At 42.1% G+C, this 1,153,433-nt stretch overlaps 3 protein-coding genes across 7 annotated transcripts; 2 read left to right on the plus strand and 1 right to left on the minus strand.

Annotated features, from left to right (window-relative positions):
• The first annotated feature begins 122,844 nt into the window (after positions 1-122,844).
• On the plus strand, positions 122,845-277,731 carry col9a1b (collagen, type IX, alpha 1b). Its single transcript, XM_072558078.1, has 32 exons — positions 122,845-123,013; positions 124,200-124,262; positions 124,676-124,711; positions 124,830-124,892; positions 140,728-140,781; positions 145,629-145,664; positions 147,777-147,800; positions 151,401-151,454; positions 159,764-159,817; positions 168,989-169,033; positions 169,120-169,176; positions 169,290-169,343; positions 173,261-173,314; positions 177,630-177,683; positions 181,230-181,283; positions 184,992-185,045; positions 185,720-185,773; positions 186,544-186,597; positions 186,689-186,742; positions 190,844-190,888; positions 192,609-192,662; positions 200,220-200,273; positions 226,017-226,070; positions 227,913-227,984; positions 238,773-238,808; positions 238,915-238,959; positions 242,953-242,985; positions 262,475-262,621; positions 262,739-262,793; positions 273,193-273,381; positions 273,935-274,012; positions 276,530-277,731. The coding sequence occupies exons 1-32, from the start codon at positions 122,936-122,938 to the stop codon at positions 276,712-276,714; spliced, it is 2,043 nt and encodes a 680-aa protein (XP_072414179.1). The 5' UTR covers positions 122,845-122,935; the 3' UTR covers positions 276,715-277,731.
• A 5,681-nt stretch (positions 277,732-283,412) lies between these two features.
• On the minus strand, positions 283,413-721,612 carry LOC140463703 (uncharacterized). Of its 5 annotated transcripts, XM_072558054.1 has the most exons (56): positions 721,333-721,612; positions 711,823-711,956; positions 693,665-693,739; positions 682,192-682,303; positions 662,754-662,877; positions 659,998-660,273; positions 659,724-659,804; positions 657,449-657,547; positions 639,351-639,413; positions 605,733-605,786; positions 588,335-588,388; positions 586,486-586,521; positions 561,861-561,884; positions 552,394-552,438; positions 551,953-552,006; positions 488,382-488,435; positions 466,409-466,462; positions 460,429-460,482; positions 459,097-459,141; positions 455,768-455,812; positions 449,087-449,149; positions 448,935-448,988; positions 439,141-439,182; positions 431,459-431,500; positions 425,487-425,531; positions 412,924-412,968; positions 412,766-412,819; positions 405,391-405,444; positions 403,578-403,631; positions 387,505-387,594; positions 387,348-387,392; positions 385,976-386,053; positions 385,567-385,602; positions 384,787-384,831; positions 384,644-384,697; positions 376,114-376,155; positions 370,802-370,918; positions 368,798-368,851; positions 366,255-366,308; positions 365,893-365,946; positions 363,731-363,784; positions 362,752-362,805; positions 361,422-361,472; positions 359,898-359,933; positions 358,813-358,839; positions 351,922-351,975; positions 350,371-350,424; positions 349,044-349,097; positions 348,889-348,960; positions 346,417-346,452; positions 346,176-346,220; positions 326,329-326,490; positions 317,450-317,516; positions 302,559-302,702; positions 291,221-291,298; positions 283,413-287,464 (listed from the first exon to the last, which is right to left on the minus strand). In XM_072558054.1, exons 2-56 carry the CDS (start codon positions 711,908-711,910, stop codon positions 287,331-287,333), a joined length of 3,681 nt encoding a protein of 1,226 aa, XP_072414155.1. In that variant the 5' UTR covers positions 711,911-711,956; positions 721,333-721,612; the 3' UTR covers positions 283,413-287,330. The 5 variants fall into 5 exon arrangements, with proteins under 5 accessions (XP_072414155.1, XP_072414172.1, XP_072414168.1 ...); XM_072558071.1 differs by lacking the exon at positions 657,449-657,547; XM_072558067.1 differs by lacking the exon at positions 466,409-466,462.
• Positions 721,613-795,308: 73,696 nt separating this feature from the next.
• Positions 795,309-1,092,900, plus strand: lmbrd1 (LMBR1 domain containing 1). The gene is made up of 16 exons (XM_072558080.1): positions 795,309-795,450; positions 834,463-834,639; positions 847,252-847,315; positions 885,239-885,336; positions 895,976-896,043; positions 927,876-927,964; positions 946,157-946,230; positions 989,866-989,991; positions 992,876-993,028; positions 1,005,226-1,005,290; positions 1,010,612-1,010,714; positions 1,013,410-1,013,514; positions 1,014,304-1,014,453; positions 1,048,577-1,048,661; positions 1,084,859-1,084,950; positions 1,092,215-1,092,900. The coding sequence occupies exons 1-16, from the start codon at positions 795,391-795,393 to the stop codon at positions 1,092,335-1,092,337; spliced, it is 1,632 nt and encodes a 543-aa protein (XP_072414181.1). The 5' UTR covers positions 795,309-795,390; the 3' UTR covers positions 1,092,338-1,092,900.
• The last annotated feature ends 60,533 nt before the right edge of the window (positions 1,092,901-1,153,433 follow it).

Genomic DNA, 1,153,433 nt, shown 5'->3' on the forward strand with positions numbered 1-1,153,433 from the left:
AGTTTAAAACCATTACAGGGTCTAGATTAGAGTGATGCTAGAAAAGCACAGCAGGTCAGGCAGCATCCGAGGAGCCGGAAAATCGACGTTTCGGGCAAAAGCCCTTCATCAGGAATCATTACATACAACTCACTCCAGTTAGCACACCCTTTACAATCATTGCACACGTCTCCCTCAGCAAAGATATCTTTCATAATCACTAAGAGTTTCATCTGCAAGTACAAGTCAAAGGTCGTTCTGTTATAATACGCGTTTTGTCAATGTGAATCTGCTGTAACGCAACTGACGAATTGGGAATGCTATTTTTAAAATGCAAATTTCTAAAATATGTGCTGGTTGTAACGCAATTACAGCGCCAATACTAAAGTGCGCTTTTTCGAAAAAGCAGTTGCCCAAGAACGTAACCATCACAATATAGAAAACTGACTGTATACACTTAGTGATCATTTTACACAGGTTTCCCTCGGCATGTGTACAACTTACAATCACAACGGAAAGGTCTCCCTCAGCAATTCCACACTTTAACCCCCTGCACATAGTTCTCCGTCAGCAAACATATACTTTACAATCACTACATTGACCACTTCCTCAATAAGCACACTCTTTATTGTCAGTGCACACAGTTCTCTCTCAGCAAGTATACACTTTACAATCGCTGCACACATCGCTTTCTCAGCAGGAACACACTTTACAATCACTACCTTGTGCTATCCATCAGCAAGCAAAGTTTACAGTCACTACACATAGCTCACCCTCAGTCACCACACCTTTTACAATCATTGCACATAGTTGTCCTTCAGCAAGTATACACTTGACAAAGACAACACTGAGCTTTCTCAGCGATTACACACATTACAATCACTGCACTGAGCTTTCTCAGCATGTACACATTTTGCAATCGCTGCATACAGCTCTGCATCAGCAAGTACACCTTTTACAATTACTACACTGAACGCTTCCTCGGAAAGTATATACTTTTAATTCACTACACACAGCTGTCCATCAGCAAGTGTCCACTTTTCATTCACTCTACTGAGTTCTGTTAGCAAACATCCAATATAATCACTGCATTGAGCTGTCCCTCAGCCAGCACACAGTTCACAATCACTACACACAGCTCTCCCTCAACATGTACACACTTCAAAAACAAAATGCACAGTTCTCCCTCAGCAACTATATAGTTTCCAATTACCACACTGTGTGCTTCCTCAGCAAGTTTACATTTTACAATGACTACACACAGCATGTTTACACTGAGTGCTTCATCAGCAAATACACGATCACTACACACAGTTCTCAGCATCTATGCGCTTTTCTATCACTACTCAAAGCTCTCTTCTACAAGTATACACTTTACACTAAACAAATTGGGCTTTCCTTTAGCAAGTATGTACTTTACAATCACTGCTCAGAGTTGTCCCTTGGCATGTATACACATTACGATCACTACATTGAGCTGTCCCTCAAGCAGCAAACAGTTTACATTCAAGATACATAGCTCACCCTCAGCAAGCACTGTCTACAATCATTGACCATAGCTCTCCCTCAGCCAGCTTAAACTTTATATTCACCATGAGTGTTTCCTCACCAAGTACACACTTTACAAGCACTGCACACAGCTCCCCTCAGCAATTCTTCACTTTCACAACACACAGTTCGCCCTCACTTTGCAATCACTATACTGAGCTCCCCTACAGCAAGCATTCACTACACACATCCATACCGACAATTCACAATCACTATTCTGAACTGTCCTTCTGCAACCATAGTTTACAATCACCACACTGAGCACTACCTGAGTGAGTATACACACAGGTCCCCATCAGCAAGTCTTAATTTTACATTTGCTAAATACAGCTTGTTTACACTTTATAATCAGCTTATTGAGTACTTCCTCAGCATGTACACACTTTACAATCAATACATAGAGCTCTCTATCAGCATTTACAGACTTTACAATAGGTGTACTGAGTGTTTCCTCAGCATTTTATAATTTTATAATCATTACACAGAGCTCTGCATCACTTACAGTCACTACATGGAGTTCTGCATCAGCACCTTTGCACCTTACAGTCATAACAGACAGGTCTCCCTCAGCAAGTATACACCTTACTATCACTGCTCTGAGCATTCCCTCGTCAAGTATGCAATTAATAATCACAGCACATAGCTCTCCCTCAGCAAGTATACTGTTTACAATCACTACATGGTGTGCTACCTACAGTAAGTATACACTTTACAATCACAATACACAGCATCTTTTTACTCTATACAATCCTGACTGCTTCCTCAGCAAGTACACACTTCACAATCATTGTACACAGCTCTTCTTCATCATGCATAAACTTCATAATCACAACAGCTCTTCCTAAGTAGATCCACACTTTAAAATTGCTGCTCACTTCACATCCTCAACAAGTATGTACTTTTCTACCACTACACTAAATTGTCTCTTTGCAAGCATATATTTTACATTTAATGAACTGAACTTTCCCTCAGCAAGTACATACTTTACAATCGCTACACACACTGTTCCATAGCATGTTTCACCTTACAATCTTTACACTGAGCTGTTCCTCAAGAAAGCAACAGTTCACAATCAAAATACACAGCTCACCCTCAGCAAGCACTCTCTACAGTCATTGCCCATAGCTCTCTCTCGGCAAGTTTAAACTTTATAATCACCAAAATGAGTGTTTCCTCACCAAGTACACACTTTACAAGCACTGCACACAGCTCTCTCTCAGCAAATCCAGGTCTAACATCATTGCACACAGCTCCTCTGAGCCATTTTTCACTTTCACTATACACAGCTCTTCCTCACTAAGTATATTCTTTGCAATCACAACACTGAGCTCCCCTTAGCAAGTATTCACTACACACATCCATACCTACAATTCACAATCACTAATCTGAACAGTCCCTCTGCAAGCATAGTTTACAATCACCACACTGAGCGCTACCTCAGTAAGTATGCACTCCTTCGCACTTTACAATCATTGCACACAGGTCACCCTTACCAAGTATACACTTCACTATCATTACACGCAACTATCTCTCAGCGTGTAAACACTTCACAATCATCACACCAACTGCTACCTCCGTAAGTATGCACTTTAAAATCATCACACGCAGTTCTCTATCAGCAAGTCTTCATTTCACAAGAACTAGACACAGCTTGTTTCCACTTCACAATCAGCATACAGAGTGCTTCCTCAGCAAGTACACACTTTACAATCACTACACAGAGCTCTCCATCAGCATGTACACACTTTACAATCACTATTCTATCCTGCACGTCCCATGTAAATGTGACGGTCAAGAAGGCACAACAACGCCTTTTCTTCCTCAGGCAGCTCAGGAAATTTGGCATATCCATTAGCACCCTCACCAATGTTTACAGATGTACCATTGAAAGCATATTGTCCGAGTGCTTAAAGGCCTGGTAGGACAATTGCTCTACCCGGAACCATTAGAAACGGCATGGTGGCACAGTGATTAGCACTGCTGCCTCACAGAGCCAGAGACCTGGGTTCAATTCACACCTTGGGCAACTGTCTGTGTGGAGTTTGCACGTTCTCCCTGTGTCTGTGTGGGTTTCCTCCGAGTGCTCCGGTTTCCTCCCACAGTCCAAAGATGAGCAGGTTAGGTGAATTGGCCATGCTAAAATTGCCTGTACTGTTAGGTGTAGAGGAATGGGTATGGGTGAGTTGCTCTTCAGAGGGTCGGTGTGGACTTGTTGGGCTGAAGGGCCTGTTCCCACACTGTAACTAATCTAATTTACAGAAGGTTGTGTGCACAGCCCAGGCCATAACAGAAGACGTGCATCAATGGACTCCATTTACACAGCTTATTGCTGCAGAAAGGCTGCCAACATCATCAAAGACCTATTGCACTCCGGTAATGCCGTCCTAAAATCACTTCTGTCAGGCAGAAGATACAGAAATTTGAAAAAAAACACAGACAGATCCAGAAACAACCTTTTCCCAGCTGTTATTAGAGTGATGAATGGACTCTGTAGCTTCAAATAATGCTGATCTTGCCTCGCGCATACCCTGTATGACATAACCTGTATGCCTCTGTCTAAGTTTCTTTTTCACCCTATGATCTGTAGGTCCTTGCTTACTATGATCTGCATGTGCTGCTCGTAAACAAAGCTTTTCACTGTATTTAATTACACATGGCAATCATTAAATCAAATCAAATCATTACTCAGAACTCTCCATCAGCATGTAAGACACTTTACATTGACTGCACAGAGCTCTCATCAGCATGGATGAACTTTACAGTCATAACTGACAGGTCTCCCTCAGCAAATATACACTTTACCATCACTGCTCTGAGCATTCCCTCATCAAGTATACAATTAATAATCACGGTACATAGCTCTCCTTCAGCCAGTGTACAGTTTACAATCACTGTACTGTGTGCTGCCTCAGTAAGTATACACTTTACAATCACTATACACAACATATTTACACTGTACAATCAGTGTACTATCTGCTTCCTCAGCAAGTACATACAGTAATTCATAATCACACACACAGCTCTCCTTCAGTCAGGTCCCCCTCAACAAGCCCACATTGCAAACTTGCTGTGAACATTTCTCCCTCAGCAAGTATACACTTTTCTTATCATGACACTGAGCTCTCTCAGCAAGTATACACTTTACAATAATTGCACACAGCTTTCCCTCAGCAAGTATACATTTCACTGTCACTGCATTGAGCTGTCCCTCAGCAAGCATGCAGTTTACAATCAAAACATACAGCTCACCCTCAGCAAGCACACCCTTTACAATCACTGCACAGTGCTCTGCCTCAATAAGTATGTAGAACATAGAACAATATAGCACAGGACAGGCCCTTCAACCCATGATGTTGTGCCGTGCATTTATCTTAATCTAAGATCAACCGAATCTACACAGATTAGGTTGTGCCTTCCACACACCCACCACTCTGTGCTTAAAGAATTTACCTCAGGCATCTCCCCAGTACCTTCATCCAATCACCTTAAAATTATGACCCCTCTTGATAGCCATTTCTGCCCTTAAGAAAAGTCTCTGGTTTTCCACTCTATCTATGCATCTCATAACCTTGAATACCTCGATCACGTCTCTTCCTTCTTTTCTCCAGTGTGAAAAGCCCTAGTTCACTCAACCTTTCTTCATAAGACAAGCCCTCCAATCCAGGCAGCATCCTGGTACATCTCCTCTGCACCCGCTCTGAAGAATCTACATCCTTACTATATTGAAGTGACCAGAACTGGACAGAATATTCTAAGTGTGGTCTAACCAGGGTTTTGTAGAGCTGCCGCAAAACTTTGCGGCTCTTAATGAAAGCCAAAATACGCCTTCCTAAAAACCCTATCAACTTGAGTGGCAACTTTGAGGGATCTATGTACATGAACACCAAGATAGAACATAAAACAGAGAAGTAAAGGCCCTTTGGCCCTCGATGTTACACCAACCTGTAAAACCAATCTGAAGCCTATCTATCCTATACTATTCCATTTTCATCTATACTTTATCCAATGATTATTTAAATGCCCTTAACGCTGGCAAGTCTACTACTGTTGCAGGCAGTGTGTTCCATGCCCCTACTACTGTCTAAGTAAAGAAACTACCTCTGACATCTGTCCTATATCTATCACCCCTCAATTTAAAGCTAGTCATCACCACCCGAGGCAAAAGGCTCTCACAGTCCACCCTATCTAACCTCTGATTATCTTATATGTCTCAATTAAGTCACCTCTCAACCTTCTTTTCTAAAATGAAAACATCCTCAAGTTCCTCAGCCTTTCCTCATAAGACTTCTCTGCATACCAGGCAACATCCAGGAAATCTCCTCTGAACCGTTTCCAAAGCTTCCTCATCCTTCCTATAATGTAGTGACTAGAACTGTATGCAATACTCCAAGTGTGGCTGCACCAGAGTTTTGTATAGCTGCAGCATGGCCTTGTGGCTCCAAAACTCAATCCCGCTACCAAATAAATGCTAACACGTATGGCTTCTTAACAACTCTATCAAACTGGATGGGAAGTTTCAGGGGTCTATGTACATAGACACCAAGATCTCTCTGCTCATCTACAATATCAAGAACCTTACCATTAGCCCAGTACTCTGTTGCAAGCATTCCTGTTGCTCCTTCTAAAGTGAATCACCTCATATTTTTTCACGTTAAACTCAATTTGCACAGCTCTGCAGCTAAATTATGTCCCTCTGTAACCCACAACATCCTTCAGCACTATCCAAAACTCCACCAACCTTGGTGTCATCCAAATGACAAACAGCAGTGGTGCCAAAACAGATCCTTATGGTACACCACTAGTAACTGAATTCAAGGATGAACATTTCACATTAACCACCACCCTCTGACTTTTAGCTAGCTAATTTTTGATCTAAACTGCTAAATCACCCTCAATCCAATGCCCCCATATTTTGAGCAATAGCCTACCATGGAGAACCTTACCAAAATCCATATATACCACATCAACCACGTTACCCTCATCCACCTCTTTGGTCACCATCTCAAAGAACTCAATAAGGTTTGTGAGGCACGACCTACCCTCCACAAAACTGTGTTGACTATCCCGAATCAACTTATTCCTCTCTAGATGATTATAAATGTTATCTCTTATAACTTTTTCCAACACTTTATAAGGCTCACAGGCCTATAATTACCAGGATTGTCTCTACTCCCCTTCTTGAACAAGGGGAGAACACTTGCCATCCTTCAGATCTTCTGGCACTATTCCTGTAGACAGTGATGACATAAAGATCAAAGCCAAAGGCTCTGCCATCTCTTCCGTGGCTTCCCAGAGAATCCTAGGATAAATCCTATCCAGCCCTGGGTATTTTCACACCCTCCAGAATTGCGAACTTCAATCCCGTCCTCTACAATATTGTCTTTTTCCACTGATGAAAACTGTTCATTTAGTGCTTCCCCAGTCTCCTAGGACATTAAACACACAACTTCTCACCACTATCCTTGATTGGCCCAAAACTTTCTCTAGTCATTCTTTTATTCCTGATATATGTGTAGAAAGCGTTTGGGGTTTCCTTGATCCTATCTGCCAATGACTTCACATGTCCTCTCCTGGCTCTTCTTAGCTCTCTCTTTAGGTCTTTCCTGGCTAACTTGTGACTCTCAAGTGCCCTATCTGAACCTTCACTTCTCATCCCAATATAAGCCTTCTTCTTCACCTAGACAAGAGATTCAACTTCTTTTATAGACCACGGCTTCCTCGCTCGACCACTTTCTTCCTGCCTGACAAGTACATCTTTATCAAGGACATGAATAAGCCCCAAATTTCAATTGTGCCCATTCCCTGCAGTTTCTTTCTCCATCATATGCATCCTAAATTTTGCCTCATTGCATCATAATTGCCTTTCCCCAGCAATAATTCTTGCCCTGCGATATATACCTATCCCTTTCTATTGCTAAAGTAAACATAACCGAATTGTGGTCACTATCACCAAAGTGCTCACCTACCTCCAAATCTAACACCTAGCCAGGTTCATTACCCAGTACCAAATCCAATGTAGCTTTCCCCATTGTTGGTTTGTCTACATACTGCATCAGGAAACACTGAATAAAAACTGACCTATCTAAAGTACTCGAAGTAAAGTATTTCCAGTCAATATTTGGAAAGTTAAAGTCCCTATAACAACTACCCTGTTACTCTCGCTTCTATCCAGAATTATTTTTGCTATCTTTCCCTCTACGTCTTTGGAACTATTCAGAAGCCTATAGAAAACTCCCAACAGGGTGTCCTCGCCTTTTCTGTTTCTGACCTCAGTCCACTCTACCTCAGTAGATGAGTCCTCAAACATCCTTTCTGCCACCATCATACTGTCCTTGACGATTAATGTCACTCCTCCCACTCTTTTACCATCTTCTCTATTCTTACTGAAACATCTAAATCCTGGAACATGAAACAACCATTCCTGTCCCTGCTCTATCCATGTCTCCAAAATGGCCACAATGTCAAAGTCGCAGGTACAAACCCATGCTGCAAGTTCACCCACCTTATTCCGGATGCTCCTGGCGTTGAAGTAGATGCCCTGCAAACCCCTTTCCTGCTTGCTAGTGAACTCTTGCAACCGTGAAACCTCATTTCTGACCTCACTACTCTCAATCTCCTGGAAACTGGAACTACAATTTAGGTTCCCATCCCCTGCTGAATGAGTTTAAACTCTCCTGAAGAGCATTAGCAAACTCTCTCCCCCAACTCGATCCCGTTGTACCCACACTGCCAAGAATCCTATCTTTACCCCTGTATTCAGCATTTCCCATCACTACACGCAGCATCCCTCAGCAACCATATGCTTTACAATGAATGCACACAGCTATCCCTCAGCACATATATAATTTTATAATCTGTACAGAGTGCTTCCTAAGAAAGTATACACTTAATAATCATTGCACACAATTCTCTCTCATCAAGTACAACACTGAAAAAGCATCTGGATGGATATATGAATAGGAAGGGTTGAGAGGGATATGGGCCAAGTGCTGGCAAATGGGACTAGATTAGGTTGGGATATCTGGTCGGCATGGACGAGTTGGACAGAAGAGTCTGTTTATGTGCTGTACACCTCTATGATTCTATGCCTGTAAGTATACTCATGGAGTCATAAGTTCATACAGCAAAGAAACAGACCCTTTGGTGCAACCAGTCCATGCCAAACATGGTCCCAAATTAAACTACTCCCACCTGCCCTCTTCTGGCTCATATCGCTCCAAACTTTTCGTAGTTGTGTAACCAACCAAATGTCTTGTATACTTTATAAGTGCACTGCATCCACCACTTCCTCAGGAAGTTCATTCCACATGCGAAATACCCTGTGTGTAAAATATTTGCCCCTTATGTCTCTCCTCCCACCTTAAAATGTGCCCCCAAGTCTTGAAATTCCCCAAAGACAACTACCATCAACTCTATGTACACCTCTCATTATTTTACAAACTTCTGACAGGTCACCTCTCATCCTCCTATGCTCCAATGAAAAAAGTCTCAGTCTATGCAGCCTTTCTTTATAACTCAAAACTTCAATACCTGGCAACATCCTGGTAAATCTATTTTGAGCCCTCTCCAGCTTGATAATATCCTTCCTATTACTGAGCAACCAGAACTAGACACAGTATTCCAGAAAAGGCCTCACAAAAATCCTGTACAACCTTAACATATTGTCCTAACTCATATACTCAAAGGACTGAGCAATGAAGTCAAGTGTTCAAACGCCTTTTTAACGATCCTGTTTATGTGTGATGCAAATTTTAAAGAATTATGTAACTGCACTCCAGGTCCCTCTGTTTGATGTCACTACCAAGGCTATACCATTAATTGTATCAGCCCTACCTTTATTTGTTGTACCAAAATGCAATACCTCGCATTTATCCAGACTGAATTCCATCTGCCATTTTTCAGTGCTTTTACCCATTTAAAGTTATAGAGTCATAGAGATGTACATCATGGAAACAGACCCTTCGGTCCAACCTGTCCATGTCAACCAGATATCCCAACTCAATCCAGTCCCACCTGCCAGCACCCAGCCCATATCCCTCCAAACCCTTCCTTTTCATATATCCATCCAAATGCCTCTTAAATGTTGCAATTGTACCAGCCTCCACCACTTCCTCTGGCAGCTCATTCCATACACATACCACCCTCTGCGTGAAAAAGTTGCCCCTTAGGTCTCTTTTATATCATTCCTTTCTCACCCTAAACCTATGCCCTCTAGTTCTGGACTCCTTGACCCCAGGGAAAAGATTTTGTCTCTTTATCCTATCCATGCCCCTCATAATTTTGTAAACCTCAGGTGACTGATTGTGTGGAGTTTGCACATTCTCCCCGTGTCTGCGTGGGTTTCCTCTGGGTGCTCAGGTTTCCTCCCACAGTCCAAAGATGTGCAAGTCAGGTGAATTGGCCATGCTAAATTGCCCATAGTGTTAGGTGAAGGGGTAAATGTAGGAGTATGGGTGGATTTGCGCTTCGGCAGGTCGGTGTGGACTTGTTGGGCCAAAGGGCCTGTTTTCACACTGTAAGTAGTCTAATCTAAGTAATCTAATCTAATCTAAAGGTTTCATATCTCAGCCTTCGACGCTCCAGGGAAAACAGCCCCAGCCTGTTCAGCATCTCCCTGTAGCTCAAATCCTCCAACCTTGTAAATCTTTTCTGAACCCTTTCAAGTTTCACAACATCTTTCCGATAGGAAGGAGACGAGGATTGCACGCAATATTCCAACCGTGGCCTAACCAATGTCCTGTACAGTCGCAACATGACCTCCCAACTCCTGTACTCAATACTCTGACCAATAAAGGAAAACATACCGAACGCCTTCTTCACTATCCTATCTACCTGTGACTCCACTTTCAAGAAGCTATGAACCTGCACTCCAAGATCTCTTTGTTCAGCAACACTCCTGAGGACCTTACCGTTAAATGTATAAGTCCTGCTAAGATTTGCTTTCCCAAAATGCAGCACCTCATATTTATCTGAATTAAACTCCATCTGCCACTTCTCAGCTCATTGGCCCATCTGGTCCAGATCCTATTGTAATCTGAAGTAACCCTCTTCGCTGTCCACAACACCTCCAATTTTGGTGTCATCTGCAAACTTGCTAACTGTACCTCTTATGCTCGCATCCAAATCATTTATGTAAATGACAAAAAGTAGTGGACCCAGCACCGATCCTTGTGGCACTCCACTGGTCACAGGCCTCCAATCTAAAGCAACCCTCCACCACCACCCTCTGTCTTCTACCTTTGAGCCAGTTCTGCATCCAAATGGCTAGTTCTCCCTGTATTCCGTGAGATCTAACCTTGCTGATCAGTCTCCCATGGGGAACCTTGTCGAACGCCTTACTGAAGTCCATATAGATCACATCCACTGATCTTCCCTCATCAATCTTCTTTGTTACTTCTTCAAAAAACTCAAATCAAGTTTGTGAGACATGATTTCCCATGCACAAAGCCATGTTGACTATCCCTAATTAGTCTTTGCCTTTCCAAATACATGTACATCCTGTCCCTCAGGATTCCCTCCAACAACTTGCCCATCACCGAGGTCAGGCTCACCAGTCTATCATTCCCTGGCTTGTCTTTACCACCCTTCTTAAACAGTGACACCACGTTTGCCAACCTCCAGTCTTCCGGCACCTCACCTTGATCAAGATCCCTTTGTAAATTTAAAAAACCTTCTTAACTCTCTACTATGCTACAAATTTTGGTGTCATCTGCAAACTTACTAACAATGCCTTTGATATTCTCATTCAAATCATTTATATAAGTGACAAATAAAAGAAGGCCCAGAACTGATCTCTGTGGAACACCACTGGTCACAGGCCTCCAGTCCGAAAAGCAACCCTCCACAATTGCTGTCTATCTTTGACATTAAGCCAATTATGTATCCAATCGACAAGCAGTCTCTGAATCCCATGTAACCTAATTTTACTAATTAGTCTACCATGCAGAACCTTGTCAAAGGCTTTATTAAAGTCCAAATAAACAATGTCTACTGCTCTGTCATCATCAACCTTTTTGATAAACTCCTCAGAAAACTCAGTCAAATTTGTGAGACATGACTTTCCTCACACTAAACCATGCTGACTATCCCTAATTAAATGTTGCCTATCTAAATGTCCATAAATGCTATCTTTTATAATCCTCCAACAATTTACCCACAACTGAAGTCAGACTCACAGTTCTGTAGTTCCCCAGTTTCTCCTTACAACCTTTCTTAAACAAAGGTACAACATTAGCCACCTTCCAGTCATCAGGCACCACACTTGTAGTTATAGATGATGCAAATATCTCTGCAAGAGATCTCGTAATTTCCTCCAGAGATTTATCCACCTTTGTATTCTCTAAGATGTCCTGAATGTCCTCTTCTGTAATGTGATCTGTTTTTAAAATATGAAAGTTTATGTCTCTGCATTCTCTAGACTCTACTTTCTCCACAGTAAAAACTTACATGAAATATTCATTTAGAATCTCTCCCATCTCCGGGGATTCAACACAAAGGCGACCTCCTTGATCTTTGAGAAGCCTTGCTCTCTCTCTCTAGTTACCATCTTGCTTTCTTTACAAGCACGACACTGAGCTCACCCTTGGTCATTTGTATAAGTGATTTGGAGGTGAACATAGGGCGTATAGTTACTAAATTTGCAGATGGCACCAAAATTGGAGGTGCAATGGACAGTGAAGAAGGTTACCTCAGAATACAATGGGATTTTATTCAGATGGGCCAATGGGCCAAGGAGTGGCAGATGGAATACAATTTTGATAAATGTGAGGTGCTGCATTTTGGAAAGGCAAATCAGGTCAAGACTTATACACTTAATGGTAAGGTCCTAGGGAATGTTGCTGAACAAGGAGACCTTGGAGTGCAGGTTCATAATTCCTCAAAAGTGGCCTCACAGGTCGATAGGATGGTGAAGAAGGAGTTCAGAATGCTTGGCTTTATTGATCAATGCATTAAGTGTAAGAATTAGGAGGTCATGTTATGGCTGTACAGAACATTGATGAGGCAAAAGTGAGGACTGCAGATGCTGGAAACCAGACTCTAGATTAGACTGGTGCTGGAAAAGAACAGCAGGTCAGGCAGCATCCGAGGAGCAGGAAAATCGAACATTGATTAGGCTAATATTGGAATACTGTATCCAATTCTGGTCTCCCTGCTATACGAAGGATATTGTGAAACTTGAAAGGGTTCAGAAAAAATTTACAAGGATTTTGCCAAGGTTGGAGGGATTGCGCTATAGGGAGACGCTGAATAGACTGGGGCTATTTTCCCTGAAATGTCAGAGGCTGAGAGGTGACCTTATAAAGGTTTATTAAATCATGAAGAGTGTGGAAGGGGTAAATAGACAAGGTCTATTCCTGGGGTGGGGGACTCTAAAACTTGAGGGCATTGGTTTAGGGTGAGAGGGGAAGGATTTAAAATGGACGTAAGAGGGCCCTTTCTCATGCAGAGAGTAGTGCCTGTATGGATTGAGCTGCCAGAGGAAATGCTGGAGGCTGGTACAATTACAACATTTAAAAGGCATCTGGATGGATATATGAATAGGATAGGTTTAAAGAGTATGGGCCAAATGCTGGCAAATTGGACTAGATTTATTTAGGATATCTGGTCAGCATGGACAATTTGGACCAAAGGATCTGTTTCCGTGCTGTATATCTTTATGACTCTAAATACACACCTATAATCACTGCACCTGAGCTCTCTCTCGATTAGGAATGATATATTTTACAATCACTTCATTCTGCTGTCTTTTTCCTTTTCCCTGTGCTCTGATTGCTATTATAATGTCAAATTATTTGATTCTGCTCTTTGTTCAGCTGCTGCAAAAAAAACACTGCCTTTGCAATTCTTTCATTCTATTGATCAAATTGTTGCAAATGTACCCTTTGCTTTGCACTTCTTTCATTCTGTACATCGAGCTGCGGTGAATATAGGCGAAAGTGAGGACTGCAGATGCTGAAAATTAGAGTCAAGATTAGAATGGTGCTGGAAAAGCACAGAAGGTCAGGCAGCATCCAAGGAGCAGGAAAATCAACATTTTGGACAGAAGCCCTTCATCAGGAATCATTTACCTGTGGCAAATATAGCCTGCCCACAGCCATTAATTTATACTGTACTCAGCACATCTGCAAATATACCCTCCCAGTTGCCATTTATTTGGAGTACTGTGTCCAGTTTTGATCCCCATACCTCAGGAAGGACATACTGGCAATGGAACGTGTCCAGCGGAGATTCACACGGATGATCCCTGGAATGGTAGGTTTAACATATGAGGAACGGCTGAGGATCCTGGGATTGTATTCATTGGAGTTTAGAAGATTAAGGAGAGGCTTAATAGAGACGTACAAGATAATACATGGCTTGGAAAGGGTGGACGCTAGGAAATTGTTTCCTTTAGGTGAGGAGACTAGGACCCGTGGACACAGCCTTAGAATTAGAGGGGGTAAATTCAGAACAGAAATGCGGACACATTTCTTCAGCCAGAGAGTGGTGGGCCTGTGGAATTCATTGTCGCAGAGTGCAGTGGAGGCCGGGACGCTAAATGTCTTCAAGGCAGAGATTGATAGATTCTTGTGGTCTCGGGGAATTAAGGGCAACAGGGAGAATGGAGGTAAGTGGAGTTGAAGTGCCCATCAGCCATGATTGAATGGTGGAGTGGACTCGATAGGCCGAATGGCCTTACTTCCGAATGGTCTTATGGTCTTATGTCATTCTATACATTAAGTTGCTGCAAACATACCTTCCCTATTGCAATTATCTCTTTCTGCAAAAAAAAACTGCATTCAGTAATGTACTTTGCAATTAATTCCATTTTGCATGGGCTGTTACAAATCTGAAATTCTGGTTGTAAGCTTTTGTTTCAGCTGGAAGGAAGGGTAGTACATATCTTTTTAAAATGTTGTTCCAGCTTTCTGAAGAAGCTGGGCCTGTTTTTCTTGACATTGAAGGGAGATTTCATAGGTGTATAAAGAGTCAGAAATGAATTCCAAAGCAGAAACTGTTCTCAGTGGCAGACAAGTTGATCATTATGGGACACAGACAAAAGAATCCAAAGGGAAAAGGACAATTTTGTTTTAACACAAATGAGTGATAATGATCTAGAATGCACTGTCTGAAAGTGTAGTGAAAGCTGGTTTATTGTTGATTTTGCAAATTCTGGCATCTACGCATGCACACTTAAAGATGGATGGCCAAGATATTGCTTCAAAGGCACCTGGACAAATGTACATTTGCAGCTCTTGTTAATAGACTGGACACTGATATCATGAGTCCAGATATTGAAGAAGGCAGAAAATGAGTGGACTGGTGCATTCAGGGATTATTATATTTTTTGATTTTTTTGATGTGAAAATTACTGCAAAACATTGTCTCTGGCCCTGGAAATTTAATCTTTATATGTGTAAAGTCGCATACTCTTGAAAGATAATCAGTGTTGGATTTTTTGTAGCTTTTCTATTAGTTGTTTTGTTAATTTCTTTGCTGTTTCAGTTCTTACTGAGAACTGGATTTTTATTTCCTGCTTTATACCTACTTGCATGAATGACACAAAGTCTTTTTCCATCTGATTGGTTGAAGAACCTGTTCACAGTTCAGACGCTAGTGTAATAATTTCTGATCAACTTGTTAGGTCAGTACAAGAGTTTGCTTGCACCCTAAAGTGGTTGAATGACAAGTATTGTGCTTTCACAGCTGATTGTAAAATCCAGACCAATAACATTCAACTGAGAATTGAAAGGAGCAATTTATGAGACAGATAAGAGCTTCTACATGGAACAAACTAGGCAGCTCTTTCAAAGAGCCAGCACAGCACAATGGACTGAATGGCTTCCTTTTAAAGGTTCAATATAGAAATACGTATTTTGATGACCAAATGAATTAAGTATTATATCTCTACAAATGATAATTCACAAGCCCAAAGTGTGCATTGCAGCAAGAGTTCTCAAGTCTCATGGGTTGTCAGGGAGGGTGTCTCCTCGAATGGAAGTTAAGTTTCTCAGGGATTGCAATCCAAAGTACCTTGTGCTGTGTGCTTTCTTCATGGGTTTTCTAAACCTGAATGATTCTCTGAAATGTTTTGTTCAATAGCAACTACAGCAAAGATAGATACTTTACCATAAGAGACCAACCTTCACATGATATATGCAGAATCAATTTGAAAGTGTAGAAAAGTACCACATGATGATTATCACATGGTTAGTTGCTAGATGATCTAATGTTACATTGTTAGATGATAACATGATCACACCTCCAAGAATATCTTCATTGCGAGCTGTGAATTCTAAGTCTCAGCTTTGTAATCTGGGTTTCTACTAATAACAAATCTGTTTCTGAGTACAATTTGTATATAAATTTGTGATATCAGAAATCTGGAGGAATGAAAAACATCTTCACAGTTTACATGTAGAACCTGCAGCGTAAATTTATTTATTTAAGAAACAATTTTTGCAACAAAATGGGAAGCTGAGAATCCTGAGGACACAGGCTACTGCAATGATTTTATAGCTTTGCTTTCCATGCACATCTTATGCATTATACTTGTAGAATGTGGCCTCTCAAACTAATTCTTGTCTAGAGTCAACATTCCAAATAAATAAAAATTATAAGAGAAAGGAGCAGACCATATCAATTCCCGAGCAGCCCTCATCATTTAATATGGTGATGGCTACATTTTTACAATAACTTCATTTTATTGACCACTCTTTGATTCACTGTGTGATACCGAAATTGGTGTTTCTCAGCCTTAAATGTATCCAGTGAGTGAGCTCTACCATCCTCTTGAGCAGAGAATATCAAAGATTCACAACTCCCAGAGTGAAGAAATTATACCTTACCTCAGTCCTAAACGGAGATCTATTGGTCAGTTCTACACTACTCAGGTAGGGGAAATCACTGTTCTTATTTCAAGCACTCTAATATTTTTAACTCTTCAATGACCTTGCATTCTTCGAAACTCTAGAGACCATAGGCCCATCCCACTTAATCTCTCCTCCCAGAAAAGTTGTAAAAAGACTTTGTTGTTTATAACCCCACCATCCTAGCAATAAAGACTAACATTCCACTTGGCTGAATAAGTAATGTGCATGCTGTGGCTAGAAGCTAATTTTCTACAATTCATGTTCAAGGGATCCAGCCTCGGGTGACTATCTGTGTGGAGTTTCCAAGTTCTCCTTGTGTCTGCGTGTGTTTCCTCTGGGTGCTCCGGTTTCCTCCCACAGTCCAAAGATGTGCAGGTCAGGTGAATTGGCCCTGTTGAATTGCCCATAGTGTTAGGTGCATTAGTCAGAGGGAAATGGGTCTGGATAGGTAACTCTTTGGAGGGTCAATGTGGACTGGTTGGGCTGAAGGGCCTGTTTCCACACTGTAGGTAATCTAATCTAATTTAATCATGTCAATCCCTCTGTACAGCAGCAATCTGCAGGGTCTCTAAATAGCATACAGGTCATTCTGCCATAAAGTGCATTTCATCAGTGCAAATTGGATAAAACGTGATTGATGAATTGTGGACGTTGTTTGGATGATGTGAACTTTCTACTGAACAGGTATAGTGATTTTGTATTAACGATCTTCTATAACAGTATCTATAACAGTTTTCCATAGTGCAATTTTCTATAGCACAAGATTGCAGAGGAACACAACTGTTGCGTTATAACACAACGACTCCTCTTCTAATCTTCCTGCCAAAGTGGACAACCTCATATTTTCTCACGTTTTCCTGCCATCTGACAAATTTCTGACTATCCACTGAAATCTATCACTATTCCTTTGCATATTTTTGTGACCCCTTCACAATGTACTCACCTACCTATAATAAGAATCGAAAGTTCTGGAGAAACTCAATATGTCTAGAAGTATCTGTGAAGTGGAAACAATGGTAACACTTTGCATCTAATATCAGTATTTGTCCAAATTTTAAAGTTACAGGTGTGGATATTGCATGTCTAGCTTTACATTCGTTGCAATTTCCTAATTTCCATTGAGAATATGTTGATGTACTGGCATTTTAAATCTCTGCAGACCATGTGATGGAGGTACATCACCCTGCTATTAGGAAGGAAATTCCAGGGTTTTGACTGAGCGACAGTGAAAGAACCACAATATTTTTCAAGTTAGGATGGTAGTTGGCTTCATGGGGAATTTGCAGATGGTAGTGTTCCAAAGTATTGGTTGCCCTTGTTCTTTCAGATATTAAATGTCATGAGTTTGGAAGGAACTATGGTGAGTTTCTGCAGTTAATGGTTTACATGGTATATTGTGTGGATTGGTAGTGAATGGAGTGGAATTTGAAGGTGTTGGATGTGGTGCCAAAGTGGCTGCTGGTCTCAAGCCTCTTGAGTATCATTGGAGATGCATCCATCCAGGGGAATGGAAAGTATTCCATCATTTAGGAGAGGTGAAAGCCTAGTGATATTATCATTGGACTGTTAATCCAGTAATCCAGATAATGATCAGGGGACCCAAGTTCGAATCCTGCCATGGCAGGTAGTGGAATTTGAATTCTGATGACGACCATGAATCCATTATCGATTGTTGGAATGATTCACTTTAATCTGGTAACTACAATCCTTACCTGGTCTGGCCTACATGTGACTCCAGACCCACAACAATGTGGTTGACTTTTAACTGCTCCCTAGGCAATAAATGCTGAATGAGTAAAACAAAATTCTTGACTAGTGTGTTGTGGATGATGACAAATACTGGGGAGATCAGAAGTCCTGGCCTTTCACTTTTTTTTAAGATTAGATTCCCTATAGTGTAGAAACAGGCCATTTCGCCCAACAAGTGCACACTGACCCTCCGAAGTGTATGCCATGGTATTTATATGACTTAAAATGGGTTGCTGGAAAAGCGCAGGTCAGGCAGCATCCAAGGAACAGGAGAATCGACGTTTCGGGCATAAGCCCTTCTTCAGGAATGAGGAAAGTGTGTCCAGCAGGCTAAGATAAAAGGTAGGGAGGAGGGACTTGGGGGAGGGGTGTTGGAAATGCGATAGGTGGAAGGAGATCAAGGTGAGGGTGATAGGCCGGAGTGGGGTGGGGGCAGAGAGGTCAGGAAGAAGATTGCAGGTTAGGAAGGCAGTGCTGAGTTTGAGGGATTTGACTGAGACAAGGGGGGGGGGGTGGGGAATGAGGAAACTGGAGAAATCTGAGTTCATCCCTTGTGGTTGGAGGGTTCCTAGGCGGAAGATGAGGCGCTCTTCCTCCAACCGTCGTGTTGCTATGGTCTGGCGATGGAGGAGTCCAAGGACCTGCATGTCCTTGGTGGAGTGGGAGGGGGAGTTGAAGTGTTGAGCTACGGGGTGGTTGGGTTGGTTGGTCCGGGTGTCCAGTTCAGTTCAGTTCTGTTCAGTTTCTAATCAATGGTAATTTCAAGGGGTTAATTGTGGGCAATTCAATAATGGTTATATAATTGAATGTCAAAGGGGAAAAGATTCTCTTTTGTTTGTGCTGGTCAATGGCTAGCACTTATGAAGTGTGAATGTTAATTGCCACTTAATAGACCAAACCTGAATATTGTCCAGACTTTGCTGTACATTGACACAGACTGCTGCAGTATCTGAGGAGACAAGAATGGTGCTGACATTGTGCAATCATCAGCAAACATCCCACTCTGACCTTATAATGAAAGGTAGGGGATTGATAAAGGAATTCAAGATGGTCAGTCCTAGTACACTCCCTTAAGACAACAAATGCAGGTCAGCTAGCGACACCCACATCCCACAAATTAATACATTTTTAATAATTACAATGCAGTCTTAATGTTGCCAGCAGTCACTCTCACCTCACCCCTGGAATTCAGCTGTTTTGTCCATGTTTGAACTAAGGCTGTGATGAGGTCAGGAGCGGAGTCTTCTTGGCAGAATGCAAAATTACCAGAATATTGCCAGGTAAGTGCCTATGGTAATACTGTAGACGATCTCTTCCATCACATTATTGATAATCAAGGATAGACTGAGAAGGCTGAAGATGAACATTGGACTCAAAACATTAACTCTGTACTGTCTGCACAGATATTATCAGATTGCTGAGTTTCTTCAACATTTTATGTTTTTACTTTCATTTTCTAGCATTCATGTAGGGTGGCTCAGTGGTTAACAGTGCTGCCTCTCAGTGTCAGGGACCTGGGTTTGATTCCAGTCTTGAGCGACGGTCTGTGTGGAGTTTGCACATTCTCCATGTGTCTGCTTGTGTTTCCTCTGAGTGCTCTGGCTTCCTCCCACAGTCCTAAGATGCGCAGGTTAGTGAATTGGCTATGCTAAACTGCCCATAGAGTTAAAGGATGTGTAGGTTATGTGCACATTAGTCATGAGAAATGTAGAGCAATAGGATAGGGGAATGAGGTTGGCTGGGATATTCTTTGGAGGGTCAGTATGGACTTGTTGGGCCAAGTAGCCTGTTTCCACACTGTAGGGATTCTATGATTTACTTTTATTATAATAATTTGTTGGGTTGCATTTGTCCTGCTTCTGGTGGAATAACACTCATGAGCAATTTTCAAGCTGGGTAGATGCCAGTTATAGATAGACTGGAACAGCTTGGCTAAGGGTGCTACAACTTCTGGAGCACAGTTAGTACTGTTTCCAGAATTTTGTCAGGGCCCATCACATTTGCTGTGTCTAATGCCTTCTGTCATTATTTGATATAATGTGCAGTGAATTGAATTGGCCAAAAGCTAGCATCTGTGATGCTGCAGATCTCTGGAGGCTGCCATGATGGATTCACCTACTTGATACTTCTGGCTGAAGGTGGAGGCAAATGCTGTACTGCACCATCGTTGAGGATGAGGATATTAGTGGATGCTGCTCTTCCTGTTAGTTGTTTAATTGTTTACCATCATTCATGACTGGATGCAGCAAAACTGATGTGTTTAAATCTCATCCATTTGTTATTGGATGGCTCAGTCCTGTCTATCATTTGCTGATCCATTTATTGTCATGCAAGCAGTTGTATTCACCAAGCTGAGACCTCAGTTTTAGGTATTCCCCATTCTTCTCATGCACCCTTCATTGAACCAGGGTTGACCTCCCAGCCTGATGGTAATTGTAGAGTGGGGCGATTCTTATCCCATTTAGCACAGTAGTCATGCCACACACAACAATGGAAGATATCTTCAATGTGAAGATAGGACCTCTGGTTCACAAGAACAAATGTAGTGGTGACAGGTAAATTTATGAGTATGCCTTTTCCTCTTGCTGCTGCCATGACACTATATGGGCTTAAGATTCTCAGGCAATTTGCTCCCAACCATATACTACTGTGGCCCATATGTCAGTCCCATGATTACAATATTACAAGACTTAGTGACTTCACCTCCAGTGTTTAGATCAATGCCAGGAGATCCATTCATTTCTTTAATTACATTTTGTAGTAGATTATTACAACTGAATGGCTATTAAAGTTATTTTTGAACATTTTAGAATCAGCTAGGTCTGGAGCCTCATCTAGGCTAAACCAGATAAGGAAAATGATTTCCTTCCCATATAGGTTTTTACAATGATTGTCAATGGCTTCAAGGTCACCACTCAACCAGCTTTTAATTCCAGATCCATAAATTGAATTCAAATTTCACCATTACCATGTTCTAGATATGAGATTAGATTTCTGTATTGCCAATAAAATGACATTACCACCAGGTTACCATTTCTCTTTTTGGGTATATATTATATCAAGAGAGAAATTACAGTACAGACTGAATGGGAAGTCAAGATAAAGAATACTCTACTTTGGACAGCTATAATGGTCATACTCTGTGCAAGTTTTGAATAATATGAGATGGAGTTGGCTTGAGTTAATTTTTATTGCAAATCGAAGTCTTGATGAAAAGCCAGAAATGAATTATGAATTCAATATTGAGTCCACATCATTAAACTCTAATTGTTTAAACATTAAATTGAGTTAAGTTATATGTAACTGTGAGCACAAATTAAGAAATTGACAAGTGAAGCTGGAATTGGTTAAATAGTAAAGTCAAGAATGAGATATCCTTGAAATAGCAGCAAGGAATTGAATTATTTCAGGGCCCAGTTAGTAATACTTAAACTATATTCTGGAAAAGGATTGTTATACAAGGAATAGTTTAAGGATAAATAAAAGACATGTCAGGATGAGGGGACTGTATTTATGAAATGCAATGATTCCAGTGATAAAAGTATGTTCTTAACACTATGTTCTTAACTCAGGTTTTCTCGGTCTCACTCAACAGAATCTTCTTCTAATGGTGCAGCTATGGTTTGAAATGTGACTGGATTATTTGCAATGAAACAGAAATATGATTTATACAATTGGACTTTGAATCAGCAGTGAATATATTTGTCATTTTCATGATAATTTGTTCAAACAGTTTTAAAAAGAGGTTAAGATAACCATGTTTGTTATAACTGGAGACTTGTGGCTAAATTTTATGCTATTGATATTATGCTTAGCAGGTGATATGCTGCATTCTATAATAAATAACTAGTGAATTCTTATGTTGTGTATGCTGCCTACTTATTAGACAGAATAATATATTTTTTGTTCTATAACGTGTGTGTTTAACTTCTTAATCTTCAATTGTCCCTTTGTCACTCTCAAGCTCTTTAAGTCATTTAAATATTTTATCTCATCCTTACTTGGATTTTGACACTATTGAGCCTGCTATAACAGTGGAAATCCAAGTAGGTGACTTTTCTATCTAGAAAGCATCCTTTTATCTAATTAATTCATAACAATGCAGAATTCATCTTCCTTACTTAGATTTTGACATAATAATGATGTCCACTGTTCATTTTATTTTAGTTACCGCTGTTGGAAAATAAAAGAGGTTCATTAATAAAGTTTCAGTTCATCATTGCTGGTCTTCAGCATTTTAATTTTAATTTAACATTTTATGTTGTTTCAGATTGTCTAACATCAGCAATGAAGTTAAAAAAGGATGAACTCATTATTCATCAAACAGTAATGTGTTCAATTACTGGTCACCCTTTTAAGTGTACTTGCAGCTTCAGTAGTCTGCCGACTGCCATTAATTGAACAGAAACCATGTCTCCATGCCTTTTATGGGGGCTGATTTGATCTCACCCCAAGATCCCTTATGATGATATTGCTCTTTTAACAAGGTTATGTTATCGTTGCTCTTTTTTTCAGAGCAATCATAAAAACACAGGTTCTAGGGCGTCTAGTTTTGATGGGTTTTAGGGCCAGTTTGATTACATCTAACAGATACTACCTCAGGCAAAAAGCTTTCATGTTAAAACAACTTGTGCAATGAAAGGGGAGTGGCCAGTTCTCCCAGCTCAGCTTTACTCTGGTTTGGTTTGGTTAAGTTTTAGCGGTCTGGTTGTTCAGAGCAAGCACACAGTCAGTTTTACGTGTCCAAGAAACAGCTACATGGAAAAAGGTGTTCAGTACTGAATCTCTCTGACATGCATAGTCTCAAATTTAACTCGATCTGTCAGTTGTAGGCCTTTAATACCACAAATTAACCTAAAGATAGATAGTTCACAACATCTTAATGTCACACATTTAATTTTATAATCAAGGAATTTGTGACCTTTCTACAAATGGTACCAGTTTTCATCATTAATGTTGATATAATATGACTATCTAAACATACATGTTTCAAGGTGGTGATGGCATAGTAGTAATGTCCATGGACATTGTGTGTAGTGTAGGGTCCCATATCTTAGGAAGGATATACTGGCCTTGGTGTGTGTTCAGAGAAGGTTCACGAGAATGGTTCCAGAAATGAAAGGCTTAACATATGAGGCATGTTTGAGGCCTCTGGGTCTATAATTGATAATGTTTAGAAGGATGAAGGGGGATCTAATTGAATACCGAATGATCTGAACAGAGTGGATGTTAGGAAGATGTTTCTATTAGTAGGAGAGACTCGGACCTGAGGGCATAGTCTTAGAGCAAAGGAAAGACCTTTTAGAATGCAGATAAGGAGAAACTTCTTCAGCCAGAGTGTGGTGAATCCATGGAAAACATTGCCACAGAAAGCTGTGGTGGCATATTTAAGACTTCTTGAGAATCAAGGGGATCAAGGGTTTTGGGGAGAAAGCGGGAAATTGGGGTTAAAAATCTTATCAGCCATAATTGAATGGCGGAGCAGACTGGATGGTCTGAATGGTCTAATCTCTGCTCCTATGTCTTGTGGCCTTATGGACTAGTAATCTAGAGAACAGGTTAATATTCTGAGGATGTGTGATCAAATCTCACAATAGCAAGTAGTGAAATTTGAATTACGATCCTTACCTGGTCTAGTCTCCATGAAATTCCAAACCCACAGAAATATTGTAGACTCTTAATTGTCCTTGGATGAATTGATGCAATAAATTTTGGCCTGGACAGTAATGTCCGCATCCCATGAACAAACAAAGTAAGTATTCAAAGCAAACATTGGACTGATTCAATACATTACTGCAAATTTTTTTATTTTTAAAAAATCTGTTATTAATACTCAAGTATTTACACACTAATTTCTTTCAGGGTATCACATTCACAGCTCCAAGTGCCCCGATGAATTTCAATGTATGGGTCAAATACTTTATCATACATTACCATCTATTGCTGTAGGAAGTTAGGGTGTCAATGTTAACTACATCAGATTACATAATGTCAAATGTTTGCTTCAGTTTTAACGAAGTTCAGAAAAACCTGTTTTGTGCCTCTGGTTTATGGCATGTTGACACAATGTTGTCTGATGCCTTTCAGCCTAGGATGATTTCTCTAATAGCTTCACCATGAGAAACATTGGATCTCGAAATTGGATCGTGCCTGCATGGGCTGCAGATCGATTATACTGTTTGCTGATTATAGCTATTTATGCATGCAGGCAGTAATATCCTCACTATTCATTGTACACATACTGGGGGAGGTACAATGTGTGGAGGGCAATGTAATAACTGAACAGGAGTTGCATCCTGGCTACAAAGACGTTGGAACAATTAGAGCAAAAAATGACCTGAAGCAAGCAGTGAAAAGTCATTAAAATCCTCTGGTTACTTCAGGTTATGATGTGGCAATACCGGTGTTGGACTGGCCTAAACAAAGTCAGAAATCACATGACGTCTGAGTTTACCTCAGGTTAGCATTGGGAAGAGATTGCTAAATGTCAGTATCAGGACAACACATCTCAAGGATGTGGCTGCAATACAGAATTCTAGAAATGAACAGACGAGTCCCATTCATAATATTAACATGTTGGTCATCCTTGTAGAGTCTGTGCTATGGCACAGTAAATAGTCTAGGTCCTTGTGTCTTTATTTCCCACTTATTCATTAAAAATCCACACAAAATCTATCTTTTTGTCATCTTCTTTGCCACCTGCCCTAAGTTTATATCCAATTCCTTTGTATACTTTAGAACAATGTGAGTTGGATTATCTTCCTGTTGACAGGTTAATGTAAGGAATGGGATCATGATGAATTGACAGAAAATCCATCCCAGAACTTGCCAGTCCAAAATGTGCTGGTCATCCAGTGCAGAGAGTTAACCTTGACTGAGTGTTGCTGACTGACACATTCTAGAGTCCAAGTCGACATGCTGAAGGATGCACTAAAGTTTGGGGCAGCTGTCACCAAGGTGCAGTAGGGAAAGGCAACCATCTAAGGCTCTGTGAGAAAGGCAGGGTCTGGGAAGTGTACAGAACTCTTTGTGCTGTGTGTCCCTGACATAGAATATATATTGTGAATATCAAAAATATTAGATTTTACTGAGGCACCTCAGAGTGGAATATGCTGTGTTATGAGTGCATTAGAAATCAAGCCCCACTATTTCTCGAGTCATCACAGGAGTTTAAGATTTTAAAATAAGTACACAAGTTTACCCAATTTAGGCCAGGCTCCTGTACCTAACATTTATAACAAATAATTAGGTTCTAACTACAGGTGAACAATTATAAACCATCCACATATAACACTACAAATTAAAACTCTAATCCCTTTATAAACTTCACTCTTCTACACAGGCAAACAAACAGACAGGGTTAAAAAAAAGCAGAGGAAAACTTGGAGGTAGTTCAGTTGTTCATATTCACAGATTCCTGAGATCCTTATGATTCTTGAGCTAGTCAGAACATGACCTTTCACTCACCTTTCTCTGGATGCTCCTATTAGATTGCAAGAGACACAAAGTGGATGGTTCACTTATGGAAGGTCACTAAGTTAAAGTCACAGCTTACAGCAACTGCTGAAAGAAAGATGAACAGCTAGAATTGATAGAGTCAACATGGATTTCTTAGAAGAAAATCTAATTTCCTGGAATTTTTTGAAGAGGGTGATAAAGAGGCTCGATGAGGGCATGGTATACATGTACATAATTCATTAAAAGAAGCTGGATTGTCAGAACTGCTAGTAAAGCATACTTGGCTTCATTAATAGGAGCATAAATAACAAGAGCATAGAGATTATGCTGAACCTATATAGGACATTGGTTAGACCTCAGCTGTGTATTGTGTCCTGTTCAGATGCCACTATTTAGAACACATTGATTAGAGAGCAAAGAGGTTTACAAAAATGGTTCCAGGGATGAAAAACCTGAGTTATGAGGAAAGATTTGAGACACTGGGGCTGTACTCTTTGGAGAGGCAAAGGCTGAAGGGACATTTGACAGAAGTTTTCACAATCACACAGGATCTGGACTATGTAGATAGGGAGAAGCTGTTCAGATAGATCATGACCCTCAGGGCACAGCTTTAAGGTATTTTGCAAAAGAAGCAAACACGAGATGAGAAAATCTGTTTTCCCTCTGCGAAGGGGTCTGTGGTTGTTATACACTGCCTGGAAGTGTGATGGGGACAAGCTTAGTTGATGCATTGAGGATATCGGAAGATTATTGAAATTGAAGCAGCGAGCAACGTTATGCTCAGAGCCAGTGCAAGCAGACATGATGGGTTGAATGGTCTCCTGCATCATTACAGTTCTTTAATATTGTAATTCTTTATTATGATGTACATGGAATACCTGTTCTGTACATTGACACACAACAGTCTTGTGAGGAAAATTATAGATCATGGAATGAAAGGGACAGTATCAGCATGAATACAAAACTTGCTAAGGAATAGGAAACAGAGTGATAAGTCATTGGGTATTTTTGAGGCTGGAAAATTACTGATAGTTTCCAATGATTCTTTAAACAGGAAGAAAATGCAGGGCTATGGGAAAGGCAGGAGATTGGCACAATGTTAAAATGCTTATAAAATGAGTGCAGATGTAAATGGGGTTGAACCACCTTCTTCAGCACCGTAACAATTTTGTGATTCTGTGGTATAGGGCTAATCTTAGGGTTATTATATAGCTAAGTGTCAGTTTTGTCAAGGTTCATAGAAGGTTTCTCTTAGTAAGTCACAAAACGTTTTGTTGCTCTATCTTACCAGACTTGCCTTGTTAAGTACCAAGTACCTCTGACACGATTCTTGCCATCCTGCCACCTGCCTTTCTTGGAATAGTTTACCACTCCTCAGATATCCCCTGAAAGATCAATATCTCTGGTGCATGTGCCAACTTTCAAAGACCACTGTACAATAAGGCAAGCATTGGCAAATTGTCATTATCCCTCACCAGCAAAATAATGGCACAGTGGCTACAAAGTCACACTGCACATGGTACACAGCTGGGCATGGTTGACATTCCCTCACACACTCAATTCATTGCTGCATTTCACCTCACTATGCACAGCAAATGCTTGCATGATGACCACAACTACTTCACATTCTATGATGGTCTGTTGCACCAACCTCTCACCTACAGGAACTCAGTGTCAGTCCAATCCTGTCTGATGTGTGGTGCCTAATGCAGCAGTCCTGCATAAAGAGCTTACTCCTTTCCAATGTTCATATCATCCCCCTTTGAAGTCTGCTTCAATTCTCTCGACCTCTGACCATCTGTCACATCCCTCAAACTCCAGTTGTGCAAAGCACAGGTGCAGCACATTCTCTCCAGACTGGTTCAAGCTGCTAGAACCAAATTTTCAGCAGCCCTGAAGCGACTGGGCTTGTATACCCTTGAGTTTAGAAGACTGAGAGGGGATCTGATTGAAACGTATAGGCTTATGAAAGGACTGGACACTCTGGCAGGAGGGAACATATTTCCGTTGATGGGGGAGTGCCGAACCAGAGGACACAACTTAAAAATACGGGGTAGACCATTTAGGACAGAGATGAGGAGAAACTACTTCACCCAGAGAGTGGTGGCTGTGTGGAATGCTCTGCCCCAGAGGGCAGTGGAGGCCCAGTCTCTGGATTCTTTTAAGAAAGAATTGGATAGAGCTCTTAAAGATAGTGGAGTCAAGGGGTATGGAGATAAGGCTGGAACAGGATACTGATTAGGAATGATCAGCCATGATCATATTGAATGGCGGTGCAGGCTCGAAGGGCAGAATGGCCTACTCCTGCATCTATTGTCTATTGTCTATTGGATAGCATTTTATCTGTGCGCTGCCTGAGTTAGGGGCTTGTGCAATTAAGTCATGAGTCATGGACAAAGTGGGTAACCCTTGTCTCCAGTAACAAGCTCTGTAAAATGCCTCACTAGGTTTCTCAACCACACTAGGTGCTCTAAGACGTAGGAATCGTGGTAATTGCCAGGTCAGGGGCCTAGACCTCCAGAAAGTGGTAATAGAGATTACAGATTATCTGATCATTGATTGAGGGGAACTGTTGATGAACTGTGCAGTATTGTAATATTGGCCTTTCTGGAAGGAACCAGTCACATTGAAGGTCCAAGCAGCTGTTTGCTTCACAGCCATTTGGAGAGGATGGCCTCCCTCTCCTGCAGCCCTCAGGCCCCAATCCAGCATTCATCGCAGGGCACCATGAGCCTGAATCGACACAGACTCACTCATTCCCAGAAAATGAAGTTGAGAATTAGAAATTCTGGTCCCGCTCCAGTCCCAAACCACCTTGAGGGTCCCTGAGGATGTTAAGTCTCTCTGAAAGTCTCAGTCTTTGCTACAGCTTGTTGCTGCTTCTGGGATTGTTGTTGGTCCTTCACCTCCTGTGTCCATCTTCATAAAGCAGACACAACGGCTAACATTCCATCAATGGCTAGGGAGATCACTCCAGTTTGCAGTGTTTTATGTTGGGAAAATAAGGATCTGATTTGGTTCTTAGCTCTGAGAACAGGGAGTGGTGGCATGCCCTACTGATGGGAGCTGAGCACAATCCTGCCTACAGTAAGATATGCTGAAACCTAATAACAAAGGCCATGACTCCATCTTTCATTCAGCTTCAGCCTCAGCATTGGCATCAACTAAGTAATTGTACCACGATGGCTGAGTGACAAACATATTAAATCATAAAATGACTGCCTGCAGCACTCTGACTCCCTTCCCATCTCAGACACTCAGGAACCATGAAACATTTCATCACATTCAGTAGAGTCCAAGGTAATATCTACATCACAAAGGATAAAGCAATTGTTTTTACCTCCTGCAGCATCCTTGCAAACTTCATAAGTGAAAGGATTGCTTATCACCAGATTCCCCTCTGCTTAATTCATTGCCGTTGATGTATGCATTCTTGAGATAGGGGTTCTCAGTTTGCAAGGACCAATGGCATGGTACTCATCACATTTGACCAGCATTTCAAACCTAAAGATGTTCATTCTGCATGCATTGCAAACGGAAGAGGAAATTATTGCAAATCAAATGCTTTATTTATTTGTCCTTTCAATGTCCAAATGGCTAACATGCTAACAGGCCAACATGGCAAAGCATAGATGGTCAGTGAGTGCTGAGACAGCAAGTGAGCAGCCTTGAAATGCAGCCTGTCCAACCCTGATCTGGATGTCTGTCCATGAGCTAAGTAACCCTGCTGCAATGTTATTGGTGTTAGTTATCAGTGTACCCCTTAATGCAAGGTTCAGCTTCCTGAGTACTTGAAATGGTATCAGAGAGGTACCACAAGCATACTGAGGGGTTGGCAGTTATCAGATGCTAATAAACAAAGGGTACATGGAGCTGATACCCATGGAGCATTCCCTGAGATTTCACTGCATGCTGACTAACATGGAGGCTGCTTAAATCCAGTGGTGAGCTGAAATCATTATACACATACTTTGGCTGTCACACCAAGAATTCTCTCTGTCTAGTTTGCACAGTGGGATTGGTAAGATATGAACCTGCATATTAATGAGGTGAAATTTGCAGTTAAGGTAATTAACAAACAATATCCACCTTAATTGGCAAATCACCTCAATGCTTCAGATACATAAAAGATGCAGTGAGTTGCTCCTGATGTCAAGATAGGCTTCTTTGGATGTCTTGCTCAATTCTGTGCCAATCTTATCAGTGCCCACTATGTTCAGACCCAATTCATAAATGATGTGCATAAAAGAATAGGCCAAAAACTAGGAATCCTGCAGCGAGCAACTCAACTCCTGACTCAATGAAGCCTGTCCATCATCTCTAAGGCACAAGTCAAGAACGTGACAGAATACTCCCCACTTATCTGGATAAGTGTGGATCCAAAGGCAATTAACAAGCTCAAATTGGGATCTACATAAGGTAAGGAAAACTATGTTTGTTCTTCTTGGGACCAAGGTGCTTGAGAGGACATTTGATAGAATTGTGCATGATGATTGTGAAGGGTTTGGATCAAGTAGAAAAAGCAACACTGTTACTATTAACTGATGGTGAAGGAGCTTTGGCAGGTGGTTGTGGGTGGGTGGGGTTTGTTTTTTGTGGCATAATGGTAGTGTCCCTAGGAACCAGGGGGCCTGAGTTCAAGGCCCACCTGCTCTATAGATTTGTAATAACACATCTGAACAGGTTAGTTAAAAATATCTAAAAGAATTTGGGGGCAAGAATTCAGAGATTTGGGTAAGAAGTACTGATCCATGTTTTACACAGCAGTGGGAATGATCTTGAATTCACTCCCTATAATTATGGTAAAGAAGATGAAATAGTTCAAAAGGCACTTGGATAGGCGTATTAAACTTCTTGGCTTACAGGGTTCTGGGGAATGAGAATGACTTGATTACATGGACTCAATGGACTGAATAGTGTCCTTCTGTTCCATAATGACTCTATACTGTACAGATGATCACTATACCTAGGAGCCTCTCTACAATAAAGCCAGAAGATGCTGGGGAAACTCAGTAGGTCTAGCAGCATCTGTGGCGAGAGAAAAACAGAGTTAATGTTTTGAGTCCAATATGACTTCATCAGAACTCAATTACTATATTCTATGTCTGTATTTTCTGATTGGACAGCTCAGGTTCATGACCAATAAGTCTATGTCACCATTTGTGTTCCATTTGACCTTTTCTTTTAACTCCATTCATGGGATGTCAGTTTCCTAGTTAAGCCAGGGTTTATTATCCTGAGGGCAGTTAAGAGTTAGCCTAATTGTAGTGGACCAGATAAGCATGGCAGATTTTCTTCCCTAAAGTATATTTGTATATCAAGTGAATTTTTACAACAACTGACTGTAGTTATATGGTCACCAATTTCATTCCAGGTTTAATTGAATTCAAATGTCACCATCTGTTGTAGTGAGATTTGAACCAATGTCCCCAGAACTTTAGCTTGAGGTTCTGGATAACTAGTCCAGTGACATTACTAGTGCACCCTTCCTCTCATCTCCCTTCATCCTACTCTATCACACAACTAGCCTCTTCTTATTTGCAGCTGTTTGAGACTTGACCAGCAGGTAGCCCTTGGCCACAATGTGACCCATCAAGAAATCTGATCCGGCCTGTCACCATGATTCCAAGACAGGAGTGTAACAGAAGACTCTGTAAGGAGGAGATGTCCTCCTCTGACTTTTGAGCCTGGTCACCTTGATCACAAGAGTAACAAGCTGTACAAATGTGAGTAATTTCACTTGGCCTAAGGCCTGTATATTCGGAATGGCAAGGTTGGCAGATCCAAGTCTGTAAAGTGTGGTGATAATGTGCTGTGAATGTGCTGGAGCCACTGAGTGACAGAGAGCCAGTGAGGAAAAGGGTGGGCAGCTCTGAGGAAAGATTACTAAAGCAAGGTGGAAAGCATTTCAGATTCAGGGGAAAGATGAGGCTCTCTCCTTCCCGCTCAGGTATCAGCCCCCTAAAGGCCTGCTGTTAAGATATCAGAATAGATTTCTAACTCCACAGAATCTCAAATGAGAGAGAGAGAGAAAAAGAGGGAGGGTAAGTGTGTGATGGCGGGAGAGAGAGAGAGAGAATGTGTGTGAGTAAGAAAATTAACAGTGGTTAGCACTGCTGCCTCACAGCGCCAGAGACCCGGGTTCAATTCCCGCCTCAGGTGACTGACTGTGTGGAGTTTGCACGTTCTCCCCGTGTCTGCGTGGGTTTCCTCCGGGTGCTCCGGTTTCCTCCCACAGTCCAAAGACGTGCAGGTCAGGTGAATTGGCCATGCTAAATTGCCCGTAGTGTTAGGTAAGGGGTAGATGTAGATGTAGATGTAGGGGTATGGGTGGGTTACGCTTCGGCGGGGCGGTGTGGACTTGTTGGGCCGAAGGGCCTGTTTCCACACTAAGTAATCTAATCTAATCTAACACTTCAAGACAGGTTGTAGCGAATCCCACATTTCCCTCACACTCTGGGTATTGTGGGTATTCCCCCACACTCCTGGAGATGAGAAATCAGGTTGTGTGCACGTTGTATCTCTGACCTCTGCAATACTGACCCTTTGTGAATCGCTGGGTTCAACTGAACTATCACTAATTATTGTAACACTCAGTGCAATGAGCCAATATCTTACCTCATTCCTAGTAATGTAAGATGTCCAGTTTATATCAGTTAGTAAGGAAAATCATAGAAATTAGTAGAAATGAAAGGAGATGTGTGGAGCTGGAAGTTTTAAATGAGTTCTTTGTGACTGTGTAGACAATAGAAAAAAATGTAAGAATGGAAACAATGATGAGGGAATATGATTATCTCGAATAATTACCATTGACATTGACAGATGTTAGTGGTCCTGGAAGCTTGAATGTGGATAAGTACCCAGGCCCAGGTAAGATGTATCGTAGGCTGCAATGGAGGCAATGGATATGATAGCAGGAGCTCTGACATTAATTTTCAATGCCTTGACAGGAGTGGTAGCAGAGAGCTGGAGGACAGCTAATGTAGTACATTATTTAAGAAGGGATAAGCAAGGAAACTATAGGGTAATGTGTCTGACATCTGTTGTAGGGAAACTATTAGAAAAAGTTCTGAAGGACAAAATTAACCTCAGATAGTCAGTGGAGAGATCATGTTTAACAAATCAGATTGAATTTTCTGAGGACTTATCTGGGTGTATAGATGATGGTAGTGATGTAGTCTATTTGGACTTTGATATGGCAGACTGTTTAAGAAGCTAAGAGCCCATTGAATCCAGGGCAATTTGGCAATTTGAATCCAAAATTGACAGGAAACAGAGGATGATGGTTGAAGATGGTTTTTATGACTGGAAGCTTCTGCTCAGAGGTGTACCACTGGGTTCAGAGCTGCATCCTTTACTGTTTGTTCTGTACATAAATGATTTAGACATAAATACAGGAGGTACGATCAATAAATTAGCTGATAACATGAAAATTGATGGTGTGGTAAATAGTGAGGAGGAAAGGTTTAGAATACAGAAAAATTCAAACAGGAGGGTCAGCTAGGATAAACTGCGGCAAGTAGAGTCACATAGTCATTCAGCAGGGAAACAGACCCTTCACTCTCAATGAAATTTAATCCTGAAAATTGTGAGATGATGTATTTTGGTAAGTGTAACAAAGCAAATATACATTGCATGGTAGGACTTCAGGAGGTACAGAGGAACCTTTGTGTACATGTCCATAGATCCTTGAAGATAGCAGGACAGATTGACAATGTAGTTAAGATGATTCATGGGGTACTTGTCTTTATTAGTCTATGCTAATATGCTATGGCATTTTGAGATCAAGAAAGTAGTGGTTGGATCTCATGAAGAGCAATTAAGGGGAATAAGAATCCCAATGGTACCTACCCCAGGTTATTGAAAGGGGCAAGAGAGGAGATTGCTGTGGCCTTGATCAAAATCTTTGTATCCTCATTAGCCACTGGAGGGGTCCCGGAGGACTGAGTAGCTAATGTTGTTCCTCTATTCAAGGAGGGAAATTGGGATAATCCTGGAAACTATCAACCATTAAGTCTCACATCAGTGGTTGGGAAGCTAATGGAGAGAATTCTTAGGAATAGGATTTACGTGCATTTGAAAATGCATAGCCTAATTAGCGACAGTCAGCATGGCTTTGTGCATGGCAGGTCATGTCTTACCAATTTGATTGATTTTTTTCGAGGAGGTGACAAAGGTAATCAAAAGGTAGAACAATGGATATTGTCTACATGATTTTAGGACGCTTTTCAACATGGTAGGCTCGTACGGAGGTCCACAGTGACTTGGCTGTATGGATTCAACATTGGCTTTCTCAGAGTATCAGAGTCAGGATGTCATGTTGCAGCTTTATAAGACTTTGGGTAGCCCATATTTACGAGTATTGTGTTCAATTCTGGTCTCCACATTAAGGAAAGATATGGATGCTGTGGAGAGGGTGCAGAAGAGGTTTACCAGGATACTGCCTGGATTAGAGGGTTTGAGCTATAAGGAGAGGCTAGAAAAACTAGGGCTGTTTTCTCTGGAGTGGTGGAGGCTAAAGGGAGACTTGATGGAAGTCTATAAAATTATAAATAGAGAGATAGGGTAAATGGTCAGAATCTTATTTCCTGAATTGAAACTTCTAATACTTGGGGTGGCACGGTGGTTAGCACTGCTGCCTCACAGTGCCAGAGACCCGGGTTGAATTCCCACCTCAGGCGACTGATTGTGCGGAGTTTGCACATTTTCCCTGTGTCTGCGTGGGTTTCCTCCAGGTGCTCCGGTTTCCTCCCACACTCCAAAAACGTGCAGGTCAGGTGAATTGGCCATGTTAAATTGCCCATAGTGTTAGGTGAAGGGGTAAATGTAGGGGAATGGGTCTGGGTGGGTTGCGCTTCTGCGGGTCAGTATGGACTTGTTGGGCTGAAGGGCTTGTTTCCACACTGTAATTAATCTAATCTAATCATACTTGGGGGCATGCATTTAAGGTGAGACGAGGAAAGTTCAAAGGGGATGCGAGGGGCAGGTTTTTTTTTTTACACAGAGAGTGGTAGGAGTCTGGAATACGCTACCAGAGGGCAGATATGATAAGGGCATTTAAGGAACATTTAGTTAAGCACATGAATATGCAAGAAATGGAGGGTATGACCAAGGGCAGGCAGAAGGAATTAGTTTAACTTGGTGTCATGTTTGGCAGGATAACTGTGCTGTGCAGTTCTATGTTCTATGTCCTAAATGATCAATAAATAAATAAGTCCCATGCTGTTTCCAAAATGTCTGGACAATGTCTGCTTAGGACAGAGAGAAAACAAACACCAGACCCCACTCTCATTGTCAATTGTTACGTCAATGCCTTCTTTGGAATCAGGAATTATACAATGGCAAATATGAACAGGAACACTGTATTAATGATGCTAGCACTTCTGCAGCTGATTCTTGCCTGGTCCCAAACTCCACATCCCCCCATCCCCCAGAGTCATCTGACTAGCTCTCTTACAGGGACAGCACCTCCAAATATATACTTAACAGGATCAAGCGTTACAGGGAGAAGGCAAGAGAAACATATCAGCCATGATCGAACGATGGAGCAGACTTGATGTGCCAAATGGTCTAATTATACTCTTATATCTTGTATGGGACACTTGCATTGGTCAATTGTTAACACTCATGGAAGAGTGGGGATGTCATTGTTTTGCTATACAGAACTTTAATTCAGCCACACCTGGAGTACTGTAGGAAGGATGTGATTCCACTAGAGAGGGTGTACAGGAGACTCATTAGGATGTTGCCAATGATGGATCATTTCAGCTATGAAGAAAGGCTGACTTAGCTTGGGTGTTTTCTTTGGGGTCAAGGTTAGAGTGGTGCTGATGAAGGGCTCCTGCCCAAAATGTTGATTTTCCCGCTCCTCGGATGCTGCCTGACATGCTGTACTTTTCCAGCACCACTCTAATCTTGACTCTAATCTCCAGGATCTGCAGTCCTCACTTTTGCCTTTTTCTTTGGGGGCAGAGAATGTTGAGGAGGCCTTGATAGAAGTGTATAATTATGCAGGGTAGTGGCAAGGTGAATAGAAAACAGCTGTTTCCCTTAGCCAAAAGATCAAGAACAAGGTAGCATAATTTTAAAGTGAAAGGCAGGAGTTTTAGAGGGGACTTGAGGAAAACATTTTCATCCAGAGTGTGGTGGATGCCTGTAATACACTGTCTGGGAGAGTATTTGAGGTGGGAAACCTCACAACCTTTAAAAAGTACCTGGATGAACACAAAGTGTCACAACATTCAAGGCTGTTGTCTAGTGTAGGAAAGTGGAACTAGTGTAGGATGTGGTGTATAGTACATACTTGATAGACCAAAGACCACCTTCTGTACTATATGCTTCTTTTAATGATTCCATGAATCTGTATAGTCAACGTGAGAGACAGATGGGGACTCAGTTTAACATTTCATCCACAGTTCAGTGCTGGTAGTACTGAATAAGTTGTTAGCTTACTTTTGTGTTCAGGACTACAGGATGGGAAGCATACACTAGGGTGTCAATTGAATTGGACTTTATAAATCATCCCACATCATATACATTTAAGCACAATTGTTGGATTTCCCAGGTCCCAGGTAAACCAGCAGGTAAAAGGAAATAGAAACCTCAAATTCTTTAGTTAAGTGACTTTATATCACTGCTTACAGACCAGGAGGAACAGAGATGTTACCTCCAAATCCAATAAACTCTGAAAACCTACTGTCTCAATGTCAACATCTCTCTCTAGCACATCCTGCATTACTGTACCCATTTATCATGTTCATCAACCACCAACTCCATATTCAGTTACCTCTCAATCTCTGTCTGCACCCCTTCATTCGATCACCACCAGCCTCCCAGCATCATTCCCCTCCCCTCCCCATCTACCTACATCTTACTCTTCCCCAACAATGCAATCTCAAATCTCCTGAAGCTTCCCACTGAACCCCTACCCTCCAAACCTCACTTTATCCATTGGCACCACTGACCACCAACTCACCAATTTTTAACTCTAATATCACTGAACAACAGAATTGTTATGCTGCAGGAGGAGGCCATTCAATCCAACGCGTCAGTATTTTAACTTAGTGTCAATCTCCTATCTTTTCTCTTAACGTTGCACATGGCCTCTATCAAAATAATCATCGATGCCCTCTTGAATGCCTCCGTTGAACCTATCTCCATCACACTTCCAGGCAGTGCATTCCATACTACAATTACTCTTTGAGTGAAAAAGTTTATTCTCACCTCGTATTGCTTCTTTTGAAAAACACTTTAAAACTGGGCTCTTGGTTCTTGATTCATTTGCAAGTGGGAACCGTTTCTCCATTATCACTGTTTAGACTCTTCGTGGTCTTGAAAAGTTCTATCTAATCTCCTCTTGTCTTTCATTTCTTCATGGTAAACAGTTCCAACCTTTCCAATCTTTCCTCATAACTGAAGTATCTCATTCTTGGAACTTGTCTCATAACCCTCTACATCACTATCTCCAATGCATTCACCTCTTTCTTAAAATACAGCAATCAGAACAATATTTTAGCAAAGGCCTAAACAGATTGTACTCTATGCTCCTATGAATAAAGCCAAGAGTACTATATACTTTATTACTGCCTCTTTCCAATTATCCTGCCACCTTTAATGACTTATGCACATATACCTCAGGTCTCTTTGGTCTTCCATCCCATTTAGAATAATACCCCTTATTTATACTGTCTCTCTCTACGTTCATTGTTCCAAAGTGCATGACATCATCATTATCTGCTTTGAACCTCATCTGGCACCTATTTGTCTATTACACCAACTTATCAATGTTCTTTTGGAATTGTACACTGTCCTCCTCACAGTTTACTATTCTCCCAAATTTAGTATATCATCCACAAACTTTGAAATTATCCCCTGCATACCAAGATCTAATCATTTAAATGTATCAGGAAAAGCAAGAGGCATAATACCAATCCCTGGGGAACTCAACTACAACATTCCCCTCCCCCGAAGTCAACACCTCAAGCCCTGGCACCGGAGGCTAAGCCAGAGGCATCCAATGCTCCAGCCTCCGGCAGGGAGGGGGGGTGAGCGTCCGGCAGGCCAGAAGGCGCTGAAGAAGACACGTCGCGTCAAGCCCGCCCACGGGGAGACCACCCTATCCCCTTCCCCGACACCAAGCCCATGACCTGCCCCACCCCAGCACAACAATGCCCCTGCAGCTGTGCCAGCATCAGGCTGGCACAGGAACCCTGACCCCCAAACCCGTACCTGACCCTGACCCCACATCTTACCCCCACCCCAATAGAAAACCCCCTGGGACTTCAACGCCCACCCCTGGCGCTGAAACACCTGGCCCGGGGGTGCCCAAACCCCACCCTAGCACTAACCTGGAGGGAACCACTGCTGCCCAACCTCCTGCAGCAACCTTGTCTCCAGGACCTGGAGAGGGAATTAAGCCCCTACCCGCCGTCACTTGATAAACCAGGGGCAGGGCAGGAAGTGACACAGCTGACCCTCCCCACCCTGGCCACGCCCCATGCCTTCCCCCAGCCAATCTAATTCCAGGAAAGGTTGGGGGGAGGGGCCTCAGGCCCCATGACCACCAAGGCGGGCGGGGAGGGAATGGCCCATAAATTCCCCCATCTCTCTGGGGAAGAGGTGCCAGCCTTTGGAGGAGAGGGACATGCCTGCAGTGTGCTGGTGGCGCTGCCCCTCTCCAGGGGACAAGCCAACGGTGACCCCAACTGTCCCACACCGTGACCAGACCTACTAGAACCCCCAGGGGCTACGGCAGGGCTTCCTGCTGCCTCGACTCCTCTGGCCCCTGGGGAGGACCTTAACAATGACGAGGGCCGCGGTGCAGGTGACAACAAAGGACCCTTTACTGGGTCGCCGAGCAGCAGAGGGGAGGAAGGTGTTATCCTCGCTCCTCCCTCCCAGACTGTTTTTCCGGGGGCCTCCTTGGCCCTGGAGGATGACCTTTTCCTGGGGGACGACCTTTTCCCCGAGGAGCCAGGCGTCCCGGTGTCGGGAGAGGAGCGGGGCCCTGAGCCTCCGCCGCCTGACGACCTGAACTCAGGGCGTTCCGGGACGGGGTGCGCCGAGGAAGGTACCGCCGGTGACCCTGGGGGTGGAGTCGCTGGGGGTCAGAGACCGGTTAGCGGCGCCGGACCAGCCCCCATCCTCTTGGTGGGGGAGGGGTCGGCGACAGAGGGCGACCTCCTGGAGGAGGGTTCGGGATCGGTGGCTGACACTGGGGACGACGCGGACTCTGTCTGCAGCGACATTTTTGAGTCCCAGGTGCCCCCCACCGATCTCCCCCTCATCCCCCTCGAGGAACTCCGGGAATTTCCAGAGGAAACTCTGGGTCGCCGGGATAGAGCCCAACTGGCACTCGACCGCTGGAGCTCTTTTGGAAGGATCTACTGGTTGGCCCACACTGCTTGCCAGGCGCCTGGGCTCAATGCGAATGAGCGAAAGTGAGTCAGGAACTTCCTGGGGGCACTCCTGGTGAGGGCGAGGGACTTCTGTGCCCCTCCCTCGTCCTCCCAGTAAATGTATATATTGGTTTTTAACTGTACTGGTGGTGGTTGCACAACGCTTCCGACATGGAGACGACTATAGCCAGCCTCAACATCAACGGCAGCAGGGAGTCACAGCGCAGATTCCAGAACGTCTCAGCCCTTCGGGACGGGAGGTATGCGGTGTGCTTCCTGCAAGAAACCCACACTACCCCAGGAGATGAAGCCACCTGGCTCCTGGAGTGGCGGGGGGGGTCTACATGAGTCACCTCACCCGCAGATCTGGCGGGGTGGCTATCCTGTTGGCCCTGCATTTTCAGCCAGAGATCTTGGGGGTCAGGGAGCCAGTGCCAGGCCGTTTGCTTCACCTGACTGTTCGGCTGGGGGGCGCGGTGCTTCACTTGGTGAATGTCTACGCTCCCCTGGTCGGGCCAAAGCAAGCGAGCTTGATTGAATAAGTGTCCGCTCATCTCGCTTCCATCGACGAGAACCAGTGCGTCGTCCTCGGGGGAGATTTTAACTGCGTCCTCGAGGGCAGGGACCACGGCGGTACCCGCACTGGCTGGGCGGCGGGGAAGAGGTTGGGGGACTTGGTCAAGTCCTTCGACCTGGTGGACGTCTGGCGGAATCTCCATCCCGACTCCATCGCCTTCATCTTCGTGAGGCCTGGTGTCGGAGCGTCCAGAATCGACCGCCTGTACGTTTCGCGGGCGTACGCCTCCTGTTTCCCGAAGGCCTCCACGCGGCAGGTGTCGTGCACGGACCATCACCTGGTGTGGGCGGAACTCCTTCCGTTCGGCGCCAGGCTCGGCTCCGCGTACTGGCACTTTAACAACCTGCTGCTGGAGGACGAGCGGTTCCGGGACTCGTTTCGTCATTTCTGGGCTGGCTGGAGAAGGAAGCGGGAAAGCTTCCCCTCCCTGTGGCTATGGTGGGACGTGGGCAAGGATCACGTCCACGTCTTCTGTCAGGCGTACGCGAGGGGGTCGACCAAGAGGTGGAAATCCAGGATCAGGGAGTTGGAGAGGGAGATGCTCGACCTGGAGTCACGCCTCGGTCAGCCCGACGTGGACCCGGCCCTGCGCGGGGTGTACGAAGAGAAGAAGGCCGTGCTCTGGGACCTGCAGCTCGTCGGGGCTCGGGGTGAGTCCGTGAGGTCGCGGATCCAGCTCCTCCAGGACCTGGACCGCGGCTCCCCCTTCTTCTACTCACTGGAAAAAAGGCATGGCACCCGTCAGCAGCTCCTTGTGCTCCTGGCCAACGGCTGGTCCCTTGTCTCGCTCCGGAGGGCATCAGGGTCCACATCCGGAACTATTACACGGCTCTGTTCTCTCCGGATCCGTCCAGCGAGGATGCTCGCAGAGTTCTGTGGGAGGACCAGCTGCAGCTCAGCCCGGAGGACGCCGGAAGGCTCGACGCTCCCGTCACTGTAGAGAAGCTGACCGGCGCCCTCGACCGGCTCTCGAGGGGCAACACCCCGGGGCTGGACGGGCTGACTGTGGAGTTCTTCAGGGCGTTCTAGGACGTCCTGGGGAGAGACTACGCACAGGTCCTGGGGGAGTGTCTAAATGCTGGACAGCTGCCCCTTTCTTGCCACAGGGCGGTCATCGTCCTGCTGCCAAAGAAGGGGGACCTTCGTTCTTTGAAGAACTGGCGTCCGGTCTCCCTCCTCCGCACGGACTACAAAATCTTCGCCAGGGTGTTGTCTTCTCGCCTGGCTTCCGTGCTGGCCCACATGATTTACCCGGACCAGTCCTACACGGTCCCAGGCTGGAGGATACACGACAACATCCACCTGATCTGGGACCTGATCCATTTCTGTCGACGGGCTGGTCTGCCGAGCGCCTTCCTGTCTCTCTACCAGGAGAAGGCGTTCGACAGGGTCGATCACGAGTACCTGCTCGGGACTCTGCGGGCATTCGGGTTCGGGACGCATTTCGTCGCCCGGATCCGACTTTTGTACGCCGCTGCAGAGTGTCTGGTTAAAGTTAACGGGTCCCTGACGGCACCCCTTCGCTTCGGGAGAGGAGTGCGTCAAGGCTGCCCCCTGTCCGGCCAGCTGTATTCCCTGTGTGTGGAGCCTTTCCTGCGCCTCTTGCAGAGGTGGTTGTCGGGACTGGTTCTGCGCAGCTCAGGCATGGGGTGGTCCTCTCGGCCTACGCCGATGACGTGCTCCTCACTTTCACCCTCCCGGCTGACCTGGGGAGGATGCGCGAGTGCCAGGCCGTTTACTCGGCGGCGTCTTCCGCCAGGATCAACTGGGCCAAATGTTCCGGACTACTGGTTGGTCCATGGCAGGTGGACTCTCTGCCGGAGGAGTTACGGGGGTTCAGCTGGAGTACAACCCATCTTGTCTACCTGGGGGTCTACCTCCGACCCGCTGAGGAATCCTGGCCGGCCAACTGGCAGGAGCTGGAGGCCAAAGTCTCGGCTCGCCTAGGCCGCTAGACAGGCCTGCTCCGAGTGCTATCTTACAGGAGTCGAGTGCTGGTCATAAACCAGCTGGTGGCCGCCATGCTGTGGTACCGGCTGGTCACTTTGGTCCCTCCTCCTGGCTTTGTCGCTGACATCCAGAGAACGCTGGTCGACTTCTTCTGGGACAAAAAGATGCACTGGGTCGCCGCGCAGGTTCTGAGTCTCCCTATTGAGGAGGGCGGTCAGTCGCTGGTGTGCGTCCGCACCCAGGTCGCGACGTTCTGCCTTCAGACCTTGCAGCGATACCTTTATGTTGAGCCTCCTCCTAGGTGGTGCGCCCTGGCAACGTATTTTTTCCGCCAGGTGCGTAACCAACTACGACACGCAGCTCTTGTTTGTTGACCATGACGGTTTGGAGGTCGCCCTCAAGACGCTGCCTGTCTTTAACCAGGACCTGATCACTGTTTGGAACATGGTTGAATCGCGTGGCGCCTACCCTCCGGCTGGAGTAGTGGCTGTCGTCAGGGAGCTGTTGCTCAGGAATCCGCACCTCCGTACTCGTGGGTTCGAGTGGCTTTCGGAGGGGAGGGCCGTGGCGGCGAGGGTGACCAGGGTCGGGGACGTGCTGGGTGCCGTGGGCCTGAGCTGGATGCTGCCGCAGGACATAGCGAGCAGGGCAGCGGTAGACGTCCGGTACGTGGCCACCGCCATCCGACGCCTTAAAATTGTGGTGCTCGGACCCAACGTAGTGCACCATTTGGAGGACGCTCACGTGTGTGGTGGGATCCCGTCCACGCTCACCCCAGCCCGGACAGAATTTCACATGGGCCCCAAGGCCCCGTACTTCTGCGGGAGCCTATGCCCCACAACTTGAGCCGCCTCCGGAATTTTAATTTTGTCCCCTTAAGGGATATACAAAGGAAGGCCCTGTATCGACTGCTGCTGCATACCGTCCACCTCTTCTCCCTCATCCACCGTCCGGACATGCCTTGGCGTACCCATTTGCCACCGGGCGGTGGGGTTCCCCAGTGGAGGGCTCTCTACGCGGGAGTCCTCCCCCTCTCTCTCGGGGATCTGGGGTGGAGGGTGCTGCACGCAGCAGTCCCCTGCAACCACAGCTGGCGGTGGTTCACGGACTCCCAGCCCAACTGCTTGTTCTGTGGTGCTGTGGAGTCCGTGGACCATGTATATATTGGGTGTGGGTGTTTGCACTCCCTTTTTTGATTTTCTTAAAAACCTCCTCCTCCTGCTTTTGGTTGCACTTCAGTCCCGCGCTCCTGATCTTCGGGCACTCGGTACAGAAGAGGGAGGGCAGGTCCGAAGACCTCCTCGTGGGTCTGCTCATGGGCCTGGCCAAACTAGCCATCAACAGGTCCAGGCAGCAGGCCGTGGAGGGGGTTGTTAGGGCCGACTGCCTGCCCCTCTTCCGGGGTTACGTTAGAGCCTGGGTGTCTTTGGAGAAGGAGCACGCGGTGTCCGCCAACACCCTGGAGTCTTTCAGGGAGAGGTGGGTGCTGCAGGGAGTGGAGTGTATTATTTCCCCATCCAACTCTATTTTGATTTAATCCCTACCCTCCTCTTCACTGTTTTGATCACACAGCATTGCCCTTTGGTTTGAAGGGTAGTGCTTGTCACTGGCCACTCGGGTGTTTACTATCTTCCTGGTGGTGGAAATTTAATAAAGATTCGTGCATTTTGTGTCTTTCACTATGTCTCACAGCTGTATACACACACACACACACAATGGGTGCTGGGGGAAAAATAAGCACTACCGCAGTTAGGCGGTAGTGTAGGGGTTAAAATAGAAGAAAAAAAATAAACAGGAGATTGAGAGACACACACACACACAAAAAAAAGAAGAAAAAAAATATTGATCTTCCTGGTGGTGGAAATTGAATAAAGATTCGTGCACTGTGTGTCTTTCACTGTGTCTCACACCTGCACACACGTACCATGGGTGCTGGGAAAAAAAATAAGCACTACCGCAGTTAGGCAGTAGTGTGGGTTAAATTAAAACAAAGAAGAAAAGAAAGAAAAAAAAAATATTGTTCTTCCTGGTCGTGGAAATTGAATAAAGATTCGTACACCTTGTGTCTCTCACCTGCACACACAGACACGGTGCGGGGAAAAATAAGCACAACTGCAGTTAGGCAGTCGTGTGGGGGTTAAATAAAAAAGGGGGAAAAAAAATAAAGGAGTGTCCCAACTCTATTTTGATTTCGTCCCTACCCTCCCCTTCACTGTTTTGATCACACAGCATTGCCCTTTGAGGTGAAGGGCCACTGCTTGTCACTGGCCACTCGAGTGTTTTCCCCCCTTTTGGAGATTGGATCAGTGTGTGACTGTGACTCTGTGTGATTACATGTGCAAGGACTCTCCCTGTTGCTGCTTGGGACCTGCCTCACTGCTGCTGCCTGGGACTTGCCTTGGGGCCCCTCCCCAGGACCTTCACCACTGCTGCTGCTGTTGCTTGAGGCCCACCTCCACTTCTGCTGCCTGGGACTTGCCTTGGGGACCCTCCACAACAGGCCTGCCCCCACCACTGCTGCGACCAAGGGCCTGCCAAGGACTTGCCAGAGGCCTGCCTCCACTGCTGCTGCTGCCTGAGGCCTGCCTCGGGGACCCTCCCCAACAGGTCAGCCCCCACTGCTGCTGCCTAGGACATGCCAGAGGCCTGCCTCCACCACCGCTGCCTGGGACTCGCCTTGTCCCCTCCCCAGGACCTCCACCACTGCCACTGCTGGAGGCCCACCTCCAATTCAGCTGTCTGGGACTCAATTTTGGGGCTGCCTGGTACTTGCCTTGGGGGCCTTCCCCAACAGGTCTGGCCCCCACCACTGCGACCAAGGGCCCACCTGGGACTCGCCTGAGGCTGGTCTCCATCGTCACTGCCTGGGACTCTCCCCACAACCTCCACCACTGCTGCTGCCAGAGGCTTGACTCCACGCACAGCAGCAGAGTATGGCGAGCCCGAAGGTCGCGGGGCCCAGCCGCACATATGCCGGGGTAGCTGCTGCCTTAGGCTCGGCTGTCCCAACCTCGGCCGCAACCCAAACCCCCTTCAGGCACCTGACCAAACGCCTGGGGGTAAAGGCCTATCCCCAACCTAACATGACCATCGAGGCCTGCAGCAAGGCCATGGCTAGTGTGGTCGGCCCACTGGCCATCGTCGCTGTGGCCCGAATGTACGGGAAGGCCGTATTTTTTCTGAAGACCGAGTAGGTGGTCCACCTGGCCGTGGAAAGGGGGCTCACTGTGGGCGGGACACATTTGCCCGTCGATCCTCTGGAGGTTACAGCCCAGAGGGTTGTGATCTCCAACATCCCGCCCTTCATTGCCAGCGAGCTCCTTCTCCCCCACCTCACCACCTTGGGGGAGATCCGGTCAGGGATCCAACCGCTCTTGCTCGGTCTGAAGGACCCCGCCCTCCGACACCAGGTGTTTATTTGCCTGGCCCGGGAGGAGGTCACGGAGGGCTCCTTCACCCTCCTCCACGAGGGCGCGGCCTACCGTGCCTTCTGGACGACGGACGGCGTGCGGTGCCACCTGTGCCGTGAGGTGGGGCACATTAGAAAAAACTGCCCCACCCAGAAGGCTGCCCAGCTCTCGCCAACAGCTGATGGTGGCGCCGCCGCACCCACTCCCCCTCCCCCGAAGTCAACACCTCAAGCCCCGGCACTGGAGGCTAAGCCGGAGGCTTCCAATGCTCCAGCCTCTGGCAGGGAGGGGGGGTGAGCGTCCAGCTGGCCAGAAGGCGCTGAAGGAGACGCGACGTGTCAAGCCTGCCCACGGGGAGACCACCCTATCCCTATCCCCTTCCCCGTCACCTAGCCCACGACCTGCCCCGCTCCGGCGCGGGAACCCTGACCCCCAGACCCCCAAACCCATACCTGACCCTGACCCCACATCTACCCCCGACCACGATAAAGAAACCCCTGGGGCTTCGACGCACGCCCCTGGCACTACAACACCTGGCCCAGGGTCCCCCGAGCCCAAGCCCCGCCCCAATCAGCCACACCCTAGCACAAACCTGGGGGGATCCACCGCTGCCCAACCTCCTGCAGTGACCTTGTCTCCAGGCCCCGGAGAGGAAATTGGGCCCCTGCCCTGCCTGCCGTCACCTGATAAACCAGGGGTGGGGCAGGAAGTGACACCGCTGACCCTCTCCACCTTGGCCACACCCCCTGCCTTCCCCCAGCCAATCATATTCCGGGAAAGGCAGGGGGGAGGGGCCTCAGGCCCCATGACCACCAAGGCGGACGGGGAGGGAAAGGCCCATAAATTCCCCCCCCTGTCTCTCTGGGAAGAGGTGCTGGCCCTTGGAGGGGAGGGACACTCCTGTAGTGTGCCGGAGGCGCTGCCCCTCTCCAGGGGACGAGCCAACGGTGCCTCCCAACTGTCCCGCACCGTGACCGGACCTACCAGAACCCCCAGGGGCTATGACAGGGCTTCCTGCTGCCTCGACTCCTCTGGCCCCTGGGGAGGACCTTAACAATGACGAAGGCCATGGTGCGGGCGATGAAAGAGGGCCCTTTACTGGGTCGCTGAGCGGTGGAGGGGAGGAAGGTGTTATCCTCACTCCTCCCTCCCAGACTGTTTTGCTGGTGGCCTTGGCCCTGGGGGAATACCTTTTCCCTGAGGAGCCAGGTGTCCTGGTGTCGGGAGAGGAGCGAGGCCCTGAGCCTCCGCCGCCCGACGGCCCGAACCCGGGGCGTTCCGGGACGGGTTGCGCCGAGGAAGGTACCGTCGGTGACCCTGGGGGTGGGGTCGCCGGGAGTTTGAGGCCTGTTGGCGGTGCCGGACCAGCCCCCATCCTCTCAGTGGGGGAGGGGTCGGCAACAGAGGGCGACCTCCCGGCGGAAGGTTCGGGATCGGTGGCTGACACCGGGGATGACACGGACTCTGTCTGCAGCGACATTTTTGAGTCCCAGGTGCCCCCCACCGATCTCTCCCTCATCCCCCTCGAGGAACTCCGGGAATTTCCAGAGGAAACTCTGGGTCGCCGGGATAGAACCCAACTGGCACTCGACCGCTGGAGCTCTTTTGGAAGGATCTACTGGTTGGCCCACGCTGCTCGCCAGGCGCCTGGGCTCAATGCGAATGAGCGAAAGTGAGTCAGGAACTTCCTGGGGGCACTCCTGGTGAGGGCGAGGGACTTCTGTGCCCCTCCCTCGTCCTCCCAGTAAATGTACATATTGGTTTTTAACTGTACTGGTGGTGGTTGCGCAATGATTCTGACATGGAGACGACTATAGCCAGCCTCAACATCAACGGCAGCAGGGAGTCACAGCGCAGATTCCAGAACGTCTCAGCCCTTCGGGACGGGAGGTATGCGGTGTGCTTCCTGCAAGAAACCCACACTACCCCGGGAGACGAAGCCACCTGGCTCCTGGAGTGGCGAGGGTGGCGAGGGGGGGGGGGGGTTCTACATGAGTCACCTCACCTGCAGATCTGGCGGGGTGGCTATCCTGTTGGCCCCGCATTTTCAGCCAGAGACCTTGGGGGTCAGGGAGCCAGTGCCAGGCCGTTTGCTTCACCTGACTGTTCGGCTGGGGGGTGCGGTGCTTCACTTGGTGAACGTCTATGCTCCCCTGGCCGGGCCGAGGCAAGCGAGCTTCTTTGGAGAAGTGTCTGCTCATCTCGCTTCCATTGATGAGAACCAGTGCGTCGTCCTCGGGGGAGATTTTAACTGCGTACTCGAGGGTAGGGACCACAGCGGTGCCCGCACTGGCTGGGCGTCGGGGAGGAGGTTGGGGGACTTGGTCAAGTCCTTCGACCTGTTGGACGTCTGGTGGAATCTCCATCCCGACTCCATCGCCTTCACCTTCGTGAGGCCTGGGGTCGGAGCGTCCAGAATCGACCGCCTGTACGTTTCGCGGGCGTACGCCTCCTGTTTTCCGAAGGCCTCCACGCGGCAGGTGTCGTGCACGGACCATCACCTGGTGTGGGCGGAACTCCTTCCGTTCGGCGCCAGGCTCGGCTCCGCGTACTGGCACTTTAACAACCTGCTGCTGGAGGACGAGCGGTTCCGGGACTCGTTTCGTCGTTTCTGGGCCGGCTGGAGAAGGAAGCGGGGAAGCTTCCCCTCCCTGTGGCTATGGTGGGACGTGGGCAAGGCTCACGTCCGCGTCTTCTGTTAGGCGTACGCGAGGGGGTCGACCAAGAGGCGGAAATCCAGGATCGGGGAGTTGGAGAGGGAGATGCTCGACCTGGAGTCACGCCTCGGTCAGATCGACGCGGAGCCGTCCTGCACGGGGCATATGAAGAGAAGAAGGCCGTGCTCTGGGACCTGCAGCTCGTCGGGGCTCGGGGCGCGTACGTGAGGTCGTGGATCCAGCTCCTCCAGGACCTGGACCGCGGCTCCCCCTTCTTCTACTCGCTGGAAAAAAGGCGTGGCACCCGCCAGCAGCTCCTTGTGCTCCTGGCTGACGACTGGTCCCTTGTCTCGCTCCGGAGGGCATCAGGGCCCACGTCCGGAACTATTACACGGCTCTGTTCTCTCCGGATCCGTCCAGCGAGGATGCTCGCAGAGTTCTGTGGGAGGACCTGCTGCAGCTCAGCCTGGAGGACGCCGGAAGGCTCGACGCTCCCGTCACTGTAGAGAAGCTGACCGGCGCCCTCGACCGGCTCTCGAGGGGCAAAACGCTGGGGCTGGACGGGCTGACTGTGGAGTTTTTTATGGCCTTCTGGGACGTCCTGAGGAGCGACTACGCAGAGGTCCTGGGGGAGTGTCTAAATGCCGGACAGCTGCCCCTTGGCACAGGGCGGTCATCGTCCTGCTGCCAAAGAAGGGGGACCTTCGTTCTTTGAAGAACTGGCGTCCGGTCTCCCTCCTCCGCACGGACTACAAAATCTTCACCAGGGTGTTGTCTTCTCGCCTGGCTTCCGTGCTGGCCCACATGATTCACCCGGACCAGTCCTACACCGTCCCGGGCCAGAGGATACATGACAACGTCCACCTGGTCCGGGACCTGATCCATTTCTGTCAACAGGCTGGTCGGCCGTGTGTCTTCCTGTCTCTCGACCAGTAGAAGGCGTTCGACAGGGTTGATCACAAGTACCTGCTTGGGACTCTACGGGCATTCGGGTTCGAGACGCGGTTCTTCGCCCGGATCCGACTTTTGTACGCCGCTGCAGAGTGTCTGGTTAAAGTTAACGGGTCCCTGACGGCGCCACTTCGCTTCGGGTGAGCAGTGCGTCAAGGCTGCCCCCTGTCCGGCCAGCTGTATTCCCTGTGTGTGGAGCCTTTCCTGCGCCTCTTGCGGAGGAGGTTGTCGGGACTGGTTCTGCGTGGCGCGGGCACGGGGGTGGTCCTCTCTGCCTACGCCAATGACGTGCTCCTCACTTTCACCGACCCGGCTGACCTGGGGAGGATGCGCGAGTGCCAGGCCGTGTACTCGGCAGCGTCTTCCGTCAGAATCAACTGGGTCAAATGTTCCGGTCTACTGGTTAGTGCGTGGCGGGTGGACTCTCTGCCGGAGGAGGTACGGGGATTCAGCTGGAGTACCACCCATCTCCTCTACCTGGGGGTCTACCTTAGCCCGGCTGAGGAATCCTGGCCGGCCAACTGGCAGGAGATGGAGGCCAAAGTCTCGGCTCGCCTAGGCCGCTGGACAGGACTGCTCCGAGTGCTATCTTACAGGAGTCGAGTGCTAGTCATAAACCAGCTGGTGGCCGCCATGCTGTGGTACCGGCTGGTCACTTTGGTCCCTCCTCCTGGCTTTGTCGCTGACATCCAGAGAACGCTGGTCGACTTCTTCTGGGACAAAAGGATGCACTGGGTCGCCGCGCAGGTTCTGAGTCTCCCTATTGAGGAGGGCGGTCAGTCGCTGGTGTGCGTCCGCACCCAGGTCGTGACGTTCCGCCTTCAGACCTTGCGGCGATACCTTTTACATCGATCCTCCTCCTCGCTGGCGCGCCCTGGCGACGTATTTTTCCGCCAGGTGCGTAACCTCAACTACGACACGCAGCTCTTGTTCGTCGACAGTGATTGTTTTGATTTCACCCTCAAGACGCTGCCTGTCTTTTACCAGGACCTGATCACTGTCTGGAACATGGTGGAATTGCGCCGCCCCTACCCTCTGGCTGGAGTAGCGGCTGTCGTCAGGGAGCCGTTGCTCAGGAATCTGCACCTCCGTACTCGCGGGTTCGAGTGGCTGTCGGAGGGGAGGGCCGTGGTGGTGAGGGTGATCAGGGTTGGGGACATGCCCGGGGCCTGGGCTGGACGCTGCCGCAGGACATAGCTAGCAGAGCAGCGGTAGCCATCCGGTACGTGGCCACCGCCATCCGATGTAGTGCACCATTTGGAGGACGCTCAGGTGTGCGGTGGGATCCCATCCGCGCTCACCCCAGCCCGGATGGAATTTCACATTGGCCCCACGGTCCCGTACTTCCTGTGGGAGCCTGAGCCACCTCTGGAATTTTAATTTTGTTCCTTTTTTCTAGGGGGGTAAAAAGGTGGGCCCTATATAGACTGCTGCTGCACACCATCCCCCTCTTCTCCCTCATCCACCGTCTGGACTCACCTTGGCGTGCCCATTTGCCACCAGGTGGTGGAGATCCCCAGTGGAGGGCTCTCTACGCAGGAGTCTTCCCCCTTTCTCTTGGGGATCTGGGGTGGGGGGTGCTGCACCTAGCAGTCCCCTGCAACCGCAGATTGCGGTGGTTCACGGACTCCCAGCCCAACTGCTTGTTCTGTGGAGTCCATGGACCATGTGTATATTGGGTGTGGGCGTTTGCACTCCCTTTTTTTGATTTTCTTAAAAACCTCCTCCTCCTGCTTTTGGTTGCACTTCAGTCCCACGCTCCTGATCTTCGGGCACCCAGTACGGAGGAGGGAGGGCAGGTCCGCAGACCTCCTCGTGGGTCTGCTCCTGGGTCTGGCCAAACTGGCCATCAACAGGTCCAGGCAGCGGGCCATGGAGCGGGTCGTTAGGGCTGACTGCCTGCCCCTCTTCCGCAGTTACATTAGAGCCTGGGTGTCCCTGGAGAAGGAGCACGCGGTGTCCACCAACACCCTGGAGTTGTTCAGGGAGAGGTGGGTGCCTCAGGGAGTGGAGTGTATTATTTTCCCCCTCCAACTCTATTTTGATTTAGTCCCTACCCTCCTCTTCACTGTTTCACTGGCCACCCACCTGTTTTCCTATCTTCCTGCTGGTGGAAATCGAATAAAGATTCGTGCACCTTGTGTCTTTCACTGTGTCTCACACCTATACACACACACCATGGGTGCTGGGGAAAAAAATAAGCACTACCGCAGTTAGGCTGTAGTGTCGGGGTTAAGTTTTAAAAAAAAATATAAACAGGTGATTGTTTGATCACAAAAAAGAGGAGGAGGAAAAAAAAAGAGAAAACATTGTTCCGATTTCAAGTCTGTTTCTTGCTTCCCAGTTGTGATGATAGCCAGACAAAAAAGCTTTGGCTTTTGTCTCTTTCTAACAACACATGATATCTGCTCAGGTGTTCAATATGTAGCGATTTTGATCTTCAAGCAAATTCTACAATCTCCTACTCCACAGTAATTCAAATGCTATTCCTTTGTTGTAGGGAAAATAAGAATGAAGATAGAGTATGTCACAGGAAACCTTACTTAATTGCAGGGACGTTGTTGGGTGATGATACACTGATCATGGGTGCAAAGTCCGCAGCAAAGCTGGCTCCTTGCACTAAAACTGATGAACAAGGGTATAAAATTGATCATCAGGACAGTCTAATTATTGTCACAAACAGCACATAAAGCAAATTAGTTTTGTGGAATCTACAGGATTTCGGTCCCTACTAATAAACAAGATTGACAGGAAAAACTGTAATCAAATATTGGGTTGCCTTTAGAGATGGCTTGGCAAGGTTACCAAAGCTTCCTGAATGATGAAAGAGTTGAAAGTGACATAAACCAAGAAAGTGCTGTACATAGCAAATATCTGGATGATAATTCAGTTGTAAACCAGCTTGAATAAAAAACTTTCTGAGCAGAAATTAAAAATAAGAAGGGAAAGGAGAAAATGATAGGAGACTGGAAACTAACATAAAAGGAATCTAAAGGTTTTCCACAAACATATAAGAGGTAAAACATTACTGAGAGAGCAAATGATGCTGAATATTAGATGAAGAGTTTGCAACTGTTTTGACCAAGAAAGAAACTGATGCCAAAGTCAGAGTGAAAGAGGAGGTAATTGAGAAACTGGATGGGCTAAAATAATCATAAAGAAGTAAATGAAAGGTTTACTGGAATTAAAGCTGATAAAATGAAGGTAAAAGGTAAAGCTGCCATGGGCAGTTTTCTCATTAGGGAGAAATGACATGTGATTTAACCTGAAAATCACTCTATCTCACGGAAGGCGAAGAGTTAATATGGAGTGTCCGTTGTGGTAACTTCAGTCGGTGCAGGAATTTAACCAACACTTGGTATGGCTATGCGACACAAGCCAGCCAAATGAGCTAACTGAGTGCCTACCATGTAGAATCAGATGCATCCAAGGATACTGAATGAAGTTAGGTGAGAAATTGCAGGAGCACTGGCCATAATATTCTAATTCTCTCAGATAAGGGGATGGTACTAGAGAATTGGAGAATTGTTCATGTTCAAATAAAGGTTAGGGTAATTTGCATTTGTGCTGCACAGATGCCAGGTAACAACCTTCTCCAACAATTGAACCTCAACCCTTGAACATTCAATGACATCATCACAATTGAATCCCTCAGTATAAACATCCTGGGGATTACATTGGCCAGAAACTGAACTGGACATTGAAGTAGCCGCAAGAGCAGATCAAATGCTTGAAAACCATCAGCAGATAACTCCCGTCTTGACTTCCCAACACCTATTAACCATCTACAAGGCACAAATCAGGAGGCTGATGGAGTATGTCCAACTTGCTTGGATGAGGTTGGCTCCAAGAGCACTCAAGAAGCTTGATACCATCCAGGACAAAGCAACCCACTTGATTGACATCACAACCACCAGTGAAGCTCAGTAGCAGCACTATTTACCATTGCATTGCAGAAATACACCTTGGGTGCTGAAACAGCACCTTCCAAATGCAAAATCACTTTCATCTAGAAGGACAAGGGGAGTAGGTATATGGGAATATCTCCTGCAAATTCCACTCCAAGGCACTCCAAACATTGATCTAGAAATATATTGCCATACTACCTTCTCTGGGGCAACTACAGATGGGCACTAAATACTGGCTCAGCCAGCAGGGTCTAGATCATAGAATCATAGATATATATAGCACGTAAGCAGACCCTTCAGTCCAAAGTGAAAATACCGACCAGGTGTCGTAAATAAATCTAGTCCCATTTGCCAGCATTTGGCTCATAATCCACCAAACCCTTCCTTTTCATATACCCATCCAGATGTATTTTAAATGTTGTAATCATATCAGCCTCCACCACTTACCTCTGGTAGCTCATCCCACACACTCACCACCCTCTGCATGAAAAGGTTGCCTCTTTGATTCCTTTTATATCTTTCCCCACTCACCTTAAACCTATACCGTCTGGTTTTGGACTCCCCCAACCCTGGGAAAGGACCTTGTCTACTTACCTTATCTATACTCATCACGATGTCATAATTTGGAGATCCTGGTGTTGGACTGGGGTGTACAAAGGTAAAAATCACACAACACCAGGTTATAGTCCAACAGGTTTAATTGGAAGCACTAGCTTTCAGAGCGCCGCTGCTTTATCAGGTGGTTGTGGAGGACACAATTGCAGACACAGAATTTATAGCAAAAGTTTGTAGTGTGATGTAACTGAAATTATATACTGAAAAATACCTTGATTGTCTGTTGAGTCTTTCATCTGTTCAAATACCATGATAGTTTCACTTCTTTCATATGTAAATCACAAAACTTTTTTTAAGTTACATTCTCAGGTTAACTGTAACAATTGGTGTTAGCCAGATAATATGTTGAAGGTGTTAGCCCCCTGTCTTCTGTTGTCTGTGCCATAATGTTTAGACTGATTCTACTCTAAAAAGTGAGTTAACAGAGTCTTACATGAATTCATGCAGTTTTTTGAGCAAAATACAATGTAACTCTGCAAGTACAAATTCACCCCACAACGTATATGTATATGTGTGCATGTTGATTTTGTGTGTGTGTCTGTCCGTCTGTCTGTCTGGGGTGGCGGGTTGTAAGTGTGAGAGAGAGCATATATGTGTGTGAGTGTAGTGTGTCTAAGTCTGTGAGGGGGTGCATGTATGATTGTGGGAGCATATGTGTCTGGGGTGGGGGGTTGTGAGTGTCTGTGAGAGAGAGTGTTTATGTGTGTGTGTGAGTGTAGAGTGGTCTAAGTCTGTGAGAAGATGCATGTGTGAGTGTGGGAGTGTGTGTCTCTGTAGGGGTGCGTGTGAGTGTCTGTGTGTGCGTCTGTGTATACGTGTATCCGTGTATATGTGTGTATATAGGAATGCATGTGTGTGTGTAGAAGTGTCTATGTGTGTGTATAGTGCAATGGTGGTCACCTGTAGTGTGACATGAACCCAAGGTCTTGGTTGAGGCCCTCCCTAACGATACCCACAGGGAGGGCCTCAACCGGGATTTGGGTTCATGTCACACTACAGGTGACTACTATTGCACTATACACACACACAGACAATCCTATACACACACACACGGACACACGTATACACAGACACACACACAGACACTCTCACACACCCTTACAGACACTCCAACACTCTCACGTGCATCCTCTCACAGACTTTGACCACTCTACACTCACACACAGACACACACACACATATATGCTCTCTCTCACACTCACAATCCCCCCACCCCAGACAGACAGACAGACAGACACACACAGACACACACACACACAAAAACCCACATGCACACATATACATATATGTTTGTGAGGTGAAATTGTACTTGCAGAGTTACATTGTACTTTGCTCAAAAGCTGCATGAATTCATGTAAGACTCTGTTAACTCACTTTTTAGATTAGAATCAGTCTAAACATTATGGCACAGACAACAGAACACAGGGGGCTAACACCTTCAACATATTATCTGCTAACACCAATTGATACAGTTAAGCTGAGAATGTAACTTTTTAAAAAAAGTTTTGTGATTTACATATGAAAGAAGTGAAACTATCATGGTATTCAAACAGATGAAAGACTCAACAAGCAACCAAGGTATTTTTCAATGTATAATTTCAGTTACATCACACTACAAACTTTTGCTATAAATTCTGTGCCATAATTGTGTCCTTACAATTGTGTCCTCCACAACCACCTGATGAAGGAGCAGTGCTCCGAAAGCTAGTGCTTCCAATTAAACCTGTTGGACTATAACCTGGTGTTGTGTGATTTTTAACATGATGTTATAAACCTCTAGAAATTCACCCCTCAGCCTCTGACGCTCCAGGGGAAATGGCCCCAGTCCTTTGAGTCTCTCCCTATAGCTAAAACCCTCCAACTCTGTGTTGCAATACAAAGAATAATTTTCTGATTTCAAATACATGTGCAATTGCCAGCTCAAGCATTGTGGTTCACAAAGAACATAGAGAGTTATTCAGAAAATAAGAGTTATTCAGAAGCATTTTAATACTGGTGTTTAAATTGAGTGAACAATAAAAAACTAAACATTGGTGAGAAAGCTTTTAGAAACAATTATTCTGGACAAAATAAACTCATTTGGACAAGCGTAATATAATTAAGGGGAGCGAGTTTGGATTTGTTAAAGGCGAAACTAACTTCCTTGAGTTTTTTGATGAGGTAACTGAATTAACGAGGGTGTACATGGGCTTCCAAATGAGCTGTTAAAGTGTCATTTTACAAGCTGTCAGCAATGTTGAAGTCAATAGAATAAAGGGGCAGCAGTGAGACACATTAGGCTAAGTGACAAGAAACAGAGAGTAGTGGTGAAACATTGTTTCTCAGGCAATGAGGAACCTTTATAATGTTTCCTCAGGGGTCAATGATTGTACCATTGCTTGCCTTCATCTATATTGAACACATTTGATATAGAATGGCTGTGAAATTAATGGATACAAGTTAATGTTGTCAAATGCGAAATTATACTTTTTTTGTAGGAAGAACAAGAAAAGACAATACAAAACAAGCAAACAATTTTCAATGGGTACAGAAGCAGAGGGAGTTGGGGTTTTATGATCATAAATTGTTGATGGTATTGGGACAGGATGAATAAATGGTTGAGGTTTTACAGGATTCTTGGCTTTATAAACAGAGGCGCCGAGTATAAACTCACAGAAATTAATAAATCTGGATTAAACTGGCTCAGTTTCACCAGCAGCATTGTGTAAATTCAAGGCAGCACCTTTTAAGAATGACATGAAGATGCAGAAAAGATTGACAAGGTTAGTTTTAGAAGAACCTCAGTTATGTGGATGGATTAGAGAGGCCGAGGCTGTTTATCTTAGAGCTCTGCAGGTTGAGAGGAGATCTGATAGAGACATTTATCACATGAAGAGTCTGGATGGAGTAGTTAGGGAGAAACCATTCCCACTGGGAGAAGGCATGCAGTTGTGATAATTGTCAAAAGAACCAAATGTGACAAAGAAAAATAGTGTTACATAGCAAAAGATTAGGGTCTGGAGTGCACTGGCAGAGAGTATGTAGAGCCAAATTCAATTGTGGCCTTCCAAATGTTAAGTGGCTGAACAGAAAGATTGTTGGGGAAAATGTGAGGGAGTGAGAATGACTGAGCTGCTATTACAACAGGCAGAATGACCTTCTGTAACAATTCTACAATTTACATCCGACACAGCAATTCATATCCATACCAAATCTGCCATTCACTTCTCATTTCAAAACTGCTATCTACCAAGAATTTATTAATCTGTACAAACCTCTTTCAATTCTGTTCATTGATTTTGTAGAAATGATCAGCTTTTAATTCAAATGTCATTCCATTGGCAATCCAATTGCCTCTTTCTTGATGTTATTTTTTGTTTGGACACTGTATTGATATTTCAATTTCGTTAAGTTATCTAACATGAAACTTTTTAACTTACCAGGAAATAACAGATAACATTAATCACTGTAGTTGTAAATTTTCAAAGCAATAATGATTGTCATATTATGCAAGACTTTATTAAAATATAGTACCCTAAAATAAATATTTCAGGCCGGATATAGAGGGAGGTAAAATGGGTGGAGGAGTTGCATTACTGGTCAGAGAGGATATCACAGCTGTGCTGAAAGAGGGCACTATGGAGGACTTGAGCAGTGAGGCAATGTGGGCAGAACTCAGAAATAGGAAGGGTGCAGTAATAATGTTGGGGCTGTACGACAGGCCTCCCAACAGTGGACATAAGATAGAGGTACAAATATGTTCACAGATAATGGAAAGATGTAGGAGCAACAGGGTTGTGGTGATAGATTTTAATTTTCCCAACATTGACTGGGATTCACTTAGTGTTGGAGGTCTAGATGGAGTAGAATTTGTAAGGAGCACCCAGGAGGTTATTATAGAGCAGTATGCAAATAATCTAACTCAGGAAGGGCCCATACTAGACCTGGTGTTGGGGAATGAGACTGGCCAGGTGGGTGAAGTTTCAGTAGGGGATGACTTTGGGAATAGTGATCATAATTCTGTAAGTTTTAGAATACTCATGAATAAAGTCGAGTCCTAAAGGAAGAGTGCTAATTGGGGGAAGGCCAACTATACCAAACTTCAGCAGGAGTTGGGGAATGTGGATTGAGTTCATCTGTTTGTAGGTTAAATCCACATTTGATATGTGGGAGGTTTTTAAAGAGAGGTTGATTAGAGTGAAGGACAGACATGTCCCTATAAAAATGAGGGATAGAAATGGCAAGATTAGGGAACCATGACTGACAGGTGAAATTGTGTGATTAGCTAAGAGGAAAAAGGAAGCATACATAAGATCTAAGTGACTGAAAACAGACGATGCTTTGGAAGAATATTGGGAATGTAGGACCAATCTGAAATAAGGAATTAAGAGGGCAAAAAAGGGTCATGAAATATCTTTAACAAACAAGGTTAAGGAAAATCCCAAAGCCTTTTATTTGTATATAATGAGCAAGAAGATAGCTAGAGAAAGGGTCAGCCCACTCAAGGACAAAGGAGGAAAGTTATGCGTGGAGTCAGACAAAATGGATAAGATTCTTAATGAGTACTTTGCATCGGTATTCACCGAGGAGAGAGACATGACAGATGTTAAGGTTAATGTTGGTGTTTGATTACTTTAGATCAAATCAGCATAAGGAGAGAGGAAGTGTTGGGTATTCTAAAAGGCATTAAGGTGAACACATCCCCAGGTCTGGATGGGATCTATTTCAGATTACTGAGGGAAGCAAGAGAGGAAATAGCTGGAGCCTTGACAGATATCTTTGCAGCATCCTCGAACATGGGTGAGGTCTCAGAGGACTGAGAATTTCTAATGTTGTCACCTTGTTTACAAAAGTTAGCAGAGATAATCCAGGTAATTATATACCGGTGAGCCTGACGTCAGTGGGAGGGAAGCTGCTGGAGAAGATACTGAGAAATAGGATCTATTTACATTTGGAAGAAAATGGGCTTATCAGTGATAGGCAACATGGTTTTGTACAGGGAAGGTCATATCTTACCAACTTAATGGAATTCATTGTGGAAATGACAAAGTTGATTGATGAGGGAAGGGCTGTAGATGTCATATACATGGACTTCAGTAAGGCATTTGATAAGGTTCCTGATGGTAGGCTGATGGAGAAAGTGAAGTCGCATGGGGTCCAGGGTGTACTAGTTAGATGGATAGAGAACTGGCTGGGCAGTAGGAGACAGAGAGTAGCATTGGAAGAGAGTCTCTTAAAATGGAGGACTGTGATCTGTGTTGGGACTATTGTGTTTGTGATATATATATAATCTGGAGGAAGGTATAGGTGATTAGCAAGTTTGCAGATGACAATAAGATTGGTGGAGTAGCTGGAAGTGAAGGGGATAGTCAGAGATTGCAGCAGAATATAGATAGATTGGAGAGTTAGGCAGAGAAATGGCAGATGGAGTTCCACCCAGGCAAATGCTAGGTGATGCCATTTTAGCAGATTCAATTCAAGAGTGAACTATATGGTAAATGGAAAAGCCCTAGGGAAAATTGATGTACAGAGAGATCTGGGTATTCAGGTCCATTGTACCCTGAAGTTGGCAATGCAGTTTTCCTTCATCGGGGTATTGAGTACATGAGTTGGTAGGTCATGTTACGGTTATATAGTACTTTGATTCAGCCATATTTAGAATGCTGCGTACAGTTCTGGTTACTACATTACCATAAGGATGTGAATGCTTTGGAGAGGGCGCAAAGGGAGTTCACAAGGATGTTCCCTGGTATGGAGGGTGCTAGCTATGAAGCAAGGTTGAGTAGATTAGGATTACTTTCATTAGAAAGATGGAGGTTGGGGGAGGACCTTTTCAACTTAATATCATGTTCCTGCTTTCTCTTAAAACCCATTGATATGTTTCCCCTAAGAAGTATATCTAATTTTTTCTTGGAAATATTCAATCTTTTGATTCCAACCATTTTCAGGGAATGAAGGAAATTCCATAGGCTCATATTCTATTAGCAGAGACATTTTTCCTCATCTCAGTCATAAATATACACCCCCTTAATCCATTGACTGTGACCCCTGGTTCAGGACTCCCCAGTCATTGGGAACATCCTTCCTGCATTTACATTGTTTAGTCTGTTAGAATTTCACAGGTTTCTGTGAGAAAGCCCCACATTCTTCTAAACTCCACTGAGTATAGTCCTGCCAATCCAATCTTTCTTCATAGGTCAGTACTGCCATCTCATAAATTGTTCTGGTAAATCTTTGTTTCACACTATCCATAACCAGAACATCCTTCCTCAGATAAAGAGACCATAACTGCCCACAAAAAGGTGTGGCTTCACTAAGGCCCTGTACAATGTACAAGACAGACATACCCCTGTACTCAAATGCTCTCCCATGAAGGCCAGCTTACCATTTGCTTTCGTTAATGCCTGTTGCATCTGCACACTCAGAGTAAAAATGAACAAGGACATCAAGTCTCCCTTTATTCTAAGGCTGTACCCTCAGGTCCTTAAGATCAGAAGACATAGGAGCAGAAATTAGGCCATTCAGCCCATCGGGTCTGCTCTGCCATTCAATCATGGCTGATAGGTTTCTCAACCCATTCTCCCACTTTCTCCTCGTAACCCTTGATCCCCTTGATATCTATCTGAGTCTTAAATATACTCAATGATTTGGCCTGTACATGGCAATGAATTTCATAGATTCACCACTCACTGGCTGAAGAAGTTTCTCCTGATCTCCATTCTAAAATGTCTTCCCTTTACTCTAAGGTGACGCCCTGAGGTCCTCGTCCCTCCTGTCAATAGGATCATCTTACCAACGTCCACCATGTCCAAGCCATTCAGTATTCTGTAAGTTTCAATTGGATCCCCCATTATCATTCTAAATTCCATCGAGTATAGTTCCAGAGTCCTTAAATATTCCTCACATGTTTAGCCTTTCATTCCTTGTAATATTTTCTCATGAACCTCCTCTGGACCCATTCCAGAGTCAGTACATCCTTCCTGAGGTATTGGGCCCAAAATTGCTCACAATACTCTAAATATGGTCTGACAAGAGCTTTATAAAGCCTCAGTAGTATACCCCTGCTTTTATATTGTAGTCCTTTTAAGATGGATCACAACATTGTATTTGCCTTCCTAACTCAATTTGCAAGTTTAACTTAAGAAAAGTTTAGTCTAGGACTCCCAAGTCCCTTTGCCCTTCAGATTTCTGAGTTTTCTCCTCATTTAGAAAATAGTTCATGCCTCTATTCTTCTTACCAAACTGCATGAACTCATTGTATTTCATTGTATTTCCCGCATTGTATTTCATCTGTCACTTCTTAGCCCACTCTTCTAACCTATCTAAAACTTTCTACAGCCTCCCTGCTTCCTCGAAATCACTGCTTCTTCATGTATCTTTGTATCATCTGCAGATTTAGCCAGAATACCCTCAGTTCCTTCATGCAGATCATTAATGTGTAAAGTGAAAAGTTGTGGCCCTAACACTGACCCTTGTGGAACATCATTAGTCACCGGTTGCGATCCTGAGGAAGGACCCTTCTAGCCTCACTTTTTGCTTTCTGCCAGACAGCCAATTTCCTATCCACATTAATACCTTGCCTCTAACACCATGAGCTCTTACCTTACTTAGCAGCCTTCTGTGCACCACCTTATCAAAAGGCTTCTGGTCGTCCATCGGCTCTCCTTGGTCTAATCTGTTCATTACCTCTTCAATGAACTCTAACAAAGTTGTCAGACATGACCTCCTTTTGATGAAACCATGCTGACTATGCCTTATTTTACCGTGTACTTCCAAGTGTTCTGAGATCTCTTCCTTCACAATGGACTCCAAAATCTTACCAATGACTGAGGTCACACTAATCAGCTTAGAATTTCCTATCTTTTTTGTTACTCCCTTCCTAAACAGAAGGGTTACATTAGCAATTTTCCAGTCCTCTGGGACCCTCCCTGACTCCAGTAATTCCTGAAAGATCACTAATAACGCCTCCTCTATTTCTTAAGCTATCTCCTTCAAAACTCTGGGGTGTGGCCCATCTGGTCCAGGTGACTTATCTACTTTCAAACCTTTTAGCTTTTCTAGCACTTTCTCCTTGGTGATGGCCACCATACTCATCTCTGCCCCCCTTCCACCCTCAATCTCTTAAAGTTTTGGGATATTACTCATGTTTTCCACCATGAAGACTGACACAAACTACTTATTCAGTTCCTCAGGCATTTCTTTGTTCCCCATTACTACTTCTCCAGTGGCCCATTGTCCTCTTTGCCCTTTATATATCTAAAGAAACTCTTGCAACCTTTTCTAATATTACTGGTTAGCTTACCCTCATATTTAATCTTCTCCCTCCTTATTTCTTTCTTCGTTGTCCTCTGTTAGTCTTTGTAGGTTTCCCAATCCTCTGGCTTCCCACTGCCCTTCACCACATTGTATACTTTCTCTTGGAGGCTGAGGGGTGACCTTACAGAGGTTTATAAAATCATGAGGAGCATGGATAGGGTAAATAGACAAGGTCTTTTTCTTGGGGTAGGGGAGTCCAGAACTAGAGGGCTTAGGTTTAGGCTGAGAGGGGAAAAATTTAAAAGGGACCTAAGAGGCAACTTTTTCATGCAGAGGGTGGTGCATGTATGAAATGAGCTGCCAGAAGATGTAGGGGAGGCTGGTATAGTTACAACATTTAAAACATATCTGGATTGGTTTTTGAATACAAAAGGTTTAGAGGAATATGGGCCAAGTGCTGGCAAATGGGACTAGATTAGTTTAGAATATCTGGTCAGCATGGGTGAGTTGAACTAAACGATCTGTTTCTGTGCTGTATATCTCTATGACTCTATGCTGTCCCTGTCTTCCCTGGTCTACCATGGTTGCCTTATCCTCCCTTTAGTATGCTTCATTTTCCTCACAACAAATCTTTGCTATGTCTCCCAAATTACTCCCAGGAACGCCTGCCATTGCTGTTCCACTGCCTTTCCTGCTAGGCTCCTCTCCTAGTCAGTTCAGGTCAGCTCCTCCCTCATGCCTCTGTAGTTGCCATTACAGTAATACCATTACATCTGATTCCATCTTATCCCTTTCAAATTCCAGAGCTGCTGTGTACTATTAAATGCAAGAAGTATTATGCAGTATTATAAACTGCAGCAATAAAATTAGTTTAAAAATTCAGGCTTAAGTACTAAGTTAGCATGTGATATTAAATCATTGTTTCCAGGACAACAAATGTCCAGATAGCAATGAAGTGGTTAGTTCATGTAATTCTTGCAAACCATATAGCTCTATTAAATTACAGTTTGTTCAGCCTAGCATCAGTTGGGTGTGATATGTTTCCCAGATGATGCTATTAGCAAGATTCCAAATCATGCTGGCCAGAAACCAATTTGCTAAATCTCTTGGTTAGTCTGTACAGCAGATAATTTAATAGATTCCCTAGTTAGCTGCCCAACCTTAGCAAACCTTGTAGGGTCTCAATATTCATAGAATTTAACACACCTATTTCTGCTTTTAGTAAGGCAGCAAACATTTTGTTTCAAGTTGTCTCCCTTTTCCACTTCCCGTTTTTTTTCCCGGCATTCCCTTAGTCTACTCTCCTGCACCACCCAAGTTTTATTTGCCATACAACTGTTGAAGATGGGGCATCTACATGACATCTGAAGGGCCCTTCCACTCAGCCCACCATAACACCCCTCAGAATCCATGTCTATTAATCTCTAACATTTTGACAGAATAGCCAATCACCCTTTTATTTTTACCTCCTTTTCACTAATACCACTTTCATTGTTTTCAAGTCAGTTTCTCTATGGATCATTATCATTTAAACTGTTTATTTGTACTTGTCCAGGCCACTTAACAATTCTGTCAAGTCTGTGTATATACCTGAGAACCATTCTTCAATACATTTTTGCCATATATTCTCTCCTGTTTATTACTTCAGATGTAACAAACACTTTTGGACACTTACCAGGCATTCTTGATTTTCAGCCAATCTTTTGAATGATCAATAACTGGTGGAGGGAGCCTGCATATTCTCCTCACCTGGCTGTTCTGGGTGGTGGCTAATCAGCCAATTCAATTCCCTATAAAAACTCTCAGGCAACGACACACATATCTCCAAGAGAGAACTATTAATTATCTAATTCTATCGACACTTTAATTTCATTAGATATATTTCATTTAACTACTCCCAATGTGGGTCATTCCCATTTCCATTTGATGCTGTGCTACTTACTCTCTGTCACTTTTTAAAATTCTAAACATAGCACCCATTAATTACCATTATAACTGATTCGGGAATTCTGGAGAAAGCCTTACTGTTTAGAGTAAACAACAAAAAAAGCACGTTTTGCAATAGCTTTAAAAGAGACAGTTAAACATTATTACTGTGAGGTTTAAAGCATTATCAAATTTCACTTGTTTGGTCTTTCTAACAAAAAGTACATTCAATTTTCTCAACTGTAACTTGCTACATTACACTAAACATTCATTCTTTCAAAATGATTCTAAATTCAAAGCTGACAACAACAGACTCAGAACCTTTTTTTTATGTACAGCATCAGCATTGTAGTTGGATTGATAGGTTTCATTCGTGATCAATTAGTCATTTTCTATACGATTTATCCCATTTCATTCTGATACAAATTAAAACTACCTAGACGGTTCCATTGGCTCTTGTTTTCAATTAAAATTTAAAAGATTTTAAATTTATTTGCCCTTTAAACTTTAATTGAATTTTCCCATTGCATGTTTGAACTAGCAAATTGTAGCAAGCAATTTTATAAACAACTGTTTCAGAAACAATTATGTCAGGCTTGATGGTTTTAAACAGTGCTCTGATATTAAAGATTCAAATGATTGTTGTCAGTTCAGAATTCTCCTGTTTTCAAAGACTTTGTCTTCACAAGACTTCCAGTTCCATCACTTGAAACATGATCAAACTAAAAAATATAAAATGCACTGGGGCTGTTGAAGAAAGTCAGTTCAGAGATATATTATATACTTCTGGAGCAGGTGGGAGTTGGACCTGGGTGTGCTGACCCAGAGATAGGGACACTACCACAGCACCACAAGACCCTACAGTGCCATTTTCCTATAGCTATTTTGTGGGCTGTAATAGTGGCTCAGGTCGCAACCCCACACACATGTCTGCTAACTCAGGGTGACAATTATAAAAGGTTCTATAGCATCATATTTCATCTTTCCTGCTATTTCCCCAGTTTGTGCCCATTTTTGTAGCCTCCAAAAAAAATGTCATTTCGTTGAGTCACAAGCACTTTTATAAGGTTAATAAGAGTTCAGGAAATGTGTGAGGAGTAAGTTGTGGTCATCTTTTTCTTCTACTTGCAAAACATGTACATGTCTACCAGTGAAGAGAATCTCTGCCATGGTGGGCTTCCATGATAGAGGCATCTGCTGGAGCTGCACCCTGTCAGTAACCAGACTTCACTGCTGCCTTGAAACCTGCGTCAGTCAGCTGCTCCATTTGAAATAGTCTCCTCCTTCGCAGGCTCAGCACCATCAAGGCAGCAGCAATCTGAGCATTGTCCACATTCAGGATGAGTCTTGATACCAGGTGGCCAGAAGAATGAGGCATCCAAGAGTGAGGTAGTAATCCCCAGAAAGGGTTTTTGGGAACAGGGCAAAAGGGCCCTGGTTGTGTTTGAGATTTGAACCTTTCTTCAAGAAGACTTATTGACAAGGAGGTGGTAGAGACATATAGTACCAGAGACATTAAAGCTCACCATGTGCTCAACTGTTTTTCAACCAGTTTGTTCCAAGGCTCTATGGTCAGCCTTTTATTCATAGAATTCATAGAATCCCTACAGTGTGGAAACAGGCCTTTTGGCCCAACAAATCCACACCGACCCTCTGAAGAGTATCCCACCCAAACCCATTCCCCTATACTATTGGTCTACATTCCCCTGACTAAGGCACCTAGCCTACACATTCCTGAACATGAAGGGCAATTCATCTAACCTGCACATCTTTGGACTGTGGGAGGAAACCAGAGCTCCCAGTGAAAACCCACACAGACACAGGGAGAATGTGCAAACTCCACACAGACAGTCACCCCAGACCGGAATTGAACCCCATCCCTGATGCTGTGAGGCAACAGTGCTAACTACTGAGCTACCGTGCTGCTTGTATGGCATTTCTTAGTCAGCTGCATACAGCATGTAGCCAGTGATCGATGGCTGTGTTTACCCATCATGGTACCAGTGCAGCACCTGAAGCACAGGGTTTCCATCTACAGCTGGCTTTCCACAAGTGCAAGGCATGGTTGATTGCATGCATGGTGCAATAAGAACTTCAATACTATATAAGGAGAGCTACTATTCAAATACGAACCACATTGTAACCGTCACAGAATTTAATTGGGCAGGTTCCTTCAAGTCTCTATATGCTCTCCTGGAAATGTTTAAAAAATTAGTAATGGGTTTGGGTACTGTTGGCTAGGTCTTTATTATGGCCCTTTCTTAATTGCCCCAAGCCGGCAGTGGTGAGTGGTCTTCTTTAACCAATGCATTCCATTTTGTGTAGGTACATGGTCCTATTAGGAAGGGGATTCCAGAATTTTGACCTAGCAACCTTGAAGGAACAGGGTGATAAATTTCCAAGCCAGATGTTAAGTGGGGTGGAGGGAGACTTGCAGGTGGTTGGTGTTCCCATGTATGTACTGCTGCCTTGTTCTTCTAGATGGAAGTGATCATGGGTTTGGAAGCTATTTAAGGATTTCTGTAGTGCATCTTGTAGATGGTACAGACTGCTGTTACTGAGCGCCAGTGGTGGAGGGAGTTGATTATTGTGGATGTAGTATCGATCAAGCAGGCTGCTTTGTCCTGGATGATGAAAGGTATCTTGAGTGTTCTTGAAGCTGCAGTCACCCAGGCAATTGGGGGAGTATTTTAATACATTTTTGACTTGAATACAACGGCTTTGGGGAATCAGAAAGTAAGTTGCTCACTGCAGTCACTGTGTTTATGTAGCAAGTCCAGTTGAGTTTCTGCTCAATGATAACACTCAGGATGTTGATACTCAAAGATTCAATGATAGTAATGCTTTTGAATGTTAAGGGTCAGTGGAAAGACTTTCTCTTGATGGAGATTGTCATTGCATGGCACTTGTTTGTGCAAATATTGCTTGCTACTTTTCAGCCAAGTCTGAATATTATCCACTCTGGATACATTTGGACGCTGACTGTTTCACTATCTGAGGAGTTGCGAATGGTGCTGAATAGTGTGAAAACATCAGAGAGTATCCCCAGTTCTGACCTTGGAGGAAATGTTGGAGGAAAGGTTATTGGTGTAACAATTGAAGATGATTCAGCCTAAGACACTACCCTAAGGAACTCCTATAGAGATGACATGAAGCTAATTGACCTTCAGTATTCACAATCATCTTCCTTTGTGCCAGGTATGATTGGCACAATCAGTTTTCCCCCTGATTCCCATTGACTTCAGTTTTGTTAGGTACCAATGATGCCACACTTGATCAAATGCAGCCCTGATGTCAAGGGCAGTCATGTTCAACTCACCTCTGTATTCAACTCTTTTATCCATGTTTGAACCAAGGTTGTAATGTGGTCAGGTTCTGAGTGGTCCTGGCAGAACCCAGACAAGGCATTAGTGAGCACATAACTGCTAAGCAAGTGTTGTTTGACAGCACTGTTGATGTCGGGGGCAAGAGTCTGGTGCTGGAAAAGCACAGCAGGTTAGGCAGCATCTGAGGAACAGGAGAATTGACATTTTGGGCATAAGCCCTTCCTGATGAAAGGCGTATGCCTGAAACATTGATTCTCCTGTTCCTCAGATGCTGCCTGACCTGCTGTACTTTTCCAGCATTACACTCTCGACTCTGATCTCCAGATGTGCAGTCCTCACTTTCTCCTAGCACTGTTGATGACACCTTCCATTATTTTACTGATGATCGAGAGTAGACTGATTGGGTGGTAATTGACTGGGTTGGATTTATCCCAGCTTTTGTGTACAGGACATACCTAGGCAATTTTCTACATTGCTGGGAAGAGACCTGCGTTATGCCTGTATCAGAACAACTTGAATAGGGTCATCCAGAAACAAGATACACAATGTGGATGTTGAGGGGATGAGGAGTCTATACAGGGTACCATCATGGTACTGCATCTGCTTATTGAACATCATTTCATATGATGGAAATCCTGCAAGAATGCAAATTATGAGCAAGGAGGCAGAGGAGGGTGACAGAGACATCAGAGGCCACATATTGTACACATCAGGAGCAGAAAGCTTGTCACAGTAATGGTTACCATGAAGCTACTATCAATTGTTGTAAAACTTCATCTGGTTCACAACTGTCCTTTAGAGGAGGAAATCTGCTGTCCTCACTTGATCTAGTATATATATGACTCCAGACCTAAAGTGATGTGGTTGACTCTTAACTGTCCTCTATTATTGGCTGAGCAATCCACTCAATTCAAGGCCTATGAAAGGCAAAAAATATTGACCTTGCCAGCAATACTCAAATCCCAAGACAGAATAAACATTAATGCCACTGTGAACCAGTCGGTGCTCTAACTGACACCATGCCCTCTACTCTCAGAAGTTTCTATGTAGTGTTTACCATGTTGCCTCAGACAAATAGTCGCAGCCTGTTCACCTCTCTGGCTAATATGATAATGCAGATGGTGATGGTCAACCCCATGGAGTACGCCTGCCCTACTTGATCCTGGCTGGTGGATGGTACCTGTTGCTTTGTGGCCAAGGAATCAGAGGAGGATACAAACTCCTCAGCTTCCTGTTCCAGTTGCTCAGTTCCTGCTGAATCAGGTATTGTGCTCGGACACAGCTGCCTTCTTCTCATGTTGCTGGTCTACCATCCACGTGATAGCCCTGTTCAGTGTCTACAGCTTCTTCCTAAGTCCCTCGGCAGACCTAGTGTTGCCACACCGGAGATCTCATCCCTCTTGCATGTACCGCAGGTTCTCCCACATGGAGCTCGCCACTGGTTACTGATGACACTGCTGCCAACAGCAAGCTGCACAATATCAGAGATGTTCAAGAGGTACCAGTTGGACTAGGGAAGATCTTTTAGAGGGTTGTGGTGATAAAGAAAGGTGAAGTCAGAAGGGATTTGAAAACCACGATGAGAATTTTAAAAGTGACGTGTTGTGAGACTATGAGCCAGTTTAAGTTTAATAATGTCAAATCAAGAGGAAATTTGGATAACCTGCTGAAGTCTGACCCAATGCTGATGGTGAGAGTTTTTCATATAACCAGGAGCAGGTCACTATTTCACTTGAATCAACAAGTGTTGGGTTATATTTTTATAGTGAAATGAACAGAAACTAATTCAACATTGAGCTCAAATCAAATCATATCACTCAAGAAAACGTTGATTTTAAAAATCCTTTCATAGGTTGTGGGTATCACAAGCACGACCAGCACTGATTGCCCAACACTAATTGTCCGGGGGCAGTTAGGAGTCAACCGCATTGCTTTTGGTCTGGTGTCACGTGGAAGCCAGACCAAGTAAGGACAACAGCTTTCTTTCTCTAAATGACATTAGTGAAGGAGTTGGGTTTTTACACCAGTGGATGGTAGTATTGTGGCACCATTACTAGCTTTTACATTACAGATTTAAATTCCATCATGTTGCAATGGGATTTAAAAATATGTCCCCAGAGTATTATTCTTGGCCTCTCAGTGACATTAATACTCCACACTTGTCTCCTCTTAAAGCTATTCAGTTTGATAACTGCAGAAGTTTGAAATAAACATGAAAACTGAACCCATTAATTATTTCTGTTTGTTCATAACTACATAAGAGGTAGTGGAATGTTAAATTTTAAAAATCCAATTTAGGATTTATATCATACAAATAAGTAATCTGCTGTTATTAGATGGGGGCTATAATTCCAGCTTCTCGAAAACTTGTCAACAATTATTTAAAACAACCCAACTTGAAGTGTAAATGAAAGATAGCTACAGCCTGAATGAATAACCAATGTCATACATCCACAACTTGCAACAGAGTGTTTTATTTGTTTCAGTTATTAACTTCAAATAACAACAGCTTACAAAGAACACAGTGATCTTCAAAAGGACAGAAAAGTCTGGGCTTTTCAGTATAGCCTTGTAAAAGTCACATTGTGTTCTTGTGTTTGATTTACTAATTAGGTTGACCCAGTCTGTAATGATTAAGAGTCAATGATGACCAAAGTCTGCATGCTTGACAGAAAGTCAGTCACATAATTGAGTTCAAGATTGAGTTTAAGAGCCGAAAGGTTATGCTGCAGCTCTGCAGAGCCCTGGTTCGACCACACTTGGAATATTGTGATGTGGAGGAGCCGGTGTTAGACTGGGGTGGACAAAGTTAAAAATCACACAACACCAGGTTGAGGTCCAACAGGTTATTTGGAAGCACTAGCTTTCGGAGTGTCACTCCTTCATAAGGTGATTTTGAGCTATATGATTATAAGACACAGAATATATAGCAAATTCCTGCTTTCTTGCATTTCTGCAGAAACTTGATGTCTGTGTTGATATGTGCGATTTTCTTGGCGATCCTCCCCACTGTGAGCCAACAGTTAGTGGTGTTGATGGTAGCCATGATGTGGACGAGCCGGTGTTGGATTGGGTGGACAAAGGTAAAAATCACACAAAACCAGGTTATAGTCCAACAGGTTTATTTGGAAGCACTGGCTTTCAGAGCGCTGCTCCTTCATCAGGTGGTTTGTGGAGTATAAGATCATAAGACCCAGAATTTATAGCAAAATTCTGCTTTCTTGCATTACTGCAGAAATTTGATGTCTGTGTCTATATGCATGATATACAGGCATTATGTTTCTGCAGAAATGCAAGAAAGTCGGAGTTTGCTATAAATTCTGTGCCTTATGTTCTTATACTCCACAACCACCTGATGAAGGAGCAGCACTCTGAAAGCTAGTGCTTCCAAATAAACCTGTTGGACTATAATCTGGTGTTGTGTGATTTTTAACTTTGGAATATAGTGTTCAGTTCTGGTTGTCTCATTAAAGGAAGGAAGAAGAAGCTTTAGAGAGGATGCAAAAGAGATTTACCAGGATGCTGCCTGGACTGGAAGGCATATCTTATGAAGAAAGTTTGAGGGAGCTAAGGCTTTTCTCATTGGAGCGAAGAAGGGTGAGAGGCGACTTGATAGAGGTGTACAAGATGTTGAAAGGCCTAGATAGAGTGAATAGTCAGAGACTTTTTCTCAGGACAGAAATGGATTCAGTCATTTTAAAATGACTGGAGGAAGATTTAAAGGAGATGTCAGAGGTTGGTCTCTTTACATAGCGTGGCGAGTGTGTGGAATGCACTGCCAGCAGTCGTAGTAGAGTTAGATACAATAGGGGCATTTAAGTGACTCTTGGATAGGCACGTGACCAAAAGTAAACTGAAGGCTCTGTGGGTTAGTTTGATCTTAGAGTAGGATAAAAGGTCAGCACATCGAGGACTCAAGGGCCAGTACTGCGCTGTACTATTCAATGTTATATGTTAGGTTTATAACCAACGTTAACAATCCAATGCAGTACTGAGGGGGTGCTGTAGTATCAGTGATATCACCTTGTGCATAGAATTTTAATTGAAGACTTGTTGTCATAAAGACATTAAAAAATGAGTAGGACTGGACCAGTGTGGGCCATCGAGGCCACTCCTACTCCTACTCCTTCAGTATCATCACAGCTGATCTTTACCTTCAATTCCACTTCTGCCCACTCATAATACTTTTGATTCCCTGAGAGACTGTGCTACAGAGAGTATCCAGAAAGAACTGTAACCTCATATCATTTCCCTTACTGTCTGGAGAGTATAGAGATGAAGGTGTATATGTGTTTCTTAGTCTGTGCAATATAAGGTCAATTTTTACAACAGTATGGATTTAAATGAAAATGATTATTTATTCTGACATTTGTCTCAAAGGTTTAAACACTGTCAGTCATTCAGCACTCTCTCTCTCATACATGCTTGAGAAAAGAAAGTGCACAATTAAAGATAATAACATAATTTCACAAGTTGTAATAAAAAAAATTATAGTTCACATATTTGCTCAGTGTAGGAGAATAATCATTATACCCAATGAGGGTACCCTTGAATTGTAGTTCAACTCATTTCAGAGACATGAGAATAATTCAAGTTCCCTCAAGTAGCTGAACGTTCAGTAGGTCATGAAGTTAGGCACTTGTGGTTTTCGTATCTGGACATCAAACCATTTTACAGGTGGACTTGGATTCAGGAATTAGGCTGGGAGTTATTCAGATATATAGCAGTCTCTGCATTTATAATGGTTTCAGTGTTACTGCCATAGTCTGCAACTGATATTCTTCAATGGTGTTCTTTGAAGAATTTCCACATTTAGGTGTTTATAAACAAAGACTTTTGGTATGAAAATCCAGTTTTAGTCAAATGATCAAGTCTGTTGTCCACCCAGAATGACTTAAAGCTAAAGAAGTTATTATTTATTCATTCTCAAGATGAGGGCATCATTGGCTAGGCCAGCATTTATTGCCCATCCTTAATTTGTCCAGGGGGCAGTTAAGAGTCCCTAAAGGACATTAATAAACTAGATGGGCTTTTCCAACCATGGATTCATGGTTATCATTAGATTCTCAATTCCAGTTTACACTGAACTCAAATTCCACCAGTTGCCATGATGGGATTTTAACCCAGGTCCCCGGATTAACAGTCCAGTGATAATATCACTAGGCCATCACCTCCCCTTCTCAGTTCCTAAACGATTGGCCTGTAAGTCTGAGGCTGTATCTCTGTATTCTATATTCACAGTGAAGGGGAAACAACCTCTCAGTGTCTACTCTATGAAGTCCCTTCAGAACCTTGTATGGTTCAGCGACACTACATCTCAATTCCAGAGAATATTGACCCAATTTACTCAGTCTCTCATCAAAGGGACCAAGCTAGTTAACCTAGCCTCCAAGGCAAGGCTATCCTTCCTTAAATATGGAGACCAAAACTCTAAAAATGTCCATTGGTCTCATCAATGCTCTATCCAATTACTGCAAGAATTCTCTATTCTTGTACTCCGATCTCTGTACAATAAAGGCTAATTTATCCTTTGCCTTTTTAATTGCTTGCTGTATGTCTGTGTCAATTTTGTTTTCTTTATATGTGTATATAATCTGTCCTCTGAATGTCAAGCTCTTAAATTGTCCAACTATTATAGTATTTCCTGCTTTTCCATTCTTATGACCAACGTGAATCACTTCACAATTTCTCACATGGAACACAGAACATAGAACAATACAGCACAGAACAGGACCTTCAGCCCTCAATGTTTCGCCGGGCTGTGAACTATTCTCAGCTTGCCCCCCCCGCAGACTACCTCATCGTCATCCATGTGCTTATCCAAGGATTATTTAAATCTCCCTAATATGGCTGAATTAACTACATTGGCAGGTAGGGCATTCCATGCCCTTACCATTCTCTGAATAAAGAACTTGCCTCTGACATCTGTCTTAAATCTATCATCCCTCAATTTGTAGTTATGCCCCTCGTACAAGCTTACATCATCATCCTAGGAAAAAGATTTCCACTGTCCACCCTATCTAATCCTCTGATCATCTTGTATGTCTCCATCAAATCCCCTCTTAGCCTTCTTCTTTCCAATGAGAACAGACCCAATTCTCTCAGCCGTTCCTCATAAGACTTTTCCTCCAGACCAGGCAACATCCTGGTAAATCTCCTCTGCACCTTTTCCAATGCTTCTAGATCCTTCCCGAAATATGGCAACCAGATCTGTACACAATATTTCAAGTGCGGCCGCAACAGTGTTTTTGTATAGTTGCAGCATGATATTGCAGCTCTGTAACTCAATCCCTCTACCAATGAAACCTAACACACCATATGCCTTCTTAACAGCACTATCAACCTGGGTGGCAACTTTCAGGGATCGATGTACATGGACTCCAAGATCGCTCTGCACATCCACACTACCAAGAATCTTTCCATTGACCCAGTACTCTGCCTTCCTGTTATTCTTCCCAAAGTGAATCACCTCATATTTAGCTGTATTGAACTCCATTTGCCATTTCTCAGCTCAATTCTGCAGTTTATCCAAGTGCCCCACAACCTGTAAGATTCTTCGAATCTGTCTATTACTCCACCAACTTTAGTGTAATCTGCAAATTTACTAATCCACCCACCCATGTCTGCGTCTAAGTCATTTATAAAAATGACAAGCAGCAGTTGTCCCAAAACAGATCCTTGTGGCACACCAATAGTAACCGGACTCCAGGCTGAATATTTTCCATCAACCAACACTCACTGCCTTCTTTCATAAAGCCACTTTCTAATCTAAACTGCTAAGTCGCCCTCAATTCCATGCCTCTGCATTTTCTCCAACAGCCTACCATGTGGAACCTTATCAAAGGCTTTACTGAAGTCCATGTATACCACATTAACTGCCCTACCCTCATCTACATGCTTGGTCACCTTCTCAAAAAACTCAATGAGGTTTGTGAGACACAACCTGCCCTTGACAAAACCATGTTGACTATCTGAAATCAAATTGTTGCTTGTTAGATGATTATAAATCGTATCTCTTATAATCCTTTTCAAAACCTTTCCTCCAACAGAAATAAGGCTCACTGGTCTATAATTACCTGGGTCATCTCTACTGCCCTTCTTGAACAAGGGCACAATATTTGCAATCCTCCAGTCCTCTGATACTAAATGTGTAGACATTGATGACTCAAATATCAAAGCCAAAAGCTCTGCAATCTCCTCCCTAGCTTCCCAGAGAATCCTTGGATAAATCCCATCCAGCCAAGGGGACTTGTCTACTTTCACTCCTTCTAGAATTGATAACACCTGTTCGCAACTAATCTCGATCATTTCTAGTCTAATATCTTGAATCTCATTCTTCTCCTCTACAATATTCTCCTTTTCCTGAGTGAAAACCAATGAGAAGTGTTCATTTAGCACCTCTCCAATCTCCATAGGGTTCACACTCAACTTCCCACTTCTGTCTTTGACTGGTCCTATTCCTACCCTAGTCATCCTCTTATTCCTCACATACCTATAGAAAGCTTTAGGGTTCTTCTTTATTGTATTTGCTAAAGACTGCTCGTGTCCTTTCTTTGCTCCTCTTAACTCTCTCTTTAAATCCTTCCTAGCTGGTCTGTAACTCTCCATTGCCTCATCTGAACCATCTTGTCTCATCAACACATCAGCCTTCTTCTTCCGCTTAATAAGAGTTGCAATTTCTGTGGTATACCACGGTTCCCTTACCTTATCACTTCCTCCCTGCCTAACAGTGACATACCTATCAAGGACATGCACATCATATTCTATTTGACAACTTGCTGTGTACTCACTTAATGTGCCCATTTAACTTTGCAGTGCTACTGCCTGTTTAGATCAGTTGGCTGAAACATTGGTTTGCATTGCAGATTTTTGAAGGGTTATCTGGCCCAGTGGTAGTATCCCTATCTCTGAACCAGGTTGCCTGAATTCAAGTGCCATCTGCCCTGGAGGTTTGTCATAACATGTCCAAATCTATGGGTGTGTTTACAATATTGACAGCATTACCCTGTGCTGTAAGGGCTTACGATATCGCTAATAAACACTACTGTATACTCTAAGGGGTATAGTTTACATTTATCAATAATAAACACTACTATGCATTGTGAGGCATCCAGTTTACAATATGAATAATAACACTATATTAGTTCTCTAAGAGGGTGTACTTTAACATATCAGAAATGTCACAGCCCTGAGAGTAAAAAGTTTACAATATTGATAATGACAGTACTGTACTCTGCAGTATATAAGGTGTATAATAACACTATTTTGAACTGTAACTAAACTTGAACTTAAGCTATTATTTACAATATCAATAATAACGCTACTCTGCACTGTATGAGGTATTGTACTTTGCACCATCAGTAATCAGAGATGTATTTTTCAATATTGATAATAGCACATTATGTTTCCGGTTGTACTTTACAGTATTAATAATAAGACTACTTATTACTATAAGCTGGCATGTTAGTGTAGTACTGAGGAACTGCTGCACTGTTGGAAATGTCATGGACAATATTTATCCCCAATCAAAATTAGTTAAATATTATCCAGTAAATTACATGATTGTTATTTGTGGGAAAGTGATTTCTGTAAACTAGCATTAATGCTTCACACGTTGATTGGCATCCTTCTGTGACAGATCTTATAGAGGTTAAAAAATCATGAGGGGCATGAATAGGATAAATAGAGAAGGGGCGGAGGTGGGACCCAGGGAGATAGTGACAAAAGAAATCAATCTGAGACTGATACACTTGACAACAGATGCGAGTCAAACAATCAGGGCAGGCAGGGACAAAGTAGGACTAATAAATTAAGCTGCATTTATTTCAATGCAAAGGGCTTAACAGGGAAGGAAGATGAACTCAGGGCATGGTTAGGAACATGGGACTGGGATATCACAGCAATTACAGAAATGTGGCTCAGGGATGGGCAGGACTGGCAGTTTGGGGCGGCACTGTGGCACAGTGGTTAGCACTGCTGCCTCACAGCGCCAGAGACCCGGGTTCAATTCCCACCTTTGGCGACTCTCTGTGTGGAGTTTGTACATTCTCCCCGTGTTTGCGTAGGTTTCCTCCGCGTGCTCCGGTTTCCTCCCACAATCCAAAAAAATGTGCAGGTTAGATGAATTGGCCATGCCAAATTGCCCGTAGCGTTAGGTGAAGAGGTAAATGTAGGGGAATGGGTCTGGCTGGGTTGCGCTTTGGCGGGTCGGTGTGGACTTGTTGGGCCGAAGGGCCTGTTTCCACATTGTAAGTAATCTAATCTAATTTTCCTGGATACAAATGCTACAGGAAGGATAGAAAGGGAGGCAAGAGAGGAAGGGAAGCAGCGTTTTTGATAAGGGATAGCTGTGCTGAGGGAGGATATTCCTGGAAATATATCCAGGGAAGTTATTTGGGTGGAACTGAGAAATAAGAAAGGGATGATTACCTTGTTGGGCTTGTATTATAGACTCCCTAACAGTCAGAGGGAAATTGAGAAACAAATTTTTAAGGAGATCTTAGCTATCTGTAAGAATAATAGGGTGGTTAAGGTAGGGGATTTTAACTTTCCAAACATAGACTGGGACTGCCATAGTGTTAAGGGTTTAGATGGAGCAGAATTTCATAAATGTGTACAAGAAAACTTTCAGTATGTGGATGTACCTACCAGAGAAGGTGCAAAACTTGACCTACTCTTGGGAAATAAGGCAGGGCAGGTGACTGAGGTGTCAGTGGGGGAGCACTTTGGGGCCAGTGACCATAATTCTATTAGATTTAAAATAGCAATGGAAAAGGATCGACCAGATCTAAAAGTTGAAGTTCTAAATTGGAGAAAGGCCAATTTTGACGGTATTAGTCAAGAACTTTCAAAAGCTGATTGGGGGCTGATGTTCGCAGGTAAAGGGACGTCTGGAAAATGGGAAGCCTTCAGAAATGCGATAAGTATGTTCCTGTCAGGGTGAAAGGAAAGGCTGGTAGATATAGGGAATGCTGGATGACTAAAGAAATTGAGGGTTTGACTAAATGAAAGAAGGAAGCATATGTCAGGTATAGACAGGACAGATCGAGTGAATCCTTAGAAGAGTATAAAGGCAGTAGGAGTATACTTAAGAGGGAAATCAGGATGGCAAAAAGGGGTCATGATATAGTTTCGGCAAATAGAGTTAAGGAGAATCCAAAGAATTTTTACAAATACATTAAAGGCAAAAGGGTAACTAGGAAGAGAATAGGGCCCCTCAAAGATCAGCAAGGTGGCCTTTGTGTGGAGCTGCAGAAAATGGGAGAGATACTAAATGAGTATTTTGCATCAGCATTTACTGAGGAAAAGGATATGGAAGATATAGAATGTAGGGAAATAGATGGTGACATCTTGCAAAATGTCAAGATTACAGAGGAGGAACTGCTCGATGTCTTGAAATGGGTGAAGGTGGATAAATCCCCAGGACCTGATCAGCTGTTCATCTAGGAAAGTGTCCCTATTATAGAGGAGGAGGTGCTGGACGTCTTAAAACAGATAAGGGTGGATAAATCTCAGGGACCTGATTTGGTATATACTACAACTCTGTGGGAAGCTAGGGACGTGATTGCTGGGCCTCTTGCTGAGATATTTGTATCATTGATAGCCACAGGTGAGGTGCCGGAAGATTGGAGGTTGGCAAACGTAGTGCCACTGTTTAAGAAGGGTGGTAAGGAAAAGCCAGGGAATTATAGACCAGTGAGCCTGACGTCAGTGGTGGGCAAGTTGTTGGAGGGAATCCTGAGGAACAGGATGTACATATATTTGGAAAGGCAAGGACTGACTAGGGATAGTCAACATGGCTTTGTGCGTGGGACGTCACGCCTCACAAACTTGATTGAGTTTTTTGAAGAAGTAACAAAGAGGATTGATGAGTGCAGAGCGGTTGATGTGATCTATATGGACTTCAGTAAGGCGTTTGACAAGGTTCCCCATGGGAGACTGGTCAGCAGGGTTAGATCTCACGGAATACAGGGAGAACTAGCCATTTGGATACAGAACTGGTAGAAGGTAGAAGACAGAGGGTGTTGTTGGAGAGTTGTTTTTCAGACTGGAGACCGGTGACCAGTGGAGTGCCACAGGATCAGTCTGAGTCCTCTACTTTTCATCATTTACATAAATGATTTGGATGTGAGCATAAGAGACATAGTTAGTAAGTTTGCAGATGAGACCAAAATTTAGTCATTATTTGCGTTCGAGTCATAGAGTCATAGAGATGTACAGCACGGAAACAAACCCTTCGGTCCAACCCGTCCATGCCAATCAGATATCCCAACCCAATCTAGTCCCACCTGCCAGCACCTGGCCCAGATCCCTCCAAACCTTCCCTATTCATACCCATCCAAATACCTTTTAAATGTTGCAATTGTACCAGCCTCCACCACTTCCTCTGGCAGCTCATTCCATACACGTACTACTCTCTGTGTGAAAAAGTTGCCCTTTAGGTCTCTTTTATATCTTTCCCCTCTCACCCTAAACCTATGCCCTCTAGTTCTGGACTCCCCGACCCCAGGGAAAAGACTTTGTCTATTTATCCTATCCATGCCCCTCATAATTTTGTAAACCTCTATAAGGCCACCCCACAGCCTCTGATGTCCCAGGGAAAACAGCCCCAGCCTGTTCAGCCTCTCCCTGTAGCTCAGATCCTCCAACCCTGGCAACATCCTTGTAAATCTTTTCTGAATCCTTTCAAGTTTCACAACATGTTTTCAATAGGAAGGAGACCAGAATTGCATGTAATATTCCAATAGTGGCCTAACCAGTGTCCTGTACAGTCGCAACATGACCTCCCAACTCCTGTACTCAATACTCTGACCAATAAAGGAAAGCATACTAAATGCCTTCTTCACTATCCTATCTACCTGTGATTCCACTTTCAAGGAGCTATAAACCTGCACTCCAAGGTCTCTTTGTTCAGCAACAGTCCATAGGACCTTACAATTAAGTGTATAAGTCCTGCTAAGATTTGCTTTCCCAAAATGCAGCACCTCGCATTTATCTGAATTAAACTCCATCTGCCACTTCTCAGCCCATTGGCCCATCTGGTCAAGATCTGTTGTAATCTGAGGTATTCCTCTTCTCTGTCCACTCCACCTCCAATTTTGGTGTCATCTGCAAACTTACTAATTGTACCTCTTATGCTCGCATCCAAATCATTTACATAAATGACAAAAAGTAGAGGGCCCAACACTGTTCTTGTGGCACTCCACTGGTCACAGGCCTCCAGTCTGAAAAACAACCCTCCACCACCACCCTCTGTCTTCTACCTTTGAGCCAGTTCTGTATCCAAATGGCTAGTTCTCCCTGTATTCCATGAGATCTAACCTTGCTGATTAGTCTCCCATGTGGAACCTTGTCGAACGCCTTACTGAAGTCCATATAGATCACATCTACTGCTCTGCCTTCATCAGTCTTCTTTGTCACTTCTTCAAAAAACTCAATCAAGTTTGTGAGACATGATTTCCCACGCACAAAGCCATGTTGACTATCCCGAATCAGTCCTTGCCTTTCCAAGTACATGCACATCCTGTTCCTCAGGATTCCTTCCAACAACTTGCCCACCACCGAGGTCAAGCTCACTGGTCTATAGTTCCCTGGCTTGTCTTTACTGCCCTTCTTAAACAGTGGCACCACATTAGCCAACCTCCAGTCTTCCGGCACCTCACCTGTGACTATCGATGATACAAGTATCTCAGCAAGAGGCCCAGCAATCACTTCTTTAGCTTCCCACAGAGTTCTCGGGTACACCTGATCAGGTCATGACGATTTATCTACCTTCAACCATTTCAAGACATCCAGCACTTCCTCCTCTGTAATCTTAACATTTTGCAAGTTGTCATCATCTATTTCCCTACAGTTTATATCTTCCATATCCTTTTGCACAGTAAATACTGATGCAAAATATTCATTTAGTATCTCCCCCATTTTCTGTGGCTCCACACAACGGCTGCCTTGTTGATCTTTGAGGGGTCCTATTCTCTCCCTAGTTACCCTTTTGTCCTTAATATATTTGTAAAAACCCTGTGGATTCTCCTTAATTCTATTTGCCAAAGCTATCTCATGTCCCCGTTTTGCCCTCCTGATTTCCCTCTTAAGTATACACCTACTTTCTTTATATTCTTCTAAGGATTCACTCAATCTATCCTGTCTATACCTGACATATGCTTCCTTCTTTTTCTTAACCAAACCCTCAATTTCTTTAGTCATCCAGCATTCCATAAACTTACCAGCCTTCCCTTTCACCCTGAGAGGGATATACTTTCTCTGGATTCTCGTTATCTCATTTCTGAAGGCTTCCCTTTTTCCAGCTGTCCCTTTACCTGCGAATATCAGCCCCCAATCAGCTTTGAAAGTTCTTGCCTAATACCATCAAAATTCGCCTTTCTCCAATTTAGAACTTCAACTTTTAGATCTGGTCTATCCTTTTCCAACACTGTTTTAAAAGGAATAGAATTATGGTCGCTGGCCCCAAAGTGCTCCCCCAATGACACCTCAGTCACCTGCCCTGCCTTATTTCCCAAGAGTAGGTCAAGTTTTGCACCTTCTCTAGTTGGTACATTCACATACTGAATCAGAAAATTGTCTTGTACACACTTAAGAAAATCCTCTCCATTTAAACCTTTAACACTAAACTTTAGAATAATTTTGAACTTTAATGCCTACGTTAGGCGGCACAGTGGCTCAGTGGTTAGCACTGCTATCTCACAACACCAGTGTCCTAAGTTCAATTCCAGCTTTGGGTGTCTGTCTGTGTGGAGTTTGCACATTCTCCCCGTGTCTGCGTGGGTTTCCTCTGGGTGCTCCGGTTTCCTCCCGCAGTCCAAAGATGTGCAGGTCAGGTGAATTGGCCATGCTAAATTGCCCATAGTGTTAGGTGCATCAGTCAGAGGGAATTGCATCTGCGTGGGTTACTCTTCAGAGGATTGATGTGGACTGGTTGGGCCGAACGGCCTGTTTTCACACTGTAGGGAATCTAACTTAATTGTAGTGATTAGCAGAGAAACACAGAAGACAGTTTGGAAAGCTGGGAATGTATTAATCATAAAGGTTTGGTTTTAATTTTGGTTTTATTAATTTTAAAAAGCCACTAATATTATTTTGTAAAGTAACATCTTTTGTGAGGACATATTAGGGCAGATCACAAAGGCAGGTTAAATAAGGAGTGGCATTGGACTCGAAACATTAACCCTATTTCTTTCTCCTCAGACACTGCCACACCCGCTGAGTTTCTCAACCATTCTCTATTTCTGTTCATCCTCAGTATTTTGCTTTTATTAGGGCTGATTAAAAGGAATGTTTTAAAGGAGGGAAGTCAGGTGGAGAAGCTTAGGTAAGAAATCCATTCTGAAAATGTGTTGCTGGAAAAGCGCAGCAGGTCAGGCAGCATCCAAGGAACAGGAGAATCGGCGTTTCTGGCATTCCTGAAGAAGGGCTAATGTCCAAAACGTCGATTCTCCTGTTCCTTGATGCTGCCTGACCTGCTGCGCTTTTCCAGCAACACATTTTCAGCTCTGAACTCCAGCATCTGCAGTCCTCACTTTCTCCTCGTAAGAAATCCATTGCAGGCAACAGCAACCAGTGAGTGTTATCAATTCCAGTTGAACATCACCCTGGAGTTTATATGATATGGCTTCCTGTCTCCAGTTTAGCCTTCACCCCATACTCCCATCTATTGGTCCAGAAAGACTCTTAACTGTCAAACAGAGTTCTACCTTTTGTTTAAATCCACAAATATTTGGTATCTGATCAAATAAAGTGTTTAAAGAGAAAATACTCATTCTTTAGTTAATAAGTAAACTGCTTGTGACCGTCCTGTGGCTTTAGAGTTGTGTTCTTGAAGACTACATGACACTTGGAGATACATGTCAGCCCTTCTACCAATGGAATAATTTAAAGCTGGGGTATTCAAGAGGCCAGAATTACTAAACGCTGAGAGGTTGGAAGTTAGCAGCTAGAGGAGAGTTACTGTTTCAAAGGCACTGTAATTTGGGAGTAGCTGGTGTATTTTGGTTTTGTGCTGAAGTTTGGATTAATATTTCTAAAAAAAATTATTTGGATTTCAGAGGTCCACGTTTATTGCTGTTGTCTCAGTGCACTGCTACATTCACAGAGGTTAATCTGGAAGTAACTGGGCAATTTTCTGCAACAAAAACTGTCCTTAAAAGTGGAAACAAGGTATTAATGATCCTTGGATGTGGGTGTCCATATCAGAGGCAGTAAAGACTTTGCATTGTGGTGGTTGAGGAATAGGTGGAGGGGGTCAGCAACTGAAATCCTCACAAAAGTAGACAAAAGAGCAGTGACGGACACAATCTGGTGCTGTATCCCTCAGGTTCTGAATCTTTTCATCCCATTGAAACAAATTATAATTTCTATCCACTTTGAATTCATTGAAACCTCCGTAATCATGGCCTCCTTACCCGTAATCTATGAAAAAAAACTCTTAGAGGATCTTAGCAGATCCTGGTTGGAGGAGAGAGGGCTCCCATGCACACTTTGAAAATCGTAGTACATCCTAGAGATGTTGTCATTTAGAGACATCTCCTTAAGCCTTCCAGGCAAGTGATTTTCAACCTGCAACCCCATTTATCTTTGCTCCCAAAGTGCTTTTAGATTCCAATGCAAGTGACCTTTTATAAGAATATCTTGTTCAGAATTGCTTCAATTTTAGACCCTTTTCATCTATTTCTTGGTTTTCAAATGTATCTTCTCCATTGTGAAAACTGCCTCCAACAAACTCTTCTATGCCAACCACTTCTTTTTGCTCCCTTCTTCATCTTCCAAGACTGGAATCTGTTCTCCCCATTGAAGGCCTCTCCAGAATTCTTGGAGGGATACCAGAAAAGGCTAGTTGTCCAATCGATGATTTCAGCAGAATCTTTCCAGCATTTTCTGATTATAAGTTTAGCTTTCCAATATCTGCAGTATTTTTCTGTCACCCATCTTCTTGTTCACCTACATTCTTTGCCAGCTAAGCAATTCTTAGATTTTCAACTTCTCATCCTTGATTTTAATCACCTCCCTGGCCTCACTACTCATTCCAATCTCTGTAATTCTTCCAGCCGCACAGTCCCGAGGAGCTATCTGTGCCATTCTCTCTCTGGCCTCTTAAATATCCAACTATTTTCAATACTTTGCCTTGAGTTTCCCAGCCCCTAAGCTCTGGAACTCCCTCACTACATTTCTCCTTTTTAGGATGCTCCTTAAGACCTACCTCAAGATCAAGCTTTTCATTATTTGCCCCAGTACCTCTGTATTTGACTTGGTTTCTTATGTTGTTATGGTCTATTGACCCTTTCTGGAATGTGGGTAATGTTGGCTAACTTTACCCTTTACAATAGTTTAAATTATGGAGAATGTTTCTGATTCATCTGAGCATTACAAAATTGTATTAATATGAATCAGTACAAAGAATATGATGGACTTAATGGTTTTCTCTCTTTTCCATTTGCTTGCTTGGTTTATCTGAAATGGATTTCCATGACTTCTGTTTGTGGAGAAGGTAATGTGGGTTCCACTTCTGATATTGCCAAATACCAATCCTCTGATTGGTATTGAGCAAAATGACTTACCAAGTCAGAAGAAACTCTATATTCTATTACTTGGAGAACATGTCTGCAACCTGCTTCATGTCATGCATATAGATACCGCATGTCACAATAACACAGCCACCTCTTATTTCTGTGGAAACAGGCTTTGCTTGCAATGAAATCAATAACTTGCACTTATGTGGAAGGACGTAACTGCATTGGAAGAAATTTGGAAAAGTTCAATGCATTGAAAAAAGGTTTATATAATAGAATATAGAACATAGACCAATACAGCATAGTACAGGTCCTTCAGCCATGATGTTGTTCTGAGCATTTATCTTAATCTAAGATCAACCCAACTACACATCCCTCAATTTACTGCCATCCATGTGATTGTCCAACAGTCGCTTAAATGTCCCTAATGTCTCTGACTCTACTACCACCGCTGGCAGAGCATTTCACACACTCACCACTCTCTGTGTAAAGAACCTACCTCTGACATCTCCCCTATACCTTCCTCCAATCACCATAAAATTATGACACTTCATGACAGCCATTTCTGCCCTGGGGAAAAGTCTCTGGCTATCCACTCTCTCAAAACCTTGTACACTTCTCTTCCTTCTCCTCTCCAGTGTGAAAAACCCTAGTTCACTCATAAGACATGCCCTCCATCAAATCTCCTCTGCACCCTCTCTAAAGCTTCTATATTCTTCCTATAATGAGGTGACCAGAACTGGACACAATATTACAAGTGTGGTCTAACCAGGGTTTTATCATGGCTCTTAAACTCAATCCCCCTGTAAATAAAAGCCAAAACACCATAGGTCTTCTTAACAACCCTATCAATGTGGGTAGCAATTTTGTGGGGTCTATGTACGTGGACCTCAAGATTCCACTGTTCTTTACACTGCCAAGAAACCTGTCTTTAACCCTGTATTCAGCATTCAAATTCAACTTTCCAAAATCAATCACTTCGTATTTCTCCAGGTTGAACTCCATCTGCCACTTCTCAGCCCAATTCTCCATCCTGTCAATGTATTGTTGTAGCCTGCAACAGTCCTTGACACTATCTACAACACCACCAACCTTTGTGTCATTGGCAAACTTATTAACTCACCCTTCCATCTCTTCATCCAAGTCATTTATAATAAACAATAAAGAGCAGAGACCCAAGAACAGATCCCTGCAGGACACTACTTTTCAATGACCTCCAGGCTGAATATTTTTACATCCACTATCACTCACTGGCTTCTTTTGGCCCGCCAATTTTGTATCCAGAATGAGTAGAGGTTGAGCAGCTTAGGCCTATAGTCTCTACAATTTAGAAGGGATAAAAGGAGATCTAATTGAGGTACATAAGATGATCTCTGATTTAAAATAGATAAGGAGGAATTGTTTCTCTCAATGGGATATTAATTTGTGGAATTCACTAACCTCGAGTGTGGTATATACTATGACAATGAATAAATTAAAAGAATAGACAGATTTTTAATTAGTAAATGAATTAAAGGGTTTTGGGGAGCAGGGAAGTGGAGTTGAGGCTGATATGAAATCATCCATGATTGCATCAAATGGTGGAGCCGAAGTTCCTGCTCCAAGTTTTACATTTCCTTGCTGGTCTTTAAATTAATAAATTATTTCACGCTCTCAGAGCCATTATCTAAAAACATAAAATCATACCAAGTTACATTCGGAAATATTTGGTTAGATGACCAAAAGCTTGGTCAAAATAGTTGGCTTTAAGAAAGAAAGAAAGTGTGGGGGAGTTTAGGAGAAGGTCCAGGCCACGGAGAGATCTGAAAATAAAAAATGGAAAGAAATGTCTGTCTGAACAAACATTGACTCTCCTGCTCCTTGGATGGTGTCTGACCTGCTGTGCTTTACTGGCACCTCATTGACTCTGACTTCTCCAGCATCTGAAGTCCCCAATTCTTCCTAAGGAAAATTGTGTCCAGTTCTGGTCACCCAGTTATGGAAAGTATATTATTAAGCTGGAGAGGACTTGGTAGAGGTTTATCAGGAAGTTGCCAGGTATGGAAGGTTTGCATTATAAAGAAAGGCTGTTTAGGCGAGAACTTCTTTACTAGAGTGCAATTTCATAGAAGTTTATAAAATAATGAGGGATATAGAGTTAATAGTAGTTGCTTTTTCCCTAAGATTGGGGATTTCAAGAATAGGGGCCACATTTTTAAGGTGAGAGCAGAGAGATTTAAAAAACACACGAGGGACAATTCTTTTTACACAGAGGGTGGTTTGAATGTGGAATGAACTTCCAGAGGAAGTGGTGGATGTGGGTACAATTACAATGTTTGAAAGACATGAGTACAAGAAAGGATGGATACCTGAAAAGGAAGGGTTAAGAGGGATTTGGACCAAATGCTGTTAAATGGGACTAAATTAATTTAAGACATCTGGTTGGCGTGGACGAGTTGGACCAGGGGAGGTCTGTTTCCATGATGTACAACTCGATAACTTTATGACTCAATGAATACCATCCCTGTTATTCCTGATCTTGTGCTATTCTTGTAATCACTTTGTAAACATTCATTTGTTATGTTAGATACTTGAGACCCTTGATGTTTACAAGATGGTGGGATTTACTCCTTCACAGTGGCTTACAAACCCAACTAGGAAGTAGACTTCACAGTTCCAACCAGACACCTCATAACAAAGTTAATAAATAGACCAGCACGTGTTTTGTAAATCATTGTTTTATTTCACAGTTTTGTAATAAAAATGTAATTTATTATTTTGTTATCAGTGTTCTAATAGGATTCATAAATTTCTGCTCCAATTGAAAAGCCCTTGACATGCATTCTTTGTGCAAAGTTTCCTACTGCTATGTTTACAAGTAACATTGAGAAATGCAGGAGCAGGAGTAGGCCTTTCAGACAACTTAGATCATGGCTGATCATTTAGTTCAATGTCTTATTCTTGTGATAATCCCCCAGCTCTTGATTTCATTAGTATATAGGAATCTATCAATCTATGTCTTGAACATGCTCAATTCACAAATTCACCACTTTCTGAGTGAAGAACTTCCTCCTCATAAATGCCTGTCCCTTATTCTGAGATTGTGTGCCCTGGTTCTAGACCCCATAGCTAGGGAAGACATCGTTCCTGTGTAAACTCTGTCTTCACAAATGTTGTAAAGACTCTAATACAGTCAATAGTTTACTTTTCAATACCCATGATGTGATAAATGAGCATGAATCAATGTCTTGTGTGAATCTAACTGTTCTCAATTAGTTGCTCTCAGCCTAAAACAATTGATACCCTTTCACCATCCAACAAAATGTCTGGAACAGTACTTTGAGGGAAATGAAGGAGAAGTACAGTTCAATCAGGATCTAATTGAATGGCAGTACATACTGGGGAGTCTGAATAACTTCCTGTTTGTATGTTTGCGAATCTTTGCTCTTTAAAGAGGTTAATGTTATTTTGAGCACTTTCTCTTCTCTTGATTTCCAGTATTTGCAAGTTCTTTTGTTACAAGCAAATTTAGATTAAATACTAAGAGTGGAGATGATGCGGTGTAGTGAATGGGCCAGGCAAAGATAAATCTGAAATGTCTAAAAGATATTTGAGCTGGTTGGGAAAGTTTAAATTCAGAGACAGTAACTACATTATTTAATGAGCTAAACATTGCCACCTTGAGTTACATCACACAGTCAAACAACCATGCAATCTCTTCACTGCCAACCATTGGTTTAACAAGAAGTAGTCAATAAAACAGATGGTTGAATGATTTCTGAATGGGAAGCAAAGAGTTTGCATTTCTATAATGCCTTTCATGGCCTTGGGACATTCCAAAGTGCTTCGCATTCCATTCATTTTTTTTTTGAATAGTGGTTATTGCTTTGAAGCAAATTCCTAAGTTAGTTTGTGCACAGCAGGCTCCCCCAATTCATGAAAAAATAAACAACCTGGTTGATTTGGAGGGCACTGACATTAGTACTGAGGAAAGTGGGTCAATGGGAAAGTGTGCACCTGAACAATGCTGGAACCAGCATTCTAGTGAATTGTACAACCATGATGGTCAAGAGAATTTAAAATTAAATAATTGGGGAAGGGATCACATGACAAGAAACGTGGCAAATTGAAGGGAAGCAACAAGGTTGCAACAAACCTGGAAGTATAGCAGGTTGGTGATTTGGCTGTTGATGACCAAAATATGACAAGAAGGTACAGAGAGTCAAACTTAAAAATGCACCAACAGATAAGGCCTGAGGTTGCAGGAAGGATAAAAAAAGTTAAAATCTGTGTGTCCGAAATTGTACAACAATCATAACAAAATGGATGAATTGTTAGAATAGATAGAAATAAATATCTATGATTTGATAACTGTCACATTGACATAGTTGTAGAGTGATCAAGATTGGGATCAGAAGAGTGAATAATACTTGACATTGTAAAAAGATAGGAAGCTAGGGAAAGAGCGCTATTAGTTATGTTAGCGACATCATTAGTAGAGTAGTGAGATGATCTAAGGTTAAATGGACAAGAAGTAGAATCAGTTTGGGTACAAATCATTGGTTAAATAAGAGGTGACCTGTGGGAATAGCTTATAAATAGTTACACTGCAAGACATGGAGATAAATAGAGCGTGAAAACAATGCACCTTATTAATCATTGAAGACTTCAATCTATATGTAGATTGGGTGAATCAGATTGGCAAATTTGGTCTAGAAAATGAATTCATGGGAGCATATTCAGAATAATTTGTTAGCTGTACATTCTATAGACAACTAAGGAGCGTGCTATCCTAGAAGTGACATTGAGAATGAGATAGGATTAATCAATATCGTCATAGGATAGGAACCTCTTGATTACAGCAATCATAACATTCTAGAATTTTAACTTCAGTTTGAAGAGAGAAGTACGGGTCTGAAGCTAGTATTTTCAACATATATAATTCAAAGGATATCAACGTGCAGCTGGCTAATGTGCACTGGAAAATAGGGCTAAAAGGTAGGGCAATATGGCTGCAGTGGGAGACTTTTAAAGGAGAATTTATGCTAGTGAGAAAGAAGGGCTGTTTGAGAAGGATGCACCAAAAGAGAAAGAAATGTATAAATATGCAAAGATTAATGTTAGGTCTGAAGTTTGGTCAGGTTTTGAAAAAAACCCAGCAGGAATTGAAAGGGAGAAAGATGAGAAAGCTGGCTAGCCATTACCTGAACAGAAAATAAGAGTTTCGACAGTATTTGAATACTAACTTGATTAGATTAGATTACATTACAGTGTGGAAACAGGCCCTTCGGCCCAACAAGTCCACACCAACCCACTGAAGCACAACCCACCCATACCCCTACCCCTACCTTTACATTTACCCCTTACCTAACACTACAGGCAATTTAGTATAGCCAATTCACCTGACCTGCGCATCTTTGGACTGTGGGAGGAAACCCACGTAGACACGGGGAGAGCGTGTAAACTCCACACAGTCAGTCACCTGAGGCAGGAATTGAACCTGGGTCTCTGGCGCTGTGAGGCAGCAGTGCTAACCACTGTGCAACCGTGCCGCCCATGAACTTGGGTTTGCACTGGTCCTCTGCACTGCACTGAGAGTGAGTTTGGATACCTCATCATAGAAAACAAGGAAATAGTGGAAGTGCTGAATAGATGGTTTGCATCTGGCTTTACAGTAGAAAACTTCCCAAAGGTATTTGAGAATCATGAGTGGGAGGAACTTAAAAACAAGTCACTTTCAGCAGGGAAAAGCACTGGATCTAAAGGCTGATCTCCAAGATCAGAAGAGCTGCATCCTAGGAAGTTAAATGAAGTAGGTACAGAGATAGACACATTTTATATTTGTATATATATTTCTCATAATCCTGTATGGATACATTAGGCCATGTCTTAACAACAAGTGGGACTTTTACTCTGACCCTCTGGCCGAGAGATAGTGACACTACCTTAAGGGCTCCTTTCATTATTTATCATCTTCCAAAATTCCTTAGATTCAGGAAGAGTTAGAACATAGAACATAGAACATAGAACAATACAGCACAGAACAGGCCCTTCGGCCCACGATGTTGTGCTGAACTTCTATCCTAGATTAAGCACCCATCCATGGACCTATCCAAATGCTGCTTAAAGGTCGCCAATGATTCTGACTCTACCACTCCCACGGGCAGCGCATTCCATGCCCCCAGCACTCTCTGGGTAAAGAACCCACCCCTGACATCTCCCCTATACCTTCCACCCTTCACCTTAAATTTATGTCCCCTTGTAACACTCTGTTGTACCCGGGGAAAAAGTTTCTGACTGTCTACTCTATCTATTCCTCTGATCATCTTATAAACCTCTATCAAGTCACCCCTCATCCTTCGCTGTTCCAACGAGAAAAGGCCGAGAACTCTCAACCTATCCTCGTACGAGTTCTAGTGAAGTCAAAAAAAAAGCAAATATGCACCTTTATTCAAGAAAAGCAGGATATGGAAAATTACAGGCAAGTTGCCGGAATCTATTATAAAGGAAGTTTTGCCTGGATACTTTGAAAATCATAATCTCTTAAGCACAGTCAACATGACTTTCTGAAACAGAAAGAGTTTTGAACTCATTTATTGTAGCTTTATGAGGAAGTTTAAAGTAAGGTGGATAAAGGATCACTTGTAGATTTCCAAAAGGCTTTTGGTAAGATACCACACAAAAGTTTGATGCACAAGATAAGAACGTATTGCTACAGCTTTCCATGCTAGCATGGCTAGAGGATTAATTGGCTGATGAGGTGCAGAGCATCAGGATAGATGAGTATTTTTGGCTGTTAAGCTGCAACTAGCGGAATGCCACAGGGATCAGAGTTGAGTCCCAATAATTTACAATTTATATAACTGGAGGATGGGTCAAATAAGTGGCAGCAAAATTGGCTGATAGCTGCAAGACAGGTCAGAAAGTGAGCAGTCAAGAAGAAATACTCATGAATTGGTGTAAATACCCAATGAGAGAATCTAATCAGTGGGGTATCCATTTGTCTTACAGAGACAGAATAAAGAATCATCCTTGAGTAAGGAAGCTCTCCTCCTGTCTCATCTTTTGCCTTGAAGGGACTGCCTGATGTTGGGACACATTTCCGCAGCGCATGCTTTGGGTGATCAGTAGCTAAATATACAAAGATAGTTGTGTGACTGTGCCAAAGTGAACAAGATTACAACTGTGTTTTGTCCTCCACCAGTAGCCCACAATGGAAATCAATAGATAGCAATGCATGGTCTTGATTGTTACCCCATTTCCTGAACCACAGTCAATTCCAATGCACATTGGTACATCTGCAGCTAAACATTAATTAACACCAAATGAACCACTAATCAATTCCAGAGCCTCTTTTGTCTTTAAAGCTCATTGTCACATGTTTTCTTCACAGAAACAACCAGTCAGAGTTACTCATACTTACCTCAAAAATAGGGGCTGGAGCAGGCTGTACGGCCCAATGAACCTGCTCCACCATTCAATGTGATCATGGCTGATCATCCAAGTCAGTACTGTGTTCCTACTTTCTCCCCATACCCTTTATAAGGTGGGGAAAAGTCCCCATCATTTACCCTGGACTGAAACCCTCTAAATATGGGACTTGAGTTTGTGGAATTCACGTTTGAACTAAGGTTCACTGAGCTTGCTGGCTGAGACAGACGAGGCAATATGCAAGCCTATACAGTGTGTATATGAGAGAGGGTGTGTGTGAATGTGCTTATGTGTTGTGTGAGGGTGTACAGTGTAGTTAGGTTACTTGTAGCATGACATGAACCCAAGGTCCTGGTTGAGGCTGTCCTCATGGATACCAAACTTGGCTATCAGCCTCTGCTATATCAAAATTAGGCAGGAGCTGGGAAATGTGGATTGGACACAGCTATTTGAAGGGAAGTCCACATTTGATATGGGGGAGGCTTTCAAAGATAGGTGAAAGATATTGCAGGATCGGCATGTCCCATTAAAGGCAAATGATAAAAAAGGCAAAATTTGTGGACTGTGGATGACAGAAGAAATTGTACGACTAGCCAAAAGGAAAAGGGAAGCATACATAAGGTCTAGGCAGCTAAGATCAGAATGGGCCCTGGAGGAATATCGGAAGAGTAGGACAAGTCTTAAACGAGGAATCAAGCGGGCTAAAAGGGGTCATGAAATAGCTTTAGCGAGCAGAATTAAGGCGAATCCCAAAGCATCTTATTCTTATTTCAGAAGCAAGCGGGTAACTAGAGAAAGGATTGGTCCACTAAAGGATAATGAAGGAAGGCTGTGTGTCAAACCTGAGAGAATGGGTGAGATTCTGAATGATTACTTTGCATCAGTGTTCACTGAGGAGAGGAACATGATGAATCTTGAGATTAGAGATAGAAGTTTGATTCGTCTGGATCACGTTGACATAAGTAGGGAAGATGTGTTGGGTAGGCTAGAGGCTATAAAGGTGGACAAAACCCCAAGACCGAATGGGATCTATCCCAGGTTGCGGAGGGAGGTGAGAGAGGAAGTAACTGGGGCCCTGACAGATATCTTTGTGGCATCCTTAAATACAGGTGAGGTGCTGGAGGATTGGAAGGTTGTTCATGTTGTCCCCCTGTTAAAGAAGGGTAGTAGGGATATTCCGAATAACTACAGAACAGTGAGCTTGATGTCAATGGTGGGAAAGTTGCTGGAGAAGGTACTGAGGGATAGGATCAATTTATATTTGGAAAAGAATGAGCTTATCAGTGATAGGCAACTTGGTTTTGTTTGGGGGAGATCATGCCTTACCAACTTAATAGAGCTCTTTGAGGAAGTGACCAAGTTGATAGATGAAGGAAGGGCTGTTTATGTCATATACATGGACTTCAGTAAGGCATTTGGATAAGGTTTCCCATGGTAAATTAATAGAGCAAGTGAAGTCACATGATGTGCAGGGTGTTCTAGCTAGGTGGATAAAGAACTGGTTGAGCAACAGGAGACAGAGAGTAGTAGTTGAAGGGAGTTTCTTGAAATGGAGAAAGATAACCAGTGGTGTTCCATAGGGGTCAGTGTTGTGGTCACTGTTGGTTGTAATATTCATAAATGATCTGGAAGAGGGCACCATTGGTATGATCAGTAAGTTTGCAGGATGACACGAAGATTGGTGGAGTAGCAGAAAGCGTAAGGGACTGTCAAAGAATACAGGAGGATATAGATAAACTGGAGAGTTGGGTAGAAAAGTGGCAGATGGAGTTCAATCCAGACAAATAGAGCATGTCTAATTTTAGAGCGAATTATACGATGAATGGAAGAGCCTTAGGAAAAGTTGGGCAGAGAAATCTGGGAGTGGAGGTCCATTGTACCCTGAAGGTTGCTGCACAGGTGGATAGAGTGGTCAATAAGGCATATAGTGTGCTTGCCTTCATTGGACGGGGTATTGAGTATAAGAGCTGGCAGGTCATGTTAAAATTGTACAAGACATTGGTTTGGCCGCATTTAGAATACTGTGTACAGTTCTGGTCGCCGCATTACCAAAAGGATATGGATGCTTTGGAGACGGTGCAGAGAAGGTTTACGAGGATGTTGCCTGGTATGGAAGGTGCTAGCCATGAAGAGAGATTGAGTAGGTTAGGTTTGTTATCTTTAGAAAAAAGGAGATTGAGGGGGGACCTGATTGAGGTTTACAAAATCATGAAGGGTATAGACAGGGTGGATACAGACAAGCTTTTTGCCAGGTTGAAGGGTTCAATAATGAGAGGTCACGCATTCAAGGTGAGAAGTAAAAAGTTTAAGGGGGATACATGCGGCAAGTACTTCACACAGAGGGTGGTGGGTGTCTGGAATGCGTTGCCAGCAGAGGTGGTAGAGGCAGGCATGGTAGATTCATTTAAGATGCATCTGGACAGATGCACGAGTAGATGGGGAGCAGAGGGCTAAAGATGTTTAGGAATTGGGAGACAGGTTTAGACAGTAGATTTGGATTGGCTTAGACTTGGAGGGCCGAAGGGCCTGTTCCTGGGCTGTAAACTTTCTTTCTTTGTTCTTAGGCCACTCTGTGTTGTTGTGTATCCCAACAATGAAAAACAATGAACACCAGCTTGCAGAACAAACAACTGATACATTCTGGACCCTGAAAATGTCCAAAGTCATTCAGCAGGGGGAGTCAAGAGAGTGCGAGCCAAGTGGCAGCTGGTAAGGTAAACTGAATAAAAAGTACTTACCTCATGGATCGGCGGAACGAAGGCTGAACAGGAGCGGAAGTGGAGACAGCAACTGCTGGGTCAATGAATTAATATATTTTGCAGTGGCTGAACCCGAAACACTACATGTGTAGTGTCTCCCACCTGTCCTCTTCTTCTATCCAAAAAATCACTGTGTGGAGGATTGGTAAGATAAGGCTTTTTTCTCTCTTTTGGCAATTTAGAGCACAGGGGATGAAAGTTAGGGCAGTTGCATGCTCCTTTTGCAGACTGTGGGAAGTAAGGGTCACTATTAGTTTCCCTGCTGACTTCACCTGCGGCAAGTGTATCCATCACAGACTGTGTTAGTGAAGTGGAAGTGGAAGTGGAACTGGAGCTGGATGAACTTCAGATCATTCAGGAGGCTGAGGGGGTGATAGAGAGAGGTTATAGAGAAGTAGGCACACCTAAGTTACATGATAAAGGTAGCTGGGTGACTGTCAGGAGAGAGAAAGGGAGTAGGCAGATAGTGCAGGGACCCTGTGCAGCCATTCCCCTCAATAATAAGTTTACTGCTTTGGATACTGTTGTGGTGGGAGGGGGCTGGCGTGTGGGGACCTACCAGGGGAAAGTCACAGCATCCAGGTCTCTGGCACCGAGCCTGGCTCTGTGGCTCAGAAGGGAAGCGGGGAGAATAGGAGAGCAATAGTGATAGGAGATTCAATGGTTAGAGGAATAGACAAGAGAATAGACAAGTGAGACTCCTGGATGATATGTTGCCTCTCAGATGCTAGGGTCAGCGATGTCTTAGATCGAGTCTACAGGATTGTTATGGGGGGAGGTAAGTAGCCAGAAGTCATGGTACACATCAGTACCAATGACATAAGTAGGGAAAGGAGTGAGGACCTGAAAAGTGAATATAGGAAGTTAGGTTGGAAACTAAAAGGCAGGTTGAGCATAGTAGTAATCTCAGGATTACCTCAATAGCCACGAGCTATTGAGGCTAGGAACAGAGAGCGAGTGCAGCTGAGCACGTGGCTGCAGAACTGGTGTAGGAGGGAGGGCTTCAGATATATGGATCAATGGGATACCTTCTGAGGATGGTGGGACCTGTACAAGGAGGACGGGTTACACCTTAACTGGAGAGGTACCAATATTCTGGGCAGGAGGTTTTGCAAGAGCTCTTTGGGAGGGTTTAAGCTAGTTTGGCAGGGAGATGGGAACCAGCACCACGGATCTGAGAATGGAGTAGGTAGTGAACAGCCAGATGCAGTATACAGAGAGTCTGTGAGGCGGGGTAGATAGTTGATAGGGCAAAGTTGCAGTCAGCGTGATGGGTTGAAGTGTGTCTATTTTAACACAAATAGTGTTAGGAATAAGGGTGACGACCTTAGAGCATAGATCAGTACTTGGAACTATGAGTTTGCGACCATTAGAGACTTGGAAATCACAGGGGCAGGAATGGTTGTTGGATGTTCCAGGGTTTAGATGTTTCGAAAAGAATAGGGGGGAGGTCAAAAAGATGAGGGAGTGGCATTGCTAATCAGGGATAGTATGACAGCTGTGGAAAGGGAGGTCATTGAGGAGGGTTTGTCTGCAGAGTCAGTTTGGGCGCAAGTCAGCAACAGGAAAACAGCAGTCACTTTATTGGAAGTTTTCTCAGACCCCATCCCATTCGCAACAGAGGCAAGGAGGAGCAGATTGGGAGGCAGATGTTGGAAAGGTGCAGAAGTAAGGTGCAGCTGTTTCAGCAGCCTGAACAGTGGAAGCATCGACCAGGGGGCTGATGGGAAGGTGAAGATGGTTTTTAGGGCAGTTGAATGTTCCTTCTGCAGAATGTGGGAGGTAAGAGTCACCACTAGTGTCCCTGCTGACTTCATCTGCGGGAGATGAACCCAACTCCAGGTCCTTGAAAGCCACGTTAGGGAACTGGAGCTAGAGCTGCATGAACTTCTGATTATTCGGGAGTTGGGGGGGTTATTGAGAGGAGTTACAGGGAGGTAGTCACTGCAAGAAAGAGGCAGATGGGTTACAATCAGCGTACAGAAAGGCAGTGCAGGGAACCCCTGTGGCCGTACTCCTCTAAGAAGTATACTGTTTTGGATGCTGTTGTGGGGGGGACTTACCAAGGGTAAGCCATGGGATACAGGTCTCTGGCACAGAATCTGTCCCTGTTGCTCAGAAGGGAAGCGGGGAGATGAGCAGATCATTAGTCATTGGGGACTCCATATTTAGGGGACAGATAGGAGGCTCTGTGGGAATGCAAGATACACTCAGTTGGCGTGTTGCCTCCCAGGTGCCAGAGTTTGTGATGTCTCGGATCGTACTTTTAGGATCCTTGAGGAGGAGGGGGAAGGGGAGCAGCCCCAAGTTGTGGTCCACATAAGTACTAACGACATAGGGAGGAAATGGGATGGTATTTTCAGGAAGATATTCAGGGAGTTAGGGTGGAAGCTTAGTGCTAGAACAAACAGAGTTGTTATTTCTAGTTTGTTGCCCGTGCCACGCGGTAGCGAGGCAAGGAATGGGGAGAGAGAGGAGTTGGACTCGTGGCTACAGAATGTTGCAGGTGGGAGGGTTTTGTATACCTGGATAATTGGAACTCAGTCTGGGGGTAAGTGGGACCTCTACAAACAGGACGGTATACACCTGAACTAGAGGGGTACCATATCCTGGAGGGGAATTTGCTAATGCTCTTTGGGAGGGTTTAAACAAATTCAGTAGGGGAATGGGAACCTAAATTGTAGTTCCAGTGTCAAGGAGGTTGAGAGTAGATTACATTACATTACGGAAACAGGCCCTTCGGCCCAACAAGTCCACACCGACGCGCAACCCACCCATACCCCTTACCTAACACTACGGGCAATTTAGCATGGCCAATTCACCTGAGCTGCACATCTTTGGACTGTGGGAGGAAACTGGAGCACCCGGAGGAAACCCACGCAGACACGGGGAGAACGTGCAAACTCCACACAGTCAGTCGCCTGAGGTGGGAATTGAACCCAGGTCTCTGGCGCTGTGAGGCAGCAGTGCTAACTACTGTGCCACTGTGCCGCCCAGTAGTGAGGTCAGAAATGAGGTTTTAAGATCGCAAGAGTTCACAGGCAAGCAAGAAGGTGGTTTGAAGTGTGTCTACTTGAAGTGCCAGGAGCATCTGGAATAAGGTGGGTGAACTTACAGCATAGGTTGGTACCTTGGGACTTTGATGTTGTGGCTATTTTAGAGACATGGGTAGAGCAGGGACAAAGATGTAGGGGAAAGGATAGCAAAGGTAATTCTGGATAGGAACGAGAGTAACAGAGTAGTTGTTCTGGGGTTTTTAACTTTCTAAATATTGACTGAACATGCTATAGCTGAAAATGTGTTGCTGGAAAAGCGCAGCAGCTCAAGCGGCATCCAAGGAGCAGGAGAATCAACGTTTTGGGCATGAGCCCTTCTACTTCTTCCTGAAGAAGGGCTCATGCCCGGACCGTCGATTCTCCTGCTCCTTGGATGCTGCCTGACCTGCTGCGCTTTTCCAGCAACACATTTTCAGCTCTGATCTCCAGCATCTGCAGTCCTCACTTTCTCCTGGAAATACTATAGTTTGAGTACTTTAGATGATGGGTCAGTTTTTGTCCTATGTGTGCAGGACAGTTTCCTGACACAGTGTGTACACAAGCCAACAAGGGGTGAGGCCACATTGGATTTGGGTACTGGGTAATGAACTTGGCCAGGTTTAGATTTGGAGGTGAGAACTTTGGTGATAGTGACCGCAGTTTGGTTATGTTTACTTTAGTGATGGGAAGGGATAGGTATATAATGTGGGCAAGAGTTATTCCTGGGGAAAAGGCAATTAGATGCAATTAGGCAACATTTAGGATGCATAGGATAGGGAAGGAAACTGCAGCAAATGGGCACAATTGAAATGTGAAGTTTATTCAAGGAACAACTACTGCATGTCCTTGATAAGTGTGTATCTGTCAGGCAGGGAGGAAGTAATCGAGCAAGGGAGCTGTGGTTTACTGAAGAAATTGAATCTCTTGTCAAGAGGAAGAAGAAGACTTCTGTTAGGATGAGGCATTAAGGCTCAGTTAGGGCACTTGAGAGCTACAACTTAGCCAGGAAAGACCTAAAGATAGAGCTAAGAAGAGCCAGCAGGGGACATGAGAAGTCACTGGCAGGTAGGATCATGGAAAACCCGAAAGTTTTCTATAAATATATCAGGAATAAAAGAGAAAGATTAGGGCCATCAAGGATAGTAGTGGGAAATTGTGCGTGAAGTCCGAGGAGATGGGGAAACGTTAAATGAATATTTTTCATCAGTATTCACACTGGAAAATGTCAATGTTTTCGAGGAGAACACTGAGATACAGGCTACTAGACTAGATGGGATTAAGGTTCACAAGGAGGAGGTGCTAGCAATTCCAGAAAGTGTGAAAATAGATACGTCACCTGGGTCAGATGGTATATATCCTAGGATTCGCTGGGAAGCCAAGGAGGAGATTGCAGAGCCTTGGCTTTGATTATGTCATCATTGTCTACAGGAATAGTGGCAGAAGATCTGGAGGATAGCAAATGTCATCCCCTTGTTCCAGAAGGGGAGCAGAGACAACCCTGGTAAATATAGACCCGTGAGCCTAACTTTGGTTGTAGATAAAGTTGTGGTTGTTGGAAAACGTTATAAGAGATAGGATTTATAATCATCTAGAGAGGAATAAGTTGATTAGGGATAGTCAACATGGTTTTGTGAAGGGTAGGTCATGCCTCACAAATCTTAAGTTCTTTGAGATGGTGACCAAACAGGTGGATGGGGGTAAAGCAGTTGATATGGTGTACATGGATTTCAGTGAGGCATTTGATAATGTTCCCCATGGTAGGCTATTGCTCAAAACACGGAGGCATGGCATTAAGAGTGATTTAGATGAGCAGAGAGAACTTGGTGTCCATGTACATAGATCCCTGAAGTTGCCACTCAGGTTGATAGGGTTGTTAGGAAGGCATACGGTGTGTTAGCTTTTATAAGTGCAGCCACACTTTGAGTATCGCATACAGTTCTGGTCACTGCATTTTAGGAAGGATGTGGAAGATTTGGAAAGGGTTCAGAGGAAATTTACTAGGATGTTGCCTGGTATGGAGGGAAGGTCTTATGAAGAAAGGGTGAGGGACCTGAGGCTGTTTTCATTAGACAGAGAAGGTTGAGAGGCAACTTAATTGAGACATAAGATAAACAGAGGGTTAGATCGGGTGGACAGTGAAAGCCTTTTTCTTTGGATGGTGATAGCTAGCACTGGGGACATAGCTTTAAATTGAGGGGTGATAGATATAGGACAGAGGTCAGAGGTAGTTGCTTTATTCAGAGAGTAGGAGGGATGTGGAATGCACTGCCTGCAACAGTGGTAGACTCACCAACTTAAAGGAAATTTAAATGGTCATTGGCCTTAAAGCGCCAGACACCCGGGTTCAATTCCCACCTCAGGCAACTGTCTATGAGGAGTTTGCACATTCTCCCCGTGTCTGCATGGGTTTCCTCTGGTCTGGGTGGGTTGCGCTTTGGTGGATCGGTGTGGACTTATTGGGCCAAAGGGCCTGTTTCCACACTGTAAGTAATCTAATCTAAACATTGAGGGCTGACAGGCCTGTACCGCGCTGTAATGTTCTATGTAAAAGGGTTTTGACATGGATGACTTTAACTTTCTGAATATTGATTATAACCTTCTTCATTCAAATAGTTTCGATGGAGAAGTTTTGTCAGGTGTGTCCAGGAAGGATTCCTAACTCAATATTTAGATAGGCTGACTAGAGGGGAGGCCATATTTTATTTGGTTCTTGACAATGAACCAGGCCAGGTGTCAGATCTCTTGGTAGGAGAGCATTTCATTGATACTGATCATAACTCCCTGACCTTTACTACCATCTTGGAGAGGGATCGGAGCAGACAGTATGGGAAAGTATTTAACTGGGGGAGAGGGAATTAGAATGCTTTTAGGTAGGAACTCGGGTGCCAAAATTGGGAGCAGATGTTCTCAGGGAAATGCACGACACAAATGTGGAGGTTGTTTAGGAAGCACTTGCTGCTTGTGCTGGATAAGTTTGTCTCACTGAGACAAGGAATGGATGGTAGGGTGAGGGAACTTTGGGTGATAAGAAATGTAGAACATCTAGTCAAGAGGAAGAAGGAAGCTTGCTTAAAGTTGAAGAAGCAAGGATAAGACAGAGCTCTGGAGGGTTACAAGGTAGCCAGGAAGGAACTGAGGAATGGACTTGGGAGATCTAGAAGGGGGCATGAAAAAGCTTTAATGGGTAGGATTAAGGAAAACCCTAAGGCGTCTACACTTATGTAGGGAACAAGAGGATGGCCAGAGTGAGGTTAGGGCCAATCAGGGATAGTGGAGAGAACTTGTGCCTGGAATCGGAGGAGATAGGGGAGGTCCTTAATGAATACCTTGCTTCAGAATTCACTAGTGAGCGGGATCTTGTTGTTTGTGAGGACAGCATGAATCAGTCTGATGTGCTGGAACAGGTTGATGTTAAGAAGGAGGATGTACTGAAAACTTTGGAAAGCATAAGAGTAGATAAGTCCCCTGGGCCAGACAGGATATACTGAAGGTCCCGACCCATTGTCCTAGCATGCTCCTGCCCCACTGAACTCATCTCTACCTACCTTGACACTGTCCTATCCCCCCTAGTCCAGGAACTCTCCACATACATTCGAGACACCACCCACGCCCTCCACCTCCTCCAAGACTTCCGTTTCCCTGGCCCCAACGCCTTATCTTCACCATGGATATCCAATCCCTCTACACCTCCATTCGCCATGACCAGGGCCTCCAAGCCCTCCATTTTTTCCTCTCCAGACGTCCCCAACAGTACCCTTCCACTGACACTCTCATTCGTTTGGCCGAACTGGTCCTCACCCTTAACAATTTCTCCTTTGAATCCTCCCACTTCCTCCAGACCAAAGGCGTAGCCATGGGCACACGTATGGGCCTCAGCTATGTCTGTCTCTTTGTTGGCTATGTAGAACAGTTGATCTTCCGTAATTACACCGGCACCACTCCCCACCTCTTCCTCCGCTACATTGATGACTGCATTGGCGCCACCTCATGCTCCCGCGAGGAGGTTGAGCAATTCATCAACTTCACCAACACATTCCACCCTGACCTTAAATTTACCTGGACTATCTCTGACACTTCGCTCCCCTTCCTGGACCTCTCCATCTCCATTAGTGCTCACCTTCCACCCTACAAACCTTCGCATCAACCAAATCATCCACCGACATTTCCGCCACCTCCAAAAAGACCCCACCACCAGGGATATATTTCCCTCCCCACCCCTTTCTGCCTTCCGCAAAGACCGTTCCCTCCGTGACTACCTGGTCAGGTCCACATCCCCCTACGACCCACCCTCCCATTCTGGCACTTTCCCCTGCCACCGCAGGAACTGTAAAACCTGTGCCCACACCTTCTCCCTCACCTCTATCCAAGGCCCTAAAGGAGCCTTCCACATCCATCAAAGTTTCACCTGCACATCCACCAATATCATTTATTGTATCCGTTGCTCCCGATGTGGTCTCCTCTACATTGGGGAGACTCCTAGCAGAGCGCTTTAGGGAACATCTCCGAGACACCTGCACCAATCAACCAAACTGCCCCGTGGCCCAACATTTCAACTCCCCCTCCCACTCTGCCGAGGACATGGAGGTCCTGGGCCTCCTTCACCGCCGCTCCCTCACCACCAGACGCCTGGAGGAAGAACGCCTCATCTTCCGCCTCGGAACACTTCAACCCCAGGGCATCAATGTGGACTTCAACAGCTTCCTCATTTCCCCTTCCCCCACCTCATCCTAGTTTCAAACTTCCAGCTCAGTAACTGTCTCCTTGACTTGTCCAGACTTGTCCTACCTGCCTATCTTCTTTTCCACCTATCCACTCCACCCTCTCCTCCTTGACCTATCACCTTCATCTCCTCCCCCACTCACCCATTGTACTCTATGCTACTCTCTCCCCACCCCCACCCTCCTCTAGCTTATCTCTCCATGCTTCAGGCTCACTGCCTTTATTCCTGATGAAGGGCTTTTTCCCGAAACGTTGATTTCACTGCTCGTTGGATGCTGCCTGAACTGCTGTGCTCTTCCAGCACCACTAATCCAGGATATACTGAAGGTTACTACAGGAAGTGAGGGAAGAGATTGATGTGCATTTTGCGATGATCTTTATGTCCTTACTGTCCATTTGAATAGTGTCAGACAATTGGAGGGTGGCAAATGTTATTCCTTTGTTCAAGAAAGCGAATAAGGATAATTCTTTTAGATTAGATTCCCTACAGTGTGGAAACAGGCCCTTCGGCCCAACAAGTCCACCATCGAAGAGTAACCCAGCCAGACCCATTTCCCTCTGACTAATGCACCTAACACTATGGGCAAATTTGTATAGCCAATTCACCTAACCTGGTAAAAACAATGACTGCAGATGCTGGAAACCAGATTCTGGATTAGTGGTGCTGGAAGAGCACAGCAGTTCAGGCAGCATCCAAGGAGCTTCGAAATCGACGTTTCGGGCAAAAGCCCTTCATCAGGAATAAAGGCTTTAGCCCAAAATGTCAATTTCAAAGCTCCTTGAATGCCACTGTGCTCTTCCAGCACCACTAATCCAGAATTCACCTAACCTGCATATCTTTAGACTGTGGGAGGAAACCCACACAGACAGAGGGAGAATATGTAAACTCCACACAGACGGTCACCCAAGGCTAGAATTGAACCTGGGACCCTGGTGCTGTGAGACAGCAGTGCTAACCACTGAGCCACCATGCTGCCCCTATTCTTTTCTTCTTATTTTTGGATCATGCAGAGAATCCTGGGAATTACAGACCAGTCAGTCTTACTTCTATGGTGGGCAAAATATTGGAGAGGATTTTAAGAGACGGAGTTTATGATTACTTGTAATTGATTGCAAATAGTCAGCATGGCTTTGTGTGGGCCAGGTCATGCTTCACAAATCTTTTTGAATTCTTTCAGGATGTGACGTTAGAGCAGTGGATCTGGTGTACATGGATTTTAGCAAGATGTTTGATAAGGTTCCCCATGTTAGGCTAATTCAGAAAGTAAAGCGGCATGGAATAGAGGGAAATTTGACTGTTTGGATATGGAATTAATTAGCCCATAGAAGACAGATGGTAGTGATAGATGGAAAGTATTCAGCCTGGAGTATGGTGACAAATGGCTATCCACAGGGATCTGTTCTGGGACCTCTGCTCTTTGTAATTTTTATAAATGACTTGGATGAGGAAGTGGAAAGGTGAGTTGGTAAGTTTGCCAATGACATGAAGGTTGATGGAGGGGTGAATAGTGTGGAGGGCTGTTATAGGTTGCAATGGGACATTGACAGGATGCAGAACTGGGCTGATAAGTGGCAGATGGTGTTCAATCTGGAAAAGTGTGAAGTGATTCATTTTGGAAGGACAAGTATGAATGCAGATAACAGGATTAAAGACAGGATTCTTGGCAGTGTGGAGGAACAGAGGGATCTTGGGGTCCATGTCCATTGATCTCTCCAAGTTGCCACCCAAGATGATAGGGTTGTTAAGAAGTCGTATGGTATGTTGTCTTTCATCAGCAAGAGGATTGAGTTTATGAGCCATGAGGTTATGCTGCAGCTCTATAGAGCCCTGGTTAGACCACACTTGGAATATTGTGTTCAGTTCTGGTCGCCTCATTATAGGAAGGATGTGGAAGCTTTGGAGAGTGTGCAGACGAAATTTACCAGGATGCTGCCTGGACTGGTGGGCATGTCTTATGAAGAAAGGTTAAGGGAGTTTAGAGGTCATTGGCGTGAAGAAGATTGAGAGGTGACTTGATAGAGGTGTACAAGATGATGAGAGGCATAGAAAGAGTGAATACTCAGAGACTTTTTCCCAGGGTGGAAATGGCTATGACAAGAGGCCATAATTTTAAGGTGATTGGAAGAAAGTTTAGGGGAGATGTCAGTCATTAGTTATTTACAACAGAGTGGTGGGTGCATGGAATGTACTACCAGTGGTGGTAGTTGAGTTGGATACATTATGGACATTTAAGCAACTCTTTGATAGGCACATGGATGATAGTAAAATGAAGGGTATGTAGGTTAGTTTTATCTTTGATTAGGATAAAAAGTCGGCACAACATCAAAGGCCAAAGGGTCTGTACTATGCTGTGCTATTCTATGTTGTATAAGGAGATGCTAAATAGACCAGGGCTACTTTCCCTGGAGCATTGGTGACTGAGGGGGTGACTTCTTAGGAGTTTATAAAATTATGAATTGCATGGATCAGGTGAACAGTCAAGGTTTTTCCCCAGGGTACGGGAATCGAAAAATAGAGAGCATAGGTTTAAGATGAGAGGGGATAGATTTAAAAGGAACGTAATGGTCAACGTTTTCATGCAGAAGGTAATGCATGTATGGAATGAACTGCTGGAGGAAGTGGTGGAGGCAAATCAGGGGGAGAGCAAATGCCATCAAAAGAGAGCTAACAGCTCTGAACAGCTCTTAGAAAGCACCCTCTATTAAAGGTACCAAGGAATTTTGTACAATGATACTCCAAGTAAAAAAAAACATAGCCCAGGGAGAAGAGAACAGAATCAGAAAGATGGAAGGAAGTGGCAGATTTGGAAGGATAGAAGAAGCAGCAGATTCGGAACAATGGAAGGAAGTGGCAATTCAGAAGGATGGAAGGAAGTGGCAGATTCAGAAGGATGGAAGGAAACAGAAGATTTGGAAAACCTGAAGGAAGACAGCATAAGAGACTGTATGGACTTTGAGAGAAGAAGTTAATTTAATGTTTAGAAATTGTGTTATTGGAGCAGCATTTTAATAGAGTTGCCGTCAGATAGTGATTAATTAAGAAAGAGGGTGCTCTGTTTTGTTAATAGTTTTTGTTTAATGTTCACTGTTAAAGTTCAGAAAATAACTTGTTACTTTCTTCTTTAAACAGTGGAAATCAAGGTTTTCTTTTACTCAGGCTCATTTTTAACAGATTATGAGGCAGGCAAACTTCTCTGGGTGTTTTTGTTTTAATTGGTAGAGGAGTTCAACCTGTGCGTCATAACAGATTGGGGCTTGTCTGGGATTTGCACAGGTTTGAACAGATTTAGATCGATCTGAATGGATCAGGTCCAGGATCTGGATGGATTTGGACAGATTTGAACAAATTTGGGGTATGAAAGGTCTCAGCATATTTAAACACACTTGGGGATTAGTGTCCTAGATCTTTAAATAAAACTTAGGTGAGAAAAATCTGTTGAATTTTGGCGACTTGTAATTGATTAAATTAAAGGTGAGACAAGTAGCATTTTCATTTACTAACTGTTTTCTGGCAGTGGAAGAAGTGACATTGGGAGTTTTACATAAGGTGAGCAAGGAAAAAATGCTGCAATTGGCAGACAATCTGGAGCTGGAATTGCCTGTGTCTCTGAAAAAAGATGAGGGTATTACTGAAATAGCTGAAATGACATTTAAATATGCTGTAAAGATCATTAGAATCTTTGGAAATGGCTAAAATTCAATTGCAGATTAAGCAGCTTGAGTTGAAGGAGAAAGAAAGGAAGACAAGATTCTATGTGAAGTCAAAAGAAAAAGAGAGAGAAGAAAGAGAAAGGGAGAGAGAAAGAAAGAGTGAAGAAAGAGAAAAAGAGAGAGTTTGAACTTCAGAAGTTGCAAATTAGTCAGGAAAGTCAAGTTAACAGGATGGCGATGAATGAAGAGGGTAGCGATGTAAACAAATTTGTTATAACTCTGCCACATTTCAATGAGAAAGATGTCAAAGTCGCCTTTTTTATTTCATTTGAAAAATTGGCTAGGCAGATGGAGTGGCCAGAGAACTTATGGGCAATGCTAGTTCAGACTAAACTGGTAGGCAGGGCTAGTTAGGTGTTTGCAGCGCTGTCAGATGAGGGGTCAAGAGATTATGCAGATGTCAAACAGGCTATTTCGAGTGCCTACAAATTGGTACCAGAAGCATACAGACAGTGGTTCAGAAACATAAAGGAACCAAGTCAGATGTACGTTGAGTTCAAAAGAATTGACAGATAGGTGCGGGCCTTAGAAATAGACAAAACATCTGAGGTTCAAAGAGAGATTTTTCTGCTGGAGGAGTTTAAAGACTCAATTCCAGAGATGATAAGAACTTACGTCAATTAACAGAAATTTCAAGAAATGAGAAGTACTGCAGAGATGCTTTGTTGCATAAGTTAAAATTTAGTTTCCAACAGGAATTTCATTCGATGAGGTATAGAAATTGGGAAAAGGGGAGATCCTTTACTACAAAGAAAATGTAGATCATCCTGGAAAAAAGCTTACCATAGGCGAATAAAGAAGCCCAAGGTGGTGAAAAGGAGGTGAAAGGCCTCAGATGTTTCCACTGTAGTAAGGTGGGACATGTAAAGTCCTAGCGCCAGTTGTCGAAGAATGGCACTGTGGGAAAAGGTGTGTTAAAAGAGGCTAAGCTATTGGGATCAGTGAAATTAATAAAGGAAACCCCAAGAAAAGTTGAGGAGCTGCAGGAGAGTGCACAGCCTAGGCAGGGGCTGGGTATTGAGTTCGTGCCCGATCTTGATAAAAATTTCACCTCTGGGGTAAAGTTTATTCAGGAAGAACAGGGGGGAAGGGAAAGAAGTAACAATTTTAAGAGATATGGGATCTGGTCAGTCTCTAATAGTAAGAGTTGAAAGTATTTGCCCTCCTTCTGAGCTGTTACCTGAGAGGGTGATAATTTGTGGAATAGTTGAACAGAAATTTAGCGTTCCCCTGTGTAATTCAGGTTGGAAAGCCAAATCAAGACTGGGGAATTGACAGAGTGTCAGTTCCAGGATTACAGTTTGTTCTTGGGAACAACTTAGCAGGATCCAAGGAGTGATTCCCCTTGTGGTGAGAAAGCCAAAAGAAAACCAGGGAACTGAGGAGTTAAAAGAAAAATACCCTGGAATTTTTCCCAGACTGTGTACTAACAAGATCCCACTATCATGAGTTATAGCAAGATGGAAAAACTAAAGAAAAAGATGAAGGAGTTGACATTCAGTTAGCTGACACCCTGTTTGATGAAATGGTAGAGGGAAAACCTGAATAGGTAGAGGGTCACGCAGAGGTGGTTAGTCCTGAAAAGCTAATGGACTTACAACAGAAAGATGAGACAATAAAAGATTATTAAGGAAAGAATCCTAAGGCGATAATGGAGACCACGGCAGGTTAGTGCAGGGGAGAAAAGGTCAGAAGCGCACCAGATTGTGGTGATAGCATACAGACAGGAAGTATTGCAGTTAATGCATGATTTACTTGTAGAAGGTCATCTAGGTCTGAGGAAGAGTCAGATAAGATAAAAAGCACTTCTATTGACCTGGACTGCATAAGGATGTTCTTGAGTTTTGCCACACATGTCATTCATGCCAAATAGTAGGAAAGTCAAAGGCAGTAATAAAAGCAAAACTTTTGTTGCCAATTCAGGCATTCGAAGAACCTTTCAGGCAGGTTACGATTGATTGTGGAGGACCCCTCCCTAAAACCGAAAGTGGGAAAGCTAACCATAATGGATGTGTCTACCAGATTTCTGGAGGCAATTCTGTTACAGAGTGTTAAGGCAAAAAGGGTGGCTTTCCTTACCTGGGATGGGCCACCCATGGAGAATAAGTCAGACCAATAATTTTACTGCTAAACTATTGAAGGAGGTCATGGATAGTTGAGGCATATAACACTTTAGTCAAGTGCATCCCATCCTGAATCCCAGGGAGCCTTTAAAGATGTCATCAGACCCTGAAGACCATGTTAAGTGTGTACTGTCAGGATTATCTGAATAATTGGGATAAAAGTATCCCATTTATTTTGTTTACCATGAGAGATTTCCCAAACAAATTGACTTAGTTTACTCCTTTTGAATTAATATTCGGACATGAAGTGAAATTGTCATTGAAATTAATTAAGGAAATATTGATAGGACCAAAGTCAGAGATTTTACACTTGGATTATATATCTGAGGTGAGTGAGAGATTAAACTGGATAGGTGAATTAGCACCTGAAGAGGGCACAGCATAGAATAAAGCAGGAGACAGATAAAAACTCTAAAATATGGACATTTTCCCGTGGTGATGACGTATTAGTGTTTAAAGCCTGGTTTAGTAGTCCCCATCAAATTGAGGAGATGTTGAGTCAGGTAAGTCATCTGGTAAAGATACTGGATTGGAAAATAGTTGTTTCGATTATATCGTGTGAATATGTTGAAACCTTACTACAATAGATATGGAACTGGAGAAACAGGTGTTACGATACTGCCCCACAGATTGACGAATCAAATCCAGATGACATGCATCTTCATGGGCCTCAAAGTAAGTTAAATAATGAGGAGTGGAATAGGATAGTGAGCTATCTGTCTCAGGAGCAAAGAACTGAGTTGAAAGGTTTGTTGCAGCAGTATGAGGACATATGTAGGAATAGAATGGGGAGGACTAACCAAATCATCCGCTGACATTTCCGCCACCTCTAAAAAGGCCCCACCACCAGGGATATATTTCCCTCCCCACCCCTTTCCGCCTTCCGCAAAGACCGTTCCCTCCGTGACTACCTGGTCAGGTCCACACCCCCCTATGACCCACCCTCCCATTCTGGCACTTTCCCCTGCCACCGCAGGAACTGTAAAACCTGTGCCCACACCTCCTCCCTCACCTCTATCCAAGGCACTAAAGGAGCCTTCCACATCCATCAAAGTTTTACCTGCACATCCACTAATATCATTTATTGTATCCATTGCTCCCGTTGTGGTCTCCTCTACATTGGGGAGACTGGGCACCTCATAGCAGAGCGCTTTAGGGAACATCTCTGAGACACCCGCACCAATCAACCACACTGCCCCGTGGCCCAACATTTCAACTCCCCCTCCCACTCTGCCGAGGACATGGAGGTCCTGGGCCTCCTTCACCGCCGCTCCCTCACCACCAGACGCCTGGAGGAAGAACGCCTCATCTTCCATCTCGGAACACTTCAACCCCAGGGCATCAATGTGGACTTTAACAGCTTCCTCATTTCCCCTTCCCCCACCTCATCCTAGTTTCAAACTTCCAGTTCAGCCCTCTCCCCTTGACTGTCCGGACTTGTCCTACCTGCCTATCTTCTTTTCCACCTATCCACTCCACCCTCCCCTCCCTGACCTATCACCTTCATCTCCTCCCCCACTCACCCATTGTACTCTATGCTACTCTCTCCCCACCCCCACCCTCCTCTAGCTTATCTCTCTACGCTTCAGGCTCACTGCCTTTATTCCTGATGAAGGGCTCTTGCCCGAAACGTCGATTTTGCTGCTCGTTGGATGCTGCTTGAACTGCTGTGCTCTTCCAGCACCACTAATCCAGGACTAATACTACTGTCCAGGAGGTGGAAGTAGGGAATGCTGTTCAGATAAAGCAACACGCTACAGGCTTAACCCTTTCAAAGCCTCACAGGTACAGAAGAAAGTGAATGAGGTGCTCAAAAAGAACATTATTGAGTAGAGTCAGAGTGAGTGGAGTTCACCAGCCGTGATAGTTCCCAAACTTGACAGGACTCAATGATTTGTGTGGACTATCGGAAGGTCAACACCATAACTAAATTGGACTCATACCCACACCAAGGTTGGAGGACTGTATGAAGAAAGTTGGACTTATTGCGTGGTTATGATAGGTATCTTTATCAAAATAAGCGAAAGAAGTTTGTGCATTTGTGATCCCAAATGGGCTATACCAATCCACAGTGATGCCCTTTGGAATGAACAACGCACCAGTCACATTCCAAAGACTCATGAACAGAGTTGTGGAGAAATGAGTAATTGTGTTGGCTTTATCGATGATTTGGTGATATTCAGCCATTCATGGAAAGATCACATGGTGCACTTAGCAGAGCTCTTTGAAAGATTATGGAAGGCAAAACTGATTATAAATCTTGCAAAGACTGAATTCACAAAGGCAGAAGTGAATGCTCATGGGATATGGGAAGAATGACCCTAAGGAACGAGAAGACGAAGGCTATTGAGGAATTTTCAAGACCATCCTTGAAGAAAGAGGTGCTTCGAATTTTGGGACTGAATGGATTCTACTGGACGTTTGTACCACACTTTAGCAGTGTGATGGCACCACTAATGAATTTGCTAAAGATGAACACAAAATTTCAGTGGACAGAACACTTCCATTTTGAGGCATTTGAGAATCGTAAAGCCATACTGACCACTGCTCCAGTCTTAGCCAAACCAAACTTCATGGCGGCATGGTGGCACAGTGGTAAGCACTGTTGCCTCAGAGCACCAGAGACCCGGGCTCAATTCCCGCCTGCATTCCCCCCTACATTCTCCCCGTGTCGGCGTGGGTTTTCTCCGGGTGCTCCGGTTTCCTCCCACAATCCAAAGATGTGCAGGTCAGGTGAATTGGCCATGCTAAATTGCCCTTAGTGTTAGGTAAGGGGTAGATGTAGGGGTATGGGTGGGTTACGCTTCTGCGGGTTGGTGTGGACTTGTTGGGCTGAAGGGCCTGTTTCCACACTGTAGGGAATCTAATCTAATCTAATCAAAACCCTTTAAAGTCCCTTTTGATGCCAGTGATATAAGATCTGTATTGATATAGGAAGATGATGATAGAATTGAATGGCCAATTCATTATTTTTTGAAGAAACTCAATATTCACGAGAGAAAATTCCACTGTTAAAAGGAGTTATTGTGTTTAGTAATAGCCTTATAACATTTTAAGATTTATGTTACAAACAATCTTTCAGAGATGTATACACCAACCACAACCCTTTTATTTAGATAAGAAAAAGAAAGCACATGTTTTTAAAATAGTTTTTGTTTATTGTTCACTGTTAGACTTAGGAAAATAAATTGTTTTTTCTTCTTTAAAGAGTGGAAATCAGAGGTTTTCTTTCACTCACATTTTTAATGGATTACAAGGCAATGTGTGAGATATTGTGTTATATGTTATCTTTATTAACTCACTCACCAGCTCACTGTATTAATTAACAATGGGTTCCTGCTCATTCATTCATAACCCTTTACTAACCCATTATTTACTATAACACGGTTTCATTAATTCATTCATAAAACGATGGTTCTGTAGTATAGTTTATTATCCAAATTTAAAACAACCCTTTCAAACACATTACTGCATTTTCACACCTTATCAGCCGTTGCTACAAGCAGTGTTTACCTCTGAATAAATATAGCATAAAGAACAATATCATCCCCATCAAGTTTCCATGAAACATTATAATATTAATCAGCCCTTACCAACTATCTCCTCAACCTCAATAGATTCCCCAATTAGTAAGTACCTGTTGAATACGTTTTAACTGGGCCATTATCCCTTTGAGAAACTGACTGACCAGTGCTTCCATGAAATTGCATGAATGAATGAAATTCAGACCAGCAACTAGTAAATAAATCTCACAGCCCAGCTGCAGTTATCAGTTTAATATCATTTATTCTTTTATTAAGTACAGGCACAATTTCTAACTTATATAGAACAAATTGGCTTAGTATTTTTACTAACATTTACGAACCTTAAAAGACAAAAGAACTAACACCTCTTGATTATGCAAGCTGAACGGGATAGACATTCTTAATCCCATCAGAAGTAACAGCCAGCTATTAGCATGTGTTTTAACCCACCTCTTCTCTCCTCGGACAGAAGCCTCTCACACCTTTGTGTCCTGAAGATAAAATAATGCAACACTGTAGTAATGGAATTTTAACATATGTAAGAACAGTATTTCAGGATTAGATTTATTACACTGTGGAAACTGGCCCTTCAGCCCAACAAGTCCACACTGACACATTGCCTTCTGACTAATGCACCTAACATTACAGGCAATTTAAGATGGCCAATTCACCCGACCAGCATATCTTTGGACTATGGGAGGAAACCCACATAGACATGGAAAGAACATGCAACCTCCACACAGACAGTCACAGAGGCTGGAATTGAACGTGGGACCCTAGTGCTACGAGGCAGCAGTGCTAACCACTGAGCCACCGTGCCACCCTATTGCTGCCTCAGACTTGTGCTGTGATGGTTGAATAAAAGAGGCTATTTTTGCCACTCACCCACTCTGGTTGTTATTTGAACAAACTTTGTTCAACTTGACCTAGTATTCTGGATGCAAGTTTGCTCGGTGAGCTGGAAGGTTCATTTTCAGATGTTTCTTCACCATACTATGTACCATCATCAGTGAGCCTCTGGTGAAGCACTGGTGTTATGATCTGCTTTCTATTTGTGTTTAGATTTCCTTGGGTTGGTGGTGTCATTTCCAGTGGTGATATCATCTCTTGTTCTTTTTCAAAAAGAACAGGAAATGACATCACCACAGGAAATGGCATCACCAGCCCAAGGAAACCTAAACACATAAATAGAAAGTAGGTCTTAACACGAGTGCTTCTTCAGAGGCTTACTTATGATGTTACCTTGTATGGTGGTGAACCATCTGAAAACAAACCTTTACATCCAGACCCTCAACCTGAGCTACAAATCCTATCAAAACACGCTGTCCTAGTATTATTGTATTGTCCCAATTAAACTCATGGTTCTTGTTGTCCATGTGTACAGAGACTAGGGAGAGTTGGTCATGTCATGTCATTGCTAATTGGTGTTCATGGATGAGTTTGAGCTGCTTCAACACTACAGATGCAGTCAGGGCCCGAAAATGTGTTTCTAAAACTCTGGATGGCTTTGGATAGAAGTTGGATACTTACTGATATCCTAACTAAGGATCATGGGGGTGGCACGGTGGCGCAGTGGTTAGCACTGCTGCCTTACAGCACCAGGGTCCCAGATTTGATTCCAGCCTCAGATGACATTCTCCACATGTCTGTGTGGGTTTCCTCCGGGTGCTCTGGTTTCCTCCCACATTCCAAAGATGTGCAGGTCAGGTGAATTGGCCATGCTAAGTTGCCTAGAATGTTAGGGGCATTAGTCAGAGGGAAATGGGTCTGGGTGGGTTACTCTATGGAGGTCAGTGTGGACTTGTTGGGCCGAAGGGCCTGTTTCCACACTGTAGGGAATCTAATCTAACCAAAAATATTAGTTGAACTGGCCATGCGAAATTGTCCGGGGATGTGCATTAATCAGGGGAAATGTACAGTAATAGGATATGGGGAATGAGTCTGGTTGTTGACATTTTGGGCTGAATAGCATCCAAGGAGCAGGAGAACCGACGTTTTGAGCAAGAACCCTTCATTAGGATGAAGGGCTCTTGCCCGAAACATCGATTCTCCTGCTCCTCGGATACTTCCTGACCTTCTGTGCTTTTCCAGCAACACACTCTTGACTCTAATCTCCAGTTTCTGCAGTCCTCACTTTCTCCTTGTTGGGCGAATAACCTGATTCCACACTCTAGGCATTCTATGATTTGATGATCTATGACTCCAAGGTAACCTTGAATCAATTATGTACTTATGAATGTTTTATATTGTCACTCAAGACATATAGCCAGAGGTGACCAAGTTGCAAATTTATGGTCACCTGGATACAGGAGAGAGAAAAAGACAGAGAGGAAATTTCACAACTGATGAAGTGTCAAAGAAGCTTCAAAGGGATAAAATGCACATCAGATTGAATTTGCATTCTCTTAGGACTATGATGTGAACATGATGTTTTCAAAAAAAGACAGCATTCTGGGCAAGAAATGTATTTTCATGTCCCCCTTTTATAGAATGCACCTTCAATAGACAATAGGTGGCATTCTACCCTTTGAGCCTGCACCACCATTCATTATGATCATGGCTGAATCCTCAATCATTCACTGCAGGTTATGCGAAGGGAAAAGTCTCTTTCTTGCTCCAAATACTGCCAGTCAGGCACTACCAAAGGGACTGATTCAATTAAGATTATATTTGATGGAATTGAGAAGAATGAGGTGGCATCTCCAAGAAACCTATAAAATTCTAACAGAACTAGACATGGTAGATCCAGGAAGGTGTTCCTGATGGTGGTTGTGGTGGGGGGGTGGTAGGGTCATTCCAGAATGACCTTAATAATCTAAGGTCAATGGATAAACCATTTAGGAATATGATAAAGAGAGATTTCTTACTGTAGAATCTCTACAATATGGAGACAGAAAATTTGGTCCATTAACTCCACAATGACCCTTAGAACATCCCATCCAGATTTCCCCTTCCCCCACCCCCTGTAACCCTACATTTTTCATGGCTAATTCACCTAGCCTACACATCCTTGGATACTATGAGCAATTCAACATGGGTAATCCACTTAAACTGTACAAGTGTTGGAAGAAGGGCTGAAGAAGAGCTTATGCCCGAAACGTCGATTCTCCTGCTCCTTGGATGCTGCTGTGCTTTTCCAGCAACACATTTTCAGCAACTGTCGGAAGAAACTGGAACACTCGGAGCAAATCCATACAGACACAGGGGAATGTGCAAACTCTACACAGTCACCTTGGTGTGAAATCAAACCCAGATCCCTGGCACAATGAGACAGCTATGTTAAACACTGAGCCACCATTCTGCTCTACCTCAATCCAGTGAATGGTGTGTCTGTAGAACTCTCTTCCACATAAAGCAATCAGGGCTAAAACATTGTATCATTTCAAGAAGAATTTGGAAATAGCACTTGGGGCTAAAGGAATCAAAGGATATGGGAGAAAACTGGGAAAAGCCTATTGAGTTTGATGATTAACTTTGATCATAATGAATGGTGGATCAGGCTTGAAGGATTGAAAGGCCTACTGCTGGTCCTATTTTCTATATTCCTATATAATCAAGACAAAAGAGTTTCAATCAATCTATGAAAGGCAAGGAACTATCAAAATCCAATAGCATCCACTCCAAACTTTGCAATGTTCAACTATCATAAACAATTCAGAGCTGATCTATATGACTTTTTAAAAATTTTTGTCTTTTTGAACTCACCTGTAACCAGAAGAGACATAATCAGTGGGCTGGATAATAATGATGGCTTCCACATAGGGTTAGAGTTGGCATTGTCTGTGCAACAGGATAGGGTTAGAATGATTATTGATGATTTGATTGTTGACTTGACGATTCTGTTCTTATCCTTGATAAGCTTGCAATCGTGGCTATGCCATGGTGGTCATATCAGACTGAAACATTTCAAATTGTGTCATAGTTCTTCCATTTTGGTATGAGTGTTTGATATGCACTTTCATAAAAGCACTTTAAGGTTGTTTTCTTTTCATATTTCCCAAATATAATCCCATTAATTCTGTAAAGTGTAATCATCTGGATTTCTTTGCCAGAATGGGTGGGGGAGAGCAGATTCAATAATAACTTTCAGAAGGGAATTGGATAAATATTTGAAGGTCAAAAATGTTCAATTCTATAGAAGAAGCAGGGAAGTGTTAGTAAACTTCACCTCATTGGCACATTTGTACAATTAATAAGGTTTAAATTTTATACATTGGAAATTTTGATTGGAACAGGGTCTTTGGATTTGATATTCTAGGACCATTAGCCTAAAACGCAGCAGTTAGAAGGGATACTAAGGCTGCAAAGCTGATTAACAAGAACAATGGCCTTTGACCTAGAATGATATTGCTAGAAATACAAATTAAAGTTAACCTGTCATGGAGCCGCTAGAAATGCTTTCCGTATTGATCAAGAGTTGCAAATATTGAATTAGAAGTGATTAGTTGCGCCAAATCAGGTGTACATACTGGGGCCAAGTGTTTCAAAGCTACTAGAAAAATAATATAAAAATAATGGTGCATCACTGAGGTCTTTGCACTTGCCAAGATTCAACATTTGTCATTCAACACCTTTGAGTCATTTATTTGAAAAGAGAATTACAAATAGGGCATTTGCCCATTCCTTTGGCACAAGAAGAAAGGAGAGGGAGCTCTCTTAATAAAGTATGGTGTCAATATGATCTTGGCTCAGAAGATCAAGATTTAGAAATGGCTTTCATAGAAATTAGAAAAAGAAAAGAAGTCACTGATGGGAGGGGTTTATAGCTCCACTAACAACACATGTCATGAAATAACAGGGTCTTGTAAAATGGGACTGCAGTCATCATGAGTGACTTTAATTTTCATTGTATACTGGAGAAATCAAATTGGCAAAAGATAGATGTTTAGATGAGTTTCTAGTGTATTTGTGATAGCTTCTTAGGATAGATTGTGGAAATAACCAGAGAACAATATTTTTTTCAGAAATGGTACTGAGTAATTTGATTGGATTAATTAATTAATCAGACTAAATAACCTCTTGGCAAGAATGATCACAGCAATACAGAATTTCACATTCGCCTTGTGGATCTGAAACTAGCGTCTTTAGTCTTTAGACAATTACAGTGGTATGAAGACCAGAATGGCTGAAATGTACAGGAAAATAGATGTAAAGTTAAGATAGTAGATAAACAGATATTTAAGAAGAAATTTCATATTTTCCAAAAAGAATCTATTCAGAAACAAAGATTCTATGACAAAGATGAGTCATTGCTAACTAATTAAGGAGGTTAAGGATTGTATTAAGTTGAAAGGAAAGATGTACAAAGTGGCAAAGATTAGTGGTCAGCCATAAAATTGGGAAAAATATAAAAACAGCGAATAATGAATTAAAAAAAGGGAGAAACAATTCTAAGAGTAAGTAAGCAAGAAACACAAAAACAGAGAGAAGGTATTTTCCAAGTATATAAAATAGAAGGAAAGATGTTTTGAAAAGATTTACAAGGATGTTGCCAGGGTTGGTTGATTTGAGCTATAGGGAGAGGCTGAACAGGCTGGGGCTGTTTTCCCTAGAGCATTGGAGGCTGAGGAGTGACCTTTTAGATGTTTATAACATCATGAAGGGCATGGATAGGATAAAAAGAAAAAGGTCCTTTTCCTGGGTGTGGGAGTCCGGAACTAGAGGGCATAGGTTCAGAGTGAGAGGAGAAAGATATAAAAAGGGACCTAAGGGGCAACTTTTTCATGCAGAAAGTGGTGCATGGTATGGAATGAGCTGCCAGAGGAAGTGGTGGAGGCTGGTACAATTACAGCATTTAAAAGGCATCTGGATGGGTATATGAATAGGAAAGGTTTAGAGGGATGTGAGCCGGGTGCTGGCAAATGGGACTTTAGGATAGTTTAGGATATCTGGTTTAATGGATGAGTTGGACTAGAGGGTCTGTTTCCATGCAGTATATCTCTATAACTCCATCACCTTAAGAGAGTAGATAAAAGCATTTCAATAATAGCAGAAAATCAAGGGATCAAAAGGAAAAAGGGTCTTAAGACAATCATTACCACACAAATGGGGATGACAAGTCATCTGAGCCTGCTAAAATAGTCTTAAAGGGAATAGCCCCAAAAATAATGGATGCATTATGGATTTTTTAAAAATGAAATACTTCTGTTCAAGAAGGAAGGAAAGCAGAAAGCAGGAAACTACCAGCCACGAAGCCGAACATCTGTCATTGGGAAAGTGCTGGAATTCATTTTTTTTATTCATTCACAGGATGAGGGCATTGCTGGCCAGGCAGCATTTTTTTCATCCATCCCTAATTGGCCAAAGGGCAGTTAAGAGTCAACCACATCGTTGTCATTTGTCTTCACATGTAGGCCAGACCAGGTAAGGATAGCAGTTTCCTTCTCTAAAGGTGTTAGTGAATCAGATGGGATTTTCCAACAATCAATTCATGGTCATCACTCAACTCTTAATACCAGATACTTATTGAATTCAAACTCCGCCATCTGCCATGGTGGGATTTGAACCTGGATCCCAAAAACATTATCTGGGTCAACAGTCGAGTAATAATACCACTAAGCTATTGCCTCCTCTTAAAGACAGCAATGACAGAGCAGTTAGAAAATCAAAATCAAATCAAACAAAGGCAACACAGTTGAAGTCAGAGTGGATAAAGCTGTGGTGTTTTTGTGTTTTGGCAAAGCACTTGATAAAGTGATTTGTAAAAACTTACTGCACAAGGTAAGCGCTTGTGGATTTGGATGTAATTATCAGGGAGAGTGGATTGGCTAACTAGTAGGAAATGGAATAAATGGGTCATTTTCAGAGTGGCAAACTACAACCAATGGACAATCACAAGGATCAGTTCTGAGGTCTATTAATGATCTGTTTTAACAAACTGGATGAAGAAATTGGTATACTGAAGCCAGATGTGCTGGTGATACAAATATATAAAAAAAGATGAGCATAGGTTTATAGACTTATAAATTCTTAGAGGCTTACAGCACAGAAATAGGTCATTCGTTCCAACAAGTCCATGCCAATCAGGTTTCCTAAACTGAACAAGTCCCAGTTTCCTGCATTCTGCCCATTTCCCTCTAAATCTTTCCTATCTGTGTACCGTGCATGTTGTGACAAGGATGTTACAGTCCAGCAAACAGATACAGATAGATTCAGGCAGTTGACAAAAGTTTGGAAGATAAAATATAATTTAGGAAAATGTGTGCTTGTTCACTTTTACAGGAAGGTCAGAGAATTTGAATGTTATTTAGTGGTTAGCACTGCTGCCTCACAGCGCCAGAGACCCAGGTTCAATTCCCGCCTCAGGCGACTGACTGTGTGGAGTTTGCACATTCTCCCTGTGTCTGTGTGGGTTTCCTCCGGGTGCTCCGGTTCCCTCCCACAGTCCAAAGATGTGCAGGTCAGGTGAATTGGCGATACTAAATTGCCCGTAGTGTTAGGTGAAGGGTAAATGTAGGGGTATGGGTGGGTTGCGCATCAGCAGGTCGGTGTGGACCTGTTGGGCCGAAGGGCCTGTTTCCACACTGTAATATAATCTAATCTAAATCTTATTTCGGTGGTGATGGATTAAAAATGCTGCAGTACAGAGTGAATCACAAAAACTAGCATGCAGGTGTAGCAAGTAATTGTGAAGGCAAAAAGAATGGGCGGCATGGTGGCACAGTGGTTAGCACTGCTGCCTCACAGCGCCAGAGACCCGGGTCCAATTCCTGGGCGACTCTCTGTGTGGAGTTTGCACATTCTCCCCGTGTCTGCGTGGGTTTCCTCCAGTTTCCTCCCACAGTCCAAAGATGTGCCTGTCAGGTGAATTGGCCATGCTAAATTGCCCGTAGTGTTAGGTAAGGGGTAGATGTAGGGGTGTGGGTGGGTTGCACTTCGGTGGGGCGATGTGGACTTGTTGGGCCGAAGGGCCTGTTTCCACACTGTAAGTAATCTAATCTAATTATGTCTATCAAGAGTTGAGATCACAAGAGTGGAATAAGGTGACATTTTTTTGTGGGCGGCACGGTGGCACAGTGGTTAGCACTGCTGCCTTACAGCGCTGGAGACCTGGGTTCAATTCCCGCCTCAGGCGACTGGCTGTGTGGAGTTTGCACGTTCTCCCTGTGTCTGCGTGGGTTTCCTCCGGGTGCTCCGGTTTCCTCCCACAGTCCAAAGATATGCAGGTCAGGTGAATTGGCCGGGGTAAATTGCCCGTAGTGTTAGGTAAGGGGTAGATGTAGATCTAGATGTAGATGTAGGGGTATGGGTGGGTTACGCTTCGGCGGGGCAGTGTGGACTTGTTGGCCCGAAGGGCCTGTTTCCACACTGTAGGTAATCTAATGTTGGCCTTTATTGCTAAAGGTAAAAGTGAGGACTGCAGAGGCTGGAGTTTAGAGTCGAGAGTGTGGTGCTGGAAAAACACAGTAGGTCCTGTAGCATCCGAGGAGCAGCAGAATCAATGTTTTGGGTGTAAGCCCTTCATTCTGGTGCTTTTCCAGCACCACACTCTTGACTTTATTGCAAAAAAGATGCAGAATAACAAAAGGGGTGTCTTGTTTTAACTACACAAGCCGATGGTGAGACTACATCTTGAGTACTGTGCATGGTTTTAGTCTTCTTATGTAAGTATATAGACAGATTGAAGTAAGGATGTAATTGTATTGACAGCTTTTCAGAGAAAGTTCACTGGTTCACTCCTGAGATAAAGAGATTGATTTATGAAGGAAGGTTGAAAAGGCTGTGCCTATACTCATTGAAAAATGAGAGGTGACCTTATTGGAAAATAACATTTGAGGGGATGTGATTGGATAGATGCTGAGAAAATTATATCTGCCATCAATGAATCTTAAATGCAAGGTGACAATTTCATAAGGTTGGATCTTCCATTTAAGATGGAGATGAGGATTCATTTCTTCTGTTGAATGGTCATTCATCTTTGGAATTCTCTTCCACAGCTGTGGATACTGTGTCATTGAGTGTGATCACGGCTCAGTTAGACTCTTGAAATACGTGGGGATTTCACAGTTACAGGAAAAAGAATGGGTAAGTGAAGTTGAGGTCAAGGTCAGGTCAGCCATGATTACATTTAAGGTGGAACAATCTGTGGCCTATTCATGCTTCTATTTATTTATTTTTAATCTTCAGTTCTTCTTGTAACATCTGTGTCCTCTGCCTTTGGACACTATGACAACTGGAACCAGTTTCTTCCTACTTACACTTATCAAAACCCTTCAGGCTTTTGATGCTACTCTTGAGACTTCACTGTTTGAAACAGAAGTGCCCCAAGTGTTTCTGTGGAGGCAGAACCAAATCTTACATTCCTGGTACCATTCCTGTAAATCTATACCTGCTCCCTTAATGGTTGGCATACTTCCTTAAGTCCGTTGCTCCAAATTGATGACAATACTCCAGTTGTCGTCTAAGACATTTTCTAAAGATTGAGAGCTTTGCTTTTGTGCTCTATCTCTAGCTATAAAGCCAAGGACCTCATATTATTGTTAAATCTTCAAGATCTATGGACATAATATTTTCTATTTTGCAGCCCATTTAATATTGTACAATTTCCTTTATCACAAGAACAGCATATGCTGGAAACAGTCAGCATGTCTTGCAGTCTCTGTGGAGAGAGAAACAGAGTTAAACTTTCAGGTCAACTGTACTTAGTCATAAGTATTTGCATTATATTGCTTCTTGCAAATTTCCTCTGAAAACATGGATCACTTCACAGTTCTCTCAATTTGTTTCATTTACTATGTTCTGAGTCTGTATGTAAGGACACAACTTCGACTGGGACAACATATCCATCCTAGAACAGACTGAAATAGGGAATTCCTAGAGGCCTGGCATTCAAACTGGGACTTCATCAATAAATGCATTGATTTGGACCCCATCAACTACCCTCTGAGAAAAAGAACCGGAAATGATATCACCCACCTTAAGAGACCAAGACACATAAATAAAAAGTGGGACATAACACCAGCGCTTCACCAAAGGCTCATTGATGATGTCAAGATTAGAGTGGGGCTGAAAAAGCACAGCAGGTCAGGCAGCATCTGAGGAGCAGGAAAATTGATGTTTCGGGCAAAGGCCCTTCATCAGAAATGAGGCAGAGAGCCTCTGGGTGGAGAGATAAATGAGAGGGGGGTAGGGCTGAGGAGAAGGTAGCTAAGAGTACAATGGGTGGATGGAGGTGGGGATAAAGGTGATAGGTCAGAGAGGAGGGTGGAGCGAATAGGTGGGAAGGAAGATTGGCAGGTAAGACAGGTCATGAGTATGGTGCTGAGCTGTCAGGTACGGTGGGGGGAGGGGAAAAGAGGAAACTGGTGAAGTCCACATTGATGCCCTAGGGTTGAAGTATTCTGAGACGGAAGATGAGGCATATTTCCTCCAGGCGTTGGGGAGTGAGAGAGTGGTGGTGAAGGAGGCCCTGGACCTGCATGTCCTCGGCAGAGTGGGAGGGGGAGTTGGTGTGTTTGGTCAGAGGGTGGTGGGGTTGATTGGTGTGGCTGTCATGGAGATGTTCCCTAAAGTGCTCTGCAAGAAGGCGTCCAGTCTCCCCAATGGAAGGCTCCTTTGGGGCCTTGGATGGTGGTGAGGGAGGAGGTGTGGATACAGGTTTTGCAATTCCTGCGGTGGCAGGGGAAGGTGCCAGGACAGGAGAGTGGGATGTTGGGGGGTGTGGATCTGACCAGGTAGTCACGGAGGGAATCGTCTTTGCGGAAAGCGGATAGGGGCGGGGAGGGAAATATATCTCTGGTGGTGGGGTCCATTTGTAGGTGGCGGAAATGTTGGCAGATGATGCGGTTTATGCGGAGATTGGTGGCGTGGAAGGTGAGCACCATGGTGGGGGGGAGGTTCTGTCCTTGTTGTGGTTGGAGGGGTCGGGTTTGAGGGTGGAGGTGTGGGACATGGATGAGATGCATTGGAGGGCATCTTCAACCACGTGAGAAGGGAAATTACAGTCTTTAAAGGAGGAGGCTATCTGGAGTGTTCTGGGGTGAAACTGGTCCTCCTGGGAGCAGGTACAGTGGAGGTGGAGGATTTGGAAATACGGGATAGAAATTCCTCCCATCCACCAATGTCAGTTATTGTATACGTTGCTCCCGATGTGGTCTCCTTTACATTGAGGAGACTGGACGCCTCCTCGCAGAGTGCTTTAGGGAACATCTACGGGACACCCGCACAAATCAACTCCACCGCCCTGTGGCCGAACATTTCAACTCCCCCTCCCACTCTGCCGAGGACATGCAACTCCTGGGCCTCCTCCACTGCCACTTCAATCCACACTTTGCTGTGCTTTTCCAGCCCCACTCTAATCTTGACTCTGATCTCCAGCATCTGCAGTCCTCACTTTCACCTCACTGATGACGTTACCTAGTATGGTAATGAAACGTCTGAAAACAAACCTTACAGCTCAGTGAGCAAACTTACAACCAGAAGCTGACAGCTTAAAATTATTTTCCTTTAGGATGGTGTGAAATATCTCATAGATATGAAAGGGTCCTGATAGAGGTTACTCGTGTCTGCAGGACCCATAGCACATACGTCAACTGTGTTAAAGAGAAAGACCCTTCATTGATAATATCAAATTGGTGTTGATATTTTTTAATTGCAACCTACGCTTTTGGAAAATGTTATTGAGCATACCTATTTGAGCACACCTCCAGGAAAAGGGACTTGAACCTTGAATTTTGACCCAGAGGCAGGGACATTACCATGAGCCACAAGGTCCCTTCTGTACTGTGAATAAATAAAGCATTGGACACACCTTGAAGAAAAGAAATTGCCTTAGACTTTGGAGCAAGGGAGTGGGATTAGTTGGACAGAACGCTGACATGGATACAAGCAGCCGTGCTGCCTCAATGGAATGATATAAGACTGTATTAATTTTGCGATATTGTACGCAAGTATTTTAATTGTACAGTGGAAAGCTGCTGGAGAAATTCAAGAAAGTAGCCTTATACTGCAAGCCCTTCACACAATTCCCATGACTCGGTAAAAGTGATGCCCCTATTTAGTCGGTAATTCTTTTCATTTTACGTTAAAAGTAAAATGTTTTATCTCTAGCGGAAAAAAAATACAGGCGTACAATGAGTTTTGGCGGTGAACTAAGACCTTGCACAGTGCAGGAATCACGTGCTGTGTAGAGTTAGTAAGCTGGAGAAGACCGTGCCTGACCATCGGTATCATGCTCTTCTCTCGGCTTCAGGTTGGAGTTTCAGTGTCTGGTGATTCCTTACGATCCACTACGAAACTTGCTCTGAATTTCCAGCGCGTAAGAGAACAGCCTCGGCAGCATTCAAGCACTCCCCGGGTTGGCTCAAGCTGCTGACTTATTTTAACTGCAGCATCGCAAACGGGTTGGGAAATTGTAGAAAGGCAGTTTGTAGATATGACTCCTCCCTCCCGGGACTCCTCCCAGTGTTTACCAAAGTTTCCAATCAGAATCCGAAAGTTGGATCTGAATAAACATGAGATCTAATTGCTATGCGATACTGAGTCTGGGGGAGGGGGGTGAAGCGGAGCGGTGGGGGAATTTTCTTGGAGAGGGTGGTCAGTTTGTTCACTGAGGAGAGAACGGGCAAGAGAGCATTTCCCTGGGCCATTGGATAACCATGGAGAGCTCGGACAGCAAATGGGGACTCTTGTATCTAATGCTTTTTCTACAGTTAATGCGGCTCAGTTTCACTCAAGTAAGTGATCCTTCGATAGGTTTAATCAATAAAATACTGCAAAGACTTGCGCACATCTTCCGGGGGGGTGGGGAGGTGTGGATCTGTGCGGTTGGTGAAATCGTTATGGAGGTTGCTGGGGCCCCCGTCCATTGTAGCTCCCATGGTTCAGAAAGCGGTTAGCTGTCCACATCAGTTTTCTCAGTGAGATTGTTCAGGAATTCCAAGCAGTTGAAGAAGTTTCATCAACGTACCAATATTCAGTGCAGTGTGTGCATTTTGATTGAAACCCAGTGATAATGAAAACGGGGACAGACACAGTTCATTTCCTGGATGGTTTAGATGTTGGGTTGTAATACTTTGAATGGGCTGGACGTGCTCCAGGGACAGTGGTGGACATCTAACTTTATTTCGAATACATCGGCGGTTATACAAACTAGGTAGTTTTTAGCCATTTTCCTAATCAACCTGTTAGAAATGTTATTTCACACCTCTGGATTAGGTAGGACCTGAACCCCAGACCTTCTCGCCAGACTTAGGGGCAGTATCAATGGGCTACACAAGTCCTCCAACATGCAGTTGGCTGATCACCCGGCTTGGTGGGTAAAAACAATGACTGCAGATGCTGGAAACCAGATACTGGATTAGTGGTGCTGGAAGAGCACAGCAGTTCAGGCAGCATCTGAGGAGCAGTATTCCTGATGAAGGGCTTTTGCCCGAAACGTCGATTTTCCTGCTCCTCGGATGCTGCCTGAACTGCTGTGCTCTTCCAGCACCACTAATCCAGTATTTGAGACTTGGTGGACGGGCAGGTAGCCGGAGAGAGGTCTAACAGGATGCTTCCCGAGTTTGCCTTCAGGTTTGTAACTTACCCTGTCCATTCTCTGTCAGCGCATAGTTTCAGTTTGCAACATGAAAACACTCGGGAAAATTATCCCTTTCCTTCGCTTGCCTGCGCTGTCGGAAGAGTTCAGGCAAAGACTGAGTTTGGCTTTGTGAGTGTGTGGGAACGTGTTGACAGGGAGGATTTATTGAGGCAGAGCAGGAATATTGAGGATTAATTCTCCGAAAGAAACCTCAATGGCTCTATCATACTTTCTACATAATTGCTCCGTACACTGTCATGAAATATCTCTGAATCGGTGCTGCACGCACATTGTTTTTTAAACTAATGTCCTGTTTCTTTGAAAACTGTTTGGAAACGCAGGTCTCGCCAGGTGATTCCTCTCTCCCAGGTCCGGCCGGAGTCCCGGGAGTGGATGGCATTGACGTAAGTCATTGGACAGAGTTGGCAGCAGCGGCTCGTCCCCACTCCCCCACCCCTCAACGTGCTCTCCTCACTTTCCCTCCCACTCCCCTCAATTTCCACTCTCTCTCCCCTCTCACCAATCCCCCCCCCCACTCCCCTCTCCTCAATTCCCCCTCCCCACTCCCCTCTCCTCAATTCCCCCTCCCCACTCCCCATTCTCCCAAAGATTTGTCTCTCCCCTACCCCCTGCCGTCTCTCCCGCACCCCCCCCCCCCCCCCCCCCGGTTTCCCTTCCTCTCTCAATCATCATTGCCTCCCTCACTCTCGCCTTCCCCTATCCGGCTGTCACCCTCCCCAAACCAACCCCTTCTTCCCCCTATGGAGGGAATTACCGTTGTTCCCAGTATTTCAATCTGCCCTGTTGTTTTGTTTAGGGAGACCGAGGTCCAGATGGATCCCCGGGTCCACCGGTAAGTGCCGTCTCTGTTTCTCAGCAGCCTGTGGCGGGGAAAGGGGCGCATACAGCGCGGCATCGGCAGGAGGATATTGTTCTCTCATTCATTCATTCTCTCGCTGAAATTCACGCAGGGTCCCAAAGGTGACGCCGGTACTAGAGGCTCGGCCGGGTTGGTGGGACCCCCGGGACAAGATGTAAGTACCAGTTTGTTGGTGGTGGGGAGAGAGTGGTACTGGCTCTTTGTTGATCTCACATTGCGCTCACAGCTTGAGAGTTGCCAGTTCCAGCTTCTTCCACGCCACCCTCCCACCATCAGGAGCTTCATCGCGTCGATAGTCTGTTTAAAAGAAAAACGAGCCGACTTTCCGCCGCACACAGCCCAAAAGGGTGTCCTCGGAAAATGGTAGCTGTCAGCCTGGCTGCATTACCACTGGAGCTAGACCTCTATTCAGGGAGTGAATCATACCGCTGGCCCTCACAGGGGTTGGGGTGTTCTCTGGCCAGCAGACAAGGGGGTTGTTTTTCTGGTCTTCTAGAAGAGGGGACTGTTCTTTGGTGCCCAGGTGAATAGAGTTTTCCCATCCCCTTTCTCTCCACCCCCTCCTCCCCATGAGGGAACTGTTCCTTGGCCCTCATATGAGTGGGGTGTTCCCTTTTGCACTTAGATGGCTGTGAGAGGGCTGTGTTTTCCCTGGCACCGGTATGGGTGCCTTCTGTGGCCCTCAGAGCAACAGGCAGGATGTTTCCTGATGGGAACCTTTCTGGCTCACTGAGCAGGAGGGTAAGTCTCCTGGCCCTGTCAGAGATTATTAATAATACTGCAAGAAATACTAAATAATAAAAGGCACCAAGGCTTGTGAGGGTGGGGGCATTCAGGAATGGGCAGGGAGTGAGGTAAGAGACAATAAACACAATGGATTTCATGAAAGAAAATTTGGGGTGCCAATGGTTATAAGGGCCGATAAGACCTTAGATTTTCAAACAAGTAGCAACAGTGATAGTGGATGCACTGGCAGTAATCTTCCAGGAATCCTTTGATTCTGGAAAAGTCCCAGAGTCACAACGAGGTCCGTTAAGTAGAGTCACAAACTTTCACAAAAGGGAAACCATGTCTGAAAAATTACTTCCAGTTCTTTGAGGAGGTAATGAGCAGGTTAGATAAAGGGAAGCAGTGGATATAATATATTTAGATTGCCAAAACTCAATCAATTAGATACTGCGCGTAAAGCAACTTAAGAACCCATGGTATTGGAGGTAGTAAATTAGCATGCATAGAGGATTGGCTAATGATGGAAACCTGTAACTAATGGAGTGCCATTAGGATCAGTTTTGGGTCCACAATTATTTACAATATACATTAATGACGTGGGTGGGGAGAGCAAATGTACTGTAGCTAAGTTTTCAGATGACACAAAAATAAATGGGAAGGCAAGAGGTAAGGATGACAAAAAGAGTTTGCAGAGGGATATAGACAGATTAAGAGATTGTTAAGTATGATCAATTACAATGGAGAATAGAGGAATATTACACCAGCTGAGATCTGATTGAAGAGCAGAGCCAACTTAATTGGCCGAACCTCCTTTCTGCATCACATTTTAGTCCAATAGGATTTATTGGAAGCACTAGCTTTCGGAGCGGCATTCCTTCATCAGGTGATTGTGACAACCACCTGATGAAGGAGCAGTGCTCCGAAAGCTTGTGCTTCCAATTAAACCTGTTGGACTATAACTTGGTGTTGTGTAATTTGTTACTTTGTACACCCCAGTCCAACACCGGCATCTCTAAATCATGACTATTTTTTCTTCTACATCTTACATCCCCTGGTGTTTTGCCTCTCTCATACTATTATAGTGTCCCCTGGTGATGGCCTAACTCAAATTGATAAAGTGGCCCCTGCTATTGCACTGTCTTTAAGTTGTTACAGTGTCCTCTGGTGTTGGCCTGTGGTGTGTTGTTATACTCTTCTCTGGTGTTGTTATACTGTTGCCAGGTGTTGGCCTGTCTCATATTGTTTTAGTATCCCCGGTGTTGACCTTCTCACATTGATTTGGTGTCCACTGGTGTTGTTCTGTCTCACATCGTTTTAGTGTCTCCTGGTGATGGCCTGTCTTACGTTGTTAGGGTGTCTCCTGGTGATGGCCTGCCTCCTGTTGTAATAGTAATCCCTGATGATGGATTGTGTCAGGTTTATAGTTTTCCAGTTTCATATTGTTACCACTCAGGCAGGTAGTACACTGTAAATTTCTGGAGTCATACCAAATGTGACTTTACCTGACGAAGGGGCACCGGTCCAAAAGCTTGTGTTTTCTAATAAACTTGTAGGACTATAACCTGATGTTGTCTGACTTCTGACCTTGTGCACCCAGCCCAACACTGGCACCTCCACATCATAATGTCCACTGGTCTAGGCCTGTTTCATATTGTTATTTTGTCCCTGGTGTTGGCCTGTGTAATTTTGTGATAAGATGTTAACGAATGAGTGTTGGTGTGAATGTTTTGTTTAAGGCTGCTTTTGGCTGTGACGTCACACCATCGATTATAGTGACAATGTGTGACCCACAACATTCTTTTAAAAATCAAGCCAAGGACCCTCCACATGTTAAAGCTATGGTGCAGTCAATCTGCACACTGCAATAGATTTGCAGTGGCCGAGCTTCCCACAATGAAAACCCTGGCTACCTGGACTCAGGCATTCAAAAGTATCCATTGTTTTTAAATTTGAGTAATCCGAAAAATCTACTGGTCTCTGCAGGAATTGGCTTTGGTAATTTCTATCATATAGAATCATATAATCCCTCAATGCTAAAAGAGGCCATTCAGCCCATTGAGTCTGCACTGACCTCCCAAAGAGCATTCCACCCAAACCCAGCTTATTACTGTAACCCCGCATTTATCATGGCTAATCAAGCTAGCTTGTACATCCTTGCACACAGGGCAATTTACCATAGTCGTCGCCTTCAGTTGTCGAGCCGTACATCTCTGAATACCTTCCCTCTGCCTTTTTACCTCACTTTCCATGATTTGAGACATTTGCCACCTTGACCAAGATTTTGGTTATCTGACCGAATATCTTCTCATAGCTCAGGGTCATCTTTTGTTATAACATTCCTATGGAGCACCTTGGGATGTTTCAAAACGTTAAAATTGCTATTTAAATATGAGGTGTTGTTGGGAATACCAGCCAGGCTCTCTGTACTGACTGCTAATATGAAGAAAATCAATCACCAATTTCTGATATTTACAAAAAAGGAAATACAAAAATGATTAGAGATATTAGATATGTGAGATTTCCCATTTCTTCACAGGATATACATTTGCAACTCATGTTGATAAATATGGCATTGAAATCCCTGGTATGGACCTACCCAATATTCCCTCTTAAAACAGGGACGTATGGAATGGTTGCATTCAGGAGTTTCTAATGGACTGATAATAGGTAATTTCTTTTGAACAGCTGCCTTGTCCCTGAAAATTTCATTTTGTTGCTGTGCTATATAATTTATTTGAATAATAGTTGCCACTGGAGATTTTAGAAAATATTAAGTTAATATTAAAATGCACCCACTTTTACATCCTGCTGCTCCTGTGTCTGCTCTAAAGTAGCTGCTAGTTAAGTCCTGGATGTTGCCTACATTTCCCAAATTGATTAATGGAATCTGAGCCAATGAAGGGAGAAATGGAAACTGTTATGAGATGTTCAGAATATATGTTATTATCATAAACTGGAGTTATAACTCTTGGCACTATGCTGAAGTGATATGGGAATGGACATTTGGAAGATTTTTTGGCTTTAATGCATTCTAGAGCGGGCGTAAAGCTATCACAGCTGAGTTCAGTGCTCCTGGACAGGACTTTGATGGCTCAGTGGAGGTGGGAATGTGGGATTGCAGGCATTAACATTTGCACTGCTGGTCTTTGTGCTAATTCCCTGACTCCATCCATTAATTGGTTAGAATTCCTAGTATCTGATCACTAATTAAAATCAAATGACAAATGAAGGATGACAGATGCTACATAGTAAGAGGTGCTGACCCATTGAGTCTGATGGCTTAGAAGAGTGCTGGGAAATCTGTATGCCTTCATTCTGGGAAAGGTATCCAAAGTTGATATTTCCACTAGATTAGTTGTTGAATGAAACTGTTACAAACATTTGCTGTGAATTTCTCCCTTCAACACTTTTAATAAAAATGTTAATACTGACGAGAAATGAATTGATCAGATAAGATCACTAGGGAGTGCCAACACATGAAGAACTGTATCCCAATTTTCAGGAATGGAAGGGAGACATGAATTTCAATTATTTGTATTGAATTTTAGATTGTTAAATTTCTGTTAATGAAAGGTATGAAGGGATGGGGCATGCAAATGCATGGAGTCTCTTGTGGTGCAATGGAGTAAAGTCACCAAAAGTTTTTGTGACAATGCAAAATAGACATGGGCAGTGAAATGGCTGAGTCCTGCCAAGGTTCCTAAAGGATGTAGGAATTGGGGTTCTCATTAAACATGTCACCAGTTTGGTTAAATTTTATTTATTCAGAGCATAATGGCACAAAGATGCCACAAAAGACCTACTTACTAATGTTGCTTTGCGAAGGGTGGCAATTTGTGCCAGTAGGTGTGTAAGTATTCTGCTGGTATCTTTCGGTTACTGGGGTGGGTGGATAGCTCCAGCTGTTGCATGTGATCTGGAACATGGCTACACTAATGTAAAGCTTCACATGAAGTGGCTTGATTGAAGGTGAAACAGTCTAGAACACATGTAGCTCACCATCACTATACCAGGATCTTTTAGAAAGGGATCCAGGTTGGGCAAATCTTGACACAAGATCGGTGGAGGAAAAGATTTATGGACTGAATGACCTTTTCTTATTCAGTACTATGTTTATATAAATGGAAAGATATAGTTGGCTTTAGGTGTATGACTTGAAGCAGCGGGAATACTTCCTTGTGATAAGTCTGGGCTACCTCATCCTCATTATTGGTGGTGCCTCGCAGACAAGGATGACTCTCTTCCACTCTTAGGGTTAGCCCATAGGTGGCTATACAATCTGATAGATTCTACCACACTTGGGACTAAAGGTGATTGTAGGAAGGGGTAGGTGGGGCATTGGTATGGTAGCGGGCTCCTTATGATGTTTTTGCCTGGCTTTGGCTTTCTCCCAACGGCAAGTCTCAAGGTGCTCGATGCCATCGAGGATGCTGCTCTTCTACTTTGGACAGTCTTGGGCCAGTTATTTCCGGCTGCCAGTGGTAATGCTGCACTTCACCAGGGAGGCCTTGAGCCCTTGGCTTTCTTTGGCTATCTAATTATCACCAGCAACTGTGATATTATGAAATAGAAACATTTTAGTGTGGTTTAGTTTCAGTAGACTGCTTAGAATGCGCGGAATGAATCATTGCAGAAATGTCAGAGTCAATGGGTGTCCAATAACTTGAAATATGTGACTGGATTAGATTAGATTACTTACAGTGTGGAAACAGGCCCTTCGGCCCAACAAGTCCACACCGCCCCGCCGAAGCGTAACCCACCCATACCCCTACATCTACATCTACCCCTTACCTAACACTACGGGCAATTTAGCATGACCAATTCACCTGACCTGCACATCTTTGGACTGTGGGAGGAAACCGGAGCACCCGGAGGAAACCCACGCATTAATATGAACACCTGGAAAGTGGGAATGACATAAATTGAAGGTGTTGACTCCAATGGGCACACAGTTAAGGGAATTGGCAAAAGAAACAACGGTGGCTTGAGAAAAATCTTTTCTATACAGTGAGTGGTCAGCATTTGGAGTATGGTTCCCAACAAGGTTGTGGAACTAGAGTCATTCATGGTTTTCCAAAAGGACTTGGATTATTATCACAAAAGGAAGAATGCATGGGGATATGGGCAGAAGATGGGAGAATGGTACTTGATGAATTACTGTTTCAAAGGCCCAGCATGTACACAGTGGGCTGAATGACCTATTTGTTGCTGTAACAATTGTAAGCTTCTATGAAGGGACTGCAAAGTGAATTAGACCTGCAAAGTGATTGGTCATGAATATAGCAAACAGAATATAGCATGGGATAATATGATATTAATCACTTTGGAATTCAGAATGGAGAAACAGTATATTCTTTAAAAAGTGAGCGACTGGCAAATGTTGGGATTCAGAGAGACATTTTGGTGTCCTTATTGATGACCCTCAGAAGGCCAGTATGAAGTTGTTAATGTCACAAGTATTTATCTAAAACTTCCATGTAACATTAAAAAAGTCAAAGAAGGAAGCAGGAACTTGTCTCTCTTCTACATATGTTTATTCACATTCCTCGGTACAACATACAGATCCTGCAATTTTTATTAGCAACTTGCCCAGTGGAAATTCTCTTTTCATTAAGAAACCCACCACTATATCATGCACGTGACCAATTAAAAACCATCAAACACTATAAGCACAGTCCTCCCACATAATACAAATGAAATACGGAAAGCAAAAGTGCTGGAAATCACAGCAGGTCAGGTAGAATCTGTAGAGAAAGAACAATATAACATTTAAATCTAGATGACTCTTCATCAGAGTTGATATGAAGTGTGCAGGGGATAGCATTTATGCACTAGTAGGGAATTGGAGTGCTGAAAGAGAAAGGCTGCTGATATTGCAGATTACGTGAATGGAATGTGAGAAGGCAGAACAATGGTGTATCTAACTACCATACTGGAAAGAACAGATCTATTCCTTCCAGTATGGCAGTGAGACACATCATTGGAGTAGGGTGAGGGGAGAGAGATCATGGTGACAGAGAATGCACGAGGTAAAGCTAAAAGAAAGGGAAGAAATGGGAGTGAGTTCACAATATGAAGGTTTTGAACTCACTATTAAGTCCAGAAGGTTGTAAATTGCCTAAAGATGAGATATTATTTCTCCAATTTGTGCTGGAGCAAAGCGGCATCACAAGAGGTCATGTGAGCAGGATGCTGTGTTAAAAAGACTGGCAACAGGAAGGTCAGGGGTCATGCCTGCACATTGACCGGAGGTGTTCTGCAAAGTGGTCGCCCAGTCTGTGTTTGGTTTCTCCAGTGTAGAGTAGGCCACATTGGATGCAGTGAATAGAGTAGACTAAATTGGAGCAGGTACAGATGAAATGCTGCTTCACCTGGAAAGACTGTTTAGGCAGTTGGAGTGTGAGCAAGGAGGAGGTGAAGAACAAAGAACAAAGAAAGTTTACAGCCCAGGAACAGGTCCTTCTGCCCTCCAAGTCTAAGCCGATCCAAATCTACTGTCTAAACCTGCTGCCCAATTCCTAAGCATCTGTATCCCTCTATTCCTCACCTACTCATATATCTGTCCAGATGCATCTTAAATGAATCTACCATGCCTGCCTCTACTACCTCTGCTGGCAATGCATTCCAGGCACCTACCATTCTCTGTGTAAAGTATCCCCCTTAAACTTTTCACCTCTCGCCTTGAAAGTATGACCTCTCGTTATTGAATCCTTTACCCTGGGAAAAAGCTTACCTCTATCTACCCTGTCTATACCCTTCATGATTTTGATTAGATTAGATTAGATTACTTACGATGTGGAAACAGGCCCTTCGGCCCAACAAGCCCACACTGACCCGCCGAAGCGCAACCCACCCATATCCCTACATATACCCCTTCACCTAGCACTACGGGCAGTTTAGCATGGCCAATTCACCTGACCTGCACATCTTTGGACTGTGGGAGGAAACCGGAGCACCCAGAGGAAACCCACGCAGGCAGGGGGAGAATGTACAAACTCCACACAGTCAGTCACCTGAGGCGGGAATTGTACACTTCAATCAGATCCCCTAAATCTCCTTTTTTCTAATGAAAACAAACGTAACCTATCAATCTCTCTTCAGAGCTAGCACCTTCCATACCAGGCAACATCCTCGTAAACCTTCTCTGCATTCTCTTCAATCCTTTTGGGAATGTTGCGACCAGAACTGTAAACATTATTCTAAACGTGGCCGAACCAAAGTTGTGTACAATTTTAACATGACCTGCCAGCTCTTATACTCAATACCCCATCCAATGAAGGCAAGCATACCATATGCCTTCTTGACCACTCTATCTACCTGTGCAGCAACCTTCAGGGTACAATGGACCTGAACTCCCAGATCTCTCTGCTCATCAACCTTTCCCAAGGCTCCTCCGTTTACTGTATAATTCACTCTAGAATTAGACTTCCTAAAAGGGGCTGGTGTTGCACCTTCTGCTGTTATATGGGAAGGTGCCGTGGGAATGAAGGGTGGTGTTGGTGGTCGAGGAATGGATGAGGCTGTCCCTGAAGGAATGGTTCCAGTGAAATGCAGACAGGGGAAGTGTGGGGAAGATGTGTTTGTTGGTGGCTACTACTGACATCTGAAATGAGGAGGATGAGCCTTTGAATGCTGAGACTGGTGGAATGAAAAGTGAGGTTAAGAGGGACCTGATCATGCTGTTGTGAGTAATGGGAAAGTGCAAGGGTAGAAGAAACGGATGATAGGTTGGATGCAGTTGAGGGCCATGTCAATCACAGTGGGCAGGAAACCATGTTTATGGAAGAAGGAAGCCATGTCAGCAACGCTGTTTTGGAAGCTGGCATCATCCAAATAGATACGATGAGGACGAAGAAACTGGGAGAATGGGATGGAATCCTTATAGGATGTGGGGTATGAAAAGCTGTAGTGAAAACAGCTATGGGAATCAGTGGCTTTATAGTGGATGGCAGTGGACAGTTTCTTCCACAAGATGGAGATTGAGAGGTCAAGGAAAGGAGGGTAAGTTTCAGAGATGGACCATGTGAAAGTTACAGAGGGGTGGAAATTAGAGGCAAAATGAAAAAATATTTTAAAGTTCAGTCAGTATCATGAAGTGGTATTGAAATATTCATTGATGCACTGAGAAAAGAGTTTTGGGAGGGGCCAGTGTCGGATTGGAACAAGAATTGTTCCACATACACAGCATGGTTTTGTGTGGGGAGGCCTTGCCTCACTAACTTGATCGAGTTTGTTGAGGTGACGAAAATGGTTGAGGGGAACGCAATTGATGTCTACATGTACTTCAGTAAAGCCTTTGACACAATCCCTCATAGCAGTCTGGTACAAAATGTGAAGTTACATGGCATCAGGGATGAGCTGACAAGATGGATACAGAACTGACTTAGTCACAGGAGACAGAGGGTAATGATGAAAGGATGCTTTTCAGAATGGAGGGCTGTGACTACTGGTGTTCCACAGGGATCAGTGCTGGAACATCTGCTGTTTGTGATCTACATAAATGATTTGGAGCAAAATGTAGCTGGTCTTATCAGTAAATTTGCAGACGAAACAAAGATTGGTGGAGTTGCAGATAATGAGGAAGATCGTCAGAAGATACATCAGAATATAGATCAGTTCAAGGCCTGGGCAAAGAAATGGCAGATGGCGTTTAATCCAGACAAATTTGAGGCGATGCATTTTGGAAGGTCAAGTACAGGTGGAAATTATACAGTGAATGGGAGAACCCGTATGAGTGTTGAAATACAAAGGGATCGAGGTATGCAGGTCCACAGTTCACTGAAGGTGGCAGCGCAGGTAGATAAGGTAATGAAAAAGGCCTATGGCATGCTTGCCTTCATTGGCCTGGGCATTGAATATAAGAGTAGGCAAGTTATGCTGCAACTTCATAGAACTTCATTTAGGCCACACAAGGAATATTGTGTATATTTCTGGTCATCACACTACCAGTAGGATGTGGATGCTTTGGAGTGGGTAGGCAAAAGGCTTACCAGGTTGATGCCTGATATGGTGATTTTAGCTCTAAAGAAAGGTTGTAGAGACTGGTGCTTTTTTTTCACTGGAATGCAGGAGGTTGATGGGTGGCTTAATAGAAGTTTATAAGATTGTGAATGGCATGGATAGAGTGGAAAGTATGAGGCTTTTTCCCAGGGTGGAGGGGTCAATTACTAGGGGACACAGGTTCGAAGTGGAGGAGGAAGTTTAAAAGAGATTAGTGAGGCAAGTTTTTCACACAAAGGGTGGAGAGTGCCAGGAACGTACTGCCAGAGGTGGTAGTGGAAGCAGACACAATAGTAGCAATCAAGAAGCACTGGAGGAATACATGAATAGGAAGGAAGTAGAGGCATACAGATCCTTTAAGTGAAGATACTTTTAGTACGGAAGGGCAAAATGTGCTGGCTTGGAGGGCCGAAGGGCCTGTTCCTGTGCTGTATCGTTCTTTGTTCTTTGTACCTACTCCATAAAGAGACAGGCGTAACTGGGACCCCTGTGGGTGCTCATAACCATTCTTTTGACTTGACAGAAGTGAGATGAATTAAAGGAGAAATTGTTCAGTGAGAGAACAAGTTCAGCCAGGTGAGGTAAGTGGGACTGGATTGGAAGTCTACAGGCCTCTGGTCGATGAAGAAGCTGAGATCTCAGAGACTGTTCTGTTGGGAAGTGGAGGTATAGAGGGATTAGACAATCATGATGAAGAGGAGGCAGTTAGGGTCAGTGAACTGAAAATTGTCAATATGGCAGAGAGCATCAGAGGAATCACAGATGTAGGTGGGCAGCGTCTGGACAAATGCAGAGAGAAGATAGAGTCAATGTAGGGAGAAATTAGCTTGGTGAGGCAGGAACAGGCTGATATGGTGGGCCTACCAGGACAGTCAGGTTTGTGGATTTTGGATAAGAGGTAGAAGTGGGCTGTTTGGGGTTAGGAGACTATAATGTTGGAGGAACTGGGGCTAAAATCTCCAGAGGTAATCAGGTTGGTGACAGTCCTGGCAACAGTGGCTTGATGTTTGAATGTTGGGTCATGGTCCAGTGGGAAGTCGGAAGAAGAAAGCAAAGTAGGAAGCAGCAATTTAAGAAGGGGACAGGTCAGAGTGGGTGAGAGGAGCAGAGAAATTGAGATGGCTGATGCCACGCTGACACAGTTTTCGGTGAAGGGATCAAGGGTAGGTAAGAGGCCAGGGGAAGGAGTCATAGTAGAGGGTTAGCACTGCTGCCTCACAGTGCCAGGGACCCAGGTTCGATTCCAGCCTCAGGTGACTGTCTGTGTGGATTTTGCATATTCTCCCTGTGTCTGTGTATGTTTCCTCCGGTTGCTATGGTTTCCTCCCATAGTCCAAAGTTGTGCAGGTTAGGTGAATTGCCCACGCTAAATTGCCCATGGTGTTCAGGGATGTGTAGGTTAGGGGTAAATGTAGAGTAATCAGGTAGGGGAATAGGCCTAGGTGGGTTACTCTTCAGAGGGTCAGTGTGGACTAGTTGGGCCAAATGGCCTGCTTCCACACTGTAGGGATTCTATGATTCGATGATGAATATTGGAGATGTGTGAAAGGATTACTGGAATGGAGGTGGGCGTCATTCCTGCCTGAAGAAGTGAGTGCGGAGGCGGAGGTGGTGGAAAAAACAGTTCAACATCGTGGCAAGCTCAAAATTCATTGAAGTGGAAGCATAAGGGTATGAAGCTGAGTCCTTTGCTGAGGACAGTCTGTTCAGCTGCAGAGAGAGGAAGGTCAGGAAATAGTGAAAAAACAGCAAGGACTGGGTTTGGGGATGAGTGACCTCTGGGGAGACAGAAAGGGATTCTTACACTCCCTGTCACCATGTCCTCTCTCTTCTCCCCCAAATCCAGAGAGACTATCTGTTCTTTCCAGTCTGACAATTAGACACACCATTGTTCTGCCACCCTCACATTCCAATCACTTAAACTGCAGTCTCAGCAGCCTTTCTCCCCGAGAACTCTAATCCCTACTATTGCAGAAATGCTGCCCACTCCACACTTCACTTCAGCTGTGAAAAGACTCAAGACATTCACCGAAGGCTCACTAATGATGTTACCTAGTATGCTGACGAAACATCTGAAAACGAACCTTCCAGCTCAGCGAGCAAACTTACATCCAGGACCTCAACCTGAGCTACAAATCTCAAAACTCACTAACTCGACATTGGCTTGCAGTCTGTCCATAGGTGCTGCCTGACCAGCTGTGATTTTCAGCATTTTTTGTTCTCAGTGTGGATTCCAGCATGTGCAGTAATTTGCTCTTATAATACAAAAGGAGGAAAGGTAGAAAAACAAGGAAGGGAACTAATCAAAATAGAATTAGAGGGGGAAATAATACACTCCAGCCCCTTTGGTACCATCTCTTTTTCTCGAAAGGCTTCAAAGGTGTGGTGTCACAGCAATCTTTCTTTCCAAGAACACCTGCCCATGAAGTAGCTGTGGAAGAGGGACAGGCAGTCAGGAACTCTGATGTTTCTTGCTGGATCTGTTGCTGGCTACTTTAGCTAGGCCCAGAAACAGGTCCATGAGGCAGTCCACTGACTTTCCTGAGTTGCTGTCTGGTTGCCTAAAGATCAGGAGCATGAGGCTGAAATACAACCAAAAGAACAATAAGTTTAAAAAAGTTCTTAACCTAAAAAGAGTGGAAACATTTGAGTATGTATAAGTGTGTTCCATCTAACATCAACTAGTCTTAATCAAAACTCATAGCATGCACCATTCATATTCAGCAATGCAACATTAGCATTAAATATGAAGATGGGTCCTGCGCTGAAACGTCGACTTTCTTGCTCCTTGGATGCTGCTTGACCTGCAGTGCATTGTCTAGCACCACACTTTATCTACATTAGATATACAAAGCAATCTGGAAATCAAGTGGCATATCAGAGAATCCCTTCAGTGTGGACGAGGCCATTAGGCCCAACAAATCCACTCTGACCCTCCAAAGAGTAACCCACTCAGACCAATTCCACTACCTGATTACTCTACGTTTACCCCTGACTAATGCACCCAACCTACACATCCCTGAACACTATGGGCAATTTAGCTTGGCCAATTCACCTAACCTGCACATCTTTGGATTGTGGGAGGAAGCCGGAGCACCCGGAGGAAACCCACACAGACACACGAGAATGTGCAAACTCAACACAGTCACCCAAGGCTGGAATTGAACCCAGGTCCCTGGCATTGTGAGGCAGCAGTGCTAACCATAGACCAACCATACCGCATATGTTAGACTTCATAATAAGGGCATTGGAGAATGAAAGGAAGGAAGTCTTGCTACTTGTGGTGAGGGAACCAACAATAAGGAAAAACATACTTGACTTCATTCTTACCAATCTGCCAGCTGCAGATGCATCTGTCCATGACAATATTGGTAAGAGCAACCACTGCAGACTCTTTTTGGAGATGAAGTCCCACCTTCACATTGAGAATAACCTCTATCATGTTGTGTTGCACTGTCACATGCTAAATGGGACAGACTTTGAACAGATCTAGCAACTCAACAATGGCCATGCATGAGGCACTGTGGGTCATCAACCACAGCAGAACTGTAATGCAGCGTAACCTGTAACCTCATGGCCTGGCATACCCCACTCAACCATTACCATCAAGCTAGGGGATCAACCCTGGTTCAAAGGAGAGTGCAAGAGGGCATGCTAGGAGCAGCACCAGGGAGCAGCACTTGGATGCCAAACAGCATAAGCAGCAAAAACAGCATACAGAGCTAAGCAATCCTACAATCAATGGATCAGAGCTAATCTCTGCCATATCCAGTCGTGAATGGTGATGTATGATTAAACAAGTCTCTGGAGGAGGCAGCTCCATAAATATCCCCATCAAAAATGATGGAAGAGCCCAGAACATCAATTCAAAATAAAAGGCTGAAGCTTTCACAGCAATTTTCAGTCAGAAGCGCCAAGTGGATGATCCATCTCAGCCTCCTCCAGTAGACCCCAGCATTACAGATACCAGTCTTCAGCCAATTCAATTGATATCAGGAAATGGTTGGAGACACTGGATACTACAAAAGCTACGGGCCCTGACAACATTACAGCAATATTACAGATGACTTGTGCTCCAGAACTTGCTGCCCCCGAGCCAAGCTGTTCCAATACAGTTACAACACTGGCATCTACTCAACAATGTGGAAAATTGCCCAAGTATGTCCAGCACATAAAAAGCAGGATACATCCAACCCAGCCAATTACCATCCCATCAGTCTATTCTTGATCATCAGTAAAGTGATGGAAGGTGTCATTAACAATGCTGTCAAGCAGTACTTGCTTAGTGACCCCCAGTTTGGGTTCTGCCAGGGCCACTCAGCTCCTGATCTCATTGCAGCTTTGGTCCAAACATGGACAGCTGAATTCCAGAGATGAGATGAGAGTTACAGCCCTTGACATCAAGGCTGCATTTGATTGGGCGTGGCATCGAGCAAAACCGGAATCAATGAATATCGGCGGCAAACTCTCCGATGGTTAGAGTCATACCTGGCACATAGGAAGATGGTCATAGTTGTTGGAAGTCAGTCACCTCAGATCCAGGACATCTCTGCAGGAGTTCCTCAGGGTAGTGTCTTAGGCCCAGGAATCTTCAGCTGCTTCATTAATGGCCTTCCCTCGATTATAAGGTCAGAAGTAGGGATGTTTGCCAATGACTGCAGTGTTCAGCACCATTTGCGACTCCTTAGATACTGAAATAGTCCATGTTCAAATGCAACAAGATCTGCACAATATCCAGTTGGGCTGACAAGTGGCAAGTAACATTCACACCACATAAATGCCAGGCTTTGACTATCATGAATAAGAGATGATCTAATCATGGCCCTTGGCATTCAATGGTGTTACCATCACTGAATCCCCCACTTTCAGCATCCTGTGGGTTATTATTGACTAGAAACTCAACTGGATTCACCACATAAACATTGTGGCTACAAGAACAGATCAGAAGCAAAGAATACTACAGTAAGCAACTCACCACCTGACTTCCTAAAGCTTATCCACCATCTACAAGGTACAAGTCAGGAGTGTGCTGGAATACTCCCATTTGCCTGGATGATTGCAGCCCCAAGAAGCTTGACACCATCCAGCTGAAGGAAGCCCACATGATTGGCACGATATCCACTCTCTCCACCACCGGTGCTCAGTAGCAGCAGTGCTACTATCGACAAGATGCACTTCAGAAATTCATGAAACATCCTCAGACAGTACCTTCCAAACCCACAACCACTTTCATCTAGAAGGACAAAGTCAGCAGATATATCGGAACATCACCTTCAATTTCCCCTCCGAGCGTCTCACCATCCTGACTTGCAAATATATTGCTGTTCCTTCGTTGTTGCTGGATCAGAATCTTGGAATTCCCTCCCTAATGGGGGAGGGAGACAACACAATGCAGTGGTTCAAGAGGGCAGCTCAATGCCACCTTCTCAAGGACAACTAGGGATAAGCAATAACTGCTGACCAGCCAGCAATGCCCACATCCCACAAATGAATTAAAAAAAACACAACTACAGATGACTAGATTGATTTCTGGGGTACAAAGAGAGCTTGTCTTTAGAATATGTTGATACTTAGAAGTGAAGAACAAGGAAAAGTGATCTTATCAAAATGTACAGCATTCTTAGAGGTTTTCACAGGGAGAATGCTGAGAGGATGCTTTTCCTGGCTGAAGATACTGGAATAAAGCTTGATAAGCACCTAAAATACATTTAGGTTGTAGTTGGGTGGCACGGTGGCATAGTGGTTAGCACTGCTGCCTCACAGTACCAGAGACCTGGGTTTGGATCCTGCCTTAGGTGACTGACTGTGTGGAGGTTGCACGTTCTCCCTGTGTCTATGTGGGTTTCCTCCCACAGTCCAAAAATGTGTAGGTTAGGTGAACTGGCCATGCTAAATTGCCTGTTAGGTGAAGGGGTAAATGTTGTGCATTGGAGGGTCGGTATGAACTTGTTGGGCCGAAGGGCCTGTTTCCACACTGTAAAGTAATTTAATTTAGGCATCACTCCATGCTAAGCTCTATCTTTGACACTGTCTTTTTCAGACCAGGTGATCCTTTACTCACCTCTGTCTTCACGGTAAATGCCAGGTTACAGTTATAGGGTGAGTTGTCTAGATATGGGTGGGATGCTCTTTGGAGGAATGGGCTGAATGGCCTCTTTCTGCACTGTAAGGAATTCTGTGATTCAATGATAATTTAAGACTGAATATTGGTGAAAGGTGTTTAACCTATTTGTCCCTTTGGAACTTCTACATTTGTACAGGGATTACCAGGCAAAGAGGGATCACCAGGAACCCCTGGACAACCTGGGCCAAAGGTAAGTCCAGAGTGGTGGACCAGTGGGAGGATTTTTCTATATGTTTCAGTCATGTTCAGAGCTTACCACTAAATTATAAGGAAAACATCTTTTTCTGTGCAACTGGGAGTGTTGCAAAGTATGGTACAGATGGACAAATATTCTAAGTAAATTTGTTTTAAGGACAAATAGAGATTTAGCAATAAATTTACCATTCCCAGCGAGAAGCAGACTTTGAGGTGAAATGCAGAGGGGGCCAAGGTTAGCACATTGCAATATCGATTCACAGATACAGGAACAGAGATTGTGTTAATTGAAGAGATTACCATAAGACCATAGGATATAGGAGCAGAATTAGGCCATTTGACCTAATCATCCGATATGTTTAGCAACCCCATTCTCCTGTCTTCTCCCTGTAACCATTGATCCCTTCACTAATCAAGAACTTGACTATCTCTGTCTTAAAGGTAAAAACAATGACTGCAGATGCTGAAAATCAAATACTGGATTAGTGGTGCTGGAAGAGCACAGCAGTTCAGGCAGCATCCAACGAGCAACGAAATCAACGTTTCGGGCAAAAGCCCTTCATCAGGAATAAAAGCCTGATGAAAGGCTTTTGCCCGAAACGTTGATTCCGCTGCTCGTTGGATGCTGCCTGAACTGCTGTGCTCTTCCAGCACCACTAATCCAGTATCTCTGTCTTAATTACGGTCATTGATTAGGTCACCACAGCCTTCTGCAGCAATGAGTTCCATAGATTTACCACTTTCTGGCTGAAGATATTCATCCTTATCTCAGCTGTAAAAGGTCATCCCTTCATTCTGAGACTGTGCCCCTGGGTCCTAGTCTCTCTTACTAATGGAAACAGCTTCTCCAAGTCAATTCTATCCAGGTTTCACAGCATTCTGTAAGTTTCAATGAGACTCCCACCCCCTCATCTTTCTGAACTCCGCATGCAACATGCCCTTCCTCCCCGGGATCATTTTTGTTAGCTGCCTTTGGACCCCTCCAATGCCAGCACAATTTCCTAAGATGCAGGGCCCAAAACTGCTCAAAATATTCCAAATGTAGTCTGAGCAGAGCCTTATACAGCCTTGGCAGTACATCTCAGCTCTTGTATTCTAACCCTCTTGAAATGAATGTTAATACTGGATTTGTGTTCCTAACAGCCAACTGCACCTGAGTGTTTACCTTAACCAGGACTCCTCAATCCCTTGTGCTTCATGTTTCCAAATCCTTTCCCCATTTAGAGAATAGTCTATGCCTAATTTTTTTCCCACCAAAGTGCATATTCTCACATTTTCCCACATTGTATTCCATCTGCCACAGTCTTAATCTGTCCAAGTCCTTCTGTAGCCTCAGTAGTACCGATCTCTTACATTGTGTCATCTGTAAACTTAACAACAATGCCTCAAATTCCTTCAGTTTGTTAATGTAAAACCTGAATAGTTCAGGTTCCGATACTGACCCCTGCAGAAGTTCACTAGCCATAGCTGCCATCTTGAAAAAAACCCTTTACCTCATTCTGACTGTCATCCAATCCATGCCAGTATCTTTCCCTTGACACTATGTGTCCTTATCCTATTTATCAATTTGTGAAAGGCCTTCTGAAAATCCAAATAGATCACATCCACTAGCTCTCCGTTGTCTAACTATCTTGTTGCCTCCTCAAAGAATTCTAACAGAATTTGCTGGCATAACCTTTGCTTGATGCTAAATCCTACCATGCATTTCCAAGTACTCTACAATCTCATCCTTAATTATGAACTCCAAAATCTTACCAACAAACGAGGTCAGGCTAACTGTGCTATAATTTTCTGTCTTTTGCCTCCCTCCTTTCTTAAATAGGGGCGTTATATTAACCATTTTCCAGGCCAATGGGACCCTCCCTGACTCTAGTGATTCTGGAATGATCAATGTTAATCTCTCCACAATCCCCTCAGCTATTCCCTTTAGCACTCTGGGGTGTAGTCCAACCCGTCCGGGTAATTTATCCACCTTTAGACCTTTCAGCTTCACCAGCACCTTCTCCTTCGTGATGGCCAGTACATCTGCCCCCTGTGAAGTTGTGAAGTTCTGCTACAGTCTTCAACCATGAAGACTGATCCAAATTGGCTATTAAGTTCCTCTGCCAAATCTTTATTCCCTATTACTATTTCTTCAGCCTCATTTTCCAATGGTTGACTGTCAGTCTTCGTTTTTGTATATTAAAAAAAAAGTCTTGCAATCTTATTTTATATTATTAGCGAGCTTACTCCCTTTATTGCTTTTTAAAGGTGTCTTCTGTTGGTTTTTAAAGGCTTCCCAAACCTTTGGCTTCACACTATTCTTCACCATATTTTAAGATTTTCTTGTGCTTTTATGCAGTCTCTGACTTCCCTGGTCAACCATGGTTGCCTGGTCCTTATTTAAACAGATGAAGGAAAGATTGAGGCCCAAAGAAACTTGTCAGTCCATGTACACAGACTATTAAAATGTTATGAACAGCTACAAGAAGTAATTCAAAAGTCTAATGAAACATTGGTCCTCATATCTAGAGGACTCGAATATAAGGGACTGGAAATCAAACTTTAGTAATACAAAGCCCTGATTAGACCACACGTGGACTTGCTGGAAGCACCTTATACAGTTATATTGACATTGGAACAAGTTTAGTATAATTTTACTAGAAGGATACCTGAATTCCGAGAGGGATAATTTTTTTCACACAGAGGGTGTTTTATGTATAGAATGAACTGCCAGAGGAAGTGGTAGATGCAGGTATAGTTACAACAGGATATTTGGACAGGTAAATGAATAGGAAATTTAGAATGCCTTAATATATTTTTAAAAATCCTTTGGATTCTCCTTAACTCTATTTGCTAAAGCTATCTCATGTCCCCTTTTTGACCTCTTGACTTCCCTCTTATGTATACTCCTACTGTCTTACTCTTCTAAGGAGTCATTCAATCTATCTTGTCAATACCTGACATATGCTTCCTTCTTTTTATTAACCAAACCCTCAATTTCTTTCATCATCCAGCATTCCCTACACCTACCAGCCATTTCTTTCACCCTAACAAGAATATACTGTCTCTGGACCCCTGTTATCTCATTTCTGAAGACTTTCCATTTTCCAGTCATCCCTTTACCTGCAAACATCTGTCCCCAATTAGCTTTTGAAAGTTCTTGGCTTATACTGTCAAAATTAGCCTTTGTCCAATTTAGAACTTCAACTTTTAGGTGTGATCTATACTTTTCCATCACTATTTTAAAACTAATAGTGTTTAATTAGTAATGGCCCAAAAGTGCTCCCCCACTGTACGTCAAGTTTTGCACCTTCTGTAGTAGGTACATCCACATACTGAATCAGAAACTTTCCTTGTACACACTTACCAAATTCATCTTCATCTAAATCTTTAACACTTTGACAGTCCCAGTCTATGTTTGGAAAGTTAAAATCCCCTATACACCCTATTATTCTTACAGATAACTGCAATCACCTTACAAAGTTGTTTCTGAATTTCCCTCTGACTGTTAGGGGGTCTACAAAAAGATGATCATCCCTTTATTTCTCAGTTCAACCCAACTAACTTTTCTGGACGTATTCCCGGGAATATCTTCCCTCGGTACAGCTATCCCTTATCAAAAATGCTACTCCTTCTCCTCTCTTGCCTCCCTTTCTGTCCTTCATGTAGCATTTGTATCCTGGAACATTAAGCTGCCAGTCCAGTCCATCCCTGAGCCACATTTCTGTAATTGCTATTATATCCCAGTCCCATGTTCCTGACCATGCCCTGAGTTCATCTGCCTTCCCCATTAGGCCTCTTGCATTGAAATAAATGCAATTTAATTTATCAGTCCTACCTTGTTCTCTGATTTGTTCCTGCCTGCACTGACTGTTTGACTCGGTTCTTTTCTTAATTGTACCAGTCTCAGATTTGTCTCTTTCCTCACTATCGCATTGGATCCCACCCCCACCTTAATAGTTTAAATCCTCCTGAGCAGCTCCAGCAAGTCTCTCTTCCAATTCAGGTGCAAACCGTCCTTGTTGTACGGGTTACTTCTACTCAAGAAGAGATTCCAATGCTCCAAAGATGTGAATCCTTCTCCCATACACCAGCTCCTCAGCTGTGCATTAATTCTGCTCTATCCTGCTATTCCTACCCTCACTTGCTCACAGCACCAGGAGTAATCCAGATATTACTGCTCTCGAGGATCTCCTTTTAAAATTCCTGCCAAACTCTCTATATTCTCCCTTTAGAATCTCATCCTTTTCCCTTCCTATGTCATTGGTTCCAAGTGTACAATGACATCCTGCTGGTCCCTCTCCCCCTTGAGAACATTCTGCACCCGCCCTGAGACATCCATGATCCTGGCACCAGGGAGGCAACATACCATTCTGAGGCAGTTGGGTGGTTCACTTCCTTACTTGAGTTTTGTCTTTATCAGTCCTTGACCCAGTCCCAAGGTCTGTCCATCACTGGTCCTCTGATTGTTGAGCTGTTGGGGGCAAGAGTTTAAGCTCCATCATCTGGAAGCTGCAGCATCAGCAAAGTCGGCCATTGAACTGCTAGTTTAGTACATTCCTGCATATTCTGCCACAACTGCAAATATTTGGCCTGAACCTTGGGGAAATCTCTGGAAACTTCCATAACTTTAAAGGAGATTGAGACCATCTACATGAGTATTTTTTCTGTTTGCAACTCGTTTGCTATAGGCATTGCCTCTCCTCAATACCATCATTATCCAGACTAGCCTCGCTAGTAACATTGTAGTGCATCACTTTGATATGACAAATCTTGATCAGAAACAAAAAGTAAAATTGCAGCTCTTTACTTTTTAATCTGCCTGTTAAATAAGATAATTCTGATTGTTTGATTTCCTAGGGTGAACCAGGAACAGTGGGACCTCCTGGACCTTCCGTAAGTTCAACTGTTTATATTTGATTGCAAAATGTTAAAATGTTCTGCAACACGTTATCAGAAATGTAATCTGTATTTAACTACAGATTAATCATTTTGGTAAGACCTCAAATTGTCTTGAATAATGAAGCAATTTCAATTTATATTGAAACTTCATTTTGGTAAAATGGCCTCATTGCTGTTGTAAGGCACTTGGGGCACACAAAGGACAGCAAATGATGATGTAATCGGTATCCTTGAGCATGGACTTCAGAGGGAAACTGAATAAGATTATGCTGAAGAGTTATAAATTACAGAGACTTGGAAAATGGGGGAGAGGTACAAGTAAATAGGTTGGTTTAGGAAGAAAATTTCAGAACATTGAATCAACATGATAATTATATCAATGGATGAGGGAAGGAAGTTGTACATGGGTCAGAGTTCAACTGGCATATCTGGTTCGAAGAGGATATGGAGGTATGGTGAAGAAGGACCATAGAATGAATGATGGATAAGAACAAGGAATTTGAAGACATCATAATTGAAATAGGTACCCAGTGAAGACAGAGGTGATTGAGACACCATGGATTGTGAGGTTTAGTTGGAGCTTGTGTAGATGGAGTGGAACTTAAATTGGTGAAGAAGCATTCAGAGAAAGTAAAATCAGGCATGATGAAAGTGTGAATAGGAACTTCGGCAGTGACACAGGGCCGAAGATCAGTGATTATAATGACAGAGTGAACGTCTACTTCACAGTTCAGATCATGGTGAATGATGAGTATTTGATATCTCACTACTTGGTGTCTCACTATTCGGTTTGACTTGTGTAAGGAACCAGAGGGGGGATGAAGCTTCTTTCTCTTTTCATCTATCAGTAGATTCAGGCTTGTTGTTGTTTTGGTGGAAGACGTGATAATGCACAGGCAATTTGATAGAACAAGTAGAGGGCATAGGTGAGGATGCAGCGTGGGGCTAAGGCTAACTGCAGTAACAGAAAAGTTTGTGTTACTGGTATGCATATGAAAGCAGGAGACCTCTTGCTTATCAATAACATTGTCAAGAGAAACATTCTATTATGATACTGTAGGGACCAAGGATAATGCGGATGGAAGAGGGAAGCTGCTTCAGCCAGTGTGATACCTGTATATAATGAGCTGAACTGGAGCCACAAGGAGCTGTCACTCATAGCTGGACCACAAAGCTAGAGCGACTGTGTGAGTGTCATTAGATTAGATTAGATTACTTACAGTGTGGAAACAGGCCCTTCAGCCCAACAAGTCCACACCGCCCCGCCGAAGCGCAACCCACCCATACCCCTACATCTACCCCTTACCTAACACTACGGGCAATTTAGTATGGCCAATTCACCTGACCTGCACATCTTTGGAGTGTGGGAGGAAACCAGAGCACCCGGAGGAAACCCACGCAGACACGGGGAGAATGTGCAAACTCCACACAGAGAGTCGCCTGAGGCGGGAATTGAACCTGGGTCTCTGGCGCTGTGAGGCAGCAGTGCTAACCACTGTGCCACCGTGCCACCCACAAGTCTGAAATGAGTCATGAGTCTGGAATGGTGGAGCCAGGGTAACTGAATGTTTGTAAGGGTGAGTTAGGTTCACGACTACCAAGGGAATCAAAGGTTATCAAGGCAGGCAGGAGGTATACCACAGTCAAATCAACCATTTTCTGATTGGATGGTGGAGCAGACTTGAGGCGCTGAATTATGTGTATTCGGGCCGTTAGATTCCCAAGATCACAAACAGGCTAAAGTGAAACCATGTGCTTTATGCATGCACAAAGACAATGTTATTGGTGATATCAAACAGTAGGTCTGTTTTGAGCTAGGAGATGCTGAAAGCCATGACTGAAAGGTTTCATACACAAAATGATCATTTAGTTTGAGTCGAGTGTTGATGATTGATTCCTTATTTGAAGTTCTTGGAGAGGAAGGTTAGGAGTGGGTTTGTAGTTGGAGAGAATGGACATATATTATAAACCACAAACTTGTTTGCCAGTTCCACTTTGCTTCTGCTTTATTGCCTGAAATGACAAAATCAGTTCCTTCACTTAAAAAAAACGTCAATTTCAAGTGAAAATTATTCCATTGAAGTGTTTGCTGTTCTTTGTTTGTAGGGTGAAGGTGAACCAGGGCTACCTGTAAGTAGAACAACTGTGCAATGGATGTGGCAAGTTATTGGTTAATTATTGAAATATGAGCAGATTTCCACTGTGTCGTAACAAAATTGTCATTGTTGTCTTTCACTGGGGCTTTTTTCTTTATCATATTGATATGGATGGTTACTTTCATCTTGTTTGTCTTTTAAGTCTCCCTGTACTGTGCAGCATCTCTCTGCTAATCCCTGATAATATTGTTAGGATGTTGTCAGGACATCCACCCTGTGCCTTTCCATAATGGTGTGACTGGAACAATATTAGGAACTCATTCCAATTATCACAGCATTTTTTTTTATCTTGAGAGGACAGAATTTAAGGGCTGCGATATAAAAAAAACTATAAGAAACTTGAGGATGTTTTAAGTGCTGCACTCAGTATAGGAAGAAGATGGTTGCTTTTCAAATGCTTATTCACTGGAATGCTGCTGGTATGAGGAATAAGAAAAATGAAACGTTTGGAAAAATTATGCCTCTTTAATCACAGTGATATGTAGTTGTAGGACAATGTGACTGTCATGTCTCAACATCTTGGTGGGTGGAAAGGATCAAGACTATGACAATTTTCACTAGCTGTGAGGCCTAACATGAGGACTAGCATGAGGGCTGATAGATACAGAATTACATCGAAGGTACTTGGCATATAAGGAGGGAAGTACATCCTGACACAGAGCTATGAGACCATGGAATTTATTTACAGGGTTAGTGGGTGAGGCGGTAGCTAGGGGCTGTATTTGACCTTAAAATCATGGATGGTTATAGGCTGGATTAGATTAGATTAGAGTTACAGTGTGGAAACAGGCCCTTCGGCCCAACAAGTCCACACCGACCCGCCGAAGTGCAGCCCACCCATTCCCCCTACATTTACCCCTTACCTAACACTACGGGCAATTTAGCATGGCCAATTCACCTGACCCTGCACATCTTTGTCACTGTGGGAGGAAACCAGAGCACCTGGAGGAAACCCACGCAGACACAGGGAGAACGTGCAAACTCCACACAGTCAGTCGCCCGAGGTGGGAATTGAACCCGGGTCTCTGTCGCTGTGAGGCAGCAGTGCTAACCACTGTGCCACCATGCCGCCCAAGGGATTAGTTGGGAGGGATGCGGTGGGGGGGGGTGTTGGGTGTTAAAATCGTATGCCAAGCCTGCCTTCCATCAGCCCTTTTGTTAATTGTAAATAAAGATGAAAGGTGGGCAGGATGGAAATATAAATATGAGAATGAGTCAGTGAACTTTACCGGCACAGTAGTAACGCAACCATAAAGACTGTTGGCTATGCTTCCCTGAGAATGCCAGCAGCTTTAGCAAGGTGAGGAATCGTGGAGTCAGGAGGTAAAAGTCTTTCTATCTACCTCCTGGCTCCAGGTGCTCACCTGAGGGAACTTCATGACGAGGGCTCTCTGACACCTATAGGATTTCACCATCAGGCTTCTGACACCCTCCACCAGGCCTCAGAAAGGACCATACCTCACCTTGTCTGCAGGACTTCACCATCCTTCACCCAGTCCCCCTGGGTTCAACAGCACACTTAACAGACCCCACCTTCCGCTGCCTAACCTCAGTGTGCTGGACTGATAGGAGAGCTGGCTGATGGAAAGAGATGTATCTCTTTAGGCTTTTTTTAAATCAAGTCTGGATGGTAAATGTTGGGATGTGCTGCTCTGGCTGGATGATCGAGCTCCAGTGAGCAAGATCATAAAATCTGCTTTCTCACTTGATAATTCTTGTTGATCAAGTCCTGTCTTGGTTGGACTCTCGATTTCCTGATCACAGAGACTGGCATCAGACTGCAGTCCCACAGGGACTCCATAACATACCCACAAGGCATCTCTTCCGGTTTGAGCCTTGGTGTGAAATGTCTGCGGATGATTTAAGCTGAACCCGACCCTGGTCTGTAATCACCCTACTTTCCATCAAGAATAGCAGGATAATTGGAATCCTGACTGATGTGCCAGCTTCACTCTCCAACCTTCAAAATCCATTTTTGGTCAGAGATCCAGCAATCCCAAGAATACCAGGACTTGAAGCTGGGCCGCTCAAGGTCTATCTACACTTAGTCCTGTGAGTGCATTTACTTCACTGGGGCATTTCCACAGTGACAAGGTTAGAACTGATCCAGTTGCACGTCATGGGCCCCTAATCTTAGGAAAGATATACTGGCATTGAAGGCAGTCCAGAGAAGATTATCTAGGCCAATACCAAATATGGAGGGACTGTCTTGTGAGGAAAAGACGAGTAGACTGGGTCTCTACTTGTTGGAAAATAGACCAATGAGTGGTGATCTTATTGAAATATACCAGATTCTTAGAGGACTTGAAATAATAATAAGTGTAGTAAGGTTGTTTCCCCTTGTGGGAGAGTCTACTATTAGAGGCTGTAATTTTTAGATTGGTAAACAGTAAGGAGGATATAGGTGAGCTTGGCTGATGAGCCGTTTAGTGCCAAATGGAATTAAGTCTGGGTAAATGAGAGGTGATGTTCTTGGGCAGGACAAACAAGGCAGGGGAATATATAAAGAATGTTGGTACCCTGACTGAGGATCAGAGGGACCTTGGAATGTATTTTCACTGGTCCCTTGAGATATCAGGACAGGTGGATAAAGTGGTTAAAAAGCTTGTGCTATATTTTCCTTTATTAGTCGAGGCATAGAATTAAAGAGTAGGGAGATTATGTTGGAACTGCACAAAATGTTGGTTAGGACATAGGTAGGGTATTGTGTCCAGTTCAAGAATCCACATTATAGGAGGAATGTGATAGAGGAGAGTGCACAGATTTACCAGGATGTTGTCTGGGCTGGAGAGCTTCTGTTATGAGGAAAGATTGGATAGACTAAAGTTGTTTTCTGTACATCAGAAGAGATTGAGAGGGGACATGATTGAGAGTTATAAAATTATGAGGGAAAAGATTGGGTAGCCAGGAAGAAACGTTTCCTCTTGAAGGAGGGATCAATGACCGGTGGGTATAGAGCGAAAGGTATAGAAGCAGAAGGTTTAGAGGTGATATGAGGGAAAATCTTGTCACACAGAGGGTGATGGGAATCTGGAACTCACTGCCTGTAAAGGTGGTACAGGCAGAATTCCTCAGAGCATTTAAGAAATTTTTAGATGTGCATTTGTGATGCCAAGACACATAAGGCTATTGGTCAAGTTTTGGGAAATGGGCCTAGAAAAGTGAGGTGATTGTTTTCAACTACTACTGATGTCTTTTCCAATGCTGTAGTTCTCCATAACTCGATGACTGTATTAAGGGGTCACTCATTTAAATCAGTGATGAGAAGGAATTTGTTCTCTCAGATGGTAGTGAATAATGGAATTCCTTGAGGTTGAGTCATTGGGATATTCAAAGATTGTGGGGTGGACCATATTTGGCCATTGGCTTCAGTGAACAGAATTTAGGAATCAACAAGCCCGTGATCTGTTGGTTGCAAGGCCCTACAGAAGAAGAGGAGCAAGGGTAGCTTTGCTGTTAATGCAATGTGACCCCACTGCATGAGCTTTGTGAATTTTGACTGGTTTATTCTACCTTTAATACTTTGCCCAATGGGCAGAAAGCATTTTGCTGAATCTGTGTTGCTTTGTCACAGGGACCTCCTGGTCCATCTGGACTTCCAGGTGAACTTGGCCGTGTTGGACCTCCCGTAAGTATTCACCCTTTTATCATCTTGCCACTTTGTATTTGCAGTTTTACAAACCCTTCTTCTGACCATTATATTTCAAACAATATAGCAAATCCGGTAAGAACAGAGGGAACATGATTACTTGTGCACATGTGAATGTACAGGGTGACTGTTACAGTGGATGAAGGAACTAAGGGCATTATTGCTAAGTTTCCACATGACACAGATAGGTGGAGGGCTAAGTAATGCTGAGGCAGTAGAAGGACTTGGACAAACTAGGAGAGAGGGCAAAGAAGTGGCAGATGGAACACAATGCAGGAAAGTGTGTGGTTATGCTTTTTGGTAGGGACAGTAAAGGCATAGATTATTTTTTAAAGAGGGAATGGCTTTGGAAATCTGAAGCACAAAGGGATTTAGGAGAGGTGAAGAGCTTCTGTTATGAAGAAAGATTGGACAGACAGGAGTTGTTTTCCTTATAACAGAAGAGAATGAGAGGGAACATGTTTGAGAGTAAGAAAATTATGAGGGAAAAGATTTAGCATTCTCTTGAAGTTTACATGAAGATTCATTTGGCAGTTAGGAAGACAAATGCAAAATGTGCATTCATTTCAAGAGGCTGAGAATATAAGAGCAGAGATATACTTCTAAGTCTGTAAAAAGCTCTGGTCAAACCACATTTGGAATAATGTGTGTAGTTTTGGGTTTTGAATTTCAACAAGAATGTTCTGATATTGGAGAGGGTCTAGAGGGGTTTACAGCATTGATCCTGGGGATGAAGGGCTTGTCACATGAGGAGCAATTGAGGATGCTGGGTCTGTTTGCGATGGAATTTAGAAAGACGAGGAGGCATCTGATTGAAACTTACCAAATGCTGAGAGGCCCACATAGAGTTGATTTGGAGAAGGTATTTCCATTGTAAGAGTGACTAAGATCTGAGACCACAACCTTAGAGTAAAGATCAACCCTTTTGAACTGAGATGAGGAGGAATTTCTTCTGCCAGAGGGTGGTGAACCTATGGAACACATTGCTGAACAAAGCTATGGAGTCTGAGTCATTGAATGGATTTGACGCAAAGGTAGATATGTTCATGATTAGTAAAGGGATCAAGGATTATGGGGAGAAGGCACAGAATGGGTTGAAAAACATACCAGCCATAATCAATTGATGGAGCAGACTCTGGATCAAATGACCTAATTCTGCTCCTGTATCTTATGGTCTTATGTTAATAAGTTGTTTAGTCATAGAACATAGAACGTAGAACAATACAGCGCAGTACAGGCCCTTTGGCCCTCGATGTTGCGCTGATCCAAGCCCACCTAACCTACACTAACCCACTATCCTCCATATGCCTATCCAATGCCCGTTTAAATGCCCATAAAGAGGGAAAGTCCACCACTGCTACTGGTAGGGCATTCCATGAACTCACGACTCGCTGAGTAAAGAATCTACCCCGAACATCTGTCCTATACCTACCATCCCTTAATTTAAAGCTATGCCCCCTCGTAATAGCTGACTTCATACGTGGAAAAAGGTTCTCATGGTCAACCCTATCTAAACCCCTAATCATCTTGTACACCTCTATCAAGTCACCCCTAAACCTTCTTTTCCCCAATGAAAACAACCCCAAGTGCCTCAGCCTTTCCTCATACGATCTTCCTACCATACCAGGCAACATCCTGGTAAACCTCCTCTGCACCCATTCCAGTGCCTCCACATCCTTCCTATAGTATGGCGACCAAAACTGCACACAATACTCCAGATGCGGCCACACCAGAGTCTTATACAACTGTAACATGACCTCAGGACTCCGGAACTCAATTCCTCTACCAATAAAAGCCAGTACACCATATGCCTTCTTCACCGCACTATTTACCTGGGTGGCAACTTTCAGAGATCTGTGTACATGGACACCAAGATCTGTCTGCTCATCCACACTACCAAGTATCCGACCATTAGCCCAGTACCCCATCTTTTTGTTACTCTTACCAAAGTGAATCACTTCACACTTACCTACATTGAACTCCATTTGCCACCTTTCTGCCCAGCTCTGCAGCTTATCTATATCCCGCTGTAACCTGACACATCCTTCGTCACTGTCAACAACTCCTCTGACTTTTGTATCATCCGCAAACTTGCTCACCCAACCTTCTAGCCCCTCCTCCAGGTCATTTATAAAAATGACAAACAGCAATGGTCCCAAAACAGATCCTTGTGGAACACCGCTAGTAACTGCACTCCAACTACTACCCTCTGTCTTCTTCCAGCCAGCCAATTCCTAATCCAAACCTCCAACTCACCCTCAATGCCATACCTCCGTATTTTTTGCAGTAGCCTACCATGGGGAACCTTATCAAACGCCTTACTAAAATCCATATACACCACATCTACTGCTTTCCCCTCGTCCACCTCTTTAGTCACCTTCTCGAAGAATTCAATAAGGTTTGTGAGACACGACCTGCCCTTCACAAAACCATGCTGACTATCCCTGATCACATTATTCCTATCCAGATGTTCATAAATCCTATCCCTTACAATTCTCTCTAAGACTTTGCCCACAACAGAAGTGAGACTCTCCGGCCTATAGTTACTAGGGTTATCCCTACTCCCCTTCTTGAACAAGGGAACCACATTTGCTATCCTCCAGTCTTCTGGCACTATTCCTGTAGACAACGAGGACATAAAAATCAAGGCCAATGGCTCTGCAATCTCCTCCCTTGCTTCCCAGAGAATCCTGGGATAAATGCCATCAGGCCCAGGGGACTTATCTATTTTCACCCTTTCCAGAATTTCCAACACCTCTTCCCTACATATCTCAAAGCCGTCCATTCTAATTAATTGTGACTCAGTATTCACATCGGCAACAATGTCCTGTTCCTGAGTGAATACTGACGAAAAGTATTCATTCAGTATCTCCCCAATCTCTTCAGCCTCCACACACAACTTCCCACTACTATCCTTGACTGGACCTACTCCTATAAAATGTGTAAAATGACCTGTCTAAGTTCTAGACAAGCTATCGTAGCCCTTTTGTGAAAGTTACTGGGGTCTCGAGGCCCCATCTGCTCTCCTTTGTTGCCAAGTGCATTGTCCTGTTAATTTTCCCAACACAGAAACAGGGGAGATTGTGGTTTCTCATTTGCTGTTACACAGTTATTACATGATGACAATATTCACTTTACCCATTGTCTCCAAATTTCCATCTGTTCATGGCCATTTACCATTGTACAACCTTCATTTTGTTTCTTGATCAGCCCAGGCAATGTAGATGGTGTTGAGGAGACCACCTTTGTTACCCGTCCTTAGCTACCATTGGTAGTGGAGTGAAGTCTGGAACCGCTGCTGTCTTTGTCCTGATTGTATTGCACTGTGAGATTATCCATAGTATTGCAGCAACGAGGAAGGATGTAGTATGAATTACAGGTGAAATTGCACACAAAAGTGCCTCATTCTCTTCACTATTGCTGTTTCATTGGCTTGTACCTCTTCCTCCTTATTGCAGCCAGCTGCAATTCCACTGTGTGTGTGTGTGTGTGTGTGTGTGTGTGTGTTTTTAGCTGCCCATGGTCGTCAAATAGAGCTGCGGCCAAATGTGGGCAACATTATAGAGGCCAAGCTCCTGGACATAGACCTGGATGATTTTCTGCCTATGGTCAGACACCAGCTGGATGATCCAGGAAAGGAATCACATTGACTCACTGCGTAAGGCCTAGTTGGTATTTGATGCCTGCAATACAATGTGTGTGTGTGTAACCAAGGTCGTTCTGAATTATGAGGAAGTCTATTAATCTTGCCAAACCCTCAAGTATGGACCACCTGCTTGTCCTTGGCAGGTGGGAATGGACTTAAGTGAAATCTGTCTGAAAGGGGATCCTATGTTACCCTCCTTTTACCATGATGTATGGCAGATTTCGAGATGTTGGCCTATATCTTTGGCTTCAGCCTGATAAGACCCCGATTCATAAAGGTTTAGAGTCATACTCACCCTCACAACGACCTTCTTCCCACAGCACCTTCCCATGTAACCACAAAAGGTATAACATCTGCCCCTTCACCTCTTCTCTGCTCACGATCCAAGGGCCTAAACAGTCTTTCCAGGTGAAGCAGCATTTCACCTGTACTTCCTAGTTGATAGCATTCCCCAATGTGGCCTACTCTACATTGGAGAAGCAAATGCAGAATGGGTGACCACTTTGCAGAACACCTTCAATCCGTGTGCAGGCCTGATTCCGACTTGCATTTTAACACAGCATCCTGCTCTCATGACCACTTGTCCGTTCTTGGCAAGCTGCAATGCTCCAGTGAACCACAGAGCAAACTGGAGGAACAACATCTCATCTCCAAACTGGGCAGTTTACAACCTCCTGGACTTACTATTGAGTTCAACACCTTCAGATTGTGAACTCAGTCCCATTTCTTCCTTTCCTTTTAGCTTTACTTAGTACATTCTCTGTCACCATGTCCTCTCTCCCTTTCCCCCAGTTCAGTGGGACCATCCATTCTTTACAGTTTGGATGCTTGGCACACCATTGTTCTACCATTGTCACATTTTGGTCACTTATTCTGCATTACCAACACCCTTTCTCTCCCAGCAATCCACCCCCCTCTCCAGTTGCATATGCTGCCCCCTCGACACATCAGCTCTGATGGAGAGTCATCTAGACTCGAAATGCTACCTTGCCATCTCTCCACGGATGCTGCCTGACCCATTGTGATTTCCAGTATTTAGCTTTCTGTGGAAATACTGTCCTTGTCCTACTCTGAGTGTGCAATTCTGGTTGTAGCTGATGGCTGATTTCAGTGAGGATGCATATCTTAGTCAGGAAGGTGGGATTTCTGATGATGAAGAGATAGGAGAGGTCTTGAATGAGTACTTTTCTTCAGTATTTACAAATGAGAGGGACCGCATTGTTGAAGAGGAGAGTGTGAAACGGACTGGTAAGCTAGAAGAGATACTTGTTAGGAAGGAAGATGTGTTGGGCATTTTGAAAAACTTGAGGATAGATAAATCCCCCAGGCCTGACGGGATATATCCTAGGATTATGTGGGAAGCAAGAGAGGAAATTGCAGAGCCGTTGGCAATGATCTTTTCGTCTTCACTGTCAGCGGGAGTGATACCAGGGGACTGGAGAGTGGCGAATGTTGTGCCCCTGTTCAAAAAAGGGAATAGAGATAACCCCAGGAATTACAGGCCAGTTAGTCTTACTTCAGTGGCAGGCAAAGTAATTGAAAGGGTATTGAGTGATAGGATTTATGAGTATCTGGAAAGACACTGCTTGATTAGGGACAGCCAGCATGGATTTGTGAGGGGTAGGTCTTGCCTTAGAAGTTTTATTGAATTCTTTGAGGAGGTGACCAAGCATGTGGATGAGGGTAGAGCAGTAGATGTAGTATACATGGATTTTAGTAAGGCATTTAATAAGGTTCCCCATGGTAGGCTTATGCGGAAAGTCAGGAGGCATGAGATAGAGGGAAATTTGGCCAATGGGATAGAAAACTGGTTAACTGGTCGAAGTCAGAGAGTGGCGGTAGATGGTAAATATTCAGCCTGGAGCCCAGTTACAAGTGGAGTTCCGCAGGGATCAGTTCTGGGTCCTCTGCTGTTTGTAATTTTTATTAATGACTTGGAAGAGGGAGTCGAAGGGTGGGTCAGTAAATTTGCGGACGATACGAAGATTGGTGAAGTTGTGGATAATGAGGATTGCTGTTGTCGGCTGCAAAGGGACTAAGATATGATGCAGAGCTGGGTTGAGGAGTGGCAGATGGAGTTCAACCCTGTCAAGTGTGAGGTTGTCCATTTTGGAAGGACAAATAAGAATGTGGAATACAGGGTTAACGGTAGGGTTCTTAGTAATGTGGAGGAGCAGAGGGATCTTGGGGTCTATGTTCAAAGATCTTTGAAAGTTGCCACTCAGGTGGATAGGGCTTGTAAGAAGGCCTGTGGTGTATTAGCGTTCATTAGCAGATGGATTGAATTCAAGAGTCGTGAGGTGATGTTGCAGCTGTACAGGAGCTTGGTTAGGCCACATTTGGAGTACTGTGTGCAGTTCTGGTCGCCTCACTTTAGGAAAGATGTGGAAGCTTTGGAGAGGATGCAGAGAAGATTTACCAGGATGTTGCCTGGAATGGAGAGTAGGTTGTACGAGGATAGGTTGAGAGTGCTAGGCCTTTTCTCATTGGAATGGCGAAGGATGAAGGGTGATTTGATAGAGGTTTATAAGATGATCAGGGGAATAGATAGAGTGGACAGTCAGAGACTTTTTCCCCGGGTACAACAGAGTGTTACAAGGGGACATAAATTTAAGGTGAAGGGTGGAAGGTATGGGGGGGGATGTCAGGGGTAGGTTCTTTACCCAGAGAGTGGTGGGGCATGGAATGCGCTGCCTTTGGGATTACCTTTAAGCGGCAATTGGATAGGTACATGGATGGGTGCTTAAGCTAGGACAAATGTTTGGCACAACATCGTGGGCCGAAAGGCCTGTTCTGTGCTGTATTGTTCTATGTTCTATGTTCTATGCCTCTGTCATTCCTTAATTACACACTGGAATACCCCAAACAAACCAACGTTATAAACAGTCTCCCGAAATTTGCCATCCTTTTAAGAAGCACCTTGGTATTTTGAGTTGACTCAAGAATCAAGAGTATTTCACTGGCCAATGGATGGGATTTTTCCCTAGGTTCTGATTGATATGTGACAGATGTTTCTATAATGACCTGCAGTTTATTTTCAATCGGGCAGGCAATAAACAAGGAAATAACTAGTGCCTGCCAAAATGGTACAGCTATTATCATGGGGGATTTTAACCTGCATGTAGATTGGTCGAACCAGCTAGGTCAGGGTATCCTTGAGGAGGAGTTCCTTGAATGTATCTGTGATAGTTTGCTTGAGCAGCACGTAATGGAACTGATGAGGGAGCAAGTTATCCCAGATCTGGTCCTATGTAATGAGACAGGAATAATTAATGACCTCATAGTCAGGGATCCTCTTGGAAGGAGTGGTCACAATATGGTTGAAGGACCTTCAAAGAAAATTTTCAAAGGGCTCAGCAAAAATATATTCCGGTGAGAAGGAAGGGGTACGAGGAGGGGTAATCTGCCATGGGTGTCTAAGGAAATAAGGCAGGCTATCAAATTGAAAGAGAAGGTATATAAAGTGGCTAAAAACAGCAGGAATCTAGCAGATTAGGAAAACTTTAAAGGTCAACAGAAAGCCATGAAAAGAGCTATAAAGAAAAGTAAAATAGTGTATGAGAAAAAACTAGCACAGGATATAAAGACAGATAGTAAAAGTTTCTATAAATATATAAAATGAAGAAGAGTGGCTAAAGTAAATGTTGGTCCTTTAGAGAATGAGAAGGGGTAGTTGGTTATGGGATATGATGAAATAGCTGAGGCATTGAACAGGTACTTTGTATCAGTCTTCACAGTGGAGGATACTAATAACATGCCAGTAAGTGACGAAGAGACGGAGGTAGGTGAGGGCCTGGAAACAATCATTAATAGAGCTAGTGTTGGGTGTTCTAACGGAGCTAAGGATAGATAAGGCTCCTGGCCTTGATGGAATGCATCCCAGGGTACTAAAAGAGATGGCGGTAATTTTCCAAAATTTGATGGACTCTGGGGCAGTCCCAGCAGATTGGAAAATAGCAGATGTGACGCCACTGTTTAAAAAGGTAAGTAGACAAAAGATGAAGAATTATAGAGCAGTGAGCTTAACCTCTTTAGTGAGGAAGATGCTTGAGCCTATTATCAAGGAAGAAATAGCAGCCCATCTCGGAAGAAATTATCTCATTGTACAAATGCAGCATGGGTTCATGAAGGGCAGGTCATGCTTCTCATATCCTTTGGAATTCTATGAAGACATTTCAAGCAAGGACAATGGGGACCCCATAGATGTGGTGTACCTAGATTTCCAAAAGGACTTTGACAAGGTGCCACACATGAGATTGCTGTGCAAGATTAGGATGCATGGTGTTAGGGATAGAGTATTAGCATGGTAGAGGTTTGGTTGACTGACATAAAGCAAAGGGTGGGGTTAAATATGTGCTATTCTGGCTGGCAACCAGTGACTAGTGGTGTGCTTCAGGGTTGTAAATCTATGGAGTTCCTTGCCCAGGGAAGTAGTTGACGCTACTTCAGTAATTGCGTTCAAAGCTAAAGTAGATACTCTTTTGAAAAATAAAGGAATTAAGGGATATGGTGAAAATGCGGGTAAGTGAAGCTGAATACACGAAAAGGTTAGCTATGATCTTATTGAGTGGCAGAGCAGGCTTTAAGGGCCAGATGGCCTACTCCTGCTCCTAGTCCTTATGTTCTTATGTTCTAATCCCAGGGTGATCGAGGACCTCCAGGACTGTCTGGACCACCAGGCCCACCTGGACCCAAGGTGAGTGATTCATCATGTTCACCAGGTGTCGTTTCCATGTATTAATTGGTGACTGTGCTCCAGTTTGTTAACAAGTTAGTGCCGACTTTTATCTGTAAATCTAAATAATAGATAATCCACTGAACCACAGTAATTCGATTGTGCATCATCTAGCATATTTGGGATTTGTTTCATCTGGAATGAGCAGTCATGGAGACCGTATGGACTTATCGATGGCCAAAATATAGATATTGATGAGTTTATTGATGGCCCAGATTTTGAAATCAATGAGGGCACTTGCTGCTGATCTCAGACCAAACTATGAAGTTACCTAAGTCTAGATTAGAGTGATGCTGGAAAAGCACAGCAGGTCAGGCAGCATCAGAAGAGCAGGAAAACCGACCTTTCAGGCAAAAGCCCTTCATCAGGAATAGGAATTTTAACCAATGAAGTTACTTAAGATGATTGATGTGTGGGTGAGAATTTCAGCTCTGAGGAAGGAACGTCCTTCCCATCACAACCCTGCAGCCCACCCTAGTGCTGGTGGAAAGAAGTGGCCACTTGGGGCAGTGACTAGAATCCATTGCTATGCAATCTGCCAAAACAAAACATCATCTACAAAACAAAACAAATCTGTCACCTTAAAAAGCCAATAAACCAACATATTAGATAGGTTTGACATAAATCATGAAGTTATATCTTTTCTTTGAACGATGAGATATTTTTGATCATAATCATTTTAATAGATGCCAAATTAATCCAGTTTAGGACCACAGGTAAGTCATTTTAAAACGTGATATGTATTGTTATATCCAAAATGGTTGATCAATCATATTAAAATAATTTACATAGTAATATTTTAAGCCAGATAAATATTTTTAAAAACCAATTTGGATCAACTCTTTAAAAAAAGCTAGAGAATCCTCAACCGTTAACGTTTTTTTTAAAAAAAGATCAATTGAATATGAGATTTGAACATCTTCTTCAGTCTCCAGACACTTTGAAAGTTCTTTCTGGTGTAAGTCCTCATAAGGTATTTATGAAAAATAACAGGTTCATATATTTTGAAATGCCCACCCTTTTTAGTCAGAATAATGAGTTATTAGTTGGCAGTCAGACCAAATTCTTGCTACTGCCAAATTCCTATTTTATGCACTGATAACTGCAGAGCTTCTGGAGCATTGTGAATATATGCACTGCAATGCTTAGGCACTGGGGAAGTCTGCAGGTTCCTCTCCCCTGCATTAATGGTGACTGCTGAGCACTTGTTGTCATTGTTCATATAAAATCTGGGCCAATAAAAATGAAATTGGGTATTGTGACAAAAAAAGACATGTGGTTGAAGCTTTTTGTCTTGTATTTGTTAGGACTATTCACAAAAGCATCAATTAAATGAGTAAACCAATATTTGTACTATGCTGTTTCACTTAATAGGGTGATGCCTTGATCAATCACAATCAACCTGCCTGGTGTAAAAGTTAAACAAAGCCTGGCAGCTAACTGTGTAGGGGAAAGCAGTGACACCATTGGTGGGACTGCAATAGAAGAGGTGAAGTAAAAGAGCAGCAGGGGATTTAACTGTGAGAGGAACAGACAGGCGTTTCTACAGCCACAAAACACACTCTGGGACGATATGTTGCCACCATGGTGTCACTATCAGAAATGTCACTGAATGGCCGTGAAGGGGGAGGCTAAACAGACAGAAACTTTGTTACATATTGGTACCAATGACATAGGTAGAAAGATTGATGAGGTCCTGAGAGCAGAATTTAGGGAGCTAGAAGTTGATTAATTGACAAGAACTAAAAGATAATAATCTCTGGATTACTTCAGTGCCATGTGTGAGTGAATATAGATATAGGAGGTTAGTTCATATGAATGATAGGCTGGAAAGATTGTGCAGGAGGGAATGACATAGATGTCTGGTATATTGGGACCATTTTCATAGGCTATGGGACCTATACAAGGTGGACAGGTTGCATGTGAACCAAACTGGGACCAGTATGCTTATGGGGAGATCTACTGGTGTTGGGGAGGGTTGAAATTAACTTGGCAGAGTGTTGGCATCCAGACAGAATATTCAGCAGAGGAAGACAAATGGCCAAAATTACAAATGATAATATGGGAGTCATGAAGGCACAGACATTATCAACCAGTTAGAGCACAAGAAAGTTTGACAAGATTGGATGGTATTTATTTTAATGCTAGGAGTCTGACAAACAAGTGTGGGTATGATGTTACTGCTATTACTGAGACATGGTTGTGGGGGGGGATGGGCTTTGCAACTCAATATTCAAGGATGCTGGGTTTTCGGGTGAGACAGGGAAGAGATAAAGCAGGAGGAGATGTCACAATTCTATTTAGGGAATCAATTACAGCAGTAAGATGGGATAACTTTTTTAGAAAGCTCCTGAAATGAGCTTCTATCCATATAGTTAGAACATAAAAAGAGCAATCACTTTCCGGAAGTGTACTACAGAATTCCTGACAGTCTCAGAGAAGTATAAGAGCAGATATGTAAGCAAATTTCAGGGAAGTGTGAAAGTAATCAGGTAGTGATATTGGAGAAATTCAACTTGCCCAACATTAGCTGGGGTGGTCATAATGTGAATGGTTTGGAGGGAACAGAATTTTAAAATGCATTCAGGACAGCTTTTTAAACAATATATAAAAGTCCTGGAGTTTAGATAACAAAGCTGGGCAAGTCATTGCAGTATCAGTAGGGAGCATTTTATAGATAGCGATCATAACTCCTTTATATTCAAGATTGTTATAGAAAAGGTCAAGGATAGGCCTGGAATTAAAGTTCTCAACTAGGGGAAGTGTGATGTGAATAGGATTAGAAATGATTTGGGCAGAGTGGACTGGGAGCAGAAACTTACACATAAATCTGTCCCAGATTGTAGATACCTTCAAGAAGGAAATATGGAGATTACAGGTCAACATATTCCAACAAAGAGGAAGGGTGTGATCATTAAATCGTGTGAATCCTGGTTATTAAGGGATATGGCAGACACTGAAAGTATCCTAAAATGAAGCTCTAGAGGAATACAGAATGTGCAAGAGGGAAATGAAAAGGCAGATTAGAAGAGGTAAAAGGGAACATGAAAGGATTCTAGTGTGTTTAAAAAAAAAGGAAAACCTTAAGTTATTCTACAAGTACATTAAGAGTAAAATGTTAACAAGGGAAAGAGGGCTTATTAAGGACAACACTGGTAATTGTACACTGAGCCAGATGACATAGGTAGGGTTTTAAGTTGGGCCAGTGTTCACTAGTGAGAAGGTTGCTGTGGGTATGAAAATCAGGGAGAAGTCTATGATACAATTAAATAAATGAGCAAAGATAGAAGAGGTTCTGACTGATCTGGTAGGCTTAAATTTCATCTCGGACCAGATGAAATATATCCCAAGTTGTTGAGTGAGGCAAGGGAGGAAATAACAAGGGTCCTTGCAGAATTTTCAATTCCTTTCTGGCCACAGGTGAGATGCTGAAAGACTGGAGGAAAGCCAATGTCTACCAATATTCAAGAAGAGAGCAAAACTAGTCTAACTTGGGTGGTGGGATACTATGAGAAGCAATTCGGAGAGACAGAATTAATGTACATTTGGAGAGGCAGGGATTAGTCAACAAACAGTCAGTGTGGCTTTGTTAAAGAGAGGCCATATCTGGCCGACTTGACTGAATTTTTCAAAGGGGTGACCAAGTGTGTAGATGAATGAGGGCATGCTTTTGGTGTAGTCTACTTGGACTTCAGCAAGGCTCTGGATGAGCTCCTGCATGAGCCCATGGGATTCAAGAAAATTTGGGAAATTTGATCCACATTTGGCTGAGTGGCATTAAGCAGAAGGTGATGATTGAGGGATGTTTTTCTGACTGGCCATCTGTGTCGTTGGTGTCCCACAGGGGTCACTATGGGGCCCTTAAATCTTTCTGGCTTGTATAAATTAGATTTGAATGTACAGGGTCGATCAATGAGTTCATAGACATGACAAAAATTGGTGGAGTGGTAAATAGTGAAGAGGATAGCTTAGATTGCAAGAGGATATAGATGAGCTCATCTGAAGGGCTGATCAGTGGCAAATGGAATTCAATCAAGGTAAATGTGAGGTGATGCACTTGGACTGGACACATAAAACAAGGGAGTACTGGATGAACAATAGTGCTCTTAGAATCTCTGAGGATCAAAAGGACCTTGGTGTGCATGTATACCAGTCCATAAGCTATCAGACAGGTACATAAAGTGTTTAAGAAGGCATTAGGAATACTTGCCTTTATTACTTGAGACAAAGATGTGAAAAGAAAGGAGTTTATGCTGGAACTGTACAAAATATTGATTAGGTCACAGCTAGATTATTGTGTGCAGTTCTGGAATCCACATTATAGGAGAGATATGGTGACACTGGATAGGGTGCAGATGACATTTACCAGGATATTGCCTGAGCTGGAAAGTTTCAGTTGTGAAGATTGGATGGACGGACTGGAATTGTTTTCTTTAGAGCAGAGAAGAGGCGACCTAATTCAAATGTATAAAATTGTGAAGGGCATAGCTAGGGTAGACAGAAAGGAACATTTCCCTTTGGAGCTCTCAATGTCCAGTGAGTATAGATTTAAGGTAAAGGGCAGAAAATTTAGAGGAGATGTGAGGAAAAATCTTGTCACCAAGAGAGTGGTGGGAATCTGGAACTCATTGCCTGTAAGGACTGTAGAGGCAGAAGCCGTCATAACATTTAAAAAGTACTTAAATGTACACTCATGATGCCAAGTCATACAAGGGTATTGGGTAAGTACTGGAAAATGGGATGAGAATAGTTAGATGGTTGCTTTTTACTGGCCTGGACAGGATAGGCCGAAGCACTTTTTCTGTACTTCTCTATGATTCTCTATGTCATTAACTGGTATATTATCAATTGCAATGCCTCTACCAATCAGTATTCACTTGCCCACCAATTAGCACTCTTCTCCTAAACAGTTTATTCATCAATTTCCCCTTAAATTGTTATTCTTGTGAAATGTTCTGATGAGTGTACATTGAAAAGCTTTGTGTAAATGTGTCTTTTTCTCGGCAGTACTCAAGTTGTGTACTACCAAATGACTAAAAATAATTTTTTTTAAATCGACATTAATTTGAATTGTGATAGAAAACCTGTCATTGTTTATCCCTTTATAAAACACTGTAAATGCTGATGAAACTGCATATTAGTTCGAGAGGGAAGAAGACAATTGCTATTAGAAGACTGGCCTTTATTTTTGACAGAGTAATTTTGAAAACCTTATGAAAGGAATATCAAACCCTTGATGAAAAATAAGAAATATTCACATTCTTTAGGTGCCTTGATACATCCAAAAACATCTCCAAAACATTTGCTATGGAATGATTGTAAGGTGCAGTCACTATTGTAATTCACACATGGTAGTCAATGTGTACAGGATCATAGAATCCTTACAATGTGGAAGCAGGCCATTCCACCCATCAAGTCCACACCAACCCTCTGAAGAGCATCCCACCCTGATCCACCTAGCCTGCACATCCTGGACATTACAGTAATTTAGCATGGTCAATCCACCTAACCTGCACATTGTTGGACTGTGGGAGGAAACCGGAGCACTAGCAGGAAACCCACGTAGACATGGGGAGAATGTGCAAAGTTCACACAGACAGTCGCCCGAGATTGGAATCAGTCCTAGATCCCTGGCTTTGTGAGGCAGCAGTGCTAAGCACTGAGCTAATTGATTTTATTCACATTAGGTTTTTGTTGTGCTCTGTGGGGTGTTCAATCACAGCCTATTACCCATGTTCATTATTTGGAACGAAGTTTAACATGTGCTGATGTTTGTATTACTGTTCTAACAGTGTAAAGTTTGCCATTGCTTATTCAAAACATGGAATCTTGTGGCTTTCTTTCCTTAGTAAGTCCCCTGAATCTCACCTGTGTCTACTATAAAAGTAAAGATTAAAAGGTAAAGTCACCATCGTCTTACCAGATCATTGGAATGCTCTCTCATTGGAGAGAGATGATAGATGGTGATTTAACCTGAGGGTGACCATGTCTCAGGTGAGGAGAGAGCTGAGAAGAGGAGTCCTTCATGGTAACCTCAGCCAGTGTGGGAATTAAACCCATGATGTTGGCATCACTTTGCATTGCAAACCAGCCATCCAGGCAACTGAACTAATTGGACCCCTGCAGCCAGCTAGATATACATTTAGTGGTCAGATTTGGGATTATAATTCTCTGTACTAAACAAAATGATGCTTTTATCTGCTGAAGGTAGCATAACAATAGAATCATTAGGTGGTGCAGTATGCAATGAGGCCATTAAGCTCAACAGCTGTTTGAAATTAGTTCCAATCCTCTGCTCTTTCATGACTGAATCGGTTTCCTTCACTCCTTTTGACAACTGTGAGCAGGGTACCTACTTTCAGGAAATATATATTCGTTCTGGAGCTAATTAATATAATGTAGATTGATCAGGATAATGCCTGACCTTCAAGGGTTAAATTACAAGGAGAGATTGCACAGTCTGAGGTTATCTTTTGGAAGGTTGAGTGATTTGTTGAATTTTTTTGAGACATTAAGGGGATCTGAGAGGGAGAGCTTATTCCTGCTGCTTGAAGAGCCTATGACTGTGGTGGGGTATGATGCATAAATGAGAAATAAATAAATCAGAAGTTAATTTTGGAAATGTTTCTGCACACAAAGGGTAGTAGACATCGAAAACCTTTCTGCAAAAGTAATTCATCGATTGTTAATTTGAAATCTGACATTGGTAGATTGTTGTGAACCAAAAGTATTCAGATAGATATAGAGCAAAGGTGGCTACATAAGAGTTCGGCGACAAATTAGCCAAGCTGTCCCTAAAGGCCCGAACAGACTCAAGAGGCTGAATGATCTCTCCCCGATTCTATGTTGTTATGTTTGAGATCGTGTCTTTTAGATTAGATTAGATTATATTCCCTAGAGTGTGGAAACAGGCCCTTCAGCCCAACAAGTCAGGTATAGACAGGATAGAGCGAGTGAATACTTAGATGAGTATAAAGAAGGTAGGAGTATACTTAAGAGGGAAATCAGGAGGGCAAAATGGGGACATGATATAGCATTGGCAAATACAATTAAGGAGAATTCAAAGGGTTTTTACAAATACATTAAGGAGAAAAGGGTAACTAGAGAGAGAATAGGGCCCCTCAAAGATCAACAAGATGGCCTTTGTGTGGAGCCACAGAAAATGGGGGAGATACTAAATGAATATTTTGCATCAGTATTTACTGTGCAAAAGGATATGGAAGATAAAGACTGTAGGGAAATAGATGGTGACATCTTGCAAAATGTCCAGATTACAGAGGAGGAAGTGCTGGATGCCTTGAAACGGTTAAAGGTGGATAAATCCCTAGGATCTGATCAGGTGTACCCGAGAACTCTGTGGGAAACTAGAGAAGTGATTGCTGGGCCTCTTGCTGAGATATTTGTATCATCGATAGTCACAGGTGAGGTGCTGGAAGACTGGAAGTTGGCAAACGTGGTGCCACTGTTTAAGAAGGGTAGTAAAGATAAGCCAGGGAACTATAGACTGGTGAGCCTGACCTCAGTGGTGGGCAAGTTGTTGGAGGGAATCCTGAGGAACAGGATGTACATGTATTTTGAAAAGCAAGGACTGATTCGGGATAGTCAACATAGCTTTGTGTGTGGGAAATCATGTCTCACAAACTTGATTGAGTTTTTTGAAGAAGTAACAAAGAAGATTGATGAGGGCAGAGCAGTAGATGTGATCTATATGGACTTCAGTAAGGCGTTCGACAAACTTCCCCATGGGAGACTGATTAGCAAGGTTAGATCTCATGGAATACAGGGAGAACTAGCCACTTGGATACAGAACTGGCTCAAAGGAAGAAGACAGAGGTGGTGGTGCAGGGTTGTTTTTCAGACTGGAGGCCAGTGGAGTGCCACAAGGATCGGTGCTGGATCCTCTACTTTTTGACATTTACATAAATGATTTGGATGTGAGCATAAGAGGTACAGTTAGTAAGTTTGCAGATGACACCAGAATTGGAGGTGTAGTGGACAGCGAAGAAGGTTACCTCAGATTACAACAGGATCTGGACCAGATGGGCCAATGGGCTGAGAAGTGGCAGACGGAGTTTAATTCAGATAAATGCGAGGTGCTGCATTTTGGGAAAGCAAATCTTAGCAGGACTTATACACTTAATGGTAAGGTCCTAGGGAGTGTTGCTGAACAAAGAGACCTTGGAGTGCAGGTTCATAGCTCCTTGAAAGTGGAGTCGCAGGTAGATAGGATAGCGAAGACGGTGTTTGGTATGCTTTCCTTTATTGGTCAGAGTATTGAGTACAGGAGTTGGGAGGTCATGTTGCAGCTGTACATGACATTGGTTAGGCCACTGTTGGAATATTGTAAGCAATTCTGGTCTCCTTCCTATCGGAAAGATGTTGTGAAACTTGAAAGGTTTCAGAAAAGATTTACAAGGATGCTGCCAGGGATGGAGGATCTGAGCTACAGGGAGAGGCTGAACAGGCTGGGGCTATTTTCCCTGCAGCGTCGGAGGCTGAGGGGTGACCTTATAGAGGTTTACAAAATTATAGGATGGATAGGATAAATAGACAAAGTCTTTTCCCTGCATTCGGGGAGTCCAGAACTAGAGGGCATAGGTTTAGGGTGAGAGGGGAAAGATTTCAAAGAGACCTAAGGGGCAACTTTTTCACGCAGAGGGTGGTACGTATATGGAATGAGCTGCCAGTGGATGTGATGGAGGCTGGTACAATTGCAACATTTAAGAGGCATTTGGATGGGTAAATGAATAGGAAGGGTTTGGAGGGATATGGGCCGAGTGCTGGCAGGTGGGACTAGATTGGGTTGGGATATCTGGTTGGCATGGACAGGTTGGACCGAAGGGTCTGTTTCCATGCTGTACATCTCTGTGACTCTATGACTCTATAAGTCAACACCGTTCCTCCAAAGAGTAACTCACCCAGACCCATTTCCCTCTTACTAATGCACCTAATACTATTTAGCATGGCAATTTAGCATGGCCAATTCACCTGACCTTCTCATCTTTTGACTGTGGGAGGAAACCGGAGCACCTGTAACGACTCTGTGCTGACATGCATTTTTTTATTATGTTGCTTCTGGTTTTTTTGCCCATCAACTTGGTTCATAAAATGTCTGTCTTCCTCATTCTGCAGGGACTTCCAGCACTGGTACATGCTGAAAGCAGTGACGAGTCACTGGTAAGATTTCAGAACTTTTAATGCATGTTACTCAATCTGATATTTTCCAGGAAATTAATTTAAATGAAGTATCTGTTCCTTTTTAGTGTCCCAATGCATGCCCCCCAGGGCTACAGGGCTATGCTGGACTTCCAGGAATGAAGGTAAGGGTCCAGTTAGTTTATCATAACAGAAATCTGTAGGTCGGGTATCACAAATCATTGGATTTGACTTTAATGAATATTTTTCTCTAATTCATTTGCCTCTTGATATTTAGGGGCATAAAGGTGTGAAAGGAGAGGCTGGTGAACCAGGCAAACAAGGACACAAGGTAGGAGAAAGTGTTGCTTGCTGGTTTTGCCATAAGCCTGTACAAATTAACTGTAGTTCCTTCTGTTTGTTTCAATCACAGTGGTAAATCTATTACAATAACTTAAAGTCCAACTTTCATATTAACATTACATAACAACAATAGAAATTACTGGAAAAACTCAGTCTGAAGAAGGGTTATAGACCTGAAACATTAACCATACTTTGTTTTCACAGATGCTGCTAGACTTGCAGAGTTTTTTCAAAATTTCTGTTTTTGTTCCTGATTTCTAGCATCTGCAGTTCTTTGATTTTAAAAATGACATTACACTGGCATGAGTCAAGCATCAAATCTTCTCTTGATTAATTGTAAGATTTGTCAGTCCTGGATGAGATGAAGATGGTTTGTTTAGTATTGCTATGTCATGCCTTAATAAATTTGTATTTGATTTCTGAAATGCTTGCATAGCATTTATGTTGTGAGTTTCTATCCTTTAATCTTTTTATGTACTCCATTTTCCATGGTGTTAGATTGGGATGGTTTACAGACAGGAAGCTCAAACCAAGGAGTTGCTGAATGGTTATAGATGAAATCACTTTAGTGATAAGTAAAGCTATCTTCTCTTTTTCGTCAATCCCTCTAGATTGAGGATAATTTATTCCACTCTGATGTTGTGAATCTTGAGATGACTAAACAATCTAAAGCTGGATCTCCATAGGTTGGGGAAGGCAGTGTTTGAGGAGTTGGGTGGGAGGGATGCTCATATTCCACATGGTCTTTCTGCTGTTTGCACTGGGTGTACACCTGGGGGCTGTCAGAGACACTCAAGTTTATCAATTCCTTCATGGATGCTTCTTTTCCAGTTTGGTGGCCTCGGGAAAGAGGTTCCCATGAGTTAGTGGGATATTGTATTTTGTTTGAGATTGTTTGAGGATATCCTTGAAGTATTTCTTTTTCCCTCAAAATGAGGATAATGAATGTACTATAGCTAGCCTTGTGGATAATACAAAAATAGGTGGGTAGGCACTTGGTGAGGATGATTTAAAAAATCTGCATAGAATTATAAGAAACTTAAAGTGAGTGGACAGAAACTTGGCAGATGGAATATAATGTTGGAAAATGTGAAGTTATGTTCTTTAGAGAGAGCTGGGTGTTATTTCAATGGAGGAGATTGTTGAAAGCTACAGAACAGAAGGATTTGGAGTTCACATCCATGATCACACAAATAAAGCATTGAAGTTCAGTAGGTAATAGGGAAAGCAAATAGAATGTTGACCTTTATCTCCAGGGAATGGCAAATACAAGAAGAGTGATTTTGCTTTACAAAGCACTGGTCAGACCACAGATGAAAAACTTTGAGCAGTTTTGGACTATGTATTTAAGGAAAGATTTACTGGCATTGGAAGAAGTCCAAAGATAGTTCATTTGGCTAATTCCAGGTATGGAGAGATTATTTATGAGGTTGATTAGGTTTGGGCCAAGTGCTGGAAAATGAGATTAGAATAATTAGGTAGTTGTTTTTGACTGATGCAGACTTGATGGCTGCAGGCTTTTTGCTGTGCTGATCTCTATGACTCTATAATGCATTATTGAAGGAAATTAGCATTGGAAAGAAGATTTACAGGACAGCTGAAAGTTAATAAGTCCCTGGGACAAGATAGCTTACACCCAAGAGTTTTGAATGTGCTGTCTGAGGAGATTTTCCAAAATTCCATTGATTCTGGAGTGACTCCTACAGATTGGAAGCTTGCTCATGTTACCACACTAGTTAAAAAAGAAGCAAGAGAGAAAACAGGGAATTACAGACCCATCAGCCTTGCATCAGTCAGAGAGAAGAATCTATCACAAAGTATGTAACAAATGGACACTTGGGTAACAGTGATCTAATAGGGTATATTGAACATTGGATTCCCAAATAGAAAACCATTTTAATAAACTAGTAGCTTTTTTTTGGGAAGTTACTAACAAAATTGATGAAGAGTAGACAATGAATGTAGCATATTTGAATTTTCAGAAATCTTGATAAATTTTCCCACAGGAGGATGGTGAGCAAAAGTAAAGCGCATCGGAAGGGAGGTGATGGATAAAGTAATTCTAATAAACAGGAAACAGAAAAGGAATCATAGAATCCCTACAGTGGGGAAGCAGGCCACTTGGCCCATTGAGTTCACACTGATCTTCCAAAGAGCATCCCACCTAGACCCACCTCCCAACCCTATTCCTATCACCCTGCATTTCCATGGCTTATCCACCAAGCCTGCATATCCCTAAACACTGTGGGGCAATTCAGCAATAAATGGGCAATAAATGTATTATTGTCACATTGGCAGGATATGACTAATGGGGTATGACCAGGATCAGTACTTGGACCCCTGCTTTTCACAATATAGATCAATGATTTGGATGTGGGTACCAAATGTAATATACAAATTTATGGATTGACAAAGCTATGTAAGAAAGTGTGTTGTGAGAAAGATATAAAAGATTTTTAGGGGTATTTGGACAAGCTTGGTCATTCAGCAAGTACATGACAGATGGAATATAATGTGAAAAATATGAGGTTGTCCACTTTGGTTGGAGGAAAAGATGTGTAGAGTATTTCTTAAATTGTCAGAGGTTAGGAAGTGACGATGAAAGAGTCCTAGGTGGCCTTGTTAACAAGTCATTAAGATGCAGCAAACTATTGAGAAGACTAATTGATTATTAGCCATTATTGAAAGAGAATTTGAGTGTAGGAGTAGTGAAGTCTTGCTTCAATTGTATAGGAACTTGGTTAAATCACAACTGGTGTACTGTGTGTGGATTGGGTCTGCTTACCTCGGGAAAGATATTACTAGATTGAGGGAGATAGAGGAAAGATAGAGGGAGTACAATAAAAGTTCACCAGACTTGTTCCTGGGATGGCAGGACCATCCTTTGAAGAGAGATGGTGCAATTTGAGCCTGTGTTGTCTAAGGTTTTGAAGAATGAGAAGTGATCTAATTGAAACCTACAAAACATTTTGAGATAGGCAGGATAGATGTAGGTAAGTTGTTCTGGCTGGATGGTGAAGGGGCACTATTTAAAAATAAGGGGCATGCCATTTAGGATAAAGATGAGGAGGAGTTCTTTTATTCTTTGAAATTCTCTAGCCTGCAGGGTTGTGGAAGCTTAGTTCTTGAGTACCTTTTAAGTAAATATTGATAAAATTTTGACGATCAATAGTGTAAAAAGTTAAGGGGGTAATGGGTGTGAAAGTGTTGATATTCCATGATCCTATGAAATGATGGAGAAGACCTGGGGGCTAAACCTGCTGTTCCTATGTTCCTATTTTACAACGACACCTGCAGACTTCTGAATGAAACAGTAGTGAAGTATGTCTCAGTACCAGAGCTGATGTTCAGTCCTTCAATCAATGGTTGAGAGATCAGAACAGGCTTCAGTAAGAACGTGTTTTCCAGCCCTCCTGTCTTCATTCAATGCCAAATACAACCATGTGAATGGCAAAGTATTGTATGGAATAACTCTAGCTGTAAATATATTAGGGTATGATTGACACATTTGGTTGATCATTTAGATGCAAACAACATAACAGGCTTTCCAAATAAAAAGCTAAACATATTGGAACTCCTAGGCAATTGTCTCTTCAATTTATTTTCACTTACAGTTCTATACAGTCACTTTAAGCTGAGACCAAGTTGGGTTGAGGCTAGTGAGTTAAAATGAATGAATATGACTAGTTTCTCCTGAATTGTCACTAAATTTGTAGCTTTCTCAGTTCCCATATAGTTTGTACTCCTGTTGTCATTAATTCAGTGGCAATGGACCTCCTTCTGTTTGATATGATTTTGTCCTTGTTGCTTTGAACTGTGTCACGGTTCCTTGGCCATTCTGTTTGTAAATGGGGCAGAAACCTGCTCGTATTGCTTATTTCACTCTGCTTTGTTTTTGTCTTTTAGGGTGAAGAAGGAGAACAGGGAGTTCCTGGAGATGTAGGCGCTCAAGGCCCACCAGTAAAGTATTTCGCTCTTCAAATATATCTTGCAATACTGTCATTGGAAACGTTGGGCTGATTTCCAATTTTTACCAGCAGATGTCGAAGGGCAATCTCAGATTAACTGCTCATTTTACACAGCCCCCACCTCTGCTGTGGAAATAAATGAGTTCTGTATAAGAGGAGGTTGATCTACTATCCCTTGTTCCATTTGCACTTGCAGATCACAATAGAAATCAGGCAACTAGAGCCTGTTTTTAAGGATTGTAAAATGACCTTGGGTTTCTGCTGCTGTGCATTACTGAATTTGCTGAAAGTGCTTCAAGATTTAAGATTCTTAAGGCAATGGAAAGGGCTGTTATGGTGCAGTGGTATATCCCTACCTCTGAGCCAAGAGATGTGGGTTCAAGTCCCACCTGCAACAATGGTATGTAATAACTCTGAAGAGGTTGTTTAGAAAGATATCTTAAGGCAATGGACACTGAATTATGCCTGAGAATGCCACAAACTGTTGTACCAGGAGGGAAGATGCACAGGAAGATTTTGGATAATCCAAGATGGAGGATGAGAAAAAATTGTGGCTGGAATAGCTGCTCCTTGTTTTTGAGGTATGTTCAAGATTGGAGCTGATTTACTTGAATTCTAAGAGCAGTGATTATTGTTTGATAAGCTGTTGAATTGTTTTGGAATTTCGGGGGAGAAAGATCAAACAATGGCACTTTTAGAAAGGAGGAGGAGAGACACAGCAGTGACCATGTGGCAACTGAAACAAATGAAACAAACAGAAATATACCTGAACAGCTGACTGCCTCTGCTGTTTGGTTTCAAACATCTCCAGACATTGGAGTTAGTCTAATATGTGCTTTTCCTGTCTGATGTGGGAGATTAGGGAGAGTTTCCATGTTACTGATGGTTATGTCTGCAATAATTGTGTTTGGTTGTGAATCCTATTGGATCATATGGACCAGTTGAAGTTGCAGTTCGATGCAATGAGGAATTACAGGAGCTAGAGGGTGTGATGGATGGCAGTTGCAGGAAGGGAGAAAAACCACAAATATAGTCAGATAGATGGGTTACCTGCAGGAAAAGTAGGAGAGGGAGTTAGGTAGTGCAGCAGTCTCCCATGGCTATCCCCATTTCAAATAAGTTTGCTGTTTTAGCAAATGTAGAAGGTAATGGACGCTCAGGGGAATGTAGCACCCAGCTTTCCGATACTGAGACTGGCTCTAATGTAACAGGGGGTATGTCAGGTTCTAACAGATCAATTGTGATCAGGGACACTCTAATCAGAGGCCCAGACAGATGTTTCTGCAGCTGACAGTGAGACATCAGAATGGTATGTTGCCTCCCTGGTGCTAGGATCATAGATATCTGAGTGCAGAATATTTTCAGAGTGGAGAGGGACCAGCAGGAAGTCCTTTTATATGTTGGAACTAACGACATAAGAAGACAAAAGAACAAGATTCTGAGGAGAGAATATAAGAGGTTTGGCAGGAAATTAAAAAGAAGATCCTCAAGAGTTGTAATATCTGGAATACTCCCAGTGCCATGGGCTAGTGATTGGAAGAATAAAGGGATACAGCAGATGAATGTATGGTTGAGGAGCTGGTGCAAGGGAGAAGGATTCTCATTTTGCATCATTAAACTCTCTTCTGGGGTAGAAGTGACCTGTATAAGAAGGACGGATTGCAAGGGAGTCCCCTTAGTTGGAAGGGGACTAATATACTGGCAGGGAGATTTGCTAGAGCTGCTCAGGAGGACTTAAACTAGTAAGAGTTGAGATTGTGTTGCTGGAAAAGCACAGCAGTCAGGCAGCATCTGAGGAGCAGGAAAATCGACTCTTCGAGCTGGAGCCCTTCATCAGGATGAAGGACTTGTGCCTGAAATGTCGATTCTCCTTCTCGGATGCTGCCTGACATGCTGTGCTTTTCCAGCAACACGCTCTCAACTCTGATCTGCAGACCTCACTATCACCTAGTTGATTTAAACTAATAAGAGGCTGGGTGGGACCCAGGGAGATAGTGAGGAAAGAGATCAGTCTCAGACTGGTACAGTTGGGAAAATGGTGCAGTCAAACTATCAGGACAGGCAGAAACAAAGGAGAAAATGAGGCAAGACTGATAAATTAACTACATTTATTTTAATACAAGAGTTCTAACAGGTAAGGCAAAATGAATTCAGGGCATGGTTGGGAACATAGCGATTACAGAGACATTGCTTAGGGATGGACACAACTGCCAGCTTAATATTCCATGATATAGATGCTATAGGAAGCATAGACAGGGGGACAAGAGAGGAGGGAGAGCAGCGTTTTTGATTTGGGATAACATTACAGCTGTACATCAGGAAGATATTCCTGGGAATACATCCAGGGAAGTTATTTGGGTTGAACTGAGAAAAAGAAAGGGATCATAACCTTATTGAGTTTGTACTGCAGACCCCCGAGTAGTCAATGGGAAATGGAGAAGCAAATTTATAAGTAGATCTCAGTTATCTGGAAGAATAATAAGATGGTTATGGTAGGGGATTTTAACTTTCCAAGCACAGACTGGGACTACCATAGTGTTAAGGGCTTGGATGGCGAGAAATTTATTAAGTGCGTACAAGGAAATATTCTGATTCAAATGTAAATCTACCTACTAGAGAAGGTGCAAAACTTGACCTACTGTTGGAAAATAAAGCAGGGCAGGAGACTGAGGTGTCAGTGCGGGAACATTTTGGGACCATTATTCTATTAGATTCAAAATAGTGATTGTAAAGGATAGTTAGGATCTAAAAGTTAAACTTCTAAATTGGAGGAAGGCAAATTTTGATGGTAATAGGCAAGAATTTTAAAACGTTGATTGGGGACAGATGTTTGCAGGTAAAAGGATGGCTGGAAAATGGGATGCCTTCAAAAATGAGATAATGAGAATCCAGAGACATTATGTTCCTGTTAGAATGAAAGGAAAGGCTGGTAGGTGTAGGGAATGCTGGATGACTAGAGAAATTGAGGTTTTGGTTAAGATGAAGAAAGAAGCGTATGTCAGGTATAGAGAGCAGAGATCAAGTGAATGCTTAGAAGAGTATAAAGACAGTAGGAGTATACTTGAGAGGGAAATCAGGAGGCCAAAAAGGGGAGATTGTTTTTCAACAAATAGGGTTAAGGAGAATCCAAACAGTTTTTATAAATACATTAAGGACAAAAGGGTAACTTGGGAGAGAATGGGGCCCCTTAAAATTCAGCAATGCCACCAATGCGTGGAGCCGCTGAAGATGAGGGAAATACTAAACGAGTATTTTGCATCAGTGTTTACTGTGGAGAAATGTAGAAGATAGAAAAATGGACAGTGACATCTAGGAAAGTGTCCATATTACAGAGGAGGCGGTGCTGGACGTCTTAAAACAGATAAGGGTGGATAAATTCCAGGGTCCTGATCTGATATATGCTACAACTCTGTGGGAAGCTAGGGAAGTGATCATTGGGTCCCTTGTATCATCCATAGCCACAGGTGAGGTGCCGGAAGACTGGAGGTTGGCTAACATGGTGCCACTATTTACGGATAAGTCAGGGAACTATAGACTGGTGAACCTGACATCGGTGGTGGGCAAGTTGTTGGAAGGAATCCTGAGGGACAGGGTTTACATATATTTAGAAAAGCAAGGATTGATTTATGCATGAGAAATCGTGTCTCGCTAACTTGATTGAGTTTTTTTGAATAAGTAATGAAGATCGTACACATTTCAGTAAGGTGTTCAACAAAGTTCCTCATGGTAGACTGGTTATCAAAACCTGGCTCAAAGATAGAAGATCGGTGGTGGTGGAGAGTGGAGAGTTCAGACTGGAGGTTCATGACCAGTGGTGTGCCACAAGGGTCAGTGCTGGCTGCAATGCTTTTCATCACTTATATAAATGTTATAAATAAGTGAACATATGAGGTATGGTTAGTCAGTCTGTAGATGACACCAAAATTGGAGGTGTAGTGGTCAGCGAAGAAGGTTACCTCAGGGTACAATGGGATCTTGATCAGATGGGCCACATAGCTGTGGACTGGCAGATGGAGTTTAATTTATTTAAATGAATTGTTGAATAAAAATGCACCTTCCTCAGTGTTGGCACTGGGACAGTAACCTAACTAGTTGTATACAAGTGCTAGAGAGGCACGATTTGAATCCACAAACTTCAGACCTGGATACAAGTGCATTACCAACTGTACAACAGTTGGCATTGATCCTGCAAACAGCTTTGCTCAGTTGGACAATTGGAACGAAGATGTTAAAATTGTCTGCAATAGTTCCAACAGTTTCTAATATTTATTTGCTCTTTTAACAAGAAGTTTTCTTGTGAACTTTAGGGTATTCAAGGTCCTAGAGGTTATGCTGGTATGGATGGACGAAAGGGTGATATGGTAAGTTAAACTGATGAAAATAGTTAAGCTCAAACAATTCTCAGTCCCCATCTCATTAACTTGCAATTTATATCTTTCTGTGCCAAACCTCTTCTGACTTAATGCCACATTTAAAGAAAGCTACATAAGTGACACAGCAGGTTTTTAAATTGAATCTGTAATTTCCTCCCAGAGAAATTAAAGATGGTTAAGGAGAGTTAAATCTCAACTTAAAGAGGAATACTGCACAATTGTTTTCTCGTCACACATACCATAGATTATATGATGTGAGACTATTTTATAGCTATCTCAAATAATGATTAAACTTAAAAATAATATTGAGTAACTATCTGATAGAGGAAAATGTTGCCGTGTTATGGGAAATGAGCTTGAGTTTTTGACTAGAAATAAAGGATTATAGAAACAGAATTAGGCTGTTAAGCCCCTTGAGCCTTTTCCTCCATGCAGCTAATCTGGGACTCATTTTCCCTCTTGGTCCTGTATTCCTTAATGCATTTGATGACCAAAGACCAAACAATCTCAGCTTTAACACTAATATTATTATCATAAGAAAATATGCCTTTCGACCTCTTGAGCTTGCATCACTATTCAGTATGATCATGGCTATCCTGATTGGGACATTAACTTCACTCTCCTGCATACAATGTCTCCTCAACTCCTCTGTCAATTAAAAATATGTCTAACTCAGCCTCGAATGTATTCAGTGACCTTGCTCTCTGGTGAAGACTACTCTATCGACTAACAACCCTCTGAGGAATCCTCGTCTCCTCTGTCTTAAATGGGGCACTTGTTCTGGAGCTGTATGCTCTAACTCTAGATTCCCCAAGAAGGCTCCCCTTCTAGCAACACAAATTCCTAACCTCAAACTGTAAGTCCTTTCAGAATCTTATACATTTCAATAAGATCACTTCCACTTCTTCAACCAAGGAATCAGTCAGGTAAATCTTTTCTGAACTGCTTTTTACGTAGGTCAGGACACTAAAACTTTACAAGTACTCCAAATGAAGTCTTGCACAAGGCCCTGTATAGTTGTAACAAAATTTCCCTTTATTTATGCAATCGTCTCCCTTGTAATAAAAGCTGGCATTCTAATTGTCATCTTAATTACTTGCTTTACATGCATGGTAATGTTTTGTGATTCATGTAGCAAGACATCCAAATCCTTCAGTATGTCCAAGTTCTGCAATCTCTCTCCACTTAAGTAACATTTTGCTTTTCTATTCTTGTCAAAGCGAACGACCTCACATTTTCCAATGTTATACTCCGTGTGCCACATTTTTGCTCACTCACTCACTCAACCTATCCATAACTTCTTTGCATATTCCTATGTATTATTTATTTATTTGTTTTGATGTGATGTGGGGGTCACTGGGTATTACCCATCCCTAGCTGTCCTTGAGAAGGTGATGATGAAGTGCCTTCTCGAGCCCATGCAGTCCATGTGCTGTTTTTGAGAGTTCCAGGGTGTTGACCTAATGACACAGCTTACTCTCCTACCCATGTTTGTGTCATCAGCAAATTTAATTATCACATTCTCAGTCTCTCCACTTAAGTCATTAAAGTCTTTCATAAATAGTTGAGATCCTAGCACTCTGCTAGATACGCTTTCCCAACCTAAAGATGAGTCATTAATTCTGAAATGTTGCTTCTGTTTACCTAAGCAATTCTCTGTCTGTGAAGATACTTGTGCATTTATCGTGTGCAATAATTTTTGATATATATCTTATAAATGCATTTAAAAAGTCCAAATAAATCACCTCAGTTGGTTCCCCATTAACTACCCTATTTGTTGTTACTTCAAAGAGCTCAAATAAAGATGCTATATTTGTCATATACCAATTACCTGGGGCCTTTCCAGAATCTCATGAATCTTGGAAGATTATAACTTTTTTCAAGCCAATAGGTATTAGTTGGTCAGGTCCATGGGGACCGTCAGTGTTAATCCGGTATTACCAACACTTTTTCCCAGTGATTGATTGATTGCTTTAAGTTCCTTATTTTTTTCTCTTGCTTTATAAACAGCCCTGGGGTATTCTTGTGACTTCTGCAATGAAGACTGATTCAAAATATGTGTTAAGTGCTTCCTCTATTTTCCTGTTTCCCATCATTAATTCCCCAATGTCACTCACTAAGGGCTAATGCTCACTTTAGCTTCCTTCTTCATTTTTAAATAGTTACAGAAACTCTTAGTATTTTTATTGCTAGGTAGCTTTGTCCAATCTTCTAACCTACCACTAGTTTTTGCAGTATTATATACATTTTCCTTCAACATAACTTCCTTAAATAGCCATGAAGTGATCTAGAATTAATTATGATTTGCAGAAGAGAGTTTAAACTTCCACCACTATGTGCATAAATATATAATTAGTAATTGCATCGCAGAAAGGTCTGGCTTCAATACTAAGATAATACCTCCTCACCTTGCCCTGTCTACTTTAAATAATGGGCAATACAACCATAGGTTTGTTTAATCTTACCTTATTATACGCTTAGTGTTCAGGTATTACTCTGGCAAATCTACAGTGCACTTCCTCCAGGTCAATATCTGCTGCTTAAAGTGTGATGCACAGAATGTTCCCAGTGAGTCCTGATGTGGTTTAACCAAGGCTTTGTAAAATGGAATCTAAACTCTCAGAGCAGCACACAGGGCTTTCCTCTCTGCCGTAAAATTCAATTCTATATTTTAAAAAAGTATACTTTTGTGCTTTTGTTTCTTTTTGTGGGGCAATGGAACCACTCCTGGTGCGCTACACTAGCTTATGCATGTGCGGAAGAAGCCAGGCTACAAATTATTTGTTTCTTTAAGTGAATAAATACTTTTGTATTGAGGTCAATGCTATTACCAATTGGTTTACATGTCATTTTCCGACAACGATGAAGTTGGGGCCAGTTCCATAACAGGTATCAACGTTCCACAGTGAGTTAGCTCCCCTCTTGCAAAATTTCCATTGCCAATAATTTCCGTGAAATGTCCTACTCAGCACTGCACCTGGTGTGAAAGCCAAGCAGAATGAAAGAATTTTCTTAATTTTCAGTCAACCTGCCTGCTGGTGTCAATAGGTGTAGAGATTCAAGAGCAGAAGTAACAGAATTGATTGGGAGCTCCTTCTTGCTCATTCTGTGAATGTTGACCTTGAGGTATTATGCTTACCTTTACACTTATAATTGGTTGAGTAGAATGTTGAGCAGAGATTTCAGTGATGTTGGCAGCCATGTGATAAAGGAGTGACTATATTTAACGGAATGCCTCTGCTGCAAATTTAACATGTTTCTTCACTGCCACAGAGAACCAAACATTAGCCATCATATTATTTTGATACATGACAGCTGATTTAATGAATGGTGCTACCATGTTGGAAGTTCTTTCAAATGGTTATCACTGTTGGAAGATAGCAGACTGTACAGATCCCATTATAATTATTGTCAGTGCCCTGTGCAGGCATTGCTACATATAGCAATGTAACTATTGAAGTTCATAACACTGTCAAAAGAATCGCTGTTGGATATTTTTCCTTCTAAAACCATCTTCTTGGCTTATTTTTCCAGGGTCTTCGTGGATTGGATGGCGAACCTGGTGGAATTGGTCCTATTGGTTCACCTGTAAGTAATGCATATGTAATTGTCCTTTTTTATTTAGCCACCAAGTGGTATGAATGTGAAACTCACTACCTCAGGGAACTATGCAGGCAAATAGCATAGATGCAGTTCCGGGAAGCTCAACAAGTGCATGAGACAGCAAGAAATAGAAAATCATTCTGAGAGGAAAGATGAAATAGGATTGGAAGGAAGCTCAGATTGAGAATAAACTGCACCACAGACCATTTGGCTTCGGTGGCGTCTTTAGTGTTGTACAGTGTATATGGTTACAACATAATTCTGATTATGTTGGTTAGCTTTTTCATTGTTACTGTGTCCAATTGCCAATATCCTCACTTCTGACAATGGGGCATTCTGGGAGCTCACTACTGTATTAAAGAAAGAAAGATTGCATTTAAATAGCACCTTTCACGTCCCAAAATACTTCCTGGCTGATTAAATTTTTGTACTCGTTATAACCTATGGAAATAGAGCAGGCAATCTGCACATAGCAACATCCCACAAGTGGCAGTATGATATCATCAAGCAATACTACAGGACTCTGGGGAATACAACAGTAGACCCAGTAGGTTGGTGGTGAGGGAACAAAGGGGGATAAGTCAGTGTTCTGATGATGGAAATATATGATCTTAATAATGAAAATTTTTATAATGGTGTAGCATTGTAGAGTTAACCTCCTATTCCACTGTCTCCTCATGCGTTCTATTTATACCATAACTCATGAAAGGTTTCACTGTTAATGTTTATGTTAAATGTGACTGAAAGCGATATGCTGTGACTGTGGACAGAGTGCTGCTTCTTGGTAATCCATGAATATCCAGAATTGATTATGTGGAAGTTATGATATCACATTGTGTCAGTTGAGTTCCAAAGTGACCACCCGTTAATTTATAGCTCCAAAGGTAATGAATTGAAGTTGTTGATTTATTGCTGAGGTGATAAATATATCCTTGAACAAAAACTGCAGATGTGCTGCCAATATACATAAACGATAAATCCTCAGGACCTGATCATATGTATTCCAGGACATTGTGGGCAGCTAGGCAAGAAAAGGAAACAGCAGAGCAATGGGCCTAACGTCAATGGTGGGTACTTTGTTGGAGGGGATTCTGAGACAGAGGAAAGACAAGGATTGATTAGGGATAGTTAGGCTTTGTGTGTGCATAACTGTGTTTCACAAATTTGATTGAGTTTTTTGAAGAGTTGACCAAGAAAATAGATGAAGCCAGGGCAATGTAGATGTTGTCCTCCCGACATGGACTTTCACAAGGCCTTCGACAAGGTTCTGCATTGTAGACTGCTTAGTAAAGTTAGATCACATGGGATCCAGGGAGAGCTAGCTGCTTGGATACAAACTTGGCTTGCTGGTAGGAGATAGAGGATTGTTGTTGAGACTGGACGCCTGTGACCAGTGGTGTGCCACAAGGATCAATATTAGTTTCACTGTTGTTCATCATTTATATAAACGTTTGGATGAGAATGTAGGATGTGTGGTTAGTAAGTTTGTGGATGACACCGAAACTAGTGGTATAGTAGACAGTGAAGAGCGTCATCTAAGAGTACAGTGCGATCTTGAACGACTGGGCCATTGGGATGAGGAATGGGATGGAAATTAATGCAGAGAAATGTGAAGTATTGTATTTTGGTAAGATAAACCAGAACAGAACTTATATAGTTGATGGTAGGGCCCTGGGGACTGTTGTCAAACAAAGAGACCTGATGAAGGACTTATGCCTGAAGCGTCAATTCTCCTGCTCCTTGGATGCTGCCTGACCTGCTGTTTTTCTAGTGCATATTTTTAGATCTGCTCTCCAACATCTGCAGTCCTCACTTTCTCCGAGACAGGGTGGTGAAGAAGGCATTTGGCATGCTTGCCTTCAGTGGTCAGAGCGTTGAGTACGGGAGTTAGGACTTTATGTTATAGCTTTACAAGACATTGGTAACACCACATTTGAAGTACTGTGTACAATTCTGGTCATCCTGCTATAAGAAGGATGTTACTTAACTGGAAAGGGTTCAAAAAAGATTTACAAAGATTTTACAGAGACTGGAATGTCTGAGTTATAAAGAGAGACTGGGGCTATATTCCCTGAAGGATAGGAGGCTGAGTATTAGTTCTGTCCTAATTTATCTCTGCACTAACTTTGAAACAGTCAAGGTAAGAATAATCTGATATTTATTAACAAATAAAGTGTTATTTAGTAAGTGCAAAACCAATGGATATTTATTAATTTCACTTATACTAATTACTCTTCCACAAAATAAATTCCACTGCTTTCCCAATCATTTAGGTCCACTTTATTGTGGGGTTTTGAAGTTTCCCTAATTTCTTCAATTTTAGCGTGAAATTTGGCACTAATCCAACTCCATTGAAAAATAAAGGCTCAGTATTAGGAGTTCTAAATTTAACATGCCATAATTCTACTTTCAAATCACCCTATTTAGAGATGTTATGACACATCTCTGGAGAAGATGGGGGTTGATCTTATGTCTCCGGGGTTAGAGGTAGGGACACTACTCTTACACAATAGAGCCCCTTTGCTGCAATTATTGAACTAGTGCCCGGGCTTAAAACCTGGTCAACTGCTTAACCTAGAAATGGATGTAATTTTTATTTTCACTGAATCAACAGTTTTTGTAAGGTATTTTCTAATCAACGTGCACCTCTGAGTTTCGGGGGTAGGCACACTACCATTACACTACAAGAGCCTGATGCTGTAATTCTCAGTTTAAGTTTTTGAGTGTCAGCATATGTGACTTGAATGGTAATTACAGCATTAATTAGAGTCGATGAGATGACATTACTAGCTTGTGGTCATTTCATTATGCTGAGTCAGAATAATTTTCTGCAGCTGTCTGGCACTGTTTTGACTGGCAAGACAATTAATTTAGGGTTAGACATGAGTATTAGAGGGCAAAGAGAGAACCCCCAACTCCCTTCTCAGCTCACCCTTTCCATTCCTCCTGACTGACCCCGCCTTCCAGCTACCAACCAAATTCATTCCTCCCATCAACCAACTAGGTCACTCCTTCTACTGTGTTCACCTCTCTCTACCTGACTACCCGCCCATCTTCCCAACCAAAACCCTCCCTGAACCCCCCCCCCCCCCTTTATCTGCAGCTCTCCTTACACTCACCCCCAGTCCCGAAGAATGCTTATACTTGAAACGTTGACTTCTGCACCTCCTGATGCTGCCTGACTTGCTGTGTTCTTGCCTCCTGCTTGTCTACCTTGGATTCCAACATCTGCAGTTTTTTTTGTCTCTTACTAGGTTTTGGGGAATCAGCAAGTGAGTTCTTCACAACATGATTCTTAGCTGCTGACCTACTCTTGGAGCCATTATATTGAGATATGGTTGAAGTATCAAATATATTAAAGTGTTAAGTGTTTGAAGTGAAAAGTTTGGGTTTGCTGAGTCATTTCATGTTAATAATTTAGCATACCTCAAGGATGCTGTACTCCTGATCCAGAGTGTTACTTGGTGATACTAGAGCATTTGTTCATTAAGATTGTACATCAGTGGTGGTCACTGAATGGCTTTGTTTTATTTGGGATTTTAAAAAGTATTGCAGTTTTCAGTTAGGTGCATAACAGTATTGTGTCATAGCATGACATTTTGTTAGGGTAATGTGTGCAGCAAAGTTGCAGTCCACATAATGACTATTTAATAGTTTGTGAAAGGTGTGTGACAATTGTCTATTCCTTTTCAGGGAGATGTCGGCCCTCAAGGCCCTCTGGGTGAGCCTGGCCCTAAAGGTGATCGCGTAAGTCACATTATGTTATTCATTATTTTTCTCATGTGTGCGTACTTTTCACCTCAAATAAAAGATTCTCATTCATTTTAGATCATCACATATTCATTTAGTAACTGTGATGGACTTAAGTAAAAGCTTTGTTTTGTAACTGGGAAAAACCAGTGACCACAAGAGGAAAACAATACACAGAGTTATGATGAACTGCAGAAACTTACTGAAAGAAGCAGAATCAATAATTTTCTAATGGGTCTTGGATAAATATTTAATGAAAGAAATTTTTAGAGTCTGGGGAAAAATGCATGTGATGGAACTAACTGAAGAGCTTCTTTAAAGCTCCAGTACAGGCATTATGGGTTGAACAGCTTCTTTAGAGCCCGACCTCTCTGTGATGTGTAGACACAAAATAAGAATGCATTCCTGAGCCTTATTCATTTTTTTCTTAAGCTAACTCATCAGCCTACATATTGGAATCCAATTTGTCTTGTGGTTTGGCTTTTACAATGGGCTTTGTATCATTGGAGCATCTACTGGAAGATCCAGTACAGAGGTCAACATAACCTGCTGTCAGTGGGAAATGTTCTACAGCCTCCTGATGCCCTCTCCTCTGATTTACACTTCCAATGTGTGAAGCTGTGTGCAACTCATAAAACTGACCTGATCTGTCTTTCTTATTTAAACTGCAGGGTCGCCCTGGTCCCAGGGGAATTACAGGGTCTCCAGGATCAAAAGGAGAACCAGTGAGTGTTTCTTCATCAGTTTTCTTATTTATTTACCAGAAGATATCAGTTTAGCTCTTACTTTATTTAACTGCTATCAGCTTATGTCTGAAAAGTCAATCTTGGATATCCATTATATTAAAATGCAACTGTGAGTTTGGAAAAACAGGACAAACCTTGAAATCTGAAATAAAGAAAAACATCTAGAAAGGGTATGGTAACCAAGGGAGAACAAATCTCTAAAGGGAAGAAATGTACTAATGTTTTGAAATCAAAACAGAAAGTGCTAGAGAAACTTAGTAGGTATGGCAGCATCTGTGGAGAGAGAAATAAAACCAAGGTTTCAACTCTATCGTGACTCCTCTTCAGAACTCTGTAGAAAAATCCATTTGACTTGGAACGTTAACTCTACTTTTTGCTCTCCACAGATGGCCCAGATGTGCTGAGTTTCTCCTGCATTTATTGTTTTATTTCAGATTTCAAGCATTAACACTATTTTATTTTTAAGTTAATGATTTGACCGTGATTAGGGATGGGCAATAAATGCTGGCCAGCCAGCGATGCCCACATCCCACAAAATGAATAAATAGAAAAAGTATTTTACTAAAATAGTCCCAACCCCGAGGTATGAACATTGTCTCAGTCTTCCCAGATAATGACTGAATGTTGCATTTATTTTCTTGTCAATTTGGTACTTCCTTGTCACCTGTACACAATGTAGAGCTCATTTGCATAATCAGTTGAATTCACTGCGCTGCTGCTCCTGAAGAACCTTGTGTTTTCTGTACAAGGGATTACCAGGTGTTGATGCACGGGATGGTATACCTGGGATGCCTGGATCAAAGGTAAGATTGAAACCTTCCAAATTCTTTCAGAAATGTTTTGCCTCATTCATCAACTTGAGTTTTACAAACTCCTTCTTTACTTTCTTCGTAGGGTGAAGCTGGCAAACCAGGAGCTCCAGGTGAAGCCGGACCTCGAGGTTTGCCTGTAAGTGTAACTTCTGCACGTGACTTAACATAAACTGCTAGAACCGCTGAATGTCTTGAAATGCATAAAGGTGGATAAATCCCCAGGACCTGATCAGGTGTACCCTAGACTCTGTGGGAAGCTAGGGAAGTGATTGCTGGGCCTCTTGCTGAGATATTTGTGTCATCGATAGTCACAGGTGAGGGTCCCAGAAAACTGGAGGTTGACTAACGTGGTACTATTATTTAAGAAAGGTGGTAAGGACAAGCCAGGAAACTATAAACCGGTGAGCCTAATGTCAGTGGTGGGCAAGTTATTAGAGGGAATCCTGAGGGACAAGATTTACATGTATTTAGAAAGACAAGGACTTATTAGGGATAGTCAACATGGCTTTGTGCGTGGGAAATCATGTCTTACAAACTTGATTGAGTTTTTTGAGGAAGTAACAAAGAGGATTGATGAGGGCAGAGTGGCAGATGTGATCTATATGGACTTCAGTAAAGACATTTGACAAGGTTCCCCATGGGAGACTGGTTAGCAAGGTTAGATTTCATGGAATACAGGGAGAACTAGGCATTTGGATACAGAACTGGCTGAAAGGTAGATGACAGATGGTAGTGATTGAAGGTTGTTTTTCCCTGATCTGGAGGCCTGTGACCAGTGCCACAGGATCAGTGCTGGGTCCACTATTTCTCATCATTTATATAAATGGTTTGGATATAAATGTAGGAGGTATAGTTAGTAAGTTTGCAGATGACACCAAAATTGGAGGTGTAGTGGACAGCAAAAAAGGTTACTTCAGATTACAACAGATCTCAATCAGGTGGGCCAGTGGGCTGAGGAGTGGCAGATGGAGTTTAGTTTAGATAAATGTGAGGTGCTGCATTTTGGGAAAGCAAATCTTAGCAGGACTTGTACACTTAATGGGAAAGTCCGAGGGAATGCTGAACCAAGAAACCTTGGAGTGCAGGTTCATAGCTCCTTGAAAGTATAGTTGCAGGAAGATAGGATAGTGAAGAAGGCGTTTGGTATGCTTTCATTTATTGGTCAGAGTATTAAGTATAGGAGTTTGGAGGTCATATTGCGGTTGTACAGGACGTTGGTTTGGCCACTTTTGGAATATTGTGTGCAATTCTGGTCTCTTTCCTATTGGAAGGATTGTGAAACTTGTAAATCTTTTCTGAACCCTTTCAAGGAAGTTGCCATGGTTGGAGAATTTGAGCTATAGGGAGAGGCTGAATAGACTGGTGCTGTTTTCCCTGAAGTGTTGAAGGCTGAGGGGTGACCTCATGAAGGTTTATAAAATCATGATGGGCATGGATAGGATGTATAAACAAAGTCTTTTCCGTGGGGTGGGGGAGTCCAAAACTTGAGGGCATAAGTTTAGGGTGAGAGGGGAAAGATATAAAAGGGACCTAAGGCGCAACCTTTTCACGCAGAGGGTGGTGCGTGTATGGAATGAGCTGCCAGAGGAAGTGGTGGAGACTGGTACAATTGCATCATTTAAAATACATCTCAATGAGTATATGAACAGAAAGGGTTTAGAGGGATATGGGCCAAGTGCTTGATTCAGTTGGGAAATCTGGTCAGCATGAACAAAGGGTCTGTTTCTGTGCTTCTACATCTCTATGACTCTGTAACTCTAGGTTTCAGAGTGGATCTGTAGGGAATCATTATTCTGCCCGAACAATTGGAGTTGTGACAGTTTCTTTCCTTGTTTGGAGCACTTTGGTTAGACTGCAGCTCACATATGTACTAAAAACCAAGATGCCTTCACAATAGGTAGCAATCAAACTCAAGCAGGCATCAAGTGGAAAATGAGTGGAGATGGCTGATGAAGAGGGACATGAAGGAAGTGCGATGGAGTAAAGGAGTTGGAGTGTATGAAGAACAGATAGGTGAGATTCTCTCATCAGTGGTAGAGTGCAAGGAGGGGAGAATGGGCATTAGCTTCATGGGTGTAGGGCTGGAGGGGGAAACTGAAATTTGTTAGTGCAAGGAGAGATATAGAAGAGAATGAGGATTATTTGCTCAGACATAACAAGTTAAGGATGGGAATCTATGGTGAATTGATTTTGTGTGGAACAGGTGGTATCTTCTTAGGGCAAAAGCAAGAAAGAATTAAGGAAATTCAATTGTCTAATGGCAAAGATACCTCAGGCTTTCATTCGTAACAGGGTAAAGGCATAAAGGTTGGGATGGAAATCTGGGATATTTCACAGGATGATATGAGGTTGGACCAGATGTTGGACTGGGAAGATAACATGTGTCATTGAGCTCTATTCTTTAAAATTTATTCTTATGCGATATGGGCATCACTGGTGATACTAGCATTTTGTGTCCACTCCTTAATATTTTGAACTGAGTGGTTTGTTCAGTCTTTTTAAGAATCAATCACGTTATTGTGGATCTAGAGTCGCATGTTGGTCAGACCAATTAAGAGTGGCAGATTTCCTTGCCTAAAGGACTTTTGTGAATCAGATGGGGTTTTATGACCATGATCCACCATTCCGAACCCATTTGAATCATATCACCAGGGCATTAATTGGTACTCCTAGATTTCAACTCTATCAGCGTTCTACTGCACCATTTCCCCCAAAAATCATTTTGGACAGTCAACACTGAAACATAGAAAATAGAAGCAGAGGTAGGCCATTTGGTCTTTCAAATATTCAGCAGAATCAGTGGATAAATGCTGAGTTTCTGGTCAAGCTGAACCTGTTAGCTTTCATCCTGACATTTTGACATTGCAATACCTCTGGCTTATCCACATCTTGACAACAAGTGGAGAGTCAAATGTCACAGCATAACATTAAAGATGATGGCAACGTAAAAAAGAATATTGTGGGCACATTATTTAGGTTCTGTTGACAAAGGGCATCATACAGATGTGCTAAGAAGTGGTGAGTGAGGAACTCAAATAATGTGCATGTGAACATTGGGAGGGGAGGTACTTAGCTGTGGTGGGAATGGAATTAGAACATGAAGCAGCAGTGATGGAGGATGTTCAAGTGATTGACAGATAGCATTGAAAACAGGCAGAGATTGAGGAAAGATAAAGAGGCTCAGTGACAGACACACAATCTGCCAGTAATGTCTCTGATTAGGGTAGTCTTAGTGTTACTGATTGAATGTATTGCAAGCTGTAGGGATTCAAAAAGTGAATACTGGGTATCCTTTTGCTATCAAGAGTGTGATAGCGAAGAGGAAGTGGACAAGTAGTGAAAAAGAACTGAGGGTCAAGGATTGTGTAATTATGGTGGTTTCGTGTGTAAGAGGGTCTGGTAGATAAGTTCTGGTTATGTTTTTATGCATTCCAGCTGAGGAGAGGGATTTCAATGGTTGGAAACTGGTCAAGGGAAGAAGCCTTGGAAAAGTGATGTGCTTGGTAACATGAAAGGAGTTCTGGACTGTTGTCAGACTGGAGCTAGGGTCAAGGAGGGACTGGAGATATTAGGGAGAACAGAATCACAGGAATCACAGGACTGTGCCATTCCTCTCATGGATTTTGAGTATTTTTACAGTGACAACAGATTTAGAGACAATGCAATCCCCAAATGTCTAGCAGAGATGAAGATGAAAGAGTGGAAGGGAGTGAGTTGAAAGAGTCTGATAAGAAAGAAGAGGGGTTTAGAATTTCATTGCCCTTTGAGATGATCATTGAGGTGTAAATGAAGATAGATTTGCTGACTGGTTTTTAAATAAGTCAAGCTCTATGTGTGCATGAGCTTATCACCTGGAGTTGAGGACGCAGTTCTAGGATTGGAGTGAGGGATCATGAATTGGGATTATGCCATTGAAACCACAGGTAGACCAGGTAGAAATGGTGACTTATTTTCATATTGTTCTTTTTGGCATGACTGTTGACCAGTAATTGCTCTGAATCCTCTTGCTTGGGTAAGTGCAGCTCCGACAACTTAACTTCACTCTGGACAAAGCAGCCTGATGGGTACCATTCCACCACTGTAAATATTCATTCCCTGAAATAGTATTACAAAGTGGCACTAGTGTGTACTATTTACAAGATGCATTGCGGTAAACAAAGTAGGTTGAATTGACACATCTTTTGATGTTTAGGGAAGAAAACCTTTTTTAATTGTTGACTCTGTCTTTAAATTTCAGGGTTTGCCTGGTTCTCCAGGACTTCAGGGTGCAATGGGAGCGAAGGTATGAAGTGATTGTATTTTGAACTATTCTTGTGAGCCCAAACAATTTTAATTGTCAATAAACAATCTGCCCCATTTTATTAAATAAAGTTCAGACAGTGGTCCCCAGAATGAGGTCTCTGGACAAAACTCCTTCAAATGATCCTTCTCAGAAACCTAAGCCACTGAATCTGGTAATCAGTGAGAACGTTCAAGGGACATTTTGGTTCCATATAATACTCAGGTTTGGCAGACTTTACTCTGAGTCACCGGCTCTTGCTCCCAACAACACAGATTGAATTTTCAGCATTTCTTGGGCTGGCCACAAAGAAGATGGACTGACTGAACTTGGAGAATTTGAACTGATATTGTCCAGCTTGGGACCAAATGGCATCTCACTGATGTCTCATTGCAGACTGTGCCATTCCTCTCATGGATTTTGAGTATTTTTACAGTGACAAGCAAAACTGGATGCATTGGACTCCTATGTGGCATGTGTATTTTTGTTCCACCGAAGTGGTACAAAGATGAAAGCATTTGAAATCTATTGATTCTGGATAATTAATTTGAGCTGAATTAGTGGGCTGAGAGAATAGTTGAAGACAATTTCGAAACAGCAAATTAAATCTTGGCCAGGAAATTAAGGTTAAATTCTCTAATTCTCCATTCTCACCATTTAGCCATTTTCAAAGATTTATTTTGAACATTTCCTATTGTAAAGGTGGACCCCTGTGTGATTTAAGGTTGGGTATTTTGCCCCTCCTGAAGTTATTGGCTGTTATTCTACATTCATGCCTTCATTACAGTATGAAATTCCAGACTACATGCAAATCATTTCAAAACAACCTAAACTATTGAAAGTAGACTGAATTACTGAATTGAAAATTCAGCAAAGATTTGATATGGATTAAATTTGTAGCTTAAAGAATAAATGCTGGAAGAAATGATTGTTCGACAGCAATGAGTTCTACAGATTACCACCCACTGGCTGAAGAAATTCCTCCTCATCTCAGTTCAAAAGGTCGTTCCTTCACTCTGAGTCTATGTACTTGGGTCCTAGTCTCTGTTACAAATGGAAACATCTTCTCTACGTGTACTCATCCAGGTCTGTCAGTGTTCAGTAAGTTTCAAAGAGATCCCCCTCAACCTTCTAAATGCTGTTGAGTACAGACCCGGAGTCCTCAACTGCTGCTTATAATACTAGCCCTTCATCCTTTGGATCATTCTTGTAAACCTTCTCTGGACCCCCTCCGATGCCAGTACAGGTTTCCTTAGAAATGCCGCCCATAACTAATCATAATCTTCCAATTGAATCTGATCAGAACCTTATACAGCGTCAGCAGAACATCTCTTATATTCTAGTTCTCTTGAAATGAAAGTTAATAGTTGCCTTCCTAATTGCCAACTGAACCTGTATGTTAACCTTAACAAAGTTTTGAACTAGACTTCCCAAGTCCCTTCAGTTTATTCTGTGGAAGGATCCACTTGTGTCCAGGTGGTCTTTTTAGATTTCCTTGTTAAGTTTCTGTCAAACAAATAATAAAAACAGAAGAAGGTCAGTGGACCAAATGTACATTTGACTTCAAATTAATTAGAAAAATGCCAAACTAGTAAGCTAATGGTTTCAGCTTTCCAGATTGTTGGTATCCTTGAAAATGAAGTATTTTAGATCTTTATTATAGAGGTTGCAATCAATGCTTTTTCCTTCCCATTTAATCTTTGCTTTATTTATTTGCAAACAGGGTGATCGAGGTCCAGCTGGATTGAATGGCACTATGGGATCTCCTGGTAAACCTGTAAGTTTATTTTGAACTTGTATGAATGAATGGGACCGTTACATGATCTGTGAAGTTTATTCTGTTGTTTATAAAAACTGAACCCTGGACCACAGACCCACAAAAATACACAGAAAATGATCAGAGAAAAATATGCTATCAGCATGATATAAGAACATCCTGTCACCAACAGAGAGGTGTGATGTTCATAAGGTTGACTGTAACTTAATTATAAACTTTTCTGAACTTTCCATTGATTCATTGCTGATCAAGTTTATCATGATTTATCCTTTATCAGACGATGTCAAATAAGTTCAATTCCCACTATGACAGTTTGAAAATCTGAAATCAGTTTGCTGTATATGGAAATGAAAGATTTGCTACCCATAAAGGTGACAATAAAGCAGTCGGATTGTCCTTAGAAGCCAGCTAGTTCCGAAATTGGCTTATCTCGCCTCATTTAAATGTAATTCCAGGCTTGCACCAATGTAATTGACTGATCACAGCCCCATGTACAGTAGTAGCAAATTGCTCAGTTGTAACAAAATGCTCAGGAAGGTGACCCATCTTCATCTCTCCAGTCAACTAGAACTGGTCAAAAAATTGCTGTATACTGTAAGTGGGACAGGATGATGGCTCAGTACTGCTTCCTCATAGCACCAGGATCCTGGCTTCGATTCCAGCCTCAGGCCGCTGTGGAGTTAGTACATTCTCCCCATATCTGCTGGGTGCTCCAGTTTCCTCCCGCAGTTGTGCAGGTTACGTAGATTTATCATTCTAAATAGCTGTGGTGTTTAGGCATGTGTAGGCGAGGTGGATTAGTTATGGTAAGTGTGGAGTTACAGGGATAGGATGGAGGCCAGGTTCTGGATGGGTCACTCTTCAGAGTGTCAGTGCAGACTGGATAGGATAAATGGTCTCTTGCTGCATTGCAGGGATTTAATAATTCTGTATAACTTCAATATCTTGGTATATTCTCCATGATAACACCTCTACCAATCAGACTCCACTTGCCAATTAATCAGCCCACCTTTTGCCATGTAAAATAAACTCTTGTTCCCTTCTATAATGAAGATCCTTTGAACTGTAGAGAGATAGTCTGCACTTCACTCTACCCGCAAGGATGGCGAGTTCCAGACCATTCATTCTTTGTATAAAATAGTTCTTTCTCCCATACTCCCTGTAGCTCTTGCCCAGAACTTTGAATCAGTACTGCCTTGCTCTTGTACCATCAATTAATAGAAACAGCTTCTCCTGGTCTAGTTTACCTAGATTAGATTAGATTTCCTACAGTGTGGAAACAGGCCCTTCGGCCTAACCAGTCCACACCGACCCTCCGAAGAGTAACCCACCCTGGCCCATTTCCCTCTGACTAATGCACCTAGCACTCTGGGCAATTTAGCAAGGCCAATTTACCTGACCCGCACATCTTTGGACTGTGGGAGGAAACCGGAGCACCTGGAGGAAACCACGCAGACACGGGGAGAATGTGCAAACTCCACACAGACTATCGCCTGAGGCTGGAATTGAACCTGGGACCTGGGTGCTGTGAGGCAGCAGTGCTGACCACTGAGCCACTGTGCCTAAATCCATTATTATCTGGATCACCTCAATGAAAACAATCCTCAATTTCTTTTTTGGTCCAAAGAGAACAAACACAGCTTCTTTGTACCAACTTTGTAGCTGAAATCCCTCATTCCTGGAACCATTCTGGTAAAGCTCTTCTGAACCTTTTCAAGGACCCTCAAATCCTTCTAGGAAACTGTTGACCAGAATTGTATGCAATACATATATTTTTGTCTAAACAGAGCTTTATGACGGTTTGACATAAAGTACTTCACTTAGTGACCAACTTAATAGAGGATTGGCTGAATGCAACCCCACTCCCATTAGACCACAATATCCTTCTGGAAGTCAGTCTAGCGTTCAGCGATTTGAGCTGTCATTTGATTGAGGGGGAAGTCTTGCTTGGTTCCTTTGCCTGTGCATAGACAATGAGTTAAACTGTGATTCTCCACAAAGTTAAATTACTTTGGAGACCCACACATGATGGGGGTAATTTGGATGAGAAACTAGGCTGCACCTGCTAGCTTGAACACCATTCTCCAAGAGGAGCTCGGAACATCGCATAAAGAGCAAAAAGAGAAACAAAAGAGGGGAACAAAGGAACTGCTTTTTTCAAGTCACAAACTGCAGTCATAGAATTGTACAGCATGGAAACAGACTATTCTGTCCAACTCATCCATGCTGTCCAGATATCCTAAATTAATCATTTGCCAGCATAAGGCCAGCATTTTTACTCGATGGGCCAAATGGCCTTACTTCCACTTCTATTTCTTATAGTCTTATGGTCTTATGGCCCATATCCCCTCAATGCTTCCTATTCATGTACCCATCCAGATGCCTTTTAAATGGCTACAAATGTGATGTGGGAAAGAGGGATTCCATTTCATGGAACACTGGCATCAATATTGAAACGGGAGGGATCAGTATTGAAACAGGAGGGACCTATACTGTTGGAATGGTCTACACCTGAACCAAGCTGGGACCAATGGGTGGTCAACAGGATTTTGACGTGTAAAGGAAGGTGGGGGAGGGTAGAACTCCAACAAGTATAATGTCTAAGGGAAACAAAGCAGCAGGTTAACATCTGTGGGAGTGGATTCAATTGCATGGAAAAGAATGAAAAGAAAGGAGAACTCGGGAGGTTATTAAGGTCTCCAGAACAAAAATAGGACAGTGTTTGGAAGGGGTTAGGAATCAAACTTAGAACATAGAACATAGAACATAGAACATAGAAAAATACATCGCAGTACAGGCCCTTCGGCCCTCGATGTTGCGCCGACCGAAGCCTACCTAACCTACACTAGCCCAATAACCTCCATATGCTTGTCCAATGCCCGCTTAAATGACCCTAAAGAGGGAGAGTCTACCACTGCTACTGGCAGGGCATTCCATGAACTCACAACCCGCTGAGTAAAAAATCTACCTCTAACATCTGTCCTATACCTACCACCCCTTAATTTAAAGCTGTGTCCCCTAGTAACAGCTGATTCCATACGCGGAAAAAGGTTCTCACTGTCAACCCTATCTAAACCCCTAATCATCTCGTACACCTCTATCAAATCTCCCCTAAACCTTCTTTTCTCCAATGAGAAAAGTTCCAAGTGCCTCAGCCTTTCCTCATACGATCTTCCTACCATGCCAGGCAACATCCTGGTAAACCTCTTCTGCACCCGTTCCAATGCCTCCACATCCTTCCTGTAGTATGGCGACCAAAACTGCACACAATACTCCAGATGAGGCCGCACCAGAGTCTTATACAACTGCAACATGACCTCAGGACTCCGGAACTCAATTCCTCTACTAATAAAGCCCAGTACACCATATGCCTTCTTCACAGCACTATTTACCTGGGTGGCAACTTTCAAAGATCTGTGTACATGGACACCAAGATCCCTCTGCTCATCCACACTACCAAGTAGTCTACCATTAGCCCAGTAATCCATCTTCTTGTTACTCCTACCAAAGTGAATGACTTCACACTTAGCTACATTGAACTCCATTTGCCACCTTTCTGCCCAGCTCTGCAACTTATCTATATCGCGCTGTAACCTGCCACATCCTTCTTCGTTGTCCACAATTCCACCGACTTTCGTGTCATCCGCAAACTTGCTCACCCAACCTTCAAGCCCCTCCTCCAGGTGATTTATAAAAATGACAAACATCAATGGTCCCAAAACAGATCCTTGTGGAACACCGCTAGTAACTGCGCTCCAAGATGAACCTATACCATCAACTACTACCCTCTGTCTCCTTCCAGCCAGCCAATTCCTAATCCAAACCTCTAATGCACCCTCAATGCCATACCTCCATAGTTTTTGCATTAGCCTACCATGGGGTACCTTATCGAACGCCTTGCTAAAATCCATATACACCACATCTACTGCTTTACCCTCGTCCACTTCCTTGGTCACCTTCTCAAAGAATTCAATAAGGTTTGTGAGGCACGACCTGCCCTTCACAAAACCATGCTGACTATCCTTGATCACATTATTCCTATCCAGATGTTCATAAATCCTATCCCTTACAATTCTCTCTAAGACTTTGCCCACAACAGAAGTGAGACTGACTGGCCTATAGTTACTCGGGCTATCCCTGCTCCCCTTCTTGAACAAGGGGACCACATTCGCTATCCTCCAGTCTTCTGGCACTGTCCCCGAAGACAACGACAACCTAAAAATCAAGGCCAATGGCTCCGCTATCTCCTCCCTAGCTTCCCAGAGGATCCTAGGATAAGTGCCATCAGGCCCAGGGGACTTATCTATTTTCATCCTTTCCAGTATTTCCCAGACCTCTTCCCTACGTACCTCAAGGCCATCCATTCTAATCACTTGTGACTCAATATTCACATCAGCAACAGTGTCCTGTTCCTGAGTGAATACTGATGAAAAGTATTGATTTAGTGTCTCACCAATCTCCTCCACCTCCACACACAACTTCCCACTACTATCCTTGACTGGACCGATACCTACCCTAGTCATCCTTTTATTCCTGACATACCTATAGAAGGCCTTTGGGTTTTCCCTAATCCTACCAACCAAGGACTTTTCATGTCCCCTTCTCGCTGCTCTTAGCTCTCTCTTTAGATCCTTCCTGGCTACCTTATAACTCTCAATCGCCCCAACTGAACCTTCATGTCTCATCTTTACATAGGCCGCCCTCTTCCCTTTAACAAGGGATTCCAATTCCTTATTAAACCACGGCTCCCTCACAAGACCCTTTACTCCCTGCCTGACTGATACATACTTATCAAGGACACCCATTAGCTGTTCCTTGAACAATCTCCACATATCATTTGTGTTCTTCCCTTGAAGCCTATTTTTCCAATCCACGCATCCGAAGTCATGCCTCACCGCATCATAATTTCCCTGCCCCCAGCTATAACTGTTGCCCTACAGTGCACACTTATCCCTCTCCATCACTAGAGTAAAAGTCACCGAGTTGTGGTCACTGCCCCCGAAGTGCTCACCTACCTCCAAGTCTAACACCTGGCCTGGTTCATTACCTAGAACCAAATCCAGTATAGCCTCACCTCTTGTTGGCCTGTCTACATATTGTGTCAGGAAACCCTCCTGCACACATTGGACAAACAAATGCACATTGGATTCAAACAAACTTCAAGCACATTGGATAAGGGGATGACTATGAGAAGAGGGATGGTAAATACAGGACTGAAGATGTTGTATCTAAATGCATGTAGTATACAAAATAACGTTAATGAGCTTGTGGCACAGATTGAAATTGGCAGGTGGGCATCACGAAAATGTGGCTGCAAGAGGATTAGGTTTAGGGGCTAAATATCCAAAGAGATACTTCCTATAGAAAAGACAAGCAGGTGGGCAGAATGGGTGGGGTTGCCTTGTTCATAAGAAATGAAATTAAATCAATAGCAAGAAACAATGTTGGGTCAGATGATATAGAATTTGTATGGGTAAAATTGAGAAACTGCAAAGGTTAAAAAAACCATAATGGGAGTTATGTGCAGGCCTCCAATCAGTCGTCAGGATGTTGGACACAAGATATACCAGGAGATAGATAAGGCAGGTAAGAAAGGCAAGATTACAGTGATCATGGGAATTTCAAACTGCAGGTAGACTAAGAAAATCAGGTTAGTAGTGGACTGCAAGAAAAGGAATTTGTGGAATGTCTACAAGGTGGCTCTTTGGAGCAGGTTGTGGTGGAGCACACAAGGGAAGAGGCATAGTCTATTTTTGAAATGGGAAGAAAATTCAGAAATCTGAAGTGCAAAGGGATTTAGGAGTCCGAGTTCAGGTTTCTCTTAAGATAAACTTGCAGGTTGAGTCAGTTAGTTCAGAAGGCAAATACAATATCTGCATTCATTTCAAAGGGCCAAGGATACAAAAGCGGAGATGTATTTCTGACGCTTTCTAAGGCTCTGGTCAGACCACATTTAGAATATTGTGAGCAATTTTGGGCCTCCTACCTGTGAAAGTACTGGCCCTGGTGCGGGTCCAACAGGCGGTTCACGAGAATTGTCCCAGGAATGAAAGGCTTAACATACGAGGAACATTTGAGGACTCTGGGACTGTATTCGATTGTGTTTAGAAGGATGAAGGGTGATCTAATTGAAACTTACAGAATACTGACAGAGTGGACATTGCAAAGATGTTTCTATTAACAAGAGAGACTAGGACTCGAGGGCACAGCCTTAGAGTAAAGAGAGTATATTGGAGATGAAGAGGAACTTCTTCAGGCAGAGAGTGGTGAATTTATGGAATTCAATGCCACTGAAGGCTGTGGAAGCCAGGTTGCTAGTATGTTTAAAACTGAGATCAATAGGTTCATGATTGTCAAGGGGATCAGAAGGTTTGGGGAGAAAGTAGGAGAATGGAGTTGAGAAATTTATCAGCCATGAGACTCAAAGGGCTGAATGGCCTCATTTCTGCTCTGATGTCTTGTGGTCTGATGGTAATTGTATCAGTCTCCACCACATCCTCTGGCAGCATATTCCATACATGCACCACCCTCTGCATGAAAACATTGCCCCTTCAGTCCCTTTTAATCTTTCGCCTCACACCTTGAACCTATGTCCTCTAGTTTTTGACTCCACACACCAGGTAAAAGACCCATAATCCATACCCCTCATAATTTTATAAACCTCTATAAGGTCACCTCTCTGCCTCTGATGCTCCAGGGAAAATAACCCCAACCCATTCATCCTCTCTCTATGACTCAAACTCTCCAACCCTGGCAACATCCTTGTAAAGCTTTTCTGAACGTTTTCAAGTTTCACAACATCCTTCTTATAGCAGGGAGATTAGAAACGCATGCAGTATTCCAGAAATGGCCTAACCAGTCAATTGTTTCTTGGTTCTGTAATTGACTTCAATCATAGCTAAATGTGAAACCCACAGCCAGTTACTTGTTTTTTTTTTCGCAATTAGAACAACAAGAATTCTGAGGACTATCCCTGGTTATCAATGAAAAGTGCTGTTTTTGTTTTGAAGAGACAAGGAAGCAAAGCATGCAAAACAGAAACCACAGGGAACCAACTATGTCCTATTTACTCTAGCTCCTGTGGTGCCTCAGTTACAGGAAGACTTCTGTGTACCAGTGGACACTGTGTATATTCTCAGGGCCACCAGGGAATGGGCAGGACTTTGAGGGACAAGTGGCCACAGTAACTACCTGCACAAGTTTTGATGAATTGACATGTGTCTTAGGATTAATGTTGTCCCAATTGCATTTTGAAGTCCATAACTCTGATCACTTTACCAATTTTGGGTAGAACATAGTCATAATTACCAAAAGCAAAACTGGGCAGGTCAATTAAGAAATTAAAAATGCTTTTTAAAATAATGACCAAAATAGGAGAAGTTGTGGATAATAACATGATACTCAGCATCAGGAGCATGAACTCCTTGATGATCTGTGCAGTACCAGTGTATGGTTCTAAAAGTGATTTGTAAGTAAACTTACAACTAGGGTATACCTGAAGTAAAAACTTGAATTTATGGCATCACAGAATTTAAAATGCTTTCCTCTTAACAACAGGGTGAACAGGGACCAGTCGGTGATCTTGGAGAACCAGGTCTTGTTGGGCCTCCGGTAAGTAGTTCACTACTTTTTGTCCTGCCATCAGTCTGCTGGAGCTGTATCTTTCTGTTTTATCGCAACCACATAAACTAAGTTTAAGAGTGCTTTTCTTGCATGTGATTGTTGAATTTGTATTTAAAACATGAGCAGTTCATGGCACTTCTGGCAATAGTATTATTCACAATTAAAAGACTAGATTACTAATCTAGCAAAGGGAGTGATCCTATGACATGTGTGCCTGTGGTAAGAAGCGATAACAATGACAAGTATGGACCAGTTTAAGAGAAGAAGGAATGCTTGACATTCCGACACCTTAAGATGCGAAGAAGCATTTCCTAACTACAAGACCTCATTCTCTTGCACAACAGTCACATTGAATTTAGGAACTGGCACAATGATTGAACTGAAACTCAGACAGAATAGTTAATGTGGAATTGAATTTTCCTCAATTTCATATTAATGATGCAAGCTTCCATGGCATCCACACAAACGTTCTGGGAAATCCAGCATTTTGTTCATATATCGTAACATAATGTCTCTCTGTGCAGTTTTCACTTTCCAAAGAGTGATTATATTATTGGCCACCTATTAAAATCAGGAACACCTTCGAGCCCAGAATTAGAAGAGCATAGAGACCTTGGAGGTTTGTAAGACTATAAGATATTCTCAGATTTAAACCTTAAAATGGTTTACATTCTAACATTGTTTCTTTGATCGTGCAGTCAATATTGTTCTTGTATACACATTGATTTATTGTCATGTGTACTGAAATACAGTGCAAAGCTTTGTTTAAAAGCTGTTCAGGCAGATCATAGTAAGCAAGGATGTACAGATCAGAGGTTGTAAAAAGACCTAAGCAGTGGCATACCTGTTACATTGTACAGGGCGTGTGCTAGGAAAAATCAACATGAGCAAGATTCAGCATTATTTGAGGCTAGAGAGTGCATTCATCAGTTGAATAACGGCTAGGAAGAAATTGTTCCTCAGCCTGCTGGTGAGTTTGTTCAGGCTTCTGTATCTTCTACTGATGCAAGATGTTGTAGGAGATCATTACCGGGGTTGACAGCCTTTCCGTGGCAATGAGACATGTAAATAGAATCCATGGTGGAACATTGGCTTCTATGATGGCCTGGGCTGTGCCAGCTCCTTTTATAGTTTCTTACAGTTCTGGGCAGACCCATTGCCATACCAGGCTGTTATGCTCCCAGACAGTATGCTTTCAATGGTGCATCTGTAGAAGCTGGTGAGGATCATTGGGAACATGCCAAATTTCCTAGCCACCTGAGGATGAAGATGCATTGTTGCGCCTTCTTGACCTTAGCATCAATGTGTAAAGTTGCCGGTTATTATCACCCTGAGGAACGTGACACCCTCACTGTCTCAGCCTCAGTTCTGTTGATGTAGATGGGGGCATGTTCTGCTCTTTTCTTTCTGAAGTCAGTAATCAGTTCTTTAGTTTTTACTGAGGTTGAGAGAGAGGTTGTTCTCTTGCAACACATCACCAAGCCCTCTATCATCCTTCTGTGTTTTTACTCGTCATTGTTAGGTATCTGTTCTACTACGGTGGTGTCAGCAGCAAACCTGCAGATGATGTTTGTTTAAATTTGGCAACACAGGTGTACAGGAAGTACATTAGGGGGCTGACGACACATCTTTGCAGGGCTCCAGTGTTGAGTATCATTGTGGAGAAGGTGCAGTTACCTATCTTAATTGATTGTGGTCTATGGGTCAGAAAGCTGAGCATCCAGTTGCAGAGAGCAGAATCAAAACCAAGATCACGGGGTTTTGAGATCTGTCTGGAGGGGATAATGTGTTGACTACAGCTCTGCCTTCAATGAGCAGGAGTATGATGTGGATGTCTTTGTTGTCCAGATGTTCCAGAGATGAGTGCAGGACTGGGAATAAGACTTATTGACCTGTTACATTAATAGGAAAATTGTAGTGAATTGAGACAGGCTGGAGTTGATGTGGGCCATGACCAGCCTTTTGAAGCATTTCATGATCATTGAGATCAGACCCATAATGGCAGTAGTCATTTTGGCACATTGGATGTGCTTTCTTAGGTATGGGGATGATGGTGGTCTTCTTGAAGTAGGCAGGGACTTTGACCTATTGGAGGGAGAGGTTGAAAATGTCAATGGTAGTAGGTCCACACAGGATCTGAGTGCTGGGCTGGGGTTACCATCTGGCCCCTCTCTTGGGTTGACTCCCAGGAAAACTGATCTGACGTCTGCAGTGTGACCGAGGGAACAGGTGTGTCTGCGGCTGTTGGGCAGGCATCACTGTGCCACTGGTATTCTGGTCAAACTGAGTATAGAAAGCATTGAGCCTGCCAGGCAGGGATGTGTCTTTTTCATCTATCATGCCATGCTTCATTTTGTATCCTGTATTGCTGTCATACTCAATAGTCCAAGGGTAGATTTAAAAATTTCAGATTTCTTTGAGAAAGCTGTACACAACTGGAGTACTTGTGGGAGATCTGAGTTTATATGTTAGTGATTGATAAATAAAGAGAACAGTCAGCCTGATCGCTGGGTTCATAATTTTGAAGTGTGCAGTCATTCCAAAGCCATCTTCTAAATTAAGAAACAAACTCTTAGAAATCAGGATTTGCTAATAAAATCATGAATTATTATAATATATAATATAATGATGTAAGTTTATAGTTGGTTTGTAAGTGTAGTAGATTTAATCTCCAACTGTTTCTGCCATTTTTGGGTTTTGTTGAGCCTAATTTCAGGAACTATTGTTATGCATACTTGAAGAAAGACTAAATTGGTCCCTTGAATAGACAATGCATGAACAGCCTAATGGAGTCATAGAGATGTACAGTATGGAAACAGACCCTTCGGTCCAACCTGTCCATGCCGACCAGATATCCCAACCCAATCTAGTCCCATCTGCCAGCACCCAGCCTATATCCCTCCAAACCCTTCCTATTCATATACCCATCCAAATGCCTCTTAAATGTTGCAATCGTACCAGCCTCCACCACATCCTCTGGCAGCTCATTCTATACACATACCACCCTCTGCATGAAAAAGTTGCCTCTTTGGTCTCTTTTATATCTTTCCCCTCTCACCCTAAACCTATGCCCTCTAGTTCTGGACTCCCCGACCCCAGGGATAAGACTTTGTCTATTTATCCTATCCATGCCCCTCATAATTTTGTAAACCTCTATAAGGTCACCCCTCAGCCTCTGACACTTCAGGGAAAACAGTCCCAGCCTGTTCAGCCTGTCCTTGTAGCTCAGATCCTCCAACCCTGGCGACATCCTTGTAAATCTTTTCTGAACCCTTCCAAGTTTAACAACATCTTTCCAATAGGAAGGAGACCAGAATTGCATGCAATATTCCAACAGTGGCCTAACCAATGTCATGTACAGCTGCAACATGACCTCCCAACTCCTGTACTCAATACTCTGACCAATAAAGGAAAGCATACCAAACACCACCTTCACTGTCCTATCTACCTGCGACTCCACTTTCAAGGAGCTATGAACCTGCACTCCAAGGTCTCTTTGTTCAGCAACACTCCCTAGGACCTTACCATTAAGTGTATAAGTCCTGCTAAGATTTGCTTTCCCAAAATGCAGCACCTCGCATTTATCTGAATTAAACTTCATCTGCCACTTCCCAGCCCATTGGCCCATCTGGTCCAGATCCTGTTGTAATCTGAGGTAACCCTCTTCGCTGTCCACTACACCTCCAATTTTGGTGTCATCTGCAAACTTATTAACTGTACCTCATATGCTCGCATCCAAAGGAAACTGGGATGTTGAGACATCATGTTTGATCCTTCTGATGGACTGTTTCACCAACCTATCCTACCTTTGCCCATCTATCACAATCACCTTTCCCCAAGCTCCACCTCCTCCCCATTTATTTCTCAGCCCCCTTCCTCCTCCCCAACCCTGATGAAGGGTCAAGCCCAAAATGTCAACCCTCTTGCTCCTCAGATGCTGCCTGACTTGCTGTGCGTTTTCCAGCACCACATTTTATTGAGTTTGACTACTCCAGCATCTGCAGTTCCACTATCTCCGAAATTCCTTCAACAATTGTAAAATTCCAGTCCACAATAAGTCAGAATAGTGCATTGTAACCTGTACACAGTGATTACGGAATAGTCCTAGTACATTATACCCTGTACACAGTGATTGCAGAATAGTCCTGGTAAATTATAACCTGTACACAGTAAGTGCGGAATCGAATCCTGCTATAATTTACATTATAATTTGGACAAAGTGAGTGTGGAACCTACTCCTGGTACATTGTGCGTTTTAAGAAGGTTAAACAATAAAAGGGAATGCACAATAAATGCGAATATACTAAGATGGATAGATAAAGTGAGAGATCTTGGCATGCAAGTGTGGAGGTTCCTAAGGGTAGCAGTACAGGTAGATAGGTTGTAAAGAGGGAAAATGGAATGCTCTGCTTCACTGGCAGAGGTATAGAATACAAAATAGGGATATAATGATGAAATTGTATCTGACATTGGTGAAGCAGCAACTGGAATATTGTGTGTGGTTCTGGTCATCATACTACAGGAAAGGTGTAATTGCTGTGGAGAGAATGTCAAGGAAAATTATTAGAATGGTTCCAGGACTATGAGGATAAATTGGAGAGGTTGGGATTGTTTATTCTTGGAACAGAGAAGGTTGAGTGGTGACTTGTTGAGGCATACAAAATTGTGAGGGGCAGAGATGCACAAGGCAGGAAAAACAATAACCCTTTGGAGAGAGTTCAGAAACTGGGGCTATAGACTCAAGCTAAGTGGCAGAAGGACAAGAGAGAACATGACAATTTTTTTTATGCAGAGGTTAGTAGGTGTGTGGAATTCACTGCCTGAGGCAGTGGAGGCAGAGACACTAAACTCTTTCAAAAAGTTTATGTATCTGCACCTTAGTGCTGTAAGTTGCAGGACTATGGGCTATGTGCAGTTTGATGGGATTAGAAATGGTATCTGGGTGTCTTTGGGTCAGCATCAACAAGAAGGACCAAATGGCCCCTTTCTATGCTGTGTCATTTCTATGGTTCTCTGTCTATGTCCCAGTCCCAGGCTCACCTCCAGTTCCAATCTCTGTAGCACCCCTACAATTCTGATCCTCCAGTGCTAATTTGTGGGCAGCATGGTGGCACAGTGGTTAGTACTGCCGCCTCACAGCGCCAGAGACCCAGGTTCAATTCCCGCCTCGGGTGACTGACTGTGTGGAGTTTGCACATTCTCCCCGTGTCTGTGTGGGTTTCCTCCAGGTGCTCCGGTTTCCTCCCACAATCCAAAGATGTGCAGGTCAGGTGAATTGGCCATGCTAAATTGCCCGTAATGTTAGGTGTAGGGGTTTGGGTGGGTTGCAGGTCGGTGTGGACTTGTTGGGCCAAAGGGCCTGTTTCCACACTAAGTAATCTAATCTTAAAAAAAATGTAATCACCCGGTTTCAATCTCCTTTCCCCTAGTCACCATCTTCCCCTAGTCCCAATCATATGGAAATGGGTAACCAGACACTTCATATAAATTTGAGGTTATAGCTGCATAGAAACCAACATTAACCCCACCTGTAGCTTCATAAGTCCAGATCTATCCTGTGTTCATCAGCCTTATAGCTTCACAATTGCACATCAAACAACAGTGGGCCTTATCCAAAAGAGAGATATTTGGATGTAGGTTTGTTCATTGAGCTGCAAGTTTCATTTTCAGATGGTTCATCACCATACTAGGTAACATCATGAGTGAGCCTCCAGATGAAGCACTGGTGGTATGGCCCGCTTTTTGTTTGTGTTTAGGCTTCCTTGAGTTGGTGATGTCATTTCTGGTGGTGATGCCATTTCCTGTTCTCATCACCACAGGAAATGACATCACCAACCAAAGGAAATCTAAACACATAAACAAGAAGCTGGCCATACCACCAGTGCTTCATCCGGAGGCTCACTGATGCTACCTTACATGGTGATGAAACATCTGAAAATGAACCTTCTAGCTCAACGAGCAAACTTACATCCAGAACCTCAACCTGAGCTACAAATCTTTTCAAATTTTTCTGAGAGAAATGTTTGTATAATCGACATGCAGGTGGTGATCGAGAGTAGACTGATGGGGCAATAATTAGTTGGGTTGGATTTTTCTTGCCTTTTGTGAACAGGATACACTTGGGAATTTTCCACATTATCCGTAGATACTGTGTTTTAACTACTCGCACAGCTTGGTTACATGTGTGGCAAGTTCTGGAACACAAGTCATTAGTACTATTGCCAGGATGTTGTCAGAGCCCAATGTATTTGTAGTTTTCAGTGTCTCCAATCATTTCTTGATACCACATGGAGTAAATCAATTTGGGTGAAGAATGGCACCTGTGATAGAGGGGACCATAGAAGGATGCCAAGATGGATCATCCACTCAGGACCACTGACTGAAGATTGCTGCAAATGCTTCCGTCTTATCATTTGCATTGATGCATTGGGCTCTTCCAACACTGAGGCATAATTGTGAAGCCTCATCCACAATGAGTTATATAACATGTCCACAACCATTCACAACTGGATGTGGCTGGACTGCAGAGCTTCAATCTAATCCATTCACTGTCGCATTGCTTAGCTGTGTCTATCACTTGCTTATGCTGTTTTGAGATTTAAATAGCTTCACCAGGTTGGCACTTCATTTTCTGATATGTCTGGTGTTGCTCCAGTCATGCCCACCTGCAGTCATTGTTGATTCATCATTGACTCATAAATGTTTACAGCAAAGGAGGAGGCCACTCAGCCCAATATGTTCACACCGATCAACAATGACCAGACTATATTAATCCCATTTTCAAGCTTTTACTCCATAGTCCATGGCAATTCAAATGATTATCTAAATACAGCTTAAATGGATATGAGTTTTTGACCAAACTACACTCTTATGCAATGAGTTCCAGACTCTTACCAACCTCTGAATGAAAATATTTCTCCTTAATTCAGATGTTACCCTGCTAGCTCTGACCTTAAATCTATGCCCTTTGGTTTTCTAGTCTTATGATTATTACAGAGTGGGTTATGTGCCGTATCATATGATTGCAGATTGTGTTGGAATACAATTCTGATAGCTACTGATGGTGTTTCATGGCTGCCCAGTACTGAGTTGCTAGATTTTTTTGAAATCTGTCCCATTTAGACAGTCATAGTGGCACACAACACAATAGAGGCTTTCCTCAGTGTGAAACTGGGACTTAGTCTCTGTTTGGTCGTGACTCTTTTTGATAATCCTTTAGACTAAAAAAATCTATCTAACTCCACTTAATAGGAGTGGTGTTGTCTGGAACATTGTACAGTTCAGACTTAACCAGTTTATGGGACAGCTGTCCTAATTTGGAGTTTGAGTATAGGGGAGACTCGATAGGCTGGGCCATCTTTTCCCTTCGAGTGTGGGAGGTTGAGGGGTGACCTCCTAGAGGTAATACAATTTTGAGAGGCATAGAAAAGGTAAATAGCAAAGATCTTTTTCCTACGGTAGAGGAGTTCAAAACTAGAAATCATAGGTTTAAAGTGAAAAAGGATTGATTTAAAAGGGACCTGAAGGACAAATTTTTAACACAGAGCGGAGCATATATATAGAACATAGAACATAGAAAAATACAGCACAGTACAGGCCCTTCGGCCTTCGATGTTGCGCTGACCGAAGCCTACCTAACCTACACTAGCCCAATAACCTCCATATGCTTATCCAATGCCCGCTTGAATGACCATAAAGAGGGAGAGTCCACCACTGATACTGGCAGGGCATTCCATGAACTCACAACCCGCTGAGTAAAGAATCTACCCCTAACATCTGTCCTATACCAACCTCTCCTTAATTTAAATCTGTGTCCCCTAGTAACAGCTGACTCCATATGCGGAAAAAGGTTCTCACTGTCAACCCTATCTAAACCCCTAATCATCTTGTACATCTCTATCAAATCTCCCCTAAACCTTCTTTTCTCCAATGAGAACAGCCTCAAGTGCCTCAGTCTTTCCTCATACGATCTTCCTACCATGCCAGGCAACATCCTGGTAAACCTCCTCTGCACCCGTTCCAGTGCCTCCACATCCTTCCTATAGTATGGCGACCAGAACTGTACACAATACTCCAGATAAGGCCGCACCAGATTCTTATACAACTGCAACATGACCTCAGGACTCCGGAACTCAATCCCTCTACCAATAAAGCCCAGTATGCCATATGCCGCCTTCACCACACTATTTACCTGGGTGGCAACTTTCAGAGATCTGTGTACATGGACACCAAGATCCCTCTGCTCATCCACACTACCAAGTAGCTTACCATTAGCCCAGTAATCCATCTTCTTGTTACTCCTACCAAAGTGAATGACTTCACACTTAGCTACATTGAACTCCATTTGCCACCTTTCTGCCCAGCTCTGCAACTTATCTATATCACGCTGTAACCTGCCACATCCTTCTTCGCTGTCCACCACTCCACTGACTTTTGTATCATCCGCAAACTTGCTCACCCAGCCTTCAAGCCCCTCCTCCAGGTCATTTATAAAAATGACAAACAGCAATGGTCCCAAAACAGATCCTTGTGGAACACCGCTAGTAACTGCACTCCAAGATGAACCTTTACCATCAACTACTACCCTCTGTCTCCTTCCAGCCAGCTAATTCCTAATCCAAACCTCTAATGCACCCTCAATGCCATACCTCCGTAATTTTTGCAGTAGCCTACCATGGGGTACCTTATCGAATGCCTTGCTAAAATCCATATACACCACATCTACTGCTTTACCCTCGTCCACTTCCTTGGTCACCTTCTCAAAGCAAAATGGAATGAACTGCCAGAGAAAGTGATAGAGGTAGGTACAATTACAATATTTAAAAATGTTTAGAGAAATATAGGCTAAACACAGCCAAATAGGGCTAGTTTAGTTTAGGAAACCTGATCAACACACATGAGTTGGACTGAAGGGTTTTTTCCGTGATATAAAACTCTGACACCCAGATGTTATTTGGGAGGAGTCTGCAGGGTCAGTTGTGTTAGTATTGTTGTTTCTGGTTCTTAAGCTGATAAAGGTCTCTATAGACTAGCTTCTAATTCCACATGTAGTAATTGAATTTAAATTCCAACAACTTTTATAGTGGAATTTGAACCGATGTCCTCAGAGCTTTAGCTAGATTATAAATCCAGTAATACTACCGTTCTGCCACAATCAGCCCTATCAGATGTTCTTTTCTGTTTCTTGTGTGATAAGATTGTGGATTAATTTTTTCTCACACTATTCCCTTCCCTCTGATCAGCAAGAGGACCTGGAACCCCATTGTGGTAGCAGCCGTTCAGAGAAAACGGCAGAGATTTAAACAGGCATGCATTTTTGAATCCTACAATAGAGGCCTGTCATTAAATGGAAAGTGTTCAGTATCATTAAAAGCCAACAAGGCACTTTTGAGTTAGTACCGGGATTGTGGAAATAGAACAGTGGAAACATTTAATAACCTGAAACTAACGCCTGATCATTGTAAATTGTTCGAATTGTGTTTATCATTCTAATTAATGAATGTGGAAAGGTGGGGCCTAAAAGGCTCCACTCACATTCCAATTAATTCTGTAATTGTTCAATTTTACATATATCATGGAAATTTTGTAAGCTTCGCACTTATTGTTTTAGTGATGGATAATGGCAGAATGCCAAGAGTTCCTATACTATGCTGCTAACTAGTGTTGGGGTACCAGTAATGCCCATTGTCAGGCCTATGACAGTTCCAGTCAAAGGTAATGCCTTGATGCTGACCATGATTACATGACTCTGGAACTGAGGGATGATGGGGGTGAGAGAATGAGGATGTCTTTTGTAGTAATGCTCAGTTATCTGGAGCATGGGCCAAGCGCAATAGACCAACTGTTTTGTATTGCCATGTCAAAGCAAGTACTGAAAGCAATCTCTGCTGTATTTTAGTGCACAAAATGCTTAATTCTATTTCTGAGCCAGGAGGACTGGGTTCAATTCCTACCTGCTTCAGAGTTTTGTCATTACATCTCTGAACGAGATTGAATAAAAGATTGAAAAAAATCTGGGTCCAGGCAGTAGGAGGCTTAAGTGAGAATTAAAAGAATCCTCACCAGGACCAATGAAATGGGTGCAATGGTTATGGTCTAAGTTTGTTGAACCTGTGGTTGAGTCCAGAAGGCTGTGAAGTGCCTCATTGGGAGATAAAGATGTTCTTTAAGCTGTCATTGCAATTCATTACACTGTAATTCTGAGGACAGACTGGGATAGAGAATTATAACTGACAAGTGATAGGCTTAATCTTGAGCAACTCATTGGCTGGTCTGGTGCAATAAAACTTTCGAATCTTCTCACTGTCTTATTTGCTAAGTTACTTGAGTCACATAGAGCAGTGGGTCAAATGTTTAAACTTGCTGCAGCACCAAGACAATATTTCCTAATCACCGCATTCAGGGATGTTGTTACACACCTCTGGAGCAGATAAGACTTGAACCAAGCCTCACAGTTCAGATATAAGGACACTGCCACTGTACAACAAGAGCCCTCCTAGGACCAAGACAGAAAGGAATTGCTGAGATGGGCATCAATTGCGTTTAGAGCTGAAAATGTGTTGCTGGAAAAGCGCAGCAGGTCAGGCAGCATCCAAGGAACAGGAGAATCGACGTTTTGGGCATGAGCCTGAAGAAGGGCTCATGCCCAAAACATCGATTCTCCTGCTCCTTGGATGCTGCCTGACCTGCTGCGCTTTTCCAGCAACACATTTTCAGCTCTGATCTCCAGCATCTGCAGTCCTCACTTTCTCATCAATTGCGTTTACACCACACCACACATTTGGCAAACACGTAGCGACGTAATGTGAGAAGCTCCAAGAAAATCTCAATCCTGTCTCCTTGTAGATAACTCAGGATAACATTAAAATACAAAACCCTGAACCCGCCAACTCCTAAAGTAGATGTTAATGTTCCAGTATGGTGAATTCACAAGGATATGGACCATAGGAAAGCAGGATAGAAATTGATAAGAATATGAAATTGATTCCATTGTTAATGGAATTTGTCAATTATCAGTAAATTCTGGGTGTCATAGATAGAGAAAATGATTAATACTTTAGAATCTTCTACATAATAAAATCTCTCCGGTTTGAAGAGAGACATGTTGAGTGACTGTTTTCATAGATTACAGGAGGATATATTACGGTATTCTTAAGGGATGTAAATATCAGTGACTTGGACCTGAGTGCAGGGCACACTTGCAAGATCTGGGGATGAGATGAAATTCTGAACTGTAGATAATAAATCGTCAGTGTTAAATGCTTGGCAGGTACAGTTTAAATCAGGGAAGTTTGTATTTGGATGGAAGTATGGAAGGCAAATATGAATAGAATGGCAGTTTTGAAGAAATGATTTGAAGGTGCTTGATACATAGCCTTAATACATAGACAAATCTGTGAACGTGATAGGACTAGTTGAGAAAATTAATTAAAGACACTCTTTCATCTGAATCAGATTCAAATCCCATTCTGGGACTTGAGAACCTAAAATCCAAGACTGATATTCCAGTGCAGTTTTGAGGGTCCACTGCAAAGCCAGAGAACCCATCTTTCAGAAGTGACATTTCACATGTGACAGGTGGATATAAAGGTTGTCCTGGCACTATCTCAAGAAGGGGGTTGCTTCGACTCATATCGTACAGAAGAGGCTTTTCAGTCTATTGCGTCTATGCTGCTCTAGCTACACTTTTGTCAATTACTTTTCAATAAAGTACTTTTCAACACTTGACCCATAGCTTTGAATGTTATGAAATTTCAAATGCTCATCTACGTAATTTTTAAAGTTGTGAGATTTCTTGCCTCTACTGCCTTCCCAGGCAGTGCATTCCAGATTCTCTTTGACTGAAAAAAAATTTTTTCTTCAAATGCCATCTAAACCTCTTGACCTTCACATTAAAATTTGCTCTGTTGTTATTGGCCCTTCAACTAAAGGAAGCAGCTGTTTTTTTATCCACCATGCTCCACTACTAGTCTTATATACCTCAATCATCTCCTCCCTTAGCCTTCTCTGTTCTAAAGGAAACAACCAGAGCTAATCCAGCCTCTTTTCACTGCTCAACTGTTTCATCCCAGGCAACATCCTGGTGAATCTCCTCTGCACCCCATCCTTCCTATAGTGTGGTGACCAAAACGACACACAATTCTCCAGCTGTGGCCTAACCAATGTTTGTACAGTGTATCACTGCCCCACAACTATTTTGCTTCTTTGTGTCCTGGCTAAAGTGTATCCCCAAACAACTTGACAAAACGTGGATTATCTGGTCATTGTTACTTTGTTAATCACATTCACAAGAAATGTTAATAGAATATGGATGATCATCTCTGCTGACAGAACAGAAACCAAATCTGTGGCACCAGAGGCAGCATGGTGGCTCATAGGTTAGCACTGCTGCTTCATAGCACCAAAGACCTGGGTTCAATCCCAGCCTCTGTCTGTGACTGTCTGTGTGGAGTTTGCACATTCTGTCTGTGTCTGTGTGGTCCAAAGGTGTGCAGGTCAGGTGAATTGGCTATGTTAAATTGTCCATACTGATAGGTGCATGAGTCAGGAGGAAATGGGTCTGGGTGGGTTACTCTTCAGATGCTTGGTGTGGACTTGTTGGGCCAAATGGCTTGTTTTTACACTACAGGGAATCTAATCTAAAACCTCAGCTCTGTGGACAACCAGTGAAGTTGTTGTTATTTTCATTTGAGTAGAAGGTAAGCAGGGATTGGATTGAAGTTTGATAGCTTTGATAGAATTAACAATGAGAAACTGTTTTGAGTAGTAGAGGTGACCACAGGACACCTGATTCAAGGTAGTTGGCAAAGAACTAAAGGTGAGTTTAGAATTTTTTTGAACCTAGTGAGTTGTTGTGGTTTAGAATGCATGACTTAATAGAGTAGTGACAATAGATTAAATTGGAACATTTTTGAGGGATTCAGATTATTATTTGGAAAGTAAATCTTGATGGAACTATGTGGAAAGAGCAGGCGAGTGGGGCTAAGAGGCAGCTCACCACCACTATCTCAAGGGCATCTAGGGATTGGGTAATAAATACTGGCCCAGTGAGGGATGCCCACACCTCACAAGGGAATATGAAAAAAAAATTGGAAAGCTGTTTGAAAGAGTTGACAAAGGCATGATGGACTGAATGGTCTCCTTGTGTGCAGTTCTATGTTCCAACGAAACTGTCTGGAATTTAAAACTTTAGGTTCACACTAGTGCGCCTGTGGAGAGGTTCATTCGTCCACTGAAATGTGCTTTTCATCTTCTCAGGCATGTAAGGTCAAAGATTTGCTGAAATTAATTGGTCTGTGATCATTAGCTGATTCATTATTGTAATTTCCAATGAACAGAATGACTAGACATTTCCTTAACAAATTCAACAGCGATTTGTTAGTGAGACTTCTATATTGACTGAGTCGATTAGGATCTTAAAATCAATCGTTCAGAATTTCTGACTTAGTGAGTAATTGCGAAATTTGTCCTGGTGCCTTTGATCTCACAGACAAAAGGAAATGAATCCTGATTTATATGGCTCCTTGTTCCAAAGAAGGAATAAAGGGAATGCCTCGCTGTCTTTGTGTAATTAGTATCATGCTGGTTCTATTTTATAACTGAATGTCAGTTAAAAATTTTAATTATACCTATGAAGTGTTGAACATATTTAATCCTCAATGGAGTGTTGCATTTACTTCAGACATTTTAAGGACTGCTAAGCATGGTAGATTTATGAGGTATTCTGTGTGATTTATCCAAAAGCAAGGAAGTTGTACAAGCCTCTTAATAAAAGTCTGGGTTAATCCCAGCCAGAATGTTGTGTTCGATTCTGAGGCATCACAATTTTAGAAGGACGTTGTAGAGGTGACTTACTGGAAAAGTTCGGATATAAGATCCCAGTTATTGACAAAGATGCTTCAGTTATTTTCCTTTTGTGAGGACGAGGTTGTTTTTGAAAAGTTAAACACTTCTGAGCTAACAAAATTGAGAAGCAACACTGCAATACTGCAACACCTGCAATCTCAGCTCATTGTTTTACTCCAATCCCAGAGCAGGCATTAAAATTTGTTTATAATCCCAGATAAGGCTCCTACATTTGGATTCACTCTGAGGTGAGCTCCCAAGTATGGATACTGTATTTAAAATAGATCACATTTGAAATTCCAGTTATCTGCCACAAGATTCCACGATTTTAAAGAAACAAAATAAAGTCAACACTCAAATAGCTCACCAGCTGTTCTGAGCAGAACATCCTGATCTCATGTGAGCCCTTTGCCTGAAGAAGGGCTTATGCCCGAAATGTTGATTCTCCTGCTCCTTGGATGCTGCCTGACCTGCTGCGCTTTTCCAGCAACACATTTTTCAGCTCTGATCTCCAGCATCTGCAGTCCTCACTTTCTCCTAGTTTAGCCTGAAGAAGGGCTTATGCCCGAAACGTCGATTCTCCTGCTCCTTGGATGCTGCCTGACCTGCTGCGCTTTTCCAGCAACACATTTTTCAGCTTTGTCTCAATTGCCAGCTTCAGTTGCAGACCAAGACTGCTTGCAAACTTTTAATTCCTGAATGTTTATTGTCTGGCAGACAGCTTCCTTTGAATTGCACAATGATCCAGGGCTTTCCTGAGCTTCAACTGCTTACCAGCATGGATTCACTGACCTTCAGCTGTCTTCTCTGCTCTCTCATTCCATTCCTAGACCTTATGATCTTTTGGTCTTAGATTATTTATTCTCATATTTTTGACTTGAAAATAATGTAACATGACCAACTCAACATCATGCACACACGTGTTCACAGTCAGACAGACATAAAGATTGGCCACAGGTAAAGTTACTTTACTAGTTCAGTCTTTGGTTAGACAAAGGGGAGCCAGTGGACATGCTCTATTTAGATTTTCAGTGGGTCTTTTACAAGGTGCAGCACAGGAGACCATTAAATAAGAGCCCATTGCATTAGGGGCAAGGTACTGACATGGCTAGAGGATTGGCTGACTGACAGAAGGCAGGCAGTGGGGATAAAGAGATCTTTTCAGGATGGCAGCTGGTATCTTGTAGCATTCTAGTGGGAACCTTAACTCTTCACATTATACATTAATGATCTGGGTGATGGAACTGAGGGTATTGTTGCTAAGTTTGCAGATGACACAAGGATTGGTAGAGGGACAGGTAGTGTTGAGGAAATGGGAAGGCTTCAGATGTACTTGGATAGACCTGAAGAGTAGGCAAAAAAATGGCAGATACAACGTAATGTGGGAAAGTATGAAATTATACATTTTAGGAGAAGAATAGAGGTGTAGATTATTTTATAAATGGGAGAAGGCTTTGGAAATCTGAAACACAAGGGACTTAGGAGTCATATTTCAAGTTTCTCTTAAACTTGCAGGTTCAGTTGACAGTTAGGAAGGGAAATGCAATGTTAGCATTCATTTCAAAAAGGCTAGAATACAAGAGCAGAGAGGTACTGCTAAGGATGTAGAAGGCTTTGGTCAGACCACATTTGGAATATTGTGAGCAGTTTTGGGCTTTGTTTCCAAGGAAGAATATGCTGGCAGCGACAGGGTCCTGAGGAGTTTGAGGACTCTGGATCTGCACTCAGTGGAGTTTAGAAAGAGATACTGAGAGGCCTGGATAGAATTGACTTTGAGAAGATGATTCCTCTAGTAGGAGAGACTCGGACCTGAGGGCATGGTATCAGAATGAAGGGATGACCATTCGAACTGAGATGAGGAGGAATTTCTTCAGCCAGAGGGTGGTTAATCTGTGCAACTTATTGCCACAGAGGGCTGTGGAGGCCATGTCATTGAGTGTATTTAAGTCAGATTTCTTGATTAGTAAGGGGAACAAGGGTGACAGGGAGAAGGTAGTTTGAGAAATATGTCAGTCATGATTGAATCACGAAGCAGACTCAATGGGCTGAAAGGAGCAGAATTAGGCCAATGTCTCATGGCCTTATGGCTCAGACTCTGTTGTTTCCCACATAAAAGGCTTATAGTCTTTCAATGGATTCGATGAGTTAAAGTTGAAAAGAAGATCTTGTAAAGCATAGGATTTCTTACAGATGAAATTTAGGAGTGTGATGTTTAAATGCATGTAAATATAACATCATAACTTCTTCACCATGTAACCGCTTATATATTCCCATTCTCTTCTAAATTAGGCATGATGTTCATGCTGATTCCACAACTCGTGTTTGTAGGTTAACACCAGTGTGGATTTGAGACAGTGTCTTTGTTTTGCAATAACCCATTCAATCTGATAATACTCTTTTGATTGGTTTCAAATAAAGGCATGGAATCACATCAGTCTCAAAGTTATTTTGTGTTAATGCATACTTAAACAGAAAGCTATGTGAACTTCCAGATGGCTGTGAATATCCTTATTTGATTTGGTATTCACTTTTGACTTGGTACTGCCTGTAGCTTAAATGTCATCTGCCACATAATTTATAGCATAATTTTATTTTAACCAGTCTGTGTCCAGTTTTGAAAACTATTCACTAAATGTTCATAACACACTGGACTTGACAGTTAACTATTGCAAATAGACCCTTTCATAAGTTTGACAATCAATAAACTTTAGTAAATTCATGAAACATATATGTTTCACAAGCCACATTACTTCATTATGTTGAAATTTTAAGTAACCCAGGAGAATTCCTTAAACAGTGAATTTCATCAGTTTAACTATCTTTCTTGAATAGAGGAGTTCAAATCATTATTTTCTGATTTGCTGGAATCTTTCCAGAATCTAGGGAATTTTGAAAATAATGAAACCAGTTAAAACAGCATATCCACTACCTCAGTCTGCTTTTAGTTCTAATAACATTCCCAGTGAGTGTAATTGTTTTACGTTCCTCCTTCTACTTCATTTTGTGATTGGTGCCGAAAGGCTGAGGTTGTCTAAGGTGGTGCCAATGTTTAAGAAAGGTGGTAAGGACAAACCAGGGAACTGTAGACCAGTGAGCCTGACATCAGTGGTAAGCAAGTTGTTAGATGGAATCCTGAGGGACAGGATGTACAAGCATTTGGAAAGACCAGGACTAATTAGGGATAGTCAACATAGATTTGTGACTGGGAAATCATGTCTCAAACTTGATTGAGTTTTTTGAGAAAGGAACAAAGAGGATTGATGAGGGCAGAGTAGTAGATGGGATCTGTGTGGATTTCAGTGAGGCGTTCGACAAGTTTCCCCATGGGACACTGGTTAGCAAGGTTATATCTCATGGAATACAAGGAGAACTAGCCATTTGGATACAGAACTGGCTCAAAGGGACAGAGGGTGGGTTTCAGACTGGAGGTCTGTGACTAGTGGAGTGCCACGAGGATCGGTGCTGGGTCCACTACTTTTCATCATTTATATAAATGATTGGGATGTGAGCATAAGAGGTACAGTTCATAAGGTTGTAGATGACACCAAAATTGGAGGTGTGGTGGACAGTGAAGAATGTTACTTCAGATTACAACAGGATCTTGATCAGATGGGCCAAAGGGCTGAGAAGTGGCAGACGGAGCTTAATTTAAATAAATGTGAGGTGCTGCATTTTGGGACAGCAAATCTTAGCAGGACTTATACACTTAATGGTAAGGTTCTCAGGAATGTTGCTGAACAAAGAGGCCTTGGAGTGCAGATTCATAGCTCCTTGAAAGTGGAGTTGCAGGTAGCTAGGACAATGAAGAAAGCGTTTGCTATGGTTTCCTTTATTGGTCAGAGTATTGAGTACAGGAGTTAGGAAGTCATGTTGAGACTGTACAGGATGTTGGTTAGGCCACTTTTGGAATATTGTGTGCAGTTCTGGTCTCCTTCCCATCAGAAGGGTGTTGTGAAACTTGAAAGGGTTCAAAAAAGATTTATAAGGATGTTGCCAGGGTTGGAGGATTTGAGCTAATGGGAGAGGTTGACTAGACTAGAGCTGTTTTCCCAGGAGCACCGGAGGCTGATGGGTGACCTTATAGAGGTTATAAAATCATGAGGAGCATGGATAGGATAAATCGACAAAGTCTTTTCCCTGGGGTGGGGGAGGGCATAGATTTGGGGTGAGAGGAGAAAGATATAAAAGAGACCTAAGGGGCAATGTTTTCACTCAGAGGGTGATACTTGTATGGAATTAGCTGCCAGAGGAAGCAGTGGAGGCTAGTACAATTGCAATATTTGAAAGTCATTTGGATGGGTGTATGAATAGGAAGGGTTTGGAGGGATATGGGCCAGGTGCTGGCAGGTGGGACTGGATTGGGTTGGAATATCTGGTCAGCATGGACAAGTTGGACTGAAGGGTCGGTTTCTGTGCTGTACATCTCTATGACTCTATGACTCTACCCTCTACAGTGAAGATGGAGCAAAACAGCCATTCAATTCATTGACATTTTTAAAAATTTTGTATTAAGTTCCTGAGCTTCCTCTCTAGAGGACAACTGCTCTCTTTACTTACTCTTTTAATTTTTAAATATCTGTAAAAACTCTTACTATATGTTTTTATACTTTTAGCTAACTATCTCTTATATTCTAAATTCTTTAGTCTGTTCTTTAGTCAATCTTGCTGATTTTACATTCTGTCCAATCTTCAGACTTTCTGTCAATCTTCATGAACTTGTACATTCTTTTTCTTTCAATTTTATACTCCCTTTAACTTTCTTAGTTATCTATGGATGGTGCATCCTTCCCCTACGTCTTTCTTTTTGACTTGAATGTATCTTTACTGAATTTTATTCAATATCTCCTTATTTGTCTGCCACTGTACCTCTTGACTCAGCCCTTAAATTAATTTTCCAGTTTGCTTTAACCAACTTAGCCTTGACGCCCTCATTAATTGTCTTTATTTATGTTTTAAATATAATTCTTAGACCTAGTGAACTTGTAGCGTGGGTTGGTACCTGGGACTTCGACGTTGTGGCCATTACAGAGACGTGGGTAGAACAGGGACAGGAATGGCTAGTGCAGGTTCCAGGGTTTAAATGTTTTAGTAGGGTCAGAGGTGGGGGTAAAAGAGGGGGAGGTGTGGCATTGCTTGTCAAGGATAGTATTACAGTGGTGGAAAGGACGATGGAGGAAGACTTGCCATCTGAGGTAGTTTGGGCTGAGGTTAGAAATAGGAAAGGTGAGGTCACCCTGTTAGGAGTTTTCTACAGGCCTCCTAATAGTCCGAGAGACGTAGAGGAAAGTATTGCAAGGATGATTCAGGAGAAGAGTGAAAGTAGTAGGGTGGTTTGTTATGGGGGACTTTAACTTCCCAGATATTGACTGGGAAAGCTATAGCTCAAGTTCGTTAGATGGGTTGGTGTTTGTCCAATGTGTGCAGGAGGGTTTCCTGATACAATATGTAGACAGGCCAACAAGAGGTGAGGCCATACTGGATTTGGTTCTGGGTAATGAACCAGGCCAGGTGTTAGACTTGGAGGTAGGTGGGTGGCACGGTGGCACAGTGGTTAGCACTTCTGCCTCACAGCGCCAGAGACTCGGGTTCAATTCCCACCTCAGGCGACTGACTGTGTGGAGTTTGCACGTCCTCCCCGTGTCTGCGTGGGTTTCCTCCGGGTGCTCTGGTTTCCTTCCACAGTCCAAAGGTGTGTAGGTCAGGTGAATTGGCCATGCTAAATTGCCTGTAGTTTTAGGTAAGGGGTAAATGTAGGGGTATGGGTGGGTTGCGCTTCGGCGGGGCGGTGTGGACTTGTTGGGCCGAAGGGCCTGTTTCCACACTGTATGTAATCTAATCTAAAGGTGAGCACTTCGGGGACAGTGACCACAACTCGGTGACTTTTACTCTAGTGATGGAGAGGGATAAGTGTGCACTGCAGGGCAGGAGTTATAGCTGGGGGCAGGGAAATTATGATGCGGTGAGGCACGACTTAGGATGTGTGGATTGGAAAAATAGGCTTCAAGGGAAGGACACAAATGATATGTGGGGCTTGTTCAAGGAGCAGCTATTGGGTGTCCTTGATAAGTATGTACCAGTCAGGCAGGGAGGAAAGGGTCTTGTGAGGGAGCCGTGGTTTAATAAGGAATTGGAATCCCTTGTGAAAGGGAAGAGGGCGGCCTATGTAAAGATGAGGCGTGAAGGTTCAGTTAGGGTGATTGAGAGTTATAAGGTAGCCAGGAAGGATCTAAAGAGAGAGCTAAGAGCAGTGAGAAGGGGACATGAAAAGTCCTTGGTTGGTAGGATTAGGGAAAACCCTAAGGCTTTCTATAGGTATGTCAGGAATAAAAGGATGACTAGGGTAGGTATCGGTCCAGTCAAGGATAGTAGTGGGAAGCTGTGCGTGGAGGCAGAGGAGATTGGAGAGACACTAAATCAATACTTTTCGTCAGTATTCACTCAGGAACAGGACATTGTTGCTGATGTGAATATTGAGTCACAAGTGATTAGAATGGATGGCTTTGAGGTACGTAGGGAAGAGGTCTGGGGAATACTGGAAAGGATGAAAATAGATAAGCCCCCTGGGCCTGATGGCATTTATCCTAGGATCCTCTGGGAAGCTAGGGAGGAGATAGCGGAGCCATTGGCCTTGATTTTTATGTCGTCGTTGTCTACAGGAATAGTGCCAGAAGACCGGAGGATAGCGAATGTGGTCCCCTTGTTCAAGAAGGGGAGTAGGGACAGCCCTAGTAACTATAGGCCAGTGAGTCTCACTTCTGTTGTGGGCAAAGTCTTAGAGAGAATTGTAAGGGATAAGATTTATGAACATCTGGATAGGAATAATGTGATCAAGGATAGTCAGCATGGTTTTGTGAAGGGCAGGTTGTGCCTCACAAACCTTATTGAGTTCTTCGAGAAGGTGACCAAGGAAGTGGACGAGGGTAAAGCAGTAGATGTGGTGTATATGGATTTTAGCAAGGCATTCGATAAGGTACCCCATGGTAGGCTACTGCAAAAATTACGGAGGTATGGCATTGAGGGTGCATTAGAGGTTTGGATTAGGAATTGGCTGGCTGGAAGGAGACAGTGGGTAGTAGTTGATGGTAAGGGTTCATCTTGGAGTGCAGTTACTAGCGGTGTTCCACAAGGATCTGTTTTGGGATCATTGCTGTTTGTCATTTTTATAAATGACCTGGAGGAGGGGTTTGACGGCTGGGTGAGCAAGTTTGCGGATGACACGAAAGTCGGTGGAGTTGTGGACAGCGAAGAAGGATGTGGCAGGCTACAGCGGGATATAGATAAGTTGCAGAGCTGGGCAGTAAGGTGGCAAATGGAGTTCAATGTAGCTAAGTGTGAAGTCATTCACTTTGGTAGGAGTAATAAGAAGATGGATTACTGGGCTAATTGTAGGCTACTTGGTAGTGTGGATGAGCAGAGGGATCTTGGTGTCCATGTACACAGATCTCTGAAAGTTGCCACCCAGGTAAATAGTGTGGTGAAGAAGGCATATGGCGTACTGGGATTTATTAGTAGAGGAAGTGAGTTCCGGAGTCCTGAGGTCATGTTGCAGTTGTATAAGACTCTGGTGCGGCCTTATCTGGAGTATTGTGTACAGTTCTGGTCACCATACTATAGGAAGGATGTGGAGGCACTGGAACAGGTGCAGAGGAGGTTTACCAGGATGTTGCCTGGCATGGTAGGAAGATCGTATGAGGAAAGGCTGAGGCACTTGGGGCTGTTCTCATTGGAGAAAAGAAGGTTTAGGGGAGATTTGATAGAGGTGTACAAGATGATTAGGGGTTTATATAGGGTTGACAGTCAGAACCTTTTTCCGCGTATGGAGTCAGCTGTTACTAGGGGACACAGCTTTAAATTAAGGGGAGGTTTGTATAGGACAGATGTTAGGGGTAGATTCTTTACTCAGCGGGTTGTGAGTTCATGGAATGCCCTGCCAGTATCAGTGGTGGACTCTCCCTCTTTATGGTCATTTATGCGGGCATTGGATAAGCATATGGAGGTTATTGGGCTAGTGTAGGTTAGGTAGGCTTCAGTCGGCGCAACATCGAGGGCCGAAGGGCCTGTACTGTGCTGTATTTTTCTTTGTTTTCTATGTAGTGTTCCCTCCTTAAATAGAATGTCAGATTCAGTCATGTTCTGATAACTTCTACCAAATAGCCCCTTTATTATGAAATAATTAATTCTGTCCTGTACATTATCAAATCTGGAGTCAGGTGCTGTCTGGTTGGTTCTAGAATATTTAGCATTAAGAACATTTCCTGAAAATACTCTATGAACTCATCTTCCAGGCTACCTTTGCCAATCTGATTCGATAGCCATGATTATCACTGTACGTTTCTCATGTTTCTTCCTGCATTTTACATCCTACAGTTTGGTTTGGGGTCTATAAATAGTGTGTCTATTTGACCAACTGCCTTTACCATTTCTTATCACTCTCCAAACTGATTCCACAATTTAATCTTCAGAACTTTAGTTCCTTCTCTGGAATACTATTCTCATTCTTAGTTAGCAGAGCGATCCCTCCATCCTTTCCTGGTTTCCTGCCTTTCTGAAGTGACATGTATCTTGGACATTTAACTCTCAACCTTTATCATCTTGTAACCTTGCCTCAGCAGTAGCTGTTGACTGTGCAAATTTATTTCGGTTTGAAGTGTCACTTTATCTTTTTCATTATGAACACTGTGTGAATTCAGATACTGAGACTTTAATTCTTTTTTAAACCATTTTCATAACCTCTCGTCATTATCTGCTGGCCATTATGCTTTGTCATACTCTGCCATACTCTGGTTATCATTTCCATTATTGCTACCTTGTTGACTTGCCTTGTCCTCTCTCTTTAATTTATTAGATGTTTCTACTCTTGATCTGTTGTTATATTATGTAGTTTAAACCTCTTATTGCCCTAATTATACAACTCGCCAGGATACTGCCCCCAGTATGGTTCAGGTAAAGACCATCCCTCTGGTCTAGCTCCCTTTCCCCCTGTACTGATGGCTGTGCCACATGAATTGAAACTCTTTTCTACCATACCAACATTTGAACCACACATTTAACTCTGATCTTATTCATCTGATTCCAATGTACTCATGACTCAGGTGATCATGAGAGAGTATTGCCTGTAAGGTTCCTCTGTCTAATTTATCCCCAGTTGCTCAAACACACTCAGCAAAACCTCTTTCCTTTTTCTACCTGTCATTCATTCCTACATCAGAGATGACTAAGTCCCTGCAGTGCAGGTCGAGGCCATTTGGCCCTCTGAAAAGCTTCCCACCTACACCGACTCGCCCATCTTATCCCTGCAAACCCTCATTAACCAAGGCTAAACTCCCCTAGCCTATACATCCCTGGACATTAGAGGGCAATTTAGAATAGCCAATTCACCTAATCTGCACATCTTTGGACTGTGGGAGAAAACCTATGAGAAAAATGGAGTATGTGCAAACTCCACACAGTTATCCAAGGCTGGAAATGAATCTGGGTCCCTGGCTAACCACTGTCCCACTGTATTGCCTAGCATGAATCACAATGACTGGAACCTCACTCTTCTACTGCAAGTTTCTGAATAGCCAGAGCAGATATCTTGGGGAAGCAACATAGCCCTCTGGACTACTGCTTTGGCATCCTGTACCACAGTGCTACCTCTAGTTTGTTGCAACTCTTGCTCTCATCCATTTAACGTAGAACATAGAACAGTACAGGGCAGGAATAGGCTCTTTGGCCCACAATCTTATGCCGAACATGACGCCAAGTTAAACTAATTCTTTCTGCCTGTCCATGGTCCATATCCCTCCATTCCTTGTTTATTCATAGTTAAAAATCACACAACACCAGGTTATAGTCCAACAGGTTTAATTGGAAGCACACTAGCTTTCGGAGCGCTTCTCCTTCATCCTCCACAATCACCTGATGAAGGAGCAGTGCTCCGAAAGCTAGTGTGCTTCCAATTAAACCTGTTGGACTATAACCTGGTGTTGTGTGATTTTTAACTTTGTATACCCCAGTCCAACACCAGCATCTCCAAATTTTGTTTATTCATGTGCTTATCTAAAAGTCCCTTAAACCCCTATGGTATCTGCCTCCACCATTACCCCTGGCAGCGTGTTCCAGGCACCTATCACTTCCTGAGTAAAAAACATATCCCTTATATCTTCTTTGAACTTTCCCCGTCTTACTTTTAATGCATGCTGTCTAGTATTAAGCATTTCAACTCTGGGAAAAAGAGTTTCATGGTCTGAAGTTGAAAGGAGCAGAGATATCTTGCTGCAATTGTACAGGGCTTTGGTGAAACCACATCTTGAGTATTGTGAGAGGTTTTCGTCTCCTCATCTGAGGAAGGATGTTTTGGCTGTGGAGGGAGTGCAATAAATGTTTACCAAATTGATCCCTGTGATGGCAGGACTGATGTATGAAGAGACACTGGTTTGGTTAGAACTGTATTCACTGATGTTTAGAAGAATGAGGGAAGATCTCAGAAGGCTATGAAATTCAAACAGGTTGGCATGGACCAGTTTGGGCTGAAGGACTGTAAGAGTCTTTGACTAGATATATGCAGGTAAAGAGGTTCCGAAAATTTTGTCTTAAATGTCAATTTTCCTGCTCCTTGGATGCTGCCTGACCTGCTGTGCTTTTCCAGCACCACTCTAATCTGAACTCTGGTTTCCAGCATCTGCAGTCCTCACTTTTGCTTAAATGCAGGTAAATGCAGGAAGGCTTCCTGATGACCATGGAGTCCAGAACCAGGGGTCACAGTCTCAGGATACAGGATAGGCAAATTAGTACTGAGATCAGGAGAATTTTCTTCCCCCCAGAAAATGGTGAGTCTGTGGAACTTTCTGACACAGAAAGTGATTGAGGCCAAACCAGTTAATGTTTTCCAGAAGGACTTAAACTTAGTTCTTAGGACTTAAATTGATCAAAGAGTATATGGTGAAAACAGGAATAAGGTACTGAGTTGGATGATCATATTGAATTGCAGAACAGGCTTGGAGGGTTGAATGGTCTGCATCTGCTCTTTCTATGTTTCTTTGAAAGAACCTCAAAGTCGTTGCAAAGACTGAGGCTCCTCTAGTTCTGCATCCTTGATCTCCTTACCTGCCCAAGACCCAGTCACACCCTCTATCTCTGCTCCCGAATCAAATCAGAAGACCTAATCCTATGCTATGTGACTGCTACCTGGTACAAAATAAACAGATAACTTTCCCTGTCCTTCTGCATTCTGTTGGCTGCAAATAGCTTCAAGGCCATGACTTTGACTCAAGCCACAGATATTTATGCAGATGTATTTGCCATAGATCAGACTGGCACCTACAAGCTCCCACATTCTGTTTCTTCCTGAACCTCTCCACTTTATTTTCCTCCGATAAAACCTTGACCAAGTCTTTGGTTGCCTATCCTGATATCAACGCATGTGATTCAATGTTGAATTTCACTTTGTTAATCTTCATGGAACACCTTGAGATGTTTTATTACTTTCAAAGAACTTTTTCAATATTTATTAGTGTTATTATGTAAAGAATCAGATGCAATAATATCATCCAAATGTTATCTGAGAACTATAACATCACAATTGGTTCAGTATCCTGATCTAGAAGAAATCAGGAACATTTCCTGAGCGTGCACAATTGGTGTTGAAGGTAATGACTGAAAATTGAAGTATCATCAATAGAGAAATACTCCAGATGCTGGAAATCTAAGACACTGCTTCTTTCCACTGAAGCTTCATAATCTTCACTGATCTTTGATTACCTGGCATATTTATAGTGCCATGTCAAAATACAAATGTCATAATGTATATTTTAATTGTACTACATTAGTGTTAGTAGACAGACTCTAACTGAATGTTGTAAATCATTCAGAAATTCACCATCCATGTTTCTTTATTTTGAAAAGGGTGACCGAGGGCTGCCTGGTGATGTTGGTCCTGCAGGTCCACCTGGCCCAGCTGTGAGTATTTTCTTCACTGTTTTAGGTATATCTTGTTGGACATGGGTCTTTTTTGCTAATGTTTATGTAATTCCTGTTCTTGCTCAGTAAACCCTTTCTAGCTGGATTAATTACTGCTCCGTTCATTGAAAGTAAGAAACAGAGAATGTAGGCTTGCTTTTCCACGATAATATCAAACGCACCAATCTATTTAAAAATATAGCAGAGAAAATTGCTTTTAAATGAATATACTAATGTTCCATTTCAAACACTGCACTGCACGATTTCAATCCAATTTGTTGAAAATAAAATGAGAGCATTCAAGACCCAGTATGGGTCCTTTACTCATAATTATTCATATTGTATTAGGGATATTTAATGTTAAGGCAGTGAAGGTCATTAAAGTAAGTATTTTAATCTTAAGAGCATCATCATTGTTTAAGGTTTTGATTTCACTATGGGACAGTGGACGAGATGTAGACTGCAGGCTTCCAGTGACAACACTGCTTTGCTGAGTAGCAAGTTGGTTGAGTTGAAACTTCTAGAGAGTACTGTTGGTTTCCTGCTGATATTTGAAGCAAACTTTGAATGAGTTTCAAGAGCCACTAGTTTATTGTATTGGTTGTCTTTTTAAAATCACTCATGGGGCTGGCTGGGCCAGCATTTATTGTCCATCCCTAACTCCAGTTAAGAGTTATTTCAATGACTTTGAAATCAAACGTAGACTCAAAGATTTCCATCCCTAAAGTGTAGAACCAGACATGTTTTTGCAGCAGTCTCGATTTTCATCTCCCACAGTGAATTCAAACCCATATCTTAGAATGTTAGTCTGGGGTTTTATCACTAGGCCACTACCCCCAGCAGAACTATTGTGAAACACCAGGACTGGCACTATCACAAGGCATTTGCTTAGGAAGGCACACTTTGGGATTAGCAAACTGCTAGCTTTTTATAAAAATTGGAATCAAAACCCTGACATTTTGAGCAAGTTGGTCTCGTAACTGGTCATCAGCTGCCAAAGGGAAAGATATTGTAACTTGTTTTATCATGAGGCATTATCACAATGTGACAGTAGTGTCATTCTGATTCCACAAGCCACGGCCATTGTGTGACTCATATAGCAGGGTACAGGAGAACCCAATGTAGATGCAGTGAATCTCCAATTTAGCTGCACCCTTAATCTGTCCCTGGATTACTGGGACTTGCTTCATCTTTAAAAACCTTGCTGCCTGTTTTCAGTGACACCATTTCTGCCTGTGTCTCCTGGAATATGGAGGTGTGGGAATTGGGGGTGGTGAGGGAGGGGAGGAGGTTGGGGGAATGATAAAGGTTGTAGGGAATAGAGGTTAAGAATCTCACCTATACATGTTACTGTTTTTGGTGAGTTTTGTTGCATTGATGCATTATGTGCATTGTACCTGGAACAGTGTAGTTCTGTACTGCTCTTGCAAGTAAGGGGTAAGTCACCATCAATGGTTGTATTTACTTCTTGCTAGACAGTATTTATACAGTAACAGCAGAACTGCACCACAGGAGAATGAACTGAAAGAGCTCACTGTTCCTGAGGAATTTAAACCACAGGCAAAAAAAATCATGTAAAAGTGAGCTGAAACAGACAGGGTCAGAAAGACTGCTGAAGAATGTTAAAGTACTTGCTAAATTAATTCAGTGCTGAAGGTTTGAGAATAATCTTCAAATCAGCACCAGTGAAAGCAATACATTTCTGTTCTTTTGAAATATGAATCACACATAAATAACACTAAGTTTTGTAATAATGATAACTCTCATTCTAAGTGCTGGATGATACTTCCAACACAAATATTTTACTCCATGACTTCCTTTTCCTCCTCCTGAACATTGTAGGGTCCCATTGGTGATATTGGCTATCCTGGTCTTCCGGGTCCAGCTGGTTTGCCAGGTGCAAAAGGAGATCGGGTAAGAAGCTTCTTTTTGTACTCAGAGCTCAGGAATAAATCAGAATCTTAAGTTACCCTCCGACACTCAGGAAGTTCCGTATTGCAGTTGTTATTCAAATCTGTGCATTTGTCTGGATCAAAGGAGAATCCAAGCGATGGAGGTAGATGGAGGTAGATCTCATCTAGGGATGATGTGAGAGTGAAAGGGATGGAGAGTTTGAGTGAGAAAGAGAGAGAGAGAGAGAGAGAGAGAGAGATCCTTATGATTTGCTTAATGCTGAGACCAGTTTTAATTTTTTGACATGTGTAATTTTGTAATTTCATGAAAAAATACTTTGATGAAATGAGGACTTTTGTTGAATTTTCTCTTTAAGAAATTCACAAACATTAACTCTGAATGAAAGTGGATACAATGAATTATACTGGGACGAAAATTCTTATCCTTAGTTAAATGCAGAATTTCCCAATTTTTCTTTCTGTTGTTGAGATTAAATGAACTGCTAACAACAAAGATGTAACATTCATTGGCTTAAAAGAAAAGGTCAGTGCTTAAGCAGTAAATATTCTTTAACAGTTCTCAGTGAGTGTATCTATGAAAAGATTCCGCAGTAGTTGAAACAGTAGATGACCGAAACAAAGTGAGGAAGTCCTAAAGCCTGTTGTGTCTATGCTGGCTCTTTGCCAGAATTATATAAAATTAAACCCATGGCCTTGTTTTCTCTCAGAGACTTGTGTGTTCTTCTATCATTTGTTTATTCTTTCTTTAAAAGGTGTGATGGTCTGTGCTCCAGCTGCTCACTGTATTTAATCAGCCCCCAGTCCTACAACACTTGCGTGCAGAGGTTTCTTCTTGCTTTTCCTATTCATGACTGATGACCTTTTCTGTCACTAAAACTTGAGTCAGGAGGAATTGGACTTTCCTCTGTCAGCCAAATAAAAATGCCTCATAATTTTAAGAATCTCAAATAAGTTTCCAATAATCTTCTCTAATTGAAATAACTGCAAATCTCTTCCCATGAGCTATGTCATCACTGTGAAATAATGCTGTATACTCTTAATGCCTTTGCAGTCCACTGCAACTATGGGCTGTCTAACTATGAGCTGTCCAATACAGTATTTGATATTCTGTGTCCAAATATCATCTAGTGCAGATCTGTTATAATCATTTTGTTCTTTTATTCAAAATGTCTTTGGTCTTTTTCAGTCAGTTTACTTGCCCACTTTCACTGTTTTAGAAATTTAATTCTATTAGCTTTAGGTTCCTATTCATATGAATTCTTCAACTACATATTTCTATTAAGTAGATTCTCCTGTTTTGTGTTTTCCTCTAAATTATATTATCTAATGTCCTCACATTATGTTCAAATCTTTGTCTTATTCTTGTACCATCAGCAAATTCAGAAATTGTGCCCACATCCAAATCTTCTGTTAATGTTCAAAGATAAGTGGACCCTTTGAGAAGAAGGATGAGAGAATTTCTTTCTCTCAGAGAGTCCTGCAACTTTGGAACTCATTGCCTCAGAAGGTGGTGGAGGTGTTGTCATTGAATATTTTTAAGACAGAAGTGGATAGATTCTTGATTGACAGGACAATCAAATGAGAACGTAAGAACTAGGAGCAGGAATGGGCAATTCAGCCCCTTAGGGCTGCTTCACCATTCAATACAACATTCAATACCTTATTTTATCTTCAATTGTACTTTCTTACCCACTATCCATCACTCTTTTAAACCTGGATGTAGGTTTGCTCGCTAAGTTGGAAGGTTCATTTCCAGACTTTTTATCACCATACTAGATAACTTCTTCAGTGACCCTCCGAATGAAGCACTGGTGATGTAGCCTGCTATCTTATGTAAATGTTTGAGTTTCCTTGGGTTGGTGATGTCATTTTCTGTGGTGACATCAATTCCTGTGGTGATGTCATTTCCCGTTCTTTTTCTCAAAGGGTGGTAGATAGATCCAAGTCAAATGTGTTTGTTGATAGAACAAACAGCCAAATGTTCTATCAACAAACACATTGACTTGGATCCTATCTACCACACCCTAAGAAAAAAAACAGGAAATGACATCACCATTGGAAATGATATCATCACAGGAAATGACATCACCAACCCAAGGAAACTCAAACGTATAAATAGAAAGTGGGATACACCACCAGTGCTCATTTGGAGGCTCACAGAAGATGTTACCTAGTATGGTGATGAAACATCTCAAACCAAACCTTGCAGCTCAGCGAGCATAGAGTCATAGAGATGTACAGCATGGAAACAGACCCTTCAGTCCAAACCGTCCATGCCGACCAGATATCCCAACCCAATCTCGTCTCAGCTGCTAGCACCCGGCCCATATCCCTCCAAACCCTTCCTATTCATATATCCATCCAAATGCCTCTCAAATGTTGCAATTGTCCTCTGGCAGTTCATTCCATACATGTACCACCCTCTGCGTGAAAAAGCTGCCCCTTAGGTCTCTTTTATATCTTCCCCCTCTCACCCTAAACCTCTAGTTCTGGACTCTCCGACCCCAGGGAAAAGACTTTGCCTATTTGACCCTATCAAGCCCCTCATAATTTTGTAAACTTCTATAAGGTCATCCCTCAGCCTCTAACGCTCCAGGGAAAACAGCCCCAGCCTATTCAGCCTCTCCCTGTAGCTGAAATCCTCCAACCCGGGCAACATCCTTGTAAATCTTTTCTGAACCCTTTCAAGTTTCACAACATATTTCTGATAGGAAGGAGACCAGAATTGCAAGCAATATTCCAACAGTGGCCTAACCAATGTCATGTACAGCCGCAACATGACCTCCCAACTCCTGTACTCAATACCCTGACCAATAAAGGAAAGCATACCAAATACCTTCTTCACTATCCTATCTACCTGTGACTCCACTTTCAAGGAGCTATGAACTTGCACTCCAAGGTCTCTTTGTTCAGCAACACTCTCTAGGACCTTAGCATTCAGTGTATAAGTCCTGCTAAGATTTGCTTTCCCAAAATGCAGCACCTCACATTTATCTGAATTAAACTCCATCTGCTACTTCTCAGGCCATTGGCCTATCTGATCAAGATTCTGTTGTAATCTGAGGTAACCCTCTTCGCTGTCCACTACACCTCCAATTTTGGTGTCATCTGCAAACTTATTAACTGTACCTGTTATGCTCGCATTTATGTAAATAACAAAAAGTAGAGGACCCAGCACCGATCCTTGTGGCACTCCACTGTTCACAGGCCTTCAGTCTGAAAAACAACCCTCCACCACCACCCTCTGTCTTCTATCTTTAAGCCAGTTCTGTATCCAAATGGCTAGTTCTCCCTGTATTCCATGAGATCTAACCTTGCTAATCAGTCTCCCATCTACTGCTCTGCCCTCATCACATCTCTTTGTTACTTCTTCAAAAAACTCAATCAAGTTTGTGAGACAAGATTTCCCTCGCACAAAGCCATGTTGACTATCCATAATCAGTCCTTGCCTTTCCAAATACATGTACATCCTGTCCTTTAGGATTCCATCCAACAACTTGCCCATCACCGAGGTCAGGCTCACTCGAGCAAATCTACATCCAGAACCTCAAACTGAGCTACAAATCTTCTCAAAACTCGCTAACTCTTTTAAACCGACTACTAAATGTCTGTCTATCTCTTCCTTAAATTTAGATTAGATTACTTACAGTGTGGAAGCAGGCCCTTTGGCCCAACAAGTCCACACTGACCCTCCGAAGAGCAACCCACCTAGACCCATTCCCCTAGATTTACCCCTCCACCTAACACCATGGGCAATTTAGCATGGCCAATTCACCTAATCTGCACATTTTTGGAACGTGGGAGGAAACCGGAGCACCCAGAGGAAATCCACGCAGACACAGGGAGAACATGCAAACTCCACACAGACAGTTGCCTGAGGCAGGAATTGAACCTGGGTGTCTGGCGCTGTGAGGCAGCAGTGCTATCCACTGTGCCACCGTGCTGCCCACAAGTTCACAGCTTGCGATGGCTGGGAATTTACTCTGTGTTCTGGTGTCCACTGCACTCTGGGGTAGTGAATTCTACAGATTCATGACCCTTTGAGAGAAATAATTCCTCCTCATTTCTGTTTTAGATCTCTCACTCCTTTGCCTCTCATTCATTCTGGGGAAACATCCAATCGATTCTGGCTTTGTCAATCCTTTTTAGTATCTTATATATCTTAACTAAATCTCCTTTCATTCTTCTAAACCCTAATGAAATAGTGGGAATGTGAAATTTAAAACAGATCAGTCACAATTTTATTGATTGGCAGAGCAGGCTCAAGGAACCGAATGGTCTACATCTGTTCCAAATATATATTTTTGCAATCACCACTGGAGTACGTCAATTCCAATTCTTTCATCAATTCAAATAGACACATCTACTGGAATGTTTCGGTCCATGCTCTAACTTTTCTGTTGTGCCATAATTCCAATTGCTTGCAGCAAGCCTTCTGTGAGATGCCTTATCAGTTCCATTCAATCAGTCTGCTTGTTCTGTGTCTGCCATATCAAATGAGTACTTGGTCAATTAACAGGGCCTCTGTTGTTTCCTTTTCATGAAGGGCAAAACGGCTGACCACCCAAACTGTGCCGAATGCATCTATACAGTATAAGTGTTGAAAGCGCTGGTGACTCTCACTCCCCATCAATGTAAAGTTTTTCCATCAACTTTTTCAGAGGTTTATGACTCACCTCTGGAGAAGGTGGAACTTGAACCAGGTTTCCTTGCCCAGAGGTAGGCATTCTCCCACTGCACTACAAAGATATTATGTATTATCTACTGTATGCACTCTGAATCTTCATACTGATACATTATATGGGGCAGTAGACCAGCTAGCTGCACGTTATTAGTTTACAATGACTTATGTGTCCCTTGAAAAATATATGTTTCTCCCACTTTTCCTGGTGATTACTACCAAAGGATCTTGCCCATTATGAGGGCTCAGTGAAACAGAGGACCCAGGATTAAGGTCATTCACAAAAGTACCAAGTTCTAAATTGATATTAACTTCAAAAAAATTAATTGGATAAATACTGGTAAGGCCAACATTTGCAGGGCTGTGTGGAAAGAGAGGCGCAGTGGGATTCACTTGGTAGATGATTCAAAGAACCAGCAATTTAATGATGGGATGAATGGTACCTTTTGTCTGGTATCATTCTATGATAGGCAGGCTCATAGAATGGTTACAGTGCAGGAAGAAGCCATTCAGTCCAACATGTCTGTATTAGTTCTTTGAGCAAATCACTTTGTTATATTCTCCCTGCAAATTCTTCCTTTTCAAATAACAGTCTAATCTTTTTGAATGCAGCCTTTCATAAGTCCATAAGATATAAGAGCAGATTTAAGCCATTTGACCCATCAAATCTGCTCTGCCATTCGATCATGGCTAATATGTTCCTCATCCCCATTTTTCTGTCTTCTCCCCATAACCCTTCAACCCATTGTCAATTAAAGATCTGTCTAACTTCTCCTTAAATTTAGCATAGTCCCAGTGTCTACCGCACTTTGTGGTAGCGAATTCCACAGATTCACAGCCCTTTGGGAGAATTAGTTTCACCTCAACTCTGTTTTAAATTTGCTACTCCTTATCCTAAGGTGATGGCCTCTCCTCCTGAATGCCCCACAAGAGGAAACATCTGTTCCATGTCTATTTTATCCACAACCTTTTATAATCTTGAATACCTTAATTTGATCTCCCCTCGTTCTTCTAAGTTCCAGAGCATAGGCCTGAACTATTCAATCTTTCTTCATACGACAAACCTTTCATCTCTGGGATCAATCTAGTGAAACTCCTCTGAACTGCCTCCAATGTCATTACATTTTTCCTCAAATAAGAGGACCAAAACTGTGCACAATATTCCAGGTGTGGTCTCACCAATGCGGTTATAGTTACAGTTGAATCTGCCTCCACTACACTCTAAGGCTGTGAACCACTCACTATGTGAGATAGTGTTTCTCATATAATTTTTGCTTCTTTTACCAATTATTTGAAATCTGTGTCTTTTGTTCTTGATCCCTTCATGAGTGGGTACAGTTTCTTCCTCTGTATTTTATCCAAACCCCTCAAATTTTTGAACACTTTGATCAAATCTATTCTTCTTATTCTTTTCTCCAAGGAAACCAGGCTGATGTTCTTCACACCTGGAACAAATCTTTTCTACACTTTCTGTAGTGCCTTCACAACCTTCTTACAGTGTGGCACCCAGAAGTGGATCAACTCCAGTTGATTTGAACTAGTGTGTTAAATCAGTACAACATGACCTCCTTTCTCTTGCACTACATGGCTTGATTAAAACAGCCTCGGATACTGTTGTTGTATTGCTAGCTTCATCCATGTACTGACACAGAAAGCTAGTCAGTCCATCTTCCACAACTGTTTATTTTCATCTCATAGTTCAATAAAACCCCAGTCTGCTCACGTCCTTTACATCAAGTCCTCTTACTAGGCGAAGCCAGTAATTTAACAAAGATCTCAATTAATCAAATTTCAGGCAGTACCCACCAGGGACAGACAATCAGCCATATTTTCAATAAAAAAAACAGAAGTTGCTGAAAAAGCTCAGCAGGTCTGACAGCATCTGTGAAGAGATGTCAGCGTTAATGTTTTGGGTCCGGTGACCCTTCCTCAGAAAGGGCCAGACCTCATGAGCTTTTCCAGAAAATTCTATTTTTGTTTCTGATTTACAGCATCTGCAGTTCATTTGGTTTTTAATTTAACAAAAATGACTTGTTTTAACTATTACTATAAGAAGCCATCCCTTTTAGTTTTACACGTTCTCAACTTGTTCAGAGATGTTATTACATAGCAATGAAGTAAGTAGGACTTGAACCTGGATCTCCTGACTCAGAACTAAGGACACAAACATTGCTCCTCCAGGATCTACTCTTTTAATTTGATAAACTCACTACTAAATCTCCTAATTATCGCAAGTAAAACAAACAACAAATAACAACACGGGGGAGACAATACATTCTAGCCTGTGCAGTGCACACCTCTCACAAATCAATCCTTATTTTAATAGACTCCCCCATCAGATCAACAAATTAAAACAAATCAGTATGTAACAAGCACTGCTAAGTAACCAGCCCTTGATATTTTATAAACAACATCAAAGAGGTGGCTCAGAGGTAGGAGTACTACCACTGCACTACAAGGGTCATACAAACCAGCCCCTTTTTTTGTCAAGAATCTCTCAGACTTGCTTCTCAAATTCTGTATTTACCTGTGCAGAGATTTTAAAGTATACTCAGGATTAGGTGGGAATTGAACACAAGGACTGTGGCTATGAGGTAGAGATACTAACACTGCACCAAAAACCATCCCTTTTTTTATATAGATAAAATAGCCCTTAAATATATGCTAAGAGCAGGGAGCATCAGCTTCTGTTTACCATGTTTGGAGTATGCTGTGTTTCATTCTTAAAGGAAATATCATCTATAACATTGTCAGCGTTGTGCTTTATTAACTGACCTCTTAATCTGTCCTGTCATCTTTAATGGCTTACACATACACATAGCTAGGTCTGTCTGCTGTTGCACCCTTTCTAGAGTTGTGGCCTTTATTTTATGTTGTCTCTCCATGTTCTCCCTACCAAATTTAATGACTTTAAATTCAACCTCATCTACCACATATCTGCCACTCCAACTACTTGTTAATGTCTTTCTGACATTCTGAACTGATTTCCTCACTGTTTACAATGCCCAAAAAAATGCCTATTGACTACTACTCAACCAATTTTATGTCCATGTTGCGCCTGTCCCTTTTCTTATGTGAACGATATCTACAAGTGTGACGTATGGTACTGAATCGTATGCCTTTTGGAAGTATATGCCTCATCAACTGCATCATCCTCATCAACTCACTCCAAGTTAGTTCAACATAATTTTTCCTTCGGAAATCTATGCCGGATTTGTTTAATCTCTATTTGTTCATGTGACTGTTAATTTTGCTTCAAATTACTGTTTCTTCAACAGTCAGGTTTGCTGAGCTTACCTTGCTGCACTTTTTATAAACAGGGGGATTACTTTTGCATTCTCTGGGCTTCTGGTATTACCTACAAATCAGGAAGATTGAAAAATTATGACTAATGTTTCTACAATTCCCACTCTCATTTCCCTCAGTATCCTTGGATACTTCTCATCTTCCTTAAGAACAGACAGCTTTTCTGATACCTTCTCCTTACCAATATTACACCTTTTGTAGTGTCTTACTTACCTCTCCTTTCTCATGGCCTGGGTAGCGTCTTCTTTCTTCTTCCTCCCACAGCCCTTGCTCTGTGAAAAAGATTGACATGAGATTCATTTCTTGGCTGGGAGATTTTTTTGGTCCTACTTATCTCTGATACTGCTACAGTGATACTTCACAGTCTTCTGCTTCATCAAACCCATTGAACTGGAATTACAAATTGCGGTAAGAAACTGAAAATTGGAAGAATTTAGTGCCTTGACCCTTTGCGTGAATGACGATGGTTCTAAATGGAAATAGGCTTATTGGATTCAAGGCAATCTCAATGCCCATTTAAAAGAGTTGTGGACCTCCAAAGGCAAGTGGCAGCCATTTTAGGGCCTGCTGCAGCCTTGCAGTGGAGGGTTGGCTGCTCCTTGAAAGGCTATGGTTGTGTAAAGACAGCAAAACATGGCCATGTTGCCACATTACGTTACAGTTGACTCCTCAAGATCAGTTAAACTAAAATATAAATGGAAATTGCATTTCTTTTGCCCCTGATGGCCCCAACATCTGTGTATAAACATGTCTCAGACTGTTTGACTTGATTTGATAAAACAATTAAAAGTCCCATTTAATTCGAGCCAGACCCTTTAACTTCCTGAAGAGCTTTAGGAGGCTGTATGTGCTGGTGAGTGACTTTCCCATTTCTTTTCCCCTGCAGAACCTCCAAAAATTGTAAGCTATTTCAGAGGTGGTGGGCCCCAGGGCTATGATCTGGGAATACAGTTTTCAAATCCTGCCCGCAACCATATCTGCTTCCATTCTCCTCCACTGCCAATTGGGAATTGGTCCATTGACTCAAGATCATATCGGGACAGCATGTCACAAAGTGGGAGCACTAAGAGCACCAGGACAATACACTGGATTAGTGGCTGTGGACTTCATGGAGCAAGCCTCCATGGCAGTAGAGATGTGCATTTTATTGGAATCCTATTGCTATGGCTGGGTTACCACCTCCAAAAGAGCAAACAGATCCTTTGACAGAGTCTTCAGCTCTATCACTGAGTCTGCTGCAATCAAAGAGTTCACTTTCATTATTGTCTGCACTTTAAGTTTCCTTTTGACCCCAAACTGCTATCCTTTTGAGTTAAAAATCACACAACACCAGGTTATAGTCCAACAGGTTTAATTGGAAGCACACTAGCTTTCGGAGTGACGGTCCTTCATCAGGTGATTGTGGAGGCCTCAATCCTAACACAGAATTTATTGCAAAAATTTACAGTGTGATGTAACTGAAATTATTCATTGAAAAATTGATTGTCTGTTAAGCCTTTCATCTGTTAGAATACAGTGGTAGTTTCACTTCTTTCATGTGTAAATCACAAAACCTTTTTTTTAAAAAGTTGCATTCTCAGGTTAGCTGTTAACAATGGTGATAGCTAGACAATATGTTGAAGATGTTGGCCCCTTGTGTTCTCTGTTTATGCCATGATGTTTAGATTGATTCTAATCTAAAAGGTGAGATAATGGAGTTTTACATAAATTCATGCAGTTTTTGAGCTCAGAGTTCTACATGAATGCATGCAGTTTTTGAGCAAAGTACAATGTAACCCTGAAAGTACAAATTCACCCCACAAAATATATGTGTGCATGTGGGTCTTTGTGTGTGTGTGTGTCTGTCTGGGGTGGGGGTTGTGAGTGTGAGAAAGTGTATATGTGTGTGTGTGTAGTGAGTGCAGAGTGTCTTAAGTCTGTGAGGGGGTGCATGTGTGAGTGTGGGAGTGTGTGTGTCTGTAAGGGTGCGCGTGGGTGTCTGTGTGCGCGTCTGTGTGTATGTGTGTCTAGGAGCGCCTGTGTGTGTGTGTGTGTAGGAGTATCTGTGTGTGTGTGTAGTGCAATGGTGATCACCTGTAATGTGACATGAACCCAAGGTCCCGGTTGAGGCCCTCCCTATGGGTACCGAACTTAGCTATCAGCCTCTGCTCGGCCACTTTCCTCTGCTGCCTGTCCCGAAGTCCACCTTGGAGGATGGTCACCCGAAGGTCCGAGGCTGAATGTCCTGGACCACTGAAGTGTTCCCCAACTGGGAGGGAACCCTCCTGTCTGTTGATTGTTGTGTGGTGCCCATTCATCCGTTGTTGTAGCCTTTGCTCGGTTTCCCCAATGTACCATGCCTCCGGGCATCCTTGCCTGCAACATATAAGATAGCCAACGTTGGCTGAGCCACATGAGTACCTGCCATGTACAAGGTGGGAGGTGTTCCCACATGTAATGATGGTATCCAAATCCTTTTGAGAGTTGCTCATTTGCCTCCAGCTGACATGCGACATTCCACAAGACAGTAACAGCTCCCGATGTACCATTTCTTCATATCCACAGTTAATTCACATTGAGAGAAATAAGTTATCACTTCACAAAGTTTGCATTGCGTATAACTCCAGCTCAGTTCTGTCATTCTTGAAAAATTTGGGACAAGATGTTGTCATGTATTTGTTTGTCTTTATTTCCTTCTCAGGAGTTATGGTGTATTCTACCTGTCTTTTTATAGGTCAGACTAGCTGTCTATTTCTCTCAGTAAATGCTTTCAAATCTGAAAAATCCATTTCATTTACTGTTATATTGTTTGTTTGTTTTCAGGGTGCTGTAGGTTTGTCTGGTGGTAAAGGTGAACAAGTAAGTTCTCGGTTTGAAGTGTATTAAAATGATGATGCAGTCCCTTCAATATTTGTGTTAAAGTATTACACACTGATTTCTAATGTGTTAAAACAAATCTCTTCAGGGTCCTGCTGGTGCAGAAGGTATCGATGGTCCCAAGGGTGAAATGGTAAGAGATGGCAATAATTAGAATTAAAAATACTTTTTTGTCTCAATAGATGAGATTGTAAGGACTTTCCTTTGTGGCTGTAAGTGATAGCCAGGCAATTTACCTGCTTATTGTAAAGCCGATTAAGTGCGTGCGTGTGTATCTGTCTGTCTGTCTGCTTGCATTCTAAGAATTACAATGTGTGTGAATGCAATTAGGACAAAGATTAGTCCAGTGTATAATTTAGCCATGTGATGCTGTTGTGGCACACCTTGGTTGAACAGCATCACTAATGGAAATAAAATGGTAGTGCAGCCAGTTGTGGAGTTCTTCCTCAAAATGACAACACTTTACTACCTGTTTAGTCAGTTTACTGTAAGAAATGCCACAAAATTAAAAACAAAACTATAAATAAATAATTGTATCAATTGACAAGCATATTAAATGTAATATCCCTGATCCTTTTCAATGCACAGAGTTCTGTTGTGTTCTGCATAGAAACAGGCCATTCAGCTCCATTGTTCTGTTCCAGTTTGTGTAATCCTGACAATTTCCCTCCCCACCCCTTTCCGCCTTCTGCAAAGACCGTTCCCTCCGTGACGACCTGGTCAGGTCCATGCCCCCCTACAACCCACCCTCCCATCTTGGCACCTTCCCCTGCCACCACAGGAACTGTAAAACCTGCACACACCCCTCCTCCCTCACCTCTATCCAAGGCCCTAAAGGAGCCTTCCACATCCATCAAAGTTTTACCTGCACATCCACTAATATCATTTATTGTATCCGTTGCTCCCGATACAGTCTCCTCTACATTGTGGAGACTGGGCGCCTCCTAGCAGAGCGCTTTAGGGAACATCTCCGGGACACCCGCACCAATCAACCACACCCCTCCGTGGCCCAACATTTCAACTCCCCCTCCCACTCTGCCGAGGACATGGAGGTCCTGGGCCTCCTTCACTGCCACTCCCTCACCACCAGACGCCTAGAGGAAGAACGCCTCATCTTTACAAATGAGAGGGACCGTATTGTTGAAGAGGAGAGTGTGAAACGGACGGGTAAACTAGAAGAGATACTTGTTAGGAAGGAAAATGTGTTGGGAATTTTGAAAAACTTGAGGTTAGACAAGTCCCCCGGGCCTGACGGGATATATCCTAGGATTATGTGGGAAGCAAGAGAGGAAATTGCAGAGCCATTGGCAATGATCTTTTCAGCTTCACTGTCAACGGGGGTGGTACCAGGGGACTGGAGAGTGGTGAATGTTGTGCCTCTGTTCAAAAAAGGGAATAGGGATAACCCTGGGAATTACAGGCCAGTTAGTCTTACTTCGGTGGTAGGCAAAGTAATGGAAAGGGTACTGAGGGATAGGATTTATGAGTATCTGGAAAGACACTGCTTGATTAGGGACAGCCAGCATGGTTTTGTGAGGGGTAGGTCTTGCCTTAGAAGTCTTATTGAATTCTTTGAGGAGGTGACCAAGCATGTGGATGAGGGTAGAGCAGTGGATGTAGTGTACATGGATTTTAGTAAGGCATTTGATAAGGTTCCCCATGGTAGGCTCATGCGGAAAGTCAGGAAGCATGGGATAGAGGGAAATTTGGCCAGTTGGATAGAAAACTGGCTAACCGGTCGAAGTCAGAGAGTGGTGGTAGATGGTAAATATTCAGCCTGGAGCCCAGTTACAAGTGGAGTTCCGCAGGGATCAGTTTTGGGTCCTCTGCTGTTTGTAATTTTTTAATGACTTGGAAGAGGGAGTTGAAGGGTGTGTCAGTAAATTTGCAGATGATACGAAGATTGGTGGAGTTGTGGATAGTGAGGAGGGCTGTTGTCGGCTGCAAAGGGACTAAGATATGATGCAGAGCTGGGCTGAGGAGTGGCAGATGGAGTTCAACCCTGTCAAGTGTGAGGTTGTCCATTTTGGAAGGACAAATAAGAATGCGGAATACAGGGTTAACGGTAGGGTTCTTAGTAAGGTGGAGGAACAGAGGGATCTTGGGGTCTATGTTCATAGATCTTTGAAAGTTGCCACTCAGGTGGATAGAGCTTGTAAGAAGGCCTATGGTGTATTAGCGTTCATTAGCAGATGGATTGAATTCAAGAGTCATGAGGTGATGTTGCAGCTGTACAGGATCTTGGTAAGGCCACATTTGGAATACTGTGTGCAGTTCTGGTTGCCTCACTTTAGGAAAGATGTGGAAGCTTTGGAGAGGGTGCAGAGAAGATTTACCAGGATGTTGCCTGGAATGGAGAATAGATCGTATGAGGATAGGTTGAGAGTTCTCGGCTTTTTCTCATTGGTACGGTGAAGGATGAGGGGTGACTTGATAGAGGTTTATAAGATGATCAGAGGAATAGATAGAATAGACAGTCAGAAACTTTTTCCCTGGATACAACAGAGTGTTGCAAGGGGACATAAATTTAAGGTGAAGGGTGGAAGGTATGGGGGGATGTCAGAGGTAGGTTCTTTACCCAAAGAGTGTTGGGGGCATGGAATGCTCTGCCTGTGGGAGTGGCAGAGTCAGAATCATTGGTGACCTTTAAGCGGCAATTGGATAGGTACATGGATGGGTGATTAAGCTGGAACAAATGTTCAGCACAACATCGTGGGCCGAAGGGCCTGTTCTGTGCTGTATTGTTCTATATTCTATGTTCTATGTTCCGCCTCGGAACACTTCAACCCCAGGGCATCAATGTGGACTTCAACAGTTTCCTCATTTCCCCTTCCCCCACCTCACCCTAGTTCTAAACTTTCAGCTCAGTAACTGTCCCCATGACTTGTCCGGACTTGTCCTACCTGCCTATCTTCTTTTCCACCTATCCACTCCACCCTCTCCTCCCTGACCTATCACCTTCATCCCCTCCCCCACTCACCCATTGTACGCTATGCTACTTTCTTCCCACCCTCACCCTCCTCTAGCTTATCTCTCCACCCTTCAGGCTCTCTGCCTTTATTCCTGATGAAGGGCTTTTGCCTGAAACGTCGATTTCGCTGCTCCTTGGATGCTGCTTGTACTGCTGTGCTCTTCCAGCACCACTAATCCAGAAGCTATCTTCCATCCCATTCTCCCATCAGTATGCCTTCCCATTTCTATCATTTGGGAATTCAGGGGAAATCTCTTTATCTAGAGAATGTCTAAAATGTGGATATAGCTGCTACAGGAAGTGGTTGAGGCAGCAATATGTTTAAGTAGACTTCAGTTGAGTTACATGAGGGAGAAGGGAATAGAAGAATTATACAGGGGTCTTAGTTCCCAACTGTCTGCCCCTCTTTTGTGGCTATGTTCATAGCTGGGTCTCCTCAGAGAGAGGGCTTGTGGTGTCTACCAACACTCTCCCTGCTTTCAGAGAAAGGTGGGCACCATGGAGAAGTGGAGTGCTTTTTCTTCCCTTCTAACCCCATTTTGATTTATCCTTCTTCCTCTCTCCCTACTTCTCCCTCACCTTTAATGGTCTGAATTACCTTTAATGGGCTTTGAAGAAAGGTCACTGGACCTGAAACATTAACTCTGCTTTCTCTCCACAGATGTTATACTGGTGGTAGTTAATAGATGAAAAAAAAAGCATGATTTAGTGATGGAGTAAAAAAGACAAGTGTTCAGTTGTGTGTAAGAGCACTTCTAGATGTAAAGAAAAGTTATGCCAGATGGGTGGAGATGCAGAGGGGTGGCAGATATTATTTGAGTTGTGTGCCTGTTTGCATGTGATGTAGTCCCAATGTAAGTGAATCACAATACACTTATAGTCAAGAGTATACATTTAACTTTATACCACTTTACAAATTGACATGTTTTCAAAATGCATATTCATTACCACTGAATCATATTTATTAAAAATTGATGCTATTGTATTTTATTACTTTCTATGGTTGTTAGAGCACTAATTGTTTCAATTATTGCTGTTATACCTGTGTTTGAAAATGTTGTTACACCTGTATAAAGGCATTACAGTTTGACAGAGGATAGATAACTCATTGTTCTTTCTTTATTTGTTACAACTCTCCATCTTGCTTTAATTTAGGGTGATCAAGGAAACGCTGGTCCCAAGGGTTCTGTAAGTATTGTAAACATTTCTGCTTTATGCCTTTCTTCATTAACACTTTGAGAGCTGGGGCTTTTTAGGTGACAGAATCTAAGAGTTTGAGACAATTTTATTGATAATTTACTTCAGTCCAAGCATGTAGGCTAAACGAGGTTACCCAAGGAGGGGTGATGAAGGTTGTGATATTAAGTTGTACTGTGATCACATGGGGCAATTTGACTTGGTCTGCTTCTGACTGTTACTTTTACATTTTCTCCTAACATTGATTAGCAGGACCTTATGAGTTTTTTGTCATTGTGTGTACTTGCTATGTATGCTTTTGTAGTTTGTATTTGCTTTCTGTCATTTTGGGGGAGGAACATGAGCTTGGCATTTTGCTTCTGTTGTCTGTTAATTCTCTTTTTTTATGTTTATACATACTAAATGTATGCAAATTATAGGTGCTTGTTTAGTTCAGTTGGTTGGAGAACTGGTTTGTGATGTAGATTAGATTCCCTACAGCATGGAAACAGGCCCTTTAGCCCCACAAGTCCACACTGACCCTCCGAAGAGTAACCCATTCCCCTCTGATTAATGCACCTAACTCTATGGGCAATTTAGCATGGCCAATTCACCTGACCTGCACATCTTTGGATTGTGGGAGGAAACCAGAGCACCAGGGGGAAACCCACGCAGACACTGGGAGAATGTGCAAACTCCACACAGCCCAAGGTTGGAATTGAACCTGGGATGCTGGTGCTGTGAGGCAGCAGTGCTAACCACTGAGCCACCGTGCCGCTGATACCAAAAACATCCTTATGTCCTCTTCACAGCTGCTTTCCTTCCGAAAAAGAAACAAAGAACTGTGGATGCTGGAAATCAGTACAATTCCTGCACTGACTGAGGCTACCAGTGGACTCTCCTTTCTAACTTCTCTTCTTGCTTGAGGTGTGGTGACCTTCAAGTTAAATCACCACCAGTCATCTCTGTCTAATGAGAAAGCAGTCCTATGATCCTCTAGGGTTAGGGTGACTTTGGTGATTGTGGCTATGTAACCACATAGTTGCTGTTCTATGTATTATAAATTTATACACTAAGTACCTGCTAAGTGGAAGAAACAAACACCATTTAACAGCTGGTTTTTACACACTTGGCAAGAATCAAATGTTTTTCAATAGATTCAAATTTTATGTCAGGTCACTGCTATGTGCTGAAGTCACAAGGCACTGCAAATGCGGTTGAATGCTTTGTGCTTTTTACATGAACAGTTTGAGGTCGTGGAGTGTTTTTGCAAACATTGGATGGAAGTAATCCTTGTGACCAGGCTGGGAGTAGGAGGTATGAAATTGGGTGCGCTGGCAAAGGCACGTTGGGGAATTGGTGATGGGAATTGTCACATCGTTACTAGTGTTTTACCAGTGATTGAGAAGCTGATGGCTAGCCTGTCCGCTCCTGCCCATCAGTTAAAAGAGAGCCAATGGACTGTTAGTCTAGAGACCCAAAGTGATATTCCGGGGACCTAGGTTTGAATCCTGCCATGACAGATGGTGGATTGTGAATTCAATAATAATCTGAAATTAAGAGTCGAATGATTGTGAATCCATTGTCGATTGCTGGAAAAACCCATCTGGTTCATTAATGTCCTTTAGGGAAGGAAACTGCCATTTTCACCTGGTCTGGTCCAGATGTGACTCCAGACCTACAGCAATGTGGTTGACTCTTAACTGTCACCTGTGTGATTAGGGATGGGCAATAAATGCTGGCCTAGCCAAAGATGCCCTTATCCCGTGAATGAATTTAAAAGGTTAGTCTTTGGAATTAATTCCAAAGACTCATGATCCGCAGTGAAAAAAACTTCCACCTCATTCCTGTTTTAAATGGGTGACTTTATAATTTAAACAGTGATCTCTAGTTCTAGACTTTTCCATAAGAGGAAACATCCTCCCCACAAGACCATTCAGAATCTTATCTGATTTAATCCAGTCATCTCTTGCCCTTCTAACCTTAAGCAAATTCAGGCCTAACCTGTCCAACCTTTCCTCTGAGCCAATCTGCTGATCTGCTTTCAAAGTATGTTCATCCTTCCTTAAATAAGTACACAATGTTCCAAATGAGCTCATCAGTCTCTTCTATTACTGAATTATAGTCATGTTCTTTTGTATGCAGGTTTCCTCACAATAAATAATAAATTTCCTAATTATTAGTTGTACCTGCATAGTAGCTTTCTGCAATTCATGCATGAGGTTATCCAGATCCTTCTGCAACTGAGAGTTCTGTAATCTCTTATCATTTAGATAATATGCTGTTTTATTGTTCCTGCCAAAATGGATAATTTCACAATTTCACATTTTTTCATATTATACTCCATTTGCCAGATTTTTATGCACTCATTTAATCTATCTATGTCCCTGTGTTGTCTTCACAATTTGCTTTCCTACCTAAAAATAATCAAAGAACTGTGGATGCTGGAAATCAGAAAAAAAAACAGAAAATGCTGGAAAAACTCAGCAGATCTGGCAGCATCAGCAGAGAGAAAGTAGATTTAACGTTTCAGTTCCAGTGAGCCCTCTTCACAATGGGTCTGGAAAAGGGTCACTGGATCTGAAACATTAACTCTACTTTCTCTTCACGGATGCTGCCAGACCTGCTGAGCTTTTCAAACAATTTCTGTTTTTTGTTTTTGCCTTCCTGTCAAACTTTAGGTTGTCAGCAAATTTAACAACTATATCTTCTGTTCCTTCATCTAGATCATTTACAAATGACCATAATTACAAATTATAAGCATTTAAAGTCTAGTATGGATCTCTGTTGTACACCATAAATCTTGCCAACCTGATAAAACCTTATAATACCTATTCTTTGCTTCTTATTAATATTCCAGCTTCTATCTATGTCAATATGCTAATAGACCATTCGGTCCTTTGATCCTGCTTCACCAATCAAAAGAATTAAGGTTGACCATCCAACTGAATAGCCTATTCCAGCTTATCCCCGACATCTTTTGATCCCTTTAGCTCCAAGTGCTATTATACAACTCCTTCCTGAAATCATGTGATATTTGGTCTCAACTGCTTTCTGTTGTCACAAATTCCACAGACTCACCACTCTCTGAATGAAGAGGCTTCTCCTCATGGCAGTCCTAAATGTTTTACCCTATATCCTAAGACTGTGACCCCTGGTTCTGGACTCACCTGCCATTAGGACTATCCTTCCTGTGTCTACTTCATCTAGTACTGTCAGCATTTTATAAATTTCTATGAATTTCCCCCTCATTCTCCTGAACTCCAGCGAATATAATCCTAACCTATTCAAACTTTGCTTATACATCAGTGCCATCCCAGGAATCAGTGCGGTAAACTGTCTCGATAGCAATAACATTCTTCCTCAGATAAGGACATCCAAACTTCAAACAGTACTCCAGGTCTGGTCTGTACAGTTTCAGCAAGACATTCTGGCTCCTGTCAAAACCTCTCACTGTGAAGTTAAACATACCATTTGCTTTCTTCACCATGTGCTGTTCCTGCATGATTACTTTCAATAACTGGTGTATAATGACACTCAAGATCTTGTTGCATATTCCCTCTCTCAATTTATTGCTGTTCGGATATAATCTGCCGCCTTGTTTTTGCTCCCAAAGTTGGTAACTTCACAATCATTTACATTATACTTTATCTACCATGCATTTTCCCACTCACTCAGCTTGTCCAAATCACGCCAGGACATCTCTACATTGGCCTCACATTTCACCCTCCCACTCAACATTGTGTGACCATGAGCTTTTACTTTCTAAAATAACCTTTTATCAAACACTTTATCAAATTCCTCCTGGAAATCTAAGTATAGTATATTGACCAGTTCCCTTTTATCTACTGTACATTATCAAAAATCTCTAGCAGAATGGCTTTCACAAAACCATGTTGACTCTGTCTGATTACCATGAACTTTCTAAGTTCCTTACTGAAACTCTGTTAATAGCTTCTAACATTTTATTTATTTGTAACCTTTATTACCCATCACTAGTTGTCCATGAGAATGTGATGATGAGCTGTCTTTTTGAACTGCTGCAGCCCATAGGCACACCTACAGTGCTGTTAGGGAGGGAGTTCCAGGATTTTGACCTAGCAACACTGGAGGAAAGGTGATACATTTCCAAGTCTGGATGGTGAGTGACTTGGAGAGAAACTTGAGGTTGATGGTCTTCCCATGTATATGCTGCCCTTGTCCTTCTAGATGGTAGTGATCATGGGTTTGGAAGGTACTGGAGGGTCTAAGGAACTTTAATGAATTTCTGCAGTGCATCTTCTAGATGGTAGACACTTTGCTACTGAGTCTCAGAGGTGGAGTTAAAAACAAACAAAGAACAAAAAACAGTACAGATCATGAACAGGTCCTATGGCCCACCAAGACTGCATCCACACATGATGCTTTTCTAAGCTAAATGATTCATGCCTTTACATGGTCTGGAACCCTCTATTTCTTGCCTATTCGTGTATCTGTCAAGATGCCTCTTAAATTTTGCTTTTGTGTCTGCTTCTCTCAATTTCTCTGGCAGCACATTACAGCCTCCGTGTAAAAAACATGTCTCAATCTTATTTAAATGACCTCCCCTTTTACCTTAAACCTATGTGGCTTAGTAATTAAAATTTCTGCCCTGGGAAAAAGACTCTGACTATCCATTTTATCCAAGCCTGTCATAAACTTTAAACATTTATGATGTAGTCTTATACCCTCCTACATTCAAGTGAAAACGAATCAAGTTTGTCTAATTACTCCTTGTAGCTAGTCCCGTCCAAACCAGGGAATGTCTGAGTAAAACTTTTCTCCACTCTGGCCAATGCCTCCAGATCATTCTGGTAGTGTGGCAACTAGAACTCTCCTCAAGATTCCAAATGTGGCCTAACTAAAGTTCTATGCTGCAGCATGACTTGCTAAATTGTATACTTTATGCCCTGACTGATGAAAGCAATCACTTATCACATCACTCATCGTCACCTCACATTTTCTGTATTAAATTCCATCTGTCTTCTGTCCAACCAAGTCTCCAGCCTATTCATATTCTGCTGTAGCCTCTGGCAATCCTCCTCTCAATCCACAGCTCCCCCACTCTTTGTATCAATGCAAACTTACAACTCAGACCATCTCTATTCTCCTCAACATCATTTATATATGTTACAAACAACAGTGGTCCCAGCACTGATTCTTATGAAATATCACTGGCCTCTATGGAATATCCTTTTTGAGAAACACCTTTACAAAAATCTCTGTCTTCTATGACCAAACCAATTGAAGAATTATCTAGACTCAAAATGTTAGTTTGCTTTCTTTCCATGGATGCTGTCTGACCCACTGTGATCTTCAGCACTTTTTGTTTTCTGTATCCACCTTATCAGCTCTATGCAGACTTCAGATTTTGTATCAGCCTGCTGTGGGTCCTTCTCAAAGGCCCTGCTAAAATTCATCTGGACTAAATGTACTGTTATCTTTGTCACTTCCTCAGAAAACTCAAATCAGGTTTGTGAGACCTGACCTCCCTTGCACAAAACTGTGCTGCCAGTCACTAAAAAGTCCATATTCTTCCAAATGTGAGTAAATTCTGTCCCTAAATCTCTTCTCTAATAATTACCCTATCAATGATGTAAGAGTCATGGCCTCTAATTTCCAGATTATCTCTATTGCCTTTCTTAAATAAAGGAACATGATTGTCTATTCTCCCGTCCCGGGAAATCTCTCCTATGATGAAAGAAGGTATAAAGATTTCATACAAGGCCCCAACAATTTCCTCCCTCACTTCTGGGAGGGATGCCATCAGTTCCTGAAACTTGTCTACTTTAATGCTTTTCAAAACAACAAACCCCTTTTTTATATCAAATTGTTCTAGAATGTCAACATACCTTTTCTAGACTCACCAAGCACCCTGTCCTCCTTCTTTGCGTATACCAATGCAAGGAATTCATTAATGACCTCAACCATATTTCTTTCTTTGGCCTTGAGTGGACTTACCCTTTCCCTTGCTGGATAAGTCCTTCAAGGTGTCCTCCCTCTTTACAGCTGTGACAATCTCCCCAACCTTTTTTTATACCACTCTCTACCTCATGGCAGTATATAAATCCTGGAATGTTAAGCTGCTAGCCTTGTCTCTTTCTCAACCAAGTCTCTGGAAGAGATAAAACATATGTACCAAACTCTTAAGTTCATCTGCCTTACCTCTCATACTCCACATGTTAAAACAAATACACCAGACTGCCAGACCTGCCATGTTCAGTAACCTCTCCCTGTCTGTTCTTCCTCTTCGCCTTACTGACCTTGGTCTTTAACTCTGCCTTGGTCATTTCGCTTGTTGACCCACTGCTGTGGTTCCTATTTCCATGCTACACTACTTTAAACCTTCCCAAGTGACATAAGCAAAACTTCACTGTAGGTGCAACCTGTCCTTCTTGTACAGGTCCCATCTGCCTGAAAGACATCCCAAAGATCCATATATCTGAAGCGTATCCTCCTACACTATGTATTTGTTAGCCATGTATTTAACTGTACTATCATTCTATTCTTAGCCTCACTGGCATTTGATACAGGGAATAATCCCAAGATTACAATTCTAGAGGTCCTGCTTTACTTTTTTTTATATAGATATTTTTATTAGAAATTTAACATTTTTACAAGTTTACAAAAATAAACAAAACTCTCAAGTACAAACATTGATATACAATTAAATCTTAAATATATAATAACCAAAATTTAACAAAAGAAAAATACCAAAAAAATAAACAAAACTCAACTAACTACTAATCTAACCTACAACTAACCAGAGTGTATATTTAAGTCTCTTACATTATTCAAATAAGAGAAAGAGAAAAAAAACAGCGGATAACATAGAAATTGGGTAGTGAGATACACGCTCGGAATGTGTTAACATCAAATGTAACAAAACCCGTATTCGTGCGGGATTCCTCTCCCAAGGGGCCCCGGACCAGCCAGGTTCGTAATCTCAATTAAATAAAAGCCCTTGTTAGGATAGCCGAAATATCTGTATTCATATAATTCAAGAAGGGCTGCCATATTTTATGAAATATTTCGGTCTTTCGGTGCACCATATTTGTAAGGAAGTCAAGGGGAATACATTCCATAATTAATCTGTGCGAATTTGAAAGTCCAGGGGAGCCCTCAGCCACCCAGTTTACCAAAATATTTTTCCTTGCACAGAAAGAGAGAATAGAAAATAGTCTCTTCCCGTGCATATCCAGGGAGGGTAAGTTCGAAAAGCCCAAAAGGAGAGATATGGGGTCCACTTTAATTTCCGTTCCTAAAATTTCTGTCAGGGCACTTGCTACTTTAGTCCAGTATCTACGGATCTTATGACAGGTCCATAAGCAATGTACAAGAGTGCCCACCTCTATTTTACATTTGGGACACATTGGCGATGCCCCTGCCTTAAATTTTGCCAATCGATCCAGTGCTATATGGGCCCTATGAAGTATCTTCAGCTGGATAGCCTGAGTTCTGTTACAGATGGTGATTCTTCTGGCTTTTCCCCAAATGTCATTCCACGTTTCTGTAGAGATTTCTAGTCCGAAATCCTGATCTCATGTTTTAAGCAGATTGTCCGTATCTCCCGATACTTCACCATGTAGTAAATGATAAATGGTACTGATGGAGGATACCCCCATTGGTCGTAGTACTCTACATTCTCTATCTGATTTATAAAGACTATCTAATAACGTAGTCTTCTTCTGTATATAATCTCGAATTTGGAAGTATCGATAGAGGTCTCCATTAGGTGATCCAAATTTCTGACGCAGCTGTTCAAAAGACATCAGGACCCCATCTTTAAATAGGTCCCCTAGACATGAGATACCCCTGGATCTCCAGAGTTTAAAAGTGGCGTCTGTAAACCCCGGTTGGAATCCCCATGCTCTCACTATCGGCGCATAGGGGGATGTTTTATGTGAGTTGCCCTCATTTTGCCGCATTATATTCCAAGCTTTAATTGTGTTTAGTATTATAGGGTTTTTACAGTAATCTGTAATGATTTTCCTCTTGTCTGAAAATAAAAGGTTAATAAGTGGGCATTTTACTTGAGAAGCCTCGATGTCCAGCCAGATTGATTGTGGATCAAACAAGACCCAATCAGCTATGTAACTTAATAAGGAACTTAACTGATATTTCCTAAAATCTGGGAAGTCCAATCCTCCCCTTGCCTGTGGAAGCTGTAGCTTCTTCAGCTTAATGAGGGTTCTCTATGATTCCAGATAAAGGAACCCAACCAGCCATATAATTTACGTAGTGTCAGCCTTGGCAGCATCACCGGAAGCATTCTCATAGGGTATAGGAGACGGGGCAGGACATTCATTTTAATTAGTGCTATTCTACCCAGCCAGGAAATTGAAAGGTCTCGCCATCGCTGGAGGTCCTGCCTTACCCTTTCCAGTAAATGCACAAAGTTAGCCTTGTATAACTGACCAAATACTGGGGTAATAAAAATGCCTAAATATAAGAAACCCTCCAGGGACCAACGAAAGGGAAAATGGGATCCATCCACTTAGTGGTGTATCATAGCAAGGCCACCCATTGGCATAACCTCCGATTTTGAGAAATTAATTTTATAGCCTGAGAATGCGCTAAATGTATTAATAACTTGGATTAAGTGAGGTACGGACATCAGAGGATTACTGAGAAATAGAAGAACATCATCTGCATAAAGGGTAATTTTATGTTTACCTGTACCAATCCTCGGGGCCATTATATTAGGATCAGCCCGTATAGCTTCTGCTAGTGGCTCAATTATTAGTGTAAATAACAATGACGAGAGAGGACATCCCTGACGGCAGCCCCTACCCACACTGAAGCTATCCAAGCCTAATCCATTGGTAACCACAACTGCTTTGGGTTCACTATACAATGTTGAGATCCATTTGGTAAACACCTGTCCAATGCCAAACCTTTCCAATGTATAAAACAAATATGACCATTCAACCCTATTGAATGCCTTTTCTTTGTCTAATGAAACTACTACTCCTGGTATCTTTCCCTGATGGCAGGCTTGAATAATATTCAAAACCCTTCTAATATTATTGGATGATCTACGGCCCTTAATAAACCCCATCTGATCCTCCTTTATGATATATGGCAATACCCTTTCTAGTCCCAATGCTAACATTTTAGAAAGGATTTTAAAATCTACATTTAGCAAGGATATTGGTCTGTATGACGTACAATCTTCTGGATCCTTTCCTTTTTTAAGGATAAGAGAGATATTTGCCTCTTTCAGCGAAGGCGGGAGACAGCCCTGACTGTATACGTAGTTATACATGTCCATAAGTGGACCAGCCAATATTCCTGTAAATTCTTTATAGAATTCAGCTTGAAAACCATCTGGGCCCGGTGCCTTACCGCTCTGAAGTTGCCTGATTGTGTCAAGTATTTCTTGGACTGTTAGGGGAGCATTTAAGACCGATACCTGTTCCCGAATTAGGCCCGGAAAGGTCAAATTTTTAAAAAATGATTGCATCCTCCTAGTACTGTCTTCACAATCCTGCGATTTATATAAATCAGAATAAAATTTTCTAAAGATTGCATTAATCTTTTTATGATCATGAGTCAAAATACCCGCACTTTCCTTGATAGACGTGATAGTTTGAGGGGCCTTTTTTATCTTTGCAAGAAATGCTAAGTATCTACCTGGTTTGTCGCCAAATTCATACAACCTTTGTTTTGCAAACAATATTTCCTGCTTAGCCATTTGGGTAAGCATGGTGTTTAGAGCTGTCCTAAGGGCCATAATCCTTTGCAATTTGATAATAGAAGGTCTATCAGTGTATGCAGTTTTAGCTGCTTTTAAGCGAGCCTTGAGCAGACGCTGTTGTTCTCCCTTTAATTTTTTCTGGGTCGCGGAGTAGGAGATGATCAAACCTCGCGCGTAAGCTTTGATGGTCTCCCACAGCATTGATGGGTTGCTAGCCGTACCTAAATTAATTTCTAAAAAAGTTTTAAATTCTTGAGAAAAGTACTTTACAAATTTACTGTCTTTCATTAGGAAGGGGTCCATACGCTAAAGCCGAGGGGATGTCCCATTATTCCTAGCCTTGGTTTCTATATATACAGCAGCATGGTCGGAAATTACTATACTACCTATTTTACAGGATGATATGGAATTTTTAAAAATCGAGGGGGCAAAAATCATATCAATTCTGGTCTGGCATTTATGTGGATTGGAGTAAAAAGAAAAATCTCTGCCCTGTGGATGAAGACATCTCCATACATCTACTAATCCTAATTCTTTGTTCAGATCCAACAATTGTCTAGATCTGGGAGATACTCCTGCAGTACTCTTGGGAATCCTATCTATTTCCGGATCCATAATACAATTAAAGTCTCCCCTATAATTGTATGACGGGCACCAAGAGCCATCAATTTTGAGAAGGCTTCCATTATAAATTTAAAGGGGTGTGCCGGGGGGCAGTACAAATTTAAAATCCCATATTCCTCTCCATTTATAAGGGCTTTAATCAGAATATATCGTCCAGATTCGTCTTTTATCTGATTTAGGATTTTGAAAGGGAAATTCTTCCGAATAAGAATAACAACTCCCCTACTTTTTGAGCTAAAAGAAGAAAAAAAGGCCTGATCAAATCCACCCTGTCGTAATTTCAAGTCTTCTTTATCCGACAGGTGTGTCTCCTGTAGGAGAGCTATGTCAATTCTTTCTTTCTTAAGATTTGATAATGTTTTCTTCTTTTTGACTGGCGAATTACTCCCCTTGACATTCCAGGTGCACCACTTAACTGACTGATCAACCATAATCATCCGGGCAAATCCGAGACCCCTCGGGAGGGGAAACCCTATCCAGAACATCCCCAGCATAGAGCATATAAAATTCACAAAAATAAAGGCTCTCTAATACACTCACAACAGTATAATAAAAAACTATTTCTAAATAATAATAAAAAAATAAAACGTATAAAATATATTTAAATGGAGATTTTCCCCCTTGTTCCCAGGGGGTGTCACTTCCTTTCCAAAGGTCCATCGTATCCTCACCCAACCAATGACCCACCCTTGACCCAGGCGCTCCTCAATAGGATGAGGATAATTCTGATATAAATCAAAGCTAGAGTTAACAGTGAGCACCCTACCCCCACGCCCCTCCACCCACACCTGGATATATTTGGTAATGTTAATACCATGTATAAACATATATAACTATAAAATTACAACCTCAGCAAATAATAATTAAATATAATAATACAAAATAGCAAGGGAAAACAACCCCGCTCCTAGAGACAGAGGTAAAATAGAATAAGGTAACCACTTCCCCCCACCAACATTAACTAAACCCCCTGGCATATATATATATATATATTATATATATACATACACATATATATACATAGTTAAATAGAGAACAAATAAATAAATCCCTCTCCCCACCCCCCAAGATAATATTAAACAGTAAGGTAAAAGAAAAGGGGGATATAAACCGGAGTGGGCGAAAGGCAAACCAACATCCATTGTCTCTTACAATTTATCTAAGAGAGTCCAAAAATTCCTTAGCCTTTTCCGGCGATCCAAAGTTATACACGGATCCTTCATGGTTAAAGCGTAGCGTCGCTGGGTAGCATAAGGAGTACTGAATATTTAATTCCCTTAAACACTTCTTCGCCTCATCGAATGCCTTCCTCTTTCGGACCAGAGCTGGGGAAAAGTCCTGGAATAACATGATCTTGGATCCTTTATAGATCATGGCTTGGGAATCTTTTCCAAGATTTCTAGACACTTCTAGGAGTATCTGCCTCTCCCTATAACTCTGCAGCCGGAACAGGACCGGGCGGGGACGCTGGTTCAAGCCGGGCTCGCGTATTGCAACCCGGTAGGCCCATTCCACCCTTACCTGGCCTGATCCAGCCTCCAGATTTAAAAGCTGTGGCAGCCACTGCTTGAGAAATGCTGTAAGCTGGCCTTCCTCTTCCCGTTCGGGAAGGCCCAGCAAACGAATATTTTTTCGACGACCTCGATTATCGAGGTCATCAATATGATTCTCTAAGGTCCGGACTCACTGTTCGAGAGTCCGGACCCGATCCACAGCCGATTGTGCTGTAGTTTCGGAGGTCGTGGCCTTTAGCTCCGCCCCTCTGACTCGGCGCTCAATTTCTTTAATGTCTCGGTCGTGCTTTTGCAGCGCGGCTGAGAGTGAGTCCCATCGACTTCGGGATTCTTCAATGAAAGCGTCGATCTTCGCATTGAGTTTAGAGATCATTTCCACAAGACTCGCCACCGTAGGTAAGTCCCCCGGGACAGCTGTGGACACCTCTGCTGCAGCTGGAGAGGGTGGGGGAGGGGTTCCTGCTTGCTGAGAGCTGTGGGCTCCCGTCCCTTTATTCTTCCTGAAGATTAAATTGTTTAAATTCAACACTGAGCAACTAATTAAATTAAACAGTTATTTTAAATGATTTGTTGAGTGTGGTGCGGGTGGGTGACCCACTTTGCCCAAGTCTTGGGAGGAGCACTATAGACTCAGACTTGCTGGGTCGCCGCCATCTTGGATCCCCCAGTCCTGCTTTTCAACATACTACCCAACTCCCTTAACTCCATTTGCAGGACTTCATCACTCTTCCTGCCTATGTCATTAGTACCAATATGTACCATGACTCTGGCTGCTTTCCTTTCCATTTGAGAATGTTCTGTGCTCATTCAGAGACATTATCGACCCTGGCACCAGGGAAGCAACACATCAGCCTGGAGGAACAAATTACTGCAGATGCTGAAATCTGTACTGAAAACAACAAATTCTGGAGACTATAGAGGGTCCATGGAGAGAGTGCAAGCTAACGTTTCAACTCTAAATGACTCTCCATCCTGGAGTCTCTTTTGCAGTCATAGAAACTCTGTGCTTCTGACCACAGAGTCCCCTGCTTACTACTGCTCCACTACATTTTGATTCTCCCTGTTGTACAATTATGAGCTATGATGCTACTGCTCTGATTGCTCTTGTCACCATCCTCTGATAGGCCATCCCCCCCAACAGCATCCAATGTTAATTGTGTTGAATTGTGCAAACATCGACGAAAATCCCCATTTCTGACCTTATGCTGGAAAGATGGTCATTGATGAAGTGGCTGAAGATGGTTGGGCCAAGGACACAACCCTGAGGAACTCCTGCAGTGGTGTCCTGGAGCTGGGATAACTGACTTCCAACAACCAAGGAAGTCACTCTCACCTGACCTCTGGAATTCAGCTCTTCTGTTTGAAACAAGGCAGTAGTGAGGTCAGGAGCTGAGTGGCCCGAGCAGAGCACAAACTGGGCATCAGTCAGCAGGTTATTGCTAAGCAGGTGCTGCTTGGTAGCATTTCTAATGACACCTTTCATCAAGTTATATTCCCAAAGGATTTTCTGATAACTGGGGAGTCTAGCATCAGGGGTCACAGATTAAGAATACTGACGATTTGCAACTGGGCTGATGAAAAGTTTTTCACCCAATTATATGCCTTTGAAATTCTTTGCCTCAGAAAGCAGTTGAAGCCTAAACATTAAACGTTTTCCAGTAGGAGTTGGAAATAATTCTTAGGGATAAAGAAATCACATATTATAGAGAGAAAGTGTGAACCATGTACTGAGTTAGATGACGTTTTCCTATTTTCAATATTTACATGTTTACTAATGATCGAGAGTAGACTGATGGGTTGATAATCTGTTGGGTTGGATTTGTCCCACTTTTGTGTACAGGACATACCTGGGCAATTTTCCAAATTGTTGGTAGAGGTCAGTGGTGTAACTGGATTGGAACAGCTTGGCGAGGAATGTGGCACATTCTGGAACACATGTCTTCAGTACTGTAGCCAGAACATTATCAGGGTCCATAACCTTTCAGTATCCAGTGCCTCCAGCCATTTCTTGACATAGTGTGGAATGAATTGAGTTGGATGAACACAATGCCTATGATGCTGGGGACCTCTGGAATTTCCTCCCCAGATGTCTGCCACTCCATGTGTTTTGAACCATTCTCTAACATAGTTCACTACAGCCAGCTCTGCTTTCAAGCCCTCAAAACTGCATGGTTTTGGATTTAAGAAGGTATTCTCACATTGATTTCTCTCTCAAGCTTAACATGGTGCTTAGAAGCATCTACACCATGAGAACATTAACTAATCCTGCCTTACTGCAGAATACCAGATGTAGTATAGCCTGCTGTCTGGTCAGTTTCAGAACTTGCTGTTTTAAGGAACCGTCCCAAAAAAACATTCTATGAACTCCTTATTTAGACCACCATTATCCATCTGACTTTTCCAGTCTATATGTAGGTTAACATGTCCCATGATTATTGCCATACCTTTCTGACAAGCTGTCATTATTTCTTCTTTTGTGGTCCACTCTACTATTTTGTTACTTTTAGGTGGCCTCTACACCACTCCCACTATCATTTCTTGTCTCTACGAAAACTGTTCTACATTTTGGTTTCCTTAACTTAGGTCATCTTTCTGTATTGTGCTGATACCATCAACAATGAAAAGATCTACCCCTCTGTCTTTTCCTAGCTTCTTGAACTTTCTAAATGTTCTGTATTCTTCAAGATTCAGGTTCCAATTCATGTCATCCTGAGACCTTGTCTTTGTAATGGCTATCGGATCATACTAATTTATTTATATTTGCATTGTTGGTTTGTCTGTTTCTTGATGAAGGCCACCTGCATTCAGATACAGGGCCATTAGTATCATTGTATTGCATTAGTATCCTCTGATCTTATGTGTTGATTTACTCTTTAAAGAAAGGATCAATATTCTTAAGTCAACTAGTAGCTAATAAAAGAAAAACAGGCAGTTAAAGTTCTGATTTAAAAGAGTCAAATCCTCCACTATTTCTGTGACTGCAAATATCCTGACAAAAATACTTCCAGATTTTAGAAGTTCAACCTAAAGCTTGGGCTGATCTCAGGGATACACAGGCTTGAGTTGGTATCATACTGCCAACAGGTGAAATAATCAACTGGTTTGTAGGTAGGTGTCAATGCAAAGGTAGGGAATGTGATTTTATCAGTGTCAATGCAGCTGATCATTGCCTGTACACCCATTAATTCCTTGAGAAAAGCACTGCTAGCCAAATGCGAAGAAGAAGGGCACAATTTGAAACATTTATAGCAGGCTAGTAGCACATACATGTGCTTGACTCTGGGGCAACTATTGCAGCCATCAACATGTTGACTGGGACATTGAAATCTTGCCTGTGATCCGATTTATCTCACCACACAAAAACAGTGCCCAGCCTTTTGTGACATTTACAGTCTATATTTGACAAGAGGATGTTGGACTAAACTGTGCACGAAATCCAGTTTTCCAGGTAAAATCAAAGTGCAATACTGAGCAGCAAGCGAAGGAGAGTTGACCAATGGTCTGATATTAAAATTATTTCCAAACATCCATCTATAACAAACACACACACATCAAAAGTCGAAGAGGTAACTGTAACAACAAAGTTAGCTAACCCCAATCACACAGGCACATGGTCAATTTGACATATGATGTGAATGCCATCAGGCGAGCTGAAATGTTTAGATCCTTTAAATATTTATCCCTAAATACATGGACAACACATACTAAATGACAAGGTTGACACTAGTGCAATTAGACATATCATGCTTCTTACACAATCTGTAGAGGTCTACAGCACAGTAAAAGGCCCTTTAGCCCATCACATCCGTGCCAGTCTAAACCACCTAATCATTCTCATCCCATGTTTTCAACACTTGGCCCATAGCCTTATATGCCATGACCTCACAAATACAAATATAAATACTTATTACATGTTGTGAGGGTTTCTGCTTCCCCTACCCTTTCAGACAGTATGTTTCAGATTTCCACCACATTCTGGGTGACAAGGGTTTCCTTCACACCCCTCTAAACGTTCTGCCTCCTACTCTAAATCCTATACACTCTGATGATTGATCTCTCCAGCAAGAGGAAAATTTCTTCCTGTCTACCTAATTTATGCTCCTCAAAATTTTATAGATCTCAGTCATGTCCCTTCTCAATTTCCTCTGATCTAAGGAAGTCAACCTAATCTGTCCAAGCTCTCGTTTATTTTTAGAGTGATACAGCATAGAAACCTTCTCTTCATAATGGAAACTCTTCAGCCCAGGCAGCATCCTGGTAAATATTCTCTGCACTCTCTCCAAACCTATCACATCCCTCCTATAATGTGGATTCTAGCACTGGACACAATACTCTAAAGCTGTGGCCTAACAGACATTTTATACAATTGAGTATAACCATCCTGTTCTTAAACTTGATGCCTTGACTAATAAAGGCAAGTATACAATCTGCCTTCTTAACTACTTTATCTACCTGCCCTGTTATCTTAAGGCACTGATGTACATGTACACCAAGGTCCCTCTCATCCTTGGTTATACTCACAATCCTACTGTGCATCTTGTATTCCTTTGCCTTGTTTGTCTTGCCCAAGTGCATCACTTCACATTTATCCAGATTAAATTCCATTATCCATTGATCAGCTCATCTGTCTAGCTTGTATACATCCTTCTGTGATCTAAGGTTATCCTCCTCACGATTTACCACCCCACTGATTAGATTAGATTACTTACAGTGTGGAAACAGGCCCTTTGGCCCAACAAGTCCACACCGACCCACCGAAGCACAACCCACCCAGACCCATTCCCCTACGTTTATCCCTTCACTTAACACTATGGGCAATTCAGCATGGCCAATTCACCTAACCTGCACATTTTTGGTCTGTGGGAGGAAACCGGAGCACCCGGAGGAAACCCATGCAGACACGGGGAGAATGTGCAAACTCCACACAGTCAGTCACCTGAGGCGGGAATTGAACCCGGGTCTCTGGTGCTGTGAGGCAGCAGTGCTAACCACTGTGCCACCATGCCGCCCACATCCCTCTAAACTTTGTATTGTCTGTGAATTTTCTGATCCTAGACTCCAGTCCTACTCATTTATATAGACCACAACAGTATGGGACCTAACAGTGACCCCTGTGGGGCCCCACTGGACACATATGCAGCCAGAAAACACCCCTTTGCTATCATTCTCCCATGTAGGACCTGATCAAAGTCTTGCTGAAGTCAAAAGCATCAAAAGCAATTACTATCATTACAAATCTGGTTGCCTCTTTGAAAAATCTGGTTGCCACTTCAGAGGGTTGGTGTGGAATGGCTGGGCCAAATAGCCTGTTTCCACCCTGTAGGAATTCTAATGCTGTCTCTCAGAATGAGATATATTCAAGAAACTGGCACAATATGGTTCAGTCCATGAAAAGAAAACTAACTGCTGACATGCTCTGTAAAATCCTAATATGCCTCATATGTTGGACTCTTGAAACCGTTACATCAAGGAAGCTTTTATTATTCTCTACCAGCATGCATGGATCTAAATCATATTACAATTCACAGCTTAATAAAACCATAAATTGCAACACCAAGGATCCCATACTGCAGTGTTAAGTCTATCCATCATCTGACTAACCTTTGTTCAGACCATTTGATGCTAATGGTAACTTTAAAGATGATGCAGTGTTCCACTTGAAACATGCTGCTCAACCCAGGATTCACTCTCCTTGCAACTGCACCATTAACATTCAAGATTATTTCAAACTGGAATTGGATTCCTTGCTACAAAAAAACTGCAAAATTGGCCATCTGACTGATTGATACAGCTCCATTAATTGTGTATCGAAGAAAGACAGCCCAAAGATAGTCCTGAACTTTATTAAGCAGTTGGGGGGTCTTACGGAAGGGACAGGGAGGGGAGGGAGTGAAATTAGGTGTCCAAAAACAGAAGGAGCATCAGGACCCTGTATTTCTCCCTTGGGTTCTGGTTGGCAACAGGTTCCTTCAAAATGTTCAAGAGCAAATTGGGGAGAAAGTGACAAAGTGGCACTTGGTGAAGAGCTTTTATGGAGAGCAAGTACAGATACAAAGGCTGAATGTGTGTCTCTGTACTACAATGACTTTATGGAAAAGAGAATAGGTTTTCAAAGTGAAATGAAACATTGACCCCCAGTGTTTAGTTCTTGGACCACTTTTGTTCACAAAATTACTTATAACAGTGATTTGCATATCAGCAACAACAGAGACAGCTGGAAAACTTCAGCAGGTCTAGTAGCATCTGTGGAAAAAAGCAGAGTTAATATTTCAGGTCCAGTAGCCCTAGAGGCTTTGGTAGTGTCACTGGACCATAACATTAACTCTGCTTTTTCTACACATGCTGGCAGACCTGCTGAGTTTTTGCAACAATTTCTGTTTTTTTTCTGATTTCCAGGACGACAGTTCTTTGGTTTATTTGGCTATAAGTGTTTCTTTTAACAGTTGAGGAGACAGAGAGTTAAAATAATAGACAAAAGAGTTAACAGTGATATGACAAGAAACATTCTCATTTGTGAGTGATTAGAGTCTGGAATGCACTGTCTGAGAATGTGATAGTGGCAGGTTCAGTCAAATCGTGAGAATCTAGAAAGTTCTCCCTCAGAGTGTAGTGGAGGCAGGTTCACTCGAGTGGTTGGGATCTGGAATCCACCACCTGACAGTATGTTGGAGACAGGCTCACGTGAGTGGTCAGAGTTTAGAATATACTGCCTGAGAGTTTGGTGAGGCAAGTTTGCCTGAGTGATTGGGATTTGGAATGCACTGTCTGACAGTGTCGGAGGCAGGTTTACTTGAGTGATTGGGATCTGGAATGCACTGTCTGAGTGGTACGAGTTTGAATGCACTGCCTGCTGGAGACAGGTTCAACTGAAACATGAGAAAGAGAATTTAATCATTATCTGAAAAGAAAACATGTGCAGATTTAAGGGGAGAAGGCAAGGTGAATTGTCCCTTCTGACAGCATGCAGAGACATGATAAGCCCAATAGCCTCCTTACATACTGGAACCATTCTGGCAATTCTGTGAGCTAAAAATCAAAAACACCACATAGTGGTTCAGTCTGCAGCCAGCTGATGTAAAGCAGTCAGTATCTCTGTGGGGAGTTCAAGTAGAACAGATATTGTCTTTCATGTTACGTGATATTACAGATCCAAATCTTAAAAGAGTGGAAGAGTACCAACAGATCATGACAATGTGATTTGACAAAAATAGAAATTGCTGGAAATGCTCAGCAGGTCTAGCAGCACCTGTGGAGAGAAATCAGAGTTAACTTTTCAGGTCGAGTGACCCTTCCTCAGAACGGAGGAAAGACAGCTCAACCTGAAATATTAACTTTGATTTCTCTCCACAGATGCTGTCAGGCATGCTGAGCTTTTCCAGCAATTTCCAATTTAATCGCTGATTGACAGCATTTACTGTTTTTTTTATACTGTGATTTGACAGTTGCATACTCTGGTTTAAAAAATGTAAAGATTGCAGAGATCAGGAAAATATTACTGAGTAATCACGCAGTGAAGGTAAGGCGATGCTGATTTCAGTATAGCGAAAGTACACAGACAAAAAGTTAGAGACTGCTGTCAAGAGAGTAGAATTTGTACTTTGAAAGCTTCACTAATACTGATTTTTTTTTCATTTCAATCTGTCAGATTGGCAAACCTGGTGAGGTTGGATTTCGTGGTAAAGATGGGATTCGTGGACTGCCAGGTGTACAGGGTCCCCATGGTGCTATCGGAGCACAGGGCCTACAAGGAGATCGTGGACTTCCGGGCCTACCTGGGAGACAGGGTCCACCTGTAATTATGAATACACTTTTAGGTTTAATCACGCTTCAAGGCATCATCACATTTACTCAAGTTTTGAGTTTTGTTCTGCCTTTTTTCTAATCCTTCTTTTGAACTGATCCTTCCTAGGGCAAGGAGCCAACAGACCAACACATTCGACAAGTGTGCATGAGAGTAATGCAAGGTAAGAACATCACTCTCACATTGAAATGTACTTACATCATCTGCTGTTCTGAAATAAAATGCAAGATCTTTAAACACAATAAGTTGTGGAATTCCAGTGGTTCCTCACTTCAACCCTTTCTTACAACCTACCTCACCCAGACTATAGACAGGTTAATATACCATAAATAACTTGCAATTTGCACAGCATGATGTACCATCACTAACTTGAAATATACACAGAATGTATACCATAACAAATGGAATGTTGGCCTTTGTTTCAAAGGGAATGGAGTATAAAAGTTAGGTAAGTTTTGCTGAAACTGTATAAGGCACTTGTCAGACCACTGCTGGAATTTTGAGAGTGGTTTTTGGTCCCATAAATAAGGAAAGATATATGAGCATTGAAGACATTCCAATAAAGGTTCACTAAGCTGAAACAAGGTCTGGTGGCATTGATGTATGAGGGGAGGTTGAGAAGGTTGGGCCTGTAAGTTTTGAATATAGAAGAAACAGAGGTGACCTTTTGAAACAGAAAAAGTTTTTAGATGACTTGATGCGGTAGATGTGGAAAGATTGCTTCCCCTGTGATTGAATCTAGGACCAGAGAGCATAGTCTCAGAATAGATTTTGGTGAGATTAGTTTTCCATGGAAAATGGAATAAACTTCAAACAGATCTAGCAACTCAAGGCTGGGCATCAATTCTGGGCTGGGCACTGTGGGCCATACGCAGCAACAGAATTGTACTTCAATACAGCCTGATAACTCATGGCCTGGCATAGTCCCCCACTCAAGCATTACCATCTAGCCAGAGGATCAACCTTAGTTCAATGGAGAATGCAAGAAGGCTACCAGGAGCAGTACTAGACATACAAAAAATAAGAAGTCAACCTGGTGAAGCTACCAAAAAGACTTACCTACATGCTGAACAGGGTAAATAGTAGGTCATAGATAGAGCTAAGTGATTCCACACCCAAAAGATCACTTCTAAGCTCTGCAGTTCTGCCACATGGTGCTGGGCAATTAAACAACTCATTGGAGGTAGACCCCATATATTCATATCCACAACAGTACAAAAGATAAGGCTGAAGCACTCACAGCATTTTCAGCCAGAAATGGGTGCCCCCGATCTCAGCTTCTACCAGAGTTCTCCAGCATCACAGATTCCAGTCTGAGTCTGATATGATACTTCTTTAGAATTGAAGAGTCATTTCAGACTCAAAATGTTAACTCAATTTTTCTCTCTCCACACATACTTCCAGACCTGCTGACTTTCTCTTTGTTGTGTTTGTTTCAGATTGGCAGTATTTACACTATTTTCTAATTCAAGACAGTGGGAATCAGGGAGATAGCTCTCTACTGTTTGGATTAATACCTGGCACAAAGGAAAATGGTTGTAGTTCAAAAGCAGAAATCGCAAGCAAACCTCAACAGTTTTGGCGGTATCTATAGGAAGAAAGCAGAGTTAACCTTTCATTTTATGATGAAGAGTCACCACTCTTGAAACGTTAACTTTGCTTTCTTCCCACAGAGGCTTCCAGACTTGTTGAATTTTGCCAGCAATTTCTGCTTTTATTTCAGATCTCCAGCATCCACAATTCTTTGTTTTACTTTAGATGTTTGTGGCTGTTCAAGGTGTGATGATGCTGCCTCTTTAACAAGATTAAATTGTCCTTGGTTTTTTTCAGAGGGGTTGTAAATGTGGCGGTTCCGATGTGTCTGGTTTGGATGGGTTTTAGGGCCAATTTGATTATAGCTAACAGATACTGCTAAGGCAAAAGGCATTCAAGTTTTTTTAAAAAAAGACTTGTACAATGAAAGGGGAGTGGCCAGTTCTCCCAGCTCAGTCCTTCTCTGGTCTGGCACAACAGGTCAGGCAGTATCCGAGGCGCAAGACAGTCGATGTTCCGGGCATAAACTCTTCATTTCAGATGCTGCCTGACCTGCTGTGTTTTTCCAGCCCCACACTTTTTGGCCCTGATCTCCAGCATCTGCAGTACTCACTTTCTCTCTTTTCTCTGGTCTGGTTTAGTATGGTTTGATTTTAGCAAGCAGTTTTTTGTCCATGTTTTGAGGCTACTGGTCAAAGAAACAGCTCCATGGAAGAAGGGTTCCATGTTGAATCTCTCTGCCATATCTCTCTCTTCTGTAAGACCCTGGATTTAATTTTACCTTTTTTTGCCAAGGGGTGTTTATAGGGATTGGTGCAGGAATTTGGTACAGCATCATTAACTTGGGATAATCTGTTGGGTTTTTGGATAGGTTAAGTTATTTTTTCTATATTCTGTTCTCTTTTGTTTGTGTTTCATTTGGTAATCTTGCAAATACATTTTGTTTTGCTTAAAACTAAGTGTTTGGGCCAGCTGTGTCTCTCCTGGAATATCCATTTACACCCAAATAAAATAATTAGTAAAGTTAGGGTCCAGGCTACTTTCTTGAAATGTTTTGAGGGGGTCTGTTCTGGTCCATAGCAGATGTGAGTCATCTCTGTTCCAGGACATCTCTGCAGAATTTCCTCAGGGGGGGATGACTTCGGCCCAACCATCTTCAACTGCTTCATCATTGACCTTTCCTCTCAGAGGTAGGCAATTCACTGATGACTACACTAAGTTCAGCACGTTTTGCAATTCCTCAGATAGTGAAGCAGTCAATGTCCAAACTCAGCAAGACCTAGACAATTTTCCAGATTTGGGTCAACAAGCAACAAATAACATTTGCACCAGACAAATACCAGGCAATTACCATTTTCAATAAGAGATGATTTATCCACTGCCCCTTGATGTTCAATACCATAACTAAACAATATCAACAACCTGAGGGTTGCTATTGACCAGAAATAGAACTGGACCAGCCATACAAATAATGTGGCTACAAGAACTGATGAGAAGCTAAGAATCCTGCAGTGAGTGACACACCTCCAGATTCCTTAAAGAATGTTGGAGGCACAGTTGTTAGCAATGCTGCCTCCCAGTGCCAATGATCTGGGTTTGATTCCACCCTTGGGTAACTGTCTGTGTGGAGTTTGCATGTTCTCCCCGTGGTTTTGTGTGGGTTTCTACTGGTGCTCCCATTTCCTCCAAGTCTAATTATGTGCAGGTTAGGTCGATTGGCTGTGCTGAATTACCCTGTAGAATCCAGGGAAGGGCAGACTAGGTGGATTAGATATAGTTAATGCAGATTGACAGGAATAGAGGCTAGGTTAGATGGAATGTTGTTCAGAGGGTCGGCACAGATTTGCGGGGCCAAATGGCCTCTTTCTGTACTGTAATGATTCAATGTTTCTATGTCCACCATCCCCAAGGTTTAAGTCAGATGTGTAATGGAATACTCTCCACTTGCCTGGAGTGTTTTGGATGTACCTACAGAAAATAGACTTCAGTAGTTCAAGAATGCAGCTCAACACCACTTTCTCAAGGGCAGTTTCGGACAAACAATAAGTGTTAGCCCAGCCAGTGATGCTCACATTTCATGAATGAGTTATTAAAGGAGTAGACAAAAATTTAGCAGATGAAGTAAAATATGCATTAACAAGAAATTGGCATTTTGGCAGGAAGAACAGAAAAGCTCAAATAGAGAGAAATTGCAGAACACTGGAGCATGGTGGAATCACAAACTGTTAGTATATAGGTATAACAAGTGATTAGGTGATATATTATCTCTTTGCAGACTTCTTATGTCCTCTTGACAACTTTCTTACTTACAGCTACCTTCACTACAGATCACCAAATCCCATATCCTGCAATAACTCCATCCCATTCTCCCAGTTCCTTTGCCTGCAGCATGCTTGTTTGGATGATGTTGCCTTTTAGAACAGGGCTGCTGACATGACCTGCTTCTTCCGTAACCTTGGTTTCCCGCCCACTGTGGTTGGCAGGACCATCAACTGCATCCAACCTACCAGCTGTGCTTCCGCCCTTGCTCCTTGCCGTCACACGTAATAGCGATAGGATTGCTCTTGTCCTTTTCATCCCACTAGCCTCCACATTTGAAGGATCACTCACTGCCATTTCAGACAACTCCAACAGAACACCATCACCAAACACATCTTCCCCTCACTCCCCCTGTCTGCATTTCACAGGGATCAGTTCCTCCAGGATACTCTAGTCCATTCCACACCCCAGCATCTTCCCATATAACCGCAGAAAGTGCAATGCCTGCCCCTTCACCTCCTCCCTGCTCACCATCTAAGTGCCTAAACAGTCTTTCCAGGTGAAGCGGCATTTCACCTGTACCTCCCTCAATCCTGTATATTGTATTTGCTGCACCCAATGTGGCCTACTCTACAATGGAGAACCCAAACACAGACTGGGTGACCACTGTACAGAAAATCTCCGGTCCATGTGCATTCATGACCCTGACCTTCCCATAGCTGGTCATTTTAACACAGCATCCTGCTCGCATGCCCTCTTGTCTGTCTTCGGTGTGTTGCAGTGAATCACTTTGCAAACTGGAGGAACAACCATCTCATCCTTGGACTAGGCACTTTATAGCCTTCTGGACTTAATATTGAGTTCCACACCTTCATATTGTGAACAAACTTCCATTTCTTCCCTTTCTTTTAGCTTGTTACATTCTGTTATCATGTCCTGTCTCCCCTCTCCCCAGCCCAGTGGGACTGTCTGTCAAAGGAAGAACAGAGAAAATTACAGCACTGGAAAGGGCCCTTTGGCCCTCCAAGCCTGCGCTGATCCAGTTCCTCTATCTAAATCTGTCACCTATTTCCTAAGGATCTGTATCTGTCTGCTCCCTGCCCATTCATGTATCTGTCTTAAATTACGCTATCTTGCCTGCCTCTACCACCTCCACTGGCAACGCGTTCCAGGCACCCTGCATACCTCCCTTAAACCTTTCCCCTCTCACTTTGAACTCTTGACCCCTGTCCTTTCAAATCTGGCAGGAGACACATTATTGTTCTGCCATTCTCACATTCCAATCACTTAATCCGAACTATCAACATTGTTTCTCCACCAGCATACTACACTACTCTCCCCCATACTCCCTCCCCAAACTATCGCATAACTGCTGTCCCCTCCACACTTCTGGGGTGAGTCATCTGGACTCGAAACATTAACTTGTTTTCTCTCTCCCTGGATGCTGTCTGACCTGCTGTGAATTCCAGCATTTGTTGTTTTCAGTATAGATTCTAGCATCTTCAGTAACTTGCTCCTACTTACCTTGGTGTCATCAGCAAGATTAGCAAACATAGTCCCTTAATTGAAATTGAGATAAATTGTAAGTAGTTCAGGCCCTAGCACTAATTCCTTAATTTATTATATCCTGTCAACCTGAAAATGAACAACTTGTTCTCTGTATCCTATTGGGTCACCAAACCTCTATGAATGCTAATATGTTATACCCTACACTACACTAATCGTCTATTCATCTTTGATGTGGCACATTGACTAATTGCCTTCTGGGAATCAAATTACAGTACATCCATGGATTCCTCTCTATCCACATTATTTGTTACTTCCTCAAAGATTTCCAATAAATTAGTTAAACATGGGCCATCATAGCTATTACAGAAACATGGTTGAAGAGAGGACAGGACTGGAAGTACAATGTTCCAGAATACAGATGCTATAGGAAAGGTAGAAGGGGCAAGGTCAATTTTGATGATATTAGACAGGAAATTTCAAAAGTTGGTCAGGGGAGGCTTTTTGCAAGTAATGTCTGGCATATGTGAGGCTTTCAAAAGTGAGATAATGAGAGTTCAGAGACAACATGTTCCTGTTAGTGTGAAGAGCAAGGCTGGCAGGATCAGGGAACACTGGATGACTCGAGATATTGAGGCTCTGGTCAAGAAAACGAACAAGGCATATCTTGGATGTGGATAGTTGGATCAAGTGAATTCATTCAGGTGTATAGGGAGTGTGAGAGTACACTTAAGAAGAAAGTCAGGAGGGCAAAATGGGGGCATGAGATAGCTTTAGTAGATAAGGTAAAGGAAAGTCCAAAGAGATTCTACAAGTATATTAAGGAGAAAAGAGTAACTGGAGAGAATAAGGTTCCTTAAAGATCAGCGAGGTTATCTATGTATGGAGTCACAGGAGATGGGTGAGATCCTAAATGAATATTTCTCATCAGTATTTATCATGGACAAATACATGGAAGCTCGGGAACTAAATAGAGATGTCTTGAAAAGAGTCCATATTACAACAGAGGAGGTGCTGAAGATCTTAAAACACAAAGGTAGATAAATCTCCAGGACCTACTCAAGTGTAACCCAGGATATTGTGGAAAGCTAGGGAAGAAATTATGGGGCCCCTAGCAGAGGTGGTTATATCTTTGACAGCCATGGATGATGTGTCGGAAGATTGCAAATTGCTTAACATTGTGCTATTATTTAAGAAAGGCGGCAAGGAAAAGCCAGGGAACTACAGACTGTGATCGTAATGCCATTGATGGGTAAGTTGTTGGAGGGGATTCTAGGATCAACATGCAATTGGAAAGGCAAGGACTGATCAGGGATAGTTGGCATGGCTTTGTACATGAGAAATCATATCTCATAAATTTGAGTTTTTTGAAGAAGTGACCAAGAAGGTAGATGAAGGCAGAATGGTAGATGTTGTCTACATGGACTTTAACAAGGCATTTGACATGTTACTGTATGGTAGGCTGGCTGTAAGATAATATCACATGGAATCAAGGGAGAACTAGCCAATTGGATACAGAATTGTCTTGACTGTAGGAGACAGAGGATGGTGGTAGATGGTTAAAGTTCAGACTGGAGGCCTGTGACCAGTGGTGTGCTGCAAGGATCAGTGCTGGGTATGTTCCTTTAGTTTGTGCAGTCCTTCTCTTTTTGATGAAATCTCCCATAATGGTGTAATCCATATATTCTGAAAGTAAACTTGTGATTCTCAAATCCATATTGCCAGCTTGTACAATTTAATGTGAAAATACACTGCAGGCTAACCTAATGCATACTGTACTGAAGAGGCCTATCAGCTGATCATGTCTGTACTGCCAAAAATATACTTTTATCTACATTAGTCCCACTTCTCCACACTAGACCCATAATTTTGAATATTGTGACACTCCAAGTGCTCAACTAAGTACCTTTTAAAGATTTTGAGATTTCTTGCCTCAAATACCAGGCAGTGTTCCAGACTCCTAGCACCCTCTGAGTGAAAAACCTTTTCTTCAAACCCCCTTCAACCTCTTGACTTTCACTTAAAAATTAGGCTTCCTTGGTATTGATCCTTAAACTAAGTGTTCCTATTCATCATATCCATGTTCTTTATAATCTTATGCATCTTTATGAGGTATCCTCTCAAACTAGTCTGTTCCAAAGAAAACAACCTGAAATTATCTACCCTGTCTTCATAGTTGAAATGCTACATACAAAACAATAAATAGGTGAATCTCATTTGTGCTCACTCCACAGTACAATCACATCCTTCCTATTGCACACAGTGCTGGACCTGTGGCCTAACCAAAGTTCTGTACAGCTCTAAATTGATCTCCCTGCTCTTACAATCTGTGCCACGACTGAAAAAGGATACATCTTGACTACCCTGTTATCCTGTCCTGCTGCCTTCAGGGATCTGCGGTTAAGCACCCCAAGATCTCTGTGTTCCTCCGAGCTTCCTTGTGTCTTGCTATTCTTTGAGTATTCTCTTTTCTTATGACTTCTTCCAAAGTGCATTACCTCACATTTATTAGGGTTATTGATCTGCCCATTTCATCAACCCATTCATGTCCTCATGTGGCCTAAAATTTTCCTTCTCACTGTTAACCATCCAGTGTCATCTGCAAGCTTACTTATCATCTCTCCCACATTCTCATGTAAATATTTTATGAATATCACAAACAAGAGACTCGACACCGATCCTTGTGGTATGCCAAAGCAGACTGAACTCCAATCACACGCATAGCCTTCACACACCATTGTCTATCTCCTGTCAGAAAACCAAATTTGGATCCATTTTGCAAACTTATCTTGGATCCCATCCACTTCTTTATCAGTTTCCCATGTGGGACCTTGTCAAAGACCTTATTGAAATCCATACAAACTCCATCAATTGCCTACCACCATTCACCTCCTTGAAAAATTCCATCAGATTTGTTAGACATGACCTCTCTCTGAGAAAGCCATGCTGATTATCTTCCATATAATTAGATGGTTGATATCAGAAATAAGGAATAAATCAAAAGATTACAAAAAAGAAAACATCTCAGCAAGACCTTTACATAATTAACTTATATTGCTGAAAGAGAGACATTTTTTACCAAAGCTTTCCACATTTCACTGATCAGGACAAAGAATGCCAAATTCATATTTTCCACTCACAGGAGTCTGCTATCATTACCAAAATATGTTCTCCCTGCCTGCTGCACAATTAATCAGCATTATGTATGAGTTCATGCCAGTGCTATGCCAGGTATGTCCAAATAATCAAATCATAGTTATAGAGTCATAGAGATCTACAGCATGAAACCAGACCCTTCGGTCCAACTTGTCCATGCCAACCAGATATCTCAACCCAATCTAGTCCCACCTGCCAGCACCCAGCACATATCCCTCCAAACTCTTCCTATTCATATACCTATCCAAATGCCTCTTAAATGTTGCAATTGTACCAAGCAAAATGTTTTTTAATTATTGCTCCATGTTGTTCAAAATAAACTCTCAAATCCCAAAACAAACTCACTCGTGTTAGATGTGATTATGCGGTTGGGCAACATTTGCTGAAGACTTCTGAGTGTTGTTATAAGTAGTTTGGAGTGTAGTTAAAAGATTTGCTTGCTGAACTGGAAAGATCATTTTCATTGCTAGATGTCGCAGTAGAGCGAACAGCCAATGGGGAGCTTAAAACCAGCATCGACAAGAAAACAATACATACGGACCAAATATTGAACTACAGAAGCAATCATCGCAGTTTCCACAAACAAAGCTGCATTAGAATATTACTTCAACGAGCCACCCCACACTATGGCACAGAGGAACTATGCAGAACTGAGGAAAATCACCTATACAGTATATTCAAAAAGAATGAGAATCCAATGAACACAGTCCACCAATTTCTCAGCAACAAATCCAAAAAAGCAGACAAAACGTGTCCAGACTCCCTAACCACTGTCCCTCATATCAAAAGCATCTCAGAAATGAATTCTCAGATCCCTTAGCATCATGACAGTCCACAAATCCACCAACACACTAAATCAGAAGCTAATGAATTTGGAAGACCCTATACAGACAACAAGCAAAACTAATGTCATTTACAAAATACATTGCAAGAACTATAACAAACACTACATTGGATAGACAGGCAGAAACTTCGCCACCAGCTACATGAACATCAACTCGCCACAAAAACACATGATCCACTCTCACTAGTATCCTTACGTAGGGATGAGGAAGGACACCACTTCGACTGGGGCAATACATCCATCCGAGGACAAACCAAACAGAGACATGCACAAGAATTCCTAGAAGCAGAACTCTATCAACAAATACATTAACTTGGATCCCATTTACCACCCCCTGAGAAAAAGAACAGGAAATGACATCACCACAGGAAATGGTGTCACCAACCCAAGGACACTCAAACATATAAATAGAAAGCAGGCTACAAGCTACACCACCAGTGCTTCATCCAGAGGCTCAATGATGATGTTCTCTAGTATGGTGATGAAACATCTGAAAATGAACCATCAAGCTCAGTGAGCGAACCTACATCCAGAACCTCAACCTGAGCTACACATCTTCTCAAAACTCACTAAGTGTAGTTAAAAGCTATAGTGACAACCAATTCTCTATAAACAAAAATGATACGTTCAAACCTTGAATCTTTTTTGGAATTAACAAGGATCTTGATAATCCTCATGTCCTTGTTTCTTTCTCCTTGGTCAACCACAGCCAACTTGACAAAGCTTGTTGTGATTATTTGAAATTTAGCATTCTTGCATTTGCTTTGATGAATATGAAGTGGAAATCTTTGACAGCATGTTTCTCTTTACTGCTAACAAAGTACTGTTATTCTACTCTCATAATGTTTTGTTACCAGAAAAGAATCAAAATATTGAGAAGTATGATCTGAGTGCATTGAGATTTTGAAATTACATGCTGAAGAAAATTAGGTATACTAATTCCAATATAAAGTATAAACCAGCGCTCCATGAGTGGATAAAATGGATAGCATTGTTATGTTGAAGGGATATTAATTAGAAATGAAGGAAAGAGATTAGAAGAATATACTGAATTAATTGGATGAAGAGGGATGAGAGGAAGCTCATTAGAGCATGACTATGGAGCAACTGGGCTGACTGGCCTTTCTAAGCTGTATAATTCTATGTGATACAATTGTGTTATGCTACAAAATTGTGTGCCAAATATTGGATATGCCTTTAATTCTTGTTGTTATTATGTATCTTGTTGAATTTGGGTAACTTACGAATTTGTATTCTCCATTAGAACACTTAGCTCATTTGGCTGCCAGCCTGAGGAGACCTGAAACTGGTATCATGGGTTTGCCAGGACGTCCTGGACTCCCAGGACCCCCAGGACCAGCTGGAGAAAATGGCTTTCCTGGGCAACCAGGACCTCGTGGTCTTACTGGCCTAAAAGGTCCAGCTGGTATAACTGGTTATAAAGGACAAAAAGGTAAGATTGAGGAAAACAGCACATTAACCAGACACGTTTCTGCAAGATTGACATATTACATTGTATTTCTATTTAAATATATCAGCAACAGAAGATTTTTGGACTGAAAAAGAGCTTTTTTAGAATAAGTGCTAAATCTTGCAGTAGATTGTGTAATACTGATATCTCCAAGAACATCCTAATGTATGTTGTCTCGAAATAATTGCCAAGCTTTGTTCTTGCACTTCCTTTGAACTATATCTAACTTTCTTGACTTCCCTTCCTCATTTAGTCTACAAGTTTTGAAAACCTGATCATAGTGTCATTGAGCTGTAGCCACCTCTTTACCTTGTGCTCCATTGTATTTCTTTTTTAACTCCAATTAGTTCTGTCAACTTACAGAAAGCAAATGAAGATTATCAGTGCTACCTGGTGTTAGCACACCATGGTACACTTACTCTAAGATATAAAAACATATTTTAAGCTTGTTCTGTTTTAAAACTTGTACATTTTCTCTGTAATGACAGTTTCCTCACTAGGTCCATTTTCTTAACCAACATGAATTTCTATACAGGTGAACAAGGAGAGAAAGGTGATAGAGGATTTCCTGGAAGAGGACCCAGGGGGTTGCCAGGGCAGCAAGGTCTACCAGGTATGGGAAAACATCTCAAGTGGCTTCACTTTACTAGTTTCTGTTTTGCTGTAAGAATTTGAAGACAAGTTGTTCTCTGTGATTGTCTTTCATGTTCTTTCTCGACGAGTAAGAAAGTTGAGACCATTTTTAAAGATACCTTGGCTAGATCATTCCCTTGTAATGGGATCCATCTTGTGCAGTCATGTCAAAATGTCCAGCATTGTCAGTTTAGTATAAAGGGGGAGGGGATCACAGATTATGAACCCTTTTGAATCTACTTCCTGTTTGTTAAAAGGAGCAGGTAAATGTCAGTGTGATAGTTTGACAAATAGAATAAAGGAATTAATTTGACAGTTTAATTCACTCTGCATGGATTATTCTGTATAATATAAATCACGTGTTTTTATTTACTGACACAGGTTGTGGGCTTCGCTGTGCGGACCAGAATTTATTTCTCATCTGTAATTGCCCTTAAAAATCAAGAGTTCTGAAGGAGTCATACTAGACTCAAAATGTTAATTCTGTGTCTCACTAAACAGATGCTGCCAGACCTACTGAGTTTTTCCAGCATTCTCTTTTTTTGAACAATCTGTCAGTCTTTGTTTAGAAAGCTTCAGCTGTCTCCCGGTATCCACAACAGCTTGTTGGAAAGAAGATCTCCATTACTCTTCATATGATAAAAGTACTCCAGTGGAATGGATGAGCTGTAGGTTCAAGGTCCTTAGCCTTGATTTCCCATCAAAGGAAATAGAGAAGGAACATTGAAGAAGGAAAACAGTTCAGATGGAATGTCAATGGGAGGTGAAGAATGCTGAGATTAGAGATAGAAGTTTGTTTACTCTGAATCATATTGACATAAGGAGGGAAGATGTGTTGGGTAGACTAAAGGATATTAAAGTGGACAGATCACCAGGACCAGATGGGATCAATCCCAGGTTGCTGAGGGAGGTGAGAGAGGAAATAGCTGGGGTCCTGACAGATATCTTTGTAGCATCCTTAAACACAAGTGAGGTGCCAAATGACTGGAGGGTTGCTCATGTTGTCCCCCTGTACTAGAAGGGTAGTAGGGATATTCCAAGTAGCTACAGACCAGCGAGCCTGACTTCAGTTGAAAGAGCCTGAAAGTTGCTGGAGAAGGTACTGAGGCATAAAATCTATTTATATTTGGAAACAAATGGGCTTATCAGTGACAGGCAACATGGTTTTGTGTGGGGTAGATCATGCCTTACCAACTTAATAGAGTTCTTTGAGGAAGTGACTAAGTTGATAGATGAAGGAAGATGTCATATACATGGACTTTAGTAAGGCGTTTGATAAGGTTCCCCATGGTAAACCAATGGAGAAAGTGAAGTCACATGGTATGCAGGGTATTCTAGCTAGGTGAATAAAGAACTAGTTGAGCAACAGGAGACAGAGAATAGTAGTTGAAGGGAGTTTCTTGAAATGGAGAAAGGTGACCAGTGGTGTTCCACAGGGATCAGTGCTGGGACCACTGTTGTTTGTAATATACATAAATGATCTGGAATATAGACAGGGCATTATTAGTCTGATCAGTAAGTTTGCAGATGACATGAAGATTGGTGGAGTAGCATAGGGGACTGTCAAAAAATACAGGAGAATATAATTAGACTGGAGAGTTGGACAGAGAAGTGGCAGACGGAGTTCAATCCAGGCAAATGTGAGGTGATGCATTTTGGGAAGTCTAATTCTAGAGCGATCTATACTGTAAACAGAAGAGCCTTGGGAAAAGTTGATGAGTAGAGAGATTTGGGAGTTCAAGTCCATTGCATCCTGAAGTTGACTGCACAGGTGGATAGAGTGGTCAAGAAGGCATATGGTATGCTTGCCTTCATCGGACAGGGTATTGAGTATGAGAGCTGGCAGGTCATGTTAAAATTGTACAAGATATTGATTCGACTGAACTTAGAATACTGTGTACAGTTTTGGTTGCCACATTACCAAAAGAATGTGAACGCTTTGGAGAGATTGCAGAGAAGGTTTATGAGGATGTTGCCTGGTACGGAAGGTGCAAGCTATGAAGAGAGGTTGAGTAGGTTAGGATTGTTTTCATTAGAAAAACAGAACATTGAGGGGGGACCTGACTGAGATCTACAAAATCATGAAGGGTATAGACAGGGTAGATAGAGATAAGCTTTTTCCCAGGGTGAAGGATTCAATAACGAGAGGTCATGTGTTCAAGGTGAAAGATGAAGGGTTTAAGGGAGATATATGCGGCAAGTCCTTTACACAGAGGGTGTTAGGTGCCTGGAATGCGTTGCCAGCAGAGGTAATAGAGGCAAGCACGGTAGATTCATTTAAGGTGCGTCTGGACAGATGCATGAGTAGGTGGAAAGCAGAAGGATACAGATCTTTAGGCATTGGGCGATAGGTTTTGACAGTGGATTTGGATCGGCTCAGGCTTGGAGGGCCGAAGGGCCTGTTCTTGGGCTGTAAATTTTCTTTATTCTTTGTTCAATAGGCTAGCAACCTGTTGGTATTCTATATGCAATATTGATCATCTTTCATGTCTTACAGGGGAACCCGGGAAAAATAGCTTTGGTAGAGACGGCCGTGATGGTCCTAGAGGCTTACCTGGAAAGAGTGGTCAGCCTGGTATCCCTGGTCCACCTGGTCGTGCAGGGACTCCTGGATACTGTGAGTCCTCTGCCTGCACACAAGCTTTACGGGCGCCACCTCCAGAAAATGTGAAAGGACCATGAAATACTAGGAGAGCCAGCTTTTAGGATGTGGAGCATATTGCAGAGAAGAGGAAGTGACCCAATAAAAAAAACCATGTTGGCTTTAATCTGGAATGTGGAATTCAATATTTTTGTTTTTTAACACTGTTTTGTCATGACAAGGAAATGGTACATGATGACCTTATTCCAGTAGATGGTGCTCAATAATGATAATTTTCAATTGGAATTCCAGGGAGATTAGGAGATACCCAAAAAGAAAATGTGCTTGTGATGAATTGCTGATAACCTTCCTACCATGGTGTGTTACACAATAAGTAATTACCTCAGAAATTATATCCTCCTTTTGATGTTGTGAATTAGATAAACCACAACTTAAGAAATCAATTGATAACTTGTTTCTGCTGGTTTTTCTGGGTGTATGTACTATATTGTATACTAAACCTTTTAACAGGAAACCCCTGAAGATTTTAATTTGTACAGAAGTGATCATCAGTGACCGTTCATGTTGAAACATGCCACATTGAATACCTTGTGCACTGTAAATCTCTGTAAATATCTGATTTTAAAAAAATAATCAAGAAAAAGCATGATCTTTTCTTGGTAAATGAATTAAAAAATATGGACATTTGAATACTTCATCTCAACCGCTTTGGTCTTGTGTATAAGAAAAATAGTGAGTACTAACTTGTGCCCTCAAGGTTATGTCATCTGAGATTATGTGGCCTCTAAGTATTCTCAATGATAAAAACCAGAAACAGATCTACTTTGTTAAAAAAACTTATTTATTTTAATTCTCAAAATTGACATCTTTTCATTGTACCAGAAGAATATAATAAATAGAAATATTATTAATGTGTCCATGCTTTTCCATGAATGGTCAGTTTAAAGCGTTGAATGGCTAGTAGCACAATTTGATCACAAAGCTCCTATTCCTGTGTGTTTCCAAATTATTCTCTAGACAAGAGATTTGCAGTGTACATGACTGTGTGTTCTTTGTAAAAAAAGGATTAAAAGTATCACACCATTTATTTGCAATAAGTGACTAATTTAACAAGTTCTTTCTTGAACACTTAACTATTTTGAAGATTTTTTCATTCTGATTTGTTATAAAAAATTGGGCATCATAAAATTGTGCTTACTTTTGAAAGAAATATTCTTTTTCAGATAATCAGATGTTAGCACACATATGGCACACAAATCATTTGAGCTGGGTGCTGCTATGGACAGGATATGATGATGATTTATAATGAAATAATCAATGCTGGAGATTTTAAATAATAACTCATCAGACTAGGATTACAAGAATACAAAATGTCAGCATTACTAAAATGCGAGTATGTAGGCTGTACCCCTCAATGAGTAGTGAAATATATCAAACAGTTGTGTTTGGTTGTTTGGAACAGGCAGTGTACTGACTTTACTCAACTAACCAATGCCTCTAAAACTCAAAGCATAATGTCCTGAAATTAGTTGTGATTTCACGATTATATAATGCTTGCTAAATAATCCAGACTATTTTATAAATTATGCTTAACAACCAGTTTTAAACTGACCAGATTGCTGTCAGTGTAGCTCACTAATGCATACTAGAGCCCATATTTATCTGCATGCTGAAAATGGAAAGAACATGCTCTCTCAAATAAAAGCTTGGGGAATAGACATTACTTCAAGTCATCCTCATGGCAAGGCATTGACCAATCAGAGTCCCATTGCTAACTAATCTTTACCCTCTTCTCATACAGTATAAATTATTGTTCCCTTTGAGATTTGGCATTCTTACAATTCTCTCCGGATATGTGCATGATGAAAAGGTTTAACAGCATATTTTTTTTAAAAAACAATCTTCAAGTTCAATGCTGCAATCCATGTTCAAATGCAACAAGATCTGAAACATATCCAGGCTAGGGCTGAGACATGGCAAGTAACATTCTTACTACATAAATGCCAGGTTATGACCATCTCCAGTAAGAGACAATCAAGAGCCCTTTACATTGATTGGTGTTACCATCACTGAATCAACCACTATCAATATCCTGAGGGTTACCATTGATCACAAACTCAACTGGATTCACTACATAAACACAGGGGCTAGAAGAGCTGGGAACACTGCAGTGAGTAACTCACCTCCTGATTCCCCAAAGCCTGTTCATCATCTACAAGGCACAAGTCAGGAGTGTGATGGAATACTGCACTCATGGCTGGATGGGTGCAGCTCCAATAACACTAAAGAAGCTTGACAAACCAGTTTACTTGATCGGCACCATATCAACAAGCATCCATCTCCTCCACCACTGACACTCAGTAGCAGCAGTTCATGCTATCTACAAAATGCACTGCAGAAATTTGACAAAGATTCTTAGATTGATCTTCCAAACCCCACACACACCCAAACACACCACACCTAGAAGGTCAAGGGCAGCAGACATATGGGAATGTCATCATCTACAAGGTCCTCATCAAGCCACACATCATACTGACTTGGAAATATATGCTGGGATCAAAAAATTGGAATTCCCTGCCTAAGCACACTGTGGGTCAACCCAAAGGACCCAGACTGTAGCAATTCAAGAAGGCAGCTTCACACCACCACCTCAAGGGAAATTGGGCTTGGGCAATAAATGCAGGCTGGCTAGTGACATCCATGATGCATGAATGGATTTTTTAAAAAATTGTCATGCAATGATTTTCTCTTCCAGAGATTAAAAGACCCATGAGTTTCCAGTACATTGACGTAGTCTCACTGGAGATTAAAACGGCTAACATCTGGTATTGTACAGTAGAGTCTGAATTTCACTACATTGGGGCCATTTTGGTATCGGATGGCATCTCTACTGGTATTTCAGCATTGTTTGTTGCTGCTGCTACCTCACACCATTCCCGAGTTGGTGCATGAAGGCTGAGCTAATTGTGAAAGCACTCACACTGGATAAAGTAGGTCAGTGTGAAGATACACACAAGATTCAGGTTGTGGGTGTTAAAGCATACAGTGGGTCAGTATGAAGACACACACACACACAATCTAGCAGGAGTCAGAGTGAAGTCACACTGAATCCAGTGGGGATCAGTGTGCAGGTGCCCAATGGGTCCAAGGGGTCGTTGTGAAGATGCTCCCATGAGGTCAATTTGTAGGTGCACACAGTTGATCCAAGGTGTCACTGTGTAGATGTTCAGAGTGGATCCAGGGGATCAGTGTGTAAGTGCCAAAGTAGATCCATGGGATCATTGTTTGGTTGCTCATACTGGATCTGAGGGCGTTCAGTATGCAGCTACTTATGCTGGATTCATGGGGGAAGGGGGTCAGTGCTTAGTGCTCACAATTAGAGAAAGAGGAGAAGTGTTGACACTATAGTTACTAATAGGAGCACACCTCAAACAGTAGTTGAGATGAAGACACCGTGGGCAACACGGTGGCACAGTGGTTAGCACTGCTGCCTCACAGCACCTGCCTCAGGCGACTGACTGTGTGGAGTTTGCACGTTCTCCCCGTGTCTGCGTGGGTTTTCTCCGGTTTCCTCCCACAGTCCAAAGATGTGCAGGTCGGGTGAATTGGCCATGCTAAATTGCCCGTAGTGTTAGGTAAGGGGTAAATGTAGGGGTATGGGTGGGTTGCACTTCGGTGGGTTGGTGTGGACTTGTTGGGCCGAAGGGCCTGTTTCCGCACTGTAATGTAATCTAATCTAATCTTCTGTATTTGAAACTGGATAAATACATGGCAGTGGTGGGAACATCAAAGGATATGGAGATGGGGCTGAATGAAGGAAGGCATGAAGCGGCTCATATTGACAGTGGCACATACGTGTTTGACAGAATTGCCTGGGTTCAAATTTGAAAATGATATTACCATATCAGAACGAGAGCCAGTCTCTAAATCAATGGAGTATGTATTCCAATGGGCATGTGAGCGACAAAGCCTAACTGAGTAACATTGGCCTTGATTTTTATGTCCTCGTTGTCTACAGGAATAGTGCCAGTAGACTGGAGGATAGCAAATGTGGTTCCATTGTTCAAGAAGGGGAGTAGGGATAACCCTAGTAACTATAGGCCGGTGAGCCTCACTTCTGTTGTGGGCAAAGTCTTGGAGAGAATTGTAAGGGATAGGATTTATGAACATCTGGATAGGAATAATGTGATCAAGGATAGTCAGCATGGTTTCGTGCCTCACAAACCTTATTGAATTCTTTGAGAAGGTGGCTAAGGAGGTGGACGAGGGGAAAGCGGTAGATCAGGTGTATATGGATTTTAGTAAGGCGTTTCATAAGGTTCCCCATGGTAGGCTACTGCAAAAAATATGGAAGTATGGCATTGAGGGTGAGTTGGAGGTTTGGATTAGGAATTGGCTGGCTGGAAGAAGACAGAGGGTAGTAGTTGATGGTAAAGGTTTATCTTGGAGTGCAGTTACGAGTGGTGTTTTCTGCAAGGATCTGTTTTGGGACCATTGCTGTTTGTCATTTTTATAAATGACCTGGAGGAGGGGCTAGAAGGCTGGGTGAGCAAGTTTGCGGATGATACGAAAGTCGGTGGAGTTGTTGACAGTGAGGAAGGATGTTTCAGGTTACAGCGGGATATAGATAAGCTGCAGAGCTGGGCAGAAAGGTGGAGTTCAATATGGTTAATTGTGAGGTGATTCATTTTGGTATGAGTAACAAAAAGATGGGGTACTGGGCTAATGGTCGGATACTTGATAGTGCGGATGAGCAGAGGGATCTTGGTGTCCATGTACACAGATCTCTGAAAGTTGCCACCCAGGTAAATAGTGCGGTGAAGAAGGCGTATGGTGTACTGGCTTTTTTGGTAGAGGAATTGAGTTCCGGAGTCCTGAGGTCATGTTGCAGTTGTATAAGACTCTGGTGCGGCCTCATCTGGAGTATTGTGTGCAGTTTTGGTTGCCATACTATAGGAAGGATGTGGAGGCACTGTAACGGGTGCAGAGGAGATTTACCAAATGTTGCCTGGTATGGTAGGAAGATCCTATGAGGAAAGGCTGAGGCACTTGGGGCTGTTTTCATTGGAGAAAAGAAGGTTTAGGGGTGACTTGATAGAGGTGTACAAGATGATTAGGGATTTAGATAAGGTTGACCATGAGAACCTTTTTCCATGTATGGAGTTAGCTATTACGAGGGGGCATAGCTTTAAATTAAGGGGTGGTAGGTATAGGACAGATCTTAGGGATAGATTCTTTACTCAGCGAGTTGTGAGTTCATGGAATGCCCTGCCAGTAGCAGTGGTGGACTCTCCCTCTTTATGGGCATTTAAACGGGCATTGGATAGGCATATGGAGGATAGTGGGCTAGTGTAGGTTAGGTGGGCTTGAATCGGCGCAACATCGAGGGCCAAAGGGCCTGTTCTGCATTGTATAGTTCTATGTTCTATGTTCTATGAGTGAATCATGCTCCTCAGAAGATATCACCCACTCCCTATATGGAAACCAACACAAGCTCGCTTTGCATGCCACAAAAGCAATTGGAAACTGGCCTGATTTCCTGGTACAAGCAAAAGGAGGGGCATTTTTCTGCAGATTGACATACAGCTGCACTCCACTGCAGTTTCTACAGCAGCAGGGACCTGTGGAATATTCAATTCCCTCTGAAGATCCTTTCAAACAAAAGTCTGAAGTTCCTTCACTGATACGAAGCAAAGAATGATTCTCTGACAAGGACACATAATGCAGTGCAAAATGTCAAGCTCGACTAATTCAATTAACACCTCGATTGCCTGTGATATGCATCATTTTTATTTGGTTTTATCTCTGAAGCATCTCTTAACTGCAGCCTATGAAATTCTAAAATATAATTTTCGAGCAGTCATAGACAGTCAATTCCAATATGTAATAGAGAAAATGTATTTTGACTCAAAATCACAGAACTACTATAGAGTACACAGCATGAAAGCAGGCCCCTTCAGTACAACCTGGCCATGCCAATCAAGTTACCCAAACTAAACTAGTCCCACTTGCTCGTGTTTGGCCCATATCCCTCTAAACTTTTCCTATTTATATACTTTTTCAAATATCTTTCAAATGTGTAACGGTACCCGCATCTACCACTTCTTTTGATAATTCATTTCAAATTTGAACGAACCTCGTGTGAAAATGTTGCTCGCAGGCCCCTTTTAAATCTTTCTCCTCTCATCTTAAAAACATGCCCTCTAATTTTGAACTCCCCTACCCTAGGGAAAAGACCTTTGCTATTCACTTTATCTATGCTCCTCATGATTTCATAAACCTCTATAAGTTCCAACCCTCAACCTCCTATACTCCAGTCAGGCAGAAGGAAGTCCATTCAGCATATCGTACCTGCACATTCTATTTTCCTGTGCCAATATCTACCATTTCCCCATATCTCTGCACATCATTACTATCCAAATAATCATCAAATACCCTTTTAAATGCTTCATTTGAACCTGCCTCCATCATATTTTCAGGCAGTGCACTCCATTTCTAACTAGTCACTGTGAAAATGTGTTTTCTCACATCACCCTTGATTCATTTGCACATTGCTTTAATTCTAAACTCTCTCAATTTGCTTCCTTTGCAGGAACATTTTTAGTTTATTCAGTCTGCTCATGATTTTGAAAATCTCTATCAAATCTGTTCGCATTTTTTTCCGCGAGACGTCTTAAATCTATCCCTTCGACTCTGTTTCCCCTCCGTGCTCTGATGTTCTTTAACTTGCAAATACAGGCTTATAAAATAAGAATTCATCATGAAGAAATAAACTGAATGTATCTCAAGACATACTTTATTAGGTCACAGTACAGAATTTAACATGATTCAAAAACTCATTGAAAACCAGAAGGTAGGAATAGGAGTTATGAAAGCTTCCAACAATCTATACTTAACAAAGAAAAAAATTGTATTGAATAATATAAAGAAATTGAATCAATAACCTGCTTACACTTTAAGTTAAACATGTACAGTCTGAAGCTCCAGTAGAAGTAAAAACACCGGCTGCCCCAACATCCCGATCCATTTGTAATTCAAACTGAAATATAGTACTTCTCTGTCCTCCTATATGATTACTTGAGCCAGTGAAAAGTGAAGCTGGAGACAGTTTGATCCCTGGTCAATGACTGAGTTGACTGGTCTTACCCAGGGTGGCATGTTGGAGCTGTATCACCGGCTTTCTTTCCCCATCGCTGAAATGGAGCAAAATCAATCTGGATTCCCCAAGCATGTTCTTGATGGAACATGCCCCTTGCTGCATGGGAGGAAGAGAGTGAGGATGGAGTAAAGCTTGACTATCCTTCCTCCTGAGCAGCATCATCACTGAACCATGAGGTACAACTCCTGGACAAGATACAACATCTTAAAACAGTTAAGGTTCTAGACCTCAACTCCTCTGGAGAATGGAGAAAATCAAAAAGGAACCAAACAAATAAAAAGGAACCTTCTCTAAATAATGTGAACTGTCACTGAATAAGCCAATAATATGGAAATTAAGATCATTTCATGTAAGACTGAAGAAAACTACATTCATTATAATAAGAAAATGAATTAATGCCGCAATAAAATAATGTATTTTGCAAATTCATATCAACACTAGCCCTCAAGTGAGGTAGGACACTGTGTACAGGGTACTGAGTGATAAATCCAGCTGGTATCATCACTTTCACCCATCAACTGTAGATTGAAGTCTTAAACATTTTTTTCCTCATTGCGATCATGCAATTAAACAACATATAGATCTGGATTTGTTCTGTGAAAGGAAACATAAATCCATCAATTTAACAAAATTGTTATTTAGGTGTCTGTCTTCACAATACAATATGCTTTCATAAGCAATGACAGAGATGTAGTCACACTAATGACTGCAGAAAAAAAACTTAGCAACAATAACAGCAAATATTCACAAGTGTTTCTGCATTCTTTTACAAAAGCATTCACCAGCCTTAATTCTGAAATAAATGTTTTACAGCAATTACACTGTCATTATGATTCAAGGACAATTCAAAATAACAGCATTTTCTGTTGGTCTCAAGTAATCCCATGAGCAGACATTCATGACAACACCCTTTGATAGCAACTTGGTGCAGGTTTAAAACAATACTGTAGATCCAGGCAGCACCAGTTCCGGAAAAAGGAGGCAAAAAGAAGGGCAAGGATTAAATCAATCTCGTGAATATTAAATTTGGCTGATACCAAATTGCTTAAACTTTTGAACATTATGAACATTACCAAAGCTGAAGAAAATGTCAAAAAGATAATATTAATGTTGGAAGTCAGAGCTAAAAATGACAAGAAATTTTATATTTACATTCAATTACTTTTCCTTCCATTCATGCTGAGAAAACCAGGTTACTTTTTCTGATTGTACTATCATACAGGGCAGAAGGAGGCTACACAGCCCATCATGACTGTGGTAGTTTTTAGAAAGACCTGCCTAATGTCTGATGCTCAGACCATTGTACAGCATTACAATGTCACTCTGTAAAAGTAGTTAACATGTTTATTAGTCTTAAGGTGTATTATGTCGAATAACTAATGCGCAATATGTTGAGGGAAGCTTGCAGATGTTTGTAATTGAATTACTCACAATTAACCCAGACAGGGCTGTAACTGTAAATCTGTAATTGTAATATATGCAGATATCAGGAGATATAATAAATATTTTTCAAATTTTTCAAAACCACATTGCTCATGCGTAATTCTTATGCTATTGGAGCTAACATAAGTATAATGTCATCATGTACAAATATCTTGTTGAAGGTAAAAAGTCTATCACTGCATCTATAAGTGATCATGAAGACAGGTCAGATCAGAAGGAGATTTTCCAATCATGGTACATTCGAACTGAAGAATGAATTCATGTTTCAGCTCCGGTCTGGCCAATTATGCATTGTTTTAAGTGTCCAAATACTGCTGGAGGCAGGGTCAGGAATGGAATGCTCTTAACAGGAGATTCTTCTGCTAACAATTCATATTAAACAAACTCCTCTATTTTTGATCAAAGGAACTGGCACCAGCGCACAGCAGCAGACGAAGTTCTTGTTTTCAGCAACATATAAGAAATGACAGCATATACATCTCATTCAGATAAACTGGTAATATAAAAACATGCCAATATGTAAAGGGAGAAAATTATCTGCTGTAGTTAACAGGTTTGGAGCAACAATCACAATACAATCTATGATTTGCAGCAACTCAATGCAACACTTAGAAAATAATATTTATCACACAAATATGAAAATAAAATAATAGCAATTTTACATTTTATAAAAAATAAGATCTACCAACTTCAATCATATTTGAATTAAATCAACATCTACGTTTAAAAGCCGGCATCGGAGATTCCAAGCAGTAAGCAAATTAAATATTGTTATCGTTAACTAAAAAAATTCAAAATATACACATAGCACTCTTTGGAATAGTCTTTGTTCCACACAGTTCAAATTAAAGATTGCAGCTAAACAGTGGCCCACTCAGTGTTTGTGCATTACAAGTGTGGAAAGTAATCAACAACAATGTTAAGCCAGCGTACCAGTCAAAAACAGGGACTTAAGGTTTTCTTTTCTGTTTAAATAAAGCATTTTGTTGCTTAAAGTACATACTATTAAAGTGTTGAGGGGAAAAGCATACATTATCACACAGTTTCATTATCAAACATTTTTCAGACTCCTCATAACACATCGATCTTGAATCCAAAATCATGAGGGGGAGCTACTGAATTGTGATGCAATTTACCTGACCAGCAGTCAGTTGCATGGATCATTGTGTAACATGCACTGGCAAAAGCAATAACAACAGCAAATTGTTTGCTTCACAGAAATAAATGATTAAAAAATGTAACCCATGGAAAAGTAATTCTTGTAATGATTGAACTGAAGAGACAAAGGCAGCAAAGGAAGTTTAAGATAATAAACAATCATAGCTCTAATGTATAATTACTCCATTTTGTTAATTAAGATTGCAGAACTGTAGCCATCAGGTCCAAGGTTATTTATGTTTTTCAATACTACAGATAAAATAAGATTTTTAAAGGTGCTAGAAGCAGAATCAATAATAAAGTTCAAAATGCAAAATGCAAATACTTGAAAAGAAATACTTGGCAGGTCATGAAGAAAGTGAGATAAATTCGATAGCTCATTCAAACAGCCAGCATAGGCATAATGGGCCATATGGTCTCCTGTGCCGAGGTTTTTTTATTTTCTATGAGATTAAGTGGTAGTAAACGGAATGAGAACAAGGGGGATTGATGTTGTGTACAAACAGCCATTGCCCATTGATATGATATATATTTCATTGAATTGTATGGAAAGTCGCTGAGATATTTTACCAGACAGATCCCCCACAAGACAATATATTAAGGACAAGTAACAGAATCACTGACCAAATCTATCAGTTAGATTTGTAAATGCAAATAACTATTGCAGTGCTGTGTTCCATGCTCGACACAACACTTTCTCAATTAAATTGTGAATATAACATTTGTCGTCAGACTGGAACACAGAAAGACTCCATTCTGAATGAGCCTTGATCAGCATTTGACCTACACACCAGGAATTACCCATACAGTTTTGTAAATTGCAAAGAAAAGAGTTTGGGTTCCTGTACTGGTGAGGCTTTGTCTGGATTGTAACACGTGTTCGAGAAGTTCCAAACTGCCAGACAAGATATATCTGGCTAAAAGCTGGACTTTTTTTTATCCTTTTGGAGGTGGTTGTAGTAAGCTTTCAGGAAAGAGACAGTTTGAAGGATCACATTTTCCGTCTTGCCCTGGAGGACCAGTGATGCCTTGTGGACCAGGAGGACCTACTGTTCCCAATCCTGGCAAGCCTGAAACACATAAGAGAGGCAGTCAGGTGAATGATTCACAGACATCAGTAGCACTTGCCTGTCGAACTATCAGACAGAAAGCCATTCCAATTGAAAAAGCTATTTCAAATTCGACTTGTCATTTTGTTAACATAGAACACAGAACTATAGAGCACAGGAAAAGGTCCTTCAGCCCACGATGTTGAGCCGAACATGATGCCAAATTAAACTAATCTTTTTGGTCTGCCTTATCTCCCTATCCCACCATGCCTTGCATATTCATGTGCTTAACAAAAGTCACTTAAACACTCCTATTGTATCTGCCTCCATCACTACTCCTGGCAGCATGTTTAAGACTCCTACCACTCTCTGTGTAAAAACTTATCCCTCACATCTCCTTCAAACTTTCTCCTTCTCACCTTAAATGCTGGGAAAAAGATTCTGACTGTCAACCCTATCTGTGCATCTCATAACTTCATAGACTTTTATCAAGTCCCCCCGCCACTCCAGAGAAAATAACCCCAGTTTTTTTAGCCTGTCTTTATAGCTCGTAAAACTCAAGATGGCAGCAGCTGAAGTCCATCCTTTCCACTCATTATTCTTTTCTTCTTTATCTCCTCTTTTTCTTCCTCTTAGGGCTATTTTCTCCTCGACTCTTGCCTCTGGTGACATCCCAGTCTCTGGCGATGATTCCCAGTCTCTGGTAAGTGACGACTTGCAGCCTCTGGTGACAACTCCTGGCCTCATGCAGTGGCCTCCCATGGTGACCTCCCAGCCTCTTGTAGGGGCCTCCTGGCATTGTGTGGTGACCTCCTGAACCCCTGCAGCAGTGTGGCATGTGCAGTGCACTGTGGAGACAGGCCCAGGGCGGACTGGAATCTTGGTGCCAATTGTTGTGCTGTACTGGCCTTTTATTTCTGTCATAGTGGACATTTTATTTCTCTATTGTCTAAGATCTTGTAACTAAAGAAGCTGTACCTAGATACTTTTGTATCTAGGTAGATGCTGTAATTAGTGACAAATGAACTTTTCACTATACTCATTGAGTATATGTGACAATAAAGGAAATTCTAATTCTAATTCTAATTCTAATCCAGGCAGGATCCTGGTAAACCTCTTTTGCACCCTCTCCAAAGCCTCTACATTCTTCCTGGTGACCAGAATTATACTAAGCATTCAGATAGTCTGTGGGAGTAGAAAAAGTGAAAGAGCAGGGAAAAATTGTAACAATAATTTTGAACAGTTAAATTTATAACAGTAATTTTAAACCAAATCACATGAATAATCATAATTTGAAAAAGAGAAAAAGCTATGTCAAAATGGTAAAAGAGAAGATAGGAAGTCAAGTTGATAGCAAAGTGAGAAAATAGGAGGACAATGAAGGGGATTTTATTGAAACAGAAATGAACTTAATGTAAATAAGTCACTAATTTACTATCCATCCATTTTACATGAATGCCATCAATTGAACCATCATTGCTCGTTGTGTTCCTCATAACATCACAAAGGCAAGAGGCAAATAACCAGAAATAATCAAAGATCATTATAGCATCAGTAATGAGCAGGGTGTCAGCTTTGCACTGAAAACTGTTCACTAGAATTAATTCATTTTGCTTTCCAGAATAGCTATAGCTGGTTCAAGAGAATGCATTCACCTGCAGAGTAATTAAACAGATTCTATTGTCAACATTACCTGTGGACAGAGGCAAAGTAGGAACATTAATGTTAGGAAAGGCCAGAAAAATGAGCACAATTGGATAATCTGCATAAGTCTGGTGGAGTGTAGGGGTTGGCTGAGTGGAGATTTCTTTATGTTGTATGCATCCCAAAATCAAAATTACATTTGTCACTATTGTAAAATGACGCAGAGAAGATCTTCGCCAAAAGTGACCTTACTGACTGCCCCCAATATTGACCATTCCCAATAATGACCGCCCCCAATAATGATTGCACCTAATATTGACCATCCAAATACTGACCATTCTCAAAACTGGCTTTCTTCAAAAATGTCCTTTGCCAATACTGATCAATCCCAAAACTGACCTTCCCCAAAAATGACCTTCCCCAATACCAAAAATCATAAAAACTGAAAGAACTATGAATGTTGGAAATCAGAAACAAATCAGAAATTTCTGGAAAAGCTCAGCAGGACTGGAAGAACATGTGGACGGAAATCAGAGTTAAGGTTTTGGGTTCAGTGACACTTCCTCAGATCTGAAAATCATAGCATTAACCTTCCCAATTTTGACCGTTCTCAAATTGTCTTTCCGAATGCTGACCTTCCCCAATATAATAGTCACAGTACTGATTTTTCTAATAATATCTTTTTCTAATACTGATTTTTGCAATCCTGAACTTCCTTAATTGGACCAATGCTGACCATCCTCACTACTGACTTTAGCAATCCTGACCTTATCAAGATTGATTTCCCACTATTGACAATTTGGAGAAAATGAGGACTGCAGATGCTAGAGAGTCAGAGTCAAAAAGCGTGGTGCTAGAAAAGCATAGTGGGTCAGGCAGCATCTGAAGAGCAGGAGAATTTTGTGAATTTTGACTCAGTGACAGTGAATGAAGGTGATATAGTTCCAAGTCAGGATGGTGAGTAACTCGGAGGGGAAACCGCAGGTAATGGTGTTCCATGTACGTGGCTCCCTTTTCTTTCAAATGGAAATGGTTATGGGTTTGGAACATACTTTTTAAGGACTTTGGTAAATTTCTGCAGCATATCTTATAGAAAGTATGCACTGCTGCTACTGAGCGCCTGTTGTCAAGGGAGTAGATGCTTGTGGATATGGCAGGCTGTTTGGTGTTGAATTTATTGAGCTGCTGCTGCACTCATCCAGTGGGAGTATTTCAGAACACTCTTGACTTGTGTGTTTTAGATGGTGAACAGGCTTTGAGAAGGGAAGTGGTGAGTTGCTTCAGGATTCCGAGCCTCTGAAACAAAAACAGAAATTGGTGGAGAAATTCAGCTGGTCTGGTAGCAGTTGTGGAGAGAAGTCCAGTGATCCTTCTTCAGCACCAATAGCTGAGGTGGTATGTATGCTGAAGACAAGGGGTCAGATGTGAGAGAAGGAATGAGTGAATAGGTGGTGATGGTGCCCAGATAGAGAGAAAGTAAGTTGCAGAGACAAAAGGATAGATAATAGTGTGCCAGGGAGAAAGAAAAGCTGATAATGCTGGAGCATTATTAGATGAAAATGGGTTGGCTATGCTGAGAAGCAGTCATGTTGCGTAAGAGTCTGAGGCGTTAGGGTGGGTAAGGAACATGAAAGGAGTTGAAGTTCTAAAATAATTAAAATAGATATTGAGTTCTGAAGGTTGCTGGGTCCCCAAGTAGAAAAGGAGATGCTGTTCATCCAACTTGTGCTGTGCCTCACTGGAGGCCGAAGACAGAAATATTGGCCAGTAAAGATGGTTGTGTGTAGTAGTAGCAGGCAACTGGAATTCAGAATAATTGTCTCTGGTGTTCCATAAAGTGGTCACACATTGTGGGTTTTGTCATCCCACTGTAGAGGAGACTACATTGCGAGTAGTGAATTGTGATTGGGGAACCAATTATCTAAAAGAATTCATATTGACTAGTGGGAATCTTGATACTTGGCTTGCCCGATTCATGTTGGTAGAGTATTAGCTACAAGCTATGACCATTATGCAACAAAGACAGAATTACTATGCTGACAGCTCTACTTCATTATGTTCCTGCTTCATCATGAATCACAAACAGCAGAAAGAAGGCAAAGTTAGAAAATGAGACATGAGGTTACTTCATACCTGGAGGACCACGGGGACCAACAACACCAGGAAGTGTGATTCCAGGTTCACCTCTTTCACCTTTCTGACCTCTGTAACCTGTCCAGGCGAAACACAAAATTAAGGATCAATACAAGGTGCAGGCTCCTGTCAGAGGTAACTCAGGAGTGCATACTGCTTTAAAGTTTAGGAACTGATGATGATTTGTCTTAATACCCATTGTAGCTTGGGCAGCATTCTCTGATGGCTGACAATTATCAGATACAACAACACTTTCAAACAATGATCGCTTGAACCATGAACCATAGCCTGGAATGAATCTCCTGCAGGTTCACCAACACATCCAACAATGAAGACTCTGGAGTTTCCAATTTGCCAATATAATAAGTGAAGTTATTGTGAGAAACCTCCCAAAGCAGCGATGGTTGGTTTAACTCAGTTGGATGGTTGGTTTGCAAAGCATGGATGGTTGGTTTGCAAAGCAGTATGATACCAACAATTAGACTAGATTCCCTACAGTGTGGAAACTGTCCAACAAGTCCACACGAATCCTCCAAAGAGCAACCCATCCAGACCCATTCCCCTGACTAATGCATCTAATACTATGGGTAATTTAGCATGGCCAACTCACCTAATCTGCACATCTTTGGACTGTGGGAGGAAACCGGAGTACCCGGAGGAAACCCACGCAGACACAGGGAGAATGTGCAAACTCCACAGACTGGAATTGAACCTGGGACCCTGTTGCTGTGAGACAGCAGTGCTAACCACTCAGCCACTGTGCCACCCCAATGTGGGCTCATTTCCCATCACTGGCTGAGATCAAATCACTATGAGTCATCTCTCTTGCTAATGAGTGAGCAGCCCTATGGTCTGGTAAGACTATGATGACACAACAACCTTTCCATCTGATTATTGCTGTTATTCCACGTGACTCAAGCTGTCTGAATCAGTGCCTCAGAAGATGACTTATTTCCTCGTGAGTGCCAAAGTCTCACCTTTTCCTTGTGACAACATTCAAATTTCTACCAAGCTGCAGTTATCGAGTACTGTCAGATTGTCTGGTTTGGGGGTGGGGATAATGCTTGAAGAATCCTAGCACAGTTCTGCAATTCTCAGACAGGGGATTGGAAATTGTTGTTACTCGATCAGTGATCCTTTCTCAAATTTAGAATGTAGACTCTCCCATGGTCAGAACCAATCTTGCACCCCACTGTTTCATTGGAATTACTGTAATCATTGCCCTTTTGGATTTTTATTCCTTTTCCTCCTAAGCTCTACATTTACCATCCAATATTCTCAGTGTGTTAAAATTTACATAAAAACATACACAAGCAGCAGGGGTATGCTAGTCATCCCCTTAAGCCTGCTCTATTATCCTATAGGATCAAGGACGATATGATTGTAACCTCAAATCCACATTCCCAATAATGATTTCTCCCTCCTCCTTAACTAATCTATCCACCAACATCTTAAGATTCAAGAATTCTGCTTTCAGCACCTTTTTAAGGAGAGTTTTGCAAAGAATGACAAGCCTCAGTGAGAAAAAATTCCCTTCTTCTTTGCTTTAAATTGGCAACGCTTGATTTTTAAAGTGATTCGTAGTTCTAGATTCTCTCCTAACAGGAAACATCTTCTTCACAATTACCCTGTTAAGACCCCTCAAGATCTTGTATGTTTCAATTGAGTTGCCTCTTGCCCTTCTAAACACGAGTGGATGTAAGACTGGCCATAAAACCATAAGATGTGGGAGCAGAAGTAGGCTATTCAGCTCAGAAGTAGGCTATTCAGAGTCTGCTCCACCATTCAATGGGATCATTGCTGATCTGATAATCCTCAACTCCACTTTCTTCACCTATCAATCCAACCTCACATCAAAAGACAAACCTGTCCATTAGTCTATTAAACTTTATCTGAACTGACTCCAATGTATTAACATCCTTCCCTAAATAAGGTGAACCAATATTGCATTGCACTGACAATTTGCAATGTCATCACCTGTAATTTATATTTCTTTAAATACTTAATCTCCCCCTAACAGATTACTGCATTTAAAATCAAAGTCCCCCCATGGACTTGACAACTAGCCTTAATTTTTGATTTATCTTGCATTCATTTGTAATTTTTGAAATTGATGATTTTCTGCAAATTGGGAAATTTGTAAGTGATGAGGATAAGTTTGAACTAGAGATTTAAGTAGTGTGCCAGAGTTTTCACAGACAGCAGTACTGAGCTGTTTATAACGACTTGGTATTTGTTGTGCAATGGGCCACACCAGTGACTTCATCCACTGCCTAATTGGCATGTGATTCAATGGGCTTTGCTGGAAGAGGGAGCCTGGTTTTCTTGCGAGTTAGCCAGCTGACAGATGAGACTGTAACTTCTTAGCAAGATTCTATTGCAGGTGTTTCATCACCACAAAAAGAGATTAGTTGAGAAGGACTGAAGGCTTGATTTGCATTAAATTGGATGCTTCATCAGTATTTATTAAAAGATATTTGAGTAAAATATTAAAACAAACATTGCCTTCATTAAGAAGGTATTACACATGCAGAACACTTTTAGAATATTTAGAAGTGTGCCTCTCAAACTTCCTTCCATCTATGACCCCATTGTGAAGTTTGAAAATTGTCATGAGCTCTGACTGAGACTGGAGAGAGTGGGAACACAGCTGTTACAGCTGTTATGCCTTGGTCAGAGCACCATGGTGGAAATTGTGGCCTCAGGGCTCATAATCTCAAAGTTTCAGCTCTCAACCTGATGAAGAGAAGCTCTAATTTAGAACTAGACCAGTGAGCCTGATGTCGGTGGTGGGCAAGTTGTTGGAAGGAATCCTGAGGGACAGGATGTACATGTATTTGGAAAGGCAAGGACTGATTAGGAATAGTCAACATGGCTTTATGCATGGGAAGTCATGTCTCACAAACTTGATTGATATTTTTGAAGAAGTAACAAAGAGGATTGATGAAGGCAGAGCAGTAGATGTGATCTATATGGACTTTAGTAAGGCATTTGAATAGGTTCCCCATGGGAGACTAGTTAGCAAGGTTAGATCTCATGGAATACAGGGAGAATTAGCCATTGGATACGGAACTGACTCAAAGGTAGAAGACAGAGAGTGGTGGTGGAGAGTTGTTTTTCAGACTGGAGGGCCTGTGACCAGTGGAGTGCCACAAGGATTGGTGCTAGAACCACTACTTTTGTAATTTATATAAATGATTTGGAGGTATAATTGGTAAGTTTGCTGATGACACCAAACTTGGAGGTATAGTGGACAGCGAAGAAGGTTACCCCAAATTACAATGGGATGTTGATCAGATGGGCCAATGGGCTGAGAAGTGACAGATGGAGTTTAGATTTTAGATTGGATTACCTACAGTGTAGAAACAGGCTCTTCGGCCCAACTGTCTACACCTACCCACCAAAGAGTAACCCAGAGAGTGGTGGCTGTGTGGAATGCTCTTCCCCAGAGGGCAGTGGAGGCCCAGTCTCTAGATTCATTTAAGAAAGAGTTGGATAGAGGTCTCAAGGATAGTGGAATCAAGGGTTATGGAGATAAGGCAGGAACAGGATACTGATTAAGAATGATCAGCCATGATCATGTTGAATGGTGGTGCAGGCTCGAAGGGCAGAATGGCCTACTCCTGCACCTATTGTCTATTGTCTATATTGTCTAACCAACCCAGACTCATTCCTCCTAACTCTAAGGACAATTTAGCATGACCAATTCACCTAGCCTAACCTGCATATCTTTGGACTGTGGAAGGAAAACCACGCAGACATGGGGAGAATGTGAAAACTCCACACAGACAGTCACCCGAGGTGGAAGTGAACACGGGTCCTTGGCGCTGTGAGGCAGCAGTGCTAACCACTGAGTCACTGCGCCACCCCAAGTAATTAGTTTAATTTAGTTAAGTGCGAGGTGCTGCATTTTGGGAAAGCAAATCTTAGCAAGACTTATACACTTGCTAAGTGTATAAGTAAGGGCCTAGGGAGTGTTGCTGAACAAAAAGACCTTGGAGTGCAGGTTCATAGCTCCTTGAAAGTGGAGTCGCAGGTTGATAGGATAGTGAAGAAGGCATTTGGAATGCTTTCTTTTATTGGTCAGAGTATTGAGTACAGGAGTTGGGAGATCATGTTGCAGCTGTACAGGACATTGTTGGAATATTGCATGCAATTCTGGTCTTCTCCCTAACGGAAAGATGTTGTGAAACTTGAAAGGGTTCAGAAAAGATTTACAAGGATGTTGCCAGGGTTGGAGAGGGAGCTATAGGGAGAGGTTGAATAGGCTAGGGCTTTTTTCCCTGGAGCGTCAGAGGCTGGGGGTGATCTTATAGAGATTTATAAAATCATGAGGGGCATGGATAGGATAAATAGATAAAGACTTTTCCCTGGGGTGGGGGGAATCCAGAACTAGAGGGCATAGGTTTAGGGTGAGAGGGGAAAGATATAAAAGAGACTTAAGAGGCAACTTTCCACACAGATGGTGGTATGTGTATGGCATGAGCTGCCAGAGGAAGTGGTGGAAGTTAGTACAATTGCAACATTTAAAAGGCATCTGGATGGGCATATGAATAGTAAGGGTTTGGAGGGATATGGGTCAAGTGCTGGCAGGTGGATCTAGATTGGGTTGGGATATCTGGTTGGCATGGACAAGTTGGACCAAAGGGTCTGTGTCCATGCTGTACATCTCCATGACTCTACTGTTGTGGCAAGAAATAACATTCACTCCAAAACAAAACAGTCTGAAGGGATGAGATACTTTAACTCAAGAAATAAGACACTAAAATACTTGGAGAACCTTTAAAAAATAACCAAATAGAAACAAAAATAAACATGATTTTTGCTCAGTAGGTCAAAACTAAGCAACTTGCCAGACAAAAGTGAGTAGAACAAGTACAGTATTCATGAATTAGCACTAGTTACCAAAATCTGGCATTAATGGATTATGATCATTTGCATTGCATTCACACTAAAACAAACATTTTTTTGCAATTGGGTGAAATCCAGAACATATGCTAGAAGGCATTTTTGAAAAGGACTTTAATATCCTTCGTTAGAAAGGTTTTTTTGAGATTTATTTTAATTAACAATTTTGAAGATTCCAGTACATTTTAATCAGAAATAAATCTGAATGTAGGAAATATTGTGGCAACAACAAATGTAAAGGTCCCAGTGATTCCTTCTCTCAGCCACATAAGGATGATTCTTTCAGAGAGATTTAAAAAAAAAATTCCTGCTGGTTCATTCCTTTTGATTACAAGGCCAGCCTGCCATCAGCATCTGCTGGGCATCTATACAGAACGTCTGCTAAACCAGGAACAGTTTCCGCAATGGTTCTCAAGTGCTGGCATATACATTTCAATACCATTTAACCTCAACGCAACCATCTTCCTTCATTCCCAAGCAGTCCCCACCTTCCAGTTTCCATGATCACCAAGTCACAGCTGGTTATCAAGTCGATCCCATTGCAGATCACATGACTCTTTTCATTATTCAATTTTAGCTTAAATTAAAGAGATAGTCTAAAACATAACCATTTTGTAAAGCCTCATGAAATAATTGAAGAATGTCATAAGGCATTTGCAAAATGCAGTCAAGAAAATTTGAAATTGAGCAACAGAGATAAATAGGACAATTGATTAAAATTTACTCAATAAGTTAGGCTACACGCAGATCTTTAAAAAGGACAAGGAGGGAGGTACTTAGAGAAGAAAGTTCAAAGACTTTGGCTAAGGGTTGTGACAGCTGAAGGCCTGGTTGCTGATGAAGAAGCAAAGAAAACCATATAAATCAGTCAGTCATGATTCCTGCAGGCAAAGACATTTCTTAAAACAGCATTTCTTCTGCACAGTTACAGAAAGACCTATGTGCAAATAGTAATTTACACATGCCATCAGAATCTACCTAGAGACAGAAAATCAGAGAATTGTCACTTTTGGATAGTTGAGACTTTGATTGTCAAGACAGATCAGGGACCAATTTAACTGTGTGGAAGTATAAGCTTATAAAAACAAATTAAAAGAGATCACAGTTTAAAGCACTGTTGAAAAGTCTCTTTCCAGATAAGTGAGAATTGATATATCTACAAAATGTAACCAGGTGAAGCCCCCTGTGAGGAAAATACAGTGTGCAGAGAATCTGACATTTCAACAATGCAGGTAAAAAATAATTACCACTTTGGTATTTAAATTTAGATTGTAGAATCATAGAAATCAGAGGTTAGATATTTACTTTTATATGTTTGACATCACTGGCTAAGGCAGCATTTATTGCCCATCCTTTGTTTCCTGGAGGGTAGTTGAGAGTTAAACACATTGCTGTTGGGTCTGGATTCACATTGCCATACCAGGTAAGAATGCCAGATTTCCTTCTTTAAGTACTGAACCTGATGGATTTTCATAACAATTGACAGTGGTTGCATTGTCACCATTGGGCTAGCTTTGAATTTCATGTTTATTTCATTGCATTTCCCCAATACATCATACTGAGGTTTAGTGGAAACAGGTTCAGGGTGGTGAGGGGAGGGGAGGGGTAAGTTTAAAAGAGATGTGCAAGGCACGTTTTCCACACAAAAGGTAGTGAGTGCCTGGAAGTTGCTGCCAGAGGAGGCGGTGGAAGCAAACACAATAGCACCATTCAACAAGCACCTGGATGAGTACGTGATAAGGAGGGATCTTGTAGTTGAAGACAGTTTTAGTATGGAAGGGCAAAATGCTTTGGTGCAGGCTTGGAGGGTTGGATGCGCTGCTCGTTGGATGCTGCCTGAACTGCTGTGCTCTTCCAGCACCACTAATCCAGTATTTGGTTTTCAGCATCTGCAGTCATTGTTTTTACCTTGGCCTGTTCCTATGCTGTATTGTTCTTCGTTATCAGTTCTTAATAAAGAACAATGAGGTGCACGCATTCCAAAGTGACTGAATGGGTTTCCAGTGGGAATGCACAAGAAAAGTTAGCTATGTGAGTTTTCGAAAATAAATCCACAGCCATACGTCAACAGAACAAAGTTTAGCACAGGAATAAAGGTGTAAAGGCAGTCCCTGGCTTAGTAACAGGTTCTGTTCCTCAGTACGTTCATAAGTTGTTTTGTACGCAAGTTGGAACACAATACAGTACAATATAAAATAGCCATTTGTAAGTACAAGTGAATGTCCATATGCTGGATCTTTAAAAATAATAATATGGGATCTTGTTCATAAATATGAGCATTCATAAGTCAGATGTTCGTAAGTTGGGAATTTGTATCTTAATCATTCTGTAATATAGAAGCATCGGTATCTCCTGTAACAACCTTTGTTTAGCAGGAGTGACACAAAAAGAAACTGACAAAGAGGCAATGTTGAAAAGTTCAAAGAATTTACTAAAAAAAATCAAAAACTGTCGAGCAAAGTTTCCAAGAAGACAAAGAAACAGTCCAATAGTTATAATCCAAAGTAGTAATGCCAAGTCCTCTGAAGGTAAAGAAAATCTTATGGAATACCAATGTATAGTGAATGTGTCAGGGAGACCCTTCCACCATAGGGAAAGAATATTAACCCCTGTTAACGTGGAGCTCCCAAACCCAAGGAAGCAAAACTGCAACTGGAACATTGACAAGGTTTTGTTTTTCTGGCAAGCAGCCCAGCATTATCAGAAGTCTTGGATACTTCAACAATCCAAATTGCTCTTTTTCATTGAAGTGTCCATTTGGCCTGAGCACTAATGTATTTCAAACAGCATTGAATAGATCCTCTTTGTCCCACTGGAATCCACAGATAAAGCTTAAAAAATGATCAAGGTCATACTTCATCGCTTGTCCTTTTCATTTTGTATTCCTGAAAGGGAAATAAAATGGATATTTCACGCGCAGAGGTGAAGACAGAAAGTTATTATTAATGAACAATTTTGCATAAGTATGGCTTAATGAACTGGAGTAACATGTATAAATTACTTTATCTATAGCAGTAATAGCTGAAGAAATGGGGTCTGTTTTTGCACTATTACATTGATTACTGTTGAGTTTTAACTGAGACGTGCAAGTAAAGGGCTATGGCCCACCATGTAAATTAACACCCAGCACTGAATGCTTAATGTGGCAGGCAAGATGCAATTTTATCAAGAAGCTATGTTCCTGGTGATGCACACTTGCTTTAAGAGGAGTCAATCAGGGAGAGCAAGACTTCTATAATCTCAAGACTCTAGCAAAGAATGAATCAAAGTAGAAAATTGTCCATTAAATCTAGATTTTCGCACAATTCAGGTGTTAGGAATAATGTCAAGAGACATATTTGGAGCTTTGAAAAAAATGAACATTCCAAATGCAATGGCCAGATTATAATATATAATATCTCAATGGACGGATACTGGAAACTGGAGGAGAGGCAGATGTCTATTACAGACAGCCATATATCAAGTGGGTGAGGTTCAGTATGAGAATTTAGGTGGAAAGGCAGTTCCCAGGTTACAAATGGGTTTGGTTGCCGAGTACACTGGTAAGTCGCTTTTGTATGAATGAATGTTTGCATGCTGGATTCTTAAGATCAATAGCAATATGGGATCTCATTTGTAATTATGAGTGCTTGTAAAAGTCAGATGTTTGTAAATTGGGATCCAGGTATAACTTAATCATCCCATAATGTATAGTCCTCTGCACCACTGTCTACACATCAGATGAGCAGGAAATGATTTGCTTCAGACACTGTTGCTTGAAATAGTGAGATTTTGTAAATATCATGCTTTAAAGAGGGGAATGTTTCATAGTATCTAGGGTTGAACATGGCTAATGGACAGATTTGCTTTCTCCTGCTCGATCAGGTTTTTTGGGAACAAGCTTGTGAAGAAGGTCTGACCAACATTCATGCATTTTAATTTTTCTGTCCTTACAGAATCATAGAATTCCTACAGTATGGAAGTAGGCCATTCAGCCCATCAACTTGACACTGATCCTTTGGAGAGCATTCCACCCAGACCCACCCTATCCCTGTAACACTGGATTTCCCATGGCCAATCTACCTAGCCTGCACATCTTTGAACTCTGGGAGGAAACCCACGCAAACATGGGGATTATGTGCAAACTCCACATGGACAGTCACCTGAGTCTGGGATCGAACATGGGTCCCTAGCACTATGAAGGAGCAGTGATAACCAGTGAACTATGGTGCCAGCCCATAATGTGCCAGAATTGAACTGCGTATTTGAGGAAACAATTCCAGTAACACTCCCACCAGGATTTAAATCCAAGATTCTTCATGAATGTAAGGCAGCCTGTAAGGAGAGTCAAGTTGTATAAGGAATTTGTATGTAGGTTGTAATTCCAGAGGATGCAACATTCAATTAAACATCAGAACTTTCCTCTGGTCTTGGTACTTCAAGATCTTGGATAATGCTATAATCTCTGTGATGTATGTTTTAAGACCAGGTGGGCCTCTTAAATCAGCACCATTGGTCTGAAGACATAATGAGATCAGAAACTGCTGCCTGAAGGAATAGTTCAACATTTTTGATGACCTTGAAATATTGGGAAATCTGCATCTTAAAGCCAGACATTTTCCAGACATTTTCCATACTGTACAGATCTTTTTGTTCAATATCTTTGAAAGAGGAAAATGATTGGTTACTCTTTTCCAACAAGACTTGATGATTTGTATACTCAATGTCCATCACGTAACGTGTAAAATTGAAGCACAGTTCTATTTAAACTCTCATGACTTGGTTTGTTATGGTGGTGAAATGATTAGAACAAAGATTTGGGAGGTAATTTTATTCTATCCTGCCAAACAGGTGGGTGATTTGTTATGCCCAATCCAAGTTAAATACCCGAGGACTGAAATAGTAGAGGGCACAAAATGATACTCACCCACTTTTGTCTCAGCTGGTGCGTAGCCTGTGAACAACTCACAAATCATTATATTGCATTCACTTTGCTGTTTATAATGTATTGTCCTTATTTGAGCGTCAAGTAAGTCCATGAATGGGGCTTTCCCACTTTCATGTCACTCTGTGTTACACCTGCAGCTTGACAGGATGTTTTTCTCACTCCTACATTCTCAGTCTATTAACTCTCACCAATTAATGTGGAAGGCTATTCCAGCCATTTCCCGTTGCCTCACATTAATGGCTTTCCTCCCTCCCGATCTTCTTACTGCAATTCACTGCCTGCTTGCTCCACAAAAGTTTGCTAAATTACAGTCCCAACATTTCATTCCTTTTAAAGCAATGTTATTTCAGCTTAATGACCTCAATGGTTTCCTGCCACTCACATATGGCCATTTCCACCTCTTGCCTCTCTTTATCTGCTTATTTCCACTGAATTAGAATTAGTAACCCTATAAAGTAGGAACAGGCCCTTCAGCCCAACAAGTCCACAGTGACCATCTGAAGAATAACACATCCAAACCAATTTCCCTATCCTATATTTATCCCTTATTAATGCATCTAGCCTACACTATGGACAATTTAGCATGGCCAATTCATCCAACCTGCACATCTTTGTGACTCTGGAAGGAAACTCAAGCATCTGGGAGAATGTGCAAACTCCACACAGATGGTCTGCCCGAGGCTAGGATCGAACCAAGGTCCCTGGCGCTTTGAGGCAGCAGTGCTAACCACTGAGCCACTGTGCCACTCACTGAATATTTGTACTTTGAAAATGATGAATAGCACGAAACTCTACATCTCTAACCTACATGATCCTTTTTATTCCATGTACAACTGTTTTAGGGGACAGTTTCTTTTGTTTTAAGCCTATTGTTCTTCTGATTGGTTTGCTCAGAACAATCAGAAAGGTTATATACCATTGGAGAATAATCCCGCTGAGCAGTGAATTTGCTGTACGGGTATTGTACATTTTTCATGCAATTTCTGCAGTATCTTCTCTACTAGTCCCCATGCCTTCTGGTGAAGGACTCTGTGCTGTCTCAAATGTGCGAGTCATCACACATCTTCTACTACCTTCAGCGTTTAGTACCATGTAACCAGGTGAAGCATGTGCTTACGCCTATTTCTGTAGCTCCATATTACACTTGGCTGTCTAGGAAACTCACCTGCACTTTCTACCTTTAGTTGTTCTACAAGGATCTGTGGATTGGTAATCAACCTATTTGGCCATGCACCACTCTTGCCCATTAAGTACCGGAATTGGACTTGAACCTACATCTGAGTTTAAACCTAGTTCAGAGGCAGGGACAGTAGCCATTGAACCAGAGATCCTGCTGCACACATCTTTCCGTGAAACATGCCTGCAAATTGATGTAACTGTTTTACCTTGACAAAGATAATTTTGTTTCCTGAACCAGTACACCAATATCAATTCAAATCATGACGAGGCCCTCCATGCAATTGTAAAAATGCTACCATGATGATAATTTTGGATAAATCTTACCTCTGGCTCCTTGTGGCCCAGTCGCTCCTCGAGGCCCAGGCAGTCCTGGCAGGCCATCATTTCCAGGTGGCCCTGGTAGGCCTATTTTGGCCTGAGCAGCCAACATTGCTGCAGGAGATTTCAGTTTGTAGTGAGCAAGTCTCTCTGGAAAGGAAATCAAATTAAAAGAGGCAAAGTATATTATTCCATAGCAAGATGACAATACTCACTTACTCTGACAGCTGCAAGAGGCGGCATTCAGACCCTCTAGTCCATTCCACCATTGAGTTAGGCTAATCTGCATTGTCGCTCTAGCTACTCACATTGATTCCTTAACCCTTTACAGCCTTACATGACAAATCTATTAACTCACTTTTGAAATGTTTATTTGACCCCTTGAGCCTCAACAACTTTGTGGGGGATAGAGTTGCAAATTCTCACTCCCCTTTTATCTGAAGCATGCAGAAAATCCCAAAACACTTTGAGACAAGAAGATGAAAAATAAGTATTCAAATGAGCATCAAGCTGCAGTAGAAGATTTATTTTTCTTTATTTTCTCATCGCTGATAAAACTAATGTTTGTTGCCCATCCATAATTTTCCTTCAACTGAATGGCTTGCTCACCCATGACAGAGAGCACTTAAGAGTCAGCCACATTGCAGTGTGCTTGGAGTTACATGTTCACCACTCCAGGTAGGGACAGCAGATTTCCTTTCCTCAAGGACATTAGTGAACTGGATGAGTTTCCACAAATTTGATGATGGTTTCATGGTCACCGTTGCTGAAACTAGATTTCAATATCAGATTTATTCGTCTGGAGGGTGTGATGCAGCAGTAATGTAAGTCTCATAACCCAGAGCCCCAGGCTGATGTTCAGGGGAAATTCTACTATGACAAATGGTGAAATTTGAATTAAATTAAATTTGGAATTGAAAAGCTAGTCACATTGTTGATTGTCTTTGACAGAAAACATCAGATTTATTAATGTCTTTCATGGAATGAAATCTTTACCTGGTCTGGCCTACATGTGACTCCAGATCCACAGCAATGTAACTGACTCTGAAATGGCCTAATACGCCCCATTCATTTCAAATGTAATTAGAGGCTAGCAATAAATCTGGCCTCTGCAGTAACACCCATGCAAATGTGAAACAAAATCTAAAATTCTTGTTATAGTGTGATTTGAACACATTAGCTTGTGCCTCTCGATTACTGGTCAAGTGAAACTATGACTATGCCACTGTCTCCTTCAAGTGACAGGAATGTAATTGAAAACTAGCCCAAAAAACTAGGTAAAATGAATTTTATTGAAATAGTCATCAGAGAGTGTAGCAATCGCATATCTATTACTAATCTCTTATCACAAAGCAGTAATTAAACAATGTTTGCTTCATGAATTTACAAATCTACCTCTGAGTTGGACAAACATTGCTGAATCATTCTGGGAGCTCTGTTACAAGTTACTGAAATCCATTGATGAGGCGACTGACAGGTAAGCACAGTGTGGCAAACTATTCAATTAAATTTTCTGAAACTCTTTATTAGATTATTGCTTTGTAAGCACTGCTGGGTATACATTATACAACATTTGCAGTTATTGATTAGGTTAGTGTTCACACCCAAGAGTAATGAATAATTACTGACAGGAATTGAACTGCATTTAACTGGACACCAATCAGGTTAAACCTAAACATGATCAACAGATATGGTAAGAAATGGAAGAAATCTCAAATGAACTTTATTGCCTCATTACAGTTATGGTGCATTTTATACTCAACAGTTTCAATTTCCCCAACAGTATGTTTGAGCTAAATCATCACAGTGGGCTTTATTCCCACACCAAAAAAGAAAAAAAATATTAACATGTTATCTTTCTAAGAGTTTAACTTTCCTTGCAAGCTAAGGGAAATGCAGAGGGATCTGAGTGGATGTGTGCACGGATCTGAGTGGATGTGTGCACAGATCTTGAGTGGATGGGTGCACAGATCTGAGTGGATGTGTGCACAGATCTGAATTGATGTGTGCATGGATCTGAGTGGATGTGTGCACAGATCTGAATTGATGTGTGCATGGATCTGAGTGGATGTGTGCACAGATCTGAATTGATGTGTGCATGGATCTGAGTGGATGTGTGCACAGATCTGAGTGGATGGGAGCACAGATCTGAGTGGATGTGTGCACAGATCTGAATTGATGTGTGCATGGATCTGAGTGGATGTGTGCACAGATCTGAATTGATGTGTGCATGGATCTGAGTGGATGTGTGCACAGATCTGAATTGATGTGTGCATGGATCTGAGTGGATGTGTGCACAGATCTGAGTGGATGGGAGCACAGATCTGAGTGGATGTGTGCACAGATCTGAATTGATGTGTGCATGGATCTGAGTGGATGGGTGCACAGATCTGAATTGATGTGTGCACAGATCTGAGTGGATGTGTGCACAGATCTGAATTGATGTGTGCATGGATCTGAGTGGATGTGTGCACAGATCTGAATTGATGTGTGCATGGATCTGAGTGGATGTGTGCACAGATCTGAATTGATGTGTGCACAGATCTGAGTGGATGTGTGCACAGATCTGAATTGATGTGTGCATGGATCTGAGTGGATGTGTGCACAGATCTGAATTGATGTGTGCATGGATCTGAGTGGATGTGTGCACAGATCTGAATTGATGTGTGCACAGATCTGAGTGGATGTGTGCACAGATCTGAATTGATGTGTGCATGGATCTGAGTGGATGTGTGCACAGATCTGAATTGATGTGTGCATGGATCTGAGTGGATGTGTGCACAGATCTGAATTGATGTGTGCATGGATCTGAGTGGATGGGTGCACAGATCTGAGTGGATGTGTGCACAGATCTGAATTGATGTGTGCACAGATCTGAGTGGATGTGTGCACAGATCTGAATTGATGTGTGCATGGATCTGAGTGGATGTGTGCACAGATCTGAATTGATGTGTGCATGGATCTGAGTGGATGTGAGCACAGATCTGAGTGGATGGGAGCACAGATCTGAGTGGATATGTGCACAGATCTGAGTGGATGTGTGCACAGATCTGAGTGGATATGTGCACAGATCTGAGTGGATGTGTGCACAGATCTGAGTGGATATGTGCACAGATCTGAGTGAATACGTGCACGGATCTGAGTGGATATGTGCATGGATCAGAGTGGATGTGTGCATAGAACATAGAACATAGAACAATACAGCACAGAACAGGCCCTTCGGCCCACGATGTTGTGCCGAACTTCTAACCTAGATTAAGCACCCATCCATGTACCTATCCAAATGCCGCTTAAAGGTCGCCAATGATTCTGACTCTACCACTCCCACGGGCAGCGCATTCCATGCCCCCACCACTCTCTGGGTAAAGAACCCACCCCTGACATCTCCCCTGTACCTTCCACCCTTCACCTTAAATTTATGTCCCCTTGTAACACTCTGTTGTACCCGGGGAAAAAGTTTCTGACTGTCTACTCTATCTATTCCTCTGATCATCTTATAAACCTCTATCAAGTCACCCCTCATCCTTCGCCGTTCCAACGAGAAAAGGCCGAGAACTCTCAACCTATCCTCGTACGACCTACTCTCCATTCCAGGCAACATCCTGGTAAATCTTCTCTGCACCCTCTCCAAAGCTTCCACATCTTTCCTAAAGTGAGGCAACCAGAACTGCACACAGTACTCCAACTGTGGCCTAACCAAAGTCCTGTACAGCTGCAACATCACTTCACGACTCTTGAATTCAATCCCTCTGCTAATGAACGATAATACTCCATAGGCCTTCTTACAAACTCTATCCACCTGAGTGGCAACCTTCAAAGATCTATGTACATAGACCCCAAGATACCTCTGTTCCTCCACCTGACTAAGAACCCTACCATTGACCCTGTATTCCGCGTTCTTATTTGTTCTTCCAAAATGGACAACCTCACACTTGGCAGGGTTGAACTCCATCTGCCACTCCTCAGCCCAGCTCTGCATCATATCTAAGTCCCTCTGCAGCCGACAACAGCCCTCCTCACTGTCCACAACTCCATCTATCTTCGTATCATCTGCAAATTTACTGACCCACCCTTCGACTCCCTCATCTAAGTCATTAATAAAAATTACAAACAGCAGAGGACCCAGAACTGATCCCTGCGGAACTCCACTTGTAACTGGGCTCCAGGCTGAATATTTACCATCTACCACCACTCTCTGCCTTCGACCGGTTAGCCAGTTTTCTATCCAATTGGCCAAATTTCCCTCTATCCCATGCCTCCTGACTTTCCGCATAAGCCTACCATGGGGAACATTATCAAATGCCTTACTAAAATCCATGTACACTACATCCACTGCTCTACCCTCATCCACATGCTTGGTCACCTCCTCGAAGAATTCAAGAAGACTTGTAAGGCAAGACCTACCCTTCACAAATCCGTGCTGGCTGTCCCTAATCAAGCAGTGTCTTTCCAGATACTCGTAAATCCGATCCCTCAGTACCCTTTCCATTACTTTGCCTACCACAGAAGTAAGACTAACTGGCCTGTAATTCCAGGGGTTATCCCTATTCCCTTTTTTGAACAGGGGCACAACATTCGCTACTCTCCAGTCCTCTGGTACCACCCCCGTTGCCAGTGAAGACGAGAAGATCATTGCCAACGGTACTGCAATTTCCTCTCTTGCTTCCCACATATTCCTAGGATATATCCCGTCAGGCCCGGGGGACTTGTCTATCCTCAAGTTGTTCAAAATGTCCAACACATCTTCCTTCCTAACAGGTATCTCTTCTAGCTTAACAGTCCGTTTCACACTCTCCTCTTCAACAATACGGTCCCTCTCGTTCGTAAATACTGAAGAGAAGTACTTGTTCAAGACCTCTCCTATCTCTTCCGACTCAATACACAGTCTCCCACTACTGTCCTTGATCGGACCTACCCTCGTTCTCGTCATTCTCAGGTTTCTCACATACGCATAGGATGCCTTGGGGTTATCCTTGATCCTATCCGTCAAGGATTTTTCATGCCCTCTCTTAGCTCTTCTAATCCCTTTCTTCAGGTCCCTTCTAGCTATCCTGTATCCCTCCACTGCTCTGTCTGAACCCTGTTTCCTCAACCTTATGTAAGCCTCCTTCTTCCTCTTTACTAGACATTCAACCTCCCTCGTCAACCAAGGCTCCCTCACACGACCATTTCTTTCCTGCCTGATAGGTACATACATATCAAGGACACGTCGTATCTGCTCCTTGAAAAAGTTCCACATATCCACCACATCCTTCCCTGACAGCCTATGCTCCCAACGTATGCTCCTCAAATCCTGTCTTACAGCATCGTAATTTCCCTTCCCCCAATTGTAAAATCTTCCTTGTTGTGCGCACCTATCTCTCTCCATAACCAAGGTGAAAGTCACAGAATTGTGGTCACCATCACCAAAATGTTCACCCACTAACAAGCCCACCACTTGTCCCGGTTCATTACCGAGTACCAAATCCAGTATGGCCTCCCCTCTGGTTGGACACTCTACATACTGCGTTAGAAAAGCTTCCTGGACACACTGCACAAACACCGCCCCATCCAATCTACTTGATCTAAAGAGCTTCCAATCAATATTTGGGAAGTTGAAGTTGCCCATGACTACGACCCTGTGGCTTCTGCACCTTTCCAAAATCTGTTTCCCAATCTGTTTCTCCACATCTCTGCTGCTATTGGGGGGCCTATAATAAACACCCAACAAGGTGACTGCACCTTTCCTATTTCTGACTTCAGCCCATACTACCTCCAGAGGCAGATCCCCCTCAAACTTCCTTTCTGCAGCCGTTATACCATTTCTAATTAGCAATGCCACCCCCCCTCCTTTTTTACCACCCTCCCTAATCTTACTGAAACATCTGTAACCAGGAACCTCCAACAGCCATTCCTGTCCCTCAGCTATCCACGTTTCCGTGATGGCCACAACATCGTAGTCCCAGGTACCGATCCACGCCTTAGGTTCACCCACCTTATTTCTGATACTCCTTGCGTTGAAGTATACGCACTTGAGCCCATCTCTGTGTCCGCAAGTAGTCCCTGTCAGTGCTACCTTCTCCACAGCCTCCCTACAGTCTTGGGCATCCTGACACACAGCTAGCTTACTTGCTGGACTACAAGACCGGATCCCATCCCCCTGCCTAATTAGTTTAAACCCCCCCGAATGGGTCTGAGTGGATGTGTGCACAGAACTGAAGGGATGTGTGCACAGATCTGAGTGAACGGGTGCATGGATCTGAGTGGATATGTGCATGGTTCTGAATGGATCTGTGCACAGATCTCAGTGAATGTATGAACGGATCTGAGTTGATGTGTGCATGGATCTGAGTGGATGTGGGCACAGATATGAGTGAATACGTGCACGGATCTGAGTGGATGTGTGCTCATATCTGAAGGGATGTGTGCACAGATCTGAGTCGATGTGTGCACAGATCTGAGTCGATGTGTGCACAGATGTGAGTGAATGCGTGCACGGATCTGAGTGGATGTGTGCATGGATCTGAGTGGATGTGTGCACAGATCTGAGTCGATGTGTGCACAGATCTGAGTCGATGTGTGCACAGATCTGAGTCGATGTGTGTATGGATCTGAGTGGATGTGTGCACAGATCTGAGTGGATGTGTGCACAGATCTGAGTGGATGTGTGCACAGATCTGAGTCGATGTGTGCACAGATCTGAGTCGATGTGTGCACAGATGTGAGTGAATGCGTGCACGGATCTGAGTGGATATGTGCATGGATCTGAGTGGATGTGTGCACAGATCTGAGTCGATGTGTGCACAGATCTGAGTGGATGTGTGCACAGATGTGAGTGAATGCGTGCACGGATCTGAGTGGATATGTGCATGGATCTGAGTGGATGTGTGCACAGAACTGAGTGAATGTCTGCATGGATCTGAATGGATATGTGCATGGATCTGAGTGGATATGTGCATGGATCTGAGTGGATGTGTGCACAGATCTGAGTGGATATGTGCATGGATCTGAGTGGATATGTGCATGGATCTGAGTGGATCTGTGAACGGATCTGAGTGGATGTGTGCATGGATCTGAGTGGATGTGTGCATGGATCTGAGTGGATGTGTGCACAGATCTGAATGGATATGTGCATGGATCTGAGTGGATATGTGCATGGATCTGAGTGGATCTGTGAACGGATCTGAGTTGCTGTGTGCACAGATCTGAGTGGATATGTGCATGGATCTCAGTGGATGTGTGCACAGATCTGCGTGAATGTGTGCATGGATCTGAGTGGATGTGTGCATGGATCTGAGTGGATATGTGCTCAGATCTGAGTGGATGTGTGCACAGATCTGAGTGGATGTGTGCATGGATCTGAGGTGGATGTGAGCACAGATCTGAGTGGATGTGTGCACAGATCTGAGTGGATGTGTGCATGGATCTGAGGTGGATGTGAGCACAGATCTGAGTGGATGTGTGCACAGATCTGAGTGGATGTGTGCATGGATCTGAGGTGGATGTGAGCACAGATCTGAGTGGATGTGTGCACAGATCTTAGTGGATGCGTGCACAGATCTGAGTGGATGTGTGCAAAAATCTGAGTGGATGTGTGCATGGATCTGAGTGGATGTGTGCACGGATCTGAGTCGATGTGTGCATGGATCTGAAGGGAGGTGTGCAAAAATCTGAGTGGATGTGTGCAAAAATCTGAGTGGATGTGTGCATGGATCTGAAGGGATGTGTGCACAGATGTGAGTGGATGTGTGCACAGATCTGAGTCGATGTGTGCATGGATCTGAAGGGATGTGTGCATGGATCTGAGTGGATGTGTGCAAAAATCTGAGTGGATGTGTGCAAAAATCTGAGTGGATGTGTGCATGGATCTGAAGGGATGTGTGCACAGATGTGAGTGGATGTGTGCATGGATCTGAGTGGATGTGTGCATGGATCTGAATGGATGTGTGCACAGATGTGAGTGGATGTGTGCATGGATCTGAGTGGATGTGCGCATGGATCTGAGTGGATGTGTGCATGGATCTGAGTGGATGTGTGCACAGATCTGAGTGGATGTGTGCATGGATCTGAAGGGATGTGTGCACAGATCTGAGTGGATGTGTGCACAGATCTGAGTGGATGTGTGCATGGAGCTGAGTGGATATGTGCACAGATCTGGGTGGATGTGTGCACAGATCTGAGTGGATGTGTGCATGGATCTGAGTGGATGTGTCCATGGATCTGAGTGGATGTGTGCACAGATCTGGGTGGATGTGTGCACAGATCTGGGTGGATGTGTGCACAGATCTGAGTGGATGGGTGCACAGATCTGAGTGGATGTGTGCATGGATCTGAGTGGATGTGTCCATGGATCTGAGTGGATGTGTGCACAGATCTGGGTGGATGTGTGCAAAAATCTGAGTGGATGTGTGCATGGATCTGAGTGGATGTGTGCACAGATCTGGGTGGATGTGTGCACAGATCTGAGTGGATGTGTGCACGGATCTGAGTGGATGTGTGCACAGATCTGAATGGATGTGTGCACAGATAATTGAAGATGGCTGGACAGGTAGGGAGAGCAGTTGGTAAAAGCATACTGTGTTCTTAACTCTATCAATAAGGGCATAGAGTACAAGAACAAGGTGTTGATGTTAAACTTGTACAAGACTGATGTTAGACGTCAGCTGGAGAACTGTGTACCGTTTTGGATCCCACATTATAGGAAAGATGTAAATGCATTGGACAGATTGCAGGATTGATTTACAAGAATAGTCCCAGGAATGAGAAATTTCAGTCATGAGGATAGATTGAAGATGTTGAGTCTGTTTTCCTTCAAAAGAAGAAAGATGAAAGGAAATCTGTGAGATGTTTCCAAAATCATGAGTGGTCTGGTTAGAGTACTGAAATTCCAGCTCTCAAATCAATTCTTAACAAGAGCTCAGCAGCATTGAAGGGGTTAAATCTGGTGTTAATTCTGCATTCTGAAGCCATGCATTGACGTTTGTTGACTTTCTATGCCAGAACATTGTTGATCTGTCAGTTGATGTGTGGTTAAGGAGATCTTAATGACCTTACAGGAGACAGGGAGCAGTGGTGTCATCGACTATGGCTGTTTTGGGGGTGGGAGGGGAGGAGGGGGTGTGCATGGATCCTGATTGTTGGCAGGTGAAGGATTGACAGATTCCTGCAGGTTTCCACTTGGATTGAGGCTCAGGCATTGGACCCAGCACTTCCTGCCCTGACAGGGGACAACATAACTGCCTCCTCGTGACCTGCTGTGGTGGGATTTGATTCCTGTTCCCAACGTATTAGTCCATGACTCTGGATTATTGTAAGGCAAGCAAAATATTGTGGATGCTGGAGATCCGAAATAAAAATGGAAGTGCTAGAGAAACTCACAAGTCTGGCATTGTCCAAAGAGAGAGAAAAACAGAGTTAATGAATTTTGAGAAGAATCATACCAGACTCGAAACCTCTGTTACCTCTGCTTCTTAGCTCTCCACTTACGTCAATTCTCTGCTTCTTCTTGGAGAAGTGGCCTAAACTGATTCCAACTACCATCACCTTCCACCATCTAATCAATCTTATACTCACTTTCAACAACTACTTTAACTCCTCTCACTTCCTTCAGGTCAAAGGTGTGACCATGGGTACCTGCATGGACCTCAGTTACACCTCTCTTTTTTGGGGGGATGTGAGACCCTCCTTGTTTCAATCTAATTCAGGGCCCTCTCCACCCAGCTCTTTCTCTGGTCCATCAATGAAGCTGCCACACTTTCTTGCTCTGAACTGTGAAAAGTTATCAAGTCCATTTTGCCCTCACCGTCACCGAGTCCATCTTCAACTCCTCCCTTGCCTTCTTTGACATCTCTGTTTCTATTTCTGGGGATTGGCTGGCCACAAATATCCACTACAAACCCAGTGATTCCCACCGCTACCTTGACGATGCATCCTTATGCCCTGCTTCCTATATGGACTCCATCTGATTCTCCCCCATTTCTCCATCTCTGTTGCATCTGGTCTGATGATGCCACCTTCCACAGGGGGGACCTCAGAAATATCCACATTTTTCTTCAACTAAGGATTGCACACTACCATGGTCAACAGGGCCCTTAGTTGTGACTGACTCTCAGGATTAAACAATCCTTAGATAAGTACATGGATGATTTTGGGATAGTGTAGGGGGACAAGCTGAGAATAGTTCACAGGTCAGCACAACATTGAGGGCTGAAGGGCCTGTTCTGCACTGTACTGTTCTATGTTTTATGTTCTATGACACATTTCCTGTGCTTCTGCCCTCACCACTTGTTTTCCCTCCCACAACAATGATAGGGTGCTCCTTGTCCTCACTTACCACTCCACCAGTCTCTATATCCAAAGGTATGTAAGCTGTCATTTCCATCACTTTAAACGGGATGCCACCACCAGACAAATAATCCCCTCTCCTGCTTTGTCAGCATTCCACAGGGACCATTCTCTTTGCAATACTCTGGTACACTTTTCCTCCATTCCTAACATCTCCTCACACACCTGTGATGCTTTCCCATGCAATTGCTGAATGTGTCATGCCTCTACATTTATCTCTTCCTTCCTTACTATCCAAGGCCACCCAAACATACCTTCCAGGTGAAGCAGTGATTCATTCAATCTAGTCTACTGTACTTCATTCAATGTAGTTGACTGTATTTGCTGTTCAAAATACTTGAGATGAAACACAGACTGTGTGACTGCTTTACAGAACACCTATGCTATGTCTGCAAAAATGGAGCTTCCAGATGACTGCCAAATCAACACACCGCCATGTTCCCTGGCCAACATTTCTCTCACAGGCCTGCAGCAGTGTTCCAACAAGTCTCTGCGCAATCTCAAAGAATAGCATCTCATTTTCTATCTGGGGAACTCTAAGACTCTTGGATTCAACAATAAGTTTAATAATTTTAGATCTGGATTCCATCCGTTTTTTTGTCAGTCCCATATGTGGTCCTGTTATGACATGAGACAAAAATAAAAATTACTGGAAAAACTCAACAGGTCTGGCAGCATCTGTGGAGAGAAATCAAAATTAATGTTTCGGGTCGAGTGACCCTTCCTTGGAATTTTTATGACATGTGTGGCTTTGAGCACAGTCACCTATTCTCACATAGTCTTAGGCATTTTAGCAGATTACATGGGTTGCGTTCAGTACAGCTCATCCAGTTTCTCTTACTCTTTGCTCTTATTGTCATTTATTTAGCTTTTCTTCAGTCCAAGCTTGCTACCTATTAGCTTCTCATTTACCTACCCTGTTCATATATTTCTCGCTGGGCTTTATCTCCACTTATTCACTCACTTCTGCACTTGCACTGCTTACCACCCCACCTTTGGTTTCATCACAAATCCGACTTTTTCCTAGCTGCTGACAGTTTTGATAAAGAGTCACTTAACTCAAAATACTAACTCTGCTTTCTACCTCCAGATGCTGCCAGACCTACTGAGTTTCTTCAGAAATTTCTGTCTTTTTTTGTCTTAGATCTCCAGTATCTGCAGTTCTTTGTTTTATTTTTGTGAAGCATGAATTTTCTTTCATAAATCCATGTTGACATTGCCCAACCTTATCATTATTTTCTAAGTGCATAGTTATCACATTCTTCATAACAGATTCTAACAATTCTCCTTTTACTGACATAAACTTAACAGGCCTGTAGTTCTCTCTTCTCCCTCGCAGTTCTTTCTTAACTAGTGGGGATTATCTCTGTTACTTAACAATTTGCCAAAAACATTCTGGAATCTTCAGAACTTTGAAAGCTATCTATCATCTCTACAGCTATATCCTTTAGCAAACTGGGACATAACACATCTATACAGGGATTTATCAACTTGTAATTCAATTAATATTTTGAGCTCAACTTTATTAACACTAATTTATTTTTAGTTCCTCATTGTCACAAGTCCTTTGGTTGCCTAGCATTCCTTGAAGATTTTCTGAATTTTCCTCTGTGAATTTAGATACAAAGTAGTTGATTAGTTCCTTTGCCCATTCCCTGTTCTCATTTATAAAATTTATCGGAGTGGGACCATTGGGCGCAGCCATTTTGGCGCGAGTGATTTGGCACGGCCTGTTTGGCACAGCCTATTTTACCGCAGATCCATTTAGGCGCAGGACTATTTTGGCGCAGATATATGGTAGTCATCAACAAAAATCAACATTATAGTAGAATTATTAAATAGGTAGTTTCCAGTGGTTTGTAGTTATTTGTGTATCAACTGCATTAAGTCTGTTATTAGTCCACTCCTAACCGTGGTTCCTCAAAATTTCTAAAACAAAATATAACCCATTACATTCTCTGAATTTCTTTAATTTCAACGGAATATTGTGCCCTGCTACGAGACGTACAAGTTCGAAGTCACAGTTGATACTGTCAGGGCAGCATTCAGGCTATATTTCCAGAACCATTTCAAATAATTTATCATATGTTGTTCGTAACTTATTTGGGAGTAAAGCATACAACAGTGAGAACACGCCTTTATGTATTTCTCCTAAAATAGCATAAACTTGTGAAAATAGAGATGGGGAAATTTTGAATGTTCCATCAACGTGTAACTTTTTTGATTGTTTCAGAAACTCGGCATTCCTTTTTCTCCCAAATATAAGAATTCTGCAGGTGGTGCTACCACTGTCGGCGAGTAAAAATTGTTCTTCATTATATTCATTAACAGAATGTGTTTTAAAGCTATCTGGAATTACAAGTGCGTCTAAATTTCTTGGATTTACTGGGTAAGCAGCAATTTCTTTCCTTGTCCTACGAACCATTTTCTTCAGCGCTCTGTTATTAGGCATCATTCCTTGGCAAGTTTCCGACAAATTTTCTAGGCACTTGTTAATCACTTGTAAAGTTCCCTCTACAGTTGTTCTTCTTTGATGACTAGTTATTTGAATAATAACTACTAACTATTGGAAACTACCCATTTAATAATTCTACTATTATGTTGATTTTCGTTGATGACTACTGTATATCTGCGGCAAAATAGTTCTGCACCTAAATGGGTCTGTGGCAAAATAGGCTGCGCCAAACAGGCCGCGCCAAATCGCTCGCGCCAAAATGGCTGAGTCGAATGGTCCTAAATCCAAAATTTATTGCCTCCAGCTGTAATGCCACCACAGTTGCCTTTACTAACCTTTCCCTTTTCACATATTGAAAGAAGCTTTTGTAGATCACCTTCAAGTTTCTCATTAATTTGCATTTATGTCTTCTTTTCTCTTTATTAGTTTCTTGGTTGCCCTTTGCTAGATTCTAACTTGCTCCAAATTCTTAGACAACCTTAAGTCACTATCTTTGATCCAATGCTATATTTAATTTATTTTGTTAGTTCATGTTGACTTTCTTTTCCTGCTGCATTTTTTGTGTCTAGGGTTAATGTATATTTGTGGGACAGAATGTAATACTTCCTTAAATGCCAGCTGTTTACCGTCAAATCTTCTAGAGTACCTTCCCAATTCATAATTGCCAATCCTCATACCTTTAGAACTTTCTTCGATCAAATTTAACAGCCTAATTGCAAAATCAAACAATATCACCTTCAAATGTAATGGAAAAGATCTGTCATATTATGGTCACTATTTCCTAAATGCTCCTTCACAGCATGATTGTTGAAAGGTATGATGGACAAACTGACTGGTGAATTGAGAAAACACATAAGAAAGATATGATGGTGCATAGTCTTTTAGAAGTATTACATAGTTTTCATAAACAATACATTCCTGCAAGGCACAAAACTCTCAACTGTGGCTAACAAAGGAGTTTCAGGATTGTATAAGATTAAAATAAATAGCCTGCAAAATTGCCAGAGAAAGTAATAAACCCAAGGACTGGGAGGATTTAGGATATATCAAAGGAGGATCAAGACAGTATTAAAGTGGGAATAGAATATGAATGCAAAATGGCAAAAAACATAAAACTGGGTTGTAAAAGTTTCTTACAGGCATGTAAAAGGAAACATTTGGTTATGAGAAATGTGGATCCATTTCCAGGAGAATTTTTAATGGGAAAATAGAAAAATGGTAGCAAAGTGAAATAAATAGTTTTTTGTCTGTTTTTAATGAAAGAAGACATAATAAAACTCCCAGAATAAAATATCTAAGGGACTATGGAGCATAAAAAAATTGAAGGAAATTAGTATTAATAAGTATTATTAGTAATAAGAAATTAATAATTATTATTATTAATAAGAAATTAGTATTATTGGAGAAATTAGCAAGACTGAAGATTGATAAGTCTCTGGTTCCTGACATTCCACATCCAAATGATGAAAGAGGTAGCTATAGAAATAGTGGATGTTTTGGTGAATATTTAACAAATTCTGGAATAGTTTCTGCACACTGGAAGGTACCAAATGTTACTTCACCATTTAAGGACAGAGTATGAGAGAAAACAGGGTTTTATAGACCTGTTGGACAGGTATTGCACATTGGTTTGGATGCCTTTAATGTTGGAAGATTTATGAGATGCTTTTTAAAATGTTAAGTGGATTCAACAGAGCAACTGTTTTCCTCTGTGTCAAGGGAACAAAGGAGCATGACCTGAAATTTAGAACCAGGGACTGAAGAATGAAATTAGAAAGCATTCTTTTACACGATCATTGGTAGTGAAAATTGGTAGTGGCAATGAAATGAATGACAGAATAAACTGGAGAGACTGAATGGCATAATTCTGTTCCTGTGCATTGGACCAAAGATTAAAATTTATCAGGCTGTTTGTTATGGGTGGTGTCACTGTTGAACCTGTCCTTGCCTAGCCTCATGTTTGTACTCACACACAAACCAAAAGCCTATACCATTGCCTTGACCCATCAATGATGCGGAGGCCAATATTTGTGTACTGTCTGCTGAAATCAGATCCTAACAATATAAAAATATCTCTTTACAGTTGGTAAATTGCCACATAGATATTCCAGCTTCTTACCTTCAAAAACCCTGTGGACCTCCTGTCTTATGAATCTTGCTATTTCTTCAAATGAAATGTTTCCACCCTTGTGAATCAAACAGAAATTTAGATTAGATTACTTACAGTGTGGAAAAAGGCCCTTCGGCCCAACAAGTCCAGACCGACCCCCCCGAAGAGCAATCCACCCAGACCCATTCCCCTTCACCTAACACTACGGGCAGGCAATTTAGCATGGCCAATTCACTTAACCTGCACATTTTTGGACTGTGGGAGGAAACCAGAGCAACCGGAGGAAACCCACACTGACACAAGGAGAATGTGCAAACTCCACACAGATAGTTGCCTGAAGTGGGAATTGAACCCGGATCTCCGGCTGTGAGGCAGCAGTGCTAACCACTGATTCGGCCCAAATTTCTGACTAATAATTGCTTGTGACATTAGGACATCCACTATTAAGTGGAAACAAATGTTTCAAAATATATCAAGGTGGAGGATATCTGGGATGAAAATGTTCCCTTGCTCTGAAAGTAGTTCAAACTGAATATGCCAGTAAACCTATAAAGTCAAGCTGTTTGCTTTGAGATGACAATGACATGTAGTCTGATTTGATGGAATCCAGCTGTATTCTGGTATTGAACATTGGATTAATGTGACTTTGATTTCCTTTTCCTGACTAATGTTTTCAAACAGATTTGTAGAAACATGTAACAAAGGAGCCAGCAGAAACTCTCTTCAACTATTACCCAAGAAGTGAAAACAAACTCAATTCATATACAAGGTTACATTTTTTGCTGAATGTTTTTATTTTTTATTTTTTGCTGAATGATGACTTAAAATAGGATTTTGAACTAACACCATTAGAATCAAGATACGGAGATGCCGGTGTTGGACTGGGGTGTACAAAGTTAAAAATCACACAACACCAGATTATAGTCCAACAGATTTAATTGGAAGCACACTAGCTTTCGGAGCGACACTCCTCCTCTCCTCGAACCTAGTTTTCTGTATCCGGTTCTCCCGATGTGGTCTTCTCTACATCGATGAGACCAAATGTAAACTAAGGGCACATTTCGCTGAGCATCTCAGCTGGGCCATCAGGGGTCAACCTGACCTCCCATTCACTGCCAATTTTAATTCCCCTTCACATTCCCTTACCAACATAACCATGCTCGTTCTCCTCCATTGCCACAATGAACCACACCACAAATTGGAGAAACAACACCTCATCTTCAGCTTGGGCATCCTACAGCCCAGAGGACTCAATACTGAATTCTCCAATTTCAAACAAACCTCCTTCCCATTCCCCTGACTCCTTTTCTAGCCACTCTTCCACTCTTTCATTCGTCTAGTGACCCTTCTTTCCAGCTATCAACCGAATTCAGTCCTCCCATTCAGCCAACCAAGCCGTACCCTCCATTTGTGTTCATTTATCACTACACCACCACTTAGTCCTTCTCCCCACCCAAAACCCTACACCCCCCTTTATCTGAAACTCGCCTCACACCCACTCCCAATCCTGAAGAAGGTTTATACCTGAAACATTGACTTCTCCACCTCCTGATGCTGCCTGGCTTGCTGGGTGTGTCCAGCCTCCTGCCTGTCTACTTGGATTCCAGCATCTGCAAACTTTTTTGTCTCAAACAGGAAAGATATGCGTGGAGTCAGAGAAATTTTAATGAGTACTTTACATTGGTATTCAGTGAGGAGAGGGACGTGGCGGATACTGAGGTTAGGGATGGATCTTTGATTATTCTAGGTCATGTCAACATAAGGAGGGAGAAAGTGTTGTGTATTGTAAAAGGCATTAAGGTGGACAAGTCCCCAGGACTGGATGAGATCTATCGCATGTTATGGAGGGAAGTGAGATAGGAAATAGATGGGGCTTTAACAGATGTCTTTGTAGCATCCTTGAAAACGGGGGAGGTCCCAGAGGACTGGAGAATTGCGAATGTTGTCCCTTTGTTGAAGAAGGGTAGAAGGGCTAATCCAGGTAGTTAAAGACATGTGAGCCTGATGTCAGTGGTAGGGAAGCTACTGGAGAAGATACTGAGGGATAAGATATATACCCATTTGGAAGAAAATGGGCTTATTAGTGATAGGCAGCATGTTTTGTGCAGGGAAGGTCATGTCTTACAACCTAATAGAATTCTTTGAAGAGGTGACTGTAATGGAAAATTATCCATTTACTGTGAAATTTGAAAGAGAATGCTTTTCTTTAAATCAATGCTGTACTGAGCTTTGTAAACGATGCTTTGATGAAAGTTTGCAGTTAGCTTATCTCTGTTTGAATTCTGTAAACATTCAACTCAACCGTGCGATAGTCGAACTCAGCGAAAGCTGAAGAACTGTTATGTCTAGGACCAGGGGATGCGAGGATAACAACTTGAGTTTTCCCAGCCTTTGCCCTTGAGAGTGTGATAAGGAATACTATAAGACAGGTGTTTGTATAATGTTTCAGTACTCTTTGCATTGAGGCATCTGTCTTAGTATAATAAGTCAAAAATCCTGTAGGATTTTTAATAAAGACTCTTTCTTTGCTCTTGCTAATTATTGAGTCAAGTCGATTTAATTTCCATGACAGTGGCAAAGGTTATTGATGAGGGAAGGAATGTAGATGGCATCAACATGGATTTTAGTAAGGCATTTGCTAAGGTTCCCCATGGTAGGCTGATGAAGAAGGTGAAGCTACATGGGGTCTAGGGTGTTCTAGCTAGATGGATAAAGAACTGGTTGGGTAACAGGAGACAGAGAGTAGTGGTGGAAGGGAGCTTCTCAAAATAGACACCTGTGACCAGTGGTGTCCCACATGGATCTGTGCTGGGATGACTGTTGTTTGTGATATACATAAATGATTTGAAGGAAGGTGTAGGTTGCCTCATTAGCAAGTTTGCAGATGACACTAAGAGTGGTGGAGCACCAGATAGTGAAGGGGACTGTCAGAGAATACAGCTGAATATAGATAGATTGGAGAGATGGGCAGAGAAATGGCAGATGGAGTTCAATCCGGAAAAATGCGAGGTGATGCATTTTGGCAGATGCAATTCCAGAGTGAACTATACATAAATGGAAAAGTCCTGGGAAAATTTGATGTGCAGAGAAATCTGGATATTCAGGTCCATCGTTCCCTGAAGGTGGCAACGCAGGTCAGTAGAGTGGCCAAGAAGGCATATGGCATGCTTTCCTTCATCGGACAGGCTATTGAGTACAAGAGTTGGCAGGTCATGTTATAATTGTATTAGACTTTGGTTCAGCCACATTTGGAATGCTGTGTACAGTTCTAGTCACCACATTACCAAAATGATGTGGATGCTTTGGAGAGGGTACAGAGGAGGTTCACCAGGATGTTGCCTGATATGCAGGGTGCTAGCTATGAGGAGAGGTTGAGTAGATTAGGATTATTTTCATTGGAAAGAAGGTGGTTGAGGGTGGACCTGATTGAGGCTTACAAAATCATGAGAGGTGTACACAGGGTGGATAGCAAGAAACTTTTTCCCAGAATGCAGGACTCAATTACTAGGGGTCACAAGTTCAAAGTGAGAGGGGAAAAGTTTAGGAGTGATTATGTGGAAAGTTCTTTATGCAGAGGGTGGTGGGTGCCTGGAACGCGTTGCCAGCGGAAGTAGTTGGGGCAGGAATGATAGCGTCATTTAAGATGTATCTAGACAGATACATGAATGGGCAGGGAGCAAAGGGATACAGATCCTGAGAAAACAGACGGCAGGTTTAGATAGAAGATCTGGACCAGTGCAGGTTTGGAGGGCTGAAGGACTTGTTTCTGCACTATAATGTTCTTTGTTCTTTGATAGCTGCTACAGCAGACACCAGCTGATAGGGTTCTGAATGAGGACTATTAGGATTTCCCAGAATGACAGAAAAGGTGATGAGTGAGAATTATTAACAACCCTATTTCATATCATAGCATTGACTGTCAAATGTTCGAAGAGATCAAGAGACTACTGAAGGGTCAAATGTTAGTTCCAAAGCATATAAAATAGGGACCTGTTATCGAACCATTGTCCTGCTAAACTGCAATTCCTTTTGGATGGAGCAAAATGTTGCTTTTTAAGGGGTAAAGGTTTATCAATGGAAGTGAATTGTGTTTTGAGCACTCCTTGTATGTGGAACCTTGGAATTTTTCCCTTTGATCTATGGATATGGGGTTTGAACCTTGCTTAATATTTCCTACCTTTACATTCACGGGCATAAATAACAAAGCTTGCAAGCTTGGGATGATTATAACTAAGACACTCATTAATTTTTTAAAAAATAACTGAATGCAAACCATTTATGCTTGGAAACCTGTCTGACTCCATTACAATGGGCTTTCGAGTAAAATGTTATTTATTATATAATGCTTTATGTATCTTAATTTGTAATCCTTATGCCTCCCTGTATTTTTCTTCCTTTTAAACTGTGAAGTCTGAAGCAAAATAAAGACAGCAGCCATTCAGTTACTATGCCAGTCAGGCTAATAGAACTATTCCTTATCCAATTTCTAAACCTCACCAATGTGATACAACCTGTTAATTACACTTATTTAAATATATTGCTTTTGCTATCCTGACATTATCCTTCATTGAGCCTCACAGTTTTCCTTTCTAAGTTACAACAACTGACATTTATCTGGGACCTTTTAGCTGTAGTAAAGTGGCTTTTGGGGAGTTATTATGGAGGAAAATTCAACATCTATCACAAAAGCATACTTTTAGGAATGGGCCCAAAAGCTTAGTCAAAGCAAATAGCCTATAAAGGAACAGTGCAGAGCAAGGAGGCAGAGAGGTTTGGAAAGGAATCTCAAGTTGACGAGACAAGAAGCTGAAGGCATTGCAGTTCAATGCCAAATCAAGATGTGCATGTGGCCAGAATTGGAGGAACACAGATCTTGGAGGCCAAACTGCTGGAGAAGGTCACTGAGAAGGGGAGAGGACAGTCATAAAGGGATCTTATAGAATATTTAACTCCTTTCTTGCTCAGCGAGGGAGAATTCATTGTCGTTCAATGTAAATGCCCTCCCAGCTTTATATCTGATTCCTGCTGCTCAACATTATTTTGTAATGTTCCTAGCATTATTGGAGAGAAGCCTTGACCATGAAATTGCTAGTGAGCAACATAAGTTCTTGTCCACCCCTCACTTTACCTGAACAGGTGATGTGAACCTTCTTACTGAAATCCCACAGTGCCCAATTTAATGCTGTCTGTTCAGGTATATTAGGCGAAAAATATATCAACGAGGAGAACGTGAGGACTGTAGATGCTGGAGATCAGAATCAAAAAGTGTGATGCTGGAAAAGCACAGCTGGTCAGGCAGCATCTGAAGAGCAGGAGTAGCAACGTTTCGAGCATAAGCTCTTCATCAGGAATGGGGGGGGCGGGGGCTGGCAGAAGGGGAGGGGGGTTGAGAGATAAATGGGAAGGGGATGGGTCTGGGGGAAAGTAGCTGGGAATGCGATTGATAGATGGTGAGGGGTGATGGTGATAGGTCAGAGAGGAGAGTGGAGTGAATAGGTGGGAAAGGAGATGGACAGATAGGACAGTTCAAGAGGGTGGTGCCAAGTTAGAGGATTCGATCCGGGATAAGATGAGGGTAGGGGAAATGAGGAAACTGGTGATATCAACATTGATGCTATGTGGCCGGAGAGTCCCAAGGTGTAAGATGTGGTGTTCTTCCTCCAGGTGTCGGGTGGCTAGAGTTTGGCTGTGGAGGAGGCCAAAGACTTGCATGTCCTTTGCAGAGTGGGAGGGGAAGTTGAAGTATTCTGCCGCAGGGCAGTTGGGTTGATTGGTGCGTGTGTCCCAGAGATGTTCTCTGAAATGTTCCACATGTTGGTGTCCTGTCTCCCCAATGTAGAGGTGACTGCATCGAGGGCAACAGGCACAGTAAATGACGTGTATGCAAGTACAGGTAAGTCTCTATTGGAACTGGAAGGATCCTTTGGGGCCTTGGATGGAGGTGAGAGGGGGAGGTGTGGGAGCAGGTTTTGCACTTCTTGTGGTGTCAAGGGAAGGTGCCGGGAGTGGAGGGTGGGTTAGGTGGGGTCATGAACCTAACAAGGGAGTTGGGGAGGTTTCTGTGAAATTCAGATAGGGGTGGGGAGGGAAATATATCCCTGGTAGTGGGGTCTGTTTGTAGGTGGCAGAAATGGTGGAGGATGATGCATTGTATGTAGAGGTTGGTGGAGTGGAAGGTGAGGACCATGAGGGTTCTGTCCTTGTTGCAATTAGAGGGGTGGGGTTCAAGGGTGGAGGTGTAAGAAGTGGAGCAGATGCATTGGAGGGCATCGTTGACCACATGGGAGGGGAAATTGCAGTCCCTGAAGGAGGAGGCTATTAGGAATGTGCTATGGTGGAATTGGTCCCCCTGGGAGCAGATGCGGTGGAGGCAAAGGAATTGGGAGTAAGGGACAGCATTTTTGCAAGAAGCAAGGTGGAAGGAGGTGTAGTCCAGGTAGCTGTGGGAGTTGGTCAGTTTGAAGTGTATGTCCATGTTGAATTGTTCACAGGAAATGGAGATGGAGAGGTCCAGGAAGGAGAGGAATGTGTCCGAGATGGTCCAGGTGAACTTGAGGTCAGCGTGGAAGGTGTTTGTGAAGTTGATGAACTGTTCAACCTCCTTGTGGGATCACGAGTTGGTGCCAATACAGTCATCGATGTAGCAGAGAAAAAGGTGGGGAGTGGTGTTGGTGTAGCTGTGGCTGATGGACAGTTCCACACACCTGATGAAGAGGTAGGCGTAGCTGGGGCCCATGTGGGTGCCCATGCCTACCCTTTTGGTCTGGAGAAAGTGGGAGGATTCAAAGGAGAAATTGTTGAGGGTGTGGTCCAGTTCAGCCAATCAAATGAGTGGAAGGGTATTTGTTCAGTCGGCAGGAGAGGAAGGAATTGAGGCTTGGAGGCCTCTGTTGTGGCGGATGGATGTGTAACAGGGACAGGATGTCCATGGGGAAAATGAAGCATTGGGGGCCGGGGAAATAAAAGTCATGGAGGGTGTGGGTGGTCTCCTGAACTTACGTGGGGAGTTCCTGGACGAAGGGGGACAAAACAGTGTCAAGGAATGCAGAGATAAGTTTGGTAGGACAGGAGCAGGCTGAGATGATGGGTCGACCAGGGCAGTCACATCTGTGAAGTTTGGGTAGAAAGTAGAACTGGGTGGTGTGGGGTTCCCGGACTATGAGGTTGGAGGCTGTAGGTAGGAGATTCGCTGAGGTAATGAGGTTGTGGATGAGAGATGACAGTTGGTGATGGGAGGTGAGATCATGTTCAAGGGGGCAGTAGGAGGAGGTGTCCGTGAGTTGGTACCTGGCTTCAGCAGTGTAGAGTTTAGTGTGACAAACTACCACTATGCAACCCCTGCCCCCCTTCCCCCCACCCCCACTTGTCTGCTGGTTTGATAGTGAGGTTGGGGTTAGAGTGAAGGGAATGGAGGGCTGTGCATTGTGAGAGTGAGAGGTTTGAGTGGGTGAGAAGGTTGGACAGGGTTGAGGCAGTCAATGTTACGGCCGCAGTTGGAGATGAAGAGATCGAGGGCAGTATTGTAGGACCCAGGCTAGACACAACAACGTAAAATCTTTCCAAAAGCCTGTATGTTTACATGAAAATCTTGAACTCTGGTGCTTTGTCCTGGTTCGGGTTGGGATAACTGCACGCTCATTGATCTTCCTTTTGCACCATTCTCTTTTTCTTGTTTCCAACAATGAGTCTTGTACATGTGGTTGGATTGTAAATGTGTTGGAGGGATGAACTTCCAAACTTTGAGAGCTGTTGGTGAGACTAAAATATTGCCTTGAAAAGTAGCACATAGGTTTAATATGGCTTTTGGAAAATCTTGGCAAATCATTTTACATTTAATGGTATTGGAATTTACAGCACAAACAGTATGTTCTGTGAGACTGTTTAGCCATTGTAATTGTGTCTGTGCAATGTATTATCTTTGTGTGCCATGAATGTAGCTTTGGAAGCTCCTTTGTTCCTTCTTCCTTGCGTGGCTCTTCTTCACATGCTACTAAGGAGCAGTGTGTTATACTTCGCATTTCCCTCACTATCCTTCATCTAGGCACATGCAGGGTAATGTCCGAGACCCAACATCTTCAGTTGCTTCATTAATGATCATCCCTCCACCATAGAGTTCAGCACCATTTGCAACTCTTCAGAAACTGAGGAAGTCTATGTTCAAGTCTAACACGATCTGGACAATATCTAGACTTGAGCTGACAAGTGGCAAGTAACATGCAGGCCAGACAAATGCTAAAAAATGACCATTTTCAATAAGAGACAATTTGGCAACCATTCCTTGACATTTAATGAGTTACTATCTGTTACAAGACCAAAATCAGAAGTGTGATGGAATACTTCTTGCCTGCATGGGTGCAGCTCCAACAATACTCAACACCATTAAAGTCAAAGCAGACCGATTGGCACCATATCCACAAGCATCCATTCCCTCCACCACCAACACTCATAACAACAGTGTGTACTATTTACAGGATGTGCTGCAGATATTCAGCAAAGTTCATTGGACCAGACCTTCTAAACCATGACCATTTCCACCTCGAAGGATAAGGGCAGCAGATACATGGGAACAATACTACTTGCAAGGTCTCCTTCAAGCCAATCATCATCCTGCCTTGGAAATATATTACTGTTCTATCACTGCTGCTGGATCAAATTCCTGGAATGACCTCCTTGAGGATATTATGGACATACTACAGTGGTTCAAAAAGGAACTCACCACCACCTTTTCAAGGAAAACCAGGGATGGGCATTAAACGTGTGGCCAGCCAGTGACACTCATGCCCCACTTAAAAAAATGATGTCATTCGACTTGTGGATATGCAAAGAGGTTTGATTTGAAGATATTGCGTAATTGACATGGCAACTTATTTATGTGATACTACTCTTACCGGAACACCTGGGGGCCCATGAAGTCCTGGAGGTCCCTCTTTTCCGATTGGCCCAATTGGTCCAGACGGCCCAATTATTCCTTTCTCTCCCCGAGGTCCTGGATAACCTGGTCTTCCTCTTTCACCCTGAGGACCTCTATCTCCCAGTATTCCTGGATCTCCCTGTCCAAACAGAAAAATTAAGACACCTCAATATTCAATGAAGACAAGATGTTACAGAAATAGTTGGTATTGTGGAAAGAAGTTTAAACCAGTCATGAGGAAGTATTCAAAGAAACATTGAATTTTAAAGAGCCTCAGAATTTCTTTGGGGACAGGAAGGAAAGCAAACTTACAAAGGAAACTACACCAGTAAATTCCCAGCATTTATAAGCATGTCTCAAATTTCAAATTTGCAAATCTATAACTCAACTATTAATGAAATTATATTGTTTCCGTCCCTTTTCTAAGAATTGTCCTCGGGTTGGTTTGAGTTGACCTCATGATGCAAAAAGTATGCCTGTGATTTGAATCACTGCTATTTACATGGACAGTTCAATCTTTCTTCTTCATTGTCTCCATGAGGTGTTGAGATTTTCTGAGGTCTGCTGCTCACTCAAGTGTCTTTCATCAGAGTCCCAGAGAACAAGTGCATACTCAACTTGTTGGTGAACTGCAGGCCAACCCCAACCTATCCTCACTCAAAATCTAGGCATGACTGCTTTTAGCAAGGTCCACAAGTACGGGTGGAGACCATTCAGCCCCTCAAGTTCCTTCCATAGTTTCAACTGGTTGTTGAATTGTACCTCAACTCCCTTTACCCACTTTACTCAACAGCATATCACAAAACCCTGACCTCAACTCTTCCTCAGTCTTAGAGATGTCAAGTCACTCAATAAATATAGCCATCTTAGTGAAAGAGCTGCATTTTGTATGAGAAAAACTCTTGTACAAAATCTTTTATTTCATTTGGTGGCATAAACATACAAATTACATCGAACTTACTACACAAAAACAGGTTAAGTGGTTTTTACTGGGTTTTTAAGTGGTTTCCAATAATTAAAACTCTTGTTTATTGCTTCCCCTTGTCACTACATCATTTGCATCACACATACAAAGTGGAAGGGAGTTTCACATTTTTATTACTCTCTGTATATAGATATTTTCCTTGAATTTTCTATTTTCTTCAATATTGGCTATCTTATATTTAGTTTTATATTTACAGTTCTGCCAAGAGTGAAACCAAACAGAAACTGAGGAGCAGTTATGGTCCATTCCTGATAAGGAATATTCGATGTTATACTGGAAATTTTTAAGCCACTGAGGGACAATATCTCAGTGCAAGTGTATATTTGACAAATCAATGAGCAACACTGGATCTCACAGCGAGTGCGGATCTAATAAACCACTGAGGGACTATATCTAACTGTGAGTCTGTAGCTATTAAAGCACTGAAGGACTAAATCTCATAGCCAATGTGCATCTAATAAACCTCTGAGGACACTACACCTTATAGTGACTAAATAAAAAAAACACCTGATGGACTATATCTCATTGTGTGTGTATATCTAATATGGGCTGTACCAATTGTGCTGAGGTCAGCCAAGTGGACCCCATAAAATATGAAGTCCCTGATTGGAACAGTTAATCTGGTCCAATCAGGGAGTCCTGGCTAACATAGTCTTTCACAGTTGTGTAGCAGTGGTCTAGGATGTTCGATCTTATTGTGGGGCAGGAGATGTTTGGTGGTACTTTGACAGCAAACACTTGAGTTGACTTGGTTGAATTGGCCAGCCATGATGAATAAGGCCAGAGTGTTTGTGGCAGTGTAAATTTCATCCAGGACATTCTTCACATCTGCATAGGGTGGTATGTAGACTTCTGTCAGGATGGTGGATGTGAACTAGCATGGCAGGTAGTAGAGATGGCATTTTACTTTGAGGTATTCCAGGTCTGTGAAGCAATGGCTGACCAGGGTCACCATGTCTGAGCACCAAGAGATGTTGATCAGAATACAGGAAGGAGATAGAGGCCTTGGTGATATGGTGCTATGATAATAACCTCTCTGCCAATGTCAGTAAAACTAAAGAACTGATTATTGATGTCAGAAAGAAAGGAGGAGAACATTCTCCCATCTACACCAATAGAGTGGAGGTTGAGAGGATTGAGAGCATCAAGTTCCTTGGAGTGATGATAACTGACAACCTGACCTGGAATTCTCACACTGATGCGAAGGTCAAGAAGGAACAACAACCCCTCTTCTTCCTTAGGTGGTTCAGGACATTTGGCATGTTCATAAGGACCCTCATTAACTTTTACAGATACATTACAGAAAGCAGACTGTCTGGCTGTATAATGGTCTGGTACAGCCACTGCTCTGCCCAGGACCATAAGAATTTGTGTGACAGGCCCAAGCCATCATGGAAACCAATTTATGGACTCTATGTACATGTCCTGTTGCAACAGGAATTCTGCCAACATCATCAAAGACCCATCCCCACGGTAATGCTCTCCTATATTCTCTTCTGTCAGACACAAGATACAGAAGCTTGAACACATGCACCAGCAGGTTCAAGAACAGTTTCTTCTCTGCTTTATTAGACTGATGAATAGACTCTCTAACTTCAAATAATGCTTATCATGTTATTGCTGATATTACTACTACAAGACATCTACTACAAGCACACTGACTCCCACAGCTACCTAGGCTATACCTCCTCCCACCTTACCTCCTGTAAAAACACCATCACCTATTCCAAATTCCTCTGTCTCCGCTGCATCTGTTCCCAGGATGACCAATTCCACCTCAGAAAATCCTGGATGGTTTCTTTCTTCCATGATCGCAACTTCCTTTCCCACATAGTTGATGATGTCCTCCAGCGCATCTCCTCCACTTCATACACCGCTGCCCTTGAACCCCGCACCTCCCAACACAACAAGTACAGAAGCCACCACCCCCACCCCCGTCCTGGTCCTCACCCTCCACCCCACCAACCTCCACATACATCGCATCATCCTCCGCCACTTCCGCCACCTCCAAACAGACCCCACCACCAAAGATATATCCCCTCCCTACCCCTATCAGCCTTCCAGAGAAACCATTCCCTCTGCAACTCCCTCATCAAGTCCACGCCCCCCCCCCCCCCACCCCCATTAGCCCACACCCCACTCCTGGAATCTTACCCTGCCACCGCAGGAAGTGCAAAGCCTGCACCTACACCACACCATTCACCTCCATCCAAGGCCCAAGGGATCCTTCCACATCCATCAGAAATTTACCTGTGCCCTTACCAATGTCATTTACTGCATCCATCGCATCCGGTGTGGTCTCCTCTACATCAGGGAGACAGGAAGCCTTCTTGCCGATGATTATAGAACATAGACAAATACAGCGCAGTACAGGCCCTTCGGCCCTCGATGTTGCACCGACCGACGCCTACCTAACCTACACTAGCCCAATAACCTCCATATGCTTGTCCAATGCCCGCTTAAATGACCCTAAAGAGGGAGAGTCCACCACTGCTACTGACAGGGCATTCCATGAACTCACGACTCGCTGAGTAAAGAATTTACCCTAACATCTGTCCTATACCTACCACCCCTTAATTTAAAGCTGTGTCCCCTAGTAACAGCTGACTCCATACGCGGAAAAAGGTTCTCACTGTCAACCCTATCTAAACCCCTAATCATCTTGTACACCTCTACCAAATCTCCCCTAAACCTCCTTTTCTCCAATGAGAAAAGCCCCAAGTGCCTCAGCCTTTCCTCATACAATCTTCCTCCCATACCAGGCAACATCCTGGGAAACCTCCTCTGCACCCGTTCCAGTGCCTCCACATCCTTCCTATAGTATGGCAACCAAAACTGCACACAATACTCCAGATGAGGCCTCACCAGAGTCTTATACAACTGCAACAAGACCTCAGGACTCCGGAACTCAATTCCTCTACCAATAAAGCCCAGTACACCATACGCCTTCTTCACAGCACTATTTACCTGGGTGGCAACTTTCAAAGATCTGTGTACATGGACACCAAGATCCCTCTGCTCATCCACACTGTCAAGTAGCCTACCATTAGCTCAATAATCCATCTTCTTGTTACTCCTACCAAAGTGAATGACTTCACACTTAGCTACATTGAATTCCATTTGCCACCTTTCTGCCCAGCTCAGCAACTTATCTATATCCCGCTGTAACCTGCCACATCCTTCTTCGCTGTCCACAACTCCACCGACTTTCGTGTCATCTGCAAACTTGCTCACCCAACCTTCAAGCCCCTCCTCCAGGTCATTTATAAAAATGACAAACAGCAATGGTCCCAAAACAGATCCTTGTGGAACACTGCTAGTAATTGCACTCCAAGATGAACCTATACCATCAACTACTACCCTCTGTCTTCTTCCAGCCAGCCAATTCCTAATCCAAACCTCCAACTCACCCTCAATGCCATACCTCCGTAGTTTTTGCATTAGCCTGCCATGGGGTACCTTATCGAACGCCTTGCTAAAATCCATATACACCACATCTACTACTTTACCCTCGTCCACTTCCTTGGTCACCTTCTCAAAGAACTCAATAAGGTTTGTGAGGCACGACCTGCCCTTCACAAAACCGTGTTGACTATCCTTGATCACATTATTCCTATCCAGATGTTCATAAATCCTATCCCTTACAATTCTCTCTAAGACTTTGCCCACAACAGAAGTGAGACTCACTGGCCTATAGTTACTAGGGCTGTCCCTGCTCCCCTTCTTGAACAAGGGGACCACATTCGCTATCCTCCAATCTTCTGGCACTATTCCCGTAGACAACAACGACATAAAAATCAAGGCCAATGGCTCCGCTATCTCCTCCCTAGCTTCCGAGAGGATCCTAGGATAAACGCCATCAGGCCCAGGGGACTTATCTATTTTCACCCTTTCCAGTATTGCCCAGACCTCTTCCCTACGTACCTCAAGGCCATCCATTCTAATCACTTGTGACTCAATATTCACATAAGCAACAGTGCCCTGTTCCTGAGTGAATACTGACGAAAAGTATTGATTTAGTGTCTCACCAATCTCCTCCACCTCCACGTACAACTTCCCACTACTATCCTTGACTGGACCGATACCTACCCTAGTCATCCTTTTATTCCTGACATACCTATAGAAAGCCTTTGGGTTTTCCCTAATCCTACCAACCAAGGACTTTTCATGTCCCCTTCTCAGCTCTTAGCTCTCTCTTTAGATCCTTCCTGGCTACCTTATAACTCTCAATCGCCCCAACTGAACCTTCACGCCTCATCTTTACATAGGCCGCCCTCTTCCCTTTCACAAGGGATTCCAATTCCTTATTAAACCACGGCTCCCTCACTAGACCCTTTACTCCCTGCCTGACTGGTACATACTTATCAAGGACACCCATCAGCTGTTCCTTGAACAATCTCCACATATCATTTGTGTATTTCCCTTCAGAGAATATCTCTGGGACACCCACACCCACCAACCCCACCACCCCGTGGCTAAACACTTCAACTCCCCTTCCCATTCCATCAAGGACATGCAGGTGCTGGGCCTCCTCCACTGCCAAACTGTTACTACCCGATGCCTGGAGGAAGAACGTGTCATATTCCACCTTGGGACCCTGCAACCACACGGGATAAATGTGGATTTCAACAGCTTTCTCATTCCCTCTCCCCCACATTATCCCAGTCCCAAGCCTCCAACATGGCAGTGCCCTCAGGACCTGTCCATCATGCCACACACCCCCTCACTTCTCCCTCACCTTCATCCATCTATCACTTTCTCAGCTACCCTCCCCCCAGCACCACCTTCCGGCCCATGAGCCTCATTCCTGATGAAGAGCTTATGCCTGAAAAGTCGATTCTCCTGCTCCTCGGATGCTGCCTGACCTGCAATGCTTTCCCATCAACACACTCTGGACTCTGATAAAGCTCCAGCGTCTGCAATCCTCACTTTCTCCTCCTTAATGTTGATATTGCCCAGCACACGTCCTGTGCGGTGGAACCTGTATGCCTTACGCTGTCCAAATGTTTTTCTCACCCTCTGATCTGTATATCCTTGCTGACAATGATCTGCCTGTACTGCTCACAAACAAAGCATATCAGTGTACTTGTACACATTCAAATCAAATCCAAACAAATCAAGTCAGCTAAGAACAGGAGTGTCAGACATCCTGTTCACTTTGAGAGCTGGTTTTGAGGGACCAGGATCAGTGTCAAGGACTTTCCTCATGTAAATGAAGGGTGACTTGGCAACGGAATACTGGCCTCTGTGAAGCAATAACAGTAGCGACAAGAGAAAAGCATACCCCTGAAGAAATGCACCCAGTCGTCTTTGAGTTGGGGGTAAGCTTTTCTAGCATCATTCTATTATTTAGGAAGCTTGACATGTTCGATCCTGCCATTGAAGCCTGGGTCCAGTATGTGGTAAGAATGCATTACTTTTTCCGGGTAAATGACATTTATGAAAAACAACAAGTAATTCTTCTGACAGCTTGTTGATTTGCAGCTTTTTTGATTATTAGGAGGCTTAGATTCCCTGAGGCATGTGATACTAAAACCTTTCAAGAGTTGATGGATTTAGTTCAGGAATAATATGACCGCAAACCTCCTCCAATTCTGAGACACTATCAGTTTTACTCAGCAATTTGAGAATCTGGGAAACTGTATCAGGAATTTTGACTAAGTTAAGATGACTGGCAGATGCATGTAACTATGGTTTAACCATTAATGATGTAACCATGCAAAGCACATACTCGCTGAAGTCCAGCTGGACGCCAAACAGGCACTACAACTGGCTTTACCATTTGAAAATGTGGCAAGGGGAGTATATGAATTACAGAGTGTTCTTATGGAGATGGACACACTCACCAGGCTGACTGAGCTTGGGAAACACCACTTGACTGAAGACAATTGCAGAGCCTCACTCAGGCCATATCCTGAATGGAGGACTCTAGGTCAGCCCACAGCAAAACCTGAAAACAAAGCCAAGCCTTGGCCAAATGGTTAAAATTTTCTTCAGGATCTGGGCCAGCAAGGCATTGTACCTACTGCTGGTATGCGGATTTCAGACAGCAAAAGATTTCCACAGACCTAAACTGAGGAAGAGAACTCATAGAATGGTATTCAGGAGAGTGCACATCCTGGAAAGTTCACTTACATCTGGTTTGGAACAGTTAAATTGTTTAGCAACATTCAAATCAGAATGAATAAAATTAAAAGTCTGGTTAAATGGTCACCCAGTTCTAATGGAGTGCTATACTGGTGCAGCCATTTCAGTAATTGCAGAACCAGTCTTTGACAAAATTCGCACCAGACTCTAACCCTAAAGTTTACACAAGACCTTGGCTAGAATGATAACCTTTACTGGGGAACCTTTACAAATTAAATTCAGTTCAATTTTACAAACAAAATTCAGTTCTGGTCTTTATGAGAAGCAGCTGGTTCAGGTAAAAGGCTTGGTGTAGCAAAATTGGTTGAGAAAGATCCACTAAGAGTAGCTCAACATTTTTTGATTAGAAAATGGCTGCCTGAGTGAATTCCTCACTAAACATCTGGATGTTTTTCAGGAATGTCTAGGTATTATCAAAGGAGCCAAGATCACCTTGCATGTTGATCAGGAAACAATTGCATGATTCTGCAAGGCCTGTCAGGAATCCAGGTTCGATTCCATCCTCAAGTGACTGTCTGTGTGCGTTTCCTTTGGGTGCTTTGGTTTCATCCCACAGTCCAAAGATGTGCAGGTTTGGTGGATTGGCCATGGAAATGTGGTATTACAGGGATAAAGCAAGGGACTGGGTGGGTTGCTCTTCAGAGAGTTAGTGTGGATTCGATCGGTCAAATGGCCTGTCTGTGCACACTGTAGGATTCTATGATTTATGGTCATTCATAGAACATAGAACATAGAAGAATACAGCGCAGTACAGGCCCTTCAGCCCTCGATGTTGCACCGATCAAAGCCCACCTAACCTACACTAACCCACTATCCTCCATATACCTATCCAATGCCCGCTTAAATACCCATAAAGAGGGAGAGTCCACTACTGCTACTGGCAGGGCATTCCATGAACTTACGACTCGCTGAGTGAAGAACCTACCCCTAACATCAGTCCTATATCTACCCCCCCTTAATTTAAAGCTATGCCCCCTTGTAATAGCTGACTCCATACGTGGAAAAAGGTTCTCACTGTCAACCCTATCTAACCCCCTAATCATCTTGTACACCTCTATCAAATCACCCCTAAACCTTCTTTTCTCCAATGAAAACAACCCCAAGTGCCTCAGCCTTTCCTCATAGGATTTTCCTACCATACCAGGCAACATCCTGGTAAACTTCCTCTGCACCCGTTCCAGTGCCTCCACATCCTTCCTATAGTATGGCGACCAAAACTGCACACAATATTCCAGATGCGGCCGCACCAGAGTCTTATACAACTGCAGCATGACCTCAGGACTCCGGAACTCAATTCCTCTACCAATAAAAGCCAGTACGCCATATGCCTTCTTCACTGCACTATTTACCTGGGTGGCAAATCAGAAGAGTGGAATGTTTAGGAATCATCAAACCAGTCCCCAGTTTGTGGAATGGGCACCACTAATTGTTTGTACTAATTGTGAAGCCTAATTGGTTGATTTGCCTTTGTGGGGATTTTAAACCACTTTTCACAGCTGGATAAATAACCAATTCCTCACATAGAGGACTTATATGCAAAGCTGGCAGTGGGGTTGCTCTTCGCAAAGCTGGATATTAGCCTTGAAAATGGTTGCATTCCCAAGTTATAGCTTTCAGGAAAGTGAAGAAACAGCTATCATCCTTAGAGGTATTGGCACACTGTGGTCCCAAGTGAGATCTGGCAGTGAAAATGATTCCTCCCCTAATGTTTCAGCATTAACTCATAGGCGGCCCAATAGAGAGGAACGCCCTAGTGTATGCATCCAGGACTTTGGTTAATGCAGAGCATAAATATATCTAGATAAAGAGGATTTGGGAGTCATATTTTGAGTCAGGAAGTTCTTTGCAGATCTAAATTTGTAATAATAATGGACCACAAATCCCTGTGGGATCTACTTAAAGAGGTCAGACCTTCTTTAAGTAGACCTCATAGAGGGCTGTAGTAAGTGATTATAATTACAAGTTGGAATATTATCTGAATGGCCATGTAGTGTTGGCAGATACACCACATATGGAACCGCCACTGGAAGAGTCTGTCCATGGTTTTAAATTTTCTGGACACACCACCGGTCACAGCTGACAATATCAGACTTTGGACGGAGAAAGATCTGGTTCTGGCAACAGCTGGTGGTGATGGAGGGAAACCAAAGGGCCGTTACAACCAAATTGAAGCCTTTTGGAACCTGGAGAGACCAGATCACAATAGTGGACAGCACATTATAATGGTGAGCAACAGTGATTGTCCATAAAAAAGGTCAGCGCTAGATACTGGCTGAACTCCACCAGGATCATCCAGGGGTTTCCAGGATTGGTGGCCAGGACTGCATGCACACATAGCTGTGTTGGTGGGGAAACTTCAAGAGTGCCAAAAAGAACAAAAACTACTGCCAGCAGCTCCCCCACATCCACGGGAATGGCCCAATAAACCCTGGATGACAGTATGTTGAGTATGCAGGTCCTTTCATAGGCTCAAGATTCTTAATTGCTGTCGGTGCACATTCAAAATGGTGGGACGTGCATTGAGGTCATTTGTCAAATATGGGGTTGAAGATAGAAAAACTACACACATCTTTTGCAATACATGGATTCCTGCAAGTGTTGGTCACAGGTAACGGGCCATCACTTACCAGCAATTTGAGAATTTCATAAAGCTGAATGATAATTGATATAAGAACAGCTGCATAGCATCCACCATCCAGTGGTCTGGCAGAAAGTGCAGCCCAAACTTTGAAGGAAGGCTTAAAGAAACGGCCTACAGCTTCACTAGACACAAAACTGTCCCAATTCCTATTTGATTATCGGACCATCACTCATGCAACTACAAGGAGAGCTCCAGCAGAGATGCTAATGCGAAGAGGACTCAACACTGGGTTAAATCTAATCATCCTAAACCTTGAGGGGAGCGATAGGTGGAAGGAGGTCAAGGTGAGGGTGATAGGCTGGAGTGAGGGTGGGGGCGGAGAGGTCAGGAAGAAGATTGCAGGTTAGGAAGGCGGTGCTGAGTTTGAGGGATTTGACTGAGACAAGGTGGGGGGAGGGGAAATGAGGAAACTGGAGACATCTGAGTTCATCTCTTGCGGTTGGAGGGTTCCTAGGCGGAAGATGAGGCGCTCTTCCTCCAGCCATCGTGTTGCTATGGTCTGGCGATGGAGGAGTCCAAGGACCTGCATGTCCTTGGTGGAGTGGTAGGGGGAGTTGAAGTGTTGAGCCACGGGGTGGTTGGGTTGGTTGGTCCGGGTATTCCAGAGGTGTTCTCTGAAACATTCCGCAAGTAGGCGGCCTGTCTCCCCAATATAGAATCGCCGCAGCCACTTCTGCCCCCAGTGACATCACTAACCTGCACAACCACCACGCCACATGCGTCTCCGCCCCCATGCTGATCTCCGTCACCACGCCTAACCCCGCCCCCACGCCAATCTCCGCCCGTACGCCTAACCCCGCCCCCACGCCAATCTCCGTCCACACTCCCACACCCAGCTCCAGCCCCACACCAGGTCCTAACTCCCAGCCCTGCCGTGTTTTCACCATGCCTCCAGAACTACCCCTCTCTGAGGATGAAAGATCAGTCCTCAGCAGAATCCTCACCTTCATTCCCCTACGCTCTCGGATTAACGAGTTCAACACGCGGCGAGACATCGAACAATTCTTCCGCCACTTTCGCCTCCGTGCCTACTTCTTCAACCAGGATTCTCGCCCACCCTCTGACGACCCCTTCTCCCGCCTCCAACATACCCCATCCACCTTGACATCCCGTGCTGGCCTCTTACCTGCCCTCGATCTCTTCATAGCCAACTGCCGCTGCGACATTAACCACCTGAACCTCTCCACCCCTCTCACCCACTCCAACCTTTCACCCTCAGAACGTACAGCCCTCCACTCCCTCCGCTCCAACCACAACCTCACTATCAAACCGGCAGACAAGGGAGGTGCGGTAGTAGTTTGGCGCACCGACCTTTACACTGCAGAGGCTAAACGCCAGCTTGCGGAAACCTCCTCCTACTGCCCCTTTGACCATGACCCCACCTCCCACCACCAAACCATCATCTCCCAGACCATCCATAACCTCATCACCTCAGGTGATCTCCCATCCACCGCCTCCAACCTCATAGTCCCACAACCCCGCACCACCCGTTTCTACCTCCTGCACAAAATCCACAAACCTGACTGCCCCGGCCGACCCATTGTCTCTGCCTGCTCCTGCCCCATCGAACTCATCTCTGCATACCTTGACACGGTCCTGTCCCCCTTAGTCCAAGAACTCCCCACCTACGTTCGGGACACCACCCCCGCCCTCCACCTCCTCCATGATTTTCGCTTCCCCAGTCCCCAACGCCTTATCTTCACCATGGACATCCAGTCCCTGTACACCTCCATCCCCCATCACGAAAGACTCAAAGCCCACCGCTTCTTCCTTTCCCGCCGTACCAACCAGTACCCTTTCACTGACACCCTTCTTCGACTGACTGAACTGATCCTCACCCTGAACAACTCTTTCCAATCCTCCCACTCCCTCCAAACCAAAGGAGTAGCCATGGGCACCCGCATGGGCCCCAGCTATGCCTGCCTCTTCGTAGGATATGTGGAACAGTCCATCTTCTGCAGCTACACTGGCACCACCCCCCCCACCTTTTCCTCCGCTACATTGATGACTGTATTGGCGCTGCCTCGTGCTCCCATAAGGAGGTTGAACAGTTCCTCCACCTTACCAACACCTTCGACCCTGACCTCAAATTTACCTGGACCGTCTCAGACTCCTCCCTCCCCTTCCTAGACCTTTCCATTTCTATCTCGGGCGACCGAATCAACATGGACATTTACTATAAACCAACCGACTCCCACAGCTACCTAGACTACACCACTTCCCACCCTGCCCCCTGTAAAAATGCCATACCATATTCCCAATTCCTTCGTCTCCGCCGCATCTGCTCCCAAGAGGACCAGTTCCAATACCGTACAACCCAGATGGCCTCCTTCTTCAAAGACCGCAATTTCCCCCCAGACGTGATCGACGAGGCCCTCCACCGCATCTCCTCCACTTCCTGCTCCTCCGCCCTTGAGCCCCGTTCCTCCAATTGCCACCAGGACAGAACCCCATTGGTCCTCACCTACCACCCCACCAACCTCCATATACATCGTATCATCCGTCATCATTTCCGCCGCCTCCAAACAGACCCCACCATCAGGGATATATTTCCCTCCCCTCCCCTATTAGTGTTCCGAAAAGACCACTCCCTCTGTGACTCCCTCGTCAGGTCCACACCCCCCACCAACCCAACCTCCACTCTCGGCACCTTCCCTGCAACCGCAAGAAATGCAAAACTTGCGCCCACACCTCCCCCCTTACTTCCCTCTAAGGCCCCAAGGGATACTTCCATATCCGCCACAAATTCACCTGCACCTCCATACACATCATTTACTGCATCCGCTGCACCCAATGTGACCTCCTCTATATTGGGGAGATAGGCCGCCTACATGCGGAACGTTTCAGAGAACACCTCTGGGACACCCCGTGGCTCAACACTTCAACTCTCCCTCCCACTCCACCAAGGACATGCAGGTCCTTGGACTCCTCCATCGCCAGACCATAGCAACACGACAGCTGGAGGAAGAGCGCCTCATCTTCCGCCTAGGAACCCTCCAACCACAAGGGATGAACTCAGATTTCTCCAGTTTCCTCATTTCCCCTCCCCCCACCTTGTCTCAGTCAAATCCCTCAAACTCAGCACCGCCTTCCTAACCTGCAATCTTCTTCCTGACCTCTCCGCCCCCACCCCCACTCCGGCCTATCACCCTCACCTTGACCTCCTTCCACCTAACGCATTTCCAATGCCCCTGCCCCAAGTCCCTCCTCCCTACCTTTTATCTTAGCCTGCTGGACATACTTTCCTCATTCCTGAAGAAGGGCTTATGCCCGAAACGTCGATTCTCCTGCTCGTTGGATGCTGCCTGACCTGCTGCGCTTTTCCAGCAACACATTATCAGCCATAATACTCAGCTAAGCAAGAAGGGCAGTTTATCCAGCGGATGAAGTTTGGTGTAGGAACCATGGGAATGGCCCTGTGTGGGTCAGCATGGTTGACATGAGGTCAGGTCCAGTGACATGTAAATTGAGGTATGTGTGACAGTCCTGAACAAGCATGTGGACCATATGAAAGCTGCAAACACTCAAGTGGTACAGATGCAAAACATGCCTGGCTCATTGACAGCTTTTCAACTATTCCAAAAACTGTAGGTTCTCCATTTCCAATAAGCATTGAAGACATCTCAGAATCTAAGATGGATATGATGGATGTCACTGCCCCAATGCCTTTGCAGCTGAAAGAAGAGAATGAAATTCTTCCAAGTTGCTCTGGGGCAGGAGACGATGTGTTGTGCAATGTATGTCATATCAGAGGCAGAATTGGAGGAACCTGGCCTGGTGCTGAAACGTTGCAGGAGGAGCTACAAAAGAAAAAAAAACAGCCTATGTCTTTAGACTCAGAGGGGAAGGGATGTAATGATTGTAATCAGGTCAGCCAGGTGGACGTCATAGAATATGAGTTCCCTGCTTGGGGCTGTTAATCTGGGCCAATCAGGGAGCCCTGGCTGACAGAGAAGAACAAGTATTTCAGATATCTCAGTGAGAGTGTCCACCGAATAAACATCTGAGAGACTATATCACACTGCAAGTATTTATCTAATAAAGCATTGAGAGGCAATGTATATCACTGCTTGTGAAACTCTAATAAGTCATTTAAGGACTATATCTTGATGTGACTATACATCAAAGAAACTTCTGAGGGACACTACAACTTATTGCAAGAATATATCTAATAAAACATGGAGAGTCAAACAATTTCACGACAATATATGTATCTAATACACCTCTGAGATATTATCTCTCACTGTAAGCGTGCATCTGATAAACTATTAAGAGACACCATTCTTCACTCTGAATGCATATCTAATAAACCATTGTGAAACACTATAGTTCTGGTTAAGATGGCAACAGAGTAAGACGCTCTAGCCGGAGCTCCTCTGCTCACCAGGTCTTTTTCCTCTTTCTTTCCTCTTTTTCCTTTGGCTGCAGTTTTCTGTTCCCCCCACCACCCACCAAGGAGCAGGAGCAGAACAAGCGTGGGCTGAGCTGGGAATTGAGTCACTGCTGGACCCGGAATGAGAGCAGAGTGAGCATGGGCCGAGCTGGGAGCTGAACCATGGCTGGATCTGGAGCTGCAGCAGAGTGAGCACGGGCTGGCTGGAGGAACAAGTTCTGGAGGCAAGGCCAGTGCATGAAGGCAGTGAGGCGTCATGTTCTGAAACCTGGCATGCACATACTCAGTGGAAATGACATATAACTTGCGTACTTTAAAGACACTTCTTATTTTCATTCTGGACAACTTAAACTCTGTATTCCAATGCTAGCCCTATTTTTTTACTATCTCAAAGTAAAGTATAAGTATGTAAGTTAGCTTGCTGAGCTTGAAGGTTTGTTTTCAGACATTTCATCACCATACTAGACAATATGATCAGTGATAGTCTCTGGTGAAATGTTGGTACTATGTCCCACCTTTCTAAATATAGGTCTTGGTTTCTTAAGGTGGGTAATGTCATTTCCGGTTCTTTTTTTCAAGAGAAGGTTGATAGGGTCTAAATCAATGTGTTTATTGATGGAATTCTGGTTAGAACGCCATGCCTCTAAGAATTGTCGTGCGTGTCTTTGTTTCACCTGTTCTAGGATGTGCGTGTGTGTTGTCCCAGTCAAAGTGGTGTCCTTCTTTGTCTGTATGTATAGAAACCAGTGAAAGTGAGTCATGTTTTTTGGTGGCCAGTTGGTGTTCATGTATGCTGGTGACAAGTGTCCTGCCAGTTTGTCTGATGTATTGCTTTTTTACAGTTCTTGCATGGTATCTTGAAAATAACGTTTTTATTTGGTGGTATTTATTGGATCCTTCAGGTTCATTAGTCGCTGTTTAAGTGTGTTGGTAGAGTTGTGCGGTACCTTGGTCTGAGTAGCCTGGAAGTCATTTCTGATATGTCTTTGATGTAAGGTAATGCGGCTACAATTTTTGGTTGTGTTGTGTCTGCTTGATTGGGGTTGTTTCTGAGGAACAGGTGGAATTTGTTTATTGGATACCCATTTTTATTGAAAATGTAAAAATATTTTTCTTCTGCTTTTTGTAGTTCTTGGGTGCTGCAGTGTAATGTAGCTCATTGAAATAATGTCTTGATGCAACTCCGTTTGTGGGTGTTGGGATGGTTGCTTCTGAAGTTAAGCATTTGGTCCATGTGTGTTGTTTTTCTGTAGACACTGGTTTGAAGCTCTCTGTTAACTGTATGTTCAACTGGCATGTCTAGAAATGGGAGTCTTTTGTTGTTCTCCTCTTCTTTTATATTGTTGATGGTTTCCTCTAATTTGTTCTGTTTAGTGATGACAAAAGTGTCATCTATGTAGAAGACCCAAAGTTGGGTTGGAAAGATGGGAGGGCAGAGCTGAAAATATGTTGCTGGAAAAGCGCAGCAAGTCAGGAAGCATCCAAGGAACAGGAGAATCAGCCCTCTTCTCAGATGGGAGGACAGCTTGTTCAAGTCTCTGCATTACTGTTTCCGCTATGAGTCCTGATATTGGTGATCCCATATGTGTTCCGTTGACTTGTTTGTAGGTTTTGTTATTGAATGTGAAGTGGGTGGTGAAGCACGGGTCCATTAGCTTGAGGATGTTATCTTTGCTGATGAAATTTGTGGTCCTGGTTTTCCTAGTAGTGATGCCAGTGTTTTTATGGCCAGGTCAATGTTAATTGATGTGAAAAGGGCTGTAGCATCAAAGGAGACCATTACTTCGTCCTCTTCTATCTTGGTGCCTTTGATGGTGTTCAGGAATTCTTGGGTGGAGTGAATGGAGTAGTGTGAATCTTCATTGGGTCTTTTAGTTTTTGGTGGAGATTTTTAGCTAGTCTGTAGTTAGTGTACAAGGTAGGGAGACAATGGGTCTGAGGGGGCCCCTGGTTTGTATATTTTTGGTAAACCATAGAAGTGTGGTGTGTTGGATCCATCTGGTTTCATGTTTTGAAAATTTGTCCTGTTTAATTCTCCTGATTTTTTAAGTGCTGTTAAAATGGATGAGATTCTGTTTAATAGCGGTGGGGTCAGGTCTATCGCCACCTGCTGCTAAGAAACGTGCCATCAAGATACATGAACCCCAACTGGCAACCAAAAGACATGACCCACTATCACTAATTTCCATAAGTACAGACAAAGAAGGACACCGCTTTGATTGGGACAACACACACATCCTAGGACAGGCAAAACAAAGACATGCATGAGAAATCTTAGAAGCACGGCATTCTAACCAGAACTCCACCAATAAAGACATCAATTTGGACACTATCTACCATCGCTTGAAGAAAAGAACCGGAAATGACATCACCCACCTTCAGAAACCAAGATCTATAAATAGAGAGGCGGGACATACCACCAGCGCTTTACCAGAGACTCTCACTGATGATGTTACCTAGTATGATGATGAAACAACTGAAAACAAACCTTCAAGCTCAACAAGCTAACTTACAAGTTATAGAGTCATAGAGATGTACAGCATGGAAACAGACCCTTCGGTCCAACCCGTCATGCCGACCAGATATCCCAACCCAATCTAGTCCCACCTGCCAGCACCCATCCCATATCCCTCCAAACCCTTCTTATTCATATACCCATCCAAATGCCTCTTAAATGTTGCAATTGTACCAGCCTCCACCACATCCTTTGGCAGCTCATTCCATACACATACCACCCTCTGCGTGAAAAAGTTGCCCCGTAGGTCTCTTTTATATCTTTCCCCTTTCACCCTAAACCTATGCCCTCTAGTTCTGGACTCCCCAACCCCAGGGAAAAGACTTTGTCTATTTATCCTATCCATGTCCCTCATAATTTTGTAAACCTCTATAAGGTCACCCCTCAGCCTCCGACGCTCCAGGGAAAACAGCCCCAGCCTGTTCAGCCACTCCTTTTAGCCCAAATCCTCCAACCCTGGCAACATCCTTGTAAGTCTTTTCTGAACCCTTTCAAGTTTCACAGCATCTTTCCGATAGGAAGGAGACCAGAATTGCATGCAATATTCCAACAGTGGTCTAACCAATGTCCTGTACAGCTGCAACATGACCTCCCAACTCCTGCACTGAATACTCTGACCAATAAAGGAAAGCATACCAAACACCTTCTTCATTATCCTATCTACCTGTGACTCCACTTTCAAGGAGCTATGAACCTGCACTCCAAGGTCTCTTTGTTCAGCAACACTCCCTAGGACCTTACAGTAAAGTGCATAAGTCCTGCTAAGATTTGCTTTCCCAAAATGCAGCACCTCGCATTTATCTTATCATCAACCTGAGCTACAAATCTTCTCAAAAACCACTATTACTTAAAATATCTGTACCCAGGTACCCTGTACCTAAGATAGCACTGAGGGGCGACATTACAAACTTTTCATTGCACTCATTCGAGTGAATACAATAAATGCCATTGTATTCACTGCAAATGTGTAATTACTAAGTCACAGGGGAATTGTACCTCCCTGTGAAGGTAAATTGAACAAATCTCTGAATGACTATATTTCTTTGGAACTGTGTACCTGACAAATCACTGAGGAACATTATATCTAACTGCAGTGTGCATCTAATAGATCAAAGAGGGATCATATCTCGCTGCGACTGTCTACTTAAAAAAAAACTGCAGAGCACCATATCTCATTTTGAGTGCGAATTTAATGAACCACTGAGGGACTATATTTCACTGCAAGTTTTTATTTAATGAACCACTCAAAAATTATATTTCACTGCGAGTATAAACCACTGAGCGATACAATATCTGACTGTAATTGTGGATCTAATAAATCACTGAGTGACTATACTTCACTACGAATATATGTCTTGTACATCGATGTATATCTATGTAACTACTGAGAGTCAATATATCTTACTGTGAATTCACATCAAATAAACTACTGAGGAACTATTACTCATTGCATGTATAAATCTTATAAACCACTAAGGGACAATATCACTGAGAGTGTATATCTAAGATACCAGTCATGATTTGGAGGTTCCAGTGTTGGATTGGGGTGTACAAAGTTAAAAATCATGCAACACCAGGTTATAGTCCAACAGGTTTATTTGGAAGCACGAGCTTTCAGAGTGCTGCTCCATCATTAGATGGTAAAGGAGCAGTACTCTGAAAGCTTGTGCTTCCAAATAAACCTGTTGGACTATAACATGGTGTTGTGTGATAATTAACTAAAATACCAGTGAGGGTTTATATCTCACTAGGAGTGTCTGCCTCATAAATCACTGAGGGCCTGTATCTCACTGTAAGACTGTATCCAATAAACCACTAAGGAATACTGTCTTTTACTGTGAATGCATATCTAATAAACTACTGAAGGACAATCCATCTCACTGAGAGAATATATCAAATAAAGCACTGAGGAAATTGCTGGGAAAACTCAGTAGGCCTGAGTTCATACTTCTGAGAAAGGTTCACTGGAACCAAAATTTTAAGTTTGCTTTCTTTCCACAAATGCTGCCAGACGTACTGAGTTTTCCCAGCAATGTCTGTTTTTGTTTTTGATTTCCTCATCCACAGTTTTTTGGTTTATTTTTGTTTCACTGAGGAACTATATCTCACTGTGAGTGTGTTTCTAATAAACTATTTAGTGACTATATCACGCTGTCAGTGTGTATGTAATAAACCTTGGCAGGGATATATCGCACCATCTCTGACCTGGATTTACATTTAACATTTTGCAACTTTCTATCACCCAGCAACATCTTAACTATGCACCCAGTAAATACTAACTTCATCATTGCATTTTATCTTAGCAGAAAGGTGCAACCAAATCTTATTTATAGAATCAGAGAATCATTATAATAATTTCTCAGTCTGGTTTTGGCTTTGTTGCTGGGTGTGTGGTTTGTTTAATGAATTCTCGTCAATTTTCACCATTTCATGTGATGAATCCCTCACCACTGCCTGCCATATTAGTGAGCTAAGTGGTCTCTTGCTCACCATAAAACAGCCTTGCTGCAACATTCACCTTTCGATTGAATCTATAGGGACTGCTTTGCCAATTAGGTTAGAGGAAAAGCACTGGATAGTCTAAGCAGAAGAAGCTTTTGCCTTAAATAGGATGCAGTTTATTGCATGATCATAATTAGGTACAAGTTATACTGCTACCATCGTTTTTTTTGACTAAGACTATAAGGAGACAGTAGAGCTGTGCATAGTTCACCTCCTTCAAGATTGAGATCAATTCCTCCACCCAAAATGTTATGACAGCATCATACTGGGAGGAACTTTGTGTACTTCTCAGAATTAACCCTTTCGCAAATAAACACATTATCTAACGTATGGAAACTATCTTTTTTGTCATCAATTTTCACCTTATGTTTCTTCCTTAACATCAATAATTTCCTTTGAGCCATAGCGCCAGAGGTGTCCAAATAAACCCTCCACCAAGTGGCTGCTTTGTGCATATAAACTTGAAGAGTATGCGTGAAAAGGTCATTGAACTTTGAGGACGGGACTGTCTAGCTGATCCTGCCTACACCAAGCGTCCTCATATTTGCCCTGTAGAGTATCAGATGGCAATCAGCACGTAAGACATAGCTAACTTGATGTTTGTTTTTTTGAAAAGAATAATGTTTTACTCAACAACTTACCCGTTCACCCTTGGGTCCACGGTCCCCTTTGTTCCCTGGTGAACCCTACAATTAAATAAGACAAATAAAGTATTATCTAATGTCTAATGATGTACAAATAGCCATTAGTGTTAATTGTAAAACTTATACAATTACTTCCAGGAATCTATTCACTTTATATGGCATGAAGAGACAGAAGATGGAGCAGCAAAAAAAAAAGAAAATGATCAGGAACCCTGGAATGTTCTTCTGGTTCGCTTACCTGGGAACCTGGGAAGCCACGTCCTCCAGTTTTCCCCTGTTTGGAGATAAAAAGGAAACAGACCTCGTGAACAGCTATGAATCCGGCTGGTGACATTAGTAAAAGTAGGAATGAATTTTGTGTGCAACACTAGCTCCAGCCCCATCAGCCCAAAGCCACTGCAATGATAAAGCACAGGGTATATATATCCGAATCCCCTCCAAAAGATCGACCACTGGCCCAAGCAGCATAACTGTGAGAAGATACATGACAGAAGCTTCCTAATTATGAGGGTGCATTTCAAAGTCAATATCTCTAACTGAATGCTGTGAATATGTCACAGTTCAGAAAAAAGTACAAATTCAGATGTTCTTTCAGCACACTCACACATACATTTGGGGTTATCAATATGATGTCTATTTAACATTAAACCTTTCTGTTTCATTGTTCTTGCTTTCCCATGCAGTTATGAGTATCTGAAGCTTATCAACTTTTCTTTTACCCTGCTTTATTTGTTAACATTCATGCACTGCAAACTGAATTTATATATAATGTATTCCCACTTGTCTAACACCCTCATGTCTTACGCGAGTCATAGAGTCATAGAGATGTACAGACCCTTCGGTCCAACCTGTCCATGCTGACCAGATATCCCAACCCAATCTAGTCCCACCTGCCAGCACCCGCCCCATATCCCTCGAAACCCTTCCTATATATAAACCTTCCAAATGCCTCTTAAAGGTTGTAATTGTATCAGCCTCCACCACTTCCTCTGGCAGCTCATTCCAAACATGTGCCACCCTCTGTGTGATAAAGTTGCCCCGTAGGTCTCTTTTATATCTTTCCCCTCTCACCCTAACTATGCCCTCTAGTTTTGGACTCCCCGACCCCAGGGAAAAGACTTTGCCTATTTACCCTATCATGCCCCTCATAATTTTGTAAACCTCTATAAGGTCACCCCTCAGCCTCTGATGCTCCAGGGAAAATAGCCCCAGCCTGTTCAGCCTCTCCCTTTAGCTCAAATCCTCCAACCCTGGCAACATCCTTGTAAATCTTTTCTGAACCCTTTCAAGTTTCACAACATCTTTCTGATAGGAAGGAGACCAGAATTGCATGCAATATTCCAACAGTGGCCTAACCAATGTCATGTACAGCTGCAACATGACCTCCCAACTCCTGTATTCAAGTCTTCAATGCAACTCCCAATCCTTTGTGCATTTGATGTTTCTTTCTAATGCTTCACCATGTTCATTGTCCTATTTTAGGTCAGGTTTAAACCCTCCCCAGCAATCAATAAGGTGTTGGATGATCAGCACAGGCAGCTCGAGCCTCATCATGAGTTGAAACAGACTTACGTGCATTCTTGAAATATTGCAATGTCCTTGTGTTCAACTGCTATTCCTTCAAGGGAGAATTTTACTGCATTTACAACTAAAGATGTTTTTTTAAGTTTGTGATCAGACAGAGTGTTGGAGGAACAAGCCAGCCTCTCAGAAGACCATTCTAACCTTGACAGATGTACAGGTAGTGCCACTTCCAGATTAGATTACTTACAGTGTGGAAACAGGCCCTTTGGCCCAACAAGTCCACACCGCCCCGCCGAAGCGGCAACCCACCCATACCCCTACATTTACCCCTTAGCTAACACTATGGGCAATTTAGCATGGCCAATTCACCTGACCTGCACATTTTTGGACTGTGGGAGGAAACCGGAGCACCCGGAGGAAACCCACGCAGACACGGGGAGGATGTGCAAATTCCACACAGTCAGTCGCCTGAGGCGGGAATTGAACCCAGGTCTGTGGCGCTGTGAGGTCTCTACCCACTGTGCCACCGTGCCGCCCTAGATCTGCAAATCCTGTCACTGAGCCTTTTACCAAGGACAGCCAGTTACACAGCAGCATTATTCTAAGAAAGTATGGTACTACACCATTTTAGGAATTATAGGGTCAAACAATCAAAAGCTTAGTCAAAAAGGTAGGTTTGAATGAGTGTTTTAAATATTCGGAGGCAGAGAGGGGTAGGGAGGCCAAAACAATCTTCTCTGTAAGATATCTACTGGAGAGATATTGTTCCTTAGCTTACATAGCTAGTTATATAGCAAGAATCTGGGCTGAACGTTGGGGTAGTGGAGTGCAGGATCACCATATCTTACTGATCCCAGTGAATTATAGCTTACCTGATAAAGACAGCCAAAAGATTTAACACAATATAATACTGATTCAGTTTTTTCCTAAATGATTCTTGAGTTGGCACCCACATTTGCCAAAAGCAGATGGTAAATGAAAGGAAAATTGAGTACTTAGCACTTATATTATAAATATGAGGGAACTGAGAGGAAAAACAAAGGAAAAGCTTCTAATAGCAGAAATAAACATAATATATTGAATTCCCATACCCATCACTGAACAGATAGTTATCTATAGCCTATGAGTATCACTACATGCATTATGACAAGTAAATTCCTAATTAAGAAATCCGTTTGATACATACTGGAGCACCAGGGGGTCCTTCTGGTCCAGGAAAGCCAGTTTCTCCCAACGGTCCTCTATCCCCTTTCAATCCCTACCAATACAGAGGCAAAATGAAATTTTACTTTCTAAATGCTGGATAATATGAAAAGAAATAACAATATGAATTGAACTCACTGGTTCGCCTGTTGCACCAATTGGCCCTGGCTGACCAGGAAGACCAGGTTTCCCCTTTTATAAAGAAAGAATAAAAACAAATGTTGTGAGATATTTCTATTGAGGAGCTACTTATTACTAGAATGAAGTAGCAATTGAAAAAACAATGCCTTCAGTGTGATAAACTAAAATATTTACTGTTTGCTTACAGTTGCTGCATTACTGATGAATGATGTTGCTCTGATGAAATCGTGTTCATAAGATCACGGAATGATGCAGTGCAAAAGGAGTCCATTTGGTTCATTGTACCTGCCATGCTTCTCTGAAGGAGTATCAATTAGTCCTATAGTACTCTTTGCCCAAAGTGCACCATCCTCTTCAAATTGTTCCCCATAAAGTCGGACTTTGATAGTAGACCATTGACTAATAATTCAAATCAGGGGCAAGTGCTAAACTCCAGAGTAACAGCTGGAGTATATGGGAGGGTCGAGGAGGGTGGTACTGCTCACATTGTTCCCCAAACACCCCCTTGAAGAAAAGTAATTTCCAGACTGACTAATGTTTATCAAGCTTGGCCCACAATAATAAAACAAGGTATGTGTATGAGGAGGGGGCATGAATAGACTGATGACTGGACTTGCACTCTCAAGTCTTTAGAAGCTAGGTAATTAGGAGTAAAATCAGGCGATATCATGTAGGTGGGGACACCCCTGAATCACATTGGCTCCACACAAACGATGTGACCATCTGTCCTTCAAAACCTTTCCAGTAAAGTTGTAAACAAAAGGTCTTCTTACTCTCACCCACCTGTCATTGACCAGCATTCAAAGGTAGATTGAGAGCCTGCAACTGCCTCAGCTTACCTGGGTTGGCCCGTATTGAGAGAAATCAGGTCAGGTCGGGCATGAAGGTTGTGGTCAAGACACCCACACATTTTACATATTCCTCTCCCTAACCTGTACCACCAAATGTAAGCTCTGGGTGGGATCCATAACATCCAGCCCATGGACTCAGGGCCAATTATGTGATGTAATTGTATGCACAATCAATGGTTAAACTCCAAAAGAATAACAACAGACCTGATGCTTCTTAGAAACACAGAGGAACAATCTTTATCCTAAATTAATTCCAAGTTGCATTGTTTGAACTATTTTCTGTTGGAACAGTTGTATTGTTTAAATTGTCTTATTTTGAACAGAAAGCTGATGAAACTTAATGGTGAATGAACTCACAGAATTGTGTATATTCTACATGCCAAGGGCAGTTAGGCAGCAGTTTGAAATTTGATTATATCATTTTTCCACATATAAATCCATCACTACTATCCACCTTCCTTTCAAATATTCACCTGTGGGCCAGTCAGTCCTTGGGGACCTGGTGGTCCTGGCATTCCTGGATCTCCCTAGAAATACATCAAAACAAGATTGTACAAATAAGTGGAGAAAGTGAGGACTGCAGATGCTGGAGATCAGAGCTGAAAATGTGTTGCTGGAAAAGCACAGCAGGTCAGGCAGCATCCAAGGAGCAGGAGATTCCTGAAGAAGGGCTCATGCTCAAAACGTCGATTCTCCTGCTCCTTTGATGCTGCCTGACCTGCTGCGCTTTTCCAGCAACACATTTTCAGCTCTGTACAAATAAGTGACAAACCCTCCGAGAAACACTCAGTTTGTGTTTATCAGTCCATTGAACAACAGAAGTACAACCCATTTACTGAGCCTCTATCACAATTGCTCATGAGCATTAGACAAAATTGTAATGTTCAAACTTGTAAGCAAACATGTTGCTACAGCTCTACAGGTCCTTGATGAGACACATTTGTGTACAATAGTCCCCCCGTACCTATGGGGGATATGTTCCACGACCTACCATGGAAGCCCGAAACCCCAGATAGGGGCAAACCCATTCATTTAAATGGGTAATTTACCTTCCTGGCAACGCCTTAGTCTCTGGTTCAGGCATGTTCCCTGCAATATGTTCAGGCCATGGTAAACCGCAGGTAACTGAAACCACAGAAACCGGATCAGTAGATATGGAGGTCACCCTGTATATATTTGGCCCCATCACTTAAAGAGGGATTTAATTACTCTAGAAGCATTTGAAAGAAGTTTCACTGAACTGATTCTTGAGATGTGAGGGTTGTCTTATAAAGAAAAGTTGGACAAGTTAGGCCTATGGTTATTGGAGTCTAGAAGAGTGAGATAATCTATATTTTAGATTATAAGGGAACTTGACAGGATAGAGGCCGGGAGAATGATTCCCCTCATTGGGGAATCTTTTTCTAGGGGACACAGTTTAAGAATAAGATGTCTCCCAGTTAAGATTAAAAGGGGGAATGTTTTTTCTCAGATGATCATTAATTACTACAATCTCTTCCAAACAGAACATGGGGTGGCTGGGTCATTGACTCAAGGATTTCGATCAACAATGGAATCAAAGTTTATCGGGACTGGCAGGGTAGTGGAGTTAATACCAGAATCAGAAAGTTAAGTTAAGCCTCACTTTACAAAAGGACCCATGTTCACTTCTCAATTGATCTCAGTGAATTCAAATCTTGCTAATAATGACCATGGAGTAGATCTACCATGTTCTAGAGAATGGGAGAAAACAGCCTACTCCTAGTCGATCTGGGGGACACCTGTTGAAGAGTGAATGTGTCAATGTTCATTATGGACAAGGACACATTTGGCTACAAAGCTTTCATGAGCAAAGGGTTTCTGGACTCTGAGGTCATAAGCATGGGCAGTTGTATTAACTACTCAAAGGAAATCAACATCATAGCACAACGTTAGACAATCAGAAGAAGGAAAGGTAAAAAGAGAGAAAACTGGAAAAAAATATAATGATAAAAATAGGTTTGAGAGGTAGAGAAAGGAAAGAAGGAAAAGAGGGAGAGAGGTACCTTTTTTCCTGGTGGACCTTCTAATCCTGGCAATCCCATTGGGCCCATTTCTCCCTGGAAGAGTGTAACAGTCAGTCATTACCATACAGGTGAAACATCATTGGCTTACTGCAGTCAGTCATGGGTACTAAAAGAAGAATCAAATGTTTTCGAATGCATTACACCCCAGCTTGACTATATTCATGTCCTTTTATTTGGAACCATTAAATATGTACAGGTACTATTTTTAAATTATACATTACTTCTGGCATCTGTCACACTAATCATCTTGCACAATGGACCAGTATGAAGGTCATTATTAAACCAAGAACATTACTTGCCCTTTCTCTGTCAGCTGAGCTTGAATCTGTTATGTTTCCAAAATGTTTCGGCTTTATTTCTATCTTTTTCTTTTTTATTCTTTTAGACTTTAGTTATAATGCCAAAGTGAAAGCAAGTTAATTTTAAGATGACAAACCATAGGAAGGATTCTAAGCTAAAATTGATGGTCATAGCATGACTGTACAGAATACTGTACGAGTGCATAAAATGAAGATCCAAAGTATTTGTTAAGAGGTGCAGGAAGCTGACCTGCAGAAACACTGAACTAAAGATGGACCTATTTTTGGGTACTCAGTAAATATTACTTAGAAGCTTAAGGTTATATTTTAGGCACAATTGTTCCCCACTGGAGCCCTTGTGACTCTTCTATCTCATCTTCCCAACAGCAGAGTCAGATCAAATCAGTTAATGGAACACTCAAGATTGCAGTGATGACTTGGGTAGAACTAAATTGTGTAGAAATGTTGCCTGAATGCTGCTTTGTATCTAGAAAAGTTGTTTTTACAATGAAAAGACCTGGATTTGTGTCATGAGGAGAGATTTGAAAAATTGAGGTTGTACTTAGGTTGAAAATGTGTTGCTGGAAAGGCACAGCAGGTCAGGCAGCATCCAAGGAGCAGGAGAATCGACGTTTCGGGCATGAGCCCTTCTTCAGGAATCTCCTGCTCCTTGGATGCTGCCTGACCTGCTGCGCTTTTCCAGCAACACATTTTCAGCTCTGATCTCCAGCATCTGCAGTCCTCACTTTCCCCTAGAAGAATTGTACTTAGGTTAACAACAACTTAATGCCTGCGTTTAAAATTATGAAGCCTTTTGATAGATTAAATAGGGAGAATCTGTTTCCACTGACAGGAGGGATGGTGGACAGAAGACATAAATTTAAGATAATTGGCAGAAGAACCAGTGAGGAGATTAGAAGAAATGCTTTTTGCACGTTGAATTGTAATGTGTTGGCTGAAATGGCACTGGAAGCAGATTCAGTCATAACATTCAGAGCAGAACCTACACTTATACAATGGGCTGAATAATGCTTTTTTAATGTTAAATATTCTATGAAATGTCCAGCTGAGGTCATGGTTGTATTGCTTTCTCAAAGACCATTAAACCATCTCAGCAAACAGAAATTAAGTTGTACTCCTGGGCGAGCACATAGAATTATTTAATTTGTTATTGTTTACAAAGATGTTTAAGATACAGATTTGATGATAGGCTAGCAGGATGATTCTGTACATGATACAAGCATATGAATTAGAAGCAGGACCAAGGCATTCAGCCTTTTGACAATGCTCCACCATTCAATAAGACCATGGCTGATATGAGTACTGCTTCAACTCCACGTTCTGAGCTTCTCCTGGTAGAGTCATAGAGACATAGAAATATACAGCAGAAACAGACCCTTCGGTCCAACTCGGCTATGACAAACAGGTATCCTAAATTAATCTAGTCCCATTTACCAGCACTGGGCCCATATCTCTCTAAACCCTTGCTATTCATATATCCATCCAGATGCCTTTTAAATGTTGTAATTGTACCAGCCTCCACTATTTCCTCTGGCATCTCATTCCATACACACACCACATTTTGTGTGAAAAAGTTGTCCCTTAGGTCCCTTTTAAATATCTCCCCCTCACCCTAAACCTATGCCCTCTAGTTCTGGACTCCCCAACCCAGGGAAAAGACCTTGTCTATTTACCCTATCCATGCCCTTCATGATTTTATAAAACTCTATAAGGTCACCTCACAGCCTCTGATGCCCTACAGAAAACAGCCCCAGCCTATTCAATCTCTCCCTATAACTCAAATCCTCCAACCCTGGCAACGAACTTGTACATCTTTTCTGAACCCTTTCAAGTTTCACAACATCCTTCATACAGAATTGCACACAAAATTCCAAAAGTGGCCTAACCAATGTCCTGTACAGCCATAACATGACCTCCCAACTCCTATACTCAGTGCTCTGGCCAATGAAGGAAAGCATACTAAATGCTTTCTTCACTATCCTGTCTACCTGAGACTCCACTTGCAAGGAACTATGAACCTGCACTCCAAGGTCACTTTGTTTAGCAACACTCCCCAGGATGTCACCATTAAGTGTATAAGTCCTGTCCTGACTTGCCTTTCCAAAATGCAGCACCTTACATTTATCTAAGTTAAACTCCATCTGCCATTCCTTGACCCATTGGCCCATCTGATCAAGATCCTGTTGTACTCTTAAAAAATCTTCTTCACTGTAATTTTGGCACCTCCAATTTTGGTTTCATCTGCAAACTTACTAACTATATCTCTTATGTTCATATTCAAATCATTTATACAAATAATGAAAAGTACTGGACCCAGCACCAATCCTTGTAGCACTGGTCACAGGCCTCCAATCTGAAAAGCAACCCTCCACCACCAACCTGTCCTCTACTTTTGAACCAGTGCTATATCCAAATAGCTCATTCTCCCTGAATTCCATATGATCTAACCGTGCTAACCAGTCTACCATGAGGACCTTTGTCAAACGCCTTACTGAAGCCCACGTCCACCGCTCTGCCGTCATCAATCCCCTTCATTACTTCTTCAAAAAACGTAATCAAATTAGTGAGACATGATTTACCATGCACAAAGCCATGTTGACTATCTCTAATAGTCCCTTGCCTATCCAAGTCCATGTAAATCCTGTTCCTCAGGATTCCCTCCAACAACCTGCCCACCAACATCAGGCTCACTGGTCTACAGTTCGCTGGCTTTTCCTTACAACCTTTCTTGAATGGTGGCACATTAGCCAACCTCCCGTCTTCTGGCACCTCACCTGTGGCTACCGATGATCCAAATATCTCAGTAAGAGGCCCAGCAGATACTTCCCTAGCTTCCCACAGAGTTCTAGGGTATACCAGATCAGGTCCTGGGGATTTAACCTCATTTATGCGCTCCAAGACATCAGCACCTCCTCCTCTGTAATATGGATATTTTTCAAGATGTCACCATCTATTTCTTCACATTCTGTATCTTCCATGTCCTTCCCTCCACAGTAAACACTGATGTAAAATACCCATTTAGCATCTCTCTCATCTTCCACGGTTCCAAACGTAGGCTGCCTTGCTGACCTTTGAGGGATCCTATTCTCTCCCTAATTATCCTTTTGTTCTTAATGTATTTATAAAACCCCTTTGGATTTTCCTTAACCTTATTTGCCAAAACTATCTCATGTCCCTTTTTTACCCTCCCGATTTTCCTCTTAAGTATATTTCTACTGCCCTTATACTCTTCTAAGGATTTACTCAATTCCTGTTGTCTATACCTGACATATGCTTCTTTCTTTGTCTTGACCAAAACCTCAATTTCGCCAGTCATCTACCATTCCTTACCAGCCTTGCCTTTTACCCTAACAGGAACATAGTCTCTGGACTCTCTTTATCTAATTTCTGAAGGCTTCCCATTTTCCTGCTGCCCCTTTACCTGCGAACATTTTCCCCCAATAAGCTTTCGAAAGTTTTTGCTTAATTCTGTCAAAATTGGCCTTCCTCCAGTTCAGAACTCCAACTTTTAGATACGGTCTATCCTTCCTCATCATTATTTTAAAACTAATAGAGTCACAATTGCTGGCCCCAAAGTGCTCCCTATTGACACGTCAGTCACCTTGCCCTGCATTATTTTCCAAGAGTAGATCAAGTTTTGCACCTTCTTTAATAGGTACATCCACATACTGATTCAAAAACTTTTCCTGTACACATTTAACAAATTCCACTCCATCTAAACCCTTAACACTATGGCAGTCCCAGACTATGTTTGGAAAGTTAAAATCCCCTACCATTTCCACCTTATTATTCTTACAGATAACTGAAATCTCCTTATAAATTTGTTTGTCAATTTCCCACTGAATGTTGGAAGGTCTATAGTACAATCTCAGTAAGGTAATCATCCCTTTCTTATTGCTCACTTCCATCCAAATAACTTCCCTGGATGTATTCCCAAGAATATCCTCCCTAAGTATAGCCATAATTTTATACCTTATCAAAAATGCCACTCCTTCTCCTCTGTTGCCTCCCATTCTATCCTTCCTATAGCATTTATATCTTGGAACTTCAAGCTGCCAGTCCTGCCCATCCCTGAGCCATATCTCTGTAATTGCTGTGATATCCCAGTCCCATGTTTCTAGCCATGCCCTGATTTCATTTGCCTTCCCTGTTAGGCCTTTTGTATTGAAGTAAATGTAGTTTAATTTACCTCATTCTCTGCTTTGTTCCTGCCTGCCCTGACTATTCAATTTATTCCTTTCCCCACTTGCACCAGTCTCAGATTGATCTTTTTCTCACTATCTCCCTCGATCCCAACCCCTCACCTTACTAGTTTAAATCCTCTCAAGCAGCTCCTGTTAGTATATTAAAACCTGAATCCTTTATAAGACATAATGTATAAACAGTCATACATTTAAGGAGACAATTGCAATGATTTTCATACTAAGAGGTAAGGAAAGGTTAGACATCCTTTTCTGCTGTAGAAGATGAAGAACTATAGCAAATTCTTTACTTTGTATTAATATGCAAACCTTTATATTATTATTTTGAAAGTTTGTTTTTATTACTTGAACTCAATGATTTACCAAGCACTGCTGCCTCACAGCGACAGAGCCCTGGGTTCAATTCCCGCCTCAGGCGACTGACTGTGTGGAATTTGCACGTTCTCCCCTTGTCTGCGTGGGTTTTCTCCGGTTTCCTCCCACAGTCCAAAGATGTGCAGGTCAGGTGAATTGGCCATACTAAATTGCCCGTAGTGTTAGGTAAGGGGTAAATGTAGGGGTATGGGTGGGTTGCACTTCGGCGGGTCGGTGTGGACTTGTTGGGCTGAAGGGCCTGTTTCCACACTGTAAGTAATCTAATCTAATCTAATCTAATATCAGGCCTTATTTCAAAAAGTGATTAAAATAACATCTATTTCAGAGATATTGAACAAACACAACGGTAAAAGATACAGAGGTCCATCCTGGTTACAAAGGGATTTTATTGACATTGTCCTGTGCAGTTCACTTGGACAGACATTGGGTATCTTGCATAAAAATAAGACGCTGACATTGAAAGTTTAACACTGCTTCTCTTGCCATGGTTGCTGCCTGGCTCGCTGAACATTTCCAGCACTTTTAGTTTCTATTCCTGATTTTCAGCATGTTCAGTATTCTGCATTTGTTTTGTGTTCATGGAGTTACTGACCCTGCTGCATTTAAGAAAGGGTTGATTTTTTTTCCTAAGTTGGCATAGAGTTGTTTTGTTGAAATCCCAGTGGTCCTACCGGGAAGACTTTGATAGTGGGGCCTTCCCTGAGCCGTTCTGTGGTATGTGGGCTGAAAGGGAGGACTTTGAGTGGAGCTCAGTGGAACTGCGTTGCTGCATGCTGGGGCACAAACCAGAATGGTCATGGTCCATTTGTGTTGGTGTGGCTGTCCTGAGTTTATTGGTGAAATAGGACCCTTGATTTCCAATAGAAATGGGTCTATTTGCTAACGCACGGGACCGCCTTAGAGGTAGACAATGACCACTCAGTAGTGACAATGACAGCCACAAAGGGGAGATAGTTTACTTTCCCAAATGGTCTCTAGACAGAAGAGCTGAAAATCTAGCCCAGGATGTCTATGGCATGGACAGCTTATGACATAGGACCCCAGTCTAAGTTGAAGCCTCTATCAGTGTATGAAGGGCTACTTTGTTTGATATGTCACTATCTGGAGAAGGGAAAGGTGTTCGCTTTATAGTTTTGGCCAGAACACCTTCAGTTAATGGTGGTACTAGGTTGTGAGGATTTTGCCATGCACCTCGTAATAAAACTTCCACAGCCAGCTATGGTATGTCAGTAGTTTGACATGTTGTTCATCTGCAAACCAAACAGTAAATCCAAGGAATCGAGGGAACTGTAATGAGATTAGAACCTCCAAAACCGCTGCTAGTAATCTTTAATCATTCTTCCATTTGCTGTGCACCATCACTGTCTTGTCATCGGGCTCCACCCTCATGTCTCAGAACCTGCTAAGTGTCCATTAAACAAAAATAGAAATTGCTGGAAAAGCTCAGCAGGTCTGGCACATCTGTGGAGAGAAATCAGAGTTAATGTTTTGGGTTTCAGGAAGGGTCACTCAACCTGTAACATCAACTCTGATTTCTCTCCACAGATGCTGCCAGATCAGCTATTTCTATTTTTGTTACTGAATTACTGCATCTGTAAATCTTTTGATTTTTATTTAGAGTCCATTAAATTTGGTGCTGGATATTGAAGCTCCTACTTATTAGCATGCCCTCCCTTTTTAACAACATGCTAATAGTTAATACTATGTCAAACAACCTCTCCTGCTCAGTGGGTTGGAGGAGAAAATTTAATACTGCTTTCAACCTCAACAAGGTTAGGATTCTCAAGTATTTTAAGTTTGTTCTTGTAATGCAGTAGCAGTTGATTAAGTCACACCAATGTGACGCAGTTCAAGATGTTTAAACAGTACATAAGATTTCAGGCAAATGTTTGACGTGTTATTTTTATTTGCACAGATTCTGAAGTTATTTCTTCATCTGGAACTTTTGGAATGGGAAGCTCTTAAATGCTTACCATTGAACCAGGATCTCCTTTCAGACCCTGCAAAAGAAAAGTAATTGGTTAAGAAATTCTGTATGATCTTACAAATGTACAATATATCATTGATGGACATTAGACATACTTTAAAAAACACATTTGCAGGCAAACAACTAGCCATATTTTCAATATTCACATTTATTCATGGAGATTATAAATAATTTATTTCTTTGTTACAGTGAGGATAACAAGGAAATTAGACAATTACCTTTCAAAACAATTTGCTCAGAATTTCCTTAGAATTTTATTGTAATAATGGAACTGAAGTATATTTTTAAAATTTCATTGAAATTCAAAAGTAATTCATTAAGTATAATTTTTTTCCCAAAATACCACCACGCATTAGTCAACCAACTACCTCCACTTAGATCATTAAACTAGTTCAGATCTCACCTTGTAATGCAACAGTGAACACTAGATTTTTGCATTTTCCATTTACACCACAGAACCTCAATGCACTAATTCCTATATTTTCTCATAAATCCTAAATCTTATTTCTTCTTACACCAAGACTTGGACTACATTTTTTCTATTGATAAATGTCTCTTTAAAATCAGAATCTGTTTCATGCAAAAGAAAAATCCTTCCATAATAGCAACTGGATAAAAAAAAGCTTCAAGGAGAGTGGTATTTTCCATTTTGTTACTGCCGATTTCTGCTTTTTAAAAAAATAACTTTTGTTATTGGTTCATATGATGTTGGCATTGCAAGCTGGACTGGCATTTATTAATTACTTAGCCAGCAGTTAAAGGGCAGCCACATTGCTGCATCATGTGTGAGGCAAATTAGGTAAAGGTGGCAGATTTCCTTCCTTAAAGGACATTAGTGAACTAGACATGTTTTTACAACAATTAACATTATGTGGTAAATCCCTTCTATAGGTTTCTAGTATTTTTGTTACAGTACCCTATCTGTTGCTATTTAACTTAATTTTGCTAATTCAGTGTTTAAAATGTAGAAATTGGTATACATTCCTGAGCAAATTGGATCAAGGAAATACCAACCAAAATATCCTTAAATCACAAAACAGAAGCAACACTCAATATAAGTTGTTAACTCACTGGTGAACCTGTAGGTCCAGGTGGGCCTGGAATGTCCTGTAAGATATTCAAGGATTAGACCATTTGCAAAGCATTTGTTAGTCATTATTGTGATTGAAAAACATTATTCATATGTCTCCCATACTGTTGATTGTAGGCTGAAATAAGGACTTCAATGACTGGATAGGAGAGTATGACTAAGACAATTTATACAGCAAAGGGCAGGTTAATCAGAGCATAGAAGGTAAAAATGTTACATTGCTTCCTCAACGATATTCACTCTGTGAACTATATTGAATTGGAGTGCAGTTAGAGGCAACGTCTAAGGGATTGAGAGATGATAGACCCGTTGATGAATGGAGCACCAAGGATTAACAAGCACACATTAACCAAATATGGATAGGCAATACAAAATGAACTGAAATAAATTTTAAAAAAGAACTCAACAAAGTTGTTCTAGAAAACCATTGTGAGGACAGGAACTTTCAAACATGTGAGACAGAGCCTCAAGGGATAGTAAGCATTTGCTAACAACATGCTCAGCAATACAATTACAAATGCCTGGACTTGAACCTAGGTATCGTGGGTCAGAGGCAGGGACATTACTATTGCATTACATGAGCACTCTAGCTTCTAGTAATGAAGTGCAAGCTAAAAATGAGCATAGGCTCATTAATCAGAAAACCCAGATCAAGAGCCTTCAAGGATGCAAATTAAACTTAATAGAGGTTGAACTAAAATATCTAATCTTATAATTGGTTACTTTCTACAAACATTCACTAGTCTGAGAGGTTCTCTTACCAAATTTAATGACATTAATAAAATATATACTTATACTTAAGTACATATGAATTAAGAGCACATAGTACTTAAGGTTGAGCCATTGACTTTATTCACGGTGAAGTTAGACAGATTGTTTAAAATTTAAGAAGGTCACGGGTTATAAGTCAGACAGAAAATATGAATTAGAAGTTGGACATTCTTCCCTCATGCCTGTTCTGCCATTCAATTAGAATGTGGCTGGTCTGAATACTTCACCTTCCTTCTTACCCCCTTGCTTGTCAAGAACTTACCTATCTTGGCCATAAAAATATTTAAAAGTTCTGCTTTCACTGGATTTTGAGGAAGAAATTTTCAATGACCTTAGTAGATACTAAATTAAGTGTAAGAACACATTGTACATCCACATGTTATCACGTGAAAATGAAAGAAAGAAAAGACTAAATCAAAACAGTTCAGGTGAAGGACCTTTCTTGCGAACTGAATGGAGATGGAAAGGTAACAAATGAACCTGGGGTTAGGAGGAAGAGCTATTGGGAAGGTCTGTGAAAGGTTGGAGGATAGGAGAGATTAAAATACAAAAGGTAAATGGTTAGCTGTAATAAATAAACAAAAGATTTGTCCAGAGTGTGTGTAAAACAGAATACTGTAGTGAACACTTGTGTCCCAAAGCAAAGACATGAAAAACAAATTTTAACATAGCTCAGATCTCTCAATAGACACAAAGTGAACACGTTGCATAAGAAGATATGTATAAAATTGTACCTGTATCTTGTATATGCTGCTCATTCCATTTCTTTCATAGGTAGCAATTCTCTGTAGACAGTTAGATTGTAAGATCAGGTTGAATTCTCACAAATATTAAACCTACTGCTCACATGAATATGACAATTTAGTCCTTTAATGTTTAATTCTGAGGAAATGTATTATTTCAGATTGAGGGAGTTTTCTCACCTCAGTTATCAGTCTGTTAGGTTTCTTGGGGGCCTTGTTTGATGAGTTGAGGAGGGCAAGGAGGTGAGTTTCAATTTGTAAATCACTAAAATCAAACATCTTAATCCTGAGTCCAATACAGGTGGACATTATAGGCTTTGTTTTTATTTGGGAGCACATTTTTGGGATTCTGGGGATTTTGATCTGGATCAGGTGCAATACATTTCATTCAGCAATTTGGTCACTTTTGTATTGAGGCTGCTGACCTTCTGAGGTACTGCTTCCTCTCTTCTGGTAGATAGAAGCAGATCCCATCATGTATACCATCTACATTTTGTCAACTTACCACCTTCAGGCTACTCCCTCCTACTAACAGTTTTCAACACCACTAATTCAGCGCTGACCTCTCTGCAAACCCAGCATGGGCTAATACATTTGAAAATTGCATTCCTTGAACAATGCAGATGTAGTACCAGGTGAGCATCTGGAAATGATCCAGATGTTGGATCGCAGATCCTGAAAATCAAGCCCTAACTATTGGCCTCTTGGGGAATTGTGGGAAATCGGGTGGGCAGGTGGAAAGCAGAGTTGAGTTAGAAGATCAGCCATGACTATGTTGCATGGTGGAGCAGTTCAATGAGTCATATGGTTAACTTCATTTCCTATTTCGTGGGACTTAGGTGCTTAGAGATCTGAGTAATCAAAATAATTGTAGTTTTGAGGAATCTAAAGTCTGAGGCAAGGCCAAGTAACAAACGGACTGCTGAGGATCATTTTCCAGGGAAGCTTAAGGTTTGAGATATATGAATGGATTCAAAAGGGTACTGAAAAAAAAGAAATCATTGGGATTCAAAGGAAACCAAATCAACTTGATCCAATATGATCTTTCTTCAAATTCTGAATTTGTCTTTAAGTTAAGGGCGAAAGTGATGATTCCAGATGCTGGAGATCAGAGTTGAGATTAGAGTGGTACTAGAAAAGCACAGCAGGTCAGGCAGCATCCGAGGAGCAGGAAAATCGATGTTCCTCATTCCTGATGAAGTGCTCCTGCCCAAAACGTCGACTTTCCTGCTCCTCTGATGCTGCCTGACCTGCTGTGCTTTTCCAGTACCACTCTAATCTTGACTTTAAGCTGTTGAGTTTAGAATGTACTGGGACTCACCTGAGGTCCAGGTGGTCCAGGTGGTCCTGGTTTTCCTGCTGTCCCTTCATTGCCCTGTGATTGACAAGAGATGTGTCAGTTTCAAAGTAAATAAAAATAACTTCAGCAATGGAGTAAATTATTGAAGCTTTATTCTTTAATGTGAAAGTGACCCTAAAATTGCCAACCCAAATGGATAATTCCATTTTCAAAATAACTCAGCTTTTTGCAGAATTACACTTTATTTTGCTCAAAAACTGCATTAATCCATGTAAAACTCTGTAAAACTATACAGAGGGTTTGTCAGTCTGACAAAGCATTGAGACACTGATAGACTTTGTACCTATTGTTTAAAAAATTAAGCTATCTTGAGAACGTAATTTAAAAGAAATTCTGGGATTTATGTATCAAAGAACAGAAACCAGCAAATCCCATTATTTTTAATCTAAGTTTTAATCTAAGATTGTCTACTGTATCACATCTCCATGACACTGGACACTTTTGACTATAAATTCTGTGAGCATGATCTTAACCTCCACAAACACCTGATGAAGTAGCAGTGCTCCGAAAGCTAGTGCTTCCAAATAAACCTGTTGGACTATAACCTAGTGTTGTGTGATTTTTAACTTTGTCCACACCAATCTAACACCAGCACCTCCATATCATGTTAAGCAAAATGTAGTTTTGATGTAGCATAATTTTGAAACCTATGTGCCTCATCTTAAAATGAAAAATATTTAACACTAATGAAGCAAAGCCAATTCTTCAGGTTGTAGAAGCAAGCTTTAAAAAGTAATAGTAAGAGCTTTTAGAACATGAAAGAGACTCATGTGGAATTCTGTATAGATTTGACTTTGGTTTTCATTTCACAGTTGACTGTAACAATTCCTGGAGACAACTTCCCACCACACTAAAAATTCTTTGATCAATGTTTAGTTTAACAATCTCTACGGGCTCAATGTTGGATTTTACGAGAAGAACAATCTTCATTTCTTTCTACCTTTTCTCCTTTAAGTCCTATGGGCCCTGTTTGTCCTGGTCTTCCTTTTAAACCCTATATATTAAAAAAAACAAAGCATGTGTTAATTCAGTTCACTTTACATTCCCAGTATTTCAACATTTTCTTATCACCCTATTTTCCTGATACTTCCATCCCCTGAGGAATTTCTGTGCCTGTTTCTCATAAAGTGTTGTGCACATATCTGTGTTTGCATATATCTGTACCTGTCTTTATGTACCAATGAGTATGTGTGTTTTGACATAGCTGTATCTGTGTGGATGTATGTTTCTTGATATTTGCATGTAGCTCTGTCTTTGTGTGAGCATGTATCTGTGTGTTTACATGTATCTGTGTTTTTTTTATTCACTCATGGGATGTGGGCATTGCTAGCTGGGCCAGCATTTATTGCCCCTCCCAAGTTGCCCTTGAAAAGGTCATGGTGAACTGCTTTGTTGAACCACTGCAGTCCATGTGCCATAGGTAGTTCCACACTAGTGAAGGAATCCCAGGATTTTGACCCAGCGACATTGAAGGTACTGTGATGTATTTCCAGATCAGGATGGTGAGAGGCTTGGAATGGAACTTGCAGGGGTGCTGATTCCTGTATTTGCTGTATTTGTTGTCCTTCTATGTGGTAGAGGTTGTGATTATGGAAAGTACTGTCTAAGTAGTCTTGGTGAATTTCTACAGTAAATCTTATAGATAGTCGACACTGCCGCTACTTAATATCAGTGGTAGATAGAGTAGATGTTTGTGGTGCCAATCAAGTGGGATGCTCTATCTTGGATGGTGTCAAGCTTCTTACATTTGTTTGAGACGCCCTCACTCAGACAAGAGGGAAGTTTCCATCCCATTCCTGACTTAGGCCTTGTAGATGCTGGATTGATTTTGGAGAATTAGGAAGTCAATTACTTGTTGCAGGATTCCTAGCCTCTGTTCAGCTCTTTCAGCCACTTATTTACATGGCTAGTACAGTTGCGTTTCTGGGGTCAATGGTAGTCCTCAGGGTGTTGATGGTGGGGGATTTCAGCGATGGTAATGCCATTGAATGTCAAATGGCTGGTGGTTAGATTGTTGCTTATTGGAGATGGTCATTGCCTGGTATTTGTGTAGCATGAATGTTATGTTATAAACCTGGCTATTGTCCAGGCCTTGCTGCATTTGGAAATGGACTGCCTCAGTATCTGAGGAGTCACTTTATTTTTTTTAGATTAGATTACTTACAGTGTGGAAACATGCCCTTCGGCCCAACAAGTCCACACCAACCCTCCAAAGAGCAACCCACCCAGACCCATTCCCCTATATTTACCCCTTCACCTAACACTACAGGCAATTTAGCACGTCAATTTATTGTCTCACAAAAGCTTCTTATATTAACTGAATAAGTGGAGTGTTGAGACTTTTCTGTTCACCTTAATGGCACATTGATGAAAGTTGGACCTTAATCAAAACTGATGGTTTCCTGCTTAACAAGGGGGTCTTGAGGTGCAAAACTGGTGTTTCTACCTCTGAGCCAGGAGGTCCATGTTCAAACCAAACCTGCTCCAGAGGTATGTCATAACATTTTCCACCAAGTTAGTTTCAAACAAAGTATCCATCTTGATAAGGAATCATCTGGGAAGTAGAGATATGTGAGATAGTCAGGTTACAGAAAGGTTTACCAGAAAGTTATTGGAAACTAAACAGTCAGAACAGGGTCTAACAGACGCCAATGAGAGATTACACTTTCTGTAGAGAGGAGTGAAAACTTAGAATTGACTTTCAAATGATGTTGAAAGTGACGACCCTGAAATCATTTAAGGAACATCTAATTCCAGCAGGTAAAGTCAGAATTTTGGACTATTCTGGAATAAAGGTGGATTTGAGGCAGATCACCACTTGAAATGTTGTATCGGCAAATGCAGCTCCTGCTTCTTGTACTCTTGTATTTTAAGGGGAGCTGAATGGTATTGTTTGTGTGTAAGTGCTTGCCAGTTGCCCTGTCAAACAGCTTCATCAAAGTCTGGTGAGCACAGCACCATTGTATTGCAAAGGCTTCCAATCTTTGTAAATTTGCATGGAAGTAGGAGAAAGGCTAAGAAACAAATGTATCCAGAAAGGGAGTGACTGAATGAAACAAAACAAACCCTTTCTATGACTGTATTACCCAGACTGTTACATACCACAGGTCCTGGCGAGCCTGGAGGTCCTGGAGGTCCCGGTACACCAGGCTGTGCCTGAGAATCAGAATAAAAACTTCTGTTTTAAACCTAAAACATAATTTCTAATGATAACAAGCAGTTTTAAAATGTATAGACAATGACATACCTGAAAAAAAGTCACATAGTTATGCAATGGGCCTCGTTATGCAATGGATTATATTCAACACTCATCATTCCACATAGCTGGATATACGGTTTATTCTGAACTTGGCTTTGTTTATTTCAGCACAGAGATGGACCAGGCAACTCATTTCATTTATGCCAGCATCTCACAATGCAGCATCTGAAGCATCTAAACAGACTTAGGATCATTAAGCACTTACTCTGTCTCCTTTTTCTCCTACAAGCCCAGGGAATCCTCGTTCACCTTTGTTTCCCTGTGAAAGCAAATGGTGAATTCATTTAAACACTGATTTCAGAGGTAGATCTGATGTCAACAGCATTTTCTTGAGAACAGATGTTCAGCTACCTGGCCTGTACCTTCCTGCTTTCTGTCCCTCTCCTTTCTTGAATAAAGAAATACATTCATTATTTTCCAGTTCAATGGGACTTTGCTAGAATCTTGGGATTTGGCAAAGTTAAAGCCATTGCATCTATTGCTTCAGAAGTCATGTCATTTAAGACCCTCGGATAAAGCCCATCAGGGCCTGGGAGCCTGTCAGCTTTCAATTCTAATAATGTTCTCAGTCCCTTTACTGTGGTGAATATAATTGTTTTAATTTATCTCCTGGTTTTTACTTGCTCCCTAACCCAATTCACAATTATTTCTGGGATGTTATTTGTACAATGAAAACAGATGTAAAATATCATCCACCATTAGCACTGCTGCCTCACAGCGCCAGAGACCTGGGTTCAATTCCCACCTCAGGCATCTGTCTGTGTGGAGTTTGCACATTCTCCCCGTGTTTGCGTGGGTTTCCTCCGGGTGCTCCGGTTTCCTCCCACAGTCCAAAGATGTGCAGGTCAGGTGAATTGGCCAATCTAAATTGCCCGTAGTGTTAGGTAAGGGGTAAATGTAGGGGTATGGGTGGGTTGCGCTTCGGCGGGGCGGTGTGGACTTGTTGGGCCGAAGGGCCTGTTTCCACACTGTAAGTAATCTAAAAAAAAAATTATCTTATTTTCCACAATTAACTTCCTGACTTGGCCTCTCTAAAGCCTCTGTTCCTTTTTAAACACCTGTAAAATGTCTTACTATCTGATTATATATTTCCAGCTGGTTTTCTATAATATTTTAAATTCTCCTTAATTTTTCTGATTATTCTTTGGTATATTTTACATCCTGACTAATCTTCTGAAGCTAATTTCTGTGGTCACTTTAACAGCAAAGAGGTTAAGAGCATATCATACTACAGCAGACTGCTTAGACCCTCAAACCTTTCCTGGTGATATATAATCTTGTCCTTGCCCTCGTTTGAAATATGCCAGGGACGTCTTGACTGATAGGATCCTCCAAACTGTTTGAGACTCCTTTCCCTTGCTACTTCCTAAAATTTCAACCTGCTCCTTGCCATTAATTATAGACTAATAGGTTTCAGAGATTTCATGTGGAAGGCATTAACTGGTGATTCACTTGAGTCTCTATAAATAGACAAGATCGAAATTGTAGTTGTTGGGTTAGGATGTGTGCTTGTAATATGTACCTCTGCAAATAAATATTTAGGGACCTGTGTGTAAACACTGACTCCAGTTCCATCCTTTGCCATCTGGCATCCCACAATAGAAACTTGGCAAGGTTTTTCAGGGTGCTGTGGCTTCCCTTCCTCTAACTGTTCTTCAATGTAAAAATATGAGGAAAGCTGTACTCACAATAAATGAATTTTTAAGGTGGATAAGTGGGATAAAATATCAGAAAGGAGTGAAATAGGAGCTCAGAAGTGGCTGGGAATAGCACCACACAAAATGCTTCATAGAACTTAATGACTCTGAAAATGCAAATTCCAGTCATTCAAGTCAATTTGTGAAACTGGCACTATACATATTGCCACTGGGTGTGACTTCTAAGACGTTTAGCTAAAACCTGTATCCAGATCCACATTGACCCCTAGTTGAATTTATTAATGAGGAACCCACAATGTTTTTATGATGGGAAGGGTTGTAATATATTTGCTAATTCTGAGCAGGCAGTTTGGTTGACCACTCAGTTAAAATTGGGGCTTGTTAACAGGTATCAAATACATTGGCCTGTTTTGGTTGATGAGCCCCTTGTTGTATCAAAATTGGAGTCCTGCGAATAAATAGTTGCAACTGGTTGGAATCTTCATTGACTACCTCTTTGCGTGCAAGCATTGAAAACCCTTTACCAACTGAAGTGTGGAATTATTTCTGTGGGCATGAGAGCCCCAAGTGGTGGGGCTCACTTGTTACTGGGACAAATTACTGGTTAGTGTTTTTGGCCGATACAAAGATCAAACTGATTGCTATGAGAGATTATCCCTTTGGAAAAAATGGTCATTAACCTCAAATTGTGATTTTCAGGGTCATCTTGCTATAATCTCCAATGTTTCTCTAATTCTGGCTTCTAGTGTATCTATAGGCTAGGTCACTCCACCTATTGCAGTCACATTTTTCACTGCCTATGCAAGGTCTGGAATTTTCTCCCTAAACCTCACAAGCTCTCTTGCCTCTTACAAGGCAAACCAATGTAAACGCAAACCTTTGACCAACTTTCACTCACATGTACTAAACGAGACTCCCAGTAATTTTGCTCAATAACACTCCTGGGAGGTGCGCTGGGATGCCAAAGGCCAGTGGAAATTCAAATGATTACATTGCAAAACTTTATCTACCTGTACTTTGTTTTCCGCCTTGTCTTATTATTAAAAAATGGAAAGTTGAAACATTGTGTTAAGAAGAGTATCATACAGACCTTTTGTCCATCTAATCCAGGAATTCCAGGTGGCCCCCTTGGTCCTGGGTCACCCTATGAGAAAATAATTGCAACATTCATTCAAAAGACAAAGATGTACATTTAAGCTGTATTGGATGAATGTACAGGCTATGTACACAGTGGGAATATCCATCTTGTCATTGATTGATATTCTCTTTTGAGAGGGAACAATCAGAGACTTAACCCTCATATCAGCCCTTGTATCAATCATGCCTTCCAAGTGCCAAGCTCACCTCCTACGATACCCATTCCTGCAAAAATGATCACTCCTACTCATTCATTTAACCCTTCACTTCCAGAATTCCAACTGTGCAGCCTTCAAAATTGACTTGCTCTATCAGCATTACATGTGACGCCCTCAAGTCTAATAAATTGTCACACCCTGATTGTTCCCCCATTGCACTCCATATCTGTGTTTCAATGAATGCATCAATGAATGTGTACCACCAAATCTGACTTGTCTGTGTAAAGCACTGTTGACTCTTTTCTTCATCTGCATAATCTGCTCACTATTCCAGAATTATCCTGGAATGTAAATGTAATCCTAGGGATTGCTTTTTTGCTAACATTGGGATCATGTGATCAACTACCTCTTCCACTTCCCTCCCATTCCACTAACCTACTGGGCCAACCACCCTTAAAAGGTACCTCACTTAACCCTGAGCTTACATCTTTGTCAGATTTCTCTCCAATCTCTCCTCATGACCTCCCTCATTTCATCTTGTCCATGAGCCCTCTTGTTCCCTGACTGTATTCTCAATAACAATTAAGCATGTCAATATACAACTTTGACATTAATCCCTTTACCACCTAGCTTTCCCTCCTATTGCCCATGTTGGTGACATTGGTAATAATTCTTTTTCATTAGTTGTTAGCCCTCTCTCCTTTATATTTAATATAATTTTTTTATTTTACTTTTTAAAAGCTTTAAGGGCATTGGGGCAAAGATGGGAATGTGCATTGAGATGCAAGATCCACCATGATCCTATTGAAAGGCAAAGCTGGCTCAAAGGGCTGAATAGCCTACTCCTGCTCCAATTCTCTATCTTTCTAAGTTTTCTGCTCCTGCACTGCTACCTTGGTATGGCCCTAGGATACATATCCTGGATATTCATGAAATCGTCTATTTCTCATTCATATAAATTGAAATCTCCAATGTAATATCCATTTAAATGAAAAAATAATTAAGGACAAAGCATTCACAATGGCAGGAAGTCAGTAAACAGATGTAATCAGGGCAGTGGAAACAGATTAAATTCCAAACAGGAAGAAAAGGCTTAATGTGAATGAGCAGACTTGGTTGTTTTTTTTAAATTAATCCATAGGATGTGGGTGTTGCTGGCTGGCAAGCCATCCAAAATTGCACTGAAGAACATGGTGATGCATTGACTTATAAACCTCTACCGTCCATTTGGATTAGGTAGATCCACAATGCCATCAGGGATGGAGTTCCAAGGTCTTGATCCAGTGACACTGAAGGAACAGTGATATATTTCAAATTAGGATGGTTAGTGGCTTGGAGGGAAAATTTCAGCTGGTGGGTTCTCTGTAACAGTGGTCCTTGTCCAATCAGTTGAAAGAGGATATGGATTTGGTATGTGCTATTTCTTTTGCATTCAAAGAGCTGGCAAAGCTACAAGAGACCAAGTAGACTCCAATGTTGTATGATTCTATGATGAACCGAGTGAAACCTTGCAAGTATGCTACCTGGAATCATCAAAATTCCCAGCAACCTTTGGCTAAAAGGAAGGCAAGTCAAAACTACTATAATAGTTTGATTTAGTGACAGACTTTCATGAGCTGTGGAGTCCTGGACAAGTATGTACCACATTTGCTTAATTGTCTGGTTGTAGCCAATTTGTTAATTGATCTGCCAGAATGGACTTCCACTCACATACAAGTAAGTATTTGTATCATTTGGAAACTACCCATATCAACAAGAATGAACCATATTTGTTAGCTTAATTCTAAATGTCCCTTTACCTGTCTGCCATCACGCCCATCAGCTCCGGGAATCCCAGATACACCTCGGTCACCTTTCATTCCAGGTAATCCTGAGAAGCCTCCATGGCTGCTGGTCAGGCAACTACTGCAAGCATTCTACTCAGGGAACAAGGAAACAATGTAATGAAAAAATAATGATAGAAGATAGAAGATTTTTCAGTAAGAAGTATGCACTCTAAGAGGATTGTACATTCAGGGTACACCTGATTCACAATCCTTTGAGAGAAGAAATTTCTCATTTCAGTCCTAAATGATCAACCACTATTGTGCCTCATGTTTTAGAATCCTCAACCAATGGAATCGATCTCTCAGGCCCTTCAGAATCTAATATTTTGAATTGAGGTTGCCCCTCGTTTTGAACTCCAGAGAAGACAAACTCAATTTATTCAGCCTCTCATCATAGAATATCCCAGGGATTAATCTAGTAAACCTTTGCTGCACTATCTCCAATATAAAAATGCTCCTTAAATAAATAAACCAAAACTGCACATAGTTTTCTGGGAATTGTCTCACTAATGCCTTGTACATTATAGCAAGATTTCTTTATTCCTGTGCTCCCATCCAATTGCAATAAGGATTAACCTTGTTTTCTTAATTGCTTGCTGTATCTGCATACTGACTTTCTTGATTGTATTCGAGAACAGAGAGCAAGTGTTCGTGGCTGCAGAGTTGGTGTAGGAGGGAGGGCTTCAGATATGTGGATAATTGGGTTAACTTCTGGACATGTACAAGGAGGATGGGTTGCAAATGAACTGGAGGGATACCAATATCCTGGGTAGGAGGTTTGCTAGAACTCTTTGGGAGGGTTTAACCAAGTTGGCCAATGGGATTGAAACCAGAGCTACAGATCAGAAGATGAGTAGCTGGTTTACAAGCAGATACAGTGTGCAGAGGAAGGATAGGCAGTTGATAGGGCAGATTTTCAGTCAGTGTGATGGATTAAAATGTGTCTACTTTTACAGAAAAAGTGTCAAGAATAAGGGTGATGAACTTGGAGCATGGATCAGTACTTGGAGCTACGATATTGTGGCCATTACAGGGACTTGGATATCACAGGGGTAGGAATGGTTGTTGGATGTTTTGGGTTTAAATGTTTCAAAGGTGAGGGAGGTAAAAGAGGTGGGGGAGTGGTTTTGCTAATCAGGGATAGTATCACAGCTGTAGAAAGGGAGGTGGTTGAGGAGAGTTTGTCCCTTGAGTCATAGAGTCATAAAGGTGTACAGCACAGAAACAGAAGTCAGAAACAAAAAAGGAGCAATCACTTTATTGGGAGTTTTCAACACACATCCCTATGACAACAGAGGAGCAGATTGGGAGGCAGATTTTGGAAAGGTGCAGAATTAACAGTGTTGTTGTGATGGGTGACTTCAAATTTCCTAATATTGATGGGAACTTCCTTAGTGCAAATAGTTTGGATGGAGCAGAGTTTGTCAGGTGTGTCCAGAAAGGATTCCTGATTCATTATGTAGATAGGCTGACTAGAGGGAAGGTCATATTGGATTTGGTGCGTGGCAATGACCCAGTTTGGTGTCAGATCTCTCGGTTGGAGAGCATTTCAGTTACTAGTGGTGTACCGCAAAGATCTGTTTTGAGTCCACTGTTGTTTATCATTTTTATACCAACTGGATGAGGGTGTAAAGGATGGGTTAGTAAATTTCTGGATGACTCTAAGGTTGGTAGAGTTGTGGATAGTGCAGAAGGATGTTGTAGGTTACAGAGGGACATAGATAAGCTGCAGAGCTGGTCTGAGAGATGGCAAATGCAGTTTAATGTGGAAAGGTGTGAGGTGATTCATTTTGGAAGGAGCAATAGGAATAAGGAGTATTGGGCCAACGGTAAGATTCTTGATAGTGTAGATGCGCAGAGGGATCATGGTGTCCATGTACATAGACCCTGAAAGTTGCCACCCAGATTGATAGGGCTGTTAAGAATGTATACAATGTGTTAGCTTTTATTAGTAGAGGGATTGAGTTTCAGAACCATGAGACCATGCTACAGCTGTACAAAACTCTGGTGCAGCCACACTTGGAGTATTGCGTACAGTTCTGATTGCCACCTTATAGGAAGGATGTGGAAGCTTTGGAAAGGTTTCAGAGGAGATTTACTAGGATGTTACCTGGTATGGAGGGAAAGTCTTATGAGGAAAGGCTGAGGGACTTGAGGCTGTTTACATTAGAGAGAAGGTTGAGAGGTGACTTAATTGAGACATATAATCAGAGGGTTAGATAGGGTGGACAGTGAGAGCCTTTTTCCTCGATGTTGATAGGTAGCATGAGGGGGCATAGCTTTAAATTGAGGGGTGATAGATATAGGACAGATACCAGAAGTAGTTTCTTTACTCAGAGAGTAGTAGGGCATGGAACGCACCACCTGAAATTCGCCAACGCTAAGGGCATTTAAATGGTCATTGGGCAAAGATATGGACAAAAATGGAATAGTGTAGGTTAGATGGGCTTCAGATTGGTTTCACAGCTCGGCGCAACATTGAGGGCTAAAGGGTCTGTACTGCATTGTAATGTTCTATGCTTTATGTTCTATAACTTCCTGATCTTTACTATACTCATGGAGAGGGATAGGAGCAGATGATATGGAAAAGTATTTATGAGGAGGGGAAAATTAAATTGCTATTAGCCAGGAACAGTGGAGCATAAATTGGGAGCAGATATTCTCAGAGAAGTGAATAACTGAAATGAGATTATTTAGAGAGCACTTGCTGTGAGTGCTGCATTGGTTTGTCCCACTGAGGCAAGAAAGGGATGGTCAGGTGAAGGAACCTTGGATGGCAAGAGATGTGGAACATCCAGTCAAGAGGAAGATGGTAGATTACTTAAAGTTGAGGAAGCAAGGAGCAAGCAGGACTCTAAAGAGTTATAAGGTAGCTAGGAAGGAACCACAGAATGGACTTAGGAGAACTAGAAGGGGGCATGAAAAGGTCTTGGTGGGTAGGATTAAGGAAAAACCTAAGGCATTCTACACTTCTGTGAGGAACAAGAAAATGTCCAGAATGAAGGTAGGGATGATCAGGGATAGTGGAGGGAACTTGTGCCTCAAGTCGGAGGAGGTAGGGGAGGTCCTTAATGAATACTTTGCTTCAGTATTCACTAGCAACAGGGATCTTGTCGTTTGTGAGGACAGAGTGAAACAGGCTGTATGCTTGAGCAGGTTGATGTTAAGAAGGAAGACGTACTGGAAATTTTGATAAGCATGAGGATAGATAAGGTCCCTGGGCCAGATGGATATACCCAAGGTTACTATGGGAAGCGAGGTAAGAGATTGCTGCACCTTTGGCAATGATTTTTGTACCCTCACTGTCCACCAGATGATTGGATGGTGGCAAATGTTATTCCCTTGTTAAAAAAATGGAATATGGATAACCCTGGGAAATACAAACCAGTCAGTCTTATGTTGGTGGTGGACAAATTATTGGAGAGGATTATGAGAGACAGTATTTATGGTTATTTGGAAAAGCATAGCTTGATTAGAGACAGTCAGCATGGCTTTGCGAGGGGTAGCTCAGCCTCACAAACCTTATTCAATTCTTTGAGGATGTGACAAAACACATGGATGAAGGTAGAACAGTGGATGTGGTGTGTATGGATTTTAGCAAGGCATTTGATAAGGTTCCCCATGGGAGGCTCATTCAGAAAGTAAGGAGGCATAGGATACAGGGAAATTTGGCTGTCTGGATACAGAATTGGGGCCCATAGAAGACCAAGGTTGGTAGTAGATGGAAAGTATTCAGGCTGGAGCTTGGTGACCAGTGGTGTTCCGCAGGGATCTGGTCTGGGATCTTTGCTCTTTGTAATTTTTATAAATGACTTGGATGAGGAAGTTGAAAGGGTGGGTTAGTGAGTTTCCCAACATCATGATGGTGGGTGGAGTTGTGGATCGTGTGGAGGACTGTTGAAAGTTGTAACCAGACATTGACAAGATGCAGATCTCGGCTGAGAACTGGAGTTCAATTTGGAAAAGTGTGAAGTCATGCATTTTGAAAGTTGAATTTGAATGCAGATTACAGGGTTAAAGTCAGGATTCTTGCCAGTGTGGAGGAACAGAGGGATTTTGGATCCATGTCTATCTAGCCCTCAAAGCTGTCATCCAAGTTGATAGGGTTTTTAAGAAGATGGATATGTGTTGGAGAATTGAGTTTAAGAGCCATGAGGTAATGTTGGAGCTCTGTAGAGCCCTGGTTTGACCACACTTGGAATATTTTGTTCAGTTCTGGTTGCCTCATTATAGGAAAGATATGGAAGCTTTAGGGAGGGTGCTGAGGAGATTTACCAGGATGCTGCCTGAACTGCAGGCATGTCTTATGAAGAAAGTTTGAGGGCACTAGGGCTTCTCTCATTGGAACAAAGAAGGATAGGAGGTGACTTGATAAAGGTGTACAAGATGATGAGTGGATAGCCAGAGACTTCTTCCCAGGGTTGAAGTGGCTATCATAAGGGGGCATAATTTTAAGGTGATTGGAGGAAGGTTTAGGGGAGATGTTAGAGGCAGGTTCTTTATACAGAGAGTGGTGGGTGTGTGGAATGCACTGCCAGCAGTGGTAGTAGAGTGAGATACAGTAGGGATTTTTAAACGACTTTTGGTTAGGCACATGGATGGCAGTAAAATGTGGGGTATATACGTTAGTTTGATCTTAGAGTAGGATAAAAGATCAACACAATATCATGGGCCAAAGGGCCTGTATTGTGCTGTACTTTTCTATGTTCTATGGTCAAGTATAAGAATACCCATTGAACATCAACATTTACTAGAAACACACATTTTAAGAAACATTCTGCTTTTCTGTTATTATGGTCCAAAATGAATAATGTTTCTGCTTCCCCATGTAATACTCCATATATCATCTAGTTGTCTATTCATTGGATCTATCCATATTTCTTTTCAATCTTTCTGGGTTCCTCATAGTTTACATTCTGCCCTGCTTTTTTTATCATGAGCAAAATTAGGCACATTAATTGATGTCACTTCATCCAAATTGCAATGATGATTGTAAAAAACATTGACTTTTGGGACCCTTTACAAATCATAGCCAGCTAACTTGAAAATGCCCATGTATGCCCACTCTCTGATTCCTGTCCATGAACCAATCCTCTATCCATGCTAAGATATCTTATCCTCAACTCCATGAGCTCTTATCTATTAAGCATTTATGTGGCATCTTTATTGAATATTGTCTGGAAAACCAGGTGAACTACATCTACTTAACAGTAGAAGTTTGAAGACTCGCCTTTCTGTGTTTTTGCCCAGTATTTTAGATCACTGCAGACATATTGCTTACTTACCTTTAGCAAGGCACCTATGTCTCCCATAAGAGGCAGTGCAGACTGAAATAAAACAGAAACACTTGGAAAAGTGAGAAAAACCATCAGGAGGACAGAAGCCCCAGTGATATGCCAATTCTCAAAATACTATTGTGAACATCTCAGCATACACTCAATAAGATAATACTACACTGTATTTCTGTACACTAAGAATGAAACAGATTTACAATATTATGTTCTCCACATGCAACTTAACAGCAAATATTACGAATTGTGGCCTGATGATCACACTTATCCTATGGGCCATTGAGCAGTTGTTGTGAATGTCCAATGTCTTAGAACAAAGAATAATACAGCACAAAAACAGACCCTTTGGCCCTCCAAGCCTGTGCTGACATATTTTGACCATCCATACTAAAACTGTCTTTACTTACAGGATCTGTATCCCTCCAATCCCTTCCTGTTCATTTTTTCATCGAGGTGTTTCTTGAACACTGTTACCGTGTCTGCTTCCATCACCTCTTCTGATAACGTGTTCCAGGCACTCACCATCCTTTGTGTCAAAAACATGCCTTGCACAGTTCTTTTAAATTTCCCTCCCTGCACCTTGAACCTGTATCCTCTTTAAATTGATCCCTCCAACCTGGGAAAAAGCCTTATACTTTCCACTCTCTCCATGCCATCTTATAAACTTGTATCAGATCGCCCTCAATCTCCTGAGTTCCAGTGCAAACAAACCCATTCTATACAACCTTTCTTCATAGCTAAAATCCCCCATACCTGGCAACATCCTGGTAAATCTTATCTGTACCCTCTCCAAAGCATCTTCTGGTAGTGTGGTGATCAGAACTGTATACAATATTACAAGTGTATTTTAACTAAAATCCTATAAAGCTGCAGTATAACTTGCCTATCCTTACACTCAATGCCCCTTCTAATGAAGTCAAGCATACCATAGACCTTTTTTGCTACCTTATCTACCTTTGCTACCACCTTCAGTAAACTGTGGACCTGTACATCCAGATCCCTCTGCATTTGAATACTCCTAAGGGTTCTGCTATTCACTGTTGTGACGATGCTGTTTTTTTTCAAGAGCGGTCCCTAAAGTCAGAGATGCTGAAATGTCTGGGCAAGAGCTTGTTTAACAATGTCGGGTGACTGGTCAGTTCTGCCAGTTCAGGCATTTTCTAGTTTCTTTTAATTGTAACAGTAAGAAGCAGCTTCGTGGAGAACGGTTCCAAGCTTCAGCAGATGGTTCTTGACTGTCTTTCCCTCTGAAATTTCTTTGCAAGTTGTTTTCTCCTACCCATTAGAACCTGAGTTTGAATTTATGTTTTGCCAAGGAGTGTGTTTATGGGATGTTGCGGGAATTGGAACAGCTGCTTGGTTAAGTTGCTATATGAAGTCGGTTAAGTTTTCAAATTGTTAAGTTTATTCTAAATTCTGTTTTCTTTTGTTCTTGTTTTAACTATAGTGTTTAAATAAATTCTATTTGCTTAAAGCCAAATGGTTTGACCAGCTGTGTCACTCCTAGAATATCCACTTCACATCTCCCTTTAAAATAAAAAAAAAATTAGCGTCTGGGCTAAAAAGTTTTTAAAACATTCTTAAAATGTTTTGATGGGGTCTGACCTGGTCCATTATACTGTACTTGACCACCTGTATTTGACTTTCCAAAATGCATCATCTCACATTTTTCTGGATTTAATTCCATTTGTCATTTTTCTGCCCATGCTTCCAACTGATCTATATCCTGCTGTATCTTGTGACAACCTCCTCACTATTCTCAACTCCACCAATCTTTGTATCATCTGCACACTTACTAATTAGACAAGCTATGTTTTCCTCCAATCATTTCTGTAGACCATGAGAAGTAATGGTCCTAGCACTGATCCCTGTGGAACACCACCAGTCACAACCCTCCATTCCGAAAAGCATCCTTCTACTGCTACCCTCTGTCTCCTAAGACTAAGCCTGTTCTGCATCCATTTTGTCAGCTTACCCTGATACCATGTGACTTCATCTTTTGTACCAGTCTACCTTGTCAAAGGCTTTACTAAGGTTCATGTTAACAACATCAACCGCTTTTCCCTCAACAATCATTTTTATCACCTCCTCAAGAAACTCGATCAATATGATCAGGCATGACCTCCCTTGCACAAAACCATGCTGTCTATCACTTAAGTCCATTTACTTCTCAACATATATTTTGTCCTTGAGAATCTTTACCAATAATTTCTCTACCACTGACGTGAGGTCGTAGACCTGAAAGTTCCTGGATTATCTCTGCTACCCTTCTTAGACAATGAGACAACATTGGCTATTCTCCAGTCCTCTGGGTCCTCACCTGTGGCCAAGGAGGATACAAAAATGTTTGTCAATGCTCCAGCAATTTGTTCTCTTGCCTCCCTCAATATTCTGGGATAGATCGTATCAAGACCCAGGGACTTATCTATCTTAATACTTTTTAAGACGGACAACACCTCTTCCTTTTTAATAGCAACTTGGCTTAGACGTTCGACACTCCCTTCCCTGAGACCATCTGACACAAATTCCTTCTCTTTGGTGAATCCTGACACAAAGTGTTCATTTAGGACCTCACCTACCTCTTCTGGTTCCACAAAAAGATTCTCTCTTTTGTCCTTGAGTGGGCCAATCCTTTCCCTGGCGACCTCTTACTTTTTATATATGTATAAGAAGTCTTGGGATTCTCCTTAACTCTGTTTGCTAATGACTTTTCATGATCCCTTTTAGCCCTTCCAATTCCTTGTTTAAGTTTTTTCCTCCTTTCTTTATATACTTCAAGGGCTTCATTGGTTCTCATCCTCCTAGACCTTTTGTATACTTTTTGACCAAGGTCATAACACCCCTCATCATCCAAAGTTCACGTACCTTGTCATACCTATCCTTCATTCTGGCAGGAATGTGCTGCTCTTGAACTCTTATCAACTGCTGTTTGAAATACCACCACATATCTGATGTAGATTACCCTCAAACTGCTTGCTCCAATCAAAATTCTCCAGTTCCTGCCTAATGTTGTAGTTTGCCTTCCCCCAATTTAACATCTTCACTTGAGGATGGCTGTTTTCCTTATCCATCCATCCTTTAAATTTACCATATTATGGTCGCTACACACAAAATGCTCCCTGCACTGAAATTTCACTCACTTGGCCGGGTTCATTTCCCAAAACCAGGTCCAGTACAATCTCTTCCCTGGTTGGATTGTTTACAGACTGTGTCAAGAAATCCTCCTGAATGGTCCTTACAAATTTTGCCCCATCCAAGCCCCTAGCATAAATTGAGACCCAGGAAAATAACCCTGCTGTTTTTATATCTTTCCAAAATCTGCATACATATTCTCTCCACTATCTCTTGCTCGCTGTTGGGAAGCCAATAGTATACCCCCAGCATTGGGATTTCATCTTTCCTATTCCTGAGTTCTACCCATTCTGCCTCGCTGCACGAATCCTCTGATGTATCCTTCCCCAGTACAGCTGTGAGATACTCCTTTACCAGTAACGCAACTCCCCCACCCCATTTACATCCCTTTCTATCATACCTGAAACATCTAAATCCTGGGGCATTTAGCTGCCAGTCCTGTCCCTCTTTAGCCAAGTCACCCTATTCACAATAATATCATAGTTCCAAGTACTAACCAAGCTCTAAGTTCATCTCCCTTGCCTATTATACTTCTTTCAGACCACCTCCCCTGCTCTTTTCAGCAGCATTTTGCTGCCTGTTCTTATTCTTAGTCACGTTTGCCTTGATTCCTATCGCCCCCACAAGCTCTGCATTTACTGCCCTACTCCTCTGGTTCCCAGCCCCTTGCCATACTGGTTTAAACCCACCCAACCACTCTAGCAAGTACCCCCTCAACCATCCTGCCAAAGGACATCAGTCCCAGTCCTGCCCAGGCTTACTCCCTCTAGTTTGTACAGGTCCTACCTCCCCTAGAACCGGTTCTGATGTCCCATGAATCTGAAACCCTCCCCATCACACCATCTTTTAAGCCACATGTTCCTCCTATATATCCTACTGTTTCTACTCTGACTAGCTTGTGGTACTGGTAGTATCTACCTTTGAGTTCCTACATTTCAACTTTCTTCCTAGTTCTCTATGTTCTGCTTTTAGGACCTCATCACTTTTTTTTAAACGTACGTCGTTCATGCCAAATTGTAGCATGACGACTGGCTGTTCGCCCTCTCCCCCCAGAATGTCCTGCAACCACTCCAAGACATCCATCACCCAAGCACTAGGGAGGCAATACACCATCCTGGACTCTTGTTTGCAGCCACAAAAACGCCTATCTATTCCCCTTACAATTGAATCCCCTGTAACTACAGCATTTCTATGGCTATTTCTCTGTCCCTCTGCAGCAGAGCCAACCATGGCGCTATGAATTTAGCTGCTGCTATTATCCTCTGAGAGTCCATTCCCCTCAACAGTATCCAAAACTGTATATCCGCTTTGCAGGGGAATAACCACAGGAAATTCCTGCACTGCCTGCTTAGCCCTTTCTGCTCTACCGGTTGGCCACCCATTCCCTTCCTGCCTGTGGATTCTGAGTCTATGGTATGACTACCTTTCTGTATGTTTTATCCATGATACTCTCCACCTCGCGAATGCTCCACGGTATCCCCAGATGCCGCTCCAACTCCAAAATTCAGGCTTCTATGTGCTGCGGTTTGTAATACTTCTTGCACACATGCAGGACCCGGGTACTGGAAACGTGCCCAGCTTCCCACATCGAGCAAGCATACTGGGTGCCAGTTTTCACTAAAATAGTAATTAAGGTGTAATTTGCCTATCATAAACCAAATCTATACAGCAAAGAAAAACTTACACAAAATGATATTGTTACCTCTGTTTTATAAACAACCTGAAAGCATTAAATTATCCAGTGTCTTTCATGCCATTGTGACAATAGTTGCTATACTTGTCGAGTCTGCAACAATGGCTATGCTATATGCAAGCTAATCATTATATCAATCACTATAAAATGCCAATATTAAAGTGGCCAAAACACATGATGGGAAATTCAAAAACAATCTGATGCACACCAGTCTGACAATGCAAAGTGACCATGAAACCTAACAACTTGTTTAGAAAATCCATATTGTTACTAATATTCTTTGAGGAAAAGACTCTGTGATTGTCTCTCTATGCTGCTTGACAATTGATTGCAATTTTCACTTCATGCTTGACCTGAATGCCTTCAAGGTAGCTAAGGACAGGAAACTGGGAAATGATTTCTTTTCCAATCCTGATGGCAGCTTGATTGAAAGTTCAACAGTTTCTACTGTAAATGTCAACAGCACCTTTTAGACTATAAGTCCATAAGGTATAGGAGCAGAATTAGGCCATTCAGTGCATTGTGCCTGCTTTGCTATTTGATCATGGCTGATATATTTCTCAACTCTATTATCTTGCCTTTTCTCCATAACCTTTGATCCGCTTCCTAATCAAAAGCCTATTGATCTCTTCTTTAAATACACTCAATGACTTTGCTCTATAGCCCTCTGAGGCAATTCAGTTCCACAGATTCACTATCCTCTGGCTGAATTTTTCTTCATCTTAATTCTAAAGAGTTGCCCCTTGACTCTGAGGACTGTGCCCTCGGGTCCTAGCCTTTCCTACTAATAGAAACATCTTCTCCATATTCACTCTATCCAAGTTTCTCAGTACTCTGTAAGTTTCAATGAAACCCTTTCTCATCTTTCTAAACTCCATTAAGTGCAGACCCAGAGTTCTCAACTATTCCTCATATGAAAAGCTCTTCATATCTGGGATTATTCTTGTCAACCTCCTTTGCCCCCCTTCAATGCCAGCATATCCTTCCTTAAATATGGGACCCCAACTGCTCACAATATTCCAAGTATGGTCTGACCAGAGCCTCAGCAGTACGTCTTTACTCTTGTACTTAGCTATCTTGAAATGAGTACTAACATTGTATTTGCTGAAAATGTGTTGCTGGAAAATCACAGCAGGTTAGGCAGCATCCAAGGAGCAGGAGAATCGATGTTTTGGGCATAAGCCCTTCTTCAGCCTCTTCAGCCTCCAGCATCTGCAGTCCTCACTTTCTCCCCTAACATTGTATTTGCCTTTTTAGCTGCTAATTGAGCCTGAATTTTAACCGTAAGAGAATCCTGAACTAGACTCATAAAATGCTTTGTGCTTCAGATTTCTGAAACATTTTTCTCATTTAGAAAAAAGTTCACATTTCCATTCTTCCTACGAAAGTGTATAACCTCACACTTTCTCACCTTGTATTCCATTTGCCAATTCTTTGCCCATTCTTCTAACCTTTTCAAGTCCTTCTGTGGTGACGCTGTTACTTTAAAAAGGTTATTTTCTCCTGGGTTTTTTGAAGAGAGGTTGTAAAGGCAGAGGTGTTGAAGTGGCTATGGGAGCTGGCCAAAACCAATAACTTCAAATTTATTTTTAAAAACAGTTTAAAGTGGAAGGGGAGTGGCCAGTTCTTCCAGATCAGGCTTCCTAGTCTTTTGTTTTAGCTGGAGAAGAGAGAAGCTGTTTGGGTCCCAAAAGAGGTGGAGCTTCAGTAGATGATTCTGAATTTTCTCTAAGATCTCTCTTGATGTTGAACGGCATCTAAGAATCTGTGTTTGAATTTATCTTTTTGCCAAAGGGTGTGTTGATGGAATGTTGCTATAATCGAACTGTTAATTGGTAATAGGTACTGCATTTATCATTCAGCTAAGTTTTCCAAAAGTTAAGGTAAACTAAATTCCTCTTTCTTTCGTTTGTATTTTAACTATACTGTTTAAATGCATTGTGTTTTGCTTAACATTGAGTGGTTTGACCAGTTACATCACATCTGGAACACCCACTTCACCTCTACCTATGAAATAAGAAAAAAAGTAGGACATACGCTACCATCTTAAAATATTTTGAAGGGGTCTGGTCTGGTCCATAAGCCTCCCACTTCCTCAACACTACCTGTCCCTCTACCTATCTTTGCGTCATTTGGAAGCTTAGCAAACATGGTCTCAGTTCCTACACCAGATCATTAATATATAACATGAATAGTCCCAGTACTGATCCCTGCAGATCTTCATTAGTCACCAAATGCCATCTTGAAAAAATCCCTTTATCCCCACTCTCAAACTTCTGCTAGTCAACCAATCCTGTATCCATCCCAGTACATTTTCCCTAATACCATGGACTTATTGTATTTAACAGCTCCATGAGGGGCTTCTTGTTAAAGGCCTTCTGGAAATCCAAATAGATCACGTCCACTTGGTCTCCTTTGTCTAATGTGCTCACTACTTCCTCCAACCATTTAGATCACAAAGTCTGTTTTGAACAGCAACGAGAATTAGTTACGCCAATAATTTGGCTGATAAATTTCCATCATCTATTTGAAAATTTAACACAAAAGAACTATGGATGCTGTAAATCAGAAACAAAAACAGAAATTGCTGGGAAAGCTCAGTAGGTCTGGCAGCATCTGAGGAAAGAAATCAAAGTTAACTTTTGGGTTGAGTGGCTCTTCCTTAGAACTAAGGATCACTCGAGCTGAAATGTTAACTCTAATTTCTCTCTGCAGATACTGCCAAACCTGCTGAGCTTTTCCAGAAATTTCTGTTTTCGTTGTTGAAAATTTAATTCTTTCAGTTTTGTTGTGAATTAGCTTGGATCCCAACCCTCAACAGGTTTTCTGATGGTTCACAAAATATTTAGCTAAGATCTTAATGTTTAGAATATGGATACTTAACTCCAAGGTCTAGGTGAAACTCCCTCAGTGCTGGTTTTTATATTGACTAACCAATATGAGAACACTGAAATCAATTTAGCCAGCCTGCACCATTGCAGAATCATTTTACAGCCTCTCATCTCAATATGATTTCAATACATTACCTATATTCATTATAAGGAACATGTAAGAGGTGCTAAATCAAGTGCGGCCTTCGACATACCGTGAATATTGGTCTGGGATCAAGAAGGATATCAAACTAAAACAGTCCTACCCACTCTGCTACATGTACCTCTATGAGTCACAAATGTGTTGGGTTGCTGATGTAGCCAGAATGGCTGACACTTGCTTACCAAAGTGAAGCCTGGGTGGAGAACTTGGTTCTGTGGTATTCTGGTGCTGGCTGAGGGAAATGCTACAAGTATACACAGAGAGCTTATTTTAGGAGTTTTGATACTGACTGTAAGTTGGGAGATCTGCACTCAAAATCTCTGTGCCTAACATCACCAAATCAAAAAAAAATGGTTCTACCTCCTTTGAAAACAAGCATATATCAAAGGCAGGGAGAAAATACTAGGGGAAGGAATCCTAATTCAGCAATAGTCCAAAACTCAAATGCATGTTGTATCCTGTCCTAATGGTAACAGAACCTAATGGGCACAGGTGAGTCTCAGTGGGCACTTATATGCCCACAAGAAACCCATGAAAAACACAGATGGAGAACATGGTTATTTTCACCTGAAGGACAAATGAAAATAAATGATATGCTCTCCTGTCTTTATGACAAAAGCTGTACAATGGCTTCTCGAGTGTAATAAAAAAAAAGCTTTTACTTACTGGCTCCCCAGGTGGTCCTGGTTGGCCTGGCATTCCATTGCTCCCAGGAATACCCTGCAGTAAAACCAAGGATGAAATCAGAGAACTCAGAACCTTGCCACCATTTACCACAGTGCAGAGACTGATGGGTATATTGTACTTACATTAACACCTGGCCGTCCTAAAGCTCCTGGCAAACCTCGTGGACCCTGAATTGAGAGAATAAAAGAACTGCTCAACATTCTAAAACCTGTTCATTGCTCTCCTTACTAAACAGTCATTTTAGAGAGCAATTAAGAGTCAATCAAGTTGCAGGGCCAAACCAAGATGGCAGATTTCCTCTCCTGAAGGCTACTAGTGATAGGTTTCTTGACAATCCGACTTGTTTCATGCTCACTATTAATGAGACTATTATTTTATTCCAGATTTACTAACTGAATTTAAATGTCCCCAGATGCTGTGACGGGAATTGAACTCAGTACTCCAGTGTATTAGTCCAGGCCTCTGGATTACTCATCCAATAATATTAGCACTATGTTACTTCTCCCCTCACAATCTCAGAGACATCAAAGATTTTGTGAAAACTTTGTGAAAGTTAAAGGGGAATCTCATCGGGCTGATCAAATCTCAAAACATTTGTTCAAACCAGATCAAGAATGTTGGACTGCAGGTCATAAGTTTAGATATGTGTGTTAGGGAAAGGGACTTCCTTCTGAAAAGCTGCCAAGTGTTTTGAATAATCTGTTCAGAAAAGTAACTGAACAAAAACAGAGCAGGCCACAGTTACATAACATGATAAAAAAGGTAGAACACAGATAGGTTTCAGGAGACAAAAAAGACCTTTCCTGATGTCCAACATTCACTGTATCTGAACTGATGAGATTCAAGGCACAACTTTTGTATTGTATTTGTTTAATCTTCATTGTTATTGAAAAAATTCTTACCCTTATACCTGGCTCTCCAGAAGGACCTCGTGGACCCTATGAAAAGATGAAGAAAAATAGCCATTTAAACTTGTCCCAATTTTAATTCATCTCTTTCAATCAATTTATAATATTTCCTAACATGTATTTCTAGATTTGCAGTTCTCACAAGGGTGTTGTTCCCACAATGATAGGAAGGAGATTCCAGATTGTGGTGTTGACAATAGCAATTGAGCAATCATCTTTGTACTTGTTGGAATGGTGACAGACTTTGCAGAAAACCTGGAGACAGTGGTGTTTCCAATGCTATTGGAATTCTTCTAATTCTTTTCTCAATGGTAGAGATATTAGGGGGCTAGAGGTAGTGTCAAGCTAATGGTACTAAAGAAAATAAAGTGTCAGAGGTCCTACTAGAATTTTGTATACTTACTGGGGGCCCGAGGCGGCCAACTCCAGGTGGTCCTTTCTCACCTTTTGGACCTTGAAGACCCGGGAATCCACGCTCCCCCTAATAAAACAAACCCTAGTATTATCAAGATAAACTGTGAAAGCATTATTCTTAGAATCTACACAGCTGTGGAGTAAAATGGAACTGTTATCAAGATTTGGTCATTGGCACCTTTGATTTATTCATGGGCATTCCTTCTCAAATTTCACATGAAAGCAATATACCCACAGAGGATTAAGTGATTGCCGTGTCAAATCTTTCAGTACGCATGAATCTTAATCAAAGTAGTTCAGTCACGTAATGACCAATGATAAAGTACATTTCTAAATGGAGGTAATGATGTTAGGTCCCTTTGAAAACACCAAACTTGCCTTTTATCCACGCTCATAGGTAGTGAACATGATGAGAACTGCCATCATTGGCCTGGGATAGGTTAGAATGCAACATTCCTACTAGGGTGGTTTGTATCACTGCCTTAGTCACCACTCCTCAGTGACTGGATGACCTGATAAACTGACATCCCAAGACCTGGGTACTGGCAGTTTGGGACTCTGTAGTAAGGAGTGTCAGGAAGCATTGGGTAAGAGAGAGAAGAAAGATCCAGAGAAACATTCCCCAACACCTTGTCCAGAGAATTTTAATGAGACCAGCACATTACATAGCCTGTTTGTCCTCTGGGATCATTAAATCATCCTTAATTTTCATTGTCATATACTTTCTTTACCTAATTAAGCAATGTATCATATCTAAACTGCTGCTTCTAAACTCAACAAACTGTCATAAAATTGCGAGAAATCATTGACTGTCTGTATTAGATAACCAGAATCATGAACCACTAAAACCAGCAGGGAAATGATTGAGATCTAGGAGGATTTTTAATTATTCTGTCCATTTAGATTAGATTAGATTACTTACAGTGTGGAAACAGGCCCTTCAGCCCAACAAGTCCACACCGACCCACTGAAGCGCAACCCACCCAGACCCATTCCCCTACATTTACCCTTTCACCTAACACTATGGGCAATTTTGGTCTCATGATTTTAATAACTGTACTTTTTAATCTAAGATAAAATAATGGATACCTTTATCTATTATTTTTTCTCCCATGATAATTTGTTTAACTTCTCACTATTTCCCTGGGTTGCATACTCCTCTCCAGCTCAGAGCACATTTTGTGATCATATGCCTCTGAACTTGGAGAATGGGCCTGTTGATAAATGTCCCTCTCATTTCTGCTTCCTTCCTCAGATGTACAATTGACATAACTGAAGGTTCATTCGCAATTGCTTATCAAAGCTTGGAATTACCATGGTTTGATTGTACAACATTGATTAATAAGTCAGTTTACGATTACCTTAGATCCCCGTGATCCTCGTGTTCCAGGTGGACCAACTGGCCCCTAATTGAAACAAGGAGACAACAGTTAAAGGGTTAAAATAGAAACTATTTGATTTATCAGAATGGATATGTTTTCATTTCTTCATTCCCTCTTTCTCCATAATGACACAGACCTCTTTTCCCTGTATTCCTATTCCTGCAGGTCCAGGGTCACCTTTGTCTCCTTTCTCTCCCGGCGGTCCGAAACCATCCCCAGAATCTCCCTGTAACCATAGCAACAGTTAACATAAATGCAGTTCTTCAGACTTACACTGTCAAAGCTAAAAACTGTACTCAGCAGCAATAGAGCCATGAATCTGGGATTACTCTAAGGAAGAAGTAGGCAAATGAATGAGGAAGTCCAAGAGGAACTCCTTCTTTACAATGGTGATTATTCAAAAGGGAAGACTTTCACCTGGAACTCAGCAGAGCAGAATGCTGAATAATCCCCACAGTTACCTTTGGAAGAAAATAACTTTCATTTGTATAGCTCCTTTCACATATTCATGTAACATTACATTAGAAAGAATGCAGAAAAAATTACTAAGATGCAACCTAAACTGGAAGGTTTGAGTTATTAGGAGAGATTGGATAGGCTTGGACTTCTTTTTCCTGAAGCGTGGGAGATTGAGGGGAGATCTTATTGACATTTATAAAATCATGACAGGCATAGATAAGGTAGATAGCTGACAACCTTTCGCAGGGTAGGGGAGTCTAAAACTAGAGGGCATAGGTTTTAGGTGCGAGGACAGAGGGTCTAGACAAGGAGCTTTTTCACATAGAGGGTGGTGAGTGTCTGGAATGGGCTGCCAGAGGTAATGGAGGAAGTGAGCACAATTTTGTCATTTAAGAAACATTTAGACAGATAATTGGATGAAATAGGTATGAAGGGATATGGACTAAACACAGGGAAATGGGACCAGTTCAATTGTGAAAAAATGGGTTGCATGGGCAAGTTGGATCAAAGGTCTGCTTCCATGCAAAAAACTTTTTTGACATCCTCAATGTCCCACAGTCATTTCTAGACAAATAACTTTGGCAATGGCTTTTGTTCGGCCGGGAAACCCAACTACCAATTTATACATAGCAACATCCCAAAATACAAAAATGTAATCAATAGCCATTTTATTTGTGACGGTGGATTCGGTTTAGGGATTCAGGTTAACTCAAATCTTACTTTACTGAAGAAAAGCAATGTCCCATGGGTACTTTTTTGTCAATAGAGGGAGTAAAATTTAATGGAGAGGGTGTTCTCCTGTGCTGAGGTCTATTAGCTGGCTGGTGGTGGGACATCTGTTTATCACCCGACAGGAAGTGGGTGGGGGTGGGGGTGTTCCTTGTAAGGGGGATGACAGGAGGAGAGTTCGGGAAGGGGGGATTGGAGATGGAGTGATGTCCACTACCCTCCACCATTTGCCTACCCAAGGTCCAAGTAAGGTAACCTATCAGACATCCCAAACCCCCTCCACCCCATCCCTCTTCCCATTGTGGCTAGGGGAGAAAGCAACAATTCATTCAGCACTTAAATGCAAGGATTAGGTCAAACATAATGGGTTGTGGTGGGGGGAGGGTTGTGGGGCATCTGAATGATTGTTACTACAGACTGACTGTGTTTCAGTGTCCGCTTCAAGTATTTACATTCATTGTGTTTTCAACATTGGCAGCTTTTAAATAAATATACCAGGCATCAGAGATACAATATAAAGTACAGTAAACTCCCTGTTATCCAGCATGTATGGGGAATAGGATGTGCCAGTTACATGAGAAATACTCTTATAGTAACCCAGTACAACATGCCCCAGTACTCCTGGAATAAAAAAAACCTTAAATTTAAATCTCACAAAGGTAGTGCAATTTATTCACTGGATTCTGAAAACTTTGATAACACTTCACCAGCTTGTAGTTGCATCTCAAGCAGCAGCTGATGTCCAGAGCTCAGTAGATGTGGATTTAGGTCCTCTTGAATAAATTTCTGTCTGCTTGCATCAATCTCTCATGTGTGACAATGTTACAGTTTTAAGAGGTGTATTTTATCTTTTTTATATTAGATTCCCTACAGTGTGGAAACAGGCCATTTGGCCCAACAAGTCCATACCAACCCTCCGAAGAATAAACCACCCAGACCCATTACCCTTCACTTACCCCTGACTAATGCAGTTATTTTTATGGAGAAAGGTTAAGACGAAGGTACTGGGCAGTCTGCTCCAAAGCCAATAAAGTAAATAGCTTGAGAGGCCTGAGAGTTGTTTTAAAGTGGGAACAATAAAAGCAGCCTGAATGGGTGGGGGGTCAGGCTACCACAGAACCAGGATTTTTAGTTTTAGTTTCTCAGTTGTTGCTGCTAGGGTTTTGAAGCTGGATGTGGAAGCTGCTTTTCCTCTCTCTGTTACAGTTAAAAGCTGAATTCTCTTCTGTTGCTAGAATTACATGTGAGACAATCTATTTTACTGAATTTGCCTATGCCAAAGGTCACGTAGTATGGTGATGAAATGTCTAAAAACAAACCTTCCAGCTCAGCAAGCAAACTTAAAACTAGAATGTCAACATGAGCTACAAATTGTCTCAAAAATCTCAAACACCTGTGGGCCAATACGTAAAACTAGCCCAAAGATGGGTAACCAACGGCATCCGACTGAGCACCACCTGCGAACAACTGTATTTTCTGTGATGCTGTTATATCGGTACAGTTAAGTTAGAGTAGTTTATATATATTATTATGTTAAGCATTTTGAGAGAGTTACAGTTAAGCCACTTTTCTTTTCATGTTAGTTTGTTTGTATTTTAACTGTAGTGTATGAATAAAGTATGTTTTGCATCAAGACTGGTAGATTGACCAATTGAATTGCATCTGGAATGGCAATGCCCGGCACTTGCCTTTGAATAAGAACAGATAGGGTCTAGGCTATCTTCTTCATATATTTTGACAGGGTTTGTCTGGTTCATAACAAATTGGGGGCTCACCTGGGATCAAAATATTGAACACAAAGTTGAGTTTAGGATTATTGGACAAAAAAGCAGTGAGTGGTGTGTGTTGGGTTTTTTTTATTTTGGGCATTGCACTCAATTTATTTAAGAAGTTACTTCAGGAGTTTTACAGAATGTCAATTACAAAATACCATGCAAGGACTGTAACAAATACAACATCAGACAAACAGGCAGAAAACTAGCCACCAGGATACATGAATGCCAAACAGCCACCAAAAGAGGAGAAATTGAGGACTGCAGATGCTGGAGATCAGAGTCGAGAGATGCTGCCTGACTTGTTGTGCTTTCCCAGCAACACAATCTCGACAACAGCCACTAAAAGACATGACCCACTATCACAAGTCCTTACATACAGATGAAAAAAGACACCACTTTGACTGGGACAACACACCCATTGTAGGACAAGCTAAACAGAGATATGCATGTGAATTCCTAGAGGCCTGGCATTCTAACTGGAACTCCATCAATAAACACATCGAGTTGGACCCCATCTACTATCCTCAGAGAAAAGGAACCAGAACTGATATCACCCACCTTAAGAAACCTAGACACATAAACAGAAAGCAGGACATATCACCAGCATTTCACCGGAGGCTCATTGATGATGCCACGGTGATGAAATGTCCAAAAACAAACCTTCCAGCTCAGCAAGCAAACTTAAAACTAGAATGTCAACATGAGCTACAAATTGTCTCAAAAATCTCAAACACCTGTGGGCCAATACGTAAAACTAGCCCAAAGATGGGAAACCAATGGCATCCGACTGAGCACCATCTGCGAACAACTGTATTTTCTGCATGAAAGCCTCAGGAATCAGGTACTACCAAAATGTCTTAAATACAAACCACGAATCGATACCCTACAAGTCAAAAGAATAGCAGAATAGAACGGCCGCAGAATGTTGTGAGAAATTATTAACGATACTCACAACGAAAGCCATGAATACAATTGTGAAATTTGCACCAAAACCTTTAAATCCTAACATGACAGACCATGAATGGACAGAAACATAACAAGCCGTAAGCATCAAACAGCAGAAAATGAAAAAAACTAACCCTGCAGGAAAAACTGGACAAGCTCACAAAAAAGAACAACACAGACCTCACAGAGGTTTGGATAAAAAACCTATCAAACCAATCACTAACAGATACAGGAAGAGCCATCCTAGTAAGGTTGTTAAACTACAACTACAGAGACACAGACAAAAAATGACTTCCTGGCAGCATTAGAATCAACACTGAAAGACAACGGACTCACACAAAAACCAAGCAGACCATCAGACAGTTGCACCAACACTAAGCAGGAAAAAGGAAGGGAACACACTCAACACACAGGAAAGGAAAGCCCTAGAAAGATTCAAAAAAGACAAAAACAATGTAATCCTACATGCCAACAAAGGGCGCATGAACGTCATTCTAAACAGATCAAAGTACATTGAAAAAGAAACTCACTGCTTGCAGATACCAACACTTACCAACAGGTGGTGATAGACCCGACCCCACAGATAGAAAATCATATCACAACCATGTTGAAAAGGCTTCAGAAATTAGGACAATTAAATAAAACAGTCTGCCAAAAAATGAAACTGGATGGATCCAACACACCTGCTTCTACAGACTACCTAAAGTACACAAATCAGCGCACCCCCTCAAACCCATAGTCTCATTAACTGGAACACCTACATGCAGACTAGCCAAGGATTCTCACCAAAAACTGAAATATCTATTAGAAGACTCATACCACTCCATTTACGCCACCCAAGAATTCATGAACAGCATCAAAGACACGAAGATCGAAGAGGACTGACTGCACCACTAGAGGAACCAAGGACACAAACACCAGACAGCACCAACTTCATCAGCAAAGACAAAATGCTCAAGCTAAAGGGTGGCACGGTGGTTAGCACTGCTGCTTCACAGCGCCAGGGACCTGGGTTCAATTCCTGACTCAGGCGACTGACTGTGTGGAGTTGGCATGTTCTCCCTGTGTCTGCGTGGGTTTCCTCCGGGTGCTCCGGTTTCCTCCCACAGTCCAAAGATGTGCAGGTCAGGTGAATTGGCCATGCTAAATTGCCCGTAGTGTTAGGTAAAGGGGTAAATGTAGGGGAATGGGTGGGTTGCGCTTCGGCGGGTCGGTGTGGACTTGTTGGGCCGAAGGGCCTGTTTCCACACTGTAAGTAATCTAATCGAGAAGACCTATGCCTCACCAACCACTTCACATTCAATAACAAGATCTACAAACAAATCAATGAAGCACCTGTAGGATCACCAATATCGGGGTTCCTAGCAGAAGCAGTAATGCAGAGACTTGAACAAACAGCCCTCCCAACTATCCAACCCAAATTTTGGGTCTGCTACGTGGATGACACCTTTGTCATCACAAAACGGAACAAATTATAGGAAACCTACAACACCATCAACAACATCCTCACTGGCATAAAATTCACAAAAGAGGAGGAAAATGACAAATGACTCCCATTCCAAGCTGTCACAGTAGAATGAAATGGAAAACTTCAAACCAGCTTCTACAGAAAAACAACACGCACAGAACAAATATTTAATTACAGAAGCAATTATCCCAACACCCACAAACGAGGAGAATGTTATTTCAATGAGCCACAACACACTGCAGCACCCAGGAACTATGAACACCAGAAGAAAAATACCTATGGAGCATATTCAGAAAGAATGGTTACCCAATAAACACAGTCCACTGATGTCACAACAACAAACCCAGAAACTCTCGCCACATTACCTTACATCAAGGACAGCTCTGAAATGACTTTCAGCCTACTCAGACCCCTTGGCATCATGGTAGCCCACAAACCTATCAACACACTTATACAGTGGCTAATGAACCTAAAGAACCCTATACAAACAACCAGCAAAATGAATATCATTTACAAAATACCATGCAAGAACTGTCAGAAACACTACATTGGACAAACAGGCAAAGTCTAGCCACTAGTATACAGGAACACCAACTAGCCACCAAAAGACATGATCCACTATCACAAGTATCCTTACAGATGAAAAAGGACACCACTTTGACTGGGTCAACATATCCATCGTAGGATAAGCTAAACAGAGACATGCACGGGAATTCCTAGATGTAGGCATTCTAACCGGAACTCCATCAATAAACACATTGATTTAAACTCCATCTACTATCCTTTGAGAAAAAGAACCAGAAATGATATCACCCACCTTAAGAAACCAAAACACATAAATAGAAAGCAGGACATAACACCAGTGCTTCACCGGAGACTCACTGATGATGTTACCTAGTATGGTGACAAAACATCTGAAAACAAGCCTTTCAGCTCAGTGAGAAAACTTACAAATGAGTTTAACAGAAAGTGAACAAGGCAACGTTTTTGCAATTGGTAACAAGCTCGCATTGGGGTTCCCACTCTCTCTGGAAAAAAAAATTAAGCAATAACTCAACATTTATGATTGCTGGAAATGGCATCAGAATGATTGAAAATGGCTAAAATTCAATTTCAAATGAAGCAGCTTGAAAATGAAAAGGAAACAGAATAGTTTGAGCTATGATTAAAAACAGAAGAAAAAGAAAAGGAATGCCCTAGCAAAAGCAAGGGAGAAGGAAAGAGTTTTTTGAACTTCAGAGATTGGAACTGAAAACTCAAAGTTGAATTAGAATGATGGAGGTAGAAGTGAAAGGTACGAGTGGGAATGAAGACAGTGAGGGGGACCAATCCCATCCCAAATGACTGGTGGGGACCTGTTTTAATATATCCAACAGTTTCATAAATTCAATGAGAAGAATATATAAGCCCTTATCATTTCATTTGAGAAGCTGGCTAAATAAATGAAATGGCTGGTGACTATGTAGGTATTGTTGATCCAAACAAAGTTGGTACAAAGAGCTAGTGAGGTATTTGCATCATTCTCAGAGGAGATATTTGGGGAGTATGATGAGGTGAAAAAAAACATTTTAAGTACATATAAGTTAGTACCAGAATGCCACGGACAATGCTACATACGATTTGAAAGGAACAAACAAAGTAATTTTGATAGGTACATAAGGACATTAAAAACAGATCAAACATTTGAAGCTTTTAGAGAGGCGATTATTTTGGAGGAGTTCAAAAATTCACTTCCTGAAGCAGTGATGACTCAAGTGGGAAAGCAGAGAGTTAAATCTGCAATATTAGTAGCGGAAATGGCACATGATTATGAGTTGGCTCGTAAATAAAAGTTTGGCTTCTGATATTAATTTCAATGTGTGATGGATAGAAATTGGAGAAACAGAAATCCTGAAGTGTTAAGGGAAAAGAAGATCTCATAGAAGATAATACATACAGTTTACCTCTGGGTAAAATGCAAACCCATTAGGGGGAAAGAGAAGTTTAAAAATCTCCGGTGTTTTCACTGAAATAAAGATGAACACATGAGGTCACAATGTTGGTAGTTCAGAAAAAGCACTTAAAAGACAAATGTGGGAAAACAAAATAAGACAGGAGTATTGATGAAGTGCTAAAGGAAACCACTGTGGGAGCTAAAAAGCTGCAAAAATGTGCAAATGAATCAGGGGTTATTTGAAAAGTGCCAGATCTCTTTAAAGAACTGACTTGCATAGGTAAGGTTTATATACCAGGAGGAGAAATTAAAATTTTATGAGATACGGGAGGAAGTCAATTTTTGATGGTGAGAGATGAGGAGATATGTAATTTGGAAGGACAACTGCCAGAAAAAAGTTGTAATATGTAGAATTCATGGTGAGAAGAGCAGTGTTCTATTACATAAAGTGAGGTTAGAGTCTGGTGAAATGTGAAGTGGTGGTAGGAATAATCCAGAAATCCTTGGTGCCTAAAATACAGCTTATCCTTGGTAAAGATATAAGTGGATCATGTTGGTGTGTGGTTCAAAGGTCAGTGGAAATTCAGGTAAATATATTCTAGGATGTTTCCTGATTGTGTGGTAACAAGATCACAAAGCCACAGATGAAAACAGAAGGAGTAATCAAAGAGTAGATATAAGAAAGTTGAAGTTCAATTATCAGAAACTGTTTGATCAAATGGTTGAGAAAAACAACAAGAACAGGTGGAAGACAAAGTGGATATTTTTAGTTCAGAGGAATTAGCTTAATTACAACAGAAACATGAAAAACTAAAGCAGTTGTATTAAAAAGTATACACGGAAGAAGAATCTGAGTGTATCTCAGAATGTTACAATCTTAAAGATGTTGTCTTGATGAGGAAATGGAGAGTATCACATATTCAGGTGGATGAGAAATGGGCAGAAGTTCATCAAGTGGCATTACCAGTAGGTTGTAGATATGAGGTGTTTTAGGTAGCACATGAATTAACAGTAGGAGGGAATTTGGGAATAAGGAAAGCTCAAGCCAAAATACAAGAACATTTTTGTTGGTCTAGATGACATAAGGAAATGATCGAATATTGCTTGACGTTATGTGTGTCAGGTAATTGGAAAGCCTCAGGCAATGATAAACCAGTGCCCTTAATACCTATTCTTGCATTTGTGGAAGCTTTTACAAGAGTTTTAATTGAATCCTACCTCAGCTGATAAATCGGTATTCCTCCATGTTGAACAACACGTAGAGGAAGCACTGTGGGCACAAAATATACTGTAGGTGGGAGATTTCAATGTCCACCACCATGTGTGTCTTAGCAGCATTACTACAGATCGAGTTGGTAGGATCTGAAAGGACGTAACTGCTAGACTGGGTCTGCGGCAGGTGGTGAGGAAACCAACAAGAGGGTAAAACACACTTGACCTCATCTTTACCAATATGCCAGCTGCAGATGCATCTGTCCATGACAGTATTGGTAAGAGAAACCACTGCACAGTCCTTGTGGAAACGTGGTCTCACCATCACATTGAGAGTAAGCTCCATAATGCTGTGTGGCACTATCACCGTGTTAAATGGGACAGGCTTTGGTCAGATCCAGCAACTTAAGACTGGGCATCCGTGAGGTACTGTGGGCCATCAACAGAGCAGAATTGTACTCCAGTACAATCTGTAACTCGTGGCCTGACATAATCCCACTCAACCATCAAGGGGTTCAACCCTGGTTCAATGGACAGTGCAAGAGGGAATGCCAGGAGCAGCACCAGACATACCTGAAGATTAGATTAGATTACATTACATTACAGTGTGGAAACAGGCCCTTCGGCCCAACAAATCCACACTGACCTGCCGAAGCGTAACCCACCCATACCCCTACATTTACCCCTTACCTAACACTACAGGCAATTTAGCATGGCCAATTCACCTGTCCTGCACATCTTTGGACTGTGGGAGGAAACCAGAGCACCCAGAGGAAACCCACGCAGACATGGGGAGAACGTGCAAACTCCACACAGTCAGTCGCCTGAGGCGGGAATTGAACCCAGGTCTCTGGCGCTGTGAGGCAGCAGTCCTAACCACTGTGCCACCGTGCCGCTCACAAAAGATGAGATGTCAACCTGATGAAGACACCAAACAGGACACCAAACCTGCATGCCAAACAGCATAAGCAGCACCTGATAAGCAAAGACAGAGCTAAGTGACTCCGTAAACAATGGATCAGATCTCAGCTCTACAGTCCTGCCACATCCAGTGATGAATAGTGTTGGACGATTAAACAACTGTTTGGAGAAGGCTCCAAATATCTCCATCCTAAATCATGGAAGAAGCCAGCACATCAGTGCAAAGGATAAGACTGAGTTTTTGACAGCAACCTTCAGTCAGAAGTGAGAAGTGGATGATCCATCTTGGCCTCCTCCAGTGATCCCAGCATTACAGATACCAGTCTTCAGCCAATTCGATTCATTCCATGTGAGATCAAGAAATGGTTGGAAACACTTGACACTGTGAAGGCTATGTGTCCTGTTAACATTCCGGCAAAAGCGCTGAAGACCTTTGCTCCAGAACTTGCCGCTCCCCTAGCCAAGCTGTTCTAGTACATTTACAACACCAGTATTTACCCAACAAGGTGGAAAATTTCACAGGTATGTCCTATACATAAAAAAGCATGGCAAATCCAACCTGGCCAATTACCACTCCATCAGTCTACTCTCAATCATCAGTAAAGTGATGGAAGGTGTCATCAACAGAGCTATCAAGCAGCATCTGTCAGCCCCAACCTGCTTTGTGATACCCAGTTTGGGTTCCACCAGGGCCACTCAACGCCTAGCCTCATTACACCCTTGGTTCAAACATGGACAAAAGAGTTGAATTCCAGAGGGTAAGGTAAGAGTGACAGCTTTTGACATCAAGGCTGCATTCAACTGAGTGTGACATCAGGGAGCTCTAGCAAAACTGGAATCAATGAGTATTGGGGCAAACTCTCTGGTGGTTAGAGTTATACCCGACACATAGGAAAATGATTGTGGTTGTTGGAGGTCAGCCATCTCAGCTCCAGGACATCTCTGCAGGAGTTCTTTAGGGTACTATCCTAGGCTCAACCATCTTCAGCTGCTGCATCAATGACCTTCCCTCTATCATAAGGTTTTAAGTGGGGATATTCGCTGATGATTGTACAGTGTTCAGTACTGTTCATGACTCCTCAGATACTGAAACAGTCCATATTCAAATGCAACAAGAGCTGGTCAATATCCAGGCTTGGGCTTACAAGTGACAAGTAACATTTGCGCAACACAAATGCCAGGCTATAACCATCATGAAAAGAAATGATCTAACCACCGTCACTTGTCATTCAATTGTGTTTCCATCACAGAATTCCCCACTTTTGACATATCATTGACCAAAAACTCAACTGGACTCACCACATAAACACAGTGGCTACAACAGCAGGTCAGAGGCTAGGAATACCGCAGAAAGTAACTCACCTCCTGACTTCCCAAAGCCCATTCACTACTTACAAGGCAGAAGTCAGGAGTGTGATAGAATGTTCCCCACTTGCCTGGATGACTGCAGCCCCAATGACACTCAAGAAGCTTGACACCATCCAGGAGAGAGGGGCTTGATTGGCACCACATTCACAAGCATCCATTCCCTCCACCACCAACACTCAGTAGCAGCAGTGTCTACAAAATGCACTGCAGAAATTCACCAAAGATCCTCAGACAACACTTTTCAAACCCATGGCAATTTCAATCTAGAAGGGCAAGTGCAGTAGATACATAAGAACATCACCACCTTCAAGTTCCCCTCCAAGTCATTCACCATTCTGAACTGGAAATATTGCATTGTTCTGTCACTGTCACTAGCTCAAAATCCTGGAATTCTCTGCCTAGTGGCATTGTAGATCAAACTACAGCAGGGGAATTGCAGCAAGAAGGCAGCTCATCATCACTTTCTCAAGGACAATGAGGGATGGGCAATAAATGCTGGTCAGCCAGTGATACCTACATCCCACAAGTTAATAAATAAAAAAAGTTATATTGCTGGTAATGTGTCTGAGACAACTGAATTTACTGATCATAATCCCTTACAGTTTCTGGGCAAGTTTAGGATAAAACATCCAGACAGGTTAGATGGAGCTTATTATTGCAGCCTTCAATTTCAAAATGGGACACGTGGCAGGACATGAGAATGCAATTCCTGACACATTGTTGCAACATTGATGAAGGAAGGCGGAGGCATTCAATGGCAGGAAAGAAACTGACTCAAATGGACTGTATGAGCCTGATGAAGGGCTTATGCCCGAAACGTTAATTCTCCTGCTCCTCGGATGCTGCCTGATCTGCTGTGCTTTTCCAGCACCAGATTCTCGATTCAAATGGACTATAGTTATGAATGTTTGCATGCTTATAGTCAACATAATGTATGTTCATCGTTGTGTACTGATAACGTAATGTTAAAGGTTTTTAAAAATGAAGATGCCTTTGCATATTGATGGTCCTTTTTAAGGGGGAGGTGTGAAAATACTATGGCTTTAAGCGGTGTATGTTGTGCTGACTTTTTTATAAAGAAAGATTAAGACCGAGGTCCAGAGCAGTCTGCTTCAAAGCCAATAAGCAGCTTGTGAGGCCTTGAAGTTTTTTTCTTAAAAGTTGGAACAATAGAACCAGCCTGAACAAGTGGGATCAAGCGTCCATAGAAACCGGATTTTTAGTTTTAATATTTCATTTGTTGCTGCTGGTTCTCTTCCTGCTGCATATGAGATAATTTATTTTACTGAATTTGCCTTTGCTAACGGTGTGTTTATGGGATGTTGTTATACTGGAACAATTAATTATTGCAATTAATATATGTATATCTTATTATATTAAGCTTTTCAATAGAGTAAGAGTCAGGCCAATTCTTTTTTTATTTTGCCTGTATTTTAACTATCTTGTATGAATAAAGTGTGGTTTGCTTCAAGATTGGTAGTTTGACCAATTGAAGTACATCTGAAACACCATGCCTGGAACTTGCCGTTAAAATAAGAAAATGTTTCGGTCTAGACTATCTTCTTCATATACTTTGAGGGGGTTTAGTCTGGTCCACAATATATGCAAATATTGGGACTGCAGGAAATTAAATTGCATTAAAGCTTGTGGAGTAAAGTTTCAGGGCATTTTCCACTCTTTCGGCAGAAGTCCATCATGAAATTCTCTTAGCCTGCTTCTCTACCATCATCACTTTTCTTGAACTTTAGGTTACAACCACTGTCTATAATGTCTTCTATATTTAACGTCATTTTAATAGGATCATCTTTATCAACATCCAGCCATCCATCAAACTCATTTCTGGAAATATTTCTCACTGGATTTACAAAATTAACACAGGCAACCAATTTCATGATTCTTCAAGGATAATTTTGCAAGTTGCATGAAAATTCCAGACGGTTGGGTACCAGATAACCAGGTGTTTACTCGATTGATGTTAACATTCTGTAGGGATTGCAAAAGAACAATCTGCAATCAATCTCCCAAATAGCTGAATTATTAACCATTGGTTTAACCAACATTTCTGATTTATTAGCTCCACCCAATTCTGAAATATACTAGATAACGTGGGTTTTACCATCCTGCCTTTCACTGCCTTGTCTAAGGCACTTAACAGATTCTGGGGTGTAGACATTCTCGTAATATGGTAACAGCCACAGATAAATGACTTGATTACTTTATAGGATCACAGAATGGATACAGGACAGGAGAAGGCTAACTGGCCCATGTGCTCGTTCTCTAAAAATGCAAATCATCTTATTCCCAATCCCCTGCTTTTTCAGTATAGCCCGACAGATCCTTGCTCCTCAAACAACTTTTGAATGTCCCAATTGAGTTTCCACCACATGGTCATTCCAGATCCTCACCACTGGTTTTTCCTCATGTCATTGTTGCTTTTTTTGCCATTGAACTTCAGTTGGTATTCTCAAGCTGTATCAAAGAGAACAGCTTATTCCTCTCTGCTCTGTCCACAGCCTCCATGATTCTGAACACCTCAAACAAATCCCCTCTCAAACTTCTCTTACCCAAGGAGGGCAGTCACAGTTGTCTTTACAACTGAAATTCCTCATCCCTAGAAACACTCTTAGGAATCTTTTCTGTAATCTCCCCAATATCTTTATCTAAAATGAAGCTCCCAGACAATGTATTTTATTTGCTATGTTACATGGCACTGCTACCTCACAGTGCCAGGGACCTGATTTCGATTCCACCCTGAGGCGACTGTCTGTGTGGTGTTTGCACACTCTCCCCGTGTCTGCATGGGTTTCCTCCCACATTCCAAAGATGTGCAGGTTAGGTAGATTGGCCATGCTAAATCACCCATAGTGCCAGGGACTTGCAGGTTGGATGGATTAGCTGTGGGAAATGCAAGGTTATGGGGATCAGGTGAGTCTGTGTGGGATGCTCATCAGAGGTCGGTGTGGATTCAATGGGTTGAATGTCTGGCTTCAACACTATAGGGACTCTATGAAAAGATCAACATTGGCAAGGAGGTCAGAGATAATTCCCTTGCTCACCTTGAACAGAATGCCAGGAGATCAATTACACTCCACTGAGACAGGAGACTCACATTTAAGAAACAGCACATCCAACAGTGCAGCAGTTCTTCGTATTGTGCTGGAGTATCAGCCTAGATTCTGTCCACATGTTCTAGAGTTGGACTTGAACCCAACACCTGCTGTCTCAGAGACAAAAGTGCTACTCCCTGAGTCATGGCTGGCACTTCAATTTACAGTTGGTCTTAATCTTCATCAATCTTCATTAAATCATTCAGTCTTACAGCACATTGGGATGCCCGGTGTTCCATTTTATCCTTACAGTGCTTTAAAAAAATCGAATTAAGCCCTCTCCCCTGGATTTTCTGCTTATATTTGCAATAGTTATTTAGATTCAAAGATTCATAGAATCGCACAGTGCAGATAAGGCCCTTTGGTCCATTGAGTCTGTACCTACATAACTACCAATAAAAAAAACATTAATTCCAATTTCCTGCACTTGTCCAACATCTTTGAATTGTTTCATATTTGAAGTGCTCATCCAATTATTCTCTAAAGGTTGTAAAGTTTCCAGCTTTCACTACTTTCCAGTGTATTCTAGGTTCTCATCACCCATTGAGTGAAAATGTTATTTTCCCTAATATCCTCTGAATTACCTTCCTTTTCTCCTTAAACTATGCCCTCTTGTGATTGACCCCTCAGCCAATGAGAATAGTTGCTCTCTATTCATCCTGCCCATACCCCTCATAATCCTATATACCTCAATCATGTCCCTCCTCAATGTTCTCTGCTCTGAAGAAAACAATCTAGTCTTTCCTTATAGGTAACTTTCTCCATCCCTCCCTCAGGCAACATCCTGCTGTACCTCCTCTGTACCCCCCATCACATCATTCCTGTAGTGAGGTGACCAGAACTGCACACAGTACTTCGGATGTGGCCAGACTAACATGCTGTACAACTCCTATGTTATCTCCTGGCTCTTACACACTATGCCACGATTGATGAAAGCAAGTGACGCATATATCTTCTTAACTGCCGACTTTGGGGATCTGTGAATAATTACCCCAGATTCCTCTGTTACTGTGAGCTACCCAGTATCCTGCCATTCATTAAATACTCCCTCATCTTGTTTCTTCTTCCAAAGTGCATCACTTAGCATTTATCAGGGTTAAATACCATCTGCCAATGGTCTGCCCATCTGATGAAGCCATCTATATCTTGCTGAAACCTACAAACATCTTCTTTGCTATAAACCATTCTACCAACCTTGGTGTGATCTGCAAAACTGTTTAACATTTACCTCCATTTTCATTGCTATCATTTACGTGTATAACAAACAATAAAGGTCACAATACTGATCCTTGTGGTACACCATTGGAACCCAACCTCCAGTCACTCGGACAGCCTTCTACCATTACCCTTTGTGTCCTATTACTAAGCCAGTTTCTGATCCAGCTCACCAAGTTTCCCTTAATTCCATGTGCTTTAACCTTCTCAATCAGTCTCCTATGAGGGACCTTGTCAAATGCTTCGCTAAAATTCATATAATCTATATCAACTCAATTTCCCTCATCCACTCACTTGATCACATTTTCAAAAAAAGACTCTAACAAATTTGTTAGGCATGACCTCCCTCTGACAAAGCCATGCTGACTGTTCCTAATGTTTTTCCAAGTGGGTATTGATTCGCTCCTTCAGAATTTTCTCCAACAGTTTCCCTGCCACCAATGTGAGAGTCAACCAATCTGTAATTTCATAGTTCTTCTCTACCATCCTTCTCAAAAAGTAGAACAACATTAGCCAATCTCCAGTCTTCTGGTACTTACCTTCTCTTCTGGCCAGAGATGAATTAAAAATTTGTGTTAAGAGCCCCCACAATTTCCTGCTTTGAGCCCATAACAGCTTGGAATGTAATTCATCTGGCTGGGGGTTTGTCTGTTCACAAGCCTGACAGAGCCTCCATTATCCCCATTCCATGTCAAATGGTGCAATTTCCTCACAGTCTCTTTTCCTGAATTTTGTACTCATGTTCTCCTTTTCCAGAGTAAACACTAAAGAAAAATATTTATTTAACACACTTTCAATATCCTGCAGCTTCACACATAGATTGTCCCCGTGGTCCCTAATGGGCCTAACCATTTCCCTGGTTAACCTCTTCCCTTTAATGTATTTATAGAACATGTTAGGATTATTGTTAACCCTGTTCGCAAGTCCTTTTTCACTTCAACTGTTTCTTTTTTCCATGATTGCTAGGAAAATTGTACAAGACTTAAAATGGGTTGTCAATGGCTTGGCTTAGGACATAAACATGATGATAACACCAGTATTTCTAAAGATAATAACAGAATGAAAAGAAATAAAAACCTTGTCACCCTTTTCACCCTGTATTCCTGATTGGCCTGGTGCTCCTGTTGTTCCCTAAGAAACAATAAAAGAGAAAGAAAAATCATCACCAATCATTATTTGATCATAATCAGAAAGTGACAACCCAGTACAGGTAAACACCCGTTATCCGAAATCCCGAAACCCAAAAAGCTCCAAAGTCCAAAGGTTTTGTGTGAAGTTTTTTTCTCATAAACAAAGTTGTTTGGTATGCAAAAAGTTAACCCAAGTCCACAACCACTCGATGCATGTCACTCAGATGCGACGTGGGCGTGGTGGGGGCGTGTGGCCCAGCACTAACGTGCCTCAATTCTGTCTCAAGGCCCGATATACTCAGTGTGTCTGCTCCTCCAGTCAGATTATAAAAAAATTCACATCAAACTGTCACTTATTCTGAAATTCTGAATTCTGAAACCCAGCTAGTCCTGAGCATTTCGGATAAAGGATTGTGCACCTGTATGTTGCATCTGTTAGAGTCTGCCAAACCTCCTTAGAGCAGTACTGTCACAATAATTACAAAGTAGAAAATCCTTCCCATTTAAGACTGTGAGAGAGGTTCAAGTATAGTGAATGCACATGAAACTCATGGAGGAGGGAAATCCTAAACTGACATATCTTGAAAGAATTACTTCTTGAAGCAAGATTAACCCTTAGAAAACTTCCAATTACAAGCTTACCATTAAAAAAAAATCCTTGAGTGTTGAAAATAAGGCTCACTGTATAAATTAGAAATGTTGCCAGGCACAGGTATTTCAGCTGGATAAACCTGGGTTGTTTTCTTTGAAGCGGAGAAGGTTGATGGGGATTCTGATAGGACTGTATAAGATCATGAGGTGGATGGACTGAGTAAATAGAAAGTAGCTGTGCCCCTTAGTTGTGAAATCAACAACAAAGGGGTGTAATTTTGAAGTGAAAGGCAGGTAGTTTAGAGGGGATCTGAGGAAAATTGTTTTCACCCAGAGGGTGGTGAGGTCTGTAATGCAGTACCTTGGAGGATAATTGAGGCAGGAAACTTCATAGCCTTTAACAGTTACTTAGATGAGCACCTGAAGTGTCATAACCTTCAGGGCTATGGGCGTAGCGCAGCAAACTTGGGCTAGTGCAAGTGAAATATATTTTTGGTGGGACAGACGCTATGTGCCAAAAGGCCTCTTGTGTACTGTGTAACACTATAATCCTATGATTCTCCTGAGGTTGGTTCATCTGAAAATAAAAGTGCGCAGTTAGATTTGGTTATAGATTAGAAGCAACCGGACTGAATGGTCTCTATAACCAACTCTCTGAGAAAATGACTTTTATTTTTATGATTCTGGATTAAAGTGGTGCTGGAAAAGCACAGCAGTTCAGGCAGCATCCGAGGAGCAGGTGCAGCAAACTTGGGCTAGTGCAGGTGAAATATATTTTTGGGGGACAGGTGCTGTGGGCCAAAAGGCCTCTTGTGTACTGTGTAACACTATAATCCTATGATTCTGGCAGCATCCGAGGAGCAGGTGCCTGAACTGCTGTGCTTTTCCAGCACCACTCTAATCCAGAATCTGGTTTTCAGCATCTGCAGTCATTGTTTTTACCTCTTATTTTTGTGAGTTTTGCCATGGCAAAGACTGAATCATTCAAAGCTTTGCCCACTTCTTGAGGTCCAGTTTAAGCAGATTAGTGATTAGCAGATTAGGGGCAATTCTTCCATCTATCCAGAAATGAGGGATGGTGAATATAGTGTGATAATATGGAATCAGCACAGGATCATTAAAACTCATACATTTTCAATATTAATTTAAGAATGTTCAAACATACTTACTATTTCTCCTTTTAATCCTTTGGGACCCACAGGACCTGGTAATCCAGGTCGACCCTGAAAGACAAGGATGTTTGAAAGTATTACACTTTGCTAAAAGGAATGATAATGTTAAGCATCAAAGCTCTGTCAATAGAATGCAGCCATCCAGTTTCAGTCCTCCCTTGTCTGCCTTCAGATATGAGATCTGTCATATGCAGGCTGGACCCTACACTCTGCATTAACATAATATCACTGACATGAGTGGTGAATGTCTACACTCCTGCAATAATAATGCAGTCCTCAATGTTTTTTTGCCAATGTGACAGAGTCATAAATCTTCCATTATCATAGCTTCTCCCACTTACACCTGTCATTTTTTCATTTTACAAACTAACCTATTGATTATCAGTGTCGATGAAAGAATTCATGTTATGTTCCATATCAGCCTGCACCTTGGATATTCTCAGCTATCTTTGAGTCTGAGAGCCTTGGAGACAAATGGCATAACTCATACAAGGCTGATCTCTAGTACTTAAGGATGGAATGATCAAATTCAACCCATTGTTACAATGAAGTGTTCGAGGGGGATTTTCAGATTAGAGCTGAATAGCTAAAGTTGGTATGATAATGGGACAGAAGTTCAAATTGTCACTGAATTCTACCTTGCACAATGCCAGGATGTTGGCCTCGCTGATTCTCAGGCATCCTAAGTTCAATATGATTAATTGACTTGCTAAGTCACTGGAGAAGTCACTCAGCCAGCTACACTTAAGTCAAATATAGACAATACTGGATCAGGACAGGAAGCCCTTTCTTTCATAGATTTCATTAAGTGAATTTTTTTTCTATAATTTAACAACCTTTCAGCTCTAGACTTTTTTTGAACTCAGTATAAATACTTTTGTGAGGAAGTCTTGCAGTGCAGTAGATAGCATCCCTACCTTAACACCAGGAGCTTCATCTATGAGTCTCACACTCAGAATTGTTGGCCATGGAAAGGATGTTCATATTGTGGTCAAGTAGGTTGTTCTGAGGCCTTTAATCCTTTCACTACATCTGATTGAAGAAGATATACCTGGCAGAGTCTCCTTCTCAGCCATTTTGCAGAAGGAAATGGCAAAACCACTGCAGTATCTGGCTTATAAGTATGGACCAACCTAATGGAAGTACATGGCTTAATCCATGGAGACAGGAACAGAGGGGCAGAAGATAAGACAGATGGACTGACATGTACTCGAGTCATAGCCAACCTCATTTAAAAGTCAATTTCTGAATTCAATTTTTTTTCTTCATTTTTCAGATATCGTGGGCTTGTTTTAGGAACAGGGATTATGGATTCAATCTGGTGAGTCTTTTCCACAATCGTTCCTTTTTCGTGTGAACATCAAAACCCTGGCCCATAGATTCAGCACCATGGACAATAATCTGTGTCATTGTTTACTGTTCCATAGACCTAGGACGGTTTACCCCCTTGAAAGTGTCACCCTTGTGAAGTTCGACTGCCTATTTTACAGCTAATATTCAGGTCTTAAAACTTCAAGTTTTACACAATTCAATAAGGTAACTTAGATTTTCGCACTGGCATGCTAGGATCTGAACTCATTCCCTGGAATACTGTTCCATTCATAATCATTAAGTTCCCACACCGGTCCTTTGAATGGTAGTGAGGGGTAAGCCTCTGGGAGAACGAGGTAATAAGCTGCAATTGCACTAAATAGCAGGATGGGCTCAAGGGTCTAAATAGCCATTTGTTTCCAAAGAGGAATTATAGTAACTGCTCCTGAGAAACCTTTAAATGGATAGCTAAATGAGCTTACTTTCTTGCATTTGTCTTAAAATCAATTCTGTGTTGATTTTAGTGACTTCACTTTATTGCAAATTGAATGAGAAATTTTAACTTTTCCTTCTCCATGTGCAGAATTGCTAGTTGCTTCACCCAGGTATAACACATCAATCTTCATTTAAGAGTGACAAGTCAGTGATGGTTTAATCTGATTATAAAGACTGCAGTATGACTTCCAGAGTAATCATGGACCAACGGCAAAACATGTCCATCCACAACGCAGGAAGAGGATGGAAAGGAACCTATTCTCAAATTAAATGATGAAAATGTGGAACTTGCTCCCACAGCAATTATGTGAGATGAATTACATAGGTACATTTAAGAGGTAGCCTGAAAAAAGGCATGATGGAGCAAGGAATAGACAAACAGAATTGAGATCGTGTAAAGTTTCGTGGAAAGAATAAAACTGGTATGACATCCAGTTACAGTCACCACACATGAGAAAGGATCTGAGAGCCCTTGGGAGGGTACAGAGGAGATTTATCAGAATGATTCCAGTGTTGGAGGACTTTAGCTGTAAGATTAGATTGGAGATGTTAGGGATTTTGAGAGGAAATAAAGCAAACATCAGCAAGATTATGATAGGTTTCAATCAGGTAGACAGGGGAAACAGATTCCCATTAGTTCATTGTACAAAGAGAAGGGGACACAGATTTAAGGTTTTGGACCAAGACGGGGGGTGGGGGGGGGGGGGGGGAGGGGGGGAGATGAAGAAGATGTAAGGATGAAGCAGCAAATTACTGCAGATGCTGGAATCAGTACTTAAAACAACAAATGTTGGAGACCACAGCAGGTTAGGTATCACCCACGTAGAGAGAGCAAGCTAATATTTTGAACATAGATGACCGATGATGAGTTATCTGGACTCAAAATGTTAGCTTGCCTTCTCTCTGTTGAAGATGTAAAGATGACTGGAACCCACTTACCATGGAGATAGTGGAAGCACAGACAACAAAAAAATTCCAAACAAATTCAGTGGTCACTTGAGGGAAATAAAGTTTTAGGATTACAGTTAGAGAGTAGGGGATTAAGACTGACTGGAGAGTTCTACAAAGCTGGCATCAACATAATGCATCCAAGGCCCTCCTTTGGTACCATAATAACTTTATAATTCAGCTTCAGTTCAGTGCTGTTCATTTCAAGTGAGGAATTGTTTTCAGGGGTTTAAATATAATTAAATAATAGAAGATTGAGAGCCGACCTTATTGCAACATTCAAATGTCTCAGGGGTTTGGACATGATAAATGTGAACAGGTTGTTTCTCCTTATGTACCAACCAAGGATCAGAGGGCACAATCGCAGAATAAGGGGTCACAGATTTAAGACAGAAATGAGAAAGATTGTATTCTCTCAGAGGATAGTAAATCTGTGGGATTCTTTACTCTAGAGGGTTCTTAAGTTTGAACCATTAAGTATATTCAAGGCTGAAATAGATGGATTTTTAATCAGTAGGAAAATCAAGAATATTGGGAAAAGGCAGAAAGGTGGAGTTGAGGATTATTTGATCAGCCATGATCTCAATGAATGATGGACCAAACTCTTGCTTCTGCTTCTACATCTTATGGTCTTAAATACATCAGGTTTGTGCAACAATAGACAAACAAGATTACTTCATCATTGTCCTTTCAGTTGTACAGTGCTCTTGGGCTGATCTGTGACTCCTTGTCAAGAACCAATTGCCATATTGCAATGTTAGGAATACAATGATAATCTGTTTGGGCTGTAATGTGGTTGATTCTCAACTGCCCTCTGAAATGGCCTAGCAAGGTATTCAACTGTATTAAATGCTACAAAGTCTCAACAAAGAATTGAAACCAGATGGATCACCTGGCTTTGACCTAGGCACCAGAAAAGACAACACCAGAAACAGCACTGTTGACACTTAAAGTCCTCTTTGTTAACATCTGAGGGGCTAATGCCAAAGCTGGGTGAATTGTATTACAGAATAGTCAAGCAAAGACCGAGACATAGTACTCATGGAATCATACGTCACTGTCACCACCATCATCATCCTTCAATATTTTCTGTGCCACAGGCAGGACAGACCCAGCAGAGGTGACACCATAGTGGTGTAGAATCAGGAGTCCTGAACATTTACTCTGGACCCCATGAAGTCTCATGGCTTCAGGTTAAACATGCACAAGGAAACCTCCTGCTGGTTACCATGTACCGTACTCCTTTGGCTGATGAATCAATACTCCTCCATGTTGAACAATGTTTGGAGTAGGCACTGAGGGTGGAAAGGGTGCAAAATGTACACTGGTTGGGGAATTTCAAGCAGCAGCACCACTGAATGAACTGGTCAGGTCCTAAAGGATATAACTGCTGGAGTGGGTCTGAAGCAGGTGATGAGGAAACCAACAAGAGGGAAAAAGATACTTGACCACATCCTTACCAATCTACTACTGCAGATGCATCTGTCCATGAGTGACCACCACACAATCCTTCACATTCATGAAGTCCTATCTGGATATTAAGACTACCCTCCAAATGACACTATCACTGCACTAAACAGGACAGCCTTTGAATAGATTGAACAACTCCAGACTGGGTGTCCATGAGGTGCTATGGTTAAGAACAGCAGTAGAACAGCACAATTTGCAACCTCAAGACCCAATTCATCACTTATCACTCAACTTAACCCTTACATTAAGTCAAGGAATCAACCTTGATTTAATGGACAGTGCAGGATGGCATGTCAGGAGCAATACCAGGCATATCTAAAAATAAGATGTCAACCTGGTGAAACTACCATACAGGACTACTTGCATGCTAAACAGTGCAAGCAACCAGTGATAGACAGGGCTAAGTGATCCCACAACCAATGGAGCATTTATAAACTGAGCAATCCTGTCACATGTAGTTGTCCACAAATATCTCCATCCTCAACAGTGGAAGAGCCCAAGACTTTAGTGCAAAGGTTAAGGCTGAGGCATTCACAATGATCTTCAGCCAGAAGTGCTGAGTGGATGATCCATCTTGGCCTCCTCCAGTGATCCTCAGCATCACAGATACCAGTCCACAGCCAATTCAATTCAATCCACATGATATGAAGAAACACTTGGAGGCAGTGAATAGAGCAACAGCCCTGACAATTTTCTGGGAATAGTACTGTTATGAAGTCGAAAGCGTACATGGTCACTTTAAGAGAGAAATGCCTTTTCTGAGTTGAGAGATCGTGACAGCACATGTATCTGTGATTAGCTGTTAGGTACAGAGAGTGCTGAGAATTGATAATATCTAACAATCAACTTGGGGTTGTGTTTTGATGTTAAGGCAACTGGAGTTGAATTTAACGAACTAATTTAAATTGTGCCCAGGATACCAAAAACCAACTGAATTTGAATTTGATTGTATTGACAACATTGGGCCAATGAGAGGTTATGAGCCTTGAGAATTTAAAAAGGACATTTTGAAAATTAGTCAGAGCCAACTGCCATAGGAAGAAATAAACATCTCAATGTTCTCAAAGAAATCTCTCAGAAGATATTTTATACAAAGACACTCACAGTAAAAAAAGAAAAATCACACATGATCTAAGGAGAAGACAGCAGAATTGGAAGGATGGAATGAAACAGCAGATTCAGATGGACAAAAGAAAGCAGCAGATTTGGAAAATCACAAGGAAGACAGCATAAGACACTATAGGGACTTTGAGAGATTAAGTTCATATTTAATAATTGTTATTGGAGCAGCATGTTTGTAGAGTTGGGATCAGATAGTGATTAGTTAAGAAAAAGGGGGCTTGGGATTGTTAATAGTTTTTGTTTAGCATTCGCTGTTAGAGATAGGTAAATAAATTGTTATTTTTTCTTTAAACAGTGTATATCTGAGGTTTTCTTTCACTCACACTTTTGGCAGATTATGAGGCGAGGCGAGCTTTTTCTGCGGTGTTAGTTTTAGTTAGCAGAGGGATTTGAAGTATTGAAGAGTTGTGCTCCAGAACTTGACACTTCCGTAGCCAAGCTTCCAGTATAGTGACAATGTGGCTTACACCCAACAATGTGGAAAATTGCTCAGGTATGTCCTCTGCACAAAAAAAAAGACAAATCCACACCTTCGAAGTACTGCCCCATAAGTCTACTCATGATCACCAGTAAACTGATAAGAGATGACATCAACACTGCTATCAAGCAGCACTTGATCAGTAATAGCCTACTCTGACACCCAATTTCGTTTCTGCCATGACAGCATAGGTTCACACATGAATGAAAAAGCTGAATTCTAGAGGTGAAGTGACAGTGACAATCCTCGACATCAAGGGCTGCATTCGACCTAGTGTAGCATCAAAGAACCGCAGCAAAACTAGAAACAATGGGTATCGGGAAGCAAGCTCTCCATTGTTTGGGATCTTGCCAGGTGCATAGGAAGATGGGTCTAATCATCTTTACTTCTGACCATATGATTTAGGTCAGTCATTTCAGCTCCAAAACATGTCTTCCAGAGTTCCTCAGGGTAGAGTCCTTGGCCCAACCATCTTCAGCTGTTTCATCAATGACCTTCCCTCCGTCATAAAGTCAGAAGTTTGCCAATGTTTTCACAATGTTCAGTACCACTTGTGACTCCTCAGATACTGAAGCAGTCCATTTTCAAATGCAACAAGATCTGGACAAATATCCTGGCTTGGGCGAACAAGTAGCAAATAATATTTACGCCACATAAATGCCAGGCATTGACAATCATCTCCGATAAGAAACAATCTAACAACCACCCCTTTACATTTAATGGTATTATCGTCACTGAATCATCCACTACCAACAGCCTTGGGGTTATCATTGACCATAAACTCAACTGGACTCATGATATAAGCACAGTGGCTACAAGAGTAGGTCAGAGGCTATGAATACTGTGGAAAGTAATTCACTTCCTGATTCACCAAAACCTGTCTAACATCTGCAGGGCACAAGTCAGCAGTGTGATGGAATACCATTCATTTTTCTGGATCAGTGTAGCTCCAACAACACTGAAGAAGCTTGACACTATCCAGGACAAAACAACCTACTGGACTGGCACCACATTAACAAACATCCACTTCCGCCATCTAGCCTGTGTACATGTGACTCCAGACCAGAGCAATGTGTTTGGAGTAGCAGTATGTTCTAGCTACAAAATATACTGCAGAAATTTACCAAAGATCCTTAGACAACACCTTCCAAACTGACAGCTACTTCCATCCAGAAGCACAGGGGCAGCAAAACATGGGAATACCACCACCTGCATACATGCTACTCACTATCCTGACTTGGAAATATATCACTATTCTTTCAGTGTTGCTAGGTCAAAATGCTGGAATTTTGTCCCGATGGGCATTGTGGGTCAAGCGACAGCATGCAGACAGCAATGGTTCAAGTTGGTAGTTCAACCCTACCTTCTCAAGGATACCTTTCGGATGGGTAATAAATAATGACCAGCCAGCAATGTCCATACTCCCACAAATGAATAAAAAGGGCACCGTGGAATTGTAAACATGTTGCTCCATTCACATGGAATGTGACACAAAACCACACAAAACAATCACACAGAACAATCAGAAAGGAAATTTGACAGAAGTACCTCCAAACCTGGTTTTCCAATAAGTCCAGGAAGTCCTGGTTCTCCCATTTCACCCTTTGGAAAAGTGATTAAATTATCATTAATTAATAATTGCAAAACAGTGAGGTTTAAAGTAAGCAAGATAACTGCAAATAGATAGCTTCCCAGCTTCACTCTACCTTTAAACCAGGATGGCCTTGCAGTCCTTTGTTTCCTTTAGGCCCCTGTAAGAAAACAATCACAAGTTGTTATTCATGAGATTTACCGATCTTAACACCAAGTATGAACTAGACTAGACATGAATTATAAACACAAATTGTTGGAGAAAATCAGCAGGTCTGGCAGCATCTATGGAGAGAGAAACAGAGTACAAAAGACATCTCCTTTAAAACTCTTATTCACAGACAATACACTCACTTCCTGTTACCCCTTTCATCAAAACTAACCAGCTGTATGAATGCACCAGTTCTGAAGAAGAGTCACACTGCATTCAAAATGTTAACTCTGTTTCTCTCTCCACACATGCTGCCAGACCTGCTGGGTTTTTCCAGCAGTCCTGTTATGTTTCAAATCTTCAGCATCCATAGTACATTATTTTTATTGAAAGGACATTGTTCTTCTCCATGTTTTGTACACAGTGACATGAATTCCAAACAATGCCACAAGTCAAAATAAAAACCTAAAGAACTGCAGTTGCTGCAAATCTTTCTGAGGAAGGGCTACTGGTCCCGAAACGTTAACTTTGATTTCTCTTCACGAATGCTATAAGTCAACCTGAATCAGCTCTTCTTCTTCAAAATAAAACAAGCAGAACTATGATATTAAACTACTTTTGATGACAATAGTTTTATTTTGCTGAGTATGAAAATGGTGACAAAATAAGTAGCAATGATGCTGCCTGTCATTCCCTCAGTTAGAAAATAACAAGGTAGTTAGGGCACGTAGTGAAGATTTACACATAAGCACCATTATATGGTCTGAAGGGATAAGGTGAATTCCCCATATTATTAAGAATCCATTCTTAGTCCTGTTGCTGTTCAGTTGTCAATGAGGGCCAACAGTTTCCCTGTGGGATTGGGAGGAGCTGCAGGGGGAAGAAAAGCAGTCGACACACTGATATTGAAGGAGATTGAGAAGGACCTGGCCATCTCCTCAACTGGAAGTCTGTGACATAAGAAGACTATGGGCACCAATGGAACTTGACTGGAATTCACAATAAATCATCACCTAACTTCATCATTATAGAAGTTTATGGGGTAAACGTAGAGATAGTCAAAAAAGTGTCAAGAAGGGATCCTGAGCTATTACATCAATTTAGCCTACTTTTGGTTCAGGATTCTGTCTTTGTAAAGAAGATTGTGAATTCTTCCAAGTCTGAAGTGGTCTACCATGGATTAATTAAAGCTGGCAATGTTCTAATTACTCTTAACTAAACTTCTCCCACACCTCTGCAAATGTTTTCCTGTCTAGGTAGATAATTAATCCAGCCATATGAAACATGTAGTTCATGCATACAGTCTTTTGATGTGAGGAGGACTTATGCTAAAAAGTGCAGCCTACATGGAGTATTTTAGCAAGCAAGGTTATAAAAACACTTGATAAACCACAGCTGGAGTATTTGTGAACAATTATGGACATCACATTACAGGAAGGATGTGAATGCATTGGAGAGTGCAGAAGCAACTTACAAGAATGATTCCAGGAATTATACACTTCAGTTATGAGTATACATTAAAGAAATTGGGACTGTTCTTCTTGCAGAAAAGAAGACTGAGAGGATATTTGATAGAGCTTTTCAAAATCATAAGTGGACTGGATAGAGTAGATAGGGAGATGTTCTAGCTCACAAAAAAAAGAACAAATTTAAAGTAATGTGCAAATGAAGCAAGCATGATGTGAGAAGAGTCTTTTCAAACAGAGAGCAGTTAGGCTATGGAATGCACTGCCTGGTGGAAGCATTTGAGGCATTCAATAGAAATTTAGATAGAAATTATGTGCAGGTATACTGGTTGTTCAACAGATATTTACATGATGTCTGGGATGAGTGTCACGTTACTTGCTTTTCAAAACATGCAGCAATCTTGAAAAACACTAATTTTAAAACATTTCTTTCTCATTTCAAGCCACAGCTTTTAAAATAAAAATACAAAAATAGATCGACACAGTCTCCACAATAGGTTTACACCAAAACTTTTATCGGGCTATAGGTGGGACACTATCTGTAAAATTTGAACATTATAGTAAGGGCAGTAAAGTCAGAAATGTTCCTTGTAAATTTGCAAGGCTATGGGAAGAATGTGAAACAGTAGCTATCAGGAGAAACCTGAGCTACTTAGACTATTTCTATTGGAGTTGAAAAGGGTAAAATGAAATTCATAGAGGTTTTCAGAATTGTGGTGAGTGTTCATGAATTGATTAGGAAGCAATCATTTATTCAGTTTGGTTATTCATTTATGATGGAACGTCAACATAAAATTGATCATGAAGACAGTGAGGAGAGATGGTAGGAGAATTCTGTAGCTGAGACAGAGATCCCATCTTTGAAGCACAGTTTGGACAAGTATTTGGAGCAGAGGTAAATGAAGGCACATAAGGAGATTGAGTAGCATTTAATTTGCTCCAGTAGACATTGAGCTTAAAAAAGTCTGTTGGTGCTACAAATCTGTGGAAAGAATCTGTAGTATATTTAGATGTCAGTCTCAACTTTCTAACGGATTTATATGTGAGAATTCGCATAACTGAAATTCAATGCAATGGAGGGCTGCCTTTGAGCTGTTACACTAACTTCCTGCTTATTTTCTTTTCCAACATTTCCTGTCAGAAGACTTAGCACAGAATGTGCACATTAAAAATGGAAGACACATTTAAGTACTAAATGTGTATTCACAAATAAAGTGCTAGACGGAAGCAACACTGATTAATTTTATTCAGTTCATTATGTAGATGATGGTTCTTTGCAAGTGATATTTGATTGTTCTATCCGTCATAGAGCAAATGTTTCAATTTCAAATATGTTAAGTTAGGTGGACTGTGAAGGCATTACAGAGGGTGAAGAACAGGTACATGATCATGGTCCAGGGATGAGGCATCTCAGTTAGGTTGATTGGAGAAGGTGAGTCTGCTTTCATTGGAGAAGAGAAGGTTTTGATTGGGCTATTCAAAATAATGAGGAGTTTGGATGGTGTAGTTAAGAATGATCTGTCCTGAATGTTTGAAAGATTAACAGAGTAATGAGATTTGAGTTAATTGGCAAAGGAGACATGAGGACTGTGTTTTTCACATATGTAGGGGCATGGGGAAGAGTTGCACGTGTTGGACTGATTGGCCTCCTTTTATGTTGTAATCATTCTTTGATTCTATGAATTATCCAAATTCTCTTTGAAAGTTATTACTACATCAGCATCCACCATCCTTCCAGGCAGTACACTTCAACTTGCTTCAACTTCCTAAGCAAATACTTTGTTTTTCATGCCCCTGCCACAATCTGGACAAAATTGATGAAAGGTGTCATCAATAATGCTATCAAGCAGCACCTGCTTACTGACGTCAAATTTGACTTCTGCCAGGGCCGCTCAACTCCTGACCTCATTGCAGCCTTGGACTAAACTGAACTCAGAGGGAATACACTTGATGCCATGGCTGTATTAAACTGATGTGAAATCATGGACTGCTCCAACCTACCCAGATAACTAGAATCAATGGGAATCAGAGGCAAAATATCCCAGATTGGAAATATAACCAGTTAAAATGCTGTGGTTGCTGAAGATTAGTCATCTCAGCTTTCGGGCATCTTTGCATGAGTTTTTCAGGGTAGCGTCCTTAGCCCAACCATTTTCAGCTGCTTCATCAATTACCTCCTCTCCATCACAAGGTCAGAGTGGCAATGTTTGCAATGATTGCACAATATTCAGCACCATCCATGTCTGCATACTGCAGCAGTCCATACCCTAAGATCTGGACAATATACAGACTTGGTCTGAAAAGTGAAAAAGTAACATTTGTGCCATACCAATGTTAGGCACCAATACTGGGCAAGGGCCATCTTCAACAAGAAAGAATCTAAACATCTCCCTTTGACATTCAATGGTATTAACATTGCGGAATCCCTCACTAGCAATATCCTGGGAGTTACCATGACAAGAAACTGAACTTGATTAACCATATAAATACTATGGTTTTTGGCACTTCTGCCTGAAATTTGTTTCAATTTTTTACCTTTATCTTTTGCATTGGTGTGTCAACCTACCTTATCACTGTTCTGCTGGTTGTTTATTTGTCCACCACCATTGACATGGTAGGTTATAGAGCTTAGATCTAAAGGGTTGGTTGTGAAATCTTGGCCCTCTCTATCATTTGCTGCCTGGAGCTGCTTCTGGCATCCCCTCCTGTGCTCTTCATTGAACCAGAGTTGGTCCCCTGGCTTGAGCAGCAAGTTACAAACTGAGGAATACTATCATGGGAACATTGAGCCCATCAGACAGGAGTTTTGACTGATTTCCAATTGCAAAATGTAATGAAGCTGTAGTGAAGCTTGTTGAGTAGGCGTGACAATTCATCCACATCTCAGTCTTGTTATACCATCTCTCCAAATAGTTCCAAGTTAACAAAGAAAAGCTTTTACAGGAATGTAGTCCTGGTAAAGCAGATTTGCTTACTAGAAGAAAATTGCTGAAGTGTTGGTTTCAGTTCACTGAACCTTTCAGCGAATCAAGGAGACTCCAAAGGGTTTTTACAAATATATTAAGGACAAAAGGGTAACTAGAGAGAGAAAAGGGCCCCTCAAAGATCAGCAAGGTGGCCTTTGTGTGGAGCCACAGAAAATGGGGGAGATACTAAATGAATATTTTGCATCAGTATTTACTGTGGAAAAGAATATGGAAGATATAAACTGTAGGGAAATAGATGGTGACATCTTGCAAAATGTCCAAATTACAGAGGAGGAAGTGCTGGATGTCTTGAAATGGTTAAAGGTGGATAAATCCCCAGGACCTGATCAGGTGTACCCGAGAACTCTGTGGGAAGCTAGAGAAGTGATTGCTGGGCCTCTTGCTGAGATATTTGTATCATCGATAGTCACAGGTGAGGTGCTGGAAGACTGGAAGTTGGCAAACGTGGTGCCACATTTTAAGAAGGGTAGTAAAGACAAGCCAGGGAACTATACACTGGTGAGCCTGACCTCGGTGGTGGGCAAGTTGTTGGAGGGAATCCTGAGGGACAGGATGTACATTTATTTGGAAAGGCAAGGACTGATTCGGGATAGTCAACATGGCTTTGTGTGTGGGAAATCATGTCTCACAAACTTGATTGAGTATTTTGAAGAAGTAACAAAGAAGATTGATGAGTGCAGAATAGTAGATGTGATCTATATGGACTTCAGTAAGGCGTTCGACAAGGTTCCCCGTGGGAGACTGATTAGCAAGGTTAGATCTCATGGAATACAGGGAGACCTAACCATTTGGAGACAGAATTGGCTCAAAGGTAGAAGAAAGAGGGTGGTGGTGGAGGGTTGATTTTCAGACTGGAGGCCTGTGACCAGTGGAGTGTCACAAGGATCAGTGCTGGGCCCTCTACTTTTTGTCATTTACATAAATGATTTGGATGCGAGCTAAGAGGTACAGTTAGTAAGTTTGCTGATGACACCAAAATTGGAGGTGTTGTGGACAGTGAAGAGGGTTACCTCAGATTACAACAGGATCTGGACCAGATGGGCCAATGGGCTGAGAAGTGGCAGATGGAGTTTAATTCAGATAAATGCGATGTGCTGCACTTTGGGAAAGCAAATCTTAGCAGGACTTATACACTTAATGGTAAGGTCCTAGGAAGTGTTGCTGAACAAAGAGACCTTGGAATGCAGGTTCATAGCTCCTTGAAAGTGGAGTTGCAGGTAGATAGAATAGTGAAGAAGACATTTGGTATGCTTTCCTTTATTGGTCAGAGTGTTGAGTACAGGAGTTGGGAGGTCATGTTGCGGCTGTACAGGATATTGGTTAGGCCACTTTTGGAATATTGCGTGCAATTCTGGTCTCCTTCCTATCGGAAAGGTGTTGTGAAACTTGGAAGGGTTCAGAAAAGATTTACAAGGATGTTGCCAGGGTTGGAGGATTTGAGCTACAGGGAGAGGCTGAACAGGCTGGGGCTGTTTTCCCTGGAGCGTCAGAGGCTGAGGGATGACCTTATAGAGGTTTACAAAATTATGAGGGGCATGGATAGGATAAATAGACAAAGACTTTTCCCTGGGGTCGGGGAGTCTAGAAATAGAGGGCATAGGTTTAGGGTGAGAGGGGAAAGATATAAAAGAGACCCAAGGGGCAACATTTTCATGCAGAGGGTGGTATGAGCTGCCAGAGGATGTGGTGGAGGCTGGTACAAATGCAACATTTAAGAAGCATTTGGATGGGTATATGAATAGGAAGGGTTTGGAGGGATATCGGCCGGGTGCTGGCAGGTGGGACGAGATTGGGTTGGGATATCTGGTCAGCATGGACAGGTTGGACTGAAGGGTCTGTTTCCATGCTGTAAATCTCTATGAATCTATGACACTATGACAGAACTCATGATTGACTGATGATGTTGAGGAAGCTACTTTGCCAGATTGTTTTGATTGCTAGGATCTGGCAGTCTGACAATAATCAAACAATGAAATTTGGCCTGATTACAAAGTAGAGACTTGCTAACAGAGACAACTGAATTAATCAGAAGTCTGGAAACTGAAAAAAAATAATTAAACCAGACCAATTTGCAGAATGTGCAGCAGTGGTTGAATCAATATTGTAATCTGATGGGTTGGTTCGCGTTTGTGGGGATTTTAAACCAATGTGTTTAGATGAGGATTCCCAGAAGTATGCTACAATTAATACCTTTAAGGTATTTGGAATATTACCAATCGATGCAAATTTTCAGCAGCTTTTGCAAGCCCGACCTCAGGTCATCATTCACCTAGATGACATGCTGATAACAAGGAAATCTAATAAGGAACATTTAGAAAACATGCCATAAGATGTTTTTCCGAGATGGACATATGTCTTAGAAGGTAAAATTGTGTGTTCCAGGACCCCACGTGACTTATTTAGGCTACAGCACTGGTGAGACTGGGTTACACCCATTGGAAGATAAAGTGAGGGCAATCAAAGGTGCCCTGGCTCCCATATCTCTCCAGGAGATTAGGCCATTTCTTGAGCTGGTACATTATTACTGAAAGTTCAGACATAACTTGGCCTCCATTTTGGCACCTTTGCATCAACTACTAAAAAGGGTCAATCTTGGAAATGGTCACATAGATAAGCCCGAGCTTTCAGTGAAGTAAAGAATCAGCTATCACTGGCACAGTATGATCTCAAGAAAAATCTGGTATTGAAATGCCAGCCTCCCCATTTGGTATTGGGGTGGTATTACCTCATAGGAGGTCCAATGGAGAGGAATGCCCAATAGCGTGTGCATCAAGGACTTTGGCTAATACAGAGTATTAATACATCCAAATCAAGAAAGAAGGATTGGCCATCATATTTGGAGTCAGGAAGTTCCACCAATAGCATTGAGGATAAACATTTGTGATAATCATGAACCACAAATTCCTACTTGGTCTGCATAAAGAGGGTAAGGCAGTGCCACGCATAGCTTTGGACTGCATTTAGAGGTGGGCTGTAATATTAAGTGAGTATAAACACAACTTAGAACACTGTCTGAGAGGCTGAGCAGTGAGTGCAGATGCATTGAGTCGCATCCCATTAGCAGATATACTACCAGTGGTATCCTCCATGGAAAAGTCTATTATAATATTTTCTTATAATAATTATAATAATCTTTGGACACACTCCCAGTCATAGCTGACAATATCAGACTTTGGACAACAGAAAGATCCAGTCCTTTCAAAACTGAAACAAGAGACAGAAACAAGATGGTGGTGGTGAACTAGCAGCATTACCTTCGAGCACTTGGTCTGGGGTTCATCCGCTTCCATATGTTTTCTTTGTTTTTTCTATTTTGTTCTTTTGCTTTTTACTTTGATTTTCTCTCTTTTTAAGGCCTTTTAATGCAGCAGGAGGGGAGAGAGAGAGATCCCAGCAGCAGGAGAAAATGGCACCCAGTAGCATGAAGGGGACAGCGAGCTAGTTATTCAAGATAGCAACACTGGTACAGTAGGCCCATCTGCTCCAGACCAGCAGCATTCTTCTTTGTTTTCTTCTCTCCCCTTCTTGTCTTTTTTTAAAATTTATCTTCTGGAGTTCTAAAAAGAATGCAGCAGCAATGGATCCTGAGTGGTGTCAGCTGGAAGTCTGGTGCCTGGAAATGGCTGTGGGTCTCAACCCAATGTGTTAGAGTGAGCCTGAAGTGTCAGCCCCTAAAATCTGCAATCTCGAGAGCAGCAAGTCTGAGGTTCTAGGAGAGTGGGCCAAAACAGAGGACTTAGGACCGTTGTAGGGAGAGCACTTAAGAAATACTGTTGAACTTTCGTCTTTATTCCTTATCTAATATGGGGAAGGACTGTAATGTTAACTTTCAACTTTATTTCTTTTTTTTATTAAACTTTACTATGAACATTGTTCTTCTATGTTACGACTTGTATGAGCTCATTCCTGATGAAGGGTTCTTGCTGGAAACATTGATTCTCCTGCTCCTTGGATGCTGCTTGACCTGTTGTGCTTTTCCACCACCCCACTCTCGACCCTATTTATATTTTAACAGACTGGTCTCCATTTAGGGAGCTAAAGACCAGCACAAGCACCAGTTTCCATCTTTCTCTGCTAGAACCTTTCTTTATCCAGATGCCATCCCTATTTCCTCCCCTTCCAACTAGGAAGATCTTAGCTCTTTTATTTTATAAACTTATCTCAAATCACCCAGTTAACAAATTGAAACCAAATAAGTGACAAGAACTGGCCTCCAGGGACAGTATAACATCAACAATGACTCAAGGGGAGATAGAGAGGAAGGGAACTAACTTCAGTGGGGTTGGAAACAGAAATAATGCACTCTAGCCCCTCTGGTGCCCATCTGTTTATAAATACCTTGGAAGACTCTAGTTCTTTTTGATATAACCTACCACTAAATCATTTAAATATACACAATAACAAGTGCTGCACACTGGGGAAGTGCAACAATTGCAAAGAAAAATGAGGGAAAAAAAAGGAGGGTAAAGTCAGAATTATGCTGGATTGCCCAGAGCCACTGTTCCCACCTCTCTCAAAATGCCCCAAGACCCTCTTTTTCTAATCAATTTGTTCAGAGATATTATTACATACCTCTGGAGCAGATGGGACTTGGAACCTGGGACCCTTGATCAGGGGTAGGGACATTATGTAGGGACATTAGAGAGAATTGTAAGGGATAGGATTTATGCACATCTGGATAAGAATAATGTGATCAAGGATAGTCAGCATGGTTTTGTGAAGGGCAGGTCGTGCCTCACAAACCTTATTGAATTCTTTGAGAAGGTGACTAAGGAGGTAGATGAGGGGAAAGCGGTAGATGTGGTATATATGGATTTTAGTAAGGCGTTTGATAAGGTCCCCCATGGTAGGCTACTGCAGAAAATACAGAGATATGGCATTGAGGGTGAGCTGGAGGTTTGGATTAGGAATTGGCTGGCTGGAAGAAGACAGAGGGTAGTAGTTGATGGCAAAGGTTCATCTTGGAGTGCCGTCACTAGCGGTGTTCCGCAAGGATCTGTTTTGGGACCATTGCTGTTTGTCATTTTTATAAATGACCTGGAGGAAGGGTTAGAAGGTTGGGTGAGCAAGTTTGCGGATGATACGAAAGTCGGAGGAGTTGTAGACAGTGAGGAAGGATGTGGCAGGTTACAGCGGGATATAGAGAAGCTGCAGAGCAGGGCAGAAAGGTGGCAAATGGAGTTCAATGTAGCTAAGTGTGAGGTGATTCACTTTGGTAAGAGTAACAAAAAGATGGGGTACTGGGCTAATGGTCGGATACTTGGTAGTGTGGAAGAGCAGAGGGATCTTGGTGTCCATGTACACAGATCTCTGAAAGTTGCCACCCAGGTAATGAGTGCAGTGAAGAAGGCATATGGCGTACTGGCTTTTATTGGTAGAGGAATTGAGTTCCGGAGTCCTGAGGTCATGCTGCAGTTGTATAAGACTCTGGTGCGGCCGCATCTGGAATATTGTGTGCAGTTCTGGTCGCCATACTATAATAGCTGGAGTCAGCTATTACAAGGGGGCATAGCTTTAGATTAAGGGGGGGTAGATATAGGACTGATGTTAGGGGTAGGTTCTTCACTCAGCGAGTTGTGAGTTCATGGAATGCCCTGCCAGTAGCAGTAGTGGACTCTCCCTCTTTATGGGTATTTAAGCGGGCATTGGATAGGTATATGGAGGATAGTGGGTTAGTGTAGGTTAGGTGGGCTTTGATCGGCGCAACATCGAGGGCCGAAGGGCCTGTACTGCGCTGTATTCTTCTATGTTCTATGTTCTATTACCACTGCACCACAAGGGGGTCTTCTCAAGCCCCTAAAGTTACAATGAGCATCACTTACTCTCAACTGAATCTGCAGCTCTTCTCGGTTGGTCCTAAAAAAAATCCTCATTTCTAACAGTGACAATTGCCCTAGCTGACGGAGATCCATAACTAGTGGACATTGTTCAAAACGATTAGCATAAAGATTTTGTTTTGACTCAAAGGGCAGTGAGGGTCTGGAACTCACTGCCTGAAAGAACAGTAATGGATAAAACCCTCATTACATTTACAATGTAATTGGATTCAGGTTTGAAATGTTTGAATTTATGGGACTATTTACCAAGAACAAAAGATAAGGGGCTTTTAGAAGACATGTAAGAGTTATGTTCAGGGAGTGGAAGAAGACATTAAAGAGTGGGGGATAAGGGGTGGTAAAAGAGGAATAAGAGTGGGGGATTAGAAAGTATAAGAAGATGTATGAGAGGGAGATAAGGGAATAAAAGAAGATGTGAGTAGGGGATAAGGAGGTGGAAACAAACATCACTGACTCCAAAACATCAGCAGATGACTCTACCTGAGGTCCCAATAGCTTAATTCCAACTTTGGAAAACCCTTTTTCAAGTTATCTATGCTCTGTATAAAAATCATATTTATAACATCATTATTTTAACATTATAATCAGAAGGAAATATGTAACACAAACTAAAACAATACAACTATTGTAATTACAATTCTTAATGCAGATTATTTTTATACAATGTGTCCTGAAGGGAAGACCTCTTATTAAAGAGGATAACCAGAAGCAGAAATGATCCACAAGATTCACAATTACCAGATATTCCCTAGTGACTGTTTAACGTGCTCTGCTTGATGGCACTGTTGATGACACAGGAGTAGACTGATGGGGTAATAATTGACCGGATTTGATTAATCTTGCTTTTTGTGTACAGGATATACCTGGCTAACTTTCCATATCATCAAGTAGATGCTAGTGGAATTCCATAGTAAAGGTATGGCAGGTTATGGAATACAAATTTTCAGTACTATTGCGAGAATGTTGTCTGGATCCATAGCCTTTGTGGTATCCAGTGCTTCCAACCATTCCTTGATATCACATGGAGTGAACTGAATTGGCTGAAAACTGATATCTCTGACACTACAGACTTCTGGATGATTAAGTTGAGGATGGTAGCATGGATGGGGTTGGGGTGAAGGAAGAATGGGGTACAATCATGTTGGGCAGGTTGTGGGAGCTTTGCTATACCTTCCAACACTGTATTTGAACAACAAAACGTCATCACTTGCAGATTTTATCACAGTTGAAGAAATCCAATGGTGGCCCTACTAATCACAGCTACATTTCAGTCAGGGGCATTCAACATAATGTTAGAATGAAAGGTAAGAGATAGCTTTTTATTTTCAGTCCTTTTACCTGAGGTCTTCCTGCACTGTGCACCTTTCTGAGTCAGGAGAGAGGTGAGTTTGGTTACCCACATTTTTGCTACAACCAGCCATTTCTGCTTCTTCTTGTTCCTTTCTCCTGGAATTTGTCACTTTTCCTTTGTGACTTCCTGCTCATGTGTGACTGGGATCAGCAACTCAGCAGGAAATCATGGGAATATGTCCGTGTGAGAGCACAGTGTCCACTCCAACTCAATTATTCTGCTTTACCACCCAAACTGGGTATGCTCTTTCTCTGGTATGTATTCAGCAAAATCTATTTTGAACATTCCAGATCAGGGAAAAAAAACTAGATAAATTTGGAGAAAGAGCTCCCTATTTCAGGGCATCTCCTCATGATGAAATTGTTGACAATCAATGTAGACACTTCAACAATTCTACTCATCCCTCCAGCTTTACTCCAGAAGAGTATCTCCACAGTCTCCAAGAGATAGTTTTGAACTGGAACACCAGCCATCTTGTGGCTTTCCTTCCTGAGTACCAAAGTAGAACGAGGAACTCAACAAAGGCTTCACAATTTATTTCAGACAGAATCCACAACCAGCACAAGGAGACTTTTAGCAAGGATTTATTTGAACCCAAATGTGAAATTAAATATGTATCGCCCAGTCTCCTTAAGGAATGAGGACTGATTCAGTGCAGGTTGCCTTCAGGTCACAGGGATTCAACATGGACACTCTAATCAGATCACAGTATATGCCTATTCAATCAATAAAAAATATTTCTCTTGAGTTGCAAAGCAGTGAGGTCAATTGTTACGATCTGGCAGATACTGGCACAATGAGAGGCTGTAAGATTTGATGACCATTGACATGATTTCCATTGACTGTGAGAAGGTTTAATGTTACATGTATCAATATAAGCTACGCACCGGATCTCCATGCTCTCCCTTGTCTCCTTTTTCTCCAGATTTACCCTTTTGAGAGAGAAAAATGAAAATGGACTTATTTCATGTGTTCAGTAGGCATGGCACGCAGGACAATTTACCCTATGGTTGGGGAGGTGGGGTGTTCTTCTATTGTTTACAAACCGGTTAAACATAGATATCATCATACGACAACCAAAGCTCTTTTATTACTACCTGTTGACTTTAAATTTTTCTATTCCAATCACAGGTCTACTCTTAAACATGTTATTTAAATCGCGTCAGCGTAAATTGACACTGAGTGTAAAAGAAGAGCCCCTGTAATTGTAGGGCTTAAAAATAGGAACATCATGACAAAAATTTTCCAGGCTGTTAATTGTTGACATATAAAGGTCAGCTTAACACCTCATTATTTCAGAATGAATATTGGCAAATGTAGCTTAACTGATGGCAGTCACTGGATCTCCTAACTGCTCAATGCACGAGGCAGAATCAATCATTTAAAAGTGATGATGTCTGGGTGACATGTACTTGTGTTACTATTAAAGAATGTAAGCAGCAGGAAGCAAACTGTAGAGTATATAACATTGCCATGAAGGGTCAGATTTCAGCATCAATGGGCAGTTCAACAGTGTGTCTCCACAAGCAAATGCTGATCAAAGTAGAAAAATACTTACTCACAGGTCAGAAAAATGACCTCTTCTGCTTCATTCTTCCCTCAGCCCATCTGTAACCTTCATCAATTTGTTACCTCTACAGTCAAACATTCTAATCCTCCCTTCCATCTTGTATTGTCAGGAAACTTTCAGTAGAGTACACCTATCTTTCAGCAGGTTCATCCAAAATCCTGTCACACTTCTCCTAACTTAGACCAATTCTTATTAACCAAACATAGAATCCCTATAGAACAGAAAAAGCCCATTTGGCCCATCAAGTGTCACTGACCTATTGAAGAGCATCCTATCCAGACCGCACCCCCACCCCCTCCCCCACTCCCCACCCTACCACTATAACCTGCATGGAGTTTTTACCATGGCTAACCCACCTAACCTGTCCATCTCTGGACACTAGGGGGCAATTTTTTAGCATGGCCAACCCACAAAACCTGCACATGGCTGGTTTGAGGGAGGAAATTGGAACACTTGGAGGAAACACATATAGACACGGGGAACTTGCAAACTCCACACAGACAGTCGCCCAAAGCTGAAATCAAACCCCCAGGTCCCTGGTGCTCTGAGGTAGCCATGTTAACCACTGTGCCATCTCGTGCTCAATGAATTCTGCAGATGTGGGCTGTTAGATTCTTTGGATAGCAGACTAATGTATTGATGTATAGAGAGAGACTGGATCAAGTAGGACGGGATACACTGAAATTTAGAAGACTAAAGGAGGATTTCATAGAAACCTATAAAACTCTAAGAAGACTAGATAGGGTAAATACAGAAAGAATGATCCTGATCACTGCAGAGTGCAGAACCAGGGGTCACAGTCAAAGGATACAGGGTTCGCCTTTTAGGATTGAGATGTGGAGAAATTTCTTTACCTAGGGAATGCTGAGCCTGTGGAATTCTCTGCCACAGAATGTTTTCAAGAAAGAGTTAGGTATAGCTGATTATATTACTTACAGTGTGGAAACAGGCCCTTTGGCCCAACAAGTCCACACTGACCCTCTGAAGATTAACCCACCCAGACCCATTTTCCTCTGACTAATACGGGACAATTTAGCATGGCTAATTTACCAGAGCACCCAGAGGAAATCCACGCAGACACAGAGAGAATGTGCAAACCCCACACAGACAGTCACCCAAGGCTGGAATTGAACTTGGGAACCCTGGTACTATAAGGCAGCAGTGCTAACCACTGAGCCACCCCTTTAGTTCTTAGGACTAAAGGGATCAGATGGTATAGGGAGAAAGCAGGAACAAGATACAGAATTGGATGATTAGCCATGACCATATTGAATGGAAGATCAGGCTCAAAGGGCTGAATGGCTTACTCCTGATCGTATTTTCTTTGTTTCTATGTGCGCAAAAAAAATCGAAGGGGGGGGGGGTGGGTGGAAAATTCCATCTCAAAACCATCAAAATGCCTGTGAAAATTTGGGATGATGAATATGAGAAAAATCATCCCATAGGTTGCTTAGACAAGATCTGTGAGAAAGTGTACCTCTAATTGTAGGCTGTTTCTCTCCTGCTCTCTCACTAGCAAACCTATCTGCAGCAAATACAGGAGCGAACTAGCCTATGATTGGAAAAGCAACAAGAAGTGAAATAGTTGTAGTAAGGTTTTGATGAAAGGTGGTAGTGATGGTAGTGGTGGGGGGAAGAGGTACTGGGTAATGGAAGAGTGAGGAGGCTTCAAAAGTAAAGTGGAAGGGTGAAGGAGGCTGAAGAGGAAAAGGAACTGTTTTAACCTGTCAACAAAAGAATACTTAGCTTATTCCAAAGGAGGAAATTTTAAATCAGAACGGGTAATGAGTTCATTGAAAGTTAATGTGGAATCTCTAGCATGAGGCTGAATATGTTTAGGAGCAGCTATATTTGGGAAACATATGATGGATAGTCTCATAATAATCATTATTTAGGTGGGACTAAGATCAGAGATGCAGTAAAGTGCGCAGTAACTATTTGGTTAAAATGTTCCACCTTTGTGCAGATATAATAGAAATGCATTAGCTGTGACCTCTCCAGTGTGCAGAAGGTAATCAGGGTGATGGTCTCCTTTGTTTTTGGAGAAATATGCTTTAACTATGCTAAAAAGGGGAGCTGTTGTTTTGTGTCAATTTAAATTGTGTGGTTTCCAGGAAACAAATGTTTTCCTTTGGTGGTGTGACTTTATCTTCAATGGAAAGCTGTTAATTGAGAATTTTGATGATTCCTTCTAATTCTGTTTCTATATCTGTGTAAATAAACTACTAGTAAACTCAAAAAAGAAGAACATGTTACTATGTGACTGCATCATCTTGCAATGGAGTTAGTGAGAATGAAAAAGGTCCCTTGTAAACCATAATATAAGCCGCTTGTTAAAATTAATGAGCAGCCCCTGAGAAAATTTCAAGAAAAATTATTTTAACTCCTAGCACATGTGCATATACTTACACTCTTTCCAAATAGGCAACATACTGCAGAGCAAGGCAGAGCTCTCAATGTAATTTAAATGCAGTGCTTTGCATGCACAATTCACAGATGCTACACTGCATGCAGGAAATCCAGTCTTTCAACAGGCTAATCAGAGAAACAGGATTCTTGATTTTTGAATTCCCTAGGTCACTGCCCCAGTTCTCCAAGGTTACTGTCTGACCTCTGGTCCAAAGTCCTGCCATGATGTAGAAGAAACTAAAGCTATGACAATAATTAAGTTAATTAACTGATATTTGTCAGCTTAGTCTGAAGATTATCATTAAAAAAAACTGAAAAATGTCCATAATTCTGTGCTGTGACCCTGAGTAGTTCTATATTTGCCTCCTTTGTCTTTGCCTCCATTGTTTTTAAATCAATTTTTGGTGTGGGTATTTCCTGGCTATGCGATGTGGAATTCTGTTAAGGAGAGAGTTTCAGGATTTTGACACTGAATCAATGCAACATATTTCTAAGTCAGGATGGTGAGTGACTTGGGACTACTTGCAAGTGGTGGTGTTCCCATGTATATACTACCTTTGGCCTTGTAGACAGAAGTAGTCACTGGTTTGGAAAGTGTTCTTGAAGGAACATTGGTGAATTTTTGCAATGCATCTTGTAGATGGTATACACTGTTGCAACTGAATGTCAGTCGTGGAGTGACAGAATGTTTGAGGATGCAATTGAGCTGCTTTGTTCCGGATGGTATCAAGCTTCTTGAGCGTTGTTGAAGTTACACTCATCCAGGCAAGGGGAGAGTATTCCATTACACTCCTGACTTGTGCTGTATAGATGATAGATAGGCTTTGGGGAGTCAGGCGGTCAGTTACTCACTGCAGGAAACCTCGGACCTGCTCTTGTGGCCATGATATTTATATGACAAGTCCAGTTCAGTGTCTGGTTGGGATGTTGATAGTGGGGGAAATCACTATGGCAGTGCTGTCGAATCTCAAGGAATATGATGTACTGGTAGCGCCAAGTCATGGATTACAAAGGTGAGGACTAGACACTTAATATTCACAGATCTTTAGAATAAAACAGGGAAGGAGAAGAATGCGATTCACTGGTTTTAATGATTGGAGAAAAGATTTCTCTTTTCCAAAAGGTAGATGTCATTCAGGGAACGACAGAATTGCTTACAACTGAGAAGAAAAAAACTGGATGATTATTTGACCAAAGGCATTCTAAAGGATTCCAAATAGTGAGAGTTAAGAACAGGTCCAAATCTATTTGGAAACCAGAGACACATTATAACAATTGAGTGATGGCATTGGGACACTTTAATCACACAAATATCATTTTGTTTTATTTACTCATGGACATGGATGTCATTGCCTGGGCCAGATTTGTTGTGAATATTGCTGAACATTGTGAAGTCATTGGCAAACATCCTCACTCCTGATCTTATGGAGGGAAGGTCATTGGCGAAGCAGCTGAAGATGGTTAATGGTTCCCCTGGGGAATTTTTGCAGAGATGTTCTGGGAATGAGGCGATCATCTTCCAACCATCTTCCTATGTCACAGGAATGACTCTAAACTGCCTCCATTGACACCAGTTTTGCTCAGGCTCCTTGGTGTCATAGTCAGTCAAATGCAGCTTTGATGTCAAGTGCAGTTACTCTCACCTCTCTTCTGGTGTTCAGCTCTTTTGTCCATGTTTGAATCAAAGCTTTAAAGAAGTCAGGATTGGAATCGTCCAGAAGAAACTAAAATGACCATCAGTGAGCAGGTTTTTGGTAAAGGTGCACAATCCTTTATCCGAAATGCTCGGGACCAGCTGGTTTTCAGAATTCAGAATTTTTTGAATTTCAGAATAAGTGACAGTTTGATGGTGAAATTTTTAAAAATCTTACTGGAGGAGCATAACTCACTCAATAAAATAGGCCTTAACAGAAAATCGAGGCCTGCTGGTGCTGGGCCACGTCCCCACGTGTTGCACCTGAGTGACAGGCATCAAGTGGGTGTCAACTTGGGTTAACTGTTTGCACGCCAAATAATCTTGTAAATGAGGTATAAACTTCACAAAAAAAACCCTTCTGACTTCGGAGTGTTTTGGATTTTGGAATTTCGGATAAAGAAGTGTCTACTTTTATGTATTTTTTAATTGGACCTGAGCCTGTTCTAATAGAACTGGTTTGTTCAGTGAAGGGGGGCCACATCCCAGGCAGAGAAGGGCATGGCAGAAATACTAAATTTGGGGTCTGATGGCTTAATTCAGACAACAACTTAATATTCAGTAGCCACACAAAGGCAGAGTTACTTCTCATGAGTCTTAGAAGTGATCCTAGCACATTGCGGTTTCTTTTCTCTCCTTCCATGATCACCTAGCCTTTACTAACCCCAAATACACTCACACTATTTTTGGGACCATGCTGTGGTTTCAGATGTTGCTGCCTAGCATACTCCCCTCCAGGGTGAGCAGGTTCAGCTGCAATTCATGCCATGTTGTCATGCTACACGTCAGGCTGCACCTCATAATGTTGAGATAAGAAGTTCTCAAAACTTGCCCCAGTGGTCTCCAAAGGTGTTAAAGTGGATTTTTGGCTAGCAAACTATAACTTGCTGGTAATATTATATAGTGGGAAAATGTGCTGATTGCAAATCTAAGCGATTAATTGAAGAGGTCACTTTCTGCGTAACGTTCTGTTCTCTAAAAATAATACCAATGACTACACCAACCACTGCTATCATTTATTCTTCAGATCTGGGGAAGTCATCACTTCCCTCTGCCACTCCCATATTCCACTGATTCACAATCTTTCCCACCCTCCTCAACTTGGTCATCCAAACCATAGCCCCATCACAGAAGTCTCTCAACAAAACAAGAAAATTTTCTGAGCCTTAAGGGTTAGGATAACTTACAGGCATTCCATATTGCTGCAGAGAGTACTCTGAAGACATCCCCTGCAAGAAAATAAGAGGCAAGGATATTACTACCCCACTCTGATTCCAGTATTCTTCCCCTTCATATAATTGTACTATTGGCAGTTCATTACTCACTGTCAGTTTATACTGCATTTGAGGACAGTCTGATATCTACACACTAGAAGACTGTTGTGTGGAATGTAACTAATTGTGTCACAATTGTGTGCATATACATGGATTGTGTACTCAATTGGGTACAGCTTCTGTATACCACAGATGAATCTCCACAGATATTGCCAGATGTGCTGAGTTTAACAGCTCTTTCTGCTTTTATTTCAGATCTCCAGCATCCATGGTATTTTGCTTTTGTATTAGCGATATTCATTGAGTTCCTTTTGCCAGTAAACAAATTAAAACTTTTACAAATGATCTTTAGGGCAAGAAACACTTCATTCATGCCTTACTTTAGGATGGATGCAGATGATTTCCTTTTCTTGGGGTACTGGCATCAGTATTGGAACAGGAGGGATCGTTCCAGTTGGGACTGACTCCACCTGAACTGAGCTGAGACCAGCGTTGTCACGAAAAGGGTACATAGGGCCATCAATTGGATTTTAAACTAGGAAGTGGTGAGGAAAGGGCAAGTAAAACTCCAACAAGTATAATGGCCAATGTGAAGCAAAGCTGCAAGTTAAAATATGTGGAGTGGATTCAACTGCATGGAAAAAGAACGAAAAAAATGAAAAGCAAGCACAACTCAGGCCAGGCTATTAAAGTCTCCTGCACACAAAATAGAACAGAATGTTTAGAAAGGGTTTCTTATCTCAAGAGGGTTGGAATATAAAAGCAGAGATGTACTACTAAGACTTTATAAAGCTCTGGTTAGGCCCCATTTGGAGTACTGTGTCCAGTTTTGGTCCCCACACCTTAGGAAGGACATACTGGCACTGGAACGTGTCCAGCGGAGATTCACACGGATGATCCCTGGAATGACAGGTCTAGCATATGAGGAACGGCTGAGGATACTGGGATTGTATTCGTTGGAGTTTAGAAGATGAAGGGGAGACTTAATAGAGACGTACAAAATAATATATGGCTTGGAAAAGGTGGATGCTAGGAAATTGTTTCCATTAGGCGAGGAGACTAGGACCCGTGGACACAGCCTTAGAATTAGAGGGGGTCATTTCAGAACAGAAATGCGGAGACATTTCTTCAGCCAGAGAGTGGTGGGCCTGTGGAATTCATTGCCACGGAGTGCAGTGGAAGCCGGGACGCTAAATGTCTTCAAGGCCGAGATTGATAGATTCTTGTTGTCTAGAGGAATTAAGGGCTACGGGGAGAACGCTGGTAAGTGGAGCTGAAATGCGCATCAGCCATGATTGAATGGCGGAGTGGACTCGATGGGCCGAATGGCCTTACTTCCACTCCTATGTCTTATGGTCTTATGGTTAGGAGTCAAACTTCAAACACACTGGATAAATGAATAACAATGAGAAGAGGGATGGTCAATACAGGACTGAAGGTGTTATATCTGAATGCACACAGTATACAAAATAAGGCAAATGAGCTTGTGGTGCAGATTGAAATAAGCAGGTATGATGTAGTGGGCATCATGGAGATGTGGCTGCAAGGGAATCAGGACTGGGAGCTAAATATCCAAGGATGTACATTCTGCCAAAAAGACAGGCAAGTGAGTAGAGGGATTGGGGTTGCCTTGTTAGTAAGAAATGAAATTAAGTTAATATCAATAAACTTAATACTGTCAGATTATGTAGAATCTGCATGGGTAAAATTGAGGAACCTCAAAGGTGAAAAAAATCATAATGGGAGTTACATACGGGCCTCCAAACAGCCGTTAGAATGTGGGGCATAAGATACACCAAGAGATAGAAAAGGCTTGTAAGAATGATAAGGTTATAGTCATCATGGGGGATTTCAATATACAGGTGGACTAGGAAAATCAGGTTGGTAGTGAATTGCAAGGAAAGGAATTTCTGGAATGTCTGCGAAATGGCTTTTTGGAGCAGCTTGTGGTGGAGCCCACTAAGGAAGAGGGAATTCTGGATTTAATGTTGTGCAATGAGGCAGACTTGATAAGAGAACTTAAGGCAGTGACAGTAATATGATAGAATTTACTCTGCAATTTGAGAGGGAGAAGGTGGAATCCGATGTAACAGTAGTACTGTTGAATAAAGGTAACTACAGAGGCATGAGGGAGGAGCTGACTAGAATTGACCGGAAGAGGAACCTAGCAGGGAAAGACAATGGAATAGCTAATTGGAATAACAAGTGTTCCTGGAAGCAATTTGGGAGACACAGCAAAAATTCATCCTGTGGAAAAAGAAGTATACTAAGTGGGGATGGGGCAACCATGGCTGACCAGAGAAGTCAGGGACAGCATAAAAGCAAAAGAGAAAGCAAATCATGTGGTGAAGGGCAATGGGAAGGCAGAGCATTGGGAAACCTACAAAGGCCAACAGAAGAAACAAAGAAAGAAATAAGGAGGGAGAAGATTAAAGTTGAGGTTAAGTCAGTAATATTCAAAAAGATTGCAAGATTTTCTTTAGATATATAAAAGGCAAAAGAGAGGCAAAAGTAGACATTGGGCCACTAGAAAATAATGCTGGAAGAGTAATAATGAGGAACCAAGAAATGGCTGAGGAGCCGAATAAGTTTTGGTGTCAGTACTGTGATGTTACAGCATCTTGTTGGTCACCTGTGCTATGTTCTGAAGTGCAAAGAGACTAGGGAGTCCTAGTCCAGGTTTCTCTTAATGTAAACTTGCAGATTGAGTTGGTAGTTAGGAAGACAAATACAATACTGTCATTCATCTCGAGAGAACTAGAATATAAAGGCAGGTGCATACTTCAGAGACTTTATAGAGCTCTGGTCAGGCCACATTTAGAGTATTGTGATCAATTTTGGGTCCCATGCCTCAGGAAGGATGTATTGGCTCTAGAGTGGGTCAGAGGAGGTTCACAGGAATGGTCCCAGGAATGAAAGACTTAACATATGAGGAACGTTTGAGGACTCTGGGACTATACCCAGAGTTTAGAAGGATGAGGAGGGATCTGATTGAAACTTATAGAATACTGAATAGCATGGACAGAGTGAATGTTAGGAAGATGCTTCCATTGGTAGGAGAGACGAGGACCTGAGGGCACAGCTGTGGAGTAAAGGGAAGACTCTTTAGAAAGAAGATAAGGAGGAACTTCTTCAGTCAGAAAGTGGCAAATCTGTGGAATTCATTGCCACAGAAGGCACCCATCTGCAGGAAATTTAGTACCAAAGCCCAAACCAGAGCTCAGAACATAGCACAGGTGACCAACAAGATGCTGTAACACCACAGCACTGACACCAATGCTTATATCATCACTTGTAACATAAGAAATTAGGCATGGAATTGGAAGACCCAAAGCATTTATTATAGCTTGTTCAAATACATAAATATCACAGTCACAGGCAAAGGCACATCTAAATGCCCGGGCTAGTATTAAGCTGTTTAGTTACAAGTAATTGATTGGATGCTCTTTAGATCAAGTAGATTGGATGGGGCGGTGTTTGTGCAGTGTGTCCAGGAAGCTTTTCTAACGCAGTATGTAGAGTGTCCAACCAGAGGGGAGGCCATATTGGATTTGGTACTCGGTAATGAACCGGGACAAGTGGTGGGCTTGTTAGTGGGTGAACATTTTGGTGATGGTGACCACAATTCTGTGACTTTCACCTTGGTTATGGAGAGAGATAGGTGCGCACAACAAGGTAGATTTTACAATTGGGGGAAGGGAAATTACGATGCTGTAAGACAGGATTTGAGGAGCATACGTTGGGAGCATAGGCTGTCAGGGAAGGATGTGGTGAAAATGTGGAACTTTTTCAAGGAGCAGATACGACGTGTCCTTGATATGTATGTACCTGTCAGGCAGGAAAGAAATGGTCGTGTGAGGGAGCCTTGGCTGACGAGGGAGGTTGAATGTCTAGTAAAGAGGAAGAAGGAGGCTTACATAAGTTTGAGGAAACAGGGTTCAGACAGAGCAGTGGAGGGATACAGGATAGCCAGAAGGGACCTGAAGAAAGGGATTAGGAGAGCTAAGAGAGGGCATGAAAAATCCTTGGCGGATAGGATCAAGGATAACCCCAAGGCATTTTATGCGTATGTGAGAAACCTGAGAATGACGAGAACGAGGGTAGGTCCGATCAAGGACATTAGTGGGAGACTGTGTATTGAGTTGGAAGAGATAGGAGAGGTCTTGAACAAGTACTTCGCTTCAGTATTTACGAACGAGAGGGACCGTATTGTTGAAGAGGAGAGTGTGAAACGGACTGTTAAGCTAGAAGAGATACCTGTTAGGAAGGAAGATGTGTTGGACATTTTGAAGAACTTGAGGATAGACAAGCCCCCCGGGCCTGACGGGATATATCCTAGGATTATGTGGGAAGCAAGAGAGGAAATTGCAGTACCGTTGGCAATGATCTTCTCGTCTTCACTGGCAACGGGGGTGGTACCAGGGGACTGGAGAGTAGCGAATGTTGTGCCCCTTTTCAAAAAAGGGAATAGGGATAACCCCGGGAATTACAGGCCAGTTAGTCTTACTTCTGTGGTAGGCAAAGTAATGGAAAGGGTACTGAGGGATAGGATTTACGAGTATCTGGAAAGACACTGCTTGATTAGGGACAGCCAGCACGGATTTGTGAAGGGTAGGTCTTGCCTTACAAGTCTTATTGAATTCTTCGAGGAGGTGACCAAGCATGTGGATGAGGGTAGAGCAGTGGATGTAGTGTACATGGATTTTAGTAAGGCATTTGATAAGGTTCCCCATGGTAGGCTTATGCGGAAAGTCAGGAGGCATGGGATAGAGGGAAATTTGGCCAATTGGATAGAAAACTGGCTAACCGGTCGAAGGCAGAGAGTGGTGGTAGATGGTAAATATTCAGCCTGGAGCCCAGTTACAAGTGGAGTTCCGCAGGGTTCAGTTCTGGATCCTCTGCTGTTTGTAATTTTTATTAATGACATAGATGAGGGAGTCGAAGGGTGGATCAGTAAATTTGCAGATGATACGAAGATAGGTGGAGTTGTGGACAGTGAGGAGGGCTGTTGTCGGCTGCAGAGGGACTTAGATAGGATGCAGAGCTGGGCTGAGGAGTGGCAGATGGAGTTCAACCCTGCCAAGTGTGAGGTTGTCCATTTTGGAAGAACAAATAAGAATGCGGAATACAGGGTTAATGGAAGGGTTCTTAGTCAGGTGAAGGAACAGAGGGATCTTAGGGTCTATGTACATAGATCTTTGAAGGTTGCCACTCAGGTGGATAGAGTTTGTAAGAAGGCCTATGGAGTATTATCGTTCATTAGCAGAGGGATTGAATTCAAGAGTCGTGAAGTGATGTTGCAGCTGTACAGGACTTTGGTTAGGCCACAGTTGGAGTACTGTGTGCAGTTCTGGTCGCCTCACTTTAGGAAAGATGTGGAAGCTTTGGAGAGGGTGCAGAGAAGATTTACCAGGATGTTGCCTGGAATGGAGAGTAGGTCGTACGAGGATAGGTTGAGAGTTCTCGGCCTTTTCTCGTTGGAGCGGCGAAGGATGAGGGGTGACTTGATAGAGGTTTATAAGATGATCAGAGGAATAGATAGAGTAGACAGTCAGAAACTTTTTCCTCGGGTACAACAGAGTGTTACAAGGGGACATAAATTTAAGGTGAAGGGTGGAAGGTATAGGGGAGATGTCAGGGGTGGGTTCTTTACCCAGAGAGTGGTGGGGGCATGGAATGTGCTGCCCGTGGGAGTGGTAGAGTCAGAATCATTGGCGACCTTTAAGCGGCATTTGGATAGGTACATGGATGGGTGCTTAATCTAGGTTAGAAGATCGGCACAACATCGTGCTGTATTGTTCTATGTTCTATGTTCTATGTTCTAAAGAGCATGCTTCCATCTACATTTCATGTTTCAAATAGGATGGTGACTGAGACTTTTATACCATAAGAGTACATGCTATAGTGTTGATATCATGAGCATGACTGACAGACTGACTATGAGACACAAAACAACAGGTTTTGCATATCTTCAGAACCTTTTTCAGAACCTTTTTCCCAACTCTCTGCCTTCTGTCAGATAGCCAATCCTCAATCCATGCCAGTAGCTCACCTCAAACATGATGTGCCCTCACCTTACTCAGCAGCCTCCCGTGAGGCACCTTTTGGAAGTCTACGTAGATAACATCCACTGGGTTTCCCTGGTCTAACCTACTTGTGGCATCTTCAGGCATGACCTCCCCTTATTAAATCCATGCTGACTCATGATCACTCTTTCAAAGAACAGGATTTGAAACAAAGACTTTGTCGTGGAATTCTGTGGTTTGAATTCAGGGTGGTTTAATTTGTTCTTTGAATGTTTTGCAAAGGTAACAGTCTTGGCTATGAGAAACGATCAATATAATAAAAAACCACGAAACCTTTATATCATGAAGTAAGATGATTTAGCTCTTTATCACTTGGTGATTCATTGAAAAAGTTCATCAATGGAAATAAATTCATTTGAAATTCAATTAAATCTCCAATTGCAAACTGCTTCACTGAAACTAACATTAAATAGGTGATTATGTGTGAAGCAGTATTTATTGCCCATTCCTTAATACCCCAAGGCCACAGTAGTCAATAGTCTTAGGGAGATTAGACTTCATGAAATGAGTGAATCCTATCGGTGAATGATATTTTAGAGCTGGTTGGACATTTAACACATACATGCGTATACACACACACACACACACACACACACACACACACTCTCACTCTCTCTCTCTCTCTCTACTGGCATTGGTATGGCAACTTCCTGACCTAGAGCAGCAGCCACCAGCATGGCATGGAGACTTTTCAGTCTCCTGAAGCGGCCTTCCAGTGTGATGTGTCTCCGGTATAGTGTGGAGACAAGGCCTGATGCCGATTGAAGTTAGGAGCCAGCATGGTCTGTTGTACTGAATTTTATTTCTGTAAAGCTGGACATTTTAATTCTTTATTGTGTAAAATCTTGTAACTAAAGAAGCTGTGCCTAGGTACCTTTGTATCTAAGTCAATACTTTAATTGGCGACGTATAAACCTTTCACTATATTCACATATGTGACAATAAGAACTATTCCATTCTATTTATACCAGGCTTGGTAATTGAGATTGACTCTGTTCCCGAGTAAATACCCCACCCATGAGCATTAGGCAGTGATCAGGAGTGAAGGTTAGCACTGATTTTCTTCTCCTTTTTGGTCTAGAGTTTCAGAGGCCAACTGCAGCACCCTACTTGAGCATGGTGCCAAGTGAACACAAACTAAGCCCTATACATTGCAACTTGCTGTTCTGTAAAGTTCATTTGCAAACAGCCAGACCAACAGAGAGACTGGCACTTTCTGTTTTGAGAAGGGCTCTCTTTCTTTACTCTGTCTTCTCTAGGATAAAGAAAGATCAAGTAAGGCCTTGTAAAACTCCCACAATTTCAGTGTTGCATGCAAGGTGTTTACCATACTGCATTTTGGTATGAATCACACCATCTTTTTACTGGAATATAAGTTAGCCATGAGGATTTGTCCTACGGGCTGTGGTTTCTAGCAGTGCAAAGTTAGTCTAACATGGTAAGTGACAATGGAGCTTTACTAAGAATTCTTTTCATTTACAATATATACAGTTGGAAAAGGTAACTCACCAGTCCTGATGGGCCTGGAGGTCCTGGCAATCCAGTATCACCCTAAAAGAGAAGAGATTTGTGAAACGTGTCTTCCTTCCACATTGTCTAAAAGTCTGATGGGCTAACTAAAGGAAGGCTGTTAGAGAAGCGCTTCAGCTTGTTTATCAAGATAGCTGCTATCTTGTTCTTGAATTGGCTATACAGCTGTTTCAGAAGGCTGACTCAGATTCATACTCAAGGCATACTTATAATGGAAGCAAAGCTGAAATGAGGGACATTTTGACATTGGCTCTTCTAATGCAGTGAAGGGCAGTAAAGAAGGCTTTTGGCACATTGGCCAGGTCATTGAGTTTAGAAGTTGGGAAGTTATATTGCTGTTGTTGAGGTTGTTGGTGAGGCCGCATTTGGAGTATTGTGCTCTGCTTTGGTCACCTTGGTATAGGAAGGATGTTACTAAACTGGAAAGAGTGCGGGAGAAATTTACAAGAATGTTGCCAGGACTCAAGGGTCTGAGTTATAGGGAGAGGTTGGACAAGCTAGAAGTTTTTTCTTCAGAGCATGGGAGACTGAGGGGATTTCTTAAAGACGTGTATAAGATATGAATGAATAGGGTGAATGCACTCAGTCTTTTTCCCAGGATTGGAGAATCGAGGACTAGAGAGCATCAGTTTAAAGTTAAAGGAGGAAGAATAAAAGGAAACCTGAGGGGCAAACGTTTTACACAACAGGGTGGTCAGCATATGGAATGAGGTGCCAGAGGAGGTGGTTGAGGCTGGTACATTAACAACATTTAAAAGACATTTGGACAAATACATGGATAGGAAAGATTAGAAGGATATGGGCCAAATGCAGGGAAATGGGGTTAGAATGGATAGAAACTTTGGTCGGCATGGACCAATTTGGGCCGAAGGGTCTTCTCCATGTTGTGAAACTCTATGATTCTATATGACTCTAAAAAGGCAAGCTATAGCTCACGCCATTATAGTCATCTTCACACCTGAGACAAAGCAACTCCAGAGAGGAAACCAACAATTTTTTTTAATCCATGCTTATTGCCCTTACTTAATTGCCCCCTGGGAAGTGGTGATGAGCTTCAGATTCTTGAGCCAATTTAAAGGAACTTACTGGCTTGCTAAGCCATTTCAGAGGGCCATTAAGACTCACTCCCACTGTTGTGGGTCTGTAGTTGCATTTAGGCCAATCCAAGTAAAGATGGCAGATTAGTGATTTAGTTGGGCTTTCCTGCAATCTTCAGGTTTCTTGGTCATTATTAATAAGACTAACATTTTATTCCAGATTAGATAACTGAATTCAAATTTCTACAGCTATCTCATTGGGATTTGAAATCATGTTTTCAGAGTATTAGTCTGGGTCTTTTGAATTTGAATCTAATATTGGAATTACAATGAGAAAGGTAATGCATAGGGAGTAGAGAGACTACATCAGAGATAAGTATTCACTGAGGGCATATGTTGGAATTTGGTTCTTGTGGTGGAGGGGTAACCTTGTGTGGAAAGTTTAGACTTGTTGGGCCTGAACCAACTAGAGTTTGAAAAAAACAAGAGGTGATTCTGAGAGGATTTGTTTGGGTGAAGATGGAGATGGTTAAAAAGCAGGGAGTCAAGGGTAGTAATCTCTGGATTATTCCTGGGGCCACATGCTAGTGAGAGTAGGAATATGATGATAGGGAAGATGAATGTGTGGCTGAGGAGCTGTTGCAGGGCCATTAGCTATTTGGGTCACTGGGATCTCTTCTGGGACAGAAGGTCACCCCTCAGCCTCAGAGGCTCCAGGGAAAACAGCTACAGCCTATTTAGCCTCTCCTAATAGCCCAAATCATCCAACCTTGGCAACTTCTTTGTAAATGTTTTCTGAACCCTGAGGGGCAGAGATAGGATAAATAGACAAAGTCTTTTCCCTGTGGTGGGGGAGTCCAGAACTAGAGGGCACAGGTTTAAGGTGAGAGCTGAAAAAGTTAAAAGGGTCCTAACAGACAACTTTTTCATGCAGAGGGTGATGCGTGTATGGCATGAGCTGCCAGAGAAAGTGGTGGAGGCTGGTACAATTACAACATTTAAAAGGCTTCTGGATGGGTATATGCATGGGAAGGATTTAGAGGGATAGGGGCCAAGTGCTGGCTAATGGAATTATATTAGTAAATCTGTGGATGACACTAAGGTTGGTGGAGTTGTGGATAATGCTGAAGGATGTTGCAGGTTGCAGAGGGACTTAGATAAGCTGCAGAGCTGGTCTGAGAGGTGGCAAATGGAGTTTAATGTAGAAAAGTGTGAGGTGATTCACTTTGGAAGGAGTAACAGGAATAAAGAGTACTGGGCTAATGGTGAGATTTTTGCTAGTGTAGATGGGCAGGGAGATCTCAGTACCTACGTACATAGATTCCTGAAAGTTGCCATCCAGGTTGCTAGGGTTGTTAAGAAGGTAGATGGTTGTTAGCTTTTATTGGTGGAGGGGTTGAATTTCAGAGACACGAGATCATGCTGCAGCTGTACAAAACTCTGGTGTGGCCACACTTCGAGTATTGCATACAGTTCTGGTCACTGCATTATAGGAAGGACATGGAAGCTTTAGAAAGGGTGCAGAGGAGATTTAGTAGGATGTTGCCTAGTATGGAGGGAAGGTCTTAATGAAGAAAGGCTGAGGGACTTGTGGCTGTTTTCATTAGAGAGAAGAAGGTTGAGAGCTGACTTAATTGAGATATATAAGATAGTCAGAGGGTTAGATAGGGTGGACAGTGAGAGCCTTTTTCCATGTATGGTGATAGCTAGCACAAGGGGACATACCTTTAAATTGAGGAGTGATAGATACAGGACAGATATCAGAAGTAGTTTCTTTACTCAGAGTAATAGGGGTGTGGAACGCACTGACTGCAACAGTAGTAGACTGTTAAAGAGAGCAACTTAAATAAACAAGTCAGGCAAGAGCACAGTAGAGAATGAAGGGAGACAGATTAATTAATTGCATTTCTTTCAATTCCAGAGACCTGGCAGGTAAGGCAGGTGAACTCAAGACATGGATGAGTATGTGGGATATCACAGCTATATATCATAGCTAGTAATATCATAGCTATTACAGAAACATGGCTGTGGGAGAAACAGGACTGGCAGCTTAATGTTCTGGGGTAGAGATATTATAGGAGGGATAGCAAAAGAGACAGCAGAGAAGGAATTGCTGTTTTTGACTTAGGAAAATATCATGGCAGTACTTAGAGATCATTTACCTGAGGGATCATCCAGTGAGGCTACATGGGTGGAACTAAGAAATAAGAAGGGAGTGATTACTTTGATGGGATTGTACTACAGACACCCCAGTAGTCACCAAGATATTGAGGAGCAAATATACAGAGAGATTATAGGTAACTGTAATAGAGTTATAATAGTAGAGGAATTTAACTTTCCAAACATAGACTGAAACTGTCATATTAGGTAAAAACAATGACTGCAGATGCTGGAAACCAGGTTCTGGATTACAGTGGTGCTGGAAAAGCACAGCAGTTCAGGCAGCATCCAAGGAGCAGGAAAATCGATGTTTTGGGCAAAAGCCCTTCATCAGGAGTAGAGGCAGAGTGCCTGAAGGGTGGAGAGATAAATGAGAGGAGGGTGGGGGTGAGGAGAAAGTAGCATAGAGTACAATTGCTGAGTGGCAGTGGGGATGAAGGTGATAGGTCAGGGAGGAGGGTGGAGTGGATAGGTGGAAAGGAAGATAGGCAGGTAAGACAAATCACGGGACAGTGCTGAGCTGGAAGTTTGGGACTGGGGTGAGGTGGGGGAAGGGGAAATGAGGAAATTGGTGAAGTCCACATTGATGCCCTGGAGTTGAAGTGTTCCGAGGCGGAAGATGCGGCGTTCTTCCTCCAGGCGTCAGGTGGTGGGGGAGCAGAGGTGAAGGAGGCCCAGGACCTCCATATCCTCAGCTGAGTGGGAGGGGGAGTCGAAATTTTGGGCCACAGGGTGGTGTGGTTGATTGGTGCGGGTGTCCCAGAGATGTTCCCTAAAGCAGTGTGCTAGGAGGCGTCCAGTCTCCCCAGTGTAGAGGCAACCGCATCGGGAGCAACGGATACAATAAATGATATTGGTGGATGTGCAGGTAAAACTTTGATGGATGTGGAAGGCTCCTTTATGGCATTGGATGGAGGTGAGGGAGGTGGTGTGGGCGCAGGTTTTGCAATTCCTGCGGTGGCAGGGGAAGGTGCCAGGACGGGAGGGTGGGTTGTTGGGGGGGGGCGTAGTCACAGAGGGAATGGTCTTTGCGGAAGGTGGAAAGGGATGGGGAGGGAAATATATCCCTGGTGGTGGGGCCCGTTTGGAGGTGGCGGAAATTTGGTTTGGTTTGGTTGATTTGGTTTATGCGAAGGTTGGTAGGGTGGAAGGTGAGCACCAGGGGGGTTCTGTCCTTGTTACGATTGGAGGGGTGGGGTCTGAGGGCTGAAGTGCGGGATGTGGACGAGATGCATTGGAGGGCATCTTTAACCACATGGGAAGGGAAATTGTGGTCTCTAAAGAAGGAGGCCATCTGGTTTGTTCTGTGGTGGAACTGGTCCTCCTGGGAGCAGATACGGTGGAGGCAGAGGAATTGGGAATACGGGATGGCATTTTTGCAGGAGGTAGGGTGGGAAGAGGTGTAATCCAGGTAGCTGTGGGAATTGGTGGGTTTGTAAAAAATGTCGATGTAAAGTCAGTCAACATTAATGGAGATGGAGAGGTCCAGGAAGGGGAGGGAGGTGTCAGAGATGGTCCAGGTAAATTTAAGGTCAGGATGGAATGTGTTGGTGAAGTTGATTAATTGCTCAACCTCCTTGCAGGAGCATGAGGTGGCGTCAATGCAGTCATCAACTTGGCAGAGGAAGAGGTGGGGAGTGGTGCCGGTGTAACTACGGAAGATGGACTGTTCTACATAGCCAACAAAGAGACAGGCATAGCTGGGCCCCATACAGGAGCCCATGGCTACCCCTTTGGTCTGGAGGAAGTGGGAGGATTCGAAGGAGAAATTGTTAAGGGTGAGGAGCAGTTCGGCCAAACGAATGAGAGTGTCGGTGGAAGGGTACTGTTGGGGACGTCGGGAGAGGAAGGAACGGAGGGCTTGGAGGCCCTGGTCATGGTGGATGGAGGTGTAGAGGGATTGGATCTCCATGGTGAAGATGAGGCGTTGGGGGCCAGGGAAACAGAAGTCTTGGAGGAGGTGGATAGCATGGGTGGTGTCATGAACATATGTGGGGAGTTCCTGGACTGGGGGGATAGGACAGTGTCGAGGTAGGTAGAGATGAGTTCAGAGGGTTAGGAGCATGCTGAGGCAATGGGTCGGCCAGGGTGGTTAGGCTTGTGGATCTTGGGAAGGAGGTAGAACCAGTAGTGCGGGATTCCCGGACTATGAGGTTGGAAGCTGTGGGTGGGAGATCCCCTGAGTTGATGAGGTTCTGTATGGTCTGGGAGATGATGGTTTGGTGATGGGGGGGTGGGGTCATCGTCGAGGGGGCAGTAGGAGGAGGTGTCCTCAAGTTGGCGTCTGGCTTCAGCGGTGTAGAGGTCAGTGGGCCAGACTACCACTGCACCCCATTTATCTGCTGGCTTCATGGTGAGGTCGGGGTTGGAGCAGAGGGAATGGAGGGCAGCGTGTTGTGAGGATGAGAGGTCAGAGTGGGGGAGGGGGGTAGGCAGGTTGAGGCGGTTAATGTCCCGGCAGCAGTTGGAAATGAAGAGGTCGAGGGCAGGTAATAGGCCAGCACGGGGTGTCCAGGTGGATGGAGTGTGTTGGAGGCGGGCGAAGGGGTCCTCAGAAGGTGGGCGGGAGTCCTGAATGTGAAAGTAAGCTCGGAGGCGGAGGCGACGGAAGAAGTGTTTGAAGTCACGGCGTATATTAAATTCGTTGATGCGTGGGCAGAGGGGGATGAAGGTGAGTCCTTTGCTGAGGACTGATCGTTCGTCCTCAGTGAGTGGGAGGTCTGGGGGGGGATGGTGAAAACTTGGCAGGGCTGGGAGCTAGGGCCTAGTGTGGGTGTGGAGCTGGGAGTGGGGGCGGAGCCTGTAACTGGAGTGGGTGTGGTGGTGGGGGGAACGGGGGTGGAGTCATGAGCAGGGGTCGTGTTCCCCTCAGGTTTCTGGGGGGCGGGGATGGTGACAGTGGGATCTGTGGGGGGTGGGGGGGGGGGGTGTGTCAGCAGAATGCAGGTGAGTGGCGTTGGTGAGGGCAGAAGTGGTGGCAAACATGGCAGTGGTGGGGCAGAAATCACTGAGTGTGTGACATCAGCGATGATGTGAGTGGCGGAAGTGATGTCACGTGTGGTGCATGAGGAATTGTGAGGGGCGGACGTGGCTGTGGAAGTGGCCATGATGGGGGGGGGGGTGGCGGAAGTGACGTCATCAATCAGCGTGGGGGTGGTAGTTCCACCAGCCGCATGGCTAATGACATGCAACTGTCATATTGTTAAGGGCTTGGATAGAGAGGAATTTGTAAAGTGTGTTTAGGAAAACTTTCACAATCAATATGCAGATAGCCCTCCAAGACGTTCCTCCACAACATGGAGCTACAGTCCTCTGCAACCACGTGCCATTGAAAATCACGCTGTGGAAACTGTTACAGAAAATCGTGCTGTAGAAAGTAACTATAGAAAATCGCTATACCCGTTCAGTAGAAAGTTTGCTTTATCCAAACAGCATTCACAATTTGTGAATCACGTTATAGCAATTTGTATTGATGAAACGCATGTTATACCAGAATGACTTGTACGAGCGAAGGGGCAAAACTTGCCTTGCTTGGGAAATAAGGCACGGCAAGTGACTGGGGTACAAGTGGGGAGCACTTTGAGACCACAATTCTATTAGTTTTTAATAGTTTTGGGCAAGGATAGATCTGGTGCACAAGTTAAAGTTCTAAATTGGGACAAACCCAATTTTGATAGTGTTAGACAGGAACTTTCAAAAGTTGTTTGGGGGAGGCTGTTAGCAGGTAGAGGGATATCTAGCAAGTGGGACGCTTTCATAAGTGAGGTAATGAGATTTCAGGGCAACATGTTCCTGTCAAGGTGGAAGGCCAGGCTAGCAGGAGGAGGGAACACTGGATATGGATAGCTGGGATCTAGAGAATTACTTCAAGTGTATAGACAGTGTAGGAGTACATTTAAGAAATCAGGAGGGGATAAAGGGGACATGAGATAACTTTGGCAGATAAGGTAAAAGAGAATTCAAAGAGATTCTATAAATACATTAAAGCCAAAAGAGTAATTAGGAGAGAAGAGGGCCCCTTAAAGATCAATGAGGTTGTGTGTGGAACCAGAGACAATTGGTGAAATCCTAAACAAATATTTTTTGTCAGTATTTACCATGGAGAAAGACATGGACGCCAGGGAACTCGGGGGATAAATAGTGATGCTTTGAAAAGAGTCCATATTACAGAAGAGGAGGTGCTGGAGGTCTTAAAATGCATAAAGATAGATAAATCCCCAGAACATGATCAAGTATCTCAGGACATTGTGGGAAGCTAGGGAAGAAATTGTGGCATTCCCAGCAGAGGTATTTGCATCATTAACAGCCAAAGTTGAGGTGCTGGAAGACTGGCAGGTGGCTAATATTTGTCATTATTTAAGAAAGGCGGCAAGGAAAAGTCAGGAAACAACAGACTGCTGAGTCTAACATCAGCGGTGGGTACGTTGTTGGCAGGGATTCTGAAAGACAGGATCTTCATGCATTTAGAAGGGCAAGGACTGATTGGGGATAGTCAATATGGCTTTGTACATTCAGATAAATGCAAGGTGTTGCACTTTGGTAAGATAAACCAGTTAATGGTAGTGTCCTGGAGAGTGTTGTCAAACTGAGAGACCTTGGGTGCAAGTAAAAAGTTCCTTGAAAGTGGTGTCACTGGTAGACAGGGTGGTGAAGAATGCATTTGGATGCTTGCCTTTATTGGTCAGAGCAATGAGTACTGGAGTTGGGATGTCAAGGCATTGTACAAGACATTGGTGAGGCCACATTTGGAGTGCTGTGTATTCAATTCTGGTTGCCCTGCAATATGAAGGATGTTATTAAACTTGGAAAGTGTACAAAAAGGATTTACAAGGATGTTACTGATACTGGAAGTTTTGAGGTATGAGGAGAAGTTGGATGGGCTGAGACTTCTATCCCTGAAATATAAGAGACTGACCATACAGAGGTTTATAAAATAATGAGGGACATAGATAAGGTATTTTCCCCATGGTAGGGGAATCCAAAACTAGAGGCCATAAGTCTAAGTTGAGAGGGAAATGATTTGGAAACGATCTGAGGGGCAACATTTTCACGCAGAGGGTGGTGTATGTATGGAACTAGCTGCCAGAGAAGTGGGTACAATTACAACATTTAAAAAGACAATTGGATTGGTAACATGGATATGAAAGGTTTAGAAGGACATGGGCAAAATGCAGGCAAATGGGACTAGTTCAGTTTAGGAAACATGAACGAGTTGGCTTCAAGGGCCTGTTTCTGTGCTGTATAACTCTATGACTCTGTGAGGAGAATATTTTTCCCTTCAGAATGTAATAAGTCTGTGGAATTCTCTCCCCTAGAGAGTGGTGGAGGCACTGGATGTTTTAAAGGTAGTGGTGGACTTACTATGATTAACACAGGAGTCAATGTTATTGGGGATAGATAGGAAAGTGGAGGTAAAGCCACAGTTAGATCAGCCATGTTCCTATTGAATGATGCACGAAGCTTGAGAGACTGAATGGTCTAATCTTGCTGTGAATTTGCATACTTGCAAAAATATTTGAATCTCCTGTTCCCATGCAGCTAAACTCTGTGAAGTGTGTCTCCTCACATACCACTCTTCCCACTGCCCCAACCATGACACCTGATAAAACTGATTAATGCTCCTCTGATCTGCAATTCAAGAAAAGAACAGTCAGCTTAAGAGTCAAAGAGAAACTTTGCAATGATTTGTCATCTTGATGCCTCTATTTACTTGAATAAATCCTGGGGTTACTGTGCTCACTAGGTTGTGTTTGTGTGTTTTATTGAAAATTGCAAAATGTGCATTATGACTTTGAAACAAACCTTCACCTTCACCAAGACATCAGAAATGGTTTTATTGCCATGACATCAACTTTTAAACTGGGTAACTTTTCAACCAATGGTCATGTCATAGATATTTCAACTTGTAATATGATGTTCTTTGAACAGAGGAGCTGCACCACTTGTAAAGCTAGCAGGGATTATGTGCAAATATCTGAATGAGAGAAACACCATCATCCTTTTTCCCTTCACCCTTCTTGCTTTGCCTGGGTTCCTCCTCTCTTTACTGCCTGTTTAGATGTGGGACCAGTATCATTGTCTCTGGTGTGCTGTGGCACCATCTATTACCCTGTCGCATAGTGCATCTCAACTGTCTGAAATGAGTGTGAACAACATGGTGCTTCATTTAGGGTTATTGATTGCCCTTGTGGCTCCTGCACAAGTGATGTATGCCTTTTACAATAGACCATAAGTTGTAGGAACAAACGTGTGCCATTCAACCATCAAGACTGCTCTGCCATTCAATTAAATCATGGCTGATCTGATAATCCTCAACTCCATATTACTTCCTTTTCCCAATAATCCTTCATTGTTTGATTAAATATCTGTCTGTTATAGCCTTTAATAAATGTAAAGACCCAAGTTTGACAGCTCACTGCAGCAAATAATTCTACAGATTTCCTAATCTGAAAGAGAACCTCATTTCAGACTTCCCTTTACTCTGAGATTATGCTTGTGGTCTTTGACTTTTCCACAAGGGAATCAACATTTCTGGATCTCCAGGCAGTTCCTGGGTTTCAGAGATGACATCTTTACCTTTGTTCCTTTTTCTCCTTTTGCACCACTGGGTCCTTCTTGCCCGGACACACCCTGCAACAGTAAAATTCAGGAAGTTAGTGAATACTTACCCAAATATAGATTCTCTTTGAAAAATAGTTGAAGCCCGTCTGTCAATTCAAAACACTTACAGGTTCTCCCTTTGCTCCTTTCAGCCCACTTTGGCCAGGATGGCCTGCATCTCCTCTGTCACCCTGTAAAATATGGCTATCATCAGTAACTCAAATGGGCCATACGTGTAATCACACTTATGTACTTAGATACAAATTAAGAGTGTGAATAAGCTATTCAGGTCCCACAAATCTGCTCGACCATTCAATCATATCTATTGTAACCTAAGTCCTCCTTCTTGCTTACCCTGACAACCTTTCAGCCTCTTGCTTATCAAGAATCTGTCCACTTCTGCCTTAAAAGTATTCAGGGACTCTTCTTTCACCACCCTTTCAGGAAAAGAGTTGCAAAGACTCATGACCCCTCAGAGAAAAAAATGTTTTGGGTTCAGTATAACTCTCCAACATGACTGTTCTTCAATCTGAAGAAGTCATAGTAGACTCAAACTATTAACTCTATTTCTCTCTCAGAGATGCTGCCAACCTGCTGAGTTTCTCCTCTATTTTCTGCCCTTATTTCAGACCTCCAGCATCTCCAATATTTTTCTTTTAATAGTTTGGTGAAAATTTTCTAGACTAACTCCAATTCTATATCATCCTCCTGTAAGTACAGTAACCCACACAGTGCTCCAGATGTGGTCTTACCATTGCCATGTAGAACTGAAGCATCACCTCTCTACCTTTATGTTTGATTCAGGATAAATGATAACATTCTATTAGTTTTCTAAATTACTCGCTGTACCTGCACAGTAACCTTTCATGACACCCATATCCCCATGCATCTCAGAGCAGGAAACATAATGAAACCAAAGTGTAAGTGCCTCACTTTAGCTACTCTTTTTCTTATACCTATCAAAGCTTTCAGCAACTTCTTAAAATATATTTTATTGATTTCCTCACATCTTCTAATTCCTGCCTCTTTGTTACTTTTATCTATCTTTTGCCAGTTTCTAAAGTTTGGCCAATCTTCTGTCTTATGATTAATCTTCCTAGCAATGTACATTATTAATAGAGGGAGAGAGAGAAAGTAAAAGAGAGAGACTGACAAAGAACAGAGTTATTCAGTGAGCTGGAGTAAAGGAGAGAGGAAAGATGGAGCAAAAATCTGAATGAGTTAAAATGAGGGAAAGTGGGAGACAGGAAGAAAAGGGGAAAGATGGAAGGAGAATGAGGGGAAGATAGGAAGAGGAAGAGAGGCAGAAAATAAAGGAAAAACAAGGTTTGTTTTTCTTGCTGACATCACTCTTAAAAATGCTGAAATGACCAATGAAAAGACAACCCCATACAAAGACACAGTTGGTTGCTTCTGAAAATGGAGCCTGACGGGGCACATAAGAAGTGTTGATGGAACTATTTTACTCCAGTCAGATAGCTGGGAGATCACAGAGGATGTGATACCAGAAATCACATGAAAAACACGGCAGCAAGCCTTCATCCTGTGATACTCCCATTATGTTTTAAACATTAAAACATTCTAAACATCTGTGTGCTCTGGAATGACTGAATTATTATTAAATTCTTGGCGAATATAGCACTTGGAAACTCGATCTGGATTTAAGGAGGGGTTCTATATGATATTGGGAAGCAATATTTCCTACACTTTAGGGTTCCTTTCGATGTTTCCTGTGGGGTTCTTACATATGGGTCATTTAGAGTCATAGAGGTGTACAGCACGGAAACAGACCCTTCGGTCCAACCCATCCATGCTGACCAGATATCCCAACCCAATCTAGTCCCACCTGCCAGCACCCGGCCCATATCCCTCCAAACCCTTCCTACTCATATACCCATCCAGATGCTTTTTAAATGTTGCAATTGTACTGGCTTCCACCACTTCCTCTGGCAGCTCATTCCATACACGTACCACCCTTTGAGTGAAAAGGTTGCCCCTTAGGTCTCTTTTATATTGTTCCCTTCTCACCCTAAAACTATGCCCTCTAGTTCTGGACACCCCCACCCCAGGGAAAAGACTTTATTTATGCTATCCATGTCCCTCATGATTTTATAAACCTCTAAGATGTCACCCTTCAGACTCCGAAGCTCCAGGGAAAACAGCCCTAGCCTATTCAACCTCTCCGTATAGCTCAAATTGACTGACTAATGAAAACCTATAGTGTAGAAACCCGCTTGACAAGTCCAATGCTGATGAGATTTGTAGTGGAGAATGCTTGCTGTTCTGTGTGTTGGGGGTGTGCGTGCATGTGTGTGTGTATGTTGTGGTGATTGTAACGAGGTCGGTCAGGTGAACGTCATAGAATATGAGTTCCCTGATTGAGGCTGTTAACCTGGTCCAATCAGGGAGCCCTGCTGACAAATATAAACAAGAGTGTCAAAGGTGCTGTTCACTCTGGGAGTTGACTTTTAGGAAGCCAGACCAGTGTCAAGTACTATGTACGTGTAATTAATGGGTAACGTGGTGATGGGATACCAGCCTCTGTGAAGTTATTTCACTTGTATGTATGTATTTGTGTAAATTTGGGGTAGGGATTAGGGGTTGCAAGATGGGGGTGGTGGCAAAGTGATGTGCATTACTAGTCAGGGAAGCAGATAGTGATTAGAGTGGGAGGGGTATTAAATGCTGGAGTGGAGGGAGCAGTCAGTGGTGAGAGTGAATGGGTCATTGTATACTGAGTGACTTGTGGATGCTGGAGGACACACCTTATTCTTCTTGGCCCGCAAACAGAGCCACAAAGACATTTACTTGACAGGCTAGGCCCTTATAAGCTCTTTTGAGATATCCAGCTTCCTGAAGACTGGGAAATCCAGCCAATTTCAGCATGCATTCTGGACATACTTACAGCACAAGGACTGCAGTGGTGCAGTGACAGTTCACCTATCTTCTCCATAGCAACTAGGGATAGCCAATAATTGCTGGTTAGCCAGCAACACCCAGGTCTTATAAATGAATTTTCAAAAATTAACTGCAGGTAACTATTACATTTTAAGAAGGGAGGTTCATTATAATATGTATGTGGAAATCCCACCTTCTGCAAGCAAATGTGTTGCAAACCCTTTAACCAACCTCAGTATTAGAGTCATATGCATGGAAACAGATCTTTCTGACCAACTCATCCATGACAACCAAGTTTCCCAAATTGAATTAGTCCCATTTACCTGTGCTTGGCTTATATCCTTCTAAACCTTTCCTATCCAAGTACCTGTTCGAATGTCTTTTAAATGTTGTAATTGTACTCGCCTCTACCACATCCTCTGGCAGCTCATTCCATAGTTGCACGACCATCTGTGTGAAAAAGTTACTCCTCAGGTTCTTTTGAAATCTTTTCCCTCTAGTTTTGGATTCCTCTGCCCTGAGTAAAAGACCTTGGCTATTTGTCTTGTCTATGTCTCTCATAATTTTGTAAACCTCTATAAAGTCACTCCTCAGCCTCCAATGCTTCAGAGAAAAAAGTCCCAGCCTGTCCAGTTTCTCCTTATAACTCAAACCTTTTAATCTTGGTAACATCCTTGTAAATATTTTTGTATCCTTTCCAGTTAATAATAGCTTAAAACTCAAGTGGACTGATTTGAGGCCATCCATTTTTGGGTTTCAAAACTCAATTTAAAATAATTAATACCCACATTTTGCTGTCATGTTGTGAAGCCTCACAAATTCACTGCCTTTTCACCTTTGCAAGAAGTGGGCATTCCTTTGAATGACATGCCTATTAATGCACCCTTCAATGAAGGGAATGTAAAGTCAAAAGTCTAGCATTTGTCCTCTGCCCTCCCAAACCCACCTTTTCAAACTTTGCTGGGACAGGATACAGGCAACATCAGTAGCGCAGAGCTACCAGGAGGTGGCAGCAAATCATTGCTTTAGAGTTGGGGTTTCTCAGTATCCCTGACTTAGGAAATGGCAGGCATCAAAATGTTTATTGAAGCAAATCCTGCAAGTGCAGGCGATTACTGAACAGATTAGATGTGACAAAAATGCACAGAATATGAATTAGCATGGTTGTGCTGGGCAATGCAAAATGCTAGCTGTTTATTTATACAATTTCTAAAGAGGAACCAAGATCTAGCTCCTATCATTAGCACAGCGAACAACAATAACTTGTACTTCTCTCGTTCTTTGACATAAAATCCCAATATGCCTCTTGGGCATAATTAAAAATTAAAACGTGATGTCCCCCCACAGCAATGGGAAATATTAGGTCAGATAACCAAAAGCTTGGGAGGGGTACATTTGACAAAGTGGCCTAAAGGCAGAAATTGGGTTAGAAAGCTGGAGGGTGTAAGAAAGGAGTTTCAGAGTTTAGGTCCAGCCAACTGAAAACATGGTGACTAATTGTGGAGCAATTACAATCAACTTGCTCAAGAGGCCAGAATTAGAGGAACACAAGTATCTCAGTGGACTATAGTGCGAAGGAGATTACAGAGATAGGGTGGGCTGAGGCTGTAGGGTGATTACAAAACATATCTCACATATATGTGGGTTACGTTCTTAAAATGGACGCAAGAAATCTTACAAAACGGCTTCCAGAACGTGCAAGACTTCTCTTAAGAAATCAACTGCAGCCAAAGCAGACCATTAGAATATTTTATCTTTGAACAATTGAAGGATTCCAGGACTTTGTCCAGTGAACTTGCAAATAGTTTGAAGACTCAAAAGTTTCTGTAGAAGTGATCAGAAGAATCACAAAAAGTATCAGCATAAACAACTTTGGAACAATGACTCTGACAAATAGGAGGGGAGTTTATCCCGAGTGGCTAGTACTTCTCAATCTATAACACTTAAACAGATGAACTGGTCACTTTCATATTGCTGTATGTGAAGATTGGTACAAAACTGGCCGTTTGTGAGGACAGTAGTTACACTTCAAAAACAGTTGTAAAGTCCTGCCTGGTGGCTGTGAAACATGCTATTTAAATGCAAGTCTGTCTTTCTTTCAACTGAATAAGTTCCTCACTTTGACTGTGGTATTGGAGTTTTGCAACACTTACTCCCTCTGGCAATGTGACTGTGAACACTTGCAATTAATGAAAGAAAACACTCCTTATGCATCAACTTTCTCAAAAAGGAAAAAAAAAATATTTTCATGGTATGTAGAACTGCTATGTAGGAAAGGCTCTTGTCAATTTGTGCACAAACAGCAGTTTTAATTCATTATTGACTTGTAGGACATTGGTGTCACTGGCTGGAACAGCAATTATTGAACCATCCTTAGTTGCCATTGAATGGTGGTGGTGGTGAGATGCCTTCTTGAACTTTTGCAGTCTATGTGCTGGAAGACGACCCATAATACTCTCAGTGAGAGAATTCTAGAATTAATATTCAGTGACAGTGAAGGAATGGTGATATATTCCCAAGTCAGGATGGTGAGTGTCTTAAAGGGGAGCTTTCAAATGGTGGTGCTCCCATGTATCAGCTGCCCTTCTCCTTCTTGTTGGCAGTGGTCATGGGTTTGGAATGTTCTGTCTAAGCAGCCTTAGTGTATTTTTGAAGTACATCTTGTAGCTAGTACACATTGTTGGTAATGACCATTGGTATTGGAGGGAATAGGTGCTTGTGGGTGTGGTGTTAATCAAATGAGCTGTTTTGACTTGGATGGTATTCTTGAGTGTTTTTGGTTCAACACTCATCTAAGCAAGTAGAAATATTTTATCACACTCCTGATTTGTGCCTTGTAAATAGTGGTTAGACTTTGGGGTGTAAGAAGGTGAGTTACTTGCTGCAGGATTTCTAGCCTCTGACCTGCTCATATGGCGATAGTACTTACAGTAATTTGATGGATATGACCAGATAATAACCCTTTTTAGTGATTGCTGAGGGGTAAATATTGGCCAGGACTCCAGATAGTCATCCCCGTTCTTCTTCAAAATGTTAAGATGAAATCTCTTCCATTCCTGACATTGCTGAAGAGGCCTCAGTTTAACATCTCTGAGTGTCTGCAAAATTCCAGGCTCAGGTCAAGAGAGTGGATTGTGAATGCACATCATTCTGACCATGAGGCATGACTATATACTGAGACATGACTGTGTTTTCTGTAGAGGCAGGTGCAGAACATGCCCTCAGCAGATTCAACAGGCATTTTCCCAACACACAGCAGATTCTACACAAACTATGGACAATCCGCTTTGTGTTTTTTGAGCCATTTGTCCCCAGAACTGACAGGAAACCAGAGGCTAAAACCTGGGGTTTGAGTCTCAAGAGATAGACAATTAGCACCTGGATCAGAATGAATATCTTCACTCAGAGGGTGGTGAATCACTGAAATTCTCTACCCCTGAGGGGTGTGGTGGTTCAAGTCATTGAGTCTGTTCAAGACAGAGATGACATGAAGGGATATGGGGATAGAGCCAGAGAATGAGATGGAGTTGATCTTGTTCATTGGTGTTCAAGAAGCTGAATAGCTTATTCCTATTTCCTATTTCCTATTTCCTATGCTCACAGTTCAGAAAATTTCCAGTCTCCTTTATCTCTTGATCACCAGACCCAATAGCAACATATAGTCATACAGCGTGGAAACAGACCCTTTGGTCCAACCAACCCATGTTGAACATAATCCTAAACTAAACCATTCCCACCTGCCTACCCCTGGCCCATATTCCTCCAAACCTTTCTTTTTCATGTATGCATCTAAATGTATTTTAAACGTTGCAATTGTACCTGCATCCATTACTTCCTCAGGAAGTTCATTCCACATGCGAACCACCCTCTGTAAAACAATATATTTGAACTTTGGGAACAATTGCTCTTACCTTTTCTCCTTGAGCTCCAGTTTCCCCTTTTTCGCCTGGGTTCCCCTAATGAAAGGTAGATAGGATTAACTTCAGCTGTGTAACAACAGATGTGCAAGATTTACATCCAATTTAAACTTCAGTCCTGTTGGAAATCCACAAAGTGTAAAGATCTGACTGGCCGGCATGGTGGAGGGAACCTAATCATATGAAACTATAAAACTATTGTACATTCACCTCCCCTTTAAGGGTCAATTTTACAATATTTTCCAAATGCACATCAATCCTATAAAGGATGAGAGGGTACAGAAGGTGCTTTGGCCTATTTCACCTGTGCTGGCTCTTTGAGGCCACAATTTATCCTAATCTCTTCCTTTTCCATGGCTCACCAAACTCTGTCCTTCAAACTCCTTTGAGGGAAATCAATGCATTCCATCTATCTGGGATTGTTTTACATCTCCATGAGATCTTCCCGAAACCATGTCTTACACCAGAAACACAAGGATTACCATTTCGATAAAGCAATTGTGCAACAGTGAATGGCACGGCGCTCTTGCAGACATTCAAGGGATCTCATTACACAGTGAGTGCACAGCTGAGCATTAGCAGAGATTCCTCTGTGCAGTAGCTATTGAAAAGTGCTGTCCAGTTCACAAGGATCACTGCTAGATAAAGCAACTCTTTCTGCAAGAGTTCTCTCAAATCCCCTGCTCAATATTAATTAAATGGAGAAAAACTGTGAAAACCTCCGGAACTGGGGTCCGTGAATCACAAACTGCTAGCATACAAATTCAATGGGTAATAGGGAACGCAAATGGAAAGTTGGCTTTTATTTCAAAGGGAATGAAGCATAAAAATAGGCATGTTCTGCTAAAATTATACAAGTTCCTAATCTAAGGAAAGATATACTAGCAGTTGAGGCAACCTCTGGAAACGTGGAGAAAATATTGATTAGATTGGGCTTGTACTTGTTGGACCTTAGAAGAATGAGAAGAGATCTTGCTGAAATATACAAAATTCTTAGGGGATTAGACAGTGTAGATATGGTGCTGGAAAAGTCATTCCAGTCTTGAAAGATTAACTGTTTCTCTCTGCACAAATACTCTCAGACCTGCTGAGTTTCTCCAGCACTTCATGTATTTGTTTAAGGTTTCCAGCATCTGTAATAATCTGCTTTTATTTGATACAGAAGGATTGTTTTCCTTTGTGGGAAAGTCTAGGACCAGAGGGCATAATCTCAGTGTAAGGGGACTTCTATTTAAGACAGAGGTCAAATTTCTTCTCTCAGAGGGTACTGAATCTATGGAATTCTTTATCGGAGTGGGCTGCCAACGCTGGATCACTTAATACATTCAAGGCTGATATGGACAATTTTTTAATTGACAAAGGAATCAAGGGTTAAAGTGGAGTTGAGAATTATTAGATTGAATGGTGGGATAGACTTGATGGACTGAATAGCCTACTTCTGCTTCAGTGTCTTATAGATTCTATAACAGCGATATTACTGTAGAATTCCTGATTATATTTGCTCCTTCTTGGATATTATCCAACATTAATAGCTTGGCTTTGTAATCTGTTCCAATTCACTGCCAGTACATCTCTGATCCATCTATCACTTGTGAAATATCTAGGAGAACAGCTCCCTCTGAATCCTATTCTCTGTGCTGGGGATGGGGGGAGATGAGAGAGATCTTTGCTTTACTTTCCCTGTATAGCATCAAAACCCCGCACTACCCTTCAACACACATACTCACTCACTCAACACACTTTAGCAGAAATGGGTTGGATTTTACTCCAGATTCCCCATTACAGACTGGGTTTCCTCTGCATAACCTCTGCAAGATCACTACAGAGGGACAGGCATATTGTTTAAAAGTGTCAATGAATATATCAGAAAACTGGCAAAAATGTATGTTAGTAAGGTGAAAATATTTTCACCTGTGGAATCTTTTTTCAGTCATTCACAGGCTAGGTCAGCATTTATTGCCTATCTTCGTACAAACTTTGAATTTATTGCCTATCCCAAAGGGGAGTTAAGAGTCAATTACATTCCTGTGGGTCTGGAGTTACATGTGGTCCAGAGCAGGTAAGGATGGCAGTTTCCTGCTCTTAAGGATATCAATGAACCAGATGGGTTTTCCCAACAATGTAATATTATCTGGATTTCTGAACTAACAGATCAGCGATAATACCACTCTGCCATTGCCTCTCCATGTTGGCCCATGTTGTCTTGTCAGAAAGCTGATATCACTCTATAGCACTCTCAAACCTGCTTGAGCATACACAACCCGCAGATCACCCACAGCCAGTAACAGTCATCATATGTGAAGAACCTTGACTTGTAATCTTAATGCCACTCTCAACTCTGGCAAGTGAATGCATAGTAACTGATGGTTTTTATCTTCCACTGATATAGCTTCGCTGCTTTTCCTACTCTTCCTACTTATGCCTTGCACCATTCTTCTGACCAAAAGTGATGAAAGATACATCTCAGTCTGAATATTCCTCCATTAACCTGCTTCCAATTCATTGGGTTTGAATGTAAGGAAATGTATTGCAGCCTGGGCTCCTGTAACTCCCTAGCTCTGATTGTGAACTAATTTTCTATGGGCTCAGTGAGGGAGTTAAACGACATCCTGGAACCAGGAAACTGGGTCCAAATTGAATTCCTGTCTCTAATTAAGTAGTTGGCTGAGCTGGATCCTTTTAATTCTGCCTGGAGCTGAAATAACTGAGACCAAGGTAGGATGAGGCCCTTAATTGGTCTTTAATTGGCTACTTAAGGCCCTCAATCGACAGCAGGGTGGCGAGCTTGAGCTTGACCCTTCCTACCTCACACGATGGACTGAATGGACTCTTTGGTCACCGTAATAACTCAGTGATGATGTGATTAATACAGGAAAGGTTTAAAAGTGTCCAGGTTCCAGACCTCTCCAGTGCAGAGTCTCCACTCCCTCCAATGCTAGAAGATTCCGTTCACAGAGTGCCAAACAGGAACACTGAGCAGCCTCTCTCTTTGTAAATGTAATGAATCAATATGGTTAATGGGAGTGCCCTGTGTTTCCAAAAGTAACAAATTAATGAGAAGTTGTGTCAAAATGATCAGCAACAAATATGGGATTTGGAATAACTGGTTCAGTTTCAAACAAATTGTCCCCGCAAAGCTGTGCTGTTTCCATTGAACCAGTAAATCTGGCTTCCAGGTATGAATGTACAATTCCTCTCTTTGTCTGGACTAGCTTCATGAATACTACAAGGGACCAAGATTGTTCATCAGTAGAGCCCTGTGTTATTTGCAAAATTGCATCATAAGACAACAAGGGAATTTGACAGAGTAAAGATAAAATCACCTTCAGTCCAGGTTTACCAGGAATACCTTCTTTCCCAGCTGGACCCTGCAATGGGATAAAATGGGAATGAAATTGGTACAACATTTTTCAAATTAATCCATATCACAGGTTATTGACAACTCAGGAATGATCATTGTCATGAATAGTCAATAGCTCACTCTCACTGCACTGCCAGTACCAAACTGAATGGAGGTTAGGCAGACTTTGCCAGACCAGCTTTCATAATTTGAGCTGAAGGTCAACAGATACAGCAATAGCACATCCCCAAATGAACAAATATATTTAAATATATGGCTTAAATTGTGTGTTATTTACTGCACCAAATACAAAGTACAACTGCTATTAAACTGTCACAGTGGCCAGGTTCCTCAATAGCTCTCACTGTCAAAAGTTATGTCCAGATTTCCTGCAGAGCCCAGAAATAAGTAGATGCTGTCTTCTGATTTCAGGGTCTTGCTCTCAGGTGTCTGATTTTCTCTAGTCCTCTTACATTCCCACTATTCTACTGAGCAAAGCTACACCCTTCAAAAAGATGATCCCAGTGGCTAAAACTTTTTAATCTGTTATTGACACAGTGGAATTTTGCAATAATAAAATGTCATCAGATCCCAACTGAATGCTTTCTTAGACCATCATCTATAATTTAATTGATAAGTTGCAAAAGTGTGTGTTGCACATGGGAAGGAATTTTTGCATTACATAACTGGACAAATTTGCCCTTTCTCACTGTGTCCTTCAAACACAAGATTAAAAATTTAGCTCTTTCATCATCAAAATGATCACAGTTAGCAAGACTCCTGTAAGAATCATTCATGGATTAAATGCAGCTCTGGGAAACAAATGACGAATGCAGACAAGAGATGAAGGAGAACAATAAGCAAGATGGGTACCAATGTCTACCTCTCTCCACTGCACATTTGAGATTTCAGCAAAGCTCAAGGCAGCTGGAGGATTGATTCATTGTCCACGCACAGCCTTTTACACTTAAGGTTCCATACCCTTTATTTTTTGCTCTTTGCTACTGTCCCTTCGCTTTTGTTAAACTTACAGGGTGAACTATTCTTTTTCTTGAGTACACCAGTACAATATAAGATTCAGACTGAAAATACCTCTTGTACTTATGCATACTGAACCATAGTGACCATCATCTAACCTGGCTACTCAAGTGACCTGTATTCTGGATGATCCCATGCATAGGCCATTGCTGTGACTCTGTGCTTGGAAATAATAAGACACTACATTTCCTGAGCCTGCCCTGAATGTCTGATGTACATAATGATAGTTATTTAACAAATTAAAGGAAATTAAATGTGGTAACATTAAAATACCAACCCGAGGACCTGGCACCCCTGTCTTCCCATTGAGACCGGTCTCACCAGGTAAACCCTAGAGATGGAAAAATAACCAGAGACAGTTACGGCCACATTACTTAAACTGATCTGTCAGCACTGAAATTCATCAAACAGGCAATCAAATGAAGAATACCTTAAGCATTGTAGAAATAGATCCTAATCTCCAAGCAGAGAAGGTTAAGATGTATTTAACAGAGGATTTCAAACTCATGATTTAGCTTTGATCAAGTAAATAGGGAGAAACTGTCTCCAGTGATGGAAAGGCCAGTAACCAAAGGGCACAGACTTAAATGATGCAACACAAACACTCACCATTGACTTGGAAATACATTGCCATTCCTTCACTGTGATTGAATCCTAAACTCCTTTCCTAATAACACTCCAAAGCCTACTCTACAGTGATTCACGAAGGTAACTTACCATCATCTTCTCCAAACAATTAGGAATGGACAATGAATAATGGCTTAACCAGCAACATCCACATCTCATGAAAGAACAAAAAAAAATTAAGCTAATTAACAGAAGAACCTGAGCGAATGTGAGGAGAAATTGTGCATTTTCGGAAGCTCTGACTTAAAGCGTAGAACCATATTCAATATTATTTTTGAAAGGGAATTGAATAAGCATCAAAGGGGGAGAATTTGCAGGTCTATTGGGAAAGGGCAATTGAGTGGGACATATTGGTTAGTGCTCTCAAGGAGCTAACACAGGTATAATGGACCAAATGGTCACCCTTTTTCAGATTCTATGAAAACAAGTGACCATCTTCTTCTGAAATTCCATGGGATTCCCTCCACATCACTGGGGGAGTAGTGAGGAGCATAGTTTCTTTTGCATGTGGTTCAGGTAATCTTTCACTAAAAGAGAGCTTAAGATGACCCATGGACAGGGTAAATAGACAAAAGTCTTTTCCCTGGGGTGAGGGAAATTAACTATAGAAATCATAACTATAGGGCATAGGTTTAGCATGAGAGGGGAAAGATATAAAAGGGACCTAAGAGGCAACTTTTTCACACAGAGGGTGGTGCGTGTATGGAATGAGCCACCAGAGGAAGTGGTGGAATCTGATACAATTGCAACACTTAAAAGGCATCTGGATGGTTGTATGAATAAGAAGGGTTTGGAGGGAAATAGACCAGGTGCTGGCAGATGGGAGTAGATTAGGTTGGGATATCTGGTCGGCATGGACAAGTTGGACTGAAGGGTCTGTTTCTGTGCTGTACATTGCTATGACTCTATGACTGTATGAGAAAGTTCAGGGCCCAGAAAGCCATATTCACAAAAAAAGTGAGCACTTCATAGAGGAATGACAATGATTGTAGGAAGTGAGGCTCTAAATTCTTAGAAGAGGCTCAGAAAATAGAAACTGCATTCTGTTGCATTAGGTTTTAGGCTCTGAAAGGGTTAATACTAAGGAGTGGATTAAATTCCACCAAATCTGATAATGCCATAAGGTGGGGAGAGGCAGAACAGGTTAGAATTGTGAGGGAGACAGATTTAGCATGTAGATCTCCTCATAGTCTTTATAACGATATCTATCATATCAGAGTAAACTGTTCCTGATTGCTGTCATGCAACAAACTATGTTCTATTTAAGAACTTCTTCTCAGTAGACTCACTAGGGTTTCTTCCATCAGACAAGGCAGAGCCTTTACATCCCATTCTCAAAAGGAGACTGAAGCAGCAAATCTACTTTTTGGCAAGGTAACTGTCATAAAGATCATTACATCCATACATGCTTTATCAGAGGCACTGGGTTGAGCCGTGATATATTTCAAGTTCATGGTGAAATTTGAATTTACACCTTAGATATTATTATTCTAGTTGCGATAAAATCTAATTCCACTGTTCTGTGCAAACATAACTTTCATTCTGTTCCCAGACCTTTTCAGTGGAAACATTCCATTCTGCCTAGAGAGTAGGGGAGGTCTGCTGTAGTTCTGGGAAGGTAGCTGAACTCTACAGATTCTGTGCAGGGGATTCAATGAGAAGTCAAGAGCAGCTGGATGGGTCTGTATTGGTAGAATGTGTTGAGAAGTTCTGGAGATTATTTGACAGTTAATTGATGAAGTTTGGACACAGAAGAATGTCTGAAAGAGTGAGAAAGGGCAGAGAAAGTGGTAACGTTGCTGTCGTTGTGCTGGGGAAGTTGTGAGGGGCTCAGAAGATTCCTGTGAGCATTAACACTTGAGTGCAGATGTGAGAGTAGAGCTTAAAATGCTCACAGGCAGTATTTGTTCAATGTAACTGAGCAAGATTGGAGCTCAAAGGGAAACATCTAGGCCCAGGACTAGCTCAGTGAAGTTAGTTGTTGAAGAGTTGGAGTTATGCTTAGAGTGCAGTTTTGGAGACCAGATGAATGTGAACCCAATAAAAGGTGAATAAAAGCAGTCGCTGAGGCAGTCCATCACGGAGTGGTACTCGAGGAGGGTTTTAAGGTCTGATTGGCCACAGTGAAGAATTGTTATCCCTTATGAACTGTAATGAGATTTGATGACCCACTGTTGTCATTAGCATTTGGGGGAATTGCCCAGTAATCTATGAGATCTTTCTTGAATGCATTTGTAATTGGATGTGTGTTGTTGTGCATTTGATCACAGTCTATTAGTCATGTTTACCAATTTTGAGAATTAGAGTAAAAGTTTGACATGTATTGGAGCTTGTTCTAATTTGGTGAAATAGATTTATTGTTGCTTGTTCAAAACTGTTGAATCATGTAGCTTTATTCTCTTTGTAAGTCTCCTGGATCTCACACTTTGTTTACTTTAAAATAAATATGATTACCTCCTAGCCAGAATGTAACATACACATGGTATCTGGTCTGGGGTTTAAATACAGGTCTCCAATAGGAACAAAATCTTAGGACAAACTGTAGGACTCCAGGCCCTTCTTCCCTCTATCAACAGTGGTTGCAGTTACATTGATCTGTCACGTAAGATGGGAGCATTATAAGAGAAGCTTCACCATTGAGAAAAAGGAAACTGCCATTACCTTCACTGGAGCATTGTTAGTGATGCCCATAGCTCAAGAACAAAATCAAATCAATTGACTATAAAGGCAGACTTTGTGGAAAGTTTGACTTCATCAAGGTTTCATGAAGTAATGTTGATTCCTGTCCTGGCTTTTGAGTACTGTTCGGTATTAGAGTTTGTATCTGCTTTATCCTCCTTTATAGGATATATAACACAGAAATAGGTCATTTAGCCCAACTAGTCCATGCAGGTGTTAATGCTCCAGTCAGATCTTTTCTTACCTAAATCTATCATTGTAACCTCCTATTTACATCTCTCTTAAATACTTGCACAGTTTATCCTCAAATGCCGTCACTTCAACCAGTTCCTTTGCTCAAGAGTTTTATGTTTTCACCACTCTTTACGATTAAGAAATGACTTCCAAGGTGTCTAATGGATTCATGGTCATTGTTTCTGCTCAGTTTCTTTTCATGTAAGTTTATGAGCTAATGTTGCTGCAGGTACAGCTATTTTGCTAATCCAGTCAGCACTCTGTTCGGAATACTACAATATGATCTAAACATTCGAATTGAGTATAGCAATTGTCTGCTCAAAGAGATACATCCTCGTAGGGAGTTTGGTAGATGGAGTAAGCGTTTTGAAACATTGCAAAGTTGGAATCTCAATCATTGGAAGTTAGTAACCCTGGAAATGTGTTCATTTTAAAGGGGTCAGTTCATGCTCAATGGGGAGCACTGTACTCCTGAGTTATAGAGTAATAGAGTTATACAACATGGAAACAGATCCTTCGGTCCAACCAGTCCATGCTGAATATAGTCCCAAACTAAACTAGTCCCACCTGCCTACTCCTGGCCCATATCCCTCTAAACCCTTCCTACTCAAGTACTTACCTAAGTGCATTTTAAACTTTGTAATGAGTTTCAAATCTCAGTCCAGAGAGGTGAACTGAAGGGGTAAGGGAACATAGGGAATAGGAGCAGGCATAGGTCATTTGGCCCATTTAAAACCTGCTTTACCATTCAACCAAATCAGGGCTAACTTTCTACCACAGAACTATTTTCCGAGTCTATTTCATCTCTTTGATATCTGGAAACCTACTGAACTCTGTTGTGAAAATTGATTGCATTTTCACAGCCCTCTGAAGTAGAGAATTCTAAAGATTCACTGCTCTCTAGGGTAAGAAACTCTTGCTCATCTCAATCCCAAATAAGAGTCAAAAAGTGTGGCGCTGGAAAAGCACAGCAGGTCAAGCAGCATCTGAGGAACAGGAGAGTCGACGTTGAAGGGCTTATTGCTCGAAACACCGATTATCTTGCTCCTCGGATGCTGGTTGACCTGCTGTGCTTTTCCAGTGCCACACTTTTTGACTCTGACCTCCTGCATTCTCAATCCTCACTTCCTCTTAGCACTAAATAACCTGCACCTTATTCTGAGATTGTGTCTCCTGGGCCTAGACCCTCACACCCTTTCAACTAGAGGGAAACAGCCCTCCTGCATTTATCCTGGTAACCCTTGCAAGAATTTTGTGCATTTAAATGAAATAATCTCTCACTCTAAGTGAGTTCAGCCAACCTCTTCCATTGCTCCTCATATGATAGTCTGATCATCTCAGAAATCAGTCTGCCAAGCCTCCATGCAACTCCCTCAATGAAAAGTATATACTTTCTTAGATATGGAGACCAAAACTACACACCATAACTCAGTTACAGTCTCAGTAATGCTCGGTATAATTGAAGCAAGGCATCTTTACTCCTGAATTCAAGTCCATGTGTAAGGAAAGCCATCATACCATTTCCCTTCTCATTTTTCACTGCATCTGCATGTTAGCTTTCAATGACTCATGGAACAAGGATACCCAGACCCTTCTGTAGACCAACACTTCCCAACCTGTCATCATTTAATATGTATTCTGTATTCTGCTTTTCATTGATTAGCCTTGATCATACTGAATAGAAGATCAGATTCCAAGAGCTGAATGGCCTATTCCAACTCCTGTTTCCAAATTTTATTTCTATTAAAGCAATGATGTGGAGATGCCAGCTTTGGACTGGAGTAGACAAAATTAAAAATCTCACAACACCAGGTTACAGTCCCATAGATTTCTTTGGAAGTACAAGTTTTCGGAGCTCGGCTCCTTCATCAACCTGTTGTGTGATTTTTAACTTTAATAAAGCAATGTGAGCGTGAGGTATTCAAAAATCACTTTTTATGTTGGACCGTATTTAGTGCTTAAAAATCAGCAACAACACTTTTCACTTCATCACCGAAGCGTGAGGGATGGAAACTCGCACAATGGCCTACTTTCTGTGTGACTTTAATGATACTCACTATTGATGTGCATTCAGCCCCTTGTATTTCATCTGCTATTGAATAACAAGCTCCAAAGCAATTTTCTAAGATAGTTGAATATAGCATCTCTAAGTGTAGGAAAATATCCCAAGGTAAGTAACCAGACAGAAATCTACATTGAGCCACATAAGGAGACAAAAGGACAGATGGACAAAAGCTTGTGCAAAGTGGTCATTTTAAGAAGCTTTGTAAATTAGAAGAGGCAGAGAGCTGAGAGGTTTAAGGAAGATGTTTCAGAGATCAGGGCTCCAAAAGATTGGGAATATAGCCACAAATGATACAGTGAAGATGGGGATGGCATTTGAGAATAGAGGTCAGATGTAGGGTGGCAATGGAATGTGCGAGAACAAGGGTTGGAGAAACCAGTGTGATAGGGGTCCAGGGACTAAAATAAGTAGGGAAGGGCAAGGCAACAGGGGGAATTTGAACCTGAAGTTTAATTTTTAAAGTACAGACATTATTTTCTGAGCAGCAACAATGCAAGGAAACGATTTCCAAGGAATGTTTAGTCTGCGAGCTTGAGAAGCTAACCTAAAAATGTACAGCTTGACATTCTGCTGCATAAAGGTTAGTTTATGGATCCTTCATTTAATCCTTTAGCTCGATAAATTAAAGGAAGTGTTAGCTCAAAAAGCTTGCCTGAAGTCCAAGTTTTCCAGAAGGTCCCTGCAATCCAGGAGGCCCAACAGCACCCTACAAAATTAACAAAGTAGACGAAGTTTGATAAAAGTGTCAGTGATCCTTATTGTGACTATCATCTTTTTCTCTATTAATAGCGAACTATTCTTTAGGGGGCTATTACAATGGCACACAAAACATGGTGGTGGAGGCAAACTACTGAAACATAGATTTAATGTTAACCAAAGTTCACAAGGAAGTCAAATGAACGTGGGCTCAAGTCCCATCTCAGAGATCTAGATGCCTATGTTCGGCTGACAGTGCAGTATTGAGGAGTACAGCAGTTTCAGAGCAGCTGCTTTTCAGATGAGATACGTTATGATCCTGGATGATGGTACTACTGGACAAGTCAAATCACTGAAAGAACAAGGTCAGAGAATCCCTCTAAAAGAAAGACCTAAATTCTTATTTGTCAGAAAGAAGGTAGATGCCGTCCCCTGTGGTATTAATGAAAAGATGTTTGCCATGTTGGGTTTATGACATGTAGGCTAAATATTTAAAGTAATTAGATCTTTCAGTTTAGTAGAATCTATGATTGATTAAGTTTTTTTTTAAACAGTGAGAGATAGAGAGAGAACCTAGCAATTATCTCTCTCTTGGCAGATTAGCTGTAATCTCCTTGTTTGCCTATCCCCTTTGTTTTTCTCTCTCTGTCTCTGGGCACTATCCCCATGCAGTCTATTCTCGCCCCAACCCCACACAAATCATTAACATAACTACCACCCCTACCCGGCTATTTTCAGTTCTGAAAAAAGGGTCACTGAACATTAAATGTTTTCTCTGCTTTTCTTTCTATAGATCCTGCCAGACCTGCTGACATTCTCCAGCACTTTCTATTTTTGTCCCAGGTTTCCAACATCTGCAGTTCTTCATTTTATTGGGTTTTTTTTAAAATGGAAAATTAATGGTTTAATTGTTAAATTTATATGCTTATGTTGTTAATACGGTGCTTATTCACTGAAGTATATTCAAATACTGCAGATTTTCTTTCATATCAGAACAGGAGTCAACTGAACAAAAAAATCCCCACCCTCCGGGTGCTCCGGTTTCCTCCCACAGTCCAAAGATGTGCAGGTCAGGTGAATTGGCCATGCTAAATTGCCCGTAGTGTTAGGTAAGGGGTAAATGTATGGGTGGGTTGCACTTCGGCGGGTCGGTGTGGACTTGTTGGGCCGAAGGACCTGTTTCCACACTGTAATGTAATGTAATGTAATGTAATGTAATCTAATCTAATCTTAATATAGAAAACAGAATGATATTAAGACATACAGAATTTCTAAGCTTCAGTCTTTTTCTTGATACTATCCATTACAGAGCCTCAAATCCAAAGAAATTGTACTCCCATCTCAAATCTTCAGGGTTCTACTTAACTGACTCCTTACAGCGTTGCTGATGTTGACTTTTGAGACAACCTGTTGATTTCTTTTCAATGCTGCTGACTTGAACACTTTCATCAATATGATAGCCTATACTTTTTCAGTTCTAATAACCTGCAGATTTCAAAACAAACTCTCCTGATTTGGAAGCTTTACAAACTGAATCCTTCTGCTGAGATTATTTATTCCCTGAATTGCCCTGAATCCTTTATATAGGAGAGAAACTAAACTCAGTTCTGGTGCTTTCTGACCAATTTTGTTTAAAATAAAACTAGCTCAGTCCAAGATTCTGCTGAACTGAAAGCAGAGTTAGTGACTTTAAATGTTTACCCTACCTGCCATAAATCTAACAATATAAACATCTTTCCATTAACATCACAGGAGAATGCTTTTACCTACTTTCTGACAAATGCTGGATTTACGTCACTACTCTGGAAGGGCTCCCTGACCTCCAAGTTCCAAAAATAATTTTAATATATATGATGTATAGATGTTTCATTATAGATGTTAAAAAGAAATACCATCTGTTGGATAAAAAAAAGCATTCCATTACATAATGCTGTATAAAAGCAGAAGATTTCTCCTCTCATCTAAAACCACAAACACATTCCTCGATCTAGTTGAGAACAAGTTGTTAGCCCTGTTTCCTACATTATAACAGTGTCCACACTTCAGGTATATTTTGCTGTAAATTGGCTATAAAATGCTTTGGTATGTCCTCTGATCATGAAAGGTGCTATAAATATACACAAGTCACTTTTTCCTTTTTCGATTAAGGTTTAAATGGGACAAAGTTCAGTAACAGCTCTGCATTCTATGTGGCCATGGCACCCTAAAGACAGTATTACCAATCAGAAGCATCTATCGAGATGTCATAGCCACAGTTGCCATACGTTTCTGCTCATTATATCTCTTGTAGAAAATTGTGAGTATCAAAGATACTATTTTCTATTATATGGATGGAGGTCTGTCTTTGAATTGCCTTTATGTAAAACCCAAACTGTGGAATGGTGTTTGTAGCTGGGCTGCTTAGGGGAAAGACAAAGGCTGGAATTTTTGACCCCCTCCAAACAAGACAGATTTGAAGGTGAGCAAGGTATTGACATTTGAAGGAAGTGTGCCAGCTCACCTTCTTGAATTGTTCCTGAATCTTTCCCCTTCCTCTTCCATCTCACCTCATACCTGTGCTCTGTCCCTGTCCCATCCCTGTGCTTCCTCTTCTTCTTTCTCTCTTCCCCTCTTATTGCCTACACCTCTGTTCCCTCTTCCCTTCTTTTCTCCTCCTCTTATAATGTAGCAAATAGTTACATGGGTGATTGGAGTTAATTGATTAACACTCTATATGCCTTTTCAACAACCCTATCAACCTAGGTGGCAACTTTCAGGGATCTATGTACATTGACACCAAGATCTCTCTGCTCATCTACACTACCAAGAATCATACCATTAGCCCAGTAGTCTATTCCTGTTGCTCTTTCCAAAGTGAATCACCTCATGCTTTTCCACATTAAACACCGTTTGCCACCTCTCAGCCCATCTCTGCAGTTTATCTATGTCTCTCTGTAATCTGTAACATCCTTCAACACTATTCACAACTCCACTCATCTTAGTGTCATCCACAAATTTACTAACCCAGCCTTCTACGGCCTCATCCAGGTCATTTATAAAAATGACAAACAGCAGTGGTCCCATAACAAATCCTTGTGGTACACGACTAGTAACTGAACTCCAGGATGAATGTTTCACATCAACTACCACCCTCTATCTTCTTTCAGCTAGCCAATTTCTGATCCAAACTGTTAGATCACCCTCAATCCCATCACTCTTTATTTTGTGCAATAGCCTACCGTGGGGAACCTTATCAAAGCCTTACTGAAATTCACATATACCACATCAACCACTTTCCGTCATCCACCTGTTTGGTCACCATCTCCAGTAACTCAACAGGTTTGCGAGGCATGACCTACCCTTCACAAAACTGTGTTGACTATACCTAACCAACATATTCCTGTCCAGATGATTATAAATCCTATCTCTTATAACCTTTTCCAACACTTTACCCACAATCAAAGTAAGGCTCAAAGGTCTGTAATTACCAGGGTTGTCGCTACTCCCCTTCTTGAACAAGGGAACAGCATTTACTATCCTCCAGTCTTCTGGCACTATTCCTGCAGACAATAACAACATAAAGATCAAAGCCAAAGGCTCTGCAATCTCCTCCCTGGCTTCCCAGATAATCCTAAACTAAATCCCATCCGGCCTAGGGGATTTATATAGTTGCAGATTTTCCAGAATTGCTAACACCTCCTCCTTGTGAACCTCAATCCAGTCTAGTCTAGTAGCCTGTATCTCAGTTTTTTCCTCAACAACATTGTCTTTATCCGGTGTGAACACTGATGAAAACTATTCATTTAATGCTTCCCCTATCTCTTCGGACTCCACACACAATTTTCCCTACTATCCTTAATAGTCCTAATCTTTGTCTACTTATTCTTTTATTCCTAATATATGTAGAGAAAACTTTAGGGTTTTCCTTGTTCCTACCTGCCAAAGCCTTCTCATGTCATCTCCTGGCTCTCTCTTTAGGTTTTTCCTGACTAACTGGTAACTCTCAAGCACCCTAACTGAGCCTTCAGGTCTCATCCTAACATAAGTCTTATTCTTCCTCTTGACAAGAGATTCAACTTCTTTAGTAAATTACGGCTCCCTTGCTCGACCACTTCCTCCCTGCCTGACTGGTACATACTTATCAAAGACATGAAGTAGCCATTCCATGAATAAGCTTCACACTTCAAATGTGCCCATCCCCTTCAGTTTCCTTCCCCATCCTCTGCATCCTAAATCTTGTCTAATCACATCATAGTTGCCTTTCCCCCAGTTATAACACGTGCCCTGCTTTATATACCTACCCCTTGGTGAGTAATCATAACCAAATTGTGGTCACTATCACCAAAGTGCTCACCTCCCTCCAATTCTAACATCTGGCTGGGTTCATTACCCAGTACCAAATCTAATGTGGCCTCGCTCCTTGTTGGCTTGTCTGCATACTGTGTCAGGAAACATCCTGCACACATTGGACAAAAACTGACCCATCTAAAGTACTTGAACTGTAGTTTTTCCAGTCAATACTTAGAAAGTTAAAGACCCAATAACAACTAACCTGATACTGTCCCTCCTGTCCAGAATCATCTTTGTTAACCTTTCCTCTACATCTCTGGACCTATTCAGAGGCCAATAGAAAATTCCCAAAGGGGTGAACTCTCCTTTCCTGTTTCTAACCTCAGCCCATACTACCTCAGTAGATGAGTCCTCAAACGTTCTTTCTGCCACTGTAAAATACTGTCCTTGATTAACAACGCCACACCTACCCCTCTTTTATCATCTTCCCCGTTCTTACTGAAACATCTACATCCTGGAACCTGCAATAACCATTCTTGTCACTGCTCAATCCTTGTCTCTGAAATGGCCACATCATCGAAGTCCCAGGTACCAACCCATGTTGTAAGTTCACCCACCTTATTCCGGATGCTCTTGGTGTTAAAGGAGACACAACTCAAACCACCTTCCTGCTTGCTGGTGAACTCTTCCCACCTTGAGACCATGTTTCTGACCTCACTACTCTCAACCTCCTGGACACTGGAACTACAACTGAGGTTCCCATCCCCCTGCTGAATTAGTTTAAACCCTCCCAAAGAGTATTAGCAAGTTTCCCCACTAGGATATTGGTACTCTTCTGGTTCAGGTATAGATCATCCTGTTTGTAGAGGTCCCACCTACCCGAGAATGAGCCCCAATTATCCAGGTATCTGAAATTCTCCCTTCTGCAACATTCCTGTAGTCACGAGTTTAACTCCTCTCTCTCCTTATTTCTTGCCTCACTAGCGTGTGGCATGGGCAACAAACCAGAGACAACAACTCTGCTTGTTCTAGCACTAAGCTTCCACCCTAGCTCCCTGAATTTCTGCTTTAAATCCCCATCCCTTTTCCTACCTACGTAGTTAATACCTATGTAGACCATGACTTGGGGCTGCTCCCCCTTCCCCTCAAGCATCCCAGAAACATAATCCAAGGCATCACAAACTCCAGCACCTGGGAGGCAACACACCAACCACGAGTGTCTCTCATTCCCACAGAACCCCCTAACTATGGAGTCGGCAATGACTAATGCTCTGCTCATCTTCCCCCTTCCCTTCTGAGCAACAGGGGCACACACTGTGCCAGAGACCTGTACCTAATGGCTTACCCCTGATAAGTCGTTTACCCCCAACTGTATCCAAAATAGCATATGTGTTATTGAGGGATTCCTTGTACTGCCTGCTGGTTCCCTTTCTGTCCCCTGACTGTAACCTGAGGTGTGACTACCACCCTGTAATTCCTCTGAATAACCCTATCTCCTCAATGATCCAAAGCTCATCCAGTTCCAGCTTCAGTTCCCTAGCACGATTTTCGAGGAGTTGGGTGCACTTTCCGCAGATGAAGTCAGCAGGCACACTAGTGGGACCCTTACCTCCCACACTGTGCAGGAGGAACATTCAATTGCCCTAACTGCCATCCCCACTGTTCTAAATTCCCAAGGAGACTGTAGAAAAACTAAGAGTTACCTTATCAAACCGGCATACAGACCCTTTCTTTTTGGTGAGAGGAGGAGGATGGTTGGGAGAAACTACCTCAGTGGTGTACCACCCAAATATATTTGGGTGGATAGGAGGATAGAACAGGTGAATGCATGGCTGAGGAGCCAGTGCAGAGGAGAAAGGTTCATATTTTTGGATCATTGGAATCTCTGCCAGGGTAGAAATGACTTGTGCAAGAAAGACAAATTGCACCGGAATTGGAAGGGGACTAATATACTGGCAGAGATATTTGCTACAGCTGTTCGGGAGGATTTAAACTAGTAAGTTGGGGAGGTGGGACCCAGGGAAATAGTGAGGAAAGAGATCAATCTGAGACTGAGTTGGGAAAAGGAGCGAGTCAACCAGTCTGAGCAGGCAGGAACAAAGCAGAGAACAAGGTCGGACTGAACAGGGAAGGCAGATGAACTCAGGGCATAGTTAGGAACATGGGACTGGGATATAATAGCAATTACAGAGACATGGGATGAGCAGGGCTGCCAGTTTAATGTTCTAAGATACAAATGCTATAGGAAGTGGGGGGAGGGGTGGGGGGTGGGGGAAGGGCCAGAGAGGAGGGGAGTAGCGTTTTTGATAAGAGATAGCATTATGGCTGTATTTAGGCAGGATATTCCTGGGAACACATCCAGGGAAGTGATTTGGGTAAAACTGAGAAATAGGATAGGGTTGATCACCTTATTGGGATTGTATTATAGACATCCCAATAGTCAGCGCGAATTGAGAAACAAATTTGTAAGGAGATTTCAGTTATGTGTAAGAATAATAGGGTAGTTATGGTAAGTGATTTTTAACTTTCCAAACATAGACTGGGACTGCCATAGTGTTAAGGGTTCAGATGGAGAAGAATTTGTTAAGTGTGCACAAGTAAATTTTCTGATTCAGTATGTGGATGTACCTACTAGAGAAGGTGCAAAACTTGGGAAATAAGGCAGGGCAGGTGACTGAGGGGGAGCACTTGAGGGCCAGCGACCGTACTTCTATTAGTTTTAAAATTGTGATGGAAAAGGATGGACAGAATCTAAAAGTTGAAGTTCTAATTTGGAGAAAGGCTAATTTCAATGGTATTAGGCAAGAACTTATAAAAGTTGATTGGGGGCAGGTGTTTCGGGTAAAGGATGGCTGGAAAATGGAAAGTCTTCAAAAATGAGATAACCAGAGTCCAGAGGCAGTATATTTCTGTTAAGGTGAAAGGAAAGGCTGATAGGTATAGAGAATGCTGGATGACTAGAGACATTCAGATTTTGATTAAGAAAATGTAGGAAGCATATGTCAGATATAGACAGCAGAGATCGAGTGAATCCTTATAAAAGTATAGACAATAGGAGCATACTTAAGAGGGCAAAAAGGGAACATGAGATAGCTTTGGCAAATAGGGTTTAGGAGAATCCAAAGGGATTTTATAAATATATTAAAGACAGGAGAGAATACAGCCCCTCAAAGATCAGCAAGGCAGCCTTTCTGTGGAACCACAGAGATGGGGGAGATACTACACAAGTATTTTGCATCAGTATTCATTGTGGAGAAGGACATGGAAGATATGGAGTGTGGGAAAATTGGTGGTGACATCTTGAAAAATGTCAATATTACAGAGGAGGAGGTGCTGGATATCTTAAAATGGATCAAATTGGATAAATCCCTAGGACCTGATCAGGTGTACTGGAGAACTCTGTGGGAAGCCAGGGAAGTGATTGCTGGGCCCCTTGCTGCGATATTTGTATCATTGATAATCACAGATGAGGTGCCTCAAGACAGAAGGTTGGGTAACATAGTACCACTCTTTAAGAAAGGTGGTAAAGACAAGCCAGGGAACTATAGACCGGTAAGCCTAACATTGGTGGTGGACAAATTGTTGGAGGGAATCCTGAGGGACAGGATTGACACGCATTTGTAAAGATGAGGATTGATTAGGGATAGTCAGCATGGCTTTGTGCATGGGAAATCATGTCTCACAAGCTTGATTGAGTTTGTGAAGAAGCAACACAGAAGATTGATGAGGGCAGAGCGGTGGACATGAAGGGTAGGTCTTGCCTTACAAGTCTTATTGAATTCTTCGAGGAGGTGACCAAGCATGTGGATGAGGGTAGAGCAGTGGATGTAGTGTACATGGATTTTAGTAAGGCATTTGATAAGGTTCCCCATGGTAGGCTTATGCGGAAAGTCAGGAGGCATGGGATAGAGGGAAATTTGGCCAATTGGATAGAAAACTGGCTAACCGGTAGAAATCAGAGAGTGGTGGTAGATGGTAAATATTCAGCATGGAGTCCAGTTACAAGTGGAGTTCCGCAGGGATCAGTTCTGGGTCCTCTGCTGTTTGTAATTTTTATTAATGACTTAGAGGAGGGAGTCGAAGGGTGGGTCAGTAAATTTGCAGATGATACAAAGATAGGTGGAGTTGTGGACAGTGAGGAGGGCTGTTGTCGGCTGCAGAGGGACTTAGATAGGATGCAGAGCTGGGCTGAGGAGTGGCAGATGGAGTTCAACCCTGCCAAGTGTGAGGTTGTCCATTTTGGAAGAACAAATAAGAATGCGGAATACAGGGTTAATGGTAGGGTTCTTGGTCAGGTGGAGGAACAGAGGGATCTTGGGGTCTATGTACATAGATCTTTGAAGGTTGCCACTCAGGTGGATAGAGTTTGTAAGAAGGCCTATGGAGTATTATCGTTCATTAGCAGAGGGATTGAATTCAAGAGTCGTGAGGTGATGTTGCAGCTGTACAGGACTTTGGTTAGGCCACATTTGGAGTACTGTGTGCAGTTCTGGTCGCCTCACTTTAGGAAAGATGTGGAAGCTTTGGAGAGGGTGCAGAGAAGATTTACCAGGATGTTGCCTGGAATGGAGAGTAGGTCGTACGAGGATAGGTTGAGAGTTCTCGGCCTTTTCTCGTTGGAACGGCGAAGGATGAGGGGTGACTTGATAGAGGTTTATAAGATGATCAGCGGAATAGATAGAGTAGACAGTCAGAAACTTTTTCCCCGGGTACAACAGAGTGTTACAAGGGGACATAAATTTAAGGTGAAGGGTGGAAGGTATAGGGGAGATGTCAGGGGTGGGTTCTTTACCCAGAGAGTGGTGGGGGCATGGAATGCGCTGCCCGAGGGAGTGGTAGAGTCAGATTCATTGGCGACCTTTAAGCGGCATTTGGATAGGTACATGGATGGGTGCTTAATCTAGGATAGAAGTTCGGCACAACATCGTGGGCCGAAGGGCCTGTTCTGTGCTGTATTGTTCTATGTTCTATGTTCTATGTTCTATATGGATTAGTGGTGCTGGAAGAGCACAGCAGTTCAGGCAGCATCCAAGTAGCAGTGAAATCGACGTTTCAGGCAAAAGCCCTTCATCAGGACTTCAGTAAGGTTTTCAACTAGGTTTCTCATGATAGATTGGTTAGCAAGGCTAGATTTCATGGAATACAGGGAGATCGAACCATTGGATACAGAACTGGCTCTAAGGTAGAAGACAGAGGGTGGTGGTGGAGGGTTGCTTTTCAGACTGGAGGCCAGTGATCAGTGGTGTGTCACAAAGATTGGTGCTGATTCTACTGTTTTTCGTCATTTATATAAATTATTTGGATGTGACCATAGGAGCTATAGATAGTGAGTTTACAGATGACACCAAAATTGGATGTATAGTGGACAATTGAAGAAGCTTATGTCTGAGTACACAGGAACTTGATCAGATGGGACAATGGGCTGAGGAGTGGCAGATTGAGTTTAAATCAGATAAATGCGAGGTGCTGCATTTTGGAAAAGCAAATCAGAGCAGGACTTATACACTTAATGGTAAGGTCTGGGGACTGTTGCTGAACAAAAAGACCTTGAAAGTAGAGTCACAGGTAGATAGAATAGTAAAGAAGTTGTTTGGTATGCTTTCCTTTATTGTACAAACCATTGAGTGCATATGAGTTGGAAGGACATGTTGCAGCTGCACATGACATTGGTTAGGCTATGTTTGAAATATTGTGTGCAATTCTGGTCTCCCTCCTATTGGAAGGATATTGTGAAATTTGAAAGGATTCAGAAAAGATTTACAAGGATGTTGCAAGGGTTGGAGGATTGGAGCTACAGGGTGAGGCTGAATAGGCTGGGGCTATTTTCCCTGGAGCATCAGAGGCTGAGGGGTGACATTATAGAGGTTTATAAAATTATGAGGGGCATGGATAGGGTAAATAGACAAGGTATTTTCCCTGGGGTAGGGGAGTCTATATTTGGAGGGCATAGGTTTAGGGTGAGAGGGGAATTATTTAAAAGGGACCTAAGGGGCAACATTTTCGCGCACAGGGTGGTGCATGTATGGAATGAGCTCCCAGAGGAAGTGGTGGAGGCTGGTACAATTACAACACTTAAAAGGTTTCTGGTTGGGTACATGAATAGGAAGGGTTTGGAGGGATATGCACCAAGTGCTGGGAAATTGACTAGGTTAGGTTATGATATCTGGTTATTACATCTCTATGACTCTGTGATAGTACTTACAACCATGAAATGACCGTCAAAAAAGCCCACCTGGTTCACCTGGGTGCATTATCATACTAGATAACATTATTGAACTTCGCACTTGGGGTGAATTATGTCTTACTGAACTTATACAGGACCTTGGTGAGACCACACATCGAGCATTGTCTGCAGTTTTCGTCTACCTACCTAAGCAGGGATATAATTGCCATAGAGAGAGTGAAGCAAAGGTTCACTAATACCAGGGGCTGGCAGGATTGTCCTGTGAGTAGGAATATGTTCAAATGGACCAGCATTCACCAGAGCTTAGAAGGATAAAGGGATAAAGATTGGAACATAAAATTCCAATGGGGCTGAATAATCTAAATGCAGATAGAATGCTTTCCCTGTTTAAGAAGTCCAGATCCAGAGGACACAGTCTCAGGATATAGGGTAGAGCATTTAGGACTTAAATAAGAAAACAAAGTGTTGTGAATGTATGGAATTTTCTACCATAGAAGGCAATGAAGATCAAATAACTAAATATATTCAAGAAATAGACAGATGCATTTTAGATTTTAAAGGCATCAAAGTGTATGGGGAGAAAGCAGAATATGGCTTTGAGATTGAGGATCAGCCATTATCATATTGAATGGGTGGAGCATACTCATCAATTATAATAGACAGCAGGAACTGGGAACCCTCACAGAAGAGTGGATTCCAGGAATGCCCAGAGAATATCCAACAGGTGCTTTTGAATGTGTTCAAAATATTATGAAATGAATCATCCCAAATGAAAAAGCAATATTTTAAAAATATCATGGCGTAAAAAGGCTTTGAAGAAGTTTGTGATGCTGATCAGACAGATTAATTATACTGGTTACGAGACACTTCAGCCCAGTCATGATTATTTGCAGACTCATTCAATTGTACTATATTGGACAGTGGGGATGCACATACACAATGTGTGGAGTGGATGGGCTAAAATGTGACCTGAATTCTTTAAATGATAAGGGCACGATAATTGGGTGGCACAGTGGCTCAGTGGTTAGGACTGCTGCCTCACTGCACCAGAGACCTGGGCTCAATTCCAGCCTCGGCCGACTGTCTGGGTGGAGTTTGCATATTCTCCCTGTGTTGGTTTCCTCCTGGTCCTCCGGTTTCCTCCTACAGTCCAAAGATGTGCAGTTTAGGTGAAATGGCTGTGCTTATTTGTCCATATTGTTCAGGGGGATGTGCAGATTAAGTGCATTAGTCAGGGGCAAATATTAGGGGAATGGGTCTGGATGGGTTACACTTTGGAGGGTTGGTGTGGGCTCGTTGGGCTGAAGGGTCTGTTTCCACACTGTAAGGATTCTGTGAGAAGCAAGATAAAGGAATTTGAGGCTCTAACTACTTTAGGTTTGGTGATAACAACATGCAGAAGTCACTAAACATTTGGTGATTCTCTGTAATTTGGGCAAACCACTTTATCAGCACAGATGTATTGACAACCGAAATAGTTTATTATTGAGCAGAGCCTCTATGGAGAAAGCAAATGAAACTTGGTGTGGAACACAACAAGGCAATTGTTTATTAGGAAGCTAGCTGATTTACAGTTTATACATCTGGATGTTATTGTATCCCTTTAACAAGACCAGAAATCAAAACATTTAGCAGGGGTTATTGGCACCAGCCTACAGCAGTGTAAGGGGAAAAGAGGTGAATTATCTTAAAAATAAAACTTCTCACATGTTTGTTCAGGACCGCCTCACCTACCCAAACTTTGTATGTCATGAGACCTGACCATGCATTGACCTGATCTTGCACCCATGCAGGGCAATTTCTGTGATTTCAACACCAACCTTCATCCCCTGAATTAAATTGTTTCTTTTGCTTAGAAGAGGCATTGGCATTCCTGCTGCTATTTTACCCTCCCATCCAGGTCCGGGTATATCAAGCTTAATCTGCTGCAAATCTTCTCCCCTTTAACAAATCTGTGGGAGCTGTCCCGATAGTTGCATGAGGAGTAGTCCGATAATAAAATAGGAATGGAACAGCTTGGTATCGAGTAAAGCTGTCGGCTGTTACTTTAAGCATGCCTTCAACATTTGGATTGCTCTTTCTGCCAGATCATTGGATGATGGATAGTATGGAGCTGTCCGAACATGCCTAATACTATTCAATTTTCGCAAATACTCAAATTCCCTGTTGGTAGATTACATCCCATTGTCCATATCCAATACTTCTGGGAGCCTGTGTATTGCAAACGATGCTCGTAGCTTTCCATTTGTCATCCCTCAGCTTACTGAATGAACTCAATACATGCCCAACCACTTTGAATTGGCATCCACAATGACTGAGAATATTGAGCCCGTGAAAGGACCAGCATAGCTGATGTGTAACTGACTCCAGCGTTTACCCAGTATTCCCAAGAATGTAGGGAGCTGCTGATGGTACTTTATGTCCTTGTTGGCACTCTAGGCACTACTTCACCAAATGCCAAACAGCCATATCAGCATTCAATCTTAGCCACCAGACATAACTTCTTGTCAGCATTTTTGTTTTGGAAACCCAAGGATAATCCTGGTGGAGTTCAGCAAGTATATGGTACCTCCCCATAGTAATATGCTGTCCTTGAACGCGCTGGGTCCAGGAAGGTTTTACTTCTGGTCATGATGGCCCTTTTGTGACTCCACCATCACTAGTTGTTTTAGTTGTACCAGGACGGGATCTTTTTTGTCAATAGTTGGATGTTGTCAGCAGTGACCAGAAGGGTATCCAGAAAGTTTAAAACTAAAACGGACCTTTCCAGGAGAGGTACTACTGGGGATGTATCTGCAAGTGGAAAATAGCTCAAGGAATCCTCATTTGACACTTGGTCTCCTGGACAGTGCTCTAATTTGTAACTGTATGCACTAAAAATAAGGGCCCACCACTGAATTCGACCAGAAGCTATGGGTGATACGACCTTGTCTTCTTTAAGTAACCCCAGAACAGTTTGTGGTCCAATACTATGACAAATTGATGTCCATAAAGTTATTGGTGGAACTTTCTCACATCAGGACCATCAAACCTTCCTTCTCTATCTGGACGCATTTGTGTTTGGCATCAGCCAAAGTCCATGAAGCTCACCCTATTGAGCATTCCACTCAGTTGGGCCATCAGTGAGCCAACAGTGCCCCGATTCTATATGGGAAGGCATTGCATGTCAGCACCACCTCTCGAACATCTCTGGGACATATGCATGAAGCAATCCCACCACCCCATGGCTGAACACTTTAACCTCCTCTCCCATTCCGCCAATGACATGCAGGTGCTTGGTCTCCTCCACTGCCAAACCCTAAACACCTGACGACTGGAGGAAGAACGTCTAATCTTCCACCTTGGGACCCTCCAAACATTCAGGATCAATGTGGATTTCACCAAGTTCCTCATTTCCTCTCCCCACACCCTATCCCAGATTTAAACTTCCAACTCGGCACTGCCCTTATGACCTGTCCTACCTGTCCATCTTCCTTCCCACCCATCTGCTACACCCTCCTTTCCAACCTATCACCATTACCCCCATCTTCATCTATCTATCACAGTCTCAGCTACCGTGCCCCCAGCCTCACCCCTCCTCATTTATCTCTCAGCCCCCGGCTCACAAGCCTCATTCTTGATGAAGGACTCATGCCCGAAACATTAATTCTCCTGCTCCTCGGATGCTGCCTGACCCGCTGTGCTTTTCCAGTGCCACACTCTAGAATCTTGTAAAAGATTCTGTAACCACTGATATAGCTGTGCTGGTATTGAACTCCATAAGAACCTGGTATTCATTTAACCAGACATTTATTTTGATTGGTTCTGATTTGGATGCTGCTAAGCAGTTTAGCTGTTCTGAGCCACTTTCCAAGGTGTGCATTTTCCTGGATATTGGCCACATGAGCTCCCTTACTCAGGTCAGGCCTTATAGGACTTCCTTGGTATCTTGAGCCTACATACCCAGCAGCAACTACAATGACTTGCCTACACAGATTCTTTAGAACATTTTAGCCAATGCTCGGCTTTGTTTTGGGGTTTTGCTGTGGTCTGACCTAGATTCTCTGTGCTCAGAATATGCCCCGTGTGAGGCTCTGCATTTCCTTGCACTCAAGTAGTAATCCCCACTCAGTCAGAGAGGTGAGGGTGACACTTCCAATGGGATGCCCTGCATCTCACATGCTCCACTTCCCGCATTTTCTAGAGACAAAGTCAGTCATAGTGCCTGTTGTAAGTCCACTTGGGCTCCAGCTAGTGGATGCTTTTGCCTGGTTACATCATTATGCCCTCATACCAAGTGATCTCTCAGCATCTCATTCAGGGTTAACCTAAAATGACATGCTCGCTGTCTAAACTTAATCAAAAATCACGATAGGGATTCCCCTGGTTCTCGAACTGATGAATAAAACTAATAGTGTTTCAGAAGTAGAGGAGACTTGGGGTTGTAGCATTCCTTAACTAAATCTTTCAACTCTTGAAAGGTTTCAGTATCTGGTGCTTCAGAGAAAATTAGGCTCCTAATAACCAAAAATGCTACAGGTCCGCAATCACTCAGAAGGATTTCTCGTTGCTTTTCATCTATGCTACAGTCATTTGCCCAGAAAAAAAAATAATTTTTCTACATCCTAGGCTCAGTCTTCAATGGCAGGATCGAAAAGTGAAGCTTCCCAAATAAAGGCATGACATCAGGATTGTTTCCACCAACTCAAAGATGACTGGTGCGGGCCAATTTTCTTCAGGCATCTACTGTTTTCTCTTGCCACCACTGAAATAACTGCGCAGAGGCTGATATCCCATCATTAATTCACCCTTTATTTAACCCTTAAGTGCACCATACATGGCCTATGACCAGCCAGCTTAGAGCCAGATCAGAGAATAGGAATCTCCTGTTTACATCTGTACGACACGGCTCCCCGGTTGGTCCAGTTAACAACTTCAACCAAGGATCTCATAGTCAATAAGATCCACCTGGTCCTTATTCTAATCACTACAATAATATTAGATGTTAAATATAATAAGCCTACGATGACCTTGGATCAACTGTCTTCTTTGAAAAGTGTTAATCACATCCTCATAAATTTGGCCAGATCTTTAGAGAAAAATAATTTTGTATCAAGAGAAGGAACTGACAGTTTGAGAAGTTTCAAGATTAGAGTGGTGCTGGAAAAACACAGGTCAGGCAGCGTCTGAGGAGTAGGAAAATCAATATTTCAGGCAGGAACCCTTCATCAGGAATGAGGCTGGGAGCCTCCGGGGTGGAGAGATAACCCCCGAGGCTCCCAGCCTCATTCCTGATGAAGGGCTCCTGCCCGAAAAGTCGATTTGTCTGCTCCTCAGATGCTGTCTGACCTGCTGTGCTTTTCCAGCACCACTCTAATCTTGATTCTGATCTCCAGCACCTGCAGTCCTCACTTTCGCTGAGCCAATTTGAGAAGTTTGTTTGGACAGTTAAACTTGTTGCGCATTCAGACTAGATCCATCGCTGGTTATCACAATTAAGTACAATGATGTGACATGCTGCTGTTGAAGAAATGTTGAGAACAAATAAAACATTAAATAAATTTAATTCAGAAAAGTTCACACTCAAGTTTTTAGCCTTGGGTGACCCAGAGACTTGAAGCCAGTCACTTGTCCGACTGCTGCTCCTGCTAAACTTCTAGATAGTAACTTGAGTGAAGATTAGTGGGTAGTCAGAGGATTAGGAAACCTTTAAAAACCAGAAGAGGCCAACTAAATAAGTAAGAAGAATGGAGAAGATAATATATAAGTAACACAAAAACAACTTCTTTTAGGTATCTATTGGTTGACAGGTAGAGAGTTTTGGTAATGGATTATTTTTCAGGATAGCAGCCAGGAACTAGAGGAGTTCCACATGGGTCAGTTGGGACCACAGCCACTCACTGTATTATATTAATAACCTGGATGAGGAAACTGAGGACATTATTGCTAAGTTTGCAGATGACACAAAGATAGGTAGTGCAACAGGTAATATTGAGGAAGTAGGGATGCTGAAGAAAGACTCGGACAGGCTTAGAAAGTGGCCAAAGAAGTAGCAGATGGAACACTATGTGGGAAAGTGTGATGTTATGCAATTTGGTAGTAGATTGCAATGTTAGCATTCATTTCGAGAGGACTAGAATACAAGAGCAGGGATGTAATGCTGGGTCTGCATAAGACTTTGGACAGACCATATTTGGAATATTATGAGCAGTACCTAAGGAAGAAAACACTGGTCTTGGAGGGAATCCATGGATGAAGGGCTTATTATATGAGAAGTGCTTGAGGACCCTGGGTCTATACTTGACGGAGTTTGGAAGGATTAGGGGAGAGCTGATTGAAACTTACAGAATACTGAGAAGCCTAGTTTCCACTAGCAGGAGAGACTAGGGCCTGGGGCACAACTTCAGAGTGAATCACTTTAGAACTGATATGAGGAGGAATTTCTTCAACTAGAATTGAATCTGTGGAACTTATTGCTGCAGAAGGCTGTGCAGGTCAAGTTATTGAATATCTTTAAGACAGAGATAGGTAGATTCTTGATTAGTAAGGGGATCAAAAGGTTATAGAGAGAAGGCAGGAGAATAGGGTTGAGAAACACATCAACCAGCGAGCAGACTCTGTGTGCTACATGGTCTAATTCTGCTCCTATATCTTATGATCTTATGAGTAGAGCATGGTTTATCATGTTTTGTCTGTGGGCCTGGGAGGCCAAGTAAACAAAAAGGAGTAATTAACAGTACCTTAACTGCTGAAACTTCGGTGCCAGTATAAACAATAGAATAGCTATACTGCAGAAAATGTCATTCAATTCAGCTATGTTGAAAACTACATTGAGGTTGATAGTTACTATTGCACAACACATTCCTGTTGAAAGGTTGTACCAGAATGGCATTTCTGGATGTTGTTCCTACTCCTTGGGGGAAATGGTAGCATAGTGATAATGTCACTGGATGAGTAATACTGTGTCCCAGATAAATGCTGTGGGATGTGGATTCAATATCATCACAGCAATGAATCCTGGAATTGAAAACTGGTATCTTGATGACAATGAAATAATCATCAATTGTTGAAAAAAACTAGTTTATTCATGCCACTTAAAATGAAGGGATAAAGATAAAATTGTGCAACTCTGCTGTTTGCACAGCAAGATTTTATGTGAAGCAATAGCAATTATGAGGAAATTGGTGATCTTCCTCTCTTAGAAGTTAAACATTTCGAGGTTTGCACCCGGGGGCAGGCCGAGGGAGAGTTGGAGGAAGATAGGGAGAGAGAAAGAGAGAGAGAGAGAGAGAGAAAGAGGAAAATGTTGCAATAGAAACAAACAGAAAGACTGTTTCTGCACTACACATATTGAAAATCTATTGGTGGATCTTCACTAAACCTGAGGGCACACTGAATATGTCAGTAACTAAAAAGATGAGATTGCAATGCCTTCTGAAATATCATCCCGCTTAAACTCCATTCATTCACAGTGGGTTGTAATTAAAGGAGCGCCTAGTCACTTCTGAATCGTGAAGAAGAATGTTGGCAGAGTATGAGACAGGTTACTTAATGTCAATTGAAACTAAATAATTAAAATGATTTATAATAGAACAAGGACTACCAGAGGGAATGAAATCCTTGTATCTTGATTGTTTTGTAAAGCTGGAGTTTTTGAGCATGTAGGTTACAGTTAACAAAAGCTAACAGATCCTGAGATTTTTTAAATGCATCGTTCACTTATACAATGAGAGTGTAAAAGATAGATTGTAAATTTCATTCATTTTGTTCTGTGAAACAAATAAGTTTCCAGAGTTCTACTTCCGCAAAAGGCCTTGATTTCTTCTGGTATTCAATTCCACAAATTCTGTCTGTTACCTAAGAAGCCATGTGTGTGGGTAAACATGGATGCTTCAGCAGGCTATTCCTCTACATGGGGAACATCTAATCCTGAAATCAGAGGAGGTCCACACAGTGTGGCTATCACATGTCACTCAACCTCAAACAGCAATCATTATCAGGATATTGGGATAGTGGGCTCCAGCAACCTTGACCACTTGCTCATCCTGATTTTAATCATTTTTCCCTGTTGGCTGGCTGAGCCTTCAGTTGTCTGGGTCCTAAGCTCTGGAAATCCCTCCTTAAACCTTTACACCTCATTCACCACCTTTAAGATAATCCCTTTAACCAAGCTTCTGGGGTCACTCTTATGTGGCTCAGCATTAGATTTTGTCTAGTAAATGACCTGTGTCGTGTATTTGTTTTACTGTGTTCAAGGCACCACATAAATGCATGTTGTTGTGGTCATGTATCGGATAAACCTTTATTTCTCTTCTGTGGCCCCAATGATTGAATTTGGGATGTTCCTGTAATGCCACTGTAACTTCATCAATTCTTCCTCTAAGCTGTGTGACATGGAGCCGCACCAAGGACCTGTGCACGGTGATTGGCATTCAGGTTTCGGACATTGCAGCTACGCTTGGACCTTGGAAGTCTGTGGAGTAGAAAAAGATCATTCAAGGGAATGTTGATCTCCCTATTCAGCTTTGTCCTTACAACTGGTTATTGGGAGGGAAACCTCAGTTGGAGAGATGGTGACGTCACTGGAGTAATCATCTAGGACCTCATGTTAATGCTTTGGGGACATGGATACAAATCCCACAAAAACAGCGAATGGAACTAAAATTTAGTTTAATAAAATCTGGAATTGAAAGCAAGTCTCAGTGATGGTGACCATGATAATGACTGTCATTTGTTCTAAAAACTCATCTTTTCCTTCCTTTATGGAAGGAAACCTGCTGACTTTACCTGATCTGGCCTACATGTGACTCTAGCCTCTCAGCAAATGCTTGACTCCTAACTGCCCTGTGAAACGGGCAAGTAAGCCATTCAGTTCAAGGGCAATTAGAAACGGGCAACAAATGCTGCCCTTGCTCTTGACACTCATATCCCTTGAAAGAGCAAAAGGCAAAGGAAGACACAGAATAGAATTTGTTAATGGAATTTCCGACCGCGCTCAACATGAGATAGGGGTGGGGGTAGTGACTGCTTTGGAAATGTAATCCCTCACCTCACTCACGAAACCAGATATAACTGCATGATGATCAAAATTTTTCATCTTGCTGAACCTGAAACTAACCCACTTTACGTAACATTTCTGCACTCTTTTCTCAACACACTGCTCGCCTGACCACTTGGGAATAGTGAAAGTCAGTTCAAAATTACATGGTGCAGCTGTTTTGAGCTCTAAGAAATCTCAAGATAAGGCAAGTGTCAGTGAGTAACAGGATCTGGTACACAGCTGGCATTCTTCACTGAGTACTATGTTATTTCAAGTGCAAGAGGACAGGTTGAAGGAGAGCTCTCTCTTCATGTTAATGCTGACATAGAGCTGAATGACCATCCTGGTAATCACCAACACAGAAGGGCAGGTCTGGCTGAGGATTCACACCCGAGTCAGCTAGAAATTCACATTTTGCTCTGTTGAGCTCCTGAAAAAGCAATCTGTCCAAATTCGTGGCTTTGACCAACAGTTACAGCCACAGATTAATGCCCATCTATCCCTTTGATAAAATAACACACTGCTACATATGTGGGGTACACAACATTTCATAACATTTAGGGGAGATATAAGTGAAGGCCTTTTAAGATAATTATAAGACTTGAAAGACAGTTAGTGAAAAACTGTTCCTTCTGGTGTGGGTGGGTGTGTTTTGAGCAGTGGGGAGGTGGTGGGAGTTGTGTTAGACAAATCAAGAGGTTACAACAGCAGGGCAGAATCTTAAAAGTCAAGCTGGGCTGATCAGGGCTTGATATCAGGGAAGACGTCTTACATAAGGGTGTAGTGGGAATTTGAACATATCTCTTCTGCTTGAAGCCAATTGTCAGTTGAAAATTTGGAAGCTGAGATTGAGAGATTTTTGTTAGACAATAGTATTAAGAAGTCAAAGTGGATAGATGGCATTCAGATGCGGGTAAGACATTATCTCATTAAATGGCAGAATAGGCCTCAGGGGCTGAATAACGTAACATAGATACTTTTGGTTTATGTCTGTAAAGGACTTAAACTTATAAGTTGTGTGTTTTTTAGCTATTCTCAATGGAACTAATAGTAAACTGTATCTTGTTGCTACATTTAAGAAGCCAGAATTTCCAACAAGATGGCCAATAGCAGGAAGCTCCTTTGAAACATTTCCATTCCAATTAATTTCCAGTACAATTTTTTAAAACTTCAACACTAAAATTAGAAGTTATATTATCTTTAGTCACATTTTGCAAATTTCTTCTTGACAGCCTTTCAACTTCCATCTTTCAGTAACTGCAAAATTGTCCAAAACACTACCCTAAGTATCCTGCTCCATTTCTCATCCACAAACTTGGCCAAAGATCTTAACTGGATCTTTTATACCCAAAGCTGTCTGATTTATTATTTTCATTTACTTACAATTCTCCTGTACCTGTGGTCCATTTGATCTCTGGAGTCTTCTTTTGTCTTCTGCTTACATGTTGTGCATGTTTATCCTCTGACTTCGGACTCTTGTGAGTCTCACCACTTTGCCACTCTTCCATTTGCTCAAAATTTGTGGAAACCTTGTTAGCTGTGCCATCAGAAAACCCTTCAACTTATACATCCACCTCCCATCTCCTTAAACACCTTTAAAAACATTCTTTAAGCAGGCTAGATGCAAGATGGATGTTTCTCTTTACCTGCAAAATCTAGATCCGGGGGAGAGAGTCTCAGGATAAGGGCTTACATTAAATACAGAGATGTGGAGGAATTTCTTCACTTGGAGAATAGTGAATCTTTAGTTTTCTCCAGCTCACAGGGCTGTGGAGGTTCAGTCATTGAGTATGTTCCAGACAGCGATAGCTTGATATTAAAAGTATCAAGGTATGTGGGATAATGCAGGAAATTGCTTTGAGGTGTCAGATCAGCCATGATCTACTTGAATAATGGAGCAGGCTCCTTACTCCTATGTTCCAATGTACACTTCAACCGAGTCTTTGGTCATTTCCCCTCTTGAGGAATCCCTTTGATGTACCTTGATACTCTTGTTACATTAAACTTGCCATAATCCATTTACATAATTGGTGGCATCGTCTGGCCAGGTTGAGTCTTGGTTCTGATTTTCTGAGCTCCTAGCGTTCAGTGTCCCTCCACCGTTTTTGCCCCTTTGACCTGTCACAGGTTCAAACCCAGGCTCCCGAGGTAATTATAATACTTGCACATTATAGAGAACATGAGCATTGCTGAAAAGTATACATTTTGTCAAAGCTCTTACCTTGTACTCACCAAGACAGTTGCAGGAAATACCAACACAGAATGGGAAAATGCATGATTTTTACAATGTGGGAAGAGAGTGCACAGTTCCCCTTTTAATTGTAATCTTGCAAATTGCCCTGATGAGAGCAAGACAAAAAGCTTCAACAAAGTGTCCTTTTTTTAAGTGATGCTCAATATCAGTAAAAGAAAAATATTACAAAGCAACAGGAACAGGAGAAAGGAAGGTGTACTTACAGGGGGTCCAGGAGGTCCCGGTTTTCCAACAGGTCCTTGTCTACCTCGCCTTCCCTAAAGAGGAAGAAATAGCAGCAAAGTGAAATACTACTGCATTCCAGCCTAGCCTCTATTGTAAACATGACGTATTGTTTCTAACCATATAGTGCAGGTCATCACCACTTCTAAGTGCAGCAGAGAAGAAACAATAATTTAGAAAGGTGAAATAATAGTTAGGAAATTCCAAGGGATTTTTCTCCCAAGCCTTTAGTGGGCTAGATATTGCTGAGTCCCAGATTAATGTTCTGGGGACATGGGGTACAAATCCCACCACAACAGATGGTGAAATTTGAATTCAATAAAGAATCTGGAATTAAAAGCTGATCTGGTGGTGACTATTGTCAAATGTCATACAAACCCTAATGTTTCAGTAATATCGTTTTAAAAAGGAAATCTGCCATCCTACCCCTGCCTGGCCTACATGTGACTCCAGATCCACAATGATGGATTTGATTCTTAACTGCCATGTGAAATAGTTGAGCAAGGGCAACTAGGATGCCCATCTCCCATGAAAGAGAAAACCATAAAAAAACCCCTACATGACCTCAGTCCCTCCATAATTCCTTACACTACACAGATCATTGAAGCTGGATCACTGGTCCTGGATGCGTGCACCTTCCCAATTTTCAACACTCCAACAATGGAAATTCTATGCCTTTCACTGTCAAGCTCCTATGCTTTGAATTTCCCTTCCTAATCCACCCTGTCTGTCTCCTTCACTCTCCTCCATTAAGATGTTCTGAAAAGACTGGTCCCCATTCTTGATGTCTCATATTGTCAACCAGTGTCAACTTTGGTTTGGAAGTTGCTCCTGTGAAGAACTTTGGCATGTTTCTGCTGTGTTAAATGGTGCTACATATATGCATGTTTCTGCTGCTGATATTTGCCTCTTCAGTGACCCAGCCCTAACTGAATGTCATCAATAGAGAAAAGACTGACATTGAGCCTGCAGATAAGAAATACCTGCGATTGCTTTCAATTCAGGGTCTACTTTCAAACATCCTTGTGTATGTCAGGAAACTGCAATTTTGGCAGCGCAACACTCTGTTCAAAGCAAGGAATAGAGCAAGTAATTACATGGCAGTCAGCCTTGTGTTAACTTTTGGCATATACCTAGAAATCAATAATTGCTGATAAACTAATAGTTAGCCAAAATGACATCAGTTAATTAAGAAGAGCTAGTTGAGAATTTGGAAGAATTAAGTTCACGCCTGATAAATTTAACAATGTTTTGAGCCAGGCAGTGACTAAAGGAAATTTTGTGAATTACATTACAAAGGTTTTAATAAGGTGCCACATAGAACAACATGTTTGTTCTTGAAGTTAAATAGATTGTGGACACAGGGATAGGTCTGGTGACAGGGAAGAAGCAAATGGATTTTATTTTGGATGAGGAGGGTGCTGTACATTTTATCTTTGGGCTCTTACAGCAATGAAGTGGCCAGACCCAATCTGAGGCACAGGCACACAACTGGCAATTTGTATGTGCAATTCTGGTGCCCAAATGCAGCCACTAAGAGTCCTGATGGTACCATATTGAGAAGGCTGGCAGGGGGCCTGTCCAGCACAGGGTAATACGTTACACTTGGCAGATATTCATCAAGCAGCAGATTCCGATTTATCTTTGCTAACTCCTGTTCTTCCTGGCCTTTTCAATATTAATTTAAATCTGAACGGTTTTGATTAATAATTGTCATGACCCCTGAGTGAGAACTAAGAGTGTGTGTGGTGGGGTTTGGGGAGGTGGGGTACTATTGCTTGGGTAAGTGGCTATCAGAGTGGTAGACTTTTGTTATAATTCAATCAGAACTGTTTCTGAGCTCGGGACACTAACATTTCAGTTTTGATTGTGATTCCACTCACACTTTGGAAAACTCTGGCGTATGGGCTACAAACGTACTCAAGGAGCGTTGCTGGAATTAAATTGTGTTTGACCAACTCCACTTAAAGTCTGCCAAACCTCTTCAAGGGATCCTTGTAATTGGGCAAAAATGGCAGAAAGGGATCACTCATAGACACCTGAAATACAGGTTGGTTGTTCAATCTGGGTTGTCCATAGGACAAAGGAGATCCTGTTCCTTTCAGGTGTTGGTGGGGAGAGAGGGACTGAATGCCCTACTGACAATCTGTCGCCCTTTTAGAAACCCACCCACTACTTCCCAATAAGAAGAGGTCATGGAAAAGGTCTAAGCCAGGAAGTTAGTTTTCAAAGACAAGTGCAGTAAAACATTCAGTGACAATTGCTAAGTTCATCAAGGTAAAAATCTTACCTCCCACATCAGATACTTTCTGCTCATGCCTCCACCCACTCCAGCTGCACCAGTTCCAATGCTTTCTTCTGATCCATCCTTCACTCATACTATCACTGCACGTTCTATACTCCAACTCCTTCTCTTCTGTCTTGCAAGCTCTGCCCCTCCTCCTCCCATCAACATCGCAATCTTTATTTCCTTACACTTTACATCCGACACACACTTCTTTGCTAGCTATACAATCACGGCAGGCAACTTCTAAAATCAACTGACCAAGCTGACATCCTTCTTTCTTATAGGAAAAGGATACACACAAATATTGCGGCGAAGGTGTGACCAGGGGAAAATATGATGGCCATTTTGGGGAGAGAGCATACCAACTACTTGGTTAGTCAGTAGGATCTCCAAGGGGTGAACCTATAGTTGCCAGTGTGCAAGGGTAGAGGGATGGGATGCCACAGGTGACTGTTCTTGTTGGGCGTGAAGTTGCATGACAACTGTGACAACTGTGTTGCAGGGGCTTCATATGTTGAGGAGGGATCAGATTACTGAAGATGCCTGCCAATAGGCTTGAGAGCACACAGGAAAACGATATCATCAGATTTATTGAGGTAACTGGTTCAGGAATGCATCAGCATGGAGACCATTCTGGCAACATGGAATTTGTGGGCAGTCCCAAGAACAGAATAACAGCACCCATTGATGGTCCAAAGCTGGCGTCTTGAAGCTCAGTGGAATTCTAGCTTAATGTGTTTGGTTTGACGGAAGGTCACAGACCTGAAAGGTTAACTATATAATTTAACAGTGTCCTTTCAGTTCAAAGTGGAGTCACTCTGACATCTCACTGTGGAAGAATGGGTTTCAGAAGGTTGGGCATTCTTTATTTATAAATTGCTATGCTGTCTACCATCAACATTATTCCTTTACATGATGTGGTACCACTGGCAAGAACTGCACATTTTGCCTATCCCTGACACTCCTTGCAAGTGGCTTGCAAGACCATTTTTAGAGGGCAGTTAAGAGTCAACCACATTACTGTGGGTCTAGAGTCACGTGGAGTTATATGAGTAAAATGGCAGATTTCCTTCCCTAAAGGATGTTAGTGAACTAGATGACAATTATTATAGCTGGGGACAAGACTAGCTTTCATTGCCAGATTTCTTGATTTACCCTAAAATCCTGCCAGCTGTCCAGGTAGGATTTGAAGCCATATTCCCAGAGCATTGGTCTAACCTCTGAGTTACAAGTGAAATCACAGAATATCACTTAAGTGTTATAGCACAGAAAATGATTATTCGCCACATTGTGCCTCTACCAGCTCTTACCTAATATCATTACCTAGTGCTAATCTCCTGCCTTTTCCCATAACTTTGTACACTATTCTTATCAAAATAATCATCCAATGCTCACCTGAGTGTCTCATTTGAAACTATCACCGTATTCCCTGGCAGTGCATTCCTTACCCTCACCACTTGCTGTGTGAAAAGCTTTTTTCTCACATCAGCCTTTTTTTTGGCAGATCACTGAGTCTATACCCTTTCAGGAACAGAAGTTCTCCCTGCCTACTTTATCCAGCCCACTTATGGTTTTGGAAGCCTCTATTCAATCTGCTCTCAGACTTCTTCTCTCCAGGAAAAACAGTCGCAATTTCTTCAATCTATCCTCTTAACTGAAATTCCTTATTCCTGGAACCATTTTTGTTAATTGCTTCTGCACTCTCTCCAATGCATTCTCATCGCTCCAATATGTGGTACTGACTAAGTATATACAATACCTCCAGCTGAGGTATAATAAGTGTCTTTCGCAATTGTTAGATTAGAAATTACCAATATGCAACCATATCTGGCTTCCGACAACATGAAGTTGCCTCTAAAGCACTGTTTAACAATTAGACACTGATGAAGACTGATCAAGTAATATTTCATTCAGTTAATTCAAAGACAGAGAACCACAGACCTAATTCCCTCTTATCCCAACTCTCTATACTTTTATTAGACTCTAGTTAATCTGGTTAGTGACAATCCTCTATCCATAAGTTCCCTTGCTGAGCTGGAAGGTTCATTTCCAGACGTTTCATTACCCTACTAGGTAACATCTTCAGTGGGCCTCAGGCGAAGCACTGCTGATAATTCCTGCTTTCTATTTATATGACATCACCAACCAAAAGAAACCCAAACAAATAAATAGGAATCAGGAATTATCAGCAGTGCTTCGAAAGAGGCCCACTGAAGATGTTATCTAGTAGGGTGACAAAACAGCTAGAAATGAACCTTTCAGCTCAGCGAGCAAACCTACATACAGAACCGTAACCTGAGCTACAAATCTTCTCAAAACTCACTAATCCATAAGTTCATAAATTGATAAGATACATGAGCAGAATTAGGCCACTCAACCCATTGAGTCTGCTCTGCCATTCAATCACGGTTGATATGCTCCTCCCTCCCATTTTCCTGCCTTTTCTCCATATCCCTTCAACCCATTAACAATTTAAAAATCTGTCTAACTCCTCCTTAAATTTACTCACTGTTCCAGCATCCCCTGCTCTTGGGGTAGTGAATTCCACAGATTCACAACCCTTTGGCAGAAGTAATTTTTCCTCAACTCTTTTAAATTTGCTACCCCTTATCCTAAGACTATGATCTCTCATCCTAGAATGCCCCACAAGACGAAGCATCTGCTCCACGTCTATTTTATAATCTTGATCATCTTTTACCATCTTGAATACCTCAATTTGATCTCCCCTCATTCTTCTAAATTCCAGTATAGGCCTTAACTGTTCAATCTCTCTTCTTACAAAAAATCACTCATCTCGTCAATCAATCTGGTGAAGCTCCTCTGAACTGCCTCCAATGCCACTATATCTTTCCTCAAATAAGGCGATCAAAACTGTGCACAATACCCCGGGTACAGTTTCACCCACATTTTGTATAGTTGCAATGACACACCCTTGCCTTTACATTCTATCTCTTTAGCTATAAAAGCCATATTCATGTTAACATGCTACCCCAACACCATGAGCTCTAGTCTTATTAAATAACCTATGTGTGACCATACTAGTCAAAATATACTACAGCCACTACTTTCCCTTTATTGATTCTGTTTGTACCTCCACAAAGAATTCTGGTGTGTTTGTCAGGCATGACTTTCCCTTCTTGAAGCCATGCTGGGTTTGCTTGATCATACAATGTATTTCTAAGTGTTCTTCAACTATATCCATTATTGTGGTCTTTGACATTTTTCCAGTAACAGCTACTACGTATAGTTACCATGATTTGGTCACCTTCCCTTTTTAAATAAAGGTGTTACATGTGGCAGTTTTCCAATCCTCTTGGATGCATGAAGTCTAGGGATTTCTGGAAGATTGACTTCGGAGCAGCGAGAGGCGGGAGTTGGGAGGAGGTGACGTTGGTGTGAGGTGATTGTCGGGAAGGCCAGTAAGTATATTTAAACTTCTTACCTTCAGGCCAGCGAGGGAGGAGCGAGCAAAGGACTTCTAGGAAGGGTAAGTAGAACAGTTTATATTTGCGTGGTTGCGTTCCTCCTGTTCCTCCTGCAGAATGTGGGAAGTAAGGGTCACCGCTAGTGTTCCTGCTGACTACATCTGTGGGAAGTGCACCCAACACCAGCTCCTCAAAAACCGCGTTAGGGAACTGGAGCTGGAGTTGGATGAACTTCGGATCATTCGAGAGGCAGAGGGGGTTATTGACAGGACTTACAGAGTGGTAGTCACTCCTCAGATAAAAAAAAGACAGATGGGTGACAGTTAGGGGACAGAAAGGGAACCAGCAGGCAGTGCAGGGATCCCCTGTGGCCATTGCCCTCAACAATAAGTATACCGTTTTTGACACTGTTGGGGGGGATGACTTACCAGGGGAAAGCAGTGAGGCAGCTGCTGCTCAGAAGGGAAGGGGGAAGAGGAGCAGAACAGTAGTCATTGGGGACTCAATAGTTAGGGGGACAGATAGGAGGTTCTGTGGGGACGAGAGAGACTCATGGTTGGTGCATTGCCTTCCAGGTGCTAGGGTCCGTGATGTCTCTTATCGTATTTTTGGGATCCTTGGGGGGAGGGGGAGCATCCCCAAGTCGTGGTCCACATTGGCACCAACTACATAGGTCGGAAGAGAGATGGGGGCTTGAGGCAGAAATTCAGGGAGCTAGGATGGAAGCTTAGAGCTAGGACAAACAGAGTTGTTTTCTCTGGTTTGCTGCCCATGCCACGTGCTAGTGAGGTGAGGAAGGGAGAGAAAGGAGTTGAACACATGGTTACAGGGATGGTGCAGGAGGGAGGGTTTTGGGTTTTGGATAATTGGAGCTCTTTCAGGGGTAGGTGGGACCTCTGCAAGCAGGATGATCTTCATCTAAACCAGAGGGGTACCAATATCCTTGGTGGCAAGTTCACTAAAGCTATTAAGGTGGATTTAAGCTAATACAGCAAGGAGATGGGAACCAAAATTGTAGGACAGGTACAGAAGAGGATGAGAGTAGGGAGTTCCAAAATCAAGAATCTGACACTGCAAGCAAGAACCTGGTTTGAAGTGTGTCTACTTCAACGCGAGGAGCATCCGAAATAAAGTGGGTGAACTGGCAGCGTAGGTTGGTACTTGGGACTTCGATGTTGTGGCCATTACAGAGACATGGATAGAGCAGGGACAGGAATGGCTGTTGCAGGTTCCGGGATTCAGATGTTTCAGTAAGAACAGAGAAGATGGTAAAAGAGGGGGAGGTGTGGCATTGTTGATTAGGGACAATATTACAGTTGTAGAAAGGATGTTTGGGGACTCGTTAACTGAGGTAGTATGGGCTGAGGTTAGAAACAGGTAAGGAGAAGTCACCATGCTGGGAGTTTTCTATAGGCCTCCAAATAGTCCCAGAGATGTAGAGGAAAGGATAGCAAAGATGATTCTCGATAGGAGTGAGAGAGACAGGGTAGTTGTCATGGGGGACTTCAACTATCCAAATATTGACTGGGAATACTACAGTACGAGTACTATAGATGGGTCAGTTTTTGTCCAGTGTGTGCAGGAGGGCTTCCTGACACAGTATGTAGACAGGCCAACAAGGGGCGAAGCCACTTTAGATTTAGTACTGAGTAACGAGCCTGGCCAGGTGTTAGATTTGGAAGTAGGTGAGCACTTTGGAGACAGTGATCACAATTCTGACAGGTTTACTTTAGTGATGGAAAGGGATAGGTGTACCCCAACGAGCAAGAGTTACAGCTGGGGGAAGGGAAATTACAATGCAATTAGGAAAGATTTAGGAAGCATAGAATGGGGAAGGAAACTGCAGGGGATGAGCACATTAAAAATGTGGAGCTTATTCAAGGAAAAGCTCCTGTGTGTCCTAGATACGTATGTACCTGTCAGGCAGGGAGGAAGATATAGAACGAGTGAGCCGTGATTTACTAAGGAAGTGGAATCCCTGGTCAAGAGGAAGAAGAAGGCTTATGTTAGGACAAAATGTGAAAACTCAGTTAGAGCGTTTGAGGGTTACAAGGAAGTCAGGAAAGACCTAAAAAGAGAGCTCAGAAGAGCCAGGAAGAGACATGAGAAGTTGTTGGTGCATAGGATCAGGGTTAGCCCTAAGGCTTTCCATAGGTATGTCAGGAATAAAAGAATGATGTGAGTTAATTTAGGGCCAATCAAGGATAATAGTTGTGTGTGGAGTCAGAGGAGATAGGGGAAGCACTAAATAAATATATTTTGACAGTGTTCACTATAGAAAATTAAAATGTTGGCGAGGAAGATACAGAGATACTTGTATCTAGACTAGAAGAGGTTGCGGTTCACAAGGAAGAGGTATTAGAAATACTGCAGAGTGCGAAAATAGACAAGTCCCCCGGGCTGGATGGGATCTATCCTAGGATCCTCTGGGAAGCAAGGGAAGAGATTGCTGAGCCTTTGGCATTGATCTTCAAATCATCATTGTCTACAGGAATAGTGCCTGAGTACTGGAGGACAGCAAATGTGGTTCCCTTGTTCAAAAAGGGTAGTAGAGACAACCCTGGTAATTATAGACCAGTGAGTCTCACTTCAGTTGTTGGTAAAGTGTTAGAAAAGGTTATAAGAGATAGGATTTATAACCATCTAAAAAAGAATAATCTGATCAGAGACAGTCAGCACGGTTTTGTGAAGGGTAGGTCGTGCCTAACGAATCTTATTGAGTTTTTTGACAAAGTGACCAAATAGGTAGATGAGAGTAAACCAGTTGATGTGGTGTATATGGATTTCAGCAAGGTGTTTGATAAGGTTCCCCACAGTAGACTATTATATAAAATGCGGAGGGATGGGATTGTGGGAGACATAGCAGTTTGGATCAGTAATTGGCTTGCTGAAAGAAAACAGAGGGTTGTAGTTGATGAAACATGTTCATCTTGGTGTCCAGTTACTAGCAGCATACCACAAGGGTCGGTGTTGGGTTCACTGCTGTTCATCATTTTTATAAATGACTTGGATGAGGGCTTAGAAGGGTGGGTTAGTAAATTTGCGGACGACACTGAGGTCGGTGGAGTTGTGGATAGTGATGAAGGATGTAATAGGTTGCAGAGAGACATAGATAGGACACAGAGCTGGGCTGAGAGGTAGCAAATGGAGTTTAATGTGGACAAATGTGAGGTGATACACTTTGGACGGAGTAATCGGAATGCAAAGTACTGGGCTAATGGTAAGATTCTTGGGAGTGCAGATGAGCAGAGAGATCTTGGCGTCCAAGTACACAGATCCCTGAAAGTTGCTGCCCAGATTGACAGGGTTGTTAAGAAGGCATACAGTGTTTTGGCCTTTATTAAAGAGGGATTGAGTTCCGGAACCAGGAGGTTATGCTGCAGCTGTACAAAGCTCTGGTACGGCCACACTTGGAGTATTGTGCACAGTTCTGGTCACCGCATTATAAGAAGGATGTGGAAGCTTTGGAAAGGGTGCAGAGGAGATTTACTAGGATGTTGCCTGGTGTGGAAGGAATGTCTTATGAGGAAAAGCTGAGGGCCTTGAGGATGTTCTCATTAGAGAGAAGAAGGTTGAGAGGTGACTTAATAGAGACATACAAGATAATCAGAGGGTTAGATAGGGTGGACAGGGAGAGCCTTTTTCCAAGTATGGGGACGGCAAACATGAGGGGACACAACTTTAAAGTGAGGGGGGATAGGTATAAGACAGATGTCAGAGGTAGTTTCTTTACTCAGAGAGTAGTAAGGGTATGGAATGCTTTGCCTGCAACGTTAGTAGATTTGCCAAGTTTAAGGGGATTTAAGTCGTCATTGGACAGGCATATGGATGTACATGGAATAGTGTAGGTGGGATGGGCTTCAAATTAGTATGACAGGATGGCGCAACATTGAGGGCCGAAGGGCCTGTACTCGGCTGTAATGTTCTATGTTCCATGTTCTATGTTCTATTACTACCATTATCTTGTTAGCCAATATCTTAGGATGCATTCCATCAGGTCCAGAGAATTTAGCCCAAGTAGTTTTATTAGCAATTTTTTCTACAGAGGTAATTATTGCATTTATTTCCTCTCCTTGTTTTGGTCCTTAAATATTTTGTAATTATGAACTATGACTGTTGACTTCTCCTGTGAAGATTGATGTAGATTATGTTTTCAACTCCTCTGCCATTCCCAGGTATCCCAAATGATATCCTGCCATGTCTCATGATAAAGTTGTAGAGTCATACAGTACAGAAACAGACCCTTCAGTCCAATTTGTCCACGCCAACCAAGTTTCCATGCATTGGAGACCTCAAATATACTGACACAGTGCAATCAATTCTCAAAAATACTCACAACATTAATACTTTAAAGACATTTGAATCCAAATTCTAAGCTGTTTTGATGGCAGGCTTCACTTTTTCTGAAGATCAGCTCCCAGGAGAAAAGGAGCATTGTAAGAGGTGTACCATTGTCAGAAGTGCAGCAATGTTAGAGGTACAGTACTGTCAGAGGTACAGTGCTGTCAGGGATGCAGCATTGTCAAAGGCAGTGTTGCTTCAAAGCTGTGCAGCTGTGCACACACAGCTGCTCCAAGGTGCCATGCATGGCAATTGAGTTTGACATGCTGATCATGGTATTGACTTCGGAATCCAGGCCTTGGAGGCTCACACAACTAGTAAGGAAATTAGAGGGACCCTTGTCAGATGTGCTTTGTTGACAGAGGTGCTATTTTGGTAGAAGTGCAGCGTTGGAGAGGTGCAGCACTGGAAGAAGTGTAACCACTGGCAGAGATGCAGCACTGGCAGAGGTACTGAACAGCAGAGGTACAGCACTGGCAGAAGTGCAAGCACTGGCAAAGTTACAATATTGTCAGAGGTGCAGTACCGTCAGAGGTAAGGCCATAAGAAATCAAAACAGGGGTAGGCAGTTTGATCCCTCAAGCTTGCTCCACCATTCAATAAGTTCACAGTTGATCCGATATTCCTCATTTCTACTTTCCTGCTCTTTCCCATAACCGTTGATTCCCTGACTTATTAACTATCTGCCTTAAACATACACAAGGACTCTTCCCCTATAGCTGTCTGTGGCAAAGAGTTCTAAAGACTCACAACCCTCTGATAGAAGAAACTCCTCCTTATCTCAGGTGCCCCTTTATTCTGACACTATACCCTCGGGTCCTAGATTCTTCCATGAAGGGTAATATCCTCTCAGAATTTTCCTGTTAAATCCCTTAAGAATGTAACATGTTTCAATAAGATAATCTCTCATTCTTCTGAATTCCAATGAGTAAAGTCCCAACCTGCTTGTCCAATGTTCCACTCACCTTCCTGATTACCTGTTACACCTTTGTGTTAGCTTTCTGAGTTTCATGTGCAAGTTCCCCCAAGTCCCTTTAGTTCCTTTCCATTTAAATAATACTCCATTCTTTTGTTCTCCTATCCAAAGTGAACAAATATACATTTTCTCACATTATACTCTATTTGCCAACATTTTGCTCACTCACTTAATCTATCAATATCTCTCTGTAAACTGTTTGTAAACTCTCACAACCTACTCCTCTACCTATGTTTGTGTCATCTGCAAATTTGGCTATAGTACACTGACTTCCTTCCTCCAAGTGATTCATATATGTAGTAAGCAGTTGCAGACCTAGTACTGATCCCTCTGGTCATGGGTCACCAACTGAGAAAGAATGCTTTATTCCACTCATTGTTCTCTCCTCATGAGCCAATTCTCTATCCATGCCAATATACCACTTCTAACACCATGGGTTCTTATGATTTAGCCTTTTGTGATGGACTTTGTTGAACTCTTCTGGGAAATCAAATACTGACTCCTGAAACCATCCACTAGTTTCTCTCTAACCACTCTGGTTGAGGTTTGCTGAAGACACTCAAAAGAAACTTGCCAGACATGATTGTCCCTTTCATGAAGCTACGATGACTCTGCTTAATTAGATTATGAATTTCCAAATATTCTGCTATTACTTTCATAATAGCTGATTCCAGTATTTTTCCAATAATAGATGTTAAGATAATCATTTACTTTTTGCCTTTTCCCCTTTTCCCCTTTTTGAATAGGGATGTCACATGAACAGTTTTTCAATCATACAGTCATAGAGGCCGACAGCATGGAGACAGGTCCTTTGGCCCAAATTGCTCCATGTTGAACAAAGTGGCCATCCATTCTAACCCCATTTCCCTGCACTTAGCCCATATCCTTCTAAAACTTTCCTAACCACATAATTGTCCAAATGCCTTTTAAATGTTGTTAATATACACGCATCAACCACTTCCACTGGCAACTCGTTCCATATGTTCACCACCCTCTCTGTGTAAAAAGGTTGCCCCTCAGGTTCCCTTTTATTCTTTCCCCTCTAACCTTAAACAGATGCCCTCTAATCCCCAATTCCCCAACTCCTAGAAAAAGACTGAATGTATTCACCTTGAACATGCCTCTCACAATCTTATCCTTCTATAAGATCCCCCACAGTCTCCACGCTCTAAAGAAACTAGTCCTAGATTGCCCAACTTCTCCCAATAACTCAGACAATGTCTTGGCAACATCCTTGTAAATTTCTTCTGCACTCTTTCCAGTTAATAACATTCTTCCTGTATAAAGTAATCAAAGCTGAACACAATACTAATGTGCGGAGTCACCAACATCCTATATAACAGCAACATAACTTCTCAACTTCTGTACTCAATGCCCTGACTGATGATGGCCAATGTGCCAAAAGCCTTCTTCACAGCCCAGTCCACTTGTGATTCCACTTTCAGAGAACCATGCACCTGAACTCCAAGGTACTTCTGTTTCACTATATTCCTTAAGGCCCTACCATTCACCATGAAACTTCTACCTTGATTTGACTCTCCAAAATGCAAAACCTCATGCTCATCTATATCAAACTCCATTTGCCATTTCTTGGCCCACTTGCCTAGCTGATCAAAGTCCAGCTGCAATTTCTGATAATGTTCCTCAATGTCCATGAGAGCACCTATTTTAGTGTCATCTGCAAACTTATTAATCATATCTTGTATATTTTCAAACAAACCACTGATATAGATAACAAACGGCAATGGGCCCAGCATTGACCCCTGAGGCACACCATTAGTCACAGGTCTCCAGTCTGATAAGCATCCTTCCACTATTACCCTCTGCTTCCCAACATCACGCCAATTGTGTATCCAATTTGCCAGTCCCCCTGTATTCCATGCAATCTAACCTTCCAGAGCAGCTGACTAAGTGGAACCTTATCAAAGGTCTTATTGAAGTCATAGAACATGGAACAGTACAGCACAGTACAGGCCATTTGGCTCTTGATGTTGTGCTGACCTTTGTCCTACCCTAAGATCAAACTAATCTACATACCCTTCATTTTACTATTATCCATGTGCCTATCCAAGAGACGCTTAAATATCCTTAATGTACCTGACTCTACTACCACTGCTGGCAGTTCATTTCTACACACACCACTCTCTGTGTAAAGAACCTACGTCTGACATCTCCACTAAACCCCCCCTCCAATCACCTTAAAATTATGCCCCCTAGTGATAGATTTTTCAAGTCTCTGGTTATCCACTCTATCTATACCTCTCACCATCTTGTACACCTCTACCAAGTCACGTCTCATCCTTCTTCGCTCCAAAGAGAAAAGTCCTAGCTGCCTCAACCTTTCTTCATAAGACATGCCCTCCAATCCAGGTATATCTCCTCTGCATTCTCTGTAAAGCTTCAACACTTTTCCTATAATGAGGTAACCAGAGCTGAACACAATATTCTGAGTGTGATCTAACAAGAGCTTTATAGAGCTGCTGCATAACCTTGTGGCTCTTAAAATCAATCCGCCTGCTAAAGAAAGCCAAGACACCATACGCCTTCTTAATAACCCCATTAAGTTGAGTGGCAACTTTGAGGGATCTATGGATGTGGAGGCCAAGTTCCCTCTGTTCCTCCACACTGCCAAGAATCCTGTTTTTAACCCTGGAATCTGCATTCAAATCCGACCTTCCAAAATGAATTACGTCACACTTTTTCAGTTTGAACTTCATCTGCCAATTCTCAGCCCAGCTCTGCATCCTGTTACTGTCCAATTGCAACCTACAACAGCCCTCCACACTATCCACAACTCCACCAACCTTCGTGACATCGGCAAACTTACTAACCCACGCTTCCACTTCCTCATCCAAGACATTTATAAAAATCAGATCCCTGTGGAACACCACTGGTCACAAGTTCCAGGCTGAATACTTTCCATCTACTACCACCCTCTATCTTCCATGGGCCAGCCAATTCTGTAGCCACACAGCCAAATTTCCCCATCTCCCATGCCTCCTTACTTTCTCAATGAGCCTACAATGGGGAACCTGATCAAATGCTTTGTTATTCACCACATCCACTGCTCTACCTTCATCAATGTGTCTTGACACATCCTCAAAGAATTCAATATGGCTTGTGAGGCATGACCTGCCCCTCACAAAGCCATACCAACTATTTCTAATCAAACTATACTTTTCCAAATAATCATAAATCCTGTCCCTCAGAATCCTCTCTAGTAATTTGTCCACCACCAACCCTGGTCTGCAATTCCCAGGGTCATCCCTATTCTCTTCCCTGAACAAGGGAATATCATTTTCCACCCTCCAATCATCTGGCCCTACACCAGTGGACAGTGAGGATGCAAGGATCATCTCCAAAGGTGCATCAATCTCTTCCCTTGTTTCCTGTTGTAATCTTGGGTTTGCCCTGTCTAGCCTATGGGGGACTTATCTCTACTAATGTTTTTCAAAATTTCCAGCACATCCTCCTTCTTAACATGAATTTGTTCGAGCACATCAGCCTGTTTCATGCTGTCCTCACAAACAACACGGTCCCTCGCACTTGTGAATACTGTAGCAACGTATTCATTAAGAACCTCCCCTACTTCGTCTGACTCCAGGCACAAGTACCGTCCACTGTCCCTGATCGGCCCTACCCTCATGCTGTCCATCCTCTTTTTCCTCACATAACTGTAGAATGCCTTGGGGTTTTCCTTAATCTTACTCACCAAGGCTTTTCCATGCCCCCTCCTAGCTCTCCCAAGTCCATTCGTCAGTTCCTTCCTGGCCACCTGTAACCCTCGAGAGCCCTGTCTGATCCTTGCTTCCTTAACCTTAAGTAAGCTTCCTTCTTCCTCTTGATTAGATGTTTCATATCTCTTGTCATTCAAGGTTCCTTCACCCTACCATCCCTTCATTGCGTGAGTGGGACAAACCTATCCAGCACTCGCAGCAAGTGCTCCCTAAACAATCTCCATATTTCTGTCATGCATTTCCCTGAGAACATCTGTTCCCAATTTATGCTCCACAGTTCCTGCTTAATATTATTGTAATTCCCCCTCCCCCAATTAAATACTTTCCCATACTGTCTGTTCCTATCCCTCGCCATGACTATAGTAAAGGTCAGGGAGATGTGATCACTATCACCGAAATGGTCTCCCACTGAGAGATCTGACACCTGATGTGGTTCATTGCCAAGCACCAAATCCAATATGGCCTTCCGTCTAGTTGGTCTATCTGCATATTGAGTCAGGAATCCTCCTGGACACACCTGACACAATCTGCTCCATCCAAACTATTTGCACTAAGGAGGTTCCAATCAGTATTAGGGAAGTTGAAGTCACCCATGACAACAACCCTGGCACTTATGCATCTTTCCAAAATCTGTCTCCTAATCTGCTCCACCATTTCTCTGTTGCTATTGGAAGGGTCTATAGAAAACTATGAATAAAGTGACTGCTCCTTTCCTGTTTCTGACTTCCGCCCAGACTGACTCTATAGTCAAACCCTCCTTGATGACCTCCCTTTCTGCAGCTGTGATACTATCCCTGATTAGCAATGGCACTCCCCTATCTCTTCTAACCTCCCTCACTACTCTAAACCCTGAAATATCCAACAACCATTCCTGCCCCTGTGATATCCAAGTCTCCATAATGACCACATCATAGCTGATCCATAATTTAAATTCATCACCCTATTCCTGACACTTCTTGTGTTAAAATAGACACACTTCAACCCATCACACTAACTGCAACTTTGCCCTGTCAACTTTCTATTCTTCCTCACAGACTCTCTGCATGCCTTATCTTCCTGTTCACTAGCTACCCCATCCTTTGATCCATAGCTCTGGTTCTCATCCCCCTGCCGAACTAGTTTAAACACTCTCAAAGAGCTCTAGCAAGCCTCTTGCTCAGGTTATTAGTGCCCCTCCAGTTCAGGTGCAATCACCTCTTGTACGGGTCCCACCTTCCCAAGAAGGCATCCCAATGATCTCTCCTACACCAGTCCTGCAGCCACGTGATCAGCTGCACTTGCTCTCTGTTCCTCCCCTCTCTCGCCTGTGGTATCTCTCGCAACCCTGAGATTACTACTCTGCTCATCCTGCCTTTTAGCTTCCAACTTAATTCCCTACATTCACTTTTCAGGTGACCATTCCTTTTCATAGCTATGCTGTTGGCACCGATGTGTACCATGATTTCAGGCTGCTCACCCTCCCCCTTAAGAATCCTGTAGACTTGATCCAAGAGATCCCTGACCCTGGCACCAGGAGACAACAGGTTATCTGCAAGTCTTGGTCATGATCAGAGAATTTCCTGCCTATTCCTTTCACCGTTGCATCTCCTATAATAATCACTTTCCTAATCTCTCCCCCACTTCCCTTCTGAGTCACAGAGCCAGGCTTAATGCCAGAAACTTGGCTGCTGTGGTTTTCCCCTGGTAGGTCATCCGCAACCACCCCCCCCCCCCCCCTCCCCCCCCCCCTCCACCTCCACCTCCCGAAAACAGTAACCAAAGCAGTATACTTACTATTGAGGGGAACAGCCACAGGGGGTTCCTGCACTGTCTGCTTATTCCCTTTCCTTCTCCTGACAGTAACCCAGCTACCTTTATCCTGTAACTTAGGTATGACTAACTCCCCATAATTCCTCTTTATCACTCCCTCAGCCTCTTGAATGATCCAAAGTTCATCCAACTCCAGCTGCAGTTCCCTAACACGGTCTGTGAGGAGCTGGAGTTGGGTGCGCCTCTCTCAGGTGAAGTCAGCAAGAACACTAGTGGTGGCCCTTACCTCCCACATCCTGCAAGAGGAGCATGCAACTGCTGTAGCCTCCATCCTCTTTGCTCTAAATTGCCCAAAGAGATTTTTAAAAATCCTCTGGCACTTTTCCAGAATCAACTGATTTTTGGGAAATTAAAACCTATACATCCACGATCTCTGTAGGTACCTCTTTTAAGAGCATAGGATGCAAGCCGTCAGATTCAGGGGCCTATTTGCATTATGCTCCAAGAATTTGTCAAATACTGCTTTTCTCATGAAGTTTTGGTACTCAATTCCTCCCTCTTTAGTAATATAAGAAGTTTGAAGTATCTTTCACTGTAAACACTGATGTAAAAATATCTGTTCAACTCCTCTGCCATCCACAAGCATCCACTCCCTCCACCACTGACATAAATAGCAGAGTTTACAAGGTTTACCACAGGAATTCACCAAAGTTCCTTGAGAGTATCTTCCAGACCCTCAACCACTGCCATCTAGAAGGACAAGTGCAGCAGACATTTAAGGCATCAATTCTGGGAGTTAGGGTGGAAGCTCAGTGCTCGAACAAAGAGAGTTGTTATCTCTGGTTTGTTGCCCATGCCACGTGCTAGTGAGGTGAGGAATAGAGAAAGAGCGGCTACAGGAATGGTGCGGGAGGGAGGGTTTTGGATTCCTGGATAATTGGGGTTCTTTCTGGGGTAGGTGGCATCTCCATAAACAGGATAGTCTTCACCTGAACCAGAGGGGTACCAATATCCGGGGGGGAGAAGGGTGAAATTTGCTAATGCTTTGCGGGTGGGTTTAAACTAATGCAACAGGGGATGAGAACCTAATTTGTAGTTTGAGTATAGAGGAGGTTGAGAGTAGGGAGGTTCAAAATAAGGTTTCTAGATGTCACAGTAGAGTGAACAGCCATTGGGGAACTTCAAACCAGCATCTACAGGAAAACAACACACATGGACCAAATATTGAACTACAGAAGCAATCATCCCAGCATCCACAAATGAAGCTGCTTTAGAATATTATTTCAATGAGCCACCACACACTGCAGCACAGAGGAACTACGCAGAGCATGGACCACCTATACAGTGTATTCAGAAAGAATGGGTACCCAATGAACACAAACTGCCCATTTCTCAGCAACAATGTAGAGTACTGGGCTAATGGTAAGATTCTTGGTAGTGCAGATGAGCAGAGAGATCACGATGTCCATGTAGATAAATCCCTGAAAGTTACCACCCGAGTTGTTATGAAGGCACAAGGTGTGTTAGCTTTTATTGGTCGAGGGATTGTGTTTCAGCTGCAGCTGTACGAAACTCTGGTGCGGCCACATTGGAAAATTGCGTACAGTTCTGGTCACCACATTACAGGAAGAATGTGGAAGCTTTGGAAAGGGTTCAGAGGAGATTTACTAGGATGTTGCCTGGTATGGAGGGAAGGTCTTATGAGGAAAAGCTAAGGGTCTTGAGGCTGTTTTCATTAGAGAGAAGAAGGTTGAGAGGTGATTTATTTGAGACATATAAGATAATCAGAGGGTTAGATAGGGTGGTCAGTGAGACCCATTTTCCTAGGGTGTTGATGGCTAGCATGAGCTTCAAATTTAGGGATGATAGATATAGGACATGTCAGAGGTAGTTTCTTTACTCAGAGAGTAGTAGGGATGTGGAATGGACTGCCTGCAACAGTAGTAGATTCACCAACTTTAAGGGCATTTAAATAGTCATTGGATAAACATATGGATGAGAATGGGAAAAGTGTATGTTAGATGGGTTTCAGATTGGTTCCACAGGGTGGTGCAACATCGAGGGCTGAAGGGCCTGTACTGCGCTGTCATGTTCTATGTTCTACATATGCGAATGCCATCAACTGCAAGTTCCTCTCCACGCCACTCATCATCCTGACTTGGAAACATATCACCATTCCTTCATTGTTGCTTGGTCAAAATCCTGGAACTCCCTCCCTAATGGCATGGTGGGTCTATCTATAACAATGGACTGCAATGGTTCAAGAAGGCTGCTCACCAGCAGCTTACCAAGTCTGATTGGAGATGGGAAACAAATGCTGCAAGCCAGTGACACCCACCTCTCATGAAAGTCAGCTCTGCCGACAGCAGGCTGACAGCAAATCCAACAAATACAACACAGTGGAGGAGTTAGGTGTAGTTGATGTGTAATCAGAATGCAGGATAGAGTTCATGTTCTGAAATTTTTAACTTAATGTTGAGTCCTAAAGGTTATATAGTGCCCAAACGGAAAATGGGGGCGGCACAGTGGCTCAGTGGTTAGCACTGCTACCTCACAGCACTAGGGTCCTGGGTTCGATTCCAGCCTCAGGCAACTGTCTGTGTGGAGTTTGCACATTCTCCCCGTGTCTGCCTGGGTTTCCTCTGGGTGCTCCGGTTTCTTCCCACAATCCAAAGATGTGCAGGTTAGGTGAATTGGCCATGCTAAATTGCCCATGGTGCATCAGTCAGAGGGAAATGGGTTTGGGTGGGTTACTCTTCAGAGGGTCGGTGTGGACTGGTAAGGCCGAAGGACCTGTCTCTACACTGTTGGGAATCTAATCTAATAGGTGCTGTTCCATTAGTTTGCTTTGGACTTTGCTCCGATACTGCAGCATGCATAAGACGGAAATGTTAACATAAGAGCAAATTCTGATGAAAAGCCATATCAGACTCAAAATATTAACTCTATTTCACTCTCCGCAGATACTAACAGATTTACTGACTCTCTCCAGCTCTTTCCATTTTTGTTTCAGATCACCAACATCCACAGTACTTTCCTTCAATTATTATGCCATTTGTGACACCCAATGGACTTTAACCCAGGATATTGTAACACAGTGTTACATTCAGGGCAGTTGCTAACAAAATCCATATCAACTGGCAGTTGACAGCTATTCAAAACCTCTGATTTGCAAATGTTTAGTCTCTTCATCTGTTCATTTACTGTTTCTAAAATAAAAAAAAGGACGAATGCAAAGGAGGCCAATTGATCAACCCCACCTTACTTTAAACAAAAATGTCTTCAGAAAATAAAAGAAAACTAAGAGCAAGAAATGCACAGATGCTGCCATTTGGAATACTGACACCAATGTACAGGCCACTGTGGGTGAAAGGTGAAAGGTCAGAGGGCATGCCACACAGGGACAATCATTGACGAGCTGGCCCCACAATTTCCCTGGGTTTATAGCCAGCAGAATGATTGGGCAACAGTTGTTAGTTAAAGGCATTTGGAGCTTCGTTCAAGTCAAATTATATACGGCTGTCTGACTAGCCTAGTCATTTGGAAAGAATCTTTGTGTGTGCCTCAGCAAAACATACCAAGTTTCGCTGGCAATAAAATAAGATGTCAACAAGAGCAAGTGGCAATCTCCCATGTCCGGAAGCAGGTTACCACAGATTTGGATAGTCAAGTGACAGTTATAAATATGGGCTTGGAATACTAATACTGAAATACTGAGGTGAAAATATCCTCAAAAATTAAATGACCAAGCTTTACAGAAGATAGCCTGGATGCCTGCTGATTTACTATTGTTCTGGATCCAGAGGCAGAACTGTCTTCCTACATAAGCCATAGGTATTAGTGAGGTCTCTCATTTCTCAGCATCATTTCATCTTTAAAATGTGTTCATAAGCTTGGGAAAATTGTGGGGTGACCTTTGACAGTAGGTGTCGATGGCCAGAAGACCCAGGAGACCTTGTCCAACTAAGAGAGCCTACATTTTCAGTCTAGACTGACAATCTAGTATCATATTAAAGGAACAGGTGATTAGAGTGTTGTAGTTCATTCCGGAAATCTGGGTTACTGTAATGATGATATCTCCAATAATCTTTCCACTAGGTTTATTCTAATTTTTTTTATTCTGTCATGGGATATGAGTGTACCTTGCAAAGCCAATACTTGTTGTTCAAAATCTAACTGATTGCTACAGAAAGTGGTTGAGGCCAAAATATTGAATGTCTTCAAGAAGGAATTAGATAAAGTTCTCAAAGGTACAGTGACCAAAGGGTTTGGGGGCAAAAACAGAAAGAGGGGACTGATTTGGATGATCAGAAATGACTGGTGGAATAGACTCAAAGAGCCAAATGACCTACTTCTGCTCCTGTTTTTATGTTTTAACGCTTGCTTTGCCACTTCAGAGTTAATGCTATTGCTGTACGTCTAGAGTCATGAACAGCTTTCCTTCCTGTAAGGACATTAGTGAACCAAATGGGTTTTTACAACAATCGCTAATAGTTGCAATGTCACTATTATGGCGATCAGCTTTCAGTTCCAGACTTTATTAGCTAATTTTAAATTCCACCAGATGCTGTGGTGGAATTTGAACCCCTGTCCACAAAGCATTAGCAGATTATGTGCGCATTTGCACAGATCTGCTGGGGAGTCACCAGATTCAAAAGACTAACTCTGCTTTCTTCTCACAGATGCTGTCAGATCCACTGAGTTTCACCAGCAATTTTGGTTTTTGTTTCATATCTCCAGCATCCATAATTCTTTGTTTTAGTGGACAAGGAATCTCTACCTCCTCTTATCGCCTGTCATTGGTGCGTGTTGGAATGATTTACAAGTTGACATTCAACTAGATTGGCCACATTCTGAACACGCATTACTTGGCCAACACGTTCTCTCTTGAGACATAAATGTGGAGCATCTGGCTTAGGGGCAAGGATACAAGATATCCATTGACGTAGTACTGCATTCTTATTAAAACATTGTGGCAAGCAGCCCACAGTCAAAGCACTGGTGAGTGGCTGCATACCACAGTAGAAGGCGCAGGATTACTTGAAGCCAGCACCATTTAGAGCCAGAAGTGTAGTCCATCTGTAGTTCAGTGCTGGAAGTAGCTGAGAAGAGTCTCTTTTGGAAAATAAGAGTGACTCTCGTGCTACAAGATCGGGAAAGTGCCCCATGTTTCTCAGATGTTGGACTCAAGACTTTAGTTCAGTAAGTGGAAGGAATGAGGCTGTCATCTACTCAACAGGCTCTCTGGACTGACTCTGGGAGGCAATGGGAACAGATGTCACTGTCAGCAGCTTAGCTCTGAGGATGCAGTGCCACAATCATGATCAAACCTAACATGTATTGATCTGAACTGACCTTGAAATTATGACCAGCAGCAGGCTTGAAACCAACAAAGATGACTGAATGCTCATATCAAATCCTATTTTTTCACATCCCACTGCTCACCTCACTCCATGCTGTTTGAAACTCAACCCAACTGTATTGTAAATTTACAATACAGTTGGGTTGAGTTTCAAATTCCACATTCCCATCTACACCATCTTCGATTCTCTCCCTAACAAGAATCTGTCCCCCTTCTGTCTTACAAATATTTAACTACCTGTCTCCACCTCTTCTGAGGCAGAGAGTTCTGAAGTCACACAAACCTCTGAGAGAACAGAATTGTACCTCATCTCTATTCTGAAAGGACCTCCCCTGGTTTTGGACTGACCCACAAGAGGATACATCTTGTCCATATCTACCTTGTCAAGATCATTCAGGATCTTGTACATTTCATTCAAGCCACTCCTGACTCTTCGAAATTCCAGAGGAAATGAGCCTAATTAGTCCAATCTTTCTACATAAGACAACCCACTCATTCTAGGCATCAATCTCATAAATCTCTTCGATACCACCTCCACTGCATTGCCATCTTTTTTTACATAAGGAAACCAAAACCACACATAGTGTTTGATGTACAGTCTGCAGCATACCATCTTTACTTCGATGCCGATTTCCTCTCAGAAGAGTCAGAGGGAAATTGAGAAACAAACTTGTAAGGAGATCTCAGCTATCTGTAAGAATAATAGAGTGGTTATGGTAGGGGATTTTAACTTTCCAAACATAGACTGGGACTGCCATAGTGTTAAGGGTTTAGATGGAGAGGAATTTGATAAGTGTGTACAAGACAATTTTCTGATTCAGTATGTGGGTGTACCTTCTAGAGAAGGTGCAAGGCTTGATCTACTCTTGGGAAATAAGGCAGGGCAGGTGACTGAGGTGTCAGTGGGGGAGCACTTTGGGGACAGCAGTCATAATTCTATTCGTTTTAAAATAGTGATGGAAAAGGATTGACCAGATCTAAAAGTTGAAGTTCTAAATTGGAGAAAGGCCAATTTTGACGGTATTAGGTAAGAACTTTCAAAAGCTGATTGGAGGCAGATGTTCGCGGGCGAAGGTTGGAAAATGGGAAGCCTTCAAAAATGAGATAACGAGAATCCAGAAAAAATATATTCCTGTTGGGGTGAAAGGAAAGGCTGTTAGGTACAGGGAATGCTGGATGATTAAAGAAATTGAGGGTTTGGTTAAGAAAAAGAAGGAAGCATATATAAGTAATAGACAGGATAGATTGAGTGAGTCCTTAGAAGAGTATAAAGCAAGACGGAGTATACTTATGAGGGAAATTCAGGTGGGCAAAACGGGGACATGAGATAGCTTTGGCAATTAGAATTAAGGAGAATCCAAAGGGTTTTTACAAATACACTAAGGACAAAAGGGGAACTAGGGAGAGAATAGGGCCCCTCAAAGATCAGCAAGGCGGCCTTTGTGTGGAACCGCAGAAAATGCGGGAGATACTAAATGAGTATTTTGCATCAGTATTTACTGTGGAAAAGGATATGGAAGATGTAGACTGTAGTGAAAAAGAAGGTGACAGCTTGCAAAATGTCCAGATTACAGAGGAGGAAGTGCTGGATGTCTTGAAACGGGTAAAGGTGGATAAATCCCCAGGACCTGATCAGGTGTACCCGAGAACTCTGTGGGAAGCTAAAGTGATTGTTGGGCCTCTTGCTGAGATATTTGTATCATCAATAATCACAGGTGAGGTGCCAGAAGACTGGAGGTTGGCAAACGTGGTGCCACTGTTTAAGAAGGGTGGTAAGGACAAACCAGGGAACTAAAGACCGGTGAGCCTGACCTCAGTGGTGGGCAAGTTGTTGGAGGGAATCCTGAGGGACAGGATGTACATGCATTTGGAAAGGCAAGGACTAATTAGGGATAGTCAACATGGCTTTGTGCATGGGAAATCATGTCTCACAAACTTGATTGAGTTTTTTGAAGAAGAAACAAAGAGGATTGATGAGGGCAGAGTGGTAGATGCGATCTTCAGTATGGCGTTCGACAAGGTTCCCCATGGGAGACTGATTAGCAAGGTTAGATCTCATGGAATACAGGGAGGACTAGCCATTTGGATACAGAACTGGCTCAAAGGTAGAAGACAGAGGGTTGTTTTTCAGACTGGAGGCCTGTGACCAGTGGAGTGCCACAAGGATCGGTGCTGAGTCCTCTACTTTTTGTTATTTACATAAATGATTTGGATGCAAGCATAAGAGGTACAGTTAGTAAGTTTGCAGATGACACCAAAATTGGAGGTGTAGTGGACAGCGAAGAGAGTTACTCAGATCACAACAGGATCTGGACCAGATGGGCTAATGGGCTGATAAGTGGTGAATGGAGTTTAATTCAGATAAATGCGAGGTGCTGCATTTTGGGAAAGCAAATCTTAGCAGGACTTATACACTTAATGGTAAAGTTCTAGGGAGTGTTGCTGAACAAAGAGACCTTGGAGTGCAGGTTCATAGCTCCTGAAAGTGGAGTCGCAGGTAGATTGAATAGTGAAGAAGGTGATTGATATGCTCTCTTTTATTGGTCAGTGTATTGAGTACAGGAGTTGGGATGTCATGTTGCAGCTGTAGAGGGCATTGGTTAGGCCACTGTTGGAATATTGCGTGCAATTCTGGTCTCCTTCCTATTGGAAAGATGTTGTGAAACATGAAAGGGTTCAGAAAAAATTTACAAGGAGGTTGCCAGGGTTGGATGATTTGAGCTATAGGGAGAGGCTGAACAGGCTGGGGCTGATTTCCCTGGAGCGTCGGAGGCTGAGGGGTGACCTTATAGAGGTTTACAAAATTATGAGGGGCATGGATAGGGTAAATGGACAAAATCTTTTCCCTGTGTTCGGGAAGCCCAGAAATAGAGGGCATAGGTTTAGGGTGAGAGGGGAAAGATATAAAAGAGACCTAAGGGGCAACTGTTTCACACAGAGGGTGGTACGGGTACGTGTAAGGAATGAGCTGCCAGAGGAAGTGGTGGCGGCTGGTACAATTGCAACATTTAAGAGGCATTTGCTTGGGTATATCAATAGGAAGGGTGTGGAGGGATATGGGCCGGTTGCTGGCAGATGGGACTAGATTGGGTTGGGATATCTGGTCGGCATGGACGTGTTGGACTGAAGAGTCTATTTCCATGCTGTACATCTCTATGGCTCTATGACTCTATAACCCTTTTAATTATGTTTTGTTCTTGTATACTAATTTTGTGACTCCTGTACTCAAACATCTAGATCCTTGGGAATCTTGGAATTCTGCAATTGCCTCCATTTAAATAACATTTTGCTTTCTCATTCTTCCTGCCAAAGTGAACAACTTCACATTTTCCCACATTACATTCTTCTGCCAGAGATTTGCCCACTCACTCAATTTATCCAAATAATTGCAACTTTCTTACATTCTTGTCACAACTTACTTTCCTAACTCTATGTCACAGAATCATGGAATTGTTACCAGAGGGTGGTCATTTGGCCTACTGTGTCTACACCAGCTCTTCATGAGCATCATCTTCATGAGCATCATTAGTGTCAATATCCTGCCTTTTCCCCAACTCTGCACATTGTCACTCTTCAAATAATCATTCAATGCCCTCTTGAATACTTCAATTGAAGCTGTCCATGCCACACTAACAGGCAGTGCATTTCAGATTCGCTATGTATAGAGGTTTTTTCTCATCTCACATTTGCTACATTTTCAAATCACTTTAAATCTATGCTTCTCATTCTTGATTCTTTTTTAAACAGGAACAACTTCTCTTTATCCACTCTATCCAGATCTTATGTTTGAAAACCTCTATCAAATCTCTTCTCAGCCAACTTCTGTCCGAGTCTCAACCTCTTCAATCTGTCCTCATAACTGAATATTTTTATTCCTTGAACATTTTTGTGAATCTATTCCGCACTCTTTCTAATGCATTCACATCTTTCCTACATAGTGGCACCCCCAACTGTACTCCAGCTGAGGTCTAATAATTGTCTTGTTAAATGCCTTGCTCTTGTACTTTATGTCCCTATTAATGAAGTTGCAACCTCTGTATGCTTTATTACTGCTCTCTCCGCGTGTCCTATTTCCTTCAATGATTTTTGCACATTCACACCCAGGTCCCTCTGCTCTTGTACCAACTTGAGAATTGTACCCCCTATTTTATATTGTCTTTCAATGTTGTTTGTAGCAAAATACATCACCTCACACTTCGCTGCACTGAACCTTGTCTGTTCCTATCAGCCCAATCCATCAACATGTTGATGCCCTTTTGGAGTTCCACAATGTCCTCCGCATAGTTTACAATCCTTCCAAGTTTTGTATCATTGCCCGCTTTGAAATTGTCTCATCTAGATCAATAATATAGATCAGGAAAAGCAAGGGTCCCAATTCTGACACTCTGAGGAATTTGACTGCAAACCTTCCTCCAGCTAGAAAAATATCTATTGACAATTACCCTTTGTTTCTTATCTCCTGTCGATTTTGTATCCACTGCCCCTTTTATTCCATGTTAGACAATGACTGTCACCTGGATCAGTCCATTTAGCATAATTTGGGTGCACATCTTTGCATGTCTGTTACTGCCCTCACCAAAACTTACACTTGGTATACTTCATACCAGGAATATGAGTATGCCATGGATGTCAACCAAAACTGTACTCACAATGTCAAAAGCACCACACCTTAGAATTCTGTTGGCTACAAGTTAAAGTAAAATTTGAGGAAAGTAAACACTTAGTTAATGTCATCCCGAAATATGAGGCATTTTATTTATTACATATGTAATACCTCCTCCACAGTAATTTACGATCTGAAGCAATTCAGTTAGCTAATGTGATGTGCTACAGACAGACACAGTGCAGCCATTGCCATTAATCACACTGCTTCAATTTATTTTTAGCTGGACAAGAAATGATAAAGTAGCTGTGATCGAATGTGCAGTTTTCTTAAGGCAGATAACTGCCCAAAAAGAACAGAACAGAAGCTCAAATATTGTATTACTGTTAAATTCATGATATGACCTCATGATTAGATTAGATTCCTTCCAGTGTGGAAACAGGCCCTTCAGTCCAACAAGTCCATACCGACCCTCCGAAGAATAACCCACCCAGACCCATTTCCCTTTGACTAATGCACCTAAAACTATGGGCAATTTAGCATGGCCAATTCACCTGGCCTGCACATTTTTGGATTGTGGGATGAAATCAGAGTACCTGGAGGAAACCCATGCAGAAAATATGCAAATTCCACACAGACAGTCACCCAAGGCAGGAATCAAACCCAGGCCCCTCGTATAGAGGCACTCTGGTCTTAAATAAGTCCCTCCTTAATGATCAAAATCTCTCTACACAGATTCTCGAGCAACAATATTTAGCAGTATGTTATGTTATTATGGTATGAGGCAAAAACGAACAGGTTTCTAAAAATACTTTCTCAATTTATCAGTGTCAGTACATTATCTAACCCTGTGGATGCTGAAGCTGGTTGTTAATCATATACTCATCTTCATGATTTTTAAATAAAGAAGTGGTCTTCACCATCGTGTATGGAGATCAAGGAATCATCTCATCACAACCTCATTTAGTCTCTGCCCACCAGTCACCCAGTGCCACCTTTCTGAATAACTGCATTGCCAATGATATAGTATATTGTATGCAACGTCTCTGTCTTCAATGCTTGTGAGCATTACAAACAATGACACAGAAACAGGCTTTTTCAGCCCAACTAGTCAATGTTTATAGTTCGCGCATGTCTCTTTCCATCTAATTTCAACAACATACCCTTTAATTCTTTTCTATCTCATGTGTTTATCCAGCTGACTCTTAAATACTCCTTTGCTATTTGCCTCATTGACACATTAATGCTCTACATGCCCATTATTTGCTGGGTAAAATTGTTCTTCCTTAATTCTCTGTTAGATTTATCAGCAACCAGTGATGGTCCTAATTCTAGACCCCTGACAATTTGAAAGATATTCATTACATCTGCCAAATCAAACTCTTTCATAATTTTAACATCTCTTTCAGGTCAACCCTCAGTATTCTCTGATCTCAAGAAGACAACTGTAGCTTGTTCAGTCGCTCCTGATTGATATATATGCTCTGTATTTTAACATTATCCATGTAAATATTTTTGCCATTTTCTCCAGTTCCTTTCTGTCTGTTCTTATAATACAAACACCATACAAATGATCAGGTGTAATTAGTGAAACCTCCATATTTAGAGCTGAACTTCCAAGGCTCAAATGATATTTAAATGTCTCCAATGAAGTGTCTCCTCCAGGAAATAAGACTCCAAACAACTATGGTCATATATGAGTAATCAACAATTAAATTCTAACTTCATAATGGATAGACAGCACTTTAAAATGTAGGACTGTCATAATCCCCAAGTTATCCCTGGAGCTAAGGTTTAGATAAAATACTTTATGCAATTTCTATTAAAAGAAAACTTTGCTTTAGTTGACATCCTTGCAAATACAGTGGATGTTACAATTCTCCCCAAAGACATGTGAGTGACAAGTGTCAAGGAGCAAAACAATTCCAATTTTAATGTTATTACATCTGTTACCACCACCTTTTCACAAACAGGAAAGCTCAAATAACAAATATATTATTGACTGCTCTGAAAAGCTAAGGGACAAGACTACGTAGATGCAGAGGCAGAACAGTTGCCATGACATCCATTTCTACTCAGGAACGATGAATTCTGTAAAGTGTACAGTCTTCATATCAATTAACACAATTGACTAAAATAGAATGTTGCATAGATCACCATCCCTTGCACAGACAACATGCTCAATTAAACCAACATCTAGAGGCTCTGATGTTCTATACCACTTCATGGTCAGTCTCTACTTAAGTCCCAACCAAAAGCTGTGGCACAGTCCTCCCAAATTCAGGCTCCCTGAAATTCAGGTGCAGAAATGTGTCCTGATCTTGAAACATTGTGAAACCTGCAGTGAGAAGTGACACGATTTTGTTTACTCAACTTGTTCAGGACAGCTAAGTGTTAATCTGTAGGTTACTAATGCCTGGCAGCTGGGATTCTAAATCAGAGTGCCAACACTAGTTTTCTAATCATCAGTGATGAGCCGCGTTAATTCCCTTGCAATTCTCTTCTCACATTCCCTCAAACTGGACTCAGGGTGTCTACAAACCTCTGTAGGCTCCCCATGTATTTGACATGCATGTCACATATTTTAACTGCAGATGCACTGTGCAAGCCATGAAGTGCATGGAGATTAACAGCTCAATAGATCAAAGGAAGTTAGAAGAGGTGTTTCCAGGAGCAAAGCACTCAGCTTTGGCCAATGTCTATCCATTAGGAAAACTGGGAGGAAATATTTGTCTGGGGCACAAGATAACCTCAGTGTAATTCTGCTGCTTCGGATATATTATCAAGCTGCCTCTTGACACAAGTGACAAGAACTATTTGGTTTTAAAGGTTCTGCCTGCTTTCCTTTCTTGCAACAGTTAATTGCAAAAGACCTGTTTGCCATAATAAAAAAGAAAAATGCCTCAATAAATGCTGTCAATTCCTCTGCTAATCCCAGGAATTTCAATTTTAGTTATGCTTTTCCAAAAAAAAACAATTTCATCTCCTTCAGTCTTTCTGAATATCCAGGATTATCCTTGCTGGCTTTTGGTCCTGCACGATCACAATATAGTGTAGAATGGAATGAAAGAATTTTATAGCACAGTGGAAGCCATTTGGTCTATCACTTCTGTCTGACACATTATCCATTTCATTACCCATTCCTCACCTTTTCTTAATTTATTTTGTGAATTATCCAGTTTCCTTTGATCGAAACAAACTCAATTTGTTTTTTTTTCCAGCAGCAATTTTGATAGCTTGCTCCATGAACCTCTGGAACAAATTAATTTGTGAAAATCTACCTTCATATTCCTTTGGTGACAATCTTCAATTAACTTCTGACCAATTCTGATCACTTTTTCTCCATCAGTAGCTTTCCTCCTTTTAAATGGACCTAATTCATTCTCCAAGCATTTCAAGAGAAAATAACAGAGTCCAAAGATATGCAGGTTAAATGAACTGGCCCTGCTAAATTGCCCTGTAGTGCTTATGGATGTGTAGGCTACAGGCACTAGCCATGGTTAATGTGGGGTTACAGGCATAGGGTGGAATGCTGTTTTGAGGGTCAGTGCAGACTTGATGGACTAAATAGCCTCTGGAGGGATTCTATGATTCTATGAGCTTCTTTGGTCATTCCTTATATGCAAAGAAGTCATCTTGATATCCTGTTAGTGAATCTTGTATTCTCTTCTGCAGAGCCTTGACACTCAAAAGATATCCAGTTGATCACTACATGCTAGATGCAGGTGAATCATATAGATTTAGCATAATTTAACATTGTGTTCCATGATTCTGCGCAAAAAAGATCTCTTTTCTTTTGCTGCTGTTATCATAAACCTGCTCACCCAATACAGAAAATATACACAATTGAACTTGAGAACCATTCAACTTCTCTACTCCATTCACAGCTTTGCTTTCTAATATGTATATTTCATTCCCTGTTCACCGTTAATCCTCAAATAATACAGAATGGGAACTTATCAGTAATTGCCTCAGAAACATACAAACAAACAAAATAGAAGCAGAAATAGACCATTCGGCCCTTTGAGCTTGTTCAGTAAGATCATGACTGATTTGTGTTTTGGTTTTGAATTCCACATTCTTACCTTGCCTGTATTTCATTTACCCCATTCCCCTACTTAACACGATCCACCTTGTTCTTTAAAATATTCAATGAACTCATCTCTTCTACTTTTGAGGCAGAGTTTTCCATAGTCATACAACCCTCAGAGAATAAAAATAATCTTTTGATTTACACTTTGTCCGTCTACTCATGTAACCAAACAACTTAGCACAATTGAGCCATTAAAAATAAAATTGTAATTCGTTTCTAGGATAAGTTTTCCATACATGCACAATGTCTATCTTATCTGTTTAAAGTCCCATCATGAACTTGCACAGTCCTGCAGTGAAGTATGAACCAAGGTTATGTGCTTATGTACAGTCCTGAGCTTTGAAATATTAACATAACAGTGGCAGTCTTCATCCATCTACACTCCACACTCTGGAATTCCCTTCCAATACCCTATTGTGTCTTGGCCTCTCTCTAACCCTTTAAAGCCATTCTTAAAAAATTTCTGATAGTCACCTTTCCTAATATTGCCTTTTTTGAATTGGTGCTGTGTTTCGACTCATTCTGCTTCTGAAGTGATTTCTCGATACTAAAGAATACATTATATAGATTCAAGTAATTGTTGACCCAGAATTAACATGTAACAAAATTCTCCAGCAAATATTTATATCTTAATGCTTTCACCATGAACCATAATCTGTAAGTAATTAACAATAAATTCACCCTTAAATCAGATTAATTTATTTGAGTCATAATCAATCCCCAGGCAAAAATGTAAGCTGTGATAACTTCCAGTTGTTCACCACAACATCTTGGAAGATTTTGCATAATGTTACTGTCACACATAATCCACCATCATTTGGACATAACTGAAAACCATTTACAGTACTCACAAATAACTAATTCCGTGGATCATAGAAAAAAGCATGGGAACCACAGCAGTTTTTTTTATAATGTCTTGTTCCCAGAATCATTTTAAGTAATAACAATCATTACAAACGGGTCCAAGATGAGGGTTATTATCTAAAATAAAACATACCTACCATGTTTGTTTTCAAAATGATCCTCTTTTCTGGTCTGTGGGCATTGACACGTATGAGGGTATGGGTCACATGGGAAATTGTGGGCCTATTAATTCCCCCAAATGAAATGTACAAATGATCAAAGTAGGGCCCCTCAGCTCCTTCACCCTTCACTGCTGTTCATTTCTTCTCAACAAACCAAGGCTCTGTAACCCTTAATATATTTGCCTAACAGAAATCATTAACCATTTGCTTTATTCTTCCATGGGTTGTGGCAAGACTAGTATTTCTTGTCTATCCATGGGTGCCCTTAAGAGAGTAGTAATGACCCTCTTCAGTTCATATGGTTTGGGCAGGTTAGGAGGGAATTCCAGTATCTTGCACCAGTCAAACTGAAGGATTGGTGATGTTTTCCCAAGTCAGGATGGTGATTGGCTTGGAGCCGAACTTGCTGGTGGTGTTCCTGTGTATCTGCTGCCCTTGTCCTTCTGGATAAGAGCAGTCATGTATTTGGAAGGTGCTGTCTAAGGAGTCTTGGGAAATTTCTACAATGCGTTTTTAGATTATATACACTGCTGTTACTGAGCATTGATTATGGAGGGAGTGAAGGTTTGTGGTTGTGATGTCAATAAAGTGTGCTGATATGTCCTGGATGGTGTCAAGCTTCTCGAATGTTGCTGGAGTTGTACTCATAGAGTCATAGAGATGTACAACATGGAAGCAGACCTTTCAAATCCAATTCATCTACGCTGACCAGATATCCTAAATTAGTCTAGTCTGACTTACCAGCATTTGGTGCGTATCCTATTCCTATACCTATCCAGTTGCCTTTGAAATTGTATCAGCCTCCACCACTTCCTCTGGTAGCTCATTCCATACATGCACTACCCTCTGCGTGAAAACGTTGCCTGTTAGGTTCTTGTTAAATCTTTCCCCTGCCACCTTACACCCTCTAGTTTTGGACTCCCCTACTCTGTCCCAATCCATGCCCCTCATAATTTTATAAACTTTGATAAAGTCACTCCTCAACCTCTAAGGCTTCAAAATAACCCCAGCCTGTTCAGAATCTCCCTGTAGCTCAAACCATCTAACCTTGGCAACATCTTTGTAAAGCTTTTTTGAACCCTTTCAGGTTTAACAACATCTTTCCCATTGCAGGTAGACCAGAAGTGAATACACTATTCTAAAAGTGGGATAACCCATCCACGGAAGTGGAAAATATTCCATCACACTCCTGCCTATGCCTTACAGATGGTAGGCAGACATTGGGGAGGCAGGAGGTGATTTATTCCCTGAAGAAATACAAGTCTCTGACTTGGTTTTGAAGCCATAATATTGATATATAATCAAAATACTGCAGATGTTGAAGATTGAGTTAAAATAGGTAGAACTCGAGAAACCCAACAGTTTGGCAGAATCTGTGGAGAGACAAACATTTCAATCCAAAATGGCCTTTTTTTAGAACATTGCCTTGATACGGTTAGTCTGGGTCAGTTTTGTCCCAATATTTTGGGGGAGAAGGTTGCAGATTTCCACTTATACAGAGATGTGTTTGTTAACATCGTAGCTGAATGATCTGGCTCTCAGCCTAAACTCTCCTTTCCTAGTGACTAATCTTCATGCACAAGCTGGGATGATTGTTCTCCTTTTCAAGCAGGGCTACACGTGTTCCAAGTCACTCTTTCTGCTTTGCTTATGCCTCCTTCAATCCGGGTTCCAGACTGTTCTGCGATTCTACACCCTGTTTACTGCAGGAGGATTGGCTGGATGCAATAGGGACTTGACACCGGTTTGTCTAGTCTCATTGGACATCAGTGTCCCATTGATAGTCAATCCAACATTCGTAAACCATTTGATTACCAGGTGCTTCAGGTGATTAGTAATAAGAAACTATTTCACCTTAGAAGACAGACAGTATACAGCTAACTTTGTACCAACTGGGCACATGCCCTTGCAAAATTTTATCAGGAAGTGACAAAACTTTTTTTTCTCTTTCTGATGATCACAAAGGCCAGTTGGGATGCCTTGTGGAGTTAATACAACACAGGCTAGGAATCACACTTGACCACAGCAATATATTCCTGCAACAGGCAGGAATTTAAACAATGGAGTAACTAGGACATATGCACTCAGTCAACATAATCTTCTCCAAATGCTTAAGGATGAGATAAAACCAATTTTTGTGACCCAGCAATTGTACCTGCTGGCATCATCTTCTGGGAAACAGCCTACTCATTGGTTGCATTCCAGTCTAACAAAGTTTCCCAGTCATGTTTTTCCTTCTTACCCCTCATTCCTCATTACTTTGTTTAATGTTAATATCCCACATTCAGACAGAACTAAATCACTTCTAATTCAAAATAAAATTTGGTCAGGTTATGATCACTATTTCTTAAAGGTCACTTTACTCCAAGTTTATTTATTAACAATTTCTCATCTCATTAAGAAGGGAGGGTAGGTTCTCAACACTGCAGCATGGGGACTGCATTTGTGAAGCAGCTCCACTTTTTGGAAATAACCTTCAGCTGCATCTCCCAGGTCATGCAAATAGTGTTGTGAGTGCATGACACAATAGTGCCTCATCTGAAACATGGCAGCTCCAGCAATGCAGTACAACCAGAGCTTTGTTTCTCAATCTCAAACCTAAATTTATGTGTTACCCTCAGTACATGCACTATTTATTTCCTGAGTTATAAACTGCCCTACGCTCCATTTCCTGTTAGGGGGTCTGAAAACCCTATATATCATTTCTGCCCTTTGTTCATCTTAACAATCACGTGATTCCAAAAATGAAAAAGAATAGGGAGATGTTCCCTGGGATCCTGAATGATCCTGATGGATTTTGATGGGATCTTTCTATGCATAAAATCTATACTACATTATTACAGTAGCCACACCTGCAATGTACAACATTGGTGATAAACATTTTTGTGAAGTGCAGAAGAGTTGAGACATCTATCATACGTCAGCTTACTCCTTAGTTGTCTGAACTGATTAGCTCAGTTGGAAGATGAATTCTTCGAGAACAAAATTGATTGCCGGTCTAGGTTCTAGGTTCATAGAACATATAACATAGAACATTACAGTGCAGTACTGGCCCTTCAGCCCTCAATGTTGTGCTGACCTGTGAAACCAATCTGAAGCCCATCTAACCTACACTATTCCATTCTCATCCATATCCCTATCCAATGACCGTTTAAATGCCCTTAAAGTTGGCGGGTCTACTATTGTTGCAGTTAGTGCATTCCATGTCCCTACTACTTTGAGTAAAGAAACTACCTCTGACATCTGACCTATATCTCTCACCCCTCAATGTAAAGCTATGTCCCCTTGTGCTAGCCATCGCCAGCTGAGGAAAAAGGCTCTCACTGTCCACCCTATCTAACCCTCTGATTATCTTATATTTCTCAATTAAGTCGCCTCGCAACCTTCTTCTCTCTTAAGAATACAGCCTCAAGTCCCTCAGCCTTTCCTCACAAGATCTTCCCTCCATACTAGGCAACATCTTAGTAAATCTCCTCTGAACCCTTTCCAATGCTCCCACATCTTTTTTATAATGCGGTGACCAGAACTGTACGCAATACTCCAAATGTGGCCGCACCAGAATTTTGTAAAGCTGCAGCATGATCTCATGGTTTGGGAACTCAATCCCTCTGCCTATAAAAGCTGACATACCGTATGCCTTCTTAACAACCCTATCAACGTGGGTGGCAACTTTCAAGGATCTATGCACCTGGACATTGAGTTCTCTCTACTTATCTATGCTATCAAGAATTTCCCATTAGCCTAGAACTCTGCATTTCCATTGCTTCTTCCAAAGTGAATCACCCCACACTTTTCTGCATTAAACTCCATTTGCCACCTCTCAGCCCAGCTCTGCAGCTTATCTATGTCTCTCTGTAACCTACAACATTCTTTGTCACTATCCACAACTCTACCAACCTTAGTGTCATCTGCAAATTTTACCAACCCATCCTTCTATGCCCTCATCCAAGTCATTTCTATAAATTACAAACAACAGTGAACCCAAAACAGATCCTTGCGGCACACCACTCGTAACTAAACTCCAGAATGAACACTTCCTATCAACCACCACCCTCTGTCTTCTTTCAGCTAGCCAATTTCTGATCCAAATCGCTAAATCATCCTCAATCCCATGCCTCCGTATTTTGTGCAATAGCCTACCATGGGGAACCTTATCAAACACCTTACTGAAATCCAGAACACTACATTAACTGCTTTACCCTCATCCACCTGTTTGATCACCTTCTCAAAGAACTCAATTAGGTTTGTGAGGCACGAACTGCCCTTCACAAAACCGTGTTAACTGTCCCTAATCAACTTATTCCTCTCTAGATGATTATAAGTCCTTTTCTTATAACCCTTTCCAACACTTTACCCACAACCGAAGTAAGGCTCACAGACCTATAATAACCAGGGTTGTCTCTACTCCCCTTCTTGAACAAGGGAACAGCATTTGCGATCAGAACCATTCAATTAAACACTTTTTTCCCCCATCACTGGTTGTCTGTGCACTTACATTTTCAAACTGAGCTGTTAGCTACTAAGAGAAAGTGAGGACTGCAGATGCTGGAGATCAGAGCTGAAAAATGTGTTGCTGGAAAAGCGCAGCAGGTCAGGCAGCATCCAAGGAGCAGGAGAATCGACATTTCGGGCATAAGCCCTTCTTCAGGAATGAGAAAGGTGTGCCAAGCAGGCTAAGATAAAAGGTAGGGAGTAGTAACTTGGGGGAGGGGCGTTGGGAATGCGATAGGTGGAAGGAAGTTAAGGTGAGGCGTGACAGGCCGGAGAGGGGGTGGGGGCGGAGAGGCCGGGAAGAAAATTGCAGGTCAAGAAGGCGGTGCTGAGTCCGAGGGTTGGGACTGAGATAAGGTGGGGGGAGGGGAAATGAGGAAGCTGGAGAAATCTGCATTCATCCCTTGTGGTTGGAGGGTTCCTAGGTGGAAGATGAGGTGCTCTTCCTCCAGGCGTCGTGTTGCCATGGTCTGGCGATGGAGGAGGCCAAGGACCTGCATGTCCTTGGTGGAGTGGGAGGGGGAGTTAAAGTATTCAGCCACGGGGCGGTTGGGTTGGTTGGTGTGGGTGTCCCAGAGGTGTTCTCTGAAATGTTCCGCAAGTAGGTGGCCGGTCTCCCCTTCCACTGACACCCTCCTTCGACTGACTGAACTGGTCCCCACTCTGAACAACTTCTCTTTCCAATCCTCCCACTTCCTCCAAACCAAAGGAGTAGCCATGGGCACCCGCATGGGCCCCAGCTATGCCTGCCTCTTCGTCGGATATGTGGAACAGTCCATCTTCTGCAGCTGCAGTGGCACCACCCCCCACCTTTTCCTCTGCTACATCGATGACTATATCAGCACTACCTCGTGCTCCCATGAGGAGGTTGATCAGTTCATCTACTTTACTAACACCTTCCACCTTGACCTAAAATTTACCTGGACCATTTCAGACTCCTCCCTCCCCTTCCTAGACCTCTCCATTTCGATCTCATGCGTTCGACTCAACATGGACATTTACTACAAACTGACTGACTCCCACAGCTACCTGGACTACACCTCCTCCCATTCTGCCCCCTGTAAGAATGTCATCCCATGTTCCCAATTCCCCCGCCTCCGCCCCCAGGAGGACCAATTCCAATACCGAACAACCCAGACGGCCTCCTTCTTCAAAGACCGCAATTTCCCTTCAGACGTGGTTGACGACGCTCTCTACTGCATCTCCTCCACTTCCCGCTCCTCCGCCCTTAAACCCCGACCTTCCAATCGCCACCAGGACAGAACCCCACTGGTCCTCACCTACAACCCCACCAACCTCCAGATACATTGTATCATCCTTCGTCATTTCCGCCACCTCCAAACAGACCCCAGCACCAAGGATATATTTCCCTCCCCTCCCCATCAGCGTTCCGGAAAGACCACTCCCTCCGCGACTCCCTCATCAGGTCCACACTCCCCACCAACCCAACCTCCACTCCCGGCACCTTCCCCTGCAACCACAGTGGGTGGCACGGTGGCACAGTGGTTAGCACTGCTGCCTCACAGCGCTAGAGACCCGGGTTCAATTCCCGCCTCAGCGACTGACTGTGTGGAGTTTGCACATTCTCCCCGTGTCTGCGTGGGTTTCCTCCGGGTGCTCCGGTTTCCTCCCACAGTCCAAAGATGTGCAGGTCAGGTGAATTGGCCATGCTAAATTGCCCGTAGTGCTAGGTAAGGGGTAGGGGTATGGGTGGGTTGTGCTTCGGCGGGGCGGTGTGGACTTGTTGGGCCGAAGGGCCTGTTTCCACACTGTAAGCTAATCTAATCTAATCACAAGAAATGCAAAACTTGTGCCCACACCTCCCCCCTCACTTCCCTCCAAGGCCCCAAGGGATCCTTTCAAATCCGTCACAAATTCAGTTGCACCTCCACACACACCATTTACTGTATCCGCTGCACCCGATGTGGCCTCCTCTACATTGGGGAGACAGGCCACCTACTTGCAGAACGTTTCAGAGAAAACCTCTGGGACACCCGTACAAACCAACCCAACCGCCCTGTGGCTGAACACTTTAACTCCCCCTCCCACTCCACCAAGGACATGCAGGTCCTTGGCCTCCTCCATAGCCAGACCATGGCAACACGACGCCTGGAGGTAGAGCGCCTCAAATTCCGCCTAGGAACCCTCCAGCCACAGGGGATGAATGCAGATTTCTCCAGTTTCCTCATTTCCCCTTCCCCCACCATTTCTCAGTCAAGTCCCTCGAACTCAGCACCGCCTTCTTGACCTGCAATCTTCTTCCCGACCTCTCCACCCCCACCCCCTCTCCGGCCTATCACCCTCACCTTAACCTCCTTCCACCTATCGCATTCCCAATGCCCCTTCTCCAATTCCCTCCTCCCCATTATCTTAGCCTGCTTGGCACACCTTCCTCCTTCCTGAAGAAGGGCTTATGCCCGAAACGTCGATTCTCCTGCTCCTTGGATGCTACCTGACATGCTGCGCTTTTCCAGCAACACATTTTTCAGCTCTGTTAGCTACTAAGTCTTGATTACAGGTGTGTTTAATCCTTGTTTTCAACAAAGTCATAAATTTAAGATTTATAACCCCTATGACAGGAGAGAAGAACTATTTTTATGTAAACATTGCTCAGGCACGCAAACTATGGTGAAATTAGAATCCATTACACATTTTAAAAGGGATTTGAATAAATATTTGAAAAAGAAAAGAACTTTTATATTTTCTTGAGACAGCAAACAGAACACCTCATCTGAAAGCAACGTCTGAAAGTGTGGCACTTCCTCAGTACTGCAGTAACGGATCTGAAGAAAGTGTGAGGGAGTGGGGCAAAGTAGGTAGCTCTAGCAGAGGTCTACTGCATGTGCAGATGCTTTTGAAGCTATTTATTTTGGAGCATCAATTATTAATTCTGCATCTCTGTAGAATTACTCTCTCCAACAGCTTTAATTTTTGCCACTATGCTAGAATGCACCCCATCTATTCCCTTGGAACCCCTCCCAATTATCTTACCCCTCCTGTCTAAGGGTCTAGTTTGACTTGGTTCGACAGAACTTGCACTGTATTCCCTGCCAATCTCAAACTGCCTAATCTCAATCTCAAACTGCCTAATGGTGCCACCAGCTTGCTGCCTTTACTTAACTGAAGCCTGAGCAACGATGCTCGGACGACATTCAGACGGCATCCTAAAACTAGCAACCTTAGTTCAGTAGACTGCACTCTCACTGCTGATTCTGATGTTTGCAGTTCACATCTGAGTACAAATGTACTGCACTCTGGCGCAGTACTGAGGGAGTATCGCACTGCCAGACACGTTGCTTCCAGATGTTCTGTCTGTTCTCTCAAACTGATGTAAAAGATCCCACAACATAATTTCAAAGAAGAGCAGGGGAGAGTTCTTTTTGGAACCCTGACCAATGTTTATCCATCGGTCAACATCACTGAAATTGATGACCTGGTTTACCAAGTTGCTGTTGTTGGAGCTTGGCTGCTGTGTTTCATAAGTGACAACAGTATCTCTGCGTCAGCCACCTTATTTGAAATCTCTCTGATCAGAAGGGCACTGGACTCAGCCTTTCTGACTCACTTAACACTTCATATTTCTCCAGTTACAATCTTCAGCAACAGTTTTTCAATTTCTGTTCACTTGCCTGTGATGATTGTTTATAAGGTGGCCAATCTCCATGAAATTGGTTCTTTGACTTTCCGTGTGAAATGGGATACAAATGGAAACAATTTGTACAATAGCTGTACCGTGGTTTCCATACTAACTGCATATCTGTAAACGAACAAATCTAGTCTAAAAATGACAGAGAAATAATATTTTAGTCTGATTCAAGCAGCCTATCCAAAAACAGAAGCACTGACCAGAGTGATTGCAAAGCAGGTGTTCGATAGATGACTCTCTAAGAGATACATTAGCTGTTACTTCTCAGAGGGACATAAAACAATTCCACAGTGTAATTCAAAGAAAAACTCAGAGGTCTTCCTATTGCCCAAGCATTGATGCTCTGGTGCAGTACTGAGGGAGTGCTATACTGTCAGAGATGCTATTTTTTGGATGACGTTAAAATGAAGCTCTGTCTATGTTTTCAACAAACATTCATAGTTTATCCAGTATCAGTATATGCTCCTGGGGTTAACTTTACACTATGCTTCACTTGGAGTGAGAACAGTAGAATGTACAAAGCTCTTTCTCGATCTAATACTATCATTAAATTCTCTTATTAGCTACAACTGACACTTTTTTTGTGTTGCAATAGGATGTAGATTGGTTAGAGTTTGGATAGAACAGGTAGAGAGAAACTTCCCATTTGAAAATGATTGAGTATCAGAGGGGACTGTTTTAAAGTGTTTTGCACAAGAAGTGAATGTGAGGTGAGAATAAAACGTCTTCATATAGTCAGTAAGGGAGGATTGGAATGTATTACCTGATAGAAGCAATTGGAAAAATGGCAAAAATATTGGCATGAAGATAAAACACCCAGAGAACTGGTGCAGAAATGATGGGCTGAATGGCCTCCTTCTGCACTGTAACAATTCTATGATTCTGTTGCAAGTTGTGTCTCGATTATTTAAACACTAACCATTGCAGATCTGCCATCATACCTTTTAATGCAATTTCCCAATATACCTTCATCAACTTACCGTCATTCTAATGTAGTTTGCTTTGATTCAATTGAAGCCCTTTGGATTTGGACTAGACCAAACTACTAGCAATGTCAAGACAAAATTCTCGATCATTACTTTAGGTATATTAAAGGAAAAAGAATAACTAGAGAGAGAATAGGGCCCTTCAGGGGCCAAAGTGGACATGTATGGGTAGAGTCGCAGGAGATGGGTGAGGTTATCAATAAATATTCCTCCTCTATGTTTACCATGGAGAAAGACGTGAAGACTTGGGAACTTGGGGACAGTCCATATAACAGTATAGGAGATGTTGGATGTATTAGAATGTATGTTGATGGATAAATCTCCTGGTCCTGACCAAATATATCCAGGAACACAGCAATAGGCTAGAGAAGAAATTGCAGGTGCCCTGGCTGATATTTTTGCATCATCTTTAGCCACGGGTGAGAGCCTGGAAGACTGGAGGGTAGTAAATATTGTGCCATTATTCAAAACAGCTGCAAAGACAAGCCTGGAAATTATAGACAAGTTAATCTGTGGTGGCAAGTTAATTTAGAAAATTCTGAGAAATAAGATATACATGTATTTGGAAAGACAGCATTTGATTAGGAGTAATCACCATGGATTTGTGAGTGGGAGATCATGCCTCACAAATTTGTTAGAGTTCATTGATGAAGTGACCAGGAAAGTTGACAAGGGCAGGGCGATAGATGTAGTCTATATGGATTTCAGTAAGGCTTTTGATAAGGTTCCACATGGTAGGCTGCTTTGGAAGTTTAGATTGCATGGAATCTGGGGCAAGCTGCCAATTTTATACAAAATTGGCTTGATGGTCGGAAGCAGAGAGTAGTAGTGGAGGCCTGTGACTCGTGGAATGCCTCAGGGGTCAGTGCTGGGCTCATTATTGTTTGTCATCTATATCAATGATTTGAATGAGAACATACAAGGCATGATTAAAATGTTTGCTGATGACAGTAAAATAGGTGGAATCATGGACAGTGAGGAAGATTATCAGAAATTGCAGCAGGACCTTGATCAGCTGGGGAAGTGGCTGAGAAATGGCAAATGGAGTGTAAAATACATAAGTGAGAGGTATTGTATTTTGGAAAGTCAAATCAAGGTAGGAGTTTCATGGTGAATGGTAGGGCCTAAAGGAGTGTAGTGGAATAGAGGGATCTTGGAGTTCAGGTACACAGCTCTCTGAAAGTGGAGTCACATGTAGATAGGGAAGTGAAGAAGACTTTTGGAACAACGGCAAATCAGGGAGTTGAGTACAGAAGTTGGGAAATTATGTTGCAGTTATACAGGATGTTGGTGAGGCCGCACTTGGAGTATTGTGTTCAGTTTTGATCACCTTGCTATAGGAAGGATGTATTAAACTGGAAAAAGTGCAGAAGAAATTCGCAAGGATGCTGTCAGGACTCTATGGCCTGAGTTATGAGGAGTGGTTGGATAAGATTAGATTGTTTACAGTGTGGAAACAGGCCCTTCAGCCCAACAAGTCCACACCAACCCTCTGAAGAGCAACCCACCCAGACCCATTCCCCTACACCTAACACTATGGACAATTTAGCATGGCCAATTCACCTAATTTGCACATCTTTAGACTGTGGGAGGAAACCAGAACAAACCCACGCAGACATGGGGAAAATGTGCAAACATCACACAGACAGTTGCCGGAGGTGGGATTTGAACCTGGGTCTCTGGCACTGTGCTAACTACTGTGCCACTCTGCCACCTGCCAAGTTAGAACTTTTTTCTTTAGAGCATAGGACTGAGGGGGAACATAGAGGCATGCAAAACGGGGTGGCACGATGGCTCAGTGGTTAGCACTGCTGCCTCACAGCACCAGGGACCCAGGTTTGATTCCCACCTCGGGCAACTGTCTGTGTGGGGTTTTTCCCCATGTCTGCGTGGGTTTCCTCTGGGTGCTCCAGTTTCCTCCCACATTCCAACGATGCACAGGTCAGGTGAATTGGCAATGCTAAATTGCCCATAGTGTTAGGTGCATTAGTCAGGGGTAAGTATAGGGTAGGGGAATGGGTCTGGGTGGGTTACTCTTCGGAAGGTCGGTGTGGACATATTGGACCAAAGGGTCTGTTTCCATACTGTAGGGAACCTAATCTAATTATGAGAGGCTTGGATAGGGTGAATGCACTCAGTTTTTTTCCCCAGAGTTGGGGAATCAAGGACGAGAGGGCATCAGTTTAAGGTTAGAGGGGAAAGAATAAAAGGGAACCTGAGGGGCAACCTTTTTACACAGAGGGTGGTACACATATGGAATGAGCTGCCAGTGGAAGTGGTTGAAGTGGGTATATTAACAACATTTAAAAATACACGGATAGGAAATGATTAGAAGAATATGAGTCAAGTGCAGAGAAATGGAGTTAGCATGGACAGACATTTTGGTTGGCATGGACCAGTTTAGGCCGAAGGGCCTGTCTCCATGCTGTAGGACTCTATGACTCTATTGCTAATTAGTGCTTGATACCCTCTTACTACAAGCCTATTAATGATGAAATTTAACAAATACGTGTATAAATCAGCATCAGCACAAAAAAAATCAACCAGAAATTATCCCAAAAGTGGTCAACTGTCCATCAGTGGGCAAAGAGAGTTGGTCCTTTCTGCTGCTTATTGAGCAAGCATTAGCTGGAGGAAGAGGTTGAAAATGGCAGTACTGCTGTTAGATAAGTGTCACACACTGAGAAATGTTCCCACCTATTCTGTGCAATGCTAATGAACACTCCCTGAACACACATTAAACATCTCAACAAAACTGTACATATGCACCTCAGACATAGTTTTGGAGTTAAAGTGGTGCTCATAGCTTACCACACCAGGTATTGATGAGTTGAATCTCCTGGCCCTTGTTCCTTGGAAGTCACATTTTTAAAAATTCTTTCATGGGATGTAATTTACCATTTGTACCCTGTCCTTATTTGTCCAGAGAGCAGTTAAACTCAACCACATTGAGGCCAGGCTGTAAGGATGGTGGTTTCCTCCCTGAAGGATATTAATGAATCATGTGGCTTTTTATAACAATTGATTCATGGTCATCATTAGAGTTTTAATTCGAGGTTTTATTTTACTGAATCCAAATTTTACCATCTGCCATGGTGGTATTCAACCCAGGTCCTTAGAACATTATCTGGGTCACTGGATTAATAGTCTAGCATTAATTCCACTAGATTATTGCTTCCCCTGATTCTGTGCTATCATGCAAGTTTGAATTTGCCTGAGCTAACTTTGCCAGAATGGATTTAGGAGTTTTGTTTCAATAGTTTGAACTGAGACTTGTGCTGATTTCAGGAACTGGTTATTGGTCTATGCTTTTTAATTATTCAGTTTGTCCTACTGGCCCCACAGATTAAGAATTTGTTTGAGGTTTGTGTGATTTCAGATCCTTTACAAAAAGCATGACAGGATCTCCATTTAATCTTAGCAACAGAACAATTCTTAGACACCACATCCTGCTACTGACTTTGAGGATTGTGCATTGACTCTGTCAGAAATACACAAATATGTGTCAGCCAACAACATGTCAATGTAAACCATCACTGTTCTGTCTGCAGTTAGTGATAAGTCAGTCCTGCATGATGCTGATACAGAGAAGTTAGGTGTTTAGAGGAGAATGTTCTTACTGATGTTAACTGGGCCAAGGAGGATCCTGTAACATCCAATGTGTAAGACAGGCATTTGAAATTAATCATAAATAGTTATAGCATTGAAAAAGTGTATTCAGCCTCTCATGTCTCTGCTAGCTCTCTGCAAGAATAACTGAAATACATGAGCTTTTTCCCCCATATAATGTATTTGAAAAATCATCACCAAAATTACATTCACTTGTGACTAGATTTCATAAACCTTGACAATGGGACATCTGCGAATGATGGTCTAGGTCAGTATTAACAGGAACTTTGTTAACAAAGCATACACCTCATTGTACAAGATAGATCACACTTCAATGCACCCTGAACTGATATATGGGAGGCACATTCAACATTTCCTGGCCCTCTTTAATCTTTAAAAAGTTAATGAAACTATAATTTTTATTTACTGATTTTCAAAGGGCACTTAAATCTTGAATAATATTAAATATTATGTGGATTTACTATCTAACTTTTTGAGATTAGATCAGACAAGGGCAGCAGATAAATTGGAACACCACCATGATAGAGTTCCTCTCCAAGCCACTCAACATCCTAACTTGGAAATATATTGCTGTACATTCACTGTTGCTGGATCAAAATCCTTGAATTCTTCCCCAGTTGGCACTGTGAGAAAGCAGCTCACCAACACCCTCTCAAGAGCAATGAGGGACAGGCAATAAATGTTGAGGAATCAGCTATACCTATATCTCACAAAGGAATCAAAAACAAATCTCTTCAGCATTCATTTCTGGTACTGGGGATCCAAATATTTCCTTCAGTATAATGTTTTAATGTGAAACCATGTGCCACGTTATTTACGGAAGGTTTTGATATAAACTTATCAAAGGAGAAAACACTTTCTATGGATTTTCTTGGAATCCTATAAAGTTATAAAGGGATGACAGCAACATTTGTAAGAATCTCTCAGTTGCCCATATCTTTCGGGATTAAAGCTTCTACCTACATATCTAGGAAGTGGACAGCTTGTTTGAAACCCCGAGCATTGTTAATAGAATGGAAAGACTAATAGATATCAGCTGCTGCAAGGGTTTTAATTTATTTTGGCAAGAAGTACTTGACATTGTGCTTAGTGCCCTATTTTTATTTACTGATTACTGTTGTTCAGAAGAGGTCAGGCTGCTGAGCTAAAGTGAACAGAACATTTCAACATGTTCAGCTCAGGCAGTCCTGGTAAATGCAATTCTCCTTAGCCACTCTGCTATGTTATAGTTTGTAAAAGCTAAATAAAGTGATGAGGGATGACTAAGATCATTAATATCAAACATCTCAACTCCTAACAACAATTTGGTACAAAGAAGTCCATTAGTCTGCTACAGTTGCCTTTATAATAAGGGAAACAAAGTGAACATATATCTTTTGGCAAAAATCTGATTTTACAGTAGAAAATAGGCTGGGTTTTTTTTCCTGGAGCATGGGAGACTGAGGGGTGACCTTATAAAGGTTTATAAAATCATGAGGGGCATGGCTTGGATGAATAGTGAGGGTCTTTTCCCCAGAGTTGGGGAGTCCAAAGCTAGAGGCATAGGTTTAAGCTAAGAAAAATTTTCACACTGAGGGTTATGCATATATGAAACAAACTGCCAGAGAACTTTTAGAGGGATATGGACCAAATGCAGGCAAATGGTACTGGGAAACCTGGTTGGCGCAGACAGTTGAACTGAAGCTGTTTCTGTGCTGTAAGACTCAATGATATAAATTACTTGCTGACTGTTGTGCTTTATTTTTAATCTTTTTATTTTCTAATGGATTAGATATTTAGCCAGCAATTTCCGCAGGCTTAGATTTATCTGAAGCAATAATACTTTGACTGTGTTCTGACATTATATGATTGTGATTCCTTCAGGAAGTTTAGCATCACCTAAGTTAGCTCAAAACTCAATTAAAATGGAAAAGAGCTCTTCAGTGAGTGCTGAATTTAGGGAAGTACTGATTGCAAGTCTGAATCTTTATCACACCCTGGGAGAAACACTTGGTTCCATTATTTAGTAGGTGGATCAAACAGTATTGAAACATTGACAATAGCTAAAAGCTATTTGGAGCTAATCTGCCAAATTGGAATATTGCCAATTTGGAGCAGGGATGAGAGAATTAGGGTTTTGTAATGATATAAATTAATACCGCACAAAGCAGACCATTCAGCTTAACGTTTATACATTGGCATTTATATTGCACATAACTTGCTTCATCTATTGGCACATCTTCTTTCTTCTAATTCACCTTAGTGTTTTTTTGCATTCTTTCATTTGCATTTACACCATTCACCTCAACTACTACAATGTTAGGAAATCACACATTCTCAGCACTCTCCAGGCAAAACTTTTCCCTGAATTCCCAACTGGATTTATTGGTGACCGTGTTCTATTTACAGCCCCTAATGATGAATTCGTTCTAAGTAAAACAGTATCATTTTGTCTACATTTCTAACATTCTGAAGGTCAGGTTATCCATGAGTCGTCCCTTCTTTAGAGGAAACAGCAGCAACCTGTTCAGTTTTTTGTGATAAGTGTAACCTCTCAGTCCCAGCACTTCTCTCATGAATTTTTCTGCTCCTTCGCTGTCACTTGATTCTTTAGAAAATATTGAGTCCAGAAATCTGAAGAGTGTTATTGCTGATGTGCTTCCCCTATGAGCACAGAGCTGCATTACTTATCTGCATTCTTCAACAATATTGAATAACATTTAACAACAAATTATTAGCACAGTAACACACAAAGGCTCCTTCAATAGCATCTTCCTAAGCCACTACCACTATCATCTGGAAGGATAACTGCAGCAGATATATTGGAACCTGCGAGTCCCCTTCCAAGCCATTCACCATCCTGACTTGGAAAGATATTCTAATATACAAATCAGGAGCAGGAGTAAGCTACTCAGCCCCTCCAGCATCTCTACCATACAATAAAGTCACAGCTGATGTGGCATTAGAACATTCAAGAATACAGCACAAGAACCAGCCCTTCTGCCCACAATGTATGCCAAACATGATGCTAAATTAAACTAATCACTTCTGTCTGCCCTTGGTCCATATCCCTTCATTTCTTGTATTTCGTACATTTATCTAAAAGTCCTTTAAATACCCCTATTGTATCTGTCTCCACCATCACTCCTGTCAATGTATTCCAGACTCCTACCACTCTCTGTGTAAAAAAAAACTTGTCTCTCACATCTTGCTTGAACTTTCTGCTCCATAACCCCTTTAAAGGCATCCCCCCATTAGTCATTTCAACTCTGGGAAAAAATTCAACCTTATCTTGCATCTCATAATTTTATACACTTCTATCAAGTCTCTCCTCAGCCTCTGCCACTCCAGAGAAAATAAACCCAGTTTTGTTTAGCCTCTCCTAAAAGCTCATGCCCTCTAATCCAGACAGCATACTGATAAACCTCTTCTGCAACCTCTCCAAAGCCTCCACATTAATCCCGTAATGTGGTAATCAGAATTGAATGCAATATGCTAAATGAAGCCAAACCAAGGTATTATAAAGCTGCAGCATGACATCCTGACTCGCCTACTCAATAAAGGCAAGCATGCCATATGTCTCCTTTACCACCCTATCTACTTGCATGGCAACTTTCAGAGAGCTATGGACTTGAACCCCAAGAGTACATCAATGCTGCTCACAGTCCTGCCATTAGCTGTATACTTTTCCTTAACATTTGATCTCTCAAAGTGCAGCACCTCACACTTTTAGATTAGATTACTTACAGCGTGGAAACAGGTCCTTCGGCCCAACAAGTCCACACTGACCCGCCGAAGTGTAACCCACCCAGACCCATTCTCCTACATTGACCCCTTCACCTAACACTATGGGCAATTTAGCATGGCCGATTCACCTAACCTGCACATTTTTTTTTGGATTGTGGGAGGAAACTGGAGGACACCCACGCCGACACGGGAAGAATGTGCAAACTCCACATAGAGAGTCGCCTGAGGCGGGAATTGAACCCGGGTCTCTGGCGCTGTGAAGCAGCAGTGCGAACCACTGTGCCACTGTACTGCCCACTTGTCCAGATTAAACTCCATTTGCCGTTTCTCCGGCCATATCTGCAACTGATATATATCCTGTTGTATTCTTTGACAATCTTCTAATTATCAAGATTAGTGTGGATTAAAGAGGAATTGATGAAGCGCTTCTGCCTGAAACATCGATTTTCCTGCTCCTCGGATGCTGCCTGACCTGCTGTGCATTTCGACACCACTCTAATCTTGACTGTAATCTCCAGCAGCTGCAGTCCTCACTTTTGCCTAACCTCCTGACTATCCACAACTCCATCGATCTTTGTAGCATCTGCAAACTTACTAACCCAGCCATCGACATTTTTATCCAAGTCATTTATATACATATCATAAACAGCAGAGGTCCCAGTTTGGACCTCCAGACAGAAAAACACCCTTCCACCGCTACCTTCTGCTTTCTATGGGCAAGCCAATTCTGAATCCAAGCCTTGTTGAAAGCATTACAAAAAGCTGTGTAGACCTTGATGTTCTATCACTCTCTCTGGGTCAAAATCCTGGGATTCCCTTACTACATTTTTATACATTAAAGGCACAAGGAAGAAAGCAAGAATATGACATTGAGATGGTGGGTCAGCCATGTTTATATTGAATGGTGGAGCAGGCTTGAAGCATGCACTCTTGCTCCTAGCTTCTATGTTTAGTCTTTTTGGCAGCATTGTGGGCATAGTAATGGCCTCAGGATTGCAACAGTTCAGGAGGCAGTTTATAACTGTCTTTTTAAGGCAGTCAGGGATGGGTAATAAATGCTACCCAGACTTCAAAGTCCATATTAAAGAGTGTGGTGCTGGAAAAGCACAGACGGTCAGACAGCATCCAAGGAGCAGGAGACTCAACGTTCCTGATGAAGGGCTTATGCCTAAAACATTGACTTTCCTGCTCCTCAGATGTTGCCTGATCAACTGTGCTTTTCCAGGACCACACTCTTAGATTCTGATCTCCAGCATCTGTAGTCCTCACTTCCTCCTTTTTCAAAGTCCATATCCCTTGAAAGAATTAAATAATAAAAGTCAAGCACAATAAATATACAGACAATAGGGAAGCACCTGAACAAAGCAATGAGTTCAATATTTGGGTGGACGACTTGAAAAAATAATCCTGTGTCATCACATTGTAATTTAAGAAAGAATTTTAAACTGCCCCATAATAGACACTTGTCTAGATGTTACATTAGTGAACTGATAAAAAAAACACACTTAATAAGGCAGAGGCTGTGAATTCAAATACCACCTTAAGAACATAAGAACTCGAAGCAGAAGTAGGTAATTTAATTGCTCAAGCCTGCAACAACATTTAATACAATCATAACTGATCTTGCACCCACCCCCCCCCCCCCACACACACACACACTCCCCATAACCCTCTAGCCTGTTACTCATTAAAAATCTGTCCATCTCCCCCTTAAATGTATTCAGTGTCCCGTCATCCACTGCACTCTGTGGTCGTAACTTCCACAGATTTATGACCCTTTAAAATAAATAGTTCCTCCTCATTTTTTTAATATCTGCCATTTATTATTCTAAAACTATGAAGCTCTTTCTGGATTGCCCCACAAGAGGAAATATCTGCTCAATGTATACTTTGTCGATCCTCAATAACACCTTACATACTTCCATAAAATCTTGCCTCATTCTTCTAAACTCGAGCAAGTATACACCTAAACTTTTCATTCTCTCAACCTGTAGCACTTTAAGATTTTAACTTAAGTTAAAAAAATGGAACTCAATGAACAGTAAAACTGATCAGGCAATTGTCAGATTCCCATTAGAAACCTACCTGTCTTATTGATGGTGTTAATATCTGTGGATATGCTGAAACCCTGCAGCACTTTTGAAATAAAAAAAACTGAAAGTGATTTGAAAATACTCAGCCATCTTGGCAGCATCAATGGAATAAGAAACAGAGCAGATGGCCAGGGTTCTACAAAGGCCATTGAGTTGGGTCCTGGTGCTGGTGGACCTTGACAAATGTGGTCTCAAGAGGTCAGTTCAGCTTGCCAACACCTTTAAAACAGTTTTAAATTTTGACAGGACCATGAGGAGGTGGGTTTGATGCAGGAAGTGGGAAATAATATTGACACAATGTATGATGTGGAGGAGCTGGTGTTGGATTGAGGTGGACAAAGTTACAAATCACAATCTTACAAAATATTATTATGAATTGACTGTCTGCATTGACTGTCTACCAGTTGTGTATTTTTTGAGCAAAATAAAATGTATCTATAAATATAATTCTGCAAATACAAATTCACCCCATAGACTTATATATGTGAGTGCACGCAGGAGGGAGAGAGAGAGACAGTGCATATGAGTGTGTGCGTTTGATTGTGAGTATATGAGAGAGAGTATCTGTTTGTGTGTATGCAAGTTTAGTAAAATATATGCGTGAGTGTGATGGGGTATAAACCTGTGAGAGGGTGCGTGTATGGGTGTGAATGTCGAGGCTGTATGTGTGCATGTATGAGAGAGCGTGTGCATGAGAGAGGGTTTGTGTGAGTGTGTGAGTATGTAAGAGACAGATAGAGAGTGTGTGTTTGTGTGTGTATAGTGTAGTAGGGTCACCTATAGTTTGACATGAATCCAAGGTCTCAGTTGAGGCCATCATCATGGGTACTGAACTTGTATAACATTTTGTAAATTCCACTTTGGGAAATAGAACCAGTCTGGATCAAGATTGGGATACAGACAGATTCTGACCTCACACCTTTAATGCATTGTCTGAGCTAAGATGTCACCTTTTTATGTAAAACCTTAACTTCTCTTGAGAATGTGACTTAAAAGAACTTCTGGGATTTACATATTAATGAACCGAAACCTGTAATCCATTCTAAAAGTTGAAAGACTTAATAACAATCGAGGTTTGTTAAACATATCATTTTACTTGCATGACACTAATCCTTTGCTATAAAGGTTTGCGTCTTATGGTCCTGCTGCACAGTCACCTGAAGAAGGAGCGGCGCTCCGAAAGCTATTGCTTCCAAATAAACCTGTTGGACTGTTAAACTTTCAGATTGTTTCAGAGAACATCACTTGCAGACCATTTCAGAGAACATTCCTCGGATGCTGCCTGACCTGCTGTGCTTTTCCAGCACCACACTCTCGACTATAACCTGGTGTTGTGTGATTTGTAACTTTGTCACAATTTATGGTCCCTTAATCTCCTTAAAGAGTTTAATAAGGTATCTGTATATTGCTGAGAGCTATTTTCAAATATTTTCCCTTGAGCTCATACTATCTTGCATTTGTCAGTACACAGCTGTTGCATTTTCCCTTGGGATCAACTAAACCTTTCAGTAGCTATCTGAGAAAGACATCTGAGAGGCCAATTGATGCCCATCAATTGTGCTAATCCTAACCTCCCATGTTATGCCACTGTTGACCTCTATGGCCTTCCCAGGAGCTACTTGTTCAGATCAGGAAGCAGACTTGGAGTAAATTTTCAGAGTGGCGGGCAATGAAGAGTGGGGTACTGCAGGGTTCAGTGCTGGGACCCCAGCTGTTCACAACAACGATTTGGATGAAGAAAGTGAATGCCGTATCTCCAAATATGCAGGTGACACTAAGCTAGGTGGCAGTGTGTACTGTGAGGAGGATACTAAGAGGCTGTAGGGTGACTTGGATAGACTGGCTGAGCAGGCAAATGAAGTATAATTGGATAAATGTGAGGTTATTCACTTTGGTTGCAAAAATAGAAAGGCAGATTATTATCTGAATGGTGGCAGTTTCGGAAAAGGTGAGGTGCAACGAGACGTGGGGTTTATGGGGGAACAGTTGCTGAATGTTGGCATGCAGGTGCAGCAGGCAGTGAGAGAAGTTAATGGCATGCTGGCGAGAGGATTTGTGTTTTTCAGTAAGGATGTCATGCTGCAGCTATACAGGGTCTTGGTGAGGCCACACCTTGAGTATTGTGGGCAGTTTTGGTCTCCTAGCCTGAGGAAGCCATTCTTTCTATTGAGAGGGTCCAGCAAAAGTTCACCAGACTGATCCCCAGGATGGCAGGACTGACATATGATGCATAGTCATAGAGTCATAGAGTTGTACAGCTTGGAAACAGACCCTTTGGTCCAACTAGTCCATGCCGACCAGCTATTATAAATTAATCTAGTCCCATTCACTAGCACTTGGCCCATATCCATCTTAACCCTTCCTATTCATATACCCATCTAGATGCCTTTTAAATGTAATTGTACCAGCCTCCACCACTTCTTCCAGCAGCTCATTCCATACACACACCACCTTATGTGTGAAAATATCACTCCTCAGGTCCCTTTTAAATCTTATCCCTCTCACCCTACATCAATGCCCTCTAGTTCTGGACTCCCCCACCCCAGAGAAAAGGCTTTGTTTATTTATCCTATCCATGCTCCTCATGATATTTTAGACCTCCATAAAGTCACCCCAGTTTCCAATGCTCCAGAGAGAACAGTCCCAGCCTATTCAGCCTCTCCCTATAACTCAAATCCTCTAATCCTGGCAACATCCTTGTAAATCTTCTCTGAATCCTTTCAAGTTTCACAGCATCCTTCCTATAGGAAAAAGACTGGATCGACTGGGCTTGTACTCTTGGAATTTAGAAGAAGAGGGTGGAATCTCATAGACATATATAAAATTCTGATGGGACTGGACAGGCGAGATGCAGGAAGAATGTTACTGATGTTGGGAAAGTCCAGAACTATGGGTGCCAGTCTAAGGATAAAGGGTAAGCCGTTCAGGACTGAGATGAGGAAGAATTTCTTCACTCAGAGTTGCAAACCTGTGGAATTCTCTACCACAGGAATCTGTTTGGGCCAGTTTATTTGATATATTCCTTGTGGTTAAAGGCATGAAGGGGTATGAAGAAAAAGCAGGAATGGGATACTGAAATTGCATGATCAGCCACTGTCATATTGAGTGCTGGCACAGGCTCAAAGGGTCTAATGGCCTACTCCTGCATCTATTTTCTGTTTCTTTGTTTCTAACAATAAAAGAACAGCGATTGCCAAAATGACTACTGCTTATTTGGAGACAATTCCCACCTGCTGGAGGAGGCTGTGCTCCTCTAAGCGAGTGATACGTTTGTCTCCTGCCTATTAGGTCATTTAAAATTTCAAAGTAGTGTTGTGAGAGTTGGCCCAGGTGACCTGGGGCCTGAATGTCATCCAATATCCAGTTCTTGAACTTGCATTGAAAATCCATCCCATTATCCCAGGTCTATGACCTGTCCTGAGAACCTATAAAATGTTAGAGATGTAGTAAGTTTTGACCAAGTGAAGGGAATGCGCGTAAATAAGAAGAAAAGGGAAGTTCCTTGTTAAAGTGGAGGAAAGAAAAGATTAATTGACAAAAGCCCTCATGCTGCAAGGCCACAGAGAGAGACTGCCCTGTGGCCGAACACTTCAACTCACCCTCCTATTCTGCCAAGGACATGCAAGTCCTGGGCATCCATCATCACTAACTCCTAGTCACCTGACGCCTGGAGGAAGAAAGCCTCAGCTTCTGCCTTGAAACCATCCAACCACACAACATCAACGTTGATTTCATCAGTTTCCTCATCTCCCCTCCACCTCACCATAGATCCAACCCTCCAACTCGGCACTGCCCTCCTGAACTGTCCCACCTGTCCATCTTCCTTGCCAACTATGCACTCCACTCTCTGCTCCAACCATCACCCTCCCACCTGCAACTACCCATCATTTTCCCAGCTACCGAGCCCCATCCTCCCCCACCTATTTGTCTCTCAACCTTCTTCCTCCCTGCCCCACCTTCCTGATAAAGGCCTTATACCTGAAAAGTCAATTCTCTTGCTCCTTAGATGCTGCCTGACCTGCTGTGCTTTTCCAGCACCACACCTTTTGACTCTGATCTCCACGACCTGCAGTCCTCACTTTCTCCTATTGTAAGGTTTGGCTAATATGTCTGAGAGGTCCCCTAATCACCAAAGGAGAGGAAAGAAAAATGCCATGGATTAAAGTTTACCTGCACTCATTCATATTTTTTAAAAGATGAAATAAATTAGACAGCATCTGTACTGAGATAAATTATTCTTCACAGGCACAGTTCGGTGGAATGAACACCTTGCCCCATCCCACATTACATCTGATCAGATAATTCAATTTAAATGCACGTGAAGCTTCCATAAATAATAAATTGAATGAGACTAGAATATTAAATGCATCTACACGTTTAAAATATTTGCTGTCAAAATCAGAGTTCTTTTTAAAATTCTATTATTAAATATATTTGTGATTAATTTATTGTTAGTTGTTCTCCATGTTCCACTCCCCAATTACTAATGCACATTGTGTAAGGAAATACAATGCTTAGATTCAGGTGATAAAACAGGATGACAAAATGTGATGTTTAATGCATTTTATTATTCCTGTGTAGAACTAACCATGGCAGGTAATCATCTGGGGTGAGTGCTGATAAATCTATTGGGATGATTAGAGATGACAGAAAGTAAGGTTGAAATGGGTACTTCGGTCTGAGTGGAAACCCATCAGACTATATTGAATATACAGTACAGAGACAGCCATGACGCTCAAATCAAAGATCTCCTCCCATCCCTCTTTGTCTCACTTGAGTAATATGCCCTTATATTTGTCTCCCCAGTGTTCATCTGGCTTCTCCTTAAAATGTATCAGTGCTGTTCACCTCAGCCACCCCTGGTGGATGCGAGAGCCACATTTCAATTGCTCTTTGGGCAAAGAAGTTTCTTCCTTGCTTTCATTTTCAATTCACCTCCTTGTCCATACAGAAAAAGCCACTTGGAATTTCATTTGCAGTACATTGTTTGTTCTTTAAAATAATTTACATATCAGCAAATAATAACAATAAAAGAAGACAATATTGAATGGAAATCTGACTTTGATGAAATGATTCTAGGATAATTACAACAATCAGTAAGGCCATCTGAGTACATATCCTCATCTGTTCATCAGTTCTTGTTCATCATTCCCATGAAGAAGGAAAGCAATAAATTTTGGAGCTGATTTGTCAAGCGTTTGAGAGATTGCAGGCTTTTCCCTGAATGAATCCAACAGTACTACTAACATAAGGGTTCAGCATCACTGTTCATGACACTCTTCCATTTTGAATTCCTCTTTGAACTTTAGAGTAATTTTATTAATTCTATGACAAACTCGCCAATGAGAAATGACAAAGACAGAGAGTACAAAAACGTTTGTTTGTTTCTGAGGCTGACGCAAAGGTTGGAAACATGCCATGTTACTTTCGGCACTGACAGAACTTGTGCTGGAAGCATGGTGGATATTATTTCAAGAGCTGACAGTGATCCATACTGGGAGTGTGTTAGGAATCTGGGATTAAGTGCTGAAACACAGCTACTGTCATGTTTTGGTTGTTAACATCTATCCTGTTGGATTATACAGTAGTTATCATGAGAGTGGTGTTAGGATAAGTACTAAACTATTTTAGTGAAGAGTGGATAAATTTAGAAGTCAATGGTGGTGGGTGGTTGGGGGTATTAAACTTGGATGGTAATGTAGATTGGGCAATTATGAATACATTTTCATGAGACCTAATGGGATAAAAAGTCAAGTATAGCAAGAGGTGGGCTGATGTTTCATAGCTGTTGATTCACCTGATTAATAAGACCAGAAGTTTTAGGGGCCAGAAGTTGGTCACTCAGCCTATCAAGTCTGCTCCCCCACTTAAAGAGACCATTGCTGATTTGAAAACAAAACCCTGCAAACTCCACTTTTTTGCCTTTTCCCCATAATCCTTGATTCCCTTACTGATTAAAAATCTGTCTACCTCAGATTTGAATAAACTTACTGACCCAACCTCAACATTTCACAGATTCACTAACCTCTGAGTGAATAGGTTTGTTATAATCTCCGTCTTAATTATGTGATCCCTTATTCTGAGATCACATCCTCTGGCTTGAGACTCTCCAACAAAGGGAAAACAACCTTTCTGCAGGTAATAAAGAAAGCTTACCCTGTCAAACCTTCTAAGAATCGTGCACGTTTCATGAAGGTCACCTCTCAGCTTTCTAAATTCTGAAGAATGGTAACAAAACCTACTTATCCTCTCCTTGTAAGACAATTCCTTCATACCAAGGATATGCCTAGTGAACATTCTATAAACTGCCTCTATTGAAATAATATGTTTTCTTAAATAAGGAGACCAAAACCACTCACAGTACTCCAGTGTGGTCTCACCAGCACCTTGCATAATTTCAATAAAACTTCACATTCTTATACTCTGACACCCTTGAAATAAGGGCCAGCATTCCATTAGTCTTCTGATAACCTATTGCACCTGTGTGCTAGCTTTGTGTTTTATGCAGAAGGTCCTCTAACTTGCTTTGTGTTCCAGCTTTCTGCAGGTTTTCTTCATTTAAATAAGACATTGTTCTTTTGTTCTCCCTTCTGAGATGAACAACATAATATTTTCACATAAGGGGTCCAAAACTGTTCCCAGTTTTCCAGCTGTCATCTGACTCGTGCCAGGAATGGTTTTAGCAAAACCTCCCTACTTCCCCTTTGAAATAAAGGCCAACATTTTACATACTTTTCGATCACTCAGTGGACTTGGATACTAGCTTATTGTGATTCATTGAAGAGGAAAATCCCTCTGTTCTGTGTCCTTCTGCAGTCTTTCTCTATTTAAATAATATTCACCTCCACTACCTTTCCTGCTAAAGTGTGTAACATCACATTTTCCCACATATTCTATCTTCCAGGTTTTTGGTCACTGGCTTGTCTATGCACCTCTTTTGACACCAACAATGAGACCAACTTCATCCACTACATTCCTCTCCCACATGGGAAGCAAGTCCAAGATTTATTGGTCCCACAGATAACAATGAGATAATAAAAGCATTGTAACTAAGGATAATAAAAGCTTGTTTTAATTGCATTTTCTTACCTAAGTACCTTGAACAAAGGACTTCCATGTTCTCCATAAAACTAATGCAGCGCGATATAGAATTAAGGTCTTTATTTTCTGTAATGTTCACTACTTTCTCTTATCTAGAAGCTGACTCCTTTAACCTCAGAGAACTCCTCAGGAGCTAACACCTGATGAATCATGGTCAATCTTTATGAGACAAGAAGTGAAAATCTTTTCAGCTCGAGGAAAGACATTTATTTTCATCTTTTTATTCTTTCATGTGATATGGAGGTCTCTGGCAAGGACAGCATTAGTTGCCCTTTACAATTTGTTCTTGAACTGAGTCTTGCTCAGCCATTTCAGAGTTAATCACATTGCTGTGGGTCTAGAGTCACATGCTGACCAGACCACATAAGGATAGCAGATTTCCTTCTCTAAAGAGCAGTAGTGACCCAGATGAGTTTACAGCAATCAATGATCATTGTGATCACATCACTGGTTTTACATTCCAGATTTTATTAATTGAATTTAAATTCTACCAGCTGCTATAGTGGGATTTGAACCTAGAGCATTAGCCTCACAAGTCTCACATAGCAAGGTAGTTATGAGAAGGCAAATGGCGTGTGGTGATGTCAGTTGACTAGCAGTGGTTAATGTTCTGGGGACATGAGGACAAGTTTGGATTGGTTAGAATTTTATAGGTTTCTACAGTATTTCCCTCATTCATCTAAACTCCAGTGAATATAGTCCTAGCCAACCCAGTCCCTACTCAGCAATATAACATTACCTCCTTTACAAACATTACCTTCCAGAGAGTAATTGCTGCAGGAATGATACCAGCATCAGTGCTGAGAAAGATCAGGGTTATCTGGGGGAGAGACCTCTGGAGTTGAGGATTGCAGGGGGTATTGGAAGCGATGGGTAGTTTACTAACCCTGTACTAGGGCCAGTCCTTCAGTCAAGCATAAGCTACTGCAGATTGGAGTGTTTTCCCTATCCAAAGACTGACAGCCTGTCTACAGGCTGCCTGCACTAGTTTACTAACTGGATAGGTTGACTCTTTTCCATCCCATCTGGAGCTGCAGCCCAAGTAGGTTGAGCCCCTTAATTGACATTAATTGACTATGGAAGGAGTAATATAATGGAAGCTGGGTCTTCCTTTCCAGAACTCATTTTTGGAAGCTGGTGGAGCTCTTATGCACCTTCGGCCTGTACAATGCAGCTTGCTTTCCACATCTGGGCTGGGAAGATTCAATTTGTTCCAATCGTTGATCTCTCTGTCAATGTTAACATTGTGACCATCTTTCAAACGTTCAAAGATTTTTCTTTTTCATTATGGGATGTGGGTGTCACTGACTCAGCTGACATTCGTCACCCATGCTTAGATGCCCTTGAGAAGGTGGTGGTGAGCTGCCTTCTTGAACTATTGTATTTCATGTTTTGTACGTACCTCTACATTATCATCAGAGGGGAAAATCTTAGGATTTGATCCAGCAACACTGAACGAATAGCAATATATGCGTGATGTGAGGGGAATTTGCAGATTGTGGAATTCCCATGTATCTGCTGTCCTTGGCCTTCTAGGTAGTGGTGGTCAGAGGTGTGGAAGATATTGTCAAAAGGGCCTTAGTGAATTTCTGCAGTACATGTTGTAGATATACACACTGCTGTCACAGTGTGCCAGTGGTGAAGGGAATGCAAAGCAGAATCCAGAATAGTTATAGCACAGTGGGAGGTCATTCGGCCCACTGCGTCTGCATTGGCTTTATTACCTACTACCAATCACCCCCTTTTTTCTATATCTCTGCACACCATTTCTAACCAAATAATTATTCAATTTCTGCATTTATACAGCCATTTTTGTGACAACGCATTAACTTTAAAAAGGTTATTTTGCCCTTGGTTTTTTTGAAGAGCAGCCATAAAGGCAGAAGTACTGAAGTATCTAGTTTAACGAGGAAAGGGGAGTGGGCAGTTCTCCCAGTTAAGTTTTTTTTTCTAGTTTGTTTTTACTACAGTAGTCACGAGAGGTGGGAATCCAGGGGAGTTGTAAGCTTCAGTAAAGAACTCTCAAGTCTCTCTCTCTGGATGCTGCTCCTTTCTGCATGCAAGAATCTATGTTTGAGTTTATCTTTTTGCCAAGGGTTGTGTTTATGGGATGCTACTGTATTGGAATAGTTAATTAGTATTAGTTACTGTATCGGGTTGGTTAAGTTTTCCAATAGTTAGTTCTTCTAAATTCCGCTTTCCTTTGTTCATGTTTCAATTGTACTGTTTAAATAAATACTGTTTTGCTTAAAGCCAAGTGGCTTGACCAGTTGCATCACACCTGAAACACCCATTTCACATCTGCCTTCAAAATAAGAAAAAGTTAGGGTCTTGGCTACATTCTTAGAATGTTTTAAGGGGGTCTGGCCTAGTCTACAATAGTATACCACTGTAAAAACATCCCACCCAAACCGCATGATAGGATCAAATATCAAAGAGAACAGATGATCAAAAGCTTCATCAAAGAGTGTCTTAAAGGAGGAGCACAAGGTAGTGAGGCAGAGAGGTTTATGAAGTGAATGCCAGAGGAAATAGAAAGCGCAGCTGCAAATGGAGCATGGATATGTAGGAAGTCAGAATTCAATGATCACAGGAATGTAGGAGTTCCAGAGATGGAGAGGAAGAGTGACCATGGAGAAATTTTCATACCTGGCTGTATTTTTCAAAATATAGACATTAGCAGGAGTCAGTACAGATTGGTGAACACAGAAGTGTTGGTATGAATTAGTACAGGCATAGCAGGGCTTTGGATAAGTTCAAGGTAGTGCAAAATATAAGGTCAGTTGGGACAGCATTTCTAAAATCAGAAAGGAGAAAGGAAGATTATCCTTTGGGGCTGATTTTGTCTCAGCAGCAGCCTGCAGGTTATGAGCAGCTGTAGTTACCTCTTATTTGATAATCCCTGTTTAATGGTGAGTTAATTGAACAAACAGCAACCAAAATATTGTGGGCAATGTTACTGTCCTTTAGTATTTGTGTAACATTTTAATGATTAAAGGCTTCTATGCCCCATGTCACTTACGAAAATGCAGCTGGTGAAAAAGAAACTTTAAAAATGTTGTATTTTAGATTATTGCTGTTTTAATTTACCTTTTCCCTGTTTCCTATCAAATTTTTACCCCAACAGATGGCTCATCATAGCCCCATGTACTTCAGCCAGTGGTAAAATTTGTGATTTATTGCACGCAAGATATTTTTGTATGATTTGCATTGTAATAAATCATAACTGTATTGATACAAGCGTATTTGAGGGTCCAATGTGCAACTTGGAATTTGGTCATATAGTGATGAAAATTCTAACCCATCCTTTTGATCTACTGTTTATAATAATTCATCTTCAAAATACTTCAGTTGGAGATAATGTTTCTTTGTTTGAAAATAAAAGTTTTTGCATTAAAAGAAACAAATCATACTGACTTCAAAACTTCTGCTGTGATTAAATATTACTGGGCTAATCTAACAATCAAAGATTATTCTCTTTCTTCATTAATAACAAATTACAATTGTTAAACATGTTATGTTACCTACATGAAATGTTTCGCTGACAGTTTTGACTAACCTACATTATGATGCAGAGTTATAATAAAAAGTGAAAGTTCTTGCACTGTATATTCTGACTGCTACCTCTATTTAGAAGAAGCAGTATTCAATTTCTAGCATGTGCACAGTACATACTGAAGTTGTAATTCATGAACCTACTCTGATCAAATTTCCAGCCTCTTTTCTGATCCATTGCTGAACTGCTATAAATACATTGACAGAGCTGTCATCACCACCAAGGATCAGTTTCTGTTTGGCAACTGCTTCACAATTCTCTGACATTCACAGAGGCATGGTTAATATTCAGCAACACCAGAAGTTAGGAATTCCTTGGGTCACTACACAGGTGACTGAAAGATCCCGTGCTTTCAGGCAGCAAGCAACATTCAGAGTGAGTGCAGTTCAAGAGGGGTGAGGCGGTGGCATTGTGGGAATGTCACTAGACTAGTCGTCCAGAGACCCAGACTAATGGTCTGGGGTTCAAATTCCCACAGTGGTAAATGGTGGAATTTGAATTCAATAAAAATCTGGAATGAAAAACCAGTTCAATGGCAACCATTAAGTTCTCTAATGTCCTTCTAGGGACAGAAATCTGCTATCCTTACCTTGTCTACATGTGACTACAGACCCACAGTAATGTAGTAGACTCTTAAGTAGCCTCTAAAATGGTTGAGCAAGCCACTCAATTTACAGGCAATTGGAATGGGTAACAAATTCTAGCCTTGCCAGTAATCCCTTCAAATAATAGTCAGGAAAAAGTGATTACGAATATTGGTCATGATCACCTTGTTAAAGCAAAAATAAGAAATTCTTACTTTAGGAACCCCTTAATCTGTGTTGTAAATATTAAACAGAAGAAACTTCCACAACCATATTTGTAACACAGAGGAAGAAGTGGAGGTTTTGCCTCACATTATCAAATACATGTCCAGTGGGACCAGATGTAGCCATCTCAGACTCAGCAACATGTCTCTCTCAGCTCACTATACCTGAGCAGACCAAACAAATAATGCATAGTTAACTTTGAAGATGGCAGGAGTTAACAACATGGGAGTCTCGACATTGTAAGCAAAGCCAGATTACAAAAGTCATGGACTTCTGCTCAATGCATATTAAACATGAATTCCACCAATTGGAGTATTATATCAACTTCTGGGCACTGCGTTAAGGAGAGACATGGAGACTCAGAAAGGTGGGGTACAGAGAGATTTATTGGAAAAGTTTCAGTGACAAGGGGTTATGAGGATTAACTAGTCATTCTCCTAAGAGTAGAGAAAGCTAAGAGAAGATTTGATAGGGTGTTTATAATCAAGACCCGAGATTACAGAGCAAATGCATCTAATAGCTGTAGGGTTGACATACAAATGAGAGTAATTAAAGGTGATTGGCAAAAGAAGTAAAGATGATGACAGCAAAATCTTTCTCTTCACAACACATGGTTAGGATTTAGAATGTGTGGCTTGACAGACAGAACAGTGGTTCAGTGGTTAGCACTGCTGCCTCACAGTGCCAGTGCTCAAATCCACCCTCAGGTGACAATCTGTGTGGAGTTTGCACATACTCCCCGTGTTTGTGCAAGTTTCCTCCAGGTGCTTTGCTTAACTTCCATGGTCCAAAGATGTGCAGATTAGGTGCATTGGCCATGTTGAATTGCCCATAGTGTCCAGGGGATCTGTAGGTGAGGTGGATCATCCATGGGAGATGCAGAGTTACAGTGTTAGGGTAGGGGGGGTGGTATGCTCTTCAGAGTGTTGGTATGAACTGAATAGCCTGTTTCCACACTGTCGGGATTCTAAGAGTATCTAAGGATTGTGGATGCAAATTCAATTGCAATATTCAGAACTGATTTAGATAAATACTTTCAGAGGAAAACTGCAATGATGTGGGAAAATTCAGGGATATGAGAGTGAAAAATAGTTCATGCGAATTCAATGGGCTGAATGACTTTTTAAAAACTATTTTACAATTTCATAAATCTCCCAACTACATACGTACACTACTCTTATACAAAGTGATAGTTGTTTTGAAAATTAATCTTAAATGATTCTAATTAATTTAGTAATTTTAAGCCTGAATGGGTTCAATGGCTCTAACAAAGGTACAGAGAATGCTGGAGAAACTCAACAGCTCTGGCAGAATCTGTGGAGAAAGAAACAGTTAAAAAAAATCAAAGTGTATGCTCAACACCACTTTCTCAAGGGCAGCTGGAGATGGGCACTAAATTGATCCTGGCATTTCCAGAATTATAATCATGTCCCAGAGAATAATCAACATCCAGGGCATTGAATAAAGTGGCTGGAGGAAGAGAACTGGCAAAAAAATGACACTAACTGGATGAGCGTTTCCAAATTGTACATCATTGCCTCATGATTACCTTCATCTACTGAGGATCTCAACTGCCAAATGACTTAACAATCTTAATATCAAACTATTACACAAAACATAAAAGGAAATCTGCATGCACTTGCTCTACGAAATCTTTCATTTTCATGCACTGACATCACAAATCCATTATTAAGCAAAAAAGCAAGAATCAATTATCCTTTCCCAGTTTCAATCTCTCTGCTGTTAAATGCTATGAAACATTTACACTCTCTCACCTTAACATCCACAGGACCTAAACCCCACATTCTAGGTCCAGTGGCCTTCTCATTCTCAGCTGGCAGCTGACAACTGTTAAGGCTGACCAGTCAGTCCTAAGACTCAAACAAACATACTGAATGCTTGTAAAGTTTACTTACCCTTTGACCATCTTTTCCCACCAAACCCGGAAAACCTTGTGGCCCTGCAGGACCCTGCAAGATAAATATTGGCAAATACCCCATGTCAACCTCATCTTGTTTCCAAGCATTTGGCACTTCATCATCACATCAAGGTAGAGTTGCTAACCCTCCGCAGGAATGCTCTGAGAGTATCAAAGGATAGAAGATTAATCTCTTGACACTATGAATGGGCACCACTTTTAAAACAAATGTCACAAAGATTTTCAAGGTGAGTAAAGGAGGCTCTTTTATTGTCCAAGGCAACAAAAGATGGAAAGTGTCCAAACAAAATAAATCAGGTAGCCAAGCATTTCTATGTGACTCAACGTCAGGGGAATCACAGAGGGAGTGGCAGTACACAGAAGGGCATGCACTGATTCAACAAAATATTATCCTGTGTAATATTGTAAATTTACTCACCCTTTCTCCTTGTGGTCCTGGTAAACCATAGGTGCCAGGCTCCCCCTGCAAAAATATTGGTCAGATTAAAAATTGTCATTGAAATGTAAAAGGTTTAAATTATGAGTGTAGGTTGCATAAACTAGGCTTGCTTTCCCTTTCATTTAGGCAATGAAGTCAGGCAGTCTAATCAATGTGTTTAAGAAACTTAAGATTTTACTTGGCCCCCTAGTCATCCACTAATCCAGCCCCCATTGACCTGAAATGATCTGACTGCGTTCTCCTTGACATCACCTGAACTCTGAAAAAGTGAGGAATGCAGATGCTGGAGATTAGAGTTGAGAGTGTGGTGCTGGAAAAGCAGAGCACGACAGCCAGCATCCAAGGAGCAAAAGCCCTTCATCAGGAATTCCTTGGATGTTGCCTGACCTGCTGTGCTTTTCCAGCACCACACTCATGACCCTAACTCTCCCTACCCCTTCACTCACCTGCCATCCCATTTCCTCACCCCCGTCATCTTACTCCTTCACTCAATTGTCACTCTACACCCTCACCACCCCCCCGCCCCCCCACTGCCATTCTACCTGCTCACACTCCTGCCACTATTCCTTATCACTTGGTTCCCCGTCTCTTACCCACCTGCCATCCCCCTACTCCCACACCCATCTGCCCACTCGCCTACCATCCTACACTCTCACCTACCTGGCACACTACTTTCTCACCTACTAGCCATCCTGCCCCCTCAGCCACAGGTAAGATAAGATAAGATAGGATCACAGTCAGTCAGAGCTATTCTGACAGTAATCAAAAGATATGACATTGATCAGAATCACAGCCATTATAATATGACATTCATAGCCTTGCACCAGGTACACCACACACTCTGGTTTTTAACTCACTTTTACCTAATCCAGTATCAATGATCCCTTGATGGGTCAGTACATAATTGCAACACTCCCTGTGGTCCTGATCGAAACAAGGCCTCAGAGTACTGAAGACATTTGAGACGCTCCAATTGGCAACAGTCATCTTGGAAGGAGACATTCATCCAACATTTCCATTCATGTACCTGACCACTGCTTGGATATCTTTGCAGGAAGAGACACCAAGGTGGATTTCCTACTTATCCATGATGGAAAATTGTCAAAACTGGATTACCAGACTGTATTAACAACACTGGAAAGAACAATCAGGATGCAATATCTAACAAGCAGCCATTTTACCAGCAGCCACCAAAAGCAAAGTTGGCTTGTGGACTTTAGACAAAGACTGAGTTCGGAGAGCAGGGGAATTGGAGGAGGAGTTTACAAATACACCAATCCTCAATGATGGAAGACCCCAACATTTCAGTCCTAAAGATATGGCTGAAGAATTCACAGCAATCTTCAGCCAGAAGTGCCTAGTGTATGATCCATTATGTTCTCCTCCAGTGGTCCCCAGCATTACAGATACTAGTCTTCAGCACATTCGACTCACTACACACGGTATCAAGGAATAGTTGGAGATACTTGATACTGCAAAGGCTATAGGTCCTGACAACAGTACTGAAGACATGTTCTTCAGAACTTGCCACTCACTAGCCAAGCTGTTCTATTACAGTTACAACACTGGCATCTTCCTGACAATGCGGAAAATTACTCAGGTATGTCCTGTAGATAAAATGCAGGAAAAATCTAACCTAGCCAATTACTGCCCCATCAGCCTACTCTCAATCATCAGTTAAGTGATGGAAAGTGGTCATCAACAGTGCTATCAAGCATCATCTCAGCAATAACCTGTAAAGTGACCTCATTACAGCCTTGGTTCAAACATGAGCAAAAGAGTTGAATTCCAGAGGTGAGATGAGGGTGACAGTCCTTGACATCAAAGCTGCATTCAATTGAGCATAGCATAAAGGAAGCCTAGCAAAACTAATGAGTACCAAAGGCAAACTCTCTGGTGGTTGGAGTCATACCTGGCAGTTAGGAAGATGGTTGTTGTTGTTGTTGTTGTAGGTCAGTCTTCTCAGCCTCCAGGACATCTCTGCAGGGGTTCCTTGGGGCACTGTCTCAGGCCTGTCTCAGTTGCTTTATCATTGACCTTTCCTCCATCATTCAGAAGTGGGGAATGGTCACTGATAATTACACAATCGTCAGATACTAAAGCAGTCCATGTTTAAGTGTAACAAGTTCCAGACAATATCCAGAATTGGGCTGATAAGAGGCAAGTAACATTCGTGCCAACAAATGCCAGGCCTTGACTGTCACCAATAAGAAACAATCTAACTTTGGCCCTTTGAAATTCAATGGTATTACAATTACTGAATCTTCGACTATTGACATCCTTGGGGTTACAACTGTCAAAATCTAAACCGGACCCACAATATAAACACAATGACTACAAGAGAAATTCAGAGGTTAGGAATACTATGCTGCATAACTCACCTCCCGACTCTCTAAAGGATATCCACCATCTACAAGGCTTAAGTCAGGAATATGATGGAATGTTCCCCACTTGTCTGGATGAGCGCAGTTGCAACAACACTCAAGAAGCTTGACAGCATCCAGGACAAAGCAGTCTAACTGAGTGGGGCCACATTCACAAACATCCATTCCCTCCACCACCACTGCTCAGTAGCAGCTGTATGAACAATCTAGAGTCATAGATCAGACAGCATGGAAACAGATCCTTCAGCCCAACTAGTTCACGCTAACCACGTTCCAAAACCAAACTAGTCCTACTGCCCGCATTTGGCTGATATCCCTCCAAACCTTTCCTATTCATGTACTTATCCAAATGTCTGTTAAATGTTGCAACTGTACCTGCATCCATCACCTCTTCTGGCAGTTCATTCCACATACGAACCACTCTCTGTGTTAAAAGGTAGCCCCTCATGTTATTTTCAATTATTTCTCCTCTCACCTTAAAAATATGCCCCCTAGTTTTGAACTCCACTACCCTCATTTTTTAATAAACCTCTATAAAGTAACCCCCAACTCATTGTCTCAACTCATTGTCCCACCGAACTCATCCCTTCCTATCTTGACACCATCCTGTCTCCCTTAGTACAGGAACTCCCCACCTACATTTGTGACACCATCCATACCCTTTTCACCTCCTCCAAGATTTTTGTTTCCCTGGCCCCCAATGCTTCATCTTCACCATGGACATCCAGTCCCTGTACACATCGATCCACCACGACAAAGGTCTCCAAGCCCTCAGTTTCTTCCTCTCACGCCATTCCAACCAGTAGCCGGCCATCGACACTCTCATCCGTCTGGCTGAACTGGTCCTCACCCTCACCAACTTCTCTCTCCAATCATCCCACTTCCTCCAAACCAAAGGGGTAGCCATGGGCACCCACATGGGACCTGTTTGTCAGATTATGTGGAACAGTACCTCTTCCCCAGTCACACCAGCACCACTCCCACCTGTTCCTCTGCTACATCGATGGCCATATCGGCACTGCCTCGTGCTCCCACGAGGAAGTTGATCAGTTCATCAACTTTACCAACACCTTCCACCCAGGCCTCAAATTCACCTAGACCAACTCGGCAACTTCCCTCCACTTTCTCTGAACCCAACCCCTCCCAATGCATCAATGACAGAGCCCCCTTGGTCATCACCTTCCACCCCACCAACCTCCGCATACAATGCATCATCCTACGCCACCTCCAAACGGACCCCACCACCAGAGATATATTTCCCTTCCCTCCTCTATCAGCATTCCAAAAAGACCATTCCCTCTGCGACTCCCTCGTCATGTCCACATTCCCCACCAGCCCACACCCCACTCCTGGCACCTTTCCCTGCCACCGCAGGAAGTGCAAAACCTGCATCCACATCACTCCCCTCACCTCCATCCAAGGCCCCAAGAGATCCTTCCACATCCGTCAGAAATTTACCTGTACCTCTACCAATGTCATCTACTGCATCTGGTGTGGTCTCCTCTACATCAGGGAGACAGGATGCCTTCTTGTAGATTCCTGGGACAATTGCACCAACCAACCCCACCACCCTGTGGGTGAACACTTCAACTCCCCCTCCTACTCCGTCAAGGACATGCAGATCCTGAACCTCCTCCACTGCCAAACTGTTACCATCCGACGCCTGGAGGAGGAATGCCTTATATTCCGCTTTGGGACCCCGCAATCACATGTAATAAATGTGAATTTCAACAGGCTCCTCATTTCCCTCCCCTCACATTATCCCAGTCCCAAATTTGGCACCGTCCTCCGGACCCGTCCATCACTGTTCCCTCTTACCTATCACCTTCTCCCTCACCTTCATCCACCTATTGCTTTCCCAGCTACTTCCCTCCAAACCCAACCCCCTCCATTTATCTCTCAGCCCTGATCCACAGGCTTCATTCCTGATGAAGGGCTTATGCCCGAAACATCAATTCTCCTGCTCCTCGGATGTTGCCTGACCGGCTGTGCTTTTCCAGCACCACACTCTCGACTCCAACCCCCCAACCTCCACTGCTTCAGTTAAAAAAGTCCCAGCCTATCCAGCCTACCTTTATAATGCAAACCCTCCTTTCCTTGTAACATCGTTTCTGACTCCTCTCCAATTTAATAATATCCTTCTTATTGCAGGGCTACCAGAATTGTACACAGTGCTCCAGAAGAGGCCTCAGAAATGTCCTGTTCAATCTCAACACGATATTCTAACTTCTATACAGGTAGTTCTCCTATAACACCATAGTTGTGTTCTAGTGAAACCTCGCTTAACAGAAAATTGCTTAATAGAAATGATGGAGCCAATCTGAAAAGTGGGATTAGGAGCAGACCAGCAAGATTTATCACTCATAATTGCTCAAAAATCACCCAAAAGTCTAATGCAAAGTATAGCACAGCTTGAATGAAGATTGAGATCATTTTTATCAATGAAACAAAAGTAAATTTTGACACAGTACATTTAAGAAATGTAAGAAAGCTGCTGTCTGTACGGTAGCTCTCACAGAAAGCTGCACTGTCGAGAGCTGAAATTGCACAAGCGCAGAATGGCATGGACATTAATGTATGCACAGAATGGCATGGACATTAGTGCATGTGCAGCATGGCATAGACATTAGTGCATGTGCAGAATGGCATGGATATTAGCACATGCGAAGAATGGCATAGACATTAGCGCGTGTGCAGAATGGCATGGACATGAGTACGTGCGCAGAATGGCATGGACTTTAACATATGTGCAGAATGGCATGGACATTAATGTATGTGCAGAATGGCATGGACATGAGTACGTGTGCAGAATGGCATGGACTTTAACATATGTGCAGAATGGCATGGACATTAATGTATGTGCAGAATGGCATGGACATGAGTACGTGTGCAGAATGGCATGGACTTTAACATATGTGCAGAATGGCATGGACATTAATGTATGTGCAGAATGGCATGGACATTAGCGCATGTGCAGAATGGCATGGACATGAGTACGTGCGCAGAATGGCATAGACTTTAACATATGTGCAGAATGGCATGGACATTAATGTATGTGCAGAATGGCATGGACATTAGTGCATGCGCAGAATGGCATGGACATTAGTGCATGCGCAGAATGGCATGGACGTTAGTGCATGCGCAGAATGGCATAGACATTAATGTATGTGCAGAATGGCATGGACATTAGTGCATGCGCAGAATGGCATGGACATTAGTGCAAGTGCAGAATGGCATAGACATTAGCGTATGTGCAGAATGGCATAGACATTAGTGCATGTGCAGAATGGCATGGACATGAGAACATGTGCAGAATGGCATGGACATTAGTGCATGCGCAGAATGGCATGGACATGAGAACATGTGCAGAATGGCATAGACATTAGTGCATGCGCAGAATGGCATGGACATTAGTGCAAGTGCAGAATGGCATAGACATTAATGTATGTGCAGAATGGCATGGATATTAGTGTATGTGCAGAATGGCATGGACATTAGTGTATGTGCAGAATGGCATGGACATTAGTGCATGTGCAGAATGGCACGGACATTAGTGCATGTGCAGAATGGCACGGACATTAGTGCATGTGCAGAATGGCATGGACATTAGTGCATGCGCAGAATGGCATGGACATGAGAACATGTGCAGAATGGCATAGACATTAGTGCATGCGCAGAATGGCATGGACATGAGAACATGTGCAGAATGGCATAGACATTAGTGCATGCGCAGAATGGCATGGACATTAGTGCAAGTGCAGAATGGCATAGACATTAATGTATGTGCAGAATGGCATGGATATTAGCGCATGTGCAGAATGGCATGGACATGAGAACGTGTGCAGAATTGCATAGACTTTAACGTATGTGCAGAATGGCATGGACATTAGTGCATGTGCAGAATGGCATGGACATTAGTGTGTGTGCAGAATGGCATAGACATAAGTGTGTGTGCAGAATGGCATAGACATCAATGTATGCGCAGAATGGCAGGGACATTAGTGCACATGCAGAATGGCATGGATGTTAGTGCATGCACAGAATGGCATAGACATTAGTGCATGTGCAGAATGGCATGGACATTAGTGCATGCGCAGAATGGCATGGACATTAGTGGATGCGCAGAATGGTGCAGATATTGGTGCATGCGTAGAACAAAGCGCACCAAACGATCCACGTTGGAATCATGCTGTTGCTAATAGAGGTAAGCATTCTACAAAATACCGTTACCTAATGCTTCAGCAACGTTATAACCAAATTGCCCTGCCAAAGCATGCGTTATCCCAGAACTACCTCTGTTCAAAGATCTGACCAATGAAGGCAAGCATGCTAAATGCCTTCTTAACCATCCTGTCTACATGTGACACAAATTTCAAAGAATTGTGTATCTGAACCTCTAGTCTCTCTGTTCTACAATTCTACGCAAGGCCCTATGAGTAACTACGTAAGTTCTCTCCTCGTTTGTTTTACCAAAATGCAATAACTCACACTTATCCAAATTAAACTGCATCTGTCACTCCTCAGCCCATTGACTGAATTGATAAAGGGTTCTTTGTAATCTTAGATAACTTTCTTCACTGTCCACTATGCCCGCAATTTTAGATGCCCTGCAGGAATTCATTAAAGATCCTCAGACAGCATCTTTGAAACCTATAACAACTTGCATTTAGAAGAACAAGGGCAGCTGAAACATAGGAGCACCATCATCTTCCAGTTCCCCTACAAGCCACTCATCACCCTGACTTGGCAATATATTGCGTGTGGCCTGCAGCAGTTCAAGAAGGATTCTCACCACCACCTTGTAAAGTGTCAGTAGGGACTGGCAGTACATGCTGACCAGCCAGCGATGTCCACATCCCACAAATAAATATAAAAATAGTGGAAAAGAGGAATTAAAACTCAAGATCAGCCATGATGTATTGAATGGTGAAGCAAGCTCAACAGGTTGAATGGTCTCTTCCTGTGATAAGCATGAGATCAAAAGTGGTGGGACAAGACGTGTGGGAGCACAGAGACCATTTGGGTAGAATAGCCCATACATGCTGTAACGTATTCTATAATATTAATGCCCTGGTGTGGATTAGTCAGCAAGGAATAAAAAGAAACTGGGTCAGGTTTTTGTTTAAATGGTCTTATGATTAATTATTAATGTAAATATAATTATTGCATCTTGAGTACACAACCGTATCTGGAGTGCTATGCTTCACAACAGTGGAGCAACTGGTTCTGAAGATGAATGAGGGTGGGAGGGATTAGTTGGCTTTGAGTCAATGGCATTCATCTTGCATTGCACCAAGCTTGCCAAGTGTCTGGCTATGTCTTTAATGTAGTTGTGAGAATATTGCTGGCATGAATGGTTCAATTCTGTCATGTGTCAGATTGCGAATGCATGCGTTATTCAGAGTGTTTTTAGCACCCTCTCAGTAACCAGCTGAAGATATATTTTGCATGCCTTGACTTCAGACTCAATAACTTCTCATGTTCAATCTTCCCTGTTTCCTCTCTGAGTGCTGGCACTCAGTTGCTTCCCTCAGGTTTTGACATATTCAGTGACACTATGTGAATACAGTTTTTCCTCATTCACTCACTGTCTAAGCAGTGGCCTTTCTTCCACTTCCCTCAGCCTTCAAGATTATTCAATTTTTAAACATTCAAGTACTTCTGGAGTAGAACCTTGAACACAGGAAACTAGGAGCAACTAGGAGAAACTAGGCCATTCAACCCCTTGAGCCTCTGCCTCTATTTAACTAGATCATGGCTGGTCATCTTTCTCAACAGCATTTTCTTGCACTATTAAGGTCATAGGGGTCTACAGCATAGAAGAAGGCCCTTCAGCCCATTGTATCCATGTTGATCAGAAACAACCACTTAACTACTCTGGCCCTATTTTCCCAGCACTTGGCCTTGCAAGCTTTGGCATCACAAGTGTACATCTAAACACTTCTATAATTTCTTGAGAGTTTCTGCTTCTACTACATTTAGAGGCAGTGAGTTCTAGATGCCCACGTCTAGGTGAAAAACATTTTCTTCACATCCCCTCTAAACCTTCTCCTTTTTCACTTAAATCTACACCCTCTAGTCATTGACCCCTCTACCAAGGGGAAATGTTTCTTCCCATCTTTGGAATTCTTTATTCCAGAGGATTATGGAATTCAATACCCCAGGGGAGGAGATAGGGATTTTTTAAAAATTAGTAATGGGTTAAAGGATTATGGTGAATGGGCAAAAAAGTGGAGTTATGCCAAGGTGAGATCAGCCATGATCATATTGAATGGCAGAGCAGGTTTGAGGGATTGAATTGCCCACTTCTGCTCTTAGTTTGGTTACCAACATCTGTGTGACTGAAAATGGTTTCCCCCGATTCATTCTTGTTAAAATCTTTCATAATTTTAAACACTTTTATCAAATGTGCCCTTCATCATTTCTATTCTAAGGAACCGAACTCTCATTTCTCAAAAATGAAAGTCAACAATTCCTGCTACAGTTCTGTTACTCATCTCATCGTGTCTCCAAAATAGAAACCCTCTTCTAAAGTATGGTGTCCAGAATTGATCACAATGACTCCAGCTGGCTTCTGATCAGTGGCTCATAAAGGCCTGGCATGAACTTCTTTGCACTTGTACAGTCTGCCTTTATATATTTTTAAAATTTACTTATGGGACTTAGGCGTGAAAAATCAGCCAAGGGCCAGAGGACATTGGCTACCACCTCCCACTGCCATACTGAATCATGGAGCAATCGGACTGGGTAAAACTGGTAACCAGAAATACCCTCCCCTCTCCCCCTAGTATCTACCATGGATGTACACTGTCAGAATATCCTCAGCAACTCAAGGTGAGTGAGGCCTCTCCCTGTTTCAGAAGGTAACAACTGGCATGGACTCAAATCCTACATTCCTCCTTCCACCAATCTATGGGATGCTGAAGCCAATGTTATTGCCCCTCTAAGATCAGCATCATTGGCCCAGAACAGGGATTGACCCTGACCTCATGCTGCTTCTCACTGTTCAGCTGATTACTTGGTGAGTAGTACATAACTTGTGTAACAAAATACAGTACTTACTGGTTCTCCTTTCAGTCCCTTGATCTGTAAAGATAAAAAGGAGCTAATTAAATGTGAGGTACCCATGGTGCTAATCACACTGAGAACATGCCAGAGATTGATTGTTGCCATTTGTGTAGACTGTAAAGAGTACTTGGGTGACTGATACAAGCTAAAAGGAATTCAGCTTTGGACAGAGACATCTTGCATGATTTGCAATTCTTCAACTGTAAAGAAAAGTTCCATATACCACAGGTTAAACTCGTGATACATATTCCCTTTGTCTGAAACTCTGCATAGCAGGCATTAATTCACTATCTTTTTTTCCTCGGATTTTATCTAGTACCTTAGGATCTCTTTGTATCACTTGCAGGCACAGAAACTATGGAAAATGTGGAATTAGAGCATTCACATTCTAGGTATAAGTATATATGCAGCTGTAACTCTGGAGGTTTCACCATCTACCTCTCTCTCATACTCTCAGCATCACCTCAGCCATTCCAACACCAACTGGGATAGCAATGGAATATTTGTTACCCAACTGAATTCTCAAGACTGTGATCGATGTGTCAGTAGGAAAGCATTAATGGCTTAATGACCATAACTCCAAAGGATTTCGAGTAGTCATGGATGAGGACAACAGTGGCCCTCAAGTGAGGGTACTTAATTGGGCAAGGGGCAATTAGATAGTAACTGGAGAATGGGGTTTGAGAGCAGTTATCTGAGGGCAAATCTACATCTAGCATGTGGGAGGGTTTTAAAGACCAGTTGACTAAAGTGCAGGACATGCATGTCTGCGAAACTGAAGGATAAGAATGGCAGGATTCAGGAACCATGGATGATAAGGGAAATTGTAAGTTTAGTCAAAAGGAAAAAGGAAGTATACAACAGGTCAAGGCAGCTACAAACTGATGAAACCCTTGAGGAGTGTAGAGAAATTGGGAAGGAGCTCAAACACAGAATTAGGAAGGTGAAAAGGAGCCATTAAATGTCTTTAGCAGACAGGGTCAAGTAAAATTCCAAAGCTTTTTACACATATATCAGAAGAAAGAGGGTTGCAAAGGTAAGAGTAGTTCCACTCAAGGACAAAGGAGGGAAGTTATGCATTGAGCCACAGGAAGTGGGAGAGATCTTTAATGAATACTTTATATTGGCATTCACCAAACAAAAGTAGAAAAAGGGATGGTGATTTAAGGCAGAAATTCAGGGAGCTAGGATGAAAACTTAGTGCTAGAATAGAGTTGATATCTCTGGTTTGTTGCCTGTACTACGTGCTAGTGAGGCGAGGAAAAGGGACAGAGGAATTAAACATGAGGCTACAGGGATGGTGCAGGCGGGAGATTTTAGATACCTGGATAATTGGGGCTCATTCAGGATACGTGGGACCTCTACAAAGAGGATGGTCTACACCTGAACCAAAGGGGTACCAATATTCTGGGAGGGAAATTTGCCCATTCGGGAGGGTCTAAACTAACTCAGCAGGGAGATGGGAACTTACATTGTAGTTCCAGTGTCTAGGAGGTTGAGAGTAGTGAGATCAGAAATATGGTTTCAAGGTGGCAAGAGTTCACCGGCAAGCAGGAAGATGGTTTGAAATGTGTCTACTTCAATGCCAGGAACATCTGGAATAAGGTAGGTGAACTTGCAGCATGGGTTTGTATCTGGGACTTCAATGTTGTGGCCATTTTGGAGACATGGATACAGCAGGGTCAGGAATGGTTGTTGCAGGTTCCAGGATTTAGATTGTTCAGTAAGTACAGAGAAGATGGTAAATGAGGTGGGGGTGTGGAACTTTTCGTGAAGGACAGTATTATGGTAGCAGAAAGGACGTTTGAGAACTCATCTACTGAGGTAGTATGGGCTGAGGTTAGAAACAGACAAGGAGAGGTCACCTTGTTGGGAGTTTACTCCTCAGAGTTTAGGGTTCTGAATAATTCCAGGAATGTAGAGAAAGGATAGCAAAGATAATTCTGGATAGGAGCGAGCGTAACAGGGTAGTTGTTATGGGGGACTTTAACTTTCCAAATATTGACTGGAAATGCTATAACTCAAGTACTTTTGATGAGTCAGTTTTTAATCCAATGTGTACAGGAGAGTTTTCTGACATGGTATGTAAGAAAGGGGGGGGGGGGGAAGCGAGGCTTCATTGGATTTGGTACTAGGTAATAAACCTGGCCAGATGTTAGATTTGGAGGTAGGTGAGCACTTTGGTGATAGTGACCACAATTCAGTTATGTTTACTTTAGCAATGGAAAGGGATAGGTATATTATGCAGGGCAAGGGTTACTGCTGGGGTAAAGGCAATTACAATGCAATTAGGAAAGATTTAGGATGCATAGGATGGGGAATGGAACTGCAGTGGATGGGCACAATTGAAATGTGGAGCGTATTCAAGGAACAGTTACTGCGTGTCCTTGATAAGTACGTACCTGTCAGGCAGGGAGGAAGTGGTTGAGCGAGGGAGCCATGGTTTACTAAAGAAGTTGAATCTCTTATCAGGAGGAAGAAGAAGGCTTATGTTAGGATGAGACATGAAGACTCAGTTAGGGTGCTTGAGTTAGCCAGTTAGCCAGGAAAGACCTAAAGAGAGAGCTAAGAAGAGTGAAGAGGGAACATGAGAAGTTGTTGGCGGATAGGATCAAGGAAAACTGGAAAGTTTTTTCTAGGTATATAAGGAATAAAAGAATGACTAGAGAAAGGTTAACGCCAATGAAGGATATTAGTTGGAGGTTCTGCGTGGCGTCCGAGGAAATAGGAGAAGTGCTAAGTGAATTTTTTCTGTCAGTATTCACACTGGAAAAAGACAATGTTGTCGAGGAGAATACTGAGATCATCTAGAAAGGAATACATTGATTAGGGATAGTCAACACGGTTTTGTGAAGGGTAGGTCGTGCCTCACAAACCTTATTGAGTTCTTTGAGAAGGTGACCAAACAGGTGGATGAGGGTAAAGTGGTTGATGTGGTGTATACGGATTTCAGTAAGGTGTTTGATAAGGTCCACCATGGTAGGCTATTGCACAAAATATGGAGGCATGGGATTGAGGGTGATTTAGCGGTTTGGATCAGAAATTGGCTAGCTGAAAGAAGACAGAGGGCGGTGGTTGATGGGAAATGCTCATCCTCGAGTTCAGTTACTAGTGGTGTACTGCAAGGATCTGTTTTGGGGTTACTGCTGTTTGTCAATTTTATAAATGACGTAGATGAGGGCGTAGAAGAATGGGTTAGAAAATTTACGGTTGACACTAAGGTTGGTGGAGTTGTGGACAGTGCTAATGGATGTTGTAGGTTACAGACGGACATGGATAAGCTGCAGAGCTGTGCTGAGAGATGGCAAATGGAGTTTAATGCGGAAAGGTGTGAGGTGACTCACTTTGGAAGGTGCAACAGGAATAAAGAGTACTGGGCGAATGGTAAGATTCTTGGTAGTGTAGATGAGCAGAGAGATCTCGGTGGCCGTGTACACAGATCACTGAAAGTTACCACCCAGGTTGATAGGGTTGTTAAAAAGGCATATGGTGTGTTAGCTTTTATTGGTAGAGAAATTGAGTTTTGGAGCCACAAGGTCATGCTGCAGCTTTACAAAACTCTGGTGCGACCGCACTTGGAATATTGCGTACAGTACTGGACACTGCATTATGGAAAGGATGTGAAAGCTTTGGAGGGGGTTCAGTGGAGATTTACTAGGATGTTGCCTGGAATTAAGGGAAGGTCTTATGAGGAAAGGCTGAGGGACTTGAAACTGCTTTTGTTAGAGAGAAGAAGGTTGAGAGGTGACTTAGTTCAGACATACAAGATAATCCGAGGGTTAGATATGGTGGACAGTGAGAGCCTTTTTCCTCAGATGGTGATGGCTAGCACGAGGGGACATAGCTTTAAATTGAGGGGTGATAGATATAGGATAGATGTCAGAAGTAGTTTCTTTATTTAGAGAGTAGTAGGGATGTGGAACGCACTGCTGCAACAATAGTAGACTCGCCAACTTTAAGGGCATTTAAATGGTCATTGGATAGACATATGGATGAAAATGGAATAGTGTAGGATAGATGGGCTTCAGATTGGTTCCACAGATTGGCACAACATCAAGGGCCGAAGGGCCTGTACTGCGTGTTATGTCCTATGCTGTACGTTCTAGAAGAAAATGACTGTGTTGAGGTCAGAGCTGAGTGTGTGTATACTCTGGAGAATGTCAGTACGTTGGAGGAGGAAGTTTTGGATATACTAAATTGTATTAAGGTAGACAAGTCCCAAGGCCAGATGGGATTTATCCTAGGTTACTATGTGAGGCAAGGGGAGAAATAGCTGAGGTATTAGCAGATATCTTCACATCCTTTTTGACCACAGGTGAGCTTCCAGAGGACTGGAGATTAACCATTGATTTTCCCTTGTTTAAGACAGGAAGCAGGGATAACCGATGAAATTATAAGCCAGTGAGCCTGATGTCTGTGGTGGAAGCTCTTGAAGAAGATACTGAGAGACAAGATATACGCACACTTGGAAGAAAATGGACTAGCTAATGACAGGCAGAATGATTTTGTATTGGGAAGTTCATATCTCACCAACCTGACTGAATTTTTTGAAGAAGTGACAAAGATAACTGATGAGGAAAGGGCTGTGGATGTAGTTCATACAGAGTTTAGTAAGGCATTTGATGAAGTCCCGCATAGCACAAATCATATGAGGTTTGGGGTAAGCTGGCTAGATGGATACAAAACTGACGTGGTCATAGAAGACAGAGGGTAGTGATAGAAGGATGCTTTTCAGAGACTGATAAGCAGTGGTGTTCCATAGGGAGCAGTCTTAGGTCCTCTGCTGCTTGTAGGATATATAAATGATCTTGAAGAAAACTGTTGGTGGTCTGATTAGTAAGTTTAAAGATGACGAGAAAATTAGTGGAGTTGCTTACAGTTAAAGGATACAACAGGATATTGATAGATTGTCGATGGGCACAGAATGGCAGATGGAGTTTAATCCAGACAACTGTGAAGTGACGCATTTTGGAGGATCAAATTTAGATTTAAATTATACTGTAAATAGCAGAACCCTTAGGAACATTAACATACAGATGGACCTGGGCGTGCAGGCCCACAGTTCCCTAAAAGTGGCAACGCAGGTGGCCAAGGTGATTAAGAAAGCATAGAGCATAACAGTTCACATAACATGCAACTATGTAAAATCCTTGTTAGGCTGCATTTGGAGAATTGTGTGCTGTTTTGGACACCACACTACCACAACGACGTGGAAGCTTTGGAGAGAGTACAGAGAAGGTTCACCAGGATGTTGCCTGGTCTCAAAGGCATTGGCTATGAGGAAATGTTAAAAAGACTAGGATTGTTTTCACTGGAAAGGCGGCAGCTGAGAGGAGAGCTGATTGTGGTCTACAAAATTATGAGAGGCATAAATAGCATAGATAGTCAGAGGTTTTTTCCTAGGGTTGAAGTTTCAATTACAAGAGGGCAGACATTCAAAGTGAGAGGGGGAACGTTTAAGGGAGATGTACAAGGGAAGGTTTTCACGCAGAGAGTGGTAGGAGCCTGGAATGCATTGTTAGAAAAGGTGATGGAAGCAAGTATGTTGATGACATTTAAGAGGCATCTGGTTGGTTACATGAGTAGAGAGGGAATAGAGGGATACGGACTGAGTAAGATCAGATGGTTTGTTTTTTAGTTTAGTTAGGATGCGATAATCGGCACAGGCTTGGAGGGCTGAAGGGCCTGTTCCTGTGTCATCCTTCTCTTTCGTTCTTTGTTCTTTTGAGAATCCTTCATAGTAATCTCAGTTAATATGGGAATTGAATCCATGACCCTGATCATCCAGCAACTGAACTAAACGACTCCAGTGTGGTATGAAACTCCACTTGGGAGGAACAGAACTCTCGCTACACATCCTGGCAAAGATATGGCAATGACGAAAAACAGCCCTCTTTCACCCTAAGGACCCAGGTCCTCAATGTATGGTACATAAATAGAAATTGCTTAGAAAACTCAGCAAGTCTAGCAGAATCTGTGGAGAGAAAGCAGAGTTAACATTTTGGGTCTAGTAATCCTTCATCCATTACAATTGCCCCAGATACTGCCACACCTATTGAGTTACTCCAGAAATTTCTATTTTTGTTTCGGATTTCCAGCATCTGCAGTTCTTTGTTTTACCTTAATGAGTGGTGTTTTTTAATGCCTTTGTTTTTGCAAACTCACCAATCTCAGATACAGGACTGGTAAACTACCAGTAGATTAAAATTATTTAGAAACTGAAGTTAACATATATGCTGTATATCTTACAGGACAACTGAACAAACACATCTGCTTTAGGGATTCATCAACCGTTGCTACTCATAGCAACTCCAGCGACAAAAGCTTACAGCTAGCCACATATTGCTTTACACCTTGGTTTCTCAATGACATAGGTACAACTTTGTCCATGTTCTCTTAAAATATCACAATAAAAAGGGCAGTTCCAAGAATCATAACAAACAAAATTCACTCCCTAACAGCACAGTTGGTCTTCCTACACGACAAGAATGGCAGCGATTCAAGAAAAAAGCTCACTAACACCTTCTCAAACACAACTTGGGATCTGTCATAAATGCTGGGCCAGCCAGTGATGCCCACATCACATGAAGAAGTTAAAACCAAGATGAGTTAAAGCAAGAAGTTAGGTGAAGTCAGGTTTAGACTTCAAAATTTCGGTTAATAGTTTTGCATGGCCTTCAGTAGCATATGATAAATGCTAGTATTTAGCCAAACATCTGTGGAGCTAGTAGATGATAAAAAAAATATATTAAATGAGTTAAGGCTTGAATTTTTGTAAACATGGATAGCTTCTCTATCATTAGAAAAATGGCTTCAGAGGCCTGGATCTCGAGGTCTCACCCCTAAACTCAGCATTTACCATTATCACAGGAAGGAGTTGGGGAGCAGCTTCCAATTTGCACGTCCATAATTAACAGAGCTACATATGTTAAAGTCTCCATTGAGATTGTTAAAAAATAGATATCAACGTGTACAAGATATCCTTAAACTCACTGGAACTGTTAACAGATCTATCAAAAGCCCCTGTAGAGACATTTAAAATTCCTGCTTCTTAAATATTCAGTGGTTAGCACTGCAGCCTCACAGCACCGGGGTCCCAAGTTTGGTTCCAGCCTTGGGCGACTGTCTGTGAGGAGTTTGCACATTCTCCCTGTGTCTGCGTGGGTTTCCTTCAGGTGCTCTGGTTTACTCCCACAGTCTAAAGATGTGGAGGTCAGGTGAATTGGCCATGCTAAATTGCCCATAGTATTAGCATTAGTCAGAGGGAAATGAGTCTGGAGGATCTTCTACTCTTCGGAGGATCAGTGTGGACTGGTTGGGCTGAAGGGCCTGCTTCTACATTGTAGGGAATCTAATCTAAAGTCTGAAATGGTGAAATGTATTTTATTTTTCATTCTAGATTGACCTTAGTTTAAGGGCTTTCATTACAGGATACATAACTAATTTCACAATCTTTCATTTTCACAGTAAGGTGCCTCTCAGTACATAGTTTGATCGACAGTTCCAAATGTTTACAGTCCCTTTGAAGTCAGACTGTGGATTCCAGTGCATATTTTGATAAGGGCATAAAGAACACTGACTACAATGTGTGGGCATTTTATTAAAAATGGTATACTTTTTTGAAGTACTAAATTCATCAATGAGAGTTATGAACATTTTTAATGTGAACATGGTGACATGGTGGACACTGGATGATTTGGCATTATTAAAATAACGGAAAAGGGTTGTGTGGAGGGGAATGGGTTGGCATGAGTAAGCACTAACTTACCATGGAGTCTATAAAGGATCATGGAAGGTTGGTGAATGGTAAAAAGGCTGGCTAGGCGGACATGTGGAACCAGAAGGGATGATGGGGAGAGAGGGATGGAACAGAGTGCATTGGGCCACTTCTTCTGATGTAGCTGGTTTCTATCCCTCTCACTAATGGATAAAGAAAGAAGGAAACCTCTTGTGTCTGCTTACTGCAGATATCACCCCCACCTCACCCCTGATTGTGAGTTGTTGATCAGCTCTGGGACAAGGACGTGAAATTAAAGGATCTAAATCATAATCATAAAGTTATACTACTCAACATCAACAGCAACCTTGTGGGATTCAGCTAACACTTAGGTCTACTGGTTGTGCTGGTACAACCCACTGGGCATTACTCACTGTCTGGGCAGCCATTGTCAAAAGCTGTAGGATTAGCTGGTAAAGGTTTAAAGAGCTGATGATATCTAAGTTGGAAGAAAATGGGCTTATCAGTAATGGGCAGCATGGTTTTGTGCGGGGAAGGTCATGTCTTACAAACATAACAGAATTATTTGAGGAAGTGACAAAGTTGATTGATGGGGGAAGGGCTGTAGATGTCATATATATGGACTTTAGTAAGGAGTTTGATAAAGTTTCCCAGTGGAGGCTAATGGAAAAGTTGAAGTTGCAGAGGGTCTAGGGTGTTCTAGCTAGATGGATAGAGAACTGGCTGGGAAACAGGGAACAGAGAATAATAGTGGAAAGGAATTTCTCAAAATGGAGACCTGTGACCAGTAATGTTCCACAGGGATCTGTGCTGGGACCACTGTTGCTTGTGATATATATAAATGATTTGGAGGAAAAGGTGTTGGTTGCCTGATTAGCAAGTTTGCAGATGACACCAAGATTGGCGGAGTAGCAGATAGTGAAGACTATCACAGAAGACTGTCACAGAACACAGCAGAATATCGATAAATTAGAGAGATGGGCAGAGAAATGGAAGATTGAGTTCAATCTGGGCAAATGCGAGGTGATGGATTTTGGAAGATCCAATTCAAGAGTGAACTATACAGTAAATAAAAAGGTCCTGGGGAGAATTCAAGTATAGAGAGATCTGGGTGTTCAGGTCCATTGTTCCCTGAAGGTGGCAACGCAGGTCAGCAAAGTGGTCAAGCAGGCATATGGCATCCTTTCCTTCTTTGGAAAGAGTATTGAGTACAAGAGTTGGCAGGGCACGTTACAGTTGTATAGGACTTTGGTTCAGCTGCATTTGGAACACTACGTACAGTTCTGGTCGCCACATTACCAAAAGGATGTGGATGCTTTGGAGAGGGTGCACAGGAAGTTCACCAGGATGTTGCCTGATATGGAGGGCACTAGCTATGAAGAGAGGTTGAATAGATTAGGATTATTTTCATTGGAAAGACAGAGGTTGACGGCGGGGGGGGACCTGATTGAGGCCTACAAAATCATGAGAGGTGTAGACAGGGTGGATAGCAAGAAGCTTTTTCTCCAGAGTGTAGAACTCAATTACTAAGGGTCAGGAGTTCAAAGTGAGAGGGGGGAAAGGTTTAGGGAACATATGCCAGCAGAGATGGTAGGGACAGGAACAATAGAGTCATTTACGATGTAAGACAGATACATGAATGGGCAGGGAGCAGAGGGATACAGATTTTTAGAAAATAGGCAGCGGATTTTGATAGAGGATCTGGATTGGAACAGGCTTGGAGAGCCGAAGGGCCTGTTCCTGTGCTGTAATTTTTTTTGTTCTTTGTTCTTTGAGTGATTGATCACAGGTAAGTATTTCACAAAGAAGATGTCTAGGCTTACTAGCCACATACATTACAACAATGACTTTACTTAAAAATGTGTTGCTGGAAAAGCGCAGCAGGTCAGGCAGCATCAAAGGAACAGGAGAATCGACTTTTCGGGCAAAAGCCCTTCTTCAGGATTGAGGAGGGTGTGCCAAGCAGGGTAAGATAAAAGGGAGGGAGGAGGGACTTGGGGAAGGGGCGTTGGGAATGCGATAGGTGGAAGGAGGTTAAGGTGAGGGTGATAGGCCGGAGAGGGGGTGGGGGCAGAGAGGTTGGGAAGAAGATTGCAGGTCAAGAAGGCGGTGCTGAGTCTGAGGGCTGGGACTGAGAAAAGGTGGGGGGAGGGGAAATGAGGAAGCTGGAGAAATCTGCATTCATCCCTTGTGGCTGGAGGATTCCTAGGCGGAAGATGAGTCGCTCTTCCTCCAGGCGTCGTGTTGCCATGGTCTGGTGATGGAGGAGGCCAAGGACCTGCATTGTCCTTGGCGGAGTGGGAGGGGGAGTTAAAGTGTTCAGCCAAAGGCCGGTTGGGTTGGTTGGTGCGGGTGTCCCAGAGGTGATCTCTGAAACGTTCTGCAAGTAGGCGGCCTGTCTCCCCAATGTATAGGAGGTCACAATGGGTGCAGCGGATGCAGTAAATGATGTGCGTGGAGGTGCAAGGGAATTTCTGATGGATATTGAAGGATCCCTTGGGGCCTTGGAGCGAAGTGAGGGGGGAGGTGTGGGCATAAGTTTTGCATTTTTTGCAGTTGCAGGGGAAGGTGCCGGGAGTGGAGGTTGGGTTGGTGGGGGTGTGTGGATCTGACAAGGGAGTCACGGAGGGAGTGGTCTTTCCAGAACGCTGATAGGGGTGGGGAGAGAAATATATCCTTGGTGGTGGGGTCCATTTGGAGGTGGCGGAAATGACGAAGGATGATCCGATGTATCTGGAGGTTGGTGGGGTGGTAGGTGAGGACGAGTGGGGTTCTGTCTTGGTGGTGATTGGAGGGACGGGGTTCAAGGGCGGAGGAGCGGGAAGTGGAGGAGATGCGGTGGAGAGCATTGTCAACTACGTCTGAGTGGAAATTGCGGTCTTTGAAGAAGGAGGCCATCTGTGTTGTTCGGTATTGGAATTGGTCCTCCTGGGAGCAGATGCGGCGAAGGAACTGGGAATATGGGATGACGTTTTTACAGGGGGCAGGGTGAGAAGAGGTGTAATCCAGGTAGCTGTTGGAGTCAGTCGGTTTATAACATACGTCCGTGTTGAGTCGGTTGTACGAGATAGAGATGGAGAGGTCTAGGAAGGGGAGGGAGGAGTCTGAGGTGGTCCAGGTAAATTTGAGGTCGGGGTGGAAAGTGTTAGTAAAGTGGATGAACTGTTCAACCTCCTCGTGGGAGCACGAGGTAGCGCCGATACAGTCATCAATGTAGCGGAGGAAAAGGTGGGGGGTGGTGCCACTGCAGCTGCAGAAAATGGACTGTTCCACATATCCTACGAAGAGGCAGGCATAGCTGGGGCCCATGCGGATGCCCATGGCTACTCCTTTGGTTTGGAGGAAGTGGGAGGATTGGAAAGAGAAGTTGTTCAGAGTGAGTACCAGTTCAGTCGGACGAAGGAGGGTGTCACTGGAAGGGTACTGGTTGGTTTGGCGGGAAAGGAAGAAGCGGAGGGCTTTGAGGCCTTCGTGATGGGGGATGGAGGTGTACAGGGACTGGATGTCCATGATGAAGATAAGGCGTTGGGGGCCGGGGAAGCGAACATCATGGAGGAGGTGGAGGACATGGGTGGTGTCCTGAACGTAGATGGGCAGTTCTTGTACTAAGGGGGACAAGACTGCATCAAGGTATGCAGAAATGAGTTCGGTGGGGCAGGAGCAGGCTGAGACAATGGGTCGGCCGGGGCAGTCAGGTTTGTGGATTTTGGGCAGGAGGTAGAAATGGGCGGTGCGGGGTTGTGGGACTATGAGGTTGGAGGCAGTGGATGGGAGATCACCTGAGGTGATGAGGTTATAGATGGTCTGGGAGATGATGGGAGGTGGTGGGAGGTGGGGTCATGGTCAAGGGGGCAGTAGGAGGAGGTGTCCGAGAGCTGGCATTTACCCTCAGCAATATAGAGATCGGTGCGCCAAACTACTACCACGCATCCCCTGTCTGCCGGTTTGATGGTGAGGTTGGGGTTGGAACGGAGGGAGTGGAGGACTGCACGTTCCGAAGGTGAGAGGTTGGAGTGGGTGAGAGGGGTGGAGAGGTTGAGGTGGTTAATGTCGCGGCGGCAGTTGGCTATGAAGAGATCGAGGGCAGGTAAGAGGCCAGCATGCGGTGTCCAGGTGGATGGGGTGTGTTGGAGGCGGGAGAAGGGGTTGTCAGAGGGTGGGCGGGAGTCCTAGTTGGAGACGTAGGTGCGGAGGCGAAGGTGGCAGAAGAAATGTTCGATGTCTCGCCGTGTGTTGAATTCGTTAATCCGGGAACGTAGGGAAACGAAGGTGAGGCCTCTGCTGAGGATTGATCTTTCATCCTCGGAGAGGGGGAGGTCTGGAGGGATGGTGAAAATACGGCAGGGCTGGGAGCTAGAACGTGGTGTGGGGCTGGAGCTGGAGTGGGTGCGTGGTTGGGTATGGGGGCAGGGTTGGGCTTGTGGGCAAGGTTAGGTGCGGGGGAGGAGATCGGCGAGGGTGCGGAGAACGGCGTGGGGGCGGGGTTCAGCAAGGGGGCGGAGATCGGCGTGGTGGCGGAGGCACATTCGACCTGGTCGGTGTGTAGGTGAGTAACGTCACTGGGGGCGGAAGTAGATGCTGCGACGGCAACTCCGGGGGCGGAAGTGGCTGCAGCAACCGCCGCCGCGAACCATGACATCACTTCCACCCCCACCGACCATGCAGCATCCACGATCACCGCCCAGACAACCGCCTCCATGATCGCCAGGAAGACCATCGCCGACAGATTCACAGCCTCCGCGGGGTCCACAGCCACCGGGAACAACACCATTTCTGCATTCGCCGCAGCCACTTCCACCCCCGGAGTTGCCGTCGCAGCATCTACTTCTGTCCCCATGTCGATCTCCGCTCCTTGCCGAACCCTGCACACACGCTAATCTCTGCCCCCTCACCGATCTCCGCCCTCGCGCCTAACCCCGCCCCTGAGCCTAATCCCGCCCCCACAGCCAACCCCGCCCCCACTCCCAGCTCCAGCCCCACATCAGGTCCTAGCTCCCAGCCCTGCCGTATTTTCACTATCCCTCCAGACCTCCCCCTCTCTGAGGATGAAAGATCAGTCCTCAGCAGAGGCCTCACCTTCATCCCCCTATGCTCCCGGATTAACGAGTTTAACACGCGGCGAGACATCGAACAATTCTTCCGCCGCCTTCGACTCCGCGCCTACTTCTCCAACCAGGACTCACACCCGCCCTCTGATGACCCCTTCTCCCACCTCCAACACACCCCATCCAACTGGACACCCCATGCTGGCCTCTTACCTGCCCTTGATCTCTTCATAGCCAACTGCCGCCGTGACATTGACCGCCTCAACCTCTCCACCCCTCTCACCCACTCCGACCTCTCACCCTCGGAACATGCAGCCCACCACTCCCTCCACTCTAACCCCAACCTCACCATCAAACCGGCAGGCAAGGGAGGCGTGGTAGTAGTTTGGCGCACCGATCTTTATATTGCTGAGGCTAAATGCCAGCTCTCGGACACCTCCACCTATTGCCCCCTTGACCATGACCCCACCTCCCACCACCTCCCATCATCTCCCAGACCATCTATAACCTCATCACCTCAGGTGATCTCCCATCCACTGCCTCCAACCTCATAGTCCCACAACCCCGCACCGCCCATTTCTACCTCCTGCCCAAAATCCACAAACCTGACTGCCCCGGCCGACCCATTGTCTCAGCCTGCTCCTGCCCCACCGAACTCATTTCTGCATACCTCGACACGGTCCTGTCCCCCTTAGTCCAAGAACTGCCCATGTACGTGCGGGACACCACCCATGATCTCCATCTCCTCCATGATTTTCACTTCCCCGGCCCCCAACGCCTTTTATCTTCACGATGGACATCCAGTCCCTGTACACCTCCATCCCACATCACGAAGACCTCAAAGCCCTCCACTTCTTCCTCTCCTGCCGACCCAACCAGTACCCTTCCACTGACACTCTCCTTCGACTGACTGAACTGGTCCTCACTCTTAACAACTTCTCTTTCCAATCCTCCACTTCCTCCAAACCAAAGGAGTAGCCATGGGCACCCGCATGGGCCCCAGCTATGCCTGCCATATGTGGAACAGCTATATGTGGAACAGTCCATTTTCTGCAGCTGCAGTGGCACCACCCCCCACCTTTTCCTCCGCTACATTGATGACTGTATCGGCGCTACCTCCTGCTCCCACAAGGAGGTTGAACAGTTCATCCACTTTACTAACACTTTCCACCCCGACCTCAAATTTACCTGGACTACCTCAGACACCCCCCTCCCCTTCCTAGACCTCTCCATCTCTCTCTCGGATGACCGACTTAACACGGACGTATACTGTAAACCGACTGACTCCCACAGCTACCTAGATTACACCTCTTCCCACCCTGTGCCCTGTAAAAATGCCATCCTATATTCCCAATTCCTTCGCCTTCACCGCATCTGCTCCCAGGAGGACCAATTCCAATACCGAACAACACAGATGGCCTCCTTCTTCAAAGACCACAATTTCCCTTCAGACGTGGTTGACAATGCTCTCCACCACATCTCCTCCACTTCCCACTCCTCCGTCCTTGAACCCCGTCCCTCCAATCGCCACCACAACAGAACCCCACTAGTCCTCACCAACCAACCAACCAACCTCCAGATACATTGGATCACCCTTCGTCATTTCCGCCACCTCCAAACGGACCCCACCATCGAGGATATATTTCCCTCCCCACCCCTATCAGTGTTCCGGAAAGTCCACTCCCTCCGCGACTCCCTTGTCAGATCCACACCTCCCACCAACCCAACCTCCACTCCCGGCATCTTCCCCTGCGACTGCAAAAATTGCAAAACTTATGCCCACACCTCCCCCCTCACTTCGCTCCAAGGCCCCAAGGGATCCTTCAATATCCATCAGAAATTCACCTGCACCTCCACACACATCATTTACTGCATCCGCTGCACCCGATGTGGCCTCCTATACATTGGGGAGACAGGCCGCCTACTTGCAGAACGTTTCAGAGAACACCTCTGGGACACCCGCACCAACCAACCCAACCCCCCGTGGCTGAACACTTTAACTCCCCCTCCCACTCCGCCAAGGACATGCAGGTCCTTGGCCTCCTCCATAGCCAGACCATGGCAACATGACGCCTGGAGGAAGAGCGACTAATCTTCCGCCTAGGAATCCTCCAGCCACAGGGGATGAATGCGGATTTCTCCAGCTTCCTCATTTCCCCTCCCCCACCTTTTCTCAGTCCCAGTCCCCTCACACTCAGCACCGCCTTCTTGACCTGCAATCTTCTTCCTGACCTCTCCGCCCCCCCCACCCCCTCTCCAGCCTATCACCCTCACCTTAACCTCCTTCCACCTATTGCATTCCCAATGCCCCTCCCCCAAGTCCCTCCTCCCTCCCTTTTATCTTAGCCTGCTTGGCACACCCTCCTCATTCCTGAAGAAGGGCTTATGCCCGAAACGTCGATTCTCCTTCTCCTTTGATGCTGCCTGACCTGCTGCGCTTTTCCAGTAACACGTTTTTAAGCTCTGATCTCCAGCAGCTGCAGTCCTCACTTTCTCCAACAATGACTTTACATCAAACATTCTTCTTAGCACAGTCCTGAGATGTGAATTGACTTATATAAATGTACATTTTCTCAACAGTGCATCAATCAGCCCACCAGAGCCATTTTGGCTGTTGACAGAGCTCTCTCCCAGGCCCAACTCACCTGCAATACAGTGTATCCCTTAACCAAGTCTGTGCTTCACCCAAGAACTGAAGAGTCATACTAGACTCAGAATGTTAACACTATTTCTCTCTCCATCAATGCTGCTAGATCTGCTGAGTATCTCCAGCATTCTCTGTGTTTTTCACCAAAGTTGATTTTGCCTCACACCCTAACCTGAATAGTCAGGGCATTGTGATGGGATTCAGCTCAGCCAGATAAAAAAAGTCCCGATTGCCTCTTGCTTCAATCACAATTTAACTCAATGCTCCTGTAATAAGGCAAACAGCCTTGTTTCTGGCTGTTTGATCCTACTGTTATTGGGTTCAGGGAATCAGTCTGGAAGAGTTAAGCTTTCAACCCAAAGACTAAATTTCCAGTGTAACAACCTGGATGTCCAAACTTCCTCAGAGTCCTAAGGGACATCTAATATTGAATCTGAGTCAGAAACCTTTCACAATGCTGGGAGATTTGGGCCCATCTGTTTCGCTGATGTTGACTGAAGGATGAGATCTATTGGCCAAGATACTTGGATAATTACTCCCTGCTCTTCCTCAAAGTAGCTTCGGTGAGGGGTCAAGGATGGGGAGTAGAATCTTATACACTTGTTTGTGAGAGTCATCTGAAAGACAGCAGAGGAGTCTCAGCTTGGAGTGCTGTGCTCTGAGTCACATAGTACCTCAGTAGTTAGCACTATACTGCCTCACAATGCTGGGGACTTGGGTTCAATTCTAGCCTCTGGCAACTGTCTGTATGGAGTTTGCACATTCTCCCCATCTCCTTGTGAGTTTCCTCCGGGTGCTCCAGTTTCTTCCTGAAGTAGAAAGATGTGTAGGTTAGGTGATTAGTCATGCTAAATTACCCATAGTGTTCAGGGATGTGCAGGCTAGGCAAATTAGTCATGGGAAATGCAGGGTTACAGGGTGAGGGTAGTGGGTGGTTTTCAGTGGGATGATCTTTGGTGTGGACTTGATGGGCCAAATGGTCTTTTTCCACACTTCAGGGATCCTATGATTCTACGATCTAGAATAGGACTAGAACACCAAAGGCTTGCATCTCAAAATAAAGAAAATAGCCAAACTGAGCCACAGACAGGGAGTGTAACAATTATCAATGCAGTGGGCCAAACCATAAATGTAATGAATTGACAATTACAATGTAGTGCTTTAGAACAGTGCGGACAGGATATAATTATATTTATATATTTTGCAGGATACAACTTGTTGACAATGCCCTCAAGGATGCCTCCCAATTATATTTATTAGAAACATGGATGGAAATCTACCGAAGTCAAAAAATACCATGGTGGACATACACCTCAAATCCTGATTGCCCTCCCCAGTAGGTGGAGTGAGGAGAAAGAAATAATGATAGAAGATGGGGCATGGGAGAGACAGGGAGATGTGAGGGTTTAGAGGGGGAGACGAGGAAGGAAATAAACAGGGGAAAATAGAGACAGGAGATGAGGAAAGGAGAGAGCAAGAGAGAGAGAGAGAGGGAGAGAGGGAGGGAGAGAGAGAGAGAGAGAGAGAGAGAAAGAGGGAGAGAGGGAGAGAGGGAGAGGGAGGAATGTATAACAGAGCTGTGAGTGCCCTTTATTTCAAAGGGAACAGAGTATAAAAGTAAGGAAGTTTTACTAAGGGACTGACTTATCACAGAATCCCTACAAGAAGAAGCTGAGTAGGTTGGGCACGTACTCACTGGAAGTTAGAAGATTGTGACGCCACCATTTTGAAACTTAAAATATGTTTAGAGGACTTGACAAAATAATGTAGAAATGTTGTTCCTCCTTGTGGAAGAGTTTAGGACCATGGACATAATCTCAGAATAAGGTGCTGCGCATTTAAACCAGCAATGGGGATGAATTTCTTCTCTCAGAGGGTAGTTAATCTGAATATTTTTACTACAAAGGGCTGTCAAAACTGGACCGTTACGTCTATTCAAAACTGAGATAGGCAGACTTTTAGTCAGGAACAAAGGGAAATAAAAGGTTCTAAGAAAAGGGAGGCAAGTGGAGGTTAGCCATGATCTAATTGAATAGCAGAGCAGACTTGATAGGTTGAAAGGCTTATTTCTGCTCCTACCTCTAACTTGAGAGTGCGAGAGTGATAGAAGGATTGGGTGACAAGGAGAAAGGAAAGAGGAGGAGAAGATTGGGAAAAGGAAGATGGGGGAAGGTTCAGTGTCAGGAACGTGACTTTGCAAAATCATCTCCATAGGACCTTCCTGTCAAATGATACAAAGATCTCACACATATCTTTCCGAGCACTGGATGTCTTTACCAACTCAGTGGGAAATATACCCGGAAGTATTCATTGTAAAACTATCATATAGCAGTGTACAGTTGCTTTGAAAGCAATTACTGGGATTTGGCAGCATTTGTCTTTCCCCTGAGCTTGTTTAAGCATGACTGTGGTATCCCAAAAATGTGCTGAGTCAGTGATTAAAAAATACAACTTCTGGCAACTGACCAAAGACATAGCTCCAGTACAAACACTTGGAGCCAGATTAGTGAATATTTGAAAAGTCCTCACTGAAACAAGTACATGGATGAACAGGGGACAGATTGAATAACAGAGATGACCAGGACTGAGTTATAGAATGTATGCCAGTTGAATCTCTCACCTGTTGTTACACCGAAAGGGGTAAGGCAGGTTCTTTACATGGACACCAGAGAGCTGAAGGCCCATTTGTACCATTCTGTGAATCAATCCATGAGATCTTGTAACTAACACTGTTGTAGAATGCACTGCTTCAGCATAAATGGAGCTGCATGCAGAGCTGTTTTCAAACAGTTATCTATTCCCTGAGAAGGAAGTTGGAAATTCAACCCAATATTGAAGAGAATCCTCTTTCTGTTAAAAGCAGAAAATGATTACTAATGTATAGACCTGGAGCTGCCAATTAACATCTGGATCAGCCAGTCAACATCTGGATCTGACAACTAATAAGTGCTGACTGACAGATCAGATGTTAACAGCCAGATAGAGTTAGACAGCTCCAGGTCATGGCTGACACATACAGGGGTTGACTGATAGGTGCAGGCCCAGCCTCTGTTGCCCTGAAGTGAGCAATTGATGACCACATAAAAAAGACATTTACTACTCAGTTTTCAAGTTGACAGGAGGAATTTACGAATAGGGCGAGGAGGAAGATTTGAAAGTCATTCTGCTCAGGCCTTGGGTGGGAAGGAGGGGATGGGGGAGGGAGGAGGAGGAAGGTCCCCTTCTTAATAGACTTTTTTTCTACATAAGGCCCATTCTTCAAGACCTGCTCTCCGTGGGTGCTCCCTCAAGTCACACTGGTTTCTTAGTCAGGACCCATTACTACTTCTATCTTAGCCCCAGCCCCCAGCCCCCCACCTCCACCCCCCCAACCCCGAACACAATTTAACCTCATCTTTCCACCTGAGATACCCTTATTTGGTGCTGGACTATTTTCACAAAGGGGAAAAGCTTCAGATGCCTGAAGCACAAAGGGACTGAGGAGTTCTAGTTCAGGATTCTGTTAAGGTTAACATACAGGTTTAGTTCACAGTTAGGAAGGTAAATGAAATGTGAGCATTCATTTCAAGAAGGCGAGAATACAAGAGCAGAAGTATGTTGCTGAGGCTGTATAAGGCTTTGGTCAAATGACATTTGGAATATTGTGGCAGTTTTGGGCCCCGTATCTAAGAAAGGATATGCAGGACTGGCTTTTTGAGATTTGTTGATCATTTAATGGTCACCATCACTAAGATTATTTCAGTAACAGATTTTTTTATTATTTGAATTTAACCTCCATCTGCTGCAGTGGTGAGATTTGAAGGCATGTCAACCAAAAAAAAAGATAATTTGGACTTGTATATTACTAACCCAGTGACATTACCACTACACCACCAGCATCCTATACTTATAATCCAAAAAAAGGCACGAGAAAGACAAATTGACCAGAAATAAGAGAGTCTGAACTGAGAACTGGATCAATGGACTAGCTTGTCCTCCCTTAGTGCACTTTTCCCTGAATTGGAATCTTCAGACCAAAGGAAGAATCATTACATGACTGAGGTCCATAATTGTCAATCTCACTCTATACAAGTGTGAAAGAAATCATGGGAAATATGTGCAACAACTAATCATTCATGGAACCCAACATCTCAACTTCTCATGAAATGCATGATGCAAACTTGTTCATAACTATCTTGCAACTAATGTTTCCATTCCAGGCTTTAAAACAGCAAGTTTATCTTTGCATTTTTCTGGAACAGCCTCGTTCTAGTGCCTTCTGACCATTTCTCTTCCCTAGAGATGGCTCCGATCATTGAAATATTTGGATATGCTATTTTAAACTGTGTTGGTAATACATTCCAGATGAATGTTTGTTTGTTCTATTTTAATGATCATTAAGTACCAGGACCAGAATTATAGCATTTGGCCCATCAAGTCTGAGGCGCTACTCCACTTTGGTAGATAGATTTTTCAATCTCATGCTCATGCCTTCTCCACATAACCCTTAATCTCCTTACTAATCAAGAACCTAAATATCGACTGATGTTTTCAATATAGTCAATGACTTGGCCTCCACAGCTTTTTGCGGCAACAAGTTCTGAAGTTTCACCACTCTGCAGCAATAAACAATTCCTCCTCGTCTCAGTTCTAAAGGGTCATCCCTTCACTCTGAAGCTTTACTCTCAGATCCTAGTCTCTCCTACCAGTGGAAGTACCTTCGCCACTCCACTGTATTCAGGCCCGTCAGTATTCTCTAAGTTTCAATGAGATCCCCCTTCATCCTTTTAAACTCCATCGATACAGACAGAGTCCTCAAACATTCCTCATAGGATATGCTCTTCATTCCCAGGATCATTCTTATGAAGCTCTGCTGGACCTTCTCCAAATCCAGCACATCCTTTCTTAGATATGGGGCCCAAAACTGCCACAATATTCCAAATGTCATTTGACCAAAGCCTTATACACCCTTGGTATTATATTGCTGCTCTTGCATTCTAGCCACTCTAAAATGAATGTTAACATTTCATTTACCTTCCTAACTGCTAACTGAACCTGCATGTTAACCAGAAGAGAGTCCTGAACTAGGACTCCTCAGTCCCTTTGTGCTTCAGGTATCTGAAGCTTTTTCCCATTTAGAAAAAAGTCTTCACCTCCATTCTTCTGACCAAAGGGCATAATTTTCATACTTTCCCACATTGTAAGGAGCCATACCAACTTAAAATAAGTGAGCTTCTGGCCTTATTAAGATAGAGGAGAGAAGAATTTGACATAAATACAACATTCTTGGATAAGAAAAGTTATATAATAGGCCATACATTTAGACGTAGCGCTACACAAGTTGGTAAACATGGATCCTTTATTAAGCCTTCCTACCAGAATTGCTGTACTGATACATGTGTGTATGATGTATGATGGACTTAAGTGGACAAAATGAACAATGCTATTTTCAATATAACTTGTTAACTCATGCAACTCATTACAGGGTGACACGGTGGCTCAGTGGCTCAGTGGTTAGCACTATAGCCTCACAACACCAGAGTTCCCAGGTTCAATTCCAGCCTTGGGTGACTGTGTGGAGTTTGCACATCGTCCCTGTGTGGAGTTTACACATCCTCCCTGTGTCTGTGTGTGTTCCCTCCCACAGTCCAAAGATGTGCATGTCAGGTGAATTGGCCATGCTCAATTGCCCATAGTGTTAGGTGCATTAGTCAGAGTGGGGTGGTTTACTCTTCAAAGGGTCAGTGTGGGCTGAAGGGCCTGTTTCCACACTGTAGGGAATCTAATCTTAAAAAAATGTTGTGCAAGGAAGGGCTCTTGACCCTTACCTGTACTAATAATTTTAATGGCATAGCCCTTTACATATCTGTTTTGTTTGCCATAAGATGCATGACCTGCAGTTATCAAAGAGTTTTGCCTTAAGCTCAGCAACAGTCATCAAAATAGCTTTTTTTGGGGAGTGACAGGGATGGTCTGATAAATGGATAATGCATGATGCCTGAAGCAGATAATGTTTTGTGTTAATGAAACTTGATTGACTAATTCAAAGCTGGTTTCACACACAGGACCAAAGGTGGGTAGGAGGAGGGCGAGAATTCACATCCTCAAGGCAGGGTGATCAACCCAACAAGATTGTCCTACATACTGCATGGCAACTCATGAGAATCAGAGTGATATTAAAATGTGTGGCACCCCTTTTTAATTTTATTTGAACAAATATATATTCAAGAATACTGCAAGAGGCTAGAGAAGAAATTGGGGGTGCCCTGGTTGATATTTTTGTATCATTGTTTGGCACAGGTGAGGAATCAGAAGACTGGAGGATAGCGAATGTTGTACCCTTATTCAAGAGGGACTACAAAGAAAATCCTGGAGACATCAGACCAGTAAGCCTAACATCTGTGGTAGGTAAGTTACTTGAGAATATTCAGAGGGATAGGATATATAGGCATTTGGAAAGACAGGGTTTGATTAGGAGTATTCAGCATGGCTTTGTGCATGGGAGATCATGCCTCACAAATTTGTTAGAGTTCTTTGATGAAGTGACCAGGCAAGTTGATGATGGCAGGGTGGTAGATGTAGTCTATCTGAATATCAGTAAGGCCTTTGATAGGGTTCTACATGGTTGGCTGCTCTGGAAGCTTAGATTGCATTGAATCCTGGGGGGGGCTAGCAAATTGGATACACAGATGGCTTCATGGTAGGAAGCAGTGGATAATAGTGGAAGAATATTTGTTGGACTGGAGGCCTGTGACTACTGGAGTCCCTCAGGGGTTGGTGCTGGACCTGTTGCTGTTTGTTATCTGTATCAATGATTTTGTTGAGAATGTACAAAGCATGATTAGTAAGTTTGCAATCAATATTAAAATAGGATGTATTGTGGATAGTGAGGAAGGTTATCAAAATTGCAGCAGGACCTTGATTAGTTGGGGAAGTGGGCTGAGAAATGGCAAATGGAGTTTAATATAGATAAGTGTAAGGTCTTGCATTTTGAAAGTCAAATCGAGGTTGGAATTTCATCACGAATGGTAGGGCCTTAAAGGAATGTGATGGAACAGGGAAACCTTAAAGTTCAGGTGCACGGTTCTCTGAAAGTGGATTCACAGGTAAACAGGGCAGTGAAGAAGGCTTTTGGCACACTAGCCTTCATCAGTCAAGGCATTGAATAGAGAAGTTAGGAAGTTATGTTGCAGTTGTACAGGATGTTGGTGAGGCCGCACTTGGAGTATTGTGATTAGTTTTAGTCACCTTGCTATAGGAAGGATGTTCTTAAACTGGAAAGAATGTGCTGCTCCTTTGACAAGGTTATTGTGTTCATGGTTTTTTTTTCAGAGGGGTCATAAAGTCAGGGTTCCAAGATGTCCAGGTTTATCTACTTGAAGAAGCTTTTAAGTTAAATAAAAAACTTGTACAATGAAAGGGCAGTGGCCAGTTTTCCCAGCTCAGCTTTACTTTGATTTGGTTTGGTTTTGGCAGCCTGCCTATTCAGGAGCTGCTGGTCAGTTTAAGCTAGGAATCCAAAGAAACAGCTACAATGGAAGGAGGTTCCATGTTAAATCTCTCTCCCATCTCTGTCTCCTATAAGAACCTGTGTCTGATTTTACCTTTTTGCCAAGGGGGTTTTATGGAAACTGCTGTAAGCATTTGGAACAGCATCATTAATTTGGGATAGTCTGTTGGGTTTAAAGATAGGTTAAGATACTCTATATTCTGTTCTCTTCTGTTTGTATTTCATTTGGTAATCTTGTAAATAAATTCTGTTTGGCTTAAAACTAAGAGATTGGGCCAGCTGTGTCACTCCTGGAATATCCACTTTACACTTGCTTATACAACTGGAAAAGTTAGGGTCTGGGCTTCTTTCTTAAAATGTTTTGAGGGGGTCTGGCCTGGTCCATAACAAGAGCGTAGAAGAAATTTACAAGGATGTTGCTGGTACTCAATGGTCTCAGTTATGGGGAGAGGTTAGACAAGCTAGGACTTTTGCTTTAGAGCATTGGAGACTGGGGGGGTGGGGGGAGGGGTGATCTTACAGAAGTGTATAACATCATGAGATGCAAGGATAGTGTGATTGCACTCAGTCTTTTTCCCAGGTTTGGGGAAATCAAGGAGTAGAGGGCATCAGTTTAAGGTTAGAGAGAAAAGTATAAAAGGGAACCTAAGGGGCAACTTATTTACACAGAGGGTGGTATGTATATGGGATGAGCTATCTGTGAGAGTGGTTGAGGCATTGACAACATTTAAAAGGCTTTTGACAAATACATGGATAGGAAAGATTTAGAAGTATATGGGCTAAGTGCAGAGAAATAGGGTTAGCGTTGATGGATATTTTGGTCGACATGGACCACTTTGGGCCAAAGGGCCTGTCTCCATGCTGTAAGACTCTATGACTCTAAATTTGTACTGAGATCACATACAAGCCTATTTTAGGGACAGATATAGATTGTGTTTATTCCCTCCACATTACCCTACTCTTAACCTGGGTTGGTTTGCTGGGTGGGCAAAGTTGAATGGCAAAAGACCTTGCCACTTGCTTTGTTGATTCACAGCAGAATTTGTTTGGTGATCAACTTGGGTATTGTTCTGGACAGCCTACTGGTTTCAGCAATGAAAGTCACCAATATAATTTTGAATAGAGCTTAGATTGTTGACCAGTTATCACAATACAATTCCCTGGATCCAGCCTGAGTGGTATTTAACCAGCAAAACGTGAGGTACAGGGATGATTGGATGATTGAACATTGAATGTTCAAGGGGTTTAGGAAGTTCTGTTTCTATTCTTGGCCCCATCACCAGCTCTGGTTTACTGGTTAGTTGGATTGGTCATGCTAAATTGCCCATGGTGTTCAGGGATGTGTAGGTTAGGCGCATTAGTCAGGGTTAAATACAGGGTAGGTGAATGGGGGTCTGTGAGGGTTACTCTTCTGAGGGTTGGTGTGGACTTGTTGGGCTGAAGGGCCTGTTTCCAAACTGTAGGGATTCTAATCCAATCATAAAGATCTTCAGCATGTGATCTGAAGTCCTGCCCTCAGGGAATGCTAGATCTGAACAATAATATCTGTGTTAACTTTTTGTTACAGTATTCAAAATCAAATCCCACATCTCTGCTTCATTTACATAGTCTTCCATCTTCCTTAGCCTCCCTGAAAAATTATGCTTATTGCCTCAACATTTCCATTTAGCCCAGAGAAGCACAAGGTCCCAGAAACTTACAGAAAATCCAGGTGGACCTGGAGGACCCATATCTCCCTGTTGAAAATAAAAATCATTTCATTAGTAATCAGTTGACAAACAGTTAATTCATTGACAATTCAATTAAGTATAGCTAACAAATGAATAAATTTCAGTTTAAAATTTGAAAGAAAGTCTGAAATGAGTTACAGTCAGCCACAGGAGCTGTGCTATTAGTTACAGGATATAAGGAGTCATCTGCTCAGGGAGTAATGATGATGCACTGCAGTGGGCTAAGTTTGCTTGTATCCAGCATTGCTACTCGCACAGGTCTGCAGATTTTTAAAAATATATACAATCTTCTGAACCTTGATGTTTAGAGAAACCTAAGTTTACTTGTAGATGGAATACTGAAAGTTAGCATGCAAGCACAGAAAGCAACTGGGAAGGCAAATGGCACGTGCAGTGTAAGATCAGGAAAGCCTTACTATATGTGCACAGGGCAATTCTTTTCCTAAACATTGAACTTTCTCACAACTATAAAAGTACCTTTCACCTCTACTCAATCACTTTCAGTGAAAGGTGATTGAACAACCAACAAATATTCATCAATTATCAACAGGAGGAATTTAACCCTTTCTGTGCAGAATTACATGATTTTAGAATCCACCTGTACCTTTTTTGTCTCAAACTTTCCAAAATACCAATGCCTGTATGAAGGCACAGTCACCAGACTTGGACACATTCTCCAAGTATGTTCGCACTAGTACGTTACTGGGGCTGGGTCATATTACTCCCACGTACTTATGTTCTATGCATCTGCTCATACATCTCACTACATTTGACTTGGCAAGTGCTTTTCACATTGCAGAGATGTTTTCAATGAAGTGCCTGGCATCATCCACAGGTATTTGTCAGGCTCTACCTTTTGAAAGAGTATACCCTTCATATTTAAGGAGAAAGTGAGGACTGCAGATGCTGAAGATTAGAGCTGAAAATCCCTAGAGCCAAATCCCTCGAACTCAACACCAACTTCCTAACCTGCAATCTTCTTCCTGACCTCTCCGCCCCCACCCCACTCCGGCCTATCACCCTCACCTTGACCTCCCTCCACCTATCGCATTCCCAACGCCCCTCCCCCAAGTCCCTCCTCCCTACCTTTTATCTTAGCCTGCTGGACACACTTTCCTCATTCCTGATGAAGGGCTGATGCCCGAAACATCGATTCTCCTGTTCCTTGGATGCTGCCTGACCTGCTGCGCTTTTCCAGCAACACATTTTCAGCTACCCTTCATAGTTATCCCATTTTAAACTAGAGTATTTCTTAACACTGAATGTTCTTTGCTCCTCAATGTCAGATATTGCCTTCATAAATTTTGGACTGACTTGTTCATAAATTTCACCATCCTGACTCACCAAATTTTGAAGACAGGCAGAGGCTTTTGCTTATAATTCTGCATTAAGAAGTGTTGAAGAATGGATTCCTGATGGTTCCAAAGGTTGTGCAAACTGACAATCAGCTTCCTTGTCCAGAGAATGACGGAGACTGTCGCTTTAGGTGGTTCACCCTTTCTGATTAATTTAGTCTCCTTTTGACTATATTCTGAATGTTAAATGAACACTATCAACAACTCCATTCACCTGTTAATTCAACTGGGGCATCATGTTGACTCTGTGGGACTATGTGAAACAGATAAATTGATTATCGACCTTACATTTCTGTGAGAGTGATGTCAGACAGGTTGCTGATCCACTATTAACACAAATCAGATTACAAACTGTACATTCACAGATTTCTAAAGAATCTCACTTTGAAAATGAAACACTGAGTTCAGAAGTGAGAAATTTGCTCAAGAAAACTGCTTTTTATACTATTCCAAATAGCACTTACTTTTTCTCCTCTTGGACCAGGCAGACCAGGAACACCAGGGTCTCCCTTTAAGCCCTTTTTAAAAAGGAGAATGGAAGAATTAGTCATATATTTTATTGAAATAGAAATCTATTCTTTATGTTAACAATTATGTTTAAGCAATACAATTTCCCATGGTTGAAAAAAAAGCAATGTTTGAACAAATTGTGAATTACCAAAGCCAAAACCAAATTGTTGCAGCTCTGCAAACAAGTCTGTTAATTATTGTAACATGGTCACCCTTCTTCAAATGATGTATCTAAGGCAAGAGGGCATTGTTGTCAAGTGTGGAATGAGTGGGACGAAGGTGGAGGTATTGCCTAGTTGGAGCTTTAAACAAACTTTGGAGAAGGGAGGAAAAGCATCATGAAAAGCATGGGTGGCACGGTGGTTAGCACTGCTGCCTCAGCGCCAGAGACCCGGGTTCAATTCCTGCCTCAGACGACTGACTGTGTGGAGTTTGCACATTCCTCCCACAGTCCAAAACTGTGCAGGTTAGGTGAATTGGCCATGCTAAATAGTGTTAGGTGAAGGGATAAATGTAGGGGTGTGGACTTGTTGGGCCGAAGGGCCTGTTTCCACACTGTAAGTTATCTAACCCCATAGTCCTGAAGCTTTGGGAAAACATTGGATAGGAAATAGGGTCAACAGTCTTGCTCATAGGCCATAAGGATGTTAGTCAAAACTGAATAGATTTAATAGGAATGGGTAGGTTAGCTTCCTGCGATCTGCGTAACATGTTAGGATCCCGTATGAACAGTGACATGAATTCTTGCTCCACTCCTTCATCAGCCCAAGTTACCTATAGACAGTGGTGATTAGTTTCCAGATTATCCTTTATCAAGTTGTAGTAATGAAGACTTTTCAGTCTTTTTTTCCTTTGGAATTCCTCCACATGGTTTCCAATTCATAATCCTTGATAAAATCAATTTTCAAAAAAAAGAGAGAGAAGGCAAAAGCTATTGTTCTTCAGGCATGTAATTTCAAACTTGCTGAGTCCAAATCCAGCATCCTTTCGAGATATCCAGTAAGTGAAAAGGATTTACCCATATCTCCTCTCATGGAAAAAATCATGATCAAGAGGCAGAATAAGAAAAAAAATTTGTCTAATAAAATTAGAAAGCACTTCATCACAAAAAGGGCCATGGAAATCTCAAGGTCTTTGGGAATTTAGAGTTGTAGGTCAGATCAGTCAGGCCCTCAGTGAGTGGCAGAATAGGGTACAAGGGGCTAAATCATGTCCTCCTGTTACTAAGTTTCTATCTAACCTGGGATCATCTTGTGGTCCACCTTCCCCTTACCTGTAAGCTTTGATGGGCTTGTTATCCTTTGCACGACTGGGTCCCTATTCATAACCTGACTGACTGTGCACATTTAGTGAGTGAAGATTATAAAGGGAAAGGGCTATCCTCGCACCCATAGTTGAGATTAAATCACATAAACATAGTAAGCAGGAGTATGCCATGCAGCCAAACAACTTAGCTCTGCCATTCAACATGACCATGGCTGATCCTCTGTCACAAAGCCAAACTCCCATACTCTCCCATACACTTGACACTGAGCTTCTAGAAATCTATTTAATTGCCTTTTAAACACATTTAATGACTTACCCTTGCATAGCTTTCTGTGACAGGTATTCCACAGCTTCACTACCCTCTGATGAAGACATTTCTCCTCATCTCAATCTGAAATGGTCTATCTAGTGCCCTGAGACCATAACACCTTGTTCTGGACCATCTTCCCTCCCCCAGTTTTCCAGCCCTATCAGAATTTTATATATTTCAATGAGATCCCCTCTCAATCTCTAAACTCCACTTAGGACAAGCTTGTTCAACACAATCTAAACTCATACAACAAACGTGCCAACCTCGGATCAGTCTGTTGAAGTTTCACTAACTCTGCAGAAAGATTATCTTTTCTTAGGTGAGCAAAACTGCACACATCATTCTAGGTGTTGTACTAAGATTTTCTTGCTCTTGTACTTGTATGTGTTTTCAAGACAACATACCATTTGCTTTCCTTCCTGCCAGCTGCACCTCAATGCTTGCTGTCAATGACTGGATAAAGGACCTCTGGGTCCCTTTGTATATCAAAATTCCCCAATCTGCTACCAAACAAATCATAGAATCCCTTCAGTATGGAGAGAAGCCATTTGGCCCATTGAATCTGCACAGACCTTCTGAAGAGCATCCTACCCAGACTAGCCCCAGTTCTCTACCCTATCTCTGTAAACCCTCATTTATCATGGCTAATTCACCTTTCCTGCATGTCCCTGAACATAGAACATAGAACATAGAACACGGCTGGGCAATTTAGCATGGCCAATCCACCTAACCTGCACACCTTTCGATTATGGGAGAAATCTGGAGCACCTGGCAGAAAACCATGCAGATAATGGGAGAATGTGCAAACTCCCACAGACAGTCACCTAAGGCTGGAATTGAAATTGGGTCCCTGGTGCTCTGAGGCAGCAGTGCTAACCGCTGAGCTAGCATCTGCCCCTAAACTACATTCCTGTTGCTTGGAAGTCACATGTAGACCAGACCAGGAAGGATAGCAAATTTGCTTCACCACTTTTCCTTCATTACATTAGTGAGGGTTTTAAATGATATTTGATCATCACTTCATGGTCAGCATTACCTGAGACATGATTTGGAGATACCGGTGTTGGACTGGAATGTACAAGATTAAAATCACACAACACTAGATTACAGTTCAACAGGTTTAATTGGAAGCACACTAGCTTTTGGAGTGATGCTCCTTCACCAGGTGAGCATCGCTCCGAAAGCTAGTGTGCTTCCAATTAAAACTGTTGGACTATAACCTGGTGTAGTGTGATTTTTAACTTTTTACCTGAGACAAGTTTCATTTTCCAGTTGAGTTTAAATACTACCAGCTGAGTGATGGGATTTGAAACCATGACCCCAAAGAGTTAGCTTTGGACTAACTGGTCTAATGATAATATCATTACGTCATTGTCTCCACTAAATATTCCTTTGCCATTCTGTTTTTCCCATTGAAGTGGACAACTTCACAATAATCTGTGTTATACTGCATTTGCCATGTATTTATCCTTTCATTCAATTGGTCACAATTGCTCTAAAGCCTCGTTAAGTCCTCCTCACCATTCATATTCCCATCTAGTTTTGTATCAGCAGCAAACTTGGAATTACTACACTCAATACACTCATCCAAATCATTGATATATATATTATATATATATATATATAGTGAATAGTTGAGGCCCAAGCACTGACTCCTGTGATACCCCATTTATTACCAAATTTCACTGCAGAGAATACCCTACTTTCTGTTTTCTGTCTGCTAACTGGTTCTCAATCCATGCTAGTCTATTATCACCAGTACATGTGCTTTGAGGTTGTATAACAACCTCTTGTGTGGAACCACATCCACAGGTTCTCCATCATCTAATTAATTAGTTACATCCTCAAAAAAACTCCAGTGGCTTTGTCAAACATGAATTTCATAAACAATGCTGACTTTGTGCAATATTGTTTGTATTTCTTTTCTGGCTTGATATGACATCCTTTATAAAAGTTGACAGCATTTTCTCTATACTGATATGAGACTAACCAGTCTATAATTCAGTTTTCTCCCTTCTGGCTTTTTGAATTAGTGGGGTCACATTTGCCACTCTGCAATCTGCTAGGGCTGTTCCAGATGACAACCAAATCATCCATTATTTCTATGGCCACCTTCTTCAATGCCCTGGGTGTTTAGATTGTCAGACCCTGGGAATTTATCAGCTTTCAGTCCAATTAATTTTGCCATCACTATTCTTTACTCATACTAATTTCCTTTAAATCTTCCTTCCCAAAAGACATCTGGGAAGTTTTTTTGTGTCTTCTTTTGTGAAGACTGAGCTAAAGTAGATGCTCAGTACGTTTGCCATTTCCTTGCTCTCTATTATCAACTCTCCCATTTCAGACTGTAAAGGGCCAACATTTATCTTCATTCAAAGTTTTGTTTACTTACTGTATCTATCTTTTAATGGAATTAATGTTAATATTATGTTTCAGAAAGCCCAATGATGAGCTGTCTAATAATAAAATGTTTCTTGTGTCACAGAAGAATCAGACAACATTGTGATTGTTTACAGTCAAAGTGATGAACACAACTTTGTCTTCAAAAAGACAAGTGATTTGTTCACGTACAGAGCAAGCAAATTCCTAAGCTGCATTGTCTTCCAGCTTTTCTTCTCCTGACAGCATTACCTAAATGATCAGGCATTCTTGTCTCCCCTTGTTTTTGCTGAGAAGAGTTATTCCATATTTGAGCAGCCAGAATCTGTGAACCTGCTGAAAATTATCACTATCAGTGGCTGGAATCTTACAGGAACCTGAACAACGTTGGCTATGGTGAGAAATAAGGCAGAATCAGGTGACAATTCCAGCGGGGTCTAGGAACAATGAAAAAATAATCGCACCTCAATAATGGTGACCACAAATCTGGATTACTAATGTTCTTACCTATGGCATAGTTGTGACTCCACACCCATAGCAATGCAGCTGATACTAAATGCCCTCTACAAATGGCCCAGCGAATCTTCTAGTTCAAAGGCACTTACCCTAACGTTTAACACTCCAAATTAAAAGGTGGGATATTGCCTCAGAAGCTCAGACTACACTTGCTCTGAATGTCAAGATGAGCTTCTTGCTAGACAGCAGTTCATTGTCTGTTAAGGGGATTGTTGCTTCTTAATAATCTCATTAATGGTACATCTCAATTCATTAATATGCAGCCTTCTATCACCATCCGCTGTGAGCAAACTTGACATTGAGAGTTTTCGATAAGGAAATCAGAGTGGGTAACTTCAGCTTGCCAGCCATTCCAAAGGACCTCCATGTTGGGGACACTGGGCACCAACATCACAGGGTACACTCCATACACCCTACATACTCAGACATTGGCATTGACATGCGTTAATTTTTAAGAACTTTCACAGTGCTTCTCCAATCCACTTACAGGACATTTCCACACTTCAGTGCTGCACCCAACAACTATGTTAATGTTGCAGCAAGGACACAATGTTCTCAGAGACATGCACCCAGCCCATGGAATGGATCAGGCTGCATTTCTGAGCTTTTCACTCACTGTCATTGTGCTCACTCACTCGTAATCTACCTGAATGCTCACACCATCCCTGCTTGGTATTGCATTTCTCTATTTAGCCTCCTCAGTCAGTGATACCAGACTCACAGTACTACTGGATGTAGGTTTGTTCAGTGAGCTGGAAGGTTCATTTCAGACATTTCGTCACCATACTAGGTAACATCAGCAGTGAGCCTCCGGATGAAGTGCTGGTGGCATGGCCCGCTTTCTATTTATGTGTTTAGGTTTCCTTGGGTTGGTGATGTCATTTCCTGTGGTGATGTCATTTTGTATTCTTTTTCTCAGGGCGTGGTAAATGGGATCCAGGTCAATGTGTTTGTTGACAAGAGTTCCGGTTGGAAGGCCATGCTTCTAGGAATTCTCATGCATGTCTCTGTTTGGCTTGTCCTAGGATGGATGCATTGTCCCAGTCAAAGTGATGTCCTTCCTCATCCATATGTAAGGATACTAGTGAGAGTGCGTCATAGCTTTGTGTGGCTAATTGACGTTCATGTATCCTGGTGGCTAGTTTTCTGCCTGTTTGTCCAATGTAGTGTTTATTACAGTTCTTGCATGGTATTTTGTAAATTACATTAGTTATGCTTGTTGTCTGAATAGCGTCTTTCAAATTCGTTAGCTGCTGTTTCAGTGTGTTGGCGGGTTTGTCATTTCTGAGATGTCTTTGATGTAGGGGAGAGTGGCTAGGGTTTCTGGATGCATTTTGTCTGCTTGTTTGGGTTTGTTGCTGAGATATCGGCAGACGCATTCATTGAGTACCTGTTCTTTTTGAATACATGTTACAGAGGGACATAGATAAACTGCAGAGTTGGGCTGAGAGGTGGCAAATGGAGCTTATCGTAGAAAAGTGTAAGGTGCTCACCTTGGAATAAGCAACAGGATCAAAGAATACTGGGCTAATTGTAAGATTCTTGGCAGTGTAGATGAGCAGAGAGATCTCAGTGTCTATGTACATAGACCCCTGAAAGTTGCCATCCGGGTTGTTAAGAAGGCATACAGTGTGTTAGCTTTTATTGGTAGAGAGATTGATTTTCAGAACCATGAGATTATGCTGCAGCTGTATAAGACCACTGGTGAGGCCGCACTTGGAGTATTACGTTCAGTTCTGGGTGACCACATTATAGGAAGGGTGCGAAGCTTTGGAAAGGGTTCAGAGGCAATTTACTAGTATATTGTCTGGTATGGAGGGAAGGTCTTATGAGGAAAGGCTGAGGGATTTGAGGCTGTTTTTATTAGAGAGAAGAAGGTAGCGGGGTGACTTAATTGAGACATGTTAGATAATCAGAGGGTTAGGTAGGATGGACAGTGAGAGCCTTTTTCCTCGGATGGTGATGGCTAGCATAAGAGGACATAGCTTTAAATTGAGGGGTGATAGATATAGGACAGATGTCAGAGGTAGTTTCTTTACTCAGAGTAGTACGGGTGTGAAAGGCACTGCCTGCACAGCAGTAGACTCGCAAACGTTAAGGGCATTTAGATGGTCATTGGATAAACATATGGATGAAAATGCGATAGTGTAGGATAGATGGGCTTCAGATTGATTCCACAGGTCGGCACAACTTCGAGGGCCGAAGGACTTGTACTGTGCTGTAATGTTCTATGTTCTAAAGCGAGGAAGCTTGTCACGGTTGCCAGCAAACCTCAGTCAAATCAAGGGGTATAGCCTTCACTCAGGAGATCCCAACACAGTAAGTTAAAGGTAGCCTCTGCTACCAGCCAATGGGCTTAGATATGGTCAGTCCACCACTCGGGGTGGTCAGAGACAGGATCATCTCTATGTAAGGCATGTGGAGCCAAATGTCAGGCTGCCCACCACCTACCCTGATTCTTTCTGCCCTGTTGTGGGTTGTTTTTCTCCTAGAATGAGAGAGAGTCAGGTATTCAGGAGAAGAAAGTGGGTGGAATGGCTATTATTATTGGTACAGGAGAGGAGGTGTCCCAAATGAGTAAATAGGTGGGAAACAGGGGATGGAGGATTTGTGAGGTCAGGTGCTGGGGTGGGTGACAGCAAATGAAAGATGTTTCAGACAATAGTGTGAATGGTAGACCAGGTACCTTGGTGAGAGGTGGGTATAGTAGCAGAGTGTGAGTGTGAGATAACAGATAGAAGATGTGATATTTATGCTGGTGGAATGGAGCAGGTCATTGGCCTTCTTCCTATGCAGTGCAGGTGGCTGAGACTGCAACCTCAGGCCAGACTTCTGTGGCATAGTGTTGTGTCCTTCTCTGCTGATACTGAGGAAGACGATGGCCTGCCTGTGCGCCACCCCAATGGCAGGACCTCCAGGTCTATGCCCACAAAGGGGGCAATGGGGCAACACATTTTCTTTCTCTGGCTGGGGCAAATGTCAGGAATATGGAGGGCAGCTTTGGGCTGATGGTGCTTGTGTGAGTGTATAACAGGCAACAACAGGGATACTGGTTCATTTCTGGTTATGCAGGCCGTGGGAAGTTGTTCTGCATATGGCAAGTGGAGTCAGGGACTCATTAACAACTTCAGGGTAGATTGTTAATGAGTTTGGTAAGATATGTGGAGAGACATGTCTTGCAAGCCCTTGTGGTGAGAAACCCTCCAGGAAACTTGGCAAAACTGACATTAAGATTCCTACATTACTATCACCTATTCAAAATAGTACAAGGGCAGTGAAAGAAATAACCTGCTCTTTGTCTAACAGTGTCACATAATCATTACTGTCCAGTTAGATCCTCAAACAGACCGACTCAGGCTTGGTTGAATATCTCAATTGAAAGGCCATACCTCCAGTGGTATAGCATTCTCTTAGCAGTGTAATCAGCGTCAATTTGCATTCAGCTTTTGGAACAGGAGTAAATCCTCTGCATTACAGCTAATATCGATACCACCTGATAGAAGCTGACAGTCAGTACTATTGCAGGAATATGATCCAGCACTTTATCTTCCAGTTAGCTAGCAATTTTGAAAGACTGGTTCTCAAATTGGATGGCATTTAGAATTGAGGTCCTCTTTAGTGATTGCAAAACATTTATCTTATCATCAACTTATAGATTTTCTGTCATTTATCATTTGAAAAGGCTGCACAGTAATAAGTTCCCTTGATAGACATGTGCTGTTTAACAGAAAGACATCATGCACAAGAGGTAACAAAAGGACAAGATTTTTTTCTCTGCTAAAATATACTCTGGAGGCTGGTATAGTAAATGTTATTGCTACAATTGTGTGCAGCATGCATTTTAAGTGAGTTAAGTTCTATAAAATGTGTGCACTGTCAAAATTTAAATGATTAAATGAGAGTTTACATTCTGAAACAATAAACAAGTGAATAATGGCACATTAGTCAGATTTTACGAGCACCACTGAAAGCCCAACAATAACTTTTGCCATTTTCTCTGGCAAATGAGAGTGGGGATGAAAGACAGGCCACTGCAAAACTCCTCATCTCAGAGGATTACAGGCTGATCACAGTTCGTCTGCTGCACAGAGACTGGTACAAGTGAGATACATTGAGACACTTTAGAAAGATACAGTAAGTTGGAAAATAAATGCAAAGTCTTCCTACATTTCCTGCAGAAGTGTTCAAAGTGTAGCAAGATCCAAAAGAATTCTGAAGTTATTAGTCAAACAAATGTCAGTTTGTCCAACTGATTTATTTTGATTTGACTTTGGGCACTGGAGGTAAAAATACATTTGTTACGAATGGCTGCATGTTCCAAAAGAGTGGTCATGGTTCTTCTTCATGACCTATTTCAACAATCATGCTGATTTTGCTCCAACAATGGTCATAGAGTCATAGAGATGTACAGCACAGAAACAGACCCTTCGGTCTAAATCAATATGATATCAATATAACGTAGTCCCATGTGCAAGCACTTGGTCCATATCACTCAAAACCCATCCAGATGCCTTTAAATGCTGTAATAATACCAACTTCCACCACGTCCTCTGACTGCTTATTCCAAACAGGCACCACTGTCTATGTGAAAAGGATGCCGTTTAGGTCCCTCTTCAATTTTTCCTCTCTCACCCTAAACCTATGCCCTCTAGTTCTGGACTCCCCCACCACAGGGAAAAGACGTTGTCTATTTATCCCATCCATGCCCCTCATGATTTTATAAACCTCTATAAGGTCACCCCTCAGCTTCCGACACTCCAGGGAAAACAGCCCCAGCCTATTCAGCTTCTCTCAAGAGCTCAAATCCTCCAACCCTGGCAACATCCTTGTAAATCTTTTCTGAACGCTTTCAAGTTCCACAACATCCTTCCTGGAGGAGGGAAACCAGAATTGCATGAAATATTCCAAAAGTGGCCGAACCATTGTCCTGTACAGCCGCAACATGACTTCCCAACTCCTATACTCAATGCTCTGACCAATAAAGGAAAACATACCAAACGTTTTCTTCACTATCCTATCTACCTGCGACTCTACTTTCAAGGAACTATGAACTATGAACATCCACTCCAAGATCTCTTTGTTCAGCAACACTCCCCAGGACCTTCCCATTAAGTATATCAGTCCTGCTCTGATTTGCTTTTCCAAAATGCAGCACCTTGCATTTATCTAAATTTAACTTCATCTGCATCTCCTCAGCCCATTGGCCCATCTGATCAAGATCCCGCTGTACTCTGAGGTATCCTTTTTTGCTGTTCCCTACACCTCAAACTTTGGTGTCATCTGCAAACTTACTAACTATACCTCCTATGTTCACATCCAAATCATTTATATAAATGACGAAAAGTAATGGATCCAGCACCAATCCTTGTGGCGCTCCCCTGGTCACAGGCCTCCAGTCTGAAAAGCAACCCTCCACCACCCACCCTCCACCTTTTACCTTTGAGCCAGTTCTGTATCCAAATGGCTAGTTCTCCCTGTATTCGTGAGAATTAACCTTGCTAACCAGTCTCCCATGAGGAACCTTGTCGAACGCCTTGAAGAAGTCCATATAGATCATGTCTACTGCTGTGCCCTCATCAATCTTCTTTGTTACCTCTTCAAAAAACTGAATCTTCTGGTGATGCTGCCGAGGATGGCTCTACGTAAATTATATGGCTGGCTGGGTTCCTTTATCTGGAATCATAGACGGCCCCTCATTAAGCTGAAGAAGCTACAGCTTCCACAGACAAGGGGAGGATTGGACTTCCCAGATTTTAGGAAATATCAGTTAAGTTCCCTATTAAGTTACATAGCTGATTGGGTCTTGTCTGGTCCACAATCAATCTGGCTGGACATCGAGGCCTCTCAAGTAAAATACCCACTTATTAATCTTTTATTTTCAAACAAGAGGAAAATCATTACAGATCACTGTAAAAATCCTATAATACTAAACACAATTAAGGCTTGGAATATAATGCGGCAAAATGAGGGTAATTCACATAAAACATCCCCCTATGCACCGATAGTGGGAGCATGGGGATTCCAACCGGGGTTTACAGATGCCACTTTTAAACTCTGGAGATCCAGGGGTATCTCATGTCTAGGGGACCTATTTAAAGATGGGGTCCTGATGTCTTTTGAACAGCTGCGTCAGATATTCGGATTACCTAATGGAGACCTCGATCGATACTTCCAAATTCGAGACTATATACAGAAGAAGACTACATTATTAGATAGTCTTTATAAATCAGATAGAGAATGTAGTGTCCTACGACCAGTGGGGGTACCTTCCGTCAGTATTATTTATCATTTACTACATGATGAAGTATCGGGAGATATGGACAATCTGCTTAAAACATGGGATTTGGATTTGGGACTAGAAATCTCTATAGAAACGTGGAATGATATTTGGGAAAATGCTAGAAGAATTACTATCTGTAACAGAACCCAGGCTATCCAGCTGAAGATACTTCATAGGGCCCATATAGCACCGGATCGATTGGCAAAATTTAAGGCAGGAGCATCTCCAATGTGTCCCAAATGCAAAATAGAGGTGGGCACTCTTGTACATTGCCTATGGACCTGTCATAAGATCCGTATATACTGGACTAAAGTAGCAAGCACCCTGACAGAAATTTTAGGAACGGAAATTAAAGTGGACCCTGTATCTCTCCTTTAGGGCTTTTCGAACTTTCCCTCCCTGGACTATTCTCTCTTTCTGTGCAAGGAAAAATATTTTGGTGAACTGGGTGGCTGACGGCCCCTTGGACTTTCAAATTGGCACAGATTAATTATGGAATGTATTCCCCTTGACTTCCTTACAAATATGGTGCATTGAAAGACCGAATTATTTTATAAAATATGGCAGCCCTTCTTGAATTACATAAATACAGATATTTCAGCTATCCTAACAAGGGCTTTTATTTAATTGAGATTACAAACCTGGCTGGTCCGAGGCCCCTTAGGAGAGGAATCCCGCATGAATACGGGTTTTATTACATCTGATGTTAACACATTCCGAGCATGTAAGAGATTTAAATATACACTCTGGTTAGTTATAGGTTAGGTTAGTAGACAGTTGAGTTTTGTTTTCTTTTTCTTTTTCGGTATTTTTTTCTTTTGTTAAATTTTGGCTATTGTATATTTGATTTAATTGTATATCAATGTTTGTATATGAGAGTTTTGTTTATTTTTGTAAACTTGTAAAAATGTTAAATTTCTAATAAAAATATCTGTTAAAAAAAACTGAATCAAGTTTGTGAGGCATGATTTCCCACGCACAAAGCCATGATGACGATCCCAAATCAGTCCTTGCCTTTCCAAATACATGAACACCTTGTCCCTCAGGATTCTCTCGAACAACTTACCCACCACCGACTTCAGGCTCTCCAGTTTATAGTTCCCTGGCCTGTCTTTACCACCTTTCTTAAATAGTGGCACTACATTAGCCAACCTGCAGTCTTCTGGCACCTAAGCTGTGAGTATCAATGATACAAGTATCTCTGGAAAGGGCCCAGCAATCACTTCCCTAGCTTCCCGCAGAGTTTGAGGGTACACCTGATCAGGTCCTGGGGATTTATCCACTTTTATGCATTTCAAGACATCCAGCGATTCCTTCTCAGTAATATGGACATTTTTCAACATGTAACAACAATTTCTCTACGTTCTATATCTTCCATGTCCTTTTCCACTGTATCTCCTGCTGCTCTACACAAAGGCTGCCTTGCTGATCTTTGAGGGAGCCTATTCTCCCCCTAGTTACCCTTTTGTCCTTAATGTATTTGTAAAAACGCTTTGGATTCTCTTTAATTCTATTTGCCAACGCTATCTCATGTCCCTTTTTGTTCTCCTGATTTCCCTCTTCAGTATACTCCGACTTACTTTATACTCTTCTAAGGACTCACTCGATCTATCCTGTCTACACCTGGCATATACTTCCTTCTTTTTCTTAACCAAACCCCCAATTTCTTTGGTCATCCAGCATTCCCTGCACCTACTAGCTTTCCAGAGGAATATATTGGAACTAATGACAAAGGGAGAATATAGAAAGTTAGATAGTACTTAAAAAGGAAGTCCTTGAGGATAGTAATATCTAGATTACTATCGTTAACTCATTTCTGAAGGCTTCCCATTTTTCAGCTGTCCCTTTACCTGCAAATATCTGCCCACAATCAGCTTTTGAAAATTCTTGCCTAATACCCAGAAAATTAGTCTTCCTCCAATTTAGAACTTCCATTTTTGGATCCAATCTATCCTCTTCCACCACTACTTTAATGCAATTATTTTCGCTGGCCTTAAAGTGCTCCCGCATTGACATCTCACTCACCTGCCCTGCCTCATTTCCCAAGAGTAGGTCAGGTTTTGCACCTACTCGAGTAGGCACATCCACATATTGAATCAGGAAATCTTAACACTCTGGCAGTCCCATGTTTGGAAGGTAAAATCCCCTACCATAACCACCCCTATTATTTTTACAGATAACTGAAATCTCATGACAAATTTGTTTCCCAATATTCTGCTGACTATTAGGGGGTCTATAATACAATCCCAATAAGGTGATCATTCATTTCTTATTTCTCAGTTCTACCCAAATAACTTCTCTGAATGTATTCCCAGGAATATCCTCCCTCAGTACAGTAGTAATGCTATCCCTTATCAAAAACGCCTCTCCCCTCCTCTCCTGCCGCCCCTTTCTGTCTTTCCTATAGTATTTGTGTCCTGCAACATTAAGCTGCCAGTCGTGCCCATCCCTGAGCCATGTTTCTGTAATTGCTATGATATCCCAGTCCCATGTTCCTAACCATGCAGAGTTCACCTGCCTTCCCTGGTAGGCCTCTCCCATTAAAGTAAATACAGTTTACTTTGTTCGTACTTTGTTCTCTGCTTTGATTCTGCCTGTCCTGACTGTTTGACTTTCTCCTTTTCCCAACTGTACCAGTCTCAGATTGATCTCTTTCCTCACTATTTACCACCACCCCATCTTACGAGTTTAAATTCTCCTAAAGAGCTATAGCAAATCTCCCTGCCAGTTTATTCATCCCCTTCGAATTCAGGTGCAATCTGTCCTTCTTGTACAGGTCACTTCTACCCCAGAAGAGGTTCCAATGATCCAAAATTGTGAACCTTTCTCCCCTGTACCAACTTCTCAACCACACATTCATCTGCTCTATCCTCTTATTCCTTCCCTCACTAGCTCGTAGCACTGGGAGTAATCTAGATATTACTATCCTTGAGGACTTCCTTTTTAAGTACTATCTAACTTTCTATATTCTCCCTTTGTCATTAGTTCCAATTACCTCCTACTGGTCCTTCTCCCCTTTGAGAACCTTCTGCACCCTCTCTGAGATATTCTTGATCCTGGCTCCAAGGAGGCAACACATCATTCTGATATTTCACTGCTGGCCGCTGAAATATCTGTCTGTGCCTCTGACTAGAGCGTCCTCTGTCACAATCGATCGCTTGGAACTCGACATACCCCTCATTACATTAGAGCCATTCTCAGTACCAGAAACTTGGCTGTTCATGCGACATTCCCCTGAGAGTCCATCACCTCTATACTTTCCAAAACAGCATTCTTGTTTGAAATGGGGAGAGCCACAGAAAACCTTTACACTACCTGCCTACCCTTCTACCTTTCCTGAGTTAACCCATCTACCCGACTGCACCTGTGGCCTTTCATCCTTCTGATAACTGCCATCCATACACCCACTAGTTCCCATAAATTTCTTATTGCATCTAACTGCCACTCTAACCGATCCATGCAATATAATAGGATTCACAACCAGAGATACTTCCTGCAGACATAATCATCAGTAACATGGAAACTCTCCCAAAACTCCCACATCCAATAGGAAGAGCACATCACTCTACTAAAGGCCATATTTCCGCCTTTACAACGTACAGACCCACAAAATAGCACCATCTATTTGCACTAAAAAGCAGTGCTCCAGGTTAACTTAGTACTTATGGTTTATATTTTTAAAATTTAATCAAGAGACAGATCTCAATAAAACATATAATCAAGAAAGAGCCCACTCTACTCATTACTGATGACTTACAGCAAGGTTACATACTAAAAACTATGCACTTATCTGTTTCTGCACTGTGAGCTTTCCCACACAAGTTCCTCCAATGTCAGCTGTGAGTTTTGCTGCTTGTTAATTTTTCACACTCCGATGTCCAGAGATATATGAACTCAAACAGCAAACTGTGCAAATTCACTGCTGCATCAGTTCTCAGTGCAGGCTGTTTTTCTCTCTCTCCCTCACTAACCATGTGGTCACTGATTTTTTGTCTGTCTGTCTTTGCCTTTTTAAAAGTGCCGTTGTTTTGATCATTTTGATCATTTTCCCCCACAGTTCCAAAACAATGCAACAGCATACGAAACAGTAATTGCTGCTCCTGGAATTTCAGGAAATTAACTCCAACACCTAAAGTACCCCAGAAAAGGTGCAACTCTTACGGCCATGATTTTTCCCTTTCTCTATCTTGGATTATCCAGACTCCAATGGTAATGGATACAAGACTTGGATTTGTAATTCCATATTCAGTGGTCATTCTCAATTTCAACATGTGGTGCATCAGGTCTAATTGCCTCATTATTATAGAGCAGACTTGGTCAAAGAGTGGGTGGGGTTGTGAACTGTGAGTTTGGGGTGGAAGCTCTACGGCAGTATTGGATTCCTGCTAAACCCCATTTCACAAGTCTCTTCTCCCTATCACCACTGCAGTCATCACAATTTTTAATCCTCATTTTGAGAAGTTACAAAACCCATGTCCAGATTCATAGAAATAACGTGAGGTGGTACAGTAGAGTTTGGAAATTAATTAAGTTCAACATGTAGAAGCAAAGAAAATAGGAGCAGGAGTCAGTCATTTGGCCCTTTGAGTCTGCTCCACCATTCAATATGATCAAGGCTGATCATCCAAAGTACTTTGTTCCTACCTTCTTCCCATATTCTTTGATCACTGTAGCTTTAAGGACTATATCTAATTCTTTCTTGAAAACACTTAATGTTGAGTCTCAACTGCTTTCTGTGGCAGAGAATTTCACAGGCTCACTGCACCCTGGTGAAGAAATATCTCATTTCAGTCCCAAATGGCCTACCCCATACCCTTAGATTGTGAACCTTAGTTCAGAACTCCCTAGCCACATGAACATCCTCATGCATTTACCCTGTCTAATCCTGTTAGAATTTTATTGATTTCATTGAGATCACCCTCCCCCATCATTCTTCTAGCCTCCAAAAAATATGTTCCTAACCAATAGACCAGATTCTGGATTAGTGGTGCTGGAAGAGCACAACAGTTCAGGCAGCATCCAAGGAGCTTCGAAATCGACGTTTCAGGCAAAAGCCCTTCTTTTGCCCGAAACGTCGATTTCGAAGCTCCTTGGATGCTGCCTGAACTGCTGTGCTCTTCCAGCACCACTAATCCAGAAGCAGGATTATGATCCCATCTCCCCTACTGTACCAATTGCTCGTTAGGCTTGCTATTGGAAATAGAGGAGAGCTGAAATGCACCCTCTTGGTAATTGGTGTTTTCTTGGTCATTGGTGTTTTAGAGCAGAACTCTTTCATTTCTCTTGTGAAAAATTGAGATTTCTAACATGTTGACCAGTTGTGGTGAGTCCTCTGGTAAGAGGAATCAACTTAAAGCCCTTACAATTTCTTATAACCATTCCTATCTTCGCATGGACAGTTAAACTATTGGGAGAATGCCACAAGACCTCATGAGTCTGTTCCACCATTCAATAAGCTCATGGCTGATCTGATTACTCCAGATACTTACCTATCCTTGATAACCTTACACCATCTTGTTTATCATAAATCTATCAACCTTGACCATAAAAATATTCAAAAATCACTTCCGCCACGTTTGTGGAAGAGAGTTCCAGAGACTTTGAGAAAAAAATTCATCTTATCTCTTAAATGGATATTTCCTTATTTTTAAATAGTGAACCTCTAGTTCTAGTTTCCCTAAATCAAAGACTCAATTATCCCACCAGCCATATTTCTTAGGAAGAGGTGTCATTAGCCTAATACTCCAGCATCCAAGGTTAATGTAGCAAGGACATCAATTAATGAAATTTGCACTTAATGATAAATCAAAATCTTGATTTGAAAAGTCACCATCCAACCAGTGTCAGTTCTAAAAACCAATCTGATGCACTAATACCTACTCCTCAGGAAGGAGCTGGGAATAGTCCTTATAGTTAAAGGTAATGAGGAATATGGGGAGAAAATAGGAACAAGGTATTGAATTGCATGGCCATATTGAATGTAGAGCAGACTCAAATGGCCTACTCCATTTCCTTTTTCCTATGGGATGAAGTCCATCAGGATCTGAACACAAGTGAGGCCACAGCTCCAACAATTTTCTCAGTACCACTTCCTGAGAAACCATTGCTCAAAGTCACACTCTGATTGATATTGGTAACATCTAACATTTCTGGATTTATAATTTATGATTGCAGCATTACACATGGACTTCAGTATTAGGTAGGTAATCATCCATGTCATTATCATAATTAGGAGCAAGCTTCACAATCTATTGATCAATAAGATCATAATTGATCTTTCCTCTCAATTCCACTTCCCATCATCTCTCATATTCATTGTCAATCTCTGGATTCCACAAAGTATTTTACAGCCAAGCAAGTACATTTCGAAATGTAGTCATTATTGTAATGTGAGAAAGTTTGCAATCGAGTAAGTTTCCATAAACCATTCTAAAATTATCAATCAATAACATTGTTTGATGATAATAATTGAGTGTTAAGTATTGGTCAGGGGTGATCGTCTGACTCAGACTGGAGAGCTCCTCATGAAGCCATGGCCTACAATCAAAACATGGATTCATGAGCACATTGCAGGGGAAACATTACATGATAAAACACTTACGTCTCTCCCAGGAAACCCTCGTGGTCCAGTTTGTCCAAGATCACCTTTTTCTCCCTGATGAACAAGAAGCAAGAATCATAGTTAATTTAATGATTAAAAGTTTATGAACTGTACGTACGTCAATGCATGTCTGACTCATTAGCCAATCAACTTAACATAAATGAATTGTTCAGATTCATTTGTGATAAATAATGTGATATGCCACCACTGTCAGTGGGAACTATGTAGTTCAAGATCTAAATGTTGCAGACACGCTATCCTCATCCAATGCCCTTATACTTTACAGCATAGTTTCTAACCAATAATGGGAACCTGAGCTGGTTTTATTCCTCTCCCATTTGATCATTTGATTTAAAACTCTTCATTTTATTTAAAGAGAAGGAATTTGTTAATTACATACTAATTGGGTCCAAGTGCTAGACATTACTTGGTAATTCACTTGTGCCTCTGAAAAAGGATTGGACTGACACTGTGGTTCTTGGATGAAGAGATGCATCTTTGTAACAAGTATCGACAAATAAATGCTTATACAATAAGGCAGGTCAGATGACTGAGGTGTCAGTGGGGGAGCACTTTGTGGCCAGCGACCATAATTCTATTAGATTTAACATAGTGATGGAGAAGGATAGAAGTTGAAGTTCTAAATTGGAGAAAGGCCAATTTTGACAGTATTAGGCAAGAACTTTCAAAAGCTGATTGTGGGCAGATGTTCACAGGTAAAGGGACGTCTGGAAAATGGGAAGCCTTCAGGAGTGAGAAATGAGAATCAAGAGAAAGTATATTCATGTCAGGGTGAAAGGGAAGGCTGGTAGGTATAGGGAATGCTGGATGACTAAAGAAATTGAGGGTTTGGTTAAGAAAAAGAAGGAAGCAGATGTAAGGTATAGCAAGGCTAGATCGAGTGAATCCTTAGAAGAGTATAAAGGCAGTAGGAGTATACTTAAGAGGGAAATCAGGAGGGCAAAAAGAGATAGCTTTGGCAAATAGAATTAAGGAGAATCCAAAGGGATTTACAAATACATTAAGGACAAAAGGGTAACTAGGGAGAGAATAGGGCCCCTCAAAGACCAGCAAGGCGGCCTTTGTGTGGAGCCACAGAAAATGGGGGAGATACTAAATGAGAATTTTGCATCAGTATTTACTGTGGAAAAAGATATGGAATATATAGGCTTTAGGGAAATAGATGGTGACACCTTGCAAAATGCCATATTACAGAGGGGGAAGTGCTAGATGTGTGGAAACACATAAAGGCGGATAAATCCCCATGATCTGATCAGGTGTACCCTAGAACTCTGTGGGAAGCTAGGGAAGTGATTGCTGGGCCTCTTACTGAGATATTTGTATCATCGATAGTCACAGGTGAGGTTCCAGAAGACTGGAGGTTGGCTAACGTGGTGCCACTGTTTAATAAGGGTGGTAAGGACTTCTGTCATTCATTCAATGCCATGAGTTTAACGCATTGATTCAATCAAACAGATTGCAACATTCAGCCAATAGACCAGAGAGCCTGACGTCGGTGGTGGGCAAGTTGTTGGAGGGAAACCTGAGGGACAGGATGTACATGTATTTGGAAAGGCAAGGGCTGATTAGGGATGGTTAACATGGCTTTATGTGTGGGAAATCATGTCTCACAAACCTGATCCAATTTTTTAAAAAAGTAACAAAGAGGATTGATGAGGGCAGAGCAGTAGATGTGACCTATGTGGACTTAGGAATACAGGGGGAACTAGCTATTTGGATACAAAACTGGCTCAAAGTTAGAAGACAGAGGGTGGTGGTAGAGGGTTGCTTTTCAGACTGGAGACCTGTGACCAGTGGAGTGCCACAAGGATCGGTGCTGGGTCCTCTAATTGTTGTCATTTACATAAATGATTTGGATGCGAGCACAAGAGGTACAATTAGTAAGTTTGCAGATGACACCAAAATTGGAGATTCAGTGGACAGTGAAGAGGGTTACCTCAGGTTACAACAGGATCTTGACCAGATGGGCCAATGGTCTGAGAAGTGACAGGTGGACTTTCCTAAAATGCAAGGTGCTGCATTTTAGGAAAGCAAATCTTAGCAGGACTTATACACTTAATGGTAAGGTCCTAGGGAGTTTTGCTGAACAAAGAGGTTTACAAAATTATGAGGGGCATGGATAGGGTAAATAGACAAAGTCTTTTCCCTGAGGTTGGGGAGTTCAGAGCTAGAGGGCATAGTTTAAGGTTGAGAGGTGAAAGATATAAAAGAGACCTACAAGGCAACAATTTTCACACAGAGGGTGATACGTGTATGGAATGAGCTGCCAGAGGAATTGGTGGAGGCTGTACAATTGCAACACTTAAGAGGCTTTTGGATGTGTATATGAATAGGAAGGGTTTGGAGGGATATGGGCCAAGTGCTGCCAGTTGGGACTAGATTGGGTTGGGATATCTGGTTGGCATGGGCGGGTTGGACCGAAGGGTCTGTTTCCATGCTGTACATCTCTATGACTCTATGACTCTAAGTGTGTAAAGTGTGCAAAGATTGGCTCTAGTTCCATCCTTCACAACCTTGTTATCTGAATTATAAAAGACATCTCCGAGCTTTTTCAATAAGAAAGAATGTCTAATATATGTCATTGATAATGGAGTAAAAGCTTTACAAAGATTTTAATACTATCAAAATGCATCACATGATGTAATCAAGCAATTATAAAACAATAGATATTTCACACAGTTGTAGATTGATGCTTAATTTGATGTGAATCGTTGTTTTCAAAACTGAGTAAAACGCAGACATATTGCTTTACAGATACATAATGGAAAAGATACCTATTCTTACTACATTTCAATGGAGCCAAAGATAATTAAAGAGTCAGACTAAATGAAAAAAATGCTCATGAAATATAAGTGAATGATTTTTTCTATTAAAATAAAGATTAATTACTTTTTAAAAAAACCCTCGTTTCAAGAAATGTTTTTGAATAATTCAGTTTTTTTTAACAATTCACACAGTACGTTATTAAGGGAGCTGACAATGCTTTTCAATAAACAGACATTATCTAGAAATGAAATGTGCTTGCTTTACCAATGTAACCATACAGTCACTGGAGGACTGGCACTCAACAGAGAAAGTGTTTAATGTTTTGATCTTTAATTAAGTGATTCCGTACATGACCAGGCAACACGTGAACAAAACTAAAATATTGCAGATACTGAAGATCTGATGTAAAGATAGCAGAAACTGGAGAAACTCTGTATGTCTGGCAGCATCTGTTCAGACAGAAGCAATTCACTCACGTTTTGCCAGTGTTTTGTACACAATTCGTTTTATTTTCTAGATAGCAACCAGAGACATGTTTTGAACCTCTGGCAGGTATATACATATTGGTGAGTCCAGAGATAAATAATGCAGGTGGAGTCAATTCCCAGTGTATCACAGGATTGCAACTCCTCCTCCCTCCCTAACGTACAAAAAGCAGCAACCCACTGTGAAACTGTCTGTTTCTAGACCCTCAGTGACAACCAACAAACCACAGAATCCTCTCAGAAAGCACTGCTCGTGCCACTCAGTTTTGTAGTATGACAATCTACAATGCAGCACTTCTCCACATCATTACAAAACAACTCCAAATCATTCCCATAGTTGAGTCAATCTTGGCCTTCACAGGTGTAAACTGTGTGAAAACTTGACTGGCTGCCTATGTATCTTTGCCTGTGTTCATTGCTGAAAGGGAGGTTCAGTGAATGGAGATTTGCAAGTACAACACGTGTGTCAATCACTTATTTCTCTCTTCGGTAAAGCTTGCATTCAAATGATCTTTCATCTTGTACCCTGTTCTGAAGTATGTGTACAGATAGTGTTTAAGGATTGTGCAGGTGAGTTTCTAAGACATATGGTCTGTAATAATAACTTCAGCAGTCATGTGAGAAAGACTCTAGTAGAAGGTTGGAATTAGAGCAACTTGAGACAAAGATTTCCACTGTGAAATCCTTATGTATAACTAAACACTGAACGAACATCTTGGGGAGTTGATTGGAGTTTACCTGTACAAACAAATTGATCTGAAAACAGTAAAGATATAGGTTGCTTTAAAAACTTGAAATTTCAATATAAGTTTCGACATTTCACTTGCCAAATCCTTTCTGTGGTGAAATAATTAATAACTACAGAATGAGAATCCTCTAACATTTTGGGACATGGGATGAAGGTTACTGAGAAATTCTTTAAAAGTACATATTTTGCATTTGTTTACATCCATCACTTTCAAAAGAAAAGTATGGACTTAAAGTGATTCTCTCTCAACACTTGCTTTATTTAAATTAGATTATCTGTCAAACCAAAATAGACAATATAGTAATTACTGCTCCTTCCCCAATTCTAACTAGATTGATGAACAAGGTGTCTATCATTCAGGTACCCTACAGTATGCAAATGTTAAAAATGAGCCATTCATCTTATAACACAGCACAATCACAATTCCTTTTCTCTCAGTCCATGACAAGTAAACCATGTTGAAATTGCGGAACTTTTCCATTTGAACTAGTTTTTAAGATGTGTGCTGGACACCTGTACTTCTGACTCTCCTGATATTGTCAGATTTTTGTCAATGATTAATTATTGAAAGGTTAATATTTCTGTCTGTGGATGCATTCATGTCAAAGGCAGGACTTTATGAATTAAAAAACATAGGAGCAGGAGTACGCCATCCAGCCCTTTGAGCCTGCACCATCATTCTAGATTATGGTTAATCATCTACCTCAATGAAAGTGTTCTGCTCTAACCCCAAATGCTTTGGTGTCATTACTGACAAGATCTCTTATAATCTCTGTCTTAGACTTAGTTAATCTCTGAGCTTTCACAGCCTCCTTTTTGACAGAATTCCAAAGAGTCACCACAGTCTGAATGAAGAAATTCTTCTTCATCTCATTCTTAGATGGTCTGCCCTTATCCTGAGATTATGAACCCTGCTTGTAGATCCCACAGCCAGAGGAAACATCTTTCTTGCATCTAATCTGTCTATCTCTTTTAAGAATTTTGTATATTTCTCTGAGATCACCTTTCATTCTTCAAAATTCTGGAGAAAACAGGTCCAGTTTCCTCATAGAATAGTCCTACCATTCCAGGAATCAGCCTGGCAAACCTCTACTGCATTGTCTCTAATAACAAATGTATCTTTCCTCAGGCAAGGAGACCAGATTGCACTCAATATTACAGGTTCAGTCTCGCTAGTATATTAGACAAATGAAGTCAGATTTCTTTGCCTCTGCTTTTAAACCTTCTTGTGACAATGACTGACAAACTGCTCACCTTCCAAGCTATTTGCTTTAAGTGCATAATAGCTTTCAGTGGTTCCTGAACAAAGAATTCTAAATCTCTTTGGAATTCAACACTTCCTAATCTCTCACAATTGATGATGCCAATAACTCTTAAGTGGTATGTCAAGCAGGTACTGCAAAACATTATCTTGGAAGTTCTGACCCAAAATGGTGAGTATTCCACCTCTGAGCCAGAGCTCCCGATTTGAATCCCACACCAGGTCATTTGTAACATAACTGAATAGATTGTTTATCAATGAATCCAATACACCTTATGGCAGGTGATGAGAGTCAGGCATTCTGCAGAAGAAAAGGTCAATCCTCTGCAGTGCTATGATCACAAGTATGGACAGATCCAATTGAAGTCTATGGATCAATCCTTGTAAACAAGGATAGGAACGAAGGAAAACAGACTATCACATTGATGGAGAAAGGAGGATCCCACAATAATAATGAATCTCTCTGATTGGAAACTGTCTTTCTGTTTTTCCATACAGAGCTGACACTATGGTTTTGTATGTCTGACAGGAAGCTGAGGCCAGGAACTTAAGGTGACAATGCTGTCACTTCATATCTGACCTCTGACTCTTGTGATACTGGATCTGACTTCAAGCATAGGACTATTCAATTCTCTCTTATTTGTGGACACTTCACATCAAACTTCACATCATGGTAGAGTATTCCTATATTGGAGAGACTGCACAGCATCAAATGAAACGGCAGAGGCGAAGGCATTCATGCTGGTATTGTCTGATTCAGATTTGCCACTGTTTCTTTCCACTTATCTGATGAATAATGGAGGACTGAACTGATGTCACCTGAATTTGAATTGGTTTCAGTGAGCGTTATCAAGTTATTTGAACTCTGGAGAACACTGTGTCTTTCATGAGAGTTTGAATGGAACTAAACTAAACTAATACTCATTTGCACATTTGAACTGTCTATTGTCCTCTTCTTAATCTACCAAATGTTGTGGGCACCATAATAATTTTTGGCATTGTTAGGGTAATACAGAATGTGACATTCTGATGAAGAAAGGAAAACATTAACTTTATTTTAACACATTCTACTGTGAGACACATGGTACCACAAGGTTGTACATAGAACCGAGAACATGGAACAGTACAGCACATGAACAGGCTCATCAGCTCACGATGTCTGTATTGACCATGATTCTATTCTAATCTAATCCCATCTGCTTGCACATGATCCGTTTCATCTATCCTCTGCTTGTGCATGTGGTCATCTAATGCCTTTTAAGCTTTGCTATTGGTATATCAGGTCACCCCTCAGCCTCTGATGCTCTAGCAAAAACAATCTAAGTTTGTCTAACCTTTCCTTATAGTTAATACATTCCAATCCAGACAACATCCTAGTAAATCTCTTCTGCACTCTCCAAAACCTCCACATCTTTCTGATAGTGCAGAGACCAGAACTGCACACAGTATTCCAAATGTGGCCTGAACAAAACCTTACACAGTTGCTATATGATTTGCCAACTTTTATACTCACTGTCCCAACAGATGAAAGCAAGCTTGCCATATGTCTTCTTGACAACTTTATCCAATTGTGAGACCATTAGCAGAGAATGATATCGATCCATTGACATCTGGGTTATGGGCCCAGCTTGCTTCTGATGTGTTTGTACAAGAGAAACTGTAAAGATTGCTAAGGGCCAGAGAAGACCAGACACCCTCAAAATATCTAAGTTAGCCTAGACTCTAACTTTTTCTTATTTTAAAGGCAAATGTGGAGTGCCGTGTTCCAGGTTGAATATGATTGGTCAAACTGTTTGACATTAAGCAAAAACATAATTTATTTAAACACTATAGTGAAAATACAAACAAAAGAAAGAAGAACTTAGAATAACTCAACTCTCTTGGAAAACATAACTAAACAATAGATACTGTAGTTATTATTTATTAACTGTTCCAATATAGTAACATCCCATGAACACACATAGAACATAGAACATAGAAGAATACATCTTGGCAATAAAGGCAAATTCAAATGCAATTCACATGCAGTTCTCTAATCCAGGAGGGGAAAAAAAACACGAAGCGAAAATTCAAAGACAGTAGCAGCCGGGAGACATTTACTAAAGTTTCCAACTCTGTTGAGATCCCAATAGCTTTTGAAGCTACTGAGAAGCCAAAACCCAGAAATCTTGATTTGTGAAAGCTGGCCACACCCATTCAGGCAGTTAACAAAAGAAAATGTATCCCAAGCTGTTTATTCTAGTGGTTCTGGCAGACTGCTTTGATCCTCTGCCTAACAGCCTCTCTTCAAAAAAAAAGCCAAAATCATGTCTTAAAGCCACACCATCATCACAAGATTGTGGCTTGTCCTCTCCTGCAGGGCCTAGCCTCAAACAGTTTACTCACTCATATATTAAGGAGAGCTCACTCAGTGTTTTAACATATGTCTATGCTTTCAGTAGATGGTGGTCTCTGGAGAGATTGAGAGATTGACAGAGACAGGGAGTCACATCAGAAGAACAGCTATATCAACTGCTGAAATTCTTTGCTAACAGTTGAATGGAAACAATGTTCAGGTGGAGCTCCAGCTTCTTTCTCTAGCATGGCACAGAAAGGGTGCTCTCTGCAGTATCCATTCTGTCAGCAACACCAATCAAATCCTAATCACAGTGATGTAGCATTGGGTGAAGCTATCAAATTGTAATAGAGTGAAGAGCCTGGATTATCGATTCCTCATGTTATATTAATTGCTATTACATTATTCATTAATCTCTTTTAAATGAATAGGTTCTTCTTGGTCTTTGAAAATATGATCAATGCTCCCAAGGGAATGCAAGGATTACTGTGATTTATATACATTGCAAGTAATTTTAATTAATCTTGTTTCACAAGGACAGAAGTCAAACAGTGTGGCACTGGAAAAGCCCAGCAGGTCAGGCAGCATCTGAGGAGCAGGAGAATCAACATTTCAAGCATAAGCCCTTCATCAGGAATGTGGGAGGAGATCCAAGGGGACTGAGAGATAAATGGGAGGGGGTGGGGCTGGGGGGAAGGTAGCTGGAAGACGATAGGTAGATGAAGGTGGGGGATGATAGTGATAGATCAGAGAGGATGTTGTGCGGTTAGGTGGGAAGAAAGATGGCCGGGTAGGACAGTTCAAGAGGGCAGTGCCAAGTTGGAGGGTCAGAACTGGAATAAGGTGGGGGAAGGGGAGCCGAGGAAACTGGTGAAATTGACGTTGATGCCGTGTGGTTGGAGGGTCCCTGGTTGGAAGATGAGGCGTACCTCCTCCAGGTGCCATGTGGCTAGAATTTGACAGTGGAGAAGACCCAGGACTTGCACATCTTTGGCAGAGTGGGAGGTGGATTTGACGTGCTCAGCCACAGGGTGGTGGGGTTATTGGGTGCGTGTGCCCCAGAGATGTTCCCTGAACTGTTCCTCAAGTTAGCATCAGACCATATCAGGAGCAACAGACACAGCAGATGAGGTGTTTGGACGTACAGGAATTCTCTGCCACATGTGGAAGGATCCTTTGGGGCCTTGGATGTATGTGAAGTGGCGGGGGGGGGGGCAAGGGAAGGTGCCGGGAGTAGAGGGTGGTTTGATGCGGAGGCGTGGACCTAACAAGGGAACATGGAGGGAATGGTCTCTGAGGAATGTTGATAGGGGTAGGGAGGGAAATATATCTCTGGTGATGGGGTCTGACTGTAGGTGGTGGAAATGGAGGAGGATGATGCACTGTATCTGGAGATTGGTGGGGTGGAAGATGAGGACTAGGAGGGTTCTATCTTTTTTGCGATCAGAGGGGTGGAGTTCATGGGCAGAGGTGCGGGAAGTGGAGGAGATGCTCTGGAGGGCTTTGTTGACTATGTGGGAGGGGAAGTAGGAGACCATCTGGGATGTTCTGAAGTGGAATTGCTCCTCCTCGGAGCATATGCATAGAACATAGAACATAGAAAAATACAGCGCAGTACAGGCCCATTGGCCCTCGATGTTGGGCCGATCCAAGCCCACCTAACCTACACTAGCCCAATAACCTCCATATGCCTATCCAATGCCCGTTTAAATGCCCATAAAGAGGGAGAGTCCACCACTGCTGCTGGCAGGGCATTCCATGAACTCACGACTCGCTGAGTAAAGAATCTACCCCTAACATCTGACCTATACCTACCACCCCTTAATTTAAAGCTATGCCCCCTCGTAATAGCTGACTCCATACGTGGAAAAAGGTTCTCATGGTCAACTCTATCTAAACCCCTAATCATCTTGTACACCTCTATCAAGTCACCCCTAAACCTTCTTTTCTCCAATGAAAACAGCCCCAAGTGCCTCAGCCTTTCCTCATACACTCTTCCTACCATACCAGGCAACATCCTCGTAAACCTCCTCTGCACCCGTTCCAGTGCCTCCACATCCTTCCTATAGCATGGCGACCAAAACTGCACACAATACTCCACATGCGGCCGCACCAGAGTCTTATACAACTGTAACATGACCTCAGGACTCCGGAACTCAATTCCTCTACCAATAAAAGCCAGTACGCCATATGCCTTCTTCACCGCACTATTTACCTGGGTGGCGGAGCCAGAGGAATTGGGAGTATGGGATAGTGTTTTTACAGGAGGTGAGATGGGAGGAGGTATAGTCCAGGTAGCTGTGGGAGTCAGTGGGTTTGAAGTAGATGTCTGTGTAGAGTTGGTAGCCAGAAATGGAGGTGGAGAGGTCCAGGAAGGTGAGTGAGGTGTCTGAAATGGTCCAGGTGAACTTGAGGTCAGGGTGGAAGGTCTTTGTGAAATTGATGAACTGTTCAACCTCCTCATGGGAGCACGAAGTATCGCAGATACAGTCATCAATATAGTGGAGATATTTTCCCTCCCCACCTCTATCAGCATTCCACAGAGACCATTTCTTCTGTGACTCCCTCATGGCACATTCCCTTGCCACAGCAAGATGTGTAAAATCTGCACCCATACCCCCCTCTTCAGCTTCATCCAAGGCCCCAAAGGATCTTTCCACATCCAGCAGAGATTTTCCTGCACATATAAACACCTCATCCACGTTGTCTGTTGCTCCCAATGTGGTCTCCTATATACTGGGGAGATGCCAACTTGCAGAACAGTTCAGGGAACATCTTTAGGACACATGGACCTAACAACCCCACTGCCCAATTGCCGACCACGTCAACTCCCACTCCCACTCCGCCAATGACATGCAAGTGCTGGGCCTCCTTCTTACGCTAAATCTAAGCCAACCACTGCCTGGAGGAGGAATGCCTTATCTTCCACCTTGGGATCCTCCAACCACATGGCATCAATGTTGATTTCACCAGTTTCCTCACCTCCTCTCCCCCACCTTATCCCAGATTCAACCCTCCAACTAGGCACTGCCCTCTTGAATTTTCCTACCTGTCCATCTTCCTCCCTACCTATCCTCTCCACCCTCTGCTCTGACCTATCTCCATCACACCTCACCTTCATCTACAAATCACCTTCCAAGCTAACTTTGGGGTGGGATAGTAGGAAGGCATGTTAGGCTTTAATCTACCCCATTGGCTCTGTTATGTCCCTCGTCCATTTCCCTGGGTTCAGGCTCATTACAAAGACATAACTAGTTCACAACATATTCCCAGCACCATTCTACCAGACTTAGTTCCTTTGTTCCCATGTGGGACAAATGGTAAGAAGACTTTGCCACCCATCCTGATCCATCCCAATCTTATTTGCACATCCCAGATGCACTTGAAGGCTGTTCTTAAATGTACTTTGCATGGTGTCCAATCTGGTGGGTCTGGTGGGTCTGCACCCAGGAGGCAAAATGAACATTTCATCCATATCTCTGTCATGGTGCCTCTGACCAGACTGCACAACACCTTATCCTTAGCCAATTCCTTCCAGTGTTGGATTTGCCTTCAATAATACTGTAATCCAAAGCTTCTGTGGCTGAAGTCAGAAAGGCTTAGAAATCGCTCCTTACTTATTCCAAAAAGTGGAAAAGGAAAAGGAAGGTTGGCTGTGGTCTGGTTATAAGTTGGGATGGGTAAAGGACAATTGAAGTTGGTGCAGTAAAGTGGCAGTGGACCTTTTGTCTCAATTTCTGGTGTTAATGTAATTAATTTTAGTGAGGATTGTTGAGAGGAAACCAGGCCCAGATCAGAAATACAGCATGAAATCAATTCTTCAGTGTGCCATGAAGGTGTTTCATGTTCTATCTGAGAGGATGACTCCCATGACAGTTTGTGCATCTTGATATTTTATGTTTTGCTAATTTTTCATGACTGACAGCTTGTGTGAATTGAATACCAAAGCTGAGTCTGAAACCAAAGCTTAACTTGGGCTCCTTGTTATGGGAAAGATTTATGCCCTTTGATAATTCTGGGGTCATGAATTTAGTCTGAAGGTTAGGAGGCACAGAGGACAATTTTTCACACAGAAAGTGGTGGGGTTCTAAGGCTCACAGCTTGAAAGCATGGCAGAGTCAGAAACTCCTGCAACATTTAAAAAATGTTATACACTTGAAGTGCCCAAATCTTCCAGAACAGATCAAGTTCTGGAAAGTGGGATTAGGTTGGATAGGTACCTGTCATTAGCGCAGACATGATGGGCCAAATGGTCTCATTCTGTGTGGAAGATCTCTGAAATTCTGTGAATTATTTGAAATTGCAAGCTGATCTGATTCTCAGGCCATTGCTTACGAATGTCAACTCTTGTTCTCAGTGTTTGGCTGATCATTAAGGCTCCATGACCATAATGTCTGTTGGAGAAACTAATAACTATCAATCATTCTGTGCAGCCTGGTCATTCAGAAATCCTGTGTCCTGCAACTCAAACTTTCCCCCTTCACAGTTACCATTCACAGGGACAAGTAAAAGAACAAGGGGACGGGTTCCACCACAACCTGGTCTTATTTTGGGGCGGTATGGTGGCTCAGTGGTTAGCACTGCTGCCTCACAGCACCAGGGTCCCAGATTCGATTCTAGCCTCGGGTGACTATCTGTGTGGAGTTTGCACATTCTCCCCGTGTCTGCGTGGGCTTCCTCCGGATGCTCCGGTTTCCTCCCACAGTCCAAAGATGTACAGGTCAGATGAATTGACCATGCTAAATTGCCCATAGTGTTAACTGCATTAGTCAGAGGGAAATAGTTCTGGGTGGGTTACTCTTCGGAGGGTCGGTGTGGACTTGTTGGGCCAAAGGGTCTGTTTCCACACTGTAGGGAATCTAATCTAATCAATTCAGCTCAATTTGATTCGAAGAATGTTTATTTGCTGGGAAAAGTTAAACAGAAAATAGAATGAATAGGAGAATACAAAGAGTGAAAAAGTAGGGCCTGTTGAAAGAGGTAATCTTGTATAAATCTGTGTGTGAGAAAGATAAGGGCACAGTCCTCAATGAATGCTTTACATCCGTCATCACAATGGAAAAGGATGGTGCATGTCTAGACATCAGAGAGGAGGACTGTGCAATGTTAGAAACAATGAACATAAAGAGAGAGGAGGTACTAGTAAGTTCAGCAGCCCTAACAATAGATAAATTTACAGACCCAGAGGAGATATATTCCAAGCTGTTGAAGAAGGCAAAGAGGAAATATCTAGGGCCCTGGCAGTAATTTTCAAACTCTCTCAAAGAACTGGAAGTCCTCTAACATTGTTCCATAATAGAAAAGAGAGAAAGGAAAGAACCAGGAAATTACTTCATACTTGTAGTTACAATATTTATATAGCCAGTCCAGTTCAATTTCTGGTCAATGGTATCTCTCAGGCTGTTGACAGCATGTAATTCAGTGATACTAACACCTTCGAATGTCAAGGACCAATGGTTAGATCCTCAGTTGTTATGAGATAGTCATTGCCTGGCATTTGTTAATTGCCACTTGTTAATTGTTAATTGTTAATTGCCACTTGTCAGTTCAAACCTGGATATTGTCCAGATGTCATTGCATCTGGGCATGAACTGTTTCAGTATCTGAGAATTCAGAAATGAGGCTGTGACTTCCCAGATTGTGCAATATTTGTGCAGTATTGTCAGCAAACATCCCCACTTCTGACCTTGGAATGAAGAGATAGTCATTGATGAAGCAGTTGAAGATGGTTTGGAGGAACCCCTGCAGAGATGTCCTCAAGTTGAGATGACTAACCTCCACAACCATCTTCCATTGTGCCACACATAATTCCAGCCAGAGTTGAGTTTTCCCTCCCAATTCCCAATAATTCCAATTTTGCAAGGGCTCCTTGATGCCATACCTAGTCAAATGCAGTTTTGATGTCAAGAGCAGTCACTTTCATTTCACCTCTGAAATTCAGCTCTTTAGTCTATGCTTGAACTATGGCTTGAACTAATAAGGTCAATAAGACCTTGAAAAATAGGACAAGAGTGGTCCATTCAGCCAGTTAAGCCTGCTCTTCTACTCAATTGGATCATGACTGATCTGATACTCCTTTTATTCACTTTCCTTCCCTTTCCCATAATCTGTGATTTCCCTACTGATCAAGAATCTATCATTCTCAATTTTAAATATACATAAGGATCTTGCCTCACAGCTCTTTGAGGCAAGAAATATTCCTCACAACTCTCTAAGCATAATATTCCTCACAACCCTCTTCTCATCTCAGTCTTAAATTGGCAGCCCTTAATTCTGAGACCATGTCCTCTGGTCTTTAACATCCTCTCAGTCAAGCACTTTATAAATTGTATATTATCAATGTGATCACCTCTCATTCTTCTAAAATCCAATGAGTGGAATCCTAAAATGTTTAACCATGGGTCATAAAAAAATCCATCCATACTGGGATCATCCTTTTGAGTCTTCTGTGGAGTGCCTCTAATGAAATAATATATTTTCTTAGATGAGGAGACCAAAACTACTCATAGTATTCCAGATGTGGTCTTCCAGCATCTTGTACAATTGCCTCACCTTACTCTCCAATCTCCTTGAAATAAGCGCCAACATTTCATGAACCTTCCCAATTATCTGTTGCACCAATGTGCTAGCTTTCTGTGTTTTGTGCATTAGCACCCCAAGTTCCTTTGTTGTTGTAACTTTATGCAGTTTTTCTCCAGTTAAATATTGTTCTCCCTTTCAAATTAAACAACTTTGCATTTTTCAACTTTTATTTTTCTATCATCATCCAACACAGTCTGTTGTTCCCACTTTCTCCCCATTCCCTTAGAACCATTTAGTCATAAACTGTATCTAACTTCTTGAAAACATTCAATGTTTTGGCATCAGCTGCTTTCTGTGTCAGAGAATTCACTCTCTTGCCTCATGGCTGATGAATACTGGCCTTGATACCCACATCCTATTAAAGTATATTTTTTAAAAGCACTATCTTCTGGCTTCACACCCTCTGGGATATTGGTGCTCCTCTAATTTGGCTTCAGAGCAAACCTGGGTTTAATCATTCCATCACTTGTGGGCATGTTTCAGACTTTGGATTCTCTTTTTACATCTCTCCACTTCTGTACTTTATTTCCTTCTTTTAAAAAATCCTTAAAAGCTATTTCTTTGACCAAGCTTTTGCTCATCTGTCCATTAACGGCTTAATATCAAATTTAATTTAATAATGCTCATGTGAATCTATATGCAAATTCCATTCTACCAAACAACTTAACTCTGATGGCTGGAACAACATGCAGTGATGCATTAGTGCCCTCAGATGCAGAGAAAACAGGGAACAATACAGCAAGGAACGTACAATGGTCCAACAGTAGAAGGCAGAGGATGACGTTGAAAAGAGAAAACTCCGTCAATGATGACCAATGCAGTAATACAGAGATAAGTTCTGTCACCTTTCTTTGCCCTATAGTTTTTATTTAGTTATTTAGTCGTTGTTGCGATATGGTTTCCATGGTGCATTCTCCACTTGAGTATGAATCACATCAGAGAAATAAGTACCTATACAAGATGGATCTGTTATTCCCATGACATTGAAGAGTATTCAATGCACCGCATCATTTCCCCAAAATCAAAATTTTAAGCGTGAATCAATTGAAATTATTGCACTTAGCAATGATTTATATAAGTCATACAATTGAAGTAGGTGGAATGACATTCAGCCACAGTATAGCATTAACATACATATGGAATTGCAGAGTGAATTCGAAATGCTTTTAAAAGGACGGGAAGAAAATAAGAACCCAAAGATGATGCCCTGTGGGAGAGTCTAGGATCAGCAGGCATCATCTCAGGGATGGAGATCGTACAAAGAGATGAGAAGGTATTTCTTCTCTCAGAGGTTTGTGTATGTGAAAAATTCTTTACCAAAAAGAGCTGTTGAGACTGGGTTGTTAAGTATATTCAAGGTTGGGATAGACAGATTTTTAAACTTAAGGGAATCAATAGTTATGGGAAAATTGACACGAATTATCAGATCAGCCATGGCAGAGAAGACTTGATGGACTGAATAGGCAAAAGTGAGTACAGCAGATACTGGAAACCAGAGTTTAGATCAGAGTGGTGCTGGAAAAGCACAGCAGGTCAGGCAGCATCCGAGGAGCAGGAAAATATAGTTAGATACAGTTAGATATAGTTTTGCCCGAAACGTCGATTTTCCTGCTTGATGGACTGAATAGTCGACTTCTGCGCTGCACCTTATGGTCTTCTGGACGCCTGTAGTCTCTGCCCTTAGCATCTTCTTTCAATGTGAGTAAAGTTATGGTTTCCAAAATGTTCAAGATATGGTTTCATGATTCTGTATGAACTCCAGTGTTTGATAATGTTTTGGAGTTTATTCTACTTAAACAAACAGAAAGAGGAGGGCTAAAAGAAGTCATGAAGTTTCCTTGGCAAACAAAATGAAGGAAAATCCCAAGGTGTTTCAACATATATAAGAACCAAGAGGATACCAGGGATAGAGTAGGCCGACTCTGGTGTAAAGTATTCATTAAAGGGGAAGGAAATGGTAGATGGTAAGAGTAGAGAGGAGTATGTTGATATTCTAGGACATGTCAATATAAAAAAGGAGTTGTGTGTTTTGAAAAGCATTATGGTAGACAAGTCCCCAAGATCTGATGGGATCTATCCCAGAATGCTAAGGGAGGCAGGTGAGGGAATTGCTGAGACATTGTATGAAATCTTTTTATCCTGCTTAGTCACAGGAGAGGTACCATGGAACTGGATAATATTGTTCTTTAGTTTAAGAAGGCTACAGGAATAAACTGGGAAATTTCAGGCCAGTGAACATCAGTGGTAAAGGTGTTATTGGAGAAGATTCTTGGGGAGAGGATGTATATATATTTGGAAAAAATGTGAACTTATTAACAAAAATCAAAATGGCTTTGTGTGGTGGAGGTAGTGGTCTCACAAACTTGATTGAGTTTTTTGAGGAAGTGACAGAGATGATTGATAAGCTATTTGGTACAAAACTGGCTTGGTCATAGGAAGCAGAGAGTAGCAGTGGGATGTTTTTCTGACTGAAGATCTGTGACCAATGGTGTTTTGTGGGTTTTAGTACTGGGACCCCTGCTATTTGTAATGTATGTCAATGATTTGGAGGAGTAGGTGGCTTCATTACAAAGACTGTAGACAACACAAAGATTGAGGGAGCTGTGGACAGTGAGGAAGATTGCCAGAGGACACAGCAGGGTATAGGTAGGCTGGAGACTTGGATGGAGAATTGGCAGATGGAATTTAATATGGACAAATGTGAAGTGACAAGTTTTGGAAGGTGTAATGGAGGAGGGAGGTGGCAGAACCCTTAGAAGCACATACCGACGGATCTAGGCGTACAGGTCCACAACTCCCTGAAAATGGCAACACAAGTGGATAAGGTGGCTGAAAGGTATTTGTACACTTACATTCATCAGCTTAAGTACAGAATATAAAAATTGTCAAGTCATGTTGCAGCTAGAGAACACAAAGGGCAGTAAGTGCCTGGGATGTGGTGGAGAGGTGGTAGAAGCAGTCACAAAAGCAATGTTTAAAGGCATCTTAACAGATAAATGAATAGGCAGGGAATATAGGAAAGTGACAAAATACTTTTAGTTTAGAAAGATATCATATGCCAGTGCAGGAGAGGTGGACCTGTTCCTGTGCTGTACTGTTCTTGGTTCTTCATACTTGCACAGTTGCCTGCGAATCACATGTTTATAAGCCATTTCTGGTGCATTTTATAGAAAGATTGGTAGGGGATTCCAGTTCACTCAGGAAGTCCAAATTGCTAGGGAAAATGTACATATTCCTTATACACTATATAAGATTCCTGAAGAAGGGCTGATGCCCGAAACGTCGATTCTCCTGTTCCTTGGAAGCTGCCTGACCTGCTGCGCTTTTCCAGCAACACATTTTCAGCTCTGATCTCCAGCATCTGCAGTCCTCACTTTCTCCTCCTTATACACTGTAGCCTGGAACAATGCATAGTATTAGTAGAGGCTCCAATTTCTTTCCAGGAAGAGCAGGATGTTCTCCCATACTCACTGACTTCCATTGCAGTGTGTTAGAAGGATTATAAGCTGGTACTCAATGTGTTGGACCACATTATGGACACGTATTTCTCAAGCCATCAAATCCAAGAGTGGAACTTGAGCACAGAATTTCTGACAGAGAGGCAAGAACGTTACCCATACTGTCTCAAGAGCTTCTAATCTACAGAGCGTAGGCTCTCTCTATCAGACAGGAAGCCTGAGGCAGGTATGTTACCAGTGAGTCAGAAGCAATGGGAGCTAATGTGCTTCACGACATCATTCATAAGAACTTAAGAAATAGGAGCAGGAGTAGGCCAGAGCAGCCCCTCAAGCCAGCTCTGTCATTCAACAAGATCATTTGAACCTACATTTGAACATGACCAGGCCACTCAGCCCTTCAAATTTGCTCTGCCATTTAATAAAATCATTACTGGTTCTGATTTTAATCTCGAACCCATATTCCTGCATATCACTGATTACCTTTCATCCCCTTGGTAATCAAGAATCTATTGATTATTGCCATAAAAATATTTCAAGATGCTGCATACGTTGCCTTTTGTGGAAGTGAATTTCACAACTCTGAGAGAAAAGAAAAGTTTCTCTGTTTTGAATGAGCAACTCTTTATTTTTAAACAATGACCTCTAGTTCAAGATTATCCTGCAAGAGGGAACATCTTTTCAACATTCAATTTTGAGTTGCCTCCAGTATCTTATATGTTTCAATTAAGTGCCCTGATTCGTTTAAATTCCAGAGGATACGAAGAACAAAGGAAGTTTACAGCACGGGAACAGGCCCTTTGGCCCGCCAAGCCTGAGCCAATCCAAATCCACTGTCTAAACCTGTTGCCCATTTCCTAAGCATCTATATTCCTCTGCTCCCCACCTACTCATTAGATTAGATTCCCTACAGTGTGGAAACAGGCCCTTCGGCCCAACACGTCCATACTGACCCTCCGAAGAGTAACCCACCCAGACTCATTTCCCTCTGACTAATGCAGTTAACACTATGGGCAATTTAGCATGGCCAGTTCATCTGACCTGCACATCTTTGGATTGTGGGAGGAAACCAGAACACCAGGAGGAAACCCACGCAGACACGGGGAGAACGTGCAAACTCCACAGACACAGTTGCCCAAGGCTGGAATTGAACCTTGGACCCTGGTACTTTGAGGCAGCAGTGCTAACCACTGAGCCACCGTGCCACCCTTGAGCCACTGTGCCACATCTTAAATGAATCTACCATGCCTGCCTCTACTACCTCTGCTAACAATGCGTTCCAGGCACCTACCACTCTCTGTGTAAAGTATTTGCCACATATATCCCTCTTAAACTTTTCATCTCTCAACTTGAAATTGTGGCCTCTCATTTCTGAATCCTTCACCCTGGGAAAAAGCTTACATCTATCCATCCTGTCTATATCCTTCATGATTTTGTAGACCTCAATGAGGACCCCCCTCAATCTCCTTTTTTCTAATGAAAGCAATCCTAACCTACTCAACCTCTCTTCATACCAGGCAACATCCTCATAAACCTTCTCTGCACCCCCTCTAAAGCGTCTTTTCAGTACTGTGGTGACCAGAACTGCACACAGCATTCCAAATGCAGCTGGACCAATGTCGTATACAATTTTAAAATGACTTGCCAGCTCTTATACTCAATACCCCATCCGATGAAGGCAAGCATACCATATGCCTTCTTGACCACTCTATCCACCTATGCAGCAACCTTTGGTGTACAATGGACCTACACTCCCAGATCTCTCTGTTCATCAACTTTTCCCAAGGCTTTTCCGTTTATTGTATAATTCGCTCTAGAACTAGACTTCCCAAACACATCACCTCACATTTGCCTGGATTGAACTCCATCTGCCACTTCTCCACCCAACTCTCTAGTCTATCTATATTCTCCTGTATTCTTTGACAGTCCCCTATGCTTTCTGCTACTCCACTAATCTTCGTGTCATTTGCAAACTTGTTCATCATACCAACAGTGCCCAGATCATTTATGTATATTACAAACAACAGTGGCCCCAGCACTGATCCCTGTGGAACACCACTGGTCACCTTTCTCTATTTCGAGAAACTCCCTTCAACTACGACTCTCTGAATCCTGTTATAGAGTCATAGAGTCATAGAGATCTACAGCATGGAAACAGACCCTTCGGTCCAACCCGTCCATGCCGACCAGATATCCCAACCCAATCTAGTCCCACCTGCCAGCACCCAGTCCATATCCCTCCAAACCCTTCTTATTCATATACCCATCCAAATGCCTCTTAAATGTTGCAATTGTACCAGCCTCCTCCACATCCTCTGGCAGCTCATTCTGCGTGAAAATGTTGCCCCTTAGGTTTCTTTTATATGTTTCCCCTCTCACCCTAAACCTATGCCCTTTATTTCTGGACTCCCCGACATCAGGGAAAAGACTTTGTCTATTTATCCTATCCATGCCCCTCATAATTTTGTAAACCTCTATAAGGTCACCCCTCAGCCTACGACGCTCCAGGGAACACAGTCCCAGCCTGTTCAGTCTCTTCCTTTAGCTCAAATCCTCCAACCCTGGCAACATCCTTGTAAATCTTTGCTGAAACCTTTCAAGTTTCACAACATCTTTCTGATAGGAAGGAGACCAGAATTGCACGCAAAAGTCCAACAGTGGCCTAACCAATATCCTGTACAGCTGCAACATGACCTCCCAACTCCTATACTCAATACTCTGACCAATAAAGGAGAGCATACCAAACGCCTTCTTCACTATTCTATCCACCTGCAACTCCACTTTCAAGGAGCTATGAACCTGTACTCCAAGGTCTCTTTGTTCAGCAACACTCCCTAGGACCTTACCATTAAGTGTATAAGTCCTGCTTTCCCAAAATGCAGCACCTCGCATTTGTCTGAATTAAACTCCATCTGCCAATTCTCAGCCCATTGGCCCATCTCGTCCAGATCCTGTTGTAATCTGAGGTAACCCTCTTCACTGTCCACTACACCTATATCTTTGGTGCCATCTGTTTATGCTCGCATCCAAATCATTTATGTAAATGACAAAAAGTATAGGGCCCAGCACCCACTGGTCACAGACCTCCAGTCTGAAAAACAACCCTCCACCACCATCCTCTGTCTTCTACCTTTGAGCCAGTTCTGTATCCAAATGGCTAGTTCTCCCTGTATTCCATGAGATCTAACCTTGCTAATCAGTCTCCCATGTGGAACCTTGTCGAACGCCTTACTGAAGTCCATATAGATCACATCTACTGCTCTGCCCTCATCAATCCTCTTTGTTACTTCTTCAAAAAACCTCAATCAAGTTTGTGAGACATGATTTCCCACACACAAAGCCATGTTGACTATCCCGAATCAGTCCTTGCCTTTCCAAATACATGTACATCCTGTCCCTCAGGATTCCATCCAACAACTTGCCCACCACGGACGTCAGGCTCACCAGTCTATAGTTCCCTGGCTTGTCTTTACCACCCTTCTTAAAAAGTGGCACCACGTTTGCCAACTTCCAGTCTTCTGGCACCTCACCTGTGACTAATGATGATAGAAATACCTCAGCAAGAAGCCCCGCAATCACTTCTCTAGCTTCCCACAGAGTTCTCGGGTACACCTGATCAGGTCCTGGTGATTTATCCACCTTTAACCGTTTCAAGACATCCAGCACTTCCTCCTCTGTAACCTGGACATTTTGCAAGATGTCACCATCTATTTCCCTACAGTCTATATCTTCCATTATCCTTTTCCACAGTAAATACTGATGCAAAATACTCATTTAGTATCTCCCTCATTTTTTGTGGCTCCACACAAAGGCCGCCTTGCTGATCTTTGAGGGGCCCTATTCTCTCCCTAGTTACCCTTTTGTCCTTAATATATTTGTAAAAACCCTTTGGATTCTCCTTAATTCTATTTGCCAAGGCTATCTCATGTCCCCGTTTTGCCCTCCTGATTTCCCTCTTAAGTATACTCCTACTTTCCTTATACTCTTCTAAGGATACACTCGATCAATCCTGTCTATACCTGACATATGCTTCCTTCTTTTTCTTAACCAACCCCTTAATTTCTTTAGTCATCCAGCATTCCTATACCTACCAGCCTTCCCTTTCACCCTGACAGGAATATATTTTCTCTGGATTCTTGTTATCTCATTTCTGACCAGTTCTTTTTGCACCTAGCTAGAACACCTTGCACACTATGCGACTTCACTTTCTCTATTAGTTTACCATGGGGAATCTTATCAAATACCTTACTAAAATCCATGTATATGATATCTATAGCCCTTCCTTCATCTATCAACTTGGTCACTTCCTCAAAGCACTCTATTAAGTTGGTAAGGCACAATCTTCCCTGTACAAAACCATGTTGCCTATCACTGATAAGTCCATTCTTTCACAAATATAAATAGATTTTATCCCTCAATACCTTCTCCAGTGACCTTCCCAAAACTGACATCAGGCTCACTGGTCTGTAGTTACCCAGAGTATCCCTACTACCCTTCTTGTACAGGGGACAACATGAGCAACCCTCCAGTCCTCCGGCACTTCACCTGTATTTAAGGATGCTACAAAGATATCTGTCAGAGCCCCAGCTACTTCATCTCTCAACTCCCTCAGCAACCTGGGATAGATCCCATCTAGTCCCGGGGATTTGTCCACCTTAATAACTTCTAGCATACATCTTCCCTACTTATGTCAACGTGATCCAGACTAATCAAACTTCTTTCTCTAATCTCAAGATTCATCATGTTCCTCTCCTCAGTGAACACTGATGCAAAGTAATCATTCAGAATCTCACCCATTCTCTCAGGTTTGACATACAGCCTTCCTTCATTATCTTTTAGTGGACCAATCCTTTCTCTAGTTACCCGCTTGCTTCTTATATAAGAATAAAAGGCTTTGGGATTCTCCTTAATTCTGCTCACTAAAGCTATTCCATGACCCCTTTTAGCCCGCTTGATTCCTCGTTTAAGACTGGTCCTACTCTTCCGATATTCCTCCAGGACCCATTCTGTTCTTAGCTGCCTGGACCTTATGTATGCTTCCCTTTTCCTCTTGGCAGTCATACGATTTCTCCTGTCATCCACGGTTCACAAATCTTGCTTTTCCTATCTCTTGTTTTCAAAGGGACATGCCAATCCTGCACTATCTTCAACCTATTTTTGAAAGCCTCCCACATATTAAATATGCACATCCCTTCAAAAACTGCTCCCAATCCACATTTCCCAGCTCCTGCCAAATTTTGATATAATTAGCCTTGGCCCAGTTTAGTGCTCTTCCCTTTGGACAACTCTCACCTTTGTCGACGAGTATTCTAAAACTTACAGAATTGTGGTCACTACTCCCAAATAAATCCCCACTGCAACTTCTACCCCCTGGCCTGACTCATTCCCCAACACCAGGTCCAATATGGCCCCTTCCCTCGTCGGACTATTGACTTTCCTGGACGCTTCTTACAAATTCTGCCACATCCAGACCTCTGACACTAAGTGTATCTCAGTCAATGTTGGGAAAATTAAAATCTCCCATCACAACTACTCTGTTGCCTCTACATCTTTCCATAATGCCTGTACCTACTTGTTCATCTACCTCATGCTCACTGTTGGGAGGCCTGTAATATAGTGTCGAAAAATGTGGTGCTGGACAAACACAGCAGGCCAGGCAGCATCCGAGGAGCAAGAGAATCGACGTCTCGGGCATAAGCCCCTCTTCAGGAATACAGACCCAACAATGTAACTGCACCCTTCTTATTTCTCAGCTCCACCCATAATGCCTCACTATTCAAGCCCTCCATAGTGTCCTCCTTTAGCACAGCCATGATATCATCCCTTACCAGCAATGCAACTCCACCCCACCCTTTTACTTCTCTCCCTGTCCTGTCTAAAGCATCTAGCCTCTCCTTCTAAGGCAATCCACTCATTCCAGGTTTGAGTAAACCTTCTCTGAACTGCTTCCAACATATTAAAATCCTTCGAAAACTATGGTGACCAGCACTGTACACAGTACTCCAGATGCAGTCTCATCAATGCCCTGACCATCTCCGATCTTGACTGATTATCAGCTCCAGGCTTCAACTACCCTTTTGTGTCAGTTCCTCATAACCCCCAACTCTTCCTTGATATTTCAAAAATATATCTATGTACCCTTTAAATACTTTTAGTGAGCTAGCCTCCACAACTGTCTAGAGTAGAGAAAAGATTCCTTCACATCTCGGTTTTAAATAAGTATCCCTTTATTCTGTAGCTATGACCCCTAGTTTGAAATTTGCCCACTAATGAAAACACTTTCTCAACAACTATTTTGCCAAGCCCCCTCAGAATCTTGTGTGTTTCTATAAGACCACCCCTCATTCTTCTAAATTCTAGTGAACAGAGACCTAACCTGTTTGCTGCTGTTATTAAGTCAATCCCTTCCTCCAAGTAACCAGCCCTAATGAATCTCTTTTGAACAGCCTCCAATGCTGATTTATCCTTTCTTAAATATGGTCGCAAAACTGTACACGATACTCCAGATGTGATCTCACCAACTTCTTGTACAATTTAATGGGACTTATCTATTTTTAAAATCTAACCCCCAAGCAATAAAGGTCAAAATTCCATTTTCCTTCTTAATTGCTTGCATGCTAACCATTTGTGTTTCATGCAAAGAACATCCATAATCCCACTGAGCTGAGCTTTTTTTTGAGTCTCTTTTCATTTAAGTAATGTTCTGTCTTTTGATTCTTCCAGCCAAAGTGGATGACCTATCACTTTTCTATATTAAACTTCATGTGCCATGTTTTTGCCCATTCATTCAATTTATCTATATCTCCACAAGGATTCCTCATGTTCTCATCACAACCATGCCTTTCAACCTATTTTAGTAAGGTTGGTAAATATGGATACAAACCCTTCAGTTAATTACATCAAATTTGGTCCATGGTCAGGTACAGGAGGTTGTGACTGCGAGTGAGACAGGTATTGGGATCCAAAATGTATCAACTTATATTTTTAAATATACAAATAAACTGAGCCTCCACTGGCCCCAGGGGCAGAGAATTCCAGAGATACACCACCCTCTATGTAACAGAACATCAACGATCTCAGCCTTAAATTGCATCTGCCTTATTTTTAAATTGTGCTGTCTGGTTTTAGACTCCCAAATAAGAAAAACATCTTATCTGCATCTACCCTGTCTACCCCTTTAAGTATTCAGTAAGTTACAATGAGATCAAACTTCTAGAGAATAAGCCAGTACTGTCATCCCATGAATAAGGCTGGTGAACACTTGCTACATGCCCTCTATGACAGTATTATATTTCTGAGATAAGCCAAAACTGCACACAGTACTACAGTTGGGGTTCAACCAAGTTCCTATACAATGAAGCAACATTTCACTACTCCTGAACTCAATTTTTTTTTGCAATAAGGGCTAACATTCCATGACCTTTTAATAGCTTGCTGAACCTGTATGTTACCTTCAGTGACTTATAAACAAGGCCACATAGTTCCCTTTGTACATCTACACTTTCCAATCTCTTATTATTTCAAAAATATTCTGCACATCTGATCTTCTTACTAAAGTTGGTAACCTAACATTTTTTCACATTATAGTCCATTGGCCATGTAGTTGCTTAATAACAGCTTGTCCAAAGCTTCTGAAAATGTTTATACCTTCCTCACAGCATAGATTTATGTTTAGCTTTGTAAATCTGAAAATTTGTAAATATTACATTTGGCTCCTGATGTCCATATCACTGGCATATATTGTGAAAAACTGGGGCCTAAGTATTGATCCTGGCAGTTCCGCATTCCTGATGAAGGGCTTTTGCTTGAAACATCGATTTTCCTGCGCCTCGGATGCTGCCTGACCTGCTGTGCTTTTCCAGCACCATTCTAATCTTGACTCTGATCTCTGGCATCTGCAGTCCTCACATCCACCTAGTATCCCACTACTCACAGCCTGCCAAAATGAGAATAATACATTTATTCTTACTCTGTTTTCTGTCTGTTAGCCAATCCTTAATTCATACCAGTACACTATATTGTTAATTTTTCTCACCAACATTCTGTGGGGAATCTTATCAAAAGCCCTCTGAAATATACAACATCCACTCACTCCCTTTATCAATTGATAGTAACATCCTCAAAAAACAAGTTTGTCAAACATGATTTTCCAATCACCTATCTATGCTGTTTCTTAGTTCCAACCAAATATAATCCACACATTGTAACAACTCTTTGAAGGCAAGAGTTGCAGAGATAAAAGTAAGTTCTTGGATTTGTGGAACAGTGTATGGCATTAGATTTGGGTGGCGAACAGCAATCTTCAAGTAAGACCGTAAGATCATAAGAAATAGGAACAGGATTCGGCCATCCAGCCCCTCAAGCCTTCTCTGCTATTCAACAGGATCATGGCCTATCTACTTTCCAGCAATTTCCCCATAACACTTGATTCCCCTATGGATCACAAATCCACCTATGTCAGCTTTAATTAAACACAAGAACTCCGCATCCATGGTTCTCTGTGGCAAGGAGTTTCAAAGACTCACAACTCTGAGAAAAGAAATTCCTTCTCATCTCAGTCTTAAATTGGAGCCCTTATATTCTGAGACTCTATCCTCTGGTCCCAGACTCTTCCAAAAGGAAAAATGTCCTCTTAGCATTTAACATGTCAAGCCCCTTAACAATCCTGTATGATTCAACAAGATCACCTCACATTCTTCCAGTGTGTAGAGTCCCAATCTGTTAAACCTTTGCTCATAAAACAGTCCCTCCACAATGAGGATTATTCTAATGGACATTCTCTGAACTGTCTCCCATGAAGTCTTATAATTTTATAAAAAGTCTGAAATTTTAATCTCCTCTTCATTTCACTTAGCTGAGAAGCCGCTGAATCAATTTGGTCTTTTGAGCAGCTCTCCAAACCAATTTTTTTTTCAAAATGGATATTTTTATTTCCAGCTTGATCTCTGAATCCCATTAAGGCACATGTACTGGAGGATCCAGTTCATTCCTAAAATATGGACATCTTTAAAAATACATAAGGCTATGGCTAAAGGTGCTGGTTGATGACATTTCATGAACTATGTATAACTCTATTAATATCCCCTGTTAAAAGAGATTGCACATTAGGTCTCAGTGACAAACTGTTTGTGTGTCAGACACAATTGCTGAATTTTTTTTCCAAATCTATAAAGTCACTTCTTTCCTGTTACAGCTCAAGAGTCTTGCATAGGACAAGGAATAGTAGTTTAGCTTAAAGCAAACCAAGAAAAAGTCATCCTTGCAATGAAACATTTCTGTAGTCTAATATCCAGTCAATATCACATTTTGTTTAAGGCATTTTCTTAGACTAGATCTAGAAGGACTGCTGACAGAAGGAAATGACAGACTCACTGCATATACAACATAAACTACAGTCACACCTTGTGGTCCAGCCCACTTGTGCTGCTGCTGATTCTTAACTATACCTGATCAAATCCCATTTTCAAGAAGCACCCATATTGAGTGGGCCAGAGAATGAGCAATATGATGCCTCATTCCTGATGATTGAAACATCGATTCTCCTGCTCCTCGAATGCTGCCTGACCAGCTGTGCTTTTCTAGCACCACATTCTCGACTCTGATCTCCAGCATCTGCGGTCCTCACTTTCTCCCAATATACTGTTTTAAGACCATCTGAAACCTCTGTGATCGAAGATCAGTTTTGATAAGACAGGCAAAGAAAAATTGCTCCCATTAACCGATGGAGTAAGAACTAGAACAACGATTTAAGGTTTTGAGCAAGAAATGCAGGAGGAATGTTTTTTTAACGCAGTGAGTAGTAATAATCTGGAATTCATTGCATCCATGATGGGTGGAAGAGGAAACAATCAATGATTTTGGAAGGGAGTTGCATGGACACTTGAGAGAAATAAACTACAGGAATAGAGTGGGATAGTGGAACTGGTTGAATTGTCCGAAAAGAACTAGTGTGAACTGAATTGGCATTCTCAAGAGTTTCAATGACTCTAACTCACAAGAATGCAAGGATGAGAAGCAAGATTAGGCCATTTGTCCCCTTAAGTTACTAGTAACTATAGGCCAGTGAGTCTCACTTCTGTTGTGGGCAAAGTCTTAGAGAGAATTGTAAGGGATAGGATTTATGCACATCTGGATAAGAATAATGTGATCAAGGATAGTCAGCATGGTTTTGTGAAGGGCAGGTCGTGCCTCACAAACCTTATTGAATTCTTTGAGAAGGTGACTAAGGAGGTAGATGAGGGGAAAGCGGTAGATGTGGTATATATGGATTTTAGTAAGGTGTTTGATAAGGTCCCCCATGGTAGGCTACTTCAGAAAATACAGAGATATGGCATTGAGGGTGAGTTGGAGGTTTGGATTAGGAATTGGCTGGCTGGAAGAAGACAGAGGGTAGTAGTTGATGGCAAAGGTTCATCTTGGAGTGCCGTCACTAGCGGTGTTCCGCAAGGATCTGTTTTGGGACCATTGCTGTTTGTCATTTTTATAAATAACCTGGAGGAAGGGTTAGAAGGTTGGGTGAGCAAGTTTGCAGATGATACGAAAGTCGGAGGAATTGTAGACAGTGAGGAAGGATGTGGCAGGTTACAGCGGGATATAGAGAAGCTGCAGAGCTGGGCAGAAAGGTGGCAAATGGAGTTCAATGTAGCTAAGTGTGAGGTGATTCACTTTGGTAAGAGTAATAAAAAGATGGGGTACTGGGCTAATGGTCGGATACTTGGTAGTGTGGAAGAGCAGAGGGATCTTGGTGTCCATGTACACAGATCTCTGAAAGTTGCCACCCAGGTAAATAGTGCAGTGAAGAAGGCATATGGTGTACTGGCTTTTATTGGTAGAGGAATTGAGTTCCGGAGTCCTGAGGTCATGCTGCAGTTGTATAAGACTCTGGTGCGGCCACATCTGGAATATTGTGTGCAGTTTTGGTCGCCATACTATAGGAAGGATGTGGAGGCACTGGAACGGGTGCAGAGGAAGTTTACCAGGATGTTGCCTGGTATGGTAGGAAGATCCTATGAGGAAAGGCTGAGGCACTTGGGGTTGTTTTCATTGGAGAAAAGAAGGTTTAGGGGTGACTTGATAGAGGTGTACAAGATGATTAGGGGGTTAGATAGGGTTGACAGTGAGAACCTTTTTCCACGTATGGAGTCAGCTATTACAAGGGGGCATAGCTTTAAATTAAGGGGGGGGGGTAGATATAGGACTGATGTTAGGGGTAGGTTCTTCACTCAGCGAGTCGTAAGTTCATGGAATGCCCTGCCAGTAGCAGTAGTGGACTCTCCCTCTTTATGGGTATTTAAGCGGGCATTGGATAGGTATATGGAGGATAGTGGGTTAGTGTAGGTTAGGTGGGCTTGGATCAGCGCAACATCGAGGGCCAAAGGGCCTGTACTGCGCTGTAATGTTCTATGTTCTATGTTCTATGTTAAGCTGGCTTGTATTCAATAAGATGATGGTTGATTTGGTTGTGGTCTCAACTCCAATTTCCTGCCTGTCTTTCATAATCCTAAATGTCCATGTTAATTAAGAATCAAGTCTAATTCAGCCTTGAATATATTTGATAACACAGCCTCGTTTTTATAGTGAGAATACATCAGCACTGAAGTAGTCAGAAACCCCTGTGAAGTGGGCATTGGTAACATCATGGATGCAGCAGTGAACAGCCGTTTGCATGTCCCACCCTGGTCAGCCAGAGAGCCCAGAGACAAAGGCCAAGATAAACAAGTTAAGGTTTTCAGTGACATCACCGCTACTGCTATAGATGAGTAGTTGCAGTGGAGGAGGACACAGAGTTTAGATCCTGCCTTCCTGGATAGCGAGAGCATCCTCCTGCACAAGTACTCCCACATCTCTTGAAGGATGAGCCTACCTACTATACTCTACACATTTCTCAGGGTGTTCTATGCTCCTGCTCCTTGCTGTTGCTGAGGTTGTGGCTCATGCTATCTGGGGACTTTCCTATTGGTAAACAAGGCTGCAGTAGGGCACTGCACTGCCTGAATGATGTCAGCCAAGCTCCCCCCATGTCCAATGGCAATTTTGTTCTTTTGAGGATAGGATCAGTTGAGCCTGGCTGAATTAACTGATGTCCTGCTGGTGGCAGAGCTTTGCTCAGGTTCTGTGTGCTCACCTCTGCCTGCTCTGCATTCCCTAGTGCAGATTCCGCAACTTCCTTCAGTATATTCCTCACTCCCAAACTTTTCAAACCATTCCTGCAACTCCCAAGGAATCTCCAGGGGTTTTCCCAGTTGCACTGAACTGGGATGATTCCCGTAAGCTTCTAAAAACTATTCAATACTGTCAAAGTTGTAAAATGACTGCTTCAGCAGTCTTTCCTCTGTATTCCTGACCTCCTTCTGTGTGCTTGGATGTTGTAAACTGCCCCTTTCTCCATCTCAGTGCAAATCTCTGGCACAGGAGATGAGAGTGGGAACTCCCCATGTGGCGTCACATTTTCTTTGTACTCTCAATGTGGTGCCATCTCCCTGGAGATGAGAAAATGAAGTCCAACAACTTCACATAGATTGATTTTTCCTGCAGAATTGCAAACCAGGAGAAAGAAATGGAGGAGTAAAGCCATGAACAGATGAATGGGAGAGTGATATTAGAAACTAATGGTAGGAGATTGATTGTGATTTGAATTGTCCAATCAGGGTTTGGATCAGTAAAGGATAAAACTTTGGAAAAGGAACATCCAGGATGCCTGTCTTCATCCTTATATTCTCATGTTGGAATTTGTTATTGAGGAACAAAATACATGAGGTAGATGAGTTCATAGTGAATGAGGGAAGGAATAATCATAATGTGATAATGGTTAAAGCATAAATAAGCTGAAAAAAGATAGGAACATAGAAACTAGGAGCAGGAATAGGTCATTCAGCTCTTCAAGCCTACTCCACCATTCAATATAATCAAGCTGATTGCTACTTTATGCCATATTCTTGCTTTCTCTCCATACCCCTTGGTGTCTTTAATATCTAAAAAAAACTCCTTCTAACACATACTCAGTGACTTGACCTCCACCGGCTTCTGTGGTAGAAAATTCCATAGGTTCAGTTTCCTTTGAGTGAAGAAAATTTTTCATCTCTGTCCTAAATTGTCTACCCCATAGCCTGATATTGTGCTTTCTGAGCCTAGACTCCCCAACCAAGGAAAAAAATCTCCCCTGCATCTAGTCTGTTCAGCCTTGTTAGAAGCTTATAAATTAGTGGAAAAGTTAGAAAATCACGTTTGGACAATGCAAAATTAGAAAGATAAGGAATGAGGTGAAAAATGATATTGGCTCATTATACTGCAGATTAAGAGTTGAATACAAAAAGTACAAAAGTATAGCACAGAAACAGACTCTTCAGCCCACCGTATCTGCACTAAATATAATGCCTTTCTAAACTAATCCCAACGACCTGCACATGGTTCATACCCAAAATAAAGTACATAAAGAATACTGCAAAGGTGCAGAATAAAGATATATCATTGACAAAGGGTGTTATGGATAAACAAAAGAAATTGGAAACAAGTTACAATTGACCAGGCCAGGTGTTAGAATTGGAGGTAGGTGAGCACTTTGGGGACAGTGACCACAATTCGGTGACTTTTACTCTAGTGATGGGTGCATTGCAGGGCAAGAGTTATAGCTGGGGGCAGGGAAATTATGATGTGGTGAGGCACGACTTAGGATGCGTGGCTTGGAAAAGTAGGTTTCAAGGCAAGGGCGCAATTGATATGTGGAGCTTGTTCAAGGAGCAACTATTGAGTGTCCTTGATAAATATGTACCTGTCAGGCAGGGAGGAAAGAGTCGTGTGAGGGAGCCGCGGTTTAATAAGGAATTGGAATCCCTTGTTAAAGGGAAGAGGGCGGCCTATGTAAAGATGAGGCATGAAGGTTCAATTGGGGCGATTGAGAGTTATAAGGTAGCCAGGAAGGATCTGAAGAGAGAGCTAAGAGCAGCAAGGAGGGGACATGAAAAGTCCTTAGTTGGTAGGATTAGGAAAAACCCAAAGGCTTTCTATAGGTATGTCAGGAATAAAAGAATGACTAGGGTAGGAATAGGTCCAGTCAAGGATAGTAGTGGGAAGTTGCGTGTGGAGGCTGAAGAGATTGGGGAGACACTGAACGAATACTTTTCGTCAGTATTCACTCAGGAACAGGACATTGTTGCCGATGTGAATACTGAGTCACAATTAATTAGAATGGACGGCTTTGAGGTATGTAGGGAAGAGGTGTTGGAAATTCTGGAAAGGGTGAAAATAGATAAGTCCCCTGGGCCTGATGGCATTTATCCTAGGATTCTCTGGGAAGCAAGGGAGGAGATTGCAGAGCCATTAGCCTTGATTTTTATGTCCTTGTTGTCTACAGGAATAGTGCCAGAAGACTGGAGGATAGCAAATGTGGTTCCCTTGTTCAAGAAGGGGAGTAGGGATAACCCTAGTAACTATAGGCCGGTTAGCCTCACTTCTGTTGTGGGCAAAGTCTTAGAGAGAATTGTAAGGGATAGGATTTATGAACATCTGGATAGGAATAATGTGATCAAGGATAGTCAGCATGATTTTGTGAAGGGCAGGTCGTGCCTCACAAACCTTATTGAATTCTTTGAGAAGGTGACTAAGGAGGTGGACAAGGGTAAAGCGGTAGATGTGGTGTATATGGATTTTAGTAAGGCATTTGATAAGGTTCCCCCTGGTAGGCTACTGCCAAAAATACGGAGGTATGGCATTGAGGGTGAGTTGGAAGTTTGGATGAGGAATTGGCTGGCTGGAAGAAGACAGAGGTTAGTAGTTGATGGTAAAGGTTCATCTTGGAGTGCAGTTACTAGCAGTGTTCCGCAAGGATCTGTTTTAGGACCATTGCTGTTTGTCATTTTTATAAATGAACTGGAGGAGGGGTTGGAAAGTTGGGTGAGCAAATTTGCGGATGATACGAAAGTCGGTGGAGTTGTTGACAGTGAGGAAGGATATGGCAGGTTACAGCGGGATATAGATAAGCTGCAGAGCTGGGCAGAAAGGTGGCAAATGGAGTTCAATGTGGGTAAGTGTGAGGTGATTCACTTTGGTATGAGTAACAAAAAGATGGAGTACTGGGCTTATGGTCGGATACTTGGTAGTGTGGATGAGCAGAGGGTTCTTGGTGTCCATGTACACAGTTCTCTGAAAGTTGCCACCCAGGTAAATAGTGCATTGAAGAAGGCATATGGCGTACTGGCTTTTATTGGTAGAGGAATTGAGTTCCGGAGTCCTGAGGTCATGTTACAGTTGTATAAGACTCTGGTGTGGCCACATCTGGAGTATCGTTTGCAATTTTGGTCGCCATACTATAGGAAGGATGTGGAGGCACTGGAACGGGTGCAGAGGAGGTTTACCAGGATGTTGCCTGGTATGGTAGGAAGATCCTATGAGGAAAGGCTGAGGCTGTTTTTGGGCTGTTTTCATTGGAGAAAAGAAGGTTTTGGGGTGATTTGATAGAGGTGTACAAGATGATTAGGGGTTTAGATAGGGTTGACCATGAGAACCTTTTTCCACGTATGGAGTCAGCTATTACGAGGGGGCATAGCTTTAAATTAAGGGGTGGTAGGTATAGGACAGATGTTAGGGGTAGGTTCTTTACTCAGCGAGTCATGAGTTCATGGAATGCCCTGCCAGTAGTAGTGGTGGACTCTCCCTCTTTATGGGCATTTAAACTGGCATTGGATAGGCATTTGGCGGATATTGAGCTCGTGTAAGTTAGGTGGGCTTGGATCGGCGCAACATCGAGGGCCAAAGGGCCTGTACTGCACTGTATTTTTCTATGTTCTATGTTCTATGATTGGGATGAGATATGGGCCTACGGGGCACCATATTACACAAACGACGAAATCCAATAACATAACAGAAAAAGTTTTAGACAAGATAAAGGAATCAAGTATCAACCGTGAATGTGAAAAACCACAAAACACCAGTTAAGTTCTGATGTAAGTAAATATTTATAAATTCTATACCTTTTCTCCTGAAGGACTGGAAGTATCTTTTCCACCTTTTCCAGGAGCAGTCCAAGTCGTTCCCTAAGTTAATGAAATACAATAATTATCAAATTTGAAAATGGAAGTTCAACAAGTCAGAATATTTACAAAATTACAACAGTCAAATATCTTTGACTATTCAGTTCCCAGTGTTAAGTGATTATTTCTTGCCATCACAGATGTGAAGGGCCAAAGGGTCATTTTCTGTTCTACTGATCTCTATAGATCTATGAAAGCTTTGGTCATCCACACTTCTATCATGTCATTTTGTGATAAATGTAGTGTGCATTTAGATAATGAACTTTCATCTCTATCGTTTGCTATTTTTCCCTAATCTGACTGATTTGTTAGTGCCTTTTCTGTCAAACTCTAGTTATTATTAACCAAAGCACCATTTTGCATTCTTGCCTTGTCCTTTGCCATTAAGTTTATAAAGCCTTATTGATGTGAGGTCCACATCCCTTTCTAAAATTACTTTAAAACCCTCTCTACAGCCCTAATAATAGACATTTTGAATCAAATTGTTCAGATGCATTGTTATTCATTGTTAGAGCAGGTGGAACTTGAATCTGGACATTCCAGCTCAGAGGTTGGGACCTCGAGGTAATCCCTCAGAAAAACTCTGGTTCTAACACAGTTCAGGTGAAGAATGGCCAAATTCACAGATCACACACCTCCCTCTACCCTGTCTGAACTTTGTTCTTTGCTGCCTAAACGTTCACCAGTGTATTAATTTTCTATACTGCTTTATAGCAAACTATCTCTCAGCAGGAGTTCTGACAATTTAGCGCATCAGATTTGAGAAACACCTACAGGATAAAGGTCAGGATTCATTTCAAAGGCCAATTTAATGAAGGACAATTAGTCACAAGCCACGTTCTGCTTCCTAATTGTCTGAAATCTACTGTTGGGTACAATCAGCAAGCATTAACAAATTTAAATAAGCCAAATGGCACTTCCAAAATAATTTTCACTTTTGAAACAGCTAGAAGATACTACAAAGATAAGTAGGCCCCAAAATCCTGTCAGCATTCTTTAAATTAGTTTCAAAAGGCAGCTAGGTATAGTACTTGGTGTGAATGGGATTAAAGATTTTGGAGAGTAAACAGGATTAGGCTACTGAGTTGGACGACCAGCCATGATCGTGATGAATGGTAAAGCAGACTCAAAGGGCTGAATGCCTGCCTTCTGCTGATATCTTCTTTGTTTCTATGTTTCAAAAATCATCTTGATTAAAAACTGGCCCAGTCTGTAAACATCATTATTTGAAAAATGGAACAATGCATACCAGGCCCAAATAATTCCCTCCATAGTGTTGTTACCTTCATTAATGTGTTCCTTCAGAGGACCACACCTGATTCAAAGGCCTGCGATAATGCTTCTACTTGGATTTGAGCACATATCAAAGGAACACACTTCAGTGTGAACCTGAGGGACTGCTGCTTCATTGAAGGTGCTGTCTCTTTGGTGCCACCATTTTAAACCACAAACTCAATTTTCTGCCCCTCAGATGTAGATAAAATACAACCTGGGGAATTCTCTTCAGTCTTGCAGCCAACTTTCATCACTGAGGTTATCTAGTCATGGTCTGTATTGCTCGTTGTGCAGATCAGCTGCTAAGCTTTCTGCAATAAGATAGTGATTCCATGTCATGAGCATAAATTGGGTCTAAAGTGCTCTGGAATATCCTGGTATTATGAAAGGAACTTATTATTCCCTTTCCTCTCATTACAATGCTTCTCTGACCTTCACTTGCTGGATCTGACTTTATTTTCTACTGGCTTTCCTTCAAATCAATTACAATAGACCTTACTTTTCTTCGAAATTCCATCTGCTTTTCTGCTACATTACTGACAAAAATACCTAATTGTTGTTTTTGCACATTTTGGACAATGGACTGTTCACTCAGTGCTGATTTCCTCTGTTTTTCAAATGAAATATATTGGTGCATTTTGATTATTTTTGCCATTTTGTGAGTTGTTTTTTGATATATCTTTGAGTGTTTTAATTTTGATTCTTCCTAAAATTTGGTCAATTGCACAATTTTGTTGACTTCTTTGAGATCATAGTGCTGAATTTTTGTCCCTTTGTTGTGAGTAACAATAATCATATAATACTCCCAAGACAATAAAACAGTGACTCAATACAGAGAATCAATAATATTGAGCAACTCATAATACCAAAAGTGGAAATAATTAGAGAAAAAATTCTGTTTTCCTCTCCCCCTCTCAATAATCAAACACGATCCAATAATTATGCAGCTGACTACACTTTGGAAAATTGAATACTGGATTAATTGTCTATACTTATCCCATCCTCATTCCAGGTTTTGAGCCACAAACTCCTACAAAATGGACACAAGGTTGCAGTGAATTGCCATTTCCTTCTGCAGGATGACTGACCGCTCCTTCAGACAAATTGGAAGGATTGAATGAATTATGAATGCTGACCTGAGACTCACATCAGAGCTTCTAGTCTAGAGGTAGACACACTAACAATTGCAAGACAAGACCACCTACATGTGAAAAATTATTCAAGATTTTTTTTATGCTCTTGCATGAATTTCAACTGTAGTCTTATTAAAGTGACGACCATCTTGCAACCAAGAATGCTCAAATTACTGTTGTGCACTGCACCTCCAGGTTTGATTCAGGAATTCAAATAAATGCTCTGGACATTGTGAAAACAGTAGAATTTTCAAAAGAACATGAGCATTAATACATTGGAGACAGCACTCTGCATATTGAAGGCAAACCAAAAGATTTTATTTTCTGAGTTGAATACATGTTCATTATGTGAATTTTAATCACTAAAACCAATCCAACATTAAGGGAATATGACCAGCCTTTAGTCTATTTTGCCTTTTGAATTGCAGACTTGGCTGTGGGACCTTAAAAGAAAGGGGAATATCAGTTACTATTCTGTGGTCACAAACATCACATTAGCAAGTCATCAGGTCAGCCTCTAGTTATTATTGTACATGATGTGTCAAATGGCTTGTTGTTGATAGCAGGTCAAAGTCAAAAATACAAGATTTGATCACCAATAATTTTCCCTTTGAATGACTAAAAAACAGTCAACCTGTAGTCCTCTTATTATCAAACCTAGTTTTTCCATTCTCTCTGACCCACAATGGTTCCCTGGCAAGCAACATCAGAGTTTTAAAATTCTAATGCTCATTTTCAAATCTCTCATGGCTACATCCCTGTCCCTCTCTTTGTCATCGGCATCAGCAAGATGTACTCCTCTAATTCTGACCTCTTGCCCCTTTCTAGTTTAAATTTCTTCACCTTTGGCACTTCATCTTTAGGCGTTTAGGCCCTGGAATTCACCTAAGCCTAAACCTCTCTGACTTTCTACCTCACTTCCCTCCTCAAAGACACTAACTAAAATGTACTTCTTTGATAAAGATTTTGGTTATCTAACCAAATATTTCCATTTGTGGATCAGTGTCCTTTTTTATTTTGTAGTGCTCCTTTGCAGTGTCTTATAGAGTCATAGAGTCATATAGCTTGGAAACAGACCCTTCAGTCCAATTAGTCCACGCTGACCATGTTCCCAAACTGAACGGGTCCCACTTGTCTGCATTTTTAGATTAGATTAGATTAGATTCCCTACAGTGTGGAAACAAACACTTCGGCCCAACAGTCCACACCGACCCTCCAAACAGTAACCCATCCAGACATATTTCCTTTTAACTAATGCACCTTCCATTAGGTGACCTGTACATCTTTGGACTGTGGGAGGAAACCGGAGCACCCGGAGGAAACCCACGCAGACACAGGGAGAATGTGCAAACTCCACACAGACAGTCACCCGAGGCTGGAATCGAAACTTGGACCCTAGTACTGTGAGGCAATAATTTAACAGGCCCTTCGGCCCAACAAGTCAACACCGATCCTCCGAGGAGTAACCCATTTCCCTCTGACTAATGGATCTAACACTATAAGTAATTTAGCATGGCCAATTCACCTGACCTAGACATCTTTTGTGATTGTGAGAGGAAACCGGAGCACCCGGAGGAAACCCACTCAGACACGGGGAGAACGTGCAAACTCCACACAGAGAGTCACCTGAGGCTGGAATCCAACCCACGTCTCTGGTACTGCGTGGCAACAGCGCTAACCACTGAGCCACAAACCTTTCCTATTCATACACTTATCCAAATGTCTTTTAAATGTTGTAGTTATATCTGCATCCACTACTTCCTCTGGCAGTTCATTCCAAACACAAACCACTCTCTGTTTTAAATGTTGCTCCTGATGCCTTTCGTAAAACTTCCTCCTTTCACCTTAAAACATGTCCCCTCATTTTGAACCCCACCACCCAACTCTAGGGAAAAGACCCTGCTATTCACCTTATCCAAGCTCCTCATGATATTATAACCCTCATAAAGGCCACCCTTCAATCTCCTAGGCTTCAGTTAAAAAAATCCCAATATTGGATGTTTTGTTACATCAGGCATACTTTTTATAGCTGCTGTCATTCTAAATCCTGACCTAGTCCCCCTGCCTCCCTCCTTCTGTAATGATCTTCAGTCCTAAGATCCTGGGTCTTACAGCACCTCTAATTTTGGTAACCACCCTTAACTTTAATCATTCCACCATTGACAGCCATTCCCTCAGCTGCCTCAGTACAAGGCTCTGGAAATCCCACCTAAGCTTCTCTGACTCCACTCCAAACTTTTATTCCTTTAAGTTGGTCCTTAAAACTGACTACTATTGCCAAGCTTTTGATTATTTGTTTGCTGTTTGCAAGAAGTGGTATTTGTCGATTTATATATTAGAATATTTTCTTGGTTAGACCTGCGAGTAAGGCAGCTTGGAAAAGTATGTTCAACAAAATCAATCTCCTCTGGGTCAGTTCAAATATTCCAAACTAATAAGCAACATTTTTCTCAATTTACTGCATCTCAGAAAATGATCCCTTAGTGGTCAGAGGGTGCATAGGTGATTTTTAATTGAAAGTCCACATCAAGGACTAGCCCAGTATCGAGAATTGTTGATGTTCGAGAAATATGATTCCTCCAATGAGATACCAGGCACATGCAGATTAAAAACAGGAATAGCACATAGAACATAGAACAATACAGCGCAGTACAGGCCCTTCGGCCCTCAATGTTGCGCCGACCTGTGAACTATTCTCGGCTCGTCCCCCTACACTATCCCATCATCATCCCATGTTCTTATCTAAGGATTGTTTAAATCTTCCTAATGTGGTTCTGCATTTTGTTAGCCATAATTGACTAGTCTGCCATTTATTGTCAGGATGATGAGTAGCTTGGAGGGGAGCTTGCAGATGGTGGTGTTTTTATGTATCTGCCACCCTTTACCTTCAAGGAGTCATGGATTTGGAACATGCTGACTTAGAAGCCTTGATGAGTTTCAGCATGAATATTGTAGATAGTACACATTTCTGCTATTGAGCATTCATAGTGGACAAAGTGAATTTTGGAGTGACCTACAGTGTGACAATATTATGAGTTTAAGCGGAGAGAAGTTGAGACAGAGGTACAAAGTGGTCTGCTTCAAGCCAAAAAAGTAAACAGCTTCTGAGGCCTTGGTCTTTATTTAAAATTAGAACAATAGAATGGGTGGGGTCAAGCTCCCACAGAAGCAGGATTTTTCGTTTAGCTTTCAATAGTTGTTAGGGTTATGAAAGCTGTAACATTTCTCTCGCTCTTTGCTACAGCTAAATGCTTGGGTTCTCTTTTTGCTGCCAGAATTGCATTTGAGACAATCCATTATGCTGACTTTGCCTTTGTCAAAAGTGTACTTATGCGATGTTACTGTATTGGAATAGTTAATGACTAGTTTATTGTGTTGTTAAGTATTTCATAGAGTTAGAGTTAAGCCCATTCTTTTCTTTTTATTTTGTCTGTATTTTAACTATAGTGTATGAATATAGAGTATTTTGCTTCAAGCCTGGGAGTTTGTCCAATTGAATTGCATCCAGAACACAACACCTATCACGTGGCTTTAAAATAAGAAAAACTTATAAAATCCCTACAGTGTGGAAACAGGCCATTTGGCCCAACAACCCTCTGTAGAGTATCCCATCCAGACCCATTCCTCTACCCTACTACTGTACATTTCCCCCTGGCTAGTGCACCAAACCTACATATTTCTGAATGTTATGGGCAATTTAACATGGCCAATTCACCTAACCTGCACATCTTTGGAGTGTGGGACAAAACCGGAGCACCCAGAGGAAAACCACGCAGGCACGGGGAGAACATACAAACTCCACACAGACAGTCACCCAAGGCTGGAATCAAACCTGGATTCCTGGCGCTATGAGGCAGCAGTGTAAATCACTGAGCCACCATGTCACCCTTAGGGTCCAGAGTTAGATCAGAGTGGTACTGGAAGAGCACAGCAGGTCAGGCAGCATCTGAGGAGCAGTAAAATCAACTTTTCGGGCAAAAGCCCTTCATTGGGAATGGCTTAGGGGTCCCTAGGGTCAAGGCTGTCTCCTTAACATAATTTGAGGAGGTTTGGTCTGGTCCCAACAATGGGATGCTGATCAAATAGGCTGTTTTAGCTTCTCTAGTGTCTGGTGTGTATGATAATGGTTCTGAAATGATGAATAGTTGATTCTGCATTAAACTCCACCTCATCTCATGATGCTATACATTTTGCGGGAAGACCTTGATGGAGACAGACTTGTTATCAGTATCTCTCAGTAGTTTTCACTATTCTGTCTAATTAGCCAATGTGACTTGTACCCGTTGCTATTATGCAATAAACATTTTAGCATTTCTGATGTGTTGTATAACCTAGGCTGGCTTTTGTCCAGCCAAGAACCTCTTCTCACAAATTCTCACTCATGGTTCATTCTCTACTACCATTAATTAAATAGGCCCTTCATATCAGCATCTCCATGGCTGGAAACAACATTTGACTTTCATTCTAGTAAATTCCTGTTGCAGGTTTATTTTTGCCTGGGACCTTTATTGGTGCAGTGTCCCATCAAGGATGATCTAAATCACTTTTTGTTTATTTATAAAAGTAAAAAGGAGGTTTGGCAAGAACACTTTATCCAACCATTTGCTGGTAAATGTTGGTTCCAGAAAACATGCAATAGTCTCAAGTTTCTTGAGTGTTGTTGGAGCTATACTCATCAAGGCAGGAAGAGCGCACATTCCTGTCTAGTGCTTTGTAGATGGACACGTCTTGAGGGGGTCAGAAGGTGCTCCAGGATTCCTAGCATTGGACTTGCTCATATAGCCATTTTATTTGTATGGCAATTCCAGTTAAGTTTCTGCTACTTTTCAGCTCAAACCTGGATATTGTCCAGTTCTTTCTGCATTTGAACATTGACAGCATTAATATCTACGAAGTTGCAAATACAGGTGAACGTTGTTATCTATGAACATCCCCACATGAGACCCTATGATGGGGGGTGGGGGTGGGGGGTGGTGGGGGGGAGTAGGTCATTGATGAAGCACTGAAGTTGGCTGAGCAGAGGACACCACCATGATGAACTCCTGTGTAGAAGTCCTGAAGCTGATACAATTGACCTCCAACATTGCAACAAGTATGGCTCCAAAAACTTTTCCAATGCTCCTTCATGTCTCCATTGGTCAAATAAGGTCTTGATCCTAAAGACAGTCACTCACACCTCACTTCTGGATTTCACTCTTTTGTCTGTGTTTGAACCAAAGCTATAATGAGGTCAAGAGCTGAGTGGCCCTGGCGGAACATAAAGTGGGCATCACTGAGCAGGTGCTGCCTGTTAGCTCGGTTGATAACACATTCCATCAAGATCAGAGTGGTGCTTTAAAAGCACAGCAGGTCAGACAACATCCAAGGAGCAGGAAAACCGATGATTCGTGCAAAGGCCTTCGTCAGGAATGAAGCTGGGAGCCTCGGGGGTGGAAAAATAAATGGGAGGGGGGTGGAGCTGGGGAGAAGGTAGCTGAGAGTGCAATGGGTAGATGGAGGTGGGGGTAATAGTGATAGGTCGGAGACGAGGATGGAGCAGGTGGGGGTAAGGAAGATTGACAGACGAGACAGGTCATGAGGACAGTGCTGAGCTGGAGGGTTGGAATTGGGGTAAGGTGGGGGGAGGGGAAATGAGGAAACTGGTGAAGTCCACATTGATGCCATGGGGTTGAAGGGTCCCAAGGTAGAAGATGAGACATTCTTCCTCCAGGCATTGGGTTGTGAGGGAGTGGCAATGGAGGAGTCCCTATCCACTTTCTGCAAAGACCGTTCCCTCCACGACTACCTGGTCAGGTCCACGCTCCCCAACAATCCACCCTCCCCTCCTGCCACTGCAGGAATTGCAAAACCTGCGCCCACACTGCTCACCCCCTCCCCTCCATCCAAGGCCCTAAAGGAGCATTCCACATCCATCAACATTTCACCTGCACTTACACACATGTGATTTACCGTATTCGTTGCTCCCAACGTGGTCTCCTCTACATTGGGGAGACCGGGCGCCTTCTCGCAGATCGCTTCAGAGAACGTCTCTGGGATACCCGCACCTGTGGCCAAACACTTCAACTCCCGGTCCCACTTTGTTGAGGACATGCAGGTCCTGGGCCTCCTCCATCGCCACTCCTTCACCACCCGACGCCTGGAGAAAGAGCGCTTCATCTTCTGCCTCACAACCCCATGGCATCAATGTGGATTTCACCAGTTTCCTCATGCCCCCTCCCCTCACCTCACCTCAGTTCCAACCTTCCAGCTCAGCACCTTCCCCATGACCTGTTTAACCTGTCAATCTTCCTTCCCACCTATCTGCTCCACCCTCCCCTCCAACCCATCACCTTTACCCCTACCTCCATCCACCTATTGCACTCTCAGCTATCTTCCCCCAAATCCATGCGCAGTGAGCCAAAGGGTGATGAGATAAATGGGAGCGGGCTGAGGCTGGGCTCTTTTGGGGCCTTGGATGGAGGTGAGGGGGCACAGATTATGCAACTCCTGCAGTGTAATGGGAAGATGCTGGGTTGGTGGGGGTGGGCAGGGGTTGGACTTGATGGGGGAGTTGTGGAGGGAACGGTCTTTATGGAAAGCAGATAGGGGTGAGGAGGGAAATGTATCTTTGGTGGTGGGGTCCCTTTGTGGGTGCACCTGCTTTCTGTGCACAGGACATACCTGTGAAATTTTCCATTTTGTTGAACAGATGCCAGATTTATAATTGCATTCAACCAGCTTGGCTATGCAAGCAGCAATTCTGGAACATAAGTCTTCAGTACTATTGCCGATATGTCAGTGGGCCATTAACTTTGCAGTATCTAGTGCCCTCAACCAATTCTTGATATCAACTGGAGTGAATAAAAATCAGCTGAAGCCTGACATCTGGGATGCTGGGGAATTCTGGAGGAGACTAAGATGGATCATCCACTTGGCACTTCCAGCAGAAGATTGTTGTAAATGCTTTAGCCTTGTATTTTGCACTGATGTGTGAAGCACCACCGTCACTTAGAAGGGGGGTGTTTGTGGAGCATCTAGGTCATTGCTAAATTGTCCACAAAATTCACAACTAGATATGGCAGGACTGCAGAACTCAAATCTGATCCATTGGTTATGAGATTGCCCAGCTCTTTCCAACACAGACCTTTCCTATTGTTTGGCATGCAAGTAGTCCTGGCTTGAAGTTTCAGCAGGTTGGCACCTCATTTTTAGGTGTCCTAGCATGCCCACCTGAATTCTAAATTGAACCAGGGCAGATCCCTTGATGTGTTGGTAATATCAGAATGGGGGATATGCCAAGCCATGAGTTTACAGATTGTGCTGGAGAATAATTCTATTGCTGCTCACAGCCTGTGAATGCCAGTCGTGAGTTGCTAGATAGTTGCCAGTTCAAAGTCTGTTCCATTTGGCATTGTGATGTTACCCCACAACCAGAAGGAAGATATCCTCAATGTAAAAATGGATCATGTGACTGCACTCTTACTTATACTGTGATGGACAGATGCATCTGCAGCAGGCAAGTATGGTTTTCCCTCTTATTAGTTCACTCACCACCTGCCACCAAGCAAGTCCAGCAACAGTGTCCTTGATCAGCTCAGTCAGTAGATGAACCAGTTGGTGAAGAATTACATTGCTAAAAATTTAGGTTTGGACAAAGTCAGGCCAGTTTATACAACATATCAGAAATGCTAAATAGTGTGAACAAAAGCAGGGCTCGGCAGGGGGCATGGTGCTCATGTTGTGAGATTAGAGGTTGATAGGCGCGAGAGAGAGAGAGAGAGAGGTCTTTGATAAGGTAAATAATGTTTTTGGAACAATCACAATATGAAACAAGGAACATTATACAACACCAGTTTACGTGAACATCGGCAGAATCTGAGACATTAACTTTATGTCACTGACTCACTGCTGTGAAATTAACATTACTGTCGTCACCCCCTCCTCCACTTTTCACCTCCACACACTATCAGAAAGGGACAAAGAGCGAGTCACTTGTCATTGCACTTTGCTCTCCATGCAACCGTCAAGGGGAGAATGTTCGTGTGACTGTCAGAATTCTCTGGTATTGAGGTACTTCAAGCAAATCTGCAGTAGAAACCAGTACAACTGCCATAATGTAAAGTCAATTATTTTCCTCTGCCCCCAGCATTGATTTAAATAAGATACTCAGGCTGCAGGCTGGACTCAATTACATGTGGGATCAACTTCCAAGAGTACAACTTTACCGAAGTGGCAGTCATAACTTAAGGGAAGGTTTAGCAGAAATAAAGAACTTTTTTTAGGGCAGTAGTGTAGGCCTGCCAAATGTAGAATCAAGAGCTGAATATGATAGATTTGATGATATAGATACATATAAATTTACAAATTGGGTGCAGGGCTGATTTTCCATCACACATACACACACACAGACTCAATGTGTGAAGCTCAAGCGAGCAAGATAATTGGTGTCATTAAGAACCCTGTCAAATAAAATACAAACACTTTGCAAAGCTTGACAAGAATCTCTCTGCTGAGTCTGAGTCGCACTACAGACAGCTTCTGTGGATCACTTAGAAAACTTTTAACTGGGTTAAGAGTTGCGTAGATAAGCTTTTTTGCTGAATCAATATGTTCTGGGGTGCTGCCCCTTTAAGAGAGTTGGTCAGGGGACCTGAAGGGATGGAGCTTGAGTTCAATCTGAAATAGGCTGTGGAGGTGTGAACATCCTAAATCATGTGTACCTCTTCAGATTTGCCATTTGTCTACCTGGTATATAATTCCTGGTTGCAAAGGAAGCACCAACATAACACATCCAACAATATTTTCTCCTCGACCTCACCTGCCCTAGCCAAAAATAGTGTAAATCATATGTAAAAAATAGTCTTCATTGAGAATCATGAAAATGACAGAAAGGTTTAGAGATCAAAATATGGTATCTCAAATCAAATTAATCTCTTCTCATAATTAACCAAATGTTGTTTAGTCCTTATCATTAAATTCTTAACAAATGCTAATTAATTTGAATTATTATACCATTCCTCAGTCTATTTTTTTCAAGAAGTTTCTGTAATACTTAATTGACCTCTCTGAGTCAAGCATCTCACAAAAGGTTTCCCACATCCTACCCCAGAGACCTCACATCAATAACTGGCCATTAGACTTGTGACTCGCAGGAACATATGTTTTAATTGGTATTGTCATATGTAGTGTTACACCTGTTGCTTCTAAGAGAATCCAGACATTCCTTCCCTGCCATTATACATCCTAACACACTGCTTCCATCCTATTCCCTATTTCTCCATCTCTGTTGCATCAGTCCTGATGATGCTACCTCTCATAGGGTGCCTCAGAAATGTCCACTTTTTGCTTAACTGAGGATTCCTTACTATCATGATTGACAGAGCCTTTAGCCATATTCAACCCATTTCCCAGACTTCTGCTCTCACCCTTTCTCTTCCTTCCCACAACACCAAGAGGATTCCCTGTCCTTACTTTCCATCGCACCTGCATCCAAAAGATCATCAGCCGCCATTTCCACCACCTTCAGGAGAATGTTACCACCAGACAAATACTCTGCTCCCCTCCCCGGTCAGCATTTTTTAGGGACAATTTTCCCCTTGGGATATTCTGATCCACTCCTACTCCACTCCCAACACTTGCCCCACAGCCCCATGGCATCTTCCCATGCAATTATAGATTTTGCAACACCTCCTCTATTCTCACTTTGTAAGGCTTCCGACTCACCTTGCAGGTGAAGTAACATTTTGTCTAGACTTCAATCAATCTAGTCTACTGTATACGCTCAAAATGTAGTTTCCTCTACATTTAGGAGACAAAAAAAACCGACTGGGTAACTGCTTTGCAGAACACTTATATTCTGTCTACAAAAAAGACCCCGACTTTCCAATTGCCTGTCACTACCAAATACCACCATATTTGCTGATCAACATTTCTATCCTGTGCTTTCTCCAACAAGCTTAGTGTAAGCTGGGGAACAACATCTCAGGTTCTGCTGATGAACCTGACAGCATTCAGGACTACATATTGACTTAAATAATCTTATAGCCTGATCAGCTCCTTCTATGCCTTTTACCCACTCCATACCACAGCTCCTGGAATGACATGGATTGCTTTCAGCACAGCCAACCCATTTTAATCCATTTATCATGACCATTATCTATCCAGCTTCTCTTCTTGCTTGGTTAACTATCAACAATCCTTTTGTCGGCCTAACGTTTTTCCTTTCTCTCTCTCTGAATTCCATCTCCACCTCTCTGCTTATTCTTTCCCCAGGCCCAACATCCCCACCACCTCGGTTCCTCTTCTGTCACCAATGTGAACACTACTTTTCCCTAGATGCTACCAGTTTTGAAAAAAATCACTGGACTCAAAACATTAACTCTGTTTCTCCACATATGTTGTCAAACCTGATGAGTTTCTCCAGCAATTTGTTTTTGTTTCAGATTTCAACATCTTCAGTTTGTTTGTTTTATGGTTTGAGGTCTAACAAGTGTCTCGTGTAAGTTCTACATCACCTCCTTGCTCTCGTAATCTATGCCCCTATTAATAAATCTGAGCACAGTGCATGTTTTATTATCTGCTCTGCTGTCCTGCCACCTTCAATGATTTGTGTGCATATACTCCCAGGTCCCTCTGTTCCTGTAATCCCTTTAGAATTGCACCCCTCATTTAAAATTATTTTTTAATATTCTTCCTGTCAAAGTGCATCACCTCAACTTCTCCACATTGAATCTTATTTTCCAGCTAGCCACCCACTCCACCAAATTGTCAATGTCCTTTTGGAGTTCCACACTCTCTTCCTCATAGTTTAAAATTCCTCCAAATTTAGTGTTACCTCCTAGGCCAGATCACCTGTTCTCATAGCAGTCATAGTGGATAGCATCAACCTGCATGTTTGTGGAAGGCGCTGACATCACAGGGTGAATATACTGTGACAGCCATCAGAAAGACAAGCTCGAGGCAAAGGAGAAAAGTTTGTTTAATAACCATGAGTTCAGAAAATAACTGTTACTGAACACTTCAATAGTTTTATTCAGCTCTCAGGGATCTTGTGAGCTTCATTATTCAAGTTAATTTCCATTTTTGGGATTACATTATCCAAATTACTCGACCGTGCAATGTATCTCTCTCCAGTTCGATTTGCTTTGACGTTGCCACTGTCTGACTTATGAGGTTATCGGGTTATGGCATAGAATTCATTTAATTGATCTAACGACATAACATAAAAGTTCTGTAACTGTGATTAATGTAAGTCCTGAAATTAATACCAGTCTCATTACATGGTGTGTTAGCAGGAGCTAACCATCTGCTGGTGTCTGTCATCACAGCTCCAAGATCAACAAAAAAAAATTAAAAAGGAAAGTATGAAGATGGACACACAGAAGGATAAAGAGTCAGCACTTAAGTAATTACTGTTTAAATTTCACTCTCCAACCTAAGGCCAATGAATAATGTATAGCTCGGGTTTAAGTAGATTCTAGGCAGAATGTCAAGATCTTGAAGAGGGCACAAAGCATAGCAGAAGGATTGGGGGATTGGAAATGATGGGATTGTTCCCCTTCGAACAGGGGAAGTTAAAGAAAGATTTAACAGATTTGCTTAAAATTATGAGACATTTTGACTGAGAACCAAAATCTCTTTCTACATTCAGGGTGGCACAGATTAAAGATTATTTCCTCAGGGTCTAGAAGGAGAGGAGGAAATTGCAAATTTCAATTGCAAATTTATTGCAATTTATATTGCAAATGATTCTGATTGGATCTGTACTTTCTGAAAAAGCAATGAGAGTTGATACAGCAACTACTAGTCTTCTCCCTTGTGCTATTCAGCTCCAAACATTGAACAACCTTATCTGCCATTCACCACTTCTCCAGGTGTCTGGAACGATGGACGTGAGCTGCCCGTGAATCACTGGCAGTCTTGAAGGTAGTTTGGAAGTTGCAGTATTTCCCAATTAATAAGTGTAAGCTGTTTGCAAATCAGTGGTAAATAGATTCCTGTCTATCGGTGGTGTGTTTGTCGATCCAGTGTCGGCACACCACTTTATCTCGTAATCTCCACCCAAAACTGGGAAACTGTAATTAAGTCCTCTACTCACCACCGCACCTCTCTTCACTGTCACACTGGCTATGCTTCACTGGACCTATTAAACAAACACCACCCTGAGAGTCTGCATTGACACTGAGGGAGCTCTACCAAAGGTAAATGTGGATTTCCAATCCGTCCGGATAGTGGAGGAGCAGGACAGTGGTGCATGATCCCATGTGGAGTCAGCTTCCTGTGCTCTTTGTGCTGTTGCTAAATTGTGTATTGTTATTCTGGAGTTAACACCCAGTCTGACATGGAAGAGATGAAGAGTTAAATTCTCTCCTCCAAGTATTCCCCACTTCTTAGGCTTATCTACTTAACTGTACCAATGAAAGGAAGTGATCTTCACTTCATAATGACTGTTATGTAACTTACCATCCAACTACAAATAGTAAAAGAACATGTATCTCTGCTTATTTTGGTCAGTATTCAGTATTTGTGACAATAAAGAAGGAGAGTATATCGACAGTTTGTTCCTTGTTAACCTTGAAGTGGTAATGATTAGATTTGCACTTTTCTGAACATATTGACAAAACACAGACACAATAATCATCTCACTTCTCATCAAAGACTATCTTCTTATTGTCCATGATCCACTGCTGCTGAACAGCCATGTCACATGCAATACAAAGCAAAACTTGTTATAGTTTGGCTGTAAGCATGCTCAACAAGATTAGATTCTGTCCAATCCTGTCCGTTTGATTGCCTGTTTGGAGTTCAACTCTATTTAGACTTCCAAAATAAAAAGTGCTGAAGTCCCCAAGACTTTCTGCAAGAAGTCTGTTGCTTTCCAGTCTGTTTTACCTAATTTTGTGACCCCAATATTACATCGGGGGAGATGGTGGCACAATGGGCTAATAATTCAAGAACTTCAAGCTAATATTTTGAATTATGGCAGATAGTGAAATTTGAATTCATTAATTTGACAAGGAATCTTGAATTAAACATTAGTCTATGTCAATTGTTGTAAAGAAAAACACATTTGGTTCACGAATGCCCTTTTGGGAAAGGAAATCTGCAGTATTTACCCAGTCTGGTCAACATGTGATTCCAGGTCCATAGCAATGCAGTTGACTCTTAACTGCTGTTTGGGCAATTAAGGATGGGACATAGAGTCAAAGTCATAAAGATGTACAGCACGAAAACAGACCCTTTGGTCCAACTCATCCGTGCCAACCAGATATCCTAACCCAATCTAGTCCCACCTGCCAACACCCAGCCCATATCCCTCCAAACCCTTCCTGTTCATATACCCATTTAAATGCTGACCCAGTCAGTGGTGCCCACATTCCATGAATGTATAAAAAAAAAACATCATAATACATACCTCTGATGTTAACATCATTATTCTATGTTCTCATTTTGTAATCACCATGGAACTAATCTCAGGATCCAAGAATAGGTACTGGGACTTCTTGTGTCATAAAAGCAACAAAATATTCTCTTCTGGATCGCATTTATATTGAAAACCTCACTTCCAGCAGGAATACAAATGTGAGAATGGGCCTATTTAGCATCTACAGCCATATAAAAACTTACAAAATAGGAGCAGCAGTAAGCCAGTTGGCCCTTTGAGCCTGCTTAGGCATTCAATATGATCATGGCTGGTCATGCAATTCAGTAGCTTGTTTCTGTTATCTCTGCAAACACTTTGATTCCTTTAGACCCAACAACTATATCTAAATCCTTCTTGAAAACATTCAAAGTTTTGACTTCAACTGTTTTCTGTGACCACAAATTCCACTGCCTCACTACTCTCTGGGTGAAGCAATTTCTCTTCATCTCAGCTGTAAATAGCCTACCCATTTTCTTCAGACTGTAACCCCGATTCTTGAATCCCTGGTCACCAAGAACATCCTTCCTGCATTTACCTTGTCAAATAGAATTTTATCGATTTCTACAAGATCCTTTATTCTGCTAAACTCCAGTGATGGGGTCCTAACTGATCCAGTCTGTCTTCATAAACCACTCCTGTCATCCCAGGCATCAATCTGGTAAACTCCCTCCATAGCCAGATTATCCTTCTTCAGATGAGGAGAGAAAAACTGCATATAACACTCCAGGTGTGGTCTTAAAAAGGTCCGATATAATTGAAGCAAAATATCCCTGCTCTTGTATTCAAATCTTCTTGCTACAAAGACCAACATGCCATTTGCCTTCTTCACCACCTGCTGAACCTTCATACTTACTTTCAGCAACTATGTACAAGGACAAGCAGCTCTTGTTGCACCTCCTCCTTTCCTAATGTTTTGCCAATCAGATAATATTTCTTTTTTTTGATACCAAAGTAAATAACTTCACACTTAACTATGTTATGCTGCCTCTGCCATGCATTTGCTCACTCACTCAACTTGCAGGGCAGCACAATAGCTCAGTGGTTAGCACTGCTGCCTCACAGTGCCAGGGACCCAGGTGAGTCTGTATGGAGTTTGCATGTTCTCCCTGTGGGTTTCCTCCCACAATCCAAAGATGTGCAGGTCAGGTAAATTGGCCATGCTAAATTGCCCATAGTGTTAGGTGCATTAGTCAGGGGTAAGCAGATGGGAATGGGTCTGGGTGGGTTATTCTTTAGAGGGTCAGTGTCGACTTGTTGGGCCAAGTGACCTGTTTCCACACTGTAGAGAATCTAATCTCATGAAAAACAACATTGAAACATCTCTGCAACTTCTTCACAGTTCATCCTCCTGTCCAGTTTTGTGTCATCTGAAAACATGAAGATTTTGCATTTAGTTCACTTATCTATATCGCTAATATAAGTTGTGAATAGCTGGAGTCCAAGCACTGGTCTCTGTGGTACCCCACTAGTCACCAGCTGCCACTTGGAAATTACCCATTTCTTCCTACACTTTGTTTCCTGCCCACCCATTTGTTCCCTATCCATCTGATTACACTATAATGCCACATATTAATCTCTTATGTGAAACTTGATTAAAGTGTTATGCAATCCACGGGCTCCCCCTTTATAGGTTACATTCTTGAAGACTTCTAGATTTGACAAGCATGATTCCCCCTTCATAAATGCGTGCTGACTCTGTCTGGTCCTGTCACTGTTTGTCGAGTGCACTGCTATTAAATCTTTTATAACAGACTCTTGGATTTTGATAAATCCTTTCCCATACTTTGGCTCCAAAAACAAATCCTGGATGAATTAGTATTCCTTTTATTACACCACCATAGAATTTCAAAATCCACTGGAGATTTGTTTATGATTTCTTTAACTTGAAACAAATCAAGTGAAAGGTCAACATTTATAGTAGAGGTCAGCTTGTTATTACCCATTATAGAATGTGGACTTCACTGCTAGACTTGCACTCATCTCCACAAACTGCTGTTCTAGCCACTGTTCTGTCAAGCTCAATGCACCAGGTTGGTCATTTTATTCATCAGTTGGTGGGTCTGCTCTGCTCTCAAGCTTTCCAGTAAAGTTCTTGGAATGCTAATATCTGAAAGAAATGCAACTTGCGTTGCAACCATTGCCAAGCAGTCATGGTTAGGGATAGAGATAGGGATGGGGACAGGGTCAGGGTTAGGGTTAGATCCAGAGCCAAAATCCCACAGTCTCACCTTCTGACTGTCAGTTTCCAGTTTTGATTGAGGAGATGTCTGTCTGAGAAGATTGTTTGATGTCACCTTAGCATCAGAGAAGCCATCTTCTGATGAGCACTGCGAGTGTTAAGATTTTATGCTTCATTTATCAACTCAATAAGCAGTTATATCATGAACAATCTCTGCATTTGTTGGCATGTTTTTACTCCCATCAGTTGAGATTAATCCTGCTAATGTGATTTTGTCCTCTAGTACACCTCTCTTTCAACAATATCACACCGAGGCTTTTAAACTATCACAGCCGATAGTCAGAGGCATGTGTTCATCCAATGGTTTCACTACATTATGTTAATTAATAAATATGATTTGAAACATTATCTCAGGCTCCACCTGCACCATTGCTCTCCCTTCTCAGGGAAGGGTTGTTTTTGAGGATAAAAATGATTTTTACCATACATTCAGAACAACTGTTGTTTTGTCCAGTCCCAGAGAGGAACATAGCCAATGGGGTGAATAGATCGGAGAATCTGAACTGCAGTCTTGATACCCACGTTAATCCTGAACTCTTTTCTAATCTGGTTTCCTAATGGAGCTATCATCTTCATTAATGTAACATAAATGTACATTATGAAGTTAGCATCGTTGATGTATGAAAAGAAACCATCTCTAGAATCTCACTACATTATCCATCCCATCTCAGGTTTATGATTTCCCATTGTTTTTCTTATCCATGAACTAGCATTCCTTTTAAATATTCTTATGATAAAGGCCATGTTGAAAGTGGAGTTTAATAGTATAGCATTAATCCCAAAGAAATGTTCAAGTTAGCAGAGGATTGAAAGACTTTTTTTATTCATTCATTTGAGAGAGGTGATGGGGTTAGATGCCTTGTTGAATCATCACAATCTGTGCAGTGTAGAGACACTGGAATTGCTTCAACATCTTTGAAAACAGAATAAAAATAATGGTGGTGGATATGTTATCAATAATCCCAATCAAAAAGACAGCGCATTTCACACCAGGTCTGGTTCACTAGCTCCCTTTACTCTCAAACTTTTCAATGTGATTCCACAGGCCAGATTTTAACACAATCCAAATGTGCTCACTTCCAAGAGTTGGGCCCCATAAAGGGCAGACCACCTGAACAGTAATGTGTCTAATGTTGACACAGCCAGGACCATTCTCCATCAGCTCCACCTCTTTCCCACAAATTTGATTCTTTCATGAACGAGAATAGTATTTCATTATCTACACTATCCAGCACCTTCCCAATTTTAAATCCGTTAATAATTCCCCTCTTAGTCTTCTCATCTCCCAGGAAACAGTCCCAACTTCTGCAATCTATGTAACTCAAGTTTCTCATCCCTGAAATTATCCTGGTGAATCTTTTCTGTACCCTCTGCACTGTCTTCATATCCTTCCTAAAATATGATGCCCAATACTTTCAATTAATTTCTTGTCCTCTCCCTCTTCAGATTTAACATTTGGTTCATTGCATTTTTGTTTCCCACATCGCCAATTCTTTCTTTCGGAGGGAGAATCTCATAAAAACCTATAAAATTATAACAGGGTAAACTCATGAAGTATGTTCCTAATGATGGGGGATTTCAGAACCTGGGTGGTACTCTAAAGATACAGGGTAGGCCATCTAGAGTAGGGGAAAGAAGAAATTTCTTTACTCAGAGAGTAGTGAGCCTGTGGAATTCTCTGCCACAGAAAGCACTTGTGGCCAAAACATGGAATGTTTTCAATAAAGTAATAAATATAGTTCTTAGGGCTTAAGTGTTCATACGGTATGGGGAAAAGGCAGGAAGGGGGTATTGAGTTGAATGATCAGCCATGATCACATTGAATGGCAGAGCTGACTCAAAGGCTTAAATGGTCTGCTCGTGCTCCTATTTTCTAGGTTTCTATGTTTCTTTGTTTTTATGCTTCTACGTTGCCCTCATGTCTTTAAATCTCACTTGCATTTCGATATCCTGGTGCTCCCACCCATCTGCATCTTACACATATCAATATCTGCATCACAGGCTGACAAATAAATGCAAATCATTGTCAGAATCATTGGCGACCTTTAAGCGGCATTTGGATAGGTACATGGATGGGTGCTTAATCTAGGTTAGAAGTTCGGCACAACATCGTGGGCCGAAGGGCCTGTTCTGTGCTGTATTGTTCTATGTTCTATGTTCTATGTTCTAAATCAGCAATCCTTTCATGATACAGTAAGCTGAGCAGGCTTGGTGTAAATTCCTCCTTAAAACATTGGCTTGGAAAATAAAACTGAAAACCTTACCTGGCCTCCTGACATTCCACAGCATGTCTCTAGTTCTATCAGTTGAGGATTGCAGTAAATCATTATTTGCTGAAGATCAAACTATGTAAAGAGGTCAGAAACAGATTATTGTAGATTTTTCTTTCCCATCCTGCCTCAACCAATCAATTTAATTACCATTATGAACTCTTCCTTTAAATGCCATTTGACCCCCATCTAAATAAGAGAAAATGGTACATCACTTAACTTAATTTAAAAAAAATTGAAATCCTCTGGTGGGTTTGGAGTTACTTACATCAACAGGTGTCCCATCACTAACACGTACTCCAATTGTAGTTTTCCCATAGATATCGATGTTTCCTATCTCTTCACTGTGTCGACTGTCAACCAGCTTGCAGTCTTTGTAAAGGGACACTGACCCAGATTGCACATTGATTGAGAGCTTGTGCCAGTGACGGTCAAACAGAGAACCAAGTTCCCGCTTCTTAAATGTCAAATGCAACCTATTTCCAGAACTCCCAATGGCACTGAATTCCACCAGCTTTCTGCTCCCATTGATAGAGATAGAGACCTAAAGGAAGAATAGCAGTATGATTAACCCGAGGACATAGTGATAATCAACTCCTGTCCTGTGTGAGCTCTTATGATAAATTACTCAAGGCAATTGTTGAAATTTACTGGGGAGGAACTTGGGTGGGATGGAGGTTTGGAATGGAGGTTAATTCTATCCGTGTCTATGAAAAAGCTCCCTGACTTCTGTTGTGTTGATATTACTGTGTGAGCTCCAGTTGATTCAATGGTTGAATTTTGTTTTAGATCAGATATCGCTCAGATAGGCAATGAGAATGATATAAATGATTTTCAAGACAGTGAATGAAGGAGGACATACAGTAATGCCTTATACTTCCTTATGACATTGAGGTATATAGAGATAATGTGGCAAAATTACATTAAGGTGCTGATCATCCATGATTTAGAATGGAGGAGGTGGCTGATGGAATTGAATGACCTCTCTTGTTCCAATAACTGTATACTTTCCACATCTTACTATTCACTAAAGGCTTGTCAAGTATGGACAGGATTGGACTTGTGGTGTCCTCCAAGGACGGATGACGATTCCTGTACAGTTTTATACATTAAAGAATGGCCAGCTGTGTGGTGAGAAGACAGCCATGATAATATAATAAGTACGGCTTAATCAGGGGCCCAGAATATAACAACTGTTTCTCATTTTATTTTTAACATTGACAATTTTTTCCAATATAAAAAAGGTTCACATTTTTTTTGATGGTCTTCTTATCCCCAGGACACTGCTTGAGTGTCCATGGGAGTTTTGAGTTATTCATCAATATACACTCACTGTGAGCAAAATCACGCAATTGGATGGCATGCTGATAAGACATAGGAGCAGAAGTAGGCCATACAATGCATCAAGTCTGTTCCAACATTCAGTGAAATGGCTCAGAGGTTAGCACTGCTGCTTCACAGTACCAGGGACACCGGCTTGATTCCAGCCTGGGGTGCCTGTCTGTGTGGAGTTTGCACATTCTTCCTGTGTCTGCGTGGGTTTCCCCTGGGTGCTCTGGTTTCCTCCCACAAACCAAAGATGTGCAGGTTAGGTGAATTGGCCATGCTAAATTGCCCATAGTGTTCAAGGATGTGTAGGTTAGGTGCATTAGTCAGGGGGACACATAGGATAATAGGGAGGGGGAATGGGTCTGGGTGGGTTACTCTTCAAAGGGCCTGTTTCCACACTGTAGGGATTCTATTAAAAAAATCATAGGTAATTTGATAATCCTCAATTTCACTTTCGTGCTTTTTCCCTTGATTTGCTCACTGATTAGAAACCTGTCTAGATCAGCCTTGAATGTAACTAATTACTCAGCCTTGACAGCCCTTTGCAGTAAAAAATTCAACTGACTTACTCCCCACTGAAGGAAGAAATTCCTCCTAATCTCCATATTAAATATGTGATCCCTTATCCTGAGATTATGTCCTCAGGTCCCACAAGGATTGCCATTAGAGATAACAGTATTAGCAGATGAATGCTGAAAACTGCAGTAAAACACTCCCCTGTCAGAAATTCTACTGCAAGTATTCACCGAGTTAAAATAAATTGATTTAAGCAGGGATTAAAATTGCAAAATTTCCTTCCCTCTGAAGCTCATATAACTGTTAGCTATTGGCATCTTAAAACATTGCACCTTGGCGAATGAAAACATAGAGGTGAAACAGTTCAAGAAATTAGAAGAAAATAAGAGAGACACTCATCAGACAGACTCCCCAAAGCCTAGAGAGAGCATGAGATAGCCAGAGAAAGACTCTTCTCACTCCTTGACCTCTGCTTCCTCTTCTTAAACTTTGCTCACTCTTTCTGACTACTATTCATTAGCAATCCATAGGCCTTGCCATTTCCCAACCATTTTTATACTCAGAATCTGCATGACTGAAGAAGCCATTATTGGTCTCTTGGTGTACTATTCAGTTTGAACATTCTTCTACCCCACTCCACCTCCACTGTATCCTGCATCACCCAACAACCTCTCACTAGCACTCAAGTTGAACTGTGCTGAGAAGGAGGGTTTGAAGTAGAAATCTTAACCCTACCTATTCCCTTCATGGAAACCAATGACCGCCTAGGCTATCCATCAATTTGTGGTTCTGGTTCAGATTCCTAAATTTGTGGGTTTTGTTTATTGGAGAAGGGTTGATGGAACAAATTAGGAGTGTAAGTAGGCCATTTGGCCCCTCAAACTTGTTCTGTCATTCAATAAGGTAATGGCTAATTTGTTTGAGTTTTGAATTCCACATTCCCACCAACCCTCCTATAATCTTTGATCCCTTTTCCATCAAGAATCTATCCATTTCAGTCAATAATCCTTCCTTAATCACCTTCAGTGGCAGAAACTTCAAAGTCTCTCTCCTAATCTCTGTGACCCCTCATTTTTAAAGAGTGAGCCTTATTTCTGGACTGACACAAAAGTAAACATCCTTCCAATGTCTACCTTATCAAAACTGTTCAGGATCTTATACACATAAGTCAAGGTTTACCTGTACACCACCAGATTGGTCAGTAATCTGCCAAAGGTGCCAATGTTCCTTCCTTGTGGCTCTCTTCAGGCGAAATATCGTGACAAAAGTAAATTTTGCTGGCAATCCTCTTGGAAAAATCTGCCTGGAACGAACCATAAACAATCAGTTTCCAACTAAGGGATTAAATAGAAAGCTCATAGAAAGAACTTGTGTCTAAAAAGTGCCAGCAGGATACTGCTTCATTGGATGTCCAAACCAATTTGTAACAGACTGCATTCATTGATGAAGTTCTCAAAATTGAATTTAAAGATTTTTTTGTTGGTGAAAATTCTTGATGGGCTGCAGAACCAAGGCAGGTAAATCCAAGGGAAGATAGAAATTGCCCATTACCTAATTTTGTAGTGGAAAAGGCTCAAAGGACTGAAGGGGCTTTTTCTTGTTCCTATGACTCTCTCGCTCTGTTCATCACAAGCCAATGCGAACAATCTTTCAGGAATGACTAGCTTGTGGCTTAAAGAGAGAGAAATGTATAGATGTGCTTTAAGCAGAATTTATGAATGAATGGATAATGACAGATTATCAGCTTTTATTTCAATCCTGGAATCCTGGAAATTTTCTGGCTCAAAGACTGTCATGAAGGCAGGTCTATGTAACAATAGCATATCAGATTAGAATTCTGTTAATTAGGAGTGCAATGTGTAAATATCCCACAAAACAATTTCTGTACGGATTGTATTAAGCTTGCATTTTAATTAATCAAGGACAGGAGCTTTTGGGAGTGTGCCCTCAATGTTGTTTGCATTCAAGGCTTTGAAAATTCTCATCTGCTCTGGAAATTACTTCCTAGCACATGGAGATGAGCACTGGACGAAACATAGCGAGAATGCTTCATCCCAAAGCTCTTTCCTCTGGAAATTGGCAGTCACGGAAGGAGTATCCTTAATGTGGCCAAACAGGTGGATTAGCAATCTGCAAATCCTTCCAACACACATAATGGCAGTCAGTAAGAGAAGGAGAAATTTCTGCTTAGCCATGAGATGGAAGGAAATTGGAACTTCAACTACACTATCCAGAAGCTCCAGGCTTCAAACGTGCAGGTTAAATGTATGTTGCCATAGCAAGTTAGATTCCTTTCAGGGCTGGTTGGTTTGCACAACTGGCGTGGATCAGATTAATGTCAGTATCATGGAGTCTGAAGCCCACTGCAGCTAGGGTTCGATTCAGGATCTGCCGTCTGGCCCAAAATGTGACGCTGTGTACCTCAGATCTGCCTTTGGACAGAAAACTGAATTTAAAAAAAAAGAATTACACAGTCACAGTTAGAACAACATGCACAAAGTGTAGACCAGAGAATTGAGCTGGTGATGTTGCAGTCCCATGCCTAAACTATCCTACTGTGCTCCCCAATGGAATCCATAGAGTTAGTCTTTGGTGTCAGAGAAGGATTGCGACCGTGTGTAAATAGTTGTTCCTGATTAACCATCCATAGGACACACCATACAGTGGTTACTCATGGAAAAATAGTTCCACATTCTTACAAGTTTTTATGACTTTCTGTAAATAACTGGTATCAAAAGCGATAATACAATGACCTTCCAAAGAACATTACATTGACTTACTGGGCTATCAATTTCATTGTCAACTATCCACTTTTTGTTACTGCTGACGACAATTTTACATCCCACTTTTCCTACTTGTAATGTCCTGTAAAACCATGAATAAAATGTATTTTTTAAAATGATGCAAAAAATTAAAAATGAAGCATTTTGTCATGGGAAGAAATATCATAGAGTAAAATCAAATAGCACTTGGGCCACTTGGGCCATTGTGCCTGGGCTGACTCTTCAAATGAGCTATCCAATTAGGTGATTGATCCACAAGATTATCAGCCAACAGCAAGAAGCAACATCTACAAAACTGAAACTGAGAAAATGTAGATCACATTTTCTAGTGAAAATAATCTTTCCAATGACAAGTGCAAGATATGAAGAGCTGCTATCTCTGTGTGTTCCCAATGCATTGCTACATTCTGACATTGCTAGTATCCTCTCTCAAATCTGACATACTCAGGAGTGATGTACCAGCAGGCCTTGCAAAGCCTGCCACTACACCATCCCCCTCATCTCCATCCAGGGCACCAACCAGTCCTTCTAGGTGAGACAGAAGTTCACCTGCCTCTCTTCCAACCTAGTTTACTGCATCAGGCACTCCATATGTCTTCTTCTCTACATCAGGGAGACCAAACCTAAACTTAGGGAATGGTTCACCAAGCATTTCAGCCGGGTCTGCAGGGGCTGACTGGACCTCGCAGTCACTACCCATTTTTATTCCGCTTGCAACTCCCTTTCCAACATGACCATCCTTGGCCTTCTCCATTGCCACAACAAACTAAATTACAAATTGGAGGAACAACACCTCATCCTCCGCCTGGGCAACATTGAGTTCTCCAACTTCAAATAACCTCCCTTCTCAGCCCCTAACTCCCTTCTCAGCCCCTCCCCCTTCCTTCTACTGTTCCCTCTCACCAACCAGATTCAGTCCTTCCACTGACCAACCAGGTTGTACCCTCTACCTGTCTTCACCTACCTCCACTTCACCACCCTACCCCTGCCACCCACTTTATCTGCAGCTCCCAATACACCCACCCCGAGTCTTGAAGAAGGGTTATACCAGAAACTTCTCCACCTCCTGATGCTGCCTGGCTTGCTGTTTTCTTCTAGTCTCTTGCCAGACTCCAGAGTGAGGCATTTAGAATTTTGGTTCAGAAACTTTGAGCAGTGAGAAGTTCAGGCTAATTGTGTGTGGATGGGATCAACATGAAGCGAAGGAACAGCCTGCTTTATGAGCAGTTGGTATGTTCAGGGGTATGCAGCACCTAACCGAGTTTCCCAGTTTAGTTCACTTATTTGAGTAAAATATATTTTTTTAAATACTACATGATGTTTTTGAAAAATATCCAGTTTTTATGTAGTTAGTTTGAGAGAATCCAGCTGTATCAATGCATTTAAACAAATTCTGTGCTCCATCATCAGTATTAATAACCTTACTTCTCTTTCGAGAAGATACCAAACAATGTGCATAAATATTAAAATTAGTGAGAGCCAAGAAAAAGATACATTTCCATTATTCAAGTTATTTTTCTTTCCCATCTTGTGGGAACTGAATGCCATTTTCATTTACAACTACCAAGAGGCATAACTTAAACCATCGGATGATAAATGCCATTAACTGTTCTTCCAAGTGATGGCCATTTGTTTCACAAGACTCTCCTCCATCTTCCTTTAGTTTCTGTTCACTGCAAGAGTTTCAAGATGAAAATGTAACCAAGTTAACTGCCTGTCATACACTTAACTGAACAACATTAGAATGTCCCCTGGATTTTAGAGGCGGAAATCCTGCCTGCCACAGCTGTTGGCATTCTGAGGCAGACTGTGTCAGGGACTATTGCTGGATCCCGTCAACTCTCATGAGTAAAGGCTGGATTGGGTAAAGGGGAAGGGGTTGCAGGAGAGTTGGAGGCAAGAACGGATATGGACATTGCTGGCTGGTCCGGTATTTATGAGTTGGCATCAAGCAGCTTTGGGCAATTGGCATCCAACAGAGGAATCACTACATAGTCACATGCAAACCCATCAACAATTGCTAGGCAGCCATTGAGAAGCAGAGAATGCTGCGCTATTGACATTTAAATCCTGAGCCACTGCTAAATGCCAATAGATTCAAGAATAATTGGGGTCAATTTGTTCAATAATGAGTCTGATTGAGGTCCCACTGGAAGTGGACAAATTTCCCACATTGGCTTATCCCTGCCTCCATCTGAATCACAGGCTCACTGCAGTGTGAAAGGAGGCCATTTGGCCCATACCGATCCTCCAAAAAGCATTGCACTCAGAGCCCCCCTTGCCACTCTATCCCTGTAACCCTGCATTTCCCTTGGCTAATCCATATAGCTTGCACATCTCTTGTCACTATGGAAAATTTAGTTTGGCCAATCAACTTAACATGTACATCTTTGGACTGTTCAAGAAAACAAGAGTACACACAGGAAACCCAACTAGTCATGGGGAGAGTGTACAAACTCCACATGGACTATCGAAGGTGGAATTGAACCAGGGTTTCTGGCATTGTGAGGCAGCAGTGCTAACCACTGAGCCACTATGCCACCCAGGAGGGTTTCTTGCCACATGAAATCTGATGGGTCCCTGCTCCCACATTTAAGAGAGCCCAGTCTCTGCATCCTGCCCAATAATCTGCGATTAAATTCCACCCACAATTTCTATGCGGAATCCCTATCTGCTAGAAAACACAATGTACTGACTGGTGCACTTCATAAAGAAGATTTAAGCACAAGATTACCAATTTGGTTCATCAAATTGTGCCATCATTTGACCACTTGCCCACAGAAATGATCCAGAAGGCAAGTTCCTCTAAATGGTCAAATGTTAATACATAAAATGAATTGATTCATCCTTAGAGAAGGCAAGAACTAGTTAGTTAATGTGAGATTTGTTTTCTCCAAAGGTTACAAACAATAAACAGTTTTTTCTTAGTTAACCTTTCTCACTAAGTGTAGTGTCTCCCTCGTGTTTTATACAGAGTGCTCAGATGAGGTCATTGATGTTTGACACTAGAGGTTAAAGGGTTGCTCAGATAGATTCCAGGTATATACATATCTCAGTCAGAGTTCTGTTCCAAACCACTAATCACAAAAACCCACAACACCAATTAATTGGATTGACATTTTTAAATCAACCTGATCAGGTATGGTGTAACATACCTTTAGAGCAGATGGGATATGAATGCAGAGCTTCTAGTTCAGTGGTAGGGACACAGCCAAAGTACCATAGAGCCCTTTGCCTATATCTGTCCATATAATCACAGAATTGTTACATCACTAGAAGAGGATACTTGAACCTATTCTGTGTTCACTTGCTCTTCAAATGAACATCATTACCTACTACCAATCTCCTGCCTTTTCAGGACCCTTGCACACTATTTCCATCCAAATAATCATCCAATGTCCTCTTGAATGTCTCAATTGAACCTGCCTTTACCACATTTCCAAAGCAGATAGGCAGGAGGCTGGAAGAACACAGCAAGCCAGGCAGCATCAGGTGGTGGAGAAGTCAATGTTTCAGGTGTAACCCTTCTTCAGGACTAGGGCTGGATGTAAAGGGAGCTGCAGATAAAGGGGGTGGAAAGGGCAGGGTGGTGAGGTAGGGATAGGGATAGGTGAAGACAGGTAGAGGGTATGACATGGTTGGTCAATGGGAGGAATGAATCTAGTTGGTGGCCGGGAGCAGAGGAGGAGGGGCTGGGATGGCAGTCAGGGATGGGGAGGGAGGTTATTTGAAATTGGAGAACTCAATGTTGAGTATTCTGGCACATTTTCAGGCAGTGCATTCCAAACCTTAACTACTCATTGTTTGAAAATTTTTTTTTTCCTCACATCACCTTTGCTTCTTTTGCACATCATTTGAAATCTATGCCCTCTCATTCTTGCTCTTTTTATGGGTAAGAACAGCTTCTTCTTACCTACTCTATTTATCTTAATGAAATCTCCTCTCAGGCTTCTCTCCAAGGAGAACACTCCCAATTTCTTCAATCTATTCCCGTAACTGACGTTTCTCACTCCTGGAATCATCCTTGTTAGCTGCTTCTGCATTCTCTCCCATGCATTCACATCTTCCTTCTGATGTGACACCCACAACTGTACACAATACTCCACCTGAGTTCTACCAAGTGTTTCAATTGTTAACCCACTGCTCCCAGTTCTATTAGGTCTCTGGCATCTCTGCCAGACCCTACTAGGTGGTAACAATTGGGAGGCCTTTTTTTTAAATGTGAGGAGCGGGGAATTAAAATCCAAGGTGAACAGGGATGGAAAGGTAATGCACAGCAATTAACGATATGAAGCCAGTGAGGCCTTCCAGTATAAAGCTTCAAACATTGCTTTAGCCAGGCTTGCGGTATTCAGAGAATGGGAACATATTGGTTTTAGTTAAGTAATATAATCTGCTCCAAAGCACAAGTGTAGCATTCTCAAAATTTTCTATTTTACACAAAGATTACTGATTGGAACAAGTAAATGTGATTATTACTGTTGCTCATTTTATTTTTAGTTTAAAGTGGTTTGTGTCTGGTCTTACCCTATAGTTTTTTTGGCCGATTTTGCAGAGATTCAAGAAATATATCTGAAACAGCCAACGAATGTTGAATTCAGATCGTAAATGAATTCAATTGTTCAGCTAATTGCATCTTTATTCACTATCAAATCCGACTTGCGTTTTACTCCTGTTCTTGATGCTATGCCTGTCCGGGCCTTAGATTTAAACTTCTCATTCTCCTGATTAGACCTCATCATTTAAAATCTATTAATTAAATCAAATCTGGAGCAAAAAGCTGTCGTCAGTAATGGTGACCGTGAAATTATTGGATTATTGTAAAAACCTCTCTGATTCACCAAAGTTCTTTCATAATTTATCATCTTGATGCAGTCTGGCCTACATATGGTTCATTCTTAATTACCCTTGGAAGCAGGTTAGTTAGCCAATTCAGTTTTATTCAAGAAGCAGCTTACTACTGCATTCTCATGGACAATTAGAGATGGGTACTAAATGTAAACCTTATCAAGGATATTCATTTCCCATGAATTAATAAAAACATACTTACTTTTGTCTTTAATCTCAGCCAGGCCTTCTCTCATTAGATTCCTCAACAACCCACTCTCATTCAAAATTATCTTTCTTCAAACTCACTCCCACAAGCCAAGCATCAGTCATCTTTCTTAAACTCTAATTCTTTGACTGCACATGCCTTTTCTTTTGATTACAGTACTGTTACAGTGCAGAAGGAGGTCATTTGGTTGATCATGTCTTTGTTGGCTCTCCAAACAAGAAATTCTAATGCCCTCCCTTTTCCCCCATACTGCTGAATATTCTTCCTTTACACATAATAATACAGCTCTCTCTTGAAAGCCTCAATTAAATCTCCCTTGACCATACTCTATGCATTCCAGATGCTCACCATCCACTCTGTGAAAAACATTTTCCTCATGTCATCATTGCTTTTTTTGTTAATTATTTTAAATCTAGGCCCCCTCATTCTTTCGCCTTTCACTAATAGCAGCAGTTTCTCCCCAACTATGCTGTCCAGACTCCTTATGGTCTCAAATCCTCTTTCCAATCTTCTGTTCTGTGGGTAGAACAATCCCACTCTCTAATCCACCCACATAACTGAAGTTTCTCATCACTGTAACCATTTTTATGAATCCTGTCTGCACCCTCTCTAATACCTTTACATTCTTCTTAAGATGCAGTGATCAGACTGTTCCAATTGAAGTCAAACCACTGTTTTGCACAATCTTAACATCACTGCCTTGCTCCTGTATGCTATACAGCAAATACAACAGAGTCACATCAAGTGATGCTTAACACAGAGTTGACCACCATGGCACAAAGCATTCATCTCACAAATTAGAAAACTGTCAGTGATTTAATAATAGAGTTTTGAGTACTTCTATCACTGTAATTTTAATTATGCTAATTTATCCCAGAAGATTGATCTCCATATGAACAGTAAAGAGAAGGCTTCCATTTTGGCACACGGACCTAAATAAACATCAATTTAACAATATGATGTATTCATAAATCTGGCACATAAATAGTTAAAACAACCATACCAATTAAATATTCAGTTAAAGTAGGATTAATAGGAGATGAGCATTTTTAATTGTGAGATTAATTATAATCATACTTTTTAGAATTGTTTGACAGCATGGTCTTAATTTAACATTTCTGGCAAAGAATAGAGCAGTACGTGATTTCTTTAAACAAAATGGACCAAAATCTTTTTCTGATGAGGTCTGTAATTCAAAACAATTTGCATTTCTATGGTGTCTGTCATATCGAAAAAAAACTTGCTACGTTGCTTCAGAATGGTGGAATCAGCCAAATCAAAATTTGTACCTTGATGGAGGTTATTGCAACAAATGGCATATGAATTGTTCGAGATGCTGGAATAACACACAACTACAGAATAGCACGGCCACCAGAACATTCAGTTCAACAGATCCATGCCTTAGCACTGCAGAAAAGTGAGTTGAGGACACAAGCTTAGCAGGCTCACAGGTTGATGTTCCCAGTCAGTTTTCTATTGTCCCACATCCTCTTGCTCAGCTTGAAGAAAGTTGCTGCAGCTGTTATGATGTGTATATTTTGCTTTCAGCAGCAAGTGACAAACATTAGAGCAAAAACTGCGTGAAAGGTTACCAGGTAATTCTGTCATCTTTTTGATAAAGTTTAGGAGTTGCAGAGTAATGTGTTCTGTGTAACTGCCTGGACTGCATCCTACTTGATTTTGAATACTGCTTCTTATTGTCTTATCCTCTGCCCTCAGGCTCTCTCTCCCAATATCCCATTTCTGTCCTTATGCTGCTCAACCTCTCTCAGGTTTCTCCTCCCTCTAACATGTTCTCAATTTCCCTCCAAGTAACTGACACAATCCTAACTAAGTAAACTTCAAACACTCAAAACCTTTACCTCAGAATTAACCACAATTAATTAAGAGTCTATATTAATACAAACGGTGTGGCTATAAATTCATACCCAATTCTTAGGACTATATTTTCTGAGCAAATCCATAAAGTTACACTCAGCAACATTTCAACTTTGTACAAAATGTAGAAGTGCAATCTTCACAATCTGTGGACCCAGCTGGTGTGTATCATTCTAACTGGACTGGACAATGCAGACAGGCAGTGTGGCTGACTCCAGGATAATTTGTTGCTTTCACAGCCCCTTCTCCAGACCAAAGGTCACACTTGTTGCAACAGTAGGTCTGGTCATGATTAATTCAAAGTAATTAGGCAAAACTCCCAGGGCTCTGATACACCTGTTGATGCAGGGAAGATGACTTAATTATCCTGAGCATTGCCACATTTGCTCCAGTCAATATCCCATTCACTCAATGAGATTCCGTTGTTGTTCGTGCTGATCCAATTCTAGGAGGCCCAACTGTGGCGTTGTTCCGGGGTGGAGTCTCAGGCTGGGGCGGGTGGGGGGAGGTGGAATTGTTGGTTGGAGTTAGGGGTGGAGGTGATGGAGAGCAGCAACTGTAGAGGCTTGTGTGAGCATACTCCTCATCTTGCCCACAGCAAAGTCCACTTATCTCTGACTGACACTGAAGTTTAACTGATAGGAAAGACGAAGTATACTCTCCTTTCCTGCGTGCTTCCTCCCAGCCAGGAAGTTGGCAAGTTAAAAGTACATTTTGTGAAACCACTGCCCTGGTTTTCTGACAATTAATGTTCACAAATGACAATGAGTAACACTTATCTTTATCATTCATACAGGAAATTCCAGAGGGAAATTCATGTTGGATACATTGCTCACTTGTTAAAAAGTTACAAGTAACATGTAATAACGATGTTGAAAAAAAAAGTTACTCTGTCTCAGAAATCTAACTTTGAGTAAAGTATGTATTCAAACGATTCTAGTGTAATTAGAATAATCAGTTAGTAGGTCCCATGCTGAGTACATATTATCGAGACAAATTCTCATTGAAAAGGCCACAACTGACTCTAAGAGCAAACGGTTCCACATAGAATCATAGAGTCCTACAGCACTGACAGCACCCTTAGGCCCAACCAGTCCATACTGATCATAATTCCAATCTAAACCAGTTCCACCTCAATGCTCCTGGCCCATATTTATCCAAACTTTTCCTATTCATGTACTTATTTAAGTGTCTTTTAGATGTTGTAACTGTATGCACATCCACCAGTTTCTTAGGAAGTTCATTCCACATACGAACCACCTCTGTGCAAAAAAAATTTGCCCTCGTGTCTTCATAAAACCTCTCTCCTCTCACCTGCTCCCTTGGAAAATATGTCCCTACATCTTGATATCTCCTGTCTTAGGGAAAAAGACACATACCATTAACCCTATATATCCCTCATGATTTTAAAAACATCTTTGAGGTCACCTCTCAACCTCCTACACTCAAGTGGAAAAAGTCCCAACCTATCCAGCCTTTCTTTGTAACTCAAAGCTTCCATATCCAGCAACATCCTGGTAAATCTTTTCTGAACCCTCTCTAACTTAATAATATCCTTTTGAGGGACTGTAACCTTTCACTGAATGTATCTAATAATACTGGCACAATAGGCAGATCACTCTTCAGGATTCTCTTTATTTATGCTAAAAGTCTAAGAATAGTTTTTGTGAAGCTAAAGCAGCTCATCTGTTGTCACTGACCCCTCAGGCAGCATGTTCCAGATCACAACAGCTCACTGCTGAAGAAATGTTTCCTCATTTTGGGTTTAGTTCTTTTGGTGATTGACTCAAATCTATGTCCTCAGCTGAACGACCACTTACCAGGAGAGACAGTTCAGCAACCGCAACAACAATAACAATTTATGGTCTCTGAAGATACAAAACATTATAAGATGTTTTACAGTAACATTGCAAAGCAAAGTATAATGCCAAGCCACAAAAGGAGAATCACAGTCAAGTGATCAAAAACTTTGTCCAAAAGATAGACTTTAAGGAGTATTTAAAGGAAGGAAGTGAGATAGAGAGCAGATGAAGTATAGTGAAGGATTTCCAGGGCTATGGACTGTGCAATTGGCCAAAGGTTGATTGATTAAAATGGGAATTAGAGAAGTGTAAAAATTACAGAGATCTGTGGTTTCCCTGTCTACCTCAGCAATACTTATTAAAAATCTCTACTCTGAGAGAAATGTATCTTTTCAGTAAACTGACCACCAGATGCACATGTTTGGCCTTATACATTGTACAATCCAAAGAACTTATAGGAACAGTAGTTAATTATAATTAGATTTACATTTTTTTTATTTGTCATTCTTTATTCCTTTGATGAACACACTGCATCACACTGGGGCTTACTTTTACAGTACAATCAGCATCATTCCAGCATTTCAACCAAATCAACGTTCTTCATATCATCAAAGGAAATAGCAGAAACCCACAGTATATCGCTCTATTGTCTGTTTTTAGACTAGAACAGAGCCTTTATTGCCACAGATACTCAATGATACAGTGAAAAGTTTATATATTTCAAATTACAGTGCCAACTTAGATACAAAAGTATCTAGGCACAGCTTCTTTAGTTACAGAGTTTAGACAATACAGAAATAAAATGTCCAGCATTACAGGAATAAAGGTTCAGTATAGCAGACCATGCTGGCACCTAGCTTCCAGTCCACACTGGGTCCCGGCTCCACGTCATGCCAGCAATACACTACACTGGGAGGCTGCTGCACCAGGCCGTGAGATTGTCACACCACGTCAGGAAGCACCTATGGGAGGAGGTTGCGGCAGGAGGCTGGAGGGTTGCCATGCCATGCCAGGAGACCCTTACATGAGAAGGCCACCACGGCACATGAGGAGGCCCCTACAGGAGGATGCTACTGCACCAGGTTGGGAGGTCACCACACCAATGGCAGGAGGCTGCTGCACCAGGCCGGGCAGACTGCTACAGGAGGCCATTGTGCCAGAGGAGGCCAAGAATCGTCAGTGGAGGCCAGGAATTGTTGCTCGCCAGAGACCAGGATTTGAAGAGAAAAAAAGGAAGGTGAAGAAGAAAAAGGAGTACTAAGAGGAGGAGAAGAGAAGAAAAAGAAATGTGGACGAAGTGGATGAGCACAGGCTAGAGCATGCTACTCTGCTGCCATCTTGCACAATATTTGCTTGTATTTCCTCCTTCAAGATACTCCTTCAAACCTACCTCTATGGTTCAGCTTTTTGATCATCTGGTCAACGATCTCTTTTCGAGTCCTATAAAACTGCTTGTAAGCATTTTTGGTTATTAAAAGGCATCATATAAATCCAAAATGCTATTGCTATATTTGAGACAAGATATAGGGCAAATTAATCAATACTGCACTCAGATATTACTGAAAAAACTAGCCATTCACTAGTTCATTTCTCAGGGCTATATTTTAATCAATCAGAATCAGCTTGCTAGGTTTCAAATTGAAACAAAATCTGGCAGTTCACTTTCAATCATCGCTTTCAATTGGTGTATTCTTACATGGCAATGCATCTATCAGTAAGAGTCCTCTTGCCAACCAATTAGCCCTTTCCTACCATATAGTAAAATGTTGATTTTCACCTTAAATTAGTATCCTTATAAATTATCTTGATGAGTGCAGATGAAAAAGGTTTCTCAAGTCTTTCACTCCAAGGTTATAATTTGAATACTGAACTCTGGGAAATGCACAGCTGGTCAGGCAGCATCCGAGGAGCAGGAAAATTGATGATTCAGGCAGGAGTCCTTCATCAGGAGAAGGTGAGTTTGGTAAGATACAAAGAGAAAAGTCACCAGGTCCCAGGTAAAAAGTCCTCCAAAATGCTTAACACAACTGACACTTGACTAAAAATAATGTAAGGTTCAGCCCCACATTTTTTCTTTTGGCTATAAGCTGGTAAATGGAAGTTGGATGCGGCTGTGTGGCTAAAGGAGTGTTTTAGCAGCCTGAAAGTCAAGCAGGATTGTGTGGTGTAAACTTTAGCTACATAAGACCTTATTGGTTTTCAGAGTAGCAGAGTATACTTCACATATACACAGGTATCAGAGGCTTCTAGGGTTTGAAACACAGCCCTATAACACTCTTCAGATTGGCCCAGCTGCAGTCTGTAACTGGCCTATGAATTCAGTGCACTCAGAGACAGCATTAACCTTGCAGAAACATCTCTCCCCTCCTTCTCTGAATGGAAAGAGACAAAAAGCTAGTGACTCTAGAGAAAGATTCCAATACAAGAAAAGACCCAGGTCCACCCGATTGACCATTGATTCAAAGGTGGACCATTGCTTTACGGAATAACATCATGTCATCATTGCAAAAAAATAAAGCAAATTATGAGAAACAATTCATCCCACCCTTGTGGCCAGGATTATGATCTACAGTATTTGTTTTTCTTTATCTATAGTTTTCCATCAATAAGATTTATGGCTTACCCATCTTTGTATGTCTTATTCATGAATCAGTGTGTGTCTATGCATGTTTGGAGTTTTAAAAGATGATAGCTTAATTCACATAATAGTAAATTAGCAATCTATTATTGTTATTTGTTAAAGAATAAATTAAGCTATTTTCTGACATGATTTTCTTTGTGATGTTAGTTGAAGCCAATATTTATCCCTCAGTTAATGTCATAAAAATGATTATTTGATCACTTGCCATGCATAAATAGCTTGCTGCATTTCCTGTTCTATAGTATCACTTAATTGGGGAGAGTGTGGGGTAAGTGGCCCCCACTGTTTCACAAATATGTGACTGCTCAATTAAATCACCAAGCTGATGGATTTTTCTGACAGAACGCTATTCAGGATACATGTAATTCACAATAGATTTTGTCATTCACAGGAAATTAGTTGATTGGAAATAAATTTATTCTTTGATAAGTGCCAAAAAAAGATTGCTAATCTACTACACTGTTACAAAATCCTGGAACCCTCCCCTCCCCCTAACAGCACTAAATATTTCCCAATACCACATGTTCTGCATAAGTTCAAGAAGGCAGCTCAGCAGCATCTTCTCAATGTGGAGTCGCAGGTGGATAGAATAGTGAAGAAGGCGTTTGGTATGCTTTCCTTTATTGGTCAGAGTATTGAGTACAGGAGTTGAGAGGTCATGTTGCAGCTGTACAGGACATTGGTGAGGCCACTGTAGGAATATTGCATGCAATTCTGGTCTCCTTCTTATCAGAAAGATGTTGTGAAACTTGAAAGGATTCAGAAAAGATTTACAAGGATGCTGCCAGGGTTGGAGGATCTGAGCTACAGGGAGAGGCTGAACAGGCTGGGGCTGAATTCCCTGGAGCGTCGGAGGCTCAGGGATGACCTTATAGAGGTTTACAAAATTATGAGAAGCATGGATAGGATAAATAGACAAAGTCTTTTCCCTGGGGTCGGGGAGTCCAGAACTAGAGAGCATAGGTTTAGGGTGAGAGGGGAAAGATATAAAAGAGACCTAAGGGGCAGCTTTTTCACGCAGAGGGTGGTACAATTGAATGAGCTGCCAGAGGATGTGGTGGAGGCTGGTACAATTGCAACATTTAAGAGGTATTTGGATGGATATATGAATAGGAAGAGTTTGGAGGGATATGGGCCGGGTGCTGGCAGGTCGGATTAGATTGGGTTGGGATACCTGGTCAGCATGGACGGGTTGGAGCAAAGGGTCTGTTTCCATGCTGTACATCTCTATGACTCTATGACTCTATAACAGGTAATAAATACTGGCCCAGTCAGGTTCACCCACATCTAAAGAATTCATAAAATTACCCAGTTCCATAAGAAGGAATGAAGATGTACAGTGTAGATTCAGAAGATATAGGATCAGAAAAAAACTGTTCAGCCCATAAAGTCTGCTTCACCCTTCAATGAGATCATGGCTGATCTGGTCATCTTAAACTCTACTTTCCTGTCTTTTCCCCATAACCCTTGGTTTTACTGATTTAAAAATCTGTCTACCTCAGTCTTGAATATACTTAATGACCCAGTGTATACACTTTTTTGCAGTAAAGAATTCCACAAATTCACTACCTTCAGAGAGAAAAATGCCTCCTCATCTCTGTCTCATTTGTGCGTCCCCTTAGTATGAGATTAATGCCCTCTGGTCCTGGATTGTCCCACAAAGAGAAGCAACCTTTTTGTATATACCTTGTCAAATTCCCTAGGAGTCTTTTATGTTTCAATAATCTAATTCATTTCAGGCAAAGTTTGGTAAAGACCTGAATAAATGGTTGGTCTGACTAAATCTTATGAAATGTCTAAGTCATGTAATGTGAAGAAAGGGAAAAGTGAGTGGAGTGAGCATTCACAGCCAATATACTTGAGCAGCCAGGGTGCTGATGGCACTTTAGAGTTCAGATTCAATTTCAAAATGAAGTCAACTTCACTTCTAACTTCCTGAACTACAACAGTAACCACCCAAACACACACAAGAGAAGGTGCATTAGAACCTTGTTCAAAAGGGCTACAACACACTGCAGCACTGCTGACCTGTGAAGGGAAGAAGAAGAACACCTCTACAAAGTCTTTGTAAAGAACAGATATCCCTGCAACTTCATCCACAGATGCCTAGCAGACAAACAATGCAACGAGGACATGCCACAGCCTAACTCATGAGCCACACTACATTATAAAAGGTAGCTTATAACCTTTGCCCATCATGTGCAAGACAAACATAGTTTATGAGATCCCATGCAAAGACATTATATAGGACAAACAGGTAGACATCCACAGCCATGAATACCAACTAGCCACTAAATGCCATGACCAGCTGTTCCTAGTAGCTATACACACAGATGACAGCACTACAGTAACAGGACTAGATAAACAGACAGCCAGAGAATGCTAGAGGCACGGCATGGGCTCCATCAATAAGCACATTGACCTAGCCCCAATAAACCGGACACTGCAACAAACAACTTGAACCAGCAACCGGAAGCAGTAGGATCAGAACCAAATAAATTCCAAAAAACACAGCGCAACAGCACTTCACAGGAGGTGCCAAAGCACTGAAGATGTCACCTGGACAGGGGACAAAACATCTGCAAATCAACCTCCCAGTTCAGCAAACATCGCCACATTTACGGCAACTGGCACCCAAGCTACAAATCTTTACGCAAACCTTGAACTTCTAACTTCTCTTATGCTGATCTTTGCTGGAAAGTTGGCTGTCCATCGTTCAGTTGACTGGTGTAATTTCAGCTGAAACCTTAGGTATGCAGTGTTAATGGGACTCTGAGGATCTTTTGACAATCCCCGTTGAGGACATCCTTGCGTCTAGTCAAAATGCAAAATAAAAGAGCTGGCATTTACCTGATGTGAGGTCTTGTGGCTCAGTGTATGGCGTCCCTGCTTTTGAATCAGAAGCTCTAGGTTTGAGTCCCACTTCAGAGTTTGATAGACAAGGGAGGTGCATTCACAAAGTTGTCAAACATGTTAACTAACACAAGCTACTGGCAGGTGGTAAAAATGGGAGAGATTTCTGTCTGACAGTGTAATGGAAAGAATGTTGGAGCTCCAACCATCATTATCCAGAATTCCAGACTGCAGAATGCAGGTGAAAGTGAAAGTTACAAGGACTTCCTGGTGAATATCACACATCAACACAAGTATGTTGGGCTGAATGATCTATAGCTACCTATTATTCAAATCAGTCCTTTTCATTAGCCTCCAAAGAAAGACAAACATATCATCTTGATGCTCCAATTCTCAGCAGTGCCACTGATGAAAAATTGAATGCCCTGGATTTTTGTGGATGCCCCTCCAGTTTGGCGAGCTGGGCTAAAGACCCAAAGAAGAAACAATTTGCCAGGTGCCTCATACATAATAAAACCAAAAAAACTAACACGCGAACAAAATGAATGCTAATTTCTCTCCCAACAAGTGTTACAAGTGCACTTACATGGGACATTTTCAAAATTTAGAATTGAGAACATGATAAAGAGAACTGTGTGCCCATGTGTTTGATAATAATTTGAGTATCCGCTTGAGGGAAAGGGCTGTGTGTTGGTCAAGCCCCCACTTTCAAGCCTTCTTGTTCCAGTTACCCACTCCTTCCTGGAATCGTTCTCCAGACTTCTCAATGGCATGTTTCTACAAATGGGATCAGTTACAGTTTGGCAGTCTTCAGATACAACAGGAAGAAGACTATTTTCATTCAGAGGCAAAGGTGGGAGGTGAAGCTCATATCATGGGATTCTGCTTCTGAATCAAAAAATAGCTATCTCTTGGGCTTCCTGGTTGAAATAGATGAAGAAGCTATCCCAGCACACTTTTGGTATAAGGGCCTAATTTAATGTACACCAGAGTGGCTTCACAGCTTGTTGAATACTGCCCAGACAGGGAAAGATGATCCCCTTTCATTTCCTGAGATTAAGGTGAAGCACATGCAAAGTTCCTAGACACAGCCTCCCTTCCCAGCTGACACACAGTGTCATCTGTCAGGGCTCACAGCTGCTCACAGGGTTGGAAACTATAAACTCACTTTGGAAGAAACAGTCAGAAATGCACTTCCTCGCCAAGTGATCATGTGTTAAGTGTGTAAACCAGGAACACAGAAGAACATATAGCTCTTAATGTTTACACCCTCACATTATCAGCACCAATTAAACAGCCGAGTGACCTTTTCACTTCCATCATAGCACTAAAGGCAAGCTGCTCAACAAAGAATGAGGTCAAAGCAATGGAAAGTATTTCTATTGAAAGCTAGCTCCTGCTTGAACCCCATATTCTCTGTCATTGAAACCAGACAAACACAAACCTCCCTTCGGCCTGTCCAGTTTAAATAAGTTTTTTACTTACCTTAAGTTGATGTGGTTTCCTGCAGCATTCTCAGCTCTTGAGTCAATTGCCAGACCCACACTATATTCCACTCATCTATCATCTTTGTCCTTGCTGACCAACTTTGGTCAGTAAAGTCTCAATTTTAAAATTCCCTGCCCTGTTTCCAACTGCTGCCTCAACCTTCTAATCAGTGTGAACACCTCCAGTTTTGCAATCTATCGAGATAATCACGCTTTACCAATTCTGGCCCCCTTCTGCACCCTCTATTTGATGCTAAGCTACAGAAGGGAATGTTATGACAAAAACAGAAACAGTCACATTGCTAGTTTGAGGAGACTCTCAAGTAGGAAACTGAAACAAAGAGGAAGGGACCCTCAGCAAAGATTTCCAGTGCTAAGGATAGGGAAAATTTTCCATCATGTGTCGCATCACCTGTCCACCTACTTCCACACAATGCTTTTGCTTGACAAAACTTTGTGGTGGTACAGTCTGAGTAACAGCTAGAACTGGTGCAGGCACAAATAGACTGAAAGGCCTCCTTCTGTGCTGTACCAATTCTGAGACTGTAATGGTGGCTATGGAGTGCTGGGCTACACTGTTTGAAGTACAACTCCCTGGTGTGCTGTGTGACGGGATTCTGGTTGGTTATGGCAAGACCTGCTGCAGTCTGCTCCAGCAATAATTACCACACAGCCCTCATGAGTGATGCAGCAAGTAGAAGCCAGGCGGTGATGATTCAGTTACAGGCAACCCTATTTTATACTGCAGCTTGAATTCTAACTATCCATTCTTTTGGGGGTTCTAATAACCTCCTCCATTCCTATCACAGTGCTCTCAGTACATCTTGTACTTCGAACCATCTCCAACTTGCAATTTATCACTACCCATCCCTGTCATCATAACTCTGGGGTCACATGCATTTAAAAGCATTAAAATGGGGGTCACAGAGCAAAGGAAGTTGGAAAATACTTGTTCAGGGTGCAGAGAAGAAGGGTTTATGTTGATTCTCCTGCTCCTCAGACGCTGCCTGGCCTGTTGTGCTTTTCCAGCACCACATTTTTCAACTCTGGTCTCCAGCATCTGCAGTCCTCACTTTTTCCTTGTTTAGGGTACAGACAGCTGAGGACATGGCTTACCAATGACCAAAATCAGATTTACAGGTCATTCAGTATTTACAGGTGTATGTAAACAATGAATGAGTTAAAGAAAGAAATTTAACAAAGCAGAAATCAAAAAATAAATCATGAAGTGCCTGGTCAGTCATCAACAAAAATATATTAAGTCTGCCCTCAGGCATGTCCTTTCACTTCAGTCTATTCCAATAAAAAAATGTCAGTAAAACCACTGAGGGGAAATTAAATTATCTTACTGGCATTACTCCAGAAGCTTTGCTGTAGCAGTATATCACACTGAAACAAGAAAATGTCCATTTATATTGGAGAGCGATGATACCCACAATGAAACATTAGAACTTGCCCATTTGTAGATCTTCAAAGGAGTGGCAAGTTTTGAGTCATAGCAAGTAAACCTTTTGGCACTGACATTTTAATTTTACAATCTTACTCCTTCAGGTTGTCAATATTGCTAGAGTGCTTTTTATAGAGAACATTGTTATGAATTCTCTTTGAACCTCATCTTTCTTGCTATTTTAATCTACTTTGTCAGTTATGGTATGACACATCTCTCGGTCCAGGTAGGGCTTGAAGCCCTGGTCTAGAAGCTTCTGGTCTAGAAGTAGCAAATGTGGAGACTGCACCATCTGAATCTCAAACCTCTTCAGCCTTACCCTATCCTTATTCTTCTTTTTGACACATTGAGATTGAATTCAATATTCCTGTTATACTTCCTGCTTCAGCTCAATACTCATTATTCGATCAGAATGTTTAGCAGTATAACAAAGCTGAACAAAGCTTGTGCAGTTTTACCAGGTTCTTAGTACCCTGTAGAGGGCAAAGTGGCAAAAATCAGAGTTTATTCTGCCAATTCCACTGTAATAACAAAGAGAACATTTGCAGGCAAATGCAAGGGTGTAAAACAGCAGGCAGCATCCATTCATTACTGACTTCAAGGTGAAGGGCATAATTTAAAACATATACAAAGTTGAATGTAAAGTAAAATAATAGTTCATTGTGCTTACTGTGTGGGACTGACTAACAGTTTTCTTCCCATTCTGATAAATGGAGGAGCTTGCGAAGCTTTGCTTCTTGATGTTGAGAGGGTCAATGAAAAGCTCTGTACTAAATCGAACCCTGAAAAGTAAGGGATAAGCATTTGCAGGTCAGTATACAGAATAGATACAGTAATACTGCTGAAACAGTGAGTTCAGAGCAGTATACAGAGTAGATAGGATAACACTGCTGACAAAGTGTGTACTGATCAGTATAAAGCTAGATACAGTAACATTGCTGACATGATGTATACATATCCGTCATACTGCTGACAAAGTACAAACAGATCAGTATACAAAGTGGATAGGCTAATACACATCCAAGTGTGGAACCACAGGAGATGAGTGAGATCCTAAACAAATATTTTGTGTCAGCAATTAGTGTGGAGAATGACATGGAAGCCAGGGAACTCAGGGAAATAAAGAAATGTCTAAGAAGATATATGAAGGCAGAGTGGCAGATGTTGTCTACATGGACTTTAGCAAGGCCATCAACAAGGTTCTGCATGGGACACTGGTTAATAATGTTAGATCAAATGTGATCTAGGAAGAGCTAGCCAATTGGATACAAAATTGGCTTTACAGTAGGAGACTTAGGGTGGTGGTAGAGGGTTGTTCAGCCTGGAAGCCTGTGATCAGCGACAAGCAGTGGTGCTGGAACCATTGTTTTTCATCATTTTATATAAATGATTTGGATGAGAAAATAGGAATCATGGTTAGTAAGATTATGGGTTACACCAAAATTGCTGGTATTGTGGGCAGTGAAGAAGGTAACCTAAGAGTATAATGGGATATTGATCAAGCTGGACAGTTGGTCAAGGAATGGCAGATGGAGTTTAATTCAGATAAATGTTAGGTTTTGTATTTTGGTAAGACAAAACAGGACAAGACTTACAACTAACGGTGGTTAATGGTAAGTTCCTTGAAAATGGTGTCAGAAGTAGACAGTATGGTGAAGGCAGCATTTGGCATGCTTGCCTTCATCGGTCAGAGCATTGAGTATAGGAGTTAGGACCTCACGTTACAGCTGTGCATAATATTAGTAACGCCATACTTAGAATACTCCGTACAATTCTGGTTGCCCTGCTAAAAGTAGGAATATTATTGAACTGGAAAGGGTGCAAAAATATTTATTAGGATGCTACCAAGACTGGAAGGTTTGAGGTAGAGTTAGAGGCTGACAGGTTGGGACTTTCTTCCCTGGAGCATAGGAGGCTGAGGGGGTGACCTTTTGGAGGTTTATAAGGTGAATGGCCAAAGTCCTTTCCCCAGGGTAGGGGAATCCCCAGGGTAGAGGGCATAGGTTTAAAGTGAGAGGGCAAAGATTTAAAAGGGACCTAAGGGGCAACTTTTTCACATAGAGGGTGGTGCACCCTCTGGACTGAGCTACCAGAGGAATTGGTAGAAGTGGGTACAATTAGAACGTTTAAAAAATATTTGGACAGATAGATTTTGGACGGATATGGGCCAAACGCAGGCAAATGGGTCGAGTTCAGTTTAGGAAGCCTGGTGGGCAGGGATGAGTTAAGCTAAGGGTCTGTTTCTATGCTACATGATTTGATGACTCTGCTGACAAAGTGCATGCAGCTTGGTATATAGGGTAGACACAATAACACCACTGACATAGTGTGTGCAGAGCATTGTAAAAAGTAAGGATGGTAATGTCATTAACATAGTGAGTTCAGATCAGTGTAAAGAGTAAATACTATATCATTGCTGACAGTACGTGCAGATCAGCACACAGACTAGAAAGAATAACACTACTGACACAGTGCATACAGATCAATATACAAAGTGGATACAGGATCACTCCCTGACAGTACATACAGATTAGTATATAGAGTACATACAGTAACACTGTTGACACAGTGTGTGCAGATCAGAAGACAGCATATATAAACTAAAAATGTTGACACAGTGTGAGTAGATCATTAAACAGAGTAGGTAAGGTAACGTTCCTGACACAGCGACTTCAGGTGAATATATAAAGTAGATAGGATAACACTGCTGACTAAGTGCATTTAGATTAATATACAAAGTAGATACAGTAACATTGTTGACAGTGAGTACAGATCAATATACAAATGAGACTTAATAGGACTGTTGACACAGAGGCAGACAAATCAGGACACGGTAGAAACAGTAACACTGCAGCACACAGTGTATGCCGATCAGTGCATTGAGTAGATACAGTAACACTACTGACAGTAGATGCAGATTTGGCTGGTGTGCAGCAGTTTTTAACACTACAGCCTCACAGCACTAGGGACCTGGATTCGATTCTAGCCTCAAGCAAGGAGGCTGCTACACTGGGCCACACCAGATTTGGAAGGTTAAGTCACGATGGTTTCTCAGTTGCATTGCAGAGAGATTGACTGACTGGTAACTTAACCTGAGGGTTGCAACATTTCAAGGCAGATGAAGTGAGAGCTTAGTGGTTTTCTCAGCTGGTGAGGGAAATGAATCTGCACTGTTGGCATCACTCTACATTGCAAACTTGCTGTCTAGCCAACTGAACTAACCAACCCTGTAAATCATTTGTGACTTGGCCAATTTCTGGTCAAATGATTGATGGTGACCACTTTGTCTGCTTTTTTCCTCGTTTAAAACCATTTTAGTTACTGAAATTTCAAGGTATTAACCCAAGATGGAGGACGGGAAGAATTTCTGGCTGTAACAGCTGCTCCTTTATTGAGATGTTTTAGGTGTTGGAGGTGATTTCCTCGAATTCCAGGAGCAGCAATTACTGTTTTATATGTTGTTGCATTGTTATGGAACTTTGGAGAAAAAAACATCAAAACAGCAGTTTTAAAAGGGAGAAGAACAGACAAAGGAAGCACATGGTGAGGTCAGTGCAGGAGAGAGAGAGAGAGAGGAACTGACACCACAGTGAACTCGCACATTACTGCCTTTGCTGTTTGAATTCATGTTCTGTTGGACTCGAAGTGCGTCTGGAAAAATTTAAAAAACAGTGAAATTCACACCTGATCTTGGAAGGACCTGTTTGGGAAAGGTCACAGCATAGAAGCAGATAAGTGGATTTTAAGCGCGGCCTTAAAATAAGTCTGCAGTAGTGAGTAGAGTGGGTTCTTTCTTGATTATCTGTTGTATTGATTTATGTCTCTTGATTAAACTTAAAATATAAGCCATAAGTATTAAATTAACCTGGAGCAGTGTTTTGTAGAGGAATAAGACAGTGCTATTTTCTGGGTCTGTAGATTGAAAGAAGCTCTTCTTGTCAGATGTGGAGAGTTTATGGGTTACTGAGGCTTATACCTGCAATAAATGCCATTGATTACGAATCCTATCAGATCAAATGGATCAGTTGGAGAGGCAGTTAGAGGTAATGAGGAATTTACAAGAGCAAGGGGATGTGATGGATGGCAGTTATAGGAAGTGGGGAAGTCTCAGGTACAGTCATATAGATGGGTTAACTCCAGGAAAGGTAAGAGAGGTAGGCAGGTAATGCAGGAATCTTCTGTGGCTATCCCCATTTCAAACAAATGTGCTGTTTTGGAAAATGTAGGGGGTTCTGGACTCTCAGGGGTACGCAGCATGAACAGCCAAGTTTCTGGTATTGAGTAAAAGCAAATTACTGCGGATGCTGGAATCTGAAACCAAAAGAGAAAATACTGGAAAATCTCAGCAGGTCTGGCAGCATCTGTAAGGAGAGAAAAGAGCTGACGTTTCGAGTCTAACTGACCTTTTGTCAAAGCTAAAAAATGGAGAAATAGGGAGGTATTTATCCTGTCGGAGAGAAGAGCAGTACTTCTTCAGGGTAGGCATTCCTGGAAGAGAGGTGGCAATGGGTTAAACACTGGATAAAAGCAAATTACTGTGGATGTTGGAATCTGAAACCAAAAGAGAGGAGGATTAATGATGGAAAAGGACAGACCAGATCTAAAAGTTGAAGTTCTAAATTGGAGGAAGGCTAATTTTGATGGTATTAAGCAAGAACTTTCAAAAGCTGATTGGGCGCAGATGTTTGCAGGTAAAGGGACAGCTGGAAAATGGGATACCTTCAGAAATGAGATAATGGAGTCCAGAGAAAGTATATTCCTGTTAGGGTGGAACGAAAGGTTGGTAGGTATAGGGAATGCTGGATGATTAAAGAAATTGAGGATTTGGTTAAGAAAAAGAAGGAAACATATAACAGGATAGATCAAGTGAATCCTTAGAAAAGTATAAAGACAGTAGGAGTGTATTTAAGAGAGAAATCAGGAGGGTAAAAAGGAGGCATGAAGACATGGAAGATATAGAATGAAGAGAAATAAATGGTGACATCTTGAAAAACGTCCATATTACAGAGGAGGAAGTGTTGGATATCTTGAAACATATAAAAGTGGATAAATTCCCAGGACCTGATCAAGTGTACCCTAGAACTCTATGGGAAGCTAGGGGGGTGATTGCTGGGCCTCTTACTGAGATATTTGGATCATCGATAGTCACAGGTGAGGTGCCGGCAGACTGGAGATTGGCTAACATGGTGCCACTGTTTAAGAAAGGTGGTAAGGACAAGCCAGGGAACTATAGACCTGTGAGCCTGACATTGGTGGTGGGCAAGTTGTTGAAGGGAATCCTGAGGGACAGGATGTACATGTATTTGTAAAGGCCAGGACTGATTAGGGATAGTCAACATGGCTTTGTGCGTGGGAAATCATGTCTCACAAACTTTATTGAGTTTTTTGGAGAAGTAACAAAGAGGATTGATGAGGGCAGTGTGGTAGGTGTGATCTATATGGACTTCAGTAAGGCATTCGACAAGGTTCCCCATGGGAGACTGATTAGCAAGATTAGATCTCATGGAATAAAGGGAGAACTCGCCATTTGGATACAGAACTGGTTCAAAGGTAGAAGACAGAGGGTGGTGGTGGTGGAGGGTTGTTTTTCAGACTGGAAGCCTGTGACCAATGGATTAGATTAGATTCCTTACAGTATGGAAACAGGCCCTTCGGCCCAACAAGTCCACACCGCCCCGCCGAAGCGCAACCCACCCATACCCCTACATCTACCCCTTACCTAACACTACGGGCAATTTAGCATGGCCAATTCACCTGACCTGCACATCTTTGGACTGTGGGAGGAAACCGGAGCACCCGGAGGAAACCCACGCAGACACGGGGAGAATGTGCAAACTCCACACAGTTAGTCGCCTGAGGCGGGAATTGAACCCGGATCTCTGGCGCTGTGAGGCAGCAGTGCTAACCACTGTGCCACCGTGCCGCCCCCTTGGAGTTCAACAAGGATCGGTGCTGGGTCCAATACTTTTCATCATTTATATAAATGATTTGGATATGAGCATAAGAGGTATAATTAGTAAGTTTGTTGATGACACCAAAATTGGAGGTGTAATGGACAGCGAAGAAGGCTACCTCAGAGTACAACAGGATCTTGATCAGATGGACCAATGGGCTGAGAAGTGACAGATGGAGTTTGATCGAGGTAAATGCGAGGTGCTGCATTTTAGGAAAGCAAATCTTAGCAGGACTTATACACTTAATGCTAAGGTCCTAGGTAGTGTTGCTGAACAAAGAGACCTTGGAGTGTAGGTTCATAGCTCCTTGAAAGTGGAGTCACAGGTAGATAGGATAGTGAAGGCGTTTGGTATGCTTTCCTTTATTGGTCAGAGTATTGAGTACAGGAGTTGGGAGGTCATGTTGCGGCTGTACAGGACATTGGTTCGGCCACTTTTGGAATATTGTGTGCAGTACTGGTGTCCTTCCTATCGGAAAGATGTTGTAAAATTTGAAAGGGTTCTGAAAAGATTTACAAGGCTGTTGCCAGAGTTGGAGGATTTGAGCTATAGGGAGAGATTGAATAGGCTGGGGCTGTTTTCCCTTGAACTAAGGGATGACCTTATAGAGGTTTACAAAATTATGAGGGGTATGGATAGGATAAATAGACAAGGTCTTTTCCCTGGGGTCAAGGAGTCCAGAACTAGAGGGCATAGGTTTAGGGTGAGAGGGAAAGATATAAAAGAGACCTAAGGAGCAATTTTTTCACGCAGAGGGTGGTACGTGAATGGAATGAGCTGCCAGAGGAAGTGGTGAAGGCTAGAACAATTGCAACATTTAAAAGGGTATATGAATAGGAAGGGTTTGGAGGGATATGGCCCAGGTGCTGGCAGATGGGACTAGATTGGGTTGGGATATATCTGGTCGGCATGGACGAGTTGGACCGAGGGGTCTGTTTCAGTGCTGTACATCTCTATGACTCTATAACTGTCTGTGTGGAGTTTGCATATTCTCCTTCATATCTGCATGATATTCCAGTTTCTTCCCACAATCCAAAAATGTGCAAGTTAGGTGGCTTGGCCATGGGAAATGCAGGATTACAGGGATTCAGTAGATGGGTAGGTCTGGGTGGGACACCCTTCAGAGGGTAAGTGTGGTGGACAAAACGGTTTGCTTTCACACTGTAAAGATTCTATTATTCTATGATCAGTGTATACAGTAGGTACACTAATGCCATTAACTCATTGCATACCGATTAACATGTAATGTAGATATGGTAAGACCACCGATAACGTGCGTACTATCAGTATACAGAGGAGATACAGTAACACAGCTTGCACAGTGCATGCAGAGCTGTATGAAGAGTAGATACAGTAACATTGCTCATAGTGTATGCAAAGCAGTAGATGGAGTAGGTACAATAACATTGCTGGCACAGTGCGCACAGGTCAGTATACAGAGTAGATACACTAAAACTGCTGACACAGTGTGAGCAGATCAGTATACAGATACAGTAAAGCAGCTCACAAAGCTGCTACTGACATCCTTTGTATGTTTCCTTTCATAACCCTGTTTCATACCTCTTAGAAACTGCTTTTGGCTATTTTCTGGTCCTTGTATCATTCCCGTTTTGCAGGATCTGTGCTGTTTATTGCATTTTTGTCAGCACGTTCTTTAAGTTTTATGCTGTCTCTTGTCTCTAATTATCCATTACTACTTTTTTTTGTCTGTGAAGTGGAGCTTTTCCACTCGGGTTATAAACTGGTATTGTACTTGTTAAATTTTCTTTGAGTATTCTCTACTGTTCTTCACTTCTTTGCCTGTTAACAGATTTTCCCAATTTACTGTGGACAGTCTGCACTTCACCTCATTAAAGTCAAGCTAACCTAGACTAAAACTCTAGTAGCTGATTTGTGCTTTTACATTTTCAAATGTTGCGTTGACCTCAATTATGTTATGATCACGATTTGATAAATGTTCGCACACAATTACTAAATATATCCAGCTCATTACTCATTATTGCTTATTCTACTTTTAAAGTCATCAGCTTTTAAGAAAATAACTCATTCAATCACTAAATGCTTTTGTATTTGGACAGCAACAGCAACCAGCAGAGAGTTAACTGTATTTTATCTGCAACTTAACTTGCTTATTATGCAGCTTTCTTTGGAGTTAAAGCATAAGTAAACTTACACTTAAAAAAGTAAGTAATTGAAATAAATGATATTCAAAATTTGAGCCCATTTAAGCATATGGAACTGTTTTGTGACAAGGAGGGTTTGTCAGAGAGAAAGTACTTTGGAATGAATCCACTGAGTAGGAAAATCCATAGGATTGGATGGAACACTTTTTTAACTTGGCAACAATATTATTCATATCAATTTCAATGGAGGAAGGAAGTTAAGCAGGATGTAAAACTAATGGTGCTCTCCATCTCATCAGTTTCCAGTTCAACGAGTTTTGGTAAAATGGCTCCTATGTGTCTGTGACCTTCTTGTATATTGGGCAGCTGGGTGTTCAATAAACAATTCAATATTTGGAACAAATAGTTCTGGATCATGTTTCCTCTTGCTCAGAACCGACAGTGAGAAAGCAGACCAGAGATGAAATGGAGGGGGAGTGTGGAGATAGAACTGGCAACTATTCACTTTCTCTACTCGTTAAGCTTGATGTTAAAAGTCAGTACCTCTGGTGTCCAGTAGTGATTGATCCTTGGCACATCCTATCTTTCATTGATAGATAGTGACATCATAAGCTCATAAGATATAGAAATAGACATAAGCCATTCAGCTAACGGCTGCTGAACTATTCAATGAGATCATGGCTGATTGGATCGTCATCAGCTCCAGTTTCCTGCCTTTTCCCTAGAAGCAGGAATAGGCAATTCAGCCCCTGAGCCTACTCTGCCACTTTGATACACTCATGGCTGACCTCATCTCAGCCTCAACACTTTCTTACCAACCTTTCATAACCCTTACTAATTAAAAATCTATCTTTCACCTCCTCAAACTTACTCACTATCCCAGCATCTACAATGCTCTGGGGTAGTGAATTCCACAGATTCACAACTCTTTCAGAGAAATAATTTCTCCTCATCTGTTTTAAATCTGCCACACCTTATCCAAAATAATGACCTATGTTCTAGATTGCCCTATGTAAGGAAACAACCTTTCAACATTTACTTTGTCAATCCCTTTTAGCATTTTATGTACCACAATTAAATCTCCCCTCATTCATCTATACTCCAAAGAGTACAGGTTTCAACTGCTCACTCCCTCTTCACGAGACATGTGAAGACATGGCCTCAAGTTCCACATGTACACCGACAACACCCAGCTCTATCTCACTAGCACCCTCTCCGTGCAAATATGCATGTTCCCAAATTTGTCATGGTGCAATTATATTTTTGACAGGACATGACTGCTGTTGTATGGCTTTTCTAGTTCATTACCCTGTTCTACACGTTCATGTGAAGGCTGCGTCCACCATCTTCTGCAAGTGTAGGAAACTACATAGTCTGTTAGCCTGGTGTTTATACAGGAAAAACACTTCCTGATCTAACATTGAAGAGAAGTAGCTTATTGGCTGCTATTGACCAGTTACATTTTACATTGATATAGAGTCATAGAGATACACAGCACGGAAACAGACCCTTTGGTCCAACTCGTCCATGCGACCAGGTAACCTAACCTAATTTAGTCCCATTTGCTAGCACTTGGCTTATATCCCTGTAACCCTTTTGGATTCATATAACCAGCAGGTACCTTTCAAATGTTATAATTGTACCAGCCTCCACCACTACCTCTGGCAGCTTATTCTAGATATGATTGATATTGTTACAAAGACTTTTGGAGGACCAAATTTTGGGTCACATTTCTTCAAGATCCTAAACTGTTCTGCCCACAAGTCGATATGATACAATTCTCAGGAGCAGTAGTATTGACAGTCCTCGGTATTAATCCTGTGAGACTCATACAACAATAATGACTCAGGATCTTACATTCTTCGAAATCTCCTTTGAAACAATCATAAACTGAAGATTTCTCTTCAATACAGCTTCCAACTCATATTTTTAATAATAGATTTCCACTTTGCCATGCGACATTATGAAGTTCACATCACTGAATATTTTTCTTTAAGAGCACTTTGACAGAATCGTGATATAAATTATATACAGAAAAATCATTCTAAGTTTTCATGTGTGTCTGATTTAATTGCTTACTTAATGCTAATTTACCATAAGATGTTCTTTATTATTGTTGAAACAGGAGATATATACATGCAGTTCTATTTCACCATCTTATATACCAAGAAACCATACAGATGTTAAATTACTATATTCTCCCACTGGTTTAAAATCTGCTTTGGAAGTGCAAGTTGGTAAAGACATTTATACTATCCCAATTACAGCTGGCTGAGCTAAGGCTGAGGCTGTTCTGTTCACTCCCAAGATTCCTACTTCTTGTACTGCTGTTGTCTCCAGAGAGTCAGCCCCCGGAGTGGCCCCTTTAAAAACAGTTCTCTGCGTCATCATGGCTTTTTATCATTTACTATGTTAGCATGGTAAACAACATGCTGATTCCTCCTATTTACTAACAGTAGATTGATGCAGCAATGTAATTAACATTATCCCAGGAAATGGTACTACGAACGGCAGTGTTAGATATTTTAATTTTCCTATTAAATGAGCTGGTGCTGAATCAGAAACAGTTCTACCAAAACATTATTGTTTCATCTAAAACCTCACAGCATTCTCTCAGCAACAGCTATTCAATACGTCAATCAAGGTAGATGCGAGATGTTGCATTATGGGAAAGCAACTCTTAGCAGGACTCATACACTTAATGCTAAGGTCCAAGGGAGTGTTGCTGAACAAAGAGACCTTGGAGTACAGGTTCATAGCTCCTTGAAAGTGAAGTCGCAGGTAGATAGGATAGTGAAGAAAGCGTTTGGAATGATTTCCTTTATTGGTCAGAGTATTGAGTACAGGAGTTGGGAGGTCATGTTGCGGCTGTACAGGACATTGGTTAGGCCACTGTTGGAATATTGAGTGCAATTCTGATCTCCTTCCTATTGGAAAGATGTTGTGAAACTTGAAATGGTTCAGAAAAAATTTACAAGGATGTTGCCAGGGTTTAAGGATTTGAGCTATAGGGAGAGGCTGAATTGGCTGGGGCTGTTTTCCCTGGAGCGTCGGAGGCTGAGGGGTGACCTTTTAGAGGTTTACAAAATTATGAGGGGCATGGATAGGATAAATAAACAAAGTCATTTCCCTGGGGTCGGGGAGTCCAGAACTAGAGGGCATAGGTTTAGGGTGAGAGGGGAAAGATATAAAAGAGACCTAAGGGGCAACTTTTTCACGCAGAGGATGGTATGTGTATGGAATGAACTGCCAGAGGATGTGGTGGAGGCTGGTACAATTGCAACAGTTAAGAGGCATTTGGTTGGGTATATGAATAGGAAGGGTTTGGAGGGATATCAGCTAGATGCTGGCAGGCAGGACTAGATTGGGTTGGGATATCTGGTCAACATGGACGGGTTGGAGTGAAGGGTCTGTTTTCATGCTGTACATCTCTATGACTCTATGACTCTATCTGTCCGTCTTGATCCAATTTGACAGTGAATTCTACAAGCATTCTGGCTCATGATCTCAGTTCCCTTCCCGGCATGTCACTCAGTTGGCTAATGTTGCTTTTCGGTCCCAAAAGAGCTTTTTTATTTAAAAGGAACATTCCACTACCTACATTTTCTTCATTTTAAAACAATGACTTCTTTATGAATTTTGTTCAAAATTTAGTTAGCTGGTGGCATGAGGTGGGGTGCCCTCAGATTTAAATACCCCTCATGATTTTATAAATCTCTATAAGGTCACCCCTCAGTCGATGTCCCAAACTGGTGACACAATACTTACCCTCACCCCATAGACAATTCTAGTGATGTTAGTCATCAGGCTCCAAGCTTCGAACATAGGAGTTAAATTAATGAGTATGACCCAGAAAACTGTACAAAAAGAACTGTTGGGTTATTCAGGAAAGAAGAAGACAGCTTTCATAGAATTGCATGCATATATCTTGTGTTTCAATGATAATTACCCACATCTCATAGTAAGATGTTAGTTACCATCAGACATACACGAAAATGACACACTCTCCATTGTTTTAAATTGTAATTGCTACTGGAAGGAATGGTAACAATTCAATAGGGATTACCTGAAGTTTCAACATGCTGATGTTGTGATTGGTTGAATTGCAGACCCTCCAACTGAATGGTTGGACATAAGGCATCTATGAGCATAAGGGACAGGAAAGTCTTTGTTAGATTACACGCTGTCAACAAAATTACACATATCGTAAATAAACCAAAAGCAAGTAAATCTTTAAATAATGACGTTCATTTTTATATAAGTCAAAGAAGTCGAGTGATATGGAGAAATGCGGTGAATGAAGAAGGAAATAAGCCATGATCTAATGGAAGATGATACATCACTAACAGAAATGTCTAGATGTTCCATCGCAATGCACAGCTGGAAATTGAGAGAAAGAAAGAAAAACTACAAATAATTGATTTAGACCCATCAAGTGGAAACGTTTTTTGGTGGAAACGTTTCATCTGCCTCCCTCATTCCCTGTTTCCAACATTGTAATTTGTGCCCCCTAGTGTGAATCTTTCTGAACCACAGACAAACAGTTTGCTTGCTGCTTTCCCATCAATTAAGCACCAACATTTTACAATCTTTCTGTTTGCTTTCAGATACAATTGCGCACACATATTCTGACTTGTAAAGGGTCCCAAAAGAAACATGTTGCTGAAAGCACTTAATTGCAACAGTACTTTAGAAACCAATCTCTGCATTAAATGCATTGCTAAGTATATTGAGCTAATCCCCTGATTAAATATAAATATGGATTCCTAGCAACATGACAGTTGAAGTTTGCTACAGACGAGGAAGGTTTAAAAGGCTCTGAAATAATTACACTGTACTGACGTACTATAGATAAGATAAAACAAGTTGAGATTATTATTCCAGCTCAGTCTACAAATAACCTTTCATACCCACTTACTGTTAAGCAAACAGAACAGCATCTATGAAGTGTTTGAAACACATGGGAAAAATTCAGCCAGGCTCGAAGTCAGGTTAACAAGAAAATCAAATGTCTCCCAAGTAAAAATTAAATTTCAACTGAACACTGTTTGTATCACAGTGAATGCGTTGTCCTGTTGTGCAAAGAGTGAACAGGATACTCTTAGGAGTTGAATTTGGCATAATAGATATTCTGTCAACAATCTATTGGTCTACATCAAAAAAGTGTACATTATTAAAATACTATTATTGTTATTTATTATTATTTAGTATTATTTATCTTACAAAGACAGCTAATCTGTCATTTTTTAAAAACTGGAATAGAATCTTGGAATAAAAACAGAAAGTCCAGAAAAACTCAGCAGGTTTAGCAGTATTTGTAGAGAAAGAAACAGAATTAATGTTTCGAGTTTGATATGACACTTCTTTGGAAAGTCTGAAGTTAGTCATATTGGACTCAAGCACCGACAGGTGTACATCTACAGAGGAACCTTGCTTATTTAAATGTCAATTATCCAAACTTCAGATTATCCGAAGAAGATCTCAAGGTCTCGCAAAAATGTTACATCAAAGAGGCAAGTGAATTCGGATTACCTGTACCAAAGGACATGTGAAAATGCAGGCAAAAACAAAGAAACACAAGCACCTCAAACAACAATGATTGGATTTTTTCACGTTAAGGGTTAGTTACACAGCCCTTTGCAAAAGTAAGTGTTTTATTCCTATCACTTTACTGGGCCGTTCGTGAAAAAATGGCAGACAAAGCAAATGCATGTGCCAGACGGTGCTTCTGTCTTTCTATCGCGACACTGAGTTCCCAGAAACTGACATTGCTCTTGTGACGGTAGAAGCTGTTCAGGACCTTGCTTAATGTTGGGATTTCAGAAATTTATGTGATGGTAAGGGTTTAGTCCTTCTCAGTTTAACCTGCAATTTGCAGAATGTAAAGATTAGTCTGTTTAAATAGCAAACTTATTGATTTAAAAAAACTCTCCAGTAGAGCACAGTGTCAGATCAGTATGGCTTCCCTTGTTTAAGGTCAAATCGATTATCAGAATAATCAATTATCAGAACGAAATAGTGCCCGCCCATCTCGTTCAGATAATCGAGGTTCTTCTGTACAGACTTGATCAGTTTCTCCAGCACTTGCTATTTATTTTGTGATTCCAATCTCCAGTACGTTACTTCAACAGAATCTGAGAAGGTAGTACATAGGAGACAGATAACTGTTACTGTTGATTCACTGTAACCAAAAAAAGCAAACAGACTCTGTGCTACTTCAGTAACAATCACAGAGGCATGAAACAGGTCCTTTAAAAGGTGAGAAAATTCAAAGTTTCTGAGAGAACAGGAAACTGGGAAGACACTATGGGGAATTCCATGTGATTGACTTTGCTTTTTGGAAAAATGATGCATCAAAAGTAATATAGCAGCCATCTTAAATTTTGATATTCATAAGGCATTTTGAAAAGAACAGTCCAAGAAATATTCTGAGATAACCTCAGAGAGAGAGAGAGAGAGAGTTCTTAGCCAAAAGGAGCTCAAGGAGAATCAATTCCTGGTCCGCTGAACAAATCTCAGCAATTTGCAAGTATTGCAACCACAGAAGTATTTCGGACAAGAAACCAAAAGGGATTAAATAAGTTACATGAACTCACAGTTCATAGCCCACCCAGCAAACATGCCTGATGTGGTTGGGAAAGAGAGAAGACCCTGTTTACCAAAGCAAAATAGAACTTGCTATTGTACTTTACAAACAGCTTAATGTAGCAAATGTAGCTTCTTCAAAAGCCTAATGCATTTGTTCCACAATATAGCTAAATTTAAAAAAGGACTTGAATTTATTTAGCAAATTTCACTCCCTCAGAATGGCCCAATGAATTTTACAGCTGATGAAGTATCTTTTCAAGTGTAGCCACATTGAATAGTAGTAAATGCAGCAGCGAATTTGCATGTAGCAATATCCTGAAAACAACAATATCACTATCGCTAGATTTAGAGTCATAGAGATGTACAGCATGGAAACAGACCCCTCGCTCCCACCCGTCCATGCTGACCAGATATACCAACCCAATCTAATCCCACCTGCCAGCACCCGGCCCATATCCCTCCAAACCCTTCCTATTCATATACCCATCCAAATGCCTCTTAAATGTTGCAATTGTACCAGCCTCCACCACATCCTTTGGCAGCTCATTCCATACAAGTATCACCCTCTGCGTGAAAAAGCTGCCCCTTAGGTCTCTTTTATATCTTTCCCCTCTCACCCTAAACCTATGCCCTCTAGTTCTGGTCTCCCCAACCCCAGGGAAAAGACTTTGTCTATTTATCCTATCCATGCCCCTCATAATTTTGTAAACCTCTATAAGGTCACCCCTCAGCCTCCGACGCTCCAGGGAAAACAGCCCCAGCCTGTTCAGCCTCTCCCTGTAGCTCAGATCCTCCAACCCTGGAAACATCCTCGTAAATCTTTTCTGAAACATTTCAAGTTTCACAATATCTTTCCGATAGGAAGGAGACCAGAATTGCATGCAATATTCCAACAGTGGCCTAACCAATGTCCTGTACAGCCGTAACATGACCTCCCAACTAATATACTCAATACTCTGACCAATAAAGGAAAGCATACCAAACGCCTTCTTCACTATCCTATTCACCTGCGACTCCACTTTCAAGGAGTTATGAACCTGCACTCCAAGGTCTCTTTGGTTCAGCAACACTCCCTAGGACCTTACCATTAAGTGTATAAGTCCTGCTAAGATTTGCTTTCCCAAAATGCAGCATCTCCATTTATCTGAATTAAACTCCATCTGCCACTTATCAGCCCATTGGCCCATCTGGTCCAGATCCTGCTGTAATCTGAAGTAACCTTCTTCGCTGTCCACTACACCTCCAATTTTGGTGTCATCTGCAAACTTACTAACTGTACCTCTTATGCTCGCATCCAAATCATTTATGTAAATGACAAAAAGTAGAGGGCCCAGCACCAATCCTTATAGCACTCCACTGGTAACTGGCCTCCAGTCTGAAAAACAACCCTCCACCACCACCCTCTGTCTTCTACTTTTGAGCCAGTTCTGTAGCCAAATGGCTAGTTCTCCCTGTATTGCATGAGATCTAATCTTGCTAATCAGTCTCCCATGGGGAACCTTGTCGAACGCCTTACTGAAGTCCATATAGATCACATCTACTGCTCTGCCCTCATCAATCTTCTTTGTTACTCCTTCAAAAACCTCAATCAAGTTTGTGAGACATGATTTCCCACACACAAAACCATGTTGACTATCCTGAATAGTCCTTGCCTTTCCAAATGCATGTACATCCTGTCCCTCAGGATTCCATCCAACAACTTGCCCACCACCGAGGTCAGGCTCACCGGTCTATAGTTCCCTGGCTTGTCTTTACCGCCCTTTTTAAACAGTGGCATCACATTTGCCAACCTCCAGTCTTCTGGCATCTCACCTGTGACTATCAATGATACAAATATCTCAGCAAGAGGCTCAGCAATCACTTCTCTAGCTTCCCACAGAGTTCGCGGGTACACCTGATCAGGTCCTGGGGATTTATCCATCTTGAACCATTTCAAGACATCTGTAGTCTGGACATTTTGCAAGATGTCACCATCTATTTCCTTACAGTCTATATCTTCCATATCCTTTTCCACAGTAAATACTGATGCAAAATATCTCCCCATTATCTGTGGCTCCTCACAAAGGCCGCCTTGCTGAACTTTGAGGGGCCCTATTCTCTCCCTGGTTACCCTTTTGTCCTTAATATATTTGTAACACCCCTTTGGATTCTCCTTAATTCTATTTGCCAAAGCTACCACATGTCTCCGTTTTGCCCTCCTGATTACCCTCTTAAGTATACTCCTACTTTCTTTATACTCTTCTAAGGATTCACTCAATCTATCCTGTCAATACCTGACATATACTTCCTTCTTTTTCTTAACCAAACCTTCAAATTCTTTAGTCATCCAGCATTCCCTACACCTACCAGCCTTCCCTTTCACCCTGTCAGGAATATACTTTCCCTAGATTCTTGTTATCTCATTTCTGATGGCTTCCCATTTTACAGCCATCCCTTTACCTGCAAACATCTGCCTCCAATCAGCTTTTGAAAGTTCTTGACTAATACCGTCAAAATTGGCCTTTCTCCAATTTAGAACTTCAACTTTTAGATCTGGTCTATCCTTTTCCATCACTATTTTAAAATGAATAGAATTATGGTCACTGGCCCCAAAGTGCTCCCCCACTGACACCTCAGTCACCTGCCCTGCCTTATTTCCCAAGAGGAGGTCAAGTTTTGCACCTTCGCTAGTAGGTGCATCCACAAACTGAATCAGAAAATTGTCTTGTACACACTTAACAAATTCCTCTCCATCTAAACCTTTAACACTATGGCAGTCCCAGTCGATGTTTGGAAACTTAAAATCCCCTACCATAACTACCCTATTATTCTTACAGATAGCTGAAATCTCCTTACAAGTTTGTTTCTCAATTTCCCTCTGACTATTGGGGGATCTATAATACAAACCCAATAAGGTGATCATCCCTTTCTTATTTCTCAGTTCCACCCAAATAACTTCCCCGGATGTATGTCCGGGAATATCCTCCCTCAGTACAGCTGTAATGCTATCCCTTATCAAAAATGCCACTCCCTCTCCTCTCTTGCCTCCCTTTCTATCCTTCCTGTAGCATTTGTATCCTGGAACATTAAGCTGCCAGTCTTGCCCATCCCTGAGCCATGTTTCTGTAATTGCTATGATATCCCAGTCCCATGTTCCTAACCATGTCCTGAGTTCATCTGCCTTCCCTGTTAGACCCCTTGCATTGAAATAAATGCAGTTTAATTTATTAGTTCTACCTTGTCCCTGCCTGCCCTGACTGTTATCTCACTTCTGTTCTCAATTGTACCCATCTCAGATCGATCTCTTTCCTCACTATCTCCCTGGGTCAAGAAAGAATCCACTATACTTACTCCTGCAACCTTTCTCTCGGACAGACTTAAAACAACAATTAACTTACCTGATTCTGCGTTGTGAACTTCACCCAACAGTTCCTCCAAGATTAGTTGTGAATTTCACTGTTTGTTAATTTTCCCAGATACACTCCACTGTCCAGCGATACATGAATTCAAACAGCAAAGGCGGTAACTGTGCAGGTTCTCTCTCTCTTTCTCTCCTACACTGCCCTCACCATGTGCTTCCTTTGTCTGCTCTTCTCCCTTTTAAAACTGCTGTTGTTTTGACTCTTTTTTCCAAAGTTCGAAAACAATGTAACAGCATATAAAACAGTAATTGCTGCTAGTGCTGTCCATTAAGAAATAAATCTTAGCTAGGACATGGGAGAATAGTCCTTTGCTCTACTTCATTATAGTGCCATGGGATCTTTCAACTCCAGCTGACAGGAAAGCAGAGACTTGGAATAATAGCTGATCCAAAAAAAATGTACTTTCAGCAGTACCTTCTAGATGGGTTTAGAAGGTATAATAAACATAGAATAAGAGATCATGTCCCTAATCCAGGTCATTCCTTTGTCCAACCATGCACTGTCTATCCTCTCATGGATTTAAGTATACTAGCAGAAAGGAAATTTTAAACTCAGTCCATTCTCATAGAAACAGGTAAAAGGTTAAAACGGAAAGAGGGTGTTCGCACTGAATTCCTGTTCTCTGATGACCAGTTGAGCTTGCCTGAATCCAGGCATAGGGGAATGCTGCCTGCCCCAGAGAAGTGGCAATCTATTTTCAATGATGTCTGAGTGTCCATGTACCAGTATCTGGGACACCAACAACATTTTAAATGCAGTTCCCATTTAAGGCTCAGATGGTGCCAGCCCTATCAGAAGCTTAGCCACAAGAAGTTCAGGGGTAAGGAGGACCAGGAGCATCCTACCCCTGGCTTTTACCTGAACAATCCCAGACATGAACAAGTCTACATGCAGCCTTTATTTTGAAAGAAGCTTTCCAAATTTGACTGAAACTTTAAGTTGTCTGTGGTTATCTGGGGATGATGACTGGCTTGCTGTGTTTCCAACACTTCCAGATTTTATTCACAATAATTTCACCTCGCCTCCTACACTCCTGCCCTAACTATATTCAGTAAAATAATATGATGAACCTTTCACTTCACAAAATATATCTTGCATGTTTTTCAAACATATCCAACTAGAGAATTTGCAAAATGCATTGACAGTTTTCATTTCACATCAATGCTGAATCCATTTTCACAGAACTGCCCATTCGCTTGGGAATATGAACATTAATTTATAGAGGACCTTAAACAAAGTAAAGTATCCCTCACAGGACCGTCACCAGCAAGGTTTGGCACTAAGCCACATAAGAACATAATAACATAAGAACTAAGAGCAGGAGTAGCCGCTGGAGCTTGCTCTGCCATTCAGTATGACCACAGCTGATCTCATCTTGGCTTCAACTCCAGTTTCCTGCCCACTCTCCATAACATTTCAACCTGTGACTCATTTTTAAAAATCTATCTATCACCTGCTTAAATTTACTCAATGTCCCAGCATCCACTGCAATATGGGGTCGTGAATTCCATAGATTCAAGACCCTTTGGGAGAAGTAACTCCTCCTCATTTCTGTTGATGTCTGCCACATCCTAAAATTATAACCTCAATGGTGCAATACCTTAACAGGGAAGACCGTGGAGGAACAATGGCGGATATTTCTGTGTATAATGCAGAAGTTGCAGGATCAGTTCATTCCTAAAAGGAAGAAAGATCCCAGGAGGAGACATGGGCGGCCGTGGCTGACGAGGGAAGTAAAGAAACATATAAAGTTAAAAGAGAAAAAGTATAACTTAGCGAAGATAAGTGGGAAAACTGAGGACTGGGAAGCTTTTAAAGAACAACAGAGGATTAGTAAGAAGGAAATACGCAGAGAAAAAATGAGGTACGAAGGTAAACTGGCCAAGAATATAAAGGAGGATAGTAAAAGCTTTTTTAGGTATGTCCAAGGCAAAAAAATGGTTAGGACAAAAATTGGGCCCTTGAAGACAGAAACAGGGGAATATATGACTGGGAACAAAGAAATGGCAGAGGAATTAAATGGGTACTTCAGATCTGTGTTCACTGGGGAAGACACAAACAATCTCCCTGAGATAACAGTGGCTGAAGGACCTGAACTTAAGGGAATTTATATTTGCCAGGATTTGGTGTTGGAGAGACTGTTAGGTCTGAAGGTTGATAAGTCTCCGGGACCTGATGGCCTGCATCCCAGGGTACTGAAGGAGGTGGCTCGGGAAATCGTGGATGCACTGGTGATTATTTTCCAGAGTTCAATAGAATCGGGGTCGGTTCCTGAGGATTGGAGGGTGGCTAATGTTGTGCCACTTTTTAAGAAGGGTGGGCGAGAGAAAGCAGGAAATTATAGACCAGTTAGTCTGACCTCAGTGGTGGGAAAGATGCTGGAGTCTATTATAAAGGATGAAATTACGGCACATCTGGATAATAGTAACAGGATAGGACAGAGTCAGCATGGATTTATGAAGGGGAAATCATGCTTGACTAATCTTCTGGAATTTTTTGAGGATGTAACTCGGAAGATGGACGAGGGAGATCCAGTGGATGTAGTGTACTTGGACTTTCAGAAAGCTTTTGATAAAGTCCCACATAAGAGGTTAGTGAGTAAAATTAGGGTGCACGGTATTGGGGGCAAAGTACTAGATTGGATAGAGAATTGGTTGGCTAATAGGAAACAAAGGGTAGTGATTAACGGCTCCATTTCAGAATGGCAGGCAGTGACCAGTGGGGTACTGCAGGGATCCATGCTGGGACCGCAGCTTTTTACAATATATGTAAATGATATAGAAGATGGTATCAGCAATAACATTAGCAAATTTGCTGATGATACAAAGCTGGGTGGTAGGGTGAAATGTGATGAGGATGTTAGGAGATTACAGGGTGACCTGGACAAGTTAGGTGAGTGGGCAAATGCATGGCAGATGCAGTTTAATGTGGATAAATGTCTGGTTATCCACTTTGGTGGCAAGAACAGGAAGGCAGATTACTACCTCAATGGTATCAAATTAGCTAAAGGGGCTGTTCAGAGAGATCTGGGTGTTCTTGTCCACCAGTCAATGAAGGCAAGCATGCAGGTACAGCAGGTCGTGAAGAAGGCTAATAGCATGCTGGCCTTCATAACAAGAGGAATTGAGTATAGAAGCAAAGAGGTGCTTCTGCAGCTGTACATGGCCCTGGTGAGACCACACCTGGAGTACTGTGTACAGTTCTGGTCTCCAAATTTGAGGAAAGACATTCTGGCTATTGAGGGAGTGCAGCGTAGGTTCACGAGGTCAATTCCTGGAATGGCAGGATTGCCTTACACGGAAAGACTGAAGCGACTGGGCTTGTATATCCTGGAGTTTAGAAGACTGAGAGGGGATCTGATTGAAACATAGGATTATGAAAGGATTGGACACTCTGGCAGGAGGAAACATATTTCCGCTGATGGGGGAGTGCCGAACCAGAGGACACAACTTAAAAATACGGGGTAGACCATTTAGGACAGAGATGAGGAGAAACTACTTCACCCAGAGAGTGGTGGCTGTGTGGAATGCTCTGCCCCAGAGGGCAGTGGAGGCCCAGTCTCTGGATTCATTTAAGAAAGAATTGGATAGAGCTCTTAAAGATAGTGGAGTCAAAGGTTATGGAGATAAGGCTGGAACAGGATACTGATTGGGAATGATCAGCCATGATCATATTGAATGGCGGTGCAGGCTCGAAGGGCTGAATGGCCTACTCCTGCATCTATTGTCTATTCTCTATTGTCTACTTGGAAGAAACTATCCATTATGCAGACCTCAATCTTTCTCAAACTAAACCAAATTCTTCCTAATTGTAGAGTAGCCACTCTACACCCTAAAGGTTATATGTAGGTTCAAACTGAGTGAACAAGAAACCAGATCCAACAAAGATGTCATTCAAAGTGCCTTATGTTAGACATTAAAAAACAAAAATACATTTTTTTCAAAAAACATTTTAAAATAAAAATTTTAAATAAAAATGTTAAAAAAAAACTGGGAACAGAGAGACACCAATGAAAGCTACCAGCAATGGGATTGTCAACTTACAAATGGCCAGCTGTGAGCTGACTATGGAAAGCCTCCAGAAAGATCCCAGTGGCAGACCCAAACAGATGCCAAAGCTCCACAAGGGCCTAGAGGGCATTGTGCAGAGCCTCGGCTGGTAACCACAAGGCTTCTTTCCAGCTCTGCCTCCATTGTGATGCAGTGGCAAGTCACCCCTGAGGAGGGGGCACCGCCAATATCAAGATGAGGTGCCCATGCAGTCCCTGTCCTGTGGTGGCAGCAAGCTCACCACTGTTGGTAAGGCTGTCATCCTTGCAATGATTTAGGCCTTCTGATTGGGCCGGCAGGTGGCTGGAACATGCCTGATGTCTGGCAGATGCAGAGACAGCCCATTAGAGAGGCTGTAGCTCAAGCCAGCCAACATGGCATCAGGACTGTGAAATATTTTGGAAAGACGACAATATTTCTCCCCCACCGACATGTGAACAAGTAGCTATCCATCCAGCACACAGCACAAAGCATAGCATACAGCAAGGGCCAGAGATCCCTTATTACATTTTTACAGAGTCTGGATGGAAATGTCTGCAGCTTTCATACATTGAAGTCATTGGGTTTAGAGAACCAACTCATTCACGACACAAGGGAAAGCCCTCCCCACAAAGTCACTGGCAAAAAATAAATCAACCCAGGTTGTGCAGCTGTTGATTCTGAACTGGTGGCATCAACAGACGTGACTGTTTGAATGAGCTGCTTCATATTTACGGACACTGGGTCACAAACCTTAGATCTAATTTCAAAAACAACCCTGAAGGATTGACTGAGCACATTCTGCTGTTCTCCCATCGTTTATCAGTGATGTACTTGTATTCTGTCAAACTGGCTCCGGTGAGACCTACCTCCTCCCACAGCAAATGGTTGAAATTGGAATGAATATCAAAATATGTAAACATTTGAAGAGTAATGAGAGATTTCTATTTTATATGTACACCTGAATGCATTGGGTTCAAGTGTTGCAAATGTTTTGAAGACGTATTTGATGGCTTCACTCCATGCAAATATATTTCAATCGTGATTCTTAAACCAACATTGACAGACAGTTTCTAGCTCTTTTACAGAATCTCAGATTTATTAAGGTGCAGAAGGAGGCCATTTGGCACGTTATGCCTGCACCGGTTCTATTACCTGGTACTATTCACCTGCCTTTTCTCATATCCCTTCACACAAGTTATATCTGAATAAACAACCAATATTCTCTTAAATGCCTCCATTGAATCTGGCTCCAGCACATTTCCAGGCACATTTTCATATCTTCATTGGATGATAGAACATTTTCTTAACACTTTTGCTTTCACGAGCTGGAGTAACCTCTCCCTATCTACTCTACTCATGTTGCTCATGACTTTGAAAACTTGTATCAAATCTCCACTTAACCTTCTTCTCCCCAAGGAGAACAGTCCCAAATTTTTCAATCAATCCTGAACTGAAGTTTCTCATTCCTGGAACCACTCTTGTAAATTTCGTCTACACTCTCTCCAAACTGTTCAAATCGTTTCTATAACGTGGTACCCACAACTGCACACAATATTCCAGCTGAGATCGAACCAGTGTCTTGTACGAAATCAACACCATCTCCTTGATCTTCTACTCAATGCCCCTAACAATAAAACAAAGAACATTGCATGCTTTATTAACTGCTTTTTCCATCTGTCCTGCTACCTTCAATGAACTTGGCACATGTTCACCCAGGTCCACTTGCAACTGCACTACCTTCAGAATTTTACCCTTGTTTCATATTGCCTTTCAATGTCCTTTCTAACAAAGTTCATCGTCTCACACCCATCGGCATTGAATGTCACTTGCCAGCTCCTGCCCTCAACATCATTCTCCCAATGTACTTTTGGACTTCCACACATTCCTCCTCATGATTTACAATGTTTCCTTGTTTAATGTCACATGTTAACTTGTAAATTGTCCACTGCACACCAAGATCTAAATCATTAATATAAATCAGGAAAGAAGAAAAGAAACTCCCTCCATTAAATAATAATCAGCATAAATATCAGTGCACCAGGTAGATATTACAAGCAGTGATCAGTTCAAGAGATGCAATTCTGGATTTGAAAGAGATAATGGCAACTAAAAGATTTTAGTAATTTATTTGAATGAATATCTTTAACAAGCTTCGGCCCATGACTCCAGCAACTTCTTGCTTCACCATCTCCAATAAGCTTCCCCTCTTCCATTGAAGTGAAACAGTCCTTTATCAATTCACAAATGACATCCTCTGTGAATTGTATCCTTTGTAGATATTTTTCTAATCAACCAGTTCACATTGGTCATGCCGTTCTTCTGAAACAGATAGGCATAGAGTCATAGTGATGTATAGCACAGAAAGAGATCTTTTGGTCCAACTCATCTATACTGACCAGACATCCAAAACCAATCTAGTCCTATTTGCCAGCACTTGGCCCCTATCCAGCTAAACCCTTCCTATTCATATATCCATCCACTACCTGACAGCTCATTCCATAAATCCATCACCTCTGCCTGAAAATATTGCCCCTTAAGTCCCTTTTAAATCTTGCCCCTCTCACCCTAAACCTATGCCTTCTAGTTCTGGACTCCCTCATCTCAGGGAAAAGACCTTGTCTATTTACGCTATTCAGGGAAAACAAACCCAACTTGTTCAGCCTCTCCCTCTAGCTCAAACCCTCCAAGTCTGGTAACGTACATGTAAATCTTTTCTGAACCTTTTTGAGTTCCACAACATTCTTCCGATAGGAAGGAGACCAGAATTACATGCAATCTTACAAAAGTGGCCTAACCAATGTCCTGAACAGCTGCAACATGACTTCCCAACTCCTATAATTTAAACCTGGATCTCCTGGCTCAGAGGGAGGAGCACATCCTTCTTGACTTATTGGAAGCTTCTAGCATGGATGTCCTTGTCATCCTCCTCCCACACCTATTGCCCTGGGGGAGAGCTGCAATGGCTTGGTTTCATCCGTATACACAGAAAATGCTGGTTCTGATGAAAAGTCACTTGACCTGAACTGTCAAAGCTGTTTCTTGTTTTTATCCAGGTGGGTATTGATAGACAGCTGACATTTACAGCCAATCCCTAATTGCCCTTGAGAAGGATTGCTAGACCTTGTGTGTTTGCTGCACTCTTAACTTTAATTTCAGATCTCCAACATCCACAGCATTTTCCTTTTTCATTCATCTGCAGTGAGATATTTTCACTGTTAATTCTGGTGTACCCTAAGGATCAATAATTACCCGCCCCCACCCCCACCCTCCTATTTCTCATTCACATGATGTCTCTTAGCAACAGCATCTGAATGTAGAGCACGAGATTCCATGTGAGTTCAAAACACCCAGCCTTATAAGACCACAAGACATTGGAGCAAAAATACGCTATTCTGCCCAGCAAGTCTGCTCTGCTATTCAACAAGATCATGGCTGATCTGATAACTCACAATTCCGCTCCTGATTTGGCTCCTGGTTCCCTTATTGATTAAACCTTTATCTCAATTTTGAATTTACATAATGCCGCAGTCCCTACATCTCTCTGCTGTAAAAGAAATTCCACAGATTTGCTATCCTTAGAGAAGAAATTCGTCCTGTCTTGAGTTTGCGACTACCTATTCTGGTCCTTCAAAACTAATGTCATTGGTCAACTGCCAAACAAAATCTCCTTGTGTGCCTGATTTTGTGTCTATGATGTGCCTTAAGGATGTTTTACTGCATGGGAGGTGCTACATAAGTGCAACTTGGTAGTGGAGTTGACATGTAACTTCCTGCGGATAATCCTGAAGATACACAAAACTGGATTGAAAAGAAAATGGATGCTAAATGAAAGAATGAGATATCATGAATCAAAAGCTTGCTCTAAGAAGTGGACTTTGAACAAAATGGAAGAGAGGTAGGGATTTGATAAGAGAATACTGGAATATGGAGCCGAAGTATTTGGTGGGCTGGCCACCAGTTTTGGGGTAAGAGCAAGTGAGGTTTCTGCTTAATATTGTCAGTGTTCATGATTATTTTTAATTAATTCACACACATGGGCATTACTGGCAGTGCCAGAATTTATAGTCCATCCCTAATTGCCTAAGGACAGTTAAGAGTCAACCGCATTGTTGAATCACACATTGGCCAGCAGCTTCCTTCCCGAAAGGAGATTAGTGACCAGATGGGCTAAAAATGGTTTCATGGTCACAATTAGAGTTTTAATTCCAGATTTTTGTTTATTCAGATTTCACTATTGTGGGGTTCAAACCTGGTCCCCAGAATATTACCCAGGTTTCAGGATCAGTAGTGCAGCAAGAACACCGCCAGGCCATCACCTCCCCTTGGCAGGTCTGTCTTGGCAAAAGTTCATCTTTTTGAATTAGTTTTGATTGGCATTAGTGGGGAGCAATGCTGTGAAAGTATAGTTGATATCCAAATCAATGCTCTGAACAGACAGTAATTCATATATACTACAGGGCATAGTCTGAGAATGAGGGACAGAGTGCTCAGCAGAGATAGTAGGAAGGACTTCCACACACAAAATGTGTCAATTTTTGGAACTCACTTATACAAATGGCAGTTGCTTTTAGATCAGTTGTTAATTTCAAATCTTAGGTACATAAAGTTTTGTGAAGCAAAGGTATTAAGTTATATGGGTCAAAGGCAGGTAGATGGAGTTAGATCACAGATTAATAATGATCTCATTAAATGGTGGAACACGTTTGAGGGGCTCAATGACATACTCCTGTTCCTATGTTCCTATTATCACCTTCTAAAGGACAACTAGAGATGAGCAATACAGGCTGGCCCAGTCAGTGATGCCCACATCCCATCAATTCATAAATTTTAAAAGAATGACTGTCTAGTGACAAAATTAGAAAGCTATTGGCAATTTTGGAGAGAATGGATTGCAGTCAGCATCATGCAAGGTCCATTAAGTTCAACAGGAATAAGCTCAAATAAGGGAGCTTATCTAAGACCCAGAAAATATTATAGTGGCCACTGGTGAACCCTTCAATACCACCATCTACTTCGAACCACTGTCAGTCAGTTCTAAAGAAGGGTCACTGGATCTGTCATTTTTGTTTCAGATTGCCAGCATTTGCAGTATTTTGCTTTCATAACAATTTATATATTCTTCCTGGTTCTCCCTTGTACAGCATTAATCTTCTTTCCATGCAATGAGCACCCCATGGCAGAATATTTCAACTCTTTCTCTACTTTGCTCCCTGTCCACATCTCCTTACCCATGCTTGCCTTCTTCTCTTATTTATGATCTATTAATTCCTTGTGGATAATCAAGGGCACAAAGCTGGCCCTAACAATCAAAGTTTTCCAGAAAATACAGTATTTATTTTCATTTGAAAAGTGAAACTATCTAATGTTAAACCCAAATACAAGTATTTACTTTTTCATGATATATTTTGCATCTGTGGAACAACTTGCAATGTCTTGAAATACAGTCAATCTATATAAATAACTGCTGATGAATATCCATTACCCACTTAATGGTTTTCAAGCCTGTACTGTTACAGAGTGAATTTGTCTTCAGGAGAGTCACATCCTCTGTTAGAGAGTGAGTGCATCCCAAAAGTCCTTTTGAAACACAACACGTGCCCACAGGGACCAGCTGCTAGCAGCATCAACTCAATTAAGTAGATTCAAACCTCAAGCTAAGACCATTCATCAAACGCAAATGAGCAGGACTTAGTCTCACTATGTGGTGAGCTCATTGTGTGCCAAACATGGGCTCATGCATGAAATACATCCAAATATTGTGGGTTAATGTGAATCTTAAATATACTTCCCAAAAACATGTGACTATAAGTTAAGAAAAGATACCAATGAAAATTGTCCACCACTAGTAATGAGTATTAATGGAGATTAATTTAATTCACTTTGTCAAATGGATCAAAATTGTCTCTCCTGTTGTAAACATCCACTTTACTTTTTTATGTTGAACACTTTCTGTAAATTTTTATTTGAGAATTGAATGAATCTCAGTCACTTTTATTTTGAAACATTTTTCCATAAGTCTTCATCTATATTAGAATGGACTGGGCTTTAGGAAGGCAAACAGAGAGTGACTCCCAAGTTTTAGATTAGATTAGTTTACTTACAGTGTGGAAACAGGCCCTTCGGCCCAACAAGTCCACACCGCCCCGCCGAAGCGTAACCCACCCATACCCCTACATCTACATTTACCCCTTACCTAACACTATGGGCAATTTAGCATGGCCAATTCACCTGACCTGCACATCTTTGGACTGTGGGAGGAAACCGGAGCACCCGGAGGAAACCCACGCAGACACGGGGAGAACGTGCAAACTCCACACAGCCAGTCGCCTGAGGCAGGAATTGAACCCAGGTCTCAGGCGCTGTGAGGCAGCAATGCTAACCACTGTGCCACCGTGCCGCCCACGAAGTTTGGAACATAAGTACTTGAGGTCTCAGAAGATGATGGAATGAGAAGACTGGGAATCACCTCAATCTGAGAAATTTATGTTCTATAAACAAGAGTGTACACAGCTGCAATGTTAGCAGAGAATATAGGAAACCTGGGGCCAAACAACAGGATGGAGCACCTATAAAATGGAAGACTCTTGGAGAGTCCTGTGGCCTGGAATGTGTTCAGAAAGGTCTGGGATCTGGAGCTTAAGCTTATTAGTGTTCTATAATTCTGAGCTCTTAGACATAACAAATATCATGTTGAAAGTTCAAGAAAAATTTGGTATTGAGTAAATCTTGAAAATAAAGGAAAAACTGAGGCCGTAGACAATGTGTCGATAATTGATTTTCAATGATAACTGAATAAAAAGTAATTTCTAATGATCCATCTTCAATTACACTGGGAAAAGTGGTGGTGAGCTTCCTTCTTGAACGGCTGCATTGGTTTTCCTTCAGTGTTGCTGAGTCAAAATCCTGAAACTACCTCCATAATAGCATTGTGAGTGTCCCTATATCACTACTATGAATTATCACACAATATCACTATGAACTAAAGTGGTTCAAGAAGGCAGCTCACCAACTTGACAAAGGCAACTAGCAATAAACAATAAATGCTAACCAAGGCAGTAATGCCCATTTTACGGAAAGAATAAAAAAAATTCAAGTGAGTTAACATTAACAAGCTTAATTAAACATAACGCAGTATACTGGAAAGGGTAGGAGAAAGCTGGTCTGCGACTCTACAAATGGGTCTTGGCTCCATCTGATTTTAACATTATCATGACATAACTCCATACAAGTATGCTGAATAGCTGCTATTAGAGTAAGTGTAGAGTTAACTGTTAGGGCTCTTGTAAAGTTGTAGTACTGTCTTGAGCACTGAGCCAGGAGGCCCATGTTCACACCCCACCTACTCCAGAGATATGTGATTACTTGCACTGGTTGATTAGGAAAATACCTACCGTTAATCCTTTACTCCACATATAACATAATGGATCATTAATAATGTGCTATTATCTATATTTATATTTAAAATATAAGGGACTCAGTGCTGGAAAATGGATCATGTCGTGCTAACAGATTGTCCCAGAGGGCTCTCTTGCCGTCCATTTTTGGGACTGGGTACTACAAAGAATGTTGTTGAATCATGAGTTGTAAGTGATACTGTGTGCTTTGTACTGCTGTGTGGATAAAGGAAACTGAATTCTGGAGAGAAATGAAAACAGAATTATTGGGCAATGATGGCATGAGAAGGCAACTGCTTCATTAGCTCTCTGCTTACATTGGCAAGATTGCACATGAATTTTAGAAGATTAGCAGGCTACATAGAGACCTTTTAAGCTTTGTCAAGCACGGATATCAATCTTATGAAAGTTGCAAAAGCTAGCTTCTGTAAACAATCTTCTATCTCTTGTCAAAATGTGGTCACAGTGACTCGGTATCAAGTGATAAACTGTGGTAGTAAGAAGTCAAAAATCACTGGGCAACATACGGAAACGAGTGTAACTGGCTGAGAACATAACATGTAGCTATCAAGACAGCTTCAATTTTAAACCAGTCCAATAATTCTAGTTCATTTTTCATTGCAAACTAATCAAGGATTTTATCTTTATGTAGACTGCCTTTCTTAATAAATGACTATTCAAGACTGTGACTTTTTTTATTTAAACAGCTTAGGTATAGTGACAATACAGGATGATAATTATTATAAACGCACATAGAAAAAGATGGCAGATACATTGTAATTGTGGAGGCAATGGAATTGTGAGTCATACCTGCTTGTTTATTAACAAACTTCCCGCAGATTATGTGAATCAGAATCGTCACCCAAAGGAAGGCAATCCAAAATGCCACGTGCTTCATTTCTCCTTCAATTCATAAGAGCAATAGCCAGAAAATCTGCAGAGACCTGGAGAAATCAGCACAGTTTGGAACAGATGTAGAACAAGGTTTGCACACACGCACATTCATCAATACAAGGATACAAATGCACACAGATAGATGCACAACAAAAGATAGTCGTTACTTGTAAAAATAAAGATCCACACATACTCACACTCACACAAACAAACATACATACTCAGCCAAAAGTTTATGCTCATAGACAGACACATACACATGCATTTCCATATGGACACACATTCACAACACACACATAAAGACACATATACACATACACACAAACTTTGCTGCTGTTGAGAATAGAAAACATCATCTAACAGTCACGGTGTCAGGTTCAACTATAACAACGCAAAAGACTCCAAGAACCTTTTAAACTGGATCTTGTTTATTTTTCTAATGTATACACAACCTCCACCCCCACCTCCCACACCTTATCAACCTCTATCACTGTGTTTGTGTGTTTTATCTGTTTTTATTGGTTATCTTTCCCAGGGTGAACAACTAACAAAATTCTCTTTTCTTGCACGGAAGAAAATTTTGCAGTGGGTGCCTTAATTTAGGCATGTTAATTGTGCTATGAAGGTGTAGAGGTCCTGTACCTTTAAGAGAGTTAAAAAGCTAGCAAGGCCTGCTGTACACAGCACAAAGTGCTCTGAACAGGTAACAATGTAACACTTGGTCAAAACAGCTAGCAGCAGATGGATTGCCATGAGACAAAAACAAATTCAAATTCAGCAAAACTGTTTAAATTATGCCCCAAGACACCAAAATCCAATGAAGTTTGAATTTAGTATCTTGATAATATTAAAACCAATGAAACAATCTGATGTTTTGGGGTATAAAACCAGACATTTTTGAACAGTTGCGGGAGAACTGCCAAAAGACCAACAACTGTAAGCTGCTAGCTCAGAGCTCTCTAAGAGAAACCTGTCTCAGGAAAGACTTTGCACAGCAAAACATCAAAACCAACCTGGAGAAAATTTGCAGAGGAAATTCAGCAAAGCTGACTGGTTTTGAAATGGGATTTTTTTTGTAAATTTTAATGAGGATTTTTTAATCAGACTAGTATTGTAAAGTGGAAGGTAAAAGAGAGGTTTAAGAGAGAGGAGTTGTAAATAGTTGTTGGCTTTAATATTCTCTGTTGGACTTAAATAATAAAGTTGTTAATTTTTACTGTGACTAGTGACGTCTGGGATAATTTTTTGCCTCTTGAATTGTAACAGATTACAGCATAGGGTGAATCTTTTCTGTGTGGGTGGTTTAAATTAGCAGAGGGGTTTATCCCATATCGTAACAATTGTGTGATAGCTACAGCTAAAAAAAAGTTTTAAAATCTTTGTAGTGGCCAACTCCGGAGGTTATAAAGAAGGAGCTGACTCCCCCTCTTCATGTGGTTGTAGCAAGTGATATACATGCATACACAGACAAACCAAAACCACTTTCTGGGATACTAATAGTGGGTTATTCATTCACAGGGTGTTGAATGAAACACTCTACACCACGTGCTGTTAATATGTAAATACACTGTGAAAATAGCATGCCAAATGATAGGCAAATAACTGCAAAAAACCCTGAACACAGATCTGTGAGTAATGTGTCTTGTGGGGTCAATCTATATGACTGGTATACGACAAACAGAATGACTGATTTTCATTACAAGAGCTCATTGACTTCAATCTTCCACTTGTAACCTTTCAGTTGGATCACCCAGGCAAACCACTAAGTGACAAATAGTGCAGTCACTCCAGACAAGGATGTGGAGAAATGCTGACCAAAACATCAGTCACTTGATTATGGTAATAAGGGGTAAACAGACTTTTGCTTCAACTAGCTATTTGTTTGCACCAGACCATCGACAAGATAAAATCTGAGCGCAGTATGTGAGAGCTCTGAGACAAGCTCACAGAACTTTGAGCTTTCTGTTTAAACACAAAAAGAATCAGTGCACTAAGATTTTGAATTAATTCCCTGGGCAATGACGTTGTGTAGTTAAAAACACAATAAAAATAGAAAGGGATTTTGTATTGAGCAACATGCAAATAATTTGTCACTGTTTAACCACAGCCAGATATAGATATTTTAATCACAGGTTCTTGACTCTGAAAGACAAATCAATGAGATATTTCAAACATCAGAGCTCAGCAGAAGCCTTTCCACATTTTGGATGCCAATAAATAATTCTCAGATTTCTGATTCTTGAGAGAAATACCATTTTCATTATTCTCATAGTTAGCTCTACTCAGAGTTGGTGTTCAGAGTACAGATCTGGGATGGGAAACCTGGATTTGTTTTTGTTATATTTGCTGACTTCAGGCAACAATTACATTTGTAGGATTTTTGGGCAAAAACACAACAATGAGACATGAATGGCTTGAAAGCAGATTTACCATCCACGAGAACTGTTTAGCACAGATCAGAGGTTTCGATTCCATCAGAATGAATCAATACCGTCACTGTAATAAAAGCTGGGTGGAATTATTTTAAATTCTCATGCACCATGTTAATATCTAATCAATCATTCAGGAGCAAACCATGGTTAAACATCGGTTGGGGTCGACTACAAATAAAAAGAAACTGGAATGTAGCAGTCAGTGATATCAGATCAATATATACTTAAATAAAAATGATGATTTATTGCAAAGCCATGAGAAATGTGTTCTCTCCCAACCTACTGCTCTCATCTTCACTGCATCCGGCTTCCTGCTCTGTAATTAAAGATAGCTTGCTGTGTTTGCATGGTTTACAGTTACAACGTTTTCAAAGCCATTTTAGGTCTACACATGTAACAACTCTTCAACACAGTCATGAAGCTGAAAGATCAGTTTGACACCAACCAAGTGTGTTCCTTGGGTCCAATATTGCTTAAGGAACAAAGCGGTTTATTGATTTGGATCACTAAGTAATTCAGGAGAAATGATGGAGGATGAGGAGAGGTATCAGTGGTTTACTGGAAGGCTGGGTGGTGACAAGGACATCGCTGTCAATTTTTGTCACTGAGACTGCATTTTAGATTAGATTACTTACAGTGTGGAAACAGGCACTTCGGCCCAACAAGTCCACACCTACTCCACGAAGCACAACCCACCCAGATCTATTTCTCTACATTTCACCCCTACACCTAACACTACGGACAATTTAGCATGGCCAATTCACCTACTCCGCACATTTTTTTTGGACTGTGGGAGGAAACAAGAGCACCCAGAGGAAACCCACGCAGACACAGGGAGAATGTGCAAACTCCACACAGTCAGTCGCCTGAGTTAGGAATTGAACCCGGGTCTCTGGCGCTGTGAGGCAACAGTGCTAATCACTGTGCCACCGTGCTGCCCACCATAGAGGTGAACAAACTGTTCGCAGAGCAGTATTAATGGATCAACTTCCTTCAGAATATCCAGGGTGACCAACTGTCCACCTTTTTAAAGGATTGTCTCTTATTTTGACTGTCTTTCAGATATCTCCTTTTCTTGAATTTCTTGGACAGCCTAAGGGAGATTGACACCAGGAATCCCAATTGAGTGATTTGAACAGGATTGCAAGTCTGAGTTTTACAGCAGAAAGGGAGCTGATAATGTTGTGATTTCACAAGATAGAGCAAGACCACCCATTCACTGCTCTTTTGGTTACCAGTAGAAACAACCTCTTTTTCATAAGCATTGAAGGCCAGCGCTGAAACTGAAACTAGAAACCTTATTTTTCCCAAATGCAATCGAACCCATGCAGCTCAAAGTAAATTTGATAATACTTTCTAATTGGAGCTAAAGCACCCATGTAAACTAGCATTGGAGTACCAGTATGCCAGGTATATCAATATTCCCCAGCATACTAATATACCCTGGCATACCAATATACCAGCTCTATTAGTATACTGTAGACACTTTGTGCAGTTGTATCATACTTGGGTGAGGTCCTAGAGTATTGTGTGTATGCGGTTTTGCTCTCCTTATCTGAGGAAGGGTGTTCTGGCTATGGAACAAGCACAACAAAGGTTTACCAGACTCATTGTTGGAATAACAAGACTGACATTCTTGATAAATTAGGAATTTGTTCAATGGAGTTTACAGTAAAAGGTAAGGTAAAGTCACCACAGTTCCAGAGGGCAATAGGGTTTGTCTCTTGTTAGAGACTTGGGAGACTTTCATAGTGACCTCAACTCATATGGGAATTAAACCCATGATATTGGCTTCACTCTGCATCTCAAACAAGTCCAGTCGACTGAGATGAGGAGAACTTTCTTCATCTGGAGAGTGGTAAGTGGTAAATTCCCTATCACAGAAAGAGGTTGCAACCAAACTATTGAATGTTTTCAAGAAGGAAAAAGGTTAGATAAGTTCTTAGGACTAAGAAATTAAAGGACTTGGGGAGAAAGCAGGAACAGGGGTACTGGGTTGAATGACAGAACAGGCACAAATGGGCGAAATAACCTACTCTCCCTACTATTTTCTGTGATCCCACAGCTCACAGTATGCCATGAAATATCAATTTAACATGAGATGTTAATTTAACAATATTAGGATATTTGGGATCAGTAAGAGTTAATTTAGTCTCTTAGGCCTGTACTGCCATCTACTAAGATTTTGATTTACCTGTGACCTAACTATATATTCACCTTCATATCCCAAATCCTTTCATATCTTAGTTTATGAAAATGTCTCTCTCTCAGAATTAACAAATGACCCAGTATCTATTGCCATTGTTGGAAGATAGTGCTAAATCTCTGCCAGCCTTGCCTTGAAGTATCTCCTAACCATTCTAGAAATACTTGTCTTCAGCATTTAGGCTATTCTCCATAGTCCTGACATGAAAGCTTCTGTCTACCTACTTTGACAGTTCTTTTGATCAAATTGAAGGCCCAGCACCTTCAATAACCCTTGGCTCTCTCCAGAACATACAACCCTCATCTGTATGAGATCTCCTTGTAAATTAATCCCTGAAATTCAGGAGGGATTCTGTTAAATCTATGCTGCACTCCCATTGAGTCTACTATATTCTCCCTAAGGAGTGGTGTCAGAAACATTTTAAACTGTGATCTAGGTGTGGCTGAAACACTATTTGTAATCTGACTCCTAGCGCTTTATATTCTCATCCTTATGACCAATGGATCTCAAACAGTGGAAGTTTTTCAGATGGTCTAGGAGATATGTTGAAATTTCAGTTGGTAGGCATACATACAAATGGATTGACTGTTTCCCACAGGAAGCAGTACTTATGGACAAACACTGGGAGGGTTGGAAAGGTGATACATGTTGCCCTGAAAGCTTATTAAGATACAATTGATATTAATTATAAGCATCACATATCATGATAATTTAAATTTAGAAGTACTTCTCTATTTGAAAAGACGTACTTCAACCATCACTGCCTCAAGTACAAAGGCTTGCATTTCGTTAGTCTTCTGGACATAATTGTATACCTGTTTGTGACATTTTAATAACTATGTACATGACCTTCTAAGTGTCCTTGGACCTCTACGGTATCTGGTATTCCATCAATTGGAAGTGTGCTTTCTATCCTTTGTAGTTTCAAAGTAGATAACCTAACAATGGTTACACTGAAATCCATTTGCCCCCATCTTTTCCCATCCACTGAATCATTTTGTAAATTTACACTTCTATCTTCTTTGCTTCAACTACTGCCTATTTTATGTCATCAGCAAACTTGGGTATGTGGCTTTCTATTCCATTCATTAAGCAACTATTAAATACGGTGAATTGCTGAGGCCCCACCAAAGATCCTCATGGGACACCACTGGCCATATCACGGCTATAACAATGCTCTCTCTCCTTTCAGTCATCCACACTTTTTGTGTTAATAGATTAGATTACCTACAGAGTGGAAACAGGTCCTTCGGCCCAACCAGTCCACACTCACCCTCCAAAGAGTAGCCCACCCATACCCATTTCCCTCTGACTAATGCACCTAACACTATGGGCAATTTAGCATGGCCAATTCACCTGACCTGCACATTTTTGGACTGTGGGAGGAAACCGGAGCACCCAGAGGAAACCCACGCAGACACGGAGAGAATGTGCAAACTCCACATAGACAGTCGCCCGAAGCTGGAATCAAACCTGGGACCCTGGTGCTGTGAGGCAGAAGTGCTAACCACTGAGCCCCGATAATGTCAATAGTTTACCATAATTCCATAAGCTATACTTTATCAAAGTTTATTATGAAAGACTTTATCACTAACTGCTGGAAATGAATAAAATTAAAATTATTAGATATTTCTTTGTCTATTATTTTAATGAGCTCATCTACAACATTCAATCAGATTCATCAGACAATATCTGTACTTTACAAATCTATGCTGGCTCTGCTGATTAGTTGAAGTTTTTCAAAGTGTTCACCCTATGTTTAATTAAAATGTTGAGTAATTTCTCAACAAGTTGTGTTAACTGGTGCAGAATTCCCCACCTCTCCTGCCTCATCTTTCTGAAAAAGCAAAGCAACCTCTACAATTTTCCAAAATGAAAAGACCAGTTCTCCAACAGAGTGAACTTTGGAATAATATAGTTATGACATCTGATACTTCCTACTTCCTTTAAAACTTTGGCATCAATTATCATGGCATACCAGTAGACGCCTGTGTACCAATATAGCCCAGTATACCAGCATATGGTATATCATTATAGCTTAGTGTAGCAGTATGCCTTGGAGAGCCAATTCTTTTTTACATTGGTATTTCCTGGAATGCCATTATATCTTGGAGTAATAGTATAGCTGGGAGAACCAGTATAGTTTGGCATACCCACTGTGAGAACACACCCGAGTGTGCTAATGAGAGCACACCAGTCAGTCAACAGCACTTAGACTGAAAGGCTCAGTGGGAGACAGCGAACTGGACAAAATGACTTGCTTTCCTGCTGTAGCACTCATTCCTCCTCACACATTTTGCCCACAGAACCCTCTCTCCTTTCATTGCATTGATCCCATCTCAACACCAGGTCTCTTCAATGTGCCCTTCCTTGCCCTTTAATTGCCATTTACAGATGATCCATGCCCTCAATTAAAGGGACTAACTTCCCCTCTTGTGTCCTCAGCCATGCTCGCTCACAGTTATACCTTGAATCACCTGCTTTCTCAATGCCCTTTAAACTCCATCTGCCATTCCTCCTTTTTCACTCAGTCTCACATGTATTTCTCTCTAATTTATGGTTTCCATCTGTACCTCGTTCAAATAGTCTCTGTTCCTGTTTAACCCCACTATCTTGCTCCAGATTTTTGTGCTCTAAATCATACGGGAGAGTTGTTAAATATAAAAACATTGAAAATAAGTGCAGGCTCTTGCCATTTGGCCCTTTGAGCCTGTACCACCATTCAATAAAATCGTGGCTGACCATGCAACCTCAGCATCTTCTTCCCACCCTCTCCCCATACACCTTGATCCCTTTAGCCCCATCCAGCTCCCTCTTGAATATATCTAATGAACTGGCCCCAGCAGCTTCCTGTGATAGAGAATTCCACAGATTCTCTGAGTGAAGAAATTCTTCCTCATCTAAGTCCTGAATGGCTTACCCCTTATTCTTAGACTGTAACCCCTTATTCTGGACTTCTGCCAACATCAGGAACATTTTTCCTGCATCTCGCCTGTCCAGTCCCATTAGGATATTATATGTCTCTATGAGACTCTCCTTCATTCTACTAAATTCCAGTGAATACCAGCCCAGTCAACCCAGTCACTCCTCATATATCAGTCCTGCCATCCCAGGAATCAGTCTGATGAACCATTGCTGGATTCCCACAAAAGAAAGAATGTCCTTTCTCAGACTAGAAGACCAAAACTGCACATAAGGCCTTGTATAACTGCAGCAAGGCATCCTTATTCTTAAACTCAAATCATCACACTATGAAGAACAAAATCCATTAGCACTCTTCACTGCCTGCTGCACCTGCATGTCAACCTTCAGCAATTGTTCCACCATGACACCCAGGTCTCGTTGCACCTCACCGTTTCCCAAACTGCCACCATTCAGATAATAATCTGCCTTCCTGTTTTTATGACCAAAGTGAATAATCTCATATTTATCCTCATTATATTGCTGGTGCCAAGTATTTGTCCAAGTTACCCTGCAGCCTCGTAGCATCCTTCTCAAAGCGCACACTGCCACCAACTTAATGTCATCTGCAAATTTGGAGATATGGCATTCAATTCCTTCATCCAAATCATTAATGTATATTGTGAAGAGCTGAGATTCCAGCACTGAACCCTGCGGCACCCTGTCAGACTGAAAATGACCTATTTAGTCCAATTCTCTGCTTCCTGTTTGCCAACCATTTCTCTATTCATGTCAATACATTACCTCTGATACCAGAAGCTTCAATTTTGCTTACTAATCTCTTGTGTGGGACTTTGCCAAAAGTCTTTTGAAACTCCAGATATGGAACATCACCTTAGTCACTCTTATCTACTCTACTGGTCACACCCCCAAATAAAAAAAAACTATTTCTCTCTCCACAGATGCTGCCAGACCTGCTGGATCTCTCCAGCACTTTCTCAAACTTCACATCTCCAATATCTGTAGTACTTTGTTTTCATTTAAATAACCTATTTGCATTCATAAGTCATCTATTTTCAGTCCAGAGTTTTGCTTTCTGTTTCCTGGTTCAGCAGCCAGCTCCCTTACATGCCAATCTGTTGAAAGATTTCTCAATGAAACGTTTTAAAAATATAACCCAGGCAATAAGAGCGCTGGGTGCCACTACTCATTGCATGTAACCGGGGTGGGGAGGTGTTGGGGGTGCGGGTAGGGTGGGTGCTCAGAACATGAGATCCTAGACTGACAACCACATCTGTGCAGCGGAGGTGGGGGGAACGAGTCTGCGACTGCCAAAGTTTGCACGGAAATACTCGCCTGACACCCAATTCATACTTGGTGCCACTTTTAAAATAAAGACATCATCCTCCCTTTTCAGACCCACTCACGCTGGTGCTTGTCCACTCGGTATAAACTGGCTAAAGTGCATCTAGAGGGGAGAGCTGAGATGCCAAAACTGCAAATTATGTTTTATAATCATTCGGCATGCAATAGTGATGACTTTCGTGCGAACCAAAGCTGGTGAATGAGCGAAAAAATAAAATTACAGTATTTCGTAACTACGTGAAAGAATCCCAGCTTGCTAAATAAAATTGGATACTGATAACTTGTCAATGAAATCAAGCTCACAGTTTCTCGTGAGCTTGGATTACAGAACTTGCCTCCTGTTTTGCTAATACCCCATCTGCAGGGCACTGCAAAGCTTCAAACTGTTACTGAGCAGAGCGACAGTCTCGACCTCAAACACAAAACTAGTTCCCGAAAAAGGGAAAGTCCAACTTTAGGACAGGTGCCAGTTCGCTTCAGTGGTCGAATTCGCCTGCAGAGATACACGAAAAGAAGGTTTACCTTGTGGCAGGATTCCTCGGTGAGTAAGAAGGCGCCCCCGAGGACGCTGAATCACTTCGGTGAAAGAACGGTTGTGGGCAGCCTAGAGGCGATAGCACCGCTGGCCATTAAGCAAGAACAGCCCCGACTGTCTCCTTATTTAGTTCATCGATCGGGCGGTCTCTGCAGACCCTCCCACCGAATTGAGAGGCGACCGGACAGGTCGCTGTGAATCATCAACGCCTTCAGTTTAACGTGCACCAAATAAATAGTCACTGGAGGAAGATAGACAGTGCAGCTTCTTCATAGATCACACAACAGAAGAAAGAAGGGCAAGACTCCCTCAACAGTGCCAAGATGCTAACGAATACAGAGACCACCCTCCAGCAGATACCACTCAGTGTAAAATACACTTTCCCAGTACAAGTACGACACGCTGTGTAAAACTCGGTATCTCCAGCACAGATATCACTCCCTTAGCGTAAAACTGACATTCTCTAGTAAAAATATCACTAACTTAGTGTAAAAGAGGGCTTTCCCAGCACAAATATCTCTCATTTAATGTAAAAACTGTGTTTTTCCAGCACAGAAAACACCTTTACACAGATCGTTATCATTCTACAGCTGGCATTGTTTGTTGACACGAAAAAACATTGGGCTAAATCCTGCTGAAATGATAGGTGTTTTCTGATTAAATAATCACTGTTATTAATGTGCAAATCAATAATCAATTTATGGCAAGGAAGAGACAATCTATGTCACGGTTTGTATAATAATGATGTTACATACTATACAAGGTCAGCTAACCTGTCTTTAAAATGGATACTAAGTCCTGAAATTGGCTCCCAAACCAAGACACCTTCCTTGGGAATTAAGCTGGTATTTAGACAAGACTGTTCTTATCCCAGGAGTAAATACCAAGATACCTCTTTGAAAGTCAAGCACCATTTTCAAGAGTAAACCATACTCTCCAACAATGGTAGCCCTGCACATGTGAACTATGCTCCCCAGTTCACTATAACCCAACAACAAGAAGTTATCCAAACAAATGGCTGAGATAGGAGAAAGTGAGAACTGCAGATGCTTGGAGATCAGAGTTGAGAGTGTGGCACTGGAAAAGCATGACAGGTCAGGCAGCAACCAAGGAGCAGGAGAATCGACATTTCAGGCATAAGCCCTTCATCAGGAATTATGTTGAAGGGCTTATGGTGAAATGTCAATTCTCCTGCTCCTTGGATGCTGCCTGACCAGCTGTCCTTTTCCATCACCACACTCCCAATTAATGGCCGAGATAGTCAAAACTTAATTATCTTCACTAAAAGGCGTTTAATATGGAAGAACCACACAACAGTTTTGGGATGACAACCGTCTTCATTTTGATTGGTATAAGATGCTGTAAAACATAATTTTGACAGAATTCAAAGGTATCATCAGAGGTAGAGAGTTCTCAAAAAGGATAGAGTGAAAGGCTTTGGCATTCAAGCTGCACTAGATTGACACCTCATTTTTAGGTATGCCTGGTGCTGATTCTGACATGCCCAGCTGCACTCTCCATCAAGCTGCGGTTGATTCCCCTCGCTTGATGGTGATGGTTGGATAGGGCATATGCTGAACCATGAGGTTGCAGAATGTGCTGGAGTACAAGTTTGCTGCTATTACTGGCCCACAACACCTCATGGGTGCCCAATCCTGCTACATCTGTTCGAATCTGTCTGATTTAGCATGGTGATAGTGTCACAAAATACAATGGAGGATATTCAGAATTGCTGGTTAATCAGCATGAGTTAATCATCCCATGAGTGAATTTAAAAAAATCTTCCTACCTGTGTTGCAGTTAATAATTGCATTGCTTTTTGATTTAGTAACTTCCATCAATTTTAGATTAGGTTCCCTACAGTATGGAAACAGGCTCTTTGACCCAACAAATCCACACCGACCCTCTGAAGAGTAGCCCACCCAGACACATTTCCCACAATTACCCCTAACAAGTACACCTAACATTATGGGCGATTTAGCATGGCCAATTCACCTGACCTGCACATCTTTGGATTGTGGGAGGAAACTCACACAGACACAGGGAAAATGTGCAAACACCACACAGACAGTCATCCAAGGCTGGAATTGAACCCGGCTCCCTGGCACTGTAAGGCAGCAGTGCTAACCACTGAGCCACCATGTCACCCATATTGTGTCATAATCTAATTTTTGATCTTGTTTAAGAATAAAAAATTGCTACTAATATGTTTTAAAGCATTTTTTTCACACTGCAGCAATCCTGCAATACTGCATTTATGCACTAAATTGAATTCTGTGGCCATAAAAGCAGTTCAGAGGTTAGGAATCCTGCAGCATGTAACTCACCTCCTTGTCCGCTTGTCCACCATCTACAAGACGCAAGTCAAGAGACTGATGGAATTATCTTCACTTGCCTGGTACAGCTCCAATAACACTCAAGAAGATTGACACCATACAGGACAAAACAGCCCATTTGATTGGCACCCCAGCCACGAACATTCACTCCCTCAACCAATAATGCTCAGTAGCAGCTGTGTGTACCAGCTACAAGACGCACTGCAAAAATGCACTAAGTCTTCTTCAATAATCTTTCAAACCCATAACCACTGGATGGATAGGAGCAACAGATTAGAGTCCCTACAATGTGGAAACAGGCCCTCTGACTCAACAAGTCCACATCCACCCAGACTCATTTCCCTCTGACTAAATCACCTAATACTATGGGCAATTTAGCATGGCCAATCCACCTGACCTGCACATTGGAACACCACCTCAAGATCTATTCACCATCCTAACGTCAAAATATACATCCATTCCTTCAGTGTCATTGGATCAAAATCTTGGAATTCTCTCCCTAACAGCATTGTGATTCCAGCTACAACACATGGACTATAACAGTTTAAAAAGGCAGCTCAGATCACCTTCTCAAGGGCAACTCATGATAAAAGGATCAATACATGTTGGCACAGTTAGTGACACCCACATTCCATGAATGAACAAAAGATAAATTATACAATGAGAAAAACTGAAGAAAGCCAAAAGAAAATCCAATTTTACAGTTCATGAACCCAACTACAGACAAACTTTGTGTAGTTATGATAGCTGCGTAATGTGATTTGTCACAAGTGTGAGGGCATTTTGCACCATTGCTCCATGAACATCAAAAGTAATACCACAATCTCTACCTCAAGCTTGTTATCATGAACTTATTGCACTTGCTGATTAAGTACCCATCACACTTGCGACAGAAAAAAAACATTTTTAATTAACAGTTCTTCTAATAACTTAATTGTTAGGGATGTCTAATCAACTTCTCTTGCCTGGAAAAAGAATTATCATATGTGGATGCTCATTCCTTCATGAAATAACTCTACAGAGGCCAGTATCTTGTCATTAAGTCATCCAATATTTACATGTGGAGAGTCAAAGAGCAAAGAACAAAGAAAATGTACAACCCAGGAACAGGCCCTTCAGCCCTCCAAGCCTGAGCCAATCCAAATCTACTGTCTAAACCTATCGCCCAATTCCTAAACATCTGGCTCCCTCCGCTCCCCACCTACCCATGCATCTGTCCAGATGCACCATAAATGAATCTACCATGTCTACCTCTGCTGGCAATGCGTTCTAGGCACCTACCACCCTTCTGTGTAAAGTATTTGCCATGTATATACCCCTTAAACTTTTCACCTCTCACCTTGAACGCGTGACATCTTGTTATTGAATCCTTCACCCTGGGAAAAAGCTTATCTCTATCTACCCTGTCTATACCCTTCATGATTTTGTAGACCTCAATGAGGTCCCCCCTCAATCTCCTTTTTTCTAATGAAAACAATCCTAACCTTCGCTGCACGCTCTCCAAAGCGTCCACATACTTTTGGTAATGTGACGACCAGAACTGTACACAGTATTCTAAATACAGCAGAACCAATGTCTTGTACAATTTTAACATGATCCGCCAGTTCTTATATTCAATACCCCATCTGATGAAGGCAAGCATACCATATGCCTTCTTGACCACTCTATCCACCTGTTCAGCCACCTTCAGGGTACTATAGACTTGAACTCCCAGATCTCTCTGCTGATCAAATTTTCCCAAGACTCTTCCATTTATAGTACAGTTCGCTCTAGAATTAGACTTCCCAAAATGCATCACCTCACATTTGCCTGGATTGCACTCCATCTGCCACTTCTCTGCCCAACTCTCCAGTCTATCTATATTCTCCTGTATTCTTTGACAGTCCCCTATGCTTTCTGCTACTCCACCAATCTTCGTGTCATCTACAAACTTACTGATCAGACCAACAATGCCCTCTTCCAGATCATGTATGTATATTACAAACAATAGTGGTCCCAACACTAATCCCTGTGGAACAACACTGGTCACCTTTCTCCATTTTGAGAAACTCCCTTCAACTACCACTCTCTGTCTCCTGTTGCTCAACCAGTTCTATAACCACCTAGCGAGAACACCCTGCACACCATGTGATTTCACTTTCTCCATTAGTTTACCATGGGGAACCTCATCAAATGCCTTACTAAAGTCCATGTATATGACATCTACAGCCCTTCCTTCATCTATCAACTTGGTCACTTCCTCAAAGAACTCTATTAAGTTGGTAAGGTACGATCTTCCCCGTACAAAACCATGTTGCGTATCACCGATAAGCCCTTTGTTTTCAAAATATAAATAGATTTTATCCCTCAGCACCTTCTCCAGCAACTTTCCCACCACTGACATCATGGCTCAGTGGTCTGTAGTTACCTGGAATATCTCTACTACTCTTCTTTTTATACAGGGGGACAACATGAGCAGCCCTCCAGTCTTCCAGCACCTCACTTGGGTTTAAGGATGCCACAAAGATATCTGTCAGGGCTCTAGCTATTTCCTCTCTCGCCTCCCTCAGCAACCTATGATATATCCCATCCGGTCCTGGGGATTTGTCCACCTTAATATCCTTTAGCCTACCTAACACATATTCCCTCTTTATGTTAACATGATCCAGAGTAAACAAACTTCTATCTCTAATCTCAGCATTCATAATCTCCAGTTCCTCAGTGAACACTGATGCAAAGTAGTCATTGAGAATCTCACCCATTTTCTAAGGTTCGACATACAATCTTCCTTCCTGATGCTTTCGTGGACCAACCCTTTCTCTGGTCACCATCTTGCTTCTTATTGACATGGCTGAAAATGTGTTGCTGGAAAAGTGCAGCAGGTCAGGCAGCATCCAAGGAGCAGGAGAATCGACGTTTCGGGCATGAGCCCTTCTTCAGGATGCTGCCTGACCTGCTGCGCTTTTCCAGCAACACATTTTCAGCTCTGATCTCCAGCATCTGCAGTCCTCACTTTCTCCTCTTATTGACATGGATCCAGCTCCCTCCGAGCCAGCCCTCAGAGTGAACAGGATGTCTGACACATGTTCTTATTTGTCAGCCAGGGCTGCCTGAATGGACCAGATTAACAGCCTGAATCAGGGAACTCATATTCTATGAGGTATACCTGGTTGACCTTGTTACAATCATAACACTTTAGGCTATGTATTATCACTTTTCCTTTTCAGAACATTGAGAAGAACCAAATTAAACACAGAATGCTAACTCTCTTTCTCTCTTAATAGACGCTACTGGACCTGCTACATTTCTCCAGTATTCTGTGTTTTTAGAGTTCATATCTCTAATATTTGCAGTATTATTTTAAAATCACTGTTCCTTTCCGCATTCTCTCTGAACACTTTCTCTTTCTGTACATGTTTTAACTTTGACTTCACCAACTCTAATTCACCCACCTCCGGTTTATTCCTACTCACATTCCCCTCATAGGAGGCTGCCTTGCCGGGTCTGTACTGAGTCCGTGGCTGCGAGAGGAAAGAAGAGAGAAAAAGAAAAAACACAAAAGAGAAGGTAAGTAACAAGAGAGAAAAGAAGGGAAGCAGACAGAGTGGACGAGTTCCATCTGAAGCATCTACTCCACCGCCATCTTGAGGATATTGCAAAGGTAGCACCATTAGGAAATTAACCCATCGACCATTGGATGTGACATGCCCAGGAGCTGATAACATCCTGCAATTTCCTTGCTTCCTTTAAGGTATGAGTTAATGAGGAGTTTTCTGCAAATTCTTTGAGCCTACAATACACATCTGTAACTGTTCGTGGACTATAAGATCATAAGATGTAGGAGCAGACATAGGACATTCAGCCCATTGATTCTGCTCTCCCATTCAATGAGATCATAGCTGATCTAATAATCCCCAACTCTACTTTCCTGCTTTTTCCCTATAACCCTCAATTCCATGACAGATTAAAAATCTCACAGAATATCCTTAATGACCCAACCGCAACAGTTCTCTGCAGTAAAGAATTACACAGATACACTACCCTCTGCTAAAAAAATTACCTCCTTTGATATTGCCATCTCCCTCTTTGTTCACACAGCTACAACATTATGTAATGGTAGCATACTAGTCCTTCCTTTGAGAGGAGGATTCAGGGTCACATTTGATAATCTGAGAACTTCCTGCACATTTTTATACATGACCTGACCCAGCAATCTCAGAATTTGGGCAAGTTGTTAATAACCACATGAGCTTCAATTCCCCAACTTTAACTTCAGTCACTTGCCCTCATTTATTGCCCAAATGAAGGTCCAGTTTTGCTCCTTCTCTAGTAGGAGATGCACATATTGATAAAGAAAATTTTCTTGAACACTTTTAAAAATTCTTCACCACCCAGTCGCCTTGGGCAACTGTCTGTGTCGAGTTTTTACATTCTCCCCGTGTCTGTGTAGGTTTCCTCCAGGTACTCCGGTTTCCTCCCACAATCCAAAATGTGCAGGTCAGGTGGATTGGCCATGCTAAATTGCCCATGGTGTTAGGTGCATTAGTCGGGGGTAACTTTAGGGTAGAGGAATGGGTCTAGATGGGTTCGGAGGATCAGTGTGGACCTGTTGGGCCAAAGGGCCTGTTTCCACACTGTAGGTAACCTAATCAAACCTTTGACACTATGAGAGGCCCAGCCAATATTTGGAAAATTAAAATTCCCTCATTATTGCAATCTCATTATGCTTACATATGTCTGCGATCTCTCCACATATTTGTTTCTCAAATTCCCTCTTTCTATTGGGGGGGGGGGGGGGGCTGTAGTATAAGCCCATAAAGGTGATCTTTCTTTATTATTTCTAATTTCTATCCATATATGATGATTGGATGATTTTTTTTAAAAATGTCTCCCACCACACCCATTCCCCCCCTCCTCCCCCCACCCCTTCCTTGCCTCCTTTCCTACCCTTTCTAAAGCATCTAAAACCTGGAACATTCACCTGCCAGTCTCATCCATTTCTCAGCCAAGTTTCTGTAATAGCTATGATGTCTCAATCCTATGTGCTTAAACATGCCCTGAGTTTGTCAGCCTTATTTCAATGCCCATTGCATTGAAATAAATGCAATTTAATTCTTCAGGGTTATTACATACTCTGACTCTCTCTTATTTCTTTTCTAATTGATGTGCTTTCCTCACATTCAGAACATTCCTCATCAATCTTTACATTTACTCTGCTACTTAAAATTTGTCTACTTCCCTTCTCTATCAGTAGAGTATCTCCCTTAATGGAATGGGCAAATTTCCCTGCTAACATTTTTTTCCCTTTCCAGTCTAGATTTCACCCATCCTTTTTGAACAGGTCTTTTCTATCCCAAAAGACATTCCAATTGTCCAAAAGTCTGAATTCCTGAACAGTACAACAACTCTTCCATTGATTTATCTTTTATCCTTTTGCTCCTTCCCTTGTTTGAGTTTGGCATTGAAAGTAAATCAGAGATTCGTACTTTTAAAGATCTTTTTTAAAAATCTTCTACCTAACCTCTTAAATTCACTCTGTACTGCTTCAAACTTTTCCCTAAAAGTATCAATCCTACCAACGTGTACAATAATTTCTGGCTTGTCAATCTCACCTTTAACAATATGCTTGAAACCCCCTGACAGGGGGATCCCCTAAAACAATAATTCTATTAAATTTTGTCAAATGCTGCCTAACACAAGTGTCATTCCTATGGTTCAATGACTGACTGCCCCTTCCATATTCCTTGGAAAGACAATACCATTCAACAGTTCCAATAACTGAATACCTATTTGATAGAGGAATGACCACTGGAGGTTCTAATCAAGAATGAAAGAGAATCTCATTTTAGATATAAACAACTTGGTTCAATTGAATCGCTTAATCAATATAAAGACTGTAGAGGCATTCTTAAGAAAGAAATCAGGAAGGCAAAGAGGGGATATTGAAATAGCGTTCGCAGATAAGGTTAAGGATAACCCAAAGTGATTCTACAAATACATTAAGAGCAAGAAGATAACTAGAGAGAGGGTATAGCCCCTTAAAAATCAAGGAAGTTGCCTTTGTGTTGAACACCAGGAAATGAAGAGATACTGAATGAGTATTTCACAGCGGCTTTTACTGTTGAGAAAGAAATGGAGTCTAGAGAATGCAGAGAAATAAATTTTGATGCTTTAAAAACAGTTAACATTACAGAAGAGGAGATTCGGATGATCTTACAGAATATAGAGGTGGATTAATCTCCAGGATCTGTCCTACTATATCCTAGAATATTGTGGGAAGTAATGGAGGAAATTGCAAAACTCCTTGCAAAAGTATTTGCATCATTTATAACTATGGATAAAGTGCATAATGCTTGGAGGGTGGCTAATATTGCACCTGCATTTAAAAAAGTTTATAAGCAAAATGGGGAAACTATAGACCTGCACGTCTAACTTTGGTTGTGGGTAAATTGTTGGAGGTGATAATAGAAGATAGGATTTATGGGCATTTTGAGCAGCAAAAATTGATTAGGAATAGTCAACATGGTTTTGTGTGAGGAAAATCATGTCTCACAAACTTGACTGAGTTTTTTTGAGGAAGTTACCAAAACTTCCTCAAGACTGATGGGGCAGAGCAGTAAATATTGTTTACTTGGATTTCGGTAAAGCCTTCGACATGGTTTAGCATGGTCGATGAAATAGTAAAGTTAGGTCATATAGGATTAATGGCAGGAGACAGAGAGTGGTGATGGAAGGCTGCTTTTTGGACTGGAGGCCCTGTGGAGTTCCACAGGGATTGGTTCTTTTGTTAATCGTTTATATAAATGATTTGGATGAGAATACAGAAGGCATGGTTAATAAGTTTGTTGATAATACCAAAATTCATGGCATAGTAGATAGTGAAGAAGGTTTCCTAAGATTACAAAGGATCTTGATCAAATGGGTCAATGGACTGAAAAATGGCAGATGGAGTTCAATTTAGATATATGCGAAGTATTACACTGTGGTATGAAAAAAACAAGGGTAGGGTTACAAATTGAGAATTACAAGTTAGCCAGGAAAGACTTAAAGAGAGAGCTAAGAAGAGCCTGGATGGGACATGAGAAGCGGCACGGTGGCACAGTGGTTAGCACTGCTGCCTCACAACGCCTGAGACCCGGGTTCAATTCCTGCCTCAGGTGATTGACTGTGTGGAGTTTGCACGTTCTCCCTGTATCTGCGTGGGTTTCCTCCGGGTGCTCCGGTTTCCTCCCACAGTCCAAAGATGTGCAGGCCAGGTGAATTGGCCATGCTAAATTGCCCGTAGTGTTAGGTAAGGGGTAAATGTAGGGGTATGGGTGGGTTGCGCTTCGGCAGGTTGGAGTGGACTTGTTGGGCCAAAGGGCCTGTTTCCACACTGTAATGTAATCTAAAAAAGTCATTGGCTGATAGGATCAAGGAAAACACTAAAAGCTTTCTATAGGTATAGATATATAGGTATATCTGGAATAAAAGAATGATGATAATGTTTGTTGTCAATCTTCACACTGGAAAAAGATAATGTTGTCAAGGAGAATACTGAGACACAGGCTACTAAACTAGATTGGATTGTGATTCACAATGAAGAGTTGTTAACAATTCTGGACAGTGTGAAAATAGGTAAGTCCCATGGACCGGATAAGATTTATCCTGGGATTCTCTGGGAAGCCAGGGAAGAGATTGCAAAGCCTTTGTCATTGTCTACAGGAATAGTGCCAGAAGACTGAAGGATAAGAAGTTTCGTCCCCTTGTTGAAGAAGGGGAGTAGTGACAACCCTGACAATTATAGATCAGTGACCCTTAATTCGGTTGTGGATAAAGTGTTGGAAAAGAGATAGGATAGGATTTATAATCATCTAGAAAGGAACAAATTGAATAGGGATAGTCAACATGGTTTTTTGAAGGGTAGATCATGCCTCACCAATCTTACTGAGTTCTTTGAGATGATGACCAAACAGGTGTATGAGGGTAAAGCAGTTGATGTGGTGCATATGGATTTTTAGTAAGGCATTTGATAAGGTTCCCCATGGTAGGCTAAAATACGCACAAAATACGGAGGCATGGGATGGAGGGAGATATAGCAGTTTGGCTCAGAAATTGGTTAGTTGAAAGAAGAGTGTGGTGCTTGATAGGAAATATTCATCCTGGAGTTCAGTTAGTAGTGGTGTAACACAAGGATCTGTTTTGGGACCACTGCTGTTTGTCATTTTTATAAATGATCTAGATGAGGGCGTAGGATGATGGGTTAGTAAATCTTTGGATAACACTAAGGTCAGTTGCAGGTTACAGAGTGACAGAGATAAGCTGCAGAGCTGGGCTGAGAGGTGGCAAATTGAGTTTTAGCAGAAAAGTGTGAGGTGATTCACTTTGGTAGGAGCAACAGGAATGCAGAGTGCTAAGCTAATGCTAAGATTCTTGGTAGTGTAGATGAACAGAGAGATCGCGTGTCCACGTGCATTGATCCCTGAAAGTTGCCACCCAGGTTGACAGGGTTGTTAAAAAGGCATATGGTGTGTTAACTTTTATTGGTAGAGAGCTTGAGTTTTGGAGCCATGAGGTCATGCTGCAGCTGTACAAAATTCTGGTGTGACCGCACTTGGAGTATTGCATACAGTTCTGGTCATGACATTATAGGAAGGATGTGGATGCTTTGGAAAGGGTGCAGATGAGATTTACTAGAATGTTGCCTAGTATGGAGAGAAGGTCTTAGGAGGAAAGGCTGAGGAACTTGAGGCTGTTGGCATTATGACAATAGACAATAGATGCAGGAGTAGGCCATTCTGCCCTTCGAGCCTGCACCGCCATTCAATATGATCATGGCTGATCATTCCTAATTAGTATCCTGTTCCAGCCTTATCTCCATACCCCTTGACTCCACTATCTTTAAGAGCTCTATCCAATTCTTTCTTAAAAGAATCCAGAGACTGGGCCTCCACTGCCCTCTGGGGCAGAGCATTCCACACAGCCACCACTCTCTGGGTGAAGTAGTTTCTCCTCATCTCTGTCCTAAATGGTCTACCCCGTATTTTTAAGTTGTGTCCTCTGGTTCGGCACTCCCCCATCAACGGAAATATGTTCCCTCCTGCCAGAGTGTCCAGTCCTTTCATAAGCCTATACGTTTCAATCAGATCCCCTCTCAGTCTTCTAAACTCAAGGGTATACAAGCCCAGTCGCTTCAGTCTTTCCGTGTAAGGCAATCCTGCCATTCCAGGAATTGACCTCGTGAACCTACGCTGCACTCCCTCAATAGCCAGAATGTCTTTCCTCAAATTTGGAGACCAGAACTGCACACAGTACTCCAGGTGTGGTCTCACCAGGGCCCTGTACAGCTGCAGAAGCACCTCTTTGCTTCTATACTCAATCCCTCTTGTTATGAAGGCCAGCATGCTATTAGCCTTCTTCACGACCTGCTGTACCTGCATGCTTGCCTTCATTGACTGGTGGACAAGAACACCCAGATCTCTCTGAACAGCCCCTTTACCTAATTTGATACCATTGAGGTAGTAATCTGCCTTCCTGTTCTTGCCACCAAAGTGGATAACCAGACATTTATCCACATTAAACTGCATCTGCCATGCATCTGCCCACTCACCTAACTTGTCCAGGTCACCCTGTAATCCCCTAACATCCTCATCACATTTCACCCTACCACCTAGCTTTGTGTCATCAGCAAATTTGCTAATGTTATTGCTGATACCATCTTCTATATCATTTACATATATTGTAAAAAGCTGCGGTCCCAGCACGGATCCCTGCGGTACCCCACTGGTCACTGCCTGCCATTTCGAAATGGAGCCGTTAATCACTACCCTTTGTTTCCTATTAGCCAACCAATTCTCTATCCAATCTAGTACTTTGCCCCCAATCCCGTGCGCCCTAATTTTACTCACTAACCTCTTGTGTGGGACTTTATCAAAAGCTTTCTGAAAGTCCAGGTACAGTACATCCACTGGATCTCCCTCGTCCATCTTCCGAGTTGGAGAGAAGAAGGTTGAGAGGTAACTTAAATGAGACATATAAGATAATCATAGGGGTGGATAGGGTGGACAGTGAGAGTCTTTTTCCTCGGATGATCATGGCTATCATGAGGGGACATAACTTTAAATTGAGGAGTGATAGATATAGAACGGATATTAGAGGTAGTTTCTTTACTCAGAGAGTAACAAGGACGTGGAACGCACTGCCAGCAACGGAGTGGACTCGCCAACTTTAAGCGCATTAACATGGTCATTGGATAAACATATGGATGAAAATGGAACAGTGTAGGCTAAACAGGCTTCATCTTACTACACTGACCTGTGGACCCATCGAGGGCCAAAGAGCCTGTACTGCACTGTCATGTGCTATGTTCCATGTTCTATGTTTATACAATCAACAGTAGGGCCTTAGGTAATGTTGTAGAACAGTTGGATCTAAGTGTGCAGGTACATAGTTCTTTGAAGTTTATGTCACATATAGGCAGGATAGTTAACAAGGTGTTTAGTATGCTTGCCTTGGTTGCAAAATACAAGTCATTTTAGTATAGGAGTTGGGAAGTCATGTTGAGGTTGTACAGGATATTGGTGATGCTTCTCCTGGAATACTATGTCCAGTTCTGGTCACCCAGTTATGGGAAGGATATTATTGTTGGTGAAGGCCCAGAAGAGATTTCTCAGGATGTTGCTGGGAATGGAAGGTTTGAATTATAAAGAAAGGCTGGATAGATTGGAGCATAGGATGTTGAGAGGCAATTTTATAGAAGTTTATAAAATAAAGAGGGGCTACATATCAAGTTAATGGTAGTTGTCTTTTCCTTAAAATGGGGGGATTTCAAGACTTGGGGGCACATTTTTAAGTGAGAGGAGAAAGATTTTAAAAAAACATGAGGAGCAAATATTTTACAGAGAGGGTGATTCGCGTGTGGAATGAACTTCCTGAGGAAGTGGTGGATGTGGGTACAATTACAATGTTTAAATGACATTTGGATAAGGACATGAATAGGAAAAGTTTGGAGGGATATGGGCCAAGAGCAGGCAGGTGGGACTAGCTTAGTTTGGGATTATTTCAGCATGGACTATTTGGACTGAAGAGTCTGTTTCTATGCTGTCTGACTCTATGACTCTGTCAAATCTTCCTTAAATCCTTCTGACCTAATAGTTGTCTGTACTGTTGTTGTGTTATGGCAAGCTTTATCTAGAACTCCGATGTTTGGCTGTGACCCCTGGGTGTGGGAACCCATAGGCCTGTGCATTCATCTGTGAATATTGCCACATATTCAGTGTACGTTGGTGAGCTGTAGACCATGAACAGTTACTGACATGACCTTATAAAGCTGACTGCATACAGTCATTAACAGAAGTAGCCAGCTTAACTGAGGCCTGTATAAAGTGCAATGTGGATTGCAGATCATTTCAACTGTAGATGATTCTTGGGTCAGAAGGCAGGAGAAATTGTCAAAACAGATTCATAAAGAGAAGAAGCCAAAGAAAAACAAGGCCAGTTACTTCATTAGTGTCAATCATGTTTCTTCTGCAGTGTGTACTTGACTCTTATGGGAGCAGAATCCAAGTGAAAAAATATATTCCTTGACAACACTTCTCAAAGAGAAGCCGCCTTTAGCCAGCCCCATTCCCCAACACACATTGCCTTCATACCTCTTGTGCTTCTGATATAATACGCTATTGTTGATTCCTCCTTTAGTGCCTATTTTAATGTCCATTCAACATTACTACGGCAATGCCAACTTGACATTAATCGTCAGCAAATAGAGAGAAGAAACTAACACAAAAGGTGATGTGCTTGCGTTAGCAGGAACACTGCATAGTCTCTGTGGCTGCATTCACACTCTCATGAATATTCGTGTGATCAGATTTGTTCTCAATCAATTCTAGTCCTGTTGCTGCCTCACAGAAGAGGCATGCCCACCTCATCACCACAACTAGGAGGGGGTTCTACTTCTTGAAGCATTGACTTTGCTTCAAAGTCAGTGAATGCCTCGGCATTGTATTTACATTCTACAATCTAACCATTAGTGTGAAGCTGAGATTATTTTGCACCGTAACTGCAACATCAATTACAGGATGTATATTTCTATTTGTATAGCATCTTTCACAGCTATTGTAGAAGGTGATTATGACTGGGAGCAATTTTGCGATGATGACAGAGAGTTGCACATCATTGGGCATAAATACTACAGTGTGGAATTAGAAGACACTAGAAGGAACATTCTGGAGTGAAAATGTCTCTAAGAATCACAGATCACATGCAGCTCCCAAACAACAGAGTTTCTCCTGATACAAGCACAGGGTACAGTTCCAGTTAATTCTCAGTTAAAATCTAACGCCTAATTATTGCACATTTAACCCCTTTTAAAATGCTTTACAGGCATTTAAGTATTTTTATGGTGTTGGGATGAAGGAAATTTGCAACACAAAATTATTTAGAAGCAGTGCAAAATTTAGGAGCAGCAGGTTTATTTTTATAAAGTCAGAAATGGATAATTTTAATAGGCACTTACCAATGTTTATACTCCAGATGTTTATGAACTTCTGTCCACTCCTTTTTCATCTAATGCTGTGTTTATATCTCCATATTTCTTTCTCCCCAGCGTGCATATCTTGCTTTATCTAAAGTACATCTATGGCATCTGGAACCTGGCAAAACGGCCCCTTGAATATTGTGCTCTCCCACCCCTGTTAGATAACATGATCCTGTTTATAACTGCTGTCAGCTGCCATCTGTTCAGTTGGGCACAATGATAGACAATTATAGACTCTAACAAATCTCACAGTTTTGTTCTGGATGATATCAAGCTTTTTAACTGCTGTTGGAATTGCACTCACCAAGGCAAATGGGAGCATTCCATCACATTCCTGACTTGTGCCTTACAGATGGTAGACAAGCTTTGAGGAGTCAGGAAGTGAGTTACCTGTTGCAGGATTCCCAGCCTCTAACCAGTTCTTGTAGCCACAGTAATTATGTGGCTATTTCATGACTATATTTCCCCTTCTAACCTCCCTTCCCTCTCCAACTCTTTGAGTGTATTGTCACCTGCCAAACACACCCCATCTGTGCTGGAACTTCATGTTTGAATCTCTTTGACAAGGTGTTTGCTTGCTACAGTACGGAAACAATCTTGATCCAAAGTTACAACTGACATCCCAAGCCGCTGAGACAAAGGTCAGCTTTCCCTCACTATCTTGCTCAGCCTGTCTACTGCCTTTGATTTGGGGTTCATGCTTTTCTCCTCCAAACCCTCTCCAGCCTTATCCAGCTGGAACTTTTCTCACCTGCTTCCATTCTAATCATAGCAGGGGAATCATTTGCAATGGCTTCCCAATAACAAATGTCATTTCTCCTTGACTCTTTGGGGGTCTATAACACACTCCTAGCAAAATGATTACATCTTTTCTGTTGTTAGGTTCTACCCATATTTCTTCATTTGCAGAATCTTTGAAAATATCATCCCTCCTTTGTACAGTAGTTGCCTCCTTATTCAATGTTGGAACATCATTCCTCGTTTGTAACTTCTGCCTCATTTAAAGATGCTATATCACTGGAATATTGAGCTGCCAGTCCTGGCCATCCCTTAACCACATCTCTACAACAGCAGTTTTATCACACTCCCATGCATTATGCACATCCTTGACTCATTTACCCTACTTGCAAGATGCATGAAAATTAATGTCATCAAACCTTAAAATAAAACAAACAACTATGGATGCTAGAAATATGAAACAAATAAAAAGAGATTGATGGAGAAACTCAGCAGGTCTAGCAGCATTCCTGGACAGAAAATAGTATTTCTGCTTCAAGTCTAGTTAACCTTCTTCAGAACTGAAGAAGGATCACTGAATCTGAAATGATAGCACTGTCTTCTCTCCATAGATGTTTCCTGACCTTTTGCCATCAAAATTTTGCTGTGTCCCTTTACATCTTGACTTAACTTTATACACTCTGACTTTTCTTCAATACTTGTCTGTGCATCACCTGCTACTATACCTCCAATCCATATCCCACCCCCCTACCAAAGTTGTTTATACCCCCATGACAGCACTATGAAACATCCTGCATGATGTTGGTCTCATCCTCTGTTCTGTTTCAGGTACAAAACTGTCTGACCTGTACAGGTCTCACCTTCTCTTAAAAGTGATCCAGGAATCTAAAGCCCTCTCTCCTGCTCCAACTCTTCAACCACATATTTATCTATTGTATCTGCCAGTTTCTATACTCTCGAGAATGATGTAGGGATTACCACCTCTGAGGCCTTGCTTTTTAATCATCTAGCTGGCTCTGACAGTTCTAGCTGCAGTCCTCATCCCTGTTTTGACCAATGTCATTGGTTTTAATATGTATCACAATATTTGTCTGCTTTTCCTCCCACTTCAGAAGTCCTGCAACCATTCAATGACATCTTTGACCATGGCCCGAGGGAGGAATTACAGCATCTGGAGTCACATCTGAGGCCACAGAAAAATGTGTCTGTACATCTTATTATTGAATTTCCTACAGTAGTAGTTTGTCTTCTCCTTCTGCTTCCCCCTTGTGCAGCTGGGCTCTGACTATTCTGTAGAGGAATAACCACTATCGCTGTTTTCCCCAAAACAGAAAAGTTGTTCTTGAGTGAAATGCACTCTGGGACCTTCCCGATACCCTGCCTTCCTACTTTCTTCTAACTAACTGTCCCTCATTTTCTCTCTGAACAATCTAAATACATGTTTTCAACATAATTGTCAGTCTTGCGGATGCACTGCTATACTTCCAGCTAATGCTCAAGCTCCAAATCCTTGCAGTCATGCTGTTCAAACTTGTGTCATTTCTTGCTGATGTGATAATCCAGGCTTTAAGAACCATCTAAGGCTTCCAACATACTATGGGTATGTGGGAAACCTTAGATTCAGGGACTGAACTCCCTCGCTGTAACTACTTCAGTTAAAAAAATCTTACTATTCATTTAAGCCAGTAGAAAATCAAAAAAATTTTATTTAAAAAGAAGCTGGAAATCTTACCTTTCCTTCGAGCAGCTTTGAAGCAGACAAAAACACTTAACCACTATCACTGTTTTACATGATGTCTCTTTCATCATGAAATTCTGGCAGAGTTCCTGTTGGGGTTTAGCTCATTAGGAAGCTTTGCTACTGCTATTATCCCTGCTGTTACTGCTCCAAATGGCTCCTTTTCGAATCAGACTAGACTATAGATTATAAAAATCTTATTCTTCCTGTTGTTGCAACTCCCATTCAGGTCCACTCCCCCAGTCAGAGATCATTGATTCGTACAGCACAGGAACATGCCCATTGGGGCCACCATGTCTGCACTGACCATGATCCTATTGTAAACTAATCCCATCTGCTTGCACGTGGTCAATCTCCATCTATTCCCTGCCATTCATGTGTCTGTCTAAATGCCTCTTAAATGTTGCTTTGATATATGCTTCTTCCTCCTTCCCTGGCAGCATGTTCCAGGCACCTAAAACCCTCTGTGTAAAAACTTTGCCTTACACTTTTTTAAATTTTCTCCCTCTCACCTTAAATCTATGTCCATCTCCAACATGGGAAAGAGACTCTGACTATCCACACTATCAATGCCTCTCATAATTTTATCTACTTCTATCAGGTCACCCTCAACCTCCGATGCTCTAATGAAAGCCATCCAAGTTTATTCATAGTATGTTAGTGCTTCCTTGGAACTAAGAATTATACACCATGTAGACAAATGGCAAATCTGAACATGAACACTTCAATAATAATACTAACACCTCAACAGCCAGTTCGAGATTGGACCCAAACTCCATTCCTCTGGATCACTTGACCAGCTCTCTTAAAGGGGCAGCACATTCAACTACATACATAACGCCCCTCCTCTTTTATTTTAAAACTCCCATAAAAAAAAACATGTTTTAGCATGGTTGTCAGATCAGGCAGAAATTTTTAAAGTCATAGTAATTTTTTTAAATCCCAAGAACAATCTCAACTAAGACACATTATTCGGCACCTCATCACCATGCCACAATCAGGTATGTGGAGACATTGGTTCAAATCTTGAAGGAGGTTTTAAAGACTCCACAAGGAGAGGATTCACTAGGATGGTGCATCAACAAGTTCCTCAGCATGTACATTAACACGTCACACATGACAATTCAGTGTATGCCGCCTTAACATTCAACCGCTAGCTGAGAACCATATTTGACTTACTGAGGCCGGAAGAGACCAGACAAGTGGTAGAGCGAAATCAAGAAGGACAGATGGCCCAGGTACGCTATAAAGTCTTTAAAAAAACTTGCATTCTCTCTTTTAGGTTGTATTCCTGCAATCTTTTGGATTCCTTCTAAATTTTTCAAATTATGGATTCTCTTTGAGGGTTTCAGTAATCAGAGTGTTATCCAGATAACATTGAACTCCTGGCAACCCACTTAATATTTGATCCATGGCCTCCTGGAACAGAGCCGACGCAATGATACCAAAAGTAAGTTGCTTGTTGTGGAAAAGTCTCCTATGCATTATTATCATCAGCAGTGGCCAAAGGTCCTTCAAGATCCCCAACTGTAGGTAGGCTCATGGCAGATCAAATATACAAAATCTATTTCGCATGTCAGTCCACCGAATACATTATCTGGTCTTGACCTGGAAAAATTCATAAACTTCGCTTCCAGTTTCCATCCCTCCATCACCTCACCTGGTCCATCTCCGAAACTTGCCTTCCTTTCCTTGACCTCGCTGTCTCCATTTCCTACAATAGTCTATCCATTAATATCCATTACAAGCCCACTGACTCCCAAGCTATCTGGACTACAGCTCTTCTCACCATATATCCTGTAAGGACTCTATCCCTTTCTCTCAGCTCCTTTGCCTCCACCGCATTTGTTCCGATGAGGCCACTTTCCAAAGTGGTGCTCTTAATTTGTGCTCCTTCTTCTCCAACCATGGCTTCCCAACTACAGTTGTTGACAGGCCTCTCGACAGTGTGCGGTCCACCTCCTGTGCCACGACCCTCACCCCCTCCCTCCCCTCCCTCTTGTTCTCATCTTTCACCCCACCAGCCTTCACATGCAAAGAATAATCCTCCGCCATTTTCGCCAACTCCAACACAACGCCACCACTAAGCACATCTTCCCTTCCCTCCCCCGTCTGCATTCCACAGAGATCGTTCCCTCCGGGACAACCTAATCCACTCCTCCATCACACCTAACACGTCTCCCAACACATACGGCACCTTCCCATGCACACACGGCACCTGCCCCTTTACCTCTTCCATGCTCACCATCCAAGGTCCCAGACACTCATTTCAGGTTAAGCAGCATTTCACTTGTACCTCTTTCAATTTGGTCTATTGCATTCGTTGCTCCCAATGTGGTGTCTTCTTTATCAGAGAGACAAAACGCCGACTGGGTGATCGCTTTGCTGAGCACCTTCGGTCTGCACGCAATCAGGTTCCGGACCTTCCCGTGGCTTGCCACTTCAACACACAATCCTGCTCCCATGCCCACATGTCTGTCCTTGGCCTGCTGCAATGTTCCAGTGAAGCTCAACGCAAACTGGAGGAACAGCATCTCATCTTCCAACTAGGCACATTACAGCCTGCCGGTCTCAACACTGAATTCAACAACTTCAGATGAGTATCCCATCTCGACCCCTCTGTTTCCATTCTGCTCCATAATTTTCTTTCATTTATTTTATATATTTTTAAAATTTTTTTTCACTGTTCTGTACCTCTTATTTCTTGATTGTCTCTCTCTCGCTCCCCACTCTCTCATTACCTTTTTCCTCTTTGACACAGGGTCAGTTAGACTCGAAATGTTAGCTCTTTTCTCTCCTCACAGATGCTGCCAGACCTGCTGAGATTTTCCAGCATTTTTTCTTTTGTTTTCAGATTCCAGCATCCACAGCTTTTATTATTATTTTAATGCAGAATACTCGCTTTTTACTCCTCAAAGTGGCAATTCTGTACACTTGTCCCTTAATTGTACTTTCACCAGTGCATAGCTCTTCATAGTCACCATTTGTTCTGTGTATGTCCATAGTATAATTTGGCAGGCTTCAAAACTAGTGCCCTTGACTTCTCCTGACAGACTGATTCAGAAATTGGGGACACCACTGCACCTGAATCCACTCCAATTTTTTTGTCTTCCCAGAAAAATCAGTTTCATCCTGTAATGACAGTATGTTGAACTGAAATTCTGCTGACTCTAGGCCTTCTACTCCTCTGCAGACCCACCTGACTCTAGGTTTTTTGCCTGGCTGGCAATATGACTTGTTCTCATGGTTCTTTCTTTCTGACTCCCCTTCTCTTGTTGGGATTGTAACTGGCAATTTTGGGCAGGATGACCTACTCGCTTACACCTGCCACACTGGACTTCTTGAGACCAACATGTTGACTCCTTGTGGCCACTCTCATTACATCAGTGGCATTCTACAATTAATACTGCATCTCTGCTGAATTTTCACTACTGGTCATCAGCCAACTAGGTTGCTTCACTGGCGACCAGCTCCATCAAGGCAACAAATTTGAAAGCTGCCTTGAAGTTTAGGTCTCTCCTTCTGTTAGATAGCTCCATTTTCGAGATATTTGCATACTTCCCTTTAAAGCCTCCTTATGTCCTCGTCATAATTTATTTTCCTACCTATCTTTGTGTCATCAGAAAATTTGGCAACAATCCTTTCCAACCCTTTATCTAAGTCATTCCTATAAATTCTAATCAGTTAAGGACCCAGCATTGTTCCTTTTGCCACTGTACTCATTACATCTTATGAAGAGGAAACTGGCTCATTTATTGCAACTATTTTCTATTAGCTACCAATCTTCTATCCATGCCAATTTGTTACTCCCTGAACCATTAGTTTTTGTTTTCCAAAATAACTTTTGTTGTGCCACCTTATCAGATACTTTCTGGAAATCTAAATCAACAATACATTGTGAGGGGAGGTGCTGGTGTTTAATTAGGGTGGACAAAGTCAGAAGTCACACAACACCAGGTCAAACAGGTTTATTTAAAATCCCAAGCTTTTGCACCACTGTTCCTTTGTCAAGTGAAGTGAAGGGAAGTGCATAGGCACAGAAATTATAGGCAGAGAGATCAAGAGATAGTACAAATAGTGTGACACCATCACCTTGATAACTTGTTATGATCTCTTTACCTTAATTAATTTGTACAGTTTAGGATTACTCATTACTTTGGTTAGACCTTCGGCATGCAATTCTTACATCTATCATGCTATTCCAGCCATTTGGTTTGTCTCCAGCATTAACTTAATTTTAAGGTTTTGTAATTGTCTCTCTGCCTCAATTAATTGGATCATAGAGTCAGCCTTTCACTTGCTATTCAGCTGTTGACACTTCACTCACATTATTTGACACTGTTGATCACCATCAGACATATTATTCAGCCTGTCGACATTCCACTCACACCATTTGTGCTATCTCTTGATCTCTCTGTGTATAAATTCTATGCCTATTTACTCCCCTTCACTTCACCTGATAAAAGAGCTTGTGATTTCAAACAAACCTGTTGGCCTATTAACTGGTGTCGTGTGACTTCTGACCTTAACAGTATATCAACCAGTCTCCTTTTATCCATAGCGTATTACTTCCTCAAGGATTTCCAATAAATTAATTTTTTCTCTAAGTGCCCTGATATAACTTCTTCAGTAATAGTGTCCAAATACTTCCTTTCAACAGATGTTAAGCTAACTAGCTTGTAGTTCCCTGCTTTCTGTATCCCACCTTTTATGAAAAACTGTTCAATATTCACAATCTAAGGAATCTTCCTTGAATCTAGATAACTTTGGAAAGCTAAAAGCATTTCATCAACTACCTTACTAATCACTTATTTTAAAACGCAGCCACTTGTCAGTCCCAGCCCCAACCATTTACTCAGCATCAATTTTCTGATGATCATACTTTTTTTTGAGGTATTCCCTTCCATTTCATTTCCTGATTTGGTGCTACTTTTAGTTTGTTACTTGTATTGTCTATATTGAAGACTGATATAAAATAGCTGTTTGATTTCTGTTATCAAATTTCCATAATCATTTTCGACATGACCAACATTCATCTTCATAACTTCTTAGAAATGTTTACAATCTGTTTTTATATTTCTAGCTAGCTTTCTTTCAGTTTTTTTCTTTCTCTCCATATTAATCTTTCAATTATTCTTTGCTTTCCTTTATATTCTGTTCTATCTGCTAACCTGCCACCCACCTTTGCATTTTTTTTTGTTAGATTCGATACTGTCTTATACTTCTTTTTGTTGACCGTGGTTGGAAGATCCTCCTTTGGAATTTTTCTTTCTTGCTAAAATGGGACCAACATACTGGCAGGTAGGTTTGTCACTGCAACACAGCTGCATTTAAACTAAATAACGTGGGGGTGGGGGGGGGGGGGGGTTTGGAGGGATTTGGAGGGGACAAACTGGAAGTTTAAGAAGGAAATTTAAGGGAAGTCAAGAAAGACAATGGAATCAATGGAGCAGAAAACTCAAAAAAGGATTATGCCGTAAGGTCAAGTGAAATAGGGATTGATGGGAAGGGTGAGGAAGTAACAAATTTAAAATATTATATATGTATGCACGAAGCATTAGAAATAAGGTGGATGAGCGTGAGGCTCATTTGGAAACTGGCAGTTACGATGTTGTGGGGAGACATGGCTTCAAGTGGACGGGGCATGGGAAATGAATATTCAAGGATATGCATGCTATTGTAAGGACAGACTGACTGGCAGAGGGGGTGGGGTGGCCCTGTTGGTAAGGAATGATATTCAGTCCCTTGCGCCGGGGGACCTAGAATCAGGGGATGTAGAGTCAGTATGGATAGGGCTGAGAAATTCTAAGGGTAGAAAGACCCTAATGGGAGTTATCTACCGGCCCCCAAACAGTAGCCTGGACGTAGTGTGTAAGTTGAATAAGGAGCTAAAATTGGACTGTTGCAAAGTTATTACTACACTTGTTATGGGGGATTTCAACATGTAGGTAGACTGGGAGAATCAGGATGGTACTGGACCCCAAGAAAGGGAGTTTGTGGAGTGCCTCTGAGATGGATTCTTAGAACAGCTTGTGCTGGAGCCTACCAGGGAGAAGGCAATTCTGGATCTGGTATGGTGCAACGAACCAGATTTGATCAGGGACCTCAAAGTAAAGAAGGGAGTGACCACAATAAGCTTTAATCTGCAGTTTGAAAGGGAGAGGGTGAAATCGCAAGTGACAATATTTCAGCTGAATAAGGGGAACTATGTAGCTATGAGGAAGGAGCTGGCCAAAGTTCAATGGTGCAATACCCTAGCAGGGATGGCAGAGGAACAACAATGGTAGGAATTTCTGGGTATAATGCAGAAGATGCAGGATCAGTTCATTCCAAAAAGGAAGAAAGATCCTAAGGGGAGGCATGAGTGGCTGTGGCTGACGAGGGAAGTTAAGGACCATATATAGACAAAAGGGAAAAAGTATAACATAGCAAAGATGAGTGGGAAATTGGGGGATGGGAAGCATTTAAAGAACAACAGAGGATAACTAAAAAGGAAATACACAAAGAAAAAATAAGGTACAAAGGTCCAAAAATATAAAGGAGGATAGTAAAGGCTTTTTTAGGTATGTGTAAAGAAAAAAATGGTTAAGACTAAAATTGGGCCCTTGAAGACAGAAATGGGTGATTATGGGGAACAAAGAAATGGCAGAAGAGTTGAATTGGTACTTTAGATCTGTCTTCACTGGGGAAGACACGAGCAATCTCCCAGATGTAATAGTGGCTGAAGGACCTGAACTGAAGGGAATTTATATTAGGCAGGAAATGGTGTTGGAGAGACTGTTAGGTCTGAAGGCTGATAAGTCCTAGGGTACTGAAGGAGGTGGCTCTTGAAAATGTGCATTCGTGATCATTTTCCAATGTTCCACAGATTCCAGATCAGTTCCTGCGGATTGGAGGGTGGCTAATGTTGTCCCACTTTTTAAGAAAGGAGGAAGAGAGAAAACAAAGAATTATAGACCAGTTAGTCTGACCTCAGTGGTGGGAAAAAATGCTGGAGTCAATTATAAAGAACAAAATTACGAAGCATCTGGATAGTAGTAACAGGATAGGTCAGAGTCAGCATGGATTTATGAAGGGGGAATCATGTTTGACTAATCTTCTGGAATTTTTTGAGGATGTAACTCTAAAGATGGACAAGGGAGATCCAGTGGATGTAGTATACCTGGACTTCCAGAAAACCTTTGATAAAATCCCACATAGGAGGTTAGTGAGCAAAATTAGGGCACATGGTATTAGGGGGAAAATACTGACATGGATTGAAAATTGGTTGGCTGACAGGAAACAAAGAGTAGTGATAAATGGCTCCCTTTCAGAATGGCAGGCGGTGACCAGTGGTGTGCCGCAGGGATCAGTGCTGGGACCACAGCTTTTTACAATGTACATTATTGATATAGATGATGGTATTAAAAGTAATATTAGCAAATTTGCTGATGACACAAAGCTGGGTTGCAGGGTGAAATATGAGGAGGATGTTAGGAGAATACAGGGTGATCTGGACAGGCTAGGTGAGTGGATGGATGCATGGCAGGTGCAGTTTAATGTGGATAAATGTGTGGTTATCCACTTTGGTGGCAAGAACAGGAAGGCAGATTACTACCTAAATGGAGTCAAGTTAGCTAAAGAGGCAGTACAACGAGATCTAGGTGTTTTTATACAACAGTCAATGAAAGCAAGCATACAGGTACAACAGGCAGTGAAGAAAGCTAATAGCATACTAGCCTTCATAACAAGAGGAATTGAGTATAGAAGCAAGGATGTTCTTTTGCAGCTGTACACGCCCTGGTAAGACTGCACCTGGAATATTGTGCGCAGTTTTGGTCTCCAAATTTGAGGAAAGACATTCTGGCTATTGAGGGAGTGCAGCGTAGGTTCACGAGATCAATTCCCGGAATGGCGGGACTATCTTACGCTGAAAGATTGGAGCGACTGGGCTTGTATACACTTGAGTTTAGAAGGTTGAGAGGGGATCTGATTGAGACGTATAAGATTATTAAAGGATTGGATACTCTGGAGGCAGGAAGCATGTTTCCACTGATGGGTGAGTCCCGAACCAGAGGACACAGTTTGAAAATAAGGGGTAGGCCACTTAGAACAGAGTTGAGGAGAAACTTCTTCACCCAGGGAGTGGTGAGTGTGTGGAATGCTCTGCCCCAGAAGGCTGTGAAGGCCAAGTCTCTAGATACTTTCAAGAAAGAGTTGGATAGACCGCTTAAGGATAGTGGAATCAAGGGTTATGGGGATAAGGCAGGAACAGGATACTGATTGAGGATGATCAGCCATTATCATAATGAATGGTGGTGCTGGCTCAAAGGGCAGAATGGCCTACTCCTGCACCATTTATCTATTGTCTATTGTCTAAAAAAAGCTATTTCAATATTTTGAACACTTGTAGGTAAAGTTGTCTGTGTTTATCTTCTGCAGACACAGGATGTAAAGATGTAAACACTGACAGGCTTAGCAACCAAGGGAGGAGTGGCAAAAGAGGGGAACAATTCTATCACTTTTCAACTGACAGGAACTGCGCCAAAAAACTGTTGAGACTGGAGAGACAATGGGAAAGTTCAAAACTGAAGTTGACAGATTGTGAGGCATGGATGAAGAACCAAAGTGAAGAGATAAAGATAATTCAAGATCGAAATGAATCATGGAATAGATCTAATTGAATAATAAAATAAGTTTGAGGAGCTGAATAATTTCCCAATGCTGTCCACTGTAAATATTTCACATCTAACCATAGCCATTCTCGCTTGACCTCTCAACTGCATGAAATAGCCTGCTTATATCTTTTCATCTCACCCTTAAATAGTTTAAATTTTTATAACATGATCAGGAGCAACAGATGTGTTCACTATGTGGTTAGCAAACAGTAGACTAATGTAACACATGTAGCCACCATTTAATTTATGAAAATTCAAGTTAAAGTAGACCAGTGATATAAGGGGAAGATCAACTGAGGATCATCAGGCTAAGAATTGTTTTATGAGGAAAGGTTGAGATAATTGGATTGTGATCTCTACAGTTTTGAAGAATAAGGCATGATTTCATTGAAAACTTACAAAATTCTCAGAAGGCATGAATTTGTTGATTATAGATAAGATGTTTCCACTGGCTGTCTCTAGAACCAGGGGGCATAAACCCGGGATAAGGGGCAGACCATTTGAGATTGGGATAAAGAGGAATTTCTTCACTCAGTGGATGGTGAATCATTAGACTTCACTACCCCAGAGGGCAGTGGAAGCTTAACCATTCATGATAGAAATCAGTAGGTTTCTGGAGAATAACGACATTAAAGGAAATGGGGCTAGCATGGGAAATTGTCATCACAGATGATCAGCCATGATCTAGAATGGCAGGAATGCTTAGTGGGCTGAATGGCCTACTTTTATTCTTAGGTTCCTTGAAAGCATTATCATTTTGGGCAAAGCTAATCTCCCACCAATGCTTCTTAGACTTTGTTCTGGTGCAGGCTCAAATTATAATCACAAAATGAGAGGTATCAATGATCTTTGTGAACTTGTGATGGGAAAGTTAGGTGACACGTACAAGCAATATTTATATTTTGTTTCCCAGTTAAAGTGTGACTAACCTCTTTAACAGTTTTCTCCTAAAAATGACTGGACTATAACTACACAGTGAATAGAATAGAATAGAATAGAAATTTATTTTTACGTGTATCTTTACATGAAAAATACAGTGAAAAGTTTTATAAGTTGTCCCACCATGGCACCTACATCAATGACAGAAGTTGAACAAATCATTTTTAAAAAGTAAATTTAGGGCAAAGTTTATCACAGTTCAGTTAACAACTTCTGGGCTCGAGGGAAAGCCGATTTAGGAATGATAGAATACCGTAAAGATGCAGTTGGGACAAGACCACCATACCACGTTGCTGGAAACTAGGCCAAAAGCCTTCACCAGTGGCATTAACATACATGCAAACATATAAATTAGGAGCAGAAGTAGGCCATTTGACCCCTGGAGCCTGCTCCACCATTCAATAATATGTATTTGTGTAACACATTCTACATTTCTATCTTCACCCTTGAATGTTAGACTCCCCTGCCTAACAAGAATCTATCCACTTGGTGTTGAAAATATTTAATGACTCCACCTCCACTACCTTCTGAGGCAGGGGGGTCTGAAGTCATACAAACCTCTGAAACAAAAATTTCCCTTTATCTCTGTCCTAATGTTACAGTGTCCCCTGGTTCTGGACTCACACACAAGAATAAATATCCTTTCCACATCAATGTCAGGAACCTTCAGAATCTTACAAGCTTGAATTAAATCATCTCCCACTCTTCTAAACTCAAGTGCATACAAGTCCAGTTTGTCCAATCTTTTCTCATAAGAACTTTCTAAATTTGTAATTTTCTAACAAAAAGCTCCAATCTTACACATTTTCTTTCTATTTCCATGTACCTGACTGCATCTTAGTCAATCTTCATTTTCTGAAGCTTGTATATTATACCTTTGGTGTAAAGCAAAGCACTTCAGTTGAGTTCTTATTCAGTTTTTATGAAAGCTCATCCTTAACCTTGGATTATATATTCTATACCTCTTTTGATTAAACCTACAATTCCTTTATCTTGTTTCAAGAGCCGTGTAAAAGTATAGCCTTCTGCTTTACTGTGCTGCTTTTTCCAATGACAGAAAAGTCAGTAGTTCCAAAATTAAGGCTTCCTTTATCTAAAACAGTGAGATAAGTAAATATGATCCAATGGCTGTATAATCAATGTCTGTTCTGAATGGTTTTAAACTCCCAGTATAACCAAAAGAGGTATGGCCTGTCAGCAACACCTTTTCGTTTCTGTTTGTTGCACTCTGTTGTCCAAGAATAATCAAATGAAATTATTTTTATATTAATGGTAATAAAATTCTTACTGCTAAAGTTCTTGCAGTTTGAGGAAAATTCTGCTTCAAATTGTTGCACAGTCCTGGGACAGTCAAGGAAACAGCTGCAGATGTCATATCTCCACTGGTAATGTCAGGTAAAATATTGTTCTTCACTCTGTCCTCCTGACATAATGACAGATGAAAGCAAAATCCTACAGATACTGGAAATCTTAAATAATTACAGCATTTTCTGATTGAATGACACTAAATTTAATACAATGACTATAAATCCAATTCAGAGGCGAGGAATCCTGCACGAAGTAACTCACATCCTGACCCCCTGAAGCTTGTCCACCATTTACATGGTACAAGAAAGGACCATGAGGGAATTGTCCCCACTTACCAGGATGAATGCCAGTGTTCAATGATACTTAAGAAGTTTGATAAAGCCAAATGATCCCATTCAATTGGCCCCACTATACGACAGCCTCAACATCTGTTCCTTCCATCACTGATGCGCTGTGGCAACATTGTGTACAATCTATAAGATGCAACGCAACAGCTTACAAAATCTTCAAAACCCACAACCTCTACAACCCAGATAGACAAGGGCTGCAGGTATGTTGAAATGTCACTAACTGCATGTTCCCGTCCAAGTCTCTCACCATTCTAACTTGGAAATATGTTTTATTCCTTCAGTGCCTGGATCAAAATCATGGAACACCCTTCCTGGCAGTATTGTAGGTCTCCCTATCCTCATGAACAGCAGTGGTTGAAAAGACAACTCATCTTCTCAAGACCAACTACGAATGGGCAATAAATGCAGGCCGAGCTAAAAACACCTACATCTCATCAATGAATACAAATTTAGAAATGATATGTCAGGAAAGACTATCATCTCCAGCTTTGGTCATTTGAGAGATGCTGAGGAATCTGAAGTAAAATCAGTTGAAAAACAATATTATCAGTCATGTGTTAGTGAAATATGTCATTTGTGCAGGTTCTGCTTTATGGCTCATTGTCAACATTAGATGTCAAAGAGTCATAGAGAAGGACAGCACAGAAACAGACCCTTCAGTCCAACATCCCAACCCAATCTAGTCCCACCTGCCAGCACCCGGCCCATATCCCTCCAAACCTTCCTATTCATATACACATCCAAATTGCAACATTAAATGTTGCAATTGTACTGGCTTCCACCACTTCCTCTGGCAGCTCATTCCATACAATTACCAACCTCTGCATGAAAACATTGTCCTTTACGTCTCTTTTATATCTTTCCCCTCTCACGCTAAACCTATGCCCTCTCATCCTAGATTCCCCAACCCAGGGAAAAGACTTTGTCAATTTATCCTATCCATGCCCCTCATCATTTTGTAAACTTCTATAAGGTCACCCCTCAGCCTCCGATGCTCCAGGGAAAACACCCCAAGCCTGTTCAGCCTCTCCCTACAGCTCAGATCCTCCAACCTGGCAACATCCTTGTAAATCTTTTCTGAAACCTTTCAAGTTTCACATCATCTTTCCGATAGGAAGGAGATCAGAATTGCACGCAATATTCCAACAGTGGCCTAACCAATGTCCTGTACAGCCGCAACATGACTTCCCAACTCCTGTACTCAATACTCTGACCAATAAAGGAAAGCATACCAAACACCTTCTTCACTATCCTATCTACCTGCGACTCCACTTTCAAGGAGCGATGAACCTGCACTCCAAGGTCTCTTTGTTCAGCAACACTCCCTAGGACCTTACCATTAAGTGTATTAGTCCTGCTAAGATTTGCTTTCCCAAAATGCAGCACCTCACATTTATCTGAATTAAAATCTATTTGCCACCTCTCAGCCCTTTGGTTCATCTGATCAAGGTCCAGTTGTAATCTGAGGTAACCTTCTTCGCTGGATTGTGAATCAAACCAATAGACATAAGGGGATTTTCAAGAATTCTGCTGCTTGATTTGATTATATCAAATATCATTTATTCTTAGATGTAATCTTTTCCATATATTTATGTTAACATGAAATTAAAATACAACATTAGATTGCTCAAAGTATGACACACAATGTTATTTCTTTGAAACATGTGTTAGGTACCAATTTTAATGTGTTGCTTGCATTGAATCAGTGGTCAAAATAGAAGCAAGGTGCAAAATACTAATGAGAGAATTCCAAAAGTTGTAGCAATGTTTTCTGTGTTGATACAACAGCAACTGGATTTTAACGGAATTGTAGGAACAGATTTGGTATCTGGGAGGCCCAAACCCACGTAGTGTATGCAAGCTCAGAGACAAACAAGGCCTGGCTAATTCTCAATTGTTTTAATATTATCCAAAATCCAGCATATTAAGGCTGGCAAGGAGGAGTACGAATTGGACTTGAGCCAATTGCAGCCAAGTTCCCCAGAAAAATTGTCTCCAATTAAAGTGAGGTGCCAGGATTGGGTATGTGGTGATGGATTAGGTAGTGGAAAGTCCAAGCAAACATTCCAGATTTCAGGGCTCAGATTTGGCCATGTGCACTTCAGGCCCATCTATTGTGTACATGTCAAGTTTCTCTGGCAGAGGTGACAAAGGCTTGTCTAGCTCTTTATAACAACAACACAGCACTGACGAGATCATTTGGCTTGTGAAAATAAACTCTGATCCACCTATTTCCTGCAGTTTCATGACAATGCACATGACAATGAGATGGTAACACAAACCATTCTTCAAAAACCATTTGAAAAGATATGGGGATAGATTGTTTTGAAACTATTTTCCAACTCAAAGCAAACTACAAATCTGTCCAACCCTGAACTTCAATTCCAGTTATTCCAAGAGGCAAAATTGGCTTTCAAACTCTCCCAGTTGTGATAATGCTGCTCCATTAACAAGGTTATGTTGTCTTTGGTTTGTTTCAAAAAGGTCATAGATTCATGGGTTCCATGATGTCTGGGTTTATCTACTTGAAGAAGCTTTTTAGTTTTAAGAACAATACTTGTACAATGAAAGGGGAGTGGGCAGTTTTCCCAGCTCATTTATTCTCTGGTTTGGTTTGGTTTTAGCAGTCATTCTATTCAGAGTTGGAGGGTCAGTTGTTAGCTGGGAGTCCAAAGAATCAGCTGGAGTGGAAGGAGGTAGAAGTGAGTTTGGCAGATGCTGAAGATTAGAGTCAAGATTAGAGTGGTGCTAGAAAAGCACAGCAGGTCAGGCAGCATCTGAGGAGCAGGAGAATTGACCCTTCATCAGGATTGAAGAAGAAAGCCTCAGGGGTGGAGAGATAAATGGGAGGGGGTGGGGCTGGGAGAAGGTAGCTGAGAGTGCAATAGGTAGATGGAAGTGGGGGTGAAGGTGATAGGTCGGAGAGGAGGGTGGAGCGGATAGGTGGGAAGGACGATTGGCAGGTGGGATAGGTCATGAATTCGGTGCTGAGCTGGAAGGTTGGAACTGGGGTAAAGTGGGGTGGGGGGAAATGAGGAAACTGGTGAAGTCCACATTGGTGCGTGTGGTTGAAGGGTCCCGAGGCAGAAGTTGAGGCCTTCTTCCTCCAGGTGTCAGATAATAAGGGAGTGGCGGTTGTGGAGGCCTAGGACCTGCATGTCCTCAGCAGAGTGTGAGGGGGAGTTGAAATGCTTGGCCAAGAGGTTGTGGGGTTGATTGGTGCAGGTGCCCCAGGGATGTTCCCTAAAGCGCTCTGCGAGAAGGCACTCACAATGTAGAGGAGACCACATCGGGATCAACAGATACAATAAATGACGTGTGGAAGTGCAGGTGAAAATTTGATGGATGAGGAAGGCTCCTTTGGAGCCTTGGACGTAGGTGAGTGGGGGGGTGTGGTCACAGGTTTTGCAATTCCTGTGGTGGCAAGGGAAGGTGACAGGAGGGGAGGGTGGGTTGTTGGGGGGGGGGGTGCGTGGACTTGACCAGGTAGTCACAGAGCGAATGGTCTTTGTGGAAAGCAGATAGGGGTGGGGAGGGAAATATGTCCCTGGTGGGTGGGGTCCATTTGGAGGTGGCGGAAAGGTCAGCAGATGATGTGATTTATGCGGAGGTTGGTGGGGTGCAAGATGAGGACCAGGTGGGTTCTGTCCTTGTTGCAGTTGGAGGGGTAGGGTTCGAGGGTGGAGTTGCGGGACGTGGATGACATGTGTGGAGTCCATCTTCAACTACATGGGTGAGGAACTTGCGGTCTTGAAAAAAGGAGGCCATCTGGTGTGTTATGTGGTGGAACTGCTCCTCCAGGGAGCAGATGCTGCACAGGCGGAGCAATTGGGAATACAGGATAGGAGGTTCAGTGCTAAATCTCTCCAGTAGGAACTTTGTCTGATTTTACCTTTTTGCCAAAGGGGTGTCTGTGTGGACTGTTGCAGGCATTGGAACAGCATCATTAAGTTGGGATAGTCAGTTGGATTTTGGATAGGTTGAGTCATTCTGTTTTCTGTTCTCTTTTGTTTGTGTTTCATTTGGTACTCTAAATAAATCCTGTTTTGTTTAAAACTGAGAGGTTTTGATCAGTTGCATCACTCCTGGAATATCCACTTTACACCTACTTAAAACAACTAGAGAAGTTAGGGTCTGGGCTACCTTCTTGAAATGTTTTGAGGGGGTCTGGCCTGGTCCATAATACAATAAACATGATAATGCACACGTGGTCCATCACACCTTTATCTCTCTTTCTTCATCTCTTGCCCGCTATACACTCTTCCTCTGTGTCATAGAAACAGTTGCTCGCTGCAAATTAAGAAGTAAGTTTAATTACTAAACATCTGAGTCACAGGCTTGTTTCGGGAAAGCACAAGGAATAGCAGATAGCACAGCAGAAAGCACAGGCAGATAATCCAATCAATGACATAGCCTGTCACTAGTTTCCTTTACCCAGGGCAGCTCAGCGAATATATTTTGCCAGTGGTGCCAGACATGTGACCAAAAGGATCACAAACCTTTGCAAACTCATTGAACTCTCCAGACTTGAAAATGACATTTTCACCAACAGTTTGTGTGAAACTAGATGAAAATGTTATATATTCATATACAACAAAGATTTGTGCAGGCCATTTCTGACAACAGCTACTGGTTCTAGAATTTGTGATACACCAGGTGTGGCAATTGTGGTTTTCTATTTTGATGACACAGCATTTGCACTTTATTTCAACAGAGGTAGACAGAATCTAGTAAAATCATTACTGGGTGTCATAGGGTGTTTGTGAGTCCTATCGCTTATTTAGATTAGATTAGATTACTTACAGTGTGGAAACAGGCCCTTCGGCCCACCAAGTCCACACCGACCCGCCGAAGCGCAACCCACCCAAACCCATTCCCCTACATTTACCCCATCACCTAACACTACAGGCAATTTAGCATGGCCAATTCACCTAACCTGCACATTTTTTTGGATTGTGGGAGGAAACCGGAGCACCCGGATGAAACCCATGCAGACACGGGGAGAATGTGCAAACTCCACACAGAGAGTCGCCTGAGACGGGAATTGAACCCAGGTCTCTGGCGCTGTGAGGCAGCAGTGCTAACCACTGTGCCACCATGCTGCCCCCAAGACTGTTCTTGCCCGGTCTCGAATTGGGGATCTTTCGCGTATTAAGCGAATGCGATAACCGCTACACTACAGAAACTCGCTCTAAATTATGATTCCACTTTGTAGGATTTCCAGTGTTCGAGGGCCATGATACAATAAATAATAGATGAAGACAAGGGTAAGAATTAGGCAAATCATTAGAATTCTCAAAGGATTGTTCCATAGACCTTAGATTGTCACTGAGATGCTTTGTAGTGCTGTGTGCCCAGTGCTCATGAATTGTGATCACAATATAAAGGGTTCATAATTTTCAATAATGAAAGCATATCCCCTGGAAGATATTGGAAGGATTGGTTACAGCATTGGTTCTGAGGATAAAACCCATTGAAACCAAAAGGCAGATGCAGTGGCAACTTTTACTATACAGCTAAAAGCCAAACTCACTTGGGCTGACTCACGGATGAACCAAGCAAGTATTATTCTTGTCTCAAAGCCACCAAATATCTACCTCCTCTGTCCAAACTCTAGGTTCAAAAATGTTATTCGCACATCCTCATTCTGATGCTTACTGTTAGTACATTCACCCCTTGCCTATTTCCTGCCAAGTGAAGCAAACACCATGTGTATCCCTGTTAGGCAGATTAGCCTATCTCCATGCTGCAAATACTATATATTATCTTGCAAAGCAGTTAAATAACCATTGATTTATTCCAGCAATTTACAAAAATATTTAAACCCATTCAAAACACATAAATGTTCATCATGCATTTTACAGTATCATTTACTAGTGACTTTATGGTTAATGTAGGTTGCTACCACCAATCCTCCTTTCTGTGCCTGGTTTTAAGCCCTACTTAATGAGCACTGTTAGAGGATAAACATGGATCAGTTGCTCAATTTTAATCTTGATCATCCCTTGTGAGAATGTAAGCTGTTTATTGCCCTATTCTAATCATCCATCCAGGCTTTCTTCACCCAAGGGTTTGGGATAAAGGTAGCGACTACAAAAACTACAATTTCCTATCCGGGTTCCTTGGGATGCAGGTGGCATTGATCATAGGGTTCTAGTTTATGGTACGTACTTTTAATTAAATCTGTTATGGCATGAAGTTTGGAAGAGCAAGAGGACACATAATGAAGGAGATGGCAAGAGACTTCAAGGGATCACAGAGATGCTGGTGAAATGACAGATATGTGACAAATGAAATTCAGTATAATAAAGTGTGAGGGAAGAGATCTTGGAAGGAATAACAAAGATAACTAAATAGTGCAAATTTAAAAAGGAGTGCCAGAACATAGAGACTTTGAACTGTCTTTGCACAAATCTTTGAAGGTGGCAGGACAAGTTAACAAGGCAGTCAAAGAACCACACAGGATGTTAGACTTTAAACAGAGGCACAGAATATAAAAGTCAGCAAGTTACAAAAAAGAACATCTTTGGCCTGAGTTGGAATTTGGGCAGAATTTAAAATTACAAAGGGTAAGAGTGGTTTTTGGAATTGGGTGTGATCGGGGTGGAGAGTTAAAGTTCTAGAAAATGGGAGTGCATCAGAGATCCAACAACATTCTACTGACTAAAATCTGAAAGAACTGCGGACGCTGTAAATCAAAGAAGAACAGAAATTGCTGGTAAAGCTCAGCAGATCTGGCAGCATCTGTGAAGTGAAATCAAAGTTAGCACTTCGGGTCCATTGACCCTTCCTCAGAACTGATGGTAGCCAGGAAAATGTTAGTTTATATGCAGAAGACAGGGTGGGGAAAGGGAGTAAGGAGTAAATGATAGGTAGGGATAGAGCCAAAGAGAGAGAAGAACTGTTGGCCAATCAAAGGAGTCAATAACGATTTGGCTGGGAGGTAAACAGCTGCTAATGGAGACTAATAGCTAACATTATTGGCTAGTGGCTAACAATAGGTAGTATGTAATGGCAGATGATGTAATAACAAGGCTGGTGAGTGTGGTAGGGGCTAGGACTAGGGGGAATTCAGGCGGTAAAATTATTGAACTCCATATTAAGTCTGGAGGGCTACAGGGTCCCTAAGTGAAAAATGCTGTGTTCTTCTACCAGCTTGCACTAAACATTCAAAGAACAAAAACAAAGAACATTACAGCACAGGGACAGGCCCTTTGGCCCTCCATGCCTGAACAGATCCAGATCCCTTATCTAAACCTGCCACCTACTTTCTGAGGATTTGTATACCTTTGCACCCTACCCATTCATGTATCTGTCTAGATGCATCTTAAATGACACTATCATTCTCGCCCCTACCACCTCCACTGGCAATGCATTCCAGGCACCCACCACCCTCTGCATAAAGAACTTTCCATGCATATCTCCCCTAAACTTTCCTCTCTCACTTTGAACTTGTGACCCCTAGTAATTGAGTCCTCCTCTCTGGGACAAAAGCTTCTTGTTATCCACCCTATCTACACCTCTTATGATTTTGTAGACCTCAATCAGCCTCAGCCTCCTTCTTTCCAATAAAAATAACCCTAATCTACTCAATCTCTCTAGCTAGCGCCCTCCATACCAGGTGAACCTCCTCTGCACCCTCTCCAAAGCATCCACATCCTTTTGGTAATGTTGCAACTAGAATCGTATGCAGTATTCCAAATGTGGATGAACCAAAGTCTTATACAACTGTAATGTAACCTGCCAACTCTTTTACTCAATGCCCCATTGATGAAGGAAGGCATACTGTATACCTTCTTGATCACTCTACTAACCCGTGTTGCCACCTTCAGGGAATAGTGGACCTGAACACCTGGATCTCTCTGTACATCAATTTTCCGAAGACTTTTCCATTTATTGTGTAATTTACTCTTGAATTTGAATCTTCCAAACTGCAACACCTCACATTTGTCTGGATTGAACTCCATCTGCCATTTTTCTGCCCCACTCTCTAATCTATCTATATTCTGCTGTATTCTCTGACAGTCCCCTCCACTATCTGCTACTCCACCAATCCTAGTGCCAACTGCAAACTTGCTAATGAAGCAACCTACACCTTCCTCCAAATCATTTATGTATATCATAAATAACTGGTCCCAGTACAGATCCCTGTGGAACACCACTGGTCACAGGTCTCCATTTTGAGAAGCACCCTTCCGCTACTACTCCCTGTCTCCTGTTCTCTGTCCATCTAGCGAGAATACCCTGGACCCCATGCAACTTCACCTTCTTTATCAGCCTAGCATGGGGAACCTTATCAAACACCTTACTACAGTCCATGTGTATGACATTACATCCCTTCCCTCATCACTTTGTCACCTCTTCAAAGAATTCTATTAGGTTTGTAAGACATGAACTTCTCTGCACAAAACCATTCTACCTATCATTTATAAGCCCATTTATAAGCCTCTCCCACTGACATCAGGCTTATAGGTCTGTAATTAGCTGTAATTAGCTGCTACCCTTCTTAAAGAAGGGGACATCATGAGCGATTCTCCAGTCCTCCGGGACCTCACCCATGTTCAAGGATGCTGTAAAGAGACCTGTTAAGACCCCAGTTATTTTCTTTCTCGCTTCCCTGGGATAGATCCTATCTGGACCTGGGGATTTGTCCACCTTAATGCCTTTTAGAATACCCAACACTTCCTGCCTCCTTATGTTGACTTGACCTAAAGTCATTAAAGATCTATCCCTAACCTCAACATCTGCCATGTCCCCTTCCTCGGTCAATACCGATGGAAAGTACTGATTAAGAATCTCACCCACTTTTTTCTTGACTCCGCGCATATGTTTCCTCCTTAATCGTGAGTGGGTCAACCTTTTCCCTAGTTACCCTCTTGCTCCTTATGTATGAGTAAAAGGCTTTGGGGTTTTCTTTAACCCTGCTCGCTAAGGATATCTCATGATCCCTTTTCGCCCTTTTAATCCTCATTTCAGATTGGTCCTATTCTTCCAAGGCTTCACCTGTCTTCAGTCGCTGAGACCTTTTGTACACATCTTTTTTCCTCTTAGCTAGTCTCACAACTTCACCTGTCATCATAGTTCCTTAATCTTGCCATTTCTATCCCTCACTTTCAGAGGAACATACCTTTCCTGCACTCTCATCGACCTCTCTTTAAGTGCCTCCCACATCTCGAATGTGGATTTCCCTTCAAACAGTTGTTCCCAATCTACATTCCCCAGCTCCTACTGAAGTTTGGTATAGATGGCCTTCCCCCAATTTAGCAATCTTCCTTTAGGACCACACTCGTCTTTGTCCTCAACTATCCTAAAACTTATAGAATTGTGATCACTGTTCCCAAAGTAATCCCTCACTGAACCTTCAACCACCTGGCCGGGCTCATTTCCTAACACCAGGTCCAGTATGGCCCCTTCATGAGTTGGACTATGTACACACTGCTCAAGAAAACCCTCCTGGATGTTCCTTACAAATTCTGCTCCATCAAAACCTCTGATACTAAATGAATCCCAGTCAAAGTTGGGAAAATTAAAATCTCCTAACACCACCACCCTGTTGCTCCTATATCTTTCTATGATCACAGTACATATTTGTACCTCTATCTCACATTCGCTGTTGGGACGCCTGTCGTACAATCCCAACATTGTTGCTGCACCCTTCCTATTTCTGAGCTCTGCCCATGTTGTGTCACTGCTCAAGTCTTCCACAGTGCCCTCTTTCAGCACAGCTGTGAGATCTTCAGTGATCAGTAATGCAACTCCTCCACCCCTTTTACCTCTCTCTCTATCCCACCTGAAACATCAATATCCTGTGATAATTAGTTGCCAATCATGCCCTTCCCTCAACCAAGTCTCAGTAATAGCAATAACACCATACTCCCAGGTCCTAATCCAAGATCTAAGTTCATTCCTTGGAACATTCCTTGTTCCAGTCTTACTCTGGACTCCACCCACAACTCCTTCTCTGATATATAAATGATATAATCGGTGCTGCTTCCATCTTTCTTCTGGAATTAGAAATGTTAAGTAATTTTGCTTCCAATTTCCACCTTGCCTTCACTTTCACCTGGTCCATCTCTGACTCTTCCCTTCCTTTCCTCAACATCTCTGTTTCCATTTCGGAGGACAGACTGGCCATTTTTAACCCACCACTCCTACCTGGACTATTCATTCTTGCATCCTGTTTCCTGTGAAGACTCCATTCCATTCTCCCAGTTCCTCCTGCTCCTTCGCATATGTTCTATTGAGGCCAACTTTGACAAGGGACGCTCCAAAATGTTCACCTTTTTCCTCAACCAAGAATCCCCCAACACCGTTGTTGACAGGGCCCTCAACTGGGTCCAACTCATCACCTGCAGTTCTCCCCTCACCCCTTCTCTTCCACCCCACAACAATGTTAGCGTTCCCCTTGTCCTTAGCTACAATCACATGAGCATCCACATCCAGAAGATCATCAACCGCCATTTCCGCCAACTCCAGTGAGATGCCACCACCGGACATGTATTCCCCTCCCCTCCCTTGTCTGCCTTCCGCAAGAACACCCTTGTCCAATCTCCTTCACTCTCAACATCCCTCACAGTTCCACAGCACCTTCCCTTGCAACCAGCAAAAGTGTAACACCTGCCCATTTACTTCCTCCCTCCTCAGTATCCATGGACCCAAACATATCTTTCAGGTGAAGAAGCACTTTTACATGCACTTCTCATAAACTAGTCTATTGCATTCGTTGCTCACAAACAAAGCATAGACTTGGTGACTCCTTCAAAAAACATGTAGATTATGACCACAAAAAAAGACCCGGAGCGTCTAATTGCCTGCCACTTCAACACACCCTCCTGTAGCCTGGCCACTACCTTTTTCTCAGGCTTGCTGCAGTGCTCCAGTGAAGCTCAGTGCAAGCTGGAAGAACAACACCTCATTTTCTGCTTGGGGGCCCTGCTGCCCTGTAGACTCAATATTGAGTTTAATAATTTTAGGGCCTGAATTCCCTCAGTCCTAACACCCTACCACACACACCAGGCCTTGCTGTCACATAGTCTGCCATTACAGACTATCTATTGTTAGCCAATGACAGTCTCCATTAAAGGCTATTCACCCTCTCAGCCAGATCATTATCAACTCCTTTGTCTATCCAACAGTTCTTCTGTCTGTTTGGCCTCTATCCCTACCTATTGCTTACTCCTTAACCCCACCCCTACCCTATCTTCTGCATGTAAACTGCCATTTTCCTAGCCACCATCAGTTCTGAGGAAACCACCCCACTAACCACCATCCTGCTGTGAAACAATTAGGTCAATCATTGCACAGAAACAGACTCTTCAGTCCAACTTATCTACGCTGGCCAAATTTCCCAAACTAGATTAGTCCCATTTGCCTGCATTTGGCCCATATCCCTCTAGACCTTTCCTATTCATGTACCTGTCATAGAGATGTACAGCACTGAAACAGACCGTTTTGTCCAAATCGTCCATGCTGATCAGATATCCCAACCAATCTAGTGCCACCAACAAGCATCTGGCACATATTCCTCTAAACCCTTCCTATTCATCAAAACCATCCAGATGCCTTTCAAATGTTGCAATGGTACTAACTTCCACCCCTTCCTCTGGCAGCTCATTCCATCCATGTACCACCCTCTGAGTGAAAATGTTTCCCCTTATGTCTCTTTTATATCTTTCCCTCTCACCCTAAACCTATGCCCCCTGGTCTGTCCAAATGTCTTTTTCATATTGTAGCTGTACCAAGCATCTACCACTTTCCTTGGTGGTTTGTTCTATACATAAATTCCACTGAATTCTTTTTCCACTTCTTCAACAAGTCTGTCAGTGGAACAATCACCTGCTAAAATTTGGTACAAATTTCTGGAAAAAAAGTCTTTGGCCTAGCAATCACAGTATTTCCCGAATGACTGTATGGGAAACACACCATACAGCATGGTTTCACATCTCATGGGGCTGTCCAACCATGTTCAATGGTATGACTTAGGAACATGACATGGGCGTTTGCAAACTCACTCTTAAACAGGTTTATTACCAAGCCCGCCTCCTGAAGTTTATCAATTTCAATAGATGCTACAAATGTTCCTTCAAGGTGTGATTGAAAATTTTGTGTACGTACACAAAATTGGGTAATTCTGAAATGACCTCATCAGTTAATCTTTGGAATGTGGCTGGTATTTTTTTCATATCAAACATCATGAATTCAAAGTGGTAAAGTCATTTTGATGTCACAAAAACTGAAATTTTCTTCGCTCTTTCACATAAAGATACTTGCCAGTATCCTTTGAGTCCATCAAGTTTAGAAATATACGTTGCTTGTCCCAGCTTCTCAATACAGTCTTCCAATCATGGAATAGGGTATGAATTCAATTTCATAACTGCATTGACTTTTTGATAGTCCACACATAATCATTGGGTATCATTTGGTTTTGGTACCATTACTATGGGTGAGCCCCAGTTGTTGCAACTCACTTTGATTATGTCTTCTCTGAACATTCATTCAATCTCTTTTTGAACCTGTGCCAATTTTAGAGGGTTAAGCATTTCCTATATCTATAGTATGCGTAATTAGTTTAGTGCTTCCCAGCTTATTCCCACATATATCTTCATGTTATTGTAATAATTCTTTCAGATCATTTTAATTTTCCTCTGGGAAGGTAACTCAACAATTTATTCCAATTTCTGGGAACTTCCTCATTGTTCGATTTAATTGGAGGAATGCCAAATTCAGAATCATCTGGATTTGGTTCTTCACTCTTGAGTAGTAACAAGTAAAATTATCTCCTTTGCCTCTCCTGTCCAATCAAAATTGCATTTGAGCGTATTCACACAACACATTCTTAAGTGTTTTTCTTCTATCTGACATTCTTATCAAATAATTCATCCTTCTGAGTTTCCTTTCAGTTTGATAAGGCCTACAAAACCATGCCTTTAAAGGTTCACCTACCACTGGTAGTAATATTTTATCTGTACTCACAAAATTATGGATTTTTGATTTCCTGACTGATTCCTGTTACATCACATGTTGTGCTATTTTTAAATGCTGTCTAGCCAACTCACATACTCTATTTAATCTCTCCCTAAAATTTGACACAGTGCAATGATGTAGTCTCTAAATGCTGACTCGCCCATTTTTCCTTAATAAATTTAAGCCATCCTTTCACCTCATGTCCTAAACTTAATTCAAATGGGCTTAATTTAGTTTATTCATTAAGTGCATCTCTAATTTCAAAAAGTACAAATGGAATTCCTTTATCCCACTTCTCTGGATATTCTTGACGATAAGCTTTCAACACGGTCTTTAAAGTTTGATGCCACCATTCTAATGCTCCCTGCTATTCTGGATGGTGTGCAGTTGATTTAAGCTGTTTTACTCCAAAGCTATCCATAATTTTCTTGAACAACTTCGATCTAAAATGTGATCCATGATCTGATTATATCTCATGGGTCATCATATCTAGAAAAAAGATTAAGTAACTCCTCTACAATCATTTTGACTGTGATATTGTGTCATGGAATAACCTCTAGAAATCTCGTAGACACATCTGTTATGGCCAACAAATGACAGTTTTTTTTGGGAAGATATTTCAGCTTGAGTTTTCCCTACTCCCAATGACTTCCTACAATTACCTCATATGCTAGCAGCAATACCTCTTTTATATAACCCACCAATAATACAACTTTATGAACTTCTGCCTAATGTACATATGCCTGAATATGTGACGGTCTCTTTTTCCTCATCAAGAATTCACTTTTAAAATAATCTGGCATTACCCAGGTTCATCTTCTGTGTATGCTTTTTAATTCAACTGCTTTATCTTTCCATCTTTCTGTTGCATTTCAGCTAACTTTCCTGAACTAAAAAAAACCTCCTTGTCCTCCATCTTTCTCAACCATTTGATCAAAAATAATTTTGTGATAATTGATCTTCAACTATCGAACCTTTATTCTTTCATTTCTCTTCCTGATTCAACCTATGGTTTTGTGATCTGGTTATCAATCAATGAGGAAAAATCCCAGAATATATTTTGTGTAACACCTCAGTTGTCTGATTTTCCACTGTCTTTTCAATCACAACAGGCATCACTTCCAGCTGTGATCTAACCATATCATTACTGAGGATAAACCCTAGTTCTGGAACCAAGAACTTCTTTATTACTCTTTCTACCACATTGCCACTTTTCACCAGACTTTCTAACCCCATGTTATATAATGGAATATTATTCTTCTCACCATGAACTCCACACATTACCATCTGTCTGGCAATGCACCTGAATTACATATCTCCTCATCTCTCACAATAAAGATTTACTTCCTCTAGTATCTCTTAAAATCTTAATTTCTTTACGTGCTCCTCCTGACACATATGTAAATTCTTTAGAGAGAACTAGAACTTTCTGATCCCCAATCCCTAACCAGGCTGTACATTCTCTTGCAGCTCTTTAGATTCAATTGTGATTTCCTTTGCCACTTTAACAGACACTACTGGCTTAAACTGTTTTCCCACATTCTTCTACCGAGTGCTTTTTGTAAACCACCAACACTGAGACTTCAGGAGGCTTACTTTAAAGCAGTGAAAACACATGAGCTTTTTTACTTCTCTTTTCCCCTCATGGGTTTCCTTTTTAACCCTGTGATAAACCTTATCTTTACTATCTTCAATGAGACTTCCTTTACCTTTACCATCTGAGGGTTTCTCTTTTCCCTAATGTCTGTTCTTCAATCTAATATCCCTCACAGATTGAAATTGGTGTCAGAAACCAAACTTTGATTTCTGATTTAATTCATAATCATTGCCATTTATACAGTCATGGAGTCAGACAGGACAGAAACAGACACTTAGGTACAACCATAAGACATAATCCCAAAATAAACTAATTCCACCTGAATGCTCCTGGCCCATTTCCATCCAAACTTTTCCTATTCATGTGCTTATCCAAATTTCTTTCAAACTTTGTAATTGTACCCACATACACCACTTCCTCAGGAAGATCATTCAACAGGCAAACCACCCACCGTGTAAAAGATTTGCCCACATGTCTTTTTAAAATCTTTCTCCTCTCACCTTAAAAAAGTGTCCCCTACTCTTGAAATCCCCCATCCTAAGGAAAAGGCAACTCTATCTATACCCCTCATTATTTTATAAACTTCTATAAGGTCACCTCTCAACTTTATATGCTCTAGTGAAAAAAACATTTCAGCCTATCTAGCCTTTCTTTATAACTCAAACTTTCCATACCCGGCAACATCCTGGTAAATCTCTTTTGAACCCGCTCCAGCTTAATAATAGCATTCCTGTAGCTGGACAACCAGAACGGGACAGTATTCCTGAAGAGGTCTCACCAAAGTCCTGTACAATCTCAACATGACTACCTAACTCCTATACTCAAAGGACTGAACAACGAAGGCAAGTGTGCCAAATGATTTTTTAATCACCCTGTCTATATGTGATGCAAATTTCAAAGAATTATGCACTTGTACACCTAGGTCCCTCTGTTCTAAAATGCTACTCAAGGTTCGACCATTGTACAAGCCCAACCTTTGTATTACCACAATGTAATACTTCACATTTATGTAAATTGAACTCCATCTACCATTTTTCAGTTAATTGACCCATTTGATAAAGATCTGTTTGTAATCTTAAAAAAATATTCTTTACTGTCTACTATACCATACATTTTGGTGTAATCTGCAAATTTACTAACCATACCTTCTATAGTCTCATCCAAATCATTTATATAAATTACAAACAAAAGAGGACCCAGAACCGATCCCTTTGGAACACCACTGCTGACAGGCCTCCAGTCCAAAAAGCATTCCTCCACCATTACTATCTACTTCATCCGTTAAAGCTAAATTGTACCCAATTAGCAAACTCACCCGGAATCCCATGTGACCTAACTTTACTAATTTGTCTACTATGCAGAAGCCTGTCGAAGGCTTTATTGAAGTCTAAGTAAACAATATTTACTGTTCTGCCTTCATGAATCTTTTCGGTAACTTCCACAAAAAACTCAATCAAGTTTGTGAGGCATGATTTTCCTCACACAGAATCTTGCTGACTATTCTTAAACAATTTTTTGCCACTCTAAATGTCCATAAATCCTATTTTTTAAAAATCCAATAATTTCCCACAACCAAAGCTACCCACAAGTTGATAGCTCCTTCCAACCTTTCTGAAACAAAGGTACAACATTACCCACCCTCCAGTGATCAGGCGCCTTACCTAGTTAGAGATGATTCAAACTTTATTGCAAAGGGTCTCGCAATTTCCTTCCTTACTTCCAACAATATTCTGGGATACATTAGATCACATATTGGAGATTTATCCACGCTTATATTTTCGGAGACCTCCCAAACCTCCTCTTCTGTAATGTTACGTGTTTTCACATCATCAAAATATATTTCTCAGCATTCTCTAGCCTCCAATTCCTCCACCACAGTAAAAACAAAATATCTATTTAGTATCAACCTCCTTGGTTTTTAAGAGGCCCTACCCTCTCCTTAGTTATCCTCTTGCTTTTAATATATTCGTAGATCTCTTTGGATTATCCTTAATCTTAACTGCCAATGCTATCTCACATCCCCTCTTTGTCTTCTTGATTTCATTCTTTCTTTATATTGATTAAGAGATGCAGTTGAATCAAGTTATTCATATCTAAAATAAGATTTTCTTTTATTCTTGACTGGAACCTCAATATCTTTATTCATCCATTGTTCCTTAATCTTACCAGGCTTACCCTTCACTCGAACAGGGACAGAACGCCTATGAACTCTCATCATGACTTCCTTGAAAGCCTCCCACTTGTCAGTCTAACGCTAATCTTATTATAATTCTCTGCTCTTCCACATCAGTTGACACTACTCCAGGTAGTGAATGTTTCAACTCCTCCAAAGTAACAGTCTGTCTCTAAGAGAGTTATATGTCTAATGCATTTTCAATGCCCTTATCCATCTATCAAAGTTCTTTATTTGATCCTTTCAAATGGTATGAGCATTTGACTAGGTTCCCTCCTTAGATTCCTAAAATGTTGCCTTAGGCTTTTGGCACAAGCTCATGTACACTTAAAATGGCTTTTTTCACCTCGTCCTATGCCCCAGATGCCTCCCCTGATAATGATGCAAATCATTCACTAACTTGAAATACCAACTTTGTTTGAACCAATAAATCCCACATGGTCAGAGGCCATTTCACTTGTTTAGCCACTGTTATGGACAAGACCGAACCTCTTGAAAATATTCAGAAGAAAGTTTTCTTATTTTAATGGTAAATGTTAGGTGTTGCATTTTAGATGCAGTTCGAGTAGTCAAACTACCCGATTTAAAGCAAAATTCACTTTATTCATCCACTACAGTAAAAATACAACAAAAGAAAGAAGGAATTGGAATAACTTAACTCTTATCAGAGAACATAACAGAATACCAGATACAGTAACGATTACTAATTAACTTTCCGATACAGTAACATTTCATAAATGCAGCCTTGGCAAAAGGCAAATTGAGAACATGGATTGTCTCACATGTAACTCTAATAGCCCAAGAGGAAAAATATCAAGAGCGCTCTGAGAGGGTGCAGCTTCCAACTTTGCTGAGGCTCCTGCAACAATTGCTGAAAGCTAAACCTAAAATCCCTGGTTCTGTTGAAGATCGGCTATACCCATACAATCCGCTTTTATTCTTCTAGCTTTTAAAAAAATCACCCAAGCTTTCACAAGTTACTTATCTCTCATAGACTGCTCTATACCTGTCCCCAATCTCTCTCTAAAAGAAACCATGATAAAATGCACCTCTTAAAGCCACACCACTTTCTCAAAAGAATTTACAAAGGCTTCCACATCTTTCTCCCTGAACCTTGGCAACACTTGGACATATTTAAATAGACCTCCATCAAGCCTTTGGCTATAATGGGTTTTCTCTTCATCACTGTGTTTATCATTACTCCCACATTTTATATTTACCTTTGCTATTTTGAGTCAACTTTTACTTTTCAGTGAGGTAAAAACAATAACTGCAGATGCTGAAAATCAAATACTGGATTAGTGGTGCTGGAAGAGCACAGCAGTTCAGGCAGTGTCCAACGAGCAGCGAAATCGACGTTTCGGGCAAAAGCCCTTCATCAGGAATAAAGGCAGTGAGCCTGAAGCATGGAGAGATAAGCTAGAGGAGGGTGGGGGTGGGGAGAGAGTAGCATAGAGTACAATGGGTGAGTGGGGGAGGGGATGAAAGTGATAGGTCAAGGAAGAGAGGGTGGAGTGGATAGGTCGAAAAGGAGATAGGCAGGTCGGACAAGTCCGGACAAGTCAAGGAGACAGTGCTGAGCTGGAAGTTTGAAACTAGGATGAAGTGGGGGAAGGGGAAATGAGGAAGCTGTTGAAGTCCACATTGATGCCCTGGGGTTCAAGTGTTCCGAGGCGGAAGATGAGGCGTTCTTCCTCCAGGCGTCTGGTGGTGAGGAAGCGGCGGTGAAGGAGGCCCAGGACCTCCATGTCCTCGGCAGAGTGGGAGGGGGAGTTGAAATGTTGGGCCACGGGGCGGTTTGGTTGATTGGTGCGGGTGTCTCGGAGATGTTCCCTAAAGCGCTCTGCTAGGAGGCGCCCAGTCTCCCCAATGTAGAGGAGACCACATCGGGAGCAACGGATACAATAAAGGATATTAGTGGATGTGCAGGTGAAACTTTGATGGATGTGGAAGGCTCCTTTAGGGCCTTGGATAGAGGTGAGGGAGGAGGTGTGGGTACAGGTTTTACAGTTCCTGCAGTGGCAGGGGAAAGTGCCAGGATGGGAGGGTGGGTCGTAGGGGGGTGTGGACCTGACCAGGTAGTCACAGAGGGAACAGTCTTTGCGGAAGGCGGAAAGGGGTGGGGAGGGAAATAAAATGCCATCCCGTATTCCCAATTTCTCCGCCTCCGCCGTATCTACTCCCAGGAGGACCAGTTCCACCACAGAACACACCAGCTGGCCTCCTTCTTTAGAGACCACAATTTCTGTTCCCATGTGGTTAAAGATGCCCTCCAACGCATCTCGTCCACATCCCGCACCTCCGCCCTCAGACCCCACCCCTCCAACCGTAACAAGGACAGAACGCCCTTGGTGCTCACCTTCCACCCTACAAACCTTCGCATAAACCAAATCATCCGCCGACATTTCTGCCACCTCCAAAAAGACCCCACCACCAGGGATATATTTCCCTCCCCACCCCTTTCCACCTTCCGCAAAGACCGTTCCCTCCGTGACTACCTGGTCAGGTCCACACCCCCCTACGACCCACCCTCCCATCCTGGCACTTACCCCTGCCACCGCAGGAACTGTAAAACCTGTGCCCACATCTCCTCCCTCACCTCTATCCAAGGTCCTAAAGGAGCCTTCCATATCCATCAAAGTTTTACCTGCACATCCACTAATATCATTTATTGTATCTATTGCTCCTGATGTGGTCTCCTCTACATTGGGGAGACTGGGCGCCTCCTAGCAGAGCGCTTTAGGGAACATTTCCGAGACACCCGCACCAATCAATCAAACCGCCCCGTGGCCCAACAGTTCAACTCCCCCTCCCACTCTGCCGAGGACATGGAGGTCCTGGGCTTCCTTCAATGCCGCTCCCTCATCACCAGAGGCCTGGAGGAAGAACGCCTCATCTTCCGCCTCGGAACACTTCAACTCCAGGGCATCAATATGGACTTCAACAGCTTCCTCATTTCCCCTTCCCCCACCTCATCCTAGTTTCAAACTTCCAGCTCAGCACTGTCTCCTTGACTTGTCCGGACTTGTCCGACCTGCCTATCTCCTTTTCGACCTATCCACTCCACCCTCTCCTCCTTGACCTATCACCTTCATCTCCTCCCCCACTCACCCATTGTACTCAATGCTACTCTCTCCCCACCCCCACCCTCCTCTAGCTTATCTCTCCACACTTCAGGCTCACTGCCTTTATTCCTGATGAAGGGCTTTTGCCCGAAACGTCAATTTCGCTGCTCGTTGGATTCTGCCTGAACTGCTGTGCTCTTCCAGCACCACTAATCCAGTATTTTACTTTTCAGTGTCAACTTCCAAAGTTCAAAACCTTTCTCTTTCTCCCTTTTTCTGTTGGGGCTATTCTTTCTTTTTCAATTCAAGCCTCTAATTCAAGCTACTTCATTTGGAATTCAATTTTCGCCGTTTTCACTTATTCCAATTACATTTTTGGCAATTGTAAATGCTGAGCTATGTCTGTAATTATCTCCCCTTTCCTCATGGAGACAGTTATCACCAACTTCAGGTTGTCAATTCTAAAAGCTTTGCTTTACTCACTTTCTGTAAACCACCCCGAGTGATTTCTGCAACACCCAGGAAACTATTTGCCACTGAAAGAGTCATTATTACACAAGGCACTTCTTACCTAAATCAAATGAATGTAATAACCTAAAAGGAACACCAATATTCACAACTTACTCTTCTTGAGTCCAATATTCCTCGAATTTGAAACTGGAATTAGAGTTTTTGATCCCAAATGAGCCCCCAGTTTGTTACAGACCAGACCAGATATTCCAAAGTATATTATACAGATAAGGTAGACAATAACTTTGATATAAAACATAGAATATGAACAGTACAGTATAGTACAGGCCCTTCGGCCCTCAATGTTGTGCTGACCTTCTATCCTACTCCAAGATCAGACTAGCCTACATACCTGTCATTGTACTAATCTTCCATGTACCTATCCAAGAATCTCTTAAGTGTCCCTAATGTACCTGACTCTACTACCACTGCTGGCAGTGCATTCCACACACCCACCACTCTCTGTGTATAGAACCTACCTCTGGTACCTCTCCTAAACCTACTTCCAATCACCTTAAAATTATGACCCCTTGTGATAGACATTTCTGGCATGGGAAAATGTATCTGGCTATCCACTTTATCTATGCCTCTCAACGTCTGGCACACCTCTATCAAATCACCTCCCATGCTTCTTCGCTCTAATGAGAAAAGCCCTAGCTCCCTCAACCTTTCTTTATAAGAAATGCCCTCCAGTCCAGGCAGCAACCTGGCAAATCTCCTCTGTATGCTCTCTAAAGCATCCAAATCTTTTCTATAATGAGGCAACCAGAACTGAATACAGGTGTGGTCTAACCAAAGCTCTGTGCAGCTGGAGCATAATCTTGCAGCTCTTAAGCTCAATTACTGTGCTAATGAAAGCCAACACACCACACGCTTTCTTAACCCTATCAAGTTAGGTGGCAACTTTGAGTGATCTATGGACATGGACACCAAGATCCCTCTGTTCCTCCACACTGCCTAGAATCCTGCCTTTAACCTTGTATTCTGCATTCAAATTCGACCTTCCAAAGTGAATCACTTCAAGCTTTTCCAGGTTGAACTCCATCTGCCACTTCTCAGATACCAGTTCTGCATCTTGTCAATGTCCCGTTGCAACCTATAACAGCCCTCCACACTATCCATCAATTCACCAACCTTTGTGACATTAACAAGCTGACTAATCCAGCATTCTACTTCCTCATCCTAGTCATTTATGAAAATCACAAAGCGTAGATGTTCCATATAGGCGAAAGTGAAGATTGCAGATGCTGGAGATTAGTGTCAAGATTAGAGTGATGTTAGAAAAGCACAGCAGGTCAGGCAGCATCCGAGGAGCAGGAAAATCGATGTTTCAGGCAGGAACCTTTCATCAGGAATCCCTGATGAAGGGCTTCTACTTGAAACGTTAATTTTCCTGCTCCTTACATGCTGCCTGACCTGCTGTGCTTTTCCAGCACCACTCTAGATATTCCATATACCTTGTAACCCAAGGTTTTTTCAACCTACCATCCCTTCCTTGCCTCAGTGGGACAAACCTGTCCTGCAGTATCAGCAAATGCTTCCTAAACAACCTCCACCTTTCTGTCATGCATTTCCCTGAGAACATCTGTTCCCAATTTAGGTGCCCCAGTTCCTGCCTAATAGCATTGTAATTCAGCATCCTCCAATTAAATACTTTCCCATACCATCTGATCCTGTCCCTCTCCATGAGTATTGTAAAGGTCAGGGAATTGTGATCATTATCACTTAAATGCTCTCCCATCGAGAAGTCTGACATCTGGCATATTTGTTGCCAAGCACAAAATCCAATATAGTCTCTCCTTTAGACAATAGACAATAGGTGCAGGAGTAGGCCATTCTGCCCTTCGAGCCTGCACTACCATTCAATATGATCATGGCTGATCATCCTTAATCAGTATCCTCTTCCTGCCTTATCTCCATAACCCTTGACTCCACTATCTTTAAGAACTCTATCGAATTCTTTCTTAAATGAATCCAGAGACTGGGCCTCCACTGCCCTCTGGGGCAGAGCATTCCACACAACCACCATTCTCTGGGTGAAGAAGTTTCTCCTCATCTCTGTCTTAAATGGTCTACCCCATATTTTTAAGCTGTGTCCTCTGGTTCGGCACTCACCCATCAGCGGAAACATGTTTCCTGCCTCCTGAGTGTCCAATCCTTAAATAATCTTATATGTCTCAATCAGATCCCCTTTCAGACTTCTAAACTCAAGGGTATACAAGCCCAGTCGCTCCAGTCTTTCAGTGTAAGGTAATCCCGCCATTCCAGGAATTGACCTCGTGAACCTACGCTGCACTCCCTCAATAGCCAGAATGTCTTTCCTCAAATTTGGAGACCAGAACTGCACACAGTACTCCAGGTGTGATCTCACCAGGGCTCTGTACAGCTGCAGAAGAACCTCTTTGCTTCTATACTCAATCCCTCTTGTTATGAAGGCCAGCATGCTATTAGCCTTCTTCACTACCTGCTGTACCTGCATGCTTACCTTCATTGACTGGTGTACAAGAACACCAGATCTCTCTGTACTGCCCCTTTACCTAAATTGATTCCATTTAGGTAGTAATCTGCCTTCCTGTTCTTGCCACCCAAGTGGATAACCATACATTTATCCACATTAAACTGCATCTGCTATGCATCTGACCACTCACATAACTTGTCCAGGTCACCCTGTAATCTCCTAACATCCTCATCACATTTCACCCTGCCACCCAGCTTAGTATCATGGCTTAGTATCATGAGCAAACTTGCTAATGTTATTGCTAATACCATCTTCTATATCATTAACATATATTGTAAAAAGCTGCGGACCCAGTACTGATCCCTGCGGTACTCCACTGGTCACTGCCTGCCATTCTGAAATGGAGCCGCTTATCACTACTCTTTGTTTCCTATCAGCCAACCAACTTTCAATCCAAGTTAGTACTTTTCCCCCAACACCATGCGCCCTAACTTTGCTCACTAACTTCCTATGTGGGACTTTATCAAAAGCTTTCTGAAAGTCCAAGTACACTACATCTACTGGATCTCCCTTGTCCATCTTCAGAGTTACATCCTCAAAAAAATTCCAGGAGATTAGTCAAGCATGATTTCCCCTTCATAAATCCATGCTGACTCTGATATATCCTGTTACTACTATCCAGATGTGTTGTAATTTCATCCTTTATAATAGACTCCAGCATCTTTCCCACCACTGAGGTCAGACTAATTGGTCTATAAATTCCTGTTTTCACTCTCCCACTTTTCTTAAAAAGTGGTACAACATTAGCCACCCTCCAATCCACAGGAACTGATCCCGAATCTATCGAACTCTGGAAAATAAACACCAACACATCCATGATTTCTTGAGCCACCTCCTTCAGTACCCTGGGATGTAGACCATCAGGTCCCGGGGACTTATAAACTTTCAGACCTAACAGTCTCTCCAACACCAAGTTCTGGCAAATATAAATTCCCTTAAATTCAGGTCCTTCAGCCACTGTTACCTCAGGGAGATTGCTTGTGTCTTCCCCAGTGAACACAGATCTGAAGTACCAATTCAATTCTTCTGCCATTTCTTTGTTCCCTGTAATATATTCCCCTGATTCAGTCTTCAAGGGCCCAAGTTTAGTCCTAACCATTTTTTTTTGCCTTTCATGTACCTAAAAAAACTTTTACTATCCTCCGTTATATTATTGGCCAGTTTACCTTCGTACCTCATTTTTTCTCTGCGTATTTCCTTCTTAGTAATCCTCTGTTGTTCTTTAAAAGCTTCCCAGTCCTCTGTTTTCCCGCTTATCTTTGCTATGTTATACTTTTTCTCTTTTAACTTTATATGTTTCTTAACTTCCCTCGTCAGCCACGGCCACCCATGCCTCCTCCTAGGATCTTTCTTCCTTTTTGGAATGAACTGATCCTGCAACTTCTGCATTATACCCAGACGTACACTGCCATCCCTGCTAGGGTATTGCACCATTGAACTTTGGCCAGCTCCTCCCTCATAGCTCCATAGTTCCCTTTATTCAACAGAAATATTATCACTTCCGATTGTATCCTCTCCTTCTCAAATTGCAGATTGAAGCTTATTGTATTATAGTCACTACTTCCCAATGGCTCCTTCACTTCGAGGTCCCTGACCAATTCTGGTTCGTTGCACAATACCAGATCCAGAATTGCCTTCTCCCTGGTCGGCTCCAGCATCAGCTGTTCTAAGAATCCATCTCTGAGGTACTCCACAAAGTCTCTTTCTTGAGGTCCAATACCATCCTGATTCTCCCAGTCTACCTGCATGTTGAAATCCCCCATAACAACTGTAGTAACACCTTTGCGACAGGTCAATTTCAGCTCCTGATTTAACTTACATCCGACATCCAGACTACTGTTTGGGGGCCTGTAGATAACTCCCAAGAGGGTCTTTTTGCTCTTAGTATTTCTCAGCTCTATCCACACTGACTCTACATCCTCTGATTCTAGGTCTCCCCGCGCAAGGGACTGAATATCATCCTTTACCAACATGACCACCCCACCCCCTCTGCCCATCAGTCTGTCCTTACGATAGCACGTGTAGCCTTGAATATTCATTTCCTAGGCCATGTCCACTTGAAGCCACGTCTCAGTTATCCCCACAATATCGTATATGCCAATTTCCAAAAGAGCCTCAAGCTCATTCATCTTATTCCTAATGCTTCGTGCATTCATGTATAGTATTTTTAATTTGTTACTGCCCTCACCCTTCCCATCAACTCCTATTTCACTCAACCTGACAGCATGATCCCTTTCTGAGTTTTCTGCCTCATTGATACAGTTGTCTTTCTTGACTTCCCTTGTTCTAACTTTCCCTCCAATTTCCTTCTTAAACATCCAGTTTGTCCCCTCCACCCCCCCCCCCCACTACTTAGTTTAAACGTATCTGTGTTGCATCAGCAAACCTGCCTGCCAGAATGCTGGTCCCTAACCTATTCAGGTGCAAACCATCTCTCTTGTAGAATTTATGCTTACCACAAAACATGCCACAGTGATCCAAGAATTTAAATCCTTGCTTCCTGCACCAGTTCCCCAGCCACACGTTCAAGTCCATTATCTCCCTGTTTCTGGCCTCAAAAGCCCGAGGAACTGAAAGTAAACCAGAGATAACCACCGTGGATGTCCTGCTTTTCAGCCTTCTTCCTAGTTCTCCGAAGTCTCGCTGTAGTATGTCCTCCTCTTCTTCCTGACATCATTTGTGCCGACATGTACCACCACCTCTGGCTCTTCACCTTCATCCTTGAGGATTTCCTGCACTCTGTCTGTGATGTCTTTAACCCTGGCATCAGGAAGGCAACACACCATCCTTAAGTCCCTCCTGCTGCCACAAAAACCCCGGTCAGTTCCTCTCACTATGGAGTCCCCTATTACCACAGCTCTGTGCGATGTCCGACTCTTCCGCCCTGTCTCCACACCAACTTTTGATTGACAGACCTGGCCGCCTCGCAGACTGGCAATGTCATTTGTCTCTACTGTTTCCAAAAGATTCAACTTGTTCCTGACATGTACTTCCCCCAGGGTCTCTTGCACCTGTCTCCTCTCTGCCTTTCTCATCGTCTGCTCTCTTCTGGTACGATTGGTGTAATAACCTCGCTGAAGGTCCTGCCCAGAAAGATCTCGTTCTCTCGGATGAGCCTAAGGTCCTCGAGTTCTTTCATCAGTGCTGCAATATGATCTGTCAGTAGCTGAATGTGCAGACACTTTCCACACTTATACGAGCCAGACACACCAGAGTCGTTGACCTCCCACATCAAGCACGTAGCACACTGAACCAGCTTGGCAGTCATGTCTTCATCCTCTTCAACTGTGGCGTAATCACTTCACTCAACCTCCTTGTCAAAGACTCCTGAGCTAAAGCCTCACTCTTCAATCCACAGGAACTTCCTTGGACCCTCTTTTTGGGGCAAGTCTGCGGACTTCTAATTTAGGCTAGAAGAGGCCCTACTTTGTAGGACCTGGGGTCTAGAACACACCCACTCAAATAACAATCACTTACCTTCCCAACTGGCTTTGCGCTCTGCCCTCACTTCCACCCAGCTCCCGCCGCTCTCTGATGCGAAAAGCCTATCTACATATTACATCAGGAACCCTTCCTGGACACACCTGACAAATACTGCTCCATCCAAACTATTTGAACTAAGGAGTTCCAATCAATACTAGGGAAGTTAAAGTCACCCATGACAACAACCCTGTTACTTCTGCACCTCTCCAAAATCTGCCTCACAATCTGCTCTTCCGTGTCTCTGTTGCTACTGGTGGGCCTGTAGAAAACTCTTAAAAACATGACTACTCCTTTCCTGTTTCTGACTTCCACCCATACTGACTCTGTAGACAAACCTTCCTCGATGACTTTCCTTTCTGCAGCTGTGATACTATCCCTGATTATCAATGCCAATCCTCCACTTCTTTAACCTCCTCCACTATTCCTTTTGAAATGTCCAAATCCTGGAACATACAACAATAATTCTTGCCGTGGTAATAGGGGACTCCATAGTGAGAGGAACTGACCGGGGTTTTTGTGGCAGCAGACGGGACTTAAGGATGGTGTGTTGCGTTCCTGGTGCCAGGGTTAAAGACATCACAGACAGAGTGCAGGAAATCCTCAAGGACGAAATCCTCAAGTGATCTCCAAGTCTCTGTAATGGCCACAATATCATAGTTCCACGTATTGATCCGTGCTCTGAGTTTGTAATCCTTATTCCTGATACTTTTTGCATTAAAATAGACGCACTTCAACCCATCACACTGACTGCACATTTGCCATATAAGTGCCTATCTCTCCTCGCAGACTCTCTGCATGCTGTATGTGGCTGTTCACCACCTACTCCGTCATCTGATCTGTTGCTCAGGTTCCCACTCCCCTGCCAATCTATTTTAAACCCTTCTGAAGAGCTCTAGCAAACTTCCCACCCAAGATATTGGTGCCCCTCCAGTTCAGGTGTAGCCCCTTCTTGATTTTAAAATGCAAATATAAGGCTTTGTGTTTCAGATATGATTTGATTGGTCCACCACTAAATTTTAATCAAAACACACTTTTTTCTTGCAACTGTTAAAATACAACAAAAGAAACTGGCATAACTTATCTATGTTAAAAACAAGATAATGTATTAAAAACCGAAATAACTGTAGATGTTGTAAAACAGAAGCAAAAACAGAAATTGCTAACAAAGCTCAGCAGGTCTGGCAGCATCTGTAAAGAGAAATCCGAGGTAAAATTTCTGATCCGGTCAGTCTTCCTCAGAACTCCATTTCTGAGGGAGGGTCGACAGACCCAAAACACTAACTCTTAATTCTTCTTACAGATGCTGCCAGACCTGCGGAGGTTTCCAGCAAGTTTTGTTTTTATTTGATGATAATGTATTATTTAGCCACCAATCATCAGCTGTTCCAATCTTGGCAGCATCTCATAAGCACACCCTTTCCAAATTCAGCAATACCACTGTGATTCTCATATCCTGTCTCTCTCTGGTGCACTAGAAAGAAACACTGAAAGATTGTGAAGAGGAAGTCTCTCTGTCTAAGGCTTCATTCTAGCAACACAGCACTCAAGGTTTCAGAGCCAGCAGCAAGCAAAAACCCACTCAACTAACTGAAGGCAAAACAAGTGTCATTTGGATCTGTGTGAGCCAGACCACACCCACTCATGATTATTTTGTCTTACTTTAAAAAAGCACCCAGGGAGAATTCAAAGCTGTTTACCAACTGTCTGTCAGAAGGACAAATATTGACACCACTGTAACAACACTCCTCTGCAAGAGAAGCAGAACAGAACACTATGACTCCACAATGGGGTGAATGCAGCAAGGACATTCCTGATGACTGGGGAGCTCAGAGCCAGGATTCATAATCTAAGGATATAGAGTTGGCTATTTAGCTCTGAGATGAGGAGTTGTTTTTTCAAACAAGAACAATAAGTCTCTGCAATTCCCTGCCCCAGAATGTGGTTGAGGCCAAACATTGAATTTTTTCAAGGAGTTAGACATAACTCTTAGAGATAAGGGGATTAAACAGTATTGAGAACAAATGGGAATGGGGTACTGAGTCTGATGATTAGATATGATCATATTAAATGGTGGAATAAGCTCGTAAGGGTAAACGGCCTTTTCTTATTCCTATTTTCTATATTGCTATGTTTCTAAACTTGTCACCAGCAAGAACAAATACTATCAAAATTCAATTTTGCTAGTATGCCTAAGTACTGCCGAAACTACATCAATAACATAGAATGCTAAAATAATTGTGATAAAAATGTTTTTACTGTAAAAAAATAGTTAAGATGCAGATGAGAGTGGGCAATTATTTTAAGGCAGATTTATTTTGATGAGTTGCCTGAATTTTAAATGTAAACATGTTGCTAGTTGATGGGGCTTTTTTTATTAGATGTTGGTGATGTAGGCAACTGCAAAATAAAGAATGTAATGATTACAATACCATGCATTGCTGATCCAGGGCATCAAGTCATTCCTGACCGGTAAAGCACAGACGATATTGCTCTTTCAGTTGAAAAGACATCAATCAAATTCATAGGTGTATTGCAGTTTCAGTTCGAAGAATATGAATCAAATTTATCAGGGTGTCACTGTTATTTCCAGGAGATCATGAATCATTTCCATAGATCATGACACCTTCCACCTCTTTACTCCATAATATCTATTCTATCAGTGATTTAGAGCTTTGCACATAGAAAACATCCTTCAAAAACCTTTGGTAAATTTTCCTATGGTGGCATTTATTGCTATGATCAGTAAAGCTTAACCTTTAATGCTACAAATAGCATGATTTATTACAGTGAAGTGACACTGTTTGTTCCAGTTGCTGACACTAATGCTATCTTTTAATGTATCTAAGCAAAATGCTTCTAGCAGTATACTTTTGCATATATTGCATATTAATAACTTCAAGCATGTAGAAATAAAATCCTGAACCTCATTCCCTGGCTCTAACATTTGTACACACTATGGCACTAAGTTCTCATTTTACTCAGTAATCACAGCAACCAAACAAATGACAAAAATTACTGTCCTGCTGATTTTACTTGCCCTCTTGCAAACTGTCTGGTTTTTCAACTCTGTTACAGATCAGGTTATCAGTCTTTGAGAATTCTGAAGTTAGAATTTGTCTCCTATTGCTTCAGAGCACCAACCAACCATAAATCATTTACATGAACTTTTCTTCTCGTTTAGATATTCATTGGTATTGGCAGCATCAGCTCTCCCTCGTTTCGAGCATGGCATCTACACGGGGCCTAGTTTCTGCCAAGGGTCTTCATGTGACTGAACAGATTGATCTTTGGCACATCAACCTCTGGCCAGATGGGTCCTTGGAGGTAATTTGATTTAGTGTTTAGGATTTTCTTTCTTTCCTTTTCTCTGTTATCCCAACTTTGCCTCATTGTTAAGACGCTGGTACTGCATGCCTCTGACTGGAACATAAGAAGTAGAAGCTGTCTCAGCCCTTTGAACCCGCTCTGCCATTCCACATTGTAATGTAATTGTTTTAGGGCATTTGAACAAACTTGCAAAGATGTAACAAAACTGCACATCACTGACATAAATAGCACAATGTGGGTGGAGAGTTAACCCTGGAAAACACACTTGAATGTAAGATATTGGTGACACATAGAGAGCATAGGGACATAAATACATGAAGAAGATAGATTAATCTTTGCCTAATGTAACTATAAGTCAGAGCCTGGCATATAAGTGATTACTGTGAATAGCAACATGAAAGCAGAATGAATATTGTGAGTTTGATGTTGAAGCCTGAAGACAATTTTTGACTTCGCCTTGTCCTCAATATGACAAAACAGATTAATTCTCAGTGCACCGATCTTTGACCACATGCAGCAGGATGTCCCATGAGTCAATGATTTCTGCAGTGAACTTGCTGCTTTTTCTTTACTGCATTGCCTCATCTTTAACGTATTTGGACTCAAGGTGTCAACTGATTTGTAGCAAGCTCCTTCTAGCTCGAGATGTCAATAGTGCTGTGCATAAAGGAGAGATTCAGAAAGTCTTTAAGACCTTTTTTTTATTCTTCCCTGAACACTGTTCAGTAGAGAGCTGAGAAAAGAGGTTCTGACAGAGAGACTGCTTACAGCCATCCGGATACAGTGTTCAGTCCATTGTATTTAATACTAACCAACTTCACCTTCGAACTGGATGTAGAACATTGCCATGTGACCTTTTCTTGGGTGAGTGCATGAAAATAATTTTGCTGATTGCAGCAGGTGGTTTGTGATCTTGCTTTTGATCATTTCTTGCTGTAAATTGATTATACTTGAGTAAAATGGCATGATTTTTATTTTCAGCTCTGTAATCCATTAAGGTATAATATCAAGCAAAGAGATGCAGTTCTATTATATATTTTTAAGTGCATTACACTTTGACCAAATTAGGGCTGGAAAGAATCTAACTTTCTGACCGCATACTGATTGATTTATTGTAATTTATGCAACAACCTTAAGTTATTTATTGAATTTAGATAGGAGCATTAGCTATTCTTCAATATTTTGTGATTAAACAATCACTTAATTTAAATAGGTAAGTTAACCAGCTAAACTCTTGCCAAAGATAACATTGAAAGTGATTTTGTTGCAGTGATGTGGCTGGATTAGATTATTATTTATTAGTGGAGTCCAATACTATAGGGTATAGGTTTACGGTGAAAGGGGAAAGATTACAAAAGGACCTTATGAAAAACTTCTTCACGCAGAGTGTGGCATGTGAATGGAATGAATTGCTAGAGGAAGTGGTAGAGGCTGGTACAATTACAACATTTAAAAGGCATCTGGAAGGGTATATGAATGGGTAGGGTTTGGAGGGATACGGGCCAAACACAGGCAAAGATTTCTTTAAGATATCTGGTCAGCATAGACATGTTTGACCAAACTGTTTCCATGCTGTACAGTTCTATGACTCAATGACTCTATTCAGGGGATGAATTTATTGTTCATTCCAGTTGTTTGGAAAAGGTTCTGGTAAGCTGTCTTCTTAAAATGGTGCAGTCCATGTGCTGTAGGTAGGCCCATGATGCTGTTGGGAAGACAATTCCAGGATTTTGACACAATTACGTTGAAGGAGTGATGATTTTCACATTACGATGGAATGAGTCTTGGTGCGAGCCTTGGAAGTGGTGTTCCCATGCTTTTATTCTTTTCAATGACAGACGTCATGGCTTTGGAATGTGCTGTTTAAGGAACTGTGGTGCAGTGCATATAACTACTTCTACTAAGTCTCAGTTGTAGAGGGAGTTAGTATTTGAAGGTGTGGTGCTTTGTTCTGGATGATGTCTAGCTTCTTGATGTTGTCAGAGCTGCATGAATTCAGGCAAGTGGGGAGTATTATATTACACTTCTGACTTGTGTCTTGTAGATAGTGAACACTTTTTAGGAAGTTACATACTGCTAGATCCTTATCAGTTAGTTCATTTCCAGTATCTGCTCAATGGTAACTCTCAAGATGTTGATAGTGGGGGATTCAATAATGGTAACACCGTTGAAGTCATTCCTGAAGAAGGGCTTATGCCCGAAACATCGATTCTCCTGCTCCATGGATGCTGCCTGACCTGCTGCGCTTTTCCAGCAACACATTTTTCAGCTCTGATCTCCAGCATCTGCAGTCCCCACTTTCTCCGTTGAAGATTAAAGTGAGGTGTTTAGATTTTGTCGTATTGGAGATAATCATTGTGTGGCATGAACCTTGCCACTTTTCAACCTAAACCTATATGGTCCAGATCCAGATAGATTTAAACCAGAATGTTATCTGAAGAGTCATGAATGGTGTTGAATATTGTGTAAAAATGAGCGTACATCCTCACTTTTGACCTTACCTTGGAGGGCAGGCCATTGATGAATCAGCTGAAGATGGTTGGGTGAATGACACTAAGGCTATCACTGAGACTTTTGTTACATTATTTCCACTCAAGAGTTCTCACCTAGCGCACCTTTCCAAACTTCTAACCTTTCCTGCCCTCTGATCTTCCTGATCACGCACTTACTGGTGACATGCAAACATGATCACAAACTACTTCTGCACCCTTTTTCATCAGACTGAAGCTTTGTCTTTTTCTCATTGTAGGAGAAACCTAGCCCTTAACTGGGCCAAGAAGGCATTGGGAGTTGGTGGATATCAGGCTCCTCACCCACTTTGAGGAAAATAAGTTGGCTGGGGAAGACCAGGTCTGTTCCTGCAGTGAAAGTAAGACACCAACACAGTCAGCAAAAATCACGCTTTACTCTTCATGGTAAACACCAGATGAAATACATTGCTCTGGATGAGGGATAAGTGGGGAGTATGTTAAAGGATGATTGGGGGATAAGTGGGATGTGTTAGTGGGTGAATGGAGGCTAAGTAGAGAGTGTTCGGGGATGAGTGGGGGATGTGGTGTGTATTGAGAATGGGTGAAGGATAAATGGGGGTAATTAGGGATGGGGGAGTGTTAAATAGAGGATGGGTGTGGATAACTCGAACATTGTCAGAGAATGGGTGGGAAAAAAGAGGGATGTTTAAGGGCATGGGTCCAGGAATTAGTGAGTGTGTTGGGGTGGGTTGGCGACAAGTACGGCATGTTGGGGGATGGGTGTAGGGTAAGTGGGGCATTTTAGGGATGGGTGGGGATATGTAGGCATATTAGAGGATGTATGAGGGATGTTGGGAGAGGGTGGGGTTAAATGTTGTGTGCAAGGCTTGAATGGAGAATAAGTGGAATGTGTTGGGGGTGGGTGGGCAGGATAATTGAGGCATGTTAGAGAATTAGATTAGATTAGATTACTTACATTGTGGAAACAAGGGACACAAGAATAGGTGGGGATAAGTAGTGTGTGTCAGGAGGTAAGTAGGAGATAAGTGGGTTTTTTAGGGGATAAATGAGGGATATGTGAGGCACGTTGAGATGTTGCGTGTGAAGTCCAAGGAGACGGGGAAGCACTAAATGAATATTTTTCTGTCAGTATTCACACTGGAAAACGACAATGTTGTCGAGGAAAATACTGAGATACAGACTACTAGACTAGACAGGATTGAGGTTCACAAGGAGGAGGTGTAAGCAATTCTGGAAAGTGTGAAAATAAATAAGTCCCTTGGTCCGGTTGGGATTTATCCTAGGATTCTCTGGGAAGCCAGGGAGGAGATTGCAAAGCCTTTGGCTTTGATCTTTATGTCATCATTGTCTACAGGAATAGTGCCAGATGACTGGAAGACAGCAAATGTTTTCCCCTCGTTCAAGAAGAGGAGTAGCGACAACCCTGATTATTATAGTCCAGTTGGCCTTACTTCGGTTGTGGGTAAAGTTTGGGAAAAGGTTAGAAGAGATGGGATTTATAATCATCCTGAAAGGAATAAGTTGATTAGGGGTAGTCAACATGGTTTTGTGAAAGGTAGGTTGTGCCTCACAAGCCTTATTGAGTTTTTTGATAAGGTGACCAAATAGGTGGATTAGGGTAAAGCGGTTGATGTGGTGTATATGGATTTCAGTAAGGCATATGATAAGGTTTCCCACAGTAGGCTATTGCATAAAATGTAGAGGCAGGGGATTGAAGGTGATTTAGCGATTTAGATCAGAAATTGGCTAGGTGAAAGAAGACAGATGGAGGTGGTTGATGTAAAATGTTCATCCTGGAGTTCAGTTACTAGTGGTGTACCACAAAGATCTGATTTGGGGCCACTGCAGTTTGTCATTTTTTTAAATGACCTGGAGGAGGCCTTCGAAGGATGGGTTCCTAAATTTGAGGATGAGACTGAGCTTGGTGGAGTTGTGGATAGTGCTGCAGGTGACAGAGAGACAGAGATAAGCTGCAGATTTGGTCTAAGAGGTGGCAAATGGAGTTGAATGCAGACAAGTGTGAGGTGATTCACTTTGGAAGGAGAAACAAGAATAAAGAGTTCTGGGCTAATGGTAAGATTCTTGGTAGTGGAGATGAGCAGGGAGATCTTGGTGTCCAGGTACATAGATCCCTGCAAGTTGCCACCCCGGTTGATAGGGTTGTTAAGAAAGCATAGAGTGTGTTAGATTTAATTGGTAGAGGGATTGAGTTTTGGAGCCATGAGGTTATGCTGCAGCTGTACAAAACTTTGGTGCAGCCACACTTGGAGTATTGCATACAATTCTGGTCACCAAATTATAGAAAGGATGTGAAAGCATTGGAAAGGGTTTAGAGCAGATTTACTAGGATGTTGTCTGGTATGGAGGGAATGTCTTATGAGGAAAGGCTAAGCGACTTGAGGCTGTTTTTGTTTGAGGGAAGAAGGATGAGAGGTGATTTAATTGAGACATATAAAATAATCAGAGGGTTAGATAGGGTGGACAGTGAGAGCATTTTTTCCTTGGATGGTGAGCATGAGGGGACATAGTTTTAAATTGAGGGATGATAGATATAGGACAGATGTCAGAGGTAGTTTCTTTACGCAGAGAATAGTTGGGTCATGGAACTCCCTGCCTACAACAGTAGTAGACTCGCCACCTTTGATGGCATATAAATGGTCATTGGATAAACACATGAAAATGGAATAGGGTAGGTTAGGTGGGCTTCAGGTTGGTTTCACAGTTTGGTGCAACATCGAGGGCTGAAGGGCCTATACTGCGCTGTAATGCTCTATGTTAGGGGATAGGTAGGGGAGAACTGGGACATGTCAGGGAGTGGGTGGGATTACATTGGGAGTATTAGGGAATGGGCAGGGAATAAGTGGGGTATGTTGAGGGACGTTGTGAGATAAGTGGAATTTGTTAAGAATGGGTTTGGGATATATGAAGTGTGTTAGGAATAGATGGGGATAACTTGGGCATGTTGGGGATGGGTGAGAGGATAAATGGGGCTGCTTGATGATGGATGGGAAATAAGTGGGGAAATTAGGGGTGGGTTAGTGATAAAGTATGCATGTTGGGAATGGGTATGGGGTAAGTAGGGCATGTCAGGAGGTGGGTAGGATTACACAATATGTGTTATGGAATGGGTGGGGAATAAGTTGAGTATTTCAGAGGGTGGATAAGAGATAAATGGGGTTAGTTGGGAGTGAGTGGGAGATAAATAAGGTATGTTAGGGGGTGCATAGGCGTTACGTAGGATATGTTGAGGATGGGTGGGGTATAGGTCGTGCATAATCATTGATGTTTGGGAGATAAGCGGTATGTGTAAGAGGGTGGGGTGGGGGAACAAGTGGGTAATGTTAGAAGTCAGCTGTGGGATAAATGGGGTGTGTTGAGGGATGGGAAGTATGTGGGGCATTTAGAGGATGATAAAGAACTCCAGCCTGAAACGTTGATTTTCCTGCTTCTCAGATGCTGCCTTTTCCAGCAACACACTCTCAACATTTAGAAATGAGCAGGATATAGGTAGGGCACTTTAGGGGATGGGTTGGGGATAAATGTGGCATATCAAGTGATGGGTAGAGAAATAAGGGAGGCATGGTGGCTCAGTGGTTAGCACTGCAGCCTTAAACTGCCAGGGACCTGGGTACAATTCCACCCTCAGGCAACTGTCTGTGTGGAGTTTGTGCATTCACCCTGTGTCTGCGTTTCCTCCAGGTATTCCAGTTTCCTCTCATCATTCAAAGATGTGCAGTTTAGGTGGATTGGCCATGCTAAATTGCCCATAGTGTCTGGGAGCGTGCAGGCTAGGTAGATTAGCCATGGGAATTGGAGGTTTACAGGGATGGGTTAGGTGGATGAGTCTGGGATGGGAATCTTGGATGTGATGGTGTGGACTTGATGGGCCAAATGGCCAGCTTCCACACTATAGGGAATCTATAATTCTGAATGGGGTGTACAGTACAATCTTGGTTATCCAAACGTCAATTATCCTAATTTTGGGTTATCTGAAAAAGATCTCAAGGTCCGAACAATCAGTTATCTGAGCAATCAGTTATCCGAGCAAGCAGTTATCTGAACAAAATATTCCCTGACCATCTCGTTTGGATAATCGGGTTTGTTCTATATTGGGAATGGGTACGAGATAAGTGGTGTGTTTGGGGCGAATGGTGATAGGATTGGATGTGTTAGGATTGGATGGAGGGTTTTTAGGGTGTGTTAGTGGTGGCTGGGGGATAAGTCTGGAATATTCAGGGATTGGTGGGAGAAATGGGGTGTGTCAGTGTTGGGTGGGGTTAAGTGGGATATGTTAGGGACTGTTTGGAGGATAAGTAGTGCATGTTAGAGAGTTGGTGTGTATATGTTGGTTTCTAAGGGGGTGGGTGGGTGGGGATAAGTGGCATGTGTTAGGATATTGATTGGGGTACGTGAAACGTGTTAGTGAATGGATGGGGATAAGTGGGTGTGTTAGGGTTGGGTGGGGTAGTTGTAGCATGTTGGGGATGGCTGTGGGGTAAGTGGGATGTGTTAAAGGCTGGGTGAGGGACAGATGAAGTGTGTTAGAGGGTGGGTGGGGGAACAAGTGGACAGGTGTAAATGGGATGTCTTAGGAACCATTTTTAGCCAGTGGGTGGAGAATACATGGAGTGCATTTGGGGTTGAGAGAAAAGTAGAATGTCTTAGAAGATGGAAAGGGGACATGTTGAGTGTGTTAGGGGTTGAGTAGGGAGATGTGGGTGTGGTGGAAGTGGGTAGGGTGTGTTAGCGATGGGTTGGGATACATAAGACATACTAGGGGATGGAATGGCAGATTAGTGGTTATGTTGAGGAAGATTACTTAGCGTTCATTAGCAGAGGGATTGAATTCAAGAGTCATGAGGTGATGTTGCAGCTGTACAGGACCTTGGTAAGGCCACATTTGGAGTACTGTGTGCAGTTCTGATCGCCTCATTTTAGGAAAGATGTGGAGGCTTTGGAGAGGGTGCAGAGGAGATTTACCAGGATGTTGCCTGGAATGGAGAATAGGTCGTATGAGGATAGGTTGAGAGTGCTAGGCCTTTTCTCATTGGAACGGCGAAGGATGAGGGGTGACTTGATAGAGGTTTATAAGATGATCAGGGGAATAGATAGAGTGGACAGTCAGAGACTTTTTCCCCGGGTACAACAGAGTGTTACAAGGGGACATAAATTTAAGGTGAAGGGTGGAAGGTATGGGGGGGATGTCAGGGGTAGGTTCTTTACCCAGAGAGTGGTGGGGGCATGGAATGCGCTGCCTGTGGGAGTGGCAGAGTCAGAATCATTGGTGACCTTTAAGCGGCAATTGGATAGGTACATGGATAGGTGCTTAAGCTAGGACAAATGTTTGGCACAATATCATGGGCCGAAGGGCCTATTCTGTGCTATATTGTTCTACGTTCTATGTTCTATCCAAAGTGGGATATACGAGGAGATGGGTGGGGCATAAGTGAGGTGTGTTGGGGGATGGGCGGGGATAGGTGGAGTGTGTTATTGGTTGAGTAATCTTTGCAGAGTCAGGAAGGAAAAAATCACATCCAGAGTGAGACACAGCTCAAGTGAGTATATAGTCCTGGGAACTTGGAAGCAGTTTCAGAATTTGGTGCAGAAGGAAAAAGGTGCGACTTTCACCCGCCTGCCCTCCGAAGACCCTTTCTCCTGTCTCCAATATACTCCATGCTGTTGGACACCCTGTGTTGGCCTCTTACCCTCCTTTGACCACTTTATCTCCAACTGCCGTCATGACATTGACCGCCTCAACATACCCCTCTCACCCACTCAACCTTGCAATGCACAGCCCTCTATTCCCTCCGATCCAACCCCAATCTCACCATCAAACCAGCAGACAATGGGTGGGGTGCAGTGGTAGTATAGCGCACCAACCTCTACCTCGCCAAAGCTAGATGCTAACTCACGGACACCTCCTCCTACTGCCCCCTTGACCATGACCCCACCATTCATCACCATACTATCATCTCCCAAAACATCCACAACAACTTCACCTCTGGAGATCTCCTATCCACAGCCTCTAACTTCTTCTTCCCCAGTCCCGCACTGCCTGGTTCTACCTCTTACATAAAATCCACAAATCTGATTGTCGCAGTGAACTTATTGTTTCCATCTGCTCCAACCCACCTCCTCATATCTCGACTCTGTCTGGTCCCCCTTGGGCCAGGAACTCTTCACATGCATTCAGCACACCATCCACACACTCTACCTCCTCTATGACTATCAATTCCCTGGCCCCCAACACCTCATCTTCACCATGGACATCCAGTCCCTATATACGTCCATCCCCATCATGAAGCCGACAAACCCTACATTTCTTCCTCTCCCACCGACCTAACAGGGTCCCCTCCACTGTCACACTCAACAGCTCCTTCGAATCCTACTGCTGCGATCAGACCAGAAGGGTAGCCATGGGCACCCACATGGGCCCTAGCTATGCTTACCTCTTTGTGGGGTACGTGGAATAGTCCATATTCCGTAGTTACACCCGCACCATCCTTTTCCTCCGCTTGGGAGAAAATGAGGACTGCAGATGCTAGAGATCAGAGTCGAGAGTATGGTGCTGGAAAAGCACAGTGGGTTAGGCAGCATCCAAGCAGCAGGAGAATCAACGTTTTCTGATGAAGGGCATATGCCTGAAATGTCAATTCACCTGCTCCTCGGATGCTGCTTGACCTATTGTGCTTTTCCAGCACCACACTCTTGACATTTCCTCCACTACATTGCTGACTGCAGTGATGCCATTTCAAGCTTCCAAAAGAAGGCTAAATGGTTCATCAACTTCACCAACGCCTTCCACCTTGAACTCAAGTTCACATGGACCATCTTCGACACCTCTCTCCCCTTCCTGAACCTGTCTGTCTCCATCTTCGGCGACTGACTTCAACATGGACATCTATTTCAAACCCATCAACTCCCGCAGCTAACTTGACTATACCTCCTCCCAAATCCTCCTGTAAAAACTTGATCCCTTACTCCCAATTCCTCCAGCCCCGTCATATCTGCTTTCAGGAGCAATTCCACTCCCAGATGTCCTCCTATTTCATGGAACGTAATTACCCTCCCATATGCTTAGCAATGCCCTCCAGTGCATCTCGTCCACTTCCCGCACCTCAACCCTCAAACCCCACCCCTTCAACCGCAACAAGGGTAGAACCCCCTTGGTCCTCACCTTCCATCCCATTAATCCTTGGATACAGGGCATTATCCTCAGCCATTTCTACCACTTACAGTCAGACCCCACCACCAGACATACATTTCCCTCCCCACCTCTATCTGGAGAAACCATTCTCTCCATAACTCCCTTGTTGGGTCCATGCCCCCTACCAACCTAACCTGCACACCTTACACCTTCCCCCCCACCCCACCCCACCTCTGTCCAAGGCCCCAAAGTTTCTTTTTCAAATCCAGCAGAGACTTTCTTGCACATTCACCCACCTCATCTATTGTGTCTGTTGCGCTTGATGTGGTCTCCTCTACATCGGGGAAATAGGACATCAACTTGCAGAGCATTTTAGGGAACATCTCTGGGATACACGCAACAAACAACCTCACCGCCCTGTGGCTGATCACTTGAACTCCCCATCCCACCCTCTCAAGGGCATTCAAGCCCTGTGCCTCCTTCACTGCCAATACAAAGCCACCCACTAACTGGAGGAAGAAAGCCTCATCTTCCGCCTTGGGATCCTTCAACCACACAGCATTAACATCGACTTCACTAATTTCCAAATTTACCCTCCCCCCACCTCATCCCAGATTCAACCCTCCAACTCGGCATCACCCTCTTGACCCATCCCACCTGACCATCTTCCTTTCCATCTATCTGCTCTACCCTTCCCACCTTTCCACTTCATCCGCCTACCAACCTATCACAATTAACCCCCCACCTACATTCACCTGTCGCCTTCCCACTTACCTTCCCCTGAGTCCCACCCTCATCCCCAATTTATCTCTCATTCCCCCTTTCCCCTCCACATTCGTGGTGATGGACACATGTCTGAAACATTGACCCTCCTGCTCCCGGGATGCTGCCTAACCTGTTGTGCTTTTCCTTTTCGACTCCACATCTGTAGTAAGCGTTGTTTGCTTGAGCAACTCCAGCTCAGAGTTGATGAGCTGGAGTCGAGCTTTGAACACTACAATGCATCAGGGAAGTGAGAAGTATCTGGATGCTATGTTGCAGGATGTAGTCACACCATTTAGATTAACCAGCTTGGTAGGTGGTCAGAGACAGAACATTATAACATATTGACATCATCAAGGTGGAGGGTGTATAGAGCTGCTGAGCTCCATCTTGTCTGCTCTGATGCTTTTTTTTTCCTTCCTTTACTTCTTATCCTGAGCTTGGATAACAACAGTGGCAGTGAAGAACCCCAGCACAGACTAGTTTGAGCCCAGCGTGAATTCAAGTGGCCCTAGCGTGGACTCCACGCAGTGGTGAATGATCCCCAACATCCTTTTCCAGAGCGATCATGGTACCTGACATTGGAATTGGATAAATTGGAGGAGGTGACATTGACGAGGATCGGCGACTTCATTGGTTGAGTCCGGCGATGTCCGTGGTGAAGTGCTGGTGGAAGGACATCATAGCGACATCAGTGAGCTGGGCCCAGTGGCGAGAAACGCAACTCTGATGTTGCCGGGTCCTGTGCAGATGGTAGCGAAGCTGTCGCAGAGGAGAATCTGTCCCCAGTGTCAAAAAATAGTGCCTGGAGAGTAGTGACATCAACGTTGGTTGAGTCCAGTGTAGACGGGGACATGGCAGCAGAGGACGGATGGTGGCACAGGCATCATTGATGATGAGCTGGCTCAGGACTGATGGACTCTCTTTTGGCAATATGTTTCTTTATTTTCTTATTTTTAAAACTATTCAAAATGGCAGCAGATCGTGGCACCAGTGGAAAAGCTTTTCATTGTATTTATCGTCTTTTTCACTGTGAATACACGTGAAAATAAAATCATTTAATCATTCATTCATTCAGCAGGGTGTGATGATGAATGAGGCAGTAATGGAATCCATAAGTTAGTGCTGAAGAACTTCAGCTTTGAGCTTGTCTAACAGGTTTGAGATTCTTTCTCCCTGTGTGGATGAGCTTGTGAGCTGTCAGGAAGGTGAACAAACTGACCAAAGCACTGTGGTATGGTATGCCATTCAAGAGGGGGGAGAAGAGAGAAAGCCTAGTTGTAGGCTATGTTGTCTGCCTGGTGCTCTTGTTCAGGACATCTCAACAGGGCTGAAGAGGAATGGGAGAGATAAGGTTAAGTTGTCTTGGTCCATGTAGACACCAATGATATAGGTAGAAAGAGGAAAGAGTTTCTGCTGAGGAAATATGAGCAGCTATGGACTAAATTACAAAGCAGAACCAAAAAGATAATAATATCTGGATTACTGCCTGAGTGACAACTAAATCAGCACAGGACCAACAAAATTAAATAAGTAAATGCATGGCTCAAAGATTGGTGTCAAGGGAAATGGATTTGAATTCATGGGACATTGGCATTAGTACTGGGGAAGGAGGGAGCTATTCCGATGGGACGGGTCCACTTGAATCTTTCTGGGACCAGAATCCTGACAAATTGCATAACTAGGGCAGAGAAAAGGGCTTTAAACTAAATAGTGGGGAACTAAATAATGACAGGTAGATAGCAGAGGTGGTAGGATGGCCTTTCTCATAAAAAATGAAATTCAATCGATAGCAAGAAGCGATGAAGAGCTGGAAAGCATAGAATCTGTGTGGGTAGAGTTGAGAAATCACAAAGGTAAAATGACCGTGATGGTAGTTGTGTACAGGTCTCCTAGTGGTAGTCAGGATGTGGGGAGGAAAATATATCAGAACATAGAAAAGACATGTAAGAAAGTCACTTTTGTAATAATCATGGGGAACCTCAATATACAGCAGGACTGGGAAAATTAGGTTGGTATCGGATCTCAAGGAAAAGAATTTGTGGAATGTTTACAAGATGTTTTTTGGACCAGCTTGTGCTAGACCACACTAATGAATTGGCAGCTCCAGATTTGGTGATGTGTAATGAGGCAGCCTTGATTAAGGAGCTGAAGGGGAAGGAACCCAAGGGAGCAATCACCATAATATGAGGGAGATGCTTAAATCTGATGTAACTGTATTATAGTTGAGTGAAGGTAACGATGTGAGGGAGGAGCTGGCCAGAGTAAATTGGAAGGGGAGCCTAGCAGAGAAGATTGTGGAGCAGCAATTGCAGGAGTTTATGATAATAATTCAGGTGGCACAGCAGAAATTCATTCCAAGGAAGAAGAAACATACTAAGGGAAGGATGAGGTAATCAGAGGTAACAAGTCAAGTCGAGACAGTCCAAAAGCAAAAGAAAACCATATAATGTGATAAAAACCAGTGAGAAGGCGAAGGTTTGGGAAGCTTTAACAAACCAGCAGAGGATAACTAAAAAAAAGCTGTAAGGCTGGAGAAGATGAAATATGAGAGTAACCTAGTAATGTAAAAGAAGATCGTAAGAGTTTTTTTAGACATCTAAAAGGTTAGAGAGAGGCAAGAGTGGACATTGGACCACTGGAAAATGAGACTGGAGGAGTACTAATGGGGACCAAAGAAATGACGAAGGAACTATATCCAGGGGAACCTTGATTATCCGGCATTCGATTATCTGAATATCGGATTATCCAACAAGATTGCAATGTCTCGGTGCTCGGCTAAACTACGTGTTCCAGCATTCAATTATCTGGAATCGATTAACTGAATGAAATACTCCCCGCCCATGTCCTTTGGATAATTGAGGATCCTCTGTAGATTCTTTGCATCAGTTTTCATGTGGAACACATCATTGCATACGTGAATTTCAAGAGAGTTAGTGGACAACGATGAATGATTAAGAATAACGTGCTACGGAATTTGAAGGTGTATAAACCATCTGGATCAGACAGATGACACCCTAGAGTCCTGAAGGAGATAATTGAAGAAATTGTAAAGGAATTGGTGGTGATCTTTCAGGAATCAGTGGAGTCAGGGAGGAGCCCAGAGGACTGGAAAATGGCTAATGTAACACTCATGATTAAGAATGGCGGAAGGCAGAAGACAGGAAACAATAAGTTGGTTAGCCTGGCATCTGTCATTGGTAAGATTTTAGAATCCATTACTAAGGATTATATTGCAGAAGTGCATTGTAAAATAGAATGAATTCAGCTTTGCTTCGTCAAGGGAAGGTCATGATAGACAAATCTCTTAATCATTGAGGAGGTAATGACCATGTTAGACAAAGGAGAGTGAGTGGACATGATCTATATGGATTTCCTGAATGTCTTTGTAAAGGTGTTGCATGGTAGGCTGCTTAATACGAGCCCATGCTGTTAGGGGCAAGGTACCTGGCCGGATAGAGGATTGACTGATGGCAGAAGGCAGTGAGTGGAGATAAAGATGTCTTTTTCAGGATGGCAGCCAGTAACTCGTGGAGTTTCGTCAGGCTCAGTGTTGGAACCATAAGCATTCGTGTTAAATATTAACAATCTGGAAAAAGAATCTGAGGGCATTGTTGCTAAGTTTGCACATGACACAAAAGTAGGTGGAATGACAATCATGTTGAGGAAGCAGGGAGGTGACAGAAGGATGTGGACAGTCAAGGAGAATGGGCAAAAAGTAGGAGATGGAATATAATATGGGAAAGTTTGAGGATATGTAATTTTGTGGAAAGTACAGAGGAATGGACTATTTTCTAAACAGGGAAAGTCTTCAGAAATCTGAAGCGCAAAGGACATAGTTCTGGACTTATTTAAGGTTAACACGTAGGTTCAAGGACAGTTAGGAAGGCAAATTCAATGCTACCATCCATTTCAAGTGGCCTAGCACACAAGAGCAAAAATGTACTGCTGAGGCTGTAAAAAGCTCTGGTTAGATCACATTTTAAATATTATGATCAGTTTTGGGCCCTGTATCTAAAGATGTGCTGGCGATGGAGAGGTCCAGAGGAGGTTTATAAGGATGATTCTGGGAATAAAGGCCTTGTCATATGAGCAGTGGTTGAGGGTTCTGGGTCTGTACTCGATGAATTTAGAAGAGGGGATCTGATTAAAACTTACAGAATACTGATATGTCTGGATATCCAATTTGGAGAAGATGTTTCCAGTAGTATGAGAGACAAGGATCCAAGGGTACAGCCTCAGAGTGACGGGCCAACCCTTTCGAACTGAGGTGAGGAGGAATTTCTTTAGCCAGAGGATGTTTAATTTATGGATCTCATTGCCTCAGAGGTCTGTGGAGGCCAAGTCATTGAGTATATTTAAGACAGATATAGAGAGACTCATCATTAGATTAGATTACTTCCAGTGTGGAAACAGGCCCTTTGGCACAACAAGTCCACACCAACCCGCCGAAGCGCAACCCACCCATACCCCTACATTTACCCCTTACCTAACACTATGGGCAATTTAGCATGGCCAATTCACCTGACCTGCACATTTTTGGACTGTGGGAGGAAACCGGAGCACCCGGAGGAAACCCACACAGACACGGGGAGAATGTGCAAACTCCACACAGTCGCCTGAGGCGGGAATTGAACCCAGGTCTCTGGCGCTGTGAGGCAGCAGTGCTAACCACTGTGCCATCGTGCCACCCACATTAGTGAGTGGATCAACCGTTATGGACAGGAGGCTGGAGAATGAGATTGAGAAACATGTCAGCTATGATAGAATGAGAGACTTGTTGGGCCGAATGGCCTCATTCTGCTCCTATGCCCTACAGGTGGTGATAGTGGGGTATGTTAAGGGGTGAATGGAAGATAAGTGAGGCATGTTAGGGAATGGGTGGCTGAATATCTGAGGTGGGAGAAAGTGAGGCATGCAGATGCTGAGATCAGAGTCGAAAACTGTGGCGCTGGAAACGCACAGGTCAGGCAGCATTCGAGGAGTAGGAGAATCGACATTACAGGCATAAGCCCTTCATCAGGATTGCGGGGGGGGGGGGGGTGTTGGATAAATGGGAGGGTGGGGTTGGCGAGAAGGTAGCAGGGAAGGCAATAGGTAGCTTTTGGGTGGTGATAAGTCGAAGGGGAGAGTGGATTTGTGGGGTGAGTGAAGTTACATGACGTTCAGGTACAAGACAGATAGCTGTCTTGCAGGGGATGACTACAGTTATCTGTGGTCGTTAGGCGAGTGGGTGAATAAACGGGGGACTATAATAGAGTTAGCGGAGGTGTATGAGCCCAACTTGTCACAGTCAGAAACAACTTTCGGCGCTTTGACTTCCAGGCGTTCGGGACGCTGAGCGCGCGCACGCGCAAAGGCGTGCACGGGCTGCGCGTACGCGACGGCGGAAGGCGTCGTTGTCAAGGGGTAGGAACGGCAGGTCCGAGACAGGGCTAGGAGTTTGGAGATGGGTTCGCTTCTAATCGAGTCCGTGTGGGGTTGGTCCATATTCGCCCTGGTTTTACTGGTAGGCCAAACCACCTATAAGCAGTGGCCTACGTTGGATCAGTGAATGATTGATTTAAGTTGTTTTGTGTGTGTGTGTGCAGTGAGAGCGCTTGGGGGTAGGCCCGGGCCTCTGTGAGGGTTTGTCAGCCCTGACCAGATCACCCATCTCCCCTCATTTCCCAAGCTGTGTGACTTTAAAAAAACAATTTCACAAACCTTCAGGGAAAACAGACCCGAGTTTCACTCGCCACAGTCACCGGGAAACTCCTGAAGACTGCGGGCAATCCTGGGAAGTTGGCAACCTTTCCCCTGCAACCGCAAAACATGCAGAACTTGCGCCCACACCTCCCCCCCCCCTTACTTCCCTCCAAGGCCCCGAGGGACACCTCCATATCCACCACAAATTCACCTGCACCTCCACACACATCATCTATTGCATCCGCTGCACCCGATGTGGCCTCCTCTCTATTGGGGAGACAGGCCGCCTACTTGCAGAACGTTTCAGAGAACACCTCTGGGACACCCGCACCAACCAACCCAACCACCCCGTGGCTCAACACGTCAACTCCCCCTCCCACTCCACCAAGGACATGCAGGTCCTTGGACTCCTCCATTGCCAGACCATGGTAACACGACAGTTGGAGGAAGAGCGCCTCATCTTCCGCCTGGGAACCCTCCAACCACAAGGGATGAACTCAGATTTCTCCAGTTTCCTCATTTCCCCTCCCCCCACCTTGTCTCAGTCAAATCCCGTGAACTCAGCACCGCCTTCCTAACCTGCAATCTTCTTCCTGACCTCTCCGCCCCCACCCCACACCAGCCTATCACCCTCACCTTGACCTCCCTCCACCTATCGCATTCCCAACGCCCCTCCTCCCTACCTTTTATCTTAGCCTGCTGGACACACTTTCCTCATTCCTGAAGAAGGGCTCATGCCCGAAATGTCGATTCTCCTGTTCCTTGGATGCTGCCTGACCTGCTGTGCTTTTCCAGCAACACATTTTCAACCTTTATCAACCATAAATCATGAAGTAACCACGCTCATGTGGGGAGCCTGTGTGAATATTCTCAGGGATCCTTGAGCAAGCTGGTGTGTGAGCACATTCTAACCTGAAATGTTTACTGTGTTTTCACTGAATTCCTACAGTGTAGAAGCAGGCCTTTCAGCCCATTGACTCCACACCAACTCTGTGGCCAGCATCTTACTCATCCCCAATGTACCCCCCTCATCCCTGTAACCCTGCGTTTCACATGGCCAATCCATCTAGCCGGCATATATTTGAACTATGGGAGGAAATTTGATCACCTGCAGGAAACCCATGGAGATATAGAGAGAATGTGCAAACTCCCCACAGACAGTCGCTCAAGGGTGGAATCAAACCTCCATCGCTAGTGCTGTGAGGTAGCAGTGCTAATCAATAAGCCACCATGCTGTGCCTTACTTTCTCCGCACCTATTGAGCATTTCCTAGAATTTTATTGTTTATTAGTTTACTTTAAATAGCAAGCAAGCTCTTGACATTTACATTACATTCTTGTGTCATGTTTCTATACAAAATTCAGTTATGTCGCCTGTAAAAACTGATGCCAGTCAATTCTATTTTAAGTGATGTGATTAATCAAACACAGCACATAGGTGGAGTTAAAATGCATAGATCGTCCAATGCTGAAACAAGTGCAAGGGACTGAATGGCCTCTTTGTGTCTCGATTAATAAATGCCCCAGTCATTTGTGCAACAACGTATTAAATTTGTGCCTTTAATACAGAAAATGGATATTTTGAGCAAGTTTAACAAACAGAAGTGTCATAAACCAGATGGAATTAGATAGAAATGAAGAAAGACCTATAATGCACCTTGCACAACCTCATAAATTACTAAAGCACTTTAAAGCCAATGAAATTGATTTGAAGTGTAATTACTGTTGCATAAGAAACTGGCAGCCACAGAATCTTGAAATGATATAATATAGAAGGGGCCATTCACCCCATCTAGTCCATGTTCACCTAAAGACACCCAAACTTCCTGCACATGACCCATTGCCCTACAGTTTAAAGTATACAGCGCAGGTTCAGGTATTTTGTAAAAGAGTTGAGGCTCTCTGCCTCCACCACCAATTCAAGCACTGAATTCCAGACACTTCACCACTCTCTGCATAAAAATGTTTTTCCTCATGGTTCCTGTAATCCTTCTGCCATCTTGTCTGAATCTGTGACCCCTGGTTTTAAACTGTCTGGCATGGAAACATGTTCTTGCTGTCTATCTCTGCCTCTCACAATTTTGGTTCCTCAGTCATGTCACTCCTCATCCAGCTCTGCTCCAAGGAAAAACTACCCCAACCTCTCCAATCTCTCCTTGTCGCTACAATTCTCCAGCCCTGGTAACATTCTTTGGAAATTTCTGCATTCTCTCTGAGAATATATATAGGGTATAAGCAGGCAGGGAAAGAGTTAAGTTCTGAGTTTTGTGAAACAAGAGGTTCAGCTGAGCATGATTTAGATCAGATAAATTGCAACATTTAAAAGGCATTTGGGTGGGTATATGACTAGGAAAGGTTTGGAGGGATGTGGGCCGGGTGTTGGCAGGTGGGACTAGATTGGGTTGGGATATTTGGTCGGCACGGATGGGTCGGACTGAAGAGTCTGTTTCCATGCTGTACATCTCTATGACTCTAAGAACTTACAACGTCTCCAGAGCAATTATGTCACTCCTGTAATATGGTGACTAGAAATGCACACAACACTCCAGTAGTGGCCTCAGAAGTGTCTTATACAATTTCATCATTGTGCAGCCACCTATTCTATACCTTCTGCATATGCTTTCTTTACAACCTTATCCTCCTGTATTGTTTCCTTTAGAGATCTGTATGCATGCTAAGATCTCTCACTTCATCTACCCTTCTCAGTACATTCTCATTTATTGTGTATTCCATTTTATTGTTTGATGTCCCTAAATGCATTACCTCATACTCAGCAGATTTGACCTCCACCTGTCACTTTCCATCTGTCTGCTGCACCAACCTATCTGTATGATTTTGAAGTTTACAGCTATCCTCTACACAGGCAGATCTTCCAATTGTGCTCCCCACATTCAAGTCCAAATCGTTAATGTATAAATCCAACAGCAGGTTTGTTCAGTGGAACACCACTTGAAAAAGATTTACATTCACAAGGGCAACTATTGACGGTTACCCTTTGTTTACTCTTATTAAGCCAATTTTCAATCCATTTGCACACAGTCAGATTCCATAAACCGCAGTGCGACAATTGTCAGATCACCTGCATTCTCAATGATGTTTGAGGGATAAATGGTGTCGATGACATTAAGAAATACTCCCATGTTCTTCCTTGTTATCTAGTGGATCTTTTATATCCACCTGGGTTTGCACATGGGGCACTGGCTTAATGTAGAAAAGGTATTTCCTTATGCGGGGCACTTTAGAACAAGTCATTGTTCTAGGATAAGGTACAGCAGATATGTGGAGAAATTAGTTCTCTCAAATTGTCATGCACCAGTGGAATACACTTCTCCAGAGTGCAGCGGATGCTGAGATATTGAGCAAATTTAAGGAGGAGATGCACAGATTTTTGAATAGTAATGGGTCGAGGGTTATGGAGAGCAGGCAGGAAAGTGGAGCTGAAGCTGAGATGAGATCAACTGTGATTATATTGAATGGCAGAGCAGGCTTGAGAGCTGAATTGCTTCCTCTTTTTCCTAGTACTTACGTTTCATCTGAAAGCTGATACTTGTACCGTATAGCACTCTTTCAGTACTGCACTGGACCGTTGGCCGAGAGTTTTGTGCTCAAGACTTTGAGTGGGGTAGGGGGTACAGTGTGTAGGTGTGGTTGCAGAGGGTGTCATAGTGGAGGCAGGGGTGCCGCATGTGGGCTGATAGTGGGGACAGAATATGGTGTGGAGTGTTGTGGAGGAGTCTGAGGTTGCAGGTAATGATTGTTGGCTTGGCTTTCGTGCTGAAGGACATTTCACAGACAGGGAAGACCTTTATTAGATTGGCCCATGAAGATGGCAATAAATTTGAGATGCTGGTGGATCGGGAGCTGCTATTTTTGTCATTTTTCTATTGTATTGGTCAGAAGTACCACTCACTTCCCCCCACCCCCTGAGAATAGTTTTACTTCGGAAATGCTGTAGGTCAGTATTATAATTGCCTATATAATATGTTTATTGTCATTGACACCAATCTTTGGTAAACTGCAACAGCTGTGATTGGAGTTACACTTCTTCCTTTGAAAAGCATTACCACTTCAGTGAACTTTGAGCATGTTTGTTGTTTACATAACATTATGAATTATAGATTCGTGAAATAAGTGAATAAAATAGAAATTGTGACATGTACTTTTGCATGAAAAATACAGTGAAAAATTTTGTCGGTCACCCTACCATGTTGCCTACATCAGTGACAGAAGTCATACATATTGATTTTAAAAAACTGCAAAATTTAAGACAAAGTTCATCACAGTTCAGTTAATGGCACCTGGGCTTTTAGGGAAAGCCAATTTAGGAGCAATGGAATACCCCGAAGATGCAGTTTGGGATGAGACTGTCACACTGGGCTGCTGGATACTAGATCAGAAGCCTAAGACGGAGATTGCTGGGCTGAGATAACCACTCCTGGATGAGATGTTTGGTGGGCTACTGGAACACTTGGACGCTGAAGATAAAGGAGATCACATGAGGATGAGGATGAGGCCTCTATGTTGAGACAAAACTGCCACACTGGAAAACCACTAAATGAACACCACCATACAGAAAGACTGCTACATTGGGCTGAAGCCACCACCCTCCTCCTTCAGGCACTTGGACATAGCTGTTGACCTGAAGCCTTGGTCTGGCCTGTGTGTCCAGTTTGGGGAATTCCTCAGTCGCCAAGAGACCCTGGGCTAGGATGGAGTTGTGTCTGGCTCATCCTGGCGTAGCTGCCACTGTCACTGGTGACCTCCTCCTTCACTTGTCACTTTCCATGATTAAAAAATGAAACAGAAAAAAAAGAGCAGAAGTAAGAAAAAAGCCTGCGTGAGCAGATGAATCCCGGGCTCAGCCCCCTTCTCCATGCCATTTTGACAAAATTGTGCTCGGAGAATTCTGTGCACCAGAGACCTAGCTTGGGTATAGCCAAGACATTCGAGTCAACTAGCTCTGGGCTGGACAGCTGATTTGTAATACCCAGTGATATCCACTGCAGCGGTTCAGTTCCCATTCTGGCTGAGGGTGACCATCTTCTCAACCTATCCCTTCGTTTGAGGCATGGTTACCTTCAGGTTAAACCAACACCAGTGATTGTCTGTCTCTGTCTGTCTGTCTGTCTGTCTCTCTCTCTCTCTCTCTCTCTCGAGTGTGGTGCTGGAAAAGCACAGCAGAACAGGCAACATTCAAGGAGCAGGAGAATTGACATTTCAGGCATAAGCCCTTCATCAGGAATGCCTGACCTGCTGTGCTTTTCAAGTACCACACTCCTGACTCTGGTCTCCAGCATCTGCAGTCCTCACCTTTCTCCTGGGTCTGCTTACTTTATACAATCAAGACTGAAATCAATAGATTTTTCATCTCGATAAATAAGGAATATGGGGTCGATAGAAAAATACGTTTGAGATCAAAGATCAGCTATGTATGTGTGACTGTAGCATTCACTCTTGCTCTTGTTAACCATCCTATGTTTTAAGGAATGGCCAGATTTCTTTATGACTGTTGCGAATTTATTGTCTTGTCGGATTACCCTTGGTTGTATTTGGTACAGGTCTCCAAAAGGGTTATTTTAATGAATAACCTCAAGTGTGTCTTCATTTTTCACATAACATCTCTTGGCATGAGCACATATGTGCACCTTGAGTTGAGTTTCTTGGACTGTAACAATCTGGGTTGGAAAATTTTCATTTCTTTTGCATCCCTAATCTCAGAGCCGTCCTTGCTGCTACCCCAACTGATTGTTGTAGAGCAAATTAAGGATTGCACCTTTTGTGATCATGTGGCTCAGTGTTTGCTTTGAGAAATTATTAAGCTTGTGCAAAGCTAAAGGTTTTTGCCTGAATGTGACCACTTTCGCCTTGGATCAGGTCAAAAATTGCACAATACCAGGCTATTATCCAACAGGTTTATTTGAAAACACAAGCTTTCAGAGCCTCACTCCTCCTTCAGGTATTGGTGAGAGAGGGAGATCTTAGACACAGAATTGATAAGTGAAAGATCAAAGGGTCATACAACAGATGCGAACAAATTCAACATACCTAAGATGGCTGTTAAATATTTAATCAGTTAGAATGGAGGTGCAGCTTTTGATTGATTAATATGCAAATCTCAGAATTTCTTTCAAGTCACTGCCTTGAGCAGACGAGGCAGTGGAGCTACACACTGTATATGCATACCAAGAACAAGAGACTGGAGAAACTTGGCTTTACCACTAGCAGTAGCCAAGCCTCCCCTGGCACCGCAGGGGAAAACGATACCACCACAGGAAAAATCTATCATCAACGTATCTGACCATACCCTTCAATCAGATGAGATCGAAGTCTTCAGTTGAGGCTCAATTTCTGCCCCACCACCAAAACGGACCCCATTGGTCTTGCGGCAAACACAGAAGAAAACATCAGATCACCGAGGCTCAGGAATTCTTCCAAGATGTCAGCAGCGAGCCCAATGACTCGAGCAATGAACTGGAACAGTTGACAGAGAGATCTGTGGTGGAGTGGCCAAAGGAGGAGTCCATTTGGACTGCTCTGGAGGGCCATTGCCCTGGGCTTGTATGCTTAAACAGTCAGGAAATGGGTGAATGCCAGATTCATCAGCCACAGTTGTGAGGTAACGCAAAACATGACCTGAGCACAACGCAATACTATTCATACTCCCAAGACCGGTAGCAACATTGTCATTAATCCAACAGACAAAGGAGGAGCCATCGTCAAAAAGAATAGAACAGACTACTGCAAAGAAATGTACTGACAATTGAACAACCAGGAACACTACAGGTAACTACCTGCCGATCCGACCAAAGAACACACCTGCGAACTCAACAGACTGATCAAGACTTTTAATCCAATCCTCCAGAGTACCCTACGCACTCTTACCCTGCGTTCTTCTCCCATAGAGGACTTCTACTGCCTTCCGAAGGTACACAAAGCCAACGTACCTGGACGACCCATTATATCAGGCTATGAGACCCTATGTGAGAACCTGGCTTTGTTGAAGGCATCTTGAAACCGATTGTACAGGAAACCCCCAGCTTCTGTCACAACACTACAGATTTCTTACAGAAACTCAGCATCCTCTGACCAGTTGAACAGGAACATTCCTTGTCATATTGGACATTTTGGCACTCTGCAGCAGCATCCCCCGTGACAACAGCGTCACTGCAACAGCCACAGTATTCAGTGCTAACAATTGGCAATTTCCAGGAACCATCCCACAACTCGTCTGTTTCATCCTCCACTACAACATCTTCATCTTCGACAACCAGTTCTTCATCCAGATGTGTGGAACACCCATGGGGATCAAATTTGTACCCCAATATGCCAGCATTTTCTTGCACGCGTTAGAACAAGAATTCTCTGCTGCACAAACTTCCAACCAATGCTACGTACCAGATACATTGACGATATTTTCTTCCTTTTGGCCTCATGGTGAGAAATCGTTGAAACAACTGCATAATGATATCAACAAGTTTCACCACCGATAGACTTAGTATGGACAACTCTTTAGAATCAGTCTCATTCTTGGGTGCACACATGTCCATCTAGGACAGATACCTCACTCTCTGGCAAGCCTACGGATGATGCTGCACTTCTTGAGCTTCCATCATAAACATATTTTAATATGCCATCCTCTACAGACAAGCTATGCACATTCACTGGATCTGCTAATATGAGGAGGAGGAACGCAGTGGACACCTGAAGGTGTTGAAGGATGCCCTCATAAGAGCAGGATACAATGCTCAACTCATTGATTGCCAGTTCCGATGTGCCACAGCGAAAAACTGTAATGACCTGCTCAGAAGACAGACACCGGATATGACCAATAGGGTACCCTTTGTCATCGGAGACTTCCTGGGAGCAGAGAGGCTATGCCATGTACTTCACGCCTGCAACACATTTTCAATGAGGAGGAACACCATGCCAAGGTCTTCCCTCTACCTCCACTTCTTCTCACCTTTAAACAACCGCCAAATCTTAAACAGACCATTGTTTGCAGCAGACCACTGTTTCCAGCCTTCAGGACGACATCAACTAGAACACCCATACAACCCCATCAGGGCAGCCTCTGCAAGAGTGTCAACAGTGGATACTACCATTACACGTGGGGACACCACCCACCATGTGCACAGCAGATACTCGTGACTCGACCAACATTGTCTACCTTTTATGCTGCAGGCAAGGATATCCTGAGGCATCGTATATTGGCGAAATCATGCAGTTGCTATGACAACAGATGAATGGACACCACACAACAATCGTAAGAAAGGGATTTACCCCAACCCTAGTAGGGGAACGCTTCAGTGGTCAAGGACATTTGGCCTTGGATCTTTGGGTAAATCTACTCCAAGGCGGATATCAGGATACACAACAATGCAGAGTCGCTGAGCAGAGGATGATAACCAAATTTGCTACCCATGGGGACGACCTTAACCGGGATCACACTACAGGTGACCCCACCACATTATACACCCTCTCTCACACACTCACTCTCAAACGGATCCTCTGTCACACATACACCTGCACTGTCTGTCTGTCTCTCACACACACTCTCACACACACAGTCCAGAACTAGAGGGCATAGGTTTAGGGTGAGAGGGGAAAGATATACAAGAGACCTAAGGGGCAATCTTTTCATGCAGAGGGTGGTACGTGTATGGAATGAGCTGCCAGAGGATGTGGTGAAGGCTGGTACAATTGTAACATTTAAGAGGCATTTGGATGGGTATATGAATAGGAAGGGTTTGGAGGGATATGGGCCGGGTGCTGGCAGGTGGGACTAGATTGGGTTGGGATATCTGGTCGACGTGGATGGGACCGAAGGGTCTGTTTCCATGCTGTACATCTCTATGACTCTCGCACCTTCGTGCTCTCTCACACACATGCACATATACACCCTCTCATTCTCACACACGTGCGTGCACGCACGCACTCACTTTCAAGCATGCGCGTTCTCTCTCTCTCTCTTACACACAACAATTGGGGGGGGGGATAAATTTATTTGCTGATTCATTCTGTTTTGTTCAAAAAGCACACATTTGTCGACAGTCAGTCCAAGTGGACTTTTATATTTCCTCTTTTGGAAACAAAACCAGTCTGACTCCAGGTTAAGACACAGACAGACTTTAAACAAGACCTCACACCTAAAATACATTGATCTGGGAAGTAGCCTCTTTTATGCTGATAAAACCTTAAGTTATCTCAGGGCAGTGACTTGAAAGAAATTCTGGGATTTGCATATTAATCAATCAAAACCAGCACCTCCATTCTAACTGTTTGCATTGGTTGTATGACCCTTTGATCTTTTACTTATAAATTCTGTGTCTAAGGTCTCCCTCTCTCTCACTAGCACCTGAAGAAGGCGTGAGGCTCCGAAAGCTTGCATTTTCAAATAAATCTGTTGGACTGTAATCTGGTGTCATGTGATTTTTGACCTTGTCCAACCCAGTCCAACATTGGCATCTCTACACCTTGGATCATGTTGAGTCATTCTTTTAGCGATGTGCATGAGGATTTGAAATATGTTTGCACTATTGTCACTTGTGATTGTTGTGAAGTGGCTTTCATATTGGATTAACAACTCCGAGTTCTTACCATGGCAACTTGTGGAACAGAATTCAATAAAGGCGATAAGTTGTGAGATTTGAAAAATTGAGATGGAAGTTGCCACAGATCATTAGGATCCAACTAATTCATTTGTTTGGGAAGGAGGTGAAGGTATTAAGAGACTGGCAGAAATTATTCCAAGGTTGACAAGTCTCAATTATATGGATAAATTGGAGGTGCTGAAGCTGTTATTCTTGTGGAAATAAAAGGTTGGAAGAAGGGATTTAATGGAGTGTTCAAAATTGATCAGGGTCTGGACAAAATCAATATTGAAGAACTTTCCATCGGCAAAAGAATCAAGATCCAGAGAGTACTGATTGGAAAAGAAGCAAGGAGGACATTAGCAACGTCTTTGACGTAATGGATGGTTGGGACCTGGAATGCATTGCCTGAAAGTAGTGGCTGAGGTTAGTTGATCATGGCCTTTAAATGAAAATTAGACTATTATCTGAAGAGAGAAAATTTATAAGTTTTTAAAGGGCTAATGCAGAAGCATGGGAATTTGTGAGTAACTGCGGAAGGCCAGTATGGACATGATGAGTCCAATGACCTGTGGTTCTTTTCAATGAGTTTCAGGGTGAGACATCTGCCACTCTCTTCTATTTTTAATGATTTAGTAAGCCTTACACAGACTTGGATGTTGGACAAGACTTATCCTAATGCTGTTCCACAGGAGCAAGGTAAATGGTGCTATTTGTCTCTCGCTGTGCTCAGTTTATCTACTTGGATTCCTCAGCTGGGTTTCAGTAGACTCTCAGATATAAAAGGAGAATGGTACTTCAGTTGAAGGCTTGAGACCTTCTTACAGTGAAGCCATGACCTACCAAGAGTCTAGGACGTTTGTCCCAAATAATCCTTGCAGACTACTCCTGGGTGCATGCATCCTCATTAAGTTAGTGGGAATCAGTGGTTAAGAATGGTAGACTGTTGGCAGAAAGCAAAAAAGCACCATCCAGCTCTGAGTTGTGTGGAACAAAACCTTCTTCACAAGAGGCAGAGGAAATGCTCCACGTGGATGGAATGTAATTGGCTGCCATTTGATGTTTCTGGATTAGTGGTGCTGGAAGAGCACAGCAGTTCAGGCAGCATCCAAGAAAGCTTCGAAATCAACGTTTCGGGCAAAAGCCCTTCATCAGGAGCCAACTGTATCCAAGAGAGGCAATATCTATTGCTTGTGCTGAAATACTGCACATAAATATTCCTGATGCAAGTAATGGATGGTACGGAACATATTAGTCATCTGGGAATTATGCACCAAGCCTTTGACCAATAGATCTAATGGATTGTGTAATCTAGAATTATATTAACTGGCTATAGAGTAGATCCCTGGAGGGCAACATAGTGTCAGGTTAAATATATATGACCCTAGCAGTGTTCTTGTGCTGGCATATGTTCAAATAGCAATAAACTCACTTCAAACTATGCCCCTCACCAAGAAAAGGTATCTCTTTGGTCGCCAAACCTTTTCCAGGAGTTGTATGTGGTTGTCCCACAGAACACCCCAAAACGTCATGATCAGCCCATTCCCTGTCAGATCTTTAATTTGCTAGAACAGCAGAATTTTGTAGAATCTTAAGCTACTTGGTACTATGTCCTCCGTAGGTCTCTCCAACCATCCTTGCTGGTCAAGAGCAAAAGAGTAAACAAATTCACACATAACACTGACTTTGGTGCTATTATTCTGTGAAGCATAATTAGCTGCTTCCATATCTCCTGCTTCTATTTCATTGACCAGAAGATTGGTTAGCTGAGGTTTGGAATCTTTCAGAATTTGGAATTGCAACTTCCCACATGTGCCTTGGTCTGGTGACTTACAGGTCATTCACATTTCCTATCTGTATCACCCACCGCACAGCTTGATCTTCAGAGGAGACTGAGATAGAGTTTCTAATAGAGCACCTCCTCAAATGGCCTTGTCTTAGACTTGGATCCCTTGGTCAAATCATGGACCTAGTTGACTAAAGAGCCCATCCTTGTCCATCTATTTAGCCCCAAGGAAGAGTAGTCTTCCAGTTATTTCTACAATGATCAATTGGAGCAAAGCGTAGAACTATTTTGTAATGTTTTTGTAATTTAGATTTCAGGTGGTTGTCGGTTGCTTGTGCAGGATTTTCTTGTTTTAAAAAAACAAGGTCATAAAGTCTTTCTGGAACAGTGACTAAATCCAGCACATAACTTCGTGTAAACTAATACACACCTGCCGTGTTAGTAGAAAGATGTTCTGTAGGTTAAATATTGAATTAGAAACAATGCCAATGGTTTTCAGAAGGACCTAGGATTGAGCAAGTTTTTAAAATTCAATTCAGAAGACATCGGTATTGAGTTTAGAAGCAAGTTTAGCTCCTCTTAGGTTTAGTTCAGGGCAGTTTGGGGAACAAGTCACTGCGGCAGAAGGGTTTAGTTTGCAAAACTTCTGAACCAGGAAAGTTTGCTTAGAAATCTGCAGATCATTAGAACTGAGAAAATCTCTGCTCAGATTTGTGAAAAATTATTTTGGATGTGCAAACTTTTATTCTGAATACATGTTTAAAAAACTGAAGTCATGGTCTATAGCAATGTTCACTCAAAGCAGTGTGATCGCAAACTGGTATGCTGACACTGACTTCTGCAGGTGGGAGCTGTTACTGTTCATGAAACTCAGAGATCTGCACAACGGCAAATGAAGTTAGGAGAATGTTGGTCTTCAGTCCATCTCACTGAATCCCTTCTGTCCACAAACCTTGTTCCCTACCCTTGGAGGTCATCTCTTTTCCTAGCTACTATCAAAGGCAGAATCAAACTTTTGTCAATCATATTGTCCTGTTTGACTACGGGTTCAGCATGTGACCACACATTTTGTTGATCATCAAGATAGCTTACTGCCAGCAAACTATTAGTGGTTGCCTCCTCCCCCGCCTCAGCTTATTTGGTGCTGAAACTCTTATCCACGCCTTTATCATTTTCAGAGTCCGGTGGCTTTCAAGTTGGCTTCATCAGAACTCAAACCATTAACTCTGCTTTCTTCCAACAATCAGATAATCTTGCTTGATATTCTGTATTCACAATATTGGGGTTGACTGTCAAAAGCAAGCCTTTATTCTACAAAATCCTTACAGAAAAGACACATTCAAATGAAACTGAACAGCATCCTGCATCAACTCAGGCCCTGGAAATATGCAAATCCTGCTCTGTCAATGCTGCTTACACTTCCTAACTGACAGCCAGTACCTTGTGCCAACATTTGGAGAGTTATCCCTAAAGCTTAAATCAAGCAACAGCCAGACACAGTTATTATTGTAGAACCATATCTTACAGTCAAATTCCTCCATCATCTCCCTGAGTACCAGAGTTGGTGGACACAGTGATACAATCAGCTAATAATTACTTAACATTGACACTGGACCCCATGAATTCCCTTGACATCAGATAAAACATGGCCAAGGAATCCTGCAGCAGATTATTAAGTAATACTCCATATTAAACATGGCTTAGAGGAGGCACCGAACGTAACAAGACTAGAGAATGGACTGTGGATGGGAGTCTTCAATATCCATCACCAAGAATATTAATATCATTACTGATTTGAATTGTCTGAGTCCTGAAGGATATATCTCCTAGAGCGCATCTGCTGCAGGTGGGGGAATGAACCAGTAAAGCGAACATGAAGACTGCTGACGCTGGAGATCAGAGTCGAGAGTGTGATGCTGGAAAAGCATAGCAGGTCAGGCAGCATCTGAGGAGCAGGAGAATCGACAAGAGCCCTTCATCAGGAATGAGACTTATGAGCCAAAGGGGTGGAGAGATACATGGTGGTAAGTCATGGGGGTGTGGGGGGGAAGGTAGCTGAGAGTGAGATCGGTAGATAGAGGTGGCTTAATGGCAATAAGTCAGAGAGGAGGGTGGAGCGGATAGGTGGGAAGAAAAGTGGACAGGTAGGACAGGTCATGAGATCAGTGCCGAGTTGGAGTGTTGGAACTGGGATAAGGGCAGGGGAGGGGAAATGAGGAAACTAGTGAAGTCCACCTTGATGACGTGTGGTTGGAGGGTACCAAGGGGAAGATGAGGTGTTCTTCTTCCAGGAGTTGGGTGGTTAGGGTGTGGTGATGGAGGAGGCCCAGGACCTGCACATCCTTGGTGGAGTGGGAGGGGGAGTTCTCTGAAGCGTGCTGCAAGTCAGCATCCTGTCTCCCCAATGTAGGGGAGACTGCATTGGAAGCAATGGATAGAGTAAATGACATGTGGAAGTGCAGGTAAATCTCTGATGGATGTGGAAGGCTCTTTTGGAGGTGAGGGGTGAGGTGTGGGTGCAGGGTTTGCAATTCCTGTGGTGGCATGGTAAGGTGTTGGGAGGGGAGGGGATGGAGGGGTGCGTGTGGACTTGACAAGAGAGTCACGGAAGGGATGGTCTTCACTGAAAGCAGATGGAGTGGGGAGGGAAATACATCCTCCGTTGTGGAGGCTATTTGGAAGTGGCGGAAATGGCAGAGAATGATGCAGTGTATACAGAAGTTGGTGGGGTGGAAGGTGAAGACTGTTGGGGTTCTGAGCTGAAAATGTGTTGCTGGAAAAGCGCAGCAGGTCAGGCAGCATCCAAGGAGCAGGAGAATCGACATTTCGGGCATGAGCCCTTCTTCAGGAATGAGGAAGGTGTGCCAAGCAGGCTAAGATAAAAGGTCGGGAGGAGGGACTTGGGGGAGAGGCATTGGAAATGCAATAGGTGGAAGGAGGTAAAGGTGAGGGTGATAGGCTGGAGTGGGGGTGGGAGCGGAGAGGTCAGGAAGAAGATTGCAGGTTAGGAAGGTGGTGCTGAGTTTGAGGGTTGGGACTGAGGTTGGGGTTCTGTCCTTGTTGTGGTGCGAGAGGTGAGGCTTGAGGACGGAGGTACGGGAAGTGGATGAGATGTGCTCGAGAGCATCATCGACCACTTGCTAGGGGAAAATGTGGTCTTTGAAGAAGGAGGCCATCTGGTATGTTCTGTGGTAGAACTGGCCCTCCTGGGAGCAGATGCAGCGGAGGCGGAGGAATTAGGAATAAGGGATAACGTTTTTACAGGAGTCAGGGTTGGATGAGGTGTAGTCCAGGCAGCTGTGGGAGTCGGTTTGTAGAAGATTTCTGTGTTGAGTCAGTTACCATTGATGGAGATGGAGAGGTCCAAGAAGGGGAGTGAAGTGTCTGAGATGGTCCAGGTGAAGGTAAGGTTGGGATGGATTGAGTTGGTGAAGTTAATGACCTGTACAACCTCCTCGTGGGAGCACGAGGTGGCGCTGATACAGTCATTGATGTAGTGGAGGAAAAGGTGAGGAATGATGCTGGTGTAACTGTGGAAGATTGTTCCACTTAACTAACAAAGAGGCATAGCTGGGGCCCAAGCGGGTGCCCATGGCTTCCTCTTTTGTCTGGAGGAAATGGGAGGATTCAAAGGAGAAATTATTGAGAGTGAGGAGCAGCTCAGCCAAACAAATGAGAGTGTTAGTGGAGGGGTACTGGTGGAAACGTTGCGAGAAGAAGGAATAGAAGGCTTGGAGGCCCTTGTCATGGCAAATAGAGATGTATAGGGACTGGATGTCCATACTGTACATGAAGCATTGGGGGCCAGTGAAAGAAAGTCTTGGAGGAGGTGGAGGGCGTGAGTCATATCCCGAACGTACGTGGGGAGTTCCTGGACCGAGCTGATAGGACGGTATCAAGGTATGTGGAGATGAGTTCAGTGGAGCAGGAGCAGGCTGAGACACTGGGTTGGCTACGACAGTCAAGTTTGTGCTTCTTGAGCAGGAGGTCTTTAAAGGCCTCGATTTCCCCTCCCAAGTGGTCGATGATGCCCTCAGCGCATCTCATCCACTTTGCGCACTTTCCCCCTCGAACCCACCCCTCCAGTGGCAAGAAGGACAGAACCCCCTGTTCCTTACCTTCCAACCCACCAACCTCTGTATACATCGCATCATCCTCCATGATTTCTACCACCTACAAAGGGACCCCACCACCAGCGCTATGTTTCCCTCCCCATCTCTGTTTGCTTTCCATAAAGACCGTTCCCTCCGTGACTCTCCTGTCAGGTCCAGGCCCCCCACCAACCCGACCCTCCACTCCTGGCACCTTCCCCTGCCACTGCAAGAATTGCAAAACCTGCACCCACACCTTTCCCCCCTCATCTCCGTCCACAGCCCCAAAGGAGGCTTCCACATCCATCAGAGTTTTACCTGCACTTTCACACATGTCATTTACTGTTGCTCCCGATGTGGTCTCCTTTATGTTGGAGAGACAGGATGCGGACTTGCAGAGCGCTTCTGAGAACAACTCCACGACACCAGCACCAACCAACCCCACCACCCCGTGGCTGAATATTTCAACTCCCCCTCCCACTCCACCAAGGAACGCAGGCCCTGGGCCTTCTCAAACACCACACCCTAAACACCTGACACCTGGAGGAAGAACACCTCATCCTCCCCTTGGGACCCTCCAACCACACGGCATCAAGATGGACTTCACCAGTTTCCTCATTTCCCCTCTCCCCACCTTATCCCAGTTCTAGCCTTCCAACCTGACCTCATGACCTGTCCACTTTTCTTCCTACCTATCCGCTCCACGCTCCTCTCTGACCTGTCACCATTAAGCTACCTCCACCTGATGCCTAAAGGAAGAAGGCCTCATCTTCTGCCTTGGGACACTCCATCAACACAGCATCAATGTGGATTTCACCAGTTTCCTCATCCCCACCCCCTCCCGCCCATTTTATCCCAGTTCCAACCTTCCAACTCGGCACCGCTGTCATAACCTATCCTGCCTGACCATCTTCCTTCCCACCTATCCGCTCCACCCTCCTCTCCGATCTATCACCACTATCCCCACCTCCATCTACCTATCGCACTCTCAGTTACCTTCTCCCTCCCCCCACCCAGACCCACCCCCCTCCTATTTATCTCTCCACCGTCTCGGCTCACAAGCTTCATTCCTGATGAAGGGCTCTTGACCAAACTATAGATTCTCCTGTTCCTCGGATGCTGCCTGACATGCTGTGCTTTCCAGCACCACACTCTCGACACTCAACCAATAAGACCTTATCCTTGTTAATCTAACTGTCACAGATGCACTAGTACGTGACAGGATTGATTGAATTACTATTACATAGTTCTTGTAGAGACGAGGTTCTGCCTTGTCACTGAGGACATTATCCACTGGGTTGTCTGGCACAAACATAGTCCTAGTTGGGGTAGATTGAGAATAGACTGAGGGGTTCAAAATAGTGGCCACAGAACATAATTGGATTCTAACTTGGCTGGTATATTCCTCACTCCATCACCATCCTATAGAGGAATTCAATGAAGAGTAAAGGAGAACATGCCAAGGAACAGCATCGGGGATATCTAAAAATGAATTTCCAACCTGATGAAGTTACCAAAAAAATCAGACCTTGTGCATGTCAGTTAATGGAAGCAGCACTCAAAAGTCAGAACAAAACAATTCCACAAACACGAGACCAGACCAGAGCCATGCAGCCCTAAAACATCCAGTCAGGGTAATGAGCACTTGAGTTAGAAGGGGTGGTTTAGCGAATATCCCAATCCTCAATGATGAGGGATCCCAGATTGTCAGTGTAAGAGATAGCACTAAAGCATTTGCAACATTCTGGAGCCATAGTACTGTGTAGACAATTCTTCTCCGCAATCTCCAGCATCATAGATGTCTGTCTTAAGCCGATAAAATTCATTTCATGTGAGAAATAGTTTAAAGCCCTGGATGATATAAAGTCTATGGTTATGACAACATCATTGCTGTAATATTGGAGACTTGTGGTCTGGATGTAGCTCCATCCTTAGCCATGCAATTCTGGGAAGTTATAATGCTGGCATCCATTCAACAAAGAGAATTGTCCAGGTATATCGTGTCCACATAAAGTAGTACAAATCCAAACCAGCCAATTACCACTCCATCAGTCTGCTCTCGACAGCCAACAAGTTGATGGAAGGTGTCGTTAATAGTGTCACTTACAAAACAATAACCTGTTTGCTCATGCTCATTTTAGGCTCCATAGTGTACGCTTAATTCCAGATTTTACTGCATATTTGGTTTAAACATAGACAGAAGGCCAAACTCCAGAATTTAGATAAAGGCAATTGCCTTTGAGGTCCGCATTTGAGCATGCATGGCACCAAGGAACCAAGCAAAATTTTAAGTCAGTGGAAATTGTGGAAATGTCTCCATCAGTTGAGTCATTCCTAATGCAAAGGAACATGGTTCTGGTTGTTGGGGTAGCCAGTTACCAGACTCAGAGCATTGATGTAGAGTTCCTCAGGACACTGTCACATATTTAATTGCCTTCAGCTCCTTCATCAATGAACTTCTGTCTTGCATAACATCAGAAGTGGGGATGTTCACTGATTATTGTATGAAGTTCAGCACCATTCATAACTGCTTGGATGCTGAAGCTGTCAAGTTCAATGTGCAGCAAGACATAGAAGAAGAAGAAGAAGAAGAATACAATGCAGTACAGGCCCTTCAGCCCTCGATGTTGCGCCGATCCAAGCCCACCTAACCTACACCAGCCCACTATCCTCCATATGCCTATCCAATGCCCGTTTAAATGCCCATAAAGAGGGAGAGTCCACCACTGCTACTGGCAGGGCATTCCATGAACTCACGACTCGCTGAGTAAAGAACCTACCCCTAACATCTGTCCTATACCTACCACCCCTTAATTTAAAGCTATGCCCCCTCGTAATAGCTGACTCCATATGCGGAAAAAAGTTCTCATGGTCAACCCTATCTAAACCCCTAATCATCTGGTACACCTCTATCAAGTCAACCCTAAACCTTCTTTTCTCCAATGAAAACAGCCCCAAGTGCCTCAGCCTTTCCTCATACGATCTTCCAGACCATACCAGGCAACATCCTGGTAAACCTCCTCTGCACCCGTTCCAGTGCCTCCACATCCTTCCTATAGTATGGCGACCAAAACTGCAAACGATACTCCAGATGCGGCCGCACCAGAGTCTTATACAACTGCAACATGACCTCAGGACTCCGGAACTCAATTCCTCTACCAATAAAAGCCAGTACGCCATATGCCTTTTCACCGCACTATTTACCTGGGTGGCAACTTTCAAAGATCTGTGTGTACACCAAGATCCCTCTGCTCATCCACACTACCAAGTATCCGACCATTAGCCCAGTACCCCATCTTTTTGTTACTCTTACCAAAGTGAATCACCTCACACTTAGCTACATTGAACTCCATTTGCCACCTTTCTGCCCAGCTCTGCAGCTTATCTATATCCCGCTGTAACCTGCCACATCCTTCCTCACTGTCAACAACTCCTCCGACTTTTGTATCATCCGCAAACTTGCTCACCCAACCTTCTAACCTTTCCTCCAGGTCATTTATAAAAATGACAAACAGCAATGGTCCCAAAACAGATCCTTGCGGAACACCGCTAGTAACTGCACTCCAAGATGAACCTTTACCATCAACTACAGCCCCCTGTCTTCTTCCAGCCAGCCAATTCCTAATCCAAACCTCCAACTCACCCTCAATGCCATACCTCTGTATTTTTTGCAGTAGCCTACCATGGGGAACCTTATCAAACGCCTTACTAAAATCCATATACACCACATCTACCGCTTTCACCTCGTCCATCTCCTTAGTCACTTTCTCAAAGATTTCAATAAGGTTTGTGAGACCTGCCGTTCACAAAGCCATGCTGACTATCCTTGATCACATTATTCCTATCCAGATGTTCATTAATCCTATCCCTTACAATTCTCTCTAAGACTTTGCCCACAACAGAAGTGAGACTCACCGGCCTATAGTTACTAGGGTTATTCCTACTCCCCTTCTTGAACAAGGGAACCACATGGATAGCATCAGGCTTAGACCAACAATTAGCAAGTAACGTTCACATCCCTCAAGTGGCAAGCAATAAGTATCCCCTTCAAAAGAGAATCTAACCATCTCTCTTTGACATTGTGCCAAACTTGCTGTTACCAATGACTAGAAATAGACTGGGCCAACCATACAAATATTGTGGCTACAAATGCAGTTCAAATGTTTAGCATTCTGCAGAAAATAATTCAGTTATTAACCTCTTGAACACCAAGATGGGTTGATTAGGAGGCAGATTCCCCTCCACCCCCAACTTGCCCGAGGATGCTGTGTGATCCATCCAGTGGATTGAGAACTCTCACGTTGTAAGACAGGTGAAGCAGAAGTGAGCCAAGTCACTGTAAAGCAGAGCACACAGTAGTCTCCCAATATTTTTTGGTCAGTGAGCCTAACTTTAAGTTCATCCAGCTGGTTTTCAGTAGCTTGGACATTTGCCAGGAGAATGTGACTTGAAACCGCGGGCCAGTGTGTCTCCCATGTTTCCTGGGTAATTTGGGTCTCGTTCAAGTTGAGGTCTAGAAATGTTGCAGGCTTGTTTTTTTCTTTTTTGATCCAGTGAAGAAATAAGGGTTGGAGATTTATTAGGACAGATTTGCAGTGGCTTAACAGCATTCTTTGGCTTCACTTCAGTGAAACCTCTGTGATGAAAGCCTAGTTTGGTTCTCACATAGGTAGGTAAAGGCCAGTTGTGATGAATTTAATACAGACTACTATTCCTATGCTGGTTCTTGTTCTTTATTTTTGCCTCCTGTTCTCAAACTTTCTTAAATGTCCTTTATCTGAAACCTGCTTTGTGTCAGGTGACCATTACTCTCATACATGGTCTTTGCTTTTGGTTATTAACATACAATGGTGCTCAAGTCTGTCACCCATTCTTTAGAATTCCTCTTTGATGCCAATAAGTCTGCGAAATCATTTGTGAATGCATATCCACGACTATTTGTATAATGTAAAACATCACATGACACCAGGCTATAGTCCAATGGGTTTATTTGAAAACATTAGTTTTAGCAGGTGACGTGTGATTTTTGACCTTGCTCAATCCAGTCTAACACCGGCACCTCCACATTATTTATATAATGGCAGCTGTTAATCCATATAACAGGTTTTGTTTCATTTTAATGTCTTTTCAATGAATATCCTAAAAAGTTGTTTACTTTTTAAATGTCTTGTCCAGACAGACAGGCAATCTCCAGGAGTTGTGTTGTTCCATGTATTTTGATGGGAAAAATGTCACTTAACCTCTTAACTCCAACTTGTTTCAAAAGGTGGACGTCTGCGCTTTGTTGTTTTCAGATAAAAATGTTAACTCCGAATCATCTCCGAATCATAAAATAAATGAGTTTATAACATGTGAAAGTGACAAGGGAGCAATGGCGTGTGGGAGGAAAATGCACCAATAACTACTAATATAGATGTGGCAAAATGAAATTGCTGAGAAAAGAAAAAAGTGTGGAAGATGTATAATTATTGATTGGGTGAGGGAAATAAACTGGGGGAAATGGAAAGAAGTAAGTGATCAAAAGAGAGAAGGAAGAATATGCATTTAGAAATCTGAATGTTTGAAACCTGGGAAGATTGAAAGATACAAAATCTGTATTAAAATTTAAAGCAGGAATAAAGAAGATAAAACAGGAAAGCTAGTGGGAGATACAGGAGTGAGATTTGAATGCACTATTTCAGTCACTGAAATATAAGGCACCCCTACATTTATATATTTTACTTAGCACTGTGATTTGAGCTCATGATCTTTAACCATTGTACCATTGAATAATTTGTACTATAATGCCACTTGCTCTAAAATATAGTTTTATTCCCAGGATAACAGTCTAATTATTAGAGAGTTCAAGTGTGCACAATTTATCAATGCTTTAAATCTATAGCAAATACGAATAGCCTAATTAGTCACATACACGATATAGCTTTCACTACACTTATATAGCTCATCATTAAACTTCCTATGACTGCTGTTATCTTGGTTTATGCCACCTTGGTGCACTAGGCAATAATGCTTTTATTTTTCAGAGTACTTTAAAATATTCACCATGCTTCCTTCAGTTCATTCATGTGCGTTTTTGACTAAGCATTGTCTCTCATCTGTATTTAAAAACAATCCTTTGGTTTGTTGCTATCAGTTCTTCCTTGCACACGTGTCCACCAACCTTCTGTACATGGAAAGAGCTGGTGGGTAAGATATCATTTTTGTAAACTTGCGGGTGTTTTTTGACTGTTACTACAGACTCAGTGTGTTTTGTGTGAACGTATAATAGCAAAGCTTCGTTCACCATTAAAAGCTTTAAAGCTGAAAGTACTAGTATTTCCAATTTTTTTCTGTTCTTTCCTGATTTGCAGCATCTGTGGTATTTTTATTGTAGTCATTTTTGTCTCATAATTTTATAGAAGATTAATAACGATTGATGTTATATATACTTCATTAAAAAAATCACACATCAGGGTATAGTCCAACAGGTTTATTTGGAAGCACTAGCTTTCAGAGCGCTGCTCCTTCATCCGGTAGTTGTGGAGTATAAGCTTATACTATAACCTGGTGTTGTGTGATTTTTAACTTTGTCCACCCCAATCCAACATCGGCTGTTCCACATCATTATACATACTTGGAATTTGTGTAGTTTGTTGACATCTTTGTGGTTTAAGCTAATCCTTTAATAGGGGATGGAGATTGAGGGAAGTTTTGCCACAAATTTGGTTGACATTAGTAATCTGAAATTGGAAGTTGATGGATTTACCCATAATAGCACGCTTTGTCTTTTGCTGATAGCAAAAATAAGCACTTACCGCATTACTTTGGATCTTAGTTGAGTACAACATGGGATTAAACTGCAGAGTTGATGTTTGTATTTTTTAATTGTAAACCAGACTTGGGGAGTTTATTTCCCTTTTTAATTTAATTTAATTTAATTTTTAATTTAAACAACCTCTTGTCCTCGTTTGCATCTGTTGGCCAATTTTACCAGTCAGGTGCTTTCTATAGAGAGTTTTAAGGATATGCACAGCTGAAATGTAAACTTGAGGAGGGTTCATTTTGAAGTTACCACACACACACACAATGGCAAAGCTTGTTTCACCATTAAAAGGTACAAATGTTCTAAGAACTATGATTTAAGGCAGTAATACATTTCCGAAAACATTGGAATAATTTCAAAGGTGAGCAGAGTAGTTTGCTAACAAATGAACTTGATGAAAGCTGATGCTAAACTAAATCTCTGATGTTGCACATTGAATGATTTTTAATCCAGTTTCTGATGAGGATTGAAGCAAGCAGTGGAAACACTCTTTCACTTGAGCGACCTTCCATCCTTCCTAATACAGCTCTAATCTGTTTAACCTTCTGCTCCTTTCTCCTATATATGTTACTGAGCTCTCCTTAAATGCAACTGTGTCATTTGTGTCAACTACTCTATGTGCTAATGAATTTTACATTTTCACCATTTTGGCAAATGTTTCTTCTGAGTTCTCTATAGGATTTCTTGATGACTGTCATAGAGTCATTGAGTCATAGAGATGTACAGCATGGAAACAGACCCTTCGGTCCAACCCGTCCATGCTGACCAGATATCGCAACCCAATCTAGTCCCGCCTGCCAGCACCCGGCCCATATCTCTCCAAACCCTTCCTATTCATATACCCATCCAAATGCCTCTTAAATGTTGCAATTGTACCAGCCTCCACCACATCTTCTGGCAGCTCATTCCATACACGTACCACCTAAGGTTGCCTCTTAGGTCTCTTTTATATCTTTCCCCTCTCACCCTAAACCTATGCCCTCGAGTTCTGGACTCCCCGACCCCAGGGAAAAGACTTTGTCTATTTATCCTATCCATGCCCCTCATGATTTTGTAAACCTCTATAAGGTCACCCCTCAGCCTTTGACGCTCCAGGGAAAACAGCCCCAGCCTGTTCAGCCTCTCCCTGTAGCTCAGATCCTCCAACCCTGGCAACATCCTTGTAAATCTTTTCTGAACCCTTTCAAGTTTCACAACATCTTTCCGATAGGAAGGAGACCAGAATTGCATGCAATATTCCAACAGTGGCCTAACCAATGTCCTGTACAGCCACAACGTGACCTCCCAACTCCTGTACTTGATACTCTGACCAATAAAGAAAAGCATACCAAACGCCTTCTTCATTATCCTATCTACCTGCGACTCCACTTTCAAGGAGCTATGAACCTGCACTCCAAGATCTGTTTGTTCAGCAACACTCCCTGGGACCTTAGCATTAAGTGTATAAGTCCTGCTAAGATTTGCTTTCCCAAAATGCAGCACCTCGCATTTATCTGAATTAAACTCCATCTGCCACTTATCAGCCCATTGGCCCATCTCGTCCAGATCCTGCTGTAATCTGAGGTAACACTGTTCGCTGTCCACTCCACCTCCAATTTTGGTGTCATCTGCAAACTTACTAACTGTACCTCTTATGCTCGCATCCAAACCATTTATGTAAATGACAAAAAGTAGAGGGCCCAGCACCGATCCTTGTGGCACTCCACTGGTCACAGGCTTCCAGTCTGAAAAACAACCCTCCGCCACCACCCTCTGTCTTCTACCTTTGAGTCAGTTCTGTATCCAAATGGCTAGTTCTCCCTGTATTCCATGAGATCTAACCATACTACTCCGTCTCCCATGGGGAACCTTGTCAAACGCCTTACTGAAGTCCATATAGATCACATCTACTGCTCTGCCCTCATCAATTGTCTTTGTTACTTCATCAAAAAAAGTTTGTGAGACATGATTTCCCACACACAAAGCCATGATGACTATTCCGAATCAGTCCTTGCCTTTCCAAATACATGTACTGTCCTTTTATTATGTCCCTTAGTTACAACATTGCCCGCAATTAATTCAATTAAAATCTTTCATAATTTTATAAACCTCAAAGAGCCACAGCCTGTTCATGCTTTCGTAATAAGCATGTTTGTGCAGTTCTAATGTCATTTTTGTAATTCCATTTTTGTATTCTCAGAGAGTGTAAAGAGTGGCAGGTGATGGGAACCTGAGTAGGGAGAAAAAAAGAATAAAACAAGTGTGGAGGGTAGAAGAGGAAGGCAAATAAATGGGACTATAATGTAAAATAAAGCTAAGATTACTAACAAAGTTAAAAAGACCAGTCTAAAGGCTTTGCGTCTTAATGTGTGGCTCATTCACAATAAGGTAGATGAATTAGCAATATTGTTGCATTATGGGGATATGGCTGCAGGATGAGCAAGGATGGCTTTGAACATCCAGGGGTGTTTATTATTTTTATTCATCATTTATTCAGGATAGAAGGGTTAGTGAGGCAGTAAATCTTGTGAGGAAACATATTGGCTTAGGAGACATGAAACACAAAAGGAGCAGAAAAAGGGGCACAAAAGGGGTTTTCTATCAACCCCAAACAGTAGTGCACATGTAAGGGAAGACAAGGAATTGAACAAGAAATCAGTGATGTATGCAATAAGGGTACATCTGTAATCACTGGTGACCTTGATTTACATGTAGATTGGATAAATCAAATCAGTAATAGTGTTGTGGAGGATGACAGCTTTGACAGCTCATTCCATACGTGCACCATTTTCTGCGTGAGAAAGTTGCCCCTTAGGTCCTTTTTGATCTTTCCCCTTGCGCCTTAAACATATGCTATCTAGTTTTGGACTCCCCTACCTTGGCTATTCACCCTATCCATGCCATTCATGATTTTGTAACCTTCTATAAGGTACCCCTCAGACTCTGATGCACCAGGGAAAATAGCCCCAGCATTTTCAGCCTCTTCCTATAGCTCAAACCCTTCAACCCTGGCAACATTCTTGTAAACCTTATCTGAACCCTTTCAAGTTTCACACCATCCTTCCTATAGCAGGGAGACCAGAATTGCACTCAGTATTCCAAAAGTGGGCTAACCAATGTCCTGTTCAGCCTCAACATGACCTCCCAACTCTATGCACTGAAGTGCACTGATTTGCCTCCTCTAGGCAAGTGTATCAAATGCCTTCGTCACTATACTGTTGACCTGGGACTCTATTTTCAAGGAACAATGAACCTGCAGTCCAAAGTCTCTTTGTTCAGCAACACTACCCACACCTTACCATTTAAGTGTGTAAGTCCTGCTCTGATGTGCCTTTCCAAAATGCAGCATCTCACGTTTATTTAAATTCGTCTGCCACTCTGTCCATTGGCTCATCTGAGCAAGGTCCTGTTGTATTCTGAGGTAACCTTATTTGCGATGAGCTACACCTCCAATTTTGGTGCCATCTGCAGACTTGCTAACTATACCTCCCATGTTCACATCCAACTCATTTGTATAAATGATGAAAAGCAGTGAACCCTGCACCATGAGGCACATGCTGATCACAAGCCTCCACTCTGAAAAGCAATCTTCCACCACCACCATTTGTCTTTTACCTTTGAGCCAGTTCTGTATCCAAATGGCTGCTTTTTCCTGAATTCCATGTGAATCTTGTTAACCAGTCTACCATGCGGAACCTTGTCGAACACCTTACTGAAGTCCAAATAGATCATGTTCATTGCTCTGCCCTCATTATTCCTCTTTGTTACTTCAAAAAACTCAATCAAGTTAGTGAGACATGCTTTTCCACACACAAAACCATGTTGACTATCCCTAATCAGGCCTTGCCTTTCCAAGTATATGTAAATCCTGTTCTTTAGGATTCCCTCTAACACTGATGTCAGGCTCACTGGTCCGTTGTACCCTGGCTTGTCCTTACCACCTTTCTTAAATAGTGGCACTACATTAGCCAATCTCCAGTCTTCTGGCACCTCACCTGTGGCTATTGATGATACAAATATCCCCGCAAGAGGCTCAGCAATCACTTCTCTAGCTTCCCACAGAGTTCGAGGGTACACCTGATCAGGTCCTGGGGATTTAGCCACCTTTATGCATTTTAAGACATCCAATGCCATCACCTCTGTCATATGGACATTTCCTCACATTCTACATCTTTCATATCCTTTTTCACAGTAAACACTGATGCAAAATATTCATTTAATATCTTACCCATCTCCAGTGGTTCCACACATAGGCAGCCTTGCTGATCTTTAAGGGGCTTTATTCTCTCCCTAGTTTTTTTTTTCCTTAATGTATTTGTAGAATCCCTTAGGATTCTCTTTTACCCTATATGCCAAAGCTATTTCATTTACCTTTTCTGTCCTCCTGATTTTCCTCTTAAGTATACTGTTACTGCCTTTATACTCTTCTAGGGATTCATTTGATCCCTGCTATTTATATCTGACATATGCTTCCTTTTTCTTGACCAAAACCTCAATTTCTCTCGGCATCCAGCATTCCTGACACCTACTAGCCTTGCACTTCACCATAATAGGAATTTACTGTCTCTGGACTCTCATTTACTTATTTTTGAAGGCTTCAGATCTTTCAGCCATCCCTGCGAACATCCATCCCCAATCAATTTTTGAAAGTTCTTGACTAATACTGTCAAAATTGGCCTTCGTCCAATTTAGAACTTTAACTTTTAGATCTGATTTCTCCTTTTCCATCATCATTTTAAACCTAATAGAATTATGGTCATTGCCCCTGAAGTGCTCCCCCATTGACTGTCACCTGCCCTGCTTTATTTCCAAGGAGGTGAAGTTTTCCACCTTCTCCAGTAGGTACATCCACGTAATGAGTCAAAACATTTTCTGTACACACTTAACAAATTCCTCTCCATCCAAGCCCTTATGACTATGGCAGTCTCATTATATGTTTGGAAAGTTAAAATCTACCATTATCACCCTATTATTCTAACAGATAACAGATCTCCTTACAAATTTGATTCCCAATTTCCTGCTGACTATTGGGGTGGTCTATAGTACAATCCTAATAAGGTAATCATAACTTTCTTATTTCTCGATTCCAACCAAATAGTATCCATGGATGTACTCCCAGGAATATCCTCCGTAAGTACAGTCATAATGTTGTTGCTAATCAAAAACACCACTCCCCCACCAAGTTTGCATCCCTTTCTGTCCTTCCTCTCGCGTCTACACTCTGGAACTGCCAGTCCTGTACATCCCTCAGCTATGTCTCTGTCATTGCTATGAAATCCACATCCCTTGTTGCCAATCATGCCCTGAGTTTTTCTGCTTCACCTGCTAGGCTCCTTGCATAGAATAAACTGCATTTATTTCAATGAGGCCTACCTCATTCTCTGCTTTGTTCCTACCTGCCCAGACTGTATGACTTCTATTATGACACTGGGTAAATCCCTCTGCTAATTTAAACCCGATGCACAGAGAAGTTCACCTCCCGCCGTAATCTGTTAAATTTTGAGAGGTACAGAACCATCCCAGGTCTCACAGTTTAAAGTAAAAATTAACAATTTTATAAGTCCAACAGAGAACATTAAAACAACAAACTATTTACAACTCCTTTCTCTTAAACCTATTTTTTACCTCCCCTACAATACTGGTCCAACTTAAAAAAAACCACAATTAAGATTTACAAAAAAAAATCACATTTCAAAAACCAGCCAGCTGACGATTCTCCTTTGTAGATTTTCCTCTGTATTTTCTGGGGTTGTCTTTTGTTTGGTCTTCTGCTGCACAACTTTCTTGTGGACAGGTACCTTTCAGAGAGCTATTTGGCTAGCAGTCTTTTTGTTGGTGCTCTTTGCAGTTGTCCCCTTAACTGTTCAAAATGTCCAGTTTTATACCTCCAAAACTTTGGATTATTTCATTGGTTTGATGTCATCTCAAACAGTAAAATTCAAATTCGATTGGATTTTGGTATCTGGGGCACAATTTAAACTGGCTGAATTTGAATTTGTTTTTGTGTCATGGCAACACAACGTCAACTATTTGTTTCAACCAAATGTTACAATAAATTGTTCAGCACACTCTGTGCTTTCAGTCTTTGCCAGCTTTCTCTCTCTCTTTAAAGGTACAGTACACACTAACAGCTTCATAACATTTCATCCTTTTCCCAAGTGTATCAGTCTCAGACTGATCTCTGTTTTCTTAATGTCACTTTGGGTCCCCACCCCGCCCCAGTTTCAATCATCCCGAGCAGCTCTAGCAAATCTCCCTGCTAGTATATATTTGTGTGTTGGCTATGAAACCTATTGGATCGCATGGATCCGTGCTGCACGTATATTCAGGTAGATGACTGACTTCCAGGAAAGACACGAGTGGTAGGCAGGTAGTGCAGGTGTCTCCTGTGGCTATCCCCATTTCAAACTAGTATAAGTGGTAGGCTTTTAGACTGACATGTTTAGGAACAAGTTCGAGAACGGGTTGTTCCTGACTGGGTACTGTACAATGAGAAACGATTAATTAGTAGCCGCCTTGTTTGGGCTGTCTTGGAAAAGTTACTATAATATGATAGGACTGATTAAAATGGAGAGTGAATTCTTCAAATTTGAAAGTCAGGCCTAAAATCTATATAGAGGGAACTACGATGGCCTGAGGCATGAATTGGGGAATCTTACCCAGGGTTTGATGGTGAACAGGTTAAAAAAACATGTGAATGAATTAGAATAGTTACTCATTCCTGTCTGGTGCAAAAATGAAAGGGAAAAGGTGGCTCAACAAAATGAATTAGGGATTATGTTAGATCGAAAGAAGACATGTAGAAAGTTGCCAGAAGCAGCAACAAGCCTAACCGTTGGGCGCATTTCAGTATTTAAAAAAGAGATAAAATGTTTGATCAAGTCGGGGAAGGGATAGTTTAGTGATATTCTCGCTAGACTATTAATCCAGAAGTTTAACTAATTTTATTGCCACCACAGCAAATGGTAGAATTTAAATTCGAAAACAATGTCTGGAACTCAAATTGTTGATCATTGGAAAAAAACCCCCATCTGGCTCACTAATGTCCCTTGGGGAAGGAAATCTGCCTTTTTCACCTGGTTTAAAATTTGACTCCATACGCACAGCAATGTGGTTAATTTTCAATTGCCCTCTGAAAGGGATAGTCAACATAGCTTTTGCATGGGAAATCATGTCTCACAAACTTGATTGCATTTTTGAAGAAGTAACAAAGAGGATTGATGAGGGCAGAGAGGTAGATATGATCAGTATGATGATAAGGTTCCTCATAGGAGACTGGTTAGCAAGATTAGATCTCATGGAATACAGGGAGAACTAGCCATTTGGATACAGAGCTGAAAATGTGTTGCTGGAAAAGCGCAGCAGGTCAGGCAGCATCCAAGGAGCAGGAGAATCGACTTTTCAGGCATGAGCCCTTCTTCAGGAATGAGGGAGGTGTGCCAAGCAGGCTAAGATAAAAGGTAGGGAGGAGGGACTGGGGGAGGGGCATTGGAAATAAGATAGATGGAAGGAGGATAAGTTGAGGGTGATCGGCCGGAGTGAGGGTGGGGTGGGGGCGGAGTGGTCAAGAAAAAGATTGCAGGTTAGGAAGGTGGTGCTGAGTTCGAGGGTTGGGACTGAGATAAGGTGGGGGAGGGGAAATGAGGAAACTGGAGAAATCTGAGTTCATCCCTTGTGGTTGGAGGGTTCCTAGGCAGAAGATGAGGTGCTCTTTCTCCAGCCGTCGTGTTGCTATGGTCTGGCGATGGAGGAGTCCAAGGACCTGCATGTCCTTGGTGGAATGGGAGGGGGAGTTGAAGTGTTGAGCCACGGGGTGGTTGGGTTGTTTGGTCCAGGTGTTCGAAGTGTTCTCTGAAACGTTCTGCAAGTAGGCGGCCTGTCTTCCCAATATAGAGGAGGCCAACCTTACTTCCCTCCAAGGCCCCAAGGGATCCTTCCATATCCGTCACAAATTCACCTGCACCTCCACACACACCATTTACTGCATCCGCTGCACCCGATGTGGCCTCCTCTCTACTGGGGAGACAGGCCGCCTACTTGCGGAACGTTTCAGAGAACATCTCTGGGACACATGGACCAAACAACCCAACCACCCCGTGGCTCAACACTTCAACTCCTCCTCCCACTCCACCAAGGACATGCAGGTCCTTGGACTCCTCCATCGCCAGACCATAGCAACACGACGGCTGGAGGAGGAGCGCCTCATCATCCGCCTAGGAACCTTCAAACCACAAAGGATGAACTCAGATTTCTCCAGTTTCCTCATTTCCCCTCCCCCCACCTTGTCTCAGTCCCAACCCTCGAACTCAGCACCATCTTCCTGACCTCTCCACCCCCACCTCCACTCCGGCTTATCACCCTCACCTTAACCTCCTTCCACCTATCGCATTTCCAACGCCCCTCCCTCAAGTCCCTCCTCCCTACCTTTTACCTTAGCCTGTTTGGCACACTTTCCTCATTCCTGAAGATGGGCTCGTGCCCGAAACATCAATTCTCCTGTTCCTTGGATGCTGCCTGACCTGCTGCGCTTTTTCAGCAACACACTTTCAGCTCTGATCTCCAGCATCTGCAGTCCTCACTTTCTCCATTTGGATACAGAACTGGCTGAAAGGTAGAAGACAGAGGGTGGTGGTGGAGGATTGTTTTTCAGACTGGAGGCCTGTAACCAGTGGAGTGCCACAAACTTCGGTGCTGGGTCCACTACTTTTCATCATTTATATAAATGATTTGGATGTGAGGATAAGAGGTATAGTTAGGAAGCTTGCAGATGACACCAAAATTGGCGATGTAGTGGACAGTGAAGAATGTTACCTCAGTTAACAATGGGATCTTGATCAGATGGGCCAATGGGCTGAGAGGTGGCAGATGGAGTTTAATTTAGATAAATGTGCATTTTGGGCAAACAAATCTTAACAGGACTTATACACTTAATGATAAGGTCCTAGGGAGTGTTTGTGAACAAAGAGATCTTGGAGTACAGGTTCATAGCTCCTTGAAAGTGGAGTCCCGGGTAGATGGAATAGTGAAGAACATGTTTTGTATGCTTTCCTTTATTGGTCAGAGTATTGAATACAGGAGTTGAGAGGTCATGTTGCGGCTGTACAGGACATTAGTTAGGCCACTTTTGGAATATTGTGTGCAGTACTGGTCTCCTTCCTATCGGAAAGATGTAGTGAAACCTGAAAGGGTTCAGAAAAGACTTACAAGGATGTTCCCAGGGTTCGAGGTTTTGAGCTATAGGGAGAGGTTCAGTAGGTTGGGGATGTTTTCCCTGGCACGTCCGAGGCTGAGGGGTGACCTTATAGAGGTTTGTAAAATCATGAGGGGCATGGATAGGATAAATAGACAAAGTCTTTTCCCTGGAGTGGGGAAGTCCAGAACTAGAGGGCATAGGTTTAGGGCGAGAGGGGAAAGATATAAGAGAGACCTAAGGGGATACTTTTTCACCCAGAGGGTGGTATTTGTGTGGAATGACCTGCCAGAGGAAGTGGTGGAGGCTAGTACAATTGCAACATTTAAAAAGCATCTGGATGGGTATATGAGTAGGAAGAGTTTGGAGGGATGTGGGCCGGGTGCTGGCAGGTGGGACTAGATTGGGTTGGGATATCTGGTCAGCATGGATGAGTTGGACCATGCTGTACATCTCTATGACTCTGTGACTCTAAATGGCTTAGCAAGCCACTAATTGTATCAGTCGAATTGTATCAGTCTCATGAAGAAATGAAATGAAATGGGATAGACCAGCAAGTATTAGCCTAGGCACCAGAAAAGACATCTACAGAAATAGCCCTGTTGACCTTGCAAAATACTCCTCAGTGACCTCTGTGGGCTAGTGTAAAAATTGGTTAGAGCTGTCTCACAGGTTTGCCAAGTAATAGCCAGACATTTGATTTATTATTGTCCCATGTACCTAAGGTTTTGGTTTACATGCAATACAGGCAGATCATAGTATACCAGTAAAGACCTAAAGAGAGAGTAAAAAGAGCCAGGAGGGGACATGAGATGTCATTGGCAGAGGGGGTTGAAGATGCATCCTTGTGGGGGACTGGTGTTGACAACTATTGTGGAGGAACTGCTGTTGTTTATCTTCACCGATTGAAGTCCATAGGTCAGGAAGCTGAGAATCCAGTTGCAGAGGCTGGAGCTGGAGTTTGGAGATTTGTTTGATTGAGATTATAGTGTTGACATAGTTGTACTTAAGGAATTATACCTGGCAGAAAAAGTAGCAGACACAGCCATTACCATCCCTGGGTATGTCCTGTGCCAGTGGCAGGACAGACCCAGCAGAAGTGGTGGCACAGCAATATACAATCCAGAGGGAGTTGCCCTGGGGTTCCTCAACATTGATTCTGGACTTCATGAAATATTGTGGCTTCAGTTTAAACATGGACAGTAAAACCCCTGCAGGTTACTAGGTACTGTCCTCTCTCAGCTGATAAATCAATGTCCCTCCATGTTGAAGAGCACTTGGAGGAAGCACTGAGGGTGACAAAAGCGCAAAGTGTATTCCAGGTGGGGTATTTCAGTGTCTACCACTCAGAGTGGCTTAACAGGAGCACTTTTGATAGGCTGGTTGGGTTTCAGGGACATATCTGGCAGATTAGGTTTGCAGCAGGTAGTAAGGGAACCAAGTGGGTGGCACAGTGGCTCAGTGGTTAGCACTGCTACCTTATAGCACCAGGGGCCCAGGTTTGATTCCAGCCTTTGGCCTCTAGTTATGTGGCGTTTGCAAATTCTCCCTCTGTCTGTGTGGGTTTCCACCGGGTGCTCCGGTTTCCTCCCATAGTCCAAAGATGTGCAGGTTAGGTGGATGGCCATGCTAAGTTGCTAATCGTGTCTAGGAATATGTAGGCTAGGTGGATTAGTCATGGGAAATGCAGAGCTATAGGGATAGGGGAGGGGCTGAATCTGGGCGGGATGCTCTTTGGAGGGTCATTGTGGACTCGATGGACTGGAAAGGCCTGCTTCCACACTGTCAGGATTCTATGGTTATAATAGAACTGCATTTACAACATTATCACTAGTTGGCAAACTTACCACGAGATATTGATAATAACACAATAAGATTGAATTTGCACACTGATAAGGAGGGAAAATATACTTGACTTCATGTTTAACAATCTACTGGCTGTAGATGCATCTCCCTATGACAGCATTGGGAACTGCACAGTTCTTGTGGAGTCAAAGTCCCACCTTCACATTGAGAAAATACTCCATAGTGTTACATGCACTATCACTGTGCTAAAGGGGACAGACTTCAAACAGGTTTGGCAACTCAGGGCTGGGAATCCATGAGGCACTGTGTCAGTCAGTCATCAATAACAGCAAAACTGTACTCCAGCACAATGTGTAACTTCATAGCCTGACAAACCCCACCCATTGAAGCTTTACCATTAATCAACAGCCCAGAATACTGAAGGAAGTGACCCTGGAAATATTGAATATATTTCGGTCATCCAATTTAAAAGACATGATAAGATTAGATTCCATACAGTGTGGAAACAGGCCCTTCGACTCAACAAGTCTGAAGAGTAACCCACCCAGTCCCATTTCCCTCTAACTAATGTACCTAACACTATGGGCACTTTAGCATGGCCAATTCACCTGACCTGCACATATTTGGACTGTAGGAGGAAACCAGAGCACCCGGAGGAATCCCACGCAGACACGGGGAGAATGTGCAAACTCCACACAGACAGTTGCCCGAGGCTAGAATCGAACCTTGTACCCTGGTGCTGTGAGGCAGCAGTGCTAACCACTGAGCCACCATGCCACCCCTATTTTGATAACAGAGCATTTTGAAACCATTAACAGGATTGGACAAATCCAGCATGGGTTTATGAAAAGCAAATCGGACCTAAAAATCAACACGTCTTCTTTGATATGTCTAGTCAAGAGGATAAGGGAGAACCAATGAATGTGATGCATTTGGCTTTTCAAAAGGCTTTAAAAAGGTCCATCATTTTAGTACATTAAAGCCCATGGCATTGGGATAATATATTGTCATGGATTGTGATTTGGTTTATACATTGGAAACAGATTGTTGGGCAGTGACTAGAAGTGGTGTACCACAAGGATCAGTGTTTGGTGCCCGGCTATTCATGATATATATAAATGACCTGGCAACATTCTCAAGTTTTGATGTGATCTGGTTTGATTTATTACTGTCATGTGTGCTGAGATACAATGAAAAGTGTTGTTTTGAGTACTGTCCTGACAAATCATACTTTACATAAGTACGCCAGGGTAATAGAACAGAATGTCGAACATAGTTTGCTGATGGCACAAAATTGGGTGGATTTGGGATTTATAAGGGTGATGCAAGAAGGTTTCAAGATGGTTTAAACAAGTTGCCTGAGAGGGTAAACAATGAGGCAGATGCAGTTCAACATGGCTAAATGTGAAATTATACACTTTGGTGTGAAAGGCAGAAAGGAAGAGTATTATTTAAATGGTAATATATGGGAATTGTGTATGAATTCGGGATGCCTGTGTACACCAGTAAATGAAAGTAGATAGATGCAGCAAGCAATTTGGAAAGTAAATGGTATTTTGACATTAATTGAGAGATTAGAGTTTAGAAGTTTAGAAGTAGTACAGAAGTCTTACTGCAGTAGTACAGGATCTTGGTGCGACCATACAGTGCAGTTTTGGTTTTCCTAACTAAGAAAGGATATACTTGTCATTAGAGGAAGTCATGTGGAGGTTCACTAGGCTAATACTAGGGATGGCAGGATCTCCTATGAGGAGAGATTACTTTGGGTCTGTATTCACTACAGTTTAGAAGGATGAGAGGGGACGGATTGAAGCTTATAAAATTCTAACAAAATGGGACAGACTAGATGAAGGGAGGATATATTCAATGGTTGAATGGTGTGGAACCATGGTCTCAAGATATGGTGTAGACCATTTGGGACTGAGATGAGAAAAGATTTTCTTCACTGAGTTGTAAACCTGTGGAATTCTTTACTACAGAAGGCTGTAAAGGCTAAGTCACTGAATATATTCAAGAAAGAGAGAGATATGTTTACAGTTTAAAGGGATCAAGGTGAATGGAGGAACAGCGAGAATATGACATTGAGATTTAGAATCAATCATAATGTTGAATGGTCGAAGTGCTATTCCTCTTATTTTCTATGTTTCGAGAACAGAAACTGTCCCTGTCACTCTACCCAACTCCCATGGTTCATTGCATCCTCCAAGCCAACCTATGTCAATCTACTCAACATTTATGGCCCAGATGCAAACTTAGAATCAACTTGTGCAGAACCATGCCACCCACTCCCTATTCTTTTCGTTTACATTTGCAATGCCAACTCATCCAATATTAATGATCGGTAAACCTTGGAACTACTGAAATTGAAAAAAGATATAATTAAGAAAAAATGAAAACTCTCACTGATAATAAAAGGCCATTACTATGTGGAAGGTTGTTTATTCCTGTACAACAACAAATATTTATATTCATAGTCCCACTTCAAAAATGTTATAAGCTTTCAGAGCTGTCAAACTGTTGATTTACATGCATCCCACTGTGTTGATGAAAAGTTGTGAAATCAGGCATGAAAACTGGTGTAAAGCAAATATAATGATGGTGCTTGGGCCTCTATCAAGAGACAGAATGGAATAGTGTTTTTTCTTATAATACTTGAAGTTAGGAGATTATTTTAAATTCATCATGCTCGACCAGCATTTATTGCCCAGCCTTAGTGGAAGTCAAGTACAACCACATTCCTGTGGTCAGGCCAGATAAGAATGGAAGATTTTCTTCAGAAAAGGACATTAGTGAACCAGATGGTTTTTCTGACAATTGACAATGGATTTTATGGGCATCATGAAACTCTTAATTCCATTTCTTTATTTAATTCAAATTCTACCATGTGTGGTGGTGTGAATTGAACCCAGGTCTCCAGAACATTGCCTGGGTTTCTGGATTAACAGTCCTGTGATAATACTACAAGGCCATAGCCTCACCTTGAAGTGCTTTGATAGCTAAACTGCACTGTTGTCAGCTTCCTCATGGGATCCATTCACAGTTCCAATGAGTATCCATTTTTTAATCTAAAAGTGTACCTGACAACTCCCAATAGTATCCTGAGACCATATCCAAAACAATACCTGAGCATGAGAGAGTGAGGACTGCAGATGCTGGAGAAGTCAGAGTTGAAAAAAGTGGTACTGGAAAAGCCCAGCAGGACAGGCAGCATCCGAAAGCAGGAAAGTAGACGTTTCCCAAAATGTTCATGTCCAGAATGTCGACTCTCCTGCTCCTCAGATGCTCCCTGACCTCCTGTGCTTTTCCAGCGTCACCTGTTTTGGCACCTTACTATGCCAAAGAACTTGATTAAGTTTAGACCTTCTGCCAGTTCCAATCTGCTCAAATCATTCTTTTGCTATTGCAAGATCAACATAAATTGAAGGGAACTACAGTTTTTTTGTGTTCACTTGCTTATGTGCATTGTGGATAACTGAAATTGAACCTCCCCCCTTTCCCTTGTCCCTGTGAAAACAGTAGGAGCTGCATTTGTGGATGGAACTTCTGGATTTGGATCTTTGGTATCATTTTTGCTCAGACAGAGAGCATTTCTATCCGCGCAAAAAAATTAGGCATCAGTATTTCAACTGGCAATCTGTCGCTGCTAGTCGCCATCTTGTATTGTTTCATTTATTAACTTTATTCACTTGACTATGGGCTTGTGGCATAACGGTAGTGCGTCTGACTCCACATCAGAAGTTGTGTGTTCAAATTGCGTCAGGCTCAATTTCTTTGGGCGGCACGGTGGCTCAGTGGTTAGCACCGCAGCCCCATAGCGCCAGGGACCTGGGTTTGATTCCAGTCTTGGGCGACTGTTTGTTTGGAATTTGCACATTCTCTCCGTGTCTGCGTGGGTTTCCTCTGGGTGCTCAGGTTTCCTCCTACAATCCAAAGATATGCAGGTTAGGTGAATTGGCCATGCTAAATTGTCCATCGAGTTAAGTGCGTTAGTCAGAGGGAGATAGGTCTGGATGGTTGCTGTTCGGAGGGTCGGTGTGCCTGTCGGGGAGAACGGCCTGTTTCCATGCTGTAGGGAATCTAATCTAATCTATGAAGTGGTATTTTATGAGATGCCTTTTAGACTTTTAGATGTGCTGTACCTACTATGTTATTCTTGTTTTTTTTATTACAGTGACATTGGTCAAGCAAGTTTCTCCCTTTTGAAATCTGTTGACCGTTATTTTTATCTTTAGTTTCTTAATGTTTTTCAATTTATTATTTCCCCCTCACCTGTCTGTATTGATGTCTATAGTTCTCTGAACATAATTTGCTTCTCTTTAGATATAATAATTGCAAGATTAATAAGTAGAGTATTTTTAGGTCTTTGGACATTGAGATGGTAAGAATAAAATGTTTTGACTATAGTAACGTGTATATCAATGGTACAAAACCTAGGCTTTGGAAAATGTGAATCATGTTAAAGCGTTAATTGAAGGAGGGGAAAGATTATTTTTGCTGCAGTTCAGACTCTGTCTTTGAACTTGGTTTCATTCTGCGAAGATTAAGACCTACTTTGCATTGCCAGCAGTTATAATATTGCAACCATAGATTAATCTTAACAGCAGTAAATAACATTTTAATCAACCCCTCTGAAAGGGCTTGTTGACTCTACAAGCCACTTTTGATTTGGAAATAGGTGTTACACTTCGACTGAACTCCTCTCATTTTTGGAGATTCACTTGCACTACTTCTATTCTGGTTTATTGCATCTGTTTCTCCTGATGTGGTCTCTTCTACATTGGAGAAATCAAGTGCAGACTTGGGGTTCGCGGTGCATCTGTGCTTTGTACACTCCAAACAATACCACCTTCCAGTTACCAGCTATTTCAATTCCCCATCCCATTCCCTTGGTGACATGCCCACTCTGGGCCTCTTCTGCTACCACATGTAAACTGGTGGAACAACACCTTATATTCCACCTCAGGAACTTGCAGCCCAATGGCCTCAACGTAGAGTTAACCAGTTTCAAAATCTCCCCACCCCCATTCTCATCCCATGTCCAGCCCTCCTCTTCCTCTCTGCCTCCATGATTTGACCTAACCTGTCCATCTTCCTTCTCACCTATCTGCTTCCACTCTTCCCACTGAACAATCACAATAATCCCATATCTGCATCCACCTATCATCATCCTACCTACCTTCCCCCAGCCCCACCCACCTCCCTTTATTTATTTCTGAGCTCCTTTCCCACTCCTAATACAGGGTCCTGACCCGAAATGCAGACTTTGCTGCTTCACCAATGCTATCTGACCTATTGCGCTCTTCCTGCTCCAAATTTTATCAACTCATTTTTGGTTCTACTAATGCATATTGAAGCTTGCCCCACCACCACCTGTTTCAAATGATTGTAGTTTTGATTCAAAAATTGTTTTAAATTTTGTTAAGATCTTCAACAATATCCCAGTGTGAATCAAGACCTTTTGACAAATTTGTTTGTGCTTGTCCTTTGAAACAAAACAGTTGGTAATCTATTGCTAACAGTGTATGTGTGAGCTGTTGTGCTTTGTCAGAAGTAATCATTTCCACTAATGTTTACTTTTTGTGTTTTCTAGGCAATTCTGGTTTTTTGTTGGACATATATCCGTCGATACCAGAGCCAGCAAGAAAGTGAAGTTGTCTCTACCATAACTGCTATTTGCGCACTTGCTGTAGCATTGATTACTTCATCACTGCTGCCTGTTGACATATTCCTTGTTTCTTACATGAAAGATTCCAGAGGGTCTTACAAGGTATTATACAAATATGAGGCTAAACTGAAGATTGGTATGGACATGTAAACTGTGCAGTGATTCTGGAATATATATCTTTTACAATAAAATGCTTATTTCATAAAGCTATTCTATGACACTCTACAGGATTTATTACCACATGGTAATTCCATTTATGAGTTTCTGGTGTGTGCAGGAGAGAGGTTCAGAGGAGGACAGTTAATATTCCATAACAGTTATATTTGTGGAAAGTTAGTTGTTGGAGAGAGTCATGGAGTCTTACAGCATGGAGACAGGCCCTTTGGCCCAAAATGATCCATGCTGACCAAAATGTCCATCCATGCCAACCCCATTTCCCTGCACTTGGCTCATATCCTCCTGAATCTTTCCGATCCATGCATTTGTCCAAATGCCTTTTCAGTGTTGTTAATGTACCCAACTCAAGCACTTCTGGTACCACTTCTGTGTGTACCACCCTCTGTGTAAAAACATTGCCCCTCAAGTTCCTTTTTGTTCTTTCCCCTCCAACCTTAAGCTGATGCTCTCTAGTCCTCAATTCCACAATCCTGGGCAAAAGACTGAGTGCATTCAACCTATCCATGCCTGTTACAATTTTACACACCTTGATAAGGTACCCTCCCAGTTTCCTACTCTCTAAAGACAAAAGTCCTAGCTTGTCCAAACTCCAAGGTTCCTGTGTTCCACTACACTCTTTAAGGCCCTACCATTCACCATGAAACTCCTACCTTGATTTGACTTGCCAAAATACGAGACCTCACACTTACCTACATTAATCTCCATTTGCCATTTCTCGGCCCAGTTTCACAGCTGATCAAGGTCCAGCTGCAATTTCTGACAACTTGCCTCACTGCCCACGGTACCACCAATTTTAGTGTCATCAGCTGACGTATTAATCATTCCTTGTGCATTCTCATCCACATCATTGATATAGATAACAAATAATAGTGTGCCCAGCACTGACCCCTGAGGCACTCCACTAGTCACAGACCTCCACCATTATCCCCTGCTTCCTACCATCAAGCCAATTTTGCCAGCTTGCTCTGGATTCCATGTGATCTAACCTTCCAGAGTAGTCTACCATGTGGAACCTTATCAAAGGACTTCCTGAAATCAACCTTCCTGATCACTTCATCAAAGAACTCTAACAAATTTGTGAGGCATGACCTCCCACTCACAAAGCCATGCTGACTACTCCTAATCAAACCCTGTCTTTCCAAATGCATATGTACCTTATCCCTCAGAATCTTCTCAAAGATGTTAAGCTTCTTGGTCTTTACTTCCAGGCTTTTCTTTGCAGCCCTTCTTAAATAATGGCACAACATTCGCTACCCTCCAGTTTTCTGGGACCTCACCTGTGGCTAACAACGATGACAAAATATCAGCCTGGGCTCCCGCAATTTCTTTTTTAGTTGCAGTGTTCTTGATTATATCTGGTCAAGACCAGGATATTTATTCCCCTTCATACATTCTAATATGTCCAACACCTCTATTGTGATATGGACTGTCCCCAAGAAATGTCATTTCTGTTCAATTTATTGTTTGGCTTTATTTTGTAAAATTTTCTCAGTTGAGTCTTGCTGCCTTGAGTATTATACAGGAATGTATAGCTTCATGTATTCGGTTTTTACTTGCAAATTGAACATTGTGGAATGTGAACGGGTGTATAGTGGACAGATGAAAGCAATATGCGATGGGTGTTTTTAACACCACCAAACCTCTGCTATTGTAAAGCTTTGTGGGGTAATGCATAGCATTATCACTGTGGATTTCGTGATTTTTCTGAGGAAACCATTGACCATTTTGAAGTGGCCTTGTTTGTTTTGTTGAAAACTGGTAACCTGATCAATGTGTCCATTTCTTGTCTTTAAGTAGTTGGTCAGAGGTTTTGCTCACCAGTGATGTCTATGTCGACACTTAATCAGGTGATTTACAAAGAATGAAGATTGTCAGATCTAACCAGTGTTGTGCTATGAAAGATAGAAAGGGGGCCAAGAGAGGAGAGGGAGTAGCGTTTGTTGTACTTATAGAAGGTATTCCTGGAAATATGTCCAGGGAAATTATTTGGGTGGAACTGTGAAATAGACAGATGATCATCATATTGTGATTGTACTGTATACACCCCAAATAGTCAGCCGGAGATTGAGAAAGAAATCTGTCAGGAGATCTCAGTTATCTATAAGAATAATCGGGTGATAATGGTTGGGGATTTTAACTTTCCAAACATAGACTGGGACTGCCATAGTGTTAAGGGCTTGGATGAAGAGGAATTTATTAAATGTGTACAAGAAAATTTTCTGATTCACTATGTAAATGTACCTACTAGGGAAGGTGGAAAACTTGACCTACTCTTGGGAAATAAGGCAGGGCAAGTGATTGAGGTGTCAACGGGGAAGCACTTTGGGGCCAGCGACCATAAATTTATTAGATTTAAAATAGTGATGGAAAAGGATAGGCCAGATCTAAAAGTTAAAGTTCTAAATTGGAGGAAGGCCAATTTTAACGTATTAGGAAAGGACTTTGAACATTTGATTGGGGGTGGATGTTCGCCAGTAAAGGAATGGGTAGAAAGTGGGAAGCCATCAAAATGAGATGAGAGTCCAATATGCTCTGGTTAGAGTATAGGGAATGTTGGATGACTAAAGAAATTTTGGTCAAGAGTAAAAAGGAAGCATAGGCAGCAGGGATTGAGTGAATCCCTAGAAGAATTTGGTGGGCAAGTTGTTGGAGGGAATGCTGAGGGACAGGATATGCATGTATTTGGAAAGGCAAGGACTGATTAGGGATAGTCAAAATGGCTTTGTGCAAGTCTCACAAACTTGATTGAGTTTTTTGAGGAAGTAACAAAGAGGATTGATGAGGGCAGAGTGGTAGATGTGATCTATATGGACTTCAGTAAGGCTTTTGACAAGGTTCCCCATGGGAGACTGATTACAAGGTTAGATCTCACGGTATACAGGGAGAACTAGCCATTTGGATACAGAACTGGCTCAAAGGTAGAAGACAGAGGGTGGTGGTGGAGGGTTCTTTTTCAGATTGGAGGCCTGTGACCAGTGGAGTGCCACAAGGGTTGGTGCTGGGTCCTCTACTTTTTGTAATTTACATGAATGATTTGGATGTGAGCCTAAGAGGTACAGTTAGTAAGTTTGCAGATGACACCACAATTGGAGGTGTAGTGGACAGCGAAGAAGGTTACCTCAGATTACAAGAGGATCTTGACAGGTGGGCCAATGGTCTAGGAATGGAGGTCCTAGGGAGTGTTGCTGAACAAAGAGACCTTGGAGTGCAGGTCCATAGCTCCTTGAAAGTGGAGTCGCAGGTAGATAGGATAGAGAAGAAGGCATTTGGTATACTTTCCTTTATTGGTCAGAGTATTGAGTACAGGAGTTGGGAGGTCATTTTGCAGCTGTACAGGACATTGGTTAGGCCACTGTTGGAATATTACATGCAATTCTGGTCTCATCCCTATCGGAACGATGTTGTGAAACTTGAAAGATTTCAGAAAAGATTTACAAGGATGTTGCTAGGGTTGGAGTACTTGAGCTATAGGAAGAAGCTGAACAGGCTTGGGGTGTTTTCCCTGGATTGTCGAAGGCTGAGATATGAAACCTTATAGAGGTTTACAAAATTATGAGGAGCATGGATAGAATAAATAGGCAAAGTCTTTTCCCTGGGGTGGGGGAGTCCAGAACTAGAGGGCATAGGTTTAGGGTGAGAGGGGAAAGATATAAAAGAGACCTAAAGGGCAACCTTTTCACGCAGAGGGTGGTACGTGTATGGAATGAGCTGTCAGAGGATGTGGTGGAGGCTGGTACAATTGCAACATTTAAGAGGCATTTGGATGGGTATATGAATAGGAAAGGTTTGGAGGGATATGGGCTGGGTGCTAGCAGGTGGGACTAGATTGGGTTGGGATATCTGGTCAACGTGGATGGGTTGGACCGAAGGGTCTGTTTCCATGCTGTACATCTCTATGACTCTGAGTATACTTGAGGAAAATCAGGAGGACAAAATGGGAACGTGAAACCGCATTGGCATATTGGATAAAGGAGAATCCGAAGAGATCCTACATATTCATTAAGGACAAAAGAGTAACAAGGGAAGGAAAAGAGTCCCGTAAAGATCAGCAAGGCCACCTCTGTGTGGAACTGCAGGAGGTTGGGGAGATACTAAATGAGTATTTTGCATCAGTGTTTACTATGGAGAAGGATATGGAAGATAAGACCGTGGGGAAATAAATACGACATCTTGAAAGAGATCCATATTACAGACGATGTGGTGTGGGAAGGTGGCTAAATCCCTGGGACTTGGTCAGGTGTACCCTAGAACACCTAGGAACCTAAGGAAATGTTGCTTGGCCCCTTGCTGAGATAGCCAGAGATGAAGGGTCAGAAGACTGGAGGGTGACTAATGGGGTGCCACTATTTAAGAGATATGGTAAAGAGAAGCCAGGTTATTATAGACTGGTGAACCTGACATTGGTGATGGGCAAATTGTTGGAGGCAATCCTGAGGGACAGGATTTACATGTGTTTGAAAAGGCAAGGATTGTTTAAGGAGCGTCATCATGGCTTTGTGTGTGGGAAATCATGTCTGACTAACTTAGAGTCCTAGAGATATGCAGCACATAAACAGACCCTTCAATCCAACATCTCCGTGCTCACCAGATAGCCTATATAAATCATCACATAAAATCATGAGGGGCATGGATAGGATAAATAGAGAAAATCTTCTCCCTGGTGTGTGGGAAACTCGAAGGTATAGGTTTAAAATGAGAGGGGAAAGATTTAAGGGGCAGCTTTTTCACACAGAGGGTGGTGAGTGTATGGAATGAGCTGCCAGAGGAAGTGGAGGAGGCTGGTACAATATAACATTTAAAAGCCATCTGGATGGGTCTAGGAATAGGAAAGGTTTAGAAGGATGTGGGCCAAATGCTGGCAAATGGGACTAGATTTATAAAGGATATTTGGTTTGCATGGATGAATTGGATGGAAAGGTCTGTTTCCATGCTGTGCAGCTCTATGATTTTGTGCTTTTAAGACCAGTGACATTTTTGGAAGGCTATTACACTTATTGTAGTTGACAACTGCAGGAAGCTGTTTCAACTAATTTAAAGAAAGTCAATGTAATATAGCAGCCTTGGAGTACCCATTCCCCTCCCAATTTGGCTAATTTGGCAAGTTTGTACCATTGAGAATGATTAATTTTATGTTAATTTGCATTACAGCAAAAAACATTTTAGATATTCAGTGCCAATTAATTATCGAGTCTACACCTTTTTAATGTTAAACTGATATATTTTAAGATGCTAAATCTGGTAATGAGATACTGACAACTTACATAAATAGTGACGAAGGCTTATACAACTATTTTATTTAGCAGTTTCAATGATTCAATTAGGGTTTAAATAAAATAACATAAAAAAATTAAGAAAGTTAAGAAAAAGTCCAAATCTAAAGTTTTGAAATGTGTAAAGCAAAAATGTGTGGATTGCTTAAAAACAAGGTCAGCATTATTCGACAGGTTAGTCTTGCTAGGAAAGTGATGTAAAAAAGGTAACCTTTGTGTAATATTGTGAGGCATCCACATGTGAACAATCCAATTTCTGCACACATGGATGATTCTCTCTGTCATGCGGCATTTGCTTTTCCCCAGTAAAGGGACAACATTTACTCATTTGTACACAATCCACCATCAAATATTTAAAGTCTCAATGATTTTTGGTTATTTACAATTAATTTAAAAGAAACAGTGATAACCGATCTTTTTATTCTTTCATGGGATGTGGTGCCAATGGCAAGGCTGACATTTGATGGCCATCATTTGTTTCCTTTGTACCAAGTGGCTTGCTGGAGCCACTTCAGAACACAGTAAGAATAAACTGTAGGCTTTGAGTCACATGTTGTCCAGATAAGGATGGCAAATTCCTTTCCTAATTCGTGAATCAGGTTTATTTTTAGAGCTGTCACTGATAGTTGTCATGGTCACCATTGCTGAAACTGGCTTTGTGTCTTGCTGAGAAACACATTTGATGAATCACAGTCTGCAATAGCCAGAGATGCCGGTGTTGGACTGGGGTGTACAAATTTAATAAATCTCACAACACCACGTTGCAGTCCAACAGGTTTAATTGGAGCACTCAAGCTTTCGGAGCACCGCTCCTTCATCAGGTGGTTGTGGAGGACACAACTGTAAGGCACAGAATTTATAGCAACAGCTTACAGTGTGATGTAACTGAAATTATACATTGAAAAATACCTTGATTGTCTGTTGAATCTTTCATCTGTTCGAATACCATGATAGTTTCACTTCTTTCATATGTAAATCACAAAACTTCTTTTTAAAAGTTGCATTCTCAGGTTAACTGTAACAATTGGTGTTAGCTAGACAATATGTTGAAGGTGTTAGCCCCCCTGTGTTCTCTATCTGTGCCATGATGTTTAGATTGATTCTAATCTAAAAAGTGAGATAACAGAGTTTTACATGAATTCATACCGTTTTTGAGCAAAGTACAATGTGACTCTGCAAGTACAAATTCACCCCACAAACGTATATGCATATGTGTGCATGTGGTCTTTGTGTCTGTGTACGTGTGTGCCTGGGTTTGGGGGGTTGTGAGTGTGAGAGAGAGTGTACAGTATATGAGTGTAGAGTGTCTTAATTATGTGAGGGGGTGCATGTGAGAGTGTGTGTGTGTCTGTGTGTGTCTGTGTGTGTCTGTCTGTCTGTCTGGGGTGGGGGATTGTGACTGTCTGTGAGAGAGAGTGTATATGTGTGTGCGTGAGTGTAGAGTGGTCTAAGTCTCTGAGAGGATGCATGTGTGAGTGTGTGTGTCTGTGTATATGTGATTCCGTGTGTATGTGTGTGTAAAGGAATGCCTGTCTGTGTATGTGTATTATATATATATAGGGGTGTCTGTGACACTCCGAGACACACACAGACCCACATGCACACATATACACATACTTTTTTAACTCTGCAATAGCCAGCAGCTTATCATCAGTGGTGATTGATTCTATGAAATGTAGTAGTTGCAAGCATTGAACTTTTTAAAAAATTTACCCATTCTATATTGTGTCTCATGGTCCTCCTAAATAAATGAACATAACGAGCTCTGGGTGAAGTGTAAGTCTTCTGCCATTTTTAAAGGTCTGAATCAAATCTTTACAACTTTGATCACGTGAAATACAAATCTGTAGCTCAGTTTTTTTTCTGATAGCTTAAGGCCCTTAAACTAAAAGGCATTATATTTCCGTTATGTTGTCAGGCTAAGAAGTACTTGGTAGATTTGTTTATGAATTTCACTCTGCTAAACTGGTTTAATATTGGTATGCAGGGAACAGGAAGAATCACTCTTTGGCTAAATTAACTTGCTTCAGATGCATAAAGTTACGATATGCAGAGATCATAGTTCCTCAAATTCACACTTCTGTAAAAGGTGTGAGATTTACAGTTTGCAATCCTTTTTGAATTATCTAAAGGCAAATGGTTGAGTTGCTCCTGGCTATAACTTTATCGATTGTCACGCTACCATTGAGATTTGATGCTTGTTGCTTTTAAATATAATCTTCCCTGATTCTACAGAAAAGTCACAGTCTGTTCTCTAACTTTTATTTAAAATGGTTTATTATGCATCATAGCAATAGCAGGCTTTTATTCTCTGATGTTCACCCATTGTAGTTGCTATGGTTCTTTCTTCAGATGTGGGAGCATAAACTGTGTGAAAGATTAGGAAAGACTATGAAAGATGAGTAATCTTATCTTCTTTAGTGTCCTTTTAAAGCAACTCAGACCGTCACCTCTTCTGTTGAGTCAACATAAACAACAAAAAGAAAAATTCCATTCTATGCCCACAATATCATTTAAATTCATTTAACTCCAGTGGTTCTCCCTTTTTGCTTTTTAAAGCATTTCTGAACTGATGAAGTTCCAAGTATTTCCTTTTGGCAACTTTCTACATGATTGTCTCCTTTACTGTTTCTTCCCCGAGTTATACAGAACCAGTTACTTGACTGATTTTTCCAATGAACTTTGAGAAAAGTCATACTGAAACAGACCCTTTGGTCCAACTTGTCCATGCTGACCAAGTATCCCAAGCTAAACTAGACCAATTTGCCTGTGTTTGGCTGATATCTCCTTACACCTTTTCTATTCATAGACCTGTCCAAATGTCATATAACTATTGTGATTGTACCATTTCCTCTTAGGCAGTTCATTCCATATATAAACCACCTTTTGTGTGAAAAAGTTACTCATCAGGTCCCTTTTAAAATTTTACCTTGTCATCTTAAAGTTATGCCCTCTCGTTTTGAATTCCCTAACACAAGGGAGAAACCATTGCTATTCAAGCTACCTGTGCCCCTCATGATTTTATAAACCGCTATAAGATTACCCCTCAATCTCCTATGCTCTGGTGAAAAAAGTCCCAGCTTAACCATCCTCTCCTTGTAACTCAAACCCTCCAGCCCCAGTAGCATCCTTGTAAATGCTTACTGCATCCTCTCCAATTTAATAATATCTGTCCTGGAGCAAGGACTCCAGAACTGTAAGCAGTAGTCCAAAAGTGGCCTACCCAACATCTTGTACAACCGCAACGTGATGTCCCAATGAGTTAAGTCTACTCAAACTGCTAAACCAGTTTAAAGGCTTCTTTCAAACTCCAAAAGACTGGACTACCACCAATCAAACTGCCCTTCTGTTGGTACAAAACTGTTCTCAACTGAAACCGGATTGCGGCCCTCGTCTATATTTCTGTATGTCATTCAACAAGTCGATAGTTGTAACATTATGGGCGGCATGGTGGCTCAGTGGTTAGCACTGCTGCCTCACAGCACCAGGGTCCCAGGTTCGATTCCAGCCTCAGGCGACTGTCTGTGTGGAGTTTGCACATTCTCCCCATGTCTGCGTGGGTTTCCTCCGGGGTGCTCCGGTTTCCTCCTACAGTCCAAAGATGTGCAGGTCAGGTGGATTGTTCATGCTAAATTGTCCATGATGTTAGGTGCATTAGTCTGAGGGAGGTGTGTCTGGGTGGGTTACTCTTCGGAGGGTCGGTATGGACTGGTTGGGCTGAAGGACCTGTTTCCACACTGTAGAGAATGGAAGTTAGAGTATTCCATTGAGGCTGGTTTTAAAAAGCTTTATATCACTGTATATTTTCACATTTTAGAATTCAAAAGTTATTAATGAACTTTGTATAGTGTGATCAGCATTGAGTGTCAGATAAAAAGGCAAAACTTTGAACTATAATTGAAGAAGTCAGAGAAATGTAGAAACTAGGTGCAGGAGTAGGTCTTTAGGCCCTTTTGAGTATGATCATGGCTGATCCTCACTGCTGTAGTATAGAAAAAATGGAAAAAGGCTTTGGTTCAGCTTGTCCACATTGACACTTTGCTGTGTTTACGCCATATCCCTGTAAACCTTTCCTATTCATGTACCTGTCCAAATGTATCTTAAATGTACGTGCATCTACCATTCCTCTAAGAACTCTAAATTAGTCAAGTGTTTTCCTTTTGGGAAAACTATGTTACCTCTATCTGATCACCTTGAACTTACCCAGGTGCCCTGTTATAACATCTTTAATAATGTAATTCTAACAGTTAACTTACATCAGATGTTAAGCTAATTGATGTGTAGTTTCCGGCTTTCTGCCCTTTTTAGAGTAAGGGAGTTACAGAACTGTTTTCCAGTCCAATGGATTCTTCCCTGAATCTAATTGATTTTAATTTTCCAAACCCACACAACTAATTAAATTCTTAATGAATACTTTGCATCGGTATTCACCAAGGAAAGGTGTTGAGGTTATGGATAGATATTTGATTACTCCAGGTCAAGTTGGCATTAGGAGGGATTCTAAAAGTCATTAAATTGGACAAGTCCTTGGGTCCGGATGAGATCTATCCCAGGGTACTGAGGAAAGCAAGAGAGGAAGTAGTTGAAGCCTTAATAGATACCTTTGCAGCATCCTTGCACGGGTAAGGTCCTGGAGGACTGGAGAATTATCAACATTGTCCCCTTGTTTAAGAAGAGTTGCAAGGACAATCCAGGTAATTATAGACAGGTGAGCCTGACGTCAGTGGGAGGAAAGCTGCTGGAGAAGATACTGAGGGATGGGATCTATTTACATTTGGGAGAAAATGAGCTTATCAGTGATAGGCCAGATGGTTTTGTACAGGGAAGGTCATGTCTTACAAACTTAATAGAATTCTTTGAGGAACCAAGTTGTTGGAGAGAATCCTGAGGGACAGAATTGTGTGTATTTGGAAAGGCAAGGACTGATTTAGGAGTAGTCAACATGGCTTTGTCCGTGGGAAATCATGTCTCACAAACCTGATTGAGTTTTTTGAAGAAGTAACAGAGATTGATGAGGGCAACACGGTAGATGTGATCTACATGGACTTCAGTAAGGCGTTCGACAAGGTTCCCTATGGGAGACTGATTAGCAAGGTTTGATCTCATGGAATACAGGGAGAGCTAGCCATTTGGATACAGAACTGACTCAAAGGTAGAAGACAGGGAGTGGTGGAGGATTGTTTTTCAGACTGGAGGCCTCTGACCAGTGGAGTGCCACAAGGATTGATGCTGGGTCCACTACTTTTCACCATTTATTTAAATGATTTGGATTTGAGCAAAAGAGGTAGAGTTAGTAAGTTTGCAGATGATACCAAAATTGGAAGTTTAGTGGACACCGAAGAAGGTTACCTCAGATTACAACAGGATCTTGATCAGATGGTTTAGAGGTGGCAGATGGAGTTTAATTTAGATAAATGGGAAGTGCTGCATTTTGGGAAAGCAAATCTTAGCAGGACTTCTACATTTAATGGTAAGGTCCTAGGGAGTGTTGCTGAACAAAGAGACCTTGGAGTGCAGGTTCATAGCTCCTTGAAAGTGGAGTCACAGGTAGATAGGATAGTGAAGAAGGTGTTTGGTATGCTTTCCTTTATTGGTCAGAGTATCAAGTACAGGAGTTGGGAGATCATGTTGCAGCTGTTCAGGACATTGGTTAGGCCACTGTTGGAATATTTTATGTACAGTTCTGGTCTCCTTCCTATTGGAAAGATTTTGTGAAACTTGAAAGGGTTCAGAAAAGACTTAGAAGAATGGTGCCAGGGTTGGAACATTTGAGCTATAGGGAGAGATTGAATAGGCTGTGGCTGATTTCCCTGGAGCATCAGAGGCTGAGGGGTGACCTTAGAGAGTTTACAAAATCATGAAGGGCATGGATAGGATAAATAGACAAAGTCTTTTCCCTGGGGTGGGGAAGTCCAGAACTAGAGGGCATAGGTTTAGGGTGAGAGGGGAAAGATATAAAAGAGACCTAAGGAGCAATCTTTTCAGGTAGAGAGTGGTACGTGTATGGAATAAGCTGCTAGAGGAAGTGGTGGAGTAGTACAATTGCAACATTTAAAAAGGCATCTGGATGGATATATTAATAAGAAGGGTTTGGAGCGACATGGGTCAGGTGCTGGCAGGTGGGACTAGATTGGGTTGGGATATCTGGTCGGATGAGTTGGACTGAGCGATCTGTTTCCGTGCTGTACATCTCTATGACTCTATTTACACCCCTTGTCGTTAAGCTGATGTTAAACTCACTGCTCAAAAATTTAAGTTTGATCTTTTTTCAAAATAAATGTTGCCTTCACAGAATCAAAACCCAAAAACGAATTATCTCTACTTTTACGATCCAAATCACCAAATACCAATACAATATCACATATTTTCACAATGTACGAACCTAATGGTAGTTCCAGGCAATCAAGCAATGATGCATCTTGTGGATTAGGACATGTTGCTTTATTGTAAAAATTACATTTCTGCAGTACCTTTTGAGATGTTGGGCAATAACTAGATTTTTATAATTAGAATATTTTCACTTCAGCAGCAAGGAGGACTTCAAACTTGAAAAAACTAAGAACAATAATGTTCCCCACTCTAAATAGACACTTCTGAGATAGTTTGAATGGGAATGAGATGTAGAACCTGAATACACGTACATCCAAGTCTAAGCAACACAGTTTTGAAATTTCAAAGCTAAGCATGTAGTTTTTATCCTAAATGCTATTGAAATTTTTAAATGCGAATGAGCACCTTTGCATATGTTCCATGTCAGAGACAGCAAGCACTGAAGATCTGAAATATTAAGAAGAATGCCGTTGCCCACCCAAAACCAAACCCAGTGTCTGCATGGGTTTCTTCCGGGTGCTCCGGTTCCCTTCCACAATCCAAAGATGTGCAAGCTGGATGACTTGGCCGTGCTAAATTGCCCATAGTGTCAGGGATGTGTAGGTTAGGTATGTTAATTAGGGGAAACGTAGAATAATAGAGGAATGGGTCTGGGCAGGTTACACTTCGGAAGGTCGGTGTGGACTTGTTGGGCCAAATGGCCTATATCCACACTGTAGGGATTCTTTTAAAAAAAATTTGCAATTTTATTCCCAAATGCCTGCTAAAGCTAAGCAGTCTGAAAAGATACATTTGCCTTCATTAAGCTTCGCACAGTTTGAAAATCCCTTCTGCAACTATCTTTTTAAAATAAAAGCCCACTCTATCCATAGTGTTTTATCAGACCGCTATCTGTGCAAGTTGTACTTTCCAATAATCTCATGTATGTTTGTTCTAGGAATGGGCAGCAGACAACATCACAAGGCAGAATATTGAAGACACTGTACTGTATGGGTATTACAGTAGGTATTCCGATTCTTGCAATGTTTTAGTAAATCTAATATTACAACATAAATCCTTGCCCAAGTTCATAAAAATTGATAATGATATAAGCATGGTTGTTATTTTAAAAGTATGTTTGTTTTGACCTGTGCTCTTTTCTTTTCTGCTTGTGCTATTCTAAGTGCACAGATAAATTCTCTTGTTTTGGTCTTTCTTATAGCTTATGTAATGCTGTACTTAGTGAAAGATATTTCTGAAACTTTAGCATCAACTTGATTTGAAATTATGTTTTTGGAAGTTGCTTATTCTGGCTTTCTTTGGAAACCTGCTTGCGTATTGTCTGGGTGGACCATGTGAAGCAGGGTATGATGTTTCGTACTGTGATGTGGAGAAGGAACCAATGTTGGGCTTAGTGTTATAAAATGGCTGTGTCAGTCAAAGTGATGAATAGTTAGCTAATGGTTACCGTTACCATGGTAAAATTTAGAAGGAGGTTTGTGATAGAAAAAGAATATTTCCTTACTTCTATATTCTATATACTTCTATATTATTAAAGGATTGGACACTCTGGAGGCAGGAAACATGTTTCCACTGATGGGTGAGTGCCGAACCAGAGGACACAGCTTAAAAATAAGGGGTAGACCATTTAGGACAGAGATGAGGAGAAACTTCTTCACCCAGAGAGTGGTGGCTGTGTGGAATGCACTGCCCCAGAGGGCAGTGGAAGCCCAGTCTCTGGATTCATTTAAGAAAGAATTGGATAGAGCTCTCAAGGATAGTGGAATCAAGGGTTATGGAGATAAGGCAGGAAGAGGATACTGATTAAGGATAATCAGTCATGATCATATTGATTGGTGGTGCAGGCTCAAAGGGCAGAATGGCCTACACCTGCACCTATTGTCTATTGGTCTGAGCAATGAAGGCAAACATGCCAAATGCTGCCTTACCACCTTGTCTACCTGTGATTCAGCTTTCAAGAACTGTTTACCTGTTTGACAACACTCCCCAGGGCCCTGCCATTATTTGTATAAGTCCTTTCCTTGATGGTCTTACCAAAATGCAACGTCTCATTTTTATCCAAAGTAAACTCCTTTTGCCACTACTTGGCCCATTGGCCCAGGTTAACCTTGCAAGTCAGATCCAGCAGCTGCTATATATTTTGTAGTTGATTGGTTGGAGTTTGCTTGCATGGGAGATTTAGTAAGTAGAGGAGACTTGCTCATCACAAGTTCTGCAGTTGTGCTTATGGTATTTACAGATTGCCAGCATTCTTTTAGCAGAACTGTGGTTTATTTCTAAAGCAAACCTTTCCCTTTAGCTGGTAACTGTGTTCCCTGGGAATGTTGCCTCTGAGAAACCTTCCTCAGAAGACTGGTTTTAAAACAGAATTTCATAGTTTAACGCAAATCAATCTTAAGGTGGGTGCTATATTAATTTTTGATGAATCATTGTCTCACAAATCAAAGTCAATTATCCTGGAATTCCATGTGGAATGTCTTCCACTCTGCTGCTTATCTCAGACGTATTGAATTTTCACATCTTCAAAAACAGAAGGAGTAATCAAATTCCAAATGCTTTGCTTTGTGGTTACTATTAAGGTAACAGAGCAGCCTGTTTCCTTTTTGTTTGATTGAAGTGAATTAGCAAAAGTAAGTCATGTATCATTTGACAGCTTTTTATATGCTGTTGGAGATTGAATTACAGTGTGTAAACCAGAGCTACGTGTTCTGTACAGCGAAGATGGAAGTGTGCCTTAGTGTGTCTTGTCCACAAGAATCTGGCCAGGTGTTGGCTATCAGCAAACATCTATTCAAAAGAGAAATAATGCCATAAAATATCATCAGTGAGCTGCATGTGAGCAACAGTGGCCTACTTGGTGATGCCACGGGGTCGATAATTCAGAGCAGGCTGATGCTCTGTTGGCATGGATTGAATCTCATCATTATGGTGATATTACACAGTGTAATTTGAATTCGGTGAAAGAATAACTGGAATTTAAAGAAAAGCTAGCCCAATAGTGACCATATAACCACTGTTACTTGGTGTAAAATGTAACCACTGTTAATTGGTGTAAAAAACTCATGTGGTTCACTAATGACCTTGAGGGAAGGAAATCTATTGCCCTTACTTGGTCTGACTTAATCATGAGTTCAGACCCATAGCAGTGTGGTTGACACTTTGAATCAAACCAGTCAGAGAATTATGCGCTCTGGAGTAAGTGTGATTTGAACACAGGCTTTCTGATCCAGGGATAGAGACACTATTATAGGGCTGGAGAGCAGAGTTAAGCAGTGTGGTTGACCTTTATTGCAATCTAAGCAGAGTCGTAGAGATATACAGCAAGGAAACAGACCTTTCGGTCCAACCCGTCCATGCCGACTAGAAATTCCAACCCAATCTAGTCCTACCTGCCAGCACCCGGCCCATATCCCTCCAAACCCTTCCTATTCATATACCCATCCAAATGCCTCTTAAATGTTGCAATTGTACCAGCCTCCACCACTTCCTCTGGCAGCTCATTCCATACAGGTACCACCCTCTGTGTAAAAAGTTGCCCCCTAGGTCTCTCTCATATCTTTCCCCTCTCACCCTAAACCTATGCCCTCTAGTTCTGGACTCCCTGACCCCAGGAAAATGACTTTGCCTATTTACCCTATCCATGCCCCTCATAATTTTGTAAGGTGTCCCCTCAGACTCCGACGCTCCAGGGAAAACAGCCCCAGCCTGTTCAGCCTCTCCGTATAGCTCAAATCCTCCAACCCTGACAACATCCTTGTAAATCTTTTCTGAACCCTTTCAAGTTTCACAACGTCTTTCCAATAGGAAGGAGACCAGAATTGCATGCAATATTCCAACAGTGGCCTAACCAATGTCCTGTACAGCCGCCACATGACCTCCCAACTCCTGTACACAATACTCTGACCAATAAAGGAAAGCATACCAAACACCACCTTCACTATCCTATCTACCTGCGACTCCACTTTCAAGGAGCTATGAACCTGCACTCCAAGGTCTCTTTGTTCAGCAACACTCCCTAGGACCTTGGCAGGACTTATACGCTTAATGCTAAGATTTGCCTTCCCAAAATGCAGCACCTCACATTTATCTGAATTAAACTCCATCTGCCACCTCTCAGCCCATTGGCCCATCTGGGCAAGATCCTCTTGTAATCTGAGGTAACCCTCTTTGCTGTCCACTCCACCTCCAATTTTGGTGTCATCTGTAAACTTACTACCTGTGCCACTTATGCTCACATCCAAATTATTTATGTAAATGACAAAACGTAGAGGACCCAGCACCAATCCTTGTGGCACTCCACTGGTCACAGGCCTCCAGTCTGAAAAACAACCCTCCACCACCACCCTCTGTCTTCTACCTTTGAGCCAGTTTTGTATCCAAATGGCTAGTTCTCCCTGTATTCCGTAAGATCTAACCTTGCTAATCAGTCTCCCATGGGGAACCTTGTCAGACGCCTTACTGAAGTCCATATCGATCACATCTACTGCTCTGCCCTCATCAATCCTTGGTTACTTCCTCTAAAAACTCAATCAGGTTTGTGAGACATGATTTCCCACGCCAGTAATTAGGGATGTACAATAACTGCTGTCCTGGATGACCACATACATCTGCCATGCCCTTCAAAGACTTGACTTGAGTGTGTAGATATACAAATATTTATGCTGATATTAATGGCAATGGCATGTCTGACAGTCCATGCTCTTGAAAGGATGACTGTGGCCTGTGGGATTAGCCTGATGGATGAAAATGAACTCTTCCATTTTAGATTCTTCACCTATAGATAAATATTAGGTGCCAAATTGGCAACAGGTATCATTTTATTTGTGTTGAGAGTGTGGTGTTGGAAAAGTACAGCCAGTCAGCCAGCATCCTAGGAGCAGGAGAATTGCCGTTTCGAGCATGAGCCTTTCATCGGGAATGAGGCTTTTGGGCAAAGGGAGATAAATGGGTGGGGGTGGGGCTGTGGGGGGACGGTAGCTGTGAATGTGATAGGTAGATGAAGATAGGTGATAGATTGTGAAGGTGATAGATTGGAGAAGAGAGTGGAGCGGCTAGGTAGGATGGAAGACGGACAGATGGGACAGGTCAAGAGGGTGATGTTGAGTTGGAAAATTGGATTTGGGATAAAGTGGGGGGAGGGGAAATGAGGAAACTGGTGAAATCCACATTGATCCCATGTGTTTGGAGGATCCCAAACGGGTTTTTGCCTGCACTTCCGTTGCTCCTGATACAGTCTCCTCTACATTGGGGAGATAGGACGCCTACTTACGGAACACTTCAGAGAACATCTCCGGTACACGCTCACGAAACAACCCCACCGACCCATGGCCGAACACCACAACTCCTCCACCCACTCTGCCAAGGTCATGCAGGTCCTTAGCCTCCTCCATTGCCAAACTCTTACCACCCAACACCTGGAGGAAGAACGTCTCATCTTCTGCCTTGGGATCGTCCAACTACATGGGACCAATGTGGATTTCATCAGTTTTCTCATTTCCCATCCCCCCACCTTATTCTCAGATCCAACCTACCAACTCAGCACTACCCTTTTGACCTGTTCTACCTGTCCATTTTCCTTCCCACCTATCCGCTCAACCCTCCTCTCCGACCTTTCATGTTCTCCCCCATCTCCATCTACCTATTGCATTTTCAACTACCTCCCCCAATTTATCTCTCAGCCCTTTTGCCCACAAGTCTCATTCCTGATGAAGGGCTCATGCTCAAGATGTTTATTCTCCTGCTCCTCGGATGCTGCCTGACCAGCTGGGCTTTTCCAGCGCCACACTCACGACTCTGGTCTCCAGCATCTGCAGTTCTCACTTTCTTCCATCATTTTATTAGTGATTAGAGAGGGTAAGATATTTAGAGTGTGCATCAAGTGTGTTATTTTTATTTCCTATTTTAACAGCATGTTGAGTTTTGTGAAGGCAGCCTCTATACTGCCTGTTTCACTGTCACAAAGACTTAGATTTACAGTACAGAAAAAGGCTCTTTGGCTCATAACCAGTTGAAAACAACCCCCTAACTATTTTAACTGTATGTCTTGGCATTTCAAGTACATATCTAAATACTTAAATGTTATGATATTTTCCAACATCCATGTAGGTCGTGAGTGCCAGATTACCAGAACCCCTGGGTGAAAATGTTTTTCCTCACATCTCCCCTAAACATCTGCCCCTTAACCTAATTATATCTCCCTGAATATTGATCTGTCTATCAAGGGGGAAAGTATCTATGCCCTCGCAATTTTATACATGTCAATCACATCCCCTCTCCACTCAATCTCCTATGTTCTGAGGAAAATAACACCAAACTGTCCAATTTCCATAACTGAAACTCTCCATCCAGGTAGCATCCTGGTAAATCTTCTTTGCACTTTGTCCAGTGTTTTATATTCTCTTCTATAAAGTGGATTACAAAACTGCACACAATGCTGTAGCTGCGGCCTAACCAACGTTTTATGGCTTAATACTGTAACCGTTGGTCTCAAGTACTGCATTGGTCACTGTCACTAAACGCATGACACTGGCCAAATCTTATGAAGTATTTGGATATATCACAAGATGAATGGGTGAAAATTCTTTTATCCTGAATATAATCTTTGAAAGGCAAGACTGAGAGAAAAACTCTCAGCATTTTGTTTTCAAAGGCTCATTTCTTGACTAATTTCTACCTTGTCAAACAGTTCAACCTCCATATCAAAAACATACAAAGATGCCATCTTAAATTAAGGGTTCTGCTGAGCTTATTTCTCACTTCTCTAGGTCTTCCCAAGGCCCTTCCCCTTGTTCTTCCACATTTATTTTCTCTTCAGCTATAATAATGAGCAATGACTGGTGGAATGGGAGCTCCTGGATCAGGTTGGGGAAGGTGTATTTTGGCCCAGAGAGTCATGAGTCATAACAAAAGGTGTTTGAGGGACAAAACAGAAATTGCTTGAAAAACTGAACAGGTCTGGCAGCATCAGTGGTGAGAAAGCAGAGTTAACGTTTTGAGTCCAGTGGCCCATCTTCAAAACTCTGTTATTTTAATGAAATCTGGGTAAGTGTGTCTGCTACCATAATGGTTCAGTGTTCTACCAGTAGATGGAGGCAAAGTACTTGTTAGAAATATTGAGTATTGATGTACAATCAATGTTTGTCTGGGTAATTTTCCTTTCTACTGTGAATGCCTACATCACATACGTAATTAGATTAGATTCCTTACAGTATGGAAACAGGCCATTTGGCCCAACAAATCCACACTGACCCTCCGAAGAGAAACCCACCCAGATCTATTCCTCTACCCTGACTAATGCACCTAAGACAATGGACAATTTAGCATGACCAATTCACCTGATCTACACATCTTTGGACTGTGGAAGGAAACTGGAGCACCCGAAGGAAACCCACACAGACACTGAAAATGTCCAAACTCCTGAGGCAGGAATCGAACCCCGGTCCCTGGCGCTGAGGTAGCAGTGCTAACCACTGAGCCACTGTGTGATGATAGATGACTCAATTTATAAATTCTGTTCTTGATCTTTGTACCAGAGATAACATATGCCTCCATGAATTTCATGAAAAATATTTTTATTCTGGATGTCACCTGGCAAGTCAATACTTCTTAAAACAGATAATTGTTTTTGAGTCTTGCTGAAAACATAACATTTTGTTGATGCTTTTCATTTCGGAACGCCATCCACAAGTTCCCCTTCAAGCCACTCAGCATGCTAACTTAGAAATATATCACAGTACCGTTACTGTCGCTGTGTCAAACTCCTGGCGTTTCCTCCCTAAGAGCATTGCGGGTCAGTCGAGAACATATAGACTACAGTGGTTCAAGAAGACAGCTCACTACCACCTCCTCAAGGGTAACTAGCAACGATCAGTAAATGGCCAGGCAGCGTGGCTTGTGTCCCATGAGTAAATGAGAAACAACAGCATTTACAAAGATACAAATTCAAGGGAAAAAACAATATTTATACTTCATGAAAGGAGAGTGTTGATAGGATTGCAAATTTCATTGATTGATAGAGGTTTTGCTGTGGAGAATACATCTATTCATGCTGATTAATAGTTAACTGCTAGACCTTGTTTAAAGTTTAAACCTGCAGGTATTCAGAGAAGACCAAGGAGTTCTCCTATCCAAAATTTATTCCTGAACTTGAATCTTGGCTTAAAATTGAAACAGTGCCTGGCAGCTAACTGGCAATCAGCATTAATGGGTGCATTCTCCATTGCAGCTCCAATCAGAGTCAACTTGCAATCCAATTTGCACTGTTGTTTCATACTGTTTAAATGTTAGTTTTCCCCTTGAATTGGCATACTTGCAGATGAATTCAAGATGAGAAACTTCAATAAAATGCCATTTTTCAGCATTTATGTTCTATACTACAAAATGACATTTGTTTAAATTAAAGCTTTTGTCAATGCTATAGGGAAATGTTTTTAATTGTCTAAATTTTACATTGGAAATCATCTGTATTCTGCTTCTATATGTTGATCCTTCAAATGTTAGTCACGCTAGAACTTTGAATGATGGAACTAGATGGGCTGGTAGACTAATTTTGTTGACAGTAGTGGTTGTGATTAATAGTGTCCCACAAGGTTTGTACTAATGCTGTCGCTATTATTGCACAGCACTGCAGTACTTTGTATTGCTGTAATAACATGTTAAGGTAGAATCGTATTTAATTCATATTAGGTGGCATGTTGTGAATGTAAATCCTTTCTTAAAAGGACCTGTGTACTATGTACATGCTCCTTCAGGTTTATTGAATAAGTACATCTGCTTTTCAACTACTTTATAAGAAAACTTTCACTCCCTTTCTTTGTTCCTCTTATATACACATTTCTGATCTCTGTTAAAAGTCCATAATCATTTCTTATCAAGCTACTGCCTTTAGTCAGTGATGAAAGAACATCGTTGTCATAGCTATTGTCATAGCAAATTGTCATAGCTACCAGCTGCTATTCTTCATCTTGTTAATTGTCAAAATTGGTTGGCTTTGTCTTTTATGGTTAAAGTCTAAAACTAATTGGAATGACAGTTGTGTCTAAATTCAGCTGTATTTTGTTGATCCTGCACCCAGTCATTCACTTCCAGTCGTTTAAAAAGATCTGTCATTCTTTTAATACATGCTCTCATTTTCTTTGCTATCCTGTGAAATGGAAAGCTTTATCTGATAACTAAGTTTTCTGAGTAACTAAGCAGAGGTGCTTATCCTGGCTGCAACTCTGCTCTGAAAACCATGAAGATCTGCGTCACTATGCACAGAATGAGGAGTGATGATGCAACTGGTCAGACTTGATATCCTTAATTTAGCAAATAATTTCCTTGCAAGATCTACCACCTGTTCAACCGCAAACTTTCACCTCCTTGATACTGTGTACTTAGAAAATGTATTTTCTGTCAAATGCTCAGTTTAATGCCGTGCTGCATGCGTGAGAAATATAGTGTTACTGTTCTCGTGAATCATAGTTGAAATAAAAATAGTCTGAACTTTATTTGTAGAAATTACTGACCAGCTGCAAGTGTCTTCATTGGTGGTCCCTCATGGATGAGGATGATTCTCTGACATTCTCAGGGTGAGTTCACACCTCCATATGACCGATATGGCTAGCGCAGGCTCTATTACACTTGGGGCAGGTAGTGATCAAAGGAAGGGGTGGGTGGAGCATTGGTTTGGCAGCACACTCCTTTCAATGTTTTTGCCTGGCTTCCATTTTTTTCCTGAGGTGCTAGATGACTTCCTGTATGCTGCTCCTCCACCTTGGATGGTCTTGGTCTTGTGATTCCCAGGTCTATGTGAGAATGTTGAAAGCATTGAAGCACTTCCTTTGTTCACCTGGGGCTCATCTGCTGTTTCAAAGCTGGGATACAGCACCTGCTTGGGGAGTCTCATGTCAGTCATAGGGACAAAGTGCCCAGTTATCATAGCCTATCAAGGGTGGTCAGTGCTTTGGTGTTGGGGTTATTGGCCTGGTCAAGGATGCTGATGTTGGTGCATCTTTCTTCCCAGCGGATTCACTGGATTTTGCGCAGGCAGCACTAGTGGTACTATTCCTGTGCCTTGAGATATCTACTGTATTTAGTCCATGTCTCAGAGCTATGTAGGATGAAGGGAACCACTACAGCTCTGTAATCCACGATTTTGGTGTGGGATCTGGTAATGTTTTTTCTTGGGTGGCCTAAGGCTGCCTTACCACGCTGGAGGCAATGCTGGATTTCTTCATTGGTAGCTGTTTTGATCGACAATATACTTTTGAGGCATTGGAAATGGTCAACGTTCTCTAAGGTCTCCCTGTGGACCTTGATGATGGGGGTATGCTTCACAATGCCAGGCCAAGTTGATGTAGGATCTTCATCTTGTGGGTGTTTAAGATGAGATCAACTAGGAGAAAGTGAGGACTGCAGATGCTGGGGACCAGAGTTGAAAAATGTGGGTGGAAGGATCCATTGGGGCCTTGGTGAGGGGGGAGGCGTGGGTGCAAGTTTTGCACTTGTTGCGGTTGCAGGGGAAGGTGTCAGGAGTGAAGGTTGAGTTGGTGGGACGAGGGAGTCATGGAGGGAGTGGTCTCTCCGGAACGCTGATAGGGTTGGGGAGGGAAATATATCTCTGATGGTGGGGTCTCTTTGGAGGTGGCGGAAATGACGGAGAATGACACGATGTATTCGGAGGTTGGTGGGGTGGAAGGTGAGGACCAGTGGGGTTTGTCCTGGTGGCGATTGGCGGGGCGGGGTTCAAGGGCAGAGGTGTGGGAAGTTGAGGAAATGCGGTAGAGAGCATCGTCGACCACGTCGGAGGGGAAATTGCGGTCTTTGAAGAAGGAGGCCATTTGGGTTGTTCGGTATTGGAATTGGTCCTCCTGGGCGCAGATGCAATGGAGGCGAAGGAAATGGGAATACGGAATGGCGTTTTTACAGGGGGCAGGGTGGGAGGAGATGTAATCTAGGTAGCTGTAGGAGTCAGTTGGTTTATAGTAAATGTCTGTGTTGAGTCGGTTGCCTGAGATAAAAATGGAGAGGTCTAGGAAGGGGAGGGAGGAGTCTGAGACGGTCCAGGTAAATTTGAGGTCGGGGTGGAAGGTGTTAGTAAAGTGGATGAACTTTTCAACCTCCTCGTGGGAGCACGAGGTAGCGCCAATACAATCATCTTTGTAGCGGAGGAAAAGGTGGGGGGTGGTGCCAGTGTAGCTGCGGAAGATGGACTGTTTCACATATCTGACGAAGAGGCAGGCATAGCTGGGGCCCATGTGGGTGCCCATGGCTACTCCTTTGGTTTGGAGGAAGTGGGAGGATTGGAAGGAGAAGTTGTTCAGAGTGAGGACCAGTTCAGTCAGTCGAAGGAGGGTGTCAGTGGAAGGATACTGGTTGGGTCGGCGGGAGAGGAAGAAGCGGAGGGCTTGGAGGTCTTCGTGATGGGGGTGGAAGTGTATAGGGACTGGATGTCCATGGTGAAGATACGGCGTTGGGGGCCGAGGAAGCGGAAATCATGGAGGAGGTGGAGGGTGTGGGTGGTGTCCCGAACGTAGGTGGGGAGTTCTTGGACTAAGGGGGACAGGACAGTGTCGAGGTATGCAGAGATGAGTTCGGTGGGGCAGGAACAGGCTGAGACAATGGGTCGACCAGGGCAGTCGGGTTTGTGGATTTTGGGCAGGAGATAGAAACGGGTGTTTAGGATGAGACCCATGCTCTCGTACACCTCTGTAACGACACTGACGATGGTCTGGAGTATATCCTTGGAGACTGCACATACACATACATCATTTCTGCACCGCAGCCCGATGATACAGGTTGAGGTGGTTTGCCTTGAAGGCAGCAGATAATTTCCCATGGGTTCTGTAAGCTAGCTCCATTCAAACAGGGTGCTTGTCGGTGGTGAGGTGAAGTATTACAGTGAGGCAGATTGAGAATAGTGTTGTAGTGATGACACTACCCTGCTTGACATTGATTCGAACAGGGAATGGGTTGAATCCATTTATCATTACCATGACTTCCATGTCATCGTAGAACAGGCAAAGGATGGGCAGCACGGTGGCTCAGTGATTGAAGGTGGTACAGTGGCTCAGGGACCCAGGATCAATTCCACCCTTGGGTAGTTATCTTTGTGGAGTTTGTACGTGCTTCCTGTGTCTGTGTGAGTTTTCTCTGGGTTCTCCAGTTTCCTGTGCAGGCTAGGTGGTTTGGCCTGCTAAATTGCCCATGGTGTCCAGAGATATGCAGGCTAGGTGGATTAGCCATGGGAAAAGCAAGGGTAGTTGAGGACATGAATGGGTTGGATGCTCTTTAGAGGGTTGTTGTGGACTCAGTGGGCCGAATGGCCTGTTTCCACACTGTAGGGATTGTATGATGGTGACAAACTTCACGGTGCAACCAAAGTGGAAAAGGATGCTCCATAATGCTTCCTGATTGATGGTGTCAAAGGCCTTTGTAAGGTTGAAGGAGGCCATGTACAGGGGTAGGTTCCTTTGTCCACATTTCTCTTGCAGCGTCACAAAGTGAAAATCATTCCGTTGTGCCCCACTGTGGCCAAAAGCCACACTGAGACCCTGGGAGGAATTCTTCAGCCACAGAGAGGAGCTGGTTGAGGAGGACCTTGGCGATGACTTTTCCAGTGGTTGACAGCAAGAATATTCCCCTGTAGTTACCACAGTCGGACCTATTCCCTGTTTTGAAAATACTCGTGTCTGTGGCTTCTTGGAGCTCTCCCGGAATGCTCTCCTCTTTTCAGACAAGGCAAGACAAGGATGTGTAGCTGAAGCGAGAGTTCTTTGCCTTTGCATCTCAGTGCCTCAGTGGGAATACTATCTGGTCCAGTAACTTTGTTGTTCTTAAGCTGGTGGAGAGTCTTCTCTATTTTTAGAAAGGCTTGAGTGTGGCTGAGCTCATGGCATGTAGTAATGTTGCGGGATGTGTTTAAGAACATTTGGATCAGCAGCAAACCCCTGGTTGAGGATGTCTCTGAACTGCTCCCCCTTATGTTTTTTCATGGCCTCTTTACCTTTGATTAGAGTCACTCCAATCCTGCCCAGCATTTGTGTGTGGCCTTGGGTGTTTGGTCCTTAGATGGACTTGGCATCACAGAAGAAATCATGGTTGTCGGCCATTTGTTGGGCCTGCAATGCTCTCTCCACTCACCATCTGTTCTTTATGTTGCAGGTTTGTTTTTGAATCTCTGCCTTTAGTTGCCTGTAGTCCTTCCTTTTCTCTTCTGAGTGTGATTGTTATTTTACACTCAGAAATACCATGTGCTTCTGGCTCAATAGTTCCTTGATCTAATGACCATTCTCATCAAACTTGGTATTTCCTGGTTGAATGGCAGACTGAGGTTTTGCAGACATTGATGCTTGTGGTCTTAAATGCAGACCAGAGACTGTAGGAATCCCATGACTCAATGCCGTGAGGATTGCTAGGTTTGTGGAGAGGAGTTGGTTGTGTGAGGCTTTTTTTTCTGGGTTTTTGAGTCCCTCAGTGTTGTACTTTTTGCGTCTCTGCTATGGTGCGGCTATAAGTAAAAATAATGACTGCAGATGCTGGAAACCAGATTCTGGAGTAGAGTGGTGCTGGAAAAGTACAGCAGTTTGGGCAGCATCTGAGGAGCACGAAAATCGACGTTTCAGGCAAAAGCCGATGCTTGCTCTGAACCAATATATCATAGTATTTAGTGCACATGCACCAATGCTCAATGCAGCAGCTGAGAAAAAGGAGAAATTTCACTCCAGCCTTGATGAAGGGCTTTTGCCCGAAACATTGATTTTCCTTCTCCTCGGATGCTGCCTGAACTGCTGTGCTTTTCCAGCACCACTCTACTCCAGAAGCGGCTACATTTATGTTGATTGTGGCTTGGATCAAGCAATGGTCCACATGGCAGTATTCAGCTTCTATCATGGCACATGTGATTTTAATGTCTTTCTTATTCCTAGCTCTGATGCTGACATAGTCAAGGAGTTACTCGTGTTTGGAGCGCAGGTGCTGCCACCTCTTGAATTTGTCCCTTTGGCGGAAATGTCTTGGTGATGAGGAGGTTGTGTTTGTGGCACTTGCTCAGGAGAAAGGTGGTATTGAAATTTTGCTTCCCAACTCCCTCTTTCCGGATTATATCGCCCCAGAGGTCTGCACTTTTGCCACTTTGTTGTTGAAGTTGCTGAGGATGATTAGTTTGTCCACTGCAGGGACCCATGAGAGAGATTGGTCAAGGCTGGAGTAAAATTTCTCCTTTTTCTCAGCTGCTGCATTGAGCATTGGTGCATGTGCAGTGGTTCAGAGCAAGCATTGTTGCAAAATCATTAGGATTATTAAAAAAAATTGGTGTTATTAAAAAACAATCACTAGGGAGGTACTTATAAAAATTATTGAGGGTTATATAAACACAAGGGCCGGGGATGGGGTTATATAGACATTGGACTGGTGGGGGGGTGATGTTACAAAAATCTCACTGTAGTTGCAGCTGCAACAGGAGTTCTGACTGACGAGTGGGTGGTTTGTAGGCTGTGCAGCCACTGCTAGGCTCTGTTCCGAGGGCTAGAAGACCCAGTTCAGAGGCAGTTAGGAGACGGGAGGAGTGGTGCTTGGCTATCAGTCCCTGGAGCTGTTTTTTTTATTTATTCATTTTGTGTGATGTGGGCATCACTGGGTGGCCAGCATTTATTGCCCGTTCCTAATTGCCCATGAAAAGGTGGTGGTGAGCTGCCTTTTTGAACTGTTACAGTCCACCTGCTGTGGGGGGGGATTTCCAGGATTTTGACCCAGTGACAATGAAGGAATGGTGATGTGTTTCCAATACACGATGTTGAGTGGCTTGGAGGGGAACTTGAAGGTGGTGATGTTCCGACATATCTGCTGGCATTGTCGATTTGGAAGGTGCTGTCTGAGAATCTTTGGTAAATTTGTGCAGTGAATCTTGTAGATAATACGCACTGCTGGTTGTGGAGGGAGTGGATATAATGCCAGTCAAACGGGCTGCCTTATCCTGGGTGGTGCCAAGCATCTTGAATGTTATTGGGGCTGCACTCATCCAGGCAAGTAGAGGGTATTCCATCACACTCCTGACTTGTGCATTGTAGATGGTGGGCAGGCTCTGGGGTGTCAGGAGGTGAGTTACTCGCTGCAATATTCCAAGCCTCTGAACTGCTGTTTTAGCCACTGTGTTCATTTGGTGAGTCCGGTTGAGTTTCTGATTCATGACAACCCCTGTGAGCAGGCCAGGTCGAATGAGGTACGAGAAGCTAAGGAGAGGTTGGGGGAGAAATGGAAGGTAAGTAATTGAATGCTCAAACAGTTTTGGAACAGGTTACTGCCACCATCTTGTAGCCACGGCAAGAATGGCTTAATTTTGGTGGATTAAACTTAGCAGAGACTGTCACACAATACAGTACTTAACATGGACAAATAACCAGTAACCAGGAACATACACTGATCGAAAATAAAACACTCATATGTTCTACTTGTTATCTTAGCACTTCACCAGCAAATGCACGAAATCATCATGTGTGCATCCCTTGGTGATAGTGGTTAATATCAAATGCCTATTACTGGTGTTAATTACTCACTGTCAGCCAATAATTGCAAGAATAGATTGATGTTTTTATATTCCAAATATATGTATTGAATGCATTGAGCAATCTTGCTAAAAAGATGTCTAATTTGAAACCTCTACAATTATGTGTCACAATATAATTTTACTTTTACAAATTGCGTATTTACTTGGCTAAGCTGCAGCATGCAGTGTCATTTCAATGTCATGCAGTGGATTCTTGATAAACCTGTTGAAAGAAGATAGTGAGACAATGAAAGGATATATCTGTGACTGTCTGGATTTTGCAAAAATTATCCAAGTTAATTGAGTAAGGCAGATATCGAAGGTCATTGGCGAGTGGGATTCGCAATATGTGATGGCAGAAAGATTGTTTGTTTAACAGATCTGTTATACAATCTTGATTTTGATGGCACTGAATTATGAAACCTTAGAAAACTGCTCATTCAAGAGGCATGGTAAGACATGTAACTGTTAAATGAAATAGTTTAAAGATATAAAAGTTACGAATTTTTCCAAGAAAAGTAGAGAATTGATGTACCTTTTCAGTTAAGTAATTTTTCAATAGAGAAGTTTCCTGTCTATTCATATATCTGTCAAGATTTCTTTTAAGTTTTGCTCTTGTAACGATCACCTCCTCCTCCTCTGGCAGTGTAATCCAGGCACTTACCACCCTCTGTGCAAAAGAACTTGCCTCTCACATCATGTATCTTCTTGACTATCCACTTGTATTGTCACTTGCAGGAAGCTTTGGACCTGGACACCGAAATCTCTATGCATATTGATGAAAATAAGGATTCTGTCATGGACTTCCCACCTGCATTAGATCTTCAAAAATGCATCACTTCGCATTTGTCTGGAGTAAACTCCATCCACCATTTCTCTACTCAAGTCTTTAGCTTATCTACATCCTACAGTCCTCCTCGTCAGCAGCTCTGCTAGCTATGTTGTCCATCTATATTTTCCTCCAAATCATTTGTGTATTTATTACAAACAACAGGAGTCCCACCACTGATCTTTGTGGAACATCACTGGTCACAGATCTTGGGTAAGAAAAAATACCCTTCCATTGCTATTATCTGTCTTCTATGACTAATCCAGTTCTATATTCATCCTACGTACTTGTTGCAGATGCCATTTGACTTCACCTTGCCATGAAGGACCTTGTCAAAGGCCTTCAAAAGTCCATATAGACAACATCTACTGCCCTATCCTCGTCAATCATCTTCCTCAAAAAGCTGAATCAAATTTGAGACGTGACTTCCCTGCTGAAAGCCATGCTGCCTATCACTAATAAGTGTGTATTTTTCAAAATATGTGTAAATCCTATCCCTAAAAATCTTCTCCAGTAATTTCCTTACCACTGATGTAAGGTTCATTGGTCTGTAATTTCACAGATTATCCCTGTTGCCTTTCTTAAAGCCCAACAGCAGTTCTCCTGTGACTGAAGAGGATATAAAGATTTCATACAAGGTCCCAGCAACTTCCTCACCTGTCTCCTTAAGCATTCAGGGATAGATCCCATCATGTTCTAGGGACCTATCTACCTTAGTGCTTTTCAAAAAAACCCAACACTATTTTTATATTAACATGCCCTAGAGTATCAACATACATATCCCAAGACTAACCATCCACAAGTCCTTCTCCTCGGTGAATGCTGATGCAATGTACCCGTTAAGGACTTTACCCACATCCTCCCACTCCATGCGTAAATATTTTCCTTTGTTCCCCTGCTACCCTTGAGTGGACCTACCCATTCCTTAACTCCCCTCTTGCTTATTATATATGTGTAAAATGCCTTGGATTTTCCTTATCCTGTTTGCCAAAGCAATTTTTGGCCCCCTTTTAGCCCATGTTTGAGTTCTTTCCTGCTATCTTTGTGTTCTCAAGGGCCCTGTTTTTCTTCAGTTTCCTAAATTGTACATATGCTTCCTTTTTATTTTTTGACGAAGTTCTTAACTTCTCTTGTCATCCAAGGTTCCTGAATCTTGCCAACCTTATCCTTCATTTTCACAGAACATACTAGTCATGAACTGTAATTAGAGTCATAGAGATGTACAGCATGGAAACAGACCCTTCGATCCAACCTGTCCATGCCGACCAGATATCCCAACCCAATCTAGTCCCACCTGCCCATATCCCTCCAAACCCTTCCTATTCATATACCCATCCAAATGCCTTTTAAACGTTGCAATTGTACCAGCCTCCACCACTTCCTCTGGCAACTCATTCCATACACGTACCGTCCTCTGCGTGAAAAGGTTGCCCCTGAGGTCTGTTTTATATCTTTCCCCTCTCACCCTAAACCTCTAGTTCTGGACTCCCCGACCCCAGGGAAAAGACTTTGCCTATTTATCCTATCCATGCCCCTTATAATTTTGTAAACCTTTATAAGGTCACCCCTCAGCCTCCGACGCTCCAGGGAAAACAGCTCCAGCCTGTTCAGCCTCTCCCTATAGTTCAGATCCTCCAACCCTGGCAACATCCTTGTAAATCTTTTCTGAACTCTTTCCAGTTTCACAACATCTTTCCGATAGGAAGGAGACTAGAATTGCACGCAATATTCCAACAGTGGCCTAACCAATGTCCTGTACAGCCGCGACATGACCTCCCAACTCCTGTACACCATATTCTGACCAATAAAGGAAAGCATACCAAACGCCGCCTACACTATCCTATCTACCTGCGACTCCACTTTCAAGGAGCTATGAACTTGCACTCCAAGGTCTCTTTGTTCAGCAACACTCACTAGGACCTTAGCATTAAGTGTATAAGTCCTGCTAAGATTTGCTTTCCCAAAATGCAGCACCTCGCATTTATCTGAATTAAACTTCATCTGCCACTTCTCAGCCCATTGGCCCATCTGGTCAAGATCCTGTTGTAATCTGAGATAACCCTCTTCGCTGTCCACTACACCTCCAATTTTGGTGTGATCTGTAAACTTAATATTTCCACATGCCAGATGTGGATTTACTCTCAAACAACCGTATCCAATCTACATGCTCCACTTCCTTCTTAATACTGTGGTAGTTAGACTCCGCCCCCCCCACCCCCCCGTTTAGTACTTTCACCTGAGAACTAACCTTTTCTTTATCCATTAATAACTTGAAATTATGGTCACTGTTCCTGAAGAGCTCCCCCACTGAAACTTCAGTCACTGAGCCAGGCTCATTCTTCAATACCAGGTCTATTATGGCCCCTTCCCTAATTGGTCTATTTATATATTGTTTCAAAAAACTGTCCTGGACTTTTCTAACAAACAGCCCCATCGAAGCTCCTGGCATTAAGCTGACGTATTGCTCTGGTTCCCACCTCCCCACCCGCCACACTCATTTAAACCCTCCCAAGTCCCAATAGCAAACTTTTCTGCCAGGATATTGGTGCCCCTCCACTTTGGATGTAACCTGTCCTTATATAGGTCCCACCTTCCTCAGAATTAATTTCTAATTATCCGTAAACCTGAAGCCTTCTCAAGCTCTTTAACTGTACAACCTTCCTATTCTCAACTTCATTGGCACGTGGCATAGGAAATCATTCCAAGATTGCAACCCTAAAGGTCCTGCTTTTCAACTTCGTACCTAACTCCGTGAACTCTGTTTGCAGGGCCTCATCTCTTTATTTCTACCCATTTTGTTGGTACCAATATGGACCATGACCTCTGACTGCTCACCCTCCTCCTTCAGAAAATCCTGTGCCCATTCAGAATGGATTCCTGATGAAGGGCTTTTGCCTGAAATGTCGATTTTCCTGCTCCTCGGATGTTGCCTGACCTGCTGTGCTTTTCTAGCATCACACTAATCTAAACTCTGGTTTCCAGCATCTGCTATCCTCACTTTTGCCAAAGTCCTATGCTCTGAAATCACCTTGTAAGTGTCCACTGCCTTTCTTTTCTCTTTTGTACTTTAAGATGTTCCTTAAACCTTTGTCTTTGATGTGGAGGAGCTCGTGTTGGACTGGGATGGACGAAGTTAAAAATCACGCAACACCAGTGCTCTAAAAACTAGTGCTTCTAAATAAACCTGTTGGACTATAACCTGGACTATAACCGGAAAGATGTTGTGAAACTTGAAAGAGTTCAGAAAAGATTTACAAGGATGTTGCCAGGGTTGCAGGATTTGAGCTATAAGGAGAGGTTGAATAGGCTGGGGCTGTTTTCCCTGGAGCGTCGGAGGCTGAGGGGTGACCTTATAGAGGTTTACAAAATCACGAGGGGCATGGATAGGATAAAGAGACAAAGTCTTTTCCCTGGGGTGGGGGAGTCCAGAACTAGAGGGCATAGGTTTAGGGTGAGAGGGGAAAGATATAAAAGAGACCTGCGGGGCAACCTTTTCACGCAGAGGGTGGCACATGTATGGAATGAGCTGCTAGGGGAAGCGGTTAAAGCTGGTACGATTGCAACACTTAAAAGACATCTGGTTGGGTATATGAGTAGGAAGGGTTTGGAGGGATATGAGCCGGATGCTGGCAGGTGGGACTAGATTGAGTTGGGATATCTGGTCGGCATGGACGAGTTGGACTGAAGGGTCTGTTTCCGTACTGTATATCTCTATGACTCTATGGTGTTGTGTGATTTTTAACTCTTGTCTGTGATGAAGCTTCTGCCCAACTGTTCTTGTACCTCCTCCTCTGTCTTTGTGCCAGATTTTCTTTTGTAATGCTTCTGTGCAGGTGGTTGTGATATTGGTACTTGTGTTGAAGATATTATACAAGTGCAGCTTTCTTTTTAACAGTGGGGCTGTACCAGGGCATGGTTTATCCCTGTCAATGGAAAGACCTAGCATCTTAAGTTATTTGGGATACTGTGTTGAGCGATATGATTAGTACTGCCTGCTACATTTGTGCCTGGATTTATCTGAAATAAATGTTGAAATTGTAATGAGTTTTGGAAATTGAACATGATTAGATTAGATTAGATTCCCTACAGTGTGGAAACAGGTCCTTTGGCCCAACAGGTCCACACCGATCCTCCAAAGGGTAACCCACCCAGACCTATTTCCCTCTGACTAATGCACCTAACACTGTGGGTGATTTAGATTGGCCAATTCACCTACCTGCACATCTTTGGACAGTGGGAGGAAACCAGAGCACCCGGAGGAAACCCACACAGACACAGGGAAAATGTACAAACTCCACACAGGCAATCACCCAAGGCTGGAATCGAACCTGGGTCCCTGGTGCTAAGAGGCAGCAGTGCTAGCCACTGTGCCGCCCAAACATAAATTACTATTTATTACAAATAGTTAGACTTTAGCTGCAGGCAAATGGTTACAAACTATCAGCATATAACACCAGCAATTAAAATAGCTAGTTCAGTCTACTTTTTTTAAAAATAAAAAAGAACAGATTTTATGGAATGTCACATTGAAATTGGTGTAGAATGACTCCAAGAATATTTCACGCCTCTGTTACAATTGGAGTTGTCTGCAGTTGGCATCCATAAATATGCGCCCATTTGAGTCACACCTTTTCTAATCCAATTCCCATACATGCAGCCTGTAGCACTTTTTCTCATTCATCACTGAGACTAATTAGACAGTTCCTACCTGTTGTCCTAGTTAAGCGTTTTAAAGCATCCAGTGAAGTAGAACATATTCCTAGCATATTTGAGCCTGAGATATTTAGGAAAATACATTCATTGTCCCAATATGAATCCCAGGGATAGTAGAATTCCTTGGTTTAAAATAAGTCTGCCTTTTTCACCCAGGGGGAACATTTAAAATGTTTCCATCGACGAAGTCAGTAAGGATCCTGGCTGGAAAAGAATCTGATACCTTTAATTAACTTCATCTTAGCCAAACTTTTCATTCTTTGAATTTCTCAACTAGAAGGGGGTACTCATGAAGTGGAGGGAAGTAGAGTTACAGTCCATGAAGTTGTTAGTTCTCTAGATTTATACATTTCAATTTTTTAAGGAAATGATATCTTGTCATGATTTGAGTCTTTGCCGACAGTAAAAGACCTGAGCAAGAACTACTTTCGTCACCATCACCTCCCTCCTTCATCTACCTATCGTCTTCCAAGCAACCCCCCAACCCCCAACTTATCTCAGCCCCCTTGGCCCACCCCCCCCAACCCCCACATTCCTGATGAAGGGCTTCTGCCCAAAACATTGACTCTCACTCTTCGGATGCTGCCTGACCTGCTGTTCTTTACCGGCGCCACACTTTTTGTTTCTGATCTCCAGCATTTGCAGTTCTCTGTTCCTCCTAAGATTCTGCTAGACTGAATGCTTTAAATAAAAAGCTGTGTGTGTTCCCAATAAATAGCATGGCAGCTAAAGATGACCTGTGCATGCACAAATAACTCCCGTGATGCCAGTCAGCTGCAACTGTATACCAGTTGGTAGTACGCATCTGTGCATGGGAGGGTGATATCACAAGTCAGATGAACATTGTTGGCAATACACTGGCTACTGTTACCAAACGCTTGTATTCCAGCAACTCTGGAAATATTTTATAAAATCTTTCCAAACACAGCAATTATCTTGCATTTAGTTACTTTTCACTGAGAGCACACATTGATCAGGAAGTAAATACTTGCAGAACCTGTTCGACAAAACAGAACTTGCTAGAGAAACTCAGTGGGTCTGGCAGCATCTGTGGCGAGAGAGAATTGTTCATGTTTCAAGTCCAATGATTATTCTTCAATTTGAAATGGTAACTCTGCTTTCTTTCCACAGATGCTTCCAGACCTACTGAATTTCTCCAGCAATTTCTGTTTTTGTTTCAGGTCTTCAGCATCCTCAGTTCTTTATTTTATTTGTTATAGCTGTTTAGGTGATGAATTGACAAGAACAAACAAAATGTCCATTCATACTGTAACTAAAATATTACATTCAGTTACATTGTACCCCAAATAAAGCACGTACTCATTACAGGCAGTTGTCAAAAACCTGCCCGACCAGCCATTCCTAGATCTTCTGTTTTCTGTGAGGTGTCAGTGGTTGAAATGGGTTGCGTTGTTCAGCTGCCAAATGGTTAGAGAGTGCACTTCTGCCGTTTTGGAGTGGACATCACAGCTATGGCAGTGATTGTCTTCCAATTGAGAGTTAGTCTCGACTCAGTTCTGTGAAAAAATGTAGTAGGCATCTGCCGTTCAATCTCTTTGCTGTGTCAGAACACTGCAACGCTGCGTTTCTGCACGTGTAAAGCCTTTGTGCCATATTGATGATAAACAGTCAGAAAACAAACCCTGCTGGTATACAGGTGTTTGTTGATATTATTATACAGATACGGTTATGTAAAGAGAGTAATAGGAGGCTTGAGTGAAGCCTCAAGAGTGGCAAAAAGAAATTAGGCAGAAACATCTGTTTCTGTGGTAGAAGTAATTTTATGACCATGCAAAACATAATTTAGGTTACGGCTAGCTCCTAAATTGAATAATCTCTTAATCCACATTGTTGAATCTCTGATCTAAATATGTGGAATTGAACTCCGGAAAGACAGAATTGCATCAAAGCTGAATATAGATTCCATGGTCAGGCTGCTTTTGTTATGATGTGGAGGTGCCAGCGTCGGACTGGGGTGGACAAAGTTTACTTTTATTATGTAAGAGAATTTGACATTACTGTTCTTTCCTCTTGCAGCACATCCCAAATCCTACCCCCTTCACCATATTCAGTGGAGGCAGTGAGGCAGATGGCGAGTTTTAGGCAATTTAGAAGTGTGAACCACGACCCTGTTTACCTCAGGTCACATTGTTCCAGAATTTGCAATCATAATTGTAAATCAGCCATTTGCCATAATTAAAGCTGTGAAACTAACAGGAACCTTTTCCATCCATACAATGCAGTGTTAAATGTGGAAATCCAAATATTGTTGCTCATGATTTTTTGCTTCTCCATAGGGTGTATTGGTGGGTTCCCACAGATGCAAATTTTCAGAAATCACATGAAATTCTGCTTTTGCATTTACAGTTTTACTTTACAAACGCTAGATAAAAGTTGTCCCTTGTTGAATGGGGTGTAACTAAGTTGATGACAGTGTTCATTGTTCGTAATTTATTATTGAACAAAACATCTATCACTGAAAAGTTAATTATTATGTTTGTGGAATCCAACTTTGATTTATTCACTGTTGGTTTCATAAAGTTCAGCTAACTTGTGTGCTTGGAGATAGGCCTGCAAATGCTAGAGAAGTCAGTCGATAAAGTGTGGCGCTGTAAAAAGCACAGCAGGTCAGGCAGCAACTGAGTAGCAAGAGAGTCGAAGTATCGGGCATAACCCTTCACGATTGCTTGGCTGATTATTGTGGCCAATTTAACCACTTTTCTTCCCCTTTTTTTTTAAAGACCCATTTAGTTCTTGAAGGTTTTTAGTATTAAATTTGGTGATAGAATTCAAAACTCTATCGCTATCATGACATGGTTTTTAAAGAATTTTATGGTTCATCTTCCACATTAAACACTTGCGTGTGACTTTATCTTTATTTTACTTGCTGTAAAATTATTAAAAAGTAAAGGAAATTCGGAGCTTTTTTACTTCCTAGTTTGCTACAATGTGAGAGGCTTCTTGATTGTAATTGACAGTTTAATCTACTGATGACTTTGCCGTTGACCACTGGAGAGCCCTTTGAGTTGCTGCTGGAATTAAATTAACGTCAGGAAAGGCAAAATGCATGCTATTGGCTGCTTTCTGCTAAATGGTGAATGTCACTGACTTCAAAATCTGGTTTAATTGGAAGCATACTAGCTTTTGGAGCGCCGCTCCTGATGAAGGAGAGGCGCTCCGAAAGCTAGTGTGCTTCCAATTAAACCTGTTGGACTATAACCTGGTGTTGTGAGATTTTTTTAACTTTTGTATACCCCAGTCCAACACCGGCACCTCCAAATACAAAATCTGGGCCATTGTTGTTGACTGCATTTTACTACTGATGATTATTACTACCAGTGTTGTAATGTGAGGCAATGGCCCAGTGGTATTCTTGCTGGACTGTCAATCCAGCGATCCAGGTAATTTTCTGGGAACCTGGGCTCGAATCCCACCATGACATATCTTGGAATTTGAATTCAGTTCAAAAATCTGGAATTAAGAGTTCTAATGATCATGAAGCCATAGCCGATTGTCAGGAAACACCCATTTAGTTCGCTAGTGCTGTTTAAGGAAGGAGACTGCCATCCTTACCTGGTCTGGCCTCCCTATGTCTCTGGACCCACAGTAATGTGGTTGCCTCTTAACTGCTCTCTGGGTCAGTTAGGGATGGGCAATTAATGCTGGCCTAGCCAGCAGCACCCTCAGCCCACATATGAAAAAAAAAATAAAAATAAACCGAAAGAACAGAAACAAAAATAGAAATTGGAGGAAAAGCCCAGCAGGTCTGGGAGAGAAGTTGGACTTAACGCTTTGGGTCCAGTCAGGAAGATTTTGAGGAAGGGTTACTGGACCAAAAATGTTAACTCTGATTTCTCAGAACGTGGTGGGTGCAAAGTGTTCCAGGTACCCACAACCCTCTTCTTCTTTACGCAGAGGGTAGTGGGTGCCTGGAACGCATTGCCAGTGGAGGTGGTAGAGGTAGGTATGATAACATCATTTTAAGATGTATCAAGACAGATGCATGAATGGGCAGGGAGCAGATGGATACAGACCCTTAGAAAATAGGTGATGAGTTTACTTAGATTACTTACTTAGATTACTTACAGTGTGGAAACAGGCCCTTCGGCCCAACAAGTCCACACCAACCCGCCGAAGCGCACCCACCCAGACCCATTCCCCTACATTTACCCCTGCACCTAACACTATGGGCAATTTAGCATGGCCAGTTCACCTAACCTGCACATTCTTGGACTGTGGGAGGAAACCGGAGCACCCGGAGCAAACCCACGCAGACACAGGGAGAATGTGCAAACTCCAATACCGGCACCTCCAAATACAAAATCTGGGCCATTGTTGTTGACTGCATTTTACTACTGATGATTATTACTACCAGTGTTGTAATGTGAGGCAATGGCCCAGTGGTATTCTTGCTGAGGCGGGAATTGAACCCGGGTCTCTCGTGCTGTGAGACAAGGTGCTGACCGCTGTGCCACCATGTCGCCCACTTAGACAGAGGATCTGGACTGGCGCAGGCTTGGAGGGCCGAAGGGAATGTTCCTGTGCTGTAATTTTCTTTGCTCTTTGCTCTCTGTTCTCTGTTCTCTTCACAGATACTGCCAGACCTGCTGAGCTTTTCCTGCGATTTCTGTTTTTGTTTGTCGTACTTACTGATGCAATCCCACAACAAATGACGCCATGTCATCCATTTTGGTAATTACAGAATAGATAAACTCAAGTTGATTGTTGAATAAGCTGATCAGCATGAGAAGTAGCAATATTCATTCAATGACTTCTGGGTTCTTAACTTTTATGAACTGTCTGTTCACTAGCAAATGTAGATATAGGCTGACACATCAACACTGTTCTGTGCTAGGCACGAACTGATTATTTAAAGACCGACACATTAATATCCAAGATAGCTGAGAGCATTGATAATATACTCTACACAATTGACTGTGCTAATGTGATAAAAGCTGGTCAGGCATTGCTCCTGGAGTGATATTATATTTTGATCATTTTTACTATCTCCAAATTGAACTGTAAGATGTGGTCCTGTGCCTGTTAATTATATTCTAGGCTTTTAACTGCCTCTCGAGAGCAGCAGAAAAACCATGCAACTGGTTCATTCTCTTGCCGGACAGTAATTGAAGCTTTCATAACTTTAGACTGAATGGTTAAAATGTTTCTGGTTCACCTTTTCTCATCTTGCTCATTATATGTTCATATTCTACACTATCCTTTAAAATTGAAAGTTCCACCTCAGCTTGCTATCATTCTATGTCCTAGCTCATTGTACCATGTTAATCTATTTTAAATTAAGCTTAGTATTTGAAACAATGTGTGAAGCAGAAAAGCCAGATTACTATTTTGCATGATAATCCTGTATCAAAACTGGTGAATTTTCAAATGCTTTTGAAGAATCTGCAGATTGGAAGCTATAGAGACTTGGCATTGCTTAGTTGACACCGACTTGTTAAGTAGAATACTTGCATTCAAGTGTTATGACATATACATAGAGAGAAAATTTGCATCTCCAGGTGAGTTATAGGTACAATTTGATTTTGTACTTTGGAGACTGAGGGTGAAGAAGAAACCCGAGTTCCCAATTCTAATCACTACCCAGTATTCTAGCTGTACAAATAATGCTGAGAATAGGAGTAGACATTACTCCCATGTAAGTCATTGATTACATAATCTGTTAATACTTGTTTATGTTGACAAACATGCAAAGATGAGCCATTTAATTTCTAACCTTCCCATTACGTTATGGGAAAAGGATGAAGGAAATGGCAGCAATATCTGTGTTTTATTGACAAAGGTGACAACTGGGCAGGGACTGGAGCATAACCCAAGCCACATTCTATTTACAAATATTGTATGAAAAGATTTGGTGTTTGGATTGTTAACTTGGGAAATATTACATGAGTATGGCATGTTTTCTAGGTGCAGCTTTGTACTTGTAACCTTATTCTCTTTAAAACCTTTTATTAATTAGCACAAAAGTTCTTAAATATAATGCTGAAGGTCATTCAGCCATGTGACAATGCTGCTCCTTTAATAAGGTTATGGTGTCCTTGGCTTTGTTTTTCCAGAGAGGTCGTAAAAGACACAGACTCTGAAAAGTCTAAATTTGAAGGGTTTTAGGGCCAATTAGATTATAGTTAACAGATACTGCCTCAGGCAAAAGGCTTTTAAATTTAAAAAATCACTTGTACAATGAAAGGAGAATGGCCAGTTCTCCCAGCTCAGCTTTCCCCCTGGTTTGGTTCGGTTAGCATGCAGTATTGTTGTAAAAGCTGCCGGACCCAAAGAAGAAGGTCCATACTGATCCTCCTCTCTCTCTGACATCTCTCTTGTAAGATCCTGTGTTTGATTTTACCTTTTGTACCAAAAGATGTTTATAGGGATTGTTGCAAGTATTTCGAACAGCATCATTAAGTTGAGGTGATCTGTTGAGTTTTCGGACAGGTTAAGTTATTCAGTATTCTGTTCTCTTTTGTTTGTGTTTCATTTGGTAATCTTGTAAAGAAATTCTGTTTTGTTTAAAACTAAGTGAACTGACCAACTAATTCCCCCCAGAATATCTGCTTTACACTTGCTTAAAACAACTTGCAAAGTAAGGGTCTGGGCTACTTTCTTGAAGTGTTTTGAGAGGGTCTGGCCTGTTCCATAACACCCACAACTGTTTGACTGCTGCATCAGTATTTCGGTAAAGCTAACATGCCATAACTCCATGGCTGTGCTGTTTAAAACTTTGAAAACGTGTAACGTTTCAATGAATTTTGTTTGTTTCATAAAAATAATTTTGAAGTTGAAGGCGTTTAAGCTGTTTAATTACATGTGTACGATTTCTTGCCAAAATAAAGTGAATTTCGTTCTTTTGGTGAAATTTCATTGTATTTTTTAAAAATGCTAAGTTTAGTTCATTTAGTTCATTATGAATCTTGCACTCTTTTCGGCTTCTTATTCAAGTTGCTAATGTGGATTGACATAAATTTAACTATTGGAGGATTTTACAATTTTCAAAAATCCATCATATGAACAGCACTATCACTTAATGCTGGATGCGAAAGAATTAAATATGAAAGTGCGAAAAATGTTTGTATGACTATGATTTGAATACTTGCTAATTCTCTGGAGAGCAAGTTATTTCAGGTGTGCAGTTGAGTAATCACCAAGTTGGAGTGAGTTCCAAAAGAGCTGCTGAGGCAGTTTTTGGGTTGTTTGTGTAGTTGGAAAGGTCTGCATGAACATCTGGATCCAGAAACTTAATTTGCATATTCTTCAGACGCTACCCAGAGGGTTAATGGGCAATAGGTCTACAGAGCCCAGGATCTTGGCTTTCAGATCTCATCATGAAGTAGATTGCATTGTGATAGGAACTGACACAGGTTAGGGCTTCAGATTCCAAATATGTTATTGGATTGGATTGTGTGTCTGGGGAAAAAAAGTGTTAAAGTACCTATTCGAGATGGCTCTTACTGACTCGACCTGTAAGCCTCTCTTGGTTTGTCCTGGCGATCGTACTCTGTGGTAGTCTGGATTATAAAACTATTACAGTTTAGTTTAAATTATTACCTTTATTTACCAATGTCATCAATGTTACACTATAACATAGAAACCTACAAGCCAGGCTTGAGCTAAGGTTCTAAAACCATTAGCAGAGTAGTGGTGCCAGCTCTTACCCCTAAGATCTCTCTCAGGCTACTCTCCTTATTGCTACAAACAAACTGTCTTTATACAGAATTTGGTATTAAAATTACAAAAACCCCACATGGCCTTAATCAGATAAGCAGCAATAAAATGGCAAAAGTTTGCAGAGGAAGAGAAACTCATTGACAGGTCTGAGTATGCTTGACTAATTAAGCTACATGCACATCAAAGTGGGAAACCTTGATCCAGCCAAACCCAAATAGCTGATTGCTTTGGATAGGTAACCTTCCCCATAACGAGGGTCTAGTCCATAGCTGGAGAACCTTTTCATGTTGGAAGGCCACATTATGTTAGTTGTAATCTAATAAGGCCGCATCCAAGAAACTTCAATTATATATTCTTCAAAATTCACAGTTTTTTAATTGTGGCGGTTAGTCTGTGAGGATTATTTTGTTGAATTTTCTTTTACTCTCTGGTATTTTAAATACATTCATTTTAAGATTAAAATAAAAATAATAAAGGACGAAAAAACATACTAATAAAAAATAAAAGATTTGTTCTGCAAACTTTGGATTCATTCAAAAGGCCACATAAAGGCCTAGAAGGCAGCAGGTTCCCCACCCCTGGTCTAGTCTAAATGTGGGAAAGGTCATGAGGTAATCTTGCTCAGCTAAGATGTCCAGTATCAATGTTCTACAAGATGGCTTTTTCCTTTAAAATCATCTTAGATCCCCAGAATGCAAATTAAATTCATAAATCTTCTCGGATCTCGAGCTCCAGGGAACAACACACAAACATTCAATCCATGACAAGCCAGTATTCAGTCAAATCAGACCACAAAGAGTTAAATCTTTCCCCAGCTTCTGTCCTGTCTGTTTCTCTCTCTCTCTCTCTCTCTCTCTCTCTGTCCCTTGAACCCTTCAGTCAGTGAATGTAATTTACAGAAGAATGTTTTCTCTCTCTCTCACTCACACATGAACATCTTCCAACTTCCTTACTGTGAGAGTTTCAGCCTTTGTGTTTTCCTCGCCTGTAAGGGTAATGCGACATTCACATTCCAGAACAGTCAAGATGAGGGAGCTGGGTTTCATAAATTCAAATCTGCTCAATGTGGTATACATGAAAATGTATCAGGGTTGTTCTATTACGTGCATATTCCACTCAGCTTGTTAAATTACAAGTCCTTTCCAATTGAGTATGAGTTTTGTTAAGAGTCTTCGATATAGCCAGAATTTTTAGTTATCTAACATTCCACTATGAAATATGCGTGCCTTCAGCCCCGGGGTGAGAAGGAAGTACTGCCACGCATTCCACAAGTGAACAAATGTTATCACCTTATTTACACAGATCCATTGACGCTAAGAACAGATGTCCCCAATTCTTCTGAACAAATACCCCACCCATGATCAAACACTTTCCTGCATTTCTTTAGCAGATGTGTAACATGTAAGGCTACAAACTTTCTCAAAAGGACAGGTGGGTTTCATTCTATGTTGAGACTTTAATGGAGTAGCATGTAACAAAGTCACAGATCTCGGGAATACCTTGTGGCGGTCAAAAGTGATGTTGGCTATTTGATGGTAGGTTATAGACCTTTGGAAGTATTATTAAAATCAGAAGTCTCAGGTTATAGTCTAACTGGTTTATTTGAAATCTTAAACTTTCGGAGTACTGCTCCTTCATCACCTGAAAGCTTGAGATTTCAAATAAACCTGTTGGACAGTAACCTGGTGTTGTGTGACTTCTGACTTTGTCCTCCCCAGTCCAACACCGGCACTTCCAAATCTTAGTTTTGAAGTGGGAGAGATTAAAGTTAGGAGAATTGCCACTTGGGCACTCTGAGTTGGAGGATGGGAAAGATGTGGGCTGGTAACCCTTTGATTTCAAAGCACTGTGATCAGGAAGGAAATTAAGATGTGGAAATTGTGTAGTGTGACAATGCTGCTCCCTTAACAAGGGTATGTTGTCCTTGGTTTCTTCAAGAGGGGTTGTAAAAGGTCGAGGTTCTAATTTGTCTGGGATTAGGGATCTTTACTAAAGGCTAGCAGATATTGCCCAAAGCAACAGTCAGGGAAAAGGGCTTTTAGGTTTTTTTAAAAACAGTTGTACAATGAAAGGGGTGTGGCCAGTTTTCCCAATTCAGGGATTTATTTTAGTTTGGTTTGAGTTTTAACAAGCAGTCTGTTCAAAGCTGCTGGTCAAAGAAAGTTGCTGCAGTGAGAAGAGGTTCCATGCTTCAGCCAGTGATCCCTGCATGATTCCCTCTGCAATCTCTCTCACATCTCTCTTATAATAATGTGTTTGAATTTACAACTGTTTTTACCAAGGGATGTGTTTTGGGGGATATTGCAGGAAATTGGAACAACTTTTTTGTTAAGTTGCAGGGTTATCACGTCAGTTGGGTTTTAAATAGGTGTTAATCTAAATTCTGTTTTCTTTTGCTGGTGTTTCATTTGGTGTTGTGTAAATCAGTTCTGTTTTACTTGAAGCCAAGTGGTTTGACCAGCTGCATCACTCCTGGAATATCCATCTTATATCTGCTTAAAACAACTAGAAACGTTAGGGTCTGGGCTACTTTCTTGAAATGTTTTGAGGGGTCCATAATAGTGGCCAGACACACAGGAGAGTTGCAAAACAGATCTTGAGGTAAAGACCAAGACTATTAACGCACAAACGTAGACAAAAGGAAAAAGCAAATACAGACAGAAAAAGGAGCAAAGCACCTTATGAAAAGGTCAGTTTTCTACATTGGCATAAGAGCAAAATCAAATTCATGGGATCTTGGGAATTTTTGTGAGCGGGACTTAAAATGGACAGAATCTTAAAAGTGGTGCATTTACCTCTGGTTTGGAAAAGTGGTGAGAATTTGTGTCAGAGGACCAGACCATAACAAATATTATTAGTTGCTTGGTTAAAATGGACTGTGCCATGAGCAGAGTAGGAAAGGGTTCATAGACAAGCGCCTCTTTATTTTTGACCCTATCTGAGGACCTTGTTTAGAATAAGGCTGTTGGTGAATGTGACTTGAGGGCCAAATTCATTAAATGGTTTAGTGACAGATCCTACTTTCTCAGGCCAAGTTATACAACCTCAGCTATACACATTTTGCCATGTGTGAGTGGTAAGTGACTTGAGTGCTCCTGCATTAACTATTTAAGCCTATTTCATTGGACCAAACATTTGTTGGATTTATTTTTAATTTATGATGGTTATGATTTGTATTAAAGTAAGTTTCAAACTGTGAAATTTTGTTGATAATTTCTTCATCCGGTGCGGGGGGTGGGGGGGGGGGAGGCGACGGTGTCATTGGGATAATTTAGTTACTGTGTATACATGAGGTAATAGTTGATTTTGTGTAAAGTGGACTCCCTCACCCCCCAAAAAAATTTTAAATTTTCAGATATTTCAATTTTAAATTGATCACTGACTTTTGACTAAAATATTCTGAACTCTATCTATTTATTGTCAGCTTGCCGTGTTTGCCACAACCTGACTCACCCCTTCTCACCAACTCTCTTTTGGTGCTTCCCTGTCGGACCCTCCAGCTCACTGCTTTCCTAGGTGAGGGAAAGTTGGGCGAGGTGGAGAGAAACCAACATCCTTGACTAAATTATTTCTACTCCTTGAGAGTATTACTTGTGTATAAATTGAGCTTTGCCTAATACCAAGTTGTCTTTTACAGTATTTTAGTTTTGATCCTCACTGAGATTATAACTTGTTCCTATTAATTACATTCTTTTAAAATGTTATTCAGGATAATGTCATTGTGAATAAACTTCTAATTGTCTGGTGAGGGGAATATTTCTACTTGTTTTCCCTATTTATAGTCTCCAGGTTTCTCTTAACTTCTGTCCTTCAGATTAAGCATCCACTTATCTGATCCCGATTCTTTCACAGGGATATGGGTGTTGTATGTTCGGTCAGCAATTGACCAAACCTTATTTCCAAAGAGGCATTAAAGGGTTAAGAATGGGATAACATGAAAAGGATGATATTTCTTGGGATGGTTTTTAAATGTGTACCGCAGTAACAAAAAAAACCTAATTTCGCTGCAAATGTTTAACTGATTTGAAAGTACTGAGAGCCCAATAATGAAGTTACCATAGCTGAAAGGATTGTGGGGAGGTGGGTGGTGCGCATCACAGCAGCGTAGATTTTTGAGTTGTGGGGCTTGGAGAGAATAATCTTTTGATGTTAATATGGGAATTATGGATGGGAAAATGGGATGTAGTGCTTGTAAAGGAAGTATTGGGTGGAGTTTTAAAGAAAATTATTGTAATAAAGATCCTAATTGCAATTCACATGTTTTCTAGTCTCTGCTAATTGTTAGATATTTTAATTTTGCTGCTTCCTAGTCTGCATGTTTTTTGGCAATCAATTTGTGCATAGTAAGCTCCCACAAACAGTAATCTACTCTGTCTCACCTATCTTTATTGACATTCTTGGATACAATTTAACATTATTTCAAGTTAAGATAAGAAAGATCAGAGTGTGGTGACTAAACTCTTTTGGAAAGATATTTGAGAGTTTGTACTGATGAACCCATAAAGGATCGGATGAATGCACATAAGTGGGGGAGGGGGGGGGACATGTAATGACAGATCTTCAATTGTATTTTATTAGAACGCTGAATTGATATTTGTGTTAAGAGATTTGCAAATACGGGCTATATGTGATTGAGGTTCTGAACATTTGAAGAGGCCAAATTCTGTCAGGTTTCTGGAGGTCCTTACTTGTATTCTGGCAACCTAATTCTATGTTCATCTGAATTTTTGAAGCTGAGGAGTGATTTGATTTGATTCCATTAACAGAAAACCATAAAACCATGTTCATGAACTAATGGGCCATTATAATGGACTGTTCAGTCACTTCTGCATTTTCTAAAGCTACAGTATTGCCTGTTGTATTAAAGCAACTCACCATTAAACTTGGACAACTGCAAAATTTGATGCTATTTGCTTTATACTCTGAGATTGAGGTGGAATGGTTATGGAATAATAATTATTCTAATTATACTGTTACTATGGACATGATGAAAATGTAATTTCTGTGCTGTTTTATGCACCTTACTGTGTGAATAAGCGCTATGAATGGAATGTCATCCAAAGCCTGTGTAGATTTAACTGGTGTGTGCATAACAATCTTGGCTTTGCTTTTGTTGGCAAAGTTTGTGGTCTTTTTGTAACAGCTGGACAACAGTAGTAAATGATAAATGTATCTGGAGATATTGGTCAACATTTTTGCCTTTATTGATGGAATTAATTAGATATTTTATCAAATACTGTCTCCTAAGCCTTTATTATTGGTGTGTTATATTGAACGAAGTGGGACAACCTGCTGTTTTATACATTCCCATCGAGTGTAAATATTCATGCTTGCATGATGAATATTATTTGTTAAACTCCCTAAGCCATATGCTGGTGGTGTGTTGCATGGGGTTATAGTATCCCATTTGTTCCCAGATGAGCCAGCTGGGATTGGAAGGGTTATTAATAGAGGAGAGCAAGTTTTCTCCAAATAACATTGAATGTCAGTTTATTTAATATCCTGTATGTTGTTTTGAAGGTTTAGTGCTATGACAGATGGAAAGGAATGTGCATTAAAACTGCCTCTATCAGCATAGCCATGTGTCAACAAAACCTGCTGTCTAGGAAGACACAATCTGAATAACATAACTTTGCTTTAATATTTAATTGAATCATCATTTGGGTTGTGTTGAATTTAAAATACTTTATTTAAAGATAACCAAAGTATAATTAATTTAGTAAAGCTGTCTGAGATGCTTTCAAGTATAGATTTTCCTTGTCCTAGGTTGGTGCTGTGTTGTTGCTTCTTGGAGTCAGTTAGATCCCATACAATCCTGTACATGTTTTGGAGTCATTCGATTTTCTGCTTCTTGTGCCTCCCTGCCTTTTAACCCTATCCAACCTTGTTTGTCTCCCGTGCAGCTAATCAGAGTTGTCCAGTCTTCTGTATAGAAATGATTTGGATGCGAATGTAGGAGGTATGGTTTGTAAGTTTGCAGTTGACACCAAAATTGTTAGTGTAGTGGACAGTCAAGAAGGTTATCTCAGAGTACAATGGGACCTGGATCAGATGGGTCACTGGGCTGAGGGGTGACAGACAGAGTTCAATTTAGATAAATGTGAGGTGCTGCATTTTAGAACGGCAAATCAGGGTAGGATTTATACACTTAATGGTAAGATTCTGGGGAGTGTTGCTGAGCAAAGAGACCTTGGAGTGCAGATTCATAGTTCCTTGAAAGTAAAGGCGAAGGTAGACAAGATAGTGAAGACAGCATTTGGTACGGTTGCCTTTATTGGTCAGTGCATTGAATTTAGGAATTGGGAGGTCATGTTGAATATCCATAGGATATTTGTTCAGCCAATTTTGGAATATGTTTGGAGACTAGTTCTGGTCTCCCTGCGATAGGAAGAATGTTGTGGAACTTGAAAGGGTTTAGAAATGATCTACACGGATATTACCTGGGTAGAGGTTTTGAACTATAGGAAAAGGCTGAATAGGCTGGGGCTATTTTCCCTGGAGCGTTGCAGTCTGAGGGGTGACTTTTTACAAAATCATGAAGGGCATGGATAGGGTGAATAGACAAGGTCTTTCCCCAGGGTGGGGAGTCCAAAACTAGAGGGCATAGGTTTAAGATGAGAGGAAAAAGATTTAAGAGACCTAAGGGATGAGGTTTTCACATAGAGGTGGTGTATGCATGGAATGAGCTGCCAGAGGAAGTGATGGATGCTGGTACAATTACAGCATTTAAAAGGCATTTAGATAGGTATATGAATAGGAAGGGTTTAAAGGGATATGGGCCAAATGCTGGCAAATGGGACTAGATGAATTTAGGATATCTGGTTGGTGTAGACACGTTAGATAGAAGTGTCTGTTTCCATGCTGTTCAGCTCTGAGTGTATGACCTGCCTAAGCCTTCTTGTCTGTGTTTAGTGTTGTTTTCCTTGTTCTTTTTGCTCTTCCCCAGCTCTCTTATATCTGTTAACTTTGTCGTTTGGGTTAGTGTCCCAACAGTCCTTGCCTGATGGTAGCTTCTACATTCTCTTTAATCTCTCTTTTGAAGACTTAGCACTGTTGCATTAGTGCTTTAAGTCTGTAGAGATGGCCAGCTGGAACCTGTTCAACATGTCCTTATCCTTCTCTGTCTCCATTGCAAATGACCATTGTGATTTTATGGTTATTGCTTTTATCAGTTGCAATTGGAACTTGCTAAATACAAGGTGGTGATCTGATCCGACATCAGTACTTCATAGGAATGGCTGACATCTGCGATTAATGGCTCTTGTTCATGGTCCTGCCAGCTGGAGACCTCCATGTCATTTTGTGGATGTGCTTGTGTTTGATGAAGGTATTTGCAGTGCTGAGGCTATTTCTATTGCAAAAGGCCAGCTGACACTTGCCATTTCCACTGTGTGCCTGCTGACCATGGGGCATTAAGGAATAAAGGTCAAAGGCAGATATATGAAATTAGACTGCAGATCTCATTGAATGGTGAAACCAGCTCGAGGGGCTGAATGGCCTACTCCTATTCTTATATTCTTGCATTTAGATATAATTTGCCTGACAAAGACTTGGATATAAGTTTGAGAAATAAATATTACAATGTATGCAGTATTTCACAAAGGTGAACAGAATGACAAAGGAGAACAGGTAGCTTTGATAGTAAAGAATAGCATAGGATATTAATGAGAAACGATATGGCCTCGATAATGAAATAGAATCAGTATGGATAGAAATTAGAAATAGCAAGTGTCAGAAGTGTTGATGGGAGTAATTTATAGACCTCTAATGTTATTACAGCATTGAACAGATCGTTAAATGATAAATCATTCATTTTCTTGAGATGTTCTTTTGTTTAAAGGAAGTACCAGCATTTTCCAGAGGTTTGTTCAATGTTTGACTTTCTAGTCGATAGCTAAAGGACTTGTGACAAAGGCAATGCATTAATTGTTTGGGGGGGTATTTAATTTTCCTACAGATCAAGACAATTAAATTGGCAAGGATGGTCTAGAACATGAGTTAGACCATAAGACCATAAGAAATGGGAGCAGAAGTAGGCCTCTGAGCCTGCTGCACCATTCACAAGGAACATGGCTATTCTGACATTCCTCATGTCCAAATTCTTGCCCTTTACCCACAACCCTTCATACCCCAACTGATCTATTACTTATCTGTCTCTGCCTTAAATGTACATAAGGACTCACCCACCCCCCCCCCCCCCCCACCACCCCCACCTCCCCACCCCCCAGCACTCTGTAGCAAGGTGTTCCAAAGACACGCAACCCTCCAAGAGAAGAAGTTCCTCCACATCTCTGTCTTAAATTGGTGCCCCTTATTTCTGAGACTGTGCCCTCTGGCCCTAGACTTTCCCATGAAGGGAAACATCATCTCAAGCATTTATCCTGCCAAGCCTCTTAAGAATCCGCTATGCTTCAATTAGATCACTTCTCATTCTTCTGAGTAGAGTCCCAACTTGTTTAGCCTTTGCTGTTACGACAATCCCTCCATACTGGGGATCATCCTTTTGAACCTTCTCTGAACTGCCTCCAATGAAATGATATCTTCCCTTAAATAAGGGGTCCAAAATTTCTCACAGTATTCCAGGTGTGGTCTTACCAGCACTTTGTACTGTTGCAGTAAGACTTCCTATGCTATACTCTATCCCACATGAAATAAAGGCCAATATTCAATTAGCCTTCTTGATTACCCACTACACTATTAGGTTTCTGTGTCCTGTGCACAAATACCTCCAAGTCTCTTTGTATTGAAACATTTTATGCTTTTGGTGGCTCAGTGGTTAGCACTGCTGCCTCACAGTGCCGGGGACCCAGGTTCGATTCCCACCTCGGGCAACTGTGTGGAGTTTGCACATTCTCTCCGTGTCTGCGTGGGTTTTCTCCGGGTGCTCCAGTTTCCTCCCACAATTCAAAAGATGTCCAGGTCAGGTGAATTGGCCATGCTAAATTGTCCATAGTGTTAGGTGCATTAGTCAGGGCTAAATATAGGATAGGGGAATGGGTCTGTGTGGGTTAGTCTTCAGATGATTGGTGTGGATTTGTTCGGCCAAAGGACATACTTCCATACTGTAGTGAATCTAATCTAAAAAAACACACTTCCAATATGAATGATTTCAGTTTTCCATTATACTCTATTTGCCAACTTTTTGCCCACTCAGCCCATCAGTATCTCTTTGAAAACTGTTTGTATTTTTTCACAGAGTTCACAGAATGTGTTATTATCCCAGCTGATGGTAATACCTGCCATTTCAGATCTCTGAATAAAACTTGGCTATACTCTAACCCTGTCTAGTCTCCTGTCAGTGTCATTCTACAGCACTTTGAATAGTTAGCTGCTTTCAAAATTGATCAAGGCAGTCCATTTGCTACATGTTAGATGCTATCTCTTAATAGAAAAAATACATTCATCCATGGCTTAACATCTGTGCTTATTTCCTAAGCAATATATCATTGGTAGCAACATATCATGTTTTAAATTTTTATCTGTTATTGCATGCTCAATTGTAACATAAAGTATTATGATTCATTTGAAACTTCTTTTTGATCAAGTCATTAAAGTCTTTGTTTACATCTTAGTTGCTGATTTTCAATGGATTAAATCATTATATTTTTATATTTTTATAATTTATATTTTTATATAGTTTATATTTTTAATTAGTGTTCTGAAACTAAAATTTAAATCCAATTAGCTTATACGGCCAGGTTGATACTTTAGTTTCCAGGAAGAACTAGTTGAGGAGAATTGGAGTTATATAGAATCATAGAATCTGAGAATCCCACTGGACTCAAAACATTTTTTTTCTTTGCGGATACTGCCAGTCCTGCTGAGTTTCTGTTTATGTTTCAGATTTCTAGCATCTATGGTTCCTTTGTTTATTTCAGTTGGGGAAGATTTGAATTTTTCTTGACTAACTGGGAGAAATGTTTTGTGGTCTCTCTAAATCGATAGGAGTCAGTTACATGTTAGAAATTCTCCCTGGATGTTTCTGTTAGAACAGCATTTGTAGTGTCAGTTCAAAAAATCTAGATACTGGACTGTCAGAATCCATTTGAAGAGTCTATATGAGAATCACAAAGCCATCTGAAGAAGAGATTGCTCCTGCTCCATGTCAACAGATTTTTATGATTATATTGTGAAATTGAGTTTAGAATCTCAGAGCTTAATTTCTATACTCTTTTACAGCCTTGTATTCAATCATCCTATTTTGCGTCTTCGTCTGGATCCCATTTGTCTACTTCTACTATGAAGACAAGGAGGATGAAGATCCCAATAAGTGTTCTGTAAGTTTCTGGAAAAGATGTAAAAGAATGATTTCGTGGTTTTTAATGTAATGTTACTGTGGAACCAAGGTTAGATCTTAAAGATATGATGACAAGAAAGCACTCATAGATACAAAGTTAAAAAGGGATAGTTTCCAGTTCAAAAGGAAGATGAAAAGACTATTTGTTTCAAAGAGTTTAAGACCTCCTTGAGGTATACAGTTTAAACCTGAAACCATATTTGTTAAGTTGGTATTGTGGTACATGAAGCAGAAATGAATAATTCCAATGCACTTCGTGTTTGCTGTGTTCTGATAAAATATTGATTTAAAACTATCAGGTATTCTTCCTTCCTGAGAAGCAGAGTGCGTACGTGAAATGAGTTGTCAGAGGAAGTGGTGGATGCTGCATAATTACAACATTTAAAAGTTTAGAGGGATATGGGCCAGGTGTTGGCAAATAGGACAAGATTAATTTAGGACCTCTGGTCAGCATGGATGAGTTGGACCAAAGAATCTGTTTCCATGCTGTGCACCTCTGAGTCTAAGTGTGGAACTCTCTTCACAAAACGCAGTAGATACTAGCACGGTTAATTCAATTTACATCTGACATTAATAGATTTTTGTTTAACATGCATATAAAATACTGTGGATCTGTGAAAGGTGGATGGTGTTAAGATCCATATCAGCCTTGATTTCATTCAGTTCTGAGGAAGAGTCATACTGGACTCAACACTAACTAGAATTACATAATATAGAAGAGGCACTTTGGCCATCAAGTCTGCACTAACAAAGAATAACTCTACATCTACTGTAGTCCCATTTTCTAGCACTTGGTCCATAGCCTTGAATATTATGACATTTCAAGTGTTCATCCAGGTACCTCTTTACAGGTTGTGAGGTTTCCCATGTTAACTGCACACCCAGACAGTGCATTTCAGATTCCCACGACCCACTGGGTGAAAATAATTTTCCTCAAATCCCCTCTAAATATCTTGTCTTTCATCTTAAAATTATGTCCCCTTGGTCTCCCCTCTGATAAAGGGGAGCAACTGCTTTCTATCCACCCTGTGCATGCCTCTCATAATTTTATATACCCCAATCAGGACCCCTCGCTGCCTTCTCTGCTCCAACAAAATCAACTCAAGCTTACTTATAGCTAAATTACTCCATCCCAGGCAACATGCTGGTGAATCTCCTCTGCACCCTCTTTAGAGTAAGAACATCCTTTCCATAGTGCAGTGACTAGAACTGCATATGATACTTGAACTGTGACCTCGCCTAAGTTTTGTACAGCTTCCTTTCTCTTGTTGTGGTTAGAGGGGTGGGGTTCAAGGGCAAAGGTGTGGGAAGTGGAGGAGGTGCGCTGGACTGCATATTGACCAAACCGGGGATGAGGTGTGGGGAGAGAGATGGTCCTTGAAGTAGGACTCCTACTTCAAGGACCCCCCCCACCCCAAAGCTTGTGATACTCCAGCAAATCTCCTCCAATTTCCACACCTTCGCCCTTGAATCCCATCCCTCTAACCACAACAAGGATAGAAGCCCCAGTCCTCACCTTCCACCTCATCAATCTTTGGATACAAAGCATTTGTGCCACCTACAGTCAGACCCCACCACCAGAGATATATTTCGCTTCCCACCCCTATCAGTATTCCAGAGAGACCATTCGCTCTGCGACTTCCTTGTCAGATCCATGCCCCCAATCAAGTGACCCTCCACTCCTGGCAAGATACCTTACCACAGCAAGAGGTATAAAACCTGTGCCCACATCTTCCCCCTCACCTCCATCCAAGGCCCCAAAGGATCCTCCCATATCAGGCAGAGATTTTCCTGCACATCCAGATACCTCATCTACTGTGTCCGTTGCTCTCGATGTGGTCTCCTCTACATTGGAGAGACAGGACGCCAACTTGTGGAACGTTTCAGAGAACATCTCTGGGATACGTACACCAAACAAGCCCTCCGCTCTGTGGTCGACCACTTCAACTCCCCCTCCCACTCTGTCAAGGACATGCAAGTCCTGGGCCGCCTCCACCGTCAAATCCTGCCCACCCGACGCCTGGAGGAAGAATGCCTCATCTTCCACAATGGGGCCCTTCGACCACACAGCGTCAAAGTCAAATTCACCAGTTTCCTTATCTCCCCTTCCCCTACCTCATCCCACATCCAACCCTTCAACTCGGCACCTGACCCACCTGTCCATCTTCCTTCCCACCTATTTACTCCACCTTCTGCTCTGACCTATCATCCCTGACCTGCATCTACATATTGCCTTCCAAGCTACCTCCCCCACCCCCCCCCCTCCTATTTGTCTCTCAGCCCCCTTCCCCTGCCCACATTCCTGATGAAGGGCTTATGTCCGAAATGCTGACTCTTCTGCTGCTCGGATGCTGCCTGACCTGCTGTGTTTTTACAGCACCACACTTTTCGAATTTGATCTCCTGCATCTGCAGTCCTCATTTTCTCCCAATGGAGTTAAGTGTCCTGAAAACCTACTTAACTCTTGTGGATTTGTGGGCAAACATCTAAGAATCCTCTGATCTTCTGAGAGTCTTGCCTTTTATTGAGTGCTTTTTTGTCTTGTTACTTTCAAACTGCATCATCTCACACTTTTCATGGTTTTTCCATTTTCCATAGATTGTGGCACAGCTGCTGAGTTTATCCAACCTTTCTGTTTGTTTCATAATTCAAGTGGAGCAGGCTTTAAGGGAGTAAATAAGTCTTCCTTATGATTTGTTTTTGCTTCAGAAATGTCAAATGCTCTTGAATATTCAGGTCTGTTCAGTCAATTTACAACTCTGTCGAGAATTTTACAGTCCTCAACTGTTAGGTTATAGGTGTGGGGTCTTGGGGGAGATTTATAAAATTTCCAGAGTTGTCTTCCCACCATTCTTCTGCATTCTCTTGACTTGGCCACAAAATATTGTGGACCATTTGAGGTCCCAGCCTACTTCCCAGATGGCCTTAAAATTGAGGTTAGTGGGAGGAGTTTAGAGATTGGGGCATGCCTGGCAGGTCTCTCTGCTTGGGCTTCAAGCAGGAAGAGGTGATGAGCTTCACTTTTAGGGCCCACTGTACCGATTTGTCATTCTGTCAAGGTCTGCTCCTGTGTCATGCTCCTTCCCAAGAACTATAAAAAGCAGAAGAAAAATATCTATACAGCTTTTTCAGGAAAAATGGGTACCCAATAAACACAATCCGTCAATTCCTCAGAAACAACCCCAAACAAGCAGACACAACACAACCAAAACTATAGCTACATTCCCTTACATCAAAGACATATCAGAAATGACTTCCAGACCACTCAGACCCCTTGGCATCATGGTAACCCACAAACCTACCAGCACACTTAAACAGCGACTAATGAACCTAAAGGATCCATTAGATACCATCAGCAAAACTAACATCATTTACAAGATACAATGCAAGAACTGTGAAAAACACTACGTCGGACAAACTAGCAGGAAACTTACCACCAGGAACACCAACTGGCCACCAAAATATACGACCCACTATCACTAGTTTCCGTACGTACACCCAAACAAGGACACCACTTTGATTGGGACAACACACATATCCTATGATAGGCAAAACAAAGACACGACGAGAATTCTTAGCAGTATGGCATCCTAACCAGAACTCCATCAATAAATACATCGACTTAGATCCTATCTACCTTCCCTTGAAAAAAATAACTGGAAATGACATCACCCACTTTAAGAAACCAAGACCTATAAGTAGAGAGGAGGGACATAGCACCAATGCTTTACCAGAGACTCTCACTGATGATGTTACCTAGTATGGTGACGAAACGTCTGAAAGCAAACCTTCACACTCAGTGAGCTAACTCACAGACTTACCTTGTTCAAGTTTATAAAATCATAAGGGGCATAGTTAGGATGAATAGACACTGTCTTTTCTCTGGGTTGGGGGGAGTCCAGCACTAGAGGGCATAGGTTTAAAGTGAGAGTGGAAAAATTTAAAAGGCACTTAAGGGGCAATTTTTTTCATGCAGAGGGTGGTGTGTTTGTATGGAATGAGCTGCCAGAGGAAGTAGTGGAGGGTTTCGAGGGATATGGGCCAAATGATGGCAAATGAGACGAGATTAATTTAGGACATCTGTTTGGCATGGACAAATTGGACTGAAGGGCTTATTTCCATACTATGCAGCACTATGTCCTCATAAGTTTTGGTTCTACTACTTGGCCATTGTAAAGCTGCTTGGTGTTGAGTAAAACAATCATGTGTCTCCCTCAATAAAAATATTTTGCCTCTTATTATAGTTGAATGAAATACTGCCAAACTGGAACATAGCTGTGTGCTTTCATATTCCTGTAACTTGGTACATTATGCCAGCAGCAGTATCTGCCTACTTGTGAGACCATTTGCTATTTAATGAGTTCTGTTGGGTATTCAAGGAGGAACATCCTTTGTTTGGGAAAGGAAGAAATGCCTCCTTGAAAGATGACTCCTGTCATTCGATAACTGTTGTGAATTGAAATAGCATTTTTCTAGTTATGGGCATGCCAACTTTTGTCTATTATCCATTAAATGTTTAAGGCTCTACAAATTCGGGTGTGTTTTATTTTAATAGATCACTCTCTAGTGGTAAGTACAGGCAATGTTAGTTTAAAAAAAAATGCCTTGCGCATTCTGTGGTTCAAATTAAATTTAAAATGCATTGCATACAAGGCCACAGGCCAAGTGTTAGACAGTGGAACAAGGATAGATCGGTGCTTGATGTTGGGCAAAGTGCCTCTTTCCATGCTGTAAAACTCTATGATTCTTAACTTTCAAGAACAAAGGATTGTTCTTAACGCTGCGCAACCACAATTTTTTTTGTGGATAAAGAACAGAAGTGGACATAGTATGTTGTGTGTTGGCAACATAGCTCACTTTTAACCAAGAACGTTTCTATACTTTACCTTTCTCAGGATTGCTTTACCTGTTTCCTTAAATATTGATTATTCTTTATCACCGATGTCTACTTATAACCCCAACAGCAATCCAAAAGTATATTTTCTGGGAGGCTCAAGCCACCACTTAAATTTGTTTAGATTTGCATGATCTATAGCAGCTTGTGGGCTGTGTCATGTCTTAGAACATAGAACATAGAACAATACAGCACAGAACAGGCCCTTCGGCCCACGATGTTGTGCCGAACTTCTATCCTAGATTAAGCACCCATCCATGTACCTATCCAAATGCCGCTTAAAGGTCGCCAATGAATCTGACTCTACCACTCCCACGGGCAGCGCATTCCATGCCCCCACCACTCTCTGGGTGAAGAACCCACCCCTGACATCTCCCCTATACCTTCCACCCTTCACCTTAAATTTATGTCCCCTTGTAACACTCTGTTGTACCCGGGGAAAAAGTTTCTGACTGTCTACTCTATCTATTCCTCTGATCATCTTATAAACCTCTATCAAGTCACCCCTCATCCTTCGCCGTTCCAACGAGAAAAGGCCGAGAACTCTCAACCTATCCTCGTATGACCTACTCTCCATTCCAGGCAACATCCTGGTAAATCTTCTCTGCACCCTCTCCAAAGCTTCCACATCTTTCCTAAAGTGAGGCGACCAGAACTGCACACAGTACTCCAAATGTGGCCTAACCAAAGTCCTGTACAGCTGCAACATCACCTCACGACTCTTGAATTCAATCCCTCTGCTAATGAACGATAATACTCCATAGGCCTTCTTACAAACTCTATCCACCTGAGTGGCAACCTTCAAAGATCTATGTACATAGACCCCAAGATCCCTCTGTTCCTCCACCTGACCAAGAACCCTACCATTAACCCTGTATTCCGCATTCTTATTTGTTCTTCCAAAATGGACAACTTCACACTTGGCAGGGTTGAACTCCATCTGCCACTCCTCAGCCCAGCTCTGCATCATATCTAAGTCCCTCTGCAGCCGACAACAGCCCTCCTCACTGTCCACAACTCCACCTATCTTTGTATCATCTGCAAATTTACTGACCCACCCTTCGACTCCCTCATCTAAGTCATTAATAAAAATTACAAACAGCAGAGGACCCAGAACTGATCCCTGCGGAACTCCACTTGTAACTGGACTCCATGCTGAATATTTACCATCTACCACCACTCTCTGACTTCGACCGGTTAGCCAGTTTTCTATCCAATTGGCCAAATTTCCCTCTATCCCATGCCTCCTGACTTTCCGCATAAGCCTACCATGGGGAACCTTATCAAATGCCTTACTAAAATCCATGTACACTACATCCACTGCTCTACCCTCATCCACATGCTTGGTCACCTCCTCGAAGAATTCAATAAGACTTGTAAGGCAAGACCTACCCTTCACAAATCCGTGCTGGCTGTCCCTAATCAAGCAGTGCCGTTCCAGATACTCGTAAATCCTATCCCTCAGTACCCTTTCCATTACTTTGCCTACCACAGAAGTAAGACTAACTGGCCTGTAATTCCCGGGGTTATCCCTATTCCCTTTTTTGAACAGGGGCACAACATTCGCTACTCTCCAGTCCCCTGGTACCACCCCCGTTGCCAGTGAAGACGAGAAGATCATTGCCAACGGTACTGCAATTTCCTCTCTTGCTTCCCACATAATCCTAGGATATATCCCGTCAGGCCCGGGGGACTTGTCTATCCTCAAGTTGTTCAAAATGTCCAACACATCTTCCTTCCTAACAGATATCTCTTCTAGCTTATCAGTCCGTTTCACACTCTCCTCTTCAACAATACAGTCCCTCTCGTTCGTAAATACTGAAGAGAAGTACTTGTTCAAGACCTCTCCTATCTCTTCCGACTCAATACACAGTCTCCCACCACTGTCCTTGATCGGACCTACCCTCGTTCTCGTCATTCTCAGGTTTCTCACATACGCATAGAATGCCTTGGGGTTATCCTTGATCCTATCCGCCAGGGATTTTTCATGCCCTCTCTTAGCTCTCCTAATCCCTTTCTTCAGGTCCCTTCTGGCTATCCTGTATCCCTCCACTGCTCTGTCTGAACCTTGTTTCCTCAACCTTATGTAAGCCTCCTTCTTCCTCTTTACTAGACATTCAACCTCCCTCGTCAACCAAGGCTCCCTCACACGACCATTTCTTTCCTGCCTGATCGGTACATACATATCAAGGACACGTCGTATCTGCTCCTTGAAAAAGTCCCACATTTCCACCACATCCTTCCCTGACAGCCTATGCTCCCAACGTATGCTCCTCAAATCCTGTCTTACAGCATCGTAATTTCCCTTCCCCCAATTGTAAAAACTTCCTTGTTGTGTGCACCTATCCCTCTCCATAACCAAGGTGAAAGTGACAGAATTGTGGTCGCCATCACCAAAATGTTCACCCACTAACAAGCCCACCACTTGTCCCGGTTCGTTACCGAGTACCAAATCCAATATGGCCTCCCCTCTGGTTGGACAATCTACATACTGCGTTAGAAAAGCTTCCTGGACACACTGCACAAACACCGCCCCATCCAATCTACTTGATCTAAAGAGCTTCCAATCAATATTTGGGAAGTTGAAGTCGCCCATGACTACGACCCTGTGGCTTCTGCACCTTTCCAAAATCTGTTTCCCAATCTGTTTCTCCACATCTTTGCTGCTATTGGGGGGCCTATAATAAACACCCAACAAGGTGACTGCACCTTTCCTATTTCTGACTTCAGCCCATACTACCTCCAGAGGCAGATCTCCCTCAAACTTCCTTTCTGCAGCCGTTATACCATTTCTAATTAGCAATGCCACCCCCCCTCCTTTTTTACCACCCTCCCTAATCTTACTGAAACATCTGTAACCAGGAACCTCCAACAGCCATTCCTGTCCCTCATCTATCCATGTTTCCGTGATGGCTACAACATCGTAGTCCCAGGTACCGATCCACGCCTTAAGTTCACCCACCTTATTTCTGATACTCCTTGCATTGAAGTATACGCACTTGAGCCCATCTCTGTGTCCGCAAGTAGTCCCTGTCAGTGCTACCTTCTCCACAGCCTCCCTACAGTCTTGGACATCCTGACACACAGCTAGCTTACTTGCTGGACTACAAGTCCGGATCCCATCCCCCTGCCAAATTAGTTTAAACCCCCCCGAAGAGTGCTAGCAAACCTACCCCCCAGGATATTGGTGCCCTTCTGGTTCAGGTGCAACCCGTCCTGTTTATACAGGTCCCACCTTCCCCAGAATGCAGTCCAATTGTCCAAATATCTGAAGCCCTCCCTCCTACACCATCCTTGCAGCCACGTGTTCAACTGCACTCTCTCCCTATTCTTTGCCTCTCTGTCACGTGGCACCGGCAACAACCCAGAGATGACGACTCTGTCTGTCCTAGCTTTTAGCTTCCAGCCCAACTCCTTGAGCTCTTGAATGACCTCCCCGCCCCTCTTCCTACCTATGTCGTTGGTGCCAATGTGTACCACGACTTCTGGCTGCACACCCTCCCCCTTAAGGATTCTGAAGACACGGTCCGAGACATCTCGGACCCTAGCACCCGGGAGGCAACAAACCATCCGAGAGTCTCGCCCATGTCCACAGAACCGCCTGTCCGTCCCTCTAACTAGAGAGTCCCCTATAACTAGCGCTCTCTTCTTCTCCCCCTTTCCCTTCTGAATCTCAGAGCCACAGACCCCTTCACTGCAGCTTACACCTGCAAGGCTGTCCCCCCCAACAGTTTCCAAAGCTGCATACTTATTTTTTAGGGGAACGACTACAGGGGAACCCTGCACTGCCTGTTTCTTCCCCTTCCCACCTCTAACTGTTACCCAGCTACCTCTGTTCTCTGGCGTAACTATGTCCCTGTAGCTTCTATCGATCACCCTCTCAGCCTCTCTAATAATCCTCAGCTCATCCAGTTCCAGTTCCAGTTCCCTAACTCGTTCGGTGAGGATCAGGATCTGACTGCATTTCCTGCACACGAAGTCGGCAGGAGTATCGGTGGTCACCCCTACCTCAAACATCCTGCAGGAGGAACATTCCACCGCCTGTGCTGCCATGACTGTACACTGTCTCCAAAAACAAGAACACTGAGTCAATAACCTGTGGACTTTAAAGTTAGGTTAGAGGAGGAGGGTGGGAGGGAGGCCCTACGAAAGTAGGACCTGGGGTCTAGAACACACCCACTCAAATACTAATCACTTACCTTCCCGCCCAGCTATGCGCTCCAACCTCACTTCCGCTGCCCGCTACAGGTAAGTAATTTTGAAACAAACTGTCTTACCTTAGCTGTAGTCTCCCGGGTTCGTTTTTCCTCGGCCGCTGCTCCCACTCAAAATGAGAGTACCAACAACTTGGTTCCAATTGATCTTATATTTTATCTTTGCTGATTTTACCCTGTTTACATTCTGTGGATTGAAGATTTGTTGGTAGCATTTCCTTGGAAATTTTCTTTCATTGGTGGCGAATCTGATATAGGAACACCTGAAACAATGAAAGGAATGCAAATTTATCAATTTAAACTTTGTACCTGTGATCTGTGATTCCATGTTTACATTATTTTACATCTCACAAAGAAAATTTAAATATGTCTGATTTAGATTTAAAGATTTTTTCTTTGCGTTTTTACATCTCACTACAATTTTTTCTATGTAAATAAAATAATACTGAAAGAGTGTCAACAGATGTCACATAATTTACTTTTCATGTGTTTTAAGGGGAAAATAAATACGTTCACAATGAAGAAAGAACGAGAAGATGAAAGTAGGTGGGAATTGGTCAGGGGATTGTTGATAGTAGGCCAGGACAGAAAGTAAGTTGAATCAGTAGAAATGAGCGCTCAGAATAGGAGAGCCTATCCGTTCTGTCACTTTCAGCTCTCTTTATAATTCAGTCAGCTTCCCTTCTGTCCTGACCTACTATCAACAAACGCCTCATCTTCCGCCTTGGAACACTTCAACCCCAGGGCATCAATGTGGACTTCAACAGTTTCCTCATTTTCCCTTCCCCCACCTCGCCCTAGTTCTAAACTTCCAGCTCAGTAACTGTCTCCTTGACTTGTCCGGACTTGTCCTACCTGCCTATCTCCTTTTCCACCTATCCACTCCACCCTCCCCTCCCTGACCTATCACCTTCATCCCCTCCTCCACTCACCTATTCTACTCCATGCTACTTTCTCCCCACCCCCACCCTCCTCTAGCTTATCTTTCCACGCTTCAGGCTCACTGCCTTTATTCCTGATGAAGGGCTTTTGCCCGAAACATCGATTTCGAAGCTACCTGGATGCTGCCTGAACTGCTGTGCTCTTCCAGCACCACTAATCCAGAATCCCTTCATCTGCCTACCTCTTTTATCTCTCACTCTCACACTCTGTCTGAGTTCTGTCTCCACCGATCTGCTCACTCTATCCACGTGTGTCCACACGTGTATCTCGTCACAATAAATACCAATATTTCCTACCGGCTGTCAATTCGAATGACGAGTCACTGTACTTGAAACAATAACTCTGCTTTCTCTCCACAGATGCTGCTTGACCTGAGTTTTGCAAGCAATTTATATTTTTGTTTCAAATCTTCAGCATCTGCAGTTCTTTGTTTTATTTTAGTCTGTATTTGAGGTTTCTTTCTTTAAAATGTATCCACTTAAGTGTACGACTGTTTTAAACTTGGGTTTTTGCAATTTTCATTCATGGTTGATGCTGATACTGACAGTAATTGCCTCTGTTCTTTTCAGCAAGTGAAGAATGCACTGAAGTATACCCTGGGTTTTGTGTTTATCTGTTCCATCCTTTTCTTAATTGGGTAAGTTTGTTCGAATGAAATGCAAGGTTTTTGTCTGCTGAATCAACATGTGCATTTGTGTTTAAAATGCTAAATTTTGCTAAGAATTAGATTAGATTTGATTACTTACAGTGTAGAAATAGGCCCTTCGGCCCAACAAGTCCACACCGACCCGCCGAAGCGCAACCCACCCAGACCCATTCCCCTACATTTACCCCTGCCCCAATCACTATGGGCAATTTAACATGGCCAATTCACCTAATCTGCACATTTTTGGACTGTGGGAGGAAACCGGAGCACCCAGAGGAAACCCACGCAGACATGGGGAGAATGTGCAAACTCCACACAGTCAGTCGCCTGAGGTGGGAACTGAACCTGGGTTTCTGGTGCTGTGAGGCAGTAGTGCTAACCACTGTGCCACCCAATTGTTTCATTGTTCCTTATCTTTTTTCTCTTACTTCAACAATCTATGATTTGTTGGTTAGGGATGAACTTTGACAATTACAACATCTGTACAAAGCAAAATTGTAACACTTTCATTTTAGGTTAGTGGTGCTGGAATAGCACAGCAGTTCAGGCAGCATCCAAGTAGCTTTGAAATCGACGTTTCGGGCAAAAGCCCTTCATCAGGAATAAAGGCAGTGAGCCTGAAGCGTGGAGAGATCAGCTAGAGGATGGTGGGGGTGGGGAGAAAGTAGCATAGAGTACAATGGGTGAGTGGGGGAGGGGATGAAGGTGATAGGTCAGGGAGGAGAGGGTGGAGTGGATAGGTGGGAAAGGAGATAGGCAGGTAGGACAAGTCCGGACAAGTCACGGGGACAGTTACTGAGCTGGAAGTTTAGAACTAGGGTGCGGTGGGGGAAGGGGAAATGAGGAAACTGTTGAAGTCCACATTGATGCCATGGGGTTGAAGTATTCCGAGGCGGAAGATGAGGCGTTCTTCCTCCAGGCGTCTGGTGGTGAGGGAGCGGCAGTGAAGGAGGCCCAGGACCTCCGTGTCCTCTGCAGAGTGGGAGGGGGAGTTGAAATGTTGGGCCACGGGGTGGTGTGGTTGATTGGTGCGGGTGTCCCAGAGACGTTCCCTAAAGCACTCTGCTAGGAGGCGCCCCAGTCACTCTAGCTTATCTCTCCACGCTTCAGGCTCACTTCCTTTATTCCTGATGAAGGGCTTTTGCCCGAAACGTCGATTTCAAAGCTACTTGGATGCTGCCTGAACTGCTGTGCTCTTCCAGCACCACTAATCCAGAATCTGGTTTCCAGCATCTGCAGTCATTGTTTTTACCTCACTTTCATTTTATACTAGGCCTTGCTTTACCTGTTTCCTTTAGAAATGCAGACACTAAGTCAATGTGGCAGCCAGCTTACTCACAAAAACGTCATGGACAAACACAGAAATTTTGTTTGTGGCAGTGTTCACAAAGGGATTTTGTAAATCAGGACACTGGGAAAATTCTGCTCTTCTGCTGACTGAATGAACTGACAAAAATCACAACATATTGCCTTATATGGAAGATAACATCTCCAGCATTGTGTTGGAGCATTAGCACAAGGTTATGTATGTAAATTCAATGCTCAAAGGAATCAGGTTGATGCTCAGGATGCTCAACACCTTATGACTGCATAATCTACAAGCCGAAAACAGAGTGACTTCCAAAGATGGAAGAGGTCTTAATCAATTCGTCAGTCTTTTGATATACAATCATGGGGGTATGGAAGATAGTTTTAATCCGATTGCAACATATAACATAGGTGCTCATTCGAGGTAGAACATGTCTGAGAGGGATCTCCATAAATTTTGGTGAAATAAGTGATTGAAAAATGTAGAAATTAATGGACAGTACAGAATTTTTCAGTTTTTGGAACTGTCAGTTGATCCGATCTGGTCTTGAACATCTTTACATTTTTATACCAAGTGATAACTAAACATTGCATCAACACAATGGTTTTATCCAGACAAACTGGCTCTCCTCTCAGACGTAGCTGAAAAAAAATACAAAGCCATATGACTCTGTATTAAGTTCTTTTCGTCCAATAACCTATCCTGGGAAAGTGCCTGATTTGTCCTTAGTTCTCTCGGCAGTGAGAACCGAATTTTGGATGAGAGTCTATCACAAGTATGTGAAATGTAAATACCTTTCCTTTGGCTCAATAATGCTGGACTTGTCTTAGGCGTTCCTTTTTATCTTGTGGTAATAATGATTACTGCCAATCCAAGACCATATCATTTGTACTAATAGCTATTTTGACTATTTGCCCTTCTCGCCCATGAAGATATAATAAAACAGTTTGAGATTATGGTGTGCTGCAATCCTTTTTAAAAATCATGTTTTGATTAGAGTTCATTTATTTATCTGCTGAGAATTATATGACAGTTTTCTTAACTTAACATGAAACTGCTGTAACCTTGCAAAACTTGATCATGACAGCAGTTCAGTAATACTTACAGAAATAGTTGTCACAGTTGAGTATAGACAAACAACATTGCATTAACATGCAAGAGGCCTGAAAGGGAAGGCAGATGAACTCAAAGCATGGTTAGGAACATGGGACTGGGATATCATAGCAATTATAGGGAGACATGGCTCAGGGATGGACGGGATTAGCAGCTGAATGTTCCAGGATACAAATGTTATAAGAAGAAATGTGTTGTTGATAAGGGATAACATTACTGTTATACTTCGGCAGGACATTTTTGGAATACATCCAGGAATGTTTTTGGGTGGAACTGAGAAATAAGGGATTATCACCTTACTGGAATTGTGTTAAACCCCCCCCCCCCCCCCGCAATAGTTGGTGGGAAATTGAGATACACATTTGTGAGGAGGTTTCAGTTATCCATAATAACAATAGGGTGGTGACTGTAGGTGTTTTTAACTTTCCAAACATAGATTGGTGTTAAGGGTTTATATGGAGAAATATTTGTTAAGTGTGTACAAGAAAATTTTCTAATAGAGTATGTGGATCTCTATAATAGAGAAAGTGCAAAAATTGACCTACCTTTGGGAAATAAGGCAGGGTAGGTGACTGAGGTGTCAGTGGGGGAGCACTTTGGGGCCAGCGACCATCATTCTATTGGTTTTAAAATAGTGCTAGAAAAGGATAGACAGGATCTAAAGTTCTAAATTGGAGGAAGTCTAATTTTGATAGTATTAGGCAAGGACTTTTGAAAGCTGAAAATGTGTTGCTGGAAAAGCGCAGCAGGTCAGGCAGCATCCAAGGAACAGGAGAATCGACGTTTCGGGCATAAGCCCTTTTCAGGAATGAGGAAAGTGTGTCCAGCAGGGTAAGATAAAAGGTAGGGAGAAGGGACTTGGGGGAGGGGCGTTGGAAATGCAATAGGTGGAAGGAGGTTAAGGTGAGGGTGATAGGCTGGAGTGGGGTGGGGGTGGAGGTGGAGAGGTCAGGAAGAAGATTGCAGGTTAAGAAGGCGGTGCTGCGTTCGAGGGATTTGACTGAGACAAGATGGGGGGAGGGGAAATGAGGAAACTGGAGAAATCTGAGTTCATCCCTTGTGGTTGGAGGGTTCCTAGGTGGAAGATGAGGCGCTCTTCCTCCAACCGTCATGTTGCTATGGTCTGGCGATGGAGGATTCCAAGGACCTGCATGTCCTTGGTGGAGTGGGAGGGGGAGTTGAAGTGTTGAGCTACGGGGTGGTTGGGTTGTTTGGTCTGGGTGTCCCAGAGGTGTTCTCTGAAACATTCCGCAAGTAGGCGGCCTGTCTCCCCAATATAGAGGAGGCCTGTCTCCCCAATATAGATGATATGTGTGGAGGTGCAGGTGAATTTGTGGTGGATATGGAAGTATCCCTTGGGGCCTTGGAGGGAAGTGAGGGGGGAGGTGTGGGCGCAAGGTTTGCATTTCTTGCGGTTGCAGGGGAAGGTGCCGGGAGTGGAGGTTGGGTTGGTGGGGGTTGTGGACCTGATGAGGGAGTCACGGAAGGAGTGGTCTTTTCGGAACACTGATAGGGGAGGGAAGGGAAATATATCCCTGGTGGTGGGGTCCGTTTGGAGGTGGCGGAAATGACGACGGATGATACGCTGTACATGGAGGTTGGTGGGGTGGTAGGTGAGGACCAGTGGGGTTCTGTCCTGGTGGTGGTTGGAGGAGCGGGAAGTGGAAGAGATGCGGTGGAGGGCATCGTCGACCATGTCTGGGGGAAATTGCGGTCCTTGAAGAAGGAGGCCATCTGGGTTGTACGGTTTTGGAACTGGTCCTCCTGGGAGCAGATGCGGCGGAGACGAAGGAATTGGGAATATGGAAAGGCGTTTTTACAGGGGGCAGGGTGGGAGGAGGTGTAGCCTAGGTAGCTGTGGGAGTCGGTCGGTTTATAGTAAATATCCATGTTGATTCGGTCGCCCGAGATAGAAATGGAAAGGTCTAGGAAGGGGAGGGAGGAGTCTGAGACGGTCCAGGTGAATTTGAGGTCGGGGTGGAAGGTGTTGGTAAAGTGGTTGAACTGTTCAACCTCCTCGTGGGAGCACGAGGCAGCGCCAATACAATCATCGATGTAGAACATAGAATGTAGAACAGTACAGCACAGTACAGGCTCTTTTGCCCTCGATGTTGTGCTGGCCTGTTATCCTACTCCAAGATCAAACAAACCTACATACTCTTCATTGCACTAACTTCCAAGAGTCACTTAAATGTACCTAATGTTTCTGACTGTACTGCCACTGCTGGCAGTGCGTTCCACGCACTCACCACTCTCTGTGTAAAGAAACATCCTTTGACATCGCCCCTAAATCTTCCTCCAATTACCTTAAAATTATGCCTCCTTATGATAGATATTTCTGCCATGGGAAAAAATCTCTGGCTATCCACTGTAACTATGCCTGTCAACATCTTGTACACCTCTATCAAGTCACCGCTCATCCTTCTTCACTCCAATGAGTAAAGCCCTAGCTCCCTCAACCTTTCTTCATAAGACATGCCCTCCAGTCCAGGCAGCTTCCTGGTAAATCTCCTCTGCACCTTCTGTAAAGCATCTTCATCCTTCCTACAATGAGGCGACCAGAACTGAACACACTATTCCAAGTGTGGACTAACCAGGGCTCTGTAGAGTGCAGCATAACCTTGTGGCTCTTAAACTCAGTCTTCCTGTTAATGAAAGCCAATGCACCATACGCTGTCTTAACAACCCTATCAATCTGGATAGCAAGTTTGAGAGATCTGTGGACTTGGACCCCTAGATCCCTCTTATCATCCACAATACCAAGAATCCTGACTTTAACCTGTATCCCTTTATTGAATCATTGTGTCGTCCTCACTACTCGCCTTCCCATCTGTTATGTCTTCTGCAAGTTTGTTGATAGGGCAATCAGCTCTATCATCGAAGTCACTGATGTATATTGTGAATAATTGTGGGCTCAGCACCGATCCCTGTGGCACTCCCCGAGTTTCAGGTTGCCATTCTGAAAATATCCTTTGTCCCATGTCCCTGTCTTCTCTTAGTTAGCCAATCCTCTATCAATGGAAATGTTACTACTCTAACCATCATGGACTCTTATCTGGTAGCCTTACATACACTACGAATTCAAACACCTTTGGAAATTTGAGTTTATTGCATCTACTGGTTCCCTTTTATTTATTCCGCTTCTTTCCACCCCAAAGAACTGTAACAAATTTGTCAGGCATGATATCCCCATCATGAAGCTATATCGGCTCTGCTGATGATATTCTGTATTTCCAAGTGCTCTAAGTGACATTTTTTGTGAAAGTCCCTAACATTTTCTGAACAACAAATGCCTAGAGTTACTGTTTTCTTTTGTCTCCCTCCCTTTTGAAGAAAGGTCACATTGTTAGTTTTCTGATCTTCTCAGACTTTCCTAGCATTGATGGGTTCTTGGAAGATTTGTACTATTGCATCTACGGTCTCTGTAGTTACTTTGTTTAAAATCCTATGATGCAACCCATCAGGTCCAAGGGACTGATTCGCCTTTAGACCTATTAATCTTTAGCCCCATTAGTTTCACTAGTAGATTATAGTTAGTGTTTACTTCCTCCCCAAATTTAGCCCCTTGATTATTCAGCATTTTTGGAGTGCTGTTAGTCTCCTGTACCGTGAAGAAAGATGGAGGTATTTATTCAACTCGCTATTATTTCCTGGTTCCTCATTATTATTTCCTCAGCCTATGCTCAATTTAGCCCCTTTTTTCCTTTTTATGTATTGACAAATTAAACATTTTTTGTATGAGTGGAATGTATTTCTCTGATCAAATTGTGGCATGATTTAGCATCACAAAGCCCACTACCCTAATTCTGCATTTGACCTTGAATAGATGAATATGACTGTAACACATAGGATCAGAAATTAGGCCATTCAGCCCATCGAGTCTAATCCGCCATTCAATCATAGCCAGTAAGTATCTCAACCTCATTCTCCCGCTTTCTCTCCATAACCCTTGATCACCTTTACAATCAAGAGCTTATCTATTTCTGTCTTAAATATACTCAATGACCTGGCCTCCACAGCCTCCTGTGCCAGTGAATTCTACAGATTCACCACTGTCTGGCTGAAAGTCTAATTGTGGTATTTTGTGAGATCACATGGTTTTTCAAACATGTCATGGTGGAGCATATTCCACCCCAAAATGCTGTACAAGTAATAAAACAGCAATGTTTTAAACTGAGCCACATTTTCAAGTTCTCAAGCAGATGCAAAATGTCCAGATCCTTGTTAGAGCTCCTGTACTTAATCACCTTTAATAATGCAACTGCAGTGATGCAAGAACAACATTTTTTCTGCTATCCATCTGTTCTTGCAAACTTTGATTAATAGCTGCTGTCAGGTTAAACCCCTGAATTTAATCTGCATGTTTACCATGCTACATTCATATTGCAATACTTCTCTCCCAGAAGCATCACTGTATGCTCCATATTTCTATGCAGTGTTATTTTCACAGTAGGTGATAATTGTTGGAATTAGAATCTTTTAATTTTGTCTGCAATAACTTTAGACTGCATAGTGAAGCGCAGGCTTTTGATGGCAAGTACTTCATTGTGGTCATGTTGCCAAGGGCATAACATAATAGATAGTTATTAATAAATTCGATAGGGAATACAAAGAACATTACAGCACAGGAACAGACCCTTCGGGCCTTCAAGCCTGCGCCGATCCAGATTCTCTATCTAAACCTGACACCTATTTTCTAAGGATCTACATTCCTTTGCTCCCTACCCATTCATGTATCTGTCTAGATACATCTTAAATGATGCTCTCGTTCCTGCCCCTACCATCTACGCTGGCAATGCATTCCAGGCACCCACCACCCCCTGCATGAAGAACTTTCCACGTGGATCTCCCTTAAACTTTTTCCCTCTCACTTTGAACTCATGATCCCTAGTAATTGAGTCCTCCAGTCTGGGAAAAAGTTTCTTGCTATCATAAGAATCCCGAACATAATTAGATGGTACAACTTACTTCCACATAGATAACTTGAAATGAATAGCAGTCAAGCATTTAACAAGTGAAATAAGCACATGATGGAGAAAGCAGTGAAAACGTATGCCGTTAAGGTTAGATGGAACAGGTTGTGAGATCTTTGTGAGACAAAATGCTACTATTAATTAAATGGGCCTGTAGCCTGTTTTTATTATGCATGTTTCATGCAATGTACATTATGTAATTTGCTGAGGCATGACAAAAATTTTCACATGCAAGATGAAGAGTAGAAGGAAAATTTCACAGTTTTCTTAAACTAATCTTCTTTGTGGTCATGAAGGAGCATGACAGAGGCTTGGAGGTGAACATTTTGGCAAAGATGAAATAAGATTTGTTTAGCTTGCTTTATTTGTTACATTACTGCGTAACAAGCATACTAACCAATCATATGTCACATAAGCTTGCATAGACTATCTCACATTATGAACAGTTGGTTGAAATGAGATGTACACTGTCTGTGTACTCCAGTTTCCTTAATCTCTGCCAGTCCACCAGTACAAAAGTATAACCTAAACACATTATTGGAGGAAAAGAAGTGCTAATATTTTGAGAAGTTACAATCCAGTTAGCATGAGGGATTAGTTGGAGATCCTCATGTATGCTTGATATGTTGTTTTCTTAGCTGTAATGATAACCAAAGTTGAAAGGAATGAGAGAAGGAGTAAATGTAACACGTTTCTTCGTCCTCATTGTTCTCTCATTCTGCCTTTCTACAAATCTGTTACATAACTTTGAGAGGATTGACTACAGAGCCATGTAGAAAAAAATTTGGGTAACTTGCCCAATACTACTATACTTCTAGGGTTCTCCTTCCTCTTTCACCACCTTCAAGGGACTAATTTCCCATAGCTTTACAATTGGGATGGGTAGAATATAAGTTTGTGTCTATGGTACTGAACTAATATACCTTGAGCTTTCTCCAATTTGGTCATACAAAATACATTAGACTACAAAGGAAACATTATAAACAAACTGAGTATTGGAGTTCAGCTTTGGTGGTTTAGAGAAATTTGCAGTCTTCACCTTTGAAAGAAAGTGATGAGACCAGAGGAATTTCACTTGTGGTTACAACAGAAAATTCAAAATGACTCAGTAGTAAAAAAAAAGCTTAATTCCAATTGGGGGGATCTGAATTCCCCAATGCTTAAAAGTATGTATAATATAAATCATATATTACAAGTGAATGTTGAGCATTGGCTTAAGTTACATTAGTCAGGCAGTGCTTATTCTTCTAATATCCTTTTGGGAGCCATGATCACATCTCTTTTGGACTGTACTCTTTGTGTAAATGAAAAATAATGTTAGCTTATGGCTTCTTCCATCATGTAACTGTTATGCAGGCATTGTAAACTGACATGTACAACTTTGTCAACTTACTTTCCTACTTTACTGATTTGAAATTGAGCTATTGACTGACCAATTCTAGATATTTTTAGAATAATTTGCTGAGTATCATGCTTGACTGCCTTGAAAAGGGTTGACACAAAATATAGTCCTTAAATTGTAGTTTTGCTTTCCTGAATTCCTATTTTCTTTATGTCAAAGTTAATTCATGCTCAAAAATACAAAATACTGTATTCAGTCTCCAAAAATAACTTCTGCTAAATTCATTGCAGTTAATCAAGAATTCAAGCTCGTATTAGTACATAGAATATTAGTAAATCACAGTCTTGGGTAGTGTACCAGCAATTGCAGTCAATTAGGTATGACAACTCCAGCATGAAAGTGTGTATTATTGCGTCCATTTAACGCTGTTATTAATCTTTATACGAATGTTTCCAACGGAATACTTTATTAGATGCCTTCACTATCAAAAGTCAGATGTTATAGTATCTTAATAAAAGTATTTTTTTTCTGAAGGTTTACAGTCTGTGGAATTATTTTCACCCAAAAAAACAGTAAATGCAATTTCATTGAATTTATTCAAGGCTGAGTTAGATAGATTTTTGAAAGGTAAGTGAGTTTAAGGGCTATTGAGGCAGACAAAAAAGTTGGGTTTAGAGCTCAGCTAAATCATTAAATGGTCTTAGTTAATAACAGGGCAGGCTCAAAAGGCCAAATTGCCTCATCCTAATCCTATGTTTTTAGGTACCCAAGAGTGAATCCAATCTCTTTCTATAAATGTCTTTTGATTATCTTTGGAGTATACCATGGACCAAATTGCTTTGAGCATGCCGCTGCTTTTTGTACTAAGTTATTTTGCATTTTTTTTAAACCAGCAGAGTAAAATATGGATATGTATGAACAATGGATATTTTTTAAAACCAGCAGAGTAAAATATGGATATGTATGAACAATGGATATTTCTTCCTAAAGAATAGTTGGCTAAGTGGAACTTATAAATATGACAACAAGAACATAAGAGCAAATTACCACAGTTGCTGGAATCTGTACTGAAAACAACAAATGCTGGAGATCACAGCAGGTCAGAAAGCATCCATGGTGAGAGAGCAAGCTAACATTTTGAGTCTAATTATCAGAGCTGAAGTACAGTGTGGAGCGGACAGCTATAGTTTGAGGGGGTGGGGCGGGGTTGTAGCGCGTATTGGGTGTAGGATCCTGGTGGAGAAAAGATGTTGATAGTTCAGATTAAATGATCGGAATGTGAGAATCTCAGAACAAGGATGTGCCTCCTGCTAGACTTGAAAGGACAGACATGGATGGGAGTAAGAAGAGAGAGGATGTGATATCAGGCTAAAAGAAAAGGAAGAAATGGTTCACAATTTGAAGGTGTTAAGCTCAATATTAAGTCCAGAAGGCTGTAAAATGCCTAGTCTGAAGATTCATAGAATCCCTACAACGTGGAAACAGGCCTTTCAACCCTGCAAGTCTACACACCGACCCTCCAAAGAGTATATCTCACCCAAGCCCATTACTCTAAATCTACCCCTAACATACACATCCCTGAACGTTATGGGCGATTTAGCATGGCCAATTCACCTAACTGAATTATGGGAGGAAACCGCGTACCTGGAGGAAACCTACACAGACACAAACCTACGCAAACTCCACACAGACAGTGTGGAATTAAACCTGGGTCCCAGGCACTGTGAGGCAGCAGTGCTAACCACTGAACCACCGTGCCGTCCTAAAAGATGAGATGTTGTTCCTCCAATTTCCACTGTAATTGATTGGTACACTGCAGCCTGCTGAGGTCAGGCATGTGGGCAGGATGCTGTGTTAAAATGACCAACTACGGGAAGGTCAGGGTCAAGCTGGAGGTGCTCTGCAAAGTGGTCATCCAGTCTGCATTTAGTTTCTCCAATGTAGAGTAGGCCACATTAGTGTAGCAAATACCATACACAAGATTGGAGGAGGTACAGGTGAAATGCTGCTTCACCTGGAAAGACTGTTTAGATGGCGAGCTGGAGGGGCGGGTATTGCACCTTCAGAGAGGGAGGGATGTCGTTTTTGTGGAATGGACTAGGGTGTCACGGAGGGAGTATCCCTATGTAATGCAGAAATAGGGAGTGAGGGGAAGGTATGTTTGGTGGTGGCATTTTGTTCGAGTTGTCTGAATGGTGGAAAATGGAGAATTTTGAATGCAGAGACTGGTGGGATGAAACGTAAGGGCAAGAGGAATCTGATCACACTGTTGTGAGTCATAGAAAGGGGCAAGCGTGGAGCACGGGTAATGGGTTAGATGTAATCGAGGGCCCTGTCAACCACAGTGGGTGGGAAACCACGGTCATGGGAAAAGCAAACCATGTCAGCAGTACTGTTTTGGAAGATGGCATCATCCAAACAGATGCGACATAGGCAAAGGAGCCAGGAGACGTGGATGGAGTCCTTGCAGAATATGGGGTGTGATGAACTATAGTAAAGGTAGCTATGAGAGTCAGAGGCTTTTGTAGTGGATGGCACTGGACAGTTTATTCCCGAAATGGAAACAGGTAAAGGAAGGGAAGTGTCAGAAATGGACAGTGTGAAAGTTATAGAGGGATAGAAATTGGAGACAAAATGAATGAAGTTTTCAACGTCCTGGCGGGGCCTAAAATCCTCGATGCACCAAGAAAAGAGTTGTGGGAGGGGGCCAGTCTAAGACTGGAATAAGGATCGTTCCACATACTCCATAAAGAGGCAGGCATAACTGGGACCCATGCACATGCTCTTAGCTGCTCCTTTAATTTGGGAGAAGTGAGAAGAAGTAAAGGAGAAGTTGCTCAGTGAGAGAATAAGTTTCGCCAAGCGGTGGAGAGTCGTGGTTGATACGGATTCTTTAGGCCTGTTTTCAAGGAAGAAGTTGAGAACTCTCAGACCATCCTTGTATGGAATGGAGGTACAGAGGAATTGAACATTCATGGTGAACAGGAGGCATTTTAGGCTAGGGAACTGGAAATTGTCAATATGGTGGAGGACATCAGGGGAATCATGGAGGTAGGTGGGCAGGGTGTGGACAAGTGGAGAGAAGATAGTGTTAAGGTAGGAGAAAATGAGACGATGAGCCAGTTAGCGCAGTCTGGTTTGTGGATTTTGGGATGGAAGTAGAAGTGAGATATCCAGATTTGGGAGACGACTAGGTTGGAGGCAGTGGGGAGATGATCTCCCCAGGTAATGAGGTCGATGACGTTCCTGGCGACATTGGCTTGATATTGCAGGTCATGGTCCGGGGAGGGGGAATAGGAAGAAGTGTCCGAGAGCTGGCAGTGATCTACCACAAGGTAAAGATCAGTGCCCCAGACTACAACAGCACCACCTTTGTCAGCTGGTTTGATAACAAAATTAGGCTTGGAGGTAAGAGAGCAAAGTGAGTCAATTTCAGAAGAGGACAGGTTAGTGAGAGGAGCCAAGAAATTGAGATGGCCAATGTCATGTTGGCAGTTTTCAATGAAGAGACTGAGGGCAGGTAGGAGACCAGGGGAAGGGGTCCAAGTAGAGGGTGGACACTGGAGTCCGGTGAAGGGATCAGTGGAATGAGAGGGAAGAATCCTGCCCGAAGAAGTGAGTGTGGAGAAGAGGCGGCTGAAAAACAGTTCAACATCATGACGCGCCCAAAATTCATTAAGGTGGGGACGTAAGGGTTTGAAACTGAGTCCTTTGCCGAGGACGGTATGTTCAGCCTCAGAGAGGGAAAGTTCAGGAAGTATGGTGAACAATGGCAAGGGCTTGGGTTGAGAGGAGTGGTCTTGGGGACAGAAAGTGATGACATTTGAAGGCTGGAAAAGTGTGGGTGCTAAGGGCGGGTCCACAGGATGTATGTTGGAGTCCATAAGTTGCTGAAGCTTGTGCTCCTTGATGTCTGTAAGAAAGAGCAAAGGTCTTACGTTGAGGCGACGGATGAGGTGAAGGATGAAGTGAAACTGGAGGCTGGAGTAGTTTTGAGTGTGAGTGGGCTGATGTTGCTGCGGAGTGGAGTTGAGTGTGCACATATGCTGGTGTATGGCGTTGATCCAGCAGTTGAGCAATCCGAGGAACGTAATATATCCTGGAGATACTTGTAATCCCAGGTGGATTCGAAACATGAAGGGTGAAACTTGAGTTGAAATCCATGCAGGGGAAACCTGAATTATTGCAGTCACTGAGGAAGGTAACATGGCTGTGGAAACGAGTTTTGGCAAACACTTATGACAAACCAAACACAGACTAAGTAATCACTTTATGGAACACCTCTGGTCTGTGCGCAAGCATGCCCCTGACTTTCCCATAACATGCTGCAGTGTTCCAGTCAATCATAGCGCAAACTGGAGGAACGACATCTCATCTTCAGACGAGACGCTTTATAGCCTTCTGGACTTAATATTGAGTTCAAAACCTTCAAATTGTGAACCATTTCTTCCCTATCCTTTAGCTTGTTATCATTGTTATTTCTCCTCCCCAACCCAGTGTCTGTCTTTTCAAGTCTGGCAGGAGACACACCATTGTTCTGCCATTCTCACATTCTGATCACTTAATCTAAACGAGCAACATCTTTCCTCTACTAGCACCCTATACCCACTACTCCCCCCACCCCACCTCCCAACTAAACTTGAAATGTTAGTGTGCACTCTCTCCATGGATACTGTTTGACCTGCTGTGATCTCCAGCATTTGATGTTTTCCATAAAAACATAAGTTTGTGTATTGTCTTTTACATAACAAATATGAATAAGGGTAGATCATAAGACTCATCAAACCTGCTCCACGATTCAGTATAATGATCTTCTGTCTCAACTCCATTTTACTGCTGGCTGTACAGACAAATAAGATTAGAATTTTCAGAATGGATTAGTAACTGGCTTCAAGACAGAATGTGGAAAGCAGGAGTGCAGGTTAGTTATTCCGAGTGGCAGAAGGTGGGAAGTTGTGATGCAGAAGGATCAGTCCTGGGAACTTGCTGTTGACAGTTTATTATTAATGATTTGGATGTTGTAATCAAATACTCAATTACTAAACTTACAGATGACGCCAAATTGGAGCACAATGGGTGAGAACACCAAATTATGGGACATTAATAAATTTGTAGAATGGATGAATTGCAAATAAAGTTCAGCACCGGTAGATATGAGGCCATATATATAATTGTTAGAAAAATATGAAGGTAATTTATTTCTTGGAAGACACGAGCCTTGGTCGAGTAGAGGAACAAAGCATTCTTGAAATAGAAATAACTAAATTAAGTAAAAGTGGTGTTGCAGTTCCAAAGTAATTTGAAAAAAGCAAACCAAGAATTAGACTTTATCTTGAGAGGGTTTGTTTTGAAAAGTAGGAAAGATATGCTAAACGTATATCGAAACTTGGTTAGATCATATTCAGAGTAGAATCTTTACAGTGCTGGAAAAGACCATATGGCCCATCGCGTCTGTATCAACCCTCTGAAGAACATCACACCCAGACAAAGCCCGTCCCCTATCCCTGCTGTGGTTTTCCAGTACTACACTTTTCGACTCCTGTATTTACCATGGCAAAGCCTATATATCCTTGGACATTATGGGTAATTTGATCTGACCAATCCATCTAAACTGCACACCTTTGGACTGATGGAAGAAACCAGAGCACCTGGAGGAAGTCCATGCACACACTGGGAGAATGTGCAGACTTCACACAGACAGTCGCCAGTGTCAAATTGAACCTGGATCATTGGTGCTGTGAAGCAGCAATGCTAACCATTGTGTCACCCCAATGGTTACAGAGAGAATTTCTGCTCCTATGGACTGGAGCATAAATGCTTACAAGTAGAATCAGGCAATTATTTTAGGAGAAAATATTTACAAAGCAGTGTGGAAAAGTCAGTGGAAGTGGAACAGGAACAGCTGAGTTTATTTTGCTAAGAGCTGCTGCAGATTTAATGGAACAAATGGCTTCCTTCTTCACTGTCGGCAATCTGATCTACATATCCTTTGATTCCTTGAGAGATCAAATATCTGCCTAAACCAGCCAGAAATATATTCAATAATGGAAGATCTACCCTTTAGGGTAGAGAATTTCGATGGTTTACAACCCTGAATGAATAATTTTCTCCTCATCTCAGTTCTGAGATTATATCTTCCTGCTATAGTTTCCTAAACCAGGGAAAATAATCTCTCAGTTCCTATCCTGTTGCATCCTTTCAAAATCTTGTATGTTTCAATGAGAACACCTCACTTCATTTTTGACACTTCATTTATTGGCCATTATATTTGCTTACTTTATTCTTTCAATGGATATGGACTTTGCTGTCTTGGGCATCATTTATTACCCATCCCTAATTCCCCTTGAAGGTGATCTTAAATGGACACTCTCAATGTTGTTAGGAAGGGAATTCCATGATTTTGACAGTGACTGTGAAGAAGCAACACAATGTAGTTCCAATTCAGGATGATATGTAGTTTAAAGGGAATATTGCAGATACTGGTATTCCCATGTATCTGCTGCCCTTGTTCTTCTGGGTAGAAGAAATTTCCGTTTTGGAAGGTGCTGTCGAATATCTCTTGGTGAGTTGCTACAGTGCATCTTGAAGATTGTGCACACTACTGCCAAAGTGCTGTGGAGATGAAGGGAGTGGATAGGCTGCCAGGGAAATTATCTCTTTGTTCTAGGTGCTGTTTCAACTTCTTGAATGTTGTTGGAGCTGCACTAATTCAAGCAAGTGCGAAGGATTCTACCACATTCTTGATTTATGCCTCATTGATGGTGAACAGGCTTTGGGTTGTCAGGGAGGTAGTTGCTTACTGCAGAATTCTCATTTTATGAGTTGTTTTTGTAGCCACAATATTTATATGGCTGATTCAGTTCATTTTCTGGATGTTGATATGTAGAAGCTGAGCTATGATAAAATTATTGCATTTTTGTTTTTGAGGTTCACTGTTACTTGCCACTTATCAGCCAAAGCCTGGACATGTCCGGATCTGGCTGTGCATGAATACAGATTGCTTCAATATCTGAGGAGTCATTGAATATTGTTCAGTCATCAGCAAGCATCCCTTTTTTTTGACCTGGTGATAGAGGAGGGTCATTGATGACACAGCTGAAGATGGTCGAGTCTAGAGAATTGCCACGATGAACCCCATGCTAGAATGATTGACCTCCAACAAGCAGAACAGAGAACTTCTGAGCTGGTGAATATCTTGTTTACAGCTGGACTGAGAAGAAGATACAAATTATTTAACTACCTGAAAATCAATCAAATAGTTATTGACAAGCGGAAGTCAGCAATGACTGGCCACTAGACAATAGATCAATTGTGTACTTATACCAATCAAAGCTATAACTGCTTGGCTCCAGTTTGTCTGTAACCACGTTTTATATCTTTACTGTGGAGAAGGACATAGAAGATATAGAATGTAGGGAAATAGATGGTGAAATCTTGAAAAATGTTCATATTGCAGAGGAGGAAGTGTTGGATGTCTTGAAACACACAAAGGTGGATAAATCCCCAGGACCTGATTAGGTTAGGATATCTGGTTGGCATGGATGAGTTGGACCGAAGGTCTGTTTCCGTGCTGTATATCTCCATGGCTTTATAACTCTACTCAAACAAGCAGCTGTGTAGATTCAGTGAGTGCCAGTTTACTTGTTTTCAAAACGTACGAAAATCCTATGGTGATCTTTGGTTCTTAAACCATTTTTGTTTTCATTACAGTTAAAAATTCATAAAAAATAAAAATACCTGGTTCTTACATCTTATACTTCCTTTTTACATGTTTCTAGAATCTATTACTGCTCATTTTTACTGTTAAATAGAATGTCAACTTCTACCTTGTTATCTTTGCTGATCTCTTGAGGTCTCTTACTCTGCGGTCATTTATTAAACCTGCCTCATTAAACATCACCAGGTCCAAAATAGCCTCTTCCCTAGTTCGACAGCACACAGTTTTCAGACATTGTCCCAATTACATTGTAAATTCTTCCTCGTGGTTACCTCTGTCAACCTGACTATCCCAATCTACATGAAGTTCAAAGTCACTCATGTTTAATGTATTGCCTGTATTATATGCTTTCATTATGTTCTGATTTATTCTTTGTCCTATAGAATAGCTAGTGTTAGGTGCTTATGTTGTCTTCTCCCTGTTATTTTTTACCTCTACCCATCTAGACTCTGCATCACCCTAGCCAAGTATATTTCTTGCTTTTGTATATTTTATTCCATCTCATTCTAACCTTTTCCTCCTGCCTGCCTTAAAGTCGTATATCTCTGAATATTTAATTACCAAATTTAATCTCTTTGTCACCATGTCTCCATAATGGCCATAAGATCCTAACTGTTAACTTGTATATTATTAATTAATTTATTTCAGTTAGAATATTTCACTCATTTAAGTAAATAGCCATTAATTTTGTCATTTAACTTTTTGTTCCCCATTTGACCCTATTTGTGTGTACACTATATCTCTTCCTATGCTACTCTGGGTATCATTATCAATGTAGTTGACCTGCAGAGCTGCCATATCTTTTTGTTTGTAGGTTTATGTAATCTCCAAATTAGTTTCAATCTCTAGTTATTGGATTCTCCAGGACACTGGTCCTAGCATGGTTCAGTAAAACTGACTAGAACAGTTCCTTTCTTCCCCAATACCAGTACTGGCCCTATGAACTGAAACCTTTCCACTCCAGTGCTAGTACCAGTGTCCCATGAACTGAAACCCAAGCTTCCCGTACCAATGTTTAAGCCAAACATTTAACTCCTTTCGTTTATGTAGCCAATATCAGTTTATCTGTGGTTCTTGGAAAAATCCCGAGATTATCCGCTTGGAGGTTCTGCTTTTTTAGTTTAGCTCCTAACCGTTTAAAATCTTTTAGCAGATAGTCTTTTTCCAGTCCTCTCAATTTTGTTGATATCAACTTGGTTGATGACAACTGGATCTTTCCCTTCCTGCTCCAACTTCCTGTCCAATGCAAGGATTCATGTGTCTGTCCCTGTAATTGTATCATCCCCTACCACACTATATTCCTAATTTGTCCTGTTACAGTTTTGAAGCTTTGACTTTAGCTTTTCAGATGTACTGTTCGTGGTTTGCCAAGACTTCCAATTAAGTGTTACTGCTAAATTGTGATGATTAGATAAGTCAGTTGCATTAACATGGTTATAGAGTCAATAGGCCACTAGTCCTGCCTGCCTGTGTTTGGCCCATATCTCTCCTAACCTTTCCTATTCAGGTACTTATATGAATGTCTTTTAAACGTTGTAACTGTACCTGCATTCACTTCCTCTGGCAGTTCATTCCACACACTAACCACTCTGTGTAGAAAATTTGCCTTTCATATCCTTTTTAAATCTTTCTCCTCTCACCTCAAAAATATACTACTTAGGTAAGGTGAATAGCAAAGTTCTTTTCCCTAAGGTAGGGGAGTTCAAAACTATGTTCCTCATGATTTTATAAACCTCTTAAGGGGTCATCAGTTCCATCTCCAAGGCTCCAGTGAAAAAAGTCCCAGCCTATCTTTATAGCTCAAACCCTCCATTCCCGGCAACATGCTAGTAAATCTTTTCAGAACCCTCTCCGGTTTAATAATATCCTTCCTCAATGTTAGCATTCTTTCCCATGTCAAAGTAACTTTTGACTGCATGCTTTCAAACTGTTTATAAATGGGTTTTAAAATAAAAATAACAGTGGTGATATCTCACTTTGCAACAAACTGACCAAGTGCCACTGATTGTACTGCTGCAAATTAAAACAAATTGCAAACTCAGTTGGTTTGAAGAACACCTTAACACAGGTTTGATGGTAACTCAAAACTTCTGACAAGAAATCCCAGTGAGAGAATTCCTTTTAAAATAGACATCAGCGACTGGCATTTTGCTGAAAGACAAAGAACACATACTTGATTCTGAAGTGAAGAGTTAATTAAAAAGCAATTAATGAAGGAAATTTGCACCTGCTTAACAGCTTGGCCTGATTGACTAAGGCGGCTTCTTATGAAAAAATAAATTCAAACAACAGATTGTGAGAAATTAATTATCTTAGGAACTAGAGAAAGCAAAGCTAAAACATATTATTTTGCATTATCAACAGAGTAGAACAAGAAGGCAATGTTTCAAACTTAAAAGAAAATGTTATGATAATTGGAAAAAAATTATTTACTGATCAATATATAAACAATTTCAGATAGTATACTCAAAGTATATCCTTAGAAACTGTTCCTGGAATAGTTAAACAAATAATTGGATTACTCCTGATGAAGGGCTTTGCCTGAAACGTCGATTTTACTGCTCCTCAGATGCTCCCTGAACTGCTGTGCTCTTCCAGCACGACTAATCCAGAATTTGGTTTCCAGCATCTGCAGACATTGTTTTTACCTAAATAATTGGACGCTCCATTCCATCAATTTGATACCTTTCTGAATGTATACATTAAGTTGGGCTGTATAGCCTTTCTTGTGTGTAGTAATTTTAAAGGATAATTTCAGTAATCTGGATGAACAACTTCCTCCTTGAGTAAACCATAGATGGTTCGTACTGGGGTTTTCTTGTCATTTGTGGAATGTGGGTGTCATTAGTCATTGTCCTGGAGAGAGTGGGGTTGAGCTGTCTCCTTAAACAGCTGCAGCCTTTGGGGTTTAGAGATTCCCTAGTGCTGTTAGTTTCAGAATTTTGACCCATTGCCCTTAATGGAATGACAATATAGTTATAAGTTATAATGTTATATGGCTTGGATGGAACTTGCAGGGAGTGATGTCCCTTTGTATCTGCTGTCTATGACCTTCTAAGATGGGTTTGGAAGGTGTTATCTGAGGAACTTTGATAAGTTGCTGCAGTACATCTTGTAGATAGCATCTACTGTGAATGCATCATGTTGAAAAGAGTGAATTTTTAAGATGGAGGAAGAGCTGCATTGTCCTAGATGATATTAAGCATCTTGACTGTTGTTGAAGTAAGTGGTGAGTATTCTATTACATTCTTGACTTTATGCCTTGTAGATCATGTGTAGGTTTCAGGGAGATGCAAGGTGAGCTACTGAGATAAATTGCTGGTTGAGCAACAACTGCAGTTATTTAATCAGGTTGATCATTAGAATTGAATACCTCAGCCGTAGTATCAGATTTGGATCACTAGAATTTCACTGAATAAGAGGTTTTGAAGATAAATAAAGTAAACAGCACAAAGATAGCAGCTTGTCAGTGTTCAACAAGTCTTCATTCTTAGGCTTGTTTTTTTTAGAATGTAATAATGTGAGGGAGGAGATGATCTGAAACAGGGAGGTATAAATTAGGTGAGCAGGTAGGTGATTGGCTAGTGAGTTTTAAATTTATTTCTCTGTCTACAGTGAGTTTAGTTAAAAGCGATGCTGTTGAGTTAATAAGCATTGTATGAATTTTATAATTAGCTATATCATGATTAGATTAGATTAGATTCACTACTAGATCCACTAACATTGGTTAGCACTGCTGCATCACAGCACCAGGGGCCTGGTTTCGATTCCAGCCTCGGGCGACTGTCTGTGTGGAGTTTGCATATTCTCCCTGTGTCCTCCGGGTGCTGCTGTTTCCTCCCACAGTCTAAAGATGTGCAGGTTAGGTGAATTGGCCATGATCAGTTGCCAATAGTGTTCAGAGATGTGTGGGTTAGGTGCATTAGTCAGGGGTAAATATAGAGTAATACGGTAGGGAAATGGGTCTGGGTGGGTTACTCTTCAGAGGGTTCAGGTGGACTTGTTGGGCCGAAGGGCCTGTTTCCGCACTGTCGGGGTTCTATTCTATCATAATTATCACTGCATTCAAATGCATTCCTATTGCGAAAAAGGCCCTTTCCTCCTGTCCATTTGGTTCTGTTGGCCACTGACATTATAACTCTGTCCTCTTGTTAATGACCATTGTTCTGCTTGCATATAATTTGGGAAAGGATGGAGTATGTTGCAATTTCTCCTCTCTCATGATTATGTTAAATTATGTATTATGATGAATGTAGTGATTCATAGAGGTGTTTAGTTTATTTTGGGGTGGAGGTCACATTATTCTCAAGTTATCAACCCTGTTTTCAGAAGATCATTCATTGATCCCCCTGTTCTTGCCATCTCCAACTTGCTTTCATCTCCAAAACTCTTGAACTGTGATGTCATCTTCTGAGCACCCGGAACAGTGTGAATCAGGTTTGCAACCAAGCTTCTGACCAATCAGAATATAAGTTGTAGGTGCCATTCTATCTGACAGTGACAAAGTTAAGCTATCTGCCATTGTTGTTCTTAGCCTGTTTGCAGGTCTGATACAGTTGTCTATGCCATTGTCCTTTCTAATGTTGCTAGACTTGTTGGAACTTCACTGTGCTGGATCCATGCTTATTTGTATGTTTTGAGTTCAGAATTCGAGATGGATTAATATCCTTATAAAGGGCCTTGGTGAGATCATACTTGAAATTTTGTGTCCAGTTTTGGTCCCCCTACCTAAGGGAAGATCTACTTGACATAAAATGCAGTGGAGGTTCACTAGCCTCAGAGTGACGATAGCCACACTTTTGTATGAAGAGAGGTTGGTTTGATGGAGCCTGTATTCACTTGAGTTTAGAAGGATTGGAGGTATCTGATTTTAACCCATAATATTCTAACAGGACTAGACATATTAAAGATGCACGGATGATGTTTTCGCTGTTTGGGGAGTCTAGAAGCAGAGGTCACAGTCTCGGGATATGGGGTAGACCATCTAGGACAGAGATGAGGAAGAATGTCATTTCTCAAAGGTTACTGATACTGTGGTATATTATTTACCACAGAAGGCCGTGGAGGCCCAGTCACTGAATTTATTCAAGAAAGAGTTTTTTTTAAAATGAATATTAAAGACAAGAGGCATGGGGAGAAAGTAGGAATGTGAAGTTGTGGTAGAGCATCAACCAAAATCATATTGAAGGATGGAGCAGGCTAGAAGGGCCGAATGACCTACTCCTCCTAATTATGTTTCTCTCTCTAACTGGTCGTAGCCTGAGAATTGCCTGCACTGGCATTCTTTCCTGATACTACATGACTAACAGGGTATTGTTTGTTGTCAATTATTGTTCCACTTTTATCAAAATATTGACTCCAACTATTATCTTTTTGTGTATCTTTTGTACTGTAGGCAGAAGGAAGAGCAGTTTTTTAAAAAATTATTATCTAGCGAATAAAATAGTCCTATTTCAGGAACGACAGCCTTGGAGATATTTTGTCATGCCATTTGTTATTTTTAAGGTGAAACGATGTCACGGTCCAGTGGTAATTTGCACTGTATCTCTGGATAATACTAAGCAGGTGTAGAGCATAAGGGTAGTGCCTTCACTGTGCCAGTTCCTATCCAGGACTGTGATTGTAAAAGGATTCGTGCTGTGAATGCACAGATGTCCTCTCTAATGAAAAGTCCAAGGGTACATTTCAGTTGTATAAATCTTGCCTTTTATATTATTAGATGCTATACTTTTTAAGTCTGTATAAAATGTGATTGAGAAGTTCACATTTATTTTCCTTTTGCAGTACAGGTTATGTTTTCACTAACTGATTTTTCTTCACCTTCTCCCCCACATTACTGCCAAACAATGTGCCAAAATGTCGTCATAAATTTGTCCACTTTTTTCTCAGCAAAATGTTCATTTTGAGTTACTGACCTTGACTGGAAGTAGTGATGATTAACTTTTGACACTGAAACCATCAAAATACATCACAAATGTTCTGAAGGGGGAGGATGAACAGCCAGCACTCATGGTACATGTCAACAATGTGGGGGGCAAAAAGCAGTCAGGTCCTTCAGCAGTAGTTTAGAGAGTTGGATAGTAGATTAGAGAGGGAACTATTAAATCTGTACTCTCCAGATTATTTGCAGTGCCACACAAGGTGTCGGAATAAGAAGATAGACCAGATGAGCGCATGGCTAAAGGTATGGTGTAGAATCATAAAATAGCTACATGACATTGACCCTCTGAAGAGCCAGGGCATTTCACCAGGTAGAAAAGACACAGGGAGCAGGATGAGGCACCTGGCGATCCAGAAAGCTAAATTGTATCAGTATTAATGTAAGGAGCTTGATCGGCAAAGCTGATGAACTTAGAACATTGATCAGCACGTGGGAACATGACATTGCTGAGGCATAGTTGAAGGAAGGGCAGGACTAGCAGCTCAACGTTGCAGGGCAAAGTTTCAAATGGAATGGGGGAAGTAAAAGAAGTGGAGGCATTTCATTGTTGAAAAAGAAAGCCATCACTACATTAATAAGAAAGGATGTCTTTGAAGGATCTTTAAATGAGGCCATCTGAGGAGAGCTGAGAACTATAAAAAAAAATTAATTTTTTGGGATTATGCTGCAAGCTTCTCAACAGTCAGAGAGAGATAGAGGCGCAGGTCTATAAGTAAATCACAGAAAGGTACAAAAGAAACAGGGTTATAATTGTCAGGGATTTTAAGTTTCCTAACATTAACTGGGATCACCTTACTGTGAAAGCATCAGATAGGATGGAATTTGTAAAGTGCATCCAGGAGAGCTTTTTGTGCCAGTAAGTAGGTAGTCCTACTAGAGATGGGGAGTGGTGGACCTAAACCTAGAAATGAAGTTGGTCAATTGGTTGAAGTTTCAATGCATGAGCATTTTGGGGATAGTGACCATTACTCTGTAAATTTTCAAGTCATTTATAGGAAGGGATAAGGACAGTGCAAAAAATTACTGTCTAAAGTGGGGGGAGTTTGATTTCAGTCTCATTAGATAAGATCTGGCAAACATAGACTGGGGGCAGCTACTGGCAGGTAAGCCTACATTTAGAAAGTGAGTTTTTTAAAAGTAGCACTGTGAGAACTCAGAACTAGTGTGTTCCTCTAAGAGTGAAGGACAAGGGCAGCAGGTCTGGGAACACTGTATTTCAAGAGTTCGGTAAAGGAAAAGAAGGAAACATTTGTCAGGTATAGTGCATTAAAAAATTTGAGGCCCTTCGAAAATAGAGTGTAGGAGGTTGCTTAAAAAGAAAACTAGGAGGGCAAAGATGCGCTAAGAAATATCTTTACGAAAAGTCCCCAACGCTTTTTATAAGCATATTAAGAGTAGGAGGATTACTTGGAAAAGGATGGGACTTATTAGAGACTAATAACACATGTAGTAGTATGCATGTAGCCAGTGGATGTGGGTGAGGTCTTAAATTAATACTCCTCATCTATATTTACAGAGGAGAAAGACATTGTAGCCAGGGATTTCAGTTGGGATTGTAAGGTCGAGAACATCTTAAAATAGTAGATGTTTAATGGGCACACAGGTGCATAAATTTCCAGGGCCTGATGAGATGTATGCTTAAAAATGTGTTGCTGGAAAAGCGCAGCAGGTCAGGCAGCATCAAAGGAGCAGGAGAATCGACATTTCTGGCATAAGCCCTTCTTCAGATGAGATGTATCGCAGGCTACTACGGGAGGTAGAGGCGAGTTTGTTGGGGCCCTCACTTGCCACAGGTCAAATGTGAGATGACTGGAGGATAGTTAATGTGGTTCCTTTATTCAAGAAGGGCAGCAGGGATAGGCTAGGTAAATGGAGACCAGTTTATTTAATGTTACAGTAGAGAAATTATTGGAAACAGTTTCTGAAGGGCAGCATTAACCAATACCTGGAAAGACAGGAATTGATCAGGGATCATCAGCACGGATTTGTTAAAGGGTGATCCTGTCTGACTAATTTGAGTTGCTTGAAAAAGTGACTAAATATATTGTAATTCCAAATAAATCTGTTGGACTATAACCTGGTGTTGTGTGATTTTTAACTTTGTCCACCTTAGTCCAACACCGATATCTCCACATCATATATTGATGAAGGTAGTCTAGCTGATATGGTTTACATGGACTTCAGTAAGGCCTTTTACAAGATCCCATGTGGAAGGTTGATCCAAAAGAAAGGAGTGCATGGGATCCAAGGCAATTTGGCAAACTGGATCCAAAATCAGCTTCCAAGTAGAAAGCAAAGTGTGATGGAGAGGTTTGTTTTGTGATTGGAGGCTTATGACTGGCAGTGTACCATGAGGTTCACCATAAGGGGTCTTGGTCTTTGTATTTCCTTTTATGATTTGGATTTGAATAGTGAGGGTGTAATTAGCAAGTTTGCAGATATCATTAAAATGGATGGTGTTCTTGATACAGAAATCAGTGGTTTCAGATTGCAGTCTGATATTGACCAGCTGGAAAATAGGGAAGAACAATGACAGATGGAATTGAATCTCAGTAAATGCCAAGTGATGTATTTTGGGAGGTGTAATAAGGGAAGGACATAAACAATGAATAGGTCCCTAGGGAGTACTGATAAGCAAAGAGACCTCAGAGTACTAGTCCATAGATTCATGAAGGTGTCAGCACAGGTAGATAGGGTGGTGAAGGAGCATGCAGGATACTGCCTTCATTAACTGGGGCATAGGTTAGAGACAAAGAAAAAACTGCAGATGCTGGAATCCAAAATAGGCAGATAGGAGGCTGGAAGAACACAGCAAGCCAGGCAGCATCAGGAGGTTGATTAGATTCCTTACAGTGTGGAAACAGGCCCTTCGGCCCAACAAGTCCACACTGACCCTCCGAAGAACAACCCACCCAGACCCATTTCCCTACATTTATCCCTTCACCTAACACTACGGGCAATTTAGCATGGCCAGTTCACCTAACCTGCACATCTTTGGACTGTGGGACGAAACCGGAACACCCGGAGGAAACCCACGCAGACACGGGGAGAATGTGCAAACTCCATACAGACAGTAGACCGAGACTGGAATTGAACCTAGGTCTCTGGTGCTGTGAGGCTGCAGTGCTAACCACTGAGTCACCATGCCACTAGAAGCAGTGTGGAGAAGTCGGCATTTCGGGTGTAACCCTTCTTCAAGACTTGGGGTGGGTTCCCCCACTCCCAACGCAATAAAGCCAAAGTCCCCCTTGTCCTCACCTACCACCCCACCGATCTTTGCATCATCCTTAAACAGTTCCGCCAACTCCAATTAGATTCCACCACCAAGAACATCTTCCCCTCCCCACTCCTCTCTGCTTTCCACACTGACTGTTCCCTTCGACAGACCTTGGTTTGCGCCACTCTCCCCTCCGACCCGCGCCCCCCCCCACCCATTGAGCTCTCCAATTTCAAATAAGCTCCCTCCCATCCCCCGACTCCCTGCCTAACCCCTCCTCATTCCTTCCACTGCTCCCTGCCACCAACCGGATTCATTCCTTCCATTGACCAACCAGGTCGTACCCTCTACCTGTCTTCACCTATCCCCACTTCACCATCCTACCCCCACCACCCCCTTTACCTGCAGCTCCCCCCACACCAACCGCCAGTCTTGAAGAAGGGTTACACCTCAAATTCAACTTCTCCACCTTCTGGTGCTGCCTGGCTTGCATGGCATATTGGAGCAAGGAATGGAAGTTACAACGTTATAAAGCATTAGTTAATTATGAGTTAGAATCATGGAATTCTGACAGTGTGGAAGCAGGCCATTTGGCCGAGTGCACACTCTCCCTTCGAAGAGCATCCCACCCGCCAACCCTATCCACGTAACCGCACATTTTCCTGGCTAGTCCACCTAACCTACACATCCCTGGACACCATGCCTAATCTAACTAACTTGCACATCTTTGAACCATGGGAGAAAACTGGACCACCTGGAAGAAACCCATGTAGACATGGGAACAATGTGCAAACTCCACACAGACAGTCTCTCGAGGGTGGAATTGAACCAGGGTCGTTGGTGTAGAGAGGCAGCATTGTAACCACTGAGCCATGTTGATGGAATGCAGGTTGCCAAATGGTCACCACACTTTTGGAAGGATATAATTGCACTGGAGAAACTGAGTAGGTTGGTTTTAGTTTCTTTGGAGCAGAGAAATCTGAGAGGTAGTGCAGTCTGATTGAGGTCTACAAAATTATGAAAGGTATAGATAGAGCAGATTATGATAGTCCCTTCCTCATGGTAAATCTGTCTAAAACCAGAGGACATAAGTTTAAGGTGAGCAGCAAGTGATGTAGAGGTGATCTGAGAAAGAACTGGTTTTACCTAGAGGGTGGTAGAAATACAGAATGTGCTGCCTGAGAGCAGATGGAGGCAGATACTCTGGCAACATTTAAAAAACACCTGGATGATTATTGAAATGCTAGGGCGTAGTGGGCTATGAACCAAGTGCAGATAAGTGGGATTCATCTGATTTGGGGTTTGTTGGCATAAACATGGTGGGTTGAAGGGCCTGTTTCTCAGCTGTATGATTCTATGACAATATTTTTGTTTTTGTGTTCTGAGCATCACTGACAAGGCGTTCATTGTCCATTCGTAATTGCTGTTGAGAAAGTGATAGTGAGCCAACTTCCTGGACTGCTGCAAATCCATAAGGAGTAGATACTCCCACAGTGCTTTTATGGTGGGGTATTTGTACACTGTTTGACTTGAATTCTTAGACTGTACGTGTTTTTTGGCATCCTGATGTCGTACTGCCTAAATGCAAATTCTTTAAAATAAATAATTAAAATGCTCCTAACATTTCTGTAGGTCTGGTAGATTCCTTAAAGATAGATTAACATTGCAAAAAGCCCCAAGCAGTGCAAGTAGCATACAATTGTCAAGTTATTCAGTTACAAGAATAATAGGTTGTACAAAACAAGTGTTTAAATTTGCCATTGAAGACTTCTATTACATGTGATCACAAGATAAATGCAGACTATGATCATTGTTTGCATTAAATTGTCTGCATACTATATGTGAACATGCTAAAATAAATATATTGCTTTTTGTCTTGAGGCATGTGATGATTTGGTCTTGTAATTTAGCCATTGGGTAAGAGGGTCTATCTTGCATTGTGTTAGTTCTAAAATCACATTACTAGGTAGTGTTCTTTAACTGTAATATTTTTGAATTTGGGATGATTTTTCACTAACTTAAAATTCTTCTTGATTGGATACTACCTTACTGGATATATGTATTTTGGCATGTATTAGATTCTTGGAATTCTCAACAAGTGAATATGAATTTTATTTTAAAATATCAGGGAAGAGTGCCACCAGTGAGCTGACTAAATATTAGGTGAATTACATTGTTGGGGTTAAGGTTTTAAACCGGCAACAAGTAAATGCAGCATTTGCTGATTAACTCAAGAACATAAAGAAAACCTGCATTACATGTCAGGCTGGGTTAAGGTTTAGATTGCTGGTGATTTTCTCAGGCATTGATGGTGAGTGTCTCAGTGATGATGGTACTGTTGAAGGGTTGAAGAAGTCACCTGAATTTTTCCTTGCTAGAGATGGCATTAAATTTTTGTAGATTTGAGTAACAACAGGAGCAACACCAGGTGTACCTTAAAAATGAGGTCTCACCCTGGTGAAGCCACAAAACAGGATTACTTACATGCCAAGCAACATTAGCAGCAGGGTTTAGCAATTCTCAGCCAAAGAATCATATCTAAACTTTACAATATTGTCTTATCCGGTTATAAATAATGGTGGACTTTGAAATAACAGTCATTGAAGGAAGAGGCTTCACAAAATCCCTTTGTCAATGATGGGGGAGCCCAGCAATTCAAAGCAAAAGATAAGGTTGCCGCATTTGCAACATTCTTCAGCCAGATCTATCTTTCCTGCCTTTGGAGGTCCTCAGCAATACAGATGGCAGTCTTCAGTCAGTTCATTTCATTCCATAATAATATCAAGAAATGGCTGGAAGTACTGAATACTACAAAAGCTATAGGCCCTGACAACATTTCAGCAATAGCTCTGGAGACATGAACTCTAGAACTTGCTGCATCGTAACCAAGCTGTTCCAGTGCAGCTACAACACTGGCATTTACCCAACAAAGTGGGAAATTGCCCAGGTAAGAGGTATAAAATCATGAGGGACATGGATAGGATAAATAGGCAAAGTCTCTTCCTTGGGGTGGGGAGTCCAGCACTAGAGGGCATAGGTTTAGGGTGAGAGGTGAAAGATATAAAAGAGACCTAAGGGTCAATTTTTTCACGCAGAGGGTGGTACGTGTATGGAATGAGCTTCCAGAGGAAGTGGTGGAGGCTAGTACAATTGCAACATTTAAAAGACATCTGGATGGATATATTAATATGAAATGTTTGAAGAGATATGGGCAGGATGCTGGCAGGTGGGACTAGATTGGATTGGGATATCTGGTTGGTATGGATGAGTTGGACAGAAGGGTCTGTTTCCGTGCTGTACTGACTCCGTGCTCTGACTCTAAGTCTTGTTTAGAAAAAAAAACAAATCTGACCCAGCAAATTAATGCCTCATCAATCTGATCTCCGTAATCAATAATGTTCAGGAGATGTCATCAGCATGCTATCAGATAGTATCTGCGAATCAAAAACCTGCTCAGTGACTCTCCATTTGGGTCACTGGTTCCTGACCTCATTAAAGCCTTATTCAAACATGGACAAAACAGCTGAATTCCAGAGGTGAGGTGAGTGTAATGGCTGTGGACATCATGGACACATTTGACTGAATTTAGCATCAAAAAACCCTGGCAAATTTACAGTCAATATAAATAGGATGAATAACTTTCTGCTTGCTGGAGTCATACTGAGCACAAAGGAAGGTGGTCGTATTTATTGGAGATCAATCATCTCAATACCAGGATGTTTCTGTAAGAAGTCCTTAGGGTAAGTGGCCTATACGCAGCTATCTTTACCTGCTTCATCAGTAATCTTTCCTCCATAAAGTCAAAAATAGGGATGTTTGCTGATGATTGCAGAATGTAGAGTATAATTCACAACTCCTCTGGTACTGAAGCAGTCTGTTAAAATGCATCAAGGGCTGACAAGTGGCAAATAACATTTGTGCACATAAGGATCAGGCAATGACCATTTCCAATAAAAGGGAATCATTCACTGGCATCACCATTGCTGAATTCCCCCACCAATTTTAAGACATACACCATCCTGACATGGAAATACTTTGCTCTTCCTTCACTGTCGCTGGGTCAGAATCCTGGAATTCCATTTCTAACAGCACTGTGAATTTACCTAAACCAAATGAACAACAGAGATTTAGAAGGTAGCTTGTCATCGCTTTGTCGAGCACAACTAATGATGGGCAAAATTCTGGCCCAGTCGGTGACACCCACATCCCAGAAATGAACTTTAAACAAATGGCTGCGTGATTTCTGAACAGCTGTGAGTGGAGTTGAAGATTGTAGGATTGTGTGTGAATGGTCTTGATTTTCAGCAGATCATTGATTTCCTGTCTCATGAAGTCTCATGGGCAAGGAATTGTCATGTTGATTATCTCTTACCACCTTCTCTATACTCATGAGTTAGTACTAAGTGAATGCCACTTAGGAGAAGAGTAGAATTAACTCTGGATAGCGACTTCAGTATTCATCATGAAAAATTGTTCGGTCATATCACTGCTGGAAGAGTTGTTAATAATACATCTGCTAATGGAGCTTATGGCAGTTGGTGATAGAATCAACAAGGAAGGGAGAGTTTTACTTTAATGTTGTCACCAATCTACCAGTCATAGATATATCTGCCCATAACAGAACTGGTAATTATGTCTTTGCACTGAGGGTGCAGTAATTGTTCGCTCTGACACTACTACCATGCTAAATACAGTAGATTCAGAATAGATCTTGTTTTGAAAGTGTTAGCATCGGTGAAACACTGAGCTGTCAACCACTTTATCATTGCTGTCAAGCCAGGGGATCAATCCTAGTTCAATGAAAACATTCCATGCACCAGGCATATGTAAAAAGAGGGTTAACATGGTAAAACTACAGCACAGCTGCGTCATTGCTAAACAGCAAAATCAGCAGGGATAAAAAGAATGAGATGGTCTCATGAGACCATCTATCAGTTCTAAACTCTGCAGTTCTACTGCATCCAGTTAAGATTGGTTATGTACAGTTCAAGAACTCCATCTAAATCCTATCTTCCTTGCTGCGGGAAGCCCAACACAACAGCGCAAAAGAACGTTTGAAGCATTTTCAACCACCTTGAGCCAGAAGTGCAGAATTGATGATTCATCTTGGCCTGCAACTGAGGTCCCCAAAGTTATAGATATCAGTCTTCAGCAATTTTATTCATTCTATGATATCAAGAAATGGCTCAGGTACAGAAAAGCTGTGGACTCTGACAACACCCTGAGAATGGTATTAAATACTTGTGTACCAGAATAAGTTTTCAGTGGAGAATATAATACTGATATCTACCTGGCAATGTGAAAAATTTCCCAGAAATGTACAGACTGTCCATAAAAAACAGGAAAAAAAACATCCATTGCAGCCATCTACTGCCCCCATTAGTTTACTCTCAATCATCAAACTGATTGAAGTTGTTGTCAACAGTGCTATAAAATGGAACTTACACAGCAATAACCTGCTCACTGATGCTTAGTATGGGTTCTACTGGGACTGCTCAGCTACGTCCTCATTAAAGCCTTAGTCGAATCATCATCATGGCAGCGGAATTCCAGAGCTGAGATTTGAGTGACTGTCTTGTAGCCGCGTGCTGCAGAAACGAATGCTACATGCTTCAATTCAAACTCCTGTAATGTAATGCAATAGATTTCACTGAAATTAAATGTAGAAAGGCTAGTCAATGTATTCCTCTTTGTCCTCAGTACTTGGAAAATTTATTGGATGACATCCGGATACATTCAAACAGCTTTTCTCATGACTTGTAATTGCAAGTTACTGCACAGTGATTATCAGGCCATTAAAATATTATACAGATAAAAATAATTATTTCTTCTAAGACAAAAACCCTTTCAATTTTTAGAAATAAAATTTTTGACATGCTAAATAAATTTAAATATCAAAGATCTTTCTGTGTAATTAGTTCCTGTAATTTCTTTGTTCTAGTAAATTATCATAATTTTCAGAAAATGCCATTTAAGATGCAAGTCATTGAATTCATGAAATTAAAAAAAAATCAAAAATGACTTTCAGTTTCATAATCCACATCATTGAGCTAGTTTTATTGTAGAATTGCAATTTTGCATTGAGTACTAAGGCTACAAGAAATTCAATGCAATAGCTGCCATTGAAATAAATATATATCAGAATAGCTTGTAATAGAATATGTATAAGGTAGATATATTGTGAAATCTTAAAAATATTTTCATGTTGCAGTGCATTCGTTCCTTTGAATGTTCCAGTGAACCAGAACTCCACAGAATGGGAAAAAGTGAAACTTTTATTTGAGGAACTGGGAAGCAGCCGTAAGTATAACAATGATTTTATATTGCTACATAAAAGGAATTATTTGCAAGAAATCAGAGGAGATGGGGAGGTTATCATTGGTATATTGTTAGAATTTCATTAACCATAAGCATAACCATAGCCATTAACATACGAGGAACGGCTGAGGATCCTGGGATTATATTCATTGGAGTTTAGAAGGTTAAGGGGAGACCTAATAGAACCTTACAAGATAATACATGGCTTGGAAAGGGTGGACGCTAAGAAATTTTTTCCGTTAGGCGAAGAGACTAGGACCCGTAGGCACAGCCTTAGAATTAGAGGGGGTAAATTCAGAACAGAAATACGAAGACATTTCTTCAGCCAGAGAGTGGTAGGCCTGTGAAGTTCATTGTCGCAGAGTGCAGTGGAGGCCGGGACGCTAAATGTCTTCAAGGCTGAGATTGATAAATTCTTGATGACACAAGGAATTAAGGGCTACGGGGAGAATGCGGGTAAGTGGAGTTGAAATGCCCATCAGGAGAAAGTGAGGACTGCAGATGCTGGAGATCAGAGCTGAAAATGTGTTGCTGGAAAAGCGCAGCAGGTCAGGCAGCATCCAAGGAACAGGAGAATCGACGTTTCGGGCATAAGCCCTTCTTCAGGAATGAGGAAAGTGTGTCCAGCAGGCTAAGATAAAAGGTAGGGAGAAGGGACTTGGGGGAGGGGCATTGGAAATGCGATAGGTGGAAGGAGGTTAAGGTGAGGGTGATAGGCCGGAGTTGGGTGGAGGCGGAGAGGTCAGGAAGAAGATTGCAGGTTAGGAAGGCGTTGCTGAGTTCGAGGGATTTGACTGAGACAAGGTGGGGGGAGGGGAAATGAGGAAACTGGAGAAATCTGAGTTCATCCCTTGTGGTTGGAGGGTTCCTAGGTGGAAGATGAGGCACTTTTCCTCCAACCGTCATGTTGCTATGGTCTGGCGATGGAGGAGTCTAAGGACCTGCATGTCCTTGGTGGAGTGGGAGGGGGAGTTGAAGTGTTGAGCTACGGGGTGGTTGGGTGGTTTGGTCTGGGTGTCCCAGAGGTGTCTCTGAAACATTCCGCAAGTAGGCGGCCTGTCTCCCCAATATAGAGGAGGCCACTTCGGGGTGCAGCGGATGCAATAGATGATGTGTGTGGAGGTGCAGGTGAATTTGTGGTGGATATGGAAGTATCCCTTGGGGCCTTGGAGGGAAGTGAGGGTGTGGGCGCAAGTTTTGCATTTCTTGCGGTTGCAGGGGAAGGTGCCGGGAGGGGAGGTTGGGTTGGGTTGGTGGGGGGTGTGGACCTGACGAGGGAGTCACGGAGGGATTGGTCTTTTCGGAATGCTGATAGGGGAGGGAAGGGTAATATATCCCTGGTGGTGGGGTCCGTTTGGAGGTGGCGGAAATGACGACGGATGATACGCTGTACATGGAGGTTGGTGGGGTGGTAGGTGAGGACCAGTGGGGTTCTGTCAACCCAGATGGCCTCCTTCTTCAAGGACCGCAACTTCCCCCCAGTCGTGGTCGACGATGCCCTCCACCGCATCTCTTCCACTTCCGCCTTTGAGCCCCGCCCCTCCAACCGCCACAAGGACAGCAACACATTTTCAGCTTTGAAATGCCAATCAGCCATGATTAAATGGCGGAGTGGACTCGATGGGCCGAATGGCCTTACTTCCACTCCTATGTTTTATGGTCTTAAGTCTTAAATACATCCAGATTGTATTATTATATAGTAGTTGAAAAACTATAGTAGATTGCAGTTGATTATGAACACTCTTATTGGTGCAGAAATAACAGGGTCACAGTATTACATCAATCACTAATTTGCCTTAAAAGTACCTAACCCAAAGGATCTGTAACCAGTTTGAGATTTAGCATACTCCTATGTTGCTCTCATTGATGAACTGAAGATCTGATGTCTGGTGTGGAATATATATACCTTTTGTAGCTTCTCACAGTGAAACTGACGCAAAATGGAATGGAAAGGATTTATCCTTTGAAGCCATCACTGAATTTCACCCTTCGTGTGCATGCAGGTTGAAAGTTGATTTGCCAGTATTTTCCTATGAGTCAATTTAACTGATACGAAGATTATTTTTCTTCCTTTGCCAATGATTGCCATGATCACTTTTGGAATAAAGTTATCAGTTAGCCAATGCTACTAATCAGTAACTGGTGTTATCCTGCAGAGCAGTTTGTCTCATTGTACCCAATTTACTTCAGTGGATCAACATCCAACTTAATGAATATGATCCTCCAAATTTTGTTGAGAAACTACTTTAATCTTAGAAATACTGTTGAGTCATATTCTGGTATCAAAGGCAGTATATTTAGTAAAACATAATATCACAGGCTTATTTATATGACTGGTTATAACCATACACTGACTTTGACAAAACTTTTATTTCTGTTAGTATGTAACTAGGATTTGCTGATAAAGATTAATAGAAAGATACCAAAGAAAATAACTTGCAACAAATGAAGTTGTTTTGCAAATGACGGTGCGGAAGTAGCAAACTTAAGGGCAAATAGAAGGGTGCAGTATATGTTTAACAACTGTACTGAGGACATTCCTGTTGTCAAGGTCACTAGCACAGGGATTTGACGCCCTCCATACACTGATAACCAGTCTAAATGGAGTCCTGTAATACTTTTCAAAGAAGAACAGGAGTGTTATTTTGTTGTCCCGGCAATCAATTTCTCAGCTAATGCTACTTAGTTGTTTGTCTCACTGCAGTTCTATAGATTTGCTGCACAAATTGGCTGGTGTTTACTCCTGTCACAGAAGTATGACACTTGCAAAGTACTTCATTGGTTCAGCCATGTGGGACATAGGGCTATGAAAGCACTTTTCAAATTCAGGTTATTTTCTTAATGACTGAATGCATAAGCAGCAGTAAAAGAAGCTCAGGAGTTTTGATCCATTCTTTAAAGGCTTGGAGTGTGGGCAAAATGGTTAAACCCTTCACTGTCATTGAAACAGGAGAGAATAGAAGATTACACTGGTCAGATTCTGAGATTAGAAAAAAACAACAGGTTTCTGTATTAAGCTTAGGGATGGGTGGAATTGTTTCTGTAAGATGGAGAGAAACCATGAATGCCTAAAACCCATTCATAGTGTCATGCAGCATGGAAACAGACCCTTTGGCCCAACTCGCCCATGCCGATCAAGTCTCATAAACTGAACTAGTCATTTGGCCCACATCCCTTTCAACCTTTCCTATCCATGTATCTGTCCAAATGCCTCTTAAATGTTGTAATTGTACCTGCCTCAACTACTTCCATACACACACCACTCTCTGCGTAGGAAGTTGCCCCTCAGGTCTCTTTTAAAGCTTTGCCCTCTCACCTTAAACCTGTGCCTTATAGTTTTGGACTCCCTTACCTGGGGGACAGACCCTTTGCCATTCACCTTTTTCTATGTCTGTCATGATTTTATAAACTTTGATTAAGCCACCCCTGAGCCTCCTACGATCTAGGGAAGAAAGTCTCAGCCAATCCAGCCTCTCCTTATAACTCAAACCTTCCAGTCTCTGTAACATTCTTGTAAATCGTTTTGCACACTTTCCAGTGTAATAACATTGTTCCTTTAGCAGGGTGACCAGCTTTGTATGCAGTACCCCAAATGTGGCCTTACCAATGTCTTGTACATCTGTAACATTATGTGAGATCTGAATTTGGTATATTGGGAATAAGAAGTCATTTAAAGGTTTAAGAGGATAGGAGTAATGGACATGGAAGACAGTAAAGAACTGGATACAAGCAGTGATATTTTGAGTGAGCTGTTGTTGCAATCCAGAAATCCACTTGTAAAGTGGTAGAACTAGAGTCGACTTTTACACATTTTTCTCATGAGCAGTAATTTACGGAGTTGTATACTAGGAACATACATCTGTTGTCTGTTTATGAGGATACAGATAAAGCTTCAGCTAATGTACACCACTTTAATACTATTTCAATATCAAATCGTGATCAAACATTAAATAAAGTAAGTTCTCATTTGATTTTTCTGTTTTATTTTGAAATGGTGACCATTCAAAATAATGTCGGATTTCTAAAGCAAAGCTGTAGACTTGCAATGCTAACTGAAAATAAATATTCAGATGCTATTACCTTTAAAATTTGCTCAGAATGCATTAATAATAAATCTAGTCAAATTAACACTTCTAATGCAGTCCATTGACTGGTACATATGTAAGACAGCAGTGACAATGATGCCAAACACTCTCTGTTTCATGTTTTCATGTGTTTTGAGTGGAGGCACATGTGAAAATGAAAACCTCCGTCTCCTGACGATCAAAAATAGCTAAATTCTTCAGTTCTGAAAATATGATTCTCACAATTATGAGTCTTTATTAAACCTCACAACTTTCTAGTCCTGCAACATAGCAATGGCAAATTGTCTTTTATAGGTTGCTTATGGAATATTTGAAAAGTATTATCATGAGTTGCAGAGTGCCTATTATTGCGATCATAGCGAAATTAACTTTAGACAGGACTGCAGCTCTTGCAGAACGAGACTTGAACACATTGACATTGGCTCCAGCTGTAACCATGATGAGATTTATCCATTTAGCTGTAGATTAGATTAGATTACTTACAAGTCCACACCGCCACGGGCAATTTAGCCTGGCCAATTCACCTGACCTGCACATCTTTGGACTGTGGGAGGAAACCGGAGCACCCGGAGGAAACCCACGCAGACACGGGGAGGATGTGCAAACTCCACACAGTTAGTCGCCTGAGGCGGGAAATGAACCCGGGTCTCCGGCACTGTGAGGCAGCAGTGTTAACCACTGTGCCACTGTCCCGCCCATAATGACTGTGGTCACCAATTTTTGTAGATTTCTGAAACTTGCAAAATGGTATTTCTCACTGTTTTGAAAGTGTTCTGTCCTAAATCAAATATTCTAACAGATATATACACATGCTGATATGTACATTCTCAACATAAGTTTATAACCTGTTTCTCTTAGTTTGCTTTGCCTCAAAAAAAATTGTTTGTATCTAACAGATATACAATTTGTTGACATTGTGCAGACATACATGTTTTCATTAACACTTCTTAAAGGCAAAGTAATGAACCACGCAAAGTATTCATAGGTAGTCTAGCACGGGCTTTACATTACACATAGTGTTATCGCTTGACTCTGAAGGTTTCTGGTTATACGGACTTCTGTTAAAAGGAGCAACTAGGGCTTATGAACCCAAAATGTGCCTATCTGACAATGCAACAGAAGACAAAGCTGACTTTGTGTGTTCATGGCAAGGTAACAAAGTCTGTGCAAAGAGATTTGCAATACAGACTCTACATGTTTTCTTGTTGGATTAATTTATTGTCTACTACACAAATCCATCCTTGGCTTGATGTAAATTGATTTCAATTTTTCTGTAGCAGGCAAAAGATGATAAATACATGGAAGCGATAGCTTTGTCAGGTGATTGAAAAAGCACTTGTTGTCATGGTGTTAGAGTTTGGTAGCCAAGAAACAATTTTCTACCTGTGCATTTAAATGTGATACACTACCAGAAGGATATAGAGGCTTTAGAGAGGCTACTGAAAAGGATTAACAGATGTTGCCTGGTTTAGAGGATATTAGCTATGAGGAGAGATTAGACCAATTTTGTTTGATCTTACTTGAATGCCGGAGGCTGGGGGGGACGATTGATAGAAATTTACAAAATTACGAGAGGCATAGAATAGATAGTCAAGAGTCTTTTTCCCCAAGGTAGAAATGTTGATTACTAGGGGTAAGTTTCAGGTAAAAGGGCAAAACACTACGAGCCTCCTGTGAAGCGCTTCTGTGTTGTTTCCTCCGGCATTTATAGTGGCCCTTCTCTGCCGCTTCCGGTTGTCAGTTCCAGCTGTCCGCTGTAGTGGCCAGTATATTGGGTCCAGGTCGATGTGTTTGTTGATAGAGTCTATGGATGAGTGCCATGCCTCTAGGAATTCCCTGGCTGTTCTCTGTTTAGCTTGCCCTATAATAGCAGTGTTGTCCCAGTCGAATTCATGTTGCTTGTCATCTGTGTGTGTGGCTACTAAGGATAGCTGGTCGTGTCGTTTCGTGGCTAGTTGGTGTTCATGGATACGGATCGTTAACTGTCTTCCTGTTTGTCCTATGTAGTGTTTTGTGCAGTCCTTGCATGGGATTTTGTACACTACATTGGTTTTGCTCATGTTGGGTATCGGGTCCTTCATTCTGGTGAGTTGTTGTCTGAGCGTGGCTGTTAGTTTGTGTGTTATTATGAGTCCTAGTGATTGCAGTAGTCTGGCTGTCAGTTCAGAAATGCTCCTGATGTATGGTAGTGTGGCTAGTCCTTTGGGTTGCGGCATGTCCTCGTTCCGTTGTCTTTCCCTTAGGCATCTGTTGATGAAATTGCGAGGGTATCCGTTTTTGGCGAATACCTTGTATAGGTGTTCCTCTTCCTCTTTTTGCAGTTCTGGTGTGCTGCAGTGTGTTGTGGCCCTTTTGAATAGCGTCTTGATGCAACTTCGTTTGTGTGTGTTGGGGTGGTTGCTTTCACAGTTTAGGACTTGGTCTGTGTGTGTGGCTTTCCTGTAAACCTTTGTGGTGAATTCTTCGTTCGGTGTTTTCTGTACCATCACGTCTAGGAATGGGAGTTGGTTGTCCTTTTCTTCCTCTCTAGTGAATCGGATTCCTGTGAGTGTGACGTTGATGATCTGGTGTGTGTTCTCTATTTCTGTGTTTTTAATTATTACAAAGGTGTCATCCACATATCTGACCCAGAGTTTGGGTTGAATTTGCGGTAAGACTGTTTGTTCTAACTTTTGCATTACTGCTTCTGCTATGAGTCCAGAGATCGGTGAGCCCATGGGTGTTCTGTTGATTTGTTCGTATATCTGGTTGTTGAATGTGAAGTGTGTTGTGAGGCACAAGTCCAGTAGTTTAAGTATGCCGTCTTTGTTGATAGGTTCAATGTCTTGTTGTCTATTATGTCTGTCCAGCAGGTTGGCTATCGTTTCTCTGGCTAGGGCTTTGTCGATAGAGGTGAACAGTGCCGTTACATCGAATGAGACCATAGTTTCTTCCTTGTCTATGTGTATATTTCTGATGATGTCCAAGAATTCCTGTGTCGATTGTATAGATTGTCTGGATCCGCTGATCAGGTGTTTCAGTTTCTGCTGTAGTTCTTTACCTAGTTTGTGTGATGGTGTCCCTGGTAGTGATACTATGGGATACTGGATTAGTGATGCTGGAAGAGCACAGCAGTTCAGGCAGCATCCAACGAGCAGCGAAATCGACGTTTCGGGCAAAAGCCCTTCATCAGGAATAAAGGCAGTGAGCCTGAAGCATGGAGAGATAAGCTAGAGGAGGGTGGGGGTGGGGAGAAAGTAGCATAGAGTACAATGGGTGAGTGGGGGAGGAGATGAAGGTGATAGGTCAGGGAGGAGAGGGTGGAGTGGATAGGTGGGAAAGGAGATAGGCAGGTCGGACAATTCAAGGAGACAGTAACTGAGCTGGAAGTTTGAAACTAGGATGAGGTGGGGGAAGGGGAAATGAGGAAGCTGTTGAAGTCCACATTGATGCCCTGGGGTTGAAGTGTTCTGAGGCGGAAGATGAGGCGTTCTTCCTCCAGGCGTCTGGTGGTGAGGGAGCGGCGGTGAAGGAGGCCCAGGACCTCCATGTCCTCGGCAGAGTGGGAGGGGGAGTTGAAATGTTGGGCCACGGGGCGGTTTGGTTGATTGGTGCGGGTGTCTCGGAGATGTTCCCTAAAGCGCTCTGCTAGGAGGCGCCCAGTCTCCCCAATGTAGAGGAGACCACATCGGGAGCAACGGATACAATAAATGATATTAGTGGATGTGCAGGTGAAACTTTGATGGATGTGGAAGGCTCCTTTAGGACCTTGGATAGAGGTGAGGGAGGAGGTGTGGGCACAGGTTTTACAGTTCCTGCTGTGGCAGGGGAAAGTGCCAGAATGGGAGGGTGGGTCGTAGGGGGGTGTGGACCTGACCAGGTAGTCACGGAGGGAACGGTCTTTGCGGAAGGCGGAAAGGGGTGGGGAGGGAAATATATCCCTGCTGGTGGGGTCTTTTTGGAGGTGGCGGAAATGTCGGTGGATGATTTGGTTGATGCGAAGGTTTGTAGGGTGGAAGGTGAGCACCAGGGGCGTTCTGTCCTTGTTACGGTTGGAGGGGTGGGGTCTGAGGGTGGAGGTGCAGGATGTGGACGAGATGCGTTGGAGGGCATCTTTAACCACTTTGGAAGGGAAATTGCGGTCTCTAAAGAAGGAGGCCATCTGGTGTGTTCTGTGGTGGAACTGGTCCTCCTGGGAGCAGATACAGCGGAGGCGGAGAAATTGGGAATACGGGATGGCATTTTTGCAAGAGATAGGGTGGGAAGAGGTGTAATCCAAGTAGCTATGGGAGTCAGTGGGTTTGTAAAAAATGTCGGTGTCAAGTCGGTCGTCACTAATGGAGATGGAGAGGTCCAGGAAGGGGAGCGAGGTGTCAGAGATAGTCCAGGTAAATTTAAGGTCAGGGTGGAATGTGTTGGTGAAGCTGATGAATTGTTCAACCTCCTCGCGGGAGCATGAGGTGGCGCCAATGCAGTCATCAATGTAACGGAGGAAGAGGTGGGGAGTGGTGCCGGTGTAATTACGGAAAATCAACTGCTCTACGTAGCCAACAAAGAGACAGGCATAGCTGGGGCCCATACGTGTGCCCATGGCTACGCCTTTGGTCTGGAGGAAGTGGGAGGATTCAAAGGAGAAATTGTTAAGGGTGAGGACCAGTTCGGCCAAACGAATGAGAGTGTCAGTGGAAGGGTACTGTTGGGACGTCTGGAGAGGAAAAAACAGAGGGCTTGGAGGCCCTGGTCATGGCGAATGGAGGTGTAGAGGGATTGGATATCCATGGTGAAGATAAGGCGTTGGGGGCCGGGGAAATGGAAGTCTTGGAGGAGGTGGAGGGCGTGTGTGGTGTCTCGAACGTATGTGGGGAGTTCCTGGACTAGGGGGGATAGGACAGTGTCAAGGTAGGTAGAGATGAGTTCAGTGGGGCAGGAGCATGCTGAGACAATGGGTCGGCCAGGGTGGTCAGGCTTGTGGATCTTGGGAAGGAGGTAGAACCGGGCAGTGCGGGGTTCCCGGACTATGAGGTTGGAAGCGGTGGGTGGGAGATCTCCTGAGGTGATGAGGTTCTATATGGTCTGGGAGATGATGGTTTGGTGATGGGGGGTGGGGTCATGGTCGAGGTCTGAGTGGGATGTCTGGTTTGTGCACTTTGGGTAGTCCATAGAATCGGGGGTGTTGTTGCTTTCAGGTTTCATTCTTTGTAGGTCAGACCTGGTTATCTGTCCGTTTTTTTGTAGATTCCTCAGTGTGTTGTTTATCCTATTGGTGAGCTGTGGGGTGGGGTCAAACTCCCTCTTTTGGTAGGTGTTGGTATCTGCAAGTAGTTGTTGTGCTTTTTGGATGTACTCTGCTTTGTCCAGGATGACCGTCATTCTGCCTTTGTCTGCTGGTAGTATGATTATGTTCTTATCGTTTCTTAGTGATTTTAGTGCTTCCCTCTCCTTGGTGTTGAGGTTATGTGTTTGTCTTTTCCTTGTTATCAGCGGTACGATACTTTGTCTCACTGTTTGTTGTGTCTTTTCTGTCAGTCCATTGTTCCTGAGTGTGCATTCTAGTGCTGCTAGGAAGTCTGCTGTCTTGGCGTCCCTGTGATTGTAGTTGAGTCCCTTGGCCAGTATTGTTCTTTCTGTGTCTGTGGGAGAGGTTTTTAACCCAGGTGTGTGTTGTGGTGACCTCTTCGTTGTGTGTTAGTTTGGCCATTTTTGTTTTAGTGCCGTTATTTTGTGGTGTGTTGTCCTGTTCTGTCCTATGGTGACGGCCTGTTCTATGGTCCGGGTCCATTCCTGATTGGTGGTTTTTGAAATTAATGATTTTTGGCGCGCAATTTCTTGTCTGTATTTGTGTAGTCTGTTGTGAGTGTCTGTAATCATTACCTGGATCATCCTGAATCCGTTCTGTCTGGCTGTGTCCCTGGCTTGTGGATTGTTGACTGGTGGTCTGTATCTGACACATGGTGGAAGGATTCGATTCTTTCGGCATTCATGCAGGAACCGGAGTTGTTCGTATGTGGCGCTTAGGCGGTTGGCACAGGATTCCCATTTCCTGGCTTGTCTTAGCGTCTCTCGTCCGCAGGCGTTCAAAGTTTGGGAGAAGATTTGTAGCTCGGGTGCTCGTTGTTGTGGTTCCGTTTGCCGAGCTGGGAATTTGTGTTGCAAACGTTTCCTCCCCTGTCTAGGTGACATCCTCCGTGCTTGGGAGCCTCCTGTGAAGGCTCCTCCTCTTCACAGGAGGCTCCCAAGCACTGAGGATGTCACCTAGACAGGGGGCGAAACGTTTGCAAGACAAATTCCCAGCTCAGCGAACAGAACCACAACAACAAGCACCCGAGCTACAAATCTTCTCCCAAACTTTGAATTTCTTTCATTTAAATTTATTAATTTTTTTATTTCACATATTTTTCTAATCAATCTGATGAGAGCTGTTATTGCACCCCACTTTAGCAGGTGAGACTTAAACCTGGACCTCTTAGTCAAGGGGTGTCACAAGAGGGCCAAAGGTGGTACTACACACCCTTGGTACCTGTGGGACTTGAACTGGCTTAGAGGCAGGGACACTACCATGTGCCACATGAAGGCCACTCAATTTCCTTAATTGTAATTAACTTATTTTTCTAATCAACCTGTCCAGAGATGTTATGCACCTTTGGAGCAGGTGGGACTTGAACCTCTTGGTCTAATTGTAGGGACACTACTTCTGCACCACAAGAGGGCCCTTCATTGTCTTTGATTTATCATCAGCAACTTGATTTAAGACACCTGCCAAACTTCTTTCAGTTGCACTCAAGTCTTTAGATCGGCATCATTTCCAGCAAATTGGCTGGTTCATTGTATGCCTGTGATTTTTTTTCCCTTCCAATACTGATTGTATATGCCATTGCAGTAATGTTATGAAGTTGCATGGCAAAATGTATATGACCAGTTGTTGTACAAAGATTTATAAAGTAACTGAAGCATCAGTAATTTTCAGTAATTAATTTCAGTTCTTTCTGCTTATGCTTTCTCCAGTGTGTATGGCACCCCATCCAATGCTGGAAGCAACATTTTTATGCACTCATCATCACTATTATGAACTGCAGTTTGTTATTGTCAGATTTGATAAGTTAGCCCAAGTTAGATCATTGCGAGCTGGAGGGGAAAGAATAATTCTTATCAAAATGCCTTTTGTTTTTTTTCAAAGCCTAAATTTTTGATTCTTTATCAGTCTCTTGTAATGCAGTGGTATTGTATACTAAGAAGGCAGGTATTAACTTACCAGTGACAGATATAACAGATTCTATTGTTAATGAATTTAAGGACAACAAGCCTTTGTGAGCAAAGCACATTTCCTGAGATTTTGCTTCAATGAGACTGATTTGCATCATGGAGAAATGCAGTATTAATCATAATAAAATACTAGAAAAAAATCTTTGGGCAAAGAGGACTAGGCAAGCAGTATAAGAATCCCCTTTGGCCATTCCTCTGAAAAACAGATGCACCGCTTTGGATGTTGTTGAGAAGAACTGCCTCTTGGGGAAAACAGCAGCAGCCAAATTCCTGGCACCATGGTTGGCTCTGCTGCACAGGGAATGAACAAGAAGTCTGGAATTGCAGTAATCATAAGGGATTCAGTTGTAAGGGGAATAGATAGAGATGTTTCAGTGGCTGAAAATGAGACTGGAGGATGGTATGTTGCCTCCCTGGTGGTAGGGTCAAGGGTTCCACAGAGTGGTTGCAGGACATTTGAAGGGGGATGATGAATAGCCAGTTGTTGTGGTACACATTGGTTCCAATAACATACGTAGAAAAAAGGATGAGGTCCTAAAAGCAGAATATTGGGAGTTAGGAACTAGCTGAAAGGTTGGACTCAAAGGTGGTGATCGCAGAATTATTACCAGTGCCGCATGCTAGTCAGTAGAAATAGCAGGATCCGTCAGATGAATATGTGACTAAAGAGAAGGAGAGTTTCAGATTACTGGGGCACTGGGACTGGTTCTGGGAGAGGTGCAAACAGTACAGTCCAGACACGTTACACTTGGGCAAGGCTGAGACTGATACCCAAGGTGGGGGGTGGGGGGGGAAGTCTTTGTTACAGTGTTGGGGAGGGTTTAAACTAAATTGAGAGAGGATTTGGAACCTGTGCAAGGAGTCTGAGGAAGGGGAATCGAGAAGGAGAACAAAAGACAGAAAGTGGGATAAGAAAATGAAAAACAGAGGAATCAAAGGCCAGAATCAAGCAAGGCCACAGTAAAAAATATAGGAATGATAGAAACAGCACTAAAAAGACAAACCTTGAAGCTTTGTGCTTGAATGCACAGAACATTTGAAATAAGATGAATGATTAATCATGCAAATAGCTGTAAGCGGTCTGATTTGTTTGGGATCATAGACACATAACTGCAGGGCGACCAGGGAGGGGAACTGAACATCCATTTAGATTAGTTTAGATTACTTAGTGTGGAAACAGGCCCTTCGGCCCAACAAGTCCACACTGACCTGCTGAAGTGCAACCCACCCATGCCCCTACATTTATCCCTTCACCTAACACTACAGGCAATTTTAGCATGGCCAATTCACCTGACCTGCACGTCTTTGGACTGTGCAGAAAGTATTTGGTAGGACAGACAAAAAGGAAACGGCGATGGAGTTCCAATTCTGGTTAATGCGGTTAGAAACATGATATTGAGGACAGATATTAGCTCAGGTAACATAGAATATGTGTGGATAGAATTGAGAAAAGCATTACAGATAGTATATCGAACACCAAATTGTAGTGGTGATGTTGGGAATGGCATTAAACAGGAAATCAGAGATGCAAGTAACAAAGAAACATTTGTAATTATGTATGATTTTAATCTGCATGTAGGTTGGGCACGTCAAATTAGTCACAATACCATAGAGGAAGAATTCCTGGAGTGTACACAGGATGGTTTATTGAACCAATACTTTGAGGAACCAGCTAGAGAACAGGCCATCTTAGATTGGATATTATGTGGTGAGAAAGGAATTATTAGTAATGTAGTGTGAGAGACCCCTTGGAGATAAGTGATGATAATAAGGTAGAATTCTTCATTAAGATGGAATGTGAAGTTATTGATTCTGAGACTAGGATCCTGAATTTTAATAAGGGGCACTACAAAGTTGTGAATTGATTATGATGCATTGTGAAATCTTACTGAAAGGAATTACAGTGAATAGGCAATGGCATACATTCAAAGAGCAAATGGGTGCACTACAAAAGTTGTTTATTTCTGTCTGATGCAAAACTGCAAAGAGAACAATTGCCAAGCCATGACTTATTAGAGATAGTATTTGGTGCAAAAAGAGGCATACAAATTGGCAAGAAAAAACAATGGACTTATGGATTGGGAATAGTTGAGAAGTCAGCACAGGAGGACCAAGGGGTTGATTAAGAATGGGAAAATAGAGTATGAGAGCAAGTTTGCAGGAAATGTAAGAATGTACTGTCGGGGGATTTTATAGTGGAAACCAAAGAAATGCCTGATGAATGAAATTCATACTTTGCTTTTGTCTTCACAAAGGAGGGCATGTAAAATGTAGCAGAAATGGGGAATACAGGGTTTAATGAGAGAGAGGAACTGAAGGCAAATCTGTATTGGTACAGAAATGGTGTTGGGGAAATTGATGGGATTGACAAAGCCCCAAGGCCTGATAGTCTACATCCCAGAGTTCCTAAGGAAGTGGCCCTAGAAATTGTGGATGCAATGATGCTCATCTTCCACAATTCATGAGACTCTGGAACTTTGGATTAGAGGGTATCTAGTGTAACCCCACTATTAGGAAAACAGGAAATTGTGGGCCAATGCTCTTGCTATAGAGGGAGGACAGTGAATGTTTACCACATTTTTCTTGGGATGGCAGGACTGATATATGAGGAGAGATTTAGTTGGTTAGGATTGTATTCACTAGAGTTTGGAAGAATGAGGAGGGATCTCAAAGACACCTATACATTTTAAGGGGACTAGTCAGTTTAAATGTTGGAAAGATGTTTCTTATGATGGGGGAGTTTGAAATAAGTGGTCATAGTTTAAGGACAAGCATCAAAACCTATACGACTGAGATGAGAAGTTTCTTCACCCAGAGAGTGATGAACCTGTGGAATTGACTCCTACAGAAAGCGTTTGAGGTCAAAAGATTGTGCTTTCAAGAAGGAGGTAGAAATAGTTCTTGTGGCTAAGGGGATCAAAGGCTATGGGGGAGGATGGGATTATGATATTGAAGTAAATGATTATCCATGATCATAATGAATGTCAAAACAGTTTCAAGGAATCAAATGGCCTACTTCTGCTCTTTGTTTCTAAGCTGAAACTAAGATTGGACAGTACTTAGTTGCTCTGACTGTATCCATTTCTCTCTGCTTCATTTTGACAACCATTAAGGTGTCATCTACATTTACTACACAACTTTGTGAAAACACATGAGGTCAGCTCATTTGGTAATGCTGTAAAGTGCCATGATGCTGTTTCCATCTTGATTTTATTTATTTTCCATGTTGACTTTCAATTTCCTTGGTATAGTATACATCTATGAGGCCATAAAGCAGACCTTATTGAGGAATTGTACAGTAGTATCTAACCTGCCAATTCTAAAGTGTGTAGGTTTGTTCAGATTTGATCTAGAATCTTAAGATTTGTTGCCTATTTCTTGCTGTGTAAAATTACTTGAGACAAAGTGTCCATGTGTTAACATAGTTTTTTCAATCACACCTATATCAAAGACTATAAATTTCCTCATTCCTAGCTTTAATTTCTTTGCTGTTCAAAGCAGTTTAAAATCTTACTTCACTGGATCAATACATTCAAATTCTGACTCATATCAAGAAATAATGTCTGAGCTGGTTTGATCGGATGCTGTAGTTTCCCAAACGTCTTTATTGTAGATTAAGCAACCTCCAGTATTTCAGTTATGACATGGAATAAGACAATACACTTTCATTTATTTATTTGAGATGTAGGATAATTCATTCTCTGCTCTTGTCTTTCTGACAGTTGGCAAATGGCAAGTGTTTGCCATGTTTAAACCTTTGGGCAATTCTATCCCTATCCAGGCTTGTTCTGCAGATATTGTGAGGGCTGGATTAGTGGTGCTGGAAGAGCACAGCAGTTCAGGCAGCATCCAACGAGCAGCGAAATCGACGTTTCGGGCAAAAGCCCTTCATTCCTGATGAAGGGCTTTTGCCCGAAACATCGATTTCGCTGCTCGTTGGATGCTGCCTGAACTGCTGTGCTCTTCCAGCACCACTAATCCAGTATTTGCTTTCCAGCATCTGCAGTCATTGTTTTTACCTAGATATTGTGAGGGGTTGAGGTAGCACTTGATTCTAAAATAGGGCTGACATATTTTTCCCTATGTATGGTACCTATGCAGCATCCTGGTGCTTCTGACGAAGAAAAGGCCTGCTTTACATTGTCTGCTGAGATATTACAATATGTATTGCACTGTGGTTTAAACTAGGTGCAGTTTCTTGGTGCGCTTTTGGCTTTTGTTCCTTGTTTGTTATCTTCATGTTCTTATAGAAATCAGTTTTGACCTGCTACTTCTCTTTACACAACAGCATAAGTTTTAAGGAATTAAATTATTAAGTTATCAATGATGGCAGGACAGGTGGCACAGTGGCACAGTGGTTAGCACTGCTGCCTCACAGCGCCAGAGACCTGGGTTCAATTCCCACCTCAGGCGACTGACTGTGTGGAGTTTTCACGTTCTCCCCGTGTCTGCGTGGGTTTCCTCCGGGTGCTCCGGTTTCCTCCCACAGTCCAAAGATGTGCAGGTCAGGTGAATTGGCCATGCTAAATTGCCCGTAGTGTTAAGTAAGGGGTAGATGTAGGGGTATGGGTGGGTTGCGCTTCGGCGGGGCTGTGTGGACTTGTTGGGCCGAAGGGCCTGTTTTAACACTGTAAGTAATCTAATCTAATGACAGAGGTGGATGCGTCAAGTCAGCAGTATCTGGGAACTCCTGGTTACCATTGTGGTTCAGAGTAGCAAATGTTTGAATGTGCAACTTTGGCTCAGAGTTAATGAACTGGATGCTGAATTATTCACATTGTGTTGCACCAGGGAGGAGGAAAGTCACCTAGATTTTTGGACAAAGGAGCAATAATTCTTCTTGGAGTAAGGACTTCTGATTTGTGATCTTTCTGATTTTCAGTGGTCAGAGAGAAGTGGGTTTAAATGTGATTGAGGAAAGTAAAGGGACCAGAGGACAGGAATGTCAGGCTGTGCAGTTGTCCAATTGGTTTCCGGTTCTCTTAGTAAGGGCTGTAGGGTGGATGAACAAACAGGCCATGATATGGTAGTAAGTGTAGCTATTCAAGTTGGAGAACAACAAGGAATGTAATAGTAATAATAGATGGTATATTGAAGTGGCTTGGCATTATTCTCTTCAGTAAAGTGTAGAAGTCCAGATGCTGTGCGACCTGCCCAGTGCCAGAGTTCATGACATCTGCTGAGAGCTGGAAAGAACTTGAAATGGGAGGGGAAGCAAACAGTGGTTGTGATCCATGGAAAAGGAACCAAAGACATGGCTAGAATTGGAAAGAGATTCTACATGAGGAGCTCGTCACTAAATTTAAAGGCAGTACCTCAAAAGTTGTAATCTCCAGATTACTATCAGAGCTGCATGTATTTTGCAAAGGTAACAATGTATTAGAGAGATGAATACATGGCTTGAAGACTGATTTGAGAGAAGTGAATTCTGGTTCGTGGGCCACTGGCACCATTACTGGAGAAAGTGAGGCGATATCATGAGGAATATTTGTTGTCTACCTGAACCATTCTAGGCCATTGTTTTTGTAAACTACATTTGTAGGGAAATAGAGGGGATTTCGAATTAATTTCTGGGGCAAGGGATTAAAAGTGAAAATGTGTGGTTTATCAGAGAGCAGAGATAAGGTAGGAGAGGAAAGTAGTAATACTAATTGCATCCACACTATCCACTATAGTAGGATGTTTCGAGGGTGGCAAATGTTATTCCCTTGTTCAAAGAAAGGGAGTAGGGACATCACTGAGAATTATAGTATAGTCCAATTATTGGAGCAAATTATTGGAGAGGATTATGAGAGATAGGATTTATGATTTTTTGGAAAAGCATAGCTTGATTAGAGATAGTTAGCATGGCTTTGTGAGGGGCAGGTCATGCCTCTCAAACTTTGCTGAATTCCCTGAGGATGTGACAAAACACATTGATGAAGGTAGAGTAGTGGATATGCTGTAAATGGATTTTACCAAGGCGGTTGATAAGATAGGTTCATTCAGAAAGTAAGAAAGCATAGGATACAGGAAAATCAGGTTGTCTGGATAAAGCCTTGCCTGGCCCAGAGAAGACCGGGTGATGGTAGATGGAAAGTATTCAGCCTGGAGCTCGTGACCAGAGGTGTTCTGCCAGGATCTGTTTTGGGGCTTCTGCTCTTCATGATTTTTATAAATGACTTGGATGAGAAGGATTGACAGGCCAGGTGTTCCAAGTGGAATCATGGATCATTTAGATCAATCACTGTTACAAAATGACAACAGATTTAATTTAAGCCTCCTGAATCCCATTCTCTGCTTCGGTAGTGAGATCTGATTCTTCAGTTTGCTGAAAACTACCTGCTATCGCAATCGGGGGTATTCAGATAGATGGCCAAGATATTGCAATCATGCCACCATGGCAAATTAAGGTAGCAAGTGATAATTCTGGATTCTTCCAAATTTGTAATTTTGTTTTTGTAATAAGCTTTATTTTTGAATGTTATCCTTTCATAATAAACCTGATGGAGTGTTTTAACATGGTATTTTCAGGCTTTTAATCTTTTGTAGAATACAACAGAAAATGCTGCACATATTGTGCAGGTCTGCCAGAATTTGCAAAAAGATAAACTGTCAATATTTTAGGAGAATTATTTTTCTGCAGGATATTTAGGTTTTTTTTGTTTTCTTTTAATGCTTTTATTAGCTGGGTTACTCCATACAAATTGAAATATTGTATATTTTTCGGTTGTTTACTTTCCACTAACATGACCAGCTAAAGGGGCAGTCTGTAACTGCAGGAAATTTACTTTTAAAACTGTACAGTGAAAACTAAAATAAAGCTGCTGTTTCTAGCTAATACATTTATTGTTATGTATTTTGTTTGCAGATGGTTTGGCTGCGTTGTCTTTTTCCATAAGCACCTTAACCTTGATTGGTATGCTCGCAGTAATAACTTACACAGTAAGTACAAGTGACTGTGACTTGCTGCCTCATTAACATTTTATTTGATATCTTGAGTTTGCAGAGATGGTATGAGGTACAATTTGGATTGGGATGGGGACAACAAAAGGCTTTGGGAATGAGTGAGGGTGGCACAATTTGGCATTAGTTAGCATGAAGAGGTTCCAAAAGCTTCCTGAATTTAAAATAAAAATTGGTATTGTGAACATCGAACTTGTGCTAGTGTGTATTTGAGAACAAAGGTGAGGTTTCTTTCTATTCAATGGATGCAGCAACGAATGCAACTTTTGAATGAATTGTTTGTCTTGGTTAGTCATCAGTGAAATATACTTAAGTCTGAATCATCCTCAGGAATATATGCTATTTCGCAATTAATTCATTTAGAGGCAGTCCATAATGGTAAAGGCTTAATGATACTGAACATACATACTGACTCCTGTTCTTTCACATATTTTGGGCATATCATTGCCATGACATGCTATTTTAGCTGTGGAACACTGTTTAATAAAAAGGTGTCTGCAGCAATCAAATTATTTGGTTATTTTGCACATCAAATTATTTGGTCATTTTACATGCAAACACACTCTTTTTTCTTCCAAGTGAATGACACCCCACATAGAAGGTTATAGAAAACAAGAAAAACTTTTAGAATCTGATTTTTCAGAACATAATTTCTGCACCTGCTGGTCCTTGTTCATCCATAAGACCATAACACACAGGAGCAGAATTAGACCATCGATCCATCACGTCTGTTTTGCTATCTGATCATACGTGAAGAGTTTCTCGACCCTATTGTCCTAATTTCTCCCTGTAACATTTGATCCCTTTACTAATCAGGAACATATCTATCTATGTCTTAAATACACTCAATGACTTGGCCTCCACAGCCTTCAGTGGCAATGAGTTCCAAGAATTCACCATCCTTTGGCTGAAGAAATACCTCCTTGTCTCAGTTCTAAAGGGATGTCCCCTCAGTCTGAAGTTGTTGCCTCAGGTCCTAGTCTCTCCTACTTGTGGAAACATCATCTCCACCCTCCTCTATTCAGGCCTCTTAGCATTCTGCAATTTTCATTGAGATTCTCCCCTTATTCTTCTAAACTCCATTAAGATCAGACTTGGAGTCCTCAACCAGTTCTTGTATGACATGCTCGTCATTCCCAGGGTCATTCTTGTGAACCTCCTCTGGATCTTCTCTGATACCAGCAATTGTTCTTTCCTAAAAACACAAGGCACTGTTCAAAATTCAGTCGAACAGAGCCTTATACAACCTCAGCAGTACCCCGCTGCTCATGTATTCTACCCTTCTCAAAATAAATGCTAACATTGCATTTACCTTCCTAACTACGTACTGAATCTGCATGTTAACCTTAAGACGTTCCTGAACGAGGACTCCTTTGTCCTTCAGATTTTTTAAGCGTTTGCCCATTGTATTTCATCTGCTATTTATTTGCCTATTCTCCTTGCCTGTCCAATTCCTTCTGCAGCCTCCCCACTATTCTGTCCCTCCTATCTTTGTGTCATCTGCAAACTCAGCAACAATGCTGTCATGTCCTTTATCCAGCTCGTTGATGTGTTACATGAACAGTTGTGCTCCCAATGCTGGCCCCTATGGAACTACACTAGTTTTCAAAAAGACCCCATCATCTCCACACTCTGCCTTGTGTTGGTGAGCCAAATCTCTAGCCATGCCAACACCTTTCCCCAAACACCATGGGCTCTTATTTAGCACTTCAGTGTGCTACCTTGTCAAAAGCCTTTTTGAAATTCAAATCGAACACATCGACTGTGGAATATTGTTATTTTCCTATTTTCATACACTTCACAATTAAGGAAAGGATGTGTATCATATGCAACATTTCTTAGAAAGGAATAAACTGTATGAAAACCCAACTATTCTTTGACAACTGTTAGACAAATAGCAAAGAAATGGCTGGAAGTACTGAATACTACAAAAGCTATGTGTCTTGCGAACATTTCAACAATAGCTTTGGAGACATGAACTCTAGAACTTGCTGCACTGTAGCCAAGCTGTTCCAGTTCAGCTACAACGCTGGCATTTACCCAACATTTAAGAGGTATAAAATCATGGATAGGATAAATAGACAAAGTCTGTTCCCTGGGGTGGAGGAGTCCAGAAGTAGAGGGCATAGGTTTAGGGTGAGAGGGGAAAGATATAAAAGAGACCTAAGGGGGACCTCTTCCATACAGAGGGTGATATGTGTATGAAATGAGCTGCCACAGGAAGTGGTGGAGGCTAGTACAATTGCAACATTTAAAAGGTATCTAGATGGGTATATGAGTAGGAAGAGTTTGGAGGGATATGGGCCGGATGCTGGCAGATGGGACTAGATTGAGTTGGGATATCTGGTCGGCATGGACGAGTTGGACCAAAGGGTCTGTTTCCGTGCTGTACATCTCTCTGATTCTAATATAGGAACTAGGAGTGCAAGTTAGAAATTCAGCCCTTCGAGTCACTTTGCATTTAACATGATCATGTCTTCTCATCAGCTTTGAACCTACCTCCTCTCCCTCTATCCCTATAGCCACTTGTTCGAGACTGTCCCACAAGGGTAACATCTGTTCAACAACCACCTTATCCATCCCCTTTAGCATTTTATATACCTTAATCAGATCGTCCTTCATTCTTCATTCTCCTAAACTCCAGTGAGTACAGTCCAAACTATTCAATCCCTCCTCATATGACAGCCCATTCATCTCTGGAATCATCTGGTGAACCTCCTCTGAACCGCCTCCAGTACCACCAAATCCTTCTTCAAGTAAGGAGACCAAAACAGGGGACACAGTACTCCAGGTGTAGTCTCACCGATACTTTATATAATAGTAACAACACTTTTTTACTTTATTATCCAATCCTTTTGCAATAAATGCCAGGATTCCATTTGTCTTTCTTAATATTGGTGCACCTGCACACCTATTTTCTGCAATTCATGCAATCAGTGATACCCAGATTCCTGCTCACTGAAGCACTTTGAATCTGTTTCCATTGAAGTAATAATTTGCCCGTTTATATGCCCCAAAATGAGCAACCTCACACTTACCTACATTAAAATTCCATCTGCCAGTTTCTGGCCCATTCTGCTCGCCTATCAATATCCATCTGTTAACTCTTTATTCTCTCATCACTGCTTGCTTTCCCATCTGTGTTAGTATCATCTGCAAATTTTGCCATGTTACACGTTGTCCCTGCTTGCAGATCATTTATATAGACTGTAAATAGTTGAGGTATGAGAACTGAATTCTTTAGATACAGTTCGCCATTCCGAGGACCCATTTATTCAAATCCTCTGTTTTCTACTAGTTAGCCAATCCGCTAACCAAGCCAGTACTCTACCTTTAACCTCCTGGGATCTAACCTTCTGGATGTGTCTTTTACATGGCATCTTGTCAAATGTCTTCTGGATGTCATTGCTAGGGCATGATCTTATTTATTCAAAGCAGTTTCGCTTTACGATAATGAATAACCAGCATTTATACTATCCTTTTCTTCACTAAGCCATGTCTAATATGGGGCTTCACAATTAGGATGCATGTTATTCTTCATTTTTATTTAAGATGATCTGTAATGCAAAAGTCTGAAATATCTACAGAGACTGGTGTGTAACTTCTAAAATCAGAACTTTGCATATTAGCAATATATTTTGTGTATTCCAGTAAAATTTTGATTTTGCTTTTTAGGTTTTGCTAAAGTTTTGTCCAGTCTATTCCTTTACTAAGTCATAGAGATGTCCAGCATGGAAATAGACCCTTCGGTCTAACCAGTCCATGCCGACCAGATATCCCAACCCAATCGAGTCCCACCTGCCAGCACCCGGCCCATATCCTTCCAAACCCTTCCTATTCATATACCCATCCAAATGCCTCTTAAATGTTGCAATTGTACCAGCCTCCTCCACATCCTCTGGCAGCTACCACCCTCTATGTGAAAAAGTTGCCCCTTAGGTCTCTTTTATATCTTTCCTCTCTAACCCTAAACCTATGCCCTCTAGTTCTGGACTCCCCGACCCAGGGAAAAGACTTTGTCTATTTATCCTATCCATGCCCCTCATAATTTTATAAACCTCTATAAGGTCACCCCTCAGCCTCCGATGCTCCAGGGAAAACAGCCCCAGCCTGTTCAGCCTCTCCCTGTAGCTCAGATCCTCCAACCCTGGCAACATCCTTGTAAATCTTTTCTGAACCCTTTCAAATTTCACAATATCTCTCCAATAGGAAGGAGACCAGAATTTCACGCAATATTCCAACAGTGGCCTAACCAATGTCCTGTACAGCTGCAACATGACCTCCCAACCCAGTACTCTGACCAATAAAGGAAAGCATACCAAACGCCGCCTTCACTATCCTATCTACCTGCGACTCCACTTTCAAGGAGCTATGAACCTGCACTCCAAGGTCTCTTTGTTCAGCAACACTCCCTAGGACCTTACCATTAAGTGTATAAGTCCTGCTAAGATTTGCTTTCCCAAAATGCAGCACCTTGCATTTATCTGAATTAATCCATCTGCCACTTCTCATCCCATTGGCCCATCTGGTCCAGATCCTGTTGTAGTCTGAGGTGACCCCCTTCGCTGTCCACTACGCCTCCAATTTTGGTGTCATCTGCAAATTTACTAACTGTCCCTCTTATGCTCGCATCCAAATCATTTATGTAAATGACAAAAAGTAGAGGGCCCAGCACCGATCCTTGTGACACTCCACTGGTCACAGGCCTTCAGTCTGAAAAACAACCCTCCACCACCACCCTCTGTCTTCTACCTTTGAGTCAGTTCTGTATCCAAATGGCTAGTTCTCCCTATATTCTGTGAGATCTAACCGGGCGGCACGGTGGCACAGTGGTTAGCACTGCTGCCATACAGCGCCAGAGACCCGGGTTCAATTCCCGCCTCAGGCGACTGACTGTGTGGAGTTTGCACATTCTCCCCGTGTCTGCGTGGGTTTCCTCCGGGTGCTCCGGTTTCCTCCCACACTCCAAAGATGTGCTGATCAGGTGGATTGGCCATGCTAAATTGCCCGTAGTGTTAGGTAAGGGATAGATGTAGGGGTATGAGTGGGTTGCGCTTCGGCGGGGCGGTGTGGACTTGTTGGGCCGAAGGGCCTGTTTCCACTCTGTAAGTAATCTAATCTAATCTAATCTAATCTAATCTAATCTAATCAGTCTCCCATGGGGAACCTTGTCGAACGCCTTACTGAAGTCCATATAGATCACATCTACTGCTCTGCTCTCATCAATCCTCTTTGTTACTTCTTCAGAAAACTCAATCAAGTTTGTGAGACGTGATTTCCCACGCACAAAGCCATGTTGATTATCCAGAATCAGTCCTTGCCTTTCCAAATACGTGTACATCCTGTCTCTCAAGATTCCCTCCAACACCTTGCCCACCACCGAGATCAGGCTCACCGGTCTATAGTTCCCTGGCTTGTCTTTACCACCCTTCTTAAACAGTGGCACCATGTTTGCCAACCTCCAGTCTTCCGGCACCTCACCTATGACTATCGATGATACAAAAATCTCAGCAAGAGGGCCAGCAATCACTTCTCTAGCTTCCCACAGAATTCCAGGGAAAACCAGATCAGGTTGTGGGGATTTATTCACCTTTATGCATTCCGAGATGTCCAGCACTTCCTCCTCTGTTATCTGGACATTTTGCAAGATGTCACCATCTATTTCCCTGCAGTCTGTATTTTCCTATCTTTTCCACAGTAACTACTGATGCAAGTATCTCCCCCATTTTCTGTGGCTCCACACAAAGGCCGCCTTGCTGATCTTTGAGGGGCCCTATTCTCTCCCTAATTACCCTTTTGGCTTTAATATATTTGTAAAACCCCTTTGGATTCTCCTTAATTGTATTTGCCAACGTTATCTTATGTCCCTGTTTTGCCCTTTAATGTTTCTTAAAATATGATTCCTCATTATCCACTGAAGACTACAAAAATGCTTAACGATATTGCCTCTTCAAATGATTAGTTTTCCAGGGAAAATGATGCTTTTTATAAAAGTCCGAGAGCTTTTGTTTTAGGAAGTAAGTCAATGATATCCATTTTTGTGAGATTTTTCCTATTTAGCAGACCTACTTTTGCTTCCTGCCCACTTCCCTGCACAGAGCGAAGATGAGTGATTTTTCAGTAATATTCAAATGTCTTTATGGTGAAATGATTTCATATGATTATGAAATCTGTTAGTGATGATTCAGGTAGGTTTTAAGCTGCAATTTAAAGCAAAAGGGAGAAGACATGTTTGTTGATTAGGCAATTCCAATGCTTAGGCCAATATAGCTGAAGAGCCAACTATTAATACTAGAGCCTTGGAAGTGGTGGTTGCACGCAAGAGGCCACAGATGAAAGAATGTAGAGATCTTAGAATTGTGTATGGTTTGCACCTTCATGAATTCTATAACTCCTAGGTGTGCAATTCAAATTGAAGCAGCTATAATGCTGCCAAAGTACCTTGCTGAGGCAGTTTCTTGCATACCATAATCAAAGAGTCTCCTCTCAAAGCAAATATCTTTAAAAGATGTGTTTGTGACTACTCTAATTAATTATTGTATATCTTCAAGGGGGGGTGGAGTGTACAATAACTTATTGACCTATTGCTAGATAATTGTGTTGGTTCATTCTCCCATGGATGGTATGAATGTATATCTGACTAAACTGATACAGATTGTTTATCATTAGTGCCAGCTTTCAACAAATGTATATTTGACATCGAAAAGTTGGAATAATTGTAGATATGGGACACCATCCATCCATCCCCACACATTAATAACTAACCATAAGCGATTAATGTATTTGCCTTATAAACAGGCTTTTGGGTTTTTTGTGGCTCTTTTGGCTCAATGGAAACAGCAGCTACAGCTTTCATTTAAAACTCTTGGGTTCTAACCTCTTAAATGAAAAGATTTAATGGAAACTTCATAAGCTGAAATGGGACTGAGAGTACTGTATGTGTCAGTAGAAATAATAAATGATAAATTCAGTGTGCCATATCTTTCATTTAGATTTGTAATAGTTTTAAAAAGAATGTCGTTATTGTGTTTGAAAGTTAGATTGGAGTGTGTTTTTTAAAATATTAATCTCCTGTTGTTATTTCTCTGTAATAAAACCGCTAGTTTAGGTTTAATATGTCAGACAAAGTTTGTTTCTTTATGTAGTAATAGTTTAAATTCTGAATGTTGTTACATCTCTAAACACAGAAAATGGGAAATCAGATTTTGGAGAAAGGGAGGAATCACAAAGCTCATCACCCAGGCCCATACTTGAGGAGTGGGCCTGTCTCATTGGCTGTGTAGCACAACAAGGAATGGTATCAGAGAAGCGGATTTGGACAGGGGAAGAGTTCCAAGGCTGGAAACGTAAAATGTAATGTGATTAGAGGAGGGTTGGGGGAGGAATAGGAGACGACAGGAGTTGCGAGGGGAGAAGGGTATGAATTAGAATGCAGTGGTGGGGTGTGGAAAAAGTAAGAATGCTTCAGATATTACATAGAAACAAGGAGCAGGACTAGGCCATTCAGCCCTTCGACCATTCAGTATGATCATGGCTCATCCTCAATTTCATTGCCATGTTTGAGTTCTGTTCCTACATCCAACACTGTTAAAATCTAATAAGTTATCTTGAATAGATTTAATGGTTTACACAGTATTCTGTGATAGAGAATTCCACATGCTCAGTAAACTTTACGTGGGGAAACCTTTCCTCATCTCTGTTCTAAATTGCCTATTTCTTATCCTGATACTCTGTCCTCTGATTCTAAACATTCAAACTAGCGAACACATCCTCCCTGCATCTAGTCTGTCCACTCCTCTGAAATGGTTTAGTAAACTGCTCAGTTCAAGTGCAGCTAGGATGGGCAATGAGTGCAGGCATGCCAACAATGTCCATATCCCATGAGTGAATTTTTTTAAAAAGCCTCTTATTGTAATAGACTCCAGCATTTGCACATTAATGATGTTAGGCTAACTGGTCTGTCATTCTTCTTTTTTCCTCTGTTTTTTTAAATAGTTTGATTATATTTAATCTGTAGGAACTGCTCCAAAGTCCTTAGAATTTTGGAAGATGGCACCAATGCATCCAATATTTCTATGGCCACTTCCTTTAATATATTAGGATGTAGGTTATCAGATCCTGGTGATTTGTTATCTTTTAACCCGATCAGTTTCTCCAACACCATTTTCTTACTAATACTGATTTCTTTCAATTCAGCCCTCTCACCAGACACTTGATTCTCTATCATTTTTGAGTGGTTATTTGTGCTTTCATTTGTGAAGACGGAAAGTGTGTTCAATTTGTCTGCCGTTACTTTGTTCCCCATTATATCTGTCTCTCCTTTGGATCTAATACTAATCTATTTTGTAAACCATAATTGAGCACCTTTCCTCTTTTGTTTTTGCACCAAACAAGAATGAATAATTGTTTGCAGTTCATGTTGTGGGGAGAAACAACAGGATAATGAAGGTATTGAAGTGGATGGAGAAGGCTGTAGATGTTTGGACTGGGGCAAAATCAGGGGCCTGAGCAGGAGAAGCACTGTGGGCCATGATTCTCTCCCTGGCCCTGTTGGAAAGTCAACAAGTGTGCTATGAAATCTCATGGATTATTTGTAATTACTCGTCTGGGAATAATTTGAGCTCAACGTTAGTAAATATAAAATATTGGATGATGCATTGCAGTGCTCTGTAAACAAAAAGACCTCTATCGTGAGACAGACGTTTGAAAAAGATTTATAATCACTAGGTTGTTACTTCGCCATCTGCTTTAACATAAGCAAGTTACAAGGTTTTTCAGGCTTCAACTGGAATTTTTATTAAAGATTAATGAAAACATTTTACTTTGGCCAAAGTAAATATTAATCTTGCCTGATTGAGGTGATGTTTGCATTTAGTTTAGGATTTTTTTTAAAGGGATGTTCTGACCATTTTGTTTGAGTTGTGTGCACAGACTGACTTAATTTTTTTAGATTGCTGTCCTCTTAATGTTTGCATTTTAGAACTAGACCTGAGGGGAAAATGTTCATTCTGACCTCTAATTCTGTTTACTGTTGTGGCATGTAGTTTATCTGTTTCTTGAGCATATTATAAGATCTTTAATGTCTTTAACTGTAGTTCAGAAACCTAACCAAAATATAACATTCAGTGATGTTGTACATGATGAATCCCAGAACTCTCAGACTTTTGGCTGCTTGCAAGTCAATCCTGTCTTTGTATAAGGTATGTCTGTTAAGTTATCTGCATTCTAAAATCTCTTCATCCTGACAGCTTAATTATGTCACTCTTGGTGTGTGGAAAAACGCCAGTCTCGGAGTCAGAAACAGGGTTTAATAACAGAGTTTATTGCACAAGGAAATACCGGAGCTAGCGGGAAAGAAAGACACCAACAGCGCAGTGGTCTGCTGCAAGTCTTCTCTCGACCTGGAGCACATGTCAAGAAACTTTTATACATCTTTTGATCAGATAAAGTGAGGACTGCAGATGTTGGAGATCAGAGCTGAAAAATGTGTTGCTGGAAAAGCGCAGCAGGTCAGGCAGCATCCAAGGAGCAGGAGAATTGACGTTTCAGCTGAACACTTGAACCCCGTGGCTGAATATTTTAACTTCCCCTCCCACTCCGCCAAGGACGTGCAGGTCCTTGGCCTCCTCCATCGCCAGACCATGGCAACACGACGCCTGGAGGAAGAGCACCTCATCTTCCGCCTAGGAACCCTCTAACCACAAGGGATGAATGCAGGTTTCTCCAGCTTCCTCATTTCCCCTCCCCCCACTTTATCTCAGTCCCAACCCTCGGACTCAGCACCGCCTTCTTGACCTGCAATCATCTTCCTGACCTCTCCGCCCCCACCCCCTCTCCGGCTATTCACCCTCACCTTAACTTCCTTCCACCCATCACAGTCCCAACACCCCTCCCCCAAGTCCCTGCTCCCTACCTTTTATCTTAGCCTGCTTGGCACACCTTCCTCATTCCTGAAGAAGGGCTTATGCCTGAAACGTCGATTCTCCTGCTCCTTGGATGCTGCCTGACCTGCTGTGCTTTTCGAGCAACATATTTTTCAGCTTACATCTTGTGATACAATAGGTTATTGGTAAGATTATTGTCTTTGTAACATGGTTTGTTTATGGCAATCATTGCAGAATTGTTGATAGTTTTGATACATTCTTTATTTTTGTCAGTTTCAGTGTAGACGTTGTCAATTTCAATGACTGCAAGGAAATCCATTGCTGTAGTAATGGGCACTAATCGCTCTTCCTGAGAAGGACGATACTGCAGCCCTGGCTATTAGCATTCTATCTTGAGAATGTATGAAGCTGTTAGTATTTCTATAAGAGGTGTTCGCTGAACCCAGACACTTTGGCAGGTTACTCGTGCATTCTCTCCCCCACCTGCCTTAAACTAATCAACTAAGTTGTGAGTACATTGTGCTGGCATTCTGGTGGCCCCAGGCAGTGTCTTTATCTGCTCTGCTGTTTCTCACCATATTGTGATCCTGAAGCCATCTAGTGTGTCAGGTTGGCCAACTGACAGCTCAGCGGCCATCTTGTGTGTCCGTGTGCCATCTCCCTCTTCACTCTCAAAATATATTAACATGCCTTTACAAATAACAAGTGAAAATCCAATTATGGAGTAGTTTCCGACAGGGTTAAGGATTGAAGTCTTGCTTCAACTTTTGTGTCAGTCAGTTACTTTAAAAACTTAGAATCGTACAGTCATACAAGATAGAAGAACCTCTTGTGCTGTTGCAAACTCTTTGAAAGTTATTCCCTCTTCTGTTGTGTATCCTGTAGCCCTGCATGTTTTCTCTGAAGTGTGCATAACATTTTCATTTCGAAGCTATCACTAAATCTGCTTTTCTCATTAACTCAAGATTTTGTTATGCAAGAACACCTTTTGTCATCTGTCTGGTGAAAATGTTCCAATCCCATCATCAAAACCATTCCCAGTTTCAAGTACCTCCACTCTCTCTCTTCAGCTGCACTTTCTGGACATGACTGATGTTGCTTCAAGTTTCTCTTGAAATATCCCTAAGGCGTAATATCCATTGAACAGTGCATTTTTTCCTCAAAGAAATCTTGTAAATCAAAAGTTTTCTTGCCTCATTAAGCTCACTTCATCACCTTTTAACAGTAAGACTTAGCTTGGTGTTTTGAAATGAGAACTATGCACATACTACCTCGTACGCATATACATGAAATGATTTTGCAGGTATATAGTATTGCAAGTGGCCTTCTATCCAGTGCTATATAGACCTCCAGGATCTTTGCCATAGAACCAGTTTGTGTCTCCATATCTAAAACTATGTTCTTTTCATTGCTAGCATTACGATGATTTCTCAGTCATTCAAAATGAGTGAATTAGTTTGAACATTGTTTTGCACTGGGTGACTTTGGTGATGGAATTGGGAGAAGTTATTTTCGTCAGGAGGACAAGTACACTTGATTTTAATCTTTCAAGGACATTTTTCTTGAACTTGAGAGGGCGCTATATTACTTCATAAAAGCATGTAAGACTTGCATAAATGACTTTAGCCTATTATGCAAGCAAAAAAATTTTCAAGCAAAATATTCATACTCATACCATAATAATTGATCAAATGGTAGAGAATATAAGCATTGACTATAATAGAAAGGTCTGGTCACCCTTCAAAGAAAGGATGTTGTTAAACTTGAGATTTAAAAAAAAGATTTATAAGGATGTTGCCTGGAGGGTTTGAGTTATAGGGAGAGGCTGAATAAGCTGGGGCTTTTTTCCTTGGAGAGTTGGAGGCTGAGGGATGACTTTCTAGAGGTTTAGAAAATCATGACAGGATTGGATGGGTTGAATAGCCAAGGTTTTGTTTCCTGTGGTGGAGACGTCCAAAACTAGAGGGCATAGGTTTAAGGTCAGAAAAGAAACATTTAAAAAGGTCCAGAGGAGTAATTTTTTTGGAGTGCGTGTATGAAATGATCTGGCTGAGGAAGTAGTGGAGACAGATAAAATTACAGCATTTAAAAGGGAAGTTTGGATATATGAACAGAAAGGTTTGCAGTGATATGGGCCAAAGCTGGCAAATTGGACTAAGTAAGATTGGGATGCCTGATTGGCGCAGGCAGGTTGGACTGAATGGTTTGTTTTCTGTGCTGTTTGACTCTGTGACATTTGATGCTTGGAAGACAGGATTTAGGTAGTTGGCAAATCAGCAGGAGGGCATGACAAGAAGATTTTTCTTTTAATTTTCTAGTCATTCTGAAGTATTTTCCTTCCAAATTTCTTGAAACTTTAAGATAACGTGAAGCTGCTGGGAAATCCCAATATGCAGGGCTCTTGTTTATAAGGACTAGAATTTGAGGTGTTAAATAAAACTCATGTTGGTAAGTAAAAAAAAAACAGCATTTTCTAGGTTTTATGATTAGTATGTTAGTTGAATTGTTCACAAGGAACATTTCAATATACCAGTGAGAACAATTTAAACCCAGATATCCATCACCTGAGGCATCAAGAAAAAAAACCTACAAATGCTGGAAATCTGAAACAAAAACATAAATTACTGGAAAAGCCCAGCAGGTCTGGCAGAATCTATGGAAAGAAAGTAAAGTTAATATTTCGGGTCCAGTGACCTTAGGGCATCAATTTGATGCTGAGAATAGTGATGCCAGACAGTACCAAGGACTCTGCAATAATTGTAAACTGAGAATTGTGACATGAGATAGCCTATGAACATTGGTACTAATAGGCACATAAGAGTTGCCAATATTATTAACTGTCAAGGATTTGTCAACGCTTACTTTTGATGGTAATAATGGACAAGTCCGATTCCAAAATGAATCCAGACTAGATATTACTTATGCTATTTGTTTATTGTGGAGGTTTGTTCAGAAAAATCTGCCAATGTAATTTTAACAAAAGAACATTAAAGTCTATTACACACAAAAGGAAATGAAAACATACTTTGTAAGAGTCATTTGAAATTATCTGATTGCAAATACCAGAAAATCACCAAAGATCCTCAGACAGCATCTTCCAAAATCACGACCACTTCCATCTAGAAGGGCAAGGACAACAGATACATGGGAACACCACTACCATCAAGTTCCCCTCCAAGCCATTCACCATCCTGACCTCGAAATATATCGCTGTTCCTTTGTTGTTGCTGGGTCAGAAATCCTGGAATTCCATTCCTAATGGCATAATGGGTCAACCCTCAACAGGTGGACTGCAGCAGTTCAAGAAGGCAGCTCATCACCACCTTTTCAGGCTGAAGTCAGACTTGGGATTCTAGAAAGGACTGGTGGGAAAGGTGAGTACGCAATTGAAGGGTGATAAAAAGTTTTTTGACAACTTTAGGTAAAAACCCAAGTTAAAAATTGTGCAGCACTTGAAGGACAGCAGTACAGAATGGGCAGTTAATTTCCTCCCTCATCTCCCACAGTAGCTTGGTCTATAACTCATCCAGATCAGTGAATTTGTCTATTTTTAAATCTACCTAAACTTCCAATACCTTCTCGCTTCTTATATCAATCTGCTTAGGAACTTCACAGTCCATCTTCTTAAATTCTGTACTTGCATCCTCCATCTCTTGAGTTGCCCTTTGAGGAAATTCAAGTAAATTCAGTCTCCTCAGAGCTTATAAAAGTGGTCATGTTTGTCATTCAAAATGTTGTTTATCTCAGCAAGAATACTTCTTACAAATCCCTTCAGTGTCTGCATTTCCTGAGGTAAAGTGCGAAAATACACTAGATGGGGTCTGAAGGATCAATTTTCACACTACATGCCACAACAATTTTGAAACAAATTCTGCTAGTCACTTTGAATATTGTTTGTACCTGCTTTTGTGACTTATGCACGGACAACTTAAATCTTTTTAGTTCTCTGGATGACCTGATCTCTCAAGTAGAAAATGTTTCAATTTAGCTTTCTTGGATCCAAAATGGACTACACACACTTTTTGACATTGAATGTCATGTGGGCTAGTTTAGCCCACTCATTTAACTTGACTGTGTTCTTTTCCAACCTCCTGCTCCCAATTGTACAACTTATTGTCATCTCCACAACCTGGTTTAATGTAATCTCCAAGTTTAGACACCGAGCACTTCATTCCTTAATCTAGGCAGTTAAAAATGTATTCTAAAATTTGCTTCCTCCCACAATTGCTTAAAAATTAAGAATTAACTGGTGGTGCATTCATTCATGTGGCACATTATATGACCATATTTTTCAAAGTGGTGTTCTTTCAGATTGAGAATCATAGCTGCTCGCACCTTAAAGTGTGCATTAATAACTTACAAAATTGTATTTGTGCCCAGAGTTTTTAATTGATCCATTGGGATATGACAGACCACAGCTATCAAATGAGAATCTTGTAATGTTCTATAGTATTAATTTTCACCACATGAAAATATTTTTCTAAATAGTGCCAATATATTGTTTGACCTCAAGTTCTCTTTTCGTCAGTGTGAGAAACTGTAAGTGTATTCAGTTTCCTACAATCAGTTGCTTGAATACTTCTGGATTGGGTTGTTGGGACAGTTAATTTATTTTTCTAATTAACCCTGCTCGGAGATGTTATTACACATCTCTGGAGCAGGCAGGGACATTAGCACTGCACCATAAGAGGCCCCATTAATGCAGTTGTCAGCTTGAGGGTGGTAAAATGCTGGCCAACTTCACGCTATTGTTGACAACTGTGTGAATGAATGCAAAATAACAATGTTCTCCGTTCTAATCATGCAACAACATCAGCGATAAAATCTACATCCCACTAATTTACAGTGCTGAACATTTGTGCTTCTACATGTCACATGAATGAATGCACCACTAGTTAATTCATAATTTTTAAGCAATTGTGGGAGGAAGCAAATTTTAGAATACATTTTTAACTGCCTAGATTAAGGAATGAAGTGCTCGGTGTCTAAACTTGCAGATTACGCTCGACCAGGTTGTGGAGATAAAAACAATGACTGTAGATGCTGGAAACCAGATCTGTCTGCAACTATATTCTGGATTGGTGGTGCTGGAAGAGCACAGCAGTTCAGGCAGCATCCAAGTAGCTTCGAAATCGACGTTTCAGGCAAAAGCCCTTCATCAGGAATAAAGGCAGTGAGCCTGAAGCGTGGGGAGATAAGCTAGAGGAGGGTGGGGGTGGGGAGAGAGTAGCATAGAGTACAATGGGTGAGTGGGGGAGGGGATGAAGGTGATAGATCAGGGAGGAGAAGGTGGAGTGGATAGGTGGAAAAGGAGATAGGCAGGTAGGACAAGTCATGGGGACAGTTACTGAGCTGGAAGTTGACAATAAGTTGTACAGATGGGCACAGGAGGTTGGAAAAGAACACAGTCAAGTTAAATGAGTGGGCTAAACTATCCCACATGGCATTCAGTGTCAAAAAGTGTATGTAATCCATTTTGGATCCAAGAAAGCTAAGTTGTAACATTTTCTCCTTGATGAGAGATCAGGTGATCCAGAGAACTAAAAAGATTTGAGTTGTCCGTGCATAAGTCACAAAAGCAGTTACAAACAATATTCAAAGTGACTAGCAGAATATTGATCTTGATTTCAAAATGGTTCTTAAAAATGTGTTGCTGGAAAAGGATTCCTGAAGAAGGGCTTATGCCCGAAACGTCGATTCTCCTGTTCCTTTGATGCTGCCTGACCTGCTGCGCTTTTTCAGCAACACATTTTTAAGCTCTGATCTCTAGCATCTGCAGTCCTCACTTTCTCCCTTCAAAATGGTTCTGGCATGTAGTGTGAAAATTGATCCTTCAGACCCCATCTAATGTATTTTCACAATTTACCTCAGGAAGTGATACATCACAGATTTGCCTAAATTATACTAGGGTTTAAAGGGCTATGTTATGAGAATAGATTACATAAGCTTTGGTTCTTTTCTGATGAGTTTGGAGAAGTGATCAAATTTAAAAATATATGGACCATAACGATTTAGAAATAATGTTTACTTTTGTGGGTGATTTCAGAAATAGGGGAATCAGATTTTAAATCAGGGTCACGCTTTATGACAGAGTTGAGAAGAAGTTCTTTGTTTGATCATGTGGGATTCAGGGAGAGCTTGCTAATTAGATACAAAATTAGTTTAACCTTTTTGCTAACTAAACCAAACACGGAAAAGCCCATCTCGCTTCATAATCTGTTAATGTATGAGTGACAGAGAACTTTAAAGTTTGTGAGATTTGTAGCTCGGGTGCTCGTTGTTGTGGTTCTGTTCGCCGAGCTGGGAATTTGTGTTGCAGATGTTTCGTCCCCTGTCAGCTGGAACTGACAACCGGAAGCGGCAGATTCAAACCACTGCAAATGCCGGAGGAAAGATCACAGAAGCGCTTCATAGGAGGCTCCCAAGCACTGAGGATGTCACCTAGACAGGGGACGAAACGTCTGCAACACAAATTCCCAGCTCGGCGAACAGAACCACAACAACAGAGTGACAGGGAACTTCTCAAATTCCACTATTTAAAGAATATTCTTTAACTCTAAAAGTGAACATTTAGCAGCAACTATTTACTACTCTAAGCCCCCTTTCAGTTAAAGGTCTGTTATCTACCTACAACTCTTTAACAACGTACTGATCCAATAAAAGCTCCTATTAAAATTGCATCAACTTAATTTTCAAAACCAGACAGAGGGTAGTGATGAAGGACAGTTTTCCAGATTGAAGGCCAGTTACCAATGTTCCGTAGGATTGTTGCTGGGTCCACTTTTGTTTGTCATTTATATAAATGATTTGGATGAGAATTCAGGAGGCATGGTTAGTATGTTTGTGGATGACACTAAATTGGTGGTACTGTACAGTCGCGTGAAGAAGTTTATCTAAGATTACAAAGGAATTCTGATTAATTGGGCCAATGAACTGAGGAGTGGCAGATAGAGTTTAATTTGGAGAAATTAAACCAGTGCAGTTAATGGTAGGTCTGTGGTGAGTATTGTCAAACAATGAGACATAGGGGTTCATGTGCATAGTTCTTTGGAATTTCCATCGCAAGTAGACAGCGTGGTTAAAAAGGCATTTAGCACACTTGCCTTTATTGCTCAAATCATTAAGCATTGGAGTTGGGATGTTATGTTGAGTTTATACAGGACGTTGGTGAAGCCAGTTTTGGAGTACTGTACTGTTTTGGTAGCCCTATTATAGGAAGGATATTATTAAGTTGGAGAAGGTTCAGAAAAGATTTACTAGGACGCTGCTTGGTTTGAGGGTTTGAACTGTAAGGAGAGGCTGATAGGCTCAGACATTTTTCACAGGTGTGGGAGCTTGAGAGCTGAGATCTCTACATACTTGGTCCTCAATTTCTGCCTTACTAATGGGGGATCCAATAGTACAATCCCATCAAGGTGATTATCCCCTTTGTATTTGAGTTCCACCCATGTAATTTCATTGAACAGTCCCTCACAAATATCTTCTCTAAGTACAGCAGTAATGTTTTCCTAAATCAAAAGCTTCACTCCCCCTTCTCTCTTGCCTCCCTTTCTATACTTCTTATAGCATTTAAAATCAGAACATTGAGCTGCCGGTCCTGTCCCTCCCTCAGCCATGATTGTATAATAGCTATGAAGTCCCAGTCCCATCTTCCCTCAGTTACCCCTTGCATTGAAATAAATGCAGTTTAATTCTTTAGAGTTAACTTGTTCTCAGATTTGCTGTTGCCTGCCTTTTCTAATTAACTTTCTCTTTTTTAATTCAGAACCATCTTCATCTGACTTTATTTTCATGACTACTTAGGATCCCCCCATGCCTCTACCTTCTTGTTTAAAGACATTTGTCGGCAGCACAGTGGCACAGTGGTTAGCACTGCTGCCTCACAGCGCCAGAGACCCGGGTTCAATTCCCGCCTCAGGCGACTGACTGTGTGGAGTTTGCACGTTCTCCCCGTGTCTGCGTGGGTTTCCTCCGGGTGCTCCAGTTTCCTCCCACAGTCCAAAAATGTGCAGGTTAGGTGAATTGGCCATGCTAAATTGCCCGTAGTGTTAGGTAAGGATAAATGTAGGGGTATGGGTGGGTTGTGCTTCAGTGAGTCGGTGTGGACTTGTTGGGCCGAAGGGCGTGCTTCCGCACTGTAATGTAATGTAATGACATCTGACTTGAACTAGCAAATTTCCCAACCAGGATATTGGTTTCCCCTCCAGTTCACATGAAACCCATCTCTTTTGAATAGGTGTTTTCTGGCCCAGAAGAGATCCCAAATGGTCCAAAAATCTGAATCCTTGCGCACTGCATAATCTCCTGAGCTATGTATTTATCTGCGCTATTTTCTTATTCATACTCTTACTAGCATATGACACTGGGAGTAATCCAGAGATTGCTACCTTTTGAGATTCTGCTTTTTAACCTCCTACTAGCTTCCTTTATTCATTATGCATAACCTCAATCCTTTCCCTAACTATACCATTCTTACCAATGTGTACAAGAACTTCTGGCTTCTCACTCTCCCCTCTGACAGTATGCCGCAAATGCTTTGATGTGTCCTTGACCCTGAGTCCTGGAGAAGAGTCAAATCAGCGTCAGAACATGATCTTTATTTTTTTCTGTCCACGGATTTTTCCAGACCTGAGTTTCTCCAGCACTTTTAAGTTTTTGTTTAACTTTGTTGGGGAATGATGGAGAATGCCTGTTTAATTAGGTCAAGGAACTGTTGGGTCTCTGTGCATCATCATACCTGCTGTTTCAGCTTGCCACTCAGAGTTGGTATCTTTTGTTTTGTTTTGCTTGTATGTCTGTTGCAATGGATTCTGTCTACTTGTTGAGTAGTGAGTGTAAGCTTTACGTACCCACCATAACAGATCGACTGATGGGCCATTTTTTTGTCAGTGGCTGCTGGACTTAATGTAGACAGTGGCTGATTGGCAGGACATATGGTCCTTTCTCCATCAGAGACTGCCTGTGGTGCCCATTCTGTATACTTATTAAGTTGGGTTCATCACCTTTAACTGTTGTCTTCCTTGTTGTGTTAATGCTCTGGAGCATCTTCTCCTGGGTGCAAAGTTTTTGGAGACCCTCAGCTGTTTAAACATCAGTATTACTCTCTCAGCTTCCACTGTTTAAATCAAATGAATACAAAGCACTACATTTAACACCAGCTTTATATGTCACTATTTGTGGCTGCAACTCAATTGGCATAGCTACTGTTGTAATATAGCAAAACTTTAGAATGCATTAAATTCAAAGGGTGGTCGAAATGTAAAATTCTCTCCCAAGAAAAGGTCTGGGTGTGAAGTCATTTGGGATTTTCAAGGCCATCAGTAAGATTTTAAAAAACACAGGTAAAAGGGGTTGAAGTACATGACCTAATGAAATGACAGTATTGCTAGAGAGGTCAAATGGCTGAATCTTCTTCCTAAGTATTTCTAAACTGATATAAAATTTGTACCTTTATAAATCACATTGAAGCACAGTTTCACATTTTGAATAAAATATTATGGAATGTATGTGTTGTAGATCATTTCACTTGTTAGTTGTATTGTATTGTATAAAAAGCAGCCTTTGGTTTGTTGTTAACTTACTGGAAAAAGTGAGGACTGCAGATGCTGGAGATCAGAGCTGAAAATGTGTTGCTGGAAATGTGCAGCAGGTCAGGCAGCATCCAAGGAACAGGTTTCCTGAAGAAGGGCTCATGCCCGAAACGTCGACTCTCCTGCTCCTTGGATGCTGCTTGACCTGCTGCGCTTTTCCAGCAACACATTTTCAGCTACTATAAGCTTTACCCCTCATGGTTAGTAAATTTAATAGCCATTGTAATAAAGCTTCCACAAAATTATTTAAGCCACATGAGCATTTATAATTTTAGTTATCAACAGAATATGACAAAGCTTCATTTCTTTTGGCTCCATTGGGATGTAAAGCATATTGGGAGGCTGCTATCAATTGCACAGTACTGTTCTGTTGGGGAATGTAGGATTTTAATATGCATCCACAGCATCTGACAGTGAACCAGAGTTGCTGTGTGAGTTTGAGATAAAACCATATTCCACTTAAGCTATGAAATATTTATCTCTCTGTTAACATCAAATACAATGGATTACCATATTGCTATTTGTGGAAGCTTGCTGTGTGCAAATTGACTGCTTCATTTCCTCCATTACAAAAGTGACTATACTTCAGAAAAATACAGTATACCTCATGGACTATTTGGCTGTAAACAGCTTTGAGCTGTCCTAGGGTTCTGGAAGATAGAACATAAAAGCTACTCTTTTCTCAGCTAAAAATATTTGTCACTTTCTGATAAGTACTCAAATGTGTTTATTGATTGATATGAACTAACAATGCATATGTACAACATAACTTTCAAAAATACTGACCTATGTCAGATATATCTTGAGTAAATTGATAAATAGTGGTTACCTAATTGCCTACTTTAAAACATTGTAGTCAGCTTGTCTGTCATTGAAACCCCCATCTTTACCTTTTTGCAGCCTGAAGACTTGACTAGTCTAATGACTGCTTAACCACCTTCCACTTTGCATGCTCCCTAAACTTGCATTTGTCTAAAGCATTGCTGTCCCAATCTCAAATTGCACCAAGCCCCTCTCACTTGTTAATGGGAAATGATGGAAATTGGGGATGTGGATGAACCAGAATTAGGACCAGAATGATCTCAAAAGATTATTTTAGTCAACGAATTAAGAAGGGTGAGACGATGGCTCAGCGGTTAGCACTGCAGCCTCACCGTGCCAGGAACCCGGGTTCGGTTCCACTCTCGGGTATCTGTGGATTTTGCACATTCTCCCTGTGTCTACGTGGGTTTCCTCCGGGTACTCTGGTTTCCTCCCACAGTCCAAAAATATGCATTTTAGGTGGATTGTCCATGCTAAATTGCCCATAGTTTCAAGGGATGTGCAGGCTAGGTGGGTTAGCCATGGGACATGCAGACTTAGGGTGGGTCTGAGAATCCTGTGTGGACTTGATGGAACGAAAGGCTTGCTTCCACTTTGATTCAATGAGAAGGAAGAGGAAATTAAGTCTGATCAGGAGAACATTTGGAATGTCTTCAGGAAACAACGACAGGGCTGTGGAGCTCAGCAGTAGATAAACTGAGGCCAAAATGGAGATGGGCAATGTTCTAAAGAGGAGATTAGGTGATCTTTCTGTTATTAAAAACATGATGTTGAAAACTTAGCATGAAAGATTGTACTTCTAAAGCATGAATTGCATGTAATCTAAAATGATTTGCATATTTTCAACAGTATATATGGATATAAACCTAATAACTTAGAGCAACTTGAGTTCTTCAGTTAAATTCCATGAGAGAGTCATAAGAAACATAAAGATGTACAGCACAGAAACAGACCCTTCAGTTCACCTCATCCATGCCGACCAGGTATCCCAACCCAATCTAGTCCCACCTGCCAGCACCTGGCCTATATCACTCCAAACCCTTCCTATTCATATCCCATTCCAGATTCCTTTTAAATGTTGTAATTGAACTAGCCTCCACCACTTCCTCTGGCAGCTCATTCCACACATGTACCACCCTCTGAGTGAAAAAGTTGCCTCTTAGGTTTCTTTTATATCTTTCCCCTCTCACCCTAAACCTATGCCCTCTAGTTCTGGACTCCCCAACCCAAGGGAAAAGACTTTGTCTATTTATCCTATCCATGCCCCTCATGATTATATAAACCTCTATAAGGTCACCCCTCAGCCTTCAATGCTCAAAGTAAAACAGCCCTACCCTATTCAACCTCTCCCTATAGCTCAAATCCACCAACCCTGGCAACATCCTTGTAAATCTTTTCCGAATCCTTTCAAGTTTCACAACATCTTTCCGATAGGAAGGAGACCAGAATTGCACACAATATTCCAAAAGTGGCCTAACCAATGTCCTGTACAGCCGCAACATGACCTCCCAACTCCTATACTCAATAATCTGGCCAATAAAGGAAAGCATACCAAACACCACCTTCACTATCCTATTTACATGCGACTCCACTTTCGAGGAGCTATGAACCTGCACTCCAAGGTCTCTTTGTTCAGCAACACTCCGGAGCACCTTACCATTAAGTGTATAAGTCCTGCTAAGATTTATTTTCCGAAATACAGCACCATGCATTTATCTAAATTAAACTCCATCTGCCACTTCTCAGCCCATTGGCCCATCTCATCAAGATCCCGTTGTAATCTGAGGTAACCTTCTTTGCTGTCCACTAGACCTCCAATTTTGGTGTCATCAGCAAACTTACTAACTAGAGTTTAGATCAGAGTGGTGCTGGAAAAACGTAGCAGGTCAGGCAGCATCCGAGGAGCAGGAAAATCGACGTTTCGGACAAAAGCCCTTCATCTATTCCTGGTGAAGGGCTTTTGCCCGAAACGCCGATTTTCCTGCTCCTTGGATGCTGCCTGACCTGCTGTGTTTTTCCAGCACCATTCTGATCTAAACTCTGGTTTCCAGCATCTGCAGTCCTCACTTTTGCCTACTAAACTTACTCACTATACCTCTTATGCTCACATCCAAATCATTTCTGTAAATGATGAAGAAAAGTAGTGGACCCAGCAGTGATCCTTGTGGCACTCCACTGGTCACAGGCCTCCTTGACAAGAGTGCTAACCTTCTCTCAGGTGTGTGAGGTCCAACTGGGAATTAATTTGCTTCACATTAGATTACTTACAGTGTGGAAACAGGCCCTTCGGCCCAACAAGTCCACACCACCCCGCCGAAGCGTAACCCACCCATACCCCTACCCCTACATCTACATCTACCCCTTACCTAACACTACGGGCAATTTAGCATGGCCAATTCACCTGACCTGCACATCTTTGGACTGTGGGAGGAAACCGGAGCACCCGGAGGAAACCCACGCAGACACGGGGAGAACGTGCAAACTCCACACAGTCAGTCGCCTGAGGCGGGAATTGAACCCACGTCTCTGGCGCTGTGAGGCAGCAGTGCTAACCACTGTGCCACCGTGCCGCCCATGAAGGCTTTCTAATTTGCAGTGAGTAAAGATACACCATGACTTAATGGCTATCCTCCAATTCTTCTGTAATGCTGACTTAACAATTCGCAAGATCAATTTAATAGTTCTTGTTTTCTTACATTTTCTTTCTCACTCGTTCGCCTCTATTTTCATAGCAGCAATTATGTTAAAGGAATTTTGGTTGAAAGGATTTGTTCCACGTTAGTAAGATGAGCCATCATATAAAGGAAATACAGTGAAATTTGCTGAGCTGGGTAAGCCATTTAAATGATCTTCTTAGTCAGATTCCTATGAGAGTCACTTTTTTTGCTGTGCTTCTGTCCTGAATGTGCATCAATATTGTAGAATAATGGACTGTAAATCAAATCTAAAATTTAAATCCCAATTTGAAGTGTTTGGCAGATACTCATAAATAATGCATTTCTATTTGTGCTCAGGTGAATTTAACTTAGAAATGGTAACATATGGAAACTTCATTGGAAAACAAACTCATTGATGTAATGACGTCTGAGATATGTAAATTATAGCAAAATTGTTTCTGTCCTCTGTTTCATCAAGCCTTCACACATCCTGCTGTTTCTTCAAGAATACAATTTTTTTTAATAACTGTGCCATTATTAGTAGAAAACAGTTCAGTAATTTTAAATTGCAAAGTGGATCCCACTGTTTTTGGATTAGGATAGTAGTATTAAAAATAATGTGCACTTTAAGTTTAAATATAAATTGAAACGATTGATTGCACGCATACTATGTAGTTTTAGTTCTAAAGCTTAAGATATCATTTACATGGTGTGCTCTGGGAAAAAAAAGCTGTAAAATTGATGGAATATTTTTCACATAAAAGATGTGATAAATCATCAAACACACCTCTGAGAATTTCTTTAAATGATCATGTGCAGTAATTATAACGTATCCCGCTGTTTTCAGCAGCCTTTGGTCTTAAAAGATGCAATTATTTTTAAGCTTGAGCTCAAAATGATAACTGATGCTGACAGCCTCGAAACACTATATTTTCTATCTTTTTGTAGTGACATTTGTATTTGATTGCCAGATTGATTTGTGCTTTTAAACTCTGGCCATTAACTTTGTACATTTTTCCTTTCCAACTTCTACGGTTTGTCATTGGCCACCTGTTTAGGTGACCCCTTCCCAGGTGTAGCTTCTGAAAAAACAACCCAGTTGCCTGTCAGAGCTTCTATTTTCTATAGCATTTTAAAATTTAAATTACAATTTCAAGGATTACCCATATGAATCATACAATGATTACAGCATCAATAGAGGCCAGTCATCCCATTAGTCCTATGTTAACCGAAGGCAAAACACCGCCTCTCTCTTCTCAGGTGGCTTAGGAAATTTGGCATGTCCACAATGATCCTCACCAACTTCTCCAGATGCACCATAGAAAGCATTCTGTCCGGATGCATATCAGCCTAATATGGCAACTTCTCTGTCCCGGACCATAAGAATCTACAGAAAGTTGTGTGCACAGTCCTGACCATCACGGAAGCTAAACTCCTTTTGCACTTCCCGTTGCCACAGAAAGGCTGCCAACATCATCAAAGACCCCTTCCACCCTGGTAATGCTCTTTTCCAATCCCTTCTGATAGGCAGAAATTTGAACATACGCACCAACAGGTTCAAGAGCAGCTTCTTCCCTGCTGAATGGATGGAACTCTCTAACTTCAAATAACATTAGTCTTGCAAATGTTAATCTTACTTTGCGCACTTCCAGTGCAGCCATAACTAGTATACATAGCTCTATCTAAGCACCTTATGATCATCATGTGATTGTTTGCTGTGATTTGCCTGCATTGCTCACAAACAAAGCTTAGGTGCATGTGACTTCCATAAATCTCGGGTATACCACCCCCTCACCTCCATCCAGGGCCCCAAACAGTCCTTCCAACCTAGTTTACTACATCAGGTGCGTCCGATATGGCCGTCTAGACATCGGGGAGACCACATCTAAACTTAGGGAACAGTTCGTCGAGCATCTCACCGAGGATGTCACCTAGACAGGGGACGAAACGTTTGCAAGACAAATTCCCAGCTCGGCGAACAGAACCACAACAAAGAGCACCCGAGCTACAAATCTTCTCCCAAACTTTGAGCATCTCAGCTGGGCCCTCAGGAGCCAACCCGACCTCTCAGTCACCATCTATTTTTATTCCCCTTCCCACATGACCATCCTTGGCTTCCTTCATTGCCACAACGAACCAAACTGTAAATTGGAGGAACAGCACCTCATCTTTCGACTGGGCAGCCTACAGCCCGGAGGGCTCAACATTGAGTCCTCCAATTTCAAATAACCTCCCTTCTCATTCCCTCCCCCCCCTTCTACTCCTTCCTGCCACCAGCTGGATTCATTCTTTCCATTGACCAACCAAGTCATACCCTCTATCTGTCTTCATCTATCCCCACTTCACCACCCTGTCCCCACCAACTCCTTTATCTGCAGCTCCCCCTACACCCACCCCCAGCCCTGAAGAAGCGTTACACCTGAAATGCCGACTTCTCCATCTCCTGATGCTGTCTAGCTTGCTCTGCTCTTCCAGCCTCCAGCCTGTCTACTTTGGATTCACAGACATTTTCCCTGATTACTATACACATATCGTCACTCTCAACAGTGAATATTGACCTAAAGTATTCATTTAGAATCCTAACAACATACTCTGATACCATACACAAATTATCACTTAATGAGCACTCCTTGGTCCCTCATTGTCCTTTTACCCTTAATATAATGTGAAACAACTTAAGATTTTCTTTACTTGGTCTTCATTATCCTTTGATATCTCCTTTTAGCTCTACTAACTTACTTTTAAAATTTCCTGTTGCATATCTCTATCTTGAGTGTTTGGTATTTTGAACCCGCACTATCAGCCATTAGCCTCCTTTTCTCTCTAAATCCAATCCTGTATATTGCTTGATTTCTCAAGATTTGATAGTCCCACCCCTTTTCTTTATTGGAATATTTTGGTTCTGTGCTCTCCATATTTCTTTCTTGAACACATCCCACTGTTCTGAGACAGATTTACCAGTACTTTGGCCGTTGCAGTCTTCAAAACTCAATATCAAGTTCAATAATTTTAGGGCCTAACAACCTTTTCTCATATCCTTTACCCACCCTCTCATTCCAGGCATTGTTATAACTTGGGCTGCATTCAGCAGATCCAATCCATTTTAACTAATTATGGTCCCCATTATCAGTGTTTCTCCTTTTGTGGCACACATTATCTATCCCTTTGTTTGTCTAAAAGTCTTTCTATCCCTCTGAGCTCCATCTTCACCCATCCATTGTATATGTACCACTTCTTCCTAGATATTACCAGTTCTGATGAAGAGTCAGTAGACCTGAAATGTTGACTCTGCTTTCTCTCCACAAATGCTACCAGACCTCCTGAGTTTTTCCAGCAATTTCTCTTTTTGTTTCAGATTTCCAGCATCTGCAGTTCTTAGTTTCATTTTACTTAAGCTTTTTTTGTTGCTGACTACCTTGTCAGTTGAAGCTGAGGTTTTGAGCCCTGATCCTGAGCCTGAACTATCCTGTTTCTGACTCCCTCACTCTGCGTGGATGAAGCTGAAGTACTGGCCCCTGATCCTATTTATTATAAACTTTATTTATCCTGTTGCTGACTCCCTTTCTCCACTTAGTTGAAGCCGAAAATTAAAAGCAAGAAATGTAGCTGGACTTTCTTAACATAACGAAAAGTGAATTTATTACCTAAAAATTAGTAACACCACCCACATCAACATACCAAAAAAATAAAATTTAAAGAAGACTAGGAGGACAAATAAAGGTAATAGTTTGACCAGAACAAATCCTGTGGAACAGAATAAAAGTATCATGAGAAGTAGAAACTCTTCAGAAGGTAAATGAATAAAAGATGCCAAACAGAGTTTGGAAGAATTTGGTGTATGCACTGAGGTACCAGAAAGGAAAAAGCCAATTGTGTGTGTTCGTTTCTGAGGTAGCTGAACAACTTGGAGTTGTAAATATTTGGGTGAGAAGCCTTCAAACCTCTGGAAAGGAAGCTGTTTTGGTTTACAGTAAAGAGCATCTCATTCTTGAAGATAAGCAGTTTATTTTCCTTTATCAGTTTCTATAAGTTGTGACTTCTAATTAACCAGACAGAGACCTTTATAAGTATGAACCAGTCATCCTGCGCTTCCTGCACTCAAATGAAAGTGGCTAAAGAAGGATGATTGAGAAGCAGTGATCTGCTCAGTTAAATGATTATTTCAGCAAACCCTGTGGCTGAACCACAGAATTGCTTTCCCTGTCTTGACTTCCCTCCATGTTATTTTCGTGTCCATTTGTGTCTGTCTGCATGTGTGTATAAGGGGGAATTTATAAGGGGTTAGAGGTTTAACTAGTTGAGCTATCTGCCAGTAGTTCACTTGTAACTAGAGTGTGTTTATTTGTAATAAATGTAATTCTTGGTAAGTGTAGTAACTTGACTTGAGCTTTCTGTCAACCTAAAAGACTGGTAGATTTTGGAATCCTGTGTATTTTTTAAAATCTTCAACTTCAGTGATGGTTTCAAGAATAGCAGGGCATGATTTCCAGTGCACTGCAGTGAGACATAATACAACCCAACTTGTATAAAAGCAATATATTGCAGTTGTTGGAAATCTGAAACAATGTAGAGAATGTTGGAGAAACTCAGTAGGTCCGGAGAGAGAGAAAGATGTTAACGTTTTGAGTCCAGTATGACTCTTTGTCACGACAGTTGTGCTCTGTTTAAAGACAGATTATACAATGTAGTTTACGTTTGTATTGCTGTCCATGTCCTCATGAGTACAAGATGAAAAAAAGCTCTTTCTTTCATTATTTGGAATATCACCATAAATCTTTAACATCCATCTGAGAGAGGAGACATGGCCTTGATTTAATGTCTTGTCTGAAAGGTAGCCCATCCAACAATGCAGACTCCCTCAGTAAAGCACTAGAGTGTCTCCCTTTACCTTTGTATTCATGTCCAGGAGTAGGATTTGACCTCACAACCTTCTGACCCAGGGCTATTGCTGATAAATTATTTACCTTTAATCATAAGATTTGAAAAGTTGATAACATTTGTGAGATTATCTTTAATTGCCTTAGTTTGAGTTTTATGAAAAATCATGTTTTAAGTTTCCTTTCACAGCTCTAAACCTTCAACTTACACTGTATTTGTTCTGTGGTTTTTATATTCTTCCTTTAATGTGATGCCCAATGCAGTATGCAGTGCTCCCAGCTAAGACCTGTATAAGTCTAATATTATCTCATAAATCCTGTATTGTATGCTTTGAAGCTTCATTGCAGGGAAGAAAAAGATAAGTAATTGTATGCTGCTCCCATTTATGCACTCACTTTCTGATACCCAGCAGCTATTCCAAGGTCAAAGTAGGATTCAATACTGTTGTCTTTGAGATGGGAACTTTCACATAAATAGTTCAAACCCTTATCGGTGCTCTAACTAGCATCAGATTAGCTTTGTTAGTCATTGAAATTGTTGAAGTTACAGTACAAGAAGGAGTTTCTTCTTTCGTTATTGTCAATTTTTGCTCTGTTAATTAAAAAAAAGGGACTGCATAGTAACAATCCAGCAAGTGGGATATCTGGCTATCAATTGCTCCTTGCATGAGTGTTTCGTTTGTAATTTTTCTGTCATTAGTGAAACCTAAGAAGCTAGGATAGGAACAGCACTCACTAGCAGCTGCAGTTATGTTCAACATTGGATAAGTAGTGAACTGGGGTATGGAATGATGATACTGTTTTATTCAATATCTGCATTGATCTTCGAACCTTTATTTTCACAGATAAGCCTAAGCAGATATTTTGTAGGTCAATGGCTTTTGAAATTTAACCTTAAGTAGAATTTGCTAGTTATTGTCCAATTGTAAATGCGGTTATATCTTAACTGAATTTACTCTTCATAACAGCCTCAGTATTATACTGTTTAAATTATGGAAGTAGACCATACAATGCATGACACCTAGGCTGTAACCAAACCCATTTGTCAATTGGAACAACTTTTAACCTTTTATGAAAACTCTGACTTAAATTATGACTTGAGTAATTAATTTGTGGAATATATCCAAAACTGCCTGGGACAGTTTAAGAAAGTGACCTTGAACAAGTCAAGATACTCAACAGAACCCAATTTAAATATTATGTAGATTCTTTATGGGTTGTCAAGTATAGCAGATGGGTTGTCAAATGCTTCATATCCAAAACCCTGGTTTGATTACATTGCAGTTCTGAGTACCACACCTGAGGAAGGCAAGGTGGCACAGTGGTTAGCACTGCTGCCTCACAGCGCCAGAGACCCGGGTTCAATTCCCGCCTCAGGCGACTGACTGTGTGGAGTTTGCACGTTCTCCCCGTGTCTGCGTGGGTTTCCTCCGGGTGCTCCGGTTTCCTCCCACAGTCCAAAGATGTGTGGTCAGGTAAATTGGCCATGCTAAATTGCCTGTAGTGTTAGGTAAGGGATAAATGTAGGGGTATGGGTGGGTTGCGCTTCGGCGGGTCGGTGTGGACTTGTTGGGCCGAAGGGCCTGTTTCCTCACTGTAAGTAATCTAATCTAATCTAATCTTAAAGGGTAAATTGGCCTTGAAGTCAGTGCAGTGTAGATTTGGACTCTTAAGTGTTAAACTGAAGAGATATTACACAGATTAGTGTCATATTCACTGGAATTAAGATGGTTAAAGAGAGATTTCATGAAACCTTTCAATATATTAAGAATAGTTGATAGTATAGATCTGTACTATTTGTGTCATTTAGAGAATGTAGGATGATGGAGCATAATCCAAGAATTGAACAAGACCTTTTTGAAGTGCATTTAGAAAACATCTCTACAGACAAAGGGTATTGAAGTTTGGCACTCTCTTTTGTAAACAACAATTAATATTAGATCAGTTAGTTTTAAGGATATTATTGCAAGTGTTTTGTTAAGCAGAAGTATTAAGTGATATAGGGCAAAGGCATGTATATATGAGTAGATCATGTAACAGCCATGGATGGTAAAAGACTCAAGGTGCTGAATGGCATATTCTTGTTCCTGCATTGATTATCACTATCAGCATCACAATCTAAGGACATAATCTGTGGTACTCATGGGTATTGCCACTGTTTCTTTTTCCTTGACTGGGCTTATTTAGTTTGCATTGATAGGGGAACAATCTCAAATTCAGTCTTAATGAGTAGAAGCTGTTGTCTGAACAGTGTAATTTATTGCATGGCAGCAATTAGGTATAAGATACACTAGTTAATTTGGGACTCTTGTGGCACAGTGATAAGATCCCTACCTCTGAGCCAGGAGACTGTGGTTTGACTCTCACCTGCTTCAGAAGTGTGTAATAATATCTCTGAGAAAGTTGGTTAAAAAATGTTTTCCTTACATATGGGCCCAGGTTTGAGTTCCACCTGCTCCAGATGTTTGTCACGGCATGTCTGAACAGTTAGCTAGCATTTAGCTAATTAAACATTGTTGTTAAGATTACTGGGAGACCAAGATGATTTGCCATTCCCCTTTCAAGAACCACAGCTATGTTTTCCATTTCCTCACCCAAGAGTTTTGTGATGGCATCACAGTGGATGGACCGTAATGCAGTCTCCAGCATTAACTCTTTCAGAACCATTACCTTACATAACAGAATCTTTTCCTCCCAAGAAGGGATATGGAAGATTCCATGAAGGGAAGATATTGGGCAGGTTGGTGTTGAAGTGGGAGATATACCACCATTTGCCACTACAGGGTGCACGTTCCAGGCAGAACGACCATCCCAGATTGACCAGCAACGTCAGCCAGGCAGAACGTTGCTTTCCTCGAAGTTGATCCTGGTGGAAGCTCATAGGTGATTTGATGCAGGGAGGGGTATGATATATCGTCTCCATGCACAAAAGCAGAAGATCCCTCCCTGTGGGTATATTGAGGGGGTGGAGTGAATACTGAGAAAGAAAGCAAAAGCTAGCCAACTTGTAATTGAAGTCACTGTCTCTGTGATTTACACTATGGCACATAAAAATGGTGTGATTATTATAAAAATATTTTTTAAATAATTCAGGTCAACTAATATTTAGAATTTCAAACATCTCTTGTCAGAATATAACTGATCTGGCTTTAATTTTTGCCAGTAGAAAGGATGTACTGCAACTAGTTTGGAAAAAGTTGCAAATGTGGTTCTGGCTTAAGCACAAAGTATTATATCAACTTAAACTCCACTTTTGTATTTTTGTTAAATATAGAAGATGGACTACTTCCACTTAATTAAAATTCTCCTACTTTAGTTTTTAAAAAATTAAAAATTATTTGTTGCACTTCTGCAGACAGAATATGTAGTTTACAAGCTCTATCAAAGCGATGATCACAGGATTGCGCCTCCCAAACGGCTATCTATGCATCTTATCTCTGATTCGTGTTTCTGTGCAGACCCTATTTTAGATTTCAGTTATTGAATAAAGTTAAGGAATAAAGTAAATGCACAATCAGTGTCACTTTCGGTTCCATCAGGACAACTTGACTCCAGACTTACATCTTGGACCAAATATGAAAACACCAGATTTGAATCGTTAACTCTTTCTCCCTCCACATATGTTGCCATACCTGCTGAGTTTCTCTAGCATTCCCTATGTTTGTTTCTTTTTTAGCGTCTGCAATATTTAGGTTTACTTGAATGAACAAAAGAGTTCAATTCCAGATCTGAGGGGAAAGTGACTGTTGTTGACATCAAAGTGGCATTGAATCACGTCTGGCATCAATGAAAACTAACAAAATTCAGGTCAGTAGGAATGGGTGGAAAAAGCTTGCAACTGCTTAGAGTCGTACCTAATATGTGAAGATGGTTGTAATTATTGAATGTCAATTATCTCAATCCTGGAATACGTGAGGTGTTTGCATAGTGGTATTATTACAAGCTTGGTAATTAAAAGGTCCAGGTTCATGCTCTGGGGACCTGGGTTCTGATCCCACTATGACAGCTGGTGGAATTTAAATTTTATTAAGTGAAAACTAATCTCTTTATAATTGTGATCGTGGTGCAGTTATCACTTATTGTAAAAACAAAATTCTTTTCAACACCTAACTACCCGCTGACCATCAGTTCAATGGCAACTAGGGATAGGCAACAAATTATGGCTTTGCCATCAACACTCAATCCCGCAAAGAAGTTTCAAAAAAATTACTGCAGAAGTTCATCAGCGCAGTCTGCTGAACCGAAACATCATCAGCTGCTGCATCAATGAGCTTCCCTTGATTAAATGCCAGATGTTAAGGCTTTGGCTAATGATTGCACACTTCAATTCTATTAACTGATCAGATAAGGATGGAATCTATGTCTGGAAGCAGCAAGGATTGGATTGATGAGTGGCAAGGAACATTTGTGTGACGTACTTGCCAGACATGAATATCTTCAACCAGAGAATCTTAACTCTCAACAAGTCAGTCCTCTTCATATTCAGTGACATTACTATGATTGAATCGCTCACCATTGTCCAGAAACTTAACCAGGCCAGCCATATAAATGTTGTGGCGATGAGAGAAGCTCCATAACGCCCCTCCGTATTCCTCAAAGACTTTCTCGTTGCTGACAAGTGTGAAATGTAACTAAATGCCTTCTAATTGTGAGTGCAGCTCGAAGAATACTCAAGAAGCTTGATACCTTCAGGGGAACATGGCCCATTTAATTAGTACCCCACCATCACTTGAAGTGTTTAGTCCCCCCAAACCTGTTGCACATGGCAGCAGTGGTGTATCATCTGCAGATGAGCTGTGGCAACTCACCAAACCTCATTCGATTCCACCTTCCAAACCTGCAACCTCTGCTACCTGGAAGAACAAGGACAGAGGATGGCTGAGCAAGTCTTGTTCTGCAAATGCTTCACCATTCTCACTTGAAAATAATTCATTCATCATCATGGAGTCAAAATCATGGAACTTAAACAATTAAATGCTCATTGATGCTACATCCTATGAATATGTTTTCATTCTCCATACTGGACAGCATCTAGTTATTTATTTGTGGGGATGATGTCTTAGTTTATTTTCAGGCAGCACTACAAGTTAATTACTTGAGGATTTTCCTCCTGCCATTGAATTGCTGGTTGCATAAGGGTATTTGGGGCTCGGCTTATTTAATCCACAAGTGAAAACATTCTGAACCTTTCGAAAGGCTAACACGGTTTTTTAATAAACTAGAACATAAAGTCAATTAAATTTAGAGTTTGCGAGCAAGCACGATAAACTTGTGATTTATTTGGTTGTGATGGATTCTATTTCAATGACGTCAGGTATTTTGGTAAGTATTGTACTAGATGTTTTCTGCATTATTTATTCAGTTCTCATGGTTTGCTGATCATGCACTTTTTGCAACTGCATCTTCCATATTCTCATTATGAAGATTTGATTTAGTTTCTAAAGATAATCTTTAAAATTTCTGACATTTTGCCTTACTTTACATCCCTTAGATACTTGGACACTGTATTGCAGATGCACTTGCTGTTTTTTAAACCATGGACTCATAATTTTTGTAAATTAATTTTACTTTTAACTTTAAAACCATTTACTGTTTGATAGTGGCATTTTGCTGACAGCAAGTATAGGACTATCTTTTGGGAAATCTTCACATAATTCAGGGCAAATTAGCCAGGTGAAAGAATAATTACTACTTTAACATATACTGCTTCAATTCAGAGCATGTATAAAGGTACACATTTTTAATCATTGCTATTTTACTCAGTGCAAATCGAGTGGAATGTGAACCTAAATTGTAATGTTCCTATTACACCATAGAAAAGTTGATGGCTTCATTTTTTAGCCTCTCTTTTCATCAGCTAACCTTTTCCGTCAGATGTTCTGATCTGAGTAAATATGTATATATTGGGAAGAATATGCTACTTTTTGAATTTGAATTACAGTACCTATCGTAACTGTTTTCTTTCCACAACCCTCACCAAACTTAAATTTCTCATTATTTTGAGGTTGTTGATTAAAATATGGCTGCAGTAACTTGTGGGGAGTAGGTGTAGAGGTAGAATATCAGTTTGCATAGGTTACCGTTTATCCGTAATCTGTGTAGGTTATTCTGCTATAATGTGTATTTTGTTAATGCAAATTTACTATAATGCGATTGATGAATTGGGGGACTCTGTTCCTATAGCGTAAACTTTTAAAGTGCATATTGGTTATAATGCAGTTTTGGCCCCATTAGTTTAAATGTTGCTGCTACTACATGATTTTCTTATAATGTGTTTCATGAAAATAGAACTATCAAGTGAGAGCAGAACTGACTGTATCTACAGCTTTTCCTCGGCTACATCGATAACTGTATCGGCGCTACCTCGTGCTCCCACAAGGAGGTTGAACAGTTCATCCACTTTACTAACGCCTTCCACCCCGACCTCAAATTTACCTGGACCGTCTCAGACTCCTCCCTCCCCTTACTAGACCTCTCCATTTCTATCTCGGACGACCGACTCAACACTGATGTTTATTATAAACCGACTAACTCACCACAGCTACCTGGATTACACCTCCTCCCACCCTGCCCACTGTAAAAACGCCATCCCATATTCCCAATTTCTTTGCCTCCTCTGCATCTGCTCCCAGGACGACCAGTTCCAAAACCGTACAACCCAGATGGCCGCCTTCTTCAAAGACCACAATTTCCCCTCAGACGTGGTTGACAATGCTCTCCACCGCATCTCCTCCACTTCCCACTCCTCCGCCCTTGAACCCCGCCCCTCCAATCGCTACCAAGACAGAACCCCTCTGGTCCTCACCTACCATCCCACCAACTTCCAGATACATCGTATCATCCTTCATCATTTCCGCCACCTCCAAACAGACCCCACCACCAAGGATATATTTCTCTCCCCTCCCCTATCAGCATTCCGGAAAGACCACTCCCTCCACGACTCCCTCATCAGGTCCACACCCCCCCCACCAACCCAACCTCCACTCCCGGCACCTTCCCCTGCAACCGCAAGAAATGCAAAACTTGCGCCCACATCTCCCCCCTCACTTCCCTCCAAGGCCCCAAGGGATCCTTCCATATCCGTCACAAATTTGCCTGCACCTCCACACACATCATTTACTGCATCCGCTGCACCCGATGTGGCTTCCTATAAATTGGGGAGATAGGCCGCCTACTTACGGAACGTTTCAGAGAACACCTCTGGGGCACCCGCACCAACCAACCTAACCACCCCGTGGCTGAAGACTTTAACTCCCCCTCCCACTCCGCCAGGGACATGCAGGTCCTTGGCCTCCTCCATCGCCAGACCATGGCAACACGACGCCTGCAGGAAGAGCGCCTCATCTTCTGCTTAGGAACCCTCCAACCACAAGGGATGAATGCAGATTTCTCCACCTTCCTCATTTTTCCACCCCCCACCTTATCTCAGTCCCAACCCTCGGACTCAGCACTGCCTGCTTGACCTGCAATCTTCTTCCCGACCTCTCCGCCCCAACCCCTCTCCGGCCTAGCATCCTCATTTTAACATCCTTCCACCTATCGCATTCCCAACGCCCCTCCCCCAAGTCCCTCGTCCCTACCTTTTAGCTTAGCCTGCTTGGCACACCCTCCTCATTCCTGAAGAAGGGCATATGCCCGAAACGTCGATTCTCCTGCTCCTTTGATGCTCCCTGACACGCTGCGCTTTTCCAGCAATACATTTTTCAGCTCTGATCTCCAGCATCTGCAGTCCTCACTTTTTCCCAGAACTGACTGTATGGCCAGTGCCTTAGTTTTGATATTAACTGAATAGCGCATTCAAGAAAGTCTCTTTTCAGTTGTACTGCACATGTTCATTGGGTATGAAGGATTGACGAACAGGAGGTTTAAGATTCTCCTTCAATTTAAATGTTTGGGGATAGAACCCTATTTTCAGGGGAAGACGATGAGGAAGTTGAGGAAGAAAGAGGCTAAATGAGCTGCCTCTACTTGTTGAAGCAAATTTCTGGAACATAGATTATATATATTCCCTACAGCGTGGAAACAGGCTCTTCAGCCCAACCAGTCCACACCCACCCTCCGAAGAGTAACCCACCCAGACCCATTTCCTTCTGACTAATGCACCTAACTCTTTGGGCAATTTACCATGGCCAATTCACATGACCTGCACATCTTTGGACTGTGGGAGGAAACCGGAGCACCAGGAGGAAACCCATGCAGACACGGAGAGAATGTGCAAACTCCACACAGAGAGTCGCCGGAGGCTGGAATCGAACCTGGGACCCTGGTGCTGAGAGGCAGCAGTGCTAACTACTGAGCCACCATGCCGCCCACCATAAACAAAGATAGATGATTTTGTGTGTGCATCCCTTTGGGAGTAGGTCGTTGTTAATCTTGGGCAGAGATGAATTGATACAGAAATGTATGGGTGAGCAACAAGTGGTTAGTGAAAGGGAATGTATGCACTAGTGAACTCCTGTGTGTTACAATGCTATTGTGAAGTGAGTCCTTTTTAAATAATGTTGCTGATTCTCAAATCCCATTGCTTGCCTTTGCAACAGTTGATAAATGACATGGATAGACATTTGACAAATAGCCATACTGGAGATTAATTATCATCACACAAGATTCAGTATGAGTTGTATTATTCTCTTGAAATGCATGAGCCTGTTTGAAGATGTTTTTTAGATTGTTGCATACTTGATTTAACAAGATTTTTTGAGGATAATTATAATTTTTAAGCATATGGCTCAAAAACAAGCTGTAATCTGATTAGTTTTTCCTTTCAATCTGACAGTCTGTTACACCATATTGTATAGCCAACCTTATTTCAATAACCAAAAGATGTCTTTGGGAAAATATGAGGTAATGGGAAGGTGATGGCCTTATGGTAGTATCGCTAGACTATTGATCCAGAAACCTAGCTAATATTCTGGCATCTAGATTCGAAAACTATAATGGCAGATGGTAAAGGTATAAAATTCAACATATCTGGAATTAAGAGTCTACTGATGACCATGACACCATTATCAATTGTCAGAAAGACCTCATCAAGCTCACTCATGTCATTCAGGGAAGGAAATCTGCCATTCTCACCTGGTTTGACTTACATGTGACTCTAGACCCACAACAATGTGGTTGACTCTCAACTGCCGTCTAAAATGGCCTAGCAAGCCACTCAGTTGTATCAGTTGTTACAAAGTCTCAAAAAATAAATGAAACGGTATGAACCACCAGGCATCAACCTAGGCACTAGAAACAACATAAGACGTAGGAACAGAAGTAGACCACCTCGCCCATCAAGCCTGTTCTGTCATTCAGTAAAATCATGGCTGATCTTTTCATGGACTCAGCTCCACTTACCCACCCACTCAACCATAACCTTTAATTCCTTTACTGTTCAAAAAGCTACCTTTGCCTTAAAAACCATTCAACAAGGTCGTCTTAACTGCTTTACTGGGCAGAGAATTCCACGGATTCACAATCATTTGGGTAAAGAAGTTCCTCCTCAACTCAGTCCTAAGGTTATGTCCCCTCATTCTAGTTTCACCTGTCCGTGAAAACAACCTCCTTCCTTTGAGCCTGTCCATTCCCTTCATAATTTTCTATGTTTCTATAAGACTCTTCTCCCTCCCCCAATCAATCTTCTAAATTCCAGTGAGTACAGTCCAGGTCTGCTCAATCTGTCTTCAAAAGGCAACCTTCCCATTTCTGGAATCAACGTAGTGAACCTCCTCTGCACCCCCTCGAGTGGTAGTATATCTTTTCTCAACTAAGGATACTAAAACTGTACACAGCACTCCAGTTGTCGTCCAATACAGCTGAAGTATTGCCTCCCCAGTTTTAAAAGCGCAGCAGGTCAGGCAGCATCCAAGGAGCAGGAGAATCGACGTTTCGGGCATAAGCCCTTCTTCAGGAATCTTCTTCCTGAAGAAGGGCTTGATCCCAAAATGTCAATTCTCCTGCTTCTTGGATGCTGCCTGACCTGCTGCGCTTTTCCAGCAATACATTTTCAGCTCTGATCTCCAGCATCTGCAGTCCTCACTTTCTCCCCAGTTTTAAACTCAATCCCTCTAGCAATGAAGGACAATATTCCATTTGCCTTCTTAATTACCTGCTGCACCTGTAAATCAAAAACCAACTTTTTGTGATTCATGCACAGGATGCTCCAGTTCCTCTGCACAGCAGCATGCTGCAACTTTTCACCATTTACATAATAGTCCATTTTGCTGTTATTCCTGCCACAATGGATGACATCACATTTACCAACATTGTACTCCATCTGCCAGACCCTTGTCCACTCACTTAACCTATCTATATCCCTCTGTATACTTTCAGTGTCCTCTGCACACTGCTTCCTTCTTTGACACACTATATTTGGTCCCCAGTTCTAAATTGTCTATTGTGGTCCCAATGCTGATCCTGGAGGCACACCACTAGCCACTGATCACTGAATCAGAAAAACACCCATTTATTCCCAACCGTTTACTTTCTGTTAGTTAATCAGTCTTCTTTCCATGCTAATACATTATCTGTTACGACATGCGCCTTTATCTTATGCAGCAGTCTTCTGTGTGTTACCTTGTTTAATGTCTTCTAGAGATCCTGATATATGACACCCACCAGTTCTTTATTGCTCACTAGGCTTGTAATGGCCTCAAATATTCCAATAAAATTTGTTAAACATGACCTGACTTTCATGAACAACAACAGAAACAACTGTTGACACTGAGAAGTCCTCCTTACTAATATCTGGGCGCTAGTGGATAATTGGGAGAGCCTTCTCGCAGACTAGTTAAGCAATGAATGACCCGACAGAGGAATCAATTCATACCAATGTACCAGACACAACCACCATCATCCCTGGATATATTCCAAGACTGGGAATCCATTAAGTGTTATGAGCAATCTGTAACCTCATGGCCCAGCATATCTCCCATTCAACCATTACCATCAAGCCAGGGAATCGATCCTGGTTCAGTGGAGTGTTTGGGAGGACATGCAAATATATCCTCAAGCCATACCAAAAAATAAGGTGTCAACTTGGTGAAAGTGCCAAACAGGATTACTTGCATGCCAAACTGCAAGTGATAGCCAGAGCTAAGTGATCCCACTACGAACAGAGCCTAGTGCTGTGACATCAAGAGATAAATTAACCAACTCACTAGAGGAGATCCCAAAATATCTGCACACAATGATGGAAGAGCCAACATATCAATGTAAAAGATAAGGTTAAAGCGTTTACAGCAATCTTCAGCGAGATGAATAAGTGTCAATTGGGTGATCTGTCTTGGCCCTCTCTAGTGGTCCCAACATCCCAGACACTAAATTTACCTACCTTGATTCACTCTACATGATATCAAGAAACGCTTGGGAGACACTGGCTATTGCAAAGTTTGTGTGCCCTGATGACATTCTGGCAATAATGGTGAAAACTTGTGCTCCAGAACTTGCTGCTCCCCTAGCCAACTGTTGCAGTACAGTTACAACCCTGGCGTCTATATGCCAATATGCAAAATTGCCCAAGTATGTCCTGTAAGCAAACAGCAGGACCAATCCCAACCATATATTACCATATCTGTCTGTTATTGATCATCAGTAAAGTGATGGAAAGTGTCATCAACAGTGCTATCAGAAGCTGCTCAATGACATCCAGTTTGGGTTCTGCCAGGGCCACTCAACTTCTTACCATATTACAGCTTTAGTTCAAACATGGACCAAAAAGCTGAGTTCCCATGGTGAGGTGAGAGAGACAGCCCTTGACACCAAGATCACATTCAACTGAGTGTGGCATCAAGGAACCCTAGCAGAACTGGAATCAATGAAGCCATGTCTGGTACATGGGCATATGGTTGTGGTTGTTGGAGGTCAGTCATCTTAGTTCCAGGGCAGTTCTTTAGAAGTTCCTCAGGGTCGTGTCTTAGGCTGAAGCACCTAAAGCTGCTCCATCAGTGGCCATCCTTCTATCATAAGGTCAGAAGTGGGGATGTTTGCTGGTGATTGCACACTGCTCAGCAGCATTCGTGACTTCAGATCTGGACAATATCCAGACTTGGACTGACAAGTGGCAAGTAATATTCGCGCAATACAAATGACCGTTTTCAACAAGAGACAATGTAACCCCCGCCTCTTGATATTCAATGGTGTTACCATCACTGAATCCCCCACTATCCACATCCTTGGGGTTACTGTTGACCAAAAATTCAGTTGGACTCACTATATAAGCACAGACACAAGAGCAGGTCAGGGGTTAGGAACACTGTGCTGAGTAACTCACCTCCTCACTCCCTAAAGCCTGTTCATCACCTACAAGGCACAAGGCAGGAGTGTGAGGGAATACTCTCCATTTGCCTGATTGGGTGCAGCTCCAACAACGCTCCAGAAGCTTGATGCCACCCAGGACAAAGTAACCTGCTTGATTGGTACCATATCCACAATCATCCACTCCCCTTCACCACTGCCACTCAGTAGCACCAATGTGTACTATCTAAAAGATGCACAACAGAAACTCACCAAGGATCCTTAGACAGCGCCTTCTGAATCAATGACGACTTCCATCAAGAAAGAAAAGGGCAGCAGGTACATGGGAACACCACCAACCTGTATGATCCCCTCCAAGCTATTCTCCTGACTTGGAAATATGGTGCCGTTCAAATGCTGTTGCTGAGTCAAAGTTCTGGAATTCACTTCCTCAGGGCATTGTGGGTCAATCTATAACGTGTACTGATGCAGTTCAAGAAAACAGCTCACCCCGCCAACCCGACACCATCCTAACTCCACCGTCCCAACTCTGGAACCCAGGAAAATATGTTTGAGCTTGCTAAGGTATTTCTACATGGCAGAGTCTGGCTGGGGATGAGGGTTTCAATGATGAAGAGTGCTGCAGAGGGGCTGTCCCTGCTTTTGAGGAGTGGTGTTGTGGCAGGGGTGCCATTGGGTTGGGATATCTGGTCAGCATGGATGGGTTGGACCGACGAGTCTGTTTCTGTGCTGTACATCTCTATGACTTGGCTCATTAAAGGAAAATACACCAATTGTGCGGAGGTTTTAAATAGCACTTACTTGATGCAAGTCCACAACTAGAGGGCATAGGTTTAATGCGAAAGGGGAAAGATTTAAATAGGACCAGAGGTTGATACGTATGTGGCTGCTAGAGGAAATGGTAGAGGTGAGTGCAATTACAACATTCAAAGGATGTTTGGATAGGCACATGGATAAGAAAGGTTTAGAGGGATGTGGGCCAAAAGCAGGCATTTGGGGCTAGTTTAGTTGAGGAAACCTGGTTGGCGTGGGTGAGTTGGACTGAAGATCTGTCAGATGCTTTAAGACTCTGACTTATAATGACTTTGGTGCAGGAGTATAAGATATTGTGTTATAGGTTATCTTTATTAACACATTCACCAGCTCACTATATTCATTAATACCGGGTTCCTGTTCATCCATTCATAAGCATTTACTAACCCGTTGCTTACTACAACACAGTTTCATTCATTTGCTAAACCGCGGATCTGTAATATGTTTTACTATCATAAGATGGTTTGATTAAAAAGGGTTGTTTTAAATTTGGTCTTTCAAACCCATTATTGCATTTTCACACCTTATAAGCCCTTGCTACAAGCAGTGTTTACCTCTGAATAAGTATAGAATATAGAATAATACCATCCTCGCCATCTTGTCTCCACGAAACATTATTATACTATTCAGCCCTTACCAAAGATCTCCTGGACCTGAATAGTTTACAGAACACCAAATAGTTTCCCCAATTAGCACTTACTTGTTAAATCCCTTTTAACTGGACCATTATCCCTTTAGGAAACTAACTGTCAAAATAGAGCTTTGGTGAAATTGCATGAATGAATGAAGCCCACACTGGCAAATAGTAAACAAATCTCACAACCCAGCTGCGATAATCAGTTTAATATACTTTATTTTTAAATTAAGTATAGGTACAGTTTCTAACTTATTTGGTTAAAAATCACACAACACCAGGTTATAGTCCAACAGGTTTATTTGGAAGCACGAGCTTTCAAAGGGTGACTTCCTCATCAGGTGGTCATGGAATAGGACCATAAGAGACAGAATTTATAGCAAAAGTTTGCATTTATAACAGAAGTTTTCAGCATGCGGCTGAAATATATTAAACAAACTTAGATTAAGTTTTTCATCTTTTAGAATTAAATCCCATATTAACATATCAACGAACTGAAACTAGCAAAACCATTCCAAAAAATGAAAATCTTAATCTGTTTCTTTAATATATTTCAGCTGCATGACACTGTAACCTTTTGCTATAAATGCTGTGTCTTATAGTCCTGCTCCACAACCACCTGATGAAGAAGCAGTGCTTTGAAAGCTAGTGCTTCCAAATAAACCCTGTTGGATTATAACATGGCGTTGTGTGATTTTAAACTTTGTCCACCCAAGTCCAACACCAGCTCCTCCAAACCATAACTAGTTAGAACATATTATTTTTACTCACATTTGCTAACTTAAAAGACAAAAGGAACTAACACGTCTTAATTACGTAAACAGACTAGACAGACACTCTTAATCCCGTCAGAAGTAACAGCCAACACTTAGCACATGTTTTAACCCATCTCCTGTTTCCCAGGACAGAAGCCTTTCACAACTTTGTGTACTGTAGATGAAACAATGTAACACCATAGTAATGGAATTTTAATATATATAAGAACTGGATGAAGGAGCTCTTGTAAGAATTGTATTTTGGGATTCTATTGCCACCTCGAACTTGTAATGCGGTTGCTGAATGAAAGACTGGATTAGTGGTGCTGGAAGAGCACAGCAGTTCAGGCAGCATCCAACGAGCAGCGAAATCGACATTTCGGGCAAAAAGCCCTTCAGGAATAAATCTGCAGTAATTGTTTTTACCTTGCTGAATGAAAGAGTCTATTCTTGTCACTCTCAGATTTCGGTTGTTATTTGAATACAATCCCACAGGAGTGATATCAGCCACTGAGAAAGTCCCAGTTCTAACAGAAATATGATATCTGTACTTGGCTGACCACTCCACTTCACCTCTTCTTCCCTTTGATGAGCCATAAAATCCAGTGAAAGAGAATAATCCCTTCCTACAATTCATATGGCAATTAACTTGTTCCTCAGGATGGAAAAAAATGTATTTATTTTTAGGACTTCTTGTGACCATCAGATGTCACAAAGCCCTTTGCAGTATTGTTTTAATACAGGATATGCAGAAGCTGATATGGACTCAGCAAACCTCCACATGTGATACTATATTTTTGTGATGTATATTGAGGAATAAATATTGGCCAAGACCCCGGCATGCATCTGAGGTATCTGAGCTGCATACTGATGGTGGTTGCAGAATTAACTTACGATACTGGAAGTCACTGTCGCATGTGGAAGTCTGTACAGAAGGTAAACAACAGGAATGCTGTTCCATGCAGTTGTTCAAAATAATGCTGTGGGCTGTTTTTCACTCACCAATTATAGTGTAATCTAATGTTTTATCTGAATGACTGAACCTATGACAAAACAGCACATATATAGTTTACCACATGCTGGGAAGTTGATGCTCCACATCCATCTCCCCTTTGCTTCCAGTATCCTCCACTTCCTCATCCCTAGTTTGTTAACATCAACAGTGCATGCAGATCCTTCCTGAAATCTGTCATGGCCAGTTATCATCATGAGACATTGCAGGAGCCATTTTGCCATTCTGGATGATCACTCGAAAATGAATTTATCATTATGCGTATTTACTTTCAGCATTGGTCAACCTTTTTGGGTTTTGAGTGCTCACTTTGTATATTTTTTCTTCAAGGCTTATGGAATGTCTGCATTGCCATTAAACTTGATAAGAGGTACAAGGAGCGTGGTTTATGAAAGACTTCAGAATACTGAAGACCTTGAAGAAGTGGAACAGCAAGTGGAAAAGATTAAATCCAAGGTTTGGGTAAAAGCATTCATGTCAGTATGCATTATGTTTCAAGATCTTTTAACGATTTTCAAAAGAAAGGATGCGTTGATTCTGAATGTATTTTACTCGTTTTCTAAAGTTCACTGGGATCCTGATGATTAAAAACTAATGATTTAATCTTTGATAAAGGTTCTCCAAAGTTTGCAAATATTTTGGCATTATAATCATAGCACTGCATTAGCGATCAAAAGATTGTGAATTTTAAACCCATCAAAGCACACTGAAAAAGTAAATTGACTTGGTCGAAGCAAGTACACTTAGAACATTTAAAAAACATTTGGACAAGTATATGAATAGGAAATGTTTTGAGGGATATGGGCAAATGGGAATGGTTTACTTTGATTAACCTGGTCAGCATGGACAAGTTAGACCAAAGGGTCAGCTTCCATGCTGAATGACTAGGTTATGTTCATAGAGTCATACAATCATTTGTAGGCTGACACAAGTAAAGGAGCTCGAAAGCTGCTGTTACATTTAATTTCCAAATGCTTTCCTAATGATTTTCTACAAGGAGTTTTCTACCTACTCCAATCATCCACTGTATTTTTGACTTGGTGCTCTCAGAGAAGCCAGTAAAATATTAACAAGTCAGAGTCACCCAGATCTCTCGTTTTTTGTTAATTTGAAAGAATCAAACATAGTAATTTTGATAGGTGGATAGGGGCATTGAAAATAGATCAAACATACAATGCTGTCAGAATGGCTGTTGTTTTGGAGGAGTTCAAAGAATTCACTTTCTCACCGGGAGCAGCATGATGGCTCAGTGGTTAGCACTGCTGCCTCACAGTGCCAGGGATCCATCTTCAATTCCAGCCTCGGGTGACTGTCTGTGTGGAGTTTACACATTCTCCCTGTGTGGGTTTCCTCTGGGTGTTCCAGTTTCATCCTGCAGTCCAATTATATGTAGATTAGGTGGATTGACCATGCCAAGTTGCCTGGAGTGTCCAGGGATGTGTAGGTTAGTTGGATTAGCCATGCAGGGTTACAGGGATAGGGTAGGGAGGTGGTTTTGGTAGGATGCTCTTCAGAGGGTCAGTGTGGTTAGGATGGGCTAAATGGCCTACTTCCACACTGTAGGGAATGCTATGATCTTGGTTAGTAATACACACTCATTGTCTTGTGCAGGCTCTAGTTGGGTTTAGATTATAAACAGAGGAAATTTCAGTCAGTACATGTCAGACTCAGGCAATCAGGTACAGTAAATGCTGTAAAGTCTCATTTTTCCAAGGCAAAATTGTGAAGGCAATCCTGGCCAAGGTTAGAAGTAAGAAACAGATTGGTAACTAGGAGTTACTCAGTTAAGATCAAGTTAGCCAAAGTTTTGAAATAAAACACAACAGAAGTCGTCACCCATCATTTTTAAAATTTTAGTATTCCAGAAATTCTCAACCAAGTTTGTAGAGGATTTCCTCAAGGTAGTTTTAATTATTCAACTGATGAAAATATGTGGTTACACAGAAAATCATAAAGTATTTTCAAGTATTTCTGGAGAATACCTGCATTATTTTTTCCAAATCATATAACTAGTGATCTTTTGCAAATCTTTCAATAAAACATGAAAGGGTTCAGAAAAGATTAACAAGGATATTGCCAGAGTTGGAGGATTTGAGTTATAGGGAGAGGTTGAATAGGGTAGAGTTGTTTTCCCTGGAGTGTCGGAGGCTGTGGAGTGACCTTATAGAGGGTTATAAAATCATGAGGGGCATGAATAGGATAAATAGACAAAGTCTTTTCCCTAAGGTGGAGGAGTCCAGAACATAGGTTTAGGGTGAGAGGGGGGAAAGATATAAAAGAGACCTAAGGGGGACCTCTTCCATACAGAGGGTGATACGTGTATGAAATGAGCTGCCAGAGGAAATGGTGGAGGCTGGTACAATTGCAACATTCAAAAGGCATCTGGATGTATATATGAATAGGAAGAGTTTGGAGGGATATAGTAGGATGGCAAGTGGGACTAGATTAGGTTGGGATATCTGGTTGGCAAGAGAAAGTTGGACTGAAGGGTCTGTTTCTGTGCTGTACATCTCTATGACTCTAAAACATTACATTTCGTTAGAATCTACGCAGGAGCATTATGAAGCAAAATATGAAATAGTGCCAATTGAATTAATAGACCAGATAATAAAAAGCTTGGTCAAAGATGTAAGCTTTAACAAGTGTCGTAAAGGAAGAAAACAATATGGAGAAGTGTTGGGAGTGCATTCCAGAGCTTGGAGCCTTGGCAGCTGAAAGCATAGTCATAATGTTGGAGTGATCAAAATCAAGAGTGATCAAGAGGCTGGATTTAGAGGATCATAAGAATTCCAGAGGGTTGTGGGACTGCAGGACAGTAGAGGTAAGATCGAAAAGGTCATGGAGATATTTACTAATGTAGTACAGTAAACACAGGATGGTGGGTGAACAGGACTTAGCATGAGTTAGGAGATAGGGTATTAGAGTTTTAGGTGGTCGTGTTTACAGAGGGTATAACAGTAGATGTTAGTCAGGAGGTATGATTGAGGGTTATAGCAGCAATCTTAGAAAGATGAGAATAGGCAGGTTTCATACAGGGATGGTGTGAGGAATTTGGTAGCTCGTCTTGGGTGTCAGATATGACTCCAAGTACTAAAGCAATTTGGATCTGAATCAAACAGCTGCCAAGGAGAGAAAGGAATTCATGACAAGGGGGTGGGGTTTGTAGTAGGTGTTGAAGACAATGGCTTCACTCTTCCCAATACTCCCAAAGCCAAATTGGATTGTGTGAAAGTCAGCACATTCTAATATCCAAATTGTATGCTTGCTTGAATATTTATTTACATCAGAGAATTAGATTACTTGAACTGTGCCTTATAATGCTCATTGAATTTTCTAACAGTGTGTGGATGGCCGCCCACTTTCCACAGGGGACCGGAAAGCATTACAGAAGCTGCAGGAAAAGTTGCGGACACTTAGAAGAAGAGACAGACACCTGGAAACTGCAGAGAGAAGTTGTTGGTTGAAGTTTTGCTGTGCTCTACGACCCCTTAAGGTGCATTTGGCAGTACACATTACAAATGACTTATTGTAGACACTTTTGTGCATAAAGGTCTGATGTCCAAAAACTAATGTCCTTAGGATCAAAACCTATGCCAGAATTCGAACTTTTCCAAATTTTGCACATGGGACTTGAAAGGGCTGGAAAAGTTGCAGAAGAACGTCCTGCTATTGTTCTCTTTTTCAGAAGCAATCCTTGTCCCTGTCAACTAGTGGAGTGGGCAGCTTTTCATCTACAGAATAGATCAGGCTGTGGGTGGAGAGACATCTTAAAGTCTTGGTTTGTGTGTATGCACAATACTTGCTGATTCCATTCTTTAAGATCAGCCTGAAACTGGCTATGTTTATAAAATCAAAATATTTGACTAAATATTGTGATGACACAGGGTTAACCCTTATGCTAATTAAACCAAACACACAATGCTTTAGTGGTTAGCACTGCTGCCTCACAGTGCCAGGGACCCAGGTTCAATTTCTGACTTGGGTGACTGTCTGAGATTACATCTTCAAGTTGTTCAGTCACATGACACTGTTTCTTAAAGGTACAGTACACGCCTTCAACTTCATAATACTATTAAAAATGTCCAATCTTTGGACGGCTACAGTTTGAATTATGTACCTGAACTTTGCATAACTCTTGAATATAATTTCAGTAGATGGATATTTTTCTGACTTTGAGCATGGCTTACAACATCGTGGACAAAATTGGAATTTCTAATGATCATTTGACTCCAGCATCTTCTTTCTGGATTAGTAGTGCTGGAAGAGCACAGCAGTTCAGGCAGCATCCAAAGAGCAGCGAAATCGACATTTCAGACAAAAGCTCTTCATCAGGAATAAAGGCAGTAAGCTTGAAGCGTGGAGAGATAAGCTAGAGGAGGGTGGGGGGTGGTGAGAAAGTAGCATAGAGTACAATGGGGATGTGGGGGAGGGGATGAAGGTGATAGGTCAGGGAGGAGAGAGTGGAGTGGATAGGTGGAAAAGAAGATAGGCAGGTAGGACAATTCCGGACAAGTCATGGGGACAGTGCTGAGCTGGAAGTTTGGAACTAGGGTGAGCTGGGGGAAGGGGAAATGAGGAAACTGTTGAAGTCCACATTGATGCCCTGGGGTTGAAGTGTTCCGAGGGGGAAGATGAGGCATTCTTCCTCCAGGCATCTGGTGGTGAGGGAGCAGCGGTGAAGGAGGCCCAGGACCTCCATGTCCTCGGCAGAGTGCGAGGGGGAGTTGAAATGTTGGGTCACGGGGTGGTGTGACTGATTGGTGTGGGTGACCCGGAGATGTTCCCTAAAGCGCTCTGTTAGGAGGCGCCCAGTCTCCCCAATGTAGAGCAGACTGCATCGGGAGCAACGGATACAATAAATAATATTAGTGGATGTGCAAGTAAAACTTTGGATGTGGAAGGCTCCTTTAGGGCCTTGGATAGAGGTGAGGGAGGAGGTGTGGGCGCAGGTTTTACAGTTCCTGCGGTGGCAGGGGAAAGTGCCAGGATGGGAGGGTGGGTTGTGGGGGGGGCGTGGACCTGACCAGGTAGTCACGGAGGGAATGGTCTTTGCGGAAGGCGGAAAGGGGTGGGGAGGGAAATATATCTCTGGTGGTGGGGTCTTTTTGGAGGTGGCGAAAATGTCGACCGATGATTTGGTTTATGCGAAGGTTGGTAGGGTGGAAGGTGAGCACCAGGGGCGTTCTGTCCTTGTTACGGTTGGGGGGTGGGGTCTGAGGGCGGAGGTGCGGGATGTGGACGAGATGCGTTGGAGGGCATCTTTAACCACTTTGGAAGGGAAATTGCGGTCTCTAAAGAAGGAGGCCATCTGGTGTGTTCTGTGGTGGAACTGGTCCTCCTGGGAGCAGATACGGCGGAGGCGGAGGAATTGGGAATACGGGATGGCATTTTTGCAAGAGGTAGTGTGGGAAGAGGTATAATCCAAGTAGCTGTGGGAGTCGGTGGGTTTGTAAAAAATGTCAGTGTCAAGTCGGTCGTCATTAATGGAGATGGAGATGTCCAGGAAGGGGAGGGAGGTGTTAGAGATGGTCCAGGTAAGTTTAAGGTCAGGGTGGATTGTGTTGGTGAAGTTAATGAATTGCTCAACCTCCTTGCGGGAGCACGAGGTGGCGCCAATGCAGTCATCAATGTAGCGGAGGAAGAGGTGGGGAGTGGTGCCGGTGTAATTACGGAAGATCAACTGCTCTACGTAGCCAACAAAGAGACAGGCATAGCTGGTGCCCATACGTGTGCCCATGGCTACGCCTTTGGTCTGGAGGAAGTGGGAGGATTCAAAGGAGAAATTGTTAAGGGCGAGGACCAGTTCAGCCAAATGAATGAGTGTGTCGGTGGAAGGGTACTGTTGGGGTCGTCTGGAGAGGAAAAAACGGAGGGCTTGGAGGCCCTGGTCATGGCGGATGGAGGTGTAGAGGGATTAGATATCCATAGTGAAGATGAGGCGTTGGGGGCCAGGGAAACGGAAGTCTTGGAGGAGGTGGAGGGCGTGGGTGGTGTCTCGAATGTATGTGGGGCGTTCCTGGACTAGGGGGGATAGGACAGTGTCGAGGTAAGTAGAGATGAGTTCAGTGGGCCAGGAGCATGCTGAGACCACGGGTCAGCCAGGGTGGTCAGGCCTGTGGATCTTGGGAAGGAGGTAGAACCGGGCAGTGTGGGGTTCCCGGACCATGAGGTTGGAAGCTGTGGGTGGGAGATCTCCTGAGGTGATGAGGTTCTGTATGGTCTGGGAGATGATGGTTTGGGGATGGGGTCCCTCGACCATGACCCTCCATCCGCCATGCCTGGAGGAAGAACGCCGCATCTTCCCCCTCGGAACACTTCAATCCCAGGGCATCAATGTGGACTTCAACAGTTTCCTCATTTCCCCTTCCCCCACCTCACCCTAGTTCCAAACTTCCAGCTCAGCACTGTCCCCATGACTTTTCCGGACTTGTCCTACCTGCCTATCTTCTTTTCCACCTATCCACTCCACCTTCTCCTCCCTGACCTATCACCTTCATCCCCTCCCCCACATCCCCATTGTACTCTATGCTACTTTCTCCCCACCCCCACCCTCCTGTAGCTTATCTCTCCACGCTTCAGGCTCACTTTATTCCTGATGAAGGGCTTTTGCCCGAAATGTCGATTTCGCTGCTCTTTGGATGCTGCCTGAACTGCTGTGCTCTTCCAGCACCACCAATCCAGAATCTGGTTTCCAGCATCTGCAGTCATTGTTTTTACCTCCAGCATCTTCTTGTCTGATATTAAATACCATGCCCAGAATGTCTTAGTTTGTGTGATATCTAAACATCATGCCCAGAATGATACTTAAACAAAATAGTCCTCCAATAATGGATTTTAAAAGAACAGACTCATCAGTATTCAGAATTCTGGACACGTTTCCATTAGTAGCAAGGGGGACAAAGTAGTGTAAAATCTGTCACAGATGTGCAGTGAAGGCAGTGTGGCAGAGTGGAGACCTTTTTTTGTTTTAAAGTCCAAGTAGTTCACTCAGTGTTCGGTGGTCAAACAGATGGCTCAATTTTGAGCATTTGAAAATATACTTCCAGAGGTCAAGGTTCTTCTCAGAAAATGTTATCGGTTTAGTTTCTCCCCCTGTCAGAATTTGGCTGGAGAGTTGGAGCATGAAATCCATTCAGTAATTGAAACATTTGTGTTGTAGTAGAAGGCTATAAATAATTTCAGATACATACAACAATGTTTTGTTTAGTTTTTAATCAGCTGTTTTTATTGCTGGTGGGAATGGTTCGGAGGAACGCAAGGACCAATATAAATCAGACGCAAATTGTGCAGAGCTCCTATCGATGTTTTTCTGATTCAGATTTTCAAGGAAGTGGCATGAATTGATTCTGTCCCACTGCCCAAGCAAGAGAGTACGTGGATGCTTTGATTTGATCTGTTACTATCACGTACTGAGCTACAGTGAAAAATGTTGTCCTTCCTGAAGAAGATCTAGATCCGAAACTTCACTTCCCCACCTCCTGATGCTGCCTGGCTTGCTGTGTTCTTCCAGCCTCCTACTAGTCTACTTTGGATTCCAGCATCTGCAGTTTTTTTATCTGTGTGTGCTTTACAGGCAGATGGAACTATACAAGTACATCAGGCTAACAGAACAGAGTGCAGGATGCAGTGTTAGAACTGCCTACAGGTTGCAGAGAAAGATCAATATTAATATTTAAGAAGTCCATCTACAAATCTGATAACAGCACGGGAGAAGCTGTTCTTGAATCTCTTTGGACGTGTATTGAAACTTTTATATCTTCAGCCTGAGGGAAGAGACTGAAAGAGAGTATAACCGGGATGGGAGGGATCTTTGATTATATTGGTTGCTTTCCTGACGCAGTGGTAAGTATAGATGAAATTAGTGGATGGGAGATTGGTTTGCATGATGGGCTGGCTATATTCATAACTCTCTATAGTTTTTTTTTGTAGTCTCGGGAAGAGCTGTTGCCATATCATGATGTGATGCATCTAGATAGGATGCTTTCTGTGGTGCATTTTTAAAAGTTTGTAAGCATCTTTATGAACATACAGGATTTCCTGTGCCTCCTGAGGAAGTAGAGGCATGTTGTGCTTTCTTGACTGTAGTATCAACGTGGGTAGATGAGGACATATTGTTGGTGATCATCACTCCCACGAGCTTGACATTCTTGACTGTCACCATTGATGCAGAGAGGAGCATGCCCTCCAATCCGCTTCCTGAAGTCAATGACCAACTCCGTCATTTTGCTGATATTGATGGAGAAATTGTTGTCTTTACACCATGCCGCTAAGCGCACCATCTCCTTCCTTTACTCTGTCTTGTCATTGTTTAAGATCTGACCTACAGCAATGGTGTCGTCAGCAAATTTGTGAATGGGGTTGATGTGGAATGTGGCCACATCAGCTGTACTGTTTGTATAAGGTGGCTTGCACAGCCTTGTGGGGCACCGGTATTGAGGATTATTGTGGAGGAGGTGTTGCCTATCTTTACTGACTGCAGTTTGTTGGTCAGGAAGTTGAGAATTCAGTTACAGAGGGGTAAAGTGGTGACCTAGGTCGCAGAGATTGGAGATGAATTTATTTGGAATTATAATGTTAAAGGCGGAGCTGTAGTCAATAAGTAGGAACCTGATATAGGTATCCTTTTTGTCCGAATGTTCCAGGGAGATGATGTCTGCTGTGGACCTGTTGCTTTGATAGGCAAATTGCAACGGATCAAGGCAGTAGGGGAGGTTGGAGTTGAGATGACCCATGACCGCCCGTCCAGGCAGGGAGGTTGGAGTTGGCGTGAGCCATGACTGCCCTCCCAAGGCAGGGGGGTTTAAGTTGATGTGAGCCGTGACCACCCTTCCAAGGCACTTATTATAGATGTCAGAGCTTTCAGGCAATAGTCATTGAGATTACTACAGGGTTTTTCTTTGGCACTGGAATAATAGAGGTCTTCTTGAAGCAGGTGAGGACTTCAGATAGTGGAAAAGAGAGATCGAAGATTTCTGCGATTAGTCCCACCAGCTAGTCTGCGCAGAATCTGAGTGCATGGCTGGAAACTCCATCCAGGCTGCTCTCTTCCTGTGGGTTCACCGTTAGGAAGACTGATCTAGGGATTGCTGCAATGACCAATAGTACAGTGCATCTGAGTCTTTTGGGACAGATGACGCGGATTCACTGCCCTTCAATTCAAATTGAGTGTAGAATGCATTGAGCTCATCGGTTATGTCGTTTTGCTCGTGATTCTTTTCGACTTAGCCTTTTAGCCTGTTATATCGCGTAAGTCTTGTCACAGACAATGGGTGTCCATATGGTTAATCAGGGTCTCGAGCTTAGATTGATATTGCTTCTTGGGGTCCATGATGGCCTTGTAAAGGTTGTACTGGATTTTCTGTCAAGGTCACCCGACTTGGACATCTCAGACCTGAACTTGAGCAAGGAGTGAATCTTCCAGTTCAGCCATAGTTTCCGTCTGAGGAATGTTTGGATTGATTTCTTCGGCACAGTGGCATCTACACACTCACGAGTGAAGTCTGTAACAGTAGTGGCATACATTTTTAGGTTGGCCACTGAGTTCTTGAATATGGAGCAGTCTACTGACTATAAGCAGTCCCATAGAAGACCTTCTGTTTCCTCAGTAGCCCAAAACTGCACTACTTTCTGTACTGGGTCTGCACACTTCAGTTTCTGTGTTTCTGGAAGGAGAACCACAGCGTTGTGACCTGATCCTCCAAACTGTGATTGGGGAATGGAGCAGTAGTTTTCTTTGATTGTGTAGCAATGATTAAGGTTGTTCAGACCTGCTGGGACAGGAGATGTGTTGATGATATTTTGTAACACATTCTTGGGGGATTGAAGTCACCAGCTACAATGAAAAAGAGAATTCCTTTTCAAGCCTGTTTGTAGCGTTGTATAATTCAACAGGTGCATTCTTCACTTCTGTATGGGGTGCAATGTAGACTGCTGTCAGGATAACAGAGGTGTATTCAGGAGGCAGGTAGTGTGGTCGGCATTTCAGTGTTAAAGGATCCAAGGAGCAGTGACTCGCTGGGGTTACCACATCTGAGTACCAGGAGGTTTTGATTAGGAAGCAGTCCCTTCCACCCCTTGCCTTACCCAAGACTGCCAAGCAGTCCATTTGGTGAACTGAGAAAAGGCACAGTCGAGTGTAGCAGGGGGTGAGCCAGGTGTCTGTGAAACAGAGCATACGAGTTTATCAATTCTGTTTGGAAGGTGAGTCTAACTTGTTTTCAGTGACTTGGATGTTTGTGAGAAATATGCTGGAGAGGAGTGATTTGAAATTGTTGACTTTCTGTCTCACTTGAAGTCCAGCACATCTCCTACATTTCCTGGGTAGGTGGCTGCTCCGAGTAAACCTTGGGCATCAGTGAGGGAAATCTGCTGCTGCAGAAGGTAAGTGAGTGCATCTGATAGGGTCCTGGGCACCAGTTGCGGCATTGACCATTCTGGGCATATCTTGTGGTCAAACTAATTGAGCCTCCTCATTGCCAGGTCTTGTTGCCGTGCCAGTAAGGCCTTGGCTCCGGGTTTCCATGAGCTCAAGGAAGTTGGGCCTGCACGAGGCCAGAAGTCTTTGAACTCTCTGGACTTGCAGTTCCAGCGTGGGCAAGTTAAGTGGGTACTTTTGATGGCGCTCTGGGCACCACATAGCATTAAGGAGAAATAATGGGTTATCTCAAGTTCCACTTACCTACAGGCAGGTGTACAAATAGAAAGCTTATATGAAACGTATATTAATACCTGAAAGATTTATGAGTTTAAGATCATTTTTAACCAGAATTTACTTCAACTGTGCCATGAGTTCTGGCACGTTGGTTCAGAAATACATAAATTGGGAGGTTGGTTTATTAAGGTACTGTTTTTGAAATCTGGTTCATTATTTTAGCTAGAATTGTTGAATGTTACTTATTTTTGTTTTCATCTGAATACCTTATGTTTCTAATAATAATTTTTACATGCATATAATATGGTTTATGTATTTAGAGAACTTTAAATCTTTTATCAGATGTGGATGTTGATGACTAAAATCAACATTTATTGCCTATCCATACTACTTTATGAGAACATGGTGGTGGTCTGCCTCCTTGAACCACTGCAGTTGTGTATTGTATATGCATCCAAGGAAAGAGTTCTATGATTTTAACACTGCGATAGTGAAAGAACAGCAATATAACTCATATGGTGCATGGCTTGGAGAGGAACTTGCAAGTGGCTGTGTTCCAATGCTCTGCTGCCCTTGTCATTCTATCTATATTATCTTTATTTTATGTGTAGGTGGGTGCATGTAAGTCAGTCTTTTCATGCATATAAGAGCACGGTTTAACAGATCCGTGGCACTCATTGCACTGGGTGATATCACTCCATTGTCGAAGTGAAATTGATATTGAGGCTCCATGATAAAGTAACAAGGAAAGGATTATTTTAAAGTTTATTTCAATAGATTAATAAGTCATGTGGATCATTTACTATACATACATCATATTGTAAAGAAAAAGCATACCACGTAGGCATAATTGATTAATAAAAATTGACAAAGTTGCCTTACAGGCTAATTAGTTGTATTCTGACAACATTGTTTTAATGTCATTAAATATTGCCTGTCAGTAAGTGCAGCCTGCTCTTAATTTCATCTTCTTTAAAGCAAATAATTTGGAATTTCTAATGCAAAAATCACTGTATTACGTGGGTTATGATCTGCAGTATTTTATTTCCTCTTCAGTAACTGTCATGCTTTGTTCTTTCCTGCTGAGTGCACATCCAAGTGGTTGTAAAATGAATAGCTTTGCTTTGTTAAAAATGGCATTTATTACAGCACCATTGGTTTCCTAGTAATTCAGATAATCAATTTAGGGACCTAGAAACATATCTTGAATCCTTCCATTCTGATAAACATTCCAAGCAACATAATTTCTTTCATATTGTAACCATTTCTACTGAGTTGTGGCTGTATACTCTTAGAAAATAAATTATTGCTGTTGGAAGCAACTAATATTCAATTTATGTATATATATTGGATCATAATTGTCACATCTTTAAAACAGAAAGCTAGGAGTTTTAACTCTAACTGTGCTGCTGTAAGATTAATTAATTGACTACTAAATGCCCTTTTTTGTACAAATGCTTGAGGTATTACTTTCCAAAGAATGTTTTTATAAGGGTATTTGAAAAATAATAACTTTTAAAACTCAGTGGCTTCGTATACATTGTTGCAAGATTGATGTCAAGCAACATGGAAAATGTTTTAAACTTAGACAAAGCACCATTTCTAATCATTTAAAGATGGATTAATTAATCACGAGAAAAAATTTGTGACAGATATATACTTTTATGTTTTCGGACATGACAAATGTTTTCTGGCATGACAAACGTTTTATGAAGATCAAAATGCAAACAAGAAGGATTGATCTGGTTACTTAGACTTTGCTATTGAGATAAGCACCTTAATAAACCAACTTCCCAATTTATTTATCTCTGCACTATGGCGCCAGATCTCATGGCACAGTTCAAGTAAATTCTGGTTGAGAATGAACCTTTCAAGTATCAATATATGTTTCATATAAGCTTTCTACTTGTTCACCTGCCTGTGGGTAAATGTTTTGAGATAATGCATTAAACTTTTAGTGTGTGCTGGTAAGTAGTGTGATTGGTGAAACTTTTTTTCTCATTTATCTGTTATTTGATATTATAGTTGGATTAAGTTAAGCTTAAAGGTAAAAATGGCAGGCGATGCCAGACATGTGTTATGCTCCTCTTGCTCAATGTGGGAGCTCAGGAACACGGATGATGTCCCTGACACCTTCAAGTGCAGGAAGTATGTCCAGCTCTTGTTAGACCGCATGATGGCTCTGAAACTGGAGAAAGGGAATGGGTGACCAAAAGGCAGAGAAAGAGCAAGAAGGCAGTGCAGGTGGCCCCTGCAGTTATCTCCCTCCAAAACAAGTATACAGTTTCCGATACTGTTCTTTGTATGGGAGGGAGAATGCCAAGATTTTTCACCCAATGCTTTGAGATCTAAGTCACAAATTTTACCCATGTATCTTTACTGTAAATATATCAAATACATCAAAGTCTTTCACAAGTAGAACATTTGGAAAATCATAATCTAATCAAGCAAAGTCAGCATGGCTTCATGAAAGAGAAATCTGCCTGACTATTGTATTAAAGTTTTTCGAAGAAGTCTGAACCAGACTGGATAGAGGAGCACCAGTAGATATATTATATTTGGGCTTCCAGATGCTGTTCAACAAGGTATCTTTCAAAAGATTTAGTCATAAGTCTGTGCTGTAGTCGGTAGAGTATTGACCAACAGGTATGTGGAATGCACTGCCAGCGGTGATAGTAAAATCAGATGCATTAGGGACATTTAAGTGACCCTTGGATAGGCCCGTGGATGAGAGTAAAATGAGAGGTATGTAGATTAGTTTGATCTTCGAATAGGTTAAAGTGTCAGCATAACATCAAGGGCTGAAGGGCCTGTATTGTGCTGTACTGTTTTTCTGTTCTATGCTCATGCAGTCAGCTGAAGATGGAATTTGAACCTGGGTCCCTGGCACTGTGAGGCAGCAGTCCTAGCCACCAAGCCAAGAGCTGAAAGGCCTGTACTGTTCTATTTTCTATGTTCTATTATTATGGATAGGGAACAGCGAGTGCAGATAAGGGTTTCTTTTTTGGGTCGGCAACATGTAATCGATGGGATTCCACGGAATCAGTGCTGGGACCACAACTGTTTATACTGTATATTACTGACATGGGGAAGAAAGTAAAAGTACTGTTGCCAGATTGGCAGGCAACTCAAAATTAGGTGGAAAGGCATGTTGTGAAGTGTACAGTATACAGAGTTTACAGAGATATTGATAGGATAAGTAAGCGTGTAAAGACTTGGCAAATGGAACATAACATGGGAAAAAGTGAATTTGTTCATTTTGGAAGGGGGAACAAAAGAACAGTGTTATTTAAATGGATACAAACCAAAAAGAGCTGTCACACAAAGGGACGATGGGTATTTGTGGATAAAGCTAGCACACGTGTAGCAGAATCAGGAAGACCAATGGATGTTGACCCTTATTTCAAGAGGGTTGAAGTATAAGAGGAGTGAAGTCTTATTGCAACTGTATAACGTGCTGGAGAGACCACATCTGGTGTATTGTGAGCAGTTTTGTTTCCTCTGTCCAAGGAAAGATATCATTTCATTGGAGGCAGTTTAGAGAAGGTTCATGAGAATGATTCCTGGTCGGGAAGGATGATCTTATGAGCAAAGGCTAAGAAGGTTTGGCCTCTGCTCACTGGAGTTTAGAAGAATGTGAGATGATCTCATTGAAACATATCACTGTTAAAGTGCTTAATAGGCTAATGCTGAGAGGATGTTTCTCTTCATGGGAGAGTCTAGGACCAGAGGGCATAGTCTCAGAATAAAGAAGTGCCAATTTAAAATTGAAATGTGGAATTTCTTCTCTGAGGGTTGTGAGTCTTTCAAACTCCTTGCCACCGGGAGATGTAGAGGCAGAATCCTTATATGTATTTAAGGCTGTAATAGATTTTTGATCAAAGGTTACGTGAAAATGCAGGAAAGTTAGTATAAGGAATGTCAGAACCATCTTGATGCTATTGAAGCCAAACAGCGAATTCATGTTCCTAAATCTTATGGTCTATATCGTCTTACACAAGAGAGTGCCTATAAGAGCAAACTGCATTCAAACTGTGACTTTATCAGCAATCTGTATTATTGCAATAATTTGTTTTCATTAATAATTCATTGGCCCACAGATTCCATTTATATTAAAACATTTCTGAGCAGGTTTAAATTGACTCAGATCATGTGCACAGTGATGTCTCAATCCCTTAAACAAGGTTTGAGTATTGAAAACTTATCCTGCATTGATTTCACTTCCCGTCTTCTGGATGCAGGTCTTACATAGCTAGCATCAGACCTGCACTGAGAGTAAGTTACCACATTACTAATTTGTCTGAATGACAGAGCATCATCTTTGGTTGAAATAGCATTCTGTTAGTGGAATACACTATCTGCTGCTGCAGCAAAATAGCAGTGGTAAACAGCTAGCTTCGCCTGTTCTTCAAATATTTGAGATACCTTACGTATGTGATCTTGTGCTTAATTGTGTTTAACTTTGATATCTCATTAAACTGTTTGGTTGAAAATCTATAACATGCCATCAATTTCTCCAGAATTTGGTTTTACCCTATAAAACGTTTTATTTGATCACTCAAATTTGTCAAATATAACTCCTCAGGAGGCACTAGAGCACTGTTGTTCAGTACATTTTTTAGTTACTAATTAAGGGGATAGGTCTGAGGTTAGAGGAGACAGGTTTAAAAGGAACCCGAGAGGCAACTTTTTCACACAGACGTGCGTGTATGGAACAAGCTGCCAGAGGAAGTGGTGGAGGCAGGTACGATTACAACATTTAAAAGGCATGTGGTAGAGGGAAATGTGTCAAATGCTGGCAAGTTTGACTAGATTAATTTGGAATAACTAGATAAGTTGGACTGAAGGGTCCATTTTCGTGTTGTGTAACTCTATGACTCAGTCCAGTAGTTCATTCATTGAAGAAATGGTGTTGCAGTAAATTTTCTCATAACTGTCCACTTTGTGTTGTATTTTGATTTTATGTAGCTGCTGACATATGCTTATATTGTGAATAAAATATGATGAATGTGAACTTAAGATTGTTCCCTATTTTGCAGATTGCTCTGGGGATATTTTTCATCTTGGTGGCCCTCCTGTTCATCATTGCTCTTTTTCTGTCAAAGTAAGTTTATTGTGATTACTTCAGTATCGTTATATACACTAGCTTTTTGAAGAAAAGGAATAGATACTGACCAAATTAATTTTTATGTTATCTACAACACACTAAAGATATTTAAACACTTTATGAATTGAAATTTGTTTACTTTGCTTTGAGTTTGGTGGATATGATTCTTTAACATTGGAATTGGAAACTCATGAAGCAAGGTTGCTATATTGATGTGAAAAACTGTGAAAATTGTAAATCACGGCAAATATTCAACATATATAAAATGATAAATTTCCTTGTTAGTGTGTCAAAATTACTTATTCAGCTTCTAATTTAATTCCATTGAGGGAGGCAATGGAACATGTATAATCTGGGAAACAGGAAGCAGCAAAACCCTATTTTAATAGAAGGTTAGAGGAGGTGGATAGTGAAGGAGTAGATAGGAAAGAAAGAAGAGAGTCTCAAAGTGAATGCTGAATAAGGAAAATCCATACCAGCCTTTCTCCACCCAACTCTCCAATCTATTCTCTGACAGTCCCCTTCGCTATCTGTTACTCTACCAATCTTAGTGTAATCTGCAAACTTGCTAATCAGACCACCTATACCTCCCTCCAGATCATTTATGTATATCAACAACAACAGTGGCCCCAGCACGGATCCCTGTGGAACACCACTGGACACAGTTCTCCCTTCCACTACTACTCTTTATCTCCTGTTGCCCAATCGGTTCTCTATCCATCTAGCTCATACACCCTCGACTCCATGCAATTTCACTTTCTCCATCAGCCTACCATGGGGAACCTTATCAAATGCCTTAGTGAAGTCCATGCAAATGACATCTATAGCCTTTCCCTCATAAATCAACTTTGTCACTTCTTCAATGAATTCTATTAAGTTGGTAACTCATGACCTTACCTGCACAAAACCATGCTCCCTATCACTGATAATCTCATTTTCTTCCAAATGTAAATAGATCCTATCCCTCAGTATCTTCTCCAGCAGCTTCCCTACCACTGACGTCAGGCTCATCGGTCGATAATTACCTGAATTATCCTTGCTACACTTCTTAAACAAGGGGACAACATCAGCAATTCTCCAGTCCTCCGGGACCTCACCCATGTTCAAGAACGCTGTTAAGTCCCATCTACTTCCTTTCTTGCTTTCCTCAGTAACCTGGGATAGATCCCATTCCGACCTGGGGACTTGTCCACCTTAATGCCTTTTAGGATACCCAACCGTTTCTCTTGCCTCATGCCGACTTGACCTAGAGTAGTCAAGCATCTATCCCTAATCTCAACATCCGTCATATCCCTCTTCTCGGTGAATTAAAAATTAAAAATCTCATCCATTTTCTCTGACTCCATGCATAACTTCCCTCTTTTGTCCTTGAGTAGGCCAATCATTTCTTCTAATTCCCTCTTGCTCCTTATATACAAATAGAAAGCTTTGGGATTTTCCATAACCTTGTTTGCTGAAGATATTTCATGACCCCTTTTGGCCCTCTTAATTCCTCATTTCAGATTGGTCCTACTTTCCTGATATTCTTCCAAAGCTCTAACTACAAATGAATCCCAGTCAATGTTGGGAAAATTAAAACCTCCCATCACCACCATCCTGTTGCTCCTTCTTCTTTCCATAATCTATCTACATATCTGTATGTTTATGTCACATTCACTGTTGGGAGGCCTGTAGTACAGTCTCAACATTGTTACCACACCCTTTCTATTCCTGAGCTCTGCCCATGTTGCCTCATTGCTCGAGTCCTCCGTAGTGCCCTCCTTCAGCACAGCTGTGATATCCTCTCTGACTAGTAATACAACTTCTCCACCCCTTTTACCTCCCTCTCAATCCCACCTGAAACATCTATATCCTGGGATATTTAGTTGCCAATCATGCCCTTCCCTCAACCAAGTCTCAGTAATAGCAATAACATCACACTCCCAGGTACTAATCTAAGCCCTATGTTCATCTGTCTTATCTACTACACTTGTACCATTAAAACAAATGCACCTTAGACCACCTACCCCTTTGTGTTCATCATCTGCCCCCTGCCTACTCTTCCCCTTAGTCACGCTGACTTCATTATCTAGTTCCTTGCAGGCTTTAGTTACTACCTCCTTACTGTCCACTAACCTCCTCATTTAGTTCCCATCCTCCGCCACATTAGTTTAAACCCTCCCAAACAGCGTTAGCAAAAGCACCCCCTCAGATATTGGTTCCAGTCCCACCCAGGTATAGACTGTCCAATTTGTAATAGTCCCACCTCTGCCAGAACCGGTCTCTATGTCCCAAAGATCTGAACCCCTCCTGCCTGCTCCATCTCTCAAGCCACTCATTCATCCTGCCTATTCTTTCATTTCTACTCTGACTAGCATGTGGCTCTGGTAGCAATCTGAGATTACTACCTTAGAGGTCCTACTTTTTAACTTGGCTCCTAACTTCCTAAACTCTGCTTGCTTTTTTACCTCTAACATTGACACCTATATTCTCCACAACAGCTGGTTGTTCATCCCCATCTTCAGAATGTCCTGCAGCTGATCTGAGCCATCCCTGACCCGTGCAACTGGGAGGCAACATAACATTTGGGAGACTCGTTTTCGACCACAGACCCGCCTATCTACTCTGTTTACATTTGAATCCCCTATCCACTCTTTTTCCTGCCCTTCTGTACAGCAGAGCCAGCCACAGTGCCATGAACCTGACTACTGCTGCCTTCCGTGCTGAGCCATCTCCCCACAGTATCCAAAATGGTATACTTGATTTGGAGGGAGATGACTGTAGGGGGCACCTGCATTGCTTTCCTGCTCTTTCTCTGCCTTTTGGTCACCCATTTCCTTTCTCCCTCAGTAATCCTAATCTGCGATGTGACCAATTTGCTAAGCGTGCTATCCACGACCTCCTCAGCATCAGAGATGCCCAAAGTGAGTCCATCTGCAGCTCCAGAGCCGTCATGCAATCTAACAAGAGCTGCAGCTGGACACACATAGAACAGTACAGTGCAGAACAGGCCCTTCAGTCCTCAATGTTGCGCCAACCTGTGAACTATTCTCAGCTCGTCTCACTACACTATCCCATCATCATCCATGTGCTTATTCAAGAATTGTTTAAATCTCCCTAATGTGGCTGAGTTGACTACATTGGCAGGGTAGGGCATTCCACGTCCTTACCACTCTCTGCATAAAGAACCTGCCTCTGACATTTGTCTTAAATCTATTACCCCTCGATTTGTAGTTATGCCCCCTCATACAAGCTGATGTCATCATCCTCGGAAAAAGACTTTCACTGTCTACCCTTTCTAATCCTCTGATCATCTTGTATGTCTCTGTCAAATCCCATCTTAGCCTTCTTTCCAATGAGAACAGACTCAAGTCTCTCAGCCTTTCCTCATAAGACCTTCCCTCCAGACCTGGTAAATCCTGGTAAATCTCTTCTGTACCTTTTCCAATGCTTCCATATCCTTCCCGAAATATGGCGACCAGAACTGTAAACAATATTCCAAGAGTGGCCGCACTAGCGTTTTGTATAGTTGCAGCATGATATTGCGGCACCGGAACTAAGTCCCTCTATGAATGAAACCTAGCACACTGTATGCCTTCTTAACAGCATTATCAACCTGGGTGGCAACACCTCCTGCATGTGAAGGATTCAGGGACATCAGCCGCATTTCTGAGTCCCACATTGAGCAAGAGGAGCATAACATGAGTCTGCGATCTGCTGCTAGTTTTTTTCCTTTAAGCTTAACTTAGTCCAACTATAGTATCAAATAACAGATAAATGAGAAAAAAAAGTTTTGCCAATCACACTACTTACCAGCATATGATAAACATTTAATGGGTTACCTTGAAACATTTACTTGCAGGCAGATGTGCAAGTAGAAAGCTTATATGAAACATATATTGATACCTAAAAGGTTTATGTGAGTTTAAGATCATTTGCCATGAGATCTGGCACCTTAGTGCAGAGATACATAAATTGGGAAATTGGTTTATTAAGGCACTTATCTCAATAGTAAAGTCTAAGTAACCAGCTCAATTTTCCTTGATGCATTTTAATCTTCATAAAATGTCTGTCATGCCAGGAAACAAAGAAAATACATGTTTATAACTATTTTTTTCTTGTGATTAATTAATCCATCTTTAAGTGATTAGAAAATGTGCTTTGTCTAAATTTAAAAACATTTTCCATGGTACTGACATCTCGCAACAACACATTTTAAGTCACTGAGTTTTGAAAGTAATTATTTTTCAAATACCCTTACAAACACATTCTTTGGAAAGTAATATCTCAAGCATTTGTACAGAAAAAGCATTCAGTGCAAACTTGCACATTCTCCCTGTTGTCTGTATGGGTTTCTCCTGGGTGCTGCAGTTTTCTTCCACACTCCAAAGATGTGCAGGTTAGGTGGTTTGAACATGCTAAATTTCCCATAGTTTCCAGGAATGTATAAGTTAGGTGGATTGGTCATGGGGAATGCAGGGTTACAGGCATAGGGTAGATGGTGAGTCTGGGTGGGATGCTGTTCGGAGGGTCGGAGTGGACTCGATTGGCAGAATGGCCTGGAAGGATTCTATGAATGAGCATTATGACTTAGTGCCATTCTCTTGTTTTTTCCCCTATAATCCTGCACATTAGATGCTTATTTCAATAGAAACAATGCCCTTGAATGCTACAATTGAACCTGCCTCCACCACACTTCCAGGCATTATATTCCAGACACTAACTGCGCACTATCTGAAAAAGCTTGTTCTTGCATCATATTTGCATCTTAAAATCTGTGAGATTTCCCGTTCCTGCTTCTTTTCGGATTGGGAACTGTTTCACTATTTACTTTGTCCAGACCCTGCTTCATGATTTCAAAAACTTTTATCAAATGTACTGTTTCTCCAAACATTAAGGTGCTCTTCTATTCCTAACTTCTCTTTCCTCTTTAAAAAAGGTTGACGTATTATTGCCTCCCAAATTTCTACCCATCTTTCCTTAAAGACCATGTTTGTCTCTCTTCAGTCCGCTTTCAATTCCCTTGGTTTGAATAGGCCCTAATTATAATCTTATTGTGTAACATTGCCTTCTTGTTATTCCCTTGGTCAACTATAGCCACTTCCTACTTGTGTCCCCCATTGTCCCTGCTTTGCCCTGACATGGAAAGGGCTGTGCTTATTTACTATAAAATATCTCCTAACGTTTGGGTAATTCTTGCTGCCTTTCAGTTAAATCCTGTTTTGCTGACTCATTAGATTCCCTAAATGTCCTGTGTTGTGTGCTTTGAATTATTTTTACAGAAAAATAAAAGAGCATTTTCAGTTAAACTGCTATTTTTCTTCTTCAATATCTTACAGTTTGGATAAAGCACTCCATTCACTGGGTTTTGATTCTGGATTTATAATATTTGAAACTAACTTGGCAAATCCTTTGAATAAGTTGTTGCTTGTTCTACAGATAGTAAGTATGAACATATTACAATACAGTAAAGTACATTACACGGTAACATGCTGCAATAATTACTGATCATTTTCCTGTAACCAACTATTGACTTCTTTTTTTTCATCTATTAGATCCTTACTAGTGTGTAATATTGCTCTTGATATTAAAGGATAGTCTGCCAGCACCTTAGATTCCACCTATTTTAGGTTATTGCCGGTAGCTTGACTTATGTCCACACTGTTTATTTCCTTCTATGATGTATGAAATCCCATTTGCTCACTTTATTCCCCTTCGGTACCACTGAATTATATTTGCATTTTCGCTGATATTTAAACTTTTAAACCTCTACATTGGCCACTGATATGTCCTTCTACAAATTTGAGACAGCACTGGTTCTGTCTTATCTCCAAGTCATATATGTAGATTATTAAGAGTAGTGACCTCTGCACTAATCCAGTGAGACCATCATAGTGTCCTCTTATCCCTTTGGTGCAGCTCAATTTGTTTTCTTTCTGCTTTGGCTCATTTTAAATCAGCAAGTTAACTTCCGTTTCTGTCTTTCACTGCAATGCTGATTGATCACTGAGAAGGTTGGGGTTTGGGTTGAATAGTGGAGAAACACGGCTAAATTACCTAATTATGATTAGATTAGATTACCTACAGTGTGGAAACAGGCCCTTCGGCCTAACAAGTCCACACCGACCCTCTGAAGAGTAACCCACCCAGACCCATTTCCCTCTGACTATATCACCTAACACTATGGGCAATTTAGAATGGCCAATTCATTTGACCAGCACATCTTTGGACTGTGAGAGGAAACCGGAGCACCTGGAGGAAACCCACGCAGATACTGGGAGAATGTCTTTTTGGAGTTTGCACAGTCACCTAAGGCTGGAATCGAACCTGGGTCCCTGGTGCTGTGAGGCAGCAGTGTTAACCACTGAGCCACCATGCCGCCATAATCATCTGAATTGAGCAACAATAATACCAAACAATGTGGCAGATGGATGCTGGGAATTGAATTGGCAACTAATTTAAATGAACCAACTTTTAATTGAGTGGACTATTTTAGCATTTCCATATAATTTCTAAACCACCATGGTCCTTCATTTCCTTCAACTCCAGTAAAATTGTTTAGCAAAATATTCCTTGCAAGCCCACGCGAGCTATTTCTAATCATCTAATATCAAACCAAGTGTATTAATTTGCACACCGACACCATCACCATTACATCCCCACAAACCAACCTGCGTTTATTGGTCCTCAGTGCTGCCAAGCAGCTAGCAGCCTGGGCTTCTGAAATGACATTGCTGTTCACATTGGCAGCTGGCCTCTGAGTGATTGGCACCGCCAAGCTCCCTCAGAGCATTGCTTATGTGACTGTTGACTCTTGATGTAATGGGCTTTCTTGGTTGGTGGGATTGAGAGTTCCCTCGGTTGTAAATACTGTCTGCACTTTGATGGAAAAAGTGAAAATCCTGGCCAAAGTTTAGGATTTAGAGTTTCTTATTCTATAATTGTTCTGATTGGGCATGTTCTTGGAAGGTGGTGATATCCTTTTCAAAATTCAGCATTATAAATATAGACATTGTTGATTCTTTCCGAAGCATTGAGTTTCCCTCACTACTTGCAGTTGAAATCTTGCTTTATTTTGACTGTGGGGCCAATGTTTTGATCAAAAATTTCAAAAGTGTTATCTTGTTAGTCACATTTGCATTACTGCAGTGTTTATCATTATTGTTCTGCATGAAAACTTAACCATGCTTCAGATTACTGAAAGCAATTGTGAACCTACACAGGAATTCCACTTGCAAGTAATTTAGATTAACCATATTAGTTACACTTTTCAATGGAATTTCACCAAGAAAGGTACAATCAATGAAATGTCTAAGTCACAAGTCAAAATCTAAATTTGGAACGATTAGTAAATGTTGATTTAAACTGGCTCTCTAATATTTGTTAGAGACTTAAAAAAAAACTGCAGAATCCAAAGTCGATAAACAGGAGGCTGGAAGAACAAAGCAAGTCAGGCATCAGGAAATGGAAAAGTCAACATTTCAGATATAACCCTTCTTCAGGACTAGGTGTGAAGTAAGGGGAGCGATAGATAAGGAAAGAGAGAGGTAGGAAGAGTAGCAGATCAGTGAGGTAATGATAGTTGAACACAGGTAATGGGTATGACCTGGTTGGTCAATGAGAGGGATGAATCCGGTTGGTAGCTGGAAGGAAGGATCAGTAGGTGGAATGGAGGGGAGGAGGCAGGGCTGAAAAGGAAGTCAGGGGATGGCTGGGGAGATTATTTGAAATTCGAGAACTCAATTTTAAGTCTTAGAGCCTTTTCAGGCCCGCGCCTCCCTTCCATTCCAATTACCAGCTTCTTTCCAGCTATCAACCGGATTCATCCCTCCCATCGACTAACCAGGTTGTACCCATTACCTGTGTTCACCTATCACTACCTCACCATTCTGCTACTCTCCCCACCCCTGTTTCTCTTTACCTGTAGCTCCCCTACCCCACATTTAGTCCTGAAGAAGTGTTATGTCCAAAACATTGACTTCTTCATCTCCTAATGCTGCCTGACTTGCTGTGTTCTTCAAGGCTCCTGTTTGTCTACTTTGAAAATGTATGATGACTTTATTTTGCTTCAGTTTGATTGTAAGTAACAATTGTTGCCACTTAAACACAGTATCCACTTCATTTTCTCCCTTCCCAGGTTTTCCCGCTGGATTATGTCCTAATTGCAATCATTACAATGTATTTAGTCTTCGCTTCCATGGCTGGGATCCGAAACATGGGAATCTGGTTTTTCTGGATAAGGGTATTTTTCATTGTTACCTGCGCGGGTTATATGTCTGTACTTGGGTTGACAGAGAGGGAGGAAGTGAAGAATAGCATGTACAGACTAAGAACTTAGCAGTAAATTTCAGAGAGTAACTGATTTCACTACACTGCCCAGATTCATGCCGAAGGGGCAATATAAAATCCAGTGTATGAGTAAATCCAATTAGATTGTCTCAGAAAATGGTTTGTAGCATTTTTGACCAAATGGTAATTGTGAAACAGAAAATGTCAGAAACAATACTTGGAATCTTATCTTTAATTTTTATGGCCTTTGATTTGCTTTGGCAGCGAAGTGACACTGTAGTGACTTCAGATTGCTTCCTATGCTGGATATTCATTTAATAAATAACACTTAAAGACTTTGAAGGAAATGGTAAAGCTTCATTTAAAACTAAAACTAATGTGATTAGTCATTCTATTCAATATTGTGCTTGCTTAAACATTTAAATATTATTGACGACTTCCTCAGCTTTTAGCTGCATAAGAAAGGAGCTCATTAGGCTTCGCATTCCACCCTGGAATTTTATAGTTACATTAAAATTGTTAAATTATTCATTCTGTGGTTTGGAGTTTCATGAAATAATTCTATTTGATGTACCGTTTGGGTTGAAGCATTGTTTTAAGTGCACAGAATGTGTTTTTATCTAATGTTTTCATATACTTTTGTAGAATAATGTTGAAACATTCAGTTGAGGATGGGTTAACATATAAATAACAAGTGGACCTGGTTGTTTAACCTACTCTTTTGATTGTCTTTTGCAACCAGCTGTACAAGATTAGACCTGGCCGAACACGACCCCAAGCTCTTCTTTTTCTTTGTATGATCCTGCTACTGATGGTTCTGCACACAAGTTATATGATTTACAGTCTGGCACCCCAGTACGTTATGTATGGAAGTCAAAAGTATCAAGAGCAAGTAAGCATCTTCTGATTGTGTTGTTCCTTTTTCTGAGTCAGCCATTGATTCTTGTTTGTGTCTTTGTACTTGGACTTGACATCTGTCAGACTGCAAGCTAAATATGGTTGAGGGTGACCATTCAGTTCTTCAAATTAATCAGCATTAGTATGTTTATCCCCAGCACAGTGTCTGATTTTAACAAATATAAAGGTTCAACCTTTGTGCCAGAGTGAAGTTCTCCCTTAAGGAAGTTCTCAGTTGGCCTTTCACCAATGTTAGCACATGTATAGTACAGCAAGCAATTAGAAGTACATATGGGATGTTAGCTATCCTTACAAGAGAGTTTGAGTACAGAAGCCTGGAAATCTTACTGCAGCTGTATATAGGGCCTTGGTAAGATCACACCTGAAATATTTTATGCAGTTTTGGTCTCCTTACCTAAGGAAAGATCTACTTGCCCTACAGGGAGTACAGCAAAATTTCACCAGACCTATTGCTGGGATGGTACGTTTGTTATTTGAGGAAAGATGATGTCAATTTGACCTGTATTCACTGCAGTTTGGAAGAAGAGGGGGATCTCATTGGAACGTATAAAACCCTAGCACAGCTAGCTGGATTGGGGTCAGTGATGAAGTTTCCCCTAGCCCAAAGGTCCAAATTAGTGAATTTCTACAGTGCATCTTGTAAATGGTACACACCGCTTCAACTGTGCATCAGTGCTGGACAGAATAAATGTTTGTGGCTGTGGTGCAATCAAGCTGGCTATTCTGTCCAGGGGGCAGTATTCCACATTGTTGAGAAACTTTTAATAACTTCTTTTGTGGTATGTGGATATCATTGATAAGGCCAGCATTAGTCACCCATCCTAACTTACCCTTTAAATGATTGGCTTGCTAGACCATTTCAGAAGACAGTTAAAAGTCAACCATATTTCTATTGGTCTGGAGTTTACCTTGCATGCCAGACCAGGTGAAGATGGCAAATTTTCTCCCTTAAATGACATTAGTAAACCAGTTGGCTTTCATGACTGACAATCAGTGATTTTTTCTAGCTTTTGGTTCTTAATGTTTATAATTGTATTTGAATTACACTGTATGTCATCTATGGGATTTGAGTCCATATCCCCATAGCTCTAGCATGGCCTTTTAAATCACTAGTTCATTGATATTATCATTGTTTCACCGTGTTATGGACCAGACCAAACCCTCTCAAAATATTTTAATAGCATAGACTCTAACCTTTTATTATTTTTACAGGCAAATGTAAAGTGCCTATTCTAGATGCAATGTGACTGGTCAAACTGTTCAACATTAAGCAAATCGCAATTTATGTAAACACTGTAGTTCAAAACAAAGCCAAAGAAAGAGAAATTTAGAATAACTTAACTATATTGGAAAGCATAACAGAATAATGGATAAAGTAAATATTGCTAATTAACTGTTCCAATATAATAACATCCCATAAACACACTCCTTGTTCAAGGGGAGTAGAGACAACCCTGGTAATTATAGATCAGTAAGCCTTACTTCGGTTGTGGGTAAACTGTTGGAAAATATTATAAGAGATAGGATTTATAATCATGTAGAGAGGAATAAGTTGATTAGGAATAGTCAACACAGTTTAGTGAAGGGTAGGTCATGCCTCACAAACCTTATTGAGTTCTTTGAGATGGTGACAAACGTAATAGATGAGGGTAAAACAGTTGATGTGGTGTACATGGATTTCCGTAAGGTGTTTGATCAGGTTCTCCATGGTAGGCTATTGTAGAAAATACAGAGGCATGGGATTGAGGGTGACTGAGGTTTGGATCAGAAATTGGTTAGCTGAAAGAAGACAGAGAGTGGTAGTAGATGAGAAATGTTCATCCTGGAGTTCAGTTAATAGTGGGGTACCACAAGGATCTATTTTGGGGCTGCTGCTGTTTGTCATTTTTATAATTGACCTAGATGAGAGCGTAGAAGAATGGGTTAGTAAATTTGCAGATGACATGAAGGTTGGTGGAGTTGTGGATAGTGCTGAAGGATGTTGCAGGTTACAGAGTGACATAGATAAGCTGCAAAGCTGGGCTGAGAGGTGGCAAATGTAGTTTATTGCAGAAAAGTGTGATGTGATTCACTGTGGAAGGAGCAACAGGAATAAAGAGTACTGGGCTAATGGTAAAATTCTTGGTAGTGTAGATGAGCAGAGAGATCTTGGTGTTCATGTTCATAGATCACTGAAAGTTGCCACCCAGATTGTTAAGAAGACATACGGTGTGTTAGCTTTTATTTGTAGAGGGATTGAGTTTTGGAGCCATGAAATCATGCTACAGCTGTACAAAACTCTGGTGCAACCACACTTGGAATATTGCGTCCAGTTCTGATCACCACATTATCGGAAGGATGTGGAAGCTTTGGAGAGGGTTCAGAGGAGATTTACTAGGTATTGCCTGGTATGGAGGGAAGGACTTAGGAGGAAAGGCTTCATTAGAGAGAAGAAGATTAAGAGGTGACTAATTGACGCATACAAGATATTCAGAAGATTTGATAGGGTGGACAATGAGAGCCATTTTCCTCAGATTGTGATGGCTAGCATGAGAGGACATAACTTTAAATTGAGGGATGATAGATGTAGGACAGGTGCTAGAGGTTTCTTAGAGAGTAGTAGGGGCGTGGAACGCACTGCCTGCAACAGTACTAGACTCGCCAACTTTAAGGACATTTAAATGGACATTGGATAGACATATAAATAAAAATGGAATAGTGTCGGATAGATAGGCTTCAGATTGGTTCCACGGGTCGGCGCAACATTGAGGGCCGAAGGGCTGTATTGCGCTGTAATGTTCTATGTGCACCCCTTGGCAAAAAAAGAAAAATTTAAACACAGATTCTCACATGCAGTTGTCCAATCCAGGAGGAAGAATAATCAAGAGAAAATTCAGAGGGAGTAGCAGCCAGTAGACATTCACTGAAGCTTTCACCTCTCTTCAGACCCCATTATCTTTTGATGCTATTATATAAAAAAACAAAATCTAGAAATCTGAATCTGAGAGAGCTGGCCACACCCATTCAGGCAGCAAACAAAAACCCCAAGGCCTCCAAGCTGATTATATTACTGCAGACTGCTCTGCCCCTCTGCCTTACAACTACTCTTCAAAAAAAGGGGCAGAATAACCATTAAAGTCACAGCATTGTCCCAACTGTCACCTGAGGATGCCAGTGTTGTAACTGTGCTGGTGCAGCTAATTCTTCAGTACAAGTGCCAGATTTTTTTCAGGGTTCAAAGCCTTTGTAGTACTCCTATCATTATATTTTGGATGTCATTGATTACGAATTAAATTGGCTGAAGACTTAAATTTTTGCAGCTGGGAACTTCAGGAGGAAACCAATATTTTTCATCCATTTCCTACTTCTGGCTGACGATTCTTGCAAATGCTTTAACCTTGTCTTTTTCACTGATGTGCTGGGCTCATCCATTATTGAGGATGGGAATATTTATAGAGCCACTTCCTCCTGGAATTATTACTTAATCGACCATAATTGTACGTTACAGCTGAAATCTGATATGTTGGTTGTAGAATTGTTTAGCTCTGTCCATCAAATGCTGCTTACCCAGTTTGGCATTTGAGTAGTCCACTGCCTTGGGGGGTTATTTTTGCTGCCTGAATGGGTGTGGCCAGCTCTCTCAGAATCAGATTTCTATGTTTTGTTTTTTTTTAAATTGCATCAAAAGCTAATGGGGTCTGAAGAGAGTTGAACGCTTCAGTGAATGTCTACTGGCTGCTACTCTCTCTGAAATTTCTCTTGATTTTTCTTCTTCCTGGATTGGACAACTGCATGTGAGAATCTGTTTGAATTTTTCTTTTTTCACAAGGCTGATATCTCATTTTTATAGGTAGACCCTGTGCTTCTAACTTTCCATGCTGCAGTCTTCATTAGACCAAGATTGATTCCCCACATCGATGGTAATAGTAAAGTGAAGGATGTGTCAGGTCTTGAGATTAGAACATAGAGCTGTACAGTGCAGGAATGGGACCTTTGGCCTATGATGTTGTGCCGAAGATGACACCAAATTAAACCAATCCCTTCTGCCTGCCCTTAGTCCATATCCCTCCATTCCTTGCACATTCACCCCTATCATATCTGCGTCCACCACCACCCTCGTGAATGCATTCCAAATTCCTACCACTCTGTGAAAAAAACTTGCTCCTCACATCTCCTTTGAACTTTCCTTCCCTCACCTTAAATGTATGGTTTCCCCCCCCCCCCTCCCCAGTATTAGACATTTCAACTCTGGGAAAAAGATTCTGTCTGTTAACCCTATCTATGCATCTCATAATTTTATACAATTCTTCTCTCAAGTCTGTCCTCAGCTTCCACTGCTCCAGAGGAAACAAGCCAAGTTTTTTCAAGCTTCTCCTTATAGCTCATGCCCTGTAATCCAGACATCCTGGTAAACCTCTTCTGCACCCTCTCCAAAGCTTCTGCACCCTTCCTGTAATGCAGCGATCAGAATTAAACACAATACTCTAAATGTGGCCTGATCAAAGTATTTTAGAGCTTCAACATCAGATCCTGACTCTTGTACTCAATTCCCTGACTAAGAAAGGCAAGCATGGCATATGCCTTCTTTACCACCTTATCCATCTCTTTTAAGGAGCTATAGACTTGAATTCAAAGGTCCATCTGTACATCAGTGCTGTTCAGGGTCCTACTGTTTTCCTCAACATTTGATCTCCCAAAGTGTAGTACCTCCCACTTAACTGAATTAAATTCCATCTACTATTTCTGTGCCCATATCTGCAGCTGATCTATATCCTTCTATTACCTTGCATACTCTGCACAACTCCACTGATCTGTGGACTAACTCACCCATCTACATTTTCATCCAAGTCATTTATATATATCACAAACTGCAGAGGTTCCAGTACATATCTCTACGGAACACCACTAATCATGGACTTCCAGCCAAAAAAAACCTTCCACTAATACCTTCTGCCATCTATAGGCAAGCCAATTCTGAATCCATGTAGCCACACCACAGTGTATTCCATGCATCTTAATCTTCTGGATGAGTCTACCATGAGGGACTTTGTTGAAAGCCTCATTAAAATCCATGCAAACAAAATCCATTGCTCTGCCTTCATTGATCATCTTTGTCACCTCCTCGAAAAATGCAATCAAGTTAGTAAGGCAACACTTGCTTCACATAACGCCATCCTGACCAACCCTGATTAGGCCATGCTTTTCTAAATGTGTGGTCTTGGTCAAGACCCCAGCAGTCTCCTCTCTTTTGCCTTTCTCAATTACCTGCAGTAGATAATATCGGACTCTGGGGACTTATCTACCTTAATGCTTTTAACGAGATCCAGCACCACTTCTTTCTTGATCTCAAAATGCCCTAGTGTATTACAATGCTCCCACAAGTCTCACTATCCTTCATGTCCTTCTCCGATGCAAAGTACTTATTTAGGATCTCGTCTACATCCTCTGCCTCCAAGCACAATTTCCCTCTATCCTTAAGTAGTCCTACCTTTTTCCTAGTTAACCTCTTATTTTTAATATACATATAGAATGGCCTTGGGATTCTCTTTAACTCTACTTGCCAAGGTCATTTCACGGCCCCTTCTTCCTTTCCTAATTCCCTGCTTGAGTTCTTTCCTGTTTTCTTATGTTCCTCGCGGACTTTTTCTGATTTCACTTTCCCAAACCTTATATATGCTGCTTTTTCCCTTTTGACTAAATTCACAACCTCCCTCGTTATTCAAAAGTCCCTTACCGTGGCATCCTTGTCCGTTCTCCTTATTGGGACATGCCAATACTGAACTTTGATCTACAAGTTTTCAAACAACCCGCTAATGTCAAATGTGGACTTGCCTGAGAACCGTTCCTCCCATTAACACTTCCCTTGCTCCTGTCCAGTGGTGATGTAATTTGCCCTCCCCCAATTTAGTACCTTCCAACAAGGTCCTGTTTTATCCTCATTTATAGCTAGTAAGATTATAGAATGTGATTGAATACAATGTTCCTCCTGCTGATGATCTACACTGCCTCATGCATGCCCAATTTTGAGTTCCTAGGTCTGTTCAAAAAATTCTTCCATTTAGCATGGTTGTGGTGGCTCATGACCGAATGGACCTGATCCTCAATTTGAAGTTGGGACTTTGTCTCCATAATCACTGTACAGCAGCAGCTTTTACCATTATTGGTATGGCGAGATGCATCTTTGACAGGTAACTCAGTGAAGTTGAGGTTGGATATGGGGATGCTACCGAACCATTCTGTGATGAACGTTGAAGTTCCCCACCAAGAATACATTATGTGCCCTTGCCAGCCTCAAGTGCTTTGCGCTAGTGATATTCAAAATGGAGGACCACAGAATCACAAGGTTGGGGTAAATGATGGGGGGAGATTGTGTGCAATAGTTGTTAATTGTCCACAGGCTTTTTCACCCATGTTTGACCAGATGCCATGAAATTTGATGTCCCGAGTCAATGGTAGGACTTCCAGGGTAACTGCTGATTGCATACCACTGTGTCACCACCGATGATGGTTGTGTCCTGCAAATAAATGTATATGGCTGGGTGTCACAGAATCATAGAGATCTACAGCAAGGATACACAGTTGAAGGATCTTCAACTGTGTATCCTTCCTGTCAGGCTCTCTGCATTCTATTTCTGCCTGTTCAATAACTACCCTCTCTTCTGATCTGTAGCTCTGGTCATCATCCCCCTGCCAAACTAGTTTAACCCTCCTGAAGTGCTCTAGCAAATCTCCCATCAAGGACATTGCTGCCACCTCCAGTTTAAGTGCAACCCATCCTTCATGTACGGGCCCCACTTTCCCCAGAAGGTACTTCAATGATCTACATATCTGAATCCCTCCCTCCTGCAACAGCCCCGTAGGTATGTGTTTAGCTGCATTCGCATCCTATTCCTCACCTCACGAGCATGTGGCACCGGTAGCAATCCTGAGGTGACTACTCTGCTTATCCTGATTTTAGCCTCTAACCTTACTCCCTAAAATCACCTTTTAATCCCTATCCCTTTTCCTGGCTATATTGGTGCCAATGTGCACCATGGCCTCTGGCTGCTTACCCTATCTATCCCTTCTGAATCTTGTAGACTTGATCAGAGATATCCCAGACCCTGGCACCTTGGAGGCAACATACCTTCCGGGAGTCCTATTTTCCATCACAGAATCTCCTGTCTGTTACTCTAAGTATTGAGTCCTCTATCATTAACGCTTTTCTATTCTCCCCGTTCCCTTCTGAGCCAATGATAATTTATTCAAACAGGGTTAGCGTGACTTCGTGAATTGAAAATTGTGTCGGACCAAGGTTTTCTGAGAAAGTCTCAGCCAGAGCGGAGAGAGTGTTGTATTAGGACATACACAAGGCATTTGTTAAGGTACTCGCAAAAGGTTAAATCCTTGGCCAAGAACTGATGCCGTTGAAAGTAGTATACTGGCATGGATAGAGAATTCTGGATTAGTGGTGCTGGAAGAGCACAGCAGTTCAGGCAGCATCCAAGGAGCAGCTCCTTGGATGCTGCCTGAACTGCTGTGCTCTTCCAGCACCACTAATCCAGAATCTGGTTTCCAGCATCTGCAGTCATTGTTTTTACCTCATGGATAGAGAATTGGCTGAAGGACAGGAAGCAGCCTGTGAGGATAAGGGATTCTTTTTTCGGGTTGGTGACCTGTGACCAGCAAGGTTCCACAGGGAATTATGCTGGAACCACAACTATTTACTATTGGAGGAAGCAAGCAAATCTGTTGCCAAATTTGCAGATAGCATAAAAATAAGTGGAAAAGCAGTTTGTGAGAAGGATATTAACAATGTACAGAGAAATATTGATAGGTTAAGTAAGTGGACACAGAGTTGACAAATGGAATATAATGTGGGAAAACGTGTAGTTCATTTGGAAGGGAGGACAGAAGAGCAGTACTATTTAAATGGGAAAAAAAAATCAGCAGAAAGTGGCAACACAAAGGAATTTAGGGCTACTTGTGCACAAAAAACAGAAAACTAGTACGCAGGTGCAGCAGGTAGTCAGGAAGGTTAATGGAATGTTGGCCCTTATTTAAAGGGGTTTGAAATACAACAGTAGAGAAGTCTTACTGCAACTGTGTGAGGTGTTGGTGAGACTGTCAAAGTGGAGTGTCTTTAGTACTTCTTGTCACAGAGACTGTGGGGGTAGAGTCCTTGTATATATTTAAAGCTGAGATAGATAAATTCTTGATCAGTCAGATGATCAAGGGTTATGGGGAAATTCAGGAATGTGAGCGTGAGAAGTGTCAGATCGGCCATGATCCTGTTGAATGGTGGTGCAGGGTTGAGGGGTGAGCAGCTGACTTCTGTTCCTATTTATTATGGTCTCACGGAATGAATTCATATTTATCGGATTAGTATATAGCCTTGCTTGAAAGCAAGTTTCAAGAATCTTCTAAGAGTAATGAGCTGCCTTATGATGTAAATGATCGGATTTGTTCTCATGGCTCAGTATATCTCTCCATGTATGAGCTGCTAATGACCAGTCACAAAAATGTTCCGTTAATACTCTATTTTATCAATGACTGATTCTGTGCAGCATGCACAGGCCAAATGGTTAGTTGAATTACCACAGCCAATTCTTAGTCAGTTTGCCAGTTACACAGCGAGGGATTCCTTCATCTTGCAAACACTACCTCAGCTTGTGTATAGATAGCAACATGCTTGTTGACATTTGAGCTTACTCGCAGACCTATTGCTGATGGAAGTCATCAACAATTTCACCATATCACTACGTTCCATTGTTTCATAGAATCCCTACAGTGTGGACGCAGATCCTTGGGCCCAACAAGTCCACACCGACCCTCCAAAGAGTAACCCACCCAGACCAATTCCCCATCCCTATTAAGTTATATTTCCCCTGACTAATACTACCAATCTAAACATCCCTGAACACTATCGGCAATTTAGCACAACCAATTCACCTAACCTGCACATCTTTGGATTGTGGGAGGAAACCCATGCAGTAATCTAACCCGGGTCGCTAGTGCTGTGAGGCAGCACTGCTGACCACTGAGCCACCGTGCCACCCCAAAGGTAACTTTTGTATCATAGTAACCCTACAGTTTGGATACAGGCCACTCAGGCCAACAATTTCACACCGACCCTCTGAAGAGTAAGCCACCCCGACCCATTCCCCTACCCTATTACTTTACATTCCCTTACTAATGCACCTAGTCTACACATCCCTGAACCCTTTGGGCAATTTAGCTAGGCCAAATCACTTAACCTGCACATCTTTGGACAGTGGGGGGAAACTCGCACAGATACAGGGAGAGTGTGCAAACTCCACACAGTCGCCAGAGGCTGGTATCAAACCCGGGTCCCTGGCGCTGTGAGACAACAGTGCTAATCACTGAGCTACCGTGCTGCCCTTTGGACCTGAAAAGTACCAGGTCAACCACAAGTTATCCAGAAAATCAAAATAACTCTATATTTGAACATCATATTAAAGAAGCTAGTTTTTACAGTGTGACAGTGCAGTGACCATGTGAATGATGTTTTCTATTAGCAAGGTCCTGCTATCAGGCCAAAGAGACTTTCTGCCTGTGACATATATGAACAGGAGAAAGTGAGGACTGCAGATGCTGAAGGTCAGAGCTGAAAATGTGTTGCTGGAAAAGCGCAGCAGGTCAGGCAGCATCCAAGGAACAGGAGAATCGACGTTTCGGGCATCAGCCCTTCTTCAGGAATGAGGAAAGTGTGTCCAGCAGGCTAAGATAAAAGGTAGGGGGAGGGACGTTGGGAATGCGATAGGTGGAGGGAAATCAAGGTGAGGGTGATAGGCTGGGGTGGGGTGGGGGCGGAGAGGTCAGGAAGAAGATTGCAGGTTAGGAATGCAGTGCTGAGTTCGAGGGATTTGACTGAGAGAAGGTGGGGGGACTTTCCTCATTTCCCCTTCCCCCCACCTTGTCTCAGTCAAATCCCTCAAACTCAGCACCGCCTTCCTAACCTGCAATCTTCTTCCTGACCTCTCCGCCCCCACCCCACTCCAGTCTATCACCCCCACCTTAACCTCCCTCCACCTATCGCATTCCCAACGCCCCTCCCCCAAGTCCCTCCTCCCTACCTTTTATCTTAGCCTGCTGGACACACTTTCCTCATTCCTGAAGAAGGGCTGATGCCCGAAACGTCGATTCTCCTGTTCCTTGGATGCTGCCTGACCTGCTGTGCTTTTCCAGCAACACATTTTCAGCACATATATAAACAGCATTACCTATGAATTTTTGTGCTAGTTCTGTATGTGCTAGTAATTGACTGATCAAATTTGTTTTATACAGACCTATCAACCAGCCACTGATTGTCAAACTCAGAACAAGATATCTACTGTTAGATGTGATCTGGAGTTGGGCAGCATTTGCTGAACAACTTTGAACTCACTAGTAGCTACTTTAACACATTAAGATAATCAGTAAAGTTCATAACGTGGCTCATTTACTCTTGTTCGAAGCAATATGCTTGCATGTGCTGAGATCCATTCTCTGTGTCTTTTTTGAATTATGGAGCTGTTGGAGCCTGAGTTTCCCATTACTTAATCCATTGTCCATGCCTTGGATAATTCGAATCAATTTGCCAACCAATGAGCACTCTTTGTCTCCTGTGGTATAAATTGTTCTGATTGTTTGAAATTTGGTATTCTTGAGTTTGTCCTGATGAATGCAAGATGAAAAGCTTTAGCATTACTTCTCTCTTTTCAGCCATCATCAGTAATCACTTGTCAGCAAGTATGATTGTCCACCTAGGAAATTCTGTATCACTGATCATGGGTTTTGAGAGTCCATGTATGGCTGACAAATTTGATCCTATACCCACATCTTCGTTTAGCAATTTTTTTTGGGACATAGAATGGGTCCTTGGCCTCAAGATCACTGGTAAAGCTGTCAAGTTCCTCGAAGAATTGTGTTCCTTCAGGCAGGAGGTTCCTCCAGGTGAGTTTCTTCTGAGCGAGGGTCTCTGAGGTGCTAACATCTCTGTTGCATTTCTTGAGATAAGTCTTCAGGCAGTCTTTGGTCATTCTCTCACTAGATGATCATGCTGGTGTAGTTGGCTTCTTCAAGGATACTGATGTTAGTATGCGTATCCTCCCAGCTAATGCATTTGCTGTCTCAAAAACTTCTCGTGAGGCTTTTCTTGATGCGGAGGTCTAGGACCACATCCAGTCCACAAGTGCTACCTTCAGTTACATAAGGATGAGTGCCTTCGACTACGACTTCCGTACCGATACCAACAGTCTTGTGTATAAGGTAGTCATATTTCTGACTCGAATATACAGCTGTGAAACTTGACTATATTTGAATGCCATGTCAAGGCTTTGAAGAAATACCATCCTTTCCCAAATTGGCCGGTAGACCGATTAGGCTACCTTTCCCTGTGTGGATTTGGTATGGTGCAGTTTCATCATCAATATATCACCCAATCTAGAATGATTTGGAGATGCCAGTGTTGGACTGGGGTGTACAAAGTTAAAAATCACGCAACACCAGGTTATAGTCCAACAGGTTTAGTTAGAAGCACACTAGCTTTTGGAGTGCTCAGAAAGCTAGTGTGCTTCCAATTAAACCTATTGGACTATAACCTGGTGTTGTGTGATTTTTAACCAATCTGGAATGGTCACCACATGGAAGCAGCCATTTAAATATGTCAGAAATGCACTTTTTCTCCCAGCTGTCTCTCCCCCCACTACCAGATATAGTTGTCAACCAGCAGGCATTTCAGAAATACTGGTTGTAATGCGCAGAATGCAATGAGAGATAGTACTGGTAAATTGTGCAAAAGGACAAGGGTAAATGCATTTGTGTGTGGGTACTCACTCGAGCCATGTTGTTGGCCTTGCTAGGTGTGGTTTTTGTTGTCCTAATATGACCTTTTGGAGAAATTTCAGAGGAGACCTGGAGCACCAACTTGTAAAGAGAGATTGTTATCGCTGAATTTGTGTTCAGTTTAAAAAAAAGATTGAAATCAGAATTTTCCAAAACATGAAAACCACAGATAATGTGAATGTTAAACAAGTTTAATTTGGAATAAGCATGCATAACTGATATTTAAAATTAACAAGTCTCAAACAAGAGTAAATAAATTCATGCCACATTACACACACACCCCTGTAGGCATGGGCAGATTGCCAGCAAAATCATTTAATGTCATTAGTTAATTCCTTGAAAAACAGCCTCGATTATAAACAGAATTGTAGATTTTTGGTAAATATGTGGATATTTATGATTATATTACAAGTTGAAATATTGCAACCACCTGCATTAGAGTGGTTGAAATAAAAGCTAGATGCTGGTCATCTTTGTAAGAAGAGTCATATTGCACTTGAAACATTATTAACCTTCTGCGTCCATGGATGTTGCCAGACCTATTGAGTTTCTCCAGCATTTTTTGGTTTATCTTTTCAGATCTCCAGTATCTACAATACTGCTTTTCCTGCTTGTGATGAGTTGGAGCACTGTAGCAAGCCTGAGACAGATGTTGGCCAGGGAGCAAGGTGGTGTGTTGAAGTGATAAACAACTAGAAGCTCAAAGTCTTTTCTGCAGACAAATGTCGGTGTTCTACGAATTGGTCACCCAGTCTACATTTTGTTTCCCCAGTGTAGGGAAGACCACATTGTGAGCAGCAAATGTGGTAGATTAGATTAAGTGCAGGTAAAGCGCTTCACCTGGAAGGTGTGTTTGGACTGTTGGATGCTGAGGAGAGAGGAAATAAATGAGTTGGTGTTCCAGCACAGGCTGGAAGAACAGCACCTCATTTTCTGCTTGAGAACTCTTTATCTCAACCCCTACACATCTCAGACCTTGTTATCACATGATCTGCTACTACACACTACCCATTGTTAGCCACTAATAGTCCCCATTAGCAGCCATTCATTCTTCTAGGCTGATCACCATTCACTTCTTTGTCCAACTTCCTTCTTTCTCTTTGGGCTCTATCTCCAGCTATTGATAATTTCTTACCTCCTCCCTCCACCCTCTCTTCTTCGTAAAAAGCAACTTTTTCTGATCTAATATCCTTTCCAAGGAAGGATCAGTGGATCCGAAACGTTAACTCTGATTTCTCTCTCCAGATGTTGCTGGATCTGAGATTTTCCAGCAATCTCTGTTTTTGTTTCTGATTTCCAGCATTCAGTTCTTTTGGATTTTTTTAGTTAGCAAATTGATTCCTGCATGATGGGGCTGACATATGAGGAGAGATTGAATTGGTTATGATTGTATTCATTGAAGTTCACAAAAATGAGGAAGGTACTAATATAGATACCCATAAAATTCTGAAAGGACGAGATAGATTAAATGCAAGAAGGATGTTCCCAGTGGTAGAGGAGTCCTGAGGCAGTGGTCATACTTTAAGCATAAGAGGTAAACCTGTTAGGTCTGAGATGAGAAATTTCTTCATCCAGAGTGGTGGATGAGTATTGGAATTGGCTGAAGCCAAAACAACATGTTTTTAAAAAAGAGTTAAATATCAGGGGATATGGAGGCAGGATTACAGTATTGAGCTTGATGATCAGCCATGATCATATTGAATGGCAAAGCAGGCTTGAGAGGTCAATTGGCCTCTGCCTGCTCCTATCTTTTGTGTTTCTATGTGGATGTACAGTATGTAGATTTCCAGAAGGCATTTGATTAACTGTCTCATCAACGTTATTGTGGAAAATAAAAGCTTACTGAGTAGGGGGTAGCATGTTGTCGTGGATAGAATTTGATTGGCTGATCGAAAGCAGAGATTAGGTATAAATCGGTCTTTTACAGGTTGGCTGGATGTCGTGAGTGGAGTGTCACAGGGGTCGGTGCTGGCAGTCCAACTCTACTATTTATATAAATGACTTGGGTGAGGGGTCATAGGTGAGGTTACCAAATTTACTGGTGACTTGAAGATAGATAGGAAAGTTAGTTGTAAAGAGAGCAAAAGGATGTCTAAAAAGGGATTACCTAGATTAAGTGAGTGGGTACAAGTATGACAAATGGAGCAAAATATGTTAAAATATGAAGTTTTCTAGTTTAGCAGAAGAATGAAAAAGAAGTATGTTATCGAAGTGATGGGAGCTTGCTGAATTCTGAGGGGGTGTGGGGATTGGTATCTGATGTCTTTGTGCATGAATTCGAAAACGTTGGTATGCAGATGTGCAACAAGTAATTAAGAGTAGTATTATTTATCACATGGGAAATTGAAAGCAAAAGTAAGAGACCAACTCATCAGTGCAACGATAAGCCATTTGCAGCAAGCTTTAATTCAAAAGTGTTGAGTAGATTAATTAATACAGTTAATGGTTGGGCCTTGGGTAGTGTTGGAGGACAGAGGGACAGAGGGTGCAGGTACGTAATTCTTTAAGTTTGTGTCACATATAGACATGGTTAAAAAGGCATTTGGCACGCTTACCTTCATTGCTCAGCCCTTTGAGTATAGGAGTTGGGTAGTCATGTTGAGGTTGTACAGAACATTGGTGAGACGTCTTCTGGAATACTGTGTCCAGTTCTGGTCGCCCAGTTATAGAAAGGATGTTATTAAATTGGAGAGGGTGAAGAAAAGATTTACCAGGATCTTGCCGAGTATGGAAGGTTTGAGCTATAAAGATAGGCTGGGACATTTTGCATTGGAGCATAGGAGGTTGAGCGGCTTGGCTCAAGCGGCTTGGAAGTCTAGGCTTGTATCCACTGGAGTTGAGAAGAGTAAAAGACAACTTGGTTGAAATACTTATAATTCCTGAGGGGTCTTGACAGGGTCAGTGTGGAAAAGATGTTTTTGTTTATGGGGGAACCTAGAACTAGGGGTCACTGTATAAAAAATCATCTATTTAATCTGGATGAGGTGAATGTTTTTCTTTGAGGAATCTGAATCTTTGGAACTTTCTTACTGAAAAGGTTCGGGACATAGAGTCCATTAATTTTTTTTAAGGCAGATATATTCTTTATCAGCAAGGGGGTAAAATGTTATTGGGTAGGTAGAAAAGTGGATTTGATGTTATCATGGACTAGACCAAAACATATCAAGGAGCTAGCCTGGACCCTAATTTTTATCTTGTTTAAAACAAGTGTAAGGCACTGTGTTCCAAATGTGACTCAACTGATCAAATTACTGGATTTTGAGCAAAACACACTTTCTTCTTACACCACAGTTAAAATATAAACAAAACAAGATGAGTTGGCATAACTTGACCTCTACCAAAATACTAAACAAAGTAATGGATATTTTAACTGCTACTCTTCAACTGTTCCAATATAGGAACATTCCATTAGCATACACTTGGCAAAGGCAAATTTTGTGAAACAGGTTTCCCTCAGTTGCTATCTCCTCCAATACAGGAGAAGGACCACCAACAGAATAAACTAGCAGCAGAGAGATAACTCGCGCTTTTTGCAACAGCACCAGAGAGAGCTGGATCTATCAGTTTCGACTCCAACAGCTGAAAGTAAAAACTAAAACCTTGGTTCTGAGAGAACTGACTGCAGTTCTCATGCCTCTTTTGTGTAATTTAAAAATAACCCAAAGCTATTTACTCTGCTTTCCATAGAGCAAACGCCTCAACAATAGGTTGACAACATCCTTCTTCAAGTGCAATAGGACAGAACAAGTCCTCCTTAAATAATAAACCATCAGTATACAATGGTGGCTTCATTTTCAAAAACTTTATTCTCGTGCTCTTAGTACTCTACCTTATAAATATTACATTGAATATCTGCATGCTTAGGTTTAATGCCACAGTTCATTTCAGTCCGTTTCTTCCGCCATCGGACACTTTTGTCTTCCTTCATTAAAGTTGTGACAACAGGTTGGCAATTGTGATCTCTTATCCTCCCACATGTATAATTTTCAAAGTGAATTCTGTCGCAACAAACTCCATCTAAACAGTCTGGCATTTTTAGCCTCAAATATTTCCAACAACTTTAAGGGGTTATGATCAGTATATGCAATTGTCTTGATTCCTGATGAAGGGCTTTTGCCCGAAAAGTTGATTTCGAAGCTACTTGGATGCTGCCTGAACTGCTGTGCTCTTCCAGCACCACTAATCCAGAATCAGATACATTACTGGCAATATAGATGTTGAAATGTTGCAATGCCGACACCAAACTCAAGGTCTCAATGGTGGAATCCTTATTTTGATGAATATTCAACTTTCATGAAAACTACCCAAGGTCTTTCTATCCTTTCATTGTTGTCTTTTAAGAATACAGCACTGACACCCAGAACACTCACATTGATAGCTGCCGTGAATAACTTTGCATAGTTAGATGTTACAGACACCAGAGCAGTGGTCAATGCAGCTTTCAGATTGTCAAATACCTTCTGGCACTTCCCTGTCTACTGAAATTTTCTGTATTTCTTCAATAGGTCAGTCAGTGGAGAAACCACACACTTAAAGTTTAGTTTATATTTTTGATAAAAACCACTCAGTCCCAGGAATCGTCATACTTTCCTTTTATTCAATAGTGTAGGAAACTCCCCAGTAACCTTTGTATTCCGATGAGGCTGTCTGACCATGTCCAATGGTATCGCCTAGGAACGTGAGTTGGGCTTTTGCTAACTCACTCTTAGCCAGGTTTATCACCAAGCCCAATTCTGCTTGGTGCTCCCAATGTTCCTTCCACGTATGACTAAAAACCACCAGATGTCTATGTACTTCACATAATTGGGTAAGCCTGCAATTATGTTAATGGTTAGTCTTTGAAATCTGGTTGGCATATTTTTCAAACCAAGTAGCAGGACTTTATACTGGTAAAGTCCACTCAGTGTCACAAAAGCTGAAATTTCCTTCGCTTCGCTCAGGTCACTTTGATTTTTCTTTGGAAGGTAACTCAATAATTTATCCCAATTTTTCAGAATTTCTTCATTGTACAATTTAATCTGAGGAATGTCAAATTCAGAATCATCTGGATTTGGTTCTAAACTCTTGACTTGTAACCAGAAGCACATTTTCCGTTTGCTTTTGTTCGCTATTAAAATATCCTTTGGGCATATTCACAAGGATCATTCTGAGATTTCCTTCTATCTGGCTGTCTTATAAAATTATGCCCCTCACTCAATTTCCTTTTGATTTGATAAATCCACTAAACCTTGCCTTTAAAGGTTCACCTACGACTGGACACTTACCTCCACTAGCAAAATTACGAATCTTTGATTTCTTTTCTGCTTCCTGTTTCATTACATGTTGTACTATTTTTAAATGTTGTCCAACCAATTCACCCACTCTATTTAATCTCTCCCTAAAATTTGACACATTATCCAAATATGAAGTCTCTAAAATCCAGCTCAACAATTTTTTCTCAATTAATTTCAGTGGTCCTCTCATTTCATGCCCAAAAAACTAATTCAAATAGACTGAAAATGTAGTTGATTCATTAGTTGCGTCCCGAATTGCAAAAAGTACAAATGGAACTCCTTTACTCCAGTGCACTTAGTGGTTTTGTCTATAGGCTGTTATCATGGTCTTATAAAGTTTGATGCTACCATTCTAACGCTCCCTGCGATTCTGGATAATATGCAGTGGATTTGAATAGTTTTATTCCTCAGCTATCCATAATTTCCTTGAGTAACTCTGAATTAAAGTTGGATCCTTGATCCGATTGTATTCTGTATCAGCTAAAAACAATTGAGAACTCAGGTAAAATCGTCTTAGCATTATGGAATGGCCTCTGGAACTCTAATAGACATATCCATTATGGTCAACAAATACTGATACCAACTTTTCATTTTAGGGAAATTTACGTAATTAATTAAGACTTTTGTGAAAGATTTCGCAATACTTGACCTCTTTTGGGAAATGGGGCAGGACAGGTGACTGAGATGTTAGTGGGGCAGAACTTTGGGGCCAGTGATCATAATTCTATTAGTTTTAAAATAGGTTTGGAAAAGGATAGACTGGATCTAAAATCCAAAGTACTAAATTAGAGGAAGGTCAATTTTGATGATATTAAGCAAGAACTTTTAAAAGTTGATTGGGTACTGGAAAATGGGAAGCCTTCAAAAATGAGATATCAAGAGTCCAAACAGTGACTTCCTGTTATGGTGATGGGCAAGTCTGGTAGCGGTAGGAAATGCTGGATGACTAGAGAAATTGAGGTTTTGGTCAAGAATAAGAAGGAAGCAAATGTCAGGTATCAACAGCAGGGATCAAGTGAATTCCTGGAAGAGTATAAAGGCAGTAAAAGTACACTTAAGAGGGAAATCAGGAAAGCAAAAAATGGACATGAGATAGCTTTGGCAAATAGGGTTAAGGAAAATCCAAAGGGTTTCTATAAGGACAAAAGATTAATAAGAGAGAGAATAGGACCCCTTAAAGATGTGCAAGGCCATCTATTTGTGAAATCGAAAGGAAGTGGGGGAGATACTAAATGAGTATTTTCCATCAGTGTTCACTGTGGAGAATGATATAGAAGATAGAGAACTTGAGAATATGAATAGTAACATCTTAAAAATGTTCATATTACACAGAAGGATGTGTAGGGCATCTTAAAATGCATAAAAGTGTATAAATCACCTGATGAGGTGTTCCCTAGAATGCTGTCGGAGCTAGGGAAGTGATTCCTGGGACCCTTGCTCATATATATGTTTCATTGATAGCTGCAGGTGGGATGTGGAAAACTGGAGGTTAGCCTAACATCAGTGGTGGGGAGGGGATCCTGAGAGATAGCATTTAAACGTACATGGAAAGGCAAGGACTGATTAGGAATGGTCAACATGGCTTTGTGCGAGGGAAGTCATGTCTCATTACTTTGAGTTTTAAAATAAATTGTAACATTGATGAAGGCAGAATAGTGGACTTAATCTATCTGGACTTTAGTAAGGCATTTGACAAGGTTCTGCATGGTAGACTATTTAACATGGTTAGATCACATGGAAAACAGGGAGAACTAACCATTTGGATGCAGAAGATAGTAGACATGGAGGGTTACTTTTCAGAATAGAGACCTGTGACCAGCAGTGTGCCACAAGGATCCGTGTTGGGTCCACTGCTTTTTGTCATTTATGTACATGATTTGGATATGAACGTAGGAGATATGGTAGTATATTTGCAGATGACACCAAAATTAATGGTGTAGTGGACAGCGAAGAAGGTTACTCTGAGTACAATGGGATCTTAATCAGATGGGTGAATGGGCCGAGGAGTGGTAGATTAGTTTAATCTGGATAAATGTGAGGTGCGACATTTTGGAAAGGCAAATCAGAGAAGGACTTATACACTTATGGTAAGGTCCTGGGGCGTGTTGCTAAAAATAAACCTTGGATTGCAGGTTCATTGTTTCTTGACAGTGGAGTAGCAGGTCGACAAGATAGTGAAGAAGGTATTAGGTATGCTTGCTTTTATTGGTCAGTGCATTTAGTATAGGAGTTGGGAGATCATGTTGCCCTATACAAGACATTGGTCAGGCCGCTTTGAGAATAGTGCATTCAATTATAATCTCCCTGTTTTAGGAAAGATGTTGTGAAACTTGGAAGGGTTCAGAAAAGATTTACAAGGATATTGCTAGGGTTGGAGGATTTGAGCTATAGGGAGAGGCTGAATACGCTGCAGCTATTTTCCCTGGCTTGTTGGTGGCTGAGGTTTATAAAATCATGAGGGGGGGGCGTGGATAGGGTAAATAGCCAAAGTCTTTTCCTCTGGGTAAGGGAATCCAATACTAGAGGGCATAGATTTAAGGTGAGAGGGGATAGTTTTAAAAGGAACCTAAGAGGCAACCTTTTCAAGCAGAGGTTGTTGCATATATCTAATGAGCTACCAGAGGAAGTGGTGGGGGCTGGTACAATTACAGCATTTAAAGGGCATCTGGATAGATATAATGAATAGGAGTGGTTAGACGGTTATGAGCCAAATGCTGGCATATGGGACTAGATTTATTTAGGATATCTGGTTGGCATGGACGAGTTGGACAGAAAGGCCTGTTTCCATGCTGTCCATCTCTATGACTCTAAATGCTGGGAGGGGTATTGAAGGTGCTGATTTTATCACAGTCTGACATTTCCAATTACCTGACACATATGACATGTCCGGAAAAATTCAACCATATGTTTATGTAATCCAGGCGAATAAAAATGTTTTTGTATTTTGGTTTGAATTTTCCTTACTCCAAAATGATCTCCTACTGTCACCTCTTGCCATAAAGATTGACTTGCTCCCACATCTCTTAAAATCGTAATTTCTTTAGCTACTCCTCCCGGCACATATGAGTGAACCGTACCCATGTAAGTAAATTCTTTAAAGTGACCTGGCATTTTCTTTTGAACCAACCCCTGACTGGGTTATACATTCTTTTGCAGCACACTTGCAACAATTGTACTTTCCTTTATCGCTTTAACAAATCCACTGGCTTATCCTGTTTTCCCACATACGTCTTCCCAGTGCTTTTTTTTAAAAAATACTGTGACTTCATATGGCCTACTATATTACAGTGAAAGCGCCTGAGGATTTTTACTTCTTCTCCCCCCATCTTGGGTATCCTTTTTAACCTGTGGTAAACTATCTTTCTTTTCCCCCCAATATTTATTCCTCCCAGACTGAGATTGATATTGGGAGCCAAACTTTGATTTATGAACTCACTCATAATCGTCTGCAATTTCTGCTACGGATCTTGCAGTTTTAACACTCTGCTCTTCTACATGAGTTCTCACTCCTTGAATCATCATATCCCTGCAGTGTGGAAGCAGGCCATTCTACCCATTGAGTCAACATTGACTTTCCAAAGAGCAGCCCAGTCAAACCCACCTATCCCTGTAACACTGCATTTCCCATGATTAATCCACCTAGCCTGCACATTGTAGGACACAATGGGCAACTTAGCTTGGCCAATCAATCTAACCTGCACATCTTGGGACTGTGGGAGGAAACGGAATCACCTGGAGGAGACCCACACAGACACAGGGAGAATATGCAAACTCCACTCAAGGCTAGAATTGAAGTCGGGTGCCTGTCACTGTGAGACTACAGTGCTAACCAACGAACCACCGTGCCGTCCCTGGTGCGAAAGTGAATTTTTGAGCTTCTCCAAAGTTTGTCTGAGTATATTGTTACACCAATTGTTACAGTTAACCTAAGAATGCAACTTTTAAAAAACAGTTTTGTGATTTACACATGAAAGAAGTGAAACTATCATGGTATTCGAACAGATGAAAGACTCAGCAGGCAATCAAGGTATTTTTCAATGTATAATTTCAGTTACATCACACTGTAAATTTTTGCTATAAATTCTGTGCCTTACAATTGTGTCCTCCACAACCATCTGATGAAGGAACGGCGCTCCAAAAGTTAGTGTGCTTCCAATTAAACCTGTTGGACTATAACCTGATGTTGTGTGATTTTTAAGTTTGTCTAAGAGCATCATTCATTTGATCTATTTTCAATGCCCTTATACACCTATCAAAACTACTTTGTTCCTTGCAAGCTATGTACGTTTGACCAGGTTCCCTCCTTAGATTCCTAAAACATAGTCTGTAGGCTTCTGGTACCAGTTATATATTAAAATAACATACTTTAGCTACTACTCATTAACTTTTCCATTATAGTGGCATCCCATTAACACACCCTTGGCATAGGCAAATTCAGCAAAACCCTCACTTGCTATTTCCTCCAGTCCAGGAGAAGAAACACCAACAGAATAAATCTAACAGCAGAGAGAGAACTCAAGCTTTTTTGCTCCGGTAGAGACAGAGCTGTATCCAGCAGCTTTAACTCCAAAAGTCTCAACTTCAACAAATGAAAGCAAAAACTATAACCCTGGACCTGTGTGAGCCTGACTCCACCCTCTCATGCCTTTTTTGTGTAATTTTAAAGAACAACCCAAAACTATTTAGTCTGCTTTCCATGGAGCAGAGACTCAGCACCAGGTTGACCCCTCTTCAAGAGAAACAAGGCAGAATAAATCACCCTTAAAGACACCTATCATCACAATGTTATGATCAGATTACCCAAAGCAGACTGAAGTAGCTGAATGGTTTACTCCTGTTCCAGATTGGTATGTTCATATATTGTATGCAAGATCCTTTTGTGACCTTTCTTCTCTTTCTCCTGTCTTGTGCACAATGCAATTGGTCCTGCTATAATATTAAAAATCACACAACACCAGGTTATAATCCAGCGGTTTTAATTGGAAGCACATCAGCTTTCAGAGCGCCACTCCTTCATCAGGTGATAATCACCTGATGAAGGAGCGGCACTCCGAAAGCTAGTGTGCTTCCAATTAAACCTATTGGACTATAACCTGGTGTTGTGTGATTTTTAACTTTGTACACCCCAGTCCAACACCGGCATCTCCAAATCATGACTGCTATAATGTGTGTTTCTTCAACACAAATTGACTTTAACCTGGTTGAAGAACTTTAGACCGGTATTTGCAGAATGCCAACTTCCCTTTCCTGTATTGGTTAAAATGTGTTCCCGGTCTCATTAGTTGAAATGGCATGGCTATTGCGTGATTTTTTAAATAATGCAAGGTCACACAAGACTGAACTATTGCATTATATTCAAACCAACTGCACTGTTTGCAAGGGAATCAGAAAATGTTTCCATTTGTTGTTTAAATTCAGTCATGATATGTTATATTTTATTGTTATCCACAAGTCTTTGCATAGTTTATCTGTAATGTTATCACAATGCTCTTATGAAATTAGTTTTGACTTTAGAGTGAGCTTTCTTTAAACATTAATCAGTAAAGACTGCTGCATTGTGTCAATTTTGTAGAGGAGGAATCTACACTATGAAGTAGCATAGCGAAAATTAATTCTAGTCATAATGTCAAATGCATTTATATTGTTTCCATAATTTCAGCAATTGCTTCAGTTTTTAAACTTTGGGTTTCTGTAATGCATAGTACTCAATATTGGGTTGAACCTACTGAAAGGGGGCGGTCACTGTCGAATTGCCATTTCCTTGCTGTTTTCTTAACTTGCACAGGAGCTCTGCATTTCTGGCCTGGATTTCTAATTTAAACCACTTGAGAAATGTAGAGTAAAACCTGATTTGAGACTCTTCTGTTTCGTGTTGAATCAACGTTGTAGGCCAAGACCTGGTTTAATTTTGATTAGTAGAAGAGTGTGGTGCTGGACAAGTACAGCATGTCGAGCAGCATTCAAGGAGCAGGAGAATTGATGTTTTGGGCATAAGCCCTTCATCAGGAATGAGGCTTGTATACCAAGGGGGCTGGGAGTTATATAGGAGGGGGGTGGGGCTGGGGGGAAGGTAGCTGGGAATGCGATAAGTAGATGAAGGTGGGGGTAAACGTGATAGATCGGAGAGGTGGTTAGAGCAGATGGATGGGAAGGAAGATGGAGAGGTAGTACCATTCAAGGGGGTGCTGTGAAGTTGGAAGGTTGGGACTAGGATAAGGTGGGAGGAGGGGAAATGGGGAAACTGGTGAAATCCACAATGATCTTGAGTGGTTGGGTCCTGTACTGCTTGACCGGCTATGCTTTTCCAGCACCCCACTCTTGGTCTGTCATCTCCAGCATCTGCAGTTCTCACTTTCTGCCGTTTTAATTAGTCTAACTGCTACTTTCCTTGGTTTAAAGGTCACAAAGGCAGTTTGACAAACTATAGAGAGTAAAATAAATGTTTAGGGAGGATTGCAGATACTGGAGATCAGAGTCCTAGAGTATGATGCCGGAAAAAAATAGCTGGGCAGATAGATAAGGTGGAGGGCTGCCAGGTGGGTGTTAGGGTTGGGAGTTGGTCAGGTTGGATTTGCCATGGAAATCTGAGTGCTGAGTCAGGTACTCAGTATTATACTTACCCAGAAGTTAGAACAGCTTTAATCCTCTAACTTTCCCTGGGTAACTATCGAGGCAAGTGAATTATAACCCTTCATTAATTTCTGAATCTAACCGAACTGGGGACATTTTCAGAGGGTTCCAGCTCATAGGTAATTGTCCACCATGTGTTTCAATCTCCTAGGCAGTTCCCAGACAGTCCATGCCTCAGGCTGTCTTAGGTGTCCAGCAGCACATCCTTCAGAGTCCATCAATGCAGCAATGCTCTTTGAATCAGAAGATTTGGGCCAGTACAATTTTTGGCTGGAACTTCTTGTAGCTGAGATCATCACCCATGAAGGCAATGGTTTGATCTTGTGTGGCACAAACTAAATATCTCTTGGTTTCGCCTGAGAAGTCTTGTCTCTAAAGTACCCACATATAATTCCATTGGAGAGATGATATATAAAAGTGCTGCAGTAAAAGTTAAAACCGGTCTGATGGTACATCTCAACTGCACTGCCTGGAAGGATTGTTGAGGTGGGAAGCCTCACAACTTTAAAGTACTTGGATGAGCACTTGAAGTGTCATAATATTCAAGGCTGTGGGTTTAGTGTGGGAAAGCTGGACTAATATAGGTAGTAGCATGCATTTTGATGGAACAGAGTCGATGGGCCAAAGGACCTTTTCTTTACTGAGTGATTCTATGACCTCAGGACGAAGGTGGAGAGGGAATGGAAAAAATTCATAAGATTTATAATTCCTGTCATCCTGGACATTGTGGTGACCTGAGATTCCACTTCTAGACTCACGATTGAGAGCCACCTCCCATAGGGGATTGATTAGGACGCTTGAAACTCCAAGGCCCAGGTTGTCTGCTACTTCCAATTGTGCCTTGAGAGGGGCAGAAAGTTTGTATTTTGTGTATAATTCTGCTTGGGTAATTTGCTGCCAAACTATAGACGCAGTAAGAAGTGGGTGTAAGGGTGATATGTACTGGTGATTTTCGATACATTGGTGTTAGATATGATCTTGAGTGCCATTAATTTCTGCTAGGCATACGTTATGCTGAGCAGAGTGAGAGATTAGAGATGGAAAGTAAGGATGCTTCATTGACATTATGTGTGAGATCATTGGAGTTTTTCAGCACTGCTGCTATGTCTGATGGCACATTCCCTTGAGACTCCTACTCCAACCCGTGAGGGTATCTTCTCCGTCCTGGGCAATGAAGTGTCGTTACTGGTGTTCTCGTTGCTCACTATATCTTCCAAAACACTGTTGTTGAATTGGGGATCTCATTGCCTTGTATGCTTAGCCCATTACAGTTCCTGGAATTTTCCTCATTGATTTTGAAGCATTCTCCAGTTCAGCAAATGATCCTTTAAGGCTCTGACCACGTGGTCATCAAACAGTACGCCAAGGTCTCCCACAAACTTCAGAAGCCAGATGCTGCTTGGAGCAGAGAGGAGCAGCATGAAGGTCACTTGTAACCATTCAGTTGTAACTTGTAACACCTATAACCATTCAGTTGAGTCGGTATACTAAGTTTGCATACTCCTTGTCTTGAATTGAATGGTCATGGACAGATTGCAGATTACACCCTCAAAAGTCCAAGTTGTTCAGTTTTTAGCCCTAAATTTAATGTGTTCCCCCTACCCTCAGATAAAAATATAATTGAATAGCAGATTGTGCAGTGCATCTTGGATATTCAGGGAAGAGTAAACTATTAGGGCATGATCTTTCATCCGTGAACCAATATACAATCTTTGACTCAAAAGCAGCACAGTAAGAATTTCTTTAAAAGGTCTGCGAATTTGGTAATTGCTTTTAGGAATGTTTGAAAAAAATACTTTTAAGTGTTTTCATCAATTGTAACAGGACAAATTGTTTTTTCTTGTAAAAATAAGTCTGTGTGGCCTGGCAATCCTTGGAAGTTGGAAGCAATATTGACAAAAAACTAAATTAATTAAGAAACCATGCAGTTGGCAAACCTGAAAGAGACCTGCAGGCTTAATAGAGAGCTACATCAGTGTCCATTTGCAGAACCAAAGAGAAAGAAGTCAAATCCAGCAAAGTTATGTTGAATTCGTACGAGAAGATGTAAATCACTATCAGCAAGAGGTCAGTTTTCCTTATTGACAGAAGAGGCAACAGAGGCTCTGAGATGCAATGTGTGGAATGGCAAATGTGGTTTAAAACCTGGACAGCTTTGTGATTAGTTTGGAGCCAATATAGAGTTTATGTTTGTCCAGAAGTAACAAAACACTGAACTGTAGCACATTTCGTGGTCGGTTGAAATAAAACCCTGGAATGCTACATCATCTAGACTTTGTACCCTAAGGAAGACAGGGTTTATAATGTGTGCTGTGATAGCTATACACATGAAACTCAAAGATGAAAGTTGCTGTTGGAGTGAAGAATGTTATTTTGTGGAACTTTGAAGGTATGGGCATTGAGCTAATGATTCTAGTTTTGTTAAATGTATCTTGGTTGTATCGACTATTTAAAGTGAAGTTTACTTTTCATTTGAAGGAAGATATTGTTGGCAATTTCCTCAGTAGTGCATTATTCAGTAAAGTTGATTATTTTGATTTGCAGCTTCTGCTTGGAGATTTTAACGAATGGTTAAATTTTTTAACTTAGAACTAATGAGGAAGGAATATTTGGCATTTCTTATTTATGGAATCTGTGTTATGTGTGAAGGATAGGAAAATATCTACCTGTAAATCTACATTATTGCTGTATTGTATTTGTTTTGGTATTTTCCGTTCTCCTTTTTTAACCTTGCCTCAAGATTGCTTACTTCAAGGTTGTTATGTACTTGCAGTTTTGTTAAGCTTGTGGTTTTGGGCATATCGCTGATATTAAGACTAAAATGCTTGCCTCTCGGCCAGATGGCGTTTGAGTCCCAAAGCTGCTAGTCACACAACTGGTCTGTTGTTGGAATTTTATAAATTCTAGGTCAGAATGTGCTGTGGGAAAGTGACCTTATCATGATGTTAGGGAATTTTAACCCTGATGGGAGACAATGTTGGCCTAATTATGTTAGCTCTGATGTAAAAGTCACCTACTGATTTCTTGGTTGTAAGAAGAGTTCCATGAATAGAGATGGTGAAGTAGTTCCAGGAAACTGGATAATTCAGTAGCGTCTTAGCAGAAGACCTTTCCAAAGGCATAGTTGTCCTATGGGAGAGTCCTATTAGGTGACAATGTATATTTCAGATCTTTTGGTAGATGTTTGTTTTGTTCAGATGTTTATAGTATTATCAACGTGGGACTGTTTTTAAAAACATTTTTCATGGTATACGAGCATCATTGGCAAGACCAGCACTGGTTGCCCATCACAAATTGCACTTCAAAAGGTGAGAGAGAACATCTGACTTGAACTGCTGCAATCTAAGTGCTGTAGGAAACAGATTTTTGATCTAGAAACAGTAAAGGAAAAATGATACATTTCTGTGCAAAGATGGTCATTAACCTGGTGAGAATCCTGCAGACTGTGATGTTTCCATGCATCTGTGGTTGGACTTACATCACCTGAACTTCAGTGGTTCACTATTAGGACATTTATGGGTGAGTGTTAAATGGTGATCTTGCTGAATGAAGAAAAATGATAGAAAAATAATCCTACTTATTTGACCTCCTGAGAAAAAGATTTTCAGAGTATTCTCAACCATTCCTTTTTGGCCAAATGTAAATTGTGTAAAGTGCCAGTGTGTTCTGACCTTGCAAGTTACATATTAATGCAACACATGTTGTCTGTCTCAGCAGATTCACAAGATCTACATATCTCAGCAACTAACCTGTACCACACAAAGTTTGATTATCTGTTATTTTCTTGTCACCTTCAATCCTTTCCCCAATCAGATAGTCATCAAACCATCCCTCAGTAAAACGGCTTTCTGAAAATCTCTTCTTTATATCCACAGTCTGTCTTTTATTAATTGTGAAAAGGAGGAAAGGCAGGCAGAGGGAAGGACAAAAATTGTTTTTACTCTAGAGCTATGATTGAGTCTCATCTAATTATGTCTAAGCAACCTCCAGCTGTGACCATCTAAGCCAATTGTTTAGTTGTGTCTTTTGTTCTTCTTTGTGGCTGATGCTTTCTGTAAGATATGATGTGGAGATGCCAGTGTTGCACTAGGGTGGGCAGCAAAAATCACACGACACCAGGTTATAGTCCAATAGGTTTATTTGAAATCACAAGCTTGAAGAGCCCCCACTCAGGAAGCTAGTGAAAAAGAATACATTGGGCACAAAATTTATAGTAAAAGATCAAAGGGTTACACAACTTATACAAATGTATTGAACAAACCTAGATGACTATTAAGTCTTTAATCAGTTAGAATGTGGTGCAGGTTTCGATTGATGAATACATAAATTCCTGCCTCAAGATAACTTCAGGTTTTATCAGACTAAAGGTGATACCTTAGGTCAGACAATGCTGTTTTGGTGTGAGGCCATATTTCAAGTCTGTTTGTATCTCATCCTGGAGCCAGACCAGTCTTATTTCCAAAGTATGAATTTATAGCATGCCACATTGACTGACTGCCAAACGGATCATGTGCTGTTTGAACAAAATAGAACGTACCTGCAAATTCAAGTCTGCAATTTCACCCCATAGATTTTTGTGTGTGTGGGAGGGGGTGGTTGTGGTGGGGGTGTAGTGGAGTGTGTGTGTTTGCGTGCGCATGTGTGCTTTAGAGAAAGAAAGTGTGTGTGCTTGAGAAGGAGTGTGTAGGGGTATGTGTGTGTGAGATCATACGTGAGAGAGGGTGTGTGTGTGTGCGTGCGTGCGTGTATGTGTATGAGAGAGAGAATGTGTATGTGTCCATGTGTGTGTGAGAGTGTATGGTGTGGTGGGGTCACCTGTAGTGTAACATGAACCCCAGTTGAGGCCATCCTCATGGATACTGAACATGGCTGGCGACTCTGCATTGTTGCCAGTCCCGAAATCCACCTTGGAGGATGTTCGCCTGAAAATCCAAGGCTGAATGTCCTTGACTGCTGAAGTGCTCCCCCCACTGGGAGGGAACATCCATGTCTGTTGATTGTTGCACGTTGTCCACACATCCACTGTTGTAGCTTCTGTTTGGGTTTTGCCAATATACCATGCCTCTGGGCATCCATACCTGCAGCATATGAGATACAAAGTTAAAAATCACCCAACACCAGGTTATAGTCCAACAGGTTTAATTGGAAGCACACTAGCTTTCGGAGTGACGCTCCTTCATCAGGTGATTGTGGAGGGCTCGATCGTAACACAGAATTTATTGCAAAAGTTTGCAGTGTGATGTAACTGAAATTATACATTAAAGAATTGATTGTCTGTTAAGCCTTTCATCTGTTAGAATACAGTGATAGTTTCACTTCTTTCATGTGTAAATCACAAAACCCTTTTTTTTAAAGTTGCATTCTCGGGTTAGCTGTTAACAATGGTGATAGCTAGACAATATGTTGAAGGTGTTAGCCCCCTGTGTTCTCTGTCTATGACCTGATGTTTAGATTGATTCTAATCTAAGAAGTGAGATAACAGAGTTTTACATAAATTCATGCAGCTTTTGAGCTCAGAGTTCTACATGAATGTATGTAGTTTTTGAGCAAAGTGCAATGTAACTCTGCAAGTACAAATTCACCCCACAAAATATATGTGTGCATGTGGGTCTTTGTCTGTGTGTGTGTCTGTCTGGGGTGGGGGTTGTGAGTGTGAGAAAGTGTGTGTGTGTGTGTGTGTAGTGAGTGCAGAGTGTCTTAAGTCTGTGAGGGTGTGCATGTGTGGGAGTGTATGTGTCTATAAGGGTGTGTGTGGGTGTCTGTGTGCGCATCTGTGTGTACCTGTGTCCATGTGTATGTGAGAGTGTGTGTGTGTAGGAATATCTGCATGTGTGTGTAGTGCAATGGTGATCACCTGTAATGTGACATGAACCCAAGGTCCTGGTTGAGGCCCTCCCAATGGCTACCGAACTTAGCTATCAGCCTCTGCTCGGCCACTTTTCTCTGCTGCCTGTTCCGAAGTCCACCTTGGAGGATGGTCACCCGAAGGTCCGAGGCTGAATGTCCTGGACTACTGAAGTGTTCCCCAACCGGGAGGAAACCCTCCTGTCTGTTGATTGTTGTGGGATGCCCATTCATCCGTTGTCGTAGCCTTTGCTCGGTTTCCCCAGTGTACCATGCCTCCGGGCATCCTTGCCTGCAACGTATAAGATAGACAATGTTGGCTGAGTCACATGAGTACCTGCCATGTACAAGGTGGGAGGTGTTCCCAAGCGTAATAGTGGTATCAATGTCCACAAATTGACACATCTTGCAACGTCCACCGTGACAGGGTTGTATGGAGTTGTCCTGAGAGCCGGGCAGTTTGCTACGAACAATGATCTGTTTGAGGTTTGGCGGTTGTTTAAAGGCAAGTAGTGGAGGTGTGGGGAAGGTCTTAGTGAGGTGCTCATCCTCATTGATAATGTGTTACAAGTCACGAAGAACATGGCGTAATTTTTCAGCCCCTGGGAAGTACTGAACAACGAAGGGTACCCTGTCAGTTGCAGCCCGTGTCTGTCTCCTGAGGAGGTCATTGTGGTTCCTTGCTGTGGCACGTCGGAACTTGCGGTCGATGAGTTGAGCATTGTACCTCGTTCTTGTGAGGGCATCCTTGAGTACCTCCAGGTGTCCGTCATGTTCCTCCTCATCTGAGCAGATCCGGTGTATGCGTAGGGCTTGTCCATAGGGAATGGCTGTTTTAATATGTTTTGGGTGGAAGCTGGAGAAGTGTAGCATTGTGAGGTTGTCTGTGGGTTTGCGGTAGAGTGTGGTGTGGAGGTGTCCGTCCTTGATGGAGACGCACATGTCCAAGAATGAGACAGACAGTCGAGAGTAGTCCATGGTGAGTTACGCTAGCCGAGTCACATGAGTGTCTGCCATGCATGGTGTCCCCACTTGCATTTTATAAATTTTTACTTTGGAAATAAAACCAACCTTTCCTCCAGATGAGATACAAACAGATTTGAAACATGGCCTCATGCTGAAAATGTATTGTCTGACCTAAAGTGTCACCTTTGTTCTGATGAAATCTGAAGTTATCTTGCGGCAGGACTTTACATATTATTCAATCAAAACCTGCACCTTCATTCTAACTGATTAAAAAATTAATAGCCATGTAGGTTTGTTCTGTGCATTTGCATAAGTTGTATGGCCCTTTGATCTTTTACTATAAATTCTGTGTCCAATATATTCTTTCCCATTAGCTGCTTGACGAAGAAGAGGGGACTCCAAAAGCTTGCAGTTTGAAATAAACCTGTTGGGCTATAAACTGATGTCATGTGATTTTTGATGCTGTGAGATACAATTTTTTTTTCTTGTCTTTTAGTTTATTCCCACTACCTGAATAATACTGTTTGAATCAGTGGCTGTGATCTCTTACTTGATGTTTCTTAATTAGAAGTGAATTTTAAAGGAATTATAAGTGACAGTTCAAATCCAGCCCTCCCAAAATGTCATATTTATGTTCATTAAAGATAGTTTAGATGAAGGAAAAAAAGATAGGATTTGTTTTAAAGCCAAATTTTGAATATGACCCACTCATCTAATCCTCCCTCATGATGGCTGCTCTTGTAATGTAAATCTATACAGTAAATAGTAGAACAAAGTATTTTCTACAGAGCAAGTATAGATTTTATTCTCATTTTTAAAAAATTACTTGGAATTATTAACTTTTCTAATTGCTCAGAAGCTGAGAGTTTTAATTGCGTACTCTTTACATGGTAACTGGTTCATTATGTTTTTTTTGTACAAAAGAATTTATTGAATTTAATGATAAGTTGCATTCTTTCTTTCAAAATTCATGTTGCAACTAAATTGAAGGCTGCTTTTCTCAATTTAAATTAGGTAAAACTTCCATTTCATGGTCTTCAGTTAAAATACATGTCCCTATTCATTTCATCATTGAAATTTAACATGTTTTTTTATCTTTGTTGTGATAAGTTGGACAAACAATTAAATAGAATGCCTATTTACCGCCTTTTATTTGTGAACGTCTGGTTGTTCCAACCCCCATTCCCTGTTCCTTTCTGGATAACGGGCAGCCAGAACCTCTGGACAAGTAGCAAAAGAGCTAGAAAGAAGAGAAGAAAGTGAGAACTGCAGATTCTGCAGATCAGAGTCAAAAGGTGTGGTGCTGGAAAAGCACAGCCAATCATGCAAGATCCAAGGAATTGGAGAGTCGACATTTTGAGCCTAATGCTCAAAACCTCAACACTCCTGCTCGACAGATGGCATCTGTCTGGCTGTGCTTTTCCAGCACCACATGTTTTGAAGCAAAAGAGCTGGAACCTACTTATAAAGCCTTGACATTCTTCTGAAAAATATATCTCCATATGTCAGTCCCATTTTAATTGACAGGGACAAATTGATCTGATCTGTCAATTTTTTTAACCAAGTTTAAACTACTGTGCGCAGCGTCTTATTTTCTTTTCAAGGCAGTTATAAATCAAATCATTTACTGCCAATTAAAATGCTCTTTATAGTCTAAATATAATTAAATCCTAATTTTTGTCACAAACCAGACAACAAATGATAGTGTCAACCAGGAATGATGTTTGTAAAATTTTGTTTGCCATGCCGTATCATTCTAAAATAAAGTAAGCGACCACCGAAGCTTAGAAGTGCACCTTCTGTCACCGTTACCCCATCGTTCAATCTTGTTTGTTGGTAACAAATGAACATTGATAAGCCTCAAGGTCACTAGCACAGATCATTCACTTATAAAAAAGATTAAGTGCAACATTGAGCTTCTTAAAATATATTGGTGCATCTTTTTAATAAAGTTTGAAAAACTGAAAATGTTTTAGTTTTAATTAATCTCTAATCCCAATTTAACTAGTCTGAAGTTTTATTTTGAATTCTGGTTGACATTTGCTTGGGCATGTGCATTTGTGGCTTGTCCAGTGCATTTTTAAGTATGAAATTTCCAATGCAACACATTTGGAGCAGGGAAATATACAGAACTATAGATCAGTACTATTTCTAACTGCTGTGCACCAAGTGCTGGCATAGGCACACTGGGGCAAATGGCCACCACTTCTGTTAAATTATCTGCAGTCTCTGTTGTGAAAATTATCCATCTAACTTATTTTGATTTTAAGGTGTTTCATTAATCCTCTTATCTAAATGTTTCTAACAAAGTAAATGTCTTACAAATTGGCAGGTGAGTTGCACAGCGACACATGTTTTGCTAAAGACAGGGATTAGAAACCTTATACTGTGTATAAAATGGAACCCAAACATATGGAGTGAACATTTTGGCATTTGTTCCAAGAGATCACACAAAGTTGATTCTTTTCCATAGGTGGCAAACGTAACTTTGAATTGAATGTTCAAATGAACAGTTTGGGTTTTCTGCAGCATATCTATTTGGCTATTTCAGTATCTCTTTGGATATATCTTAACTGTGAAGCACACAGTAAATGAAATGATCTGAACTTGTTTACCCAAACCTATCATTAAATAAACAATTGAATTGGCTCATAAGGTCAAACTATTATTCATCATATTCTAAGTGCTAATACTACAATTTGGAAGCAACTTTTATTTGCTCACTAAACTGACTAGAACTAGTTTGAGATGGAGAGTAATGGAGTATTTGCATATTTGTATTATTCCTATATATTGATGCTAATAAGTGAAATAACGTTCAGAGATGTTGTTACTGCTCAGTTTGGTTTCCTTTGCTATCTGTAAATTATGAACACTGATTATTCGTATTTTTATATCCTATTTTTAAAAATTAGTAATGTTTTGAGGATAAAGAAAAGAAGTCTTTAATTTGAGAATGAAACTGACTCGACATTATATATGGAAAAACTTGGCGGCATGGTGGCTCAGTGGTTAGCACTGCTGACTCACAGTGCCAGGGGACCTGAGTTTGATTCCAGCCTTGGGCGACTGTCTATGTGGAGTTTGCATATTCTCCCCGTGTCTGCATGGGTTTCCTCCAGGTGCTCTGGTTTCCTCCCACATTCCAAAGATGTGCAAGTCAGGTGAATTGGCCATGCTAAATTGCCCATAAAGTTAGCTGTATTAGTCAGAGGGAAATGGGTCTGGGTGGGTTACTGTTTGGAGGGTCAGTGTGGACTTGGGCCAAATGGCCTATTTCCACACTGTAGGGAATCTTCTCTTAAAAAAGACTTGTTTGGGTAGAAAAACTGGACTTGTACACTGGTCACTGAAGGTTAATTTTGGAAAACATACCACAACTCATTTCTATTGGGACAAAGTCCTTTAAAATGGCAGGAAATATTCACTTAATGAAAACAATTTGCAGCTGTAAGATCAACCTACTTGTGAGGGACAGAGGTTTTTAGATGAATCAAATGTGCTTTAATGTAAGGCAAGTAAGCTTTATGTAAACACAGTTTCTGATATTTATATTTTTGTGTGTATTTTTTTCTTCAGGTCAACCATACTTCATTTAGCTTGAGGCAAGCGAATTCAAATGCAACTTGGGTGACGAAGATGTGTGATGCAAAGGCACCTGAAGGTGAGTTGATGCAATTTCTTGCAAATTAATGTTCAATCTTCCTTTTATCAGATAGACCTGTAGAGTTTATATTAAAGCCAAAACACCGTGTATAGCTTTGCAAGTAGTATGTTTTGAGAGCTGGCAAATTTTGCAATTTGACTAAAACTGTCAATCATAAACATTTTCTGTCTAATGTTAAAAAATGTGCATTTTGCTATTTATGTTATGATCTAATAGTTGATTTATTAGATGACCTGCCATGGTGCATTGTTGTGTAGCCTTTGCTATGGTGGTTCATAACCATTTCTTACCAGCGCCATTCTGCTGCAAAGCTCAGTTGATGTATCCAACATGGTTACACTGCTGAGTATCAGATTGCAGCCAGTGAATCTCTAACATTGGTTATCTTTTATCAAACCCATGCATACTTTTGGTGCTTCCCGAAAATCTGTATACGGCCACTTAATCCACTGACAATGGCCAGCTTCCCATGCCATCAACTCTGCAATTTCAAATAAACCAGTGTTGTGTGATTTTTGATTCTGTGTAAATGTATATTGTTTTTTCTTGTCTCAATTTATTCCCAGTAACCGATGTAATTTGAAGGGGAGTTTGAAGAGAAAACTGTTCTCATGCTAATAATGTTCCTGTGGTAGAGTTCACATAGACTAACAAAGTAAATCTGGCAAGTGACAGTGTGTCATGCTGTGGATACACTGCTTTGATGACAAGTGTGGATATTCAACCAATGAGCAGTGGTGCCTCTTAATTCCTTTCTGCTAAATAGTGTCTAGTTTCTTGAATTTACAGGCTGTAGGAACTCAGACGAAAAATGAAAAGTATTTCACTCTAATTTCTAGAAAGTTAAGCGGTTTTGAAAGATAAAAAGATGAGTTACTTGTTTTAATAATAGTATCTATATGGGGGGACCAATTAACCTCTAGTAACTTTACATGACTATAAAATGTGATGGGGCTTAGTGAGGGTGCCATTTAGAGGTTACAGTAGTGGTCATTATATGTTATTGGAATTAGATTTTATTGTCACGTGTAATCATGTACAAGGATACTGGAGTTCAGTGAAAAGTGTACAAAGTCACCATTTCCGCTGCCGTCTCAGATTCATAGGTACGTAGGGTGGCATGGTGGCTCAGTAGTTAGCACTGCTGCCTCACAGCACCAGGGTCCCAGGTTCAATTTCAGCCTCAGGCGACTGTCTGTGTGGAGTTTGTACATTCTCCCTGTGTCTGCGTGGGTTTCCTCCGGGTGCTCCGGTTTCCTCCCACGATCCAAAGGTGAATTGGCCATGCTCAATTGCCGATAGTGCTAGGTGCATTAGTCAGAGGGAAATGGGTCTGGGTGGGTTACTCTTTGAAGGGTCGGTGTGGACTGGAGGGGCGAAGGGCCTGTTTCCACACTGTAGGGAATCTAATCTGTCTAAAAAAATGTTAGATATAAAGTAGAAAATATTGCAATGTTAAAAGTTCAACGTTGCAGTCATTCTTAAGTGCTTAGCCATGGGCCTGGATGTAGGTTATTTCACCCTGAAGTAGAGACCAACACCAGCAGGAAGCAGTTGGCCAGCCTTGAGTCCCTTTGCCATGCTATCCGGCACCAGTTTCCTTCTACTGACTTCGTCATCATCACAAGTCTGCACAGGGCTGATCTTGGGAATGCAGCTGCTGCTGAACCTGTTTGGGCCCAAACTGACCTTCCTGTGCCACTGCCAGGAACACACTCTCGCCTCCCTCTGCTAATGCTGCTGCTGCTGGGAGCACAAACTTGACTCCCTCCATCACTGCCGCTAGGAAAAAGCATTACATCAGACCCACTGGACACCTTGAAGCAGCTGAGCACTCCACAGAAGGTAAGGAAAGAAAACACACTGGAGAAAGAAAGAAAAGTAAAAATGTATAGAGCAGACGACCTCTGGGTAGGAGCTCATACATTGTGCTACTTGCTACCATCTTGAACAGTGGCCTATCCTGGATAGTGCCCAAGTCCCCCTATACGCTACAGTGCTGTATTTCATTTTATTGTGAATAGAACTGAAAGCTGCGGGAAAACCAGAAATTGGCTCAAGTTCTGACCTTATAAATATTTTCTAATGGACCTTTTCAAAGATAAAAGCCTCTGGACCACATGGCACTTGAACCTAAGCATCTTAACTCCGTGGTAAAGATGATATTGCTGCACCACAATAGCCCTCAGTTCTGACTTTTCAATAAAAGGAGATTAATAGTGAAGCAGCTGAAAATTTTTAAGTCACAATCACATCTGAAGAACTGCTGTAGAGATGTCCTGTAACAGTGAACATCATCCTCTGACAACTGGGACTGTGCTCCGGGTGCTGAACGTTCCCTTTTAACTTCCACTGATGTTAGTTTCATTGGGCACCTTTAGTATCAATCTGGCTTGACTGATTAATGGTTCCTAATTCTTTTCTGGTATTATCCAATTATAACTAGATTATTTTCACAGCGTGTCGTTGTGGAATTTCCACTCTTGACCCTTGGGTTGTTCGCAGAATATTGTAACCACAAGCCCTGTAACATTGGACCAAAAACCATATTGACTGTACATTTAACTGTAGTATCCTGAGTGGTTTTACTTCTTCCATATACAAAATTTAGAAATGTGTTACATTTTGAACTATGATGACATTTAAGTTTAATCTTTTGGTAAAGGGTACAAGGACAATAAGAAGTTAAAATGCTTGTGATCTACTTCTGATAGTCTAAATAATAATGAATTCAAGCACAACTATTTTTGTGGTATGTAAGAAGTTCTTTTCTTGCTATGAATTGAGAGGGATACAAATGAGTGGAAACATATCGCCAGGTAACTGATCTGTATTTCCACTTCATGCTATATGCCTTATTAGTTCAAATCAGCAAAATCCACTGATCTCCGACTTCAAAATTTCAAAAGTGTTAGAGTCCACAGCTTTTTTTTTGTGTGTGAGAGAGAGAGAGAGATCAGATCTTTAATAATTGGCTTCCTGTTTTCATGCCTGAATGACCTAGGTCAGCTTTTTAAATTGTTTACAAAGCCTGCATTAGATAAAATAGTTTCTTTGTATCTACCCTATCTAATTCCTCTAGCTTTTCATACACCTTCATTATATCATCTTTAAAACTTTTAAACTGAAAAGGATCACAATTGTAACCTGTTTATGCATTTTAACTCTTCAAGCCTCAGTACCATTTGATGTACTTGGATTACACTCCCTCCAAAGCTATATTTCATATAGTAGACTGCCTATAACTGAAGGTTTTACTCCAGAAGGGGTCAGTCTAAAACTCCACATCACTGAAACATCACTTCTTTCCCTTTGTGTTCCACTCTCTGGGACAGTCAGCCCTCCATAGGTCTCTTGTCATTGGCCTGCCTGTCACTATTTCAAATAGGCTCAGACCTGTCATTTTATTGAGAGTAGCCCTGATGCTGCACAGAGCTATTGGTACAGTCTGGGGCCAGAGCAGTCCATCCTGGTAGTATTTAGAGCAGTCACTGTTTCAGGGTCTGATTCATTCTTTCCACCTGCCCTGATGATTTTGTGTGATAAGGACAGTGTAAGTTCCAATCAATCTCAACAGCTGGCAACTTATTGACATACTGTTCCCATGAAATGGGATCCCTGGTTTGAATCAATGCTAATCGGTAACCCCCACTGGAGTATATAGTCCTTACACAGTATTTTGACTGTGTGATTGACTGTGGCTTTCCTTGAGAAACAGCTTCCACCCACTTGGAAAACTTGCCCACAATTACCAGGGCCTCTAAATAGCCTTGACAGCATGGGAGTGAGAAATAATCAACCTGCAAGTGCTGGAATGCACTGGCACTTTCAGTTGGGGAACTTGCACTTTGGTTCCAGGGTTGTTCTGACAAGTGAGGCAGCAGTCCTTTACCACTTGGCCTTGTCCCCAATAGTTGTGCTGGAACTGGACTGTCATTTGTTCTGGTCCCAAATGTCTCCATGTGCTCGGTACAGCATCATGGTAGTGGGTGCAACCGATGGATTTGATTCCTGATGTCTCCAAACTCCATCTTAACATCGTCTATATCCATTTTCTATCCATTCCCATTTCTCTTCCTGGGAACGTTTATTCTGCATTGTTTGCTGTCCCAGTGTCGAGCTGGAAAATGTGCACTTGGGCTCATGGCAGGAATGATTGGAGGTGGCACTTACGGCTGCATGATCTGCCAGGGCATTACCCTGGGCTTCCATCGTGTTTACCTTTAGTGTGGGCTTTGCAGTTTAATATGGCCACTTCTTCGGGTAGCTGGACAGCTTCCAATAAGTCCTTGACTTCTTTCCCATTTCTAATAGGGGTTCCTGCAGCTGTTAGGAATCCACACTGTTTCCATAGTTGTATAAAGTTGTAGTCAACTCCAAAAGCATAGGAGTCCATACAAATGTTGGCAGACTTATCCTGTGCTATTCTGCATGCTTCAGTCAGAGACTGTAATTCTGCTTCCTGGATGTGGGAGATGGGCAGGCGGGTGGGGGGATGTGGGGGAGGGGCAGGCTTCCTGATGCCATGATGGTGTGGAGTGTGGTGACAGCCCATTGGGCCTCCTTTACGTGGTCAAGCAACGTTTCCCGTTATTGGCGATGCCTAACGCTGGTGTGGAACAAAGTGCTTTCTATAGGTCCTGGAAGCCGCCTTCCTGTTCCCTTGTCAGTACAATCTGTTCTTTTGAGTCCTGTTTGCTTTTCAAGATATTTGTCAAAGGTTGGGCTATTTGGGTACATGAATCAACCCAGCATCGATTAAAGTTATGCAGACTCAGGAAAGCCCTCAGTTCTCAGATTGTAATGGGCTGTTTGGTTGCGTGTATGGCTGCAGTCTGGCTTTGGGTGATTTCCCTTTCCCCATGGGAGATTATTTTGTCCTAGACAGATGACCTCTTTCTGAGTGATCTGAGCCTTTTCAATACTGGCCTTATAACCTTTTTGGTGTAGGTGGTACAAAAGACACTCAGTATCCAGGTCGCCCGCCCTCATGTTCTGTGACTTCTTCTGTGGGTTTTTGATAGCAAGCTGTGACTTTTGTCCAATCGGTCTTATGCAGGCTATACCCTGTAACCACTGTTTTTATTGCTGTTCAGCCAGCTTGCAGCTCCTGCTCATACTCTCCAAGAGCACCTTTGACTGCCTCATGGAGGAGGTGTTCTTCTGTATTGGTAACAATCACATTCAGAATTTGTACCCTGTCCCAGGGATGGAACATAAACCCTTAACCAGTCTAAGCTTTCCCATGTTTTCACCCCGTCTTTGGGTGAGGCATTTCATTAGACCATCTGTGTGCATTTCAATCTGTAGTACCAGAACATCCATCTCAAAGCTGTCCTCTAATCTCTGCCTGGCCATTTTTTCTGTCTTTACTTTCCTGGTTGTAAAAATGATACTGAGAATATACAGTCCTCATCACATTCACTGCTAGAGTTTCTCTGTTTCCCAAGGGCAATAGCTTGGTTTGTCCGAATCACCACCTAGATATCTCGGGTGGTCGGGTACAAAGTCTCTTTGAGCTTGGAAACCAGGGAAGAAACTGATACGACTGTTATCTCATCCTTGTTCTGTTGCTCCTGATTTTTATGGAGAGCTGTTTCCTGTTTGGATCTATCTTTCTGCAGCTGTTCATACACTGCTTTTAACTGCTGTTTAAGTTGGGTTACTTTACAATCATGGGCTGATCGAGACATGACTTCACTTCTCTGACGAATTTGTCCCATTAATGCAAGGGACCATTTAACTCAGTCTTTATTTTTCTGTTGGGTGGTTTTCCCCAGACCCACCTCATCATCTAGGGTCCTTTGTCCTTGGGCATATTATACTTCTGCTCGAGTTTGGTGAGTATCTTCCCTAACGAAAACTGTACCTCAAGGTAGTTCTGCAACTGCCACAACATTTCTTCCTCCTTTATGTCAGGAGGGGCTAGCCTGTTTCTTGACGTCATAGGCAGTTTCCCGGGGTCACTCATGATCACCCTAATCCACGTGTCATGGTCAATTTCCTGCCATAGATGATATTAGCTGAACTGAGGTCTGGACATGGGTGATTCAAAACAAAATAGCCAACTCACAAAAGATTCGGGATTGCATTCAGAGACTAGATCACAATTCTAAGAAGGAAGCTTCTTACCCTCAAAGAACTGTCAGTGATCGCTCAGTTTAGACGGTGTCCCCAGCGATCCTGTCCAATTGTGCCAAGTTGTGGGATTGTGTTCCAATAATGACCGAAATCTTTGAGTGGCGAAAATAGCCTCTTTATTCAGAAACTACAAATAGCAAAGTTCGAGGTGACAGTAGAGTCCTGAAATACAGTTCTTACATATTTTAAAATTCCATTACTATGGTTTTACATTGTTTTTTCTATAATACATAAAGGTTTGAGGGGCTTCTGTTCTGGGAGACAGGAGATATGTTAAAACATGTGCTAAGTGCTGGCTGTTACTTCTGATGGGATTAAGAGTGTCTCTCCGATCTGCTTGCATAATTAAGAGGTGTTAGTGGTTTTGTCTTTTAGGTTAGTAAATGTTAGTATAAATACTAGGCCTACATGCTCAAAATAAGTTGGAAATTGTATCTGTACTTAATAAGAGAATAAAGGATATTGAACTGATGACTGCAGCTGGGTTGTGAGATTTGTTTACTATTTGCCAGTGTGAGTTTCATTCATTCATGCAATTTCACTGACGGCTTCTTAAAGGGATAACAGCCCAATTAAAAAGTATTTAACAAGTACATATTAATTGGGGAAACTTTGTTGCGTTCTGCAATTTATTCAGGTCTGGGAGATGGTTGGGAAGGGCTAATTAATCTTGTAATATTTTATGGAGACTTGCTGGGGATGGAATTGTTCTGTATGCTACACTTATTCAGAGATAGCAAGGGCTGATAAGATGTGAAAATGCAGTAATGGGTTTGAAAGGGTTGTTTTGATTAAAAAATTTGGTCTGTTTTATGATGGTTAAATATGTTAAGATCTGTAGGTTAGTGAACGAACGAATGAATGAAACAGTGTTATAGTAGGGAGTTATGAATGAATCAAACGGGAACGCAGTGTTCACTTGTGACTGGGTTAGTAAAGGGAGTTATGAATGAATAGACATAAAGCGCTTGTGAGTGGCTTAGTGAAGGAACCTAGCATACAATATCTCACAAGAGGCCTACATTCTATTAAATATTTTGATACCAGTGGACAAGCTTTTCGTGACTTCTATACCTGAACACTAAATAGTTTTACTCTTGCAATGCTATAAGGCCAGTAAAATGGTTTAAGTAGTACTTATGCAACCGAAACCAATTATTCAGCCCAATAATCTGTGGTGCGTTTTGTGTTCCCCACAAGCCTCCCCTTGTCTACATTATAAGTCCTAACTCCCTCTTCAGATTCATTTCAAATTAACCTATGTTGTTTATTTCAACAATTCCATGTGTCCTAAGTTCTAACTAAATAAGTTTCTTCTGAATTTTTAAATTAGATTGATTATTGACCATCTTACTTTTATCCCTTCTAATTTTAGATTTCTCCACAAGTAAAAACATGTCAATGTCTATCCCATCGAATCCTTTTCTAAACTTAAACACCCCTCCTAGTTCACCCCAACTCATCACTTTTCTATTTAAATGTCTGTTTAGTCTTGCCTGATAATTGTTACCATTTTGTTCTTTTAACATTTTTCAGTTTTATTCCTTGGTTGTGTGTTTTTATGGCCTTGTTAACCTGCAATGCTGCCTTCTACGCTTTGTTTATCCCTAATCTTAGGTCTGATGGCATCCCTCTATATTTAGATTTTTACTCCATTTTCGGAGAACTGTGAACCTTTACTCCAAGATTCCTTTGTATCACTACATTCCTTAAAGTCCTACCATTCACCATGAAACTCCTACCTTGATTTGACTTTCCAAAATGCAAGACCTTACACTTATCGATATGAAACTCCATTTGCCATTCCTTGGCCCACTTCCTCAGCTGATCAAGGTCCTGCTGCAATTTCTGATAACCTTCTCAATGCTCACAATGCTGTCTATTTTACTGTCATCAGCAAATTTACTAATCATGCCTTGTACATTCTCATCCACATCACTGAGATAGATGGAGCAAACAGTAATAGGCCCAGCAACAATCCTTGAGGCACTCCACAAATCACAGACCTCCAGTCTGACAAGCATCCTTACACTATTACCCTCTGCTTCCTACCGTTAAGCCAATTTTGTATCCAATTTGCCAGTTTGCCCTAAATTCCATGCAATCTAACCTAGAACAGCTTACCGTGTGGAACCTTATCAAAGGTCTTACTGAAATCCATGTAGACTACATCTACTGCCCTCGTCAACCTTCCTGGTCACTTCATCAAAGAGCTCTAATAAATCTGTGAGGCATGATCTCCCACTCACAAAGCTATGCTGACTACACCTAATCAAGATCTGTCTTTCCAAATGCATGTGTTTCTTATCTCTCAGAATCTTCTCAAGTGACTTACCCACCACAGATGTTAAGCTTATTGGTCTATAGTTCCCAGGTTTTTCTTTGCAGCCCTTCTTGACTAATGGCACAACATTCGTTAGCCTCCAGTCTTTCAGGACCTCATTCATGGCTAATGATGATGCAAAAATATCAGCCAGGTTAGAATGGATGGAAATAATTAGAGATTATTTTGCTTTACAACCAGGCAAGGCACTCACTGATTTGGAGAAGCACTGTGTGTTATTTTGAATTGTTAAGCAAAGTCTGATTGCTTACATAAATCTCAGCATAACTGTTACCCTTATCAAGGGCACAGGTTAGAACTCCACAGCAGTATGAATATTTTTAACTTACATTTTCAAAATAGGTATCTCAGGAATAAAAGAATGACCAGAATAAGATTAGGGCCAAAGAAAGACAGTAGTGGGAAGTGATGTGTATAGTCGGAGGAGATAGGGGAAGTGCTAAATGAATATTTTTCATTATTCACACTAGAATTTTCAGTATTCACACTAGAAAAACAAAATGTTGGCGAGGAGAATACTGAGATACAGGCTACTAGACTAGATGGGATTGAGGTCCCCAAGGAGGGCATGTTAGCAATACTAGAAAGTGGAAAAATAGATAAGTCCCCTGGGCGGGATGGGATTTATCCTAGGATTCTCTGAGAAGCCAGAGAGATTGCTGAGTCTTTGGCTTTGATCTTTGTGTCGTCATTGTCTACAGGAATAGTGTCAGAAGACTGGAATTTAGCAAATGTTGCTCCCTTGTTCAAGAAGGGGAGAAGAGACAATCCTGGCAATTATAGTCATGATTTGGACCTGGTAATTATAGACCAGTGAATCTTCCTTCAGTTGCGGGTAAAGTGTTGGAAAAGGTTATAAGAGAGAGAATTTATAATCATCTAGAAAGGAATAAGCTTATTAGAGATAGGGTAAGTTGTGCCTCACAAACCTTACTGAGTTCTTTGATAAGGTGACCAACAGGTGGATGAGGGTAAAGCAGTTGATGTTGTGTATATGGATTTCAGTAAGGTGTTTGATAAGGTTCCCCATGGTAGGCTATTGCACAAAATACGGTGGCATGGGATTGAGGATGATTTAGCAGTTTGGATCGGAGATTGCCGAGCTGAAAGAAGACAGAGGGTGGTGGTTGATGGGAAATGTTCACCCTGGAGTTCAGTTACTAGTGGTGTACTGCAAGGATCTCTTTTGGGTCCACTGCTTTTTGGATTTTTATAAATGACCTGGATGAGGGTACAGAGGGATGGGTTAGTAAATTTTCAGATGACACTAAGGTTGGTAGAGTTGTGGATAGTGTAGAAGGATGTTGTATGTTACAGAGGTAAGCTGCAGAACTGGTCTGAGAGGTGGCAAATGGAGTTTAATGTGGAAAAGTGTGAGGTGATTCACTTTGGAAGGAGCAACAGGAATAAAGAGGACTGGCTAATGGTAAGATGCTTGGTAGTGTGGATGTGCAGAGCGATCTCGGCGTCAGTGTGCATAGATCCCTGAAAGTTGCCAGCCAGGTTGATAGGGTTGTTAGGAATGCATACAGTGTGTTACTTTTTATTAGTCAAGGGATTTAGTTTCGGAACCATAAAGTCATGCTGCAGCTACACAAAACTCTAGTGTGGCCACACTTGGAGTACTGCATACAGTTCTGGTCACCGCATTATAGGAAGGATATGGAAGCTTTGGAGAGGTTTCAGAGGGGATTTATTAGGATATTGCTTCGTATGGATGGACAGTCTTACGAGGAAAGGCTGAGGGACTTGAGGCTGTTTTCGTTGGAGAGAAGAAGGTTGAGAGGTGACTTAAATGAGACATATAAGATAATCAGAGGGTTAGACAGGGTGGACAGTGAGAGCCTTGTTCCTCAGATAGTGTTGGCTAGTCTAAGGGGGCATAGTTTTAAATTGAGGGGTGATAGATATAGGACAGGTGTCAGAGGTAGTTTCTTTACTCAGAGAGTAGTAGAGGCGTGGAGCATACTGCCTGCAACGGTAGTAGATTTGCCAACTTTAAGAGCATGTAAATGTCAGAATAGACATATGGAAGAAAATGGAATAGTTGCAATCTCGATAGACTGTAGGGATTTTATGATTCACACTTCGTGCAAAAGCTTTGTGTGCAATTGTTTTCTTTACTTTTAAATGCTGTGACATGGATTTTCTGATAATCTGCCAGTTGTATTCTAGCACAGATGGGATTTGCTAATGGAAAATTTCTATCCTGGCAAACTCTGAAGATATTGTCCAGGAAATTGGTAATGATAAGGCAATAGTCACTCAGTCTTTAGCTAACTACAACAAACATGGCTAACGTTTGCAACATTTGATATTAAATTGGACCCATGTACATAAAAACATTGGCCATTTTTATGATCATCTTCTTCAAAAACACTTCACTACTATTTTGTAAAAATACAATTGTTCCAGTAGTCATCTACATGCCCATGTTAATCACATCTGGACTGGTGAACCTTGGGCACAATCATGAAAGTAGCTTTCAATGGGAGGTTATTTGATGACACTACACACGCAAACAAGGTGTCATCAAATAACCTCCCATAAAAGCTACTTTTATGATTATCTCAACTTAGTTGTTATGAACTGTTTCCCCATGCCATAGTTGTTGAGTGTCTTCTCTCTTTTTGCAATCAACTTAGGGTTGCCCAGGGCTTAGTTTTCACTCCCAACATGTTCCTTGTTCACAACTGAAAACAAAAAAATGCTGGAAATCCCAGCAGGTCAGGTAGCATCCATGGAGAGAGAGAATCAGCTAATGTTTTGGGTCTGGATGACTCTTCATTGGAGCTGAAGTTAAGTGTAATGGGGGCAGCATTTACGCAATAGTGGGAGGTGGGGGTGGGTTGGAGTGCTGGGGGGTGAGGGGGGGCTGAGGGGGGAAGCGAAAGGGTTTTGATAGTTCATATTAAGTGATTGGACTGTGAGAATGGTTGAACAATGGTGTGTCTAACTGCCAGACTGGAAAGAACAGATTGTCCCACTGGAATAGGGGGAGGGGAGAGAGATCATGGTGACATGGCATTAGATTAGATTAGATTACTTACAGTGTGGGAACAGGCCCTTCGGCCCAACAAGTCCACACCGCCCCGCCGAAGCGTAACCCACCCATACCCCTACATCTACATCTACCCCTTACCTAACACTCCGGGCAATTTAGCATGGCCAATTCACCTGACCTGCACATCTTTGTGACTGTGGGAGGAAACCGGAGCACCCGGAGGAAACCCACGCAGACACGGGGAGAACGTGCAAACTCCACACAGGCAGTCCCCTGAGGCGGGAATTGAACCCGGGTCTCTGGCGCTGTGAGGCAGCAGTGCTAACCACTGTGCCACCGTGCCGCCCATGTAGCAAACAAAGCTAAAAGAAAGGGAAGGAATGGGTTCACAGTTTGGAGGTGTTGAACTCAATATTGAGCCCAGAAAGTTGTAAACTTGCAGATGAGATTTTTTTGGAGCATTGCAACAGGCCAAAGACAGTCAAGTGGGCTTGCGAGCAAGACACTGTGTTAAAATGACAAGGTCAGAGTCATGCTTGCACACAGATGAAAGATATTCTGTGTGTAGTTTCTCCAATGTAGAGTGGACCACAGTGGACACAGCAAATACAATCCACAAGATTGGAGCAGATACAGGTGAAATGCTGGAAAGACTGTTTAGATAGTGAGCAGAGAGGAGGTGAAGGGACAGGTGTTGCACCTTCTGTTGTTGCATGGGAGGACAGGGTGGTGGTGGTGGTGATCAGGGAATGGATTAGTGTGTCCCTGCAAAATGCAGCCAGGGGAATGAGTGGAAGATATTTTTGGTGGTGGTGTTCTGCTGGGGTTGTCTGAAATGATGGACAATGATCCTTTGAATGTGGGAGCTGGTGGGATGAAAAATGAGAACAATGCAGATCGATCACACTGTTGTGAGTGATGGAAATGGGCAAGGACAGAAATACGGGTGGCCGGTCGGATGTGGTTGAGGGAGAAATCCATCAGAAGCATGGAGCAGCACCAAAACATTCGTCGACGTACCAAAAAAAAGAGTTATGGAAGAGGGCCAGTTTAAGACTGGAACATGGTTTGTTCAACATACCCCATAAAGAGGCAGACATAACTGGGACCGATGTGGCTGTCCTTTGACTTGGCAGAAGTGAGATTAATTAAATGAGAAATTGTTCAGTGTGAGAACAAGTTCAGTCAAGTGGAGGAGAGTGGTGGTGGATAGGGATTGTTAAGACTTATGGTCTAGGAAGAAACTGAGAGCTCTCAGAACATCTTGGTCCTCCTTTCATAGTTATACTGTGTCCACCTGCATTCAAATAGAACTGTCACATATCTTGCATTGCTAAAGGTGACTCCAAACCTTTTGGTTTTCTCTATTGTGCCAAAATATTTCTCCCTGTCAAATCAATAATTTGGATTACATTTTTAAAAAAGACTCCACTGGAGAGGTGCAGGTGACACCAAGAGTAGTGAAGCATTCTACCTACATTAATTTTTAACTAGATATTTATCTTATTTTCTGCATGTAAAATGTTGCTACATGCAGAACTGAGACCTGAATGACAAATATATTTCAGAAGCTGAAGAGATTTATCATTTGTGGGGCAGCTGAGTGGCTCAGTGGTTAGCGCTGCTGTCCCACTGTGCCAGGATCCAGGTTCAAGTCCAACTTCAGGCGACTTTCCATGTGCAGTTTGCACATTCTCCCAAGTGTCTGAATGTGCTTCTTCCAGGTACTCTGGTTTCCTTCCACAGTCCAAAGATGTACAGACATGGTGGATCGGCATAGAAAGTGCAGGGTTATAACGATAGGGTAGGGGATTGGATCTGGGTGGGATGCTGTTCGGAAGGTTGGTGTGGACTCGATAGGCTGAATGGCTGGCTTCCACACTGTAGAGATACTATGATTTTATTATTAGAACTGCTGAGCTCACTGGAGGATGGAGTAAGGCTCTAAATAAATGTAAATTCTTTCTCCATTACTCGCAGCAAGAGGAAAAAGTACAGATGCATAATAAAGGACAGAAACAAACTCTCACTTGCAACTTTGTTATTAGCAGAAAAGGATCAGTGGACAAGTAAGCAGTGTATTTGGTTAGCTAATTACAGAATATTAGGATATTATACAGAATATATGATGCTTGAATTCTTTGCATCCAGTTTTACTTAGAAGATTCTAGTCGTAGTTAAACAGTCTAACTTTATGAAATGGGCACAATTTTGAGAGGAGTGACAACCTCACGCAGTCGGCTGCCATATTATGAAATGCCAAGTTCCAAATAAACACTTTGATAGCTGCTGTCAAATGTTAAATACGTAAGGTAACAGCAATTTTATGGTGCTGAGAGGGTAGATGCCAGATGGATAGGGGGGTAGGATGCCTGAACAGAGAACACTGGCCCTTTGGCCCACCAAGATTGTATCGGCACATGATGCCTTTCTGAACTAAAAGGACATTAATAACCTTACACAATGGGCAGATAATTAGTAATTCAAATTCAACACAAATAAATAAGAATCGATACATTTTTGTGATGAAGAGGAGGTCACATACTATTTCAAAGATGCAGCAGAGTGGAGGATTGAAGGGATATAGTCATCCCATTTTCCAGTGCTTGGCCCATCCCTTTGTATGCCTTGGCATGCAAGGGTATTTCTAAATTAATATAGAACATGGATCACAAAACAGTACAGCACAGGAAAGGGCCCATCGGCCCACAATTCTGTGCCAAAATGACGCCAAATTAAACTAGTCCCTTCTGCCTGCCCTTGGTTCATATCTCTCCAAACATTGTATATTCATGTTCTTATCTTAAAGTCCCTTAAATGCCCCATCACGTCTGCCTCCACTGTCCCCGGTACACATTCCAGACTCCTACCACACTCTTTATAAAAATAAATTACCCCTCACATCTTCTTTGAACTTCCCCATCTCACCATGGGCACAGTGGTTAGCACTGCTGCCTCACAGCGCCAGAGACCCGGGTTCAATTCCCACCTCAGGCAACTCTCTGTGTGGAGTTTGCACGTTCTCCCCGTGTCTGCGTGGGTTTCCTCCGGGTGCTCCGGTTTCCTCCCACAATCCAAAAATGCAGGTTAGGTGAATTGGCCATGCTAAATTGCCTGTAGTGTTAGGTGAAGGGGTAAATATAGGGGAATGGGTCTGGGTGGGTACGCTTCGGCGGGTCGGTATAGACTTGTTGGGCCGAAGGGCCTGTTTCCACACTGTAAGTAATCTAATCTAATCTAATCTTGAATGTATGTCCCTTAGTATTTGACATTTCAAGTCTGGGGAAAAGAATTCTGACCATCAACCTTTCTATGCATCTCAAAATTTTATAGACATCTATCAAGTCTCCCCTCATCCTCCCCACTTCAGAGAAAACAACCCAAATTTCTTTTAGTCTGTCCTTATGCTCGTACCCTGTAATCTCGGGACTGTCCTCGTAAACCTCTTCTGCATCCTCTTCAAAGCATTCACATCCTTCCTGTAATGTGATGACCAGAACTGAACACAATACTCCAAACGTGGCCTAACCAAAGTCTTATAAAGCTGCAACATGACATCCTGACTCTAGTATTCAATTTCCTGACCAATAAAGGCAAGCATGCCATACACCACCTTTACCACCCTATCTACATGTGTTGCCACTTTCAGGGAGTTATGGACTTGAACCCCAAGATCCCACTGTACATGAGTGCTGTTCAAGGTCCTGCCATTAATTGTTACATTTCCATAACATTTGACCTCCCAAAGTGCAGCACCTCAAACATACCGGATTAAACTTCAACTGCCATTCCTCCGCTCATACCTGCACCTGATCTATATTCCACTGTATCCTTTGACAACCTTCCACACTCTGCACATCTCCACTGTCCTTTGTATCGTCTGCAAACTTACTAATCCACTCATCTACATTTTCATCGAAGTTATTTAAATGTATATTACAAACATCATAGAATCATAGAGATGTACAGCACGGAAATAGACCCTTTGGTCCAACTCATCCATACCAATCAGATAGCCTAACCTAATCTAGCCCCATTTGCCAGCATTTGGCCCATATCCCTGTAAACCTTTTCTATTCATATATCCATCCATATTCCTTTTAAATGCTGTAATTTTACCAGCCTTCACCACTTCCTTTGGCAGCTCATTCCATACACACACCACCCTCTGCATGAAATAGTTGCCTCTTAGATCCCTTTTATATCTTTCCTCTCTCACCCTAAACCAATGCACTCTAGTTCTGGAAATCCTCCCCCCAAGGAAAAAACCTTGTCTATTTATCCTATCCATTCCCTTCTTGATTTTATGAACCTCCAAGAGGTCCCAGTATGGATCCCTGCAAACACCACAAGTCATGGACTTCATGCCAGAAAAACATGCTCCACCGCTACCTTCTTTCTTCCTTTCTTTTAGATTAGATTACTTACAGTGTGGAAACAGGCCCTTCGGCCCAACAAGTCCACACCGCCCCGCCGAAGCGTAACCCACCCATACCCCTACACCTACATCTACCCCTTACCTAACACTCCGGGCAATTTAGCATGGCCAATTCACCTGACCTGCACATCTTTGGACTGTGGGAGGAAACCGGAGCACCCGGAGGAAACCCACGCAGACACTGGGAGAACGTGCAAACTCCACACAGTCAGTCGCCTGAGGCGGGAAGCCAATTCTGAATCCATGCAGCCAAGTCATAGCAGATCCCATTCATCTTAATCTTTTGGATGATCCATCCATAAGGGACCTTGTCAAAAGCCTAACTAAAGTCCACGTAGATAACATCCACTGCTCTCCCCTCGTTGATCACTTTTATCACCTCCTTGAAAAAGTCAGTCACGTTAGTAAGACATGATCTGCCCTGAATAAAGCCATTCTGACTGTCCCTAATTAGCCCTTGCTTTTCCGAGTGGGCATAAATCCTATCCGTAGGAATTCTTTCCAATAGCTTCCCAACCACCAATGTGAGTCTCACTGATCTATCATTTCCTGGATTAGTCCTCTTTCCCTTCCTGAACAGAGGAACATTAGGTACTCACCAGTCCACCCGAACCTCTCCAGTGGCTAGCTAGGATTCAGAGATCTTGATCAAGACCCCAGCAATCTCCTCTCTTGCCTCTCTGAATAACTTAGCATAGATACCATTGGGCCCTAAGGACTGGTCAGAAGATCCAGCACCATTTCTTTCTTGATCTCAGATGCCCTAGCATATTAGCATTCTCCACACAAATCTCACTATCCTCCGTTTCCTTTACCTGTGTGAATACCAATGCAAAGTACTCCTTTAGAGTCTCACCGACATCTGCTGCGTCCAAGCACAAGTTCACTCCTTTACCCTTGAATGGTCGTACCTTCTCCCTACTTAGCCTGCTATTTTTAATGCATGTACGGAATGCCTTGGGATTCTCTTTAACCCGAGTTGACATGGCCTCTTCTTGTCTCCTAATTCCCAGTGTAAGTTCTTTTCTGCTTTCTTTATATTCCCCATGGGCTCTGTCTGATTTTAGCTTCCTGAACCTTGCATTTGCTTTGATTTCCTTTTTGACTAAATTCACAACCTCCCTCGTTATCCAAGGATCCCTTATCTTGCCACTCTAATTCTTCCTCCTCACAGAAACATACCAGTTCTGAACTCTCATCAGCAAGTCTTCAAATAATTCCCCTGTCAAATGTGGACTTGCCTGTAACAGCTCCTCCCTGTGGGCGGCACGGTGGCACAGTGGTTAGCACTGCTGCCTCGCAGCGCCGGAGACCCGGGTTCAATTCCCGCCTCAGGCGACTGACTGTGTGGAGTTTGCACGTTCTCCCCGTGTCTGCGTGGGTTTCCTCTGGGTGCTCCGGTTTCCTCCCACAGTCCAAAGATGTGCAGGTCAGGTGAATTGGCCAGGCTAAATTGCCCGTAGTGTTAGGTAAGGGGTAGATGTAGATGTAGGGGTATGGGTGGGTTACGCTTCGGCGGGGCGGTATGGACTTGTTGGGCCGAAGGGCCTGTTTTCCACACTGTAAGTAATCTAATCTAATCTAATCTAATCTAATCTAATCTAATCCCAATTAACACTCCCTAGCTCCAACTAAAACTGATGTAATTTACCCTCACCCAATTTAGTATCTTTCAGCAAGTACTTATTCATAGCTATCTTAAAACTTTAGGAGCTGTGATCACTTTCCAAACTGTTTTCCCACTGTCAGTCACCTGCCCAGGCTGTTAGCCAATACAAGGTCCAGTGTGGCCTCTCGTTTGATGGGACGGTCCACATGCTGTTTCAAGAAACCCTCTTGGATGCATTTAACAAATTCTGCTCCATCTGAGCCTCTTGCTCTAAGGGAGTCCCAGTAAATATTGGGGAAGTTGAAGTCACTCACTATGACAACTCTGTTTTTGTTGCATCTTTCCATAAACTGCTTACATATTTTTTTCTCAATGTCGGTAGCTGTAGTATAATCCTATCAGAGTAATTGCACCCATCTTATTTTTGAGCTGTACTCATATTGCCTCAGTGAATGAGCCCTACAGTATGTCCTTTCTGAGAGATATAACGTTCTCCCAAATTAGTAATACAACTCCTCCACTTCTTTTGCCTTCTTCTTCCTCTCTATCTTGTCTAAAGCAACAAAACTCTGGAACATCGAGCAACCAGTCCTCTCCCGCTCTCTACCAAGTCTCTGTAATGGCGGGAACATCATAGGCCCATGCAGTGATCCAGGCTTAAGCTCATTTGCCTTACCTATAATCCTCCATGTGTTGAAATAAACACACTTCAGCTTATTAGTACCATGGTGTCCATTTTCCTGTCTTTATCTGTCCTTCCTTTCTGATTTACTGGTCCTAACAAATACTTCCTTCAATCCCTCCACTTGCTGACCTGCTGCTCTGGTTCCCAGCCCTCTGCCACTCGAGTTTAAACCCTCCCAAGTAGCACTAGTGAACCTCCCTGCGAGGATATTGGCTCCCCTCCAGTTTAGGTGCAACCCATCCCTCTTATACTGGTCACCCCTGCCCTAGAAGAGGTACCAATGATCCAAGAACCTGAAATCCTGCCCCCTGCACCAGCTCCTTAGCCATGCATTCATTTTATTCTTTGGTGTGTGAAAGAACTCACTGCTCCAATTATGCATGTTCCCAAATAAGTACTCAACTTACTGCATCCATGTTAGTCCAGGATTACACAAATAGACAAAATATATTGTATAGCATGCATTTTTGATTAAAGTTGCGCTGTTTCTATTCCCTAAATAAAAATGTTCTTGGACTACCTCTTTTTAGTGTAGACTGAAGATGATTGAGGCATATTTGCATGATGGCTGTCCATTAGCAAAAATAATCCACAATTTTGTTTGAATTAATAATTAACTGGAATGGGGTCAATCAGTACAGAGATCATTCTATGTCTATCTCATTCAGCCATTTTTTTTAAATTTGGCTTTTGGTTGTAGATCAAAATTGATTTCATGAATCCTGTGTAGACTGATGTTAATAATGTGGCTAATGCTTTTATTCAATAAGTTATTCAAGGACAATTAATTTGCAGAAGCCCATGTTAGTATACATTGTAAGTTATCTATTGGTGGGGACACAATATTTTGGGGTAAATGTTTCTGGTTCATTCATACCCAGGTCTGCAATTCCTGAGAAAACACCAACAAATTTTGCTAACCAATCTCTCATGTCAAATGTAACTACTTATGGGTTATGCAATAAATGCATTCTTGTTACTTTGAGAAAGAGTTCACATGTACAGCTATCCTATGTTGCACTTGACTTGTAAGGTGTAGGTCACTACAGTTCTTCACTCCTCACGTCCTGCAAGGAATCCATTTTATTCTCCCAGTTCCTACACCTATATTGTACCTGTTTGGACAATGCCACCTTCCAAAGCAGCACTGCTGATATGACTTCCTTCTTCCATAATCGTGGTTTCCCACCTACTGTGGTTGACAGGGCGCTCAGCAGCAACCGATCTATCACACAAGCTTCCACCCTTGCTCCTTCGCGTCACTCACAACAGCATGATCAGGTCCCCCTTATTCATATTTTTCATTCCACCAGCAAATCACAGCGCAAAGTGGAGCAATAACATCTTATCTTCAGACTAGGCACTTCGCCACATTCTGGATTTAAGATTGAGATCAACGCCTTCAGATTGCGGATTCACTCCCACTTCCCTTTATTTAGCTTTAGTTGTGCATTCTGTGTCATTGTGTCCTCTCTCCCTTTCCACCACTCTAGTGGGGCCATTTATTCTTTCCAGTTTGGCAGTTGGACACATTATTGTTCTGCCATGCTGACATTCCGATCACTTAATGTGTACTATCAGCACCCTCTCTCTCTCCCAGCACTCCAACCCCACTCTATTGGATAAGTATTATTGCCCCCTCCACACTTCACATCAGCTCTGATCACAAATCATCTAGACTTGGAACGTCAGCTTGCTGTCTGCATGGATGCTACCCGACCCACTGTGATTATCAGCATTCTTTGTTTTCGATGTAGTAGCAATGCTATGCACGGTTTTGTTCTCCTTAGCCAAAGAAGGAATTGTTGCTTTGAGAGGGACTGTAACAACTAATCACCAAATTGGTCCTGAAATGAAGAGAGTTTCATAGACTGAGCCTAATTTCCTGGTATCTACAAGAGAGGTGAAATCATTGAAAAAATAATATTTTGAAAGGATTTGTTGGTGTATATAGTGGGAGAATGTCTTCTCCCTCAGGCAAGGGAGCATTAAATTATGAAGCACAGTTTCACAATGAGGTATTTCCCATTTTGCATTGAGATGGAAGGATATTTCTTCTCTGTCTTTGAGAATAACTTAAAAATAAACGTTATTAACCTATTTTCTACTCAGCCTGTTCAAAGATGTAATTACACACCACTGGAGCGAGGACTTGTACCTGGCCCTCTTTGCCTTGGGTAGGGGCATTGCCACTGTGCCACAATTCGAGTATATTGAAGATTTAAATTGTTAGATTCTTGAATATTAACGGAATATTGCAATGCAAGGATAATGCAGGGCTGTGGAGTTAAGGTGGAATATTAGCCACAATCTTATTTAATGGTGGAGTTGGCTTGAAAGGCCAAATTATCTATTTCTTTTAGTATTCTTAGCTGCATTAATTATGAGGGAATTGCACATGGCTTGTATTTTGCTTTAAAGAGATATATCAGTCTAGGTGAAATTGAACAGATTCATTTTAGTAATTAGCTTTGAACAAATTTAGAACTTGTTCCATAGTTGAGAGACACATTTGCAAGGTCTCTTAAAGTCAGTTCTGAAATAGGAATGTAATTAACACAGCAGAGGCCCAGAAAGGGAGATTTTCAGCTGCAAACACTTTCAAGTCCCACTCTATAGTTTAATTTTACAGGTTGGATTGGCATTTCTATGTTCTACTAACCAAGAGTACATTGTTAATCTTGCTTCTGAAATGATCCTACAGCCTCTTAAGAGTATTTTTTGTGGTGGGCTCCATTAAAGATCTTTGGCATCATTTGAAGAAAAGAAGAATATTAGACTTATGTGAAAACAAATGCTGCAGATGCTGGCAATCTGAAATAAAAGCAAAAAATAATGGATAAACTCAGCAGGTCTGGTAGCATTCGCAGAGAGAAAAAACATAGTTACTATTAACTCTCTGCTGAGGAAACAATGGTTACAATGGAATTCTGGATTAGTGGTGCTAGAAGAGCACAGCAGTTCAGGCAGCATCCAAGTAGCTTCGAAATCGACGTTTCGGGCAAAAGCCCTTCTTCGAAGCTACTTGGATGCTGCCTGAACTGCTGTGCTCTTCCAGCACCACTAATCCAGAATCTGGTTTCCAGCATCTGCAGTCATTGTTTTTACCACAATGGAATTCTGACCTAGTTATTTTAACTGTGCTTTTGCTCTGACACGACCTTGCTCTGTCAGCCCCTTACTCCACTCTCAGTTCTCTTTGAGGGCTCTTGAAAATTTTCAAGTCATCGTATGAGGTCTCATTGGGAAAATTTAGGAATCACAGCTCAATTCTACTGGACACATTTAAACATAATTTCTGACACTGCTATAGTTGTTGACTACTTTAGTGATTACAGTGTTTTCTGGCTCTGCTTGGCAAATGCATAGCAGTTTTGCTGATAGTATTTAGTAGCTGTATGTTGAGACATTCTTGAGGGTTATTGCACTGAAGGAGCAATCTCAAGTTTAAAAAACTATATATTCAATGAAAAGGTATAATTTTCTTCAACATCCCACTTCCAGAAGTGAAAATGTGTATAGAAATAGTTGATCCTTAACTATCAATTGTCGTCTTTATTCAATAGTGAATGGTCATTGGCAACAGTTCTAAGAAATAAATTCAGTATCCCATCTCCAGTAGAAGACCTGTGTGAACAGAAATCAAAATGAAAAGACAATCAATTCAGTTTCAAAGAACACCAGGTTATAGTCCAATACGTTTAGTTGGAAGCATGAGCTTTTGGAGCGCTGCTCCTTCATCAGCTCGTTGTGGAGGTTTAAGAATGTATAGCAAAGGAGTCCAGTGTCTTAGAGATGTGATACAGTAAACAATCTTAGATTAAAACTTTCATCTTTTATGATGGGATACGTTGGTTTCTGTTCTTTGATATGTAAATCGCAGAACTTCTTTTAAATTACATTCTCAAGATAGCTCAGCTTTTTAAACGATAGGTGTGAAGTCTGTCTATGTCCCAATGCTGTGTCAGACTAACAAACCCTCTGTGTAGTTTTACATGGATTCATGCAGTTTTGGAGCAAAATAAAATGTAATTCTGCAACAACAAATTCACCCCATAAGTTTGTATGTGTGTGCATTTAGGAGTGACAGATTGAGTTTGTGCTTGTGGATGTGGATGTACATGATAGTGTGTGTGTTTGTAAGCTTGGTTGGGTTTGTGTGAGAGGGTGCTTGTGTTGGTGAGTGCGGAGGTATATGTGTGTTCCTATGAGAGAGAGCTTATGTATGAGGGAGGGTCTGTGTGGATGTGTGTGCGTGCGTGTGCATGTATGTGAGAGAGTGTATCGTGCAGTGGGTTACCTGTAGTGTGACATGAACCCAGGTTCCCATTTGAAGCCATTCCCATGGGTACCGAACTTTGCTATCAGCTTCTGCTCAGCCACTGTCCCAAAGTCCGCCTTGGAGGATGATCACCCGAAAGTCCGAGGCTGAATGTCCTGAACCGCTGAAGTGTTCCCTGACTGGGAGGGAACATGTCTGCCCGATGATTGTTGTGCAGTGTCCATTCATCTGTCTCGTAACGTCTGCTCAGTTTCACCAATGTACCATGCCTCAAGGCATCCTTGCCTACAGCATATGAGATAGACCACATTGGTCCAGTCACATGAGTACTTGCAGCATACATGGTGTGTTACCCGTGTAATGGTGTTACCTGTGCTGATATATGGGTAACACCATTACAAATGGGGAATACCTCCCACCATGTACAGTGGCTCAGTGGTTAGCACTGCTGCCTCAAAGTGCCAGGGTCCCAGGTTTGATTTCAGCCTCTGGTGACTGACTGTGTGGAGTTTGCACATTCTCCCCGTGTTTGCGTGGCTTTCCTCTGGGTGCTCCGGTTTCTTCCCACAATCCAAAGATGGGCAGGGTAGGTGAATTGGCGATGTTAAATGACCCATATTGATCACGGATGTGTAGGTTGGGTGCATTAGTCAGGGGTAAATGTAGAGTAATAGGGAATGATTCTGGGTTGGGATACTCTTTGGAGGGTCGGCATGGACTTGTTGGGCTGAAGGGCCCATTTCCACACTGTAGGGATTCTATTCTATTCTTCATTCTAAGACTCATCAAGCAACAGCTAGACCTGGTTTTTATTGTAGAATCTTACAGTCAAATTCCTCCATCGCCTCCCTGGAGATGTGATATCTCACAGTCAGGATGGGGCAACCAGAGTTGATGGACACAATGATTTACAATCTGAAGGAAGATGCCTTGGGAATCCTGAACATTGACTCTGGACCCCGTGAATTCTCTTGCCATTAGAAAAACATGGCCAAGGAAATCTCCTGCTGATTATGATCTGCCAGCACCTACAGAAGATGAATAAGTACCCATCTGAGTTAAATACAGCTTGGGAGAAACACTATAGGTAGCAAGGCCAGGGAATGTACTATGGATGGAAGTCTTTACCATTGTTGGTGATGGATATTAATATCATTACTGACTGAATTGTCTGAGTCCTGAAAGATCTATCTCATGAGACTGTACCTGCTGCAGATAGTGACTGAAACAATTGACACTATCCATAGGGCACAGACATTGTGCTATATGGAGTAGATACAAAATAGATCTAAGAGCTCAAAATAGTGGCATCATATGCAGCAGCATAATTGTATTCCAACTCAACTTGTGATCACCTAGTCTGGTATGTTCCTGACTCCATCGAAATGAAGAGTGCAGGAGAACATGCCCAGGAGCAGCATTGGGAATATCTAAAAATGAGTTTCCAACCTGATGAAGCTACCATAAAAAGGCTGTTGTGCATGCCAGTTAATGGAAGCAGCACTTGTAAGTCAGAACTAAACAATCCCACAAACACTTGATCAAATCACAGCCTTGCAGCCCTAAATCATCCAGTCAAGGTAATGAGCACTTGAATTAGAAGAGGTGGCTCACCAAACAACCCAATCCTTAATGATGATGGATCCCAGATTATCAGTGTAAGAAGTAGCTCTGAAGCATTTGCAACCTTCTGGAGCCACAGTGCTGTGTAGATGATTCTTAGAACATAGAACATAGAAGAATACAGCGCAGTACAGGCCCTTCAGCCCTCGATGTTGCGCCGATCAAAGCCCACCTAACCTACACTAACCCACTATCCTCCATATACCTATCCAATGCCCGCTTAAATACCCATAAAGAGGGAGAGTCCACTACTGCTACTGGCAGTGCATTCCATGAACTTACGACTCGCTGAGTGAAGAACCTACCCCTAACATCAGTCCTATATCTACCCCCCCTTAATTTAAAGCTATGCCCCCTTGTAATAGCTGACTCCATACGTGGAAAAAGGTTCTCACTGTCAACCCGATCTAACCCCCTAATCTTCTTGGCCATCTCCTGCAATCTCCAGTATCACAGATGTCTGTCTTCAACCAACAATATTAACTTCATCTAAGAAATAGCTAAAAGCCCTGGATCATATAATTGAAAGTGTTTTTAACTGTGTCAATTAATATGCAATAACCTGCTTGCTGATGCTCATTTTAGGCTCTACACTGTCCACTTAGTTCCAGATTTCATTGCAAATTTGATTCAATCATAGAAACAACTATTTTTGATTTGATTTTTACTGATATTTTTGGTGGTTCACCCCAACCCCGTTTTTCCCATAGGCCCATTACTTCTATTCACGATTTTCTATAACACATGGTTGCATGAGAATGCAATTGCCATGTTATCGCAAAACAGACTGTAATAGATTCAGGTCTGGACAATTCACGTCAAGAAAGGAAAGACACCATAAGATCATAAGATCTTAGAGTCGAAATAGGATATTTAGCCATCAGGTCTACTTTGCCATTCATTCAACGTGATCTAGTTCAAAACTGTTTGCAGTATTTCAGCTGTGGTCTAACTGGTAAATGCTAGAAATGGGACCAACATCTGTGCTGGGAGGATTGCTAATACTGTTCGGGCAGATTTAAACTGGATTGTCAGGGGCATGGGATCCTGATCAGTAGTTCAAAGAGGAGCAAAATTAAGATGGAGTTAGAATTTAAAACGTGTTTGAGTCTCGAAGGCAAAGGAAGCATAAGCTGGAAACTTATGAGTTCGGCAAGTCCAATTTGAATGTACCAAAAGGTAAAGAGCCTGTGGAATGAGACAAGTGAGCTGAGGCACAGGTAGGCATACAACAATATGAGAACATAATTATAACTGTGACAAGGCTGAATGATAGGCAGCAATGACAGCTTAATATTCCAAGTTATAGGATATTCAGAAGTGATAGAGTGAGAGGTGGAAGAGAAGGGCAGTTCACAATATTAATTAAGGGATAAAATAAAACAGAGAGGACAGATGAAAACTTGGAAAGATCATCAAATGAGAACATACAGTTAGAAATAAAAAACTACAAAATGGGCAAACACATTGTTGGTCTGTATTATAGGCCCCAAAAAAGTCAGAGATAGAGGTTTAAATGTGTAATCAAATTTCAGGGAAGAGTATAATAAGGCAGTATGAGTAAGGAATTTTAACGACACAAATATCAACTGGAATAATTTGCATTCAAGTTAGTATAAGAGAAAAATTCTTAATTTACATCAGGTGAACTTTCTTAGCTTGAGTGGATAAAGCCTAACAAGAGAGAACAACTCTGAACGCAATATTTGGAAATGTTCCAAAGCAAGTGGAAGATGTATCACTAGGAGACCATTTTGGAGATACTGACCATAATGGTTAGATTTAGGATAGCCATGAGAAAGGTCAGTGATGGCCTGGAAATCCAACTTCTAAACTGAGGAAAGGCGAATTTTACAAATTCAACCAAAGCGGCAGTAGACCAGACTCCAGAGTTGAAGTAAAAGTAATCGCCTTTGAGATAAGGTCAGCATTTGTGCATGCATGGCACCAAGGAACCAAGCAAAATTTTAAGTCAGTAGAATTCGTGGAAATGTCTCGATCAGTTGAGTCATTCTAATACAAAGGAAGATGGTTCTGGTTGTTGGTGGCCGGGATTTTTAAACTCATAACATTGATGCATGAGTTCCTCAAGACGCAGTCACAGATCCAGCTGTCTTCAGCTACTTCATCAATGAGATTCTGTCTTTGACATGATCAGAAATGGGGATATTCACCAATGATTGTATAAAGTTCAGCAGCATTCACAGCTCTTTGCATACTGAAGCTGTCAGTTTCAATATGCAGCAAGATGTGGACATCAGGCTTAGACTGACAGTTGGCAAGTAACATTCACACCACTCAAGTACCAGGCAGTAAGTATCTCCTACAAGAGAGAATCCAACTATTTCTCCTTGACATTGTTGCATTGTCACTGGGGGATAAACAAAACAGGCAGTTACCAATGACCAGCAACAGACTGGGTCAGCCATATAGATGTTGTGGCTACAAATGCAGTTCAAAGACTATGCATTCTGCAGCCAATAATTCAGTTGCTAACCTAAATCTAATGCCATCTACAAGGTACGTGATGGAATATTGCTGATTTGCCCTGATTATTGCAGCTCCAACGATACTGAAGATGAACAACATCCATGACAAAGCACCCCATCTGCCAGTCTAAACATTCACTCCTTCCACCACCAGCTGTTTGTGGTAGCAGTGTGTACATTACATGGTACACTATATCAACTACTTTTCCTTAAATAACATCTTCCAAACAGCAGCACCACGTTAGAGTACCTTCTAAGTCGATTCCATTTTGACTCCTCACTCCCACTGGGTCAGTGCATCCTGGGACATGCACATGTGAGTCATCATACTGATGGGAAAGTGTTTGGATCCAGAGGTAAATGACTAATCATTAATAAAGGATAGTGAAGTTGCTTTCTTAAGCTATTCAATCAGCAATTAGAATTTCAGTAATAATAAAAACTGAAAATGTGTGTGGTCTCCAGAACAGTATGATGTCAAGCTCTAATTAATAATATCAAAAGTAAATTCCATCATTATAACCACTTGATTAGATTACTCTGCTGGTCAGTTTGCAATAGGCTACATTTCTAAAATATGTAAATTTAACATTCAGCACTTAAACAACTGAATTATCAAATGTAAGATAATTATATTTCACTGACTATTATTAAATGAATAATCCAGCAGGGACTGTAAATAATATTGGTGAATCTCACCATCATTGCTTTATAATGAAGAAAGCTTTTTTAAAATTAACTTTGATTTGTAGTAATGGTTACTCGTCAGTATCAGTGGCTGGCCCTCCTGTTTGCACCTGCAAAGCTACTGGTCTTCACATGTTCCAGTGCAGAATATTTTTACCTCCACATCAATGCCAAACCAATGAATTAAAATGAAATCGGACTTATAGTTTTATTACTATGTCTTGAAATTTTAAATCCATCTCTGGCAGAGCTGCATATTTATTTGTGAACTATGTATATTTGTTAGATACCCTAGGTATATTCACCTCCTATAGCTCTTCTTTAGATTTTCTTGAGGGTTACTTTCTCATCCCCACTATTCCAACCACCATAATTACAAGGTAATAGTCATGTTGTGACAACAGCTTCTGAATTTAATAAAACGGAGATCTGAAACAAACACAGAAATTGCTGGTGAAAGCTAGCTATCTACCAGCAGCTGTTGGGAGAAATCAGAGTGAACACTTCGAGTCTGGTGACTCTTCATCAGTTCTCTCACAAAAGCAGAATTAGAATTTATCAATATCCTTGATTATTAACACTCCATTAAACATAAAGTCACAAAAAGGAAAACATTCTGGGACTTCGTGGAGCAATAGAGAGGAAATTGCAGAGCCCCTAGTGGAGATATTTGTATCATGGACAGCCATGGATGAAGTTCCCAAAGATTGGGGAGTGGCTAATATTGTGTCATTATTTAAGAAAGGCTGCAGGGAGATGCTTGGGAACTATAGGAACTGGTGGGTAAGTTGTTCAAGGGAATCCTGAGATACAGGATCTGCAAGCATTTAGAGGGGCAAGAACTCATTTCAGATAGTCAGCATGGTTTTGTGCGTGGGAAATAGTGTCTCATAAATTTGAGGTTTTTTTTGAAAGGATGAACAAGAAGTTGGATGAGGACAGTGCAGTCGATGTTGTCTACATGGATTTTAGCAAGGCCTTTGACAAGGCTCCGCATTGTGCATTGTTGAGTAAGACCAGGGTCAAACGAGGGTACGACTTACACAGTTAATGGTGGAACCCTGAGGAGTGTTATAGAACAAAGAGATCTTGGGGTACAGGTTCATAGCTCCTTCAAAATGTGGTCACAGGTAGACAGGATGGTAAAGGAGGTTTTTGGCATGCTTGCTTTCATCGGTCAGAGCCTTGAGTGTAGGAGTTGGGATATCTTGTTGCAGCTGTACAATATGCTTGTAAGGCCACATATGTAGTTCTGTGTGCAGTTCTGGTCACCTTACTATAGAATGGATATTATTAAACTGAAAAGAGTACAGAAAAGATTTACTAGGATGCTAACTGGAGTGGACGGTTTGAGTTATAAGGAGAGACTAGATAGGCTGCAACTTCTCTCTCTGGAGCATAGGATACTGAGGGGTGACCTTACATAGAACATAGAACATACAGCACATAACAGGCCCTTCAGCCCACAATGTTGTGCCTTTGACCACTAATCCTCATGTATGCACCCTCAAATTTCTGTGACCATATGCATGTCCAGCAGTCTCTTAAATGTCCCCAAGGAACTTGCTTCCTCAACTGCTGCTGGCAGCGCAATCCATGCTCTCACAACTCTCTGTGTAAAGAGCCCACCTCTGACATCCCCTCTATACTTTTCTCCAACCAGCTTAAAACTATGACCCCTCGTGTTAGTCATTTCTGCCCTGGGAAATAGTCTTTGGCTCTCGACTCTATCTATGCCTCTAATTATCTTGTATACCTCAATTAGGTCCCCTGTTCTCCTCCTTTTCTCCAATGAAAAAAGTCCGAGCTCAGTCAACCTCTCTTCATAAGATAAGCCCTCCAGTCCCGGGAGCATCCTGGTAAACCTCCTCTGAACCCTCTCCAAAGCATCCACATCTTTCCTATAATAGGGTGACCAGAACTGGACGCAGTATTCCAAGTGCGGTCTAACCAAAGTTTTATAGAGCTGCAACAAGATCTCACAACTCTTAAACTCAATCTCCCTGTTAATGAAAGCCAAAACACCATATGCTTTCTTAACAACCCTGTCCACTTTGGCCATTTTAAGGGATCTATGTACCTGCACACCAAGATCCCTCTGTTCCTCCACACTGCCAAGAATCCTATCCTTAACCCTGTACTCAGCTTTCAAATTCGACCTTGTAAAGGTATATAACGTCATGAGAGGCATATATAAGGTAGATAGCCAATAGCTTGTCCCCTGGTAAGGAAGTCTAAAACTAGAGGGCATAGGTTTGAGGTGAGACCAGAGAAGTACAAAAAGATCCAGAGGGGCATTTTTTTCATGCAGAGTGTGATGCCTTGCCTTCAGTCTTCATCCCCAGCTGACTTTTTAGTTGTCAGTTTCTGAAGTTCAAACTCTGTCTCTTTTTTTTCCTTTTCTGTTCAAGCCCTTTATTCTTTGTCTTTCTCTTCTGCTATTAACTTTAATTCAAACTATTTCATTTCTGCTGCCCTTTCCTCATCTCTCACTTCTAACTCAATCTGTTTCATTTGCAATTGAATTTTTACCGTCTCTCCAGATTCTGATGGTTTCTCCAGTAAGTTTAAATGATGAGCTACTGCTGTAATTATCTCTCCTTTTCTCACAGAAGGAGGCAGCTCCAGTCCCAGCTTGTCTGCTAATTCCTGCAGCTTGATCTTATTCACCTTTTGCAAAACTTCCAAAGTCACCGGATCCACTTCCAGAAAACTTTTGGTGACTGAAAGAACCCAAGCTTTGTCTACCCAACCAAACTAACATCCGAAATAAAGACACCAGCACCCACCATTCATTGTTTAGAATCCCGTAAAGAGCCCTCAATCTGTTATGGACTAGGCCAGACCACTCAAAACATTCCTAAGCAGGCATCCCACACCATAAAGTTGCAATTCATTTTGGTAAGCTTACAGTGAAAGTTACCCGGAGTACATTAGCTAGGTTGTCTACCAGGTTTTAACACTGACAAAAATTTATTCATAAAATTATACAATGAAACACAAAGTATAGAATAAAGAACTCCTATAGAACTTAGTTTATCCAAATTACTTAATTATGCTGTTCCGAATATGCGCAACAATCCAATAAGCAAACCCCTTAAACACAGTAAAAATGAAACAAAGGCTTACAGGTCAAATTTAGAAGAGCAGAAGGAGAAAGAGTCTAGCAGCCTGTTTCCACACAGCCCACAGCTGAACTCCCACTAGTTCTGGACTGAACTGCTCAGCTCGAGAGTTGGCCATGCCCCCTTGAATTATACAGGTTACTCTGAAAAACAGGAAAGCTTTGGCCTAAAGTCTCATTTGTGTACATATAAACAAATAGGCCTTTCATCTTTGAACCAAACCCAACCATTTTGGAGCCCAGAGTGTTTTGTGACCTCTCTGAAAAAGGTGAAAGACACAGTATCATTGAGAAAAGAACCAGCTTTGTGACTAGATTAATTGTGGATTATGGGCAGCATGGACAAGTTGGGCTAAGGGCTTGTTTCCATGCTGTAAACCTCCATGACTCATTAATTAATTTTACATTGCTGTATTTAAATTTGCATAAAGCAGGCATAAGTTGGCAATAGAAGTTTTTAATTTCCAACATACCTGACATATACTTCTACACCCGAAGAGTTTTCGCCATGAATCACCTTCCAAGACTAGTGAGGTCACAGTTAATATGCTTCCATTGCAAAATTGACCAATTTCAACTAAGCAGTTAATACCATTTTCAAAGTATTGCAAAATTAAACTTAACAATTGATAGTGTTCATTGCATGAGCATCCATTTTTTTTCTCGATATAGTAGTTCCTATGCATATGCAATCTTAAGCGGGTGATTCTAAATACATTTGCAAGAAAGTAATGCCTCACTGATTTCAGGTTTTCCTGGTTTCTAGTCAGCTGAGTATTCCTTTATTGACAAGTTTCAAACACACTCTTTTAAAGCCTTCCTTTCTCCCCAAACCCACTTTGCAGCCTCCCTCCATCTTTCTCCCCCAATGTGCACCTATAAACAGTTCCATAAAAATAATGTGGTACCATTGTCTGAATGATGTACACAGTAAAGAATTGACATTAGCTGCAAATATTTTCCTGAGTTCCAAGTTACGGTTGGGAAATATAACAAATCTGATCAGATTCTGCTCAACTAATGTGGTTAAATCCCCTTTGTGTTTTCATGTGATGTCTGTCAAGGCAATAGAATTTTATTTTTCCCAGCACATTTATCAGGTCACTGTGGACCTGGCTTCTTTTTTTTAATCTAACTTACCTTTCTAATCAACCTGTTCAGCGATATTATTACACACCTCTGGAGCAGATGGGACTTGAATCTGGGCCTCCTGGACCATGGAATAGAGACATTAACACTGCACCACCTGACCCCTGTCGAGGAAATTACTTAGTCTGAGACTCTGAGTCTTGTTTCAAGAAGCTTTATTTTTCATGAATTCACAGAGAAGCTGAGACAGTCTGTACTGTCTAACAGTACTCTCCCGAATTGCACAGTCAGCCTATACTTATACAATGATACAAACAACTTTGCTTACATTGCGCACTTTACAATAATTCTAGATAAAGATAAATACAGTGCAGCTTTTGCCTCGAGCCCAAGCACAGAAAAGCTAACGAGCTCAGAAAGCACTTCCACTCGTGAGCCTATGATATACTGCCTATATTTCATCAAATTATTAGATTAGCTTAGATTCCCTACAGTGTGGAAACAGGCCCTTTAGCCCTAACAAGTCAACACCGACCCTCTGAAGAGTAACCCACCCTCCGAAGAGCAGCCCACCCAGACCCATTCCCCTACATTCACCCCTTGACTAATCCACCTAATACTATGGGCAATTTGGCATGGCCAATTCACTAACCTGCACATCTTCAGACTGTGGGAGGAAACCAGAGCACCTGAAAGAAACCCATGAAGACACGGGGAGAATGTGCAAACTCCACACAGACAGTTGTCCAAGGTGAGAATTGAACACGGGTCCCTGACGCTGTGAGGCAGCAGTGCTATAATTACACAACCTCAGGTCTTTATCTCCAGCAATATTTTCCCACTAAAGCGAGAGGCTGAGAGCCAAGATAGCTTTTACCTTGGTCAAATATCCCATCATGTAGCAGTATGCTAAGTTCTTACTACTTCCACAATCCCAATAGGAATTGCTCAAAAAATAGAGGATGGTTTCGATCTGTTGACCTCTGGGTTTTGAGTTCAACACTATCCCGCAGGGTCATTGGCCAGCGTTCATCCCCTGTCTTCTTATTCTTTTCAGTATTTCATACAATGTGTATGTTGCAAGACCAACATATTGCCAGTCCTTAATTGCTCACAAGAAGGTGGTGGCAAGTGTTTTCCTGGATCACATCCTTCCTTTGTAGTTTAATTTAGCCAAGTGCTTTGCTGGACCATTTGTGAAGACTGTTAAGGGTCAACTAATACTAACAATACTTGACAATGAGGAAGATGAAGCAGTCATAAATGAAGCTATTCCAGTGTCAAGTGAAAATGATGCAAGATGAGCACTTTGAAGGAATTTTGCAAAAAAATGATCGTTGGTGCATTACAGAGTCAGTTTGGGACAGGACTGCAAAATCACAGACACTTTAATATTTTAGCAGAAACTGAAGAGCACAGTTTAATGCAGTCATGTTAATGTCATTCTCTGTTTACTGCTTATGACACACTGATCTTTAATATGTTTGTTCCTTACTTTGCTGATTTGCAGAATTTTTTTATTTGTTGAACAGGTTTCTTTTTCTATTTGTTGGCTTTTCTCCTGCTTCCTATTAAATTTTTAACTTTATTCTCTAAAATTTCCTTTTATCTTCCATGAATTTCTTTTCACTATTGTTACCTTTTTTCCTGATGGTAAACTTTTATGACTCTAATCTGATTGTCATCATTTGCCAGACTGTAGATCCTTTTACCAAAGTTGCCAAAAAACTAAAGGAGAATGTGGGGAGATTGAAACAAAGACATGGTTCATTATGGTTCCTGTGCACCGCAGAGAGATCAAATATACATGGGAAGAGAACATAGGGGAAAATGGGAATGAAAATGTAAATGGATGACATTTTTTACTCTTGACTTTTCTGAATGTGCTGAAACTGACTTACTGAAGCATTATTTTTAGGCTTTGAAAATTAAGCTAATTGACGGTGTTTTAGGAAAAAACTGCAGAAAGCTGCAACACAAAGGGACTTGGGGGTACTTAAGCATCAAATACAGGTGCAGCAGGTATTCAGGCAAGTAATGGCCCATATTTCAAAGGGGTTAGAGTATAAGACTGGGAATGTTTTACACTGCAACTGTGCAAGGTGATGGTAAAACTGGAGTAGTGTGGATTGAATATTGCAAGCTCTTTTGTTCCCTTTTAATTAAAGCAAGATTCAGTTTCATTTGAGGCACTTTAGAGAAAGTTTATTAGGATGATCCTCTGGAGGGCTTGTCTTCTGAGCAAAGCTGAACAGCAGTTGGGACTCTACGCCCTGGAGTTGAGAAGAATGAGTGATAATCACATGGAAATAAATAGATTTTTAAGGGGTTTGTCAGCATAAGTGCTGAAAGGATGTTCATGGGAGAGTTCAGGATCAGAGTGAAGGGTTGCAAATTTAAGACTGAGATGGGAAGGAATTTCTTCACTGAGAGTTGAGTGTCACAGCCACCCAATTAAACCTGTTGGACTATAACCTAGTGTTGTGTGATTTTTAACTTTGTACACCCCAGTCCAACACCAGCATCTCCAAATCACAACTGACATTATATATTGAAAAAGACCTGGATTGTTTACTTAATCTCTCATTTTTTAGAATGACCATGTTGGTTTCCGTTCTTTCATATGTAAATCCCATATCTTTTTTTAGAGTTACATTTTCAATAGAACTTTAACAATAGGTGCCATGTCAGCTCAGATAATGTGTGATCCCTGTGTGAGGCTCATACCTATTGTTAAAGTACACTTGAGAATGTAACTTTTAAAAAATAGTTCTGGATTTGCATATGAAAGAACTGAAACCAACTGTCATTCTAAAGGATGAGACTTAACAAACAATCCAGATCTTTTTCAAATATGTGCTTCCAAATAAACCTGTTGAACTATAACCTAGTTTTGTGTGAGTTTTAACTTTGTACACCCCAATCCAACGCTGGCACCTCCAAATCATGGCTGAAATGCATAAATAGTCAAATTTACAAAATACTTTGTGGGTGTCCATCTTCACACCCTTTTCACATAACACTGGTGCAGGCAAGATGTTTATTCTTAGTAAAATGCTGCTTTTTATCCCAAAATTATCTATTTTCTGTCATAACAGAATTAATTCCATTTAATCTTAGTACATTGTCACTGGCACAAAACATTTGTATGTAGAAGTCCTCCCTCCCTAATACTTGTAAATATGAATTATTAAAAATTTCCAATTCATTTCTGGCCTTGTTTATAATCAGTGCTTCTGTTCATTTGTGAACTATGTGTGTTGGTTTTTACTGTTGGCAGCAATCTCTCCACCTCTGTGTATGTCCTTACACTATTTGCAGTGTATGACTGAATTTCATCCTTGGTTCCTCTCCAATTCATCTCTGTACCATTTCTCAGTTGCATCATTTGGAAGCACAGAGTTACCCTCTATATATAAATCGGCATGGATCAGAAGGGAAACTGGCTCAGTGGTTAGCACTGCTGCCTTACAGCGCCAGGGACCCGGGTTCAATTCCAGCCTCGGGCAACCGTGTGGAGTTTTTACATTCTCCTTGTGTCTGCGTGGGTTTCTTTCAGGTGCTCTGGTTTCTTCCCACAGTTCAAATTGTGCGGGTTAGGTGAATTGGCCATGCTAAATTGCCCATAGAGTTAGGTGCATTAGTCAGGGGTGAATATGGGGAATGGGTCTGGGTGAGTTACTCTTCGGAGGGTTGGTGTGGACTAGTTGGGCCGAAGGGCCTGTTTTCACAGTGTAGGGAGTCTAATCTAATCTATTAGAGGGGTAAACAAAATCTAGGTCGACTAGGTTGTGTTTAAGGAATAGCTTAAAGAAGGAGAGAGAGCTGAAAAAGTGGACATTCTTCGGTAAATACCTAATTGAAGTCATGGTTGCAAATCAGGGTGAGAGGTTATAATGTATAGAGGGTAAGGTGTAAGGCCATGACTTGTTGAAAATTTGAGAATTTTAATAGGAAAAGTGAGGTTTCCAACCGGGAATTGAAGTGAGCAAGAATAGGCAGCGATTCAATTAGCTGATGTTTTAGATGGTTGAGACTGACAAGCTGGCCAGTAGATGACATTGCAGTAGCCAAGTAAATGTATGGAAAGGTGACCCTTTGCAGGTTCTTTCCATTGATTTCATGGTACTTTAATTCATTTGATGGGTATTTTGTTTTAGCCCATTTCAAGTTGAAGTAATTAATCAGATAGAAATAAGACCATATATTATTTAATACATGTATATACAGTATTTAAGAAACAAGCTTACTATTGTATATAGTTGCTATATTTCTGTAACATCAGATGTACAGGTACTTGTGTCAGTCCTTGCTGCATTTCTAAGACGTCTGTCACTTAATATCAAGGTTGATTCCCAGCCTACATGAAAAGTAAACACTGAGGGCCAATCCAGTCAGAAGGTAATCCATCCAGGTTCCTGGCCACAATTGTCCAATCAATCATCAGATTGGACAGCTTTGAATGTTAGTATGATGCTGTTGCTAGTTGCTTGACTGGTTACTTGTGCACAGTGCTTTATATGGATCAGTGATATCAGGAAACAAATGAATAGCATTGGTATCAAGAGCAAATTGAGTAATGATAATTATATTGTTGCTGTGACTGACTTTATTTTTGAACCATTGAATTTGTATTTCAGTTTTAGATATTTGATTGTTGTCTGTACTCTGACTTTCAGATCAGTGCACAGTGACAAGGACATATCTCTTCCTTCACAAATTCTGGTTCTTCAATGTTGTATACTATTTTGGCAATTGGGCATTTATTGCAGTAAGTACATTTTTTTTTACTATGTTTATCTTTGAAATGATTTCGAAGACTTAGGAAACCTTACATCATCACAAAGCACTGGACTTGTATCACACATACCCGACTTTGCAACTTTGACCAACAGGTATTTACTGTGTTCTTTTACTATTGTTTGAGGCAGGAACTTATATTTTCTGCAGGAAGTCACTGTAACTCCAGTGGAACAAGATGGGGAAGAAGACAGAACCCAAGTTACTAGCTGTTCACTTGACCCCAAGATTTCCCCTCAGAATTCATGAGGCCTCAAATCCAAAGACATCAGGCTGGTGTCTTGCCTCCCTTGGCCAGGGTCAAGGATGTCTCTGGGAGGGTGTAGAATATTCTGAAAGGGTGAGTGACCAACAGGACGTCTTTGTACATGTTGGTATCAGTGACATAGTTAGGGAAAAGGCTGAAGTTCTGCAAAGAGATGTAGGAAAATAGGCAAGAGGTTAAAAAGTAGGTCCATGAGATTAGTAATATCTAGACTACCCACCAGTGCCACGTGCCAATGAGTGTAGAAGTAGGAGGATAGAGCAGATGGATGCATGGCTGAGGAGTTGGTGCATGGGATAAGGATTCACATTTCTGGACAGTTGGGATATCTTTGTGGTAGAAATGACCTCTATAAGAAAGCTGGGTTCCATCTGTATTGTAAGGGGACCTTTCTCCTTGTGGGAAGATTTGCTAGTTTTGAATATTTGACTTGAATATCATAACTATTCTAGAAATGTGACAGCTTAATGTTCCAGCATATAGATGCTATAGGAAGATTAAAAAGAGAGCCAAGAAAGGGGAGAGGGAGTGGCATTTTGCATAAGGATGACATTACAACTGTATTTAGGGAAGATATTCCTAGGAGATTATCCATTGAAGTTATTTGGGTGGAACTGAGAAATAAGAAAGGGTGGTCATCTTGTTGGGATTGTAATATAAAACCCCCAATAGTCAGCAGGAAATCGACAAACCAAAAAATAAGGAGATCTCCGATATCTGTAAGAATGAGTTGTCATGGTAGGGGATTTTAACTTTGTAATCATAGACTGCGACAGTCATATATTAAGGGCTTGGATGGGGAGGAATTTGTTAAGCATGTACAAGAGAAATTTCTTACTCAATGTGGATGTACCTATTAGAGAAGGAGCAATAATTGACCTTCTGTTGGGAAACAAGGCAGGGAAAGTGATTGAGATGTTAGTGGGGGAGCACTTTGGAGCAAGTAATCATAATTCAGTTAGTTTTAAAATAGTTATGGAAAAGATAGAACTGATCAAAAAGTAAGGCCAATTTTGATTATATTATACAGGAACTTTCAGAAGGTGATTGGGAAAGATTATGCACAGGTAAAGGGTTGGTTGGGAAATGGGGTGGCCTTTAAAAATGAGATGATGAGAGTTCAGAGACCATATGTTCCTGTTAGCGTGAACAGTATGACGGGTAGGTGTAGGGAATGCTAGAGGACCGGAGAAATTGAGGTTTTGGTCAAGAAAAAGAAAGAAGCATATGTCAGGTATAGACAGCTGGGATTGAGTGAATCCCTGGAGGAGTATAAGGACAATAAGAGTGTACTTAAAACAGAAATTAAGAGGGCAAAAAGGGGACATGAGATAGCTTTGGCAAATGGAGTTAAAATGAATCCAAAGAGATTCTACAAGTAAATTAAAAGCAAAAAAAAAATGAGGGAGAGAATAGGGCCCCTTGAAGATCAACACAGAATCACGTGTGGAACCATAGAAGATGGGTGAGATGAATATTTTGCGTCAGTATTTACTGTGTAGAATCTCTGTACTACATCCTCAGGAGAATTCGTACTCTCAACAAACAGTATTTCAATTCCATCTGAAACATCAAAAACTGTAAGTACAACAAACTTTTATCCATCCACCTCCATAGCCAGCACTCCTCAAACATTCCAGAAGATTCCCCTGGCCTCGAAACCTATTCCACCATTAGCCATGTGGCTGATGCAGCTGCCACTCCCACGCTGATTGATGATGTCACTTCCGCCCCCAACATGGCCACTCCCACAACCACTTCCACCCCTCACAATTCCTCATGCATCACACCTGACATCACTTCTGCCCTTCACATCATCGCTGATGCCACATGCTCAGTGACTTCCGCCACCCCTACTGCCGTGGTCACCACCACTTCCGCCCCCACCAGCGCCACTCACCTGCATTCTGCTGACATGCCCCCCACAGACCCCACTGTCACTATCCCCACCCCCCAGAACCCCAAGGGGAACATTACCCGTGCTCATGACTCCACCCCCATTCCTCCCACCATCACACCCCCTCCCAGCTCTACACCCACACCAGATCCCAGCTCCCAGCCCTGCCGAGTTTTCACCATCCCCCCAGACCTCCCACTCACTGAGGACGAACAATCAGTCCTCAGCAAAGGACTCATCTTCATCCCCCTCCGTCCACGCATCAATAAATTTAATACATGCCGTGATGTCGAACAATTCTTCTGTCACCTCCGCCTCCGAGCTTACTTTCACAATCGGGGCTCCCGCCCACCTTCCGAGGACCCCTTTGCCCACCTCCAACACACTGCATCCACCTGGACACCCCGCGCTGGCCTATTACCTGCCCTCGACCTCTTCATTTCCAACTGCCGCCGGGACATTCATCGCCTCAACCTGTCTACCCCCCCTCCCCCACTCCAACCTCTCACCCTCACAACGCGCAGCCCTCCAATCCCTCTGCTCCAATCCCAACCTCACCATCAAATCAGTGGATAAAGGGGGCGCAGTGGTAGTCCGGCGCACTGACCTCTACACCGCTGAAGCCAAACGTCAACTCGAGGACACCTCTTCCTACTGCCCCCTCGACCATGATCCCAACCCCCATCACCAAACCATCATCTCCCAGACCATACAGAACCTCATCACCTCAGGAGATCTCCCACCCACAGCTTCCAACCTCATAGTCCGGGAACCCCGCACCACCCAGGTCTACCTCCTTCCCAAGATCCACAAGCCTGACCACCCTGGCCAACCCATTGTCTCAGCATGCTCCTGCCCCACTGAACTCATCTCTACCTACCTCGGCACTGTCCTATCCCCCCTAGTCCAGGAGCTCCCCACATATGTTCGAGACACCATCCACGCCCTCCACCTCCTCCAAGACTTCCGTTTCCCTGGCCCCCAACGCCTCATCTTCACCATGGATATCCAATCCCTCTACACCTCCATCCGCCATGACCAAGGCCTCCAAGCCCTCCGTTTTTTCCTCTCCAGACGTCCCCAATAGTACCCTTCCACTGACACTCTCATTCGTTTGGCCGAACTGGTCCTCACCCTTAACAATTTCTCCTTTGAATCCTCCCACTTCCTCCAGACCAAAGGCGTAGCCATGGGCACATGTATGGGCCCCAGCTATGCCTGTCTCTTTGTTGGCTACGTAGAGCAGTTGATCTTCCGTAATTACGCCGGCACCACTCCCCACCTCTTCCTCCGCTACATTGATGACTGCATTGGTGCCACCTCATGCTCCCGCGAGGAGGTTGAGCAATTCATCAACTTCACCAACACATGCCACCCTGACCTTACATTTACCTGGACTATCTCTGACATCTCACTCCCCTTCCTGGACCTCTCCATCTCCATTAATGACAACCGACTTGACACTGACATTTTTTACAAACCCACCAACTCCCACAGCTACTTGGATTACACCTCTTCCCACCCTACCTCTTGCAAAAATGCCATCCCGTATTCCCAATTCCTCCGCATATGCCGGATCTGCTCCCAAGAGGACCAGTTCCACCACAGAACACACCAGATGGCCTCCTTCTTTAGAGACCGCAATTTCACTTCCCACGTGGTTAAAGATGCCCTTCAACGCATCTCCGCCCTCAGACCCCACCCCTCCAACCGTAACAAGGACAGAACGCCCCTGGTGCTCACCTTCCACCTACCAACCTTCGCATTAAACCAAATCATCCGCTGACATTTCCGCCACCTCCAAACAGACCCCACTACCAGGGATATATTTCCCTCCCCACCCCTTTCCACCTTCCGCAAAGACCGTTCCCTCCGCGACCACCTGGTCAGGTCCACGCCCCCAAACAACCCACCCTCCAATCCTGGCACTTTCCCCTGCCACCGCAGGAATTGTAAAACCTCCGCCCACACCTCCTCCCTCACCTCTATCCAAGGCCCGAAAGGAGCCTTCCACATCCATCAAAGTTTTACCTGCACATCCACTAATCTCATTTATTGTATCCGTTGCTCCCGATGCAGTCTCCTCTACATTGGGGAGACTGGGCCCCTCCTAGCAGAGCGCTTTAGGGAACATCTCCGGGACACCCGCACCAATCAACTACACCGCCCTGTGGCCCAACATTTCAACTCCCCCTCCCACTCTGCCGAGGACATGGAGGTCCTGGGCCTCCTTCACCGCCGCTCCCTCACCACCAGACGCCTGGAGGAAGAACGCCTCATCTTCTGCCTCGGAACACTTCAACCCCAGGGCATCAATGTGGACTTCAACAGTTTCCTCATTTCCCCTTCCGCCACCTCACCCTAGTTCTAAACTTCCAGCTCAATAACTGTCCCCATGACTTGTCCGGACTTGTCCTACCTTCCTATCTCCTTTTCCACCTATCCACTCCACCCTCTCCTCCTTGACCTATCACCTTCAACCCCTCCCCCACTCACCCATTGTACTCTATGCTACTTTCTCCCCACCCCCACCCTCCTCTAGCTTATCTCTCCACGCTTCAGGCTCACTGCCTTTATTCCTGATGAAGGGCTTTTGCCCGAAACATCGATTTCGAAGCTACTTGGATGCTGCCTGAACTGCTGTGCTCTTCCAGCACCACTAATCCAGAATATAGTTGCAGACAGATCTGGTTTCCAGCATCTGCAGTCATTGTTTTTACCAGAATGCCATGGAAGCTAGGGGACTTCGGGGAAATAAATAGTAATATCTTGAGAAGAGTTCATATTACAGAAAAGGTGGTGCTGGATCACTGAGACCTGATCAGGTTTTTCCCAGAACTTTGTGGGAAGCTAGGGAAGAGATTGCTTGGTCCCTTGCGAAGGTATTTGCACCATCGTCAGCCACAGGTCAGCTGGAAGACTGGAGGTTGGCAATGTGGTGCCATCATTTAAGAAAGGCTGTAAGGAAAAGCAAGGGAACTATAGATCAGTGAGCCTTTTGTGTCAATGGTGGGTAAGTCTTTGAAGGAGATTCCTTGAATTTGGAAAGGGAAGGACTGAATAAGGATAGTCAACATGGCTTTGTGCATGGAAAATTGTGCCTCACTAACTTAATTGAGTTTTTTGAAGAGATGGCAAAGCGGTTTGATGAAGGAAGAATGGTAGGTGTTGTCTATATGGATTTCAGCAAAACAATGGGATCTAGGAAAACTAGCCAAATGAATACAAAATTAGCTTGAAGGTAGGAGACAGGTGGTGGTGGTAAAGGGTTGCTCCTTGGACTGGAGCCCTGTGACCCAGGGTGTGCTATAAGGATTATTGCTGGGTCCACTGCTTTTCATGATTTATATAAATTATTTGGATGTGAATATAGGAGGTATGGTTAGTAATTTTGCAGATGACACTAAAATTGGTGGTATAGTGGACAAATGGGCAGATCAGATGGGCAAATGAGCCAAAGAGTGGCAAATGGAGTTTAATTTTGATAAATGTGAGGTGTTGCATTTTGGTCAGACTAACCAAGGCAAGACTTAGAGTTAATGGTCGGGCCCTGGGGAATGTTACCAAACAAAGAGACCTAGGGATTGGAGGTGCATAGTTCCTTGAAAGTGAGTCACAGATCGACAGGGTCGGAAAGGTGGCATTTGGCAAGCTTGCCTTCATTGGTCAATGTATTGAATATTGTTGGGAGGTCATGTTGTGGCTGTACAGGACATTGAGGCCGTTTTCAGCATACTGTGTGCAGTTCTGGTTGTCTTTCTATAGAAAGAATGTTAAACTTGAAGTGGTTCAGAAAAGATTTACAAAGATATTGCCGAGACTGGAGGGAGAGGCTGAATAGGTGGAGCTTTTTCCCTGGAACGTCAGATGCTGAGAGGTTGCCTTATAAAGGCTTATAAAATCATGAGGAGCATGGAGAAGGTGTGGCAGAGTTAAAAACCAGAGAGCAAAAGTTTAAGGTGAGAGGGGAAAGATCTGTAAATGACCTGAGAGGTAACTTTTTCATGCAGAAGGTGATGCATGTGTGGAATAAGCTACCAGAGGACGTGTTGATGGTGGGTCCAATTACAATATATAAAATGCATCTGGATAGGTATATGAAAAGGAAGGGTTTACAGGAATGTGGGTCAAATGCTGCAAATGGGGCAAGGTCAGATTGGGATGTCTGGTCGCCCAGACAGGTTGGACAAAAGGGTCAGTTTCTGTGCTGCATGACTCTATGACTGCCATTTTATAGGCATGTACATAGAATTTTGACACAAATGGTTGCATTTTTATCAAATGTCTAGTGAAAATTGACAGAGAGACCCTTTCTGTTTAAGGGCTGCTGCCAACAGCACGCAACAATCAATTCTTTAGCAACAGATCCAAGAGGAAAAAGATTCCCGTAAATGCTGATTTATATCAGCAAATGGTGATTTTATAGGCCAGACTTTCAAACTGTTGCATGACTTAGATTTTAATCACTTTATTTTCTGTATACATAATGGAAATAAACCAATCAGTAATTTGGCAGTTTAATTCGTGGGAAAAGAATGCAACTTAGAGAGAATGTAGTCACAACATTACTGTTGACAACAATATGCTTTGACAGTTTGGACTTAAATATAACGTATAGAGGGAGCTGACTTTGCTGTGCCTGGATAGCAGCTGCTTGATGTAATCCTAACTTGCTTGTTTACTGTGGTCCAACTCGGCACTGACCTCTTGACCTGTCCTACCTGTCGATCTTCCTTCCCACCTACCCGCTCCATCCTCCCCACTGACCTATCACGATTACCCCCCCACCTGCATCCACCTATTGCCTTATCACCTACCTTACCTCTTGGCCCCACCCCCCCTTACCCCTATTTATCTCTCATCCCCCTTCACCCCTCCACATGCCTGGTAAAGGGCTTGTGCCCAAAACGTTGACTTTCCTGCTTCTCAGATACTACCTGACCTGCTGTGCTTTCCCTGCACCATCTTTTTTTGACTGTTCTCTAGCTTTTTGTCAATATTGTAACTGTTCAGATGTCACTTTTTACATTTCTATTTGTACTTTTCGTTAATGGTACTATTTTATATCCACAGGTCTTCCTAATTGGTCTAATTGTCTCCTGTTGCAAAGGGAAGCGTTCAGTCATCGAGGGGGAGGTAGATGATGATGATTCTGATTTAAGTGATGATGATCTCATGGAGAGATATCGTATTTAAATCTATGCTATGTTCCTCAGCTTGAGTTTCTGGGCCACATGGGGGATGAAAAGAAACTCTGTTCCATTTATCAATGAAGTATTTAAACCAATTTAGAAAATGGGTTGTATTTGTTCCTCTTTGGAGTGCAGACTTTGAAGAAGAGGTACAGGGGATATGTGAAGTTATAGAATGAAAAATATTGAATCCAAGTAATATTGTATTAAATTCAGCCATTTTGCTGACAGCTGTTTTTTTCTTAAATACATTCAAAGGGGCTGCTAATTTTCTAGATGGTTTTAAAAGGAACAGGCTAATTTGCAGATGACTGCATGTGATCTCTGAAATTACATTCAATAAGTGTTTTTGCCTCAACATTAAACTGACGTCTTAAAAAACATGCACATTTTGGTTTTATGATTGCACACAGAACTAAGTGGTACATCATATCTGTAAACAAACATTGTTTTTTGTTTTTTAAAATTAGTAATCACTGAATGCCAAGTCTAATTGTGCAGTTTAAAAATAATAATTTACTGTTACCTGGAAGTTACTTTTATAATAAAAATAGCTACAAAAAAAAATGGCTGAGATTTTCATATTTTTCTTCAAGAACAAAATATGAAAGGTTTTGGACTAACAGTGCAGAGTCATGACTTCAAGCCCAACCCTGACAGCTAAGGAAATTAAATTTAATTAATGAAATAAAATCTGAAAATTAAAGCTGGTATCAATGATGAGATAATGATGACTATAAAACTAATAAATTGTACTGAAAATTTATCCATGTCATCCATGTCCTGCCTAAAGGATGACTCTTGAGTAAACTCTGACACAGGCTAGCAAATCAGAAGTATATTTCAGAAGATAGCTCATTACTTCATGTCCTCCTTTAGCTTTAAAATGGTTGGTATCCTCCCAGCACACTCTCCGTATTGGCTATTCATAACTCACCAAACCTTTTTTCGATTATGTTTTTCAAACTCTCAACCTCTAACGCCTAGGACAAGCACAGCAGACACATGGGTACAGCATCATCTGCAAGTTCTCTGGGCCACACACCATCCTGACTTGGAGCTATAATTAGCATTTCCTACACTATCAAGGGGTCAAAATCATGGAAATGCATTTCCTAACAGCATTGTGGGTGAACCACAAATGGATTTCAGTGGTTCACGAAGTCAGCTAATCATCAGTTTTTCCAGCGTCGTTGGAGATGGGTGACAAATACTGGGCCAGCCAGTGATGTCTGCATTCCATCAAGAAGTGAAAGAATGCCAGAAGACTATCTGGGTCTCAAGGGCAGCATTGCCTTCCCCCATCTATTCAGTTCTTGCTTTTTTATTAGGTTATATGTTAAGAATATGGAGGTCATGCTATGCTTCAGAAACATGGGATTTTACAGTGGCCTTTGATTTTTCATGTTTCCCCTTGTCCATTTCAAACCAGCTAGAAGTGTCATTGAGGTGGAAAGGTCTTGAGGTCAGAAAATATTAATCTTGGCACTGATCTCTGTCAAACAACTAAAACAACAATTAATGTTAGTATGTAATGCGGGCATGCATTACAATTAACCCAATGTTCATACACTAGGTATTGCAACATATGATCTCAACCTGTAACCATCCGCAGTTGATAACATACATTGCAATACGAAGGTATGTCAGCCCAAGAGGTCAGTGTAAAGCAATGCTGTCATTCTGCTCTTTATAAAACTTCAGAAGGGCAGTTCGATGTAAACAAGTTGCTTATTATTTGTATAGTAAGCAATGTTTTACTTCAGTAAATATAGTCAACGGGATTTGTGAAGCAACTGCTAAATGTCACTGCACTATGCAATGTTGTTGCAAATATCACTGTGGTGTTATTGAAATTTAAAAATATTGTAGCTTCCATCTCAAAACAAAACAAACACCTGGACTCTGATGCAACTAATGTTTCACAGAAGATTCTATTCATTCTATTTTAGTTGAGTCTAGTGAGGTAAATGAAAATGTTTCCATATGACACTGGTTCAAAACTCACATTTTTCTTGTATCTAGCCACTTTTTAATTAAAAAGCCAGATTCCATATTTATTTCTGAATCTGTGCCAGTGCTGCAGGCAGGGAGTTGTTGGGAGTATGGCGAATGGGAGGCGGGCAAGAGTGGCATTGGACAAATCAAGTTCTGAGCCACAATTTCCATATACATTTATAAATCCTTGTATTGCTTCACTGTACTTTCTTAAACCTAATAAATTTTGTACCCTTCTGCTTTTAGCTGACTGCATTTCTGCCTTCTCCACTGTCAGTGGTAGAATTTTCAGCTATAGTGTTGCTATATTCTTGGAGTTCTCTTCTTAAAGACCTTTACATTGCTGTAACTGTCCATAATTCCTCAAAACCTAGCAATGAAAGTCATAGGCCTTGAATCAAATTCAGGGACGTTACTAAAACATAGATGGATATTAAAATAAAATAGATTCAAAATAAATAAGACCACAGTGAAACAAATCAGTAGGTTCACTTCTGTCACTTCTAAAATGTACAAGATCTCTGTGCTGTACTCTGGCCTGTTGTGCACCCCCAATTTTCTTCATTCCACCATTAAGAGTCTGCCTTCAGCTACTGAGACTGAAAGGAACAGGCATAGACTACTCATCTCTCATCTATTCAGTGAGCTTAAGGTTTACTTGTCTCTGAAATGCATTTAGGTCTAAAACTGTTTATTAACTAGCGCACATTGCTTTTTCTGGGGGAGAGATCTACATATTTATTAACCTTTGTGCATAGTAATATTTCCTCATCTCACTTTCAAAAGGCCTAGCAATTTTAAAATGATGCCCTCTGGTGCTCAACTCTAACATCAAAAGAAATATTGTCTGCATCATATCAATGCCTTTCAAAGTCCTTAAACTTCCATGTTCCAGGGATTACAGTCCTACTTTGTGTCATCTCTTTTAATGGTTGATACTCTGGTAATATTTTTGTGAATCTGCTCTGCATTTCTTCCAAACTAACACATCCTTTCTAAGATGAAGTGCCCAGTATTGCTCGCTGATTCAATTTGATTTACTGTTGTCACATGTATTGAACACGGTAAAAAGTTTTGTTTTGCAAGCAATGTGGGCAGATCATAACATACAAGGAGTGAGTATCAGATCGGAGGGCGTTTAAACAGAGAGAGGCAAATAGGGTTATGGCTGCTCAGGAGGTGCACAAAAGCAAGATCAACATTAGATTTGAAATTAGAGAGGTCCATTCAGCAGGATAATAATAGCAAGGATGAAGCTATTCTTGAACCTGTTGGTACGTGTGTTCAAATTTCTATATCTTCTGCCTGATAGAAGAGGTTGGAAGAGAGTGTTGCCAAGGTGGGAGGTGTCTTTGATGATATTCAAACATAGAACCGTACAGCACAGTATAGGCCTTTCAGTCCACGATATTGTGTCGAGCATTTATATTAATCTAAGATCAACCTAACCTATACACCCATCAATTTACTGCCATCCATGTGCTTGGCCAGCAGTCGCTTAAATGTCCCTAATGTCTGTGACTCTACTACCATCACTGGCAGTGCATTCCACGCACTCACCACTATACCTTCCTCTAATCATCTTAAAATTATGACCCCTCGTGGCAGTCATTTCTGCCCTCTGACTATATCTACTCTTCGCATTATCTTATACACCTTTAGCAAGTCACCTGTCTTCCTTCTCTCCAGTGTGAAAAGCCCTAGCTCACTCAACCTCTCTACATAAGACAGGCCCTCCAATCCAGGCAGCATCCTGGTAAATCTCCTCTGTACCTTCTCTGTCTACGTCCTTCCTGTCATGAAGTGACTAGAACTGGACACAGTATTCCAAGTGTGGTCTAACCAGGATTTTATAGCGCTGCAGCAAAACCTTGTGGTTCTTAAATTCAATCCCCCTGTTGATATAAGCCAAAACATCATAATGCCTTCTTAACAACCCTATCAACTTGGATGGCGACTTTGAGGGATCTATGTACGTGGACCCCAAGATCCCGCTGTTCCTCCACACTGCCAAGAATCCTGTCTTTAACTCTGTATTCAGCATTCAAATTTGATCTTCTAAAATGAATCACTTTGCATTTATCCTGGTTAAACTCTGCCACTTTTCAGCCCAGCTCTGCATCCTGTCATTGTCTTGTAGCCTGCAACAGCCCTCGACACTATCTGCAGCACCACCAACTTTTGTGTCATTAGCAAATTTACTAACCCATCCTTCGACTTCTTCATCCAAGTCATTTATAAAAATTACAAAGAGCAGAAGTCCAAGAACAGAGCTCTACAGGACATCATTGGTCACCGCCCTCCAGGCGGAATGCTTTCTATTCACTACCACTCACTGTCTTCTTTCGGCCAGCCAATTCTGTATCCAGTCACCCAAATTTCCCTGTATCCCATACCTCCTAACTTTCTGAATGAGCCTACCGTGGAGAACCTTATCAAATGCCTTACTGAAATCCATATACACCATATCCACTGCTCGACCTTCGTCAACTTGTCTCGTCACATCCTCAAAGAACTCAGTAAGCCTTGTGAGGCATGACCTGCCCCTCACAAAGCCATGCAAGCTATCTTTAATCAAACTATGTTTTTCCAAATAGTCAGAAATCTTATCTCTCAGAATCCTTTCCAGTACCTTGCTTACCACAGATGTAAGACTGACTGTAATTCCCAGGGATTTTCCTATTCCCTTTCTTGAGCAGAGGACCAACACTCGCCACCCTCCAATAATCCAGTACTACTCACGGGGAGAATGAGGATGCAAAGGTCATCACCAGAGGCACAGGAATCTTGTATATATCTGGTCTGGCTCTGGGGACTTATCTAACTTGATGCTTCCCAGACTTTCCAGCCCTTCCACTTTCTTAATATCAATCTGTTCAAGCCTATTAACCTAGTCCACGGTGTTTTCAGTATAAACAAGGTCCCTTTCTCTTGTGAATACCGAAGCAAGAAACTCAGGGCCTCCCCAACCTCTTCAGACTCCAGGCACAAGTTCCCTCCATTCTCTTATTCCTCATGTATTAGCGAGTTTCAAGAAAATTTTTACATCCTCACGTATGTATAGAACGCTTTTAGGTTTTCCCTAGCCCTTACTGTCAAGGCTGTTCCGTGCCGTGCCCCCCCCCCCCCCCCCCCCCTTAGCTTTCCTCAGTCCATTTTTAAGTTCTTTCCTAATTACCCTGTAATCCTCTAAAGCGATGCCAGATACTTGCCTCCTCAACCTTAAATAAGCTTCCTTCTTCCTCTTAACGAGAAGCTCCTCTTGTCATCCCAAGGCTCTTTCACCTTGCCTGCCTCAGTGGGACAAAGTTATCCAACACTCACAATACGTGCTCCTTAAACAGCCTCCACATTTCTGTTGTGTATTTCCCGTAGAACAATTGTTCCCAATTTATACTCCATAGCCCCTGTCTAAGAGCAGTATAATTTCCCACCACCAATTAAATACCTTCCCATATTGTTGATCCTATCCCTCTCTGGTAAAAGTGAGGCAGTTGTGGTCACTGCCAAAATGCTCTCCCACCAAGAGATCTAACACCTGGCCTGGCTCATTGACTGGTACCAAATCCAATATGGCATCCCCCCCCCCCCCCCCCCTAGTTGGCCTATCTACATATTGAGTCAGGAATCCTTCCTGGACACACCTGACAAAATTGGCTTCATCCAAAAAATCTGCACTAAGGAGGTTCCAATCAGTGTAGGGGAAGTTGAAGTCACCCATAACAACAACTCTACTACATCTACACCTTTCCAAGATCTGCCCTCCAATCTGTTCTTACATCTCTCTGCTGCTTTGGGGGAGTCTGTAGAAAACACCCAGTAAAGTGACTGTTCCCTTCCTGTTCTTGACTTCCACCCATACTGACTCAGTAGACAAACCCTCCTCAACAACCTCCTTTTCTGCAGCTGTGATGCACTCTAATTAACAATGCTGCTTCCCATCCTCTTTTGCCCTCCTCCCTGTTCTTTCTAAGAGATCTAAACCCTTGAACATCCAGCAACCATTTCTGCCCCTGTAAAATCCATGTCTCCATTATGCCCACAACATTGTAGTTCCAAGTTCTGGTCCATGCTCACTAAGTTCATCACTCTTATTCCTGACACTCCTTGCATTGAAGCAGACACACTTTAAACCATCCCTTTGCCCTATCAACTGTGTATCCTTCCTGACAGACTCTGCATTCTATTTCTGCCCGTTAACAACTACCCTCTTCTCTGATCTATAGCTCTGGTTCCCATCACCCTGCCAAACTAGTTTAAACCCTCCTGGGGTTCTCTAGCAAATCTCTCATCAAGGACATTGGTTTCTCTCCAGATTAAGTGCAACCCGTCCTTCATGTACAGGTCCCATCTTCCCCAGAAGGTACCCCAATGATCTACATATCTGAAGCCTGCACCAGCCCTGTAGCCACATGCTTAGTTGCACTCGCTCACCGTTCCTTGCCTCACTGGCACGTGATACTGGTAGTAATCCTGAGATTACTAGTCTGCTCTTCCTGCTTTTTAGCTTTCAACCTAACTCCCTGAAATCACTTTTTAGATCTTCATCCCTTTACCTAGCTATGTTATTGGTGCCAATGTGCACCACGACTTCTGGCTGCTCATCTTTTCCCTTCCGAATCTTGTAGACTCGTGCAGAGACATCCTGGACCATGAACCTTGGGAGGCAGCATATCTTCCCAGAGTCCATTCGCGACTACAGAATCTCCTGGCTGCTGCTCGAACTATTGAGTCTCCTACCACCAGTGCTTTTCTATTCTCCTTCTTGCCTTCTGAGCCACAGAGCCAGGCTCAGTGCCAGGGACCTGGCCAGTATTGGCAGCCTTTCTGCGGCAATGAGAAGTGTAGTTGGAGTCCAAGGACAAAAGGTTAGTTTTCATGATGGTCTGAGTTGTGTACACAGCTTTCTATAGTGTCTTCCGGCAGAGCAGGTGCTGTACCAAGGTGCTGTACTGTGATGCACCCAGGTGGAATGCTTTCCAAGGTACATCTGTAAAAGTTGGCAAAGGTTCTTATGGGCATGCCGAATTTCCTAAGCTTCTTGAGGAAGAGGAGGCCTGGTTTTGCCTCTTGACCATTGCATCTACATGGAAGTTCCACGACAGATTGAGAGTTATCTTCACTCTTAGGAACTTGATACTTTCAACCCTCTCCACCTCAGCTCCGTTGATGTCGATAGGGGCATGTCCTCCTCCTTTCTTTCTGAGGTCAATGATCAGATCTTTTCATTTTGCTGATATTGAGAGAGAGATGGTTCTTATTGCTCCACAGCACCAAGCCCTCTATCCCCTTGTATTCTGACTCATTGTTTGATATCTTGCCTATGAGAGTGGTGTCATCAGTGAACTTGTAGATGGCATTCATACGAAATTTGGTCACACTGTCATGAGTGTACAGGAAGTACAATCGAGGGCACTGGTGTTGAGGATTATCATGGAAGAGGTACTGTGCTGTCTGTATTCACTGGTTTCTGAGTCAGAAAGCTGAGGGTTCAGTTGCAGAGGGTGGAGCCAAGTCCTAGGTCTCCGAGTTTTGAGATTAGTTTGGTTGGGATTATAGTGTTCAAGGACAGAGCTGTCGTCGATAAGTAGGGGCCTGACATAGCTATTCTTATGGATTAGTGGTGCTGGAAGAGCACAGCAGTTCAGGCAGCATCCAAGATTTCGAAGCTAACTTGGATGCTGCCTGAACTGCTGTGCTCTTCCAGCACGACTAATCCAGAATCTAGTTTCCAGCATCTGCAGTCATTCTTTTTACCATAGCTATTCTTATGCTCAAGGAATGAGTGTCATACCAGGGAAATGGCATTTGCTGTGAACCTCTTTCACTGGTTGGCAAATTGCAAGAGATCGTGGCAGACTGGGAGGCTAAAGTTGATGTGGACCTTGACTCATCATTCAAAGTACTTCATGATTTTTTTGGTACTGGGATAATGGTAGTCTTCTTGAAGCAGGTGGGGACTTCAGACTGTAGCAAGGAGGTGTTAAAGATGTCATTGAATATTTCCACCAGGATCTGAGTGCATGGCTGGGAACTCCATCTTTCCTCAGGTTTACCTTTGAAGGCTGATCTGACATCTGCAGGTGGTGACTGAGAGAACAGGTGCATCTGGGGCTGTCAGGGCATGTCACACAGCGCCACTGGCATTCTGCTCAAACTGACCATAAAAAGCATTGAGCGTTTTTGTTTACTATTTTGTTCTGCTTCATTTTACATCATGTTATGTCATGTCGGCCTTGCTACTGGCATGGGGTGTCTGCGTGGTTAGTTTGGGCCTCTAATTTGGTCCCGTACTGCCTCTTGCATTTCTGATGCCCTTGCGGAGGTCATATCTGAATTTCCTGTCAAGGTCTAGGTCATCTGGTTTAAATGCCACTCTACTGGTATTCAGTGGCAGTAGATTTCCCAGTTCATTCAAAATTTCTGGTTGGGGAACACTACTCCAGGAGTTAATTCACCAGAGTTTTGTATAACTGTGGCATAACTTCTCTTTAAATTCCAGCTCTCCAGTCATAGATGCCTACATTTCATGTGCAGGTTTGTTTATTTTTCTCTACTTGATTGCTAGTAACATCCCCAATTGTCTGAATCCCTACTGTTCTTAGCTTTTTTTTAATACTCAAAACTATTCTTTATCAATCTAGACCGGATTACTGCATGAAAATCCACTTGCTAGAGTTTTGTCTACTTACGTCCCATGTTGTGGAATTTTTACCCTTTAAACCTCCTCATTCCTCTCCTAAATCTCTTCATCCCTCCTCTCGCCCACTGTCCTCCTTCAAGACATTCTTTATAACTTACATCACATGCCCCATATTTCTTCTGTAATTTATGTCAAATTCTATCTACTTGCACGCATGTGAGATGCCTTGAAATATTTTACAACATTGAAAGTAGCTATATAAATTTGGGTTATTTCTGTATTATTCCACTTCAGTTACCTTTGCAACTCTTAACACATTTGAATTCAAAAATGGTTTGAGCCGTGGAGCTTATTTTTTAAGGTGAAAAGTGGAGTTTGAGGATAAAGCATCCTCTTTTGAATCTGTTTCTTTTACGGATTGTGTTGTTACCCAAAGCACTGACTACTCAACCTGTCTGCAGCTGCAGATCCCAAAACTAAACAAAATTTGCTGAACAATTCTGAGTGCACTAATAGCTACACTGAGGACTAGTAGTGTCGTTTATTTACACTCTTGTGAAGCAACAGATGTTTATACAAAAGTGCACATTCCATACATTTTGTAAAAAATTTTTAGAAGTTACTTAAACATGGGGATATAGTTCTCATGGCATGTCTTGGCAATCAGATTTAACTTACTAACCAGTCACCCTGACCCGTCCTTTTCTCCTGTACTAGAATTGTGAATATTTGAAATGGGACACTTCTGCATTTAACTTAATCAGTGCAAAACGAAAGGCTTTGGCAGCATTTCCTTTTTTGAAGCAATAATCAATTTGTTTACAACTTTCTCCATTTAGACTCACCAAACACAGTTTCCACGAACTACATTGCCAAACCCAAGAAATTAATGGTCTATTTACAGTTTTAACTAATAACACTTGATATTTGATCATGAAAACTATTGTGCCATCTATCATCCCTCTCCATAAGAAATGTTCTCACTCACATTGGCTCCACTATTTTATTCATTCATGTGATGTGGACGTTACCAATTAGGCCAGCATTTATAGTTCCCCCTGAAATGCCCAGAGGACAACTAAGAATGAATTATATTGGTGTGGGTGGGGTGTCACATGTCGGCCAGACCAGGTAAGGATAACAATTTCCTAAAGAAAGATGTTAGTGAATCATTTGGGTTTTCACAATAATTGACATGACCACCATTAGGTTTGATTTTTTTCCCCCATGCTTTTGATTTGAATTAACAATCTGCTTGAGTAGGATTCGATCCCAAGTTTTAACATGGGTCTCCAGATTACTAGTTCAGTGATATTACACTACACCATTGCCTCCCTCACCTATCGACCTGATTGAAGTATTAGATTGTCTCCAGGCACTCTGTTCCCTAAAAGTTTTATCCCATTACTATACAGATATTTATTCCAGGTTTTGTTTTGAAAAGCACTTGCTTAACACAGCTTCAGCTGTTTGTAGTGAGGTTTTCAAAAGTCTTCAACACTGTACTTGGCCTGGTTAGCATCATTTCAAACTTGTGGATTCAAACTCTTGTCAGAGATTGAGATCACCTAACATCAGAATCCATTGCAGTTCTGAAGTGCTGCATCCTGTGGATGAGATGGTATGTAAGGATGTTAGTTCCCCATTATCTCCGGTGCTTGTGGTAGAGATTGAATCCTCCAGTAACCCAACTCAAAAAAAAGCCTTTTCTTGTGTTCTGGCCAGCATCTGTTGTTCAATCAATGCCAAAAGCCTTAATTAGCTGAGCTTTTATTCCAGGTGATTTGCAACATTCCTAGGGTAAATACTGCCATTGCATTGGATGGCACAGAGAGGTCATTTGTCCTAATTCATTCCTGCTGTTTATGCTCCATTCGAGCTATCTTTCCATCTTTTATCATCTAAATCTATAATTGTAACATCTCCCTGAAATGTTTGTCTTGTTTTCCCTCAAACGCATCAATGCAATTTGCTTCAGCCACACCCTGTGGTAGTGAGTGCCAAATTCTTATCAGTCTCTTAGTGAAGATGTTTCTTCTGATTTCACTCCTGGATTTCATACATACTGTCTTATGTGGATGGCCTCCAGTTGCCCTCTTCCCCACAAGGTTATCTGAAAAACATTATACAACAGTTGCAAAGTTCAAAGTGATTTGATAAGTGAAGCTTCTTTTGAGAAGCTGCTAAATACCATCAACCTTGAGGAATTTGTCATGAAGTATTTATGAAATTGGTTAATTTCAAATTGCAAAATTAGAGTGGTATTATTCTAGCTTATCCATTACAACTCAGTGAAGGATGGAGCAGACATCTTCCAAGTGCTTAAACAGACTTTTGTTTTATGTTTTTTCTGCTTTAGCAGTCGGCGGTGTTCAATTCCCGACTCAGGCGACTGACTGTGTGGAGTTTGCACATTCTCCCCATGTCTGCGTAGGTTTCCTCCAGGTGCTCCGGTTTCCTCCCACAGTCCAAAGATGCGCAGGTTAGGTGAATTGGCCATGCTAAATTGCCCGTAGTGTTAGGTAAAGGGGTAAATGTAGGGGAATGGGTGGGTTGCACTTCAGCGGGTCGGTGTGGACTTGCTGGGCCGAAGGGCCTGTTTCCACACTAAGTAGTCTAATCATTTAATGTATTCTGTATAAGCATTTATATGTGGCGTGATTTGGTTTATACTGAGCAACAATTGCTTCTATAAATTATTTAGTTAGTAGAAGAAAACAAGATTTTGAAAAGCTGCTCCGTACAGGTTGGTTGATAGAATAAGAACTAATATACAATCATTAAACTGAAGAGAGCCACCAATCTGAAGGGAGAAGACTCAGAAGTATGCTGAATAGAAAAGTGGTTCATCAAATATCCCTTTACACAGGTTTGAGCTTTACAGTTTCCACCCACTGGAGTCATAATTGCAGATTACACCGCCTAGAAAATACAAATTCTGATTTGCATTGTAGGGACATGAGCTTGTAGAGTCCAAGGTTGTGATTTTGAGGAAAAAGCTTGAAATTATATATGGGAGATAGTGAGGAAAGCAATCAATCTGAGACTGGTACAGTTGAGAACAGAAGAGAGTCAAACAGTCAGGTCAGGCAGGAACAAGATGGGACTAATGAATTAAACTGCATTTATTTCAATGCAAGGGGCCTAACAGGGAAGGCAGATGAACTCAGGCATGGTTAGGGACATGGGACTGGGATATCATAGCAATTACGGAAACATGGCTCAGGGATGGGCAGGACTGGCAGCTTAACGTTCCAGGATACAAATGCTACAGGAAAGATAGAAAGGGGCGGGGCGGGGGGGGAGCGGATTTTTGATAAGGCATAGCATTACAGCTGTGCTGAGGGAGGATATTCCTGGAAATACATCCAGGGAAGTTATTTGGGTGTAACTAAGAAATAAGAAAGAGATGATAACCTTATTGGGATTGTATTATAGGCCCCTGAATAATCAGAGGGAAATTGAAGATCAAACTTGTAAGGAGAACTCAGCTATCTGTAAGAATAATAGGGCGGTTATGGTAGGGGATTTTAACTTTCCAAACATCGACTGAGACTGCCATAGTGTTAAAGGTTTAGATGGAGAGGAATTTCTAAAGTGCGTACAAGACAATTTTCTGATTCAGTATATGGATGTAACTACCAGAGAAGGTGCAAAACTTGACCTACTCTTGGGAAATAACTGAGGTGACTGAGGTGTCAGTGGGGGAGTACTTTGGGGCCAGCGACCATAATTCTGTTAGATTTAAAATAATGGTAGAAAAGGATAGACCTGATCTCGAAGTTGAAGTTCTAAATTGGAGAAAGGCCAAGTTTAACGGAATTAGGCATGAACTTTCGAAAGTTGATTGGTGGCAGATGTTCGCAGGTAAAGGGATGGCTGGAAAATGGGAAGCCTTCAGAAATGAGGTAATGAGAATCTAGAGAAAGTATATTCTGTTAGGGTGAAAGGAAAGGCTGGTAGATATAGGGAATGCTGGATGACTAAAGAAATTGAGGGTTTGGTTAAGAAAAACAAGGAAGCGTATGTAAGGTATAGACAAGATAGATCGAGTGAATTCTTAGAAGAGTAGAAAGGAAGTAGGAGTATTCTTAAGAGGGAAATCAGGAGGGCAAAAAGGGGACATGAGATAGCTTTGGCAAATAGAATTAAGGGGAATCCAAAGAGTTTTTACAAATGCATTAAGGACAAAAGGGTAACTAGGAAGAGAATAGGCCCCCTCAAAGATCAGCAAGGTGGCCTTTATGTGGAGCCGCAGAAAATGGGGGAGATACTAAATGAGTATTTTTCATCAGTATTTACTGTGGAAAAGGGTATGGAAGATATGAACTATAGGGAAATAGATGGTGACATCTTGCAGAATGTCCATATTGCAGAGGAGGTGTTGCTGGATGCCTTGAAACAGTTAAAAGTGGATAATTCCCCAGGACCGGATCAGGTGTACCCGAGAACTCTGTGGGAAGCCAGAGAAGTGATTGCTGGGCCTCTTGCTGAGATATTTATATCATCGATAGTCACAGGTGAGGTGCCGGAAGACTGGAGGTTGGCTAATGTGGTGCCACTGTTTAAGAAGGGTGGTAAGGACAAGCCAGGGAACTATAGACCAGTGAGCCTGACATCGGTGGTGGGCAAGTTATTGGAGGGAATCCTGAGGGACAGGATGTACATGTACTTGGAAAGGCAAGGACTGATTAGGAATAGTCAACATGGCTTTGTGCGTGGGAAATCATGTCTCACAAACTTGATTGAGCTTTTTGAGGAAGTAACAAAGAGGATTGATGAGAGCAGAGTGATGTGATCTATGTGGACTTCAGTAGTGTTCGACAAGGTTCCCCATGGGACACTGATCAGCAAGGTTAGATCTCACGCAAATACAGGGAGAACTTGCCATTTGGATACAGAATTGGCTCAAAGTTGGAAGGTTGTTTTTCAGACTGGAGGCCTGTGACCAGTGGAGTGCCACAAGGATCGGTGCTGGGCCCTCTATGTTTTGTCATTAATGATTTGGATGCGAGCATAAGATGTTAGTAAGTTTGCAGATGACACCAAAATTGGAGGTGTAGTGGACAGCGAAGAGGGTAACCTCAGATTACAATGGGATCTTGAACAGATGGGCCAATGGGCTGAGAAGTGGCAGATGGAGTTTAATTCAGATAAGTGCGAGATGCTGCATTTTGGGAAAGCAAATATTAGCAGGACTTATACACTTAATGGTAAGGTCCTAGGGAGTGTTGCTGAACAAAGAGACCTTGGAGTGCAGGTTGAAAGTGGAGTCGCAGGTAGATAGGATAATGAAGAAGGCGTTTGGTATGCTTTCCTTTATTGGTCAGAGTATTGAGTACAGGAGTTGGGAGGTCATGTTGGAATATTGTGTGTAATTCTGGTCTCCTTCCTATCGGAAAAATGTTGTGAAACCTGAAAGGGTTCAGAAAAGATTTACAAGTAAGAGACCTTGGAGTGTAGGTTCATGGCTCCTTGAAAAGTGTTGTTGCAGAAAAATAGAACAGCGAAGAAGGCGTTTGGTATACTTTCCTTTATTGGTCAGAGTATTAAGTATAGGAGTTGAGAGGTCATGTTGTGGCAGTACAGCACATTGGTTAGGCCACTGTTGGAATATGCATGCATTTCTGGTCTCCTTCCTATTGGAAAGATATTGTGAAACTTGAAAGAATTCAGAAAAGATTTATAAGGATGTTGCCGGGGTTGGAGAATTTGAGCAATAGGGAGAGGCTGAACAGGCTGGGGCTGTTTTCCCTGGAGCATCGGAGGTTGAGGGGTGACCTTATAGAGGTTTACAAAATCATGAGGGGCATGGATAGGGTAAATAGACAAAGTTTTTTCCCTGGGGTCGGGGAGTCCAGAACTAGAGGGCATAGGTTTAGGGGAAAGATATAAAAGAGACCTAAGAGGCAACTTTTTCACACATTGGGTGCCCGAGGAAGTGGTGGAAGCTGGTACAATTGCAATATTTAAAGGTATTTGGATGGGTATATGAATAGGAAGGGTTTAGTGATTTATGGGCCAGGTGCTGACAGGTGGGATTAGATTGGGTTGGTTGTGTGGTCAGCATGGATGGGTCTGTTTCCATGCTGTACATCTCTATGACTCTTTGACTGGGGCATTCTGGCGAAGTTCGCCAATAATACGAAGTTAGGTGAACAGGCATGTAGTTCTGAGGAGGTTGGGAGGCTGCAGAAAGATTTAGACAGTCTCGGAGAGTGGTGCAAAAAAGAATACAGGCATGGACAATTTTCTAAATGGTGTGAAAATTCATAAAGCCAAAGTACAAAGGGATCTGGGAGTGCTAGTTCAGCTTTCTCTAAAGGTTAACTTGCAGGTTGAGTCCATGATTAAGAAAGCAAATGTAATGTTGTCATGTATCTCAAAAGTATTAGAATATAAAGCAGCAATGTGATTCTGAAACTTTATGTCCAATTTTGAGCTCCACACCTCAGGAAGGACATACTGGCACTGGAGTGTGTCCAGCGGCAATTCACACAGATGATCCCTGGAATGGTCGGCCTTACATATGATGAATGGCTCAGGATCCTTGGATTGCATTCATTAGAGTTTAGAAGGTTGAGGGGAGATCTAATAGAAACTTACAAGATAATGGAAAGCTTAGAAAGGTTGCAAGTTGGGAAGATGTTTCCATTAGGCGGGGAGACTAGGGCCCGTGGGCACAGCCTTAGAATTAGAGGGGGTCAGTTTAGAATGGAAATGAGGAGACATTTCTTCAGCCAGAGAATGGTGGGCCTGTGGAATTCATTGCCATGGAGTGCAGTGGAGGCCGGGACATTAGATGTCTTCAAGGCAGAGATTGACAAATTCAGGATCACGCAAGGAATTAAGGGCTACAGATAGAGTGCAGGTAAGTGAAGTCAAAATGCCCATCAGTCATGATTAAATGGTGGAGTGGACTCGATGGGCCGAATTGCCTTACTTCCACTCCTATGTCTTATGCCCTATGGTCTTATGGAGTTTGCACATTCTCCCCATGTCTGCATGGGTTTCCTCTGGGTGCTCAAGTTTCCTCCCACAATCCAAAAAATGTGCAGGTTAGGTGAATTGGCCATGCTAAATTGCTCATGGTGTTTTTTTTAATTTCAAAAATATACTTTATTCATAAAATATTTTGATGATCTGTACAATTGGTCATGCCATACATATGTAAACATCCTATTTCTTTGCATAAAGAGACAGAGTAATCATTCATATATACAGGTCTGTAAGATTACTATCCGCATATTTAGCTGGGGCGTCAGCGGAGCCCCCTTACTGCGTCGGCCCCCTGTGCTTAGGCAGGCAGACTTTACACAGTGGTCTTTACCCGCCGCACCTTGGCGGCAGCTGCTCCAAGCTTCAGCGCATCCCTCAACACGTAGTCCTGGACCTTGGAATGTGCCAGTCTGCAACACTCAGTCGGGGTCAACTCCTTCAGCTGGAAGATCAACAGGTTTCGGACCGCCCAGAGAGCGTCCTTCACCGAGTTGATGATCCTCCAGGCACAGTTGATGTTTGTCTCAGTGTGAGTCCCGGGGAACAGGCCGTAGAGCACGGAGTCCCGCGTCACGGCGCTGCTCGGGACGAACCTCGACAAGCACCACTGCATTCCTCCCTAGACTTCTGCAGAGGCACATTCCAGAAGGAGGTGTGTGACAGTCTCGTCCCCCCCGCAACCGCTTCCAGGGCAGTGTGCGGTGCGGCAGAGAGTCCGGGTGTGCATAAAGGATCTCACAGGCAGAGCCCTTCTCACCACCAGCCAAGCCATGTCTTGGTGCTTGTTGGAAAGTTCTGGCGATGAGGCATTCTGCCAAATGGCTTTGACAGTCTGCTCAGGGAACCGTTCGATAGGATCCGCCCTCTCCTTTTCCCGAAGGGTCTCAAGGACACTACGTGCTGACCACTTCCTGATGGACTTGTGGTCAAAGGTGTTTTTCTTCATAAACTTCTCCACGAAGGACAGGTGATACGGAACTGTCCAACTACTCGGACCGTTCCCCGCGGCAGCGAGGGGCCCATCCTTCACAACACCGAGGACAGGTAGAACCTTAGTACGTAGTGACACTTGGTGTTTGCGTACCGGGGATTCACACACAGCTTGATGCAGCCACACACAAAGGTAGCCATCAGGGTGAGGGTGGCATTGGGAGTGTTTTTTCCCCCGTTGCCCAGATCTTTATACATCGAGTCCCTTCGGACCCGGTCCATCTTTGATCTCCCTATAAATTGAAAGATCGCCTGGGTGACTGCAGCGGCACAGGTTCTGGGAATAGGCCAGACCTGTGCCACATATAACAACAATGACAGTGCCTCACACCTGAAGACTAGGTTTTTTCCCGCGATGGAGAGCGACCGTAGCTTCCATCTGCCCAGTTTCTGCCTCACTTTGCTGAAACGCTCCTCCCAAGACTTGGCCACGTCCCACCCCCCCGGAACGAAATACCCAGCACCTTCAGGTGGTCAGTCCTGATGGTGAAGGGGATCGAGGATTGGTCGGCCCAGTTCCCAAAGAGCATGGCCTCACTCTTGCCTCGGTTTACCTTGGCCCCGAGGCCCATTCGAACTGGTCACATATGCACATGAGTCTGTGCACGGACAGCGGATCCAAGCAGAAAACGGCGACGTCATCCATGTACAGGGAGGCCTTAACCTGCAGGCCCCCTCTGCCAGGAATAGTTACCCGTCTCAGGCTCGCATCCTTCCTGATGGACTCGGCAAACAGCTCAATGCAGCACACAAACAAGGCAGGAGAGGGCAGCCCTGCCTGACCCCAGATCTGACTGGGAAGCTGTCGAGATTCCCACCCATTGATTGAGACTGCACTGACAGTGCTGGTGTAGAGCCCTGGCCTGGGCTGCAAACGGCTGCTGAGGCCATAGCTCTGAGGTTGGCTGGTGCCTGAATTGGCATTAGTCCGAAGCCAGCATGAAGATCCACCAAGAGCAGGTTGGCACAACCAAACGAACCTCCAGTGTCCTATCACGATCCAGCGATGATCTCCAGCAGCTTCGCCGACTCGCAACACGACCCCCGTGGTATCTCACCTGCCAGCACACGTCTGCTGCGTTGAACCTGCAGCACTCGAGCAGAATCTCTTCATCTGGTCCTCAGGAACTACACATATTCTGAGCCAAAAGGCCAAGAAGCAGGGAGCCCTCTGGAGGAACACAACATCCATGCAGTCAGTCAGCTCATAGTGTCCAGGGATTTGTAATTTAGTTGTATTAGTCAGGGATAAACATAGGAAAATAGGGTAGGACAATGGGTCTGTGTGGGTTACTCTTCAAAGTGTTAGTGTGGATTTGTTAGGCTAAAGAGCTTGTTTCCACATTGTATGGATTCTATATGCACGTAAATTTCATATAAACATGTTTTCTTAATCTCCAGCAGATACAAGACTAATCTGTACAATGTTTTCTCATAAGACATCTGGCCATTGTGGGTACTAGTCTAATGAATCTCTATACTGCTTCCAATCATTTCCATCCCTTCTTAAATAAAGTGACCAATTTTATACTCCAGATAAGGTCTCATAGTACCCTGTGCAATTCACATTATTTGTATTCATCACCTTTCACAATAGGTTCTTAATAACTTGTTGTACCTGCATGCTCATTTTTTTTTGTGATTCATGCACTAGGACACCCAGATTCCTTATCCTGTCAAGAGTTCTGTAACCTCTCAATTTCAATAATCTGTCTGACGTCTTACATTTGATATTCTATTCACAACACCTTCGTTCACTCACTGAGTCTACCTACATCCTCTTGTTTATCCTTTTCATAACTTATTTTCCTACCTATTTTTGAATCATCAGCAAATTTAGCTACTATACCTTCAATCCCTTCATTCTAGTCAAACAATATGAATTGTTAGAAGTTGAAGTCCCAGCATGTATACCTGTGGTATACCATACATTACATCTTCCCAGTCAGAAAATTCTGTACTTATCCCTAGTCTGTTCCTATTAGCAAACCAATTCTTTATCCATGCCAGCAAATTATACCCTACACTCTTGCTTTTCTGTTCTGTAATGTCCTTTGATGTGGCACCTCATCAAACATTTCCAGAAATCTAAGTACAAGACATTCACTGGTCACTCTTTGTCCACAGCACATGCATGATTTTCCTGTTTGCAAAGCCAGCTTTGAATTCCATGAGGACCTGAGCATTTGTCAGCCCAGAGCTCCACAAAATGTACTCAATACTGCTTCTCTGGTGATTGTTGCTGACCAATGCTTACTTTAACATTTCTTTTTAAATGTCCATAGAAACTCTTGCTATCTCTTTTATACCACTTATTAATTTTAATTTGCACTTTTCCAACTCTAATAATCTTTGTCATTCTTTCCTTTTTGTATAGTCTGTCTAATCTACTGACCTTTCACCAATCTTTGGACAGTATACTACCTTTAGCGTTAGTTAACCGTGGATGGTGAGAAATCTCTCTTAGAAATTTTAGTTCTTGTTTATATGAAACTGTGCGTGTCGTCAGAAATATCCCCAGAAATATCTGCCACTGCATTTCTATTGACTATCCATTAAGCTAATTTTTCAGTTCATTTAGCTAGTTCTGCTTTTTCCAGAGATATATATTAACATTCTTTGAGCAGGCTGATTAAAAATATCTAAAATACTCGTCCTTGACCCACTATTCTCTCAAGACGTGGAAGACATAGGAGCAGAAATAGACATTCAGACCTTGAGTCTGCTTTGCCATTCAAAGAGATCATGGCTGATCTTATCATCAGGAATAGTCCTGGTCTTCCTCAGCCAGTTCAAAGATGTTTTTCTCAAACAGGAGTGAGGAGTCTGACCCATCACAATGATCTTGCCCCCTCCCAGCCAGATTGTAGGATAGATTTTCCTGCAATGAACTAAAGAGAAGGATTGAGTGTGATGGGAATAGTTGAAAGAGCTGTCTTGACCATTCAAGGTGTTGAGGCCATTCACAGTGAGTGAGCACAAAGCACTGAACAGAAAGAGTTAGTTGTTTGTTAAGAAGAGGCTGGTGAGAAGCCTTGAATGGATATGATGCATGTGATACTGAAGTTTGCAGTCTATCGCTGTTGGGGAAGTCATGTTTGCATTGGCAGAGTTAGAATGACTGATTGCCCCCTGAGGTGTGAGGGAACAGATAGAAGATGGTGCATCTTAGCCTTGCAGAGCGCAGGAGATCATTGATCTTCTTATTGCCCATTTCTTTTCCATTAAGGCACAGCATTGACCTCTTCCAAGGCAGAACAGGACAGATGTGATGACCTTGTTATGTGGGTCAGCAAGGAAAAAGGGCATACTTTCTCTCCATGACCTGTCCTCTGAGCAGTGCCTGCAGGGTACTTTTGATGATTTTGGTGCCAACTTGCCTTTCTGAAGACTCACTTCTTGATTTCTGGGGTTAACTACCACCGTTCAAAGGGGGCTCCTGTCTCTCGGTGTCTGAAGTGAGGTCTGGCTGGCCTTTAAATGGGATTTTGACAAAGAAAGGTTGTGCCAATGGTGGGAACCTCTAGCTCACTTGTCACATAATTCATTGAGTAACTCTTGTAATTTTTCATAGGTAGTGAGATGAGAAGCACATGATTGGGCAAGAGAACTCCCCTGGGCGTGAAGGATATCATACGATGCAATATGCCCAACATTTTACTTTAACTTCATATTTTATTCGTTCACAGGATAAGGATATCACTGGCTAGGCCTATTATTATTCATCCATAATCACACAGAGGGCAGTTAAGAGTCACCCACAGTCAGCTTTAGGTCTGGAGCTATATGTAGGCCAAACCAAGTGAGGATGGCGGTTTTGTTCTGCAAAGGTCATCAAAGGACATTACATTAATATACCAACCCAGGTTTCAAAGTGATATTTTTACCTTGACTAGAAACAGTCCTTGGTTACTCTGAAGAGATTAATCATCTGTTTGATATGTCTGAGGAATGTCCTTCTGTGAGGAAGTGGACAGGAGTGATGGTTCAAGGATTAGGAAGGGAATATTTTAAAGGGTAATCTGCTGCCTAAACACCAAATGCAGTATTGTTTCTTCTGTTAGTTGAATTAATCCAAAATGATAAGTAGTGAAAGTCTTCTCAGACAATTGAAGTTCAAAGTCAAATTTAACTAGCATAAAGCTGCAATTAAGTAGCTTCAGAATCATGACATCTATGTTTTTTGTGAGCTATGAGTGTCTCTGGCTGTTCCAAACTTTGTTACTGATTCCTAATTGAGCTTGAGAAGGTGGTGGTGAACTGCCTCCTTGAAACACTGCAGTGCATGTGGTCTAGAGACTCCCAGCCAATTAACCATAACCATTGATATGATGGATGTTAGCCTGAGAGCACACACTGATTCTGGAGTGCCTATTTGCCAGTGGTTTTGCAGGATTTTATGGAGGCATCACTGATGATAACACTCTCAGGACTTGAGGTGCCTGAATGTCCATATCTCAATGCATTCTGGAAGGCAAATAACACTTCTGCTCTGTAGACCACAAGCTTAGTGTCAATCTGAGGCCCTTGTCTTTAAATACTGTTTTCCTCAAATGTCAAAATTGCCGCAAGTCCAGTATTTCACCATGCATCTTGATAGAAGCCATGATCTACAGTGGTAATGCCTGGCACAAGCTAGTAGCTGTGAAAGTCACAGTCAGAGGCTGGTATCTCATCAGAGACAGGTGATGAACTCACAACTTAAGGGTCGCCACTCTTCAGTATGAGTGGAGTGGCTGAGAAGGCAGAACCTTCAGGGTGTGGGTTTGGAAGATGCTTTGGGGGAGACCTTTATCATTGCTAGGCTTACCTGAAATTTGAGAAGTCATTACATGATAGTAAGATACAGTTCTAAGCATTGATTTTAGGGGAGCTGTGATAACTGTTAATAATAAAAGCAGTTGACCATATGCAAACAATCTTCTGATCATTTATCGAGTTTATTATAAGCGATAGTTTAGATATATTAGTTAATTATGTAATCTGTACATACAATTATGACAGTTGGGATGGTTCACTGATACCAGAGGACAACATGTTGTTGGTATGAAAAGTTGTGAAGGCAACATCCAACGTATTAGGAAATACCTCCTTGGCTTTTCCTCTTCCTCTTCTGCTGATATATCTTTCATTTTTGAGAAGGACTTTTATTGGTCAGAGCATTGGGTGTAGGAATTGTGAGGTCATGTTGCAGCTGTATAGGACATTGGTTCGGCCACTTTTGAAATATTGTGTGCAATTCTGGTCTCCCTGCTATGGGAAGGATGTTGTGAAACTTGAAAGGAGAAGATTTACAAGGATGTTGCCAGGGTTTGGCAGATTTGAGCTATAAGGAGAGGCTGAATATGCTGGGGCTGTTTTGTCTGGAATATCAGAGGCTGAGGAGTGATCTAATAGAGTGCTGGCAAATGAGACTAGATTAATTTAGGATTAAGTTAGCTTGGATGAGTTGGACCGAAGGGTCTGTTTCTGTGCTTTACATCTCTATGACTTCTTGACCAGTGTGTGGATCAGAAGTCTTTAACATGAGAACATCTCTCTAATTGACTCCTGCACATCTATATGACACTATGACAGCTCCTTGATGAGTACTGCTGACCACAAGCATTATAGGATGGGGATTGCTTGCTGCCATTGAGTGCCTGTTGATAACCACTATTTCTAGGGACTGTTAACATACTGGGTTAGTTAGTTATCTGAATCCTTTTGGCCAATAACCATGGAGAGCTACACACAATGCTGGATGACCATTGTCCTCTTGTCCAGCTCCATTTGAAGCTTGTTTTTGATTCTAAAAATGAGTGAAAACTTCTTATTTTCAGAAACACTTATAGTAGGGTATGTCACACCTGATAAAAAATTTTCTTATACTTGTCGAAGGCTAGTTACTACTATAATAAAGTGAAGCAAAATCTCATGCGACACAAAAGATACTAAATCTGAAATACTAAGAAAGCACAGTTTTAAAGGGGACCCCATTTTCCTACAGATATGAATGTTATGTGTGGAGTAATTAACATTTGGGAATGAATGCTGAAGTTGCACTGAAGAATGATCGTCCTATTATTTGACTTAACAGTTTCGCGTGACTTGAAGTATAAAAAAAAGTCAGTGATCAAGGCCTTGCCATATAATCTTTAGAGAATATGATTCTAAGATAATGAAATGGTTCCTGATGGTAAGTACTAAAATTAAAGTCAAAGAGATTTGTGACAATTGAAGGCTGAGGAGGAACAATAATTAATAAGGGTTAACCACATGCTGGATGCAGATGAAGAGAAACTGAAGAATTCCCTGGATAATCTTTTGCTCTAATTAGATGTCCTTGTATGCAAACAACAACAATTAATAGCACTGCTGCAAAAATGAAGGAATACCACTGAGTACAGACAGAGCTTTTGAAGTTTGAATCTCCCCTACTTATCTGCAATAAAAGTTTTAATTTTAACTATCTCTGCAATGTCTCCAAGTCACATTTTGTCAGACAATAATACAAATCAAGTTAAAGTAGATTTGCAGTGAAGCTTTTGTTTAAACAAATGAAAGGTTAATTTATTACAAGCTATTTGCTAAAGGTTATTTATAAAAAGTTATTAACATGAAAATGTAGATAGCAAATTAGTCAAATACAAATTACAAATACAGATAAGACAAAGCAAAATTTACGTGTCAAAATTCCTAATATACTGTTGTGTCACATTGCTGGAGTTCTTTGCTGATGAAGTCAGGTCCAGTATTTGTGATTCAGCCGTTGAATAGTTGGCATTTGCTCATAAAGTAGACTAAAAATAGAGCAGGTGTCCTGGTACATTAATCACAAATGGCTAGTATGTTGATACAGCAAGTAATAAGAACGATAAGTAGAACACAATTGTTTATTACAAGGGAAATGGAACATAAAAGTAAGGACATTTTATAACAGTTGTACAGGAGGTTGGTGAGACCACATCTGGAGTAGTCTGTGCAGTTTTGGTCTCCTGACTTAAAGAAGGATACAATTGCATGGGCAAAAATCAAAGAAATGAAGATGCAAGAAATCAGAAATAAAACAGAAATTGCTGGAAAAGCTCAGCAAATCTGGCAGAATCTGTGGAGGGAAAGCAGAGTTAACATTCTTCAGAACATTGCATTAGAGGTTCACCTGAGTAAGTCCTTAAGTGATGTGTTTTGTTTAAGAGGAAAGGTTGAATTGGCTGGGTCACAGAATTCCAGTAAAATTTAGATGAATGAGAGGTGATCTTATTGAAACATATGATACCCAGAGAGGACTTAACAGGATGGATCCTGAAAGGATGTTTCCTTTGTGTGAGAGATGTGAAAGGACACAGTTTGAAAGCAAGGGGTCTCCTATTTAAGACAATGAGAATTGTTTTTTTGCTCACAAGATCATGAATACATGGAAATCTTTTCCCCAACGAGCAATGGAGGCAGGGTCATCAACTGTTTTAAGACTGAGTTATATAAGTTTTTGATTGACAAGGGAATCGATGCTTACAGGAGGTAGACAAGAAGGTAAAGTTGAGGCTAAAATCAGATCAAGTATGAAAAAGCAAAATAGATGTTGAATAGCCAAATCGTACACTCCTACTCCTAATTCATGTAGTTATAAATTCATACCTGTCAATCAACATCACAGAAACATTACTCATTTATGGCATGACTGCTTGTGGCTACTTGTTGTGCACAAAATGGCTGCCATGTTTCCCTCATTATAGCAATGACTAATGACACTTCAAATAGTATTTTATTGCTGGAAAGCGTGTTGAAATATCTAGTGTTAGAAAAAGATGTGATATAAATGTTAGTTTTTTTTATATGTAGTTGACTTCACTAGCCTTTGTCAAATGTTCTCCTAGAAGGAGTAAGATGTAGAGGAATGTCTGAAGATGGGCACAAGGGGATTTTCTCTGCCTTTGGGATAAAGTCTCTCATGAGACAAAGAATCTCATTACTGCCAATTATTATTGCCATAATTGCAAGTAATATTACCATGCCCAATTGGAAGTAGTCATGCTGAATACAATGAAGAACTGCCAGAAGAAGAGGAATCAATGGAATGAATATCTATTTTATTTTCTGGGATCTACAAACAGATTGTGATGGTGAGGCTGGACACAAATACATATCATTGAATATTTGTATAGAGCTGGTCATCGAAATGTTAGTTATCTGAATGATTGATTGCAATTTTGAGGCTAGTTTCAACGTAGTAAAATATTTGTTATTCTATCTGTTACACAAGTGGCTGAATATTTCAACAGTTCCATAAATTTGTTTTACATTTTCTCAGTTAGCCTTCAAGTTGCCCTGCTATTTACTCCATTGACTGACGGATGATTCCACATTTCAACCCATTCATATCAAAAGCATCTTTGATTTACAATGCCTTGCTCACTAATACTAGCACATTCAAAACTTGACTACCTGGTCCCTCTCACCCAGTGCCCTGCTGCAGTCCTGCACCAGTCCCTCTCACCCAGTGCTCCAGTCTGATCCCCCACTGGTCGCTCTCACCCAGTGTCCCAGTCCAATCCTGGCACAATGGAAGATGGTTGTTATAATTCTAAGAATAAGGCTCAACTATATGGACTTCAAAGAATATGGGTTCCCTGACTGGGCTGTTAATCTGGTCCAATCAGGGAGCCCTGGCTGATAGACAAGAACAAGAATGAGTGTCAGACATCTTGTTCACTCTGACAGCTGGTGCTGAGGGAGCTGGATCAGCATCAAAGACTCTCCTCATGTAAATAAAGGTGGTGGGATACCAGCCTGTGTGGAGTTATTTCAGTGGTGACGAGAGAAAAGCACGCTACTGAAGAAATTCACTCACAACAGTTATCTTTGAGTTGGGGTAAGCTTTCTCACATCATGCCATTATTTGGGAAGCTTGACACATATGATCCTGCTGTGAAAGACTGGGCCAATTATGTAGAAAGAATACATTAATTTTTCCGAGCAAATGACATTGAGGTAGATGAAAAGCAACAGGTAACTCTCCTGACAGCTTGTGGACCTGAAGCATTTTTTGCTTAAGAGGAGATTAATTTTCCCTGAGGTACCAGATTCTTAAACCTTTCAAGGGTTGGCAGGTTTAGTTACAGAATATTACTACACCAAGCCTCCTCTAATTCTGGGACAGAATTGGGTTTACTCAGCAATTTGAGAACCAGAGTAATCTGTATCGGGATTTTTGACTAAATTACTCTAGTGATCACTGAACCAATCTTTAACAAAATCGCTCTGAACTCCAACCCTTAAGTTTGCACAAGCCTAGACTAGACTGATAACATATACTAGGGAACATTTATATATTAAGATAAAATTTCAGTTCTTGTCTCTTATGAGAAGCAGCTGGTTCAGTTACCACACTTAGTAATAAAAGGCTTGGCCCCAAGTTTGATGCAGTGAAATTGGTTGAGAAAGATTCACCTAGATTGGCTCAATGCTTTTTAATTTGAAAATGGCTGCCTGAGTGAAGTTCTAATTAAATACCCAGATGTTTCTCAAGAAGGTCTAAGGACTATCAAAAGAGCCATGGCCACCGTGTATGTTGACCAGGATACAATTCCATGATTCTACAAGGCAAAGTAGAGATAGAAATCAGAAGGCTGGAAAGGGAAGGAATTAGCAAATCAGTGCAGTTTATAGAACGGGCAGGACTGGTCATTAGGATTGTGAAGCCCAATGGGGCAGTTCACCTTTGTTGGAATTTTAAACAAATGGTAAACCACTTTTTGCAGCTGGATAACTACATAATTCATCTCATAAAGGATTTATATGCAAAGCTGGCCGGGATGAGGAAGTTAGAAAGCCACAATGGGATCAGTTCCATGTTTTACTTCTCTTTCAAGGCATACTGGGGACTCGAGGATTAAACATTCCATTACCACAGACTCACTGCAGTATCAATTGCATGTCTGTCCTCTTACAGTATAGACAGAACATCTCAGTAGGGAGGAGGCTGACTGAATCTTAGAGAAGGAATCCATTGGAGCCACACTTGTGGATTCCTCTGCAGCCTCAGGCAAAGGTATTTGTCCTCCCCAGACAAGACTGATAGCCTTGGCCACAACCCTGTTAAACTGCCTTCTGCTCCCATTATCTTGCTTCCCCTCCGTATTATCATAGGTATGTGAATCCCCCACTGCGAACAGGCAAAACCCTTCTGTTTTAATCTCTTCCCATCAACACATGATCATGAAGAATACGATAATCAGGCCCTGTAATCCATTCACTCGTTATTACAGGACATTGACATTCACCGGGTCTTGTAAATCATAATTGCCCGTCTTAAACAATGTAACGACAATCAACCATGTGACTTATAGACCTATGTATTATTCCAATAAAAAAAGGGCCTTTGTGTGTTGAGCAGAGATTCATGTTCATTGGGTACCCATTCTGCCCATTCCAACTGAACACAGTCTGCCAATTTCTAAGCAACAAACCCAAATAAGCAGATAAAGCACGTCCAGAAACCCTAGCCACTCTCTCCTACATCAAAGACATCTCGGAAATGACTGCCAGATTACTCAGACTCCTTGGCATCATGATAGTCCACAAAACCCACCAACACACTAAAACAGCAGCTAATGAACTTGAAAGACCCCATACAGACAATGAGCAAAACTAACGTCATTTACAAAATACCGTGCAAGGACTACAAACATTACATTGGACAAACAGGCAGAAAACTAGCCACAAAAAGACATGATCCTCTCTCATTAGTATCCTCACATACGGATGAGGAAGGACACCACTTCAACTGGGACAACACATCCATCCTAAAACAAGCCAAACAAAGACACGCACAAGAATTTCTAGAAGCATGGCAGTCCAACCGGAACTCTATCAACAAACACATTGAGTTAGACCCCATCTACCACCCTTGAGAAAAGGAACAGGAAGTGACTTCAGCACAGGAAATAACATCAGCACAGGAATTGACATCACCAACCCAAAGAATCCCAAACATATAAATAGAAAGCTGGAACTTTCAGCATTGCTTCACCTGATGTCAACTGAAGATGTTACCTATTAAGGAAAGGAAATGTCTAGAAATGAATCTTTCAGCTCAGCGAGCAAACCTACATACAAAACGTCAACCTGAGCTACAAATCTTCTCAAAATTCACTCGGTTTAGGGAGCTGCCTTTTCAGATATAGCCGGTGGAAATTAATATATAATGAGGAAAGAGGGCAGGCTCGGTAAATTTCTCACCCTGCAGTATTCATATGGCAGGTAGAAATTGTTTATAGCAGAGCAAGGAGTCATAATGTAAAATGGGACAGTCCCTCTATGTAGTTGGGATGGGGGACAATCTGTGAGAAAATACCTGATTAGGAAAATTGTTATAGAGGTTGTTGGCCCCTCTGAGAGATTGACCATTTTGGTAAATTGTTATATACAAACTAAAGAATATCCAGTTTGAATTTTTGATTGTGATGGTATGTGTGGTGAAAGCTTTCATTTGAATGGTGCATTGGTTCCAAAACTATGACTTAGCACTTTTAATTGCAATCACATTAAAACAATTGACCAGGGTGCCAGTGTTTAGATTAGATTACTTACACTGTGGAAACAGGCCCTTCGGCCCAACAAGTCCACACTAACCCGCAACTCACCACCCCTTCCCCCCCACTACATTTTTACCCCGCCCCTAACACTACAGGCAATTTAGCATGGTCAATTCACCTAACCTGCAAATTTTTAGACTGTGGGAGGAAACCGGAGCACCCAGAGGAAACCCACGCAGACACGGGGAGAATGTGCAAACTCCACACAGTCAGTCGCCTGAGGCGGGAATTGAACCCGGGTTTCTGGCGTTGTGAGGCAACAGTGCCGCCCCTGTCTGTATGGGTTTTGTGTTGTTTCTTGTTTGTTTGCTTACAGAATATTGGGCTGAATTCTAAATGCCAGAGAAGCGCTGACCCCGGGGACAAATAAGTCCTGTCTCACTGAGAAGGGTAGCCAAGCATCGGTCTGCTGCCTCACAGAGGACACAGGCGTTCTTCATTGCAAGAGTAAGGTGGGGGGAGAGGAAATATAGAGGGTGGGTGCAGAGACCGTTTGTTGGGTAGGATTCGTGTGATCCAATGCCTGGATGCATTTGAGAAGGTGGCTGGGGTCATCAGTTCCATAAAATTAAAGAGATCACAGACAGCATCCTGAGTGCCCTTTCGGGAAGCCCTCCCATCACCCCATTGCCCTCTTCCCCTCATTATCTCCAAAGTTACCATCAGTGCTAAGCAATCTGACCCTCGGGTGGACCAGGTCACTGCTTTGGTCCCTCCCGGCCACACAGGGGGAGGCTGTTACAATTCTCAATACTGGGCTTCAAGTTACTCGTGTCAGCACTCACCAGGGTCCTAGTGTCCAGACGGAAAGTGCTGTGGTGATTTGTGAAGCTTATCTGCTCAGTTCTTAACAAAAAAAATCTAAACCTAACATTGAGGAAAATCCCGTCACACTTTAACATTTGTTCATTAAGTGGAGGAATTTTAGTGAACTTTAATTTAAAAAATTGTAAAACAGGGATTAAAGGTGGATCTGGATATATCAAACCAAGAATATTGTTTTCAGAAAATGATACTGGTTGAATTGAATCTTTGTTTCGGACTCATTTACCTCCACTTAATTTTAAGACTGCTGCATCTCCTTTGTCAGTATGGAGTGTCAGTCGTAGATTTTCTCCATGTCAATTTCTCTTCCTCACTGAAAACTGATATCTCAGTTCAACATTTTCTTGCAAAAAAAACATGTAACAAAGGTTAAGATACTGTTGTAAATATCTGTGTTTTTGGATTAACCATTATTTATGCATATGAAGCACCTTGACAAGATTTATTAACGCTGCTGCAGTCATTTCACAACCTAGGACATTATAAAGGAGAAATGACTGATCAGAACAGCTTGAAATAAAAACTGGGATTTCAATTGAAAGACTAGAACCAGGTAATGATAATGGAGTTCAGAGTTGGAAACTGTGCACATTCTACATTATAGCACTGGATTTTGCTTAAATGAATTTCCAGTTTATATTGAAGACTCTTAACAAAACTCCTACTCGGTTGGAAAAAAACTTGTGATTTGGTCAGCTGAGTGGGATATGCATGTAATTGAACAATCCTGCTACAATTCATATGTACAACATTAAGCAGATTTGATTCATTTCTGTGATTTTGAAATCTGTTTGTTCATTCTTATTAGTTCACAGTGCAATGTCTAGTCACCTGTGCAGTTTCCATCTCTCATAAAATATGCTTATTACTCAATATTTTAAAACAATTTGTACTATCCTGAACTGCATTATCACAGTTAGTTAATTAATTAATTAGCAAGGCTTTATACTTTTCCACATTGTCAGTGATCTGTGTCAATGCTTCATGGTTACTTTAAAGCATGACTGCATTGATTAATGTTCAGTTGGTGACAGAAGTTATGGCAGTATGAGGAAACATGTAGGTAGCATAGCAACTGAGGAACGGTTAAGGGAAAGCGAGATTTTGTGTTCCTCATGCTAGGCACTGGCACTGAAACAAGAGGTTGAATAACCTTCTGTGCGGCAGCCACTTTTATTTTTACTCGATAAGCTTGCCTAGGAGTAGGACAAATCTAATTGATGGAATTCTTTACACTACTATTTTTGGATAGTATGGAGGCAATACTTCTCTTAGATGTTGAAATTGGACGTATTATTGATATGTTTATAAAAAGGGAGCAGGAGAAACAGCATAAAGAAGCTAAAGCTGACTTAAGATAAACAAGAGGAGCTAAAGCAACAAAGCTGTAGAGAACCTAAGCACTGCTCGGGATCCCAAGTTCAGGTCTGGCATACCAACCCTGTTTGAGGAGGGAGGGAATGATAGAGGGGGAATGGGGATGTGCACCAGTGCCTCCAGTTGAGCCACCTGTGACGCCATCCCCGCTGTTGTACCCGAGTCCCGATAAAACCTATATAGTTGATCGGATTAAGATGCGCTCCAGGAAAGCAGTGGCGCCCTGTTACCTTTGCACTGGAGTTCACCATCTCCATGTCACCACATCACCCCCCCCCAGCCCCCAAAACTGATGCTCCCCAGAAGACAGCTACTGAACTCCAAGGCAGATGAGGAAGATGAGCCACCCAATTATCAGGGTCTATGTCCCCTGGAAACCACAAGAGATGATCCTGATAATGAATCAGGCTCCGGATTGGGTGCCAATTCACCCAAAACATCCGGCACAAAATTTAAATGGACAATACAACACCCTGGGATCTGTTTGCCCTCTGTTGTATGATCTTGTCACCAGAAAAAGGTATTATGTGGCAGGAACAAATGGGTGAGGGTGACAGAAAGGGACCAGTCCACACTTATGATGATTTAAGCGACAGATTCAAAGAGGACACCTCGAGTGTCGCGGACACGGTATGTACATATAACATGGATTGGTCTGAGAACACCAGGACACAGGTGAGGGGAGCCCTTATTTATTACTGGGATGGCCAGAACGACCCCAAGTTGTGCTCTAAGGGTCATACAAAAACTGAGTTTGTTCAGCCGCCCCATGATCACAACGCCCCTTCAGCCAGTACTAATGAATTTCATTGGGACCGGAATAACACAGACCTGCCACATGAACATACGGACTTCACTTTTTATGTGGATGGCAACTCCTTTGTTTCACCCACCGGTCAGTGATGATCTGGATACGTGATTGCTATGAATTCTGAAGTGTATGAACGTGCAAGCTTTGAGATTCCATTGTCAGCACAGAAAGCTGAATTGTTTGCCCTCATTCAGGCCTGCATCCTGGCGGAAGGGAGTTCGGCCAATATTTATACAGACTCTTGCTATGCTTTCTGCGTTGCACACGACTGTGGTGCCTAATGGGAGCATTGGGGATTTTTAACCGCCATGGGGCAATCCATTTGTAATGCTGTTTTTGTGCATAATCTTTTGCAGGCCTCACAGTTACCATTCAGCCTAGCGGTGATCAAATGTTCAGCTCACACTGTGCTGCTGACAGTATCTCCAAGGGCAATGTGCAATTAGATGCCGCAGTCAAGCAGGCAGCCTTACACCCCATTTTCCTTTTCCATTGGGCTCACAGCCAACACCTCGTTACAAAAAGTATGAGGACGGGTATGCCAGACCTGGGTGAGATACATCACTTACAGGGGGGTGCCCCTGCAGAGGAACACAGACTGTGGGTCACAGATGGGCTGTACCCTTGATGTTCATACCAAACTGTAGGACAAGTCCAAGTTTCTTCTTTGCTTTTACCAACCTTGGTGGATTATGCACATAACTATACACACCTAGGCAGGGAGGGAACGGTCAGCACTTTGCTGCAAACCTGGTGGCACCCTGATTCCCAAACCGATGGCTGAGAAACGAGCCAAAGCATGTTTGTTCCGCAAAAAGACAAATGCTGGAAAAAGGATGCCTTGCGGTTCTGGGATTACCCCCTTGCCTAGTGGGCCTTTCAGTTGTCTAAAACTAGATTTCATAGAATGTTATCAGGGTACAATGTTATAAGTATTGTTAGGTAACAGTAGATGTCTTCAGCGGGTGATTGAGGCAATCCGACAAGGGACACCACGGCTGCAACAGTGGTAAAACTATTGTTGAGGGAAATAATTCCCCGCTATGGACTCCCAGAGACAATAAGATCAGACAATGGGCCACACTTCGTGGCTAAAATTAACCAGGGGATTTGTAGGGAACTAGCAATAAAACAACAATTCCACCGCACTCACCGCCCAAAAGTGGCTGGAATGGTGGAATGAGCAAATGGTACCCTAAAAAATAAGCTGGCAAAGCTAAAACAGGAAACAGGCCTAAGTTGGTTGAAGGTCCTACCCTTGGCCCTGTTCCACATGAGGTTACCCCTTCAAGCAAAACCGGTCTGTCTCCTGCTGAGGTGGTTTATGGGAAGCCCATGAAGACCCCATGGGGATCTGGGATAGTTCAAATGCCCCCACCATGAGAGACTAGATATGAACACCCTCGGAGAGGTGGTGGGGGTGTACTTGCAGGGGCTAACCAAATCTCTCCAAAGTTTGCATTCGCAGGTACACCAGGAACCATATGGGAAAGGGTCACTGATGATACAGCTAGTGCTTTCACTGAAATTATTACAGAACTACTTGTAGTTATGACTGTGGCCCTCTAGAATCATTTGGCCCTGGACTTCCTGCTAGCCAAGGAGGATGGTACCTGTGCTATTGTTGGGGCAGAGTGCTGCATCTACATCGCTGACGAGTGCACTAACATCACTGACGTCTCTAAACACATTACGCAAGAAATCCAGATTCTCCAAACTATTGACAATGGCTTTAGCAATGGCATGGAGGGGTGGCCACAAGCAGGCATTCTTGGAGGACTGCTGGTACATATTAGAATTAAAATGCTAATTCTAATTGCCTACAATCTATTGCTGTGGTGCTTATGGCCACTGTTGTCCCTTTTTTTAAAAGTTGCATTCTCAGGTTAGCTGTTAACAATGGTGATACCTAGACAATATGTTGAAGGTGTTAGCCCCCTGATGTTTAGATTGATTCTAATCTAAAAAGTGAGAAAACAGAGTTTTACATAAATTCATGCAGTTTTTGAGCTCAGAGTTCTACATGAATGTATGTAGTTTTTGAGCAAAGTGCAATGTAACTCTGCAAGTACAAATTCACCCCACAAAATATGTGTGCATGTGGGTCTTTGTCTGTGTGTGTCTGTCTGGGGTGGGGGTTGTGTGTGTGTGTGTGTGTGTGTGTGTGTGTGTGTGTGTGTAGTGAGTGCAGAGTGTCTTAAGTCTGTGAGGGGGTGCATGTGTGGGAGTGTGTGTGTCTATAAGTGTGTGTGTGTGTGTGTGTGTGTGTAGGAATATCTGTGTGTGTGTGCATGTATAGTGCAATGATGATCACCTGTAATGTGACATGAACCCAAGGTCCTGGTTGAGGCCCTCCCTATGGGTACCAAACTTAGCTATCAGCCTCTGCTCGGCCACTTTCCTCTGCTGCCTGTCCCGAAGTCCACCTTGAAGGATGTCACCCGAAGGTCCGAGGCTGAATGTCCTGGACCACTGAAGTGTTCACACTCTACCGCAAACCCACAGACAACCTCACAATGCTACACTTCTCCAGCTTCCACCCAAAACATATTAAAACAGCCATTCCCTATGGACAAGCCCTACGCATACACCGGATCTGCTCAGATGAGGAGGAACGTGACGGACACCTGGAAGTACTCAAGAATGCTCTCACAAGAACAGGGTACGATGCTCAACTCATCGACTGCCAGTTCCGACGGGCCACAGCAAGGAACCGTAATGACCTCCTCAGGAGACAGACACGTGCTGCAACTGACAGGGTACCCGTCGTTGTTCAGTACTTCCCAGGGGCTGAAAAATTACACCATGTTCTTCGTGACCTGCAACACATTATCAATGAGGATGAGCACCTCACCAAGACCTTCCCCACACCTCCACTACTTGCCTTTAAACAGCCGCCAAACCTCAAACAGATCATTGTTCGTAGCAAGCTACCCGGCTCTCAGGACAACTCCATACAACCCTGTCACGATAGGCGCTGCAAGACGTGTCAGATTGTGGACATAGATACCACTATTATGCATGGGAACACCTCCCACCTGGCAGGTACACATGTGACTCAGCCAACGTTGTCTATCTTATACATTGCAGGCAAGGATGCCCGGAGGCATGGTACATTGGGGAACGGATGTTGTGCGGTGCCCATTCAATCAACAGACCCAGTTCCCTCTCAGTTGGGGAACACTTCAGTGGTCCAGGACATTCAGCCTCGGACCTTCAGGTGACCATCCTCCAAGGTGGACTTCGGGACAGGCAGCAGAGGAAAGTGGCTGAGCAGAGGCCGATAGCTAAGTTCAGTACCCAAAGGGAGGGCCTCAACCGGGACCTTCTTCATGTCATATTACAGGTGATCACCATTACACTACACACACATACACACACACAGATATTCCTACACACACACACACTCACATACACACGGACACAGGTACACACAGACACCCACACAGACACCCACACACACCCTTATAGACACACACACTCCCACACTCACACATGCACCTCCTCACAGACTTAAGACACTCTGCACTCACACACACACACACACACTCACAACCCCCACCCCAGACAGACACACACACAGACAGACAAAGACCCACATGCACACATGTAGTTTGCGTGGTGAATTTTTTTGTACTTACAGAGTTACATTGCACTTTGCTCAGAAACCACATACATTCATGTAGAACTCTGAGCTCAAAAACTGCATGAATTTATGTAAAACTCTGTTATCTCAGTTTTTAGATTAGAATCAATCTAAACATCAGGTCATAGACAGAGAACACAGGGGGGCTAACACCTTCAACATATTGTCTACCTATATCCATTGTTAACAGCTAACCCGAGAATGCAACTTTTAAAAAAACGGGTTTTATGATTTACACATGAAAGAAGTGAAACTATCACTGTATTCTAACAGATGAAAGGCTTAACAGACAATCAATTCTTCAATGTATAATTTCAGTTACATCACACTGCAAATTTTTGCTATAAATTCTGTGTTACGATCGAGCCTTCCACAATCACCTGATGAAGGAGCGTCGCTCCGAAAGCTAGTGTGCTTCCAATTAAACCTGTTGGACTATAACCTGGTGTTGTGTGATTTTTAACTTTGTCTGCCCAAGTTGGCATTCATCTATATGATGTGCTCATAATAGGGAAGGCCAATAAGGTGTACTTAGAGAACTTGGACACAATCCTTAGATGTTTCTCCCAAGATGGGCATATTACCTTAAAAAGAAAGAATGTGTATTCCAGGCACACAAGGGACCTATTTGGGCTACAGTGTTGATAAGACCGGGTTATACCTGCTGGAATATGAAGTGAAGGTGATCAAAGGTGGCTCCCACATCTGTAACGGAGCTCAGGACTTTCCTTGGGCTGACAAATTACTATGGAAAGTTCATAAATAACCTGGCCTCCATCTTGGTACCTTTGCACAACTCTTAAAAAGGAGTCAGCCTTGGAAATGATCATGCAGCCAAGCCATTGTTTTCAAAGAAGTGAAGAAATAGCTGTCATTTTCTAAGCCATTCACACAATATGATCCCAAGCGAGATCTGGTATTGTTATGCAATACCTCCCTGTAGGGCATCAAGATAGTATTAACTGCTAGGTGGCTCAATGGAGAGGGACACCCAATAGTGTATGCATCCAGGAATTTGACTAATGCTGAGTGTAAATATGTACAGATAGAGATCATATTGGCGATCATATTTGGTGTCAGGAAGTTCCACAAATACCTTCACAGACATAAATTCATAATAATAATGGACCACAAACCCCTGCTATGCCTACTTAAAGAGGACAAGGCAATGGTACTGATAGCTTCAGGCCAAATTTAACAGTGGGTTCTAATACTAAATGTGTATAATTACAAGTTGGGATACCATTCGGGTGGCCAATGTGGATGCGTTCAGCTACCTTCCATTGGCAGATACACCAATGGTGGTATTGCCACTGGGGGGATCTTTTAACGGTTTTAAATTTTCTGGACACATTGTCAGTCACAGCTGACAATATCAGACTTGGATGCAGAAAGATCTAATCCTGGCAAATCTGAAACAGCTGATGGTGATGGGAAAACCAAAGGGCTGTCACAACCAGAATTGAAACCTTTTTGGACCTGGAGAGACCAAGTCACAGTAGATGATGGCATATTATTATAGGAATCCAGAGTGATTGTCTCAAGCAAAGTTCGGTTCCAGATACTGTCAGAGCTCTACCAATGTCATCCAGGGGTTTCCAAAATGAAGATGTTGGTGAGATGTTATGCATGGTAGCCAGGATTGAATGCAGACGTGGTCACGTTAGTGGTGCCAGAGTGCCAACAGTGATAGAAATTACTACCTTCAGGTCAACTATGAGGGTCCTTTCATGGGCTCAATGTTCTTTGGCATTGTGGATGCCCACTTAAAGTGGCTGGACATGCAGCGAGTTCATTCATCAAACATGGAAGTGTTGGTCACCGATGACACTTGCCATTGTTTATCAGCAGGGAATTTGAATATGTTCTAAAATTAAATGGTATTTGACATAAAAGGACAGCTCCATACCATTCATCATCCAATGTTCTAGCAGAAAGAGCAGTCCAAACTTTGAAGGCAAGCTTAAAGAAACAGCCTATATCTTCACTAGATACCAAACTGTCCCAATTTCTATTTGATTATATGACTACCATCATGCAACTACAGGGATCACTCCAGTAGAGTTGCAGGGGAGAAAGCACTGCACTATGTTAAATCTGATCTTACTGGATATGGTCAGGGCCTCCATTTGCTGAGAGGTGTGAGGGAGGAGCAAAGGACTTCTGGGAAGTTTTTAAGTGGATGTTCCTACTTCAGAATGTGGCAGGTGAGAGACACTTCACATGTCTCTGCTGGCTGCATCTGCGGGAAGTGCACCGAACTCCAGCTCCTCAAAACCGAGTTAGGGAAATGGAGCTGGAGCTGGATGAACTACGGATCATCTGGGAGGCTGAGGGGGAAATTGAGAGGATGTACAGGGAGGTGGTCACTCTCCAGACACAGGGTAAGGACTGCTGGGTTACTGTCGGGGGAAGAAAGGGAACCGATGATCAGAGGAGGGACCCCTGTGGCTGTTCCCCTCAGCAATAAGTATGCCATTTTTGATACTGCTGGTGGGGACAGCCTACCGGGGAAAGCCATAGTTGTCAGGTCTCTGGCACGGAGCCTGGCACTGTGGCTCAGAAGGGAACGAGGGAGTGCTAGTGGTAGGGGACTCAATAGTTAGATGGATTGACAGGAGATTTTGTGGTCAGGAACGGGATTCCTGGAAAGTATGTTGCCTTCCTGGTGCCAGGGTCCGGGATGTCGCCAATCGGGTAATTGTGGTACATATTGACACCAATGATATAGCCAGGAAAGGGATTGAGGATCTGAAAAGTGACTACAGACAGTTAGATTAGAAGCTGAAGAACAGGATGAGTAGAGTAGTGAGCTCAGGTTTGCTACCGGTGCCGCAAGATAGTGGGATGAGGAACAGTCAACAAATGCAGCTTAACATGTGGCTGTGAGGCTGGTGCAGGAAGGAGGGCTTCAGATACCTTGATCATTGGGATACCTTCTGGGGAAGGTGGGACCTGTACATGAAGGACGGGTTGCACCTGAACTGGAGGGGCACAAATGTCCTGGGTGGGAGATTTGCTCGTGTGATTCAGGAGGGTTTAAACTAGTTTGGCAGGGGGGTGGGAATCAGAGCCAGATGTCTGGGAGAGGGAGGTCAGTTGCAGTCGGGACAGTGACAGGATATATTGAATCTATCAGGAAGGTTTCTCACACGATGAAACAAAGGGCTCAGTTATAGTGTGTCTGCTTTAATGCAAGGAGTGTCTGAAATAAGAGTGACGAACTTCGAAAATGGATCAGTACTTGGGGCTATGATATTGTGGCCATAACAGAGATGTGGGTTTCACAGGGGCAGGAATGGATTCTTGATGTTTCAGGGTTTAGAACATTTAGAAAGAACATGGAGGGTGGAAAAAGAGGATGGGGTGTAGCATTGCTAATCAGAGTGCATCACAGCTACAGAAACGAAGGTTGTTGAGGAAGGTTTGTCTACTGAGTCAGTATAGGTGGAAGTTAGGAACAGAAAGGGAACAGCCACCACGTTGGGGGTTTTCTACAGGCCACCTAATAGCAGTAGAGAGATTGAAGATCTCATAGGCGGGCAGATTCTGGAAAATGCAAATGTTGCAGGGTTGTTGGTATGGGTGATTTCAACTTTCCCAATATCGACTGGAACCTCCTAAGTGCAGATGGTTTGGATGGAGCCGTTTTTGTCAGGTGTGTTCAGGAGGGTTTCCTTTCTCCGTATGTAGACAGACCGACGAGGGGAGAGGCCATTTTGGATTTGGTGCTCTGCAACAAGCCAGGACAAGTGTCAGACCTCGCGGTGGGAGAGCACTTTGGTGAAAGTGATCACAACTGCCTCACATTTAGCATAGCCTTGGAGAGTGGAAGGAGCAGTTACCGAGGGAAGATATTTAATTGGGGAAAAGGAAATTATGACGCTATCAGACAGGAGTTGGGAAGTACAGACTTCCCAACTCCTAACAGAAAGGGCGCAGCAGACATGTGGAGACTACTTAAGGAGCAGTTGTTGCGAGTGATGTACAAATTTGTTCCTCTGAGACAGGTAAGAAGGGATAAGATTAAGGAACCTTGGATGACAAGAACAGAGGAACTTCTCGTCAAAAGGAAGAAGGCAGCTTATGTAAGGTAGAGGAAGCAAGGATCTAGCACTTCTTTAGAGGATTACAGGCTTGCTAGAAAGGAGCTCAGAAATGGACTGAGGAGAACCAGGAGGGAGCACGAAAAAGGCTTCGCAAGAAGGATTAGGGAGAAACCAAAGGCATTTTACTCGTACGTGAGGAATGAGAGAATGAACAGGGAGAAGTTAGGGCCGATTAGGGATAGCGTTGGGAACTTGTGTGTGGAGTCTGAGCATAGGGGAGCCCTAAATGAATTTTTTGCTTCGGTTTTCACCAAGGAAAGGGGCCTTGTTGTAAATGAAAACTTAGAGGAGCTGGGATACAATCTTGACCAGATCATGATTGATGAAGTTGATGTGCTAGAAATTTTGGCAAACATTAAGATTGATAAGTCCCCAGGGCCAGACCAGATTTATCCTCGGCTGCTCGGGGAAGCGAGAAAGGAGGTTGCTAAGCCTCTGGTGAGGATATTTGCCTCCTCACTCTCCACAGGAGTCGTACCGGAGGATTGGAAGGAGGCGAATATTGTTCCTCTTTTCAGGAAGGGTAATAGGGAAATCCCTGGCAATTACAGACCAGTCAGTCTTACATCTGTGGTCAGCAAAGGTTTGGAAAGAATTCTGAAGGATAGGATTTATGACTATTTGGCAAAGCACAGTGTAATTAAAGGCAGTCAGCATGGCTTTGTGAGGGGTAGGTCAAGCCTCACAAATCTTATTGAGTTCTTTGAGGAGGTGTCAAGACAGGCCGACGACGGTCGAGCAGTAGATGTGTATATGGACTTCAGCAAGGCATTTGATAGGGTTCCCCATGGTAGGCTCATTCATAATGTCAGCAAGTATGGGATACAGGGAGATTTGGCGATCTGGATTCAGAATTGGTTGGCTGACAGAAAGCAGAGTGTGGTTGTAGATGGAAAGTATTCTGCCTGGAGGTCAGTGTTGAGTGGGGTCCCACAGGGCTCTGTTCTTGGGCCTCTGCTCTTTGTAGTTTTTATAAATGACTTGGATGAGGAGGTTGAGGGGTAGGGTAGTAAATTTGCAGATGGCACAAAGGTTGGAAGTGCCATTGATCGTATCAAGGGGTATTGCAGGTTACAGTGTGACATAGACAGGATGCAGAGCTGGGCTGAGAAATGGCAGATGGAGTTCAACCCAGATAAATATGAAGTGATGCATTTTGGAAGGTTGAACTCGAATGATGAATATAGGATTAAAGACAGGATTCTTGGCAGTGTGGAGGAACAGAGGGATCTGGGTGTGCAAGTACATAGATCCCTCAAAGTTGCCACCTAAGTGGATTGGGTTGTTCAGAAAAAATATGGTGTTTTGGCTTTCATTAACAGGGGGATCGAGTTTAAGAGCTGCAAGGTTTTGTTGTAGCTCTACAAGTCCCTGGTGAGACCACACTTGGAGTATTGTGTCCAGTTCTGGTCGCCCTACTATAGGAAAGATACAGAGGCTTTGAAGAGGGTGCAAAGCAGATTGACCAGGATGCTGCCTGGACTGGAGGGCTTGCCTTATGAAGGAAGGTTGAATAAGTTCGGACTTTTCTCTCTGGAGAGAAGGGGGAAGAGAGGAGACCTGATCGAGGAATACAAGATAACGAGTGGAATAGATAGAGTCAATAGCCAGAGACTTCTCCCCAGAGCAGGATTGACTGGTACGAGAACTCATAGTTTTAAGATATTAGGAGGAAGGTATAAAGGAATTGTCAGAGGTAGGTTCTTTATGCAGAGAGTTGTGAATGCATGGAATGCGTTGCCAGCTGTGGTGGTGGAAGCAGAGTCACTGGGCACATTAAAGCGACTGCTGGACATGCACATGGATAGCAGTGAGTTGAGGGGTGAGTAGGTTAAGTTACTATATTTTATATTAGGATTAAATCTCGGCACAACATCGTGGGCCAAAAGGCCTTTTCTGTGCTGTACTTTTCTATGTTCTGTGTTCTATGTGGGAGAGGATGAAAGGGCATCAGGAGCATCAATGCCAGACACAAGATTCTTCTAAGTGAAAAAGACTGTTTACTTCAGGAGACTAAATTTAGCGTAGGAACCACAGGAATGGCCCTGCATTGGTAAGAGGCATGGTCAATGCGAGGTCAGGTCCAGTGATGTGTGAAGTTCGGGTAGATGTGATCATCCAGAAAAAGCATGTGGACCATATGAAAGCTGTAAATTTAGCAAGGCTGCAGGTGCAAACTGTGCTTGGCTTCCCAACAGACTATTTAATTATTCCAGAACATGTGGGTTCTCCCACTCCATCAAGTGTTAAAGCGATCTTGGAATCTGAGATGGACATAGCAGATATCACTGTCCAGATGCCTTTGCCACCTGAAGAGAATGAATTTCTTCTGAGATGCTATGAGCACAAGAGGCTAGCTACAGTGCTTTACACACTGTCTGTATCAGTAGCAGCGTTGAAAGAAACTGACCAGCGATAAAATACCCCAGAATTGGCTACAAAAAAAAAGAACTGGCCTATGTCCTGAGAAGGGGAGGGATGTAGTGATTGTCACAAGGTCACCCAATTGGACCTTATAGAAAATAAGGAAATGATTGGGGCTGTTAATCTGATAAAATCAGGGAGCCCTGGCTGACAGATAAGAACAGATGTGTCAGACATCCTATTCTCTGGGAGCTGGATCAGCGTCAAGGATTCTCCAAATCAAGAGTGACTTAGTGATGGGATATTGTCATCTGTGGAGTTATTTCAGTTGTGGTTGTTGAAATTCTCACTTGAACATGCCTGAATTTTAATAGCTCTGCGATAAAAGGGTGTATCTTAAATTTTCTGGGCATCAACCTTTGGAATTTCCTTCGTATACCTCAACATCTTTACCTTACTTTCCTACTTTAAGACACTCTCAGAAACAGTTGTTTGACCAAGCTTTTGGCCATCTGACCCAATATCTCTATGTAGCTCAGTGTCATATTTTCTTTTGTAATATACACCTTGGGATGATTCAGTGCGAAGAAGGTGCTATATAAATTTAAATTATTTTTAGTCTCCAATCTCAAAACCAATAATATTCCCTTGTATTAGTAGCTATCCTACCATCACCTTTCAGGTAGTTAGCTTGGCTCCAAGGAATGTGAGAGGGTTGCTGGATTATACATGAGGGACAAGGTCTCATGCACATCTCAATATCAGTGTCAAGCTCCTCCAAAGGATAACACACAATGCATCTCAAAATGAGATTAACAACCCACTGCCAATCACAGACAGTGATGTGCCATATCCATTAGGAAAAACTCAGGAAATTTCCTTAGGACCTTTCCAAGTGGGAGGGATGGAGAGAGAAAGTCAAACATACCACAAATCACAGGAGTTGACCAAGGGATTGCTACTGAGTGGATAATCTGATTTACTGAATTTGACTGAAAACTTCTTTCCAACCTCATCCTTTTGAAAAATGACGATGTCCCTGTTGCTTTATGATAAGCTGCACCATTTACTATTTAAACAATGACCTTTGCACTGATGCAGCACCTATTATTATTTCACTAAAGATCATCCAATAGTTCATTGGTCTGGTCAGGGTTCATACATTGCACAAAATGTTACTGACAGAAAATGAAAGTAAATTAGTGGATGCTGGAAATCTGGAATAAAATCTCAACTGGCCTGGCAGCATCTGTGGAGAGAGAATCAGAGTTAACATTTCGAGTCCAATTATCCTACTTTAGAACTGAAGCATCTGAACTTGCGATGATGCCATTGTAAAAAGCTCTTCTTCATGCTCAACTTCATCTATAGTATTCCTCCCAACACTTTCCTCTCACTATCTGCTCACTGCATCTCTCTAATCTCTGCCAGCCCAACATTTCTCTGAGCTCTCTGTCTTCTTCTGACTCTAGCCTTGTGTGTGTTGCCTCTTACTTTTGCCTTGCCATTGGGAGTCATGGAGTTACCTGGGCTCCAAGTTCTAGAAATCTCTCTAAACCTCTCCAGCTCTTTCCCTCCTCCCTTAAGTCTCTAATTAAAATCTACTGCTTTGGCAGAAGTCTTGAAGACCAGTATCAATTTCGGCCACTATTGGAATACAGCGTGCAATTCTGGTCTCCCTGCTATAGGAAAGATGTTGTGAAACTTGAAAGGGTTCAGACAAGATTTACAAGGACATTGCCAGGGTTGGAGGATTTGAGCTGTAGGGAAAGGCTGAATAAGCTGGGACTATTTTCCCTGGAGCGTTGGAGGCTGAGGGGTGATCTTACAGAGGTTTATAAAATGATGAGGTGCATGGATAAGATAAATTGACAAGGCCTTTTCCAAGGAATGGGAGAGTCCAAAATGAGAGGACATAGGTTTAAGGTGAGAGGGGAAAGGTTTAAAAGAGATCTAAGGGGCAATATCTTTATGCAGAGGGTGGTGCGTGTATGGAATGAGCTGCAAGAGGAAGTGGTGGAGGTTGGAAAAATTACATTTAAAAGGCATCTCGATGAGTATATGCACAGGAAGGATTTAGAAGGTGTCACAAAGCTGGTCTTTTTTCTAAAAGCTGTTCCTTTTCTCAAGGATACTGTGTCCTTGGTTATTTTCAGAGGGATTGTAAACCAGTTCCTGGCTCTGATTAGACTGGCTTGATACAGAGATGAAAACATTTATTGAGAGGCCTTCTGTTTATTTGTAAAGAGGTTTCAGACCAAAGTGGTCATATTTTAGAAGTGACCTATATAATGAAAGGGCAGTGGCCAGTCCTGGAAACTGAAGTTAAGCTGAGCAGTTCAGTCCAGAACTAGTTAGGGAGTTCAGCTGTGGACTACATGAAGAAAGGCTACTAGACTCTTTTTCCTTCTAACTTTGACCTGTAAGCCTTTGTTTCATTTTTACTGTGTTTAACGGGTTTGTTTATTGGGACTGTTGTGTGTATTTGGAGCAGCAAAATTAAGTCTAGTTTGGATAGACTGGGTTCTGTGGGGGTTCTGTATTCTGTTCTTTGTGTTTCATTGTGTAATTTTGTGAATAAATTTTTGTCTGTTTTAAAACCTGGTAGTCAACCTAGCTAACTTACTCTGTGTAATTTTCACTTGCTAAAACAAATTTTAAACAGCCAGTGTCTTTATTTCGGATGTTAGTTTGGTTGGGTAGACAAAGCTTGGGATAGTAATGGTTCTTTCAGTCACCAAAAGTTTTCTGGAAGTGGATCCGGTGACTTTGTAAGTTTTGCAAAAGGTGAATAAGATCAAGCTGCAGGAATTAGCAGACAAGCTGGGACTGGAGCTGCCTCCTTCTGTGAGAAAAGGAGAAATAATTACAGCAGTAGCTCATCATTTAAACTTACTGGAGAAACCATCAGAATCTGGAGAGACGGTAAAAATTCAATTGCAAATGAAACAGCTTGAGTTAGAAGTGAGAGATGAGGAAAGGGCAGCAGAAATGAAATAGTTTGAGTTAAGGTTAATAGCAGAAGAGAAAGACAAAGAACAAAGGGCTTGAACAGAAAAGGAAAAAAAAGAGTTTGAACTTCAGAAACTGACAACTAAAAAGGAAAGTCAGCTTAAAAAGCTGGGGATGAAGATGGAAGGCAAGTCTAGTGAGGAAGAAAGTGGGGATGAGCAATCCCATGGTGGGTGAAAGCCTGATGAGAAACTGTTTAAGGATGTTCAAGTATTGCCTAAATTGGATGAGAAAGATGTGGAGACCTTCTTCATCTCATTTGAAAGGGGGCTAAACAGATGCAGTGGTCATCGACCATGAGGGTTTTGTGATCCGAACAAAACTTGTAGGTAGGGCGATCAGGTATTTGCATCACTATCAGAGGAGATACCTGGAGAGTGTGAGGGGGTGGAAAAAGCCATATTAAATGATATGACCTTGTACCAGAAGCATGTAGACAATGTTTCAGGAATCTAAGGAGGGACCCTGGTCAAACCTGTATTGAGTTTGAAAGGATCAGACAGAGTAATTTCGAAAGATGGATAAGAGCTTTACAAATAGGGCAAACCTACAATCCTCTCAGAGAGATAAGTATTTTGGAAGTAATTATTTTGAACAGCATGAACTTACATGGAAGAGCAGAGAGTTAAAAACAGCAAGGTTAGCAGCTGAAGTGGTTGATGATTATGAGCTGGTCCATAAAACATGGTTTGGATCAGAATCAATATCAGTCCATGAGGGATAGAAATTGGGGCAAAGAGAAATCCTCACATGAAAAGGGAAAGGTAGATCTCAGTGAAGATCATAAGGATAACTTACCACAGGGTAAAAAAAGAAACCCTTGAAGGGGACAAAGAAGTTAAAAAGCTCCGGTGTTTTCATTGTAATAACGTGGGCCCCACAAAATCACAGTGTTGGTGGGAAGGAGAAAGCCAGATGTAGGAAAACCAGACAAGCCTAGAAGTTATATTGGACTCGTAACAAAAAGCACAAAGGAAGTTAGGTAACTGCCTCAGAGTTCACAAAATGATCCGAGGTTGGTTAAGGAGGAATTGCCAGATCTGCTTAAAAATATACCTGCAAGTGTAAAGTTTATTCACATAGGCCAGGAGTAGCAGGCAAAGAGGTTGCAATATTAAGGTTACAGGATCCTCCCAGTCTGTGATGATGAAGGATGAGGAGGTATGTACTCCTGAGGGACTATCATCAGAAAAGGTACTACTAACAGGAATCCATGGTGAGACAAAGTGAGGCTAGAAGGTCCAGAGAAGAGTTGAGAATTTGTGGATGGAGTACTGGACAAACTCTCAGCTCCAGGAATACAATATGTCCTTGCAAATGATATAGCTGATTCACCAGTAGGCATGCTGCCTACTCTAATTGAAAAGCCTGTAGAGACTAAAGCAGCTGAAGAAATGCAGGGGTCTTATTGGGAAGTTTTCCCAAATAATGTCTTAACAAGGTCACAGAGCCACAAGCTGAAGCAGGAGAGATCAAACGGCATAGATAAAGAAGCTGACATCGCTTTATCAGGGACATTTTTGATCAGGTAAGTGGGACAGAGCAGGAGCAAAGCTAATTGTGTTACAGCACAAATATGAAAAGTTAAAATAATTGTATCAAAAGGCATATACAGAGAAGGAGAGTGTGTTATTACTTAACGAATAATGTCTTCATGAGGAAATGGAGACCATCACATATTAAAGCAGCTGAGAAATGGGCAGAGATTCATCAAATTATTTTGCCATTAGGGTATAGAAAGGAGGTGATGTGAGTGGCGCATGAGCTACCACTTGGAGATCATTTAGGAGTGAGGAAAACATAGGCTGAAATACAAAAATATTTTTACTGGCCTGGACTACTGGCCTGAATTTTGCTAGGCGTATCATACATGTCTGCTAATTGGAAAACCACAGGCAATAATAAACCTCCACCTTTAATACCTATTTCAGATTGATTGTGTTAGTGGCCTACCTCAAACACAAAGAGTAAATACATAGTTGTTAACAATAATAGATGTCTCGACTAGATTTCCAGAGGCAGTACCATTACACATTATCACAGCAAAAAGGGTTGTAGAAGGGTTACTCAAATATTTTGCTGGATACGGACTACCAATAGAGATCCAATCAGATCAGGGGTCAAACTACACATCCAAGCTATTCAAGGAGGTTATGGATAACTTGGGAATAAAGCAATTCAAATCTATTGTGTACCATCCTGAATTGCAGGAAGCACTAGAAAAATGGCATCAAACATTAAAGGCCATGTTGAGGGCTGATGGTCAGGATTATCCAGATATTTGCAATAAAGGAGTTCAGTTTCTATTTTCTACAATCAGAGATGCACTAAATGAATTGACCAAATTCGGTCCATTTGAATTAATTTTTGGGCATGAAGTAAGAGGACCATTAAAATTGATTAAGAAGAAATTAATAAGTCAGAGTTCAGAGACCACCCATTTGGACTATGTAAAAATCTTAGAGAACGACTAAATAGAGCAAGAGAGTTAGCTGGACAGCATTTAAAAGTATCACAGAATACAATGACACAGGAAGCTGACAAGAAATCAAAAGTTTGCAATTTTGCAATTGTGGATAAAGGTGAACCAAGAAAGGTTTAGTGGACCTTATCAAATCGAGAGGAAATTGAGTGAGGTGAGCTATTTGATAAGGACTCCAGACAGGAAGAAATCTCACAGAGTGTGTCTTGTGAATATGCTGAAAAGGTATTTTGACAGGAAATGAAAGCACGAGGAAGAACCAAGTTCGGAGGATTCTGAATTGGACATTCCTGAAATCAAATTGGACAATGAGGAAATTGTCAAAAATTGGGATAAATTATTGAGTTACCTTCCAGAAGAAAATCAAAATGACCTGGAAATTTTTTTACTACCACACAGGGAGATATGAGGAAATAAAGTGGGAAGTACTAACCTAATTGTGCATTAGGTAGATTTAGGAGATGCTGTTCCAATTTAGCAGCATCCTTATTTGTGTAACCCTCTAAAACTGGCACAGGCTCAGAAGAAGATAGAGCGCATGCTCCAAGATGGCATAATCAAAGTGAGTTACAATTACAAATATGAGAACAGAAGCAGTCAACACAGGACTGAGGGTGTTGTTCTTAAATGCAGGGAGTATACAAAAGAAGGTAAATGAGCTTGAACAGCAGATTGAAATTGGTGAGTACGATGGTGTGGGCATCACAGAGATATATTTGCAAGGGGGTCAGGGTTGGGAACTAAATGTCCAAGGGTACATGCCCTATCAGAAGGATAGGCAGATAGGCAGAGGAGGCAGGGTTGCCTTGTTAGTGAGAAATGAAGTTAAATCAAAAGCAAAAAGTGATTTAGGTCAGGTGTAGAATCTATTTGGGTGGAGATGTGGGCAGTGCAGAGTTCCCCTGTGGTCGTTCCCCTAAAACATAAGTATACAGCTTTGGAAACTGTTGGGGGGGACAGCCTTGTAGGTGTAAGCTGCAGTGAAGGGGTCTGTGGCTCTGAGACTCAGAAGGGAAAGGGGGAGAGGAGGAGAGCGCTAGTTATAGGGGACTCTCTAGTTAGAGGGACGGACAGGCGGTTCTGTGGACATGGGCGAGACTCTCGGATGGTTTGTTGCCTCCCGGGTGCTAGGGTCCGAGACGTCTCGGACTGTGTCTTCAGAATCCTTAAGGGGGAGGGTGTGCAGCCAGAAGTCGTGGTACACATTGGCACCAACGACATAGATAGGAAGAGGGGTGGGGAGGTCATTCAAGAGCTCAGGGAGTTAGGCTGGAAGCTAAAAGCTAGGACGGACAGAGTCATCATCTCTGGGTTGTTGCCGGTGCCACGTGACAGAGAGGCAAAGAATAGGGAGAGAGTGCAGTTGAACACGTGGCTGCAAGGATGGTGTAGGAGGGAGGGTTTCAGATATTTGGACAATTGGACTGCATTCTGGGGAAGGTGGGACCTGTATAAACAGGACGGGTTGCACCTGAACCAGAAGGGCACCAATATCCTGGGGGATAGGTTTGCTAGCACTCTTCGGGAGGGTTTAAACTAATTTTGCAGGGGGATGGGATCCGGACTTGTGGTCCAGCAAGTAAGCTAGCTGTGTGTCAGGATGCCCAAGACTGTAGGGAGGCTGTGGAGAAGGTAGCACTGACAGGGACTACTTGCGGACACGGAGATGGGCTCAAGTGCGTATACTTCAACGCAAGGAGTATCAGAAATAAGGTGGGTGAACTTAAGGCGTGGATCGGTACCTGGGACTACGATGTTGTGGCCATCACGGAAACATGGATAGATGAGGGACAGGAATGGCTGTTGGAGGTTCCTGGTTACAGATGTTTCAGTAAGATTAGGGAGGGTGGGAAAAAAGGAGGGGGGGTGGCATTGCTAATTAGAAATGGTATAACGGCTGCAGAAAGGAAGTTTGAGGGGGATCTGCCTCTGGAGGTAGTATGGGCTGAAGTCAGAAATAGGAAAGGTGCAGTCACCTTGTTGGGTGTTTATTATAGGCCCCCCAATAGCAGCAGAGATGTGGAGAAACAGATTGGGAAACAGATTTTGGAAAGGTGCAGAAGCCACAGGGTCGTAGTCATGGGCGACTTCAACTTCCCAAATATTGATTGGAAGCTCTTCAGATCAAGTAGATTGGATGGGGCGGTGTTTGTGCAGTGTGTCCAGGAAGCTTTTCTAACGCAGTATGTAGATTGTCCAACCAGAGGGGAGGCCATATTGGATTTGGTACTCGGTAATGAACCGGGACAAGTGGTGGGCTTGTTAGTGGGTGAACATTTTGGTGATGGTGACCACAATTCTGTGACTTTCACCTTGGTTATGGAGAGAGATAGGTGCGCACAACAAGGTAGATTTTACAATTGGGGGAAGGGAAATTACGATGTTGTAAGACAGGATTTGAGGAGCATACGTTGGGAGCATAGGCTGTCAGGGAAGGATGTGGTGGAAATGTGGAACTTTTTCAAGGAGCAGATACGACGTGTCCTTGATATGTATGTACCTATCAGGCAGGAAAGAAATGGTCGTGTGAGGGAGCCTTGGTTGACGAGGGAGGTTGAATGTCTAGTAAAGAGGAAGAAGGAGGCTTACATAAGGTTGAGGAAACAGGGTTCAGACAGAGCAGTGGAGGGATACAGGATAGCCAGAAGGGACCTGAAGAAAGGGATTAGGAGAGCTAAGAGAGGGCATGAAAAATCCTTGGCGGATAGGATCAAGGATAACCCCAAGGCATTTTATGCGTATGTGAGAAACCTGAGAATGACGAGAACGTGGGTAGGTCCGATCAAGGACAGTAGTGGGAGACTGTGTATTGAGTCGGAAGAGATAGGAGAGGTCTTGAATGAGTACTTCTCTTCAGTATTTACGAACGAGAGGGACCGTATTGTTGAAGAGGAGAGTGTGAAACGGACTGTTAAGCTAAAAGAGATACCTATTAGGAAGGAAGTTGTGTTGGACATTTTGAACAACTTGAGGATAGACAAGTCCCTCGGGCCTGACGGGATATATCCTAGGATTATGTGGGAAGCAAGAGAGGAAATTGCAGTACCGTTGGCATTGATCTTCTCGTCTTCACTGGCAACTGGGGTGGTACCAGGGGACTGGAGAGTAGCGAATGTTGTGCCCCTGTTCAAAAAAGGGAATAGGGATAACCCCGGGAATTACAGGCCAGTTAGTCTTACTTCTGTGGTAGGCAAAGTAATGGAAAGGGTACTGAGGGATAGGATTTACGAGTATCTGGAAAGACACTGCTTGATTAGGGACAGCCAGCACGGATTTGTGAAGGGTAGGTCTTGCCTTACAAGTCTTATTGAATTCTTCGTGGAGGTGACCAAGCATGTGGATGAGGGTAGAGCAGTGGATGTAGTGTAAATGGATTTTAGTAAGGCATTTGATAAGGTTCCCCATGGTAGGCTTATGCGGAAAGTCAGGAGGCATGGGATAGAGGGAAATTTGGCCAATTGGATAGAAAACTGGCTAACCGGTCGAAGGCAGAGAGTGGTGGTAGATGGTAAATATTCAGCCTGGAGCCCAGTTACAAGTGGAGTTCCGCAGGGTTCAGTTCTGGGTCCTCTGCTGTTTGTAATTTTTATTAATTACTTAGATGAGGGAGTCGAAGGGTGGGTCAGTAAATTTGCAGATGATACGAAGATAGGTGGAGTTGTGGACAGTGAGGAGGGCTGTTGTCGGATGCAGAGGGACTTAGATATGATGCAGTGCTGGGCTGAGGAGTGGCAGATGGAGTTCAACCCTGCCAAGTGTGAGGTTGTCCATTTCGGAAGAACAAATAAGAATGCGGAATACAGGGTTAATGGTAGGGTTCTTAGTCAGGTGGAGGAACAGAGGGATCTTGGGGTCTATGTACATAGATCTTTGAAGGTTGCCACTCAGGTGGATAGAGTTTGTAAGAAGGCCTATGGAGTATTATCGTTCATTAGTAGAGGGATTGAATTCAAGAGTCGTGAAGTGATGTTGCAGCTGTACAGGACTTTGGTTAGGCCACAGTTGGAGTACTGTGTGCAGTTCTGGTCGCCTCCCTTTAGGAAAGATGTGGAAGCTTTGGAGAGGGTGCAGAGAAGATTTACCAGGATGTTGCCTGGAATGGAGAGTAGGTCGTACGAGGATAGGTTGAGAGTTCTCGGCCTTTTCTCATTGGAATGGCGAAGGATGAGGGGTGACTTGATAGAGGTTTATAAGATAATCAGGGGAATAGATAGAGTAGACAGTCAGAAACTTTTTCCCCGGGTACAACAGAGTGTTACAAGGGGACATAAATTTAAGGTGAAGGGTGGAAGGTATAGGGGAGATGTCAGGGGTGGGTTCTTTACCCAGAGAGTGGTGGGGGCATGGAATGCGCTGCCCGTGGGAGTGGTAGAGTCAGAATCATTGGTGACCTTTAAGAGGCATTTGGATAGGTACATGGATGGGTGCTTAATCTAGGTTAGAAGTTCGGCACAACATCGTGGGCCGAAGGGCCTGTTCTGTGCTGTATTGTTCTATGTTCTATGTTCTATGTTCTATGTGGAAGCGCAGAGGTAAAAAGAGATAGATGGGAATTACATATAGGCTCCTAGCAGTAGTCAGAATGTGGGGCTCCTAGCAGTAGTCAGAATGTGGGCAGAAAATAAATCAGGAGATGGAAAAGACACATATGAAAGGCACTATTACAATAATTATGAGGAGCTTGAATATGCAGGTGAACTGGAAAATCAGGTTGGTAGGCAGATCTCAAGAATAGGAATTTGCGGAGAATATCTATAAGGTGGCATTTTGGAGCAGCTTATGGTAGTTCCCACTAGGGAATTGGCAATTCTGAATTTGGTGATGTGTAATGAGGCAGAATTGATTAGAGAGCTTGAGGTGAAGTAATCCCTAAGGGGCAGTGACCATAATATGACAGAATTTATCGTGTAGTTTGAGAGAGAGAAGTTTGAATCAGGTGTAACTAATATTACAATTGAGTAAAGGTAACAACAAAGTCATAAGGGAGGAGCTGGCAAGGGTTGATTGAAGGAGAACCTAGACATGGAAGCTGGTGGAACAGCAATGACAGGAATTTTTGGAAATATCTCAGTAGGCACAGCAGAAATTCATCCCAATGAAGAAGAAACATATTAAGGGGAGGATTAGGCAATCATGGCTGGCAAGGGGAGAGATAGCACAAAAACAAAAGAAAAACATAAATGTGGTGAATGTTAGTGGAAAGCCAGAGGGTTGTGAAGCCTATCAAAACCATAAGAGGACAACTAAAAAAGCAGCCAGGGTGGAGAAGATGAAATATGAGAGTAAGCTACTAGTGATATAAAAGAAGATTGTAAGAGTTCCTTTAAATACTTAAAAAGTAAGAGAGAGGCAAGAATAGACATTGGACAGCTTGAAGATTAGATTCCCTACAGTGTGGAAACAGGCCCTTCCGCCCAAGAAGTCCACACCGACCCTCTGAAGAGCAACCCACACATCTCTGACTAATGCACCTAACAACTATGGACAATTTTAGCATGGCCAATTCAACTGACCTGCACATCTTTGGAATGTGGGAGGAAACCAGAGAACCCAGAGGAAATCCACACAGACACGTGGAGAATGTGCAAACTCCAGACAGTAACCCAAGGCTGGAATATGAACCTGGAACCCTGGCATTGTGATGCAGCAATGCTAACCACTGAGCCACTGTGCTGCTCCAAGATGGGGCTGTAGATGTAGTAATGGGGAAAAGAGAACTAGTGGGAGAAATTGCATGGGTACTTTGCATCAATCTTTATGGTGGAAGATGCCAGTAACATACCAGAACTTCAAGAGAGTCAAGGGGAGATTTGAGTATGTGGCCATCGCTAAGGAGAAGTGATGAAGAAGCTGAAAAGTTTACAGGTAGATAAATCACCCGGACTGGTTGAACTATAACTCAGGATTGTGAAGGAGATAGCTGAGAAGATTGTGGAGACATTGCTGGTGATCTTTCAGGAATAAACTGAGTCCCAGAGGACTGTAAAATGGCTAATGTTTAAGAGAGGGAAGTGGAAGTTTGGAAATTATAAGCCCATTGGCTGGACCTCAGTTATTGGTAAGATTCTAGTCTATTATGAAGAATGAGATTACAGAATACCTGGAAATGCATGGTAAAGTAGAATTAAGTCAGCATAGCCACATCAAGACATACCTGACAATTATGTTAGAATTCTCTGAGAAGGTATCAAGTAAGTTAGACAAAGGAGTGCCAATGGACCTGATCAATTTAAATTTCCAGAAGGCATTTGACATCTGCCACACAGGAAGTTGCTAAACATGTTAAGAGCCAATGGTGTTAGGGGCCAGGTACTGGCATGGATAGAGGATTGACTGACTGACATTAGGCAGAAAATGGGATAAAGAGGGTTTTTTTCAAGATGGTAACCGGTGACTAGTAGAGTTCTGCAAGGATCAGTATTGGGACCACAACTATTCACGTTATACATTAATGATCTGGAAGGGGGTGAGCTAGGTTTGCAGAAGAAAACAAAGGTAAGTGGTGGGGGGGGGAGTGGCAGCTATCATTGAGGAGGTGGGGAAGCTGCAGAATGCTTTGGCGAGTGGGCAAAGAAGTGGCAGATGGAATACAAAGTGGGAAAGTGTAAGGTTATGAACTTTGGTAGGAAGAATAGAGCCTGTTTCTAAATGAGGAAATGCTTGGAAATCTGAAGAACGTACAGACAGGAGTCTTGGTCCAGGATTCTCTTAAGGTTAGCATGTAGGTTCAGAGGGAATAAAGAAGGAAATGCTTTCATTTCAAGAAGGCATGTACTGTTTAGATTACTTACAGTGTGGAAACAGGCCTTTTGGCCCAATAGGTCCACACTGACCCTCCAAACAGCAACCCACCCAGACCCAGTCCCCCACATTTACCCCTTCACCTAACACTACGGGCAATTTTAGCATGGCCAATTCACCTAACCTGCACATTTTTGGTCTGTGGGAGGAAACTGGAGCACCCGGAGGAAACCCACACAGACACGGGGAGAATGTGCAAACTCCACACAGACAGTTGCCTGAGGCGGGAAATGAACCCGGGTCTCTAGCACTGTGAGGCAGCAGTGCTAACCATTGTGCCATCATGCCACCCATTGCCACCGTGCCACCAATATTGATGCTGGTTAGATCGCATTGAGAATATTGTGAACAGGTTTGTGCCCCATAATCTAAGGAAGAATGTGCCAGCTTACAGGGCATTCAAAGAAGGTTTACAAGTGCATTCCTAGGAATGAAGGGCTTGTCCTGATGGCGAGCTTCTGCTTGAAACATTGACCTTCCTGCTCCTCAGATGCTGCCTGACTGGTTGTGCTTTTCTAGCACCACACCTTTTGCTCTGATCTCCAGCAAGTGCAGTCCTCACTTTCTCCCACTTTCTCTAGCAGCTTGTTCTCTATATTCACCACCCTCTGTGCAAAAAAGTTGCCTCTCATCTTTCACCTTTCACCTTAAACCTACACCCTCTGATTTTGGATTCCCCTACCCTGGGAAAAGGCCTTGGTTATTCATCTTATCTATGCCCCTTATAAATATATAAACCATTATAAGTTCACCCCTCAGCCTTCTAAGCTCCAGACAAAAAAGTCCCAGGCTATCCAGCCTCCCCTGATAACTCAAACTCTCCAGTCTTAGTAACATCCTTATAAATCTTTTTTGCACCTTTTCCAATTTAACATCATTCCTATAGCAGGGTGACCAGAATTGTATGTAGTTCTCCAAATGTGGCCTTATCAATGTTTTGTACAACAGTAATATGATGTCCCAACTCCTGTGCTCAATGCTCTGACTGAAGGAATATGTGCCATACCACCATTATTTCAATCTTTATCCCCCGGTATTACCTTCTGAGGCCCAGGCCTGTAGTTTCACAATGCCAACTGTCATGCTGAATGGCCAACCTCCACCCACCTGCAGCAATCCATTTCTTCCAATATACTGTCACTTCCCCTTCTTAGATATTGAGTTGCTCTCTTCAACAATTCTTGTCCCCTCTGCATTCTAGTATGCTTCCTCCAGTCCCTAGAATTGACAACCCCAGCTCCCCTAACACAGTAGGGCCCTGTAATCCCTCTTGACTTCCAGTGAGCAGACACTCAGGACTGACCATGGCCTGACAGGAGAAAGCTCCAAATAATGACTAACTAGACCACTGACTGTTTTCTTTTTAGCTCTCTGACTGACCTACTATATCTCCCTGGAGTTATTGCAGTGGACCTGAGTACTGACTATAGCCTACTATCCAGACCATAGTGATACAGAGCCCCTGACTTTGACCTCACCAAATGGCTGACTGAACCTCTCCAAGCCCCTGGACTGAGATTGGACACTTCATTTGACTGGCTGTGGTGGGATGCCTGATTGACAACTGTCTCCTGGGTTTGACAGAGGACTACGCAGGTTACACTTAGTTGAAATGCACGCGGTGTGATTATTCAGTATGCAACTGGCACATGGTGTAGGCATGACATTGACATAACATAGTGCCACACAGCAACATATTCTTGACTGATCACTTTCTGAACTCACTTTCCTAATTCACATGCCATTGGCCACATTGCTCAGGGGTGAGGAAGATTCAGCCCAAAGAAACAGAGCACAATAGGAATGGGAGTAGGTCATTTGGCTCATAATTCCTATTTACTATCATTTTGATTGCTACTGGCTAATTGAAAACCCTTTCTATGTTTTATATGTTGTTGCAATTCTCAAATTGTTGCTCAGAATGTGACCTGCAAATTTTGAAGTTCTGATTCCAATTTCAGAGTGCAAGTCATTTGTGTTGAGGTAAGTTTGATGGTTAGTGGCCAAAAACAAAAGACTGCAACTCTATAACAATATGTTTTTCCAATTAGGCAATTATTAAAGTTACATCAGCTTAATTTCAAAACCACACAGTCTCTGTCTTCCTCTGTGTCTTCACTCTTCTGGCTGCTGCTCTCCCTGGGTCATCTTTCTTTTTACTGTGAGTATGTTTCATATGAAAAGTTACTTTTGATAGAGCCTGTTGTGGTTCTGTTCACCGAGCTGGGAATTTGTGTTGCAGTCCCTGTTTAGGTGACATCCTCAGTGCTTGGGAGCCTCCTGTGAAGCTCTTCTGTGATCTTTCCTCCGGCATTTGTAGTGGTTTGAATCTGCCGCTTCCGGTTTGATAGAGACTGTTTTCTAATTTCTTTGAGAGCAAGATGTTAGATGGGCAATTAGCTGTCCAGGAGTTTCTCTATGGCAGTTGCTCTCTTAAAGATACAATACACACCTTCAACTTCATACCTAGGCAGAGAGAAAAAGGATGAGACAGGAACAGACAGGGAGAGACATCCAATAACCAGCAAATGGCCTGTTGCAAAGAAACTGGATGATTAAAAGGGTCACACTTATAAATCCAGAAGCCTATGTCTCTCTCTGGTTCCCAAAATTCACTATATAAAAAAAATTAACCATCCAACTACAGAAGCCATCACAGCGTATTGACCTCTTCACTTCAGCAGCTAGAAACTCAAGCAGCAGGCCCCACTGCAATACCATCGATACTTAGTAGGATTTCCTTCTTATAAGTGTTCTTTTTGTTTTATCTGTACTTGTTTTAATTTAAATTTCTGTAATTTCCTGATAATAAATTTAACCCTTTACCCCTGAAGGACCATTTTTCTTCATTTATAATAAACTCCACCTTAAAATGTTTAAAAAGGAGCTTAACTGCTGGTCTGCTTAAAGATGCATCATTACAAATCAAAAGGCAGCTTGATGAGTCATATTAAATCTACAATTAACTGACAATGTGCTAGAAATGTCTGTAGTTGTGACAGTCATTGTTGTAATTCTAGTTGATTGTGAGTGCTAATTTTGGATAGGTATCTTGGCGTGGTTAACAGTAAGGTGAAAATTAAGCCGAGACAGGAGCTGAAATCTGAGAGAAAATGAAATTTTATAGGAAAGTCTTATTGAAAACTACAGGATTTTGAATGTAGAAGTTTGAATGTAGAGGAAGAGGAGGGAACAAAGTGTGTTTCTGAATTTCATAGCACAGACTGAAAGAATACCACCCAACTGCAGAAGATAAAGGAAGGGGAATCAGAATTTTAAAAAAAGTCTTTCTTGGGATGTGGCACGGTCAACATATGTTGCCAACCCTAACTGCCCTTGAACTGAATGGCTAGCACTGTATCAAAGGGCAGTTAAGAGTCAACCACATCATTGTGAGTATGAAGGCCAAACCAGGTGGGATGACAGATTTCTGTCTTGGATGAGAATTAGTGAACCAGTTGATGGTTGCAATGACCACAGTTACTGAGACTGCCTTAATAGAGTCATAACATACCTTCGGTCGAACTTGCTGACCAGGTTTCCCAAACTAAACTAGTCCCATTTGCATGCATTTGGCCCATATGCCTCTAAACTTTTCTTATTCATGTATCTATCCAAATATATTCTAAATATTGTTAATGTACCTGCATCTATCACTTCTTCTGGCAGTTCATTCCACATATATTCACCCTTGGTGTGAAACAGTTGCCCTTCAGGTCCCTTTTAAACCTTTCTCCCCTCACCTTAAAAGTATGCTGTCTAGTTTTGAAAACTCACTCCCTAGGGAAAAGACCTTTGCTATTCACTTGATGCATTGGCCTTATGATTTTATAGACATCTATTAGATCATCCCTCAGCCTCTTACATTCTAGGCAAAAATGTCCTAGCTTATTCAACCTCTCCTTATAATTCAAACCTTCCAGGCCCTGTAACATCCTTTTTTGAACCCTCTCCAATTTAATAACATGCTTCCTATAGCAGGGCAACCAGAACTGAACAAAATGCTCAAAACATGGCCTCACCAACATCCTGTACAACTGCACCATGATGTCCCAAGTTCTATACTCAATGGGCTAAGCAATGAAGGCAAACATGCCTTCTCTACCACCTTGTCTACCTGTGAGACAACTTTAAAAAACGATGCACCTGACATCCTAAGTCTCTCTGCTAAACAACACTACCATGAACTGTGTAAGTCCTGCTCATTTTCGGCTTGTCAAAATGCAACACCTAACATTTATCCAAATTAATCTCCATTGACCACTCCTCAGCCCCATGGCAGAATTGATCAAGATCCTATTGTCCTCTTAAATAACCTTCTTCACTGTCTAATATATCACCAATTTTGGTGTCATTCACAAATGTACGAACCATGCTCCCTATATTCTCATCCAAATCATTTACAGACTACAGTGAACACAGCACCAATCCTTGCTGAACACTGTTGGTCACAGGCCGCTTTAGAGCGAAAAACAACCCATCGCCACCACCCTCTGTCTCATACCATCAAACCAATTTTGCATCCAATTGGTAAGCTCTCCCTGAATCCCATATGATCTAACTTTAACAAACAATATACCATGCGGAGCCTTGTTAAAATCCATGTTTTTTCACTATACGTTCACAGGGTGTGGGGTTTGTTGGCTGGTCAGTGTTTATCATCCATCCCTAATCGCACAGAGGGCAGTTAAGAGTCAGCCACATTGCTGTGGGTATGGAGTCATATGTAGGCCAGACCAGGTAAGGATGGCAGTTTACTTCCCTAAAAGACATTAATGAAGCAGATGGGTTTTTCTAACAATTGACAATGGAGTTATGGTCGTTGTTAAACCTTTAATTTCAGATTATTTTATTTAATTCAGATTCCACTATCTGCCACAGTAGGTGCAAAACAGGATCCCCAGAACATTAGCTGAGTTTCTGGATTAATAGTTTAGTGATAATACCACTCAGACATTGCCTGCCCATAAATAATGTCATCTGACTATCTTCTTGGTCACACCCTCAAAAAGCTCAATTATATTTCATACTTGTATTTAAAATTCTACCAACTGCAGTGATAGGATTTGAACCTGAGAGGTACCATTAGTCTAGCACCTGGGCGAATAAGGAAGTAGGCCTGAAATATTTAGTGAGAGTATGGGGTGGGGTAGTTTCATTTGCAATGAGTTGCAGTTTGTGAATGCGGTCTGTGGGTAAGCCGATCAGCAATAACAACTTGCATTTGTATACCGCCTTTCATGAAATGAAACATTCCAAGGTCCTTCACAAGGGGATTATAACAATTCTCCATGACAGCCATTCTTTACAACCGATGTTTTTTCTTGTGAGTGACTTTTAAAAACACTGCTATGAGAGGAATTGGGTCAGCTGTGTAATGTTATATGGAAAAGGAAGTTTCAAATCTCAGACTGTTTGGAAATTTTAAGGAACATTAGTTCAATTTATGTGCTTTTTATGACTTTATTGTCTCACTAATTATGTTAAAAGTACTAAAATAATTTTAAACTTAAATTTAATCAGAAAATGCATTGTGATGAAATTTTTCTTTTTTATTATTGACTATTCTTTTATACATGTTTATTTAGTGAACAAACAATGCATTAGCAACAAATTTGTGAATAGGTGATGAGACTAATGCTCTCACAACATGGGTTCAAATCCCACTGTAGCAGTTGGTGGAATTTAAGTTCAATGAGGATGGTAGAAGGAAGTCTTGGTCAAGGAGGGAGGTTGGAAAGAGTGTCCCGATGTAGGGAAAGGAGTAATGTATATGATCCTAGCTGCTGGTAATACTGGACAAGTCAGACCCCAAAGTGAAATCTATCTTCATAAACCATAAATTGTATTTTGCTTTTTGTTTACTGTGAAGTTGTCACCGAACATACTCATGAGAGATTGCCAATACATTTCTAACAAAAAAATGAAGAGTTATTACACAAAAGAAGAATAGGTACTGTGTTATACTATATACGAACTATCTGAGATGAACTTTTGCGAATACCAGAAAGATTCGACCCTTTCACCCTGACAACAACTGTACAGACACCATACTTTAGTGAAAGGTCACTGCTGTCTCCATTCTACAATGTTTAGTAGACATGACTGTAACAAATTTATTTTTGGCAAATTTCTGCAGTCAATCAATATTATTTCCTTTAATTAATGCCTCTTCTGGAAAACCTTAAACAAGTTGCTATGTCAGCTCACATGAAGAAGGGCTCATGCCCGAAACGTCGATTCTCCTGTTCCTTGGATGCTGCCTGACCTGCTGCGCTTTTCCAGCAACACATTGTCAGCTCTGATCTCCAGCATCTGCAGTCCTCACTTTCTCCTGTCTTCCTTAAACCCAAGTATGTGAACTGACTAATAACTTATTTTTCTCTCTTAGATCTCAAAGGCCTTCTGTTTCTGGAGGTTTGCTCTACTAACTTCTAAGCCACTCAGGTCCTCTTTTCTGTTGCCCTGACTGTTTTTGGAGACTGCTAAATTGACAGTATATTTGCTGTTATAGACCATTTCTCTCTTAATGAAACCTACACACTGTCTGGCTTCTTCTGATTCGGAGATGCCGGTGTTGGACTGTGGTGTACAAAGTTAAAAATCACACAACACCATTACTATAACCTGGTGTTGTGTAATCTTTGGCTTCTTCTGGGTTGTCCTAATGTTCTGTGTAACTGGACTCCTGTGTCAGGGAAATGGTAGGTTCTTTTTTTTCTCAGTTCTGTCTTCTTTTTCCTAAAGCACAGAAATAGTCACCTCAAGGCTTTTAAAGTACCCACTGAAATGCATTTAATCAAAATAAATCATCATACAGATTGCAGGGCACATCAAAAATGAGAATAAAACACAAGTCTTCCTCTTCTTGACACATAATGTAGAAACATAAGTAAAACTTAGAGCTAGTTATCATTCCTCCACCTCTGAACCCAATGTCCTAAACAAATAATGTATCATGAACCTTTGTCACAGCTAGTGAATGAGGAGAATTATTTGAAGAAAAATTGAAGAGGGTAGTGTCAATGTAATCATCACCCCTTCTGGCCCACTGCCCAATTCTTCTGTCAGGCATTATATAAAAACAATCAGGGTTAAACATTGGACCAGATTACTTGCTGGAGGAGAAAGTGAGGACTGCAAATGCTGGAGATCAGAGCTGAAAATGTGTTGCTGGAAAAGCGCAGCAGGTCAGGCAGCATCCAAGGAACAGGAGAATCGACGTTTCGGGCATGAGCCCTTCTTGAAGCCTTCCTGAAGAAGGGGTGATGCCTGAAACGTCGATTCTCCTGCTCCTTGGATGCTGCCTGACCTGCTGCGCTTTTCCAGCAACACATTTTCAGCCAAGATGACTTGCTGTCTGAGTCACTCCGTTCTAGGTTTGTGCTTTTATTTTCACTGAGTATCCATTTGAACAAGGTTGCTGCTACATTGGAGGTGAATGGGGGAGTGTGTCAAGGCTGTAAT

This window comes from Chiloscyllium punctatum, chromosome 3, assembly GCF_047496795.1.
Source record: "Chiloscyllium punctatum isolate Juve2018m chromosome 3, sChiPun1.3, whole genome shotgun sequence".
Taxonomy (NCBI): Eukaryota; Metazoa; Chordata; class Chondrichthyes; order Orectolobiformes; family Hemiscylliidae; genus Chiloscyllium; species Chiloscyllium punctatum.

Bases quoted from the DNA above. Each gene is read 5' to 3' on its own strand.
- col9a1b (XM_072558078.1), top strand. From the start codon at position 122,936: ATGGAGAGCTCGGACAGCAAATGGGGACTCTTGTATCTAATGCTTTTT. The intron at 200,274-226,016 runs GTAAGTAGTTCA...TATTTTGAAAAG, and splicing joins CAGGTCTTGTTGGGCCTCCG to GGTGACCGAGGGCTGCCTGG. The intron at 262,794-273,192 runs GTAAGAACATCA...ATTCTCCATTAG, and splicing joins GTGCATGAGAGTAATGCAAG to AACACTTAGCTCATTTGGCT.
- LOC140463703 (XM_072558054.1), bottom strand. From the start codon at position 711,910: ATGAAGCACGTGGCATTTTGGATTGCCTTCCTTTGGGTGACGATTCTG. The intron at 693,740-711,822 runs GTATGACTCACA...TTATGCTCATAG, and splicing joins GTTTGTTAATAAACAAGCAG to ATGCCTTATGTCCAACCATT. The intron at 466,463-488,381 runs GTAAGTACACCT...TTAATTTTGTAG, and splicing joins CGGGACCTCCTGGACCCCCT to GGTGCTGTTGGGCCTCCTGG.
- lmbrd1 (XM_072558080.1), top strand. From the start codon at position 795,391: ATGGGTTCGCTTCTAATCGAGTCCGTGTGGGGTTGGTCCATATTCGCC. The intron at 927,965-946,156 runs GTAAGTATAACA...TTTTGTTTGCAG, and splicing joins TGAGGAACTGGGAAGCAGCC to ATGGTTTGGCTGCGTTGTCT. The intron at 946,231-989,865 runs GTAAGTACAAGT...TTTTTCTTCAAG, and splicing joins TCGCAGTAATAACTTACACA to GCTTATGGAATGTCTGCATT.